Raw genomic sequence first — 1120412 nt, 5'->3', positions numbered from 1 at the left:
ACATTTTACAAATTTTTAGATCCTGTGCAAAATATTCTAAAATTTTGGTGAAGTTTTAAGATATTAGATGCTAGACAGAATGATTTCCCATCCCAAGAAAGGAGAATATCAGAGTATGTCATCTCTGATAAAGCACACAGAATAAAAAATTTTGTTGACCCAAAATCATAGATGGCCCTTATATGTCTCTGATTAAGCATGTCTTCTGCCCATCTTTTTTTATTATAGCTTTTTATTTATAAGTTATATGCATGGATAATTTTACAACATTGACAACTGCCAAATCTTTTGTTCCAATTTTTCCCTTCCTTCCCCCCATTCCCTCCCCCAGATGGTAGGTTGACCAATACATGTTAAATATGTTAAAGTTTAATTAAATACAATATAAGTATACATGTCCTAACAGTTATTTTTCCTGCCCATATCTGAATGGAAGAGACCCAAATAGTTTCCCCTCCATTTTGTTTTCTTCATTTAATAGAGACTGGTATTGAAAAATCATTTATCCTTATGAGGAGGAAATAATTAGACACAAATAATAGTTCAATCCTGCTTCTTAAGAATGTCTACCAGAATAAAAACACTATAAAAATCAAAGAGTAGAAACTTTTTATGAATACTTTTATTAATTATGGGGTTTAAGAAAGTTTATTTCTGAAGAATTTTGAAAGAGGATCCCCCCACTCATTTCCATATGGATTCAATTAAAAAAGCAACATTTGCTTTGGTGCTAGCTCCAACTCAAACAAAAAAAAAAAGGAAGAAAAAATAAGTAGTAGTTTGGGCAATCATCTACTGTGTTGAAAAGGGGGTTTTAAAATTCAATTCAGTTTACAGTTATTAATTTTAGGGCCTGAAAGCAATGGGAACAACCATAGCTAGTAGATGATCCCATATGTGAAGAACCATTATAGATGGAAGAGAGTTGGTTAGAAAGCTTTATCCTTCAGAACAGTTTTGCATACTTTCCTGGCAGAATTACAGAGTATTGGAGTGAGAAAGGACCTTAAAGAACATTTTGTCCATCCCCTTTCTTGCTTCATTTTGCAAATGAGGAAACGGAACCAAAAATTAAAAAAAAAAAAAAAAAAAAAAAAAAAAAAAAAAAAAAGAAGTGGCTTCTTCATGACCACACACCTTGGTGGCTGAGCTGGAAATCAAACCCAGGTCTTTTGACTGTAAATTGTGAGATGTGGTGATTGGGGTGGGAGGGATGGGGAGATGAAGGGGAGAAGCAGGGCTTTGCTATGATTAAAAATGGGTGCTTGGGGATTCCTGATCTGCTACTGAGTTTTCAGTTGTGTCATCAAGTCTGGATATGGGGTTAAACCCATCCTATAGTGAATGGTAAATAACATTGTCTGAATTCCCTTAGTGTATTCTCAATGGTGAAGAGAGCCTTAATTTTAAGCAATTCACTTAATTTCTCTAGAACTCAGTTGTGTAAAATAATAATAATAGTTGCACAGTGGATAGGGTGTTAGGCTGCAGTCAGGAAGACTCACTTTTCTGAGTTCGAATCTGGCCTCAGATGCTTACTAGCTGAATGATCCTAGGCAAGTCGCTTAAACCTGTTTGCCTTAGCTCCTCATCTATAAAATGAATTGCAGAAGGAAATGGAAAACCCATTCTAGTATCTTTGCCAAGAAAACCCCAAATGGAGACGTGAAGAGTCGTATGTGACCGAAACAACTGAATGACAACACAATAATGATAACTAGCATTTATTTAAGGCTTTAAGAGTTGCAAAGCATTTTATGGCATCTCAATTGTTTCTCAAAATAACCCTGGAAGTCAAATACTGTTATTATTTCCATTTTACAGATGAGGGAACTGAGGCAAAGTTTAGCCCAGGTCACTTCTGTCATCCACCAGATTTAAATGTATGTTCTTTTCATTTCTTCATTCAGACCCTTATTACTGCTTACCTCTATTATTGCAGCAGTCTCCAATGGAGGTCCCAGCCTCAATTCAATCCATTCTACACACTCCTGCCAAAGTAATTTTCCTTGAGCACAAATGTGACCATATGATTCTCTGGCTCTATCAAATACAACTTACTTTTTCTTGCATCTAGGATAATGCAAATGTCTCTGTTTAGTTTGTAAAGCCCTACACAATCTGATCTCAAATTAGTGTCTAGTCTCACCTATACCTCCTACCAAACTGACCCTCTTTCTTTGTATTAACCTCTTCTTTACACATTACAAGTGCCATCTTTATTGTGCCATTGAAGATCAGGGGCAACCAGGTAGCACAGTAGATAGAGAACTGAGCTTCAAATCAGACTTACCTTCCTGAATTCAAATCCAACCTGAGACACTTACTAACAGTGTGACCATGGACAAGTCATTTCACTCTGCCTCAGTTCCTCTTCTGTAAAATGCGCTGGAGAAGGAAATGGCAAACTAATGTAGTATCTTTGTCTAGAAAACCCTAGATTGGGTCATGAAAAGTTGGACATGACTGAAACAACTGTACAACAAGACCATAAGTTCAAATTTCTAGTTTTCTTCAAAGTTCAGCTCAAGTACTGCCTTCTATATGAAGTCCCCCTCCCCAGCTGGTAGTGTCTCCCCTGCAAAATAATAATAATAATAATATTAGCTATGTATTTATTTTATCTATATTTTGTATATGCATTCTTCCCTGATAGAATGTAAACTCCTTGAGGAAAGGGATTGATTCTTTTTCTGGAGCCCCAGTTCATAGAAAAGAGCATAGGAACTGACTGATTGACCATTTCCCACTAAGGTTTTAGTGATGTGAGTTGGTTTTTCCCTGAGTTACATTTGTTTTAAAATCAAACTGACTGAAAAGGAAGAGTGGCATCTTAGGCAGGTGACACCCAGGTCAGGAGATAGGAAAAAAAATAATTTAAAGGTGTAGGATCTAGGTTTAAAACAGCTCTGCTGCTCACTGCCTAGGTGACCTTGCTCAAGCTATTTAAGTGTTCGATGATACTTTAGTTTCCTCCTCTGTAAGAGAATAGGGTTAGATAAACAAATATTAATGCCCTTTCAGGTAAACAAAGTCAAGCTTGATAGAAATAGAACAGAAAATATCCAGATTGGAGGAGCTTCAAGATTAATGCTGTCCACATTTCTTCCCATTTGGGATATTCACATCTCCCAGGCCCTCCAAAGGGAACTTTATTCTGCATTAATTGAGGTTTGGTTATCTACTCCTACTTCTTAAACTGTGGCTTATCCCTATATAGGGTCTTGTAACTGAATGTGGGGTCTGTGAAATTTTGATTTATTATTAGTAAACATTTGATTTCCCTGAATTACATCTGTTTTAAAATCAAATTGACTGAAAAGGAAGAGTGGAATCTTAGGCAGGTGACACCTAGGAAGACAGTCTGTCTCTTCCTTCCTTTCCCTTTTGACCACTTGCAAGAAAGCTCCTTTGACTTTCAACTCAAAGTTATAGAGACCGAGAAAAGATAAGAAATCCCAAAACATTCCCTTCTCCTCCTCTTTCTTTCTATTCCTTAAAGGGCTAAACTTTGAAATTGCTAGTGACTTCTAAAGTTTCAGTCCTCAAGGCTGTCCCATGCCTATTGCCATGGATAAGCTGATGGGATCATTAAAATAGATTTAGGGTTGCAAAGATCTTTAGCAGTCAACTACTTCAGTCCCTTCATTGTACAAATGAAGAAAGTAAGGTCCAGGGAAGTTAAGCCATTTGTTCAAGATTATATAGGTAGTAAATTGCAGAATTGGGATTTGAACTTAGGTCCTCTGATTCCTAACAAGTTTTCTCAGCATTGACCAGTTCTCTCAAGCTTCCTTGAATATATATGGCTTAAGTAATTCATTCACTTCTAGCAAAGTTATCTTCCTTGCTGCAGATTTGCCATAAATTGTGCACACAAAGTGGCTCATAGAGCTGCTGGGTACATGTAGTAATATAAGCATTAGGGGACAGGAGGTCCTGTGGTATCCTGGATCTCCTGGGGGTCCTCATTCCCTGGGCTAAGCTGCAGGCCCAGCCCACTGTACAAACTTGCTTGAAGTGTGTCTTGCAGTTTCTTTGCCCGTTAGACCAAATCCCAGAAGTCAAAAATGTGTCAGTGCCATGTTCTACAGCAAGACTACGATTTATTACATTTCCTAATATTTTTAGAAAGACTCAATGGTGTTTAGTCTGACGGAGGTCTGGGCTTTCACAGTAGTGGTTGTGTCAGCAGCCCTGCCATAAACTCCCCAGCTCAGGTTGCAGGAGCTCAGTGGGAAGAATGTACAGTTGATTGAAAGGGTGCATTAAAACTCTGGTCTAGGGAAATTGGGTTTCATTATAGAATGTGAGCAGTGTTAATTTGGCCATTCAAAATGTTTATGTCTATGGAAAGAAAGCCTAGAAGTTCCACATGTGTTATGGGGCCAGGCTAAATTTAGAAAGGCCCTTACTGGAGCCTCTGGAACTTGAGGAATATTATTAGTGAGAGCCATAATAAGGGTGTAGCAAGAGAAATATAGGACAGTCTCAGCACTCATCTTGTACAGAGGCATCAAACAGCTCTCCCTTCCTGCCCCATTGCTACCTTCTGCTGGGGGTCAGAAACCGGATTAAAATGTAGTTAATAAAAAGGAGGCAGCTAAGTGGCTTAGTGGATAGAACCTGGACCTAGAGTCAAGAAAACCTGAGTTCATATATAGCCTTAGACATTTAGGAGCTGGGTGATCCTGGAACAAGTCATTTAATCTTTATTTGTCTTAATCCACTAGAGAAAGAAATGGAATCTTTATGTACAATTTAATGGCCCAGTTTTTATTTGAATTTGATGCCATTAATCTGGTCTAACCCTTATCACCTTCAAAAGAGGCAATGAAGACATCGGAAAGGAAGTTAAATGACTACTCTCATTCCTCTCATTTTCTGGATTTTACCCTCAGTCACTTTCCACCCTGAGGACACTTCCATTTTGAGGCTGTCTTTTTTGCAGGTGAGGGCAGGAGCTATGTGGAGGAGGAATGATCTTCCTTTTTGCTTTAGTAGAGGGAGAATATTGTTCTAGGGAAATTATTTGGTAAATTATTTCAGAGAATGAGAAAATAATTTTGAAAGCTGTGGACATACAGGAGATTCCTCAACATCCTCTGGTTTCCAACCTCACTAAAGATATCTAGGCTAGAATCTCTTATCTGGGGGGGAGGAAGGAAAAAGATAGAAATCAATATTCTCTGAAGCAGCAGCTCACAAAATCTTGGAAACCAGGGTTCCATTTTATTTATAGCCTAAAGCTTAACAGGATGTTAAATTTTCTTCTTTCCTTCCTTCCTTCTTTCCAACTTCCTTCCCTCTTCCTTCCTTCCTTCCTTCCTTCCTTCCTTCCTTCCTTCCTTCCTTCCTTCCTTCCTTCCTTCCTTCCTTCCTTCCTTCCTCCTTTCCTCCCTCATTCCCTCCCTCCCTTCCTTTCTTCTGTCACATTGACAATGGATCCCACCATAGGTACTTTTAATCTTCAAGAAGGAAAGAAAAAAGGAAACTAACATTTATTAACTAAATACTATAAGCACCAGACATGTACTAAATGCTGGTAAAATAAATTCAAGCAAAAAAAAAAAGACATTCTTTCCCCTTAAGGAATTTATAATCTAATGGGAGAAGATTACACAAAAGGGAGCTGAAAGGTGGATGGAAGAGCATGAAAAAATGGGAAATGATTTGATTTTGAAATTCTGAAAATCAGGGACAAGGCTGGGAATATAATGAAGGCAGACTAGTCTAGGCCTCTTCACAAAATGGAGGCTCCAGAGGGTAGATTGAAACAGTTGACCAGACCCCCGTAATAGTAGATAAGCCAAGATGAGGAAAACACCAAGTACTGAAGGAAGTTTCCCAATGAGACTGCAATAGAGGGCGGAGCCAAGATGGCAGAGAAGACACATGCGACTTTCTAAGCTCTTCTCTTACCCTCTTTATCAATATTATATTGAGCCTCAAAAATAGTCTTGACTGCTACAATTCGTAAAGATAAGAAGTAGAACAACTCACCGGCCGAAGAAAATCTGCAGTCTCGCCAAAAAAGGTTGGTTCCGGGGCCAGGGGGGAGATCGGCGCAGACGGGGAGAGAAATTAGGTTCCGAGGAGAGTCTCAAACCGAAAGTGAAAGCACAGATCTCAGCACAAGCATGCGGCCCCAACCCGCAGTACGGGCTTTTCCTTGGGACAGCTGTGATCCTGCACGGCAGGAGGGCGCAGCCTGGGTTAGCCTCCAATCTGCACAATGGGGGGCTCGGCTTGGGGCCATAGAGCTTTTCCAGGGCCGATTTGCATCAAGCAGAGACACTGGGGCAGAGTTTGGGGCAGTCTGTGGTCTGTGGTCAGCTGCTAATACTCACAGTCCCACAAGAGGCTCCGGCCTGGGGCAGTAACACTTTCACCCCTTAGTCTCTAGCCGAGGGCAATCGCTAACCCACACAGCCCAACTGGGCACTTAGATAGCTGGCCAGTGCTGAATCCCCTTCCTGTTGGGGGAAGGGAAAACTCTCACTCAGAGCACTCCCATACCTCGGAGCCGGAAATCGGTTTACATCTTTCCCTGCTCTGCAGAGGAAGCTGGTAACCCCCTTGCCTAGGAGACCTACCCTAAAGGCTTTAAAACATGAATAAAAAGATGAAAAGAACGATCGACAGCTTCTATGCAGAAAAAGAGCAGGTCAGCAAACCTGAAGAGACCTCAAACAGCAAAAATGCATCAGACTGTCCTCCTTTACATGATGCTCTCATAGAAGAGACCATTAAAAGTCTCAAAAGAGAGTTAGAAGATAAATGGGGAAAGGAAAGAGAAGCCTTACAAGAGAGCAACAACTTCCTGAAATACGAATTGGAAAAAGTAAAAAAATCTCAGGAAAGTAAGAATTGTGAATTGGAAAAAATAAAGAATTCACTAGAAAGTAGGATTTGTGAATTGGAAAAGACAAAGAACTCGCAAGAAAGTAGGATCCGTGAATTGGAAAAGACAAAGAACACGCAAGAAAGTAGGATCTGTGAATTGGAAAAAGAAAATAATTCACTAAAAAAAAAAATTAGTGAAATGGAAAAAAATTCCACAGACCAAAACAATACATTCAAAAACTCAATTGGACATATACAGAAAGAAGTAAAAAAAGCTAATGAAGAAAATAATTCTTTAAAAATTAGAACTGAACAAATAGAAACTAATGATTCATTGAGACAGCAAGAATCAGTCAAGCAAAAACAAAAAAATGACAAACTGGAAAAAACCATGAATTATCTACTTGCAAAAACGACAGACTTGGAAAATAGATCTAGGAGAGATAATCTGAGGATTATTGGACTTTCTGAAAACTATGATGAAAAAAAGAGCCTAGATACTATTTTACAAGAAATCATCAAAGAGAACTGCCCAGATGTAATAGAATCAGAAGGTAAAATAGGCATTGAAAGAATTCATCGAACACCTTCTGAAAGAAACCCTAAAATAAAAACCCCAAGGAATATTGTGGCAAAATTTCAGAACTATCAGATTAAGGAAAAAATTTTACAAGCAGCCAAAAAAAAACCATTTAAATACCGAGGTGCCACAATAAGGATCACCCAAGATCTGGCTGCCTCTACATTAAAGGAAAGAAGGGCCTGGAATATGATATTCCGAAAGGCACAAGAACTTGGGATGCAGCCAAGAATAAACTACCCAGCTAAGCTGAGCATTTTCTTCCAGGGAAGAAGATGGACATTTAATGAAACAAATGAATTCCATTTGTTTCTGAAGAAAAAACCAGAACTAAACAAAAAATTTGATCTCCAAGAATAGAACTCAAGAGATGCAGAAAAGGTAAAAATAACTCTTGAGAATTGTATTTCTGTTGTGGATATACAAAAAGAATACATGTATAATTTGATTGTACTGATATAACATAAAAAAGGGAAGTAGATATGGAAAAGGGATGATGGCAGAATAAGGTGGGAAGGAGGGATAAAAAGAGGGAAACCACATCCCACAAAGAGGCTAAGGAAACTTATCATATCTGAGGGAATTTAGAGAGGGGGAGGAACATTGTGTGAATCTTACTCTCATCAGAGTTGGCTCAAAGAAAAAATAATTGACATTTGTTTTAGAGAAAATTCTCTCTCGCCTCATTAAAAACGGGGGAGAGGAAAAGGGAAAAGAAAAAGAGTAATAAGGGAAGGAAGGGGGAAAGACTCAAAGGGGGGGAGGGAGGGATTATAAAGAGGATAAGTATCGTGATACAAGAGGGGTACATAAGTTTAAAAGGGGGAAAGAGGGTTGGGGGAGGCAAGAATAAGTAAAGCACAATCTGGGGTTATTAGGATGGCAGGAAATACAGATTTAGTAATTCTAACCGTAAATGTGAATGGGATGAACTCCCCCATAAAGAGGAGGCAGATAGCAGACTGGATCAAAAGTCAGAACCCTACAATATGTTGTTTACAAGAAACACATTTAAAGCAGGGAGATACATATAGAGTAAAGGTAAAAGGCTGGAGCAAAATCTATTATGCTTCAGGTGAAGTCAAAAAAGCAGGGGTAGCCATCCTTATCTCAGATCAAGCAAAAGTAAAAATTGATCTAATTAAAAGAGATAAGGAAGGAAACTACATCCTGCTAAAGGGTAGCATAAACAACGAAGCAATATCAATATTAAACATATATGCACCAAGTGGTATGGCACTCAACTTCCTAAAGGAGAAGTTAAGAGAGTTGCAAGAAGAAATAGACAACAAAACTGTAATAGTAGGAGATCTCAACCTTGCACTCTCAGAATTAGACAAATCAAACCACAAAACAAATAAGAAAGAAATTAAAGAAGTAAATAGAATATTAGAAAAATTAGGTATGTTGGATCTTTGGAGAAAATTGAATGGAGATAGAAGGGAATATACTTTCTTCTCAGCAGTTCATGGAACCTATTCAAAAATTGACCATATATTAGGACATAAAGACCTCAAAATTAAATGCAAGAAAGCAGAAATAGTAAATGCTTTCTTTTCAGATCATGATGCAATAAAAACTACATTCAACAAAAAGTTAGGGGGAAATAGACCAAAAAGTAATTGGAAACTAAACAATCTCATCTTAAAGAATGATTGGGTGAAGCAGCAAATTATAGATACAATTAATAATTTCACTCAAGATAATGACAATGATGAGACATCATACCAAAATTTGTGGGATGCAGCCAAAGCGGTAATAAGAGGGAATTTTATATCCTTAGAGGCTTACTTGAATAAAACAGAGAAAGAAAAGATTAATGAATTGGGCTTGCAACTAAAAAAACTAAAAAAAGACCAAATTAAAAACCCCCAATCAAATACTAAATTGGAAATTCTAAAATTAAAAGGAGAAATTAAAAATATTGAAAGTAAAAAAACTATTGAACTAATTAATAAAACTAAGAGTTGGTTCTATGAAAAAGCCAATAAAATAGATAAGCCTTTGGTAAATCTGATTAGAAAAAGGAGGGAGGAAAATGAAATTAGTAGTCTTAAAAATGAAAAGGGAGAACTTTCCACCAATGAAGAGGAAATTAGAGAAATAATAAGGAGTTATTTTGCTCAACTTTATGCCAATAAATTTGATAACCTAAGTGAAATGGATGACTACCTCCAAAAATATAGACTTCCCAGACTAACAGAGGAGGAAGTAAATTGCTTGAATAGTCCCATTTCAGAAAAAGAAATAGAACAGGCAATTAAACAACTCCCTAAGAAAAAATCCCCAGGACCAGATGGATTTACATGTGAATTTTACCAAACATTTAAAGAACAATTGGCCCCAATGCTATATAAATTATTTGATAAAATAGGGAATGAAGGAGTCCTACCAAATTCCTTCTATGACACAGACATGGTACTGATACCTAAACCAGGTAGGCTGAAAACAGAGAAAGAAAATTATAGACCAATCTCCCTAATGAATATTGATGCTAAAATCTTAAATAAGATATTAGCAAAAAGACTACAGAAAATCATCTCCAAGATAATACACTATGATCAAGTAGGATTTATACCAGGAATGCAGGGCTGGTTCAATATTAGGAAAACTATCAATATAATTGGCCATGTTAATAACCAAATTAACAAAAACCATATGATCATCTCAATAGATGCAGAAAAAGCATTTGATAAAATCCAACATCCATTCCTATTAAAAACACTTGAGAGTATAGGAATAAATGGACTTTTCCTTAAAATAATCAGCAGCATCTATTTAAAACCATCAGTAAGCATCATATGTAATGGAGACAAACTGCAACCATTCCCAATAAGATCTGGAGTGAAACAAGGTTGCCCACTATCACCGTTACTATTTAATATTGTATTAGAAACGCTAGCTATAGCAATAAGAGCTGAGAAAGAGATTAAAGGAATAAGAATAGGCAATGAGGAAGCCAAATTATCACTCTTTGCCGATGACATGATGGTATACTTAGAGAACCCCAGAGATTCTGCTAAAAAGTTATTAGAAATAATCCACAACTTTAGCAAAGTTGCTGGTTATAAAATAAACCCACATAAGTCATCAGCATTCTTATATATCACTAACAAAATCCAACAGTCAGAGTTACAAAGAGAAATTCCATTTAAAGTAACTACTGATAATATAAAATATTTAGGAATCTATCTGCCAAGGGAAAATCAGAAACTTTATGAGCAAAATTACAGACCACTTTTCACACAAATTAAGTCTGATCTAACCAATTGGAAAAATATTAAATGCTCTTGGATAGGGCGAGCAAATATAATAAAGATGACAATATTACCTAAACTAATCTATTTATTTAGCGCTATACCAATCAGACTCCCAAAAAACTATTTTAATGACCTAGAAAAAATAACAACAAAGTTCATATGGAAAAACAAAAGGTCAAGAATTTCAAGGGAATTAATGAAAAAAAAATCAAATGAAGGTGGCTTAGCTGTACCAGATCTAAAATTATATTATAGAGCAGCAGTTACCAAAACTATTTGGTATTGGCTAAGGAATAGATTAGTTGATCAGTGGAATAGATTAGGTTCAAGGGATAAAACAGTCAACAAATATAGCAACCTAGTCTTTGACAAACCCAAAGATCCCAGCTTTTGGGATAAGAACTTACTGTTTGATAAAAATTGCTGGGAAAATTGGAAACTAATATGGCAGAAACTAGGCATTGATCCATACTTAACGCCGTACACCAAGATAAGGTCAAAATGGGTTCATGACCTAGGCATAAAGAATGAAATTATTAATAAATTAGAGGAACATAGGATAGTTTACCTCTCAGACCTGTGGAAGGGGAAGGTCTTTATGACCAAAGCAGAACTAGAGATCATTACTGATCACAAAATAGAAAATTTCGATTATACCAAACTGAAAAGTTTTTGTACAAACAAAACTAATGCAGACAAGATTAGAAGGGAAGCAATAAACTGGGAAAATATTTTTACAGTCAAAGGTTCTGATAAAGGCCTCATTTCCAAAATATATAGAGAATTAACTCTAATTTATAAAAAATCAAGCCATTCTCCAATTGAAAAATGGTCAAAGGATATGAACAGACAATTCTCAGATGAAGAAATTGAAACTATTTCTAGTCATATGAAAAGATGCTCCAAGTCATTATTAATCAGAGAAATGCAAATTAAGACAACTCTAAGATACCACTACACACCTGTCAGATTGGCTAAGATGACAGGAAAAAATAATGATGATTGTTGGAGGGGATGCGGGAAAACTGGGACATTGATGCATTGTTGGTGGAGTTGTGAACGAATCCAACCATTTTGGAGAGTAGTTTGGAACTATGCTCAAAAAGTTATCAAACTGTGCATACCCTTTGATCCAGCAGTGTTACTACTGGGATTATATCCCAAAGAGATTATAAAGAAGGGAAAGGGACCTGTATGTGCACGAATGTTTGTGGCAGCCCTTTTTGTAGTGGCTAGAAACTGGAAACTGAATGGATGTCCATCAGTTGGAGAATGGCTGAATAAATTGTGGTATATGAATATTATGGAATATTACTGTTCTGTAAGAAATGACCAACAGGATGATTTCAGAAAGGCCTGGAGAGACTTACACGAACTGATGCTAAGTGAAATGAGCAGGACCAGGAGATCATTATATACTTCAACAACAATACTATATGATGACCAGTTCTGATGGACCAGGCCATCCTCAGCAACGAGATCAACCAAATCATTTCCAATGGAGCAGTAATGAACTGAACCAGCTATGCCCAGAAAAAGAACTCTGGGAGATGACTAAAAACCATTACATTGAATTCCCAATCCCTATATTTATGCACACCTGCATTTTTGATTTCCTTCACAAGCTAATTGTACAATATTTCAGAGTCTGATTCTTTTTGTACAGCAAAATAACGTTTTGGTCATGTATACTTATTGTGTATCTAATTTATATTTTAATATATTTAACATCTACTGATCATCCTGCCATCTAGGCGAGGGGGTGGGGGGGTAAGAGGTGAAAAATTGGAACAAGAGGTTTGGCAATTGTTAATGCTGTAAAGTTACCCATGCATATATCCTGTAAATAAAAGGCTATTAAATAAAAAAAAATAAAATAAAAAAAAAAGAGACAGCAATAGAGGCACATGATTTTTAAATCCCCAAAATCAGGAAGCAGCCTGAAAGGAGAATGAAGGAGAAACAATGCTACTGTGAGAAGTGTGTCTACTTAAACTGACAGGCTTGGCAGCTAGTGTGATTGTATCCATAATTCTCAGAGAGCAATTTGGATGGTTTATTGCTGATCCTCTGTGCTCTCTTTTTATGGCTATATTAATTTTTCTTAGTGTTATTCCACTGATTAAAGATGACTATCAAGTATGATTTCTAAGGCTTCTCCTTGAAGGATAAAAATTACTTCAGAAAAAATTCAGAAAATTGAAGGCTTAATATCACACAAAGACGCATTTGGGTTATCATTTTGCTAGTGTTGTGGCTAGGAAAATTCATAATCTGATAATAGCAACTGTTATGAAATCGAAAACTATATAATAGGTTATAAAGGATTTAAGATGTCATAGCGAATAGTCTGATAGTGGAAAAAGAAGCATACTGTCCAAATGTCTGTGTAAGGTACAGAATTCCATTATATTCTTGGCAGAATTGGATCTCAAAGTCAGCATCTTCTCATCCGCATCTCCCCCAAATCATTCCCTCTTTCTAGTTTCCCCTCCATCCTCCCAATCACTCAGGCTTACAGTCCTCCTCAACTCCTTTCAGGAGTGTCTGAGTAATGAGCCCATTTGGGAATTTCTTGGCAAAGGTACTGGAATGGTTTGACATTTCCTTCACCAATTCACTTTACAGATGAAAAAACAGAGGCAGAGTTAAAGTGACTTGCCCAGGATCACACAGCTAGTAAGTCTGAAGCCAGATTTGAATTTAGGAAGATGAGTCTACTTGATTCCAACATAAAATCCACTGGGCCAGTTTGAGCTGTCCATTAATCAGAAAAATAGACTCCAGCAATCTAAAGATACGACCTCAAAGTGTTTCTCCAGGATGGGCAAGTGGCTGAGGAGGAGATGATGTCCAGAAAATGAGGGAACAGGGAAGAGTTACTTAACTTCCTTTCTGATGTCATCATTTTCTTATCTGAAGACAATAGGGTTAGACTAGATCAATGGCATTAAATTCAAACAGAAACCGGGTCACTAAACTTTGCATAAAGAAAGATTCCTTCATCAGCATATTGACTTAAAAAAACATAAATTGGCATTTTCTGTGTTCTCTATTTTTATTTGTTTTGTTAATTTTTTTTGTTCAATCATATCTGATACAAGAGTCTAAACATGGATTTGAACTTATGAACTTGAATCTTTCTTATTCCAAGCTCAGAGATTTATCCACTGTGCCATCTAGTTGCCCCCACAATGCTATCTATTGCCACATCATTTCAATTTTACAATGTCTCTCTATTCACAAGGCCAGCAATCTAGTCAGGGTCTTCATAGTCCTTCACCTGGGCTACAGCAATGGCCTTCTAAATAGTCTCCTTTCTTCAAATTTCTCCCCATTCCAATCTATCTTCTATTCAATAGCCAAAACGATTTCCTTAAAACACACCTGCCCATTTTAGCCCACCACTCACAGCATCTCTTTATTACAATTCCAGAATCAGATATCAAGTCCCTTGTTTGACATTTAAAGTTCTTTATAACCTGACCCTTTCCCAACATCTGAGTTTTCTTATACTTTACTCTTCTCTATATATTTTGCTTTCTGTTTATATTGGCTAACTTGCTGTTTCTACCATTGGACAATCCATCCCTCATCTCGATGCTTTTGGATTGTCTGATTCTTCCTCCTTCCTTCCATCTTTTAGTTTCCCTGACATGCTAAAAATTTAGTTATAATCCCACCTTATGCATGAGACTCTTCCAACCCCATCTTTACCCATTTCTCTACATTGTAATTTTATTTATGTTATTTTTGTATTTTATGTATATTAAATATGCATATTATATGTATCTCTCCAATTTGAATGTAAATTCCTTGGGGGCAGGGACCAGTTTGTTCTTTCTTTGTATCCACAATGCTTAGCACAGTATCTTACACATAGTCATAATAAGTGTCTAATAAATATTTACCAACTAACAAAACAGTGAAATGAAATCCATGAAATGGCTCAAAGATGACATTAACATCATGTAACAAGAAATATGATTTGTTTGTTAGGAATCATGAAGAGTAAATCATTCACACTGAGGGGAAAATGCACACAAATATACAGAAACAAGCATCATATTTGATGGGTTTTTTTTTCTAAAGCTTAGTACGATTGGATCAAGATGTTTTCCTAAAGGAAATTTTGATTATATGTGTGGAAATCATGACAATGTGAATGACTATGCTCTGTGTTTATTAAAAAGGAATCTCATTATAGATGGAGCACAGCATAGCACAAATTCTTGAGGGGTTGTACAAATGTAATTTTTTCATGTTCAATTAAGTAAAACAGAAATGATGTATTACAATAAAAGACCATAATTATTTAACTGTGCATATTTTTCTATCATAGCATCCTTTTGTAAATCTGTGTTTACATATGTATTGCAAAGATTCAAATTCAAATTTGAATTTTGAATCAGATTTTTCTTTGCAAAGTAAAAAAGGAAGAGTTAAAATTACATGTCTGATTCTTCTGCATATAAAACTGGTTTCTAAATATACTTCAGCAATTGGAAGGTCAGAGGTTTAAAGAGGCCTTATAGGCCGTCTTGTCCAATTCCCTCATTTTACAAGGAAAAAAAAATCTGAATCCTTCAGTAGATCTTGGGACTTACTCAAGATCACACAAATAGTAAGTATCAGGAAGATCTGAATTGTTCTTTCCATGATACCAAGCTCTCTCCAGCCATCTGTCATTTGTGCCCAAAATTGCCTCATTCCTTTAGGCTTAATGTTTCCTCCATTCATTTCCTTCTGATACAAACTGGAAGTAATCTCAGCAGCCATTTAGTAATCCTCCTAATTAAAAAAAAATTTTAATAATTTTTCCAATTAATAAGCATTGGTTTTCATTTCCTACTACTCCCTCACTATTCACCAACAAGAAAAATAAAACCTTCATAGCAAATATGCATGATGAAGAGAAGCCAATTCCCACATTGGCCACATCCAGGATTGTATATCTCATTCTGCATTTTAAATCCCTCACTTTTCTGGTAGGAGGTAAATAACAGACTTTATTTTGAGATCTCTAGAAATATGATTTGTCATTGCCTGGATCAAAGTTCTAATGCCTCTCAGAGTTATTTTTATTTATAATGCTGTTGTAATTATATAAACTTATCTACTGGTTCTACTCATTTTCTTGTATTATTTCATAGACATCTTACAAGTTTCCTCTGAAATTGTCTGGTTCTCATTTCTAAGGCATAATAACATCTCACTATATTCCTTTACTATCATTTGTTTATTCATACTCCAATAGTATCCCTCAGATTCTTGTTTTTGTTTGTTTTTTGTTCCTGTGATAAGAACTGTTGTATATATTTTTATACATAGTCTGATTCTAGAACAAATATTCTTTTCACTGAACTGCCTTCATCCACATTCCACTTTGCTTTTTCAAGCACAAACAGTTCCCTCTGCTTTCAGATTATAGACTATTGCAGCTGGAAGGAAGATTAGAGATCACTGAATTTAAAAAGTCCATTTTACAGAAAAAGAAACTGAATGTCAAAGAGGTCCTTCTGAAGGCCATTCAGAAAGATAAGGTATTAGAATTCTATTCCTTATTCCTAGGCCAGATTTGTGTCATTCCACCTTGAGACTATCTTTTATCGTATCCCTTCTCCTACACCTTAACTACTCTCAGGTTTTTCTTTCTTCTTCCCAAGATAGATGCAGTTTGTTCTCCAGCACTGTAAGGATCCTTGTTTTTCACCAACTTTACACCAAATTACAGATGTCTCTGACTTTAGCTTCTCTTGGGTGTTCTTCTGGCTCTGAGAATCAAGGAATTATCTTGGGGCCTCTCTCAGTCTTGGAGCAAAGGAGAAGCAAGAATCTCTCTTCTGAGAAGCTGCAGGAAGAGAACGGAGGATGGAGAAATGAGTTTGGACCACACTTCTCTCCCCTTGTTTAGAGGGGGAAGCCCCTCCCAAGAATTGCAGAGACAGCAATCTGACCCTTTCTTTCCAACTCACAGTAAATGGAGTCTGCATTTATTCTGAAAAGAGTTCCCATCTTTGTGGCTGATGTTGCCATGGCCAATTGCAAACCCAAAGACTCAGATTCAGAAACTCCCTCCCAGAGTATTGTATTGTAATTGAAAGCAGAGCTGGGTTGCACAGCCCTTCCAAGGGTCTGATAGGGAAAATTGAGGGAAACTAGGACAGAGAGGGGAAAAAAGTGATCAGAGCCAGAATAGACAATGTTTTAGTACTTATAAAAAAAGAAAGGGGATGGAGGTTGCTACATGGATAATTTCTACTCAGCTTAATAAAATGGAAGGAAGGGCTCCAGTTCTGGATCCAAAGACACTGCACTCAGGGCAAGAAGGATTGGTTGAAAATGGTCTTCTGACTTGTGTTACCAATATTATCTGTTAGCATCCCCCCTTCCCTAGAATATTACAATGAATAGAACACAAGACTGAAACCTGAGTTCAAACAATCCCTCAGATACTTACTAGTGGTGTGACCCTAGGTAAGTCACTTAATCTCTCTCAGACTCAGTTTCTTTATCTGTAAAATGGGCATAATAATAATAATACCCACTTCATAATAGAACTCAAGTGAGATAACAAATAGGATGTTTCCAAATCTTAAAGCACTATATAAATACTAGCTACCATTATCATCATCATCATCATCATTATCATTATCTGTTAAATGGAGAAACCTGCCATTATATGCTACAAAGGCCTCTGGGAAAGATTTCTTAAGACATCATTATTGCCTGAGCTCTTACAAGGAAAGTCATCCATATACATTAAACATATTTTCAGCAAATGAGAAAATAAAGCTTATTTCTATGGGAATACTCAAAGGATCCAGTAGAGAATGCTTCCACAGATACAGGAGCAACTTGAATGTGACTTAGTATATAAGTTGTGGGGCAATGGTTAAGTGATAAATGTTAAACAATCAACTCTCTGGGAAAAAATGGGCACAGGACATACTTTTGAGTTTAAGCTGCATTATTAATATTTTCTCCATGACTTTAAGTCTAGACAATCCACAAAATAATATATCAAACCCTGGTTATTGTATTGACTAATTTCTAAGGTGCAAATGCTCACATTGAAAATTTAATAATCAGATCTCATGCGCTGATTAGAGATAACTCTAGCATACCCCTGGTCCCAAGGAACTTCCTGAGGTACCTAGAGATTAAGTGACTTTTAGCATTGGAAGGGGCATTAGAAGCCATCATAGATAATAAGATTGACACTCAGAGGGATGAAGTGACTTACCCAGAAACACTTGCAAGAACACGTCAGAAGGAGGTTTGGAACCCAGCACTTTCTGAGTCTGAGCCCAGCAATCTATCACACCATGGTAAACCACTGTGATTTACTTGCATGAGAACAATATTTCTGTCTAGCAAGAGGTCTCTGAATGGTGACACAGTGATGACTGACCTGTCCATCCTAATTTCTGCCTCCTACAGCCCACTAGACTCTTTTGCCTTAGGAAGTCTCATTTACTTAGTTTAAAAAAAAAAAACTAAACTAAACTAAAACCAATAGCAGCCTATGATTCAGACCATGAGGCAGAATTCCAGATGTCGGATCTGTGTTCCAAAGTGTTGATCACTGGTAAAACCAAACCTGGAATGTGTCCAAGGCTGAAAGATTTACTTCTCAGTTTTTGTTGGGAGGAAGAGTTGGATTTTTTCCAGGACTGAAAATGCATTATTTCAGTTCCTGGAAGAAACTACAGATCAGCTGCGGTTTGGGAGCTCACCTCAAAAGACTGAGACCTCTCCCTCTGAATAATAATTGGAATTGCCATAGGTCCTGGGTTTACAGCTGGCTTTACCTAAATTATTCCATTTGATCCTCACAACTGCTACAGGCATTATTATCTCCATTTTATAGATGAGAAAACTGAGCCCAAGAGAGGTTATATGATTTGGCTACATATTCTACTTACAATTAGCTAGTCTGTCTCTGAGGAAAGATTTATACCAAAGTCTTCTTGACCCTAAGTACCGCTCCCTCTTCATTATCCTATTACTCACACTATCCTCTGAAAAGGGATCTTGGATCCTCAGTGAGAAGGCATTGTCCCGCCCATTCATGTACTCATTGATTCATCCATCCCTCTGCCGGTCACTAAGGAAAGTCACAGAACCTTGCTTGGTTGTAGTGGTTTCTTGTCTAGGATTATCCAAAGGAGTTTTTTTACACTATAGGCAGCACAGTTTATAGAGTGCTGGTCCTGGAGTCAGGAAAACTCATCTTTCTAAGTTCAAACCTAGCCTTAGACACTTACAGACTGTGTGACCTGGGCAAGTCACTTAATTCTGTTTGTCTCAGTTTCCTCTTCTGTACAATGAGCTGGAGAAGGAAATGACAAATACTCCTGTATCTTAGCCAAGAGAACCCTAAAGGAGAGATCACAAAGAGTTGGACAAACTACAACAGTTAAACAACATCTGTTGTTAAATTCATGAACTCTACTTTGAACCTGGAGTCCAGCCTGTCACTGAATAAACAGTAGGTTGAGCCATAAGCCCCCTCAGGACTTAATTCTCTTTTCACTACCTTTAGGAACCTTTCCTCAGAACACAAATCCCCAAAGTCTCAGGTTTCTTATTGTTATTGTCTTCATTCTCAAAGAGGACCAATGACATCACTGTAGAATAAATTCATTAAAAGCAGGAACTATGGTTTATACTTCTAAGTGGGCTGGACTGGGCCAGGATCAGTATTTGAATGGTACTTCAGGCACACTCACTGTGTAATTTGAGTAAGACACTTAGAACATACTTTCCTCATATGTAAATGGGGATAATAATAACAGCACCTACCTCACTAGGACTGTTATGAGAATCAAATGAAATTACACTTGAAAATTTGATTTTTAAACCTTAAAGCAACATATAAATGCTAGCTATTATTATTGCTAATAGGGCTGGTTGTATTCCCCCAGCATGTAATACAGTGCCTAAGACAGAGGGAATGTTCCACGCACGCTTTTGCCTGATTATGGGGCTGTTTTCTTAAGGCCTTTAGCTAGGAGACCCAGGACTTCCTGGCAGGGAGCTCCATGCTGTGCAGAGGGATTTGTCCTAGTCCAGGAAGGTGGAGAACTCCAGCCACAATTTGAAGATCACATCCTGAAAGTGGTGCAGGAGAACCTCCAAGACAAATACTTCTTCCCTCTCTGCTTTCCCCACCTCTCTATTCCCACCCCTTCGAGCTGGTTTAATAGCATGAACAAACATTATTTCTGGCTTACTTAGCAGGTGCTGTGATGAATTGATTTTTTATAATGCTAGGCCCTTCAATCCCAGGTTTGATTCAGTTAGTATTAATTAAGCACCTACTATGTGACACAACACAATGTAACAGAGAGTCAATCTTATAGTCAAAATGATCATTAATAATAATAATAGCTAGCATTTATATACACACACACATTATATATATCTATATATCTATATATATCTATATATATCTTATATGTACCAGGGACTGTGCTTTATAAATATTATCTCTTTTGATCCTCAAGAAACCTTGCAAGGTGATGTTATTATCCCCATTTTACTGGGGTCTGGATTTGAACTCAGGTCTTCAGAAAGAACTGAGTTTATTTCCTAATTCTGACACATTTTGTCTCTGTGACTCCAAATGGGTCCTTTAACTTCTCAGTACACCAGGCAATTCTCTTTGCTCACTTTAAAGTACAAAAAAAGTTGTTGATCTGCCTGGGTAGTAGGAATTTCCTCACCAGAAATTCCCCACACCAATTAAATCACAAGTCTAGACAAAAAAACAACAACAAAAAAGCATAAGGGCGGTGTGCTAGGAGCTGGGAATGTTAGCTCCTATGCATCTAGGATCTCATTGAGATGAATATTCCTTCCAACAATACAATATACTATATTGCTTCTCAGGAAGTACCTATCCATCTTTTAAAGCTCTTAACTACCAAGCTATCTTTCCAGTCTTCTTGTGTATTACTCCTCTCCATGTCTTCCACAGTTCAACTATTTAGTCTTCTTGGGAGCTTTAGGTTCATAATACTTCATTTCTGATCTCTGATGAGAGGGAAGTGAGCTGGTACAGTGGATGGTGTGCTGAGCCTGGAATCAGGAAAACTCATTTTCCTGAATTCAAATCTGGCCTCAGATACTAGCTGTGTGATTCTGGTCAAGTCATTTATTTTCAGTTTTCCCATTTATATAGCAGAGCTAAAAATAGCACTTACCTCCCAGGATTGTCTTGAGGATAAAATGAGAATAATTGTAAAACATTTAGTACAGTGTCTGGCATATAATAAGCATCATGTAAATGTTGTTAATATTTTTGTGACCCCATTTGGGGTTTTCTAGAAAAGATATTAGAATGGTTACTATTTCTCCAGCTCATTTTTACAAATGAGAAAATTAGCTGATGCAATGGAGATGAGTCTTACTTCTGTGTTGACTAATAATGGAAACACTGGAGATACAAAGACAAAAATGGAAGATTCCCTGTTTTTAAGGAGCTGATCAGAGCTTATGGTGACTGGGGTCCCTGGGGTCTAATAGCTTCTTGAATGACTGGAGAATGGATAAAAGTGGAACTCTATAACTGATCATTAACCTTTCTCATTTTCTGTATTCTCTTTGAGGTGTCCTGGTTCTGACCCATAAGTAGGAGCTCAATTCTTAGAGGTGTCACTTGAGTTCATTTATAGTAATATCTGTTTAAGACCTTAAGATTTACAAGGTGTTTTCTGATAACAATGCTATAAGTTATACAAATATTTTAATGCCTATATAACATATTAGCCTGGTTCCACTTTCTCAGGGTCACTTACACTTAAACCTCCTAAGGTTCTCCAGTCATTTTAAAAGGTTGGGGACATTATTTTTTTCTCCTTCCATTTGTACTCTGAGCTTCACATACTCCATAAGAGTGATCATGGGTGAACATATCTCTTTGGGTGAACATATCTCTTTATCTAGTGCCTCATTTGATATTAATAACCAGAGAGTCATTGAACAAAGTTCAATGTGTTGATTGAGTGTATCATTCCCTAGAACACTGCATTAACTGAGATCATCATTAGTCAACAAAGTTCCATTATAATAATTACATGAAGAAGGAAAAAAAATGAATAATACTTCTTCTCCAGATTGTGTTATCTAGTTACATAGGCAGATGATAGAACTAAAATGTACATATTTATGCATATATATATTAAATATGCATGTATAAATATGTACTAAGTATTAATGTGTGTGCATGTTTGTGCATTTGTGTATCTTGGATAAATATTGTATATAGAAAACAAATTAGGCCCACAATTGAGGAGGAGGAGAAAGAGGTAAGGAGGAGGAGGAGGAGAAGAGGAAGAAAGAGGAGGAAGAGGAAGAGGAAAAGGAAACTGGGTTTGAGAAATTACATAATGGTTTTAATGATCCCAAGCTTTTTCCTGAAACAAAGACCCATATTTTTAACATCAGCATTTTATCATAGTCCCTGAAGAAATAAAGCTGGAGGTCATGCAAAGGACAATGGGAAGGTCCATGGTGGACAAGAGTAGCTAAATTTTCATGAGAAGTGATATAAAAGATATCATTGGAGATGGATATTACCTGAAAGGAGGTGGGCTGGTCCTGTGACAAAGATGAAGGCTAGCCAGTAGACAAGCCTATATGTTCCACTGATATTGATGCTACCTGAGGAGAGGTCGGAGAAAGCTCCTGCCATATTTTGTATACCCTTTTCTGGCTCTCTAATTCAACAAAGTATTTGTGATAAAGACGTGAGTCTTCCAAGTAGTTTGCCTTTGCTTAATCTGGAAACATATTCCATGATGGAAATAGTCCTTCTCTGGACCCCATTATACTTAAATAACTGAGTATACATATTTATGTTGACTTGATTTGGAAGATCTTATGAACTGTCACTATACAGATTGTAGATATTTTCATAGTGGTCTCTTTGTGAGCACTTTGAGACAAGATAACCAAGTATTTCAGGAGTGTTCAATGAAACCAATTTTGTCAAATCATTTGCCTCTTTCAGAAAAACCTCTTCCCTTTATCTCAAACTCCTTAAATCTTCTGGTTTCTCTTGGAATGAGAGTGTGAATATTGATATGGTTTCTATTCTCTAGTAGCAAATCAGATGACCATTGGTTATTGGACAACGATCTTACTTTTTGAGTTCCAACAGTTAAATTAATGTTTGTAGATGGCCTAAGAACTGTGTTTCTTAGCACACTTTAATCCTTTTTCAAGTACTCTGAATGTTATCATCACTGCAAAAGTACAAGGTTACTGTGAACCATTCTATATTGTTTCTGTTTCATGGGTTGCTATGGAGAAATAATTCATCATCCAGTAGACACCTTATTGGTGATAAATAAGTGGGTTCTTGAATAAATGGGCTCAGCTCATGACTAGGATTATATTTGGAATCTTTCTAGCAGAGTATGTGCTCTACTGGCATGGCCTTCAAAAATTCAGGTTTTCAAACAAAGGTTAAAACTCCATTTTTCATCTGCTCACTTGCCTGCTTTCAACTCCACAAAACAAGAAACCCCTTCCAGTATAACCTCATCACTTCAAAACTCATTAAATTCTGCTCAATGAAGTCTTGAGTGACTGTCTTCCTTAGCCTTCTCTCTCCTCTGATTAGAGAGCTGGAAAATGGATATTGAACTTCTCCCAATGCTTTCCTTTATAAAAGGCAGAACCTGGCTCTCAGGTTATTCTAATTTGCATGTGCTTCCTTGCTTAGATTAAACTTCAAGTAACAAAATGCCCCCTTGTTGTCTATCCCTACTGTCCCTCCCCACCACATATACCTTTTTCTGCTTCCTTTAGTATATTGTCTCCTCCTTTAGATTGGAAGCTCATTGAGGGGAAGGGACTTCTAAAAAAATTAATTGTATCTCCAGTGGTTTAGCTCAAAGTCTTTCATTTCATAGTTGTTTAATAAATGTTGATTGAATTGGGATTGAAATGTATTGATTATCTCCTACTACAATGAAGCATGAGGATAGGATTTCAAAAGACTATCTGGTCAATAATAGTCATATGTTATACAGTCAATAAAAATGGTTAACAATAGTCATACTTTACAAGAGTTAGTAAAATAATGGTTTCCATTTCTATTTTACATACATTTTCTCATTTGATCCTTGTAATAATACTATCTCTGAAAACTTAGAGTATGATTTTTGATATGATCATTTCACATATGAAAAAGTGAGACTGAAGATAAATGACTAGCTAGACTTTATTCAGGGCTTTTATGTTACACTAAATTGTTTCCTTAAGCAGATACTTCCAAACTCATCCAAGAAGCACATCCTTTTGGGTTTTGTTTCTTATTAATCAGTAGATGGTAAAAAGGGTGAGTTGACCTTAAAATAGAAGAAAAAACCAAAATGGATGAATGAGAAAGAATGCTGTCCCAATCCTCACAGGATTAGGAAATTTAGAGATAATTTAGTCCAGCTTCTTTATTTTACAAATCAGAAAATTGAGGTTCAAAGAGGTCCAAATTCAGTGTTCTTTCCACTATAAATTTCTGTCATTTCTGCAAATATTAAGTACTAATTAAGTATTAATTATGGATGACATAAAGATTAATGTGTCAAGGCTACAGAGCATGAGATAGAAGTGTTGGGTTATATCTATTGGACCTCACTCTTTTCATGTAAGTCTTGTTTTATTTTAAAGATAACTGCATCCTTCAAAAGACAAAAGAAGAAATGAGAGGAACAACTATTCTGGAGTTAATTCTAACCAATGAGGAGGAAATAAATGGTTGCTGAAATAGAAATGATGGGAACCTTGGGGAAAAAAGTGACAATTTTATCTTAAAATTAGTGACAGAGAAGGAGAAAGCCAGACATAATCTAACAGTAATGCTAGATTTTATACGAAGATTTCAAAAGGTTGAAAAAGTTTGTATGAAAGGCTAAAAATCCCATGGCCTGAGCAGCTGGGTGGGGCAGTGGATAGAACACCAGCCTTGGAGTCAGGAGAGGGGCTGAATTCAAATCCAGTCTCAGACATTTGATTCTTACTAGCTGTGGCAAATCACTTAACCCTGATTGCTTCACCCCCCAAAAAAATAATAATAATAAATCAAAATAAATTAAAATAAAAATCCCCTGGCCTAAAATTCTACCAAGTAAGTTAGCCCTAGAGGAATAGAAGGGCTTTAAAAAATTCTGGAACTACAATCAGAAAGAATTCCAATAAGGAAGAAAAAGGGAAGCTGGCTAAAGAGGAAACTACAATATCAACCAATTTGGAATTTTAAAAATCAGATTTAGGAGAAATAAAGAAGAATGAATGCAAAAGAATGGCAGTAATGTGAAAATAAAGGAAAGACAGCTAAAGATGAGGCAGGGAGTGAATGCTTAAGGACACCAACTACAAAAAACCAAAGACTTTTTTTTTAAAGGTGGGACAGAATCAAAGACTGTTAATTGGACTGTGTTTGGAGAAATATGGGATCCAAAAGGTTGCTGGTAATTGTGGTATTTTATTTTTTTTCTTGATCAGACTACATTTCAGGAGACCTGTGTTCAAGTCTTAGCTCTTTATTTATTAGCTTTATGACTTTAGGTAAGTTCTTTCATGGGTCATAGATTTAGAGTGTATGGGACATTTGAAGGTCTAGTCCCCTCATTTTACATATAAAAAATTAATGCTTAGAGAGGTTAATGATTTTCTCAAAGTCACATAATTAATAAATGTCAAAGTCTGGGCTTTTTGACCCACCTTCTCTGACTACACAGCCAATGCTCACTGACAAGGATTCAGCTATAGTCTTCATATTTTTGAAAAATATTGACAATTTGGAAAGCATTCAAAGGAGGAAAACCAAGATGGTAGCAGGTTTCAACATTATGCTATAAGAGGGTTAATTAAAGGACTACAGTATTTTAGCCTTAAGGATTTCAGGGGAAGCAAGAAGCCCATCTTCAAAGGTTTGTAGGGTTATAACATGTAAGAAGACTTACCTTTGTTCTGCTTGTCCCCAGAGAGTAAAGCTAGGAACAATGGGTGAAAGTAGTGCGGAAGCAGATTTAGGTTTGATTTAAGAAAAGAAAAATTCCTAATAATCACAGAAGCAATGAATGAGTTTCTTCTCATTAGAATTTTTGAACTGAAGGCGTGCTGAGGATTTGTGAAGGCTGTTATAGGAGAGCTGCTTGATTGAGTACAGGTTAGAAGAGGCGATTTCTGATATTTTTCCCAGCTGAGATTCTGGAATTGATTCTGTGTTTCAATCCTTGCTGAGGTAAATGAGTATCATGAATATTATGGGTGCTGGAGAAAAAAAGAACAGAATAAAATCTGCAGACAAATGCATGAATTATAATCATTCAGGGACTGTTTTCAACTTTACCATTCTTGATGTCTCCCATTTATTGTCAGCCATTTTCAATCATATCTGATTCTTTGTGACTCCATTTGGGGTTTTCTTGGCAGAGATACTGGAATGGCTTGCCATTTCCTTCTCTAGTTCATTTTACAAATGAGGAAACTGAGGCAAACAGGATTAAGTTACTTGCCCAAGGTCACAGAACTAGAAAGTGTCTGAGGCCTGATTTAAATTCAGGAAGATGTGTCTTCCTGGCTCGGGCCCTGTGCCTTATCTCCCTCTATATTCCAGACAATTTGAATTCTAGACTCATCTCAGATTAAACCCAGAGCTTTCCTGCTTCTGTATCTTTACTTACCCTCTTCTTTAAACCTCTTGATGGTGAGGTGGTGGATCACTTGCCCAATGTCATGAATGTAGTAAATGACATACTTAAGATTTTAATCCAGGTCAAAGGACTATAGGTCAGAGAATCATGGCTAGAAAGCTAAAATGGACCAGAATATCAAAGATCTATAGATGACTGGAAGGGGCCTCAGAGTGCATCTAATTCAAAATCTGCATTTCACAGTTGGAAATTTGAGAAAACTTGTCCAAAGTCACTCAGGGAATATGTATCTGAGGTGAGATTCGAATTCAGATCCTAAAGTCAGTGAGTGCCCTTTTCATTAATACTAATAGATGACATCTAATTTAACCCATTCACTGTTCAATGGTTTTGGAATGTGTTTTCCAAATATATACATTTATACATACACACACACACACACACACACACACACACATATATATACACATACATACACATATACATATACATATACTACAACTAGGTGATACAATTAATAGGGTACTGGATGTTGGGTCAGGAAGATCTCATTGCAAAGCCTTACTAGTTGTGTGATCCTGGGCAAACCTCTTTATCTCTGTGTGACTTAAGTTCCTATTCTTTAAAGTAGGGAATATCAACTAGGGCAGCTAGGTGGTAGTGTCTACAGCACTGGGCCTGGAGTCGGAAGACTCATTTTCCTGAATTCAAATCTGGCTTGGACACTCACTAGCATGTGATCCTGGGCAAGTCACTTGAATCTATTTGCCTCAGTTTCCTCATTTGTACAATGAGCTGGAGAAGAAAATGACAAGCCACTCTAGTATCTTTGTCAAGAAAACTCTAAATGAAGTCACAAAAAGTCGGACATAACTCAAAGTGAACAACAATAGCAATTACTTTTCATAGTTGTCTTGTCAAATGAGATAAGATAAAATGCTTTGAAAATCTTAAAGTGTTATATAAATATAGCTAATATTATTACATATATGCATATATTTTTATCCATAAAGCACTATAAAAATGTTATTATAATTATTCAGGTAATCTAGCACTACTTTAACCCAATGCCAATTTGTCCCAATAAGCCTAATTAACATAGTTATAAACATTGCCCAAACAGCTCTGACTTTGATGTGAGTTCCTTAAAAGAGAGCTTTTTGCTAGTTTTTCAATTAACATGGGCAAAGGAGCACTTTATGACCTTTCCCTCTGAGGGTCTAGGATATAAATTAATAGTGCTGATCTGGACATTGACTTCTGTCCATCAGGGAGGGCAGTAGATATATTTCCTGGGCTTGGCCCTTGACAGGGCATATCTACATACTGCACTGTGACAGGAGAACAATGGAACTAGGGATCTTCTGGAGGGGGTGAGATTGTCCCTTTCCAGCTGACTAAGTGCTAGAGTCCTGACTCAAAGCTAACCACCAAAAGGATTCAGCTCCTGTTCCTCTCTAGGAAGAGCTGAGCTTCTTGTGGTCTGTCTTAATACCGTAAGCAGGACTGAATTCCCAGATCAATGGTTTCACTCACCATAGTTTCTGTGGCAGACAGGATGTGATGTGTCCAAAGTGTGAGTCAGTAGTTGCTGATTATCTACATTAGTTGAAAGATATGAATGGATAACTCAACTTTGGCCTTTTCCACTGAATGAATATGACCTCCATGTAATACTCACAGGAATGATGATGCATTATACCATTAGCAAGGCTAGCAAAATGACCATCTTTTGTGGTTAAAACTAAGCTGTTTTTAAAGGAGGAAGATGGTAACAAAATCCCGAGTTCTATAAGGAAGGAGGAAAAAAGTCTTTAAACAAGATTGTTTTTAACAACTTTTCTGTATAATCTGGAGCAAATCTTTTCCTTTCTGGACCTCAGTTGGAAAAGAGAAAGTTGGAATAGATCTTAAGGTCCCAAAAGGTCAAAGTTCTATGATCCTATGATTTGCTTCTTTTCTTTGAGTTGGGGAACTTCCCAAGGACCCTGCCTCCTAGTCAGGTTAAACAATTTACAAAAGGTTTCCTTGTGAGCTTAACCAAAGGAGTGAAAGTAGTAAAACAGAGACAGAGTTTCTTTTTCTTAAGGGAAAAAAATCTGTTTATTTCAGTGGCTCTTCACTCTCATTTAGTATTTAGCACCCACTTGTTTCTCTCATGGTAGTGAGAAATCTCACCACTGAGAATTTCACAAGTTTTATTTTAGCAAAAGAGACTTATCACTTCCATCTTCCTCATTTCCTTCAATTGTCTTCCTTTCATATCTATTTTGTCTTCAAATAACCTTTCCCAGGCTACATTTACACAGAGTTGTTATATGGACCATTTTGGCTTCACTGAGCAATTCATTGTTTCTTATTAAATTCAATGGTTAGTGTGACTTTTACTCTCTGTCTCAGCCCCCTGAACTGTTGATCTTATTATTCACTGAATTCACTAACCTTTCTGCCTTTCTTTCTTTGGAATTTTCCCAAATGACTATATTTCTTTCTGGTTTCTTCCATGCTGTATGTATCTGAAAAAAATGTTCCCTGAATTATGCTTTCTCTTATGAAAAAAAGTCTTTTCTTTGCCTCATCTACTACCTGCTGTCTCTAATTATAGTCCCTAAACTTCCACCCTTATCCTCTCTTCACCTTCCACTCACTTCTCTACAATTTGAAATTTGATTTCTCAGATGATAATCATATCTAGAATGGTAGTGGGATGGGGGTGGGGTGGAGGGAAGGAAAAAAAGAAAAATAAAGAAATGTACATGATATGTTTATTATATATTTAAAAGGACTAGAAAGTAGTTCATAACACATTTGAAGTTTCCTTTTTGCAATCATCTTTTTATTACACTGTTATAAAAATTCTTGTTTTATTCCATAAATTAAAAAATAAAATCAAGGGAAAAAAAGAAATTTGATTTTTCTTTCTGCCATTGTACCCAAACTTCTCTCTCTAAATTTACAAATGATCTCTTAACTGCTCATTCCAAAGAGTTTATCTCGATCCTCAGTGGAATTCATATAGAAATAGTACAGAATATAGAATACAGAGGTAGTTTTTGATTATGAAGCTGGAAACCCTGTGGATACTCTTTCCCTTAGCTTCCTTGACCTTGCTTCTTTTCTTTTCCTATTTGTCCAGCTACTGCTTCTTCATTTCCTTTTCTGGATAGATCTGGAGCTGGAAGGGACTTCAGAAGAAATCTATTCCAACTCTTTCATTTTTCCAGATGAGGAAACTGAGTCTCAAGGTTACGAGGTTAATCTTTGGGAAGAGTAGCCACAGAATATATATACCTAGAGAGCTAGGTGGCAAAGTGAATTGAATATTGGCTCTGGAGTCAAGAAGATTTGAATTCAAATTCTCTTTTATTTTTTTTAAAAATGTAAAACTAATTAATGATTCTTTATATATTTGATAGGCTTCTCTTGTAAATTGACCTGGAATTAGTTTTTGTTGTTATTGTTTTAGAGTTTTTTTTGTTTTGTTTTTGATTTGGTTTTTTGCTTTGGAAACTCACTTATATCTTTTTCTGAGATTGGGATTTTTAAGTTCTTTATACCTTTTTTTTGTTAATCTGAGTATTTTATATCTTTGTAGATACTTATACCTTTCATTAGTTGTCAGCTTTTTCATCATGTAATTAGGCAAAATAGTTTCTAATAATTTCCTTTACTTCTTTATTTGTTGTGAATTCTACTTTCTTCTTTTTTATTTTAATAATTTGAGATTTACTCTTATTTTTTAGATTAAATTATCTAATGACATCTATTTTATTAGTTTAGAAAACCTCAGCTTTTTAAAATTTACCAGTTTTATAGGATTATTTTGCTGTCAGTTTTGTTTATTATTTCTTTGATTTTTAAAAATTTCTATGTAATGAGGGCCTAGCCAGTGGGAATATTATCCTCTCCATACGTGCAGTATGCTCTGCCTACTATTAGCCCACCCAAAGGAAGCTGGAGGGTCTGAAAAGACATTTAATTAAATTAATTATTTTAACATTTATTTATGTATAATAGAAGTTCTCTGCTCCTCAGTGTTGAATATTCATTCTATGAATGTCATCTCATCATATGAAAATTGTTGATAGACTGCTAAAACAGATGAGCATACCTTCCAAAGGTACAAACTAGTCAAAGTTAGTCTCTTTCCCTCTCACTTTTTTCCTGCCCTGCTGTGTTTGGGAAGCAGTGTGCTAGGAAATGTTTAACAGCCAGGACTAGGGTTGGATGGGGGGAGGGGTGATGGTGTACTAACAACACAGGTTTAAAGTTTCATCTGCATTATCATCATTTTCTCCATCATTTTCTTAAATCTAGACAATCACCAAAACAATATTGTTTATTTCTGAGGTGTAAATGTTTACACTAGAATTTTAATAATAGACTCGTTTAAGTTGGTTGGACTTCTCACTAATATACCCCTGGGTTTGGGGGAGAGAGATATATTTTAAACTTCTTAATAGGAAGAGGTTTCATTCTTACCCACCTCCCACCATATGAGACCAATATGGGACCTATAAAGATTGAGCTCTGTTCTTTGCTTCTATGTGTTTGTTCTTTCTTGCCTTGGGTGAAGGAGTATTAGAAATGGCTATTGCCTTGTGAAGTTTAAAAGATTTGCAAGCACCCGAAGTCTAGATTCCAGGCCAAGATTTGCTGGAAGCCATGTGATGATGTGCAAAATCTGTAATGATCTGACTGATCCAGCATAGATCAAAGGCAGCCTAGAGAGTTACTGCAGTTTATCTCTCTACCATACAGAATATGGATGTAAACTTCCAAAAAGGGGGCAAATATTAAGATAAAAGTGTTTGAATCTGAGCCTATTCTCCACAGAGATTAAAGTGCTATGGGGAGAATGTGCCCCTAAGTGGTGGAGATGCGGTAGAGACTCTCTTACTTCCGCTCTTGCCTATATTAAAAATAAGTATCCATTTGTTAAAAAATAAAATAAAATAAAATAAAACTAATCCATGTAATTAGTGAAGTGAAACTAGAGTGATAACTACTGGTGGCTAACATTGGGGAGAACACATAGAGAAAGATAACCTAGCCCCTTTGAAGTACCATGATATCTATTTTGTTTTTAGTTGGAATTTAAAAATTTGTTCCTTTCAAAAAAAATTGCATACCCAGTTCATTGTTCTATCCTTTCCTTTATTGAGGATATTCTTTAGAGATGTAAATTTCCCCTTCAAGGCTACTTTGTTTCTTTCATGAAATTATCTATTTTTTTGTGATTTGTTCTTTGAGCTACTATTTCTTCAAGTATTAAATAATTTGGTCAGCATTTAAGTTTGAACTATTTCTTCAAAGACCTTTTGATTTTTTTATAATTTAATTGCATAATGGTAAATAAAGAATGTATTTAATATTTCTGCTTTTTTCATGTTTTTATAAGGTTTTTAATGATTTAGCATCCAGCTTCTCAAATTGTGTTTTAAGATACAGGATGGAGTCTCATAATTGAATGTGTGATTTATTATAAGTAAATGTTTGACTTATATACCTATTTTATAAACTTATATACATAGGGTTGGGTGTAAATTTCTTGGGCAAAAAGGGGTTATAAGTGGAAAAAGTTTAAGAAGCCCTGCTTTAGCCCAGTGTCAATTTTTATAAAGGTTCCTTGTACATCTGAGAAAAGTTGCATACTATTTTCCTTTCCCATTCAATAATTGCCAGAGTGCTATCATATCAAATTTTCTAAAATTCTATTTAGGTCCTTAATTGTCTTTCTTGGTTATATTTTTGTCAGGATTATCCAGGCCTGAAAATATCTACTCTGAAATCCCTAACTATTTACAATGTGATTAGTGTAGATCAGTTCCCTAATTTAATTAGTTTTTTCCTTCAAGTATTTAGATGCTATGCTATTTATTGTATGTGTCAAATGTCAACATTATTTCATTATCTATAGTGCTTGTTAGCATAATGTAATTTCCTTGCTTATTTTTTACCTTGTCTGTTTTTATTGTTGATTGATTTGATATGATTATTTCTATCTATTTCTAGTTTAAACAATTTTACTTGAGGCATGATGAATTTTGCTTTCATCATTCACTTTAAGTCCCTGTGAATCTCTGTTTTTCTAATATTGTTGGATTCTGTTTTTTAGTCCATTCTGCTATCCTCCTTTCTTTTATGGCTGAATTTATCTTTATTTGTGATCATAACTGATAACTGTGTTTTTCCTCAAAAATATCCTGCTATGCTACTTCTGTTTTTTTGGTATAGTGTCCACTTGCATTATTAAGACATATTAAATTGAAATATCTGTGAAATCCTTTTTTTTTTTTACAGCCACAAAATTTAACTTATCATTAATAATGGGAATTACAATATCCATAAGAAAGGTCATTAGGAAACAGTACCAAGTTCTTCAACAAAGCAAAATGATCTGATTTACACAATACAGGTGGATAAATAATAACTACAATTGTTTCTCATGAAAAATAGCAACAGATACAATAAAACTTTACTACTTGTATGTGATTACTATGAATATCTTCACTTAATTTATTATCATAAAAATATCATGAAGAATTATTATATAACAAAACAAAGCTGAATGGAAAGAAAATATTGATGTCTTTCAATAGTATAGAGAAAATATGAGTTGTCATTGCTCAATGATCTCACTTAATCCACATCTTAAGCAAAAAGGAAAAGTTGATTTCAACTTCTTTCTTCAGTCTGAGGGATCTCAAATAACAGCCATTATGTAGTCTTCAGGCACCAATCCAATGGTTCCCTTCATTTCTCCTATTCACCAGCCAAATCTATTGTGGTCCTTGCTGAGAATGAAGATAACATCATCATGTTTCAATGACAACTCAGCAAGAACAGCCCCTGTGTAGTACTCCATAAAAATTAACATACTCAGTGCTTTTTTCTTCTGGAGTATCAGTAACATCTTGACTCATCCACCTTTGTTTTCCCAGCAGCACTGTCAGCTTCTTCTGGAAGTACTTCATACATTTTATCATTCATTAGTTTTCCATGTGGAAGTGGACTCTTGATTGCAGGAGACTGATCAACATCATGGTATACTTCTTCTATTTTGTCATCATCCTCAGAAATAACATCAGATTCTTATAAAAAGAATCTTGTAACAAAAATTTCAGCTAGTTTTTCCATTCCTCAGTGTCTAGGTGGGTGGCTGTTATAAATGGATAGATATATTTATCAAGAGCTGAGATTTCAAAATAGTAATCTCTCTTTACATCCTTCCTAAAGCTGTTATTCATTCTGCCATAGTATGCATCAATAGCAAATTCATCCTAATGTTATTTATCTTTGACACTTCCATGATAATAGAAAACTTGCTGAGAGCACTAGACTACTGCCATTCAAATCCCAGAAAATTGTAATATTCATTTTTCAAGGTAGCAGCCCTTTAAAACAAATGCAAGGTCCTGCACTGCAGCTGGATGAAACTAGTTTCCATCAGCAGATGCTTCAGCTACTTCATAGAATAGTCCCTTTCATAGCAATCTGGTGTTTGAGAGAGTGTATATTAAATCCCGAGGAGAAGGATCATCATATTCCTCCCATGTTTATGACCTTTTTTTTGAGTTCTGGAAAATAGACTTTGCATTTCTTATTTTCTTAATTAGGGATTGTCTCTTTTCCTTTCCTTTCTTGGACAGTTCCCCTTTTGGTGAAGTTACAAACAGTTGAAGCAAATCTGCACAGCTTTTCAGATTAGCTTTCAACTAAGTCGTGCTGCTGTGGTAGAACTGAAAAGACAGATCCTCCTGATTCCCGGCACTCTCTCCAACTGGCCACTAAACTGTACCTGTGCTTAACACTACTAATTTATATTTAAAGTGGTCTGATCACACTTTTCTACCTCTTCTCTTTTCCTAGTCCAGATCCCAATCATGAGTTCACACTTTATTTTTCTCCTTCTGGTCCTCCCTTTATGATCCATCATTTGCAAAATTTGCTTTTCTCCAACTTGCCCCTTACTCTTAAATCTTGCTCTCCTTGTTAGTGTTTGATTTCCTATCGAATTTAACATATATCCACACCAAACTATATGAGTGTACATGTTCAATTTTTCTTTGTCTAGTTCAGATGAAATTAAATTTATTAAGATGCCATCTCCATTCCTGTCCAAGTTTTTATACTCTTTTTCTAATACTTACCAATTATGAAAAAGTAAGTTCTTCCTTTTTTCTTTCAGTCTTTTCCCTTTGTCCCTCCTTTCTTTCCTCTCTTAAAACCAACAATAAGGAAGTAAGACATTCCCCAGGTTCTTTTTCTTTAATCAATTAATGATACTAGAAGCCAGAGAGATTTTAAGGAATATTGTCTGTTATTAGAAAGTATGCACTTCATCATTATTTTATATCTGCATCCCTGATGCAGTGCCTGGCATAATTTGATTGCTCATTTAACCTCATTACCACTGCTCAAATGCATTTCCCTTCATAGGTTTTTCTTATCTCCTATGATTTTACTCATTTCTGATCTGTTTTTTAATTAGAAATACTGCTGAGTCTCCTATTAAAGATCAATTTTTTAAAATCCTGTAGAACTACACTTAGTTTTTTCAGGATAAGTTATTCTTGGTTCATATTGTAACCCTTCATTTTGTGGCTCTTAAAATACAGTAGAGTATTCCAAGATTTTCTCTTCATTATGATAATTGGCATCATTTTCATGTTTCTAATTGTGCTTTCTTGGTACTAGAATTCTCCCCCCTCCTATTAATGAAATATTATTTTCTTTGACATCATAGTTTTGGATTTTAATTATGAAATTCCTTGTCATTTTCAAGTTGGATTCTTCCTACTATTATGTTGTTCCCTGATTTTAATAGATCTTAGTAGCTTTCTTTTATGATTTCTTGAAATACTATTTTCAAGTTTTTGTTTGGACATAGTTTTTAGGGAGTCTAATATTCTTAAATCCTCTCTCCTCAAAGTGTTTCCCAGGTCAGTTGTTTTTAATAATAAATATCTTAAATTTCTTTCCATTATTTTCATCTTTTGGCTTTGTTCTAATATTTCTTATTGCCTCATGGAGTTACTGACTTTTAATCTATTTTTTCCATTATTTGAATAAGTTTTCCATCTGTGTTTAATAAAGTATTTATTTTCCTTCCATCTTTTTACTCCTCCAGAGTACTTAATTCTATCCCAATTTAATTTTTTCCCATTTCTTGCTTCATTACTTCTAGCCATTTTTATAGACCTTGTGGCCAAACTGTTTTTTTTTTTTACCTTTATGGCTCAACTTCAATTTGTAGAGTCTCCCCTATTCATCATAGTTACCTCTTAAGCTTCCCTTACTTCATAATAGTTTTATTATATTTTATATTTTTCTTATGTTTGCTCATATCACTAACCTGTTTCTAGTTTGAGAATTGCTACTTATTCCCTTCTGCACTCTTAGATAGGATGATCAGATGTTGGTTGGTCTTGCTTCTTCTATAGTTCAGATTTTACTTCCTTTTCCATTCTAGCAGTGGCTAATATTAGGATGCACCTTCTTTTTTTATTAAAAAGATGTTTTTATTTTTGATTCCAAATTTCTCCCTTTCCTGCTCATTGAGAAGGCAAGAAATACTAACATACAATGGAAATCATGTAAAACATGCTTCCATGTTAACCATAGGGGAGAGAAGAGTGGGAAGCAAAACAAACAAACAAACAAAGGAAACAAAAACTTAATTCAATTTACACTCTGAATCTATCAGTTCTCTTTTTTTGGAGGTAGATAGCATTTTTCATCATAATTCTTTTGGAATTGTGGTGAATCATTGTATTAACTAGGATTACCAAGTATTTCACAGTTGATTGTTGTTACTGTGTACAAAGTTCTAGGATTCCCTTTTTAAAGACATACCTGGCTTTTGCCTCGTTCTTTAGGGGACTCAATTCAGGTTTTGGTTTCCATTTAGTTTCTATTTAGCAAGTTATTCTCTGGATACAGATAGCATCTTCCTTCATATGTCCTTTGTAGTTAATTTGGTAGTTTCGTTCTTGAAACAAAATTGCTATTACTGTATATAATGTTCTCCTGGTTCTGTTCATTTTGCTCTTCATTATTTTGTGGAAGTCTTTCTATGTTTTTCTAAGATCGAGGTCTTCATTTTTTTTCTTTGCTCAGATGCTTGCAAGATTTTTTGTGCAGTCCTGGGCAGAATAGAGGAGGTTGTAGATATTTCTCCCTGGCTTTCTGTGTCATTATTCTTACTGTCACATTCTTAGGACTTTGCTGGAATACTTGAGGGAAAACTAGATTCCTCTAGAACCTCTCATGTCATCATCTTAACCTGGTCTCCAAGGACTTTTTTCACCAGATCCTGCAGTTAATTCCATTCTACAAAAGACAACTCTTTGCCACTCAAACTTCCCCCCATTTCTCCCAGTCTGCCTAAAGGAGTCCACATCTGACGAGCTGTAAAAGTCTCTACTTAAAAGGCAAATCTAACCTTGAGTCTCAGGATGTCTAATTTTTGAAAGCCAGACATTTTTTGGATGTGATGACCTAAGAATTGGCAAAATTCTATGAAATTGGAGCTTCAAAATTGACCATAAACTAATAGTATGAGAAAGCATGATGACCAGCCACTTCTACGTATCCAAAATATGTTCCTTGTTTAAACTAAATACCACCCACTTAAAAACATTAATATTTCAGCTCATCTCAATGCCAAAAAGATAATTAAGCCAAAAAGGGCATTTTCTAGTTGTTGGATAATATCTCTTTCTTAAGCAAAATGATTACTGACTTTTCAGGAGGTATTGGAGGAAAAGGTACAAGGTTTTTACAAGGGTGTGTATGTGTATTAGGAGAAGGGAAAGGTGTCCATTTAGAGCCAAGGCAGGGTGGGGGGGACCAGTGCTCCCTGGCACTGTTCATTTACATTGATGCCAATTCCCCACTGCACTGGGGAACACACAAAAGGCAAACTCCCTTTTACAGCTGTACAAACTTCCCTGCAGATGTACAACTCACCCTTTGCTCCCTGAGGTAATTCCAGATCCATGTTTGATTTTCTGAACCTCCTTTAAGGATCAGAAAAAAAAAAAACTGCTCACTTTAGGGTTGTTCTTGTTCCTCTTCTAGACCAAAGTGGCTGAAGCAAAGAGTGAACTCAGGAGCTATGACTCTAAGCTACATACATGTCCTGTCATGCATTCTGGGATAGCTTGCTTAAGAGGAAATACCAGATCCTTTAAAAACAAACAGACAAATAAATAGATAATGAATGAATGAGTGAATAAATGAATTCATAAATGAATGAATGAAGAAACAGATGACTCCCTGGATAGTTTTCTCTGCAATAATGTGTCAATGGGTTTCTGTCCAGTCTTGAAAAGGAGATTTGCATTTAACTGTGATGAGGCAAATTCAAGACTTTCTCCCATCTTGATCCAAGAAAAATTATTGAGGGGTAGGGATAGGGGAGAGGTGGAGAACAAAAGAGCAGGTAGCTGTAAGGAAGAATTCCTGCAAATAAGATATTTGTGAAGCATTTAGTACAGTGCCTAAGACATAGTACGGGCTTGATAAATGCTTATTCTCATTACCCTTATTAATGATAAAGTTGTGCATCAGGCATTTTCCCACTGTTGTATTTAGTTTCCTTATAAAAGAGGGAGCAGTGAATAGAGAACCTGAATAGAGAGCTAGCTTTAGAGAGAAGAAAATCCCAGTTCAAATCCTTCCTGACATCCTGCCTGAATTGATGCTATCTATACCCATTGAACTTCATGATATATCCTATTGCTGAACCTTTCTGGGAGACTTAACACGCTGACCTGGAACCTCTACCCTGTAGCATGTGTTGTTCAGAGGGATGAGGTCTCAGTTACATAACTTATTCTATGTAAAGCCCTAGCCTTGCTTCATATGTATTAGACTGCAAGCTTCTGGAGGGCAGGAACTCTCTTTTACTTCATTTTGTATACTCAGTGTTAGCACAATGCATAGCACATAGTAGATGCTTGATAAATATCTATTGATTCCATCCCAGCCATTTTCTTATTACTTTCCAGACTACTCACCCTTGTCATTTGCTTTATCCTCAAAAATAAGTAGCCCCTATGTGTTACAGAGGGGATACCTTTATCCTATGGTAGAGGGAGTTTCATATGCCAGTGAAATCACAGGTCTGGGAAAAAATAATGTAATCCCCAAGATCTAACGTGTGCCACTTAGTAGGCATTTAATAAATACTTATTAATTGAGGGAGAAAAGGTGCCAATGGACAATCCTGGAGGGGAGGATTGATTGGGGGATGGTGGTTCTATACTTCAGGCAAGGTAAGATCCCTAAGGAAGAAGTATATTCTTTTAAAAAGGAAGTACATAGGAAGTACAGCACCCTGAAGCAAATTCCCATTCTCCCAGGATTAGCTGTAGCTTCCATGAAAGATAGTCACATAGTATTTACTTGGTTTGTTGCTCTGGAGAAAAGCTAAATAAACACAGCCATTAAAAATAGTTTTTATCCTATTACAGTGAGGCACAGTCCTGGCTTAAGGAAGCCTATATGACATCTCTGGGATCTTCACTTTTGGAAGCCCCCCTCTTCCACACTCTCACCACAAACCTGAAGAAGCTGTTTAGAAGTTAGCCATTCCCATGATATCAAACATGGCATTCACACCTTTCTCTTTTATAACTTCCTTCATCTCTAATTTGTTTTCCTACGTTTCTTGTTTCTTTTCCTGCTTCTCCTCTACTGCCACTGTCTATTCCCTATTGGCTGCCAAAACTAGGGAAATAAAGGGTGGGGAGGTGGAGGAGGATTGGAGTTGGGCAAGATGCCTTTGACCAGCATGCTTTCTGCCTTTCTTTGGATTCCAGTTCCTACTCATAAGCATTCTTTGCTCCATACAGTGCCCAACAGAAAGGGAGGAAATGGGGTACAAATTGAGGATCTTAAGAATAAAATATAGTTGACTCACATTGTTTATATTTTAAAAATTTTTCAATATATTGATCAGTTATGCTGATTTTATTCCTCTTAATGTATTATTTGTTTTAAGAAATTGCTTCAGAGAAAACTCTCTGAAAGGGCTTGGAAAGGATATTAGGGATAATTATGATAATGTAAAAAACAGAAGACATCAATAAAACTTATTTAATTTTTTTTAATGTAGCTGGTTCTAAATGAGGTAACAACATAACCCAATGATATGTGGTTAGTTATGTCAATTACTTTCCCTTTCTTACCTGGTTTATCCAATTTGTGCCTTCTGTATTCACTGACATTTTTACTTATCTGGCTCTGGCTCTGGCTCTGACCAACTTCTCAATTTCCTCAGTTTCCTTACCTGTAAAATAGAAATAACAACACCTTCCAGGGTTATGTAATGATCTAATGAGATAATAATTATAAAGCACTTAACTCAGTGCCTGCTCACACAACTACTGAGTAGCAAAGAAGCTAATAAATGGTCTGCTGTTGGGTCTCCCTGCCATATCTCTCCCCACCTCAGTCCATTCTCCACTCAGCCACCATAGTGATTATCTTAAAACTCCTGTCTATGTATTTTAATTTTAATTTTTAGTTGTTATCATTATTACTTTAAAGAACAACACTGAATCAGCAGACCTAGGGACTTAGTCAATAAACATTTATGTTTACTACTATGTGCCAAGTGTTGGAAATACAAAGAAAGGTAAAAGATAGCTCTTGTACCCATGCCCCAAAGAGCTCTAAAACTGTGTATACCCTTTGGCCCAGCAGATTCTCTACTGGATCTATATTCCAAAGAGATCACAAAAGAGGGAAAAGGACCCACATGTGAAAAAATGTTTGTAGCAGATCTTTTTGTGGTAGTAAAGAATTGGAAAATGAGTAAATGCCAATCAAATGGTAAATGACTGAATAAGTTATGGTACATGAAAGTAATGGAATATTATTGTCCTATAAGAAATCATAAACAAGCTAATTTCAGAAAAGTCTGGAAAGACTTATAGAAACTGAACTTGAGTGAAGTGAACAGAACCAGGAAAACATGGCACACAGCAACAACAAGATTGTGATAGATTTTGCTCTTCTCAACAATTCAGTGATCTAAGGCAATTCCAATAAACTCTGGATAGAAAATGCCATCCACATCTAGAGAGAGAATAATGGAGATTGCGTGCAGATTGAAGTATATTGTTTTCATCTTTTTTTTCTTCTCTCATTTTTTTTCTTTCTTGTGGTTTTTCCCTTTTGTTCTTATTTTTCTCTCCCAATATCATTCATATGGAAATATGTAAAAAATTAATGTACATACATAACCTTAAAATAATAATAATTAATAAATAAGCTCCTGCCCTCAAAAAGTTCACAAGGCAGAGACAATATGTACATATTAATACACAAAGAAGTTATATACAGAATAAATTGGGAATGATCCACAGAGGGAAGGCACAAAAAGGGGGGGGGGGGGGGAATCTTAGCTATCAAGTATATTTCATTTCTGCTAATAAGTCTAAAATCCTTATTTAAAATACATTTTCCCCTTTTGCCAGGCTCTTACAATTACAATAGAATGTATGGAATATCTTTTTTAATTTCAATTTTGAAATTATTTATTTGCCTCATTTTCCCTCAAATTCACTTTGGCAAAATTACAGAAAGCTAGCTTTAGGCTCTTTCAGTTGCTTCTAGCTCAGTTGGGTGGGAGAGGAAAGGGAACTGTTCAGAAGACAAGTGGGAATGAATAACATACATGCTTTCTCTCTTAGAAGCACAAGTTGTATGGTTATAGAAGAGCTAGACAAGGCTATCAAAGTGTTCTTGGAGAAGCACTGGAATCAACAGTTCTTGCTCACATTTTCTCTTTGTGTCATAGTTACTTGTTCAGTTGTTTTTTAGTTGTGTCCAACTCTTTGTGACCTCAGTTGGGATGTTCTTGACTTGGAGTGGTTGATTTTTACAGATGAGGGAATTGAGGCAAATAGGGATGAGTGATTTGCTCAGAGTCACTCAGCTAATGAATATCTGAAGCCAGATTTGAACTCAAGAAGATGAATCTTCCTGATTCCGGGTCAGACATTCTATCCACTGTATCATCTAGCTGCACCATAGATTCTCTAGGGGTAAGTTAAATTCTACTCAGTATGTTAACAATAGGCATTTATCATGCATCTATTTTATGTTGTGCACTGTGCTAAGTGCTAATGATGTTTAAATTAGATACTGCTCCTGACTTCATTGAGCCCACAGTCTGCTAGCTCACAATTATTGAAGGTATTCAAGGAGAGATTAAATGTGTTAAGGATGTCATAAAGGGATACAAGTATTAGATAAGGGATTAGATAGATGATCTAAATCTGAGCTTCTAAGATCCTATAATCACATTGTTTGAAGATACAAATAATATTACTGTGTTCAAAGGAATCTTAGAATTTATGTTTTGATACTTTAACCAATTCATGAGCTCAGCCACTTAGGAGAGTCTTTCCACTGGTGAAGCTCCCAAACTTTCTCAGCTTTTCATCCTGTGACATATACATAACCTTCTATAAATCCACCATAGAAGATCAACATGGTAGATGTCATCCTCCAGGTCTTTTGTGGATTGCACAAAAAGCTCTCTCTTTCTGAACCCTGATTTTCATTACATGACCTACATATCTTATTTTTCTATCATACAAATCATGTACACAGTATTTTATGCTATTTTTACCATATAAATAATTATTGGTAGATTAGTGTTATTCTGAGATCCATAGAGTTAGAGAAAACAGTGATTAATTTCACCTGCTCATATCCCCTACCATTTAGTAGTAAATGCTCTCTAAATTCATGATTTTGTGGTAGACCATTAACAACATCAAAGTGGAAAAGGCAGCCCAGGCACAACATTTGTAATCTAATGAGTTTTATTGAAAAATAATTTGATAAAAGTGATTAGAAAGAAGCAATAGGGAAACAGAATGCTGTAATCCTTCTGATCTCAGTCTCTAGCTATCTGGGGAACTGTCTATAGATTCAGATAAGTTCATAGGGTTAGCAAAACATTGGATGGTTTGTGGGTATGGCACCTTATTTCTCTCTTTTAATACAGCATCTCTGATTGTACCAGTGATATATTTTCAGTTTCTTAGTTCTCAATGATTCTAGGGCAATGATGAGACAAGGTAATGATTACTTATGTCCTCTGCTCCAAGATCTATACTCTAGGCGCAGTGGTTCTCAAACTTTTATTTTCAGTATCTTTACCCTATTAAAAATTACTGAGGATCTCTCCAAAGCATTTTTGTTTATCTGGATTATATTTATAGGCATTTACCATATTGGAAATAAAAACTATTTTTGAATTTGTAGACCCTCTAAAAGGATTTCAAAGATCCCCAGGATTCTCTAGACCATACTTTAAGAACTAGTGCTCTAGGGCCTTTAAATATTGTGCTTGATTGAAGGGGCAAAGAAGGAAGAAAGGAAAATGAGAAAGACTTGCATTCCTTTCCAAATTTATTGAGCCTATTTTCATGAATGACTGACTTGATGGATAAATAAATTAAAAAAAAAAAACACTTATTGAGCACTTACTATGTGCCAGATGCTATGTGAAGTGATAGAGATAAAAATCAAAGAATGAAACAGTCCTTGACCTCAAGGAGTTTACATTCTAATAAGGTGATGTGTGTGTGTGTGTGTGTGTGTGTGTGTGTGTGTGTGTGTGTGTATTTAAAGGAATATTAGCCAGGGAAGGGAGTTTTTGTTTGTGGTGGAGGATCCAGGAATGAGTAAAACCATAGCGCAGTTAACTGTCATATCCTTCCCAGAAGTAATGGTAGTATTGATTACTGTCCACAAAATAAGAAACGGAAAAGGGCATTTTGCCAAGATAGAGAGGACAGAAACATGACACACGCAGGGTGGATAGTTATGAATCTTCTAGATAAGTTTACACTTATTCACCAATAAGTCAGATTCTGTCCCAGTGGGAAAAAAAAGATATCCCAAAATATATAGAATAGATGATCTTGGTTATGGGCTGAGAAATTTTCTTTCAAGAGTTTTTCAAACCAATATAATCAATATTAGAAGGACAGCAGGGAAGGGGGAAATTTTTATAGCAAGTTTCTCTAATAAAAGTCTCATTTCTCAAATATATAGGGAATCAAGCCAAACTTATAAAAATAAGGCAATTGATAAATGGTCAAAGGATATGAGCTGTTTTCAAAAGACTCAAAGTTATTAATAGTCATATCATAGTCATATGAAAAAAATTCTAACACTAATAATCAGAGAAATAAAAATTAAAAAAAAAACTCTGGGGTTCTACCTTATACCCATCAGATTAGATAACATGACAGAAAAGAAATATGGAAAATGCTGGAAGGGATATAGAAAAATAGGGACACTAATGCACTGTTGATGGAACTATGACCTAATTCAACTATTCTGGAGAACAATTTGAAAATATGCTCAAAGGGCTGTAAAACTATGTACATCCTTTGTCCTAGCAATAATGCTATTAGATTTGTACCCCCAAAACCAAAAATTGGAAAAGGACCCACATATACAAAAATGCTTAGGGCAACTTTTAAAAATAATATTTCCTCTCAATTGCATGTAAAAAACATTTGGTATCATTTTAAAAAAGTTCTGAGCTTCAAAAAAGAGAGGGAGAAAGGGAAGAAGGAAGGGAGGGAGGGAGAAAGGAAGGGAGAAAATGAAAAATAATATGCTTTGGTTTGTATTCAGACCCATCAGTTCTTTCTCTGGAGATGATATCATTTTTGATCATGAGTATTTGGATCATTGAATTGCAGGGAATAATTAAGTCATTCACAGTTGTTCATCTTATAATATTGTTTCTACTATATACAATGTTCTCCTGGTTCTTCTCACTTCACTCTAAGTCAGTTCATGTAAGTCCAAATTTTTCCAAAATCAGGCTCTTCATCATTTCTTATAGTACAATAATATTCCATCATAATCATTTATACAACTTGTTCAGTCTTTTCCCAATTAATTTCCCCTTTCAGTTTCTAATTCTTTCTCACCTCACAAAGAACAGCTATTTTTTTCCTTTGATGCCTTTGGGGTAGAAATCTAATATCAATATTGCTGGATCAAAAGGTCTGAACAGTTTTATAGCCCTTTGAACATAATTCCAAATTGTTGTCCAGAAAGATTGATCAGTTTCACTGATCATTGTCCCTATTTTTCTACATCCTTTCCAGAATTTGTCATATTTCTGTTCTGGCATATTAGTTAATCTGATGGATATAAAGTGGAATTTCAGGGTTTTTTTAAATTTACATTTCTCTAATTATTAGTTTCATACAACTATTAATTACTTTGACTTCTCCAAACTACCTGTTCATACCCTTTGATTCCTCCAGTTTCTAATTCTTTTTCATTTCAAAAAGAACAATTATTTTTGTTGGCTACAAATCGGAAATTGAGGACACACCCAGCAATTGGGGAATGGCTGTACAAATTGTGGCATAGGATTGTGATAGAGTGCTATTGTGCTATAAGAAATGACAAGAGTTTTGGAAAAAAGCTTGGAAGACCTATATGAGCAGATGCAAAGTAAAGTGAGCAGAACCAAGAGAAGATGGTACACAGAATATGTGTGCTAGAATATAATTTTTAATATTCTACAAGTATATATATATATATATATATATATATATAATTTCAGGCATAAAAGAGTTAGCGCTATTAATCAATACAGTGATCTGACAGTTCCAAAGGGTCTATAATGAGAACAACCTTCAGAGAGAGATAACTGATGAACTCTGAATACAGATTGAAGCATATATTTTTTACTTCATTTTTCTTGCTTTTTTGTCAACATGGCTAATGTAGAAATATATTTTGTATGACTTCATATGTATAATGAATATCATATTTCTTGCTTTCTCAATAGGTTGAGGGAGAGATTAAGGGAGAGCAAGAATTTGAAACAGAAATAAAAATAAAAAAGAAAGTTTCCTAGAATTCAGGAGTTGACTTTACCACACAGAGAGTTGTAACTCATGTGAATTATGGATAAGGGCATCATGGTGTAGTGACTACAAGATTACCCAAACAAAAAACTAAAGACCATTACAATTTCTTTTGTAGAACTTCTTGTAAGCTATTTTGCAATCTTCTCCAGAAACCAAATTCTGGATGTCTAGAATTTCTGTCCCAGAGTCCTGCTGTCCTGATTGGTCATTACATCAGGCACTTACTACATCTACGCCTGGACTCCAATCATGCTTTACTTTACTCTCTGGACTTCACACCAGTCACCATGACATTACATACATAACTCTAGCCAAAGCTTCCCTCTTCTGGAATCATCATCACATTAGTTCTCAGTGCTCCTGGAAAGAGGATGCCAGTTTCTCTGTAACTTTTCAAACCTAAATATATTCCCCTGGCCACCATACTCTTATACATGTAATCCCTTTATTAGACTATAATCTCCTTGTTCTTATATTTATATCTACAATGCTTGCACAGTGCATGACACAGTAAATACTTCAGAAATAACCTTTTCATTTATTCATTAAATTTGTCCATGGCATGTTTAACTTAACTCTCCTAGCCATTCTCCAATTGAAAAATGGTCAAAGGATATGAACAGACAATTCTCAGATGAAGAAATTGAAACTATTTCTAGTCATATGAAAAGATGCTCCAAGTCATTATTAATCAGAGAAATGCAAATTAAGACAACTCTAAGATACCACTACACACCTGTCAGATTGGCTAAGATGACAGGAAAAAATAATGATGATTGTTGGAGGGGATGTGGGAAAACTGGGACATTGATTCATTGTTGGTGGAGTTGTGAACGAATCCAACCATTTTGGAGAGTAGTTTGGATCTATGCTCAAAAAGTTATCAAACTGTGCATACCCTTTGATCCAGCAGTGTTACTACTGGGATTATATCCCAAAGAGATTATAAAGAAGGGAAAGGGACCTGTATGTGCACGAATGTTTGTGGCAGCCCTTTTTGTAGTGGCTAGAAACTGGAAACTGAATGGATGTCCATCAGTTGGAGAATGGCTGAATAAATTGTGGTATATGAAAATTATGGAATATTACTGTTCTGTAAGAAATGACCAACAGGATGATTTCAGAAAGGCCTGGAGAGACTTACACGAACTGATGCTGAGTGAAATGAGCAGGACCAGGAGATCATTATATACTTCAACAACAATACTAGATGATGACCAGTTCTGATGGATCAGGCCATCCTCAGCAACGAGATCAACCAAATCATTTCTAATGGAGCAGTAATGAACTGAACTAGCTATACCCAGAAAAAGAACTCTGGGAGATGACTAAAAACCATTACATTGAATTCCCAATCCCTATATTTATGCACACCTGCATTTTTGATTTCCTTCACAAGCTAATTGTACAATAATTCAGAGTCTGATTCTTTTTGTACAGCAAAATAATGTTTTGGTCATGTATACTTATTGTGTATCTAAGTTATATTTTAATATATTTAACATCTACTGGTCATCCTGCCATTTAGGGGAGGGGGTGGGGGGGTAAGAGGTGAAAAATTGGAACAAGAGGTTTGGCAATTGTTAATGCTGTAAAGTTACCCATGTATAAATCCTGTAAATAAAAGGCTATTAAATAAAAAAAAAAAAAAAACTTAACTCTCCTGAATCTTTAACCTCCAAAATAAGTTATCTATAATTCTTAGATATAGTTAACAATCAATAGCTTTTCTTCTAGATTTAATACATTTTGGTATCTTGCATCTCTCAAGATGAATCAGCAGACAATGACAGAATAGCTGAAATTGGTCTTAGAGATGCTGGTACCTTGTTATAATTTTCTTAAAGCCACCATTCATCTTTTCTTTATCCTTTGAAATACCTATGCTTTTGAGATTGATATTCAGCACTAGTTATAGACTAAAGATATTAAAAATATGAGCTTCAATAGGAGAAAGCAATTTGAAGGTCTTTGAGAGCACTATACAATTTTCCAAATTCAATTTAATTTAATGAACATTTATTTTTATTAGTATTTTATTTTTCCAATGCATACAAAGATAATTTTTAATATTCACCTTTGTAAAACCTTGTGTTATAAATTTTTCTCCCTCTCCCATCCCAGACAGCAAGCAATCTGATACAGGTTAAACATATGCAATTCTTCTAAACACATTTCCATATTCATCATGCTGCACAAGAAAAATCAGATCAAATGGGGAAAAAAAAAACACAAGAAAGCAAAAAAACAACAACAAAAAAATCAAGCAAACAATGACAAAAAGGTGAAAATACTATGCTTTGATCCACCCTCAGTCTCCACTGTTCTCTGAAATCTTTTGCAATTATTACCTTGAATCAACTCATTGTTGAAAAGAGCCAGCTCCATCACAGTTGATCATCATATAATTTTGTTGTTGCTCTGTATAATGTTCTCTTTGTTCTCACTTTACTTAGCATCAGGTCATGTGAGTTTCTACAGGCTTTTCTTAAATCACTCTGCTAATCATTTCTTATAGAATAATAATATTCCATTACATTCATATACCATAACTTATTCAGTCATTCTACAACTGATGGGCATCCACTCACTTTCCAGTTCCTTGCCTTACAAAAAGGACTGTTACAAACATTTTTTGCACATGTGGGCCATCTTCCCTTTTTAATGATTTCTTTAGGATACAAGCCAAATAGAGACACTTCTGAATCAAAGGTTGTGTGCACAGTTTGGTAGCCCTTTGGAATGAACATTTATTAAGGATTTATTATCTACTTGCAAGCCACTGTACTAAGTGCTATATAGAGAGAGACATTTTTAAAGAGCGCTTGCTTTTAAGATAAATCTAGATGTAACATGTATAGGCATCAAAGTGCCTAGCATAGTTCCTGGAATATAATAAGTGCTTAATAAATGTTTATTGGATCATATATCTAGAACTGAAAATGACCTTAAAGGCCTTTAAGTCTCTCCTCTTTGCTTTATAGATAAGAAAAGATGTTGAGTGACTTGCTTAAAGTCATCTAGACCACAGGGCTTCTTATACTTTTTCCACTCATGACCCTATTTCATCCAAGAAATTTTTATGCAACTTCAGATATGCAGGTATACAAAATAGGTATATAAATCAAATATTTACTGATAATAAATCATAATCACTTGCAGTTATGAGACCCCATATGGGGTTGCAAACCACAGTTTTAAAAGTTGGTACCTAGGGAGTAAACCAGAGCGGGGATTTGATCCCACCCTCCCAATTCTAAATCTCCCTGTCTTTTCTCCTACAAGATAATATGAGAAGTAAAAAAACACTAACAACTGGAGGGATCAGACATTCAAGATGACATGAAAGAACATAGAAGAGCCCAGCTTTTCCACATAAGTTCTAAATACCAGCAAAGGTCTAAAAGAAAACTAGATCACATAATGACCAAGAAATCCACAGAGGAACAACAGTAAATTCCTCTATCCATCCCAATGTTGAACAAAAAGACATTCAGCCACTTAGGGCAATGGAAGATGATCCCTGACAAGGAAGGGGATGTGTTGTGTGTTTATGAATGTATATGTGTATATGTATGTGTATATATATATATATATATACACACATACATATATACAAAAACATACAGAGAGAGAGAGATAGAGACAGAGAAAGGGGGGGAGAGATGAAATTCAAACACTCGAATCAAAATAAACTTTAAAAGGATAAATGTGTTTGACCAGTTGGAAAGAGCTCAATGGGCAGCAGTTGGACCCTAGACTAAAGCTTCCTCTAGAATCATAATGTTTAAAAGCATTAATCTTAAGGGAGGAAAGACATTTACCTATTATAGAAACACAAAGGAATTATAGGACTTATAATTATACTACTTTTTTAACAGAAAAAAGGAAGATAAATATTTAAAGATTAATTAATTGCTCATGGCTGATTTGTGCTAATATGATAAAAATAACAATATTGCCTAAATTAATTTACCAAATAGGCACCTTAGCAATTAAAGTATCAAATGATTATTATATAGAACTGAATTAAATCATAATGAAATTCACCTAGAGAAACAAAAGATCAAGGGAAATTTAACAAAACATGGGGAGAGAGGGAGCTTAGCAGTATCAGATCTCAGTCTATCCTCCAAACAGTAATCAATCAAAATTAATTTGGAACTGACTAACAAAATAGAAAAATTGATCAATGGGACAAATCAGGCACACAAGAGCCAGAAAGAACTGAACAGTATAGTGTTTGATTGCTTAGTTGGTTACTGTCCTTTGTTCTCAAAGAAGACCAAAATAGCTTCAGTATCTTAGAGTCGAGTTATAGTGTGTCCAACTGTGACTATTCAGACCACTATAAGTTCAGAATACTCTATTCCAGGTTGAGCACAAATAGTCCATGTTGAACATTTGGGGTGTATTCTCTAAATCTGTGTGTCTCATGTTTCTTTTGAGTTTCTTTAATTCTGCTTTGTTCATAGAGCACAATACTCTTTCTGATGAGGGCAAACCATGCAGGGCAGTGCTATGCCAGTATTTCTCATATCATGCAATCAATTCTAAAGTTCTTCAGAGAGACCTTGAGAGTGTCCTTCTTTGTATTGCGTCTTCAGACCACCATGTGACTCTTGCCTTTTGTGAGTTTTCTGGAAAACAGTCCTACTAAGAATAAGAGCTTAACAAAAGTACTAGAAAATTAGAAAGCAGACTGAAGGAAATTAGGCTTAGAACAACATCTTACATCATATCATAATAAGGTCCAAATAGATGCAAGAACTAGATAGGAAAGGTCACACTATAAATAAATTAAAAGAGCAGCAAAAGAGATTTGTGCATAGTAGAGATTCAGTTTCACATACAATACATTTTCCATTCTTTGTATATCAAAATGTTGGAAATCTTATTTTAATGCTCCCTCCAATTTTTTGAAATTACCAATGTGTATTTTTTCAAAACTAAACTTGAAATAGCTATTGTTTAAACTCAACATCTTCACAGGATATTTAATGGATCAGTCAATTCACAAGTATTTATTGAATCCTTGTCTGCTCCTGGAAAGAATTCAGGCCATAATTCAACTTCTCTTACCAGCTTGGAATTCCTGGGATGGTTTAGATTTCACCAATAAAAAGGTTAATATTTTAACAGTATAACTGTCAGTTGTTATTGCTATCATTATTATAGTTTATCATTAAAACATTGTAGTGGCATGAATCTCAACACATTTATAACTTTATTTGAAAGAGACAAGAACATTTAATAGCACTGGGAAAGGACAAATTTCTATCACAATACATATTATTAAAAATGAATTTATGTATATATTTTAAAATATATAATAATTAAATATTTATAAATTGATATATTAAATTAAAATTTTGAATTTATTTATATTTTATATATATATTTTTTAAATGAATATCAGTGTGGTGTAGGGGATAGAGGTCTGTCTTGAAGACAAGAAAACCTGAGTTACAGTACCTGTCACATACTAGCTGTGTGACCAGGACCAAATTCTTCTAAACTCTCAATGACGAAAGATCCCCTAAGATTTTGTTACAGATGAATTTGTTCCCATGAATAAGGGGAAGAGGTTTCTACATAAAAAATTTCTTTTATTAATGAAATCATCAGTCTGAATTCCTCTTTCCTAAATTTTATAACAATGTAATTTCAACAGTTATCCTAACAAGTAGAATCTTCTAAAGAAGAAAAAACTAGATTATAAGTAGCATCTCTCTTAGGCCTCAAGATGTAACCTATGTGAATGGCAGAGATAGAGAGAGATGGGAAGGCTGGACAAAGCCATGTCTCTTGCTTCCCAATGGGGACCTGCTTTCTGGAATATCTCCAAACAAAAGAGAGAAAAGAGGTATTAATTCTTGATCAGATTATCAGGGTTAAAAGAAGATGACATCTGTTAATGTCAAGGATCTGGCAGACAAAGCTAGAGAAAACTTCTTTGAGCCTTTCCTCTATTCTACCTAATATTTCTAGTCTAGTCAGATTACATACACAGCACAAATTACTTCCCTTCCTGCTCTGTTCTCCAGAGCTTCAGTGGCTCTGTACCTTATCCCAAACCCCAGCCTTCTGGAGATAAAAAAAAAATCTACCTTCTGTATTTCAATTTCAACCTGATAATCATTTGTTCCAGCTAATGAGGAGGGGTACTGACCTTTTAAGGGACAAACTTTTCTAGTGGAGAAAGTTCTATTTTCTTTTCAACAGAAAATTATCTTCTCCTAGATTTACTGTTCGGTCAAGAGTTCCACATAGGTATAAAGTAATGAATGAGGAATCTATGGAGTCTTATGCTATTCAAGGCTTTTTACAGAACTACCAAGAATAGAAGTAAAGAAGATATATTAAATATAAAGAAATATAAGCGATAGCCCTAGCTTGAAGGAGGATTTACTTTAATCAAAGGAAAGTATTTGGATTCAGAGGGAAGAAAAAAGGGATTCTTCTTGTCTTTCCCAATATCTTCCCCTTTCAAGTTTTTGCCATATATTTAACATTTAAAAGTATAAATATCCCTTGGGATGTCTTCAAATGGATTCAACAGAGAAGCAGTGTTATGAATAGTTTCAAGATAGGAGCCTGTCTTATATACAGATTCCATCTCCTATTTAGGAGAAGTACAGACCACTAATTTTTAGGTAAAAATTTGCCTCTTTCATGATATTAATTTGGATAACCCAGAGATATGGAGTCATCCAGAGATTTTAATTTTGTTGCTAGGATATTTGTTTCTTAGGAAAAGAAGATTATGATCTTTTATAATTAAACTTACATAAGAAGAAATATGAAGGTTTATTTACATGCCAACTTCTTTTTTTTTTATAAATTACAAATGTGACCCTGATTTCCATACACTGCAAAAAAAAAAAAAAAAAAAAAAAAGAATCAGTTGTTTATTGCAGACATGGAAAGGGCAGGTCCCAAAAGAACTCTCTATTATTTTGTCTCCTAAATGTCTCTAAGCAACTGAATTAGGGTATGAAGATCCAGGACATGACCCACAATTGAAAAGGAACAGATGGGGACAATTCAAAAAAGTTTCAAGCTGATTGGGAAAGTATGGCATCATCCCTCAGATTCAGTAATGTTTAGCACTTGGATACTGAGGTCTACCCTGGGAAAGTCCTACTTCTTACTAGCTCTGTGAACTTTTGAGAAGTTGCTTCATCCATCAGGGCTTCAGTTTCCCCATGTATAAAATGAGGGGGTCAGGGTTACTTCCAGGGCTTCTTAAATTTTTTCCATTTGCAACCCATTTTTGCTCAAGAAATTTTTGTGACCCTGGGTATATAAAATAGTCTATAAACCAAATATTTACTGATAATAAATCATAATTACATATTCAGTTATGAGACCTCATGTGGGGTCACATATCACAAATTAAGAAACTGGGATCTACACAACCTCTTAAAGTCTCTTTCTTATTTTATCATTTTATGCTACTGTAAGAAGGTACCAAAAGAAGAAATCTGGGTGTGCATGTGTGTTGAGGAAGGATCTCAGAGTAAGCCTAATCAAAGATATTTTCATCATAGGCTAGAGCTATCTGCCTTTACTTCTTCCCAACAATCCCTCCTCTTCTGAATATCTGAACCCTTTGATTTTAGGTCCAAGTTGTGGTCTAATTTTCTTTCCTGTATCTTGTTATCTGCTACTTTTAGTACTTTATGTGCTTTATGATATTTTAGACTTCATATACATACTATATCTCTACAATATGTTATATAGTATATAGATACATATTATATAGTCTAATACTATGTGGTATACCATACTGTATATGTATTAGAGTGTATATACTATTTTATCTTCAGTTATGCTTAGTGGAAAAACAAAACAAAACAAAAGAAAGCTAGATCCATTGCTTGTGGAGGATAATGAAATGTTAACAGATGGTGGAGAGAGCCTAACCACATAGAACTATTTGTAATATTGTGCTTTCTCTTTTCTGGGGAAAATATATCTTTAATCTGGAAAGGATAGAAGAAAAATTACTAGAAAGAATGGAAGACTGAAACTGGAACATTTTCAATGAGTTTAAGTTTCCAGGCTCAGATGAATGATATTCCAAGGCACCAAAAGAATGAACTATAGTCATAGTTTTTGAGAGCGAAGGGATATCATATACAGATACTCAATCCATATTTAAATTGAATTGATATAGTTCATCTTATTTAAGCAAGGCATTTGACAAAGCTTCTACTGTAGATAGGATGAAGGTTGACATATGGTGACCAGATTCAATGGAACTTAGTTAACTGAATGATTACACCTCCCTAAATGTTGCTTAATTTAATGTCAACTTAAACAGAATGCTTTAGTGGCTTGGCATAGGAATCTATATTCCTCCCTGTTAGTCAGTCAACAAACATTTGTTAACAAACTATGTTCCAGAAATCATACTAAGTGCTGGGGATACAAAGAAAGAGAGAAAAAAGTCCCTATCCCAGGAATCTCACATTCTAATGGGAGAGACAACATATAAATAACAAGGATTGCTGTTCAATCATATCCGACTCTATGTGACCCCATGGCCATTTATTGTCCATGGAATTTTCTTGACAAAGATACTAGATTGTTTTGTCATTTCCTTCCCCAGTATATTCCCATTTTACAGATGAGGAACTGAGGCAAACAGGGTTAAGTGACTTGCCCAGTGTCACACAGCTAGTAAGTGTCTGAGTTCAAATTTAAACTTTGATCTTCTTGACTCCAGGTCTATCCACAGCACCATTTAGCTGTCCCCAAATAACAATGTACATAACATATATTTATAGAATATGTGGAAGGTACTCACAAAGTGGAAGGTGCTTATAATTGGGATGATTAGAAAAGCCAGCTTGCAGAGAGTGAGATTTGAGGTTAGTCCTGAAGGAAATCTGTACTTGACCCTAGAGGAAACAGTCACTGGAACTCATTGATGGGAGGCAGGGATAGCAGAAATACTTTAGAAAAATCACCTTGGTAGCTGAGGAGAAGATAGGAAGAAGCAGGGTGAAACTTGAGGCAGGGAGAACAGTTAGAAGGTAATGGAGCAGCCAGGTGGTTGATGGGTAGAGCACTGGTCCTACTGTCGGGAGTACATGAGTCAAAATCTGACTTCAGACTTACTATTTGCAGGATCCTGGGCCAGTCACTTAACCCCAGTTGCCTCCAAAAAAGGAAAGAAAAAAAGTAGTTCAGATAAAGGTGATGAAGAGGCTCAATGAGGGTGGTGACTATGGAATGGAGAGGAGATACACACATACACACAAGAGATGGTGTAAAGGTGGAAAAAACACAATTTAACAATGAATTGAATACATATGGAATAAGAGTGAGGAATCAAGTATAATATTTAGTTTCTCAGCCTGAGTCACTGGAGAATGTCTTTGACAGTAATGAGGAAGTTCAGAAGAGGGGAGAGTTTGGGTTGAAAGATGGGTTTTATTTGGGACATTTTCAGTTTGAGATGCCTTAGAGACATCCAGTTTGTGATTTCCATCAGGCACTTGGTGATGTGTGATTGTAGACCAGGAGAGAGATTGGGGCTGGCTATGGAGATCTGGGAGTTGTTTTTATAGACATGATAACTGAGCCTATGAAAGCTGATGAGATCATTAAGTGACCATTGCAATTGAAAAGAGAAGAGGGTTAATGGTAGAGCCTCGAGGAACATACTTATAACTACTATTTATGACATGGGTGAAGAACCAGCAAACACCCAGTTTTAGACCCAAGGGATCCCAGTAAGAGAAACCTAAGATTGCAGGCTCACATAACTGCTCACAGTTATCACTTGAACTCTGTAGTTATTTAAGAAATACCAACATGTTCTTCTGATATGTAAAAAGGTGTAATGATGGAAACTACCCACTCAGGTATTACTTACCTTGTTTCTTGTCCCGCATCCTCTACTAATTTTTTGTACTTACACACACAAACAGCATATACCCAGGCTGTTTCTCACACATTCAAAAGATGGCTGATTTTGTTGTCTTAAGGAATTCTCATTTCTCTCCAAACGTATTCTGGACTTTGTATATCTTAGTCCAGAAACCTCTTCATCCTGGAAGCTCACTGCTGCTCTGAAATCCTTTTTAAAAAAAAATTATTAAAACTTTTTATTTTCAAAATATATTCATAGATAAATTTCAACATTCACCCTTGCAAAATCTTGTGTTCCAAATTTTTTCCCTCCTTTTCCCCACCCCTCCTCTAAACGGCAAGCAATCCAATATATGTTAAATTTGCACAATTCTTCTATACATATTTCCACAATTATGTACACTCTGTACTTCACTCATTTAAAATGCCCTCTAACCTGTGGACATTGCTCTGATTGGATGGTTCCCCTAGAATCTCCATTTAAGGTGGTTAATTTTTCCCTTCTCCTTTTTTATATGCTAGCCCCACCTCCATCAGAATATAAGCTTCTTGAAGGCAGAGACTATCTTTTTCCTTGTGTTTATTGTATTTCTAGCATTTGTTTTTGTTGTTTAGTCATTTTTTCAGTTCTTTCCTGACTCTTAGGGAAACTCTTTTGGGGTTTTCCCAGCAAAGATACTGAAATGGTTAGTTAGACATTTCCTTCCTAGTATTTAGTGTACTTATTACATAAAATGCACTTAATAAATGCTTATTAACTGGACTTTAGGTGAGGGAAGAATTTCTATTGAGCTAAATACAACCTGTCATTGACTTGATAGATAAGTCCTAGTGAATCAGTCCCCTGAGGCATAAAAAGGTTAAGGGATCTAAGAGGCAGGATTTAGACTTGGGTTTTCCTAACCACAAACCCAGCATCCTTATTACTTTTACTACACATACTTTCTCTTTCTAAAGCTACGATAATAAGATATCTAGTATCCATAATAAGGAAGGGTTATGGTCCCACTGGGAATTGTATTGTAGGCAGTATCTTGACAAACTGGAGCAATTTAAAGGAAAATAAGCAAGATGATTATGCGTCTAGAAATCATGTTATATGAGGAAATTGAAGAAGTAGAAGTATTTAAATATAGAAATAAAATGTTATAAACATAAATATATTATATAGATGTTATATATAATGTTTATATTTCTAAACCATGTTATTAAATAATATTTAATATGCCATTAAACATGGCATATTTATTTATTATTTATCATAATAGATGTATAATAAATTTATTTATTGTGTTCATTATAAATTTATTTTATTATTTATTGTATTTATTTATTTAGATTTATTATAAATAAAAATATTGAATATAAATATAACAATAAAACTTTTTTTTACTATTGGATAAAAAATGATTTGTATATAATATAATCTTTGTCAAGAAAATTCCATGGACAATAAATGGCCATGGGGTCACATAGAGTCGGATATGATTGAACAGCAATCCTTGTTATTTATATGTTGTCTCTCCCATTAGAATGTGAAATTCCTGGGATAGGGACTTTTTTCTCTTTTTCTTTGTATCCCTAGCACTTAGTATGATTTCTGGAACATAGTTTGTTAACAAATGTTTGTTGACTGACTAACAGGGAGGAATATAGATTTCTATGCCAAGCCACTAAAGCATTCTGTTTAAGTTGACATTAAATTAAGCAACAATTAGGGAGAGGTAATCATTCAATTAACTAAGATTCCATTGAATCTGGCCACCATATGTCAACCTTCATCGTATCTACAGTAGAATATATATGTACAGTATATACAGTTGTATATAAAAAATGATTGTATATAAAAAATGATTTGTATGAAAAAGCCAATATATTAGATGATAGATTAAAAAATGTTTAAAGATCTTAATGGAATAGAATGATGGGCTATGGTAGTGTTCAAGTATCTGAAGAATTGAACTGTAGAAGAGAGAATGTAGAAAGCAAAATTTCATCTTAATATAAAGAATGGTTTGATATTCAGAGCAAAATGGAAGAGGATGGCTTATGGAGGTATAGGGAGTAGTGAACTATCTGTAACTAAAAGTGTAGAGCAGAAAATTAATGATCACATGTCAGGTATATTCTAAGAATTCCAGTTATAGGAAAAGTTTTGAAAAGATGACTACTAAGCTCTATACTAGGGGTATATCCAGTGCACATAGTGCAGTGGATAAAGTGTTGACTTAGGAGTCAGGAGAAAGCTCAAATATGTATTCAGACAGTTATTAGCTTTGTGACCCTGGCACATAATTTAACTATTTGCCTCAGTTTCCTTGTCTATAAAACAAGGAGGAAATGGCAAATCACTCCAGTATCTTTGCCAAGAAAACCCCAAATGGAGTCAGGAATAGTTGGGTACAACTGAACAACAACACAGCATAGCAAGCTCCTTACTGAGCTCCCTTCCAGCCCTATAAACATAATGGTTGACATGTATATAGTCCTTTGTGGTTCGCAGAGTGCTTCACACGTTTACTTTAGTTTTATTTTTAAGGCAACTCTGTGAGGCAGGTAACAGTATCGTTGCCATCCTTATTTTACAGACAGGTAAATGCAGGCTTTACCTATGTCAGATTTAAGAATTTGACCCAAAGTCTAATGAGCATCAATCCAATACCATTTCCATGACACCATAGCAGTCATAAAACCTACAGGTAAGTTCTGATGTAAACAGGAGTTTACATTTATGATTAAGTATCTACTTATTATAGGTTGTTAGGCACTGGAAATATAACCACAATCAGTCCTTTCCTTACAGAAGCATAAGAGTTTTTATGTTTATAAGTCTTAAAGACAAGGTGCCACAAATGATAATATGACAAAAAAAAAAAAAAAAGAGGAAAATGATGGATGTTGGAAGGGATATGGGAAACTAATGCATTGTTGGTGGAGTTGTGAATTGATCCAGCCATTCTGGAGAGAAATTTAGAACTATGATAAAAATGTATATACTCTTTGATCCAGCAACACCACTATTAGCTTCATATTTCAAAGACATTAAAAAGAGAGAGAAAAGGATCCATTTTCAGAAAAGCATTTATAGCAGCTCTTTTTGAGATTATTAAGAATTGGAAACTGAAGGAATGTCTATCAACTGGAAAGCAGCTAAACAAGCTGCAGTACATTTGTAATGGAATGTTATCATACTATAAGAAATGATAAGCAACATGATTTCAGAAGAAAGCTGCAAAGATGCACATGAACTGATTCATGGTGAAGTGAACCAAATCAGGGGAACATAGTACACAGTAACAGCAATATTGTTCAATGAAGAACTGTGAATGACAGTTCTCAACAATGCAAGATCCACATCAATCCCCCAAAATTGACAAAAGTAGAATATCCTCCTCTAGAGAAAGGACTTATATTGTTTGAATACAGACTAAAACATGACTTTTTCCCACTTTCTTTCTTTCGTTCTTTTTCTATTATTCAAATCTTCCTGTAAAAACTGACTAATATAGAAATGTTTGACATGATTGCATATGCATAACTTAAATTTGATTGCTTACTATCCAGGGTGGGGGAGGAGAAAGGATAAAATTTTAAAAAATCTTTCAATTTGATGATTAAGATGTTATTACTAACTTTGGTTTTGGGGTTTTTGAGGCAATTGGGGTTTAATGATTTGTGTAGCATCAGACAGCTAGTGTCTGAAGCTGGATTTGAATTCAGGTCCTCTTGACTCCAGGGTTGGTGTTGCATCCAATGGATCACCTAATTCTCCTAATTTTTCCTCTATTGGTAACATTGGAGATATACATTAAGAATAGAAATATAGAAATCTCTTCTATTAGAAGCTGAGAAAGCAAGTCTGAATGGTTCTTTTTATTATAAAATCTAATTTAGAAACTTTCTCCAGTGATTAAAAAATAAAACAAATAAAAAATCTTTTTATCTACTAAATCCATGCAAAGCCCTTAATTTTTTTTGCCCCATTCTCTCCATAAACTATTGAAATATCTAAATTAGGGATATTCACTGTAGAAATTGGAATGAGAGCCTTTGAGTTAGAGTACTTCCAGATGATTAGTTTCTCCTACCCATTTCAATTCCCTCTATTTGGCAGCAAATGCCTCTCTAAATGAGTGATTATGTGGTAACCCACTGTCTGCACCAGAATGGGGAAAGGAAATTCACATTTAAGACTTACGTGTTTAAAAGTATTTATAAAAGAATATCCTTTTCAGCTGGCCAAAGATAAAGGTGGGATGCTGCAGACCTCTAACTCAGTTTAGATTGGAGCAATGATGTAACAACTATTCAAATTGGGGTGATGTGTCAAGATAGTCTTCTAGGTTTGTACAGGAAAATCCCTATTTCTGACATTTATTAAAGATTTTCCCTCCTTTTTAGAGGTCCAGAATGATGATTGATTGGGACCAAGATGTTTTAAACTACTTCTCTTTCCAAACCAACATTTTGGAATCTTTGAACACAGTAATTAGTTGAGGGGAATGAGAGAATAAGAAAGGAATGTTTTCCAATTTACTTCAGTTTAGCTAACAAGAGGGTTGTAGAGAGTCTCATTTATGAATGTAGGTGCCAGTGGAACCATTCAGATCCAGGTAGATATAAATCCATGAAGTTTTAATTGGGAAAAGAGGGAGAAAATTTTGAGTTCATTTAAAGGTAAGCAAAAGGAAGCAAGAAACATTGCAGGATTCTAGATATTTTATATGGATATTGATCTTATCAGGGAGTTCTGCCTTTAAGTTGCCTTATTGGTGCTTGGAAAATGATCTTAAGTTATTTTCTCAAAGAGTATTGAAAGACATATGAAGATGTCTAGTTTCCTTTCTTAGATTCTACATATAAATGCTTATTTAGATTCTTTAGAGAAAGGAGAACAAGCTTCTAGTAAATCCTGATGGGAATTATGAATATATATATATATATAAAGGTGTGTGAATATTTCTCTCTGTGTGTATATAAATATGCATATATATTATAGAATAATATTCTATTGAATACAATGAACACAATTTATAGTCTTTAAAAAGGCAACCTACTAAACATAACATGCTGTTAGGCTGGTTGTGAAATGAATAATGATTTCTTGTTTTAACTGTTTCCCCACCAAGAAAAAAGAACACATTACAAAAACATTTTCATGTTGGTAGAAATTTCAATGACTGAGACCCGCTTTTGTTATACCAATAGCTTTAAAATTTCATGTTAAAAATATATTGTGACTCTATGATAAGGATGAGTAAAGATTAGTATCTCTGGTGAAAGCCAGTTAGCACCTAGCTATTTCTTGAGCACGCCACACTGTAGCACTTTGATAGAAGGAAGGAAGGAAGGAAGTATTAAGTATCTACTATCTTCTAAATATTTTGCTAATGCTTTACAAATATCCTATTTGAATCTCACAAAACCTCTGAGGGGTGAGTGCTATTATTATCCTCATTTTACAGTTGAGGAAAATGAAACAGAATTAAATCATTTGTTCAATTAGTAAATATTGTATCTGAGACCAAATTTTCATTGAGGCTTTCCTAACTCTAAGCCCAGGGATCTATCAACTGTGCCATCAGCTGCAGCCTAAGACCTATAGGCTCTAGGCTCTTTGAACTTTATTAACCTCAGGAATTGCCTTAAAAGATTTCTGGCTAAAAATGCCCCAACCAAAATTAGTTCTTGTTGTTCAGTCATTCAGTTGTAGCTGACTCTTCATGACTTCATGGATTATAATGCATTAATGTGTCCTCCACTATCTCCTGAAGTTTATCCATGCTCACAGAGTTAACTCTAAGATATCTCTAAGTATAACTTATATACAACACACCTGTCTAAGTTTCCACAAATATGGATAACAAAGCACTTAGCTTCCACATATTCATTCAAGCTAACAACTTGATACAGATTAAAGGAGACCCTTCATATTCATCCCTAGAAAATATGAAAAATCCAAAGAACTTGAAGGATTTCATAAACAAATATCTGCAGAAACATTGCAGGATTCTAGATATTTTATATGGATATTGATCTTATCAGGGAGTTCTGCCTTTTAAGTTGCCTTGTTGGTGCTTGGAAAATGATCTTAAGTTATTTTCTCAAAGAGTAGTGAAAGATATATGAAGATATCTAGTTTCCTTTCTAAGATTCTACATATAAATGCTCATTTAGCATTAGCATTAGTTTGATCTGCATTGTCGAACTAATTCACTCTAGGGAATACTAGGGAATGTGGAGGGGGAGCAACGAGAGTGGCAAGGTTCTAATACCTTGATTCTCCTATAACATGACTTTAATCCCCTATTGTTATTTCTCCCCAAACTAGATATTTTATATATGATTCTCTTCTCCTTCCAAAGGGCACCAAACTCAGGAAATTCTTCTTTGTTTAAAAGGCTAAAACTTGCAGTTACTTTCCAAACAACTTTCAATACCATAGAAAGCTTTTCTTTCTGGCTAGAAAACTATAATTCAAAATTGCAAAGCCTAGGAACAAGAACTCTAACCAAGAGGCAGAGGCAGAAGTTCATCAACAGTATCCATGATTTCTCCCTGCTTAAGCCACTTGAGCAAGTTTGTACACCTTGTATGGGATTCTTCCAGATAAGACTACCACTGCCCTGGCTATTGTCATCTCCTCATCTCAGGCCTCTGGTGTCTGATCTTTGCTCAGAAAGAAGAAAAGAAAGGCAAAACATTGGGTCCGTATTCAGCTGCCATATGCATCTGCTCCAAAACAATGATCAAAAAATAGCTTAGGTGGAGACTGGGAGGGAGCCACATGCAATAGATAAATAAGGAAACTTGAGTACCATTATCCTCCATCTTTTCTATGACTATTATATATCTGGAAGAAATTCAGAAAGGAAAAGGCAAAAAGAAGCTCAAGAGGGACTGAGCATATCTGTCAACTCACTTTTATAATCATCCCAAGAGTTTAAGATAACCTAATTTGTCTTTATAGCAGTCCCAACTATTGAGGCTTAATCAGGAATCCTCTTGTTTCCTCTTAATAAGCTGCCAGTGAGTATGGCCCTCCATCGGGGAGATGTATAAAGAACCTAAAGTTTGAAACAAAGACTCTCTTACCAATAAGCTTGATCGGGGAATTGCCTTGATCAATTTAAAATTGATTGAGGAACTGCCTTGATCAATTTCAAATTCAAATATTTTGCAAATAGTAACAATTATCTAAGTCACAAGTGGATGATCTTTTGCCCTGTGTTTTCTTAGAAAATCCAAAGGACAATGGCACTGTCTACAGAGTTAGTTTTTATTTGGAGGAGTTCTTCAGTCTTTTGATGGTGGTGGTGGTGGTGGGAGGATTGATGGCTCTCATGACAACAAAATAGCCTCTGCCTCACTTAAGCCTCTCTGCTTCCTGATTGATTAGGAAGGTATTGACAGTGACAGTGAGTCTCTATAGCTCCAAATTCAGATGGCTCTCCCATGCTTCTGGCTGACCTGCCTGATCTTCAGAAGTCTTGAGGACCAGGCAGTTAAAAAAAAAATAACTCAAGCTGTGGATAAAAGAATAGCATCCTTCAGTTTAGATCAAGGGCAGTGTCTAGGCAGGAAGTCCCAGAGGACTGAGAATCCACATCTTGATATGGAGAACAAGGACATCAATTATTCTCCACTCTGCCTCAGTATCTGTTAAATTCTGAAGAAATTAGGAGTAAATAGGAAGTTTTGCTGCCTATCATTTCTTAAAATTACGTTTTCTAGTACTGAATTTTTTTTACATTCTTATTGAAACCAGTGAAAGATAAAATTGGCACAGGAGTTGCCAGGAAGTCAGGAAGACTCATCTGGCCTCAGATACTAACTAGCTGTGTGGTCCTGGACAAGTCACTTTATCCCATTTCTTCATCTATAAAATGGCAAACTACTTCATTGTCTTTGCCAAGAAAACCCTAAAAGGGGTCATGAAGAGTTGAACATGATTAAATAACCAAACAATAACAGGAAGTTATGTAAATACAATTAATAATATTTAATATATTACTGTATAAACCCTTAGACACTATAGAAATATGAGTTGCTGTTAAACAGCATACAAAAGTCTGGGTAGCTGTGACATAAAACAAATTTGGTTAATAGTGAATTTTTTCAGATGCTGTCATATTTTTCTAGAGTTTTAAGTGGTTATTAGGTATGTGTAAAATCATTTCATCTAAATTTATTTTTTTCAATTCTGTATATGTCAAATGAAATATGATATAATGTGACTATATATAGTTCTGTGAAAGTATAAAAATGTATATATATATATATATATACATATAATATATGTGTATGTATTTTCCCCCCACAAGGCAAGAAAAAAAAAGCACTGTCAGACCATATATCCCAGCATTTGCTTCTAGAAATGCAGTCCGACTGCCTTTATCTCATCAGATGGGCTATCTAACTATTGCCTGCCTTTTCACAAAGAGTCCATTCTTATTGAGATATGCAAATACACTTTAAAAATTAATCATCTTGACAAATTCAATGCTCCATTCCTTATTTGTAAGAAACTGGCTCCAATCTCTCCTTTGAGCTCCAGTTCCAGAATTCCATTGTCCTACCAGATGTTTCCACCTGGATATCTATATAGTTCCTCATTGAATTTACCGTCTTCAAATCTAAACCCGCCTTCTTTGTGTGATTCCTTATTTTTGTTAATTTACACCTCATCTACTCAATTTTATTGTTATTGTTTAGTTGTTCAGTCATGTCCAACTTTTTATGGAACTTGTCTATGAGATTTTCTTGGCAAAGATACTGGAGTGGTTTTCTATTTCCTTCTCCAATATTTTCTCCCAATACAGAAGAGTATTGTATTTATTATACAATAAATAAATACAAGATTCAGGCAGAGAAGTCAGAGGGTAATCCCATAGGGTAAGGTAGTTGCAGAGTAGGGGGTGGGAGAGGGGAGAAGGACAGGAAAAAGGTATTGAGCTAAATAAGGGTTAAGTAACCTGCCCACAGTCACATTGCTAATAAGTATTTGAGTCTGAACTTCAACTCATATCTTCCTGACTCAAGATCCAGTGCCCATCGTACCGTCTAACTAACTCCATCTATTCAATTACCTACATCTCAACAACTTGGAATCATCTCCAAATTCACTGAATCCTTTACATGCTACTTCTACAATAATTCTTTATTTTACTGGAGCACACACTGGAGTTAGGGTCTGCAAACCTTAATTTAAATCTTGTTGCTACTATTTTTTACATGTGTGACTTTGAATAAATCACTTCACCTTTAATGGCTCAGTTTCCTAATCTGTAAAATGGGGGACTGGGATGAACTAGATGTTTTCTAAGACTCTTTCCTCTTCTGAATCTTAAGACCATAAATTAGATCTGACAAGGATCTGACTAGCAGTCAGGTCAAACCCTCCTCACACCCCAAACTCCCAACTTAAAAAAAAAATTTTTTAATTATAATTTTTTATTATAGATATGAAAATAAAGGAACAGAGTGATTGAGTGACTGGATCAGAATCAAACAGCTAGTAAATGTCTAATAGTTTTGAAGCCAGATTTTTCAGACTCTGTATCTAATAACCCATCCACTTTGCACCATGATACACAGATACTAGATATTCTGAATCCCCTCCTTAACATAGCAATCTCCCAGTTCAAGACTCTCTTGCCTCTCCCTGCTTTAGCATGTCACCTTTTAGAGAGCTACTATTTGGGGCTCAGTTTTGACATGTCCATCACAAAGCCTTCAATGGAACCCTTTTAGTCTAAAATAAAACACATGCTCGTTAGCCCAGCATTTGAAAGTCTACAAAATCTGGCTCCAATCTACTTACCCACACTTCCCATCCTTCCTCTTAATATAATCTATGTTTATTTGATAGTAAAAGAAAGGGAGGAAAGTGTGTTGCACCTCTGTGGTCTTTCAACTTCTTCTGACTCTCAATTTTCTTTCCTAATTATTGCTTTGGTGCCATTTTATGGTATTTATGCTTTTGTGAGTCTCTCTTCACTCTCCCCAGGCTTTCTGATGAGTGTTTATGAGGACCAATTCAAATGCTGGGTGGGAAAATCCATCAAGAGAGAAGTGCCTACTTAAATTCCCATTTAATGTGTTTTAAATCAAGCTTATCTCCCAGAAAATGGAACCTTCTCCCCTAAAAGAAAGAAAACATAAATGTCTGTCTATTGGAGAAAACTTCAAGTGTTTTAAAAGGTAGAGAACGCACTTCTGTGTAAATTTGCTGAAATTATTGTCATGTTTACATTATCTTCCAAAGCATTCTTAATTGTGTATATTCTAGCCTGTGTTTTTATAATCCAGTTATTAGAAAGTAAATTGTTTTATTTACTTATTTGCTAATTTGCAGGTTATTAAATCTTTGCTGACAGTGGCACTGGGCCAAAATGAGCCTAGAAAATGGATAATAACTTGTGTTTTTTGAGGAAATGTAAGTTTTAGGACTGCTTTTGGTTCTCAGAAGAACATTCAATTCAATCCTATTCAAACCAAGAAACATTTATTAAGCACTTATTATGTACCAAGCATTGTACTAAAGGCTGGAGATTCAAAGACCCAAAGCAGAACAGTCTGCCTTCAAGAAACTTACATTGTACTAATATATTCTTTAGATCCTTAGCCTCGGAGACCAGCTAAATAGAACTAGCACTGAGCAGAGGTGTAACTAGGAATTTTTGTATTTGGGGAAAGTATGCAAACCACACTGGCAGCAAGAGACACTAACTGCCTCAAGAGAGGAAGACAGAGCATCTGGGATACTGGTATTTGGGCACTTCTAGAGAAGCTGCTATAAATTGGAGAAGAGCCTGGAAGGATGGGAGAGGAGCTTGCTTCAGTGCACCAAATGCTGTCAGAGTCCTCTAAGTTTCTTTTTTTTTTTTTTTTTTTTTTTTTTTTTTTTTTTTTTTTTTATTTAATAGCCTTTAATTTACAGGATATATACATGGGTAACTTTACAGCATTAACAATTGCCAAACCTCTTGTTCCAATTTTTCACCTCTTACCACCCCCCACCCCCTCCCCTAAATGGCAGGATGACCAGTAGATGTTAAATATATTAAAATATAACTTAGATACACAATAAGTATACATGAGAGTCCTCTAAGTTTCATGCCATAGGGCAGGTTATGGTTCTAGAAGTGAGGGACCCAGAAAAGTTGTTTGTGAATTCTAGACAAAGTTTGAGATTAATTCTACCTTGCATTAAACAAAATTGTATTTGTTATGTATTATCAACAATCAGGATGATAATTAAAGTTTTCCCTGCTGCCTTGAATCTCACACTGAGCTTTAGAGATAACAGAAACTCCATAAATGTTTGTGACAAATGATGACATCCAAAACCAGGTGACCAATGGAACACAGAGGTGAGTGGCAGATGTCCAGCATCCAGCTGCCTTTCTCTCCATATCTTGCTAAGGACAAATTCCTAAGCAGGAATAGCTAGGACTGAATTTTCTGGGTTGATCTTCTATTTGGGAATGGGGGAAGAAGGTTTTTGTATGGAGAGAATTCCATACAAAGGATTGAATAAGGCATCCATAATTATGCAGAATTGTCTCTGTAGTTATTGTTGTTGTTGTCATTCCTTTATAACTCCATTTGGGGTTATCTTGGTAAAGATAACAGAATAATTTGCCATTTCCTACTCCAGTTCATTGTTCACATGAAGAACTGAGACAAACAGGATTAAATAATTTGTCCAGGATCATACAGCTATTTAGTATCTGAAGCTAGATTTGAACTCATAAGGATGAATCTTCCTGACTCCAAACCCAGTGCTTTATCCCCTGTACCAAATATCTATGATGTTTATTTTTACTTTTTTGGTTTAGATTTGCAAGTTTGATATTCCAGAGGCTATATATATACATATATATATATATATAATTTATTTTCAAGGGTTCTGATAAAGGCCTCATTTCTAAAATAGTTAGAGAATTGACTCAAATTTATATAAATAAAACATTCAGCAGGATAATTTCAGAGAGGCCTGAAGAGACTTACATGAACTGATACTAAGTGAAGTGAGCAGAATCAGATCATTTTACAATGGCAACAAGATTATATGATGATCTATTCTGATGGATGTGGCTCTTTTCAAAAATGAGATGATTCAGGCCAGTTCCAACTTTTTCGGTTTAGATTTGCAAGTTTAATATTCCAGAGGCTTTATATATATATATATATATATATATATATATATATATATATAATGTACCTTGCCCCTAGTTAAGTCCCTTAGATGAAGCTTACAGGCTCAATCTCCAGGTAATGTTATTAAAGAAATTAATATGGATATTTAGTTATCTTTTTGATAAATAAAAACAAGTACACCTCAATATTTAAAAGATCTGGGATTTCAATGATATGAGTATTCTCCCTGTAAATTCAGATTATAGCCCCTCTATAGATCTTTAAAAAGCTTTTGTGTTCAGAAAGATTCATTGTTTTTTAATTATCTTTTCAGCCTTCCTTTTGTAAGAGAAGTCCATTTCTGGTCCATATTGGAAGCTTTTTTAGTTTGGTAGGACTATGACATTGGTTCTGCTGATCACCAGGAGTCCTCAAGAATCTAGGTTCAGTTCCAAGTCATGATGAGGTATTTGAGAAGGACTTAAGTTACAGTTATCTATGATCCCTATGAAAATCTCCAATTATCATAGTTAAAGACATATATTTCCATTTAGGAAACTACATCCAGAGGCTCCTTTGTCTACTAATCTTCTACTTTTATCAATCTCTGGTTTACTTCCCAGATTGGAGTAGAACATTTCTGTTTCCGTAGAGTAAATCTAATTCCCTTGCAATCAAGACATCACTCTCAAGAAGGAAGGACAAGCAACAACAGATATCAATGAAGGACTTATCTTTCTATCTGACTCTTCTCCCTTGCCCCCTTGTCCTATCTTCTTTCATGTACTGTATGCCTGAGAAACTGAGCAAGATAGAGATTAGAGAGTATTTAATAATTTATTAAATGGAGAGATTTACTGGGACCAGATGGATCCATGGTTTGGTCCCAGGGCTGAATGAGACTATAGTCTCCAAGAATCCAGCAAATAATGTGAGTTCTCAATGATCTACATACACATGGCTCAGACTCAGGGGGTAGATTGAGGCAGGGGCAGAGTCTGGGTGCTGAGAGCGGGAATAAGACTCTGACAGGGTGGGGTGAGCCTCCAGAGAGGGGGATGACATAATAGAGGGAGGCACCCTGGAGATGGGGGGAAGCATCTTGATAAGACGGTATCTGACATTGCAATAGCTTGGGATGGGGAGAGGCATTCTGATATTCTAAAACATAAGATCTTTTATCCTTATCAAATATTCTGATAAAGAGGAAGGGGAGGTTTTGCGGGACTGAGAAGCAGGGAAACTGAGAAGCAGGGAGACTAGGTCAGGATAATTATGGAAACTGAGAACTGTGGCATAACAGTACAAGTAGTTTCTTCCTGTAAATAGGGATGCTCTCAAAAAGTGAATTCCTAGTGGGGGGTTTCACATCTAGTAGATGCTTAAAGTATTTTGATACCTATATTTTAAAAGAATTGCCTTCCTTGGCAATCCCTTAAATTTTATTTTATGCATTTAAGAATATTATTCTGAGACTTCCAAGGGTTTCACCAGCCTACCAAAGAGCTCCATCATAACATAAAGAAGGTTAAGAATTTCTGCCTTACCAATTCCAATAGACTTGTGATAAAGAGAATCATCTGCATCCAGAGAGAAGACTAGGGGGAGTGAATGAGCATCACAACATAGTATATTTGATTAGGTTTATATTCCCCTCAGTTCCCAGTGGTAATGAGGTTAGTGGCAATAAGAGAGTTGTTAAAATCCCCTCTGGTGGGCCTATGGGTTCAAAGTGAAAGAATTCACTTATCTCGAATTATTCATTGCAAAATGAAAGTTTCTTCTTGGACAGAAATCAGTTTGCTAAGAGACTGACTTCTATAGTGACAAAGCCCTGACAGAAAAGTAATAGTCTAGCAGAGGAGTCCTGGCAGAGAGAGAGATAACATTCCTAGCAGAGAAATCCCAACAGAGAGGTAAAGAGGGGTGTAGTCCTGTTGGGAAATGGAGTCTGGCACTGAGAAGAGAATGCCTTCTCAGGGGACAGAGTCTTAGCAGCTGAGCAAGCTGCTTTGGACAGTTTGCAAAGAGTGAGTTCAGAAACCGCCCTTGAAAAGGAGTCTTGAGGCTTCAGGACTCAGGTTCCAGGCTTGAATGCTTATCAGTATATAGCCCAGATCTCCTATTGGGATTAACAACACTTCAAAGGGGTGCTTCTAATTGAATCAAAGGCTCTGGCATCCCAGAAAGACAACTTATTTGAGGGGATATGTCTTCCCCAGGAGGGGCTGAGACTACAAAAGGTATCGCAGATCAAAAGGGAATACATTAATTTATACTTTAACATATTTAACATGTATTGGTCAATCTGACATTGAGGGGAGAGGATGGGGAGAAGGGGAAAAATTGGAACAAAAAGTTTGGCGATTGTTAATGCTGTGAAATTACCCATTCATATAACTTGTAAATAAAAAGCTATAATAAAAAAGGGGAAATACAGTTTCAGAGTGATAACCTTAAAGGGAACACAGTTTCAATAAAGGGAGCACAGTTTCAGTGTCATAATCTTGAAGGGAACACAGCTTCAGTAAAAGGAAGTTTCCCTCCCACTTCATATTCACCTTTGTTGTTGTTGTTGTTTACTTGCTTTTTTTCTCATTTCCCTGCCTTTTGATCTGATTTTTCTTGTGCAGCATGATAAATATGGAAATATATTTAGAAGAAATGCATATGTTTAACTTATATCAGATTACTTGCTCTCTAGGGGAGGGAAAAGGTGGAGAGGGAGAGAGAGAAAAAAAATTGTAACACATGATTTTGCAAGAGCAAATGTTGAAAATTATCTTTGCATGCAATTTGAAAAATAAAAAGCTATTACTATTTTAATAAATAACTTTTGCCTTAGAAAACCAGAAATTCTTTTAAGATAAAACAGCATAGTTTTGTTTGTACAAAAACTTTTCAGTTTGGTATAATCGAAATTTTCTATTTTGCGATCAGTAATGATCTCTAGTTCTGCTTTGGTCATAAAGACCTTCCCCTTCCACAGGTCTGAGAGGTAAACTATCCTGTGTTCCTCTAATTTATTAATAATTTCATTCTTTATGCCTAGGTCATGAACCTATTTTGCTCTTATCTTGATGTACGGCGTTAAGTATGGATCAATGCCTAGTTTCTGCCATATTAGTTTCCAATTTTCCCAGCAATTTTTATCAAACAGTAAGTTCTTATCCCAAAAGCTGGGATCTTTGGGTTTGTCAAAGACTAGGTTGCTATATTTGTTGACTGTTTTATCCCTTGAACCTAATCTATTCCACTGATCAACTAATCTATTCCTTAGCCAATACCAAATAGTTTTGGTAACTGCTGCTCTATAATACAAGATTAGAAGGGAAGCAATAAACTGGGAAAATATTTTTACAGTCAAAGGTTCTGATAAAGGCCTCATTTCCAAAATATATATAGAATTAACTCTAATTTATAAAAAATCAAGCCATTCTCCAATTGAAAAATGGTCAAAGGATATGAACAGACAATTCTCAGATGAAGAAATTGAAACTATTTGTAGTCATATGAAAAGATGCTCCATGTCATTATTAATCAGAGAAATGCAAATTAAGACAACTCTAAGATACCACTACACACCTGTCAGATTGGCTAAGATGACAGGAAAAAATAATGATGATTGTTGGAGGGGATGCGGGAAAACTGGGACATTGATGCATTGTTGGTGGAGTTGTGAACGAATCCAACCATTTTGGAGAGTAGTTTGGAACTATGCTCAAAAAGTTATCAAACTGTGCATACCCTTTGATCCAGCAGTGTTACTACTGGGATTATATCCCAAAGAGATTATAAAGAAGGGAAAGGGACCTGTATGTGCACGAATGTTTGTGGCAGCCCTTTTTGTAGTGGCTAAAAACTGGAAACTGAATGGATGTCCATCAGTTGGAGAATGGCTGAATAAATTGTGGTATAAGAATATTATGGAATATTACTGTTCTGTAAGAAATGACCAACAGGATAATTTCAGAAAGGCCTGGAGAGACTTACACGAACTGATGCTAAGTGAAATGAGCAGGACCAGGAGAGCATTATAGACTTCAACAACAATACTATATGATGACCAGTTCTGATGGACCAGGCCATCCTCAGCAACGAGATCAACCAAATCATTTCCAATGGAGCAGTAATGAACTGAACCAGCTATGCCCAGAAAAAGAACTCTGGGAGATGACTAAAAACCATTACATTGAATTCCCAATCCCTATATTTATGCACACCTGCATTTTTGATTTCCTTCACAAGCTAATTGTACAATAATTCAGAGTCTGATTCTTTTTGTACAGCAAAATAATGTTTTGGTCATGTATACTTATTGTGTATCTAATTTATATTTTAATATATTTAACATCTACTGATCATCCTGCCATCTAGGAGAGGGGGTGGGGGGGTAAGAGGTGAAAAATTGGAACAAGAGGTTTGGCAATTGTTAATGCTGTAAAGTGACCCATGCATATATCCTGTAAATAAAAGGCTATTAAATAAAAAAAAAAGATAAAACAGCATAATGGATAAGAGATTGGACTTGGAAACATAAAGAGTAGGTTCAAATCTTGCTTTAGATAGTTATTAGCTGTGTGATCCTAGAAAAGTTACTTAATCTCTCTCTGGCTCAGTTTCTTCATCTGGAAAATGGGGACATGGCTTTTAAAGTTCCTTCAAGCTCTAACCCCATGATCCTATAATTCTTTTGTTTTTCAATCTTCGTATCTCTTACACCTACACAGTGTTTTGCCCAAAATGGAGGCTTAACAAAAAATTGTATATTAGAAAATATTATTAATACCTTTTTGTTTTTATCAAACCTGTTTCCTAATATATCTTTCCAAAAAGAAATCACTTATGACAAGGGGAAAAAGGACTGGGAAGGGGAAAAAATGTTCAATAAACTAAGCAACACACTGAAACGTGATATCACACGAACTGTTACATTACTACAGTTTTCTATCTTGACAAAAAGAGGGATGGGGTGAGAAGTACCCTTCATATTAAAACTGTGGTACAATGGAGAGATCCAGACCTACAGAAAGACCTTAGCTCCCTTTGTAACACAGGATGAGTTATGTGAATTCCCAGGACTTCAGTACTTTTATTTGCAAAATAAAGATGTTGGACTAAGATTCCTTAGAGGTCCCTTCTAGAGGATATACAATCCTATGATTTCTTCTTTTGGATCAACCTTAGTCATAATTTCACAGCATTCACCTTTTTATGGATTTTTAAAAATATCATCTATATTTTCCTCTATATTCCTCTCTTTCTTCCCTTACAGAGAGTCATACCATATAACAAATAATTTAAATATAAGAAAAAAGATAAAATTCATCCAGACTAATCACATTAAGGAAGAAAAAAACTGACATTATGTGCAATGTCCCATCCCAAGAACTTTCTACTTTTACAAAGGGCAGTCAGGAGATGTCTTCTTATATGTATCCTTTGGAGCCAATCTACATCATAATAATTTAGCAACATTCAGTTTTGATTGTTTTGTAGTTATTTTTTCCATTTACATTGTGGTAATCATTGTATGGAGGCAGCTAGGTGACTCAGTGGTTAGGGAACTGAGCATAAGTTTAGGAAGACCTGAATTCAAATCCAGTCTCAGATAACTATTAGCTGTGAACCTGAACAAATCACTCTATTTGCCTCAATGCTATGGAGTAGGAAATGGCAAACCTCTGGTACTTTTGACAAAAGAATCCCATGGACAGTATTGGAGTGTTATTGTCCACAGGATCAAGGAGAGTTAGATATGACTGAACAGCCACAAAAATAATGTGTATATTGTTTTCTTTGCCCAGTTTACTTTACTTTGCATCAGTACATATGTCTTTCTATACATCTTTATATTCATTATATTCATTGTTTCCAACAGCACATTCATATGCCATTATATTCTTGTATTTGTAATTTGCTTAACCATTCCCCAATCAATGATTCTTTGCTACCACAAAAATGCTGCTATAAATAACTAATATAAAATAGACACATGTATAACATGTCTAATTGCTTACCATCTTGGGGGAGGGGAGGAGGAATAGAATTTGGAAATCAAAACTTTAAATAAAAATTTTTTTAAAGTTCCATTATAAATATTTTGGTGTTTATAAAGCCTTTTTAAAAACAACAGCCTTGGGGTATATGCCTAGAAGTAGCATCTCTGGATCAAAAGATATTATATTTTAGTCCCTTTGTTTACATGATTTCAAATTGCAGCATTTGGTTTTGATTATTTTGTTATTCATTTCCATTGTTGTAGTCATTGTGTATATTGTTTTCATGGTTCTATTTATTTCATTAGTAATAATAATAGCTAGGATCATTTGTAATGAGAAGTCTGGACTCCATGGTTTCTGAGGTCTCTTTACACTAACTCCATCTTCCTGTGGTTGAGGAGTGGGGATTAGATATTAGTCCTGTTTTCTTTATTTATAGAAGTAGAACCCCCTACTGTCCTGGCATAGTATCCTCTCTGGGCTCACTCTCCTAAGCAGAGGTATCCACTGGCATCTTTAAAAATCAGGACTTGATTTATTGTTTTGTTGCTTATCTAGACTTAAAAGTGCTCCTAATGCAGGTTAAATTTTAAAGTGTTTGTATGTATACATTTTTCCCTCCACAGAGAGGCTGGTTGTTAAACATTTATCAGCACACTCCTGTATTAATCTATAAATATTGCTTAAGCTCAGCCAGAGTGCAGAGAATGAGGTCATTATCCAGTTGAGGTCCTTTTGAATAGAAATTAATGATGATGATGGCAATGAGGTAAAAATGCCCCCTTCCACTTTAACCAGTAACAGAAAACTGTTAATATGATAACAGAAATTATTAATGCCAAATGTAATGTGGATTGCCACTCCCTTAAGTGATCCTTGGAATTTCAGTAATGTCATTATATTTCTGCACTTAAGATATTTAATATTGATTAGGTTGAGCTGAACCATACATAGCCCTCACCAAGGGATGTTGCCCTGTGGGGGAGCCCAACACAAGCTGGATCTCAGCTTCTAGTGTCCTTGCTCCCTTCCACTGGAATCCATGACATGAAGGGCAAAACAACCAGAATAAAGTGGCTTTCCTTGCCTGGATTGCCAGTACTATTGGGGCCTCATGAACAATACTTTTGAATAGAAATTAATGATGATGATAGCAATGAGGTAAAAATGCCCCCTTCCACGTTAACCAATGACAGAAAACTGTTAATATAATAACAGAAATTATTAATGCCAAATGTAATGTGGACTGCTACTCCCTTAAATGATCATACTGTTTTTTCATCTCCTAAAACTATAAAAACTTTCTCATGGGTTTCTTTGGTTGGGAAATCCACTAGATATTCCCTAGGGTGGCAGGTTTGCTACTCTGATATTTTAATTAAAGATGCTTTATTCCTTAGTTTGTGGCTTTGATTTATTTTGGACTTGACAAAAATGATTAAAAAAAAAAAAAAGGCAAGAGCTTCATTCCTACAGGCTGCCCTAGAAACCACCATCGGCTTCTGGAGTGCAGTGACAGCCAAGGGGCTTGGCTTTGAGTGTAGGGTTCCTTTGTCCCTTTCTCAAGTATGTCAGTGCTGCCCCAACAAAATACCATTCACCTACCTCCAGGTGATCACATCTGTCTGCTATTCCTGGGTCTGCCAGCTCGGAGCAGTTCTGTGCTCAGGAAATGCCTCAGTGCACTAATGTGTGGGTAGATAAGCAGGCCTCCTGCAGCCATGTTTTGACTCATGCTTTGTAAAGAACAATGGGCTCTTTCCCTTTCCCATCTAACTGTAGGATTTGTTTCACTGGAGTGCAGAGCAGACTATGTCTGCCTAGTTCTTAAAGCCCAAAATAGGAATGGAACCTGATGAGTAACAGAGATTTCTTTTAATATTTTGTGATTCTTTTTTCCTGTCAGTCTTTGAATGGGAGGGTGCTCATTAGGATTTAATGTTTTTAATAAGAATAAGTACAGACATTTCTTATAAAAGTGGTGATGTTTACAAGATATTTTGCATTGGTTGAGTCACTCAAGTCTCACAATAAACCTATAATGGATTTTTTTTCTTTACAGAGAAAAAACCTGTGGTTCAATAAGTTAGGTTATTTGTCCTAGGATCACACAACCAGTCATTGACTGACAAACGCAGGATTTGCACTCAGATTATCATGCTATTCCACCATGCTAGAAATTAACATACTTTCAATAGTGAAAAACAGGAACTGGATGCCATATTTATGCCAAGGAATGTGTTTCAATTTCTCTTTTTCGACTACATCATTTTTACTGTCATTTCCTTTGAAATGGAATCATCATCAACACAAAAGGATTTAACACTGACTACAGACTCACAAATGTGTCCTTCATAAAAATTTCCCTAATTGGCAAAGGATGAATTCTTGTGATGAATTTTTTGTGGTTTCCTCTCTGTCTAAACATGCAATTCCCATGACTCTCTCTCTAAACCAAACACTTGCTCCATAACTTAGGCCTTATGTTTATGGGAAGTAGAAAGGAAAATAACTGCTAAAGTTGAATCTAAGAGAATCTATGCCAAAATGCACTGGACAATAATAACTGCCATCCACAAATACATAGAGGCCAAAGATTTAAGGTACACGTTCCTTGTATCGGGGATGGATTGTGAGAACTTGAGACCTACAAAGGCTGAATGAATCTGATGACTTCCTTTAATTTACTCAGCCTTCCTGTAGCCTTTAGATGTGTGTGCCAGTATTCTTCAATGCCTATCTTTGTCCTCTTTAGTTTTACCTTAATAAATCTTCCCAATGATTAAAAACTTAGTTATTGAACTTAGTTGGCTTTATATACTTTTTTAGAGCTACTCTCCCAACCCCTTCTTACCTTGGAAGGAAAAGTTCCCCAAACTATCTCCTTTATAGTCTTAGAAGAAACCTAGAAAGGGTTAGAGGTAATTTTCCAAATCAATAAATAGCTCATAAGCTCCCACCAATTATATCTTTCTCCCATGATTATCAGGGAAGTCAGCTACTCAACCAGAAAATTAATTTTTCTTTTTTTAATTTCTTTTTTCTTTTTAATTTATGAAATAAAACAAACATTTCCATAACATAGTACAATAACAAGGATGATTATACATTAAATTGCAGATCTACTGTGCGTGACTCGCTAATCCTTTCAAATATATAACAAAATTATCATATACATTTCTTTTCTTTGTCCTTCCCCACTTCTTTGCCCAGATGATTACCATTAGACACAAATATAAATATATATTTGTAAAATTATTACATATATACTTCTATTAATCAGTTCATTCTCTGGATATAGGTAGCATCTTTCTTCATATGTCCTTTATAATTTGTTTGGATATTTATAATAGATAAAATAATGTATTTGTTCAAAGTCATTCTTAAAACTATATGGCTATTACTATATACAATGTTCTCTTGGTTCTATTCATTTTACTCTTCATTATTTTATGAAAGTCCATATTTTTCTAAAATCACTGAGCTCATCATTTCTTACAGAACAGTAATATTCTATCACAATCATATATCCTGATTTATTCATCCATTCCCCAAATTATCTTCTAAAACCAGTATTTACTAAGATAGTATATTATCAGTAATTTATATATAACATTCTCTTTCTCCAAAAGTTTGCAATACTCTCTCCCACAGATACATATTAAGTCTAAGGAAAATTGGGCCCAGAGAAATAATAATTGATGTATCATTTACTATGTGTCACACGGGGCTAAATGTTTTTTACAAATATTATGTCATTTGATCCTCACCACAATCCTGCAAAGTGCTGTTATTATCCTCATTAATACAGTTTTTTTTTAAGTTATGCAAACTGAGGCTAATTAAAATTGTGTTTCTAGGATCACACTCTATACTCCTGACACTAGACCAAGGGTACTATTCTACCAGCTATCTCAAGCATGGGAGCAGTTGTGGCAAAGCAGTAAATGATTTACTGTTCTTCGAAGTCCTTTTGCTGGCATTAAGATGATTTCCTTGGGAATGTAGGGTATAGCTTTTCTGCTAAACTCCTTAATTCTGCCAAAAACAAATAGCTAGTTGGTAAAGCTAATCTATATGGCACTCAATGCAATGTCATATGCAAATAAGTAGCTACTAAATACAGATTTCCTTGGGACCTCTCAAATATATGTAACTGCAGCACCTTTAGGTATAATTTAAATGAACTTGTCAATGCAGTTACTAAATTGGTTTCCAATATCCATATTTTTTAATAATAGCTTTTTATTTTAAAAATGTATGCAAAGATAGTTTTCCACATTTACCCTTGCAAAATCTTGTGTTCCATGTTTTTCTCCCTCCCTCTCTCTCCATCTCTTCCCTCCCCTAGACGGCAAACAATCCAATATAAGCTAAAACATGTGCACTTCTTCTAAACATACTTCCACATTTATCATGCTGCACAAGAAAAATAAGATCAAAAAGGGGAAAAAATGAGAGAAAAAACAAACAAGCAAACAACAATAAAAAAGGTGAAAATACAATATTGTGATTCACATTCAGTTCCCATACTCCTCTTCTCTGGATGCAAATGACTCTCTCCATCACAAGCCTATTAAATAAGTTAGTATATTTTTCCACAGTTAAGACCCATATTTTGCTTTTGAGGCACATGTTTACCTTTAATCATTTCCCAAGGAGGGAGAACAGGTGAAAAAGCCAGATTATAATGCTCAGATCCTCTCTCAAAGGGACAGTGAGGGTCTGACTTCTCCTTCTGGCTTTTCATTGGTTGACCAGCTCTCTTACTGCTGACCCTTCAGCCCATCCCTCACCCTGGACTTTTTCTACCCTTCCCCTTTTGCCTTTCAAAAAAAGCTTAAAAGTCCATTTTAACTCTTTCATCTGTTGCTTTATTCAACTTGTTTTCCTCTGAGAGTGCATGCCCCTACATATTTTACAAGGTCTGCATTTTTATGCGTCCAAGAATAAATACATTTTTGGCTAATGACTAAGGCATATTTTTAGCAGTTGTGTGTTGGAGTTCTGTATATTTGTCTTTTGAAGACCATGATTTAAAGCAGATGCAGCAGTCCAGCATTCTTCAATTTTTCACTAATTTCTGGACATATTTACTTGAATATCTCCTGCTTCTAAAAAGTTATTCACATTTTTATGAGAATAGAGCCAATGTTAAATCCTTTAATCCCAAAAAATTGATGATAAGAGAACTTGGAAGTTGTGAATAAGAGACTTTTATCCCAGGATTTTTATGAAGATAAAATTAGATAATATTTGTTATATGTTTTGCAGATCTTAAAGAATTTTACAAATGTTAGCTATTATTAATATTATTATTAGTTGGTATTCCAAATGGAGGAACATGCTCAGAGCTGTTTCAGAATTCAGGGAAGCCATTTAATTAGGATTTGGGTGTCAAGAAGAATGATTTCAGGTACAAGAGGTACATGTAGGGACCCAGAAAGGAAAGATCTAGATTCAAAGTAATCAGGAAATTGAGAATGTTCTGGTATAAAATGGGAAATAGAACTATAGAAATAGCTACAAAAGGTTGATCTAACTATATACCAATGCTAAAACTAAAATGAGTAATGTGAGACTCAATATAGCTTGCCTAATATTTATATGGATTTTACCCTAACAATCCCTTATACTATGGTTTTTAAAAAAAAAAAAAAAAATGCCAGTCTACAAACAGCAGATTGTGTTGTTTGTGCTGGATAGATTTAGGTAGAAGATGAGCTCCACAGGAATGTAGAGAGAAAGAAGGTTTTGATTCCCTCATGGTTACTATAAAGTTACCCAAACTTCTTTAAAACCTGGAGGGCCAGGTGTGCCCTCAATGGCCATACTTTTTATACTCATATTGACACAATGTTGCTCATATTGAGTAACAAGAGATGAAGGAAACTAAATAGCATAGTGAGTAGAAAGCTAGAACTGGAGTCAGGAAAAGTCATCTTCCTGAATTCAAATCCAACCTCAGATACTTACTGTGTGACCCTGAGTAAATCATTTAACCCTTGTCTGCCTCAGTTTCCTCATCTGTAAAATAAGCTGGAGAATGAAATGCCAAACCACTCCAGTATCTTTGCCAGGAAAACCCCAAATGGGATCATGAGGAGGTAGGCGCAGCTAAAAAAAAATGACTAAACAATAACAAGCAGGAAATACTATATTACTGAAAAACAGTTTCACATTCCTCACTACAATATGGTTCATTGAACAAGATTGCAGGATTTGGAATCAGAGGAACTCAGCTCAGACCCTAGTTCTGCCACTTACTACTTATATCACATGGAAAAGTTTCTCCAAAATCTTAAAGCCTCAGTTTCCTCATTTGTAAAACCAAAAGGATTGTACTAAAATGCTGCTAAAAAGCCTTTCCAGTCTCACTCTTTGATCCCAAGTTCTCCAATGTCCTTTAAATTAATTTTTTTTCCTTAAATTCTCAAATTAAATATTTCTGGGTAAATTCTACCAAAAGCAGTAAATTAGGTGTTTCCTCTAAGTAACAGAGCTTTCATCAGTATTATTGATAAAACATCTTGACATTGCCTGGAAGAGAGAAATTTGTTTTAAGATCTAGTGTCATTCATTAGCTGGTTAAAAGAATCTACAGTTCCACACTGAGCTCTTGCTTTGCAAAAGGTTCCTTTCTTATTAGGTGTGGTGATTAATAAAAATCCAACACAATGAGTATATCAAACATCATGGTCAGTGCTGGAGTTATAATAACAAAAATGAAAGTCTTAAATCATGAAGAACTTATATTTGCTTTTTGTTTGTTTTTATTTAATAATATTTTATTTATCCAAATACATGTAAAGATAATTTTCAACATTCATTTCTGTAAGATTTTGTGTTCCAAATTTTTTTCTCCTTCCGTCCCTCACCTGCCCCTTCCCCAAGACAGCAAGCAATCTGTTATAGGTTAAACATGTACAATCCTTCTAAAGATATTAGAGTAATTTATATTTAAAGAAAGAGAAGCAATAAATCAATAAATACAAAGTAAATACTAACATAGAAAAAGGAGGGAAGCAGGCATCTTATAATAGGGAGTATCTGAGTAAGTCTAGAAGGGAGGTAAGTGTTCTGAGAAGGGGAGATGAGTAGAAAGCATTTTAGGCATGGTGGAAAAGGGTGAGATAAATGAATTATGGTATATGGTGATCTCTGGACAAGCCATTTAACTTCTGTAGGAATAAGCTTCCTCATCTGCTACACGGAAGAGGATAGGATGGGTGAGATGGACTCTTTCCAATTCAATCTATGGTCCCTTTAATCTTATGATTAGCAAACAGACCAGTTCGACTGGAGAATACATGACATGAAGGGATATACTGGGAAATGTCTAGAATGGCTGGTTAGATTGTGATTGGGAAGGATGTAAAACACAGTGCCTGTTTTCAAGGAGCTATAATGAATATAATAATAATAATAACAATATAACAAATGAAAATAATATAATAAAAGTGAATATAAATGTATATATATTTGATGTAATATATTATAAATATAAAAAAATAACTAACAATACAGCTTTACAAACCTTAAAATGTCTTTGCTCCAGGGCTTAATCTCTTGATTAGTGAGTTCTTAGCTCAGATTCTCATTTCTTTTTTCCTTGGTTATTTTTTTTTTTGGTTGTTGCTTGTTTGTTTTTTTGTTTTAGAGTCAATTGGAATTAAGAAATTACAAAACTAGTAAATATCAGAGGTAAGATTTGAATTCAGGTCCTCATAATTCCAGAGTTGATGCTTTAATATATTGAGTGACCTGCCCCAGGGGAACCCCATTTCATGAGGGACCTCAGCCATATTCACTTCACTCCCAATTCAACTCATTCTCTGGATTGTTTGGTCCAGATCACCAATAGATTCCCCATGTCTGATCTCATGAATAGTATTTTTATTTTTTTTCTTAGTGACATCTTGGAAACAGTGTTTTAGAAAAATTAATTTGACTGTATATTGAAAAATAGATTTGATTTGGAATTAAGTATAATTTTGTTGGATTGATTGGTATTAGAATGCAGGATTTTTTAATCTAGAGTTCATAGACTTGGGTCTGAGGAAGGATTTCAGGGGTCTATGAATTTGGATGAGAAAAAAATCACATACCTTTTTTTCACTAACCTTTAAATAAATAAAATTTAGCATTCCTTCAGCTATTAATATAGGCCACATACTGAGACCTGGGAAAGTCCTTAATTTAAAAAGGCCAGGGTCTCCCACTACATCTGAGGACATCACCAATCTAGGATCTAAACTAGAATTAGGGATTATGGCAGTGAGGAAGGAACTGAACCAATAAATATTGGGAAGAATAAAGCAGTAAGACTTAGTCATTGACTAGAGGGAGAGAATGGAAGGAATCAAAGATAAAGCCTCAATTTCAAGCCTAGGTAAGAAGCAGGAGGATTTGCCATTGACAGAAACAGACAGGTCCAGGGAAGAAAATAGTTTAAGGGGCTAGATTGGGGATTGGCTAAACAAACTGTGATGTATGATTATGATGGAATAATACTGTGCTATAAGAAATGATAAGCAGGGTTTTTTCTCATTTTTTTTTCCTTCTTGATCTTATTTTTCTTGTGTAGCATGATAAATGTGGAAATATGTATAGAAGAATTGCACATGTTTAACATGTATTGGATTACTTGCTTTTTAGGGGAGGGGTTAGGGAGAAAACAAGGAGAAAAAAATTAGACACAAGGTTTTACAAGGGTGAATTAATAAATAATTAATATTTTAAAAAAGCAATGACAAGCAGGATGATTTCAGAAAGACTTTCATGAACTAATGCAAAATGAAATGAGCAGAACTAGGAGAACATTGTACACAGTAACAATATTGTATGATGAAGACTTGTGAATGACTTATTCTCAGCAATGCAATGATCCAAGACAATCCCAAAGGACAAATGACGAAACATACTATCTGCCTCCCTAAAAAGAACTGATACCATTTGAATACAGACTGGAGCATTCTATCTTTTTTCTTTCATTCCTTTTCTTTTTTTTGCATAATTTTACTTGTACAAAATAACTAATATGGAAATGTTTTACATAATGATGTGTGTATAACATATCCAATTTCTTATTGTCTCAGAGAGTGGGGAGGGAAAGGGAATAAGAAAGGGATAGAATTTGGAATTCAGAACTTTAAAAAAATCAGATGTTTAGAAAATGGTTTTAATGTAATTGGGGAAAAATAAAATATATTAAATTTTTAAAAAATTAAGGGATTAGAAGAGGGTGAGGTAGAGGAGGAGAATAGAATTAGAAGGTTTAGGAAGGGAGCAAGTAAGGAGGGATCAACGATTAGACTTGTGGATCATCTAAGAGGCAAAGCATCTCCAGGATGATGGAGGAATGTAGGTCTGTACCCGTGGTCTTTATAACAGCTGGATTTTGTAAACCCTTTCTGGTGGCAGAGGCATGCTTCATGTCTCCAGCAGAACTGCTGAGTCCTGCAGTTACCCAACTGGCTGACTGCACTTCTGTCAGTGAGTGGGAAGTTACAAAGCCATGGGAATATCAAAGGATCCCCTTTGACACACTCTAAAACAGAGCTATCTGTTCATTTTGCTGTTTGATTCCAGGGTGAAATGAAGGATTAAATCTTTTTTTTTTTTTTTGAGGGAAATTTATAAGTGACAGAAACATTAAATCACAGAAAATAAAGGCATTACTGATTGTGTAATTGTTCCTGGTTTGCTAGGTTTTAAAAAAAAATTCCACTTATTTCTAGTTTCTTCCATTGCTGATCTCTAACTGCTGATATTTAACTTTCCAGAATTATCCTGCGGGTAAAGACCAGCTGATCAGTCTCTCTAATTTAAAGACCAACACTATCCTCTTCACTAATAGGGCCATCACTGTGGTATAGTAGAAAAGACCCTTGATTCTGAATTCAAGTCCCACTTATGACATTTATTAACTATATGACTATATAGTTAATACATATTAAATTAAATTATTTATATTTTAATATGTCATATATTAATAAATTAAAGTTATATTAACTATATAAATATATATTTAATTTCCCTGAGCCCTCAGCTTCCTCATCAGTAAAGTGGCATGGGTTGAACTGATGGCCTCTAAAATCCCTCTCAGCTCCAGAACAATAATACCTTAATATCTGTCTAGAAGACTGCCCTAAGATACATTATCTTCCAATAGTTAACCAAGAGAGTGGTAGTTTGGGGCCACCTTCCTCAATAGAAGAAAAATAACAAAACTCCTATCAATATTTAGGCGGGAATTGAGGTCCAGAATTCTAGAAGCAAGAAGATCTCATAAAACTTCACTCTTTACCAGTGAATGAAATACTTCCATTCACTTGCTTGCCTCCTGTCTAGTGGTTCAAGGTTGTATGTTTTCAGGAATATCTCCTTCCTTGGAAGTCAAGGAAGGGCAGCTTTAAAGTACAGTGATCTGGACCTTGGAATATTGTATTGAAAAAATATGTGAGACTGAGGCAAACATAAAGATTTCTTAGCATCAAGTATTTGATATGGGGACAGCTAGCTGGTACAGTGTCAGGAAGTCAGGAGTCAGGAAGATCTGAGTTCGAAGCCGATTCAGACACTTATTAGTTTGTCACACTGGGCAAGTCATATAAGTCTGTTTGTCTCAGTTTCCTCATGTGTAAAATGAGCTGGAAAAAAGAAATAGAAACCACTCCAGTATCTTTGCCAAGAAAACCCCAAATGGAATCCTGGAGAGGGACACAACGGAAAAACAACTAAACCACAAAAGTATATGACATAATATATAGAATATTAGACCTTGATTTGAGAAGATAAGTTCAAATCCTGCCTTTGGCACTTACTAGCTCTGTGACCATGGACAAATTAAATTACTTAATCTTTCTCTAAGCCTCAGTTCCCTCATCTACAAAACAGAGATAATGATAGTACCAAATTCACAGAGCTGTTGTGAAGATCAAAAGAGAAAACATATAAAAGCACTTTGCAAACCTTAAATTGATATATAACTGCTAGTGATGATGATGATCATATAAATGAAGAAGATGATGATGATCCCAAGAAATTCTGAAATTGCCGTGCTGGTGCTTTAGTAGAGAGAGTTTCTGGATTCCTAGCTCTCCTCACAAATGAAATCACATCTCCAGGCTCCCCCATCAAAAAAATGGCTGCAGGAAGCAACTTGCCCATTTGGACACTTCATTCCTTTGAAGATCCCAGTGGCTGGCACATAGTAGGCACTTAAATGTTATTTGATTGCCGCATCTCTCCAGACCCAAGCAGTAATTTTTGGATCAGGCTACTTGTACTCCATAATCCTTCTGTCAGAGTTGAACATTATTTATCCAGAGTCCTAGGAAGGTGATACCAGATCACAGAAAAAGTGAAACAGATGAACTCTAACAACAGAACATGGAGCAGATACTCTTCCTCTTCTCTAGTGGTGCCATAGTGGAATTAGGGGAAATACATGAATAATCCCTTTCAAAGCCAAGTTGTTAACCTTTATAATCATAAGGGCCATGTGCATAGTTAGAGTTCCCACCAAAGCAATGAGTCTGTTTCTATTCAGCAGATAGGGATTTACTCTCTAATGAAGACAGAAGATTGCAGTTATTGGGCAAACCCAGTAGATATATAAGTAAGTTGTTTGGGGGTTTGGGGGAGGGTTGGTTAGTGATTATGGCACTCTATTTCCAGTCTCCCCAGAGCCCAAGCCTGGGCTCCAGTCACACCTTGAGGAGACTAGAGAATCAATTCCATCTCTAATTCACCCAGGGGATGGGGCTCTTTTTTTGTGTCATGTACCTTCTCAGATTAGGATTTTTAAATGTGTAAAATAAAATGCATAGGATTATAAAGGAAACTAGTTGTATTGAAGTACAGTTATAAAAATATTTTTTAAAAAAAGTTCCTGGACCTCAAATCAAGAATTACAAAACTGAGACTATATTTTAATCAATTAATTAATTCATTGATTGTGTGTCAAATGCCATGTTGAGTACTGGAGATACAAAGACAAAAGCAAAACAGCAGAGGGGCTGCAGTATATTGGACACAGAGCTAATCTTCAAGAAAGACTAGACTTAAGTCCTACCTTTGACATGTTATTTAACTTTTCAATACTCTAAGACTATAAGCTGCAGAGAAAGTCCAAAATGGTTTTGGTAACAAGGTTTCCTATATCAATGAAATCATAGGTTCAACAAAATAAATACATTTAAAAGATCCCTCTGAGAAATTACCAAAGAGTGGGAGAACAGAATAGAGAAGGTAGTCAAGATTCTCAAGTAATGAGCAATTCTTTAATTATAATGACAATAATACCTTGGACTTCCTGACTTGTCTATTTCTATCAAGATCATGGTGCTGAATCCAGAGAAAGAACTAGGAAGACTAAATGCAGATTGAAGCCTATTATTTTCAATGTTTTTTCTCACAGTTTTTTTCTTTTGTCTGATTTTTCTTTCACAGCATAACTAATATGGAAATATATTTAATATGATAGTACATGTATAGCCTATATCAGACTGCTTATTGTCTTGGGGTAGGGGTAGGAAAGGAAGGAAGGAAGAAAAATTTGGAACTCAAAATCATACAAAAATGAATAGTGAAAACTATTTTTATGTGTAATTGAAAAAATAAAATACTATCAAATAATTTTTTAAAAAGTCATGGTGTTACCAAGTGAGGTGACTGTGTGAAATATTGAGCAAGTTATAATTTAAAGAACATGTGGAGGAAAAAATATAACAAAAAAGGAAATTAAATCAAGAATCCTAAAATTATGGGTATAGAGTTGGAAGAGAGTTTAGATGTTGGCTAATCTTTTTATTTGAGTGAAGAAACAACACTAGAGAAGGAAATGGAGTGAGTTGAGGCAATTGTGCTTTCTCTTGAGTTGGGACATTAAGCAGTGTCAATGAACATTCTGCTGTGAATGAAAAAAGTTAATATAAAACAGGGTAACTCCAAACTCTTACCCTCTCACTAACTACTGAGAGATAATATATTTGTTGTTGGGAGAAGATAGTTGGCACCATAGTGAACAGAGTGCTGGGTCTGGATTTAGCCCTCTTCCTGAGTTCAAATTCAGCCTCAAATAGCAATGTGACCCTGAGCAAGTCACTTAATCCTGTTTGCCTCAGTTTCCCCATCTATAAAATGAGTTGGAGAAGGAAATGGCAAACCATTGCAGTATCTTTGCCAAGAAAATCCCAAAAGGAGTCACAAAGAGGGGAACATGACTTTTAGTCAACAGCAGGAAAAAAAAAAAGCAGGGATTCAAACTCAGGTTTTGTGACTCAAGATTGCCACTCTTCCCCCTGAATGGTTTTCTTTCCTTTCCTATCCTTTTGTCATCTAAAACAAGGCAGCAGCAGTAGACAATATCCCTGCTGGGTTCTTGCTCTCCTTTGTACTAGATCTTCCTCCACATTATTTCTATGACTTTTAGTAAATCTTCCCATAATCCAATATAATATGAAAGGAAATGGATTCTAAAATTTAATATGCATATGTACATAAAGAAATAAAAGAAAAAAGATTAATTTCAATAGAATAATATAGTTGTTTACCAAATATGCTTCCATGACATACTTTAATAACAGATTTCTGGGGATAATCTTAGCCCAGGTTAGAAGTCCCAACTTAAAGCAAAAGTTCTTTGTGATGATGTAAAATTTTGTTGCCAAACCCAAGTGGAAATGGAGTTGCTAATACCTGAGGGCTTCATCTTGATTTAGTTTTTAAAATGTAATCTATGACCACTACACACCTCTCAGATTGGCTAATATGGCAAGAAGAAATAAGGTCGAATGTTGGAAGGAATGTGGGAAAACTGGGACACTGATGTATTGTTGGTGGAGTTGTGAATGAATCCAGCCATTCTGGAGAGCAGTTTGCTCAAAAAGCTATCAAACTGTGCATACCCTTTGATCCAGCAGTGTTTCTACTGGGCTTATATCTCAAAGAGATCTTAAAGAAGGGAAAGGAACCTGTATATGCCAAAATGTTTGTGGCAGTCCTCTTTGTAGTGGCTAGAAACTGGAAATTGAAAGGATGCCCATCAATTGGAGAATGGCTGAATAAGTTGTAGTATATGAATATTATGGAATATTATTGTTCTGTAATAAATAACCAACAGGATGAATACAGAGAAGCTTGGAGAGACTTACATGAACTGGTGCTAAGTGAAATGAGCAGGATCAGGAGATCATTATACACTTCAACAACAATACTATATGATGATCAATTCTGATAGATGTGGCCATCTTAACAATGAGAAGATCCAAATCAGCTCCAAATGTTTGCTTGCATTTCTGTTTTTTTCCCTCAGGTTATTTTTACCTTCTTTACCTTTTTTGTAGCTCTTTCTAAATCCGATCTTTTCTGTGCAACAAGATAACTATATAAATATGTGTGTGTGTATATATATATGTATATATATATTGTATTTAACATATACTTTAACATATTTAACATGTATGGGACTACCTGCCATCTAGGGGAGGGGAGAGGGGGAAGGAAGGGAAAAGTTGGAACAGAAGTTTTTGCAAGGGTCAATGTTGAAGAATTACCCATGCATATGTTTTGTATATAAAAAGCCATAATAAAAAATAAAATTAAAAAAAATATCAACTCCCCCCAAAAATGTAATCTATGTTTTGTCACATTTTTATTTTTGTGTTAAATACTTCCCAATTGCATTTTAATATGGCCCTAGCTTCAGTAGGGAATGTTACAGGTCACTGTTCTCTTGTTTGACGCCTCTAATATTAAGTGTAAAATTCCCAGATATTACCTTCATCGACTAGTCATGGAAATAGCCTTCTCTTCTACTTGGCCTAATTGTTCCACCACTAGAGTGCTCCCTCTTTGTTCTATAGCAAAGGGAGAAAAAGGTCATTGTTAAAATGCCTAATATGTAACCTAGACAGAAAAGGGCAGTCAGGACTAAAGATTAGTCCTCCTATCATATACAAGGCTTAGCTTATCAGGCTAGCTAGTTGTAACCTGGAAATCGGAAAGCAGAATTCGAGGGTGATAGAAGAAATAGATAAAATAATATGAGGAAAAAGCATTTAGAAAAGTCTAACATAGAATGCTGTGTGGATAAAATGGTACTAAAAGAGCAATAGCATCAGGAGGGTTGAGTCCTGGGTTATGAATCTAATATGGACCTGAAGGATAAGGTACAAAGAAGATAGTTTTATTCTCCACGAAAAATAGGGGAAAAACTCTCAGAACAGAATTTACTTACTTTACACTTCCGTGATGGGTTTGCTAACAATCACTGAAACGTCATCAGGTCCAATAAATGTGAGATTTCCCTCCCCAAAGTATCCCTGTTCCCCTAAATTGCATTGATAAGTCATGCAATAAGTTGAGGCAATTATGTTTCCTCTTGACGCAGCCTCAATGAGTATTCTGCTGTGAATGAAGGCAAAAGAAGGAACACAATTCACATAGTACCATCTATAAAGCTTACACAACTTCCTAGGAAACATCCATGGGGCCTATTGTGGCCCTGTCCGGAGAATAGTTGATGACTCACTGAAAAAATGAAGTATCTATAAACAGGAAGTTGAGTGTGTGGCCAGACATTTACCATCTGATAACAATTGCTGAATGAGGTAAATAAATTTGAAGAAAAATTTCCATGACTGTAAACAGGACCTCTCTGGCCTGTAGAAAGACAATCCTATACTTGATTTTTTACTGAGGTTTTAAATAAAGGGATATATAATTTAGCCCATCCATGAATCAACAAGACAGAAAATACCAAGCACTTGTTGCTTAGAGTGATCTGTCTTTTCTTCCTCTTTCTACCCCAAAACTGTTAAAAAAAAAAAAAAAAAAGTTGATAAGCCTTCCAAACATAAAGCCTTCCCCACCACATACACACTTATGCTAACAAATGTGTATACATATATAACTCTAACCCTTTAACACCCACATATGTAAAATATACATATCCAAAAATTAAAATCCAATTTTTTTGGAGCTAAACTCACATAAGAAGTCTGAAATGAGTAAGTGTGCAGAGGTTTTAATTGGATTTATAGACTTAGGTCCTAGATAGAAAGACAGGAGAAGAATCTTAGGGAGCATTTAGGCTTAGACTGTGATCTGGAATTTGTTGAAGAGATAAGTTGGGAATGTGGTATAAGATGAAATTTTTTATCAGGGACTTTTGTTTGCGCTTGAGGTGACCAGGGACTACTTCAGTTAGAAACAGTCTAATCTAATGGATAAAAAGGAAAGAGACCAAATGAAGTAGAATTTATTTAATCCATCTTGTTTATAACTTCAGTTTGCCAGTTCTAAATGGGCCAGAACTGTGCTTGTAAAATGTGTGTGTGTGTGTGTGTGTGTGTGTGTGTGTGTGTGTGTATTTTATATTGTTCCTATTATTCTCTACTAGGAGCTCTGTGATTCAAATAAAAGTAAGATTTGCCCAGACCAAAGATTAAGGCTAGGAGCTCAGGCAGACATTTTGGGTTCACTGAAGGCCAGATGTCAGAGAATGTACACAAAAGCTAAGGAGTGATTATTTCAGGAATGAAATCACAAAAAAAGAGCCTAAAAACAAGAGATCATTCTCCAAAGGCTCAGACTATGTCCAAGATGCACGGTGATCATCCAAGCAGAGGTAGATCATTCGCTGGAGGAAGACATGGATGTCAATTATTGGCATATTGAAATCTGGTAATAGGTACTAAGAGCTTATTCGTGGAGAATTGGGTTTAAGGGGAGAAAATTCAGTCTCTAGGAGGAAACAAGGTCCTACTTAGGGACTTAGTCAGGAAAGAATAAATTTGAGCCCAGATACTAAGGAATCAGGCTATCAAGATCAGAATAGGATCAGAAAGACTGACCTAATACAGAACTGGTGAGCCACTGCCATAGGACTCCTTATACGGTTTCTTTGTAGAAGTAATATTGAATCCTAAATCCTGGACAGAAGTGAGTCTAATCTCTCTTTCCAGACTTGTTCTTGCATGCTGCCTTGTCACCTGGAAGAAATTTACTCCCTGAGGCTTGGTTTTTCTAATGGATGACTCCCTTCCCAGGACCACTATTTCAGGAAGAACATCAGCCATCCTTCAGTGAACTCTTGTTTCTCCTCACCTGTCCTCTGCTCCACTTGGATACCTTCTCTTTTTCCTCCTTGATTTCTAACTCATTTCCATGTGGTATCTTCACCTGTTCTTTAAGGTAGGATTCTCTTGTTTGCTAAATTTGTATCTCTCTAGCTTAGCACAGTACCAGTCATACAGCAAACACTTCAATGATCTTGCTAGTTAACTATCCATACACCCATCTATCCATCTATCTATCTATCTATCTATCCACCCATCTATCCATCTATCTATCTATCTATCCATCCTTCCTTCCATCAATCCTTCCATCTTTCTATCCATCCTTTCATCCATCCATCTATCCATCTATCCTTCCTTCCTTCTAAGCATCCTTCCATCCATCCATCCCTCTCTCTGTCTGTCTGTATTTCCTATCTATTTTATTTATCTAATCTATCTCTGCTTAAAGGTGGGAATCAAATAACCCTGGCTAGTGTATTTAGAATGAATATATGTATGTGCCCATTTAATACAATTCAACAAAACATCTATTGAGTACCTACTACAAAGCATGAGACACCTTCCTTTCTGGTTTATTTCATATTACTCTCCATACATTTTCTATTCCAGGAAAGCTGGTCTGTTTCCCTATTCCTAAGTTTCCTCATTCATAATGTCCCACCTCTTACCTCTATGATTTTACATTAGTGTTCTCTCAGATCTAGAATGCACTACCTTCTCACCTAGATTCCCAAAAATCTTTAGCATTCTTGAAAATGTATTTCAGGTGCCAATTCCTTCTCCCAACAGTTTTGAAGTCTTTCCCTATCTCTTCAGTCATTAATCTTTTTACCTTTTATTACTTTGTGTAATTTATATTTACTTCCCTATTTTCATCTTATATTCCCCTGCCCCAGTGAAAAGTAAGCATTTCAAGGACAGGACCCATTTTGTTTGCTTTTTCTCCATATCCTTAGTGCCTAGTATAGTGTCTTACACATAGTGGGTGCTTATTGAATTTGATTGAATATATATGTACATATGTATATATGTGTATATATGTGAAATCTGTGTACCTGTATATTCAGAATATGAAACCTGCAGTCTCTATACTCTAGCTATTACAGGCACATGTTGATTTCTGAGCCTGAGGGACTGTAATGGGGGAATAGGAAACAGCTGAAGTTCATGTTTCCTGAAGAGAAGAAAATAAGCTCCTTTGAGACCACTAGAAAGTATTATGAAATGAAGATTGTTGCAAGGAAAAAAAATCAGTAAATATGAAATGATTCCAGGCAGCATAGTCCAAAAAGAGTATCTTCCCATCTGTGAAAACAAGGAAAATAGAATTATGAATTCATTACACTTTCAAAGTTCACAGAAAAAAAAAGGCAAACATGTCATTATCACCTCCAATTTTTAGTGAAATGAAAAAACAAGTCTGACACATAAATCTCTTATTTCACTGGAGAAAACAACTCGGCATCCTTTCTTCCAGAGATCAATCCATCATTTTGATCCATAGCAAACACAGTAACTACTCAGGGTTGACACAAGCCTCAGATGCAAAACAGACCCTGTGATCAGTTGGCAGAGCAGAACATTCATGATTTGTCTCAATTTATCTCAATTGCTGAAGCAACCAGACTAGTGCAATCTCTTGAAAGCCCTGAGTTTAAGTTCTGACTTTGATATATATTATCTCACTTGACCCTTATAACAATTTTGGACAGTAGATGCTGTTATTATTCCCATCATACAGATAAAGAAACTGAGGCACAGAGGTTAAGTGATTTGCCCAGAAAACACAGTTAATATATGTTTAAGACAGGATTTGAATTTAGATCTTCCTGATTCTAAACCCAATTCTCTGCTTTGTGCCCCCTAGTTGTCAGAATCCCTGTAAAGAAGGCAAGGGAAATACTATTATCCCTATTTTCCTTAGATGAGTAATCTATGACTACAGAAGGTTAAATGACTTTCTCAGCATTACATTATTAGTAAGAGAAAGTGCTTTGTAACTATAAAGTGCCCAAGCCTGCTTGATAGTCACTTTGGGATCAAACAGTAAGTAATTTTGGAACTTTTGAACTCAAAGGAGAGGAAAGGGGCTGGATGAGATGCCTGCAGCAAGCCAATAGGAAAAGAGAAGTGTCATACCCATCACTGACCACTAAAGGAATGATGTTCTGGCACAGAATTTTGCTGATTCTCCAATTGTGCCAATCTCACCACTGTTGGGGAGTAGTGAATTTCTCTTCCCTTCCTTTCCATGATTCCTTGCTACTTAGTCAACTGGAATAAGATTTTCTGCTCTCTTTAAATCTTACTCATTTGTGTTTGTACTTTTATAATAGATTTTGTCTCTAGATGAAGACAAAGTAATTTTTATTGCATTCTGTTTGTATGTTTGCTCTAAAGGAAATGACTATTTATTGGGGAAGGTCAAAAGGAGAACCAAAATTGGTCTAATGGGTCTAAAAGATTCCAGTTTTATAGTCAATCCAAAGTAAACTCTTTCAGATTACATAAAGAGTGGTTTCATATGTAAAATATTTTATAAGCCTTAAGGCATTAGATAAGAGTCAGTTAGATGGGCCAGTAGATGTAGTACTGTATTTGGAATCTAGAAGATCAAATTTCAGATCTTCCCTCAGGAGGATATATATATATATATATATATATATATATATATATATATATACACATATATATATATATATATATATATATATGTATATATACCTGAATATACCTGAACAATTCACTTAATCTTTCAACCTCAGTTTCCTCATCAATAGAATGGGGATAATTTATTTTACAATGTTGTTTGGAGAATTAGGGCAGCTTGGTGGTGCAATGGATATTGTGCTGGACCTAGAGTCTGGAAGACTCCTCTTTCTGAAATCTGACCTCAAACACTTGCAAAGTATCTGGCCCTGGGCAAGTCACGTAACTATTTGCCTCAGTCTCCTCATCTGTCAAATGATTTGGAGAAAGAAATGTCAAACCACTCCAGTAATTCTACCAAGAGAATCCCAAATAGGGTCAAGAAGAGTTGTTTTTGTAGTTGTTTGTCCTTCATTCTTGAAGAGGACCCTAATATCAGGGAAGGGATGCTATGTCATGCAAGTGAATTGGATTTAAGTTAGGGAGAGCTCTGCAATGTCACCTGTCTCACTTTCCCCTCGGGAGCCATCTGGGTCCAGTGACAAGATATAGATTAGGAGGACCAGAGATGGCCCTGGAAGCAATGAGAAATTTTGACCTTTTTAAGCAAAGTTCTTCAACAGGTCTCAGTTTGACTGAGGCTGCACCCAATCAATGATTAAGGCTGGGTAGAAACTGAGGATTAAGTAATTGAGCAATATCTGTAAAGTACTTTGCAAATTTTGAAGCCCTATATAACTGCTAACTTAGCTAGGTCAACTGTTGATAATATTGTAAATAAAAATATCCCTAAGAGCTATCTTTTTCAGTCTGCATTTTATCCCAATCCCTTTCTCATCCCCATTTTCTCTGGCTAGTTTGACCAGGAATTCAATTTTCTACTCTGCAATGTATTGTTTGTTATTTTAGTCTGTAAATTCCTCCTTAGATCAGGAAAGATTGTGTTTTTCCCAAAGCAAACATACATGCAGGGAGGAAATAGGAGAAGGTATTTTGTAAGGGACTGTCTGTGTCAAGGATGATTTGTTAGACTATTTATAAGCTTTCAATGCCATTTCTTCCACCTCCCCCCCCCCTTGCCTGACACTCATGTTGGTGAACGAAAAATTGATATGTAAGGACCTTCATTACCAAATCTATCATTTGAATATGTATAGTTTGACACTGAGTTTTGTTTTGTCTTGAAACCAATGAAATCTCATTGATACAGTCAACTTGCTTTGAGGAAACTCCTTCCACCAATGTAGGCTGGCACTACATATTTGAATTATAGTCTTGGAGATACTAAAAAATTAAATGACTTTTCCAGAGCCACATAGCTGTTCTTGTTAAGTCTTTCAGTCATGTCTGACCCTTAGTGACTCCAGGTCCTTCTTCCTCCACTATCTCTCAAAGTCTGACTTATGTTCTTTGCTTCCACAAAACTTTCCATCTCATCCTCTACCATCCCCGTCTCCTTTTGCCTTCAATCTTTCCAACATGAGGGCCTCTTCCAGTGAGTCCAACTTCTCATTATGTGACCAAAGTATTTAAGCTTTAGCTTTAATATTTGATCTTCCAGAGAATAGCCTGAATTAATTTCTTTAAGTATTGATGAATTTGATCTCTTTGCTATCCAAGGGACTTTCAAAAGCCTTCACCAACATTGCAATTTTGAAGTGTTGATTCTGTAGTGCTCAGCTTTTGTTATAGCCCAACTTTCACAGCTGTACATTGTACTGGAAAACCAATAGTTTTGATTATAGACCTTTGTCAGCACACTTAAAACAAAAAGATATTTGTAGAATTAAAATAAGGGACTGAAGCAGAATCTATTATGTTTTAGCTGAAGTTAAAAAGTCAGGAGCAGTAATTATGACTTGAGACAAAGCAATAGCAAAAATAGACCTAATTAAAAGATATAAATGGGGAACTATATTTTGATTAAAGGCACCAGAAACAATGAATTAATATTAATATATGATATTAATAATATATTATATTAATATAGATAATGGCATAACATAATATATATATATAATACCATTATATATATCTAAATTCTGAAAAAAATGGTAAATGACTTACAGGGAGAAATCGACCATAAAATCATAAGACGGGGGATCTCAACTTATCCCATCTTAGACCTAGATAAATATAACCAAAAATAAATAAGAAAGAAATAAGAGACTTGAATAGAATTTTTTTAAAAATTAGATATTATAAATCTCTGGAGAATATGGGAATATTAAATGGTAATAGAAATAATCATATCTATTCTCAGATATATATGGCATCTTGACAGTTTTAACTACATATTAGGACATTAAAAACCTCACAAATGCAGAAAATCAGAAATGTTAAATTCACATTTTACTAATAATAATGAAATAAAAATTATATTCAATAAAAGGCTTTGAGGCCAAGAATAAAAATGATTTTGAAACTAAATAATTAAATCTTTATCCACAAATCACAGAAATAGTCAATCATTTGATTTTTTAAAAATTATATAAATGAGGCAATTTGTCAAAATAGTTGGGATGAAACCAAAGCAGTACTAATAAGCATAAAGGGTGATACTATAAGCAAATTAAAAGAGCAAGGAATCGTTTACCTATCAGATCTTTGGAGAAGGGAGGAATTTATGATCAAAGAACTAGAAAACATTATGAAATGTAAGATGGACAACTTTGGTTATATTAAATTAAAAGGGTTTTGCACAAACAAACCCAACACAAACAAGATTAAAAGGGAAGTACAAAGATGGGGAAAGATTTTTACAGCTAATATTTCTGATAAAGGCTGCATTTCTAAAATACTTAAATAATGGTGTCAAATTTATAAGAATACAAATCATTCCCCAATTGATAAAGGAAATGAACAGAGATTTTCAGATGAAGAAATTAAAGCCATCATAATCATATGAAAAAATACTCTAAATCACTATTGATTAAAGAATTAAAACAACTCTGAGGTACCACCTCACACCTTGGCAGATTGGCTAAGATGACAGGAAGACATAATAAATGTTGCAGGATATGTGTGAAATATGGGACACTAATGCATTTTTGGTGGAATTGTGAAATTATCCAACCATTCTGGAGAGCAATTTGGAACTTTATCCAAAGGGCTATAAAATTGTGCATACCCTTTGACCCTGTGCTCCTACTGAGTCTGTATCCCAAGGAAATCATAAAGGAGGGAAAAGGGCCCACATTGCAAAAATATTTGCAGTAGCTCTTTTTGTGGTGGCAAAGAAATGGAAACTGAGTGGATGCCCATCAGTTAGGGAATGGTTAAATAAGTTATGATATATACTTAAATATATTATGATATATATATAGTTATTGTTCTATTAAAAATGATGAAAAAATTGATTTTAGAAAGACCTGAAAAGATTTACATGAACTGATACTGAGTGAAACAAGCAGGACCAGGAATATATTATACACAATAACAGCAAGAATGTGCCTTGATCAACTAGGAAAGACTTGGTTCTTCTTAGTAGTTCAGTGATCCAAGGCAGTCCCAATAAACTTTGGATAAGAAACGCCATCTTCATCTAGAAAAAGAACTATGGAGACTGAACATAAATCAGCACATTCTATGTTCACTTTTTGTTTTTCTTCTGTTTTTTTCCTCTCATGATTTTCTCCTTTTGTTCTGATTTTTCTCTCCCAACATGATTCATAAAGAAATGTGTATTAAAAAATTAATGCTCATATATAACCAGAAAAAAACCCCAGTATGACTTAGTTTTGATCTGGACATATAAAGATGAATAATTACAATATGTGCTTTATTTCTGCTATTTATAGCCTTTGAGAGCTGCCTGTGGTGCTGAGGGGCTAAATGACTTGAGCCAATAGCAAGTATATGCCAGAGGTGAACCCACATTTTCCTGATTTTGAGCTCAAATCTTTATCCACTATGCAACATTCTACCTCTCATATAATAGTCATGCTTCTTAAACTGGTCCAGCTACCTAAACTGTGAGTCAAAACCCTATATGGGGTCTTGTAACTGAATGTGGGAGTCATGAAATTATGATATATTAACAGTCAATGTTTGTATACCTAAATACTCAGGATCATGTAAAAATTTCTCAGGGGAAAAAGGGGACTTGAGTAGAAAAAGTTTAAAGAGCTCTGATATATGGCACTATGTATATTGACATGAATATTCTCAGTTAAAAGTTACTTGAGTAACTGAAATTTATTCTCATTCAATGTAAAAACAATTTACTAACTTCCTACTGTATGACTATTATATACAAACTATTATGCTAAACATTGAAGAAGAAAAACAACAGGATTTAAACCTGGGTCTTAATTTCAAGGCCATTGGTCCTGGACATTAGTGGGAATCAGAGAATGGACATAGCATTTGAGTTGAGCTTTCAAAAAAAGGATATTTAAGTGTTACTTTTGAATTTTCTTGAAGGGCAATTCAAATGGCTTCTAAGTTACAGTGACTAGAATAATGAACTCAACATATTGTCTGGGTAGGGGTAGCTCTGTTTGTTCACTGGAAATTGGTCTTATTTTCAAGGTTTTGGTGCAGTTAGGTTGCACAGTAGAAAGAAGGCTGGGTCTGGAGTCAGGAACTTATTTTTCTGAGCTCAAATCTGACCTCAAATGCTCACTGCATGACCCTGGGAAAATCACTTAATCCTATTTGCCTCAATTTTCTCATCTGTAAAATGAACCAGAAAAGGAAATGGCAAACTACTCCAATGTCTCCACCAAGAAAACCCAAAATGGGGCCACAAAGAGTGTGACGTGACTGAAAATGACTGAACAACAACTTCCAAGATTTCTAGGAATATCTTGACTTCCCTTCAGCCCCAAAACCCTGGGAGAGAAAAAAACTAGAGAGAAAAGAGAAATGGGTTTGCATCCATCCAGGCTGGATTGGCTTCATAAGGTGAAAAAAGTTTAAATGGTCATAATATAAAAACAATAATGGTCAAATATAAATATATAAAAATATAAAAATTTCATTCTGCCTTCGTTTTACAAGGATATTTTCTTTATTTTTGTGTATACACACATGTACACAGTTAAGCTACACATGTGCATACATATCTAAACACATATGCACATATATACATGCATATTTATGCATATATATTCCTATCTCTCCCTATATATGTGTGTATTTATACAATATACATATACACATACACACACACACATATAGTTCTCTCTCTGGATGCATATGGCATTTTCCATCTCAATCCAGATCTATTTCTTTAAGCCATAGCTTGATACCTATCATTTTAATCCATGGTCTGTGCTCTTATAAATATGTGGAAAAAATCCATCTTCTTTTTAATATATATGTAGAGCAGGTTTTCCCAGGGGTTACTTTCTTGAGGAGTACAGAAGGTAACTGGAATTCTGCCAGGGAAACAGGAAGGGTCGTAAGCTCCACAGCATAGTTTTTTCTTACAAACATTTGATATTACACTAAGGTTGTATCAGGATCAAGCATACCTCAGTGAGACAAACTTTGAGATAGGAAAAAAAAAGTTTTTTCACTTCTTTAATCCTGCACAATGGGCTTCTGGAAACACGACTGAAAACCAAGCTCATCATCTCATCTAGTCAGAAAGCTTAGGACAAATAACTGTGTATTAATGGGTTTGGGGTCCCCTTAGCCCTTGAACCAGATTCTTCTCCTGAGTGTATTTTCCTAGAAATAATAGTAATAATGGAAACAACAATAAAACCGTTTACAATATATGTGCTGAACACTTTGATTCTCATTTGATTCTCACAACAATCTTGGGAGGTAGGTGCTACTATTATTCCTATTTTACAAATGAGAAAACTGAATAAAAAAGATTAAATGACTTACCCAGTATCACACAGCTAATAAAAGTCTTAAGGTTGGATTTGAACTCAGGTTTTCCTGACTTTAAGCCCAGAACTCTGTCATATGAAATGCATATGCTTAATTATGCCTCAGAACTTGTTCCTTGCACTCAGTTCTAAATACATGCTCCCACCCACAGAGATTTTTCTGCCGTGGTCATAGTCCTAAGAGCTGGGACAGTATTTGTTCAGTTTGGGTTGCAGCGACCTGCCACCATGCTCATCCTGTTGCTCCACGAATTCTCTATTTCAGTTTCTAGGAAGAAAGTCCCCAAGCCAGTTAATTGGGTTAGCTATTAACTAGCTTGTGATGTTTCAGAACTTCTCTCCAGAAGTGCCATTTTCTATGGTCACATAGCCAGGACCCTAATCTGGTCCTTCACCATTTCTCCCCTGGCTTAGTCTAGAACACTACCCCTCCATCTCCTACTCCACCGCTTTGCCCTGTATTTTGCCCATCAGCATTTTGGATCTCATATCTTGCTTTCTTTCTAGTATGATAATCCCTTGTCAATATCATTTGTTCTTCCTATCAATTGTCTAAGTTAGGTTAATGCATGAGAAAATAATTTCCCAAACTCACATAGAAAATCAGTAGCTAATCTTAGACCTAAAACCTGGAATTCTTGATTACCAGACCATTCTTCCATTGTACTTCATATTACCTCCCATTGATCTTCTCCTAAGGAGCCTTTGTGTTTTGTATGGGGAGTTCATCACATTGTAATAGAATGTAGATGTAAGATAATTCTCCTCTAAAGCCAGTTATATTACCAAAAAAATTCATATAAAGAATAAATAAAATGATGGATCATCCTGTAACAAAGAGCATTTGTCAGCTATGATCTTTATTTTTTTTAAAGGTATTCAAACTGGTACATCACATTAACCCCTATTCCATATTAACTCTCATCACTGTACTTAGTCGGACCAAGGAAACGATTTTTCAGTCAACAAAGGAAATAGAAATGAAAGCCAGGAGATCCATGTCTGTGGCACCTGGATTTTTATAGAACTCTCAGCTAAAACTCCTTATTTTCTATATTCAGCTCTTCATCAGAATTTGGCAGGAAATGAATTTCTAGGCAGTAAAGTAGTTGACAAGACAGATGGTGCACTTTCTATATAAATCTTCTCTTACAATTTTAGATGTGTGAGATCTGAATCTGTTTCTAGGTGGGTTTTTGGAAGTGTTAGGTCTGGAATCCCAATATGACAAAATCTCAGCGTGACTTCTGGGCCTGGAGAAGCAGGGAAGATGCCAAGTCTCACTTCTCTGTGGATAATGAGTATCTTCAGCCCTGACAGTAGGAGTAAAATGGAAAATGGGGGATCTGAGTTCTAATCTTGCTCTGCCTCTTCTGAACGTTGTGAGCTAAGTTAAATCAATATTTTTTCTTTAAAGTCTCAGTTTCCTCATCTCTGTAATGAATACAATCATCTCCCAAAATCCTTTCATGCTCTAATATTCTAAATTGTAAACATCAGCTCTCCCCAGTGTTTTCATAATTGTTTTAAATCAGAGGTTCTTCAGGAGATCATTATATATCTCAACAACGATACTGTATAGGATGTATTCTGATGGAAGTGGATTTCTTCGACAAAGAGAAAATCTAACTCAGTTTCAATTGATCAAGGATGGACAGAAGCAGCTACACCCAAAGAAAGAACACTGGGAATTGAATGTAAACTGCTTGCATTTTTGTTTTTCTTCCCGGGTGATTTATACCTTCTGAATCCAATTCTCCCTGTGCAACAAGAAAACTGTTCGGTTCTGCACACATATATTGTATCTAAGATATACTGTAACCTATTTAACATGTATAAAACTGCTCGCCATCTGGGGGAGGGGGTGGAGGGAGGGAGGGGAAAAATCGGAACAAAAGTGAGTGCAAGTAATAATGTTGTAAAAAATTACCCTGGCATGGGTTCTGTAAAAAAAAATCAGAGGTTCTTAACCTGGAGTCTATGAATTTTTAAAAAATATATATAATAATAGTGAGAAGCTGTCAGTGTTTGTAGTTTATTTACCAGTTGCCTTATATACCATTAAACCTTTTGTATATGTCATTCATTTATTAAGCACCTACTATGTGCCAGTCATTGTGCTAAGTATTGGAGATACCAAACAGCAACAAAAAAAAGTAAAACACAGTCCCTGCTCTCCAGGAATTTTCAGTCTAATAGGAGAGACAATATGCAAACAAGTATTTACAAACAAGTTTTCTGTATAATAAATTATAGATCAACAACAAAGGGATAACATTAGCATTAAGAGGGAGTAGTAAAGAAGCCAGAAGCGTGTCTCAGGAGTATGAGTGTTAGAATCAAGAATACCAAGTGGCAGAAAATAGAATCTACAAATATACTGTATGTACCTACCCTACATTAATACAGATTGCAACTTTTGCAAAAATTCTGTGCTGAATTTTCAGCACTAAAAGGATGAAAGGTTTCCTTTCAAAACTAAAGATTCCCTGAGACCATGGATCTAAAAAGGGATCTCTTATCCCATTAAAAAAAAAAGATAAACTTAGACCCACATAAATTAAGTGACTCACCCAACATAACATAATTGATAAGTACCCCGAAGGAGATTTGAACGCAGAGGTAATTTTCTTTCCACTAACCGCACTGCCTTTTATAGAATTTACCTGCCTAGACCCAGGAAAAAACTCTATCCACCAGGAAATCTGGAAATAAGATTCCCCCCTCCCAGATGTTGATGCTTTTATTCAAAACTGTACGTCTCATTCCTATTGTGAAACTAAATTCTAGACATAAAAGGACCGGGATAATTAAAGGTCACTGAATAAAGTAGAGGATTTCCCTTTCCCCTAGAATCTGATATGAAAGGAAGAAGGGCATAAAGGTGCCTTTTGGACTCCATTCTATAACTTAGCGTACTCTAGGTTTCATGGGGAATTCTGCCAAGTCACTATTGCCTGCCAAGGAACTAAAATCTGTGACTGGAAACTTCACCCATGGAAGGTCATTTCTGGTCTAAAAAGGCATTGGCACTGGCAGAAAGTAGGTCTTGGATGCCGTGTGCACTCATTTGAATTTTAATTCCCAGGGCTCTCCAACTAAGAACCAGTATCAAAACTCATTTCAAATAGAATGTTGTGAGAGAGCTGGGAAGAAACAACTTTGGGGACACAAAAGGTCACTTTGGCATAAGAAAAAATAGCATTTCATTTTCTCAGTCTTATTTCTCCATTTTACAGAAAAGGAAGCTAAGGCTGAATGATTTGCCTGAATGAAGCTGGATTTGAATCCAGCTCTGAAAACTCCAACTCCAGAGTTCTTTCTACTCTACAATATGGCATTCTGTTTTCAATCTATAGAGATGAACTTCATTCTAGAGCTTGGACCAACTCAAATTCAATGATCTTTTCAGAGTTCATATTTTAAATGACTAATAAATGAATAACAGGGTGTGTTATACAAACTAAAAAAGGCTAATAAAGCCCTTATTTCATCCATGTAAAGGGGAACAACAAAAGCAAAGCAGAAGAGAGCTGGGCAGGGTTGGGAAAAGCCAGCTCCCTATCCCACCCACCTCCCTTATCACAGCAAAACAAGTTCCTGGCAGCTGATGAAAAAAAAATCAGACGCTCTAGTTGATGTTTGAAGAGGGCTCTCATTGTCCCAAGAGTTCCAGAAAAGCTTTTTTTGAAATGAAATAAATCATTCTTTTTTTCCTTTTTTTTTTCTAATTGGTCTGTGGTTTTTAAATGATGCTGGTTTATGTGAACTCAAAGGTTGTAAGGTAGAAATAGAACTAAAAATTCTGGATAAAGGAGCCAACTCATTTATGTATTAAGCATTTTGTTTATTTTGCTTCTGTATTAGGTCTGGCTTGGCTAGCCATTCATTGTATGCTGCTTCCCCCTCTCCCCCAACTCGGTTTTTCTTTGAGCCAAAACGGGAAAGCAGAACCTTGGCAGGTGTCTGTCCACACATAAATGAGCCAGGTGACCCAATTGAAATAGAAGGCAAATGCCCTTAGTCAATGCCCAGAATCCAAGTTAGAATCATATTTTAAAATTAAAGATCCTGATTCTGTTTTGAAGCCATTTCAATCTCAAAGTACTTGATTTAAAATAATTGAGCAAGGGGAGGATTTAAAAATAATCATCACTCACAATGTTTGGGACATTTGGAAGGCAGACAGCTCTTGATATCATTTGTTTGTGCCATTTTCATTTAATATGCCAGCTCTAATCTAAAGACATCCCAAAAATTCAAATAAAAGGATTATGTATTTGGAGGGGATGACACTTGACAATAAATGGGAGCAGTCCTAGTCAGTTCATCATTGCTGTTCCTAATGTCTAGTCTCTGTCTTGAATGGAATTTTAGGATAAAGTGCTTGATTTAATTGGTTATAACCCTAAGGAACATAATTCTCTAAGGAAAGGCAAACAACTCATTGCCACCCAAGTAATTTCTGATATTCCTTTTGGTTCAAGGCACATTTAACACAATGTTAATTGTGAAAAAAATTTAAAACAACAATGTTAATTATGGGTTTTTTTTTTAACACTATGGCTCCCCAGGACTCTACAGAACATACCCTAGGAGAATGGAAGATAAAACAATTAGCAATAAGAATCTGTGATTCACGTGAATTGCTCTTCTTTCCCTCTATTTTAGAATAATCCATTGTCCATGAAGACTTCACAGTCAATAAGTATTTCATTAAGCTCTTACTCTGTGCTGACACAGTGCTAAGCAATAAGGATACAAAAGAAGGCAAAAGGAAACCTTCCCTTCAAGGATCTCATATTACAATGGAAAAGACAATATGAAAATGACAATATACAAATAAGATGATATACCCCAGGATAAATTGCAGGCATTCTCATAGGGAAAACACTGACATTAAGGAAGAAAAGCTTCTTGAAGAAGGTGGTATGTGAGATGGGTGAATCAGGAGGTATCAGTCCATATACAAAGATCACAAGGGGAGACCTTTTTGTGTTGGTATTAAGGCCTTATGGTAATTTAAGTCCTAAATGAAACTCAAGCCTGTCTCAATAAACAGAAAAATCAACAAGCATTTATCTTTTTTTTCCCAACATCAGTGGTCTTTTATTGTAATTGCTGATAAATCTTTTTTTTTATTTATTTAATAGCCTTTTATTTACAGGTTATATGCATGGGTAACTTTACAGCATTAGCAATTGCCAAACCTCTTGTTCCAATTTTTCACCTCTTACCCCCCACTCCCTCCCCCAGATGGCAGGATGACCAGTAGATGTTAAATATATTAAAATATAAATTAGATACACAATAAGTATACATGACCAAACCGTTATTTTGCTGTACAAATAGAATCAGACTCTGAAATATTGCACAATTAGCTTGTGAAGGAAATCAAAAATGCAGGTGGACAAAAATATAAGGATTGGGAATTCAATGTAATGGTTTTTAGTCATCTCCCAGAGTTCTTTCGCTGGGCGTAGCTGGTTCAGTTCATTACTGCTCCACTGGAAATGATAACAAACATTTATCATGCACTTACTATCAAACACTAGGCAATGGGACCATAAAATTATGAATTAATCCTTGACTTCACAAAACTCACATTCTATCAGAAAAAAAGGAAAGACACTTGTCTAATCTAGTTCTATTCTAATTATTCCCTGCTTACTGTGGTCAGAAGAGTCTCCCTCATAAGCTTCTATGGCCAGTGTAGAGGGTACAGAATAATGAGTCAGGATACATATGAGACTGGATAGCTCACCCTGGGAAATGTGGCATGTAGTAGCCTTTAAGAGAAAATAAAAGGATTCTGTATAGAGTTGGAGCTGTTTAGGGAAACTGCAAAAAAGATACATGTGGGAAGTTTGTTCAAAAGATAAAAGCTGGGAAGGAAGAAGTAGCTAAAATAGGCTGATGGCTGAATAGGCAAGAAATATTAGTCAGCAGGGAAAGAGATAATATAATGCCGAGAGAGAAAACAGGAAGGATAGTGTTAAAGAATAAATGTCACGAAAAAAAAGTACAAATTTCAGAAAGGAATAAGGTCATTCCAAAGGCAAGGTTAAGGGACAGAAGGGCAGATATGAAAATCGGTGGTGTCCTTGGCAGTTCTTGAAATCATTCCATACAGGTTGCCACCTGTTCTTGCTCAGCCCTGTCCTTTTGTCTGCAAAAGGTGTTGGTTCCCTGGAAGTTTATGCATATCCAGTTAAGATTTATTGGATCCTTTGTGAACAAGGGATGACCTTACTTGCCATTGAAAAAATAAGTTTGAAGTACAATAGAAGAGATGAAACATGCACACAAATAATCATAATCTATGTTTATACAGCATTTTAAGATTTACAAAATAGTTATTTCCTAACTAAACTTCAGAGGTATATTTTGTGAGATGCCAAAAATTTCATCACCCACCAGTCAACCCGCTATTTAAAAGCATCTCTGTAATTAGTAGTCTGGTCTTCAGAAAGCAACCACCACCAACAAAGACTTGGAAATTGAGGGGATACCCAACAATTGTAGAATGGACAAACATGTTATGGTATATGATTGTGATGGGACACTATTGTGCTGGAAGAAAGAACAAGCAGGATGGTTTCTGAAAAACCCAGGAAAACCTGTATAAACTAATACAAAATGAAAAGAACAGAACTAGGAAAATACCATGCATAGTAACAGCAATGTAAGAATGTTCGGTTGTAAAAAGACTTAACTAATCTGCTCAAGAAAATGATCCAAGACAATTCTGAAGGACTCGTGATGAAAAATATCATCCACCTCCAGAGGAAGAACTGATGAACTCTGAATGCAAATTGAAGTATTTTTTTAAACTTTCTTTATTTGGAGCGGGGGTGGGAGTGTTTTCTTTTGCAACATGGCTAATATAGAAATATGTTGTTGCTTGTTTTCTCAGGAAGTGGGAGAGAGACAGGAACAATCAGCTGCCAAATCTTTTTTATGCTATGTTTTCAATATCTCGGGCATCTGTCCTCTCCACTCCCTCAACCACCACCTAGTTCATCAGTCTCTTCCCCTCTTGACTAGACCCTACTTGGTCTCTAATCTCCCCTTACAGATCTACCCCTCCACAAAACTGCCAAAATTAATATTCCTAAGGCACTTGTCCATGACACTGACCGTGTCACTCAAGAACCTTCCATGGCTCATTCCCATACCAGTCACATAGTAAGTGTTTAATAAATGCTAGTTCATTAATTGATGAAAACTAAGTTACTCACAAGGGTCACAAGCTAGTAAATATAAGTTGAAACCTAAATTGGTTGACTTTAAGAGTAAAGTTATGCAAATAGGAAAGGAGGACTGGACTGGGCTGGGCTGGGCTAGGCTGGGCAAAATTCAGGTTGCTTAGAACTTAATTCAAAAGTGAACTCCATATCATGAAGTAAAGCTCATCAGAGCCAAATTGTGAATGGCCTCAAATGTCAAACTAACAAATTTTATCTAATTTAGTCCAGTGGTTTCCCCTTACCTTCATGATCAAATGCAAAATGTCCTGTTTGGCATTCAAAGCTCTTCTTCATAACCTAATACTGCTCTACATTTCTAGCCTTCCTTATTCTTCCACAATCCAGTGATCCTAGTCTCCTAGCTGTTCCACATCTCTCAGCTCCAGGAATATTCTCTGGCTGTCCCTCAGGTCTGAAAAGTTCTCCCTCCTTCAATCTGACCACTGACCTCCCTGGCTTCCTTTAAGTCTCAATTAAAACCTCACCTTCTATGGGAAGTACTTCCCAACTCATCTTAGTTCCTGTGCCTTTCCTCTTTTAATTATTTCCTCTTTCTCTTATAAATGTTCACTTTTTATATATTTGCATGTTGTCTCTCCCATTAGATTGTAAATTCCTTGAGGGCAGGGGACTGTCTTGTGTCTCTTTTTTGTATCCCCAGTGCTTAGCACAGTACCTGGAGGTACTTAATAAATATTAATTTATTGATTAATTGAAAGATTTTGTTAGAAAAACTACATTGGCAGACTTGTAAAATTTGAACTGGAGAGGGAAAAAGGAGTATCCAGCAAGACTGTTAACAGGCTATTGCAATAATCCAGGGGAAAAATAAGGAGAGTATGAATTGAGTTGACAGTAGTGATAGAGGGAAGGAGGAAATGAAAATTATGAAAATATTATGAAAATAGAAAAGACATTTAACAGTGAATTGACAGATGACTGTGGTAATCTACTGTTTGATAAACCCAAAGACTCCAGCTTCTAGAATAAGAATTTACTATCTGACAAAAATTTTAGGGAAAACTAGAAAAGATTATGGCAGAAACTAGACATAGGCCATACAGTCTTACAATGTATACCAAGATAAGGCCAAAATGGCATGATATAGACATAAAGGGTGATATTATAAGCAAATTAGAAACACAAGGGATAGTTTATCCTCCAGATTTTGGAGAATTGAGGAATTTATAACCAATAAGAAATAGAGAACATTATGAAATACAAAAATAAATACTTCTGATTTCATTACATTAAAAATTTTTTGCACAAATAAAATGAATGAAGACAAGATTAGAAGGGCAGCCAGTGTTTCTGATAAAGACCTCATTTTAAAAATATATAAAAAACTGAGTCAAATTTATAAGAACACAAGACACTTCTCAATTGATAGTCAAAGGATATGAACAGACAATTTTCAGATGGAGAAATTAAAGCCATCTATAATCATATAGAAAAAAATTATCTAAATCACTATTGATTAGAGAAATGCAAATTAAACCAATTCTGATTATCCAATTGGCTAAAAAACAGAAAAAGATAATAATACATACTGGAGAAGATAAGGGGAAACTGGGACACTAATGTTTGTTGATAGAGTTGTAAACTAATCCAACCATTCTGAAGAACAATTTGGAACTGTGCCCAAAGAACTAAAAACAGTATATACCATTTGATCCAACAATGTCACTACTGAGTCTATATCTCAGAGATTATAAAAGAGGGAAAATGACCCACATCTACAAAAAATGTTTGTAGCAACTCTTTTTGTGGTGGCAAGGAATTGGAAATTGAGTGGATGCCCATCAACTGGAAAATAGTTGAATAAGTTATGATATAGGAAAGTAATGGAATACTATTGTTCTATAAGAAATGATAAACAATCTGATTTCAGAAAAAGCCTAGAAAGACCTACTTGAATTGATGCTGAGTAAAGTGAGCAAATCCAGGAAAACATTATATACAGTAACACAAGACTGTATAATGATCAACTATGACAGACATATCTCTTCTTAGCAGCATAGTGATCCAAAACAATTCCAATAGACTTTGGATGGAAAATGCCATCCATATCCATATCCATATCCATATCCATATCCAGAGAAAGAATTGAGAGACTGAGTACAGATTAAAGCATAATATTTTCACCTTTTTTTGTTTTGTTTTGTTTTGTTTTCTTACTTGCAGTTTTTCCCTTTTGTTCTAATTTTCTTTCCCAACATGATTCATATGGAAAATGTTAAAAATGATTATACATATATAATCTACATCAGATTGTTTGCTGAGAAAGGGTGTAAGGAAGGGAAGGATAAACAAATTTAGAACTCAAAACCTTACCAAAATGAATGTTGAAAATCATCTTTACATGTAAAAAAATATATACTATTAAAATAAAATTTAAATAATAAAATAGATAAAATAAGTGAATCGACTCAAACCAAACCAAACAAAACAATGAAGTGATTGTAGAAAGTAAGAGAGGGGGAATAAAGTCAAGCATGATTCTAAAGTTGAAGTCTGGGTAACTCTAAAGATAGTGGTCCCGTTCACAGAATGGTGAAGTTAGGAAGAGAGACAGTTTTTGGAGGATAGGTGATGAGTTCAATTTGGGTCATAGTTTGAAGCGCTAAGATAGGTAGAGATGTCCTGTACAAAGGTGAAAACATGAGATTTTTTTTTTAAGGAAGAACCTTGGACTACTGCTTACAAAAAGAGATTGTGATCTGTTTGTTTTAAATCTTGGGTGCATGGAAGCAATTAAGAAAGTCTTGAGATTGCTGGACTTCTGTACATTATTTCGATTTTTCTTAAAATAATTCCAGTATATTTTTCACCCTTTGGAAGAAGATGAACAAAAATTGTTGCAATGAAAAGAACACCATTTTGGAAATCGGTAGAACTGGATTCTTAATTCCAGTTCTGCCATTATTTCTTCATGTGACCTTTGGGCACATTATCTCATCTTTCTGAGCCTCTGTAGGATGAAGAATTGAACTAGATAATTAAGATCTTAACGTTGCATATTTAGAGCTGAAAAGGCCCTCTGAGGCTCTTAAGTCCAATCCTTTCATTTTATAGATGAGGAAACTGAGGTCCACCAAATTTCTGCAAGTAGAAAGGGGATAACATTTAAAATTGAATCCTTTCACTCCAAATTTATTGTTCTATTCACATTATATCCTCTAATTGTATGAAAATCTCCAGGATGAGAGACAAAAGCTTTTATTATGAAAAGATACATAGCCTTCTTCTAGAGAATAAGGGTAGAGGGGCACAGGATCAGGGGAAGGGGAGGAAGGGTGGAGACTGTGTAGGCCAGGAGCTTTCCTATGATTGGGATTTCAGAGAGTGGTAAGACAATTATCCTCATGATCTCTTTGCCAGGAAACACAAAGCAGTACTTACACATTCAGCTCATTCCCCTGCACTGCCCTCCCCATGTTCAGGCCCTGCCTCCTGTGTGGTCAGCACACTGCCCACTTTGTGCTGACAGAGGTGGCAGAGGGTGGTCAGCACATTTATCACATTCCCCTGAGAGCTATGCACTTCTGAGTGGGCTGCCAATTACGTGGTCACTCCCTAGCAAGCAGAGGATTTGGTGTGAGGCTGAGGGAAAACTCCTACCTCCTGAGACTGTTTAGCCTCTCCTCCCCTCATGCTCATAAATGGAGTGAGCCAGGACATGGTTGGGGCTGAAATTTCTCCTTCTACATTGATTTTGTTATGTCTCCATAGTAGGAAACCAAAAAAAGCACATCAGCATCAGAAAGCAACAGGAAGCTGGCCATAGAGCCAGTACCTTGTGGAGTAATTTATTATATTCTAATAAATGTCCATGGAGACTTGTGTCTCCACACACAAGTCATTTGATGATAAATCAATGATGATAAAAATGGGGTGAACATGATAACTAGCATTTCTATAGTACTTTAAAATTGGCAAAGTGCTTTGTATACATTCTCTCATTTAATCCACTCAAAATCCTCAAGAAATAGGTACTAGGTACTAGTAGATCAAATGCCAGGCTTGGAGTCAGGAAAACTCTTCTTCCCCAGTTCAAATCTCACCTCAGACACTTAGTACCTGTGTTAACCCTGTGGATCTCAGTTTCCTCATATGTAAGATGAACTGGTGAAGGAAATGGCAATTCACTCCATAATCTTTGCCAGTGGACAGCAGTTATGTATAATGTACTCAATGAAACATTTGGAAAATACAAAAACCATTTATGACTTCACATTTTATTTGGTAGTCATTTTTCACAAAGTTTATTCCATTCCTCATTATATATATAGCAAGTACCTAATAACTATTTACTGAATGAATGAATGAATTCAGCAATGATACTAAAGCACTTAGGTTCCTTAAATAAGAGAAATAATCTAACTACCAATTGAGGACCTCAGGTTGGCTCAGCACAAGTATATGCTGCTGTCTATTGGATTGGTCCAATGGCCTGCTCCTATTTCAGACAGACATATAGTCTAACTTATCTAACTTGTGTGACCTTGGTAAGAAGTCGCTTCCCCAGAAGGGGCTCAGTTGCCTCACCTGTATCATGAGCACAGATGAGCACAGAATCAATTGCAAAGAAAATCTCTAAAGTCCAGGTCTGCAATTTTATGATTATTCAAGCAAAGAAAGGTACCTGAAATATTGCCTAAGAGGAGTCAATGGCTACCAACCTCAGAGCAGGATGGTACCTTGTGCCAATATTTCCTCCAAGAGGCTTCTGGGAGAAGCTTTGTGCCAACTATGAATGAAGCACTCAGGGTCTTCACCTTTCAGCAGAGTCTGAGCAAAAAAGGTCATTCAGAAAGCATAGGGAAGGCTTTGTTTGAGCATCTGAAACTGTTCATTTGCTTAGATTGCCTTGTACTTCCCATTGCCTTTGGCCCCAAGATCCTGGGAAAAGAAAAATCCTTGATTATGTAAAACCAAAAAGCTAGACCAATTTTTACAGTTCAAGAAATTGCCTCTTCATTGAAAGGAGAATGTTCTCAATTTGATTAAAGAAGACCCAGCTTCTTGATTGTTCAGCTAAACATGGGGATGATGGGGAAACATCCTATAAGCATAGATTCAAAGAGCTAAATTCTGAAATGGATTAAATATGAACAGATAGGAAATGGCTCTTGACAAAGTCCTATTCTGGTCCCTCATCATGACAAGAATGGGATCTTAACCTCTTGAAGGTTACTCAATGGAAAACAAATCACCACAAGTTCTTCCATGGAAAGTTTTTTTGAGTATTGTCCTGACAACAGCTTGCCTATTCTCCGAGGAACATTATACTTAACTTCAAAGGCTCACCAGAGTTAGTAGGACAGTTGGCTCAGGTATTATATGATTCCAAGTAAGTTATTAAAAAACAAACAAATAAAAACACCTCTCTGTGACTCGGTCTTCTCTTGTAAAATGGGGAAAACAACAGAAAAATATATAGGGATAGTATGAGAATCAAATAAAGTAATATTGGTAAAAAGTACTTATAACTTTGAAAATGCTATATTAATGTTAACTATTATCATTGGCAAGTGGCACAATAGATAGAATGCAGGGCCTGGAGGCTTGAAGATGAGTCTTTCTGAATTCAAATCTGACCTCAGATAATTACTAGCTGTGTGATCCTGGGCAATTTGCCTCAGTTTCCTCATCTGTTAAACGAGCTGGAGAAGGAAGTAGCAAACCACTCCAATGGCTTTGCCAAAAAATAAACAACCAACAATAACCCCCCCCCAAAAAAAACCCAAATGACTCACAAGGATTCATACGTAATTGAATAACAAAAACGAAAATTATCATTGATAGGTTGAAGAAGAATTCTTGAGCCCTAGGAACCCATAAAGTAAAGAAAAATGCAAAATGGTACTGCATGTCTTGTGTTTCCCATTCTACTTCTGTGGTACTGGGGACAAAGAATTTAAGCATTACATAGTTTTTAGACTATCTGTTATCAGTAATATAAATATAAGATGTTTGTCCAGTGACCAATGAATAGACTTACTATTGAGGGAAATGAATTGTGTTAGTATTGACATTTTTACTGGAAATGAAACAAAGAGACCAAACAAAGCTATAGTTAACTGGGAGGATGGTTCCTCTGAAAGATAATTAAAGAAAATAGCAGAGGTGTTTTTATTTCGTATCCAAAGATAACAAGATATTTGTTCATCCTATGTTGCAGCAATTACAGTAAGCATTTGGGGGGAGGAAGCAGCTACCATGAAAATACTTCGTTTTTGTACCAACAGATGTTGCAGAAGACGATGTAGAAAATGAATTTGAAAAATTTGATAGGACTCTCTAAATTTAAAACAACAGATATCCTGATTTTCACCTTCAATACAAAGGTGGAAATCTGTTGGAATGGTGAGAAATATGTTGAAAAATAATGGGTTAAGAGTGAGAAATAAGAAGCCAAAAACTTTTGGTACATAGATACATCATACTATATATCATAAATGGGGCAGCTAGATGGTTCAATGGATAGAACATTGAGTTTAATCCAGACTCAGACACTTACTAACTGCGTAACCCTAGGCAAGTCCCCTGTTTACTTGGAGAAAGAACCAGTAAACTACTCCAGTATCTTTGCCAAGAAAACTCCATGGACAGTATGGTCTATAGGGTCTCAAATAGTCATGCATGACTAAACAACTGAACAACAAATACATGGTGAATATTTTCTTCAAGAAAAAGAAACCAACAAAAATAGTATTGATTGTGTTTTAACAGAGAGGAACTTGTATTGTTCAGGCAGGGAGGTTGGTGCACAGAACTGTGCTAAGCACTGGAGCTACACATTAAGAAAAGACAGTCCCTATCCTAAAGGAGCTTACAATCTAATGGGTAAACACAACACACAAAAGGAAGCTAAAAAACAAATCATTTATCCTCTGTCTAAATTTTACTTTCCTCAATAAAGAGAATAATACATGGAAAGTCAGTCTCTATGGTTAGGAGGGAAATGTGAGTAAGTTTTAAAGTCCAATAATAACTTTGAATTATTATTATTATTAGGTGCTGGGGAAAATCCAAAGCTGATTCTGGACCCTCAGGCTTAGAGGAGATGATAAATATCACATAATTATGCAGCTATGAGGCAATACAAGAAAGACTAGTTTCAGGGACATAATAAATACAAGCCACAAGAACTCTAGGAATTCAATAGGGGAAGAGATCTTTATAGGCTGGACTGGCCAAGCTAGAAGCAGCTTCAGAGAAGATGGCATTTGAATAAGACTTTGCAGCCTGGCTAGTATTTTGACAGATAAAGATTTATGGGGCAAGTTATTACAGCATAGGGAGGAGATCTAACCTTATTTGTGTTCTGAACCCTTTCATCAATCTGGGGAAACTATGGACCTCTTCTCAGAATAACGTTTTTAAGTGCATAAAATAATATATACAGGATTGCAAAGGAAGCTGAAGGTTAATGAAAATGAAGAGGTAATTTTTCCTCCATCAAATTTATAGACTTTTGAAATGTATCTATATATCCTTGGGAGAAAAGAAAGTCTGTTAAAAAGTTAAGTCAACATGCAAATTAAGTTCCTATTATGTTTCAGGTTCTAGGAGAAAACAGAAGAACTGACATTAGTAAAAATACCAAAGGGGTTTTTTCCCCTTAATTGTTCATTATTTTATTATGGCTAATATGCAGTGCCATATGTAGGATAATGAAGAGAGAAAAGAGCTTTAATGCTGGGCAATCTACAAAAAGGAAAGTGTGAAACCAAGCAATATTAAAATTAATTTATTATCCTTTCCCTAAGTGCAGTTATGTTCTAGAAATCAGAAGTAGACAAGTTTAGTTTTAAGGGGTGGGTTTATAGAAAGGGAAATAAATTAAAAGTAGGTTGCAAGAGATTGGAAAGACTCAAAGTGAATCTGAAAAGTTAGGAAGTATCAATAAGGACTCAATGAAAGGTTTTTGAAGTGGATGGTGATCCTCACTGATCTGGGGTCAGACCTCTCTGGTCAGAAGGTTTTAGAAGCTTTCATTCTGTAATATATTTCCTATGCTTACAGTCAGGAAGTTCTTCTAACTTTTTCCTGTTGCAGTTTAAACCCATGGCCTCTGGTCTTTGGTTTAATGGAAATGGGGAACAGCTGCTGAGCAGCCCTAGTTTCCCAGGAACTCCTTTATCATGGTCTGAAAGGGCTTCATCTGGCTAAGAGCCTGGAGGAGCTCAGGAAATGGAAAAGGTCAGAGGTTAGTAATAGACCTTAGGGTTCCCCCCATGTGCCTCCTTCCCTACCAATGGTCCCCAAGTCAATGAGACTGTCTGGTTGGCATTTCATGTAGGGGATGTGCTCCTCAGAAATACTTCCTTAGGAATGGGCAGAATGCAAAGTAGACCAGGGCCCCTGGTGAAATAAAGGTTTTTTCTGACACAATAACTATTACAAACCACAATGGGGCCATTTCCCCCAAATACAACATTGGAAACAGAAATTAAGAAATAATGTCTCTTAAACTGTTTGAAATATAGAACAGTCTATTCCCAAAGGGGAGATTTAATTGAGAACTCTCATCCTTTGTGAAAAATGGCACAGATGTAAACCTAAGGTTAAATTCAGAGCCCCCAAACAAAATATAAGAAATGACTTCCTGATCTGTCCTTAGTTTCTAGGTCAGCTAGAACCGCAACAGAAAGGGCAGTTTCATTTGATGAAGAAGAGATTTCTTGGGCAGTATTTACCTATGTGTCTAGGATAAAAGGTATAAAATAGACCTTGACGATTTCCCCTAAAGGAACCAAGAGAAAGCTTGCTAAACTGACTCCATAGGGTAGTCTGGCTCTCTCCTTCTGACCAGTGCAAGCTAGTTTCAGGGACAGGAATGTGCTCTTTTGAGCCAAATCCTTTGGGAGGGGGAGGAGGAGAGTGCCTTCACACATGGACAAGAGCCAGCTTGAACATATGGGCTGCAAATTGACTGGTGAATTAAATCTCTAAAGCCATGGTATCAGATTCAAATGGAGAAAAAGGCTACTAATCTACATATGAGGATCCCTTCAGGCAGCATTTTTTACTTAGTATTCAAATGTAATGTTATTTATGTTTGTTTTTATTTTTATTATTCTGTTAAACATTTCTCAATTATGTTTTAAACTGGTATGGAAACTCTTGGTGCTAGCCACTTGCAGTCTCATGCCAGTATTTCTGACACTTTCCTAATCTGGAGGCTGCTACCCATCCCCAAAGCATATGATAGATGCAGAAAACCCCTAGGATGAACTAATTCCCAATACCTAGAGAGGAACAAGAAGTCCCATTCTCTATGTGCCACCTTTATACATTCAGTTTCTTCAATTTCTAAGGAGTGACATTCCCTACAATCTAATTCTTAGAACAAGCCTGCATCCTGTACAGATATAGAAACACTATAAACACTTGAAGACATGTCCTAAAGTCTTTTCTCTAAGCTAACCATCCCCAGTTTCTTCAGTTACTCCTCATATAGCTTAGGAAAACCCTCATCATTTTTTCAGTTATTTGTCAGCTGTGTCTGACCCTTAGTGACTCTATTTGAAATTTTCTTAGCAAAGATACTAAAGGAGAGGAGAGTGCTTTGCCATTTCCTTCTCCAGCTCATTTTACAGATGAGGAAACTGAGACTAATAGGGTTAAGTGAACTTGCCCAGTGGTAGATACCTATTTAGTGTCTAAGGCCGGCTTTGAATTCTGAAAAAAATGGATCTTCCCAATTCCAAGTCGAGCACTCTATCCATTGTGCAGTGACCAATGAATGGACTTACTTATTGAGGCTCCTGGTCTTCTTCAAAAAATGCTCTATTGATCAGTGTCCTTTATACCATGTGAATATTCCAAATTTGGTCTGACAAAGACCAAATTATATAAAAGTATTGCTATCCTGTTACTGGAAACTAAGATCTGCTTAATATAAATTAATTTAATGTGATTTCATATACCAAACATCTTTTTTATTCAGCAGTGTGTTATTTTTGAGGGAAAGGGGAAAAAAACAATGGACAGCATTTATATAATGCTTTAAGGTTATCAAAGCATTTTATCCATATTATTACATTTGGTCCTTACAGAGACATTTATCCCCAATTTAAATATAGGAAAATGGGCAGAGTGGGTTAAGAGATTTCTTTATAGACACACTAGTGTCTGGGATGGGGAATGTTTTTGGCTTAACTTCAATGAGATTTCAATTAGTAAAACTAGAGCCTATTTTCCTTGGAGATGTAACTCACTGTTGTGTTTTCACTTTTTGAACATAGGGCATTACTGAAAACTGGACAGTTCAGATTGCATTGTTATCTCTTATAGATTCTCCTTGTATAATTAGTATATGTTACTAATTATGTCTGAGGATTATTCTTTTCTATGAAATGACTTGCCTCTCCAAACTTTAGAAAAAGTTTTCACTTCTCACTGTTTCCCATCTGGAGAATAAATCCAAAAATTTAGCTTCCCTTCAAGGAAAACATGGAGAATGAGGACAATATGTAAGTGAGGTCTATATAAACCTTTTGGTTTGTTTTTTAAAATTTCAGTATCATATCAAGTCTTTATTATAGCAATTCTAGATGATCCTGAATCAGCAAAGGGAGTTTGAAGCTGGATAGTATCAGGAACCTAACCTTCCCAACAGGTTATTGTTTGTCCTTTGTTCTTGAAGAGGACCATAACATCAGGGAGATGATACCATGACATAAGTGAATTGGATTTACATGAGGGAGAAATGTGCAAGGTCACCAACCTCACTTTTCCCTCCAGAGCCATCTGGGCCCAGTGACAAGAGATAGAACAAAGATGACTGGAGATGGCCTTGTCTTAAGATAAATTGCAGGGATTTTATGGAAAACATCACCTCTTTGTAGCTAATGGATCAGATGCTTATCTTTGTCAAAGTTCTTAAAGTTGATTTTAGTGTTAGGATTTAATTTTGTTAAGCTCTAAAAATGAGTTTTCAAATTTGGAAAGCATAAATATGGATGGTCCTCAAGAGGAACACTACTGAAACCCTGAGTCTAATTAACTTAAGAAACATGGATGCCCTTTCTTTAAAGATCTCCCCGAATTTTAGGTTCATAGAATCTAATTTGGGAATCTGAGGGAAAGGGGAAAAATTATCAATGATATTTATATAATGCTTCAAGGTTATTAAAGGTTATCCATCTTCTTCCTAATGGATAAATCCTTTCTCCAGCAATACTGTGTACAAGTGGTCATCCAGCTTTTACTAAACCTTCCAGTGATGGGAAAATACACCATGATACCATATAGGATTATAGATTTAAAGTTAGAAGAAACTTTCTATGCCATTTATTCCAACCCACTAATTTAATTATTGAGGAAACGGAGATCTAGGAATAATTAGTGACTTGCCTCCAATCATTCAGTTATAAGTAGCAGAGCCAATACGTGAAACAGTTCCTGTGACTCCAAATCCAGTTCTTATTCACCATATTGCATGGTTTCCTTCCTCTCCCCACTCCACCTGTCCCATAATGAACTTTTTTGGGGAGGCAATTGGAGCTTAAGTGACTTGCCTAGGGTCACAAAGCTAGTAATTATCTCCTAGTAAGGTTCTCCTAATTCCAGAGGACCCCAGGCATTTTATTTTGCCACCTAGCTGCCTCACCAATGAACGTTTATTGATGGTCTTGATGAGACTTTTGGTGAAAAGTGATCTGTCTGCCTTTCCTAAGTATGAAAGAAAAATGTATCCTTTGATCAACTGTGGAAAAAATATTATCCACTTCCAAAGTGAGAGTGGATAATTCTGGATACAATTTGAAGCATGTATATGTTTGTGTTTATATATGTGTCTATACACATATATATTGATATATATTCTATTTTTCTTGTGTTTTTCATGTTTTCTTTTGCAATATGGTTAATAAGAAATATATTTTGCACAATTTCATGTGGATAATCAATATCATATTGCTTGCCTTCTCAAGGGGTAGGGAAAGGACAAGAGGGAGGGAGAGAAGTTGGAATTCAATTTTTTAAATGAATGTTGATTTTTACTAATTAAGAAATAATTAAGATAAATTAAAATATATTTTAAAAATTAAAAGAAAAAGAAAAGAAAAAATATATCTTTTCTCTTTGTTGGTCTATACAAGTCCCACCTTTTGCTTATGAGGCAGCTAGGTGGTACAGTGATGTAACAAACTAGTATTTAGGAAGTCACAAGTTTAAATACTTATTAATGATCCTGGGCAAATCATCTAACTATTGGCTGCTTCAGTTTCCTAAACTATAAAATGGGGAGGGTTATAGTACCTTTCTCACAGAGTTGTTCTGAGTATAAAATGAGATAAATTTGTAAAGTGCTTAATTCAATGCCTGGCATAAAGTAGGTGTTTATTGAATACTTATTTTCCTTCCCTCTTCCTCTAAAGAATTGGTACATATCGGGAAGTTAAAAACCCATTTGGAATTTCCCAGAGTATGAATTTTTTTCTCTGTCATTCACTCAGAAATGAAGAAAAAATAGGGGAAAGAGGGGCCATTTAGTTTTTATAGTTATCATTTTATTAAAACTTTTTTAGTTCTACCCCTCCCTCAAATGTTTTTTCATTTTGAGTTCCTGGGTTAAGATTCCCAGACATCTCATTTTGACTGGACTATCTCACACTTATTACCTCTCCTTAAGTAGCACAATTCATAACTTTGAGCACATGGTCAGTTGGGTCATTCCTTAAGAAAGCCTCTTGGAAATAACATTGCATGTTCTTGAAGAGAACCAAGACCTCAAGATGGTGTTGTCAGGACTTGCAGAGGAACTGGATTTAAGCAAGGGTGGTTTGTGCAAAGTTTTCAGCTTCATTCTTTTCTCTGGAGCTATCTCAGTCCAAGATCAAGATACAGATCTGAGTGACTGGAAATGGCCCCAACTAAGAAGAAACATGATACAAAAGAAAGAATGCTGCCTTAGGGTTGGAGGACCTCACCTCAAGTCCACTGCTCCTTAAAAGTCGTGTGATCTTTGAGAAGTCACTTCTCTGAGACTCTATTTCCTCATCTGTAAAATGAAGGGGTTGGATGATATGACCTCCAAGATCCTTTTCTTAACAACTCTAACTCTAACTAAAAGCAAGACAGAATTTATTTCATTATTTGCAAATGACTTTAGAGAGAAGCAGTCTTAGGTAAAATAGGACACTAGCCAAAAAGCCCAATCCTTTTGAGCCAAAATGTGACCATACTATTGGATCAGCCCTTGTCTCTCTCGGCAGGGTTCTGAAGGATGCTTCTAAATCCATGGGGGTGTCAAAACTGGACCAGTTAGTTGCAAACTCCAGCATGGACTCCACAACTAGACTTCCCTGGGAAAGGTCAATGGCTTCTCCCCTTACCGTATGGTCACTTTCTTTCACCAGGATGCTCTCAAAAAGGAAGAAGACAGGCCTAAGGAAGGGAGAGGTTCTAGTTACTAGTTCCTATTGAATGTACCCCCAATTCTGCCTGCCCAGCCAATGAAAGAGATTCTTCTTCACCAGGTAGGTAGAAGATAGGGGGACGATTATAAAAGTTCAAGAGACAAAGTTTCTGGGTAATTTAATCATTTTGTTAATAAAACCAACATGTTAGTAATAAAAGGCTAGTCTTTTGGCCATCTCTCTTAGACCAATGACCCTTCATGGCAGTGTGCTCACCATTTACATGCCCTTCAAAGAGCAGGTGTACCCAATGCATCAAATCAGCTTTGATTGGTTAGTACAATGATGGCAGGTAGGCCCTCTTGGGGTATTTGACTTGGATCACTCAAATTTTTATCAAAGAAATCAATTTTCTTGATAATAGGAAGAATTAGCATTTTCTAAGACTTGTCTGAGCAAACACAATGAGCAGAAATATACTGATTAGCTCAAACTTAGAATTTGTTTTACTGTATGATTAGATCTTGGACTAGGTAAATCTCTAAGAGAGATTTCCCACAAAGGTTGGTTTCTGGATGAGAAGGTAGAAAAGGGGGAAAACCCTGTTCCTAATGCAATATTTACTTATTAAATATAAGAGAGAATTATTCATTTCTCACAAAAAGAACTGGTTACATATGTCTATATATGCTCTAAAGGACCCACTTGGTTCAAATTCATAAGGCTTAGGTTTATTGAGTAGTTTCTTGTTACATAGGTATGAGAAACTACACACCAACCTACACTGAAGCTGAAGGAATTCAGTAGCATCCAAGAGCTGCCATGATATGATGGAATGAATGGTAGATTCATTGCCAAAAAATGTGTGCTCAATTCCCAAATCCAATTACTATATTACCAAAGCATTTATAATGGGAACAAAATTATGTATCTCTACAACACATAATAATAGTGTAAAGAGTTTGACATGATTGTTTCCCTTAGTTACTTCAAGAAGCAGCCCTGAATAATCTGAATTTCCCACTCAGTAGCCCTATGAGAATCATTAGGAACTAGGAGATGAAAAGGGAGAGATTGAAATGCTCATTCAAACTTCTAAATCAATGGGAGGCACTGATCTGAGCAAGAAGATAAATAGGAAACTATGACGTCACCTGGGCCAATTTAGAATTAAGGAGGGAAATCCACTTATAAAATGTGAGAGGAGGTTTTTTTTTTCTCTCCCTCTCCCTTTTATATCAGGCCAGAGACTATGGGAATAGAAGTTCCAAAGGGAAGGTTTCAGATAAGAGAGGCATCTGTTTATATTTGAATTGTGATACTGAATGACAAGAATTCTGAAAATTGAGAACTGATCCCCTGAAAATGAGACTAACCTCCACCTGATATGAACTAAGATAAAAAGGAGGAGGCATAAATATGTAAGTCCAGAATAGTGTCAAATTCACATAGAAATGAGGGCCACTAAACCATACAATACATAAGGATGTCTGTGGGCTGCATACTGACTTAGAAGACTACATTCTAGCATTATCTATATTTTATTGTATTTTTATTTATTTTAGTTAATATTTCCCAATTATATTATAATCTGTTTTGGGCTATGCTCGGGAATGTTATAGGCCGGTGGTCTAAAGCAAAGCTTATTAAACTGTGAATTTTAGGGGGTCCTTTATAGGGTTGCATACTTGAATATAGGGTTTATGAAATTTTGATTTATTATCAGTAAATGTTTGATTTGTATATGTATTTTACATATACCTAGGATCATATAAAAATCTGTCAGGCAAAAAATTTCTCAGGGGTCATGAGTGGGAAAAGTTTCAGAACCTTGAGTCCTGAAATTACTAAATTTTCTGGGTAAGAATGTAACAAAGAAGTGAAAAGACTTCCAAAATGGATGCAGACCATTCATGTTAGAAGGGAGCATCTAACATAAGGGTTATATATAAAATGGTTGTGTACTACAACTGCCTAATCTTATAGGTAAGGAAACTGAGGACCTGAGAAATTAAGTAGCTTGCCTACCACACAGGTTGTAAGTGACTGAACTAGTATTTGAAGCCACTTCTTAGTTGTGTGATCCTGGATAAGTCACTTAACCCTATTCCTCAAGTGTAAAATGAACTAGATATTGGATCACTTGCTATTTAGAGAAGGGAGTAGGGAGGATGAGGGGAAATTGGAAATTGGAACAAGAGCCATTGTTGAAAAATTATCTTTACATATGTTTTGAAACTAAAAAGCTCTAATAAATAAAATAAAATGAACTAGAGAAGGAAACAGCAAACCACTCTAATGTCTTTGTCAAGAAAATCCCAAATGGGGTCACAAAGAGTCAAGTTGGACTCAACTAAACAATTTCTAACTCCCATCTATTGCTCTTTCCACCATTCTAGTGAGGAAAGAACTCGGGGATCTATTTTCATGTGAGCCTACAACTGTCCTATCCAGGGCAAGAGCTTGACAAAAGGTACTTTAACTTTTTCCCAGGAGTTTGGAGCCCTTTTAGTGGGAAGTGGGGTCCACTGTTCTGACATCAGAGGCTATGACTGGAGGAAATGTCCAGGGAAACTTATAAATAGGGACAAGGGAGCTACATTTCTGGCCTAATAAGCCATTTTAGTGTTAGCTGTCCTCAAGGGAGACCACGGCTCGGCCAGGATCCTGGGATACTATCACTAAGGCACTCAGGATGTTCCAGGACATTTTTCCTCCAGGGAGAAGTCACTGAGATTGTCCACAAAGGAAAGGAGAGTCAACATCCCTGTGGTGAACATTACTTTGTCAGAGTTGGAGTTAATTGAATCAAAGAGACACCCCTCTCCATCTCCCTTCTCCTCCAACAGCAGTAGTGGCCAGTAGGTTGTTATTATATTATTGTAAGCCCATTTGAACCATTTCATCAGAATCAATATAAATGCAATTTTCTTGCACCATGTTCCTTTGTCCCTTTTGTAAATAAAGAGGTTTATTTTTGTAACATTCCCTGAAGCCAAGGACATCTATTTTTAAAAGTTAAAGAATGATAAAGAATGCACAGGATTGGGGGAGGGGAAAGGAGGGGCCTGAGAAAGCAGGGACTGGAGAAAGAGGAAGCTGTGACCCTCTTCTAGTGCCAGTAAATGACCAAGTTACCATAAGAAGTTTGCTGATCATTTCAGGGATGGGATGGAGAAAAAAAAAACCTTTAGGACCATTTATTATTCCTTTGGGGACAAAGAAGTCTCTCCCACAAATAGAAACCTCACACTTTAGTTTTTAAAAGCCTTTTATGACCTTGTTATATCCTACCTTTCCAGTTGCATCAAACATTACTTCTGAACTCTGGGATTTAGCTATTCTGTCCTTTTTTCTAGATCTATCTTTTATCTGGATCTATTTGGAGAGCAATTTCAGCCCAAATGATGTTAGACACCAAATATTGGGGTTCGATCATGTGAAGAATTCACAATGGCCATTCTCTTTACCAAAAAGTAGGTTTATTTAGGAGAACAAGTTACAGAAAAATTGAAAAGGTACCAGAAATGGTAAATATGAAACAGAATTGGGAGAGCATACAGTTAGCAAGGAAAGGGTTTTTTTTAAACAGTTAACAATAAAAAAGACAAGTTCCCTAGTAAAACTCACAAGTAACTAGGAGAAAGGGAATATTCCCTTTTGGGCTATGCTCAGGAATGTTATGGGCCAGTGGTCTAAAGCAAAGCTTATTAAACTATGAATTTTAGGGGGTCCTTGATAGGGTTGCTAATAAATATGGGGTTTATGAAATTCCTGCCTTAGGGTTGGAGGACCTCACCTCAAGTCCACTGCTCCTTAAAAGTCGTGTGATCTTCAAGAAGTCACTTCTCTGGGACTCTATTTCCTCATCTGTAAAATGAAGGGGTTGGATGATATGACCTCCAAGATCCTTTTCTTAACAACTCTAACTCTAACTAAAAGCAAGACAGAATTTATTTCATTATTTGCAAATGACTTTAGAGAGAAGCAGTCTTAGGTAAAATAGGACACTAGCCAAAAAGCCCAATCCTTTTGAGCCAAAATGTGACCGTACTATTGGATCAGCCCTTGTCTTTCTCGGCAGGGTTCTGAAGGATGCTTCTAAATCCATGGGGGTGTCAAAACTGGACCAGTTAGTTGCAAACTCCAGCATGGACTCCACAACTAGACTTCCCTGGGAAAGGTCAATGGTCATCCTCATATTCCCTGAGACAGGAGCATTCCCTTAACTGACAAAATAACTTCTAAAAGAGATTTAGCATCCTAAAAGAGTTAGCTGTAAGAAGGAGCAAGTGGAAGGCAGAGGGAGAGAAGAGACACTAAGGGACATGGGGGGAGTAAGGTAAAGACACTGAAAGGCAAGAGGCAGAGTGAAACGGACTGACCCAAAAGGGTTCAAGCCAAGATGGCATGATTCATGGACAGATTTACAGGGGAAAGAAATTTAACCTCAGGGATTTAACCTAACTCAAATTTCTGACTGAACATAACAAGATGGGACTGCCACCTCCACAGAGGGTAAGACTATAAAATTAAACTGATCCCTATCAGTACCCTTTCCTGCTTACTTCAGGGAGTAATTTTATCAAAATTACTCTCTGTTTACCTCGTTTCTCAGAAACTCATCATATCTACCCTGGAACATTCCTCCTCCCAACTCTGCACTTTTATATGGGCTATCCCCCCATACTTGAAATACTCTCCTCAATTCAATCTCATAGAATCCTTCTCTTCCTTCAAGATGTACTTCAAGTGCTACCTTCTACAACATATGGAATATTTCTTTATGCCCTTAACTATTTGCATTGCCCCCCTCCCAAACTATCTTATCTTTAATGCCTTTATTTGAATTTATTCTTTTTACATTTATTCTGTATGTCTTTGTTGTCTCTCCCTTAAAAGACAAGTCACTTGAAAGGGAAGACGATTTTTGTTTATCATATTTGTTCCTCAGAAGCCTAGCAAATTTGTTGTTGTTTTATCTTGTCCAACTCTTCATGACCCCATTTTGGGGTTTTCTTGGCAAAGAAACTGAAATGGTTTGCTATTTGTCTCTAGCTCATTTTACAGATGGGGAAACTGAGGCAAATAGTGTTGAGTGACTTACCCAAAATCACAGCTATCTGAGGTTGGATTTTACTTTTGTTTCACTATTGGACTTCAATGACTATAGAGGAGAGAGTAAGGCTGATGACTTTGTACAGTTCTGCCTCACTTAAATCCAATTCATGAGTAAGTTAAGACATCATCCTCATGACCTCATTGGTCTTCTCTGAAAACAAAGAATGAACAACTCAAAAAGATGAGTCTTCCAGTTGTATAAATATGTATGCCTATATTGGATTTACATATATTTTACCATGTTTAACATATATTGGATTATTTGCCATCTAGGAGAGGGAGTGGAGGGGGGGGACTGGAACACAAGGTTTTACAAGGGTCCAATGTGAAAAATTATCCTTGCATATGTTTTGAAAATAAAAGGCTTCAATTAAAAATATATATATGAGACTCCAGGTCAGGCATTCTACACACTGTACCACCTAAGCTGCCCCATTGGTAGATAGTAGAAATTTAACAAAAGTTGATTATTTTATTGATGGATACTATAAAGCATATAGACCCCAGTTTACAAAACTCTGTTTCAAAATTCCTAAATAAATAAGAGCTCAATCCCATAAACTCTGTATTTTGATGTGCCCAATTTTATGATCAAAGCAAAGTCAATCTTCCAAGACCCAAGTAAGTTAATTATCTTTATTGTAGAAAAGAGGAAACTAAGTTCACTTGATGATTTTACTTATCAAATAGTAACAACTTATGTGTTCTTGTTCTCCCCTCTATAGGCTGGGCATGAGTGGCAGGACCTGGGATGGTCCATAATATCCCTTTGCTTCCTTTTCTGGATGGACCACCCAAGGCCACAGTATTCCCACATCCCCAGGGAAGGTATGTGGCCTTTCCTCCCTCAGGCTATCCAGGAGGCTCGGGAAGGCTGCCTGAGGAAAAGGGAAGACACTTTTGCAAGAGAGCTGGAAGATAACCAGGGGCTTGTTTTCTTTCTTAATGGTTGATTTTTCCGGGGCCAAAATCAAAGGCAATGCAAGGTGAGAAGTTTTTCTCCCTCATGGTCAAGACTAGCACTAACAAGTATGGAACTGACTCAGGCTGACAATATTACCTTGGAGTATAGCTGTACCAGTATTTGCATCCTAGACAGAGTGAACAGCTCCATTCACCCAAAGGCCCAGATTCTATTTGGATTCTGAATCAGAATTTCAAGAATTTTCCTTTCAATGAGACTCTCCTCTAATGTCAAATAAAGCTCATAAAGCAATAAAGGATTTGGGTATTGTCAGATTTGCTGCTCCCCCTTTCTTTGACCAACAGTGTTGGAAAATAAACTGATTCCTATCACCCTAATCAAGGGATACAAATAGTCATAGATGGGGTTGGTAATTGGACTGGGTAAGGTGGGAAAGGGAGATTGGAGAAGGCAGAGGAAAAGTCCTGATTTGGGAAAGGGATGGAAGGAGAGGGAAGGGAGAAAAATAGTAAAGAGGGATTTTGTGTGTGTGTGTGTGTGTGTGTGTGTGTGTGTGTGTGTGTGCATCTTTCCCAAGACTGAAAGATTCCATAGAAACCCTTCTTACTTGACTGAGAAATCAGGGAGGGAAAGGGGCACAGTGACTCCCTTATGGGGAAGGAGTAGGGAAAGAAAGTCAGTCAAATAACATTCATTAAGCACTTGTTATATGCCAGGCACTATGCTAAGTCCTGGGGGTACAAAGAAAAAAAGACAGTTCCTACTCTCAAGGAGCTTACAATCTAATGGGAAAAACAACATGCAAATAAAAAAGTATATTTAAAAAAAGATATATACTAGGTATAATCAACAGAGGAAAGAAAGAAGACTCATCTTCTTTGAGCAGACTGGAAGACATAGGCCAAGAAAGGAATGAAGTAACTCTTCCAGAGGGAGTCCTCATATTCAGAACTGCAAATCTCTTTGGGTAATTGTATATATCTTTAGGGCTAATAGTTGTCCACTTTCAGATTTCTGTTTTGTTTTTCTCCTTTTAATAAAAGTTATCAGTAATGAATAAATAAACATTTCTAATGTTGCTAAATGTGTGTTTATGGATGGGGAGTTGCTCATGGCATTTTAGAGGGAAAAATGCATATATTTTCTCAGGTTTCTTAGCTATGGATTATGAGCCAAGAAACTAGAATGAATTCTCAATTCATTTCATTGGCCTTTGGGTTACCTAAAGCTTTTTTCTATTCTGAGATTGTAGTGTTTCTTATTTCACAGTAATATTTTTTACAGCTTTCTACTTCATGGCCATATACCTAGAGCATACTAATATTAAAAAGATCAACTTTTGCAGCAGTGAATAATACAGTAACAATTGTCTAGGAGACACCTAGAACACCTACAAAGGACACCTACGTAATGGTAATATTTTCTTACCTTAGGATTTATCTGAAGTCTCAGAACACCTAGATAAATGATCCTTTTTTTCTAAGTCACAGCATGTTTTGACAATATTTAAGTCTTAGACTTCATCTTTTTTTAAAAGAAATAATTTGAAATTTAAGGAAGTGCTATTTCAGAAATTAGGTGATGCATTGTAAGCACGAGGGTAGAAAGCTCATTCCAATTGATGTAAACACAGAAAGCCCAGACTTTTCCAATGATCCAATCAATTAAATGTGAAACACTAAAGGCAAACAGGTAGCTAGATGGCACAGTGGGTAAAGTGCTGGACCAGGAGTCAGAAACCCATCTTCCTGAATTCCACTCTGGCCTCAGATGCTTACCAGCAGCGTAAGCCTGGGCAAGTCACTTTAGCCTGTTTACCTCAGTTTCCTCATCTTTAAAATAAGCTGGAGAAGGAAATGGCAAATCAATCTCATACCTCTGCCAAGAAAGCCCCAAATGGGGTCACAAAGAATCAGACATGCCTGAACAACAAATTATAAGACACTCCTAGTAATGACATTCCCTCCACCACTGCTCAATAATGTAGTCTTAGAGAGCTCTCTAGGACCCTGAGGAGTTAGCTACACAACCATGAATCAGGGCAGTAATTAGATAGCACAGTGGATGGAGCACCTGCCCTGGGGTCAGGAGGACCTGAATTTAAGTTCATCCTCAGACACTTATTAGCTGTGTGACCTTGAACAAGTCAACCTCAATTCCCTAACAAACAACCATATGTATCAGAGATATAATTTGAGCCTGCGTCTTTTTAATTTGAGTCTGGTTTTCCTTTCTCCACACAGTGCTGCCTCTTAGAGAGAAAAATTAGAAAATATAATTAGATGATTTAGATATTTCTAAGTATGTGTGTATACATATGTATATACTTGTGCAGACACATACATATGCATACATACCCAAATACCCAAACTATATAAATGCATGCATATGTATATATATATATATATTTTCTTTCTATATGGTTCTCATTCCTTGCATACTTTTACTTTAAGAGACTCTCATTCATCCATCCATTCCATAAATATTTACTGAGTATCTGGTCTAGCTACTATGGGAAATAGAAAGATGAATAAAACCTTGTGAGGTTGATTAGTGAGAATCAGTTTTCTAGAATCTAATCCTTATGGGGGTAGCACAGAGTAATGGAAAGCATACTTGACCAAGACTCAGAATAGTGGTCTTCAGAGACCTAAATTCCTTGTTTATAAAATAGGGATAACAATGCTTATAATGTTTTCCTCTTATGAGTCTGCTGTAAACAATGCATTTTGTTATCCTTCAAGAACTATGTGCTATAAATGTAATTTTAATCTTTAGTAATAATCATTTTATGGGCTAAAAAATGTGGAATAAATGAATAAAATGGAGTTCCTGAGTCTTTGAAGGTAAAGACCAGGCTCTGAAGGTAAGAAGACCTACCAGGGAACTGCTCTCCACCATGAGGCCCCGTCTCAGAAGTTAGTCCACCATCTTCTCCCTTTAATGCTATCTTTCAGCTATAACATAAATAAAACCCTCGTGAGATTTATGGAAGAGAGAGAACACATTTTTCATGGGAGGGTGTTATACATATCTTCATATATATAGTTTTTCAAGTCTACTCAAAAATCTAAGGAAGTGATTATTAGGCCTCGACCCCAAAGAGATCAAAAGAAAAAAGGACCCAAATATACAAAAAATATTTTTAGCAGTTTTGGCATAATAGCAAAGAACTGGGAATTAAGGGAATGTCCATCACCTGTGGAATGAATAAACAAATTATGGTGTAAATATTTTGTGCTAAAAGGGATGGTTTCAGAGAAATATTGGAAGACTTGTCTGAACTGATGAAGTCTAAAATGAACAGAACCAGAACAACTTATACAATAATAACAACATTATAAAGACAGACAACTTTGAAAGAGCTAAGAATTCAGATTAGTGAAGAAACCAATCATAAATCCAGAATTCTAATAAGGAACCATTCTAGAGATATCTAGAGATAGGTAGGAGCCTATCTCTACCTATCTTCTGACAAAGAGGTAATGAATTGAGAATACAAAATAAAGCATATATTTTTGAGCATGGCCAATGTAGGATTCTGTTTTGCTTATGTGTATTGTGGGAATTATGGTTTTTTTTTCCTTTTCTTTTTCCACTTGGGGATTATGGGGGAAAGATGAAAGGGGAACAAAAGGAGAGAATATAAATACCTTTTAATTGAAAAAAAAAGTTTTAACTGAGAAGCATCATTTGAGTGAACTCACTTATTGCCTGCACATAAAATTCTAAAATGAATAAGCATTTTGTTTGTAAAATGAGGAATTTAGAATAAATATCTCTAAAAATCCCTTGCAGCTCTACAAATAGAACTCAAGATGGCAGGTTGACCAATACATGTTAAATATGTTAAAGTATAAGTTAAATACAATATATATATACATGTCCAAACAGTTATTTTGCTGTACAAAAAGAATCGGACTCCGAAATATTGCACAATTAGCCTGTGAAGGAAATCAAAAATGCAGGCGGACAAAAATAGAGGGATTGGGAATTCTATGTAGTGGTTCTTAGTCATCTCCCAGAGTTCTTTCCCTGGGTGTATGTAGCTGGTTCAGTTCATTACTGCTCTATTGGAACTGATTTGGTGCATCTCATTTCTGAAGATGGCCACGTCCATCAGAACTGATCTTCATATAGTATTGTTGTTGAAGTACATAATGATCTCCTGATCCGAAAATGTCATTTAATATGGAGATGGAGCACACCTCTCTTCTGTGATACTGGGACCAGCATGTCCTTCTCCTGGTGCCTACCTGTTATATGCATATTGGGAATGTTGCTATTTTTTAATTAATTTTTTAATAATAGCTTTTTATGTTCAAAATATTTTTAATAATAGCTTCAGTGATTTCTTAGGCCCCTTCAAATGTGACATTGTATGTGTCAAGATATTAAGAGACACTCTGTTTTCCAGAGCCAAGCCTCAGTAAGCAGACTATGCCCTGAGACTGGCATAACAACAATCCTTTGCACTCATCCTCTAGATGATCTCAGCCATAGTAAAATCCCAAAATTGGGATTTATGGTTTTCATATTAATCTTTATTTCCCAGGGGATCCTGACTGGAGAGTTGGAACTGTAGCCAATGTGTTGCAGCAGAAAGTGATCAATCACATCTCCTTTCTGGTTAACAATCCCTGGACTTGTAACTGCTAAGTGAATCAAATCACACATGTATAATCTACATCTGATTGCTTACCTTCTCAAGGAGGAGGGAGGAGAGGCAGAAGGAAGGGAAAGAATTTGAAACTCAAAACTTTAAATAAATCCTACTCTTTTTGTACAGCAAAATAACTGTATGGACATGTATAATATATTGTATTTAACTTATACTTGCTCCCTCTTTGACCAGTCCCCATTTTCAAAGCATGAATGGTTCTAAGTCAATTCCTTCTTTATACTACCTTTTTTCATTTAGATAGGGCTTCCATATTGATCTCCACTCAGAAAACAGAATTCTTTGAACTGACTGAGAAAAGACAATGGGGCAAAAAGGCAACTCCCCAAGGAGGAGTAAAAATTTCCATAGGCTAATTTTTAACAGAAATTCCATTCTGGGGAAGGTGCTAGACCTACAGCTAGGTGGTACATGGGATAGTTCAAATCTAGCTTTAGACACTTACTAGTTGTGTGACCCTGGGCAAGTCACTTAACCCTGTTTGCCTCAATTTCCTTGTCTGTAAATGAACTGAAGAAGGAAATGGCATACCACTCTAGTATCTCTGCCAAGAAAATCTCAAATGAATAGAGTCATACATGACTAAAAAAGTTAATGAACAACTTAGACTAGCCATCATTCTTTGTACTTGTCTACATTTTGTAACTTATGCCCACATCAGGGTAACTCCTTTCCCTGCCCCCTTCTCAATTTTCTATTCCTTTTTGTGTGATGTCTTCCCCCATTAAAATAGAATTGCTTTGAGAGCAGAAACTTTCTTTTTGCTTTTATTTATATCTCCAGTACTTAGCACAGCACTTGGTATATAGTATATAGAACTTAACAAATTCTTGTTGACTTATTATTTCTGAAATAAATTTTTCTTCCTCTGTTATCAAGTCTTCTTTTAGCACTGAAATCTGCTTAGTCATAGCTCAAGCATTACCTAGGATGAATGATCCAGATTTACATGACTTAATATTTCTGCACCATTGGGAAGCTTATAATATTATTAATAAATCAATACTCATTGAAATTTTTTGTCATGTGACTCAAAGACCCAGCTAGGAAAAAGCCTGGCACTCTGACCTCAGATCTAAATATTGTCCATTTTTTATTTCAGTATGAGACAAGCCATTCACTGGTTTTCTCTTTTATAGCTAATCCTCCCCTCCCTCTCCCAACCTCCAACTTGTGAATAAAGACATACACAATCAAAAGAAATTAGAATTTATCAGATTTTTATCTAGAATGAGCCAGTTTTAAATGACAAAATCAAGAATCATGAACAGACTTAACAAAGAAACCTTGTATTAAATCTATTTTCTTGGGCAAAGGAATGAGAGAGAGGAGTAGGGAGAGTCAGTTGGGTTGAGAATTTAAACCATATCACCAGCTTTCTCAATCTCTCAGAGAAAAACAGTTAAATTAACCTCAGGCAGTTCCATTGGCTGAGAAGACCATGTCATCTGACATGGTTGGTCTCTGAACTCTTGACCCATCTTCCATTCCCTCTTTGCCCTCTTTCTCAGTTCTGTTTGAACCCCCAGTTTCTTTTTCAACCCCCAGAGTTGCTAGATTAGGCTTCCCCTTCATGCTGCTGCAGTTTCCTTGACCCCAAACCCATAGTAACCTCAGCCTTTCTCAAAATGGGAAGAAAAAATGCTGGACTACACTTCCCACAGTCTCACTCAACTGGTCCCCAAAGACTTCCTCCTCCAAAATTGTGTTCCATATAATTCTGTATTTTGAAAAGAGGCAATATAGTTCTCTGCAATCTCTTGATGCAAATTATCTCCCTTGTATTCTTTGCACATTCTCAGGGGGGTCCTCCCTGCTTGCAAAAAAGGAACAAGGCAGTTTCCTTGTAATATCAGCCTCATTTCACAACGTAAGTCATTGGGGCAGTTTTACTAAGGGCAGCGTGCTCCTGAAACCATGAGCAAGCATTCCAGGGTAGTTCTTGAAAATCCTTTTCCCATCCATAACTGTTCAGTGCTCTTAAAGCTTTGCACAATAAACAGTGATAATACTGGAATTCCACTTGTTTATTAGACAAGTGATGAGAAGCTCTCTGGCTATTGCCCAGTTGGCAACTGCTGACAACCATTTCTCATACACCTAATTGGTGCTGTAGGAACAGGGCTAAATCTCTAAGACAGAGTAGGGCAACTAACTTATGACAAGTCCACCAATCTATATCATTTTTGTTTTCAATTTAAGAAGTACTTTAGAGATAACTGAGATTCTCCCAAGAAGTTGTCTGAGCTCTTTGTCCCACTTCTCCCTATGTGATCTGGCCCCTATCACGAATATTATGTAGCATCAGAGTTTCCATCCTTTTAAGAGCTCAGTTATTTCTGAGATCACATCTAAACAATGTGTCTGTTTTTTCTCATTCTGATCATTGCCTCCTGCCTCATTACCAGCTCAGCTGGCACCTGGAAAGACACTGATATAAAGCATTTACGATATTGAGAGGGGCTGACACCCATATTCCTGGCTTTGAGTAATCAGCATCACAAAGGAATCTTCTTGTATAATCTTGTGAAGTCAAAAACATTAATTAAGCACTTATACTGTATGAGACAGCTAGGTGGCACAATGGATAGAATGCCAGATCTAGAGTTAGGAAGACTCGATTTTGTCAGTTGAAATCTAACTTCAGATATTTATTACCTGTATGGTCCTAAGCAAATCACTTAATCCTGTTTGCCTCAGTTTCCTCAAGTGTAAAATGAGCTGGAAAAGGAAATGGTGAACCACTCAGATCTCTTTATCAAAAAAAAACAAAAAACAAAAAACAAAAAACAAGAAGAGTTGGATACTACTGAAAAGGCTGAACAATAACCAAAAAATGAACTATACTATGTGCTAAATACTAGGAATACAAAGAATGGCAAGAGACAGTACATGCCATTAAGGAACTCACAGTCTAATGGAGGATTCAAGAAACAAATAAATATGTACAAAAAAGTCATATATATGATAAATAAGAAATAATTAACAGTAGGAAGGCACTATCTGCTATCCAAAGCAATCCACATGATGTAATGGGAAAAAAAACCATAAGGGTCTTAACCTCTCAAGGACTCAGTTCCCTCTTCAGTAAAATGTAGTGATTATACCGAATAATTTCTAAGGTCATTGTGAAATCTACAATCAGATAAAATTGAATTACTGAGACTAAGGAGCCAAGCAACAAGATCCCAAACCAGGAATCGCTATGAAAGTCCATGTAAGGTACAATGTTGGTGGCAGCTTGACCATGTATTTGGTGGGCTCTCTCAGAAGAAACTTGAACTGTTATTAGAATGTTAATCCACATCCAAGTCACGTCTTGAAACCTACAGAAAAGCAGGCTGTCACTTAAACAGTGAAAGAGATGCTCCCTGACCCAGGTTCAAAATAGATATAGGTGGGAGTGAATATGGAATATTATTCCTAACTTAATACTGCAAGACTAAAAGAACTTTTTGATTGTCGCCCACATCCCTGCTTCTGGTACCTCCTCTCCTCAATCACATCCCTCTATATTTAGATTATTACGCAGGAAATCCAATTTGGAAACCACATGATTTATTAAACATAGCAAAACTGCAAAAGTAAGTGTTATTTATATTATGAAAATGTTTACATAATCACACATGTATAATCTACATCTGATTGCTTACCTTCTCAAGGAGGAGGGAGGAGAGATAGAAGGAAGGGAAAGAATTTGAAACTCAAAACTTTAAATAAGAATGTTTTAAAAAATTGTTTTCTAATCAAGCCATTCTCCAGCTGATATAGTTAAAAGATATGAACAGACAATTTTCAGATGAAGAGATTGAAACTATTTGTAGCCATGTGAAAAGTTGCTCCAAATCACTACTGATCAGAGAAATGCAAATTAAGACAACTCTTGAGATACCACTACACACCTGTCAGATTGGCTAAAATGACAGGAAACGATATTGACAAATGTTGGAGGGGATGTGGGAAAACTGGGACACAGATACATTGTTGGTGGAGTTGTGAACTGATCCAAACCATTCTAGAAAGTAATTTGGAACTATGCTCAAAAAAATTATCACACTGTGCACACCCCAGCAGTGTCATTACTGGGTCTGTATCCCAAAGAGATCTTAAAGGAGGGAAAGGGACCCGTATGTGCAAAAAAATGTTTGTGGCAGCCCTTTTTGTAGTGGCCATAAACTGGAAACTGAGTGGATGCTCATCAATTGGAGAATGGCTGAATAAATTGTGGTATATGGATGTTATGGAATATTATTGTTCTGTAAGAAACGACCAGCAGGATAATTCTCTAGTCCTAGAGTCCTAGAGAGACTTACATGAACTGATGCTGAATGAAACGAGCAGAACCAGGAGATCATTATACACAGCAACTCTGATGGAGGTGGCTCTCTTCAACAATGAGATGATTCAAATCATTTCCAATTGTTCAGTAATGAAGAGAGCCACCTACACTCAGAGAGAGGACTGTGAGAACTGAGTGTGGACCACAACATAGCATTTTCACTCTTTCTGTTGTTTGCTTGCATTTTTGTTTTCCTTCTCAGGTTTTTTTTTTCCCTTTCTAGATCTGATTTTTCTTGTGCAGCAAGATAACTATAAATATGTATACACATATTGGATTTAATATTTAACATATATGGGATTACGTGCCATCTAGGGGAGGCAGTAGGGGGAAGGAGGGGAAAATTTTGGAAGAGTCAATGTTGAAAAAATTACCCACGCATATGTTTTGTAAATAAAAAGCTATAATAATTTAAAAATCATTTTCTGTATTAGTAATTTTTCTCATGAAATGATCATTTCTACCATCTCCCAAAGCCTCCTTCCAGTTTTCCCTTTTAGGATGTTAAAGAGACAAATCTTACTTATCCCACCCCGCAAGGGTGATGGAAAGTTGATTCTGTAAGCCAGGAAGAAAGGAGAGGAGATGTGAAAGGAAGTAAAGAGTCTCACAGCCTACCAATCATAAAATTTCATGTCAGCTGCCTGTCAAGTTCTATACCAATTCTGTTCTCTGCCATACTGTTTGCAATTTTCCCCTCAGCTTCCTTGGTCGTTGATCAGAGTCACTACTAGATGCACTAGAGCATTTAAAGTGCCACAGGAACAATGGCCAATGTCCAGTGGGAGGAGGCCACATGGCTCTTGGCTTTTTCTCTTGTCTTTCCAAAAGGAATAGCTCATATGGAAAAAGAATTGAAATCTCAACAGAAAATGGGAGAAAGAAGAAAGTATCTAATCTGGTGCTCCCATTTACTACTATCATCATGATTCTATCCTTTCCCATGTCCTATGTGGTAGCGCTAAAATTCTGCCTCCTCTTCTCCATCCTCCATAAAACTTTCTTCAGAAAACATGTACTCCTCCAGTCCTGGGACTGGGGCAGCCACATGGCACAGTGATTAGACTGCTAGAACACACCTTCTTGAGTTCAAATCTATCTTTATACACTTACTAATTGTGTAATCCAGAGCAAATCACTTAACTGTATTTGCATCAGTTTCCTCATCTCTAAAATGAACTGAATAAGAAAACCGAACACCACTCCAGTATCTTTGTCAAGAAAATCCCAAAAGGGGTCACAAAGAGTCAGAAGTGATTCAAACAACAGCATAACAATAGCCAGTCCTGAGAAGTAGAAAAAAAATGGAGATAGTTGGAGAGCAGATTCCTGAAGACAAGGGAGTGACCCTCGATTTCTTTAATCATTGCAATTTTCTTCCAGGGTCAAGGAAAAAAAATACTTATAATTCAAATAGAAGAAAAGACCATGAAAAGGCCCTCAGTACAAATGTTTGTTTTTATGACTTTATCAGAAAAATCTTTAGCATTTAGTGAAGTTTCATTCTTAGAATTGTTAGGTAGTTTCCCTAATTCTCATAGAAACAAGATAAAACTGTTAGAGCTGAAAGCAGTGAAGAGACTATCTAGTCAAGAGGTTCTAATCTGGGGTTTGTGAATGGGTTATAGAAAGGTAAGTAGGTAGATAGGTAGGTAGGTAGATGGTAGATTGGTAGATAGATAGATAGATTTAAATTCACATACATTAATTAAATATACACATACATACATTTATACCAGGGATGGTGGGGAATGTCTTACCCACGGGCCTTATCATTTACTAAGTCAGTCACAGGTGATAATGAACTGAAAGTTAGGTACAACAACCCTTCACTGCTTGTGTTCTGGAAGATGATAATTTTGTATGACCTGAGAATGATGTAATAAATATCCAAATGGCCCCTGGCAGAAAAAAAGATTTCCCCATTCCTAATTTATACATTCTCTCTCTCTCTCTCTCTCTTTCTCTCTGTCTCTCTCTCTCTCTCTCTCTCTTTTCCTCTCTCTCTCTCTTTTCCTCTCTCTCTCTCTCTCTCTTTCTCTCTATCTCCCTTTTTCTTTCTCTCTCTTTTTCTCTTTTTCCCTCTTGCTCTCTCTCTCCCTTCCTCCTTCTACTTCTCTCTTCCCTCTCTCTTTCCCTCTCTCTCTCTCCCTCCCTCTCTTTTTCTCTCTCTTTTATACACACACATATACACATATATGTATATATCACAATGTTTCAATATAATTGTCTCTGTAGTTCTATTTTTTATTTTATCCATTTAAAAACATTATTCTGATGAATCTATAGCTTTTAACAAACTAATAAAAGGGTGTAGTTTACTGCCTTGATTTTTCAGACGTGAATTTTATAGCATTAGGACTAGAACGTTGGTGCCCTGATTTATCATAGTCTCTCTAGGGGTAGTTTTGCTATCTCAGCTCTCCAGGTGTATGGGCAATTATTTCTACCAGTAAGATCAATAGCTCAGCTCTCATCCTACTAGCTGTGCCTTCAACATTGTATTCCCTTCAAAATCAATGACAAAAAAAAAAATCCTTGTATGTACTAGGTTTTAATCCAAATTATTAAATAGATCTGTCATCTCATTAATTTAGGAATTCCCTGCAATCATGCAAATTGTGACTTATTCAAGCCCACTCATTCTGTGCAACTTATTCAAAGCCTTCTAGAAGTTTATCACAAGGGTTTCTCCCAATGTAATGGAAACCTTCCTCATCTTCTCCCAACATCACAAAAGAACCAGTTGAGCACTCTGTCCATCCATCTATCATATCTTGCCCTCACCATGTAATCAGCCATTCTTTTCTCTATTATGCAAGTCTTTGGTAATACTCTTTACCCAGGTTTTTTATTGAATTTCTTAATATTTTTACATATATGTGTGTGTATTGTATGTGTATATATGTGTGTGTGTATATATACACATACATATACATATATAAAAATGATCATGCAGTTTGTGTGTGTATATAGCTGCCTGAAATGAAACAAACAAGGGAATGGAATACATCCATCATATACATTCCTAGCCTACGATTCTCCCCATTCCTTGAGCCTCTGAGTGACAGACAGAATGGGAACTCACTAAGTCAGTACCTTTCATTCACAATTAGGAATATACAGACAGTTATTTAGAGCTTTTTCTAAATAGATCAGCATCTGTTTATATGATGAAGAAAGCTCAGTTGGTCTTCTTTGAAGATGTCAGGGGCTATGTAAACAGGATAGTGCAAGGAATGGTTTTGGTCCCAGGAGCCTAGTATTCCACTCCCTGACACCTTTCTCTCCTGCTTCAGATACTTTTTGAATTTCTGTCCTCTTAATGCCCAGAAAGTCTGAAGAGATCTCTCTGACTACCATATTGAAAATTCCTGGCTATCATATGCTGAGGCAAATGAAAAAAAAAAAAAAAAAAAGGATACAGGCTGCCACAAGCAGAGCACACCATCACAATCTTTGTCCACTTTCAGGTTCAATCCTTTTTAATATTTCCCTATTTAATATTTTCAGATTTCTCCAATACTCACAACACAAGGGCATTTTTTTGCCCACCACCACACATTGTCCCCATGTCTGAAAGAATGGAGCACACATAGATTGCACAGGTATGTGTATATGTACACATAACTGTGTGTATTCATATATATAACAGTTATTTCTGCCACATGCGCAGTTTTCTCATATGTAAAATGGGGCTAACAAAAGCACTTATCTCCTAGGGTTGTTATGAATATCATATGAGATGATAATTGTCAAGCACTTAGCATGTTTGACATATAATAAATGTTACATTATTGTTAGCTATTATTTATTATTGTTGTTCTTATTATTATATAACATGGTTTCAAGGCCATTCATCAAACCACAGGTTTTAAATGTCATTCTTAAACTGAGATCACAAACCTGAATCGAATACTCCAGATAAGATCTGGGAAGGGCAGAGCACCGGAGAACTACCATCTCAATATCCTTCGATGATAAGCCTTTTTTAATGCAGCATTAAATCTAGATAGGATTTATCTAGACTGACTTTATGCTGCTGACTTACATTGAATGGGTCACCCACTAAAATCCCCAGATCTTTTTCAAGACAACTGCTGTCTGGCCACTCCTCCCTTCTCTAGTTAATGTGGAGTTGATTATTTTTGTGTAAAAGACTTTATATTTACCCCTAGTGAGATAATCCTGACTCTGTCACCCAGCTTGCTAGCCATACCTCCTATATTTGTACCATCTGCAAATTTGAAGAGCATGACATCTGTTCCTTTATTCAAGTCATTGATAGAAATATAGAATAGTAAAGGACAAGTATAGATCCCTGGGGACTCCACTGGAGACATCTTACCATATTGACATTGAACCACTAATAGTAATTCTGAGTCCTGCCATCCAGTCAGGGCTGAATCCATCTGGTTATGCAATTATCTAATCCATACCTGCCAATCATCTTCACAAAAGTAGTATGAGCTATCTTACAAAAATTTTGCTGAAATCTTAATAGGTAATATTTATCGTATTTCTTTCATCAACCATTTTAGTAATTCTATCAAAAAAGGAAGTGAGACTAGCTCTTGATGAAACCATGCTGACTCTATAGTTACTGCTTTCCTTTTTATTTATTTGCTAACCATCTCTATAATAATCCATTCTAGAATTTTCCCAGTAATCAAGGATAGGGTCACTGGCCTGTAGTTTGCAGATTACATTTTTCCTTTTTTCCCTTTAAAAATAGAACATTTTCCTTTTTTTTCCATCTTTTGGTATTTTTTCTCCTACCATACCTCTTACCAGGATTGAGTGCATTAAGTGGATAGAGCACCAGCACTGCAGTTAGAAGGATCAGATTTTAAATAAGGCCTCAGACATTTCACACTTAGTAGCTATGTGACCTGACTTAGTTATTTTATCCCAATTGCCTTTTCCTTCCCTCCCCACATACACACAAACACAAACTCACACACACACACACACACACACACACACACACAGAGAGAGAGAGAGAGAGAGAGATACCTTAGTGCATTGCACATGGTGTGCTTGGAAGATTCAGAAAATCTGGGTTTTATTCTAAACTCTCCCACTTAGTGATTGTGACCTACCTAACCTTAGTCCTTAGCACTCTTCCACTGGTATCTTGAGCATTGAGATTTCATTCATGACTTTGAAAAGGAATAAAATATATAATGAGAAAAGGAGACATTGGTCCAGAAATAGTCAAGAGAACCTTTTAAATGAGAAATAGCAAGGGGATGGGGGTGAACAACATACAGTTTCCAAATTAAAATGCCATTCTCTTAACCCTCAACAATTCACAGCTTTGGCAAGAGAACCATAAGTCCTTCTGAGCCAGGACCTGACTTACCATATTAATGATAGTTTTCCAGTATATTGGGGAAAACTTCCTCTGCCAAGAGGAATAATATTAAGAATTCTTCAGCAGTGAAAAGAGTACTTTGGGACTTTTCAGAGAATGGGAAAAACAATCCAACAAGTAAGACTTGGACAGCAAAAATAGAAATCATTCCTCTTTGGGCTGGCCCTCCACCTCAAGGAAATGGACTAATGTAATTTTTTAAATTCTGCCTCTTATTTTACCATTTATTTCTTGAAAAAAAAAGTCTGAATATGTATTTAAGGAAAAAGAACATTCCAGTCTCATGTGTGACTTCTCTCTTTTCCTTTCCAATTACTTTATAGAATCATTGATTTAGAGTTGGAAAAAATCTTCAAGAGTATCAAGTCCGACCTTTTCATTTTAGTTTAGAAAACTGAGGCTGAGAGAGGTTAAATGACATGATCAGGGTCACACAGTTCATTGTTATCTAAGACAGGATTTGCACTCAGATCTTCCTAGCTCAAAGACTAAAATTATAACTATTGTGTCATCTAGCTGCCTTTCTTTGGTATGTTCAATTGACTCTACCCACTTCCTCCCCTCCATAATACTTCTCTATTATATGCATTTTGAGGTCAAGAAGTATGACAATACATAAAAGGGTAATAAACAGAATGAAACAGATGTCCTAGCATCTTATAATTTTTTATAAGTTTAAAAATATTTTTTATAAAGTTAAACCAACTTGAAATGTCTTCTATAGTTTTATCTGTCCATGAAACACTAAGGGGAAAATAAAACATTTTAATGTCAACTTGAAATGAACTAGAGCCTCATTTCTTAATCCAATACAACAAGCATTATTAAGTGAATATAATATTCAAGGTACAGTGTGAAACATTGGTGATACTCAGATTTTTTTGTTGTTGCTGAGTTGTTTCAGCCATGATCCCATTTGAATTTTCTTAGCAAAGATGCTGAAGTAGTTTACCACATACTTCTCGAGCTTAGCTTACAGATGAGGCAAACAGAGTTAAGAGACTTACCAAGGTCACACAGGTAGTAAGCATCTGAGGCTATATTTGAACTCAGGTCTTTCTGACTCCAGGTTCAGTGCTCTGTGTACTGTGGTGCGACCTAACTTCCCTTTATTAGAGAAATAAACCACAAACACAATTAATCAAATACCTAGTAATTTGAGGAAGGAAAAAATACTGTGAGAAGTAGCCCAGACTTAGTAAGTTGTGGAGTGAGCCATGATACCTTGAAAAAAGTGATGAATTCAAAGAGGCAGAAATGAGGAGGCAAAGCTATTGTTGAGGTCCACAAGGTTTCTGAATGAAGGAATTGAAGATAACAAACATAGCATCCTGTACTGGTCGGTAGTTATAGTAAAATCCATCAACATTCCACCCCATTCCCTACCCCATACATATTAGATAAAGCTGTATAATATAGGTAACTGGGTTCATATCCCTACCATATAAGCACAATGCTTGACACACAGTTTTTTGTTTTGTTTTGTTTTTTGTTTGTTTTTTGCTGAGGCAATTGCAGTTAAGTGACTTGCCCAAGGTCACACAGCTAGGAAGTGTTAAGTGTCTAAGGCCAGATTTGAACTTAGATCCTCTTGACTTCAGACCTGGTGCCCTACCCACTGCACCACCTAGCTGCCCCTAACACAGTTTTTAACAAATGCTTGTTTGTTCATTAATTTCTAGACCAGGTCACATCTAGACTGTCAGAATGGTACAGTGAATATCAGATTTCACTGTGTTTAATTGATTCCAAAAAACATTTTCTCAAAGAGGGTAAATAGAGTTTTAAAGGTTCTTTACCAATAAGGTGTTTTCAATGATGCATAAAACCATAGTCATATACAGAACCATAGAGTCAACCTAATTCAATGATCCTCTCATTGTTAAAATCCAAGAAGATATTAAAATGGGGAAATAAATGGTTATTGAGGATATTTACTAATAATAGAATATTTTCCACTAAGATAGAAGGATCCCTGATGAAATGTTTATTATTGATACCCAAAACACTATAAGATCTCTTTATTGAGAGACTCAGTTACTCAAAAGAAATTCACTTACAAATTGACACAGGGAAAGCGAAATAATTGTGGTGCACTATTGCATTGATTATAACTTATAGTTTGGTAAACGAAACCATCAAAACATAAATATCTTAGTACTGCCTTGCATCAGCACAGAAAAATGAGCAATAAGCTATATCTACAATTAAACAAGAGGAGAAAATCTGTTTAACTCATATTTGAGAAATTACAAAAAAATCTTCCATGAACCTAGTCAGCTACTTGACTCAAAAGTCAATTAAAAAACAATAATATTTGTTTAGCAATACCATATAGTTGCAAAACATGAGACACTAAGGTCTCTGATGAACCAAATTTGAAGGTGATACATTGGACAGTAAAGAAATAAATGGCTAATATAATTAGTATATAGGATATCTCAAATGACACATTGACTGCAAAAAGTAGAGTGAGAATTGTAAAACATGAACTGTTTTTAAGAAATGGTAGTTACATGGGAAAAATGAGGAAGAATATATACAACAAATATGAGTGCTATGCTTACACCGCCAAAATGATAAAGCTATAGCAGAAGGTTTCCAACATGTTAGATAGAACCTTCACATAAGATTTATGAAAAGACATCTACAAAAATTTCATAGATGAGAAAGTATGTCTGGGTCACGATATGAACATGAAGAGGATATATAGATACATAGTTTTATTGAGATAAATGAATTTCTGAAAAAAAAACAAGCTTTTATTAACTGATTTGTTCTTGAACATGAATTACATATTTTTAAAGACTTCAGATTTTCTTTGGATTTATGAGATTAACTGGTTAATTAATAAATGAATTTATTTCCATACAGGGACATATATATTAGTTTAGGTTATCTAACTAGGAATTTGAAAACACAGATTTGACCAAAAGTGTTTTTTTTTTATTGCTGGCTGGGTATAGCTGTGGATAAAACTCACAAAAGAGATAAAATATTCCTGAGATTTTAGGCTAGATGCACAAGAAAAACTGATCACTATCCTGTCCCATTCCCAGCTACAATTCAGCAGAGAACCAGCAGATGGAAACAGTTAATCAAGAGGCCAGGAAATGGAAACACAAAGGAGAAAAGAGTTCAGCAGATAATGCCAGCAGCTTTAGGATCTAGAAAAGGAAACAGCCCTAATGAAGATGTCAGCAGACTGACCGATAACAGCAACAGCTCTATCCAAAGAGTAACAAAGAAAAGCTTTGTAGAAAAAAAAAAGTGGGGGTTCCAAATGGGATAGAGCCCTAAGATAATGAGTTACCTTTGTTAAACACATATATGTTTCCTTGTTCACAGATGGTGTGGGAATATATGGAAGAATGTGTCCCTTTTTTTGTATGAAGGAATTTTCTTTGTTATTAATTTGCTATGTTGTATTTTAATTGAATGACTCACACTTTTAATTTATGTATCCTCTGATTTAGTGTGGTAAAAGAGAAACATCATTGTGGACTTGTAAATTTTTTTGAATAGTTTTGTAAGCAACCATACTCTTACCCAAGTATGCTTTGATTTTGGCATAGCCACTGTAGGGCTCATAATTGAGAACTATGTAATAATAGCTCAGTTTACATTGGATTTTAAGTTTATAAAGCACTTTTCTTACATCAGCTTTGTGAGATAATGTTCATCCATTCTACAGAAGAAGAGTCTAAGGATTCCTAGAAGTTAAATGACTAAGACATGGTCACACAGCCAATAAGTGTGAGAGCTGAGATTCAAACCCAGACCTTTAACCCTGATTAAATAATAGAAATGCCAAATTTCTTATGAACTCTTTTATAGTTCTCTTGGGAATGGAGTAAAAATTACCATTTCAAGATTTTCTAGTCCTTCCTTGCTTTAGGCCAGCAAACTTAAGCAGCACAGATCCCATTGGTATAATATTCTCCCTCTAAAACTAATCAGTTAAAGGGCTGACACACAATCCCAAAGCTAATTCCTTTGTTTCCTAAATTGGGCTTTTATGCAGGAAACCAAATTCTGGAACGAATTCATGCATATCCAAAGTATATTCAAATGATAGACTGGTTTGGAAGAATTTCTTGATAGTTTAAATCTTGGAAGGAGCCCCATCTGTTGTAGTTTACCTTCATTGAATCATACTAAGGAAGCCTGTACATAATAGATATTTGTATTCAGTTTGGGTAATTGTTAGAAGTATCAATTGATGACATTCTTGAAGAACTGAGATGGAAGCTATCCTAAGAATCAACATTGTAATTTTTATAGACATTTTTTTAAAAGATTATGATCAATCCGAAGTATAAAAGTATTGAAGTAGAAATCATATCCCTTAATGTCCTTCCAAACTATTTGTCTCAACTAAAGGCAGATAATAAAGGGGGAAAGCAAAATTTCAAAGAAAAAAATCAAACCCAATTGGCAGGACGCATTTCTCTATGAAATTATATATGAGCATGTTCCTAAGGCCAAAAAATGTGGAAATTATTTAAAAATGACTGACATTCTAAGTGGATGAAAACTGGAAAAGGCAGATTCTCTTCCTGTGTTCAATGAGCCCTATATTACCACCCTAAAATCCTCCTACTGCTGTATCACCTAAGGTCACATCACCAGTCTGAGTGCCATTGTGCTACATTATCTGAGCACCTGCTGCCAGCAAGACATTAGGTTTGGGTTTATAAAGCCATCTTACCCAATACAGAAATAGGAGGAGAAGGGGAAAAGAAATATGAGGGAGTAGATGATAAGAAGGAAGGCAGATTGGGGGGAAACAGTAGTCACAAACAAGATAAACTCTTGAGTTTGTTCATATGAGAGAAAGAATGAGAGAGAGAGAGAGAGAGAGAGAGAGAGAGAGAGAGAGAGAGAAAATGGAGTCAGATTTATAAAAATAAGAGTTATTCCCCAACTGATAAATGGTCAAAGGATATAAACAGGCAGTTTTCAGAAGAAATCGAAGGTATCAATAGTCATGTGAAAAAAATGCTCTAAGTCACTATTGCTTAGAAAAAAGATTAAAGCAACTCTAAGGAACTACTTTATATCATCAAAAATAATAAATTCTGAAGGGGAATATGGGAAAATTAGTACATTAATGAATTACTGGTGGAGTAATGAATTGGCCCAACCATTCTAGGACTGGAATTATGCCCAAAGGGCTATAAAACTGTGCATACCTTTTGATCCAGCAATATCACTACTAGGTCTTTACTCCTACAGAAATCAAAGACAAATGATAAGGACCTATTTATACAAAGAAATTTACCAGTTCTTTTTGTGGCAACAAAGAATTTGAATTTGAGGGGATATTCATCAATTGAAAAATGACTGAATGAGTTGTACATATAATTGTGATGAAATAATATTATTTTATAAGAAATTACAAGGGGAGCCAAGACAGTTGCTGATGATGGTGAAAAGCTGGAGCTTCTCATTGAAATGCCCATTTTTCCTGGGAATCCAATTGATTGACTTATTCAGCAGAAATGCCGTGCCCTATGAAGAACCTAAAAGCAGTTGACTCACCTATCTGTGCCAATCCAAAAGTAACAACCTGACACAGTGGCCAGCTTAGCAGCAACCAAGATTTATGACCATTCACCAGAGCAGTCAAGTGACCTGTTTGGCCCAGACCTAAAGCTAAGACCAAAACTCCTCTATTACAGATATTGTGCCCTGCAATTAACTTTGTGATGTTAATAATCCATAAAAGTCCAGAATTTCCAGAGTTGTTAGTTGTTTTGGCCATGTGCATTCCTTATACATGTACCTCATTCTACTTTGTGTTCACACTTCTTCTTGTGGATTCTCTGTGTATTTGTAGAAAAGTATGCTTCTGGTTTGGGAGAAAATGTTTATCAATCACTGTTGCTTTTTTGGCAATATAATTTATATGGAAATATGCTTTGCATTATTTTACATATATAATTGATGCATTGTTTACCTTCTTAGTGGGTAGGGTAGAATTAGAAGGGAGGTAGAACATCTAGAACTCAAAATTTAAAAAAGAAAAGAATGTTAAAATAAATAAATAAATACTGTAAGAAAAACAACTCAACTAATGTTTTTAAAAAAGACATTAGGGAAAACCTATATACCATGATGTGAACATTACATTCTGACTTTGAAAACTTTAGGACTTTAGACTTTGAAACATAGGAAATACAAATGTCAAGTCCACAACTGTCTAAATCACCTTTGAACTTACAAATCCTTTTGGAAATTGGAAGATTTTTGTCATGAAAGCTGGTAAACAGAGCAACAGTAAACAGTACAGCAGAAAATATTTACTTTGCCAATTTATTTTAGGAGAAGCTTACTAAGAGAAGGAATGGGTATTTTCCCATTTGCTAAATACAGTCTATCCTGGGAAATCAATTGCACATGGAAAGGCATTATTATTGTGTACTCTACAGGCCTTCCATTGCAAAAGTCAGAGTCATTTTCCATGACTTTACCATCAGCATTTCATGTGACTTTCTCCCCCCCTTCAGAATGCATGGATGATTCACAATCCTCCAATCTGAGTAATGGATTATAGATGACTTACTACACCTTCTTATGTTAGAAATATCCTCTGACTTTTTAATGTTTCTTTGTTGCTATTCTTTGCCCTTTAAGGTAAAAGCAGATCCTGCATTTCAATGGGAAATCTGAAAAAAGGCTCTTAGACTTTTACTAATAAGAAAGTCAAATCTAAATGAATAATTATAATAGGTAACTGAATATGAGAGTCTAATACTGGACAAACAAAACATTAATATCATTAGATTTAAATTGTGTCTTTAATGTACACTACTGAGGCAAGTTTATAACTTGAATTATGAAGTTTTGGGGGGGTTGTGTTTTATTTTTTGTTTTGTTTTTAGGTTAAGAACAAACTAGACCAAGAAGTTTAGTGTGACCTATTCTGTAAAGTCAGAGTAGTTTAACTATTATCTTTACTTTGTATTTTGTAAAGCTTTTAAGTTTATTTAGTTCCTGTTCCTTTTATATGATCTTAGGATGCAATTAATAAAGCATTCTTTAAAGTAAAAAATAATAAATTATGGGTCATAAAGGTCAACTAACATGATTTGTCAATTTTTTTCTTCAGCTAATTTTATAAATGATGAAACTGAGGCAAATAGAGTTAAGTGACTCACCTGGGGTCACAGAGTTTGTGTGGCCAGATTTGAATTCAGGAAAATGATTCCTCCTGACTCCAGACCCAAAACTTTATTTATGCATCGCTTATCTGCCCTTAATATATCTTTAACAGGATAGTTATCTGGTAAAGAAAAGTTTTATATGATTAAAAAGATTATTTATTTTGGATCTACGATCTTATCAGTATTGGGAATTTCTGTTGTAGACACTACTTTTACCGGTGTAGACCAGCAAATCATCTGTAGCTTGTTGTCTTGGAGAAGTGCTTGGGGACAAGAGAGTTAAAACACATGGTTCTATGGCTAGAATATGTCAGACATAGGGTTTGAACTCAGTTCTTTCTGAATTCAAGGCTATTTCCTATATCAAGTTGCCTAAGAAAAATCTTCAAAATTATAGGATCACAGATTTAGAGCAAGAGGGAACTTTGGAAACTATTGATTCCAACCCCTTCATTTTACAGAAAAGAAATCTGAGATACAAAGGTAAATGATTTGTCCAAGATCACACAGCTAGCTAATGAACATCTAAAGTTGGGTTTTGAACTCAGGCTTTCAATTCCTAATCCAGTATCACTCCAATCTGTAGCTCGGTTTGAGTCACATTTTCTGTAGGTTTACAATGCACCTTCCTCACAATATCCCTGAAGATACCATTATCTACATTTTACTTTTATGAGAATTTTTTTATTGCTTTTATTATTTGGAATTCAAAATCATTGTTCCTGCAAGTTTTGTTCAGCTAAAAATCTGTCTTAATATTAATCTCATCTGACCAAAACTTGTCTCATGAGATGCGAAATTTTACTTAGAACCACAAATATTCCTTAACTAGGAAGCCAGAGGAATCCAACTGTCCCTGACTTCTTGGCAACATGTTCTTCAATCACATCTACTTCAATCACTCTACTTGTGAATCCTCTAAATGTGATTTAATCTGTAACCTTACTTAGTTTACCCATAGTTTATTTGACAAGATTTATTCCCTTAGGGGATTATGAGATTATGACTGTTTAAATTTGTTCAAATTGTGTGACATTTAAAGAAATATGGGATTATGGATCTATATTCTCTTTATTTTTCATAGCCAAAGGAGAATGGATAAAATTGCAATATGTAAAAGAATTATTTCTCTGTCATTCTGATGCAATTTTACCTATAAGAAGCCTTCCCTAAATCCTCATGGTCATTCAAATTTTCTCTAAATTGTGACCTTTGCTTCAGCATAATAATAAAAGCTAGATTTTTTTAACCTCTATAATTTCTTTATTGTGGTAAACATATATTTGGCATCAGTTTCCTACTATGTGAACTCAGAGAGGAGATATAATCTTTCAACTATGCTATAGTCTCATCTCATAAGAAGAAATGTCATTTTGATTACTTTCATCTCCCTCAAAACACCAAGTTCAGCCTGGAGTACTCAAAATTGTCCTTAATGCCTTGGCAAATGAAAGAGGGAATTTTGGATAGAGAGCAAATGGATACTAAACAAATGAGAAGCTGTCTGCATAGAGATGTTATTGTTTTGTTAAGTCATTTTCAATCACATCCAACTCCTTTGTGACCTCATTTGAGGTTTTCTTGGTTGTCTGGCTCTTCACAACCTCATTTTAGGTTTTCTTGGCAGAAATGGTTTGCCATTTTCTTCTCCACTTCATTTTATAGATGAGAAAACTGAGGTAAATAGGCTAAATGACTTGCTCAGGGTCACCCAGCTAGTAAAGTGTCTAAGACTGGATTTGAATTCATGAAGATGAATCTTCCTGACCTCAAGGCCCAGCACTCTATCCACTGAGCCATCTAGGTAATATAAATAGATATTATGGAGCCTTGGTGGGATAGAATCCATGGCTGAAATATATCTACCCAAGGATTTACATAATTAAAAAGAAATCAATTCAATAAATGAGATGTTAGAGTAATACTATATATTAAGAAAATGTATTCATATGAGTAAATCCATGAACCTGAGAGAAGTAAGACAGAATATAATTGGATAAGGGCTAAAGAGACAAAGAAAACTGATATTACAGTAGGCATATAATACAGACCACCCAGCCAAAAGGAGGTAATCCATTCAGGAAACAGAACACAAAACTATCACAGAAGCATAATGTGGTTAATCTTGATTTCTAAAGAAGCAAATTCTGCTAAAAAACAAAACAAAACAAAAAAAAAAACAGTGGTGACCAACATTTCTTGATTTAATTTAATTTAATGATAACGATAATGATAATTTCGTTCTTCAAAACAGCAGAAAAAGTCATAACTAGAAACACTATGTTGTGGCTGATTCTGGTCAAGGAGAAGGGACTAGTTGCTGAGGTAGAAATGATGGAAAACCTACAGAGGAAGTAAGTAGGATATTGCCATCTTAGAAACTGAGTTAGATAAGAAAGATCAAGGAAGACAGAGTTTCATATACATCTCAAATCTTGAGAGGACAGATTTAATTGAGTTCAGAGAAAGGGGAGTTAGCACCCCTGGTCTAATAATTTATAAGGAAATAAGACAGGGAAGGATGGCATATTCAAGAACAAAATTCTGACACCACACATACAAATTATAAAGATAAGGGTAAAGGATGTTGTTGTTGTTGTTTATTGTTTGTCCTTCATTCTCAAAGATAACCAATGACATCAGGAGGAGGATGTCTTGATTCTCAATGTCTAATTCGTGAATTAGATTTAAATGAGGCAGAGCTTTGCAAAAGCATCGGCCTCCCTCTCTCCTCCAGTCCTCAAAGTCCAATGGGAAGACATAGGTCAGGATGATTGGCAATGGCCTCAGATACAGCAGGAGATCTGGGCTTAAAAATATACCTACCCAAGGGTATATACATCATTAAAAAGAAACTAATTCAGTAAAAGGGATGTTAGAGTAATAGTAAATTTTTTTTTGGCTTTTGTAATCCAAGGTCTATGCCAGGTCTTATTTTATCTGAGGCAACAGCTATTCAGTGATCTTCCCTAGCCTTTAAAGGGACAGGTGTGGATGCACAGGAAACTCACTGAGGAACTTGGATTTTAAAAGACATGTACAGAAGATGGAAGAAAGGAAGGGGGAAAAAATGACTGAAGATAAATCCAAGAGTGATGATGTCCTGTAAGAATAGTGGCGAGAGGGGCAGCTAGGTGGTGCAGTGAATAGAGCACCAACCCTGAATTCAGGAGGATCTGAGTTCAAATCAGACCTCAGAGACTTAACTTCCTAGCTGTGTGACCCTGGGCAAGTCACTTAACCCCAATTGCCTTGGGGGAAAGAAAATAGTGGCAAGGGCACTAATGCTCAGAATAAATATGGTGCTAAAGAACTCCCAATGGTCTTTTTAAGCTACTGGTGCTTCTTTTTAAGTTATATGAAGACAAAACAAAAAAATCTTGGTTTGAAGTATTGTTATGATAAAAAGCAGATGATGGATAAGAGGCAAAATTACCTAAATTTTGTTTTGTTTTCTACATCAAGGAAAACATCTTTCTACTTTTTCTTCTTATTGAGAGGGAAAGTTTGGCTCAATTAAAAGAAAAATTCTCTCAATCAATTTTCCCCAAGTGGAAAGGGCTATCTCAGGAGGCAGTAGATTTCTTGTCTTTTAAGGGGACTATAAGATAAATGGTGCCAAGGATGCTATAGATGGGATTCTCACTCTGACATGAGATAAATTCTGAAAGTCTTTAAACTTCTGAATTCTTTGATATCTATGTGTGCACATGTGTTTTTAGAAAATCTCTACAGGACTATAAATCTATAGCATTTATAGTCTACAAGACTATAAATCTAGACTATAAAACTATAGATTTAAAATAATAACCAGAGAGAAACCCAGATCTTTTTTGCAGCAGATATTCTTCGGGGGTCATGTTTGCAAGGGTGAGACTAGAATTATGACCAAAATTATTTATAATTCTTTTTTTTCATATTTGCTCAGTTAATTTGGTTGTTTAGATCAATCATGTTATGGATCAATTGTAAATTCTTTCTCAGAACTGAATTCTTTCTCAGAATGAAAAGCAAATTCTTTTATGCCAGAGGATGACTAGACTATGGCTACATAATAAAAAACATTTTCCATTCATGGTTCCAAAAAGTTCTCTTTACACAATTATTCAATTTAATCTTCACGACCATCCCTCTGAAGTAGTTAATGCAAAGATGTTATCCCTATTTGATAGTTCAGGAAATCAAGCCTCACATTACCCAAGGCCACCCAATGAGTAACTTAGGAACTGAGACATGAGTCTAAGCCTTTGGCCTAAACATCTTATGCTTTTTCACACTGATACAATGAGAACTAATGGTTTCAGAAGAAGTCAATAAATTTCTCCATCATTAATTAGGGTTTGGGGGATCACTATATGCAGTAAAAATATCATGTCTCTGAAATCAGAGGCTCTGAATTCAAATCCCACTTCTAAAGCTCACTCATTACCTGAGTGAATTTCAGCAAGTCACTTAAGTTTATTAGACTTCCATTTCTTTATCTAAGATGGCCTCTGAAGTCCTTGTTTGCTTCTAATAATAATATTTGACTTTCAGTCACCCAGGAACAGAACAAATGGAGATTTGTAGGATTTGTTTTGGGCAATTATTCTTGGCACAATGAAAGTTCTGATTTCTATTGAAATCAGGTTTTGTTCGCTCACCAAAAAAAAAAAAAAAAAAAAAAAGGATGAATAAAAGCTGGACCAATACAATACTAAATTGTAAATTTTCCTTCTTTTCTAATCTTCAACCTTGCCATGTTGGGCAAAACATTGTCTGCAGAGTTGAATCTGTGGCTCTTGTTTTGATCTACTATCAGCCAACCTCACAGCTCAGCAAAGATTCTGTTTGGGAATAATAATCAGTTGTCTATCTCAGGTCTCAGGATCATAGATTTAGACCTAAAAGGGAATTCTGGATGCTTCCAAAGCATTTAACAGATGATTGTTGTCGTTCCTGTTGTTCATCCTTCATTCTCAAAGAGGACCATGATATCAGGGAGGTGATTCCATGACTTGCAAGTGAATTGGATTTAAATGAGGGAGGACTGTGTAAGGTCACCAGCCTTACTCTCTCATCCAGAGTCCTCAGAGTCCAATGGGAAGACGTAGGTTAGCCCAACTGATAATGGCCCTACATGCAGTGGGACACCTTGAATTTTTAAGCTAAGTTCTTTCCTAGATCCCACTTTGTCTGAAAAAATACCTATTCAGTAATTAAAGGCAAAAGATAACTTAGTTTGCCTTCCTAAAAGAATCTTCCTGGGAGGGGAAAACCCTCAGAATCTCAGGTCGCTACAGTTATTTAGACTCATTCTGAGCTATCAGAACCTAACAGAGAATAGACGAAGTGATTTATCCAAACTCACACAAACAGTAAGAGAAAAAGTCAAGATTTGAATACAGAGTATCTGATCCTGAATCCAGTGCACTTTCCACTGTGTTATGGGGAGGAGAAGTACTTTATGTTTGGAACTGTGCTAACTACTGGAATTCCAAAATAAGAAAACCAATAATTAATGCAAATTTAAATAAAAGTCATGGGTATAAGCAAGAAGGTAGAAAACATGGTTCTTGACAGATGTGGAAATATGTTTTAAAGAATTGCACATATTTAACTTATATTCTATTACTTGCTGTCTAGGGGAGGCAAGAGGAGGGGAAGGGAAGAGAAAAATATGGAACACAAGGTTTTACAAGGGTAAATGCTGAAAACTATCTTTCCATGTATTTTGAAAAACGAAAAGTTATTATTTAAAAAAAAAGAAAAAGAAAACATGCTTCTGATATGTCCAGAACCCAAAGATATCTGCAATGTATCAGTATTGGTCAGAACACATGCCAGTCTGTTTAATAAATAGGACCAGGACCATTGATTTTGTTGGTATGAGGAACTTTATCAAGTCTTACATTGTGTCTCCAATTTTCAGTCCTAGGTAGTTGCCCGGTACTCTGAAAAGTTGAGTGACTTGCTCAGGATCATATAACCAATCCATGTCAGAGATAGGTCTTGAATCCAAGTTTTCTTACTTAGATGTCAGTTCCTATTTACTATACCACATTGCTTAGGATAGGACCTGGTTAAGCATTGGATAGGAAATTATTTAAATTATCAGGATCCCCATGACAAGACCACCTCTCTCTCTTTTTTAAATTCTTGAAACTTTTTATATTCTATTATATTATGTCAGATTCTTGAAACTTTTTATTTTCAAAACATATGCAAGGATAATTTTTCACCACTGACCCTAGCAAAACTTTGTGTTCCAATCCCCCCCTTCTCCCCATCCCCTCCCCAGATGGCAAGTAATCTAATATACATTAAACATGACAAAAATATTTGTATGTATAGGCATACATATTTATACAATTATCTTGCTCTACTTTTAGGAGGCACACTGTTTTCAAAAAATAAGGTTCATCAAGCAATCTTTGCCCTGAGCTTAGCAACAATCCTTTGTGCTCCCTCTCTGGATGATCTCAACTACAGCAAAATCTCAAAATTGTTTCACACTGGTACCAGGTGGTCTCTTGGCTCAGTTAAGAACCTGCAGGAATCATGTTCTAATCTTGAAGCTCTACTATGAATAACAATTTGTCTCATTGTTGCTACTATCTCAAATTGTCACAGTTACAAGTCACTGTGTAGCCACTGCTTTATGTATCAAGCCTGGGTCTCCTCTTAGAGGAGGCTACAGTAAATATGTCTAATTTCCCTCTCCCAGTGGAAGAAAGAAAACCTTTTTGCTTATAACCACTGTTAACTCTTTGGTTTTATTTTATTTTTAGAGTTAAGAGTTGTGATGATTTCTGTGAGTTCTTTGGGTATTTTGTTGTTGTTATTGTTTTAAAGTTAACAGTTGTTGGTGTTTAATCTCTGTGATTCTGGTCATTTATTTTCAGGATTTGACAAATGCATCAGCACACATTACACACACACACACACACACACACACACACACACACACTGCATCTCCCCCCTCACGCTAACCTACATTTAAGAAAGCTTAAAGGGAGACAGAAGCCAATAGTGATAAAGACAGCCTCTATGGAGTATAGAGTCCTCCATTTTTGACAGTGATTCCAAGGAGATCTGACTCTGCTGAGGAGTGAAAGGACTATTGAAGGAAGAAGCTCAGTGTGTGGGCTGGCACGCTTTCTCTGCATGTCTGTAGTGTGGGAGGAGCCTATGCAGCCACACACAGAATTTTATTCAATCCCTCTTGACCATTTCAAGAGTGGCCTTGGAAGATGACCGTCTCTGAATTTGAGGTAAAAGACTTGTTTGTCAATAACCTCATTTCATCATGAATATAGACAAAATAATAGAACTCTATCAGACTATGTAATTGATCCTACACGACCCAGGAGGCAGTTAGTATTAACCAAGGCATTTTTCTCTATTATCATATGATAAATTTCGATATTTGGGCCAAGAGAGAACACTTGCAGAGTAAAAAACAGATTATTCCAGTTCAAGATGGCAATCAATATATACATATGCATGTGTGTGTGTGTGTGTCTGAGAATTATGCTCAATGTATTTAAAGTAAAGTGCTATCAATTCCTACTTCATGCTTGGAGAGTATAATTATTAGCACAATTACCATTTATATGGTACTTATTATGTGCCAAGTTGGTGGCTCAATGGAAATTTCCTCAGGCCCGGAATCAGGAAATCTTATATCAAACACTTACTAAGTCACTTACTCAACTAGTTACTTAACCTTGCTTGTCTCAGTTTCCTCATCTATAAAATAAGCAAGAGAAAGAGATGGAAAACCATTCGGTCATCTTTGTCAAGAAACCCCAAGTGGGATCACAAAAAGTCAGACATGATTGAAGTGACCCAACAATAAAAGTATGCCAGGTGCTATGCTAAGCACTTTATAAATATTAGCTCATTTGATTTTCACAACCACTCTGTGAAGTAGCTATTATTACTAGCCCCATTTTACAATTCAGTAAACTGAGACAAAGATTAAATGTCTTGCCCAGGATAATAAATTATATCTATTTTCCCCCATTATCTCTGCTATAGGAGTATAATATTATGGGGTCCATAATGAAAACCACAAATCAGGTCACTTAAAAGGAAGGGTAGCCATTAACTTCCCTTTGTCAGCCTAGCTCTTTCCCATCAAATAGCCTGTTAGACACATAAAAGAGTGTGAATAGAGACAAGTGTATAAACCTAAATTCTACAGTTTAGAATATATAAAAAATTACATGAAGGAATGAGCCTTCTTTGTTAAAGACAGAGATGACATTGTACTACAAACCAAGAAAAGAATCCAAGGGAAATCCTTTCTCTGAAGCCTCTATCTATGAAGCTAAGCTGAAAATCAAGGATATATTTTTTAAAAGTTAGCCTTGGAAACATGCTTGAAGCTTCTCTCTCCATATGTGTCTCTCTTCCTAAAGCCTTGGTACCTATTCTGTAACTTACGCAAACATGCAGCATCACCTTATTATTCTCTCCACCAATCCAAAGCCATATCTCCTACACACCAGCAGCACTCAAAATATTCTGGGCTTGGTTGGATGCCCAGTTACAAATCTGAGCTACATTCAAGTTGCTGAGACTATTTCATCCAGGTTGTACAAACATATCAAATCAAGAACCAAAAAGCTTCTGTTCTGCTAAAATAGTGTGGGGGAAAGTCTCTCTCTATATATTACTTCTGGAATAGTCAACATGGACTACCATATCTAGCAAGCATTTATTTATATAGCACCTACTGTGTGTCTGCTACTATGCTAAATACATTACAAATATTATCTTATTTGCTTCTCCCAGCAATTCTGGAAAGTAGATACTATTATTTCCATATTACGGTTGAAAAAACAGAGGTAGAGGTTAAATGGCTTGCCCAGAGTCACAAAGCTAGCAAATGACTAAGGTTGGATTTGAAGGCAGATCTTTCTGATTCCAGATCCAGAATTCTAATCACTGTGTCACTGCAAGCTCAAATAGACATGATAGATTTGCCAGGCATATGTGAGCAGTCATCAAACTCATTTATAATGCTTTAGAAGAAGGATACAAGTCAGGCCATGTGCATTGCTAGAGTGCCTATAGTATGTGCTTAGTATGTAATTGGAACGTGTTCCCATGTATTGTACATGCTTTATATCTTACTATGTCAGATCACTTTCTCATTATTGTGCTTCTTTACTTTATATCCTAGTATTCAATGCTATTGCTGTATGTACACAAATTGTGCTTTTGCACATCCCCTTTATGTGTATGTGATGGTATATGCTATGTATTACATGAAACTTGTGATCTTGATCGAATACATGCTCTGGTCTCCTACATGCCATCAATTTGTGCTATGCATTAAGTTAGTTTTATGTATTACTGCTAGTTGCCTTACCTCTAATATGAATACCATGCTGTAGGGATCTAATATCCCTACAACTAGGTATATATGACTGCAGATGTCAAGATCTCCAGATCTCTTTCCCTTTTGCTATGAAGTCTGGACTTTGAGTTGTGCTTTGGTCTTTTTCATACCAAGCAAACCTAGACAGTTATGATCCATAAGTATCCTTCCTGTGTATGCCTGTCCTGCCACGTATCTAGTGAGAAGGATTTATCCTGGGCCCCAAATTGCCGCTTCCCCCAAATTCTCTCTTCACTTTAAAATTCAGTCTTCCTTTCCAAATTTCCTGCTACTTCTGCTTCTCCAGGTCTCCTCCCATACCTCCTTGGTTTTAATCTTTAAGTCCTGTGCCCTTTATTATCAGAACAGCCTTGGGCTGTATGTTCTATTTGCCATCCCAGGAAGGATTTCATAGGTTCTTATATTCTATAAGAAAATGCCCTCACAGCAAGTAGTCAGACAGCCCAGAGGCTGTTAATTAGTCATCAAGGTTGAGCATGACCTTCACCTAATAGTATTGGATAGAGGGGGGGAAAAAGCAACTTGAAAAACTCTTAAGACCTCAGACAGATGGCAATCAAACCTCAAAAGTGAATAAAATTACAAATAAAATATTTTGTGGTGGATTAGAAGATATTGCTTTCAGTTATTGCCTTTTGCTCAGTAGTTTCAAATGGAGTGAGGGCACATGCACTGGGAAAGTCAGGCAGGTGCAACTCCCTTCCAGTAATTTTCTCCTTGTCCCCCCATCTCCCTGCTTTTCAGTTCCACTAAGTTGCTAGGAGCTTTTCTTAGATCATCAGGGATTGTCCTTGGCAAAGTACTGTATGCAAACCTAGTCAAACCAAACTGCCTAGTAGTCCAAAACATCATTTGGTTACCGGATAGTGTCAGGATCATGACAGAGACAGTTCACAGACAGATTAGAAGACAAATTCAACCTTCCCCTCCTGAAGAGGAAGTCCTGTTTTACTGAGGTTCATTCACAGAATCAAACTCAAGACCTTGGCATGCAAAGGTTCTACAGGGTAATTCTGGCAAGATAGGAGTCCTGTGGACTGCTGCTTTCAGCCTTTTTTTTTTTTTTTTTTAATCCCTTACTGGAGCATGAATAAAAGCAAAGAATATTTTTCAATATAGCTTTGATTCTGGCCAAACTCCCACTTAGTTGGAAAGAACTGTACTTTTTATTATGCTTCCCTGGAGAAATAATAGCTGAAATCAGAGAGAAAACATGAGAAAGAGTCGGTTTTCTTTTTTATTACACAGGCTTAACTGGACTTGAAATACCAGCAGGTTTTCATTAGTATTAGCGGTAGTTGCTGTAGCAGGAATAATAATAATAATAATATCATAGACCACAAAATATTATATCTGGAAGGAGCCTTAGAGACCATAACAGCACCCCATAATTTTATAGATTTTTATTATTATCATCATCATCATTATTATTAAAATCCATTGCCTCATCATGGCATGAAAATGACCTTTGATTCTCCAAGGCTTTGCTAGTGGATTTCCAGTACTGGCAGCTATTAACAAGCTAGAAAGAACTTGGTGGAGACCCCATCATGGGCCAATCAGCCTTTTGTCTATTTCTCTGAGGACCAAGATAAAGTAATCTCTGACAGGCTTAGCACTAGAGAACTAGAGAACAAGGGATGATTCCTACAAATTCATTAAATCATCCAGTTAGTGGGGGCAGGTCCTAATCTGCATCAGTGGAGGAAGTACTTATAGCAATGAAATTTGTTGTTCAATTGCTGCAGTCTTGCAGTCTTCGTGATCTCATTTGGGGTTTTCTTGATAAAGATTCAGTAGTGGTTGGTCATTTCTTTCCCCAACTCACTTTATGGATAAGGAAATTGAGGAACAGGGTTAAGTGACTTGCGCAGTGTCATATAACTAGTAAATGTCTGAGACTCTGACTCTTGATGTTCTATCCACTGTAACACCTGAGTTGTCCCGTTAACAATGAAATAAAGATAATTCAAGTATCGATATATAAAAAATAATAGTGAATATTAAAAAGCCAAGTTTTTCTCCCTCCTGGAAAGGAAAAGGAAGAGCAAATTAGCATGAACAAGTATAGGCCTGAGGAGGACTCTTTCTGAACCTAGATGCATCTAGAATCAGGGAGGAGAGAGGCAGAAAGGAGATGTGGGTAGCAAGGGGATGGGGATGGGGGCAGGAAGAAGAAATAAAGCCCAGTCGGGAATCATTTATGAAAATACCCAACAAGTGTCAGAAATGAATGAAAAAGCATGTAAGTGCTTACTCTGCTACTCACACGGTGGTAAATTCTGGAGATGTAATTACCATTACATCTTGCCAGGTTTGAAACACATTGAAAAATCTTCAGAGTCCATTCCATCAGCAGCAAGTGACAAGTATTCTCTATTATAATAATTCAGACCCATTAACTTCTTGATAAATGTTCTTGTCTTTCAAATTCCATTAGAATGTAAGCTGCTCTGCTAACCAAGGCCAGGGCTACTATCGATCAATCAATCAATCAACAAACATTTATAAAGTATCTATTATGTGATAAGCACTATGCTAAGTGCTGGGGATACAAAAAGAGGAAAAATACAATCTTTGCTCTCAAGGAGCTTGCAGTGTAACAGGAGAGACAACATACAAACAAATATATACAAACCAGTCTATATATAGGATACATTTTAAAAATTATTAATAGAGGGAAGTTACTGAAATTAAGCAAGGTTAGGGAATACTTTTTGTGGAAGGTGGGATTTTACTTTTTATTACACTTCCCTAAAGAAATAATAGCTGAAATCAGAGAAGAGGTCAGTAGTTGGATTAGACACAGATCTTCTTAAACTTTTTCCACTGGTGAGTCCTTTTTTGCCCAAGAATTTTTTACATGATCCCAGTTATATAGGTATATAAAATAGTTATATAAATTTATTGATAATAAACCATAATTTCACAATTCCCACATTGAGTTATGCAGTCCTACATAGGGTCATGAACCACAATTTAAGAAGCCTTAGATTGGAGGAGGAAATGGGGACAGTCAGAAACAAAGATAGAATGTCTTTTAATATTTACTTTTGACTCCCCATCTTGCTAAGCACAGCGCAGAAGTATACTGCACTAAAAGCTATTTACTGTCCAAGCATTGTTGCCTATAAAGAACCATCAGATGAATCTTTTTCATTTACCAGTTTGATTAAAATGAACTGGTAAAGTTAAACACAATCATCTGAGTTTTAGTGAGTTAGTTACATTTTTTTCACTACAATATTTGTTTCAGCTCTCTTTGGCACTGCCTGCTAGATGACGCAGGGAATAGAACACCAGGCCTGAAGTTAGGAAGACCTGCATTAAAATCCAGCCTCTGTATGACTCTGGGCAAGGCACTTAAATCTGTTTATTCTGGTATCCCTCCAAGAAAACCCCAAAATGGGGACCCAAAGAGGGGGATAAACCTGAAAAGACTGAACATTCACAGACACTGCCTAACCATAAATCTGAATATATGTAATTAGATTTATCTCTAGGGGACCAAAAATACATCCTAAGAATTAAAGTCCAAGCTAGAAATCATCTTGATGACTCCATCAATATGGATTTGAGAAATGAGCTTCAAAGAGCTTATGGCATCTCCTCAAGGGCACAGAGAATTTTTACAACTAGGTCTAGAACCTAGGTTCTAAAGTAGCAGTGTGAGAGACAGCATGGCACGGTAATGGCACGAGCCTTGATCTGTAGCACAGCAAGAGCCATGTCAATTGGCAGGTGGGGATGGGGAGGAGCTGGGCAGCAGCAATTTTGTATTATCTGGTTTCTATTTCCTCCTTGACCAAATTTGAATTTGCAGACAAAAGTAATTTGCTTAAATGTTTTTCTATCTCTCTCTCCATCCTCTGAACTTTCTGCTATTAAAAGAGGAAGGGAGGTGGGGCAGGGTCAGTGCCTTTCCACTGGTCTGGCCTTCCCCACTGGGTGAGTGCCTGACCCTGGGCATGGGGCTGGGGCTGACGCAAGGAAGGGAAACGCCCATCTCTTCCAGGACAGCCAGCCCCACCCTGCCCAGCTAAGGCTCATTTCTTAGGAGGAAATGGATTGAAAAGGCAAGCATGACCTTACTTAATCTTACTTACTGGAGCCCTAACAAAAAGAGAACTTGAATGGCTGTGGTCTCATGCTTTTGAGTCAGGAGGCAGCTCATCTGAGAGTATTATAGTCGATTTCCAGACTTGATCAATGTGTAGGTTTGTTTTGCTGGACTGCTTATTTGTTAACAAGGGAAGAGAGTGAAATGCCAAAAAAAAAAAAAAAAAAAAAAAAAAGGGTAGGAAAAAAAGTGGAAAAGCATCTAAAAGGAACATTTGTGAATCAAATTTTAAAAATCAGAAAAAAGTTCAGTTAAGGGACAAAACCAATTGGGCAGTGATAGTGCTACCATATTAAGTTTCATATACTTAAAAAAAACCCCCAAAATATAAGTAATAGAAATCCATAGTTTTGTATGCAATTCCCGATCACTATTTTCTGTTCTTTCATTATGGAAATATTCACCTTTGTTGATATTTGTCAAGTTCAAAATCTCATTTGGCATACACATGTATGTATTTTCTCTTTGCATTATAACACAAAAGATATTTATGAAAAGTCATGCAAAACAAGACCAAGAAATATGGGAAATATGAGAATAAATTCATCCATCCATTTATTCAATGCTTATGAAAGTGCCTACATGCTGCAAGAATCTTTATCACTCATTTCACAAGGAAGTCAAACAACAGGGAGAAGTTGGGTAACCATCTCCTGCGTGACTAGTTCATGGCCCAGTATGAGGCCACAATGACATGTCCTTAAGAACCTGCTGAAAAGGTATATTTTCATATAGTTCCTGAACTTGAACCTGTTTCTGGAATGACTAAAAGTCTAAATTGTTTACCATATAATCAGAAATGCAATCTTGTCCCTTAGTGGTAGAATCTATGAGTAATCTAAATCTCCCCTTCTTTTCCCCATGGGGTAAAGTAGTTCAGTAGACAGAGTGTTGGACCTGAAACCAGGAAGACTCATCTTCCTGAGTGCAGATCAGATCTCAGACACTAAATATGTGACCTTGGGTAGGTCATTTAATCCTATTTATCTCAGTTTCTTCATCTGTAAAATGAGCTGGAAAAGGAAGTGGCAAACCATTCCAATATTTTTGCCAAGAAAACCCCAAATGGGATCACACAACTCAACCCCAATGCAAATTCCTTCCCTCCCCTTTAAAAAAAAGAAAATTCACTGTAGTTTGTGGACTTTTCACATCTCAAATAAGAACCACTTCTGAATATTTATATCCATATTGGCTAGGTCTCTTTAGGGTTAAAGGTCTCTGAATCACAGAAAAAAGAAATATAGCCCAATCACACACAGGAAATACATAAAAATCAAATGGAATCAGCTAAACTGGAAGAGACCATAAGCAGGGGTTCTCAAACTTTTCTTTTCAGTATCTTTATCCTATTAAAAATTATTGAGGATCTCTCCAAAGTGTTTTTGTTTATCTGGGTTATATTTATAGACATTTGTCATATTAGAAATAAAAACTATTCTTGAATTCGTAGACCCTCTAAAAGGGTTTCAGAGATCCCTAGGATTCTCTAGACCATACTTTGAGAACCACTGTGCATAGAGATTAGCTGGTCCATATATTTTATTTTATAGATGAAGAACCTATGTCCAGAGAGTCACATAGCTAGTTAGGTAGTGACAGAACTGACAGTCCAGGGACCTCTTCATGATGTCACTAATTGGAAATTATCAGTGGCCTTTAATCAGTCCTTCATGTCTATGAGCATCTTAAATATTTTCCTTCATTTCTTGTTTCTCACAAGGGACTTTCTTGCAAGATTAGGAACTGTGTTTATGAAATAAGCTTAAATAGTTGCAAAGTTGAAGGTCTATATGTTAGCTCCTTAAAAAAAAAAAGCATCATACCCTAGAGAAGAGAAGGCTAAAAGGCAGATTGAATGACAGTACTGAACTTTATAAAGGGATTTTTTTGGGGTTGGGGAAAAGCATCTATTTCCCTTTTCCCCTGAGAGTGAGAAAATTGACATAAACTAAAATAAGAATGTTAAATTGGATCTTATGAGAATGTTCTAGTGATAGGCCTGTGTAATTCTGAAGTACTTTCCCAAGGGAAGCTATGGAATTCCCTTTTCTGGAGATCTTCAAGAAAAAGCTAGCTATTTCTTTGGGAAATCAAACCACCAAAGAGTACCTTCTCTCTCTCTCCTGTGATGATATATGAACAGAGATTTCATTCTTTTTAAACTATACAACACCATGTCTTTTTCCTGTAATTCTGATATGACAAATTTCTCTATTTTCTTCCAAAAAGATTGCCTTTTTTCTTATCAGGAAGAAACAAAGAAAAATAAGGTTATCAATTATGATTCTTAACATAATTTAAAAAAAAGATCATTTGGGATTGTTGCTGGAGTTGTGAATTGATCCAGCCATTCTGGAGAGCAATTTGGAATTATGCTCAAAGGGCAATCACACAATGCATATCCTTTAACCCTACTAGAATCAAAATGAATAGGTCTATATTCCAAAAAGATCATAAAAAAGGAAAAAAGACTTACACGTGCAAAAATATTGATAGCAGTTATTTTTGTGGTGGTAAAATATTAGAAATTGAATGGATGCTCATCAATTGGGGAATGGATGAACCAAGCTGTGATGTATGAATGCAATGGAAAACTATTGTGCAAAAAGAAAAGATTAATAGGCAGATTTCAGAAAAACCTGGAAAAACTTGTATGAACTTATGAAAAGTGTAATGAACAAAACCTATTGTACATAGTATCAGCAACATTGTATAGTGATTAACTATAATATAAACTATAACTTTGTCAGCAATATAGACAAGTACAAAAAACTCACAAAAATGCTATCTATAAACAGAATAAAAACTGATAGACTCAGAAAGCAGATCAAAGCATATTTTTTCATTTTCTGTTTTCTCATTTTTTTCTTTTTGTTCTATTTTTTCTTTCACAACTGGGACTTATATGGAAATATATTTCATATGATAGCACATGTATAAACCATTTCAAATGCCAACCTTCTTTAGAAGAAGGAAGGAGAAGAAGGGAGGGACAAAATTCTGTAACTCAAAATCTTGTAAAAATGAATGCTAAAAATCTTCTTGACATATAACCAAAGAGAAAATAAAATCCTATTTTTAAAAAAGAGCATTTTGGGCAGAAGTACAATGCTCTCTCCATAAGGCACAGTGAAATTTGGTTTTACAAATGGATTTTTTTTAAAGGTATAATAACACCTGTTCAAAGAGGGAGTCTTACAGAACATTCCTCCGGCTCATCACACCATTCTCTATTCCTCCAGATCTTCATCAAAGTATATTCAGAAGTTGGTCATAGAGACAGTGGATCATAGACTTAGAGTTAGAAGTAACCAAGTATCCAATCTCTTCACTTTTGCCAATGAGGAAATAGGCCTAAAGAAGTAAAGAAACTAGTCTAACATCACACAGCTTAGTAAGCACAAAAGCTGGGCAGCTAGGTGGAACAGTGGATAAAGCACTGAATATGGAATCAGGAAGACCCGAGTTTTATTCTGTCTCAGGCACTAGCTAGCTGTGTGATCCTGGACAAGTCAGTTAACCCTGTTTGCTTCATCTGTCAAATGAGATGAAGAAAAAAATGGGAAACCATTTCAGTATCTTTGCCAAGAAAGTTCCAAACAGGGTCACTAAGAGTCATACATAACTGAAAAATGAACCATGGGACAACTTGTTCCAAACCAAGGGCATTATGTCTCTCTAAACCTCTAAACCAGAGCTTCTTAAACTTTTCCCACTTTTCGCCTGAGAAATTTTTACGTGACCATGGGTGTGTAAGTGTATAAAATAAATATACAAATCAAACATTTCCTGATAATAAATCATAACTTCACAACCTCTACATTCAGCTTCAAGACTTAAAATGGGGTTGTGACCCATAAGTTTAAGAAGCTGGGCTCTAAACCACATTGTCCAGGGAATAACTAGACAATGCCTTTGCTATAATTTAATCATAAGATCAAACAGCTGAAGCTGGAGGGAATCTCAGAAGTCATCTAGAATAACAACCTCATTTTACAGATGGGGAAACTGAGACAGGGAGATTTAAGTGACTTACCAAATGCCATACAGATGATAAATATAGCAGTAAGGAACAAAAGAAATTGTCCCACTTGGTGAGTTCTCTCCTTCCTCCCTCCCTAATCCTCATGATGAAATTATAGGTTGTTGGCCTTTGTCAGGAGATACTCCCCCCAACCATGGAACTAGTTACCCAGCATTTTGCTGAGAGGACAAACAAAACTCTGATTGGGTCCCAGGGACTGTATGGAAATTAATTAGTGATTTAGAGCCAAGAAGGGATAAAGTCTAGCCAAGAAACTCTCCCTTCTATGGGGAAATATGATTCCTCTCTGTCTCTGTCTCTCTGTGTCTCTATCTCTCTATGTCTCTGTCTCTATGTCTCTGTCTCCCTATGTCTCTATCTCTCTCTCTGTCTCTGTCTCTCTCTCTCCCTCCCTTCTTCTCTCCCTCCTTCTCTTCCTTTCTTTCTTCCCTGGCCCTCTTAGGATCACTCTTCCTTTACACAAGTTTTCTTTTTTTTTTTAATTTCTATCCAGGTTAGAACATTAGCATGGTATAGTGTAGGATTTCTTAAACTTTTTTCCACTAGCGATCCCTTTTCATCTGAGAACTTTTTATGTGACCCTGGGTATATAGGTATATAAAATAGGCAAACAAACCAAACATTTCTGATAATAAGTCATAATTTAGTGATTCCCACATTCAGTCACATGACCCCATATGGGGCCTCAACCCACAGTTTAAGAAGCTTTGATATAACAGGTAGTATACCAGAGTAAAAGCCAGTAATATTTGAGTTCAAACCCAAATTCTTGCTCCTTGTGTGACCCTTGACAAATAAGTTAAATTCTCTGAACCTTATTTTTCTTACCTCGAAAATGAGTATAATAATCACAGAGTAGTTGTCATATGAATTGTAGAAAATAGAGTCATGAAATCATTGAGCTTTGAAATTTTTTCTCAAAGAAAAGTAAAAATATTTTTTAAAAAACAAAAATATTGAAATGCTGTCCTTCTACATCTGATGCCTTACATCAAACCTACAATTTGCAGGATGTTTTAAGACCTCCAATTGAAGTTATGAGGAGAACTAATGATACACAGGTTCTAGCTTTTAACTGACCAGGCACAATTGGTACAAATACAACATTTGTCTGTTCAAGACTGAGGCAAAAAAAACATGTGGATTGGAATGAATTAAGTGAAAGGCAGTATGATGACACAAGTTATCCCAGGAAGACTTGGGATGATGCATTCAAGGTCCCTCTCTGTCCCCCTAGGCAAGTCATTTGACTCTCAATGTTCTGGCAGTCTATGAGAACATAGACCGCAGACACATATCTACTTCCCTTTCTAGATCATTTTCCTCAATGGAAACTCCCGACACCAATAAAATCACTATTCTAGTTTGTTTGTTTTTTAAGTGAATTAAACTCCTTCATTTGTATTGTTCCAGAAAAAAATAGCAATCTATTCTAAATGATCTCCATCACAAGCTGTTTTTGTTATTCTTCTTTGTCATTGTTGTTGTTCATCCTTCACTTATTAAGAGGATGATATCCTGGCATGAATATGATTAGATTTAGGTGAGGCAGTATTGTACAAAGTCATTAGCCTCGCTCTCTCCTCGAGCCATCCAAGTCCAGTGACAAGACAAAAGTCAAAACTACTAGGGATGGCTTGGTATGCAGTGGGTGATGTTGGCCTTTCTAAATTAAGACTGTTTCCCAAGTTCCAGTTTGTCTAACCCATTCAATGACTAAGGGTCATGTAAGAATTGAGACAATATACCATCTACAAATATCATTCCACAAGGAATGGACCCTCAATGTTTCCTGCCAGAACAGAGTAACAGTTGCTATTTACACTCATTGTAGACATCAAAATCTAAAGAATGAATCATAGAGGCTTGGGCTGGGCTATTATTGAATATCCAATCAATGTGTAGTGAGTAAAATATAAATCCTTTATGGGAGAAAATTATGGTGCAGTTTTGGAGTCAAGAAAAGGACCCATGTAGTTCTTATGTGATCTTGTGTAAGTCACTTAACTTTTCCTTATTTCGTCATCTGTTTAAAAGCAAGGGTTGTTGTAATTGATTTAGGATCAAAATTTGTGGTCTTTTTGTGGACTTTTTTTTGTAATTTGTGGCTATAATCATCATTAAACATTGACTAGGAATCACAAAGAATCTAAGAACTAAAGGTGATCCTAGAAATAAACCATCCAGGTCATCTCTCCTCATTTTACCTATGAGAAAATTGAAGCTGAGGTAGTTGACCTGTCCAAAGACAAATAGTGTGAATACATGAAATGGCCAAGACTGGAGACCAGATTTCTTGACTACTAGCCAAGTCCCTCTTTCCTAAGACTATATAAAGGAAACCACCTATAATAATAACTGACATTTATAGAGTTCTTTAGAGTTCACAAAGTACCTCATATTCCAAATATGGACTAACCTTGGGGACCAAGTAGCACCCCTAGTGCATCTATTAGAGAGACCTAAATCTTAACCTGAATGATTTATTTCAAAATCATTGACTTCTGTAAGCAAAACTATAGGCAAATGCTGGCTCTTGAGATCTGCATTCAAAAGCTATGCAACCTTCATTGTGCTCTTGGAATAAGCAGTTAGAAAAAAATATATATTACCCTTGCCAAATACTGAAAGAAATGGGTTCAAATAGCTGTTATTCAAAGGAATAATAATAACAAAACAACAATTACAACAGACACATTTTTATAGCACTTTTAGCCTTATAAAGAATTTTTCTTCTCAAGGTCACACAGTTTATAGGGATTTCCCAGGAAATCAAGGAAAGCCAAGATTTCAATCAATAAGTCAATCAAAAACCATTTGTTAAACATCTACTATGCACCAAGCACTGTGGGGAGAGGGGGGGAGATTAAATAGTCCTTGCATTCAGAGAGCTTATATCCTAGCAGAGAAAGGATAGACAATTTTTGAGGAAGCAGAAGGTTTAGTAGAAAGGTCAGGAAAAGTTTCATGTAGAAGGTCATGATTGAACTGAGTTTTGAAGAAAACAAGGGTATCAGAGAGCCAGAAGAAAGGAGGGAACGCATTCTAGGTTTGGGAGACAACCAGTATAGAAGTGCAGAGATGGAGATGGAATACCATCTTTGAGGAACATTAAAAGGCCTATTTAGGTGACTAGTTAAATGTAGAAAGGAGAATAATGTATACTAAAGAGTTTGGGACCGGATTTCAAAAGTCTTTAAACACCATAGAAGTTTATATTTAAGCCTGGAAACAATAGGAAACCACTGGAGTTTATTGAGTAAGGTAGTGACATGGTCGGACTTGAACTTTAGGGAAATCTTTCACTGCTGTGTGAGGATGGTTTGGAGAGAGGAGAGGCTTTCACAGCTGTGTGAAGGATGGATTGGAGAGAAGAGAGGCTTAAAGTAGAGAGATGAGAGAGGAAGCTGTTGGTGATATGGGGAAGAAATGATGAGGGCCTGAAACTGTGTGGTGGTTATATGAGTGAAGAGAGGAAGATACATGTGAGAGATGTGAAAATAGAAACAACAAAATATAGCAAATGATTGCATATGTGAGGTAAAGAAACATGAAAAGTTGAGGATGATATCAAGGATGTGGATGTGATTGATTAGAATGATGGTGTTGCCCTTACCAATAATAAGAAAGTTCAAAAGAATATTGGATTTGGTAGGAATGATAATAAATTCTGATTTGAATGTGTTGATTTTGAGACATCTCTAGAATGCCTATTTTGAATTGCCTGAATGAAATAAAGGGTGATTTAGGGGAGAAATGAGTTGAATATAGATCTAAGAATCATTTGTAAAGAAATGATACTTAACCCTGTAGAATCTGATGAAGTTACCAAATAAGAGTGTATATGGAGAGAAGAGTTTCAAAGGCAGAACCTTATACTTGCATTTATGGGATATGATAAAGACAATGAAATAGCAAAGGAGATTGAGAAGGAATGATTGCAGACAGGCAAGAAGAGAGCCAAGTATAATGAAAATCTAGAGAAGGGCTTGAGAAAATCCCAAGGGGTAGAGAGATTGGAGATTACAATGAGGACAGAGAATAGATTTAGGAATGGTAAGGCGTAAAAAGCTATGGAATGATTGGAAGTTATGATCAAATTAAAGAGTATCAGAATTTTTTTTAACCATACAAGTAGAACATTTGTGATTGATCAAGAGTGTGACTATCTCTGAAGTAAATTAGAGAAGTAAACCATAGGAATTAAAGAAACTGAGGTATGGGGTAGTGGAAGGAATAGACAGTGTAACTAAATGATCAATTGTGTGGTGGGGAATGGGGTGTAAGAAGACTATAAGGGTAGGGGTAGTTTAGAAAGGGCTTTAAATGCAGTGGAAGATAATGGATTAAAGATCAGACCTTTACTTGATCATAACAACCTATTATTCTATACTGACCTGGTCAGATCCCATTTGGAGTATTGTGCCCACTTCTGGAAATCTGTGTTAAAATTGTAGTTTGTTTTTTACTGCCATACCCCTTTGCCCCACCCCATTTTTAGTTATAATAAGTTTATAAGTAGCTAGTATAAGATACCAATAACAAAAAGACTGCAAAGGAGAACCTAAAAATCACTTACAGACTATTCCATATATCAAAGGAATACTGATTATTTACTAGATACATCCTGAGACTGTGTACTAAAATCAGAGGAAACCAATTAAACCTTATCATTAGGGCATTTTGGTTCTGCCTACCACTGTGTTCTGTAAATCTTAGATAAGCTCTAACATCCACAGTGATTCCAGTAGAATACCAAATATTACTAAATTTGAGATTCCATGAATATGCTAATGAACTAACCTCAAAGTGTGTGGTTAAGAATTAATCTATCTTCCACCAAAATCCCATGAAATGAGACCCCAAACTCCTTCTCCGTACTCTTTCATCTCCTAAGGAGCCAGAGGAGTTAACCAATTTGCCCATAATCACTCAGAAAAAAAGCTAGAATTTAACTAAAGTTCTTTTGACTCCAAATATAGCAATCTTTCTATAATATAAAGCTTCTTTGGAAAATCAGTTAGTAATATAAATCTATTGATCTGATGTTGGAATTAGTTCTCAAAGATTTTTTTGAAGATACACAGACATTGTTTACTATTGGATTAAAAAAAAACCCTCCCATTTTCAGTTTTGAGAATTAATACCATCATTCAAAGTCTTAAAAACAAATGTAAAAATTGTTTTACATGTAACTGGGAAAAAATAAAAATATTAAATATAAATGAATATAAGAATTCATATCATTGAGAACATACTGGCATCTAATAAAAGACAAAAACAGAGAGAAAGAAAGAAAATCTTACATAAAATGGAGATTTTTTTTCATCACAGTAACATTCAATTTATTATTAAAAGCATCATGTTTCTTTTTAAAGGTAAAATAAATTAAAATGAATTCCATAAGTCTAATATAAAACATATTTTATTAACAGGCCAGAAACCTGCTCAGCAGAAGGAATATTTCAAGAGAAAGGTAAAAAACTTAACTACTCCAAAGAAAATGAATGGTTGTTTGCCTCATATGGTCATAGTATATTGGAATATTTTTTTGAGGAAAACATAAATCTTTGCAGTCTGTGATATTTCTTAGTTTCAGTGAATTTTAATGTTGTGGTAGGTGCTTGAACATTTTGTTTCTTGTAGCCAAGCCAAGAAGAAAACCAAAATTAAGAATGGTTCAGAAAAGCTGTGATCTAGAGGTTTCCATGCTGATCTGTACAGTGTTTAGTCTGAAACAACCAATTATAGCTTCTGTTTTAAATTCCTTTGGAGATGGAGATGGTGACTTTTCTTGTGATATAGAGAGGTCCTCATTCCTGAAACTATTCAAGCAGGGATGATTAACGGTAAGGAATGTTCAGGAAGGATTCTTAGTAGGAGGTTAGACTACTTAGGCTTGAGAGTCTTTTAAGCATAAGTCATTTTGGTTCTTTTCAATGTATTTTGCAGAAACAACAGATGTATTTGTCTTTGACTAAAGAGAATATCACACATACAACTATTCTTTTTTCAAATCCAAACACCATATTTAATTGGTTCATGTTAAAATAATTTTTCTCTAAACAAAGTAAATGTCCTTCCATTTGGGCAGACACTTAAGTTTATTCTTGCTTTTCTCTACTTCCGAGAGCCTATATTCCTTTCAGTATTGAGTTCAAGATGTGGAGTTTTGCTTTTTAGTTTTAATATCCAGATACTGGACAAGATTTTTTTATTTAATTTTTACTTTTTTATTTATGGAATAAAAGAAATATTTCTATAATGTAGTATTTAAAAAAAGGATTGCACATGAAATTATAAATCTACTATGTATAACTTGCTATTCCTTTCAAATGTACAAAAAAATTATCATTAAAATTTTTTCTCCCCCCCCCACTCCAAGATAACTACCATTAGGCACGAGTAAGTATATACATATGTATAATTATTCTATACATACTTCTATTTGTCATTTCTTTCTCTGGATGCAGATGGTGCCTTTCTTCATATGTCCTTAAGAGATAATTTGGTTATTTGTAATAGTTGAAATGACTTACTCAAAAATCATTCTAAATATTGTTATTGTATATAGTGTTCTCTTGGTTCTGCTCATTTTGGTCTTCATTATTTCATGCAAGTCTTTCTATATTTTTCTATGATCACTGAACTTATCATGTCTGATAGAATAATAGTATTCCCTCACAATCATATACCACAACTTGTTCAGCCATTCTCCAAATGATGGGCATCCCGCCAATTTTCAGTTCTTTGCCACCATAAAGAGACTTTAGAACATAAAGTTTCTTTTCCTTTTTTCTTAATCATCCTTGGAAATACATCTAGTAGTGGTATGGTTGGGTTAAAGTGTATAGGCAGTTTAATAACTCTTTGGACATAACTCCAGATTGTCCTCCAAAATGATTGGATCAATTCACAATTCTAACAACAACAAATTAATGTCTTGGTTTTTTCATATCCCCTCCAACATTTGTTGATTTTCCATTCAGCCAATCTGATAGGTGTAAAATATGGTAAGGTTGTTTTAATTTAGATTTCTCTAATTGATAATGATTTAGAGCACTTTTCATATGACTATGAATTGTTTTTATTTCTTCATCAAAAAACTGTTCATATTCTTTGACTATCAATTGGAGAATGACTTGTATTCTTACAGATTTAACAAAGTTCTTTAAATATTGGAAATATGAGACATTTATCTGAGAAACTAGCTATAAAAATTTTCCCCAAATTTCTACTTTTCTTCTTATCTTAGTTAAATTTGTTTTATTTCTACAAAACCTTTTAAATTTAATGTAATCAAAATCATCCATTTTACACCTAAATTCCCTATCTCTTGTTTATTCATAAATTGTTCACCTACCTATATGTCTGATAAGTAATATGCTACATGTTTTAATTTTCTTGTAAAATCTCCCTTTATATCTAGGTCATGCATCCATTTTGACTTTATCTTGGTTAATAATGTAAAATATTTATCTGTGCCCAATTTTTTCCATACTGCTTTCTAATTTTCTCAACAATTTTTACCAAATGATGAATTCTTATCCCCAAATCTTAAGTCTTTACACTTACCAAACATCAAGAAGTCCCCTCATTCTGAGTTCAAATCTGGTTTCAGACATTTATTAGCCATGTGACCCTGGCCAAGTAATTTAACTCCCTTCACTTTAGTTACTCTTCTGTAAAATGAGCTGGAGAAGAAAATGGTTCACTACTCTAGTACCTTTTTCCAAGAAAACCTCAATTGACTTAAAAACATAACATACAACAATACACACAGTTCAATTGATTCATGACTTAACAACAAAAATCATTTCAAAACATACCAAAAGAAGAAAAAAAATTACATGAATCTATGAGACTCTTCAATGTTTCCAATGATCAAGTCACAGAATGCTAGGTATCTGTGACTTGATCATTGGAAACATTGAAGAGTCTCATAGATTCATTTCTTTATTATAGATTATATTCTTTATTATAAGTTATGGTATTCTTTGCCATGATAAATGAACTTTAATATAAAATTATTTTCTAGAGTTGCACATGTTTAATCTATATTGGATTACTTGCTGTCTATAGGAGGGGAAAGGTAGAGAGGGAAGAAGAAAAATTTGGAATACAAGGTTTTGCAAGGGTGTCTGTTGAATACTATCTTTGCATGTATTTGCATGTATTTGGGGAAAATGAAAAACGATTATTATTGAAAAAATGATTTTCTATAAAGGGTAAGACTTCAAGATATTCTTATGAATAATGTTAGGAAGTAATGACTACTTGTATATTCTAATGGATTTAGTATTCATTGGTATAGACATGATGTATATGTATCTTCTGGTTCATAAACCTCCATGGAAAATCTATCAAATGAATGGGAATCCCTGTCATTCACATGATATCTTGGTATATTCATCCACTTTCTCTTCTTCTTCCTATATGACTGACTCATTCCCTTCCTAGCTCTATGTTTCTCCTCAACAATATCTTTCCTTCATTCCCCACATAGAAGTCACTTTTATCCAATAGGCTACAGTCTACTTAGACATTTACCCATCTTCCCTATTTGGTTGATAATAACTTTTAATTCTTTCAAGAGTGTGATGCATAATGCCCCGTAGCATTGCCATAAGAATAAGTGAAAGATGGGCATAGCCATATGCTATCACCTAAAACAATTTCCTGAATGTTATCCAGGCTAATATTTTCCTCCTACTCGTGTCTGGAAATAATGGTATTTTAAAAATTAAACAATATTCTGATTTTCCCATGTAAGACACATAGTTGGTAAAAGAATTTGCCCTCAAGTTCTGTCAGGAGATGATTTCTAATTTAAATTTAAATTTATTTGCATTCTGATTTTAACAAATATTTTTAAAAGGGCATTTCCAGATATTTGACCAATTATCTTGCACAGTGGTTAGAGTTCTGGACCTAGAGTCAGGAAGACTCATTTTCTTGAGTTTAAATGCAACTTCAGACACCAGCTCTGTGACCCTGAGCAAGTCACTTAACATTGTTTGCCTTAATTCATCATCTATAAAATGAGCTGGAGAAGGAAATGATAAACCATTCTAATATATTTGCCAAAAAAACCTCAAATACAGTCACAAAGAGTCAGACACCAGTGAAATGACTGAAAAACAAAGAAATCAGAATTTCTCTCTGGTTTCTTTGACAACTTAATCCATTTTGTCTTTTTACCAACTATCTTTCCCTAAATTCATATACCAGCTGCATGAGAAGTTTCCAATATCTGGATTTTTTTTTTTGTCTGTTAAAAAGTCGCACCATTTAGTACTTGAAGTACCAGGAGTTTCCTGTCTGACTGGCTATTTTCTAGGAATCTGCATACTTGGTAATGAGTAGGTTTAGTTGGAAAATCAACTCTCACCCTGCTTCAAGGCTCTTTAGATGCTTAAAAAGGGAAATCTCAGCTATGGCTAGGGTTGAGGCTAGAGGCTATTTCAGGGGAGGATAAATTTTTAAAAATTGTGTTTGAAGATGAACCACTGACGTTTATAAAATAACTTTAAATTTGGTAAAGTGCTTTATACTCGTTTTTACATCTGAGCCTCACAACAACTCTGAGAAATAGGATTTGGGGGGATGGAAATATAAAGAGGGCACCCAGAACATTGGCATAGGGAACTCCCATATGAAGAAACTATATCTAACAAATAAGGTTACCTGCTTTGCAAATTTTAGTCTTGTAGAGTTACCTTCCCTCCTAGATCTTCCCACTTTACTCCTACTGAGTCTTAAAGGGCTAAATGTCTTTCCTAAAGGTGATGCAGCTGTCAAATGACTTGAGACAAAATTCAAATCCTGGACTCTTATGACTACAAGGACAGCCAAGGACAGCAGCCTCTGAGATCAGTGTTCTGGAATTCTGACACATCAAATGGAAATCATGGTAAATAAAGTCCTTCTGAAAACATGTAATCCTAATTTAAAATGAATGAATTTTTAGAAATATTAACATTCTTATAAAGAAATTGTTTAATATGTGGGCACCAGAGGAGGTTTTCCTTGTGCGAAAAATGGTAGTGTTTTCATTCTTTTTTGATTCTTGCCATTTCTTTTTGTAATCCTCAAGTTTTATACTGCCATAAATTCTAAGGTGGGGTTTTACAATAATATTAATTATAGACCACTTTTATATAGCACTTCAAAGTTTAAAAATCACTTTTTTCACTTTAGTTTTTTTTTCTTTTTATGTCCATTTTACAGCTGAGAAAACTGATGCTTGGGAGGTTTGGTAATTTGTCCACAGCCAAATTCACATTTGTGACCCTGAGCAAGTCACTTAACACTGTTTGCCTTAATTCATCGTCTATAAAATGAGCTGGAGAAGGAAATGGCAAACCATTCTAATATATTTGCCAAGAAAACCTCAAATACACTCACAAAGAGTCAGACACCAGTGAAATGACTGAAAAACACACATTCAAATACACATCTGACTGAAAATATCCTTTGGGCTGTTCTTGCCTTTCAATAAGAAGACCATCATTTAAAAGTGGACAGGACTCCATTTCTTGATACCCAATATAATAACTGTATATTCACTGTTCTTGGATTTCAGAACAATCAAATACTTTTCATATAACAAAGTTGATTATTCTGAGTTTCTTTTGTTGAAAAAAAATAATACTAATGCTTTTTATTCCTCTTCTTTGTTTTTTCCATGAAAAACAGAAAATACCAACACACAAGTTGTGTCATCCTTCTTATTCTCTCTGAATCTTTGATGCTGTCAAAATCTGTCAGTCAGTAAACACTGATTAAGTGCTTACTAAGTGCCAGGCATTGAGCTAAGCCCTGAGGATGCAGAAAAAGGCAAAGAGCTTGTATGGAGCTCACAATCTAATGAGGGAGACAATATGTAAATAATTATGTGCAAACAAGTTATATACAAGATAAATTGGAAACTATTAACATAAAGAAGGCATTAGAATTAAGGGGATCTGGAAAGACTTCTTGTAGAAGGTGGAATTTTAATTGGGACTCGGAGGAAGCCAAGAAGCAGCAACGATAAGGGAGAGACTTCCAGGCATGGAAAATAGCTGCAAAAAATAACTGCTTTGCCTGGATTTTCTCTCCTCCCTTTTGCTTCTGTGACCCTGCTCTTTTTTTGGTTTTCCCTCAACCTACTAAACTGTTCCTTCTTTCTCTGTTGGATCTGTCTAATCTCCCTGAGATGACATATTTGTAAAGTACTAGGCACAGTCAGTGCCTGACACACACTAAGCTTAATAAATGCTTGTTTCTTCTCTTTCATTAAAATGTATATATTCTGGGATCTCTTCTTTATACAAACTAAATTAGAGATCTTATTTATTCCCATGAAGTTCACTTATCATCTCTCAGCAGATTACTACCAAATCTATATCTCCATCCCTAATCTCCCTCCTGAAATTCTAATCTTGTATTACCAGCTAATTGTTGACTACCTCTATTTAAATTTCCAGTAAGCCTCTGAAACTCAATATGTACAAAATGGAACTTGTTATATTTTCCCAATTCTTTCCTTTATCTTTTATCAATGATAAAACCACCTATTTCTGTTGATGGAACTAATTAATCAACAAATAATTATTAAAGACTTACCTTGTCTCTATCTCTATTTCTCTGTCTCTATCTCTTGTCTCTCTCTCTCTCCTTCTCTGTCTCTTTCTATCTCCATCTCTCTCTGTCTCTGTCTCTTTTCCTCTTCTCTCTCTCTGTCTCTCTCTATGTATTTCTGTCTCTATCTCCCCCCTTTTCTCTGTCTCTACGTAGCTCTATTTTCTGTGTATCTCTGTCTCCCCCACCCTTTCATAGATGGCTCAGTGGATAGAGTGCTAGGCTTGGAGTCAGGAAGACTGAGTTCAAATCTAACTTCAGACACTCACTAGCTTATGATTCTGAAAACCTCAATCTCTATTTCCCAAGATCACCTCATACAGGTCATAAAGAGTCAAATGACTGCACAACAAATAATAGATAGATAGATAGATAGATAGACGTGTGTTTCATTATGAAGAAAACTATACTTAAACTCAGCTTTGAAGCAAACCAGCCTAAGAATTAGAGGTAAGAAGAGAGTACATTCTAATATGGAGGAACAGACAGAGCAAAGGCACAGAGATGGGAAATGGGTTGCAATGAATGAGGAATAGTAAAAAAAAAAGTCAATTTGACTGGACAGTAGTATGTGTGAAGGGGAATAATGTTTAATAAGTCTAGATTTTAAATGCCAAAAGGAACTTCATGTTTTCTCTTAGAAGTAATAGGGAGTTACTAGAATTTATTGAGTTGCAGGACACAGGGGTAGGTGGGAGAGAGTCAAACTTGTACATTTGAAAAATCGAAAAAATTTGATGGCTTTTAATATATAGATAAAGAAGAAACATAAGGTGAGGTAACCAACAAGAATGCAGTGGTCCAAGAGAGAGGTGCTAAGAGCTAAGTGATGGCTCTGTGGGTAAGGAAGAGGGAACAGATGCAAGAGAGATGGGTATGGAGGTAGAAAGTACAATACAGGTATCTAAGAACTGATTGCTTATGTGTAAACACATATATGTACTATGTAATATGGAGGAATTGAAGATGGACCATGGTTATGAATGCGGATGACTAGAAAGATGATGATGACCTCCAGAGAAATGGAGAAGCTTCGAAAAAAAATGGGTTAGGAGCATCCATTTTCATGAATTTAATTACAAGCTGACCTAAAATGAATGACAGAATCCATATCTAGAGTGACTTTGACAAATTGTAATCCTGGGCTCAAATCAACAAGATGTTAAAATTCTACACTCAAAGATTTAATCAGCTATCTGATAATTATTAAGCATTTACTATTCACCAAACATTCTGCTAAGCAGTAGAGTATACAACTAAAAAATCAGTAGCCCCTTTCTTTTAAGGCTACAAAAGACTTTTTTGGGTAGAAATCTGTATTTAAAAAGTCAGCAGTCTGGAATCAGAAATAATGAGTTCTCTGTCATTAGAAATATCAAGGAGAAACTAGTTGACTGCATATTAGGTATATATTAGAAGAGATTCTAATATTAAGTGGGAGATTGGATGAGATAATTTTAGATTTGGAACTGGAAGCATTCTTCTAACTCTAATTCCCAATGAAATGCTTTTGTTATAACTCCAATAATTAAAACTATTATTTCTATTAAACATTAACTTCAACAATCCCCTGAACCAAGAATATGAGGACAAGTAAAGAGAATAGAAAAGGAGAAAAGGAAATGAATTTTGAAATTAGCAATAAACAAGGAGAATGAAGTCCTTTAAAATTTAGTTGACATGACTTTTGCCTCCAGACAAACAATTTTAGGAGTCAGATTGTCGATGGTAGTTAAGAGCATTTTTCTAAAGGCTGTCAGCTTCTATTAATGGCCACACAGTGACATCATTGTGGTCTGGAGCCAACTTCCAAGCCTAGTTTGGATGTATTCCTGGCCGACTGCCTCAGAAAGGTGGTGAATGGTTAGCCAAAACATTTTCAAATACAGCATTGTCCTAGGTCTGTTGGGGGAGGGATGGCCCTCAGAACGTCAACATCTTCCTCGATGAGAAGTGAAGCTATCATAATCAGAGCTTTCTTCATATGTAGAATATCTGTAATATTTTGACTATTCAATGAAATTCAGTGAAAGGCAAATAACTGGGAAGGAGAGAACTCCATTTCAGCAAACATAAACCATCGCTGCACTTGCCTTGCAATGTCATTCATGAGGAAATCTCTGGCTCCTGGGCTTCTCAGCCACACCAGGTGGCTTGTCCCCTTTTGAAATTAATGCAAGAATGAAATTTGTCCTTTTGAAAGTTGAAAAGAAGTTCAGCAAATGCCTCAATTCATGATGCTGCCAAGTGGCCCCAGCCACATTTGCATAATTATTGCACATGTGCCTAACCTAACTACAGGTTAACTGAAAGGCACCTGCAGTGTGTGGTTGGAGATATGCAGGGAGAGGAGAGGAGAGGGCTGGAACAAAGAAGAGTTTGTGGTGGCAGACTCCTGGACTGTGTGCACAAAGATCTGGTTGGCATTTGGGCTCTGACACTTAGCATTGGGCAAGTCATTTAGCCTCTGAAATCTCTGGGACACTCATTCTCATCTTTATCCTTTCCATTTAATATTTTGCTCTCCTATTCCACAATCTCTCTTTCCACTTCTTGCTCACAGAACTATAATCAAATCATTGATACTGATTTACCCCATTAAAATATTAATTCCTCGAAGGAGGAACTTGTTGGCTTTTGCATTTGTAATCCTGGTCCTTCTGCATAGGGTCCCTTCATATACTATAATGCTAAAGAAATGCTTGTTCATTCAGTCAGTCATTCTGTGCCTCAGTTTCTTTATAATGTAAAGTGAGATTAGGAATACTTGGATTCTCCTTGCCTAGGTCACCCCTTAGTTTTTCACCTGTGAGCTTATCCCTTCTTTACTCCTATAGCAAATTGTCTCCACTTTTAGGCAGTTGATCAGTCATTTATTAAAGTTTTTGTACATGCCAGTTACCATAATAAGCATTGGGAATAAAAGAAAGGCAAAAATATGATTCCTCCCTGAAGAAGCTCACATTCTAGTGGGGAGATAATATGTAGTAAAAATTAATGTACAGCAAACAAAACTAATGCAGATAAAATTAGAAGGGAAACAATGAACTGGGAAAACATTTTTATATTCAAGGGTTCTGATAAATGCCTCATTTCTAAAATATATAGAGAATTGACCAAATGTATAAGAATTCAAGCCATTCTCCAATTGATAGTCAAAGGATATAAACAATTTTCAGATGAAGAAATTGAAACCATCTAGAGCCATATGAAAGAGTGTTCCAAATCATTATTGCTCAGAGAAATTAAAACAACTCTGAGATAACACTACACACCTGTCAGATTGGCTAAAATGATAGGAAAAGATAATGATGAATGTTGGAGGGAATGGGGGAAAACTGGGACATTGATGCATTGTTGGTGCAGTTGTGAATGAATCCAATCATTCTGGAGAGCAATCTGGAATTATTCCCCCAAAGTTATCAAACTGTGCATACCCTTTGATCCAGCAGTGCTACTACTGGGCTTACACCCCAAGGAGATACTAAAGAAGGGAAAAGGACCTGTATGTGCCAAAATGTCTGTGGCAGCCCTGTTTGTAGTGGCTAGAAACTGGAAAATGAATGGATGCCCATCAATTGGGGAATGGCTGGGTAAATTGTGGTATATGAATGTTATGGAACATTATTGTTCTGTAAGAAATGACCAACAGGATGAATACAGAGAGGCCTGGAGAAACTTACATGAACTGATGCTAAGTGAAATGAGCAGAACCAGGAGGTCATTATACACTTCAACAGCAATATTATACAATGATCAATTCTGATGAATGTGGCTCTTTTCAACAATGAGATGAATCAGTCTAATTCCAATGGTCTTGTGATCAAAGGAGTCATCCACACCCAAAGAGAGGACTATGAGAATTGAGTGTGGTTCACAACATAGCATTCTCAATCTTTTTGTTGCTATTCTCAGCAATATAATGAAACCATGCAATGAAACCATGATTACCTTGAAAAATTTATGATGAAAAATGTTATGTACAAATAAGATATATACAAGTAAATGAGATCTTATCTATTCTTTCTCTATTATCTTGTCTCTCCCTTTCTACTAGCTTTTTTTCCTGATTGTTACAAATATGCTCATGTTTCCCTCATCCTTAAAAAGCCCTTATTGAATCATACCATCCCCATAATCATCTCTTATATTCTTTTTCAATACTACATTTCTTGAGAAACCTATTGATACTCCGTGTCTCTATTTTCCCCTTTCTCTCTTCTAAACTCTCAGGATTTTGCTTTCAATTCTCATCATTTAATTGAAACTTCCCTCTCCAAACTGTTGACTCTAATAGCATTTGTCAGTATTCATCCTTCACCATTCTATAGCCTTTTAGATTGTTTATTACTTTTTCCTCTTAAATATTCTTAACCCTCTAGTTTTTTGTAACACTGTTCTCTCTTAGCTTTCCCTTTATCTAATCCACTTTTCAATCTCTTTTGATAGTTCTATTTCAATATCATGCTACAAAATTGTTCCCTAAGGCTCTGTCTTCATCTCTCTTCTCCTTTTGCTCTAAACTATACAGTTTTGGTGATGTCATTAACTCCCAAGGATTCATTCATCTTTTATCTCAACTTAGATGATTCTTAGGTCTATATATCCATACCTAGAATCTCTCCTGAGCTAAATCTACACATCACTACCTATTTGCCTTTTGGACATCTCAAAATGGATGTCCTGTAGGCATCTTAAATTCAATGGGAACAAACAGAGATCATCATCTTTTCCTCCCAATCTTCCTTGATTCCAAATTTCCCTACTCATTGTTGAAGGCAATACCATCATCCCAGTCACCCAGTCTTGAAACCTCAGTATCATTCTATATCCATTGCCAAATCTCCTTGTTTCTATCTTCATGACATCTCTCCTATTAGTCCTATTTTCTCCACTCATAGTCATTACCCTAATTCAGGCCTTCATTACCTCTTGCAAGGATTATTACAATAGTATTCTAATTAGTCTTTCTGTGTTAAATCCTTCTCCACTCCTACCCAACCTCCACTACTTTGCCAAGGCGATTTTTCTTAAGCATAGAACTATGTCATCCTCCTACTTAATGATTCCTCTTATGCCAAGATCAAACATAAGCTCCTTTATTGGCATTTTGTAAAGATCTTCATAATCTGTCTCCTTACTATCTTCCCAGTCACTTGCCATTCCTCAGACAGGATCCTTCACCTGGTATCTTTATGCCTTTGAATTCTAGGCTGTATTCCAGCACTGGAATGCTCTACCTTTTCATTTCTACCTTCCTTGGCTTCCTTCAAGACTCACTTACCACTTTCTGCAGGAGGCAGAAATATCCTGAGCTGTTTCTCCTCTGGTACTTCACCTACTCCTTGTATATATCCTGCATCTTCTCATCCACCCATCTTTCCAGAATAAGTTTTCATATGCTTGGGGTAGACAGCCCCTATGAAGGTGGCTGATGCAGATGCTGTGGAGTATTTAGAGCTGGGTTAGGTATGGAAGACGCCAAGGTCATCCACCACATCCTGGGTCATCACCAGTCATCCTGACAAGATTCCTCTAGAATTTGATGATTGGAAGACAGAATGAGGCTCACCACTCTGTGCAACTCTGCCTCACTTAAATCCAATTTACTTGCAAGTCAAGGTTCTAAAATGTCATTGGTCCTCTTCAAAAACAAAGGACAAACAACAAACAACTGCATGCATGTTGTTTCTTCTATCAGAATGTTTACTCCAGAATGAACAGAGGAAGGAAATGGCAAATCACTCCACTATCTTGGCCAAGAAAACCATTAGTGAAATTATGAAAAGTTGGATACAACTGGAAAATGACTGAACAACACCAACAACAAAAGTGAAGATTAGTTTGTGACCACCACCCCTCAGCTTCTTATAGATAAACCTGAGAAACCATCAGGAGAAAAATGTTCACATATGGAGTAGAGCAAGTACTGAACAGAAGGTCAAAGGACCCCATGCTAGACCCAATTCTGTTCTTAGCCTTCTGGCAAATCCTTACTTGATTTCTCTGGCCCTCAGTTTTTTTCACCTGTAAAATAAATCAGTAAAACAATATTTATTATTATGATAACCATCATGATTATTATTTTTGCATGCAAAGTTGAGCAGATGTATAATATGATATCTAAAAAATAAATTGCTTCTCACACCAGAGGACACGAAGAAGTGGAGGCCTTCCAATATCATATAGGCTCTAAGAACTGGTATTGAGCTCAGGTGACCTAGTCTAAATTCACCATTTTTTTTTTCAGATGAGGAAATGAGTTTCTCAAAAGTTTAAGTGACTTATCCACGATCACGTAGTAAGTGGCAAAGCTAAGATTCAAGTCCAGTACCCAAAAGTCCAAGATCAGGATTCCAAACTCAGCACTCTCTGATTCTTAAAATCACATGCAAACTTCAAATCTAGAGCTTTATCTACTGCATAGTACTTCTTCCTCCAGCCTTGGATCTGGAGCAAATGTGTAGGAGCCTCTGATTATTACAAAACTGGGAAATTACCTAGGGCTCCTGGTTCTCTTTTGAGATTACCCTTTTCAAACATTGACTCAGAGGTAGATGAATAATACTCAGTAGAGGGGAAATGGCCTTTCCAAACTCAAAAGACTGAGGTCCTCTTTAATGCTCCTTTACCTCAACCAGAAAAGAATACATTTAAGGTGTCTCTCCCCGATCCACGGTCTTATGGCCTTTAATTCACCTAGGCAAGAAAATGATCCTAGAATTGGCCAATTAGTGCCCTTCAAATCCACCCTATTTCGAGTTCAACAGTCAATCAACAGAGTAACTCTTCATAAAGTGGTCAGCAGACCAAAACCTATTACAGAATGTATGTGCCTGTTCCAAATAGGAGAGGAGCACCCTTCCGTTACATGTTACAATGCCTTTCCAGAAGTAGCCTTCTCAGCCTTTTCCATGTGAACTGGCAGCAGGCAGAAAACACTGCATGTGCTCTAGGGATAGGACTCCCATGAGTCAGAGTCTATTTTTGGTTTTCTGGTTCTGTTGAATTGTCTTGTTATCATTATGTATTCATCATTTCTTTATAGCACAATAACATTCCATTAAATTCATGGGCTACAATTTGTTTAGCCTCTTCCCATGATGGGTATCTGTCTTGTTTCCAAATCTTTGCTACTATAAAAGGTGCTGTTATAAATATTTTGGTACATACAATACCTTTCTTTTTATCTTTGATCTTTTTAGGGATATATGCAAATCTCTTAGTGAGAGGGAAAGGACATTTGAATCACTTTCTTAGCAAGATTCCAAATTGCTTTCCTCTACCAAAAGTGTGTTAATGAGCCTGTCTTTCCATAATTCCTCCAGCACTGCCCATTCCCATCTTTTGTTATCTTTATCATTTTCCTAGTTATGAGGTAACCTCATATGAGGTATGAAACAGAGTTGTTTCATATTTGTTTTATGTTGATTTGATTTATAGTTGATTTATATATCTATTGTCTTAGTGATTTGGAGCAATCTTTCCTAAATAGCCTATAATTTTCTTTTCAGAACTGTTATTGTTTATCTGTGGATTTGGGGCTTATATATTTGTATTATATAATTATATAAAGCTACTTTTTGGCTATCAAACCTTTATCAAAGATATCTGATGCAAAGATTATTTTTATTCCTGAACTACTTCCCTTCTTATTTTAGTTGCATTTATTTTGTTTCTGCAAAAGATTGCCAATTCCTTATTACTGAAATGATTTATTTTAATCTTAAAGGTTATCTGATCCAAATCTTTCACTTTACAGATGAGGAAGTGAAGCCCAAAGAGGTTAAGATACTTGTCAGAGACATAAAGACAGTAAGTAGCAGAGCCAGGATTCAATCTCAGGACCTGAGACTATGTTCAATTTTTCTGTTCTATACTACATCCCAAAGTTAGCATTGTGAAGGCCTTCTAATTTCTCTTCCTAAGGGGAGAGAAGTCCATTTCTTAAGTTCTAGCTAACCTGGGAGATCTGAGACAGTAGCACGGAGCTCTAGGAACCCCTCAGCACAAAACCACTGAGCTTAATAATTTGACTCTGGATATTAGAGATCCAAATAGCAATATGACTGGAGCATCCTCTGCTTGATGTAGTTCGTGTCAGAATTATTTTGTAGGCTTGTATTTTTTATACTTTTCCTTCAAAAGGGTGTGGAGACCTTTCTCTATCCCAGGTCCCTGAAGAACATAGCAGTTGGTCTAATTTCATAGGAGGTCTACTGAAAACAAGCTGTGGACTGGTCCTGGGTTATGATTTCTGTTAAGAGAAGGATAGTTCCGTTCTGATATCTAAGAGCCAAGTAACACATTCTGCATGAAGAAGATTGCAGTCCTTGTGTGGCAAAGACAAAAACCTAAATGCCAGACACATGAGCAGGGGCCAGCGTCAGGGAGCTGGCAAGACATCTGTATCTTGGAATGAACATGCTGATGGCAAACGACCAAGGGTTTTGGAAGAACTGACTGGTTTGGGCTGGGACTATAGGAAAAGCTCTTGGAGGAGAGGGATTTGGGGATAATTGTGCCATATCTCCAGCCTGAGATGCCCAGAGGATTGCAATATACCCTGGTGGGAGTGTTCAATGTGAATTAGGGTGAATGGAATAAGAAAACAGAATAATTAGATTTCTCTTTGTATTCTTCTTGTAGCAGATAGATGTCAGCATTAGTCAGAACTGAGGCTCAGTCCTACAGTCTATGAAGGGAAGCAGTAGTCTGGTCAATACCACATTCTGCCCATGCTTGTTTCACTTCCATAATGATATCCGTTAACAGGCTAATTTGGTTTCTTTTAAAAAGGAAGAAAATTGGCCCCGAAAGAGCAACCTAGCACAGAAACAACAAAAACCACGATTATTTAGATCATAATCATAGAGCTTTTAGAAGCCATTAATGCCCTTATTTTATAGATGGGGTGTTGTGTCCTGCTTTCTAGAGCTCCCAAGTTTGGGTGACAAAATGTACCATGCTTTCTAGAGCCCCCACACCAGAGTGATTAAAATATACCATCCTAGTAAAGAAGTGATGAGGTGGGACTCCTGAGGATGGTGGGAAAATGGAGTCCATTTATTTCAAGGACTTTCCCCTTTTTATACCCTCATACCCTTATGTAACAAAATACTGCACATGCACTAAGTACATACTGCGCACATGGAACCACATAAACAACTTGCTATTGTACATAGTTTGCCACCTGGTATCACTCTGCTTCAATCTCAACACAGGTTGTCACCACCCCCTGACTTCTCAGGAAGGCTGAGAGCCCTTAGGGGAGATGGGGAGCCAAACCAGACATTGTTAGCAGGTCCCCCCCTGGGTTGAAGGATCTTATACCTTACCCAGAGTTTCCCCACTGTCTGTGGCCCTCTACATCTTACCCTTTTAAGCAAGTAGTAACATAACAAACAATATGAATAAACAAAATACTATAAAAATTTCCACAAGTCCCAGAAGAAAGGTGTAAAAAATAACTATCAATTCACAATCACATACACTTCTTTCAGCAGCCAAGAGATAGTCCAAAACCAATCTATTGCCCATCATTTCATGTCTCAGGGAATCCAGTGATTCCTGCAGGTTTTGAAGTCCTGTATCAGTCTCCTTGAAAATAATTTTTGATGTTCATGAGTCAATTGCCATTTACAAAGGGTTAACTGCCAACCTCTTTCAGGGGTGGGCACAGTCATCAATAGAACCACCCAATGTTTCTTGGATCTTCTCCTTCGTTTCGAGGATCTTCTCTTTTTCCATCCCTCTTTGATAGCCAAGGTAGCCACAGCTCATTGGCACTCATCGGGTTCCTTCTTCATCTGTTGAGATACAAGTAAACCCTCTCCTCCAAGCAATTAACATGTCTGGTCCCTTCCATTCACTACTCTTCGGATCTTTCCATATCACCTGGCGATTAAATTGAAACTGTTCACACTGGACACTACCCTTCTGTTGGGTTATGAAATCTGTCTGCCGGAACCAGTGCATCTCTATCAAAAATCAAAAAAAAATTTTAATACATAAAGTTAAATTTAGAAGTTCTCTAGAGTTACCTATGGCTCCCCCTTTCTTTTATTTTTAAAGGAGTGTCTTAATGTCTTCAAATTTCCATCTCAAGGGGGTAGCACTAAGATCAGCTGCTATTGATCCTCCTATGCCAGACATATGGGTGTTTGCCATAATCTTTGTCCAATGACAGGATATTAGCTACACGTTCCCCAGTTTCCCACATCAGTGTATGGATAGACACTGTTTCGTAAGCATTCTCAAGAGGAGAAATGGTCAAGCCGACTATGTGGAGGCAAGGAGCTTACAGGCCAGACAGGGATAGGTTTCAGGTCTCCAGGGGATATTTCAGTAGTCCCAGTGGCATATAACTCTATATAATTGCAATCCCCTTCCCTCAGCGGCTTGCTTAAAGACTCTGGGTGCCATCATTGGCTGCCACAATATCCCAAGTGTTTTTTTGCCTGGGGCCCTGGAGCTGAGCCCTGCTTCTGGTTTCTGAGTCAATCTGCAATCTGATGCCCAGTGAAAACCTTTATTGCATTTTGGACATGGGGTTTGGGGTCTTCTCTCACCCTGTTCTTTCACTTTATCTTTTTGTCAACATTGAGTTTTCAGATGCCTTGCTTTACCACATTAAAAGTACTAATGAGTCTCTTTGGAAGTCCCTTCCTAAAAGGGACCCTGTTTTCCCATGTTCAGATCTTGAAAAGCCTGCAACATAACCTAGCTATAAAAGGCATTTGTGCCCACTGTGGCACAGTGTCTTATGATCTCCTCTAAAGGAGAATCCTTGTATAATTCTAGTCCTAGTATAATTCTTCTACAATACTCATTAGCATTTTCCTTAGCAAGCTGTCTTATCATAATTTCTGTAGCTGCATTTTCACTGATAGTTTGTATGACAGCTGTCTGCAGACATCCCACAAAATCAGCAAAGGGTTCATTGGGACCTTGCTCTATTTTCGTGAAGGCTTCCCCTCTATCTTGTCTTCCTAGGAGGGTGCCCCATGCTTTGATAGTAGCAGAAGCAATTTGCTCATACACTGCCAAAGGATAATTAATCTGTGTTAAAGTGTCTACATAAAGACCTAAACCTGTTAATTGATTACAGGTGACTGGTATATTAACTCCAGGTTGCCTATTGTCGGGATTGTATTCTACAGAATTCACTATACTCAGAAAGCCACAACAAGATTTTCCCAGCTTCTAAATATGTTCTTGCTATAAATTTCTAATCATTAGGGGTTAAAACTTCAAAAGCCAAATTCTCTAATAACATCTTAATATAAGACAATGTAGCCCAATAAAGAGTGCAAGCTTTTTTCAGATTTTTGATGATTTCCAGATTAAAAGGAGTATATCTTCTCCTGACTTGATCTGAAGAGTCAAACTCTTCAAACACAGGGGTATGCTTCTATTCTCAAATCAGATGTAACCTGTCCTTCCTCTTTAGCTGTAACTAATGCCTCTGGTAATGGTGACATAAGGGGTGGGCAAAACTGCTGCCTGGGCAGTGCTGATGGTGTCCCTACCCCTCCCATTCCTCCTCCTACTCTTGCCCACAAAGGCAGAATTGAGGGAGGGTCAAAGGATGGTAAATGCCCTAAGGGCGACTGCTGGGGTAAAAAGAAGTGAAACCCAGCTGTGAAGGTGAGAAGCACCATATTCTTTAAGCTTAGCAGCAGGGTATTTAACTTGGCCCAACTGCCCATGCCCTCCAGCTGTGTTGTCTGTACCATCCCCCCTCCTCTTTCTCCTCACACTTCCTTGTGTAGCCATTCACATTAAAATTTTTTCCTTGTTTTAAAACTTGTGGGATTCTTTAAAGCCAATTGTATATATTGTACATAAGGAATGCTTCCTCAGGAATTGAATCAGGACCATAGCTTCATAATGTTCAATTAGTTGCTCTCCCACTATTTTCCACATCACTGGCTCTCACTGGCTTTAACTTTTCTTCCTTAAAGAGCCAAGGAGATGTTGCACTCTAATATATTTAAGAGACCAGTGATCTGCCTCTGAGTTACCAACAAACCTTGCTTCTCTATTAGCCTACCTACACATGCTTCATATTTCCTTTGGGATGAGGGAGGCTCTTTTCTTAGTATTTGCCCCATTTCAACTGAAAAATGAAAGTGAGTAGACTAACCCATATCAATTCTTCCTGCTTGACGAATGTTTGTGGCAGCCCTTTTTGTAATGGCTAGAAACTGGAAACTGAATGGATGTCCATCAGTTGGAGAATGGCTGAATAAATTGTGGTATATGAAAATTATGGAATATTACTGTTCTGTAAGAAATGACCAACAGGATGATTTCAGAAAGGCCTGGAGAGACTTACACGAACTGCTGCTGAGTGAAATGAGCAGGACCAGGAGATCATTATATACTTCAACAACAATACTAGATGATGACCAGTTCTGATGGACCTGGCCATCCTCAGCAATGAGATCAACCAAATCATTTCCAATGGAGCAGTAATGAACTGAACCAGCTATGCCCAGAAAAACAACTCTGGGAGATGACTAAAAACCATTACATTAAATTCCCAATCCCTATATTTATGCACACATGCATTTTTGATTTCCTTCACAAGCTAATTGTACAATAATTTAGAGTCTGATTCTTTTTGTACAGCAAAATAATGTTTTGGTCATGTATACTTATTGTGTATCTAAGTTATATTTTAATATATTTAACATCTACTGGTCATCCTGCCATCTAGGGGAGGGGGTGGGGGGGGTAAGAGGTGAAAAATTGGAACAAGAGGTTTGGCAATTGTTAATGCTGTAAAGTTACCCATGTATATATCCTGTAAATAAAAGGCTATTAAATTAAAAAAAAATTCTTCCTGCTTGCCTATTTCTATACTTACCCTTCCAGGTCATGGGGACTTCTCCACTGAACTCTGCCAATCTCATCAGTCGAGCTGATTTGTATAGGACCTCACCTAGAGCCCCAAGGTGGGGCGCCAAATGTTGACTCCTGCTTTCTAGAGCCCCCAAATTGGGGTGACAACAGATACCATTTCTTTCTAGAGCCCCCATACCAGGGTGATTAAAATATACTGTCTTAGTGGAGAAGTGATGAGGTGAGACTCTTGAGGATGGTGGAAATATGGAGTCCATTTATTCTAAGGTCTTCCCCATTTATATTCCTTCATGCCCTTATGTAACCAAAATAGCACTGGGCATGCACCCAGTTTATACTGCGCATGTAGGACCACATGAACAATTTGCTATTGTATGTAGTTTGCCACCTGGTATCACTCTCCACCTGGTATCACTTTGCTTCAATCACAACACAGGTTGTCACCACCCCCTGATTTCTCAGGAAGGCTGAGAGCCCTTAGGGGAGGAACTAGACATTGTTAGCAAGTTCCCTCTCGGCTGAAGGGTCTTATACCTCACCCAGGGTTTCCCCATTGTCTGTAACTCTCTACAATGGGGAAACTGAGGCACAGAGTGGTTAAATGCAACTAGCATCTAAGCGAAGATTTTCATCTAGATCATTCTGATTCTGAATTTAGTGCCTTATCCACTTCCTGCATGAAGTTAGAAATAGAATATTTTTAGTCATTTAGGAAGGAGGGGTCCTGACCAGTGATTTCATTTATGTAGACTTTCTAGTCTGGAAATTTCCTTTACCAAAGCAGATCAGCAACTATCCTGAAATTTAAAGTGTTACTCAGTGCACTAAACATCTCTCAGACTACATTGGGGCTGAATTGTCCTAATTAGTGAGTGAGTGAATGGTCACTCACCTATCCCACTATATCTGATCAGTTCAGACCACTGGCACTATTTGTGTGATCCTGGACAGATCATTTTTTCTCTTCTGTGTCATGGGCAACTCCTAGGAATCAGTAGTGGAATCCACTTGGATGACAGGAATTTCCTAAGTTTAAACAATCACAATGCTTTAAAGTTTGCAAAACAGTTTCCTCATATCAGCCTCATGGAATAAGTAATATGACAGATGAGGAAACTGAGGTTCAGAGAGATGAATTGATTTGTTCATTACCCAGTTTGCAAGTGTCAGAGCAGGCTCCTGACTCCCAGGTTTTCCCCCATATCACACTGCCTCTCCATAAACTCTTTTGAAATGAGTAGTAAAATACTGGATAGCTTTGGAAAGATTTTTCTCCCCTATTTTCATCACCCTCAGATTTATAAAACCAGGAGAAGAAAAATCTTCTTGAAGGCTCAGCAGAGAAATTAATCTTTCCCTTCTTTCTGCTTTTGGCATTTTTCCCCCTCAAGTACCAAATCCAGTAAATGTTCTTTAAATGGAACGAAAAGCCCTCCTGAAGGCCAGAAAGCAGCTTCCCACCCAGTCAGCCAAACCACAAACATCCCCCAAAGTGATTTCATTTTCAATAACATAATGCACTAAAGAATTATCAAACAAAAGCATAAAAGGGGGAATAATTTATTTTTAATTACTTAAATGTCTGCCAAAAGATTTTGAATTTCAGAAAAGGGTGATGAGAAAGGTGGGAGTAGGGAGGAAGAAAGACAGATACAAAGACATACAAAGATACCCACGCATAGAAAGCTTTGGGGGGTGGAGGGGAGAAGAGGCGTGGATGAGAAGGGAGGAGGGAGGCAGACAGAGAGAGAGGAAGGGAAGGAGAAAAGAAAGGAATGCTAACTATATTTAATATTCTTAATTCTGACAAATTGAAATGTCTATCTTTAAATTTAAAAAAAAACCATTTTTATCACCTTTGTGAATCACAAGGTTACAGAAGAATCAAATTTTAGTATCTCTCCAACACCAAAACATTAGATTTGTTTTTATTCTACTAACTTTTTTTTTTGCTTGACCAAAAACACAAGCTCAAACACAAATACAGGAAAGAATTTCCACTGCAAGTTTTTTTGTTTTGGTTTGGTTTGATTTAATTTAATCATTTTTGGGGGGATGGGGAGGAATAGGGAATTATGTGATTTATCAAAATAAAGAATAAAGAAAAAACAAAATGTGCATTTCTAGATGCTTAAATTTGGATGAACAAACACATCCTCATGTATAGGAAGTACTTGAAGATATAAAAAACATTCTTTATGAGTGTTAACTGAGGTCGACTTCATCCCTGAAGACTTCCCTGGATTCCTGCTTATGAAGATGTTGGTGACTGGGCAGACTCAAGTAGCCAGGTTACAACCCTCCACCTGTATGCTTTTAAATTTAAAAAAAAAAAAAAATCCTAGTTCTAGTAGAGAATATTGGTAAAAAGGAGATTACTTAGCCCCCTTTAAACACAAATTTCAGAGGTTGTTGTCCATAAAATTTTGCTCTTTTAAAGGTAAATAGAGATCAAGGGGAAAAGTGTTGATGCTAGTGTCACAATATTTGGCTCTCTCTCGTTTCCTCTCTCATTTCTTATTTGTATAAACAGTCATAAGTGACTTAATTTTTCTAGAACTTCATTTCCTTCTCTTACAAATGAGAGATGACTAGATGGCTTCCCTTCTGAATATGTGGGTATATGTGTATGGATAGAGAGAAATAGAGACAAAGAGAGACTGATTGTTAGATAATAGGTTGGTAGGTAGCCAGATAAATTAATTGATACATAATAGATTGATAGATGATAGATAAGATTATTTATCAAGTACTTGCTATATTCCAGCATTGTAGATATAAATAATAGTTGAGGGATTGCAGTTTACTGGCATGGCCTTTTAGAATCCAAGATCATCTCTATACCACAGTGGGGTTTCACAAAAAGATGATAATGAAAGAAACAGTTTTTTACTTATATTTAAATACAGCCTTTAAATTTGATGTGTGGCCCAGAAGTACCAGACCTAAAATTCTATTGTAAAACAGCAGTCATCAAAACCATCTGGTACTGACTAAGAAATAGAGTGGTGGATCAATGGAATAGGTTAGGTACATAAAACACAATATCAATGACTATCCTAATCTACCCAAAAACTCCAGCTTGTGGAATAAGAAGAGTTCATTATCTGCCAAAAATTGCTGGGAAAATTGGAAAATAGTATGGTAGAAACTAGGCATTGACCATCATCTAATACCCAGGGGTCTTCAAATTATGGCCTGAGGGCCAGATGCAGCAGTTGAGGACATTTATCCCCCTCACCCAGGGCTATGAAGTTTTTTTATTTAAAGGCCCACAAAACAAAGTATTTGTTTTTACTATAGTCTGGCCCTCCAACAGTTTGAGGGACAGTGAACTGGCCCCCTCTTTAAAAAGTTTGAGGACCCCTGCCCTCTACCAAAATAAGGTCAAATTAGGTGATTTAGGTGTAAAGGGTGATAGTATAAGCAAGGAATCATTTATCTGTCAGATCTTTGGAGAAGAGAGGAATTTATAACCAAACAAGAAATAGAGAATCTTATAAAATACAAAATGGATAATTTTGGTTACATTAAATTAAAAAGGGTTGCACAAACAAAAGCAATGCAGTCAACATCAGAAAGAAAGTACTAAATTGGGAAACAATTTTTACGGCTAGTGTTTCTGATAAAAGTCTCATTTTTCAAATATATAGAGAATTGTGTCAAATTTATAATACAAGTCATTCCCCAACTAATAAATGGTCAAAGGATACAAATAGACAATTTTCAGATGAAGAAATTAAAGCCATCTATAGTCATGTAAAAATGCTCTAAATCATTATTAATTAAAGAAATGTGAATTAAAACAATTCTGAAGTACCACCCTATACCTATCAGATTGGTTAAGATGACAGGAAAAGATAATGATGAATGTTGAAGGGGATGTGTGAAAATTTGAGCACCAATATGTTATTAGTGAAGTTGTGAGCTGATCCAACTATTCTGGAGAGCAATTTGGAATTATACACAAACATATCCTTTGATCTATCAATGTCACTATTAGACCTGTGTCCCCAAAAGATCATAAAAGAGGGGAAAGAATCCACATCTTTATAGGTGCTCTTTTGGGGATGGCAAAGAACTGGAAAATGTCCATCAGTTAAGTAATGACTGAATAAATTATGGTATATGAAAGTAATGAAATATTATTGTTCTATAAGAAATGATGAACAGCTTGATTTTAGAAAAGTCTGGAAAGATTTACATCAATTGATGCTGAGTGAAGCAAGCAGAAGCAAGAACACATTGAACACAACAGCAAGATTATATGATGATCAACTATGATTGATTTGACTCTTCTCAGCAATTCAGTGATCCAAAGCAATTTCAATAAACTTTAGATGGAAAAAGTCATCCTCATTCAAAGAGAGAAATATAGAGACTGAATGAAGATCAAAGCATACTTGTTTTCACCTTTTTTCTTTTTTTTTTTTCTCCTGGTTCTTCCCTTTTCTTCTGATTTTTCTCTCCCAACATGACTCATATGGAAAAATGTAAAAAAATAAAAATAAAAATGAATGTATATGTATAACCTAAATTTTTTAAAATAAAATAAAATTTTTTTCAATTTAATTTGACATGTTTTCCCTTCTTTTTTGCTAGATAAGCTTCTAGACTCAACACCATCATAGAAAAATGAGAAAATTTTCAATGTCTTAATTTCAAGATGGCAATTGAAGAGTAACGTATTTTTTTCCTGGCAGTTCAGTGACCATAACCAAAAATCCTCTTAAAGAAAGGAAGTACAAAAACCACCACTGTATGCCCAGAAGTCACATTCTATAAGAAAGCCTCTTTAAAAGTCAGAAATATAACAAGTAATGGAATCTGCTCAAGGAAAAATCAATGAAAGGAATAGAGCAGACTTAGGTCTCTTTCCTATTTTAGTCCTCTGTGCCCAAACTCTGAAAAGAAAGTGAAGTGAAAGACTAAATTAAGAAACAGGAAGAATTTGTTTTTGGTGAATTCACTCTGCTACAGATGTCTTAAAGCTAAGATTTAAAAGCAGCAATATAAAATGACCTTATTTGACTGGATCAGAAAATGAGTAGTACAGTTACAACAATGTGGAATTGATATTTGCAAGAAGTCACAAAATAAGAATGGTTTGGCAAGTTTCCCCCTAAATATCCTTTTACTCTGAAAAAAAAAAGTCTTCCCACTCTCACCATTAGTCAATCACTCATATATTTATTAAGAACCTATTATGTGCCAGGCACAGTGCCAAGCTCTGGGGATACAAAAAGTGGCAAAAGAGTCCCTGCCCTCAAGGAGCTTACAATCCAAAGGTATTGCTTTTGTTCTCCAGGAGTATAAAATATCTTGTATATAGATAATTATCTACATGTTGTCTGTCTTTCCTGTTAGAATGTATATTCCTAGAAGGTAAATATTATTTTTTATTTCTTTGTATCCAGTTTAGCCAGTGCCTGCATATAGTAAATGCCCAATAAATGCTTTAAAAAAAATTAGTTGCTTGACAAATTCAGTGTTCTCAGCTTTCAAAGATGAGAGTGTCTGAGGAGAAATGTTGAGAAGACTGACCTTCTGGAGTTCCTCCTGTTAGAGGCGGCCAAGAGAAAGCTGATATCAAGAAAGGCTAATTTACATCAACTCCTTTTCTCCCACAAGGATCTGTGGCAAAATATGGAAGCCATCTCCTGTCTGCTACTCACTGCTTCAAAGTCATAGGGCTCTTTTCAGACCCAGATATTGCAGCAGTCTGTCCTTTGAGGTTTTCAGAGAAGCTTGCTTACTTTCCAACCACTCCACATCATCATTATAATAACGAATTCTTATATGTTATATTGATTATATGTATACAATCACATACATGGATTAGTAAAAAAAATTTAGACTGGAACAATTGCTAAGCAATACTTTACAAATGGGCAGAGCTAGGTGACAAAGTGAATAGAGTAGTAGGCCTAGAATCAGGTATTCTCATTTTTGTGAGTTCAAATCCTGCCTCAGTCACTAGTTGTGTGACTCTGAACAAGTCACTTCACCCTGTTTGCCTCAGTTTCTTTATCTGTAAAATTAGCCAAAGAAGGCAATGGCAAACCACTCCAGTATCTTTGTCAAGAAAGCCCCAAATGAGATCATGAAAAGTCTAACATGACTGAACAATAATACTTTACAAATAATAATTTTAACTATTTAACAAAAGCCTCTTTATAGTCTTCAGAAAATCAGGTATTTCCTCAAAGGCCTTGAAGTTTGAAGATCCTATATCTCCTCGTACAGAATGACCATGGCATTTAAACCCAGCCCAGTCTCCTTTAGGCCATACAAAGCTATACCTTCATCTATTTAGAACTAAGAAGGATCCAAGACAATCCCAATAGACTTTGGATAGAAATGTCGTCTGCAACCAGAAAAAGAACTATGGAGATTGAATGTAAATCAACACATGCTATGTTCACTTTTTTTCTCTTCTTCTTCTCTTTCCCATGGTTTTTCCCCTTTTTTCTTTCCCAGCATGATTCATAAAACAATGTATATTAAAAATTAAGGAATTAATTAATTTTAAAAGAAGAACTAGGAAGAAGATGGACATTCAAACTTCCCTGCACAGTTTATTATTGCCTAGACCTCTGCTGTGGAGAAGTTATTGTTGTTTGTCCTTTGTTCCTGAAGAAGACCATGCCATCAGGGAGATGATGCCATGGCATGCAAGTGAATTGGATTTAAGTGAGGGAGGGCCATGCAAGGTCACCTGCCTCACTTTCCCCTCCAGAGTCCTCCGAGTGTCCAGGTATAGATCAGGATGACTGGAGATGCAATAGGAGACCTTGGCCTTTTTAAGCTAAGATTTTTAACAGGTCTCAGCATAACTGAGGTTGCTTCTATTTAGTGATTAAGGCTAAATAGCAATTGAGACAAAAAAATCTCTTTCACCTAGTCCAAAAAAATATAAATAAATAAGTAAATCTGGGAGGGCAAAATCCTCAAGATTTATGGCCAAGGAAGAAATGATTTCTATTTACACTCAATCTGAGCCAATTGGGATCCAAAAAATAAGCAAATAGAAGTTGGCCTGGGACCAATCAAAGTCAATCAAAGAGAATCACAAGGGTTTTGATTTAAGGCTTGAGTCCTTAAGAAAGAAATCCAGTCAATAAAACTCAAGATATCTTGGGAGGGTTCAGAGGTAGTGATGGTGCTTTTGACCCTTCCCCATACACACACACACACCTCTCAGAAATGGCCCTTTACATTGACATAAACATTTGCCAACCAGATAGGCAATTGTTTAAAAGAGAAAGAAGGGCCTTGATCATTTGGAAAAATCAGCAACTCATTTGTGCAACACCATGACCAAAACATATCTAAGTTCTATGGGTATTATACTTAAATTAGGCAGGATATGCCCCTGTGAAAACTCCCTAAAGAGATGTCCTCAGCTTGGAAAAAGAAAGCAGAAATAGGATGCAATACAGCTTTACCCCCTGTCATGTGGTGGTTTGATCAGTGGGAATACGGCTATGTTTAGGAGTCCAGAATTACAGAATCTCAAGTTGGAAAGAACCTCGGTCTTCCCCATCTTCTCCAATCCATACCGGAAGAGAAGTCCCCTACACATCATCCTCACTAAGAAACTATCTTCTCTCCATCAGAAAACCTCCTCCAGGGACAAATAAATTACCATTTCCTGTGGCAGTCAATTTTTGGAGAATCCAAATTATGAAAAATTTTTGTTTTTCCTTCTTTAAGTTAATTCTGTTTCTTTATAACTTCTCCTGTATTGCTTCTGATTTTGCTCTCTGGGTTCAAACAGTCCAAAAAATTCTATTCTTGCACCTTGGCTATGGGTATTAAGAAGATAGAAGGTAGAAAAAAAACAAGGCAACCCTCCCCCCCCCCCAAAAAAAAGCCCCCGAGCTGCCCTCCCTCAAAGCAGGCTACAATAGCAGATGCAGCAAATATATCCTCCTCTTCACTGTTCATGCTCAGGCTCAAGGCTGGAACCCTTCCCAGCAGCTTCCAGACAGAAGCCTGGCAATGGGGGCTGGCAGCAGAACCCAATGGCCATCTCCCCCCAGTGTCCTACATGCAACTGGGGGGTGGGGATGAGGAGGGGGAGGACACACTGGGGATAAAAGAGGTCTGACTGAGTTAGGGGACTATGTGAATAGAAGCTCTATCTCAAGGCAGGAGAGCAAACAAGAGATGAGGTTCCCATCCCTCAGCTGTGCCAGGAGCTCAATGTGGTATCATGGCCAGTCCAGATTTCTTCTGCGGAAGTGACTTCTCTGTTAGATTTCTTTTGTTCACTGCAGGTTCAATCTTGGCATTTTTACCACAGAGATCCTTTGGCACTAGTCTACAGATTTGGTGAGGGGTAAAAATTATAATATGATTGCCCTGAAAGGAGAAAAGTCTACTGCGGGAGGGAAAAGTCTCTGAAGCTCAGAGAACCTGCTTAAACTGTGGATAATAGGACGATGAAAGGAGATTGTTCTAAGAGAAAAGGAAAAACTCAGGAACCAGAGTGAGCCTTCAGTCACTATCTTTGAAGAGGAAGCCTGCTGGCAGAAGGATAGATGGATGAGCCAACTCAGAACTTAGGTCCTTGACACCTCCCACCTTTGGACCTAAAATTAGGTGTTTTTATACCTCATAACTCAACCAATTTCCCATTTTAACAATAATTCATAGGATCACAGATCTCTGATCCTATTCAATAAAAAAGATCATCCCAGTGGTTCTATATTCCATCCAACACCATTGCTACTTGGGGGAATTCCAGGCTTTCTACAGCTTTTATATTGCTGCCTACCTTTATCCCTTAGTCTATCCTTTTTTCATTATTCAAAGGATTTGCTATGTATGAATATATTCAATTAGACTCTTGGCTCAGATCCCATTCACTGGAAAACCACCCTCTGCTGCATTTCAATAACATTTGCTCACACATAGCTATATGTCATATAGCAAATTAAAGTTTTATTTTTGGTCTGCATTATGATTTCATAGTTGTAGAGAGATCCTCGTGAAGAAACTCACTTTACCAATGTATATTGATAACTATTATACAATTTAAGTCTTAGAGAATTGCTTGGGGTTGATTGACTAATCTGAGAGATTAATTTATCTGGGGCAACACAGACAGTTTGAGTTAGATTTGGGACTTGAACCAAGGTTTTCCTGATGCTGCAGCTAGTTCCCTAACCACTACACATAATTATATTCAGGCCTTTAATCATTACCATAGGAAAAATAAAAGAATAAGGCTGACTGCATTAAACATTTAGCATTGGAGCACCCATGCTCTTTTCTTGGACCAAACCCTTTTTGGTTGATAGGCATATGGCATCACTTCCCTGATGTCATGGTTGTCTTCAAGAAAGAAATACAAACAACATTCAAAGAACCCAATTTAGGTGCTAATATTCAAATCCCCTAACCCTGCAGGCTTAGGAAGGGAAAAGGGGCCAGCCACTCATGGAGCCCCCATCTCAGTGTCTCTGCTCACACTTCTGATGAGTGGCTGACCTCTTCCCTTTCCTCAAATACTTGGATTGGAAGGTTGAATCTGGGCCTCTGTACTATCTTTTTTTCCTTTCTTTAAAATCCCCACACCTCATCCTACATCTCTTTCTTTTGGGGTATTTAGCTTACTTGTTCTCTGATATTTTCCAGTATTATCTTAGCAGAGTCAATTCAAGATTCATTCTTTAAGCTCATTTCTTCTTTTTCTCTTTCCACAGTGGGGCAGACTGGATAGAGGGTAACAGATATACCCCAAATTAAACACAGTTGAAATGAAACAATAAGGACTGCCTAAACTGAATTAATATAACTTTTTTTTCTTATAATAAAAAAATTAAGAACAGAATGATAAAAGCAGAGAGATTTTCCTTCAGTTTTCTCGCCATTAAATAAAGAACTGCTTTAATGTTTCAAAAAAAGTTAGCCTATTAGTTTTGGCTTAGGAAAAGGGTAGAGAAAGTTTCTGGACAGAGATGCTAAGATTAGATAAACATTGATTTATGATATCACCAAAAGATATTATTTTCCTTAGAGAGTAAATTCAAATGATCTGAGAGAAGTCCTAATGTTTTATTTTTAATTCTCTCATATTTCTAAAATTTATTTTTGCCTCTATAGGTAAGAGAATTTTCCATTGGACTCCATGTTGTATGAAGAAGCAGCTGCAGACCTGTGTGCTCATTCTGGGAGCCTGGAAGGAGAAAGCAATAATGCTCACCAGAGTATTTTCTATTTGAATCATGCTTCCAAGTCCAGATGTTGGCACATCATTATTTTTATATTATCGTTTGAATTTCATGAGTGGTTAGTCAGAGGTTAGAACTTTGCTCTTAGTGAGCCAATGGCATGGCCCCAGAGCATTTCAGTATTTCCACTGACCAACATGGCTGCCTGGTAAATTTGTGAAAACTAAAAACAATCTGAAGAAGAGATCAGATGTTACTAATACTATGGGTATGTTTGGGAGGTTGGCTATGTTCCATTTTTTCTTTTAAAAAAATCCCTCTCCTCATCCCATGTGACCCCAAGCAAAAAGTCTGGGAAGAAGTAACCTTGTAAATTTTCATCCTGTCTTTGATGATGGCTGTTTACCAGAAGGGCCTTCAGCAAGTAACAGTCATCCCAAATTTCATTCAGAATCATGTCTGTGCATATTAATTATTTGTCTTACACGCTCTTTCCCCTTTGACAGTTAAGTGGCACAATAGATAGAATGCTGGGTCTGTAGTCAGGTAGACTCTGTTCTGTAAGTTCAAATCCAGCCTCAGACTCTTATTAGTTGTGCAGCTGTGGGCAAGTCACTTAACCTTATTTGCCTCAGTTTCCTTGTCAGTAAAATGCATCAAAGAAGGGAAGAGCAAACCATTCCAGTATCTTTGCCAAGAAAACATCAAATAGGATAACAGAGTCAGACATGATGAAATGGCTAAACAACAACAAAAAATTGTTTCCCCTCACTTAAAAATGTAAGCTTCTTGCAAATAAGGACTCTTGTGTTTTAATTTTGGCATGAGCAGTGCTTGGTAGGGTAACATATAACAGGCACTTACTAAATGCTTTTTGATGGATTACAAAGAGGAAGTAGGTACTGAATGCATTTGAATGTAAGTTCTTTAAAGGGCAGGAATTGTCTTTTGCCTCCTTTTGAACCCCTAGTTCATACCTGGGACATACTAGGTGCTTGATAAATATTTATTGATTGACTAGATTCTCAGCAAAGGCAAGTTCAATTGATTTCCCAGTCTTCTTCATTTTTGTGTTGTCCTTAAGAACACTGAGGTTCTGGAAATGCCACAATGTCCTTAAGGACAACACAACAATAAATTGAGTTCTCTTCATGAGTGTGTCAAATTCCAACTGAGTTCATCAGGGAGAATAATCCAAAAAGAGTAAATTTATCATAGTGAACACAAGAACACACTCAGTCACTACCAGATAGCACAGTTAGCCAAGGAATCCTTATATTTTCATAACAGAGGGAACTTCCAGGTGAAGAAATTAGTTTTATCAACAAAATGGGTACTTTCTCTTCAACTTAACTAAATGATGGGAAGTTAAGGAGCACACTGTATGTATCAGAAGTGGCCCTGGAACCCAATTCTTACTGATTTTAAGGACAGTTTTCTATCATCCCCATGTTTTGGTGTATGTGTGTATGTATGTGTTATGCAGCTTCAAATATAATTATTATCTTACAAATATTTTAATTAAACTCAATAAAATTTAGTTAAGGGCCTACTTTTGTGCAGAGTACTTTTGTTCTGATCCAGTTGAGTGGCAACATGCATAGCAGAAGACTGGTGGGCTGAGAGTCAGGAAGCCCTGGGTTTAAACGACCCTGGACAAGCTTCATTCTATCTCCCTAAGTCTTAGTTTCCAAGTTGTAAAGTGAGGAGAATAATTCCCATTGAAGACATCCTCTGTAACTTTGGGATGATAATATCTCTAGTACCTGCCCTTTAGGGCTTAAGTGAAATAACACATGTCAAGCTCTTTGCAAACTTTAAAGGACCATACAGATGTGAGCTATGATTATTATGTTATCAAAAGTTTTCCTCCCTAACGTGTTCCATCAGTTACTCATAGGACCCCTTTTCCCACAATTGGCCTTACTTAGACTAGCTCATAGATACCATCTCCTGATGTCTTCCTCCTTTTTGCTGCCTTCTCCTGAGCCTGCTCAACCACCAGTTAATTACCCAAGACAGGCACTTCACACTATCTTTATCTCATGAGTGGTCACATTACAGATACTGGTTACAGACACGGTGCCTTATAAATCAAAGGTGGGTGGGTCGGAAGCCTAGACACATTCCTAGATTTCTCAACATCTGCAATTTGTCTTCGAGTAGCTGAGATAGTGTCTAATTACTCCTTAGTACATATATATGTCTGGTTACTAGTTTTCATAAGTGATTCCTGAAATGATAATAATAATAGCTAACATTTACATAGTGCTTACTATGTGTCAGGCACTGTGCTAAGCACTTTGCAAACATTATCTCATTTTGATACTCACAACAATGATGGGTTGCTCTTATTATTAAGTCATTTTAGTCATGTTCTACTCTTTGTGACCCTATTTGGGATTTTCTTTTTTTTTTTAATAACAGCTTTTTATTTTTCAAAATACATGGAAAGAGAGTTTTTAACATTCAACCTTGCAAAACCTTGTGTTTCATATTTTTCTTCTTCCCTCCCCCCTTCCCTATTCCCTAGATAGCAAACAATAAAATGTGCAATTCTTCTAAACATTTCCACTTTTATTATGCTACACAAGAAAAATCATATCAAAAAGGAAAAAAATAAGAGGAAAAAACAAGCAAGCAAACAACAACAATAACAAAAGGTAAAAATTCTATGTTGTGATCCACATTCTGTCCCCATAGTTCTCTCTGTGGATGTAGATGGTTTTCTCCATCAAAAGTTTACTGCAATTGGCCAGAATTACCTCACTGTTGAAAAGAACCAAGTCCATCACTATTGATTATCACATAATCTTGTTGTTGCCACATACAATGATCTCCTGGTTCTGCTCATTTTACTTAGCATCAGTTCGTGTAAGTCTCTCCAGGCCTCTCTGAAATCATCCTCCTGATCATTTCTTAGAGAACAACAATATTCCATAATATCCATATACCACAATTTATTCAGCCATTCTCCAACTGATGGGCATCCATTCACTTTCCAGTTTCTAGCCACCATAAAAAAGGGCAGCCACAAACATTTTTGCATGTGTGGGTTCCTTTACCTCCTTTATGATCTCTTTGGGATACAAGCCCAGTAGTAGCACTGCTGGGTCAAAGAGTATGCACAGTTTGATACCCTTTGGACATAGTTCCAAATTGCTCTCCAGGATGGCTGGATCATTTCACAACTCTACTAACAATGTATTATTGTTCTTTGGGTTTTTCTTGACAAAGCTACTGGAGTAATTTGCCATTTCCTTCTCCAGCTCATTTTATGGATAAGGAAATTGGGTTAAGGGATAGTCAGTAAGTGTCTGAGGTCAGATATCATTTAATGACCAATGGCACTAAACTATTCTAAGCTATCTAAGTGTGTGACTACCCTCACACTCCAAGAAGAGCTTCAGCAACTGCTCTGAGATCTCCACTCAATCCAGAAGTGGTGGAAAGGCACCTATAGTCCCCAATATGGGTCTGTAGTGATTTAAATTCAATCCTTGAATACCTACTCTGTGCAAAGCACTCACTGGGTCCTGATATCAGAAAAACATTTAGGACAAAATGTTTAGGTTAACTGAGATTTCTTAGCCCAATATCTTCTCTTCAAAGCCACAATAACCTCTCCCTAGCACTGTGAATAAGTAAACAAATGAGTGGGTATCTCAATCAGCAGTAAGGCCAAAATGGAGCTTGTCCACTCCTTGGCTAGGAAAAATAGGCAAGAGAGCCGAATGGTATAATCACATAAACCCCAAACATGAGAAATGGAAAGGTTTTGTTTTTATGGCTGGTTCTCTATTCAGAACATGAAGTCATGGTTTAAAATAATATTTGCCCTCTGTTCCACATAGAGAAAAATGTCTGAACTTTGAAAAACAAGGTAGAGACAGAAGGGCTGTGCCCCTGGAATGCTAAGAATGTATTTCCTGTATGAAGATAAATCAAGTAGGGTTTCTCCGGGCTTAGCACCCCAAATGATGGCAAATTAAGACTCAATACCCTTTCTGAAATAAAGCAAATGATGGCAAGAAGCATACTCTTGACATGGCATAGCCCATGAACATACAGTCTGCCTGGTCACTCCCTCCCCCCTATAATTTTCTAAATTACCCAAAGACAAACTTATAATAGCTCTTCCTTTAAAATTCATGTCCAGCAATCCCCAGGAGTATGGCAATGGGTATATGCTACATGCTGCTGGGGTGAAGACTTAGAGATGGGAGCTGTGAATTTGGGGGGAAAAAGTGGAAGGGAGGGAGAGAGGGGAGAAGGGAGAGGCTCATTTACATCATTCCAGCCCTAGGAAAGGATGGAAGATACAGAGCCATTTGGATTTAGCTATATAAGCAATGACTTCATCTGTCACACATATACACACCCTCTTTTTTGCTTAGAAAGCTAATCTTTTCATCTGAAAGGAATATGAATAGTTACTATAACTAGCTTATAATCTTTTGATGGAATATAATTTTGGAGCTATAAAATAGTTTGTGTTTTTTTGTTTTGTTTTGTTTTGTTTTTACAAAAAATATAGAATTTTAAGCACTTAAGCCAAGGAGTGGCTTTGTCTACACTGGGCTGGCCAAGAGATTTAGAAATCTACATATGATGAGATATAGTGGCAATGAATACAGTGCTGACAACCATTTCAACCCAGGAGTCAGACAAGGAGATGGAAACTGCCAGAAACAAAAGTGGAGTGAAACTTTTCTCTTACTGCAGTCAAGTCTCCACAAAATTTGGTTTTCCATTCTCTTATAGGTACTAAAGTACATTTTCCTTTGGCAGAGACAGATTTTTCCAATATAAAGGAAGGTAACCAGGCCTAAGAGGAATCTGAAGCTTAAGAACGACTAAAGAGACTTGAACTTCCATCAAATTTTGTTGCTCAGTTTGGAAATGCTCCCATCCGCTCTGTTCTGCATTCTGATTTCTCTCAAATGTTCTTGGTGGTGAAGATCTTGTTCCTTTCCTGAAGTTAATAGGAATTCCAGATACTGAAAGTATATGGAAAGGAATGGGGAAGTTCATGAGAACAAGAAGGCCCTTTCCTCCCGTTAATATATATTTCATTCAGTGAATTCATTATTCTGTTGAACTATGCTGGTGAAACTATATCTGGAGGACTGTGTTCAGGTCTTGGCACTGTATCCTGGGAAAAACAGTCATCCAAAGAGGATGACAAGATAAAAGTATTATTATTATTTTTTGATCTATGCTATATAACAATGAGTCAAAGGAAGTAGGGAGATTTAGTCTAGAGAAGAAAAGATTAGGTTGTAGAGTTTTTTGGGGAGGAGAAATCAGGATGGGAAATCTGATAGCTGTCTTCAAACACTTGGATGAATGAATGAGGATTATGTCAAATTTGAACTGTGAAGCCCCAGAAATTTGAATGTTGAAATGGCACTAAGAGATCCCCCATAAACTGACTCCTTTGGGGAGAAGAGGAATTCTAAGATGGAAAATTTGCCCATTATTTTCTCAAAGTGTTTTAAACAATTGCACTATCACTTCCTTAATATCTATAATGAAAAAGTCATTATAGATATTATCTCATTAAATGCTGAGACTGATCCCTATATTAAAAGACAATTTGGCTAATATTCTAAAATATTTAGGAAAATTCAAAAACATTTTCATTTCCTTATAGATGCCAATTAATTAGATGAATGTCTTATCTTATTTAAAAGAAGACATAATTAGTACTGGTCATGGAAGAATAAACAAGACCTTAACTCAATAATAAATTCTTACTAAATTTTTTGCTGAGGACATTATGTGTCATTAGATTTTTAGCCCTTGGATATATTTATTTATCTCTTTATACTTAAAATTATACTATTTATAATAATTACCATCTAGTGGGATATAAATGTGTGTTAAAAACATATACTTTTTTAGTCAATAGAAAGAAAAGTCAATAAATAGTTTGAAATGTTGAATTTAGAGCTAAATATAAACTAAAAAATTCTACTTTTTCTCCCGTTACATAAGAAATAAAACCAATGTTCCATGGATAAACAGGACCATTTTGTATCAACAGATTCTTTTTTGTTCTCCATGGTGGGCTGAAACTCCTCAGGGATTTCTTTTGTTAGAAGGTCTAGTCAGTCCCTGAATCAACCCATGCTGTGCTTACTATTCAGGTCAGATTATTACCAAGCAGTTGGAGTAGTCAAATTCCCACAGCCAGATTTTCTATAAAAATCCCAAGCAATTGATATGGAAGGAAGATACACAGTAAAAGTGAAGGTAAATAATTTAGCCTAGTAGCGTTTTGCATAAGTAAAATATACTGATATGTTTCCGATGTAAGGATTGGCCTAAGAGAATTTTTCTAGAGCAAAATGACCACAACCCACCTATGTATCAGCTTCTCAGGTGGAAAAGATAAGTGTTGCCTTTTGTTTAAGGCTAAGGGACCTGTCAGGAACTCTGGAGTCTAGCCCAAAGTCTTCTATGTTTTTGTGTTCCTACTCTAGCCTGGTGGGTAGAAATAATTGCTCAGCTGAAGTCCTGGAATTGGCAACCTGTGCCAATCCCTGGAGTATATCTGGCCTTAGAAGTTCACAAAGATTCAATTCTGTGGAATCTTGACTTCTCAAAAAGGGAAGCCACTCCAGGGGAATGGAAAGAGAAGTACCCTATGTACATATAAATTGAGTCTCGAACCAGCTGTTTATTCTTACAAAAAAAGCAATAAAAAACACAAGAGGATCACAGCATGCATAAATAAAATTATTTAATCAAGATTCAGTATCTTAATTTATTACTTACCACTATTTATTACTTACCACTGGAAATCTAATATACAGTCTAATAACATATATAGGACTTGTTAGGACATAAAGCTGTTTTTTGACATTTTTTGGGCAAGATTTCTAATTATGACAGATCTCAAAGACAATCTTGACCTTTCTGGTGCTTTTCTGATAATGACTTTTCCTCTGGAAGCAGCTTAGTTAAGCATTCTCTGCAGCAGAGTCCACCCCCAGCTGCTCTGGTTCAGAGAGAAGAAATCAGGTCCAAGTTTACCAGAACAGTGCAAAAGGAAGCAATTACAGAAGAGAGATAATGGCACCCAACTAACTGAGTCCACCCTCTAGTTATGGTCAGCATAGAGAAGGACTACCCTTCTCCACCCTTTGATGAAAGAATGTCTTGTCCCCTGTGGAACTGCATCCCAAAGCATGGCTAGCCTAAGCTTTCCTCATTATCACCACATTATCAACCAGCTCTGCTGATTCAGACACCAATGAGCAGATTCTCATGATGAGTTGTACCTGGATGAAAAGGGTCTTTCAGATGCTGCACATCATCCACCCGAAGAAATCAGAATGTGTCTTCTCATGTTGGGGAATAAGGGAGAGTGGAAGGACCCCATTATAGTACAAATTTACATCTTCTTATATCAGCTAGGTGGCTCAGTGGATAAAGTGCCAAGCCTGGGGATCAGGAAGATTTATCTTCTTGAGTTCAAATCTGGTCTCAGACATTTACTAGCTGGGCAAATCATTAACTTTATTTGCCTCAATTCCCTTATCTGTAAAATGAACTGGAAAAGGAAATGGCAAACCACTTTAGTATCTTAGCCAAAAAAACTCCAAGAGGGATCACAAAGATTCAGACAGGCCTGAAAAATGGCCAAACAATAAAAAACTGCCAAATGGGAATACACTTAATACATGAGCCTAAAGCAGGGCTCTAAGAATCTTTATCAGGCCCCAAATAGTCCTATTCAAATCCAAGTATTTATTAAGCACTTGCTAATTTCAAGGTACTGTTTTAGGTTATGGAGATGGAAAACCATAGCAAAAAAATGTTGCTGCCTTCAAGGAACTTTCCTTCAGAAGTGATTAGAAATTTCATTATGTCAGCCACAATCGACCCCAAAACTTCAGAACTTTTTCTGGGGAAAAAAAAAAAAAGGAATCTCCTCCTAATAGGGAGAATGTCCTTGAGAGCAAGAAGATTTTTGTTGTTGTTTTTAGTCCTTGTACCCACCCCAGGACGTAGCTCAAATGCTTGTTTTATTGAATTGAATCAAATGAATTTTTTCTACTTGTTAAACTAATCATAGGCTATTCAATGTGGACAAAACTAGACAACTATCTGGAATTTCTTAGATGTCTCATCCTTTACTTCAGTTGCATAAACTCAGATTTGGGCAGTGTTCCCTGAGAGATGGTGAGAAAGGAGCTGGAAAAGGTGAGAAGCTGGTTCCTAGAACAGCCAATTGCAAGTCAGGTAGAATTTTAGCTAGATGAATTTGGCTAGCTTTTTTGAACTTTTTCAAAGAATTGTTTAAGATCTTTCTAGGTCAATGGGGATCCCTATTTGAAAAGTCAATCTCCTATGATGATATGCTTCCCACTCCTCCTTCTTTCCTTGAAAACTAAAAAATTCATCTGTTCTTTGAGTTTAGGTGCTGATTCATAGGCCCAAAGTAAATTATTGAGTCCTAGCTTAAAGATGAATCCTGAGAAGCATATTGACCTACTGCAGTGAATAATTACTGTGGCACTCCTAAATAAATATACTAATCAAAATCCTGGTAGCTATTGTCTAGACTTCCACTTCACAATCCTTCCTTCTTTAATGAGTTTAATTCCTGGTTCATAATCTTTCTCTCTGCCTCAACTCCTGCCCTCATACTGGGGAACTTTAACATATATCTTGACTGTCCCTCAAACATCTTCACCATTCAGTTCTTCAAACTAATCACTTCCCATGAACTGCTCCTCCATCCCACTCGGATACACACAAAAATGGCCATACCCTTGATCCTTTCTTCATTCACAAATGCATCACCTCTATGTTCAAGAATTATGAGATCCCTTTATCCTACCACAATCTATTTGCTTTCCACCTCTCCCTCCGCCTTGCCTTATTGAACTTTATTCCATGTCCACACTAATTAATTTGCCAATTTTATTTTTGCCATATTTCTCAGATATGCCCCCTTTTCTCCCCTAATACTGCTGGCATAGGCCCCCATTATTTCAGACTTGGACTGCTGCATTAGCCTGCTGGCCAGTTGGTCAACTTCAAATCTGCCCCTACTCCAAACCATCCTCCATACACTCACTAAAGTAGTTTTCCTAAAGAAACAGGTCCACCTATATCTCACTGACCCACCTTGTTCAAAAAAAAACTCTAGTGGCTCCCTATTGCCTTCAAGAAACAGCTAGCCCCCTCCCACCTTTCCAGTCTTCTTATACCTGACTTTGTCACATTTTCTTCCGTTCAGTGACACTGGCCTCCTTGCTGTTCCCCAGACAAGATACTCCCTCCATCAGCTCTGGCTTCCTCATTTTTCCTTTTCCTTTAATGCCTTTTTACTTTTCCTGGCATTCCTTTTTTTCTGGCTGTTCCTCATACCTAGAATTCTCTTTCTTCATCTTCACATCCTGGCTTCCCTAGCTTTCTTCAAGTTCCAGGAACTTTTTTCTCTTTTTCTTTTACAGGAACTTTATCTTTTACAGGAAGCCTTTCCCATTCCCTATTGATTCTAGTACCTTTCTTCTTTTAATTATTTCCAATTTATCTAGTATGCAGCTTTATGTAGTTGTTTTCTTGTTTTCTCCCCCACTGAACTGTCAGCTCCTTGAGGGGAGAGACTGTATTTGCCTTTCCTTATGTCTCAATTTTTAGCATAATGGTTGGCATGCAGTAGGCATTTAATAAATGCTTCTTGATTTGATTAGGAACATTTTAAAAAGTAGCATTTGTACCATATTCACAGATGTCACTAAATGGTTTGTGATTCTTGACAGAGTTAAGTATTTTCTAAATTGCAAACACTGCCATTTGCCAGATGTTAAAAGTTTTGCTTCTCCAGTTCTTTAAGCTTACCATTTCAAATTAAAACCATATTTGTATTTCAGAATACCATCATTGAAAAGAACCTAAAAATCCATTTTATTAACCCAGAATTCCCTAAATAAGAATTCCCTACATGACACACTAGACAAGTGATTATCCAACTTTTGCTCTTGGATCTCCAGTGAGAGGGCATACACTATGTTCTTAGAGCAGCCCAGTCCACTTTGGGATAGATTAAATTGTGATACTTTTTCCTCCTAAATTTTCCTCTGAAACAACTATGTGGGCCTAATAATAATAATATTATTATTGTTTAGTAGTATCCAACTCTTCATGACCCCATTTGGGAGAGACTGGAGTGATTTGCCATTTCCTTTTCCAATTCATTTTACATATGAAGAAACTGAGGCAAATAAGATCAAGATTCTTGTCCAGGATCAACCCTCTAGCTAGTAAGGGTCTGAGACCAAATTTGAACTCAGGAAGATAAGTTTTCTTAATTCCAGCCCCATAGTTCAGTGCACTATAGAACTACCTAGCTATCCAATAATAATAATAATAGTTGTCATTTAAATAGCATTATGTGCCAGGCACTGTGCTAAATGCTTTACAGTTTTTATCTTGTTTTATCCTCACAACAGCCCTATGAGTTAGGGGCTATTATTATTCTCATTTTACAGATATGGAGACTGGGGCAAAGGGTAAGTGACTTGCTCAGACTTATCTAGCTAGTCATTTGACAGACCTTCAAACATTTAAAGCAAATCATTTCCCCACCCAAGTCCCCTCTTCTCCACACTAAACATTCCCAGTCCTTCAATTAATTCCCATCTGTCATGGACTCAAGTCCCTTTGCATTCTGGTTGCACTCCTCTGGATACTTCTAGCTTATGATTGTTCTTACTAAGCTGGGGGACCCAAAACTGACCACAGGACTCTCAATATAGTCTGCCTAACCAACACTGGAGAAGGATAACTCACTGGATAAGTACACAATAATTATTTATTAACATGTATGATTAATATATTAACTCAGACGCCATCCTAGCTTCATGATCTTCAGTCAGTTATGATTTCTAAGGCAGGGTTATATTTATTTAACTATTTAATACTATAGACATATATATATCTTTTTCAAAAATATTTTATTTTTGAACTCAACACTCATTTTTATAAGACTTAGTTTTCCAAACCTTTCTCCCTCAGGCTCCGTCTATTACTTTTCCCCTCTCCAAGATATCAAATACTCTGATATAGATTAAATATGTACAATCCTTTTAAACATATTTCCATATTTGTCATGCTGTGCAAGAAAAATTAGACCAAAAAGGGGAAAAAAACACAAGAAAGAAAAAATAAACAAACAAACAAACAAAAAAGATGAAAATTCTATGCTTCAATCCACATTTAGTCTCCATAATTCTCTCTCTGGATACAATTGGTATTTTCCATACTAAGTCTATTGGAATTGTCTTGAATCACTGCATAGTTAAGAAGAGCCAAATCCATCATAGTTTGTAGTGTTCTCTTCTCTAAAATATAATCTTTCTCTGGGAGCAAGCTTCTTGTGGGGCTTCTGGAGGCAGTTTTAGGTTCAGTTCAAATTAATAATCACCTCAAATGCAGCCAGCTGTTAAAATTTCAATCCTTTATTGCAGGGGTCCTCAAACTACGGCCCATGGGCCAGATGTGTTAGCTGAGGATGTTTATCCCCCTTCCCCAGGGCTATGAAGTTTCTTTATTTAAAGTCCCACAAAACAAAGTTTTTGTTTTTACTATAGTCTGGCCCTCCAGCAGTCTGAGGGACAGTGAACTGGCCCCCTATTTTAAAAGTTTGAGGACCCCTCCTTATTGTCTCCTTCAAAATAGCCTGGTTAGCTTTCCTAGAGGGCTATCTCTCTGCTTGGTTACGAGAGCTCTTGTTGCTAGTCCTTTGCCTCTTCCAGCTTCAGCCTCTCTTCTTTGGAATCTCCACTTCTGCCCAACTGCAGTCTCTTGGCTTCTCAATCTCCTCAACTAACTCCTGGCTGAGATTCCAAGAGCTTCTTATATATGATCTCTTAAAGGTGTGAACTCAAAGGTTGACTCCTCCTCCAAGAGAGTGAGATTGTGGGTTCCTGACTTGTGACTCTCCCAAATGAATCCTGATTTGTGAATCTCCAACACTAAAGTGTGAACTAATGTGTGAACTCTTAAAGGTCTGAAAGATGTGAATTCTGAACTAGAGAATTGCTAAGCATGATGCTAAAATTAGACAACTGACTTAACACTTTGTAAGAATCCTAACAATAGCTGATCATCACATAATTTTTTGTTGCTGTGTACAATGTTCTCTTGGTTCTGCTCATTTTACTTAGCATTGGTCTTTTCAGGCTTTTCTGAAATCAGTTTGCTCATCATTTCTTATAGAACAATAATTTTCCATTACATTCATATATTGTAACTTAATCACTCATTCCCCAACTGATGGGTATCCCCTCAATTTCCATTTCCTCACCACTTATGTATATGTTTATTAAATGCAAACATTCAAGGTTCCCCTTCTCCTTTCTGTTCCTCACCCTTCAAATTTCTCCATCTTTCCTTCACCTTTTCAGCCTTACAAGGTCATTTTCCTCCTGCACAGATTACCTACTCCAGCCAGTTTAACCTGATTTAGAAAGAATCGCTGAATTTCAGAAGAAACTGGAACAGAAATGGAATCCAAGTCCTCTGAAACACTTAGCAATGTTCACTTATCAAAGGCTATATGTTGACTTAACAAAGCTTTCATAGTCACTTTCTATCAAATGTCCTTAACCTCCTCCAGGGAGCTCTCCATGATTAATCCTACCTGATATGATAATCCTACCTCAGTTTGCATTGCCCACATTTTTATATGATGTTTTTATAAAGTATTCTTGGTGGTTTTACATATATCAGCTCCAAGAAATATAGGATCACAGATTCAAAGCAGGAAAAGGCTTAGAAGCTTGAGTTTTAGAAGGGAGGATGTGTATATTGACTGTTATATGACTAGCAAGATGTCTCAGGGCAAGTCATTTACCATCGGTTTGCTGGAGTCTCCTTATTTGTAAAATACGAAATTAAATGTCTTGCCCAGGATCCCACAGCTAATTAGTGCCTGAAACAGGATTTAAACCCTGGTCTTCCTGACTTTGAGTCCTGTGCTTTATCCCCTAAGGACAAAGATTGAATTTTCAATTACTTTTGCACCTTACTTCCTAGTAGTAAGCACCATTCTATGCACCCAAGAGATATTCAATATATGTTGTCAAATATCTCAAAGATGCTTCTTTTTTAGGAAAACAATAAAAATAACAAGTGATTTCTGTTATTTCCTGGTAAAACCAAAGAGGAGCCATTAACAACCTGTGAACTATAGATTTATTTACACTAAGTGTTTTCTGCTGCTGTGGCTTTATGAATTTTAAACAAAAGGCATGATTTAGACTAGAAATCTATCTTTTAAATGGCTCCATAACAAAATCTATAATGAATAGAGACCTTGTGGCTCTCAGAGCAGACAGATGACTCTAGTATTCTAAATCTTATTCCTACCCTAACACCAACTTGAAAGACCTTAGGCAAGTGACAGAATTTCTAGCTATACCTTATTTCTGCAACTGAAAATTAAGACAGACCAGATGGCTAACAGAAACAGGAAGTAGGGAAACATATAGTGACATGAATACATGAGCTCCTCCTGGCATGAATGATTCTTCTCTCTGTCTCCCTGTCTTTCTTCCCTTCTTCCCTCTCTCTCTCCCTCTCTTCTTTCTTCCATCTCTCTCTTTATTCCTCTCTGTCTCTCTGTCACTCTGTGTGTGTCTCTGTCTCTGTCTCTCTCTCTGTGTCCGTCTCTCTTTTTTTCTCTCTCTCCCTCTCTCCTTTCCTCCCTCTCTCCCCCTCTTTTCTTCTCTCCCTCTCAACTGATTCATTTACCCCAACATGCACTCATGTTGCCATGAGTTCCCAGAGGGGAATTGGTCGCAGAAGCCACATGGTTATAATTCTCAAGGACCTAGGGATAACCCTAATGTGCAAGAAATACATGTATGCACTTAGGTCAGTTGTTCCAGAGCTCTCATTGGTGTGCTTTTCATTTATATAAAAAAGTCACAATGACATATTTGACTCATACATGAAATGTTTAGTAATAAGAAAGCAAAAGTAAGAATCATCAAAAAGAAAAGAGAAGACAAAAGCATGAATACTCAAAACATGAAAGTATACTAATAAACTTAAGTTACAGTGTCTTTATCAACATACCTAGTGACTTTGGAGAAAGGACAAGGAGAATGGGCACCATTTACAGAAACTTGAGATACATATGTACACAAAGCCATGTACCTGGGACAACAGGCTATGATGTTCTTGATCTCTTTAGAGAATAACTTCTTGTTTATAATTATTTAATACTTTTCTTTTAAATTATTTTCAAATGTTTGTGGCAGCCCTTTTTGTAGTGGCTAGAAACTGGAAACTGAATGGATCCCCATCAGTTGGAGAATGGCTGAATAAATTGTGGTATATGAATATTATGGAATATTACTTTTCTGTAAGAAATGACCAACAGGATGATTTCAGAAAGGCCCGGAGAGACTTACACGAACTGATGCTGAGTGAAATGAGCAGGACCAGGAGATCATTATATACTTCAACAACAATACTATATGATGACCAGTTCTGATGGACCAGGCCATCCTCAGCAACGAAATCAACCAAATCATTTCCAATGGAGCAGTAAGGAACTGAACCAGCTATGCCCAGAGAAAGAACTCTGGGAGATGACTAAAAACCATTACATTAAATTCCCAATCCCTATATTTATGCCCACCTGTATTTTTGATTTCCTTCACAAGCTAATTGTACAATATTTCAGAGTCTGATTCTTTTTGTACAGCAAAATAACAGTTTGGTCATGTATACTTATTGTGTATCTAATTTATATTTTAATATATTTAACATCTACTGGTCATCCTGCCATCTGGGGGAGGGGGTGGGGGCAAGAGGTGAAAAATTGGAACAAGAGGTTTGGCAATTGTTAATGCTGTAAAGTTACCCATGGATATAACCTGTAAATAAAAGGATATTAAATTTAAAAAAAAATTACTTTCAAACAGGTCCTCTCAGTATATGTAACTGAAGAATTGTTTTCTCTCAAGTCTTTACAATTACCTCAAGCTATTTTCCTCTGTGCTGATTCTTTTTCTGTCCTGTTCAACAAATAAAATGTCAATATAAGAAAGATGTAATAGTGAATGAATGAAATAGCACTCCCTTTTCTTCATGATCTCTCTACTCTTCTGTTAGACACATCAGCTTCTCTGCTAACAATGATATAAGCTCATTTATCAAAACAGCAGCATTGCGTTCTTTTAATGACAAACCATTCCCTTAAGTTTAGAATCTATAGAACAACATAGGTCAGTCCTCTGGGATTTGAGGGGTTTCTCCTTCTCCAGTCACACAGCCAATGTTTTTTTCCTTTCTCAGGCTATGGATGATGCTAAGAGCAAAGACATGCCCAGTTGACTCTTAAAACCCTGGAAGACACTATTTTCTTCCAATCAGCTTCCAGCAGCAAAGTATGTCAGCAGGAGCAAAGCTCCAGCTCTTCAACTCAACAGGAAAAAATAGTGCAGGTTTTAAGTTGTTTTTTCAGTATTCAATTCAATTGTTCTTTTCTTCTTCTGCTTTATTCTCTCCTCCACTTATTCTGGCTTCTATGCTTCTTTCTTCTCTCTCAGCTTGCTACTACTCCATCTACTTCTATGTAATTTCCTGCTTCAGAGTAGTGTCTCCTGGCATGAAGTAGCTTCCCTCTATCTTATGATAAGAAACCCCAAATTCCTATTTTTTTCAGGTATGACAAAATTAGTTATTCCGCAAGAAGTCCCATGGTTCTCGATTCCCAGCAATACATTCAAAAATAGTCAAGTTCAAATTAACTGCCAAGAAATCATGTACTGAGGCCATATTTACAATCATTTAGTACTCTGCCTTTAAAATTCTTTCAGACAGGTTCTCTCAATATATATAACTGAGGAATTGTTTTCTCTCAAGTCCTTAGAATTGTCTCAAGCTGTTTTTTTTTCTGTGTTTCTTTTTTGCTGCCTTGTTCAACAAACAAAATGTCCATATTAAAAAAGATGTAGTAGTGAATGAATGAAATCGTATTCACTAAAAACCAGGCGCTTGTGTGTTAAGTTCTGGAGAAATAAATACAGGTATACAAAATAATTTTGTTAAGATATTTGGAGAAACCCTGTTTCCCACAGCTAAGGTACAACAAGCAGGTTATTGCCTGAAAGTGAAATAACAACAATCTTTTGCACTCTGGATGATCTCACCCTCTGGCAAAGTTTATTTCATTGAACAGCATCAGGTGTTAGCTGAAGAAATTCTTCTGTTTCCCAGAGATCTGAGAGCCAGAAACAAGTGATCTGACATATCTCTTGACATGCTCACAATTCCTGTTTAATCTAATTGCCAAATAAACAGAACCAGGTACTGCATTCCTGTTTCTGCCATGCTAACTCTGGTTCTGTACCCCACAAGGCTCAAGGACTCTTAAGACTTGGGACAATCAACCTGGAAACTTCCTACAAATCCTAGGAATAGATGCATTGTCCACACATAAGTAGTTTGGTGAGCCTGAGACCTGGCATGGTAAGGTAAACACTCATCAGACCACAGGATCATAGGCAGGAAGTAGAACTTGCAGGAGCTCTAGTCACAGCATGGAAATTTGGCTCAGAAATGGCCAGGCTACTGGAGTGGAAGAGAGAAGAGAGAATAAAAGTAATAAGCTTTTATTAAGCACCACTATGTGGTGGGTTGGAGAATGGGCAAGATAAGGTAAATGCTCAGCAAACAGAGGCCAAGATCATTGAGGAGGAACCCTTAGTTATAGAATAAGCTGATCTTGCTCAAAAAATATCTCATTACCAGAAATGTCCAGATTAGTCATTCACTTTGTTGGAATAAAGTACCATGGCAAAAAATATCAATGTTATTTGTGAAGATATCACAATTCTGGTTGAATATTCTGGGCATATTCCCTAGATGCCAAGCATTTCTTTCCAGATTCTAAGCTTATAATTCAGACAGCTGCCATTATCAGGGTACCATCGACCCAAATGGCTAGACTTCTTATACAAGTAGTGATCCTCCAGAGAAATTAACGTCTGATATATGGTTTTGTTAGAGAAATGTAACTCCTTATTTAAAATAATACTGTGACCTAAATCCATATAAATGAAAAGAGAGAAAAGAAGAGAACAGAAGAAAGGAAGGAAAATGGGATTAAAAAGAACTGAATTGTAGAAAAACTTTGGGAAAATCTGGAACTGGAACAAAGAATAAAAGCATGTTCTTTGTTTGTTGTTTTTATTATTTGTTTGGTTCTCTCTAATGGTTAGGGAAAAAAATTTATCCCTTGTTTTATAAGCCTATTTTGTTTTTATTGATGATTGTTTAATTTACAAAATGACAACATGAAGTTTTTAACTATTCCTAAAATAATCAAACTGATTAGTGGATCTAATCATTGTGGATATTTCCTCCAAATGTTCCATGCCAGTTGATCCTGGATGACTTATCTATGACTGCCTATAAATTCTCCATGGCAGCCACCTAATGGATACCAAATGTCCATCAGTTGCTCCTTACCTTTGTCATGTGATTAGCCATTTCTTTTACAACTATATATTTCTTTGATAATACCTTATATTAGGGTTATTTATAACTCTTCACTTGTAAAGAATACATAATTCCCCATAATACCTCAAAATTCCTGTTCATATTTACTATGCATTATAAAGGGCTGAAACTCTGAGTTGATGCACTGAGGTTGGACAACAGAGCACTTAAGTCTAATTACCGATTGGACAATACTCTATTAGCATATGCTTGGAAAATGGCCCTTCCCACTATTCTGTGCTCGTTCAATCTTTTGGTGTATACAGAGAATTGTGGGAAGGATGAGGGGGTGGAGTAAGACAAGCCAGTGTCACTTTGGCAGTAGATGAAGAGAAGGAATGTTGTGGAGATCCTACCATCCAATTCACTTCTACCCCTAAAGACCAAGAAAAAAGACCAAAGACTTTTGCTTATCCTGACTCTGCTGGTTCTAAGGCATCCAGGGTGTTAACTTGGTCTTCACAATGTACCTCTCCATCGACCTTTGAATGAAACTCATTTTTAATTCTTTCAAGTGTATTATGACTCACAACAATACTGCAACACTAATAGAATATTAATATTAAAAAGATGGATCTTTTGTTCTAGGAGAAATTAGTGGTTATTAAAAGATTTTTGCAGTTTCTCAAAGGCTCTAGCTCCCACTCCTACTCCTCTTTAATTTTGAGTCCATTTGTTGTAATCCACAAACAGAAGCATCTGGAGAACCTCATCATACATAAGAAATCTCTTTTCAACCTGGGCCAAATACTGGATCTCCATGAAACGGGTAAACACCTTTTGCATGTCTCCCTTCTGTATGCCTCAGCTAATACACATGATCAAAGGATTGTCAAACAAGGTTAGTTTTGTCACATATCTTTCAAGGAACCTTAAATAATTTTGATGTATGCAAGATAAAGACTTTGTTGAAAGATAGCCTTAGGCCAATGTTTTGCTCATCCAAATCAAACACTTTCTTTATAATCAACAAACAGCAAGCACAGCAAAAATCCCAGCTGCCTGTTTTCCTTTGGCTTTTAAAAAAATTCCTCCACTTTTATTTATTCATTCATCCAAGAAAACATATCTGGCATAGTCTATGTGATTGCCGACTCACAGTCAGGGCCATTTAACCCCAAAGCCCATCTAACTAGGACTGACAATCTAGGATCAGATAAAATCATATTTGTAAAGCACAGTGCCTGAAACAGAATACAATAAATGCGTGGGGCAGGCTAGGTGGTGCAGTGGAGTTGGTTCTAGACTCAGAAAGACCTGAGTTCAAATGTGGCCCCAAATATTTACTAATTGTGTGATCCTGAGCAAGTCACTTTATCTGGTTTGCCTTAATTTCCTCATCTGTAAAATGAGCTGGAGAAGCAAAAGGAAAACCACTTCAGTATTTTTGCTACAAGAACACAATTAAACAAAAAATAAATGCTTGTTTCCTTCTCCCTTTCAAACAATGATTTTATCCTTAAAAGAATTCTCATTCTTGTAGGAAATCCTCCCCTAACAATATTTCCCCTATACCTGGGTTCTAAAGGGAATTTTGCCCTTGTCTTCTTCAAAATTTTTTTTTGTTGAAATGACAAAGTATTTTTAAACTAGTCACAGAGCATTTAAGCCATTATTAGCCTTCTAGACCTCACTGTTAATTAATATGTCAGATTATCCAGAAAGGATGACAGTTAAATTTTGATGAGGAAGAGAAGAAAAATAAAGATACCAACTGTATTGTCAGATAACATCCTGAGGATGGCCTGGGAGAGGCATCTCAATGTATGATCTTAGTCTGAAGTATGAATTGGATGGTAGGATCTCCACGACCTTCCTTCTCTTCATCTACTGCCAAAGTGACTCTGGCTTGTCTTATTCCACCCACTAATCCTTTTCGTTGGGAAGCTAATTACTGGTGAGATGTGTCCTTGAAAAGTAGAAGGATGTATCCAAAAGGAAATGTGGGGAAACAAAATGGCTGACTAAATTCTAATAGACTTGTGATGGAGAGAGCCATCTGTATCCAGAAGGAGGACTGTGGATCACAACATAGTAAAAGGGAGCTGGAAAGGATGGGAGGGGAAAGTACTCTTAAAGGGCCAAGATGGCAAAGTCAGGAGAATAAAGAGTGGCTGGTCTGGGCCTTCCTCCAAATGGAAAGTCTGGGAAGAATTCACCAATGGGATGAAACAAAGGGACAAAGGATACAGTTGCTGAAGAATGCTGGTAAAATCTAGAGAATAAAATCTTGGAGATGTTTCTGAATTTATGAAACAAAATTGGGATTGAGGTAGGGAGAGAAATCTATGATATTAAAATATGCCCAAAACCTTAAGCATGGTTTGCATCTAAAATCTAGAATTCCTTTTGTTTCTCAGAACAAAACAAAACTTGGGAAATGAATAGCACTTTAAATTCCTCTTTTCCACCAAGATCATAATGCTAACATCCTTCCCATAATTATTTCCCAGTAACAGAATGCTCTGTTACTGACCAAAAAAAAAAAAGTTAATATATTAAAGGAAGCAGCACTCCTGTTTACTTTTACTATAGCTGACAAGGTGATAATTATCTATAATTATTAGGAACATAGAGTAAACCTTTGTTAAATATGTCACTCAGAGGCCTTGTTTACACATGGTGCTATTTCCTTCCCCACTGAGATGGCAACTTTCCCATTCTTTTCTTCCCATCCTCCCTACAGTCATGGGGCCCCCTTGGGTGGGGTTCAAGCTTGTGCTAATCAGTTGAAGGGGTAGATTTAGAAATCATTCAAAGAAAGCCTGAATTATAAATTCAGCCAAGAAAGTCAAACAACCAAAGGAATATCAAAGCCTTGGAAAGGTAAAAACTACTGTCAGAAAGCTGTCAGCTCCCACTTTTTAAAAGTCCATTAAATGCGGCTAAAAATCCAGTGGATGAGGAAAAACCTACAAATCACTGTTAGGGAATGAACACACTTAACTCTTGCTCCCTGGCTCACAAACAAGGAAAGTAAGTCCAAGTGAATCCAAGCATGAAGCAAGATAACTACAGGGTGTGTCATCCAGACCCACTGATTTTTTTTTTTTTAAATACACTGTCTTAATATACTGAATGCTAAGGACATTTGTTAAAAGAAGTAAATGTGCCAAAAGTACTATGTCTATGAGGAATTCTTAATTTGGGGTTCATGAATTTATTTTTAAAATATTTTGATAACTGAATTTCATTGGATTAATTTTTTTTAATCCTGTACATTTTATTTATACATTTATTTATGATTCTGAGGCGTTCATAGGCTGTGGAGTGGTCCATATCCCACAGAAAGATTAAGGATCTCTGGTTTAGCAACATGCATATGTATATGCACATGTATGTATACATACATGTGCACACATATGCTGGTGTGTGCATGTATATATGTGTAGACATGCATATATACAGATTTACACATAAATGTGTGTAATATTTATTTAGTATTTACTATGTACCATCCACTATGCTATATCTCATTTATTCCTTCCAATAATCCTGGGGAGTAGATGCTATTATTATCTTCATTTTACAAGTAAGGAAACTGAGGCAAACATGTATAAATATATGCTGTAGCATTTTCATATGTATGTTGATATGCATGCACATGTACATGTCTATCAGTCTAAGGAATAAACTCTTCAGAAAAAGCCGGATGGAATAGCAGGTAAAACTCAAGTGATAAAGTGATATGTACTTACTGAAAGTAAAAAGGCAAAGTATTTGAAAGAAAAGCACTCAAGATATGAACATTCATTAGGAAGCCAAGATCCTGCACAGTGATGATGTCAAATGGACTTGGGAGTAATAATGGTCAGCAAATTGCACATTTGCCTGCAATATGATACAGTAGCTTGACAGGAGTGGGAAGTATACAACAGGTTTATGTCTGGGATCATGAAACAGGGAGGAAGGTTACAAGTCCTCTCTCCAGGAGTCTGAGGAAGACCACCCTTGGAGAATTATATTCATTATGGGAAAGATTTTGATGGGCTGGAAGGATTTCAAAGAACAACAAGAATGATTAAAGACCTGTAGGAATGGATTGATTTAAAGGATGTCTATCTCAGCCAACCAGATATTTTCCTGGGAATAATTCAATGTACATGGCTGCTTTTCAATGAGTGATATAAAGGGGGTTAGATTTAAGGTGAAGGACCTGGATTTGAATGCTTGTTATGTCATGTACAATCTATCTGCCCTTGAGCAATTCTCCCTGTGCCTCACTTTTCTCACCTGTAAAAGAAGGAGGCTGGACTGAATGAATGCTAAAGTCCTTTTCTGTAGAATGAGAAGGGAGATAAAAAAAGGGGGAATCTTAACTTTGGTGGAATTAGATGAGACCACCCAACAAAAGTAAATGGATAAGCCATCACAAGTTGTTTGCTGAACAAACCTAATGTCTGTGAATGCCTGGGCCCAGCTGTGGGTCATTATCTGGGCTCATAGTCTATGTCCCTGCTGCTGGAAGGTGGGACCTGAGGCATAAGGGCAGGGCATAAATTAAGTCAAAGGATCAGACTTAGAACAGAAAAAGAACTGGAGCTCATCAGTCCAATCTCCTCATTTTGTGGAGAAGGATGAAAAAATGATAATCATAAGATTTAGACCTGAAGAAGCTGAATTAAAAACCATCTAATCTATTTTATGTTTAAGGACAACTATGTGGTGCAATGGATAGACCACCGGACCTAATGTTGGGAAGATCCATCTTTTTGAATTCAAATCTGATCTCAGACCCTTACTAGCTGTGTAACCCCTGGCAAGTCACTTAATTGCCTCAATTTCCTTCTTTGTAAAAGGAGCTGGAGAAGAAAATTGCAAACCATTATGATATTTTTGCCAAGAAAACCCCAAATAGGAACCCAAAAAATCAAATATGATTGAAAAAGATTCAACAATAATAAGCTATGCTACTCATTTCGCAAATGAAGAAACTGAGACCCAAGGACCTAGCTAGGATTTCAAAGGTGGTCCTTTTGACTTTTAATCCTACATTTTTACCAGTAGACCATAAATGTGTAAGGTTAGATGCCCATCCCATACAACCTCATAACTCTAAAGGGAAATAAGGACACAGATAACTGTAACCACATATAACTACACATAACTAAGATGTGATTTATTTTAAAGCATTACGATGATTGTTAAATTCAATACAACATCAAAAATGGATTTCAATAAGAAATGCCATGTTTGTATGTAACATGTTTTATTTGACATTCTAAATTAAGCCCAAATGTTATTTAGAAAAAAAATTCTGCAATGTTTACCACAATCACTATCTTATGAAATTAGCATAGCTAGTATAATTATAATAATCTAACTTGGTCTTCATAAAAAATTGAGAAAATAAACCTCACGTCCATCTTTTTGGAGGTGGGAACTTAGCACACACTGATTAGCTTGATGTGTTGGTTTATTTGGTGAATTGCTTTTTTTTTAATTAAAAAAATGGCTCATTGGGTAGAAGTGAGGACAGAAATATTCAGAAATAAAGGTGAAAACAAAAAGTACCAATAATAAGATTTTTTTAAAAAGAAAACTGTTACCATTGATTATCCTAGTCCCTAACTAAAGCATAGTCATATTAGCCTGATTTTTCTCTGTTTTCCCATAAAGTGACAAACTGGGAAGTGACACTGGGGTCTCTTTGTTCTCATGAAAGACTGATTCTTGCCTCTTTTCCCCTTTCAGCCTTCCCTCCTCATCCCTGCTATTTGAAACTGGAACCACAAGAGTTGAGCCAAATCACAGCTGAGAACTATCTCAGGAGGCTTCACTCCATTCACGGCACTGAAGTCCTCAGGTAGACCTAGTCTCCACAGCTCTGTGTATTAATCATTGTCTGAGTATAGGGCCCAGAGACCAGTAAAGTTTCTAGCCTTGCAAGTGCTGATTAGGGTATATGCAGAGCATTTCCTGAAATTGCGAAATTCATCTTTATAATACCACATGAACAACTTAGATCCTTAAAATGCTGTTTAAAGAACATTTGGGTAGGGGGGCAGGGAGAGGTGGGGTTGCTAAGTAGAGATGTTGAGGGCTACCCATCTGGTACCTATGACCATATACTTGGGCTGTTCCCTTAAATCCTGCTAGCCTCCCACACTAAATGAATCTCATTTGATTTCAGTCAAATAGCTCTTTGAAAGTTAAGAGTCTAGGCAGCCATTTGGAAACAAAGGTCAGGGGGAAATAATCTACTGATAAACTAACTCACTGCCAACTTCTAAAGACCATAGCCCCCAGCCCCTGACACTGGAAAACATACTCACCAGCTTCCCCTCTGATCCAACAGCTCAACATTCATTCTCCCCACACCAGGCCCCAGTGTTATATCTGTGAGAGAAAAAATTATTTCACTTTGTCTTTGAACCCTCACTTGGCTAGCACACAGTAGCTTAGTGTTCTCTATCTGGGTCCTTGACTATTTTGTTTTGTAATTTGATAATTGTATTTCAATATAATTGGTTTCCTTTGCAATTCCATTTCATTTTACTTATGTATTTAAAAACATGGTTTCCAGAAGGGGTCAATAGGCTTCAATAGACTGCGATAGGTATCCATGATACAAAAGAGTTTGAGAGTACTTGCAATAGGCATTTAATAAATGCTTGATTGATTCATTGGTTGGTAGGTAGTGTTAGTTCTTTTTTTATTATAGCTTTTTATTTACAAGATATATGCATGGGTAATTTTTCAGCACTGACAATTGCAAAACCTTTGTTCCAATTTTTCCACTCCTTCCCCCCACCCCTCCCCTAGATGGCAAGTTGACCAATACATGTTAAATATGTTAAAGTATATGTTAAATACAATATATATATATATATATATATATATATATCCATACAGTTATTTTGCTGTACGAAAAGAATTGGACTTTGAAATAGTGTACAATTAGCCTGTGAAAGAAATAAAAAATTCAGGTGGACAAAAATAGAGGGACTGGGAATTCTATGTAGTGGTTCATACTCATCTCCCAGAGTTCTTTCCCTGGGTGTAGCTGGTTCAATTCATTACTGCTCCATTGGAACTGATTTGGTTCATCTCATTGCTGAAGAGAGCCATATCCATCAGAATTGATCATCATATAGTATTGTTGTTGAAGTATATAATGATCTCCTGGTCCTGCTCATTTCACTTAGCATCAGTTCATGTAAGTCTCTCCAGGCCTTTCTGAAATCATCCTATTGGTCATTTCTTACAGAACAATAATATTCCATAATATTCATATACCACAATTTATTCAACCATTCTCCAATTGATGGGCATCCACTCAGTTTCCAGCCTCTGGCCAGGTAATGTTAGTTCTTCACAGTTACTCATTTAGTCTGAAACCTGCTTCTTTAGCATCTGCCCAGAAGGAGCTTCATTAGCATTAGCTATTCTCCTGATTATTTACGTGGGCACCTACAAAGTACCAAGCACAGTGTAAAGATAATCAACAGACTTGCATTGGTGGAGCTTCTAATCTGGCTAGAACCAAGGACCCCTACAGACATAACCATAATATAGACAAAATGTGAGAGGATAATAAGAAAACTATTTAAAATCAAAGGGTACTGAGACTGTCAGGAAGAACATCTTAGATGAGATAGTATTTGAACTGCCCTGCAAGGATGGATAGGAAGGGATTGGCCGAGGGAAAGGGGGGGGGGGGGGGAGGGGGGAATAGAAGGTTTTCTAAGTGAAAGAAATAGCATAAACTAAGGCATAGAGAGGTGACAGCACAGGTCATGTTCAGGGAACAGTGAGTGCCACAATTAGCTGAAGGATAAGGGGCTCTTTTTTCATACTACTCAACTTCATGCATTCTTTGTTCCCAGTCAAGGTGATCTTCTTCTATGTTGTCCAGCCTCTATGCATTGATCTAAACTGTGCCCCATATTTGAAGCCCTCTCTCTTTTTACCTCCACTTGTTAAATCCCTCTCTTCCTTCACTTCTCATTTCAAGTGTTTCCTCCATGAAATTTCCTTTGATTCCTCCAGCTAAAAATGTTATTTCCTTTCTTATTTTCCTAGAACATTTTTATATTTTACCTTTCATCATACTTATTTCTGAATGTGTCATGTCCCATTATTAGACTGTAAGTTATTTGAAGGCTGTAATTTCTCATTCTTCTTTCCTCTGCACACAGTAGGCATTTAATAAAAATTACTGAACTGAATCAAAATTGTAATGAAGAGGGGGAGCAATGAGAAATAAGTAAAAAAAGGTAAATTGAGTACTTAATGGAATTATGAATAGGTCAGACCATTCTGAAAATTAAAAGTTTGGAAATGTATTAGAGAAGTCCCTAAATTATTCCTAGCTCCCACTTCTAGGTAGATACTCCCCATCTTCATAGGGGGCATGTGACAGAAATTTGGGACTTGTGCTTTGATTTCTCCCTCTGAACTTAATGCCTTTATTCCAGATGAAGCCAGTTAAGGTAGAATTGGGTGATCTATCTTATATCATAAAATCAACAAGAATGTACAATGTTGATAAAAGAAAATAGCTTTAAGAAGTTGTGGTCAGGGTATAGACTTGAAATAAGGAAGACATCTTTAAATCCTAATACTTGGTACTTACTAGCTGTGTCATCCTGAGTAAATCAGTTTTACTCTAACTAGGATTTCTTATCTGAAAATAAAGGAGTTGCAAAGAGATCATAAAAAATGGAATAGATCCACATGTACAAAAATGTTTACAGTAGCTCTCTTTGTGATGGCAAAGAATTGGAAACTGAGGGTCCTCATCAATTGGAAAATAGCTGAAAAAACTGTGGAACATGAATGCATATACCACATGAATACTATTGTTCTATAAGAAATGATGAGCAGGTAGGTTCTAGAAAAACCTGAAAAGACTTACACGAACTGATGCTGAGTAAAAGTGAGCAGAACCAGGAGAACATTATACATAGTAAGAACAACATCATGCAGATGATCAATTTTGATAGACTTTGTTCTTCTCAGCAATACAGTGATCCAAGACAATTCCAATAAGACTGATGGAAAATGCCATCCACATCTAGAAAAAGGACTATGGAGACTGAATGCAAATTGAAACATACTATTTTCACTTTATTTTGTTGTTGTTTTCTTTCTCATGGTTTTTCCTTTTTGTTCTGATTCCTCTTTTACAACATGACTAATGTGGAAATATGTTTAATGTGATTATACATGTATTTTTTAAAAAGAGGGGTTAGATTGCATGATCTCTAGTTTCACAGTTCCAGCTGTAAATCTTATGACTAACACAGAACTATTCAGAATGGTCACCAAGATCCTTATTAATCACCTATTTACTTTCACCACCTGACTTCTGTCTCCTTTCCCCCAACTTTCCTCCAAAGGCTGCTTGTTGGTATATTTTCAAAGATCTCCTCACCAGATATTGTTTCCCGCCTCGTCTCCCTCCAAAGCTTACGGGTTGATATCTATTTACAGAATTCCACACCTAGATAGACCCTGTGGTTGCACCTCACATCTCTAGACCTTAAAAGGGCTGTGTCAGAGCTAAAGGGGAAAAGTCATCCCTGACTGTGGACACTGACTGCCAACCTACAACCAGCCAGTCTAGGGCTGCTTCTGCCCCTTCCTCAAGTTCTCTGAATTGTCCCTGTTAAAAAGTCCATGGTTTTGATTACCCATGCTCCAACAAATATGAAACAGTCCCAGATGTTTTCACTGGCACAGCGTTTGGGGGAAAACACAGCCTGCTCCACTGAATTCAGACTGGAGGCTTTATTCAGACAGCTTGGCCCCAGACTCAGCTCAGTTGCCACCCTGAAAATGGAGGCCTTTGAGTCTTTCCTTCCCTCCCCCATATTCCCTTTAAAGATTGGCATTAGACCTACTAGACACAGATATTTTCTGAAGGGGTTTCCCCAGCTCAGACTATACATGTATCTACAAATCACAGATACTCTCCGAGAGATTTCCCCAGCTCCCAGGTTCCCTAGGGTGTGCAAATGACCCTTTCCTAGTTGAGATGGCCTTCAAGGGCCCAGGAAAGCTAGCTAGGCAAATTCCAGGCCTGCAGGGTATAGTGCACCCATTTTGCAATGTCTCATGCCTTTTATTTTAAATCCTCAGAGAAGAGGTTCTTTGTCAGGAATGTGCAAATTTATGTAAATAACGACACACATCTATACAAGATGGTGTGCAAATGTGTGTCCCTAGGTTTGCTAGGAAAGCAAAAAATCTTCAGAAATCCAGAATAAGTAAGTGGCTGGGAAGGCCAGGGCAAGGCGGGTGAGATTAGAGTGGGGTGAGGAGAGGAGGTGTTCCAGCTGTCGCTTTATCAATTCTGAGGACCCAGAAACTCACTTAATCTCCCTACCCCAGACACCAGTCCTAGGAAAAACATTAAAATAATCCAAGAACTGTCAGATAAGCTATCTTGAGTCCTGAAATCATTTTTTAAAAGGGTGGCAACATTCGAAGGAAACAAGCATGTCAGTGATTAAACTCTGAAGCATTCTAGTGGGGTGAAGCAAGGACTAATGTCAGATCCTTAACACTGTTGTGTGAATTTAAGCATGTTACAGCCCATGTCTGGGCCTCCATCTTCTTGCCTGATAGAACTAGATTTAATTTCATTCAGTAAAGAATTCCTGAGTGCCTACTATATGCAGAGAATACTGTTCAGGAGACCCAAGATGTCCTCTAAGATCTTTTCCAGCTTGAATATTTTATGATAACTATCATTATGAAAGACCACTACAAAGCTAATTGTAGAGTGTGTTCTTTGTTTTTTCATTAATTCCCTTTATATTCTTGACCTTTTGTTCTTCCAGATGAATTTTTATATTATTTTTCATAGCTCTCTAATTTTTTGACAATTTGACTGGTATGTCACTGAACAGGTAGACCAATATAGGTAGAATTGTCATTTTTATTATATTAGCTCATCCTACCCATGAGCAATTGATATTTTTCCAGCTGTTTAGATCAGATTTTGTATGAGAAGTTTTTGTAATTGTGTTCATATAGTTAGTACCTAGGTTTGTCTTAGCAAGTAGACACCCAAATATTTTATTTGGTCTACAGTTATTTTAAATTGAATTTCTCTATCTCTTGCTGCTAGGCTTTGTTAGCAATATACAGAAATGCTGATGATTCATGTGGGTTTATTTTATTTGGGGCAATAAAAGCTGTTAATTGTTTCAAGAGGTTTTTGGATGGTTCTTTAGGATTTTCTAAATATGTCATCATATTGTTGACAAAGAGTAATAGCTTTATCTCCTCATTGCCTATTCTTATTCCTTTAATTTTTTTTCTTTTCTTATTGCTAAAACCAACATTTCTAAGACAATATTGAATAACAGTGGCGATAATGGGCATCCTTGTTTCATCTGTGATCTTATTGGGATGGTAGTGTTCTAACAAGGGGCACCTAGGCCAGCACAGTGGATAGGAAGACATCTTCCTGAGTTCAAATTTGACTTCAGATACTAATTATGTGAACCTGGGCAAGCCACTTAACCTTATTTGCTTCATTTTCCTTGTCTATAAAATGAACTGCAAGGAAATGTCAAACCACTTTATTATCTTTGCCAAGAGAACTCCAAATTGGGTCATGAAGACTCAGACAGGGCTGAAATGACTGAATAATAATAATGTACTAACACTGACATATAAAGAGAAAGGAATACTGTGCAAAACACTTGACAAGGTCTGCTAAGTCAATGATTTGGAAAGTCAGTGACTTTAATGTAAAGGTGAATACAACGGACGAGCTTTAAAACATGTTGGAAAATATTTAAAGGTTAAGAAATCAAAGATTTGTAGTCTATTCAGAAGTTCCATGCCTGTCTACTATGAATAATTTCCTCAAAGAGAGGGACATTTTAACAACAATTCAAAAAAAAAGGAAATTGCTATATTTAACAGACAAAGGAAGGCTTGGTGACATGAGTGTAATGTTAGAATTAGCTGTTTATAGGTACAGTGAGACGATGGACTAGATAGTGCAAAGGTTGAAAGCAAATTAGAAGAAAGGTTAATGATATAAATTCAATTCAAAAATATTAAAGATGTTGCCTATGTAAGTCATTGCATTAGTTCACATCAGTGATGGAAGGGTAATGGAATGGGGCATAAAAACAAAGTATATGCTTTGTACATGTATACACATACACATATATACATATACATACAGAGTAGTTAGTTTCAAGAGGGACAAAATGCTAATAACAAGAAGAATTGGGGAAGATCTCATATGGGAGGTTACACCTTAATTATGCTTTGAAGGAGAGGGCAACTGCCAGACCTGAAATCAGGAAGATTCATCTTCCTGAATTCAAATTTTGGCCTCAGACTCTTACTAGATTTTGTGATCTTGGACAAGACATTTAACCCTAATTACATCAGTTCTTTATCTACAGAATGAGCTGGAGAAGGAAATGGCAAACCACTCCAGTATCTTTGCCAGAAAACCCAAATGGGATCATGAAGAATTAGATGCACCTGAAAATGAGCAAACAACAACAATAAGGAAGATAAATATTCTATAAATTAATAACAAGAGGATGTAATTGAGGAATATCCATCTACCAGAGTCCTTGTCATATAGGTTGCACTACCATTTTCAAGCCCTTACCCCATAAAGATAAGTTGTGGGTTTTTTTTTTTTTCCTTAAAAGTCCTTGAAGTTGACTTTGAGACTAGATCAGCTCCCAGGAGAACTCAGGCTGTGAATATCAAAGTCATCTGAATAGAAAAGCCAAAACAGAGAAAGTCAGGGTCTCCTCCTGGAGATTTCAAACTAACAGATTAGCATCAGACTACAATTATCCCTTCCACAGTGCAGAGGTTAGCGATGTGGTGCCCCTGTGATCTGGAAAATCCCAGTAAAAATTTTTGGTCCTTCCTTCATACCAGAGAAGTCTGGATTATTGTGGTATCAGAAAATAAAATATGTTGATATTATACCACATACATATTCTATGCATTTCTGAGTTTCGAAACTTTTTCTGGCATTTACTCATCTTCATGTGTTATTTGCAGCTTCCACAAAATTGCCCCCAAATTCCTATTTAGTTTCTTACGCTGACTCCTTGACAAAGACAAGATAGCAAAAGGCAACATGGGTTTTCAAATTCATTTGCAAAATGTAATGGAGGAGGAAAGTAGAAGAATTGAGCAATTATCACCTTGACAAATAGCAAAAATCAATAGAGGGAAGAAGAACTTGTAGAAAGCTTGACATGAGGTAGTAAAACCATGAATATTTATAGAAGCATTTAAAAGAACAAAAGAAAAAAAATGACCAGAATTTGCAGTATTCTGTTCTCATTATCCATGATAGCAAAACCAACTCATTTTGATTTTAACCCCTCAGTGATATTTGAGAAAGTAGAAATGATGCCTTAAAAAGATGAAGTAGTGAATAACAGCTGCACCAGAACAAGTCAAAGCTGAAGAAATAAGTGACAAAGGCAACATGATTTGGAAAATATTGAAGGGTGAAGATCTCTCAAAGAGGGGAAACTATTGAATGATAAAAAAATTATTGATGCTATTATTACACCTACATATACATATGCATATATATAAAACATATTAAGAGGGTATCAGTGATCACCAATTACCTCATCTATGAAAAATATTTATGAAAATGAACCACACACACATAAATGATGAAAATAAAAGAAGACAACAAGAAGGCTTTTCAAATCATTTTCTACAGTAAACTACATTTTCACAGTCATACAGTTGATTAAAAGAGAATATGATATCTTGCTATTTTTTTGTTTGTTTCTTTTACTTTTCTTTTCTTTTTTTTTTTTTTTAAAGAATTTGATCTGAAGAACAAAACAGCCCTTAATGGCCCTCTCCAATAAATTGTCTTTCATACACATGCTTATATTATATTATATTATAGATATAGATATTACATAAATTATATAGATTATATTAGATTCCTTGAGAGTTACCACCATAAACATATTTTTTAATCTTCTAATTATAAAGATTATTAAAGGTATTTGCCTTTGCCACTGAGGATGACCTGTTCATAATCCAAATGGAAGAGAACGGGCCTCCAGGTTTTCTTGTCTGCAGACGATATTGCACCAATGGCATCAAGTTTCAGAATACTGAAACTCCATGAGATCTAAAACTTGCATGCCAACAATTCTGAGAGATTGGAGGTATCTTTTACACCCAAGGAAGGAACTGGGATCTGTCCCAATGAAATTAGCTATAAGATCCACATACTAAAAATGGATTAGATGAATATCTGTTGTCTTATCCATGACATGTAATAGTCGTCTGAAAAATCCACTGATTTAAGTCTTTGGTACATAAATCTTGGATAGAAATTGCTGATGTCTGATGTTGATGACAAGTTGCACCCAGAGTTGGACAAAGGAAGAGATCAGGCACAAGTGAATTTGGGAAATTACATAGCATGTCTAGTTTCTTGACACATGTCAAACCCTCCCCCATTTTTTTTTAAATCAGTGATACTATTTGGCTGAAATAATGGAATACCTCAATCTTTAAAGAATCAAAACTGTGGGTCAACTCAAGGGCAAAAGAATGACACATGTTGGAAAAGGGACATCAGTAGATTCCAACATTTTACTAACAATCACAAGAAGTAGCATAAAGTACATCATTAAGAAAAAATGTGTTCAGAAAAAGAGGAAGTGGGCTGGTTATGTAGTATGATGAGGCATAGCAATGGACAATATATTTTATACACTGGGCCTAGAGGAATAATTAAAAGACCCAGAGGAAGGACTACTTCCATCAATAATTCACAATAAAGCATTTAATAAGGACATGGCCAAGATTTACATAGAATGAGAAGACATTCTCTAGGTTGTAATGGAATAGTTTCCACATCAATGAGATCTAAATCCATCCAAATATTGAACTAATATTTCATTCTAGAAGCAGCACAGTACAATGAATAGAGAACTAGTGTCAGAGTGAGAAAGACTTGGTTCACTAGCCTCATTGACATTCTTCCCTTTGAGTAAATTACTTTATCTCTCTACTCCCAAGAAACTATCTAAGACTAAATGAAAAACAGAGGCTTATCTGGGTTGATTGAGAGTTTGCTTACCAGATCCCTACATCAGCAATATCACAGATGTAGACCCCCCCCCAGAGAACAAGGATTATACATATATACATACATGCACACACACATATATATTCTATGTTTCTAGTACCAAGATACTGTACATTGTAGGCATTTAATAAACTAATTTTAATTTAAACTTGAATAACTCCCATTCAATGTCAGCCTTCTCATAAATAGGGGAAGATGGTTGATGTGATTTAAGTTCTACTAAGAATTCTATTAGCGTGAGTTTAATTTAAATAGGAAGGCAATATGGTATATAGTCAAAGGACCTGGGTTCAAATTCTATCTTTGCCATTTCCTACTTGCTGAACCTCAAACAAGCTACTACGCTCAGTTTCCTCATCTATAAAATAGGAAGCTTGGATTAAATGATCTCTATGGCACATCTGAACTTCATTTTTTGAAGAGGACCATGACATCAGGAAGACAATGCCATGACAAACATGGGAATTGGATTTAAATGAGAGTGGGCTCATTTAACTTCTCTGAATCTCAGTTATCTGTCTAATCTCACAGGGTTGTTGTGAGCTTCAAATTAAATCATGTTTGCTAAGTGTTTTTCAAATTTTAAAGTATTATGTATAATCTATATCAGATTGCTTGCTGTCTTGGGGAGAGGGAGGGGAGGGAAGGAGGAAGAAAAATTTTGAACTCAAAATCTTACAAAAATGAATTTTGAAAACTATCTTTATATGTAATAGGAAAAAAATAAAATACTATTATTAAGTGAAAAAAAATCAAGAAACTGAGGAAAAAAACTTTCAAGTGTTATATCAATGTTACTTATAAAGAGTTAGTACATTAACACCCTAGTGTTAGTGTGGATAGTGATGGATTCATGAAGACCTGGGTTAAAATCTAGCCTCTTGCTTGCTGTGTGACCTTGGACAAGTTGTTTTATCTCTTTTCTCATCAGTTAAAGGAGTACTACCATTTGTAGATACTATCTCCACAGAGTTTTTGTTAGGCTCAGACAAAAAAAAAAAAAAAAGGATGGAAAATACTTTGCAAACTTTTATTGTTATCATTAATAGTAATCATTATCTGTAATCATCAGTAATGAGAATTATAATACTGACGTGCTTATACTACCAGATAAAATTGAAGACAGTTTTATAAATGGAAACACCATATTAAATGTGTGTGATAATTAACTATCAATGTGACCTGACATGAGACTTCACTCCAAAAAAAGCCACTGAATCTGTGATGCTTTTGCATCACTGAAAAATCAGACTGAAGTCTTAAGAGACTGAGAAACAAATTCAAATCTGTGATCCTCATGGTACAGATCTGTCCCAAGAGACAAAGGAGATGGCACAGGCTGGGGGGATTGTGTTAACTAAAAAAATTCAAAAAACCCAATTACTATTTATCTGCATTTCTCAGTTCATGAATGAAAATGGAACAAATCAGTAAAGGAAGGCACAGCTTCAGAGTACACCAAGATGCTGCTTCCTGGGATGTTTAAGGATCTACTCATTTTCCCTACCACAGGAACTGGACAGGAAACCACTCTGCTTAATTTTAAAGGGAGACCACTGTTGGCTTCTTCCGTGGTCTAATGTTTGACTCATGTGTATGGCAGGTTCAAAGGGCAGTGGCTTCCATCATTGATGAGGCTGAATCCTTATTGGAGTGTAACCTGATTTCTGCCACAAATTCAGAAGTTGGTGATTATGCCCAGTTTCCTGAATTGCAACAAAATCTCTTGAAACACAATGCACTGACTGACATGAGGATCTCTAGACCCACATAAGTACAGTAATAATTTAGAGTGGCTTGTAAATAATAATCATCCTAAAACATAAGCACTGAAAACAGAAAACTACTTCTAAACTCAATCTTTTAAATCCTTTATTAGTGGGCATCAGAAAGAAAGAGTAGAATTTCTGCCCCTCCAAAAATAAAAAGTCCAGCTCCTACATTTGAGATATTGCCACAAGACTGTTGGAATATATACATTAACTATGGACCAGGCCCTGGAAAAGCAGGGTGAGGGAGGACCTTAGGAGAGGTTGGGCAGAGCAGCTGAGATGATAAGGGGAACATTATGAGGGCAGCTGGCCCAGGGAACCAGTTTCTAATGGGAAGGATGCAACAGAAGGGGAAAAAGAAAGAAGACATTCTCTTTGTGAGAATACTTTGGACAGCTTGGGGCAGAATCAAGAGTTGGAGAAGCTCATTGTAAAGGGAGAGATTTTCAATCTAACAAACTTTTTGTTGTTCTGTCGTTTTCATGTGTATCTGACTCTTCATGATCTCATTTAGGATTTTCTTGGCAACAATACTGGATTGGTTTGTCATTTTCCTTTTTCAGGAAAATGAAGCAACCAGGTTTAAGGGACTTGTTCAGAGTCTTACACTCAGTGTCAGAGATCAAATCTGAATTCAGTTCTTTGGGACTCCAGGCTTACCCATCTGTCCACTGCAACATGTAGCTGCTCATTAATAAACATTTATTAAGTGCTTGTTGTGCTAAGGAGAGGGGAGGGCATAGATGAAAAAGATTCAGTCCCTGCCTTTGGGGAGTGTACAATCTGATAAAAAACAATTTTTGTCCTTTTTTTGTTTTGTTTTGTTTTTAAATTGAAGCTTTTTATTTTCAAAACATATGCAAGGATAATTTTTCACCACTGATCCTTGCAAAATCTTGTATTCCAATTTCCTCCCCTTCCTCCCACCCTCTCTCCTAGATGGCAAGTAATCCAATATATGTTAAACATGGCAAAAATATATGTAAATCCAATATAGGCATATGTATTTATATAATTACCTTACCACACAAGATATTCAGATAAAAAAGAAAGAAAAATTAGAATGAAAATAAAATTCAAGCAAACAACAACAAAAGAAGTGAAACTGCCATGTTGTGATCCACACTCAGTCCCTACAGTCCTCTCTCTGAGTGTAGATGCCTCTCCCCATCACAAGACCATTGGAACTGGCATCATCCATCACATTGTTGGGAAAGAGTCATGTTCATCAGAATTGATCATTGTATAATATTGATGTTGCTGTGTACAATGATCTTCTGGTTCTGCTCATTTCACTTTGTATCAGTTCATGTCAGTCTCTTCAGGACTCCCTAAAATCATCTTGCAGATCGTTTCTTATAGAACAATAATATTCCATAACATTCACATACCATAACTCATTCAGCCATTCTCCAACTGATGGGCATCCACTCAGTTTCCAGTTTTTTGCCACCACAAAAAGGGCTGCCACAAACATTTTTGCACATGTGGGTTCCTTTCCCTCCTTTAAGATCTTTTTGGGATATAAGCCCAGTAAAAATGCTGCTAGATCAAAGGGTATGCACAGTTTGATAACCTTTTGATCATAGTTCCAAACTGCTCTCCAGAATGGCTGGATCCATTCACAGTTCCACCAACAATGTATTAGTGTCCCAATATTCCCACATCCCCTGCAACATTCTTCATTATCTTTTTCTGTCATTTTAGCCAATCTGAGAGATGTGTTATGGTATCTCAGAATTGTCTTAATTTGCATTTCTCTGGTCAATAGTGATTTAGAATATCTTTTCATAAAGTTGTCTATCTATTGGAGAATGGCTTGAATTCTTATAAATTTGAGTCAATTCTCTATATATTTTAGAACCTTTCATTAGAACACTTAAATGTAAAAATATCTTCCCAATTTATTGCTTTCCTTTTAATCTTGTCTGCATTAGTTTTAAAATGGAAGGTTTTTAGCAAAAATCTTTCTTCACCCTTCTTTTCTCTCCCTCCTCCAATCCCCTCCAACTCCCTAATCAACACCAAAGCTTCACAAATGATGTCTTGATTTGCCCATGAATTGGATTTAAGTGAGGCAAAAAATGCACAAGTTCTGATTTCTACTTTCTCTTCCAGAGTCATCAAAGTCCAGTGACATCAAAGTCAGGAAGCCTAGGGATGTGTGACCAAGCTCTAAGCTCTTCATGATGACTGTTTCAGCTGCCTTCATGGCTATTGGAACAAATTGTCTTCATTGATCCATTCGCCATGAGGAAGTTTTCACATGCTCGGGGTAGATATTACCCAACTCATCTACTGATTCAAGACTTATAGGTTATCCTCAACTTGATTTAGTGCATTGGCAGAAATGGTTTTACAGGGTGCGGCTTCTGCAAATGTTACAACTCCTGGGAGCCACAAGTAAACCATAACAGATGTTAGAGGTCAAAAATTGAGGTATATGAGATTCAAGAAAAGCTTTCACTTTTAGTTACAGGAAGAGCGAGTAGGGAAGGCTTTATGAAAGAGTTGGAGAGTGAGCTGGGTCTAAATTCTTAATCTGAGGTCACAGACAGATTTCAAGGGATGCCATAAATTTGGATGGCAACAAAATCACATCTTTATTTTCACAAACCTCTCATTAAAATCGAGCATTTCTTTCAATTATCATAAAATATTATTCTGAAAAACAATCCACATACTTCACCAGATTGTAAAAGGGATCCATGATACATAAAAAAGAATAATACTTCTCTCTCACTCCAATCTGGGGCAGTTTGGTAGTGAAGTAGATAGAGGTGCTGGCCTGAAATCTGAAACATCTTCTTGAGTTCAAATCTGGCCTCAGACACTTACTAGTTATGTGACCCTAGGCATGTCATCTCACTCTATTTGCCTCAGTTTCCTCATCTGTAAAATAACCTGGAAAAAGGCAAACTACTCTTGAGGTTTCAGAAAACCTCAAATGATGTTATGAACAACAACCCTCCAGGCAAGGAAGAGAGGAAGAATTTTCACCATGACAGCAAAATTCAACAGCTTTTCAGAACTCCTTCCTTAATAGCAATAGGATAAAATATAAAGTTTACTTTCTCATTCAAAGCCTTCCACAATCTAGCTCCAACCTATCTTTCCCACTGTATTTCCTATTACTCTCCTTGCATTCAAAATGAATTACTAGATGCTCCTTGGCTTGCCCTGTTCTTTCCTCTGCCTCATTACATTTGTTGCCTTCATGCCAAGAACAGACTCAATCAATCAACAAATACTTATTTAGCCCCTACTATTTGCCAGGTGCTGGGCTTGGAGCTGGAGAAACAAAGAGAAAAAAGAGACACAGTGTCTGTTCTCAAGGAACTTGGACTTAATCAATCAACAAGCATTTAAGCACCTACTAAGTAAGACCTAAGCACTAGGCTGGGAGCTGAGGCCTCAAATAAAAAAAAAATGAAATCATCCTAACTTGTAAGGAATTTGTATGGGGATGTGGAGTAACTTAAATACATAAATATTTACAGAACAAATAAGGAGTGAAGAATTACAAAGGAATTTACAATCTCCTCACATATCTCTGCCTTTTTAAATTCTTCCTTTCTTCTTTGCCTGGATATTATTTTGGCAAGTGTGTAGCAAGTATGGTTTGGAATCCATTAAGATAGGAGGCAAAGAGCACAGAAAGCTGATACAATGTGCAATTGATAGGTGATTAGGGTCCAAATTACTAGTGAATATTTATGCAGTGAAAGTCTGGGATGGATGGGAAGAAAGACTAAAGAAGGAGAACCCTCAGGTGTGACATCTGATTATGTAAGTGAAAGGAGAGGGAGGGTTGAAGGAGGGGGAAGGAAGAACAAAGAGGACTCCAAGGTTTCAAGCCTCTGAAGTTTCAAATACAAATCCTCTACTGACTTTCACCAGGTTCCTAGGATGCGATGCTACTGCTTAAAATAAACATGAGTTGGACAACTCTGACTACCACTTTACAGTTGTTGGTGTTATTACTGCTTCCACATGGGTTTGTTTCTGCCCTTGAAGCTTTTTTTTTTCTTCCTTCTTTCCTTCCTTCTTTTTTCCTTCCATCCTTCCTTCCATCCATGCATCCTTTTCCTTTTTTTCTTTTCATCCTTTCTTCCTTTCTCTTCCTCTCTCATTTCTTTTTCTTCCTTCCTATTTCTTTCTTTCTCTTTTTCTTTCTTTCTTTCTTTATCTTCCTCCCTCCCTCCTTTCTTTCTTGTCTTCCTTCCTTTTTCCTTCCCTCCCTTTTTTCTTCTTTCTTTCTATTCCTCCCTCCTTTCTTTCTCTTTATCTTCCTTTTTTCTTTCTATTCCTTCTTCTCTCCCTCATTTATTTTTCTCTTCCTTACTTCCTTTTTTCCTTCCTTCCTTCCCTTCTCTTATGTTCTTGCCTCTTCTTCTTCTTCTTCTTCTTCTTCTTCTTTTTCTTCTTCTTCTTCTTCTTTCTCTTCTTCTTCTTCTTCTTTCTTCTTCTTCTTCCTTCTATAATTGAGTGCCATGGTGTGGCATTCTTGGGATGTAATTTTTTACCATGCAACTCAGTGCAACTGAGATGGAAAGAACCTGAAATCATCATTCTTTTAAAAGAAGAGTAAGGAGCCTCCCTATTACAGATGGAATGAAACTGAGGCAAGTCTGTTTCATCATTCATACAATCAGTTAGTTGACATTTATTGAATATCTCAGCATAAGCTGGATGCCATGGAAGATACATTGAATTATGACATTTTAACCATCCTCAAGGAGTTTATAATTTAATTAAAGATGAAAAGAGTCTAACAAACTTTATCATTTATTGAAAAATTTGTAAATAACACAAGATAGTATAAGTAAATGCTAAATTGTGTGATGGAGAGCAAGACCTACTGACTGGGCTCAGGAAGACTTAAGTTCAAATCCTTTCTCTGATACTAGCTGTGTTTGTCCTGGTCCAATCACTTAACCAATTTCCACCATTAGGACAAGTGACAAGGTAATTGGATTAAATGACAACTAAGTCCCTTCCAAATCTTTTCCTTCATCTTTGTCTTCATCTTTTTCTTTCTTGTCGATATTGTTGTTATTGTTTTTCTTTTCCTTTTCTTCCTCTTCCTTCTCTTTCTCCTTTTCTTCCTCCTTCTTTTCCTCTCTTGTAGTTTTTCCATTGTTCTGATTTTTCTTTCCCAACGTGATTTATAAAAAAATGTGTATTTAAAAAGTGAATGTATATGTATAACCAGAAAAATAAAACAATTAATAAAAAAATTTTTTTGCACATTAGTCATGTGGTGAAAGAACAATGATAAACAAAAAAAAAAACAACTTTTTTAAAAAGTGAAAATAGTATGCTTCCATCTGCATTCAGATACAGTTCTTTGGATATCTATAGGATTTTCTTTTGCGAGTCTTTTGGAATTGTCTTGGATCATTGTTTTGCAAAGAAGAGCTAAGTCTATCATAGTTGATCATCATACAATGTTGCTGTTATTATATACAATGTTCTGGTTCTGTTCACTTCACTCAACAGTTTGTGTGAATCTTTACAGATTTTTTGTGATATCTACCTACTCATCATCTCTTATAGAACAATATTCCTATACCACATCCATATACCACAATTTGTTCAGTCATTCTGCAATTGATGAGCATCTTCTCAATTTCCAATTCTTCATCATTATAAAAAGAATTGCTATAACTATTTTTGTACATGTTGGTTCTACCCTCCTTTTTATGATCTCTTTGGGCTACAGACCTAGTAGTGGTACTGCTAGATCAAAGGGAATGAACAGCTTTAAAACCTTTTGGGCATAGTTCCAAATTGTTCTCCTGAATGATTGCATCAGTTGACAACTCTACCAACAAAATTTTAAAACAAAATTTTCCCATAGCCCCTCTAAAATTCAATGTTTTCCTGTTCTGTCATTGTTGTTATTGTTCGTCCTTCATGATGACCATGACATCAGGGAAGTGATGCTATGACATACAAGTGAATCGGATTTAAGTGAGGAAGGGCTGTGCAAGAGGGAGCTGTCTGGGTCCAGTGACCAGATACAAATCAGGACAAGTGGAGATGGCCCTGGATGAAATGGGAGATTTTGACTTTTTTAAGCTAAGGTCTTCAACAGGTCTCAGTTTGAATGAGGCCACACCCATTCAGCGATTAAGGCTAGGTAGCCATTGAGGCAAAAAAAATTTCCTCTTTCACTAGTTTAAAAAAAAATCTAAATAAATGAATGAATGAATCTGGGAGGGGGAGATCCTCAGGGTTTCCAGTTAAAGCAGAAATGACTGCTGTTTACATTCGATCTGATCTGATAAGTATGAGGTGGTACTTCAGAGTTGGTTTACTTTGCATTTCTCCAATCAATAGTGATTTAGAGCTTTGTTCCATGAATACATATAGCTTTAATTCCTTCATCTGAAAGCTGCCCATTCATATCCTTTGACTATTAGTGGGGAATGACTTGTATTCTTATACATTTGATTCAGATATCGATATATTTGAGAAAAGAAACCTTTATCTGGCTGAAAAAAAAATTGTTTTCCAGATTTCTGCTTTCTTTCTAATCTTTGTTGTGTTGGTTTCAATGGACTTCTTGCTACTTTTCAATGGTAATGGCCTGGGACTGGCTTAGAAAAAAACAACCATGCACGTTGCTTTGAAGGGGGAAAAGGCTCTATTTGGACAATAGCCAGGCAGCAGATGCAGGAAATGATCAGCCAGCTGCCAACAAGACATGATAGACTTTGCTAGACTTGTCAGAAGAAAAAAAAAGTTCTTGATGGAACATTAAATGACAGCCCTTTGCATTGCGAGAGAAGAAAGCCTTGGGATGAACTGGGCAGTGGGAGAATTGAATCTTAGTCTGGATGGAATTGGTACAAATCAGGTCCCTGATTCACCCCAAGATGAACTTGGGTGTGATCTTTCCTTCAAACTTCATGTTTTTCTGGGATCTATTCCCTGAAACAACTGCATTCCCAGCTAATACTGTAACAGGAGATATTCTCTCCTCCTCCCCTTATTTCAATAGCCTACCAACTGACCTCTGCCTCAAGTGCTTTCCCCTTCCAAACTGTTCTACATAATTCTGTCAAGAGCAATCCCCTCAAAAGTTTCTTTTATCACATTTCTATGTTCTAAGACCTCAAGGACAGTCTGCCTCAGCCTCTTCAATATTATCTCCCAACTGTTCCCACAAACAAACCTTCCATTACCACCAAGCTGTCTTATGATCTGTTCCCTAAATATCCCACATTCATTGCCATCTCTTCAGTTTTGTTTACACTGGTATCTGGGATGCTTTCCCCTCACCTCTCTATTTGTCTACGTTCTGGTTTGTAGTGTTTTGTTTCCTTTGGAGCATGGTTTAGTGCAAAGAAAGGGGAACTTGAAACATCTAGTTTTGAATCCTGCCTTTGATTTATTAGTTCTAACCAAACTAGCTGGCCCAGTACATGGAACATTGAGTTCGAAATCAGGAAGACCTGAGTTCTGGAGTCAGGAGGACTTGAGTTCAAATCTAGTCTCAAATAGTTGCTAGTTGAATGACTCTGGACAAGTCACTTCACCCTGTTTGCCTCAATTTCCTCATCTGTAAAATGAGTTGGGAAAGAAAATGGCAAACCACTCTAGTGTCTCTGCCAAAAAAATCCCAAATGAAATCATGAAAAGTTGGACATAACTAAAATGATTCAATAATAACAAAAAACTCTAACCAAGCAAATTATCTAATCTCTGTGGACCCTAGCTTCCTCATTTGTAAAATGTCAGGATGGTTGTAAGAATCATGCTCCATAAAGTTGAGCTATCTTCTCCTTCCTCCTCCTCCTCATCATTCTCTCTAGGAAAGGCAGCATGGAATAGTAAATAAGCTGCTTAAATAAGTAAATAAGCTTAGTGATTCAGCTGCTGAGTCAGTAAGACTTGAATTCAAGTCCTAACCATGAAACATACTGATGCAGGAGAAATTATTTACAGCCTGAGGCAACTCTCCAAGGATATGTCTATAAGCAGTAGAAAAGTTCTGATTAAAGTCACTGAATAAGAGTCTCCTTATCAAGAATTCTACTACAAGGATGAAATGCACCAAAAAAAAAAGTTTTCTAAATCTTCCCAACCCATAATGATCTCTGAACTTCTAGAACACTATCTGTTCCACTAATGTGGAATTTACCTAGTAGAACTTTGCATTACTTTTTATCTTCGCATAGCATAGGGAAACATCATGGTACAATGGAATGGAGAGAGTGCTAGTCTTCAGGAGCAGAATGAAAATTCCATGTTTGCTACTTATTTCCTATATGACCTTGGACAAACTTTCTCCACTCTAGTCTCAGTTCCCTTTAATGCAAAATGAAGGAATAAGACTAAATAAATTTTAAGATCCTCGCTTCTAGAATACTATGATCCTAAGCAGGGTGGGAAAATGTTTAACAACTGCCTCTCTGAAATGTTTTTTTACATAAGACACACTTTCAAATTTCATGTGCATTTATCAACATTTTTGACATCAGTTCAAGTCTAGGAATCAACATCATAAATCATGCTCTAATTTGTAATGTGTGTCCATTTACAAGGTATAAATGCTCACATTGAAAATTTAACAATCAGTTTTTCTGAGGTGGTATGGGCTGGCTTCAGCATAGCCCTTGATTCTAATTATGGAAGAAAACAAAAAGTTCAGTTTTAGACATTAACTCTACAGGAACTGCTTCATAGTAGGTAACTGGGAAGGGTGGGTTGGAAGCCAAGTTAGGTAAGGTAGATGTTACCATTCTAGGAATCCTATGCTTATCTGTTTTGGGGTTGCTGGTAATTGTGAGGAAGGATGCATACCTTCTTCTCAATGATTTCTCCTTCATTAATGGAGAAGATGGAAATGGAAGCAAGTCCAGTGTTCTGGGGCAGTTGCAGGGGGGAGGGAGGGAGGGAGGGAGAAGATGATACTATTCCCAAGCTTCCTAGGATAAGGATCTTAGTCTGTCTCCATTTGTTGACTCCTAAGAGTCAAGAGACCTGAATCCAAGTCTTAGCTTAGCCCCTGGACAACTAACTGGCTAGGCTGCTTTGGGCAAGATATTGAAGCCTTCTGGATCTCAGTTTTATCATCTACAAAATGAATGAATTGGACTAGTTGATCTGTAAGGTCTCTTTCGCTTCTAACATCCTATCAGTCTATGAAAATATGTAGTAAGTTCTTTAAGGATAACAACTTATTTTATACTTCTCTGGTACACAAAGCACAGTGATTATATACAAGATATTATATATAAGTACTTGAATAAATGAATATTGATAAGTATTTATTAAGTGCTTGCTATTTACAAAGCACTGTGCTAAGCACTGAAAATGCAAACAAAAAAGTAAGATGGTTCCTGCTTTCAAGGAGCTCACATTCTGATGGGAGAGAAAATATATAGGGGAGATTTGAGTTCCAAGTCAGATGAAAGGTCCCGTGGTCCCTAGAATACACTAGCAACACAGATGATAATGCTTCATCATTAATGTCATTTCCACTGATAAAATCATATCACTTTCTGCAGTTTTTTGAAAGTGGTGAAAATTTCCCTTCTTTTCTAGGTTTTTAGGAGCTGTGGGTGTGGGAATAGTTGTCAGGCTACATCTTCTCAGTGGTTAGAGGTTCCTAGACTGAAAGCATTGCTATTCCCAAGGCTCTTGGATTCAAGATCCTGAGTGTCTTCATTGGGTTCTGAGGGGAAAGAGTGGTCAAAAAGACACTCCTTATTTCCTCTCTCTCTCTAGACCAGTGATTCTCAAAGTATGGTCTAGAGCAGGGGTCCTCAAACTTTTTAAATAGGGGGCCAGTTCACTGTTCCTCAGACTGTTGGAGGGCCGGACTATAGTAAAAACAAAAACTTTGTTTTGTGGGCCTTTAAATAAAGAAATTCATAGCCCTGGCTGAGAGGGATAAACATCCTCAGCTGCCGCATCTGGCCTGCGGGCTGTAGTTTGAGGACCCCTGGAGAATCCTGGGGATCTCTGAAACCCTTTTAGAGGGTCTACAAATTCAAAAAGAGTTTTTATTTCCAATATGGTAAATGTCTATAAATATAACCCAGATAAACAAAAATGCTTTGGAGAGATCCTCAATAATTTTTAATAGGATAAAGATATTGAAAACAAAAGTTTGAGAACCACTGCTCTAGATGCTTTGCAATTTCAGTTAAATTGTTTTATCTGCTGTGTAGGAGTCAGCTGGTGGGGATAGCTTACCTTTTTTCAGTAAGTCAGTCAATAAACATTTATTAAGTACTTATTATGGGTCAGGAATTTGCTAAACACTAGAGATACAGAGGCAAGTGATGATCCCTACCCTCAAAGAGCTTCCAATCTAATTGGGAAGACAACAAACAAATATACACAAAAAAGTTACATATGGGATAAAAAAAAAAAAAAAAACTAGAGGGAAAACACTAGAAATGAGAGATTGGGAAAGGCTTCCTGTAGAAGATAGTATTTTAGTCAGAACTTGAGAAAGCTAGAGAAGCTGCTAGGTGAAGATGAGGAAGAGAATTCCAGGCATGGGGGACAGTCAGAGAAAGTTGTTGGAGCAGATAGATGAAGTATCTTATTTTGAAAACAAAAAGAAGGCTGGTATCACTAACATTTGGGAGGGAGTAAGATGTTAAACTGGAAAGGTCACAGGGAGTAAGGTCATGAAAGACTTTGAATACCAGAAGAATATTTTGTATTTGATCCTGGAGGTGATAGGGAATCACTGGAATGTGTGTGTGTGTGTGTGTGTGTGTAAGAGAGACAGACAGACAGGCAGACAGGAGAGATAAGACAGAGAGAGAGAGATAAAAGAGAGAGAGATAAAAGAGAGAGAGATAAAAGAGAGAGAGAGATGAGAGAGAGAGAGAGAGAGAGAGAGAGAGAGAGAGAGAGAGAGAGAGAGAGAGAGAGAGAGAGAGAGATCTTTGCTTTAGGAAAATCATTTCAATGGCTGAATGATGAATTGGAGAGGAGATTTAAGGCAATCAGACCCAGTGCCAGGCTTTAGCAATAATCCAGCTGTGAAGTATGAGCACCTGTACCAGGATGGTAGCAATAGCAGAGCAGAGAAGGGGGAAGATTAGAGAAGTTTTTTAAAGATGAAACTGGCAGGTCTTGGTAAGAGATGGATATATGGGACTGAGCCATAGTGAGAAGTCAAGGATCCTGCCTAATATTTCTCTTGACAATTAGGTAGAAGTTTATAGGGTGGAAAGGTTTAGAAAAAAAGATGATGAGTTTAGTTTTGGACTCTGCAGGAGCTGATTCACAGATTGTAGTTGTGAGTTTGGGCTGGAAGTAGGAGGGATGAGAGAAGTTTTGCTGCTCCCAAAGCTACTATTGGTGACAATCAACACTCGCTGTAGGCAGTTGTGAGAAAATTAGATCCTTTCTCCATGATGATTTCTCCTTCACTGATACCTTCAAAGGCAAAGTTGAAAGAAAATCATCAGGTCTGAGGATTTGGGGGATGCTATTCCTAAGACTCTTCAGGTCAAAGGTCCTGGTTTATTGATTAGCTGATTGATCTTAGAGTTTCCCCCACAAAGAAAGATCAAAATTTTATAGGTCACAGTAAAAAAGAAATCCTCTTCTCCAGTGAAGATCACAAGATAGACATGAAGAAGTGATTTGTCCTTGATACTTAGCATACCATTTCCAAAAATAAAAGAAGCCATTTTACTCCTTGTGGTACTTGTGGGCCAATGTAGTTGCTTCCAAATAGTCTTTAACAGACACAAAAGAACTTCTCTGGCATCCTTCTGGATACATATTCCAATGTTCTTAGCCTCTGAGTAATACAAATGGTGGGGAGAAAATAATTTTGTAACTTAAATAGAGAAGATAGATTTTGGTTCAGACTACTTATAGTCTAGAGGCTAAAGGATTACAAAGTTATCCATCAAAACTGAAGAATAAATTTAATATTTAAAATGAATGGGAACAGTTCCACTTAATGGAAAGTAAATTCACCAACTATCTATTTGCATTAAAGATCCCCTGGACAAACCTCCCTATTGATCCAGCCATCTGCTTGTGCTCTATGATACCTAACATAAAATATGATTATAAATTCAGATCCCATGAGAAGAAATAGCCTTATACGAGACTAGCATGTACAAAGCTGTCCTTTAAATGTACTTTTATTGTATTAAATCTTTCTTATACTTTATATCAGAAAAATACCATCTTGGTCCTTTCACACAGAAAACCTCTCAAGGGAAACCTAATATGTCACCTGCAAATGGGACTCAACCCAGACTATTCAAACTCATCCAACACATTGACCAACAATGTTGAAAGCAATAAGTATTCCCTGACAAATTATTGGATGTCTCTGCAGAGTATAGAAAACGATACAGTTTACTCTTAGAGAATATAAATTTTACTTGGCATCTATTCAGAATTTACATCTTCTTTTAAGAGGAAAAATGTACATTTAGATAAAAGAAAGTTTATGTGTGTCATGGTGCATGAATGAAAACCAGGGACCAAACTCAATGCTAGTTTTTGGCTTTTCTCTACCTCTGTGGAACAGTTGTGTGACCTTTAGGTCAGTTAACGTACCCCTGGAGGACCCATTTTCTTAATATATAAAATGAAGATGGATCTTTAAGCAGCTCCAGTCTTCCATAATTCTATCTCAGGATAAGATCAAAATACTGAGATTCTGTTTCTCAATATGAGATTCTACCTTGGAAGACTTCCTTTGGGGTAGTGCTGCTTTGTTTAGTTGCCTGATGTTTTTCTCCCAATAGGAACATAGACCTAGAACTAAGACAACTCAGACATCATCCCATCCAATCCAACCCTTCCACTCTACAGATAAGAAAAAACTGAGACCCAAAGAAACTAAAATCACACAGATAGCATAAGCATCAGAGGCAGGAGTAGAATCCAGATTCCTCTAACATTGTCAGAGTCAATATTCAATGATATTTGGTAAGAAATTCAATGACAGGAGTTCTCTCACCATCTTATCTTAGGTTTCAATTACCTGTTAACAAGTTTCTTATTTTGTCCTTCCTAATATCAAGATTTTTCTTGTTGTTAGAGACAACTGAGTTGAGTAGTTCTATCTTCTCTCTGTAGTCTGTTACCATCAAGCATGCTGTTAGCCTTTCCTCCCAAATAATTAAAAATGCCCCCTTCCCCCCCCCCCCCTAGTCTTTAAAAATAAAAAAAAAAAAGAACTAAAAAAAAAAAAAAAACAACCCCCTAAATCCGCCCCCCCCCCCCCCCCCCCCCCCCCCCCCTTTGCACCTTTGAATCCTCCTAAGATATATTAGGGCTTTCTGACTATTTGTTTCTAAAGGACCAGGCCTTAAATCCAAACCAATCTGATTCTTATTGGCCTCCAATAAGTCCTAGGCCAAGTCCCATTTTGTCATTGTTTGGGTTCTGTTTGACTCAAATTGAATGTAAATAGAATCATTTCTGCTTTGGCAGGAAAATTTGAGGGTCTTCCCCCTCCCAGCTTCATTCATTCATTTATTTATTTAGATTTTTTTTGGACTAGGTGAAAGAAGAGATTCTTTGCCTCAATTGCAACCTAATCATAATCACTGAAGAGGTGTGACCTCAGTCACATAGTGACTGTTGAAGACTTTAGCTTAAAAAGACTAAGGTCTCCAATTTCATCTAGATCCATCTCCAGTCATTCTGATTCATATCCTGTCACTGGACGCAGATGATACTGGAGTGGAAAGTAAGGCAGGCAACCTTACCTAGCCCTCCCTCACTAAAATCGAATTTCTTTGCATGTCATGACATCCCCTCCCTGATGCCAAGGTCCTCTTCGAGAAGGAAGGACAAAGAACAAAGCAGGCAGAAATCTCAGCTTAGCTTCCAACTAGGATCATATAAAGGTAGAATGAAAATGATACCAGAAATAGATGAGGGAGAGCATCAGTGTTGCACATGGGAAGTCCATTATGTTATTCTTCCCAAGGATTGTTCCACATTGTTTTCTGGTCCTACATTCTTCTGATGACATCTTTTATACCACTGTTGTGCAATCCCTCATTTCTAATATGTTACAGTTTACTCATACCCAGCAGAAACATCTCTATTGCCTTTTCGGTGATTCTCAACCATTATCACTTTCATAACAGCAGTAACAACAACAAAATCTTCCCTTGACTAATTTGAAAAACACAAGAAAGACTGTAAGATAAAAATCAGGAGAGATTTCAGTATAAGTTCTAGAAAGATTTCTAGAAATGACATCACTTCTTTAAAATCCTTAAAATCCAAACTCTAATAACCCCCTTAAGTAATGTTTGAAAGAAGTTGCTATCAATGCTACAATTAAAGAAAAATACTATGGCTTCATTACTGTTTATTACCCACCAACACCGTACTAGACACTAAGGAAGAGGGGAAGAATGAACAAATGTATGATTTCCTTTTACCTGCATAGAACAAAGCTATCCCTCCATCCTGAATTAGCTTTCTTTTAAGTCTACTCCAGTGGATTTCCAGCCCCAGAAAAGGATTGTTAATTTTGATTGTTGTCTAATGCTATATCAATTACCAAATCCTCTAAGAAAAAGGATGCTTCAATTGTTAATGCTGTAAAGTTACCCATACATATAACCTGTAAATAAAAGGCTATTAAATTAAAAAAAAAAATTCAAGTCACAGAATTCTCTCATCCAAGAATATCTGCTAGTATAGCAATTCTCTAGGGAAATTTGAATCAAGAGTTTGTTACTTATTCTTTTGTTTTTGGGATAGATTTCCATGTTTAGAGTGTAAGCCTGGACTTCTCCAAACAATGGGAGAAAAGGTTGGGGGATGAGGACTTCTGCATTTAGAGTTTATTTAATTTTAGTTTTTGCAGTTTGTGCTTTGCATTTCTCTACTGACACTTGTCTTTTGGCTTTTGGGAGTTGTCCTTTCTTGCAAATTCATAATAAATCCTTTCTTTTTGCTTAAAAAAAAAAAAAAAAAAAAAAAAAAAGGATGTTTCAGCTACAGCCTTCTTACAGGTAAATTTGGGCCCTGTTGTGAAGAAGCCACATTATCAGGTTTCCTGTCACCTGGGTATGGGGAAGTACTTGTCAGGCTACAAATATGCATGTGGCTTCACTGGACAAGGAACCATACCCAAAGAGGAAGAGATGTAAGAGCTAGCAGCTACCTGCCAATCTACCTCTCCTAAAGACTAAGAAGCTTACTTTGCTAAAGCAAAGCAGAGAAGGAACCAAGCATCTGCAATTCATCTCTATTCTTCCCTTGTTATTTTTGTTCCCTGCTAAGTTCCTGACAATGAAGTATGGTGTTAAAATACCCCCTCTTCCTTTGCAGCCATAGGGCTATATTCATATTTTAAAACTAGTTCTGCCCACAACACAAACATTTAATTCTGGCAATTACAGAGCACACCTTGAAAGGCTGCACCTTGGAAATTCCAGGATCTGTTTTTTCTCCCCATAGCCTTTTGCTTCTCATTATATTACCTCATTTTCTACATATTTTTTTCCACTGAGAGAAAAAAAAAAAAAGTTTTAAAAAGTTTAAAGAGAAAACTTAAAAAGCTACTATAGGGCAGAGGAATATTAGGACTGGGGCTGCATTACAATCTTGGCTATAACTAGCAAGAACAAAGCCTCTCTTTGGGAAGGAGCTCTTCTTCAAGTCTCAAGTAATGTCCACTTCCTGGTAGACAAAAGGAAGAGCTCCAAATCTTGTCATATGCCCTGCCACTGAACCTTTCAGAGTTCAGGCATTGCTATCTGCCCTTTCACTATGTTCTTCAGATCTCTGGAACTTGCCCTTCACCCTTGTACACTAAGGAATATCAGGCCTTACCATCTGCTCTGCAGCTAAATCTTAGAAGTATACTGTAGTTTCCCTCTCTTAAAATGTGGGCTCCTTGAGAGCAGAGACCTGTTTGCTATTTGTATTTCCTATGCTAAGCACATAAAACCTATTAAACCGGCCCCCCCAAAAAACCCCAAAAACCCTATCATTATTTATCTTTAAAAGGGAAGATACATAGTTTTATTTCTTAAGAATCTCAATATGGTAGTCATGGAGAAGCTGGATTGAAATGAGGAAAGATGGTACAAAAAATCAAAGATGACACAAAAAATCAAATAAGCAAAAGCAATAATCCAGGAGGATATTTAGATGGCACAGTGAACAGCCTCTGGATCTGAAATTGGGAGAACTTGAATTTAAATCTGGCCTCAGATACTTATTAGCTTTGTGACCCTCGGCAAGTCCCATTTTGCCTCAGTTTCCTCATTAAAATGACTTGAAGAAGGAAATGGAAAACCACTCTAATATTTTTGCCAAGAAACCCCAAATGGGGTTATAAAAAGTAAGACATGACTGAAATGACCAATTAACAAGAAGAAGCAATAATCTAGGTTATAAGGACTTTATCTGACCATGTCCATATGATAGGAGACAAATGTGAGAGATATTGTAGAGGTAGAATTGATGGGACTTGGCCACTGATCAGAGAAAAAGGGTAAAGGAGAATGAATAGGCAAAAATGCTCCCCTCTATAGTAATAGGGAAGGTAAGAAGGATTAGTTTTTGGGGGGAAGAAGATAGTGAATTATTTTGAATATGGTCTGATTTGCCTATTTTGATATGCCTATGGAACTTCCAGGTAAAGATCTTAAAAATAGAAATAATAAAGTGATCTTGAAGCTCAGGAAACAGATGATGACTGGATATATAATTGGGAGTCATCTGCATTAAGATGATAATTGGCCCCATGATGGTTTCAATATGTAGAAAGGGAAAAGGATTCAGGACAGAGGAGGTATGGGATCTGGTTGCTGGTGAGATATAGCAAAGGAGACTGAAAAGGAATAGTCAGAGAATCAAATAGGTGATTACAGTCATGAAAATCCAGGGAAGAGTCTCTAAATCAATAAAGAGATCATCAGTGTCAAAAGCCCCAGGGCAGTGAAGAAAAATGAAGACTAAGAAATCATCGAATTTATAATTGGAAAAATGTCGTTAATCTTAGAGAAAGCAGTTTCAATTGAGTGATGAGTTCAGAAACCAGACTGCAAGGAGCTGAAAAGTGAGTGAAAGTGAGAAGGGAGGTCATTTTCATTTCCTGAGGATATCAGAGGAACCCTCAAACTGATTCCCTGGGTGACTAGCCCATTTTCTTTATACATTTCCCTTATGACATTTTTTATTCCTACTCTTTCTTGAATACTTCATTGGTTATATTTTGCAGTTTGCTCACAACTACCATAATATGCCTCTCTGTTGGTTACACTGTAATGTTAATTTGCCAGATTGAAGTCAATCAAATAGTTCCATCAACAAATATTTATTAAGTACTCACTATTTGTTGGATACTTTGCTAAGCACAAACATAGAGGTGATCTCTTCTGGAGGTGAGAGCATCCAGGGACTAATTACAAGATATCCAAAGGGTAGGAAGATACCAAACTGCAGACAAAATCTTGGGACTTTGTAAATAGCAAAGAAAGTGACAGAAAGCATCAACAAATTCCATTCTATGTGCCTGCTTTCCCATCTATATAATCTTTACAAGCCCCATCTTCACAGAGGGCATCCTCAGTGAGAGGAACAGAAGGGAACAGGAAGTCTTTCTCAAGCAATATGCTACATTGTACTGTCTCTATCTTAGCCATCTCACAACTGATCAAAAAATAAAGGTTAAGAGAATTCAAGCTCTCACTACACAAAGATACCTAATATTTGATTTCAGAAAATTTTACTCAAGTCAAATAAATTCAAAGATTTATTACTCATGAGATCATCACATGGGCTACTGGATAGCACAGAGGTCCAAAGAGTCAGAAAGGCATGTGTTCAAACACTTCTTTGCTTTCAACATTACCAGCTATGTAATCATCCTTGTTCAAATCATTTTCAGTTGTGCCTGATTCTCCATGATCCCATTTGGGGTTTTCTTGGCAAAGATACTAAAATTGTTTGCCCTTTTCTTCTCCAGCTCATTTTACAGATGAGGAAACTGAGGCAAACGGGGTGAAGTGACTTGACCAGAATCACACAGCTAGTGTCTGAGGTCAGATTTTAACATATGAAGATGAATCTTCCTGACTTCCAGCGTAGTACTCTATCCATTGCTTAGCTAACCATGTAGTGCTTTGCAATTTGTCAAATGCTTTTTCTCTCAATGACCCTGTGAGTTATATAGTGCAAGTAATGACATTCCAAATTCCAAAATGACATTCCAAGATGAAACTAATGTTCAGAAAGTGATTTGTCCAGTGTCATGTGACATAATAACCTATAGACCTAAGACTGAAACCTAGTGGACAGAAAATTGTGAATATGGACAAATTATTACACATAGTATTCACCACTGTTTTTGAAAAACATAAGCCCAGTGCTTAATGAATATCTGTTGAATACAATTGAATATACCTCTTGATAACCCCACAAAAGGGGTCAGTGAGAGGAGAGGGGCAGAATGACAACATGAATGCTGAGATCTGGAAATAAGAGGGTCATAGAATCAAAGAGAGTCTGTCATAAGGGAAAGACTGTGGAATATTTTGGGGGTTGGCAAGAAGTAGAGAAAGACAGAACAGATATTTTCAAGTATCTAAAAGGCCATTACATATTGAAATAGCATTAAACTTTATTCTCCTTGAGCCCAGTAGGCAGTTGCAGAGAGTCGAACTTAAAGCTGAGGTACTAACCAAACTTTACATCAGTTGGAGTTGTCCAAGTGGAACAGGCTATTTCTAGAAGTGATCAGTCCCATGATTGCTGAAGGGAAATCTATTGAACACTGATCACCTGTCAAGGATATAGTAGAGAGAAAAGGAGCCAAATTGGATCAGCTCAGTGGCTCCCTCTTAGTCTTAATATTTTATGACATTGATAGAAAGTAAGAGAAAGGGGGAGATATAATCTGCTTTAATTCATAGACAAGTCCTCTTAGAATCTGCCATTTTTTTGAATGTCACAAGCTATGAGAGTAGATAATTATCTTAGAGGGAAGAATATTCCTTCTTCTATAGCAATCTAGAGAATTTTGAGCTGAGGTAAATTCTTGACTGGAGATTAGAAGGAGGGCAAACCAGAAGAATGGTAATTCAACAGTTCAAGGCTTAATGTAAAAATTTGGGCACAAAATGAAGGAAGTAAAGACAGATGGTATCTGAAAAGCATAAAAAGTCCTTCTCACTCTAGGGGTTATGACTAATTCATCCCTATTTATAGGCTCACCCTTATACTTAATATAAAATAATTCCTAGTATAGGCAAAAAAAGTCTGAAAAGCCCTTCAGGAATTCTGAGGTTTGGCTTCTTTCATTTATTCAAGAAACATTTATTTAATAGACACCTACCAAAGGAAAAGCATTGTGCTAAGTGCTGAAATTTTTTTTTTTTTAACAGAATATGGGATCTGCTTTCAATGTATTTACAATCAAATGGTGAAAAGACAAGCAGACAAATTAATAAACTATGAAGACAAATACAAAACAGATGAAGCAATATGGGAAATTTGAGAAGTGAAAATTAGATTAGATGCAGATAAAGAGTTAGGAAAATTATTATAGAGCTTAAGGTGGTTTGTCCTTTGTTCTTGAAGAGGATCATGATATAAGATAGGTGATGCCATGACATACAGGTGATTACAGTATTACAGGAAAAACGTAGAGCCTGAAGTTGGGTGATGGTAGTGAATTGGGGGACAGAAATTAATGAATCAATTTACCGATTCTTTAGTTAAGTCTAAATTAGCTGCTTGGCAGGCAGTCTGATATAATACAAAGCTTCTTAAAATGTGTGTTGTAACCCCATATGATGTAGTATAACTGAATAGCAAGTCACAAATTATGATTTATCATCAGTAAATGTTTGATTTGTAAACCCAGTTTATATACCTATATCCTCAAATCATGTAAAAATTTATTGGGCAAAAAAGGGTAGTGAATGGAAAAAGTTTAAGAAGCTCTGATCTATTATACACTTCAACAACAATACTGTATGAGGATGTATTCTGATGGAAGTGGATATCTTTGACAAAGAGAAGATCTAATTCAGTTCCAATTGATCAATGATGGTCAGAATCAGCTACACCCAGAGAAGGAACACTGGGAAATGAATGTGGACTACCTACATTTTTGTTTTTCTTCTCAGGTTATTTTTACCTTCTGAATCCAAGTCTTCTTGTGCAACAAGAGAACTGTACAGTTCTGCACACATATATTGTATGCTAGGATATACTATAACATATTTAACATACATAAGACTGCCTGCCATCTGGGGGGGAGGGGTAGAGGGAGGGAAGGGAAAAGTCAGAACAGAAGTGAGTTCAAGGGATAATGCTGTAAAAATTACCCGTGCATATGTTCTATCAATAAAAGTTATAATTTTTAAAAAAGCTCTGATCTAGAAACATCCCCTTTATAGATAAAAAATTAAACGACTCACATTGATCCAATTTTAAAATTGATGCCAAAGTACTTTTTAGAATGGCAAAGCAATGGCAACAAAGTAGATGTTCATTAATTGGGTGGTATATTGAATAGATAATTGTACTGGAATATTGCAATATCCTAAGAGTTGAATATAAAGAATTTAGAAAAAACTAGAAAAACATATATGCACTGAAACAATAAACAAAACTAGCAACAACAACAAAAACCTAAACTGATAGACACAATAATCGAAATGTAATCAGAATATACAATAAAATCAATCTGACTGTCACATAATGAACAAGCTTAGCCTCCAAGAAGAGTTAAAATAATACTCTTTCATTCCTTAATTGCAGAGGCAGGGGAAAATTGTGTGGAATATTGCATATTCTGTCACACATAAATCAGTGTGTTGTTTGGTTTCACTGATTTGCCTCCATTCCCTCCCAATTTTGTGATTTTTATCAAAAGGGGTGGCTCCTGGGATAGAAAAGGGAGGAGAGGCATTTGTAAATAAATATAGCAAAACAATGAAAAGGAATCAATAAAATTAAAATATAAAAGATAAAATATCAAATTCTTTAGTTAGTTATCTAGTTGCCTTGAATCAGAACCTGTCAGTTGCATGTGTTTCCTGCTGATAAGGGGGTATTTGAAAAAAGAAAAACCTTTCAATCTCTATTTAGAAATTATGTAGTTATTCAAGAAATTAATATTTCATTCTTAGGGTCACAAATTCCAAGATTGTTAGTCTCACCCCACCAAATTGTTGAAGCAAACATCAAAGTTCAATATCTGATAATTAGCAAAGTTAGATAACAATACAGCTAATAAAATACTATCATTTGATTAATTCCTGGCATGATAATCCTATGTCATGTTTATTCTACATTTGATTCAAATGTGAAGGGGAAAAAAAATCTTTTCAACTAATTTTGGTTTATTTTTTAACAATGCGAAGAAAGTATGAAATCATCAAAGCAACTAAATATGGAAAATTAAAGAAACCAGACTAATAACATCCATTTCAAAGGGTCTAAAGACCTAAATAGTCCACACATTGGCAGTTTTGTCTCTGGCCTGCTATTCACCTATGTAACAATGAGTAGCTACATATTTCTTCCTTGCTCATCTCACTAAAGAGCTAAAGGCAGAGGATAATCCCTTATATAACATATCACCTCTTAAGGTCCAAAGCCCTTTAATTTATTCTTATTTAATCTCAACAACAGGTATTATTATTCTTATCTTGCCAATTAGGAAATAGATTCAGAGATTCCAAGTTACTTCCCATAGTTAAAGAATAGGATCAGAATTGAAATGAAAACTCATCTTTTGACTCCTAATCCAGGACTGTTTACATTATTTTGTCTGATTATGCATTATTGGTACTGCAGAGTTAACTCATTTGTGTGTATTGCTTTGTTAGTTCCCTCACGAGATTGTAAACCCAGTGTTAGCATAGTTCCTGGCACAGAATAAATGCTTACTAAATGCTTTCTAATTCATTAGTTCTTTGGGCTAAAGTTTTTCTAGATTTTCAGCAAATCTAGGGGTGGAGGGAGATAGAAATAAAATGAATAGGTTTTCAATAGTTTATAAACATTAAAGTCTTAGTCACCACTCAACGGAAGCACTAAATCCATCATGGTAGATAGAACAATCCTTCAAATTTGGGGGAAGAGAAGTATAAAAATATATTAACTTTAAAGTACTTGAAAAGTCTTAAGATTGTGGGTGGGAGTCACTTTTACTTGTATGTGGAAATAAAAATAAAGGAAGCTTAGGGAGGCATTTACAGATAAGAATACAAAAAATTAAGGTCAAGTAGGAAATGACTTCATGTATGAAATCAGAAAAAGTTCATGTCAGGGGAAATGAGGGAGGGCCAGTTGCTTTGGCCTTTAACTCACAGATTAGAGTGCAAACCCCTCTACATAAACATGTTCACAAAAAGTCTAATTCCATCATTCAATCAGGTAGCTCATCATGGGTTGCATTGTTCAGCCAGTAATGGCATTTAGATATTACTGTACTGTGTACAGCCATCAAAGGATTAACTCCATGAATCATTAAGACCTAGGAACCTTAGGTAGAACATAAAGATTTTTATCATAAAACACACTTGTATATTCATCTCTGTGCTTCAGCTCGCTCATCTCTGAAATGTGAGTTAGCCTAAATGAAATTAGGCTAACTAATTTAGTTATTCCCTTTCCAGCTATGTCAGCAAAACTGAGTTCAAGTCTTTGCTCCATCACTTAGGTGTGTGAATCACTTAACCACTCAGACTATTGCCTCATATGTGGGATGGAGATAATAATAGAGTTATACTGAGAACTGATGTTTATAAACCTTAAAGAGTTATATAAATATGAATTCTTATTTTTAAGAATTTTTTAAAATGGAAAGGTATAATACCATGCCAGAATACAGAGAACTGGAGAATCTATGGTATGCTAGAACTTAAAATGGTAGCTGGGAAGGCCATAGAAGTAGCCCAGAAAGGTTAGAGTTAAATATGTACTGATTTTCTCAATAAGGGGATATGCCATTGATGTACTAAGGCAGAAATTTACAAAGGAATTTAGCTGTTAGAGTTAAGAATTAGAAGAAAATTGTACCTTGTAAAGAGACATGGAATATGTTACGCTTGAAGTTTTTCTTGTCTTAAAAAAAAGGTGTTTTTAGGCAAACTTGGAAGAAAGTGAACTATTAGCAAAACATTAATTAATATAATAAATCAAGTTATTAAAAATTGACAAAATAATCATTTGGCATTTTGTAGTACTGGAAGTCACCTGGGTTTAAATCCAAGCCCTACCATTTAATTGCTAATGAACTTTGAAGAAAGCCACTTCAGACATTTGGCCTTTGATATCCTTATCTGGAAAACAAGAGAGCTGAGCTTGATGAGTTTTAAAAGATGCTTTCTATTTGCAACTGAGTTTCATCGACATAGCTGTAATACAAAGATCAAATGGGGAGTGGGGAAAAATATGGGACCAAATACATAAAAAGGACAGATTGTTGTATAAAATCAGAGGAAACTCTTATGTAGTAAGAGAAAGGCCATCAGAACTATAAATAGCAGTAAACCAAATGTTTGCTCATTAGGGTGTGGGAGCAATTTCAACAAAACGATATGCATTTTCCCAGTATTTGGAATCACCCACATACTTCCTACCACAGTAAGAACAGGAACGACTGCATAAAGTGAAAGACGGTGAAGTGAAAGGCCTTGCAAGTAAGAAAGAACTGAAGATCAATGAAAAAATTGCCTTTGGAGTTCTCTGTCTTCTCACTTTCTGAAAGTACTGTGACTAACAGGATTAGTATCCTAAGGTAGTAATGGAGCAATGGAAGCCAGAAGGGACAACAAGCTGCAATAGTCAAACGGCTAGCAAAGTATAATGCAAGTCCCAGGAGCTCTGCTGTATTCATAAAGCATTAATCGTAAAGAACTTCAGCCCCTGGACTCAAGGACACCAATGATGATATACAGCGTTTTGAGGTTTGCAAAGCACTTTACAAATATTATCTTATTTGATCTTCACAGCAACCCTGGAAGCCAGGTGCTTTTCTTCTCATTTTCTAGATGAGGAAACTGAGATTAAAACAGGTTAAGTGACTTGCCCAGTAAACTTCTATGGTCAGGTTCGAACTCCGTTTTTCTTGATTCCAAGTCTAGTATCGTTTACACTCTATCCATAAAATATAACTAGAAAATATAATATAATCAAGGGCCTTGGCATTCTACACACTATAAATATGCCAAAGTTCAGAGAAGGGGACAATCACTAAAAGAGTGGGACCTTTAGATTTTTCTTGCACATAACAAATATGGAGTAACGTTTAAAAGGATTGAACATATTTAACCAATAGCAGATTGCTTGCTATTCTGGGGAAAGGGGAGGGAAGGAGAAAATTTTGGAATACAAAGTCTTACAAAAATGAATGTTGAAAACTATCTTTACATGTATTTGGAGAAATAAAATATTATTAAGAAAAAAAAGAATGGGATCTGGGTTGGATTTTGAAGAAAAGAAGGAAATTTGAACTGATTGAATAGAATGTACTCTAGGAAAAGGCAGAAATGATTAAGGGAGTTTTAAGACAAAATACCATAATTAACACCTGGGATTAAGCAGTGTGTGCCACCTGTTAGTCTACTATTAGACATTCCAGAAGCATCTTGCACCAATGCTACTGAGGACTGGTATAAAATCAAAGAAGTGCCAACTGATTAGGTGATCAGAGTAATTCCCTCATTAGCATAGGATTCCTTTCATGTGCTTTGTTTTATACTCAGATATCAAGTAATATGCCATGGATCTATTTTGTCACTTAGGAGAGGAATGAAAACATAAGTAGTTTTCTGAATGTTTAACATACCTACAATTTTTTAATGATACAAGTACAAGGCAACATGTCTAGATGGTTTCCATCACTCATCTGCCTAAAAAGTCAAATTTTCAGTGCATTAATTTTAAAATGGAAAGTATTAAAAGCTTATTACTAAAAACATTAGCCACAGATTGCTTTCCAAAGGAACAAGTATTACTTCCCACAAAGATACTTATGGTACAGAAATAGTGCTAAATTTAGTCTGAGGAGCTGGATTCAAATTCTAGCTTTGAGGCTTACAGCCCATATGACTTTGGATGATAGGTCACTCTTTGGACCTATGCTTCCTAAATAACTCCTAAGATCACTTCCAGTCCTAGATGAATCATTTTAGAATTGTAATGATTCGACCCTCATTTTCTCTGTTGTCTCATATGTAATGAAGAAAACTCACATTTGTGACATTGTACTAAAAAGACAATTGACATTCTTGCTTGGCTTGGCAGGTAGTTCACCAATAAATGGGATATGTTTTGTATAATGTTATCTGCTGATATCAGAACTCAATTTATTTTGTAACATGCTGTTTGATCAGTTTTTACTCGTGTCCGACTCTCATGATACCTTTTGGGATTTTCTTGGCAAAGATAGTGGAATAGTTTGCCATTTCCTTCTCTAGTTCATTTTATAGATGAGGGAACTGAGACAAACGGGATTAAATGACTTGTGCAGGGTCACACAATTAGTGTCTGAAGCCAGATTTGCACTTATGAAGATGAATTTTTCCTGATTCCAAACCTAGTAGTCTCTCCATTCTTTATTCATTTTGCTAAGTGGCACAGTGACTTAGACTGACTCTTCAACCTTAAATGAATAATCTGTAAAATTAGAGGTTTGGATCTTTTAAGATCTTTTGAGGTTTCTTCCAGCATTGGTTAGCTCTATGAGCCTATGAACTGCATTAATTTACTGAAAACCTGAATCTTGCTAAATTAACTTGGTAAACAAAACCTACCATGTCGCTCTTAATTCTAGGGCTAAAGTTAAATCAACTTCTTTTCATTCCCCATAAGGTAAGTTAGTTGCTGCTAATAAAAGCAGAAATTAATTGGCCTTCCCAGGTCTAAAGCACCAGGCAGACATTGGTATGCCCAAAACAAAATTTTAGTGTTAAGACTTCTGCTTGACACACTGCTTTTAACTAAACAGAAAATCACCTCAGTGTGGCTGGCAAGCTTTGCAGGATAGCTGTAAACAGCTCTAAAACTTAGTGAGGGAAGTTTTATTCCACCTTCCAGTCTATTACCTTATATTGCATTTTTAAAATTTTGCTTTTATGAAATAAAATCAAGCATTTCTATAACACAGGATAATAAAAAAGATGATTTGCATATGAAACTGCAAATCTATTATGTATAACTTGCTATTCCTTTTAAGTATATAATAAAGTTATAATGGAAATTTTTTTTCTCTCTCCAAAAGATAGCTATTAGACACATATGTATATGTGTGTAAAATAATTTTATACATCCTTCCTCTTGTATTTCCACTGACTAGATCTGTCATAAACTGACAATACACAGTGTGCTTAGGTAACTTGCATAAGTAAATACATATTCAGCAGAAAATACAACAAAGGATCTTAGTTTCTAAGATAACAGATCTGAAATTGGAAGAGAACTTAGAGGTCTTCTTGTGTAATCTCATCTGACATGGAGGAAACTGAGGTCTATTGAGGGTAAGTGACTTGTTCAAGATCACATAGGTGTTAAATGGCAGAGGTAGGATTTCAACTCAAGATTCAGGGCTCTAAGTTCAGTGCTTTTTTCTCTGAATCATACAAGTAACACATTAGTTATAATAAATATTTAGTATTACATTCTAACAACAGCTATCCTACTTCATATATACAACATATAATATTACATTACTATATTATTATAATTATCAGTTATCATTGAGTTATTGGGATGAATAGGCTTCCATCTGCAGTTAGCATATAAATTACCCAGTACAGAAGATGTTTTGTTCTTTGTCTTAACATTTCCTTCTCTGGTGAGTCTTTCATACTTATTAATGAATACTTTCTTGATAAATGTTGAAAAAAAAAAGTAATATTCACTTTTGTTGAGAAATTTAACAAACCCTTCCCCTTCTTAAATGGGTAGTCATAGCTCTAGCTTACAACAAGAATTGACAGAAGAAAATACTGCTAGAAGATAAACAAAACAGTAAAGGACAACTTATAGGTAAGAATTACACTGAATTTAGCAAAGAGGAGCAAAGAATAAGACAAGAACAAATTCAGTTGAAAAATTCTTGAAAAATAGAGCAGAAATGGAAACAAAAATGATGGTAGCATTGAACAGACTGTAGTCAAGAAGGATGTAACAGAAATATTTAAAAATGAGTACATATCATTTTGGAACAAGTAGATCAGAGAATATTTGAACATCTAAAGTATTGTTTACAGTTATTATCAACAGTAGTTTTTAACTGTATGCATGTACTATATGTATGATTAGGGAGGTCCAAAGAAATTCCACCAACCATTTTATTCAAACTAAAAACTAACATAAAATGAGTTTATTAATAAATAATAGCTCACATTGATAATAGTGCTTTTTGAGTTTACAAAGCACTTTCCTCACAACAATCCTGTGAGGTAGGTCAGGACAATATTATTTTTCCATTTTAGAGATGAGGAAAATGAGGCTCAGAAGAATAAAAGACTTGACAAAGGTCATGCAGCTCTAAAGTCAGAGAGACAAGACTATTTTCCTGTTCTCCTGACCACAAGTCCACTGCTCTTTCCTTCTACTATATATCATGCTGCTCATCTTTGTAGATTCATCCTTCAAATAGGTTTTTTAGCTCTGCGTCCAAACAATCTCAACTAAAAAAAAAAAAAAAAAAAAAAAAGACCCAACAGATGTGACTACAAAGCAGTGAGATTGATTTTTGTGTGGTTGGGACATCAGTCTCATTACCTTGCTCTTAAGATACAGCTGTAGTTTTACTTTAAATAGAAAAATAGGTTTTCACAGTGGACTGCCTCACATATGTACTCTTTCTAGTCAATTCATCTCCTTATTTACCAATTCTAGAAATAAAGAAGACCAGATAATGTAATGAAGGGCATGAGAGTTTATTGGAGGGAATTGTACCATTCTGATTACGGTGACCAGCATACATGTCATGGCTTTTCTCTTAGGCATTACCATTCCAGTAATATTTGCATGCCGAAATGGTTTAATAGGCCCAAGATCGTTAGAGAAATGAAAATCTTCTCTTTTCAAATGGAAATGAAGAATAATAATTCTGGTCTTCTAATGCCACAATACTAAATAAGTTTAATTTCATATGAGCCACTGGTATAACATAATGTGCTTGTTAAAAAACAAAAGCTTTCTTGTAACAAGGCAGTGTGAACTTATACTTTCTTGTGTAGCTCAATGCACACTTCAGTTCAGGATCTACACATTCATGACCCTGGTACACCCTAGTTTTCAGGGTTTTTGTATTTAAATTAAGTCTACACTGGCCAAAACACAGTCATAAGATTCAGATAATGCTGCTGACCCACAAATTTTGTTTTCTAATTTTTTTTTTTTTATCCCAAGGCATCATCACAATAAGGAGGCAAATGTCATTTTCAAACCACTTGGAAAACACATTGAACATATATTGCTTATTTATCCAGTATAGAGCTAGACTTAAAAATAAATGTTGTAATTCCCAAGCTAAAATGAACTGGGAATTTATAAACTGAACTGTTTCAGTTCAACAATGTTATTTTACAATCAATAAGATCATATTACTTATTTGGAAAACAATGAATTTGGTTACAATTCCACGGTAAAACATAGCCATATATAATTTATAAGTCTGGCTCTAAGCAACCTATGGCATGAAATTCAAACCAAAGGTCAAAATAACTGATTATTTGATCTTAGAATTCAACCCACATAGTCTACTTTTCAGAGACTTCTTAATGAAATGATAAAATTTATTTCATAAAACAACCTCTATTTAGACTGCCAAGACTTTCTGATATTCCTTCTCACTCAATGAGCTAGAAAATCAAACTGGCTTTTCTTTCTTTCTTTTAACAAAATATTAGCAATACAGTACCAGAGGGTTTTTGATACCTTTGTTTGACTTCACAAAATAGCAGATACTTGATCTTTCACCAACATCGTATATTTGTAAACTTAATAAGAATCATGTCATTCCCACTCATCAACTGTATCACCATGAATGTTTTAGCACTTTTGCTTAAGCCAGACTCTTTTTTTTTTTTTTGTGCTTTTGAAAATCAAGCTGCTTTTAAATCTTTTTTGGTATTTAAAACTCATATAAATTTCCCTTGTAATAATAACAAAAGAAAAAAGTTAAAAGATTTAAAACAAAATTTTTTTGGGGGGTGGGGGGAGAAACACCTTATAATAATAGTGATTCTTTTACATGCAGTAGAAATAAATTTGTATCTCTTCCGTATCTGGAATAGTAGAAATCATGTCTGGTCCCTCCTAAATCAACCAAAGCTACTTTTTAAATTATTTAGTACAATACTTTATAGACATCCCTGAAAGTTTTTGATTGAGTAAGCCAGTGAATCACAGTGGAGTCTCGGGTCAATTATTTAACAGTGTAGCTCCATTTCAAAATCAGTGACTATCCAAACAATGAGAAAAATACTTTTTAAACTCAAAAAAGAAAAAAAAAAAAAAAAACCGAGTGGTCACCGAATCTATTTTTGTATCCCCTGAATTGAATTTTCTTCTTCACTCATAATTTTGAGTTATAATTTAGTGAAGAGGCTCATATGCTACCATGTCATGTACGAGACTGCAGTGGCACAATGTTCTTGCTTCCTGGTATACATAATAAATAGTCTTCACATCCAGAGACGAGCATTGGTTCCAGATCCTGTATTTTCAGACAGCATTTTCTCAGGAGATAATACTTGCTGTGCAAAATGATGACAGCTGATAACTTTTCCAGTCAATGAGATTATCAGTCTGTCATTTATATGCACTGACCCTTCATTCTTTCAATTTCAAAAAAATGTGGTTTACTAAAAAAAAAAAAAAAAAAAAAAAAAAAAAAGGGGGTGGTGGTGGAGAGAAGAAAAACCAAGAGTCTAAAGGCACAAAGTCGCATAGCTGCTCTAGGAGGAGTTTGTAAACAGAGAATTGGTTGAATTTAGATAATCCAAATCTACAAGAATAAAAAGGCATCCAAAGTAGGCTTTTAACTAGCCAGCTTCTTTGAGACCCTTAATGGGTTTTGAGGTCTACAAAGTATGCACTAAAATACCCATACTTCAAAAAGCAATAAGGCAAATAGTATAATCATTATTCCAAAAGTTACAATGGTAGTGTAGGCATACATAGTATAATTTAGCTACAATGTGTGGTACTGTTTCTATTACATAACCATATTAACTGTTTCTTTCCTACATAATTATATATTCAGCTGGGTTCCAGTTGAACACAAAACCATCCTTGTACCACCACTGACAGTTGGCAAAGAGTTCTTTGACAGCAGTTATTTTTACTCTGTTTAAATCACCCTCAAACTGAGGGAAGTTAGAATTCAAAGTTCAGATATTAAACACTATCATACTTGTGAAGAGCTTCTTCCAACTTTTGTGTCACTTTTTGGAAAAATATTATTTGCTGCTGTAAGAAATGCTGCATCTGTGATTTGAAGTCTCTCACTCGAATTTGATGGAAGTGGTGAATTTCAGCCAAAGTAGCAAAAGAAATTGTATTACAGCGATCTTGAATGCCATCTGCCTTTTGGACCTCCATTTTCCCTTCTTCTACATGCCGTTTACTCTCCTTTACTTTGGTAAGAGCTCCTGTCACAAAGAGAAAATTAATGTTAAAAGAAGGAAGAATTTTTATTAGTAACATCACCTCAATCTAATTATGCTATACTAATCATAATTAATTAGTATATTGTATTTTAGGTACTATTAATACATTCTTAAAATATTTTAAATTTCTTTAAAAACTTAATTGTTTGTCTATGTATGTATAAAAACCATCACTTTCTGGGATTTCACTTTAGGAGTCCACCACACTACAGGAGGCTGAATTTCTATATCAGTTTTTTTCCTCTGAAGTGTCTTACTAATGAAAGTGATTGTAAGTCACTAACAGAGAAAGAATGAAAAGTCACTTCTCAGGAAGCCCCACAGAATAATATCTTCAGAAGATTCTGACAATGCACATTCAGTATGATACGTGCAAATGAAATGTAGAGATCAGCTAGATAACCTAAGAAGGTTATGTATGAGGGAAGATGAATAAATAAAGCTATCTGGATAGGTAAGAAAATATGAGATCACTGAAGGTTTTCAAAGTCAGGCAGAATCTGGAATTTAATAAGCAACTTTATCATTATAAACAACAATAATGAAAAAATTCTGCTGTAAATTTATTGTATAAAAATGGATTAAGATACTTCTGTCAAAATATAAATAAGAACACTAACAATATTTGTCCCATCTCTTTCAATACATGAATTTGCCCAGCTGTCACTTTTTTAAAATATGATTTTATGATAATTAAAAGGTATGCTGAATTTGCATTACACCCCTTCAGAAGCCTCATCATATTTCTTTGTAGTCTTCATATTTATTACATCATAGTATTTCAAATACACACACAAATACATAAGTATACATATACATATAATATATGCATACATTCTTTAGGATAAGTTGCAAGAAGGAGCAGATATGAACTGGTATATAAAATTCTTCATCAGGAGCTCTCTAGATTGATGAAATCACAAGATCAGTTAAGAACAAAATTTTATACACACATATCATACATACATACACAAACACACACTACCTTCAGATCTCTGGTTTCATAAGTATATGAAATTACTAGTGTGTTTAAAATTTCTTCACTTCAAAGCACTGTTATAGAACTCCCTGTCTTAAGAGTTGCCTGGGGCCACACACTACATCACAGACAAGATCTTAAAATCAAATCTTCTCATGACAAAGATGGACTTCTATCTACTGTGCTACATTCTCTCCCAATGAATATTGTTTTATTAATATAATTATGTAGATTGCTGTGATTAGAAGTGAGGTTCTTGACCTCATAGTAGATAAATATGACAAAGAATAAAAAACTGTAATCCAAAATAATGATTTAGAGACAGAGAAGTTTTTGAGAGAACAAATCAGGGAAGTCTTCTGAAAAGAGATGGTAAATGGATAGACTAAGATTTTTAGCAGGTAAAGGGGAGTTAAAGAAAGGGAAAAAATATATTCAATTATTGTTCTGTAAGAAATGACCAACAGGATGATTTCAGAAAGGCCTGGAGAGACTTACACGAACTGATGCTGAGTGAAACGAGCAGGGCCAGGAGATCGTTATAGACTTCAACAACAATACTATATGATGACCAGTTCTGATAGACTTGGCCATCCTCAGCAATAAGATGAACCAAATTATTTCCAATGGAGCAATAATGAACTGAACCAACTAGCCTAGCGAAAGAACTCTGGGAGATGACTAAAAACCATTACATTGAATTCCCAATCCCTATATTTTTGCCTACCTACATTTTGGATTTTCTTCACAGGCTAATTGTACAATATTTCAGAGTCCAATTCTTTTTGTACAGCAAAAACGGTTTGGTCATGTATACTTATTGTGTATCTAATTTATATTTTAATATATTTAACATCTACTGGTCATCCTGCCATCTGGGGGAGGGGGTGGGGGAAGGAGGGGAAAAAGTGGAACAAGAGGTTTGGCAATTGTCAATGCTGTAAAGTTACCCATACATATAACCTGTAAATAAAAGATTATTAAATAAAAATAAATAAATAAATATATTCAATAATGTGGAGGTATGGAAGAATGAGGATATGCATGAAGAAAAATAGTAAATCCGGTAAGTTAAACTTTGAAAATGTGGATGACAGTAGCATGAAAATAGAAAAGCGAGCCAACAAAGATTAGAAAAGGCCCTGAATATCAAACTAAAGAGTCTGAACTTTATTTGGAAGGCAAGAGCAGCCACTAAAGAGTTAGGAGCACTGATAACTTTAGCAAAACTGTAGGATACAAAGTAAATCCACATAAATCATCAGAATTTTTATATATTACCAACAAACTCCAGCAGCAAGAAATACAAAGAGAAATTCCATTCAAAATAATTGTCAATAAATTTTTGAGAGTCTATCTGCCAAGGAAAGTCAGGAACTATATGAACACAAGTACAAAACACTTTCCATACAGATAGTCAGATCTAGTCAATTCGAAAAATATCAAGTGCTCATGGATAGGATGAGCAAATATAATAAAAATGACAATACTACCTAAATTAATCTACTTTAGTGTTATACTAATCAAACTCCCAAGAAATTATTTTGCAGATCTAGAAAAAATAATAACAGAGTTCATCTGGAAGAACAAAATGTTAAAAATTTCAAGGGAATTAATGGAAAAAAAAATGCCAATGAAGATGGTCTAGCTGTGCCAGACCTAAAACTTTATAAAGCAGTAGTCATCAAAACCATTTAGTACTGGCTAAGAAATAGAGTAGTTGATCAGTAGAATAAGTTAGGTTCACAGGACAAAACAGTCAATGACTATAGTAATTTAGTGTTTGGCAAACTCAAAGATCTCAACTTTTGGGATAAGAATCCACTATTTGACAAAAACTGCTAGGAAAAATGGAAACTACTATGGCAGAAACTAGGCCACTGACCCATACCTAACATCCTATACATAAGATGGCAATGAGTTCATGATTTAGACATAAAGATTGATATGATACACAAATTAGAAGAACATAGGATAGTCTACCTCTTAAGATTTATAGAGGAGGAAGGAATCTGTAACCAAAGAAGAACTGAAGCTCATTACTGAAGGCAAAATAGATGATTCTGATTATATTAAGTTAAAAAGTCCTTGTACAAACAAAACTAATACAGACAAGATTAAAAGAGAAGCAATAAATTTTTACAAGCAAAAGTTCTGATAAAAGGCCTCACTTCTAAAATATATAAAGAACTGACTCAAATTTATAAGAATTCATGCCATTCTCCAATTGATAAATGTTCAAAGGATATGAACAGACAATTTTCAAATGAAGAAATTGAAATCATTTCTGGTTATATCAAATAGTGCTCTAAATCACTATTGATCAGAGAAATGCAAATAAAGACAACTCTGAGGTACAACTATCTCTCGGATTGGCTAAAATGATAGGAAAAGATAATGACAAATGTTGGAGAGAAAACTGGGACACTGATACATTGCTGGTGGAATTGTGAATGAATCCAACCATTCTAGAGAGCAATTTGGAACTATGCTCAAAAAGTTATCAAACTGTGCACACCTTTTGATCCAGCAGTGTTTCTACTGAGCTTGTATCCCAAAGAGATCTTAAAGAAGGGAAAAAGACCCACATGTGCAAAAATGTTTGTGGCAGCCCTTTTTGTAGTGGCCAGAAACTGGAAACTGAGTGGATGCCCATCAATTGGAGAATGGCTGAATAAATTGTGGTATATGAATGTTATGGAATATTATTATTCTGGAAGAAACGATCAGCAGGATGATTTCAGAAAGATCTGGAGAGACCTATAGGAGCTGATGCAAAGTGAAATGAGCAGAACCAGGAGATCATTATACATGGCAACAAGGCTATATGATGATCAATTCTGACCGATGTGGTTCTTCTCAACAATGAGATGATTGAGGCCAGTTCCAATGGTCTTGTGATGAAGAGAACCATCTACACTCAGCAAGAGAACTCTGGGAACTGAGGGTGGACCACAACATAAGATTTTCACTCTTTCTATTGTTGTTTGCTTGCATTTTGTTTTCTTTCTCATTTTTTCCCCTTTTTGATCCAATTTTTCTTGTGCAGCAAGATAATTGTATAAATAGGTATACCTATATTGGATTTAACATACATTTCTACCATGTTTAACATATACTGGATTACTGGCCTTCTAGGGAAGGGATGGGGGAAGGGGAGAAGGAAGGGAAATTGGAACGCAAGGTTTTGCAAGGGTCAATATTGAAAAATTATCCTTGCATGTGTTTTGAAAATAAAAAGCTTCAACTTAAAAAAAAAAAAAAAAAAAAAAGAGCAGAGGAGTGATGTGACCAAGACCTGGCAATGGTGTGTGAAGGTGGTTCTGGACGATGATGGAGAATATGTAAGACCAGTTAGAACATTAAAGTGGTGGCAAATGGAGTAGAGAAGAAGGCTTGGATGTTAGGAATACTGTGGAGGTGGAATCTGTAGAACTTGGTGACTTGTTTAGATATAAGAGATAAATTGCAGTGGATAGCTGAGTGGCACAGTGGATAGAAGAGTCCAAAGGAGAACCAAATGTCAAAAGAGATAATAAATTTTGTTTCAGCTAAATTTGGGGCGACTATGGGAAACCTAAGTTGGCAAGGATGAGTTTAGGAAAGAATTTGATGCAAGGGCTAGATTTGGAATTCGTCTAAAGAAGGTAGCTTAAACCGCAGTGGCAAGTGAAATTACTAGGAAGAGTTCAGAGAAAATAAAATGAAGTTGAGACCACAACAGCAGGAATACAAATTTAAGAATTTGGGAAGAAGACCAGCAAAGAAGTCATAAAAAATAAAGAACAATCTCAAAAATCAAAGGAGAGAGTAAGCAGAAAAATAATGAGAAGAAGATGAGTTGCAGTGCTTCTGTCAAATGGACTCCATTCTCTTAGTGAAGTAGGTTAGAACAGCTGCTCTAAGACTGAGAATTGAGAGCTAGATTAGAGCTTAAAGGGAGGTTTGGATAAATGAAACCTTATAGTTTTCATGAACTGTTCTAATTCTTCTAAATAACTGACCACCTTCCCTAGATCACTATTTATTTCACATCCTAAAATCAAAGATGTCCCAAAAGTGCTGTACTGGGTCCTCTTCTCTCCAAAACCTCTCTTAATGATCTCACCAACAAACATGACTTCTATTCTCTTTTCTATGTAGATGACTCTAAGATCAGTATAGTTATCCCAAGTCCTCTTGAGCTCTAATCCCACATAACCAATTGCCCACCAGATATTTCAAACTGCATATGTCAGAGCTATCTCAAGCTCATTGTGTCCAAAACACAACTCATCTTTCCTGTAAAACTCAACCATCCTTCTAGACATCCAAATAGGCAATCCCCAAGATAGCTTTGACTCCTATTTTTCCTTTATCTCCATATCCAATCTTTTCAAATCTATAACACATCATGAATAAAGCACTGAATTTCAAGTCATGAATAACTTGGTTCAAACTCCATTTTAGACACCAACCTTCACTTTTATCTTCTTACATTTTCCTTCTGTTTGCCTTAGTTTTCTCAACTGCAAAATGGGGATTACGATAGCACCTCTCTTACAAGGTTTTTGTGAGGATGGATTGAAATTTGTAAAAGACTTTAGGGGTTTCTGTATGTAATAGGCAATAAATGCTTATTCCCTTCCCATTCCCGTCCCATCCCCTCCTCATGTGACTGTAAATCCAATATACTTCTTTTTGCCCCATCTCATCCAAAAACTGTGAGATATCTTGGGTGCTTTCCCCTGCATAAGTTAAGTACCAGCTGCTTTCAGAATAGAATGGCTGTTCTAATTCTTCTAGAAAGGTCCTTGCACATTTTAAGGTTGCTGCAACATTTCAGCATTCCATCTGTGATTGTAATCCTACCTGTAATGACAAGATAGAAATGACAGAATGACGGAGGTAGTGACAGCAGAAATGGTTTAAAAAAAAAAAAGAAGTGTGAATTAGAGTCATTGTTAAAGAAACATTAGGCTTAAATTTTAAAGTTGAAAGAAACCTTAAAGAGTTGGCCAGTTCAATACTCCATTTTAGAGATAATGAAACTGAGCCTCAAATGGGGTTAAATGACTTGTCCAAATAACAGCTAGTTAAAAGAAAATTCAAAACTATAACTCAGTTCTCATGACTCTTAAAGAGTCTAGTTCTCTTTCCAATTACATCATGCACAAAGAACATTGCTAGAATATTGGCCAACAGTAATATATCATACAAAATTGCTTCCTCAGTGTTGATACTTTCAAAAACTAAAAGAGATGATTTCACAATTTCTTTAACAGCAGATTTATTATCATGGCTATACTTGCATAGACTTTTGAGCTGCATTTTAAAATCCTATCTTGTTTACTTATTTAATAACTTAAGAATTTACATTTCCCATTCTAATGTTGAATTGAGTATACTAATTCACAATGGAAAAAAAAAATAAAAGTAAAATGAGAATGCAGAATGGGGAAATAAAACATGAACTAATAAGTAAGGGGAGAGTAAAATGAAAGGAAGCTAAAACTTTAGCCAAGAAGAATAAGAAGGTTATTTGGAAAATCTAGATCCTACCAACAATAACAAAAAAAACCAACAACATAGACCCATAAAAATCAATATAATAATTGAGAATAGCCCTCAAATGATCACTTAAATTATTCAGTTATCACTAAATAAAGAAAAAAAGACAACTTAAAATTTCAGTGGAATGTAGTATTTTCTCCTGAAACACTAATCTTTCTCTTAAGAGGAAAAAGAAGGGGAGGGACAGTGTCAATTAAAACACCCTCTTAGGTACAAAATAAATCACTGGGAGCTAAATTCCTCTTAGAATCTGAACTCAATAATGACTATTTTGGCCAGCGTAGCTCATATTTTAATATATTTTTTAAAAAACCCTTTGAAGCACTTGATACAATAAGGAGTATCTTGGGTATTTCACATTATATCTGGGGTTAATGATAATCAAGTCCAAAGGAGACAGCACTAACAATTGGTTTTAAGATTTAAGTTACAGTATCACAAACTCCTTTAGCAAAATAGGGAAACCTACAATCCATAACTTTTCTCAGAACAACACATCAAAAATATCTATGATTATAAAGAAAACAAATCATCAAAATGTTGTGTGTTGTGTTTTGTTTTGTTTTTTAAAGTTCACAGACCATGTCAAGAACCCTTCTTATATCTTACCACCATAGTAGGCAGCTGGATGGATTTTTTTTTTTAAATTCTTTGACCACAGAAAGAGAATAGAGACTGGACTAAAATTCTCCCCAACTTTTGTACAATTGTTCTATGAAAACTTTTACTGTATTCAATGAATGGCAAAAAAGATTATCTAGAATGCAAAAGAAGATTTAAGGACTAATTTCTTCCAGAAAGAGATTTGCTTGGCAGGTGCAACTAAATGTTGCTATTTTGAAAGTCTAACATTAATAAGACTAAGGGTAAATGATACATGTAATAAAATAAAAATTGAAAATACAGCCTACAATACTAGCATATTTTTTCAAGCTATTAAAGTTTATACTTCCAGATTTAAAAGATTAGAAATTAATATTTTTAATCCAGATAAATTAAAAATATTCTAAAAACAAGACAAAAGAGTCATGAACATTCACACCAGAATTAAGACTACTCAATTTCCTTTTTTTAAATCCTAGTTTATTTTTGTGAATGTGGGAGCAAATCAACAGGCATAATCAAATAGGTTCTCATCTAAGGACATAGCACCAGGTAGAGTACTGGTTGGAAAAGAGTGGATGCATAAAAAGGTAATTGTTAAGCATTTACCATGTGAGGGTATCTAGCTTATAGTGTTCGGATTCAGGGGGACCCCAAAATATTGGTTTTCTGGAATGGTGATACAGAGGTCCCAAAAGAATTTGGAGGTTTAGATAATCTCCAAGTCAAGAAGCAAATTTTCATTATAATTAAATCACTAATTAAAGCAGGATAAATTCCAAGACAAGAAAACAGCAGAGTATATAGGGAGTTCAGAACAAAGCATGGAACAGGGCAAATGACATCATGAGATGGGTTCACACCACTGGTGTGAAGTTTGGTAATGGAGGCTAGCAATTATCCCCTTTCTTAACATAAGAAGACAACAGTTCAGACTTCTGAATGACAAAGCAGATGTCCTTCTTGAAGGATAGCCTAGTAGAATAAAGATATTGGGCCCAACTCCCTTTCTTTCACACACATTCTCTAAGCTTGTGCCTTATTATTTCCAACAGCTACATGGTGACTATATCATTCCCAAGATCAGGTAGCCTGGGTTTTGTTTTTTTTTTTTTTTTTCAAATATTAGGGTTTTCTACTATTATTGGGGCTTCTAAATAGTAGGCTCTTAATTAATGCTAGATGGCTTCACTGAGTATCAAAAGTTCTGGAAAAGCCACATGGCAAAAGAAAAGGTACCCACAATGCCAAAAAACTAAGTTCCTGGAAAATGTCCAATTCCCAGGCCCAGCCTCAGAAAAGCAGAATGTAACCTCCCCAACATGCGGCATAATGGTAGAATTTCCTAAGCACCTCCTCTCTAGCAGACCCAAATTCAAGATTTCTGGAATAAGATTTTGTAGCTAGCTTTAGGAGTTGTCTCAAAATTAACTTCAATTAGAGACTTATTCTAATTTTTTTTTTTTTTTTTTTTAAAGATACTACTCCTCTTTCATGATATACACTCTGGATTCAGTAGAAAGTTGAATCCGAGGTTATTTCTACAATGATAAAGAAATGATAACTAATGTTGAGAATGATAAGTTTAAGCCATTACAGTATCCCGAGTCACAAAATGAAAAAATATTGTTGCTTGCACAACCTCTATTTCTTCTTTTCCTTTTCCCAGTCTCCCTGCCCTAGACACAGACATAGATATACACAAGTGCATGTACACACATGCACACACATTCAACCCCTTAGCTGCTGACACATTTTTGGCTTTCTACTAGAACTCAGAACATACTTTCCCTACAGAAATGCTGTTTAAAAAAAAAAAAGATAAAGTTGAAATATGTTTCAAGTATCCTTGATGGCCATTTAAGCTTTACATGGGATGACCTAAGAAACTAAATTCTAAACCACCAACTCAGAAATGTATTTTTAGAGTATGATCTATTTGTAAATTAGCGCCCACCTGCACGTCTTGACTTTTCAGATATGTCATAATAATGGCACCGATATATAGAATTTTCCAATATTGTTGGCATCTAAATAATGAACAGCTGGAGAAGAATAAATTATTAGTTCACCCTAAAAAAAAAATATGTTAAGTTGCAATTTCTAAGGTTTCTTTAAAAAAAAAATCGTTTGTATCTGTTTATAAAGAGCAGTAACACAGGGCATGGGCATAGCCAATTACAACACTGTTCTATAACATTACAACGTATTTCAAGAATTCTTTTCATTTTACTGAACTTTTCATAAAGCATGAAGTCTGGAAACACAGCTTAGAGAACAAAAGAACCCCACATTTTCATCACTGCCATCATCACAAAAATAATCCAAAGCTTTCAAAGGCTCTATTTGTTGCATGGTTTGTTAGAAAGAAATACTTCCTTCTTAATGTAATCAAACTTATTTATCTAAATATAAGAATAGGCAATATTGGTAATTAATAAATAGAAGCTTTTATAGCAAGATCAAGGTGAAAAAAGGTTGCTCACTGTCACCATAATTATATATCATATTAGAAAGATCAGTTATAACAATAAGAAAAATAAATTTATGGGAGCAAGCATAATCACAGAAAGCAAAACTGCGGTTATTAGTTTACTTAGAAAATCTAAGAGAATCAGTTAAAAAGAAAACTGAGATAATAATTTTGACAACAATATACTCCCCCCAAATCCAAAAGATCATGAGTATTTATGTATATTACTAACATAATCCAGAAAAAATGGGCAAAAAAAGAAATGCACTTTAAATTTGTAAAACTACATTTTATATATATATATATATATATATATATATATATATATATATATATATATAGGAGTTAATCTACAAAGAAACAAAAAAGCTTCTACAAATAAAACTAAAAAATAATTTTTATGGGAAAAAAAAGACACAACATGCCAAAATGGAGGGGTATTTGATGTTCACAGAAGTTATGTTGATATAATACAGATGAAACTACTTATTGAACAAATAATCTCTGGGCTTAATATAATGTTGATGTAAATACCAAGAGATAGAAATACTTTATGAAATTAGAAATTTTAATTTAATCAACTAACACTTGAATAGCTACTAAGTAGCAAACACTATGCTAAATTCCACTCCATTTCATCTCCAGGGATTTCCTCTTCCAATATCCACAAGTACTTTTCTTAAATGTTGATTGATCTCCCTACTACTGGCTGCTTCCCTACTGCCTAAAAACTGACCCATCTCTCCTCCATTCTCAAAACCCCTTCATTTTATCCTTTCATTTTCTTTTATTTGCTGGCTAAACTCCTTCTCAATGGTGCCTTCAATTCTCTCATTCTCTGAAGTCATCATTTTACAACTGCTTTCTTCAAAGCTAACGAATTTCTTAAATACTAAATCTTAAATACTAAATACTTAAATATTAAATACTAAATGTTCTTTTTTTCAGTCTGCATTCTTCTTGACTTCTCTAAAACCTATAACATTGTTATGTCACCTTCTTGATACTTTCTTCTCTTGAGATTTCTGAAACACTATTATTCAGGTATATATCTGATGGTTCCTTCTCAATCTCTTTTCCTGTATCTTCATCCATGTTGCATCTTTTTTTTTTTTTAAACCTTTTATTTACAAGATATATGCATGGGTAATTTTTCAGCATTGACAGTTGCAAAACTTTCTGTTCCAAATTTTCCCCTCCTTCCCTCCATCCCCTCCCCTAGATGGTAAATAGTCCAATACATGATATATAAGTTAAAATATATGTTAAAGCCAATATATGTATATATATTTATAATTATCTTGCTGCACTAGAAAAAATGGATCAAAAAGAGAAAAAAAGAAAACCTAAGAAAGAAAACAAAATGCAAGCAAACAAGAATGAGAATTCTATGTTGTGTTCCACATTCAGTTCCCACAGTCCTCTCTCTAGGTGTAGATGACTCTTTTCATCACTGCACAAGTGGAACTGATTTGAATCATCTCATTGAAGAGAGCTACATCTATCAGAATTAATAATTGTATGGTCTTGTTCTGTGTACAATAATCTCCTGGTTCTGCTCATTTCACTTAGCATCAGTTCAGACCTCTCTGAAATCCTCTTGATTGTTTCTTATAGAAGAATAATATTCTATAACATTCATATACCATAATTTATTAAGCCATTCACCAACTGATGGGAAACCATCCAATTTTCTTGCCACAACAAAGAGGGCTGCCACAACATTTTTGCATATGTGGATCCCTTCCCTCTTGAAGATCTCTTTGGGATACAAGCCCAATAGTAACACTGCTGGATCAAAGAGATGTACAGTTTGATAGCTCTTTGAGCATGGTTCCAAATTGCTCTCCAGAATGGTTGGATCCATTCACAGTTCCACCAACAATGTATCAGTGTCCCAGTTTTCCCACAACCCCTCCAGCATTCATCATTATCTTTTCCTATTATCTTAGCCAATCTAAGAGGTGTTTATCTCAGAGTTGTCTTTATTTGGATTTCTCTGATCAATAGTGATTTGGAGTCATTTCATATGACTAGAAATAGTTTCATTTTCTTCATCTGAAAATTGTCATATCCTTTGACCATATATCAATTAGAGAATGGCTTGATTTCTTATAAATTTGAGTTGATTATATATTTTAGAAATGAGGCCTTTATCAGAACGTCTGAATGCAAAAATGTTTTCCCAGTTTATTACTTCCTTTTTAATCTTGTTTGCATTAGTTTTGTTTGTACAAAAAATGTTTTAACTTGATATAATCAAAATTTCCTATTTTGTGATCATTATTGAATGATCTCTAGTTATTCTTTGATCACAAATTGCTTCCTCCTCCACAGATCTGAGAGATAAACTATCATTCTTTATGTCTAGATCATGAACCCATTTTGACCTTATCTTGGTATACAGTGTTAGGTGTAGGTCAATGCCTAGTTTCACATGTTGCATCTTCTCTAACTTCCAGACTTGCATCTACAATGCCTACTAGACACTGAATATCTCCCCTACAATTTCAACTCAACATGTCCAATCCCAAAACCAGTGTTCTCCTCCACCCCTTTCCAAACTTTCCTATGACAACCAACATTCTTTCAGTCCCCTAGGCTCCCCAAACTAAATGTCATTCTTGACTGCCCACTCTCTCACCTCTTATGATACAGTCTGTTTCCAAGGATGGTCGATTTTGCATTTTGCCTTTCTAGCATCTCTCATATACACCCTCTTACCTGCCACCACCCTGGTCTTCGCCGCTTCAGCTGAATTACTGCAATAGCTAGTGATGAATCTGCCTGTCACAAGTCTTTCCACTTCTAACCCAATCGCCAGTCAGCTGTCAAAGAGAGCTTCATATAAAATCCTCCATTTAGTGTTCAAAGCCCTTCATTACCCAACAGTCTTCTCTCCTCCCCTTTCTAGTCTTAAATCTTAACACTCCTCTCACTCCATCTACTTGGCAAACAAATGACATTGGTCTCTATCACCAGACTCCAGGAATTTTCACTGGTTGTCCCAAGTTTAAAATACTCTCTTTCCTTATTTCTGACTTCTAGATTCTTTTATTTGCAACTAAAAATTTACCTTCTATAAAAAATCTTTTTTCAATTCCCCTTATGTAAGTGTATTCCCTCTTTTGATTATTTTTAATTTATCCTGTATATTGCTTTTTTGTCTCTAGTTTGAACCTCTTCATGCTGTCTCCCTTACTTGACTAAGCTTCTTGAGACCAAGGAGTATATTTTGTCTCACTTTATATCTTCAAGGCTTAGCACAGTGCCTGGAACATAATAGGTACCTAATGTTTACTGACTTATAGCAGTAGAATTATTCACAAGAGAGCCTGAGTCAGCACAAAGAAGGTAAATTATATTTGCATACTCTGTTTATTAAGGCAGGGAAGTGTGTTTTGTTAACTCAAAAAATATGGTTAAATAAGAAATCTCATTCTCTCATGCCATTCAAGAAAAATTAGATATTATAGCTCTGAAACATAAAGTTCAATGATAATATCATTTATTAGTAAGTAGATCCGGACATATCTCAGTTCAAAAACATCCCTTCAAATATAACAATTACACCATTAAAAATGTGATCGAGCAAAATTATTTCTAAGACGTGTTGCTTATTTTCCAACACCACAGCCATTAAGGAGTTTTGTAATCCATAGGTACACCACAGACATATTTTGTTTCCACAAAAAAACAAAATTTAAATAATTATATATTAGAGATGAATAACTTAAATCAGTGTTTATATAAGCAATAGATGAAATCACTACAAAAAATCCACTTATTCTTTCCTCACAGAAAATAATTTTGTATTTCTAATTTAGACTTTAATGGCAAAGTTAATTTTTACTTTTCTTAAATTCAAATAATATTCTTCCTTAATTTCTGAATGTTGTCAGCAACACAAGTAGTTCCATGTTGAAAATTAATTGGCTGTTTCCTATTTCTAGAATTTTTCAGAAAATTGTATAAAATACAATGATGTATTAACTGTCATATGAACCACAGGTTTTTCTTAACTTTAAAATATATGAGAGAAAATTACTAATTTATACAAAACTGAATTTGGTTCTTTTCATGAATCTTCCTCATACAAATTATCTTTCCTTCCACTTAAAAATGGCAACCACTGTCCCAAGGGCAGAGAAGGCAGGACTAGAAGTGTCATAATAGTAGAAACAAATTAGGGAGGAAGGTGATAAGAGAGAAGAGAAGGCTAGTTTTTCCTCATTCCTTTATGCAATGAAATATTGAGATAAAATGCTAATTTGGTTTCCATAACTCATTTCTTCATCTTCTCATCACTTCTTTCCTCCCACACTCTTCCCTTCTATAGTATTCTACATACCATTTACTCATTTCTTCTTCCCACATGAATCCTGCCTTAACTTCTCTTCATCTGCTTCCCTACTAAACTAATTCTAAATCCTCATTGCCAACTTCCAGTCTTGCTCTGACCTCACTTTAATCTTTAAAGTAATACCATAAAGAACAGAATATGCTATTGTCCTTTGTCCTTGACTCCTTAGAACTACAAGCCCCTTGCCATTGTCAAATAGGTCAACACCAGAAATTGAAATGATTTTATCAATGTAAATGACATTAAAATAAGCATTATCATTTTCTTTGTCCTGCTAAAGATTATAGGCCCTTTCTATCTGACTTTCAGCAGAAACCTCGGATGTGTTATCTCCCCTCTTCCCCATAAGAATGAGGGTTCAAGGAGAGAAAGAATTGTTTCATTTTTCTATTTTCATCCTAACACCTATTAAGGTGTGTTGCAAATAATAAGAGCTCAATAAATGCCTTTTTGTTAATTCATATTGTCCATCGAAGTTGTGATGTCTAATTTCAACCTAGCCTTTGCTAAGTGCAGAAAAACTTATTCCAAGTTCTCAAAACTTTCTATTTTCCTTTTTTTTTTTTTTTTGGGGGGGGGGGAGGAGGAAGGGGGCAAGTAGTTCCATCTCCTACTGTAAAAGACAATAGAAGTCATCTACCCTTCATCTACTCCAGACCCCCAAAGCCTCAGTGTTATTACTCAACCTTTCCTTCTTCCACCCCCAACTCCTGTCTCTGGGGAAAATAACCTTAATTCTAAGTGCCCCAGAGCTTTCCACTTGGGTGTCATCTTCCAGGAACCTGATGCAGAAAATCATTTCCTCTCTTACTCTCATTTTTTTCAAACATTCCCAGTCCTCATTCTTACACCACAATCAAAACAGACAAACCCTCAAACTAATTCCACCTAGGGAAAACAAACAAACATGATCCTCCCCAAATCCTACCTTCCCCTGAAGCTATCTATTTATTGTCTTTCAGATCCCCTTCCTTTAGAGAAAGGGTGATAGGCAGAGTTCACTGCCAATCTCTATCTACTCACCACCATTCAAATCTCAGCTAATCTGGTTTCCAACTGAATAGAATGAGGTTACAATTGCTTAAATAACAAATCTGGCAAATAGCCTCTCCTAAACAGTCTGCGTTTTAGGCTGCTCTGCAGCTACTGAAACTGCTGACCACTAGCTACTCCTGGGTACTCATTTCTTTGAGTTCTATGACCATGCTGTCTTTTGGTTTTTCTCATAGCTGTCTGATCATTTTTTCCTTAGGTTCTTTTTACTATTTGCTGGATATTTCAAGCTAATATGCTACAGATACTTCCAAGTAAAAATACTCCCAGAGTTCATCAGCTGCCCCCCTCCACTTCCAAACTTCTCTGTAGTTCTTAGGGTACTACAATCCTTCCAAAAACCCAGGCTCATTTACCCAGAAGCCCCACTAGACTCTTCCCCCCCGGGACCAATCTTATCATTTGTACTTAGACATGAACCTCCTTTCATCTTCTCTCCACTCAAAGTCACCACCCTCTTTTTTCAGACCCTTGCTCTGTTACCTGACTATCCTTAAAACTCTCTCCCAAATAATTTACCTACTTTCTGCCTCTGTCTCTCTATGCTGAATTCATCCTGACAATAATTAATCTTTTTACATGATAGGCCTTTTCTCCTGATTAAAAAAAAAAAAAGAAAAGAAAGAAAAAGAAAAAGAAAAAAGAAAATTCTAGCAGCTAGCCATGCCTCTGGAATAAAATGTAAATCAACCTTATATTTAAAGACCTCCATTGTATGATTTCCATCCACCTGGCCTGGATTTCCCATTATTGAATTCTTATATTCCAGCGAAACTAGAGCAGTAGACATTTCTTGAATTTAATATTGGGCCAATCAGCAAACATTTATTAAGCACCTCCAATGTACAGGAACTAAAAGGGACCTTAGAAATCAAATCCAATTTTTTGGATTTTTTCCCCCATTTTACAAAGAAATTGAGGTACAAAAAGACTAAGACTTTTTGTAGCATCACACAAGGTTTCAAATTCAGGTAGTGCTGTCTTCATACAATGGAATATCCTTCACCTCAAGGAGTTTGCATGGGAAAATAGAGAGAGAGGAAAGCACAAAACAAGCCTGAATATTAAGGCAAATTCAAAATATATGCAAAGTAAATACAATACATATACAATATTCATACAAAGAAAATACAAGATAATTTCCAAGGCCAGTAAGAGATGGAGAAATTGGGAAAGGCACCATGTGGTAGCAGCACCTAAGTCAAACTTTGAAAGAAACAGGGGATTATAAAAGGTGGAGGGGAGAGGAAGGAAGGAATGCTAAGCATTAGGGACACACAAAAGATGAAACAGTTACTATGACTACTTTGCTGATCTAAAATCTTGGTTTCCTTAAAAGGTCAGTTCAAGTGTTGTCTCCACCTCTGCCTCTGCAGTATATCCACCATCCTTCCAGTCATTCAAGTTTGTAAGCTTAAAGTCACTCTGGAATATTCTGCTTCCTTCTGCCTCTGCCTCTCTATTCAACCAGGAGCCAGGTTTTATCAATTGAACCTCCACATTACTCACATTTATTCCCTTCTCTCCAGTCACAGATCACACACTACTTCAAATATTTATCACTTCTCTCAGGGACTAATGTCACCACCTCCCCATTGTTTTCCTTACCTCCATCCTCCCCTTCTCCAATTCATTCTCTTCTCAAATCTAAACTGTCTAGTGCTTTTATATATTCTATGCTCATTTGTTCTCTATGTGCTAAGTTCTTTGAACAGAGTAGGTGCTTTAAAAAATGTTTGCTGAACTTTATTTTTCTATCCCTCTACTCTCCCCATCCATCACTTTCTATCTTCCTCATTTTCTTTAGCCTAAATTTAAAAAAAAAAATGTTTAAAAAAAACTGCAGCAATTGCAATTTAGGAATCTCTTTTAAAATGACTACTCGGTGACTGTACATACATAATCTGTATCAAATTGCTTTCCTCAGGGAAAAGAGAGGGGAAAGAGCATTTGCAAGTTAAAAAAAATATTCAAAAGAAGGTTAAAATTAGTTTACATGTAAAAATGAAAAAATTGTTCTGCATTAAAAATATATATCCTTACTATATGTGCATACAACTACAATATTGCCTTTAAAAATTAAAAAGTCCTGAACAGCAGGATTTCTGTACTTACACGTATAAGTATATACAAAATAGAGAGAAGGGCTAGAAAAGATGGTCTAAGAACACTGGCTAGAATGTGTATGAGGAATCAGTGGAATAGTGAAATGATTTAGGAAGCTACATTTAGGATTCTTAAAGGAATCATATCACATTTCCCAGAAGGAAAGGTAAGTTGATTTGATTATCAATCCCTGAGAAAGAAGTGGAGAAGGGGTAAGAACAGGAAAGATACCAGCAAACTATCAGGATAGATATCCAGACTAAAGTCTAATATGTTGAAAGTCAATATTTCAAAGAATTTTATATGGAAAAAGCTGCACTTTTTTTTCATTTGAATCAACTTCTTATTGGATAAGGAAGACAAGTCATACAATACTAACTAACTCACTCAATCCAGTAACAGGGAACCTAATGAGGCAGCCTATTCCATTATTGGAAAGCGCTAATTTTTAGAATGTTCTCTCATGTATTGAAGGGAGAGAGAGGGATGAAAAAAGGCAACAAACTCAGACCTCCATTTTAGGAAAACCACTTTGACTATTCTAGGTGGAAAATGGTTTAGAGTGGGAAGCAACCTTAGGTAACTAGGTGTTCTAAATCACTACTGATCAGAGAAATGCAAATGAAGACAACCTTGAGATACCACTACAGCCTCTCAGATTGGCTAAGATGACAAGAAAAGATAATGAGGAATGTTGGAGGGGATGTGGGAAAACTGGGACACTGATACATTGTTGGTGGAATTGTGGACGGATCCAACCATTCTGGAGAGCAATTTGGAACTACGCTCAAAAAGTTATCAAACTGCATCTTCATTGACACAGGCAGTGTTTCTGCTGGTTTTATATCCCAAAGAAATCTTAAAGGAGGGAAAAGGACCCACATGTGGAAAAATGTTTGTGGCAGCCCTTTTTATAGTGGTAAGAAACTAGAAACTGAGGAGATGCTCATTAGTTGGAGAATGACTGAATAAATTAGGTATATGAAATAGAATAGTATTGTTTTGTAAGAAACGATCAACAGAATGATATTAGAGAGGCCTGGAGAGACTCACATGAACTGATGCTAAGTGAAGTGAGCAGAACCTGGAGATCATTATACAATGCAACAGCAAGATTATACGAAGATCAATTCTGATGGACATGACTCAACAATGAGATGATTGAGGCCAGTTCCAAAGATCTTATGATGAAGAGAGCCATCTATACCCAGAGGGAAGGCTATGGGAACTGGATGTGGCTCACAATATTGCATTTTCACCCTTTTTGTTGTTTGCTTGCATTTTGTTTTCTTTCTCATTTTTTTTTCCTTTTTGATCTAATCTTTCTTTTGCAGCAAGATAACTGTATAAATACGTATACATATATTGGTTTTTAACATATATTGGATTACCATCTAGGGGAGGAGGGGAAAATTTGGATTTGCAAGGATTAGTGTTGAAAAATTATCTATGCAAATGAATGCATGCCCATCAACTGGAGAATGGTTGGATAAATTGTGGTATATGAATGTTATGGAATATTATTGTTCTGTAAGAAATGACCAGCAGGATGGATACAGAGAGGCTTGAAGAGACTTACATGAACTGATGCTGAGTGAAATGAGCAGAACCAGGAGATCATTATATACTTCAACAACGATACTGTATAAGGATGTATTCTGACAGAAGTGGATTTCTTTGACAAAGAGAAGATCTACATCAGTTCCAATTGATTGATGATGAACAGAAGCAGCTACATCCTGAGAAGGAACACTGGGAAATGAGTGTAAATTGTTTGCATTTTTGTTTTTCTTCCCAGGTTATTTTTACCTTCTGAATCCAATTCTCCCTGTGTAACAAGAGAACTGTTAGGTTCTGCACACATATATTGTATCTAGGATATACTGTAACATATTTAACATCTAGGGGAGGGGGTAGAAGGAGGGAAGGGAAAAGTCGGAAGAGAATTGAGTTCAAGGGATAATGTTGTAAAAAATTACCCAGGCACATGTTCTGTCAATAAAAAGTTATAATAAAAAATTTTTTTAAAAAAATTATCCATGCATGTTTTTCGAAAATAAAAAGCTTTAATATATATTAACCTAGCAACCAACCCTTATCACCTCTAGCCTACTAACTAGCCTTAACTTAACTAGCTTACTCTGATTCCAGTAGGAATAAGTTAATTCCTCTGCTCAAAAAAGTTCAAAAGATTCTGGTGATTTAGAAAAGATCTAAGAAGATCATTGGGATCAAACCAGACTAATACTTATCTTCTCCCCTCTTTCAGGGTATGCACATAGGGTATATGTCACCCCATTTTTAATTCATCAATTCTATTCCTTCCTTTTTTCCTTTCTCCAAGGTTCAACTTATCTTACATAAAAGCCTTATCTGTTATCTATCAGAAGCAAATGTTTTCTTCCTCTCCAAATAAGTTCCTATCTTGTACTATATTTATCCTTGATAGTAGATTGTTAGTTCTCCTTGAGCTTAGGGACTAGGTTATTTTTCATCTATATATTCCCAGCATCTAGCCCTTAATAAATGATTAATAAATTTATTGAAGTGAATATCAAAATTTCCAGATTATAACCAAGTCCTGTTAAAAGAAATTATTTTTACTATCAAATAAGCAGACTATTCTTTCTCTTTCCAAAAATCAATTTTCACCATGTACTATATTTCCAAATTGAACAATATATTACTTTTCTCATAGTCTCATGACTATGAGAAAGCTAAATAACCATATACTCTCTCTTAACATGACTGTTTGAAGACAGACATACACATATATTCACTATTAAATATTCTTAAATTTTAGCAGTTTTGAAATAATTAAAACATTATTTTTGTTCAATATGAGTAGCAACATTTATATCTATAGATTGACATATCAAGGACTTAGGATTTCTATTACCTCCAATGACTAAAATTGAGATCTTTCTATATATCTTAAAGAAGTACCTCAGGCTAAGAGATATTTGAGTGACTTGCCTAAGGACCATACAAAGACAGTAAATTTTCAAATGGAGATTCAAGTCTAGGTTGTCCTGACTCAAAATTCAATTTCTTTGCTTTATATCCGAGGTATCAAATTTTCAGTCTCTCAGTTACAGGCTTCCTGAAAAACTCTCCGCAAGAACCAGATTAAAATGTATCTGAGAAATTTATTTTTTTTTAATAGCCTTTTATTTACAGGATATATACATGGGTAACTTTACAGCATTAACAATTGCCAAACCTCTTGTTCCAATTTTTCACCTCTTACCCCCCCCACCCCCTCCCCTAGATGGCAGGATGACCAGTAGATGTTAAATATATTAAAATATAAATTAGTGTATCTGAGAAATTTAACTAAAAAACCAAACAGCACAACATAGAGGATGCTAACTTATGGTTTTCTAAGTCAAGTACACAAGGAGAACAAACTTCCTCTAGATTTCTACTACAACACAACACGGAGACATGGAGGTCACTGAGCTCTTAAAGCCTACACCAGAAAAGCACAAGCTTGGCAGTTTCTATCAAGCTGGAAAGGCTTCAAGCACAGCCCTGGTGATGTATTATGTGTCCTTTGTCTAAGGACCAGCCTCAAGTTTAGAGACTTTTGGCCACAGGGTGATGAATTTTTCAACAACAGAAACATGTAATCTGCCTCAGGAGAGGAAATGACACACCAATGAATGACAAATCCTTGAAGTGCTGAAGTAAAATAATTATTTTCCTAAACAAGCAAACTTCTTGTCTGATTACCAGGTTGGCTGGTAAGGTGACAGCTAATCTCTGACTCTAAAAAATAATAAACTGCCTGGACAAGCCATCAATTAGTTGGTGAATTAACTATAAAAAAGTGTAACTATCATTCACCATGTCCTACACTCCAGTGTTTCATGTGGGCATCAACGCGACCTTAAATTTTCAAAGGCTCTGCTGATTAAGCATAAAATACTCAGGCCTGTTGTACCATGTGGAAAAGGTTTCAAAACACAGTCCTAGCAATAGACTAGATGTACTTACTGAGGAACAGCTCAGTTAAGAATGGACAGGCTCATCAGCAGTATGCTAGTCACTTGGTAATGAACTCTTTGGCCACAGTAACCCATGAAACAAAGAAAAAATACAAAATAGTCATCAAGCCTGTGAAGCCCCCTTCTGTTGCTGCAGTGATGACAGAAGAATCATGAAAATAGGAGTACAACACAGAAATCACAAAGATCATATAAAAATAAATTATAAATGCTTAAGGTTCTTGTAAATATCTGTTTACAATATAAATTACAAATAAATACAATATATGGCAGATAATAGCAGAAAATTATATGCAGGGAGAAGGGGGTATATAACACTTAGGTAGAATTCTACCCAGTAATAAGTTTCTCAATTAATTTGATAATAATGACACTAGCTAACATTTATAAAAAAAGCTTACTATGTGTCAGTCACTGTGTTAAGCACTTTAAATATATTTTCTCATTTGATCCTCATAACACTGGGAAGTAGTAAGTTCATTTTACAGACAAGGAAAGTGATGAAAACAGAGGGTCAGTGACTTGCCCAGGATCTTTCCCAGCTAATAGTGTCTTTGGCCCATTTCAAGTCAGGTCTTCCTGCTTCCCTCTGCCCACGGTGCTCCCAGGGACTGACCTTTGTCCAAAGAGATGATGCTCCCCTTTGGAGGAAACAAGGAAGCTCACCAGCTGGCTCACAAGTGCCTGACAGACTACACACTCAACAGTCTGTACTAGCCCTGGCTCTGCGTCAACCTTCAGAACTGCTTCTGGACCTTGCAATTGGTTTGGCAATGGAGTGGGGTCAGGTGCCCCCACCTCAGCAGCCACTCAGAGCAAAAGTGCCTGAAGAGCAACCCAAGGCCACTGTTCCCAAATCCCTATCTCCAGAGGGTACACACTGCGAGTACCTGCACTGATGTGACCTTGGAGAAGAAGGCTCTTGGGGACAGGACCAAATGCGATTATATTTGCAAAGCACCAGACACACAGTTCTTTTACATAGTGGGCAGAACATAAATGCGAGTTACCATTGTTGTTATGATGGAGCTGTCCAAAGGAGCACAGAGGCATGGGAATGAAGAGAGATTTGGAGAATGCTATTAAGAAATGGCAACTGAGTAAGCTATTAGTGGAGATAGAACTCAAATCAAGCTACACATAAAAGATGGTATAAAGTTGAGTTTGAGGACTAGCTATTAGTCAAATTTAAATGGTCTTTTGATTGAATGAAAAGAAATGATGAGAAAGACTAAACAGGTAGGTGGGTGCCAGACCATGAAGGACCTTAAATGGCAGAATAAGAAATTCTCTTTTAGAAATTGAGAGCAATTGAAAACTTTTGAGCAGAAATGACATAGTTCACTTACCAAAATTATCTTTAGCTTTTTTTTTTTTTTTTTTAAACATTATTCATCCCTTGGAAAGAGCCATCCATATACAGAGAGAGAACTATGGAGACTGAATGTGGATCAAAGCAAAGTATTTTCACCTTTTTGTTATTGTTTTGTTTGCTTAGATTTTTCTTTCTCCTGTTTTTTTTTTTTCTCCCTTTGATCTGATTTTTCTTGTGCAATATGATGAATATGGAAATATATTTAGAATAACTGTGCATTAAATGTTTAACCTATATTGGATTGCTTGCTATCTAGGGGAAGGGGGAGAGAGAGAAAAATTTGGGAGCACAATGCTTTGTAAAGGTAAATGTTGGAAATGATCTTTCCGCGTATTTGGAAAAAATAAAAAGCTATTATTTTAAAAATTATCTTCTAATCTAATATATAAAGCAGAATTTTAAAAATATAGCTGGATTTTATTTACCTTGAGAATCTTGGCAAAGTACTCAAAATCTCAGAGTTTGGATGTTAGCTTCACAGTCAAAGGACCAAGGTCTGAATCCAGGGTCTGTCGCTTACTATGCAAACTTAACAAGTTAGTTCATCTTTCTGAGCCTTAAGTTTTCTCATCTGTAAAATCTGAATCTTGGATTAGATGAATAAGATCATTTTCAAATCAAAATCCTATGGTTCTTCCTAGAATTTGGAAGTTAATTCAAACTATCTTCTAATTTATTTTTTCAGTTGTTTAGTTTTTACTGTTGCATTTGGCAATAAATAATATGATTGTCAAAAAACCAATGTCAAAAAACATTTTTGCATAAATGAATGATGAGTTAAGTTAATGTTGATTGCTGGTTGGTGCTGCTGCTTTAAAAAAAAAAAAAAGCAAATAAATTTAGAGATGGTTTCCCCTATCTTGAATAGCAAAATGATTAGAACTATTGAACTAGAAGAATAAGAGAAAAATAGAGGCAGCAGAACAGAATGGGATAGAGTGCTCACTGATAATATGGAATTAGAAAGCCCCGAGTCTGAACTCTGGAAGAGATCCTGGCATAGGAAGTCATAGGCAACTAGTGATCTAAAATTTCTTCATATAAAAATCACAAATTCTTTCAGTATTTATGAAATTAAGGAATAATCCCAAGAAAGCAGAGGGAAGCCAGAAAAAACAACCAAGGAAACACAGCACCAGAGAAGATGGTTATAGGACCAAAGTTACTGTGGTCTAGGAATATATACTCATTATGCATTCAGGCATCAAAAAGAAATCTTTATCTCTAATTAGAGACAGAACCTCTCCCTTTCAAAAAGTAAGACTTTACTTGATAAAAGTTATATTCCAATAAATAGAAAATAAACAAATACCAAAATACTCAAGGAGACCCATCCTAGAACTGACTGTATCTTGATCAGTGTCATTATAACTCTTGAATTATTTTTTAGCCTGTGCAACTGATATTAAGGATGTCACAAAAGTAGAAACAACAATTCTAAACTCAAACACCCCACCCCCCACCCAAGAAACTAGTTTATTCTAAGAGTTCTTTCAGTTGGTCAATATTTGTCAAAATTCTAACCTCAATAATATAAAATACCAAGCTGAATAAACTATTATCACAACTTTTGAATAATAAAACAAACTTCTAGGACAGCAGTAGCACATCATAAAAAGTCAAAGAATTTGAAAACTCACTTTTGGAGTGGATTAGAGATCACTAGAATAAAAAAAATTCTTCCCATATTGTATTGTAGTTTTCATTCTTAAGGCTTCTAGACCATTTTCTGCCTTTAGATGAGTATTTTAAAAGAGTCAACTTCAAAATCTTCATCATTTCCCAAAAACTGCCTATGGGAACATGACTCTGATTAGGTCAGACCCAAAAATGAAAAAGATTTAAATTTCAGACTTTAACTAAGGAAGCTCCTTTACTTAAGATTTAGATTTTGCTCTTCTATCCAAGTCTGGAATTTATCTAGCTCCATAAGTCTGGGAAGGTTCACAGCAAGCAAAGTGTAGCAGGTAGCTACACTTACTGGATCTGCTCAATGAATTTAAGACATGGTCTGAAACTAATTTCTGGCTCTATCCCAATCCTTTTTAGGCTTACAGGTCTCAGTGATAAATAAAGGAAACCAGACATTTTAATCATCTCCTCCTTCCTCATCTCCAATCACTCAGATGCCATCACATCTGTCACTTTTCTCTTTCTTCTCCCCAGTTACACATGATAAAGTAGCCTCATTACCAACCCTTCTATTTGTTCAAATGATATCATTCTAACACATCTCCTTCAACAGACTAACTCTTCTGTCACCCCAACTCTTTTACTTTTTTTTTCAATCTCTTCTTTTCTACTGGCTCATCTCTTACCTACCTACCTATATATTCATGTCCTCCTTTATTCTAAAAAACCTTCACTTAACCCCTCCCCCTCTTTGCAGCTAAACTCCCTGAAAAGGCCAACTACAATAGATGCCTCTACTTTCTCTCCTCTTAACATCCTTACAATTTGGTTTCTTCATTGCATCAGTTTCCCACTCCAAAGTCAGTAATGGTCTTACAGTTGCCAAAAATCGCTGAATGGCCTTTTCTCAATTCTCATTTTCTCCTCAACCTCTCATTGACACAGTTGATCACTCTTTCCTTGATACTTTCTTTTCTATAGGTTTTTAGGTTACCATTCTTTACTGATTTTCTTTCCATCTGTTTCCTTTGCTGGATATTCATCTAAATCATGACCTTAGGGTTTTGTTCTGGGTCCCCTTCTCTTGTCCCTCTCAATTACTTCAACTAGTGATCTCATTAGCTCCCATGATAGATCAATTTAATTAGCATCTTTATGTTGATGATTTTCAAATCTACTTTTCTTGCCCCAATCTCCTCTCATTTTGTATCTCTGACTACTTTTTAGACATCCCCAACTGGAGTCCACTGGGCATATTAAACTCAGCATTTCAAAAACACAATTCAGGATCTTTCCCCCTGCATTTCCCCCAGCCCCTACCTTTCATATTATTATAGTGGGCAGCACTATCCTCCCAGTCACTCAGGCTCAAAAGTCAGAAGTCATCCTGGATTCCTCACTCTCTCTCATTTCCCATATCCAAGCTGTTGCCAAGGCCTGCTGATTTCATCTTTGCAACATTTCTCAAATGCATCCCTTTTCTCTCTTCTGACACTATCACTAGTCTAGTGCAGGCTCTCATCACCTCATGCCTTGATTACTGCAATAGCCTGCTGATGCATCTGCCTGCCCCAAATTTCTACCCACTCCTATCCAACTCCCATTCAGCCACTAAAGTGATTTTCTTAAACACAGGTTGGATCATGTTATAACCCTACTCAATAAACTTCAGTGGCTCCCTATAACCTCCAAATACAAATACAAAATGTCTTTTTAGCATTAATAACCAAGTCCCATCCTCCATTTCCAATTTTTTTATACCTTACTTCCCAACACATAGTCTTTGATCTACTGACACTAGCCTTGTTGTTCCATCTCTCAGTTCTGGGCATTTTTTCTGGTTATTCCTCTGCCTGGAAAGATCTCCTCTGTTTTAACTGTTTTCCATGGCCTCCTTTAAATTCCAAGCAAAATCTATAGGAAGTCATCTGCAACCTCACTAAATTTCATTGCCTTCCTCAGTTAATTATGTTCTATTTATCCTGTACATAGCCTGCTTTGCACATATTTGTTTGCATTCTGTCTTCCATATTAGATTGTGAGCTCCTTGAGGGTAGGGACTGTCTTTTTGCCTCTTTTTGTATTCCCAAGGCTTAGCACAATTCCTGGAATACCATAAGCTTTTCAATTACAAGACTTTCAATTACATTTTCACCTTTGGAAGAAATAGGTGAGTATTATACAAACACCCCACACAACCTGCTAACATTTTAAATATGACCATTTCTAAGGTACTGGCCATGTTTAGTTGTAGGACTTCATAAGGAAGACTGGACCAGATCTAGCAGAGGCTGAAAAATTAGCTTAGAAAGAAATTGATCTCTCTATAATGTGTAGTAAAAGAAAAAAAAAGTTTCCTTACTCGTATACTAAGGAAGCCTGCATTCATGCAAAAAATATTAAGGACCCCTATGAAGACACCATGGAGAAAAAAATGAAGCAAGAAATACTGAGAAAAAGCAGTAAGCCTTGCTCTGAAGGAGATTACAATTTAATTCTGCTCATGGTCCAAACCTTGCTTCATATAACTTCACATTCTTTCCTGGAAAGATTGACATTTGCATTCAGTTTTTGAACATAATCTTGTTTTCTACAGCGATGTAGTACATATTCATAATTCCACAACATTATAAAAGTTAATCCCACTGTATTCCAGGCCATCTCCATCCATCCTGATCTATTTCTTGCCATAGGACCAGATGGACCTAGAGGAGAAAGTGAATTTGGTGATTTTGAAGAGCCTGCCTTACCTCACTTGCATGTCATGGTATCATCTCCCTGATGTCATGGTCCTCTTTTGAGAATGAAGGACAATATAAAAGCTAATTAACATAAGAGTGTAAAATATGCAATATCACTTTACAAAATATGCAATATCACTTTACAAAAGAAAAAACTATGAAGCACCAAGAACAAGTCGGTACTATAGGTAAGAGTCAGTTAACAATCTAATATTAAGGTACTAATAGTTTAAAAGAGATTCCCTGTTTATTCAAAGTGAATAAATAGTTAACAAGCATCTAGTAGGCATTTAGTATGGGCTAGGAATTTTGCTAAGTTCTGGGAATGCAAAGGAGGATTAAAAAAAAATAGTCTTTGATTGTAAGAAAGTCACATTTCAAGGGAAAGATATGTAAATAAATAGGTATATACAAGATATAAAGAAAAACTGAGTCCCACTATGATGTCCTAAAAACTAGGGCAAACTACTTTCCTCCTTCATTCTAATTCATTAACCTAGATAGGCTCACATGGGAAAGAAATATACTTGATTAAAAAAAAAAAAATTGAAATTCTGATCTGGCAGATGGTTTTCCATTTCTAATGCCAAAAATGAAAACTAAATCTATGCAACAACTTTAGTATATGTAAAATATGAAATTTGAATATACTGGATAGAACAGTATTTATTTGCATTTTTTTTATCCTCAATCTTTAATGCATCTATCACTAGCCATAAATTCTTAAGTGCTGGTTTATATTATCTAAATTCTGATGCTGGGGCCACTTTACAAAATTATCCATTTGATGAAGTGCCTCAAAAAGCCCTTTCAGGAAGATCTATGCCTATTTCATTTCCCCAATGTTTTATCTAAAGGCTAGGGAAAGTTATATAATCAGAAAACTATGTGGAGGGTTAAGTTAAGAAAAAAACAAATTTGCTGAAAAAGAATGTGAAAGCAGTGAAAAGCAGTCTTGGCCAAATCATTTTTTCTCTCTAAGCGTCAGTTTCCCAATATGTAAAATGCTGGAGTTGGATTAGATAATCTCTAAAGTTACTTTTTCTAGCAGTAGAGGAAGCTTCCTATCCTGATTTTTGGGATAAAGTCCAGGATCTAAAAGGCAGTAGTTTTCATAATTTTTTGGGTTATCAATTTCTTTGGAGAAGCCTACAAACCTTTTCTAAGAATAATGATTTTAAATTTGTAAAATAAAGTACATAGAATTATAAAAGAAATCAATTACATTGAAATAGTTTTTTAAAAATATTTTTTTAAGTTGAAAGACAGCAGGTTAAGAACTTCCCCAAGCCAAAGAAAACTCTAAAAGGAATCAACATCTCTGATAATCTAATTAGAGATAGGTAGCTAATTTTCCCCTCCCCCCTTATAAACCTTGAGAGGGTACAAAAATAATTATATTCCAATAGAGAATTTTAAACACAAAAGGATTATTTAAATTGCATCAAGTTTGTTTGGGGTTTTCTCAAAGCCAAAAGTTAAGGCCTTTGAAGTGATCTGACTTCTTTCAAAGGTCTCAAGACTAAAGTTCCATTCCAGGAATAACCTTTGAATCTGGGTGGGGGTGGGGGGAAATGGAACTTATTTTTACTATCAAAATTTTGAGTATTTCTGAAAAGTTTTATCCAAGTCTACGGAAAGCAGTCCATCAGAATTCCTGGAAAACAATGTTAATGGCCTAGTATTCCAAAAGCATAGCTTTAGGCAGCAAAGAAAATGAGACCCTTACAGAATTTTGGAACAATACTGTATCTTACTTGCTACAATTAGGAAAAATTAAAACTTGTTTCCTTGGCTTTTTTCTACATTCACCTCCAGTATCCCCTTCTGCAGAATGCTCATAGCCCTTTCCACCTTAGAACCTTCCTCTCTCACATTAATTTACATCTAATCTCTCTCTCTCATTTTTTTTTTTTGTACTAGTTATTTGCATGTTCTTCCTCTCCTCTCTCCTCCCTGCAGTTAAACAGTGAAATCCCTCTGAGAAAAGGATTGTCTTTTGCCTTTCTTTTAAGTCTCTAGTGCTTAGCACCCATCTGGCACACTGTAAAGCACTTCATAAATGTTCACTGACTGAGAGCTTGTGGAGATTTTATAATCACTGGCTATGCTTGACAACAATAATCAATACTTATCCCATAACAACCTTGTGACATAATGCATTTTTATCCTCCCCAAATGCAACTAAAGACATTGAGCTGCAAGAGTTTAAGAAGTTTGTTTCCCAACATGTGGCTTGCAAGTGTCTAGCCTGACCTTGAAACCACAGATTTTAAAGCCAACTCCAGGGTTCTTTCCATACCACCGTGCTATCTCTCATAAATATGCTGCTCCTAATAAAAATAATATTCCATATCTCCATATTGTGTGACAGTACTATTTTAAATATTAAATTTTTACAGCCTCACTTACTTGCTGTGTGACCATGGGCAAGTCACATATCTTTTTGTCTCAATTTCCTCAACTGTGAAAATGAGAATAACAACATCATGTACATCCCACTGATATTGTGAGGGTCTAATGAAATATTTGTAAATGCGCTTAGCATAGTGTCTAGCATATAGTAGGTACTTTATAAATTAACTATTAGCTAACTATTATCTGGACAATGATATGGAATACAGATGTCAGATACTCAGCCCTCCTCACTGGGCAAAACCAGATTAAAATGCGAGTGGGAAATGTTTAATAAAATAAACAAAAATACATTCAAGTGTGTCAATTTGTGATTTTTCTAATAAGTCAATACATGGCCTGCAGGGATCCACTTCCATTTGAGTTTGACACTACTAATGATGACATTATTATTTCAATTTCAATACTGTATTTGAGAATAAGTGTGGATAATTTACTTAAGTTCTAGCAATATACAAAAGCAGTTATAAATGAGAACCATAAAACAAAGAAAAACTTTGAGATATCCAGCCTCATCTATTTAAGAAATGAGGAAATCTGAAACTAATAAAGATGAAGTGACTTGCTGAGGACATCACTGGTGAGTCCAGTGCAGTGGAAAGGGTATTAGTAACCAGCAAAGCTGGTTACTAAAACCTAGTCCTCTCGACTCTTAATGTGCTGCTTTCTATTACATTAATACAAGACTATGTGGGCTTGGTCCTCTACCTTTTATTAATGACTTGGCTGTAGGCAGAAAGTTGGAAATAAGAGCAATATAATGGATAAGAAAATCAGGAACTAAAACGATCAACAGACTGAAACACAAAGTCTGAAACTAACAAGGCAATAATTTAAAGGACAAATGTGAAGTCCCAAATAAGTTTAAAAAAAGTAAAAACCCAAAAACAAACAAAAAATTTTTTTACATAAATACAGGATCAGAGTGAAAGGTTCAAAAGGAATTAATATAAAAAAGTTGTATGAGTTTTTGCTTAAAGTTCAATGAATACTAACTTGGAAAAAAAAAAAGCTGACACTAATGGAACTACATTAACAAGAAATGTAATGACCAGAGCAAGAGATAATCTTGTGTGTCTGTGTGTGTGTGTGTGTGTGTGTGTGTATGTATGTGTGTGTGTGCGCGCCTCTGAAGTCAAGGTTCCCCAGTCTTCAGATTAAATATTCAATTCCAATTTGGTTCCACTGATCAGGCCACATCTGAAGTACAGTTTTTAAGCCTAAATACCACATTTTAAAGATAGAAAACTAAAGTAAATCCAGAAGTTTTACAGAATCTGAAGACAATGTTACATGAATGGGAATGGTTAGCCTGGGAGAATAAATAACAAGACAGAGAGGGAATAGGATCTAAATAGGATTTAGATCTATGATCTAAAGCTGGAAGGGACCTTAGCTGACATCCATAATCATTAGGTAAGTTCAAGAGCCCTGAAACATCAATGCCCCACAAACAATTGGCTCTGCTCTACCATCCAATCATCATCCAGCAATTAATCCCTCTAAGGAAGAAGCCAGCCATCCTCACTACCGCCAATTCCAAGTGCTGACTAACTGTCAACACTGAGCAGGTAAATCTAAGATCCCAAGGAACTTGCCACTATTTAAGCATCCCACCTGTCCCCCTGCTTTCAAGTCTAACCTCTGACATCATTAAGGAAGCAAATCTCATAGAAGTGTGATCAGCACCTACCTCAGAAGGTATACCAACTAGCTCTCTGACTTTAATAGCCACAGCTTCAAAGACCCAGAAAAAAAAAAAGGTCTCAGTACCAAAAGTTCTTGGCATTGTCAACTGGCTCAACATAAGATTTTATTAATGAAAATGACACTAAAGGTGATGGATTACCATATGCTTTGCTACTGCATTCTAAGGACCACCAGGCTTTTCCATCTGACTTGCAGTTAAAAGTTCATGTAGTTTCCCCTTATAAGAGTGCTAGAGCTGCTTGAGAACACAAGCTGCCTTACTTTTTTTTTGTATCCCCAGTACTTAGAAAAGTGCTTTGTGCAGTGTAAACAACAAACACTTTTTCATTCACTCATCTACTTTAATCCCATAGGTGAAATAACAGTAGTAGGTCCAGAGAAATTAAGTGATTTGCCCAAGTTCTTAAAGGTATTGGCAGGGCCAATATCCAAACCTAATGCCTCTTCCACTGCACCATGCTGTCTTCAAACGATCACGGTTGTATCTGGTAGAAAAAACTTATTGTTATTATGGGGCCAAAAATTCAATTAGCTATCAAGTGGGCACCTTGTCATTGAAAGATATTCAATTTTTCTACAGCAAAATAACGTTTTGGTCAGGTATACTTATTGTGTATCTAATTTACATTTTAATATATTTAACATCTACTGGTCATCCTGCCATCTAGGGGAGGGGGTGGGGGGGGTAAGAGGTGAAAAATTGGAACAAGAGGTTTGGCAATTGTTAATGCTGTAAAGTTACCCATGTATATATCCTGTAAATAAAAGGCTATTAACTGATGATCCCATGAATCAAAAAAAAAAAAAAAAAAAAAAAAAGAAAGAAAGATATTCAAACAGAAGTTAGATCTGTCAGAAATGCAAAAAAATTCTGCTTTAGGTGGGGGACTGAACTTAAGGTTCTTTCTATGATATCAGTTTAGACTTCAATTGTACCTCATTTTCCTGAATACAATTTAATACAAATTTGTTTACTTAGATCATGAATTGTTAAAGTGAGGGATAGTCTTTTCCTTTCTTTTGTATCCTCAGTGCTCTGTACTTTGTCTGACACTAAGTAAATGCTTAGTAAATGTTTACTGATTGAATGTTATTGAGATAGCTGTAAAGTTCTGCAAGTATAAACTGATGATCCCATGATTCAAAATCAAATTTTACTCCTTAGTCTGATTTCAACCTATCTTTCTAGTCTTACTTCAATCTGCTCCCACCCAAAAGATTATTAGTTATTCTGCATCTTGTTCTGAATTCTACTTATTCCAATTATATTGCCCTTTATCTCCAAGATTAGATGTACTCCCTTTCTAAATCTTCTGGATAACCATCAAATGGAAATTAGACTGAACATGTTGTATTATGAGTGTGATGGAATACATCTGTGGTTTAGGAAAAGAGGGAGGTGAGTTCAAAAAATCCTGGGAAGACTTATATGAACTGATTCAAGTGAGCAGAACTAGGAGAACATTGTACATAGTCACAGCAAAACAGTAAGAAAAATCACTTGAATCATAGCTCTTTGCAGCAATACAATGATCAAGGACAATCCTGAATGACTTATGATAATTATCTACCTTCAGAAAATGAACTAATGGGAGTCTGGGTGCAGACTAAAGCAAATTTTTTTTTTCATTTTCTTTCTTTTTTTATTGCTTTCTCTTTTGCAACACAGTTAATATGGAAATATCTTGTGCTCAATTTTACATGTATGAGTGATATAACATTTTTCTCAAAGGGTATGGGAGGGGTACAAGGGAGAGAATTTGAAACTTAAAATTTTAAAGAAAATCTTAGAAATCACATGAAATTTAAAAAGAAAATAGAAATCTTCCTTCACTTCTTTATAAAAAAAAGTTTTTTTTTGCCATTGTTCAGGGGTTTTCTTGACAAAGGTATTGGTTCGTCAGTACCTTCTTTAACTCATTTTACAAATGAAACAGAATTAAGTCACCTGTCTGGGGTCATAGTGAATGAGGCAGGTTTGAATTCATGAAGATGAGTCTTCCTGATTCCAAGTACAGGACTCCTCTGGGCCACCTAGCTACTCCAAAACCTATGGTAAGTACCACTATCTCCTCCAGGAAATCCTCCCTCATCCCTCTTACTGAAAGTGATCAGTCTTCTCAGTTTTGTATATTTGGGGGTGAGGGTGGGATGGGGTGGAGGGATCCAACTTCCTGGTCTTTAACTTTCTCCTTAAACTACAAGCTTCTTGAGAGCAGGGGCTGTGTTATTTTCCCATCTTTGCACTTCCCAGTTCTTGGCACAGTAAGCAGATTTAGGACTAAAAAAGACCCTCCAATCAGTCCAATCCTCTCACTTTAGAGATGAGGATTGAGGTCCAGACATGTTAAGTGACCTGCCCAAAGCCACACAGGTAAGTAGTAGAGCTAGGTTTGAACCTAGATCCTCTCATTTCAAAAATACTCCACTATACTTCTTAATAAATGGTGAACCGAACCGAATTGTCACTTTTTGGACAAAAAGGCACTAAGTTACTTGTTCTGAAGCTACCAAAACTTTCTACTCAACAAAGCTCAGTTTGTTAAAGTTTCTGCAACTCTGAGTCAGGGACCCCAGAGATTACTCTACAGATGGAGCGATGAATGACTTGCCCCACCGTCAGAATGTCAGAGGTAGGATTTCTAACTCGGTTTTTTGGTTCCCAGTCCCGATGCCTCTGCATAACGGGCACTCGCCCTAAAGCACTGAGCAACTGGACAACGAAGGGAGCAAACTCTTCTGCCTCTGCTTCCTGACCTGCGAGAGATCCATTTTCAAGCAATTTCTCCAAAATCCCTAAAAAGCCTCAATCAGCAAGCACTCAGCCCGGAAAACACACACAGTTTGTGGCAAAAGAATAGTGCCCTACCTTTCTGAACGTGAATGATGTCTGGGAAGTTGGCCAGGTGTCCCTGATAGAGCGCTAGCAAATCCATCACCGGGTCCAGGTCCTGCCGGGGCTGCTCGGCAAAGAGCTCTCCGATGGCATCGTAGGCATCTCCGGTGAAGGCAATGGCCTGGTTCAGGCCCACGGAGAAGGCCTGTTGGTCCAGCTCAAAAGCTTGGCTAAGCCCTCGGAAGGACTGTCCCACCTTCTGATACTCCTTCTTGAAGCCGGTCACTTGCTTCCTCGCGAACTCATTGGCCGTATGGTTGAGCTGCAGGGCGCTGTCATCCATCTTCTTGGTGAAGCTCTTGAAGCCGTCGATTTTACTCTCCACTTCTTGCAGGTCCAAGGCCGCGGCCGAAGGGGTGCTCAGGGTCAAAAAGAAGTTGGCCCCCACCATCTCGTCCTTCTCGGCCTTCCTCTTGCCCTGCTTCCAGGCCTTCTCGTCGGTGCTGCTGCTGCAGGTGAGGAAGTGCTGGAAGACGTCGCACTGGGCCAGCACCGGGTGACTCGCCATGTGGTTCATCCACCAGATGAGCCCCTTCCTGCGCTTGGAGATGAAGTCCTCCTCGAAGCGCCCCGTGGCCTGCTTCTCGGGCAGGTGCGGCACCGAGATGACGGGGAACTTCTCGGCCAGGCGCGCGTAGAGCCAGTCGAAGTGCTTGTAGCGCCGGTGCACGGGCACCTGCGTGTGGGTGGGCACCAGCTTGTACGAGATGTAGCTCTTCATGCCCTTGAACTTGGTCTGCTTGGTGGGGTCGTCGATGGTGCACTGGAAGGGGTAGGGGTTCTCCTGCCACTCGGGCCCGTAGGGGCCCAGCACCACGCACAGCTTGTCGCCGTCCTTCACGAAGCCCGACGCCTCCCCCAGCACGAAGGCCTCGCCCCCCGACTTGACGAAGGTGGAGAAGCGGTTCAGGTTGCGGCTCACCGTGGCCGAGCTCTTGGCTCCCGACGCCGGGGGCGGGTGCTGGGGGTGCGCGTGGGCCGAGCCGCCCCGGGACCCCAGGGACAGGTCGGAGCGCGTGGACAGGCGGTAGCGCCCGGGGGCGCAGCCGCCGCCGCCGCCGCCGCCGCCCCCCGAGGAGGAGCCGTCGTAGTCCGGGTAGGAGCCGCTGCCCAGCGCCCCGGGCTCGTCGGCCACGGTGGAGCTGTCGTCCCACTCGTCGTCCCAGTCGTCGTCGCTGCCGTGGCTGGGCTGGTAGCCGCCGCCGTAGAGCGGCTGCGCCGGCGAGGGCTGCAGGGCCCCGCTGCCCGCGCCGTACGGGTAGCCCGCCGCGGCGGGGGGCGGCTGCTGCACCGGCTGGAAGTGGTCGGAGGGCAGCGGCTTGAAGGAGCTCGCCAGCGGCAGCCCCAGCGGCGCGGCCGAGGACGCGGCGGCGGCGGCGGCGGCGGCCGGGGGCAGCGGCTCGAAGCCGCCCGGCGGCACGTTGGCGTAGCGGGCCGCCGGGCCGTGGCTGTCGCCGCCGGGCGCGCTCAGGGGGTCCGGGGCGCGGATCACCTGCACGTAGGAGGCCGGGAAGAGACCGCGGTCGCCGCGGCTATTGACCCCCTCCAGCCAGCCCTCGATGTCCTGCTCGCTGCACAGGCTCAGCACCTCGTGCTCGCGCAGGGAGATCTCGCCCGGGTTCTCCGACCTGAAGTCGTACAGTGCCCGGGCGCGCAGCGCCATGGCCCCGGCGTCCTGGCCCGCCCGCACCGGGTCCTCGGCCGGTCCTCGGCTACTGCCGGCGCGGGAGAGGGGCTCCGCGCCGCCCGCCCCGTCCGGTCCCGGGCTCGGGTGCCCGCGCCCGCGCCCCTCCGGCTTCCCTCGCAGCGACCGCGGCGGCAGCCTCAGCAGCAGCAGCGCTCAGTGCCCGCTTCTCCGCCGCCGCCGCCGCCGCCGCCGCCGCGGGCTTTGGGGGCGGGGGCGCCTCAGCCTCCCACGTCCCCAGCTTTGCTAATCCACGGCCGAGAGCGGCGGGGCCAGGGGAGAGCAAGCGATCGCAGAGTCGCTCCTCCGCTGCCTGCGCTCGGCTCGCTCCAGAGGAGGTCGTCGCCGCCGCCGCCGCCGCCGCCGCGGCACAACGGTTCCCGGGCCGCCGCTGCCCCCTGCTGTTTGAGCCCTGCAGCGCGCCGCCGGGCCAGAGAAAGATCGTGCCCGGGTGGAAAGGAACTTTCTTATTGTTGCGCTTAACTCTCGGGTTAAAACGTGCTTTGGGAAACACCTTCCGTGTGAATTAAGACATAATTACATGCAAAAGGTGCTTTGTTTGTTTTTGTTTCTAACGAGGGATGCAAGCACCGAGCTCTCATTCCTAGTCACATTGAGTAACCGGTATTCTGGGAAAATTGCATGCATACATATACATATATAATTTCCACGTAATCTCTTACTAGAACATAGCAGCTTCTTCGATTATTTAAAAAACATTTTTCTTAGGTCCATAAGGGATCCGCAGATCACCAAAGGGGTCTATGCCACAAAATAGATTAAGAATCTTTGATCTAAAAAGAAAGGAGATCAGACAATGAACAAAGTAATGGGTTAGTGATAGTAAATTAATAGTTTCCATTTTTCTGATCCTTTGCAAAGTACTATATACATTTATATACATATTCATATATGTAAATTTATAGTTACTATGCACATATATATATAAAATGCACATATATACATATGTAAATATGAAATTATACTGCCTGTAATCTCATTTAAAGTAAAGTGGATCCTGCTGAATCCTTAAAATGAAGAACCACATGCAAAAGGTGCTTTGTTTGTTTTTGTTTCTAACGAGGGATGCAAGCACCGAGCTCTCATTCCTAGTCACATTGAGTAACCGGTATTCTGGGAAAATTGCATGCATACATATACATATATAATTTCCATGTAATCTCTTACTAGAACATAGCAGCTTCTTCGATTATTTAAAAAACATTTTTCTTAGGTCCATAAGGGATCCGCAGATCACCAAAGGGGTCTATGCCACAAAATAGATTAAGAATCTTTGATCTAAAAAGAAAGGAGATCAGACAATGAACAAAGTAATGGGTTAGTGATAGTAAATTAATAGTTTCCATTTTTCTGATCCTTTGCAAAGTACTATGTACATGTATATGCATATTCATATATGTAAATTTATAGTTACTACATATATACATATGTAAATATGAAATTATACTGCCTGTAATCTCATTTAAACTAAAGTGGATCCTGCTGAATCCTTAAAACGAAGAACCAGATGATTTCTAAGATACCTTTTGGTGCTAACGTTCTGCCACTCAGTGTTATCCTTTTCCCTCCGGGGGCCTGTTTTTTCTGAGGTCCCTTTCAGCTCTTGATCTATAGTCCTATGAATAATGATGGATGATTTCTGGTGCTAGCTGGTGCTGTCCAAATAGGTCAGCTTCCTTTCACAGCCTATTTACACACAACAATCTATTTCTTTGTGGCCCGAGTGAGCAAAGCTGGCCATTGACAATTATATAGCTCAGGGACTGGAAAGTCATGTCCGACAAAAGGAGTAAAAATATGGTATGGGTGGTACCTTTTAAGAATGTGCACACACTAGCTCAGCTCAACAGGCCTGCCATAGGTGTGGGCAGAGCCTAAAAGAGCCTTCCTTCCCCATGAATAGTAGGAGCCTGTATCACTGCCTCTTTCCCTTCATCTCCTATATGTCCACCTCTGCTTCGATTATACCTTCACTGAAAGCAGAAGGGTTGTGTCTAGCTAGGTTTTTTATTCTCCCCATCCCCCAAATGCCCAGTGCAGTATGTGTTAAGATAGAAGTGTGTTATTAGTATATGCTTTTAACTTCTGGTTCATCTTCAAACATTTCACCTGCTTTCTGGCCTCTCATCTTCCTCTAACTGGAACTGGACAGCTGCCACTGAATCTCAGGATCTGATGGGGAGCTTTCATCTTACCTGGTACAATGCTCCCAGTTCCAAATTATACTCGCTTATATGTGCTCTTTCCACATTCAAATGTAAGCTTTTTGAGAGCAGAGACTGTCTTACTTGTTTTGAGATAGATAGACTAATTTATATTTTAATATATTTAACATCTACTGGTCATCCTGCCATCTGGGGGAGGGGATGGGAGAAAGAGGGGAAAAATTGGAACAAGAGGTTTGGCAATTGTCAATGCTGTAAAGTTACCCATACATATAACCTGTAAATAAAAGGCTATTAAATAAAAATTTTAAAAAAGAGAGATAGATAAGTAGATAGAAGTATATATATGTGTGTGTGTGTGTGTGTGTGTGTGTGTATCTGCTCCAAAGGACATTAATGAAGGTGAAAAATTCTAGAGTGGAAAGAGAATTGAATTTCTAATCAGAAGACCTAGATTTACATTACAGCTCTACTACTTATTATCAATGAATCAAATCAGTAAGCATTTATTAAGTGTTTACTAGATAGCAGGTTGTTTTAAGTGTGGCACACATACATACATACATACATACACACTGAAAATAGTCCCTGCCTCGTGGAGTTTATATTATGAGAGATAGCATGTGCATAAATTGACGTATACACACATAAAGTAGATATAAGGAAACCTTAGAGAGGAAGGCACCAGCAGCTGGAGTGTCATCACACAGATCTCTTCTTGTCCTCTGGTCTATAAAATGTGAAGGTTGGAAAACAGGATTGTTAAAGGGTTTGTTTTTTTTTTTTTCCATTTCTAAATCCTAAACTTCTGCTAATTAATCATTCTGCTAATCATTGAATTCTAAAGTCAGTATTTTAAGTGGTCAACACTAGGGTCCAGGGCAAAATTTACCCAATCAGCTTTAATACATTTGCACACTTAATGAATCTAAACAATTCCTAGTGATCAGAGAAGTTAAACCAGAACAAATTCTTTTCCTTCTTTGAATTGAATTATTCAACTGGTGGATCAACAGGTGGAATGTTATAGGGTCAGGAAAAAGTAAATCTTAGACAAAGCAAGTCTGATCCTTCTTCCAAATGAAAGATAGGAATTGACTGAATCAATCATAAATCACCTGATATCCACAGTCACTCATTCTGGGCCCACCATCTCTATTTAATTGGTCAAGGGTATAAAAATAGGTTTGAAAAATCCATAATCAACCTTGAAAGAAGTGAGTCATTGAAAGAGATGAGATGATGCTACACAGGGGAAGGATTGAACCAGTGATCATCCAGCATTTGCTTAAAAGACCCCAGTGAAGGACTGCATTACCTCACAAGGCAGCTCATCCCATTTTTGAATAGTTATATTAGGCTTTCCTTCCATTTCTTTATAATATTTGTCTCTTTATAATGTCTACTCTATGCTCCCTGTTTTGCCTTCTGGATCTAAGTGGAAGCCAGATACTTTTCCCCTGTGAGAGCCCTTCAGTCATAGCTTTCACTTCCTAGCTTCTGCAGGATGTCTGTTTCTTTGATACTACTTTACCACTATCCCCACATTCCCCTTTTCTGCCATCAGCAATAACCTCAGGAGACCTTAAAGTATCCAGGACCAACCAGGCAACCAAGAAGGATAAGTAAAAAAGCTTTATTTCATCCGTAAGAGAAAGTAAATAGTTTTCGTGAAGATTATTTTCCATGAGACACTTTTTAAATTATTTCCCAATTTGGGATTGTGTCCAGAGTGATTGAGATGGCTGGAAGTCTGACTGCTAGATAAATAGGTTATTTCTTATAAATATAGTATTTCAAAAATTTGCAACAATAAAAACTTTTTATGTGATTATTACAAGAGCTAATAGATGATAATATTGATAATACTCTAGGAGCTTTATTGAAAATAGATCAACTTTGTTATCCAGAGTATTTTAGATTCATATTACACTGAAGTATGATTTGTTGTCTTGAGGTAAAAAAAATTCTCAATATTATTAATTTTTATTATTGCCTCCAAAGAAATATCTGTATACTCATAAAATTTGGGGATAGATTTTTCAGAATCCTCATGTACCTTTAGATAGGTGCTTCAGTGAATTTACTATTTCATTCCCTGTTTTAAGTTCTAATAAACATTTGTCCAATTGTTCAATAACTACTTCATTTTGAATCACAGCTTTTGCTGAATTTCTGTTATCTTTTTGCATCAGCCCAAATGAACCTGCCCATTTCCACAAAGTCTGATACTTCCACAAAAGCCCTGAGCAACCAAAAAGAATTATATATTATCCTGCTGTAAAATATTTGGGATAGAATTTGAACAGCGTGAATTTTTATTCTAACATGTTCTGCTTCGTTAAGCCTTCATAGGTTTTTCTTCCCTTATTTCTAAGTCCTTTTTACCACATAAAAATAGACCAACCTACATTGCTAATTTGTTACTTTAATTATGAGTTTAATTTTAGCAAATAACATCATTTTTCTTCTAGATGTATGAGATTTCAGTACTTCTTTAAAATCAATCAGTCAGCAAACATTTAGTAAAAGTTTACAATGTGCCAGGCACTGTGTTAAGCACTGAATGCAAAGAAAAGCAAAAAATATGGTCCTAGTCCTCAAAAAGCATTATTTCTTCAGATTGAAGCATACTATTTTCACTATTCTTTTCATGTTTTTCCTTTTGTTCTGTTTCATCTTTCACAACATGACTAATGTGAAAATGGAAAGAAGGAAGGAAGGAAGGAAGGAAGGAAGGAAGGAAGGAAGGAAAGGAGGGAGGAAAGGAGGGAGGAAGGAAAGGAAGGAAGGACATAATTGTGTTATGGCCAACTTTTCAGTAATGCATTTAATTTTTTAGGAAGAATCTTTCTTCTTACTGCTTTTAGCATTTTGAAGAGAATGTTCCACTGTCCTGTTAGTAGTTTAAAACATTTAAATTTTAATATTAGCTCTCCTAGTCACTTCTCTCAACCTGTAGTTATCAAAAAGTATGCCTCAAATTCTGACTTGAATTGTATGGGATTTCTACTCATAATCACAATAATGTGCGGGAATTCCTCAAGGTAAAAAATAATAAATTTGAAAAACACTTTTATATTCATTATATGCTTCTCCTTCCATCCTATGCTTAGAGATGGGAAGGTAAGGGAAGATGAAACCTGATCACAAGATAATTTGAGAATCAATGAATCTCTTGCTGGTTCTTATGATGCTCTGGACCATTTTTCTTCTGCTATCAAATATAAGGATTTAGGACACTGGCATGCCCTCATGATTTCTTATGGTTACAACCTCTACTGTTTTATGAGTTTCCTAGACAATGAACATAAACTGTGATATTTTTTAAAAATGAAGCCATTTTCCTCTTTCCACTGTTCTCTTGATCCTTGAAAGATAATCAATGAATAAATCAACAAGTATTTATTAAGCATCTAACATGTGCCAGTCACTGGGGATACAAAGTTTAACATTTTAACATTCACTCTACTCTCAAGGACACTTAACCTCAGTTTGCCTCACTTTCCTCAACTGCAAAATGGAGATAATATCAGCACCAATCTCAAAGAGTTATTAAGAGGATCAAATGAAATTATATTTGTAAAACAGGCCTGACCATGTCAATAAATCCAGAATGGTCAGGCCTGAACTTTAGGCAAATAGGAAAATCATGTTTTAGGAGTGATAATTTTTAGTTAACAGGACAGCTCCCCCAGGAGATAGCTACCCCAAGTCTAATCTACTCTGAGTATCTAAATCCGCTAAAAAACATAGCTCATAAGCATTCACTACTGTTTTGGGTTTTTTTAACCTTTAATATCAACCAGAAAACACAACTAGTTCAAACTAAAGACTGTTTCTGAAATAGAGTAATAAAAAACAAGCTATTCCCCCAAATGCCCATTGCGTCTGTGAGAAGAGTTGGATGTGTCTAAGGATAAACATGGAGAGACAGACGTGTCTGTAGCCAATAATGTAGAAAAAGCACGTGCATAGATGTGTGAAGGTAATGCATGAACACTGATAGATGCACATCCCTGCCTTGGGCTCGGAAACTTAGGAAGAGACCCAAGCTCCCAGAGCACATACAGTGAAGGGGCTCCTCCAGCTGATGTGATTCTCTGTTGGCTCAGTCTACGCTGGATGCTTCAGGATGTATCATGTCTGCCATTCACTGCTTTGCTCTCATCTCCCCCAGAAGCTATTCTGCTGGACTTGTTTTCTCCATTGGACTCTGCTCAAGCAGACAAAAGTCTTCACCAGATGTTCTGCTCTTGTCTGCACTTCCAGGTTCTGGCTCTGCTGAAATCCTTGGCTACATTTTCCTCAGGGGAGCATGGGTGTTGCCATGCTTTCCCTTCCTGCTACCCCCACCCCCAGTTCTTTTTTTTTTTTTTCTTTTTAAAGCAGAAACCTTGGCATAAGCATTTTTTTTTAAAGTCTCCACCCAAATTCTCTGGTCTTATTCCCCAAAAATCTTGGCTCCTAAAGCCTCTCCTCTTCCCAGCTCAAGATTTTTGGCTCCAGGTCCCAAGCTCTTTAGAACAAAAAGCAAGGTCCTCCTAGCTTGCTAATGTCCTGAGGACTGATTTTTCTTTTGGGCTCTTCTTTCTGGTTCAGAGGCTTTTTGGTTCACTCTCTCTGTCCTAGTCCTCCCCTGAGCTCATGATGTTCAATCCATATATCTCCCATGATTATGTGTCTAAAGGCTAAACAATAAACCAGATTATTTGCCTAATAATAACCAAACTCAAGGATTCAGAGTTACCTACTTTTCAAAATCTAGGTCTCTTCCATTCTCTTTTTGTGGATGAATAAGTAGGGAAAAAAGTCACAAGACACATTAAGTCTAGACGACAAGGCCTTTCTTTGTCTCTTCTACCAGCCTAACTTCATTCCTGGCTTTTTCATATTCAGATAAAGTCAGACGAAAGTTTCATCAGAGGGGCTTTGAAGCATACCCTTACAGGTAGTTATTTTGAGAAAAAGACAGAAAAAGAGAAACAGAGAAACAGAAAAAGAGAGACAGAGATAGAGACAGGGACAAAAACCAGACAGAAAGATACAGAGTCAGAGAGACAGAAATAGAGACAGACAAAAAGACAGACACACAGAGAGAAAGAAAAAGAAATTAGAAAGAGGAGAGAGGGAGGGAAGGGGAGAGAGAGAGAGGGAGAGGGACGGAAGGAGAGAAAAGGAGAAAGGAAGGGAGAGAAAAAGATGGAGGGAGGGAGGGAAAGATAAAGAAACAGGAACAAAGAAAGAGAAAGACAGCGAGTCAGAGAGAGATTTACTGTTATACTCTGAAAGATTAGGATACAAAAAAAAAAAATTTAAAGGAGAAGTTTATAAATGTGCAATGATTTTATGTTTCATTCATCCTAGATTCAATGACCCTATATGGACCCTGGAGACATCCCTTCTTCCTCCTCACTATACCCTCTGATATCACCAGAGACTTTTCCTTCTTCAATTTGTCAAGATGTGTCCCCTGCTGAATCTTCAAGCATCTGCCTCCCAAGGAGAGTCACTTCCTAACATGTAGACCTAGGAGTTAAAACAAACCAAAAACAAATCCAACCCTACAATAGAATATTTTCTCCCTACTCATTTGAGTAGTCATTATAGACTAAAAAAATATAAGTCACGGAATTAGGATGCATGAGTTCAAGTTGGCACATCTTACCTGTATAACCTTGGCAAATTATTTCAGTTTTCTGAATCTTAATTTCTATATTATTCCAAGCCAGAGAGACTTTTTCCCTCTCTTTTCTAGGGTACTCTGAGGGGTATGTGGGATATTTTACTTCTAATGCAATCAACCTGAGCTACCCAACATATGTGTCTTTCCTCACATTTTTCTACACTAGGGATTAGCCTTGCCCCCTAAACCACTTAATATCTACGAGCTTTTATAAAGAATATTTACTTTGAAAATATAACCTATAGATTAGTAGTTCTAGTGTTTAACAACTTTTTTCAAGACTGTCAGCTTTAGACACAAAGCCTTTATCTCTCTGTTTTTCTCTGTCTCTGTCTCTCACACAAAAATTGAAAATTTACTTTTGAAAGTATAGCAAGAACAAATGTACGAATTTGTCCCATGCCCCAGCATAGCATCTGGGCCATAAACTTCCCTATACCATCTTAGTCATTGGATTTTAACTCAATTCTTATGTTGCATTGGTCCCATCAGGTTAAAGTCTAGATATACTATAACTTCCAAAGTACCCCTCATTTCAGGTCCATTGGTCAGAGTCCAGTTCACTCCTGAAAGTTTCGATATTGCTCAAGGCATCAAAACTGGGTTGGCTGAAAAACTCAGCCTGGACTCTGACTCCCAGATTCCTGTGGTTTGCTTTCCTGACCTTTTGAGACTGGCAGAGTAAACGACTACACTCCCTTTGCCTACAAGAGAAAAGAACAAAATCAGAGACCAAGGGCCAAGGCCATTCTCAAGTCCAGATCCAAAGGCTCCACAGCCTTTCTCCTGACCACACTGTCTCCTCCCAGATGCCAGGCCACTACATCTGCCAAAAGTGAGACCTAAAAGAAGAACACTGAAGTCTTTGGAGTGCTTCCCTGATGAATCCAAAAGATGCTCACTATCATTTTGGAAGAGCAGCCAAGAACCAGTTATTGTATTCCATAAGCTTTCCAAGGCAATTGTCACCACTCTCTCTGAGGCAGATTTCCCAGCTTCAAATAGAAAGTTGCATCAGCTGTGCAAACTGATGGGGTCTGCATATCCGTTACATCTGTAAAATGGGGATCATAATTCTTGTACTACCGATTTTACAGCAGCAGCAGCAGCAGCATTTTCCAGCTTCAATATTGCAGCTATTTTCCAATTTCCCATGAATGGACAGTTATAATGAATCCCTTTTCTAAATTTGTTATATTGAATTTTCTTCTGTCAATCTTTGTTCTCATTTTCTTTAACTTTAAATATATAGTAGCTGGAGGAAATGTATATATGGTATTTGACTAGGCTTATATGCCTAGTTTTAGAGAAAGCTAGAAAGAAGGGAAGTCTGTCAACTTATCCTAGAAAACAAACAAAAATCCTATTGTCATTTATCTAACAATAGGGAGCCCTTTTTTGTTGTTACTTGGCCTAGAGGCGAAGTCAGACCCAGCCCAGTACCTGTTCTAATCAGCCATAAAACTTAGTACATATGTCTCTGGCAGTAGTGTGACCATATTATACAGAGCTGGTTCACAGTCATGCAGGGTTTTCAGTCTCCATTGCTTATCCCCTCGCCTATTTGTGTACAAAGCTACTCCTTTTGGAGATAGACTCTCTCTCTCTCTCTCTCTCTCTCTCTCTCTCTCTCTCTCTCTCTCTCTCTCCTCTATGTTCTGTGAGCAGCATTCCTTTCAAAACAAGCCCAAGAAGATGGAGGAGGTCCTGCTCAGCTCAGTGCAAGTTCAGCTACTATACCACTGTACAGCCTGTACCATAGATCTATTGTCTTAATTCTAGAGCAGAATTTCAAAAAAAAAATTTTTTGAGTGTTATAGACCTTCTTTGGATCTCTAATGGATCCCTTCTAAAATGTTTATTGCCAACTTCATAACAAAAGGAAATGTAGCTAGGTGGTACGGTAGATACAGCACCTGTCCAGGAGGACCTGAGTTAAAATTTGTTCCCAGATACTTACCAGTTGTACTACCTTAGGCAAGTCACTTAACCCTGATTGCTTCAAAAATTAGCAAATAAATAAATAAAGGAAGGAAGGAAATGCTAAATTTCATTTTGAAATGAGTGAAAAATCCAAATTCATAGACCACCTGAAATCTACCATCTTTAGGTTAAGAACTCCTGCTCTAAAAGAGATTATAAATTCCTAAAGATCAAAGCTTCTTAAATGGCTGGCCATGACCCCATATGGGATTACATAACTGAATGTGGATAATCACAAAAAATTTGGCAATAGTTAAAGATATCAAATATATAGCCAAGTTTTAATTCTTTATGTAAAAACAAGCACATCCATCTCATTAATATGCAACTTAGCTTTTATCTTTGATAAATGGTAAAATTATATATATTCCAAAGAATTGTTTTAAAATAATTTCTTTATGATTTATTATAAATTAATGTAAGATTTCTATTCTTTTTTTATGTACCTATATACCTGGGGTCACATAAAAATTTCTCTGGTAAAAAGGGGTCACAAATAGGAAAATTAAGAAATCCTGTTGTAGATCAGGGACTGTCTTTTAGTTTTCTTTGTATCTTCAGAGTTTATAAGGTACAATATCTGGCGCATTAGTATTCTTATTAAATGTTTATTGTCTCCCTGACTTTCTGCTTTAGAAAGATGTAAAACTGAATCAATCCTGTTCTTCTTCCAGTCAGAGATATCCTGGCACTATACAGCAGCAGTTTTTAAAGTATTTCTCTTTCCTCCAGGGATGCTTCAGAATTGCCACTTCTCAATGAATTCCAACCCATAGATTAGTAGTTCTGTGGCTTAACAGCTTTTATCAAGATTGCTAACTTTGGACATAAAGTAAAAAGTTAAACATGAAAAAAAAAAGCTAACAAACTTTTAAGGGACAAGGAACAAAGGTAAACTTCACTTCTTTACCTGACTTCCTGTCCCACACTGTCTATTCCAGCCTACGTGGCCTACTGTTCTCAGAGGGCAACTTTCTATCTCCAGCTTTCTTAGTTTTCCTAAACTCTCAGAATTCATTCCCCCTCACTTTTACCTCTGAAAATCAGGTCAGCAAATAGTATAAACTGAATTTTGTAAGAGGATACCACAATGTACAAAGTCAATCTAGCAAACACAAAAGTGTAGGTCAGACAGTTGAATTTTAACCAAATCAAGTCTGGGAGGGAATTACATTATTATTTCAAATAACTCCTAAAGTATTAAAAACAACAACAACAACAACAAAGGAACAGTGCATTTTAAAATGGGGCCTTTTTAAGCCTCAACTCCAAAGAATTGCTGGTGCTCTTTCCCTTCTCGTGTTATCTTCCTTTTGCTTATCTCTACAACCCATGTCCTAATTCAATAGAATGTAATCTCTCTGATTAAATGAATGGAAAAAAGTTATTAAGCATTTACTACACATCAGGAACTCTGTTACAATACAGGGATACAATAAAAAAGTGAGACACTCTTTTCCTTTGAGAAATTTATATTTTAGTTAGGGCAATGGTAGCCAGAGAAAGGAATTTGGGGATGGAGAGTCTAAGGGACAGAGATTTGATTCATAGACAATTGATTGATAAGCTCTTAAAAAAGCAACGATAGGACTGAATGGATTACTATACTTAGCCTGAAAAGGGGGGAGGGAAGCAAAGCAAAATGCATAGCAGGATGGTCTTAGTAGATGACTAGATAAGATGTGAACCATGATCTAACCTAGGGCTAGAAAATTAATAATAACAATAACAAAAACAGCAGCAATTATAATAAATAGCTAGCGTTTATATAATTATTTAAGATTTGCAAAATATTGTGCATATGTTTTCTCATTTGACCTTCAAAGTAATTCTGTGAAGTGGGTATTATTATTATTATCCCCATTTTACAGATGAGGAAATGGAATCTGAGACGGTTAAATAGACTGTTCAGGGTTACAGAGTGCCTAGGGCAGGATTCAAACTCAGGTCTTTCTTAGTCCAAGTCAATACTCTAATCCCTTTAATATGTAGGAGAGACAGACGGAGAAAGAGAGACAGAGACAGAGACAAAGATACTGAGAGACAAAGAAAGGACAGAGAAAGACACAAAGAGACACACACAGAGCTACACAGACAGAAAGAGAGAGACAGGCAGAGGCAGAAAGACAGAGACAAAGAGAGACACAGAGAGAGATAGACAGAGACAGAGAGGGACTAGGTGAATTTGGATTTACTAATCAAGAGATCACATCCTTCCTCCAATAGTCAGGGGTGATAGATGTAAACATCTATAGAAACCATTGACTTTAATACTCAATTGTTGGGAGAAATGAGTTAGCATGTTACTAAATGGTCCCCTTCCTCTGAGAGCGAGGGCATAAGGAGAGAGGTCTCGCCATCAGTAGTCTGAGGTGTCCCCTATCCTCTCACCTGCACTGGACAGTGTTTACTTCCCCTCCCAGATGAAGATTCCTTTTCTGAAGACTGCCTCAGAATAAAGTTTGTGGTGCTTATTGCAGATTTTAAAATTCCTGGTTAAGTTTCTGTTTAAGAGATGATTGTTGAATTAAAGTGAATAATGAAAATACACGAGATGAGCCAGGGAATTGAATAGTAAACCCAATATCATATAATTGGTCAACTTGCTGACCAGAAAGAAAGAATTGATGTCATTGGCCGAGAATATTCATACACAATGCCAAGTTACACAGCTTAAAAGATCATGACTTGTAAGATAATCAGACATTAACATACTCCACAAGGTTCCATGAGACCCAGACTTAATATTCTAAGCAGAATATCAAAAGGAAAAGAAGATAGGGGTTTCAAAAGTTTCTTTGGTAAAAAGGGTGTTTTTGGATTAGCTTTAAAGAAAATCCTGTGCTCTGTGTAAGCAGGAAAACAGTATTTTATCTTTATTCCTGTGTCTGTTTGTATTCTCACTTGTCAGCATTTAGCCTTACATGAAAACAGCTGCTCACACCAGACATTTGGAATACAGCCGTGTGGTTAGGACCTCTCAGGCTGCTTGCTGGAATAACCTGGAAGCACTAGACGCCAGGAAGATCAACATTAAAACTAATCTTTGAATTGTCCAGACTGTCTGAAGTTTTCAGAGATACCTAGGTCAGAATATAGCCATTTTCCAATGTTGGCTTTTGTATTAAGGACTTTTGCAATAGGATTAAGCTTAAGAACCTGCAGGATTTGACAAGATTTTCCAGGGTTTTCTCATTGGCTAAAGGTCTCTGGTGGTCCTTACTTAATAATAATCTGCAAGGTCAGTTGCAGAAATTGTAGATAAGAAGGGAAACACTGTACTACAGTGAAAGAGGTCTGGTTTTAGAACACAGAAGTTTATGTTCAAATCATATCTTGGTCATTTACGACCTGAGTGACCATAGGAAAACTAGGTGACTCTGTGGATCAGGCTTGACTTGTGTGGTCATCTTCCTTGTGTGATTTGATGGTTTAACTTTGGTTTAAGTTTTCTTGACTGCAAAAGGAGATCTGACTTGATGACATCAGAGGTCCCTTTCACTTTTAAAAATCAAGAGGAATATGAAAATAAAGTGCTGAATCAGTGAAAAGGAAAATGTGAATAGGTTTAGAATTTTGTACATATTGACTATATCAGTGAAGAAAAGGAAAAGAAACCAAAGTGAAGGACTTGGAAAGGAATATAGAACAAACATTTATTTGCTTGTTAATTATTTGTTCAGCTTAGAATAAATTTAGAGCTGGAAGTAATTCAAAAATACTGAGTCCAATCCCATCATTTTATAGCTGAGGAAAATGAGTCTGAGAGGCATTAAGTGATTTTTTTCTGAGGGTTACATAGTAAAATAACAAATGTGAGATTAGATAGAACCCAGTACTGACTTCCAAGGAATGCCTCACCAACTATACTACAGTGGCATATTTTACTTGTGTTTAGTTTATTTAGTGATTAGGGGTTGGTTTTTTTTTTCAGTTCCAAATTCTTTCTTTCCCTTCACCCTCCCCTGTCTACTGAGAAGGCAAGAAATTTGATACTCACTATATCTTCCATTCTATCTTCCATTATCTCTCAAAAATCTGTCCAAATTCATGTTCATTGTTTCCATATTATCTATCCATCTCATCTTCTGCCCATCTCTTTCCTTTTGCCTTCAATCTTTCCCACCATCAGTGTCTTTTCCAAAGAACTCTCTCTTCTCATTATGTAGCCAAAGTATTTAAATTTCAGATTCAATATTTGACCTTCCAATGAATAGTTTGAATTAATTTAAATATTGACTAAGTTTATCTCCTTGATATCCAAGACACACAAAAGTCTTTTTCCAGTACCACAATTTGGAAGGCACTAAACTTTTCTTATCGTCCAGTTTCTATGATCTATGGGACCTAGTTCCAAATTCTCTAGAGTGGTTGGACCAGTTCACAGATCCTCCAACAGTATATTAGTGTCCCTATTTTTCCATATTCCCTCCAGCATTTGTCATTTTCCTGTCCTGTCTTCTTAGGTAAATTATTTGTCTTTGTTGTTCTCTCTCTATCTTACCCTCAAGTCCATCTGTAAAACCAACCAAAATATCCTCTCTTGAATCTTTTCACTTTGTCTTGATTGTTTCCTCTTTTAGGTAGCAAGGGGCTTTAGGAGTCATATGGCCCAGCCTCTTACTTTATATGGAAGTCTCACTATAATATCTCTCATACATGTGGTCTTTTCCACCTTAAATAACCTTGTGTAGTGGAGGTGTGACTAAATTTCCCAATTAGATTGAGATTTTGAGAGGACATAATAATAATAACAAAAATAATAGCTAGCATTTACATACCTCTTTAAGATTTGCATTATTATTATTATCATCTCTCTTTTACAGAGAAGCAAACTGAGACTGACTGAAGTGAGTTACCCAGCTAATAAGCTGGCAATCTAGTATCAGGTAGTATCTGAAGTAGGCTTCAAATTCAGTCCTTCCTGACTCCAGGAAAATAGAGGACTCTCTCCACTAAGGCAGATAGAGGTCTCACAAGGCAATTCATAAAGTCTCCTTAGCTCAGAGTTTGACTTGATTGACCAACTTTTGATACAGTGGTGATATGGAAAACTCATCTTAAATCTTTAGTTTTTACAAGTGAAAAGAATGAAACTTTGCATGACAGGACATTATTAATATTAGATTTCTAATAGTCAGACAGAAATAAATGGGGGTTTGCATCTGGGACATTTTATCAATGCCCTGTTTCAATGTTAGGGTTTGAGGGACAGCTTCCTTTTCTTTTAAATATATTCAGCTTATTATGCCCAAAGGGCTATCAGACTGTGCATACCTTTGATCTCCACTGGGTCTTGTATCCCAAAGAGATCTTAAAGGAGGGAAAGGGACCCACATGTGCAAAAATGTTTGTGGCAGCCCTCTTTGTAGTGTCAAGAAACTGGAAACTGAATGGATGCTCATCAGTTAGAGAATGGCTGAATAAGTTATGGTATATATATGTATGTGTGTGTGTGTGTGTGTGTGTGTATGGGTGGGGTGGGTGTGTGTGTTATACATATATATATATATTTTTTTACATAGATGGATATAGATATATAATATGGAATATCATTGTTCTATAAGAAATGATTAGCGATGATTTCAGAGAGGTCTGGAGAGATATAAACTGATTGCTAAGTGAAGTGAGTAGAATCAGAAGATCATTGTACACAGCAATAGCAAGATTATTATGATGATCAATTCTGACAGACATGGATGGCTCTTTTCAACGATGAGATGATTCAGGATAGTTCCAATGGTCTTGTGATAGAGAGAGCATCTGCACCCAGACAGAGGACTGTAGGGACGTAGTGTGGATCACAACATAATTTTTTTTTCACCTTTTTTGTTGTAGTTTGCTTGCATTTTGTTTTCTTTCTCTTTTTTTTTCCTTTTTTGATTCAAATTTTCTTATGTACCATGATAATTGTAGAAATATGTATAGAAGAATTACACATATTTAACATATTGGGTTATTTGCCAACTAAGGGAGGGATTGGGGGGAATGGAAAGAAAAAAATTTGGAGCATGAGATTTTGCAAAAGTAAATGTTGAAAATTATCTATGCATATGTTTTGAAAATAAACAGATTTAATAAAAATAAATAAATATTCAGCTTTTAGACACATCATTGGATTAGACTAGTGTACTAAAACAAGGACCTTCTACAGAATTGTTAGAGGAGTGTTACTTATCTTGGTTCTTCAAAAAAAATTTTTTTTATTAATAGTAGTTTTTTAAATAAGTAATAGTATTATATTTATTTTATTTAAAACCAGAATAAAAAAGATAAATAGAAAAGAAATACAAAACAAAACAAAAGAGTACATTGTCATATTCCCAACAGAACAGAAAATTTTAATTCTATTCCACTCACATCCTCTACAAAGTCAGACACTTTGGCTTTGGCTTTCTCCACTTTCCTGAAACTCTGGTTCCCAGTGACCTTTTCTTTGTCAAATCTGTCTTTTCTAGTTTTCATTCTCCTTGACTTTTCTGAAGTGCTTTTTCACCTGTCTCTTTTTCTGGACACTCTCCCATTCCTTGGTTTCTGAGATACCACTTCCTTATTTTTCCTTCCTCAAAAATTACTCCATCTTGGACTCTTTTCTGGTTTTTTTTTTTTTTTTTCATCTTCCCAACCCTTTGGTTCAGCAGAACATATCCATTTTCTCTTCTTCCCCCCAATTCATATTAACCCTGACATCGTTTCCTGGAAGAATTGTCAACCTATTCACCTATGGCCCCACTCACTTCCCTGTTCATCATTACCCTATGTATGTTGCCTCTCCCAATTAGTTCATAAATTCCTTCGTTGTATGAATTATCTTTGCTTTGTATTTGTAGATGGGCACTGAACATGTTTGTGCTCATTAGCAAGTGCTCATTAAAGGCTTTTTATTCATCCATTATTCTTCTCTATTCCCACAGCTTCTACCCTAGTAGAGATACTCATTATCATCACCAACAACCTGAATTAAGGCCATTAAAAGTCCTTTGTAATCCGGGTACCTCCTACTTTTCCAGTCTTATTTATTATTATATACAGCCTATGGTCCAGCCAATTGGCCTTTTTACTCTTCCTCATTCATAAAATTCTATCTTTAGAGTCCATGTGTTTTCACAGGCTGTCCCCCATAACTGAAATACCTTCCTCCCTCACCTCTGCTTCTTAGAATCCCTAGTCTACTTTCCTTAAAGACTAAGATCAAATACACTTTCTAAATTAAACTTCCTGATTCTCCATTCATCACTTCCAGTGTCCACCTCCTTAATCAATATTGTATTGTTATTGTTCAGTAATGTCTGACTCTTCCTGAGATCATGGACCACAGCATGCCAGACCTTTCTGTCCTTCACTATCTCTCAAAATCTATCCAAGTTCATGTTCTTTATTTCCATGACACGATCTTATTCATCTTATCTTCTGCTGTCCCTTTCTCTTTTTGCCTTCAATTGTTCCCAACATCAGGATCTTTTCCAATATGTGGCCGAAGTATGTAAGCTTCAGCTTCAATATTTGACTGTTCAGGGAAAAGTGTGAATTAATTTCTTTAAGTATTGACTGTTTTGACCTCCATGCTCTCCAAGGGAATCTCAAAAGTCTTCTCTAGCACCACAATTTGAAAGTGTCAATTCTGAGGTCCATTCAGCTTTCCACATAGTCCAGTTCTGACAATCATACATTGCTACTGGAAAAACCATAGCTTTGACTACATGGACCTTTGTTGGCAAGGCAACTACTGCTTTTTGGTATATTTTCCATAGCTCTTCTTCCAAGGAGCAAATGTCTTTTAATCTCATGACTGCAGTCACCATTTTCTGTGATTTTTGCACTCAAGAAGATAAAACATGACACTTTTTCCATCTTTTCTCATTCTACTTACAACAAACTGATGGAACCCAGATCTTCTGTCCTAATCGGGTCATATTGAAGTTATATTTATTTTGTATACAGTGTACACAATATAGCTATAACTTCAATACAATACTTACATTTGTGAATGTTGCTTCTGTGACTAGATTATAAACTCCTCACTCCTGAGACAGTGATTTGTTTATCATTTTGTCAATTGTACCCCTCATGCCTGACACAGAGCAAACATCATTATTACCACTAACATTTATGTAGTGGCTACTGTGTGCCAGGCCCCATACCAAGTCTTTTATAATTATTATGTCATTTGCTCTTCACAACTCTGGGAGGTGGGGGATATTATTATCTAATTTTACTAATAAGAAAACTGAAGGAAACAGAGAGTAAGAGATCTGCTTAGGATCCCACAGCTAAAAAGTGTCTGAGGTTGGATTTTAACTCAGGTCTTCCTGATTCCAAGCCCAGTGCTCTAATCTTTCCAATCTATTCTTCAAATCATTGCCAGACTGAGCTTCCTTACACAATTCATTTCTCTTCTTTAAAGCTTTACTCAGGGCCTTTCCAAGTAGTTCTGTTGTGCCACAGTTTCCTTTTAATGTACTGACCTAGTTTCCCTAATTGTCCTAGTTCAGTTACTCTGCCTCAGGCTATGCTCATTCCCTCTTAATGTTTGATGGAGTAAAGGTCTTTATCCATTTTAGACATCATTAGAATATCAGGGGCCTCTCCAGTACCTCCCCTCCATTATGTCATCCTAGTTACCTGCCTCCATTATGTCACTGTTCTTGTTATCCTATAAAAGAATCTTGTATCTGACATTCCCTTGCTGGATTCTTGGAGATGATAGTCTCATTCAGCCCTGGGACCAAACCATGCATCCATTTAACCCCAGTAAATCTTTCCCTTTCAAATAAAATATTAAATTGTTCTCTAATCTCTAACTTGCCTGTTTCTCCGGCATTACAATTTAAGGAGGAAAGTCTAGAATTCTTTCCAAAATCTGGTATCACTTTACTCTTCTAAATTCATCTCATACTATTTTGCTGTCCTTTGGATACTCTGTTCTTCAGCAAAACTGGTTACTATATAGTGTTTATTATATGTATTCCATATTTTTCCACTGGGATATCTGATACCTGATGCTTTCTATACTTGGAACCCCCCTCCCCCCCAAATCATCTTTCTGCCTGTTAAATTCCTACTAATTCATAAAGTTCAAATCAAAAGCCATCTCCTTGAAGTCTTTCCTGATTTCCTAGACAGGAATGCCCTTTTGGCCTTCCTGCTCACCTAGTACTTTTTAAACAGATTTATCAGTGTTATTTTGCATTAGAATTATTTGTCTTTACCTCACATGGTGGGAGGTAGAGAAACTATATGACTATAAGCCATATAAAAGCAGAGACTCTAATCTCATCTAAACTTTGCATTTCCCCCATTGTCATCATAGTCCTATGGTAAACAGTAGATGTTTGAGAAAGATTTGTTTGTATTAAATCTGAGGTTAGAGGCTTTTTGCAATGCCTAAAGTGCTAGGCAATTTACAAGGAACAGTTAGAGGTAGCATCTATTTGGAGGTGGCTTTGTCAAGCTTCCCTAAAAATCATGATTTGTGTGTATCACTTTCAGACTACCGACAGCATTTATTTTATCTATTTTTAATTTTCTCAATAGTATTTTATTTCTCCAAATACATGTAAAAATTGTTTTCAACTTTAAATTTTGAAAGATTTTGTGTTCCAAGTTTTATCTCTCACTCTTTTATCTTCCCTCTCCCCAAAACAGCAAAAAACCTGATAAAAGGTTACATATCAACATGCATTTATTAAGTATTGATGATATCAGGCAAGAGTATGATGACTTTTATTTTTTTTTAATTGTTATTCAATGAGAGTTTATTGCCACCTTCAGGAACACCTCTTTTCCAAGGCATATAAGCCTTGAGCCTGACCCAAGGGGTCTTTGGCATTCAGGACTGTCATTGACCTGACTTTTTCTTTTTGGATTTTATTCCTGGCTATTCTCATGGTGATTACTCTGCTGAAAGGAAGACTGGTCCAAAGACCCCCAGAAAACCAACCAGAACACTACAAGGCACTGTGCTAAGCACTGAGGATGCAAATAGAAACATCTCCTATTTTCTTTTTTTTTTCTTTTTTTTTCTTTTATTATTATAGCTTTTTATTTACAAGATATATGCATGCGTAATTTTTCAGCATTGACAATTACAAAACCTTTTGTTCCAGTTTTCTCCTCCTTCCCCCCACCCTCTCCCCCAGATGGCAGGTTGGCCAATACATGTTAAATATGTTAAAGTATAAATTAAATACAATATATGTATACATGTCCATACAGTTGTTTTTCTGTACAAAAAGAATCAGACTTTGAAATAGTGTACAATTAGCCTATGAAGGAAATAAAAAATGGAGGTGGACAAAAATAGAGGGATTGGGAATTCTATGTAGTGGTTCATAGTCATCTCCCAGAGTTCTTTCGCTGGGTGTAGCTGGTTCTATTCATTATTAAACAAATAGAACTGATTTGATTCATCTCATTGTTGAAGAGGGCCAGGTCCATCAGAATTGATCATCATATAGTATTGTTGTTGAAGTGAAGTATACAATGATCTCCTGATTTTGCTCTCTTCACTCAGCATCAGTTCATGTAAGTCTCTCCAGGCCTTTCTGAAATCATCCTGCTGGTCATTTCTTACTGAACAATAATATTCTGTAACATTCATATACCACAATTTATTCAGCCATTATCCAATTGATGGGCATCCTCTCAGTTTCCAGTTTCTGGCCACTACAAAAAGGGCTGCCACAAACATTTTTGCACATATGGGTCCCTTTCCCTTCTTTAAGATTTCTTTGGGGTATAAGCCCAGTAGTAGCACTGCTGGGTCAAAGGATATGCACAGTTTGATAATTTTTTGAGCACAATTCCAAATCGCTCTCCAGAATGGCTGGATGTATTCACAGTTCCACCAACAATGTATATGATGACTTTTATAAGAGCCTCACCAGTGATTTGTCAGTTCACACTTCTCAGTAGAGGGGAAACTAGAATTCAGAGCTCTGCTTTTTTCATCTCTCTTTGGGCTCCCTTCATCATCTTTGAAAACAAAAAGAATATCAGATTGTATTATGTGCTCATTATCTCCCTCATTTGATTTTAAATTCCTTAAGGGCAAAGATTGGCTTTTGTTTCCATTTGCATCCTCAGTGCTTAGCACAGTGCCTTATAGTGTTCTGGTTGGTTTTCTGGGGGTCTTTGGACCAGCCTTTCTTTCAGCAGAGTAATCACCTCAAGAATAGCCAGAGATAAAATCTAAATTCTTTATTATCTCCTTCATAGTCTAGTTTCCTTGCATGGGGCTTGGGCTAGCTTTCTGAGGTCCTCCAGAATGTGTCTTGGTTTCTGTGGGGGAGGCAGGAGACCACCACAATGGTCTCTCTCTTGGAGTCTAGCTTGGAACTAGAGAACTATTAATCACCATGATAAACTAGATAACTATTGTCTTATCAATTCCACCGAGTTAACATCTTGTAAGAATCCTTGTTTCAAGTACAGAGTTCTGCCTATTACAGTGCCTGACATAGTAGGTGTTTAATAACTATTGATTGATTGATGATCATAGACACTTGTGATGTGCATATTTCTAACTATCTTACCTCTATCCATGTTATGATGAACTCTAAGGACCTACCATTCAATATTTTAAGAGTAATGTTATAGCAGAGTAAAATCCTGAAGATCATTCATAAAAAAATATTGTTTTTAAAAGTGTCTAGCACTCTTTTCAGAACTGGCAGAAGATGAAAAGAATTAGAAAAAAAAATTCTATGAGTTGCTTTTGAAAAATTTGAAATCCACAAGGATTCATCCAAGAGAAACCCTTTTTCTGAGCTATTATATTATCATGCATTTCAGAAAAAAGATGGAATAACTTCATCTGAATATGCGTGCAGAATAAAGGAAATCTAGTAATATACCCACTCTATCAATGGTGAGAGTGAAGAACAAGTATCCAACTCTACCTTGTGGAATGAATATAGAAACATGGGTTTGAAGTAATTCATGACAGACCTTATTGATGAGTACCATATGCAAAATTTAAAGGAATTTGAAGGGAAGATCCTTGCTTGGTTGCCAAGGAAGGGTTAAAACTTCCAGAGGATGAAGATAAGAAAAAAATGGAGGAGAATAAGGCAAAATTTGAGAACTTGTTCAAGTCAATGAAGAAAACTCTGTATAGAAAGGTAGAGAAAACAGATGATTTCCAATTAGCAGATGTCTTTGTCCTGTTTCATTGCTGGACAGCCAACAAGGAACACATCATGAAAACACAGGCAATGAGACAATAGTTCACAATTCATTTTATGATAACTAAGAAGCATCTGGAGATAAACCTAGATCATCTCATTTTTTTACTCTTCAGCAGAAAGCTTAGTCAAGTCTAACAAGGCTATGAAAAGTTTATTTATTTGTTTTAGACTCTCCTTTTAGTTTCTCCCTTGAAAACTCCTAGAATCAATCAAATTGAATTTACCATATGATTAAGCTATCAATGAGAAGAAGATGGCAGCATAAGGACCCAGTGCTGCTGTTCCTGATAACTTCGAAGGAGATAAAGATATGTTAGGTGATGCAGTGGATAGAGCTCTGGGTCCGGAGTCAGGAAGCAATGTGATCCTGGGCAAATTACTGTTTGCCTCAGTTTTTTTGTTTGTTTGTTTGTTTTTTTGGTTGTCAAATGAGTTGGTAAATGAAATGGGAAAAAATCCCAAATGGGATCATGAAGAGTTGGACATGACTGGAAAGTGACCGAACAACTTAATCAGACCCTGGTCTCTGTGTAGCCCTCCATGGTTTTCACAGCAGTAGTAGTGGCCCTGCCTGTCTGACAAACGTGTCTCTTTTCCCCCTTCTATCCCCCTTCCCTGACTGGGGAAGGGGAGGAGGGAATATTGTGTATTGTGAGCTGTTTATTTTATTCTGAAAAAAATATGCAGAATAAAGCTAATCCAATTTTTATACACATACAAACAAAAAACAAACAGCAAAAGTGGAAACAGGACATAGTGTTGAGATTTGAGAAACTTCAAGTGAGCCACCATAGTTGTATTATAGAAAGCATAGAGAAAAGTATGGTATAAGAAGGCTGGAAAGGTAGGAAGTTTAGGATTTTGCTCTTATAAAAAGGAGATTTTATAGTTCCTGGAAGCACTGAAAAGCTACTGGAACTCCTTGAGCAGGGATATGACATTGCCCTTTTTGATTAGCTTTAAAAGCTAATAAACATTTCAAAAGCACAATTAACCCAGTCGGTTGTGGTTTAATTCATTGACAATATACTGAGCACTTATTATATTTCAGTCTCTCTTATGAGAGATATGCAAAGATGAATAAGACAAAAATCTTGCCCTTGTGTAGTATAAGGAAGACAGATATAATATGGAAACCAAAATGAACTAATACAAGGCAGATCATGAAAATCTAATAAGTATAAAATGTGATGTTAGTTCAAAGAAAGAAAACATCATATAATGTAGGGAGATGATATATGGGAATGAAGAGGTAAGGCTCAGAAAAGCCTTCATAATGATGACATAATATTGGATCCTTTTTGAGGTAAGTGACTGAGGTCAGATTTGAACTCAGGTCCTCCTGATTTTAGGATTGATTTTTTCTCTTCTTTCTCACCTAGCAGCTTCCCCCTGAACTGGGTTTTAAAGGATAGATGGGACTTTAAAAAGCAGACTAATAAAAAAACTCACAAATGAATCAAAATTTCTTATGTTTACTTTCATAAACTTTGGTTTCAATTAATTTGTTGGGTTGCATTTAATAGTAGAGTCACAATGGATACCCATCAACTGGAGAATGGTTGGGTAAATTGTGGTATATGAATGTTATGGAATATTATTGTTCTGTAAACAATGACCAGCAGGATAAATACAGAAAGGCTTAGGGAGACTTACATTGAACTGATGCTAAGTGAAATGAGCAGAACCAGGAGATCATTATACACTTCAACAACGATACTGTATGAGGATGTATTCTGAAGGAAGTGGATATCTTCAACAAAGAGAAGATCTAACTCAGTTTCAATTGATCAATGATGAATAGAAGCAGCTACACCCAAAGAAAGAACACTGGGAAATGGGTGTAAACTGTTTGCATTTTTGTTTTTCTTCTCAGGTTATTTTTACCTCCTGAATCCAATTCTTTCTGTGCAACAAAGAATTTTATGGTTCTGCACACATATATTGTATTTAGGATATACTACAACATATTTAACATGTATAAGACTGCTTGCTATCTAGGGGAGAGGGTGGAGGGAAGGAGGGAAAAGTCAGAACAGAAGTGAGTGCAAAGGATAATGTTGTAAAAAATTACCCATGCATATGTACTGTCAATAAAAAGTTATAATTATTTAAAAAAGAAGAAGAAAAAGGTTGTTTACATTTAAAGCAAGGATTAACTTATTGCCTAGCATTAAAAAAGTATGGACTTGAGAAAAAAAAATAGTAGCATCATAAATCTATAGCTGGAAGGGACTCTGAAGATTATTTAATCCAATATCCTTATTTAACAGTTGAAAAAATTTATATTTAGGAGATTAAGTGATTTGTCATACAGAAAATAAACTTCAGATGAAAAATTTTAATACAAGTCCTTATAATTAGTAATTATGTAAAAGGAAGAATTTTTTTTATTATTATAGCTTTTTATTTACAAGTTATGCATGGGTAATTTTACAGCATTGACAACTGCCAAACTTTTTGTTAAAGGAAGAATTCTTTTAAAAAATATTTATTTTTAATACACATTGCTTTATGAATCATATTGGGAGAGAAAAATCAGAGCAAAAGGGAAAAACCATGGAAGAGGAAAAAACAAAACAGAAAAAAGAAGTAAACATAGCATGTGTTGATTTACATTCAATCTCCATAGTTCTTTTTCTGGATGCAGATGGCATTTTGTGTTCAAAGTCTATTGAGATTGCTTTGGATCACTAAACTACTGAGGACTAAGTCTTTGAAAGTTGTTCATCGCCTATTCTTGCTGTTATTGTGTGCAATGTATTCCTGTTCTGCTTGTTTCACTCGGCATCACTTCATATAAATCTTTCCAGGCCTTTCTCTTTTTATCTAGATAATTGTTTTTATTTCATTCAGAAAATTTATTTTTAATTAAAGTTTTTTATTTTCAAAACATATAGATAAATAGTTTTTAACATTCATTCACCCTTGCAAAATCTTGTATTCATTTTTTTCTCCTTCCCTTCCTCCCACTCCTCCCCTAGATGGCAAATAATCCAATATATGTTAAACATGTGCAATTCTTTATACATATTTTCACAATTGTCATACTGTACGAGAAAAATCATATCAAAAAGGAAAAAAATAAGAAAGAAAACAACAACAACAAAAAAAAGTGAAAATACAGCATAGTATTGTGTGATTCACATTCAGTTCCCACAGCCCTCTCTCTGGGTGCAGATGACTCTCTCCATCACAAAGTCATTGGAACTGGCCTGAACCACTTTGCAGTTGAAAAGAGCCATATCCATCTGAATTGATCATCTTATAACCTTTTTTTGCTGCTATGTTCAATGTTCTCCTGGTTCTACTCTATTTCACTTAGCATCAGTTCATGTAGGTCTCTCCAGGTCTCTCTCAAATCATTCTGTTGATCATTTCTTACAGAACAATAAAATATTCCATAGCATTCATTTACCATGACTTATTCAGCCATTCTCCAACTGATGGGCATCCACTGTTTCCCATTTCTAGGCACTACAAAAAGGGCTGCCACAAACATTTTTGCACATGTGGGTCTCTTTCCCTCCTTTAAGATTTCTTTGGGATATAATCCCAATAGAGACATGACTGGATCAAAGGGAATGCACAATTTGCTAGCCCTTTGGGCATAATTTCATATTGCTCTCCAGAATGGTTGGATCAGTTCACAACTCCACCAACAATGTATTAGTGTCCCAGTTTTCCTACATCCCCTCCAACATTCATCAATTTCTTTTCCTATCATCGTAGCCAATCTGAGAGGTGTGCAGGGGCACCTTATAATTGTCTTAATTTGCACTTCTCTGATCAATAGTATTTTAGAGCATTTTTTCATATGACTAGAAATGGTTTTAATTTTTTCCATCTGAAAATTGTCTGTTCATATCCTTTGACAATTTATCAATTGGAGAATGGTTTGTATTCTTTTACATTTGAGTCAATTCTTTATATATTTTAGAAATGAGGTCCAGGCCTTTCTAAAATCACCTTGTTCAACATTTTTTTATAGAACAATAATATTCTATTATCTTCATATACCACAGCCATTTCCCAATTGATGGGCATCTTCTCATTTTCCAATTCTTTACTACCAGAAAAAGAGGTGCTACAAACATTTTTGCACATATGGATACCTTTCCCTTCTTTATTATTTCCTTGGGATACAGACCCAGTAGTGGTACTGCTAGGTCAAAGGATAAACACAGTTTGATAGTCCTTTGAGTATAGTTCCAGATTGCTCTCCAAAATGGGTGAATCATTTCACAACTCCACCAACAATGCATCAGTATCCCGGTTTTCCCAAATGCCCTCCAACATTTATCATTATCTTTTCCTGTAATTTTAGCCAATCTGAGAAGTGTGAGATGGTAACTCAGAGTTGTTTTAATTTGCATTTTTCTAATCAATATGATTTAAAGCATTTTTATATGACTATAGATAGAGTTAATTTCTTCATCTGAAAATTATCTGTTCATATCCTTCAACCATTTATTAACTGGGGAATGACTTGTATTCTTATAAATTTGACAGTTTTTTATATATTTTAGAAATGAGATCTTTATCAGAAACACTGGCTATAAAGATTTTTTCCCAGTTTTGTACTTCCCTTTTAATCTTGTTTCTATTGGTTTTATTTGTGCAAAACCTTTTAAATTTAATTTAACATGTATTGGAATACCTGCCATCTAGGGGAGGGTGAAAGGGAAGGAAGGGAAAATTTGGAACAGAAGGTTTTGCAAGGGACAGTGTTGAAAAATTACCCATGCTTATGTTTTGTAAATAAAAAGCTATGATAACTGCTGTTTTATAATATACTTTTAGGTTTGGTACTGCTAAGCCACCATCCTTTGTAATTTTTTTTATTAGTTTCCTTAATATCTTGGCCTTTTATTCTTCAAGATGAATTTTGTTATTTTTTTTTCTAGTTCTATAAAATAAGTTTTTTGTAGTTTAATTGGTATGGCATAAACAAGTAGACCAATTTAGGCAGAATTGTAATTTTTATTATATTACCTCGGCCTAATCATAAACAATTGACTTTTTCCAGTTGTTTGGATTTGACTTTATTTGTGTGAGAAGTTTTTTGTAATTGTGTTCATATAGTTCTCGAGTTTGTCTTGGTAGATAGACCCACAAATATTTTATTTTGTTTATAACAATTTCAAATGGATTTTCTTTCTAACTCTTGCTGATGGGCTTTGTCAGTCATATATAAAAATGCTGATGATTTGTGTGGGTTTATTTTATATCCTACAACTTTGCCAAAGATGTGAATTGTTTCGAATAGGTTTTTGGGTGATTTTCTAGGATTCTCTAAGTATATCATCATATCATCTGCAAAGAGTGAAGTCTTATTTCCTCATTGCCTATTTTAATTCCTTTAATTTCTTTTTCTTTTCTTATTGCTAAAGCCAACGTTTCTAGTACAATGTTGAATAATAATAGTGATAATGAGCATCATTGTTTCACTCCTGATCTTTCTGGGAATGCATCCAGCTTCTTGCCATTACAAATAATGCTTGCTGTTGGTTTTAGATAGATATTTCTTATTATTTTAAAGAAAGCTCCAAAAGGGAGAATTCTTGATCTATGTGATATCTACATGTTTGGGGCATATGTACTTTAATTCCATACCTATATTGTAACTTTTGTTCTCAGACATGTATATAGAAAAACCTGAATTGCAGATTGTACACAGTTCAATCCTTCAGTCAGTTTCCTATTCCACTTAATTAAGGCATTTACCACTAGAGGTCGTGATATAGTTTTATAAATGCATATCCTCAGAAAAGTTTTTTTTTTTAATTCAGTCTTTTGATACAGAAATAGTTGAGAGATTTTAAGTAATATTATTACATTTTGTCAAGTTTGTTTCAGTATTCATCTGGTATAATAATAATTTTCAAATCAAACACAATTTTACTTTGTATAGAAATCATACATAGTATTCCATGATTCACAGATGTAGAGAATTTCCCAGAAAATTTTGAGACTACAAAAATGACTACCTGCATCATCAGACATTTTAGGAGCATGGAAAGTCCTAAACAATTTTCTCTCCTCTTCCTTTTTAATCCTATACATCTATATTTACTGTCCAAGAAACGTCAAGATGCACTAATTAATTCAATGGACTCCATTTCCAACTACATGTCAAAGTCTGGACAATGTACTTCTTTGTTGTTGTTATCGTTGAAGCCCATATAATTATTTGGCTAATTATTTATCTTAATATAAGTTGTATTTTAATCCCTATTGATAAACTTGTTTTCATTTGTAAACAGGAACATAAAAAAAGAATAAAGCAAATGAGAAGCATAGCAAAAAGATCACACGTGACTCTATATATTTCCACAAAATTTCAATTATTTACTGTTTATTAAACTCCAAATGAAAAGTGGCAATATTGGCTCTAATATTATAACAAACAAATCATTATAATTATTTCTATGAACCCTTTAACATTCACTTTTCAAGTGTTGAACATGGATTTATTGTTGTTGTTTATGATGTGGTCAATGTATATTTTGTGTTATTATTTTTTTCATTCTGCATTACTTAATATAGCTTCCAAATTTCTTTGAATTCTTTGTTTTCTATGGGGCAATGAAATAAATTACATTTTATATGCTATAATTTGGGGGGGGGGGCATTTCCTAATCACTGAACAGGTGGTTTTTTGGGGTTTTTTTTGTTTTTTTTTTGTCTTACAAATATTTTTGTACAAATCATCCTTTTTGCCCATTGCCAATAATTTTTCAGGGCATTAATACCTTTAGGTCAAAGGGTACATTTTTTTGTAATTCTCTCTATATTGTTTTCCAAAATCTTAGATCAATTCCTAATTCTATCACTAATTTATTATAACCATTGAGCTTTTGTTGTACTTTTTCCAGAATTGGATTTTATTATCTTTGCCAATGTGTTGGTTATGATTTAAAACGTCAGAGTTCCTTTAATTTATATTTGTATAATTTTTAGAATCTTTAACCACGTGGTTATCTGTTGAAGCACATTTTGAATAAACTGACTGGATCCCAAGTGAGAGTCAGTTTGAAAGCAATGACACAAAAAGGCTATATAGAACCATCTTTGAGTCAAGTATCCTCAATTCTGTTCTGTTATTTGATATAAAACATATTTTTTCCTGATTCATTCTGCTTATTTACATTAATCAATAAATAGAATCTGAAATATTTGGGACCAATTGGAATAGCCTTTAAGTTTTAATATTAATTATTATCTTGAGTAGAGCAATTATTCTGGACTTTAGTTTCCTAATTTATAAAATGGAAGGTAGGCATGAAGAGGTCAGATTTAATTTTTCTGTATATATTCTTGGGTTTCATCTTAGAAGTTTTAAATGTAAATTAGTCAATAAATATTTATTAAGCTCCTACTCTGTGCCAAGCATTATGCTAAGCCTTGGAGTGAAATATTAGAGCCAGAAGAAATTTTAGAGATTATTCAAATATTATCCTATGGAAATGATCACAAGACCAATAAGTGAAGTAAATCTTGGAGAGAAAGAGATCAGTATCACATGGAATAATCAAAGAAAAATGATTAAGAGAAAAGGGAACTGGGTTGTCCTGGGATGTTCTATGCTAGAAGATTAGTACTCTATACAGTCCTAAAAGAACCCTGATTAAGAAACTTTTTTGGTTCTCTACATGACAAAATAATTTTTCCTTTTAGTACAACAAAACTAATTTGAAAGAAAAGTATTAATGAAACATTTCAATGGTGAGGCAAATGAGAAGAATTCCTTACTTACCCATTTCCCAGTTCCAGTCCTGATCATGCCAGTTATTTATTGTGTAATTCTTAGGCAAGTCTCATAATCTTTTTAAAAATATATTTTATTTGTCTCATTATTTCTCAATTTCATGTAAGTTTTTTTTTAAACATTCAGTATTTTTTTTTTATTTTGGATTCCAGATTCTTTCTTTCCCTCTTGTTCCTTACTCACTGAGAAGGCAAGCAATATGATATTGATTATATGTGTGAAGTGACATAAAACAAATTTTCATATTAACCATATTGCAAAAGAAAACACATAAACCAAGAAAAAATTTAAAAAACATATCAGTCAGAGTTCATGAGTTCTTTTTCTGAAGGTGATAGTATTTTTCATCATGGGTCCTTTGGAATTGTCTTGTGTGATTGCCTTGATCAGAGCAACTAACTTTTTCCCAACTGATCATCCTTAGAGTATTGCTGTCATTGTGTACAGTCACAAAAATAAATAGAAAATAATTTCAGAGAAGGAAAGGCCCCTAGTTGGAAGTGCGGGAAGGACTCAATGACCAGGCTATAAAATGGGGGCATTTGGCCCCTTCTTGAAAGGAATTAAGGATCTTAAGAGGAGAAGATGTGGGGGCAATGGGTAAGAGTGGAGGGAGAGGGCAGATCTGGAGAGGAAGAAGCAAACTTCTAATGATACTGTATTCTGTGGAAGAACCCAATGATGTCAAAACATCAAGAGAATCTTTTCCATCAGGTAGAGAAGCTGCTAGCCTTAAACTGTGATGTGAGGGTGGGAGAGAAAGTTTAAAAAAAAAACAACAACATAGTATTGACTAAAAATACAATCAAATCTAGATTAAATAAACCAAAACATCCACCATGATAGATAAAGCTTTCTGTTCCAAATTTCAGCATGTCTAAATTGTTTGTGTTCTAGAGTTTGCTTTTTGGTTTGCCTATTTTTGATCATAAAACCTATAGATACAGATATTTGCCAGAATGTTCATTTTTCTCAAGATGCACTAAATAGTTCTCTCAAACTTAAATTCTATGATTATCTTGATTTTGTTTCAGTAATCTATTTGTGCTAAAAGCTAAATCTTTGTTATCTTCTCAAAAAAGTGTTAATCCAATTATCAGTGCATCTAGCCAAATGGCACCATTGGGTGACTTGGCAGTTGCCAGATGTCAGAATGAGAGATCTTAGGCTGAAGGCCTTTGTTAAGGATTTCAAGGCTTCAACATCATTGCATTAGGGGATCAAGCTAGAGGGGCATATCCCTGAGAGAGGGGTTATGTTTATCTGTAGGGTGTTCAGGTATTTGGAATAGGGTTTGTGGTGCAAGACAGTATGGCTTTGACAATCTCAGGAAAGGCCTGGTGTAAGAGGCAGCTAAGAATTCTGTAACTTGTTGCCACACACTGACTTTTGAGATGATAAGAAAAAAAGTTGTAAACTTTATATTTTAACATATTTAACATGTATTGGACTACCTGTCATCTAGGAGAGGGGGTAGAGGAAAAGAGGCGAAAATTTGGAATACAAGGTTTTGCAAGAGTCAGTGTTGAAAAATTACCCATCCATAGGTTTTGTAAATAAAAAGCTTTAATAAAAAAGAAAAAGTTGTAAACTAATGAGACATGCTACTTTAGTCAAGCTTTAGCTAATGCACATCAGTAAATATGTTGAATATTAAGGAACTGAAGCTCTCTATTGATTTTATAATCCAATCAATCTTTTTTGTTCAATCTAATTCAACAAACATTTATTCATCATCTACTATGTCCAAGAGTCTGCTAGGTATTAAATGTTATAAAAATAAAAATAAACTAGTTCCTTCCCTAATGAAGCTTACATTCTACTGGGGAAAGAAATTATATTATATTAATACAATAAATATTTAATGTTTATTATAATATTAATAATAAGTTATTAATATATAATAGTTATTATATAATTATAATATAAAATAATAATAATTAATTGATTATGATAATATTAATAAATATAATAAATAAATTATATTAATGGGGTGAATGGACTCCAGCAAAAAACCATGTCTTTGTTAGCTACCCAGTTGCTAAGCAGGCCCCACCAAGTTGATCCTACGGAGTTATCTTGTACAGACAGAATTGTCCTGTACTGACATCTATATTATCTTAAACAGTTTGGAGGTTAAATTGTAGACAACTTCCAAGGCTATCTTGTATAAACAGGATAGCCATGACTACCAGGTGATGTATTAATGTTCACAATTAGCATCATGAGGATACCTTGCTTTGCATCCTTTCCCATAAAAAGTTACACCTTTCCCCTTGTTAATTATTGCGAGTTCATTAGGAACCTTGTCTACCTTATGGCAGCAAAATAAAGCTTTTCTTCTTGACATGGAGATGTTTTGAGCTTGTGAATTCATTCTGGATACCTTGCCACTTTTGTGACTTGTTGGACTTCATCATTTTCATGTACACAAGTATGTATACATACATGTGCACACAAATTATATAGAAAGATATTTATATACAAAAATGTGTGTACATATATATACATACACATTTATTTCAATTTGAAGAATCAAAAAGTGACCATTACTTGAGATAGAGGGTTACGGGAGAAGCAGGAGGAAGACTAAGGAAAAGGCAGGAATTCTTTAAGGTAAAAACAGGGAAAGAATATATTCCAGATATGGAGGATTAACTATGCAAAGACATGGAGGCAAGAAATGAAATTATCCTCATATAGTGAGTAGTTGGCAGACTAGTTTAACTGGGATAAATAATATATGAAGGGGAATAATGTGAAATAAGACTAGAAAGAGGAGGACATTATTCATAGAGGGCTTCAAATGCCATGCCGAGATTTTGTATTTTATCCTAGAGACCCCAGAGAGCCAGTAAAGGTTTCTGGGATCTAAACATTAATGGGATCTGAAATGTGTTTGAGAAATATAAATTTGGCAGATTTGTGAGGGATGGATTGAAGAGGAAGGACTTAAAGAAGGGATAAGTAATTAGCAGATTATTGCAAAAGTGACAGGCCAGATGAAAAGAGATGAGGGCCTACATAGTCTCCTTGCATTTTGCTTATTTATATTGTACAAGGAAACATTAGAATTATTTCTAGTGAAATTAACATTTTAATACTGATTTTTATGTCAAATTAGAACAGAGAGAACAATACTGCATATGTATAGATCTCAGATTTCCTACTCCTAAAACAAAGCAAACCACTTCCTAACCTTCAAACTAAGAGCAAGATAGAGGAGTGGAGAGGAGTATTCATTATATTTTAATGAAAGCCATTTTCTATACAGATTTGAAGGACAAATCATCTCCATTCTGCAGGAATATTTGTTTCCTACTCAGCTTCCTAAGTTTACAAAATATAAAATCATTTGACCTAGAAAGACCCTAAACCTGCATAGATATAACTAACTATTCCTATTATCCCATGTTCTCTCTCAGGTCTTATTTCTACTGAATCAGGAACCAGGCCCCATTAAGTGATAAAAGTGGCTTGGCAAGAATAAGGTTTTGAATTGCTTCTTGCTCTGAGGAGCCTGGAGCAGCTGTTGTTCCCCAGTTAAGCCTGCTGTTAAGACACATTTTTTTAAATTTTTTTTCATTACAACTTCAGTCCAAGAATAAATCAGCTGGTTAATTTCATTAACTAAAAAGCCTCCAGCTCAGAAACAACAATTACCATGAATAACTTTTTAACATTTTGTCCTCTTTAAAAACAAAACCATCTTTCAGAGAGAAAACTTCTATTATATGCTCTAGAAAAGATTTTTTGGAGTGATAACATGTCAGATGATATGAGGATTTATTTTGTTAACTGGCTTTTACAAGACTTTAGGCCTTTCTGTCTCTGTCTTTATCTGTCTCTCTGTCCCTCTCTTTCTCTGTCTCTGTCTGTCTGTCTCTCTTTTTTTTCTCTCTCCTCTCTCTCTTTGTCTCTCTGACTATTTCTGTGTATCTATCTGTCTCTCGGTCTCTCTCTCCTATTGTTTCTTCCATTACAACGACAACTTTATTTGATAGAAACAGGAGCCCAAGAAATAGCAGGATCAGGAAAAGCCTCAGCTCTGGTTTTGATTAGCTCAGGACTAAAATGGATACCCTAACAAATGGTGGCAATTTCATTTCTAGTTCCTCTGCATCTTTGAAAACCAGGCTGCTTTTCTGATAATTTTCCACATATTGCTGAAGTCTTATTTGCAGAATTTTAAACATAACCTTGCTGGTAGGTGAAATGAGTGCAATTGTTTGGTAATTTGAACATTCCTTGGCATTATTCTTCTTTAGGACTGGAGCATAAACTGATTTTTCCCCAGTTCATTGGCCACTGTTGAGTTTTTCAAATTTGTTGGCATATGAAGTGTAGCACTTTGATAGCATCATCTTTTAGGATTTTAAATAGCTCAGCTGGAATTCTGTTGCTTTCACTAACCTTATTGTTAGCAATGGTTTCTAAGGTCACTTTGACTTCATTTCTAGGATGTCTGGATGATCAGTTACCACACACATCATAGTTATCAATGATATTAAGATTTTTCTTGTGTAGTTCTTTTATGTTTTCTCCTTAATTTCTTCTGCTTCTGTTAAGTCTCTATCATTTTTATCTTTTATTATGCCCATTTTCGCATTAAAAGTTCCCTTGATAACTCTAATTTTCTGGAAGAAATCTCTTTTCCATTTTATTCTTTTCTTCTATTTCATTGCATTGCTCATTTAAGAAAAACTTCTTATATCTCTCTTGCTATTCTCTGGAATTCTGCATTCAATTGGATTTATATTTTCCCTTTTCCTTTCCCTTTCCCTTTTCTTCTTTCCTCAGTTATTTATAAAGCCTCATCATACAGCTATTTTTCTTTTTTTGAACTTCTTTTTCTTTGAGATCTTTTGTATTGCGAACTCCTACACAATATTGTAAACTTCTGTCCACAGTTCTTCAAGCATTCTATCTACCAAATCGAATTCCTTAAATATATTCTTCACTTTTATTTCATATTCCTAAGGATGATATATGTAAATTTTTAAACATATATTATTTTCATTATGTGGCCTAAGTATTTAATCTTTCCATCTCCTGTTTGACCACATTAACTTACCTAAATCCATAGATCTTGCATTGCAGGTTCCTCTGCAGTGGTGATCTATACAGAATCAGACTTTAGTTTCATCATCAGATACTTCTGGGTTTGGCTTTAGCCTTTTGGTTTTGGCCCAGCCATTTCATTCCTTCCGGAACTACTTGGAGTTATCCTCCACTCTTCCCCAGTAAAGTATTGGATATCTTCTGATTTGAGTGTCTAACCTGCCATCTCTCTCTCTTTCTCTCTCTTTTTCTTTTTCTTTTGATAATAACTTTTTATTGACAGAACCCATTCCAGGATAATTTTTTACAACATTATCCCTTGCACTCACTTCTGTTCCGATTTTTCCCCTCTCTCCCTCCACCCCCTCCCCTAGATGGACTCTATATATGTTGAATATGTTGCAGTATATCCTAGATACAATATATGCGTGTAGAGCCAAATAGTTCTTTTGTTGCACAGGGAGAATTGGATTCAGAAGGTAAAAATAACCTTGGAAGAAAAACAAAAATGCAAACAGTTTACATTCATTTCCCAGTGTTCTTTCTTTGGGTGTAGCTGCTTCTGTCCATCATTGATCAATTGAAACTGAATTAGGTCTCTTTGTCAAAGAAATCCATTTCCATCAGAATACATCCTATGCAGTATTGTTATTGCTGTGTATAATGATCTCCTGGTTCTGCTCATTTCACTTAGCATCAGTTCATGTAAGTCTCTCCAAGCTTCTCTGTATTCATTCTGCTGGTCATTTCTTACAGAACAATAATATTCCACAATTTACCCAACCATTCTCCAATTGGAGGGCATCCATTCATTTTCCAGTTTTTAGCCACTACAAATAGAGCTGCCACAAACATTTTCCTGCCATTATCTCTTATCATTTTAGTATGTCTATGGGTTTTTTTTTGGCAAGGATACTTGCATAAAAAGTGTAATGTCAAAAGAAACTGAGCAAGACAGAGATTAGAGACCAATTCAATAATTTATTAAATGGAGAGAAATACTGGGACCAATGGATCCCAGGGTTAGACCAGAGTATCATCTCAAAGAGTCTAGCCCCGAGTATCCGGACAGTAAGCCTTTTATGGTATAACAAGAACATTGACATAATGCAGAGACCTAGGTGGGGATAGCCTCATAGATGGAGGTTACTGATATTCTAATGACATTAAGGAATGTCTATAACACCTTTATCTCGACCATTAAGCGGGGACCGTCATAACCTTAAGGCAGAATACGAAATAGAACAAATGGAGGAACTGGTCACCCAATTAAAAGTGACCTTTGACATTACAAAAGTTTCCTGGATTACTCCAATTTTCAAGAAGAGATCTCTTGTCTTTCCATCCTATTGTTTTCTTGTTTTTTTGGTTTTTTGGTTATTTTTTAGTTAGTTAGTTTTTTTGCATTGCTCATTTTAAAAAATCCTTCTTATCTCTCCTTGCTATTCTCTGGAATTTTGCATTCAATTGGGTACATATTTCTTTTTATCTTTCTCCTTTCACCCTTTGTCAGAACTCTTCACTATGACCTGTCTGTCTTCAGTAACACTGCAGAGGAGAACTAAAAGTTTCATTGAGGGGCTCAATCCCTTGATTGGGATTGGGGGCAATATGGGGGCAAGCCTTTATTTCAATTCAATAAACATATTCAGCACCTACTGGGTGCATTGTGCTAGAAAAGCAGTTCTCCTCAAGGAGTTTACAAGCTACAATCATCTAAAGATAATAAACATTAGGAAGCAACAAAGAGGGAAAGGGAGCATATGGAGATTTCAGGAATAGGGGCAAGTGGATTGTAGTTGTTCCTAGAAACCAAACAGAGCTGTTGATGGAAAATGAAATAATTGCCTGAAAAGTTCTGAACTCCCTACAAAGGAGGACTTCGGGTGAAGTTTATTGCTGTTTTTCAGCTCTCCAAACAATTAAATTCAAAAAACATTTATTTAGTATTTTATGTATTCCAGGCACTAAGCTAAATGCTAGGGGCACAAAAAAAGAAAAAGAAAGACAAGCCCATGCTCTCAAGTGCTTACAATCTAATGAGGAAAGATATATACAAAAGGAAACTGGAAGAGATGGGGAAGAATACTAAAGGATACCCAATGTCAAAGAGTCAAATCCAAGCAGAGCTGCAGACGGAGTTGGAAGTCCCATTTCTATCCTCTATGAAAACTTTGAGAGAAATCTAGGATTTCACTTTCCAAATTGAAGGGAGAAGAGGCTGAATCAGGTGAGAAGGTATTTGATGATCCAAGGCTTTGTAAGCAGCTTCCAAAGACTCTCTCAACTGTCTTGAGCAGACATTTGTTTCTGACATGTTCCTCTAAAGGAAATCTTTCTTCTGTGCTCCAACTGCTATCAGTTCTTCAGCTGGGAAAATCCACTTTTGTGTCTCCAGGCTTTAATATGTTCAAAAAGGGAACCTGAAAAGTAGAAGGCAGTTAGGAAATTGAAGTCCAATAACTCCCTCTTTAGCCATTTAAGAAAGCACATGAAAATTTGTCATGTACCTGGCAATCCAAGAGATATCATTAATTACCAAGAGAATAGATATCAACTTAATTACCATCAGTTTCTAATGGGAGAAAACAGCAAATGAAGACAGGTTTTCCTAACCCTCCCACCCTTCATTGAAAATGCATCTCCATTCTCTTTTGTAGACCTCCTTTCTAATATATCACCATTCCATTAGCAATAAATATTTTGAAGGAAGAATTTCTGGGAGGACTAAGGCAAGGTGTCTGAGATTGCTTTAAGAGAATCCTGTGAGAAAGATGCCAGAAGGATGAAGAGAAGAAGGACAAAGAGGAGAAATGGGAAGAGGAAGAAGAATGAGGAAGGGAAGAGGAGGAATAAGAGGAAAAAATGAGTTCAATAGGGGGGCATATAATACAACTTACTGGTCACATAAAGGGAGATCTAGGTGACCAGGTTTGTCCTCTTTTTTCATTCAGAGAGACTGATATTGGCCATTGTCAGGGTCAATACGGCTGCTATAGTGGTCCGGGATGATGATATGTTATGGGGCCGAACAGAACTACTTACAGCAAGACTATGCTCCAGATAGTCTCCCTATCTAGCTATTCAATCATGAAAGACACATTGTGTTAACTGCATCCCTTCTGGTGTTTAAGCAGGGAGGGGAGAAAGGCCTTTTCTTGCCTTTGAATCAGAAGTACCTAGCATTGACTATTGCATTGTTATTCAACTGTACTGACCAGTCCCTTCCTACTTCTCCTCCCCCCATGCTTTCCTTCTGTCCCTTCTAGCTGTTTTCTATTCCAATGACTAGATTAGGGGGAGAAAAAGTTATCTTGCTTACCTTTGTTTATATGTGTTATTATTTGAATAAAAGAAATTGGGGAGCAGAATTTGGTTTGGTTAATATGACAGACTCACCCAGCTCCTTCCAGTTTCAGAGGCAGACACTAGGCATGAAAGCAAATGAGGAATCATCTCTTTCCCAGGAAGTTACTGACCCAGAGCCCTTCTGGTATAATATCCATTAGTTTAACAAAGGTGAGAATAAGGGAAAGGATAGGAACCGACTGAAAATCATAGTCTTTCTATCTGGCCCCATAGTGAGTTATTTGAAAGGGGAAAGAGTAGTCTTTTGTAATACTTTAGCAATACACTCCTGGGTTCTTCACTTAGCATAAATTTTCCCTAGTTTATTGTTGCTCATTGTCAAAAGCCAAGGACTAAAGACAAAAGAGTCACAACATCTTCTAGTTCCTTCCATATCCTCCCAATTTATTGCTATGTGTGTTTAGTATATTGGAGCTCCAGATTTCACCCATCATTGGGGCTTCCTTTGTTATAACCTTATTATATGTGGAGTTACCCTACTCCGGAATCCCTAATACACATGGAACATACTCTGTATCACAAGTGTGGCAAATATCTTTGTTACACATGGGAAGCTGCCTCCCTAAACTTTCTCATATGCATTAAAAACAGACACATAGGTGACATATTTATATGCCATAGCAATTGGTAGCTCCTGTGATGAGATTGAGTTCTGCTGAATCTTTCAGTCAATCTTGGATTCCCAATCTATTATCAGGAAAGCACCACTGGATATGCTCTCATGCCTTCCAACAAAGTTTTCATCTCACTGATAGGAGAATTCATCAAATTGATCAGTAATTCCCTTGACCACCTTCTCCCATTACAGGCTAAAAGAAAATGACTCTCTACTTTAATCTGAAATATACCTTTGTCACCTAGGGCTTAAGTGATATAGAAAAGATTATTGTAGATAATAGTTTCAAATTCATTTAATTTTTTTTTTCAAATGAAGATCTTTCTTCCTCTCCTATCTACTTCCCTCCTCCACCGAGAGTGTGAGAAAAGAATACCTGGTGTTTTGTTTTTTTTTTAAACAAACAAACCAACAAAATTATATTAGTTAAGCCAAACAGTTTCTTGCAATGGCTATGTTTTAAAAAAAAAAATAACAAATTAGATCTCAATCTGTACTCTAAATTCATCACCTCTAGGTAGACATTGCATCTCCTCCTCAGTCAGCAGAAATTGTGTTTGGTTAGTGAGATGATCAAAGTTCTTTAAGTCTTTCAAAATTAACTTTTCAAAGCCATTTATAATTTAATAAATGAAGTTATAGTATCCCAAAAGTTGAAAGAATCAAGTCATTCTGATGCTGGGGAGTAAGTTCAGAAAGGAAGTCTACCTCCTATTTTCCAGACAAAGAAACCAAGAATAACATAACTATTTAGCAATTATTGTCAGATTAAAAGAACAAAGTAAGTTAGGGGTTATGTCATATTTGCCCCCCTCAAATTAAAAAAAGAAAAAAACAACAAAGAAGAATTAAAGCCATATTTAAATTTCAAAGGATTTGAACATTGTTTGGGGGAATCTAGAAGATAATATGACTTGGGCTTGGAAAAGAAAAATGATTAACCTTAGGGAGTTCCATCCTTTTGAAGAATAGAGCTTTTGATGGTAAGGTATTTGCCTGACAGCTGCTTCTTAGGCAAAGGAACATTAGTATGGTATTTTTGGATAAGTAGTGATTGAGGGGGGAGGGAGTGTATTATGAAGAGTTGGGAAGAGACAATGACTTTCCAGACTGGAATTCAGTCAGTGCTGAAGAGTCAATACTTGCCACAGACAAATTCTCAGTTCAAGTTAAGACATAGTTGGGGTCTAAAAGAGAAAGAGATAGGAGCAGCTAAATGGCTCAATGGATAGAGCACCAGTATTGTAACACTTTCTAGTTGCGTGACCCTAGGCAAGTCTTTTAATCCCAATTGTCTCATCAAAAACTAAATAAATAAATATTCAAATAAATGAATGAATAAATGAATAAAAGAGATAAAGAGAAACTAAAAAAATAGAAAATCTGGCTAAGGTTGTGTACTTAGTGGGGTGAATATTAGTTCACCTTTTGTCATTATATATTAAAAGAGAATCTCCTATTTTTAAAGGTGACTTGTACAAAAACAAAACTAACAACTTCGAAAATGCCTGGTAACCCAATTTAATAAGTGTGTGTGTGTGTGTGTGTGTGTGTGTGTGTGTATACACCTAGACCTCAATTATTGCTTCTAAGTTCAAATGGTATAAATTATTCAAGTAAAGTTTCATTAAGTAAAATTATTCAAGAAACATTTTAAAGGACATCACAAAATGATTCTCAATATTATGAAAATTTATTTCAAAAGCAAAATATTCTCTTCTTTGCCACCCTCACTCCCAGTCTTGGGGAATGCTTTAAATTACCCTCCTCTTAATTAATATTATCTTTTGCCTCTGAAATGAACATGTAGATTACAAAGTGCAATAGCAAGAAGCAAAATTCTTCATAGAAGTGTCTTTTTTTTTTTTTCCAAGTGGATTTGGTCCCAATATTTGCTCCAGAAAAATCTGGAGCAATTTCTGAAGAAGAGAAGCTTACCAGAATTCTAAAAGATGTTTGTAAAAAGCTATTTTGGTACGTTTAGTATGAGAGAAGCAGAAGATGAAGAAAAGGAAGGAGGGGGCAATTAATTTAATAGCAATAATACGTAACTATAAGTTTGGGACTCTTATTTTCTTTTTAAAGTGAAGCCTGAAAAAATTAATACAAAATTAATACAACCAAATCATTTTCCTTCTAATTTGATCAAGACTTTATTTCTCAATTATATGGGGAACTGAGTCAAATTTATAAAAATAAAAACTGTTCCCCAGTTGATAATTGATTGAAGGTGATTAATAGATTAATAGGCAGTTTTTGGATTAAAAAATCAAAGCTATCATTAATCACATTAAAAATGCCTTAAATCACTGCTGATTAGAGAAATGCACATTAAAACAACTCTGAGATTATCATCTTATAAGCATCAAATTATCTAACATGACAGAAAAAGAAAAAGACATGCTGAAGAGAATGTGGAAAAGACACTAATGCATTGTTGGTGAAGTTATGAACTAATGCAGCTATTCTGAAGAATAATTCAAAACTATGATCAAAGGACTCTAAAATCTCATATACCCTTTGACCCAACAATATCACTACTAGGTCTGTATTATCAAGAGATCAAAGAAAAAGGAAAAGAACCTATATGGACAAAAAACAAACAAACTAACACTTTGTGGTAGCAAAGAACTGGAAATCAAGAAGATACCCATCAACTGGGGAATGGCTTAACGAGTTGTGATATATGATTGTAATGGGTTACTATTGTCCTATAAGAAATAATAAGCAGAATGTTTTCAGAAAAACTTGGGAAGACATGTGAACTAATTCAGAGTTAAGTGAGCAGAACCAGGAAAACACTGTACACAGTAATAGCAGTTTTGTAAGGCTGATGTGAAAAACTTAACTACTCTGATCAAGACAATGATCCAAGACAATTCCAAAGGATCATGATGAAAAATACTATTCAACACCAGAGAAAGAATTAGTGAATTCTGACTGCAGATTGAAGCATACTTTTAATTTTTTTTTCTTTATTTTTCTTGGGGTCTTTTTTGTCTGTTTTTTTTTTTTTTTCAATTTAGCTAGTATGAAAATATGTCTTGAAAGATATATGTCCTAACTACCCATCACTGAACATCACAAACTCTTCAGCTTGGTAGGACCTTCCAAAGCTTGTGCTCTGAAGGTGGAATTATTCACATGCTATAATGAAGCATCAGAATAAGTGAAGGCAATTCTTAAAATCCAGCAGTCTACTCAGTTTTATAACTAATACAGAATACTGAGATTATGCTCCAGGATACTGAAATCTAAGTGGGCTATGTTTCTTGGTAGGTGCACTTGCTTCCGGGAGGATCACTGAACATTTTAGTCCTCCACCAGCTTGGGGCTACACTGTAGTATCACAATTCCTGGCTTCATCCCCAATGTCTTGTCACCATGACAGCCTTCCCCTGGGGCTGGTCTCCTCCCAATCTCCCTAGTGCAGACTAGACTTTAGGGGATGAGCTGTTCCTCCCCCCTCATTCTTCTCTCCCTCCCTCCCTTAACTGCATCTATAATTCTATTGTTCACTGTGTCACTACTACATACATTCCCCACCCTAACTGTATTTGGCTCACATTCAAGAATTTCTGATTGTGCCTCTGAGCATGGTCATGTTTTACTTTAAACTTTACAGATAAAGATCATCTTGGGCCATCAAAACAAAATATTCATTTCATCTTTTCAATACAAGGAATAGAAAATATTGGGGGGGGGGGACCAAGTCATTTTGTTATAAAGAAGGGACCCTTTAAAATATGTCTATTCAGGAACACAGAATGATGGGTTTTTTTGTGACCAAGCTCAAGTCACTTCACTAAGGACCATTTCTTGCTCCATACCCATATTTAGTTATTGAAATTTTACCATCATTACCTCCTTCACCAAGGTTTTTTAAAATAGTTTTTTATTCACAAAATATATGCATGGGTAATTTTTCAGCACTGACCCTTGCAAAAAATCCTGTTCCAACTTTTCCCCTCCTTCCCACTACTCCCTTCCCTAGATGGCCAGTAGTCCCATACATGTTAAATATGTTAAAGTATTTGTTAAATACAATATATGTTACATATTTATACAGTATACAGCAAGTTTTAAAATACTATAATACACAAATAATTTTTACTTTGCTTTCAAATTTCTCCAAACAGTATGTTCCATTAGCTTTAGGGCTATAAGGAACCTAAGAAATGATTTGGTCCAATCTCTTAATTTTGTAGATGAGAAAACTGAGGTCTACAGAGATAAATTATTTTGCCTAAACTTACACACATATTTGGTAGAAGAGTTAAAATTTGAATCCTGGACTTCATTCTCTAAAGTCAGTGATTGTGCCAGCACTGGGCATACTTACTAACAAAGATTTTGTGTAACCACTGGTGCTTTGAAAAAAGAGGGGAAATAATCTACTTTAAGGAGCAATAGTTATATAGACAACAACTCCCATAGCAGCCAGCAGATTTTATAGCCTGAATGTTTCATCTAATAGAATATGAGAGCAATCCTCTAAGGTAAGTACAGAGAAAATCAATGATATTCATTTTGGGACAGTTGATTCTAAAATCTTAGAACATAACCACACATCAAATATGAACCTTCACAGAACACAAAAATACACACCATCTCTACTACCTTAATCCTGGAAGAAATCTTTGTTTTGAATTAGAAGACTGTTTTTCATTCTATAATTTTTCTCTCCCGCTCCACCCCACCCCCCACCCCCATTCTTTATGTCCTTTCCTTGTGTGCTGGTAGTTGATCTCATTGAAAATTGATTAAATTTAATCACACAGTGCTCTGATAGCAAGAAATTCTCTTGACTCTTGACATTGGGCATTCCTCTTCTATTCATAGAACTGCTGTCATATTTATCTTAGGTACACAAGAAAGGAGGTAGCCAAGTCTCTTCCTACACCCCCACTTTCCCACTCCCCCATTCCCCAATTGTTTAGCCTTTACAATGCTATCTGTGGAATGCAATAGACCAGCTGTTGAAAGCAACTTTCACAAAGCAATAAACATATACCTTTACTAAAATTTTAACGCTGTTCTTTTGAACAAACCAACTGCTTAAGAGAGGGCAAGCTGTAATATGAGCACTGTCAGGCATGCTGGGTAAGCACAGGGGTATTTATGACTATGTGACAAGTTTTTTTCTTTCTTATTATTTTCTTTTAAGTTCTTTGCTATCAGAAATTTAAAGACATAAGCATTATATGGAAAAAAATGTATAAATATTTGCCGTTTTCTGGTTATTGTCAATTTTTCCAGGGCTTATACTTGTCCTTTCAACTAAAGTTATCAAAAAGATAGTTATACTTTTTTAAAAAATGTATTTTAAGATGTAAAATTATCATGAGATACATAGCAAATGTGTATTCTTATAAATCAACAAAGGCCACAGATCATGTTACAATCAGAGTTTTTAGCTGATATTTTGGTTTATTTACAACATATAGATCCAGAAGCATACCACAAATGTGCATTGTCTCTCTATTGCAGAAACAAAAAGGTTTATCTAGAGTCTAGTTATCTAGTTAGTTATCTAGAGTCATAGACTCTATGGAGTGAGAAGTGACATAGGGGTCCTGTAATCCAATCTCTTCATTTTGAAAGTGAGAAAATCGAGGTCCAGAGAGGTACAATTACTTTACTTGCCCCAAATCATAAGGTAAATAGGTGGCAAAATTGGGATTTGAATCCACATCTTTTGGTTCCAGGTACAATGCTCTTTCTATTATATTTATCCCACCTTACCAGACTCAATTCTGATAAAAATACATTGAAATGAAAAAAATCAGAGTTAAGAGAAGCACTACATTTTGCAAAAATGGCCCTTTTTCAAATAAAATTATCATATTAATTCCTTTCCTTAGTATAATCATTGTGGTTGGTTATTACCAAGTCAATCCTGCATGCCTTAGTCATGCAGTTAGCACACCTGTTTTGCATTACAACAGTATCAGAAATACTTATCTCAAATTGTCATAAGTTTTCAGCTGCATAAACTGCAAAGCTCTGCACTGTAGGCAAACGGCTAACCATTTTCCATTAAGAGAAAATGAATAATAAAACTCAACGTACCAAGAAATATATTCAAATTTTTTTTAATCTCCACTGTAAATGCAGCCAAGGGGGCCACATGCATGCAAGCTCTCATTACACAGAGCTGTCAGACCACATAAGGCACATACTATCTCATTAAAGCAACTGGCAGGAGTTCAGTTAACCCTTCCATGATCTTTCACTTCCACTACCAAAATGCCATCATGGCAAAAGAGCGCTGATAGGTCTTTGGTTTCAACACCATCTGGTAGCTTATATTGCCGGGTGAAGCTCCTTGAGACAAATCCATGCTCATCCATTCTGGGTCCGTGTTGAGCCTTGATCAGAAGCCAGCCTTCAAAAGTCTGGATGATGACATCTTCAGGGAGGAACTGCACCACATCCACCAAGACCTGAAAAAGAGGTTTGCTGTCCCCCCCTGGTTGCTTCTCAGCTTCTGGGGTGAGTAGCGGATTCTGGACTGACCTGGTCTTCCTCAGGTCCTCCGTGGCTGGGCCTGGCAGTGCATACAAACTGTGATCCAGTCTGCAGTCTTCAAGGCCCCGAGCTTCAAATTCCTCCTGGTAGCGTACTGGTGTTTCTATCGGGTGCCGTATGATGATTCTTTCCATGATGGAGCCAGAAAGAGCTCCCAACAGCTAGTCTCAGGGCAGGATCCTTGTTGCCTGCAGACTGGCTTTCCAGTTGAAGCTATTATTTTGTGTATAGCCCTAGCAGAACTTCACCACTCACTTCAGTCTGAATCACACAGCAAAACCTTCTTGTCTTTTCACAAACACTGACAATAAGCTGCTATTTATAGAGTTGTTTCAGAGTTGCCTTAGTAGACTCCCAGCATCTGCTACCACAGTAAAAATAACTGTAATCGTTACATGCTCAGTTATTTTTGGCAAAGTTTTCTCTTTATTATAAAGGAAAATCAGTTCCCCCCCAAACTGTGTTTGCATGTGGATGTGTATAAAAAGTCTTTAGCTAAAGAGACAAGAGGTATGTGGGTGTTCTGTAGTTGGGTACTGTCAATACTATGCTTTGGCTCACTATTCTTATAGAACTCTGTGTTGCTTGGGGCTATTTAGAAAAATTAAAAAGACATGATTTTCCTGAAAAACATACATCCCTTAAAAATAGTGTTGCACCTTATGAGTAAAGTTTATCCAAAAACCACAAATGCAAAGTTAAGGATGAAATAAATAGTAAATCAATCTAGAAACATTTATCAGCAACTGTACTTGATACCAATGATACAAAGACAAAAATGAAAAAAAATCCCTGCCTGCAAGGAATTTCCACTCTGGATTTGGAACCCTGGGTTTGAATCTCACCTCAGATAAAGCTTCTACTACCTCACTGGGTAACATGAAGGAGAGGAGGGGTAATAATACCTTCAGGACATACAGCTACATATATAGGATGTCCCAAAGGTCTTAGTGTAGTCTTAAGCTATTCTACCTTACTGCACTAAAACCTTTTGGGACACCTTGAATGCATACATATATACACGTTATATACCCATGCACTCATAACTTTATGTGTTTGTTCATATGGAAATAAGTTGCAGGAAAGTGTTTGTTCATATGGAAATAAGTTGCAGGAAAGTGCTTTGTAAACCTCATTCATACACACATGCTTGAATTGTACATTATCCTCATTCCTACCTCTTATAATTCTTTGTTATTGTTGCTGTTGAGTCATTCAGTCCTGTCCAACTCTTCATGAACCCATGGACCATACTTTTTCCTTGGCAAAGATACTGGAGTGATTTGCCATTTCCTTTTCCAATGGATTATCAAATGACTTGCTCAGGATCAAAAAGTTAATAAGAATCTGAGGCCAAATTTGAGGTCAGACTTTGCTTCCAGGCCTAGCACACTATCCACTGAGCTATCTAGCTGCCTTGGCTAAAAATACAGATTTTTCCTTGGCAAAGATACTGGAGTGATTTGCCATTTCCTTTTCCAATGGATTATCAAATGACTTGCTCAGGATCAAAAAGTTAATAAGGCCAAATTTGAGGTCAGACTTTGCTTCCAGGCCTAGCACACTATCCACTGAGCTATCTAGCTGCCTTGGCTAAAAATACAGTCTGTGATAAAATATAAATTGGAAATAAATGATGTAAGTAACTACTGGGAAATGATCAAAGACATCATGGCATCTGAGCATGTAATATGATTTTGGCATAATGAATAATGAATGTGAAGAAATCAAAGAAACATCAGGTAGATTGGATTGTAATGCCAGAGAAACTGAGCAAGACAGAGATTAGAGATCAATTCAATAGTTTATTAAATGGATATACTGGGACCAATGGATCCATGTTTGGACCCAGGGCTAGAGGAGACTATCATCTCAAAGAGATCATCTCAAAGTCTCTTCCAAACTTCAGTATCACAGAACAAGCTTTTTTATAGGATAACAAGAACAATGACATAATGGGGGGAAGTACCTGGGTGGGGATAACCTAATGGGGGGAGGCAGCTAGGATGACACAATGGAGGGAGGTTACTGATATTCTAATGACATCTAAAATGGATAACCCTGTCAAAGAAGGAATGATTATAACCTAAAGATATAAAATCTTTATCTCATCAACCATTTAAGAGGGAATGAATATAGCCTGGGGTTTTGAGGCAAAGCAACTGAGGTAGACCTTTATCTCATCAAACATTAAGAGGGAAAGGTTATAACCTGAGGCAGAATAAATAGGACAATGGGGAAACTAGATCAGGACATCTAAAGGGAATTGTGGCACAACAGTATGAAATGATAAAAGATGAAAAAAGCACAATTAAAAGAACAATATATACATCAATTATATGAGAACAACATTAAATAATAAACTAAAAACTGTTAAGTATGCTGATACTAATTAATTAGAATACACCTTTCCTTCACAAATTAAAAAAATATATAAGCTTTCAAGTTTTGTCAGTTATAATCACTATTTTCGTACTGTTTTAGTTAACTATTTTCTACAATTGAACTGTGAATTTGAGATGTGTATGATTTGTCTAAAAATTTATCAGTCAAAAATGCATCTTATATTGCAAATTAAATGAAATAGTAGTAAATAACTTGATTTTGATTATATAATAATGATTTTTGATTATCTACATAACTTGACAGCTCTACTATTTAAATCACATTATTTTCTTTCTTGAGAAGATTTCTAAGCTCTTGAAATCCATTTATGTCATTTTCTCTCTTCTTGGCTCATTATAGTAAAATTTGTCAAATCTAAGTCTTTGACTTTGATAAGCTTCTTATTGCTGACTTCCTGCTCATTAATAAAGACGTAAAATAAGTCTGGCCTGCTTCCATGGCATCATATTGAGTGTTGTTCCTTCTATATTCAATACTAGGTATTCAATATCAATCAATCAATAAGAATTTATTAAGCATTTACTCTGTGCCAGGTATTGTGCCTGGCTGAAGATCAAAGACAAAATGGAAACAGGCCCTCCTGTAATGCCAGAGAAACTAAGCAAGACAGAGATTAGAGAACAATTTAATAATTTATTAAATGGAGATATACTGAGACTAAATGGATCCATGGTTGGTCCCAGGCTGGACAAGACTATCATCTCAAAGAATCCAGCACTGAGTATTAGACAGCAAGATTTTTTATAGGATAACAAGAACAATGACATAATGGCAGAGGTACCTGGATGGGGGTAACCTAATGGGGGAAGGCATCTAGGATGACACAATGGAGGGAGGTACTGGAAAGGTTACTGATATTCTAATGATGTCTAAAATGTATAGACCTTTACCCTGTCAAACATTAAGAAGGAATAATCATAGTCTAAAGATATAACACCTTTATCTCATCAAACATTAAGAGGGAAAAGTTATAACCTCAGGCAGAGTAACTAAATAGGACAATTGGAGAAACTGGGTCAGGACATCAAAAGGAAAATGAGGCACAACATTCCTTTCAGGAGCTCATATTCCAATAGAGAAAATAACATGTATACACAAGATAGAGAGTAGATACAAGTATTACTTGAATGTCATAGCCCATTGGTATAAGACTTTCTCCTCAGTGGTGTAGATGCATGCATTGTGGATTCAGAATTACTTCAGGCTCTGTTGTCATTTTGGGAATTTCTAGCTTCTGGCTTTGAGAGAGATTTTAGATAAGGTCAGTCTCACTTCAGCTTGAGAAAGGAAAAGATTGGAACGACCTGAGAGGAATCCGCATTCTCTATAACATCTCTATCTCCAGAATGTTACACTTAGAGACTCTGAGGAACTACCCCTTTGCTGAGATCTAGGATTCTCCCTCTTTCTCTTAGTTGAGATGAATTATCTCACTCCCAAAGGGAGAGCTTTTGCTCTACATAATCTGATACATATTCTCCCATATTTACTTTCTCTGATTTTTGTTTTGCTATTGACTTAGATAAATAGGGCGTTTTTGCAACTTACAATGTGTGTTAATTGTAGAGCTGCTTTTTGGTGAAAGTGTTGAATATAAAGTTTGGGATCCTGCTCCCTTGAATTAATGAAATAACAACAGTGATCAGAAGCTAGATTGAACCTGAAAGTCATACCTCCTAGGCTAGTAATATTTAAGGGAGCAAATAGATATAATTCTAACCTGGTTTTCTCTCTCTCCTCTCTCCTATTTCTCTCTCTCTCTCTCTCTCTCTCTCTCTCTCTCTCTCTCTCTCTCTCTCACAAAGTAGTCAAATCTTTGACCCCAACTCCCTGTATCCTCTCCTAATGGAACAAAGTCTCCCTTGGAGATGGATGGAGCATAAAGAGACTAGAGATGGCTATTCTGCTTCTCTTTGAAGTATATAATGATATCCCCATACTACAGTTGGGGGAGAGGCCTCACTACACAAGCAAACAACAGCAGAAAAGGTGAAAACACTATGTTGTTATGATATCTTTATGTCTAAATCCTGTGTCTATTTTGAACTTATCTTGGCATACCATGTAAGATATTGGTCTATACCTAGTATCTATCTATACCTAGTATCTACCAAACTACTTTCCAGTTTTCCTAGCAGTTTTTGACAAATAGTAAGTTTTTGACCCACTAACTTGGATCTTGGGGATTTATCAAACACTAAATAACTGTGGTCAGTTATTTCTATATGTTATATACCTAAACTAATCCATTGATCAACAATTCTATTTATATCTATCTACCTAAACCAGTGAGTAACAATTGCAGTACTAGATTGTTTTGATGATTAATGTGTAATAATAATGTATGGTGTAACTAGAGGCTAGATTCCAGGATCAGGTTCCCTAAAGAATTAAAAATTGCTCCTTCTCAAAAGACTTCAGGGTTCATAAATATTCTTCATGGACTAGCTTCTCATCAAGTGTATACCTATTTGCCTCTGCCATATTTCTACCTCTGCCACATTAGGGAGGTTGGAGACAGATGGAAACTCTTTCTCTGTTCCCCCTCCCCAAGTATTTTCTAGAATGAAGATCTGTTGTATTACACTCAACTCTGGAAGTGTTACTGGCTCACTTTGATAAATCATACAGTACAATTCCCTTTCCTCTTTTAAGCTACCCCAGTAATTAATAACCAATCATAGGAGTGATCTCACTTCTTCCAAGAGTTGTGAAATGTTCCCTTCAAATAACTCCAGACAGAGGTCAATGATTTGCAATCTCCTCAATTTAATTAGAAAACTTTTCCAAATGATTGGGGATTTTTTCTTCCCGCTATGGATCCTCCTCAGAGTAGATAAAGATAACACAATAACAAATTTAAATGCTACTGAAGAAGAAGGTGCTAAATCTACTGGGATTTAAGATTAGTAGTTATCCAGAATAATGAACTCAGAAAAGCAATCAAACAAAGCCCCAGTATCCTGCCTAATGATTATATTCCCTAGCCTCTTGTTTTTCTCTTGTATATTCTGCTTTCTGAGAGCTCACGATGATGACAAAATTAATTTCTTTTGACTCACATGTTGATTTTTAAATTGTACTTCCAATACGAATCTAGGAAATATTACTAAGTATGCTCTAGTCTTGGGCAAGAAACTGAAAAATATAGAGGTAGAATGATATTTACATCACTGTTGTCCACCAAAGGTAAGGAACTCAGAAGAGAAAATCAGATTTAGGAAATGGATAATTGGCAATTTATAGCATTAAATATTTCCCAATTACATGTAAACAAATTTAACATTTTACAATACTTTGAGTTTTAAATTCTCCCTCCCACCCCTCTCCCTTTCTTGAGAAAATAAGTAATTTGAAATCAATTATACGTGTGAAGTCATACAAAACATATTTACATATTAGGCATGTTGCAAATGAAAACTCACAAATACTCACAAAACAAGAAAAATAAATTAAGCTTAAAAAGCATGCTTCTATCTGCCCTTAGAATTCATCAATTCTCTCTTTGGAGGGAGAAGAGCATTTTCAATCATGAGTACTTCTGAATTCTCTCAGATCATTGTCTTGATCAAAGCAGTTAAGTCTTTCACAATTGATCATCCTTACAATATTGTTATCATTGTGTACCATGTTCTCCTGGTTCTGTACTGAACCAATTTTCTGGAAAGACACTGCTCCTTGAATCCAAATCCATACATACCCATGCCACTGACCATAGCTAAGTATCTTGTGTATGTATATGAAGAGAGTAATATGTGTCAAACCAAAGACAAAGGAATAAAAACACATGGATGGAAGAAATATTCTATTGATTCTGACTTCTAGTGTGTCCTAAGAAAAATCTTTTGAGTCCTTCATTTATTTCCTCACTTTAAAATGGGGAATAAGTAAGGAAAAGGAATATTTATATGTTACATAAATATTTATAATTGTATTTAACATTTGTATGTTATATAAATATGTATATCATTTATTATAGTGGTTTTATTAAACAATATCTCTTAAACCAAGGACTTTCAGCCCCATTTTATTGCTGAGAAAAGAGGAAATTAGAGCTTAAGTGACTTGCCCAGAATCACATAACTGTAAATATCTGAAGTCAGATTTGAACTCATATCATTCTGATTCCAATCCCAAAGCTATATCCCAAGTTCTTTTCATTTTCTTTTGGCATAGAATTGTGATTTAATCTGTATAGGAAATGTAAGAAGCCACCAATGCTGATCAGAAATTCTTCAGCAGCTTCTAGTCTTTCTTAACTAGTTGCCTAGAATGTGAGGCAGAGTGTGTGGACCCTGGAAGAAAAGAGATAAGGGCAAGAGAGAGGGGACCCGCAAAATGGAGGCAAGTCAAATCATTCTGATCAAGCCTCATTTTAATGGGTGCAATAGTACAGTTATATATAGCAGTATAAAAGAAGGCAGGGTGGTTCAAACACAGTACAAGGTGGGGGTCCACGACAAAGGGTTGGTATCCCGCCCAAGGATGAACTGCTCAGATGTTTCTGGTGGCAGGAAGCTCTATGATGTGATTAGGGGATGCCTAGATATCTGCCTATTCAAAGTTAGGATGTGATTAGGAGATTCCTATTCAGGAAGTCTTTGGTATGATGCGATTAGGAGATTCAACCTATTCAAGGTTGGCCTTATGTAGCTGTAGATTAGTGCCGGCTCCCCACAGCAAAGGATCACACATAGCCAGTATATGTTCAGGGCAGGAGCTGAGGAGAATGTTACCCATCTATCCAGTATGCTAAGCCAAGCTGCTTCTTCCTCATTAAATGGGGAAGGTAAAACATGAAGGTCATGTGTGAAAATGCTTTGAGTCTTATAGAATGTTCCATTTTAGACTTTCACGCTTCCCTTTATCCTCCTCTTCTCTCTCAACAACCTCCCCGCCCCCCCAAAAAACAAACAAACAAACATCGAAAACACAAATCAACCCCCTGGTTTTGATCAAAGTGTAGCCCCTTTAGGTAAAAATCCTGTGAGGACACAACTGCCCTCTAGTGGACAAAGATGGGATCTTGCTAGATGGTCTCATTCTGTGATGTTTTTGTTTTTTTAAGTAGCCCTTTTTAATTTTTCTTTATTTTGCCTGTTGGCGAAGATCACGTCTAGCTCACATCTTGGTATTTTAGCATCATTTTTGTTTTGTATAGGAAATGGACTTGGTTCTAGTGCCTTCCTTCATTTGATAATTTTCTTATTTTGCATTATCTTGTCCTTGTATAGTTTGGGGGTTTGGGGTTTTTTTTTTTTTTTTTTTTGCATGTTGTTTCCCCCATTATACTGTGTGGTTCAGAAATGGTGAGGGATCATCATTTAATAAAAAAAGCTGGAGAGATCTCAAGAAGCAAAGCAAAGTTTATTATACATTCTCAAGAGAAGGGCATCCCACCTATCGAGCAGACAATAGAAGGGAGGAAGCCCCCTTCAGGGGCAGGGTCAACACTTTTAATCCCTAATGCAAATATGCCCTCTCACCACTGACCCTCGTCCTTATTGGCTGAGGATCTTACATTCTAAATTCGGGAACTACCCAAGGAATTGAACTTGACCAATAAGTACATAGTTGCCCATATTTGACTGAAACAGGGAGACGCTGATGTCATGGGAGGATAGCAGGAAGGGGACTTAAGTATGCCCTTGACTCAATGCTTAAAGTCCTTCAGGCCTACTCAAACTCTGAAATAGATGAAGCCTTACTTGATTTTCACAACTGTCTTGAAAGATCTTATCTCATCTCGTTCAGAAGGAACAAAGGAGAAAAAAGGAAGAAAAGAAAAAAGGAAAGAAAAGAAAGTGAAAAAAGAAAGCTAGAAACAAAGAAGACAAGAAAGATGGAAGAAACAAAAGAAAGAAGGAAGGAAGAAGAAAGAGAAAGGAAAGAAAGAAAGAACATGTAGCATTAACCACATTTTCTTAAACATTAATTAAAGGCTGAGCAAATAGTGAAGTTATGGTTATACAGTAACATCCCATAATTGAAGGCAGATAAGTTTAGACCAAGCAGTTCTTGGGAAGGAATGTGTCACTGAAGGATTTGTCTTAATCAGCTACAATCAAAATGTCTTTTTTCCATTATTGTGTTTTGAAGTCCTTTGGTGAAATTAGCATTTGCTTTCCTTCCTCTAATTTCTTATCCAAAATGTGGCTGGGGGTGGGAGGGGGGAGGGCAGGGATGAGGAAGGAGGGGGAGGGAAAGTATGAGGGAAGGAGAGGGTAGGATAGAGGGAGGGGAAGAGAAGAGGTTGGTACCAAATCAACAAAAAGTAGCCTTTTTTTTTTTTTTAATTTAACTGAGTCCCATTTTCCTCAACTGTAACATCAAGTGGTTGGATTGGATGATTTCTGAAGACTTTATCAGCAATATGAGCTCTTGACTATTACCATTCTACCCACCCAACACCAATACTGGTCCTTGGGGGTTGTATATATTTTATTCCTTAGCATGGCATTTTAACAGAGTATAGTCAGATAAGGAAATGAGGTGCTGAGAAGGTGAATTTCTAAGCCTTCCTGGGTGCACTGAAGCAAGAGTCCTGAGACTTGGAGCAGTGGAGATAAACTAATCCCCTTAGAATGGATTAGCTGATAAGATTTAAGACATAAACCCACCAAGAGCTATTTGCATTTTGATAGATTGTCCTAGAAGACAGAAAACTTGAAACTTTAAGGAATGAATCTTCAGAAGAGGAAATTTCAAGTCCTGCTTCTGTGTGGGAGGGGTGAGTTGGGAGAAGGGGATGTAGAAGAGGGGGGAGGACTTTCTAGGGCACCTAGACTCAAACCTGATTATAGAACCAGTCATGGCAGGAAATGTAAGAAAATGCTGTCCCTTCAATATTTATCTCCAGAATGAATGAATCCCATAAGATCAAGCTAAAATCTGGAAAATAAAAACACATACTTTTCCTGAGCTACACATAATGTATATATTATATGTATATATACATATGTGTGGGAATACACACACATACAAGCTACACAAGTGAATTTTATATTTTTGAAACAGATTTGACAATTTCATTGGCATAATTAACACTAGGGAGGAAACTTCCTCTACTTGATACTTTTTGTATCTTGTTTTTGCCTTCAAATTATTTTATGGTTCAGGGATCACTGTTCAAACTTGGAAGACTATCCTGTCTTCCTACCAAAGAGTACTTTTAAAAAGCATTGCACATTTACTCTATCCATTTATGTTCATTTGTTTGTTTGTTTGCCTATTTGTATATTTATTTATTTTTGAGACCAGATGTCTGTATCTCACAGAAACTAGCTGATCAGTCCAGAAACTTGCCCTACTATTTCCAAACTGGACTGTTTGCCTATCATTAAGCAGTTTGATAGTCTACTTCTTTTGGGATTTCACCATACTATTGCCAGGCTTAGTATGGATCCCCAATTGGATTTTAGTCCTACTTCAATTCTCCCGTAGCAGAGATTACAGGCATGCATATGCCATTGAACTCCAGGAATACTAAAGAAGATTCCTGTTTCCCCATTAAGACTTTCTAGACCCATTCTATTTAACTGTAGTCACTTCAGCTTTTAAAACTACATTCTCAGTTTGTGTATGGGTCTCTATGGCTGCTTTGCTTTTCCTGGCTTCTAATAGATTACAGACTCTCTGATGGACTTAACCAGAGCCTTGGGTTTCTTTGTGAAGTCTCCTTATAGTATCTACTTACAGTATCTACTCGTATAGTGCTATGGCTGTTTGGTTCACAAGCCTATCACTGTGCACTATTGCCCAGGATTAAAAAGATGAGTACTTTAAGCCCAGGTCCTCAACTCCTGATTTCACATAATGGCCTTGGTTAAATCCATGATTTGATGGTTTCTTCTTCTATAAATGAAAACAAATATGGATCTAGGGACCATATTATTTTTAGTAATATTTTATTTTTTTCCACAATTACATGCTAAAACACACACACACACACACACACACACACACACACATATATATATATATATATATATATATATATATATATATATTTAAAAGTTTTGAGTTCCAAATTCCATCCTTCCCTTCCTGAGACAGCAAGCAATCCAAGATAGGTTATACATATGCAATCATGTAGAACATTTTCATATTAGTTATTTTATTTAAGAAGATTCAAAGAGAGAAAGTGAGAAAAAGAGAGGAACTGGAGAGAGACAAGAACATAAGACAGTAAAGACCAATAAAGCAAAGAAGAGATAGAAATGATTACAAGTAAGAAAATAGGGAGGATGCTTGGAAGAAATAAGTTTGGCATGAATATAGGTACAAGTAATGAAATAGAAAGAAGGAAGGCAAAGAAGGGAGGAAGGAGGTGGGAAGAGGAGAAAAAATGGAAAAAGGGAGGAAGTGAAGGGAGGTAAAATAGTTTATTATCTAAATGTCAGACAATATCATTCATTTTCTAGAAGAAGAAAAAATTTACATCAATGGAATTATTTTTAAACCTCAAATCCAAATTGACAATCTTTTAAAAGCTCTTTTCCCCCTGAATTTTGTCACTGAAATCAAATTAATTCCATGTGGTTTTGTCTCAATGTAGTCACCAAGAGAAGAGAGGAGAGGGAAACAAGGAAAGGCTCAAACAAACAGAGCAGCATCTGTGACTTTAGAGAGTTGCCTGATCCGTTTGATTATTGGCCTAGGGCATAGAGCCAGTCTCTATCCAAGGTGGGATTTGAACTTTTCTCTGTACCTTTCAGTTCTGCCTATTCCTCCAGCCCACTTTAGTCCAGCCTCAAAGGTTCTCTAGCTTCCTTTAAGGTTCATCTCAAATCCCACCTTCTACCATAAGTCTTTCCTAGTCCCAACAGCTATCACAGCTCCTTCCCCTCTACAATTTTCTTACACTATTTATATCTCATATGTATATAGTCATTTACCTATTGTCTTGCCCAACAGAATACCAACTCTGGAGGTATGGAATCCTTTCATCTCCCAGATCTTAGCACAGTGCCTGGCACAACAAGCAACAAATGCTTGTTGACTGATAGAATCCAGATTCTCCAAGCTCCAAGGCTAGTCTTTGAACTACTATGTATGACATGGTGCCTTTGTGTGTGTGTGTGTGTGTGTGTGTGTGTGTGTGTGAACTGCTGCAGGGATCCAGAATAATCCTGGTGTTTTCTTAGCTCATGATTCTCCATCTCTACGATGTCTTATCTTTTGAGATTTATATTTTACTGTAAAGCTAACTTCTTGGGATTCACTCTTGTCAAAAGATTGGCATTTCTAGGACATCTATAGGTCATGGAAACAAGGGAGCCTAATATTTGAAATCAGGACTACCCTGAAAAATTAGGGGACTTTTAAAAATATTGGACATACTAGGGGAGGGGAATGAAGGATAGGGAGGGAGAAAAATTTGGAACACAAGATTTTCCAAGAATGAATGTTAAAACTATGCATGAAAATAAAATTGAAGATAAAATTGAAAATAAAAGTTATTAAAATATAGGACATAAAATGAGTAATGGAAAATAACTTGTGTTTGACAGCAGTTATATGTAAGAGGAAAAACATTCTAAGACTGAATATTCTGAGAATTTGGGGAAGGTGGGATGGAACACTAGACAAGTGATTTTTATTATTATTATTATTATGGATCTTTAACCTCCAAAATCCCAACCATCTTCTATCTTCCCCACTTTCATGTAATTCTTGGGATGTCTCATCTGAGCTGTCTCATGTTCTTCTTGGCTCCTCAGAATGGTGGCTATGCTTTCAGGAGAACAACTTATTCACAAAGAATTTCCTGTGCAAAAATTTGCTTTCTTTGGGCAGCAGGCAGGTGGAGCTGCTCCTTTCTTTTCCTTTCTAAAGCTCTTCTTTGACCCCAGTATGAGGACACTCTCATGGGCCAAGGCAACAAAAGGTGCTCAGGACAGCAAGTATGGGTAAGCCAACTTGACAGTGTATGTGGGCATTCTGCTCTGGCAACATTCTCTCCCTCCATTGTTCTCAGCCTGAAAGGCTCCTGTGAAAATGTCCTCACCATCACTTTCTAGAAGAGATTGAATGAGGACAAGGGTCAAAGTGGCATGGCTATTGAGAAAAGATTTCAACAAAAGCAATCAAATAATCAAAAAAAAGTATCTTTCTTCTTCTATGTTACAAAATAGTTTCCTGAAGATTGCACCATCATGCATGAGAAGAAAGTACCTAAAGACTAGCATCATAATATCAACTTCTATTACCTTCAACTAATTCCCCCTAATATACAGCACATTTTAAATGACTTTTTTTTTTTAAAGGAAAAAGTGCTTTTAGTGGTATTTTTTTTTTAACATATTGGTTTGCTTCTTTGCCTATAATGGACAAATAACACAGATAAAAAGCCCATTAAAAAGGGAATATGGGCTCTTACACAATTTTCAAGGCATCAAATAACAATATTTTGGTGCCTTGCAAATTGTGTAAGAGCCCAATAACAATATTGGTTCTGTCCCCTAGGAGATTCCCTCTGCACCTTCTGGAATGGAATCATTCTCACGGATATCTTTCTGGCTTATAGTTCTAATTCTCAGCTGATTAGTCTTGTTGGTGTGATGTGAAAAGGTGGGAATGTGAGATACAAGAGGAGGCTTTAAGAAGACAGAGTTCTCTTGTTATTTCTGAGATCCCTACCATGCCCTAATTTCTGAAAGGATTATATGAACTGGAGCCAGGGAAACTCCACATATTTTCAATAGAAAATAAGTGATGATGTTCTTCATTTCTAGAACATAGTCCCTGAAATTCGCAATTTAAAATTCAAATTTGTAACAAAATGTTGCTTGAAGAAATTGGGAAGTCAGGATGAAGCAATAAACAAAATTCTTGTGACTACCTATAAAGAGCTTGATGTTTCCAGAGGTTTATTCTGTTACCCTCCTCCTTCAACCCAACCTTGTTATAGTTTCCTGACTTCTTTATTCTATCCCAGAAAGGATAACAGCTTCCTAATCCCAAATACCAAGCCAACCTCCCTTAGATTATCTCTGACTCCTAGCTCAAAATTTTCTGGAACTTCTTATTCTCAGCTCTTCCACATCTAGCAAGTGAATTCTTTGTTTATTTAATTTTTTTTTAAGAAAAATTCTTCTTTAGGAGGACAAAAATAAACTGCCTCCCAAAATATTTCTTACACACAAAAAGGATATATCATCTGTTAATTCATGTTCATCTTATCCAATACCGAGTTCATAAGCATTTATTAAACACTATATGCTAGATACTGTTTCAATCAAAGGATACAAAAGATAAAAATGAAACTCTTCCTGCCCTCAGGGAGCTTACATTTTAGTAAGGACAAGGGAACAACAAAGTAAGTAAGTATATATAAGTAAATACAAATTTACAATTTAACTAAATATACATAAAATAAAAACAAAATGAGCTAATTGGAAGATGAAAGGAGAGAAGGGAACCAAGAAGGTAGAAAATGGTCAGAAATAAGGTCAGCCTGAGCTATACTTTAAAAGTAATTTTGGATTATAAGAAGTAGAGGTAACAAAGAATTGCATTTCAGTTATGGAGGACAACTAAATGCAAAGGAATGGAGATAAAAGAATAGAGTTTCTCATGTGAAAAATAGCAAGAAAGTTAACTTTATCATATCAAAGAGTTCATGAAGGGGACTAATGTCAAATAAGTCTAGAAAGGAAGGTTGGTGTTTTAGAGGCCAAATAGAATTTTATTCTAAAAGTGATAGGAAGCCACTGAAATTTATCTAGCAGAAGAGTGACATGATTGGACCTGAATATCATTTTGGCAGCTGTGGGCAGCATGTATTGGTGAGAAGAGAGACTTACGGTAGGGAGACTGAGTGAGAGGTTATTGCAATGGATGAGAATAAAAGACTTTTCCAACTAATTAATGGCAGAGTTGGAACTGGATGTTCCAGTCTTGTGTCTTTTGCACTACCTCATCTTGTTGCTCTGCTCACTGGAAATTTTCAGCCTCCCTTAACTTCAAAATATTTAAAATTTGGGATTTTAAAAATTCTTCATTGGATTTAGGAATTTACTTGGTCATCTACTTGTGAGTTTCCCCAAGGGATAGAATGCTCTGCTGACACATTCAAACACTAAAACAGTTGTGGATCCTGACTCTAGTCCCTGTTTCTGCTCCAACTTCTTTATAACCTCCACCCTCTATACTCTTACCAACAGCTTTATTTTCTTTGGTGGAGAATCCATGTAGGTAGGGGATGCCTAAAACTCCAAAGAGTCTAATTCTGTTGATCTGACCATGCCCACCAAGCATCTAGTCTTTTCCAGTTTCTTCCCAGTCTTGTGACAAATTCTTGAATGATGTTACATCTCAGTCTTGCAAAATCCTTTTATCTTCTAGAATTTCCCTTCCTCATAAGCCCATCCCAAAGTTAAAGTGTAACTCCCTTGTTTTACCTTGATCCATATCACAACAAAGGGAAAAAAAAATTAATTCTGGAATCTTCTTGTCCCTCCTTCTACCAAAAGAAAGAAAATAAAAGTGTCTTTTCTGAGCAACTTTCAGCTCCACAGGACTCCTACATAATAGGGCCATGCTCAGGGGGCAAGGTGATATAACAAGAAGTATAATGGATTGGAAGTCAGGAAATCCAAGTCCTAGTCTCAGTTCTTTAGCTAACTCTGTGGCCTTAGTCAAGTAACAATTTCTATAAGTTGCTATTTCCTCTGTAATAAAATAAGTTATATCAATCATATGAATACCAAGTTGGCAAAATGAATAGAGTAGCAGACGTGAAGTCAGGAAGAAGTGGGGTCAAATTTCACCCCAGAACCTTACTATGTAGGTGATGCTGGTTGAGACTTTTAGCTTCTCTGAAATTGAGTTGCCTCATCTGTAAAACAAGGATACTGATCCTGCTGACCTTTAAGGTCCTCTCTGGTTCCAACATTGAGAGGAGACAGCCCATTCAGAATCTGAACAGAAAAGGAAAGAGAAGTCATGGAAAATTTCCCTATAAATTTTCTAAGTGATATAATACAGTGTCTGAGATAATGCTCTTAGATTTATGGAAGAAAGAAGATTTCCTGCCAATGATGCTAGGAAAAGGAAAATGAAATTAAAAAAACAACAAAGGGATAAAATTGTGCCCATAGCAATTAAAGATATTCAATACAAAATTGGTTCTTCCATTCTTGATAACATAGAAAATATATTTCTATCTTTTGTCTCTTCAATTAAAAAAAATTAAACAAGCATACTTTTATGGGTGATCTTTTCTTGGGTCTTTTAACATTTTTTGTGAATCTTAGTGCAGCATTTTAGATGTCTATTGATCCTAGTTTTCATGGAATAACTAGTGAACCAGTCATATTTCCCAACAGTGTCCTTTCTCTGTTACTTTTTAAATTAAATTAAAATAAAATTGGGGGGTTACATTTTAAGTTCTGAATTGTCTCCTTCCCTCCCTACTTACTCCATAGTAGAGAAGACCACTATTTGACACATTTATAAATATAAATAAAAATCATAACATGCATACTTTTAGTTAACAGCTCTTGCTCTGGAAGTGGGTAGTATTTTTCTTCATATGTCCTTTATAATTAGAGTATTTACAATACTCAGAATAATTTGGTTGTTCACAATTATTTTTGAACAATATCACTGTTACTATATACAACATTCTCTTGGTTCTACTCACTTTACTCTTCATTATTTTATATAAGTCTTTTCATGTTTTTCTAAAATAAACCTGCTCATCATTTCTTACAGTCAGTAATATTCCATCACAATCATACACTGGACCCAGCTGTGCTGCTGAGACAGTACCCTGGGTGAAAAGGAACCAGCAGATGGTGAGTGCAGAAGCAGCAGGACAGAAACACTGCTGACTGTGGGCACTTGCAGGAGGGTGGAACTCTTGATTTGGGGTTCCTAGTCAGGATGGTAAACTGAAGGGAAGCTTAAGGGAAGCTTAATTACCCCATAATTAGAGGTGCTTACACTAATACCTCTTATTTTTAAAAAAGTGAACCAGCAAAAAAGAAAGAATCCCATCATTGAAAGATATTATGGGAACAGAGAAGACCAGGATTCATCTTCAGAGGAGGACCCTGAAGTAAAAAAAAAAAGTTTCTATCTTAAAGAGTAACATAAACTGACTCACTGCCCAGAGTGAATTTATAGAAGAGCTCAAAAAAGAATTCAAAAGTCAAATGAGAGATATTAAGGAAAAACTAAAGAAAAAAATTAAAACCATCCAAGAAAAAAAGCTTATGAAAAAAAAAGTTAACCAAGTAGCAAAAAGGGTTCAGAGTCTCAAAGGTGAAAATAATGCTTTAAAAATTAGAATTGGGCAAAGGGAAGCCAGTGAAGCTATGAAGAACAAGAAATAACAAAATAGATTATAAAGAATGAGAAACAGAACAGAATGTGAAACATCTTATAAGAGTCTGGAGAACTGATTATGAAGAGAAAATATAAAATAATTGGATTGCCAAAAAGTTCTGACTAAAAAGAGAACCTTGACACAATAATGCAAGAAATAATCTAAAAATATTGTCCTAGAGTGATAAAACATGAGGGGAATGTAGAAATAGAAAAAATCCACCAATCACCACCTCAAAGAGATGCTATGTGGAAACACACAGCAATATTATTGCTAAATTTTGAAACCCCCAAATCAAAGAGGAAATTTTGCAAGAAACAAGGAAAAAACAATTCAAATATGTTGGAGCTACAATTAGGATTATACAAGATTTATCAGCAGCCACAATAAAAGACTGTAGGTCCTAGAATCATATCTTCTGACAATCAAAAGAAGTAAGCCTGCAACCAAAAATATCATATCCAGAAAAATTATGTATAATACTGAATGAGAAAAAAATGGACATTCAACAGACTTGCAGATTTTCAGGACTTTTGGTCAACCAAACCAAAACTTAACAGAAAATTTAACATATAAAAGCCAATATGAAAGATCAATTTTAAGAAAGTTAAAATGGACAAACTGTTTAAATATGGACAAATTATTTATGTTTTTAATATGTGATATATATTAAAAACATAAATAATTTAGAATGCAAATGTAAAATAAATAAGGCCATGAGACATACACACATACATGTATGTGTGTAAGATTCACATCAATAATAGGATAGCTCAAAAGAAAGATTGGTAGCATTAAGGTAAAAATAGCAGTCATGTTATATAGATGAGATAGAGGAAGAAGAGACCCAGAGGCATTAGAGAGGGGAGGAGGTCTCATAAGTCTGAAAACCTACTCACATTGGGAATCCGTTCAATAGGTAACAATGATAAAGCACTTTCCAAAATCTATAAAGAAATAAGTGGGGAAGGATGGGCAGGTGAGAAAGCAAAAGATAAAGGAAGAAAACAAGGCAGGGATCTTTGGGTGGGGGAAGGTTTTAATACCAAAACAAGTTATGGAGCAGAATTTATCTATTTATTTATTTTGCTGAGGCAATTGGGGTTAAGTGACTTGCCCAGGGTCACACAGCCAAGAAGAGTTAAGTATCTGAATCCAGATTTAAACTCAGGTCCTCCTGACTTCAGGGCTGGTACTCTATCCACTGTACCAACTAACTGCCCTTCTGGAGCATAATTTAATTAAAGAGATAGCTAGGATAAGAAAGATGTGTGTGTGTGTGTGTGTATCTATCTACATATGTATACATAAATATATCTTTGCTTAAATGTAGCTTACTTGGGAGTGGGGATGGAATAAAAGAATACTTTAATAAAGTATTTTATACTTTAAAAAATAGAATACTTTAATAAAATATTTAATAAAGAATAAAAGAATACTTTAGTAAATTAGGTGAACAGCAAAGAATGAAAGAACAATTTACAAAGAAGAAAAAATGATCATTTATGAATATAATTTTTTTTTCTATTAGTTATACATGCTTTCTTGATCTGATAATTTGTTTTTATATATTTTGAATCCTCCCTGGTGTCTGCTGGGCACATGACAATGTTCTCTTTTGTTTTGCTTTTTTTTGTTTTGTTTTGTATTTCTTTTCTTTTTTCTTTTTTTCTTTACTGCTATTTTCCCCCCTGAGACAATTGGGGTTAAGGGACTTGCCCAGGATCACACAGCTGGAAAATGTTAAGTGTCTCAGGCCAAATTTGAACTCGGGTCCTCCTGGCTTCAGGGCTGGTGCTCTATACTCTGTTTTTAAAATTAAAAAAAAAGGCCGGAGGTGGGGGGGGGGGGGGGGGGGGAAGACTGCCTTTTCATATCTTTCAATCATTTATCAATTGAAGAATGGCTTATATGCTTATAAATTTGATGAAGTTATCTATATGTATTTCAGATGCAAGATGTTTATCTGAGAAAAATGTCTATAACCCCCTCCCCCCCACCCAATTGCCTGCTTTCGTTCTAATCTTGGCTAGATTGGTTTTAATTGCACAAAAGACTTTTTGCCTTCCCTTGTTCCTTGCTCCATTGGAAATATGTTGCAATATAAAGAAAAATTACCCCAAAAATACAGTTTTAACAAAGTAGAATGGACTTATTTAAGAAACAATGATTTCCACCAAGGGCAGAGGTCCTTTCTTGTTTATGTTGTACAGGAGATTGCTATTCAATTATGGGTTAAATTAGATAAATTTGGAGGTCCTTACAAATTCCTAAAATTGTGATTTCATGAAATTATGTACTTAAAATAGTCATAAAAACTGCAAAAAGAGCTATATGGACATACATTATTATAAATAAAAGTTATCAAGACAAAATCAAATTATTTATTTTGTTTTAATAAATTATAAAAGTAGATCTTCTATGGGCACATCCAAGTCTACTTTCCTTTGTTATGATTTGCTATAACCAAATCCTCATTACACAAACTGGCTAGTCAACCCTATAGAGCTCAGTATTCTCTGTTCTGGGTAATGTTGTTCTCCAGAAGATAGACATGAAATCTTTCACCAGACAGGTATTTAATAACCTTTCCATATGAACAATTATTGTCCTGCTTAAGCTTATGCTTTGTTGACATAGTTTTTGACAACTCAGGATTACCTCTGTACCACAATGAGGAAATTAGGAGGCCTAGGCCTTGAATAGGAAAACCCTGAATTTAAATTCAGTCTTAAAACATTTGCTAGCTATGTAATATTGGGCAAATCATTGAGCCTTTGTCTGCTTCATTTTCCTCAACTATAAAATGAGGGTGACAATAGCAAATACTCTCTACCTTGCAGAGTTGTTGTGAAGATCAAATGAGTTAATATTTAGAACAGCATCTGGCACTTAGTACTTAATAAATGCTTCCTTCCTTTTTTTTTTTCCCTGAGGCAATTGAGGTTAAGTGACTTGCCCACCCACTATTGCTAAATTAGGAAATATTAAGTGTCTGAGGTCATATTTAAACTTAGGTCCTCCTGACTTCAGGAGGCTAGAACTTTATCCACTGCACCATCTAGCTGCCCCTCTTTATTCCTTTTTTCTGTCCTTCATTATTTCCTTCCTTCCTCCCTCTCTTCCTCTCTGCTTCTCTCTTTCCCTTCCTTCCTTCCTTCCTTAGCTGAAGAGTTGTCCAAGATAAATGAGTCCAATATGGTGAGGTTGTGGAAGCAGGGGACCACCAGGCTGCCTAAGGAGGGGGTAAATCAACCTAGATCAAACTTGGAAATAGAGCAAGTCAAAGCTTCCAGGCTAGGTCAGGCTTATGAGTGATCACTGCATTTCCATCGTGAGCAACATAGGGAGATCTAGTCTCAAAAACAATTCCTTTTTTTAAAAAATGTGCATCTTTTTCTACTTCTATTTAATGATTTGTTCCGGAATTTTCTCAAGAATCAAAGTCAAGCTCACTGGCTTGTAGTTTGTAGTAGAAAGCTCACTGCTTTCTTTCATTTTTTGAAATTCAGGATATTTGTCTTTCTCTACTTAATTAGCCAGCACTTGCTCAGTTCCAGTTTTGTACTAGGCATTGTAAGAATGACTAAACAAGTTGTAGCATATTATTTAAATGAAGGAAATAACTTTTATGAATTACTTGGAGGAATTCAAAAATCGGAAAATGTGTATGTACTGATATAGATAGAAGAAAGCACAACCAAGAAAACAGAATATACATTGACTCAAATAATGGAAATAAAATGATTAAAAGTTTGAAGTCATATTAATTGCAATGACTAATCTTGGTTCCAGAAAACTGGTGAGGAATGTATTTTCTTGCTCTTGGTAGAGAGCTTAGCCTACAGGTACTGTTGATTAAATTATCAAGACTATTTGTTTTGGCTAACTTCTCTGTTAGAAAGGAGGGTTTCTTTCTGATGGAAGAGGCAGAAACTATTGGATGTGACCTTGGCTTAAAATTTTTTTAAATGTCAGTGATTTTTTTTTTTCTTTTCAGAAACATATGTAGTGAGTTCAGAAAATTGGTCTGAAACATGCATACATTGTTTGAGTATTCCTTTCAAGCTTCATACCTATGTAGTGTTCTACACTACATAACTAGAACTAGAACTAGAACTAGAACTAGAACTAGAACTTTCTTTTTTTTTTTATATTTATTTATTTTTTTTTATTTAATAGCCTTTTATTTACATGATATATACATGGGTAATTTTACAGCATTAACAATTGCCAAACCTCTTGTTCCAATTTTTCACCTCTTACCCCCCCCACCCCCTTCCCTAGATGGCAGGATGACCAGTAGATGTTAAATATATTAAAATATAAATTAGATACACAATAAGTATACCCGACCAAAACGTTATTTTGCTGTAGAAAAAGAATCAGACTCTGAAATATTGTACAATTAGCTTGTGAAGGAAATCAAGAATGCAGGTGTGCATAAATATAGGGATCGGGAATTCAATGTAATGGTTTTAGTCATCTCCCAGAGTTCTTTTTCTGGGCATAGCTAGTTCAGTTCATTACTGCTCCATTAGAAATGATTTGGTTGATCTGTTGCTTGAGGATGGCCTGATCCATCAGAACTGGTCATCATATAGTATTGTTGTTGAAGTATATAATGATCTCCTGGTCCTGCTCATTTCACTCAGTATCAGTTCATGTAAGTCTCTCCAGGCCTTTCTGAAATTATCCTGTTGGTCATTTCTTACAGAACAGTAATATTCCATAATTTTCATATACCACAATTTATTCAACCATTCTCCAACTGATGGACATCCATTCAGTTTCCAGTTTTTAGCCACTACAAAAAGGGCTGCCACAAACATTCGTGCACATACAGGTCCCTTTCCCTTCTTTATAATCTCTTTGGGATATAATCCCAGTAGTAACACTGTTGGATCAAAGGGTATGCACAGTTTGATAACTTTTTGAGCATAGTTCCAAACTACTCTCCAAAATGGTTGGATTTGTTCACAACTCCACCAACAGTGCATCAATGTCCCAGTGTTCCCGCATCCCCTCCAACAATCATCATTATTTTTTCCTGTCATCTTAGCCAATCTGACAGGTGTGTAGTGGTATCTTAGAGTTGTCTTAATTTGCATTTCTCTGATTAATAATGACTTGGAGCATCTTTTTCATATGACTAGAAATAGTTTCAATTTCTTCATCTGGAATTGTCTGTTCATATCCTTTGACCATTTTTCAATTGGAGAATGGCTTGATTTTTTATAAATTAGAGTTAATTCTCTCTATATTTTGGAAATGAGGCCTTTATCAGAACCTTTGACTGTAAAAATGTTTTCCCAGTTTATTGCTTCCCTTCTAATCTTGTCTGCATTATTTTTGTTTGTACAAAAACTTTTCAGTTTGGTATAATCGAAATTTTCTATTTTGTGATCAGTAATGATCTCTAGTTCTGCTTTGGTCATAAAGACCTTCCCCTTCCACAGGTCTGAGAGGTAAACTATCCTATGTTCCTCTAATTTATTAATAATTTCATTCTTTATGCCTAGGTCATGAACCCATTTTGACCTTATCTTGGTATATGGCGTTAAGTATGGATCAATGCCTGAACTAGAACTTTCAAATGCACATCTGTGAAGCCATCACTAAAGTCATCAAAGACTAATGTGCAACTTTTCCAGACTTCCTGGTAGCTCTCATGTTTTGGGGATGGCCCAAGAATCCTGAACAAAAGCATCTTTGAGAAACTTAACTGTATGACCACAAGCTGTAGTCAGAGAACAAAATGAGTGCCTCTATCTAAGAACATCCAAAAAGAATCTTATCATATTCAACTGCAAGTTGAATGAGCCAGAAATGTACCAGTGATAGTTTGGGTACTGTGTTCTTTTTCCTCTTTAAGTGATCTTTCCCACGTCTAACCTCATTCTAGCCACTTCTGTAATTTGTCAAGGTCATTTCATATTATTCAAGTAATTGGAGAAATCCTTTTTTTTTCAGGCCAAGCTGGTAAGATCTGCTAATTGGATGACCAGCATACAAGTGAGAGAAGGAGCACATTGTTCCACTGACATGTCAGTGAATGGCTTTGTCCCAAGGGCATCGAAGGGGAGTTCTGACTATTTGCAGCTCCCCAGGAGACTGATGCATTGGATTCATTCTGCTCTTGCTCAGGACAGTCAGAATAATCCTGGGAGTTTTTGCCATTCCTGACAGCATTGTGTTTTGTCACATTGATTGACCAGATTTGTCACTGGGAAACCAGCTCCAGAATGAAAGTAAAAAGATAATCTAATTTATTTTCTCATTCACCAGGGAAAAGTCTGGCCATGAGAGGGGAAAGAAAGGAAGAGGAACTTATTTGTGGATCCTCCCCTTTACCCAGAAAGGCGCTCAAAAAAAGAGGAGACCAGGTGCGGAATAAAGCCTGGATATTACTAGTTGTGACCTTGGCCAGTCATTGAATATCTCTAATCAGTAAAAATGGAGATAATGATACTTATTCTACCTACTTCATAGGGTTTTTATAAGTACCCAAGGAGATAATGATAAAAGGAGATAAAAGGTAGTGCTTTGTAAATATGAATGTACCCTGTCAATGTCAGATATGGTTATTGTTATCCAGTGTAGCAAACTGACTTCCTATGATTAACAGAATTAAAGCCTCAGACACCAGCACTTGCAATTGAAGAAAATTGAATTGGCTCCCATTCTAACCTCAATACCCTACATTATGTTTCCAGTGGAAGTCAGACTGAAAAAGTTGAAAGGAAAGAAGTCTGGTACTCTATATTCTCAACATGAGAGAAATAATCAAAACAGAATCACGGTAGAGTGGATGAAACATTGACCTTGGGGTCAAGAAGACCTAATTTCAAGTCCCACTCCCCTACTTTGAGCACATAACCTCTCAGTGCCTCAACTTGCCAATTTGCATTAGTAAGAGAAGTTCCTTGTTGGGAACCCTTTATGCAGATGAAATTATAGGTCCAAAAACAGACATAAATGTATTATATTACACATATGCACACACATGCATGTATGCATACATATTATATGTGTGTACAAATGGGTGTATATGTTTTGGGGCAAAAATTATTTTTTCACAATTTTTAGCCTGATCATGGAATTCTTTTTTTTTTTTTTTTTTAAATAATAGCTTTTTATTTTTAAAAATATACTCAAAGATAGTTTTTAACATTCACCCTTGCAAAACCTTGTGTTCCAAATTTTTCTTCCTCTCTCCCCTCTCTCCTAGAGAGCAAGTAATCCAATATAAGTTAAACATGTGCAATTCTTCTAAACATATTTCCACATTTATCATACTGCACAAGAAAAATCAAATGATCATGTAATTCTTAAATGAAGGATTCCTGATATAGGGACTATCTGTGGATGGCACAGAAAAAAATGAAGAGGAAAATTTAATTTTTAACCTTCATCAGTAATAAGGATGTCTCTATTAATAATCATCTCAGTGTTACATACTTTAAAGAAGGGATTCCTATAGTGAGTAAGAGATTGACCTCTACAATAATTTCCCAGCATATAGTTTTCTAATTCTAACAAAGTCATATATATGCTTCCAAAATGATTTTCTGCCACAGGGTTGGAATAGCTATTGTTTTAGGGAGAGATGTTATCATAAATTTGTTCTACAATCAATTTTAAAGAACTCTAATGGCAGCAACAGGTTTTTCTTGGGGACTTGATGATTATTTTACTTTAAACTATTTGGACATTGAGAATGAAGGTCAGAATGTAAGCTTCTTGAAGGCAGGGACTGTTTTGTTTTAGAATTTGTATTCTCAGCACCTAGCAGAATAGGTGCATTAAGACATGTAATAAATGCTTGTTGGATTAACATAACAAGTAACATTTACATATAAATGACTTTACCTATTTGATCTCATTTAATTCTCGAAATATTTGTATGAGTTGTGTTATTTTTATTTTCATTGAGAGATATGGAAAATAAGGTTCATAGAGTTTATTGACTTTTCTATGGTCATAGCTAGTAAATGGAACTCAAACTCAGGTCTTCCTGTTTCCAAGTCCAGTACTCATCTAGTATATGTCATGTTGTTTCAACAAACATGTACTGGCTCAACCTACATATATCTTAATAAGATTTAAACACAACCACCACCATGGAAGATCATGGAGAAGAAACTAGGTCAGACAATTTGGTTAATCCTAAATATATAATATATTTATTTTAAACTAAAGTCTAAAATGTAGTTCTGAAATTACTTATTTTCATAGGAGTTTTACTCTACTTTCATGAGTGTGTATAAAAATTCTTCCCTCTTTGAACCAATTGCAGTAAGAGTGAAGTTCAAGTATTGCCTACTACCAACACCCATTTTCCCCTCCACTAGGAACTTCTTCCTTGCCTCTTTTATGTGAGAAAAATTTCCCAGTTCTACCTTTTTGTTCTCCCTTTTCCCAGTGTGTCTCTTTTTCCTCATCCCTTCATTTTTCCTTTTCCTTTTTATTTGAGAAAAATCCCCACATAATCACTCATACTCATATCCTCTGTCTAGGTAGATTTCTTCTAATTGTCGTAATAATGATAAAATTCTTAGGAATTACATGTTTCATCTTCCTTTAAAGGAATTAAAAAGTTTAACTTTATTGGATTCCTTAGGATTACTCTTCTTTACTTTGGAATTGCAACCCAGAATTGCTTATCAGTAATAGAGCCAGCAAATAGCGCTGATCCTGTACTCAGTGCCCAATCTTTTTTTCTGAGCAATTGTCTGACCCTCTGAGCGACTCTAGGTGGAGAGCTCCCAAGCCTACTGCTGCCACTGTTGCAACTATTTCCAAGACCTGCCACAGGTGTTGCCATGGTCTTGTGCTCTGGGCCTACCTTCGTGTCACAGATCAAAAACAGACAATCTCCTTAATAGGAATCATGTCTCAGTCTGATTTAAAGTATCACTCTAAAATTTGTTTTGAGACATTATTTTAAAGTTGTTTGGAGGAGAATGTGGGAAAACTTCAGGTGCGTGTACTCTTCCATCTTGACTTTGCATCCTTGAGAGGTCAAATGGTCAAGACCATTTTTTAAAACACCACTATATACTCCTTGTGATATAATATGGCTATGAGTCATGTAACATTCTGATCCATAATAATAAAAATTAGAAGTGACTCAAAGGACAATGAAAATATGTATAGCAGTTCTAATTAGGTGGCAGTGTATTTCCAATGATAACTTGCTTTTGAGAAGTGACAGAAGAGATACAATGAAGAATAGAAATGAAAATGAGCTGCTCACACAACAACAATGAGGATAATGAGATGGACAAGTCGAGAGCTAAATTCATATGTATGAAATATAAGAAGAAAACTTCTAATATATGGAAAGGCATGAACAAGAATCACCTGGGATGAGAGCACATGGAGATAACATACCCATGGTGGGCATACCTGCATTAATGATAATCTGTTAAAATATCTCCTTAAGTACAAAAGCTGAAAAGAGACAAAAGAGAGTCTTTCATAAGTGAAAAAAAAATCTTAGAGATCTCCTTCCTTAACTTCTTTATATCTTGGGAAACTAAAGCCCAGAAAAGCTAATTTACTAACCCACAGTGTCATCAATTATAGTTTCCAGAATTAGGATTGTAAATCTAGATTCTCTTACATCCATTTCAGGGTTCTTTTCACTACCCCAAGGTTTGGCCAGAAAAGCATAAGATTGGTATGCAATATTTGTTATTACTCGGTAAGTTAAGGACAAGACTATTTATGGCAAAATGGTATCAATAGAGAAGGAATGATTTGATTTATTGTGTGTATTTCCAACACTGTGTATTTAGCATATAGTAGGTACTTAACAAATGCCTATTGACCGATTTGTTTTTTTTCCTTCACCTTAGATTATACCTAGGTAATTTAGGAACAAGAATCTCTAGTTTATGAGACAGTGGACAATCACTTGAGTTAACTATTGAGATTTTTGTTATTCTGTGTGGAAAAAACCTCAAGCCAGAATCTTCTGTGTGTGTGTGTGTGTGTGTGTGTGTGTGTGTCTGTCTGTCTCTCTCTCTCCCTCTCTTTCTATACTTCTCTGTCTCTTTCTTTCCCCTCTTTTCCCTTTCTCTTTTTCCGTGTGTATCTTTCTCTGTGTCTCTCTGTCTCTGTAGGTGTGTGTCTCTCAAACCAAAGGAACTTTTATTGAATGATAAGCCCTTTCCACTGTTTCAATTTGATTGACTGATGAAAAATTTGTTCTTCAAATATAGCATGGATCCCAAATACAACTTGAAAGACATTACTTTTACATATTTAAACATATATGCAAATGTTATAGAGAAAATTTATGAATCAGATTTTTTCTTTCTTCATAGAAAAAGAACAACTTTATAGAAAATTATGCTATGGTCTCTTTGTCTGAATTAACCATGTCTGTGACTGGAATCAAGGCTATTTAAAAATCAAAGGGCTAACTTAGTGCCAACTCAGCCCAAATAAAGAACTGATACATAAGAAGAAGTGAACTTCTGAAGAGCCAGCAAGGATTCCTCATCTATATCAACAAGTTAGAAACTACAAAAATGTGATACAGAGAAGAAAGACCATTGAACAATTGGGACTAAGTAATGTCTGAGGCTCTTCTCATGGAGGGTGAAACAGGGCATTCTTAGAGGGAAGCACTTTTTTTGGAAGGAAGAAAACAAGTATTTATTAAGTACCTTCTATGTGCTAGGTATTGTTTTAAGCACTTTACAAATATTATTTTGTAACCATTACATTGAATTCCCAATCCCTATATTTATGCACACCTACATTTTTTATTTCCTTCACAAGCTAATTGTACAATATTTCAGAGTCTGATTCTTTTTGTACAGCAAAATAACGTTTTGGTCATGTATACTTATTGTGTATCTAATTTATATTTTAATATATTTAACATCTACTGGTCATCCTGCCATCAAGGGGAGGGGGTGGGGGGGTAAGAGGTGAAAAATTGGAACAAGAGGTTTGGCAATTGTTAATGCTGTAAAGTTACCCATGCATATATCCTGTAAATAAAAGTCTATTAAATAAAAAAAAAAACAAATATTATTTTGTTTGATTATTACAACAACCCTGGGAGATAGGTGCTATTAATAATTCCAACTTATAGTTGAAAAAACTGAGTTTGTTTAAAATAATATTTGTTATTCCCCAATTACATTACATGTAAAGATAATTTTTAACATCCTTAAAACAAAATTTTTGAGTTCCAAATTTTCTCTCTCCCTTCTCTCTGTAAGAAATTTGACATGGGTTATACATATTCAGTCATGTAAAACATATTACCATATTAGTCATGCTGTGAAAGAAGACACAGATGCAAAGGGGAAAATAGGAAAAATTGCAGAAAGTGAAAAATAGTGTTTCAATTTACATTCAGATTCCATCGGTTGTTTCTTTGGAGGTAAATAATATTTTCATCATGAGTCCTCTGGAATTGTCTTGGATCGTTGTATTGTAGAAAATAGCTAAGTCATTCACAGTTGATTACTGAAGTGTATTGATGTTACTGTGTACTATCAGGAAAATCAGTACAAAACAGGTACTTTTTTCTGAGGCAGAATTTGAATGCAGACTTTCCTGATTCCAAACATAGCTGTTTATCAACTGTGCATGTGTTTGGCTCCCTCTATGGTGAAGTGGGTTTAATAGGTACTATGAAGAACTAAGGCTATACATTACTGCTTAGAGAAAGAAGCAACTAGTGGTATCAGGTATTCTGAGGAAGCCATGTGTTGACCTGACATGAACTGTCAACTCCCATTTTAGGACACATATCCATAACATGATGGAAGATCTCTTGAGACTTGTCAGAAATGATGATGTTGGTCAAATGTTTGTGATCTGCTTAGGAACAAATAATGCCACCAACAGAATTCCAGAAAGCATTGCTAGGATTGATGACATTCTGGGCAAGCAACTGAATATCTTAGGGAGCACAGACGGCATTTTTCTCACTGCTGTTAATTGAAAATGGAAAAAAAAAGTAAATTTAGGAAATGAATGACTTGTTAAGAAAATAGTCTTTGAGAATAAGATTTAAATTAATCAATTAATTTAATTAATTTAACAATGGACTCAATTTTTGTTTTTGTTGTTTATTTGTTTCTTAAATGATTTTTCCAGGGTCACACAGTTAATGTTTTTCTTTTTTCTTAATTAGTTTTTTTTTTAATTTAAAATTTAAATACAAAATAAGGAAAAATATCGCCATCTGCACAGAACATAAGAGATCTGCAGCTCATCATTTCTTATACTACTACAATATTCCAACCTTATATTGTCTAGTTAAATTAGCTAAAACAATATTGATTAATATGATTGACATATAATGTAGTTTTTCTTCTTTAATTAAATTTATTTTAGCTTTAATTTTGTCTGAGATCATGATTACTACCCCTGCTTTCTTTACATAATAAATTTTACTCCTGATCTTTATTTTATGTTTATGTGTTTCTATGATTTTTTTATAACATTTCCTGAAAGTAGCATATTATTGAGTTCAAGGTTTTATTTTACTATCTTTTTCCATTTTATGGATGAATTCATCCAATTCATAGTCTAAGCTATAATTACTTGTTAATTTTCCTCCTTCCTATTTTGTTCACTATCCTTACCCTATTGCTATTCCTCCTAACTTCTCCACTTTATTTCCACCCATTAACTTGCCCTTCTACTATTTAACCAACCTCCCTTCTAAAAACCTTTCCCTTATCTTCTTCCCCATTCCTTTGCCTTCTTACATCTATCTGAATTTGGAAGACTTATACCCTTCCAAATATATATGTTGTTCCCTCTTAAACCGATTTCCCAATCATCCATACACCTTCTTTACCCCTTCCATCCTATTCTCCCATCTTATTTCTTTATCAATTATGAAGACTTTAATTCCCTTCTAAATGTATATGTTGTTCTCTTTTTAAGCCAAATCTGAGATGAGTAGAGTTCCCTCTAAAAACTTTCCTTTATCCCTCCTTATCCTCTATTTCTTTCTGAAATTAGAAGACTTTCATAGTCTTCTAGATATATATATTTTTTACCTTATTGTTCCCATTCCCAATGAGAGTAGGATTCCAGAACTACCAGCCCTCTTCCCCTATCTTATTCTTCTGTATCATTTCTTCCTCTTGTACCTTTCTTATAGGAGATATTTTTTTTCCCTTTTTCTACACAGTTTTGATTTTTAGAATGACATCCTATTCAAATCTAATTTTTCTTTCAAACTACCCAATTACTAATGACAATCTTAGGCATATGGTTTACATTTCCATATATGGAAAGTAAACAATTTGTCCTTATTGACTCTTTGATGTTAACCTTATATTTCTCTTGGATCTTGGAAGTCAATTTTTAAAATTAAGTTCAGGTATTTTTGCAAAAAAATCCTAAAAATCTGGCAATTCATTGAATATCATTTTTTTTCATTCAGGACTATGTTTAACTTTGTTGAGTATAATATATTCAGTCACGACCCCAGTTCTTTTGCTCTTTGATTAATAGTGTTCTAAGATCTGTGGTCTTTTAATGTAGCTGCTAGGTTTTGTGTAATTCCAGTTGTGGCTTTGCCATATTTGAAGTGCCTTTTTCTTTTTGCTCAAAATATTTTCCCCTTGACCTAGGGGTTTTGAAATTTGGCCATGATATTCCCATAGGTTTTTCTCTTAGAATGTCTTCCAGATGACTCATTGGGAGATTTTTTTTTTCTACTTGTGCTATTTCCTCTTGTTCTAACACTTCAGGACAATTTTCTTTAATTATTTCTTTTGTTATTGCATCAAGATTTTTTTAGATAGTCCTGTTATTTCTTATGTTCCCTCTCTTTGATCTGTTCTCCAGATTAGTCTTATTTCTTATGAGAGATATCATTCTTTTCTACTTTTTCATTGTTTATGTTTTGTTTTATTACTTCTTGGTCACATAACTTTACTGGCTTCCCATTGCCCAGTTCTAATTTTCAAGGAGTCATTTTATTCTTTAAAAATTTGGAGCTCCTTTTTTTAGTTGGTTGACTTTTTTATTCTTGTTTTCTTGCATTATTCTTATTTTTTTTTAGTTTTTCCTCATTCTCTCTTATTTGATTTTCAAAGTCTTTTTAAAGTTTTTCTATGAATTGTTTTTGGACAGGTGAGCATTTGATGTTATTCTTTGGGATAGGAGAGGCTTGTTTTACTTCAGTAAACTCCTCTGAAAATGAACCCCAGTCTTCTCTATTTCCATAGTAATGGTCTATGGTTGGGTTTTTTCTCCTTTGTTCATTTTTTTTCTTTTTTTGCTGAAGCAACTAGAATTAAGTGACTTGCCCAGGGTCACAAGCTAGTAAGTATTAGGTGTCTGAAGTCAGATTTGAATTCAGGTCCTCCTGACTTCAGAGCTGATGCTTTATCCACTGTGCCATCTAGTTGCCCCTCTATTCAATTAAAAAAAAATTATAGCAGCTTATTATTGTAATCACTTTTAGTTCTTGTGTAGGGAGTGGTATTTCTGGTCTCAGGTCCTTCTAGTGTTAATTTTTTAGCTTTCTCCTGGGTCCAACTTCTGCATTTCTTTCCTCCCCTAAGCTATAGCTCAGCCCTCTAGCACACTATGGTGGAAATGCTCTTGCTCTCTGAGAACCCTCTAGTAGCCATAACCTTTGGTTTCCCCTTTGGTTGGACTTGTGCTGGTTCCTTCACATCTTGATAGCACAGTTAGACCCAGTTCCTTTGTCAGCAGAGGTTTACTCTCTTCCTCATTCACATATCTGACTCCCTACATGGTTGGGGTGGCAAAAATTCCAGTGGCTGAGGCTGATACTATCTCCAAACTTGGTTGGCTTGACAAGTTTTAGTGAAGCTAGCCTGAAGGTGTTTGCATTTCATTCAGAACCAACCTGAGTCTTGAAATCTTTCTTTAGATCTTCTCTGATTGATCCAGGCTGACCACGATTCTGCTCCAACTCTTCTTTATTTTTGCTGATCTACCTTGTCCTTGAGGCATTGTTTTATCTTATTTGTGGGAGAAATCTGGAGAGCTTGGAATTTTCTGACCAACTCTGCCATCTTTTAAGAATCTTCTCTGGCTCTTGTTGAGGATTATTATATACCTAAAAAGGGTTGTTAAAATATATTTTAGTGGAATCCAGTAGATTTTATCAAGAGGACTTCATATTGAAAATGGAACAGGGAAGGATGGGAAAACTGCTTATATACATTTACCAATTCAGAGAGTAAGTAAAATTCAAGAATTCAGTAAAGAGGACAATAAATACCCAAGAGAAAAATTCCAAGAAGAAAGGAGTAAAATTTGTGAGTCCAAACATCTAAACAGAAATGTACAACATGCTAGTTTATGTGACCCTAATCAAGTGGATTAGTCCAGGAATGGACAAACAAAAAGAAAATATCCAACATAATGAGTTATTACATGTATTTAACATCTACTGGTCATCCTGCCATCTAGGGGAGGGGTGGGGGGGTAAGAGGTGAAAAATTGGAACAAGAGGTTTGGCAATTGTTAATGCTGTAAAGTTACCCATGCATATATCCTGTAAATAAAAGGCTATTAAATTAAAAAAAAAATGAGTTATTACAGTGGCAGAAAAACTCAAGACACAGATCCAAAAGAAAATTACACTAGAGAATTTCCTAAATTATAAAGAAAACATGTAAATTGTATTGGTAGGTGGAGTTTTTTTCATATGATCTTATCTATGATCAGTAAAATCAGAGATCTAGTCTTTATTCTTTTTCAACAGCATATTTGTTTTTTTTAAATTTTCAATAGTATTTTATTTTTTCAATTACATGTAAAGATAATTTTTAATATTCATTTTTTAAAATTATAAGTTTCCACTTTTTTCTCCCTCCTTCCTTTCCTTCCCCTCTTCACAAGACAGAAAACAAATTGATATAGGTTATACATGTATAATCATTTTAAACATGTTAGTCATGATGTAAAAGAAAACACAACAAAAGGGATAACCAATAGAAAAAAAAAAGTGAAAATAGCATGGGCATCCTCTCAATTTCTAATTCCTTTCTACTACACAAAAAAATGTTGCTACAAATATTTTTTAATATGTGGGTCCTTTCCCCTCTTTTATGTTTTTTTGGGACAGACTTAGTAATGGTACTGTTGACTCAGAGGGTAAGCTGAGTTTTACAGTCTTTTGGGAATAGTTCCAAATTGCTCTCCAGAATGGTTAGATCAGTTCACAACACCACTAACAATCCATTGGTGTCCCAGTTTTCCCACATCCCCTCCAACATTTATTATTATCTTTCCTGTCATCTTGGCCAGTCTGACAGGTGTGAGGTGTCCAGTCTCTATGTCTATACATGATAAACAAAGTGAATTAGAAATTCATAAGCAAAGAGACAAATTGTGAGATACGACTCATTAGTCTATGGTAATGGAGGAATGTACCTCTCCAAAAGGAACAAGACAATGACATACTATGAAGATACTCTACGTAAGCTGACATATCTCTTTAAAAAACAAACAAACAGTATTTTATTCTTTTCCCCTTTCATGTTAAGACAATTTTTTTTTGCATTCATAGTTATAAGATTTTCAGTTCCAAATTATCTCTCTCCCTCTCCTCTTCCTACAACAATAATAAACAATTTGATATACGTTATACATATGCTATCATGTAAAATACATTTCCATGTTAGTCACAGTTGTGAAAGAAGAAGCAGATCAAAAGGAAAAAAAAAAACAGGAAAAAGAATAAAGTAAATGAAATAGATATGCTTTGATTTGCATTCAGAATCCATCAGTTTTTTAGCTACATACGGACAATGTTGTCCTTCATGAGTCTTTTGTACTTGTGTTGGATCATTGTGTTGCTGAAAAGAGCTGAGTCATTGGTCATCACACAGTGTTGTTAATACTGTGTTTATTTTCCTTATTTTGATCATTTTACTTTGCATCAGTTTGTTCAAGTCTTAACAGGTATTTTTGAAATCTTCTTTTTCGTTATATTTTATTTCACAATAGTATTCCATTATATTCATATATCATAGCTTGTTCAGCCATTCCTCAGTTGATAAAAATTCCCTCAATTTCCAATATTTTGCCACCACAAAAAGGGATTTTATAAATATTTTTGCCCAAGTAGGTTCTTTTCCCTTTTTTATGTTCTCTTTGGAATACAGACCTAGTACTGGTATTGCTAGATCAAGGATATGCACAATTTGATTGCCCTTTGGGCAATCTCCAACATTTAGCATTTTCCTTTTTTGGTCCTATTAGCTAATCTGATAGGCATGAGATGGTATCTCACAGTTGTTTTGACCTTAGAGAGCAGAGTTAAGAGAAATGAGTATAAGTTATACTCAGCAACGAGATCAACCAAATCATTTCCAATGGAGCAGTAATGAACTGAACCAGCTATGCCCAGAGAAAGAACTCTGGGAGATGACTAAAAACCATTACATTGAATTCCCAATCCCTATATTTATGCCCACCTGCATTTTTGATTTCCTTCACAAGCTAATTGTACAATATTTTAGAGTCTGATTCTTTTTGTACAGCAAAATAACATTTTGGTCATGTATACTTATTGTGTATCTAATTTATATTTTAATGTACTTAACATCTACTGGTCATCCTGCCATCTGGGGGAGGGGGTGGGGGGTAAGAGGTGAAAAATTGGAACAAGAGGTTTAGCAATTGTTAATGCTGTAAAGTTACCCATGAATATATCCTGTAAATAAAAGGCTATTAAAAAAAAAAAAAAAGAGAAATGAGTATAAATTATAAAGCAGATTTTGACTCAAAGTAAGGAAAAATTTTTAACAATTGTTCCTTTGGGATACAGTAAATTCCTCATTCTTAGAGGTCTTCAAGTAGAGGCTGGACAAACCACTTGGGATGATGTAGAAAAACATATTGGAATAGATAAAGGTTGAACTAGGAGTTTCTTGGGGCCCTTTCATTTTACTTAGGAGAAAATAAATAAATAAATAAGCATGCACATAACATATTATGTGCTTATATTATATAATATATTATTATACATTACAAGCAATATGCATATAATATATCAAAAGATACGTAATACATACAATGTAGTAAAAATGAAATTGGTAGAAGGCAGAATAATAGAAATATTTCCATTATCCTCAAAAATAGCTCTTTTAAGCAATTTGTCAGAGAATTTCCCTCTTAAATTTAACTAACAATTAATTCTAGGGACTCAAGCTATTATTACTAATAGTATTTTTTTCTTTCATTACTATGGCAATCTTGCTTCCAACATACTACTATTTTCTTTAAATGCAATCAAGAATTATTTCCTTCTCACTATTTCTTTCTTGACTCCTGCTTTTCCACAAGAAAACAAACAAAAAGTCTGCTACTTCTATATACAAATTAAGCAGATAAAAGAAGGGTGTAAGCAGAATAATCTGACCACTTTCCACATTGCAGGATCATAAATAAAGTCCTCAAAAGTGAATAAAAGAATATGATCTTAGAACAGATTTTATTCCAGCCCTTTGGGAATGAGTGCATTTCTTTGTAAAATTACTTTTAACCTGCACAGGGCGAGGATTAAAATTATTCCATCTCTATATTGACTCAAAACAAGGAAAAATTTCTAACATTTAAAGAAATTGAGACAGAGCTCTGGACTAATAGCACTTTATTAAGGATCCATGGTCCCCTCTGATGTAGGGGACCTCAGATCTTCCTCACGATCTGAGATGCCCCCTCCTTCCAGGGCTCTATTTTTATAAGGCTAGATGTCCAGTCATTCTGGAGAAGCTCTACCAAATACAGAATAATTCCATTGATTGATATGTGATGCATAAGCTAAAATAAGTAAAATGACATGTCAACAGGCTCACAAGTTGGGTGAAGCAAGACATAATGCCACATAAGATGGATAGGCTTATCCATCACACAGTCAGTGACCTAAGTCGTGGTAAGATGGTCACCTGCTCCTATTGGACAAGGGATTGGTTTGGAGGTTCAAATCATTTGGGGGGGGGGGAGGAGTTTGCAGGTAGTTGTGATCTCTACCGCTGGTTTGGTCACTATCACACACACACACACACACACACACACACACACACACCATCCCTACTCTACATTATTCCATGCACTATGAACTTATAAGTGTTGAAAGTCACAAATTGATTAACAAATCAAAACTATCCTCTAGGAAAAGTATATTTGCAATATATAAATGTAATGGTAGTGGATTACTCAGTCCAATTTCAAAACAGAGTGTATTATATTGGAAGTCATAGCATAAATGAACATTAGCTTTCTCAACTCAAGTGGGCATAATTTGGTTTGTATATTTTTCAGGAAGCACTTTGTGGGGTGTTAAAATATGATGATATATTCTTCTCTTTTGCAAGTAAATTGTCACATGTATATGACTGATTTTTTAAAAATTGATTTTATGTTATTCTGATTGGTTTTCTATTGATTTTATCACATCCTGGTTAAGATTTATTTTTTAAAAATGCATTGTTGACAGATTCTCCAGGTCTCTCTCTGTGAATGATTTATTGGGCTATGGCTTAGTTCATCACTGAATATAAATGAGAGGGAAAGAAATACTTTCTACATAATACCACCCAATCTGATGCTCCCTAAAAGTGTGTATGAGGTCAGTGAAGAAGGGGAAATGAAGAAAGTGAAAGAGAGTCTGAAGGGGATGAAAATAGTCAGGAAATTTTTAGATTAGTTGGCAGAAATGGAATGAGGAAAGATGAGCTTTGACAGGAAGTCTCCTGTCTCTTTTCTGCCAGGTTTTAAGGTGAAGGATGATTTTTAAAATTGCATTTTACTTTGAACAAAGAAATAATTGGACATAAAACGTTCCAACAATACAATAATAACCATCCTAAAGATATACTGATACAAGCACAGCAGGGTGAAGAGAATCTCACTTCACTATTAATTCACTATTCCTGTGGGCATTTTGGCATGGATCCACAAATGAGGAGGGTGGGGGAAATCTCAGATGATTGAAAAGGAGATTTTAGTGGGCCAAATGCCCTGCATTTCCTTTTATCTATTTCTTGTAAATCATACAAATGCTATATTTTGTCCTGAAACTGCTTTTGTATATTTTTCCAGAGTTGTAACTATTCGCCCTGAATTATTTAAGTCTTTGGTCTGTCAGGTAATCTGCTATCTCTTCAAGTGTTGGAAATGGGTGGTATGATTAAAAGTCTTGAGGCTCAGTAGCTTTTCAGCCAGCCCTTAATGACATTACCTTTGAATCTGAATTTACATGGTAAATATAGCATAATAGAGCCAGATGTCCCTTTGCTTCAAATTACACTGTGCCAGACTTTACTCAGAACAATTTGGTTACAAAGACACAAATCTTGGCTTTATTATTAAATTTATCAAGACATTAACTGGAAATTAGAGTCAAAGATCATTATTCTTCTGAGCTGGACTATTGAGGGATTTGGTCCAAAAGCATTTTTTTCATGTCGATTAGCCTGTCAGAATTTTTTTTCAGTAATTTACAATGAATAGATTGTAGATTGATATTTCCTATCAATATACCATTTGTCAGAATCCTGGGATGTAGTTGGCTCATTAATTTCTCCTCTGCATGTTGCTTAGAAAAAAAAAAAAAAACATGGGGGAAAGGTGAAATAATATCAATTTAATGCAAATTTATCTGTCTTCAGTACTTAAATGATGCAAAAGCAGGCTTGTCTCTTAAAATTTCACCTTTCATCTAAATTGATCTTTCACCAAAGTGGATATTTAGGAGATTTTCTGGGATATGTAAATTGTCCTTTTACATCATACAAATTCTAGTTCTTGAATTTTTTTCATTGTTGTTGTTGTTATTATTATTATTATTATTGTGAGGCAGTTTGGGTTAAGTGACTTGCTCAGGGTCACACAGCCAGGATGTGTCAAGTGTCTGAAACCCGATTTAAACTCAGATCCTCCTGATTCTATTCACTGTGTCACCTCGCTGCTCCTCTTGTATTGTTTTTTGACTGAGTCATAGTATTCCAATGATAGTTTCAACAGTCTCCACAGAAATGAAGTTGAAGCTCACTAAAGAATCATGGAGAAACACACAATACATATGATTAGAATATATTATAAACAAAAAAATCTCAAAGGAGTAGAAAATGTCATTAACAAAATATGCTTTGGAAAAAGAAGATGGTTAGATCAGATAGCAATTATGAAGAATAACGCAATGCACAAATATATGCTTGATGCATGGGTATCTGTGATAAAAGAAGGGAGGATTTATAGGAAGACATATCACACAGGATAGCAGGCATGTATCCACAGAATAAGAGACTTAGAGATGGAAGGAGCCTGAGCAGTCACTAGATGAGCCCTTTACAGCAGCCAGTTTGCCAATTCTTATTAATTTTATCATTTTGTGCGTCTGTTTTGCAACTTTTTTTTTTGCCCAAGTTAAGTGACTTGCCCAAGGTCACACAATTACATGTCTGAGACTAGATTTGAACTCTGGTCCTCCTGAGTTCAGGGCTGATGCTCTATCCACTGTGCCACCCAGCTGCCCCCAATTTTTTAAAACTTAAATAAAAAATGAGAAAAAAAAATTATCATGTACACAGTAGACCTTAAGAGAGGATTAAATATAAAACAATAAATTTTCATGTGAAGAAAACCTATATAATTAACGCTATATATTGTTTTCAAAGCTGTTCAACTTTTCTTCTTTGTTAGTTTTCTCTTGTTCTCAGCTGTGCAGTTTTTACTTTATTAGTTTTCCTTTCCTCCCCCACTTTCCTCAAGGCTACAATTAAGCATGGATATATATATATGGATATACACATAGATATCCATAAACACACATATATGTAAGAAAGTATTGTGTTTATTTCTTCCTATAATCTGTTTCTCAGAGAGTAGATAGTATTTTCCCGCATCTTTCTATACTTTTTAAAATTGCAATATTTCAACCCAATCACATTCTATCTGAGAAATTGTCAATGAAAGTTTTCCCCAATTTTCTACTTTCCTTCTATCCTTAGCTACATGTTTTAGTTATACAAGAATATTTTAGTCTAAAATAACCAAAATTATCCTTTTTATACTTCAACAATGCTGTCACTGATAATATAGTTTAAAGTCAGACACTGCTGAATCTACTTCCTTTACATCTTTTTTTCCCTTGGTTTCTTTGAAGTTCCTGACCTTTTATTTTTCCAAATGAACTTTTTTTTCCCCTAAATTGGTAAAATAATTTTTTAGTAATTGAATTGGGATGACACTGAATATATAGGTTAAGTAAAACTGTCATTTTAAAAGCTAAATTAGCTTTATCTACCCATGAAAAATAAATATTACTTCAATTACTTAGATCTGAGTTTATTTGTATAAAAAGTGCTTTATGTTTATATTCATATAGTTTGTGTGTCTATTTTGGCAGGTTTATGGTAAAATATTTTATATTCTCTAGGGATTCTATGTTGATAATATAATGAGCCTTCATCCTTTCTCTTCACTTAATACTCTCCAGGTACCACTTACATTTCAAGGCCCCATCACCTTTCATTTTTTACAATCCTACTTCAAGCTAATTTCCTATCCTTATTGAGGATACCTCTCCTTCACCTACTTATTCTACAATCTAGTCAAACTGCCCAAGATACAGTTTAATCTCCCATGTAGAAGCCTGGGCACTCCCCTTTCCTCCCTCCATTTCACAGAATCCCTCGCTTCCTTTATAATAACTCACATATTACCTCCTACAATAGGAAACTTATCCTGATGCCTCCTTACTAGTGCTTTCTTACCAGGGATGAATTTTATCTTTAAATTTCTTACGTATATATTGGCTCACAGTTCTCTCTCCAATAGAAATTTAGTATTTTCCTAATTCTGTCTTTACAATATATCCAATGCCTGTTCTTTTCAAACTTTTTTTCACTCCCACCCCTCATTTCTATTATTATTTTGGTTCAGGCAACTGGGATTAAGTGACTTGCCCAGGGTCACACAGAGAGGAAGTATTAAGGGTCTTAAGCCAGATTTGAACTCAGGTTCTCCTGACTTCAGGGTTGGTGCTCTATCCACTGTGCTTTCTAGCTGCTCCCAATTATTCTTCAGGACCAAAACTATGCACAGGACTACAGAGCAAAATCAAGATTCCTTTGCTTATTTTTTTTATATACTTATGTACTGATAATCAATTCTGATGCACATGACTCTTTCCAACAATGAGATGACTGAAGTCAGTTCCAATGATCTTGTGATAAGAGAACGATCTACACCCAGAGAGAGGACTGCAGGAACTGATGTGGATCACGACATAGCATTCTCATTCTTTTTTATTATTGTTTGCTTACATTTTGCTTTCTCATTTTTTTTCCCTTTTTGATCTGACTTTTCTTGTGCAGCAAGATTATTGTATAAATATGTATACATATATTGGATTTAACATATATTTAACATGTATTGGATTACTTGCCATCTAGGGAAGGAGGTGAGGGGGAAGGAGGGGAAAAGTTGGAACACAAGGTTTTGTAAGGATCAATGTTGAAAAATTATTCATGCATATGTTTTGAAAATAAAAAACTGATTAAAAAAAAGAATATACTTATGTATTGCAGTCATAGGGAGTTTGTTTTCTTTCTTTTATCTTCTTGATCCAGGAGGTCTTTTGGATATTTATCAATTGCATATTTTTTTATTATAATAACTTTTTATTGACAGAACCCATGCCAGGATAATTTTTTTTAACAACATTATTCCTTGCACTCACTTCTGTTTTGATTTTTCTCCTCTCTCCCTCCACCTCCTCCCTTAGATGGCAAGCAGTCCTATATATGTTGAATATGTCACAGTATATCCTAGATACAATATATGTGTGCAGAACCAAACAGTTTTCTTGTTGCACAGGGAGAATCTACCTTCTGTGCAACAATTCTCCCTGTACAACAATTGCATATTTTTTCAGATACAGATGATATTAGAAGTCTGGCTATTTAGGATGAATAATGTTCTATATGGTCTGAGTAGGAAAATGTGATTTTAGAATTTCTACCCCTTTACCTCCATGGGAGAATGAAGATAAGGAGAATAATATGCTTTGAGAGCTAATATATTTTTGGTACCATTAATCAATCAACCATGAAATATTTATTAAGGATCTTGTCTTTTGTTCTCAAAGAGAAACAAAAATGATATCACTATGTAGAGTTAAATTACAGTGTGTCCAACTGTGACTGATCAGACCAATATGAACTTGGAATGTTCTACCACAGGTCAGTCACAAATGATCCATGTGAACATTTGGGGTATATTCTCTAAAACTGTACAATTCACATTTCTTTTTAGTTATTTCAATTCTGCTTCACTCATAGAGCACAGCACCTTCTCTGATAAGAGCACACCATATTGGGCGATCCTTTGCCAGTGTCTCCAAAATTATTGAGAAAGACCTTGAGAGTGTCCTTGTATTTCTTTTTCTGATTACCATGGGCACTTCCTTGTGTAAGTTCTCTTTAAAATAGACTTTTAGGCAAATGTATATTTGGCATTTGAACAATGTGACCACTCTATTAGAGTTGCATTTGCTGTAGCAGAGTTTGAATGGTTTCATTTGAGAAAGGACCTCAATGTCTGGTACCTTATCCTGCTTAGTGATCATCATCCCTTTCTGAAGTCCCAGTGACTCTCAGGTAGATGACTATTTTCCAGGTGAAGGAACAGCCTTTTTAGGAGGACTCTGGCAAGAATCTTGCCAACGACTAAGAGGGAGACCCTCTTGTGATTGTCACAGGACAACCTGTTTCCTTTACCTCTATAAAGATGGACAATGGAAGTATCCTTGAACTCCTGGGAGATAAACTCCTCTTGCCATAAGATCCAGAAAATTCCAGTCAGCTTTTATATAAGCAATGGATCCCCCAACCTTAAAATTCCAGCTGGAATAAAATCAGCACCAGGTGCTTTGCCATAGGAGAGGAGTCTAATGGCATTCAAAATCTCTTCTTCAGTTAGAAATTTGTGTAGGGAGGCATTGACTGAGGTAAACAGTCATAGGCTTCAGCAGTGATTGATGACAGTCTGTTGAGAACACTGTGAAAGTGTTCAGCCCCGCTCTCCAGGATCATGTCCTTATCACTAATCAATATGACTCCATCTGCACTGAGTGGCTGAGAACTACCATATGTCTGGCCCATAAATATCCTTCAGGGCATCATCACTGTCCTAGGTTCTGGAGAGACAAAAACAAAGAAACATTTTCTACCATCAAAGAGCTTATATAGAATGTAGATAAATGAAATTCATGATTATTCAAAATGGTAATTTTAGAGGCTTTGTCTGTGAGATTTTCCCAAATTTTAAACCATGGTACAAAGGGACAGATTGAAATAATCTCATTTTCCTTCCATTGGCCGCTTTCCAGTTCTAATAAAATGTGAAATTGTCCTCAAATAGGGAGGATAAGAGGAGTAGTCCAAATGGTCTAGAAACCAAACAATTAACATCTGAAAAATTCCAAAGTTGACCATTACTGTGGGTAAGGCTATTGCACATTGAGATTGTTTGGTTTGGATGTTTTTTTTTCCCCTTTTACACAGATTTTGTGGCACCGGGGTTGGGGATCTAGAGGCACATTGATTTGAAGTTAATAGAATGCAAGCTCCTTAAAGGCAGGCATTGTTTTATTTCTGTCTGTATCCCCAGAGCCTATTACAGTGTCTAACATATTGTAGGTGTTTAATAAATACTTATTGAATGAAGGAAGTTTGAAACTGGTATTTATCAATAACTATGTTACCTATATCATGGGGTTGTAGGCAATATAAGATGCTGGAAATAAAATACTTTGCATACCTTAAAGTATTATATAAATGTCAATTATTAATATTATTTTTAGTATTCTTGAAAAGGAATATAGTTATGATATATAGGCTTAAATATGGTTTAATCTATTCTAATTAGCCAATCCCAACACCACAACAGGACAAGGATTCCAATGAATGAAAAAGACTTCAGAAGATCTCCTTGGCTAAAATTCAGAAACTGGCCTTGAATGGGAGTCAGAAAGAGTAGTGTCTTAGTGCTGTGCCATGGAGAAATGATAATGCTGATTCACACAGTATATTTTTTAGGGCATATTCTTTGACTCCATGACCTCTTTCTCCCTTTCTCTCTCCCCCACTTTATTAACATCTGGCACTAGCTTTGTCTATCTGAATGAGCAGCACAGTCTTGGGCTATGGGCATGTGTTCCTACAGTAGGACTGGTTGTCTTGTCTTTGTCCTAGGAAGGATGTGTTCATCTACAGGGCTGCACATAATTACCACTGGGGCCCAGTTCAGAAACCTCATAATTCTCAAGCAAGATTCAGGGATAAAGGATTGATTAGGAAAGATTAAGAGCTAGATACAGCAGTCTCCAATCCTTGATCATTAGACATTAACTAATTAGTGTGATTTCCTTTTGTGAAGTAATATACAGTCATTGGGAGGAAAATCCTGTCTCCTTGACAGGAGAAAAGTGCCATCTCCTAATGAATGCCTGCTCTGTGGTATTCCTATATTACCAGGATAATACCTTTTGCTGTAAGATTTCTAATGACTATGATTTTTTTTTTTTTTGCTACAGTAGATGTTTTATTATATTCATTCTTAAAATAATTAAGAATAGAATTTCTATTCAATCCCTCCCCATATTTCTCTACTTTTTGTCTGCATTCTGATAAAATTATTTACATTACAATGTACAAATCCTTCTCTATTTGAAATAAACATTATCCTTTGAAAATGGGGTAAAGCCATAATATGACAGCTTTCCTAAAGGAAAATTTGAAAGAAGATATGAATTTAAATGAACACATTCATCTATTGGTTCATCTATTCACAGATGACTTGAAGGTATCTTCCTGAAATGGAGAAGGAAAATAATTCAAAATACTATAACTAGAAAATACACAAAACCTTAGATTATAAATCATCAGAATAACTCACAAATGCCTTCAAATTAAACTTTATTTCTATTTTTTGGGGTCTATTTCCTTTAATTTTTCCCATTCATTCTGTTTTCTTGGTAGAAATCAATACTTTGGTCATAGCATATGAATGTCTAGTAAATATAATAAAGAAAGGAAATAAATATTAAATCCAACTATGTGTCAGATACTATGCTAAGAGCTTTCCAAATATCTCATTTGATCCTCACAACAACTCTGGGGTAAGGTCCTATATATTAAATATTAAACAAGATGTGCTAACAGTAATTTAATTTTCTGATGTTTTTCCATTATGAATATGATGCCCCAAAGATGAAAAAATATTGAAGTTTAAAATTAAACATGAGTTTAGTGTAATTTATTTAATGACTTGGTTCCATTTAAACGAGGTAGTATAGAGCTGGAATTATAATCAGGAAGACCTGAATTCAAACCCTGTTTCAATCAGCAATCCTTAACTTTTCTCAATTTTAGAAAAAAAGACAATAATAATAGCCCTTTTTGCTCAGGATTATTGTGATAATCGAGTACTCTAAGGTGCTTTGTAGACCTGACTGCTATGTTAATACTGTTATTAATTCAGTAACCATTTATTAATTGCTTAAATGTGTGCAAGTCATTCTGCTAAGTACCAAAGATACAAAAACTAAAATACAGAACAATCTCTACCCTCAAAGAGCTTACATTCTGACCTTCAATGTTAAAGTCCAAATATTTTAAATGAAAATAACCAGTCAGCAAGAAAAAGGCTTTTGTTGCCACTAGAGGTCACTAAAACCAGATCCTAGAGCAAATGTATGACAATATCTTTCCCTAAAATAATTTTCATTCCAGTCTTCTAACAGGGAATCATTTTTAAGCCACACTTAAATATGTCATTATTACAATCAAGATTTTATAAAGTATAAAGGTCAACTTCCTACCCAAAGCAAGAATCCTTTCTCTAACATGACTGACATTGAGGACACCAATTTGAGTCATCCCTTTCTCTGAATATAGGGTAAATATTCTCTTCTCTCTCTTTATATGCTACCCATAATTGTCTTCTATGTCAAGAAATCTTAATGTAATAGTTCCATGATCAGGCTAAAAATTGTCAAAAATATTTTTTGCACAAAGCTGGACTTTTTTTCCTCCCCAGATCTGTGTTCTCTGGTCATAGAGAGTTCACAATGAGAAATTTCCTCAGCTGATTCAAGCTGGCACCTTTTAAAGGAATTTACAATCTCAGATTATTAGGACACTGAGACATTAACTGACTTAATCTGGATAATAAAGACAGCATGTGCCCAGAGAAGAACTTAAATCCAAGGCTTTCTGGTTCTAAAGCTAGCTCTCTATCTACCCCATACTGTACTAGAACAATGTACTTGCTAACAGCAATAGCAATAAGAGAAAAGAATATATTTTTAAAATCTTCCCTGGATTATTCTAACACTTTTAACTACCATTTTACTCCATTCTTTTCTTTCTCCACTACCATCCTTATTTACATCAGTAAAAAACTATTTTCCCAATCCCATAATATCAATAAAATTTTTTTACCTTTTTTTTTTTTTTCAATTAACAAAGTGTCTCAAGAGCTCTAGGATCTCTTAGGATCTTTATTTTCATTGAAGATGATTAGTCAATCAGGAAAATTGTATCATCTTTACCTCATGCTAGATATTGAGCATACAAAAAAAGGAAAAACAAAACAAAACATGGATGAGATGAAAACAATTATGTATATACAAGATATATAAAAATAAATATAATAAAATAGTCTCACAGTCAATAGCTATGGGCATTGGTGGACATGAATGCTCAGCCTTGCTAGGTGGGACAGAGTTGTTGAGAGTGGGAGAGAGCTTTAGTTTCTTTAGTCAGTCGAGTTTTCTTCAGACTTATTCAAGTTTTGAGTTGCTTTGGATGCTTTTGGTTTACAGCTTCAAGAAGGAAGATAGAAATGGTTAACTCCATTTCAGTTTACTGAAAAAAGACTCTGGGAAGATATGAGGAGAGCAGCAGTCTCTTTCATGTGCCTATCTCCAGTTGGTTACATTGGATACTTGAATTTCTCCTTGGATGAGATTTGGAACTTTCTCTTTCTTGGTTGAACTGAGTTACTTCCCTCCTTTACTCTGTACTGTCTGTTATATATCCTCTTATTCTGATTTCTCTTTTAATACTGATTTGGATAAATGTACTTTCTTGCCTATATGATATGTGTATTCATTTTTGAACTGGCATTTGATGGGAAGGAAATCAAGTCTTAGATGTAAAGCCTGGGGTCCTCCTTTAACCAAAAATGACACAGAAAGTAATCAGAAGTTAGAATGAAACTGATCATATCCTCTGTATTAACAATATTTAAGGGAGCTGAGAAATAGGATTCTAATTCAATATTTCCTCTCTGAGGAAAGCAGAGGGATCTCTGGATCCAACCTCTCGATACCTTTCCTGGAAGAAATTAAAGTCTTACTACAAGAAGAATGGGGGTAGAAGAGGCTAGAGATATCTATTCTGCCTCCCTTTAAACCACACAGTGAAAGCCCTGTGCTATATTTAGGGGACAGGCCTTGCCACAATGGGAACTCTGTCTCTCTGCCTCTACTTTTGCCTGTACCTTTGTCTCTGTCTGTCTCTCTGTCTCTGTCTCTCTGTCTCTCTCTGTCTCTGTGTGTGTGTTTCTTTCTCTGTGTGTATCTCTCTGTCTCTGTCTGTCTGTCTGTGTGTCTCTCTCTCTCTCTGTCTCTTTCTTTCTTTGTCTGTGGGGGGGAAGGGAGGGTGAATGGGAGATAATTTTAGAGATAAGTATCCTTGACCATTGGACTTGACAAAGCAGGCAACAACCTCTCACCCTGAGGATCTCTGAAAACAAAGTCAGCTGAGAATAACGCAGGAATTTCCTGTCTGGAAGGAAGGGCTCACTGACAAGCAGGATAAGGAGAGAAGAGAATGAGGTAGCTTGCATGCCAAAATTTGCAGAATAAATATGACCAGGGGTCCTTGCTTGGGGGGAAAGGGCAAGGTCTAAACATGAATTGACTAATTTCAGCAAATTGTATTTTCTGGAGTCAAGGTAAGAAATATTGAGTCTATCTTCAATGTAAGGTCATCCTCCAAGAAGGAAGTTATAAAAAATGGCTTCCTGCTGAGTAAGCCTCAATACTATTCCCTTTAAAAGGCAAGAAAAAAATCATAAGGAGCAGATTCCTCTAGGGATGTAGTAGCCATGGTGAAAACTAAGGTTATGTCTGGAATTCTGTGATTTGGGAAACACTACCAGAGCTTCAAATGGCACATTGGCTGTGGTAGGTTCCAGAAGCAAGAATCAATCAATCAATAAGCATGTATAAAGAGTTGACTCTATACTAGGCACTGTGCTAAACACCAATAATAGCAAATGGAACAATTCTCATTCATAGGAATTTATATTCTAATGAAAGGGATAAGTACTTATTACATGAGAATATACAGAATTATGAAAACATATACAAAGTGTATTAAGTAGTTAAATAGAAGGTAGTTTGGGAGAAACAGCAGTAGCAGTTGGATGGATCAAGTTGGAGTTGATAACTCCAGCAATTCTAGACTTTTAGCTCAGAGATACCAAAGAGGACTTGGAATGTCAGCAGAAAAGGTCTGTGGAACTAGGGTGGGAGCATAATCCCAGTGCAAGGATAGAGGAAAAATTAGGAAAAAAATTGAGAGTGGTACAAAAGGAAATGCAAAAAGCTAATGAGGAGAAGAATGCCTTAAAAAGAAAAATTGGCCAATTGGAAAAAGAGTTTCAAAAGCTCACTGAGGAAAATAATTCCTTAAAAAATAAAATTGAGCAAATGGAAGTTAATGATTTTATGAGAAATCAAGATACAATAAAGCTGAATCAAAAAAAATTTAAGAAATGGAAAAAATGTGAAATATCTCATTGGAAAAACAACTGACCTGGAAAATATATCCAGGAGAGATAATTTTAAAATTACTGATCTACCTGAAAGTCATGATCAAAAAAAAAAAAAGACACTGGACATCATCTTTCAAGAAATTATCAAAGAAAACTGTCCTGATATTCTAAAACCAGAGGATAAAATAGAATTGAAAAAATTCATGCTTCACCTCCTGGAAGAGATCCCAAAATGAAAATTCCAGGAATATTATAGCTGAATTCTATTACTCCCAGGTCAAGGAGAAAATATTGGAAGCATACAGAAAGAAGCAATTCAAATATGATGGAGCCACAGTCAGAATTACACAAGATTTAGCAACTTCTACATTAAAGAAACAGAGTTTGGAATTTGATATTCCAGAGTGCAATGGAGCTAAGATTACAAGCAAGAATCACCTACCCAGCAAAGCTGAGCATAATCCTTCAGAGGAAAAGGTAGCCATTCAGTGAAACAGAGAATTTTCAAACATTTGTTGTTATGGGCCAAAACTCTGAACTTGAAACAAAGATTCTTACAAGGTACTAAGTGGAATTGATGAGATAATGGTTATCTAATTTAGCATGGTGCTTAATAGTTCTCTAAGTTCAGTATGATTGTTTTAATCTTACAACAAATAATGGTTTCCTAGTGATATAATGATTGGTTTAAACTCAGTATAGAGCAAATAAGCTAGGAGCCTCAGCCAGGTTCATTGAGAGGCAGAGAAGACAAAGGACTGGGAGTGGGAGCTCAAGCTCTCAGAACCAAGGAGAGAGATTCATTCAATCTTTGGTGAGGCTCCTGGTGGCAGACTTTCCTCCAGCATTTCTCCACTGAGACCAAGGCTGATCTGAAAGGCTCTCCAGAAAGCTGCCCAACCCCAGGAAGGAGAAAATAAAGGATTTGGACTTTAATACCTGGCTGCTCTTGTGGTGATTACTGAACTGAAAGGAAGGCTGCCCCCAAGACCCCCAAGAAAACCGAACCAGAGAACATTACCATTTGTGATGAAAAGGCCACAGCTGATTGGAAAATCTGATTTTCAAATATAGAACTCTGGAGAAGCATAAGAAGGTAAACTGGAAAGTAATATCATAAGGAATTTAGTAAGATTTATCTGTTTATATCCCTACATGGAGGATGATATTTCTAACTCATTAGAACTTTCTCTGTATTATTGTAGTTAGAAGGAGTATATGTAGTTAGAGGGCACAGATGTGGGTTGAATGTAAAAAGATAATATACATATATATATTTAAATGATGAAATTAAATGGTGAGAGAGGAATGTCCTGGGAGAAAGGAAAAGGGAGAAGTGGAATGATACAAATTTTCTGCCATAAAAAAGAAGCAAGAAAAAGAGAAGAGGAAGAAAAGGAGAGGGTGAGAAAGTAAATCTTACTCCCAACAGAATTAGCTCAAAGAGGAAATAACATACAGACTCAATAAGGGTATAGAAATCTATCTTACCCTGCAGGAAAAGAGGGGAATAGAATATGGGAAGGGAGGGGGAAGTCATAAAAGAGAGGGAATATTTGGGGAGGGAGTGATCAGTACTAATACACTTTTGAAGAGGGACAGGGGGAAAGGAGAGAATAAATGAGGGAAAATACAGTTAGCAAGAGTAATTGTAAAAAAATATTTTGAAGCAAGTTTCTCTGATAAGGCTTCATTTCTCAAACAGAGAGGGGACAAAGTCAAATTTATTAAAAAAAAAAAAAAAAGAGCCATGCTCCAATTGATAAATGATCAAAAGATATGATCTGTGCCCCAAAGGCTATAAATTTATGCATATCCCTTGACCTAACAACACCATTATTTGGCATAAATACCAAAAGAGATACCAAAAGAAAAGAAAAGAACCTATATGTACAAAAAAATGTTCACAGCAGCTCTCTTCTCAGAGGAAAAAAATTGGAAATTGAAGGGATGCCTATTAATTGAGGAATGACTCAATAAACTGTGGTTTGTGTTTATGATGGAATATTATTATTCTAAGGGAAATGATGAGTAGGATGCTCTTGGGAAGAAAAAAAACCCTGGAAAGTCTTCCATCAACTCAAGCAAAGTGAAAGGTACTATATACAAAGTAATAGCAATATTTCAGGATGACTAGTTGTAAATGATTTTGTAATTCTCAGTAGTACAATTATCCATGCCCATTCTGAAGGATTTACGATGAAAAATCCTATTTATACCTAAAAAGTGATTGTATTTGAACACAGACTGAAGAAGCATTCTCTCTTTCTCTCTCTCTTTTTCAAACTAAATTTTTCTTGGGATTTTTATTTTCATTAGAGTAGGATATCTATTTTTTTTTTCACAACTTGACTTTTATGGAAATATTTTGCATAACTTCACAAATGGTTTCTTAATTGTGAGTGAGGATAAGGGAGAGGGTATAGAACTCAAAAAAATTAGAAACAATTGTAAAAAATGTTTTTGTTTTGAATTTAGTGGGAAATTTTAAAAATAAATAAACATGCATTTCAATAAGATAATATTAAAAAAGATGATTGCACATGAAACTGCAAATCTATTATGTACAATTTGCCATTCTCTTAAATATACTACAAAGTTATTAAGTAAATTTCTTTTTTCCATTTTTTCTTAATCCCTCCACCCTAGAGATGGCCACCATTAGACATACATAGCTAATATAAATATATATATATATATATATATGTAAAATTATTCTTCACATACTTCTATTTATCTGTTCTTTTTTTGGGTGCAGATAGTGTCTCTCTTTATAAGTCCTTTATAATTAAGTTTGACATTTATAATAGTCAAAATGATTTATTTGTTTAATCATTCTTAAAACAATACTATTGTTACTGCAAATAATATTTTTTGGTTCTGCTCATTTTGATCATTATTTCATGCAAGTCTTTCCATACATTTCTAAGACCATTGAGCTTATCATTTCTTACAGCACAATAGTATTCCATCACAATAACATACCACAACTTGGTTAGCTATTCCCCAATTGATAAGCATCCTCTCAATTTCCAGTTCTCCAGCACCACAAAGAGAGCTGCTAAAAACAATGTGGAAGATAGAGGTTCTTTTTATTTTTCCCTAATAATCTTTGAAATATTCCTAGTAGTGCTATTGCTGAATCAAAGGCTATGGACAGTTTAATAACTCTTTAGCATAATTCCAGACTGCTCTCCAAAATGGTTGAATCACTTTATAATTCCACCAACAATGAATTAGTACCCTATTTTTATTTATTTAGCATTTATAGCTATTTATTTAACATTTATAAGAAGACTGCTATAAATAGTTTTGCACATGTAGTTCCTTTTCCTTTTTTAATAATCTCTTTGGGATATACTCCAAGTAATGGTTTTGCTGGGTATGCATAGTTTAGTTGCTCTTTGCTAGTGTCCTAATTTTTCCATAACATCTCTAACATTTAATACTTTCCTTTTTTGTCACAGTGGCCAATGTGATAGGTATAAGGTGATAGCTCAGAGTTGTTTTAATTTGCATTTTTCTCATCAAAAATGATTTAGAGCATTTTTTTCATATATGTATAGATAGCTTTGATTTCTTCATCTGAAAACTGCCTGTTATTACCCTTTGACCGTTTGTCAATTTAGGTAATGGATTATATTCTTATAAATTTGATTCAGTTTTCTATATATTTATGAAATGAGATCTTTATCAGAGACTCTTACTGTAAAGACTATTTTCCAGATTTTTTTTCTTTCTAATCTTGGTTGCATTAGTTGTTCTGTTTGTACAAAAGCTTTTGAATTTAATATAATCAAAATGATCTATTTTGCCTTTTGTAATACTCTCTCTCTCTTGTTTGCCATGAATTTTTTCTTTCCGCATATATTTGACAAATAGACTATACCTTGACCTAATTTCCTTATGGTGTCAGCTTTTATGTCTAAATCATCAACTCATTTTGACCTTATATGGGTATGTAGTATGAGATTTTTTTAATAAAGCTTCTTGGTTTGTTCTGGCAGTAATATTCCCAGATAATTTATACTCTCTAGAGTTATTTTAGATGTATCTTATTTAAAAGTATTTCTTACTATCTCTTCTTGCAGGGTTTTATTTATTACATATAAGAATGCTGATGATTTATGTGGATTTACTTTATTTCCTGCTTCTTTGCTAAAATTGTTGATTGTTTCAACTAACTTGAACTAACTTGAGTCATCTAGAAGAAAGAGATTCTCTCAGATGAAGGTAAGAAGGGAGTGCATTTTAGGCTTAGGGAGATATCAATGCAAAGGCAAAGATGCTGAATACAGGAACTGAGAAAATCATTTTGGTTGAATCAAAGTATTCAATGAGATGTAGTAATTGTAATGCTGGAGAAACTGAGCAAGACAGAGATTAGAGAACAATTTAATAGTTTATTAAATGGAGAGATTTCCTGGGACCAAATGATCCATTTTTGGTCCCAGGGCTGAACAAGACTATCATCTCAAAGAATCCAGCACTGAATGTCAGACAGCAAGACTCTTTTATAGGATAACAAGAACAATGACATAATGGGGGGGAGGTACCTGGATGGGGATAACCTAATGGGGGGAGGCACCTAGGATGACATAATGGAGGGAGGTACTGGAGAGGTTATTGATATTCTAATGATATCTAAAATGAATAGATCTTTATCCTGTCAAACATTAAGAAGGAATGATTATAGTCTAAAGATATAAAACCTTTATCCTATCAAGCATTAAGAGGGAAAGGTTATAACCTGAGGCAGAGTAACTAAATAGGACAATTAGGGAAACTGGGTCAGGACATTAAAAGAGAACTGTGGCACAACAAATGGGCAGGGGTAAGGTGTGTAAGGCTGAGATCAAATCTAGGCTGTAAAAGGCAAAAAAAAAGTTTTTTTTTTTCCCTATAAGCTACATAGTACTCATAGAAAGCCATTGAAATGGATTGAGTAAGGGTCACATTTGCGCTTAAGGAAAATTGCTAGCAGTATTGCATAAAATAGATTAGCTTGAGGCTGTTAGTTGGGGTAGTTTCTTCCAGGAAATGAATTCTTCTAAAGTTTCAGAACTTATTTATCAATCATCTCCAACTCTGTGACCTTATTTAAGGTTCTCTGGGCAAAGATATTGGAATGGTTTACTATTTCTTTCTTCAGCTCATTTTACAGATAAGGAAACTTGTGTCAAATAAAGCTAGTGACTTGCCCAAGGTCACAGGTCACATAGCTAATGTCTGAGGTGAAGACTCACCTTTTGTTGTACCACAGTTCCCTTTTGATGTCCTGACCCAGTTTTCCCATTGTCCTATTTAGTTACTCTGTCTCAGGTTATAACCTTTCCCTCTTAATATTTGATGAGATAAAGGTCTACCTCAGTTACTCTGCCCCAAAACCCTGGGCTATAATCATTCCCTCTTAAACGGTTGATGAGATAAAGGTTTTATATGTTTAGGTTATAGTCATTCCTTCTTAATGTTTGACAGGATAAAGGTTTATCCATTTTAGACAGTAACCTCTCCAGTACCTCCCTCCATTGTGTCATCCTAGGTACCTCCCCCCATTATGTCATTGTTCTTGTTATCCTATAAAAAATCTTGCTCTCTGATACTTAGGGCCAGATTCTTTAAGATGATACTCTCATCCAGACCTGGGACCAAGATCCATTTGGTCCCAATATTTCTCTCCATTTAATAAACTATTAAATTGGTCTCTAATCTCTGTCTTGCTCAGTTTCTCCAGCATTACACTTTCTGAGTTAAAATCCAACTTTGTCAAGTCCTGGAGGATTTTTATAATTACAGTCATTGAACCAGTTGCCTATGTAGCTTGATTATGATTGCACCATTAACAGATTATGAGAATATCACAATATCATGCCATCCCTGCACACCACACATACATACTGAAGGAGATTCTCAAGCCCTATTTAACTATAATTAGGTAAATTTCACGAAATTGTTTACCCGGCCATCCCTATTCTCCAGTTATCAGAAATTCAACACTTTTATTTGAAAATGGTGTAAATGACTCTCCTTCACGAACTCTCAGAAGCTGAATGTTCTTATGTTTCACAATTGCTTGTGAGGCAGTATGTCACAATGGAAGGGGCTCTAGATTCTTAAATCCTTTTTTTGCTCTTTACTGTCTATATGACCTTGGGCAATTCACCCAACTTCTATTGGGGGCTTTATCTATAAAACAAAAGGGTGGAAGTATTAGTCTTAAAATTTCCTTCTGACTGGAATTTTATGATCTTATGTTATCAGCTTCCGTTAATTTTGAATGGGTGTGGAGAATGCATGTTTTGATCCTACACCAAAGCAGACTTGAGGAAGAATTATTCAAAGATGTGCTGATGAATGTTTCACAACCAGCTTGGGGGGGGAGGGGAAGATACCCATGATGAATGTTTAAGTTTAATCTATGTCATTAGCATTTTCTCTGTCACTTAAGTTTAGGTAACCAACAAAATAACAAATCAAACCCTTATTTGTTTATCAATTCTTTCTTTTAAATTTTTAAAATTTATTATTTATTTTTAACATTTTTTTAAAATTTTGAGTTTCTAATTCTTTCCTTCACTTTTACTTCTTCCCCCATCCATTGAAAAAGCAAGCAATATGATATCAGTATATCCTTGTATCATATGTAATTATACACGTGAAATCATGTAAAATATTTCCATATAAGCCTTATCAACAAAAAATAAGAAAAATAAAGGGAGAAAATCATACTTCAGTTTGCTTTCAGAGTTCATCAGTTTTCTCTCTGGGGGTAGATAACATTTTTTTTTCCATTATGAACTCTTTGGATTGTCTTGGATCATTGTATTGATCAGAGCAATTAGTGTTTGCCAAATTTTAAAATGTAAATGTTGATACCAAAAATTTAACAATAGGCTTTCCAGAACCAATATAAACTAGATTCAGTACTTCCCCTGTGAATAATCTCTTGAGAATCAGGGCTAGGGAGAAATGGAAGATAAAACTTTAGGCCCAGACTGTGAGTTATTAAGTTTATGGTTATACTCTTTGTGTTAGTTAATGTATCTGCAACCTTGAAGCATTGGATTAGTGAACTTTTGGCAGATCTTCTTGACTAATGTTGATTCCTCCCTCTGAAACCCCCAACAATTGCTAGTACTTTCTCTCTTTACATGCCATGTATTTTATTATCTTATATTGATTTTGTATTTATATGACACATATTTAGTCTGTACATTCTTACTTACATACATGTTATCCTTCCTGATATGGTATTGTAATGCCAAAGTTCCCTTTTAATGCGGTGACCAATTCCTCCAATTGTCCTATTTCGTAATTCTGCCTTAAGTTATGAACGTCCCCTCTTAATGGTTGAGATAAAGGTTTTATAGACATTCCTTAATGTCATTAGAATATCAGTAACCTCCTTCTATTAGGTTATCCCCACCTACGTCCCTCCATTATGTGATTGTTCTTGTTATTCCATAAAAGGCTTGCTGCCCCAATACTCGGGGCTAGACTCTTTGAGATGATAGTCTCCTCCATCCCTGGGATCAACATGGATGCATTGGTCCCAGTATTTCTCTCCATGTAATAAATTATTGAATTGGTCTCTAATCTCTGTCTTGCTCAGTTTCTTCGGCATTACAGTATATAATCTCTTTGAAAACAGGAACTACATTTTTTTTTCCTTTGAATTCCAATGCCTAACACACAGTAAATGTTCAAAAATGTTTACATATCAATTAATAAAAACTTGTCAAACTAAACTGAATCTTCATAATAAATAGCTGCATATTGTCATTGATTTGACCTTGGCCTTTTAAAGCCAAAAATCTTTAATAGGTTTCAATTTGACTAAAGTCATCCATTCAGTGATTAAAGCTAGACAGTTAAATTTCACCTACGTGCTAAGGAGTTCATTACTCTCCCAAGGGAGCAGAAGTTTCTTTTCCTCTTTGTGGGTGGGTTTGTCTTAGCAACTTTTAGTCAATTTATTTTTCTTTTTTAGAAAATTTTTATTGATGCATTTTGTTTTTACATTACACACATAGTACATAGACCTTTCAAAGTTATTCTTTTTTTTATAGTTTGGTTATTATTGGTTCTGTTCATTTCATTCCCTATCAGTTCTAAAAGTCTCCAAAATTATTCATTTTTACAATGTTAACGTTATAGTATGAATTATTCTTTGTTTCTGATTTTTTCACTCTGCATCAATTCATGTAAATCTATGTCTCATTAATTCAGGTTCCTGTACCAGTCACAGCTCTAAGCTGATTAAGTGGCCTGGCCTTTCCTTGGATGGAGCACACTTCAGAGTAAATCACTAGTCACAGGTACCTTGATATCCTGTTAAGAAGCATTACTGACCCTCCCCTGTCCTCTGGACCCTTCCTGAATTACTGGGTAAATGATTTCAGTCAGGACTGTCACACGATTCTGTCCTTTGTGAATTTAGACTAGCCTACCTGGCAAAAACATGAGAAACAAAGGTTTTCTGTTGTTTAGGAGTGGAAAGTAAAGTCAGGAAAATAGGGGAGGGATGGGACTAGGAAGTCTTTAAGAAGGCATACAAAAATATTCAGATTTCCTACAGAGTTAAAGGGGAATAGCCATTCTAAGGTCACTCTAAAAATGACACATAAATCCACGTCAGTTTTTGGCCTCTCTCTCCAAAATCAACACTCATATCTGAGATGTACTACTATAAAAATCCAGACCAAGCTTGGAGAGACTTACATGAATTGATGCTGAATGAAATGAGCAGAACCAGGAGATCATTGTACATAGCAACAACAAGATTATGTGACGATCAATTCTGATGGACGTGGCCCTTTTCAACAGTGAAATGATCCAGATCAGTTCCAATTGTTAAGTGATGAAGAGAACCATCTACACTTAGAATGAGGACTATGGGAACTGAGTATGAATCACAACAACGTTTTTGGTCTTTTTGTTGTTTTTTGCTTGCATTTTATTTTCTTTCTCATTTTTTCCCTGTTTTATTTGATTTTTCTTGTGCAGCAAGATAATTGCATAAATATGTATGCATATATTGGATTTAACATATATTTCTAGCATGGTTAACATATATTGGATTATTTGCTATCTCGAGGAGAGGGTGGGGAAGGGGGGCAAATTGTAACACAAGATTTTGCAAGAGTTTATGTTGAAAAATTATCCATGTATATGTTTTGAAAATAAAAGCTTTAACAAAAAACTAAAATAGCATGACAATTTCTAAAAAATAAAAATAAAAGTATTTTTGCTAATTATATTTTAATACAATTGTTTTCCTTTGTTATTCTATGCATTTTATTTTTTGAAGGAAGAAAGAAGGGAAAAATTTATACAATGATTATTATATATTTAAAAGGAAGAGCAATGTTTACATAATAGATTTGCAGTTTCATGTGCAATTATCTTTTTTATCATACTATGCTATGAAAATACTTGTTTTACTCCATAAATTAAAAATAAAATAAATAAATGAGCAAAAACCATTATTATTAGAAGGATCTGTTTTTTGTTGTTGTTGTTGTTTGTCCTCTGTTCTTGAAGAAGACTATGACATCAGGAAGGTGAAGCCATGACATGCAAGTGAATTAGATTTAAGTGAGGGAGGGCTGTGCAAAATCACCTGCTTCACTTTCCCCTCCGGGGACATCTGGGTTCAGTGACCAGATACAGATCAGGATGAGTGGAGGCAGCCCTGGATACAGTAGGCCTTGGCCTTTTAAAGCTAAAAATCTTTAATACGTTTCAGTTTGACTGAAGCCACACCCATTCGGTGATTAAAGCTTGGTAGCTAAATTTCACCTAATTGCTAAGTAGTTCATTGCTCTCTCAAGATATCTTGGGGTTTATTGACTAGATTTCTTTCTAAGGACCAGGTCTCAAACCAAAACTATTTTGATTCTCACTTATTAACCACCTACTGGTCTCTGATCAAGTCCCATTTGGTCATTATTTGGTTCCTGATTGACTCAGATTGAATGTAAACAACAATCATTTCTGCTATGGCCAGAAACCCTGTGGTTCTCCTCTCCCAGATTTATTTATTTAGATTTATTTTAACTAGATGAAAGAGGAGATTCTTTGCTTTAATCTAGCCTTAATTCTTTCTGTTTTATTAAAGTTTTTTATTTTCAAAACATGTATGGATAATTTTTCACCATTAACTCTTGCAAAATCTTGTTAAAATTTCCCCCCCCCCCTTTGCTCCCACCCCCTCCCCTAAATGGCAAGCAATCCAATATATGTTATTGGTACCAATATTTACCAACATATAGTAAAATATGTGTTAAATTCAATATATGCACACATATTTATACAATTATCTTTCTGCACAAGAAAAATCAAATCAAAAAGGAAAAAAAAATAATGAAAATAAAGTGCAAGCAAACAACAAGAAGAGTGAAAATGCTATGTTGTGGTCCACACTAAGTTCCCATGGTTCTCTCTCTGGGTGTAGATGACTCTCTTCATCACTGAACAAGTGGAACTGATCTGAATCAACTCATTGTTGAAGAGAGCCAAGTCCATCAGAATTGATCATCGTATAATCTTTTTGTTGCCGTGTACAATGTTCATTTTACTTAGCATCAGTTCATGTAATTCTCTCCAAGCCTCTCTGTATTCACCCTGCTGGTCATTTCTTACAGAATAATAATATTCCATAGCATTCATATACCATAATTTATTCAGCCATTCTCTAATTGATGGGCATCCACTCAGTTTCCAGTTTCTGGCCACTACAAAAAGGGCTGCCCCAAACATTTTGGCACATGTGGGTTCCTTTCCCTCCTTTAAGATTTCTTTAGGATATAAGCTTAATTCTTAATAAGCTTAATTAAGCCTTAATTCTAATTAATTCTAGCCTTAATCAATGAATGGTGAAGCCTCAGTCAAACTGAGACCTTTGAAGATTTCAGCTTAAAAATGCCAAAGTCTCCCATGGCATCCAGGACCATCTTTGGTCATCCTGATCTATCCCTGGCCACTGGACCCAGATGGCTCTGGATGTGACCTTGCCCAGCCCTCCCTCACTTAAATCTAATTCACTTGCATGCCATGGCTTCACTTCCCCATGTCATGGCCCTCTTCAAGAAGGAAGGATACCCAATAACAATAAACCTTTGTCTTAAAGCTTCACTTTGTTTTTACTCTCACCTCCCACAAGACTTAGATATTTTTTTTTTACTTTGTTAACTGATACCCCTTTATTGATTTCTTCCTTCTATCTTTGACATCTCTGTGAATTTGGACACATTGTATAACCTCTCTGGCCCTTCGTTTCCCTAAGGTGAAAGAGTTGGACTAGATAGCCTCTAAAATCCTCACTGACTCTTTAAATCCCATGGTCCTAAGAGCTCTTGCCCATACAATGCTTACTATACATGCCTCTCAGCCTTGCTTCAGGACCACAGACACCCACAACACAGACCCTGATCCTACTGAGTAACCTGATATCTAGTGACAAGGGATTAGGGTGAGACCAGAGGTACTGGAGCAAAAGGGGAAACTCTACAGGCATTTTGAGTGAAGAAATGACAGAATGTGGTGACAGATTGGACATAAAAGAGTAGGAGAAATCAAAAAATAGCTTGAAGTTATTCTGGTTACAGAATAGTGTTGACAGAAATATGAGAGCAAAGACATGGAACTGGTTTGAAGAACAAGGAAACCAGTCAAGAATACTTTTGACAAGAGGATTTGTATCTAGGGACAGTGGTAATAGTCTGATATTCATTCTTTTAATCATCCTATAGACACAGACTCACTACACTTGTTTTTGTTTGAGAGAGTTCAAAATACTCTGGATGAATTTGAAGCTTGAATTAGGCTGGAACCTCTCAGGGGAATGGCTCAGACCACTTTCAGTCCCACAGCCCAAGCAGACATTCATTGCCTCTCTTCATAAGTAACTGTTGCCTCAGGGACAAACTGTCCAAATCACCCAGACACTGCCGCTTCTCCAGAACACTGACAGAGAACAAACCTTATTATAATCCAGCACTTTACTGAGCTCCTCAGGTATCAATATCATTTTCAGTGGCTGGATATTTACTCCACAATTAGATTGAGCACCCCATGGGAACACTCAGAAATGCACACATATGGGCTTTAATCTTTTTCTTGTCTTTAGCTATTAGCTTCACAAATCTTTATGAGATAATTTTTGAAGCTTTGTTCTTCTCCCGGAGTTTTAGTGATCTCCCAGGTTATGGAAACAACAACATCTATCTCTTTTACTCCTATCCTCTCTTTTTACCTTTTTGTTGTTTATTTGTTTTTCTAGGAGAAATAATGGATTTTTAGAAACTGAAATGCATGTCTTCTTGGCTCTGGGTTTCTTGTTGTTGTTGATGATTAATACTACTACTGGGCCAGCCTGTCATTTGTTCCATTTTCATTTCATTTTAGATGAATGATTCTGTCTCTGCCTGCCTCCTCTAGTGTCATACTGTCACTGCCTGTTAGTGCTGTTAACTTGGTTTTCCATGTTCTCTGACAGGAAGGTGAATTGATTGATTAAGCTAACCTGTCAGCCTTTGCAGCTGCCCAAGGCTTTTTCTGGAAGCATATCACATATGTCTCAGCATATGCTCCTTAATTCATCTCACCAGGCTTTAAGGGTGGTAGAATAGGGAAGAAGTCAAGGTGAGCCTTAGAATTTCAAAAAATCAAGTCTTATACAGAGGCGGTTTGCAAAGGTGATGGTTTATGGAAATATATTATTGTTTGGTCATGTCTGACTCTTTTAAATCCCATTTGAGGTTTTTGGAGAGCGGAAAAGATACTGAAATGGTTTGCTATTTTCTTCTCCAGCTCAATTTATAGATATAGAAACTAAGGTAAACAGGGTTTGACAGGTGATAGTTATTCGGAAATATATTTTGTATTTATTTGACTTTTTAAATTCCATTTGAGAAGTATTTGTAAAATAGATAATTAAAGGATTATACTATGAACTTTCCAAAGTCTAATTATATAGATATGAAATCTATTAAAAGTATAGTTATTAGTGTCTATTGTAAATTTTATTTATTTATTTCTCTCAATTCATGGTTAGAACCCAGCATTACCAATATAACAAAAAGGTTATACATAAATTGTAAGTTTATATATACACAATTTGATATATGTCTTATAATATTTAATTAATTATTCTAAATCTTTATTTATCGTTCTTCTCTCCACTGATCTTAGACTAGCTACCATTACATAATAGTCTTTATATCAAATATTTGTTGTTTATATACTAGTCACTATATACTATGTCATTATATAATCTATTCTATAAACAATATTATGTTATTCAGATTGGCTTTGTCTCTGGATCCTCGATAATCTTCATACTTCTTATAGTTCATCTTTGATGTTATAATAGTCAGCTACTTGGGACTTAAAATCATCATCCTTAACATGATTGATATGCAATAAATAGATCAGGCAACTTACATCAGGGACAAATACTTAACTATATACTTCAGATGCTGATGGAAATATAGGTGAGGACATTATACTTACGTTTAGCGATCCTTTGTCGATACATAAAAATAGATCATGCCAAAAAGCTCATGGATCTAGAACCTACTGTATTTTATAAATATTTAGAGAATTGGGAGTAAATATCTGTATCTTGATGTTTGAGCCTATCCTGTCCTTACTCCATACTGTTATGTCATGCCAAAGGCCTTCATGATCCTAGAACATTTGTTTATAAATATAATTGAAAATAGTATTGATCTTACCTTCCTCCTTGACAGAAACTATGAACTTAGCTATACAGGATTACCTAAGATAGATAAGTCATAGCAGAGAGTTCTGACAAAAGGTGACCCTTTGGAGAAGGAAATGGCAAACCATACAAGTATCTTTGCCAAGAAAACCCCAAGAACGGTATTAAAATGATAAAAGAGATGACACCGGAAGATGAGCCCCTCAGATCTGAAGATACCCAGCACACACCACTGGGAAAGAGCAAAGAACAATTGCAAGTAGCTCTAGTACTAATGAATGACTGGGCCAAAACCAAGAGGAGGTTCAGGTGCAGATGTGTCTGGTGACAAAAGGAAAGTCTGATGCTGTAAAGATAAATATTGAACAGAAACCTAAAATGTAAAATCTATGAACCAAACTAGATGTGATCAAATAGGAAATGAAAAAATTAAACAACAGTATCTTGAGTGTTGATGAATTTAAATAGATAAGAATGGGTTAATTTAATCCAGATGATTACTACATATATTACTGAGGGCAAGAATGCCTTAAAAGAAATGAAGAAGCCCATATAATCCAAAAAAGGTGAGAAAAGCAATCCTGGGATATAATCTCAAAAATGACAGAAAATTTGTTCACATTCAAGGCAAACTATTCAACATCACAATAATATAAGGCTCTGCTCCAACCACTAATATCAAAGGCGACAAAGTTTATTAGTTCTATGAAGACCTACGACATCTAGAAATCACACACCACCCCTCCAAAAAAATGTCACATTCATCATAGGGGATTGGAATGCTAAAATAGGAAATCAAATGATAATTGCAATTACAGTCAAATTTAACCTTAGAGTCCAAAAGGAAGCAGGCAGAGATTAATCGTTTTGTCAACATTATACCCTGGTCATAACAAACACTGTTTTCCAACAACCCTAAAGGCAACTATCTACACACAGATATCACCAGTTGGTCAATATAGAAATCAGAATGATTATATACTTTGCAGCCAAAGGTGGGAAAGTTCTACACAATCTGTTAAAATAAATCATGGAGCTGGACTGTAGATCAGATCATGAATTTCTTATTGAAAAATTCAAGCTTATAATGAAGAAAGTAGGAAAACTGTCAGACCACATAGGTATAACCAAAATAACATTCTTTAGGAATATGAAGTGGAGGTAGATTTAAAAGACTAGATCTAGTAAATAGAGTGCCTGGATAACTACGGACAGACATTTACAATATTGTATAGGAAGCAGAAACAATAATAACATTCCAAAGAAAAAGAATAGCAAGAAAGTAAAATTACTGTCTGATGAGTCCTTACAAATGGCTAAGAAAAGAAGAAAAGGGAGAGGGAAAAGAAAAAGGGAAATATATATCTTAGTGAATGCAGAATTTTAGAGAATAGTAAGGAGAGCTAGGAAGCTTTTCTTAAATAAGCAACGCAAAGAAATAAAAGAAAACACTAGAATGGGAAACACATGAGATCTCTTCAAGAAAATTAGAAATATTAAGAGAACATTTCATGTAAAAATGAGCATGATAAAAGACAAAAATGTAGGGACTTAATAGAAATAGGAGAGATTAAGAAGAAGAGCCAAAGATACATAGAAGGACTACATAAGAAAGATCTTAGCATTATTGATCAACACGAAGGTGTTGCTATTGATCTAGAGCCAGACGTCCTAGAGAATAAAGTCAATTGGGCTTTAGGAAACATTGATAACAATAAGCCTAGTTAAGGTGACAGAATTCCAGTTGAGCTATTTAAAGTCCTAAAAGATTTTCAAAGTATTACAATCGATATGTCAGCAAATTTGGAAAACTCAACAGTGGTCACTGAATTGGAAAAAATCAGTTTATGTCCCTAAAAAAAGGCAATGTCAAAGAATGTTCAAATTATCAAACTATTGCACTCATTTCACAGACCAGCAAGGTTATGATTAAGATTCTGTAAGCTGGGCTTTATTAGCAATATGTGAACTGAGAATTATCAGAAGAGCAAACTGGTTTTTGAAAAGTCAGAAGAACTAGAGTCCAAATCACCAACATTTGCTGGATTTCAGAAAAAAACAAGGGAGTTTCAGAAAAACATCTACTTCCATTTCACTGACTACATTAAAGCCTTCGACAGTGTAGGTCACAACAAAATGAGGCAATTCCTCAAAGAAATGGGAGTATCTGATTATGTTACTTGTCTCCTGGGTGACCTGTATTCAGACATGGAAAGACTGATTGGCTTAAGACTGGAAAAGGAGTATGACAGGGCTATATATTTCACTTTGTTTATTTAACCTATATGTGAAATACATTATGCAAAGTGTCATATTGGACAAATCAAAAGCTGGAATTAAGATTGTCAGGAGAAATATAAACAATCTCAGATATGCAGACAACATCACTTTTATGGAAGAAAGTGAAGAACTAAGAAGCCTCTTGACTGGAGTGAAAAAAGGAAAATGTCAAGGCTGGCCTGAAACTTAACATCAAAAAAAACACTAAGATCATGGCAACTGGTCTCATCACTTCCTGGCAAATAAAGGAAGAAGAAATGAAAGCAATATTCTTGGACTCAAAGACAGTAACTGCAGCTATGAAGTTAAAAGATCCTTGCTCCTTGGGAGAAAAACAAATCTGGACAGCATACTAAAAGGCAGAAATATCACCTTGCCAACAAAGATTTATATAATCAAAGCCATGGTTTTTCTAGTAGCAATGTATGGATTATAAGGAAAGCTGAGTGCTGCATAATTGATGCTTCCAAATTATGGTTCTAGAGAAGCTTTTTGAGAGTCCCTTAGGTAGCAGAGAGGCCAAATCAGTTAATATTTGAAGAGATTAATTCAAACTATTCATTGGAAGATCATATACTGAAATGGAAGCTAAATATTTTAAACTCCATCACGCCACAATTATATTTTTCACTTTTCTGCCTCTAGGCTTTTGTTCATATCAGTAAGGTATGGAATGACCTCTACTGAACCTTCATATCTTGCTGATGAAATCCAAGCTAATCAAGACTCAGCTGAAATACTCCCTCCTCCAAGAACCCTTTCCATGATCCCATCCAGTCAGAAGCAGTTTCTTTCTTCTCCAAATTCTTGTTCACTTATGTTCTATTTTACATTTTCACTACAAATTCCTGGAAGATGAGGATTATATTTTATTTGTCTTTGTATCTCCCTCAGCTCTGTGCATAGTTGGCACTTAGTGGTTTGGAAATTGTTCTTTTGCAGATCTAGACTTCTGACAGTATTGGTGTAAAAAGTCTTCTGTGAAAAAACAAAAACAAAAATCTTTACCTTTCCAATTGGGCAACTAGACAGTCAGCTTACAGTCAGAGATATTTCTGGTGTATTAAGGGGATGACTTGTTCAGGGCCACAGAAACATTACTTGTCATAGGTGGGATTCATTCAAGGTCAACTTTCTATCTCCTATTCCATACAAACTATGTAACACTTTGGAAATATTTGTTAAATTACTTAAATATTGTCAAACCATCCTTATATCATTTGAGTTTACATAATTTATCCTCTACTAATGTTGTCCTCTGATGCTTAAAAAAGATGACCTTGGATTATTGAATGACAGACCAACTGAATATCAAATCCAACTGGAAAAGTCTCTAGACAAGGTTAGATGGTGGATGGACTGGGAAGATTAGCCTTGTTAAGATCAGAAAGGCACATCCTCAAATTGATAGTAAGGGGATAACTTTTTAGGTTCTGGTAGCTCTTTCAAAAACCTTTTATTAGTCATAGAAGGGTTGTTTTCTGCCCTAAGGGAGGCAGTATCCACGTTGATAAAATTATATCATTCTAGTGTTGAAATGTAAGCGAAATTGTAGCTGGTCTTTCTTTAGATACTTGGTTCTGAATCTCACCCGGTATCAGAATTGTAGCGTATTCAGAAGATTGCAACGATAATTAAGAATTGGTGGTAAATGGAACATAATGTAATATCAAAAACATGATAACGTTACAATATAACATCACAACACAATATTATAATATATAATGTAATATAATATAATAACCAAAGATTACACTGACAGAGGTAATGGCAAGACAAAAATTTGAATCCAGTTCTAACTTTAAATCCCAGACTTTCCCCACTATAATATATTGATACCTCCTGTACCTTATCCTAGGTTCCATCTTTTAAAATTAGAGAAACCCCCAGTCCAAATCCAATGAGTTTATCATTTAGTTTATCATTGGGAGAAATAGAAAAAAATCCAGCTGGAAAACTGGTCTTAGAAAGATGAGGTCTGTTTTAGAACTTCTGAGTTTGAGGCAATGTCAAGATGCTGAGTGTTCATGTACAATAAGCAAGTGACAGTGCTTGACTGGAGTTCAAAAGAGCAGTAGTCAGAGATGAATTGAAAGTCATCCAAGTAAAAATTATATTTTAAGGCATAAGAATAGCAATTTTCTAAAGGGGAAAATAGAGAATGAGAAAAGCAGAGGACAGAGCTCAAATTTAGAGAAATAGTAAAGGAACTAGAGACATTGAATCAGACAGGAAAGGCATTGGTAGTGATACAGCCAGTGGCAAAGGAAAACCAGAAGCACATAGTGTCCCAAAAGTAAGATGGAAAAAAAGTTTCAAGAAGGCTGGGGCAATTATGGGTCAGATTTGTAGAAAGGACAAAGAGGATGGGAACTAAGGAAATGTTGGCACATTGGCCATTTTTTTCTACTCTACCCAGGTTTTCTCAGTTTCCCTGAAGCATTCCTGTCTTTTTTTTCATATAATCCAGTTTATTTGTTTTTTTTATATGTTTTTTTTATAGTCACAATCTAATGAAGCAGTTAACCAACAATGGATATGCAACAACATTGTTGTTTGCTGTTTGTCCTTCTTTCTTAAAGAGGACCATGATATCAGGGACATGATGCCATGACATGCAAGTGAATTGGATTTAAGTGTAGGAAGGATGTGCAAGATCATCGACGTCACTTTCTCCTCCAGAGTAATCTGGGTCCAGTTACCAGATATAAATTAGGATGACTGGAGATGACCTTCTACAATAACAACTTAGCAGGAAGATGGGAGCAAGGATTATGTGAAGCAGTGATTTGTTCTTCCAAATATTTATGGCACTTCACTATGGCAGAAACAATTGGTGGAGTCCAATTGGAAATATTTAATATGCTTATTAGCAGCATAATCATGGGCAAAATCTGAGCCTCAGTTTCTTCATCTATAAAATGGAAACAGTAGTATTTGGTGGGGCAACTAGGTGGTACAGTGGATATGATGTAATATGATTTTGTGGTCCCCTGATTTTAGGAGGGGCTTCTGTTCTAACAATAAATTAGTAATCCTAATATCTATAATATTTTGAGATTTAACAAAACTCCCTATAAGAACTAGTTCTGTTTGTCTGCTGAATTCTTTCAGAATTCAGTCTGCTTATAAAAGCCTTACAATTACAATAAACTTTACTCCTTGGTTATGGAGATGGGTTCAAGCCTGAAAATTCTTTTGAGACACCTCATGACACTGGTCTATGACCCAAAACTTTTGGGGTCCCCTTCCCAACCTCAACAGATAGAATGCTGGGCCTGAAATCAGGAATATTCGAGTTTAAATTCAGCCTCAGATACTTGCTAGATATGTGACCTTGGGCAAGTCACTTAATCTTGTGCCTCAGTTTCCTCATCTATGAGCTAGAGATAGAAATGACAAACCATTCCCAATATCTTTGCCAAGAAAAACCCAAGGGGGGTCACAAAGAGTCAGATATGACAATTGAACAATGACATTGTAAGGTAGTTCTAAGGGAGTTTTGTTCAGTCTCAAAATGTTATAGAAATACAACTGGTTTTCTTAGAGAAAAAAAGATAAGTTTGCCTAATCAAGATTGTTTTGTTTCTCCTGAAATCTTCCTGTTCATTTAATTTCTAAAAAGGAATTTAACAGAATCATTGACTTTCAGAATGGAACAAGACTCTGGAGATCCTTTGGTCCAATGTGTACTTAAACATGAATTCCCTTCTACAAGCTAACAAATTTTCTAGTTCTTGCTTGAAGATTTTGACATCTAATTGTTCATTTTGCTTATGGACAGCTCTAGTTGCTAGGAATTTTTATCTTACATCAAATCTAAATCTCCTCTGTGATAATAAAGAGAACAGAGAGTAAGCATAGAAAAGAATGGGGAGAATCTAAACTTACCAAGATTATTTCATAGCCTTTTTTCATTTAATTTATTTATTTCACAGTTCTCTGTCTTTCTGAATTATATGACCTCTTTATGTAGAATTCAGGTTTCATTGTGCTAGAGAAGAAAGCCCTAAGTATATCATTGTTTTGAATTAATTATGTTACTCCCCCATCCTTAGCATAGCTAATTTATTTGGCCATAGATTGGTTTCCTCCATATTCTAAAATGATCATTGCTATTCATATGTTTGGCTATTGGTCTCCATATGGAGATCAATTGACTATAATTGTCCAGACTAGTTTATTTGCAATTCATCTCTCCTGCCTCCTTCCTTTTGCATAAGCTATATCCCCAGTCCCACCTCTATCCCTGAAATATACTCCTTCCTTAATCCTTCTGTCTAGATTCTTAGCATCGTTCAAAGTTCTACTGAAGTACTACCTCCTAAGGAGCCTTCCCTAATTCCTCCTCATTTATTAAAAACATTCTCTCCTTCATGAAATTCTTTCTTATTTAACTTTCCTTTTCACGTATTGTACATCCTCAGTAGACTTCAAACACTTTGAGGGTAGGGAAAGTTTTTCTTTAAAAAGATTTTTTGGTTACCAATAGGCTTAGCACAGAGTTTATTTGAATAAACTTGTTGCTTTAAAGAATCAAGGACTGTCATAAATGGTGAACATGTTATGCAGCCCATAAAGAGCTCCACCTCTGCAAAAATACTACATGCCTTTGATTAAGAGAAAAAGTCTGTTTTTTGACTGAGAGTAAGGAGGTTAACCATCACTAGCTAACATTCCAGATTATAGAACTTGGGTCCCAGATGTTTTGACTCCTGAGCACCACTGATAAATGTTCCTCTCCCACTCCATTTATTAATTGTTGGGGGAGGCAATAGCTCAGGACCAATATTCATCATTTCCCCAAGAATATGTTCTCTTCTCTGGCTCCTGGTAACATATCCAAAACTCTTAACCATGTGTCCTTATAGTTTAAATATTGACCTAAGATTCTGTGGTCATCTTTAAGATGACTGGCCTGAATACATAAGCCCTGCAGTATGGAGAATCCATAACAGAGATCTAGGAGTTGGGATCTCAGCTTTCCTACCAAATAACAAAAAGGGAATCAGGATCAGAAAGTGGAAAGAGCATTGAATTTGGAACCAAAGGACCTGGGTTCAAATCCCAGCTTTACCCTATGATGTTGGATGAGTCGTGTGACCTCTTTAGGACTCGTTTCCTTATCTGTAAAATGATAATATTGGACTAAATAGCTTCTGAGAGTCATATCAGCTCTAAATCTATATATCCTATAGTCCTATAAACACATCTCTTCAGGGTTGGTTCCCTTAAGAGCAGAAGAAAAATATGGCCTATCTTTTATAATGACAAATCCAGAAACTATTGGACAGAATATTGGGTCCTTGGTATGGTTTCCGGTCACCCAGGACAGCCAGTTCTATGTTCTCTGACATAAATGCTTGGTTGGAATCTCAGAAAATATGATACAATCCCAACACATTTGTGAAGTTTCCTGCTTAAAGCCAGCTGTCTGAGGAACTGAGACAACTGTTCTCAGATTGCATTCGGCTTTGCTTTTTGATCAGTTTATAGAATCAGAAGCTATTAGAGAACCACCTGCTAGTGGCTGCTGGGTATTATGGGACCCACCTGCTAGTGGCTGCTGGGGATCTAATTCTGACCAGCAGAACAGATCCCTTCATGTAAGAGGATGATAACAATATAAGGAGACTGAGAGGCAATTGCATTCTCTGACTTCCCTCCTCTTCCCTCTTGCCTCCAATTTATTTCATTCCCTATTCCCAAGCAACATCTGCGTCAGTAAAGGCTGATTTACAATTCCTTCAAGTATGTTATGATTCACAGCTGGGGGGGCTTTCAGAGAACTGACCAGCCCCTTAATGGTGCATCCCCTTTAGTCCTTTATGTGGGCTTTCTGGATTTTACACTTAGGCATGGTCCTTAACAAGAAGCCCAGAATCCCAGAGTTGGAAAGGATCTCAGAGGTCATCTAGTCCAATCCTTGCCTAAAGCCCCATGACATCCCCAAAGCATGATCATCCAATGAATTCAAGAGATAGGGAACCAACTACCTCTTCCAGGCATCCCAAATATTTGATAATAGCTATTATGTGCTCCATAAGTTATACCTCCCCAGACCATTCAACAGATCATCATATAGCATGATCTTCACCACTTTTCACCCTATTTACTCCCATCTTATCAATGGGCACTTAGCTGGTGCAGTAGATTGAGCACTGGACTAGGAATCAGGAAGACATCTTCCAGACACTAGCTGTGTGAATCTGAGCAAGTGATTTTAATGCTCTTTGACTCAGTTCATCATTTGTAAAATGATCTGGGGAAAAAACTGGCAAACCACTTCAGTATATCTACTAAAAAAAGTCCAAGTGAGGTCATGAAGAATCAGACACAACTGAAAATAACTGAACAACAGCAACAACATCTTATTTACATCTATCAAAACCATGGTTACCAGGTTGGAGCACGACAAAACAGATAAGGTCAGAGTTGTGAAATACAAAAAAATTATCACCTCCTTTATTCTCAATACAGCTTTTCTTAATGTAAATAGTTCTTTCACTGGCCATGTCATACTGCTGAATTCAGTTGAACTTGCAATCTACTTTAAACCTCCACATCTTTTCCCCCTTTTGCCTTTTTTATCTTTATGTAAGGCTTGGTAAGCAAGAATCAGTACTGTACTGATAATTATTCAATAACTAGCTCTCTGGGGGAAGTATAGGATGACATACATAAATTTTTTTAAAAATTCCTTTTGAACTTAAATACAAAAAGACCTCCCAATAAATTGTGGTATATGAATGTTATGGAATATTATTGTTCTATAAGAAATGACCAGCGGGATGAATACAGAGAGACTTGCAAAGACTTACATGAACTGATGCTAAGTGAAATGAGCAGAACCAGGAGATCACTATACACTTCAACAACAATACTGTATGAGGATGTATTCTGATGGAAGTGGATATCTTCGACAAAGAGAAGATCTAATTCAGTTCCAATTGATCAATGCTGGACAGAATCAGCTACACCCAGAGAAGGAACACTGGGAAATGAGTGTGAACTGTTTGCATTTTTGTTTTTCTTCTCAGGTTATTTGTACCTTCTGAATCCAATTTTTCTTGTGCAACAAGAGAACTGTTAGGTTCTGCACACATATATTGTATCTAGGATATACTATAATATATTTAACATAAATAAGATTGCTTGCCATTTAGGGGAGGGGGTGGAGGGAGGGAAGGGAAAAATCGGAACAGAAGTGAGTGCAAGGGATAATGCTGTAAAAAATTACCCATGCATATGTCAATAAAAAGTTATTAAAAAAAAGACCCCTCCCCGCCAAAAAGAGGAACTTTTCCATGCACATAACACAACATAGAGAATTGAATATGAACCATGAATTCCATTTCAGACTGTTCACTTTTTTCCCTGAAAAATTTTATAAGTACTACACATTGTGTTTTCTTCTAAGTTTTCTTTTGTATTCTACCATTCACTTTTTTTTCTCCCTTTCCACCTCATCCCAGAGAAGGCTAAATTAAACACAGATACACATGTATGTGTGTGTACATATGTGTGTGTGTATATATATATATATATATATATATATATATATATATATATAAAGTTTGTGGTTGTGTGTATATATATAAATATATATAGGGGTATATGTATGTATACATACATACATACACATTCTATATATACCACATATACCACACTATACATATTTTTATTTGTAAGTATTTTCTCTGGAAGTAGATAGTATGAGATCATGATTGATACCCCTGGGTTTTTTATATCCTCTGAAACATAATAAATTTTACTCCAATCTTTTATTTTAACTCTGTGTGTATCTCTCATTTTCAAATGTGTTTCTTATAAATAACAAATTGTTGGATTCTGATTATTTTAATCCATTCAGCTGTCAGTTTCTGTTTTATGAGTGAGATTATCACATTCACATTCACAATTATAATTACTAGTTATATATTTCTCTCCACCCTATTTCCCTCACTATCCTTTTCACCCTCTTTTTTTTTTTTTTAAATCCCATCCTTCCTTAAACATCTATTTCTTTATAACTACTGCCTCCCTAATGTGTACTCTCTTATTCCCTCCCCTTGCTCTACTATTCCTTAAGCTACCCACCACTCTAAGAATTCCTCCCTCATCCTTTCCCCCCATTCTCTTCTTGTTCTATACACCCTACTAAAAAATCTTTCTTTATTCTATTCCCTCTGTGCTCCTATTTTTAAAATAAATTTAGAAGGCTTTTATACCTATCTACAAGATTGTTCCCTCTTTAACCCATAATATTCCAGCACTACAAGCCCTCTACCCCTCTGAGCTTCCACTCGTCTTCCACTCATGCTTTATTTGTCTAATCATTTAATTTAATCTCTCCCTACCCAGTTTTATTTTATTTTTTAAATTTCAAAATTACTTTTTTATGATTTAATAGTATTTTATTTTTCCAAATACATGCAAAGATAGTTTTCAACATTCACTTTTGCAAAACCTTGTTCCAAATTTTTCTCCTTTTCCTCCCCCTCCTCTCTCCCAAAATAAGAAGCAATCAAATTTAAGTTAAATAGGTGCAGTTATTCTAAATGTAATTCCATATTCATCATGCTGCTCACAAAAATAATCAGATCAAAAGGGGAAAAATGAGAAAGGAAAAAAAATCAATCAACAATTACAACAAAAAAGGTGAAAATACTGTGCTTTGCTTTACATTCAGTCTTCATAATTATAGATACATACATTTCTATGTACAACTAGTAGTGGTGAAGTGGTACCTCAGAGTTGTCTTAATTTGCATTTCTCTAATCAATATTGATTTAAATTCATTTTTTCATATGACTAGAAATAGCTTTAATTTCTTCATCTGAAAACTGTCTGTTCATATCCCTTAAGTATCACCAACTTTATTTTTTTTTAAGAATGATCCCATCATTCTCAACTTAAGCCCAAATCTTTTATCAATGATCTTTCAAACTATCCAAGTAATGACAAAGACCTTAAGAGAACAGATAACATTTTCCCATATAAAAAGTAAACAGTTTGATCAGTTGAGTCCTTTATAATTCCTCTTCAGTAGCTACAATAGGCTTTTCTTGATCTTATTTGTCAAAATTTTCATTGAGTTATGGTCCTTTTTTTACAAATACCTAAAAATCCTTCAATTCATTAAATGTCCGGGTTTGATTTTTTGTTTTTTTTCATTCAGGATTATACTTAGCTTTTTTTTTTGTTTGTTTTTTTCATTCGGGATTATACTTAGCTTTGCTGGGTAAGTTATTCTTGGCTGCAAGCCCAGCTCATTTGCTCTATAAAATATATTGTTACAAGCCCTATAGTCTTTTAAAGTAGAAGCTGCTAGATCTTATAGTATTCTGACTGTAGTTCCATAGTATTTAGGTTTTTTTTTCTTGCTGCTTATCGTATTTTCTCCTTAACATGGAAGCTTCAAAATTTGGCTATAATATTCTTGTAAGTTTTCATCTTGTTATCTCTTCCAAGTGCTTATCAATGGATTTTTTTCTATTTCAATTTAACTTTCTTATTCTAGTACTTCTGGGCAATTTTCCTTAATATTTTCTTGTAATATCATATCTAGACTCCTTTTTTAAAAATTATAACTTTCAGGTAATTCAACAATTCACATTGTCTTTATCAATTCCACTGACTTAGCACTTTGTAAGAATCCTTGTTTCAAGTTCAGAGTTCTGGCCCATAACATCTCTTACTTTCTTTTGTTTTAGAACATAGGTGGTCATACCCTTCCTGACTTCTAAGGGAGGTAAAAACCCCAAAAAGGAGGTGATCATGCCTTCCCTGACTCCTCAGAAAAGGGGTGAAAACACCAAAAAAGGAGGTGATCACACCCTCCCTGACATCTCAGGAAGGGAGATGAAAGCCAAAGGAAAATAGGGAATCAAACCAGATTAGCAGGTTTCTGAAGGGTCTCACTTGAAACAGGTATACATAAATCCATCAACATGGGAGTTATTACATAAGCACATAGCAATATAACACAGGCTAGTAGTGATGGAACAAATAACGACTCAACATGAGAAATTATATGTATCCATAAGCCCTAGAAATAGTTCAAAACCAATCTATTGTCCATTACTTTCATGTGTCAGAAAATCCAAGTATTCCTGTAAGTTTTGAAGTCCTGCAACAGTCTTATCAACAATTTTTCATCTTTGGGAATCCAATGATTCTTGCTGGTTTTGAAATTCTGCAACAGTCTTATCAACACTTTTTCATCTCAGGGAATTCTGTGGGTTTTGAAGTTCTCTAACTTATTATCTTATTATCAGCCATCCTCTTTCAGTGTCAGATATTTCTTAGGTCTTCTCCTTTGTTTCAAGCTTTTTTTTCTTTTTCTATCTCTCTTTAAGTTCTTGTTGGCACCCATCTGATTCCTTCTCCATCTCTAGAGATACAAGCAAATTCTTTCTCCCAAGCAGTTAACCTATCTAGTTCCTTCCATTCACCACTTTATGGATTTCTCCACATCACCTGGCAATTACAATGGAGCTGCTCACACTGGACATTGCCATTTTGTCAGATTAAAAAGTCTGTATTCTCCCCAATTGTAATCTCTTTCTCTCATCTGATTGCTTCTCTGCTGATTGATCATGTCAGAGTCCTGAATTTCTAAAGACTTTCTGGGAGTAAACTCGGCTGCCAACATGCCCCACCTGTTTTTTGTTTGACGTCTTAGAGCTGAGTCCCGCCTCTTCCTTCCCTGGGTCAATCTACATTCTGAAGCCCAGTGGAAGCCCTTGCTGCATTTTAGACACAGGGTTTGGGTTTTATTCTCTCACCCTGTCCTCTCACTCTGTCTCTATACCAACATTGAGCTTTCAGATGTCCTATTTTACCACAATGAAAGCACTGATGAGTCTCTCTGGGAATCCCTTGCTAAGAGGGACCCCATCTTCCCATATTCTGCATCATAGCCTGGGTATAAAACACATTTGTGCCCACTGAGGCACAGCATTTTATGATCTCCTCTAAAGGAGCATCCTTGTATAGTCCAAGAATAATTCTTCTACAAACCTCATTAGCATTTTCTGTAGCAAGTTGTTTGATCATTATTCCTGTAGCTGCATTTTCTCTAATCGTTCATATGACAGCTGTTTGCAGATGTCCCACAAAATAAGCAAAAGGTTCATTTGGACCTTGCTCTATTTTTGTGAAGGCTTCCCCTTTATCTTGCTTTTCCAGGAGGCTGCCCCATGCTTTTATAGAAGCAGCAGCAATTTGTCCATATGCTATCAAAGAATAATTAATCTGTATTGAAGTGTCTGCATACTGACCTTTACCTGCTAATTGATCAAAGGTGATTTGTATATTAACTCCAGTTTGCCTATTTCATTGGGCTTGTATCCTACATAGTTCACTATATTCCAAAAGCCACAACAAGTTTTGTCTAAGTTCTAAGCATGTCCTTGTTATAGATTTCCAATCACTAGGGATTAAGATTTCATGAGCCAAATAATACCATCTTAACATAAGATGATGTAGGCCCATAAAGAGTACAACCCTTTTTCAAATCCTTAATTATTTCCAGATCAAAAGGAGTATATCTTCTCCTTTCTTGACCTGAAGAGTCAAACTCTTTAAATAACAGGATAAAAACAGGATTGTTTTTAAATCAGATACATCCTGTCTTTCTTTTTTAGCTTTAATTAGTGCCTTTTGTAATCGTGTCATAGTCTGCTTCATAGATAGTGCTGATTATGTCACTGCCCCTCCCCCTCCTCCTTCTCCCTCCACCCATGAAGAGTTAATTGAGGGGGGGTAGGTCAGGGGTTGGGGAATGGACTAATGGCTCCTGCTGTGAAGCACCACACTCCTTAATTTCATCAGCTTTGTACTTAACTCCTTTCTTGTCTAATTCTTCATGCTTTTCACCTAGTTTGTCATTATCCTCCCCTTCTTGCACTTTCTTCTTTTTCCTTTCAACAAAACAATAAATTAAACTCAGATCTGGGCATCAAACAATTGATTTAGGCGGTATTTTGAGCTGGCTCCAGCACACCTCCTAATAGCCTATACCCTTCCAGCCAATAATAGACAGTACTCCCTTATTTAATTTCAGAACTTCTCCATTCATTGATATCTAATACATCTTAGAGGGCCTCTCCCATTTCCAGACAAATAGATAATGAGAAGCTGCAAAGAGTTCATGTTTCAGTCTGGAATATAGTGCTTCTAAGCTCCTGGATTAAGAGGCTGACTAGGAAACAAGGCTGTTTTACTGGTTCTATCTCAGGTAGAGGTTTAGGCATGTCAATAAGATTTTAATTGGCTTCAGATGAGCTGGGTCTATCAGAGCTAATTAATTTACATTTCCTGAGGATCAAGAGGTAAGCCAAAAGGCTGAAACAAACTGGTAAAACTTCCATTTTCCTCTGATCTGAGTTCTGAGGAATCCCATGCTAGTCCAGAATGAATCATCAAGGACTGATTCTAGAGAAAAAGGGAACTTGGTTGCCATGGTACTCTATATGAATGCTGTGAGTAAGATGAGTTCACTGGTATCCATGACTATTCTAGAGCCATGGAAGGCCTTCTTGAATTAGAGGTCACTTTACAATTCCTTATTCAAATACCCCAGTAAGTGGGGTTAAAGTAGTAACTTATTTGTGATGTCCTGGTTACCAGCCCTAACCACTGGGACTTTGGAACTTTCTCAAACTTCATTCAAGAATAGACAATGAAAACTTTTTCAAGGTAGGACTGCTCTGTTTTTGCACTTGTATACCTATAAAAATGCCTGGCACATAATACAAAATTTTTTAAAAATTTGCTTAATTGTATCAACCAGACATATATAGGCTGAATCAGCTTATACATGTGGAACTAGAAATAAAAAATATTGATTAAAGCTGTCATTTCCAAAATTGAAGGACTGGGGACATCAGAGGCCATTGAGAAATCATAGCATGTTTTCCCTCATCTGTATAACGAGGGAGTTGGAGCTGATCAATTCTAATGTTCCTTCCAGATCTAATCCTGTGACCTTGTGATCATTTAATTCTACACACCTCCACTCACCTTTTCTATGGCTATGAAAATTAAAAGATTGGTCTTGTGTAATTCTGCCATTCAAAGGATGTTGCAATATTGTATGTTCTCTGGTTTTGTCAACATCACTGTTAGTGATTCCCCTGAGATGTGGTTTGAGGCCACCTTAAAAGAAGATCCTGGCCTTCTCCCTTCCCACATCCCATCTACCTCCAGATGTCATAAATGTTTGTTCTTCATGGTCAACCTTCTGCTCTGGCTAAGGTACATTATGCCATTCAACATATCTGGATCCCAGGGATACAGATCCTAGTTGACAATCTTTCCTTTCAAAGTCCAAGGTTCAGATCACCAAGGTACAGATCTGAACTGTATATAAGATAACTTCCCATATAAGAATTCCAGTTCTTTTTGTGAAGATGGAATATTTCCTCAGTCAAGCATATTGTAGTTTACATGCTACTAAGGTCCAGAATCTTTTGTTCTTAATCTCCAGTCTCCAGTTTCTTAGATCAGCTTTGTTCCATTTTTGTTAGCCCAAATTTGACTTCTAAGAGGGCTTAGTTTACATTTGAAAATGAGAAAAAGGGGGAAATGGCCATTTTCAATATACTAACATTGGTCTGTCTAATGTCCCATGTGTTTCAGGGACATTAACATTAAGTCATATTCTACTTTGAAAATATTTACAAATTTATTCAGTTTATCACCTATATCTCAACAAATTTGGTCAGGCTACTCCATCACAATTTACATAACTACCTAAAAGTTATTTCTTCAAGCCTACAATGTACAGTTTCTAATGTACACTAGAATATATTCTAAGTAGCTCTCAAAAAGATGAACACCATTCTATCTGGATTGTACAAAACATATATGGTCCATGAATTTCCACCCTACATTCCCAGACATTTCCATATTGGTAAACAAAATAAGATTTGGGATCAGCTTGTTGACATTACCCATGTGATAATGAGTTGTTCTTGTTCTTGTTCTTACTCAAAGAATAATGCTTTCTTCCAAACTAATAATGTAGTATTCACATAAAGGGAAAGCTAAAGGGGACCAATTTCTGATCGTTTTCTTGAAGTGTACTCATTCCAGATTTGTATTCTTAAGGACAGAGTCTCTTGGTTGCTAACAGAAGAAAAACAAGATTTTAAATTTTCAAAAGAGAGTAAAGAACTCAAGATGAGTCTCTCGTTAGAATTATTTTTCCAAAATAGAATTTTTAAAAATCTAATACTATAAGTCAAAATGACTGGCCAAATTGATTAATATATAAGAGAATGTGAAATGTAATTGCTTTAAATAAAGTTTATTTGGTAAGATAGAAAATTTACTTTCCAGGAAAAAAGAATTTTAAATGATATGATTGGGAATGTGTATATTTCCTTTTGAAATCAATGATCTTTGCAAGTCGCCACCATCACCATTCCCTAGCATGTGAAAAATGGATTTGTGTCAAAACTCACTTTTAAAATAAAATTTGGGGGAAGGGCAAAAAGCACTGGTTATAGAAGCAAAGGCCCTGAGTTCAAATACTACTGCTGTCATTTATTACAAGTGTGCCTGTTTCCTCATCTGAAAAATGAAAAGGTTGGTCTAGATGAGCTCTGAAATCTCTTCTTCCTCTAAATCTATAATAAATTTCTTTTAATTGCCCATTCTTAAATATATTATTTATTTATTTTTAACATTCTTTTTTTTTTCTTGAGTTCCAAATTCTCTTCCTCCTCTAGCCTCTCCCCTGCTCACTGAGAAGGCAAGCAATATGATGCCAATATAATCAATTTCTTAAATCATTTTCTTTTAAACCAAGGATATTTCTAGGGAATTATTTAAAAGCTTTAGATGAGCATATTGACAAATACTAAATCTCTCTAAGAAACAAAGGGAATTTAGGACCAAATTCTTTCATAGATTTAGCCTCCAGAGGAGCTATGAAAGAACAGCTACTATTCTTTCCTACTCTTTCCAAAAAAATTAAATTAAAAGGAGTTGAGTGAGAAGTAGCTGTCTAATAATGATTTGGGCTAGCTCCAGGAATTTTTGTCATTCCTAAAATTAAAAAGGACCAATTTAATTTTCATGAAGGGTATCAAAAGGCATTGTTTGGAAATTAAAACCAAATACTCACTTGGCAAGAAAGAGAGACCATGATCCTGAAAGTGGTTTTCCTAAGGTCGGGTTGATCCATTGCTTTAAAGATGTATCCACATCTACTACTTCCCCAAATGCTTGAACATTGTGTAATTACATTGTTCAAGCTTGATCACAAAAGGATCAGAAAATATATTTATTTGTAAATTATTTGTAAAGGAGGAGACCACAACGATGAAGCTTTAGTCTTCTGTCTGTCAAACTGTCAGATTCAATTGATGTATTAGTCAGTGTTCTGCTGGATGGCTTTTTCTGCCCCCTCTCTATTTTTTATTTTTTTTTGTTATGTGGGATGCCTCTCTGGGTAAAGCAATAAAGAGGAATATATCTGGAAATTCAAACAAAAATTTTTTTTATTATGGCTTTTTATTGACCAAACATATGCATGGGTAATTTTTCAACATTGACCTTTGCAAAAACTTCTGTTCCAACTTTTTCCCTCCTTCCCTTCACCCCCTCCCCTAGATGGCAGGTAGTCCCATATATGTTAAACATGTTGAAATATATGTTAAATACAATATATGTGTACATATTTATACAGTTGTCTTGCTACACAAGAAAAATCGGATTTAAAAAGAAGGTAAAAATAACCTGGGAAGAAAAACAAAAATGCAAGCAAACAATAACAGAAAGAGTTAAAATGCTATGTTGTGGTCCACACTCATTTCCCATAGTTCTTTCACTAGGTGTAGTTGGTTCTGTTCATTATTGATCAATTGGAACTGATTTGGATCCTCTCATTGTTGAAGATATCCACTTCCATCAGAATAGATCCTCATACAGTATTGTTGTTGAAGTATATAATGAGCTCCTGGTTCTGCTCATTTTACTCAGCATCAGTTCATGTAAGTCTCGCCAAGCCTCTCCTCTCTGTATTCATCCTGCTGGTCATTTCTTACAGAACAATAATATTCCATAACATTCATATGCCACAATTTATTCAGCCATTCTCCAACTGATGGGCATCCATTCAATTTCCAGTTTCTAGCCACTACAAACAGAGCTGCCACAAACATTTTGGCACATGTGGGTCCCTTTCCCTCCTTTAAGATCTCTTCGGGATATAAGCCCAGTAGTAACACTGCTGGGTCAAAGGGTATGCACAGTTAAACAAAATTTTTAAGAAAGAATACACACATTGTTGACTTCTTTTAAAAAAAATAATTAAACCTAAGAGAAAACCTACTATGTTGAATTTAGAGAAAAGGAATATAAGCAATGGGTGAAGAAAGGAGAATAGATCCTCTTTTAAAATCTAAAACTAGAAACCAGTAGTGGCCCTGAATGAAAAATTTATGCTAATTTCAAAGGACAGACTTTACTATGCAAAATGTTTTAGTCTTTACTACTATGTACTTCTTGAATAAGGAAACCAAAGCCCTGGAATGATACTCAAGTAAGATTAAGGCCCTTCCTTGGTATCCACTGTGGTCTGGTTTGGATTCTTAAAAATAAATAACCTTGGTTGATGGTCTCTTCAAGGAAGTGTTAACTGGCTGTGATGAGACTCTGGAATGCTTAACATGAGAAAACTTCAACTTCCAGTGGCAACTAATGCGATAGAGCTATCACTTTCTAATGTTTAGCTCTAACTCCAGAAAAAATAACCTTCTCCTAGACCCAGAAGAGGAGTTCCTTTTTGTTCAGCTTCAGTAGTCTTGACCTTCTGGTTTTTGAAGGCTTTAACTGTGTTAGAAGCTGCCAATGGAAACAATAGGTAAGAACCTCAGTGACATAGAAAAAGAAGACAAATCACAAAAGGACTTATAGGTTCAGATCTGCTCTAAACTAGCCTGCCTTCTCAGTATCCACAAACAGTTAATAAGCTCAATAGGACTTAGGTCCCCTGAAATGAAAGATTCAATAGTATTTTCTTAAGCCTTGCCCAGATACTAGGCCAGTATCTATCATAGATTAAGGCTGAACATGTTCCATAACATTGCTGGAAGCTTTATCAATTTTGGAAAAAAAGGGAAGTTCTGAAATGGATACATTTCTGTACTAGTAGGGACCAAAAGTATTCAATGATAAGCCAAGGATGGTAATGAGAATACATTAGTAGAACTGAATAGGCAAGAAGGCAAGAAATCAATGAGCATTTATTAGGTTCCTCCTATGTACCAGGAATTATGTTGAGTACTTTACAAATACTATTTTACTGGATCCTTACAATAAGTATTATAGGTACTATAATTATCTTAATTTAAAGCTCAGAAAATTTTGGCAAACAATAATTAAAGGTCTTTCTCAGTTGGATTTGAACTCAGCCCTAATATACTATCAATTACTTATCTATCTCTAGGAAAAGATGGAAAATGGTACCTGAAGCAGAAGTAGAGTCAAAAAACAGGAACAAAGTCCTAAATGGCTATGCCATTTTGTATCCAAAATCAAGATAAGTGATAGGGTCTTTAGTTTAGCAGATAGAACTCTCACTTTGCTGTGCTCATTAAGTCTATAATCTCCAGTGTGCTTTTATACTAAAACCAGATGAGAATGGGATGCAGAACAAGTGATACTGGATTCAGAATCATAAGACCTGATTTCAAATCCTGACCCTGATATTTACTATCTATGTGATCTTAGACAAATCAACTAACCTCTCTGGATCTCAGTAGTGATTCTAAGTCCCTTCCAGTTTTAGAACAGTAACCTGTAAATAGCCAGCCCACCTATGACCATGGATTTAGAGTCAGGAGAGACTTTTGGTGACAGTTAAGGTGGATCTCTTACTTTATAGTTGAGAAAACTGAGGCCAGAAGATTAAGTAACCTGTTAAGTAACCACATAGTTAATGAGAGACAATCAATCAACAACAATCAAGATTTGAATACAGGTCCCCTAATATGAAATCCATTTTTCACACTTTTGAGCAGAGGGCTGTAAAATGGGCATAATAATCCCCATAACACCTGCTTCACCAGATTGTTGTAGAACTCAATGAGGATCAGGTAAGCAAAGTATCTCATAGATCTCAAAGTTGTAAAAGTGGTAGCTATGGTAGGCAGGCTTTGCACAGGCTCTAGAACTGGAAGGGCCCTCAGAGGTACTCTGGAGATCCAGAAGGTTAACTGATTTGGAGAAGGTGCAGACATACTGAAAAATAATGAAAGCTTTTGTAAAAAATATATTCATACAAATTTTACTTCCCGTCTAAAACCTTTCCCAACCAGGCCAAGTCAAATTCAGCAGCTCATAGAAAGATAAAGCCTACCTCAGGTCAGGATAACTTCCCTGTCAACCATCTCACCAAGAGATGAGGGAAAACCTTACACTTTTCACTCTCAATAGGAGCAGTTTGGTGCTCATAATTACTTGTTCCTGAGACCTCCCTAGGGATATTTATGAACCTGCCTCTTGAATTGCTTGGTGAAGTCACCCCATGAAAGTTTACAGACATGTGGCCAAATCTGGTTCTGGTATGCCATCATTGTAAGAAATAAGTGCTCATAAGCAACCTGCCTCATCCTGATTTTCTGCAGAAATTGCCAACTGAGGGGATATAACCAGAAGCAAAAAATTCTTCCAGTGGTAGGGTGGAGTAATCCAACCAACCAGGTTTGTCTAAAATAATGTTCTGGAATTGCAAGCTGCCTTTGTGAAAAGCATATTTAATTTCTACTTAATTTTGCAAAGTATTAGACTGAAGGTACCATATAACTGTTGACTCTGCCACATTCCACTTTAAATGCATTTATTTTCTTGTTTTTGGTGAAAGGAATTTATCACCACCTGTTAACAACAGTTTGATTTATATAGCTCATTAAGGTTTACAAAATGCTTTCCTCCCAACAAACTTGCAATTTGGAGGTGTAAGTGGTATCATCCCAATTTTATAAGAAAACCAAAATTCATAAAGGTTGCAAGTAATGTGTTCTGTAAGAAATGACCAACAGGATGATTTCAGAAAGGCCTGGAGAGACTTACACGAACTGATGCTAAGTGAAATGAGCAGGACCAGGAGATCATTATATACTTCAACAACAATACTAGATGATGACTAGTCCTGATGGATCAGGCCATCCTCAGCAACAAGATCAACCAAATCATTTCTAATGGAGCAGTAATGAACTGAACTAACTATACCCAGAAAAAGAACTCTGGGAGATGACTAAAAACCATTACATTGAATTCCCAGTCCCTATATTTATGCACACCTGCATCTTTGATTTCCTTCACAAGCTAATTGTACAATAATTCAGAGTCTGATTCTTTTTGTACAGCAAAATAATGTTTTGGTCATGTATACTTATTATGTATCTAAGTTATATTTTAATATATTTAACATCTACTGGTCATCCTGCCATTTAGGGGAGGGGGTGGGGGGGGTAAGAGGTGAAAAATTGGAACAAGAGGTTTGGCAATTGTTAATGCTGTAAAGTTACCCATGTATATATCCTGTAAATTAAAGGCTAATTAAAAAAAAAAAAAAAAAAAAAAAAAAAGGTTGCAAGTAATGAGGCACAACCAAGATTCCAGTAAAGTGGTTTTCCAATTTCCTCCTCCAGTTGATTAAGACAAACAGAAGTTAAATGATTTGCCCAAGAACACACAGCTAGTGATGTCTGAGGCCGGATTTGAACTTGGGTCCTCTCCTTACTCCAGGGTCAGAACACTATCCATTGAACCATCTAGCTACTGTTCTTGGTACAGAGTGGAGATTTAATCATTGTTTTTTACTGATGAACTAATATGGACAATAATAATATAGACTAAGCTTAAAAGTGTGTCATGGATATATGTTTCTTTTGGAAAGCTGATTGTTAAACATTTACCAACATATATTAAGTTGGTACTTAATTCCTTATTGAATGAAGACATAGATGTAAATAATTCAATAAAATAGTAATCACTCCCACAGAAAAGAGTTGTCCCTCTTTTGATATGTAGACAAACTTTCATAGAGGATAATGAAATCAACACAAAACATTGTAGGCCCAAAAGCAGCCATCAATTAAGAAAGCGTTAAAGCTCAAACTTATCAATACTTAATTCCATATTTAATCAAAATCCCTTATTTTATATTGGACATTCTATTCTTATTTAGAAGATATAATGCTAATATGAGTAACCTGAATATATTCTCCTTGAAAGCATATATCGACCGGAAAATTTTAATCAAACAAATAATATAACTATAATTTAGTACCTTATTATATATTTTGTTAACCCAAAATTGCATATAAAGGAAAGATTAAAAGAATAAAAAGGACTAACAAATCGAACCGCCTGTTTACAAAAACATCACCTCTAGCCCACCAGTATAGAGGCATTGCCTGCCAGTGAGTTATGACTTTAAGACATTCCACCGTGCAAAGTAGCATAATACTTGTCTCTTAATAGACTATATAATACCACAGTTCAACTTCTCTTACTCCTAATCATAAATTGACCTTCCTTAGAAGATATTCTAAGACGAGACCCTGTGGAGTTAAGTCGTATACTCAACAAATACTAATATTCAACCTATTGGAATAATTAATAATCTCTAGTTATAGTCTTTGTTAGGGACCTCGGCATAAAAGAAAGATAAGAATAAAACCAAGATTAACAAATCTAAGTGTATATTACAAATATTAATTTTTGATCAAGGAACAAGTTACCCCAGGGATAACAGCGCAATCCTATTTGAGAGCCCATATTAAAACAGGGTTTACCCTAATGTTGGATCAGGACATCCAAGGTGAAAACGCTATTAAAGGTTCGTTTGTTCACGATTAAAGTCCCTCGTGATCAGTTCAGACGGAGAAATCCAGGTCGTTCTATTATAAATTCATTTCTTTCCAGCACGAAAGGACAAGAGAAATAGGCCAAATCCATAATAACCTAGAATTAATATATGAATTTATCTAAATATACTAAATCAACCCCAGATAACCCCAAGAACGGAAAACATTTAAGATGGCAGAGCTGGTAATTGCTAAAAGTTTAAGCCTATCCCAGAGGTTCAAACCCTCTTCTTAATAGAATGTTTACAATCAACTTCTACTTTATATTATCCCAATTCTTCTAGCAGTCGCTTCCTTACACTTATTGAGAAAAGTACTAGGTTATATAAATTCGAAAAAGGCCAACATTGTTTGGGACCTTATGGCCTCTTTTTCAACCATTCGCAGATGCAGTAAAACTATTTACTAAAGAACCACTCCACCCACTAACCTCATCTACCTAATATTTATTATCCCCCATCCTAGCCCTCTCCATCGCTTAACAATCTGAACTCCATTACCCATACCTAACACCTTAGACCTAAATCTGGACTTATTTCATCCTCTCTATCAGGCCTATCAGTCTATTCTATCCTATGGTCAGGATGAGCTTCAACTCAAAGTATGCCTTAATTGGAGCATTCAGCAGTAGCAAGACTATCTGTATGAAGTCTCCTGGCTATTATTCTCCTATCTATTATATTAATCATGGATCCTTCACATTAAAAACAATATCAGTCACCCAAGAAAACTTTGACTTATCATTACAACATGACCTCTAGCTATATATGATATATCTCTACACTAGCAGAAACAAATCGAGCACCATTTGATTTAACTGAAGGAGAGTCCAACTAGTATCTGGTTTTAATGTAGAATATACCGGCCCTTATATTCTTTCTAACAGAATATGCAAATATTATTCCATAAACACAATTACAACTATTCTATTTCTAGGACCATCCTCATACCTAATTTATCTCACCTAAAACAATATCATTCATAAAAACACTCCTTCTCACCATAGCTTTTTTATGAGTCAGCATCATACCCTCGATTCGCTATGATCAACTAATACATCTACTATGAAAAATTTCCTACCAATAACTTTAGCTATATGCCATGATTTATCTTCACACCTATTGCCTCTATCCATTCCCTACAAATATGAAATATGTCTGACAAAAGAATTATCTTGATAGGATAAATAATAGAGGTGCAGCCCTCATTTCTAGGACAATAGGACTTGAACCTATACCAAAGAACTCAAAACCTTTGTGCCCCATTACACCACATCCTAGTAAGGTCAGCTAATAGTTTATGGCCCATATCCCAAAATGTTGGTTCACACCTTCCCATACTAATGTCCCCCTATGTAATTACTATTTTAACACTAAGTCTTTTATCGGAACCTGCCTAACTATTTTCAAAGCGAGCACTGATTCACGCCTGAATAGGATTAGAAATCAACACATTAGCTTATTATTCCAAAATAACAACCCCAAAATCACGAGCCACTGAAGCTGCCACAAAATATTCCTCACACAATCACTGCCTCTATAGTAATAATATTTTGCCATTATTTACAACATGATCAACAAATCAATGAACCTTAATACAACTTTCGATAATTGAGCCATCTAATAACCTTAGCTCTGGCTATCAAATTAGGTCTTGCCCCCTTCCACTTCTGAGTGCCAGAAGTAACACAAGGAATTCCACTACTAACAGGAATAATTCTTTTAACATGGCAAAAACTTGCTCCCACTGCTATTCTCTTCCAAATCGCCCCTCACCTAAACATAAAAATCCTAATTATACTAGCAATCCTATCTACCTTAGTGGGAGGTTGAGGAGGCCTTAACCAAACCCACCTACGAAAGATTCTAGCTTACTCCTCCATTGCCCCTAACAATTTGCCCCTAACAGCTAAATAGTGTTAAGTGATTGAAGTAAAATTTGAATTCTGGTTCTTCAAGAGAGCTGCTGCTCTATCCACTGCACCACCTAGCTGTTTCCCCCCCACACACACACCCCAAGGTAGTTTTCAATATCATTTTTGTAAGACTTTGTGTTCCCAAAATTTTTCCCTCTTGCCCTTTTCTCCCTCCTCCCAAGACAGTAAGCAGTCTGATATAGGTTAAACATGCAATCCTTTAAAACATATTTCCATATTTTTCATATTGTACCAAAACAATCAGACCAAAAGGGGAAAAACCATGAGAAAGAAAAAGCAAACAAACAAAAAAACCAAAAAAAGGTAAAAATACTATGCTTCGATCCACATTCAGTCTCCATAGTTCTCTCACTGGATACAAATGGCATTTACTATAAGGGAAATGCATCTTGCATGTGACATATCCTGAGACAACTCTTTTGACTCACACATACCTTGTATAGTCAGAAGTCAAGCTTTCAAAGGAGGTCAGCCTTGTTTTCTCTTTCCTGGGCCATAAACCTCATCCAAGGAAATGTTCTAGTTTAAGATAGAAAAGAATCTCTTCTTCTTTGAATTTAGTGGACAAGACAGAGTGGGAGAAGAAACAAGATGAAGTAGATTTTCTGTTCTGTTCAAATATAATAATTCTGTTCTATTAAAATAACTAACATTTACACTCTTTTTCCTGTTTACAGCCTCTTCAGAATATATCAACTATTTATGGCAAAAGGCTAATAGAATATGACCATAAGATTTATGATAGTCCTGCCTCACAACACAAATTTCCTACTTCATCTTTATAACTATCAATATCTCTATTATTAGTGAGTTATTTGCTTATTAAAGACTGAACAACAAAAATTTCAATTAATTTGAAATTTGGGGGTATTAATTTCTAGACTAGAAGATATTGTTCCTGGCTTTGCACAAATAAACATGTATATACCCTTAAGTATCATAGCTTTTAGAAGAAGCTGCATAAAAAAAATTAGCCACCGCAAATTTTTATTTTAGTTTTATCTACAAGGTTTAAGAACAATGGTAGTCAACATCTAGATTAGAAAGGTCCAGAACCAATATTAGGGGTAATAGGCAGTTACTTACAGAATATAACAAGGTAGACTTTTAAAATATTACATTATAAATGTATTTTTTAGTGCCAGAATATTACATTTTCTGTGGCACAGATATATTTATTTTGTGTTAATCAAATACACATATGTGCTATGAAGGCTCCAAGACCACTATGGACAGGCAAATATGAAAGGCATAAGGGAAGGTGTCATTTTTAAATCTTGCCTAGGGAGAACTAATGTTTCCTTAATGTATTTTTAATGACCCCAATATCCTCTCTGAAACTAAAACCATATTTAATACCAATATTCTTCTGGTGATGGTGTATGTCTACAAATCATAGACTATCACAATCTCAGGAGAATCAAAATGGCAGCTCTCTCAAAGGGCACTAGTGAGATGTATAGTGAATATAAAAAGGTTCCCACAATGAATTACCCACAATGAATTGTTACCAAGAAATTGTGTAAAAGATAACAAATATATGCAAAAGAAGGTTGGTCAATCATGTTGTGAGAACCAAAACTAGGAGATGGGAAGACTCTGCCCTGCTTCCCAACTCTTTAGCCCCATTTCATTGGTACCATTGTTAGAATCAGAGACCTAAAAATAAGCTCTAAGGTACATTTCTTGTGGGGTATTAGAGGAAAAGAGTCTATAGAATAGCTTGAGATCTTCTCCAGTAGAAGGGATACCCATATGGATCTATTGAAATATAAGCCAAAGCTGTTGGCATCCAGAGAGAGAACTATGGAGACTGGCTATGGACCAAAGTATAGTATTTTCACTTTTTCTTTGTTTCTCATGTTTATTTTCCCCCTTAGGTCTGATTTTTCTTATATAACATGACATATATGGAAATATAGTTAAAAGAATTACACATATTGAAAAGGTACTCTAAATCACTGTTAATCAGAGAAATTCAAATTAAGACAACTCTGAGATAACACTACATACCTCTCAGATTGGTTAAGATGACAGGAAAAGATAATGACAAATTTTGGAGGGGATGCGGGAAAATTGGGACACTGATGCATTGTTGGTGGAATATAAACTGATCCAACCCTTCTGGAGAGCAATTTGTAACTATGCTCAAAGAGTTATCAAACTGTGCATACCCTCTGATCCAGCAGTGTTCCTATTGGGCTTATATCCCAGAGAGATCTTAAAGGAGGGAAAGGGACCTGTATGTGCAAAAATGTTTGTGGCAGCCCTTTTTTGTAGTGGCCAGAAACTGAAATTGAGTGGATGCCCATCAATTGAAGAATAACTGAGTAAGTTATGGTATATGAATGCTATGGAATATTATTGATCCATAAGAAATGATCAATAGGATGATTTCAGAGAGGCCTGGAGAGACTTACATGAACTGATGCTGAATGAAATGAGGAGAACCAGAAGATCATTATACACGGCAACAAGAAGACTACAAGATGATCAATTCTGATGGAGGTGGCTCTTTTCAATAAATTGATTCAGGCCAATTCCAATGGTTTTGTGATGAAGACAGCCATCTATACCCAGAGAGAGGACTGTGGGAAATGAGTGGGCATCACAACATAACATTCTCACTCTTTTTGTTATTGTTTGCTTGTGTTTTGTTTTCTTTCTCATTTTTCCTCTTTTGATATGATTTTTCTTATGCAGCATAATAATTATGGAACTATGGAAACATATATTGGATTACTTGTTTATGGGAGGGGGTAAGGGAAGGAACGGAAAAATTTGGAACACAAAGTGTTGCAATGGTGATTGTTGAAAATTATCTATGCATATGCTTTGAAAATAAAAAAAAAACTTTTTTAAAAACAAAGAAAAAAAGAATTCCACATATTTAACCTAAACAAAAGAAAGAAAGAAAGAAATATAAGCCAAGGAGGTACTAAGCAATTGATCTATTTTGATTTTAAGAGGCTGATAGAGGCAACTAAATGGTGAAGTGGATAGGGCACCAGCCCTGAAGTCAGCAAGACCTGAATTCAAATTATGCTTTAGATACTTATACTTCCTATATGTGTGACCCTGGGAAAGTCACTTTACTCCAATTGCCTCAGGGGGGAAAAAAGAGTCTAATTTCTATATTAAAATGTAGAGATGAGACTATTGACTCCCAGTTTACCTAAGCCTCTTCCTTTAGGGATAAACCTCATAGCCACCATCTTTTTTTTCTCCAGCCTTGACCTTGTCTGTCAAGGACTTCATCTCCTTCTTTGATTGAAGGAGAATTAAAAAAAAAAAAAAAAAAAAAAAAAAAGGAAGCAAGAAATCTAAACCTAGGTGGTTACTCAGTTGGACCCTCGGGGCAGAGCCAGTTTCAGCATCAGCAGCCACCCTCAAAGCCAGTTAGTTACCTAATATTCCCCCAATGGCTGGGGCCCAAATGGAATCAGAGACGCAAGGCATCTTGGTTCAAGGTGGGGGGGTGGGGAGGGCAGAGATCAGCAGATATTAGCATTAATTAGAGCTTAGTATACAGTCTCTTCTTTCTTCAGGCTATATTCCCTCATACTTAACCTGTACAAATCACAGCGTGTTACCACATCTCCCTCATAAATATAAACAAGAAATACAATCTGTCCTAATGTTCCTAGCTTCTTAGCCTAGTCGAACCAAATGATTTTCTCACCCCAGACAGAAGCATCTGTACTTATTTAATAGCTGCAGTATGGTATTCATAAGATTCTTTTTCGCCCACTCAATTCCCGACGGTCAGTCTAGGGCATCAGTGTGCCCAGCTTATCTTGGTAGCTTGTGAGCTGCCTCATTTAAAGAACTATTTAAATGAAAAATACAGTATGTCGTTTTAAAAAATGATTTATTTTAGGAGTATTTTGTATGTATATTTGTCTCCAAGGTCTTTCTGGCTTTCTAGTATTTCAGAGACCATCTTGTTATTTCAGGGAAATATGGGCATCGATCTCTCTCCCCATACAATGTCCTCAAGTACAGATGCTGCTGTACTTGATCTGACACTGAAATATAAAAGGGACTGAGTCTCTTCCACATTGGCTCAGACCGCCTGCCCAGAAGCTATAAATCTGCCACTGTGGGAAACGGTTGCCTTAGCAACAGCCCAAGTTTTCTGCCTGGGTCTGAAGTGCATGGGATCTTATTGTTTGGGAAACTTGACTAAAAATACCCAATTTAGCCAGGGCATAAGCATGCCAGGGATGGCACCCTTGGAGCTTAGTTTCCTTTTGTGAATATTTGGAGATGGGCTCCTACTGGGGACATTGCTCTTCTTTGTAACAAGATATTTATGCAAACACTTCCCACTGATCTCAGTATCAAATGGCACTAACCATAGCTAGAACTTAAATTGGATAAGATATTTTGGCATCTGTCAATTTTTGCTTTTTAATTCAGAGTTTCTTAGGGTTCATGAATAGATGAATAAATGGATGGATGGATGGGTGGGTGGATAGATGAATGGAGGGAGGGATAGAAAGATAATTACATTTTCAACTTCCTTAGTTTTCTTTATGATCCAATGTATTTTATTTTACACATTTAGATACTTTGTTCTGAGAAGGGGGTCTGTTGGTCTGTCAAAGGAGTCCATGTTAAAAAAAAATAGGTTAAAACCCCCTATTTTAAAAGAAATACCATTTTTTGTCAACATCGGGAAAGAATTAAGTAATGTTCTCTCTGAAGTCACATTGCTATCTATCCCTCTTCTTAATTTTAATTTAAAAAATTTAATTGCCCCCCCCCCAAAAAAAAATGATGGGGTGGAGTGGGGTAATGTAAACATAGTCATTGTCAACATCCAAAAACTTCTTAAATAAAGAACTTGGAAGCTTCTCTAAAAGTAGACCTGCCCTTAAATATTTAGGAAGCTTACCAATCCTGAATTAGAGCACATTACTCTCTGCTCTCTGTCCCCTCTAATTGATGCTTCAGCTTGAGCTCTTGGAATTGTAGTTTACTTTAAAATCCTTTCTCCAAACTTCCCCAATCAGACCAGCACTTCTTTCCAAAGCCCAAATTTCCGGGTCTGTTCCAGTAATGAGGATATGAATAACATCTAATCTTTTCTATAAGCTATGAAGAGCTAAACACCCTTCAATCAACATCTTCCTGCTTTAATTTTAGAAGGAAGTTGAATGAAGCAACTCTACTCCTGTTTCAATTTTCTTCTTATGAGTCAGATTTGCCTGGGGGTGGTCGACCACACAAGCACTGGGGCACCCCTTTTCAGGAGATGATTTGTAGACAAAGCACACACACAAGTCAGATGCAAAGTTATGCCAACATTCCCCATTCTTACCTCCGTGGCAGAATTAGTCATGTAGTCATAGAATATCAGAGTTGTAAGGACTTTGAGAGGTTTGACCCTTTCAGTTTTACAAATAAGGAAAAAATTAAATGTTAGATTTCAAAGAATAAAAGTCACACAGTTCCAACGTCACACAGTTGTGGCATTAAACTTCAGTCTTCATTAAACTTCATTTCTCTGTGTCTATTATTCTGCTAGTTTACCACACTGTTATCAGATCATCTTCCCTGTTCTAATGGTCCTTAACATTTAGCCCATGATTTTTTTTGGAGGGAGGAAGAGGGGGAAAGGTGGTGGTGGTGAAACAATCAGGGCTAAGTGACTTACTCAGAGTCATGCAGTAAATATCAAGTGTCTGAGGCTGAATTTGAATTCAGGCCCTCCTAACTCCAGAGTAAATGCTCTATCTACTGCATTATCTAGCTGCTATGAATTGGCAGTCCATGAATTTTAAAATAATATTTTGATAATATCATTTCAATATAAATATTTTCCTTTGTAGTCTTTTATATTTTATTTTATGTTTTAAAAAAATCTTATTTTGAGAGTAAGGTTTAGCCATTTCATTGGGGTTCATAACACAAAGAGTGGTTTAGAATCCTTGGCCTAATGTTTTTTCTTTCTGTCTGCAATTGTTCTAGAGCTTTTTATGTCCTCTAGCTTTCTTTCTTCTCTCACAGAACATAACATACTTCCTGATAAAAAATCACCATAGCCTGGAAAAATTTACATGAACTGATGCTGAGTGAAACAAGCAGAACTAACAATAGATTGTACAGCAAGATTGTGGGATGCTCAACTATGAAAGAATCAGTCTTCTCAGTAGTTCAGTAATCCAAAACAATCCCAATAAACATTGGATAGAAAATGCTATCTGCATCCAGAGAGAGAACTATGGAGACTTAATGTAAATCAACACATGCTATGTTCACTTTTTTTCTTTTTCTTTCCTCTTAAGGTTTCTTTTGTTCTGATTTTTTCTCTCCCAACATAATCCATAAAGAAATGTGTGTTTAAAACAATTAATGTGCATGTTTAATCAGAAAAAATAAAAATAATAAAATTATCAACTTAGTTCACAGCAGCATTGATTTTTAATAGAAGATAGCTACTACAGGTTCAGATAATAGCAGAGATGGTAAGATACTAAATCAGTAAGACACTTCTGTTCCACCCATTGTCAAGGATGTTGAAGAATAATACTTCTTGAGGATTATTCTAATGGTTAATCTCTTTAGACATTTTAATTTTCCAAGTTGGCTAAGAATAGAGACTCTTGAGAGAATCAATATGAATGTGGTGTTTTATTTTTTCCTTAAATTGGTCTCTCACTATTGTTTCAGGCTCTCAAAGGTTCTTAACGTTTGTTTTTTTTCCATCACTGACCCCTTTGACAGTTTGGGAATCTTATGGATCCTTTCTCAAAATGGTTGTCTACATATACTTAACATGCATGGGACTACCTGCCATCTAGGGGAGGGGTGGAGGGAAGGAGGGGAAAAGTTGGAACAGAAGTTTTTACAAGAGTCAATGTTGAAAAATTACTCATGAATATACAAAACATATAAAAAGCTATAATAAAAAATGGTTGTCTATATTCACAACAGAAAGAAATTAGTTAGAGATTTTCTCTAACTTTCAGTTAGAGATTTCAGTTAGAGATTAGTGTATATAAAGATGCATCTTCTGCCCCATACACATATATACTTCACCCTAAACAATTATAAAGAGCCTTGAAATCTATTTGCAGATTTCGAGGGTAAGAATTCCTGAAATAAACAACAGAAAATCAATGAGGGAAGTTGTCTCTCAGCAAGTTTTATGACTCACCTCAGATCTAAATGGGCAGTGTGATGTTATCATATGTCCTTTGTGACATTCTTGAGTCAGCTCTCCTCCAGTTACATCCCTTTACACCTTAGATTCTCAGCAGTGAAGATAACTCAGCAGGGCCATGGTGCCTGTAAGATGGTTTTCATAGGGTCATAGATTTAAACCTGCAAGGGACTTATAAATCCAACTCATTTTCCTGGTTAAGAAACTGAAATAGAAAGTTAAGTGACTAGCCCAAAGTCATATAGGTGGCAAGGGACTGGACTAGACTGATTCCTAATCCACTATTCTTTCCATTAGACTGACACCTGTTATGGTCTAAAGAGGAGGTTATATAGATTTGATTACTTGCTGTCTGAGGAAAGGATATGGGGGAAGGAGAAAAAAAATTTGGAACACAAAGTTTTGCATGAGTGAATATTGAAAACTGTGCATGCATTTTGAAAATAAAAAGCTAAAAAAAAAGGAAGTAGTTATTGCACATCAATGGGAACAGTGTAGAGCAGTGGGATAAAAATAAATAAAAACAGGGCTCTGATCATAAAAGAGGGGAAAGGACCCACATGTACAAAAATGTAGCAGTTCTTTTTGTAGTGGCAAGGAGCTAGAAATTGGGTGACTATCCATCAGTTGGGCAATAGCTGAATAAGTTGTGGCATATGAATGTAATGGAATATTGTTGTTGTATAAGAAATGATGAGCAGTTTGATTTCAGAAAAGCTTGGAAAGACTTGCATGGACTGACATAAGTGAAATAAATAGAACCAAGAGAACATTGTACACAACAAGATTATGTGATGATCAATTGTTATGAACTTGGCTTTTTTCACCAGTGAGGTGATTCACAGGAAATTCCAATAGACTTGTGATGTAAAATGCCATCTACATCCAGAGAGAGAACTATGAAGACTGAATACATATCAAAGCATAGTATTTTCATCTTTTGTTGTTGTTTATTTGCTTGGATTTTTCCCTTTCTCGTGTTTTTTACCCTTTTGTTCTTATTTTTTTTTTTTTTTGTTGTTCAGCATGATGAACATGGAAATATATTTAGAAGAATTGCATGCATTTAATCCATATCAGAATGTTTGTTGTATTGGGGAGAGCAGAGAGGGGAAAAGAGGGAGAAAAATTTGGAACACAAGGTGTTGCAAAGGTGAATGTTGAAAACATCTTTGTGTGTATTTGGAAAAATAAAATACCATTAAAAAAAGAAATAGAACTCTGTAGGCCACATTTTCGCTTTAGAAAATCACAAATTAACAATATCTATGTCATATTGTATTTTTTATTTATTTTGTTAACATTTCCCAATTATATTTTTATCTAGTTTGGTCTGTACTTAAGAGTTTTGCCACTGCTTATAGCCAAGTTTGACCCGGTTGGTATAAAGGTTTCCAAAATGTTTTCCTTGCATCTGTGAAGTCAGAATTATAGGAATTATTATCCCCATTTCACAGATGAAGTAATGTGGCACAGTAAGCTTTGTGTTTGGTTAGCATTTCCCCTATTTTTTGCAACTTTTGAAGTACAGTCAAACCTCTCACTAATCCAGACTAGCTCTTGAAGTTCACAAAGAAACATCCAGCTACAGGACATTTTCATCCCAGCATCATTCCACTAACCTAGAGTTCCATTACCCCATTACTATTTCTAAGTGTGAAACCACAAAGTACAAATCAGCAAGATGAACGAGCTGCCCCGTTTGAACCTACAAAATGTTGACTGATTGCTAACAGTGCTGAATGAGCAGCACAATTCTGGCAAGAAGGCATCCAACTAATTGGGAAGAAATAAAACAGACTTCCTCAATTAGTAGACAAAGCAAAAACTATATGGGAAAATTCTTGAGGATGGATTAGATGAGACAAAAAAAGAAAAAGAATTACAATGAGAGGAAGGAAAACAGAAGAGAAAAGAGAAACATAAAACAATAGTTTTCCTTTTCTTTTCTGTTATATATAATCACAGGAATAGAATTAGAGAAATGTGTAATTGAAAGGGGAATCAATTATTCTAATCCAACTGACACCTAGAGAGGAACACAAAATCCTCACACAAGTCACCACCTATCCTTCTCTTGAAAATCTACAGGGATGGGCCACGACCTTTCGGAGAAGTTCATTCCACTTTGGGATAGTTCCAATTATTAGGAAATTTTTCCTTATCTCATGCCAAAATGTACCTTTCCACACCTTCCACCCGCTGCTTCTAGCTCTGCCCTATAGGGTCAAGGAGGGCACACCTAATCACTCTTCTCCATGGCAGTCTTTGTTCCAGGACCAGGGTTGAATTAGACACTGAGTGAAGAAAGGGAATGAGAGAAGCCCTCAGGGAAAGGGGCATTAACTCTGACCAAAAATTCTTAACTTTTTTTGTTTTATGGATCTCTTTGGTAATATGGTGAAGTCTACAAACCCTTTCTTAAAAGAACATTTTCAAATTCATAAAATGCATAGGCTTACAAAGAAAAACCAGTTACAATGAGTTTTTTTTTTAAAATTTAATTTCATAGAACCCAGCTTACATAGGGAAAAGGGAAAAAACATTTACCATAGTATTTACAAATGTTCTAACCCCTGTATTGTTGCAAATATTATTTCATTTGATCTTCATAACAACTTGTGGAAGTAAGTGCTATTTTTAATCCCTATTTTACAGTTTAGGAACCTGAGGCAAGCATAAATTAAGTGACTAATCCAGGGTGTATGAGGTTGAATTTACTCAGGTCTTCCTTATTCTAAAGTTTACCAACTGCCTCAGTGAACACTGCCTTAATGGAAGTATGCCTCAAAAGCTTTTTTTCTTTACAAAATTTTACCCTTTGGTAGAGGATATGTAGACATGTCTTAATCTTAATCGTTCCTTTACTAAGAGTTTAAGGCTTGTTTAAAGATGAAAAATAGAGGCAGCTAGTAGCCCAAAGGATAGAACACTGACTCTGGAGTCAGGAACACCTAAATTCAAATCCAGACTCAAACACTTCTAGTTGTGTGACCCTGGGCAAGCTTCTTAACCCCAATTATCTCAGGAAAAAAAGGGGGAAAAACTATAGTCACTGCAATATACTCAAAGCTGAGATTTAGATTTAAAATATATCAGAATTATATCACTTACTATTTGATGGTAAGAGAGCATTCACCAACCAAGTATTAAAACATCTAATATTAAATATATTGTTTCCATCATTAGTTATATGATCCTAGTATGTGACTTGGACCAATCTAAAAGCATTACAATGGAATGTTTCAGACTGAGTGAGACTAATTGCCAATAGTTTGAAGAACTTTTCAGAAAAGGGAGGATTATAGAGCAGAGACACTTATTTTACACTTCTCGTTTATTTGTCTAGGCCTAGTCCTATTTGCCTAGGATTCTAGGTCTGGTTCAGATTAGGATTCTTGAAGGGAATTAGAGGGCCAAAGTAGGAGCAAAATGTGTTAATATAGAAAGGCAGATTTGGAATCGATTTAAGGAAAATCTCTCTTTTATAAAAATAAGAGCTATTTCAAAGTGAAATATTAAGTTGTAGTTTTTTTCCTAGATGAAGATCTTTAAGAAGAAACTAAATGACTATTTGGTTGTTACACTGTAGAAAGGATTTGTGGTCAGAGAGAAGTGGTATTAATTTTTGGATTCTTTTATATCTAAGTCATATATCTATTTGGAATTTATCTTAGTGTGTGTTGTAAGAGATGAATCTAAACCTAACCTGCCAAACTACTTGCCAGTTTTCCAAGCAGTTTTGTCAAATACTATAATAGGCTATTTACTCTAGTAATTGGTGGTCTTTGGGGTCATGCTTACAATAAAATACTTGAGAGTCTACCTGACAATACACACAAGAACTGATTGAGTATAACTACAAAATATTCTTCAGAGATAGAAGCAGATATTAGAGAAATATTAATAATTTGTGGTAGGCTGAAGCAACACAATATGATAGTTATCTTAATTATTTGGATCCTTTGTTTTATATACCTAATCTGCCACACAGCTCTAGCTAGCTAGCTAGCTATCTACACATACACATATATACATGTATAACCAGTACCAAATCATTTTTGATGATTACTGTTTTGTAACATAGTTTGACACCTATTAAAACTAGGTCCCTGGGAGGATTCTGGAAAGATGGCAGAGTAGGTTGGTAAATTTTGAGCTCTTCAAAATTTCCCCACAAATAGAACAAATTTGCGCCTCTAGGCAAACATAGATTGGTGAAAAAATCAAAAAGACTTGGGGCAGAACAGGGGTTCTCCAGGTATAACTCGAGAAAATCTGAAAAAAAACCTGGGGCCAGGATTAACTCTTGGGAAGTACAAACACCTCCTGGCCACCACCGCAGAGTGGAGAGACTAGGGGCTAGCTGGATGTGGCTGGAGCCTCTGCAGGAACCACAGAAAATTTCACCTCCTAGACAGTGTGTGGTGTTGGGGTCTGAGTCTGGGAAACCTGACTGAACCTCAGCTGGTTAGGCACACCAGGTCTGGCTGTACTGCAGAGTTAAGGCTCTGAGCAAGAAGGAATCAGCACACTCGTGAGTGCAGAGGCAGTGGATCAGGGAAAGTGCTGGCGACGGGCACTTGCAGGATGGTGGAATTCTGAGTTTAGGGTTCTTGGTCAGAGGAGAGAGCTGAAGTAAAGCCTGCCCATCCCAGGATTAGAGGTACTTATACTAATAACTCTCATTAAAAAAAAAAAAATGAAGCAGCAAAGAAGAAAGAACTCCACCATAGAAGCTTTCTGTAGGAACAGGGAAGACTGGGATTCAACTTAAGAGGATACTGAAGTAAAAAAAAGCTTCCACCCCAAAGAGTAGTAATGACTTCCTGCCCAAAGAGAATTTATAGAATTCAAAAAAGAATTTAAAAATCAAATGAGATACACTGAGGAAAAACTAACTAACTAAATAAAAACCAAGAAAAACAAGAAAATTATATATATATATATATATATATATATATATATAAACAACTAAAAGCTAGAAAAAGGAGTCTCAAAGATGAAAATAATTTTTGAAAACTGGAATTGGGTAAGGGGAAGGTAGTGAAACTACGAGAGACTAAGAAATAATAAAATAGACTCTAAAGAATTAAAAAATAGAATAGAATGGGAAGAAAAATGACATTAAGAAGAAAAGACATAAATATAATTGGACTGCCTGAAAGTTATGACCAAAAAAAAAAAAATCCTTGACATAACAATACAAGAAATAATCCAAGAAAATTGTCCTGGAGAGGGATAAAATATAGGGGAAAGTAAAAATAAAAAAAAACCACCAATCACCACCTCAATGAGATCCTCTTTGGAAAACACATAGGAATATTATTGGCAAATTTTGAAATCCCAGGTGAAAGAGAAAGTTTGGCAAGAAACAAGAAAAAAACTTCAAATATGCTGTAGCTACAATTAGAATTATACAAGACTTATTAGCAGCCACAATAAAAGACCACAGGTCCTGAAATCATATCTACCGACAATCAAAAGAGTTAGGCCTGCAGTTAAAAATATCATATCCAGCAAAATTATCTATAATATTGAATGAGAAAAAAAAGAACATTTAATGAACTTGCAGATTTTCAGGACTGTCAATCAAACTCAAACCTAATAGAAAATTTAATATGTAAGAGCCAAAATCAAAGATCAATTTCAAGGAACTCAACACTGGACAAATAGTTTATGGTTTTTCTTTTACACGGGAAATGTATACCATATGTTTAAGATTGACATACAGTAGCTCAAAAGAAAGATTGGGAAAGAGTTAGGGTAAAAATAATAATTATGTTATATAAATGAGGTTCAGAGGAAGAATAGACATAGAGGCATTAGAGGAGGAAGAGGCTTTGTAGTTCTGATAACTTACTCACATCAGGAATGGGTTAAATAGGCAACAATACAAATATACCATGAAAGGTATAGTACCCTCCAAAATCTATAAAGAAATAAGGGAGGAGGGATAGGAGGGCTGGCAAGCAAAGGATGAGGGAAGACAAGGGAGGGATCCATAGGTGGGGAGGGAGGCTAAGTGATAATTAAGAAGCAGAATTAAAATAAAGAGCCAACAAGGATAGGGAAGGTATGTATGGGGGAGAGAGTGTATGTGTGCAAAGGATGAGGGAAGACAAGGGAGGGATCCATAGGTGGGGAGGGAGGCTAAGTGATAATTATATATCTACATATGTATATCTAAATATATACTTTCTTAACTATAGCCTGCTTAGAGGTAGAGGGATAAAAAGGAGAAAAAAAAAGAATAAAGTGGGAAAAGGTATGCAACAGAGAATAAAAGAACAATTTACAAGGAAGTAAAAAAAAAATGGACACTCATGAAAATAATTTCATGCACTAATATAGATATACTTTCTTGAACTGGTAATTTGTTGTTATATATTTTGAATCCTTTCTGATGTTTTGCTGGGCACAAGACAATGTTCAAGAGAACATTGTTTTGTTTTATATTCCTTTTCTATTTTTCTTTTTTCTTCTGTTTTTTAAATAAAATAAATTAAAAAAATAAAAGATGAAATCAATAATAAATTAAACAATGTTAAATAATAATAACAACAATAAAGATAATGATAACCAAAAATAACCTGGGTCCTTTCTCCTCATTTTTTTCATCATTTCCCTTTAGACGCTTGATCTTTTGTTCTTCCAGATGAATTTTATTTTTGATTTTTTCAGCTCCATAAAGTAATTTTTTGGTGATTTGATTGGTATAACACCAAAGAAGTAAAGTAATTATTTTTCTCTATATTTATAATATTTATTATTTATTATAACATATTATAGGTACATACCATAATTTGCTTTCAATTTAATTCTTTTATGTTCAGGATTTCCATTTTAGTGTTTAATTGGGATTTTTCAAAATGTTGGTTTTCTATAGTTTTAGTTACATACATAATGATTATTTCTTTCTCTTTTGTAAATGAATATGCTTATAGTTAATCTATTTTCTCCCAAAGGATGCTTTGACTAGAGCCCACAAATTTTTAAAAACTTATGCTTTATTTTTTAACATTCTTTTCTTCTAAATTTTCTCTCCCTCTCTCCCACTCCTCCCCCATCCACTGAGAAGACAATCTATCAATGTAATCACAATCACATGTGAAATCACACAAAATATTTCTATATTAGTCAAATTTTTAAAAAGTGAAAAAATAAATCAAGAAAATTATATTTCAATTTTCATTCAAGGTTCATCAGTTCCCTCTCTGGTAATAGGATAGCATTTTTTTTTCATCATGAATCAAGACAATTTGAAATTGTCTTGGGTCATTATATTGATCAAAATAACCAAATCTTTCACAATTGATCATCATTTCAGCATTGTTTTTATTGTGTACAATGATCTTAGTCTTTCTCAATTCATTTTGTATCAGTTCATATAGATATTGCCATATTTTTTCCTGAAACCACACACTTTATCGTTTTTTATAGCACAATAGTACTCCATTACAATCACATGCCATAATTTATTTGGACATTCCCCAATTGATGAGCATCTTTCCAATTTCCATTTTTTTGCCACCCCAAAAAGAGCTGCCATAAATATTTTTGTACATATAAGTCTTTTTCCTTTGATATCTTTATGATACAAATTTGGTAGTGGTTTGTTGGGTCAAAAAATATATACAGTTTTATAGCTCTTTGAGTATATTTCCAAATTGTTCTAAGAATGGTTGGATCAGTTTACAATTCTACCAAGAATTTATTAGTGTATCTATTTTCCCCTCATTCCCTATAGCATTATTTCTGATAGATATGAAATGGCACCTCAGTGTTGTCTAATTTGCCTTTCTCTAATCAATAGTGGTTTAGAGCATTTTTCAAATGACTATAGATATTTTTGATTTCTTCTTTAGAAAACTGCCTGTTCATATCCTCTGATGACTTATCAACTGTAGAGAACACAAATTTTGATATACTGGTTCTCAATGTGATTTCTATTGATGAAATTGTTTCTATTATTATTAGTTCTTTGACCCCTAAATTCCATAGGATTGTTATTTTTTCCTATTTATTTTTCATCATGAGTCAGCAAAGGATATATTCAATATTTTCTTTTCTGTATTTGTTTTTATCCTTTAATAATATCCTTTGTTTTAATCCTTTAATCCTTTAATGCTCAGTTTTTCTAAAGGTGTCATGCTATGTAGAAGTGAAATTTATGTATACTCTACTATTCCCATTCAGTAATTTTCAGTGAGTTAGCATATATAACTTTTCTAAAATTCTATTCAGCCTCTTTATCTCTTTTTTGGGAGTAAGGGGAGAGAGTTGTCTAAGTCTAAATGGTATATATTGAGACATCCAACTATTATAAGTTTGCTTTCTATTCATATAACTTGCTTATCTTTTCCTTCAAATATTTAAATGCTATGTAATTTGGTATATATATTTTACATAGTGATATTCATCTCTGTGGCAGATTTTAGCATAATAAAATTTCCCTGTTTTTCTCTTTAAATAAAATCTATTCTTGCTATTATTTTGTCTGAGATCATGCTTTCTATTCTTGCTTTTATTTTGAGTTGAGAAGAAGCAGACTAAATTTTGCTCAAACTCTTTGTTTTAATTCCTTGTAAAATCTTATTTTTTCAAGTGCGTTCTTATAAATATGTTAGATTTCATTTCAATTCATTCAGCTATTCTTTTCTACTTTATGGATGAGTTCATCCCATTCACATTCATAGTTATGATCTATAATTATGTGTTTCCTTCTATCTTATTCTTGTCTAATTTTTCTTCTCTTCCCTGACATTCCACCTCCATTCCTGCTTTAAAAAGAAGAGTGGGGCAGCTAGATGGTATAGTGAATAGAATATTGGCCCTGGATTCAGGAGAACATGAGTTCAAATGCAGACTCAGACACATTAGCCATGTGACCCTGGACAAGTCACTTAATCCTAATTGCCTCACAAAAAATAATAAAAAATTTAAAAAGAGGGTAGGGAGAAAGGTGTATGCTTAGTGCCAGTGCCATTTTTGATGTAATATGCTTCTAATTAGCTTTCCCTCTTCTTTCCTACTCACCTAGACCTCAATCAAATTTCTTCACCTGTTCTTTTCTTTTAAAACCTTTCTTCATTACCCTCCAAGGTTTGAATTTATTTTACTTATTATTAGTCCCCTCTAAATCTATCCTCTCTGCTATTCCTTTTTCTTCTCTCTTCCTATTCCTTCCTGTTTCTGTGTTGAGTTGAATGTATTTCTAGACAAAATTTGGCTACACTGTACCATCCTTACTCTGATTTAGATTATAATGAGAGTCAAATGATTCCCCACTCCTTTCAATGTTTCTTCTTTGTTTGTATAATCTATTTGTATACCTTGATTAAATGAAATAGAATGTCCTTTCATCCTTCTTTCTTTCTTTCTTTCATAGTGAAAATTCTTTTCTCTCTCTCTTTTCTTTATTCTCTTAAAATCATCAAAATATAAGAAAAGCTATATTTTAGCACTCTCAGGCCCTCTGTTTAATTTATCATTTGTGTTTGTATTTCATAATTTCTATGCACTCTGATCTTTTTATCTGAAATTCTTGGAAGTTTCCCACTTTATTAAAGGTCCACTTTCCCCCCCCACCTGTAGGATTGTGTTCAATTTTGCTGAGTAACTTATTCTTGGTTATAAGCCAATAATATCTTTTGGAATATAATTTTCTAAGCTCTCTATTCCTTCCTAGTTGTAGCTGCTAAATCTTGTGTGATCCTAACTATAGTTGCATAATACTTGAACTCTAAGGTCTTGGTTTTTGGCTATGATATTCTGAGAGTTTTCATTTTGGAGTTTCAGGATATATTCTACCAATTAAAAAAAAAAAAACTCCCAGGAAAACAGAATTTGTGAATTAGAAAAAGAAAATAACTCCTTAAAAAATTTTTATGAAATGGAAAAAAATACCATAGAACAAAACAACTCATTTAAAAACTCAACTGGACAAATACAAAAAGAAGTTTAAAAAAAGTAAATGAAGAAAATAATTCATTAAAAATCAAAACTGAACAAATGGAAATGATCAAGAATCAGTCAAGCAAAACCAAAAAAATGGAAAAAATGTTAAATACCTACTTGGGAAAACAAGACATGGAAAATAAATTGAGGAGAGATAATCTAAGAATTATTGAACTCCCTGAAAATCATGATGAAAAAAAGAGCCTAGACACTATTTTTCAGGAAATTATCAAAGAAAACTGCCCAGATGTGGTAGAATCAGAAGGTAAAATAGCCATTGAAATAATTCATTGAACACCTCCTGAAAGAGACCCCACAATTAAAACTCCAAGGAATTATGGCTAAATTTCAGAATTATTGGACCAAGGAAAAAATATTACAAGCAGCTAGGGAAAAAAAATTCAAATACCCAGAAGACACAATAAGGATCACTCAGGATCTAGCTGCTTCCATGTTAAAGGACTGAAGGGCCTAGAATCTTTTATTCTGAAAAGCAAAGGAACTTGGAATACAGCCAAGAATAAACTACCCAGTTAAACTGAGCATTTTCTTCCAAGGAAGAAGATGGACCTTCAATGAAACAGATGAATTCCATTTACTTCTGATGAAAAAAAAAAAAACAGAGCCAAACAAAAAATTTGACCACCTAAATATAGGACTCAAGAGAAGAATGAAAAGTTAAAAAGAACTCTTGAGAACTGTATTTCTGTTATGGGAATATATAGAAAGTGCATGTATAATTTGATTTTACTGTTATAATATATATATTAAAAAAAAGGAACTAGAGGTGGAAAGGAAATTGTACCAGAAAAAGGGAAAAGTGGAGGTAAAAAGAGAGAAATTACATCTCACAAAGAGGCAAAGGAAACCTATTGTATCTGAGGGAAAGAAGGGAGGGAGATGAATATTGTGTGAATCTTACTCTCATCAGATTTTTCAAAGAGAAAATATTAAACATATTTGGTTTACAGAGGAACTTCTCTCACCTCATTGGAAAGTGGGAGGGGAAAATCAAAAAGGGAAGGACGAGGCTAAATAGAAGAGAATACAGAAATAGTAGTGGAAAGATATAAGAAAGGGGGAGGAACTCTAAGGAGAAGGGATTCCCAAGAGGGAGGACTGCTTGAGGCAAGTGGTGCCCCTAAATTAAATAATCAAAATTATAAGTTGACCCAAAGGGCAATGAAGAAAACATGATGTTGATAAGCAGTCTATTGCATATTATAATAATTTGACCAAAAAGTATATATAAAAAAGACATCATTAAGAATACATGTGACTGGAAAAGGAAGTTAGCTAGTAATGTAATATAAGAGAAAGATTTAACAGAGCAGGTCCCTGTTAGGTAGGTCCCTTATGAACAAGTTTTGGAAAGATGGGGCAAAAATCAGAAAACCTGGTTAGGGGTGTGGCAATGATGCTCAAATAAGATAAAAGATATAAAATATTATGATCCTTAAAATACTATTTAAATACTAGTTATTAATATTACTTTTAATCAACCTACAATTACCAAGCCTCCAATGTGGTGATGAATTCATTTGGTGAACATTCTACTAAATTCCTGTTGAGTTAAATGTTTATAAAGCAATGCAGATGCATGCAGACCTGTGCTGGTAAATATTTAACAAATGACCAAAAAAAAAAAAATAAAATATACTGTACAGACACTTCTAAGCTTAACATTATTAACACTTTCTTAAGCCTAGACAATCAAGAAAAAAAATCAAACTCTGATTTGTAGCTTCCAGTTTCTGAGGTGTAATTGCTCACGCTGAACTCATTTTAAGCAGGGTTTTCGCCAGAGATAGCTGCCTCCAGCACATTCCTCATCTGGATACATTATACTCTGTTCTAGGGGGAGACACACCCTTCCCATCCACCTAGTGGGATGAATAATTTAAGTATTCAGTCTATATCTCCTCTTTTAGCTCTGGGGGCTACAATGTTATATTTATTATCTAGTGCAGTTGAAAACAAAGGAGCTTCTCAAAGACTTTATTTATTGGTATTTCCATCTGCAACTCATTTCCCACACTAAGGTCTTGCTTTCCCCCTCTTCGAGGCATTTTTATGTTAGGTGGGTACACAATGACCAAAAAAAGATTTTAAGATTCATTTCAGACAATAAAGGTTGATATTTTGGAATCAAGATTCCCTTGCTTGAGACTTTTGAATGTCACACTTTATGGGGAGTTGTTGTTATTCACTTATTTTTCAATAGTGTCCAACTCTTCATGATTCCATTTGGGATTTTCTTGGCAAAGATAGTGGAGTAGTTTATTATTTCCTTCTCTAGCTCATTTTACAGATGAGGAAACTAAGGCAAACAGGGAAAAGTGACTTGCCCAGGATCACATAGCTAATGTCTGAGGTCAGATTTGGATTCAGGAAGGTGAGTTCTTTTGACTCCAGATCCAGTATTCTATCTATTATGCCACTTAGCTGCCCTGATATCACATTGTAAAAGTGTCCATCTCCTCTGTCTATAGTTAAAGCCAGGTTTTGCTCAGGAAATATTCAGTTTCAAAGACTGCCAGGTTGCCCTGGCTAGATCTGCCAAATAGGGCTATGAGGTTAGAATTGCACCCTATATAATGTCTGCAATTGAAGTCTTCTTCAATGCTTCATCCTGGTGTGAAAGCCTGTCTGGGTTCTTGAAGTTCATGCCAACTGGACACAAGCTCTGGCAGGTCCTCCGTAGCTAGAGAAATTTCAGTCCAAGCTTGGCAATTATTTATCTGTCTCGTGTTTGAAGACCAGCCCGTGCTTTACTAGCTTATATCTATCATTTGAGAATTTCAGGGAAGATCTCTTATTAAAATACCACCAAGGAATGAGCTTTTGTTTTTATTGTTATAATTTTTTGCCATAACAATTTATGAAAACCATTGGATAGGCATAAAGTTTTTCTGCCAGTGTGGGCACTGATCCTTGAAGCACTGAATTATGTGCCTCCTTAAATGTGCTGGAATGAAGGTGGGTGACATTCTTCTCTCCCTTCACTCTGTTACTTCTCCTGGTTTCGGTGGCGCCCACATTCTTTGATGCAGGGAAGCAGAAGTTAAGTTCTATCTTAGAGTACAGGTTTCCCTTCTTACCATAGTAAAAAAAAAAAGAGTAACATTCTTCTCTACAGGCTTCTACACAAAGAGCCCTTTCTAATATCTTTTTAAATAGGAAGAGACTAAAAGGAAATGCTTCTAGTATATTTCCAAGAGGATAAACAAGGTTGCATAGTCTACATTTATAGTTATAAAAGTATAATTCATTACTTGTTTTGTTTTGGTTCTTTTGTAAAACCTCTCAGAGGAGAATGGATTTCTTTAATCAGCTTCCTGGGTTTCTCAAAGTCATTTAGGTAACCCTTAGAAAAATGATTGTGACACAGGATCAAAAATTGTTGTTTAGTTGTTTCAATCATATTCAACTCTTTATGATCCCATTTGGGGTTTTCTTGGCAAAGATGTTGGAGTAGTTTGTATTTCCTTCTCCATGAAATTTTGTCATTTTACAGGTGAAGAAACTGAGGCAAACATGGATAAATGACTTGCCCAAGTTCTCACAGCTTATAATGTTTGAGGTCAGATTTGAAGTCAAGAAGAGACTTCTGGACTTCAGGATGGGAACTCTATCCATGGTACCACCTAGCTGCTCAATCCAGATTCAAGACTTGCTTCTGATTGTATATGACTCTGGAGAAAGTCCTTTCTTTCTTCCTCCTGAAAGAGATCCCACAATTAAAACTCTTCCCCAGGAAATTTTCCAAGACAGTAAATGCCAGAGGTGGTACTAATCTACATTCATATAGCATGTTTTGCAAAGATACTGAAATCATAGGTCTCAGTCAAAAAGAAAAAAAAAAGATTCTATTTAAAACATTTCCCTAACTTACCTTCTCCCTAGTAATTGGGAAAAAGAGCTTAGATATAAAGATATAAGGGCCCTCAGAGATCTTCAGTTTACATAGGAGGAAAATGAGTCTTAGGAAGTCTTACAATCCTAAAGATCACTTGGGTAGGTAGAATGAGAGATGAGCTTTGATTCAGAATCAAGATCTCCAGAGCTAGGAGTCTCCCAACAAGGCAAGGAGCCTCTACCAAAAAAGTCTGGCCTTTGATTGGCGACATCTTGGAAGTCTGGCACATTGACTAATACCTTCAGGCCTTCTAATATTTCCCTAACATTTAAATATTGGCATTATCTTTACTATCCATGTAGTCTGTCTGTGTGACCCAGACTATGGGAGTGACTTTCCTTCTCAGGAGCCTTACTTATGAAATGAGGATACTTTGGCTCACAATAGATACCTTACAGGTATATGTGAGGTATTGTTGAGGAAAGTATTATAAAACTGTGAGCTATTGTTAGTGATGCCTTTCCATGGCTGACCACAGCTAGTGTTTCCTACTGTAACATATATTACCTGTCTAATAGAATAGATCCAGATGGATATAAATATTCAGTTTTTTCACAGATGACTATTTCTTAGAAAAATACAATGAAAGAGATTTGTGCAAGAGAAACAGAATATTATAAATTTCCTTTAATCCTGTTCTGATTTATTTTAGACTCTGGGTTTGCCTAATAGCCTGAAAAAAACTGTCATCAAATTGATTCTTGCTGTGAATGCCTTTGAAAAGTGACAATTTAAGATCTTTGAAAAATAGGTACTGATCCTAAATATAGTTATTACCTCTTGTCTGTGTTTTTACAATAATATGGCCTTCTAACTAGTCTCCCTGACTTTGATACCTCTCTCTCTGCCTCTCGGTCTCTGTTTCTGTGATGTCCTGAATGGTGTTCTGGACAGAGAGAAACTAAAGAATTGATCCCTAAGACAAGTAGGGATTAGCTATATGGTCCCACTTTCTGTGGAGGTTATCCAGTCTGAAATTCAAGTTATGTCAACCCCCTGAGGCCTCTATAGAGGTCTCAAGCCATCTCACCTTGCCATACCCTGTCAGAAAGCCCAGTCATGTCCCCGAGGTTAAACTTCCCCTATAAAATCTACTTATGGACTATCCCATGGTTGCTACCCTCCTTCGGGTCAGCCTACTATGGCACTCTGTCTCTTGGTGTTTTTCTCCTTAACCCCATCTCCCCTAATTAACCCCTTGTGATATCTCCCCTAATTCTACTCCATTCCTCAACCCCACTTCTCCTTAAGCTAACTAAATTTTTTAAGGTGCTAGTTCCTTTCAGGAATTAGCTTGCCAGCTAAGGGCATACCCCAATTTCATGGGGTGGACCCTTTCTACTAGGTAATTGTAAATTCCACTGAGGAATTTGTCTTTCATATGCAATCCCAACTCTGTTTCATATTTACCATTCATGGTGTCTGTTGTATTTCTTCATTTTGTCTGTAACCTATCCCCTAAATAAATCTATCTTTTGCCAAAGAGAATGGCCATTGTGAATTTTTCACGAGACCAAATCCCAATTTTTGATGTACCAATATCTGGAGTCTACATCATCCACATCATGTTGGTCCTCAAACCACAACATCTATCTGTTTCCTTCCCTCTCTCTCTGTGTCTCTTTCTCATCTGCTTAAACTCTTTGAGTCTCAGTTTCTTCAGCTGTTGATTTGTATCACTTACCTTTTAGATGTATAGTAAAAAAAAATCACTTTAAAAACTGTAAAATTATATATTTATATAGACAAAAGGAGTTAGGAAATTCTTTTGCTAAGAGTCTATCCTTCTTGATTCTTAGTTAACAACCATATTTGGAGGCAGATTCACTCACTGGGTATGCAATCAAGAAGATATGAATTCAAATTCAGTCTCAGACATTTAGTACTTTGTAACTCTGGGCAAGTCACCTAACCTCTATTCGTCTCCGTTTCCTCAACGGTAAAATAAGGATAATAATAGCACCTATTTCCCAGAGTTATTTTAAGGATTAAATGAAATATTTGTAAAACACTTAACACAGTACTTGGATACAATAGACCCAATAAAAAATGCTTATTCCCATTCCTTTCCCCTCACTGGGAACCAATAAGAAACATTCTCTGTGCTCTTTCAGCAAGACCCTAAGGTAATTGTCATCCTCCATGGAAGATATCCTTCAGACAAGATCCAAGTACTGTAATGTTTTTCAAGTTTATTGGGATACTCACCAAACTACCCAATGGTTCATCATTTACTTTTATAATACTTCCTACTTATATAGTGTGTTATCATTGCATACTATTTCCAGCATAATCTTTCTAAGTCATTAATGCAATATAAAGAATGTTGTATCTGAAGCCAAGGGATCTGAGCTCAAAACTCTACTGTGTCCTTTAATTGTGGGATCTCAGATAAGTCAGGTAGCAAGTCTGGACCTCACTTTTCACAGAAGACAACTTACTCCCTTTGAGATAGCTTGGACTGAAATTTATCCATACAGGAGAGAGCCATCTGCATCCAGAAAAAGGATTGTGAGGACTAAATATGGATCACAACATAGTATTTTCTCCCTTTTTGTTGTTTGCTTGCTTTTTCTTTCTTATTTTTTTCCTTTTTGATCTGATTTTTCTTGTACAGCATGATAATTCTGGAAATATGTATAGAAGAATTGTACTTGTTTAATATATATTGGATTACTTGTTGCCTAGGGGAAGAGATGGAGTAAGGGAGGGAGAAAAATTTGTTACACAAGGTTTTGCAAGGATGAATGTTGAAAACTATCTTTGTATGTATTTTGAAAATACAAAGCTATTAGTTTTTTTAAATTAAAGCTTTTTCTTTTCTTTTTTTTGAAAGATAAAAACTTTATTCAACAATCAAGATCTCCTTCACATTCATCAACTCTTACTAACAAGATTTCTTAATATTCCTGCCAAATTCTACATAACTCAAGTAACAATCATAGTTAGGCACAAAGGTTTCAAATTTCATTTAATGTCAATTTTTATAAAACTGAGTTTACTGCTATAAGCAGTTATTATAACTAAAAGATTTGTGTAATAGTTTTCACCTACTAATTAGTACTTACTTAAATAAAAGATTAGAAACATTTTTGGTTTTAATATAAATTTTCATCTGAGAATAAATAGCCAGGCACTGTACATGCTTAAGAAAGATCACTGAAAAGTTCATTGGCACAATTATTGTAAAAATAAGGAGGTTTATCAGAATGTTAATATGGGATTTTATATTATTATACATTTCTTTGGTACAGTATATGTACTGTAGTTGAAATTACATCAATTTTCATTAGCAGAAACTAAGTAAGCTTTGTTTCACCAACTTTAATTGCCAGGATTTAAAATTTCAGGAATTGTTCATTTTGTGTATAATATGATAAGGTAACCATAATCATTATAACAGACCAGTGACAACCAATGCAGATTTTCACTAGAAAATGATATAAAAATAAGCTTAAAGATTTTTCTATTTTTATAAATCAGTATTAGTAGTACCTAATATTAAAACTTGTAATTTTTTTTAAACTAAAAGAGATGAACTGTATTGGTAAAAGGAGACAATTGTAGAAAATTAGTTAAATCCAATATTTAAATTTATTAAGTCTATTGCTATCTTAACAATGAAGCAGTTTCAAAAAAGGGGAGAAAACAGCTTGAAAGAAATGGGGAAAAAAAAATAAAAAAAAATAAAAATAAAAAAAAAACAAAAAAAAAACAAAAAAAAAAAAAAAGAAAGAAATGGGAAGAAAATCTATAGCACTTTAAGGGACTAAGAACTGATTTTCAACAATAAGCTATTACAAATGTTTATATAACAAAAAGGTTTCAATATAAAGTAAAAGTAACCCTTATTTTTATATCCAACAAAAGCTTTTTATTTTCAAAACATATGCATGGATAATTCTTCAACATTGGCCCTTGCAAAATCTTGTATACATATTTACACAATTATCTTGCTGTACAAGAAAAATCAGATCAAAAAAGTAAAAAAAAAAAAATGAGAAAGAAAATGAAATGCAAGCAAACAACAACAAAGTGAAAATGTTCTGTTGTGCTCCACACTCAGTTCCCATAGTCCTCTTTTTGAGTGTAGATGGCTCTCTTCCTCACAAGATCATTGGAACTGGCCTTAATCACCTCATTGTTGAGAAGAGCCACATCCATCAGAATTGATGATCATATAATCTCATTATTGCCCTGTACAATGACCTGCTGATTCTGCTCATTTCACTCAGTATTAATTCATATAAGTCTCTCGAGGCCTCTCTGAAATTATCTTGCTGATCAGTTTTTTACAGAACAATAATATTCCATAACATTCATACACTATAACTAATTCAGCCATTCTCCAACCAATGGGCATCCACTCAATTTCCAGTTTCTTGCCACTACAAAAAGGGCCACCACAAACATTTTTGCACATGTGGGTCCCTTTCCCTTTTTTACAATTTCTTTGGGATATAGGCCCAGTAGAAACATTGCTGGATCAAAGGGTATGCACATTTTGATAGCCCTTTGGGCATAGTTCCAAATTAAAGCTATTCTTTAAAAAAAAAAAGAAAGAAATTTATTCATACATAAAGCCTAACTATGGCCTTGTAGCATTAGCTTTTATCCACTTTTCCTAGTTTCTACTTCCTGGAGTCAAGCAGAATAAGTATAAATTTTTCTTTTGCATGACATATCATTAATATTGCTTTTTTGGATCCAGTTCTTATATCCAATGTTACTTATCTTTCAGTTTGGTGTCATGTCCAAATGTGATAGACAAATGGAATACAGAATCTTTTTTGTGTGTGTAATAAAAAATGTTAAGCAGTACAAAGGCAAGAACAGATTTTTGAGGCATTCCACTCGCGGCTTCCTTAAACACTTAAGCAGAATCACTACTGACTATTTGACAATGATCATTCCACCAGATCTGAATCTGTATAATTGTACTATTGTTTAAAATTCAACTCTCTCTCTTATCTACCAGGAAATTATAAAAAGACATTTCCAAATGCTTTCTTAAAATCTATGCCCTAATACTTACAGCCTGCTTTTGACCTGCCAACCTAGTGACCTTTTCAAATAGTGTAAATGAGGTTGGTCTGGCATGACCTCTTCTGGATAAAGCCATGCTGAATCTCTGATCATTGGTTCTTGTTCTAAATGCAAATTAACCATCCCTTTAATATGAAGCTCTAGAATAATAGAAGCTCAAAGGCCTATTTTTTTTAGAGTTCTCCCTCCTTTTTTTTTTTTTTTTTTTTTAAGTCAGGATATGGATCTTTTTTCTATTCCTAAAGCACCTCTTTCATTCTTAATAATTTTCCAAACATCTTTAACAGAGACTAAACATTCAGAATGTAATTAGTTTGGACTTAGGTCATTGAAGGTACTAATTAAACTATCACTATCTCCCTACTTACTTTGATTCAAAATCCATATTAGTTAATTTTTGTTCGTCTTTCCTGATACAAAGATCCTTCTCCATGGCTGAGAAAATCAAAGTCAAGTAAGAGTTAAGTAGTTCATATCACTTTTCCCTTATCACATATCATCATCCCAAAACTCTGAGCAGCAATAATATCTTGATTTGATCTTCATAGTTTGCTCAAAATAACTTTTTAAAAAGCCCTTTAATTTAATTAAACTGTATCCTTTTAGAACTTTGGTTCTCATGCCTAAATAAACTGTGGTAATGGAATATTATTGGTCTATAAAAAATGATGAACAAGCTGATTTTAGAAAGTTCTGGGAAGATTTACCTGAACTTCAAGAGGGAAGATAGAGGAAATCAATCCCACTGCAGGTTGCTGAAAATAATAATAACAACTCTCAGAATAAATGAGAGAAGCTGGAAGTCCCCTTCTCATTTTGCTATACCATAGACATCAGGGAATTTTCCAGTGTGTAAGACCCAAGTCTATCTTTGTTGGTTGAACTTGTTATCTCCCTCCCAAAGGGAGAGCTCCTTCACTCTTCTTTGTTTGGTTAACTTTCTCCTATGTATATCTTCTGTGATTTCTATTTTGTTACCAATTTGTATAAATGGGTTTTCTTTGCTATTTGCTATGTGTGTTCCTTGTGAAACTAATATTAGATAAAGAGGTCAAGCGCTTTGGATTCCCTTTCTCCTCTACGATGACAGTAGTAGTTGGATTGTTAGACAGTCAGAAGTTAGATTGAACCTAGTTATATCCCCTAGACCAGAATATTTAAGTGTGCAGATAAATAAAATCCTAGCCCAGAATCTTCTTTCTCTGAAAAGAGTAGATTGACCTCCAATCCCAATTTACTGCTTTCCCTCTTGGCAGGAATTAAAATCTTCCTTAAAGGAAGAAAAGGTTGCAAATGTATATACTGCCTCCCTTTCAGCCAAATAATAGCCTTTGACACAGTTAGGCCTCCCTATATGCAGCTATCTACAATTATCTGTTCTATCTTATGTTGTTACTGCATGCTTTTAAAAATATATAATTGGTTAATGAGTTTCTGATGCATCAGTTTACTTAGACAACCCCACTTTGTCCTCATCAGAATTATTTCTCTTTGAGTCTTCAGAGACATGTTTTAGGGTGATGTCTTTTAGGATTTAATTCATGGTATCCTACCCATCCTTTGTCCGAATCCTAATTTCTAAAAAACCCATCGAAAATGTATGTCAGGTTATGTTCCACTTTTCCTTTCTATCACAAATTGTAAAATGAAATGGTCATTTATCCTTAAGTTTTCTCCTATCATTTCTATTTCAGTAATCAGTTCTTCTTTGTACATGAGAAATAAGGTTTAAGTCGAATTCCTTGATAGTTCTACTTTTTGAAGGATGAAATTTTCATTAAAGGAAGCAAAAAAAAAATCATTTTCTCTATTTTGGGCAATTTTTTTTAAAAAAGCTCTAGAAAAAAATCTGGATAACTGGAGTCCCTCATTATTACTATTTTATACCTTTGTGTCAAATTTATGGTCTACCTTCTGAACTCCTCTGATATATTTTTTCTGTTAAGTTGTCCATAGTATACTTTAAGATAATAACAATATTTCTTTTTCTTGATGCAGTGGTTTTAATCTAACTGCTCTCTAGCATCCCTCTTCTCTTTAGTTTGTTTTTCCTCACTTGAGAATGTCTTTTTTTTTTTTTTAATAGATACTACTCAATCCCTACTTTCAGGCATTCCAAGAGCCATATTCTAACTTTTGTGCCAGCTCACAACATTGTGGAATGCTTAGTAGGTTAAATTTGTCTTATTGTACTAGTATCTTTATCTCTTTTTTTTTTTTAAATCACTTCTGCGTGTTTGTGCATCTATGTACTGAATCAGTCAGTCAACATGCATTTATTAAGTACTTACCATGTGCCAGTCATTGTGCTAAGCATCAGGGATATAAACACAAGCAAAAACAGAGTTCCTGTTTTCAAGGAAATCATGAAGTAATAGGGCAAGCAACCAACTATTTAAATATAAGATACAGTATAAATGAGAGGTAACTTCAAAGGGAAGGCACTGGAAGTAAGAGAGAACAGAAAAGGTCTCTTGTAGAAGATAAGATATGAGCTGAGACTGAAGAAGGCCAAAAAGTAGAAGTAAAGAGGGAGAATATTCAAAGCATGGAGGACAACCAATGAAAAGGCAAGGGATTGGAAGAGTGATGTCTTGTTCAACAAACTTCAGTGAGGCCATTGTAACTAAATTATAGAGTACATGGAGAGAAGAAAAGTGTAATGAGACTGGAAAGCTGGGAAAGAGCCACTTATGAAGGTCTTTAAACCAACTGAAGACTTTATATTTGATCCTGGAAGTATTAGGGAGCAATTAGAATTTATTATGGGATGGGGATGTGTGGAGTGGCAGAAAAAGGGTTGGGTTGAGGAATGACATATTCAGACCTGTGCTTTTGGAAGCTGGGTTTTGCAGGTGAGTGGAGGATGGATTGAAGGAAGGAATGACTAGAAACAGGAAGACCAGTTAGAGCTCAACATTTGCATTCAACAAAAACTGAACTCACTATCTTTCCCCAAAAACCCTTTCCCCGACGCTTTCCTATTTCTTCAGTGGTAGCACTCATCCTTCTGGGCTCTGCATTCACAACCTTGTCATTAACCTGAACTCCTCACTCACCCTCACAGCTGCCAAATCTTGCTGTTTCTGCCTTCACAATATCTCTCAGATGTGAAGCATTCTCTCCATTCACACAGCCTACCACCTTAGTTTGGGCTCTCATCATCTCTCCCTTAAGTCTCTCTTCACTCTGGTCCATCTTTTATGTTGCTGCCAAAGGAATTTTCTTTAAGAGAAGTATGTGATTTAGCTGCTCAATTAATTCCCGTGGCTTCCTATTGCCTCTAGGATAAAACAAACTCCTCTTTTAAATTTCTACACAACCTATCTTTCCAGTCTCATTGGACATTTCCCTCTTTGCGTATTCTATGTTATAATTAACCTTTCTTCTTTCTTCACACACATCAAGTCTTTCCCATTCCCTCCAAACTGCTAGTACCTCCCAAAACTGCTTTGTGCATATTTACATTTACTTATTTTAGAATTACACTGTACATATTTATTTACATACCTATCTTTACCATTAGACACTAAGTTTCTTGCAAGTAGGGATTGTTTCCTTCTTTATACTTGTATCCTCTTAGTACAATGTCTGGAATGCAGTAGGCTCTTATTAAATAGCTGGGTTTTTAAAAAAAAAATTGATTAAAATATAAAGCTAATTTTTTTGTTTTATTTCATTTTTCTGAAGATTTTCTTACTTTTGTTTCCTATGAATAATTATTTCTATAACCATCGTTCTTATATGATAGTTAACTTCTCTGCTGTATAGCTTGGTATACATAGAAAAGCAGTTGTAGACAAAAAGAAAGGATGAGATTAGTGTGCCAATCAGAGTATGCTCTGATATGAGAATAATCATAATGATGACAAATATATGTTAATATTATATGTCATAAATATGTGAAATATATTTATAAATATTAAAAATATAAATAAAAATCATAGAAAAGGTCCTTTCCCTGAGGACAAGTCATGTTGTGAAGGTAGATACCAATCTGTAGCTAAGACAGGGTTTTGCTCAAGAATCTTATTCAGTTTTCAGACTATCTTCTTGTCCCTGGACAGATCCACAAAACAAGGTCATGTGACTAGGACTGTTCCCTATAAAAAGCTTCTGCTAAAGTCTTCTTCCAATACTTCATCTTATTGAGAAGATCAGCCTGCATTCTTTCCAAAGGGAAGAGAAAGAGCCAATGGAATGCTTATCCCAGAGGGCAAACATGGCTGACATTTTATATGTACCAATTTAAGCAGTTTTCTCCCTTTTCTTCCTTCTTTCTCAGCTTATTGACCTTTTCATCAGATATGCAGAAAGCTTAATGAATACATTTTTTTAAAAAATGAAACATTAAATGAACTTCTTCACTAGCTAAGAACCCATATATGGAATTATGGGTTCAGAAATCCATATCCTAATCTTAGATATTACCTTTTTAATCAGCCATTCACTTCCAAAATTTTCCTCATTTCTGACAAGTCTTTTTCTTTTATTGGTAGTGTTAACCAAAAGTCATGATGCCATTGTCAAGATATTGGTAGTAACTTGATTTACAAGAGAAAGGCACATGCATATGGAACCACACACTACAAAAAAATTCCCTTAGATATTTATGGGGTACTAACAAAAAAGGGAGATCTCACGAGAGTAATGGAAGGCAATCCCCTCCCTAGTAATAATAAAAACACTGCTTGTTCCACCACTGTCTTTACTTTCTTGCCTAGGATTTCATATTCTATAGCAATGCTTCAGTGCCCACCAGTCTACTTCCAATGTCCTTTGCCAATTCTCTCTCATACTCCTCCTCTTTGTACATTCTATGCAAAGTGGACTTTTCTCCATTTACAATCATGTAACATGTTTCTATGGGCTTTTTTCTGGAAGCCCATAGCATGGGACTTTCTTCTAATTGGTAAAAATCAATGCCTCATCACTATGTGAGAGGTGGAATATGATGAGGATGGGAGAGAGGAGAGGTTCTTTCTCAAGATCTTTGTTGTTTTGTTTTGTTTTGTAGCACTTTGGGCACTTCTAATTTCCATTTTAAAGAAAGAAGATAGAAGATTATCACTGTACTTCAGATTACTAAAGGAAAGGACTCTGGGAAGAAGCTGGCATGAGAGGAACAGACAGTCTCCGTAATATCCCTATTTCTAGTTTACAATCCTGGAGACTTTGGGAATTTCCCCTTAAGTAAGATCTAGGATACTTTCTTTTGGTTGAGCTGAGTTACTTTTCTCCCAGTGAGAAGTCCTTTATTCTCTATAGTCTAACCTATGTTCTCCTGCATATATCTTTTTTGATTTCTGTTTTACTACAAACTTAGAAATGGGTTTCTTCTCTACCTGCTATGTGCATTCATTGTGGAACTGGTATTTGGTGGAAAATAGCATCAAGTCTTGGATATAAAGCTTGGAGTCCTGCTGCCCTAATTAATGAGGCAGTCAAATCTAAGAGAGTAGATAGATTGAATTCTTACTTGGTACCTCTTCTCTCTGAGGAGGACAAATGTGAAAACTTCTGGCCCCAATTTCCTATTTTCCATTTTCCCTCCTGGAAGAAATTTAAATAACCCTTGGAAAAGTGTTTGGGGAAAAGAGGCTAAAGATGTCTATTCTGTTTGTGGCAGCCCTTTTTGTAGTGGCTAGAAACTGGAAACTGAGTGGATGTCCATCAGTTGGAGAATGGCTGAATAAATTGTGGTATATGAATATTATGGAATATTACTGTTCTGTAAGAAATGACCAACAGGATGATTTCAGAAAGGCCTGGAGAGACTTACACGAATTGATGCTGAGTGAAATGAGTAGGACCAGGAGATCATTATATACTTCAACAACAATACTATATGATGACCAGTTCTGATGGACCTGGCCATCCTCAGCAATGAGATCAACCAAATCATTTCCAATGGAGCAGTAATGAACTGAACCAGCTATACCCAGAGAAAGAACTCTGGGAGATGACTAAAAACCATTACATCGAATTCCCAATCTCTATATTTATGCCCACCTGCATTTTTGATTTCCTTCACAAGCTAATTGTACAATATTTCAGAGTCTGATTCTTTTTATACAGCAAAATAATGTTTTGGTCATGTATACTTATTGTGTATCTAATTTATATTTTAATATATTTAACATCTACTGGTCATCCTGCCATCTAGGGGAGGGGGTGGGGGGTAAGAGGTGAAAAATTGGAACAAGAGGTTTGGCAATTGTTAACGCTGTAAAATTACCCATGCATATAACCTGTAAATAAAAGGCTATTAAATAATAATAAAAAAAAAGATGTCTATTCTGCTTCCCTTGAGCCACACATGATACTCCCATTCTGTACATGGAGGACAACTTTCACTACCTTTATTTTTGTGCCTTTACTCATGTTATTTCCTTCCCATTCCTTTTATCCATTTCTGCTATTAATGTTCTCCCTATCCTTCAAGGTTCAACTCAAATGCCACCAAACTTCTCCTGATTTCTCACAAAAAAAAAAAAATCTTTTCCCTCAAATTTTTTAGAATTCTCTTTTACTTTCATATATTTTTATATGTATCTATTCTGTTTAAATTTATATCATCATTATTTACATATCTGTCTATAAATTGAAGGCTTATTTAGAGGAACTTGACTTTTTAAAAAATTCTTTTGTGTGGGTTTTTTTAATCTGGGGTCTACAAAATGGATTTTAAAATATTTTAGTATCTTTTAATGTGATTGTTCTTTGCAACTCTACATGCTTATTTTAGGCATTTAAACACATTATTGCCTTTGCTAGACTTCCAAAAGAGTCTATAGCACTAATAAGGTTAAGAAGCCCTGCTCTAGAGTTAGTTTAACTTTTTAAATAACTTGAATAAATAAAAATTGAATTGAATAGCTTTTAGAGAAGCTATTTCATTGTCCATAGAATAAGTAAAGATATCTGTGTCCTCTTTCCTCCACTCTTCCCTCTTTTCCAACACATACTATTCTTTGGATAGTGAGCTCCATACCAAATCATTTCTGTATATCTCTTGGAGTAATAAAAAATAAATGAATAAAATAATTAATTAATAATAAAATAATAAATAAATATAATTCATCTATATGTCATATTTTACCATTTGCCTCACATCTTCATAGCACATATATTTTTAGAGTGGCTTCATTTGTTGATATTTTGTTTCATTTGAGCTTTAGAACACTTTTATGGAGTAGAAAGGACAGGTATTGTTTTCATTTTACAGATCAGAAGCTGAGGTATTGAGAAGTAAAATTATTTGTCCAAAGCCAGAACAAAGCAGAATGATATAGTAGAAAGAATACTATCCAGCGTTTCAAAAGATCTAAGTTCTATGTCATTGGCCTGCTACTACATATCTCTGCTATACTGGACAAGTCACAATCATTCTGAACCACAGCTTCCTTATATTTAAAATGGAAATAATGCATTGAAGGGTTGTGGGGCACAAATATTATGAAATATTACTGTATTGTAAGAAATGACAAATATGAGAAATTCAGAGAAGCAGGGGAAGACTCTGGAATTGACATTTAATGAATTAAGTAGAACAGAGGAAAAAATATTCTCAATTACTACTACAATGAAAACAGAAAGATCAATAAAATGTAACTGAACACCATTTAATTATATTGACCAAGCTTGACCAAAGAGAAGAAATGAGAAAATGCGTAGCTCTTCCTTCATTGTAATGCCAGTGTGGATTGTTGCTTTAGCTGTCAGACACAATGGTTCAGTTGTTTGCTTTTTCATAACTATTTATTGTTTTGTATCTTATATTAAAAGAGCAGACTTCCTGGGGAAAAGATTAAGTTGAGGCATGTTAAAAAAAATGAATGTGATATAAAAATAAAATGCATCAATAAACATTTTAATAAACAAAATAAAATAAAAAAGTCAAAACTAAATATTTTGTTAAACTCCCTACAAGTTCTAACAATGTATAAGCCTATGGCCATGTTTCCTTTTGTTCTAAATGGTGGTAGGCCTATTTTCTAACTAAAGCATAAAATGGTTGGAGAAGAGGAATGAAGAGGGGAAGTAAGAATATTGTATTGGAATTTGTAGAACAGACAGGTTGAATGGAACAGGCCTATTGACAATAAAAACAAACGAATGAATAAATAAACAAATAGATTTTCACTTGTGTTCTATTGATAATATTTCTTCCTTTAAATAAACATTATATTCTATCCCTGAGATTGTCCTCTATGCTACTTCTAAGTCCTTCTATACCCAAGCTTGACAATTAAAAAGCCAATCCATCCATTCTTAGGCAGATTATCAGTTTTTCATTTCAAGATAAATTCTCCTGTAACTCTCTAGCTGACTGTTTCTATTTCAGAGATCATACTAAAACCCCTCATTATTTCCCAGATACATTATTGTAATGCTTAGCTGGCTAGAATCCCAGCTTGGCTGCCGGGTTGTTCATTCTAATTCTGCAGTCAAGTTTCTCACTCACTCACATGGATAGTTCCCAATATGTTGCTCACCTGGAAGCATTTAAATATACTCCGTTACTAAAGAAGAGCATTGGGAGGTTGTCAAATACTGAATATTACAAAAGTATGGCAGTTAGCACTAAAGCGTCTTTCTCTTACAGAGAACAAATGCAACCTCCCAGCTTTTTAGGACATCTGTGATTTTTGCCATTATATATATGGAAATTTAACATTTTCAATTACAACAGTATTCCTGAACTAAAAAGGGTCGATTCTGCATATTCAGAATTCCACTGAGGACATTCACCTTAATATTCAGAATCAGTAGTGAGGGGCTAGAGTCTCCATTTCTGCCAAGTCTTTATAGAGGATTTTCATTTCCAACCTTCATTACTTGACCTGTTCTATTCATGCTGATTGTGCTTTTCCATTGGGAGATATTGTCAGGAAGAATTCCACTGAACCCCTTAGGACTGATTTATGTCTGTCCTTAAAGTCAAGAGAAAAAATAAATATTTATGCTGTAATAGGATTCCCCTCATTCTTCAAGAATGAATAACAGAAAATATGACCTGTTCCTACTCCACAAACTTAGGTAAAACTCAGTTTGCAATCACAGAAGTATAAATAGGTATTAGAAAAGATAAATATTTCTGAGCACTGGGGAATCTAACAGGCCAGTGATACACACACACACACACACACACACACACACTAACTTCAAGTCTTTGTAAAAAGAATAGGAATCCATAACATATACAACAAAATTCATAAGCTGACATTACTCTTATCACAATGAGTTTGTTTTACCACAGGATATATTTAAAGGAATTGGAAAATTTTCTTTTTCAGAGAGAGAACTTTAATGAAAAATCTCCTTATATTCCCAGGTTTCAGCAAATGTCTCTCTACAAGATTCCCATCAGTGCTTTTCAGTTATCTTTAGAGAAATTTTCAGTCTAAAATGCTTTGAGCTATTCTAAGGAATGTGGTCAAAGAACCACAAAACTTTGGTCCCTAGGCTATGTTTGGCAAGAGTACATGTGAAAGAATTCTTAAGGACTACACAATTTTAAAATTGCAGATGTAAGTCCAGATGAAAATTAGAATAACCAAAGAGGTTTGACAATTGAATTTCAGAAGAGAAATTGAGAGGTGGATAGCAAAGGCAAAGAGGTCAAAATGCCTACATTTAGTTACCTCAATAATAAATTATAGCTGACATTTATACAATGCTTACTATGTGCCAAGCACTGTGCTAAGTGCTTCTTAATTGTTATTTCTTTTGATCCTCACAATAACTTTGGGAGATAGGTGCTGTTATTATCCCCATTTTACAGTTGAGGAAACCAAAAAAACAAGGATTGAGTAACATAGCTATTGTCTGATGCCCAGTTAGAATTCAGATAGTCCTGCCCTCAGGTCCAGCACTCTATGCCTTGTACCACCTAGCTGCCTATGTCAGAAAGACAAGTTCAAATCTAGCCTCAGACACTTATCCTAGGTAAGTAACTTAACCTCTGTTTTTTTTTTTTTTTTTTTTTTTTTTTCCCAGTCCACCAGAGAAGGATATGGCAAATCCCTCCAGTAAATTTGCCAAGAAAATGCCATGGACTATATGGTCTGAGACTGGATTTGAACTCAGGTCCTGAGTTCAGGGCTGTTACTCTATCCACTGTACCATCTAGCTGCCCCTCTCAAGCCCATTCTTAGAGAGATCAGGCCGTATTTCCTATTCTTGGCTCATGTCTTGACTGGACTCCTAGAAATTTTCCCATAGTCCAGAAGTTTATTCCTCCACATACATGGCCATTAGCTCGTAACATATCTTATGACAAAACAAAGAACAAAGCTGTCATTAAGTGTGTTCATGGCCTTTTCATTACCCCTTAATTCTGCTGAGCCAGTTTCCAGATTCTTAAACATGCTATAGGTGCAATGAACAGGCTAACATTTACCCAGGGCTTTTTTTCAGGGTTTTTTTTTTGTTTGTTTGTTTGTTTTTTGTTTTGCTTTGTTTTTTACATCAAGCTATCTGGCACTACAAAGCAACTACAAATGGCTACAATAGGTCCTATAATACTAGCCCTTCCTTTAATAAACTAGAAGGCAAACATTAAAGCCTGGGGGTTAGGAAGGAGGACAGAAAAAACCTTGAAGCATCTACAATTCTGATTCATGTATATTCGTGTATTTTTCAAAGAAGGTATTCCTGACAGGACAGAAGTGGCCAAAGCTTATGAATATGTGGGTCCTGAAGAGAAAATGCTAAGGTCATCATAATTGCTAAGCAGCAGTAACAAAGCCTCTGACTCTTCTCTGAACATTGATGCACAGAAGCATGTTACACATTGAACTGGAATTGGGTCAGCTGTGTGAGGCGTTCTAAGAATGTATTAGTCAAGTTGATTTAAGTTGTAAAGAGAGCCTGAAGACTGAGATGAATAAATTCAAGAAACAAGCTTTTCCTCAAGTATTTTGTGAAAGGATTTGCTTTCACAAATACTGAGTGGCACACATCTCTGCCAACAACAAACATTCTCCTTAAGAAAAAAGGGGTTGTGGCCCCTCTGTAGCTAGTAACTCTGTGGGGGCTGCCTCAAAGATGTGTGTGTGTGTGTGTGTGTGTGTGTTTTCAAAGCTGTCTGCTTGTCTGAACCTGACTTATTGTCAGTCTTTCTTTAAAAGTCCAGTTTTGAGTATAATTTTAACTATATGATAACTCAAACTCTGGACTAAACATAATTATATTTTTAACCATTGTTACCAGGAGTAGCTTTGGTTGGACAAGGACAAGGTTGTAACATTTGGCTTGCCTCTCTCTCTCCCTAAAGCCCAGGATATTCATTTTACTAGAATCTGATAATATAGCATTTCCCTCCTCCTTCCCCATACACACACATGCACACATCAATACTGGCACTATAACCCAAGAGAATTTTATTAGTAATAATACCTACCATTTTAAGGTTTGCTAAGCATTTTATAAATATTTGGTGGGAAGTAGATACTATTATTATTTCTATTTGTAAATGAAGAAACTGAAGTAAATAACTTTGAGGCAGATAGGTGCTGCAGTGGATAGAGCACTGGGTCTGAAATCTGGAAGACCTAAATTCAAATCCTGCCTCAGGGCGGGACTTATTTAGTGTGTGATAATGAGCAAATCAATTAACCTTTGTCTTAATTCACTGGAAAAGGAAATAAGAAACCACTCCAGTATCTTTGCCAAGAAAACCCCAAGTATAGTCACAGAGTTTAGTCAGAACTGAACAAATGACTTGTCCAGGGTCATATAGTCATTAAGCATCTGACAAATATGAACGTTCTGACTGCTGGCCAAATGTTCTATCCACAGCACCACCTAGCTAGCTGTCTCTGATAATGAGGCTCATAAAAAAAAATAATAATAACAATGACAGAAGTGTGAAAGGGAAAAAACACTGAATTCAGAGTCAAAAGACCTGTGTTTTCTAGTAATTAGTTGAATAATTGGGCAACTCACTGAACCCCTTTTATGTGCCAAAGTGAATACAGTTTAGGTCTGATTATGTCCCTCCCTTACTCAGTAAACACCTCTAGGTCAGAGGTTCATAACCTGGGGTCTAAAAACTTGTTTTGAAAAATACATTTTGATAAATAATTCAATTTAATTGGTTTCCTCTATAATTCTATGTATTTAAAAACATTATTCTGAAAAGGGGTCCATAAGCTTCATCAGATCCCCAAAGGGATCCATTACACAAAAAAGATGAAGAACTATTCCTCTAGCTTAAAATATAAACTTCTCTGTTTGGCTTCTTAAACTCTTTGTAACTTGGCCACACCCTGCTTTTCCAGTCTAATTACATATCACTCTCATTTACACTCACTGGCCTTCTTGCTTTTCATTATATTATATAAGACACTCCATGATTGCACTGACAACTTCATACCTATAACATACTCTCAATTCATCTCTATCTTTCATAACCCCTATTCAAGACTCAGTTCAAGTGCTACATTCTAACCCCAGTCTTTCCTGATTCTCCCAGTTGCTAGTGCTATCTCCCCCATTATATTTACTTTCTATACATTTTGCAAATACCTACCTACATATAATTTTTGTCATTGTTGTTCAGTTGTGTCCTACTGTTCATGACCCTATTTGGGGTTTTCATGTCAAAGATACTGGAGTGCTTTGCCATTTACTTCTCCAGCTCATTTTACAGATAAGGAAACTGAGGCAAACAATGATTTTTTTTTTTTTTTTTGCTCAAGGTCACACAGCTATCTGTGGATTTGAGGCTGGATTTGAATTTAGAAGATGAGTCTTCCTGACTCCAGGTAGCATTCTAGCTGCTGAATCATCTAGCTGATACAATGTTACAAGAACCTAATTTATTTCTTTGAAAGCATTTCCTAATGTCAGTCCTAGTCCACCAAGAAAAGCTTTGTCCCGGAAGAGGGCCTTATGCTTTACTCATAATCATGAATCCACATATTATTTTACTGAATCTACTGTGCTGTCTGCAGGACCTGGGTTGATGCCATAATCTAAGGGAAACTACTGTTTGCTCTCTCTTTAACTGCCAAGAACTCTCATGCCTATTAATTTAGTGAAATGACCAGGACAAAGGACTCTCAAATCTTGGCAGTTATGTCTGTTTCCTCGCATCAGTTGCTCATTTTTTCTATTCCTTTTTTAAGTCTAAATGGTAAACAAAAAATAATAACAATAAATCAAAATTTGCCAATTTTGGAGGTGTAAAAGGTAACACTGAAAATTCAATAATTGGTTCTCTCAAACTGTCGTGGCCAGAAATTCATCCTAGTAACTGCAATTAAGCATGACTTACATGAATTATGAGTTTTATTGGGATGTATATTGATGTAGCACTCCTTGGGAAAAAGGAGTGGTCCTAAGCTCAAAGCCATTGGGGGAAAAAGAATCCTGACAGAAGGGGATTGTCACTTTAGTAAATCCACAGAGTTCTGATATGTCAGCCAATCAGAAGGATTTTCCCCACTCAGCTGCTACATAGGGATATCTCCATTTAAAGGTGAATATCTAAAAAAGGACAAAATCACTTTTCTTTTTTTCATGACTTATTTTGCTCATTATCTACTTGTAGGGCAGTATAATATAAAAGATAAAGAAATGATCTCAGAGTCAAAAAGACATAGATTCTAGTTCCCTCTTCTGACACATACTATTTGTGTGATCTTAAGCAAACCACTTTTGTTTGAGAGTTCAAACCATATATCTGATACAAGAAGGTATCACCTGCATTGCTAGAAGGAGTTTCCTTATCAAGATGTTCTCTCCACCAATGAAGTTGGGAAAGAATAATAAAGATAGGAAATTTATTTTAGAGCCTCAATTCTGGTTATAATTCATACTGTATCTTTGAGTAAATGATTTCATTTTTCTGAGTCTATTTCTTCTTCTTCAAAAAGAAGAGGGTCAGACTCAATGGCTTTGAAATCCTTTCTACTTCTAAACAATATGAGTCTGATCACATGTTACTTCCAGTACTACTGCTGTAATTTTATCTTCTAGTCTCCCATTCATCTACTACCCTCCAGTCCATTCTTTGTGCTACTGCTTGAATTGTCTTCTGAGGCATCTGATCACATAATCCTTTAATAAAAATTATTTAGTGAGTAGCTGTTGCCTAATGAATAAGATATAAACTCCTAGTCCTCTCATTTAGGACTCTTCACAAGTTAGCTATAGATTACTTTTCCAACCCCTTCTTTTATTCTTTATTATAGATTATTCAATTTCTATTTTTATTGTATCTTTTCTTATCTCTGTGCCTTTTCCCAAGATATTGTCTATGCCTAGAACATACTCCCTCTATATCTCTACTAGGGAAATTCTCTTTCTTCAAGTCCTATTTCATGTATTAATTACCTCCTTCTTGAAGCCTTCCTTGATAAGTTCTCCTGGCTACATATATTCTCAGGCATAAATAAAAGAACCTGAATAGTAGCACTCACTCCTCTATTGACTTGCACTTACTGGCCACTTCATGCCCTTTCAATATTGGGAGAAAGCAAGGTACCATCTCAGCACATTGGGAAACCCCTCCATGATACCTTTTGGGAAAATATGGACTAGAGTAGCCCAGGATGGGTATGCATCCCTCTTTCTATTTTGGAGGGAATTTCTCAGTTGATACAATCACACAGGTCTTTTTGAGTAGTTGAGTTGAAGACTTAGGTTTTTCAATGGTTTGAATGACATTTTGGTTCTAATTTGGATTTTCTGTCTTAACTTTTATATCATTGCACTGATTGCTCATAATGCAGGCTTCCTCAGTAGTTGTGCAAAGTTTTCAGCTCTCTCTCTATCCTGACAGGTGAAGATTCTTGATTTTGGGTTCAGTCTCATACTTTGACTTGCTTGTTTTTAAGGTTTGTAATGCGACCAAGTGTCCTCAGTGATACCACAGAATAATCCATCATCTTTTTAAATGTTTTAATTATCATGCTTTGAAATGACATGGTCATACATAGACCAATACTCCTGAATGATTGTTTTGAACAAGACTTTGGGAATAGTCGGTAGTGACTCCACAGCTGGCCTTAAGAAATGTATGCAAATTAAAAACATCAGAGGTCCAAATGCTGACTCCTGTTGTACTCTTTTTAGTATCTCCCTAAGCTATTCTTTTTTTTTTTTTTTTAATTTAATAGACTTTTATTTACAGGATATATGCATGGGTAACTTTACAGCATTCACAATTGCCAAACCTCTTGTTCCAATTTTTCACCTCTTACCCCCCCACCCCCTCCCCTACATGGCAGGATGACCAGTAGATGTTAAATATATATTAGATACACAATAAGTATACATGACCAAAACGTTATTTTGCTGTACAAAAAGAATCAGACTCTGAAATATTGTACAATTAGCTTGTGAAGGAAATCAAAAATGCAGGTGTGCATAAATATAGGGATTGGGAATTCAATGTAATGGTTTTTAGTCATCTCCCAGAGTTCTTTTTCTGGGCATAGCTGGTTCAGTTCATTACTGCTCCATTAGAAATGATTTGGTTGATCTCGTTGCTGAGGATGGCCTGGTCCATCAGAACTGGTCATCATATAGTATTGTTGTTGAAGTATATAATGATCTCCTTGTCCTGCTCATTTCACTCAGCATTAGTTCGTGTAAGTCTCTCCAGGCCTTTCTGAAATTATCTTGTTGGTCATTTCTTACAGAACAGTAATATTCCATAATATTCATATACCACAATTTATTCAGCCATTCTCCAACTGATGGACATCCATTCAGTTTCCAGTTTTTAGCTACTACAAACAAAGTATTTTCTATTTTTAATCAGTGTTTTTTCCATGACTTTGTCCTAATGTTTCACCATAAAACATTTAGCAAAAAAATTACTACTGGGTTTCAAAATATAATCAGTTAATCCTTAAATATAATCTTAATTTTCAATCTTTGACATGCACTTGTGAAGAAAACTCCAAATGAATTTATGAAGAGCTGAACTTAAATGAAAAAAAAAAAAAAAAGACTGAACAATAAGGTTCAAGAGGTCCATATTTAAGGCCAGAGGTTCTAAGAAGTAAAATTATCTAGAGGAGGAGAAATGGTTCTTAAGAATGAGATTCTATGAAAACTAAGTGGATGCCCATCAGTTGGGGAATGGCTAAATAATTTATAAGTTATGGTGTATAAATGTAATGGCATATTATTGTCCTAGAAGAAATGAACAGTAGGCTGATTTCAGAAAGGCCTGACCTGATGCAAAGTGGAGTAGAACCAAGAGAACAGTGTACATAGCAACAACAAGATAATGTGATGATTAACTATGATGGACATGGCTTTTTTCAATAATGAGGTGATTCAGGGTAATTCCAATAGACTTGTGATGGAGAGAACTATCTGCATCTAGAGAGAGACTCTGCCAATTTTAGTAACTTTTCCTCTATAGATTATTAAATACAAAAGTATATATCCAAAATACTAATTGTGTGTCCAGAACTAAAAAAAAAATACTTCCTTCTAACTGGTTCCAGAATTATCCTCCCTATCCTTTGTTATTTAATAAAATCCCAGATCAGTATTCATGGTTCATGTGGACATATTTCAGGCCCCAAGATATTCCATGACCAAATTAATTTAAGAATCAAAGATATTAATATAGACTCACAGGGAACTGTTTGATGAGCTCTACTTCAAAAACAACATGTACAAAATATGGGCCCTGTTAAGAAGGAAGAAAACAAAAACAATAGGTTTGAAAAAAATGGTGGCAAGAAGACTAAAGCTAAGAATGAAATAAAGTTTATGGAAAATGCCAAATTAAACAAAAAGAAACTTTTAAAGCTATATTTAGGGCAAGAAAAACAAAGAAGCATTAATCTACTACTTGGAATGAATGGATAAAAGAGAAAATTATTAAGTTGCCTTTATTCATTATTTTTTGTCAAAGGAGAAAATTGGGAAGGTTGAACAAAAAGGGTTATTAGAAAATGAGAACAAGAGATAGATAAGAAAAAAAAGAAGAGACCATCTATGGACTAAATGAATTTGAACTTCCTGCCCTGAATAAATAGTCTTTCATGATACTAAAGAACTCACAAATGTGATGATCAAACTTCTCTCAGAGATCTATGAGGAATCATCAGGGAAAGAAAGTTATAGAAAACTAGAATTGGGAAAATGACATTATAATTCTCAAGAATTTAGATTTTACAAACTGCTAGTCAGTGAGTTAGACATTGATATCAGACAAAATTCCAAAATTGATTATTAACTATCAATTAGTATTTTAAAAAGAGTAGCAATAATCATTAGAAACTAATGTAGTGATGGACCTGGCCATCCTCAGCAATGAGATCAACCAAATCATTTCCAATGGAGCAGTAATGAACTGAACCAGCTACGCCCAGAGAAAGAACTCTGGGAGATGACTAAAAACCATTACATTGAATTCCCAATCCCTATATTTATGCCCACCTGCATTTTTGATTTCCTTCACAAGCTAATTGTACAATATTTCAGAGTCTGATTCTTTTTGTACAGCAAAATAACGTTTTGGTCATGTATACTTATTGTGTATCTAATTTATATTTTAATATATTTAACATCTACTGGTCATCCTGCCATCTAGGGGAGGGGGTGGGGGGGTAAGAGGTGAAAAATTGGAACAAGAGGTTTGGCAATTGTTAATGCTGTAAAGTTACCCATGCATATAACCTGTAAATAAAAGGCTATTAAATAAAAAAAAAAAAGAAAAAGAAACTAATGTAGGCTCACTAACACTAATGGTCAGGACTATGTTATAGATCATATGATTGTATTTATGGAAAGTTTCTGACAAATTCTTTATAATTTCCTTACAGAAAAATTGGAAAAAGGTGAATTAGAGGATCATGCAGAAGGGTGGATTCATAACTGGGAAGACAGAACCATAACTCCCCATGCTGTTGAATAAGGCTTTGACGTTAGCCTATAGGACAGTTTTTAGTGGTTATATTGAGGGGTTCTTGCCTTGATTCTTTGCTGGTCAATATCCTTATTAATTTTATCTTCAACTAGGGAATATAGTGACATCTGCCTGCAATCCTTCCTACCAAAAAGGTTGTGGCATAAACTCTGGAGTTCTTTGCTACAGTACATTAAGTTAATCTGATATCTGAAGTAAGCCCAGTACCAAATATGATGAGCTCCTGGGAGATATAAATGAGGCCTCGGTCCACCAGGTTGCCTAAGGAAGAGCAAAGTAATACATAATAGAAACAAAAGTAAGAATTTCAGGGACAATCAGTAGTGGAATGGACTGGTAAAGTGTGGAGAAGAGATTTGAGAGTATCTCATACTGAAGGTCATGGAGGGAACTAGAGATGGTATGTGAATTTAGAGACAGAATAGAGTAAACTAGTTGGGATTTTAATAAATGTCTTTAATTATTTGAAAGGTTACTGTATGGAAAGGAGATTGGTCTGTGTGGCTCCAGAAAGAAGAATAAGGTACAGATGGTGGAATTTATTTAGAGGTAGATTTCTACTCAATATATATATATATGTGGGAAGACTTTCCAACAATTAAGGTTGTTGAAAAAGTGAAAAGGGGTGTCATGTGAAGGAAGTGAATTCCACCTAACCAAAAATTTTTGAGCAAAAACTTATATTACCATTTGTTGTTGTTCTTGAATCATCATCACTGAAAATATGCTGCAGCCTACTTATGACTAGCATAGATCTTCCCTTTGCCCTTGAGGTTACTATAATTTTAATGCCTTTGAGATTGTGACATAGATTCAGATAGTATTTTGAGGTTCATAAAGTACTTTCCCTATATTATGTCCTTTGAGATAATATCTGTTTGCTGACATTGGAAACGTGCCTAGCAAGCATACCATTAAAACAAAGAGAAATGACTAGGCTCCTATCTTTTTCTTCTTTTCTATTTAATTAGAAATTATTCTGTGATTTCTTATACTAATTTAGAATCCACTCTTTCTAGATTATTTTTCTTGGCATGGGGGAAAATCTTGTTGAATGACATTTTTCCTCCATCTACCTTCACAAGTTTTCCTGTTAATATGAATGAAATATGAAAATTCCATTGGTTCTGGTTTCACTCCTAGTGCAGCAAAAGCAACTGAGAAAAAGAGGGCTCACATTTGACACAGGACAGAGAAGTAGAGTTAGGTAAGGTCTTTGACAAATGAATGGGAGACAAAAATTCAGTCCAGAGGAAGGAAAGTTCCATTGATTAATGTGCTCCTCCTCATGTCTGGTTTATATCTGTTCTCTATCATGCCTCCTTTGCAAGAAGAAAGTTCGGAAATGATAAGCCAGTATAATAGTTTCTCTACTGACAGTTACATTAAAGTAATAAGGTTTTGCAGGGTTACTTTATAATCTATGCTCTGTCTCAATCTCCTTCTATATGTGGGGAGGACATGGAACACAGCAGGATGTGTGTATGGGGGAAATTTGTCTCTGAGGATTCTTCTACCTACCAAAATATCAAAGGAGCTTCCCATGTTGGGCACAGGCTGGTGAGAATTTTATGAATGATTATTTATGTGTGAATTTGGATAGAAATAAGAATTTAATCATTGAAATACATGGAATATTAGTTTATGATATTTATATCTAAGAGAATAGATGAGAGGCCGATGAGGAAAGGATAGAATCTGAACTAGAAGGAACCTTAAAAGGTATATTTATTCACAGCCTTCTTTACAGAAACAGACATAAGCAAATTAAAGGACTTGATCATGCTTTCTGAAAGTTAAGTTGAGCCACCTTTTGTCTAACTCTTCCCTAGCTCTTGGTCATTGAATGGGCATGGCCTCAAACAAATTAAAACCAGGAAAAGAACTTGATTTAGAAAGGCCAAGGTCACCTGCTGCATCCTGGTCCAATGCCAGTGGTTTAGTCTTTTGTCTTATTACTGGATTTTGATGACTCTGGAGGAAAGAATGGGTCAAATGCCTTTGTGTAACTCTGCCTCACTTGTATTCAATTCATGCATAACAACAATGACTTGGTCATGATCATATAATCAATTGCAGAGTTGGATTCTGACTTCCAGATCAGAACTCTTTCTTTTAAGTAATTTTTCTAAACTTCCTCAAGTCTTCCACTGTCCCTATTTTGAATGTCTCTCAGCTAAGAATCTTGCATCATTTATAGAGGAAGTTAAAACCATTCATGCCTTCCTCTTTTCTCTTTCCCGTCATCTCAAAACTCTTTGACATTATTTCCCTTTCTCTTCTTTTTGCCCTAGTTTCTGATAAAACAGTGGTCCCTTTCCTTGCCAAGACAAATCCTTTCTACATGTGCACTTATTCCATATCTTCCATCTTATTCAGTATGTTGTAACATCAATTATCTCTGTGTTCCTTGCTCTCTCTCCACTCTCTGATATTTAACATCTCCTGTCAGTCATCAAAATTGATTCTCTTCCCCATTCCTTTAAAAATAAACAAACAAGCAAACAACAAGAGCAAAACATTCACTAGACTCTGCTGTCCCCTAAATTTATTGTACTATAGAGCTCACTTCTCCTTTTCAGCAAAGGGCTGAGGAAAAAAAAAAAGCTATCTGCACTTGATGCTTCCTCTTTCTCTCATTCTTCAATCCTCTGCATTCTATTTCCAACCTGATGTCCCTCAACTGAAACTGCTTTCTCCAAAGTTACCAATAAACTCTTAATTGTCAAACCTAAGTCTTTTTCAGTCCTCATTCTTTTCAATCTACCCATTGCCTTTGATACTGTTGGTCACGTTTTTTTCCCGAACATTCCCTTTTCTCTTGGCTTTCATGATCCCTATTCTTTCCAATTCCTTCTCAGATGCCTTTAATGTTTCCTTAGAGAAGGCCAATGTGTATTAAGGACATGTATTATATGGGTTGTTTCCCATCTTGTAGCACAGGAGATTTTTATGTGCCTTGAAGGGAGCTTTTCTCTCATCCCTCCCCCCTTTCTCCAAGGAAGACTTTAATTCTTGTTAGGAAGGTAAATAAGAGCTTGGGACCAAGACTACTCTACTTTCTTCAGGGAAAATTTGTAACTGGACTAAAATTATTTGTATCTGCTCCCCTAAATATCATGTTTTAAGAATTGTAACTTTCAGTTTCAAACTAACTAACCCTAATCTAACCCTAACACCATGCTTTCTTTATATCCAAGACTTCACACCAAATACCAATTCCACAATGAGTAGTGAATAGCAAACAAATCCATATATCCAAATTATAAGAAAACATAAGTCATAGAAAGTATACCTAAGAGTAAAGTATTTATAGAGTAAAGGAGCTCTCCCATCAAGAGTGAGGTAATTTGGCTCAACCAAGACAGAGAAGTCCTAGATTAAATCAAAAGGGAAGTTCCCTGAAGTCTCAAGTATACTAATCTGGGTATAGGGATTTGATAGACTGCTAGCTTCTTTTATGTCTTCCTAGAATCTAAACTAAAATAATCTCCAAAAGAATTGAAAAGACAGCTCTCTATCTTGACCAACTCCACTCTGCCCATCAGGAAGAACAAAGCTGAATATTTATCTCTATACTTTTGTTGTAATCTGGATACCTAGTAAGATCTTGGACACAAAATAGATACTTAAGAAGTGCTTGTTAACTGATGATTTAACACCACAATGACTCTGCTAAATAGTTTCTGAATTTAGGAGGGCCATAGGCTCATATAATTTTAAGTGCTTAATGAATACTAATAAATAATAATTACGTAATGCTAACTCAGCATGGTAGTTAAGATACAAGGGACAAAGTCCATACTAAAATGAGAATGGACACTCCCTGTTACATGTAGGAGCAAAAATAAATAAATAAATAAATTGTTAGAAATCAGTGGTGTCAATTCAAATAGAAAAAGAAAAGATTGCCACAGGCCCACATAATGATTTAGAAAACCACAAATTAGTATTAACTGTGTTCTATTGTGTTCCTAATTACATTTTAATCTGGTTAGGACACTACTGAAGAAGGATTGTATTGTAAATCACCAGACTTAAACCACAGTAAGTCTAGGACAGAGGTTCTCAGATTTTCTATATTTATATCCCCCTCCAAATACTCTTCTGGCTCTTCTCTCATGACCTATGTATTAGTCTTCCACAAAAACAGCTACTGAAGTGCCACTTTCTTGCAACGGCTTTGGGAACCTAAGACTTCTTAAAAATCACAGTTTCAGAAATCATGACAGACAATCATTTCAAAGTTGAATATTCCAGCTGGATTTTGTAAAACAAATTATATCATCTCCAAAGCTGGATCATTTTTCTTCCTCTTTGTTATTTATAGCTTTAATTGTCTCTTTTCATTGTTAGAGATAGCATTCCTATAACTATGTCAAATCGTAGAGGGGAGAGAGACCACAGTTATTTTACTCTAGGATTTATTGGACAAACTTTCTGTGATTCACCATTGCAGATAATACTGGCGCTTAGTTTTAAATATATGTTTTTTGTATTAAAGAAGGACTTTTCCATTCTTAGGCTTTAGAAGATTTCAAACATAAATGAGTATTGTATTTTATCAAAGGCTTTTTCTGTCTGTTGACTTATAATCACGTATACTTGACTAATTATTTTTAATACTAAATCTTCCTCAAATTCCTGGCTTAAATCCAATTTGGTCATATTCAATAATCTTTTGAAGATATTATTATAGGGTTTTTAAAAATTAAAATCTTATTTAACATTTTGCATCAATATTCACCAATGAGAATGAATTAATATCCTCTTTCTCTTTGTCCCTCCTTGATGTGGGTATCAGAACTCTTTCACTGTTGTTTAGTTATATCTGACTCTTTGTGACACCATATGGGATTTTCTTGACAAAGATGCTGGAGCAGTTTGCTATTTCCTTTGCAATCTCATTTTACAGATGCCTAAAGCAGACAGGCTTAAGTGACTTGCCTATGATAATATAGCTAGTAAGTGTCTGAAGCTAGATTTGAATTCAAGTCTTCCTGACTCCAGATTCAATCTTTATTCACTGTACCCATCTAGGTGTCCATCAGAACGCAATTTTTCTTATAAAAATAATTTACTAGAATACATTCTTTTTCAATTATTGAGAACAGATTTTAAAGTGTTACTAATTTTACTTTTAAATATAATTTACTTAAAAATCTGTCTAATGTGGCTCTTTTCAACAGCAAGATAATTCAGGCCAGTTTCAATGGTCTTGTGATGAAGAGAGCCATCTTCACTTAGAAAGAGGACTGTGGAGACTGAATATAAATCACAGCATAGTACTTTCACTTTTTTGTTGTTGTTTGCTTGCATTTTGTTTTCTTTCTCATTCTTTTCCTTTTTGATCTGGTTTTTCTTGTGCAAAATGATGATTGTGGAAATATGTATAGAAGAATGGCACATGTTTAACACATTCGATTACTTGCCATCTAGGGGAGATAGTAGGGGGAAAGGAGGAAGAAAAAATTTGGAACACAAGGTTTTACAAGGGTGAATATTGAAAGCTATCTATGTATATGTTTTGAAAATAAAAAGCTTTAATTAAAAAAAAGAAAAGGATCTGAAACTTGCTTGTGGAAATGAGCAATGGTAGAATTGCAGCTTGAGAGTAATTGTGAAGTACTGCAGTTTTATGCTTTCTAGCTATTTCTCATGGAAGAAACCATGCATAAGCAAACTTGAAATTTGTGTTATACTAAAAAATTGTTCAGTAAAATGTCAGTCACATTGTAACAAATTCACATTTCTAAAATAAGCATTATAAAAGAACTGACTGTATATAGTTTGTGTAGTAGTTTCTTAGAATTTTAAAAAAAATTTCCTCTGTTGTGAGTTCAACTTATTCATTTTTAAATTTTGGTAATTTGCTCATTTTTATGAGAGGACTTAAGTTAACTAATTTTTATTAATCTTTTATTTTTTATTTTTATTAGTCTTTTAAAAACAGCTTTTATTTTTGTTTACCTTTTTGTATTATTTTAATTTCAATTTTATCCTATTTTTCTCTGATTTTTAAGACTTTTTTATATTTTGTATTTGCAACTTACTGGTTTTTGGTTTTTAAAAATTGTATCCTCATTTGATCGATTTTCTGTGTTTGTCTCTCTCTCCCTTCTCTTCCCCTCACTACTACAACAAATGTTTTCAGAGCATTTCCTCTAACCAAAGTCTTCTGTAGATTAAATTAGAAGATAACAAATATAGAAAATATAACAGATTTACTGGTCTTTCTATTAACTACTTTCATTATCAATGGCAATGGAATGATAGCATCTGTGTTCTACCACTTCTGAATTCCCTATGCCATATGAAAATGTCATTTACACTTAAAATGAATAAATTAAGAAGAATAACTGGGCCCAACCAAACAGATGCAAAAGAAAAAAGATATTGGAGGTATGAAAAATTTAAGGGTACTTGATTTTCCAAATACAGGAAGTTCCAAAAGAATGGAAAATATCAAGGATCACATTATTACCAAAATGAAGTTTACCAAGAACTCCTAAGTAACCATTAATCTATGAACCTACTTCTTTATCCTTATAAAATCTTTATAAGAAGTCTCTTTGCATGAACTGAGAATATCCTTGATGAAAATTTGAGAAAGTGATGGCAGACTTTTAATTCAATTCAATCTGTTCTCCTTGATGGTTTTTCTATAACAGACAACTCACACAATTGAATGAAAGGTGCAAAGATAGAAGACTGACAATTTTACAGAATCCTATGTATATTAAGATCATATATGATTACATGACAATTGGAATCAAAAATCACATTTTCATTGGGAATGGTTTCAGTTTATCACCATTACATATGATGCTTACTGATGGTTTTAAATAGATGCTACTGACTATTTTAGGGAAAAGTCCATTTATTCCTATACTCTCTAGGGTTTTTAATAGTAATGGGTGTTGGATTTTATCAAATGTTTTTTTCTGCATCTATTGAGATGATCATATGGTTTTTGTTAATTTGGTTATTGATATAGTCAATTATGCTAATAGTTTTCCTAATATTGAACCAGGCCTGCATTGTGGTATAAATCCTACTTGGTCATGGAGATGATTTTCTGTAATCTTTTTGCTAATATTTTATTTAAGATTTTTGCATCAATGTTCATTAGGGAGATTGGTCTATAATTTTCTTTCTCTGTTTTTGTCCTACCTGGTTTAGGTATCAGTACCATGTCTGTGTCATAAAAGGAATTTGGTAGGACTCTTTCATTCCCTACAAAAATCACATTTTCAAACAATCCTGTGCATATCATTCTAGATATGGAGAAATATATGTATCATAAAGGAATAATTCTCATATACAAAGACCAAAGAAAATAATTCTCATATACAAGTTGAAGTTCTGCAAATGCTCCTTTTTGAGAATGTCATTGTATTTATTACACAAAACTCCTGCATTACAGGGCCTCCTTAATGAGATGCACAGTCATTCAAGAACTGGGTACAGCAATCCACACAGAAAAAAACAAAGTGAAAGAAGGCTGAATATTGCCCAGATTATGATATGTGGATGGATATATAACTCATTGAATTAAGTAATCTACTAATAGATACCAAATGTATATTTATATGAACAATGAGCTGGATGCACAATTGAGTAAGAGAGAATATCAGCTTGAATTCAGGAAACTGACAGCACTTTTAATAATCTCATGTTTCATCATGAAATAACATAATCTTAGAAAAGTAAAAATTCTGACCAACCCTGCACTTCCTTCATTTGCTTCTCAGAGGACAAACTCTATGCTACAACTTCTCTTGTTATACACAATTCTTCCAGAAGTTGTCAATTCCTTACATGTTGACATATAGGGTCACATTAAGTACCAATAATTAAATTAATAAGGGCAAATGATCAAAGAGCATGGGTAATCCTTAGCACCTGTTGCCTTCTCTAGCCTCATCTCCATGGAAAAGGAAAGTAGGTACATTCAATAGAGGACTGATTTGTCCATTTTGTGGGTTACTGAAGACAAGCAGAATTTTTCACCCTGTGGATAACCTTACAGGATGAACTGTTTCATTTTTATAAAGTTTGGTTTTAGGACACTGGACTCATCCTAAGTTTACTCTGGAATTTGGTAGAAACTATCACAACTTATCCCTTCCATTGCCTTTGATTGATTATTTTTTTTTTTTGGTTAGATTTATCTAAATCTGAGAGAGGCAAATTGAGGATGCCTATTATAGTTTTATGATAATATTTTCCATTATAGAAGTTTATATTCATCTGTTTCTCCATATAATACATTTAACTTTTTCTTTAAGTATTTATATATTCTGCTTTTTGATGGATATGTTTACTATTGATATTGAATTCATTATCTATAATACTTTTCAGTAAAATGTAGGTTTATTTTTTTAAAAATCTTAGATAATTTTTGTTATTGCTTTTTTCAAGTTCATTATTGCTACTGTTTTTTCTTTTTCTTTTAACTTTGCCTAAAATATAATAGATTTTGTTCTAGTTCTTTATTTTAACTTTCTGCTTTTAAAATCATCAAAGATCTCTGGTCTTATTAGATTCTTTCCTTCCTATATAACCCTAGTGATGAGAGAGTTCTGAGGAGACACATGTATCATTTCTCCATATTAGAATATAAAGTTTGATCTTGTTTAGTCCTTCATGATTGCTTACTCATGGTTGCCCTTTTATGTTTCTCTGGACTCCTGTATTTGTATTTCAAAGATTCAACTCAGCTTTGATCTTTTTATTAGGAATGCTGTAAAGTCTTATCAATTATAATCAATTATAATTTCCTCTGTTGTGAGTTCAACTTATTCATTTTTAAATTTTGGTAATTTGCTCATATTTTATGAGAGGACTTAAGTTAGCTAATTTTTATTAGTCTTTTATTTTTATTAGTCTTTTAAAAACAGCTTTTATTTTTGCTTACCTTTCTGTATTATTTTAATTTCAATTTTATCCTATTTTTCTCTGATTTTCAAGACTTTGAAATCACCCACCCTTGTGGGGTGATACTCAGTTTTGCTGGGTAGATTATTCTTGGTTAAAAGTCTATATATTTTGTCTTCTGGAATATCATATTCCAGCTCTACCCTTCTTTATAGTGATGGTTGCTAAATTTAGTTTTCTAGATTCTGATCATGGCTTTTTAGAACTTCAATTCTTTTTTTTTTTTTTTTTTTTTTTTTTTTTTTTTTTTTTTGTGGCAAGGCAATCAGGATTAAGTGACTTTCCCAGGGTCATACAATGAGTTTGTGTTAAGTGTCTGAGGTTGGATTTGAACACAGATTCTGGTGCTCTATCCACTGTGCCATCTAGCTGTTCCAGTTTGATTTCTTTTTTTATGGTTGTTTATAGTATTTATATAATAGTACTTACTTAACAGAGCCCTAATTTGAAGAGTTGTTATGAAGATCAAATGAAATAATATCTATAAAGCACTTAGCACAGTACTTGGTAGATGTTTTTGATTTTCATAGTATTAAGATTAGATTTTTTTCCTCCAGTTCTACTAGTCATAAAATGTTTTGATTTATACAAAATAAGGAAGTGGAATAATCCATAGATAATCTCTAAAGTGATTTAGGGTTCTAAACTATGGTTTTCTTTAAGAGTTTATACATGAGATTTTGTATTGTGCAAGAATTTTAAGCAAAATAGACCTGACTGCAGAATGTAATATATTAGTGGAGGGTCTAACAAACAAATATAGAAGTTTTGCAATATTTTTTAAGTTCTAAAAAAAGAAAAAGACACTGCTAAGTCTTGTAATTTAGAAGAAGGAAATGTTTTTTGCCATAGCTTGTAACATGTCAAGATGGTTAAATTTACAGAAAACAATATAAAATGAATAAATATCACTTCTTGAAATTTTTTAGAGAAAGGAATAAAGGGAAGAGAAAAATTATTTTTAAAAAATAGTTGAATGCCAAAGCCTGTATAACACTTCCTGAAATTATTTCTTTAGAAAGTAACTTAAGTCTGTTTATAGATGAACAAATCTGTTTTTGTAATTGGCAATCCAGACAAAGTTGCTTTTTTTGGTGATGTAGCAGATGTTTCCAATAAATCCCATTCAAAAAGGATAATAATGTTCATTGTGTTTGACAAATACAAAATTAAGCAAGTTAAATCTGTCCAAAAGTAAAGTGCCTACTCAGGCAATCCATCGTATGACTGAAAGTATCAACTGGCAAAATTCTTCCTCTACCTGAAAACAGTACTACTTAGATAAGATTCCTAACAGAATAAAAAAGCCATGTGTTTATGATCTTCTTGTATCCAATATATTCCTTTTTAAATTCATTTTCTAAACTGCTGCTTTCAAGTCAAGATCACTTAATCAATAAACATTAAGTGCTTACTATATGCTAGACATTTTGCTAAATGCTGAAAGTCTCAACTAAAATTCCTCCTTCTAAAAGAAACCTTTTCTAATACCCCCAAATCCTAATGCCTTCCTTCTAAGTTGATTATTTCCAACTTATCCTGTGTATATAATTTGATTGTATATAGCTCTTTACATCATGTTTACTTCATTACACTGAATTCTTTGAGGGAAGGGACTGTTTTTCACCTTCCTTTGTATTCTCAATATTTAGGCTTAGTGCCTACTGTGTAGTAGGTGTTTAATAAATATTTATTGACTAACTGCCCCAAATCCCTTTTGTACCTCTATGATCATATTACTTTTCTACTTAAAAATTTTCACTTTGATTCACCAGTCTTCTGTTAGATGCTTATTATGTGTAAGGCATCATTCTAAGCACTTGTAATAATACAAAGACAAAAAATGAGATACTTTATAACATTATCCTCCCTCATTACAACAATTTTTTATTAATATATCAGTACATAGACCAAAGGCAAATACATACATACATATATAGGACAGAGACAATCCTTGTCCTTACATTGCAATGGGAGAGACAAATATATTTAATAGATGCATACAATATATACAGAATGAAGTTTGAACTTTCCACCCTGATTTTCCACCCACTCCTCCTGAATCCAACCTACTATTCAACATTTTATTCCTCTTCTCCCCTTTCTGCATCCTATTTTCAAATCAAATTGGGCGCATCTTTGTCATCTCATCTTTTTTCAATACTTATTGTATTGAATAGTTTAGAATAAACTCTTCTACCCACTTCATCTGAGGTATTTTACTTTTTTTTTTTTTTTTTAATAGCCTTTTATTTACAGGTTATATGTATGGGTAACTTTACAGCATTGACAATTGCCAAACCTCTTGTTCCAATTTTTCCCCTCCTTCCCCCACTGCCTCCCCCAGATGACAGGATGACCAGTAGATGTTAAATATATTAAAATATAAATTAGATACACAATAAGTATACATGACCAAATCTTTTTTTTTTTTTTTTTTTTTTTTTTTTTTTTTTTGCTGTACAATAAGAATCGGACTCTGAAATATTGTATAATTAGCCTGTGAAGGAAATCAAAAATGCAGGTGGGCAAAAATATAGGGATTGGGAATTCGATGTAATGGTTCTTAGTCATTTCCCAGAGTTCTTTCACTGGGCGTAGCTGGTTCAGTTCATTACTGCTCCATTGGAACTGATTTGGTTCATCTCATTGCTGAGGATGGCCAGGTCCATCAGAATTGGTCATCATATAGTATTGTTGTTGAAATATATAATGATTTCCTGGTCCTGCTCGTTTCACTCAGCATCAGTTCGTGTAAGTCTCTCCAGGCCTTTCTGAAATCATCCTGTTGGTCATTTCTTACCAAACAATAATATTCCATAATATTCATATACCACAATTTATTCAGCCATTCTCCAATTGATGGGCATCCACTCAGTTTCCAGTTTCTGGCCACTACAAAAAAAGGGCTGCCACAAACAATCTTGTACATACAGATCCCTTTCCCTTCTTTATGATCTCTTTGGGATATAAGCCCAGTAGTAACACTGCTGGATTAAAGGGTATGCACAGTGTGATAATTTTTTGAGCATAGTTCCAAATTGTTCTCCAGAATGGTTGGATGTATTCACAATTCCACCAACAATGTATTAGTGTCCCTGTTTTCCCATATCCCCACCAACATTCCGCATTATCTATTTCACTTTTTTTTAAAGCCCAACTTAAATGGTAGCTCCTATGTGAAGTCTTTCCCCTTCTCATTTTCCCTCCAAGTGAAAAATATTCTCTCTTCAAATTTCTCACAGCACTTTGCCTGTTTGATTTTTGCCCCAGTAAGTTTTACCTTATATTATTCTTACTTGTGTGCAAATAATTTATATGCCCCTTGTTAAGATAGTAAGTTTCTTGAGGTCCCAGACTTACATGAAGTTTGCAATTCTGTCATTCTGAACCTTCATGATTGAAAGTGTATGAGTCCAGTTGGAGTTTCTTGGAACTTAAGAGTAAACTAATAGGAGTACTTCAAAGACTCAAACCCAGGTCAAGTTGTAGAACTCAGACCATAAGTGTGGTGACTAATTTTTATCCTGAATCAGACTACTTTGGGAGTACTGTAAGCTTGCCAGGTCTCTAATCTGGGTTGTCACTGAGATCTTGGAATAATAATACTAAATGACTCAATGCTCTAAGAAAACAGAAGGACGTTAAGGTACAAAAGCTCAGTCCAGATGTTCTCCCAAAAGTGTACACATCCTGGGACTAACATTAAGTCTAAAGTCATTCTAGAAGAATGAGCAAACAAAGAAAGAATCCCACCTAAACGAGCTATTATGGTCAGGATACTTGAGACAAAATCCCAGAAGAGAATAACAATAAAAAAAACCTACAAGCAAAGTCTCAAATTTTTGAGTTCAAGTCCAAGAGATGATGCAAGAGTTGTTTGTTTGTTTGTTTTTTAAGAGTTTGAAGATGATTTAAAAACTAAATGAGAAGAAAAACTAGGAAAAGAAATGAAACCTAGGGAAAATAAGCAATTAAAAAAAAATTCTTTACAAAAGGTATATTTTGCTGACATGGTAGCACACACTTATAATCCCTTCTATATAGGAGGCTGACACTGATGAATTACTTGCATTTAGAAATCCTGAGCTATTATGGATCGAGTGTCTACACTTAGTGCAACACTTGCCTAAGACTAAGTTGGGGATCGGGTGGGGGCAATTGCTGGGGAGAAGAGCTCCACACATAAGCTGTGTGACTCCAGGCAAAGTCATTTAACCTCTTCCAGTCTCAGTTTTCTCATCTGTAAAATGAGAGGAAAATGGATTCATTGACCACCCAGATCTTTCAAATCTGAATTTCTATTATCCAATTTAATGTTTATCCATTGCTCTGCGATTTTAAATGATTAATTTCACTTCATTAATAGCAAAAAGAGATTTATTAGCTGATCCATTTGATTGTGAAAAGAAAAAGAGAAAGTAAACCAAGGAAGGAGAGACACCTAGATCAAAAGATTCACCAGTTCCTTCATCTAACAGTAGCTATTTAAGATAATCTTTCCACATTTCTGTTCACTTTCACTCTATTGTTTTCTTTCCCACAAGAACAATTCACTTTGTTTCTATACAATTAACCTTTTTAAAGCTATATCTTAAAGTAATCTCTACTTAGGACATTGTCTCTGTGACTGCTTTACTTAAAACTCCTGGTGCCCTAATTTAATAATATAATTTAAAACTTTAAATTACAATGAATGTGAGACACTGAATTGGTAGAGGAAATATCCTCACCTAGAGATACTAATGAAATCACAGATCTAGTCCCTATCCTTGTCCCTTGAAGATATTTATTTTAGTTTTTTTCATTTTTTGTTCATTTAATTCAATCCTTGAGACATTAAAATGTTTTGATTTTACTGCTTTGGATTTGGATACTAATTTGCTAGTAGAGATAATTGTGTCCTTTGTTGGCTGGAATGATTTGAGGTCAAAATAAATGCTTAATTTGCTGAGTAATAATCTGTTTTTCTCTCTCTAAACTGTGAATTTGATTTAAAAGATTCTCAAGTTTTCTGGCTTTTCAAAAAGCCATGTGCATTATAAAAAGCTGAAGAAAATGGCCATCTGTTTTACTGCAGTGTCCCTAAAACACCTCTCACTCCACAAATGAAAGAGAAAAGAGGCTTATTTTTTTTTCTTTTTTATGAAATCATTTATTCTTCATGTATGTGGAAAATAGGTACCTTTAAATCTGAAAATAATGATTATTACTATTTACATAGTATTTCACAATTTTAAAACTGGAATTCATTCCACTCTCACATAAATTCCATGGAGTAAGTAATGCAAAGATTATCCTTTCCATTTTATTGGTAACAAAAGCACACTCAAGGGGAAAATAATTAGTCCAAGGTTTACCCAGTAATAGAGTTAGAAACCTATAGCTCTAATTGCCCTTACCATTTTTAGCTATACTCTTCGGAATCTAAGAAAAGTGATCCTTTAGTGAACCTCAGATTTCATTGATGAAAATATCTTCCCCCTGAATATATAGGCAATACAAGTTTGAAGCAACTTCGAGGCAGACTACTATCTATTTTTGTCATCATATTATCTAGATTATGGTACCAGTTCTAATTTAATAAATTCTAGCTCATTCTTCATATTTATTTTGTTGTTATTCAGAAATTTCATCATGTCTAAGTCTTCATGACCCGTTTTGGGGATTTGAATTCTGCAAGCTGAGTTTTCCACTTTAGACTCCACATTCTATGAAGGACTTGGACAAATTGTCTTCTGAAGTTCCTTATGTCCTATATCTTTCATGTGCTACCCACTTTAAAATAATTCAAAAGATATGCACAGGGAAGCTAGGCGGCACAATGGATAGAGCACCAGCCCTATCAGCACAGTCAGGAGGATCTGAGTTCAAATTTGATCTCAGACACCTTAACATTTCCTAGCCATGTGACCCTGGGCAAGTCACTTAATTGCAATTGCCTCAGCAAAAAATAAATAAATGAATAAATAATTTATATATATATATGCATCTGAAATAAAAGTGTTATAGGGATAAAAAGCAATATAAACATAAAATTCTGAAAAAATAGATATGCAAGAAGTGCAACTGTAAATATTTTTTATTTTCTTCCCATCTACCAGATAGAAGCTGAAATGGAGCTAAGCCTGGAGGAGTCCTCTGTTATTTAGAAAGGCTATCTCAGTGATTCTCTGAAAATTCTATTGAGACAAAAGGATGGGCAATTAACTCTAGGGACATCACCTTAGACTCCCGAAAGGAAATTGGGAAGACAAAGGAAGGAAGAAAGAGCAAAATCCATTTTTCCTATTGTAAATAGGTGGCTAAATTGGATCATAAAAATGTTTCTTTCTTCTCCAGTTTGAAGGTCACCAAAAAATGTACTCCTGTCAAAAAAAAAATACCTCATCTCTCACCTCAAATCTCTTTCCTAAAACTGATAAGACAGATTTCTTTTTCTGTAGTTTTTTTTTTTTTTTTTCTTTCTTTCTGGAATGATATATCATATTCTAAAAAAGTACTCTGGTACAAAGATGTCAAACTCACAGGCCACTTTAGTTTTTTTTTTTTACCAGATTCAAAATGTAATTAAATGTTTAATAAAATAAATAAAAATATAATACAACACAGATAATGTTAATTTGTGGTTTTCTAAGTCTCTAAGATCCATTTTTATTTGAGTTTGACATTATTGCCTGGATACATCAGTGAAAGATAAAAGAGGGTGACAAATATGTAGTAAAATGATTACCAGATACTAACTCTACTTTCTCAGACTAAATATAATAATAATAACAACAATAATATTTTGCTATCTCCAATTAACTTACAATTAAGATTTTTTTTCCCTTCACCTAAGGTACAAGATCTTATGCATTTAAATCAACAAGTAAATTTTGGACAATGGCATTTCCCAGTCACTAATAAGTCACCTTTTGAAAAGTCTAGGTACCTAGAATTTAGGACAGTGGACTTTCTCATGATTTAAATCTGGCCTAAAGTCTTTGCTTCTTGTTCATCCCAGGGTTAATCACTTATCCTCTTTTCCTCATATGAAAAAAAAAAAGTTAGACATTTCTACTTAATTAACTTTTAATGTCCATTCCAATTCTAAATCCATGTTGCTACGTTCTATGTTCTAGGGTTTAGCCTCGTTGGATTTATTTGTTATTCCCTGAATAATATATCAATTTTCAGCTAGCCTTCCTGATCTTACTCATCCTAGGCTTTCATAATAATAATTAGCAATAATAGGTAACATTTACATAGGTAACATGCATTTTAAGATTTGCAAAATACTTTTCAAATATAATCTCATTTGATCCTCACAACAACCTTTGAGGGAGGTGTTTCTATTAATCCCCATTTCATAGAAGATAAAATGGGGACAATTCAAATCTATCCTCAGACACTACAAGCTGTGAGACCTTGGGCAAGTAATTTAACTCCTCTCTAAATTTCCTCATTTGTAATAAAGAGATAATAATAGCACCTCTCTCCCAGGATTGTTATAAGAATCAAATGAGGTAATAATTGTAAAGCACTTACCATAGTATCAGACATATATATAATAAGTGGTATGCAAATATTAACTATAAACCATGATTAGTATTTAGGAACTTTGCTAGGATCAGACAATTAGTAAGTATCTGATGTAGAATTCAAATTCAGTTCTTGATTTTAAGTCTAGTGCTGTGTCCATTAGGTCACCTAGCTGCCTTCTCTGTTTCATCATAGAAACAGTTTTTTTTCCAACCCCCTTTATCTGTGAACATGCTACAATAAGATATTCAACGTTTACTGAAATTATCAAAGGTTTTATTTTATGACATTAATTTACCAGTACCTGTTGAAGTACAATTTGCATGGCCAGAATTGACCAATACAATCTTCAATATGATTGATGTTAAAGAGAAGGGGTTGATTGTGCTTAGAAAGCTTTTAGAAGTTATTTTTTCACAGCTTTATGATTTATTGATTTCCTTACTCTCCTCTTACTCTCCCTCCCCCATTTAACAACAAATATTTATTTAGGGCTTACTATTTGAATAGCTTTTTATTTACAAGATATATGCATGGGTAATTTTATAGCATTGACAATTGCCAAAACTTTTGTTCCAATTTTTCCCCTTCTTCCCCCCACCCCTTCCCCTAGATAGCAAGATGACCAATACATGTTAAATATGTTAAAGTATAAATTAAATACAAAATAAGTATACATGTCCAAACCATTATTTTGCTGTACAAAAAGAATCGGACTCTGAAATAATGTACAATTTAGCTTGGCAAGGAAATCAAAAAATGCAGGTAGACAAAAATATAGGGATTGGGAATTCTATGTAATGGTTCATACTCATCTCCCAGAGTTCTTTCACTGGGTGTAGCTGGTTCAGTTCATTACTGCTCCATTGGAACTGATTTGGTTCATCTCATTGCTGAGGATGGCCAGGTCCATCAGAATTGATCATCATATAGTATTGTTGTTGAAATATATAATGATCTCCTGGTCCTGCTCATTTCACTCAGCATCAGTTCATGTAAGTCTCTCCAGGCTTTTCTGAAATCATCCTGTTGATCATTTCTTACCAAACACTAATATTCCATAATATTCATATACCACAATTTATTCAGCCATTCTCCAATTGATGGACATCTACTCAGTTTCCAGTTTCTGGCTACTACAAAGAAGGCTGCCACAAACATACTTGCACATACAGGTCCCTTTCCCTTCTTTAAGATCTCTTTGGGATATAAGCCCAGTAGTAGCACTGCTGGATCAAAGGGTATGCACAGTTTGATAACTTTTTGAGCATAGCTCCAAATTGCTCTCCAGAATGGTTGGATGTATTCACAATTCCACCAACAATGTATTAGTGTCCCTGTTTCCCATATCCCCTCCAACATTCTGCATTATCTTCCCCTGTCATTCTAGCCAGAAATTTTCATTTCTCTGATCAATAATGACTTGGAGCATCTTTTCATATGGCTAGAAATAGTTTCAATTTCTTCGTCTGAGAATTGTCTCTTCATATCCTTTGACATTTATCAATTGGAGAATGGCTTGATTTCTTATAGAGTCAATTCTCTATATTTTGGAAATGAGTTCTTTATCAGAACTTTTGACTGTAAAAATGTTTTACCAGTTTATTGCTTCCCTTCTAATCTTGTCTGCATTAATTTTGTTTGTACAAAAACTTTTCAATTTGATATAATCAAAATTTTCTATTTTATGATCAGTAATGATCTCTAGTTCTTCTTTGGTCATAAATTCTTTCCTCTTCCACAGGTCTGAGAGGTAAACTATCCTGTGTTCCTCTAATTTATTTATAATCTCATTCTTTATGCCTAGGTCATGAACCCATTTTGACCTTATCTTGGTGTACAGTGTTAAGTGTGGGTCAATGCCTAGTTTCTGCCATATTAGTTTCCAATTTTCCCAGCAATTTTTGTCAAACAGTGAGTTCTTATCCCAAAAGCTGGGGTCTTTGGGTTTATCAAACACTAAAGTATTAAAGTTATTGACTGTTTTGCCCTTTGAACCTAACCTGTTTCACTGATCAACTAATCTATTTCTTAGCCAATACCAAATGGTTTTGGTAACTGCTGCTTTATAATATAATTTTAGATCTGGTACAGCTAGGCCACCTTCATTTGAGTTTTCTTTTTTTCCATTAATTCTTAGGGCTTACTATTTGCAAGATTAAAAACATCATGACATTGGATAGAGAGCTGAGCTGGGAACCAAGAAGATCTGGATTCTAGTCTTGCATGGTCCAGGGATTCCCAGACATGCCATTTAGATTTTCAGAGTGGTCCAGGAAACTTCCTACAAGGGTAAGTAGCAGAGAATGTGCTGGCCTTTTTTGGTAAAGAGTTTTCTCATTTAAAAGATTCCTATAAATGAAACCACAGGTTTAGTTCCTCTCCCTTTCTGCCACAAATTATACTAATTTTTTGCTAGGGAACAAAAGAAGGAGCAAAATTTCATTCTACTAGGAAGATATGCACAGTATGCAAACACAACACACACACACACACATCCAAAGTAATTTTTAGAGGGCAGATTGCCAAAATCAAGAGAATCAAGATATATACATGGAGTAGCATCAGGGCTGAAGCATAGGAATTCAAAGAAGCAAATGAATACATGGTGCATTCTAGGCATGAGGTACACAGCCAAAGTAAAAGTGTTTCTGGTGAGAAAAGAAAATCATGACTGAATAGGAAAAAAAAAATCTATTAAGTGCTTACTAGAACACAGTCAGTGCTGAGCATCAGCGATATAATTACAAAAAGCAAGAGGATCCCTGCACTTAAGGAGCTTCTTGTATATTAATGGGGAAAGATAAGATATAGGGGAGTAGTTGCCCCAGAGGCTGTTCAAATCTCTCAGATACTATTTTAGTGACCCTGGGTAAATCACTTAATCCTGTTTGCTTCAGTTTCTAGGTCCTAGAGTTTAGATAGTAGGTTATCTATAAAATGAACTGCAGAAGGAAATGGCAAGCCATTTCAATATCTTTGCCAAGAAAACCTCAAACGAGGTCACAAAAAATTGGATCCAATTGAAATAGCCCAACAAGTGGCCTAAAGAAGAATATTGGGGACTGGGAAATTACTAGAATGGGATTAGTGGGCTTTTTGGTCACCTGACTGAGTCTTTATTTCTAGCAAGATTTGTGTTCATTTGATTATAGTTTCTAGAGGAAGGATTGTCAGTAACTATTACTAAATGGCTATAGTACATATGGCTCTGCTAAATATCCAGAAGGCACAGCCTTAGAAATGGGGAGCAAGTTCTGGGTCAGAGGCAGAGGATAGAACGAAGCAACCCGGTAAAAAGATGGCTGCATAAGGCAAACAGCAAACATGATGATTACTTTAGTGGAGAAATGTGAACTAAATAAGTCTGGCTCTTTTGTAAAGAACTTTAAATAGCAAACTGAAGAGTTTGTATTTTATCCTAGAAGGATTAGGGAACACAGAAGCTTCTTGAGCAGAGGAGTGACATGGTCAGATGGGTACTTTAGGAAGATTATTTTGGCAGCTGTGTGGGTAAAGACTTGAGACATACATCGTCTTTTGTGGTTTGCAAAGTGATTTAGTTACAAAGACTCTAGCTAGCTTCATTTTAGCCTTCCCTTCTAACAATGCCTAGTCTCACTTTGAAATTCTAAAGGCACTTATTAGAAAAAATAAAACAACATGGCTCATTTGAGCCCATTGGCTCATAAAATATTTTACATTTTGTTTGTTATTTGATCCCAGACAGGGGCTTCCTCTGTTCTCTTCATTAAGAGCCACTCACATAAAACAATCCAGGTCCTGCATATGAAATACACACATGGCGTTCAGGTGTTCAACAATTTCAGTTAAACCTATGTTTAATAACAATAATAAAAAACTCTAAACGTCTGCCCATAATACATGTGGAACATAAGTAGACCACTGATCATCAACACACTAGTAACATTGTCTTTTTCAAGCGATATACACTTGAAATGTATTTTGTGTTTCCTTAGAGAACTTTAAAATCCTTTCAAAGGGCAAAGTATCCAAGCAAGGTAAGTAGTCATAATAATTCTGCCCTGGCAAGTCAATTAATTATTTATTTCCCAGCTTCCTCATCTGTAATGTAAGGATAATAGCAATAAACTACAACCTGGATTGTAGTGAAGACTGTAAAGGAGTTTGCAAACCTTACAGAACTATATAAAAGCTAGCTAAACGCTGGCTGTGGATGTCATTTGATGAGAACACCAACAATCTAACTCAGGATTCGGAAGATTGGGTTTGAATAGGAATCCAATCAAATAAAATCCCACCTCCCTCATAAGAAGCATTAATTCTTTTGTTCCAATCCTTAATTCCATTGCCTTTCCCCAGCGAATTATCTATTTTACATATAGGTACATATATGCATATACATGTATATGTAAATACATATTTACATACATATAGGTTTACCTCAGTTTGCAACCGGCAAATGTCTCTCTCCCCATTAGCTTTTGAGTGCAGAGCGTCTTCTGGCTCCTTTTGGCTCCCCATCCCTCACCACAGCGGAGGGCATGTAGGAGACACGGATTGATTTCTCTCTTTTAATTATTTCCTTTTTATCCTGTATGTAGCTTGCTTTGCATAAATTTGCATGTTGTGTTCGCTATCAGATTGTAAGCTCTTTCGGCTTAATACTGATCAATTGCTTGCCCTTTTACCCGAAAAAGCATGCAAATTATATAGACTGTAAGCGTCTTGAAGACAGGGGCTCTCTTCTGTCTCTCTGAAGCTTCTAGTAGGTACCAATAAATGTTTTAATGAATTGATTTTTATTAAACTTAGAACCAGTCAGGTTCAGTCAACTAACTACTCTGGAAGGCGTTTTCTTTAATGAGAACGTCGGGACCCCCCCGCCCCCCGGCGGCCCGCCCACTCTTGGGCCTTTCCCTGCTCTCCCAACCCCCCCAGCCTCCAATCACGGTTCCTCCGAGGTGCTGTCTCGGGCCCTTCTCCCGCGCTTCTCCGCTTTCACGCCGGGCGGCCGCGCCTTTTATGGAAAGCCGCAGCCAATGAGCGCCCTTCTTTCCTTATGGTCGGCGGAGGGACCAATCATGGCGCGGCTGGTGTAATCTTCGTCCGCTCGGCTCTCCTCGGCTCTTTTCGCTGTTGCTGCCTTCCCGGGGGCGGTCGCTTCGCTGCCAGAGACGCTTTCTTTTTTTTCCGGGTTCGGAGCCGTTCCGGATGCTTTAGGTTGCCGGATGTCTGATCTTCGGATAACTGAGGCGTTACTGTACATGGATTATCTGGTAAGGTCCGCGGCGTCCGTGCTGGAAGAGCGGCGGGGTCCCCTCGCCTCCCCACCCCACGCCTCGCCTCCGCCTCTCGTGTCCCTCCCCTCTTTTGGGGCGGGCGGGGAGCGGAGGGGAACTGCCTCCCTTCTCGTCCTCTCTCACTCCCTCTTTCCCCGCTGTTCCCTTCCTTCTGCCCCCCTCCCCCCGCCGCCCCGTGCCTGGTTCTGGACTCGGAGCTGCTGGGCTGCCCCGCTTTGGGGGCGGGGACGGGGTGGGGGGGATGAAGCAGCAGGGGGAGGGGGTGGGGGAACTGACAGGTAAAGGTGCAGTCCCGGGGCGGGCAGATTTACAGCCCCGGTTAAAGATCGCTGTGCCCCGGGGGGCTGGAGAGAGGGTGGGCAGCGGCCGCAGGAGAAGGGGGACCCTCCCTTGTCCCCCCCAGCCCTTCTGCCGTGCAGCCCCGGCAGGGAGTTTGTAGGTGCCTCTGCCACTCCCGGGTCGCTCCGGGCTCGCCTTCTTTAAGCAGGCTGCAAAAAACTATTAAAGACCCATAACCCGAATGGGTTCACCGAAGTGCACGGGCAGCCTCGGTCATTTGGTTGCTATTAGACCTCTAAAGCTATGACCCCGGGTCGCTGTTGGTCTTTTAAAAAAGCACACGAACATAAAGCACGCTCCAGTGAGCTCCGTTGTAACCTTGGGCACTGGGCAGGTCTTGCACCGGGGGCTGGGTCTTCTTGCTTGCCGGGGTGGGGGGGACGTATCTGTCTGTCTGAGGAAGGCTGCTGGGCATGTTGGGGCAGGGGGGGGAGTGTTAGGCCAAGGGGAGTAGTAGGAAAAAGTTTAGGTCCAGAAAGGGATGGGCAGCTATGTGGGGAGGGGGTGTGAGGGGCGACGAGTGGGGGGTGGAAAAAGGGGCAGTCGGAGAAATAACGCCTTTGGTGTCCCCCGTCCCCCCTTTCCCTTAAACGCAATTATGTTGTTTCATTATTCAAGCAACAAGTATTGCTCCCAAACTCGTTTTCCTCAACGCTTTATAGTACAAGGAAATTCTGTTTCAATGTATTGCTAAAAGCTAAATAATTGAATGAAATTTACTGGCCCCCAGAATCATTACAGCGACCCCGGGTTGGATCAGCTGGTGAAAATAGTGACCCAGAAATCATCTGGTTGCATGTTTGTAGCTCCATTAGGCTTTAGGCTGCAGGATTGGCCAGGCAGAATTTTGACCGTGCCTTCTAGGAATTGTCAGGTTGTTTTGAAACGTATGGGCCACATGTAATTTTGAAGATTAGAAGTTTTGAAGAACAAGTTTAAATGATAACCGAACAGTTGCTTAAGAGTTGAATGTTTAAATTTTTATTTAACAATTGCTTGATATTTCAAAGTTAGCTGTGCAGTTGTGATTACCCGAGTTCATTTGGGGGTTATGTCACTTCCTAAGTTCTGGGGGCCTACAGAATGTTTTTAGTTTATATATAATCTTGTATTTTGAACACTGGATGGGAGTCAAGACATCTCAGTTCAAATCTTGATTTTGCCATTCACTTATTAAATAGTTCTTGGGTTTTTTTTGAAAAATAGGGTACTATCCTTTTACTCAAAGGAAGATATGATTACTTAGTTTTCATGAATGTCATTTGAATGCAAAATGACTGTTTTTGTTGGGCAGCCGTCTTGATTATTTTTTGAAGACATCTTCGAATTTAAATGGTTATTTTTCCTCACAAAGTACTCTTGATTTTTATTTGGAATCTGTCCAAATAAAAGCCAAAGATTGTAGCTTGAAATCAGCTTATAGAGAAGTATGGTGATAAACTAAAGGTTTGTTGATAGTGCCTGAAAAACTTTAAAAAGGAAAAAAGTCTCTAATTATGTGACAAGTGAGGCAGTGTTTATGTCCCAGGTATGATTTTTTTTTAGTTATGTGCACATTTAATGTTTGAATCATTAATGTTATTTTGCATGGTGCCAAAATAATCCTTAGGCTTTGTTTTTAAATATTAAATTTGTTGGCATGAAACTGGTTAATTAAATGGATTCATGCAGACAAAGACAAAGGTGGAAATCACTTTTCTTTTTTGGGGGGGCAGTTGGGGTTAAGTGACTTGTTCAGGATTATACAGATAGGAAGCATTTGAACTCTAGGGCTGATGTTTTATGCACTGTATGACCCAGTTGTCTTGGAAGTTATTTTCTTATAAAGATAGTGATTTCATAAGAGCAGGTTCATTTGCTTGATTAGTTTACTCTATCTTGTCTTGTCAGGGTTGATAAATAAGGAATAAATCTTTTATTCCATCAACAATTTGGTCATTAAAAATCAAATGCATTTTCTATTTGCTTATCTTTGATTATCATTTAAAAAAATTCAAGGTATCGGAGAGGTATCATGGCATGGTGAATAGAGACAACCTTAAAGCCTGGCTTCATGTTCTGTCTCAGACACATAGGCTATATGGTTCCGGGCAAGTAATTTAAAACTTCTCAGGACTCTAGTCAAGTAAGATTGTACCTTGAGGAGAAAGTGTCTGCCTTCATAAGTTGAGAGGCATGGAGGAGGGTTTCTTATGCCAGTGAAATCACAGGTACTACATCCCTATGCCTCTTCTAAGAAGTCTAAGCCGATGTACCAAGCAAGATTGAGAAAACATTCTTAGAAATATCATATATAATAAAGGATATGTGCTAAGCCCTGAGAATATCAAAAAGGGACAAAAAGGAAAGAAAAGAATAAGAAAAAAATCACCACCAACAAAAAACCAAATCTCTGCCCTCAACGAGATCACAGTCTAATGAGGAAGAAAACATGTAATCAAGTGGGTACAAACAAACTGTATATAGGATGAATTAGAGATAATAAAAGAAGAAACATAATCAGTGTTTGTGGCAGAAAGGTTTCTTGTAAAAGGAGAGATTTTAACTAGAATTTGTAGAAAACTAGAACTAACCACCTATTGAGTAAAATTTCATGGTCCTGTCTCCTAAAGGTTAAATAAAAAAGTTTTAGATTTAATCATCACTTTTATGCTATCCTTGAAAGAATTCCTACTAGTGTCTTATAGTGTGTTCTTTCTATCAAAACACATGTGTTTTGCCTCACTCTGTTCTGATGGAATGATAGATTACATAGATTGTTACTTCTTCAGCAGCTTCCTTTGCTTCTCTTCCCTCAGTCAATTAACTTGTTTAATCATATCCTGTGTGGATTAATACAAATTTTTTTTTTGACTGTCACAGAGTATTTATTTCTAAAATAAATCACTTCTCTTGAGTTTCTACACTTACATTTCAGCTAAAAATGCAAAAGTTTTTTTTTGAAGTTGTAAAGTGTTTCAAATGTATAGATTTTGTTGGGATCCCCAACAAATTGCACCTGCCCTTTGCAGGATTACTGTCTACTAATACAAAATTGAAAAGATATGTGAGTGCTTACTGCTGTTTTCTTGTTGGTTTTTAATAGATGTTTTATTTATTTGTTGCTGGGGTCTGGTAGAGGAAGCTCTGCCTATTATTTCTCATTCTTTAGGTGGGATATTATCATCTTGCCCTGTATATGATTGAAGAATGAGGAAAAATGGAGAAATATGAAACTATGGAGTTGCACTTCATAATGGAAATGAGGAATTAAAAATAGTTTTGGAAGCTAGTAGGAGTTTGCTATTTCTTTCATAGTTATAAGAAAATAAATGTAAGTCAGGTTGAAAAGAACAGTGATAGTATTGTAAAATTCATAAGCTTAAGATATTTTTTTCCCATTTCAATAAGTGAGCTTTTATAGAGCAACAAGTATATGCTCCAATGTCAGTTAATAAACCTAAACTAGTTACAAAATATTAAATGTGTGACTTGAAGAGACTGGTATTTTCTGTTACTGACACCATTTGAAACTAAAGCTTAGATAATAAATAACCTGATAAAATCTGTTTAGTTTAGGTGTTTTGTTTTAGGGAATGCAGAATGTATCCTTTTCTCTTAATGCCAAGATCATCAAGATAGGACTTTTTTTTTTTTTTTTTTTTAGCTTGTCTGGCAACTTAAAAAGAAAAAAAAAAATCGCATCCCTCTCTTGGGCTTTCAACCCGGAAATCTTTTATTTTAATTTTTACATAGGTGATTTCTTCCTCTGTTTCCTTTCCTTCTCTCCTAATCAGGAGCTTCTGAGAAATTTGGTTCTTTTGAATCCATATAGAATCAATGAACTGCAATAATGATTTTCCATTTATTCCCCACCAGTTAAAGTGTTGGTACAAGTCTGTGATTTCATCTCTAAGAAACTCCCAGCAACAAAATTTCCTCCAACAATATAGATTCACAGTTCTGTCATTTTTTGTTTTAGGTAATTTTTTAAACACTGAGAAGTGGTTACATGATTAGCCAGAGTTGCACAGACAAGCCAGGTTGAATCTGGAGGGATTTAAAACCTGGTTGTCCTGACTGTGATACAGGCCTTCTTTTATTCAGTGTACTGCTGCTTTTAAATGACTTGCTTATATTTATCTAAATGGGAAAGTTGGGATCTTTGATCTTCCTTTTCCAATACTTCCCTTTATTTTTATGTGCCCTTTCCATTCTTTCTCTTGCCCTTCACAAGGAAAAATTTGTTCTTAAATTATTGCTACTAATTTCTGGACAGACAGAGGAGAGATTCTCTAAAGTTTGGTTGTGATACTTATCCTCTTCCTCTTAGAAAAGTACTTCTCAGGGTTGGGTCTGTGCCACATGTCAATTGAATACATGTTTTAGGTTAACTCATTACAGAAACACTTGGAAGGTGTGGGTTCTCCCATCATTGTAGAAAGGAATGGATCTTATTTCTGCAAGATTTTTCTGTGAATAACTTCTTTATATAATATATAATATAGCAGTCAGTACATCAAAAAGAATTTCTCACAGAGAAGGCAAGCAAATGAATAAGACTGCATTCTAATAATTTTATTACTTCATTCAATAACTATTTATTGTCTGGTAACTGTGCATAGTATTGGAACAGGTACTGTGGGAACATTTTTATATTTTTATATACTTATTTAGGATGTTGTCCATTTTATTCATTTATGTAGGTTTTGCCATTTGTCTGATTTTTGTATTCATTGAAATATAAACATATTAATGTTTGGAGAGAAATGATAAGCATGACCTAATGTTTATTCTTTCTGCCTATTTTGTTCATTTGACTGGAGCATTCTGTTGATGAGGCAAAGGAAATGAATGAATAGATATAATCCCCTAATTTGAAATAGTTCCAGTTACTACACCTCCCCCATCCTGGAAACTCATCCTGTGGAAATCAGGTGAGAGAGGAGGTGAATTCAATTTAGCAAACACACATTGTTGAAATGCCTTGTGTTTACCAGGATACCTACTATACACGCTGGGATAAAATGAGAAAAAAGTCACTTTTGGTGGGGGGGGGGGGGGGGGGGGGGGGGAGAGCATTCTATGTGTGTTCTCTGAGCATGATGAGAGGCAGAAGAAGATAAGAGTTAAGGACAAGTGCCTACAAAGTGCTCTGAGAAATGTGAGGAAGGACTGATAAGTTTTAGGCTGAGGGCCTCAGCTTAAGCCTGAGCACCTCCCAGAGGAAGGTGGTGATAATGGTGTCTTGAAGGAAGAGAAGTATTTTCCAGAGAAGAAGAGATGAATGGGAGAGCAGATGCAGATATAAGAGAAAAGTGGACCAGATAGGCAAACAACTCATTGTCTGTCCAGTTTTACTGGAATAAAACCTACATAAGGGAGAACATGAGAGTGGAGTAAAGCTAGGCCATTAGGAGCCGGATTGTGCAAGATCTTGAATGTCAGGCTAAGGAATTTGTATTTTATCCAGTAAGCTGTTTTGTTTGTTTGTTTTTGAGCATGAGAATGATGTAGACAAACCTGAGTATTGGGAAGATTGCTTTAGCTTCAGTGTCAAGGATGAAGTGAAGAGAAGAAAGGCTAGAAGCAGGAAGATCATAGGAAGCATTTATTAAGCACCAACTATATGTCTGGCATTGTATTAAGGGCTAGAGATGCAAAGAAAGGCAAAAAAAAAAAAAAAAAAAAAGTTCCTGTCCTTGAGGAGCTCATGATCTAATGAAGAACTCAATGTGTAGTGATACGATTCAGTTAAAATAAAAATGATAAATTAGGATGTTGACAAGATGAGAGCTTGGGGGGCTATGAATATTATGGAATTCATATAAGTCACAGGACTTTGTCCCTCAGTGTGTGTGTGTGTGTGATCTGAGGGTTTGGTAAAATGTTTGTTCAAGTCAACTGAAGTAAGGATGTTGGGAGAAAGGATTAGTTTAAATAGAATGAGCAATTCACGTTTGGATATGTTGAATTTGAGGTATAAGTGGTATATTTAGGTAGAGACATCCCTTAGAAAGTTAAGTAACTGGAATAAAGAGAATGAGGGCTTTGAGGAAAAAAATAAACTAGTGAAAGAAAAAGGGAAGAAGTGAGAATCAAGATAGAGCTAGTTATCAGTTTCAGATGTAGTAGATAGCTCAGATATTAAACCAGTGGATTTGGCTGATAGGAAGTCATGTGACCTTGGAGAAAGTACTTTCAGCAGTGTGCTGGGATTGTAAGAGTTTGGAGAAAATAATTAGGCCTTGATGGCTCATTTCTCATTTGATTGAGGTGGTACAATGAATGAGAGAGCAGGACTTTGGGTTAGGAAGAACTGAGTTCAAAATTCTATCTCAGACTCTTATTTGCTCTTATTTATTCTGGAAAAGTAAATTACTCTTTCTCTGTCTCAGTTGTCTACTTTGTAGAATGGGGATAATAAGGGTTTTAAGGGTCAAATGGAATAAGAAAGTAAAGCCTTAAAGAACTGTATAAATGTTAGTTATTGTTATTAAATATTGACTATGCTATTTCCGAAATGAAAGAGAAGGGAGATAAGGGCCTGACAAAGATAAGAAACCAGTAAGTTTTCTTTTTCTTTTTTTTTTTGCTGAGGCAATTGGGGTTGTGACTTGCCTAGGGTCATACAGCTAGAAGTGTTAAGTGTCTGAGACCATATATGAACTCAGGTCCTCCTGACTTCAGGTCTGGTGCTCTATCCATTATATAACCTAGCTGCTTTATCTTATATTCTTTGTGAACTCACTATCCCATTTTGCACACTGGTTCTTCAAAATTTTTCATCCCTTCTCCAACCTCTCATTGAACCTCTTCCCACTCTCTCAGCTGAGATCTTTGTCTCATATTTTGCAGAAAAAAATCAAGGCCATGCACCCTTTACTCCCTCTTCTCCCTTCTTCCTTATCTCCTGTAACTTGGATGTCTTCTAATGTTATTTTGTTTTTCACCCCTATCCCACATGATGAAATAACCAGTAACATTTCTTTAAGGGAGAACTGAACTTGTTTGGATGCAAGGCTGAAAGAACCATTGGGGGAGAGAATGAGCATGAAATGGGATGAATGGATGGAGAAAATCAATGAAGACAAATCCTGAATGGAATAGAATTGGGATATATGACGGGGATGTTAATCTTGAGAAGAACCATTGCCTTCTTATTTGAGAACAGAAGAAAGGAAAAAATTGATGAAGTTATGGAGAGGTTTTCAGATTTGGAAGTGGGGAGAGGAAACTCATCTTGTATAATCTCTTATTTAAGGGAAAAAAGATGATGCCCTCTACCAAAAGAGAAGTAATTGGGCTGGAGTAGTGTTAGGCATTTGACAAAAATCTTTGGAGTAGCTACTATGGGACATGAGTATAGGATAAGTAAGAGGATTATTTTATAATAGGTAAGTGTGAATTTGTTGAATGTCATCAGAATGGTGTTCTGAAGATTGGCCCCCTAAGAAGAAGACTATAGTAGGCACATGGTTTAAGGTTATCCAAGGTTGAGAATATAACAGTAACATGGTAAGGTCAGGGGACTAAGGGACTGTGAGTGAAAGAGTTGCATTACTACTATAAGAAGCCTGAGGGAAAGAAGATGATAGAGTGATAGAATGATGAGTGAGGAGGGGAAAGGGGGACTACAACCAGAAGTTTTTTTTTTTTTTTTTTTGGCTTTACAAAAGTCAACTTTTATTATTGTAAATGTTGTTATATTCTTTTCTTAGCTATAGATTTTATTTTATTTTTTAATGTTATTCAATGGTACTAAAGAGTGTCTGTTGACCAAAGTGATTATTTGGTAATCTTATAAAAATGATAAAATTAATATTTAATCAAAGGAAGTCAACACCCTCTATCTCTTTTTTTTCTTTAAAAATTTTAATAGCTTTTTTTTTACAAGTTATGTGCATGATCACATTGTGCACAATTGCCAAAACTTTTGTTCCAATTTTTCCCCTCCTTCCTCCCCCCCTTTCCCCTAGATGGCAGGATGACCAGTTGATGTTAAATATGTTAAAGTATAAATTAAATACAAAATAAGTATACATGTCCAAACGGTTATTTTGCTGTACAAAAAGAATCAGACTCTGAAATAGTGTACAATTAGCCTGAAGGAAATCAAAAATGCAGGCAGGCAAAAATAGAGGGATTGGGAATTCAATGTAATGGTTCTTAGTCATCTCCCACAGTTATTTCGCTGGGTGTAGCTGGTTCAGTTCATTACTGCTGCATTGGAACTGATTTGGTTCATCTCATTCATGAAGATGGCCAGGTCTATCAGAATTGATCATCATATAGTATTGTTGTTGAAATATATAATGATCCTCTGGTCCTGCTGATTTCACTCAGCATCAGTTCATGTAAGTCTCTCCAGGCCTTTCTGAAATCATCCTGTTGGTCATTTCTTACCAAACAATAATATTTCATAATATTCATATACCACAATTTACTCAACCATTCTCCAATTGATGGGCATCCATTCATTTTCCAGCTTCTAGACACTCCAAAGAGGGTTGCCACAAACGTTCTTGCACATACAGATCCCTTTCCCTTCTTTAAGATCTGTTTGGGATATAAGCCCAGTAGAAACACTGTTGGATCAAAGAGTATGCACAGTTTGATAACTTTTTGAGCATAGTTCCAAATTATTCTCCAGAATGGTTGGATGTATTCACAATTCCACCAACAACGTATCAGTGTCCCTGTTTTCCCACATCCCCTCCAACATTCCGCATTATCTTTCCCTGTCATTCTAGCCAGTCTGACAGGTGTGTAATGGTATCTCAGAGTACAACCAGAAGTTTTGATAAGCTGAAGGAACAAGTTCAGGAAAAATAAGCTAGGGGAGATGAAAGTATAGAAGATTATATTTACAGATAGAAAGTTCGAAGAATCTTTGAGGTAAAGCACTTAGAAGTGATGCTGAAGTCTAAAATTCAGTGCAAATTTGTCATTACTATCACAAAAACAATTGAATCATGTCCTAATGGAAATGATAACGTGTTCTGGGAACTGATTTGTCTAAATTTTAAAGGATGTCATAATCCTAATTTGGGTAAGATGCCTAGAATGTGATAGCATGATGGATGTGGGATCTCTTTCTGGTTATTTTCCTCCATTGATATAAATTGCAATCTTTCCATGCTTTTTTATCCTATAAGATTCTTGTCCATTTTCCCCCATAGCACTTCCATCCAAAGTGCTGGTAATCTTCTTCTAGATCTTTTGTCACATTTCCTTGGTGACAGTGGTAGGCTGTCATCCATCATTCTTTTTTTTTTTTTCCAAAACATTTACAAGGATAATTTTTCAGCAATGACTCTTGCAAAACCTTTTATTTTTCCCTCCTTTCACTCCCTCCTCTAGGTGGCAAGTAATCCAATTTATGTTAAACATGGTAAAATGTATGTAAATCCAATATAGGCATATATATTTATACAATTATCTTGGTGCACAAGAAAAATCAGATCAAAAAGGGAAAAAAATGAGAAAGAAAATAAAATTAATGCAAACAACAACAACAAAAAAATGAAAATGCTATGTTTTTTATCTACACTCAGTTCCCATAGTCCTCTCTCTGGGTATAGATGGCTCTTATCATCACAAGATCATTGGAACTGGCCTGAATCATCTGAAGACCCACGTTCTTCAGAATTGATCATAGTATAATCTTGCTATTGCTGTGTACAATGATCTTCTGGTTCTGCTCATTTCATTTAGTATCAATTCATATAAATCTCTCAGGCCTGTTGATCGTTTCTTATAGAATAATAATATTCCTTAACATTCATATATACCATAACTTATCCAGCCATTCTCCAACTTGGCAGCCACTGCAGTTTCCAGTTACTAGCCGCTACAAAAAGGGCTGCCACAAACATTTTTGCACATGTGGATCCCTTTCCCTCCTTTAAGATTTCTTTGGGATACAAGCCCAGTAGAAACACTGCTGGTTCAAAGGGTATGTGCAGTTTGATAACCCTTTGAGGATAGTTCCAAATTGCTCTCCAGAATGGTTGGAGTCATTCACAATTCCATCAACAATGTATTAGTGTCCCAGTTTTCCCCACATCCTCTCAATAATCATCATTATCTTTTCCTGTCATCTTAACTAATCTGAGAGGTATGTAGTGGTACCTCAGTTGTCTTAATTTGCATTTCTAAGATCAATAGTAATTTATTTAGAGCATTTTTCATATGACTAGAAATGGTTTCAGTTTCTTCATCTGAAAATTGTTCATCTCCTTTGACCATTTATTATTTGGAGAATGGCTTGAATTCTTATAAATTTGAGACAGTTTTCTATATATTTTAGAAATGAGGCCTTTATCAGAATCCTTCAATGTAAAAAAATGTTTTCCCAATTTATTGCTTCCCTTCTAATCTTGTCTGTATTAGTTTTGCTTTTAAAAACCTTTTTAACTTAATATAATCAAAATTATCTATTTGGTATTCAATTATGAACTCTAGTTCTTCTTTGGTGACAAATTCCTTCTCCATAGATCTGAGAGGTAAACTATCTTATGTTCTTCTAATTTGCTTATAATATCACGGACCCATTTTGACCTTATCTTGATATAGGGTGTTATATGTGGGTCATTGCCAATTTCTGCCAAGCTAGTTTCCAATTTTCCCAGCAGTTTTTGTCTTATCTCCAAAGCTGGGGTCTTTGGGTTTCTCAAACACTAGTTTATTATAGTCATTGACTATTTTGTCCTGTTATCCTAAACTATTCCACTGATGGACTACTCTGTTTCTTAGCCACTAACAAACAGTTTTGATGATTGGTGCTTTATAATATAGTTTTAGGTCTTTCTCAGCTAGGCCATCTTTATTTGCATTTTTTTTTCATTAATTCCCTTGAAATTCTTCACCTTTTGTTCTTCCAGATGAACTTTTTTTTTCTATTATTTTTCAAGATCTGTAAAATAATTTCTTGGGAGTTTTATTGGTATGGCACTAGATAGGGAGATTAATTTAGGTAGTATTGTCATTTTTGTTGTATTTGCTCGGCCTACCCATGAGCACTTGATATTTTTCAAGTTGCTTAGATCTGACCTTTATTTTTGTGGAAAGAGTTTTGTAGTTGTGTTCATATAGTTTCTGACTTTGCCTTGGTAGATAAGACTCCCATCCATCATTCTTAATATCTTTTTTTTACTCCTAATGATATCCCCTATATCATTTCTTATGGCTACATCATCATTGGAAATGTATTGTAGCCTGCTTGCACTTACCATGTGTCTCTCCTTTGCTTGCTGCATCTACTGTAAACCATGAAACAAAGTTAGATGCTGTATCAGTCAGCAAGCCTTGATTGGGCCCTGGCTCTGTGCTAGTGACTGTGGTAGGGATACAAAGACACAAATTAAAGAGTATTTGCCTTCAGGAATTTGTTTTATCTGGGGAAACATGTTACACATATTAGTAAACATAAGTTAGATATAAAATATAACTTTGGAGGAGGATACTAGCACCTGAGAGGGGCTGTCAGGTCATTCCCTGGCCTCGTTCAGAAAGTACAATTGCTCTGAACTTTGAAGGGAGCTAGGGATTCTGGCTTACAGATGGAAAATGGAGGTGGGAGGAGGGAGGAAGAGGAGGTGCATTCTAGGCACCTGGACTAGTCTGTGCAGATAACAGTTAAAAAGATACAAGAATGAATGCTTCCTATATAGACCAGCTTATTTGGACCATGGAGTGCATAAAAGTAAATAATGTGTAGTAAGCCAGGAAATAGAAGTTAGAGCCAGATTGTGAAGGTTTTTGTATTTTTGAGCTGAGAAGTAACACTTTTCAAACTGTACGCTAGAAATACCATTTTTGCAACTGTGTTGAGGATAGTTTGGAGAGTGGAGACAAATCTGACTAAAATTTCAGACAGAGGTGATAGGGCCCCAGAGGATATGGCAGTGTGAGTGGAGAGAAGGAATAAATGGAAGAAATGTGATTGCGGTTGAATGGACAGATCTTAGCAATCAGATATGAAGTATGGCTCAAAAGTAATTAAACTAATTTTCAAGTATGGAATCAGTTTTACTACTTTAGGGTCATGTTTTGGTTGACTCTAAACATTTTTTTTTTGGAGTAGGTGGTATCATTTATCAACAGTCTGCTCAATGTCACTGTGATAATACAGTTACTTTTTACTTAATTAAAAAAATATCAAGTAAAGAAAAGAATTTCAAATATCTAATAGTAAAGGAATTTTTAAAAATTTAGAAAATCAGGCAGAAGCATTGACACAGAAAATTTTTGTGTTATCTGCCTGGCTGCATAATTCCTGAATTACATGTTGTAAGTCACTGTGCATGTTTTCCACTGCTCCTATGTCTATATTTCCATCTTTGACTCTTTCCCTCATCCTCACTTCCCATATTCACTCAGGTGCCAAGTCATAAATAAGTGAAAAACACTTATTAAATGCTTGTTTTCGACCAAGCACAGTCCTAAGTGACAAGTATAAAAATACAGAAAGAATACAATTCTCTGCCCTAAAGGAGCTTAAATCTAATTTGAAAGAAAATATATATAGGGGAGTGGTGGTTAGGATAGTGATAGTCTGGGATATTATATTTAGACTGCTGCCATTACCAGTTTGGTCTCTTGGATCATCTTTGCCTAAACCATTGTAATAATGATCTCTATTTTCCTATTTGGTTCATGATTCATTCAAGTAACAAGATAATCTCCTAATGTCAGAAATCTTCAGTGCCTTCCTATTAATAATAGGATAAAATACCAATTTCTTAACTTTTATGGCCTTGCAAAATCCAATGCCAGCCTATCCATCTTGTTAGACTTTTTTTCTTTTTCTTCCTTTTATGCATTTTGCTGTTTTCGCCAAACTAAGTTACCTGCTTTCCCCTAATCTTGTTTAGCTCTGCCGCTTTGCTGTTTTTTCTAGACATATGCTTGTAATGCACACCTCACGCATTTCATCTATTCATGGTATTGTACAGTCTTGGAATCTGTTGAAAATATTTTCTTTTGAGGTCAAGCTCAGGTGTTCTGTCTTCCACAGCTCTTTACTTGATCTCTGAAGCTGAAAACAATCTCTTTCTTTATAGTTTATTGTTTAGATCTATGCTTTCAAATCAATTCAACAAACATTTATTCAGCCTTTAATGTGTGCTGAGCCTATGCTAGGCCTTAGGGACACAAATGAAACAATTTTTGTTTTGAAACATATGGATTGGGGGTGAGAAGTGGGGATTGGGTAAGCCTTAGAGTGTATATGTGTATACTCACCTGTGTGTATTTCATATTTATATGTAAATACAAAGTGATTTGTGGAAAGGGAAAGATTGACAACTGGTGGGATCTGGGAAGGTGTCGACAAAGAAGATGAATCTTGAAGAAAAATAAACATTTTAAGAGACAGAAATGAGGAAGTGGATGCTTTGGATTGGAGAGGGTTAGTAGAAGTCATGCAAATATATGGAAGAAGGAGATGGCCTATGGAGGTTGGGAGATTTTAGACCAGTTTGTTTGTTTGGCTATTGCAAAAATAATGGTGGACCTGGCTTCATTTAAACTAAGTTAAGGAGTTTGTATTTTTTCCTAGAAAAGACAGAAACCACTGAAGATTTTTGAGGTGAATAAGTGATATGGTCAGAATTTAGGAAGATTATTTTGGCATCTGTATGGAGGCTGGAGTCTATAAGAAAGAGACTAGGAGTATAGAAATTAATTAATTGGAATTAGGAGGTTGTTAAAATAGACCAAGTGAGAAGGTAGGGTTCTGTACTAGTTTTGTGGATGTAGGAATGGAGACAGGACCACAGATGCAGAAGTGACTGTGGAACTAGAATTAACAATCATTAATTTTTTAAGTACCTGCTAATGTGCCAGGCACTGTGCTAAGCTGTGAAATTACCCAAAAAAAAAAAAAAAAAAAAAAAAAGAGGGTAATGAACAGTCTCTGCCCTCAAAAAGCTTATAATCTAATGAAGGGACCACATTCAAACAAATGTAAGCAAAACTAATTCTATGCAGAATGAGTAGAAAATAATTAACAGAGGGAATTGAGAGGTTGGGGAACCTTCCTGTAGAAAGAGGGATTTTAATTGGGACATAAAGGAAGCCAGGGAGGGCAGTGTCACTAGAATCAGGTGAGAAAACTGGAAAGGTAGGCAAAGGCATAAAGAGCTTTGAATGCCAACAAAGTATTTGTATTTGATCTTGGAAGTGATAGGAAGTCTTTGGAGTTTGAGTAGAGGGATGATATGATCAGACCTGTGCTAAGAAAATCATTTTAGTGGCTGAATGGAGGTTGGATTATAGCCAGAAGAGATTTGAGGGCCTGTGATGTCAGGATCCCAGGAGGAAAAGGGGCATATTCAAGAGAGTTCACAAATCTGACCAGATTTGGCGATTACATTTACATTGTGTCATCCTTATTTTTCTGGTTTCTCACCTATTAGATCTTAAGTCAGCCCCTGAAAACTTGCATAAACAGCTTGAAACGTGGATTAAGTGGTTTCTTAGATTTGTATCTGTAGTGTTAAACACATCATTTCTTATTAAATATTTGTTGAATTGGATTAATGTGTATATGAGCAGAGCAGTCTGAACATATTTAAAATATAGTTCTGAAACTTTTGGGAAACACTAGCTGTTGATCATTTGCGAAGCCCTAGAGACAGGGATTCCACATGTCACTGGAATTCCACAGAATTGTACTGTCTCAGGCAGCTTTCAGTCACCACTACCAATGCCCCTACTGTTACAATAAAGGTGAAATATTATCTCGAAAGGCAATTTTTGTTATCTATAAGGTAAGGTATACCATTTATTGATACTGTAACGTAGATTAGTTTGTTATATTTAATCCTTGTTGCTTTGGGTAGGTTACTTCATACATAGGTAAAGTTTAATCTGGGTATTGGGGAAATGTTGGGGGGGAAACGGGGATATTAGAGCCTGGGGAAAATGTTATGGTTCATTCAGTATTACCTAGACCTCTTTTCTTTTTTTTTTTTTTTTTGGGATGATTAACTATAACAGACTTGGTTCTTTTTTTTTTTTTTTTTTTTAAATTTTTTTTATTTAATAGCCTTTTATTTACAGGATATATACATAGGTAACTTTACAGCATTAACAATTGCCAAACCTCTTGTTCCAATTTTTCACCTTTTACCCCCCCACCCCCTCCCCTAAATGTCAGGATGACCAGTAGATGTTAAAATATGTTAAAATATAACTTAGATACACAATAAGTATACATGACCAAAACATTATTTTGCTGTACAAAAAGAATCAGACTCTGAATTATTGTACAATTAGCTTGTGAAGGAAATCAAAAATGCAGGTGTGCATAACTATAGGGATTGGGAATTCAATGTAATGGTTTTTAGTCATCTCCCAGAGTTCTTTTTCTGGGTATAGCTAGTTCAGTTCATTACTGCTCCATTAGAAATGATTTGGTTGATCTCGTTGCTGAGGATGGCCTGATCCATCAGAACTGGCTAGACCTCTTTTCTTACCACCAGGGAAAAATATTAAAAACAAACAAACAAACCAACCCAGAGTAGATCCATGAAATTAGGCTGGAGCTAGATTGTGGAGGGCATCACATGTCAGGATGAGGATTTGAGTTTTATTCTGGAGGCAGTTGTTAGCATCTACAGATTTTTGAGCAGGGGAATGACATTATCTGCTCTATGTTTTAGGAAGGTAATTTTGGAGGTAGATGGACTGGGAGAAAAGAAAGAGTAGAAATAGCGACCAATTTGGAGACTCTTAAAATAATTGAAGATAAAACAGAGGAGACAGAAGCAAAAAAAAAGCAACAGATGTTGAGAAGGTAGAAGTGATAAGACTTGGCATGTGACTGAATCACTGGGAGATGTGTGAGAGAAGGTGAAGAAGTGAGGATTATTACCTTGCCTGTGATTTTTGTTTCAACCCTATTTGACTCTTTGTGACCCCATTTGGGGTTTTCTTGGCAAAGATATTGGAGTGTTTTTGCCATTTTTTTTTTCCTCTAGCTTATTTTATAGATGAGGAAACTGAGGCAAAGTGTAATCAATCTATTTATTCCTTATAGAATGGTACTGCTAGCCTTGGAGTTGGGAGAAACAGATTCAAATTCAACTTAATGATCCATCTGTTATTGTGTCTGGATAGAATTAAGTTTTGATACTTTATCCTATATAATAGGGATAACAATACCTAGAGTTCTATTTTGCTGGATTACTTTGAGATTCATATGAAATAAAGGAGCCTTAAAGTGAATTATCTGTTGTTTGTCATTGTCATCAACATTAAGATTGTCCTCTAAAGGTAACAATCAGAGTGGACATTCACATTGTACCTTAAAGTTGGTGAAACATTTTCTGAAGACCAGCAGCATGGATAGGTGGTGATTTATATTGTTAAGAGGGAATGCCCACATTAATGTGTGCATGGATACTCTGAGGTTTTGGAATACTGAAAAAATATTAATGATCTGACTAGCCCAAGTTCTTTTCCAAATGTTTATCTCTTGAATGACATCTTGAATGTTCAGGTTACTTGAGTCCAATTCAACAAGCATTTATGAGCACCTGCTATATGCTGGCCATTCTATGAGGTGCTGAGGTATAGAAATAGAAGAGAAAATGGTTTCTGCTCTCATGGAGTTTATATTCCACTGGGGGAAGCAACACATTCACAGATACAGGAATGAGATTTTGAACAAAATAAATGTGAAGTCAATTTTTATTTTATGATGGAGGGATGCTCACTAGGAGAATGAACAAAAGCTTCAAGGAGGTGACACTTTAAGGAGGTGACATTGAACTGAGTCCAAAGTTAACTGAGGGAAGGAAGGGATAACTTTTCAAAGACAAGGAAGTGGGAGATGTTATCTATAGTCAATAGGCCAGTTTGGCTAGTATAGGATGCTTGATGGAGAGTAATATGAAATATCCTGATGGCTGTTATGCCGGCCATATGTCTTTCCATTATATTTTAAGTGATCCATAACTTTGATCACAGCTATGTAGCTTCAGAATATTACTGGATGAATATTTGCATTGTAAAGATAAAGATTTGTTTCAGGGAGCAACTTGGGAGTTTTTACAGTTTTTCCAACTGTATTTCACTTAAGTCTCTTCCAATTCTAGGTCTGGCTCATTGTTCCCTTAGCATTGTTTGCTCAAGATTTGGTACTAATAAAATGGCTCAGTAGACCATTCATCCAGCTAGGTATTGGTAGGACATTTTTTAATCCATTTGTTTTTTCTTGCATCGGTTGTAGTATTCAGCAACTTCTATCACATTTAGAGGCTTGTTATAGGTAGTACAAAATCATCTGTAAACCAGAGTACCTGGAGGACTTTACAGGATCTTTCTCCACTTAAATAAAAAATTCTTAAGCACAAGTACATATATCTGCAGCATATCCATGTTTAAGTAACTTTTTCAATATAGCAAATAGGTAGTTTTGTGGAAAGTCATTTCACTTCTCTGGACCCCAGTTTCCACATTTGTAAAATGAGAATGAGTAGATGATAACTAATTTTAAAATTCTATAATTTTTGTACCTTGCAACTATGCCCTTTGCATTCTTTCTCTCTTCGTTTCTTAACCATTTATTTTTCTTTCTAGCTCAGGAATCTGAGTGAAAAGATGAAAATGGTCAGAGCAAAGGGAAGTAGAGAATGAGTTGAATAGGGAAGAAAGCATAGGAGATAAAGAAGGAGAAACAGGTATATAAGGGTTACTGAATTGCAATTGGTGCTATATAGTATTTCTCTAGCAAATTAAGGTGATGAAAATAAGACCATTTGAGAAACTCTTCCTCCTTCTGTCCTCCATTTTCTCTTGCCTTAAAAAAAAAATAGTAATTATTTCTATTAAAAGCTGTCCTTGGGAGGGTACCAAGGACAGCTTATAGCCATTATATATAACTTTGGCTCTGCTCATTGTGTACATTCACACCTTCTTTTCACTTCATTTCTACTTTCTATTAGAGTATTCAAGACCTCTAATCATAAAAATTACTTCATTTTCTTTGCCTTCATCTAGGAACCACAGTCAACCCTTCCCAGATAGTTGAAAATCATTCCCATTTAAAAGACCTCCTTGAGAATTAGATTCCACAGGCTTTTTTATGCCTTTCTAGAGTATAATAAATAATCAGATTATTATTATTATTATTTTTTTTGCCTAAATGATTTTGACCCTTATCAGCCAAATCCCTTGTTCTGTATTTTGGCCTTTTAGTTTCCTCCATACTTAGAAAGACACAGCATAATTGGCTGCTGTTCTCTTTTGAATCTTTGCCAACAGCATTAAATTGTTCCTCAGCTCTCTTTTCTCTAGGCTGTATTCTCCTACTTCCTTTAATTTTTCCTTTCCTTACCCTTTAATCAACCCCGTGGCTCAGAACTGAACTCTGCATAGCTTTTCCATAGCATTGAAAACTTTGATGTGGTATATTTGGCTATTTCTAGGCAAGGAAAACTTCATTCTGAAGAAAAGGACTATGTTGGGTAACTTCACCTTGGTTGAAATGAGTAAATTGTAATTCAGAGGTGTTTATTCTGATATCAAAAGAAAGGTGCAAGATAAGTGCTGTGGTGAGATCATTAGACTTGGGCGTTAGTAGACTTAGGTTTGTCTGGGTCATAAAAGCTAGGTTATGTTGTTATTGCTGTTTTTTAATTTTAATTACATTAAAAAATAAACATTCATCTTCTCTCCCCCTTTCCATATTGGAAAAAATAAGGAAAATAAAGCCCTTGTAAGAAAAATGCATAGTGAAGCAAAACATAATTGTTCAAAAACATGTGTCTCATTCTGCATATTTAATTTATTATCTTTTTTGTATAAAAATTGTATAGTTTTCTTCATCCTTGGACCTCTGGACATTTTGTTGATCAAAATTCTTAAGTATTCTAAAATTGTTCATTTTTCATAATGTTGTTATGATATAAATTGGCTTGCTCACTTTACTCTGAATCATTTTATACAAATCTTTCTTAGTTTCTTTGTAACTGATTTTTCATAATTTCTTACAGCACAATAACATTGTGTTATATTCATATGCCATAATTTGTTCAGCATGCTACAATTGATGGATATAAATTTGGTCTCTAGTTCTTTACTACTAGAAAAAAAAAAGCTACTATGAGCTACAACACATGTTTGTTTCTGAGAATGTGTGTATATATAATGTGTGTATATGTGTATATATATATATGTATATATAATATATAATTATATATAATAAGGAAATGGCAAACCGCTTAAGGATCTTTTTCAAGAAAACCACAGATGGGGTCATGAAGAGTCAGACACTACTGAAAACTATTGAACAACAACAAATCATTAGTAATATGGAGCATTTTTTTTCCCACGTGGCTATAGTTTAAATCTTTTTCTTTGACAATTGACTGCTCATTTCATTTCACCAAGGAAGACTTGAAAACTGAAAATCTAAGGATTTCCATGTCTGTAAAATCAGGAAGTTGAATATATCATTTGTAAGCTTCTTTCTAACTTTTAACAGGCTCTGTTTGTCTTTTATAGGGGATTCTGATATGCTGACCACAAGTATTTGCAAAGCTTTTGCTTTTTCTAGGAAGAAAGTGTTATTTTAGAAAGGTTATAAAACATTCTATAAATAGGTAGAAAGCGACTCACAGTTTAAGGTCATAGATCATTCATTCATTCATTCATTCAGTTGTAGCAGTGGGCCATTTTTCAAGAGTATTTTCAGTAAGATAAAATATTTCTTCTTTGGGGTTAGTTACAGGCAAACTTGTAAAAGTATGTCACATTTGAAGATGGTGGCAGGGAAGAGAGCTTCTGTGGGCAGAAAGGCAAATTCTCCAGAGTCCTTACATAGCTTTCTCTGTGTGACTTCCATTAAGGAGAAACCTGGCTCCCAAGGGAGAATTTTGGTCATGACTTCTTAATGAGAGGTTGGTTATGATGGTTATACAAAGAACATTGGACTTAAAATCTGGAGACCTGGTTTTTGGATCCTGGCTCTGCCTTTGGACAAATCATTTAATCCCTTGGGGGGTGTTTTCCTTATCTGAAAAATGGTGATAGTTATACTTGTACTCCTTACAGGAATACCTTTGTTTTATGTACATTATTTGATTTTATCCTCAGAACTACCCTTTGAGATCTTTTAGATGCCATCCTTCTTTCCATTTTTTAAATGATGAAGCTATGAGACTGAATGACTGCAGAGTAATTTCCCCATTACAGAGGAGGAAAATAAATCAGTGATCAAATAACTTATGGTTCGAAAATCATAGATTTAAAATGAGCTGGAAAGGACTTAAGAGCCACTGAGTCCAACTCTTTCATTTTACTAATGTGAAAACTGAAAGAGGTTAAGTGCTTCCCTGGGGTATTACCCATTACATAAGTTGCAGGCAGGAATCAAGTCCAGATTTCTATTTTACCATACCTACCTAACCCCTTCCTTTGTGTCACTTGCAAAGCCCTCCTGGATTCTTGGGAGAGATGAGAGCTGGGGTGGAGGGAAGCCTTACCTTGATGCTTACAGCTCCAGTAGGCAAATTGTGGATCTTTTTGTGGTATTTTGGTACTTTAGTTTTTTGGGGGAGTGATCCTTGAGACTGGGAGCTCCTGAAAGTTCAGTCCTGGGGTATCTTCCCAGACATCTGTAGTACTGATGGATGCATTTCTATGCTGCAGTTATGGGATGATCTCAAGTTGATGAAGGTAATGGAATAAAAGGCAGGAGACTGAAGTGGAAATATTATTTCAGTGACCTGAGCAAGATTAGAAGTGAAATAATAGTATTCTTTTTTTGGCTGAGGCAGTTGGGGTTAAGTGACTTGCCCAGGGTCATGGCCAGTAAGTGTGAAGTGTTAATTAAGTGTCTGAGACAAGATTTGAACTCAGATCCTCCTGACTTCATAGCTAGTGTTCTATCCACTACACCAACTAGCTGCCCCAGTAGTATTGTTCTTTAAGTGTAGAGAACTATACTTTGTGCTGAAGAACTTTCTTTTCTCTGTGCTTCTAATCTACTAGATGCTTTCACATTTTGCATGTTTACTCAGAGAAGCACATACATTAAAACATGATAGCTGGAAGGAACTTTCTGGAAACTATTTAGTTTAACTATTTATTTTAGAAATAGGAAAACTCAGGCCCAAGGAGGAGAGATGAATTGCCAAATGACACCTAGTAAGTTAATGGCAAACATGCTGTTTTTGTAATCTGTATATTGGGTGTTGGGGGGAGATGGACTGGCTAATGACAGCCCAGTTGTTAGAGTGTGGGCTATATGATCTGCCTGATATCAATTCACCTGGAGGTTTGGTGATCTTGCTTCTGGAAATTCATGATGGAGGGGTCCTTCCTGCTTTGCCTCAGAGCACATGCAGATATTCTTTGAGTGGCTGCATGGTCACTAACTGCTGAGATGCTGCCATGAACTCTAGTTACTGAATTTCTTGTGATTCTTTTCAGTCTTCATTATTTACAAGGACATGACATGCTCTATTCTTTCTCTGATTCACCTAAGAGTAAAGAGAGAATAAACTTATCAGAATGAAAAAGAAAGGGTGGGACAATACGTTGGGCATATGGAGTAGGAACCTTGGGCAGCTCTTCCACCACTGGCTTAGTAGCCACTTAACAAGTTTTTCATCATCCTGTTGTAAGGAAGCAGGAAGCAATCATGTGATTCCCTGAGCATTTAGTGAAATTGGAGGAGACAAGCTCCTTCTATTGTGTATCTCAGGAATACATGAGACCTGTACTCTGGAGGAGAGAATGGGGCTGATGACTCTGCATTACCCTGCCTCATTTAGATCCAGTTTGCTTGCATGTCAAGACATCATCCTCCTGATGTTGTTGTCCTCTTGGAGAACGAAGGATGAACCAACAACATCCTCAGGAAGCAGACTCCTTGGGCCTTTTCTTGGTTGATGCCATGCATGTAAGGTCTGGGCTTCAATGGGAACTTCTCCTTTGACACTTTTCATGTTCCTTCCATCTTTTGGATAGTTGGATATATGGGCTAGACCTGCTTGTCAGGTAGTGTCTATTTTGACCTTTAGACATTTTTACTTTTATCAGATTAAAGTACTCTATCATCTTAGAATTGTAAACATGTAGGAAAAAACTGTTAGTGGATTGATTACCAGAGGAATTGTCTCCCTATTTTTCTAAGACCTTTTTTAGGACTTATGAGTGACTGAAATTTAGGTCAAGAGACATTTTTCAGCTATTTAGATTTTTGTATCTCTTTGAATTATGTCCATTTCTTATGATTTTTACAGTGAGGTTTTATTCTGTAGTAGAGATTCTAATGTTAATTTATTTGTATATAGTTTCAAAGGATTTTTTAAAGTAATTTTTTTGTTTCCATGTCAGCAATAATCACATTCACATTTTTATACTATTCCCACTGAATAATTTTTAAGAGCCTTATGACTCTTCATTTTAACAAGCATACCATTTTTATACAAGAAATTGTGTCAGGCTACAGCACTAAGAAACCCAAACCCAACAGGTCATCCCCTCAAAAGCTTATGTTCTACTTGAGAGATAAAGGGTGTTCTGAAAATATTAATACAGTTTTAAGTTTTCATAGCTTAAAATTGCACTAAGACTTTTGCAACATCCTGTATCTTTTCAGAAAGCGGGGGAAAGAAAAAGAGATAGAAAGAAAGGAGAGTACACACTATTACATATGCTTTATAATGTATATTTTTACTTGTGTCTCTAGATTTCCTTACCCAACTCCACGATAGGCAGACTGTAGTCTTAACTGTGTTTTATATCTAAGTAAACATTTGTTGAATAAATCACCTTTATAATGATTTTTGATTTGATATTGCCAAAGTCAAACCAACATGTCTTTCTTTGTGTGCTGATATTGTTCTCACATAGGCATCGGCATTGCTGGTGGGGGGTGGGGCACTCTGAGGGGAGACAGCAGTCCCCTTAGCCAATACCGTTTCTGGAGACCCCATAATTATCTGGGGTATTGCCACTGGTGATGTTCAACATCAGAATTGGATTTAAATTTATCAGGACAAATGAGATAAAGAAGAGGCAGTAATAACATCTTTTTTCCACAGCACCCTAAGGACCATGGAGTATTTCTATCAGACTTTCATATAAGTGTTGTCTCCCTCCAAAAAATGAGCTCCTGAAGAGTGAGACTATTTGATGTTTCTATTGGTATTTCTAGCACTTAGCATGATTCTTAGCACATAGAAACTGCTTGATAAATGCTTCATTCATTCATTAATTCATTCATCCCTTAGTAGATCTGGCCCTAGTGGTAGCAATTAAACTAATTCTGCCCACACATAGCAGTGTAATTCAACTAGGTGATGTATGGGCCTAGAATTAGGAAGATCTAAGTTCAAATGTGCCTGACACCAACATCAGTGTTACCCTGGATATGTCACTTAAATCCCTTCTATAAAGTAAGGATAATAGTTGCAACTCCTCCCAAGATTATTGTGAGGATCAAATGAAATAATTGTAAAAGACTTAGCACAGTACCTGGCACATAACAAACATTAAATGTTTGCTATTATTGTTGTTATTGTTATTATGAATGATATATATGAATATTGTTATTTTAAATATAGAGGAAGTTGAAGCACAGGACAATAAAGTGATCTGCTCAAGATCACAAAACCTCAGGCAGCCAGGGACACAGGATAGAATGTTGGACCTGGAACACCTGAGTTCAAATTTTTTCTCGCTTTGTAACTAGGACAAGTCACTTAACCTCTCTAAGTCATAGTTTCCTCATCTGTAAAATAGGAAAAATAACAGCATTTATCCTCACAGTGCTCTTAAACCTAATGAAGCCCCACTCTCTTGGTAACACATCATGACTACCACATTCTTTGAGCATCTAACCCACAAAACATTTTTATTAGTTCATGTCTGTCACCCTCAGAACTGATTTGCAAAAGTGCAAAGCATCTACTATTCTATGGGTCCTGGGAAAATAAGAGGTTTAGATAAAACACAAATTTTGCTTTCAAGAAACATGCAGTATGGTGGAGTGAGAGGACTTTAATGCAGAAAACTGTGATATAGATTATAAGATTATTGCTTTCTCTAGCCACAAAACAAAGGATGTGGTTACAGGGGTGAGTGGTAGGTGATTACCAATGGTGATGGGGAGGGGAAGAGATCATAGAAACTTTCCAAAGGAGATGACATCTGAATCAGGTTTAAAAAATGGCTTGGAGTTCATTAGACATAAATAGAGAAGAAAACATTTCAGGCATAGGGGACAGCTGCCTTTGGTGGCAGAATAGACATAATATGATCAAGTACTAGTATCTCTTGTTGTGAATACCTCCTATACACACACTAATTCAAACTTAAACCATTAGTAGGAAATTAATTCATTGAACTTAATATGAAACCAGAAATTTTAGAATTTTCTAGGTGAAAGTTCATCATCTAATAGAAGGCAGCCTCTACTGGCAAAGTTTGTTACTGAAACTCAGCTCTATTAGTCACTGATCTTGGTTTTTTTTTTTTTTAAATTTAATAGCCTTTTATTTACAGGTAATATGCATGGGTAACTTTACAGCATTAACAATTGCCAAACCTCTTGTTCCAATTTTTCACCTCTTACCTCCCACCCCTCCCCCAGATGGCAGGATGACCTAGATGTTAAATATATTAAAATATAAATTAGATACACAATAAGTATACATGACCAAAACGTTATTTTGCTGTACAAAAAGAATCAGAGTCTGAAATATTGTACAATTAGCTTGTGAAGGAAATCAAAAATGCAGGTGGGCATAAATATAGGGATTGGGAATTCAATGTAATGGTTTTTAGTCATCTCCCAGAGTTCTTTCTCTGGGCGTAGCTGGTTCAGTTCATTACTGCTCCATTGGAACTGATTTGGTTGATCTCATTGCTGAGGATGGCCTGGTCCATCAGAACTGGTCATCATAAAGTATTGTTGTTGAAGTATATAATGATCTCCTGGTCCTGCTCATTTCACTCAGCATCAGTTCATGTAAGTCTCTCCAGGCCTTTCTGAAATCCTCCTGCTAGTCAATTCTTAGAACAATAATATTCCATAATATTCATATACCACAATTTATTCAGCCATTCTCCAACTGATGGGCATCCACTCAGTTTCCAGTTTCTAGCCACTACAAAAAGGGCTGCCACAAACATTCAGTCACTGATCTTGTTAAACTATATTAATAATCAACCAAGAGGCCGAGCACTTGGTAGAAAGAAGAGACTCTCCAGTTGGAGAAGCTTCAAGTATGGAGTCAGGTGAAATATAGAACAATTTCTATAAGCTAACAGGGCAGATGGCTGGATAATGGAAACACAAAAGCAGAATGACCTACTAGTAAGGGATCATAACTAGTTGGGTGTATTATAATACCCATCCTGCTCCAAGACTGATTATTATCTTAAGACTGATGTCATTAAAAAAATTTTTTTTTTGCTAGGGAATTTTTTCCATATATAGTTTTTTTCTTAGGAATCAAAGTAACAGTTAATTTTGCATTGTTGGGTCATGCCTATTTTTGGTAAAATGGGAAAGAGAACAAGAGAGCCTGGAAATCTAGGTGGTGTTGTCCTGAATTTACCACTAGCTGACCCTACCTTGGCAAGTCATTCAACTTCTCAGTGACTCATTTTCATCATATATAAAATGAGGGGATTAAATTGAACCCCAAAGGAAGTTTTCAGTTTTGAGATTGCATTTTCTTGAGACCTATGTAGGCTGTTTGTTTTTAAAAAGAATGAAAATCCTTCTCATCATTATTCACCTGAGAACATTTCAAGTTGCACCAAGGAATTGAGTTGCCAATTAATTAATGTTTTAACCAGAGTTAAGCTTTGAAAATGGCTAGTTATGATTTAAAACTTAATTTTATATGTAAATCATTTATCAAAAATTTTAAGGATTTTTTTTTTTTATTATAAATAGTCTTCATGTGTCATGCATGTTAAGTACTTGCAGATTGATCTGCAAACTGCTTTATCATTCAACTCTCCTTTTTGGACCTCCAAAGCCTCATGCCATTAACTCTGAGAAAGCATCTCAATGGTTATATTCCCCTGAATGCCTAGCAACTTATAATCACCTTTCTATACAGGAAGGAAATTAACTGAGCGTCAGACTTTTCTTGAAGACTTTATAGATGGTCAACATTCCAAGTTTCTCAGTAAAAAGAGGCAACTCCAGCACTCCCCATAGTCCATCCTACTTACTTATCTAATGTAGTCATCTCAAACTCAACTAGACATAACATATTATTTATGTTTTATTGTATTTTTATTTACTTTGTTAAGTCTTTCCCCATTACATTTTTACCTTGTTGGGCAGCACTTTATAGAACCTGTTGCAATGAGTTTGACTCCTTTGTTTTAATGAATTTATTTAAAACAAGAGATAACCATATCTGATTATATTATGACTGTTCTGGAGGAGGCAGTTGTTAACAGCAAAAACAAATGAAAAACTTCCTTTAGCCAAATTGGATGGGAAAGGTCATTAAACTAACAGAGAAGTGAATTTTGATTCCTTTTTTTTTTTTTTTTTTTTTTTGTATTTGTTGCTAAGTCCTACTACCTGAGGAACAATTAAAATAAATTAAGCTCTCATTATTCTATAAAAATTAGAACCTAGGTGCAATACAGAGAGATAGTGGGAAAAGAAGTAAACAAACATGAATCCTGGGTACCAGTGTTGAATATGATTGCTGCTAAGAATTGAAGTCATGATAGTAATTGTAAATATATCTTGAGGTGTATGTGAGCATGCACATTCACTTGTTTGAGAAGCAAGTGGGAGAAAAGCAGATCTTAAAGCCCAAATGACTTCTGTATGATTTGCTTGGCCATTTGATAAAAATTTGCTCTCTCTGTCATCCTGCCACATTTTTAGAGGTGTCCACATTAGAAGTGCACTCTTATCATTGGATGCTACTAATATTCTTATTACCGATAAGATTTTCTCCCAGCACAGTCCCACTCACTGTCCCAGCCAGGTCTGAGTTCTTCTTCTTGGGGCCTTCTCTTTTCCACTACCATTCTGCCCAAATCCATTTTCCTTTCTTATCTCTTGTATGAACTTGGTAACTAGCACTGAGGCTTATCCAATGTATGCCTTGAACCTGGGGTGACTTTGAGGGGTATGTGTGTACCTGCACATGTGGGCTACTTAGATTTGAAAACTTAAGGGAAACTGATGTCATCAGTATGGAGATTCTCTCTTTGTGATTATTTCGGTCCCCAAATATGGCATTATGGTGGATTCTGGTTTCTTCTCTCTCATTTGTGGAGTGCTTAAAGAGTTTTCGTAGAACTTTGAGAAGGCATCTTATAGTTTCTCTAAGGCTGGATTCCTTCTAGAGTTGGCAATTTATGTACAAACATCAATATTATTTGATCTGGGGATGTTGCTGGGACAATGATGGGAAGATGGAGAGGGAGAAATACATTGTACTTTTAGAAGCTTACAAGATTCTTCTGCCAAAGTGAGATTGGTATACAGAGACCTGGGCAAGATCAAAATCAAGACTTCCTCTTTTTCTACTTTTCACCCCATCTTGTGGTTCCTTTTTAGGGCCTATACTGGAAAGTCATACTTGCTCCAAGTTCTATAAAAATTATAATGTTAAATTTTAGTCCAAGAACTATTTTTAGATTTATAGACTGCCCTGGTAATATTCTATAGCAGCTGGAACATGCTTCCATTGCCTGTTTCAAAAATATTTGATATTACTGATAGAATTTGAGTAGGAACCCTGTATTCACAGTGAAAAGCACATTGAACTAGGAATTTAGAGATCCTGTTTTGCCAACAAGTAGTTGTCAAGTCGTGATGTCTATTTGAGCCTCAGTTTCTTCTTTGGAAAATGAGGAGATTGGCCATAATGATCGTTCTAAAATGAAATCTTTCTAGCTCTAAGAGTATTTTTTTGTTTTTACTGTGACTCTTAAAAGAAAGGCTTACGTATCAGTTAAAAATCTTAGGTTTTTTTTTAATGATTGAAATTTTAGTGATTTTTGGACCCCAGTGAATTTATTTTTTAGTGGCTACTAAGCTTGATTTTCGGACTGCTTTGTCAGAATCGATTGTAAAGTTATCTGGATAGACCTTTAAAATAGCTCTAATGGGCTTTTTTTTTTTTTGCTTAGCTGCAGTTTGGAGATTTGCAGGGAATAGAACAAATCTCAGCAATATCATACAGTGTGATGAAGCAGCAGAAACCTTTTATCTGAAGAGTTGACTCTTCTTTCTCTGATTCTTGAAATACTTTGTTTTGCTTTCTTCTCTCTCAACCTTTTGGATACATTGCAGAATTACTGGGTTGAAATGATTACAATTTTTGTCTTCAGCTGTGTTTTAAGTTGCATCTTTGTCTGATTTATTGAGCTTAAAGACCATGACCTAATTCACAGTGACTCATATCTTTATCAGATAGTCATTAAGCAATTCCAACACAATTTTGGGGTAATTTTTGCCTAATAGAAGGATTCACTTTAATTAGTAGAGGAGTTTGCTTTGGCCCTGTGCTGGAATTATATTACATGTTGGCTCTCTTTACCTCACTAGTGTTGCAATTGAGTTATTCTGAAGATACTGTTTGTACTTTTGAGAGCTCCTTTGTTTTTTTAGCATGTGACTGACTAGATCATCCACCAAAATCTGGCATTGGGGTGTCTAGGTGACCTTGAAGGCAGTGCTAGTGAAGTATGAGACCTCCTGCTGAGGCAAGATAGATTGGAGAGGCATTGTGAAAAGATGTCAGTATTTAAGCTTGGCCCTTAGGTGCTCACTGACTTGAGCAAGTTTCTCTGGACGTCAGCTTTGCATTTGGAACTGGTCCACGGACCTAGTTTTTCTGCCTGGAGTTTTTTCACTTTGCACTCATTACTAAATATGTATCTTTTTGATCTGTTTGCACCCTTGGAACCTCAATTCAGAGATTTGCTTTATCTAAACCTACTATTGTTTCTTTTGCTGCTGCCACCATCTCCATGGGCCCTTTCCCCTATAGCTACTGTTCTTCCTGTCTCTCCTTATTCCCCTCCACAATACTTGTTTTCTAAATATATTTATAAAGGAAAAGAAATGACATAAATTCAGAAATGATCAATATGGTAAAGGAGATCAATCCTCTCCTAAACTAAGTATCCCTAATCTTCCTAAATTATACTATACTTAAAATTCAATAGTCTGGTCATCCTCTTCCTCTTTGACAGATATATAGTGCTATGCTTTCCTTCCACTCATGGTTTTAGTCAAGGTTTTACTCAAGTTGAATTTGTAATTGACTTACTTGGACTGTCTGAATTAAGCTTATCAGAGTCCATACATTCTTCCCAATTCTGGTTATAAAAGGAAAAAAGACAAACATGATGTAGGAAGAGGGCTGATTTTGAGGCGAGATTCAAAACCTAGTTCTGGTATTAGCAACCTTTAGCAAATAACTTAAATTCTATAGGCCAAAGTTCCTTATCTCCAAAAATGAGAAGTTGAATTAGATGACTTCTAAAATCTATTATCCTTTAAAGTGAGTTAAAATAATCTTCAATATCTCACAATCAGAATGCAACTTGACATAGTTCTCCCCCAAGTTCACAAAGGTTTTTTTTTTTTTTTTTCTGTTACCAATGTCAACAGTTGAGTAACCACCAAATGAAGAATTTTTTAAAACAGTTGTTGAAATATTTCATAAAGACGAGCTGTTAATGAGTTGAAGTATCAGTATTGATTTGGTATCATTGTTGCCATCATTTGTTCTTTTCTGAATCTTTTTTGAATAAAACAATTTTATGAAAATCCTGTTTTTTTCTATGTAGTGTCTCCCCAAAGTCTCTTTAATGCTATTAAAACTTAAAAATACATTAAGGTTTTTGTATTATTTATGAGCTCAGTTTTTCCCAATCTCTAAAAATGTTGGATTAAGTAATCCTTAAAGTCATTTCTGGCTGTAAATCATGTGTTTCTATATGTGGCATTGAACCATCACTCTAATTTTGCTCCTTCTATCTGGACGACTTCCTTTTTTGTTTTGTGGCCTGAGGTCTTTCTCTACTGCAGTCTATGTGATTTTCTAAAGTACAGGTCTGACTACATCACACTCCTATTTTAAGTAAGCTTCATTAGCTCCCTGTAACATTTTGAATTAAATAAAAACTCGTCTGTTGGACCTTTACAGCCTATCCTCAGTCTATCTTTCTAAACTATTATATATTACTCCTCTTCATGCAGACTAAGGTCTGTCAAACTACCATAATTAATGTTTCTCAGGTTGCTGCACTGGTTGGAATCCTCCATGTCTGGAATGGAATGTAGTTATTCTTCAGAGACTTCTTTATTTCTTCAGAAACTAGTTTGGATATCTCTTCTATACAATTGAAGCCTACGTTGATTTTTCCCACCTACAAATGTGCTTTACTTCCTTTATTAGGTTGAACCTGTTGTCTGTCTGTTTTTGAATATATCTGCATGGGTACATCTTGTTTCCTTTAGGTAGATGATAAATTTCCTCAAAGGCAAAGGTTGTTAGTATTGGTGGTAGTCTTTGCAGTCCTAGAACTGAGCACTTTAATTCTTCTTGATTAATGTAGAAAAATGATTCCTGATGATATTTTTAACTATATGTTACATTATTTGCTAAGCTTAGGCTTACTGTGCTCTTTTCCTTGTCATACTAGCTTTTAAAAGGTGGTTTTAAAAGGTATAACTGCATAAAATAATTTAGATTGTGTCACATGTTTTTTGTTTGCTCGCTTATTTCTTGGCAATTGTGTGTATCTCATGGCTGCTATTGATGTAATTTCTTTTGTTGATTATATTAGTTGTGAAACATTTTCTATTTTTGCTAATTTTTCTATTTTCTATTTTTTATATTAAAGGGCATAAAAAGAAATGGCTTTTTTGTGTATCTAGAATTAAATATTTCTTTATTTATCATCGTACTGAGAAGTCTTTGCCTTTACTGGCCATTTTTTTTAATAATAGCCTTTTATTTTTCAAAATACATGCCAAGGTAGTTTTCAACATTCACTCTTGCAAAACCTTGTGTTCCAAATTTTTCTCCCTCCCTTTCCACCTTCCTCCTTGGACAGCAAGTAATCCAATGTAACTTAAACATGACATTAATTTTCATAGAAGATAGTTGCATACAAATAGATTTACCAATAGTTTCTCTTTAAGGAGGAAAATATATCCAGTTCTTGACTTTGAAGTTGGTTTTTTTTTTGTTGTTCTTTTAAAATCAATTTTAAGTGTTTTCTACATGTTTTCATTCTTCATCCAAAGATATTTTTAAAAATTAGAAATCATACATATGTGTCCTTTTAATGAAAGAGTGTAGGCAGAGATCTTAAGACAGGGTGAATCCATGCCTAATTTGGTACTGTCAAGCTTCTGAAGCAATTTTGTTTCATTTCCCAAAATGCAGGGGTTTTTTTCCCTATTAAAAGTTAATATTTATGCATTCCATTATTACCATTTAATATCAGATTACTTTAATCCAGATGCCCGAGTGACAATAATAGTAGGTGATATAAAAATTGATATCCCCCCCCTCCCTCCAATAACTCAGAATTAGCTAGGGTAATAACTCATGAAAGGATTTGTCTGTATTGGCACATTTATTTGTTTGAAAAATGTAGCAACATAACCAAAGGAAGTAAGAGTTGGCTTAAGTATTCCAAAATAATTTAGGCAGACAACTCTGTGACAGAACACCTTCTGAATCATGAAGCATTGTGCCTATCCCAGAAAAGTAGCTTAAGTCCTACTTTTAGGACTTTTTTGGTGGATTTAAAATTAAGACATCACAAAAACATCAGCTATATGTTACTATTTATATATGAATTTTGATAGGGAATAATTTTTTTATAGGTACTACAATAAAAGTGTTCTTTACTATTCAGCATACAAGTGGTAGACAGAATTGGATATACTGATTCCTAGAAAATACAAAATAACAAGTATATTTTCTAGAAAAAGAATAGTAGTAATCTTACTGTGCCTCTTATTAGATCACATAGTTTTGTTTAGTTGTGGACACTGAATTTTAAAACTACCAAGGTCAAGCTGTTCTGTATTTATAGGAGGGCAATAATGATGGTGAAGGGTCAAGAAATAGTCTCTTAAGATGTATTTAAAAGAATTGGAGATGTTTAGCCTTCAAAAGAGATGGCATATAGGAGGAACATGATGCCCTTTTCACAATTGATGGCCCTTCAAATATTTGAAGAGGTATTAGGCTCATTCGGGATTGTTCAACATGTCAAAACTAGGGCTAAATAAGATTTTCTGGGAGGCAGATTTTAATGTAGCGCTTTCCCAAGATGTATTGTGTACTGCTTTTTTGTAAAGTAGTGAGGATCTTGTTATTGTAATTGTTCATGTAGAGACTGGATGACCCTTGTCATTTCTCTTATAGAGCAGAGATCTTCTGACTGGAGTAAGATTCTGAGATTCTTAAGCTCTCATTCAAGCTGAGCTCCTGACAGTTTAAGGGTTTTGAAAATCAGTTTTATACATATCTTTTTATTTCTCTTAGATTCTTCAATTTTTAATTAGTATTTTATTTTTAAAGATATATGTAAAGATAGTTTTCAACATTCATTTTTGTAAAACTTTGTGTTCCAAAATTTTTTACCTAACTCCCTTATCTCCCCCTTCACAAGACAGCAAGCAGTCTGTTAAGTGAAAAATAAGGTTAAGTATTCTTTTAAACATTTCCATATTTTTCATGTTGTGCAAGAAAAATCAGAACAAAAGAGAAAAATCACAAGGAAGAAGAAAAAACAAGCAAACAATAAAAACAAAAAAAGTGAAAATACTATATCATGATCCACATTCCGTCCCTACAAGGGGACTGTAAAGTCTTAAATTATTAAAAAAAAAAAAAAAAACTGACTTGAAAAGTGTCAGTTAATAGTCATATGGATGGAGACTTTGTTTCAGACTGATTTAAATTTAAATTTGTTTTGTTTTCATCTCTCTTGGGCCTAAGTGCCATATTTAAAAGTAGAAATTTTGTTGGCTTATATGTTCCTGAAGACAGTCTTGGTGATCTTTGCTATTATAGCTGTTTTTACCACTGTGCTTGAAAATGGTAAACAGGTAAGTTGTAGATAATGCTTTTTGTAGCAGGCCTCCCATTTTAAGAACTTAAACTCTTAAATGCTGGAAGTGAGTACTAAAATATCAACCTTAAAATTAAATTATTGACTCTTGATGGCCCCATTCTTGCACAGGGCCATGGATCTAGTCTGTAAAGACATATAGTAGCATATCAACAGAATGAACCCTATGGTGAATCACTCCATTCATAGACTTAATAGGCCTCAAGATCATTTTAACAAATGGGGAAATAGGACCAGAAAATTTGGGACTTGCCCAAGGTCCAGAGAATTTGGGACTTGCCCAGACCCTTTCAGCTATTTTGCTTTTCCTTACCATTAATTTGTTCATTTAATTAAAAGATTATGCAGTTATTGTTCTTAGGCATGAATCTACTTCCTGGTAGTGTTAGTCAATCTTGCATGATAGTCTCCCCCTCCCCTTATTTATTTCTTCTTACTAACTTTGAGCTTAAAATTCTTTTTCTTTTCCTCCTACATCCATTGAGAAAGTAAGCAATGTGATATCAATTATACATTTGAAATCATGTAAAACATACTTTTATATCAACTATATTGCAAAAACCAAAAAGAGCAAAAGAAATAAAGTGAAAAAATTAGGTTCTTATATTATGCTTCAATTTGCTCTCAGTGTTCATCATACTCTCTTAGAAGGTGGATATCATTTTTCATCACGGTTTTCTTAGTTGCAAGTTAACTCTTTAAGGCTACTGTCACAATATTTGTTAGGTTAAAGGATAGGGGTGTGTGTGTGTGTGTGTATGTACACAATACACATTTATATGTGTATACATATGTATGGTTGTAATTTCATTTGCACTATTATTTATTGTCTTATGTATGCTGTAGTAGTGCATAGTACAAGAGAGCAGAACCCGGGGGTATTCTGTTACCCACTAATTTTTTTCTTTCCTTCATTCCTTTGACTTTGCAGGAGACTGTTATACAGGGTATTATAAAATTTTACTTACAGGAGAATCAATTTTTCATTAACTGTATATGAAGTTATTGAGATAACAGTGTACCCTTTTTCTGGAGTAAAGGATTTCAGAAATTATAAGCTTGACATCTGGAAACACTTTAATTTTCCATCAATGTACAGAGAATGAATTTGGGAATGGATTTTATGCTATTCTTTTGCTCCTTAAAAAACTAAGAAAAGCATAATCCATTTGTATCTCATTAGTGAGAAGGTAAATGCTATTCAACCATAGTTGGTTGGGTACACTTTTCTTAGAAGCTACTTCCTATTAGAAGTTTTGCAAATTAACTCAGGCCACCAGGGCAAACAAAACTGTTACAGAGGACATTGATTCACTAATTTAATAGCTAGGTTTGTCAACATAATCTTACTGATCATTTGAGTCTCATTTGGAGATTCTAAATGTATTTTAAAAGTACACATGATTCGCAAATAATGGAAAAAGAAAATGATGACATTTTGGGAAATAAATTACAGAATTATAATTTCCTGGGTTTTAACCTTTTGATAGATGAGACTCAGAAAAGGAGTGCTGATATAAGTGTGTACAAAGGAGGTGGCATTGGGAGTTGAAGGAGCCATAATGCTCTAAGGAATTCTAAACTTCCTAAATAATACCTGTGGCTTATTAGCAGTAGTTGAGACAAGAGGGTTTAGGTATCTGTTAAAAAGTGTTATGTTTCCATTGATGTGGAGGAAACTGGCCTTTTGTTTAAGTTATTTCTCAGCTACTAGGTGGTACCATAGTGTACAGAGCCTGGATCTTGAGTGCAGAAGACCTGAATTCAAGTTTGGCTTCAGATACTTATTAGCTGTGTAACTTTGAGAAAATCAGTAAACCTGTTTACCTCCATTTCCTCATATATAAAATGGGAATAATATTAGCAGCTATCTCCCAGAGTTGTTTTGAATATGAAATCAACTAATTATTTGTAACTCTAAGTCTAATGCCTGCTACACAGAGGCACGATATAATTTGTTCTTGTTATTTTGATGGAAACCTCTCCTCCCACAACCCTCTATTCTTGTTTTCAGGATTTGCTACAGAAATTTATGAAAGTAGCCTGAGCAGCACCTAGAAGGAACTAGTAGAAATTTAAGTTGCTTGAACAAAAGCTTGCTGCAGCTGCTAGTGGGAAACAGCTGCAATCTGTGTGTCCCAGCTTTGGAGTTCTCTGTGTCTGGTGCCTCTAAGGATATAAAATGTTCAGAGGTTCTGAATCTGGCATTGTGTTGTTCCAGGGCAGCGTACTATGGCATCTGCTATCTAAAGTGAAGCTACTGTTATAATGTTTCTTGATCAATGGACTCTTGGTGTTCTTTACAAAAAAATATGTATTTTCTTGATATCTTTTGTTTTTACTTTGTCTTAATTTCCTTGCATTTTTATTCTCTATGCCCCATGCATAATGTTCTGTATTACAATAAAAACTCAAAAAGAGGGTAGTTAGGGAGGCCAAACTAACATTATGTCAGATAGTGTGGGCAGTTTTTCACATACACCTTCCAGTCCTTCGAAGAAGGGGTACTCTGGTGCAGTTTAATTCTTTTCCAAGGCCAAGCTTGGTCACTTTTGTTGTTATTATTTTAATTTATTTTGTTGTAGTCTTTGTGTATATTATCTGCTTATGTCATTCTGCATCATTTGGCTTAGTGGAGAGCTCACTGGCTCTGGCGTCAGGAGTCCTTGAGTTCAAATGTAGCCTCACACACTTAACGTTTCCTAGCTGTGTGATCCTGGGCAAGTCAATTAACCCCATTTTCTTCAGCAGAAAAGGAAGGAAGAAAAAGAGAAAGAAAAAAAGGGGAATTAAAAGAAACTATCCATTTTTCTATGAATTCTTATTATTTGTCATTTCTGATGGCACACAGTGTTAAATTCTGTTACATTCATGTAACTCCCTAGTTGTTGGGCATCTACTTTGTTTCCAGTTCTTTGCCTGCACAAAAAGTGTTGGTTAGCATTGTTCTTGAGGAGTCATTCAACAAACATTTCAATAACCACTATATTTCATATATTGCATAGGTACTGTCCTTAAGGAGTTTACATTCTATCAAGGGAGATGCGTTTGATAAGTATGTTCAAGATAATTCATAGGGAGTCACTAGTGACTGGGAAGATTAAGGTTTCATGTTAGAACTTGTTGGAAGAAAATAAGAGATTTAAACAGGTGGAAGTGAAGAAAGTATACATTCCATTAAAGAATGGAGAATTATAATTTTAAGCTTTTCCCTTTTTGAAAGAGAAGAAGGCTGGCTGATTTTATTGTGCAAGGTGCATAATTTTACAGAATCATTTATATTTATGTATAGCTCTGAATCCTGTTATCTTGAGAAAAATGAAAGGAATTATCAGCTTGCAAAAAGAGGCTCAGCTGTCAGAAATTTCCATGTTGTTTGTCCTTTCTTCTTGAAGACAACCAATGGCATCATGAGGGTGACATCTTCACTTGTGAGGGGATTGAATTGAAGTGAGGCAGAAAGGTACAAGGTCATCAGCTTCACTCCGAGTAGGTAGGGAGTATGGTATAATAGAAAGAACCCTAGGATTAGGACTTGGGATTTGAGTTATTTGTAGTTCATGTGAACATGGTTAAATTACTCAACCTTTCTGAAGCTCAGTTGTTTCACCTCTAAAATGGACTACATTTCTGTGCCTAGTACTCTGGCATTGAATGATTTATTTAGATAGGAGAGACTAAGCACCTATTATGTACTAGGTACTATGCTAAGCATGTAATTATTATCATTTTGTTAACTTAAAAACCGATCTAAAACATAAAATTAGATAATATATCCTACACATTTAGGACTTATGAAATCATCATAATAATATTGGTATATTGGGTTAGCTTCTTTTTGGTGCAGTTTCTCAAAGCATATTACCTTTGATGCTTCTTATTCATAATGCTTTTTTAATTGCTTACTTTTTTTCTTTTATTAAGATGTTCTTTGCACAATCTCCCCACCATCTCTTTATTTAAAAAAACCCACAACCAATAACAACTGTAAAAAGCAAACAAAAAAACCCAACCAAAACCAAAAATAAAAGTCTTTATATGTTCATAGTCCAGCAAAACCGTTTACTAGATTTACCATGTTTAAGTTCCTGGTAGAAGGTGAGTGGTAGGTTTCATCTTTATTCATTTGAACTTATAGTTTATCATTGCTTTGATCACAATAAAGTTTTTCAATATTGTTTTTCTCTATAATTATTGTATAGATTATTCTGTTTCTATTCACTTTACTCTGCTTCATTTCATAAAGGTCTTTCCAGTTTTCTCTGAAATTGTTCACTTCATAATTTCTTAGGATAAAATATGTGGTGCAATAATGTTGTTCCCTTACCCTGTATGTAACAAAATGTTTGTGGCAGCTCTGTTTGTAGTGGCTAGAAACTGGAAAATGAATGGATGCCTATCAATTGGAGAACGGTTGGGTAAATTGTGGTATATGAATGTTATGGAATATTATTGTTCTGTAAGAAATGATCAGCAGGATGAATACAGAGAGGCCTGGAGAGACTTAAATGAACTGATGCTGAGTGAAATGAGCAGAATCAGATCATTATATACTTCAACAACGATACCGTATGAGGATGTATTCTGATCGGATTTCTTCAACAAAGAGAAGATCTAACTAAGTTTCAATTGATCAATGACGGACAGAAGCAGCTACACCCAAAGAAAGAACACTGGGAAATGAATGTAAACTGTTGGCATTTTTGTTTTTCTTCCCAGGTTATTTTTACCTTCTGAATCCAATTCTTCCTGTGCAACAAGAGAACTGTTTGGTTCTGTACACATACATTGTATTTAGGATATACTGTGACATATTTAACATGTATAGGACTGCTTGCCATCTAGGGGAGGAGGTGGAGGAAGGGAGGGGAAAAGTCGAAACAAAAGTGAGTGCAAGGGATAATGTTGTAAAAAATTATCCAGGCATGGGTTCTGTCAATAAAAAGTTATAATTATTTTTTAAAAAATGTTCCCTTACATTCATCAAACACACTTTTTATTCATTATTTAACAGGAGAATTTCCTTAAATTTCCAATGTTTGATTACTACAAAAAGAGCTGTTAAAAATATTTTTGTACGTATAGTTCCTTTTCCTCTTTGATTTCTTTTGGTTTATAGATTTAATAAGTGGTACAGTTGACTGAAAGTATTCACAGTTTTATAACTTTAGGGTAGAGTTCCAAATTGCTTTCCAAAATGCCTAACAATTCCCTGAAATTGAGGTGTCAAATATGGGGCCCACAGTACTCCTTTGTGTAGTCTGAATCATATTAAAACAAGCATTTTAGTATTCAAAAAATATTTGATATAAACATTTGGCATTAAAATATTTAACAAAATAAAAAGATAATTCAATATAATATCAATGTGCAATTTTCTAGGTCTGTATGAGGCCGACAGGGATCCTGATGTATGGTTTTAGTAGTCCCCAGTTCTATTTGAATTAGATACCACTTTATAAAGGTACAAACCCTTTGACATTTGTAATTTTCTTCTTTTGTTATCTTTGCCATTCTGATGGGTGTGAGGTAGAATCTGTAGAATTCTTGGACATGTCAATTTGTGCTCACAATTTAGTCATCTGAAAACTCGCTCCAGCTCTGCAGATAGTATCAAAAAATCTTTTGACTCAAAAGTCTTATGCTCTTCTTCTTACCAGTATTATGGCAGAGATGAATTTTAAGAGGTCAATAACAATACTATATAGAAAGAATACTTTGTGAATGGAATCATGATTCCAATTATGATTTGGTGAATAAAGTAATGAAATCAGACTCTAAGACTAGATGTTTGGCCTTGGAAAAAGTAATGAATCTTTTAAACTTATCATTTTTTTTATCTGTAAAAAGTTGGATTTGATTTATAAAATCATTTCTTCAAAATGTATATTTCTACAATATTATAACATGAGCTTTGTAAATTTATAAATTATTTTAATTTACATTTTCTGTTTTAAGTTATAGAAAGGAATTCCTACTTCATACTTAAAAAACAAATTTGTGTATTCTAGTATTTTTTTTACATAATAAAAGGCTTAGAATTTAGCATGTTTTCCCATTCCTGCATGCATGGTATCCTCTATTCAACTTTAGTAGATAGATTACTGGTAGGAGCCTGTTATACCATTTCATAGATATAGTAAGACTGAAATCCCTTTTAAGGGAGAACCTTGTATAGTTGTTCTTTATGATAAATTAGAATACCATAGGTTAGAAACCTATTTCCAGATGATTGTTTATATGAATAGCAGGTGTGCAGTACCCCATTCAGAATGAATTCTTATTGACTTCAAAGAAAATAAAGACATTTATCAAATGAATGAAATATTTTTTTTATCTTGCTGCATATGTGTATGTCTATATATATATATATATATATATATATATATATTTCTATTGTAGATAAATTATTTTCATTCCCTTGATATCACCATTGAGTTAAAGTTTTGTTTATAAATCAGTTTTCATATAATTGATAAAGTCTCAAAGGCAATTGGAAGGGACGAGACTAAAAGCCAGTTGGAAGAACCAACTGGTCTTGAGAAGGAGGGAAAATATTTGCTTCCTAGGCAGAGTAAAGAATCAGAGAAATTTAGAGGTAGGGAATATGGATACTGAGAAAGCTTTGAAAGATGATTCCTATCTCAATAAAATAGGAGGTAGTGGATAGAGGCTTGAGAAAAGTGGGAAAAAATTAAACAGCTACTCTGTGGAAGTCAGCAAAGAATTGGTAAAAGTCCAGTTGAAGTTTGTTAGTATGGACGGGTAGTTAGAAACAGTTTTGGTGACTTCTTCCCTTCCTCCTCCTCCTCCCCCCGCCCCCACCAGATGGGCATTCTGAGAGCCAGAGCAGGGCAGTAAAGGCAGAAGAGTCAAGAGATTCTAAAGTAATAGTGAAAGCACTTTGAAAATTCAATATTCTTGGCTGGGTATTGAAGTTGTTGAAGCCAGGAGGGAGAATCCTGAGAAAGAAAGGGATCAGAATAAAGGTGAAGAGCAGCTTCAGTAATAGGAGTGAAAGAGTGAGAGAAGTAGAGAGAACTGAAGAGTTTAAGGAGGAGCATTTTAGGTTAATGATGATGCCACATCTATGGGTGGCTGGGAGGTATAGTGGAGGTTAAAATCATGGAATGGAAGTGGTCATGGAAGTATGAACCCTAGTGTTCACAGAAGGAACATTAATATAGATGTTGAAGCAATAGATGAGAATATAGCAAGAAAGATAAGAATACAGCAAGAAAGGAGGTGAATGGGAAAATTTTGAGCCAGATGCCCAAGTCATTCAGAAAATTTGGGTTGTGATATAGAGGTCATTTAATTTAATTGATGATAATAATATCAAGAATGAGGATTGAATGGGATAGGAAGATAATCCAGACATAGTTTTAATAGGCTATTAATAGGTGTACCTGGAGAGTTTGTTGAGTTTTGGCAGAAGAACATGATCTGGAAATGACAAGAAAGAAGGATAAAACAATTGATGCCTTCTTGCTTTGTTAGTCAAGGGAGTGAAAGAAGGCGAGCCTTCAAGAGAATAGTGACATCAAGGGCAAAATAAGGCTTCATCAGGTTATAGAATTTAGAGTTAAGAGGTGAGGAAATGGAATGTTTTTGACTTAGAAGATGTGCAAAAAGAAGAAGCTGATGCTTTGTTAAAATTTCTTAACAGATATGAAAGAAATATAGGAGACATATTTCAGGACGTTAGATAAAGTATGCATTAGAGGATGAATTGAGTAACTTACCTTAATGTGGTAAATTGGGATAATAGGAGTATAATAAGATATTAAATGCTGTCAATTAAAATGATTACAAGTGAACAAATACACATGAAATATGTATTTGATAATCCTGGAGTGTGGTGGCAAGCATGACAGGGCAGAGATTGGGTTAAAGTTTGGGGAGAGGATTTGTCCTGTTTTTGTGAAGGAGAGGGATGCAAAAAGATAGAATCTTTGGAGAAACCTGGAGATTTTGGAAAAAATTTAAGTTGTATTCTGGCATTTTCTGAAGATGAGGGTTGAGGAGGGGGAAACTTAATGCTCTTTTAACTCTTCCCTACCCATCACATCATCTTGAAAAACAGCTAATTTGTCTTCTGCTGAGGAAAACTTAGTTTGATTTCAAGATGCTACTCCTCCAATTTCTTCTCACTTGACATACTGATGATTGAAATTTCATTTAACTATATATGAAGACTTTTATTCCCCCCAAAAAGAATAAAGATTAAATACAAGTGTAGGTTTAGTTTTAGCTAAAGTCGACAGCAAACAAACGACACTACAGGATTTACTATTTTGTTAATAGAAAGGTAAAGAACAGAATTAGGAAACATTGTTTGAAGCCTGAAGGTGTCACAGGAAGTGAAGATTAGATAATTTGATGAAAAACTTGTTCATATATGATATATAATCATAGAAAAGGGAGATTTGTATTTACATATTGAATATACATATGTTTATGTATACAAACATACATGCATAAGCTTTGTTTTTGTTCAATCATTCAGTCATGTCTGACTTCAAGACCCCATAGACATGCTTCTATTCTCTACTATCTATAGAAGTCTGTCTAAGTGCATAGTTGTTTTTTCCATTATGTTTTTTATCCAGCTAATCTTTTGCCATCCCCCCCCTTTTTTTTGCCTTAAGTCTTTTCCCATATCAGGGTCTTTTCCAATGAGTCTTATCTTCTCATTATGTAGCCAAAGTAAGCTTCAGCTTTGGTATGTGACTTTACAGTGAGTACTAACTGATTTGATCTTCTTGCTGTTCAAGAGACTCTCAAAAGTCTTGTAGTGTCTCAGTGTTGATTCTGAAACTCAGCTTTCTTTATTGTCCAACTTTCACAGTCATATATTGCTATTTGAAAAACCATAGCTTTGATTATATGGATCTTCGTCAACAAGATGACATTTTTGCTTTTTGCTATGTTGTGTAGATTTGCTAAAGCTTTCTTTCCAAAGGAAAAGCATCTTTTAATTTTATGGCTTCAGTTGCCCTCTACAGTCACCTTTGAGTCCAAGAATCTAAAATCTGACACTACTTCCATTTTCTTTTCTTTCTATTTTCCAGAAAGTGATGGAACCAGTTGCCATAATTTTTTTTTTAAATATTAAGCTTCAAGTCAACTTTTACACTCTTCTTTTTCACCCTCAAAAGACTTCTTAATTCTTCCCTTTCTTCCTTCCATCAGAATATTATTGTTGACCTTAATTCCAACTTTTGATTTGTCCATCCTACCATTTTGCATGATGTTCTCTGCATGTAAGTTAAATAAAGTGATAATACATAGTCTTGTATTCCTTTTCAAGTCCTAAACCAATCAGTTGATCCATATTTGATTCTAACTATTGCTTCTTGGCCCCTCACGAGACAAGTAAGATGATTTTTCCATTTTGTACTTGAAGGCCAAACTTTCCTGTTAATCCAATAATCTTTTGATTTCCTGCTTTAGCATTCCAATCTCCTATGAAGAATGTGACATTTTTTGGAAGGGAAGAGGTCTGTTATTTCTAGGTTTTCATAGAACCTGATCAACTTAAGTCTCTTTGTTATCAGTGGTTGGAGCAGAGGTTTATGTTACAATGGTTTGCTGTCACTTTTGAGATTATACCATACTCTGCTTTTTTCACCCTATTATTAACTGAGGGCTTCTTTTATTCTAAGGGATTCTTGCCCACGGTGATATATATATAGTGATCACCGGAATTAAATTCACTCATTCCCATCCATTTAAATTCACTGACACCGAAGATGTGGTTGTTTAATCTTTCCATCTCCTGTTTGATCACATCTAAGCTGCCTTGATTCATAGATCTTACATTCTGGGTTTTTATGCAATATTGATCTTTACAGAATCAGACTTTCTTTTTGCCACCAGACACATCAGCAATTGAGCCTCCACATCTGCTTCATTAGTCCTGGAGGTGCTTGTAGTTATTCTCTGCTCTTCTCCAGTGGTGTATTGAACACCTTTCCATCTGAGCGGCTCATCTACTAACATCATCTCTTTTTATCATTTTAGTACTGTCCATGGTGGTTTTTGTTTTTTTTTTTGGGGGGGGGGGCAGAGATATTGATATGGTTTGCCATTTCCTTCTCCAGTGGATTTCTTAGTCAGAATTCTTTATATGGCTAATCTCATAATTACATTGAGTCCAACTGCCATGACAAGGATACATAAGCTTAACAGGTACCAAATTGGGAAAAAACAAAACAAAATACTTTTTTCCCCTTGAGCTTTAGAGCAAGAGTGTGAGATTTTATGTGTAAAAGAAACTACCACATGATAAGCTAGAATGCACAAAAGTTAAAACTCTTCAAGTGGTGGGGCAGAAAAATTAAAGTAAATCAGTGTATTTTAAAGAAAAATATATGTTTGTATTATATTGTAAGTCATATACACTTACATATGTATGTATATACATGTATCTATATCTACATATTGAAACATTAGTTACATGTGTTTGTATTATTTTTATCACCTACTGAATACTATACATCTGATTTGTTTTTTAAAGGGAAAATTTTCCCTAATTCATCTTTTGTACTGCTTTCATCTTTTTTGTTATTTAAAAAAAAGTTTTTATACAACTCTCTTGTTGAAGTAGAAGGTCATTGTTGAAAGTGTTGTTCCTGTGGTTGTGAATTCAAACTCAGAAAACCTCTTAATTGCATGATCTTGGGCAAAGCAAAGCAAAGAAATTAACTTTGTTAATTGTTTTTGCCTTTGTAAGATGGGGATAGTAGTATTTCTACAACCTACCATAGAAGATTATCCTAAGGAAAATGTTTTGCATCCTTTAACCACTGTATAAATGCAAAACCTTTATACCGTAATTTCATTGGTGAAAGTCTTGCCCAGGTTTATATATAGCTAGAATGTATCAGAGTAGTACTTGAATCCAGGACTTTTATTCTGAAGTGAGCCATCCAATCAACATAGTTCTCTGTTGGTTTTATTGTTAATAATAATCAGCTATGATGATAAATATATTTTAAGAAAAATTAAGTTTACTTTTGGATAGATAGCTACCTGGAACCTTTGTACTGTACCTCCCCCAAATGATTATGTATATGATAAATATGTTTTTCAATAATTATTTTGAGTTTAATGCATGAGCTTTCAGTATTCTTTATACAGTTTTGTAAAATTGACTCATTAGTAAATGTTATATGTTTTAAAAATAAACATTTGGAATGATGATGGAAGTAAGGCAAAAAGCAAATTCTGTTTTTAGAGAGACTTAATTTTGTCAGTTTTGCTTTGGATACAGAATGTTTCCATCATCCTTTGATTTTCATGCCTTTTCCTATTTACGAAGTTAAAAAATATTTGATGAGCTGCAAAAAAGATGCACTTTAAATATTAACTTAAAAAAAACCCCAACTTTTATAATGTTTTCCGCAAAGGCAAAAATAAGCTTTTTAGTTTAAGTAAGTTGTTAAATAATTCACTGTTAATGTTTGCAGTGACATCTAGAACAAGACTAGCTGTAATACAGATAGCACTACAATCAGTTTATTTCAAGGCTGTCTTAGTAACTCAAATGTGATCGCAATATGTTTTCTTCATTCTGTCATATTCAAAGAGGAAAGAGAATCCCAGCAATCAGGTAGCTGATAAGGACATAGATCTTTCCCCCAATCCTGTACCTATTACTTTCAATGTCCCTTTGCTATGGGGTAAACAAAAAAAATTTTTTTTAGTTAGCTTTGTGGGGAAATGGGATGGTTCCATCTCTCAGATCTCCAACTAGACTGGCTTTGTTTGAAAGGGGATGAAACCTTCTTCTGAGGGATTTCTCTCTTTTATTCTCTCCTGTGTTGCCTTATTCACACTTTGCTTTCTCTTAGATTTTCAAAAAACATTTAAAAAACCTGAAAAATTCTAAATTTTATATTTTTACAGTTTTTTTAAATTAAAATTTAATATATTAGTTCCATCGCTGTCCTACTTTCCTATGTCCTCTTCTGAATTTCTCTGTATTTTCTGTGTTTTTTAATGGATTTTTAAAAAAAATCTTCCTCCACCTATAGGGGGAAAAAGTCATCCCTTGTAGCAAGCAAGCCTAATCAAGCAAAAGAAATTCATGCATTGGTTATGTCTGAAAATGTATATTTTACTCTGCATATCTTGTCCATCCTCCTCTGCCATGAGTGGGGAAAAGGATGATTTATTATCCGACTTTGTAATCCTCAGTGGTCTTTGCATTGATCATAGTTCTGAAGTCTTTCACAGTTGGTTTTCTTTATAATGTTGTAATCATTGTAAATACCCCTCCTGGTTCTATTGAACTTCAGTTTGCATCGGCTCACATAAATTCTCCCAGGTTTCTCTGAATTTAATTCCTTTTATCATTTTTTACAAAACATTGGAACTTTTTATTATGCATACAACATATTTTTTAGCCATTTCCCAATTGATAGGCAAAAAATTGATAGGCAAAAAAAAAATTGTTGCAGGATTTTTATATTTTTCTTTCTACTTTCTTCCCCATAGTAGTTATACAAGGGAAGAGAATGAATTGACAATTTTCTCTTTTGTGTATTGTGAGGATGAAGGATTGCAAAGAGAGGGTTATATTTGAAACTGTATGTTGTTTCTCTTGGCAAAGAAATGTTTTTATCACTTCTGGTTGACTAAGATTTGATACGTTTTTGGATTAAGTTGTTACAGACTTTTTGCTAATAATACTTGTTTTCAACTTTGTTGTTTCTGAAGGTTTTTCTTTTTCTTTTTTTGCTTTCATGCTTACCTTCAAACTTCCCTAGAGAAAACAGCTGTAAACTGTAAGTAAATCAAACCAATTCAAATGCAGTGTATTCTACACCACCCTCTCCTCCTTCCCATTCCCCACCCTGATACAAATTTTTTTTAGCCAGGAGAGCAATTTAGATCAGTAACTAGTTTTTGCTAAATCCTTCCTCCTCTTCTCTCTCTCCCCCACCCCCCACCCCAGTCTTTGAGGAGGAATAGATCTTAGCTAAGGCTAGGCTAATAGAAGACAGCTATTTGGAAGAAGCATCTTGACTTCTTTTTCTGGAAGAAGCATCTTGACTTCTTCTTTTTCACATTTACTGGTCATAGATCACACATTTTCCATATGTGCAGATTAGGCCAAGATAGCCATGCCTTATACTTACCAAGAAAGGAAAGGCCCTTAACAAAGTAATAAAAATAATTTGTTGATCATCTTAGTACTTTGTATTATGCAGAGTGATGCATGGGGTGGAATTAGAAATAAGACAAATACATGGAAACAGGTCAGATGCTCAGAGTAATAAACTGCTAGTTTCTCTTTAAATACAATTAATTATGTCTTTCTTAAATGCGAGAATCACAATGCCATTTTTCTCAGTTACTTATTGGGTAGAAAAATCTTTTGGCATTGATCATTGAGTCCAATGCAGGAAATATATTTATAGGAAAGTTAACTTAGCACATGGGCCCTGAGGGAAAATGAGTGTGATCAGAAGAAAAAAATAGTGATGATAATGAACTTATATAACAATTAGAGTATTTTCAAGAAATTAAAGCAATTGTGTTATAAAGAGTAACTATTTTGATAGTCCCCAAATTTTGATGTTTTCCATTTTTGGAGCCAGGAGGGGAAGGAAGTAGGAAACAAGATTTTTAATGAAGATTATCTTTTCTTTTTTTTCCCCTGACCCCTATTTAAAGAGGGCAGCTCCTTTAGCAGGCGGTACTATAAGCCTGAATGTTCCCTAATTATATTGTGCCACAGCCCTTTTTCTTATGATACAGAGGATATATATGAATTTCTAAAATACAGATATCTTACAATCAAGTATTGATTTGACCTTCTTGTCTTAAAATATTAGTTGTTTTGTTCATTTTAATTAAGAAAAGTCAGTTATGCTAAAGAAAATTCATTAATAATGTTGCAAAAATGGAAGTTTTTATAAAAAATAAATATTTACCTTAGTTAAATTGTTAAATAAAAACAAAAAATGGTTGGAAAATTTTGGCAACCTCAAGTTTTGGCTTAAATTATTTAGATCAACAAATATCTTCTACTCCAGTTTTCATTGAATTTTCATGTGTATGTGTGGAGGGGAGGCAATATATATATATATTTAATGTCTACCCCATTCCTTTTTCACTATTCTCACAGTATTGTCACTGACATTGTTTTGAAGGATAAGATCTGATTCTGTTGAATAGTCCTTTGATCTAATTGCTTGTGCTACAAAAAGGAAACCTTTGAAAGATTTTCATCTTTTGGTGGGAAATCCCAGGTGGGATTCCGTGTTATTGCTATACTTGGCACAGTAGATAATACCATAATTGATCCACCTTGTGCTTCTTGGGATTATGGCATTAAAATTCTATTATAGAAGCATTTAGTTGATAGTATGATGAAATAATTACTGATATACTAGTAGGTAATAATTTCATGTGGACATTTTGTGTCAAAGAAGATAGCAAGCAGCATAGTGATTTTTATGAAAAATGATGTACTCACTCAACAGTACCTGACATGTAGTAAGTGCTTGTTGATATGAAAATGGGAGTAAGCTCAGCTATATTATCAAAACTATCTCTTCTGTCCCTAGCTACTTGCTTCGGTTTTCTTTAGTTGCCAGAGAATAATGGTAATTGGCCTTTTCAAGAGGTTTACCCTACATATACAAAGTTTTTATATCTTAAAAATTTTTTTATTAGTAAAAGTATAATAATGCACTTAAAGGCCTATATTGTAAAATATATTTATGAAATAGTTCTTCAATTCTGTTGTAGAAAAGGCTTAAATGTTTAGACTAAATCCTGCAAAAAAGTACCCAGAGTGTTGTCTATGTTTTATTTTCTTCCTAAATTGGAGCTGTTACAGTAACATTCTGGGAAAATTATATTTAAAGTAATTCATTATCAAAAGATAATTAGCCTTGTAAAACGACTTTTGAAAATGATTCTCCAATTGGTATCATACATTGTTCCCTGAATTTTAGTATTTTCTGAGACGAGACAAGAAGCCAAAAGATATCTGTATCTATAATTGATAATTTGTTCATCTGTAATCACTTGATAGAGCTCTTATTTCTAGCATTGCAGTTTCTCCAAAGTGGGAGGTGAGGGGAAGGGGAAGGGGAAAAAGTAAATTCCATAATATGTACACTTACTGGCAATCTCATTCTTATTTTAATCTTTTAGAGAATGTCTGAGTGTATCCAGATCTCATTTGCGGTTTGTAGAATTGGCATTTACACGGTAAGCAATGTATGTTTTTGCTGTACCAAATGTCATACCAAATAGGTGAATAAGTTGTTTTGGTTGCTTATTTAGGGGAGGAGTTAAAGGACCTTGACCTTTTGACTCACTACTTTCCACTAATATCCATGCTGTGGTTCAGGCATGCAAAGTTGTAAACTAATTTTCCTTTTCTTTTTCTTATACCTTCTTTCCTTTTGAAAGGCCTGAGAAAGAGGTGCATGAGAATGTGCCATAGCAGGTAAGAGGCCTGTGGATTTTTGAAGATCCTAATTGTCTTTAAGACACTTATGATAGAATCTTGTGTTGTTCAACTATACTACTCAGAAGAGTATGTGTTCCTGAAAATCTTTTGAAAAGTGTAGTGCCAGAGTTCTCCATAATGTTAAAAGGATACAATCTTTCATGCCCAATTTGAATCTGGAGAATTGGGGGAGAGGCGAGGATTTTTTTTCCTTCCTTTTTCCTTTCTGTAAGGAAAATAACTTGTGTTATTTGGGCTAGATGTTATTATTTTGAGAACCCAGAACCCAGAGTGACTAAATATTTAATGACAGTAGTGAATATATTATTAGAAGTTTAAAATTTTAGAGTCAGAGATATGAAAGTGTTTTCATAAACACTAAGGCCTCAAAACAAAAGGCATCTATGATATTTGTTCCCAGCTTGATAAATGGGTGACCTGGAGAACTGTATTGTTAGTTTTATAAGATTAGAGGGTGGGTCTATACAATAAAATAGTTACAAGCAGAAATCTATTACTAAGTGGCCTGTTGTATTTAGGGGGGGAAACCTCCTTTAAAGGAAAAAATATCCTACTGAATGGGCAGGACCTACCAAAAAAAAGTAAATGTCCATATAATTGACCATAATTGAAAGTTAAAAATTCTATAGAGAGAAACAAAAAGAGGTAGAAAAGACCACTGACCAATAGATTGTGGTAGAATCTAATATATTTGACTATTCCCTTTCCTCCACAACAATTCAAGATAGCTTAGTCAACTTTCATTTCTATAACATTAATAGTACATCAAATAGCACTTATTAAATAGTTAAAAAAAACAGTTTGAAAGTTTTGATTCTTTCCTCTTATTTTATATAAATTGAATGGTATACATATTGGGCAGATTGTCACAGGCAACTATGTTGCCATGGAGAAATAAGTGGGATAATATATGAATGCTTACTGGCATGGTAGTCATATAAAAATGGCAAAAATTTAATGAAAATCAAAGTATATACAGTGCATTCTTATCCTATCTCCTTTTTAAGGTTATATAGAAAATTAACAAAATAAGCCAGTACTTCTCCTGCAAGTAATGTAATCTGCTTTTCCTAGAACTTCAGTTAAGTAAGAATGGGAGGGTAATTCCCAGTTTTCAGACAGAGAGTTTAAGATAGAGATAATATAACTGATTAATATTTAGTCAATGATATAAATTAAAGTAGAACCCAATAGACCTAGTCTCCCACCTGTGTGGGAAAAGGTGAAGAACTTACAGCACATATTGATCAGAGACTGTTAACTAAAGTAGATCAAGCCTATAGGCTTCAGTTTCAGCTTCTCCAGAGTCATGTGATTTTAAATAAGGCCTGGACTACATTTCATTGTCCAGTGTGGCTGAAGAAACTGCTTATCACTTTGTCTACTACATTCCACTGACCAACCAGGGGAACTGGCCTTACATGACCAATCACAACATATAGAGGGCGGGATTTTGGAAGTTCTTTGTCTGAAATGTATAAAAGCTGTAAGCATTTTCAAGGCTCTGTCCCATCTTGCTGTGAAATTTGGCTCTCAGACCAGGATGGGGTACGCTTCTCGAGATTCTAATAAATAATTCTGCTTTCTATGAGTGATCTCAGTAGTAGTCAAATTGGGTAGATATTTTTGTCCCAAACACACCAAAGCTTAGAATTTAAATGGAAGTATATTTAAGAAAAAAAAAAAAAATCCATACACAGACTTTGGAGCTGAGCATCTGTTTTGAGAAGATAACTTTCTTTTATATTATTTAAAAATAATCTTTCAATTGCAGGGAATGTTACACAGGAGATAATGCATATTCTCTAGAACCTAGTGTCTTGATGTAAGTACAAAGAAGTAATTTATTTTTTAAAAACAAAATTGGTTTTGTTAAGTGGGCCCACACTATTTTTGGTATTAAAAAAAAAACCTCAATGGTTGCCAGTAAGGAGAGAGAAGGGGAAGTAGGTTAGTGCAGAAATTGTCATTACAATTGTGGTTGGATGTGGTACTGGACATGAACCTAGGCTGGTTTTTTATTTTTTTTATTTTTTTTTATTTTTTATTCTTTTCTATTTTTCTTATTACCCTTTTCTTTATTTAGGCTGCTTTTTTGTAACCTTAAAATTAACATTCTGGAATCAGGGTTTGACTAACCACAGGGCAAAGAGGGACATTCCTGAAGGCCATTTGTATAGGAAAATGGCTTGTCTTATCTCTGTATAAACAGCAAACATTTTGATGAGAACAGGTTTTAAATATTCCTCAAGGAATCTTCCAGGAACCTCTGTCACTGAGGACAGTTGGCTTTTTTGCCAAAATAAGAAGTGTCTTGGAATTATTTTTTACTGAAGATATTGATAATGACTCTTGTCTTCTTTTGCTCTTGTTTGAAATAATGAAAACAGGTAAAAGAAGTGGTCAGTGTATTTTGTTCTTCTGGCAATCCGCCTATGACAGTATGCTTTGGAAGCCTAGGTATATTGATAAGGAAGGAAGAAATGGACCTTTAGTTTCAGTTCTTGGAGCTAACACTCAACCAGCATATGACTGAGACATATACCAAGTAGCACTAGCTGTCTTTTGGTCATTAAGGCTACATTTAAAGGAGCTTAAAATTGTCTCAATATTATGAGAATAATGTAAAATAATATGAGATATTAAGTCTTGAAAGAGGCATGTCATCCATAGAACTCAGGGTTTGTAGTTAAGAGACCTGAGTTTAGTCAAGAGACTTCATTCACTTAGGGTCCTGAAGTGAAAATGACCTCCAAAGTCATCTAGTGCTCCCTCTCATTTTGTAAATAGAAAAATTGAAGCTCAGAGAAATAAACTAATTTGTCCCAAGTGTTAGAAATAATTTCAAAGGGTCCTCTGCCTTAGCTTCTGGTGGTGGTTGAACTGGGTGACTAGACAACTCTGATAGCCCCAGTTTCTTCATTTTGTAAAATGGTAATAATAATAGCGATGATGCTTTTTCCCACAGGATAACTGAAAGTTGTTATACAAACTTTAATGCTGCAGATAAATATGAGATAATTATTATTTTGCCACCACCAGACTTTTTAAATTTTTTTTAATATCAGATGAGATTTCATTGGTATAGGAAACTTCTCCTTTCCTATGCTAGCCTAATCAGAGAAAAGCAAATTAAGACATTATCTTCCTTCAGAAGATCAATATTGTAAATGAGGTATCATGTGCCACATTAAAATAAAGAGCAGTGATAGTTTTCTGCCTAGTTGCTATGTAGTTTCCAGTTTTGTTTATGCCACCATTCTCAAAATTCACCTTAGTGATAGTTTTATCATGCACTTCTTAGCCATGTTGTTTACCATCCAAAGGCAAGACTTCTGTTTATAACTATTCTGCTATTATTAATACTTTTTACCTTTCAGCTCACAGGTGTGTTGGATTAAACAGGTGTTAAGATTGAACTTGAAACCTTAGCTGTCTTTTTTATATTTTGTTATATTTAATATAACACAATTGAATTAGGTATGAGATAATCGAAAATTAGCATCAAGATATCAGGGAGAAAATGAAGAGTTTATGTCTGGCTGATGTTGAATCAGGAATCATCTAACTTTATGAAGAAAGGCATAGTTTAAATCTTTATGGCACCAAGTTATCCGTCAGGCAAACTGGGACATCTGAACATTGGCTTAGTACCTACTGCTTGTGATTATAGGTCCAAGAATGATGGCAGTATGCATGCATTGTGGGAAAGACTTCATTGAACCAGAATTTGGGAGATACTGATCATCTAGTCCATCCCCCTCCCTGGAGGGGAATATGAGCAATCACTTTTTATCAGTAATGTGATTTTGGAAAATGGGCTGCTGCAGTAGTAAGCCAAGTAGGAAGTCGAACTACCCACAAGCAAGATAGTTAAAAGAATGGAAGGACAAATTAAACTGAATTTCAGGGAACCCAGCAGATTTTTGTTGATTTTGGGGGAATAGAAAGAATAAGTGATGTACAGGCCAAGATGTACAGAGATGGTGGGGAGTAAAATTGGCTTACAGATGGGAGCAGAGCTTTTGTAACTGGCAACAATCACTAGATAAACAATAGACCAAGTCTGCGTATGGTTTTAAAAACATATGTGACAATGAATAGTTAGTCGTTTATCAGACCAGCTTCTTGGATAATTCAGGCAGAAAGGAGCAAGGATGGGGCTAGAATTATATTTAATATGCATAAATATATTTCTGCATAATCTTCATAATGGGAGATGCAGTGTAGAAGAGTGGACAGAGAGCTGACTTTGGAACCAGGGAAACCTTGTTTGAAGTCTTGAGTCTGACACACACTGACCTCTGACACATTCTGGCTGTATGACTCTAGGAAAGTAATTTAACCCCCAAAATTTTCTAAGGCTATCTGTTCCAGGACAATTGTCATTCTGGTTTGATAGAAGAAATTTACTTGCTGACAGTTCCTCATGTCAGTGAAATCTCAAGTCCAATTTTAAAAGTTCAACAATAACAACAAAAATCCTTAACAAAAAAGCCTCTCAACACACCATCAAACAACCCCAAAACCTATCCATTTAAACTTGGAATGCAGAAAATTAGAGTGTATAAATGTGAAGATGCTATTCATAACACATATAAGGGAGCTTAATATATTAAGATAATTTTGGAAGCTCTTAGAAGGACCTTAGCCACCATCTAGCAGTGGATCATTTATATCTTAGGAAGGCAATTTGGGATGGTACATAGAGAACAGGTCCTGAAGTCAGAAAGACCTCAATTTGAATCCTTAAGACACTTAAATGTGTGATCCTGGGCAAATCACATTAACCTTTATGAACCTCAGTTTGCAAAATGGAAATAATCATAACAACTTATCTCATTGGGTTGTTGAGAGAATCACATGAGATAATATATATAAACTGCTTTGCAAATTTTAAGATGCTATGTATTTGCTAGCTCTTACTAACAGAAAAAAGTAATATGTTTAAAGCTTAAATGATCCAGTTTAGAACAACAAGAGTTTAGAGGTCTGGGACCTCTTCATAAAATCTGAAGTGTAGTTGCTATAAAAAAATAAAGTTAGATTGAAGGAACTATGAGGAACTTCTGTAACACCTTTTGAAACTGAAACTTGAACAGTGGCAAGATAAAATCTGTTTTGGGGAATAGTATCTTTTGGGGAAGATAGTATCTTTTTCTCTTAACTTCAAGATAATAAAGATATGACATAGATGGCAACTTAAAGAAAATCTTTGCTTTCCAGTGCTGGGCCATTCACAAGGAAACCTTGAAGCCCCACTACTCCATCTTTTTTCCTTATTTGGCTCAGGGCCAGTTTTCAATGATGGTAAGTAGAGGTCATGGTCACATCCTGTCCTCTATAGATAAAATGTTCTTCGCTGTCTTTTTCCTTCTATAGAAGCAATTTTTGGCGCATTTTTTTGTTTTTTGTTTTTTTCCTGAGTTAATTTGACCAATATCTAGAGATATGCTAGAGCCAGTTCAGATTCATTGTTAAATTTTTCATTGGAATATTTATATTTGGGAAATAACTGAATATTACAAATCAGTATTTGATTAGTTTTGTTTGTTGGATTATATATATTTAAGAAAGTGCTGGATAAAATATTAATATACTCACACTTCTTTCTTATACTTCTTCCTTTCCTATCCCTCTTCCCTCTCCTTTCTTCCCCACCAAAAAAAAAAAAAAAAAAAAAGCTGGCTAACCCTCACCAATATCCTTTACAAGATGATCTCAGAAAAACTTTTGAATAGGGTAGATTAGTAGTACCTACTAAAATAATACTGTAAGAAGAAAATGTCTTTCTACTCTCATAAGTTTTATAGAAGAAAGATCACTGGACCAGAAATCAAGAGGTCTTTGTATTTAATCTCAGCAAAATTCTATTCAGCAACTGGAATTTTCCATCTAGAAATATATATTTTTATGGGTTTCACATGAATCCAACTTTTTAGGAAATCTTTAATTTTCTCAGTACCATTAATACTTTTTGTAGTTGAAGAAATCCTATGAAAATGAAAGTTATAACATAGAAGACTGTTCAGAATATAATTTTTCTTTAGCTTTGGCTGTTTAATTTACTTCCTTTACTAACTTCAGCAGACTACTGGTTTCTGTTTTAAAACACTTTTGATGGACACTAGTCATGGCTTTGATTTGGGTCAGTACTTCATTTATATAGACAAAACTTTAAAAAAATAGTGAATTTGTACTGGACTTTTGTGTATCAAGGATAATAGATATACAGTTATTTTAGGAAAAAGTAGAATATACTGGGTAGAATTTAGGGATTGAATATAGTTATTAATGCCTGGGGGTAATTGGTGTAAGAAAGTTAGAATTAGAAAAGAACCCCTCCCCCCAAAAAAAAAAAATCAGTTAAAGTAAACCTAGGAAATGAATAGCTTGTATATGAGGATGACTGACGAGTTTAGGGTTCTTTTATCCCCACTTGTACCTGTTGTTACTTTTTTTGTTTTTGTATCTTTAAGTAAATTTGTGTTGAACCTACTTAAGAGTGTACAGTGTGTTGAGGAAAGACTAGCAGCTCTCATGTGACAGCTTGCCAACTGTTTTCAGAGCTGTCCATCTACCCTTGGTATCCTCCTTTACCCAACTACATATAAGGCAGTATGTGTAGCAGCCACACCTTGGTAAACTGTCCTGATAGGTGGAATAAATCAAGTCCAGGGTAACTGATTGTTACCTGGGGGGTGTCTGCCCCAAGGACTTGGAGACATTTTCCAGCAGAGTGGGCAGATGAGAACAGATCGTTCTGAATGCTACAAAAGTGATTGAAGCAGACTTTGTGTAGCACTTGAAGCTAGAGTTTGGTCAGATCTGGGAGATGTGAGGGTCATCCTGCATCCTGGGTTATTGCCAATCGTCTTAATTGGACTTTGGTTGGACTTTAGACTTTGATGACTTGAGAAGAGAGAGGGAGGCTGAAGACTTTGTGCTGCCTCACTTAAATCCGCTTCAGGGGCAAATCAAGGCATCACCCATGATGTCATTGGTCCTCTTTGAAAATGAACTACTTCAGGCAGTGATTTTTTTGATGGTAACAATTTGAGACATTTCTGACCGCACCAAAAAGCCTTAAAAACATTCAAATAGCATATTAGTTTAAGGTCACTTTAACCTATTTTTAAAGGATAGCTGTCTATACCTTGGGGATCTTTAATCTGATAAAATAAAGGCTGAGTAGTGCTATAATTTACAAGTTGGGATGTAATGACCCCTGACAATATTTAAATACTAGTAATGCTAGGAAGTAGATAATTTCAGGAAAAATAAGTTGAAGTGTGCCTTTTTCAGTGGCTAATACTCTTAAGTTCTATAAACTAAAAATATAAACAGCGTTCAAAGATAAACAAGGATTCAGATCCATGACAGGGAAGAGGGAACTCTTGGAAATATACTTTCCTATCAGAAAATGACAGTAGTTGACAGAAATAACACAACATTTCTTTCTTTTTATTTACAAAACATGCATGGGTAATTTTTCAACATTGACTCTTACAAAACTTTCTGTTCGAAATTTTTCCCTCAACCTCTCCCCTAGATGGCAGGTAGTTTAATACATGTTAAATATGTTAAAATACATGTTAAATCTAATATATGTATACATATTTATAGTTATCTTGCTGCAGAAGGAAAATTGGATCAAGAAGGAAAAAACCCAAGAAAGAAAACAAAATGCAAGCAAACTTCAACAGAAAGAGTGAGAATGCTAGGTTGTGGTCCACATTCAGTTCCCATAGTCGTCTCTCTGGGTGTATATGGCTCTCTTTGTCACTGAATAATTGGAACTGGTTTGAATCATCTCAGTGTTGAAAAGAGCCATGTCCATCAGAATTGATCATCCTATAATCTTGTTGTTGCCACATATAATAATCTCCTGGTTCTGCTCGTTTCACTTAGCATCAGTTCATGTAAGTCTCTCCAGATCTCTCTGAAATTATCCTGCTGATCATTTCGTACAGAACAATAATATTCTATAACATTCATGTGTTATTTATTCAGCCATTCTCCACTTGATGGGCATCCATTCAGTTTCCAATTTCTAGCCACTACAAAAAGGACACATGTAACACCACATTTCTTTTGTTGTTATGGGTGATTTTGTAATATGGATGAAAGTATGCTCTTTGTGAATTCTTTTTTGTTTTTTTTTGTTTTTCCATTTAAAATAATCAGGGTTAGTTTAGTTGCTCCTAAACCAGACAGATGGCACTTTCCTGCCTTAAGCTGTCCAAATTTGTTTCTTACTTTGAAGACAGGTTATAGTTATTTAGCATTTCATTCAAAATATAACCTTGTGAACACATAGGCACTGTTTGCCTGCACACAGGTCAGTTATTTCTATTTTTCATCTTATTTGTATTTCTTTCTTTTCACCATCAACAATGTAACTCTTTCATGAAGTTGTGTTTTTAATCCCTTTTTAGTTCCTTCTCATATGTTGTTCTAAATGGATTAATTTCTAGTCTTCTGACTCCTGACTTCTGTTTATCTTTTCAATAGAATATTGAGATTTCTTCATAGGAATGCTGTGTTTTTTTCATAATCATAACTAAGTTAAATAAGCTGAAAATGCTGCAGTTCCAAGATATTTCTCTCTATCCATAAGCATTTGTTAAGTACTTTTCCTGTGCCAGGCATTGAGCTAAGGAATAGGGAAGAATTGGAAGGAAGCTTCTATTTTACAGAAAAGTTGCTGAAGCTCATCACATTGGAGTTTAAGCTGAGGTCCTTTTACTTTCTACTGTATCTCTCACTGTCTTTATCCCTTTTCCTCTGTTTCTGTCTTTCTCTTGCTTCTCCCTGCCTTCCTCACAAATATCTTCCTCATGATTTTGTCAGGAGAAATTATTTAAATTTGGCCACATATAGATATCTTATTTCAGCTCATAAATTAATTACATTTTATGTTTCATGAAAACCCTAAACAATCCCAAACATAAGTATTTCTGAACATAATGAGACCACCCACACATATTTCTATTTTTAATCTTTGTGAATGTTTAAATTTTTAGTTCCTTTCTTCCAACTAGTTATAATGCCATTTATAAGTGGGTTATTTATTGCCACACCATGGGGAGATGGAACTTTGTTGAAATGAGTGGCCTATCTAAAAGTTGAGGTTAGTATGTAATGATATTTTATATTGTGAGGAAAAGGGTATTCTTTGTATCCATTTAATCCTGTGGAAGTGATGTACTTCTGAAAAAGTTGTCCATTTGATTCAACAAATAATTTAAAAAACATTTATTAAGTAAGCCAATGTGATACGCTATATACTGGAGATGCAGAGATATGTGATCCAGATACTGTTAATGAGCTTATATCTCATGGGGGAAAGGGATGGAGATATAAGTGCACAGATAACTGATATGAAAGCAAATTAGGATCAATGAAAAAGATCTATCTCCCAAGATAGAGATGGCTATGAAGGCAGGCAAGATCATTTTCCCTTGGGGGGGGAGGGAGGAGGCGAAGTTTAGGAAAGGCTTTATAGGAAGTTGTGGCCGTTGAGTTAGGCTTTGGAAGAGGGGAGGGAGGGATGTGTTTCAACAGGGGAAGAGTGTGAGAGGGAAGGACTGCATGAGAAATGGTGAGGACAGAGCCATGGAGTCCAGAGAAGGCCGGCAAGTCCAATTTAGCTGGAAGACAGGCTATGTGTAGCCAAGAAGGCTAATAAACACATAGTGCTTAGAGATTTCAGTAATGCTTTACATGCATTATGTAGTTTTCTTAATAAAAACCCATATAAAAGGTGCTATCAACAAAAATATTTATCAACAACAAATTATAAAGTTGGAAAAGTTAGGTGGCTTTTGGGGAGAAAAATAAGGAACTTGGCTTTTAAAATTCTGAGTTAATTAAATTCTATTGAGTTAATTAAAATTCTATTTTAAAATTCTGAAATGTTGGCTGGGCATGAGAAAAGGGATTGGTGTTTTGGAGAATTCTGTATATCAGAACTAGTCTTTTTATATTAACATTGCCTTTGTGAGCTCATTCTATTGTTATAACAGTTTATGAGAATGAGTCTTAAATCTGTATCTTTTACTTGACTTTTTTATTTACTATCATAAAATTTCAGAGCAAAGAGGGACCTTAGAGATCTTCTAGTTTGTATTTCAAGCCCATGTTTCCAATTGTCTGTGGGATATTGACCCTTCTGTCTTGTCATTAATTCAAACACAAGCCAAAACTGAACAAATTATTTTCCCTACCCCTTCCCAAACTGACTCTTTTTCAGTTCCTATTTCTTTCAGAAGCACTACCATCCTCCTAGTTTCCTATGCTGCAAACAGTGATGTAATATAATCATTTTTTAACAAAGAGAATGAAACATATTTAATGATGATATGCAACCATATGGAGTTTTGGCTAATTTCAATCCTAATTACAAACATAGGATTATTGATTTGGAATTCCTCATTTTATTTTGTTAACATTTTTATGATATTTATTTTTTATTCTGATTCTAAATAACTCCAAAAAGCATTTCTATATTCACAGCTGAACATAAAAGGATTTGTGTGTGTATACATGCACACATATGTGCACACACATATATATGAAATTGCACACATTATTTTCAAAGCTGACCTACTCCCTCTGTGCTTTCTTCAGTTCTCTTTGGTGCTTTATAAAAATATTTATTGGATTGGGGAACAGAGATATCTTTTGCTAACCATCCTCTCCTCCAACTCTCTTCTCCCCAGTCAAAACTGAAAGAAAGAAGAAAAAATATCCTTTGTAACAAATAAGCATAGAAAAGCAAAAAGAGTGACTACATTCAAAAGTACATCTCTCAGTGTACTTTGAATCCATTATATCTGGATCCTCTGAGACAAAGTTGGTCATATTCATTGATCACAGTCCTTAAAAGTTTTCCAAGTTATTGTTCTTTACAATGTAGTTGTCCTCATGTAAAAATTGTTCTCTTGGTTCTTTCTCCTTCATTCTACATCCGTTCATATTTTCTAGGATTCTCTGAAATTATCTTATCATTGCTTCAAATACCTATAGGAATAAACTTATAAGAATAAACTATAGTTTATTCAGAATTCCACAGTTACCTGAGAGGTAATTGAAGACACCTTCTTTGTTTCTAGTTATTTACTTTTTTTTTTTTTGAATCCTTTTTAAAATCCTCTGTTCAGGATCAAGAAGTTTATTGTGCCTGTATTTATTCCATGAAAGGCATTATCTTTCTTAAACGGCCTTCCTCCCCCCCTTCACTTATTTCCCTGTTGAATTTGATGTATTTCTTCAATAAACCATTTCTGTGTTTGTTTAGCTTTTTATAAGCCTGAAAGTACTATGTAACTGCTAGCTATTTTTTTTTTTAAATTACTTTTACAGAAGGTTTTTTCCTCATTTCTGTTTCTCATTTAAGAAAGCTAACTTTGGCTCCCATGCCTTTGCTATTGTCCTGCCCTTCCGGCATTAACTGGGTTCATATTACTGCCACTGTCACCTATATCGCTGTGATTTCCTTCCACATGGAAACATTGAATTAAATAATGAACTCATCTACAACTTTCTGTGGGTTTTATAGTCTCTAAACATTCTTTATCCCAGCAAGCCTTCTTATCAGTTTTAATCACATGCTTATTTATTCTGAGCTTTGGGCAAAAACCATGTAGGAAAACTTTTTTTTTCATATTGCCTTGTTTTATGGAAACATTTTAACTCTTATGTTACAAACAGTATTAGAAGGAGAACTGGAACATATGAGTGCGTCATTCATTTTTGGTTTTTTTATTTGAGGCTGGCTAAACACAAAGTAATTAGGATTGGGATATGTTGAAATTCATGATGGTGTAAGTTTTGTTATCTTTAAAAATTCACCTTGAACCCTTATTCTTTGATAAAAAACAACAACAAAATCTCACTGGTCACTTTTAATTTGAGACAATCAGTGCCTTGCCAAGAAGGGATTTTCCCAGAATCACACAGTCTTGTCTCCAGCAACTGAAAGTCTGAGGTCACCTCAACCAGGTGGGAAACCAGAGCTAGCCCATCAGTTAACTCCTCCTCCTCCTCAGACCAGGAGGAATTAGTGCCTCTCCTAATCTGCCCCTCTAGGAAAACCAGGCACCCTTCTTTCAGTTTACAACTATATCACTCTGCATGTGTCTTTAGCCATTTTCAGAAAAGGAGCTTCTTTAGAGTTAAGTTCTCTCAGTTTTTTGTATGTATCCCCAAGATTTATCACAGAGTTTGCATAAGGTTTGTAAGAGTTGCAAAGTACTTTACAGACTTCTTATTTTATCCCCACAACAATCTTGGGAGGTATGTGTACTATTTTTATCATGTGAAGAAATTGAGGCAGATGGTGAGATAAGTGACTTGCTGAGGTCACTTGCTTGGCCTGGTAAGTTTCTGAGACCAGATTTTGATTTCAGAGCTTCCTGACTCCAAGTCCAATATGCTGGCCACTGTGCCTCACACTGTCTATGTATATAAGGAAACAGGTGCAAAGAATCATTGGAACAAAATTCCCAAGGTAGGGGTACCTCAATTCCCTCCTGATTTTAAGTTGAGGAATAGTTTCTTTTATAAAAGATCTAGGGAAAGTTTTTAAAACTGGATTATTATCTCAATTTTAAATAACCATATCATTGTTCTAATAAATGCTAAAGTAAATCATCATGATACTCTGACCTCTTTTGTATTGCCTATCAGTCTAATGATGCAGGTGTTTATGTCTACCTTTTATTCTCTGTCAGATTGTAAACTCTTAGATGCACAAAGATTTTTATCTTTTGTATATTCTTTGTTGTTGTTCAACCATTTTTTAGTCTTGTCCAATTCTTTGTGAGTCCACTTGGGGGTTTTCTTGGCAAAGATCCTGGAGTAACTTGCCATTTCTTTCTCCAACTTATTTTATAGATTTTATATTTTATATTTATAACTTATAAATATAATATAAATTTATAGATTTTATATTTTATGTAGGGAACTGAGGCAAACAGGGTCAAGTGACATGCCCAGGGTCTCATAGCTAAGAATTGTCTGAAGCCAGATTTGAACTCAGGAAGATGAGCCTTCTTGACTCCAGATCCAGCACTCCATGTGTACTTTCTAAGTGCCTTGTATCTGTTAGCCTCTAGCATATCTCATACCTAAATAAATAGGCACATAAATATTTGTTGAGTTGAATCAAATATGACAGTATGACAAAGTAATATATATGTAGTTCTAATCTTTTTAGAAAGACAGGACTGATGTAATTGTATTAACTGTTTTCATACCATCCATTACTGAATCTTGGGCAAAAAAAAATTCATGTTAATCTTTTTTATCTCTAAAATGGGAATAATGTTGGAAATATAACTTAACATAAACTTCACCTATTTGATTCCTTTTTTATCATTCCATGACCGCTTTATGAAGGCATAGGTTCTGGTCCAAGTTTTGTTAGTAATTAACTCTGTGACCTTGGGCAAATCTGTAAATTCTGTAAGCCTTAGTTTCTTTATGTATAAAATTAGTGATCACCCCATTACTCAAAAGCTCTGATTCTGAAATGAGGAAGTTCATATAAAAAGGAAAAAGCAATTTCAAATACATACACACACATACACGCACACACACGCACCTGCGCCTTAGCTTTAGTGTTAACTATTCTCCTGTAGTTTGCTGAAGTATGCTTTTTAATCTTCTCTTTGTTTACAATAACAACTGATAATCATATTGATGATCTAGAATGATCAAAAACAGGTAATGTATTGATATATTTTATATCCTTTTAAGAAATTCTCTGTTGCTTTTTCTTAATGCTGTAGTCACTTTTATTTTAAAGCTTTTTATTTTCATAATACATGCATAATTTTCAGCATTCATCCTTGCAAAATCTTATGTCACAAATTTTTTTCTCCCTCCCTTCCTCCTCCTAACTCCCTTAGAAATCAAGTAATCCATTATATGTTAAACATGGGCAATTCTCTCTATATATATTTCCACAATTATCATGCTGCACAAGAAAAATCAGATCCAAAAGGAAAAAAAATTGAAAGAAAATAAAAAGCAAGCAAACAACAACAACAACAAAATGAAAATAGTATGTTGTGATCCACACTCAGTCCCCACAGCCCTCTCTCTGGGAGCAGATGGCTTTCTTCATCACAAAATCATTGGAGTTGGCCTGAATCAACCTGTTGTTGAAAAGAGCCACATGCATCAGAATTGATCATTGTATAATCTTTTTGTTGCTGCTTACAATGTTCTCTTGGTTCTACTCACTTCACTTAGTATTAGTTCATGTAAGTCTCTCTAGGCCTCTCTGAAATCATGCTGCTGGTCGATTCTTATAGAACAATAATGTCCCACAACATTCATATGCTATAACTTCTACAGCCATTCTTCAACTGATGGGCATCCACTCAGTTTCCAGTTAACTTGCCACTATGGAGGGGGCGGAGCCAAGATGGCGGAGAAGGCACGCTCTACTTTCTAAGCTCTTACCCTCTCTATCAATATTATATCAGCCTCAAAAATAGTCTTGACTGCTACAATTCGTAAAGATAAGAAGTAGAACAACTCACCAGCCGAAAAAAATCTGCAGTCTCGCCAAAAAAAGGTTGGTTCCGGGGCCAGGGGGGAGATCGGCGCAGACGGGGAGAGAAATTAGGTTCCGAGGAGAGTCTCAAACCGAAAGTGAAAGCACAGATCTCAGCACAAGCATGCGGCCCCAACCCGCAGTACGGGCTTTTCCTTGGGGCAGTTGTGATCCTGCACAGCAGGAGGACGCAGCCCGGGTTTGCCTCCAATCTTCGCAGTGGGGAGTTCGGCTTGGGGCCATAGAGCTTTTCCAGGGCCGATTTGCATCAGGCGACACTTTCACCCCTTTGTCTCTAGCTGAGGGCAATCGCTAACCCACTCAGCCCAACTGGGCACTTAGATAGCTGGCCAGTGCTGAATCCCCTTCCTGTTGGGGGAAGGGAAGACTCTCACTCAGAGCACTCCCATACCTCGGAGCCGGAAATCGGTTTACATCTCTCCCTGCTCTGCAGAGGAAGCTGGTAACCCCCTTGCCTAGGAGACCTACCCTAAAGGCTTTAAAACATGAATAAAAAGATGAAAAGAATGATCGACAGCTTCTATGCAGAAAAAGAGCAGGTCAGCAAACCTGAAGAGACCTCAAACTTGCCACTATGAAAAGGACTGCCACAAAGACAGGTGGGTCCTTTTGCCTTTTTAATGATCTCTTTGGGATACAGACACAGCAGAGACACTGCTGGATCAAAGAGTATGCACATTTTGATAGCCCTTTGGGCATAGTTCTGGATTGCTCTTCAGAATGGTTGTATCAGTTCACAACTCCACCAACATTGCATTAGTGGGTAAAACCCAGTTTTACCACATCCCCTCCAACATTCATTATTACATTTTCCTGACACCTTAGCCAATCTGAGAGGTGTGTAGCATAGTCTTTTCTAATAATTATCCCTTGTATAAAAGTTTGCCTTGTGAAAAACAGTATCAAGTTGTTGTTTGTACATCATTCTTGAAGAGGAGCATTGATATCAGGAAAATTGCAATTCACTTGTAAGTGAATTGGATTTGTGAGTTAGAGTTGTACAAAATCATTACCCTTATTCTTTCTTTCATTGGAATCTAATGTCAAGATATTGTTCAGAATGATTCATGACACCAAATGCAGTGGAGACCTTAACCTTTTAAAGTTAAGGTCTTTCCCAAATCTTAATTTGAATAAGATGAATGAAGGCCATTCAGCATTAAAGGCTGGGTGAGAATTGAAGCAAAAGATGGCCTAGTTTACTATCATTCTGGGAGGGGAAGACTCTCAGAGTTAGGATGGGATCAAAGACTTAAGTATTGGGATTCTTCTTAGGGAAACTTCATTATAAGAGCTGGGAGTAAAGAAGAGACTGTTGAAGGAAGTTTTCAAATATACCAAAGGGTCAAAGAAGAAATGTGGGTGTTCTTTTTCCAAAACACAGCCAGCTGATAAAAGTTCAGATCTTTTATTGTGTCCTTCAATATAGCCCAGTTAGCTCAGGCCTATCTCTCTGCTTGGTTCCAAGACCTCTTGCAGCTTTGTCCTTGGCTTCTGCCTCTGCTTTCTTCAGCCTCCAACCAGCACCAAGTTGGAAGATGCAATGAATCTCTCCTGACTCGAAGATAGGGCTTGTGGGCTTCCTCCCAGAGTGCTCCTCTTCGACCCAGTCAATGTTCCCAAGTAACTCTCCCGAGTGGCTCACTGGAGCTGTATTTATGCTACTTCTCGGAGAGTGGGATTGTGGGATATCTCCCAGCATGCTCTCTGAAATCTCCCAAACGTGAACTCCAATTGAGTACTTAAATATTTCTTGCTTCTATGAGCTCTCTAAAGGTGTGAATACAAGCATCATTTCTTTGTAAAGATTCCAGCAAGGAAACTCATTGAGAGTAGTTTGATTAAAGTATGAGGTGAAGTCCTCAATTGAGAATATGGGAGACAGGTAGGAAGGAATTGGAAGTTTGAGAAGACAAAGTCCAGAATAAGTTGTGAAGAGTTGGATAAAGAATTAAGTAGTCACTAGATTTTTTTTTTTTTTTTTTTTTTTTGCTACAGTGAGCGTCCAGTAAATGTTAGATAGTAAAAGTTTGTAGTTTGCCCTGACCAGTTATATGACTTCCTCCCTTTCTGTTTAGTAGCATGTAAAACTTGGAGTTTGGGCAAGGCATGAGAAGTGCAGAATGAGAGGATTTGAACCTAGAAAACTGAGGTGAAATTGAATTGGTTAAATTGAATTTAGTTGAAATTGGGAAGAAAGGAAAGTGAAGTTATAGCCTGAAAAAGTACTTCAGTATGCATGTTCTGGAAGTCATGTTGAGGATTGAGGGCAAGGGATGAGGAGATTTAAAATGATAAATTATGATTAGATAAAAGTTGACAAGTTTTTGAACTGGAAATGGAAGACTTGTAGATCCTTACCTATAAGTTCAAAAGTGTGTCCAAGCATGTGTGTGAATGAGGTATAGTAGAGCTTTAGTAGATCATGGGAACTGAGGAAATAGAATTGGAAAATCAGGTTTTTTGAGAAAGCATATTATGTTAGAAAGTCATTTGTTAAACCCCTGGAGAAAAGAGAAAGAATAACCTGGAGGTATAACTTGCATAACCTGATCTGTACTAAATGTTGATTCTAAATTGTGTTAGATTGTGTGTGTCAAAGGACAGCAGTTGCTAAGACATAGGCTGCTGAAGGATGATTACTAAGGGAGAGTCTGAAAGTAATACTGGGGAGCAAAGAGTATTCACTTTCCAGTACTAGGTGATAAAAAGGTTATGGGAGAAGGATGTTAAACTTGGAATGAAAATTCTAAAAGCTGTAATGGAAGAGGTGAGCACCACTAGAGTGGGATATGACAAGAGGGGTAAGATTCAGGAGGATGGAGATAAGAGAATTGGAGGGGGGTGACTTATTAGCAGTCTATGATGAAGTATAACCTGGATTTGGAGAGTCACAGCTTCTAGAAGTTTGCTAAACATTGGGAAGGAGCAAGAGATGGGATGGGAGCAGTTCTGCTGAAGATCTTTTGTTTCAAAATCTAGTCCTTTTTTCATTGCATTGTGTACAATGGGGTACCTTGTCCTTAAGAGTTGTTGTTCATGTTTCACTTTCCATGTCCCCAATTTGAAGTTTTCTTGGCAAAGATATTGGAGTAGTTTGCCATTTCTTTCCAGATAATTTTACAGATGAGGAAACTGAGGCAAATACGGTTAAGTGATTTCTATAGAGTCACATACCTAGAAGGGGTCATAAACCAAATTTGAACTCAGCTTTACCTGACTCCTGGATCGACACTCTATCCAGCTGTCTTTTAGAACCATCTGGCTAAAATCAGTTTCCTTCCTTCCTTCCTTCCTTCCTTCCTTCCTTCCTTCCTTCCTTCCTTCCTTCCTTCCTTCCTTCCTTCCTTCCTTCCTTCCTTCCTTCCTTCCCTCCCTCCTTCCTTCCTTTCCTCTCTCCTTCCTTCCTTCCTTCCTTCCTTCCTTCCTTCCTTCCTTCCTTCCTTCTTCCTTCCCCTTCTTCCTTCCCCCCTTCCTCCCTCCCTCCCTCCCTCTTTCTCTCTTTTTCTCTTCCTCTCTTCCTCCCTATCAATTCTTAATTTTAGTACCTATTTAAAAGTTATTCACCAGACAAAACTGAGCCAGAACTGAGCCAAAAGGAATGGAGAATTCTCTCATACCTGCATGTCTTTTCTGGTTATGAACAAATTTCTTCTCTGAGTGGTAGTTTTATCTGCTTCTTAAATAGTGTATCAACACAGAAGAGATCTAATAGACTACTGAAAATTTAGGAAATCTTCAAAGGATGATCCTAACCATTGAATGTAGTAATTTCTACTGTGGAACTCTGCTTGAATTAAAAAAAAAAAAAAAAACAAAAAAAAAAAAAACTGATCTCTCTCTTAACCTGTAGTTACTTTAAGTATATCCTTAACTGTAGCTTGTAAGCTTTAACAATTCTAATTTTCTCTTGTGGTTTGGAAAATAACCTTCTTGGTTTTGAATTTTATGTGTTTATATTTTGATTTGGAAGTAGTTTATTTTTGCGGTTTTCTCCTCCTCCCCCATGGAGAAGAGGAATGCTGCTGATTGAGAGTGTTTAGTATATATGCCCTGAGAAACCTGTTGTACTAGCCTGTGATCCATTCTGTTAGACTGACTAATCTAAGAATATAGCATAAAGTTTATGTTTGAGATTAAGCTTGTGGTTAGTCTGGATAGGAAAGGATTCATTTGATTTAATTTAAAAAAATAATAACAAATGCATTTCTAGTTTTTTCCTGTGAAAATGTGCATAATTGAGGTTAAATTTTAGCTTTGCATTATTACTTTGATCACTGAATAGTGATAAATATTTGCTTCATGAATTTGAGGGCCATAACCTTAGGAAGTAAGATTTACTAACCTAAAAACCTTAACTGTCCAAGCATGTTCCAGTAGCTTTCTCTTGAGAAGGCACTACTTTTTTTTTTTTTTTAATAGCTTTTTATTTACAAAACATATGCATGGGTAATTTTTTCAACATTGACCCTTGCAAAACCTTCTGTTCCAAAATTTCCCCTCCTTTCCCCAACCCCTTCCCTAGATGGCAGGTAGTCCAATACATGTTAAATATGTTAAAATATATATTAAATCCAATATATGTGTACATATTTATACAGTTATGTTGCTGTACAAGAAAGATCCGATCTAGAAAGAAAAAAAAAAAACCTGAGAAGGAAAACAAAAATGCAAGTAAACAATAACAGAAAGAGTGAAAATGCTATGTTGTGGTCCACACTCAGTTCCCGCAGTCCTCTCTCTGGGTATAGATGACTCTCTTCATTACTGAAAATTGGATCTGATTTGAATCATCTCATTGTTGAAGAGAGCCACATCCATCAGAGTTGATCATCGTAAAGTCTTGCTGTTGCCGTGTACAATGATCCCTGGTTCTACTCATTTCATCCAGCATCAGTCCATGTAAGCCTCTCCAGGACTCTCTGAAATCATCCTGCTGGTTGTTTCTTACAGAACAATAATATTCCGTAACATTCATATAACACAATTTATTCAGCCATTCTCCAATTGATGGGCATCCATTCAGTTTCCAGTTTCTAGCCACCACAAACATTTTTGCACATGTGGATCGCTTTCCCTCCTTTAAGATCTCTTTGGGATATAAGCCTAGTAATAACACAGCTGGGTCAAAGAGTATGCACACTTTGATAACTTTTTGAGCATAGTTCCAAGCTGCTCTCCAGATTGGGGGTGGAACTGTGAATGGATCCAACCAATGTATCGGTGTCCCAGTTTTCCCATATCCCTTCCAACATTCATCATTATCTTAGCCGATCTGAGAGATGTGTGGAAGGCACTACTTTTTGAATAATATTTTACTCTTGAAATCTGTCCTACATTTAAAAAATTATTATTTCTATTTCCCTCCCTCCCTACTTCCTTCTTTCCTTCCTTCCTCCCTCCCTCCTTCCTTCCTTCCTTCCTTCCTCCCTCCCTCCCTCCCTCCCTTCTTCCTTCCTTCCTTCCTTCCTTCCTTCCTTTCTTCCTCCCTCCCTCCCTCCCTTCCTCCCTCCCTCCTTCCTTCTTTCCTTCCTTCCTCCCTCCCTTTCTCCTTCTTTCCTTCCTTCCTCCCTCCCTTTCTCCTTCCTTCCTCCCTCCCTTTCTCCTTCCTTCCTCCCTCCCTTTCTCCTTCCTCCCTCCCTCCCTTCTTCCTTCCTTCCTTCCTTCCTCCCTTCCTCCCTCCCTCCCTTCCTCCCTCCCTCCTTCCTTCTTTCCTTCCTTCCTCCCTCCCTTCTTTCCTTCCTTCCTCCCTCCCTTTCTCCTTCCTTCCTCCCTCCCTTTCTCCTTCCTTCCTCCCTCCCTTTCTTCTTCCTCCTTCCCTTTCTTCTTCCTCCTTCCCTTTCTTCTTCCTCCCTTTCTCCTTCCTTCCTTCCTTCCTCCCTCCCTCCCTCCCTCCTTTCCTCCTTCCCTTGCCTTTTTTTTTTTTTTCCGTTACAAGATTTGTTCTCTACCTTGCCCTCTGAATTCAAAGGGAGAGGGACTCCTTAAAAATAGCTTCAATCAGTGCTTCATATCTATGGTGGTTTTCAGAAGGGATTCATTTGGAAACTTGACTTTTATTATCTGCTAGAGTAATTAATCTGTAAAATTCCATGGAAAGTCTAGGGAGTATTGATGAATGTCATGTATTTTCCAATAAAAAATATTTCCTCCTTATCAAGACAAAATAATCCCACTTTGCTGCCCTTTTGTAACAGAAAGAGTTTGAAGAAATAAACTGTTTAGATGTAATAATATAATGTGACATCTGTGCTATAAGGAGAAAAATGTCAGTGTACTACTTTCTTTGAAGTGATATGGAAAAACTTTTATCATTTACTTTTCAGGTTATTAGCAAATGTATTGACCATGCTAGCACCCTGGATACCTCAGAATCAGCCAGAGTCAGGATAAGCAAAAGTCCTCAGTCTTTATTCTTGGTCTTATATGCAGGATTGAACAGGATGGAAGCAGAATCTCTGTGACTACCTTCTCCCTCTTCTACCGCCCAAGTGTGACTCTGGCTCGTCTTACTCCACCCCCTAGTCCCTCCTACAGTCCTCTGTATACACCAATCATTGAGCCAGTACAGATAGTGCAAAGGACCATTTTCCAAGCATATGCCCATAAAGTATCGTCCAGTCAGAAGTTAAGCTCAAGTGCTCGGTAGTCCCCACTTCAGTGCATCGACTCAATAGTTTCAGCCCTGTACAAGCAAACTTTTAAAATTAGGTCATTTAAAGCTTTTTATTATCTGATGTTTATTTGGTTTTACTGGGGCTAACCATTCTCTGAGAATCGGTCTGATCCACTGAAGCCTTGATTTGATGTCATATTCATGGAGAAAAAAAATCAGCTAATATATTACTTGAAAGTTTGCATTTTATTATAGACCTGAACTATATATTGGCTACCACTTCTATAAATATATAAATTCTATAAATCTTTAAATCTGATTTTATAAAGTTCCCCCCACCAATTCAAACCAGCAACTCAGCTGTAACATGAACTTCTTGGAATTGTCTTAAGTCCTAAGATATTTGAATGTTTTTGCTGTCATGTACCTCCTGTGTCAGAAGTGGCACTTGATCTTTTGGAACCAGATCTAAGCCAGATCTTTTCCATTTCGAGGCCAGTCTTTTATCTAGAACTTGAGATGCCTTTCATTTGTTAAATAAGATTTAATTTCATATAGGAATTAGTTTAAAACATGCACACCTATGTAGTTAGACTGCTAAGCTTATTTCTGGAGCTTCTAGAAATAAAGAAAATCTGTTTATGTTTGAAACCATAATTCATTCTTTGTTCTATGACGGACACAGACAAACACACACACATGTACACACACATATGAACTAAATATTAATAGAGGCAATGTGGCATAAAGGGCTGTCCTTGAAATCATGACCAAGTTTCAAGTCCTTTCTGAGGTTATTCTAGCTGTGTGATCCATGGCAAGTCAGTTAACCCATCAGTGTCCACAGGTAAATCTCTAAAACTTTAAATTCCATATTATTGTTCTGTAAGAAATGACCATCAGGATGATTTCAGAAAGGCCTAGAGAGACTTACATGAACTGATGCTGAGTGAAATGAACAGGACCAGGAGATCATTGTATATGGCAATAACAATACTATATGATGATCAATTCTGATGGACCTGGCCATCTCTAGCAATGAGATGAACCAGATCAGTTCCAATGGAGCAGCAATGAATTGAACCAGCTACACCCAGTGAACTGGGAGGTGACTATGAACCACTACATAGAATTCCCAATCCCAAATACACGGAGCATGTATCTACAGCCTCTATTCATATGAAATCATTTTTAAAATGTTCACAATAAGCTATGAATCAAATCCATTGCTCTTTTCTCAATGTTTACTTTTTTGCACCTGATTAACTAGGCAACCATTTCAAATCATTCATTGCTCCTTTTATATCTCTTCAGCTGATTCCATATTCCATCTCCTAATTTTAGACAACCCATAAGATTCTGTTCTGTAAAACCTCTCCTCTTTTTTTTTTTTTTTCCTCCCACCCTTCCTGGGGGAGAGTATTATCTCATGTAAATAATTCCTAAATGTGTACATATGTATGCTTACCCTTGATATATATACACAGTGTCCTAAAGCCATTGTATATCTCTAGGTTTGACCTTTAATTCTGCTTTTTTTTTTTTTTCCTAATTGCTTATAGGGCAAAATTCCCATTTAATTAAAAGTCAGAATATCCAAAATTAAGCTCATCTCTTGCACTGTGCTAAATTGACTTTTCATTCCAACTCTTCTTTATTCCTTTAAGTTGCCCTTCCAAGAAAGAAATTTAGACATATTTATTAAAATGACATTCTTGCCATTTTTCTTCATTTTTTGGCCAAAACGTCTTAGATTTTCCCCTTTTATTCCAGTTCTGCTGCCTCTACCCTACTCTAATACACATTTTAGTAAATCTCAAAATTAATTTAATTAAATTATATTTATTAATATTATCAATTTTAAACTTTTAATTTTTTTTCCTCTTGTAATCCTTTATTACTACAAGTTAGGTGTCCTTTCATATTGTTTCTTTGTTTCTTTTTAATTCCCCCATAGTATCTAGTATGGTGCTGGAAAATATGAAGACTCAGTAATAAATGTTTGTTGATCGACTCCAACATCCATATATACTCACTGATTAATATAAAGTTTATTGATGGGACTAAGAGGTATTAACAGAGGAGCTCTTTTATTGATATGTTTTATGGGAGACTACAAGTTAAAATTTCTATTTAATGGGTAATCAGGGAATGATTTTAAAGGCACTGTGATGTCTGCATTTCCCCATATGGGAAGAGCATAACTATTGGGCTGGGCCTTATGGAAAATTTGAATGAGATGACTTCTGCAGCATTGCAGTTATTAATCCTGAACCCATGGGCAAGCAGGGTCACCTAGAACAGCACTGAGTAGTAAGCATATGAGAGTATGCAGGGTCCAAAGAACTCCCAGATAGCTACAGACTTTTTGGCAGTACTTTATTGGTAAACACTAGCAGGTGGGTAATGCTGTGCCACCCCTTGCCAAAGCTCTAGACCTAGAAATCAAGCTCTGTGTGTGGCCAGACTGAAACTAAAACAAGAAACTCAAGGTGATATAGCTATAAGTTTGAATTTAGGAATCACGAATTACTTTTCTTAAAGCATCGGTCTTTTATCTTTTTATTCCATTGTATTCATGTATATGTTTTTCTGGCTGATGCTGAAATTTTTTTTTTTTTATTAGATTACATATTAAATCTCCTCTTCTAATAGCTGAAGTATTTTTGTAGTTTTTACATACATATAATAAATTTTTATAAGTTAAAAAAAATGGAGAATGATTCTGTGAATAGAAATAAATGACATTTGTTGGATTGACAATGGGCACCAGAGTATTGAGAGAGTTTTAGTAAATCAAATTGTGTATGGACTAGGTATTTGACTTTTAGGAATAAAAAATAAAGAGGAAGCAAATTTAGGGGATGCTGTGAATGTTCCTTAAATTATTTTTTGTCGTGGAACAGTATGCCTTTTCCTTGAAGAATACTCGATGCTTTTTATTGTTAATGGATTTAATCCAAGATGTAGTAGTTAAAATTATTTTTAGGTATTATACCCATTTTTGAATGTTTTAACCTTTAAAATGGAAGTTTTAAATTAGATATTATTTAGTTAATATAATAGATTCCCTGGACAATTTCCTTAAAATCTTTGATGAAAAGATAACTTTTTAAAATGTTTAATGTCCTTCATATTCGCATCATCTTCTTTTCCAAATATAACATTCTATTTCCCTGTCTTAGAAAGCCATTTCTTCTAATAAATAATTTAAAAAGTAAGGAACAGAGCTAAGTACCACATTACCTGAACTTTACAGTTTATGCAGTGTTGGAATATTTCATATCCTTTGTTGCTATTCTCCCATGAAGGGAGAGAGAACCATTTTTGCCATCTCTTCTTGGGGCCAAGCTTGGCCATTATGATGATACAAAGTTCAGTTTCATTTTTTTGGTCATCGATTGAGCCCTGATTTTAGAGTCAGAGGATTTGAGTATAAATGCTATACTTCTCATTCTTACCATTCTTACCATGACATTGGGTAAGTCATTTCACCACTTGGGTCTTCCTAACCTATCAAATGAGGAGCTTGGACTGGATGAAAGGCAGAGGCAAGTTCTTGCCAGATGTCCATTTCCAGAGGGTTGCCAGACCTGTCCTCTTTTCAACTTTTGCCACATTGCATTCCCTTTGTGCCCGAGACTTTCCACCCCACCCTTTTTCAGCTTCCTTTCTTTTGTTGTCTTCCAATATTATTGTAAACTACTTGAGGGAGGAGCTGTCTTTTTTGTATTTGTGTCCTTGGCACTTAATAAAAATGCATTAAAATATAATGATTTACATTGTAGTAATGATTGTGTATATTTATATATATCTGTTTACATTACTTTGTATTAGTTTATATATATATATATATAATTTGTCTAGTCTTCATAATTAGCCATTTTTTCACTTGTTGATTATCTACTTTATCTCCAATTCTACGTCACTACAAAAAAGTGATTCTCTAAATATTTTGGTGTTTATGGAACCTTCCTTTGTGTCTTTGAAAGAGACTTTTATTATACTTTAATCATTACTGTTAGGAATGGAAGCTTATGTCATGAGCCTCTAATGTTCCTCAGGTGGTTGAGAGCAGTATATTTGTATCTCATGTTCTTTCTGGCTCTATCTTGCACATGCAGAAAGAAATTTGGTTCTTCCACAACTGCTTTTTCTTTACTTATTTAATGTGTAGTGAGATTGCTCCAGGGAAAGAAAATATGACTCAGTGAAGTTTTTAGTGGTTAAATGTGCTTTTAAGAAGTTAATGAAATTAGTGCAAGATAGGCATTTAATAGATTTGTGTGTGTGTGTGTGTGTGTGTGTGTGTGGGTGGTGGTGGTGGTAGGGAATAGCTAGATTTGTGTGTTGTTGCTGTAAAACATTCTTAGTGAGTAAACGGATTTTAGTATTGCAGGTCTGTGCAGTTGCATAATTGACACACCTAGGGTCACAAACCTGAGGGTTTCCATTACATTGAATTCCCAATCCCTATATTTATGCCCACCTGCATTTTTGATTTCCTTCACAAGCTAATTGTACAATATATCAAAGTCTGATTCTTTTTGTACAGCAAAATAACGTTTTGGTCATGTATACTTATTGTGTATCTAATTTATATTTTAATTTATTTAACATCTACTAGTCATCCTGCCATCTAGGGGAAGGGGTGGGGCGGGGGGTAAGAGGTGAAAAATTGGAACAAGAGGTTTGGCAATTGTTAATGCTGTAAAGTTACCCATGCATATAACCTGTAAAAAAAAGGCTATTAAAAAAAAAAAAAAACTGAGGGTTTCAATTCTAGGTGCCCCCCAGATAAGCTATAGTTAGGAAAAAATATATTTATGTATACATGTGAAGACTGAGTTAGCACCCTGGATACCTTAGAATCAGCCGGAGTCAGGATAAGCAAAAAGTCCATTCGTCTTTATTCTTGGTCTTTAGGGGTAGAAGTGAATTGGATAGATGCAGGATCTCCACGACCTCCCTTCTCCTAGTCTACCACCAAAATGAGTCTGGCTTGTCTTATTCCACCGTCTAATCCCTCCTACAGTTCTCTGTATACACCAGTAAGATCAAGCCAGCACAGAATAGTAGGAAAGGCCATTTTCCAACCATATGCTAATAGAGTATTGTCCAATAAGTAATTAGCCTTAAGTGCTTGGCTTTCCAAGTGCATCTGCTCAGTTTCAGCCCATTACATCTCCTGCTTTCTTTTGTTTTAGAACACAGGTGGTCACCCCATCCCTATTTCTCAGGGAGATGAACTCCTCCCCCCCCCCCCCCCACACACACACACACACCCCTCAGGAAGGGAGGTGAAAGCACTAAAAAGGAGATGATCACGCCCTCCCTGACTTCTCAGGAAGGGAGATGAAAAGCACCAAAGGGAAGTGGAAGAGTCAAGTCAGATATTGCTAGTGGGTTTCTGGGCTGAAGGATCTTACTAGAGAGACAGGTATACACAAACCCATCAGCATGGGAGGTATTACACAAGCACATAGCAATGACGTACAGGCTATTAGTGGTAACTCTCCCCACAGCCAGTGCAGGCTCAGTGTGGTGTAACAAGCATGAATTGTACATGCAAGTAGTGATATAACAAACAATATGAATCAACATGGTGTTGTAAAAGATTTCCAGAAGTCCTAGAAGGAGGGTATGTAAATAACAATCTCACACATACGCTTCCTTCAGCAACTAAGAGATAGTCGAAAAGCAATCTATTGTCCATTACTTAATATGACAGGAAATCCAATGATCCCCACAAGTTTAGAAGTCCTGCAACAGTCTTTTTTATGTGTCAGGGAATCCAATGATTCTTGTAGATTTTGAAGTCCTGCAACAGTCTTATCATTTCTCAGAGAATCCAATGATTCCTGAGGGTTTTCAAGTCCTACAACAATCTTATGTCTCAGAGAATCCATTGATTCCTGAGGGTTTTCTCAAGTCCAACAATTTTTGATGCCCATGAGTCAAATGCCATAACTGCCAGGCTCTTTCAGTGATGGGCACAGTCAGTGATGGAAGCACCCGATGTTTCTTGGGTCTTCTCCTTTGTTTCAAGGGTCTGCTCCGTCTCTCTCTGATGGACATTATGGCTCATTGGCATCCATCTGATTCCTTCTCCACCTTTAGAGATACAAGCAAACCCTCTCCCCCAAGCAGTTAGTCTTATCTGGTCCCTTCCATTCATTACTTTCTGGGTCTCTCCATATCACCTGGAGATTATCTAAATAGAGTGATGCTGCTCACACTGGACACTGCCCTTCCAGGTTTTATAACCTGTCTGCTGAAACCAGTACATCTTTGTCAAAAATCAAGAAGTTAATAGTATAAAGGGTTAGATTTAGAAGTTCTCTAGGGTTACCTGTGGCTCCCCCTTTCTTTTGTTTTTGGAGGAGTGTCTTAATATCCTCTCTACTATTACATAATAGTAATAGCAATAGTAGAGAGGTTTCTCCTCTCTACTATTGCCTGTCTTTGAGGATTAAAGGGTATGCCAGTGGTGTGTAAAATCTTCTACTGTGCACAAAAGTGTGCAAAATGTTTAGAAGTATATGCAGGTCCATTATCTGTTTTTATTGCTTGTGGCACACCCATGATTGCAAATGCTTGTAATAAGGATATTCAGTGACCACTCAGGCTGTTTCTTTTGCTGCTGGTATTACAAAAGTGAATCCTGAAAAGGTGTCTACCCAACATGGATAAAAGACAGACAACCAAAAGATTTATAATGGGTCACATCCATTTGCCAAATTTCATTGGGTCTCAAACCATGAGGGTTCTTCCCTGGAGGCAGTATAGGATCGTGGAAAAGAAGGCAAGCTGTACAGGGTTTTACTATGCTCCTAGCTTCCTCTCTTGTAATTCCAAATTTGTAAATGTAAAGCTTGAGCAGCCTGATGATATTTAAAATGAGATTCTTGGGCTTCTTGAAAGAAAGGAGTGTTGGCCAACATAGTTAGGAGGCTATGTGCCTTTGAATTACCATCAAAAATAGTGGAAGTCCACTATGAGAATGGATATGCAAGATATAAATCTCACCTGAATGCTTTCTCACTTGCTCTTAAAGTTCCTTAAAGAGCTGATATATATTAGAGGCTACAAATTTTATTTGGGCTGTGGCAAATCTTTGTACCACACCTACTGAATAGGCTGAATTAGATATTATATTTATGTCTCCTGGATAATAAGTAAGAGCTAGAATGATTGCATACAATTCATCCTGCTGAGTGGACTGAAAAGGAGTTCTGACTACTCTCTTTATAGTTAAGTCACGAGAGTATACAGTGCAAATATTATGTTTGGATGCATCTGTAAAGATAGTTGGTTCCTTAATAGGAACTTTAGAAACCTTTTCCTCAAGAATCCATCACCAATTATGTAATAGTCTGGTTATTTTTAATGGAGACCCGTGTGTAAAATTTGGAGTCATGGCTAATAAAATTTGCCACTCTGGGATGGTTTCACAGCACACATTAATTTGTGTGTTAGTATAAAAGGTGTATATCTTGTCAGGTCTTATTCCAGATAATTTTGTACTGCTTGCTTAATGGCCTTTAATAAAATTCTAGCCACAAGCACTAGGTAAGGAGTAAGGCTTTGTTCTGGTTGTTCTGGGAGGTTCACCCATTCTATCGCACTGTCTCCTTGATGGACTGCTGTGGTTGCCTCTTTTGTAGCAAAAATTGATATTTCCAAAGGTTTTTGAGTGACTCTTTTAACCACATTGGATAAAGTCAGTTCAACTACTCTCAAAGCCTCTTGAGCTTCTTTTGTAACCTGGCTTGGTGAGTTTAAAGCAGTGTCTCACCTTAAAATAGCATATAATGACCCCTGTTCTGTCCCAAGTTTTCTTAACTTTTCATAGTCTGTTTGCCCTGAGGCACAAATTTGTTCTGTTTGTGGGAGGAAAATATGGAGAACTTGAAATTTACCAACCTATTTCACTTCAGAATTCTCATCCATTTTTTTTTTCTAAAATGGTATTCTTTAGGTATTTTATTTCCTTTTCTGTTAATCTGGGCAATTTATATTTTTGTGAAATTTATTTCACTTAGATTGTCAGATTTATTGGCATATAATTGGGCAAAACAGCTCTTAATCTTTTCTTCATTGGTGGTAAATTAACTTTTTTTTTAGTTTTTGATACCAGCAATTTGATTTTTTAAAAAATTAAATTAACAAATAATTTTCTTATTTCCCTCCCCTTTTGCTTCTCTATAAAGTAAGATAGATATCTATACCCAACTGAGTGTGTAAGATATTCCCTCTTTGAGCCCCAAATATGACAAAAGCCAGGGCCACTTCTTCTTCCCTACTCATCTTTTGTACCACTGTAAAATTTTTTTTTACACATGTTTATGTAATATAATTACTCTCTTTTGTCTTTCCCTTCTCCCAGAGCAGTCATGTTTTTTACTTCTAAAATTTTTTTATGTCATTTCATCAAAACTCATACTCTTTGTCTATGTATATTCTTTTAACTGCTGTGATAGATTCTTCCCTTGTATAGGTGTAAACAGTTTAACCTTATTGAATAACTTGGTTTTTTCTTCTTCTTTCCTGTTTTTTTTGTGCTTCTCTTGAGTCTTGTTTTTGAAATCTGATTTTCGGTTCAACTCTAGTCTTTTTATTAAGAACGTTTGAATGTCCCTTATTTTGTTGAGTATTCATCTCCCCTCCTGAAATATGCTCAGTTTTGTTTGGTAATTAATTCTTGGTTGTAATTCAAACTTCTTTGCTTTCTAGAATATCATATTCCAAGTCCTTCTGTCCTATTATGATTTTCGAATATTTGAATTGTTTCTTTCTGGCCATTTGCAGTATTTTCTCCTTGAGTTCTAGAATTTGCCTATAATATTCCTGGGATTTTTTGGTTGTGGGATCTGTTTCAGGAGGTTTTGGTAGATTCTTTCAATTACTATTATACCCTGCCTTTTTATATTCTCAAACCATTTTGCCTCTAGAAGTTGCTTAAGCATCATTAAGCACTGAGATGATTTGTGCTGTGGTGGAACATCAGCATCTTTGAAAGAAACAAGTAAAGGTCCTAGAAAATGAAATATGACTAGATCCCAATTAGTAAGAATAAAGAATTCCCTGAGTTATTGGAATTTATAGTGGTTATTTCCATCAGGCTGGAACCAGTGACCACATATTTTAATTATAGTTTTGCATAGTGAGAATTTGAGTATAGGCAACCTCTTCAGGGAATTCATTATTTTTACTAATTGAGACCTAGATATATAGTTATGTGAAGTGTTGAACAAGTAGGTCTAGGTGACATTTGAATAAGCTGATCCTATTATAGTTAAGAAAATTTTTTTTGGAACTCTAAAGTGTATGAAGATCCCCTGCAGAGCTCACAGTGTTCAACACCATATAAAGATCATTAATAACTTTTGAGAGAGCTTGAAGGAGGAGGTTGGAAGCCAGAGCATAGAGAGTTTAAAAAGAGAGTAAGCTTTTTCATCGAATTTAGCTACTAAAGATAGAAGAAACATGGAATAACAGTTATTGGTAATGGGAGCAGCCAGGTGTCATAATGAGTAGAGCACTAGCTGTAGAGTCAGGAGGGCCTTTTATTCAAATTTGATCTTAAGACCCTTAATAGCAGTATGACTCTAGTCAGGTCATTTCATCCTGATTGCCTCCAAGAAAAGAAATAATTAGGGGGGTAGATAGACCAAATGAAGGTTTTCTGAGGGTAGGCGTGCTGTGGTCATGTGTGTAGGCAGTAGGGAATCATCCAATACATGGGAGAGAGATTGAAGATAAATGATAATGTGGGGATGATGGAGTAGGCCATCTGCTTGCTGAGATGCTGTGAAAAGGGGTCACTTGTGTATAAGGAGGGATTGACCTTGGTAAGAATTTATCTGAGTGAGATAAGGAGGGTATAAGAGGGAACTTTTGTTGAAGGATGAGTAGACTACACTTTAAGATGGAGATAATAGTTTCTGTAGTATCTATTCACAGGGTTGTTGTGAAATCAAGTGAAATAAAGTATGTAATGAGCTTTCCAAACATTTAAGTACCATATTTAATGTCAGTTTATGTTTATCACTTGCAATCACTTGGAAATTATAACTGTTATTTTCTCTACTTCGGTTAAATATTTACACTAATTTATGATTCTAATGATTGTTGAAAAAATTATAGCCAAGTTCTAAAAAATTAGATAAGGAGTATTAATCTTAAATTCACACCATATTTTGCCTTTGTTTTAAAATAAGTTTTTTCTTCCTTCCCTCTTCCTTTTTAACACCCCTCCACCCCTCTTTGTGTTCAGAAGTTTAAAAATGGGGTGCAACAAAGGAAATGGAAAAGTGCCTATTTTGTTGTTTTGTTTTGTAGTTGTTGAGCTTAGCAGACTATGTGATCTTTGGGTGTGAATTACAGGATGTTGGTTCTGGCCTCCTCCCTACCAGCAGACCCCAGAACAAGGATATTCTATTAAGCCTCAGCCAGAGGAGACTGCAAAACATGGGATTGAGCTTTTTCAGGTTGCTAAACAGGATGCAGATATAAATAACCTTTTAGTTTTAGATTTGTTGAAGCTGCTTCCTCATTCACATTTTATAATGTAAAGGAGATTATTATTTTAAAAAATTATTAATTGGTTCCCTGAACATATTTAATAGAAAATAATGCCTTAATAAGGTACTTTTCTTTTAACACCTGTAACAGAATCCAATTGTATAAAATAAGACTCAGATGAATTTGTTTAATCTGGTTACAATTCATGGCTGTTAATGGTTTCTGTGTAGCACCTATAAACTTAGTCCTAAAGTGTTTTCTGCTAAGTAGTCTACTGGTTTAATCCTTTTTTCTCCTATGAAGGAATAACTAGACTCTTGATTATAATAAATTCATTATTCTAATGGAAAATGGCACTCTGGAAATAATTGTGATAGCAATAGTAATATCTAAGATATAGCTCTTCAAGGTTTACAGGGTGTTCTGCATGTGTAGCTAATTTGAGCCTTGGGACAACCCTGTGAATAGTTGCTAGTATTATCCTCATTTTAACACATGAAGATTTCTGAGATTCACAGAGGTTCACATGGCTAGTAACTGAATCAGGATTTAAACTCGCCTTTATGATTTCAAGTCTTTTATTGTACTTACTACCCTGTTCAGTTGCTTCAAATCCTGTGGTCCTATACTGGTTAATTATGAAATTTAAGATTTTGGTGCTAGGTCCACTTTATTTATTTATTTATTTTATTGTTGTTTAAATGCTTCTAGAAACAGGACTACTTTTAAAAAAAAAAAAAAAGAAAGAAAAAGAACAGAGTGTAACATTTTCCCCTGTGTATACCTAAGTGGTTTATAATTTCTTTTAGAGCTATTGTCAGTTTCAAGTTACCCTCAGAGGAGTTTTAATCCAGTATTTTTTTTTTTTTTTTCTCATCATAAGCAAGTTAAGTATCTTCTGCATCATCAACAATTTTTTAAAAATTAGCTACCTACAATGTTGTGCTAACTTTAATTACTTTCCAAAGATAGAGATAGTGTTCTGAAAATCGACATCTCATGGTCTTATATGTGAAAAAAAATCATTACATAGTGCTGTACTGATTTAAAAAGAGAGCATTTAGTTCCAGCTGTAGACACTTAAGAAAACAAAGTTAAAGGTGATTTAGTTCCTCAGACACAGAGCTAGCACAGGATCTGTGCTTCTTAACTTCCAAGCCTGGACTGTTTCCTCTCATTCTTGGGACTTCGGTGATCGAAGGTAGACAGCAAGGAGAATTTGTTTTTTTTTTTTTTTAAAGTATTAACATTTCCCTGTTTTGGCAGTTTTTTCTTCTTTTGGAAAATGGGGATGATGGTGGTTGCCAAGTTGGGGCTTCTCATTCTTTCCATACTTCACTGTTTAGCTTTTAGAGTACCATCAGAAAGTGTAGAAAGCTGAAACTATTGAGTTGATGCACTGAGGTCAGGACTGCTGAGCACTTGAGGCTAACTACTGATTGGACAATACTCTATGGGCATATGCTTGGAAAATGGTTCTTCCCACAATCCTGTGCTGGCTTAATGATTGGTGTATACAGAGGATTGTAGGAGGGACTAGGGGGTGGACTAAGATGAGCCAGGGCCACTCTTTTGCGGTAGACGAAGGAGAAGGCTGTCGCTGAGATTCTTCTTCCATCCTGTTCTATCCTGTGTCTAAAGGCCAAGAATAAAGACTAAGGACTTTAGCTTCTCCTGACTCTGGCCGATTTTGGGGTGTCCTGGGTGTTAGCATGGTCGTCACAAGAAAGACCAGTTTTCCTTCTGTGGCCCTGAGCATTGATCTTTTTCCTATGGATTGATGATGTTTCATATTCTATACTGTTTTTATTGTTGTTAGACATGGGCATAAGAGATGACGTATAAATTAGAAACTTTTGACTTTTTTTGGATAACATTAAATTTCTGATTTTAGATTATAAACTGAGAAGCAGAGAGGGCTTCTTATCATAAAGATAACTTTGAGGTAAATATTTTGTACAAGACTTTCTTTCCATCTTTCTACCCAACACCTGTGTGTAGAGCTTCCATGTCTTACTAACTTGAGTATGACTTTATTGGATGAAGTATAATCTTGTTAAACTTTTAGAATGCCAGAAGTCTTCCTATATTCTTTTTTGGGAACTTGATATAATGTGCTGCACATTACAAAGATGTATGACAGTGATTATGTAAAAATTTATTTGGTGGAAGGTTAAGTTTTCTGATATATCCATTAAGTTTTCTGATATTCCATAATGAAGAATTCAGGGAACCTTAAATTCTAATTCAAAATGCTATAAGAATTTACTAAAAGCTTACCATGGAAGAGAACTTTGTGTTCGTGAAGAGATGAAGTTAAAATTAGATTGCTGTACTCAGACCTTAGAAGTAAGATCATAGTTTTAGAGTGGGAAAGGACTTACTGGGTTGCCAGTTTAGCCCTTTTATTTTGTTTTTAAAAATTTGATTGTTCTTCATTGGACAAAAATCCATTGTCTAACCCTTTCAGTTAACAAAAATTTCTCTTCCTTCACTTCCCCTCCTCTGCCTCTGATGAAAAAGAAAAAAAAAAAAAAAGCATTGAAATAAATATGCATGTTCAAATGAAGCACATTCCTACCATGGACATTTTCCAAAAAGTATGTCATGGTTTGTACCTCTTATCAGGAGCTGTCAACCCTCACTTTCTAGATGAGGAAAGTGAGCCTAAGTATAAATAAATATGTATTGTTACATATATGCTTAACTTAAGTGTCTTATTATGTGTATTGTGTGTAAGTGTATGTATCTTATCTGTAAGCAAGAATAGGGCAAATGGGTTGTTGTCCTCTTGTACTGCTGTCTGGGATGAGGGTTGGCTTCCTTCCCGTACTTTTCAGATGTATGAGCAACAGTACTTCAAGTTAGTACTTCCAGACTCTCAAGACAATGGCACTACTCCATTTTTCTCTTGAAGATCTACAGTAAAGGGGAACCAACCAGCTCCTGGAGCAGCCTTTTTTTTTTGGTGGGGGGGGGAGAAACTCTAATACCCATGTCTCCTGCTTTTGCCCTATGAAGATAAGCTGTACAAGTCCATGTTACATGTAGATTCAAATAGTTGAATACAACCTTTATATCACAGAATCACAATGTCAGAATTGGAAGGGTTGAGAAACTAGTTATCCTGCTGTTAAAAACACTGATCTCCCTAATCTTTCCAGTCATATGGTGCGAGCTTTATATTTAGGACCATATAATATTGACAGTAGCAACAATTCATATTTATATAATATTTCACTTGGCATATTTGTATTTCAAACAGCCCTAAAGTGTAGATAGTCCAGATGAAGGAAGGGGAAAACTGTATGATATTTTCTTTTTCTTTTTCCCCAGGTAAAAGGTGGTAGTGGCAAGTCGTTTTTTTTTTTTTTTTTTTTTCACCGAGCCACATTCTGATATTATTATTACAATGCTTTATTCCTATATAGGACTTCACATTTTTCCAAAGGTTTTCATATGCACATTTATTTGAACCTTACGACAATCTTATAAGGTATACGGGGAAGGTATTATTGTTTTTACTTTAAAAAATTGAAATTGAATCTTGAAGAGTTTGTGATTGATTTGATCATATAGATGAACATCAGAATTATGAGATTTTCTAGTTCTGTGAACATCTTTCTTCATCATAAACATGAAATTTTATCATAAAGGAGGGTCAGTCACTTTGCTTTTATTATGCTATTTCAGAAAATTAGCGTTCTTAAGGAATAGAAGGAAGCCATGTTGAAATGTGTGTCACTGCAAAAATATCCTCCAACTTGGTTATTCTCAGGGGGGAAAGTTGTCAATATTTTAAGAGAGGTAACATAGTAAAATCTGATTCCAAGATTGCATTCACTGAAATAGAAATGTTCAAAGTCATGAAATCTTAAGTGTAGTTTTGAATATTACTCTGTATGTAATTTAAAATCTGACAATGACAGTTTTAAATTAAAATAGTATTTTTGAGATTTAAAGAAATACCACAAATGCAAATTGTTTAAAGATGTATTTGAAATTTTAATGTTCTAGTTTGATCACATTTATAACAAATGGAGTTAGATAATATATAGCCTAATTATAGGGATCTTAAGGAAATCAGATTATTGCAGTTTCAATAAGAATAGCAAATAAAATCATATGCCCTACTGTTTGATGTAAAATATTGGTAATTACAAAAAATCTAAAATAAATGTATCAATAACTATGAAAAGAATGTTGAATTGGTGTTATGAGAGACCTGAGTTTGAATTGCTCATTTGACAACTAACTGTGTGACCATAGGCTTAACTTGTCTGACAAATACTTCCCTATATCTAAAATGAGAATCACAACAGTTTTCATAACTATTTCATAGGCTTATTGTGAGGATCAAGTGAAATAAAGCATGTAAAATGCTTTTAAAAAACTTAAATTACTATACAAATGTCAGCTTATTCTTATTGGGGAAATTATTCCTTAGAAATCTTTATAAGACAGTTATACAAATAGCAGGCATCTCAGATGATTGAAATAGGTGATTATCATGCATCAGAAAATTCCAAAGAAACAGTAGTTGTAATCATGATTTCAGATAAGACAATAATAAAAATTGTTGCTTAAAGGTGTTACAGACAACATCATTGTTAGATGTACTTCTACGAAAAGGAAAAGCAAGCTGCATTTAAAAAAAAAAAAAAACCTTGAAAAATAAAATAAAATAAAAAAACAAACAAACCCTAGAAACATTTTTATATAAACACAGTAATCACAGAACACTTTAGTACTTCTCTATCCCAATTGATAAACACAATTGAAAGATAAGAAGGAAAATGTATATAGGTCAATAGATTTTTGGAAAAGTGGTTTGAAGGTGGTATGGAGTGTTAACATTAAAAAATTTGTTCTCAGGGATAATGAAGATATCTTAGAAAAAAATCATCATATCAGAAGGCATAAAAATGTGAAAAGGCATAAACTGAAACTTTTAAAACCACATTTTAAAAAATAGGTAATCAATAAAGTAAATATGAACTAAATGTAACAGATATAAATGACATCCTGAGTATTAACTGGATCAAAAGACAAATCATAGGAACAATAAATCATTGTGTTTAACACAATGATGATTCTTCAGGTCAAAATTTCACTTTCTGAAAATATATTGACAAAGTATAAAAAGAAAAGATTGATGAACAGAGCCCACACTTTTAAAAATTCATGGAATAACCACCAAATCAATACCCCCCAAACAAATTTTGAAGTCTTGTAAACTAGGGAACTTAATGAAAGTCTTATGACTTTATAATTAGTAAAGACTATTTAAATAACAAACAAAACATTTTTTTAAAAGGACTAACAAAAAGAATAAATCACTGCATTGAGTTTAAAGAAAAAGTCAAAGAGAAAATCAAATTACCAAAATAAAATAAAAAAGTGAAGTGCAATGAATGGAAAATGGATACTTTTCAGAAACTGAATAACTATAAAAAAAAAAATCTAACTAAAAGAGAACTGGAGAATTTAAACACTCCAATCTCAGAAAAATTAATTAAAACAAATTAAATAAAAAAGGGTAAAATGTCTGATCTTGGTAGATTTACAAGTGAATAAAGAATATTTTACTTATGATACAAAAATTATCCTCAAAAATGGAGAAAAGTCTACCAATAACTCTTTATGAGACTACATAGTCTTGAAGTTGGGAGAGATAAAGCTGAGAAATAGAATTATAGATTAATAAATATTGATGAAAATGCTTTAACATGTAATCTTAGAAGAGATTAAACATTTTTTTTTTAAATAAAGCTTTTTATTTTTAAAACATATGCATGGATAATTTGACAAGATTTTCTCCTCCTTTCCCCCATCCCCTCCCTTAGATGGCAAGCAATTCAATATATCTTAAACATGTTAAAATATATGTTAAAATCCAATATGTATAAACATATTTATACAATTCTCTTGTTGCAAAAGAGAAATCAGATCAAAAAAAGAAAGTAAATGAGTAAGAAAACAAAATGCAAGCAAATACCAACAAGAGTGAGAATGTTATGTGTGATCCACATTCAGTTCCCACAGACCTCTCTCTGGGTATAGATGGCTTTCTTCATCACAAGATCTTTGGAACTGGCATCAATCATTTCATTGTTGGAAAGAGTCACGTTCATCAGAATTGATCAGTGTATAATCTTACTGTTGCCACGTACAATGATCTCCTGGTTCTGCTCATTTCAGTTTGCGGCAGTTTATGTATGTCTCTCCAGGCCTTTCTGAAATCATCCTGCAGGTTGTTTCTTACAGAAAATAACATTCCATAACATTCATATATCATAACTTATTCAGCTACTCTCCAATTGACGGACATCCACTCAGTTTCCAGTTTTTTGCCACTACAAAGAAGGCTGCCGCAAACGTTTTTGCACATGGGGGTCCCTTTACCTCCTTTAAGATCTCTTTGGGATATAGGCCCAATAGGAAGACTGCTGTGTCAAAGCGTATGCAGCATTTGGTAGCTTTTTGTATATAGTTCTAAATTGCTCTCCAGAATGGCTAGATCCATTCACAACTACATCAACAATATATTAGTATAGCATTTTTCCCACATTCCTTCCAACATTTGTCATTGGAGATTAGAACTCTTATCTCTCTTTCTCCATTCCTGTTTTTCTGCTTTCCTCCTTTTTTCCATCCCCCAGTGAAATTATTTATTATAACAGTTTGAATTCTTACCAATGATGAAAGAAATTAAAAAAAAAAAAAAAAAAAAGGAGTAATCCTCTGGCCAAAAATCTGTCTTTCCTATATTCTGTTCTGGGGAGGTCCTGGATGTTTAACCCATTCTCTAATGCTATTAAAAATATAATTATTTACCCAGCTAGTAGTTAATTTCTTACATCTTAATTTCTTTCTTTAAAAAATAGGCAATAATGAAATTGTCACCTATGTCTTTACATCCTTTTATTTCCTAGTCAGGATTAGAAATAAAATGTTGCCTTTAAAATTTTTAACATAGTCATTTTAGAATGACTTTCCCCAACTCTTTCCTTTGTACCTTTCCTTGTAAAGAAGAAGAGAAAGAAATCATTTATTAAATATCTATTTCTTTGTGCGCTAGGTAGCAAAAAATATTTATTAAAGAGACCACATTTGATAGTATATACAATTTTTTGTTTAGTAGACAACATGCAATAATGTACTTTGTTTTTTTCATTTGTTCAGAATTTTAAATCCTGTTAGTGATCCTTTCATTTACCTTATTGTAGTAAATGTGTTTATCACTTCCTTGTTTATTTCTTTGTTACCTAACAATGGTTTAGATTGGTTTGTATTAGACTTCTGTCAATTTCTTTGATGGCCTTGGTATTTTGCCAGTGGTGGGATTGAAGGGTCTAAGATATAGGTTCATCATTTTTCTTACATAATTTTAAGTTCCAGAACTGATTTGACTACTTTCCCATTCTGCCAATAATGTATTTATTTTGTCTTCTTATAACCCTCCCAAAATTGAGTAGTCTACATTTTTTGTTATATTTACTAATTTGCATGGTGTGAGGTGAAGTCTGAATGTTGTAATTTGCATTTCTTTTTAGATTTCTAGCATGTTTTCAAATGGTCATTTATCATCTGAGCTATTTTTTTGAAAACCGCTTATCTTTCTTGAATACTTATTTGTTGGGAGAATGTCTTCTAGTGTTATATAAATTTCCTATATATTTTGGTTATCAGACTCTGGTTGGAATCATTTGGTATAAATATTGTTCTTAATTTCACTTCTAGTTCTGGTTTTTTTTTTATATTATTAATGCAAAAGTCTCTTAATTTCATGTAGTTGAAATTGTCTATTATGATCTCCTCTGTCTCCTATTTTCAAGTGACTCTAGATTCCTTTTGGCAGTGTGGATCACCAGCACTGGATGATTATCATCAAGTTTGACAGGTCACAAAAGGCTCACTCCTCATCTCAAATGCACAATCCAGGAAGACAGCCCATCTACAGACTGTTCATATTGGGTCAAAAGTATGGCCACTTCCATATCTCTCAATAGAAATTCTCTTAGCACCATTACTTATCTCTGCTTCCTAGTGCTTCTAACAGATGCTTGTCACTTTTTGTGACATCTATTATTATTATGTATTATATCTCAAAAGTCCTTCCCTTATTTTTTTTTTTTTTCCTTTTCTGTTCATATTATTCTCTCTTCCAACCGTGTTGACCCTCATATTCTAGTCTTGTATTTATTTGTTTCCGTATAATGTTTTTGCTTTTGTTTTCTTTCTAGGCCCCCCCCCCCCCCCCCCCCCCCCCCCCCCCCCCCCCCTTAGGGAATGTTATCTGCCTTGTTAAGTTATAGTAAGCATTTTATCATCTTATCTTCTTTTCTGATGGAGAAAAACATTTTTCATTTAGTGTAGACATACTTTTGGGTAGGAATACAGACATGGTGTTGTGTTGGCAACTTATTTAACAGCCTCTCAAGCTGTCTAAATCTAAGTATTGAGTTGTTATTTGTAGTCTTAAATCTAAAGCTAAAAATTCTTCATACTTATTTATATAAACTTTTAGAACTTAGGACTTTGTTAATTTAGTATTTTCAGTGGTTATTGAATGCAAATTTTGAAAATTGTGGGAAAAAAAGATTTGCTAAGCAATTGAATAGTCTAAAAATTATAGTTTGGGAATAGAAGTGGAAATTTTAATCTGTGTATGGTAGCAAACTATTTTCAAGCAGTTCAGAAATAGCCATTTTAATTCATTTTATCTGCCTGTTAATATATTTGTTTTTACTAAAGCAAGTAACTTAGCTATTTGCTAAAAATTTGTTAGCCCATTTCTAGTTACTGTTTGTATGTAATAAAACTATATTTATTTTCAAATATTCTGTATATATATATATTTTTTTTTTTGCCCATTTAATTATTCCAACTCATTGGAAGTAGTGAGATTTAAGTCTCCCTTGAATCCGAACATCTAATTCTCAGATTAAAATCTGGTCATAAAATAAATCTTCCATTTCCTATTTATGTTTGAAACATTTTGGGCTTTAATTAATTGTTCCACTAAAGTTAATAAGTGAGGATGCTATTTATAGTGAGTGTGAATTCATAATTTTAGCTTTTAACTTAACTATTTGGATACTTAATGAAAATAATTTTGCATTCAATTCAGCTATTCAGATTCAGCTATTACTACTTTGATTGGCAGATTTAACTGGTGCATCTACCAGAATACTACTTCTAGCCACATAGTACTCTCAGAATTTGCTCATACCTTTCTCAGAAGAAGAGAGGCTGGAGATTATGAAGAAGATGGGGAGCTGTGGGAAAATGGTATTATTTCTATCTTGCATTTTAAAATGAATTCCAGTACTCTAAATTATACATAAATATATGTACCCATCTCCCCAAATTAAAAACTGTTCTGTGATCAAAATGTATTAGGCCATGCTTTGGCAAGTATCTTCTTGATTCAATTTATATGCATACTAATTGGAACTTAATGCTGATTAGGATAAAAAAATAGTAACATGTTTTGATTTTTAAATGGACAGTAAAAATACAATTTTAGTTACTACCCTTGTGTTTTTAGTCTGCTCTGTGGAATCAAGACAACACAGATGTGAAAATGTTGATAGGAAAAATAAATGGGAGGGAACAGAGACATTGTGCACTTAGGCCTTACAGAGTGCCCTTTCATTTAAAATTGCTCTTCAATCATATGTGGGCAACTTAGTTATTCCAATAGATATAAAATCCTATTGCACTGTATTTATAATGGGAAGTCATGGCATTACCATGAATTTTTCAGCTATTTCTCATTTTGACCTTTATTGTGTTTGAATTTGTGACCTCTATACTGGTTTTAAAAAATTAATGTTAGGGTGTCAACAGAAAAGAAATTCCTTCCTATGCTACTAGGGAGTGGTACAAAATACATTTATGTGGCTCCATAACTATTTTTCCTTTTGAACTTCCATATAGATGAACAAAGAAGCTGAGATCATGAAAGAGATAGGTTGGTATTTTACTGCTGGTTTCTAATGTCATTGAAACGAAAAGCTTTGCTCAACTCTGTTCACTGCTCTCATTTCTTTTTCTTCCTCTGTTTTGTAAAGCCATTATCTCTTTGAGGTAAAGAGTCTGTGAAATTTGATATTTCAATAGCAACTTTCAATCAGATTAGGCTCATTTTCTAGTATGGATTGCAAATGGAAAATCTTTTTGTAGAATAGTCTAAGGCAGGATAGACAAGGAGAGTAATAAAAATAATCATATCATTTGATTCAAGGTATTAGGAATATGTCCTAAACATTTTCATAAGAGGAAAAAAAAAAGAAAAGACCTTCAAGTATATTTGTAGGCAAATATAATAGCAAAGAAATAGAAACAACTTGGGTTTCTAATGGGAGAATAGTTGAAATCAGCTATATCATCTATATATATATATATAGTGGGATGCTGACATGCATGTAATTTAGATATGATAAATATAAATTTTAAAGGACTTATGAAGTAATGTAAACTCTTGAGACTTGAAGAAATATATATATATATGTGTATATATATATACACACACATATGTGTGTGTGTCTGTGTGTGTGTGTTAATTTCCTCTATAGTAAAGAAAAACTATTTATACAAATATGCAGAGGAATAGACAAGAGGGAATAGCCAGAGACAGAAAAGGGGTGAACAAAACTCTTGTAGATATTTGGTATTTGGAATCCATTTAAAATATAAATATCTATTTTGTTAAGTACACTGTTTTCTTTGGGGCATGAGAAGGTTGAAAAGTGAGGTGGAAAACTGTGTAGAGTTCAGTGAAGAACTTCTGTCAAAACCTCTCAGCATCATCTACGCTATTAACAATCTTAGAGTTGCCCAAGGACTTTGAGAAGTTAACTGACTTCCTCTCAATTGAAGGTACAATTTATACTCTTTACTCTTCTCTTGCCTCTTCTTTCTCCTTTTCTCATTTTCCTCTCCTTCCCTTTGCTTTTTAAAAAAATAAATAAATTACTTGTTTGACTTTTGATGGATTCTATCCTGGCTAGCTGTCTATCTAGACCATTACACTCATTAATTATTTAGGTTAGAGAATATAAGTAGATAAGCTTCATAGGACCAAGCTAACTCTGTGCCAATGTTTAACACAATGTCTGGCACACATAATAGTTTCTATTGACTGATTATTGACTGATAATATATAGTAGAAGAGAGAATTTTAAAAAAGAAATCATTGAAAGTCTCAGATTTTAGGATTTAAAGAAATCCTAAAGAAGTTTACTAGACCAACCTTTATTTTATAGATCAGAAGGTTGAGGCCCAGAAGAGTTACCTACTCTGTATAAGTAGTGATAGAACCAGTACTCTGTGTACACTGCCACAATTTTTTCTGTGTAGTAGGATTCAGTGAAGATAGAGAGGAAGGTATGGGTGCTTGAGAGATTTGAGAATAGTCTTCATAGGACCTTACAACTAATTCAATGTGGAATGTGAGAGGAAAAAAAAATAAATTTGGAAGTATACAATAGGTGCTGTGTTTTTTTTTTTTTTTTAATTGAAATTGATCTTGGCCTGAAATGGGTACATTGAGTCAGAATAATATTGAGATTTGATTCAAGGAAGAAATTTGGAAGACCTCCAGTGAAGTAGAATAGGGAAAAATATCTAAGATATATTATAAAACTACATTGGGGGGGGGGGGGAACTCGCTGCTTTTAAAAGAACAAAATGATGGAATCCAAGATATACCTGAAAATGATTTAGTGCTGAAAGAAACCCTACTCATCATCTGGTTTAAGTTCATCTTTTATAGAAGAAGATAAGAGACCTAGAATTTTTGTGACTATCTGGAAAGCAGTTGGAATTACTCAAAATAAAATGACTATTATGTCCATGCCTTTTGAGTTAGAGACCCCAGTGCTAGACAAGTCAGTGATAACAAAAAAGTCCCCATACACACATTTTTTGCAATTGGAAAAAACTAGAAACAAAGTAGATAGTCAAAGATTGGGGAATGGATAAATGAATTGTATTATGTACATATGATAGGATATCACTATATTGTAAGAAATAGTGGATATGATATATACAGAACATCATGGAAAAGTTCCAAGGGAGAACAATATATTCAACTACAAAAATGTAAGAATAATAGCAACAAAAGAATAGAAAACTGGACACTGAGAAATTATAATGAGCAAAGAAATCTGAGAAGGCATTTCCCTCCATTTTTTGCCAAGTTATAAACACTTAATATAACATCAGACTTTTTTTGAGGTGCCTGTAAGTTTTATGTAGCTACAATTTGTCCTTTTGTTGTTGTTTAAGGCTCAGCATTTTGTTGTAGGAAGAGTGTATTGGAAATAGAACAGATGGTAATTTTTTTTTTTTTTTTTAAGAAACTTGAACAAGGTAGTAGCATTGATTTCTCCATTATGGGAGAAGGATGATAATAAATGACAAATCTGGCTTGTTTTTTCTGTCAGAGAAAATGATATTCAAATTGGAATGGATGGACTAAAGTGGAAAAGATGGACATTTGGGAGTCAGTTTGGTAGAATAGAAAGAATTAGAAAAGGCCCTTAATGATTTAGAATCTTGGTTCAATCTTGGTTCTGATAGTTGTTGCCTATATAACTTTGGGCCACTCACCAAACTCTGAATTTCTTTGGTCTAAGTCTTCTTGAAAATGAGAGTGCAGTACTTGACTTTTAGGTATAGACTTACAACTCTATGAACTAAAACAGTTATTAAAAAGGGAAATAAATGAAAAGATAAGGAAACAACTATTAGTAATTCTAGATCATCTCACTTGGGAGAATTACACCAAAGACTGCTGAAAAATTGGCAGATGTCCTTGTTTAACCATTATTGGTGATCTTAGCGTTATTGTGAAGATTATCTTATTTGGTCCCAAGGACCAAAGAGTTAGGATTATTTGATAGTAATTAAAGGGAGTAAAATTTTATGTCAGCATAAGGAAATAGTTCCAAACAGATAGGAAAAATAAAAGATCTTTAATTTTATTAAATCAAGTAATGATTTTATTAAAATGGGTGTTCCCTCCAGTGACAAGTACCATCATTCAAGCCTAAGAAAATAATTTGGTGAATGATGTTTATGATTGCTAATGTTCAAGTTAATAATAATAAGAATCTTTTCTGAGTTGAGCTATTTTAGGCAAATTATCAGGGGGAAAAAGATACTTCTGGACTTTTCTTCAAGAATATGAGCTCTTTATACTCAATTGGTTTCGACTTCACAGCATTATGTCTCCCTTAGGATGAGTGCATCATTTAAAATTTCAACTTCATGGAGGTAGATCTAGCTTTGACAATCAACACTTTTTCAATATTTTCAGTTATTTCTCCTTTCTGAGGGTGGAGCAATGTTGTAGTTCAATCATTTCAGTTTTAAACTCTTTATGACCCTGTTTGGGATTTTCTTGACAAACATACTAGAGTGATCTATCGTTTCCTTTTCCAACTCATTTTAAAGATGATGAAACAGAGGTAAATAGGGTTTAGTGATTTGCCCAGATACATGCCATTAAATGTCTGAGATTTGAACTTGGGAAAATGAATCTTCTTTACTTCAGATTAGGCACTTTAATCTACCACTAGGTGTTCATTTGTTATCATCTTCATTATATTTGTTAGAATAACAAATATTCCCATGCCCCTGGTAGTCACTAGGCTTTGTTGATCTCAACTTGGAAAACTCTGCCATAGAATTTGTAGTAGTCTGAGAATTTAGCCATTTTACCAGTTTATAATATGATTTGGATTAGGAGACATATTGATATAAAACAATTTTCTAGCTTTTTGGGAAATATTACTGTTTTTTAATTTTGTAGTAATGTCCCCACATCATCATTTAGTTCCAGCTTTTCCAGTCTTCTCCTTTCTTCCAGTCCATCCCGTGGATGAGAGATCTTCCATTTAGGGCCCCATCATAACAACTCAAGTGACATATTTATAGCACAACACTATAGTACTTTGTATCGATTGTCTCCCATGTCTTCAATGCTCTTCCTCCTCACCTCTGTCTCTGACATCCTGGCTTCTTTTAAGACTTGGATATCATGAATTTCCACTGGTCTTGTAGTCACTTGAGTATTTTTCTCCAAGATTACCTTCCTTCTGCTGTAAATGTATCTTGTGTGCAATCATTTATTTATATAGGCAAGTTAGATGGCACAGTGGATAGAATCAGAAAACTCCTCTTCCTGAGTTCAGATCTAGTCTGAATACTAATATTCATACTAAATATGTGACTTTGGGCAAGTCCTTAACTGTTTGCCTCAGTTTCCTTATGTAAAATTGAGTTGGAGAAGGAAATAGCCAGCCATTCTAGTATCTTTGCCAAGAAAACCCAAATTGGGTCCCAAAGAGTTGGACACAACTGAAAAGAATTGAACAATATATTATTTATATATTGTCTTCCCTTTTAGTATGTAAGTTCTTTGTAGGCAGGGACTGTTGTTTTTGTTTTTGTTCCTAGCAATTAGCCCTAGCACTGTAATAGTGTACATATAAATCACTTAATAAATGATCATGTATTGGTTTAAAAATTGTATTAATAGAAGAAAAACATTGAAATCTATATTTTCACTTAAGTATCAGAACTCTTCTTAAAATCTGTGATCTTTCCATATATACATATTTGAGGACTAATAAAGACTTTATTTTTATCCAGTAATGATGATAGTATAGTTTAGCTTATTGATTTTATCTATATTAAACTGCTTGTTGTATATATTAAGTATATCATAACAGTTGTTCAAAGCTTAGCACAGTGAATGGCACTTCTCAGGCAGTAAGCAAATGTTTACCGAATTGAATTATGTTAATAGTTTCAGCAGCCCTGTAAATCAGATGTCTTTCCATACATTTTGAACCCTGACTTTGGGAGCTTTGGTAAAAAAATCATCAAGTTAGCTTCTCTGGAATTCATTTGGCATGATTATTGTCAACTAATAATTCTAATTTGCTAAATCTCAAAAAGGGAAAGTTTTGATGCTACATTATGTATTTTCTCATTTTGACTCATATTCTCTGCTTTATTGTCCTGTTTCCCTTGGAAGAAACAGGTCCTTACAACAAAAGTTGTAGATGTACTTTAAATGACTTTTAGGGCACTATCAGAGAATTCCATTCTTTGATTGGGAAACTACAGAGGACTCAAGCAAAAGCATTTTGAAAATCACAGTTAATGATAAATGAAAGCAGTGGTTTTTAAATAGATAAGAATTTAAGCTTAAAGAATTTTGATTCATTTCTCTCCCTCAAGGAACAGAAACACTTTTAAAGGTGGGCATTGCAACATCACCATGCTCTGTAAGTTTGTAAAATGTAAAAAAAAAAGTTACAATTGTATATTTTTATGATGAGAACAGTATTTAAGCATATGATAGCACAGTGTGTATTTGTAATAAGTTGATCTAATTTTTGAAAAAAGTTTTTTCAATCTAATCCAAACTGTCTAAGGTAGTTGAACTTTGAATTAGTAATATCAAGCTAGAATCACAAGGCACATGATTTTACATTGGTTACAACTTTTTTCCATAAAATAAATTTGGAGAATTGCGCTACTTAGTGGCTATAGTTAGGTATTGCCACTTACTTTTTAGAGCATTTCAAACTCAATAATTCTAGACAGGAAAATAGGGACATTCATTTAGTTAATAATCCATTGGAAAAATGTTACATTCTATGGGCTATGCTAATGAATGTTTATGTGTAAATTAAAAAGCAACAAATCTTGCTTTGACTAGTACTGTGATTGTATTTTATGCTATTTTAATGGGTTAATAGATTGGGACTATAAATGGAAATTCTACTTTATAAATTTGCAAATGAAAAAGTTGTTACAGTAAGTTTAAATGACTTTTGTTTAAAAAGATTTCATTAATATTTTAAAAAATCTGTTATTTCCTAATGATTTCTTCTCCTCATATACTACCTAACATTGTAACTAATAAATATGGTTAAGCAAAACAAAGACATTTGTCCATGCCTGAAAATGTATGTGTCATTTTGTACTTGTGTTCTAGCGCTTAAATCTTGAGAAATGGAAACCGTGGTTCAGTTCAAAGCCCCATGTGGTCTTCACTGGTCACTTCATTAATTAGTGTTCTAAGATATTTCAGTGTTGTTTTTCTTTTTATTGTTGTGATCATCATTTAAATTGTTCTGTGTTTTTCACATCTTAACAGTTCATGTAAGTATTCAAGCATATCTTGGAATTCCTCATATTAATCAATTCTTAATAGTGTAATACTATTATATTACATATGCAACAAAAAACAACAATATGTATACATTACAGTTTGTTAGCAATTTCCTAATCAATAGGTACCCAATTTTTTATTTCTATCATTGCTGCTATAAACTTTTTTGGTATAGATAGGACCTGTATATACACCATAGTTTGTTAGCAGTTTCCCAAACAATAGGTACTCTTTTTTGTTGTTGTTGTTGTTTTGTTTCATTTCTGCTATAAACTTTTTGTATAGATCAGACCATTTTTTTAAATGAGGTCATTGGGTAAATTTCTAGCAATGGTATTGTTATCATTAGATAAAAGAATACGTAGAATATAACCAAATCAACTCACCAAGCATAATAATAACTTGTTTTTTAAAAGCAGTATAACTTTGCTACAAAGTATTTTATTATGGGAATTACAGTATTCATTTCTTTTTTCTGGGCTAATTTCTAAGAGTCTGCTAATTTAAACACCTTTTCAGTAAGTATAAAATACTTTGAAACTGGGGAAAGTCATGAATTTAGAAAATGCCCTAGCATTTAAAAAGTAATTACTTTGCCAGTAGTGTATGATTATTTTAAAAAAACTATATACACACACACAATATGCAATAAATATTTAAGAATAAATAGACTTCCTCCTAAAGGTGGCATCATATAATGATTTTGCTATTTTAGCCTGTAAACAATCATTAAGAGAGATACTAAGTAAGAGCATACTTAAAATAGTAGAAAAAAAGTTGAAAATAGTATCACATATTTGCCAAAATGTTTCCACTATTAACAATCAGAAGTTTTCAATAAAGACATAAAAAGAATCTATAGAAGCATTTTATTTGCTTCCTTATCTGCTCATCATATCCATGATTTTAAGCACAAGACCAAATTTTCTAATTATTCATTTACTTAATTCATTTGCCCAATAGCTATTGAATCTCTTAAATAACTTTTTAGTATTTTTTTCACAATTTAAAAATACTGCCAATATTTTGTTATGGAAATACATGTGGTGAATATTTCCTGTATTTTATTTGCTTTTTAAATATTTGTGGGTCCATCACTTCAGCGCCCACAGCAGCTTCTGGGCTCCTCCAAATCAATTGATTAACCTTCTGGAACTCACCTGCCTCAGATGTTCTCTTGGGTATTAGACTATTTTAGTGGTTTAGTGAAGGGAGGTTGGATTTGATATCTGAAAATGAAAGAATGATAGTTATCTGGATTTTGATATGTCAAATTTAACATCTTGCTCTGTTTTTTTTTTGCTGTTATATTTTGCAAAATATTGATTTTCAGAAGGTTAAACTATTTGCAAATTTCTTTCATAAATGTCAACCAGACTTTACTTTTGAGTGACTATCTATATATTAAAGGGAATATATTCTTCCCAAACATCTGACTGGTCCTGTTCCATCAAAGGAAACCAAAAGGTTCAAAATGGGTACCATTAGCAATGTCATGCTAAGGTAATTAGATGGGGTTTAAAAAAAATTCTAATTGTTTTTATTGCAGTGCTTATTTGTCAGAATGAAAACTGAAACCAAGTATACAAAACCATCAATTTTAATTGTGTATTGAAAGTTGTAAGAGTTTGATGGGACTATTTTTACAAAGCCTATTAACTTTCTGCTGCTGCACTGATTATAATTATGATGCTCTTGAAAATCTTACATAGAACTGTATATAATTTGAACTCCTTTTTAAAAGAAGTTTTCTTGTGGGATGAGATTGCGTAGAATGTAGAGATATCTACTGTTTAATAGCTAAAGGACATAGAAAACCTGTTCTCAGAAAGAGTTAACATCAAATAAGAGGTAAGAATAATTAAATCTTTGGATGAACTTTAAGTCTATGTAAAGAAGTTAGATCCTCTAGTCTTTAAAAAAGACTGAATACTATACTGAAAAAATTTTGAGTCTTTGCCTTTTTTTTTTTTTTTTTTTTTTGGCAAGGCAACTGAGGTTGAATGACTTGGCCAGGATCACATAGCTAGAAAATGTTAAGTGTTTGAGGTTGGATTTGAACTCAGGTCCTTCTGACTCTACCACTAGTGCTCTATCCATTGCGCCATCTAGCTGCCCCCAATTTCAAGTCTTTAGATAAAAATATAATTGTATTGATGGATAAAGCTTCTCATTCTCTAATAAAGGCAACTGAACTTCTAGCTTATGTAGTATGGATTTATTTCGTTTCCATTTAAAAATGGCACCTTTTTTGGAATCTAGATAAATAGTTCCCACAAAAGATTTTCCTTGTACTAACTTTATAGTCTTATGAAAACACTGCTGGAGGATTTCCTTCTCTGTTTCCATGATGCCAGTTCTATGAAAACCCAGGGCTGCTGCAGCTTCCTTTGCCCAGAACCCTTTTTCTACAGTTGGTACTGATGTCTGGTTCAATCTCCAGGTCTTTCATCTGGGGGTTATTGAAATCACCTCAATGGCCTACCACTTCTGGGCCCACCTTTCTGGGCTTCTCCAAATCAACTGATTCTTACCTGTGTCAGATGCTCCTGAATATTAGATATTTCCCTAGTTTAGTGAAGGGCGGTTCCTTTTAGGTGGTATCTGAAAATCAATGATTTTGGAGGGTGGAGGAAGACATAGCAGCCTGTTTGATTAGAATATAAGCTTCTTTAGGGGAGATTCCTTTTCCCCTATATTATCCAAGCACTCATATACAGTGAGGCCCTTAATATTGAATTGATTCAAGATGCATTGAATTAAATTATTTTATATGACACAAGATGGGAATTATTGGAAGGATGAAGGCTCAAGTCCTTAAAGTATTGAAGTTATTAATTTGAAGAAATGGATAATGACTATTCAGTGCTAAATTTAAGTTATTTTGAATAGCCAGCTTTAGAAGGCAAAAATATAAACCATAATTCATATCTGGACATTTTCTAAGGCTGCCTAGATATAGTTTCACTTAAAGTCTTTTGTAGTGTGTGATGCAAAATATAACAACAGTTTGGACATATTTTTACAAGATTTTAAACTAAAATGATTTTCTGTAATACAGCAAATTCATTTTGCATTTTATTAACTTATTAGTCCACCAGAGGGTGCATTCTACTCATCTGTAATGTGAAGACATTAGTTATATACTATTTGCAATTTGGTCTGTTTGAGAAGTTTCATAGAGCAGAACTCCTCTTATAATCTTAAAAATCTTAAAAATTATTGAAGACCTCTCAAAGAGCTTTTGTTTATGTGAATTATATCTTTTGATATACTTTCATACATATATTTAGATAGATGTATTATAAATTAAAATATATTATTATGAAAATTGTTTTGACATCCCAGATCCCTCAGGGATGCTTAGACCATTTTGTGAGAACTAGAATTCACCTGAGAAATTCTTTCACTCATAGTTAGTATTTGATTATCTTTGATAGATTATTGTGTTCCAACTTGCCTTATTTGAAAAAAATCTTGCTCTTACCTTCTTAGTTGGTGATACATGATTATTTTTTCCTTTGCTTAAGTAATTTAAATATAATTAGCACTTCGGTTTACCTTTCAGTTGTACTGTATTGATGGCAATTTTTTTTTCTTCCTTTCTTAGCAAAAGCCTTAATTACCTCAGATCCCAGAGCTGGTAGGAGCCAGATTGCTTTATAAACTTAGAAAGAAGCAACTTACAGACATTTTAGTTTAGGGTGGCTGTACCACATCTCCCTAAGAGGTAATGTTCATTTGGGAAGCATGGAAGAATAGAGTAATAGACAAGATGAGGGAGTGTTTGAGCTCCCTTGAATTAGGTCTCCTGAGTGTATGACTTCATTATTTTGAAGTATTCTGAATTGCCAGAACATGAGTCACATTTGAACATATATGTATGTGCATATATGTAGCTAAAAATCACAAATCATTTTCTTAAAATTTTTCCAATTTACTTCCCCTACCCCTCTATTTGAGTGGATAATCTAGAATTGACCATTCAAAACATGAATTCATGTTTTTTTTTTCAAAATGACATCATCATATGATTTCTTTAGGTTGAAAAAAATCTGTATGAATTGTTCTTTTTGTTTCAATGAGATTTTTAAAAACTATGTCTGACATAGTTACATAAAATTCATGAACCATTTTAAAGAATTTTAATGAAAAATCTTATTTTAGTATGCTGATTGTTCTTTAAAAACACTGATGAAAGCAAGTGATACACTAAAAATAAATTTTATACTTACGTAGTGCAGTTTTTAAAAAAATAATAATTATCAAATAAGTAGTGAAACTCAATACTTGTTTATTGATCTGTAGCTCTCCCTTCTTTTTTAAACTAGGGGAACATCCTAATGGCAGGGTCTCTCTCTCTCTTTTTTCTTTTGGCCTTTCTTGGTGCCCTGAATACAAAATAGTTCCTTTTAGGTGCTTCATAAATCCCTGTTGACCCGACTCTTTGAAGGCAAACACTTTCTTAGCTAAATTTTATGTCTCTGCACACAGATGCTTAAAAAATGTGATGTTGTGGAATGTTAATTAATGATCAATACAGTAGTAGTTTATGCAGCTTGAGATATGAGGTTTTACTTTCCCATCAGATGTATTGATAACAGGCGCTAGAAGAAAAAACAAAGGCAACCAACGTTGTTGACTGCAGAAGTTTAGTAAACTAAGGAAAGGCTTTTATCTTATCTCTTTCCTTGGTCCAATATATGAAACCTTAGCTCCCTGAAGACAAACTTATTGCAGGTCTTCAGTACCCTGGTGTGAAGAAATCAGTCTTGCAATACTTTAGAAATCTAAAGCATTTATAGCATTCCATGGGAAAATAACCAGAACACAATCATTCTGAGAAACGTACAGTGTTATTTGTATTGTGATTAGAGTTAGAGGGAAGGGAATAAGTATCTGTGTAGAACCTAACATGTACCAGCCTCTGTGCTTAGCACTTTACAAACATTATTTAATCCTCACAATCCTCCTGTGAGTTAGGTGTAATTATATTCATTTTACAGTTGAGGAAACTAAGGCAAACAGATTATATGACTTACCCAGAGTCACATAGCTAGTTAATGATTTAAGTTCAAATTTGAACTTGTGTTCCTGGCAAGTCCATAGCTCTGTCCACTGTACTCCCTATCTACTCTTTTGGGAATACAGAAGTGTAAGGTATGGCTCTTTTAAAGTTCTAAAAGGAGCTTTTAAAAACTGAGGATTTTGCCATCTGGGGGAAGGGGTGCGGGGAAAGGAGGGGAAAAATTAGAACAAAATGTTTTGCAATTGTCAATGCTGAAAAATTGCCCATGCATATATCTTGTAAATAAAAAGCTATTAAAAATAAAAAAAGAAACTGAGGGTTTAGAGATGGAAGGAACCTTGGAAATCATCTGGTATTCCCTTCATTTCACAGATGAGAAAACTGGCTTAGACTGACTAAATGACTTTCTGTCCAATGCCACAGAGCTAGTAAGTGGCAGAGCTTAGATCTCTGCTCCCTTATCATGCTTTGAGTCTAGTTTAGAAGAGGTGTGTTGGAATCTTTACAAACTGTTAAGCCATTAGAGTTGATAGAGACAATAATTATGTAATTTAACATGGTTTAATATGACTGATTTGATCTTAGAAGGAACTGTTTTGGGCCTGAACTTTTTTTTTTTTTTTTTTTAATTTTTTTTATTTAATAGCCTTTTATTTACAGGATATATACATAGGTAACTTTACAGCATTAACAATTGCCAAACCTCTTGTTCCAATGGGCCTGAACTTGAAACAAGGTACTAGGTACAACTGATAGAAATGATGCTTGTGTTCACATCTTTAGAGAGCTCATAGAAGCAAGTACTCATTGGAGTTCACATGTTTGGGAGATTTCAGGGTTTAGAAAGATATATCGGAATTCACACCTCCTTTGAAGTTCTTAGGGCCAGAGAGCATGCTGGGAGATATTTCACAATCCCACTCTCGGAGAAGTAGCATAGATACAGCTCCAGTGAGCCACTCGAGAGAGTTATTTTAGGAACATTGACTGGGGTCAGAGAGGAGCACTCTGTGAGGAAGAGCCCACAAGCCCTATCTTTGAGGCAAGAGAGATTCATTGTATCTTCAACCTTGGTGCTGGCTGGAGTCCGAGGACACAAACCTATGGATTTGGAGACATTTGGGCGGAGCTCTTAGAACCAAGTGGAGAGAGAGGCCTGAGCTAACCAGGCTATATTGAAGGACACAATAAAAGATCTGAACTTTTATCTCCTGGCTGCGATTTTGGAGTAATTATTGATTGTAACTGAAACTAAGGCTGCCTCCAGAAAACCTCTCTCCCAGAGAGAAATCTTATATTTTAAAGAAGAAAAAACACCAACAGAGGTGTACATACACAGTATGTTATTTTATGCTGGTACCTTTTAAGTAACAGCATAAAATAGTTTAATTGATTGGTTTGACTTAGTGGCAGATAAAATAAATGCTACATGGAATCTTTGAGACTGGTTTAGTCTGAAAGTGGGCTTTTTGGAGGAGTTACTTTTTGTTTTATTTTGTTTGAAGATGGGACTTGACCTGGATTTTGAAGGCTGACAAAGCTTCTGATAGACTGTGGTGAGGTTGTAGAGAGGGTACTGGCATGTGCCATGCCCTGAGTATAGAAGCAAGCCTGCACAAAATGTGTTCAGCTAACTGTTATGAGGACAATGAGACAAAATAGAAATTCTTTTGGAATGTAGTAGGAGAATAAGGTTGGAAAGATGATGATGTGGACAATAAGACAAAATAGAAATTCTTTTGGAGTGTAGGAGAATAAGGTTGGAAAGAGATGGAATCTTAGAAATATAGGGGATCTCATAGGTCATCTAATCTTACTTTTTACTCCATATAGATTCTAAACAGGTGACAGCCTCTGTTTGAATAATTCTATTTATGGAGCCCAGAAAGCCCTTAGAAAACTTTAATTTTGAGAAAATGTGGCTGTATACATCAAGCTGAAATATACCTCCCAATAACGTCATGTTTGACCTGATTCTGCCCTTTGGAACCATGTAAAATATATTATTTTGGACTTCTAGGTGCAGTCCTTAACCTTATGAAAGGAAGATTGGCCAGCTTGGGGCAAGTCTTGAGTACCAGACCAGGGAGTATAGACTTTTTCCACATGGATTTTAACATGAGCTCTTCAAGGTTTTTAAACAGGGAGAGTGAGACGCATGATCAAAGGAGTGTTCCTAGAAAATGAATCTTGTGGAGGAATACCAGATGATTGGTGGAGGTGAAAGAATATGCAGGAAAATGATTGCAATACTCTAGGTGTTTAATATTTCATTAAATATCAGAATGTCTAGTGATGCCTACCACTGCATCAGTAGAGGAATTATTATTATTATAATGTATTAATATATTAGCAATATATTAAAATATTATTAAACAGGACAGAATAAACAAATTATTTGGCTTATTGTATTTCCCTACCCCTCTATTTGAGTGGATAATCTAGAATTGACCATTCAAAACATGAATTCATGTTTTTTTTTTCAAAATGACATCATCATATGATTTCTTTAGGTTGAAAATATAGGGCACCCCCAGCCTTCCAAGGAATACACATAAAACTGAGAGGGAAATAGGAACTTTGGAACAGTTGAGCTGTGAGAAACTTCTTGGAACTTTATTTTCTCCAATGGTGTTCTACATTGGGAGCCTCACAAAAGACAGGCCAGTTTGATAGTTGTGTATTAGTGTGGTCCTTGTAGGAAGCTCCTGTCCCCCCAAAACAAACAAAACTTGTCTCTGATGTATAGCTTCATCTGTGTTTCTGAGTTTGGATGATTGAGTGTCTGAAATAGGCCAATCAGAAATAGGAGCTATTTTTGTGTGAGAGATAATAGGTTTAGTTTTTTAGATAGATTGAGCTGGAGGTGATGGTGGCTCAAGGCCAATCTTCTCCATTTCATATTTCTCCTATTGCTGAACCTTTTGAACATTCCTTGTAATTTTATGAAAGGTTTAAAACTGTATACAACTTGACTAAAAAATGACCTGTGCAGGAGCCTGGGTCAGGAAAAGTATAGAATATGGTTGCTGAGATAGGATTAGGCAGAGAAATGAAAGTAAACTAGGAATTTAGGATGAAAATCAGAGCAAGTATATGAACTAACATGTAGTAGGGAAAAGAAGTCGAAGATGTACTTAAAAAAAAAAAATCCAGTATATTCTATTTAGCTATAGCTGGGACGTCATTGAAGTAATCATTCAAGGAAAGCATGACATTTATTTAATTGAACTTGTCCAAGTCTTGGCCAATACTCAGCTGGTTTTTAAGAATTTACACTGATTTTTAGCCACTAAAGAATAGTATAGTTTGTTTGGAATAAATCAAAAACACTTCTCCAGATCCCTTGATAATTGGGGATGTTAAAGTGACACAGCTGGTACCTATTATAACCAGGGATTATTTTTGAGGGAAGTTCATAATTATTGTAAGTCTAGGCCGAAGGTGTGTATTGCTCTGGTGTTATTCATGTAGAAAAGGACTTTCAAGAACAACTGGGGATAGGAACCATTTGTGACTTTTACTAACCAAGCAGGCAAGACTGATCCTTGCATTCCAAATGAGTTTAATGAACGGCAGATGCACCCCTGAATTACAGGAGAGAACAAGCTACCCACAAATACTTTGGAATTCTTTTCCCAGCAACAAACATAACCTTGGGCAAGATATTTTTAGGGTTTGCATGTTTGGTGTTTTAAAGTTATACTGTGACTTTCCTGTTTCTAAATCAAATGGTTCATCAAAGGAGTTTTTGCAATAAGGAAAACAGACCTCTTGACCGAAGAGTTCTTAGAATACTTAAAGTGGGGATGATGTCTGATCAAGTTTTTTCCTTGGTTTCAGAAATTTATTAAAAAGAATGTTTTTCATAACAGAAGATTGCTTGACTTGCAGTCAAGAAGACCTGATTTGGAATTCTTTGTCTAGCACTTAATTACTGTATTATCACTAGCAAATCAGTTTGCCCTCTATGAGCCTCAATTTACTCATATGTAAAATGGAGATAATTATACCTATAGCAGCTGTCTTAGGAAAGAGAACATGGAAAAGTAGGTAGTAAACTTGGTCTGCTCATAGAGACCTGGTGGGGTCAAATATTGCCTCAAGATACCTCAGATACTTATGATGCTAAGTAAAACATTTAAGTAGAAATATGCATTGGTAGAGAAAGTTTTTTTAACTACAGTTCCTTGATTATTAAATCACAGGCTTATGAAAAAAAAATCCCTGAATATTCCAAACTTAGTTCATAAAATTCTTGTGAAAGTGTAGGATAGGGCAGAGATGGGAATTGGATCTGTGATTTCATAGACAAAGGGGAGTCCTGGACAAGGAAATTTCTTCTACCAATGCAGGATCAAATGATATAATAGATATGTGTGTATATACTATTCACATTTCATTTTATAATTTTTGTAACAGGTTGTTCTTTAAATTATTGTGGTAATGGGATGTAGACAAAAATGAAGACATTTCTGGATGTACATTATAAATGACAGGGTTTGGAATTGTCAAATATCTGTAAGTACTTAGTAGTAAAATCTACTCTGCTATAAACTTAAAGAAGCAATATTTTAGAAAAAATTTGGTGATTTTTATAGGATGCAATTATATAAATATGTGAAGGAGCTTAATTTTATTGTATGTGAACCCCAGAGGAAAACTCCAGCTGAAAAGAATATATATTAAAAACAAAACAAAATGAAATATATAGACCGGTAGCCTTTGTAGAATTGTCCTATCTATGACTATATATATTTTTTCAGCTGGTTAAATTTTGTGGAGATTTTATGGATTAAAATTCTCCATTCTTTTAAATCAACTTCAAGCTTTTGCCAAGATTTTTGAATGAGCATTCCTTAGCCATCTTGACTTTTGCCCTCCCTTAGGTTTCATTATTTTGGAGCATTCTTTTGGGTATCACTAGATAACAGACAATAGACTTATTAGGAAAATTAATAACTACAGGAGGAATTGGAGTAGATCATTTCTAAGATTCATTCTAACTCTCTTAGATTGTTGAACAGTTTAATGAGCTAGTTCAGCTAAAACAAGCTAGGAATGCTTGACAAATGTCTGGGAAAAGTATATTCTTTTTATTTCGAAAGTTTTATTTGAAGAAGAGAATTTAAATTAATCATTTTCCTCAGTTCATGTATTACAAAATCTGTGAAGAAATACTCCTCCAGGTCAGGATATACAAATGACACAGGTTTTCTAGCTATTTTGGAGGGTAAACAAATGGGCCTAGAGAAACATCAGGATGTTAGCAAATAGTGAGGCCAGCTGTGACATCCAAGCATTGGCGCAAACAAAGGAGTTCGTTTGGGAGGAGGAAAAATTATTTTTTATTTTCTGTAAACTTCAGCTGGAAGGAACAAAAGAATTCTGAACCTATGTTTGATGGAATAACCACATTCTCTAGAGACAAACTGTTTCATGCAAAGCCACAAATCTGTACGCACTGTCTTTCCACTCTTCATTGAAAATAGAATTTGCCTTCCAAGATGCTGTACTCTGGTCTGGCCTGCGACTCTGAACTTCTGCCCTCTGTTTAATACATAACACTCTCTGATAGAAGTCAGTTCATTAAACATTTATTATTAGGGACTGAGGATATAGAAATGAAGATGGAATAGTCTTTGCCTTTAAGGAAATTGGAAATTGATTGAGGGAAGGAGAGAGCAGACATGATTATTGTATTTACACAAATAAGCATGATACTAGTTAGAGTCAATTAAGGGGAAAGCAAAGACCTGTACTAAGCATTGTAGGAAGCATTGAGGAAGAAGAGAGTTGGAATCAAGGAAAGCTTTGCGAATGGAGACCATGCTGGAATGGAACCTCGAAGGCAGAGGAGAAAGCAGCAGAGTGGTAGAGTGAAGAGGATGTGGTCCAGGCATAGGGAATGGATAATGTGTATATATAATAGTGAAAGAATTGATTGAGGGAACATATAGTAATCCAGTTTGGGCAGAAACAGGAACAGGTTGAAACAAATGTGGAAAGGAACAATGACTCTATGTTGTAGAGCTAAGGCTAAGGAGTTTGTGGTTTATCCTTTGGGTGATAGCCTCCACATTATAGCCAGAAAATGATAAATTTTTCAAACCTGACATAATTCTAATGATTCATATGAAGACATTTTGACACTATAAGAAAGTATATAGAAAGAGTAATGAAAAAGAGTATGAAATCTGGAGTTAGAAAATGAAAAGTTAGAGGGATCAGGTGATATTTTCTTTAGTGCTGTCCATTGGAGGCAAGGGCTTCTAAAGAGAGGAATATTTGAGAAGTAAACAGCTGGTGAAGAGGACTATGTTTTTTGACACATGCGATTATTCTCCATTAGATTGTAAACTTCTTGAGGACAGGGATTGTCCTTTGCCTCTTTTTGTATCTCTAGGCCTTAGTACCATGGCTGAGTACTTAAGAAAGGTATTTTTTGAAAATGACATTTGAGTTTTGGAGCTATTGATTGTATTCTGTAAATGAAAAGTTTGTGACACTAGATTAAATATTAACATTTATTTATGTAGCACTTAAAGGTCTACCAGATGCTTTAATATATTCTCATTTGATCGTCAGAACAAGGGCATGTAAAAATCATTCATGAATTTTGATGATTCATGATACATGAAAGAATTCCTGAATTCTTTCAAAATAAACAAAGTAGTATTAAACTCAAAATGAAAGTGGAGGGTAGGGGGAACATACAGAAATGCATATGTATATGAGTTAGCTGATACATCTTAGTCAACCTTTATTGTTAAAGAAGAGGAATGATAGAGAAACTAATCAACAGAAGATAAAATTCCAGAATGGCTATTAATCTACTTAGTCCCATAGCCTACCTTGTTATAGACTTATGCCCAAACAATGGGTAACAAAGGAAATGAGGCAGAGATTGTAATGCAAATAAACAATTGTGACCAAATCATTGCCCCTGGAGGAGACTTATGACTAGAAAATAACATTGGGAGGGTAAACTTTTTTCAAAAGAAAATGAAGATATATTGGAAAGGGAGAAGGTAGTGGAATAATATATAAGAAGATATGCTCCTGCAGGAATCAAAGTACAAAACATTTGGATGGAGATTTATACACAGGATTAGCAGTGATAGTGTCATCAGAATATATTGCTGACCACTTTGGAGGAAATAGATAATAACCCTGATAGAGAAGCATGATGAAGTCATGATGAGATACTTCAGTTAAAAGGACAAGCTGTTAGAGCAGTCGCTGGTATTTATTAAAGATAGAAAGGCTAATAATTTCTTTGCTTGTTTTAACAAGGATTTCATCTTTTAAAAGATTAGAACTAATATTTTGGACCCAAAACTGAATAGCTAGGAGAAGCAGGTTGCTGAAGTAGAAAAGATGTGAATTTTGGGGTGTTAGGAGGTAGAAGTGACTATTGAGGTTGGGAAGGGGACCCCAAAAGTTTGGGGTCATAGACCAATGTTGTCAGGTATCTCAAAAGAATTTGCAGGCTTGAACCCATTTCTTAGTCAAGGGGCAGAGTTTTATTGTAATTCTAACACCATTACAAGTGGGCTTCCAAAAGAAATTAGCAGTGTTAAGAAAGAGGAGATGCCTTTATCCAGCTTTCTATTATTGACATGCTAATTCTATGGCCCAGAGATAGTAAAGGAGTGGTCTCCAGAATTTGGTTCTCACTGACCAGATTATCAGTCAGTAATGAATTGAAGAGTGGTCTATTCAGAATCAGACCGGTTGTTGTTCTTAGGTTGGGAGTGTGGGAAGTCCAGAAGATTTAGGATTACTGATTTGTTGTTAAAACAGAAGCCTCCCATAAAATGAAGGGACCACAAAATCATTGTTGTCTCCCGTAGAAGCTATATTACATCATGACCATTTTTTGTTAGAATTTGTGATGGAAAAAGATAAAAAACCTTCCTACTAGGAAAAAAAACAGTAAACCCAAAAGGAAAGCTCTTAAAAATGAAACTATGATAAAAGAAAAAAGATTTAGGTAGTAGGGAGGGAAGGATGTCTAAAGAAGCTAATGTAGATATACAGGCAATTAATCAAGATTTATTTATTTATTTTTAACATACAGAAGATCTAAAGGAAAAGGCAGGAAATAGAAGATTAATGCAGAGAAGCATAACACTAACTTTAAGAGTAATGTAGAAAGCAATGAAGTTCAAAATGAATGATGACAAAAACTTTTCTATTAGATGTATTGGAGAAAAGCAGAGGTTCAGTGAAGGGCTAGGATCACTTCTTGGAATAGATAGAAGGTTGATAAATGGATGCAAAAGAAAGAGAAGAACTCTAAAACTCTGCTTCTGTTTTCTCTGAGAGCCATCTTTGAACTGGAAATGACAGAATGAGTAAGGGAATTAGAATTAAAGGAAAATAATAAGAGGACTTTGATACTATTAATGAATTTAGTTGCAGGCTAAATGAACTACATTCTTTGGTATTTGGAATGGGTGATTGTTAAGTCATTTTGTTATTGATCTGGGAAAGATTGTGGCACAGAGGAAAGATAACATTTACCTTATCAGGATAGCCATGGTTTTGATTCATCAAAAAGAATGGTAAGAGAGTAGTCTTCATCAACTATCATGAAAGAAACTGACACCGATTTCTGGCCAAAACAAATGCTAGAATTTTAGTGAACATCTTAGAAAAGCAATTGGTGATGAGTCATTCAATGCAATGCAACACAATTTAATTCAACATTCATTGAGTCTATTATGTTCAAGCCTGTATTTCTCAGATTAATCTAATTTCTTATTTCTGATAGTGTTACTAGACCGGTATATCAGAGGATGTTATAAGTATAGTTTCCTTAATTTTCAGAAAAAGAATTTGACATTTCTCTTTATCCTTATAAACAAGATAGAAAAACGTAGGCCAGAAGATAATAGAATTAAGTAGATTTAGAAGTGATTGAATTTCTATAATGTGTTTTTAAAGAGAGTAGTTATGAAGTGGAAGGTGGGGAAGGGTCTGTTATAGACCTATCTGGGGATTTATGACTTTATGTCTTTTTTTAAACAATGACTTGATTAAAGGCATAAATGGCTTGTTTGTCACATTTACAGATGATTCAAAAGAATAGGTAACATGATAGATAAGTGTTTCAGATCCTGATAGATCAGAATGCTGAGCCAATAGATTAAGATGAAATTTAATAGAGTTAAATGTAGTTTGATACATGGGTGAAATGAAATCAACTACATATACAAGATGAAGGAAGTATGAATAGTTAACACTATTCTGAATGTTATAATATCCAAAAAAAGCTTATGTATTCCTTGGGAAGAAAAGTTTTTCTACTACAAGGGAAAGGATAATCTTGCTATATTCTCTTCTGGTAAGACCTTATCAAGAGTATTATATTCAGTTTCTGGCACCACATTTTAGGAAACTGGAAAGTGTCCAGGAGTGCCCAGGAATGACAGTACCCAGAGATCATTCCACATTAAGGTCATTTGAGGGAATTTGGGGTACTTAGCCTGAAGTTTTGAAGTTTTAGTCTGGTTATGGTAATTATCTTTAAGTATTTGATAGGTTGTCTTTTGGGAAAAGGATTAGATTTGTTCTGCTTTTCCCCAGAAGGCAGAGGTTAGTGATTGTGTAGCCATTGCTGAGAGGCCTACTTTAGTTGAATATGAGGAAAAACAATTTGTTGTTTCAGTCATATCCAACTCTTGATGACTCTGAGGTTTTCTTGGCTAAGATACTGGAGTGGTTCTTTCCTTCTATTGCTGTCTTCAGCTCACTTTACAGATAAACTGAGGCAAACAGTGTTAAATGGTCAGCATAGCATGGTCAGCATAGCATGATCAGATTCGAACTCAGAAAGATAGCATCACCTAGCCGCCTTTTCATACTAATTGGATGTCTTCAAAAAGGAAACAAGAAGACTATTCTGAGAAGCTGCATTAGAGATCTTCAGGTAGAGGCTGAATGGATGACCACTTGTCTTGTACTGTATAAAAAGAGATTTTTTAATTTATTATTTTATTATTTAAGGATTCAACTGTTTGGCCTCCAGGTACCTTTTCGACTTGGAGGATGTTTGTTTGTTTTGTTTTTTACTCAAGTCCCATTGACTGACCTATTGTTTTCTTCTGGACTTCTTCTAGCTTAACAAAATTTATCCCATTGTTACTACCCATTTATTTCTCTCTTCAGTGAGTATAGGTGATTAGAATGTGATAGTTGTGATTGTGAATGTCCTAGAGATTAAGTAGAAGAAAGGAGTTCTTGGAGAAAGGAGAGATATAAAGACTCAGAAAGAGATCAGAATATTATATATATATGAAACAAAGTATAACTTAAAAAGATGTCAGTAGTCAAGTTTTTTGTTGTTGCTTGTAAGAGACAGAAAAAGTACCTGTATTGAGGTGGGGATTGAAGATCAAGAAGAGAAAAAGAATGTTTGACAGAGCAAACTTTCAGGAGGTGTCAGGGGATGAGTTCAGGCACACAAACCTGAGCTACTGGTGGGCTTCCTCATTTTCTAAGATTTTGATATGTTATTAGTCAAGTAGCAGACATTATCTCCTTTTGAGAGAAAGGAGGTTGAATTAGGAAGTCAGAAACAGAATATTATAAAAGACATGATAGAGATTTAGATGAGTGAAATAGTTGCTTGGAAGTTATGAATGTTAGATAGAGGGGATGTAATGGAAACAACACAGTTTCATGACTTCTGACATTATTATATAGCTTGAGATAGCCGAGATAAAATAGGAAAGTAGAAGGGGGATAATCCAATATGGAAAAGGTAAGCAATTCTAGAGGACTTCAAAAATTCTTGGTAAAATGTACTCATTGGGTCAACTATAGGAAATAAGGAAAGACAGAGTGACCAGAAGATATGATGAGGCTGAAGGGAGAGGCCTAAAAAGATTTAGGAAATAAGTTAAATGGAAAGACAAGAGCTCATTATCAGAAGGGAAGTTTAAGAATTCACGATATCAGAAGTATACTATGTTAGGAAGATGATTTAAGGTGTAATAGGTAGCCAAGATGGAAGTCTTTATGAAAATTAAGTAGTATGATGAACTGAGAAGAGAGGAATATGCTAGCTATGAGACATGGTTGGTGAAGTGATGTGTCCAGCAAACAGAAACACAGTAGTGATGCTTCTGGTAATAGGAGGGTTGAGTAGATCTGGCAGCAATCTCACTAGGTAAAATTAGTTAGTTAAAGCTTTGATAGTGTACTTTTGGCTAAGGGAAAGCATATCAAAAGATAAAAGAACTGAAGACTGAGTTTTGGGTAACATGATTAGGAGGTTGGAGTATGAGATGAGTGAAAGATTAAGAAAAGCTGTCGCATAGAAGAGCAGCAGGGACAAGTGTGTCAGAAATTGATGGTATCTGATGCTGTTAGAAGGTCAAGGAAGATGAAAAGACATTTGAACTTTGACAAGAAAGAGGTCATTAATGACCTTAGGATGGGTCATTTCTGTGAAATGACATGGAAGCATGTCAGATCTTATGGGTTTGAGATTTAAGCACATATAAAGAAATGAAGTGATTAATTTAAATCACTCATTTTATAAAAGAGCCCAGGTTCCAAAGAATCCAAAAAGATTATGAAGGAAATAAGATAACAATTATGACTGTTGTATACACACACACACACACACACACACACATATATATATATATTCAGATATTGAAACTCATATATACTCACAAAATGCCTTCTGTTATCAACTAAAGTCCTTATGCCTTGCATTCTTTTTTTTTGAGCAACTTCCTCTGCATTGTCCCATTAGCATCCCAAATTCATTTTGACCAAAATAGAAGTAATTTTCTTTGCTCCCTAGATTCACCCTTTCTCCACACTTACTCTTCTCTGTTTAGGGCATTGGCAGCCTTACAGTTATCTAGATTTGCAACTTCAGAATCATCCTAGAATTTTGCTTCTCCTACATGTCACATAGCCAATCCAGTTTTCAAGTCCACCTCTATAGCATCTCTAGTATCTCTTCCCTTCTCTACACTCAGAAAAATAATACTTGTGTTAGGTCCTCAGGAAATTGAAATTGGACAATTATATTAAACTCCTACTTGGTTTTATTTCTGGTTTATCCTCCTCTTCCAAATCATCTTTTACATAACTGTAAATAATAATCTTCCCCAAACATAGTTTTGACCATGTTAACCCATTGTTTAAGCACCTCAGCACTTCCTTATTATCTCAAAGATCAAATAAATACAAATTCTTTTTTCACATTGAAAGCCCTCCACATTTTGACTCTAACCTGTTTTTCCAGGCTTATTTTATATTGTCATCATATACTCTACATATTACTCAAACTGGATTTTTTACTGTTTCTAGAATTTAACTTTTTCTGCCTTGTAGTATGATTATTACTCTTCTTATTCTTCCCCCTCCTCCTCCTTCTCCACCACTACTACCACCAACCACTACCAAAATGTATTCACTCCTAATCTCACTTTACTTTCCCTCAGAGCTTGGCTTAATTGACACTGAGTATAGAATCTTGGTTATTAGAGCATTTTCTCTTCTCAAATAATCTCATTTGAATTTATCAGTTTTCCTGTTGTGTCTTTGAATAGAGAGGGATTTCCTTGAGATCAGATACTGTTTGAGATTTTGGTCTTTGTATCCCTAGCACCTAGCATAGTACCTTGTATGGTTGTTTTTTTAATTGGACATGTGATATCATTGATTTAAGAAAGTTTTGGTGAGGAAACTCCCTCTGCCAACAAGAATCAGCATCTGTTGTTTTTAGAAAACTGCCTGAAGCCAATTCCAGTAGATTTGTGATGGAGAGCCATCTGCATCAGAGAGGACTGTTGGGACTGAATGTAGATCACAACATAGTTTTTTCACCTTTTTTGTTGTTGGTTTGCTTTTTATTTTTTCTCATTTTTTCCCTTTTTGATCTGATTTTTCTTGTGCAGCATGATAAATGTGTAAATATGGAAGAATTACACGTTTAACATATATTGAATTGTTTGCTGTCTAAGGGGAAGGTTGAAGGAGAAGGGAGGGAGAAAAATTTGGAACATAAGATTTTGCGAGCATGAATGTTGAAAACTATCTTTGTATATCTGTTAAATAAAAACTACAAAGAATAAAAATTGAGGAAATTACAATAACAACATTAATAAAATCATATTTGATAAGTTTAAATAAATAAACAAACAAAGCTTTAAAAAAAAAAAGAAAAAAGAAAGAAATTTGCCTGAAGTTTTGAGAGGTTAAGGGATGAGCTCAGGATCCCACAAGTTCATATGTTTCTAAAGCAAGAGTTAAACCCAGGTTTTCCAGAGGCTCTTCCTGAGGTACCTGGAGGTAGGGGGGTACACTGGAGAGTGAGGTTCGGAAGACTTAAACTTCAAATCCATCTTGAGATACTTCCTAACTATGTGACAGTGGGCAAAGTCACTTAATCACAGCCTGTCTTAGTTTTCTTATCTGCAAAATGGGAATAATAAAAGCATTTCTATTCTAGAATTGTTTTGACGATCAAATAAGTTAATATTTATTAAGTTGTTTTGCAAACCTTAAGGTGCTTCATGTAAAATCTATATCAAATTATTTGCCATCTCAATGAAGGCAAAGGATGGGAGGGAGAGGATTTGGAAGTCAAAATTTTTTTTAATGACCAGCAGGATGAATACAGAGAGGCTTGGAGAGACTTACATGAACTGATGCTGAGTGAAATGAACAGAACCAGGAGATCATTATATACTTCAACAATGATACTGTATGAAGATGTATTCTGATGGAAGTGGATTTCTTTGACAAAGAGACCTAATTCAGTTTCAGTTGATCAATGATGGACAGAAGCAGCTACACCCAAAGAAAGAACACTGGGAAATGAATGTAAACTGTTTGCATTTTTGTTTTTCTTCCCGGGTTATTTTTACCTTCTAAATCCAATTCTACCTGTGCAACAAGAAAACTGTTTGGTTCTTCACACATATATTGTATCTAGGATATAGTGCGGCATATTCAACATGTATAGGACTGCTTGCCATCTAGGGGAGGGGGTGGAGGGAGAGAGGGGAAAAATCGGAACAGAAGTGAGTGCAAGGGATAATCTTGTAAAAAATTATCCTGCCATAGGTTCTGTCAATAAAAAGTTATTATAATAAAAAAATAAAAAATAAAAAAATTTTAAATGAATATTAAAAATTGTTTTTATATGTAATTGAGGGGAAAAATAAAATATTAAATTTTATTATGATTATTTCTTACTCTGAGAGTGTCTGTCTCTCTAGCCTTATGTCATGATGCTTCTTATAAGTGCTCAGTAAATCTTGTAAAATTGAATTCTGTAAAGTCATTGTCTTTTGATGATCCCAGTCCTCAGCAAATCTATTATATTATCTTTGTGACATTGGGCTTAGACTTTCTAACCTATTTTCCATATATGAAATGAAGAAGTTGTACTAAACTCCTTTATTTGGCTCCCTTGTTGCTTTAAATGTGTGTTATATGATATTTTCCAGGGTTAAGGAGTACCTTGCAAGTTTTTCTGTGGGATTCTTCCCCTTCTTCAGTATCCTCCTTCCACCTTTTTAAAATAAGGAATTGTAGGTGTTAGCAAATGGAAGTAGAACATTTTTGTCTGAGATGAAATTTCATTTTTTTAACCCTTTCCTTAGATTCCATATCTGTTCTACAGCTTTGTATATCTATGTTTCTATAGACTTACATAGATATATCTTTATCTTTCATATCCATATCTTTTGTTTCTTGTATATAGTTGACTCACTCAGTAGCTCATATTATATACTAGTTTTAGAATTTCCTAAACTTTAAATCTGAGATTTGTAATAGAAATATTATTCTCTTCCCCCCCCCCCCCCCCATTTCACAAATGAACAAACTTTCTTACAGTTATAGTGACTTACCTAGCAAATAAGTAATTAAGCTAGTGAGTATCAATGTCAGGACTTGAACCCACACTTTATGATGCCAGGTTCTTGGAGGGAGGAGATAGGGTACACTCAGGAAAGGTGAGGAAAAGTAAGGGTAAAGAAATGTGGTTTCTGCTCTAGGCAGGTCTGTCTTTGTTTTGTGTAATCTGAGCTCTTTGTTCTTCACTTTTTTCTCCTCTATATTTCTTGCCATCACTCCTTTCTTCTTGCCGTTCAGCCTTCCTATTAAAGACCAGGTCCAAATTCAGATTTAACTTCATAATCAAGGACTTTATTTGGATAGCAAGTAGCACTCAACATTCATTTTATCAACAAATGTGATTAACTCAGTGATACCTCGAATAAGGTGAAATATGACAGCTGTTTAAAATATATAATCATGTATTAGGGAGAGAAGAAGCTTCTGAATCTGGAACTTCTGGGTTCAAGTCCTTCCTTCTGACACAGACTGACTCTTTGTCTTTGTCATTGTAACCTCTCAGAGGCCCTATAAATAATTAAGTTACAGATGACTTGATCTATGCTGCTGTGTGGACAGATTTCTTAATGGAAATCATCAGGAAAGATTTCAAATGAAATCTCAAATTGAGAAAATCTCAAATTCAAATGAATTTTCAACAAAGTTGTCATTAGTGGGCAACAAGAACTTCTGCACCTTGTATAGGTCACTTCATAGTTTCATATCTATTTAAGTGTTATTGTGTTTGTTTGAGTTAAAGCTTATGACCATAAGCTCTTGAGTAACATTTCTGTGAAACTGTAACATAATAATGATGACTACTAATTGACATTTAGGTCTGGGAAAGAACTTTAATTATTACCTATTTTGATCTTCACAATAAACTTGTGAGTTCAATATTTTTTTTTTTTTGTTGTTGTTGTTGCTTAATCTCCTTTTTTTTTTTTTAAACAGGTAAGGAAACTGAAACTTAGGATAAGTGACTTGTTTAATCATCTCTTTCCTGGTCTTTTGCAATACCCCAACAATTTGGTCATCCTGCCATAATTCTCTCCCACATCAATACTTTCTTGACACAGCTGCCAAAATGATTTTTCTTAGTTCGTGATTGACCGTGCCTCTTCCTTTCTCAATAAATTTTAGTGTCTCCCTGTTACCTTCAAGATCAAACATAAATGATCCTAAATTGGACAATTAAATCATTTCAGTCATGTTTGATTTTTCATGACTCCATTTGGGGTTTTCTTGGCAAAGAATTGGAGTGGTTTACCATTTCCCCCTCCAGCTCATTTTACAGATAGGGAAACTGAGGCAAATGGGGCTAAGTGACTTGCTCAGGGTCACACAGCCAGTAGGTGACTGAAGCCAGGTCTAAACTCATGAAGATGAGTCTTTCTGATTCCAGAGGGGCACTAACCACTTTGCTTCCTAGATGCCCTAGGTGGTATTTACAGTTTCACCACAGCATCTTCCCGACTTTATAGGGCCTTAGGAGACACGACCCCCCTCCACTTGTTCTGTGCTTCAGATAAATCAACCTCCTCGTTGTTTTCATATTTAAGACCATCTCCAGGTTCGAAATCTTTGTACCAATAGGTCCAGCCACTTGGAATTCACTCTTTCCCCAGGAGGAGGAGGAGCCCTGATTCTTTCAAGATTCATTTTCAAAACTGTCTTCAGCATGAGGGCTTTCTTGGTCACTTAGTAAACTTTTATTAAACTCCTATAATATTTCAGGCATTGTGTTGACTCTGAGGATATAAGTACAAAGGGGAAAATGAGAGAGAGAAAGAGAAAGAGAAAGAGAAAGAGATCCCCTGCCTGGAAGAAACTTACAGTAATTACAATAGCTGCTAATGTCTTCCCTTCAAGGTTAACTTGTATCTGTTTTGGATGTGCCCACATATATTCAGATTGTTACATGCCCTCCCTTCCTCACCTTAGAATTAAAGCTTCTTGAGAGCAAGGACTGTTTTACTCTTGTATTTTTAGAGCCTGACACGTGGTAGACAATGTTGGTTGTTTGATTGGAATGGAATCTCGGATGGCTCAGTTGTTTATGAAAATATAAAAACTGTAGGGATTAAAGAATTAATTCATTGGTAAGTTATCCTTGTTGTATTTGCCTTCTTTCCAGTCAGTCTGGCTCATTTTAACTTTCCCATTCTCTCATATTTAAGATTTGTTTCTTAATTTATTTTGTTTATGCCTGTTTGGCTCAGAGAAGTATCCCCCAAGTCCCTTAAACGCTTTCCTTTGTTTTCTATTGTTCAATATTGTTCCAGGTTTCTTAACTAACCCTTTTTTTGGTGACAAAAAAAAAAAAATCTGAAAATTGTTTTTCGGCTCTTTCGTGGCTTTAAAAAACCCTATATAAGAATGCTAGAGATTTTATAATTATTTTCTGTTAATATTCTTTTAATCTTTATAATTCTTGTTCCTGTTTTTGTTTTTAAGAAAATCTTATTTATGTGACATATAATGGGTAAAAAGAGTGGGGAATCGTTGAGAGACTTTTTCTGAATTTGAATCTTCCTTTTCCTTATCATAGCATCCTAGTGTCAAAAGAAATCATCTGGTCTAACTCTCATTTTACAGAAGAGGAAGCTAGGGTGTATGCATATACTGGACATTTCAATGGGTTCTCACTTGTGAGATTACCTAAAAAAAAAAAAATAACTGAAATCCCCAGAAATCTCTCAAATGAGAGGAGACAAAGAATGTTCTCTTGCCTGGGCTTGGATTGAATCTTTGTGTTTCATTTAAAATGACAAATCATCATACTTTTCAAGTATGTTGCATCAAGGTAAATTTCCCTTCTTTTCTGGGCTTGGACACAGTTTGCCTGGATCACTTCCCAGGAAAGCCCATGTGTACAACCCCCATTAAAACAAAGTCATCATAAAATAATTTCATTTTCATGACTTTATTCTCATGACCTAAACATAATGTATCACAACTGTTGAGATACACATTCTAATTCTTAAAATTACAAAACAGGGAAAATTAAGTGAAGACTGAATTTACCTTTCTAAACTTTAATGCAGATCACAGAGAAAATATACAATTTTTTTTCCTTTTGTATGTCGAAGTAATTTAGAGAAAGATATTAGACTTTTATGGGGTGAATGTCAGATATTTTGATGATTTGTACTGCCCCCAAGCCCTGGCCTAGATTCAAAATTAAGAATGAAAATTTACTTGGCCTCTGGCTGTTAATCTTGAGACATAGCAATCTTAAGACTGGGACTTGCATCAGTATATTTTTAGGGAACATACTTAATAGACTATCAAGGCAAGAGGTGTTTTAGTCATGTGTGCTATCTACTATCATTGGTCCCCAAAACAGATGAGAGTAATAAATGTTTTATGTTATGCATTCAAATGTCCTCCTGTCTGTTTATTGTAACTTCTAGCTTTTTTAGGGAAACAGGGAGTGACCCATTACTGACCAGCTCCAGGATCTATATAGCTTTGGCTTTATCTGGAAAAATGTGGTGATGCTCTGTGTTAGTGATAAAATTCAAAAGGCATCTTAGGGTAACCTAGTGTTGATATCAGGAAAATTCAGAGTAATGCAAAAAGCTCAATGGCAGTTATGTTTAAAAGATCAAAATAAGGACAAGAGCCAATATTAGTTGGATAATAGACTGATTTTAGGAAGCTAAGGAGCTCCTTTAAGAAGCCCTTTACATTTTGTTAACCAGTGGAGTTGTCCTCAGCCAAAATAGGGAGAGGATTAGCAAAAGGAAATTGAATGCATGGCTATTTTAAACTTTTATAGTAAATTATTTTCTTGCGAACCACAAATTACTACATATGGTAACAGATAACTTGGTTTTATTGCCATATAATCTGTGAGACATAAATAACTATGTACTATAATTACATGGCAGTTACTACATAATTGAAGTAGTTACATGGTTATTTGTTCCCTATAAAATAAGGTGATACTTTTTTTTTGTTTTTATAACACATCACATACTTTTATATTTTTAAAGGAAGTAAATAATTTTTAATTATTCTGTAATACTCATTCAAGAAAGGTGGTTGCCTTCCTGAAGGATACCCAGTCCTATTTTGTGGAATCTGTATCAAATCTGAATGAACTGAATTCTTCTGCTCCTTATTCTGCCATGGACCTTTATGGCTTGAAAGAAGCAGCCAAAATTTACTGAATTTTGTCTTCTCATTCCTCAGTCACAAGTGATTTTTGGAACTTCTTGTCATATCTACTTGTTATTTGCTATATACCTTCTCTTCAAGGAACTGCAAGCAGAACTGGGATGATGGTGGTTAAGAGTTTAAAATTTCTAAAAATAAGGTATCTCATATAAAATGTCCCCAGATAACCCTTCCCCATGTCCTGCAAGGATGCATCTTATTCCTTCTGTAGATAGCTACCAAAGAGAGGCAGGATTTGAGACTTAAGATTCCATGCATTTTAAGCCTTTTTTCCCCCCTTCTGATCCTCTATACATAGCTGCTTTGCAAAACAATTTTGTGCAAGCAGACATGACTTAACTCTCTTCCCTATGTAGAGGACTATTCAACTTTACTTTTATGTGTTCTGAATGCTGCCTCATCTTAGACTGTGACAGCAATAAAGTATGCATGGCCAACCTTATTTTAATAGTGCATGAGAGCTGCTTTTAATTAATAAGTGGATCTCTTGATGTCTGGGGTTTTCAGTTTATTTTGTGGTTCTTTAGAGTTCTGCAATTATGTAGTCTAAATGGGCTATCCTGGGGGAGACTAAATCCCTTTAAAAATCTGTCATTTGCATGTTTTGTTTCTGTAATCTGTGGGTTTAGGCTACTTTCTTTTAAAACACCTCTTGTAGCAATTTATCCTGAAGAATAACAGAAGTTTGTAGTATTTAATTTCATATTTCTTAATTTAAAGGGAAGCTGAACCTACATATAGGTTGATAGAATTCTAGTCATCATATTCATTTGCTTTGTTCTACCATTTTGGATGCTTTTATACATCTCTTCTCAACATTTTCCTTAAGTGACCACTTCTTTAAAATGCATTCACACAAACAACCAAACAACCAGATGAATTCCTTTAAGCATATATGCATATTGGGCATCTCACTAAATGTCCCAAATGGTTCTTATGGGCTCTTCCCACATAGCATTGCCTTTCCATTCTTGTCTGAAGTACATGAATTTTGAGTTAGTTCAATCAAATCCAGGTTTTCTCTGTCAAGCACATTTCCCCCCACCTCCTCCCCACCAACTTCCTGAGGACTTTTGCGTTTTAATAGGAGTCCAGATCGTGACTTGGACACTGGGTGATCCAAAGTGATCCCTAAATGGCAATACAAAATGATTGACACACACATATTCATATGCCTATTATATCTGATGATAATTTATATAAAAGATTTTTTTTTTATTTCATCCTGTTTAAAGAATATTGGATAGCTGAAGAGAACTTCCAACTATTAATTTCTGTAAGAGCTTGAAAAAAGCAGATAAAAAGGCCCCTTTCCCATCCGTCTATTAATTGCTGGGAATTTCCACTTGCAGATCATTATTTAAATTTTAAAAAATTCCAAACCAAAACATTTTTCTCTTTGATTATAGGAGGGAGTTAAGAAATTATCACTTTATATTAAAAAGTAAAAATTTTGATTGAAAGGGATTAGGCATGCTTTTTCTATATTTATCTTTTGCAGAAATATCTATCAAAATATATATCTTAAGGATTTAACGGATAACTCAAGATATTTTAGGCTTAGCCAATTTGAGTTCTGCTCTTTAAAAAACTAATAGACTGACAAAGAGTTGTCAGTAGATGGCAGTCCTGTTCCATTACAGTATCGCAGCCACCATTAGTTTTAAATGCAGAGTAACATTCCACCCCATGACTGTCTGTCTGCTTTAGAAAATGCTTGATTAGCCAGATTCAACCATGTTTGGGTGCTTCTCCCCCACCCCCAACATGCAGCAGAATTAAAGCTTTTCTCTAATAGAAGCCCACTGTTAATAGGCAACAGGAATTAAGCCGTTAAGGAAGTACAAATGCAATGCCTGCTCCATTAGTTATATTTTATTCTAATGCAATATGTTGATTGAAATCCTCCTGGTAAATAATAAATGGATTTTTTTTTAACTCTTTCTATAGAAACCATCAGTGGAGCTGCATGAAATGTTTAGTTCCTGATTATCATTCCTCATTCTTTACTTCAATATTTCCTTTCCTTGGTGCTCTGCAGTATTGGTATCTATTGTAACATCTGGTCATTATGATGGCTCAGGAGTCTTTGAAGCATCCTCTGAGAGTTGAGTGTATGTTTGTTTGCACGTACATTTCTTTGTGTAAGTCTTGCAAAAATTATGTCCAACTTTGCAAAAGTGTCTTAGGTACTTTATCCCAAAGTTTAATCTCAAGTCTCACCAGTCCTCCATAGTTTTGACCTGTTTGAAAGTACTAGTAATAAAATTAGCTTTACTTAAGGGAGATGCCTTCTTCCATAAGCCTTTTCCATGTCCCTTAGGAAACCTGTAGTACAAGAAAGAAGACTTCAAGTTTGTTTTGTTTTAGTACATTGTCTTGTGCAAAATGTTACTCTTGGATTTTTAGAACAATAGAGTTTCTTAATCATGTTATCATCTGTCTTGCAACGGTTCTTAAAAGATCATTTGTCTTATTAATTTATATAAAGATGTATATATGTGCTTATTTTATATTTGTATATTTGTGTATAATATGTATGTGACCTCATTTAGGATGAAGTATAAAAATTAGCATGTCATAAAATTTTTTTTTTACGTTTAGTTGCTACAGAAAGCCTATTATATTTATGAAATATTGGAGAGAAACTGTCATGCAGACTTGGATTATTAAGGACATTATATCTATTAATATAGAAAATTGAATAAACCTCACTTTTCTCTTCCTTTTTTTTTTCTTTCTAAAACAAGAGTTCAACTGAAAATACACTTAGCCTGATTTCTTTTTTTAATAGCAAAAAAAGCATTTGCAAACAGGAATTTAGTTGATGGTAGCTCCTTCACTTCAGAAAGTCCTTCAAAGCTTTAGTAAGCATTTGTAGAAATGGCAAATCATTATAAAAGTTTTGTTTAAGTTGTCAGTTTTTTTTTTTTTTTTTGAGGCCATTTGGGTAAACCAGCAATCTTAGCCAGATTTATAAACTTGAAATTTTTTATTTAGGATATAAAATGCAATAGCTAAATTTTGTCATGATTTGTTTCTTAAAAATATCTAGATTGGGCTTTGCTCTTCCTTTTTTCTTGCTGTGATACACTTTCTCATCTACAATTTAATTTAGCAGTCGATGATTTGGATATTTCATAGTAAAACAATAGTTTGTAAATCTTGGATTCTGCATCATAAACTCTACTGCTGGAAACTTGCGGGCAGTTTGTGCTGGAGCAGATGAAAAACTGAGATGCCCTTTACTGTCCCAGACAAAAGCCAGCAAACAAAGACTAGTGAATAAGAAGAAACAACTAATTCATAGGAAAATTTTAGTCATCTATATGAATGGATCCGTTTATATACGGCATGAGTCTGTGCAAAAACACAAACAAATAAGGAAAGCAAAGTGAAATAAAGTACAGAATGTATATTTAAACAATCTGTGTAGTCTCACTTTAATTATTAATAAGACCTTCCTATTTCTTGGGGAAGTTTGCATCCTCTAGTACCTAGCATTATACTAAGCTAATTAGACTTTGTACTTAAACTTTTACTTCTGAATATTATTTTGCATATTGCTAAGGAAAAAGTTTTATAAATAGTATTTTAATTTTTCTTGAAAATTTATTGGCAAGGTGAATTTAAGAGGATTCAGCAATCTATGATGTGTTAAATATTTTTTGGGAAAGCAAAAATTTTTACATTAGATTTGACAAAGAAATATCTTAAATGGTGTTTCCTAGTAATAAGAATTAGGCTATAGCATTAAGATGGAAAAACTGGTTTTGTTTCAAATTTATGTGCAGCCAGACTTACTCTTAAGTTGGTAATGTTTTGAGTTCAATAGGAAGCCTTCCTTTGATGCTTTGATTTAACACCACAGTGCAGTTTAATGAAAGTTTTTAATATTGTGTGCAATATTAAAATTTCTATTAGCTCTGACCTATATAATAAAATATAAGATTTACACCTTGGATCTCTTCTTCTGTGTCTGGGGACTATTTTTCCCTTGTCTGAAACAGGTAATTACAAAGGTCCTCAGATCAATTTTTGTAAAGGGGCACCCTGATGGGTGCCATGACTGAAGTGTGACATGAGCCTTTTCCAATACAATGGGTGGCCTAACATTCCTCTGGAAGGCCAAGCTCATTAAATATTCTGTTCCTTCCCCCCCTCCTGTCTCCCCCTCTTCATGCACTTAGCTTGAGTCGGGCTAAGTCTGGGGTTTCTTCACTGAAGACTTAGGAAAATTGCTTAGAGTTCTCAGATTGAATTTTTTATGTGTATGACTTCATGATGGCATTAGCATGTGCTTTGATCCATGTGTGAATGGCGCTGGGTCGGCTCTTACTGCCATATCCAGATGGTGTTACAGGGAACAAACAGTTGTGTTTTAGGATTTCTCAATAGACTGTCTAGACTGGCCTTGCAGCAGACAGATACAGCCACCCATCAAATTAGCGTTTGTCAGATTTATGGTAATGGTTCACCAAAGCCTTCCTGTCATTGACATGAAGATTTACGCCTCTAAAGTTATTTTCTCTTCCACAAAATATAGCTTGTGATTTCTGAAGGCTTTTTTTTTTTTAACTTAAAAAAAAAAAGTCTGCTTAATGAGAACTGTTTCTCAATGAAAAGAAAAAAAAAAAAAGGAAATTAAACAGTAGCTTAATTTTTCAGAGCTATATTGATTAGAGAGTTGCTTTCTCTGCTCCACCCCACACCAGCCCTCCCTGCCAGTGATAAGAAGGATGTTCTGTTCAGGTTGCTGTCTCCCATTTGCCCTTTTAGGAAAGAAAAACATGTATGTGGAAGACTTTGGCCACTTTCATGTTGTTACACTGGAGTAATGTGAGCTGCTGCTTCAACGCAGTGGGAATAACCTTTTGACAGGCAGTATGTCCATTCTCAGTGGAAATGTTTTTCCAAGTCTGGCCAGAGCTCCTTTGATCATCTCTCCCTCAAATTTGGGGGTCGTAGCTACTATGCTATGTAGGAGCCGCCACTGGTTACTGATCAGAAAGGGAGAAACATGAAGGTTAAAAAAAATACATACACATATATATTTATACACACACATACAGATATAGACAGCATTTTGGGGTTTCTTTTAGTCTGTAATAGTATAAAGCTAAAAGTAGGGGAATACCCATGTGGCGGGTGGGATACTTCATATTTCACTTGATGTGCATCCTCTTGAATGAATGGATCAAGAGGTGCATTAAATATTTTCTCCTACAGCAATTTTCAGTAGTGAGAGTAGATCATATCCTGGACATGCTGAGGCCTATTTTTGAAATGTTCTTTCCTATTGTTAGTTTGTATAATTGACAAATGATGAAGAGGCAAGGGGTGTGATTAAAACATTCAGACTTCCATAGCAGACAGTATATTGGAAAACAGGCTTTGCAGAGGTGAAAAGCTAGAGTTTTTCAAAGGAAACTCTTTCATCTTTCCGGGATCCTGGTATTTGGGGGAAAACCCTGCTAACTCCTTGTATGCCAAGACTGAGATCTTGTGCTTCCTATAGAACAAGGCAGAATGCTCACTGAAATCTTAACTTTCATGGTGCCTCTTATCTATTTTAATGCCAGAAGCAAAATGAGATGGCAGTTGAATAAAGCATACTGTTTAGTCTATATTTAATGGATAGAGGGCTTTTTTGGAAATCTGCAATGGATCCTGCATCCTTGAATGTTTTGGGGGAGTTTTCTTACAGAAAATTTTTGATGGGTTGCTAATTTTGTTACTTGGTTAATGCTTTTGTGGATATATATGCTTGTGTGTTTTCTCAAATTTGTTTATCATTAATTTGCTAAAGGAAAACATTAAAATGATGCTTTTAAATAAAGTGGGAAATCAATACATTTCCTCTCTGCTTATGAATTATTGATTTTGAACACAAAATTTTAATGTCTGGAATTGAATTAAATGTCCTGGGTTTAAAGAAGTCTCTTATTTTGTCTCCCTCATTAAGGGCTAGAGTTTTCAATTAGCATGTAATTTTACTTTTCTATAAATTCTGATCAACTTAAAGTATTTGATAATGTATATGATTTTCCTGAAAAAAATTGAAAAAAATATTTTTATTAAACACTTTTCCTCTTAGTAATAGATTTCTTGATGATTCTTTATAGATATAATTTGTTGTGATGTATTTCATTGCCTCTTTAAATTAGTGTACATATTAATATTACAAATAAAAAGTTGAACTTAGATACTCGATTTTACAAATTAATTTATTTGGAGGTTTTAGGGAAGAAAGAGTAAGCAGCCTATGTGGTTACATTGATATTTTAATTTTCATATAAAGAATATTTTTTTTTTTTTAGGATAGTAAGATATATAGTGATTTAAAATCTTTTAGTCCTTATAAATTTCTCTTAGAAATTGAGAGGGTTGAACGAAATGACTGTTTTTTAGCAATGAATGTGAAAAATTAATTTAAAAATTATTTCCCCCTTAAATTTAAAGCCCAGTGTTTCTAGAAGTGTGTGTGTGTGTGTGTGTGTGTGTGTGTGTGTGTGTGTGTGGACCCTCTTAGTTTTAGAGAGAATTTGACTGTAAGTTTGATGCTTAATTAATTTATCTGATTGGAAAAGGATTTTTTCAGGACCACATTGGTTTTTGCCAATGATTACTTAGCTCCTTATTAGCATAAGAACAGCAGCAAAAATAACTTATTTATAATGTGCATTAAAGTTTACCCTTCTTTTTTAATTCTTTTTTAAAATTCGTGTTTAATATTTCTTGGTGCATATTGTTATAAGTTTTATAAACCACATTTAATATGGGAATACAAACTAGATTTTTTTTGGGTAGCTATATTTGTAACTTTCCATTGCTGTCATATCGCCTACCAGATCCATCTTCTGTTGCCCAGAGTATTTTTAAATTTGTTGTTAAGGGTGCCTTATTCAAAGATATGTGTTTAGGAGGGGAAAGACAAGAAGTTGAAGTTACTTCTTCTCTGTACTGTCAATTAACAAGCATTTTATTTAATATTATATGTCAGGTAATATGCTAAGTAATGGATATACAAAGGTTTAAAAAAAAACATTCCTGTCCTCAAGGAGCTTATGTATTAATAAGGGAGATTACATACAGAAACAGCAATATGCACAGAAGAGATTTATATTGTGTAAGTGGAAAGTAAGCAGATAAATTGGTGACATAATGGCTAGAGCACAGGATCTGGGGTGGAGACCACTTAATATCAAAGCTAGCCTCAGATACTTACTAGCTATGTGACCCAGCCCTTACAGTTTCTTTAACTGTAAACTGAGGATAATAATAAAACCTACCTTGCAGGATTGCTATGAAGATAAAGTGAGATAATATTTAAAGAGCTTTATAAACCTTACTATGGTATATAAATGTGAACCATTATCATCTTATCATAGGAAGAGCAGTAGCAGCAGAAGAGGCTTGAGGGTGGACAAGAAAAGGACTTCTTCCAAAGACAATATTTGAGCTGTCTCTTGAAGGGTAGCTAGGGAAACTGAAAGGCAGAGTCAGGGAGCAGAGCATTCCAGGCAAGAGAGACAGACAGTACAAAGACATAGAGATGGGAAATGGGGGCCTTGTCTGAGGATCTGCAAATAGGCCATTGTAATTGGATCAGAGAGTCTGTGGAGAGTAGTAGGGTGACGGACTATGAACATTGGAAGAGACTAGGTTTAGAAAAGTTTTAAATAGCAAACAGAGGAGTTGATATTTGATCCTGAGAGTAACAGGGAACTGAATGGTCAGATTTATACTTAAAAAAAATTAGTTTTGGCTCTTAAGTGGACAGTTTCATTCCTTATTTCTGTAGGTCTTTTTGAACTTTGTTCATTTTCAAAGTAAAAAAAGTTAAAAAGAAAGTTTTATCCTCTTCTTTTTGAATTTAACTAATAAAACTTGTGTTAATTGTCTTGTGTTAAACATAATTCTTCAGGGAAGGGAAAATAGTGTCTTAAATTGGAAAGAAGCGTAAAGGAAGGGAAAGGGAATAAGGATTTATATAAAATTTACTATGTGCAAAACTCTGTACTACATGCTTTACAAATATTATCTCATTTAATTCTCATAATGACTCTTCAGAATAGGTGCTGTTATTGTTCCCATTTTACAGTTGAGGAAACAGATTACAGTGACTTGGCCAGTGTAAGTAAGTATTGAAAATGTAATTGAACTCAGATTTTCCTTACTTCAGATCCACTACGCTATTCTACACAGCTGCCTCTCAATACAGGGTTTGGAATTAAAAGATCCAGGTTATAATAACTACCATATTACTTAATACCATTTTACCTCAGACAAGTTATTTGTTGAAAATAATTTTTACTTGTATCTTTTTTTTTTCATGTTACCATGTTTCCTACTGTATTCCCCCTTTCTCTCTTAGAAAATCATATCTTATACTAAAAAAATTTTTTTGAAGAGAAAGAAAATCAAGTAAAGTCCAGTAAAACTAATCAGCATATCAAAAAAGGTATATTGCTGTAGGTAGTATTCCATACCAGTTATCCTATGCCTCTACCAAAAAATAGTGGGGGATTTCTAGTCATTTTAGCATTGCATCATTCAGTTTCAATTGTTTTGTTATTGTTCTTTCCATTTATATTGTGGTTTCCATCATGTATATTGCTTTCCAATTCCTACTTAATTTATTTTGCTTTAGTTCATTTAAGTTTTTCATGCTTTTTTGTAGTCATCTTTACTGATTTCTTATGTCAGTTTCTAACAGTATGCAATCACATTCATGTTCCACAATTTGTTTAACCATTTGCCAATCAATCACCACCTACTTTGTTTTCAATTCTTTCTACAACATTCTCCCAGATGCTGTTAAAATATTTTGGTTTTTATGTGCATTTTTGTTGTTGATATTGAATCTTTGGAATATACCTAGCAGTGCAATCTTTGTCATGTTTAATAATTTCTCTACATATATATGTTATAAATTTTTTCCCCCATAATAGCTAGACTAATTTACCAGTCCAGGAAAAAATGCCTTTGGATTTTTCTTCTCAACATTTATCCTCTTTGCTACTTGGCTAGGTATGAGGTAAAACCTCAGGATTGTTTTGAGTTTGATTTTTCATATGATTCGTGATTTGCAACATTCTTCCATTGGTTATTAATAGTTTTAAGTTCTTTTCAACTCTTTGTTCCTATCACTTGACCATTCCTCTATTGAAAAAGTTTAGTCTTAGATATTTCTGTTAATTGTCTATGTCCTGAATATCAAATCCTTATCAGAAATATTTGCTATAAATTTTTTTCCTGTTTGACAGTTTTTCTTCTTATGCTAATTTTATTTGTTTTATTCATGTGAATCTTTTCAATGTCATGATTTTGTGATTGCTGCATTATAATATAGTTTGAAATCTGAAAGTACTATACACCTTTCAGTCCTACCTTTACCTCCATTATTTTTCTTGATATTTGAGGTAATCATGAGATTTAGATGTTTGTATTTTGAATATGAATAATTAACTTGTATTGCTGATACTGAACAACACTTGCATCATTGACATAAGTCCAGCTTGGTCAAAATGAATTACTTTTTGAATAATTTGCTGTCATATTTTTTTTCCTGGACCTTATTTAAAATTGTTGAACTAATAATCATTAATAAAATGAAATTAATAATGAAATAAAGAAATGATTCTCTTTCTTTGCTCTGTTCTTCCATACTACTGATATTGGAACTGAGATGAGTGTTCCAAAAGACTTGGTGTAGTTTAAAAATGCACTAAGACTCTTGAGACACTCTGTATATATTTGTCTCATAAAAGCAATTTGGAATAGAATTTTTTCAATTTTCAAGAATAATTTATGCAACATAGGAAATAGTTCTTTAAAAGTTTGATAAAATTCACTTATAAACTCAGGAACTATGATATTGGGTTTCTTTTGTTTGTTTTTTTGGAGAGTAGGGTAGATGAGATTTACTACTGAGATTACTGAGATTTACTGAGATTAAATTATTTTACAGAGTATTACTCAATACTGAGTAATTTTACTGAGATTAAATTATTGAAGTTTTTTATTTGAGGTTCTGGAATTTGGTATTTTATATTTTTAAAAATAATATGCTTTTTCTTTATTCAGCTATGTTCTGATAATTCTTTTTAATTCTGGTTTTGTAATTTTCCATTATGTGTTTTTTGTTGATTTCATTTATTCTCTTTTAAATCAAATTGGGTAAAGATTCATTGAAGAATTAGCTTTTAGTTTTATTTGTCACTTCTATAGTCTTTTTTGATTTCAATTTTATCCTCTAATTTTCAATATTTTGTTCTTCCTGCTTATCTTGAATTTATTGGCTCCTTTATTGGATTTCTCATACTAATAAGAACTTTATAGTTTCTCTAGAGATTTAAATTTCCCTCTATTTTAGCTCCACCCCATAGTTTTTTATATATTGTCTGCACATAATTATTTTTCTAAGATCTATTCTTTACCCCAGTCATTATTAAGTTCGCTTTGATTTTTTTAGTTTTTTAATTTTATGTTCTCTGAATTGATTACTCTTTTATGGTATTATGTCCTGTAAAGGATGTGTTTAGCATTCCTTCCCTTTTTAAATATTCATTTATAATTTCTTTTTTTCCTTAATTCATGGTATAATACAATTTTTTCCAATTTTCCAAGAAATGTGTATATTCTTTAGTAGTTTTATTCTTTTACCTATAAATGCTGTAACAATATTCAATTCCATATTTTCCCTTTTATTATCTTTGTTTAGGTTTGTCCAACTTTGAGAAAGGAACATTAAGGTCTTCTTTAATCGAATTACCATCTGTATTCATAATTCAGTTAATTTTTCCTTATTAATCTAGTTGAATTGGCATTTGGAGCACAGTTTTAATACTGATGTTGACTTGTCTCTTTTCTAAATAATGTAACTTATTTATATTATGAACTCATATTTTTGTTTTATCTGATACCATAATCACAACTTCTAGTTTATGGAGTCACTTAATACAAAACAAATTTTGTCCTAGCTTTTTATTTTTAATCTTTGTATGCCTTTGCTTTTTAGATGTGTTTATTGTGAAAGAAAGAGATTGTAGGGTTTTGTTTTCTTATTCAATCGGTCATTCTTATTATTAGATTATTTAATGTATTTCAAACAATATGTCTGAGAAGACATCTTCAAGCCAACATATCCAGTATTGAACTCATTATTTATCCCCTAAAATCCTTTTTTCTAAACTTGCTTTGTTGTAGGTGCCACCAGTTTTCCAGCTTCCCAAGTTTATAACCACAGCATTATCAAGGACTCCTCATTCTTTCACCTCACATATCTGATCAGTTGCCACATCTTGAAGTTTTCTAATTTCACAACTGTTTTTGCACCTGACTTTTCTCCATTCATATATGTAAAATGCCAAAATATTGCATAAGCCTTCTGGTTGGTGTCCATTCCTCAGATCCCTCCTAGCTCCAGTCCAGTTGAATGCTGTTGCCAGTATAATTTTACAGAAGGGAGATCTGATTATTTACTTCTTCTGTTCAGCCAATTCTGGGGGCCTCCTCTAGTGTTTAAAATAAAATATATGCTGCTTTGTTTAGCTTTTAAAACCCTTCATAACCTGGCCTCAGTCTCTCTTTGTAGCCTCATTTCCTATACTTCCCCTTCCATATACTATGGTTCAACCACTTGGCTTTTTCTCTCTTATATGCCTTGTCTTTTTTAGGATCCACTGTACTGGGTATCCCATATGACTTTAAAACCTTTCCCCCTTACCTTTGCTTGAATCCTCCTTTTGCATAAAGATAAAGCTTAGGCACCAATTTTTGCATAAAGTCTTAGAAGATCCTTGTTATATGGCTAGTGTTCTCCCCCCCCAACTACTTTTTATTTATTAACTTTATATTTATGTAGTATACATTTTTATTTGTACTTATCTTGACCATTAGAATATAAACTCCTTGCAATTAGAAATTGCTTCATTTTTTTAAACATCTTGCATATTTCCTGTCACATAAGTAATAATTATCATATTACTTTTACTTCATTAATATTATTAGTTGATTGATCAAAGTTATGAAAGTTAATTTTATGTAATCCTACCTTTTTGTTTCTTGTCTTTTTTAAATGACAAAATCTTTTTAAAAAATTTACTTCTTTTAAGATCATATTTTATCCTTATTACTTGTTTTGCCTAAATTCGATGCAGTCCTTTTTCCACAGAGTGTCTTCCTCCCCACATTGCTTTGCTACTCCTTTTGCTGCCATTCTGTTGTTTGAAGTTTATTCAATTTGTTGATGTTTCTTTCTTTTTAAATTTTAAATCTTATCATTCTTTTCTCTCTTATTTCACCCTTTTCAATTTAAATAATTAGTTCAGAATTCTTTCTCTTCTCTGAATTATTTTGTCAGCTTTTTTCTTTTCTGTGTTCTTTTCAAAGGATTTTCCTCTTTTCTAGTTCTTTGCTACCACAAAAAGTTATGCTGTAAAAGATTTTGATGTATTTGAGTACTTAAAAAATTATCAGTGACCTCCTTTGGTCATATGCCTAGTATTAGAACTTCTGGTCAAAAGTCATAATCATTTTAATCTATTTTCAGAATTCCAAATTGTTTTCCAAATGATTTTGTATTTATTGACAACTTTACTTAAACACTGTGAGTCTGTTTATTATGGACCATCTCTGACCATACTCTCATAATTCTTTAGGGTTTCTTTCATTCTTTCTTTTCTTTTTTTTTGGGGGGGTTAGCTATTGATTCAGTATCTTTTATCTAGTCAGATATATTTAGAGAATTTTAAAATTTTTTCATGTGACATGTGTACTTGCATTATGATGTGTGATATGTACTTTTGGACTTCATTTTTGTCATCTTTGCTAATTTGCTAGTTGTAAGGTGAAAACTTAAAGTGATTCCAATTTGTAGTTCTTTTATTATTTGTGATTGGCAGCATTATTTCATATGGTTCTTTGTGTTGGTTTGTTCTTAACTTTGGAACATTTGTCTATTGGAAAATGACTACATATATCTCCCTCCTTAAAAAACTTTTACTTGATCAACTAAATATACATTTAATGCCCCCACTTCCTTTCCTCCTCACATTTACTTCTTAAGATTCTGAATTGTGGTGTCTAACCTCACCATTCAAGTGAAACTGCTCTCTCCATAATTATCAGTGATCTCTCACTTGCTTAATCTGATGGCCCTTTCCCAATTTCAGTCTTCTTGATCTCTCTGCAACTTTTGTCTCCTTAATATTTAACCTTTTCTGTGGATTTTCTTGATGCTGTTCTTTCCTGGTTTTCCACATATTTATCTGATCTCTCCTCAGTTGTCTTTGTTAGTTATTCATCTGGGTTATGCTTCTAATTTTGGTTATTTGCCAGGTTTTTGTCCTGAGTCTCTTCTCCTTTTACACTATTTTACTGGTGATTTCCTATGGATTTAGTTATTATTCCCATGCAAATGATTTTCAGGTTTATTATTTGTCATATTGTTGGGTTTCTTGAATTGGAGGTCCCATAGACATTTTAAACTCAATATCTAAAACCGACTCATTATCTTGCTCCAAGTCCTCCCCTATTCCTTACTTTATTGTTACTATCAAGAGTACCACCAGTCTCACAGTCATCCAAGCTCAAAACCTAGGTGTCATCCTTTATTTATCATTCTCTCTCTTTCCCTTTTCTGCAATCTGTCGTGTCTTGTTGATTCTATCCTTAAAACATCTCTCCTGGACCTGTCACTTGCTTCTAAACTATGTCCCTCCTGCTGTCTCATCCAGGAATTTCTCTCACAAGGAACATCTAGTCACTTCACAGTTTTGCCAGCCTGAATTATCTCTCTACAAGTCCCTTGGTGAGTTCCTTCTAGAGCCCCCATTTTGTGAAATGATCCAAACTGTTCCCAACAACTTCCTCTTGACTCCATTCCTGACTTCCAGAATTTCAAACTTTTGTCCTGACAGGTAAATTCATCCCCCTTCATCTTCTTTTTGTATATTGTCTTTCTCCATTAGAGAGACTTTTGCTATATTTATATCTCCATTGCTTAGCACAGTGCCAGACACATCGAAAGTACTTCATAAATGCTTGTTTAGTTCTTTCATAAATGTTTATTTAGCTCTTTCATATATGCCCCCTTCTTTTCTTTGATACTACCACAGTCTTAGTGCAGGTCTTTATCACCTCAGATCTGGACTACTGCAGTCACTTTTTCCTTCCTTTATATCTCACCCTATACTTTATTCTATTCTCTATTCAGCTGCCAAAGTGATCTTTTTTAGAGCACAGGTCTGACCATAACTGTGTCACTCTTTCTCCTAAATGTCAGTGGCTTCCTGTAGGATCAAATATAAAATCCTTTGTTTGATTTTTAATCCCTTTATAACCTACCCTCTTCCTACCTTTCCTTTCTTACACTTTAACCCCTGCCCCTCCAATTTAGTGATTTTGATACCTTGCAAATCTTCAAACACTCTATCTCTTGATTCCAGACATTTTCATGGACTGTCACATATGCCTGGAATGCTTTCACTCCTCATCTCCACTTCCTGGCTTCCTTCAAATATCAGATAAAATTGCAGCAGCTGGGAGAAGCCTTTCCATCACTGTGGATTTGGGCAAATTAATTTATTTCTTCTCTTAATTTGTTCATATGTAAAATTAGTGGAATGGAATCAATCTTTTAGGTTTTCTTTCAGCTTTAAAATACTTTGATTCAGAAAAACTCTGCAGACTATATTACTTTTTATTCTACTTAATTTATTGGAGAATTTTAAGTAGGCCTTCTTTTTTGGGAACACAGGGTTATCTCCTCACCTAGGCTTAGGAGCCTGAATAATACACAAAATGAATAACTGATATATGGGTCATCTTGAATTGATTGTTCTGCTATAAAATGTCATCTATGTTTCCCCAAAACCCTGTGTTATGTAAAATTGAACAATTAAAAAAATCATAGAATTTATGGGGAAAATGGGATGAAGAACACAATACTTAAAATTTAACCAGTGACATTAAGAAAAAAAGGTAGGAGCCTAATAAAAATGGCAGCAAAGTTTTATACATGTTTAATGGTTAAGAATTACATAAATGCTACAATAAATAGTGACTTCTTTCACGGACTCGGACTACTATTCCACCTGTCCTGATGACTGAGCAAGCTAGTCAAGACATCACAAGTAGTTATGGTGAAAGGGGGTGGAGTGAAGGATGATCAGTCTGGCCCTTCTCTGCTCACAGCCATCACTGTATCAGAAGAGAGACAATACAGATAGCACTTTACTTTGACAGTGATGTGAAATTTGCTCCTGGAAATGAGTGTTGAAAAGATACAGCTTTTGAATTACTGTGAAATGGCATAGTTTTCTGAGTTCTTATGCTATTTCTTAGGTGGATACAAGGAACTTTGTGATTCCAATGAAACATTTTTGATGCTTTGAATTATTTTGTTTAGCAACTTGCTACTGATTTTTAAAAGTGAATTTTTTTTCTTACTTTTTTGTGGGGAAATTTTATGGAGTCCCTTTTTTTTCTTTTTGCAAGGCCTGTGGGGTTAAGTGACTTGCCCAGGGGCACATAGCTAGGAAGTGTTAAGTGTCTGAGACTGGATTTGAACTCAGATCCTCCTGACTCTAGGTTAATGCTCTATCCACTGCATCATCTAGCCACCCCCAGGGAGTCCCTCTTTTACGTCACTGACATAGAAAGGAAATTTGGGGAACATTTAGGTAGTGATTATTTGAGAAATTTAATACAATGATCAGCACTTAGTAAATGCTTTATAAATGCTTTTTTCCTTCACTCAAACATGGGTGAGTGAGAAGTTGGCTGAGGACACATATAATGAGGAAAAAATGAGGGAGTGATAGGCTTTTATGGAGGATCTATCATTGAGGAGAAAGCAGCATATGGTAGACTAGAAGACTCTTTGGCTAGAGTCAGAGGTCGAGTGTTGGAATCCCAGCTCAGTCACTGTTGCCTGTGTGATTGAATTAATCAAGGAGTTTTCCAGGGCTTACTTTGCTTTGTACAAAGAAAGTAAATTAGATGACTTTTAAGTACTCTTCAGGTTCCAGATATATAATCCTGTCACAGAAAGTCCTTAACAGTATAGTGTTCAAACCATAGATTAAGGTCAGACTGTAGAAGAAAATGAGTGTTTACTTGGGTAAAACTGTATGACAAGGGGCAAAAATAGATCTGATATTCATCTTTGTATACTTGTTAGCACCAGCATCTGAAGGAATGGCTAGGAACTAGGAGCTATATGTGGTGTAGTGCAATGGACTATACTTGATTTAGAATCAGAGCACCTGGATTTGAAACTTGGTCGTTTTTTTTAATTGGCATGAAAAAATCATGATCCTGAGTAGAGATTTGGGGTTAAGACAGGTTACCATTTTTGGAAATTCTTTTTACCTCCCTGGGCTTCAGATCCTTATTTGTAAAATGATGGGGGATGGACTAGCTAAGCTCTGAGATTCTTTCTAGCTTTAAATCTATGATCCTGCGATCTGAGGGAGTTTATGGCAGTATTGTCAGAGAGAGGCATAGCAGCAGAGGAATTACTGTGTGGTCTGGTGTGCATTAGACTTTTATTTGAGGTTATCTGTGGTAAAGGAAGATCATGGAAAAAGAAATGCAATTAAAAAAACCCAAGAATCTTTAAGTTTTTGTGGATGCTCTATTATTCTTCTCCCTTCCCCCACCTCTCCTCTTTGGTCCAGACATGTATATTGTTATGGGCAATTCCCAATGTTCAAACTCCTTCTACCAATGCATATGTGAATCTGCTGAACAACTTGTAATCTTAGAACTTCATGAGGGCCACAGATTGATTTAGAAAACCACATATTCAAATAATGTGTTTTATTATATTTTTGTTTATTTGGTTAAATATTTCCCAATTACATTTTAATCTGATTCTGTCCATACTATTAAAGTATTATGGATGGGACCTGCAGAGTGTTTTGACATTTTGCTTAGCACCTTCCCATTTCTCTCAGCTTCCCCTTTGATTGGAAGGCTGGAGATTGGAATGTTTACTTCAAAGATTTTCCTTAAAGAGGGCAGAAATTGAATTTTCAGTTACTCAACTTTTCATTGGTACTCTTTTTGGTTTCACCTTCCTGGAGCTGAGAACCCCCTGATGTCATCCACTTGTTCCTTCCCTCTTTCTCGAACCCTTTGCAGCTTCTTTTTGTGTAGTGTCTTTTTTCTTTTCCTTTTTTTTTTTTTTTTTTTTTTTTTTTTTTTTAAAGACTGTAAGCTCCTTGTGGGTAGGAACCAGCTTTCCTTTTCTTATTTGTATTCCTATTACTTAGCACAGTTCCTGGCACATAGTAGATACTTAATAAGTGTTTGTAAGATTGGAGTCCTGAGCAGTTAAATGACTTGTGCCGTGTCATATACTGCCTATTTCTAGACAGTCCTTAAACTCACATCTGTCTGACTAATTCTGGGCTCTCTCTTTACTATGTTATACTCCTTCATGTTGTCTTTACTAAGAAAAATACACTTTTTCAAAGTTGCTCTTAAATAAAGGAAAATTTTTTGGTATTATATAATGTGAAATAAAGACTTACAAAACAAAGCCTTAAACACAGCAGTTCTGATCAGCTCTCTTGTCATACAAAGATGATCCTTCACCCCACTTCTGATATGTGACCCAAGGTGGTTATATAATTTGACTTAAATTTATCAAGCATTTCATCAAGTGACAATTTGTCTTATTGCTAAGTAATTTCTGAGAGAATTTTCATTGAACCTTACATAATTTTGAGCACCTTAAGTTGATCTATTGTTGTTTATAGATTTGTCTTTATAATGCAAGTCTTGGCATAGTTGGTCCTTCTATAGAATTTTAAAATCTTGGCTGCCTTTGAAAGTGGAAGAAACAAATTTGGCTGTAGTGTTCCTGGTGAGGGCATGTCATTTTGATATGCCATTATGTTATGTATTATTTTCTAACCCTTTTAAAATATCTGAATGTTTTAAATAAATGAATCAGCTGCTTTTGTTTGGGCTTGCTTTAAAAAAGTTTGAGTACTATTTGAATCTTGTTGGTACAAAACATCCAGACCTTTTTTGTATACTGTATGAGACAGATTGCTTGTAAGAAATTCAGGCAGGTAAAGGGATTAGTTTTAATTATGCACAGAGCTGGTGTGATCATGATGTGGGGGTAACCCCTCCCCCCAGATGCTTCCCAGTGTCACAGTGCCTTGAGACATGTACCTGAAAGACGTGTTAAAAGACTAGTAGTTCTCTCCTTAGTAATAGTGAGAGGTTTCTCACTACCTGAAAAAAATAGACACATGTGTACAAGTTCATATGCAAGCTTTCTACAGTGAACCTCCTGATTATTGCTTTTCTTTCTCTCTCTGTCTTGCAATTTCAATTCTTGATTCTTCTATCAGCAAATTTCCAGAGTGGGCCACACACACACAACACACACAACACACACAACACACACACACACACACACACACACACACACTCACACATACTCTCTTAAAGAGGGATTAGGAAAGATTCATTATGTACTTTAATTAAAATACCTACTAATGTTCATTGTAAAATTTTAGAATGGTCTGCCTTAGTAAAGTTTTTGTTTTTGTTTTGCACCCTGAGGCCAAAATGAGGAGTGGGGAAGAAAGGGAGAAAAGAAAACATTTGAATCCTGTTCACTATTTGATAAAGGTAGTGTGTATAGTAGGGGGCAGTTAAGTGTAGAAGTAGATACAGTGCTCAGTCCGGAATCATGGGTTCAAATCAGGTCTCAGACACTTACTAGCTGTGTGACACTGGACAAGTCATTTAACCCTATTTACTTCAGTTTCTTCATCTGTAAAGTTAGCTGGAGAAGGAAATGGCAAACCATTTCTCCCAAGAAAACCCAAACTGAGGTTGTGAAGGGCCTGACATATTGAAATGCATCAACAATAAAAACAACTGCAGGAATAGGGTGGAGGAGTGGAGGAGAATATGTTAGAATATTCAACAATGATTCAAATGTCTGTTTTTCCTGTAGTCTCTTCTAGCCTTTTCCTAGTCATAGGAACTTGAGAAATTCCTTATCAATAGAAGTTTGCTTTATCAGCAAAATGACACAATAGGCAAGAAGCTATTGTGAAGAAAATCTTTTATTAACTGTAAATGTATATGTAGTGGTCTTATTTATCAGTTCTGTGTTTCCTTGGAATGATAGATACAAAGAAATGGAGTAGATAGATATAGTAAGCATCTTTTCATTTTTTTTTCCTTAGGTAATTGAAATATGCATATTAAATGTTTACTATGTTTTTTCTTTTTGAAAGCTATATGTTCTAAGTGATTGTTATTTTACCTGATTGAGGGTACAAGTCTAGGATTAATACTTTCTCATCTTTCCTCCTATTTAACTTAAAACTCACAAAATTTTCTCCCAAAAATTTCCAGGTAAGAAAAGCCTCAGATTTCAAAATGATTGTTAATTACCCCAAAGACAAATGGAATAGCAAAGAACAAATACATATGTTTTAAAGAAATAGCTGTCCTGTTAAAACTCAGCCTCTCTCCATGGCAAATAGGTTTGAGACATTTTATCATCTGAAGGTTGGACTATATTATCCCACCTGTTTTGCAGATTCTTTGATGATTTCTTAGCTCATTGACTTAGTTATTTTGTTCAATGGCCCAGAAGGCTTTGCCTAAAAATAATGTAACCTTTTATTGTTATTTGAAGATGTTCAATTTATATTTTGCCACTAACACTTCAGTCTAATGTGTTTAAGTTAAAGACACACATGCGCGCGCGCGCACACACACACACACACATACACACATACAAATAACACTACTAATATTAAAGGAAGTGAAAATCTTAAAAGTTGTCAAGAGCTGAAATGAAACACATCTGTTTCCCACGAATATTATCCTACCACCTGGAACAATCTGTTTTCACTGCATGTGTATAAATACATATTCAATATTCTCCTCGAATTTAAGCATTCCTTATTCTTGTGAATGGAAATAGAGTAGAACTAAAATCTTCTTAAAAATTCTTATTATTTTTATAGTTTATTTTTTAAAATTTAATTGAATTTTTTATACTATTTTACATTTCCAAATACATTTGTAGATAGTTTTCAACATTCATTTCTGTAAAACTTTGTGTTCCAAATTTTTCTCCCTGCCTCTTACCTCTTCCCTTTCCAAGACAGCAAAAAATCTCATATAGCTTAAATATGTGCGATTCTTTTAAATGTATTTCCACATTTGTCATGTTGTGCAAGAAAAATCAGATTAAAAGGGAAAAAACCACAAGAAAGGAAAAACAAGTAAACTACAATAGCAAAAATGTGAAATTGCTTCGATCCATATTCAGTCTCCATAGTTCATTCTCTAGATGCAGATGGCATTTTCTATCCCAAGTGTATTGAAATTGCCTTGAATCACTGCTTTGTTAAAAAGAGCCAAGTCCATCACAGTTGATTGTCATATAATCTTGTTATTGCTGTGTACCATTCCTCCAATAAGGAATATTTGAGTAATGACATATAAATTGATTTAAATGTATTAATTGAGTACTTACTCTGTGCAAAATGCTGCTAAGCACTGGTGGTATATAGACCAAAAAATATGTCATGGTGTCAGCCCTCAAGTAGTTTAAACTTTTTTGGAAAGGGGTTATGAGATAGATGGGCAATAATAGAATATGTCAAAACAGAGAAAGAAATCTAAAGTGATTTGAAATTGCAGAGTCCATTAACAATTGGAAAATGAGGGAAATTGTCACATGGAAGGTAGGTAGCTGCAAAGATCAGTTTTAATGAAATTTAGGATTCTCAAGAGGAAGTGAGAAGGGGATGCATTTAGCTTATGTGACAGTTTGTGAAGAGGCATGAGGCCGAGCATGATAATATTTTCCTGAGCCCCTACTTACCAAGGAAGCAGAGGTTGACACATTTTGTGAACTCTTGACCAATTGGGTAGCCATACTATCTTCTGATGAACTTTTGGAAACATAGAAACACCAGGTTTCCTCAGGAGAAATGAACTGCTTCAAGTTAGAAAACAGAGCAAATCAAAGCTTCCATGCTAGTCAGATTGGAATAGGGACTTTGAAGAGTTCCTGCTCTTCCATCATGGTTGAGGTAGGAAGGCCTAGTCTCAAAAAAACCCAAAAAACTATCAGCAAATTAGATCTTAAATTCATGAAATAATAATTAGGCTAGTTTGGTTGGAACATAGATTGTATTAAGAATAAGAAACGTGAAATAGGTCTGGAGAAGTAGTCTGGAGCCAGATTGTTGAAGGCTTTGACTTTTTTATTTTTATTTCATTTTAGAGGCAATAGCAAACCACTGAAGGTTCTTGAAGGAGAGAGAAACAAGATCAAATATATTCTTTTGAAAGATTATTTATAAGACGCGTAGTACAGTAGGTAGCGCATTGTATTGAGAATTAGGAAGAATTGAGTTCAAATGCCCTCCTCAGGCACTTTATTGTGTAACTCTGGGTAACCCATTTATCTTATGTTTCCCCTCAGTTTTTTCAGATGCAAAATGGAGATAGTAATAGTACCTACTCCTCAGGATTGATGTGAGGATAAAATAAAGTACTTTAGAAACTTTAAAATATAACAAATTATTGTTAAATTATTACTTTTATTATTGTTAATACTCTGGTAGATGTGTGGAAAATGATTTGGAAAGAGGAGAAACTAGAATCATAGAGACCATTTTAAAGCTATTGCAGTCGTCTAGGCAAGAGGGATTGAGGATCTTAAATAGGGTCATGACCTCCTTTTTAATAGGGAAAAGTTAAAATATGTGAGAAATCTTTAGAAAGAAGATCAGCAGGAATTAAAAAATGATTAGAAGAAATTGGTGATAAAGGAGAATAAAATCAAGATGACCGAGCTTCTGAAAATCTGGGGATTAGAATTATGGTGGCTATTTTCAGTTGAAATAGGGAAATTTGAGGAAGGGTAGATAGAGGTGAGCAGCTAGGTGGTACAGTGTATAAAGTGCCAGGCACTTGAAGTCAGGACAACTTGACGTTAAATCTGGCCTCAGACTCTCACTGGCTATTTGATCTTGGGAAAGTCACTTGACCCTGTTTACTTTAGACTCCCCATTTGTAAAATAAGCTGCAGAGGGAAATGACAAACTACTCCAGTATCTTTACCAAGAAAAGCCCAAATGGGGTCATGAAGGAGCCAGATGCAACTGAAAAATTACTCAAGAATAAGATATAGGGGATAAAAATAATATGTTGTTTTATGGTCATGTTGAGTTTGGCATGCTTTGGTACGCCCAGTTGAAGAGACTCAATAGAAAGTTTATAATGTGGAACTGACTGGATTTCAGGAGCTGTGGAACTAGATTTGTCCCAGAATGTAGTAAGCAACCTCTTGGAGGACAAGGACTATCACATTTATCTATTTGTATCATCAGCAAATAGCATAGGCACTTTCAGTAAGTGCTCAGTTATTGATTGTGTTGATTTGAGTCATTTGAATAAAGACAGTTGAACTCTTGGGAACTGATAATATCAAGAAAAGAGACCTTGAAAGTTTAGAGAGAGAAGAAAGACTAAAGAAAGAACAGTGAGAGGAAATCTAAGATTTGGAGATGAAGAAACAATGATGTCATGCAGCAAAAGAACTTGAAAGAAATAGATTGCTTGGATAAAAAAATAGGAGGGAATATTGTTCTGAAAATTCAGGAGGCTTATGTAGTCTGCAATGAATAGTGCTGTAGAGAGGGCAAAGAGAATGAGAACTGAACAATTCAGTAGTTGAGCAACTTCATCCAGCCTTGGTGGTTGGCTATAATCTCACCTCCCAGGAAGCTCAGGGAGACCTGAGCCACAGTGAAATATGCTGAATTCATGGCTGCCTTAAGTTCAGCATTAGGATGGGTTAAGCTCCTATCAAACATAGAGGAGAGCAGAGTTCTTTTGTCAGTGGAATTGGGCTGTGAATAATCCCCATACTTTCAGCATGGGTGAGATAGATCTTGGAGAGGAGGGAATGTATAATTGGGAAAAGTAGGAGAGAGGAGAACATGGAAAAGAGATTTTATTATTGGAGAGAGTACTTTACAGTTTCTGTTCAGTTTTGTTTAGTTGGAGACATACCTAAAATCTTTATAATACATAGAAAGGACATCCTGATAAGTCTTACTATTCAGTTTTAAAATGGCTTATTAAAGGCAATGGAAAGATTATATTATTAATATCAAATTTAAGAATTTGTTAAAACAAACTGCAAACAGTGACAGTTTTCCTTATCGTAAAATAAGGGGTTAAGAACTAGATGAATTTTTGAGTTCTAAATTTTTGTCATTTATTATGTTTAATAATATCATTAGAGGATATGAAAGAACAAAAAAATGAATCTTCTGAGTCAATGATGTTGGCAAACTCAACTTTACAGATTTAGTAGTCACTGAAAGTAATTATGCAATAAATGTTGACACTTGTCTTATATCCATGTTTTGTCTTCCTATTTTTATTGGATTGACTTTGTCAGGAATTATGTTTGGGTAAATTTTACTTCATATTTTTATATATTTTACACAACTGCTGTCTTGGTAGAGGACTTTAGTTTCTCTTTATGGGGATATCACAGAACCTGAATTGGAAGAGTCTTTTGATACCATATGATCCAACATGTACATGGGCAAGAATATTTTCTCCAGTATCTCTGATAAATATCATTAGACTTTTGTTTGAAGACGTCTTGTTATAACTGTTATGAGCCCAAGACATTAAATAATAGCAATGGCCTCTTGATGCTCAGAAGGACTGTCAGTTGTGAAGAAAACAAAAGGGGAAATTATAACTCTTTGTCATAGCCAATGGTCCTCCCAGACTTAATTGGCCAAGGGGACTAAGGCTCAAGCAGTGGGGTTTTCCCTGGTGGTTTCAGGCATTCTTTTCATCAAGGACATCAAAAGAGGTTTGTTCACTTGGAGCCTGGGACTCTTCAGAACTGGTATATATCTCAGTGTCAGGAGACACCTCATTCTATCCTTCTCACCACATATGTTTTTGAGTGGAGATGAGGGAAGTCAAATCTACTCAACTAAATGCTGTGTCCTTGTTGAGTATTCTCTTCCTAAGTTTGGGCTAACTAAACTTCCTTTTGTTAAATGTTGAAAACCTCTCAGATTCTCATTCCATTCCAATATTGAATTGGAATAATATCCAATTGCCTGGTCATTCCTGTCCTATGATACTGAAGATAGCATAATGCGAAGGGAGAGAAATTTCTTTCTCTTCTCTTCCCCTCCCTCTCAGTTCCAAATATATTTTGAAGAATCCCTGACATACTCAACAAATAAGGGGAAAAAAAATTTTTTTTGGTTGTTGCTTTTTGTCTTTTAACACACGCAACTTAGACTCTAGCATATTCATATTGTTTGGAAGTAAGAATAACTTGTAGATATGTATATCTGTATGCATGTATACATGTAGACATATATAATTATATATGCATGCATGTATTTAGTGCATATAATAATGCAAATAGTAATGTATTATTGTAATCTAGGTCAGCAGTCTCTTTTTTTTGAACAAACATATTAAAATATGCATATATTTACTTATTTATAAATTTCATGGCTATTAAGTTTAAAATTATGTCATGTTTTCTCCCCATCTCTACCCTCAAAGTTGGTTTAAATATTAAAATTTACCTGGTCATATAGATGTACTACTTTTTCACATTTTGATATTTGTATAAAAATGGGAAATAAAAGAAATGTGGTAAAAATGAAACTATTTGTTCCTAAAGTGAATAGAGAGTTGATTGGATTTGAGTAAGAGAGTGATGTGGTCACAGTTGCACTCTTCAGCTTTTAGTTTTATGGAAAGGAGTAAGAATTGAACCACAAGGAAGACTGATTAGAATGCTCTTGTAGTATTCCTGATTAGAAGTGATGAAGTTGGTGGCTGCCATGGACAAGAGACGGGAGAGATGTGAGCAATATCTTAGAGGCAGAAACAACAAAATCTGGCATCTGTTCGAGTATGTGAGTGAGGGAGTTAGGTATCTAGCATGACAGAGGTTGTGAACCTAGGTGAATGAAAGAATAGTAATGCCTTTTGCCAATCATAGGAAGTTTGGAAGAGGGTTATTTATTTGGGGAGAAAGAATGAATCTGCCATTAAGATCACAACAGATCTGTGCCTGTTTATTCTATACAAGTCAATGTTTCCCCACCCAGAATGAAAAGGTGGAAGTAGGACTCCACTTAACTGCTCTGATGGGCTAATTCCACTTTTATTCGAATGCTTGCTGTAGCCATGCAGTGATGTTGGGGCACAGAAAATGCCTTTGGGATTAGGAAAGTGCTAATGATACTTGTTCACTTGCTACTTTGGGGACCTTCTTAGTGGGTGCGTTATAACTGCCTTGAGCTGTTAATGTCTAATTCAGAAATGGGGAAGTTGAAAGCTTCCGCAGCAGAGGGATGGAGCTGAAGAAGAGACTTATATTGCAGGATAAGAATATATGTTGTTGGGTCACAGGTAAGTCCCTGTAATTGGCTGTTAGGTTTAACATGGGATTCAGTCTACCTTTCCAGCTTTTCATTGTCAGGTTATAGTTCTTTACAGGGGTCATGACCTCTATTTGGGAAGGTAAGGAATCTCAAGCATGCCTCAGCCTTACTGTAAAGTAACTACCTTGGAACTTCGCATGGATAGTCTAAAGAGGTCTTTTCATGGACATTGTACAACAAAAATGTTTGGAGAAAAAAGAATAGGTTATAACAATTCACATTTATTTAGCACTTCATTTTATACAGATCTTTCTTCACTATAATCCAAAGATATAGAGCTCTGAATAAGGAAGGACTAGATAAATAAACTTATATAATCAATCTACCTCATATGGGAAAATATCAAGTTTTGATGCTTCTGGTGTTTCAAAAGATATCAGAATTTAAAAATACAAATCTAAATGGAATAAAGTATGTAGCCCTTCTGGGTGTTCTCTCTCCCTTAATACGCTCCCACCGCAACTTACCTTTTTTTCCCCATTTTAAAACTTTTTAACTAGATGAGATTTAAAAGATTTTTTTTACTTTAGGTGACTAGAATATATCCAGCTGAAAACCATCAACCATTTAGACTACATGCTTCATTTGAATTGTGTTTCTGGATATGAATCAAGTATGAAAACTGTGAGTTTCATAACTTTCTCTTGGTTTCATAAATATTCTAGGGCCGCTAGCACTTCTCTTGATCTTCCCTCATCATCAAACTATATCTTCCCTTATTCCCCCGAAAAAACTTTATAGAGCTTAAGTTTTCATTATTAGGTTCTGTTAATCTTATAATTGTGAGGAACCAAGATTAAGTGCTTCTATCCTCATAACTTTTTTCCCCCCATATCTCATATCCTTCTAATTTACTCTTTCTCTAAACATAAAGGATTTCAGAAATGCTGTTGATAAAATGGGAAATCTGTATCATCTCTCATTTATTTTGTCTCTTTGAAAAATTATAAGATTTTCTCACTTGAACTATGGTTTCTAGACTATTGAGAATAGCTAAAAATATTGAGACTGTAATGGGAGGAAATAATAGTGAGTTGTATCCCATTCTTTAGTATCTCTTTTCACAATTAATTCCCTGGAAGGAATGATTTTTCAAATACCAAGATGGAGAAATAGTAGCATTCCTTTTTTAGTTCTCAGATCATGTTTGGAAAAACCTACTATCCAGGTGTCTGTATTTATTTCTGATTAATTCTGATAACTTCTTCCCAATTTATCTCTTTTATTTTTGTTTAATGCAACCTAGTGTTTCATTATATTCATGTAAATTTCATGCTTCTTGAGTAGGCCCCTAGGATGAACTTTTTGGGGAAGATATTGACAACAACCAAACAGAATGGGCAGAGATGAATGGGGTGGTGATCTTTATCATACTGAGTATTGAGTTGGCTTTATAACCAATAGAGCCATAATTATTGTAGTGGAAGTGTAGAAAATCAGTAATTAAATTATTGATAAAAACTGTAATGTTTTAAACTCTGTCTCCTCTTATTGTAAGATTTGTATATGTGGATAATTACTACCCTCCCCACCACTTTTTTCTTCTTATTGTAGTTTGCTATGGGTTCTGGAGAAGTGACTATATTTGTGGGCTTGAGTTCCTTATTTAACTAGGAATGCTTGTTTCTAATTTTGTATTTAAATTAATTATGGGAGCCTACTTTAGCATTTTCTAATAAATAACAGAAAATCCAGTATCTTAAAAATGGCTGTTATAATAAGGTATAATATATTTGTTATTTTCTTCCTTTCCTTCAATTTTGTACTGTATGTGTTAAGATTGAGATAGCACTTCTTTTAAATGGAAAAAGGGAAGGCATAGTATAATTTATTATTCTTTTTAAGTTCCTTTTTCTGCCTTATAGTTGGGATTTAATTTTTAACAATTAATCATGCAGTTCTAAAGTAGAAAATCAGTATATCTGAAAGATTAAATAGGAAAATATAATCCTTTTAAAATGATTTAAAATATGGAACATATGCCATGAAAACTTTAGCATCTTTTCTTTAATGGAAGAGAAAAAACAAAAGCACTTAGAAATCTTCCTTTCCTTTCCTTTCAAAAAAAAAAACAAAAGCAAATATAATGTAAAGAGCAATAGATTTGACTTGGGAAGACAGTTTCCTATCCTAGCTTTGTGGCTTATTGTTTATATATAACCTGTGACTTAACCTTTTTGGGCCTCAGTCTCCTCATTTGTAAAAAAGAGAGATTGGACTTGATGACATCTAAACTCCCAGTTAGAAATATGGGAAAATACCATAATTCTAAATATTTCCCTATTGTAATATGATGCTAAATTTGGTATAGCATCAAACTAATACTGACCTGTTTCTATAGGAAATAACCCTGAAAATGCTCATGCTTGATTCTGTGCTTTAGGTCAAAGATTCATGGTTTCATTCACTGACTAGAAGAAATTTAACAGCAACTAAAAAAGAAATGGTATTTTATCAACTGAAGATAAATTGTTAGAATGACATCACAGGAAAATATTATAATGACTTAAGAATATAGGTTTTATTCTAAATGGAATACTCTCACAATGCAAGCTATGGGAATAAAATAATTTTTAAATGATGACAAAATATCTTATGTCTTTTTGAACTTTAGTGTGGAAGGAATCTTTTGTAGATCTTGACCTCATCAAATATGGGGCATCAGCCTTCATAGTAAGTAGATTTTAGGTATTTGAAATACTAATTACAAATACTGATGAACTCCTGGATGTGGAGCAGGTCAGTTACTATTCTTCCCTTTGAAATGGCAAGTTACTCCAGTATGTTTGTTAAGAAAGTCCCAAAATGGCATCATGCAGTCAGACATGACTGAAAAACAACACAGTAAATTTCATTATATTCATGCAGTACTATTTATTGAGCAGTTTCTTAGTTGATAAGAATGTATTTGTTATCAATCATTGTTGCCATCAAAAATTGATATTATAAATATTTTGGTGTCTATGGAGACTTTTATTTATTTTTAGTGGGCAGTTAGTTGGTGTAGTCAATAAAATGTAATAAATGTGCATTCAGAAAGGTCTGAGCATAACACTTATTAATTGTGTAGTTTTGGGCAAGTTATCTAAACCTTGCTATGCCTCAGTTTCCTCATATATAAAATTATGGTAATTAAATATTACTCTGTCTCACATGTTTGATGAGATGAAATGAGATTTTGTGAATCCTGTATCCAATTATGCTGTTAAGTCAGTCATGAACATATATATGTATTTATTTGTTGCTTCACTTTCCCCCACATTTCCAGTGTGGGATTGTGTGTGTGTGTGTGTGTGTGTGTAAATTGTATGGTTTTGGTTTTGATGTCATTTATACTGTTATAGTTAAAGTTTTACTCTTAAGTACAAAAGTACTGAAAGTAGAGTGATTTTCAATAATGAAATGACTAATCACTAACTTTTTGCAGACTTATTCTGAGTCTCTATGGTCAGAGAAGCATATGTTATTGATTTAGTATTTTAAAAATAAATTAAACAAATTGTTATACATGATCAACCTAATTTTTTTCTTTCAAAGGTACTAAATATACAACAGATACAAATATGTATAACCGAAGATACAGTTTCGAAACTTTTCAATTTTTTTTTTTTTTTTTTTGCCGTGTTTTTGTAAGGCTGAGAAATTGATTGCTAAGTAAGAACATATCTCATTTGAATCAGTTAATCAAAGATGTAACCCACGCCTGGACATCTATATTCATTGAAGGCATTTAAACCAGGTAGAAGGGGAAATTTGTTTGGATTGATTCAGGAGTTTGGTCAAGTATGGACATAAAGTTAAAGGAGATTTGCCCTTTTATATATTTAGAATATCACATAATTCACTTTTAATTTTTTTAGTGTGTGCTAATTTAAAGTTTAGAACTCATTTTATTGATAAGTATTTTACTTGATATTGAGGTAATTGTTGAAGTACAGGTTTAAGCATTTCAGACAGTCAGGTAGATGAACATACATACTCATAAGTAGTCTCTTGCTTATTTATTTGTCTTCTTTCAATGTTCTTTACCATCTGTCAGAATGAGATATAATTTCAAGAAAAATCATTAATGAGATCATTTGAATTTGTGAGTGAAAAAGGGAAAAATAATGAAACAACTCAGAAGTCTCAGAGACTTCCATATTAATATTGTTTTCTCAGTATATTTGTTTTTAGTTTTGTTTTTCTCCTCATTTCTCTGGTTTATATACTTATATTCAGGAAATCTGGAAAAATAGGCATTCCCATCTCCCATCTGGAGATCCTTAACCCATTTACATGATGTGCACAATATTACAGAAGATTTCTTTTTTAAGATAAATGAAACCTGATACTTCTGAATGAAGTCTCTTTTCCCCAATAGAACTTAGGCTTCTTTAGGGCATTGATTGTTTCATTCATTTTTCTTACTACTAGTAGTGTCTAGCATTGTATCTTGCATGCAGAGAGTATTTAATAAATGCATATTGAATTCCCTGAAGTAGAATTTGTCCCAGATATATATATATATATATATAAATCTCCAGAGGCACTTAGAGCATAGGAAGTGAGAGCTCCTCTACTCTTTTGTTGTAATGTCAGCACTGGGTTTGGGTGGTCTAAGTTACTTTCAGCTCTTAGCCTCCTGCATACTATATGGCGTGTGCAAAATGATATTCATAAGTCATCCAAGGCCTTATCAATCTTGGTCTAAAGTGAAAGTTCTCTATTTGCAGTTCTCTGTTTCTACCAGTAGGTGTCTCTGGCTGTTTTCTCAATCTGTTGGAGTTTCTTTTGCAGTTCCCTTTTGCTCCCACCAGGGGGACTTTAGGTGTTAGTCTTTAGACCTCTCTTTTGTTCAGAGAATGCAAACAAATTCACCTGAATACTTGAGAAAATAAATCATTAACTGGCTGCTTTGTGTAGGCTTCTCTATGTAGGGAATATAAGTTGCCCGACCATTTTTATCTGGCTGGAGATGAGTGCTAAGTTCTAAGGGCCTAGGCTATCTCATTTTGTGCTAGCTAGTATAACTGGACCTAGGACTTCTTATATAAACAATTTCTTTTCTGTATGATTTCTGGCCATCTCTGGCCACGTGGCCCTTTGCCCCACTGCAGGATTTTCTGTTCTTTCTTAACATCAGAACTTAATCTCTGTCTTTCTTGTCTCCTTCCCATAACCTTAAATTGAAGGTTCAGATATAGTGTTGACAAATCCAACCAAGGGGCAAAAGCGCAATCAAGAGAATGATTCCTTGACCAATTCAGGAGCTGAGTGGGGTCCCTTCTGACACATCCAAAATTACTTGAACTATCTACTATTAGCTATTAATCCACATGCATGACTGATTTAAAAGAAAGGACACAGTCTCTCATACATGCTCAGATTCTGCTGTTCAAAGTAGTCCAGAAAGTAACTTTAAAATGTTTCAATTTCTCCAATTACTAGATTTTTGAAGTATCTTTTCAAACTTAATTGGGTTGTTGCATTATCTTGCTGTGCCCCCTCTACTTTTTTTTTCATAACCAATAATCGACCCTGCAGTCTGTCTGATATTTGCATTGATGGATGAAACAGTACAAAATTGAGTGGACTCTATAACTTTTCACTACTAAACCATAATAAATACTTGCTTTTGTCAGCAATGAAAGCAAAATAATTTGAGGACTTACAGGGATTAGATTGAGAATAGAGGATGCTTTTTTTTTTTAAAGCCCTTGAATATTACAGATAATTTATATCCAAGGAAAGATTATTTAAATCTTAACATTAAGCAGATGTATTTAAAAGTTACTTCAAATAATGTTCATGAAGAATTGCAGTATATGTTATAATGTAGAATAGCAGCTATGGCTTGTGACCTCTCCATTTGATAGAGTTGAGGAAAATTAAAGGGTCCATAGGTAGTTATATATTTTCAACATTATTACCGGAAGTTCTAACAAAGTACCCTTGGTCTCAATTGAGGGCAGTATTTTATATGCTTTACTCAATTAATTCATGGAAAATAGAAGCAAAAACACAAAAAAGCCCAACATTTATGGAACATGTGAGATGCTAATGGCTTCCCCAAAGAGTCATTAGCCATCTCCCAAATTATTTTTGAGGATTTTTTTTTTAATAAGGAAAATACCTTACTTTATTGAAAAGGGGAACCTATGGAATGACTCAACCCATATCGAGCTATCTTTGTGGAGTTTAAGGACATTTTTTTTTTTTTGGAGGGATATCCAGATTTTTGTACCAAAAAATGTGGTATAAGATTTTCTTTTTTTTCAAAAACAAAGGAAGAAAGGAAATTAACATTTCAAGATGAACTTTCTATACCAGGAAGAGAATCTTTATTTCTGTCTTCTCTTTCCTCAAAGGTATCATCAGATGCCAGGACTTTTCACTTGGTTCCTTTCCTGGAGAATCCTAGCTGCTGTTGTAATTTGCCCCAAAGAATCCATAGACTGAGTTAAGCACTCTGCTTATATACAGATCATTAAGGAATCATTGATAAGGGGATGTCGAGGGTGTTTGAGGAGTTCTCTCCTCCTCTTTTCTGTTTAAAAAGATAAGCCTATAAAATTGCTTGGTGAAAATTTGGTCCAGAATAACAACATGTATTTTTCTTTTTAAAGTTTTAAAAATAAGTTCAATAGAAAAAAGATCATGGTCCATATTTTTATTTCTAGCTTAGTTTGTTACTTAGTTACTTAGTTTCTTACAAAATAGTAGTAGAAAATACCGAGTCTGAAAAGGATTTAGTTTAATCTTTCATTTGTGGTATGTGTATGTGGGGGGTATGTATGTTTCTTTGGACATGGTAGCATTTATGAAATTTAAGGCCCTGTGGAATAATGCCTAGTATGATTATAATAGAAAACACTCATTTTGTACTGTCTCTGCCTGGGGAGTATACTTTTAATACTCCTGGTTTTTATTTATTCCCTTGATAGACCCTAAGATTTTGGGAATGAACAAAATAAGAAATGGGCCATTCTATTGTTCTTATATGGAATTTTGGGTTGATAAACATAATTGTATTGAATGAGACCCACTCAAACCTAATAATCTTAAGCCTAACCCAATTTGGTTTTTTCATTAAGGGAATGTATAAGAGTCTAATAATGCTTTGGTTCAGGGATGACTAATGTATAGATTGAGAGCCACGTGGGTCCCGAGTTTGGTTCAGTACCGCTTCCTCAATTGAAAGTTTCACATGTATGACCCTCTGCAAAGCAGTGAGGCCACAGTGTATGGCAGCTAAGCATGAAATCCCCTGCTTCTGTTTGTTTCTTTTGTTGCCACGAGTTAATAGGGACAGAGACAGAAGACGGCCCCAGAACAAAGCAGAAATAATGGAGTATTTCACCCCAAAAAGGAATGTGGGTTGAAAAATACAATGGGCAAGGCACAGAAAGACTCTGTGGCCTGAGGCAATGCAAAGCATTGGCCAGAGAACAGCATACTAACTTTATAGAACCCTTGTGGTCCAGAGTCTCAGTTTGAGATCTCTGCATAACCCACATGGCAAAAAAGGTTTCCATGTATTCTGTAGACACAAGTTATTGTTTTCTCTCACTAGGGTTTTAAAGGAGTTAGATTTTTTAAACTTAAAAAGTAGACTGATTTGAGGAAAAGCTTATTATAAGACATTGAGTATCATAGATGCTCTTTTAAGTAGTTCATTTCATTATTCTATTTCTTATTTCTGTTACTTTAGGTCCTGTTTGAAATTTGTATCTTTTGTAAATATTGTGTAGATGCATTTAGATGGGTACTGACTGGTGAATTGAATGCATTTTTAAAAAGTAAACAGATCTGACAAAGAATAACATTATAAGTGAATTATTATTTTAAACCTTGAGCCTTAGGCAGGGATAGAACATTTCTTTGATGAACAGTTAATGGTCCAAACAGCTGTGATTTCTTCAATTTCCCTACCTGTGACCATTCTGCTTCATAAAACTTCTTAATAACCTCACCTGAGATGCCATCTTAAAATATTTTTACTGACACAAATGTCTGCTATTTTCATAAGCAATGATCACATGCTATAATGTGTATCTGTTATATCAAAAAATCATCACTGTTTATATTTTGACAAATGCAAGTCTGCTTTGAGATAGAAATTATTTTAATTTTATTGTGAATCAGGCATCATTTCACCATTTTTGCATTTTGTTCAATTAAGAAAATTAATTTAAAAAGTCTCAATTTTTACAGATGGACCAAAACAAGTCAAGATTATACCCACAATTACTAACTTGATAGCCCATTGAATTTAACTCTTACATTGTACTTGACCTTTCTTTCCTAAAAGTTTGGGAGGAAAGTAGGATGAGTACTGGAATAAGGAATTCTTGGAAAGGATAGAATCTTAAAAAGACTGTGTGAGTGGGGCTGGATTGTTTGGAAACAGAAGCAATTTCTTAATTATTCACTTAGAGGATATAATGTTTGGGTGTAGCTGCTTCCCCAGTTCTTCTCTCCCTCTCCTCTTGCTTTTTATTCCCTTTTTTCCTAAACCAAGTGATAGTCAAGAATTCACTTTTTTTTTAATGGTTTCAAGTGGGGCAGGTTCTGTAGAAGCTTCTGCCTATTGGTAGTGAGAGAAGAGAGTAGGATTGCTCACATATATGGCTAACCCTAATGACAAAAATCATTATTATTCATTTGTCCCTGAAAGACTATATCTTGGTAATTACTAGATGTCTTATTATTACTATTATACCACTACATTTAACAAATATTGTACAATAAGCATTCCTCTGGGGAGGAAGATAGTAAATAAAATGATAAAATTTACATTTAACAGTGGCTAAATTACAGAGTAGATAATTTAAGTTATATTGAAGTTACATGATTAAATTGTAGTCCTTTAACCATCAAAATTGACCTATTTAATATATTAATTATTTGAGTATAATGGAAGGCTTTCTTTAAATAATTTTTTCAGATGTGTTTTGATTATCAAGATATATCTATTTACCCTCTTACACACATCTGAGAACATAAGGAAAACAGTACTCATTATAAACATGTATAGCCATTTAAGAGAATTTCTATATTGGTCATGTTAAAAGTTTTTTTCTTTTGTCTCACATATTCTAAATCCTTCAACTTTCTATCAGGAAATGGCTAGCATATTTCATCCTCCATTCCCTGGTACCCTTGTTGGTCATTATGCTGATAAGAATTCAGCATAAAAATATTCCATTATATTAATGAATTATAACTTTTCCATTCATTCCCCAATTTATGAGCATTCCTTCAAATTCCCATCCTTTACTACCTCAAAAAGAATTATAAATATTTTTGTACATCCTTGGAGTGTTAAAATTAATTTAATTTAATAATTTAATGAACATTAATTTAAGATTAATCTTCCCCCTCCCCCCCAGTCTACTCTCCTAATTTCCCTCTCCCTACTCCCTTTTCCTTCCCATTTTTTTATTGACTAAAATGTATTTCTGTACCCAACTGTGTGTGTATTTCTTCCTTCTTTTGACCAGTTTATATAAGGCTGAGACTTAAATAAGTTAGCCACTCTTCCCTCCTTATTCCCTTCTACTTGTTTGAATAGGTGTCTACTAGAACATTGATTATATAATTTTCCCTAACTTTTACTTCTCCAAGATTTATTTCCCTATCTTTCCATTCTTTTCTTAAGATTAACAGATTAAGAGAGCTATTCCTAAATCTTTTCTAATTAGATTCTTTACATGAACCCTGTTGAGGATAGGATTCATAAGTTTTGCACAATCATCTCCCCATATTTTAATGGAATCAGTTTATCCCTGTTTAAACCTTTTATCATTGTTCATTCATATTTATCATTTTTATGTTTTTCTTTACTCCTCTATATTTAAGAGTTTTTATGCAGCTCTTCTCTTTTTATCAGAAATGTTTGCAAATCCTCTGTTTTAAGACCTGTTTTCCTCTTCTAGCATTGTAAGCAATTTTGCTGGATATGATATTCTTGCCTATAACCCCATGTAATTTGTTTTCTGGAATACCATTCCAAGTTCTCCTTTCCTTATAAATGGTAACTACTAAATAATAAGTCATCCTTAACTTTTGCTCCTTGGTTCTTGATTTCATTCATTTCTGCTACTTGCAGTATTATTTTTTATTTTTTTCTTTGTCTTGGCTGGAAGGTTTTATTTTGAAGTTTCTTTCAGAAAGTGAATAGTGAATTCCTTCTATTCCAACTTTTCTTTGGTTCTAAGAGATTGGGTTTCCTTTTAAGACCTCTTGAAATATGATGTCTAGGCTCTCTCTCTTTTTCCTTAAGTTATGGAATTCAGATAGTCCAGGGATTCTTAAATTTTTTTCCCTCAATCTGTTTTCCAGGACACTTTTTTTCCCCACTATAAGATGCCCTATACTTTCTTTTTCACCCTTCCACTGTTTGATTTTAATATTTCTTGTTTCTTCATGTAGTCCACATTTATTTGGTCCATTTTATTTTTCCAGTAGTTTGTTACTTACGCAGTTTTGTTTTTTGTTTTTTTTTGCCTTGGAGCCTTGCTGTTGATTTCCTTTCCAGTTTTTTCTTTTGTAACTCTCATTTTTAAACCCATTTTTTTCCATTCAAGAATTTTGGATTTAGTTATAAATTTTCAAAAAATCTTTTTAAAACTCTTGCTTCATCTTCTCTCCATTGAATTTGTGTCCAAGCTGTGTTAAGGTATTGCTTGTAGATGTTTTGGAGCCATTCTCTTCTGCATTTATATTTTGAGATTATTGTGATCATATTATCTCATAATGATGGAGTTCCTTTTTTATTTTCCCATTCTTCCAGCCTATTTCAACAGTCCTTGAGAAATGTTTAGACTAATCCTCTTGCTGCTTTCTAGGGGGTATTGAGTATTGTGTTGTGTGAGTATCTCAGAAACAAACTAGGGACTTGAAAGCTTTCAGTGATCTTTAAAATATTCTTATCCAAAGCAAAGTCTGATTATCCATGACTTCCCTCTCTCTCTTCATTCTCTTCATCTTCCTCCTCCCCACTTCCAGCCCCCCTGCAAATTCCTGACTTGAGTTTGGGTCTGTGCAGTAGTAGTAATGTCAGCCTTTATCAGCCAACTGGAAAACTTTTTTGGTTCAGTCTGGCAGAATTGTAGACTCCCCTTTGGTCAGAGATTCCTTCCTTGGTTATTTTCCTGTAGGAAAAATATTTCCTAGAATTTGGAAATGATGTCCTATTGTATGCCGGAGTCTGAGCCACATGCTGCTGCTGCAGCTGCTGCTGCTACTACTACTGTTTTGAACTTCCTCCTTTCTTGGTTTACTGTCTAGGACCTTTCTTATTGGTTAGCTCCACACCATTTTCACTCTACTCCACTCCCCTTCTGTCTTTATTCTTTTGTTCCCTCCACTTTCCTTCTCACTTTATCCTAAATATGAGCTATAATCCTGTGCAGATTCCTTTCTTTCTCTGCCATGAATCTGTGACCCAGGACCGGGGAGTGGGTTACAAAGCTGCCAGTTGGCACCTTTTCCATTAGGGTGAATCATGGAGATTCAGACATAACTTAAATGACTAAAAAACAGCAAAAGGTGGCACAATCATTAGAATGCCAGACTTGAAGTCAAGAAAACTCCTGTTTGTGAGTTAAAAAAAATCTCTCCGCAGATACTCAGTAGATGTATGTATGATCCTGAGTAAGTCATTTAACCCTATAAATTGACCCTAATGTCTGAATTTGTAAAATGAGCTGGAGAAAGAAATGGCAAACCACTCCAGTATCTTTGCCAAGAAAATGCCAAATGGGGTTTATGAAGAGTTGAAGATGACTGAAATGACTCAACAACAACAAATTATTAGAACAATAATACTCTAAAAGTTAATTCTTGGCATTGAGAACACATTTGCTGCTTTGCAGCTGATACTTATTCTCCATCTTCCACATAATAGCCCCTTAGAAACTTGAATAAAACTTACCACATCTCTAATGAGTCTTCTCAAAATTAAGCATCCCTTTTCCTCTTAAATGCCCTTCATTTGCCAGGGTCTCAAGGCCCTACAGCATCTCAGGTGCTGTCCTCTGGCTCCTTGGCTCATTTCTTTCTAAACTTTGGTTTACTCTTCTACAAATAGTTAGATCAAGCTCATCAGTGATCTCTTAATTATCAAATCATATGGTCTTTAACAAATCCTTCTTTTTCTTGAACTCATTAGCATTCCAAATTATTGAACATCTTTTCTTTGATACTTTTTCTTCTGGTTCTCCTATAAGTGTAATTATTGTTTTTAAAAATACAAGTTAAATGGAGAGGTAATCAATCACATAAAATTTAATTTCTGTAAACTCCTATTAGGACAAGAACTTTGCTAGGCAGAAGTAATGGACAGTTTCCCTGACAAATAGATTATACTTAAAGCATGAAGACAAAGTAATCCTTAGAGACCAAGTAGAGAAATAGGAATCCTTTAAGGAAAACTTCTTGAAGTTCAGAATTGGACAAATTGGGTCTAATATTCTACAATATGTTAGGAAGAAGATTGGGCAAAACTTTGTGTATGTTGCCTGAAGTAAATGCTTTAAGTAATAGCTTATACTAAATTTATTGAACAGAGAGGGCAAGGAAACAAAGTGTAAATTAGGGGAATCCAGGGATATCACTTATTTGAAGTTTCAAAAATGTCAACAAGATTATGTAAATAAGGTTTTAAAAAAGAAAGGAAATCTATATTATCTATAACCTGATATTACCACATTTAAACATGGGGTTTATGAGAAAGTCAGAAAACATTGACCTTTCCTTGTATATAGTTTCATGCTATATCTTTAGCTGTAATTCTCTGTGTAATTTTGAGGCCCAGTATTCAGGGAAGACATGTTAGAACTGACAGTGTCTTAAGAAGAAAAACAATCGAAGGGAATAGCTGTATAAGGACTTCTGAAAATTGGACTCTTGAGACAGGATCAAAGTCTAATCCTAGCTAGAAGGACACAGACTTCCACAAGGCCGGAACTAGGGGCCCTTAGAGTGGGTGAACAAACTCTGGATGAAAATAACATGCTGGGGGCCTGGATTCCATTTCTTGTGGCAGCTGTGTAATAAAGAGAGATTTCCTGGGTTCAAACCCTGCACTCCTGGAACCAGATGAACCTAAGAAGGTGTGGAGAAAGCTTCCATTAGTCTTTTCCTTGTCGTTCTATGAAAAATTTATAGATCTTGTAAGTCTGTTCTAACCAATTAGAGATTGGATTTATTCTGTGGTGTGAGTTAAGTAACAACAGACTTCTTACATGCTTCTCCTCCTGGGGGTTCTGGATGCTAACAGAAGCTTGAGGTAGCTTCCCCCCCTCCTTCTTTGACCATTGACTCTCATGAGTCATTCAGGGGCTTAACAACCCTCTCATTATTTCAACCTTGTTAAGTTGCAGAAAGCTAAGGGTGGTGAGAAAAGCAACTTAGTTGTATCACCAAAGCTGGCAGTAGTACTGAGGAAAGCAGAGGGCTCAGAGGAATAAGAGTAGAGGGCATGAACCCTGAACATAAAAAGGGGCCCTCAAAGCTCCATTCACAATCTGTGGAGTAGTGACTCTTATTATCTGAAATTCTCCACCCTGCCAGCTGCTACATTGAAAATTGACCTTAAAGGAAAAACTGCTAACTTATCATTCATTCCATAACTGGGGCAAAGATGGCAAATAGGCTTGTAGTGAATTGTCCTTGGAAGTGGGCTTGAGGAAAGCAGTGCAAGTATTCCCTTGTTCTGTTTAGCTTCTCTGGGTTAAAATCAGGGGTAAGTCTCAATCTTATCCTCTTAAGCAGTTGCTAGGTTTTAATTTAACTCTGATCAGTAGTATCAAATTACATTTGATGTGCTCTTCACAATTTACAAAAGCATTTCCACATTCATTTTCTTGTTTTATTCTCAAGATCAGAGCTCGGCTTGGTGCCTGACACACAATAGGCATTTATTAAATGCTTATTAATTTTTAGTTCAAATTGTATTGTCTCTTCAGAGGAGGAAACTGAATCTAAGGTGTATGAAGTGTCTTGTTCACATCACGTAACTAATTTAAGTGGAGCTGATTTTTGAATTAAGAGCTTTCTGAATTTGTGGTCAAGATTCTTTAACACTACTCATTGTCTATTACTGTCTGTTACTGTGTTGATTCAAAACTTTTTCATGAAATATTATGTAAGGTTATGCTATCCTAATAAGTAGGAGGTCAAGAGAAGGGGTGAAAAAAGACTATGAGCAAGGTGCTGAAGTATTTGAGAAAGGAAATAGAGAAGAGAGAGACAAAGAAGGGAGACAGACAGATATTTACATAGTTTAGTGGAATGAGTACTGGATCTGGATTCCAGAAGACCTGCTTTCAAATTCAGTTACAGACACTTATTAGCTGTGTGACTTTAATCTCTTTTTCTTTAATCTCTGTTTCAGTTTTCTCATTTGTCAAAAGATGATTACCTACTTATTATAGTGAGCATCATTTGAGAGAATATTTGTAAAACTTAAAGCTCTTTATAAATGCTAGCTAGCAATTAGCTGGAGGCCAGTTACATTGACAAGAATCTGAAGGAAGTAATGATGAAATGTCCCTCAAAGGAGAGTGAGCTTCTAGGATAATGGCAATAGAATGATAGTCAAGAAAGGTCAAGGGGAGGAAGAGGCAGGATAAATCTTCATTTTGTTCCAGCTGTGATATGAGAATAGGAATAACTCATATTGAATGAAACATCAATTCTTTAGCATCTTTTATAATCTGGGTCCACCCAACTTTCTCTATATAATTTTATATTCCCCTGTGGCAAACTCTTAACAAAGCATCTAGTTGTCCTCCAATAGTCCATTTCCCTGTTCTAGGTATTTCCAAAAGTTGCCTCTTCCTCCTATCTCTGGAATGCACTCCTTTTTTTTCCAAAACCATTTTTATCATTGTGTAGTAATGCTTTGTATGTAGTTGGTATGGGATTATAGAATCATAAATCTAGAGATGGAAGGGACTTCAGAATCTAATCTAACCATTTTTAAGTTACAGTTAAGGAAACTAAATATCAGGATTATTAAGTAATTTGGCTTCTACTGCTGCTGTTACTGTTGATATTGCCACTATTGCTACTGTGACTCTACTGTTACTACTATTACTGCTCTTGTTGTTACTGATGATATTATTACTGTTACTGCTATTGCTATTGCTGTTGCTACAACTGTTACTGTTGTTGAGACTAGTATTGCTGCTATTTTTATTGTTGCTGCTATTACTATTATTGTTGCCAGTACTACTACTACTATTACTGTTGTCAGTACTATTACTGCTGCTACTACTACTACTATTACTACTGTTGCTGCTATTGTTACTGTTATTGTTGTTGCTGCTATTGCTGCTGGTAATATTTCTATTGTTACTATTGCTATCTCTGTTGTTAATACAGTAACATAGATAGTAGAGTCAGAGGCAGAATTTGAATGAAGTTTCTTTTTACTATGTAACCCAGAATTTTTTTTATTACACTGTGCTGCCTCCACTTAATACTTTTGTTGAATTAAATTGAAATAAGGAAACTTTAAAGCCTGGGACAGGCCTCTTTTAAAATGTTTTCTCTGATTGTGCTTATATTTTATGAAATATATTTTATTTATATCATTACTAAGGAGCAAAAAATAAAAACTCACCAGCCAGCAAAAACTAAAACCAAATCCCTTGAGTGTGAAGTAGATTCCTAAATATGCTTTTATTATGAACAACAATTCAGGTATTTCACTTCCTGTATAACTGGATAGATTTGCCTGTCTTCTTTAAAATTATAAATCCTTTTAAGTTATAGCATGAGATCTGATCTTGACCGTTGTTTTGTGAATATATATTCTAGGAATACTTACTGATAGATATATTTATTTAGAGGTATTTTTATTTCAAAGTGCTGATAGCCTAAGATTGATTAGGAGATAAAAGTTTGAGACATTCCTTCTTTGTGGATTCATGTGTATTCTGAAAAAAAAAATGCAAATTTTAATTAGGCAAAATCAATGTGGACTTTTGCAGTTAAAATTTTGTGATATTAAATTGAATGTGATATTTTCCTTTAAGAAAATAATTTCAAAGTCTTTTGCCCAGAAGCGGCATTATTTTTCATGTTTGTAAAAAATGTAAAAGTGAAGGGTCTTTAGGTAATGGTTAAAAAAATCATGGCAAGTATCAAAGTTCAACTAAAACTTCCCATTTGAGTTATATTAATTTGTGCCATTAGACAAATAAAGAAAAATGAAATTCTATGTATTTTTGTGCCTTTCGATTATTGAATAATCATGCCAATAGTTAGCCCCATCAAAATGTACTAGTCACTCAACAAGCATGTAGTTACTGTTTAGTATTTAATATCTACCAGGATAGTATTTACTATCCTGTCCTAAGTGCTGGGGATATAAAAAAGGGCAAAAAACATGGTCTTGCCTTCAGGGAGTTCTCAGATTTTTATAGAATATGACATGCAAACAACTTTTTTTTTTTAAACTTACACCCCCAAATCAAGCAGTTGTTGTTCAGGTGTTTCAATTTTCTGAATCTCCATGACTCCATCTGGGGTTTTCTTGGCAAAGATGCTGTAATAGTTTGCCATTTCTTTCTCTAGCTCATTTTACAGATGAGGAACTGAAGCAAACCAGGTTAAGTAGACTTGCCCAGAATCACACAGTTAGTGTCTAAGACTGGATTTGAACTGAAGATGAAACTTCCTGATTCTGAGCTCAGTGCTCTATCTACTGCACTATTTAGCTGTCCTGAAACAGGCAAAAAAGGAGGGGGCTAACTTTTATAGTTCCATACTGGGTAACCCATATGAGTGAATATTGCTTTGGCCCTTACATGGTCCTCTAATTGGAAGGCTAATTCGTACCAAAGAATCTGTTCCAGTTGAAGTTATTTTCATACTCATGGATATAATGATACAATCCAGCTGATCTTAGGACTCTCCTAATTTCTCTGAAAAAGGTCTAGGGTGTTTTATTTGGCCCAGCATGGAACTTTTGGAGATATACTCAAATTAAGTGATACATTCTTGTATAGCCACTTAGTTCTCTGGTTGTTCTATGGCTTGGAATTAATTTGGGACTGATTTACTCTTCCTTGGTTTTGTCTCTGTGTAAACTGTCTTGACCCGATTGGATGTGAATTTTTGTGATCTTTGAGAAAGCAGAAACAGTGTCATTTTCAGTGTGGATTCATGTTTAGCAAAAAGGAAATAGTGTCAGATGACATATGTCATCTGTATGATATGTTAGTGTCCAGCTCTTCATTATCCCATTTGAGATTTTCCTGGCTGTGATACTGAAATGGCTTTCCATATCCTTCTTTATAGTAGGTGAGGAAACTGAGGCAAACAGGGTTAAGCAACTTTTCCAGGATTACTCACTTAGTAAGGGTCTAAGGCCAGATTTGAACTCAGGTCTTCCTGAATCTAGGCACAGTGAGAGCACGTGCCACTCAGCCTCTGTGACTTAAAACAGATTCTATAAAATTGGCTTATTCAGTGACATAGAATAGAAGAGATATACTCAGTTATGTAGAATGCCGTATTATTTTATTGCTATAGACTTTGAAAGACATGTCTTTTTTCTCTCTTCTCAGTGTTTTAGAGCACTTTGCTGCAAGGGACCCCCTCCTCCACGACCAGAGTATGATTTAGTCTGCATAGGCCTCTCGGGTGCTGGAAAAACCAGTATGTTGTCGAAGCTATGTGGTGAGAGCCCGGAGAATGTCGTGTCTACAACAGGTAGAGTTCTACAGTCACACTGCTTTTTCTTTTGTTTTCTCCCTAGATTACTTATATGCTTTATATGGTCTTCATTTATATTATTAAATCAATGTATTCAACAGAGTTAAATTTCTACATTCAGTTTTATTTGGCCTAATGATTGTATAGCTACTTTGACAAAATCAAATTTAGAAAAAGTGAAGTTTTATAATAGTCCTGAAACTATTAGTTAACCATACGTCTTTAGTTAAATGAGTTTATATTCAAATCTAATGAGCATCATTAGGCAGCTAGGTGGCAATATGGATAGAGCACAAGGTCTACGATTCATCTTCTTAAATTCAAATTTGCCTCAGACATTTCCTAGTTGTGTGACTCTAGGTAAGTCACTTAATCTACTTTACCCTTAGTTTGTTCCTCTGTCAAATAAGCTGGAGAAGAAAATGGCAAACCTCTCCAGTATCTTGGCCAAGAAAATCCCAAATAGAGTTATGGAGACTCAGGCATGACTGAACAACAAATAAGAATTATTGTCTCATGAAATTGATTGTCCCAATCAAACTTATTTAACATTTGAGATCATACAGTGTAGACTTGGCAATGCCATTGATACATTCTGGAAGATTAAGACAAAATGGGAAAAGACCTAGCAAATGTTTTTTCTTCTTCTTTCTATTCCTCAGAAAATGTTTAGATCTTAGCAGAGGTACTGTAAGCTTAGATCTAAGCCAACATGGGCAACATACCCCATACATACTCTCTAGTTGTTTGTGGTGACTGGAGAGACTGCAGCACAAAAAAAGAGCAAGGAAGACAGGGAAGAAGAGCCTTGAGTCCTTTGAGTACTAGCTGTACCATTTATTTGAGCTATAAAGTAACTCTGAACCTTCCTGAGCCATTTTTCTGTCTTTAAAAGAGAGAATATTTCACAAATTCCTTTTCTTTCCTTAAGACGTCAAATGTGCTACCACATCTCTTTGTTTCAAAAAAAGATTTGACTTCTTATTTTACAGAGAAGATAATAGACATCAGCTCAGTTCCTAATTTTTGGTCCTTTCCATCTCAAAAATCTCTTTACATTTACATTTTTATGCTTCCCCTCCTATGAGCCACTCTTAGAGGATGAGCTAAAAGTATCTCCTGGCCTAACCTAAGCATTTCACTTTCACTTCTTATCTCATTCCCTCCTTTCTCTTTTGGGAAATTGTCTCAATGGCCAGTCTCTCTCTTTTATTAGCTTTTTTCCTCTGTTGTTTTCAAAAGTGTCTAGTTTTTGTTTTTGTTTTATTTTGTACAAAGAGAGTAAGTATGTCTCTGTGGCCTTGCTCTTACTCCTTTTTCCTTGTCTTGTTCGTGGGCATATTATTAAGGGTAAGCCAAGAAAAAAGATAAGAACAGGACTCTGGCTCTCTTTATCTGTCTCTTTTTCCTTGTCTTTCTTCTCATTCCTTTTGCTCTCTCCTTCTCTATTTCTTCCTTATCTTTCTCCCTTCTCCTCCCTTCCCTCCTTCTTTCCTTTTCTCTCCCTTTCACTCCCTCCCCCTCAATTAATATTTGGCTGTTTTTCCTGGCCCTTTATTACATATATATTTATTAAAGCTTTTTATTTAAAAAGCATATGCATGGGTAATTTTTCCAACGTTGACCCTTGCATAACCTTTTGTTGAAAATTTTCCCCTTCTTGCCCTCACTCTCTCCCCATCTGTCAGGTAGTCCAATACATCTTAAATATGTGTAAATACATGTTAGATCCAATATGTGTATATATTTATACACTTATCTTGTTGTGCAAGAAAAATCAGATCAAGAAGGAAGAGAAAGAAAGACTGAGGAAAAAACCCCCCAACAAAATGCAAGCAAATAATAACAGAGCTATGTTGTGTTCCACACTCTGTTCCCATGGTTCTCTCTCTAGGTATAGGTGGTTCTCTTCATCACTACACAAGTGGAATTGGTTTAAATCATTGCAATATTACATATAATTTTTATTGCATCATGATACATTTACTATTTCTGCCTTTCTGCATTTGATTTTTGAGGCTTTTATACCCTAATACACAGTTACTTTTTGTGTAGGTTCCATGTGCCATCAAGAAGAAAATATATTCCTTTCTGTCTCCATTCAATTTTCTCCAAAGGTTTATCATACTTAACTTTTCTAAAATTATATTTACCTCCTTAGTCTCTTAATTATTTTGTGATTTGATATATCTTGTCCTGGTAAAACAGAGTTGAGATCCCCCATTAGTATAGTTTTGCTTTCTAATTTTTCTTGCAGCTCTCTTAACTTGTCCTCTAGGAATATGGATACTATATCACTTGGTGCATATGTGTTTTGTATTGATATTATTTCATTATTTAATGTACCTTTTATCAAGATGTAGTTTCCTTCCTTATTTCTTTTAATTAGATCTGTTCTTGCTTTTGCTTGATCTGAGATCAGAATCACTATCTCTCTTTTTTTTTTTTTTAACTTCAGCTGAAGCATAATAGATTCTGCTCCAGCCTTTTACCTTTATGCTGCAGCCATCATTCTGCTTTAAATGTGTTTCTTGTAAACAACATATGATAGGATTCTGACTTTTAATCCAATCTGCTATCTGCTTCTATTTTATGGGAATATTCATCCCATTCACATTCACAGTTAAAATTGGTAAATCTCTATTTCCTACCATCTTACTTTCTTCAAGTTATACTTTTCTCTTTCCTTTCTCCCTTTCTTCCTCCCTAGTGTTTTGCTTCTGACCACTGCCTCCCTCAAATAGTCCTCTCCTTTTACAACCTTTTACAACTTTCTTATCTTCTGTTCTCCTTTTTATTAGCCTTCTCCTTTCCTTTCCCCATTGCTCTCCTATTTCCCTATTGGGTGAGACAAGTTTCTCTATGAAGCTAAATGTTTCTGATAAATGTTTCTTTTTGAGCCAAATCTGATGAGAGTAAGGTTCACACAATTTTCTTCCTTCTCCCTTTTTTCCCTCACTTGTAATAGGCCTTTTTTGCCTCTTCATGAGATGCAATTTACTGTCATTTTACCTCCGCTTCCCTCTTCTTCTGATACAATCCCTTTTCCACCTCTAGTTTCTTTTTTATATCATCACAATAAAGTCAAATTATACCTAGGCCCTCTAATATAAGCCTAACAGAGATAGAGTTCTCAAGAGTTAACATATCATCTTGGCATATTGGGATGTGCACTTTTTAACTTTTAAAAGAAAATTTTTTTTTCCTTTCCTTTCCTTTTTACTTTTTTGTGCTTTTCTTGGGTTCTATATTTGAGGATCAAATTTTCTGTAAATGAATTTCGCCTATTTTTTTGAATGTCCATCTTTTCCCCCAAAAGATAATGCTTAGTTTTGCTGGAGAGTTGGTAGATTCTTGGTTACAATCCAAGGTCTTCTGCACTTCAGAGTATCATATTCCAGACCCTTTGATACACATGGAAGCTGCTAGGTCCTGGATAATCCAGATTGTGGCTTCTTTGATATTTGAATTGTTTCTTTCTAACTACTTGCAATATTTTCTCTGTGATCAGATAATTCTGAAATTTAGCTATAATATTCCTTAGAGCTTTCATTTTGGGATCTCTTTAAGGAGGTAATACGTGAATTTTTTCAATGGCTATTTTACCCTCAGGTTCTAGGACATCAGGACACTTTTCCTTGATGATTTCCTGAAAGATATTATCTAAGTTTTTTTTTTTTTTTTCATCATGGTTTTCAAGTAGTCCAATAATTCTTAGGTTGTCTCTCATGGATCTATTTTCCAGGTCAGTTGTTTTTTCAACAAGGTTGTTTACATTTTTTTCTATTTTAAAATTTTTTTGGTTTTGTTTGACTGACTGTTGATGTCTCATTGACTCATTTACTTCAATTTGTTCAATTCTAATTTAGTTAATTATTTCCTTCAGTTAGTTTTTTAAATCTCTTTTTGCATTTGGCCAATTAAACTTTTATTTATTTTTTTGTTATTTTTTAAGATTGTCTCTTAATTTTTTTATTGTAGTAAGTTTATTTTTAATACACATTGCTTTATTAATCATGTTGGGAGAGATAGATCAGAGCAAAAGGGAAAAATCATGAGAGAAATAAAAAGACAGAAAAAAGAAGTAAACATAGCATGTGTTGATTTATATTCAGTCTCCTTGGTTCTAAATTTCTGGATGCAGATAGCATTTTCTGACTAAAGTCTATTGGGATTGCTTGGATCACTGAGCTACTGAGAAGCACCTTTCATACTTGATCATCAGACATTCTTGCTGTTATTGTGTACAATGTATTCCTGGTTCAGCTTGTTTCACTCAGCATCAGTTCATGTAAATCTTTCCAGGCCTTTCTATAATCAGCTCATTCATCATTTTTAAAAGAACAATAATATTCCATTACTTTCATGTACCACAACTTGTTCAGCCATTCCCCAATTGATGGGCATGCACTCTTTTTCCAGTTTTTTGCTACCACAAAAAGAGCTGCTATAAACCAATTGAACTTTTTAAATGAATTGTTTTGTTCATTGGATTTTTTTTTTTTTTTGTTTCACAAATGCTGTTTTTCAAGGTGTTGGTTTCTTTTTCCATTTGGTCAGATCTATTTTGTAGGGAGTTATATGCTTTTTCCATTTTGCTAAATATATTTTTTAAGGGGTATTCTTCAGATAATTTCTGTTTCCTTTACCAAACTCTCCTGCAAAGTTCTCATTTCATTTCTCCATTTTTCTTCCAAATCTCTTTTAAGATCCTTTTAAAATTCATGTATATATTTGTGTATTAGGCTACCATTATTGCCCACATCACCCTTTGTCTTTTATTTTGGAAAAAGAAGGAACTGGTTAGGATAAAAATGAAATCTAATCTTATGAAAATAAAGTTATACAGAAGTGCATGGTAGGCTCTACTAAGGTAGAGCATGTCTTCAATGATGATGCGTTTAAGATGTGTAAAAGAAATTTATATATAATTTGATAGAGGTAGGTTGGTCATGAGGTATAAATAAGAGTTTCTCAATTGGTAGTGTACAAATTTTCAATGGATTTTTTTTAAAAAGGCAAGCAATTTAGCATGTGAAGTTAATGCAATATACATTTACATGTAAGTTTTGCTTGTGAAAGAAACCCCCCCCCCAAAAAAAAAAAATCCAAGAAAAAAAAAATCTTCATTTTGAATTCAAACTTCACCACTTCTTCTCTAGAGGTGGACAATACCTTTCATCTTAAGTCCTTCACAGTTATCTTGGATCATTGTATTGATGAGAATAGCTAAATTGTTTACAATAGTTCATCATTCATTGCTGCTACTATGTACAGTAGTAGTTCTTCTGGCATGGCTCATTTCATTTGGCATCAGTTCATGTAAATCTTTCCATGTTTTCCTGAGAACATCCTGTCCATCACTTCTTTAATACAGTAGTATTCCATCACAATCATATTTAATAATTTGTTCAGCCATTCTCCAATTGATAGACATCCCCTTTGCCACCATTAAAAGAGCTGCTATAAATATTTTTACACATAGAGCTCCTTTTCCTTCAAATTGTAAAAGATATCTAATGTTAGAGGTCTTAACATTTTTTGTGTCATGAACCCTCTGGCAATCTGGCAAAGCCTATAGGTCCCTTTTTAGAATCATTTTTATATTTGTAAAATCAAATATACATGATAACAAAGAAATTCCATTATATGAAATAGTTATCAAAATTTGGGGGCTGGGGGAAGGCAAAAACCAATTGATGGATTCTTGCTTAAATACCTTTGACATAAAGAACAGGCTTTTAGCCTATTAGGTAAATACTTTGTGGCATATCAGTGGAAGAACATGGACTGGGATCTCAGAGAAGAAGGAAGTGAGAAATGGATTGCCATCTGTACTAACAGAGGGAATATCTATGTGGATGACATTATGGATCTTTGGTTGTATTGAAACTAACATTGCTGTTAGCAGTAAAAACCTTAAAAGGACTCTCAAGATATGAGAGTAACTATGAGATTATTATGGGAAATTCTTTATTGCATTGAGGATTAATGAGAAACTATAGTCAAAAGAAACAGGTTTGGAAATGAATATAGGGGTCAGCCAATTTCTAGAGCTCCAAGAGGAAACTAAAGGGAGTAATAGGGAGTTTACATTTATGGAGGTGTGTGATCAGTATTTAGTTTTTTTGTTTTGTTTGGTGAGGCAATTGGAGTTAAGTGACTTGTCTAGGGTCATTTGGCTAGTGTCTGAAGCCAAATTTGAACCCAGGTCTTCCTGGCTTTGGGGCCATGCTCTATCCACTGTGCCATCTAACTGCTCCTGTGGTTAGTATTCACATGGTAGAAGACTGTAGTTCCTTCACATAATGAATGGGAGTTTATTTTCTCAACAAATTCCTTTTGGTACCTCCAGCAATCTGCGTAGATGTTAATGATGTCCAATAGGACCAGCAATACTTCTTGTGTAAAAATTTACTTTTCCAGGTTTTATGGGGGGAGGGGGAACTTGATAAAATGAGATTTTAGAATTATTGAATTTCATTTGTTTTTTATTTGCATTTAGATTTTCCTTTAATTTTGGCTATGATTAGGGTCTAACATTTAAGAATTATGTTGTGGAAGAGCTTTAAAAATAGATTTAAAGATTTGAGTGGTGATCTTGAAGAGGTAGTTTCTTAATAAGAAAACATCCCAAGAAAGGACTGCCCACTGTATCCTTGAAAAGCAAGAGCATTTGCCTCTTTTGAAGGAGAAGGGATTGAGGACTGGATTCTTAATGTAAGCTATTTTTCACATTTGACAGAATTTTTAAAAGTTACTTAAGTTGTCAAAACTCAAAGGCTGAGAAATTCTCCAGAGGGCCAAACCTGGGTTTAGAAGAGGAGAAATTGGATAAAAGAGCTTCCTACCTTTCTGTGTTGGTATGAAAACTAGAATGAAGTGTGTACGTCAGTAGATTCCTTGGGCCATATTCTGTCCAGGAATTTGTTGATAAGAAGGGTTGTTAAGTTATACATTATACAAATTTAAGGGCTTTTATCAGAGAAAAAACCTAAAGGCTTAGAATAATATATTGACACAAGGAAAACAGACAGAGAGAAATTAGGAATTTGTTGTTGAAACATAGAGGTTGATGATACATACATACTCTCTAAAGTAATAGGTTACTGTACTTATATAACTACACAATGTTATTTGAGTAAAAGAAACTTGATAATAGTAACTTAAGATATTATAAAAGACCATGATAATTTGAAAAAGACATTTACATAACTTTGGCATTAGTTGGGAATGTGTTAAGTCAACAAACAGTACTGTTAGTGAGAGAAATTTTGATATCTGCTGTAGGATTGTGTTCTCTAAATGTTAAAATATTAAATCTTGTTTTATGATGTCGAAATCATGTTTACAAGATTCTTAGCAGAATACAGTCCAAGCACCACAAAGTTGCCATAGCCCTAGTATGCCCTTATTTTTGGTCAAGTTCTCCAGATTCTGTGGAATGTCTTTGCCTCGAATAGCTCTGTAGAACAATTTAGAATTTCAAAACCTTGTCATGTGTACATACACACGTGCACTCTCACTCAAATTTTGTGGTTTGTATTTGCAAGTCCAAGCAAAATACTTGCCTATTCCACACGATGAATAAAAATAGACAGGCTAAATTGGGAAAGTATCATTTCATTGCAATTCTAGGAATGTTCCCATTGTATAAAAAAATTTAAAAAAATCTAGGTCCCAAATGTATATTTGGGGCTTGAAGAGAGAAAGGGAATATGTGCAGTAAAATTGATTTCAGGTTTGAAAAATGAAGACTCTTAGACTTAAAGTTATATAGACTTAAATATACATAAAACATTTCCTATCAAAGTTATCAATTTTTATGTTGCAATAAAATTTGCATGTTTAACTTTTTTTTTTTTATGAGATTTGAAGCTTTTCTAAATAATTTAGGTTGGATGAGCCAGGAAAAAAAATGACTGGATGGTTTAGACATCACAATCAAATTGCTACATATGAGGGCCAGAAGGAGCTTGTTATATTTTAATTCACCTCTCAAGAAGCAGAAACAAACTGCTGCTTTATCTTAATTTTTCCTGCTGTGGTTAGAGGCATCACTGTTTAGGAACATCAATGACCAAACATCCATAGACCTATTTATCTATCTCTATAATGTCTTTATGAGAATAATTCACATACATATCAAAAGTGCATCCTTGCTGAAGATTTAGGAAAAGACATACAAAATTTTACAGATGATATTTTAAAGCAGACCATAGCTTTTTAATTATGTGATTGATTGAAAGGAACAGAAAAGATAAAATTCCTCTAGACTTATTGTTTACTTACTATAAAAAACATTTTATTCAATTAATATTAGATTTAGTAGAACAAAATCCTGCCTTATAGTTTCTCTTCTAGTATATATTCCATGTATATGTCAAAATCATATAAGATACCTTAAATCCCTTAAGAGAAATAACAGAAATAACCTTTTTGAAGATCCTTTGATAATAAATATCAATTTATATATGAAACAGAGAAACATATTTGCCAATATATTAGATGGTGTTCATCACAGTATTTAGATGGGAAAGGACTTCATATTCCTCTACGATATTCTGCTGATTGCCTCAAGTTCCACAAGATTCTAAAGCCTATTTTGTAAAGTATTTAATCACTCAAAGTAAAATTCAAAGTCACTCTTCATTCAAGAAAAATAATGCATGAAAGCATTTGTTAAATATTTGGATAGACCTAGGGTATGTCTTGGTAAACATTATGGAAAAAAAAATTGGACAATTAAGAATTTAATGATATGATAGGGGCCGGGTGGTCTCTGGAAATGTTAATAATGCTATTAAAATGATCTGTTAACTACTCGGCACCAAAAAAGGCTGTCTTTTAAATATCTGTATTCCAGACATAGCATTATAGAACACCTCTATTTCTGAAGAATTTAAGTTTTGGATTACTTAAAAGAATAGAGAGGTATATGTGGAAGTCAAAGAAGCCATTGCATATTAGTAACTAAATATTGTATAGGATAAACAATTTAAAAGATATCCTCAAAGAGATATATAATTGGAAAAACAGATGGGACAGTCATATTATGAGGCCAATAGATTACTGAGGGATAGCCTGTATGTACCATTGGTATTCATGCAATGTCAAGAAATCTCTGCATGGTGAGCTACTTATGAAAGAATTGTGGAGGAACATGGAAAAGAGTCCTATGTGGTGAATGTGCATGGATGATTTGCATTCTTTTCAATCACAAGGTATAATTGTAATAATGAAGTCACAGATTCATCTAAGTCAGAGCTGAAATCCCATAGTTTAGGAATCTTTTCAGTTAACTTATCATTTTTTACTGAAAAAACAAAACAAAAAAACTGAAACAGAGAAACAGAATGGCTTTTCCAAAGTGTCATTGTTAGGTAATGTTAGAGGCAAGGTGATGGTACTTTACTACTACTCCTTATGCTATAATGATCATGATGGCTGCTTACCATGGTTGCCATTGTCATCATCTCTTCCCCCCTCAACCCCCCACTACTACTCAGTAATACTATCTATTACTTTTGCTGCTGCTGATATTATAAGTAGCATACATCACTATCACTACTCCTCCTTTTCCTCATTATTACTACTATTGTTACTCCTACCATCACTACTAGTATTTCCTCTACCACCACCACTACTATTATTATTACTTTTACTCCTCCTTAGTACCACAGCTACTATTGCTGCTGGTATTACCAACATCATTACCACCATCACTATTATGGCTTCTATTCTTACTCCTTCTCCACCTCCTCACTAAAATTACCACTATTACTACTACTATTACTACTCTAGGATTACTACCACCATCACCACCACTGCTACTCCTCTTCCTTTTCACTAATACTACCATTATTCCTATTCCTACTCCCACTGCTGCTACTAGTATTACCAACATTGCTACTAGCACCATCTCTCCTCCTCCTCACTACTACTACTACTACTACTACCATTCTACTACTACTGCTACCACTGATACTACTACTACTGCTACTATTACTACTATTGATGATACTACTACTACGGTTTACTGCTGATACTACTACTGCTACTGCTGCTGCTATATGCTACTACTATTATTACTTCTGATACTGCTACTACTGCTACTACCACTACTGCTACTACTACTTTTGATACTACTACTACTGCTGCTGCTACCACTGATACTACCACTACTATTGCTACTGCTACTACCACTGATACTACTACTACTACTACTGCTGCTGCTGCTATTACTACTACTGTTATTACTGCTGATACTGCTACTACTGGTACTACCACTGCTACTACTACTATTGCTGATACTACTACTATTGCTACTACTACTACTGATACTGCTACTATTACTACTACTACTACCACTGATACTACTACTACTACTGCTGCTACTACTACTACTACCGCTGATACTACTATTACTACTGCTACTACTACTATTATTATTATTATTACTGCTTGTACTCCTACTACTGTTATTACTACTGCTGCTGCTGCTGCTACTACTACTATTGATACTATTACTATTGTTACTACTATTGCTACTACCACTATTACTGCTACTACTATTATTACTACTTATTACTACTACTACCACTGCTACTTCTACTATTACTACTATTATTACTACTTATTACTACTACTACTGCTACTTCTACTATTATCACTAGTTATTACGACTCCTACTACTACTACTATTAGTAGTAGTACTATTATTATTATCACTTATTACTACTACTACTGCTACTACTACTTCTATTACTACTACCACTATTATTGCTATTGCTGCTACTATTATTGTTACTACTTACTACTACTACTGCTACTGCTACCACTACTACTTCTGCTACTATTACTATTCCTACTACTGCTATTACTACTTATTAATACTACTATTACTCTATTACTACACTGTTACTACTAGTACTGCTACCACTACTTCTATTACTACTCCTACTCCTACTATTACTACCACTACTATTATTATTACTACTTATTACTACTGCTAGTATTACTACACTGTTACTACTACTACTGCTACCACTACTTTTATTACTAGTCCTACTATTGCTACTACTTACTATTACTACCAGTACTTTTATTATTACTACTACTACTACTGCTACCATTATCACTACTACTTGCTAGTATTACCAACATCCCTAGCACTCATACCACTGCAACTATAGCTTCTTCTGCCACCACCACCATCACTATATCTTACTGTTACTACCACTACTAGTGTTACTGGTAGCATTACATCACCACTACCACCATCACTACTATTGCTTCTACTTACTAGTATTACCAACATTACCACCACTACCACCACCACCACCACCAGTACTACTGCTTCTACCCCACTAATACTACCCCTATTACTACTGTTACTGCTAATATTACTTGTTATTTCCATCACTACTATTGCTTTTCATACTACTACCATCACCATCACCACCACTTTTATCACTGCTATAACTATGTATACTATCACTAAGAGTATTTTGTTGCTGTTCAGTTGTTCATTCATGTCCTTAGGATTTGCCATTTCCGGTGTATTTTGACTTCATAGATAAGAGACTGTGGCAAATAAGAGTAAGTACAGTAAGTCACACAACTAGTAAGTGTCTGAGGCTAGGTCTTCCTGACCTCAGGGTCAGCATTCTATCCACTGTAACATCTAACTGCTCCATGTACTCTGATTACTACTAATATCAATGTCAGTGTTAGCATCACCACTGCTATACTACTACTTTCTTCTTCTCCTCTTCATTCTCCTGCTCCTACTAATACTACTATTATCACTACTTCTGTCCTGTTCAGAACTAAATACACTGTCCATATCATTGGGGGCAGGGAGCAATGACAAAGTTAGGCAAGTGTCACTTTGGGTGATGTGCAATGGGTACTCTGTGTATCCTACAACCAGTACAATTACTATGAAGGTCTGGCAGGAACTGTAAAATGTTGAGAAATTGGGTTTCCGGCAATACCACCAGTGGAATTAGCTTCTGCAGCCATTATGATGAACTACTTTTGTGAATCTTTTTTTTTTTTTTTTTTTCTGAGACAATTGGGGTTAAATGACTTGCCCAGGGTCACACAGCTAGGAAAAGTTAAGGGTCTAAGGTCGGATTTGAACTCAGGTCCTCTTGACTTCAGGGCTGGTACTGTATTCTCTGTAACACCCAGCTGCCCCTACTTTTTTGTGAATCTTAAGGAATTAGTATGATGGCATAGATATACAGACTGACCTTGAAGACTTCCATAATAGCAAATCAAGTCTATGATCTGCAACTAGAGGAAGACAAGATACATTATAAATGAGGAATAAATACTTGATCCTATCTGCTAGAATTGTTTTAGTATGCAGAGAACTGATCACCAAAGCAGGCAAGTCCATGAAATAGACTCAAGGTGTGAATATTTCGATATTATACACAAATATCTGAGTATGCACTTTATCATAACAAAATTGGAAACATCTTATCTGAAACAGGGTTTCATATTGCTTTTTTGGGTCAATATTACCTTCCATTTCAAGTCACACTTATCTGCAGGAAAGTTTATTTTTATAATTATTACATTAGATATAACTATACCTAAGCCTAGATTTTGAAATCTAGATGTAATGAGAGATGTAATTAAGTGGCTGCTAAAACTTGAAGAGGGAAAAGTTAAAGAAAGTCATTGGAAATTGCTATTCATTGCAAACTCCATATAGTTTTCTTGAAAATTAAATACTTTTCAAAAATAGCAGTGATGACTCAGATGGCATTAAAAGGGAGGCAGGCACACCTATTGGGATTCTGAAAACCCCTTTTTGAATTTTTATCACATGAATGCAGCTAGCAGAACAAATATCCCCAAACAATAATTCTAAAAAGTTAATATATTCTGTAATCAATTTGAGTGACATATTCTCATATGGTATTTGACAATATAAAAACATTTTGTGTGTTAATCAAAACAATATATGTGGCAATAATAGCTATAGGTGGAAATGTAAAGTTATCAATGAATAACCTCTAATTATAAGCTTACCACCAGAAGTGTTTTGCAGAAGTGACTTGAGAAATCTAGTAAAGATCTATAGAAAGGCCTTATAAGATTATAGCAATATCTAGTTAGACATTGGAGACTTGAATAGCTAGTAAGACAACATAAGTACTTCAGTGGAACCAGGAAGATAAGCCCTCCCACATGCATTTTAGAAAAGAAAAGAAAACAAAATTAAAAATGTAGTCATATCAGATTGAATCAAGAATGATGTATTGAGGCAGCTAAGTGGCGCAGTGGATAGAGCACCAGTCCTGAAGTCAGAGGACCTGAGATCAAATCTAGTCTCAGACACTTAACACTTCCTAGCTGTGTGACCCTAGGCAAGTCACTTAACCCCAATTGCCTCATCAAAAAACCAAAAAAACAAGAAAAGAAAAGAAAAATGAAATCATGTATCAATTATATCATATTGAGTAGTGATCAAAAAATCCATTGAAAAACTGTAATAAGTGACCTTATCAACTTCAGAACTGCATAAAAATGTTAGAAGCTCATGAAGAATAACAAAATGGGCTAGTATCAAATTCAACACCAGCACAGACAAACAAGTCTTCCAGAGCAACCAATGGCTTGTGAGAGACATGTATAACCAGTCCTGAGGCAGCAAGACAGTAGGGTTTTGATGAAATGAATGGGAACCAAAGGATGGATCCTGGAAGAAACCAGGAAAAGCAGCTTGTATGGGCAAAGACAGTGCTCAGACCAAGACATCATAGGACTCCCAAGTTTTTTATCACTTTGTTCTGAGATGCTTAAAAGAGGCCCTGAATCTCAAAGTTCTAGGGGGCACCTAGTTTTAGGAACAGGAATCAACTAAGCAACTTTTTTCCCCCCTTCTTTTGTTTCCAAATAGTATGATGCCTGACCTATAATGGGCACTTTATAAATGCTAGTTGAATAATCCATTTTACTTCTGTGTTGAATTGACTCTTTCACAAAGCCCCAGTTTCTAGTAAGACTGGAAAGAAAAAAAATTAAATGAGATGCCCTTAATTCAACTTTGAAGGTAAGAGTAATGCCATAAGAAGTATAAAGTGTGAAATGAAAAAAAATCTTTACCAAAAGAACTATGACCAACCAGAAGAAATGAAGTAAGAGTTGAAACAAACTGATTAGAAAAGCAGGTCAAGAACAGATGCTTTAAGAATCACTATCTAAATTAATTTGCTTATCTAGTGATTTGTCAGTCAAAATACCAAAGAATTACTATATAAAACTAGAAAAAAAGTTCAGCCACAGAGGACCAAAAGATGTTAAGAAACTCAAGGAAATGATGAAAAAAATAGGAAGGAAGAAATCCTAGTATGGAAAAGATCAAACTATGATTCCAAGTGATTTAGTTTATGATTTAATGATTATTAAAATATCTTGGTATTTATTAAAGAGAGGTTGTGTTCAGTGGAACAAGTTAGATACATAGCATACCAAAGCAAATGAATGTAATAGACTATTGTTTGACAAATTCAAAAACCTTATGTATGGGGGAAAGGATTCGGTATTTGTAATGTTCAGGCTAGCTTTCTGAGGGACCTCGGGATCAGCTTTAGTCTTTAGCGGAGGAGTGCAGGAGGCAGGAGAGCCACCAAGAAGCTGGTCAAAGATAGACTCTCTCATTTCCAGTTCTTCTCAGCCCTTAAAAACACTATTTAATTGCATCATTATAAATACTGAACTAGAGATATCACCATGCTAAGGACTAAGTATATATATACTAGAAAACCATCATCTCATCAATTCCACTAAGTTAACACCTTGTTTCAAGTATACTTGTTTGAAGTATACTCCTCCAGAGTTCAGGCCCTCTACACGTATTCAACCAGAATTGCTAGGAAAATTGAACAGCATTTTGGTAGAAATTGAGTTTGAACCAATATCTTATAATATATATATATACACCAAGATAAATCCCAAAAGGATATGTGAAATATATATGAGGTCATAGCATAAATTAGAGGAAAAAAGGAAAAAAAATTACCTTTGGAGTCTGTGAATGATGAACAAAAAATAAAGAGCATTTTAGAATTTAAAATGATAAATTTTAATAAGATTAAAAGGGTTTTGCACAACCATTCATTCATTGCATATAGCTAAAATTAGTATGGAAACCATTTACTGGGAGGGGAAATTTAGCCATAAGTTTCTCTGATAAAAGTTTCATTCCTAAGAGTTACATGAAACTTCTTCAGATTTATAAGAATAGAAGTCATTCATTTGGTTGATTAGTGGTCAAAAGATATGAGATAATTCTCATGGAAAGAAATCCTGTTATCAATAACCATAAAAATGTTTCAAATACATAATAAGTGATTCACATTAAAACAGCTTGGGGAATCTACCTTATGGCTATCAAATTGTCAACATTGACATAAAAAGAAAATAACAGGTTGAAGAGACTGAGGGAAAATGGCACATTGAACTATTGATGCAACTATGAATAGGCTTAGTCACTGTGGAAAGCATTAAGAACTAAGCCCTCCAAATAATTGATTTTTGATTCTCTGATACTACTTGATATATCCTATAGAGATTAAAGAAAAATAAAAACATTCTATATGTAGAAAAAATAGAAATTCTTTTTCTAGTGGCCAGGAATTGGAACTAAAGGGACACACATCAGTAATGGAATGGCTGAATAAATTATGATATATGAATATAGTGGCATATCATTGTTCTGTAAGGAATAAAGAGATTATGGTTTTAGAATATTTGTATAAACTGACAGAGTAAAGTAAACAGAAACATGAAAGTAAATGACATTGTAAAAATGGACAATTTTGAAAGATTTTAAAAATATGATCAGTATGGTGATATAATCAATTACTATGATTATAAAAAAGCCAGTAATAAGCAGTGATATGCTGTTCATCTTTTAAAAAAGGAGTTGATGGATTAAGTATGCAAAATGATACATTTTGGGTCATTGAAACATGTTTGCTTGATTACACGTTTGCTAGAAATATCCTTTTGTTTTGTTTTGTTTTGTTTTGTTGTTGTTGTTTTCTCTTAGATCAAGTTGGGGGAGATGGGAGGGAAAATGTCTGACAATATGGAAAAAATTAGACTACCTTAAAAAAAAAAAACTTGGCTTCTATAATTTTTAAAAATCATAAATGAAAACTGCCCAGATCTAGTAGAAACACAGGATAAAGTGAAAATAGAAAAATCAATGAAACCTGAATGTAACTGCAAGAGGAAAAATCCCAGGAATAAAATCTTAATGTGTAGACAAAATCCAAAGCTTCAATTAAAAAAAAAAAAAAAAAAAGCATTGTTAAGTATCCAGAAAAAAATACTTCATGTATTCAGGAACAAAGTCAAGATCACACAAAAACTTGTAGAGTTACTATTAAAAACCCAAACTTTACAAATTACTTGGAATGCAGGATTTGAAAATAGAAAATATATGGACTTATTGGCTTCTAACCAATAATTAAATTTAACCCACAAGGCTGTATATAATCCTAAATGGGGAAAAACCAAACAACTGAACATTTAATGGGATAGAGGACTTTGAAACATGTCTAATATAAAGACCAAAGTTGAGTAGGAACTTTGAAATGCAAACATAAGAGTGCAGAGAAGCCTAGAGAGGTAAAGTCTTTTGAGCAGTTGGGAGGAGCTGAATGTTGCTATAATGCTAACATCCTAACTGGAAGAAAAGGGGGAAAAAAAGTCTCTTTAGAATGTTCATTTCTTAAAAGAATATTGAGAGAGTTAAATAAAAAAGACCAGAAGTCTGGTAATGGCTTGTTAAAAATTCTGAGTATTTTAATAGAAGAAAGAGAAAAGAGAATAAAAGGAATACATTAGTATAGAAGAAAGAAGGAAGATGATTGAACTTGCTACCTTACATAATTGGGATATTTGAGAAGAACAATATTCATACACAGTGGAAGATTTGGAGACATCACATTAAATTCAGTCTAATTTGAACTGATAAAGGATTGTTAAATACAAGTTTATATACTTAAGCATACACACACATATAATCATTTTGGTATTGAAATATATGTAATTCAAAAGAGAAATAAATGGCAAAGGGAGAGATGGTGGTAAAAGAGTATTTACTATTAGTGAAGATTGGTTTTAATCCAAAATTCCTGAACTTGAAAGAGGTGAGGAGATTAAAAGGAAAAAAAAAAAGATATAGAGAGAAAGAGAACCGGAATCTATAGAGGGTACCTAAGTATTGAGAGTTGCAGAACAAATTTTAGTGAAAGTAAAAAGGAGTATTATTGTGCCATAAGAAATGATCGAGGATTCTGAAAAAATGAAACTATTACCAAGTGAGGTGAGCAGAACAATTTACTCAGTGACAGTATTGTAAAGGGGGGGGAAAAAAAACCTGTGAAAACTTAAGAACTTTGATTAAAAAGCAAAGACTAACCAGACAATCTATGATATAAGTATGTAAGCCAGTTTCTGACAGTGAGGCAGGCAGTGGTCTCAAATTGCAGAGCCTATGTATTTTTCAGAAATGGTCACAATATGTATTTGTTTTTCTTAATTATACTTAATAATACTTTCCCCTTTTTATTTTTGGGGAGAGGTTATCAATAGTGATATCTTCAACATACATGCCTTTGAAATTGTTTTTAAATGCAAAGAAGAGAACAAAAGGAAATTGAAAAAGAAGCACAGGTAAGCAGCATAGTTTTGAAAGTGATGTATTGAACATACATACACATGTGTATATATGCATATATTTATATTTACATATACATGTACATATGTACACACACATTTTAAAGTATGGTTTATGAAATGGAAACTCACAGATGGATATGCAATCTTTTTGTGTTGTGTGCTATATTTGGAAATGTTCCCCTTTTTTGATAGAGTATTTAAGATCAGAATGAAAAAAAAAAAAAAAGCCTTGAATGCTATTTACCCAGTCAAAGGTAGTGGAGGGAAAAAAAAGAGGCAGGAATCTAGAAAATAGATACATATTCCAAATACTAGATTATTTTCATAAACAATTAAAGACAAAGAACAAAGTAAATTCAACTTCAGTTAAATACTTTGTAATCTTGAAAAATAAAGCAAAATCATGAAGATAGTGGAAAAATTTTGATTACCTACATGATTACAAGAAATCTCAATACAATGAAAACATAAGAAAGATTAAACAAACATTTTGCATATTTTTATAATTATGAATTATAGAATGATTATGTCAAAGTTTGAAAGTATCTGGACTAGATAAAAGCCATAACTACTGTCTCAAATGCTTCACAATAAAGTATAAATAATTAGCAAGGCCCACTATCTGAAAATCCCAAGCCTACCTTTCTCAAATGTTATCATGTATCTATAGTAAAAGATGGGTATTGTATCCAAATATAGATGAAAATATAGACTTGTACAAGTTACCCATGGTTTGAATTAAGTTAAAAAAAAAATAAACCTCAACAACCTCAAAATCCTTTAAAACATACAGTACCCAAAATATCTTCCACATCCCATGAATGGAAATAACAGTACATTATTAATTTGGTAATTATTGAAGAAGCTGCTTCAGATCACCATTGTATTTTTATTACTTTATCATTACAAAACCTTTGACTCAGTCCTGTACTTATGGCTTATTCATCTAGTGAAAGTAAAATAGATCCAAATATAATGAAAATTCTAGAGTAGTTGATGTTTACATGAAAAATAATTTTCTATTTAAACAGGCCAACTGATCTTCACACAATAATGTAAAGATTAATTCATATAAAAATGACATTTTTCATAGATTATTTAAGTCCATTTTGGTTCCACCTAACATTAAATATATTAATATCTCTTCTAAGTAGATGTAAACCTGGCTTCCAGATCAATGAGAGAATAAAACCAAAATATTGTGGTATTTATAGATTGCAACAAACTATATGGCTTCACTGAAAGACATCTTAAATAGTTCCCTAATCTCATGTTATCTTTGTATAATTACATCAGAATGTAATTTTGGAATCAATAATTATAAATCATGAATGTATGGAAAGAAAAACAGAAACTCAAATCTCACTATTTGAGAACATAGTGAATCATTAAAGTGGTAAATATTTCAAGAAGACTGTAGTTGAATACCTTAAAAGACTAATTGATAGTCTGAAATCAAAGCTAAATGTGTAGTCCACAATTAAATCAGTTGACAATTATACAGTATATATCACTGTTCAGCTTTAGAATTGTAAAGTCAACTATAACAAATTTGAAAAGTTTCTTTAAAAAACTCGTACAAACACTATTTCAAAGTCTGATTCTTTTTGTACAGTAAAATAACTATATGGACACATATACATATATTGTATTTAACGTATACTTTAACATATTTAACATGTATTGGTCAACCTGACATCTGGGGGACGGGGTGGGGAGAAGGAGGGGAAAAATTGGAACAAAAGGTTTTGCAGTTGTGAATGCAGAAAAATTATCCATGCATATATCTTGTAAATAAAAAGCTATTTAAAAAAAAAAAAAAAAACTTTATACAAAATTAAGGAACCACATGGCCTGCCCATCTAAGGCAACTATAGAAGATTAACTCTTCTCATCAAAAAGGAAGGAGAGAATTGGTGGATATTAATAGAACATATGACATAGTGGTGAAAAACACACTGAAATGTTGTGGGTATAAGCAAATATTACTACACTAAAAAATAATAAAGTTGCTATCAGTGGAAGTGCAAGTGGAACCTAGAAAATAGGCACAAGATCGATCCAAGAATGGATTCAAAGGGTCATATATATGAAAAACATCCACATGAATTGTAACAAGTTGTTGATCAAATGACTCAGTCTTGAATTGAAGTCCATTTAAAACATAAAAGAATGATAGGGTATTGATTTTTCTCAGGACAGTTTCTATCTGAACTTGATTGAATATAAAATGAAAAAGAATAAGAACAGTAATATGAATGATAATTATAAAACAAACATCCATACTAGTACTTTCAGTTACAAAGAGAGGTATTTCATACATCTCTATACAACAGGCTATAGAATGTTAAGTATACTGGAATAACATGGCAACTTAGACTCAGACCATGTGTATCTAAATTCCATTGAAAAACAAAAACAACTTTTTCTCTCTCTCTCTTTTAATTTCTCCCGTGTTTTTTTTTCCTTGTGCTCAGAATTTTTTCTTCCAACATGATTTATGCAATGTGTATTAAAAATAAACTTACTACAATCAAAAAAGAAAAACATAAGAACAGAAAGATACATAACAATGTGATTTATGTGTTACAAAGCACTCAAGGGATCCTCATAACAGCTCTGTGCAATAGGTAATGCAGTATTCTCATTTTTCAGATAAGGGGAAATGAGGCTCAGAAAGTTTAAGTGACTTGCCTATGATCACCCAGAAAGTGTCAGAGATAGGATTTGAAACCAGGTTTGACAGCAACAATAACAGCAAAACAAATAAGCATGAAGTAAGTCATGCTTTTTATGGCCTATTTTGTCTTTCTTATTTTGTGAAGACTGAGTTAGCACCCTGGATACCTTAGAATCAGCTGGGATCAGGATAAGCAAAAGTCCTTGGTCTTTATTTTTGGTCTTTAGGGGTAGAAGTGAATTAGATGGACGCAAGATCTCCATGACCTCCTTCTTCCTTATCCACCACCAAAAAGTGACTCTGGCTTGTCTTACTCCACTCCCTAATCCTTCCCACAATTCTCTGTATACATTAAAAGATTGAACCAGCACAGAATAGTGGGAAGGGCCATTTTTCAAGCATATGCTAATAGAGTATTGTCCAGTTGGTAATTAGCCTTAAGTGCGCGGTTGTCCAAACTCAGTGTATCAATTCAGAGTTTCAGCACTTTACATCTCCTGCTTTCTTTTGTTTTAGAACACAGGTGGTCACGCTATCCCTGACTGCTCAGGGAGGTAAGAACCCCAAAAAGGAGGTGATCATGCCCTCCCTGACTTGTCAGGAAAGGAGATGAAAACGCCAAAAAGGAGATGATCATGCCTCTCCCTGCCTCCTTCCTTCCCCCGCACCCCCCGCACCCCACTCGACTTCTCAGGAAGGGAGTTTCGGGAGAGCACTAAGCACAAAGAAGGAGATGATCTGAGACATCTCAGGAAGGGAGATGAAAAGCACCAAAGGGAAGCAGGGATTGCTAGCGGGTTTCTGGGCTGAAGGGTCTTATTAGAAACAGGTATGCACAAATCCATCAGCATGGGAGATATTACACAAGCACACAGCAATAATGCACAGACTATTAGTGGTGTCTCTCCCCACAGCCAGTGCAGGCTCGATGTGGTGTAACAAACATGAATTGTACATGTAAGTAGTGGTATAACAAACAATATAAATCAACATGGTGTTGTAAAAGATTTCCAGAGGTCCTAGAAGTAGGGTCTGTAAACAACAGTCACACATACACCTTCTTCAGCAGCCAAGAGATAGATTCAAAACCAATCTATTGTCCTTTGCTTTATGTGTCAGGAAATCCAATGATCCCCACAAGTTTTTGAAGTCCTGCAACAGTCTTTTTATGTGTTAGGGAATCCAATGATTCCTGTAGATTTTGAAGTCCTTCAACAGTCTTATCATTTCTCAGAGAATCCAATGATTCCTGAGGGTTTTCAAGTCCTACAACAGTCTTATCATTTCTCAGAGAATCCAATGATTCCTGAGGGTTTTCAAGTCCAACAATTATTGATGTACATGAATCAAATGCCATAATTGCCATGCTCTTTCAGTGGTGGGCACAGTCAGCGATGGAAGCACCCGATGTTTCTTGGATCTTCTTCGTTTCAAGGGTCTGCTCCGTCTCTCTCTGATGGACAATATGGCTCGGTGGCACCCATCTGATTCCTTCTCCATCTGTAGAGATACAAGCAAACCCTCTCCCCCAAGCAGTTAGTCTATCTGGTTCCTTCCATTCATCACTTTCTGGGTCTCTTCACATCACCTGGAGATTATCTAAATAGAGTGATGCTGCTTGCACTGGACACTGCCCTTCCAGGTTTTATAACCTGTCTGCCAGAGCCAGTACATCTTTGTCAAAAATCAAGAAGTTAATAGTAGAAAGAGCTAGATTTAGAAGTTCTCTAGGGTTACCTGTGGCTCCCCCTTTCTTTTGTTTTTGGAGGAGCATCTTAATGTCTCTGTTTCTCCTGTCTACTATTGCCTGTCCTTGAGGATTAAAAGGCATGCCAGTGGTGTGTAAAATCTTATACTGTGCACAAAAGTGTGCAAAATGTTTAGAAGTATATTATCTGTTTTTATTGCTTGTGGCACATCCATAATTGCAAATGCTTGTATAAGGAATTCAGTGACCATTCGGGTTGTCTCTTTTGCTGCCTGTATTGCAAAAGTGAATCCTGAAAAGGTGTCTACCACAACATGGATAAAAGACAGACAACCAAAAGATTTATAATGGGTCACATCCATTTGCCAAATTTCACTGTGTCTCAAGCCACGAGGGTTCTTCCCTGGAGGGAGTGTAAGAGCTTGGAAAGGAAGGCAAGCTGTACAGGCTTTTACTATGCTCTTAGCTTCCTCTCTTAGTGTTCCAAATTGTAAGCATAAAGCTTGAGCAGCCTGATGATATTTAAAATAAGATTCTTGGACTTCTTGAAATAAAGGAGTATTGGCCAGCATTGTTAGAAGGCTATCTGTCTTTGAATTGCCATCAAAAATAGGACCTGGAAGTCTACTATGAGAGTGGACATGTAAGATATAAATCTTACCTGCATGCTTTCTCACTTTCTCTTGAAGTTCCTTAAAGAGCTGATATATATTAGAGGCAACAAATTTTATTTGGGTTGTGGCAATTCTTCGTACCATACCTACTGAATAGGCCAAATCAGATATTATATTTATATCTCCTGGATTAAGAAGTAAGAGCTAACATGATTGCATACAACTCATTTTACTGAGTGGACTGAAAAGAAGTCTGACTACTCTATAGTTAAGTCATGAGAGTATACAACACAAATGTTATATTTGGATGCATCTGTAAAGATGGTCCTTTAAGGGAAACCTTAGAATCCTTTTCCTCAAGAATCCATTGCCAATTATGTAATAGTCTGGTTTTCTTTAATGGAGACCCATGTGTAAAATTTGGAGCCATGGCTAATAAAATTTGCCACTCTGGGATGGTTTCAAACATATATTAATTTGTGCATTAGTATAAAAAGTGTATCTCTTGTCAGGTCTTATCCTAGATAATTGTACTGCTCGCTTAATGGCCTTTAATAAAATTCTAGCCACAAGCACTGGGTAAGGAGTAAGGCTTTGTTCTGGTTGTTCTGGGAGGTTCACCCACTCTATCGCACTGTCTCCTTGATGAAGGACTGCTGTGGGTGCCTCTTGTGTAGCAAAAACTGATATTTCCAAGGGTTTTTGAGTGACTCTTTCAACCACATTGGATAAAGCTAGTTCTACTTCTCTCAAAGCTTCTTGAGCTTCTTTTGTAAGTTGGCGTGGTGAGTTTAAAGCACTGTCTCCCCTTAAAATGTCATATAATGATTGCAATTGATAGGTAGTCAAGCCTAACACGGGATACATCCATTGGATATCTCCTATCAATTTCTGAAAGTCATTTAAGGTGTTGAGCTTCTCTGTTCTTAAGGAAAGTTTTTGTACTCTAAGCACCTTAGGGTATACTTCATATCCTAAATATTGAAAAGGAGTGTGCCTTAGAATTTTTTCTGGAGCTATGTGCAATTTGTACTTCCTTAGTGTTTCTGTGGTTTTTTGTAGACATGCTTCTAACATTTGTTCCTCAGGTGCACACCCCAAGATATCATCCATATAATGTTATAACATAACTTTTGGATATGCTTTTCTTAATGGAATAAGAGCAGCAGCAATATACATTTGACACATAGTAGGGCTGTTTTTCATTCCCTGTGGCAAAACTGTCCATTCATATTTTTTATAAGGTCAGCTAAGTTAACACTGGGCACTGAAAAGGCAAATCTTTTCATATCCTCCTTATCCAGAGGGATAGAATAGAAACAAGCCTTAATGTCTGTAACCCAAAGAGGCCATTCTCTAGGCAATTGAGTAGGGGATGGAAGTCCAGGCTGAAGAGTTCCCATAGTTTCCATCTGTTCATTTACTTTTCTTAAATCAGTCAACATCCTCCATTTTCCAGATTTCTTTCTTACAACAAATACTAGGGAATTCCAAGGACTTAGGGAAGGTTGTAAGTGTCCTTGGTCAAGTTGCTCCTGTGCTATATCTAATAAGGCCTGAATTTTATTGCTACCTAAGGGCACTGTTCTATCCATACTGGTGTATCAGTTTTCCATTGGATAGGAACAGGTGAAAGTGTTGGTAGGTCTTCAACAGCAACCCTGCCTAAAAAAACCGAAGTACTCATTTTTAACCCTAATTGTTGTAAAACGTCTCTTCCCCACAGATTGATGGGGAGTTTTTCAACTATAAAAGGAGTAAAAACCCCTGTTTTGCCTTCAAAAGTCCATCTCATAGGGGTAGCACTAACTTCAGCTGCTATTGATCCTCCTATGCTAGACATGTAGGTGTCTGCCTGAATCTCTGGCCAGTGACTGGGCCAGTTGGCACCTCTAATGACTATACGATTTGCACCTGTGCCTACCAGGCCTTCCAGTGGTAGGCCATTTATATAGATCGTGAGCATAGGTCTGTCAGCTGTTACAGCTTCTGTCCAGTATATTCCAGGATTTTGTTGCTTGGAGTCAGAATCTGGGCGACTATCACCAGATTGCTTATTAGGAGTCTGTATCAATAAACCTGATGCTACTATTTCTCCTGGTTGATAAGTCACACATTGTCTACTTGTGTTAGTGACTGGGATATATGTACACATTCCCCAGTTTCCCACATTGTTGTATGGATGGACACTGTTTTGTAAGTGCTCTCAGGAGGTGAAATGGTCAAGACTACTGTGTCTGGAGGCAAGGGAGCTAAAGGCTGGAAAGGATTAGATTTCACCTCTTTGGGGGGTATCTCAGTAGTCCTAGCTGCATATAACTCTATTCTCCCCAATTGTAATCCCTTTCTCCCATCAGATTGCTTCCTGGCTGATTGATCATGTCTGGGTACTGAACTTTTAGGCACTTTCTGGGCATAACATTGGCTGCCATCATGCCCCAAGTATTTTTTGCCTTGGCCTCTGGGGCTGGGTCCCTCATCCCGTTTCCCTGAAGCAGTCTACATTCTGATGCCCAATGGAAGCCTCTGTTGCATTTTGGACATGGGGTATTGAGTCTTGCTCTCCCACTCTCTTTTCTCTGTCTCTCTGCCAACATTGAGCTTTCAGATGCCCTACTTTACCACATTGAAAGCATTGACAAGTCTTTCTGGAATTCCCTTGCCAAAAGGGACCCTATCTTCCCCTGTTCAGATATTGGGAAGTCTGCATCATAGCTTGGCTATAAAAGGTATTTGTGCTCACTGAGGCACAGCATCTTATGATCTCCTCTATAGGAGCATCATTGCGTAGTCCTAGTATAATTCTTCTACAAACCTCATTAGTATTTTCCTTAGCAAGTTGCCTTATCATAATGTCTGTTACTGTATTTTCACCATTAGTTCGTTGACAGCTGTCTGCAAACGTCCCAGAAAATCGGCAAAGGGTTCATTTGGCCCTTATATAATTTTTGTGAAGGCTTCACCCTTGTCGTTTTTACTGGGGAGAAAAGCCCATGCTTTGATAGCAGCAGCAGCAATTTGCTCATATGCTGCTATGGGGTAATTAATCTGTACTGAAATGTCTACATAAGAACCTACACTTGTTAATTGGTCATAGGTGATTGGAGTATGAACTCCACTTTGACTGTTTGGTTGGGTTTCTATCCTACAGAGCTCACTATATTCAGAAAGCCACAACAAGTTTTGTCCAGGTTCTAAGAATGTCCTTGCTATAGATTTCCAGTCCCTAGGGGTTAAGACTTCATAAGTCAAATTCTGTAATACCATCTTAACATAAGTTGATGTAGCCTCATAAAAACTGCAAGTCTTTTTCAGGTCTTTGAGGATTTCTATATCAAAAGGAGTATATCTTTTACTTTCTTGACCTGAAGAGTTAAACTGTTGAATCACAGGATACATTCCTTTTTTCAAATCGGCTAAATCCTGCCTTTCTTATGTTCGTTTAAGTACTGTCTTTTGCAATTTAGTCATAGGAGGGGATGATTGCTGGGGGGTGGGCGGGAGGAGAGGAGGGGAGGAACTGGTGGTGTCACCGCCCCTCCCACTACTCCTCCTCCCTCCATCCTGAAAGGTGAAGTTGATGGGGGCGTGTCAAGAACCAGTTCAGATTTAAGTGGGGTTGAAGCTGCCTTCTGAGAGGGAGAATCACCAGCCTTTCACCACTTGTCCTTCAACTTCACTTAACTCCTCATGCCCTCTGGTGATATTGCCATTAATCTGTTCTTTGTCTTCCTCTTTTTCCTCACACTTCCTCATCTAGCTGTTCTTAAAACTTTTCTTTTTTGTAGAACTTGCAGGATTCCTTAAGGCCAATTGTATTGTGTTGTATATATAAAATGTTTCCTTGGAAATTGAATCAGGACCTTTATCATTGTAGTATTCACGTAATTGATCTCCTACTAGTTTACAATTATCTGTTCCTACATCTTCTTCCTTTAAGAACAAAGGGAACATGCATTCTAATGTACCCAAATGTCTAGTGATCTGCACCCAAGTTACAATTAAGCCTTGTCCCTTGATCAACTTAAGTATGCTTTCTATAATGCCCCCTCAGGATGAGGGTGGGGTGGGGCTGAAGATAGGGGAGAATCTTTTCCTAATATCTGCCCCATTTCAGCTAGAAAAGGTTACTAGTTTAGCCTTTAACAAAGTAAGTTCCCTGTTTGTCTATTAAAATACTCGCCCTATTTCCTGGTCACTGGGGATTTCTTCAGTGAAATTAGATTCCTTGGTCCACACGTTGGGTACCAAATGTGAAAACCGAGTTAGCACCCTGGATACCTTAGACTCAGCTGTAGTCAGGGTAAACAAAAGTCCTTGGTCTTTATTCTTGGTCTTTAGGGGTAAAAGTGAACAGGATGGAGGCAGGATCTCCACAACCTTCCTTCTCTTGTCTCCCACCCATAAGTGACTCTGGTTTGTCTTACTCCACCCTCTAATCCTTCCCACAGTTCTCTGCATACACCAAAAGATTGAACCAGTACAGAATAGTGGGAAAGGGCCATTTTCTAAGCATATGCTAATAGAGTATTATCCAATCAGTAATTAGCTTTAAGTGCATGGTTGTCCAAACTCAGTGCATCAACTCAGCGTTTCAGCCCTTTACATTGTCTGACTTTCTAAATATCTGTTAAATAGGGAAAACATAAGTTGTTCCAGGAGAACTTTTTTACTGGTCAAAGTCTATTTATGCTTTAATATATATATATGCTTAAACTAATATAAACAAATATATAATATATATTTGGAGAATACGTCTTCCAAGGTTTCTTCTTTCCTGCAAGGAAAACAGAAGCTATAAGGGCTCTTTGATGTAGCAACTTGAGGTATTACAAAAATTGTAACTATATAATTTTTACTGAGGCTGCTAGGTAACTCAGTGGATAGAATGTTGGACTTGGAATTTGGAAGATTCCAATTCAAATTCTACCACAGGCTCTTTTTAGTTGTGTGACTGGGTAAATCACACAATCTTGCTCAGCTTCTTTTTCCTTATCTCCAAAATGGTCAAAATAATTATCTTTATTCCATAGAATTATTGCCAAGATCAAGTGAGATAACATATAAAATATTTTGCCAGTCTTAAAGCATTATTAATTAATTGGTTCCCAATTTAGTATTCTTTGAAATATTCAATCTCATTCTTTTATCTTCAAATCTTTCTCTCCCACCATCCCTACCTGAATATCATATTGCCTTCTAAACAGCAGGAAGCTTTATACCCTTTACAATGTCAACAGGGAGATCACATTCTCATATGCCAGCATAGTCTGCTGGATTTTGCTTTTTGTATTTATGGTTGTATGAAATTAACTTGTAAATATGTTCTTTCAGAAGATAACTGAACTGATATTTCTCTTTTCCTTGGATTAGAATAGAGGATAGAGGAAGGCCTAGGCAAATAGTCTCATTGTATACAGCAATTTGTACCTTTACCAGGTAGAATCATTTGATGGTTTTTCTGAGTCTTTTGAAGTTTTCCTAGTCAACCTATTGGCACTCAGGCACATATGAAAGGCAGAAATGGCTATAAAAGGAAGAGTTGGCTTTGACTACTATATTCTTTTTTCTATTTCTTTTTTTTTCTTTTTGTATCAGTGGAGTGAATAGGAAACAGGAAAGCATGCCATGCTTGTGTCTGCCAGCAGAAAGGCAGAGACTGGTATTCCACTAATTATCCAATATACACCTGATCCTTTGATGCTTTGTCTTTTGTTTCTTTGATGGATCTGTTATTTCATCTACTTCCTCCATATGAAGGAATACTCCCTCCATAAATATAGATTAGAACCCCTCTTTGCCTTCTCATCTTTATCCATGTTTTCCTATGAATACTCTATAGAGAATCCATCCAATTATCCAAATTTTGTTGGGTCAGTTCCCAGAGTTGGAGAGGTGCTCAGTCTTTCTTGCCCATTCCTCAAAATTTAGCCTTAATGCTCTTTAACTAAATAGTTGTGTGTATTTGAATGTGAAAGCAAAACTCACTGTACAACTAATTTTCAAGTGAGTTCTATTGTAGAGATGAGTTGCTGTAGAGATGAATTGTAGCCAACCAGATCTTCACTAGGTATCAATATAAGGACTGAGAAGTACTCCTCACGTGAAGAAGGTATCATTTTTTGTTGTTGTTCTATCTCCCCTGTATTAATGTGAGTACCCATTTCTTTGTGAGTATCATAGACAGCATCTTTGGCAGCAATATGATTTGAAGTAGGATTTATTTCTGCTTATGTTGGTCCCCAGTTCTTGGAAAGAGGTGGGCATGGAAAGGGATGTACAATCTTTTGCAGAAATTTTGTAAAGGAAGAAAAAATACCTGATGTATTTTTAACAGGCCAGTTTTTGAGACTATAAGCAAAGATTCTCTAAAGATAACAGTTATCTCTTACAAATAAAAAAAAAATTACAGCAAACAAGACTTCATACAGAAATTTCTTCTGCTTGGGTTAAAGCTTGTCCAAAATGTCATTTTGAACTTGTAGTTTCCGTGTGCAAGAAGCAATAATAGTAATGAGTATCAGCAAAAGTAATAACTTTGCCTTGATCCTGTATTTCACTCTCTTGTATTTATTTTGTATTCCATCTACATATTAGTTCCTCTAATAAAATGCTATTCCTCTAGAGTAAGGACAGAAAATACAAATTCTTGGTATTTCTAATACCTAGAACAGGACCTAGCATAGAGCAGGTACTCTAAAAACAATAATAATAGTACTAGTATTTATACAGTGCTTTAAAGTTTGTAAAGTTCTTTACCAGTATCTCATTTGGTTCTCACATCAATTCTGGGAGATAAGTATTATTATTTTCCCTATTTTATAAATGAAGATGTTGAATCAAACAGAAAGTAAGTGTCTTGCCCAAGATCACACAGTTAGTGAATGTCTGAGTCAGATTTTGTGTCAGGTCTTTCTAACTTCAGGTTCAGCACTCAATCCACTCTATCCCCTATCTCTTTACTATTCAGATCATTTTTGTAAAGGCTTATAGATTCATGATTATCTGTTTGATGAACTGGATCCATGAAAATACAACATTTAATAAAATAATCTTAAAAGGGGAAAAACTGTTTCAGAGAAACAGTCTGAAAAATGAGTGATCTGTTCCTGACTTGGTAGACATATGGTCACAGCAATCTAGGACAATGGCCGTTGAGCTGAGCTGGATATGAATGCTAAGAGAGATGCAAAAGCAGGAGGCTTGGGGAGAGTGCAAATGATTGCTTAGCTAGGGGTACTCTGCTGCATGTCATAGACTTGGTAATATATGACTATATTGTCCTTTTTTTTTTTTTCTATAGAGAGTGATTAAGCTAATTTCTTTTCCATTGCTTTTCCATTTTATTTCATTAAGGAAATAGACTCATGATAAAGTGGAAAGAATGTTGGACTTAAAATTAAGAAAAAACTGGGCTTGAATCCCACCTCTGTACTTTACGAACTCTGAGATCAAAGGAAAGTCATGTAACCTCTCTGAGCCTTGATGTCCCCATTTGTGAAGTAGGGGTGATAATAATTATTACCTACTTCACACAGATGTGGTAGGAATTAAATAAGAGAATATGTAAAGCACTTTGCAAACATTAAAGTACTCTAAATAATTAGATGTTATGAGGATTGTGTATATATTTAGAGGCCACTGTCTGATCTTTGAAAGATTGTGAAGATTGGGAAATGTTAGTTTTTAAAAAAAGAAGAGTTTGTAAATTTTACACTTAAGTTTACTTGTATTTCTGGAAGAATTCTTGAATGTATTAATAAAGAAATGATTAATGAATATCTGTAAAAGGAGACAATAATCAAAAGAGCTATCAGCTAACATTCCTAGGAATAGGTGATGTCAGTCTAACTTTATTTCCTTTTTGGATAAGATTAATGGGGTTATAATAGGTTAAGTAAATGTTGTTGATCTATGGTTATTTAGATTTTACTGGAGCATTTGACAATGTTTTTTTTTTACTGTTGTTGTGGACCAGACAGAGAGATGTTGAATAGACATCTAACAATAGTTAGATGGCTTGAACCAAAGAATAATCATTAAATGTTCAAAGACACTTTGTAGGAGGGTCTCTGGTACGAATGCTTTAGGGATCTATTTTCAGTTAACTCTGACCTTTAACATTTTTTCAGTGCCTTATGTAAGGAATAGGTGGTATATTATTAAATTTGTAGATGACCCAAAATTTGGAATGATAGCTAATGCTAAGAAGTAATGTGCCCTAGTGGCTATGGATTTGGAATCAGAAAGACCAGATTTAATAGGGCTTGCATACTATTTTTGACATTTGTTGGAGAATCATGGGCAAATCATTTAACGTTTCTGGATCTGTTTTTGTATCCAAAAAATGGACATCATAATATCTACATCTATATCATAATATCTATAATACCTTATGACAAGGCTGTTGAGAGATATTAAATAATATCTATATAGCACTTTGCAGATTTTAAAGTGCTACATAAAGGTCAATTATTGTTATTGTTGTGAATATAATGTTAAGTATTTTTGTCACTTAGACAATAGAATCAATAGAACATTGAATTTGGAATTTGCATTTTTTCAAGCTACTTAGTAGTTGCTGACCTTGGTCAAATTAATTAGCCACTCCCAGCCTTTCCTTCCTCAGTTGTAAAAAAGTCAATAGCCTTTTCTCATTTTAGTATTGTGAGGAATGTGTGAAATCATATATGTAAAGTGCTGTGTAAACTTTATAGTAATTATATTATCAGTAATGATGGTGATGTTGATAATGATGATAATGCTAAATGACAGGATCTAAGAAGTCTTAACAGTAGAGCATAATGGGCTAAATTAAATAAGTTGAAATTTAATAGAGGTTCTCTCCTTCCCCCATGTAATGTCTTATGTTTGTATTTTTTTAAAAAAGCATTCATTTAAGAACAGGATGTCTGGTTGTCTTGGTTCAGATCTTTAATCCCATCTATTTTTGGAAGGTTTCTTGAAATTGTATCATCTGACTTACAGTGGTCTAAACTGATTAAGTGTCCAAAATAAGTGTGGCATTAATATGTTGATCCTCCAGGGGAGGCAGGCATTACTTTGCCCATGGATGGATTAAAACTTCCATGACAGTGAGTAGTGTGATTGATGCTATTCTACCCGAAATATTAGTGGCAAAAAAAGAGGTTTTATTGGCACTGAGAGGTCAGTTTTGCTAGGAAAACTGGCTTCCGAGTGGCAAAGTCCTGTTAGAGAAATGGAGGCTGGCACTGAGAAGAGAATATCTTCACAATGGGCAGGAGTCCTGGCAGCTATGCCAAGGAACAAAGCAAACTACTTAGGAATGCTGCAAAAATATGAAATTTAAAATTGCTTTTATAGCCATCTGAGGCTCAGGTTTCAAGCCAATGTTCCCCTATAGCCCTAGATACTTTTCAATATCAGGTCCAGATCTCCAATTGAATGAAAATTACTTTGAAGGCTTTTCCCCAGAATTTGAATGAGGATATGGCTATTCAAAAGATCAGTTGGGAAGAGGGGGAATTTGCCTTAGAAAAACCCAAACTTCTCCTAGACTTCTAGAGACTGGGAGGCTGGAATCTCCTTTCTTTTACAGATCAAAAGGGGACACAATTAGTGATAATTAGTGATAATTTTACAGATTAAAGAGGACAGTTTCACCCACCTACCCCCATGATGCTGCTCATGAATAACTCCTGCATTTCAAACCTCAGCAAGATAGGGAAATCCAGTCTTCAAAAAATGAAACAAAATATAATAGAAAACCAACTACAAGATGGGAGAAGCAAGGTTAAAATAACTTTGTTTAAAAAAAGATCTGGGTGTTGTACATTGAAAGCTCATTATGATGCTAGTATATGATATGGCAGCCAATGAATCTAATTCCACCTTAGACTTCCTTGATAAGCCTCATATCTGGTGCTATAAAGGTAATAGTGCTACTTTCTATTGTGTTAGTCAGAAAACATCTGGAGTATTGTATAGGTTCTGGCAACAACATTTTAGGGAGGACATTGACAAACTAGGGAGTGTTCAAAGGAGGGCAGCCAGACTAGAAGAGATCATTTCCTATAAAGATCAGTTAAAGGAATTGAGAACAGAACTAGAAATGAAGACTTTGGACATAGTTGATTGAGTAAATGAATGAGTGGACAAGTATTTATCCTGCACCAAATTTGTGTCAAGCATTGTGCTAGTTTCTGAGGATGCATATACAAATGAGATTTTTTTGCCTTTAATTCTAATAGGATAAAGCAACCTAAAAAGAGAGAAGGGAATTTACATTTGGTTAGTTACAAGGCTTGTGAATGGAGCCTTTGGAAAATAGATTGCCTCAGGCTTTTCCAAAGCCATGGTATTAGCATTACTTATTCTGAAACTACTAGAGGTAGAAATTGTGGGTGGGTAAGGATAGGATTTGACAAGGATGGTCAAAAGGCAGATAATTATATTATATTTGGGTTTACCCAGCATGGGCCTTTTGCATAATTGCTGACTTTGATGTTAAGTATGGACTTTAACCAGCCAGTTGTAATGGGTTAGATGAATTTTTGCTTACCTAGCTATCTGTCCAGAGCAGCCCCAGGGTAGAGGTCTCAGTGAATTGCTCCAGGATGGTGGGGCAGGGATATGCTTCACAATCAGCTAGAAATTGCATTAAATGGAGGCAGTGGCAACATTCTTGTGTTGTGTAGACCCTAGTGGTCTTGGGTCTGGCTGGATGTAATTTGAAACATAGTCTGTAGCTGGCTAGATAGAGTGGATTTGGTGAGTAATCTTTCAAATATTTTGGGGAGTGGAGAGGAAAGCGTATTGGATCTGCAGTTGGAAGATTTCAGTTCAAATCCTAGTTCATTAACTGTCTGAGCTTCATATTCATCTGCAATGATGGGGTTGATTAGATGGTTTTAAAGTCTCTTTAAGCTCTGTGAGCCTTTTTTAGAGGGCTGTAACATGGAAGAGGGATTATATTTGTTCTGCTTGGCCTTAGAGGGCAGAACTATGGGCAGTGTGTTGAAATTTCAAAGAGACTTGAATTTGGACTTTATGTAAGGAAAAATTCCTTCCAATAAGAACTATCTTGATATGGAATTAGCTGCCCTAGGAATGAATACTTTCACCCTTTTCCCTGGAGATCTTCTAGCAAAGGCTGAATTACTATGTGTTGGGTGTTGTAGAAGGAATTCTCACTCAAATTATTGAGTGTTCTCATTGATCTCTGGAATTTCATCTAACTCTGAGATTTTGTATATTGTTCTTGGAATCAATGAAATTAATTGAAGGGGAAAGGACACTTAAAGAACTTCACCATCCTTAGAGTCTCCTTTTATTTGATTTTCACATGTCATCTTCCATGAAACTCCCATGTTCATTTGGGAAGGAAGCTTCTTTCTTCCCCCCTTCTCTCCTTCCTCCCCTTGTTCCCTCCTTTCCTCCTTCCTTCTTTCCTTCCTTTTCCTCTCTTCCTCCCTCCCTCCTTCATTTTTTCTTACCTCCTTTCTTCCCTCCATCTAACACCCTGGTGTGGTAAGTAGGTAGATTTAGGCTTTGGTATTTCCTCCAGGCTAATTTCCATGCCAGCAAAAATACTGGCACTTGCCAGTAAGATTGCCAAAAGATTGGCACTTGCTTTCCATGACTTCCCTTACCCCTGGAGATGCTCGCCAGTGTATGCTCTAGCACATTAGCCATATCGTCATTTCTTATTTCTATTTATTTTTCTCTCTCAAACTTCTGTCATTATTCCTATCATTAGCCATATGAGTTGGCTCCAATTTCAACTTTCAGAATAGATAATAATAGTATATACTTCAGAGATTATTAGCAAAGTTACCTTACCTATAGTTTCATACCCTAAACACAAGTGATTTGTCATTTTCAACTTATATATTATTTCTACTGATACTCGAAAAAAGGAAAGTTTTTTATGAGTCATTATTTTTCTTTCAACAATTATTTTAGGTTCCTCTTTCCATGTGCCAGAGCATAAAAGAAGTAGAGGAAACAGTTGCTTTTGTTGAGATGTTAAAATTTAGTTAAGTTTGCAAAACAAACATAATTAGAGAAAAACTATCAATCATCAAATAAATGTAAGATATGGTATGAAACTATGTAGATTCGCCCTGAGAAGAAGCAGACTAAAAAGTGCATCCACTGATAGCAAATCTCAAGTACTTAAATACTCAAACAAAAGAACATTCAATTGTTTTTTATGGGAGTATAATATCCTTAATTAATGTATGGCCTTGCTATTGTATCAAATGCTTTTCCATCTTCCCCCAGCCACCAGACTCTTCCCTTCTAGATTACTTTCAGTTTATACCTAATAACTATGAGAAAACTATGAGAAAAAAAAAAGCAATATTATATATATATTAGCATAGAGCTAGTATATATTTAAATAACAATTGGACAAATCATAAGTCTTTTGAAAAACTATGTCATATTTTTGCTACAATAAGCATTTATGTTTGAAAAATGAACAAGTTGAAGTTTTAGGTAATTTTTTGTGATGTGAATTTTTTTTTATGAAAATATTTATTTCTTGTGAGTATATAAGAAGTGTATTTTAGGTCATCTTTCTTCATTAAAGAATCTAATAGAATGTATATTATGAATGAAATTATGATTACATATATTTTTTCATTTTAGGTTTTAGCATAAAAGCAGTTCCATTCCAGAACGCCATCTTGAATGTAAAAGAACTTGGAGGTAAAACCCTTTAAAATTATTTATATGTCTTATTAGAAATTTTATTCTGATTTTATCTGTGGGAATTTATTATATAGTATTAGAATGAGAATAACTTGCCATTTCAGCACTTTGACTTTCTACTTGAAAATATATTTCTTAGTGTTTGCTTTATTAATGTTCTGAAACTTGTTTAAAAAAACTGCTAAATATTATGACTAATGTTTAGGTCTTTGCAAGGCAAACTAATTGTATAATAAATATAGCTTTTATTAGATTAAAAGTTCTTGGATGACATTTATTCTAATCACTACCATCATTGCTAACATTTCTGTAGTCATTTTAAATTTTGCTACTAAATGACTAAGACTGGATTTGAACTTAGATCTTCCCGATTCCAGCTGCAATGCTCTATCAACTACACCACCAAGCCATCTATAATTATAAATAATTATACATTATAATTATAAACCATAAATTATGATTTATAAAATTATAAATATAAATAAAAAATAAATCATATAAATCTATAATTATAAATAAATTATAAAATTATAAATGGTAGATAAGTACATTTGTAGGCTATACAAAAACCCATTTATTACTCTATTCTCCTAATTTCTCTGTTTTAGAACTTTTAAAAAGCTTTTATATACAAACCATTACCTTACCTAAGATAAGTAACCTTGTAAAGCAATATTTTAAATCAGTTCAGTAAATCTTAATTTTCATATAGCAAAGAAAATGAAACATTCTTGAGTTGTCCTATAGGGTATCTTATTTTAATGGTATTCATAAAGTCCTTTCTGGTTTCAAATAGGAAATTTGTTTCCATATTGATGGAAAATTTCAAGTAACTAACTTTACTGGATATGTATTTTTGAATAATTGTCTTCTTAGCATCAATCTAGTACTTCTGCTAGGTTCTTCATTTTCTATGAGGTTCAGTAGTTTTAAAATGTAATTCTTGGTGGGCCTGATTAGTTTATATTTATCTTTCTTCATTCTGAGTTCATGAGTAATTTCTGCTTTTTTTTTTTTTTTATTACTGTAGCAGTTTTTAAAATAAACTACAAATGTAAAGTCTATTTTCCCTTCTTTTTAGATAAAGTTTTTTTCAAAATTTCAACTGTCTTATACTACTTTACTACTTAATGTTCCATCAGGTTATTAGAAATGATGGTGACATTATTGAAATACTTTTGGTATATATATGTTCTGTCTAGAACATGTTTCTGACACAACTCTTTATTTCCAATATCTACAAAAATCCATCTAAGTGAAATACAAGTTTGGACTATTTGTTGAGATTTCATAGTATTTAATGGTAATGCTTTTTGGGGTTGGCTTTTGCTCTGTTTAGGAAGATCTTGGTTCCTACAACTTTCATTCATTTGTCTCATTTCACCACTTGTGACTTGTGAATTTGTCTCATTTCTCCATCTGTTGACACCTATCTGGCACTACGTCTATTATCGTGTGTCAAGGAATTTCTTTTCCTTCAGTTTTCCCTGTAAGATTTCTTTCTATGAAGTTTTTCTCACAGAACCCTATAGATAGCCAATGAGAAAAACAACCAGTGGACTAGTTTTTCTTCCCTCTGGTTACATTTCCCCCTCATATCTATTTTCATTTTTGCCTTTATTTGTGTCATAGTTGTCTAGATGCTACGTAGGTCCATTGGACAGAAGATTGTTGAATTCTTTTGTCTTGAACTAACTACTACTGAGAATATTTCTAGTACTTCATACATGTGAATAATAAATGTTTCTGTCTCTTTCCATCTTATCACCTCTCCATCTGTTTTCAGGTTTCACCTGAAAAAACCCTCCTTTCTCACACTTACCTTTTAATTGCTTTCTTCCTCTTTTTGACATTAACATTTTAACTATATTATAGAGGCAAGTAAAGCAATTGGCATACAGCTGAGTTGAAAGGAATGGCACACACTATGGCATTGTTCTGGTGCTGAACAGTTAGCATTCACAGATATGAGACTATTACTTCTTATTTATTTCAGTTCCTAAATAGATTTCCTTTTGCTGGCTTGGAAACATGTTTGTAATCATGAATTAAGATATGAATGGTTCAATTAGAGAGGTGATAATTTTGTTTCATAATTTATAACCTGACATGAATACAGACATTACATGTTTCTTCCTCTTTAACTTGAAATTAGAATTGGTGGTTTTATTAGGTGCCCATTTTTCATTCTTTACTATTCTATTATGATACGTCAGAGTTCTTTTTCCTTAATTTATTCTGTGGAAGTGTTGTCTGGGCATTTAACATTGGGGGAGTCAATGGGCGTAGTGGAAAGAGAGGGAGAAACAGAAACAGAGACAGAGACAGAGACAGAAAAAAGTTTTTGTCTTTAAAGCTTCCCTGTCTTTGGCTACCACCTATCAGTCAGAAAGAAAAGGCTTCATTAAGATTTTTTTGTTTACTCTTTATTTTATGTTCTTTTTAAAAGATGAAAATCTTTCCTTTTGTTGTTAAGTGGAAAAAAAGCAAGTCATGTCCATTTGCCCTTAACATATGAAAGATAGCCTTGCACTAGTGATTGAATTATTTTTGAGGATTGTCAGCTAAGCCATTTTTAAAGGTTCCTTCTTTCAGCAGCCAAACTGTTATATGAAACAGATGTTGACTGTGTACTGTTTCTTTGTTTGGCTCAAGGAATATGCCTTCTTGTAGTGAAAGGTGGTGCTTGTTTGTACCATGCTAGTTACCTCCTGGTGCTGTTAATCTGTCCAGGTTGTTTGCATTTTTTAATTTCTCCAAAAATTATTCAGGGTGGATCTTTGCAAGCATATCCAGGGCAGTGCTTTCTACTCTAGGGTTTATTAGTTCAGCTGTCTTATGTACCTTAGTCCTTTAGTGTTTCATATTAAAAGCCTAACTCCTGTGTTCTAACCCCCTCCTTTGGATAGGATATAGTAACAATACATTTTCTCATCTACTATAGTCAGTCTGGTAAGACATATGCACAGAGTTTCCAGAGGGGGAAAATCTTAGTACAGATCTGTCTAACCATTGTAGTAGCTTTGATTTGACTAGCATATTTCTGTAAGATGAAGCACTTGCTCAAGGTGAGGACAATTAAAAGTAATATGAATCTGTAAATCTTTGAAGTGTTTTCTATAAAAACCATAGAGACAGATAGAATTAGGGGAGTGTTGTGGTCAGATTGCTTTATCAGACAGATATAGCTTAGGATATTTCTTCAAACAAAAAAGGGAATCAATTTACCCATATAGAATCTGCATTAAGGTTTTCCCAGATGTCTGGACAACAGTGGTATATCAGGCAGGAAACCATGCATTTAGCAAGGGAATGTTGACTTGGAGAAGTGTACAAAGTAAGCACAGGATACAAAAACTTTATCCCCCAAATACTTTGTAACCATGCTGTAAACTGCATTATCACTCAGTTACATACCAGTGTATACTGTGTGCATTCCTTGCATTGCCACAGTGGAACTAGAGGGTTGTTCCATGAGCAAAGATTTGAATTGAGGCATTTTGCCACTTTGTGGTCTCTGGAATTTTTGTTGTTCTTCATTTCTCTTCTAAAAATGATGAATTTAATAACTAACCCCCATTCAATTCTAAAGGGGATGAGGCTGAAAAGAAAATATGTAAAACTTCTCTAGAGATATTTTAAAATTAGATGTGGCTCCAAAGAACCATATAACATAACCGAAACTACTTGTTATAACCTTGTTTCCTTATCTAGAATGAGAACCATGTCATCTTGGAAAGGGGACAACCAGTTAATTCCTGGCTCTCTGAGCTGTGTACTTTTCTCTTCAGACCAGGTCTATACTAGGGGAAATGATATTGGGATTCATCCAAGTCACTTGGACATTAGTTAAAAGGCTCCAACTATCTGAATTGGTTGAACATGATCCCAGGGTGGTGTTATTCAAGCATTTTTTACACTTGCTAAGGGAAAACACAGCCAACCTCACAACTGAGCCAAATAAATGAATACAGAGGCCCAGAAGTAAGTTACTGACTAATATAGTCCTGACCTTAATTTTTGTTTTCTCTTGGATAAATACCCTAGAGCTTTTCAACTCTGTCTTCTTTAAAATATTTCAGATTATGGTACAGGTTTTATTGGACCAAATCCTTGAAGAATGATGTCTCCATATATAGTATTAGTAGAAGAAACACTATGGCATAGCAGATAGAAAACTGACTTTGGATTCAGGAGGATGTGCTTCATTCAAGTTCTCACTCTCATATATTCTGGCTTTGTGACCTGGAACAAGCACTTAAACTCTGTAACCCAGGCAATTCTCTAAAATTACAAATTAATTACAAAAGTAGGTGCCAATTTGCATAAGTGGAGACCATTTCCTCACTGAGAGTTCCCTCCATTAGTGAAATTACTGATCTCTGCTGTGGAGGCAGTGAAATGGTACAATCAAAAGAGTACTAGGCCAAGAATTAGGAGCCTCAGGTACTGACTCTCTGGGCAGATCACTCAACCATTATCTCAGTTGCCTCAACTTAAAATGGGAGTAATGATATTACCTATCTCTCAAAGATTGTTGCAAAGATTAAATGAGATCTTTGTAAAGTGCTTAAGCAAAGTGTCTGGCATGTAGCAGGCTTGTTTCCTTCCTCGCTGCTGGCCATTTCCATCTCTCTGCCTATGTCTGTCTTTGTCTTCACACATATAAATGTGTATATGTGTGTCATATATATACATGTATATTTATATTAAAGTATATAAATATATACCTATACATATACACACATACATACACACAGACACATTCTTACATATGCGTACACATACATAAATAGATACCATTTCTCTTACCTAAGTGATTGTAATCATTACTTCATGGATTTAAAAAAGGGTTAATAATGCAGGTACTTCATAATTCTAATAATTCCCTTTCAAAGGGCTACTCATTTAATTTTATATGACTGTTAGCTTACTGACTCCTAGAAAGGAAGAACAGATTTTTTAGCATTAGGATGAAATTTTTTTAGGACATGAAAATTTGAGATCATGGTAAGACATTCATTCAGTGCTTGAAATTTTGCCCAGAGAGTAGAAAATATGGTGCCAGAGGGCAAGGCGAGGCTGGGAATGTTGACTTGAAAGTCATCTATACACATGTTTAATCTGTATTGAATTATTTCCTGTCTAGGGGGAGAAATAGGTGAGAAGGGAAGAGAGAAAATTATGGAACTCAAGGTTTTGCAAGGGTAAAGTTTGAAAACTATCTTTGCATGTATTTTGAAAAATAAAAAGCTGTTATTTTTTTTAAAAAGTCATCTGCATAAAATTGATGATTGAAGTCATAAGAGAGAATGAAATAACCAATGTAAAGAGTTGAGATTTTTGAAAAGTAGGCCAAAGATGAAGCCTCCTGGGATGCCCATCCTCAGTGGTCATATACATTTGAGAAACTTATCAATAATAAGAGAGTTATTAAGAAAAATTACTTCTCTTTCAAAGAATCTTGTATTTGCCTTTTAATTATTTCATTGACGATAAAGATATAGTCTGTTTTAGATTGCCATTTGCAAAAAACCTCCCCACTTACTTCTTAGACCTTCACCAAAGAAGCCTCTTTATATTTATATAGATTGTTCTCATAAATAATTTGTACAGGCAGAGAGCAAGTATTTGATTTAGTCGTTTTTGATATTTTCCTGATCTCTATCCCCTTCCCTTTTTTTTTTTTTTTTTTTTGAGAGGGTACTAAAGCCCATGATTTCATCCAAGCATTTGATATTCTTCCTTTTTTCAGATAGCTTGAAATTTGGTTTCTTAGTGCCATTAATATTATATTCTTTCCCCTTTATGTGGCTAGTCTAGTTCACTTCTTTTTTCCATCTTAGATTTCTTTGTCTACTTGGTAACATAGTATATGAGATAATGTGAAGCTAGAATTCCAGCACTGTACCTTCTTTATTATTGATGAAAAGAATTATTGAAATTTTTATTGATTTTTTTTCTTTCTATTTTCCCCTAATTTATTTTAGATCTATTCTTACCAAGATTTTTGAAAATTTGTTTGCCTTTCACTATTTATTCTTGTTTTATGAGTTAGTATGATTTCTAATCTTTTTTCATTCTTCTGTAAATTTAATAAATTGATATCTAAGCTAGTGTATTTTTTTCATTACCTAGTCTAATTCCTTAAATTTCTTTTTCTTCTCTTATTGCTATAATTAATATTTCTAGTATAATATTGCATAATAGTGGTGATAATGGCCAACTTTGTTTCACCCCCTATTTATTTCACCCTTTATTCCCATCTTATTGGGAATATTTATGAAGCTGTTGTTCTTATTACCACTCTAGGGTCTACTTTCTTTGTTCAAAAGCCCTTGTGACTCCATCTCAGCTACCTTCTGCCCTACCTGTGTAATACTCATCATCTATCTTTACAAGACTACCTGCTCCAAATTGGCAGGACCTTCTGCTCATCACTAGACCCTTCTAATAACAGTTGCCTCAGCCTGTATCTCTACCTTTTTTCTGCTTCCACATTGCTTTGTTTCCCTATTTACTTGTTTAGATCTTCTCCTTAATCATCCAGCCTGATCAGCCATCTTAATTTCAATAGTTTCTTCCCATAATTCCTGGTACCAGTAATGTCTTCACTCCTTGAAGGAGATCATTGTATAAATCAGTGTATTTCCATGCATTATAATTTTTTAAATAATATTCGATGAATGAGTAAATAATATTACATCAGCTAAAGGAAAGAGTGATTATTTTCTCTTCAGATGTATCATTTGTTTTTTAAAATCTACTATGGAAATTTTTAGAAATTCACTTGAACTTTTAAATGTAGACCTTGCTTGTCTGCTTAAAGTGATTAAATTTTTAATGATCCTACAATGTATAAAGTGAGATACATTTATAAGCGTTAGAAGGCTTCTACACAGAGAGGTTTATAATAAGGTTAAAATATACATACTCGGTGATTTTAATTTTATTTTCTTAGCTTGATCTCTCGTGACTCTTGTTCCTTTATAAACTAAGTGATAATTAGACTATTATAACATTTTTTGTTTGTGCGATCTTTTTTTTTTTTTTTTTTTTTTTTTTAACCTTCAGATTATTTTAAAGGAAAAATTAGGTTGGAACCTTAGCTCAGGAAATCTGTTTTTCAGCTTATACATTCTATGTATTTTTATTAAACTTCAACCCTCTTTTCATCTATCTATGTCCTTTGTCAAGCCTACTTCCCATACAGTTCTGCCATTTTTAAGATTTGAAATTTTTATCTCTCTTTAATGTGTTCCAGTCTATTTTACTAGCTTCCAGAAAATCCTAAAAAAATTCATCTATGGTAATTTCATGGCCTTTTATCTATAATTATCTAAGTATACCTTAATTAGCCACATTCTCATGGGCTAACCTTGCTGCCTTCACAGGAAAATCCCCTTGGGAAAGATTTGGACTCTTTTTGTTTGGTAGTTATCAGGATGAAAGGTCTCATATTCACCTTTGCTTGTTATATCTTGAGATAAGAGACCCTGAGGGAAGAAGAAAAGAAACTAGCATAATTGGGTATGTGAGTGAGAATAACTTGAAGGTAAGAAGATGGAAATTTGTAGAGCTAGAGTGTATCTCTTTGCTTCCATCCCACCTGACCTAGAGTTAGATTGGAATTACAGCCTTTTCTGCCTTTGCCCCATGCACACTTTATTGGAGATAAAGTATTATCTGCTTGTTGAAAGTTTTGTTGCTTAATTTTAATATTTGTAAAATATTTGCCTCCTCATTTTTTCATTTTGACTGTTATGTGTGATAGGTTGGATAGTGCTGGTCTCCATTTCTAAAGAGAGTATAGGGGCCAGAAAACAAATAATTTGACAGCAGGTCAGTAGCCATATAATCTGAATCTTTTCAAGTTAAGAATTGATAGTTTTTTTAAGGCATTGTTAATTGCTTTTGTTTCCTTTGGGAACCTTAGGTCTAAATTCTTTCCCTTCTTGGATTGGCCCATATACTTGGTGTATAATGGAAGGACTCTCAGAGGAAAGATATAGAGTATTTGGTTCTATCCTTATAATATATCTTGGAAAATTTTATCTATGGTAAGTCACTAGCAGAAAAACAACAAAGAAAATTACAGGACAGCCATATTAAATGTCTGAGTCACATGGTAGCCATGTCAAAGCCATTTTGGGGGGACCACAAAATGCTTAACATGACTGAAATATTACTTTGCTAGATTCTGGCATGATTCTTGTTTTTAATGTGCAATAAATACCATTTCATAAATGCTGTAGCTGTTGACCTAGAAGAGCCTGAAAAGAAAGTTATCTGCTGCAACTCTAAATCAAATGATTTTTTTTAAAGGGGAGAAGAGTAGAGAGCATTTTAATATTTGTAGCTGGAAAAGATGTATTTGGAACTGTGCAACTGGCAGTCAGTAATGTAACAACTAAACAGAAGGGATAATTCTTGGGCCAGTGTTGGACATGAACTGAGCTAAATGTAACCCAGGCAATTTCTGCTGTCTGGTTTCCCAGTAAAATCAGAGGGGAAAACCCTGGCAGTACTATGGATTTGTACACTGGGATAGATATCAATAGCAAAACTTTCAGCCCTGTGATTACTAAAAGAAATAATTTGTATGATATATTCTGTGTTTTAGAATATACTATAGGTAGTAGCTTAGCATTTATTCTAATGTATAGGAATATCATCTTGTAAACTTAAGCTTTTTCAGATGTCTTTATTATGTAATTTTGTCTTCCAATTCTCCCTTATATATATGTTTGTTTTTGAACAACCTGTTAAAAAGATCAATTTCTATTTGTCCTTACAACATGATGCTATTTTATGTTTTTAATTTGAATGTGATTTATTGAAACTGGAAGTATATGATTACTTGAATAAACTCTATGTATTGCTTATCTGGAGAAAAAGTAATTTTATATTTTCTTTTTTTTTTTTTTTAATAATTATAACTTTTTATTGACAGAGCCTATGCCTGGGTAATTTGTTAGAACATTATCCCTTGCACTCACTTCTGTTCCGACTTTTCCCCTCCCTCCCTCCACCTCCTCCCCTCCCTGAGATGACAAGCAGTCCTATACATGTTAAATATGTCACAGTATATCCTAGATACAATATATGTAATACATTTTATATTTAGTGAAGAAATAATGTAGTTTGTCTTTACTAGGAGCAAACAATTTTAATTCATCCTTCAAAATTGTTGTCTTTTGGCTTAATTTTAAATATAGAGCTTCTGATATCACATACGTGTGTGCGCGTGTGTGTGTCTGCTTATTAAGATTACTAGCAATTTGCAACCTTTAAAAATATACATTAAATTTAGTAGTATTTCTAACATTGCCTTCCGTACTGTGATCTCTTCTGAACTTTCCTGTTTACATGTATGTATATGTGTATATATAGTATGTATAATCAACATATTTTCCTCTTTTTTTGGTCATCATTATCATTAACCTCTTTCTTTCCAATGTGTGTTTCTCCCTCTTCATATCCCCCGCCAAATACTTCCTTTGTCACAAACAAATATAGTCAATCAAATGTGGAAATTCTGTACTTTTAATCTATTGCCTCTGAACTAAAGAGTTGAAAGCATGATTTATCTTTTTTCTGAATTCTTCATTGGTCATTTAATTTATCATCATTTTTATGTATTTCACAGTTGTTTTCTTTTATTGTGTTGTAGTTATATAAATGATTTTTCTGGTATTGCTTACTTCACTCAGAATCCATTCTGTTAAGTAATTCAAGTTTTCTCTGAATTTGCCTCCTTAGGCATTTCTTATAGTGCAGTAATATTCCATTACATCCATAATCTAGTCATTCCCTCAATTAATACCCATTTTGTTTTCGGTTTTCTGCTATCTCAAAAAGTATGGCTATAAATTTTTTATATAGTTTCTTTACTTCTTTGATTTTTTAGAATATATGCCTAGGAGTAATATTGCTGCATCAAAAGACATTTATAATTTAGTTACCTTGGGGGACAAAACCAAACTGACTTCCTGAATATTTGGATTAGTTCTTGGTTCTACCTGCATCAGTATGCCTTTCTTTTTATAGTTCAAATAATTGTCATTTTCTTTCTTTGTTGTCTTAACCAGTCTGATAGGTTTGAAGTAGGATCTCAGAGTGTTCAATTTATCTTGAAATTAGTGGTTTGGAGCATTTAAAAAAAATTAGTAATAACTTGTCTTCTTTTGAGAACCATCTGTTCATATGCTATTCCACTTATCTTTTGGGGAATGACTCTGGACCATGTACTTTCTTCCTTTTTTTAATCTTTTAAACATTTTTTCATTAAAGCTTTTTTATTTTTCAAAACTTGTGCATGGATAATTCTTCAACATTAATCCTTGCAAAACCTGGTGTTCCAATTTTTCTTCCCCTTACCCCACTCTCTTCCCTAGATGGCAAGTAGTCCAAAATATATTAAACATGTACCATGTATCTTTGAAACAATTCCACCTTTATCTTGGATATCAGACCTTTATCAGGATAATTTTCCGAACAGATTTTTTTTTTTTCTGTTAAGGGTTTTCTTCTAAATGCATTAATTTGATTTATGCAAAAACATTTTGATTCTATGTAACCAAAATTACCTATTTTATCTCCTATAATTCTCTTTGTCCTTTGTTTTGCTAAGAACATTTCTGTTTTCCATAACTGTATAAATATCTCCTTCCTTGGCCTTCTAATTTGTTTCTAATATAATCTTTTATATGTAGGGCATGTATCCATTTTAGGTCATTATATGTAATGTGATATCTTGGCCTAAACATAACTTCTACCAGACATTTTTCTGATTTTCCTAACAATTTTTGTTCAGTAATTCTTCTCTTAGCAGTTGAAACCCTTGGGTTTACCAAATATTGTGTTACTAGGTTTAATTACCTCTGAATGTTGTGTATGTAATGAATTCTATTAAATTTTTTTCCCCAATTTTCCACCCAGATCAGATAGTCATGAATGTAATTGCTTTATAGTATAGTTTGAGATTTGGTAATAGAAGTGCTCTTCAGTCCTATTTTTATCCATTGTTGTCCCTGAGTATCTTGATTTCTTGTTTCTCCAGATAGATTTTGTCATTTTTTTTTTTCAGTTCTATAAAGTAACCTTTTGATAGTTTGATTGGCATGATATTTGTTCAGTAAATTAACTTAGGTTTTATTATCATATTATTATATTGCTATGGCCCAATAAACAGGAACTCTCTAATGATGTAAATCTCCCTTTATTCTGGGACTTTTATACTTTTATTCATATCATTCCTATTCATATCTTGATGATTGGAATTACAAATATTTTGTAAGTATTTGTAGTTATTTTTAAGGGAATTTTTTCCCTTTATGATATACTTTCTTGGCATAATGTATAATTGGTATAATTGGATGGTATAATTGGATAAAATGTGTACTTGGAAAAAATCCTACTTATTATAGTTGAATCTCTAAGGTATTAGAAGTAAAATGTCATCTTCAAAAATTTAATTTCATTTTTGGGTATGCTTATTCTTTCAGTTTATTATTTTTTTTATTACTATAGTTGGTATTCCTGGAACTAATCAAATCATAATAGTGAGAATTTGTGTCTTTACTTTGCTCCTGACTTTACTGGAAAAAACCCAGAATTTTTTTTTCAATAAATATAAAGCTATCTCTTAGATTTAGCTATTTTGTTTACTATGCTAAGGAAAGATCTATTTATTCATATTTAAATTAAAAACAAAGTGATATATATCTAAATTCTTTATTCATCTATTAATACTATTATGGAAGATTTATTTTTGCTATTAATGTGATATGTTTATAGTTTTAATATTGAGGGAACCTTATAATAATGATATAAATTCAGTATAGTAAAAGTATATCATTTAAAAAAAAATATTGCTATATTCCAATACTCTTTGCGAATTACATTTTACTCAGCTCTCTGGAAGATCTCGGGAACAGCCTGAGTGTTTGGTCTTAGTGAAGGAGTGAAGAAGACAGGAAACCCCCAAGGATGATCAAAGATGGAGTCCCTATTTCGAGTCCTCTCAGCCCTTAAATACATTAATATGATTACACACTAAGTGTGTGCCAACTAGAGAACCATTACATCACCACAGCACACTGAGAAAATACTAACTATAAGCACCCTGCAATTGATATATAAATGTTTCTCTTTACTGTAAGTATCTCTTGCTTCAAGTAGAACACAGGTGGTCATGCCCTCTTGACTTCTCAGGAAGGGTGAGAGCTCTTAGGGCAGATGGGGAGCCAAATCAGACATTGTCAGCAGATTCTCACTAGACTGAAGGATCATAATTATACCTTACCCAGAGTTCCCCCAATTTCTGCAGCCCTCTACATCTCCCTCTTTCTTTTGTTTTAGTTAAAACAGGTATGCATAAATCTATCAACATGGTAGGTATTACTCAAGCACTTAATAATGTAACAAACAATATGAATCAACATAGTATTATAAAAGAGTTCCATGAGTCCTAAAAGTAGGGTATATAAATAACAAGCACACATAGACCTCCTTCAACAGCCAAGAGGTAGTCCAAAACCAATCTATTGTCACTTCAGGGAATCCAATGATCCAGGTTTTGCACTCCTGCAGTAGCCTTATCATGTTTCAGAGAATCCAATAATTCCTGCAGGTTTTGAAGTCCAAATGGTCTCATCAAAAATGTTTGATGTTCATGAGTCAATTGCAATACACATTGGGTAAACAATCATGCTCTTTCATGGCACTTGTAGTCAGAGATGTAAAGCCAGAGATGTAGTCAGAGATGGTAGTCAAGAACTACCATCCTAGGTCTTCTCCTTCATTTTGAAGGTCTTCTCTTTTTCTGTCTTTCTCTAATGGACAATGAGAATATGGCTTGTAGGCACCCATCTGATTTCTTCTCCATCTGTAGAGATAAAAGCAAACCCTCTCCCCCAAGCAATTAACCTGTCAGGTCCCTTCCATTCACCACTTTCTGAATCTCTCCACATCACCACAGCAATTATCTAAAGATAGTGGAGCTGCTTGCATGGGACACTGCCCTTCTGGTGGGTTATAAAACCTGTCTGCCGGAGCCAGTGCATTTTTATCAAAAATCAAGAAGTTAATTATAAGTAAATTTAGAAGTTCTCTAGCGTTGCTTGTGGCTTCCCCTTTCTTTTGTTTTTGGAGGAGCGTCTTGATGTCTCTGTTTCTCCTCTCTACTATTGCCTGTCCTTAAATATTAAAAGGTATGCCAGTGGTGTGTAAAATCTGATACTGTGCACAAAAGTGTGCAAAATGTTTAGAAGTCTGTGCAGGTCCATTATCTGTTTTTATTGTTTGTGGTACACCCATAATTGCAAAAGCTTGTATAAGGAATTCAGTAACCACTCAGGCTGTCTCTGCTACTGGTATTGCAAAAGTAAATCCTGAAAAGGTGTCTACTACAACATAGATAAAAGATGATCAAAAGCTTTATAATTAGTCACATCCATTTGCCAAATTTCACTGGATCTCAAACCACGATGGTTCTTCCCTGGAGGGAATGTAGGAGCATGGAAAGAAAGGCAAGCTGTATAGGCTTCCTCTTTTGTTATCTCAAATTGCAAACATAAAGCTTGAGCAGCCTGATGATATTTAGAATGAGATTCTTGAGCTGCCTGAAATAAAAGAGTATTGGGTAACATGGTTAGAGGACTAGTTGTCTTTGAATTTCCATAAAAAATAGGACCTGGAAGTCTACAATGAGAGTGGACATGAAAGATATCTTACCTGAATGCTTTCTCAGTTGTTCTTGAAGTTCCTTAAAGAGCTGATATATATTGGAAGCTACAAATTTTATTTGGGCTGTGGCAATTCTTTGTATCACACCTACTTAATAGGCTGAATAAGATATTACATTTATATCTCCTGGATAAGAGATATAAATATAAATATAATATATGATTTGGCCTTCCTGGATAAGAAATAAGAGCTAGCATGATTGCATACAATTCATTCTACTGAGTGGACTGAAAAGGAATTCTGACTACTCTCTTTATAGTTAAGTCTTAAGAGTATAGAGCACAAATATTATATTTTGATGCATCTGTAAAGATTGTTGGTCCTTTAAGAGGAACTTTAGAAACCTTTTCTTCAAGAATCCATTGCCAATTATGTAATAGTCTGGTTATCTTTAATGGAGACCCTTGTGTAGAATTTGGAGCCATGGCCAATAAAATTTGCCACTCTGGGGTGGTTTCACAGCATACATTAATTTGGGCATTGGTATAAAAGGTGTATCTCTTATCAGGTCTTATAGCAGATAATTGTACTACTTGCTTAATAGCCTTTAATAAAATTCTAGCCACAAGCACTGGGTAAGGAGTAAGACTTTGTTCTGGTTGCTCTGGAGGGTCACCCACTCTATCACACTGTCTCCTTAATGAAGGACTGCTATGGGTGCATCTTTTGTAGCAAAAACTGATATTTCCTTTTTCTTTTTTTCAAATAATTGTAACTTTTTATTGACATAACCCATGCTAGGGTAAAAACTGATATTTCTAAGGATTTCTGAGTGACTCTCTCAACCACATTGGATAAAGCCAATTCAATTTCTCTCAAAGCTTCATTTAGCTTCTTTTGTAAACTGGCATGGTGAGTCTAAAGCATTGTCTCCCCTTAAAATGTCATATAATGGTTTTAATTGATAGGTAGTTAAGCTTAATACTGGATGCATCCATTGGATATCTCCTATCAATTTCTGAAAGTCTTTTAAGGTGTTCAACTTCTCTGTTCTTAAAGGAAGTTTTTGTACTGTAAGCACCTTAGGCTATACTTCATATCCTAAATACTGAAAAAGGAGCATGCCTTAGAATTTTTTTCTGGGGCTATATGCAATTGGTAGTTAATGTTTCTATGGTCTTTTGTAGACATGCTTCTAACATTTGCTCCTCAGGTGCACACCCCAATATATCATCCATATAATGTTATAACATAACTTTTGGATATGCTTTTCTTACAGGAGTAAGAACAGCAACCACATGCATTTGGCACATAGTAGGGCTATTTTTCATTCCCTGTGGCAAAACTATTCATTCAAATATTTTATAAGGCTCAGCTAAATTAATGCTGGGCGCTGAAAAGGCAAATCTTTTCATATACTACTTGTCCAGAGGGATAGAATAGAAACAAGCCTTAATGTCTGTAACCCAAAGAGGCCATCCTCTAGGCAATTGAGTAGGAGATGAAAGTCCAGGCTGAACAGTTCTCATAGTTTCCATCTGTTCATTTACTTTTCTTAAATCAGTCAACATCCTCCATTTTCCAGGTTTCTTTCTTACAACAAATACAGGGGAATTCCAAGGACTTAGAGAAGCTTGTAAGTGTCCTTGGTCAAGTTGATCTTGGACTATATCTAATAAGGCCTGAATTTTATTGCTACCTAAGGGCCACTGTTCTATCCACATTGGTGTATCAATTTTCCATTGAATGAGAACAGGTGAGAGTTTTGGCAAGCCTTCAACAGCAGCCCTGCCAAAAAAGCCAGAGTACTCTTTTGTAATCCTGTTGTAAGATGTCTCTTCCCCACAGATTGATGGGGATTTTTCCAACTACAAAAGGAATAAAAGCTGTAACAGCTGCAGTCCAGAATATTCCTGGATTCTGTTGTTGGGAGTCAAAATCTGATAAATATCACTAAATTGCCTATCAGGAATGTGTATCAGTAAACTTGATGCTACTGCTTCTCCTAGGTGATAATCCCACATTTCCTATCTGTATTAGTGACTGGAATATTAGCTACACATTCCCTAGTTTCCCAAATCAGTGTATGCATGGACACTGTTTTGCAAGCACTCTCAAGAGGTGAAATGGTCAAACCTACTGTGCCTTCGAGGCAAGGCATCTATAGGCTGGACAGGGACAGATTTCACCTCTCCAGGGGATATCTCAGTAGTCTCAGTGGCATACAGCTCTATTCTCTCTAGTTGCAATCCCCTTCCCCCATCAGGCTTCTGGGAAAAGGTTTATCCCAGGTTAGAAGGCTACAGGTGATGAGAGGGGTCTAAAGCAGAACTGGAGAATATTTCAGGATTGCTAGCCTGGGTGTGTCTTTTCTCATAAAGGAGGTTCCAGGAGGAATTTGCCATTGGGAAAAGACAGTTATGGAAATTGAGGAATGTTCTTTGATGTATAGAGTGTTAGAAACAAAGTTGGAAGAGGATTGCATAATGTAGAAATGAAAATGAATAGGACTACTGGGGAAATGACAAGCTAAAAAGAGAATAGAATGGGAAAGCAGAAAAAAGGTCTAACCCAAAGGCTCATTATGTTCTACATAAGATTCAGTACAATATAGATCCTGTTAAGCTTGAAAGGCTTTAAGTTTGTGTTCAATTATGAATTATATATCTGTTGCTTGAGAATTAACCTTGCTGAATTTATAGCTTCACCAAAGTAGATACTGGATGATGAATTATTTAGGTATTGACACTCTGTAGACAGAGGGATTGCATTGTGGACAAGTGGAGAAAATCCCCATGTTGATGAAATTTCAGATTTTTAGGTATTGAATTATATCTAAGTCAGCATGAAAAAATCATTGATGGTCTTTCGGCAGCTGCCAAAAGAAATGATGAAGGTAGAAAATATTGAGAATTGAATGAAGGTGGTGACTGTGAATAGAAAGACACAGCAGACATGAGAGTTATTGTGAAGGTAAACTTGTTCTGGCTTGGCAATTATTTGGATTTCAGAAGTGAAGAAGAGGGAAATCAAATTTGACTCTAAGGTTTGAATGTTGGTGAATAGGTACATGGTGATATTCTCAGTGTAACTTTTGAATTTTGGAGGAAGGGAAGGTTTAGGGGAAAAGATGGACCCATTTTCAAATAATGAGTTTCAGAAGCCTTCGTGATATCTAGTTCCAAATATCTAGCAGGCATTTACTGATGTGAGTCTGGAATACAGTTGAGAAATTCATATTGGATTCATAGGTTTAGGAGTTCTCTGTTTAGAGATGAAAGTCGAACTTATCAGATAAACAAGAAAGATAGTGTAGACGGAAAAAAAATGGAGTCAGAACGGGATCTTAGGGAAAAACTCATGCTTGTAGGCAAGAGATGTATGATGCTTCAGAAATTGATAAAGAGCTGTCAGAGAAGAAATAATCATACAACCTAAAAAAAAGTCCAGAAGTGGGTGATAATAAATAGTATGAAAATTATTAGAAACATTGAGTGTAATGAGAACTCAGAAGGTCATGTCATCAGATTTAGCTGTGAAGAAATTGAAAGAAAACTTTAGTAAGAGTTGGGCTGTAGTAATATAAATTACAAAAATGTTCAGAAGTAAGCAGTGAGGACATAAATATGCTATAGTTTGTTCTTTCTAGAAGGTTTTGGTAAAAGTGAAGAAAGTTGAGGATTTTTTGGTTCTTCATTTTCATTTCTTTCTTTTCTGAGGAAAAAATTTCAATATATTTTATTTTTTCAAATATATGTAGAGGTAATTTTCAACATTTTTATAAGATTTTCTATTCCAAATTTTTCTATGTCCTTACCCCTCCCTTTCCCAAGACAGCAAGCAATCTGATATAGGTTAAACATTTACAATCCTTTTAAATACATTTCTGTATTTGTCACGCTGGGCAAAAAAGTCAGAACAAAAGGGAAAAAAACACAAGAAAGAAAAAGCAAACAAATTTAAAAAATCAAAATACTATGCTTCAATCCCCATTCAGTTTCCATAGTTCTCTCTCTTGATTTAGATGTAATTTTCCATCCCAAGCATATTGGAATTGTAATGAATCACTGCATTTCTGAGAAGAGCCAAGTCCATCATAGTTGATCATCACATTATCTTGTTACTGTGTACAATGTTCTCTTGATTCTGCTCATTTCATTTAGCATCAGTTCATGTAAGTGAAAAAGAAGAAGGTTAAAGGATAATAATGGAATGGAATATTAAAATCAAGTGAACAGGTTTTTAGTGGTGTTTTTCTTGTTATTTGTTTTGTTGTTTAGGATGAGTTAAACCTCAACATATTTTTGACAGTGAGGAAAGAACTAATAGAGGCTGAAGATGAGAGAGATTGATTGGAGTATACTCCTAGATTCGGTGGGAGGGAACAGCAGGTCACAGACATCAAAATTGGAATTTAATTTCTGGATTCCTTGATAGCAAATTCATTCTATCTACTGAAGATCATAACCTAAATGAGCTTTAGTTCCTGTTTCTTTTTGAGATCTTGTAATCTCTGTAATATCCAGAATCACTGCAAAATTAACATGATATAATAAAAATATGCCAGCATTTTTAATAAAATGCTGTAATGAACTTAAAAAGTTATCTTTTCATATTATGTCTTTCTTGGTTCATTATTAATTTCTTAATTCATAGTTTTATTTCACTGTTAGGAACTGATTTTGGTAGCCTTTGGAAACTCTTGACTTGATTTAACAAGACAATTTGTTTATTCTCTTTTTTCTCCTTAGATATGAATTGAACTTTTATTTCACCTGGAAGGTTATTTCTCAGCTGCTTTGTTAATTGGTCTACAATTGCCAGTAACATTTCTTTAAGGGATAGAGAGTCATCAGTACTGTCACATGTTCAAAGAAAAATAATCTTTTTTGTCTTTGATTTGATGTTCCCTTTAAAAATCACCAAGTCAGTCTTTTTCTCATGCTTCAAAGACTGTAATGGAACCAGTTGGATAGAACTAATGCAGAACTGACTAACTTTATAAAAGCAGTTGTCCTGTCATAACTGTGTTTGTTAGAATCCTTTACAGCAAGAGAAAATGACCTCCCAGTATTATTGATTCAAGAAATACGGCTTATTAACACCTTATCACTGTAAGAAAGCTCACATCCTTGGCCAAAATGGTCTTTATCCCAACTGACTGAACAGACTTCACATTGGAGTACCCCCTACTTCACTGGAAATAGCCCCCATTTGTTGCAGTATTCATAGTAGTGGTCAGCACCATGGCTAGGGACAGCAACTTATGCAGTTACTGCTAACCTTGTAGGAAAGCAAGGGAATTCCTGAAACTAGGCTGTAACTGTTCTGCTGTTATGGCAGTATTAGGTGACTTTGGCTAGAAATTTAAGGAAGAAGAAAAGCATTTACAAGATCCGGCATATTTTGGTCTTGCTGGTCAAACTTGATACCTTCAGATTTTATTTACACTGGCTGAATCTAATGCTTATAGCCTATTTGACCTAGAGAGAGTGTGTAGTTCAAACCTATTCTGCTTGGGAAAATTCTATTCTATTATCTGTGCCTCTAGAAGAGATCTATCCCAGAGATGGGTTGGTCTTGATAACTCTCTTGCTATGCTAACTGGCAAGGAGGTGTCTGACTTTTTTGTTTGTTTGTTTGTTTTAACCGTACCCTTTATAGATTTAGTTATCTTCCCTTGTGAAGAGACTTTTTCTTGAGACAGATTTCAAAAATGATGGCTGCTAATTCTTGAGTTGATAAAAGGACTTCTGTGTACTCAGGTGTTTTAAAGGTTGGATTAAGACATTTTTGCTGGATTAGTGATTGTCAAAGAAGCTGGTCCTTCCAAGGGAGGTCTCAATGGGAGGTACAGTAGTCACAAGTAAAAGCCTAAAGAGTAGTCTTTGAAGATCCAGTTCAGTTCCAATTGATCAATGATGGACAGAATCAGCTACACCAGGGAAGGAACACTGGGAAATGAGTATGGACTATTTGCATTTTTGTTTTTCTTCCCAGGTTATTTTTACCTTCTGAATCCAATTTTTCTTGTGCAACAAGAGAACTGTATGGATCCACACACATATATTGTATCTAAGATATACTTTAACATGTTTAACATGTATAAGACTGCCTGCCATGTAGGGGAGGAGGTGGAGGGAGGGAAGGGAAAAGTTGGAACAGAAGTGAGTGCAAGAGACAATGTTGTACCAAAAATTACCCATGCATATGTTCTGTCAATAAAAAGCTATGATAATAAAAAAAAAAAACAGTAGTCTTTGATTCTGTGATATTTGCTATCAATGACTTAGATTAAGGAATGGATTGCATATTTATCAAATTAGCAGATGGCACAAAAGTAGGAAAGATATAATAAATTGGATGAAAAAGTCAAATATATATTGACAGTATTGAACAATGGAACAAATCTAATAAGATTTCATTCAACAGAATACAATCTACCCTTGGTTTAAAAGAATCAGCTTAAAAATGTGGAAGCAGGATGTGTTGCTAAATAGTTTTTCACAGGGTGAGCAGGGTATAAATTTAAGCTCCCTATGAATCAGTAGTGCAACATAGGAATTACAAACACTAGAGAACTTTTAAGTTGTATGTATTTCTAGTCTACAGTATTTGTAAAACTCATACTGTATTCCATGTTTTTTAGACAGAGTATTGTGTTTATTTTGGATAGCACTTATAAAGGAAGTACATTGACAAATTGGAAAACATCCACATTAAAGTGATCAGGGTGGTAAAAACTATGCTACAGGATAATAAAAGGATCTGGGGATATTTAATTTGGTGAAGAGAAGATGGTAGGAAGTAGGGTTTAATAGATGTTTTAGGTATATGAATGACTGTCAGAGACATGTGATTCAACTCGTTTGTCCTTCCTTAAGAGTGGGGAAAATTATAGTCCATAGATTGTCTTAGTATAAGGGGTAACCCCCCCAGAAATCTAACACTTAAAGCAGTCCAAAATAGGAATGGATTGGTGTGTTAGTGGGTGCCTCTTCATTGCGAAATTTCAAGGGTTGACTATCAATTACTAGAGATAATATAGATGCGGTTTTTGTTTGGATATGTCTTGTACTAGCTGGCTTCTGAAGTCCCTTGTAACACAGAAGTTCTGGAAAGCCATATATAAGGGAATTCTTAGCACTCCATTAAAACCTGACTCCTTACCAATTACTCTAGGTCAGAGTTCTCATTTAATTTAGCCATAAAACATTTTGGGGCTTAAACTATGTTGAGGGATATCCCAATAGTAATGGTCTGGGGGGGGAGGAGGAGGGCGGGGTTTGCTGGCAGTACAGAATGTCTTAGATGAAAAGAGTTGGAGTAAAAATGTGACAAAAATGGAAAGGGTGAAGGGTACAACATGATGGAAGATGGTAATAAGTGTGTGCAAAGCACAGGGAAGAGTGTGAGAGGGATTTTGGGTAGGTATTAAAAACACAGTGTATTGGGGTATGATATGAAGCGATTTTGTAGCTTGTGTGTATGAGGCATAGAGTATGAGTGAGAGTTACACAGTAGAGGTGTGTACATGTGTCAAATAAAAGGAGCAGGGATGGGATCCTCTGTATATGTGTATGAGCAAGTATAATAGGCAGTAGAATGTGTTTTATGGCTTCTTGGTATGCAGAATGAAAAAATATGCTTAGGGATTTTTTTGAGGAATGGAAACACAGTATTGAAGAAGAAATATGGTTGTTTTGAAGAAAGATGTTATGTTATATGAGTGGGAGGAGCCTGATTATTCTTGGAAGGCAAAGAGGGAAGAAAGGGGAATAAACATTTATTAAATACTGTGTCACAAAGGGTGGAGTGTCAGATCTGGAGTCAGGAAAACTTCTCTTTCTGAGTTCAAATTTAGCCACTTACTAGCTACGTAACCCTGGGTAAGTGACTTAATGAGTTTACCTCATCTATAAAATGAGATAAAGAAGGAAATGGCAATCTGCTCCAGTATCTTTGCCAAGAAAACTCCAAATGGGGTCACAGTTGAATGTTACTGGAAAAAAAAAATGAACAAAAACAACTATGTGCCACTGTGCAAAGAGTTTTACAAATATTATCTCATTTTATTCTCACAAAAATCCTCTGAGGTAGGTGGTAGTGGTATCCCAGTTTAGGAAACAAAGATTGACATGCCCAGGGTCACACAATGAGTAAATGTATAAAGCTGGATTTGAATTCAAGGCTTTCCTTGCTCTACTATTGCTACTCTACTTTCTACTATTGCTCTACCTACTATCTCACTTTGATACCCATGCCAATGTCAGTGTAATGAATTAAAAGAGGAGTGGCTGGTTTCTCACTGTCACAAAAGAAAATAGAAAACAATGTCTTTTCTTAGTTAAAGAAATTACATGGAATAGCCTGTTACTGAGCTGATAACTTCCATTTTGCAGTATTTTCTCCCAGATTCCATTCTGATAACTCACTTTAGAACTCTACTGCAATCTCCTTTTTCAACTTTCAGTCTTCTTTTAGTATTTAGTGTGTCTGTGAACTTTTGCCATGACCTAGTATGGCCTCTGTTTGATCATGTTGTGGATAATACTTTGTTCTCCCAAGAGAAAACAGGCCATATTTTTCTCTCCCCTACTTCTACCCCAGCAATTTAACAATGTCCTGACCCAAACGTTAGCTCAAAATCATTAGCTCAAAATATGACAGAACCATATTGTTTTTGTTGCCTGTAAGCACTCATGCTTATGAAATCAAAGGTGTTCAAGTGCTGTAGAAGCAAGGGTTGGACCAGAATCACAAGAACTGGCTGTGCTTCCAAGACATTTTGTAGCTTTGTAGGAAATGAGAAGGGAATGGAGTAAGTTGTCCTACTAGGAAGCACAGAGAGACTCCTAATTTATTTCATCAAGCAACTAATGAATCTTTTGATGTTTCTGGCTTATGATATTTTCCATGAGAACTAGTTTACCTTTGTATTTTTCTTTCTCTCTTTCTCTTCTTGTTAGGGATGAGGGGAAGGAAAAGATAGATGGCAGATAGTGCCATTTCTGTTTCTGAAATAATCTCCTAGTGTATAATGTGGAATATATTCAGGAACTCAAATTGATCTTTATATTCTTCTTTGATCTGAAATTTCCAACCATTAGATTTGCTAATTCTGGCAAGAGCTGAAGTCTGAGCTAGAACATAGAATTTCCTTCTGAACCCTTAGTCATGATGTGAGGCTGAATATCCCTGACCTGCTCAGTTTTTTTGTTTTTTAACAAAAGTTGGCCATACCTTTTCTTGATAAGTTAGCTGTGATACTCACTCATGTTCACCTTAAATCCTACTTTAGTCATGTCAGAAACTGAGGAGGCTCCTGCCTGCCTATTTGGAATTTGGTATTCAATTGAAGAAAGTTTGTATAATTTAAGGGTACCGTATCTGACCCACTTGTATTACCTAGAGCAAGCAAATAGTTCATGATAAATGTCAGAATTACCATTGAGCAATTTTGGCAATAAGGGCAAGTAGCCATAAGTAACCTCAATTCATTTGTAATCAGGGAAAGGGATGAGAGTGTCTTTAGACTTTAGAATATTATTATGTTGAGGTTGGGGAGGATGCCATTTAGATAAAAGCAGTAAGATTCAGTTGCTGTGCTGATAGGCTGGAAAAAGAATAGGTGAAAAAGAGAAATCAGGTAGCTTCCTATTTTAATTATTCTTGCTGAAGTTTTTGTACTGCTAAAGAAGTGCAAGTGCTATCAAAATATTAAATGTGATTGTTTTTAACATCACCTAATCTGCAAAAGATATTTTCAAAATTTTCACATCTTCCCATTGTGGTAGACTAAAGAATAAAACTATAATTCCCCATCCTAGTTGTGGCTATGGAATAGATCATTATGATAACACTCAACTAATTTCCAATGAGGGAAGGATTTTGATAGCCTGCCTCATGGCCCTTTTATTCTTGATCCTCTAATTAGAACTTTCAGAACAGTTCAGTATTGACCCCATTATCTGGGAGATCAAGTCTGTATGGGGAGACATTGTTAATTTTTCAGTCTAATTCTCCCTTCCCCCTGCCTTCCCCAACTAATGCTTTACCATTGATATCCTTGTCCTGGAGGAAATGCAGCGCATCCAAAGTAGGATAACAAGGCAGAAGTCTCAGTGTTAGTAGATTAAAGGTACTGGTTGTAGGAAAAAAGGCAAGAATCCACTTACTAGAACTGGGACATAAAGCTTAAGTGGAATCAATTACTGAATTTACTCATTTTATGAGCCTTTATAAATTCCCCTCCAAGGGGTTGGATTAGTCCCAGAGCTTGGAATAATACAAAATTTTCATTTGGGAATTGTGGCCCCAGCTGTAGAGATTTGGGGAAGGAAGCCAAGAGATGAAGAGATGAATTATTACAGTGAGTCTTCTTCTGGATCTATTTTCCTGCTTTTTTTTTTTTTCTGAGAATTTCTGGGCATTTCTTACACTTTTTCTATTGTTTCTATATTATGCCCATTAACCTCAAAAAGTATCTAGTTGGCTTTACAATGTTATTTGGTCATTTTTACCCATCCTACCCCATTTAAACTTGAATTCAAAGTTCTTTTATTCAGATTAATGTTATTTTCTGCCATTTTTAAAAAACAGTTTTTGTGATCTGCATTTCCGTTCTTGTTAAGAACTCAACATTTATATCCTAGCTGAGGTCTAGCAATTGAATTCTGATACTTAGTATCTTTGTCATAACCTGTTAGTCATTTATCTTTTTTCTTCCAGTGCTCCTACTTTTCAAAGGAAGAAAACATGGTTTCTGAAATGTTTTATAACTTAAATTCTCTGATCACCTATCACCAAGTACTTCAGTTTTCTTTCAGTTTTAGGAGTTTAAAATCACTAGAAAGACATTTCTGGATTCTACAAACAATAGCATTTTGATTTATTTTGTTTAACTTATCTGCCAGCTTCTAATTTCGTTAATATTTATGTCAGTGATTTACTTTTGAGCTGTCTTAGTTAGCTTTATTAAAGTTTCCTAATATTATAACACTGTGGAATAGTCAAAAGCATAATGAATTGATAGTCAGAAGAGATGAAGAAATAATATAGCATCTACCACAAATTGATTATATAATCTTGAAAAATTCACTTCATTCCTCTTCTCCCTAATATCCTCACTTTGAAAATGTATGGATTAAAGTAGTTTGCTCCTGCTACTTCCAGCTCTAACATTATATTAATTAGTATAAAATATCAGCAATTTCTAAGACATAATTCTTGTGAATCCCATGTATGTAGAAAATTTTTACAAGTAAATTTGGCATTTTGGAAGGTTGCTTTAACTACTTCAAGTTACTAATTTAATCTTCTGAAGGAATAATTCATTTAAGAGCTCCTACAAGAGCTATCACACATTACAAGCATGTCCAAATGAATTTCACGGGATTGTTATTTTTTTTTTTTGATTGAAGTAATAAAAGCTGAGAAACACCCATGGTATCAGAATTGAATTGTTTTGCCTCCACTTTAGTATCTTTCACTAAAGAGGGCAGATAATGATTAGGTCCAACCACACCTCATTATTTGTTGGATTTTATGAACAATTGCTCAGTAGTCTAAACTTGTGAAAAAGCATGTAAAAGTGAAATTTCACCAGTTGAACAAGTTCACACTGGCACAGAAATAGTCATTAACTTTTTCATTCCAAAAAAATTATTATTGGACAGACACAGAGATTTTGTCTGGTCAGCTCTGCTGAGTTTGTTATTCACACTATGTGATAAATGCGGTCTACTTTTCGAAAGTAAAGTATATTCTTTAAAAAAAAATACACAATCACCAACACTTGAGGTATTTGGGAGGATGGTGTGTTTGTAATTAGTGCATTTGTAAAACCCCACTAATTTTTGATGAAAATATTTCAGAAATAAAAAGGGGATTGGAAGGTGTGAATAAACATTTACACAGTGCCTATTTATGTGCTAGGAACTGTGCTAATTGCTATTATCCTTTCAGCAATGTAATATGAATGCTTTGATTATCTCCATTTTATGGTTGAAGAAACTGAGGCAAACAGGGTTAAGTGACTTGCAGGATCACTTAGCTAGTAGATATCTGAATCCAGATTTGAATTTAGGAATTTCTAATTCTAAGCCTTGCCTTTACTACTAATGTACCACTTAGTTTTCTGACTTATTTCTCTCTATTCTTCCCCTTAGCCTCTCCCATTTTTAAACAGGGTATTATATGTGTTACTTAAACTTGTTCTTGATCCAAGGTTATCATTCCAACATCACATTTCCTATGTGCTATAAGATAAGTGATGTTTGCATGGCATCTTTGGAGTATGGCATATATACTCCAGAAGCTTCCAGAGCCTGCTCTGATTACTCAGTTTAGTTCCTTTCTATGTCTTTTTTGGGTCTCCTACTTTGCTTTGTATTTTCAGATCCTTGCATAACTCATAGTAGATACTTGATAAATGACTAATAATATTAATAATAATAATAACTAACATTTATATAAAGGGCAGCTATATGGCTCAATGTATAAGCACAGGCTTGAAGTCAGGAAGATTCATCTTACTGAGTTGAAATCCATCCTCAGACATTAACTAGCTGTGTTATCCTGGGCATGACACTTAATCCTGTTTTCCTCAATTCCCTCATCCTTCAAGTGAGCTGAAGAAAGAAATAACAAACCACTGGAGTTTCTTTGCCAAGAAAACTCCAAATAGGGTCATCAAGAATCAGACACACAACAGCATTTATATAGCACTTACTATGTGCCAGTGATGAAATTGGGCACCAAATAATGAGGTAGACACCAAATGGTGAGTTTGGGGTAGCAATTCCTAGCTCAAAATACAGAGCTAAAGGCACAATGGATTTCTCTTTGCCAAAAGATATCTTTATTTATGAGACTAGTTCATGGATAAATAAATAGTTAAAATAAATAGCAGGAGTAGTAAATATAAAATAGATTTTGGGGGATATATACTTAGCAAGGAAAGGGATTTTTAACAATTAACAAGGGAAAAGACAAGTTCCCTAGTGGAATTTACAATTAATCAGAAGAAAGGGAACTCATGAGGTAGTAGTATGCCATTGACTGGCAGGCTAAATCCACAGAGGAGTTTAGCACCCTAAAAGAGTTAACAAGGACAAAGACTCCATGAGGCATGGGGGAGGGGTGAAAATAAAGAAACATGAGGCAGAATGTTATGGAGAGCTAACCCAAAAGGGATTTAGCAGAGATGGCTAGGCAGGGACATATTTATAGGAGAAATGTTTTTATTTTTATTATATCTTTTTATTTACAAAACATATGCATGGGTAATGTTTTCAACATTGACCCTTGCAAAACCTTCTGTTCCAAAATTTCCCCTCCTTCCTTCCCACCCCCCAGATGGCAGGTAGTCCAATACATGTTAAATGTGTGAAATTATGGGGGAAATTTAACCTTAGGTTTTTGACATCATAACTTGGCTTTCTGATTGGATACAATAAGGTGGGGTTTCCAAAGACCTCCACTGGGGTGGGACTGGAAGGCTGAGCTGATCCCCAGCAGGGCCCTTCCTTGCTTGCTTCAGGGAGTATTATAATCTTATCCATGCTCCATTTAGGTTTTCCCTGCTACTCTACCTGGCTACCCATCACTTCATCCCCAGGCTTTGTGTTTAAAGCTTTACAATTATTTAATCATTTAATTAGTCAGATCTGGGAGACAGGTGCTAATATTTAACCTGAGTTTTATTAAAAAAAAAAAACTGAGTTATTATTTAAACTGAGTTAAACAGTTAAATGTCTTAATTAAGTTTTGATGTCTAAATATCTGAGTGAGCCTGGATTTGACTTAGGTCTTCCTGATTCCAGGCCCAGGGCTCTATCCACTGTGCCACTTTCACACCATTGTATTTCCTGATGAATAGGATTAGAGGAATGGAAGGGTGTGGATCCACTTATTGGCTCATTATAAGATGAAATCCAATTTCTTTTATTAGCATTAAAAAAAAAAAGCCCTTTCCCAGGTTTGGAAGCCTTCATTTCCAAACCTGTTAAACATTTCCTCTCATTCAGCATAAAATATAGACAAATCAGCCTTTTTACTGTTCCATAAATAACATATAACTTCTCTGCTTTTGTGCTTTTCCTCAGGCTGTCCTGTATGCTTGGAATGTACTCCTTATTTCAAAACTCACCTTGTGTCAACTCTTAAGATCTTTTCTGAGTTTTTCCACTTGTCTCCTAGCAGGCAGTGTCTCCACCTCCCCTTAATGTGTATCATTTGTACTTATTTACCTGTGATGTAAGTGCCTGAGTTTTGAAGGGGGAGTTCTTTAAATTATACCACCAGTTCAAAGTACTGTGTGGGTTCCATCTCCTAAAACTCTTAGTTCATGATTCACCAATGATGTAATTGATATTCTTTAATAGTCCCCCAGAGGACAGGATTAGTTCAAAGTAAAAGCATTTAATGAAATGGAATAATGAGAAAAATTGCAACAAAGCATACCTCCTATGAACATAGGGTGCACTCTGTCAGAAATGTACAAACATTATAGAGAAGAGTAAAAATCATCAGAATACATGCCTAGACCCACCTATGAGGAACACGTAAATATGGGGTGGTATCTCATGTCTTGGGTACTGTAAGCTGCTGCCTTCTAGTGGTGTCATGGTGTACCTTCTTGATCCTAAACTTGTAGTCTTTGTTAGATGAAACTGTTTCCCACGTCCTAGTAGTTGTTACTTTCTGCTTAGCTGAAAAGTCTCATGCTCTTTTGGCTTAAAGGCTATATTTTTTATTTTTCCTAGCTATTTTTAGAAAAGACCAAAAATCCTTTCATTGGCACCAGGAGAAAAGCCTTTCTTCTCTTGATCCTTCTTCAACTTGATTATTTAGACTTTTCATTTTCTTAGTAAGAAATTTTCAGTCCTAGATTCCAGGTTCTTTAAAACAAAGATCAGGGAAGTCTCACTTAGCATTTAGACTTATCTGTATTCCTTTTTCTAGTAAAGGCCTTGATCCCTTGGAAGAAGGGGAGTAAGTAATGGAATGAGCCAAGGAGGAAAGAAAAAAGAAGGAAAATATCCCATGGAAGAAAGGGAATAAGTAATGGAAAGAGCAGAGGAAAGAAAAAAGAAGGAAAATATCAAAAAAGTGTGTTATTATGTGCTTTACAAATATTATCTTATTTCCTCACAGCAACCCCATGGATAAGTGCTATCATTATCCCCATTTACAACTGAGGAAATTGGGGCAGATAGAGTTTAAGCTCCTTGTCCAGGCCACATAGTCAGTACCTGAGGATGCATTTGAAGTCATATTTTCTTAATATCTAGGCCCAACTCATTGCACTCCCTAGATGTTTGGTCATTTATTCTATAGATTCACAACTAGTACATTAGTCAATCAGTAAATATTTATTAAGCCCTTATTGGGTGCCAAGAACTGTTCTAAGAGCTAATGATATCAAAAGAGTCAAGTCCTACTCTCAAGTTGTTCATAATCTAACAGAGAAAATCAAATACACACACACACACACACACATACACACACACACACACACACACACACACACAAATAAACTACATACAGAATAAATTGGAAATAGAGGGAAGTTACTAAAATGAAAAGGTTGAGAAAGGATTCTGTAAAGAGATTTTAGTTGGGACTTAAAGGAAGCCGGGAAACCAAAAGGTGAAGATGAGGAGGGGAAAAAAAATTGTTCAGAGTCAAGAGATGAAGAATCTTTTTTTGTGGAACAGCAAGGAAAACACTGCCATTGGATCAGAGTGTATGTAACAAGAAGAAAAGCCAAAGAATACAGGAAAGATGGGTGTGGGGTAGGTTATATAGGATTTTGAGAGTGAAATACAGAAATTTATATTTAATCCTGAAGGTGAGAGAGCCACTGGAATTTATTGAGTAGGAGAGTAACATGGTCAGACTTGTTTTTGAGAAAAATCACTTATAACTTAATGGAGGTTGGACTGGAATGGGTAGACACTTTTAGTAGAGACTATTGTAGTAGTCCAAGAATGAGATGATATGGGTGTGCATCGTGGTGGTGATAGAATCAGTGGAGACAAATTAGGAAGACACAATTGGCAGATCTTGGCAATAGAATGGATATGAGGTATGAGAGATAGAAATCCAGATGATTCCTATGTTGGGAGCCTGAGGGTCTAGGAAGATGGTAGTGTCCTCTGCAGTAATAGGAGGAAGAGTTTAGGGTAAGATAATGAATTCTATTTGGGATGTATTGAGTATGATTACTGGACATAAGCTTGAGATATCTAAAAGGCAATTGCATAATTGGAAGTTAGCAGAGAGTTTGGACAGAATAGGTAGATTTGAAAGTCATCATTATAAAGATGGTAACTAAAGCCCTGGGAGCTGATGATGTCATCAAATGAATTAGTATATAGGTAGAAGAAGAGAGAATTCAGGACATCTAAGGGATGCTTATAGTGTTACATTAAAATATAATCTCCTGGAGACTTGAGATGATTTAATTATTATTATTATTATTATTATTAATGTTTCTGGCATATTGTTTTTGTTGTTTAGTTGCTTCAGTCATGTCCCATTCTTTGTGACCTTATTTGGCGTTTTCTTGGCAAAGGTAGTGAAGTGGTTTGCCATTTTCTTTGTCCTGGCACATAATAAACACTTAATAAACAATTATTGTTTGACTGAAAAGACAGGGATTTCACCCTAGTGTACTTCCAAATTTTCATGTTTCATGGATATAAAGGAGATAATGGTTATTTGTATAACTAAAAAGAAGTTCTGTGGGTCTGATGTTTTCTACTTTTTCAAATGCTAAGTCTCTCCTGTTTCTCACTGGAGAAAATGTTACCTGAGCATGAGGCCTAAGATCTGCTCAGTCTGATTTGCTCACTCATCAATTTTACAGAGTCAAGAATTCTTTGAGATATATAACCTACTCCTCTGCTTTTTACATGGAGACCCCAATTTAGTCCCTCTGCTCTCCAGAAAAATGTTTTCACTTATTTCTTCCTTTACTTCCAAAGTAATTTAATAATCTTAATCCATTAACATTGGATAATTAATAAATAATAATAATAATAAACTTAATCCATTAACATTGGATAATTAAAAAAAAATAAAGGAAAAAAATCATGGATTAAGAAAACATTCAAAGGAAAAGTTGTGTTCTCTTTGTGTTTCTTCCTTTGTTTCCAAAGTAACTTAATGGAACAATCCATAAGGAATACATTCCTTATTGACTATATGACTCAGGTCTCTTACCTGGTAGTTCATACTTAGCGCATGTTTACTATTCTCATTCTAAAGCAGTTTAATGTACCAAATAGAAAGAAAACTTGCTATTTGGTAGAGACTTTCTCCAATGTGAAATTTCTAAAGAGAAAAATTTAACCAGAAAATGAAGATAAATTTTCAGTAAACAGAATTAAAGAAATGCCAATTTAGAAATTAATTTGGCTGCTAAACATGTTGAGGAAATTAATACAGAACTCTAAAGCTGTTCATAATTTATAGAAATTTAAAAATGCTATCCCATATCAAATATTATCCATGGATGCAGCAAATCCATGGGTAATGAGCAAATGATTTAGGAAACAACACAATTTTTAAAAATGAAATAGATAATATGCATGACCAAATTAAAGAGTTGGTAGACCAAAGCAAGAAGCACAACATTAATTTACTTGAGATTCTCCCCCCCAAAAAAAATTAATAAAGAATAAAATCTAGATATGATGTTTGAAAACTTTAGAAAAAAATTTTTACATTGGCTTAGAACAGATGGAAAAGGTACACACAACACGAACTATTAGAAACCTTGGCTCAGAAGGACTAAGATATGCAATTGGAAAATTATAATATAGACAAGCATAGAAATGCTTAAATGAACTGATTCAGAGTGTGCAGTAGGCAGAGTAAAAAACAAAAAAACAAAAAAACCAACATACATAAGGGTGACAACCACCAGCACCAAACAATAAAAAATTACTGTCTCAAAACTGCAAAGAACAACCATGGTTCCAAAAAAGAGATGTGAGAAGTCCCCTCTCCCACTTCTATTTGTCAAAAATAAAAATAGATGGATTGGTCTTAAAAAGCAGAAAGAATATATTTTCATCTGGAACTGAAGTGAAAATTAGGAATAATAGAGATTTTGTGATACAGAGTAAGATAAATGAGGGAGCTCTCTGTAAGTATGCTTAGTCATCTCTAGATTATTAGTTGAGATCTGCTGAGAGAGGGTGAGAGAAGGGAAATAAAGAAGTTTTAGAGCAACAACTACTATGTAGAGTGGAATTGAGAGTCTGGGAAGAAAAGAAAATTCCCTTGATGCTGTTAGCTAGTTGAGGCCAGTTATCAGCATAAATGTTATAGTGCTTAATTTATTCATAAACTTATTTTTATTCTTGTTTATCCCACATTCATTCATCTGTTATACAAAAATAGTATGAGAGATTTTATCAACTGCATCTAGGTACACAATATTTATAGCATCCCTCTTATTTACTAGTTCAGTAACTTTGTAAAAGAAAATATACTTAGTCTAGCATGACCTATTCTTGATGAAGTCATGATTATTCTTTGAGAACACAACTTTTCCTTTGAATGTTTTCTTAACCCATGATTTTTTTTTCTTTATGGTTTTTTTTTTTTTTTAATTATACATTGTATAATTTTGTTGGGAATTTAAGTCTCAAGCCAGCTGACTCCATTCTTTCCTCTATCTTTCTCTCTTTTTTTAATTAAGAAAAAAAAATCAGAATAGCTGTTACTTCATTATAAATGTTTTTCCAGAGGTTAATCAGTATTTTTTAGTATTTTTAAGTGTAGATCAAGTGAATCTGAAGATATGAACTTCATTCGTGTCAGCTGTATGCTTTTTTTTTTTTTAAACTATCTCTTTACTTACTTTGAGTATCACCTCTCTTGAACCCTTTTAGATTTTTCTTGGTTGAGAAGACAGGAAGCAAAGCAGAATAAGATCCTTTTCCTTAGACATCCTTGTTATCTTTTAACACCTTCTGAGGTCAGCACCCAGGAGGCTAATTTTATACTGTGGTGTCACACCAATGAATTGATCTTCATTTAGGCACCATATCTTCCCTAGTCTATATGTGTATTTAAAAATGAATTTGTTAATGAGTTCCCTCTACATCCACATCATTTTTTTATGGGCACATAATTGGACTAGGACCATACATATTTCTAAGGTTTGGGAAACACAGTAAACACATAGATGCATATGTTTATGTGCCCTGGAAAACTCCCTTATCCTAGTCTTGGAGATCAAGATGAAAACTCTGGGCTGATTACATTTTTTATTTAATCTACACCAAGCCAGCATATAAAGAAAACATTATTCATGGGGGGAAATTGCAAGGCTATTTTATAAATTGCTCAGGTGTTCTAGAATATTAGAAGTATAATAAATATTTAGAAACAAATATAAGTGGAAAGGAGTGGCACTTTGCAAATGTGGTTGCAGTCAATATTTTTTAAGCCCAACAGAATTTTTCTCTGTCTTTATGGATAAGTGTTTTTATCAATTCACATTAAGACCAAACTTCTGAAGAAACAGAATGGTAGATATAACAGTTTGAGTCCTTTTTTTTTTTTCTTACTAATTTTCATAATTTATGAGATTAGAAAAGAATTTATAAGAGATTATTTAATCTAACATCCTGATTTTACAGTATCTTTTCTGGTCCACCATTCTGACTTGCAATTTGAGTTACCAGCTGGTATTTTATTTTTCATTCTAAAGTATCCTGTGGGTTTGTTCTCCTAAAAATATAATTCACAGAGTGACATAAATGAGCTCAACTTCAATAGTTAGCCAGTTGATAAAGTTTATTCAAAATGGCGTAGTAAGAATAATAGCAACAAAATGTCATCCTACACCTGTTAATCTGAATGAATCTGTGGGAGAAGGAGGCAGAACTTTGATTATGCTAATTTGTTAAGAACATGTTGAGAACATATGTAGCCAAAATAATTCATGCTTCTGGTGCATTACAGCCTAGATATCCTCATGACATTTTACTTACTAGAATGTCTCTGTTAGGAGTCTAAAACTATTGAAATATAGTATGGTTGATTCCATTAGTAGGCATTTGTTTATTCCTCTCCATCCTAGAAATTAAACAACAAAAAAGAAAATCCACTAACTAATAATTTTCTCATTGACCACCATACTGAAAAACTGTACTTTTCATTCTTCACTTTGAATCTATGACCTTTTCTTCTAGACGTAGTTAGCATGTTTCAACTTTGGTTCTAAAGAATCATGATTTGTTATTTTATAGATTGGAATTCTAAAGCTTTTCAAAGTAGTTGTATTTTATAAAGTTCTTTTTATTTTATAAATTATTCTTCTACTTTTCGTTCACTTTGCTCTGTATCAGTTCATAAAGTTCTTCTCAGGTTTTCTCTGAAACTGTTCATGTCTCATCTAGATTATTGAAAGGGCTTGCTGATTTAAGACTTTTTATCTCCAGTTAAGTCTACTCTCCACATTGCTTCCAAATTGATTTTTCTTGAATGTAGATTTAACAATTTCATTTCCCTTGAAATACTGGCTGAGTTTAAGACAATTGAACTAATAAGTCTAGTTAATGTTTGAATGCTACCCCATTATCTCAGGATATTTATCCATCTGATAAAGAAATCTGAGTCTTAAATAAAATGATAAGTATTGTTTAGTAAAACCTAAGCTAAATTCTTACCACCATTTCTTTTCCCTACTCAATAAACTTGATGGTTCCCTATTGCCTCTAGGAATTATCTAAAACATTTATCTGTTTATTGTCTAAAGCCCTTTATAACCTTGTTCCCCTTTTTCTGTTTTGTTCTTTCTCCTACATTCTGTCATTTGGCCTCTGTTCCTCATATAAGACATTCTGTATATTCTCTCTATGTCTGGAATGGCCTCCCACCGTGCCTCCATTTTATATAGAGTGAAGTGCATCCTTCTAGATGCAGTTGAAGCACTATATTCCTGGTCTTTTCTGATCACACTATTAACTGCAAGTGTCCTCCTTCTCTTTGTACTTAATTTGTAGTTTTTTCTCTTTAAATGTATTCTGTATACACACACACACACACACACACACATTCTTGTTATCTAATGTGTTGGGATGTAAGTTGCTAGTAAATATGAATTGTTTCTTTCATTGTATTTATATTTCCTCTGTCTAGCGTAGTGCTTGGCATATAGAAGCTCTTTAATAAATATGTGTTGGTTGATAGATTATAAAATGTCTCAGTCTGGTTACCATATTTTCTGGGGGGGGAAAAATCTAAGTATTTTGCATAGATATAGAAGCTATTTTGGAAGAAAAGATTCTAGGAATTTGTATGCCTAACAAGCATTGGAAATATGGAAGTTGTAGACACCTTCAAGTTTGGATCTAATACTGCAGTGGTATCCAAATATTTTTTATTATACATCCTTATCAGTAAAAATGTTTGACCATAAAGTCCAATATATATATATGTGTGTGTGTGTATAAATTATGTAATCACTATTGTATTATGTACTTAATAAAACACAAAAATTTTAAGGATGATAAAGACGAAAAACAATATTTAAAATTTATTTTATTTCTGAATTTTCCCTGTATCCTTTCCTCCCATCTATGTAATGAATACTTTCATCTAAACCAAAAGATAATGAAGGCGGAAATGATTCAACCTAAATAACAAATCAAAAATTTCTGAAAATATATAAAATATTTCAAATCCATGAATCTCCCACCTCTGCAAAGGAGTGGGAGAGGGGACTTCTCACATCTCTTTTTTGGAACCATGGTTGTTCTTTGCAGTTTTGAGACAGTAATTTTTTATTGTTTGGTGGTGGTGGTTGTCACCTTTATGTATGTTGGTTTTTTTGTTTTTTTGTTTTTTACTCTGCCTACTGCACACTCTGAATCAGTTCATTTAAGCATTTCTATGCTTGTCTATATTATAATTTTTTTTCATTTCTTGCAATGCAAGAATATTCCATTACATTCATATATCACATTTTTTCCCCAGACATTTCCCATTTGATGGATGTATACCTAATTTGATGGGGTCAGTACTGCTATAAATATTTTGACATATCTGGGGACTTTTTTTTTTTTTTAAATCAGTAAACTCTTTGGGGTATATGCTTACTAGTAGGATCTCTGGGGCAAAGGGTACTGACATTTGCAGAATTCCAAATCACATTCTAAAATATTTATACTAATCTGTACATTTAACAATAATAACACTAGAGTGCCTGTCTTCTTACAATTGCTTCAACATTGAATATTACTATATTTTATCATTTTTGTCATTTTGTTGTTTGCCAGGTAAAACAGTGGAAATATCTTCATATACATATTCATAGCTTCTCATTATTGCTATTTCCACTTGATTTATCAGTCTAGTACTTATATTTCAAAAGTTTGAAGCCCTATTATGTCATCTATACAAGTATTCCCTATATCAAATAAAATCCCCACCTCTCTATGATTTAGCAGTTGTTTTAAGTTACTGTGGCACCAAAACTCATCATCATGTGGTTAACTTGATGAACTTTTTTGAGTTTAGACAGGTTGGTCCAGTACCAAATATGCCATCCATCATATGGTCCATCCTTGTAACCTCTTCAGCTTAAAATAGAACATGCCAGGACTTATGCTCCACTGTTACAGCTTTAGAGAATACAGGATCACCTTCATATTATAATGAATTACAGAAGTATGGATTTAATTTTTGACAATCTTTTTTTAAAAAAGTTTTGTGATTTAGTTGTTATTATTGTTGGATATATTGCTTTTATTTGAATTTATGGAGGGATGATGATTGATTCTATTCTTAGAATGAATCCGTCCCTTCTCCATATATCTGTGTAAATATAAGCACTTGTGCAGAGGTTCTTAGACTGCTTAAGACTTCCCTTCTCCTCCTCTGTCTTCTTTTATTTATTTATTTTATTTAATAGCCTTTTATTTACAGGTTATATGCATGGGTAACTTTACAGCATTAACAATTGCCAAACCTCTTGTTCCAATTTTTCACCTCTTACCCCCCCACCCCCTCCCCTAGATGGCCTCCTCTGTCTTCTTTTTGGGTTCTCAAGCAAAACAAAAAACATATCAGTCTTGATGTGACTTAGTTTAGGGGATATAGTGCTAGACATTAGATTGAGGAAGCCCTGAGTACCTGTTCTTTTTCAGACATAATAGTGATCTGGGGCAAGTTTCTTAACCTATTTCAGTCTCGTTATAGGGATTAGATGAGATGGTACAGGTAAACAAACTGCTTTGTATACCTTAAATGGTAGCTGCTATAATAATAATAATAATAACTATTATTTCCAAGATGTAAGGAAATTTGATTGGACTAATATAACTTCCATTTTAATAACAGATTCTGACTGACAGTGATTGCCCCTTTCCTTTCTAAATGCTCATAAGGTGTTCTGTTATTGTGTTCCAGAATATGGCTAGGAATAAAAGTCAAATTCCTCAGTCTATAGTTTGAAGAATCCATCTTTTACCTCCCTTTAGAAAACCAGGACATATTCCTATTTCCTGTTCTTTATCTTCATGGTTTTTCTGAAATCATGAATAACTCCAGTTATCCAGGCCAGTTCTGTAATAATTTGGGGAATAGTTAATTTGGGTCTCCTGATTTGCACTTGTTTTAGCAGCTAGGTGCCCCCTTATTATCTTAACTCCCTCTTTCTACAAAAAGCCCATAAGGAAAATAGGAATTAAATGATTCTGCTTTCTCTTTGTCATCCTAAACCTCTCTCACTCTAAACAGAAATCTTATCCCTTCTTGGATCTTCCTCTTGACTACAATATAGTTAATAAAGCAATTTTTCTTGTCCTTAGTATTCACTGCTCTCTTTATCCCTAATCCTCTAGCATTCCTGACATTTTTATAGATCTATGTTATCTTTTGGTATTAATCTGCATTTTGTTGTCCTTTCTTCTATTTTTATGTCCCATTTCATTAAGTTTCTTTATACATTATAGCTAATAAATCTTCCAGATCTCATCAGGGTTTGTTGTTGTTTAGTTTTTAGTCATGTCTGACTCTTCTTGACCCCATTTGGGATTTCCCTGGTAATATCTGAAACTGGATTTGAACTCAAGAAGATTAGTCTAGCTGTCCCCATCAGGGTTACTGTCTACCTTATTTAGGTTCTTGTAAGCTTCATTCTTAGATTATTGCAGTCTCCTTGTTGCCTCCAGTATTTTTTCTCTACTATGCTAGTAAAAACATGTAGGTTTAATCTTTACAGCCCTATCCCAGTCTGGCTTTCCAGATTTAACCTTCATATGCTTCCTTCCCTGTATAAATGTTCTATTCTAGCCAAACTAGTTTACTCTTGCTTTTCTTGCCTTCCAGTAAAAACATATATGAAGTTCTCCACCCTCCTCTTATTCCCATATACATATCTAAATCCTACTCAGCTTTCAAGACCCAACCCTGAACCCACACATTCCTTGAAACCTCCCCTGATTTCCCCAGGCGGGATTTCTCTTTTAGCTCTTGTGACACATGATGACACATTTTTTTTGTACCACGAATATTTTATCTAACTGTGTTTTGCTGTATCTTTTAGTCATTTTTCGTATATATCCTCTTCCTTCCTAAATCATATTCTTGTGGAAGACAGGGGTCATTTTACACTTCTTGTTATCTCTGTATTGAACCTATGTGTCATTTGGGTATAACACTGGCCATCAATTTGTACTGAGTATAAAGTAATAAAATTACTTTGTTGTTAACACTGAAGAATTTGGGGCAGGTGAGCTGTGGGGCCAGCACGATAGGTCACAACCACAACCAGTAGAGGAGAATTAGATTGTAGAGACTATACCTTTTTTTTTTTTTTAACTGTGTATGTCTAAAGTCAACAAAAACAAGCTAACTGGTATTTTCTGCTCACTCATAATATTAATTATAGAAATTGTTTTGTGGAAAGAAGGTGAAAAAGACTATTCACCATGGAATAGCTCAATTACTAGGTTTTGATGTTAATGAATAACTTTCTTGTGTGCCTGTGTCAGAGATTGTAGGACCTTTGCATACAGAATTCTACTATGTGTGATAAGTATGTATGTGCATGCACATGCTTCAAGCTTCAAGATTTGAGAGCACTTGACAACTTAGTCAAGAGAGGAAGACAAATTCTGGTTCTTGCCTCAGAATGCTGCAGGCTGGGTAAGTATGAATAGGGTTGGACCTCAGGATCAGGCTATCCTGAAAAAGTAGGAAATGTCCCAGCTGGAAAGGGTTAGCTGTCATACAATGATTGGCCACTAGGAGAGAGGTCATTTATGTGATTCCTTTTAGATGTGTCTCAGTGCAAACTGATGGTCAATTATTTATTGAAAAAATATTTACCAGGCTTTGACGGTGCATAATCAGATATTTCACCCTATGAGGAGGCATTAAGCAGAAATACAGAAGATGTGGGATGATATTATCTAGCAGCATGTGTCATTCAGAAAAATAACAATTGACCCTTATGAAGTCAAGGAGGGAAATGTTATTCTCAGTGCAAAGAGATTTTATTTGTAAATCCTTATTTTAAGTAATAATTGTGTTTTCATATTGTTTGGTCCCTTTCCTCCAGTTACATCATACTCTGTATGTATAGTATTTTTTTTTTTATCATATCTTCATATGATAATATTTGTTGCCTAATTGAGCTTTCAGAATGCTATTTTGTATTTTTTCCAAAAAAATGCTATTTTTTGTGTTACTTATCTGTTAACGTACATGGCTTGCCAGTAGCTTATACACCAAGTCTTTTGTATGGTTCTCAAGATTTTGTTTTAATCAGGAGAAATCATTTCCAATGGTTTCACATAGTTTCTACTGTACTTTTCTCACCATTCTCCACATTTGAAAAATTTTTTATTTAGGAATAAATTGTTAGTAAACATTATAATATGCAAAAAATAAAAAAAGAGTACCTACTTTCTGTTTTTTAAAAAAATCTATTAAAAAAAAACAAAAAACAACAAGAGCAAAAAAAAGAATCTATTGTACTTAATTGGGTAGTATCAGTATTGTCCTGTTTATGTTCCTTTTTGAAGTTCTTTTTGTTTTCTCTTGCCTATTTACATTTGTTGGCTGTTTCTTATGTTGTTTCCCACAATAAGGGTGCCTTCCCTTCTTCACTTATCTAACTTTTAGTCACGTGTCAGCACCTTTGGACATATTTTTAAAAAAACACCATTTGGACATTTTTTTAAAAAAACACATTTTATTAAAAATGTGTTCATTCGGTTTAGCATATATTAAGTCCCTCTTTGTGTGAGGTCCTCTAGTAGCTATATTGTAATTTGTTCCTATATTTTGGAAGTGTTCTTTAAGCCATCTTATTCCCCATTATGAAATTACATTGGCACTCAGTAACTGGAAAGCCCACATGGGCATGCTTTTTCCAGTGAACTCATCATTGGTATCCTAATGTTTTCTCCTTTCAAAAAGCCAAACAAAGCAAACACCTGGTTCCCTTCAGAGAACTTAGTTTATAGGTCTTCATTAAAAATTTAATTCATGTTGACTCAATAAAATCAAATATGTTGTACGTTTTAATAGGTGGGAGGAGGGAGTAATCCTTTGAAGATCATTTTATTTTATAATTTCTTTTGTCTTAAGCAGAAATATCATGTTCATATACATCCATCTAGTCTCCTCCATAGAACCTCTTGCTTAAATTTTGTAAAAGTTGATAGATTCACGTCTTTTTCTAAATGGAGAAAACAGTCAAAGCATTATGCAAAGTTAGAGAGTGATGAGTTCTTTCAGGTGGGATATACAAAGGATTTTAAGTTTATTCTTTCTTACTTCTCCATAATAACCTCTTCATAGACCAGGCACTTTCTACAGGAGCATAGGTTTCATAATATCCCCTTCTTTAACAGCTGAACCTGAACAATTTTGGTTACAGAGATGAGAATTCAGTAATTAGGATGTTTTTACTTTTAGACTACTTATTGAGAATATGCTGTTTTTGTTATTTCTTTTGAAATTGCTTTTTTGGTGTAGAGTTTCGCCTTAAAGGTACTTGCTGTCTATGCTGAGAAAAAATAGTGTCATTTCCTTTTTTATGGAACACCATGCCACATACTATTAAGATAGAATGGAAAACTATACACAGTCATTGGCTTTTTAATATAAAAATACTTTAAAAGCACCTACTATGTGTAGACATTATGTCAGGTGCTATATTTAAGACTAAAATTTGATATCACCTTCACCATGAAACCTTACCTGACCTCTCTGTTAAAATGTTGTCACCTTTCAAACTTTGCTCAAGCTTGTTTTTCCTTCTTTTATTGTGACAATTATCTAATTCTAACTTGTATCAAAGTTATTTTTGCTCTTGTACTTTCCCTAAGAAGTTTGTAGACATTGTGGACAGAGTTAATGTTTTAATTCTACATAACTTACCACAGTGCTTTGAACTTAATAAACATTATAATTGTGCTAAATGGAATTGTTGAGCTATATGACAAGGTTCCTGACTTCATGAATTTTACAGTCAGGTTGACATTCTAAAATGAAAAAGAAACAACTATTAATACTATTTCTTCTCCTCCTCTTTTTCTTCCTCCTCCTTCATGGCTTTTTTTGTTATTGTTTCTGAACTATTTCTGACTGAAACTATTTTGAAAAAAAGCTAAATTGGGAGATCTTCTAAAGTTTAGAATTTTTTGATGAAAGTCAAACATCTAAGAGTAGTTCCTGGATCTTGGAAGTATGAATGCCAAATATAGAAGAAATCTATTTTAAATTTGTATTATATACATATATGTACATATATGTGTATGTATCATACATATGCAATTAGAGAATCTTAGAAGTCTGATATTTTTTTCCAATTCATTAACAAAATAACCAAAAATATTGTCATTTTGGTTTATAGAGTATTAAACCTGAAGTCAGGGAGATCTGAGTTCATATCTGTCATACTAGCTATGTGACCTTAGATGAATCTTAACTAGTAATTATTATATATAATATATTTATATATTCAATTATATATAGAATTAAATATCATATATAATAAAATAATACATAATTAATCTTAATTTCTGTTTGCCTCAATTTCCTTAGCTGTAAAATGGGTTTCATTAACAATACCTACCTCCCAGGGTTTTGGTGTAAAGTGCTTAGTGCAATTTCCTGGCCACATAAATACTGCTGCTACTATTGTTCCTCGTGCTGCTGCTGATTATCATCACTTCATGGAGTAAAAGAAAATCAGAACTGGAGTTCTTTTTACATTAATTTTAATCACAAAAAGCTTTCTGAAATGGGAGCAATTTCATTATCTTAACTCTGAAGCCTGACTTTTTTTATGCCCAATCCCACTTTCATTTCATCAAAATCATTCTGACTCATCTTAAGGCTTCCAAAGTTGTGTTCCATTAATGGAGGTGAAGAAACCAAGAAAATTTATTGTTATTTGGAAATCCTTTTGTTGGGGATGTTTTCATTGTACACAAGAGTCAACTATCTGGGTTATTATATCTCTTTCATTCTCACAAGTTTCATATCTTCCATCTTTCTATCTGCCTTAGGGATAAACTCTCTTTCTTTGGCCTTCGCTACTCTCTAGGTAATGTCATTTATTTCTGTGTCAGACATATCATGTTGAAGTCTATAACTTCCAGGAATAAAATCAGGTTTGGGATGATTTTGTACTACAATCAGTGTTTTGCAATTAGTTGTCAAGGTTAACATACACATGAAGTTTTTAGATCAAGAGAGTTCTTTGAGGATTGGAGGTATAACAGAAGCAATATATGTATTTTCATCAAGAAGAATGACTTTAAAAGGAATAGTTTCCAAAATTCATCAAAGAAATAATTTTAATTTGATAATGTGCAACATAATCAGTAAACTTATTCAATTTTAAATAACTTTCACTCCATATAAATTGCTCTTCAATTACCAAGTCAAGATAAAGCTTTAAAATTTCTTTAGAAATATTTTTAAAGATGAAATAATTCACTCTCATTTCTTTTTCACAATATTTTCCAGTGTTCTTTTTTAAAGGACATACACACACACAGGGGAGATCTATTTATTTGTTTGTGATTTATGGTTTGAATAATCCATAAAATTCCACTTTTCGTCTCCTAGATTTATCATACTTGCTAATTTGTAGTGTATCCATGGATTTTTAGGTTATGAAATGAAATCATTAGCCTTCTGAAGGTTAGCAAAACTGATCCGCTCCTTTGCCAGAAATATAGCTGATGGGGGGGATGATTCAATTGGTTATAATGTACTTTTTCATGATGTTTAACTCATGCTGTGGTATGACTCATGTTTTTTTTATTGAGAGTTCTGACATAGGAAGAAGAATTCTTCATTTATCTAAAAAGTCCTTCTGCTGTTACCTTATTATTATTATTATTTTTGCCGAGGCAATTGGAGGTTAAATGACTTGCCCAGTCACACATCTAGGAAGTAATTAAGTGTCTGAAGCCAGATTTGAACTCAGGTCCTCCTGATGTCAGGGTTGATACTCTATCCATTAGGCCATCTAGCTGCTCTTACTTTATTAATTTTGACAAAGAAAATATTGTATAATTTACCTTAACTTTTCTTTTCCCTTTGGATCTTCATTTTTGAGACCTTTTTCTCTGATTACTCCACCTATACTGAATCTGATGATTGTCATTCCTGTCATAGCAAATATTTTAGCACTTTATTGTTAAAAGTTAATTTTTTTTAGTTAGTAATTATTATTGTTTAATTCTGAGTCATGTAATATTGTATTGGTTGTTTTTATAAAAAAAATTCTATTTTGTTTTGAAAGGAGCTGATAACATTAGGAAATACTGGAGTCGCTACTACCAAGGATCTCAAGGGGTAATATTTGTATTAGACAGTGCTGCTTCGGAAGAGGAACTAGAAACCTCTAGAAAAGAACTACATTCAGCTCTTCAGCACCCACAGTTATGTACTTTGCCATTTTTAATATTGGCCAATCATCAAGACAAGCCAGCTGCTCGATCAGTACAAGAGGTATGTCTTTTTTACCATGGCAGTACTGGGTATACTCGTTTTCTTTATGTTTGCCTCACCAAATTGAAATATTGGAATATTTGCTTAACAAATTAAAAGATGTATATGCTTTCATATATATATATTAAATGATATTTATATCTTTAATCTTGTTAGCAAAAACCTAGAATGATCTGATATGTCTTTATTCCCTCTGATTTTACAAACATCTGTTTCAATAAGGAAAGAATTATCTAGCTGCTTAGTGAAGCCAAAAACAGTGTCAGGGTGAACTTTTTGTTTTTCTCTTTGAAGTTATATTTACCTATTCATCTAAAAGTATTGTTTTTATATCCAAGTTTTTATGTTACATGCTTATAACTGTTTAAGTTATACATGAAACCTATCACTATACTGCAGAGCTTCTTTCCTTTCTAGGCTAAAATATGATATTTTTTTTTCTTGGCTTCTGTATCAACCAGTGAATCTTGAAGTGGTCTATTTTCTTCCTCATTTTGTTTTTTCTTTAGATTAATATAGTCATACTATATAATTAAGGCCAAGTATTGGTAGACTATGACATACTGTTTCATGCAATATATTTTTGATTTGCGATTTGAAATAAAGTGACATTAGCAGTGGTAAGTGATGAGATCTTAGTAACTGGGTGCAATTGACAAAGAGGGACTGGAGCATTGATGGAATTGTTCCCTGTGGCAAGTGGACAAAGAACTCTGATAGAAATGAGTTTAGCCTTGTGGCACTCTATGCAGGTCATCCAGTCAGAGATCCAAGTTATATCACACCCCTGAGGTCTATCCCCCGTGCAGGTCGTGGTCAGTCTCCCCTTGCTTTGTTCCACTAGAAATCTGAGTTATGTCCTCGATGTTAAATTTCCCCTGTAAATTTGTCCATGGCTCATGCCAGCTTTGTTCAGTCCCTCTTGGAATTGCCTCATGATGTCTCTTCCTTCACTCTTCACCCATGGCAGGTTGTGTGTCTCCTCTCAAACCCTTCCCTTATATTGTCTTTTTCCTTCTTATCACTAACTCTTTTAGGGTGCTGCAAGGTAAGAGCATCTTCCAACCTTATGGGGTGCTTCTTTCTCCTGGCATTAGGAACTTGCAGTTATTATTATAATAAACTCTTTCCTTGCTATGTACTCTCCCAACTCTTTCATATTTACCATTTTTGGTGTCTGCAACTTCTTTTAGTAAGCTACTTTTTGTCAAAGAGAATGGCAGTTGTGAAGTCTTTACATTAATGAACTCCAATGTGTAGTGTTCTCCTAAATCATATCATTTAATGCTGACTACATCAGTAAAGAGCTAATGAAATCAGAACTTTTATTGTATTTTGTTGTGTTCCTCCTATTAATTTTTAGGATACTTTTTTTTTTTTATTGTGAAAATTATTTCTCAAGTAATTTTGAAAGAAAATAACAAGAATGATACTGTAGGTTATAATCTGAAAATGGAGCAAAAAGTCAAAAACATTTTTAATTTTTTAACATTTTTAAGTTTTAATTCAGTCAGTTCTATATTATAGTGTGTTTGGTGACTATTGGGCATAGACTTACATATCTGCAAAACAGGAATTATATTATTTTCATGCTGTCAATTATGATTGATTTGGATAATATACTTTGAAATTGTGAAGTGCTATTAAGGTAATACCATATTTATAATGTCTTAATTTTAAAAGATTATTAATGAATGCATATATGGAAAAGTTCTGTGTGCTAAGTATGCTTGAATAATATATTACCTCATCAGGTATAAAGTTAATTTTTAATATATTGTCTTAATTTACAAATATGAAAAGCTCTTCATAATTATGTGTTCATAATATTATACAAAGAAGTGAAATTTTGGAATCATCTGAATTTTAATTCCTGATGTGATTGTAATCCTTCTTTGGGGCCTTAGCCGATTCATTAACTTCTTAGCATTTTTTTTTTTTTTTTTTTTTTTTTGCATGTAGAAAGGAGATGGTTAGTAATTTGGGATAACTGTGTTGTTCAGTTTGTTACGGGCTAATAATATTCAGTTGTAATATAAATTTCAGTTAGTTAAAAAATGTATTTATTTTGGTTTTCATTTTGGTGATAGTATGCTTAAAAATTATTTTCTTAGAACTGTTCCCTTAGGACTTGTCTGTAACTAATAAATAAGGGAAATGTTGTTGTTAAATGTTATGCATTTTTAAAGGAAAATGGCCATTTAGAAATTGTGAGACTTTTGTAGTTGAAAAAAAAATTTTGATTTTTTCATAATTATACATTTTTCTTAATAAGTGAGATAAATGTGATATTTAAATCCCATAGAAAACTCCCCCTCAAGACTAATTTTCAGAAGTAAAATCAATAAAATTGGAATTGGAAAAAGGAAACTTTAAACAAATAAATTAATTATATGCCATATATATATATATATATATATATATATATATATATATATATATATATATATATATATCTAGGTCAGTTCTCATTCTTCTCATTGTTTAAATATTTTTAGTGTTCTTTGTAGAATGATGATGATGGTAAATTTCTTATTAAAATATATAGAAACCTGCTCTGAAAATCGTCCATGTGTCTCATACATAGAAAAATTATCTAGGTATAATTTTTTTCTTCCTTTCATTTGTATTAGTTATTGAAGAAGGGACCCCAAAACTCAAAAACTCCTTGAAGGAGAAAATCTTCAACTCTGCCTCAGTGAGACCTCACCCCAGGGAAACAAGACAAACTGTTTCATTCTGTTATCTAGGTGGGGTTGATTCAGTTCTGAGCAAAAGAATTCCAGTCCTATTGAATTAAAGAAACTCATTGAATTCTATTCAAATTCCAACTCAAGCTGAAACCCAGCTTGTAGATGAGCCAACTTGGGACTCTACCCATTCGCCCCCTTCAGTTTGTAGCCAAAGCTCTTATTATAAAAGAGCCAATCTAAAATCCTTTCTTTGCAGAGGTTCTAAACATGCCATGCTATGCCATACCATGCCAAGGAGGCCTCTGCCCATTGGATAATATTCTTTTCCAGTGTTATCCTCTTTACCCTCACCTATTTCCCTAAAGAGACTTTATGCCTCTCTATCAGGGTTTCTAACCTTACTTCCCAGTCCCTATAATAAGCCTTTTTTTTTTTTATCAATCTAGATTTTGGGGTTTGTAAATTCCTTTACAGAGAATCCCTGTGCCGCCAGAAGGGGGGTTCCCCAAAACTCCTTACCCTTATGCTGAATCCTGAGGGGGTACAGGGAAGGCAAACCTCTTCATTTGGTTCCCTGAACCCCAAATCTGCCACTAGATCTTATCATTTAACTCCCTGACCACCAGAAACCCTAATCTCATTTTGGTTCCCTAAATGTAGACCTTATCATTTGGTTCCCTATAAAACCTAAACCTCATCATATTTTTGGTTCCCATAGTGGGAGACCCCAAAACTAGACTTCACCTCATCATTATGGCATCTTAGCTCAATTTTTGTCTGTGCATAATTTGCTAATTAGTATCAAAATCTCACATTTGTCTAAAATGAAGTATTTGTTTTGACTTAGTTAATTTGTTTAAACTTATATATTATATGAATATTTGATTTGAAGCATTTCATTATTGGGATATATGTAAATTTTATAATTTCTCTCTCTACCTTTGGGGAAGTACCATAAAGTTTTTCTACTTTTCATTATGTTTGACAGAGAAACTGTACCCACAATATACATGTATGTCTCTGCAGGCTATGTTATTACTTTATTAGTAAAATTCATGTAGGAATATATCTTTAAAATTAAATCAGATCTTCACTTCCAGAACAATAGTGAAGGAATGTCTTTCAAATATTTTTGTGAGGACTATTTCCAAAGTCTTTATTTATTATTTAGCAGTGACTTTAATTTAGAACTGAAATGTTACTTCATTACATTTAATAAACAATTAATGTTTGTATCTCAAAATTTAAATATATTAGAATATGCACCTGTTAAATGTGTGGTATTTTGAAATTTCAATCTTTGCAAAATATCTTACTGGGAATTGTGGGCAAATGCTATTGTAGGTGTGTTCTGAGTTTTGTTCTTTCAGAACAATGGAAAAATACCTTCAGTTTACATAAGAATTAAGAACAATTGTTTGATGCAGTTAAGGAGACAATGAGTCATAAAGACTTATTGGTTCTTTCTGATTAAATTGTTACATTCTGTGCTTACTGCATAATGCAGCATTGCACAATTACTTATACTGTCTTTGGAGTAGAAGGGTATACACCCCTTTAAAGAATTTATTGGCATTATTTAATGAGGATATCACTGATTTCAAGAATACAGTGAAATCTGAGGGAAGAAATTGAATTATTATGGAGGTATTCCCTGAGTTCAAAGAGAATGAAAACTTCCAGGACTGTATTACTTTTAATGCTCTGAGTGCTCCTGTGTAGAAATGTTTGTGTGGAACACTAAAAAAGGACAATAGTTTAAATTACTATATAATCCAAAGTCAGAAGGCAACATGCCCAATTATTTTGTTGCCATTACCAAGTACAAGTGCAATCTTGTAGAAGACATATTTTCCCTTTATGTAATACCTAGAAGACCAACTTTTAACCTTATCAGATTAAAAAATAGGCATTTTATATTTTTTATATATATATTTATTTTTTAAACTTATGTTGTACACACCGTTGTTATAATGCACAGTGGGGATCTACATTTTAAATAAATTATCATACTATGCTTGTTTGCTTTTTAATAGCAAAACCCTAAGAAGAACACCCTTTATTAAACCGTCTAAAGGCCAAACACTCTCCACAACAGATGTTTGTTGCATTCACTTTGGGGAGGTGTAATTGCCACAGTTTTCCAAAATTTACTTTTATCAGACTTTTTTTTTTTCATTTTATATTACTTAACATTGAAATCTTTGCCTTCTTCTAATGTGCTATCTTGACTCATTAAGAAAAATAAGCAATGGAATTGGAAAAACTTGGTAATGAGAAATTGTCACTGTACCTTGATGGGTTGTTTATTTTTATTGAATTGTAATTGTATCTAATTTTTTTTTTTTTTTTACAACTCCCATAGGAATGCATACTTCAGTTCTGATGTTATTTAAGAGATGAGGGGGAATTTTATGAAAAGTTGATATAGAGGCCAATAAATGCAACCACAGTTCTCCTACTGAATGTGGCTATTTCATCCCCTATTTTAAAAAATCTGAAATTTTAAATTGTATTATATTTATTTAAAAAAATGGAAATGACTATTCTCATATTTTCAGCTATTTTATTTGCATTAATATTTGCTTCTCCCAAACTCAGATGTTTAACCTTTTCAGTACTGATGCATCAAATTACTGAATTATTTGCATATAGACAATTTTTGTTATTCCTAACATTAGCATAAAGTTATAAAGCCTTGATATTTAAGGCATAATGGATGAATGGTTATATTGGTTATCTAGTTCATTAGTTGTAGGTTAGAAAATTCAGTCACTAAATTAAGATATCCTCTTAAAACTAGAATTTAACTTGTGACCATGCCATTCCTCAATTTTCATTCAATTAACAATTGAGTTTTAATTCTGTGTGTTATGACAAGGAAATTTACTTATTTGTGAAGCTAATACTAGATGATAAATTTGAATAGAAATTGTATACAAATGTGAGAATTTTACATGTTTACAAAAACATAAACCTTGCCAATTTTTAAAATCTGGGACTTAATTTTAGATTTTTTTAAACAGATAGAACCTTATATTCATTATATCCTGAGTAGCTTGCCTAGTTCTCACATTTTTATAATCGTAAAATTGCCTTTGGGAGGAGTACTAACATTCTTTTCAAGGATATTTACCCATTACTCTTAATGTATACACATTAGTCTTTCTAGCTTATTATCATTCCCTTTTTTAAATGTCAGAGACAGTGTTCTGATTTTGAGATATTAGACCATGGTATTTATATCCCTGAATAATAAAGGATTCATATATTTAGACTTTTAGAAAGTATTTTTACAGCATAATTGTTGTGATATCTATATAAACAATGAAATGCAAATCCCCCCCCCCACAGTATTACATGATAAATCTCTAATAGCGAATACAAAGTTATATTTATTCTTTTCATTCTTCTCATTCATTAAAACTATATGCTGTTAGAGGAAAGGAAGAATACACTTTCTTGTAACTTCATATCTTGTAAAATTAGCTGTAACACTCTATTGTGAATCTCCTGCATCTTCCAAGTATCTTGAACTGCAACTTGGCTGCTTTCTAGAATGCTGATTTGATTTCAGAGAAAGTCATATACATATCTATTGTGTGATCAGTTTGAAAATTGCCTTATGGGATATGGACTTATTTTTAAATGATATAGGAGTGATGTATGTACTATTTTTAGGACATTCAATACAGATGTGTATTGTACATTCACAATTCAATATTGGAGAACAACATCCTCATCTGTTTCATCTACAAAATTTATCTGTGATATACTGAAGCATGATGGCACCTTTGAAAAGAAGCTATATTAAGAAGTCTTTGACTAGGTTGATGCCAAATTTTGTTTACTGACATAATTTAACAACTTTTAGATCAGAGTAGTTAACCAAAGTAATATCACCTGACTCTTTTCCCTTTCTGTAACCTCTCTTGAAAAACTTCATCTTTTCACCTGGTTTCAATTATCCTAAGCCTGCCTCTTAACTCTGGCCTCTCCATTTTTCTGTACTTCTTGCCTTCTCTACATACAATGCGTATATAATACATGTAACACCAATGCCTAGAACCTTTCAGTATTTGATCAACAAATCGAAAATCTACCACATGCACAGGACCTATGTTAGATACTCTTTGGGAATAAGGCTAAGTGGTGGCTTTTGTTCTCAATAGGCTATTTGGAAAAATAATAATATACCTCTTTATGATTTTAGGATCTAAAATTAGAATGAATGTTGGTGATCATCCTGTTCAATCTCTTCAATTTAAATATGGGGAAATTATACCACTGAGAAAATAACAGATTTGCCTAGGATCATACAACTCATAACCTCTAAGATTTAAGGATAGGTCCTCTGTGTTCAAGCTTGTGTGCTTTATTGACCTTATTGAAATCACTTATAGTGCTGTAATCTTGAGCCTCCCTTTAAGATTTCCCCTCAATATCAATAATAACTACTGCCAGTTAATATCTCCTGAGTTTTATCAATAACAGCGATTTTTACCTGATTATCAATTTAACTAGTTGATAACTTCCTTAATTTTGATAACCAGCTAACATTAATTGCTCAAGATAAAACATGGAGAAATATTTATGGAAAAGATATAGTAAGAACCAAAAAAAACAAAACTCCTTTCCTCTTTCACTTTGCCTTTCATCCTTTCTACCACCTTGATCTCTAGTGGGGGTGAGGTGAAGGTCAGATATGCCAGAAGTGATGAACAAATTGCTGCCATATTTATCAGACAAAGTGTCTTAGTTGCTAGTCTGGGTTAAAGAGATCATTCTTCAGGGCTATATAAGCTAGGACTGCTGACATGTTCTACTGACTCTTTTAATCTTTTGAAGCAGTAGACCTAGTGTTAGACCTGGAAGCCAGAAAGACTTAATACTCAAATCCTGCCTCCCTTACTTACTGAACTTGAACATCAGCAGCCTCAGTTTCCTTCTCTTTAAAATGAGGTTAATAATAGCACCCATCCCACAAGGTTATTGTAAGGATCAAATGAGATAATGCACATAAAATGTTTCATGAACCTTAGAGTACTATATACTTACTAATTATTAGTAACAACAGAGGCAGAGTCCACATAGGCACCATATTTTCTAGCCCAAGTGGTACCTGCAGGGTCAGGATCCAAAATCTCTCCTGAACCAGATAGTACTTCTTGTTTCATTTGCCCCCAGGGGAGATACAGATAGAGTTGGTCCATAAGTATGTTTTGTATATACATTCATTTCAGAATCCAAAGCCAATTAAAATTAAGCTTTTATTTATCCTGTAGTAGGCAGGTAAGAAATCATCAGTATACCAGTGCATGCTATAAATTATGGTGAAGACTTCTCTGCATTTTAGGTCATTATCAATTTCCAGCAGCAAGTTCCCTAAGCAACCTTGTTGGCTGACTCCAGTCAGGGTCTCCTGCACGTTTTCAGGGAGGTTAGGCCCTCATTTCCCAGTCTCTTCTCTTTGTTCAGTTTTATTTACATCATCCATTAAGTCTTCCTATTTGTTCTCTTATGTGTACAATGATGATCCAATGAGTTAGTTGCTTTAAAGTACTTTGCAAACTATAAAGTGCCAGCTATGAGATTCTTTGTCATTGTCTTCCTCTTCCTCTCAATATCCATCATTAGGTGAGTACTTTTGCTCTCTATGAATGATATAAACACAAAAGGTAAGTGGTTTCTGCTCTTACAACTAGTGAAGGAAGCAATATTTATATATTTAGGTACATGCAAAACACCAGCCAACAAAAGGTCATCTTGGAATGGCATATCTCTAGCAGCTTGTCAGTCATGAAAGGCCTCCCTTAGAGCTGATTCTTGAGCTGATTTTGAGAAAAGATAATTGTCTTGTGAAAATATGTTTGTGATGTAGATTTGCAAGTCGTCTTCATATGAGTAATTGAAGTTATGGATGCTAATGAGGCTACTAAATATGAGAGTTTTAAGACAAAAGAAAAAAGGGTACATACAGGCCAGAGTTTTGTTGATATTGATTCAGGAGGGAAAAAAGTGAGTGTTCAGAAATGGACAAACTGTTTGGTGTTTGTCCTTTATTTTCAAAGAGGACCAATGACATCACAGGTAATGTTTTGATTGGCCTATAAATTGGACAGTTTTCTGTAAGTATCGATTGATTTGACTCCTCGGTTCAGTCAACTTGAGGAAGCCTCCTTCCTGTTGCCTCTAAGGAAAAATGCAAACTATTCTACTGAGCTTTTAAATAAATTCATAACCTGGTTACAAGCTAAGTTTTTATCTTCTTTAGATGTTACTCTTCTTCCTGTACTTGATTCAGCAAAACTGCCTTCCTTCTGTTTTGTACATCATAAACCTTTATACTATCTCTTATGCCTAGAAGAAGTTCCTTCTTTGTTCAGTCCTATCTTACTCTTCATAACCCTCTTTGGGCTTTTCTTGGCAAAGGTACTGGAGTAGTTTGCCATTTCTTTCTCCAACTCATTTTTACAGATGAGGAAAGTGAGGCAAAAAGATTTAAGGGATTTGCTCAGGGTCACAGAGCTACTAAGTACCTGAGGCTGTATTTGAACTCATGAAGATGAGTCTTCCTAACTTCTCTCTACCCATTTCTTCCTTACCTCTACTGTACAGAATCCTTTTCTTCCCTTCAGATAGAGCATAAACAATACTCCTATAGGTCTTCCCAACATTGGTGTCTTCTCTCCTGAGCTACCTTGTATTATTTATATTTATTCATCTTTTTTTGTGATGTGATATATATGTATGTGCACATGCATATATGTATACATATATGGAAATGTGGATTGGGAGTTACATGTACATCCTTCCAACTGTCTATCTGCTTGCCTATATACATTTCTTATCTACTCATTAGAATATCAGATCTTTTAGAGTAAGGATTATTTTATTCTTTGTTCTTGAATCCCTAGAACCTGGCACATAGTTAAGTGTTTAATAAATATTTGTTGAATATTATTAATATTAATTATAATATTTATTATTATTTAGCAATAATCATAAATTGGATCTACTGATCTCAGAAGTTCCTTCTAGCTCTAAAATTCTACTATTTTTTACTTCTTTCTCAGGTACTAACCACCAAAAACTGGTGGATACAGCTTTGAGTATGTATATGCACACACTGACACCTCTCTCTCTCTCTCTCTCTCTCTCTCTCTCTCTCTCTATATATATATATATATATATATATATATGTATGTATGTATGTATATGTATTTATATATATATATATATATATATGTATATGTATATATATCCATCCATTCTCTATTTTGTGAATATTTATGTATTTTCTTGGGCCAGCTAGGTAGCATAGTAGAAATAGTGTTTTCCTTATTTCCTCATCTGTCAAATGAGTTAGAGAACAAAATGGCAAACCACTTCATTATCTTGTTGAGAAACCCCAAATGTTCTTAAAGGTTCCAGACTGTACTGAATTATACCAATAAAGTATTTTGCTTGTATTTGTCCTAATCTCTTTTAGATTATAATCTCTGTATTGAAACAATACTGGCTATTGTTCCTTTTTTGCCTCTCTTTGTTCTTTATGGTCTGTAAGTGTTGATTAATAAACACATTTTCTTTTGGCTGCTTACTTAGATTTGATCTAATTTGGGGATATTCTGTACTGGTGTTTTAGAAGTTTTCTTTCCATCTTTCAAAAATGTTTGGTAGAAAATAGAACACTAGTACAATAAACTCAAATTTAATTCAAGTGATCATTTTTCAATTTAGGGGAAAAGTGTTTAAAGTAATGTTTTCTATGTGGGCTTAAATTTTAGAAAGAATTAGAAAGTTTTAAAATTTGATTTTATGTCGATATCTAGTTTTCTTTAATAATAGCAATTAAAGATAAGAGTCCATAATCATTTTGTGTTATTCAAGTCTTTATTTTTCATATTTTCACATTTTTTTGGCTAATTTAAATTTTTTTTTTTTAACATTTTAGGAATTAAGTGAATTAGAAGTCACTTTTTCAACTTTATATTTGGTTAAAAATTTAGTTATGTGAATAGCAGTTATTCCAAAGATACAATGATTTTGAAGTCAGAATGTATAATGTGCTATTTCATTAGTTGTTAGATTCTCCCCTTCCCTTTTTTTCCTGGCAAAAGAAAACTGAGACAGTCAGAACACATTCCATAGCTTACAAAGTTAATAAAACATTTGTCCAGTTAAATTAATTTGAAAATAGGCACATAGTTAACGTTGGTAAGGTACTTTGAAGATAAAAAGCACAATAAGTGTTGGTTATTATAATTATGATAATTATTATCATTATTATTATTACATAGTGTCTGCTTGAAAATATCCTTGGTTACTCTGGGATGGTTGAGACTAATGAGAGAGGTTAATCTGCTGGAGTTTATCCAGAACTAAGGGTCTGAGACACAGTGGGCTCAAGTTTTCATCAAGGGGAATCTGTTGTGTTGTGTGCTTTTATTTTTTCTTTAAAGCTGTGAAAAGTGAACTTCTTAATGAACTTTTAACTGAAGTATCAGGATTCTTTTTTAATCTCTCATACACTTTACTTTGTTTGACAGGTTTACTAAAAATGAATTGGATACAAATAGAAACTTCCACAATTTAAAAGATTTAAACAACCTAGAATTTCTAAATCTTTTTCAACCTATTTAGGGAAATGTAAAATACTAATTAAAATTGAAGACAACAATTCAAATGGCAAAAAATTTACAAAACTGGTTACCATAATTGATTCTATGAATTATCCAGGAAATAAGAGATCTGAAATTAAGTTAAATAATATTTTAAATGGGGGAGGGGGATGCTTTGGGATTAAACAGGTGTGTTTTTTTTTTTTAAAGAACAAAATGTTTTATAGATATTGTAAATATTGTTACCCCAAGCCAGAGAGAGAAAGAAAATGTTCAAGCTGTACTTGAACTAGTAAGAGTGGGGCTCCCGAGTCTCTTCCCACTTGGTAATCATTGAGAGACATCAGTGACAGGTCTGAAGAAGACATTCCCCAATATTATTGCAGACAAAATAATGAAGCATCTCCTGGGAATGAAAAGAGAAAAGGTGCCTGGAGCCAATGAATTACAATTGACAACCTAAAGGCAGTTGAAGAACCAATTGCTCCAGTGATTGCAAAGCTATTCATAATGTGCAGCAGACAGAGAGAAGCAGGAAAAACAATGCCTCAGTTCCACTATAATGCTTCATGAGAATAGAAAGAGAGAGCACCCTAAGAGCTGCTGACCCTGAGACCAATTTCCAGGCAGCTGCACAAACTATATCCTGTAATTAAAGGTTCTGACCAGTAATCACAGCAATGCCAGACTACTACAAGTCCAGCTAACTAGCTTGTTTTACAATTAGGGAAACATCCTTAAAGTTAAAAAAAAAAAAAAAAAAATCATTAAAAAGGTATTTTGACTGACTTTGGAGAGGAAAACTTGCTAGATAATGCAAAAGTTGAAATCTTAATAATTTTGCCTTTTAAAAGAATATTTTAAAGAAAGACTACTGCTTTTGTCTTTGAATGGAAGAAGCCTGATAATCGGGAACAAACCTTTTCTGCTTGTTTTTTTCCTTCTAGTTTTTACCCACTAAATTTTTTTTTATATGATGGTGCTGAAAGAATGTCTTTGAAGGATCTCTTGTATGTAATTGTTGCTTTTAGCTATATGTTGCAAACCCTCCATGCCATAGTTGAAATTTTAGCTGATCTTGGGTCATTTTAATCCTACAGATTCATCACCTGGTGACCCCCTCCAGATTTAAGTTTGGTAGGTCCTCAAATAACAGACACATTGGGCCTTTGGTTATAGATAGTGTACCTTGGTTAGTTGGCATATCCCTTGAATAGCCTTCTTGAATGTAGCCTCATGCTTAGGCTACAATTAGGCACAGGAAAAATATTTTATTGCAAAGACTGTTATAGATTTCTCCTTAAGTATTTCCCAACATTCTAGCATTCATGTCTTTCTAATATACTGACAACAGGTCTCTGTACTTACAGCATCTGAACTCATTATTAGTGTGATACTGTTCTAGTCTATCATCATCTAGCCTTTTAAAAAAAATCTTGTGATACTTATGCATAAATAAATAACTTTTATATGGCTGTTCTATTGTTTAGTTATTTGTAGTTGGAGTTTTCTTGGCAAAGATACTGGAGTGATTTGCCATTTCCTTGTACAGCTCATTTACAGATGAGGAAACTGAGGCAAACAGGATTAAGGGATTTACTTAGCAAGAAAGTGACTGGGGCCAGATTTGAATTCAGGAAAATGAGTATTCCTGACTTCAGGCCCCATACTATCAGCTGTTCTATCTACTGGCCCTGTATATGGATATAAGTAGCTAGTATAGAAATATCATGGTCAGTGCCATATATATATATATATATATATATATATATATATATATATATGTAAGTATGTAATACTATGAGTGAATGTTTGTTACTGGATGAATCTGGTAGTTCAGTTGTTAAGTTGTTAATGTGGTAGATTCTTGTATATCTCATCCATGATAAGAATTAGAGACTAATATATACTATATTAATATATACTTTAGTTGTTGGGGAGTCATCCTGACTCAGGAAGATATGAAATTTAGGTCTAACCTCTTAATTTGTATTACCTGTATGAACTAAGCTCAGTAATCTTTAGAGGGTGAGAGTTGTGGACTTGCTCTAAGGGACCTTGATAAACAGAGGGGAAGAAGATGGGTTCTTCATTTTCTTTGAGGTAGTCAGTCTGGGTCTTATTTGCAGAATGATCATATCTAGCTTTATTACCCAATACTTCCATACTTAGCCCTATCCTTGTGATGGTATCTATTCTTTTCACTTCAGAGCCTAGTGTTCACCTCTTGGAGTGATTATAAGCTAACCACTACTGGGACCCCTCAGCAGTTGTACATGTATCATCCACTTCATCCCTTAGTATTTCCATTCACCTAAAAACAAGACAAGCTTGTAGGTATGGAAGGCAAGACTCTGCACCTGTAAGGCTTTGACCATTGAGGGAAATCATCAGCTTCCTTCTTTTAACTGTGGATGAGACAAAACCCCATATCACCACTAAGTAATGGGCACACATTAAGAATGAGACCTCAAATTATTTTCTTTTTATAAATAGCTTCTTGGCCACTGTCCAGTATAGTTCACTTAAAATCTTAGTGAATCCAGAACACTGTCCTAAGAGATAAATCAGTAGCTGTTCTGCATTGACCAGGAGTTCTCTCACTAGAGAACCACTGAGATCATAGGTCTGCCATCCCTTCTTTCTACGCCTTGTCCCCAAATAAAATACAAAAACAATCCTTTTTATGATGATTGCTTGACTAGTTGTCTCTACAGGAAAAATATTTAGTCAACAAGTAAGATGACCTATTTTCTAAATTTATTTTTAGAACATTTGATATTTCTTGATTTAGAAGCCTTTGATACATCATCTTTTTGTAGAATTGGCAATAGTGAGTCATTTGTAGAAATAGAGATCTTAGGACATGCTCTTCTCTCCATAGTTCCTCAAAACCCATTTTGCAACTGTGGAAGTCATATGGTTTAAAAATTTAAAAAAAAGAAGAGTTTAAGATGCTTTTCATGATATTTCAGATTTAGAATCCAACATCTGTTAAGTGCCTAAATTCAGAGCGGGTAAGTACCAAAGATTGACTAGATCTAATATTTTTGTACCACCCCTGACTCATTCTTACTTTTTGTGAGGCAATTGGGGTTAGGTGAATTGCCCCAGATTACAGAGCTAGTGTTAAATATTTGAGGTAGGATTTGAATTTAGATCTTCCTGACTCAAAGCCAGTGCTCTACACTGTGCCATGTAGCTGCTCCTGACTCATTAAGTTGTTTTAAAGTTAGTACTGTTTGGAGGTAAAATTATTTAATGTTGTGACTAGAACAAAAGAAAAATGAATTCTAATTTTATTTCATTTGAATTCACACCATTTAAGGCTTAGATTATGTTTGTAATTACTTTTTAATCTGATTTCTGGTCTAGAACACTGAAAGGTCAAGTGACTTATGTAGAGTCACACAGTTTATGTCAGAGCTGACCATGAGAACCCCAGGTCTGATCTTCATCTATTATACTAAGTTACTTCTCTACAGTTAACAATCTAGTTGTCATTTGTATATTTAAAAGAATGATTATTTTAAAGTATAACATTAAATTCTGTATTTCCAAAAAAAAGTATGAAAGCTCAAAAAAGGTCCATATTCTATGTTAATAACTAGATTGCTCTTTGAATTTGACTCAGTGTTAGGAAAAGGTAATATAACTTTAATGGTTTACATGTTTAATGGTAAACATAACTACATGGATTAAATAAAATTGAAATTTTGTAAAATACAAGTATGCAAATGGCAAAATACATGAGGTAGTAGTTTTCCTATGAAAATATTCAAGGTATAAATTATCATATTAACTTGATTTTAAAATCTTTTTGTTCTGTCTCCCTTCCTTTTCTTTTTCCATTTCCCTTTTTCTCTCTATTTTTTCTTTCTCTCTCACTTTGCCTCTTATTAATGGCCACCTTATTAGCCACAACCATTTAACTCTGTGACCCTGGGCAAGTCATGTAACCCTATTTATTTGCCTCAGTTCTTTATCTGTGGAATAAACTGGAGGAAAAAAAATGGCAAACTACTTCAGTCTCTTGGACAAGAAAATCCCAAACAGGGTCATGAAAAATTAGACACGACTGATAAATGACAAACAAAATACTGTACTAATTATTGGTAATGTTTTGCCAACCTCATGTTTATTTTGTATCTGTAAGAAAATAAATCAGTTTCTAAAAGTAAGAAAATTACAGAAAAAATATTTTTTTCAAACTAAACCCTCAGAGAACAGTATTATAGTACACAGGGAATCAAGTGTTTTGATTAATGAACTTTTTTTTTTTTTTAAGATTTAGCCAGAAAACTATTTTTGTCAGGTTGTGTTAATTTTTTTCTAAAATATCTTCATATAATCATATATATATATATATATATATATATATATATATATATATATATATATATACAAGATTTCTTGCCTTAGGAAATACAGCATACCATATCCATTTTTTTCTTTATATGACCCTTCAGTTTCTTGCATACTCATTTAGAATATTCTATACCCATTAATTATATAAAGGAAAGGACATATCCTACACGTTGAACCTATTAAAAATAACTATGTAATTTAAATATTCTTCTTAAATTTTGTCTCCACTTAATACATAGCAAAGAGAAAAAATTATGATTAATTGAATTTTTAAAATTAGGTTCCATTCAATTAAGACTAAATATTTGATGGCATGTAAATCTAAACTCTTTGAAAATGACTATAGATACTCTTTATGACCTGAAATCTATTAATAACTGACTTTTTAGTATAAAGTAACAAAATCAAGAGCTGATTGTCGTCATTGAGACCATCTACTGCAGAACTCTTTTCGGTTTTCAAATGAAAAACAAACAAGCATACAAACAAAACTCAAGCTCAGAAAGGTTAAGGTTCGTTATCCAAGGAGCAAAGAGCAAAACTAGGATTTCAGTTGGATCTGCTCAATCCAGATCTGATATCTATTCCATTATTAAATATTTGTTAAGTGATATAATAGCATTGTACTAGCAGTATCAGTATAAAAAACAAGCAAACAAACAAAAAAACTCAATCCCTGGCTGCACAAAGTTTACATTGCATCGAATGTAAATGTATAATCCCTATACATGGAATTGTGGAAATAGGGCTGTCCTTGGAATGGGATGGACCAGAGTTCAAGTTCTGCTTACAACCTGGACTGATTTTTTATTATTAGCCAGGTAATTTAATATGTAGGTTTCCATATCTGTAAAATTAATATAAGAATACTGTATATATCTTACAAGGTTGAGAAGATCAAATAAAGTAAAATATGTGCATGGGGTCAGCTATCAGCTATTATAAGATAACCTGAGAGAAACATTAAAGAATTCAAATGATAAAAAGTTTTTATCATGATAAAAAGGCTTGATAGACAAGCCTTTAAAGAATATAAGGTTCTTGATATGTCCAAGTACAGATTAGGAAGAAATTCATTCCAGGCTGGAAGGAAATTTGTGAAGATGCAGAGAAATGGAAACAAACTTTGGAATCCAGAAAACAACTTAATTAGATTTGCTGTTCTGGTTGAGTAGGTTAAATAGACAAGATTAACTGAAAAGAGGTGATGTGAGATAAGGTTGGGAAAGCTGTATGAAAAGATCATTGCTTTTTAAAGGAAGATTATTTTTAGAGCTTTGTAGAGAAGGAAGGAATTGGAAGCAGAGTGACCTAATAGAAAAGAATAATCCATGGGAGAAGTGATTAGCACTGGGATTAAAGCAGTGGTTATATGAATGAAGGGAAGGAGGGTAATTTAAGAAATGTGGATGTATAATTAATCAGTTGATTGAATGTGGGGAGTGTTGAGATAAAGGAAAGAGCAAAAATTGACACCAGATTTATGAACCTACATGATTGAGCACATGATGCTATTTTAAATAGAAATAAGAAAAAAATAAGAAATAAGAAATAAAAAAATTAAGTGAGAATTTGTAAGTGAGGAAGATGAATTCTTTGGGGGACATGTTGAATTTTAGTTAAAGAAAGTTTTAGGAAATCAAAATGTGTATTGTACTTGTCTAAGTATCAATCCCTAACTCAAAGCATTACCCTGTCTCTTTTAACAAAGTTTCACTTTGTTGAACAGTGTCAGAGATGTGTCATTTACTCATGATTTTGTAAAAAGTATCAGGAAAATTTGTACCATGTTTTTAAGATTTTCATGGAGTCTTAGAACTTTGCTCTCAGATGCACTTTTGTCATTGATGCACAGTTTATTTGTTGAATTACAATTTGCTTTTTTTTAAAAAAAATAGTAACTTTTTACTTTTCAAAATGCAGACAAAGATAGGTTTCTAGTTTATCCTTGCAAAACCTTGTTTTCCACATTTTTCTCCCTCCCTGGATATCTCTTCATGTCCTAGACAGCAAATAATCCAATATAAGTTAAACATGAAATTCTTCTAAACATATTTTGACATTGAAGAAAGAAAAAAATAAAACAAGCAAGCAAACAATAACAAAAAAGGTGAAAATAACTGTTGTGATCCACATTCAGTCCCCATAGTTCTCAATGTTTTCTTATTTTACTCATTTCACTTAGCATCAGTTCATGTAAGTCTCTTCAGGCCTCTCTGGAATCATCCTGCTGATCGTTTCTTACAGAACAGTAATATTCCATAACATTCATATACCATAATTTATTCAGACTTTCTTCAATTGATGGGCATTCGCTCAGTTTCCAGTTTCTTGCCACTACAAAGAGACCTGCCACAAACATTTTTGCAGATGTGGGTCCCTTTTCCTTCTTTATGATCTCTTTAGGACACATGCCTAATAGAAACACTACTGGGTCAAAGGTATGCACAGTTTGACAGTCCTTTGGGCACAGTTCCAAATTCCTCTCCCTAATGGTTGGAGTAGCCCACAACTCTACCAAGGTATATAATTTCATTTTAAAAGGAGACTGGAAATTAAAAACACAGGAAGCCTCTGAAAAAAATTTTTCCCTTGCCAGCTTTCCTCATTGCCTGAAATTCCCACTAAGAGGCTCTATTGAAGTCTTTTACTGAAAATGTGATAAAATAATATAATAATGGCAATTTGTATCATTATTAGCCTTGCATAGTGTATCTTAGTCTCTCTAAGTCTTAGTGTGCCAATAGTATCCTGAGCACACAAATAAAGGAACATTATAATTGGGGGTGTGGGGAAAAATCTGAATGTGAAACACTGGGCAAATGTTGACAGAATATTTTAGTGGCGTACAATATGTACTAGGGGAAATGAAGGCTGGCAGTGACCCGAAGCCATAATGAAAGGGGTTCTGAAAATAAACTGCCTACTTCAGGAAGCTAACCTTCTATATTTTAATTTGTAAAACAAATAATTGATAAATAAGTAAACTCTGCATGATTGGCAGTATTATACCTTAGAGCAAGTCCTCTGGCATATAGATTTGGTGTTGAATAACATTCTCTTAAATGATTGTGGGTTGTACTCTAGAGTATCATAAAGTAAAGTAATTAATGTAAAGCTAAAGTAATTATCATGAGGAAATTTTTCTAGTAATTAACTCTTTTAAAGGAGTTATCACTAAAATATGATTGTTCTAAACTATATAGTTTGAAATAGATAACAGATGAGTCCCATGAAGATTCTTTTGAAATAATGCAAGAAAAATTGCTTTATTCATTATCCTTAATAATTGTATATTCATATTCATTGAAACAAAGAGAAATACTCATTTAGAGTGGGGAGACTTGCTGTATATTAAATCGACAAATATAGAGAGCAAGTAAAGGATCTATTGTAGCAAAAGACACAATTATTAACAACAGTCTCAAAGTCTTAAATTTGAAATAAATTGAAACTAGTTGTATAGTTTTCAACATACATCTTTTAAAATATAAGTAGAATCTAACTTACAGATACTTGATTGGAGTAAATTCACATATAAATATGAGTGCTCCCAAAGCTATGGAGGCTCCACAGAAGCTCCAGGACCTACTGATGCATATGGAAGTCTCAAACTTTTATAATTTTATCCCTGGTTTACAGATCATGGTCCCTCTATGCATTCCCTTATCCCTTTGGTGTTTATTCCTCTCTTATTGGGAAGACCACAGGGAGCTTGGAAACCCAATAATACTTTCAAAAATCAGAATCTGACTAAACTTCCTGAGATATAAATGTCATTTGGTGGGGACTGTCCCCCAAAATCTTAAAGCTCCTAGAGTTGTCATCATAGATATCCTGAATCTTCACATTGGAGAGTAGCTATTGAGTACATCCTCTCTTGGCTGAATAAAACTCACCAAATCTCTAGTGCTTTGTCTATTTGTTTGGGTAAGAAAAACTCCTTTAATAGACTTGGGGACTGTGGCCTTGGTGGTCACAGATTTCAAGAAGAGGGATTCTTGATAGATGTTTAGATTTGAGATGAGGTGGAAATGGAAGTACATTCTTCCAACTGTAATAGAAACTACCATAATAGTTTTAGTGACTGCTACATGAAAACTTGAGGGTATTAATTGAGCTGGTTTTTTTGTTTATTTGTTTGTTTTGTTTTGTTATTATTCTTTGTTTTGTTTTGTTTTTTTGGTTGGGAGGACAAAGACAAAGGAGAAAAAATAAATAGGGCACCCAAGTGAGTTAATATTCAAAAAGAGGAACAGGTACTTCTCTTTTTGTTATATTTAATCATAAGCAAATTTGTAGCTGACAAAAAAAATACTCCTCTTTATCTTCTTTTTTTCTAAAAGTTAAGGAAAATCCCATTAAATTATTTATTTTCATTTGGGCAAACTGGACCATCCTTGATATTCTAGGTGGTTATGACTTATTTCCCCCACATTATCTTCTACACATTTTCACAATAGTTAGGTTTAAAAGTTTTCTTTAGCTATTAATTGAACCATTTTATTTATTTTGCTATTTTATAATTGGTCTTTCCAATTCAAAATGAAAGAATGAGGGGATGAATTGAAAAAGGGCCACCATCATTACCTGCTGCCTTCACTGCTCTTACAGATTCTGAGAATTTCTTTAATGTGTCACTAAAATAGATTCTTATGACATGATTGACAGGCTTACTATTTTCTTTCTCTGAAGGCCCAGTCAGCCATTGGAATTATCTCAGAGTATTCTGTGTAATCATAATACTTATTTTTCAATTTAAATAAAATCTCCTTGAGAATGAAAGGTAGATTGCTTTGTATTATTGTTGTGTTCCTTTTTGAATGTTTCTAGAGACATGTAAGAATCTTCTTTAAGATTACATTTCCAATGGTATATTTTCTTCATGTGAGTTTTAAGGATTAGTTGCAATCTACTATTTAATACCCCCAAACATCTGATGCTTAATTTAAAAAAAAAAAAAAAAAAAAAAAAAAAAAACTAGACTAGTGCATTAGTTGAGGAAAGATGCATAGCACCTTTGTATTCCATATAATAAATCAGAAGTCTGTATCTGTGTGTGTGTGTTTTTTTTTAACAAAAAACGAGTGTGTGATTTTTTTTTTTCTCCTCTGCTATTCTCAGTTTCTTTTGATCATTGATCTGGGTGACCCCACGCTCAGGGTTTTTTTTTCTTCATTTGACATGGACAGAGTTTTGAAGTATAGCTCTCCTTTGGGAACCCTGGGTAGTTCCACTTGACTAACCTGTGATCTAATGAGCAGTAATGCAGGGTTACAGTGACCATTTTGTTTGCTTTGAGGGAGGATGGCTAGACAGAGAGTGGGAGAGAGGCTGTGTCTGTGGAGAAAAAGAGATGCAGGGTGATCGAACAGTGTGAAAAAGACTTGTTAGCCCACATTAGTTTGCCTGATTTACTTCACAACAGGTCAGGAAAGGCCAACAGCAGGGCTGTCATTAAATTGCAAAGTTGAAGATCCCAGTATTTGAAAGCTTTCAGGTCCCTGAAAGCTATTAATTCAAAAGTTGGGTGTAATTCATGTTTGAATTACTGCATATGCAGTAAAACCTGACTTTTAGCTCGTCTTTAAGATGAATATGAAATAAGTATATAATCCTAGATAAGGAGGAAAAAAAGTCCTTCAACTTTGAGACATATTTTCATGGTTGAGTGTTTTACAATGAGCTTTGGTGTGAAAGAGAGGCCAAACACTAACAAGGTCGTGGCACATCCTTTTATACACTGTGTGTGCCCCTTAATGATGTGCCCGTGCTTCTCATTTTGAAATGCATTAAATGTATGGATTTGTCGATTCATATTATGTATAACAATATGCATCTCTTAAGGCTGCTGTGAGTAAAGCAGGCATAGATTGGTGAGTTTGGGGGTTTTGTTGTTGTTGTTTGTTTTTTCAGTGTTATACTCCTTGTGGATTTCTACTGGTCAAGAAACTAATTCATACATATACTCAAGAATAGTATTGGTTTCTCTTTAAATTTTACCCTGTTTTTTATATTTTAGCTTTTTCTTTTTTCTGCTTACCATTATAAAGTGTGAAAGGTTGCTCACCCTTGATTTTTCTTTTTTACACAAGAGATGATACCTAAGAGTCTCTATTTGTTGCTTAATTTAGGTCTCACATACAAGCGGTCCTCTTCATATTTTCCCATGATGGGAAAATTGCATTTCTTAATTTTAAAAATGTTGGTGTTCATAATACTACACGTACTTGACCATCATTTCTATAAGACTGATGCGGGAAAGATTCCAATCTTTGATTCTCAACCCCTTCCCCCCCCCCCCCCAGTTAATGCAAATTACCTTTTGACTCACAAATCCTGGTCCCTTTGAATTCCAATAGAAGATCTGGACCTGTCCCAGCCCCACCCAGATCTGAGCCAACTTTGGGGCTACACCCAAAAGCCCCTTGAGCTAAGTCTCCAACTTAAAAGGGCCACGCTGGGAACCCCTCTTTGCAGAGATTCTAAACATGGTAGCCATGTGAGGACCCGCTGTCCGCTGGACCCTCTGTCCAATGCCCTCCTTATCTCTACCTTCACCTATCTCCTACTTCTAAACTCAATAATAAACCTCTTTTATCAATCTAGCTCTCCGGGCCAATAAATGCTTTTATTGGGAATTTGCACAGCTACTAGACCTCATTTACCGCCTTATCCTTGCACTGAATCTAAGGGGGTTATAGGGGAGCTCTGTTTGACTTCCTGTACCCCATATCTGCCACTAGACCTTAACTAAACCCTAATTTCATTTAGATACCCCAAATCTAGACCTCATCATTTGGTCTATACCTCAACAAGACTAAATATCAAAAGTCACCTTTCATTGAAATTAAGGAAGATTATGGCTTTTCACTCCCTTTTTTTCAAAAGTCATAAAACATCTTCAAAATCTGCAATAACATCAGTAATCTCAGTATTAAGAGGAAATGGGAATCACTTGATTGCCAATAATAATTAGTTTTGGGCTACTATTCACACACAACAGCCATTGAACATAGATCTACATGAGATAAGACACTCCCACATTGTATAATTTTCATAGTGAGGACCCTGGATATTGGGCATGTTTGCTGTAATCAGAATGACCTTTTCCCGTTTAAGTCAGGTGATGGAAACATTTTAAGGATAGTACAAACTCTTCTCTATATATTGTGTTTAAGCCCAAATCTAGGACTTAATAAAATGGTTAATATAAGCAATAAAAACCCATTATGTATTGGTATTGTTGTATTTGTAAATAAGACTAGCTTTTGGAAAATTTGGTCCTTAGCCATCTTCTGAGAATTTAGGCCATTCAAAGAAATAAACTTATTTTAAAAAACACTGATCACTTTCATTTGGGTTCCAAAATAATCAAATTACTTATGAAATACCTTAATAAACTGATTTCCAACAGTGGAATTAATGTAATATTTATTTCAGAACTTAAAATACTTTTATTTATATGATTTTTAAGTCGTAGTAACTGATTTTGTCATAGACCATAAATGAAGCAGCTCACCTTTTTCTTTGCCTCAGATAGATTGCATGTGCAGATTTTGCAGATGGATGCAGTTGGGACTCATTTACAAGTGTGCTTGGTGTATTGATAGAACCAAACTGAGTATATTTATTTTTTGTTATGTTTAAATATTTGGGAAACATATGTAGTTGAGGTTTGAGTTTATTCACCATATAAATTGATCAGGTCAACCTTAAGCAATACAAAATAGGTCTTAGTGATTACTAAAATAATTTTTGGTGATATCCTTGTTATTTATTACTGAAATTTTCCCAATCTTATCACCTCTACCAGCTCTCATTCTCCTTATCCAGTCTTGAAATGAACTGTAACTTTTGTGAATACAGACCCCCCTTTGCTCTTGGGATAAGCATGCAGCCAACCTTTAAGAAAAAGAGTTTACTGAATAGTTTCCTCAGCTCCTCCACTTACTCCTTTGAACTTCCTCCCTCCCCTCCCCCTACCTGCCTGACTATGACCACTACCACCCAGGTAGCAGGCAAAGGAAAAGAGGGATGAGGAGTGAAGAGTGGAACCAGGAAGCTGAGTAGCTTCCCTGTGTTCCTAAGACCCTTTCCCCCCTGCTCAGAGAGATGATGATGGCTCACTGAAGGGTTGAAGAGGTTAGAAAAATTTTTTTGGCACTCTAGGATAAAAAGGTTGCTGACCTCTGATTTTAAGTCATTAACTACAGAGCAGCAGCACTGTTGCCTTAAGTAGGAACTCTCTAGTTGCCTTAGAGTTTCTGCTTCAGAGACAGTTATAACTATTCATGCTGAAGGTGACTAATGACCTGCCAAGTTGATAGTTTTAGAAAATGATTTTAAGAGTGTGACTTCGTTTTCTTAGTGAATAAAATGACTGAAAGATTCTGAGATTCCAAAGCTTTTCCTAAGTATTAATAAGGGAGAATTATTAATCCTTGGGAAATGCTTTGGGATCTCAATAGTAATAATCTTTGACAGTTTGTTAAACAGCCTAAAAAGTATACTTTGGTCAAAGTCACCAGGGAGGAAAATGTTAAATGCCCTGATATATTCCTTGTTTTGCTTAATAAGTTTTATATTGAATTGAATTTGGAAATTAAACAGGCCTTTATTAAGTTATTAGGATTCAGGTTCTCTTCTAGCTTCTGGGGATAAAAAGACCAAAAGAAGTAAAACTTTACTTTAAAGGAATTTCCGTATAAATTTTACTTAGGTGAAACTAGAGGTAAACACAACATAATTTTGGGATTTGGGTGAAGTGCTAACTGTTTGAATCAGGAAATGCCTTGCGTAGGAGTGGTACTTGAATTAAATTTAATTGCCATTTGTATTCAGGTTCATGAAGTACATATACCAGTTAATTAAATGTTTATGCTAAATTAAATTTTAATTAAGAATTTCTATATTTTCTCTAAGGAGCAAAATCATTAGTATTGTTAGATTCAAAATTGATCTGGGAATTACTGGGAATTTTGGGGGTGATAGAACAGTTTTGTTTTTTCTCTGCTTCAAGAAATTTCAAGAAAAGGTAGAATCTTACGATAAACTGGGGAAATATGGCAATTTGCTACGAGATCTAAATCAAAAGCACCTAAGGCCATTTGTGGTAAAAGTCAGAAATTTGGTGAATCTCAAAATTAACTAGTGTGACATTTATGAAGGCAGGTGGTAAATGTCAAAAATATATCTCCTCGCCTTATGTGGCAGACATTCACTGAATATCCAGAACAGCGAAGTCTCTTGGGTAATCATTTGAAATGTCTTTCATCTGTTTCACTAATTGTTTCATAGACTGAAACCTGGATATAACTCTTTAGTTGAGACCAAGTTTTTAAAAAAAAGCTTTGCTTGTTGTTGGTGGGATGGAATTCATATCTCAAAGCTGTATTTATAGCAGACTTAACATCTGAAAAGAATATATTCCTAATGTCTCACAAATAAGGGAATCCTTTTGATATTGTACTGTTAATAGAAAGGGAGGAGGAGAAGGGTAGTGGATCAATGCCTGAATCTTTTCTTTTTGTCTCTTTCCTAATATAAGTGGGACTAGTGTGAAAGCTTAATAGAAATAGGAATGACTGGACTGAACAATTCACCAGGAAAGGGAAGACTAGACTAGATTTGCAGTCTCAGGAATCCTGATATGATGATAGATTTTTTAAAATTTCCTTGCATATATTTGATTCTCAAATACAGTATTTATTCAGTATTTAAGTTATTGAATGAATGATTTGACAAGATCCCAGATGCAATTATAGTGTAAGCAGACTTTGACCTCATTTGTCTGACATTCACAATTGTCTTTCTAAACAAACTCTCTTCTATTCCCTCCCCACTATGTAACCATTACTTTTATGCTATCCTCTCTGACTATCCACATTTTTCTATAATAACCAACTATTGACTTGGATTCAAAAATTACCTTCCTGCATGCAGTTCTAATCATTGTGGGCCCCCCTCAAAAAAAAAAAAAAAAGCATACCTCATTTTACTATATTTCATTTTGTTGAGCTTCACAAATAATGCATTTTTAAAAATAGAACATGGAAGGTTTTGGTCAACCTGTGAAAAACAAGTCCATTGGTGCTATTTTTTTCTGATAGCAAGTATCTATACTATATCTCCATGACAAATTTTATTGATCCTTGCAGTATTTCAGACTTTTTCAATGGTATTATATCTGTTATGGTGATCTGTGAATCAGTGATCTTATATATTACTAATATAATTGTTTTGGGGTACCATCAACCATGCCATGAATTCAAAAGATAAATGTCATAGTATTCTCACTGCTCTACTGACTGGTTGTTCCTGGTCTCTCCCTCTCCCTAGGCTTCCTTATTCCCTGAGAGACAATAATATTGAAATTAGGCCAATTCAGAACTCTGCTATGGCCTCTTAAGTGTTCAAGTGAAAGGAAGAGTAAGTTGGCAAATTTCATTGTTGTCTTATTTTAAGAAATTGCCAAACCTACCCCAAACTTCAGCACCCTAATCAGCCAGCACACCCCGACATAGTTAAGAAGACTCTTCACCAGCAAAAAGATGATGACTTTCTTAAAGCCCAGATGATGATTAGCATTTTTTGGCCAAAAAAAAATTTTTTTTAAATGAAGTTTATATATATTGGGTTTTTTTTAGATATAATTATTACTGTTGCACACTTAATAGACTACAGTATAGTATAAATATAACTTTTATATGCACTGGGAAACCAAAAAAATTTGCATGATTTTACTTTATTGTGATATTTGCTTTATTTCCATGTTCTGGAACCAAATAGGCTATATTTTCTACTTATGTATAATTGTTATACATTGAAATGGAAATAATAATGATTAATAATAATAGATAACATTAAGATTTTCAAACACCTTACATAGTTTAGCTCTGGATCCTCATAGTAACTCTGTGAGATGAGAGTTATCATTCCCCTTTTTTTTTAATTGAAGCTGAGTCTGAGTATAAGTGATTTGTCCAGCATCCTTGAATCTAGTAAGTATCTTAATGGAAACTTGGATGTTCTGATTCTGAATTCAGGGATCTAACAACTATTCCTTTGGATAAAATAGACACAAAGCTATGAACAATGGTTAATTTAAAGTTCTTTTACATTTTAAAGTAGAAGCCTTTAAAGTCTGAAAAATATTTAATTGCTATTACGTTTTAAAAATATTTCCTTTAATTTGTTAAGTATTTCCAAATTACATGAAAAATATTTTTAAGCATTCATTTTTAAAATTTTGAGTTTCAAATTCTCTTCCTCATGCTCACTTGTCCCCCACATCTTGGGAAGGGAAGCAATGTGATATCCATTATACATGTGGCAGCCAGGTGGTTCAGTGGTTATCATCTTCCTAAGTTTAAATCTGAACTCAGTTAGCTATGTGATCCTGGCCAAGTCATTTAACCCTGTTTGCCTTATTTTCCTTATCTATAAAAAGAGTTGTTGAAAGAAATGACAAACTAGTGCCATATTCTTTACCAAGAAGATCCCAAATGAGGTCATAAAGAGTTGGACATGAATGAAACAACTGAGCAGCAACATATAAAGTCATACAAAACATATTTCCAAAGTATCCATGTTGCAGAATGAAAAAAAAAAATGGTGTCAAGGAGGAGGAGGGGAATAGAATTTTTAACCTAGTATTTTTATGTTCCTTTTCTGGGTTGACTCCATTGCCAGTTTTTCCCAAAGACCTGGGTAAAAATAATCACAGCTTGGGAAGAGAATACAGAACATATTTCCAATTTCTAAACTTCTAGAAACCTTCATTGAAATGAACCCCAGAGGCCATTTCTTGTGACCCATATCTGTACAAGAATCACCTCTGCAATATATCCATTGAATGCCCCATTTCTACTAGATGGTCTTCAACAAGATTTCTAGGAAGAAGGGAGGTTAAGAAATTGGGTCTCAGCAGCTGGGAAGCATCTTTTATTGGTCACCAGAAAAGTAGGAATCACCACATTTGACAAATTGTAGACAGTTCACTTGTTGGAACAACAGTCTACAAGGTAACAGGCCTCTCTCTTGTTGACCACCAGTACTTGTCTCTTATTCTGTTCCTTATGGGATAATCTCTTTCCTCAGTACACCACATCATTACTCCTCAGGGAGAAGATTTTTAGAAAGGCTTTCCTTTCTTCTTATTTCTTAGAAGGAAGTCTCAAATTCTGCCTTAGAATCTTAGATTGAGAATTGTAAGTCACCTTCAGTACCATCAAAGCCTTATTTTAAAATGAGGAAATGAAGGACAGAGAGTGTTGATTCACTTATCTAGGTCAATTATCTAGTAAAACAGTATTTAAACTCAGATTTCCTTACTAATAAAAATAGTGCAGGGCTCCAAACATTAAGTCACTTAGCCACGTCCAAAGAAGCACGGAAGTCAGACCTATGATTTCATAGATGAGAAGAGCTCTAGCTAAGGGACTACTTATATCAGTATACATCAACCAACACCTTCTTCATCTTCTTTGTAGCCCCAGAGTGTTGTCTACAGAATTGAAAGGCTCTATGATGTGGCCCAGGGTCATATAGCCAGCACATATGAAAGATGGAATTTAACCCAAGTCTACCTGTGTCTCTTTCTCTCTGTCTCTTTATCTTTCTGCTTTTCTCTCTTCTTTCTGTCTCTGTCTCTCTCTGCCTCTCTTTCTTCCTATCTGTCTCTCTGTCTCTATCTCTATTTCTGTCTCTCTTTTAGTTTCCCAACAGCCAAAATTATGACTTGCCCAGTATGTCTGAGGCTGTATTTGAATTCAAGTCTTCCTGACTTCACGTTTCATGCTTTATCCTCTAAGGCACCTTGGTGTACCATTTTTGTGATCTTTCAAAAATCCCTGACAGTGATTCAGTTATGGGATATAGTGGATGAATCTAGTGAATTGAACTTAATGACAGCTAAAATCTACTTGTGCAAAATAAGTCTGTAAATTCTAGACTCATGACTTTGACAACACCCTTCTTATTCTCTCCATACTTATTTCAGATTGAAACTCTCTTTAAGTCAATTTTTTGGTCTCACTTTTCCATTTCAAACCTCAAATTGAACAGTGTTTGGCTTTCTCACTGTCATCCACTATTGTTTCATTCACTCTAAACAACAGCTCCAGTCTCTTCTTTGAGTCCCCTTCTCATCCTCATAAACACTCCTTTTGTTGTTTCCTGCTCTCATTTAATTTCTACCTCAATTTATTCAAAGATTTTGTAGCCCTAAAATTATTTCACAGGACTATTACATATTTTTGTGTTTATCCACTATTACTCTTCTTGCTTTGGACTTTTGTACATGTCTTTTAGAAATTTTAATTGATCAGTGAGTTTCTTGTAAATCCACATATCTTTTCAGGCAACTTTGCTGAGTCATCTCTTTATGGTTTGAGTAGTTCATTTTTAGAGCTTTCTATTGCTCCAGTGCTGACTTAACTCCTGTAGAATTGTAGTCTACAGAAAACTTACTTATCCTTTCTATGAAGCTTTTGAAATCTTTTCTTTTCCATATCTAGGGGGCATGTCAGATAAGGCTCAGCTTTTCTCTTCTTGTCTGTCACAAATTCACCTATCATTCCTACTTTCAGTGATCAGTTTTTTTCATGCTTTTGGTGAATCAAGTCCAGCATAGAACTTCTCATTGGATATTTCACCTATTAAATAAAATTAGCTTTCAAACAATTCATAAAATTTTATGCTAACCTTATTTTGGCAAAAAAGAAAAATCCAGCAGATTTTTAGATATTTGAAACTTCTTTTACTACTATAACATACTTTTTCATGCCAGATTTGTGATTTATTTATCCAACTCCTCAGTTTTTCCCCTTTATTTCCAGTAGCTTCTTATGTGCCACAGAACAATTATTATTTACTCTGTATCCACTGCTACTGAACTCCATTCAGATATGCTTTTTCATTTGCTTCTCCCATCTGGTTTTGGGATTCCTTTGTATCAGAAGATCTTCTTAGGATGAGTATTCTTTCTTAGGATATATTTTTCTATTCTTTTTCTCTCATCATCACCTTTTTATGAAACTGTTCATTATGAGTAATTGCCCTAATCTGTCATGGGAGCTGATTTATTAAGTCTTACTGATATCAATGATGTCTTTTCCACCTTATATCGGATGTTTCGTTCATCTTGCTGTTATCCATATTTTATGTATTTTTATGTAGACATTATAATCCATAGGTTATATTGTTGATTCCTTTCTTGGATAATATCTTTGTATATATCTGAATATCTTTGCTATTATTCATTTTTCTCTGTTATTATTACTTTATGTTATTTCCATTTTTGCTTGTTATACATAAGCATTTTCTCCTTCCTGACTTTTATAGTTTATATGCTTTTTCATTTAGATTTACAAGCCTCAAGACCAGTCATTCTTACCCTTTCTTGTATCATGCCCTCTGTTGTCAGTCTAGTGATGTGTATGGACCTTTTCTTAGAATAATATTTTTAAATAATGGAAGGAAATGCTATATTTCCATTTTTAAACTAATAAAAAGAGAGATATAATTTCCCCCCTTATTTAATTAAGCACATAGATACCCTGAAATCTAACCATATATATGCTTTGTGGGCCCTCAATCTCCAATTTGAAAAGCTTTTCTCCAGGCCAGTAGAGTTTTCTCATGTTAGATGTATTTCATCCTTAGATATGTGCTTATCATTCCTAAATTTTAAGCCAGTGTGCAGACATATCCAGATCCTTTTCTCAGACACTATCTTCCTAACCAGTTATTCATTTCCTAAATTTTACTTTCTTTGCTATAATTTTGCTTTTTACTTGGAACTGTGATAAAATATTACCTCTGCCCAGTTAATTTTAAATTTTCTTTTGAGATTTAGCAATATTTTGCTAAAAGAAATAAATTCTAAATTTAAATGAGAATTTCATATTTTTTGATCATTCACTACCTTCCTTTTCATTTATACATACATGTTATATATGATTATAACCATAAATGAGATTTCAGAGAACAAGCAAGGAAACAAGAAGCCTAGCAATCAGTTTCTTTTTGTATTTGGGAATCAAATTCAGCCTAGCAATTCTTCTCATTGATTATTTCACCTGTTTAAAGATTAAGTTGTTCCTAAGTCTTATCCCTTCAAAGCTCAGGAAGTTCCCAAAAGTTAGAAGATGTTTTATCTCTTTTTGATTATATATACTACACAAAGGCTTGATGCCTTCTTTCAAAAGAAATTGCTATAAGCACTATATCTTTAATAAGTTAAATGATATTGTCTTATTCATGTCTGCCTTTTTGTGACACAATGGTCCATAATGTCTCCAAGTTTAGGGCTTTTTTTTTTTGTAAGTTTGGTTTTTAATTTCTTTTACATTAACTTAAGGCAAACAGATTAAAAGATTTTCTCAGGATCATGCAGCTAGTAAGTGTCTGAGGCTATATTTGAACTCAAATTTTCCTGACTCCTTATCTACTGCACCTTATCTACTCGGCCACCTAGTTTCCATAGATGACATATGTGTGTATTATATACTAGAAATCTTTCTTAAGAAGTAAGTAAACAGAAAATGGTAATGGAATATATGCCCTTTCTCTCACATTTACAGATGTCCATAGAGGAGGACCTATGATGAGCTTAGGCTTTGAGAATCCTCAGAAAGGTACTTAGAGTTCAGTGCCTGTATAGAGCCCTCAGAAGTCCACTTCACAAATGCAAACAATTGACAAAAACAAGAGTTTTAAAAAGTAGATGCCTCACATGCTAAAGAAAGTTTCAAAGTACATTTTCAGAAAAGTCTTAAACGCAGGTAGCATCAATGAAACAAGGACATATAAACTCTCTACGTGAAAACCTGGAAGAGAGAAATGTATCTTTTCCTCCACAATTCCTGGTGTGTTTATTTCAAATAATAACCTCACTTTAGAGTTGTACCTCACATAAAAAATAATAATCATGTATAAACATGTGTAGTCTCCCCTCATCTCCCCATGGCTCAAAAACTAGTTCAGCAGACTATCCATTAGCCACATGTTACTAGCCTGGGGGAGAGAGAAGGTATGCACAGAAATATGTCTGACTTGGGATGTCTCGCTTCCAGGAACAGTTGCCAGGTGCTGGCATGCCCAGAGAGCCAGAACTTGGCCCACTTGGTTGTTCGGGTCCAGCCAGCCCTTGTGGCACACCCCTGGCAGACAACTGTTCTAGGTGTGGTCTGGTTTCTTTCACCAATGATTGGTATTGGCAAGCACTGATAGTGGGAGCCCAATGCATTTTTTGTTTCTGTTTCTTAGTCTCTACATCTCAGGTTCTACTCAGCCGCTGAGTTATAGAAATGAATCCCAGCCATGTGCCAAAATGTGTGTGCTCTTGTTCCCAGTGGCATGAGTCCAACTGTCAGTGACAGGTGGACACAGCACCTTGGGGACATATTTTGCTTCATGTACCAGATGGAGTTGAACCGATCCAGGAAAAGGTAGACAACTGGGTTGCTGGAACCAGATGCTCTGAAGCCAGCCATTGAGTTCTCCTTCCCTCCCTTTCCCACTTTCCTCCACTGCTCATAGAGATAGACAGACACTGGTAATGCTTTTGGATAGATCCACAGTGGGCATTTCTATTCCAAACTGTTGACTTGAGGAAACTTTTTTCATTGCTTAGGTAATTAGGTCTGAATGACATAGACAGGCATAAGATGTGAGCAGTGTCCTTATCAAACATGGGTCATTAAAACATAGGTCATTTATGCTAATATTTGCCAAAGGAGCTTGTTGGCTAGTAGTGGTTGTGTTGATATTTTAATTGATTTTCATTCTTTCATTGCATAGTTTGGAGTTAAATTTAATAATATTATATACATAAGAAGTACCTTTCAGATTTTAAATACATAAAAGACACAAGTGGAAAATCTATTTTTCAAAAGTCATTTCCTCTCTAGTCTAATATATATCCTTGTGTTTATTACAAATAATGCCAAAAACAAAAATGTGGAATAATCTATTTTCCAATCTACTACTTAAAATTTCTTAGAGAAAATCTAATTCAGTCAACCCTGCCCCCCCCCTTTTTTTTTTAAATGAATGAATACCAATGTTTTCTGTTATTTTTAAAAAAGATACAAAGATACATGTTTTGTATCTTAACATATCTTCAGAATTGTGAAATTTTGGTAGTGATTTTTTGTTTGTTTTGTTTTGTTTTTTTGAGAGTGGATGGTGGAAAGTGTCCAAACTCTTTAATGTTTAGAAGGCTCTTTTGTTGTTATCATATTTGTTCTTTTATTAGCAGAAAAGAAATGCATAAACCTGTAATTTTTTTTTTATCATTCTTAAAGAGGGGCATTATGATAGATAATTCACTTGAATTTACTATAAACTCTTTGTTGGTTGAAACCATTTATAAGCTTTTTAGTCCCATATGTTTGGGACTTTTAAATAATAATGATAGTGTTTGTTTTTGTTATTACTATACATTTCTATAATGTTCAACAGTTTTTATAAAATGTTTTCCTCACAACAATTCTATATAATTATGTAAATATTTTAATGTTCTTTTTATAAGTGATGACATTTGGGCCTAGAAATGAAAAGTAACTTACCTCAGTTCACATAGCTAGTATCAGACCTAGGACTAGACCCTAAATCTTTTCCTTAGCACACACTTGGAATTTCTAAATGAGTTCTAGCAATGTATCCAGTTATGCTAATTGCTGCTGAGTAAAATTTTACTCTCCACTTGTTTTGTATATTTCCCAAGTTCTTACTCTAAACTTTAGGTTTTCCATATTTTGATAATGCTTTTTCTTTTTTGACCATAAAAATTCCTTTCTGATAATATCTCCAGCTTTCTATGTATAGATTGTATGTAATATAACGTATAGATAATCAGTTTATTTTATCCAATGGAAAGATTTTCTTATACATGATTACAGTGCCATTTTAGAATTAAAATAAACACCAAATATTACATCAAAACTCTGATGCCAATGGGATGTCTACTTTATGCACTTCATATGTCTTTCAAAATGCCAAAGTATATTATAATACCACAGCAAATTGTAAATATAGATTTTTTTTAATCTATTAATTACCATAATGTCCTTCAATTTAATTTGATGTGAATCAAATATATATTGAAGTTGGGGAAGGTGAGTTGCAATGAGAATAACAAAATGAGATCTCTCCTCAAAGTACTTATTCTTAGGGTTCTAGTAATATCATATCATGACTTCATAAGTATACAAAGAGAATAATACATGAAATGCTAAAGGTCTTGATTAATGTTCACATTAGTGTTGTGGACAATAAATGGTATGAGTTCAGAGGTAGGGAAAGAGAGATCATTGTGGCTGAAATAGGCTGAGAAGGATTTATGGGAGAGATGGGACTGGGGATGGGACTGGAGCTGCACCCTAAAGTGAAGCTTTGTTTGATTTAATGGGGTACTGAATAACAAACTTTGCCCCATTGAACTGACCACAAACATTTCTCTTGGTTATTCTAGACCTCAGATGGAAATTCCAGGCAGAAAGGTTGGGAGACATGTAGCAGAAATGCATTTGGTTGACAAAATTTATTGTCACTAAGATAGCTAGAAACCATCTTTAATCTGAAACTGCCCACAGCTACCAGCAATGCTATCCAATATTATTTCATTGTTACATAATACATGAATACTTACATGGACTCAGTTACCTCAGTGCCCTCCTCTTTAATGAGTGGTCTGTCTTTTCTCAAATCCTACCATAGTACTGCTTACTATTGAAAAACCTTTGGGATAAATAACCTTTGTAATTGAGTGACATGGGTTGTCTATCAGCAAAATTATCTATTAGTAGATTTCTGCATTTAACAGCTTCTATAACTACTATTAATAACTTATTCAACTTTTTTGTGGTTTTTTCTCCTTACCACTCCCTTCCCTTTCTTTCTTTAGGTCCAAATCCATGACAGTGAACATCAATGAGATGTCTAGAATCTCTTTATTGTACCAAAATGCCATTGTATTGGCTATTGTTCAGAATAAATGGACCCCTGGTCAGAGTTGGAAATCTTCTTGTTATTACTGGGATTTCCATTACAATGGTTAGTTAACAAGCATTTATTGAACACTTACTGGGTGAAGCTCTGTTCTTAATGCTGGGAGAGATGCATAAGAAAATGCAAAACAATAGTGAAAAGAGATAATGGACAAGCTATCAAAGAAGCTAATAAAATCACACTATATGATGAATCCCTACTTAGGCTGTATTTGGAAGTTATCATTAGGTCTCAAGAAATGTGACATATAACTCCTAGCAAGATCCATAATAATGTATGTGATGCATATTTATTGTTTAGATGAACATTTTTGGCTAAATGTCCATTCTCCAGGTATGCTCATATACCTATGTCTCCTGTTAATATTCCCAACTTTATGTTTCTTACTTAAATATCATTGAATTTACATCTTTACTAAGATTTTTTTTAAATGCTATCTTTCTCACATGCCTTTATCTTCCTTGTAAAGTCTTTTGAGACATAACTCCAATTTCATCTCTTTGTGAGGCCCATTCTACCTTATAATACCCTTTTGAAACATGATTTTTCCTTTCTCCAGAAATTTTATAGTACTTTGTATCTCCCTTATGTGTGCTAACTGAGTATTATGATTACATGCCAACAGTTGTTTTCTTTTCTTAAATTGTAAGACTCTTAAAGACGGCAAAAATCTCATTCTAGCAGAACTTTGTTCATAGTATGCTCTTAAGATATGTCTGTTTCATTGAACCAATGCCTCTATAGAGCTCAATTTCTATTTGCAAAATGCTGAATTTGGTTGACCAGTAAAGTCAGTCCAGGAAAAAAAAACTATAGGCTTATCTTAGTACTTACAGGTTGTCCTTCTTTGAATTGTATATTATATGTGGTAATCAGGACTGATTAAGAAAATATCCAGCTCATTGTTTTCTTTAGGATAGGATCATAGGATTGTAGGATTTAAAGGTGGAAGAGAGTCTATCTAGTCCCATTTCCTCAGTTTATTGAGAGCCAAAGAGATTAAGTGATTTGTTCACAATTAGATTAAGTGAATCTTCTCACAGCAGGTCCAGAATTCCAATGCATAACCTTTTAACTACAAATCTTCTGCCCCACACAAAAAAGTTTTCTATTTTCTTTAAAGTTTAACAAACTTTATTTTTTATACCTTTATTAATTTGGTTAAATTTGGCTGATTACGAAACAGGCTGAGAAAATTTTTATGATTCCAGGCATGTAATGGAAGCAGAATCTTATTTATGTACCAAGTAGAATTTTTTTATAGTCCCAGTGATATTTTAAAAACATGGATGTACTATATTTTGACATATTTAACATATATTGGACTACCTGCCATCTAGGGGAGGAAGTGGGGGGAAGAAGGGGAAAATTTGGAACAGAAGATTTTGCAAGGGTCAGTGTTGGGGGAAAAAAAACATGCATATTTTTGTAAATAAAAATCTATAATAAAATAAAATTTAAAAATATGAAATTAAAAAAATAAAATATGGAATACAAATATCCAACATTAAAAAATTCGGTCTTGTGGATATGTTGGTCATTTAGACAGCCAAGAATTTTACTGGCTGGGTCACATACACTTAATGACTCTTTCTCCATGCATCAAACAAAATCAATCATTTTGCTGCCAAATTAATTGTGCATAATCTTCCAATCATCCTGACTCCCAGTAAAGCTTTCCTTTCAACATATAGTCTTTCAATACTGTGTTTTTGATCACATCAAGCCCTACCTGTTGACACCAGTTTTGTTTTTTTTCCCCCCTTTTCTGCTTAGGTCTATTACCTTTCTTGCTGATCTGCTTGTCTTCTGGAAAGAACCATTATTTTGAGCAGAGTTTTTGTCATCTTAATGCAACTTTAAATAACTTATCCAATGCATCACACTTCTGTGGATAGCTCATTAGTAAAGAGACATGTAAAATTTGTGAATAAGATGATATTTGGAATTGTAAAAGCATATAATTTAATCTTTGGATATAGATTTGATAGTAGTGATTTTTTCTTTTTAAATTTCCCCAAAAAATTCTATTGGGGAGAAGCATACAAGTAATGAATGCTGATGGAGTACATTCAAATATAAGTCACAGCAGAGAAGAGTGTTCTGACAAATGCAGTTGTGGCTTAACACCTCTGCCTTTCCAACACCACTGGCGAATCCACAGGCACTACTTTCCAAAAACTCTCATTCAGAATCTCACAGAGCATACCTTAGTTTCACTTATTGCTTGCTGCTTGCTACAAGGAGCTCTGATACACCAAATAAGGGATTCAGAAACTGTCTACTGTGTGTAAAGACCTACTATCTTACTGTGTGTGTGTGTGTGTGTGTGTGTGTGTAAGGAGCAGGCGGAAAGCATCCATGAGAAAAGGTATACCCATCATTGGAGAAGGCTATCAGAGACTTAATATATTCTGGAGACAACCAAGTTTCCATGAATTAAGGAAAATAGAGTTTTAAAAGTTCAGATTTAAGATGTAGAATAGATTCTTAGTGATATAGCAAGCATGCCAGTAAGAACCATGGTCCTGTAGTAGATGAATGCTCTGGTCCTGGAGGTGAGGAACTTAGTGTCTGGGGCTGTGATTCCAGAGGTGAAAAGAGTACCTGGTGTCTGAAGGACAAAGATCTTAGAAGTGAAAGCTGAGATACGTTCAGTGTAGTGGAATGCTTTAGCTTTGGGAATAGAGTTTTTCCAACCATATAGACTTTGCCCTGTTCTCAACATGATAAAAATAGAATCTATTTGTAGCTGTAGAGGTGACGCAGTGAGTTAAGACATAAGAGGAGGAGAAGGCTATGAATGACTGCTTAGGTTTGAAGAAGACATGGTTGCCAGTTCCACTGATGATGGCTGACTTGTGCTGAACTGTTGCTTTTATTTTCAGACTTTTATCTTAATGGTTTTTTGTCAAGATCTCTGTCTACCAAAATAAAACCCTTTATTTCCCTTACCATACTTTTCTCAGCCACAGTGTCCTGAGATATTTTGCTATCCCAGGGTCACATAACTATCAAGTATCCAAGGCAGAATTCAAACATCTCTCCTTCTGGTTCATGGTCTCTAAAATACCTCTTTCCTACATACACAAGAACCCTCAAAGAAATTATTAAAATTCCCATACATGAGATGTATATATAAGCATTTGGAATCCTCTGGCATTTGATGTCATAATTTCTTACTATTTAAGTGGCACTTCTGCCTAAACAAAAAACTGTCTACCCATAGTGGGGAAAAATACACTAATCTCTTGGGATAAGTCCTAATGGAGATAACTGAGGCGTGAAGAAACTGTGATGTACTGTCTGTGACATTTTACCATCCAGATCTTTCTGAGGACGATCCTTTTTATCATTCTTTCCATGGGAGTTTCATGTGAGTCATGTAAACCATTTCTTCAAGTGTTATAAATTTCACATCCTTTTAATATCATCTCCCCATTATCCTTCTCCTTTTTTACATTTCCCATGAAAAGGTAACTTTTCTCCTTGCCAAGGACTTTTAATCTCATTTACTTTTTGTCTTCTTTAGCAGATAAGTCCTTTCATTTTTCCCCTTCAGCCCATATACATTTCATTATTTAGGTCTGTCCTTAGCACTATAAAGATTTATTTGTAATCGTATTCATACGGTTCTTGTGTGTGTGTGTCTTGATAGGTAGACTTACAAGTATTTTATACATTCTATAGTTATTTTAAGGTAAATTTCTCTACTGTATTTTGAAGGTAATTTTTATTTGAAGGTAAATTTATTTATAGGGTTAGGGTTCATCTGAAAAACGCCTAATAATACTGCTTTTTCCTTATCAGTGATTTTTTATGAATTTCATTTTTTGGTTTTAATAATAAATCTAGCATCTAAATAAAACAATAGTGCTGATAGTGAGCTATCTTGCATTACCGCTATTCTTATTGTAAAAGCCTCTATTGTCTTCATTACATATGATTCTGCCTCTTGACTTTAGAAATATATTACTTATCATTTAAAGAAAGTGGCCATTTATTCCTATGTTTTCTATTAAAAAATAAAATGTTAAATGTAAGATGTTATTTGCAGTATATATGCAGATTTTACTGCATTTTTGGAGATAAAATATGAATTATTTTTGTTCTTGTTATTATTATAGTCTATTTTGTTGATAATAGAAAACCAATCATCTATTCCTGATACGAATCTAACTTGGCTACAATATTCAATTTTTGGGATATGTAACTATAGTCCTTTTGTTTATATTAAAATTTTATGCATAGTATTAAGAATATTGTTCTATATTCTATTTTGATTGACTGCTAATCTCAACTTTTTATATCCTATTCATTTTGGCTAGTGCTTACTTTCATAACTGTATTAATACATTCAATTTTTGGAGTTTTTGCTTTTAACTAAAAATTTAAATTATGTTGTAGAAAAGCAGAACATTCACAAACCAAATAATAATCTCTAATTAAAGCAGCACCCACACCCAAGAAATAATACATTATACCAGTTTTTGTGTCAGTCCTGGAATAGTGCTCATAAGTCTCATAAATCAATTTTTGAGTCAACTTTTCTTATAGATTGCAGTGTAGTATAGAAGTCCATCACCTTACACTAATATAATTTGCCTGCAGAGAATTTTTCCTTTTTATTTTCCCCATCAGATTTATCCCCCACCCTTTTGATGTCCAATACCAAATTCATGTAACAATTACCGTTTATTAATCTTAAATCATTTCTCCTTGTTTCTTCTTGATCTCAGTTAAGAATCCATAAAGTTCTATTCTGGATGAGGATAGCAATCATCACGTTAACAAATCTCTTAAACAGTGAGCTTGATGAAATTCAAATCAAATAAACTTGTTTAAGCTACTGCCAAAAAAAAATGCAAGAATTAGATTTGCTTATTAATAAGTTTTATATTATATATAAAGGTCTTTTTTCAGTTCAAGATACCTATGAACTCACTGGAGCACATGGGTAGGATAAAGATATGTGCATTCATTAAGATAATAGAATTTTAGAATTGGAAAAGTTCTTGAAAAAGCAATCCCATGATATTCTTATTACTCGGTTGTATTCTCCATAAATGCTAAGGAGTTCTAATTCCTTTGATTTCTGAGAAGTCATTGCATCCCTTCCTTCTCCCAATTTCTTGTGTAAACAATTTTCTTTCATACTCTTCCAAAATGTCTCTTATTACTTCTGTCTTCTAGTCAAAATTTACAAAAGGACATAAATAAATATGAAATTCTAAGACACTCAGGACTTTTTCATTATGCTTTGTGATTTCCATATACAATATCTTTGAAATTCTGGCATAGTAAATTATTCAGCCATTCTATATTTAATTGCAGCATTTAAAAAAAATTCAATTCATATTTATATGAGATTGAAATAGCAGCTTTTCAACAAGTTGCTTAAAACAAAAAAAATTCATACTGCAAAGGAAAATGAAATCAGGTACATAAGGAAATGAAGGAAAAGGAGATTATGAAATGAAATGGGAAAAAAAAAATCCAAATTCCTAACAGCTTATAAAACAATTGTCAGAGCAGTTAGGATCCTGATGATAAAGACAACATAGCTAACATCTAGAATTTTCTGTCAAGGTGGCAGATAGGAATTGTTACAAGGAAAATACTATGCACCTAGTAGTCTCTCTAATTTTTTTTTAATCTGATTTCAATTGTTATCTTTCATTTTTTACATTGCTTTCCTTTCCAAAAATATTCTTCCCTTTTTCCCTAGCTAAAAAGGCATTCCTTATGGCAAAGATTTAATATCTATATCTCTGTTTCTGTATATCTATCTTTCTGTGTTTCTTGTTTCTCTCTCTCTCTCTCCCCCTCTCTCTCTCTCTCTCTCTCTCTCTCACATACACACACACACTCTTCAGAAAAATCCAACAGACATATCTGTTATGTTAGAGTGTGTTTATAGTAGTCCAAATTCATAATCTTTCACCTCTTCAAAAAGGACAGGGATCCAGAAAACTATTTAAAAGATAGCCCTAAAAGGTGTTGTCCAAAAGTTGGAGAATACTGTCTGTCTTGGGAGTGGGGATCAAGAAAAATAACATTTAGCCTTTGGTGAATTATTTGAAAAGCATTATACAGAAATGACATTGACACATCAGATGGACAACATGGAGGGATAAAACCATTGATGCAAGACTGCATTTGGGTTACAGAGAGACAAGGTTAAATAATGAGTTTAAGAGAGTTGGAAGGTAGAAGAATGAATTTGATAAGAAAGGAAGGAAAATTCTTTGTTTTGGGTGCTGTGTAGCAGGTTTGAGATTTTTCCTATAGAAGGTAGAATAAGACCTTCCTTCTGAGCAGAAAATCCCCTCTGGTGAACCAAGGAATGATGATAAAAATCTGTAAGTATCAGCAAATTAAAAAAAAAAAAAAATCCTATTCTGTGATAGAAAGGAGAAAGAAGTTATGGTGGTTAAAAAAAGAGCAGAAAAGCTGTCTGTCATATCCTCCACAGTGTGGAGGTATGTAATCAGAACTGTTATCAGAAAGAACTGTTTACATGTTTTTGTTGCAACATTGCTCCAAAGTTGAATCACCCTAAATAACCAACATTAAGATAATGTTAAATAAACAGTTCTTTTTATTATGGGATACGTAAGTGCCACCAAAATGAATCAGTATGAGGAATAGAGAGATTTTATGAAGTGTTACTTTAAAAAAGAAAGAGCAAATCCAAGAAGAATGGAGAGCATATTAGTTCTAATCATTAGAAAAAAAAGCAAAGCCAATGAGTGAATAAAGAATCCTGTTGGGTATAACTTAATGTGGTACCCTTGTGCATTGAAATAAATTAATTTAAATGTAAATTGTTATGAAAAAGTTTAGTTTATTTTGATATTTAGTACTATCTTTGACCTTTTGTCTGGAATTCTCTAGAGCAGATTCTTCTAGTAAGGATTGGGTTAGGTGCTGTCTGGCTTGTTACTCAACTCTGATAATTACGTTATTTTGTGACTCCAGGCAGTTATAAGCTGTTAGTATTCTTGAGCTAGAAACTGTGTTGCTTATCTGTCCAAGTGATAGATCCACCCTTCTGAACTATATAGCATTTTGTTAGAGGATCAACTTTTTGTACTGATGAACTGTCATTCTTCTTAGAGGACTTCAGGATTGTAGGAGACTACCATCAGTGGAATTCCTTGAGCAATGCCAGGATATGAATATTTTAAACCAGTTTTTGTTAAACTGGTTAATCAGTTTAGCCTACCTGGTTGACTAGATACTGTAGGTGAGTCTTCCTATTGAGGAGAGTCTAGGAAACTTCCTAATGTGAATTTTTCTTAATCTTCCATTATTCCCATTTCTTTTTCCCTGAAAAGCAAGCCAAAGTGAATTTCAAGGATGGGCTCAGATTTTCTAATGAAATAGGGAAAGGAAAAGGAGGAAAAGGAAAAGGAAAGAAGCATTTATATAGCTCGTAACATGTGCCACACATTGAGCTAAGCAATTTTTGCTATTATTATCTCATTTGATCCCTGTAACAAGGCTTTAAGGTAGGTGCTATTATTTATCTACATTTTTACAAGTAAGGAAATGAGGGAGATAGCAATTATGTAATTTCCCCAAGATCACACATCTAGTTAAGTATCTGAAGTAGAATTTTGTACTCAGGCTTTCCTATTCCATGGTCTGTTCACCACATGACCAAAGAGATATGTGTATATGTCTAAGTTTTTATGTATTTATGTGTAGATCTCAATATTGATTGTTTGGGATGCCCCAATTATAAAGTTAGACACAAAAATGACATCTTCATGGATTAAGTATTAAGATGGCCTATAGTTACATCTTTTAAAATACCATGACATAAAACTCATTTTGCCTTCTAAAATTCTCACCTCTGTGATTAGTGTATAATGTTTATTGGACTCCAACAGCATATTAGTGGTTGTGTAGACACTTAAGATTTCTGTATTATGATCTAGCTTGAGAGAAGACAAGACAGCAGTATCATTTCTGATCTTCAGAAATGAATTCAACTTTATTAAAAGTTCAGAATTGTTCTCTATTTTCTATGAATTATACATTTTATGGTTATATATTATATTAAATAAATATATTTATTGAAATATTAGGAAATTAACTTATACATTCTCCAACATTAACACATTAGCCACGAGGTATTCTTAGCATAGGTGCTTTAAATATGTTTTTTCTAAAATAATCATCTTGAAAGGACTTCTTATTTTTTAGTAGCCAAAAAAATTAAAGTTTTGAAACTCACATTATACTCTGAGTAAATATTGGTATGAATAAAATCTGATTCTACTCTCCTCTGCCAGAGACTTTTTCTGTATCCTTTTCTGGCTGGTGGTGGTTGTCTCCATATGTTTGCAAAATTCAGACCATTTGGGCTTTGTCCCCCAGACTTGTCACATGTCCTGGTCCTCTTCCAGAAGGAAAGGCAAATGATACCAACAAGAAGTCCAGCTTCCTTTGGTGACCACTACTCAATCGCAGCTATAAAAGATGAGACAGAAAGAGTGTGATGAGCCACATTACTATTTGTGAAGATGACCCTCTGAAGCTGAGTGAAAGACAGGTGACGCTTTCTCAGGAAGTCTATGGGACTAGACCTAGATTACATGATCGTTATCCCTATTCCCAGAGGTCTGCAGAGCAGAAAGATGGGTCACATTATCTGTGGGCCTAGAGATCTCTAAAGGCCAAGATCCAAGTCTCTGACAGGAAGTGATGTGACCCACAGGAAGCAGACAGTATTGGTGACCATTGGTCAAGGATGGTTACTTCCTTTCTGTCTGTCCATTGAAAAAGTTTTTTTTTTTTTTTTTGGTTGTTAATTAAGCTCTGACAAGTTTCCCACTTGTCAGGTAGCCTAGCACATGTTGGAATCTGGGATGTTTCCCAGGGGTGCTTGGGCCTCTCCCTGAAGGGATTAAATAAATGCTTTCTCTTTGTACCTGATGATGTCTTTGATTAGTTAATTTGGGGAAGAGGTCTAGCACCCTTCCCCCACAAAGCAACACAAAGGTTGCTCTTCTTTATGCTACTCATTCTTCCCCCACCCCTTTGGGATTGTTTGTTTAGGTGAAATCAGGGAATTTTTATTTGAACTTCTGAAACACTTCCTAAGTAAATCACAAGAAGTGGGGAGGGATGGGTTTTCCCTCTAGCAGCAATAAAGTTCTAGGTTAGAGTATAGTACCTGTCATTGAAGCCCCAAGCTTTCAAGAAAGTTCTGTAGTGCTTTGAACTGGAAAACACCATAGTCTTAGAAGAATCACCTTCGTCCCACAATTTGTAGTAACATACTGATAGGAGGAAAATATTGATGTTAGCAAAATGAATTTTCTTGAGAAAGACTTGTGTTGTTCTAGGGCTACATGTCATCAGCACAATGTCCAGTGTAAACAACAGCATCTGGACAACTTCACCATCTCTAGATAATCCTTCTATTTGGATGTTCTCCATGATACTGGAAACAATTTGTTAACGGTTTGTCTTTCTATTTTATGATTTGCTTAATATTAACCTTCAAAGGATCACTGAATCAATGTACAGCTGGTAGCTTCTATCAAATATTTCTCTATGATTTTAGTACATGCTATGTAGGGGATACCTTATTTGGAGGAGAGCCCTCTGACTGCATTTGGTTCCACTGGATCAGATACTTATTTTGTAAGCATGATGTTCCTCTTAAATACTGATTCCCATTCCACCATAAGATTCATTTTCTTTTCTTTCCCCAAAACTCTGCCACAGTGAGAGAGAGACACACAGAATGAAAAATAGAGACAGAAACAGAGAAACAAGGACAGAGAGCAAGAGAGAAACAGAGAGACTGAGACAGAGAAGAAAAGAAAAATAGAAAGGGTATGCAAAGGAATAAGAGCTCTTTAGTGTTTTTTCTTCTGTTTCTTGTGCTACCAAGATGACTTGCCTTCTGATAATGAATCTCTCCAGAAGTAGCAGGAGTTGTCCTCGGGCAACAGAGTCTCTGGGCCTATACTATAAACCTTTCCAATTTCTTTGAAACTACCAACAATTGCTTTTAATGAGCACAGCCTTCAAGAGGACACATCCAGAGATACCTGTGAACAGGATTTATATGAAGACCTCTTTACCATCTACATTAATCTTTGAGATTCTCATCCCAAATTAGTAACTATAATGATAATTGTTAGTATTTATGTAATTTATTTACATTTATCTAATACAAATATAAAACTCATATAATAAATACATACTACAATATACTTAAATACTCTAAATTTATTTTTTTTTTTTCTGGGGCAGTTAAAATTAAGTGATTCACTCAGGGGTCACATAGCTAAAGATTGTTAAGTGTCTGAGGCTGTAAAGTAAAGTAAAAGTAAAGTCTGAGGCTGTAAAGTAAAAATACTTTAAATTTAAATACATATATACATAAATGTGAAAGCACCCTGGGAGATTAATGCTTTTATTATTCTCTCTCTCTCTTTTTTTTTTTTTTGGTGGGGGGGCGGCAATTGGGATTAAATGACCTTCCTACCGGGGTCACATAGTTAGGAAATGTTAAGTGTCTGAGGCTGGATCTTGAACTCAGGTTCTCATGACTTCAAGGCCAGTGTTCTATCCACTGAGCCATCTAGGTCTTTCCCTCTTTCTCTCCCTCTGTCCACATAAAGTATCATATCTGTACCTACAAATTCTCTTAAAAGCATTTTTTTTTTCTCTTTCAAGATATCTTGGGGCTACTGGCTAGATTTCTTTCTTGAGGACCAGGTCTTAAATCAAAACTAATCTGATTGCCATTGGCCACCAGTAGGTCCTAGACCAAAATATTTGGTCATCATTTGGGTACTGAGTATTGTTGAAGATCTTAGCTTAAAAAGACTAAAGTTTCCCATTCATCCAAGGCCATCTCCAGTCATCCTGATCTCTATCTGGCTACAGGACCCACATGACTCTGGAGGGGAAATATGAAGCAGATGACCTTGGACAGCCCTCCCTCCCTCATTTAAATCCAATTTAGTTGTGTATCATAGCATAGTATCACCTCTTTGAAGTTATCGTCCTTTTCAAGAGTGAAGGACAAACAACAACCTATATTACAGACAGAGAAATTGGAACAGATAATAATAATAATAAAATAATAATGATAACTGGTAATAGCTAACATTTATATAATACTTATTCGGTGCCATACACTGTGCTAAATGCTTTACAGTTATTATCTCATTTGATCCTCACAACAACCCTGGGAAGTAGGGAAGTATCCCCATTTTACAGACAAAGAAACTAGGGCAAACAGAAGTTAATTGACTTTGCAAGGGTGATGTAGCTAGATTTAAACTCTTTTGATTGTAGGCCTGAAGTTCTATCTATTCTGCTACCTTACTGCCTAAGTAGCTAGATAGCTAGAAAAACTAAACAGAGGCTAAGTGCTTTTTCTAGATACAGATAATAAATATATGAGGTTGGATCTGAACTCAGGTCTTCCTTACTCAGTTCTGTTTCACTTTGGTTTGTTATGCCATGTATTTATCATAGTGTCTGACATATAGTAAGGGGCTTATTTAATTGCTTGTTGATTGGTTGTCATAATAATTCCCTTCCTCTTTTAATATGTTCTAAGTAACAGACAAATCCCTCTGTAATATATCTTTTCAATTGATTGAACTCCATGGAAATAGTCAAATTCATGGTTTTTTGTGGGTGTTCTTAATATTTATTTAAATGTAAATTTTGAAAGGGTGCTGGATTCTCAAATCCAGTTTTGTTTTTAAACTTTCTGAGGATTTAAATTTTCATTTGGCAATCCACCTGCAGTTTTTTTTACTGTAAAAAAATTAGAAAAGGATTTAACCAAAATACTCTTTATAACAATCCTTTTTGCTGTCTAAAATTCTGTTTACGGAGATATATATGTTTTTTGTTATATCCTGTTACTTACAGGGTGCTAATTGCCCCAGAATGGCTCTCTCTCTCTTTTTTTTTTTTTTATTAAAGCTTTTTATTTACAAAACATATGCATGGGTAATTTTTCAACATTGACCCTTGGAAAACTTTATCTCCTTCCCCTCACCCTCTTCCCTAAATGGCAGGTAGTCCAATACATGTTAAATATGTTAAAATATATGTTGAATCCAATATATGTATACATATTTATACAGTTATCATGCTGCACAAGAAAAATCAGATCTAGAAAGAAAAAAACCTGAGAAGGAAAAACAAAATGCAAGCAGACATCAACAGAAAGTGTGAAAATGCTATGTTGTGGTCTATACTTAGTTCCCACAGGCCTTTCTCTGGGTATATAATGGCTTTCTTCATCATTGAACAATTGGAACTGGTTTGAATCATCTCATTGTTGAAGACAATTATGTCCATCAGAATTGATCATTGCATAGTCTTGTTGTTGCCATATACAATGATCTCCTAGTTCTGCCTATTTCACTTAGGATCAGTTCATCTAAGTCTGTCCAGGCCTCTCTGAAATCATCCTGTTGGTCTTTTCTTCCAGAACAATAATATTCCATAACATTCATATACCACAACTTACTTAGCCATTCTCCAGCTGATGGGCATCCAGTGATGCCATTCCCGTTTCTAGCCACTACAAAGAGGGCTGCCACAAACATTTTTGCACATGTGGGTCCCTTTCCTTCCTTCAAGATCTCTTTGGGATATAATCCTAGTAGAAACACTGCTGGGTCAAAGGATATGCACAATTTCATAATTATTTGAGTATAGTTCCAAATTGTTCTCCAGAATGACTGGATCCGTTCCCAGTTCCACCAACAATATCAATTGTCCCATCTTTCCCACATCCTCTCCAGCATTTGTCATTATCTTTTCCTGTCATCTTAGCCAATCTGACAGGTGTGTAGTGGTATCTCAGAGTTGTCTTAATTTGCATTTCTCTGATCAATAGTGATTTGGATTACCTTTTCATATGAGTAGAAATAGTTTCAATTTCATTATCTGAAAATTGTCTGTTCATATCCTTTGACCATTTATCAATTGGAGAATGGCCTTTTACTTTTTGAGACTTATGATTTGATTTTTCTCTTTCCTTTTTCTAATCAAATTAATTAAATGTTTGTCTATTTTATTAATTTTTTCATAAAACCTACTTTTAGTTTTATTTATTAATTCAACAGATTTTTTACTTACAATTTTATTAATCTCTCCTTTTATTTTTAGAATTTCAAATTTGGTATTTTGATTGGGGGTTTTAAATTTGTTCTTTTTTTAGCTTTTTTAGTTACAAGCCCAATTGATTGATTTTCTCATTCTCTATGCAAGTAAGCACCTAGAGATATAAAATTCTCCCTTCTTAGCATTTTGGCTACATCCCACAAATTTTAGTATGTTGTCTTATTATTGTAATTCTCTTAGATGAAATTATTAATTGCATGTATGATTTGCTGTTTCACCCCTTCATTCTTTAGGACGAGCTTTTTTAGTTTCCAATTACTTTTTGGTCTATTTCCTCTTAGCCTTATATTGTATGTGATTTTTATTGTATCGTGATCTGAAAAAAACGTCTTTACTATTTCTGCCTCAGAAAGGCATTTTATGAGGGAAAATAAATGTAGATGGCAAATCAAGGTAACTAAATAAATATACAAGACTTGTAATGTTGCAGAGAATAACAGTAAGTACATTCATACAGTGTAAGAGTTACCCTAACACAAGGCTAATTCCCTAGCCTCTCTTTGATTTCTAATGGAGTACCAAAGCTAATAAATAAATGCCAAAGTTATGATTTCCTTATTATTTTTCTAGGCAGTTTTATCATAGTGCATAAACTGTTGGACTTGGAATCAGAAAGACATACATTTAAATCCTTCCTTTGATTTGGTACTTAGATATTGTATGATTGTGAAGAAGTCACTTAACTTCTGTACTTGGAATTATCTGCTATATCATAGATGACTTTTACTTTGGTGACATCTTTTTCAAACTTGTGTTCCGTGTTTAGTCTATTGTAGTCCTTTGCACATGCTAAGACTGTAGATATAAGTTCATTTTACTTCAATAATTTTCTAACAGACATAATTGGAGACATTCTGAGTTGAGAATGATTGTGTAGACAAAACTTTGAAGCGCATGAACAAAAAATCTAGAAGAATATAAATAGAGATATATAGATAAAAAGTTGACCATTGTCATTGTGGCTTTTAAATTTTTCCCTGTGCCATTTTTCTTAAGTTGTCTATTTTTTCGAAAGTTGATTGTTGAATCTATAAATAAAGTATTTGTTAATACTATGAAAGTTAGCATTTGGGTGTTGAGTGAGTTGAATATGGTAAGATTTTGCATTAGCACTTATTTGGGAGTCCATAGTATTTTATAATGTTTGCATGTGGTAGGATTTCTTTTTAGTACTCATGTAAGATTCTATTTCTTTTCACTCTTTATTCTGTGGTTATTGGGTGGGGTGGTTTTGATACTGTTTAACAATGGATCTTTTGAGTAATGAACTTCAACGCATTATTATACAGTGAAATCATAGTGAAGTGATGATGACAAAAAATCAACTTATTTTCTGCTAGTAATGTTAATGAAACGATATGTTAATGACATTGATCCATTTTGGATTCCCTAGTATCTAACTTTACTTGGATTATTTTCCATATTCTTAATGATTGAATTTTTTTTTTTTAAACCAGAGACTTTGTTGCAAAGTGAAAACTTTAAATGTTGTACTGTGCTTTTTTTTTTTATCAGTGAATTCATAACTTGATTATCTTAGTGTTAAATATGAGAAATGAGTTTTTTTAATTATGCAAAATATTACCAAATTCTTTTAAATTAAGTATATAGTTACTATCTTCCTTTCTAGATGACATAATTTAGCTACTTTGGGTCTCAGTTTCCTCCTCTGTAAATAGGAAAGTAAGTAGGTCTTAATGATCTTTTTAAGATCTTGTTTTAGACGTGGAATTCTCGAGCCTTTTTTTGTGTCCTGTAGCCCTTTTGGTAGTCTGGCAAAGTCTATGAATCCCTTCCCAGTTAAGTACAAAATATTATAGAGGAAGCCCATTACAGTGAAATATAGACATCAAAATATTAAAATAAAAACCCACACTTTCACACCCCAGATTGGATCCCTTTTGTTCAACTGTGATTCCCTCTCAGTAGGCATCCTCCTATAGAAGTTAGACAGCCATTGACGCTTATATTGTAAGAGGAATCCTTATTCAGGATTCCTTGGAATACTGGAATAGTTGCCTTTTGGGCCCACCCATCTTCAGAGTTTTATGATTAATACTACTTTTATTACCTTCTACAAACATGGTACTGATTAGTAACCTACCCAGATGAAGAATCCAGGTTGGGAATTGGACATTAGGGGTGAAGGGTTAGTGGTGAGATATATATTACATAGAACTCAAGCAATAGTAGTACTGAATTTCTTTTCCCATTTGTGACCTTGTGGATGCTGATGACAAAACAGCAAATTCAAGGAGAGATTTTAGGTCTGTGCCAAATTGCTCCAAGAAAACCCAGCAACACTGTTGTCAAAGGCAGTGAAAATAAAGTACTTGCTTTCTTTTTTTTTTTATAAGTAATTTTAACAGAGTATTCAAGAAAAGGGACAAAGCACATGGAAATCAAAAGGATCATATGGTGGCTTCATTTAAATTCTGGTAAAGTTATTGTTCCAAGACAGTAATTAGTTTAGGAATTACTGAAATTGACATTATAATCAAATTAACATAATTTAAAAAGAAAATCAGTCATAATGATTTATGAATTACGTCGTTCAGAGGGGGAGGAGTTTTCTGGACTCCCCAAATGCTTTAAGGCATTTAGTCACTAATGCATTGTAAAATGGTTTTTGGAATATGTACAAAATTGGAGTTTATAATACTAGAACCCCTATGCTGGTAAAGTCCTTTATATTCAGATCATTACCAACTGGCTAGGCCCTTGACCTGTCTGAAGTAAAAGATTCTGTGTCATATTGTACTACTGGAAAACTATTGTAAAACATTCAGAATTTTCATGAGGGGGTATGTGTCCCTTTTTAGTGTCCCCCATCAGTATTCCACTCTGCAAACCTGGGACTTCATTAATCCATGTTAATTAAGGAGCAAGTACCCCACAAGAACATTTAGTACAAGACTATGACCTGTTCCTTAGAATAATGAGCATCAGTTTCTCATAACATCTGACCTAGAACATTTCAATAAATTCATTTGGATTTTTATAATAGTTCGTGCCCTGTTCCCTGGTGGTGAGTTGTTTTTTGGTTACCTATTTATTTACATAGCAGTTACAATACAGCCTCTTAAGTTCACTTTTTTGGGGGTTATTGCAACCATTTGTCATTAACTTTTTAATGTGACGGACCTCCAAAGAATGTGGTGGACAATCTAATGGGACACGTTTATACTTGATTCTGGCAAGAAATTTTATGAATTGCTTCTAATCAACTATATGTACCATGCTATTTTCACACTCTTTCCACATGTTCGTTCTTCCAAAAGACAAGCTGCTGTTCTGGGGAGCACCAGACATGACCTTACTTAAATCCAAGTTTGGGAAAATAAGATCTCAGAAATTTCACTTACTCCTGTTTTTTTTCCAATCTCAAATGAGATAGAATGAGTTGAGGAACTCATAAAAATGAATGACAACGAATGATCGGGATTATCTTAAAATGGAGCAAACCAATGTTTTTTTCTTCTCTCCATTTTAAAAGTAATTAAACATTGCTGTTTCCTCTAGAAAGTTCACTGTGTAGTAAAGATAGGATTACTAAACAAAATATATTCATCGTGTTTATGCATCACTTGTTTTAACTATGCATTGTTCTACCATCCATATCAGTAATTTCCCTGTTAAAGTATTTAATTAACAGTCTCATGGGATTTATATGAGCATGAACAAATGGACTAAAACATTGTATTTCAAAGTTTGCTGACAATAGGATTAACTCTTAGATTGAAAAAGCTTCTTTTAGCAGACTGGGCTTCTTCAAAGATTCAGCCAGTGATTATTACTGAAAGAAATTGATGGACATTTGCATCAGTTTTTGTATTGTAACTGAAGTTAGCAATACATCTGAGCAAAGGAGACTGAAGACATAGAAAGCAAAGTATACATAGCAGGATTTCAGAAAGTTAGAGGGAAACATATTAGTAAAATAGCTTCCCCCCTTCCCTCAATTTTTAGAAGATCTTTAATGGAGGCTTACATTTATAGTACATTGCATGTGTATGTGTCTGTCATGAAAATCTTATTAATTTTCTTCCCCTTGACAGCCACAGTATGTTGTTTTCACATTTCTCAGAGACGTTACTTCTCCATTAGAAAGGGAAAACAGTATGTTTTACTCAAATTGGCCCGACTCAGCTTGTTTTCTCATTTTTTTTCTTAGTATTAGTCTTACATTTTTCCATTTCCCATTTTTTAATTTTCTAGTTATTCAGAATGCCATTCTGTTTATTTCCTTACGGCCACAATTTTTCTATTTCTCATTTCTTCCTTCCTTTCCAGAATTTGGTCATTAATTTCTTTATCTTAAAATGGTACTTTTCTATGAAACCTTTATAAATCATTGATTGAGTATGTGTATGTATTGACGTATATGTATATCTTATATAAGTAAATGTAGAAGTTGCATGTAAATAAGTATATGTAGCTTTTCTTAAGATAATTTTACATAATATTTATGTAAATATTTATATAAAATAGATTCTCCATTTCTTGTCTTTTTTTTTTTCTAGAAGTTCTGTTGTTAGGAGAACATCAAGGAATATAATTTCAAAGCTCCAAATTTTCAACAACTTATTTCTAAATACAGATTTACAGTAATGTAGCTGAGATTCTTGGCTCTGTTAATATTTGTGGTAAATTTAAGAACTGGGGGTATAAACATTTGTTGTTTGGATTGCCTTCATGTGAAAAGTGATACAGAAGAACTGTAATGAATTGTAAAAGATAAATATTTTTCTGTATTGTGCTCATTTAAATGGTCCAAAGTGTTCTTATTGCTTCTTGTACCTCAGAATGATATTTTAGTGTTTATTTTTAAATTTTTTTCAAAAAGGTTAATCTTCTTCATCTTTCTGCAGATGTTTGAAAAAAAATAATTGGTTATTAAAACAGATGAAATCCTTAAAGTTTGGGGAATTTCTAAAACTTTAAATGAGCTAAAGATAAACATCTTGACTAATTTTGGGATTTTTTGCTTTGATTCTATTGGAATGAAATGTGCACTTCAACCTATTTACATTTTTCAAAAACAGAAATATCAAAAGTAAAAAATTTAATTCTTTTAAATGATCAGAAATTTCCTGTTCATAAGAGTTCTATATCAAATAGATTTATTTGTAAATAAAATATTTAATATTTTAAATTGTTAACTCATTGGAAGTACTAGAGGTCTTATGTTTTTGGTATTTGTCAGATTTATGCAGAAATTCCAATTTATGTTCTTTGCTATTATTAAGTGTTCATGATTCTTTTGTTTTTAATGTTTGTTTTTTATTTATGCACTGACTAATAATATACACAAACATACACATATGGAAGTGTGTTACATGTTGTCCAAAAACATTTACAATATCCAAAACAACATAGATCTAGAGATTGCTTGCAGAAGGTAAAACTTTAGCTGAGATTAGAGGGAAGACAAGAAGTGGCACTGAGGAGAAAAGAAAATTCCATTGGAAATCAATAGTTCATGAGCCTTTAAAGGCAAGTAATAATAGTTTGGAATGTCTTTGAAGATGAAGCTTTCACCTGTAATATGAATACTTTCTCATTTGTTTAGACTTTTATCACTTACTAAATAAGTGATCTTGTACAAATCACATAACCACTGTATCTTGAATTCTACATCTATAAGATTGAGAAAAGGAGTATCTGACAAATAGATTTTTTCATAAGGATTAAATGAGATAATTTATGTGAAAGTGATTTGAAAAGAATAAACAGCTGTAAATATAAGATGTCCTCCATAATTGTAGGTAGTGATTCTATATATCTTGGATCTAGGCAGTTTTTGCATCATCTCTTTAGTAATTGAATGTCAACCTACATAAGCCTTAGCATTGGTTATTAGGAGTATAGAAATGATAATATCAATTTCAGAACTTCTCTGTAGACCCAGAAGGGTCTGACCAACTCAAAGAGTATGGTTTTCCCGTGGTTTTATTAAGTAAAAATAATTAAGTGGTGACAAGAAAATATGGCAGCAGTCAAATGAAAGAAAGTATTCTGGTTATGTAGTGAGACTAGGGAATAAACTAAATAGTCCACATCCTCCAATCACTTGATCATGAACATTGAATGATTTAGACAAAAGTTAATTGGGGAAATTTCCAATAGAAGTTGTGGAAGGACATAAATAAAAGTCATTTAGGATGGTTGAAACTATTAAAAATGTTACCTGTATTGATGAGTGATCATGTATATTGAAGTAATAGTAACTAATTTGCTTTGAACAAGATGATAATTGAGACTCATATAGTTGCTTACAGAATCTGACAATCAGAAGTGACCTTGGAGTTGGTCATCTGTGTAGATTTATCCTTTAATGTCAACTAGGCTTAATAATAGTAGCTTTAGGCCTAAACCAGCCACACCTGGCATTCTTACATATCTGCACACACGCCTTCTTTAAAGCAATACTATTCCTATGCTCTGGCTCCATTATTCATAGCCTCAATGATGAACAAGATATCCGTAAAATAGGAGGACTACTCATACTCCTTCCAATCACATCCTCCGCAATTATACTAGGCAGTCTAGCCCTCATAGGAACCCCATTTTTAGCGGGATTCTACTCAAAAGATGCAATCATTGAAGCCATAAATACATCACATGTAAATACCTGAGCCCTATGCATAACACTCATTGCTACTATACTTACAGCTTTTTATAGTATACGAGTTATTCACTTTGCTTTACTAAATGAACCATGATTCCTACCCCTCTCTCCAATAACCGAAAATAACCCAAATATAACTAACCCTATTATACGACTAGCTCTAGGTAGTATCTTCACAGGCTTCTTCCTCACAACAAGAATCCCTCCTACTACAATAATTCCTATAACAATACCAGCCCTATTAAAAATTTCAGCCTTAATAGTAACTGTCTCAGGCATCCTAATTTCAATTGAACTAAATATATTAACCAACAAAATACCAATCATACCTCTAATCCACACACATAATTTCTCAAATATACTAGGTTACTTCACACACATTTTCCATAGACTAAACCCCCTAGCAAGTCTATTAATAGGTCAACACATCGCTACCATACTAATTGATCTAGGATGATATGAAAAAACTGGACTAAAAGGCCAAGCTAACTTACACAGTTCCATATCTCCCGCTTTTACTTCAACTCAAAAAGGACTTATCAAATATTACTTCCTTTCCTTCATAATCTCTATAACACTAATTCTTCTAATCCTATAACTAAAAACCACGAATAACTTCCAAAACTACTAAAATAGTAATAAATAAAATTCAACCCAACAACACCATAGCCCAGCCCCCGCAACCGTATAACAAAGACACCCCATTCCAATCCTGACCTACACAATAACTACCTCACGAATCAAACAATTTGACAGCCGTAACCACCTCTACCTCCCCTGACACTATAAATTAAATCATTTCTATCAATAAACTGAGCAACAATGTACTAAAAGCCACCATATTACCTACTCAACTTTCAGGGTACTCTTCAGTAGCCATAGCAGCAGTATAACCAAACACTACCAACAATCCTCCTAAATAAATCAAAAAGACAATCAACCCCAAAAACGTACTATTCAAACTAACAACAATAGCACAGCCCAAGCCCCCACTAACCACAAGACTCAAACCCCCATATACAGGTGCCCCCACTAACCACAAGACTCAAACCCCCATATACAGGTGAAGGTTTAGAAGCAAATGCCACAAACCCAAAAATTAATATCAAGGACAACACAAAAATAAGCATCATTTCCATATTAGTTTTAGTATGGACTTAAACCATAACCTATGACCTGAAAAACCATTGTTGTAATTCAACTACAAAAACTAATGATCAATATGCGAAAGACACACCCCCTTTTAAAAATTATTAACCACTCTTTTATTGACCTACCCGCTCCATCTAATATCTCTGCCTGATGGAACTTTGGATCCCTATTAGGAGTATGCCTAATTATTCAAATCCTCACAGGCCTATTTTTAGCAATACACTATACCTCATACACACTTACCGCTTTCTCCTCCGTAGCCCACATTTGCCGCGATGTCAACCACGGCTAGTTACTTCGTAACCTACACGCTAATGGGGCTTCTATATTCTTTATAAGCCTATTTTTACATGTAGGTTGAGGAATCTACTACGGATCTTACCTCTATAAAGAAACATGAAACATCGGTGTGATTCTTCTACTTACCATGATAGCAACAGCATTTGTCGGATATGTTCTTCCTTGAGGCCAAATATCATTCTGAGGTGCTACCGTAATTACCAACCTATTATCCGCTATCCCCTACATTGGCACCACTTTAGCAGAATGAATCTGAGGGCCTAAAATACCCAACAATTAGTTATCCAGCATTTGCTTGTAGACTTCTAGTGAGAAGGAACCAACTACTTCCTACAGTTGTCCATCAGATAACTCTAATTGCCAATTAATTAATCTCTAACATCTAACCTAAATTGATTTCTTTCTTATTTCTATTCAGTTATTTCTATTTCTGCTCTCTGAAATAAAGGAGAACAAGTATAATTCTTCTTTCATATAACAGACCTTTATTAAAAAACAGCTTTTCATGTCTTCCTTGAGTTTTTTGTTTTATAGATTAAATATCTCCATTTCCTTCAGATGACCCTTATATAGAATGAACTTTATCTTCTTATTTTCCTTTTCTTGGTTGCTCTCACACTTATCACTGGAAGAACCTAAAATGAGGTGACCTGAACTAAATGTTATACTCTAAAAATTATCTGATCATATCAGAATAAAGCATGGTTTTAATCTCCCTGATTTTGGATACTTTTCCTCTCTTAAATTAGCTTTTCATTGCATTAGCTATCTGACCTTTTATATCACACTGTATGAAGTATTAAGTTCAGTTCTGGGTACCACAGAGTAGTTTGTTGGTTGGCTTCTGTCCTCTTTCTTGAAGAGGTTCAAAATGACATGTGTATAATGTATACAGTGTGTCTAACTGTGGCAGATCAGATCAGTGTGAGCATGGAATGGTCTCCCACAGGTGAAGCACAAATAGTCCACATGTGTATGGAGTGGCAACAACTAAATTTGTGCATCTTACATTTCTTTTGATCTACTACATTCTGTTTTGCTCATAGAGCACATTGCCTTCTTTTATGCAGGCGTGCCATTTTGAGTGGTCCTTTGCCAGTGTCTCATGTCACACAATCGATTCCAAAGTTCTTCAGAGAGACTTGAAGAGTGTCCTTGTATTGCTTATTCTGCCTCCTTGTCAGTGCTTACCTTGTGTGTGTCCTCTGTAAAATCAGTCTTCTAGACAAATAAAAGTTTGGTATTCAAATAATGTGGCCGACTGGTCAGAATTGTGCTTATATAATAGAGTTTGAGTGGTTGTCAGTTTAATTCAAGAAAGGACCTCAGTGTCTGGTACTATATCTTATCAGAAGATCGTCAGAATCTTTCTAAGACAATTCAAGTGGAAGTAACTAGTATGATGCTGATATACTAATCAAATTTCACAGGCATGTCACAGTAAGATTAGCACAACACCTCTGCAGTCCTTCAATTTGGTAATCAGTCTATACCTGTTCTCTCCCACATTTTCTTTCCTTTGGAGTCTCTCAAACACTGAGCTAACTCTGGCAGTTCATGCATCAACTTTATAATTTAAATATATATGCTTGAAAACATACTGCCAAGCTAAGTGAGCTTATCCACAGAATTCAATATTTCTCCATTTGTTGTAACTAATGTTTTCATGTTTGGATGGTGTGGTGCTGGCTGATGAAGAATTTGTGATTTCTTGGTGTTGTTGGGTCAAAATTAGCACAAGTAGGAGAGAATTCTCCTTACTTTGTTGCATCTCAACCTGAGAGGTTCCATTGACTACACAGTTCTCTGTAAATAAAAACTCTCACATCAACTTTCCACTTTTCAAGTTAAATAATTTGCCATCATTACAGTAACTAACCTTGATGCTATTTTTGTCTTCATGAAAGGCATCTGAAAATATTATCAAAAACATCATGCTAAAAAAGCATGAGAGCAAACAAACATAGTGCCCTGCGTCACTCCATTGGTGACTGATAAAGCACAAGAACATTGTCCCTTTTCAGAATCAGGACAAGCAAGCCATGATGAAACTGAAGTGCAATTCTAATAAATTTTTCCGAGTGGCCAGATTTTTCCATAATTTTCCACTAGCCCTCATGACTAACAGTATCAAAGGTTTTGACATAAACCTCTGTTCTGCTACTGGCATTTTTTCCTGGAGTTATCATATCAACCATTCTCCTCCTCTTTCTAAAACTGCATTGATTCTTAGGGAAATGACCATCTTCCAGGTAAAGGATCATCCTATTAAGGAGGACTTTGGCAAGAAAGACTTTGAAAATCTAAAGAGTGGGCAGTGGATGGCAACCAGAATGATAAAGAGCTTTGCATCTATGAAATTTGAAATCAATTAAAGAAATTGGGCATATTTAGTCTGGAGAAGAGCTGGGGAGGATGTGATAGCTTTGTTCAAATATTTAAGTGGCTCCTATGTGGAAGATGGATTGGATATGTCTATTTGGCCCCAGAGGGTAGAAGTTGCAAGGTGACTGATTGAGATTTGATATCTGAGAAATTTTCATTTGTTAATAGAAGTGTCTGCTTCAAGAGGCAGTCAGTTCCTCCTCCTTGGAGGTCCTGTAGCACAGAGTGGATAACCACTCATTGAATATGTTGTAGTGGGGATTTGTTTTGTATATGGGTTGGATTAGATGGCCTTTGAGGTCCCTTCTAACTCAAGTGATGTGATTGATTGTTCTTATCCATTAAGCTTTATGGAAGCAGATACAAGGGAAAAGTTGATATGTTTGGATTTTATAAGCATCTTTTCTTATTGTATTTCTCCTCGTTACTTTTTTCTATCATTGTTACTATTCATTTATCTGTTAAATGCCTTTTTTGGTCCATGACATTGTTTTGACAATGTAAAATATACCGACTAGATTGAACTCTTTCTGAATTTGGGAAATTTATCATTTAGATGCTATCATTTGGCAAAATAGTTAAATTGATAAGCAAAGCAAAAAAATTGAAGCAAAAGGGTATCAGTAAGTATAAATAAATAATCACTAAGTAAACAATGAATATTTTCAGCGTAAGCTTTTAATAATGTCATCATAACAAACAGAACTATCCTGTAAATGCTATAATGTTTAAATGAAGACCATTAATCCTCTATGTTGTCTTATCTTCTTATTTTCGCTCAAAATATTTGAAAACAAATACATGAAATGGATACAGTGGGGCACAGCTGGCACTTTTAAATCCAGCTAATGAATTGTTATTCTTCATTCCCACCTTGGTGAGAGTGAAATGTACCCTCCTCTTTCCCCTCCCCCTCCTACGCACCACTCCTAATACCAAAAACTTCTGGATATTGTTAGTATGAACTGCATTTGGCTCTTCTAGGTTTTCTTTTAAGCAAAGAGACAAGATCTTGGAAAACTTTCCCTATATGTTTAAATAATTTTAGTAATAATAAGCACAGTTTAAAAGAAAAAGTTGATTTGTTATTACCATTGTAATAAAGGTAATTTTTCTTTATTTAATATATTTTATAAAAACTTTAACCAGTGTGGTTTTATTAGAATAATTTAGCATTTACTGACTCTTGTGTTTGTATTTTTATGTGAACTCTTTTTTTGAAGGGATAGTATCAACAATTTTAAAATACTTCTATGTTAAACTAGGTTTTTAAGGCACCATACTAATATATATATTTTATTATATATATAATAACACACATATATAAAGTTTTTTCAATTTTGAGCACTATTGTATATATGGTGAGAAATTTAAAATCATCCCTATTTATACAGCCTTTGGCAGTTTGAGCAATGTGTTTTGTCACCTGTTTGCTGTCTTATGAAGATCTGGAAAGTTTATGAAGAAATAGAAAATATGACTTTGAGCTCTTGACATTTTAAAATAAATGTACATATTGTTAGTGACAGATTGCTAAACTTGGCTTTAGACACTTAGCTGTGGTTCTTGCCAAAAGTAATCCAGATGTGCATAATTTATCCGGCTGCCATATGTGCACTGACATGTCTTTCTATAATCAACTGTCTGTTCAGTATTGTTACAGTTAAATGTTCTTTTTTATCAACAATCTTTTGAAATAACACTGACTTGATAAATTATCTAAAATAGTAAAAACATTCTGTTAAAATTCTCATTTTTTAAGTTTTTATTAAAGCTAAATAACTAGAATATTTTTCTAGAAAAAAGCATTGGCAATCCAATTTTCGTGGATATTATATGTGTGTATACACATATAAGTTTGCATATATACATACATATACATATGTGTTTATATTGTACATATGTATTTTTTTTTCTAGTATAGAAACTAAAAGCTCAAAAGTTTACATAATTTCATTCTGATGAGTTTCCTAGAAGCTGATTTAGAATAAAGGAATATATAAATAAACAAATACTTTTTGGGGAAAAAAGTAGTATAGTTTTCTAACCAGGTCATTTAGTTTGGAAATGAAGTGGGAAAAGGAAATTTTGATACAGAATAAATAAACATATGGAAATGAGGCATTCCTTTTCTATCACCTACTCCACCCCTTTTGTGCTAGATAAGAGCCATTTTTCTGAACATGCGTAAAGCTTGTTTGGTACTGGCCGAATTGCCTGGTCAAGAAAAGCATTTTATCCAGTGAAGTCTATAAGACAAATGTAAACAATAGGAAAAAGTCATTTATTGCTACTGCTTGATGTTTGAAGGGTTTGAAGAAATTCAGATATCTTAACTTTGGTATCTCTAATTCTGTATTATTCCTTGCAATATCCTTGCTTTGAGGGAGGTAGGGTGGTCCTTTGCAACAACAACATTGCTTTTTGTATGCAGTGTCACCAAACTACCATCCTGTCTAGACCAGGGATGCTTATCAACCATGTGTGTCATCATTTGTGTTTGTCCACAGCTGCAATTAAGGTTTTCACACTGTCCCCATCTGTGAAGGCTGGCTGTGCAGTGACCTTGGTCAGTCTAAAATCTGTTCAACCAAGCCCATATGTGGGGAGAAACCAGGAAGACAGATGGCAGGACTGATGATGGGGAACTTTTTTGTTATCTATTGTTACTCATGAAATACAAACATTTTTCTTTAGTAGCGTGATTCCAAAGAAATGCCCTATTGTAATACATTAAAATAAAGGAGGTTCTCAATGCCACAAAATTTTAAGTATCTTTTATAGAAATATATTTTGAGCTAGCTATATATTTTCTTTATGCTAACTACTAATCCTTGAATTTGATGATCTGATCTGGATTCACTGACTTAGTGCCACAGTATATGATGGACTTTGTTGCCAAAAATCCCTGGTGCACTATAGAAATTGTAGGGACTGCCTCTTTGCTCAGAGTCTCTGGGCTGAACTATATGACTCCTTTGCTTCCTTTGAGTTTTACCTTTTGCCCTTAGTATGTGTGTGGCTGGGAGGTGGAATGTTTAGTTTTTTTTTTTTTCCCCCCAAATTTGGGATGTCTGAGTCTTCTCTATGTACCTGGTTATTTCTGACTCTATCAACCACCTACTTTTTTGTACAATTGAGATGTTTCATTGATCATTTATTATACACTTTTTTATTTTTTGGCATTCTCCTCATATGCATGTAGAATTTTTCATTCTAGTTTGTGCCTTGACATCAATGATTAATAAGAATTAATACTAATTCTAATAGTCTTTTTAAAAGTGCATTTCCAAGACTGTAATGGTGAACTGGGGTGGATAATAGAAATTAGATTATTTTTGAAAAAAATGAGAGACCTTCAAAAATGGCATTTTTATCAGAAAGTCAGTAAAAATTATTTTAATGAGAAGAAAAGAATGAAAGGTCCAAAAACACCAATTTGTCTATGCTGGCAATTCACTGATACTCATATTTTATAAAGAAATAGATAATATTAGAAGTAAAAAATAATGCAAAAAAATGGCAATAAGCTCTGAGAATACTATTAAGAAGTTTGTTAAAACTCAATATGAGCAGAAGCTTATGGTTAGCATTGAAGACAACAAAAGGAAAATAATTAAAATTTTTAAAACTTATTTTTAGCTACTTTAGTTATCAAATGAGAGTTTTGTGTTTTTTTGTTTTTTTTAAAACTTAGAAACAGGCTTGGGGCAAATAAGCAGAATTACTCAGCTCCTATCATTCTTCTTTCATGTGTTTTCTTAGCCAGTGTGAATGTTCTTCAGACTGGAGGGATTAGAACCAAAGAGTTTCCAGAGAGATGTAATGCAAAAATAAAAGAGTAATTAGCAAGTGAGCTTCAAGTTGCTATTAGTGAGTTTAACTCACCTGGGCCTGTTTCTCAGAGTATTAAAAGTTATTGAGGACATAATAATTGAACTGTTGCTAATAACATTTGAGACATACGGCAAATAGTATTTGAGCAAGAAGCTCTTCTGAAAAGAACCCAGGGACATTAATATACTTAATGATTTGGAGCAGGCAAACTTTGTTTTGATTTTAAAAAGAGAGAGAAAAAAAGTGAGGGCTAAGTTGATTATAGTTTAGTTAACTTGGAAATTCTGAATAAAATTCCGGAATGAATTACTCAGGTCTATTTTTTGAGTAATTAGAGTAGAAAAATTAGATTACTAGAAACCTATTTATTACCAAGTGTTTTTTTTTTATTAAAAAAAATCATTCTTCTCTAGTATTTATAATCAATAAATCATATTTAATCTCATTTCTTTTTGGGTTTTTTGGTATTAGTAGATGAAGGGTTGTATAAAATATCTTAGATTTATTAAAGTATATTGGCCAAGAGGAATGTTTTCTTTTTTATTTATTTATTTAATAGCCTTTTATTTACAGGTTATATGCATGGGTAACTTTACATTAACAATTGTCAAACCTCTTGTTCCAATTTTTCACCTCTTACCCCCCACCCTCTCCCCCAGATGTCAGGATGACCAGTAGATGTTAAATATATTAAAATATAAATTAGATACACAATAGGTATACATGACCAAACCGTTATTTTGCTGTACAAAAAGAATCAGACTCTGAAATATTGTACAATTAGCTTGTGAAGGAAATCAAAAATGCAGGTGGGCATAAATATAGGAATTGGGAGTTCAATGTAATGGTTTTTAGTCATCACCCAGAGTTCTTTCTCTGGGCGTAGCTGCTTCAGTTTATTGCTGCTCCATTGGAAATGATTTGGTTGATCTCCTTGCTGAGGATGGCCAGGTCCATCAGAACTGGTCATCATATAATATTGTTGTTGAAGTATATAATGATCTCCTGGTCCTGCTCATTTCACTCAGCATCAGTTCGTGTAAGTCTCTCCAGGCCTTTCTGAAATCATCCTGTTGGTCATTTCTTACAGAACAATAATATTCCATAACATTCATATACCACAATTTATTCAGCCATTCTCCAACTGATGGGCATCCATTCAGTTTCCAGTTTCTAGCCACTACAAAGAGGGCTGCCACAAACATTCGTGCACATACAGGTCCCTTTCCCTTCTTTATGATCTCTTTGGGATATAAGCCCAGTAGTAACACTGCTGGATCAAAGGGTATGCACAGTTTGATAACTTTTTGAGCATAGTTCCAAACTACTCTCCAGAATGGTTGGATTCGTTCACAACTCCACCAGCAATGCATCAATGTCCCAGTTTTCCCGCATCCCCTCCAACAATCATCATTATTTTTTCCTGTCATCTTAGCCAATCTGACAGGTGTGTAATGGTATCTTGTCTTAATTTGCATTTCTCTGATTAGTAATGACTTGGAGCATCTTTTCATATGACTAGAAATAGTTTCAATTTCTTCATCTGAGAATTGTCTGTTCATATCCTTTGACCATTTTTCAATTGGAGAATGGCTTGGTTTCTTATAAATTAGAGTTAATTCCAAGAGGGATGTTTTCAACATAGAATAGCATGTGGTTTTTTTTTTCCCCAGCAAAATATTTCATGATCTTATAGTATGAATGAATCAGTCAGTAGACTGATTGATAGTATAGCTAGTTGAATTAAAAACTGGTTGATCAGTTACACTCAAAGATTTGATTATTAATTCAGTGTCAACTTTTTCCTGTTTTCCTGATTATTTTATGAATAATTTAGATGTTTCCATCCCAAATTTATGTTTATATGCCTATATTGGTTTGAATATATGGGCAGCGGGGGTTGCACTGTAGTTAAGATTACTGGGTCTCTAGAGAGGAGAATTCATCTTTTTGAATTCAAACTTGGCCTCACACAATTATTAGCAATGTGACACTGGGTGAGTCACTTAACTCTGCCTGCCTCAGTTCTTCATCTATAAAAAGATCTGGAGAAGAAAATGACCCACCACTTGATCATACTTTAAATGGGTCAGGAAGAGCTAGACACAACTGAAAAGTGACTGAACATCCCCAAAATGGATTTGAAAACTATCTATAGAAGGAGTGCCATCAATGACATAAATCTTGGAGGGAGAGATAAGACATTATTTGATAAAATTGGATCTACAACATCCTAATAAGTTGGTTTAATAATGACCCAAAGAGGGATAACTGTGAAGATCCATGCAGGTCATTATTGACAAAATGCTATAGCTATATACTCACTACATGTTTTTTCATTGCCCTTTTGTTCATCTGTAATTGTGTTTTTTCTGATATCATGTTCCTTGACTTGGAGCTATAAATACATCACTAAGAGAATATTGGTGATAAAAAGATACTTTGTGTATGTTTGGCTATAAGTAACTTGGAATTATTGAAAATACTATGTAATTTTCTTTATGGAATTTCATCTCATCTTCTCTTTAGTTCTGAAACCAGTTCTTGTTGTTCTTTTCTAACATATATTGACTGATGTGCAATCTAATAGGTTCCCTTGCCCAATTGCCTATGTAATGGTTACTTTTGAAAGAAGATAAAATTTGGAAGTATGTCTAAAATTGACCAAAATATGCATAGAAAATCTGTGTGCTAGAAGCAGTAAGGGATTGATGCACCTATATGACGATTATATTGGGCTGGTTATATCATACCCAAAACATTGAAAGATCTTTTTGATGACAACCATAGTAACTCGGAAGAGATCAGATTAGGTATCCACATAGGAATTCACTTCAACTAATAGTCACTACTTACCAAGTTCAAAGCACTATCCTAGACACGAAAATCAGTATGAAAAATATGTTTACATAAATTGTGTTATGTCCCTCTTAGGTAATTGAATATTGCTTTCCCTTTGGACTTGGGAAATTATTACTCTTTGATTTAGTTATGATATTATTTAGTCTTTAGACTTATATGACTACTCTTACTAACTAGATGACATGCTCTAGGGATCATCTGTAATTGTAATTTTTATGATATGATATTCCATTACTTATAGCTATATATAATATATATATATATATGTGTGTGTATATATAATACATATATAACATCCTATATTTATAACACATATATAATTCCATTTAAGAGAATATAATTATTATAAAGATAATTTTTATCATCTGTTATCTGTTATTCTTTTGGCTCTTCAGCTAGAAAATGGTCTTCTGAAACAAGTTTTCAAATATAGCATTGTGATATTTTTATATCAAAATGAGGAAGGATTAACTCTTTCCCAGTGATCCTTTTATTCTTGAAGGCTTTCCCAAGATATAAATGGTTCTATGGCTTTTTCCCTCTTTTTTTTTCCCTGGGGAAAGGCCTAAATAAAATTCTCCTGGAGGTTTTATTTTGTAGTTGCTTTTGAATAACTTGCTCTAGTAGTACCCAATACTCCCAAGAAATAGAAGAGTTAAATTAAAATGTGAAAAGATCTGACTATAAAAATTTACTATTATAAGTAAGTATAATAAGTATTAATTGAAATAAGATTAAGTAATTTAAAATGCTATATGATATAGTGGATAAAGTATCAGGCCTGGAGACAGAAAGACTTATTTTCATGTATTCAAATTTGGTTTCAGGCACTTACTAAATTTATGTGAATCTGGTCAAGTCACTTAGTCTTGTTTGCCTCAGTTTCCTCATCTGTCAAATAAACTGGAAAAGGGAATGACAAACCACTCCAGTCTTTGCCAAGAAACCCCCAAATGGGGTCAGAAAGAGTTGAACATAAATGAAAGGATTGAACAAATTTAAACTTGAGTAATCAGTTTTAAAAGTCTAAAGCTATTCCTTAAACAGTTATGAGTTATCAGAAACAACTTATACTTCTGAAGCTTTCAACCAAAACTTGTTTTTACCAGTTGGTTATTATATACACATACGTGTGTGTGTGTGTTTGAATATGGATGTGACATCCAGACAGCCTCTAATAAGGAATGGAGAACTGGCCTCAGAATGGAAAAACAAAAACAAAAACAAACAAAAAAACCTAGTTTGAAGTCTTTGATTTGCTGACTATAGGTTACTAGATGAGTCCTTTACCTTCTCTGTGCCCCAAGCAAATTTATAAGTTATGCAGCAGGGTCTGTCTGTGAGATAGTTTCCTCCTTGGGTGATCTTCATGCCAATGAAATCATAGGCTTGATTTTAAAATATATATATATGACCTTAAATTTTTTAGACTATAATCTACTAACTAAAGTTGGCTAGACTATATGATATTCAGAAGGTGAGGGACTTCTATAGAGTAAAAGCATGAAGATGCATTGCCTCTCATGAAGGTTTTAAAGCAGGAGAACTCCATAGGAAATATGATTTGATTACCTTAATCTTGAGATGGCTTACACAGTGATTTCATTTTTAAATTGAAATGTTTTTAAACCCTATAAATAGAGACTCTGTTCTTGCCCTCAAGGAAGTAGTACTGATAAACAAGTAAGGGCATATATGTGAGATGATTTGCATTTGGGGCTTGTGAAAATGTGTCTGACTCTTTTATTTATAGTCACATCTTTTATCTAGCAAAATATTGTAACCTTAGAGGTACCATTCTAGAATAAAGTACTTAGTCTTCTTATTGAATTGTAAAATCTACTTTTGTGTTCTCTTTCTTTTCCTTTCTGTCTGTCCATACTATTACTATTTTCCCCATCACTGCACTTAGTGATCAATTCTCTAGTACTCAGTTTTGTCCAAAATTCAGTTTTTCTTTGAAAATTCATGTTCCTTATTAAAGCTGATTGAAATAAAAGGAAAAAGAAACCAGTGAAGAGGGAATAAATAATACAAAAGAATAGAAAACCAGTTCCAGCTACTCCTTTAATAATGGGCACTTAGACTTTTCCCACAAAGTATGCTGCTCAGAATACCTGACATTTATTGAACCTTACTGTTTTTGATATTCTCGAGGTATATTTCTAGATATGGTCGCATTGGGTGAAAGGGTATAGATAACTTAGTCTTGGGAAGTGTTTTTTTTTTTTTTTTTTCTGTTGCATAATTCCAAATTGAACTCTTGATCTTTTAAAATTGTTGCATTAAAAATTTGGAAAGTAGCATATAGTAACTAATCGAATTAAAGTTTCTACCACAAAACGTATCAGCCTGTACATATAAATGAAAAGGATTTTTCAAAAGTGTAGTTACAATTGAGTGTATAAGGATATGTCAAAAATTAGAAGGAAATTTTAAGAATATATAGAATTTAAACAGGAGTGGGGGAGAAGGAGGGAGTCTTATTCTGTGCTTTCTTTAAATGTTATAGATTTTTGACAATAAATGGCAAATAAATTTCTCATGAGAGAAAGGAATAGGTGTTATAGATTCTACATCTTTGACTTTAATGTATGTTATTAATGCTTAAAAAGACTAGACAAAAGAGTAGGGGAGTTCTTTCCAAGCAAAAATCCTGATGAGATGATCAGTATTATTATCTATAGATGATAAGACATTATATGTTTCATGTGTAAATTTTCTGACTACATAAGGTCAAACCATTTGTTTATTTGAAGGGAAAAATATAATAGTAATTAATTCAGCAAACCCTGTACTGTTAGCTTCTGAAGATAATAGACAAAAATAAAGCAGTACTTGCCCTCAAGATACTTACATTTTACTAGGGTGAAACAGATGTCAGATAAGTATGTCATATATGTAATAATACATTACATATAAGTATATAAGTAATATATAAGTATTCATAGGTAATCATAAAATAAATTTAAATTAATTTCAGGGATGACTAAAGAGCACAAATAACTAGGGGATCAGGAAGAAGCTGATTGCTTTGAAGGTTAAACAAGCAAGATGCTGACTTTGTGATCATATGATATATTTTGCAATAAGACATTTAAAAAAGATTGAAACCTTCTATAATTTGAAAATACCATCTAACATCTTAATTGATTTCCTTAAAAAGTGATAACCAGGGGACAGCTAGGTGGCACAGTGGATAGAGCACCTGAAGTCAGGAGTATGTAAGTTAAATTTGTTCCCAGACACTTAACACTTCCTATCTGTGTGACTTTGAGCAAGTCACTTAATCCCAATTGCCTCGGTAATAGATAGATAGATAAATGAAAATGATGACCAGGCTGCTTTTTTTTATTGCACACTCTTTTGTTGTAGGTGATTGAATTGAAAAAGACATGAATAGTTTGTAGATGCTTTTCCATTCATACTTATTGGCAAAGTTAATATATGTATTTTTATGGTAACTTTAAGCAGATAATATATTGGTTTAAGAAGTTTATTTCATTAAATAATTTTTAATAGAATTTATACCATATGCTGGTTTTTATTCTACTCCTTTTCATGACAAAGATTATAAGCTAATGTAGGTAACAAAGAATGTTTCATAAGCAATATTTTCCCTTCCCTACTCTCCTTTCCACTACACGATGTAAATAACAGTGCAGTTAAGTTGTCAGTTTCTGTAATAATATAATCCATAAAATCTTCCTTGTTCAGAAGAGTAAGGAAAATATTATGACGTTTGACAAAATGAAATCCCTCAGTTAAAGGGGACTCACTTAAAGTGCATCAGACACTTAATTCACAGTTACTTATTGGGGGCCGCCCCAGTTAGGATTTTACTCTAACTCATTGAAAGTATTTAAATGGGCTTTCAAAATAAAAGCATGTTTTGTGCCAATCTAGGAATTTGGGAATGGAAGTGATTATTATATTAATATTCTCTCTGCTCCTTCCCCAGATCCATCCCAAAAGATAAAATGCAATGGAATTTGTATACTCGGGTGGTGTTTATGATGTATTGTTCATTGTTCTTAGGAATTTCATTTCATTTAAAAGAAATAATCTGCAAAAGAATTTTGTTATATTCTTCACCTATTTCCCAAGCCCTGGCAGAAATGTATTAAAAAAAAAAAAAAAAGAAAGAAAAAGAAAAACAACTTATACTGGTACTGAAGTATTAGCTATACTCATTGTTTTTTAACCCTTGATTATATTTTACAAATAAGATACTATTAGGAGTTTAATAATAGAGAAATACAATATGCCATTCACTTTGGATTGAAAGATCTGGAGTTTATGGAAAAGGAATCATCTTTTTCTTCCTATGTTTTGTTTAATTTTATAGGAATAGATTGAGTTTTTGGTTGTTATTTTTTACTATTATAAGTGTCATGTACTGTATAAAAACAAAACAAAACATTAGATGAATATGTGAACACAAGTGACCTTTATGACCAAGAATGTAGTTGTATTTGTGGATATGGTCACTTCTGAAATATTAAAGCCAAACTTCCCCAAATCAGTTTATTGCCTTAATAGGATTAAAAATTTGAGAATATTTATCTGAAATTCTAAAATTTTACTTAAATTTTAATTTCCTCCACTGTAATTATTCTGACTTTTATAGTCACTTTCCCCCTTTGCTTTATTACTACAAATTCTCATTTTGGTCTTCATGAGCTAATTTCTTTCCCACATGAAATCCCTTTGTATTCAGTAATGTTGAGATCTCAGACTCCAGTGGGATGGCTTTAACACATACTTAGTTTCTTTTAGTAGGCTTATTCCAAGAAAACTTTCAGCACCCTCTCACTCAAGAGAATGTCTCCTTTGGATCTTTTTGCTGTGGGCGTGGTCTGTGAACCATTTTTATTTTGGTATTCCATTGATTTACTTTCAGTCATCCAACATGTTGTCCATTTTGTATGGAATAGGAGAACTTTGCTTGGGAAAATGTTTTGGGCTTGGATATTTCATCTGACCTACGTATTTGTAGGAAGAAATTGATGCTTTGAAGAAAATTTCAGAGGCATGTGTTTATGATTTCTTACATGGGGAAGGATAAAAAAGGAAATCTTTGGTAAAAATACAAAAAGCCCATTGGCTTTTGGTCAAATGCTACTTTGTACAATAAGTGTTAAGGTGGTCATAGGGTAAAATTTGTACCCACAACAACAGTATTGGAAAGAAAATTTTTAATTTTAAAAATAGACTTGTTAACATCATAGCCACTTCTAATGGCTGTTGAAATTAATAAAGCTTCAAACACTTCCCAGCTTTTTAATTTAAAAGTGCAAGACATGAAAGTGGTAATTTGTATTAGTCCATTACCTAGAATTAAATGGGGAAGAAATAAGAAGTTGTGAACAATCCCTTATTGAGAGGAAAAAAGTATTATATAAGTCAATTCATCTGAGTAATTTTGTAGTTTCCTTTAATATTCATATTTATGATTATCTATAGAGGAGTTAAAATAATGTAGCCATATTAAATTTAGACTTTTTTAGCTCTGCTTATTTTTGGTGTTAGGAAGATATGCCTCATCTTAATGCCTCCATTTATCTTTTTAAATCAAAAAATGTTTCTTAAGATCATAAATTCTTAGAACTCATAGCTGAAGCAGCAAGGGAGTACAGTAGATATAGTCAGGAATACCTAAGTTCAAATTTCACCTCAGATACTGACCCGGGGCATCTGTTTGCTTCAGTTTTCTTGACTATATAGTGGCCATAGCCATTTTGTAGGTGGGAAGCACCCACCTTCCAGAATTGTTATAATGATCAAATGAGAAGATATTTGGGAAGATTCTTAGCACAGTTCCTGGCATGTAGTGGGAGCTTAGTATGAGCTTTTTTTTTTTTTCTATCATCTTTCATGAGCTGAGACTTTAAAACCTAACCTCATGTGGCACCCATGACTAGATATGTAAGCACATTGCTTAAGTTCATGTTCTTCGACTTTAATCTTCACATTTTTAAACATAGGCTGACAGGTAGCATTGTGTAGGAAGGGAGGGAAAATACACAGAACTTCATGATCCATGCCTTTAACAAATACTTGCAGTTCATGAATCAAAATAATTATATTATAAAGTATAACATAAGTACATGAAATACAAAATGCTGTGTAAAGTCAGGAAAGAAAAATTCATTGTCAACCATTGACAGTGGGTGGCACTGGGGGTCAGTGTCTGAGATAAGAGATGATTTCATTGAGCAGTAGGTATTTCCTTGGTTGTTGAAGGACAGGAATTATTTCAATAGATGGAAAAAGAAGGTGTAGCCATTCCATGTCTAAGAAATAATTTCAGCAAAGCCATTAAGACAGAAAAAATGAAACCTGTACAGATGCTCTGAGAAGTCCTGTTCAACTGCAATGCAGAATTTATAAAGGATACTGAGATAAGATACAAAAGATAGGATTTATATATATCACGCACATACATAGGCATATGGTATCCTCTAAGACACCTTCCAATGCTGAAATTCTATGATATTCACATAATTTAGAAGGCTGGGTGGACTTATTTTAAATATAATGGATACATAATGTGAAGCATATGTTGTATGTGTCACAGAATCCTACTATAAGAAGGTATCTTAGCCATCTCACTCAACCATGTTTGAATATCCCCTCTATAATATTTAAAACAAATGCATCTAGCCTTCATTTTGGGATTTCTAATGGAATACCCTCAAAAGCAACACTGGAATTATCTGGTTCTAATATTATAGAAATTATTATAAGTTGTAAGAAAATAAGCCTGTTTGTGCAAAAACTTGAACATTAAAGGAAAAATTTTTTGAAATTAAAGGAAAAATGTTTTGGTTCTTTTTTCAAAATTAGTATTTACCTAATGATACTGTATGACTGCAAATCAAATACCAAAAGGCTATGTGATACATAGTGGCCCTGTAGTCAAAGAACAGAAATTTCATATTTCTCCTGTGATACTTATGTGACCATGGAGAAATCCCATTACTTTCCTGCACCCTAGTTTTGTCATATGTAAAATGAGGGCACTGGAATAATAGATGGTCAGTATTCAGGGTTTTCCCTGTCTCCCCCAAAAGCCAATAAGCTATCTTCAAATCTCGATTGGTTTAGGGAGCAAAGGCTCCAGCCATATCACAATTGATTCAGTTTCTTTGTGGTGTCCAACCATATTAATGTTGGCTTCTTGGTCACCTTAAGACCCAAAAAAGGCCACCCACATAAAGTCATGGTCTTTCAGACTTGTGTCTGAATAAAGGTGAGAAGACAACTGTATTTGCTAAACTAAGTATTGCTGTATTCTTAATGAATATCCTTTCTGTCCTGTACCTAAGGAAACCTCTTTTTTGGTTCACCATAAGCATCTTATTTCGTCTTAATGAGGTCTGTCCACAGCCTCCATGCTTCTCATTTTAGCTTTAAAACTATGATTCTATGTCAGCACAACCAGTATTACAGGTCCTCCAGAAGGGAGGAAAATGATGCTTGGTGAATATAGGTAAGCTGAAGCATATTTTCATAGTATGTGCATAAGAAAAGTGCAAGAGAAAAGTGTGACCAGAAAATAATACTGACTGGTCTCATAACAACAGTAAAGAATGACAGATATAAACAGAGGGATACACTGGTATTCATGGGAAAAAATAAGAAGAAGGCCCTTCCCTCATCTGGTTGGTTTTATTTTCACCCTTTTTACTGCAAGGGAGGCTTCAGTGTGTGGGTAAGAATGGGTTAAGTATATATTAAGAAATTATTCCATGTTATTGTAAAAGAAATGATGAGCAGGCTGATTTCAGAAAAACCTGGCAAAACTTACATAACCTGATATCGGGTGAAGTGAGCAGAACCAAGAGAACATTGTACAGCAAAAAAGTCATGTGTTGATCAACTGTGATAGTCTTGGCGCTTTTCAGTAATGAGGTGGTTCAAGGCAATTCCAATAAACTTGTGATGGAAAGTGCCATATACATTCAGAGAAAATATGAAAACTGAATGTGCATCAAAGCATAGCATTTTCACCTTTGTAGTTGTTTATTTTTCTTTTCTTGTGTTTTTTTCCCTTCTCTCTGTTTTTCCCTTCTTCCCTCCCTCCTTCCCTTCCTTTCTCTGTCTCTCTGTCCTTCCCTCTCTCCATACTTTCTTCCTTCTCCTTCTCTCTGTCTCTCTCTGTCTTTTTTCTGCCTCTTTCTCTGTCTCTCTGTTTTTCTTTGTCTCTATCTCTCTTGCTCAGCATGTTGAATATGGAAATATGTTTAGAAGAATTGCACATATTTAACATATCAGATTGCTTGCTGTTTGGGGGATGGGGAGAGAGAAAAATCTGGAAAACAGGGTTTTGTGAAGATGAATTTTGAATATTATCTTTTCATCTATTTGGAAAAAGAAAATATTAAAAAAAGAAACTATTCCAAATTTTAAAAATCTTTGGGGAACTTATGAGAAGGATGAATGAGTTATAATTTATACTAGTGGAGAAAGTACCTGCATTAGTAAGAACTTAGATCTATTTCTATTAAGTTTAATTTCTTACCACTTGTGATTTTATAAATCTCTGATTTTAGTCAGATCAATCAGTAAGCATGTATAGACTCATACTGAGGATGCATAGGCAAAAATGCAACAGTGCCTACCCTTAAGGAGTTTAAATTCAAGTAAAGGTGACAATATTGAGTTATGTAAAACATGCTGAAGGAATATACATTAATATGGGAGATGGATCATACAAATCTTGGTATTAGGGCTGGACTTTTAAGGAAATAAGAAATGCTAAGAGATGATATGAGGATATAGAGTTTATGCTAGGTATAGTGGACAGCCTGTACAAAGACTCATAGACTGAAGATGGAATTTCATGTTTTGAGGAACAGCAAAAAATTTACTTTGAGGCCTGCCAGGACTTACATGAATTGATGTTAAGTTAAGTGAGTAGAACTAGGAGAACAATTTACATAGTAACAACAAGATTAAGTGATAATCAACTCAGATGAACTTGGCTCTTTTCAACAGTGAGATGATTCAGGGTAGTTCCAATAGGATTGCCTTTCTGTATTCATTGAAGTCCTATTCATGAAGTCTTTTCTGTATTCATCCTGCTGGTCGTTTCTTACAGGACAGTAATATTCCATAACATTCATATACTACAATTTACTCAACCATTCTCCAATTGATGGGCATCCATTCATTTTCCAGCTTCTAGCCACTACAAACAGGGCTGCCACAAACATTCATGCACATACAGGTCCCTTTCCCATCTTTAGTATCTCCTTGGGGTATAAGCCCAGTAGAGACACTGCTGGATCAAAGGGTATGCACAGTTTGCTAACTTTTGGGGCATAATTCCAGATTACTCTCCAGAATGGTTAGATTCGTTCACAACTCCACCAACAAAGCATCAGTGTTCCAGTTTTCCCACATCCCCTCCAACATTCATCATTATTTTTTCCTGTCATCTTAGCCAATCTGACAGGTGTGTAGTGGTATCTCAGAGTTGTCTTAATTTGCATTTCTCTGATCAGTAGTGATTTGGAACACTCTTTTATATGAGTGGTAATAGTTTCAATTTCATCATCTGAAAATTGTCTGTTCATATCCTTTGACCATTTATGAATTGGAGAATGCCAATTGGATCCAGGAAATGGATTTCTTATAAATTAGAGTCAATTCTCTATATATTTTGGAAATGAGGCCTTTATCAGAACCTTTGACTGTAAAAAATGTTTTCCCAGTTTATTGTTTCCCTTCTAATCTTGCCTGCATTAGTTTTGTTTGTACAAAAACTTTTCAATTTGATATAATTAAAATTTTCTATTTTGTGGTCAATAGTGATCTCTCATTCTTCTTTGGTCATAAATTCCTTCATCTTCCACAGGTCTGAGAGGTAAACTATCCTATGCTCTTCCAGTTTGTTCAGCATGATAATTGTGTAAATATATATAGAAGAATTGTACATGTTTAACATATATTGGATTACTTGCTGTCCATGGATGGAGGTGGGGGTTAAGGGAGGGAGAAAAAATTTGTAAATCAAGGTTTTTCCAGGATGAATGTTGAAAACTATCTTTACATATATTTTGAAATTAAAAAGCTATTAAAAATAAATAAAAGCTATTTTTAAAAAAAAGTTTATTTTGATTCTACCATGGTATAAACATGTAATAAACCCAGAAAGGTATATACACGTAAAGTTGCTAAGGATTTTAAATGCCTAACAGGGGCTTGTATTTTATCCTAAAAGTTTTAGGGATCCACCGCAGTTTGAGCTGAGAAATGACATGATCAGACTGAAGAAAGAATGAAGAAGGCATTTATTTAGCACTTACTGTGTACCAGGTACTCTGCTATGTACGGGGGTATAAATGTCTATAAGCAAGATGTAATTTCTCCCCTAAATGAACTTATATTTTCATAGCGAAGGACAACATTAACAGCAAAGCAGGAGTTGGAAAGTCAGGAGAAAGAGGAGAGAGAATATAGAGCACATGTGAAATGGCTTTGTTTGGAGATGCCTGCGACCCGGAGTATTGGGCCTAGGAAGTTCATATGATAAAAGATAGCTGACTAGTCAGAGCGAGGGGCCCAGGTAAGCCATCAAAGAGGTGACCAGATTACAGGCAACATGGCTTGGTTGTCCTGGTGTTACCAGGACACTGGGTGTTACCAGGTACTGGGTAAGATAAGGTGATAGTTTACTAGAACTCAGTTTCCCAGGAATCCAAAGTTCCAGTGGGAAGGGAGTAACTTGTAGTCAGGGTCACCTTTTAATTAATAGGTAATTAAACCCATGGAAGCTGATAAGGAGGTCACCAGTGGAGATAATGTATATAGAAGAACAGAGAGCCCAGCACCAGGCCTTCTCAAATTTCTTTCTGAACTCCCTATCACAAGCTAATCTCCAAATTCTTATTCCCAGGGTCCATTTGAGTTCCTAACTCTTTGTGTTTGGCCTTTAATCTCTGTGAAATATCCCAGTCTCTTAAATATCAGCTATGATCTTTGCTAGTGCCCAGATAACTCCCCTGACAAAGCCCTGTCATAAAAGTATGATTATAGAATTGGAAAGTTTTCCTTAGAGATCTTCCTGAGGACTTTTTTTTTTTGGGGGGGGGAGGGTAGGCAATGGAGTTTGTCTTAGAGGAAGAAAAGTATTACGGTTTGTTTACCATGTAAGTCTTCTTTTGGAAAACTATGTTGGCTCATGGTTATCAATCTTTTCAAAAACTGGAAGCATAAAATATCATTCTCTTCATGAAACAGTAAATATTTCTTCAAAATCTGTTTAGAACAGAACATTTAAATTACTTCTAATGCCCGCTTGTATTCTATATAATGTATAAACAAGTGCTTTATAAATTTTATTAATACAAATTAATAGATATAAATCAGACTTACATGGATCACATTACTTACAGATTTAGGAAAATCATGAAATGACATAACATTTCTTCATCATATTTAATGGATTATTATTTGAAAATTCAAGTATACTTTAAAGGCAAAAGCCATAATTTGCTGATTCCCCAACACTCAATGAAATGAATTATAAAAAAATCTAATGATTTTCCTAAGAACTGCAGTATTCTATTTCATAGCAATATTGTATACACAAGACTACATCATCTACACATCAATTTCTTTACCCTTTTTCTGGATTTGTGATCTTTTCAGATTCTACACACATGTTTAATGCAAGAAACTGGAGAATGAATGGGGAGGGAGGCTGAGGGGTGCATACTCTAAAGATAATTAGCTTAATAAAACACCTCATGTTTTACCACACTAAAAATATACTTATGGCTTAGTTATAGATTATGATCAATTATCAAGGAAACTTTGGAATAATACTTTTTATATTGTGTCCAAAATAGCAGTAAAAGAGCTCATTATACCACTTTCTGGCCATCTCCAAACAAGTACCTTGAATGTGCTCACCCCTTACTTCCCCTAACTTTCCCCCTTAGTCCTCAATATGAATCATCTTTCCCTATTAGAAATAACTGTTTGAGGTCAAATCAGAGAACAATTTGGTGTGGTAGACCCTTAAGTGCTGCTTTCTGCTTTCAAGGAGCTGATAAGGTAATAAAGGGAGCATCATTAACTATATAATATGGTAACTGCAAACATGCATGGAAGTGGAAGAGTGGATGGATTGCATGTTAGTTGGACTTTACTAAGGAAATTTACTTGAGGAGGGCCTGGAAGTCTGAAACTAGAGCTGTGATTTAAGGGAGTAAAGTGTGGGGGTAGGATGGAGATGATTAATTTCTAGTCATTTGGAACAACCTAAAACTTAAAAATTAGAAGTAAGAGATTGAGGATAATTTGTGGAGACTCATGGGAGATGGTATCTTATTGTGCATTGAGCATACGAACCAGAGCCAAGATATTTGGATTTAAACTCCTAATTGCTGCTCTTTACTTAACCAAGTGCCCTTAGGTAAATCATTTAAATCCTCTGGGCCTCATTTTTGTTGTTGTTGTTGTTTGTTTGTTTGTTTGTTTGTTTTAATGTAAAATAGAGGAATAATACAATATTTATACCACAGGATTGCTATGATAAAAATACCATTGACATGTCAGTTATTTTAAAAAATAAATTAGGAATGGTGGGTGCAGAATGTAAAGTAATGACAAATTGATAAAATTCCATTCCATAGTCTTTAGTGTTCATGTTATTTATAAATATTATCAACAAAAATTGTAATATAATTTATAGGCCATTCCATACATTAAAAATAATGAAAAATAACTCTTTTTTTTAGAGGAAGATTAAAATGTCACCAGCTGCTCTTTCAATAATAGCAAGAAAATTGTACAAATTAAGTGGCTTATAAAAATATATTGATAAATGGGGCAGCTAGGTGGCACAGTGGAGAGAGCATCAGCCCTGGTCACTTAACCCCAAGTGCCTCAGAAAAAAAAAAAAAAAAGATAATAATTTTTAAAAAAAATTGATAAACTAAAATTCCTTTCAAAAATTGGTTTTGAGTTAGCATATGCTAGTTCATCACCTCTGATTAAATTGCTACCTAAAGGTTTTTATTTCTGAAGAAAAGCAAGGCTAATGATCTTTAAAGACTTATGAAAATATAGTTTTTTTTTTAAAGACTATATTCCATCAAAATTTTATAATATCTGAGAATGATTCGCATTCATAAAGTACCTTTATTTGAAAAGATTTGACATTATTTTGAAAATATATATTAATGGTACTTGTTTCCATTTTGGCTCTATTACACCTTTCTGTCTTACTATAAATCACATTGCTCTAAAGTTAATTTCCCTTCATTGATGAATTCCAGCCTTTGTTTTATGAAGCTATAAATTTCTTTCTAATTATAATTTTTCTTTCTGCTGTATTAATTATTCATTGCTAACCATCTAGAGGGTGAGGTCTAGAAGTATCATATGTACCCTTTATTTAAAATATTAAAACTTGAACTGGAGTTGATTGAATATTTTTGCTTTGAAGAAAATATGAGTTAGAGAGCACCAGTTTCTGGGGTATTTCGGATAGATGTAAAAATTTTGACCATTAATGAAGTTTGAAAAGTGTCCCTAGAGGTTATTTTCTTATCTCCCTCTGACCCCAAAGTTTTAGCAAATGATATGGTGTTAAACATTTTTATCTAATAAAGTTCAAAGGTAATATTCTGTCTACATTGTTTGATTTGTTTGGCTGCAAAAGGAACTACACTATTTCATCTCTAATTGTAAACGAAACAGTGCAAATAGATTAATCCTTGTTTGGATTTATAAGTAAGAATTAAGTTGCTCCCAATGTAATGTAGCACCAGATAGAAGTAAACAGGCTATGATTTCAGTGCTAGACACTGCCTTAAGGCAGAAGAAATTACACTGTCATGCAGAGGATATGTAGCTGCTGCTATTTTTGTGTTTGAGTTCTTTGTTGTCACATAGTTGAAGTCAATCCAGATGAGGAAAAAGTGTTAACCAACAAAAGGAGAAAATTACCTGCACATGGCCAGGGGGTTGTGGGGAGGAGAAAGGATAGCATAATGCTGTCTGAATATATGCAGGTCTGTTTTGGTAAGCACTTTCTTCTTGTTCTGATTGGAAATAAGTTGTTCATAAGAACAAAATGCCACCTAAACCTGAAATTAAAGTTTTATCCAAGGCTTTTGCTGCTGTGCTGGAATCTGGACAAAGGAAAAGTATAAACAAATGCATACATACATACACATGTGTGTATCTCTGAGTGTGTAATTGCTTTGTTGAATAAATCAACTGGGTACCATAAATCAACTGGGTACTAATGGAGAGGAAATTAAAGGAGATATAGGAAATATATAGGGAAAAATATAGAGGAAAATGAAGTTGCTTTTTTTTATAGAGGATTTTACTTAAGTTATGCTTAAGAAACATAACTCTAATCATAAGTCACTGATTTTTATGTAAGATTTTAAGGTTTGTAAGTCCTGTGCATATTTAAAGTCTTGCCTCTCTAAAGCCAGGTAAATTTAGAATGAAGACACTAATATTTTAGTGACTGAAATATCTATGGTAATTTAAGATTAAACATTAGAATCCAAATTTGTTGGAAATGAGTATATTAATTTTAAAAACATGTCAAATATGCCACAATTGAGTTATTTTTCTTTTCAGAAATTCTTAAAATTAAAATAATTAGGAAACCCAGCAGTTATATAAGAAAAATATTAAATATATAATAGATGTCCCTACTAAAATGTTTTCACAAGCATTTAATGAAAATGAATCATAGATTTATTGATTAGAAGAATAACTATGGTACATGAATACCATGGAATATTTTTCTGGTGTAAGAATTAATGACTATGGTAAGTAGGGGAAAAAAATGCATATGAACTGTCGAAAAGTGAAAAAAGCAGAACCATAAAAAGAATATACACAATGACTTAAATTATATAATAACACTAAATAATTGAAACTGAATTCTTTGAAATTATAATGAACAAGTTTGGGCTCAACAAAGAGCCATGATTGAGAAGACAATATCTCCCCTGTTTTTGCAGAAATGGGGCTAGATAGGTGTGAAATGCTTCATATAATATTATATATTTTTAAAAAGATATTGGTTAGTTTGACTAAGGTGGATTTTTCTCCTCTTTTAAATTCTTTGTTATGAAGGATGGCTCCCTGAGGAATAAAGATAAAGTCATATACTGAGAAATCTGGGGGATATAAAAGAAAAATCTGTATAAAAACTTAAAATCTGTCTTCAAAAAAAAAAGAAAAGAAATCTTGAGAGCAAAAGGATAAGGTTGAATTAACTGTTTTTAGTTGCTTTAAAAAGAAACCTAAAGCTCAACTATACATGATGGATTATTATAGGGTAAAGACCATTTTGAATATGTAATCCATACTATCTCTCACATTCAACTTTTGCATCTTAGATATTTTGGTTTCCTCTACTGTGTTTAGATTCTAAACCATCTTCTATCTGACCATTAGATTACTAATCTTAAAACATTATTTTGATCATGACATACCCCCTGCTAAAGAACACTAACTCCATTGTCTAAGAATGAAGTCAAAATTCCTTTTGGTGGCATATAAGGATCTTCCAATAGGTGACCAATTTCCATTTCTAAATTTCCCTGATTCATCTACTCTACAAACTATTATGGGTAAATTGTCTTATTTACTACCTTCTGAATGTGGTTTATATTTTTTTCTTTCTGGTTTTGCTCCCACTGTACCCTTATCTGAAATGCTCTGCCTCCTCCCAATTCATCCAGATTCTATGACTCTCCAAGAAAAAGCTGAAATCCCATCTCCCTCCTTGAATTCTTTTTCTGACTCTCACCTCTTGAAGTAATACTTGGTTTGCTCTGAATACCTATAAAACTCCTGTTGGTTTGGGAACTGGTTGTACACTATTTTGTGATAACCCTGTTGTTATCTTGAACTTTTTTTTGTTTATTGTTTAGTTATGTTTGATTCTTTATGATCTTTTCTATTTTTCACTATCTCCTGTAGTCTAAGCTCATGTTCATTGCTTCCCGTGATACTATCAATCCCTTTAGTATTCTACTGTCCTTTTCTCCTTTTTGCCTTCAATATTTTCCCATGTCAGGCTCTTTTCCAATGAGTATTGTCTTCTCATTTTGTGGCCGAAATATTTAAGCTTCAACTTCAGTATTTGACCCTTCAATGGATAGCCTGAATTAATTTATTTAAATATTGGCCAATTAGGGGCTAGTTAGATGGTGCAGTGGATAGTCTGAGCCCTGAAGTCAGGAGGACCCGAGTTCAAATATGAGCTCATACTCTTAATACTTCCTAGCTGTGTGACCCTGGGCAAGTCATGTAACCCCACTGGCCTCAGCAAAGCAACAACAACAAATATTGGCCAATTTGATATTCTCTCTCTCCTATGAACCCTTAAAAGTCTTCTCCATCACTATTATGAGCCAGAACTTGAAACAAGGTGATAACTCAAGGGAGATGTTAGAATCCTAGTGTTAACTCAATGGAATTGATACAATGCTTATTGGTTCACACATTAGAGCAAATCCTTACAAGGTGTTAAGTCACTAGTATTGATAGAAACAATGCTTAAGTTAACACCTTTGAGAGTTCACACATTAGCTCATACATTAGTTCACACATTTGGGAGATTTCAGGGTTCAGTATGAGATATCCAAATTCATACCTCCCATGATCCCACTCTCAGAGGAGGAGTCAAATCTTTGAGTTTACACCTCTAAAAGAGCATAAAAAGAGCTTCAGTTAGTCAGTTCAGAAGATTGCCAAGAGTCGGAGTTGAGATAGAGCTAGAAGCTGGCAGAGGCAAAAGACTAGCAACAAGAGCTCGGAACCAAGAGACAATAAAAGACTGTACTTAAATCCCTGGCTGCGATTGAGGTGATTATTACTTTGATCGGAAACTAAGGCTGCCTCCAGAAAACCTCCCCAAGAAACCTGCTCCCAGAGAACCATTATATTCTAGAAAAAGAAGAGATCACCACACAATTAAAGCTCAGCTTTCCTTAATGTCCAACTCTCACAGACATACATTGCTACTGGAAAAATCTTAGCTCTGATTATTTGGACCTCTGTTGGCAAAGCCATATCTCTTCTTGAGCATTCTCACAATGACTCAACTGTCAGAAGAGCCATTTATCCAAACATATGCTAATAGAGTCATTGTCTCATATGGAATAGGTAATTAGCCTTAAGTGCTCAGTTGTCTGATTCAAGTACAGCTTTTCAGAGTTCCAGCCCTCTACAGTCTGAGATCAGATTTGAACTCAGGTCCTTCTGACTTCAGGGTTGGTGCTCTATCCACTGTGGCATCTAGCTGCCCCTGATCTTAGTTTCTTTTAATGTTAAGTTTCAAGCCAGCTTTTATTCTCTTCTCTTTTTCTATCATCAAGTGGCTTCTTCTTCATTTTCTGCTATCTGAGGGGTATTGTTTGCATAATTTGAGATTGTTAATCTCTCTCCTCGCAACCTTAACTCCATCTTTTGATTCATCCCATTTGGTATTTCACATGTTATGCTCTGTGTACAGGTTTTCTAGTCTTAAATCAGTAAGTTGTCGCATATTCAGTTCTAATTGTTGCTTCTTGACCCATATACAGGTTCTTCAGGAGACAAGTAAGGTGATCTAGTACTCCCATCATTTTGAGACTTCCCATAATTTGTTGTGATCCACACAGTCATAATTGTGGATCTGATTTAGTATAATCAGTGAAGTATATCTCGATGTTTTTACTAAAATTTTCTTTCTTTCTCAGTAATCCAGCGACCGTTGTCAATTTGGTTTCTAGTTCTTCTACCTCTTTGAATTTCATCCTAAACTTCTGGTATTTCTTAATTCACATATTATATTGTTGAAACCTGGCTTGTAGAATCTTAAGCATAACTTTGCTGATATGTGAAACAAGGCAATTGGTCAGTAATTTGAACATTCTTTGCCATTGCCCTTCTGAAAGATAAGGATATTAACTGATCTTTGTCAATCTATTGTTGACTTCCACTGTTGAATTTTCCAAATTTGCCAGGAAATTGAATGTAGCACTTTAACAGCATCATCTTTTAGGATTTTAAATAGTTCAGTGGAGTTTTGCCACCTCCATAACCTTATTGTTAACAATGTTTCCTAAGGCCCATTTGACATTCTTAAGGATGTCTGGCTCTAGATCAGTGATCATACTTATAGTTATTGATAATGTTAAGATCTTTCTTGTATGGTTCCTTTGTGTAATCTTGCCACCCTTTTCTTAATTTCTTCTATTTCTGTTAAATTCCTACTATTTTTTGTCTTTTAAAATGCCTATTTTTCATGAAACGTTCCCTTGATGAACCCAGTTTCTGAAGAGAGCTCTTGTCTTCCCCATTTTATTATTTCTTCAATTTCTTTGAATTGGTTATTTAAGAAAACTTTAAAATTGTTCTCCAGTATTCTGCATTCAATTGGGTATATGCTACCATTTTTCCTTTACTTTTCAGTTTCCCTTTTTCTTATGCTATTTGTAAAGCCTTAACAGATAGCCATTTTGCTTTCTTAGTTTTCTTTTTCTTTGGGATGCTTTTTGTTGCTGCCACGTAGTATAATATTGTAAACCTCTATACATAGCCCTTCATAGCATAGTTCATACTTTCATTGAGCTACGGGAGCCCTTCTGTCACAGCAAGGCAGTAATCCAAGAGAAACTGTCAAAATTTTATTCAAACATTAAATCATTATTTGATTTTTCTCGCTTATGTTACAAATTTCTAACTTAATTGAAATCTCATTGAACTGAAGATATTCCTATAGGCTTTGTGTCATCTACAGTAATGAATCAAATACATTACCTTGTGCATAGAATGTAATTGATTAGCATTTTAAGATAAAACTGCAAAACAGACCTAGAAAGTGGTTGCCCTATTTGTTCTTTTATAACAACTTTAAAAAAACTCAATGCTAATTGTCAGATCTTTCATTGTGAGAAAGTGACTCCAGTCCATTGTTTCACACATTTAATAAGAGGAAGACATGCAAATGATCCTGACAGCTTTTTCATACATAATTATGCACACCCACAATTTAAAAATATATATATATATATATTTTGCTTCTATGAATTTAAAAATCAATTAACCAAACTTTCTATATTATCCTCCCTCAAATGCTCCTTTTTAGGAGACTGTATTTTAATCTCAGATAATTGCTCAAAATAAGTTTTTTTGTCTTTATGATAAAAACAGTTTACCATTCTCAAAAGCATTTTGATGTTTATCACTTCGAATTGTCTGCATTTAATTAAATAGGTATGTGGTTATTGTCAACAAATATAATTTATGTGTATGATATTTGAACTAGATAAATACAACAAGAGATGAAAACTATAGAGAGAATATCCTATTTTAAAGATGCTTTCAATCTGTCTTTACAATTGGTTTAATTTACTTACTCAACAGATTCATATAATAAGTGGCTTTATGTTATGAACAGGGCCTAGATCTGTGATTTCATTAATAGTGGAAACTCTTTGAAGAAAAAACTCCATCTATCAATGCAGATCTTTACTTTCTTTGTACTTGGAGTCTTAGAGAATTGCTTAGAAAACTGAAAAGTTAAGTGACTTTTTAGAAACATAGGTTATCTAGATAGTCAGTCATCTAGTTGGTCATCAATTCAGGTCTTTTGTCTTTATGGCCAGTTTTTATCTCCTATAACATAAATATAGTAAAACTACTTTTAAATGCTTCTATTTGGCACAGTCCTACTACGTTTTCTTGTATTATACCCTTATCACTCTTTTTATATTTTATGAGAGCTTTGTTTTAGGCAGCTTGATTTGACTTGTAGCATATCCAAATCTTAAGAATAGAAATTAAGATTATAATAGGGTTCCACTATAATTTTTCTGAGTTTTTTTAAGTTAAATTACACAGATTTAGTCAGCATTTGAAAATGGGATTGTGGAAACCTTGGCCAGGGAAAAATTAAAAGAACCTCAAAAGGCCATATTGAACAGTATAAACAGCTTTAACAACATTAACTGAGCTCTTAGCATAGTGCCTGGCTTATACCAAGTACTTATTAAATATTAGTTGACAAAGATGCTGTTTAAAATACATTTTCCAATTAAAAAAAAATAGAAATTTGGTATTGTCAGATATTTTGTGAAATCTTGTCAATTCAAAAAGTTTTCCTTGAAACCTGATTATTAAAGTGGACTACTAGAACATAAATCTTTGTTATAGTATTTTAATGTAGCAAATTTTTAATGTTTTCATCGGTATAAGAATGGTATTTCCATCATGATGTATACAATTATTAGAGTTATTGTTTCCCTTATAATTTCAATCATATTTGTGACACAACTTTATCAATGATTGTATACAAATTATTTGAATAAAATAAATTGAAACTATAAACTGGATCTATTTTTCATGTAATGAGTCTGGTCTGAGTCTAGGAAGAATGAGGAAACCTGGACTGGTTAGTAATGCCAGGCCCAGCTGTGCTGCAGAAATATGGCCCTGAGTTGAGGAGCCAGCATACCAGTGAATGCAGAAGCAGTGGGGCAGAGGATGCTGGCTGCTGACTGTGGACCTTTGCTGGAGTGGGGAGCTCTTGGTTTATTCAGAGGGGAGAGCTGAAGTGAAGCTAAAGGTACAATTGCCACTTTCCATGCTGGGATTAGCATGCTTACACTAATTATTCTCATTTAAAAAAAAAAAAAAAAAAAGGAAGAAAGAAAGAAAAAGAAAACAGCTATCTGGGGAAACAAGAAAGAACCTAATCAAATGAAACTTATTATGGGAATAGTAAAAACCAGGGTTCATCTTCAGAGGAAGACGCTGAAATAAAAAACGCGTCTTCTAACTTTTAATAACATTAAATGGCTCCCTATCCAGAAAGAATTTATAGAAGAATTCAAAAAAATAATTTAAAAATCAAATGAGAGACATTAAGGAAAAGCTTTTAAAGAAAAAATTAAAAAAAAATTAAAAACCATCCAAGAAAAACAAGAAAATTATGAAAAAAAATGTTAATCTATTATGCCGAGTCTTAAAGACAAAAATGACTCTTTGAAAATTAGAACTGGGCCAATTAAGGTATGAGACTAAGAAATAACAAAACAGAATATAAAGAATGAAAAAAAAAAGAACAATGTGAAACATAAGAAAAACAACAATTTTGGATCAAGAGGAGAAAATATAAGAATAATTGAACTGTCTGAAAGCTGTGACCAAAAAAAAAGAACCTTTATGCAAAAAATAATCTAAGAAATTGTCTTGGAGTGATAGAAAGTAGAAATAAAAAAAAAAAAAGTACACAATTATCACCTCAGAGAGATCCTTTGTAGAAACTACATAGGGATATTATTGCCAAATTTTGAAACCCCATATGAAAGAGTAAATCTTGCAAGAAACAATAAAAATCAATTCAGATACAGTGGAACTCTTAATTAGGATTGTACAGTAGCAGCTGCAATAAAAAGATCTCAGAGGTCCCACTGACAACAAAAAAAATTAGACCTGCGGCCAAAAATATCACATTCATTAAAATTATCTATTATATTGAATGGGGGGAAAAATAGATAGTCAACAGACTTGCAAGTTTTTGGAACTTTCAACCAAACCTGAACTCAATAGAAAAGTTAATATATAAGAGCCAATATCAAACATCAATTTTTAGGAACTTAATGGACAAATTGTTATGATTTTTACATGGAAATTTATATCATGTGTTTAATAATGACATCAATAATTGGGTAGCTCAAAAGAAAGATTGGGGCAGAATTAAGGTAAAAATAGTAATTATGTTATACAAATGAAATACAGAGAAAGAATAGCCACAGAAGCATTAGAGGGGGAAGGAAGGCTGGTGGTTCTGAAAACTTTTATCAGGAATGGGTTACATATATCCATACTGTAAAGGGTATAGTATCATCCAAAATCTATAAAGTAATAAGTAAAGAGGGGTAGATGGAGAAGGAAGAAAAGGGTGAGGGAACAAGACAAGGGAGGGATTCATGGATGAGGGGAGGTTAAGTAATAGCAAGACAAGTTAAGGAGTAGAATTAAAGCAAAGAGTTACAGGGCTAGGAAAGCTATGTGTGTGTGTATCTGTGTGTGTATATGTATATGTATACATAAATATATCCTTACTGAACTATAGCTTCTTTTGGCTTCCTTTGGCTTATTTATTACCTTGAAACTTTCATTTACCAAAATGGTGATGGTTGTTTTTCCTGATCAAAGAGGACCGAAATGACATCACGATGTCAAGGTAAAGATACAGCATGTCTGACTTTGACTGATCAGACGAACATGTAGTTGTAAGATTCTGCCACAAATTGGGTACAGATACCTCTTATGAACCTTTGGAATGGAGAGGTTTCTAAACTGATACATCTTACATTTTCTTTGAGCTACTGACTTGAAACTTTCATGGAATGATACTTCTTTAGCAGACTTCTAAGGAAGACTATCCAAAGAATAACTCCTTGAGTTCTTCACACCATTTTTGGTTTGACTGAACTGGTTATCTTGCTATTGTTCACATGAAAGAATTTTTTTTTTCTCCTTTTCACACCCTTCTATGGACTTTCCCCCATGCTAGGAAAATGTTCTTCCTTTTCAAATATTAAGCTTCCTTTATTAAGTAATTTCAACTAAAACCTCTTCTTGAAGACTTTTCAACTACTAGTGTTTATAACATTGAGGGGGAGAGAAATGTGATAATTAATGAATGAGATAGAAATATAATAGTAAATGCTTTTATTTTTTCAGTTTGTGGTAGACCAGAGAATCTTGGAAGATAATAGAAAAAAATCAGTGAAAAGGAGAGAGGGGGAAAAAAGTAAATGAGAGAATATTATAGAATAAGAATGTGAAAGAAAGGTTCTAGAATCAAACATAAGAAGATAGATTAGACTTAGAATGAATGAATTTTAAAAGCATTTATTAAGCACTTACTGTGTGCCAAGTACTGGGGGGAAATATATATATATATAATTTATTAAAATGCCTATTATGTGTGTTATATACTTTCTAATTATCTCATTTGGCCCTCCCAAACATCCTGAAGATAGATACTATTATTACCCTTGATTTACACTTGAGGAAATCTAGGCTGCCAGAGGCTAAATGACTTGCTCAAGGTCATACAGTTAGTATCTAAGGTCAGATCTGAATACTTGGCTTCCTGACTCCAAACCCAACTCTCAATCCATGGTGTCAGTAACTTCCTCGATATTAAGACTACACCTTTTAAAGAGCTCATTCTGTAGTTGGGGGAGACAAAAAAGAAAAAAAAACATATGTATACATAATTTATATTTATATTACATGTAATATATTAATATTATATTATTACACATAATCTCATATACTTATATATTTAATGTATGTATTATATACATATACACACATATATTATATACATACACATGCACACACACATATATATGCCTCTGTTTCTTCATTTCCCATAGTTATTGTGAGTATTATATGAAATTTTTGTGAGATTTTGTAAACGTTAACTCACTGGTATTGATTTACCAATATACCCTTTTTTAGTCAACAAGGATTGATAGTTGATAAATGCTGCAACTATAAATTGCAGTAGCGGAGAGAATGCTTTAATTGATGGAATCCCAGAGTTTTATTTGAGTATTTAATGGTATTTTTTCTAGAAATTTATCATAATGATGTTTAAGGAATTCTGACCCATAAAAAATAGGTTAAAATAGTATACATCATGTTCTATTCTTAAGTAGGGAATTAAGCAAGAATTTATGGAAAATATACAATCTTATCTTGCAAATGGGGACATAATTAATGTACCTTTGAAGTGGAAATATAAAGATTACTTATTCAAAATGCGTCTGTTTTTGCAGTACAAAGACATTTAAGGTGTTTGAAATACCATCACTAGTAGATTACAGAGCCCATAAAAATTGTTCAAAAATGGCATTCCAGCCTCATCCTAGTATAAGGAAAAGAAATGATTTTCAAACTATTCAAAACTGTGGAAAATTTTGAAAATCCCTTCCAACTTTGTCTAACACTGGCATATCTAATTTAAGTTCCTTGGCTATCCAAGGATATTAAAAAAGTATTATAGGTCTCCCTCTCCAGCTTTATAATATTTTTGAGATACCCTAAATAATTTCCCTCAAAAATATAGCAAGAAAAATGCAATTCTTGTTATTATACAATTTGGATTAATATCCCAGTATCATCTCTTTCATGGAACATAGGTTCAAAATCATTGATGCCAGTGGAAAAAAAGAATGAATTGAAATAGTGTTTTAAGTTATAATTTTGGCTCAATCACCAGTCATAGAAACATAGAATCTTTAAAACTGGCAGCAAACAAGGTCTTCTTATTCCAAATTCCCTCCTAGTACAGGAATCTCTTCTACAGATTGATGTCCAATTGACTATCCATTTCACTTGAATATTGCAGGTGCTACTTGTCCACATCCTGTTTCATTAGCAGCTCTAATTCTTAGAAAGAATTTTCTTATAGTGAACAGGAGTCTACTTCCCAGTATCATTTACCCATTAGTTGAGATTCTGCCCTCTAAAAGTAAATTCAAGAAGTCCTTTCTCTCTCTCTCTCTCTCTCTCTCTCTCTCTCTCTCTCTCTCCTTTCTTTTCAACTATTTAAAACTTTCTTTTTCTTTCCTTCCCTATTTTTCTCTCTCCTTCTCTCCCTAAATCCATCTTATTTTTTTTTCCTGGGCATAATCTTCACTTTGTACAGCCATTCCTTCCTCCCCCCCCCCCCCCCAAGGCCTTTTACCATCTTAAAAACTGTTCCCTGCAATTTGCTATATTTATAAATGTACTTCTTGAAATGGGGTATTTAGAATTATACACAGTATAAAAGTGTTATATTACTAGTGCATAGTACAGTGATGCTACTTCCTTTGCCCTAGTGACCATATACTTCTGCCTGGCTTGTAAGTCCTTAAATAAATGTTTGTTATCTGATTGACTAACACTATGGGAGATTACCTTTTTTTTTCCCCAACCAACTATGCTGTTTTTGAGTCATTGAATGAGCTGTCCATGAAAAATAGGTTAACAAACTTTTTTTTAAATAATTATTTCCTGAGCATTCTGCAATCCTTGCTACTTCTGTTTTAACAATAAAATATTTAGCCTAACTAATCTATAAATAGCTCATAAATTTGTTGCCAGGCCCTGCCCTGCTTGATGGTGAGAGTGAAGATACTTTTCTTGAGCAGTTGGGTTAATTGGTTTCCGTATCATTGTCTTGTATATTTCTCATTTTTTCCTTTGGCTCTGAAATCATTAAGGCATATTTTACTCCAACAGAATATTTTCTTGGCTTACTTCAGCAAAAGAGTGACCAAGTCTGCTCTGCACTAGCTGGCAGTGGTATTGCAGTCATGGGAATAAAATGAGATCCTAAGGAGACTCTGGCCTTAACATGAGGAGTTACAAAGTAAAAACAAACAGATCCCTGCTGTTGTTAGTCCTTCTAAATGTGGGGAGCTGAGGAGCACTTGATGAGCATATTCCAACACTGTTTGTAAAAATTGTAGAATAATTCCCTGATACGTTATGGACAGTATAATTTTTCTGAATAACAATGGCAGCCAAAAACTCTTCAAAGATGCTTCCTCTACATTAACAAATCAGCTCAAGCAATTATTAAACAGTAATTATAACAATGTAGCCATGTTAAACATGGCTATGAACTATTTGTGGCTCCTGAATTTAAAACACACACACACACACACACACACACACACACACACACACACACCACAAAACTTTTTAGATGCAGTTACAAGCCTAGCTATTATCTGTGTCTTATTGAATTACTGTTTTTCATGTCTTACTCATAGTTCGTGAGAACAATGAGCATAGAATCCAAGCTTTTAACTGCAATTATTTCTGCATAAAGCTGAAAAGAAATATGATTCTCTGACAAAAAAAAATAGTGAACACTGTCTGAAAATTATGGCTTCTTTTGGAGATGCTCTTGTGGCTCATATGTTGATATACTTTTTTAATTCCTCATCTCACTGGAACTTAGGTACCTAATTAGGTACCTAATAATTCATCTCTTAGAATAAGAACTTTTTTTTTTTCCCTTAAGAGGACAAAGTGTATTAATGATATGTCCTTGGCCACTTTTATATGATTCATCTCTCTGTAACCCCATTAACCAGGAAGAATGTAACATTGGTGTCAGATAAGTCTAAATAAGATTTTAATGCACAGCAAAATTTATAGATAGGGAATATCAATAATCCAAGTTAGAATTTTGTCAAAACTGCTCTATGAATCTCATGGAAGTAAATACACAGAAACATAGAACTGATGAACAAAATGAACAGAACTATAATCTTAAACATTCTAGGTCCCAGTTTTACCTTAGCATAAATGGGTTTTAACATTAGGACTGTGCTCTAATAGTTTGTTATTATAATCTCTTGTCTATTATACAGTGGCTACCCCTGTTGCAAAGTAACATGTTAGATGGCAAACATGAATTGTATCTTCATATTTAATTCTTATCATATGCTTCAGATGTTAGGGCAGATGTCTGCTGAATTTCATTTTATTTTTCAAAAATCATTCAGATCTCCTGAAATACCTAGTTGTTTTTTTTTTTTTTTATCGTAATACAGAATATTCCATAGGGTCCTCTAGTCCTGACCACCAGAATTTGAAAGAACATAAAAAAGTCAATATCAAAAAAAGTCAAAATAAAACCTTACCAGATGACATACAAACATACTTGTATTACTAAATATCATTAGTGTCCCATAGAAACATGGAGTTATGTTTATCTGAACACATCACAGTAGGTGAGATCACTGAGAACAGTAATTTTCATGGCAACAGAAATAAAGGAAACAGAGTTTAGACAGAGGTTGATATGACATTTTTTACTACACAGAAATCTTAAGGTAAATTTTTATCTCGAGAATATTATTATGAAAGAGTTTTATCCAAAGCAATATTATATTGCGTTCACCTGAATAAGGATTTAGCCATAGTTTTCCCTGTCATTTTCCAGAAGTTCTTCATTGATTCCTCTAAAGATATCTGATAAGCAGGAATCCTTCAACAATCTGAAAGGAATTGCCAATAGGTCTTGAAGCTTTGCTTTTGAAGCTTGGCTCTTCAAGAAAATTGCCATCATCACCCTCCTACTTCCTCCTTATCCTCAGTATTTGCCAGGATTCTTCATAGGGGAAAGGAATAAAACTTGCAAAACTATCCTGAATTTCACTGTAATTATCACCCATACTAGCATCTTCCTTAATTCCTGGCACATAATAGCTGCTTAATAAAGCTGATTCTTGATTGATTACCACAGGCCCTTCCTGACCACCCCACCCCACCCCTCCCCACCCCATCCCATCCCATGCCATCCCATCTCATGCCATCCCATCCCATGCCATCCCATCCCATCCCATCCCATCCTATCCCATCCCATTCCATTGCATCCCATCCCATCCACCCACCTATTCTTCCTAGAAAGAAGCTTCAGAAACTTTCATAGTGACTTGTGAATATAGGAAAGTAGAGTTAATGTTTTGGAGGTGAGACTACTTGACAAGTGAAATTTAGTGAGGCAGGAATGGGGGGGAGGGTGTGTGTGTTAATAAATTAATTATGAGAGTGATTCCAGGAGTTACAAACTAACACTGGTTCCTTTATTTAGAGCCATCCCTTGGTTGCCTAAACAGTCCTTTTCTATAAGACTGGAACTGGTCTCTTCTTTCATTGAAGCTCCTAGTTGGTAATATTTTGTGATAGTTGTGACTTCTTGGCAACATTTGTTTAATGATACACAACCAAGTAGGGTGAATTGTCAAGCTACTCTTTTGATTACTCCCCAAATAAAAGCATGAAGCATTCATGAAGCTACATGAAGCATCTCATGTTACAGTTTACAAGCAAGTACTAAAAATGTTCTTTACATTTATTACCTAGAATGTATTTTCTGTATTTTTCCTTGATCACAGAAATGAGCTTTGTCAAGGATAAAAGTACTATACATGAAAATTAGAATAGATTCTTTGGTGTTTGATTCTTTTCCATATCTGGAAAGTTTCTGTCAGGAGTTTTACAGATTTTTTTTTTTTAAACAGTTTATCATTAAGTTCATATAAACTAAGTTCATGGTAGGTCCAAAACATTTGAACACACAGCTCTTCCATTTTAATACATTGTACCAGGCCCATTCAGGGACATTTGTGGAAATAAATTTTCAAATGAACTTATGTGTATATTTGACCAGACTGCTTAAATGCCATCAGGATCAGTTCTGCATAACTAGTTATGCCAAGATGGTGTCGTGTTTGAATTATGCCGTTATTGCAGCTTTTAGTATTTGAATAAACTATAGTTTTCCAGATAGCCTTAAGCAAAGCACCCACAAGCAGATTCTCTCTCTAGACAGAAGTTTAGAGATACCATTATATACTAAAGGTTTAACAAAAAACAGTATCTTTGCATATAGCACTCCCTTGTCAAAACATCCAGATATACTGCAACCAGATATCTTAATTTCTGTAAAAATTTACTTGGGTCTAAACTGATTTGTTTTCTACTAGTATAAAAATTAAAACATACTTTTGATTGCTAAATAAGAAGATATATATTATTTTCACACTCTGTCTAGGACATGGAAGAATCCCAGAATTAAAATGGATAATTTGGATCCTTGTTTAAAAATCTAAACTTTTGAGGAGCGCCAGTCAAGTAGGGGGATGTTTTGTTGGAAAGTAAACAGGAATGCTTATTAAAAGGACTTTTTTAATGATTATTAAGGCATCCCAAGAATTAGTTGCTAATATTATGTTTTCAACTTGGTTAAAATCTGAGGTTGATGTAAGTATAAGTGTTGAGTATACATCAGCGACATATTTTTAAGTAACTAAAAAAAAAAAAAGCATCCAGTGATTATGAACGTTTCCATGTATTGAAATCCCAGAGACATCTGAAATGTATTTTATTTCCATTTTCCAGATAAAATTGTTCTACTTGATCCATCTAACTCTAATTAGGGTGGAGTCATTGGCAAACTTGCAGACTATTTCTGGCTGTTGCTTTGGGAGTTGAGTGGTCAGTTTTTTAGTGTCCAGAAACAGAACAACCTATTTAATTTGTGTGAGTAAAAATGAGATTTTCCTTTATACTACTAAACCAGTAAATGAATATTTAGCAAATGCTTCTTCTTTTAACTTTAGACTTCCTCTGGGGAACAGTGTGTAAACTTTTTCTCTAATTCAGGAGAAACTTATAAATTATAATATTTTCTAATTTCTATTGGAAGAAATGTGATAATTTGATACAAATTACCCATGACAATAAAAGGATGATGGAAATTACTACTCTAGTTGAAAATTATTTTAAAATAATCTTTAATTTAATTTCTTTTAGTAGTATATTTGTTACTTAAAGATTTTTGAATTTATTAAATTATTATTTGGGAAGGAAATTTCAAACAAGAGTAAGAAATTTTCAAAGATATATTCTTTCTTTTTTTTAATGCCTAGTAATGATCTAATTTTATTTAAGATGCAAAGATTATTGGCTAACCTGGAAAGAGACTGATTTCTGATCTACACAAACCCATCTAAATTGTTCCATAATGAATACATGTTCATAAAAAGTACAGTACTAATTTTTAAACGATTTAAGTGTAGATAATATAATTAATTAATAAAATATACTTGTAGGTCTGTGCTTTTTAAGAACTTTCAAATAAAGAAAAAAATTACTTAGTTATAAGTTTCACTTATACAATTCATAAAATGTATGAAGCCATATGTGGAATTTGTATATAATGCTTTACAGTTTGAGATGGATCTATTTTCAGACTTGCTGTATCAGTTTATATTAGGGAATATATAAATGCATATACATATACATATATGTATATATTATGAAATCTTTATAAATCTGAGCTAAGAATAGCCCTCTTTTATTTTTTTTAATATCAATTAGATTTTAGTTTATAGTACTACAGTTCTAACTTTTGGCATATTTATATATTTTCAAGTCCCTAACTAAACTCTGTTTTGAAATCAAATTGTAAATGATAGAATGATAGTTAACCACTGAATTAATTTAGTCGTTGATCCTAATTAATTATTTAGGGGAAATTTAATTATACTTTTATATTAATTTTTTGAAAATAGTGATCATGGGCTTTTCTTTTTCTTTCTTTCTTTCTTTCTTTCTTTTCTTTCTTTTCTTTCTTTTCTTTCTTTCTTTTCTTTCCTTCTTTTCTTTCTTTCTTTTCTTTCTTTCTTTCTTTTTTTTATTCTTGTTAGTTTGACCAGGATGGTAATTTTTCTTTTGAAAGGAGCTTTAAGGACAGAACTTCCTCTACAAATACAAATAAGCACTTGTTCTTCTCATTGTCTTAGAATATTCTAAAGGACTGAAAGTTTAAAAATAAAGTACCTCTGTTATTCAGTCTATATGTGGCAGATGCCCTTCTCAGGCCTTGGATTTCATAGTGGCCAAACACTTTCTCTTCCACTGTCTTTTCTTGTGAGTGTCATTTAAATTAATTTTGAAATAATTACTTAAAGTAGCAATTAATCTAAAAAATAAAACTCATTCTTACTTGTCTGTTTAATATTAATGCCACATTGACTGGAAATTCTTTATCTCATTTAACTTAGCCTCCAACTAACCCATCTGACTGAAATAGGAAAGAAAGTATTTTATTTTTCATCACTGTTCTATCAATTAATGTGACATGGGAATTTAAACTGAAATTAGTACCCAAAAATCCATCGAGTAAAATTATTTTGAGGCCCTATATTATTCAGTGCCACAAAAGGAACTTTTGAAGCATAAATGAAGTTCATGAAGCATAAATGTTATTATTTTTTTAACATTTTTTAGTTTTTAGTTTTCCTCCTTCTCTCTCCCTCCTTTCCTCCCTTTCTTTTTTCTTTTTCCTTCATACTTGTTCATTCATTTAACATTTTTAGAAAGTTGAATTCCACATTTTCTTCCATCCAGATTCTTTCCCACACATTGAAAAGGCAAGCAATATGCTATCAATTATATGAGTGAGAATCATGCAAAACTTATTTCCATATTAGTTATGTTGCTTTCTCCCCCCTTTCCCCCCCACCCCCACCCCGGCAAGAAAAATAAAGAAATCGAAAAAAATTTACACTTTAATAACCATTCAGAGATCAGTTCTCTTTCTGGTGGGTAGAATTTTTCATTATGAGTCCTTTAAAATTATCTTAGATCATTGTATTGATCAGAGTAGCTAAGTCTTTCATAATTGATCATCACACAATGTTGATGTTATTATATACAATGTTCTGGTTCTGCTCTCTTCACTTTGCCTCAGTTCATAAGTCTTTCAAGGTTTTTCTGAAAGTATTCTGCTCAACATTTCTTACAGCAGAACTTTTAATTCTTTTTGTACTCATGACCCTGTCTCAAATCAAAACCGAGGTGTTTCCGGCAGCTTTCATGCATGCGCATTAAGTGCAAAGTGTACAAGTTGTGTGTTTAGGACCAAGACTGCAGAGAAGTCATACTAAACAACTTGGGCAAGCACTGCCAGAAACACTTTGGATTTATTATGTGTTTGATTTTAATTTAATTTTTGGTCCTTGCTTTCAGAAACTTTTCATTGTTGTCAGAATTTTTATAATCCCCACATTCAGTCACAGAACCCCATATGGGATGGGGATGCACAGTCTTATAGTATGTCTTATAGTATAATAATATTCCTTTTCAATCATGCATTTCAGTTCACTCAGCTATTCTCCAATTGGTGGATATCTCACCATTTCCAATTATTTATTACAATAAAATGAGCTGCTACAAATATTTTTGTATATATAAGTCCTTTTCCCTTTTCTTTGATCTCTTTGGGCTATAGACCTAGCAGTGATGTTGCTGGATCAGAGGGTATGTGCAGTTTTAGAGCTTTTGGGGCATAATTCCAAATTGTGGAGTAAATGATTTCTAACAGCTATAAACTTATGGATCCTATTGAATATAGTGCGTAGCATTGTAAATTTGTTAACTGAAATGTGCAACTTTAATCAACTTAAATGTATACAGTTAACTTTCTGATTTCCTGAGTATTCAGACTCATCTTGAAGAACAAACATTTAGGGATAACTACACAGGCCTAGTGGATTAAATCAAGCAAAATTCTAATGGATTCTAATGGAATGTAATAAATCTTCTGTAATTATGGACAATAATTCTAAATCAAGTTTGAATGTTTGCTGAACCAAAATGAAAGGAATCACAATTTTTAGTTTACTTCTAGTTTGTTTTTTTGTAAATAGGTTTTTAATGATGTCTTATGTTTTTATATTTCCTACATTTTTTTCCTCCTTCCATATCCATCCTTCAATTTTTTTTTTTTTAAGAGAGGGAAGAAAAATTCAGCAAAACCAAACAGTGCAGTATACTGTGTTTTACCCTTGAAGACCCAAAACTCTACAAAGAAACTTGAGGAGATGTTTTCTCATATCTTTACTTGGGGTGAAGCTTTTTCTTTATAATTAAACAGTTGTTTTGTAGTGTTTCATTTTGTATAATTTATATTGTTGTAGTCCTTGTATATCTTGTTTTCTTGTCTCTGATTCTAGTTTTGTTTTGATTTCTTCCCTCTATTTCTAATCTCTGTATTAATTATAAATTATAAGACACTATTATTCCATCACATTCTTGTACCATAAAACCAATCAATGGGCATTTACTTTATAATTTTTTGTCAGCATTAAAAATGCACTCTGAATATTTTAGTGAACAAAGGACTTCTCTTTTCCATTGGTCTCTCCCTCATTCCCTTCCTCTCTACTTTCCTTTCGGTCTCCCTTCTTTCCCTCTTTTCCCAGATTAGTAATCTTCTTGGGATATATTAGATACATAATTTGGAACTAAAGGATATAAATAGTTTAATCATTTTTCTTACATAATACAATTTTCATAATGATTTCAATTCAACAGTATATTTATTAACTGTGTCAGTCTTCTCACAATTCCCCAAATATTGACTATAGCCATATTTTTTAGGTATTCCAATTTGTGGGTATGAGGTGAAGCCTCAGTATTATTTAGATTTTTCATATCCCTTACTATTAATGATCTGGAGCATTCTTTCATGTAATTTTTCATCATTGTTGTTCTTCTTTTGAGAACAGTTTTTTGTATCATTAACCATTCTTCTTTTGGGCAATGGAATTTTTGTTTGTTATTTATAAATCTTGTATACCAGACTCTACTAGTAGATAAATTTGTTACAAATATTTTTTTTTCCTCAGTCAACTATTTGTCACCTCACCCTAACTAAATGTTTTGGTTTGTGCAAAAGTATTTCAATTCCATGTTATCAAAATGATCTGTTTCATCTTTTATCATTATTAAACTTTTATCATTTAAAAATTCATTTCCTACTCATAGTTGTATAGATTATATAATGTTTTTTGTTTTGTTTAGATTAATTTATCTTTAATATTAACATATTTCCATTTTGAATTGTATGTGGAATAAGATATAAAGTGTTGGTCTAAGCCTTATTTGTGCCAGATTGCCTTCTAATTTTCCAAGCAGTTTTTCATAAATGAGAGTTCTTTCCTAAGTAATTTTTTGTGTTATTTGATTTTTCAACACTTGATTTTTGAACTAAATAGCTTCTGATTTCCTTGTCTAATCTCTCTTTTGTAATTTTTTTTAACTAATATCAGACTGTTTTGATAATTGCTCCTTTTTTGAAATCTATCCCTCATTCATTTTTGACATCTTAGATGTTTTTTTTTTTTCCAAATAGATTTTGTCATTGTTTTATCAAATTCTAGGAACTATTTCATTTATAATTTAGTTAGTATAGCACAAAATGTTCAAATTAACTTTGGTATTATTGTTTATTTTTAATATTTTGCCATAGCCCAGCTATTAGCACTAAATATCTGTACTGTGATTTAATTTTTTTTTTCTTTAGGGAAAATTTTATAATCTGATCTATAAAGCATCAATTATTTTTTGGTATCTTAACTCTGAAATATATATAGTATTTATTTTAAAATAGCACTTCCCTTTTTATTATTACCCACTAGATTTTCTTATAATTATGTTGAAATGCTATTGACTTGTGTAGGATTTTGACACCTGAAACTTTACTTTACCTCCACTATCGCAATTAGTTCCTTTACTAACTTCCCAGGATTTTCTAAGGAAACTTATCATTCTGCCAGCTAAGATAGTTTTGTTTCCTCTTTGACTTAATGCAAATTTATGCATTTAATTTATTTTTCATGTCCCATTATTATTGTTAGCATTTCTAGAACTATACTTGATCTTAGCTTCTAATGGTTATTTCAAAATTTTTTGTCCTTTCTTATTGTTTGCATTTTAGATTTTAAATCTGATAATAGCAGGGAAAGGACACATATTTGCTTTACATGTATATTTATTGGGGAAGATCTAGTTTATCTCCATTGCCCAAGATGTTAGCTTTTTAGATATATTATTGTTTGCCAAAAGAAAAAATCCTTCTATGCCTAGACATTTTAGTAGGTGTTTTTTCTTTATCAATCAGTGGTGTACTTTGTCAGAGATGTTTTCTGAAACAATCATGTGGTTTTGGATGTTTTTGTTTTTGATAGAATTATTTATGATTATCTTCCTATTGTTGAACCATAATTGTTTTTTTGTCAAAATTTTATTTAAATTATAAATTCATGTTTATTAATTAAATTGGTTTATAATGTTCCTTCTTTGCTTTATCTTTTTTTGGTTTAGGTCTCAGAACTATATTTGTCTTTTTTGGTTGCTTGCTTTCTTCTAAGATTTAACAATAATTTTTGTAGTATAGGTTTTAAAATTCTTTAAAAATTTGAGAGAATTTTCCTGTACATGCATCAGCATCAGAGAACCCTTTCTTCCTTTTTGGTTTTTCTTTTACAGTTACTCCCAGTTACTTTTCTTATTATTTAAGATTTTTACTTTGTTTTTGTTTCCTTTGAGTATTTTATTTTTCAGAAGGTAATCATCTGGTTTCTCTTCCCCCTTCCCCCCCCCCCCCAATTTTTATTTTTTAATAATTAACTGCTCAAATTAGATTCAGAAAAATCCTTTATTTCTTCAGATTTTGATCATCATCTTGTTCATTAGATCTTTTATTGATTTAATTTTTAATCTACTTGGCTTAAAGGTTTATATATTTTATTGATATTTTCAAAAAAACAGATTTTAGTTTTGTTCCTTATATCTATACTCTTTCTTTCTTTCTAGTTTATTTCTCTAATTTTTAAAATTTCTTCTTTTGTGGTTATTTGGTTTTGTTTATTTCTTGGCTTTCTATTTCTTGAAAATACACATGCAGTTTATGAACTCTTCTTGCATACACACACACACACACACACACACACACACATATATAAAATTTAAGGATAACTCTTTCATCTGAGGTTTCATTTTGTTCCACTTTTGAACCTTTGATATATTGTCTCTTTATCAATGTCTTCCATAAAATGATCATTGAGATGATTTGTTCATTGACCTTTTTGTTATTTAGAATTGCCTTCTTTTAGGTCTGTTTCTTTTCTGCGTGCTACCAAATTATTTGTGTGATGCAGTTTTGTAAAGAATGCATTTAGAGTTTACATATTTTTGTATATTTGTAGTTTCTCTGTGCCCTTTTGTGTAAAGGTGTCATATGGTGGTAAGAAATATCTATATTCTTTATTGGTCTTATTGAGAAGAAGCAATGCATCTTTTAGCTCTAAATTCTCAAGTCATTTGTTTAACTCTATATATTTACTCATCTCAAGTTTATTTTTGTCTGACTTTGAAAAAGGAACATTAAAATCTCCTAGTATTGTGTTAACAATTTGTCTTTATACTAATCATTTTTTTACTTTATAAATTTAAATTCTATAGCAATTAAGAGCATATGTTTAATGTTGATACTGATTTTTTGTCCTATTTCTGTTTTGCAACTTCCTCATTTATCTCTGTTTATTTTGTGAATTTTAAATTTTGCTTTGATAAAACAGTTTTTTTACTTCCATTTTTTAAAATTTACCTAATATAAATTCTGTTCTTTTTTTTTTTTTTTTTAATTTTTTAAATGTCTTTTCTTTGCTGTTGACTCTATCTGGGACCTTGCCCTTACCTTTTCTATGTATGTATCGCCTGGAGGAGCATTGATTTCCCTTTTGAGATTAGATATTGTCCACAAAGATATAAATCGTTGTTAAAAGTTGTCTCTCTATACACTAATGCTCCACAGATTTGACCCACTTTAAGATTCTCTAATTTGTTTACCATTTTATACATATACCTCTATGCCATTGGCAGTGCCCTACCTGGCACTACGTTCCCACATCGATTTGAGACCTCCTTTTATTCTCCTTGTCACCTCTCCAATTCTCTTCCAGCCCCTGTTCTTGCTGAGAGACTATAGTAATAATCTTCCCTTTGTTATTCATTCTCATACTTGGATATAAAATATTACTCATTTATCCTTATCTTCTTTTTATCTAGATTCCTATTCTGCAACTTTGTTCCACAAAATAAAAATTAAAAAGTGACCCAATTTGTGCTGAATAATTTTTGGAGTTTCAGGTCTATTTTTCTATTACTATTTTTTTTTTATTTAAATTTTACTTTCAACTTTATCTGTTTGTGCTCTTTAAAACAATCTCCTGGTTATTTCTTTGTCACTGATCTTTGAAATAGTTTCTAGAAATTTATTTAATTACTTATTCTTTCATATTTCTATTCATTTACCTTTCTCGTGTTTCACGTTTTGGGGATGTTTACAAAACCCATATTTTGTTCACATATATTTTTTGTTACAGGAATGCTTCAAATATCACTTTCATTTTTTTTTTTTAATTGAAAGGCCTCTTTTCATTGTTTATCAGGCTCAGGTTTGGATACTGAGCTTCTTTTCTTTATAGTTTATTACTTCATTTCCAGTTTGTGGTGGGTGCTAAACAATCTTATGATATTTAAACTTCATTTTATTTATTTTTGAAAGTCTTTCTCTTAATCAGTTGCTGAATACTTTGCCTATGAAATTATTAAATTTAATCACCACGTATCTTAGCATTTCAACAGTATATCTTCCTTACTTCCATCCTCATCCCCCAGTCAATATGAGGATTTTTTCTACTAGTGTATTTTGTTTTTAGTTTGTTTTTTTCCAAAGGGGGAAGTGCAAAAAGAAGTTAGTTTCTTTTGTATACACAAATTCTAGACAGTTTTCTTGTATGATCAGGCTTTCCATTTTATCTTGTTTTGGAAGAACTCTGATTTTTAAGTTTTCTCTGTGTTTCTTGTCAAAACCCATGACTCTTTTGTTTCACTTGTGATACAGGGGTTTGGCCTATTCCCAGACCACCTAAAGTGAAGACACTTGTGGGAAAGTTCAGGCACCTGCTTTTTTAGAAACCACAGACCTGTTGCATGCATGAACATTGTGCATGCTCCTACCACATTGCTGAGCAGATCCTTTTTACATAAGCTGCTGTGGTTTTGAATCCACTTGAATGAAGAATAGTCTTCCTTTTTTTTCTAATAACATCCAAGGATGAAGGACTTATTCATTCAGCAGAGGCACAACATGAACAAAGTGCAGTAAAAGGGTAGGACCAAGGGCACTCTTTTACTCTTCTCTTAGACCCTATTGGCCTAAGAAAAGGGCTTGGACTTTTGGTTTTATATTACTAGTTTGTCATTTTCACTTTTTAGGGGCAAGGAGAGGAGTCCTGAACCTGGGAATTTGGGACATGGGGAAATAAAAGTTCAAAAGTCTAGATTAAATGTTTGTGTATATATTTACTATAATTATAAATCTGTTATAGATTACTACCAGGTAGTACTATCTAACCAATTAATACTATCTTATAGTACTAATAGCTATATAATTATAGTATATATACAAATAGTGTATACACATATGTGGGCATATTCATACATATATGTGTACACACATGAATGAAAATCTTATTCCAGAATATAATGGGTACTTGATATATGGAGCATAAAACATCACAATAAAATTAATAATATTAATCTTATCTTAACGAAGAAATCTTTTTGATAGTTTATGTAAGTCATACTGAATCAGTTGTTCATAATTAGACAGTTGATTAAAGCCTCAAATCCACAGTAAATTAGAAGCCTTAAAATGAATTAAGACAGTGAAAAATTGCAATAGATTCAATCTGACCTATTTTTTGTTGTTGTAAAAAAAAAAGTGAAAAAAGAGATTATATTAGCCTTATCATTTCCTGTAAAAGTCTAATATTAATTAAACAGTCACCACAAGAATGCCAATAGGCTTAGCCTATCTATACTGAGTATCCCACCCAATCAATGAGAGGTGACAACCAAGTACAATACCAATTTTATTATGTAGACTTTATAAAATGTTACAGAAGAGGACGCCAGAAAATAAATAGCGATATTGCCATCTACAATACTAAAAAGCCAATGTGGAAGCAGTCACTTCTATAAATGTCCTTAGGCTGAGAAAGCTTATTTGTGTCTCACCTCAACAATTTGCAAATACTTTTAGTCTAGATATATTTGCATAGTCTAGATAGATTTGGAAATACTTTAGTCTATATATCTGCTTACTAAGTGCTTTGTTATTAAAAAGAAAAATTCTTTGCATCACCCAAAATATTTTTAATAAATGCTTTTAAATTTCATTTTTTATTAACTCCTTACCTCCTTTTTTCCATCAATTTCAAATTAGCAACCAGACTACTCCAGTTTTATGCTTGCCAACTAATTTTAGGTTTAATATATGGAAAGTAAAGTAGTCATTACAACTGCTCTTTTGCATAGTACCTTTAATTATACCACCAAAAAACCCCAATAAAATAAACCCTTGCTTTTTCCATCCCGTCCCTAGATGTGACCTTTGTTCTTTTTTATCCAGCCCCTCTATATGGAACATTTTCCTTTTCTTGTAATTCTGGTCCTCTCTCCTCTCTCCCTACAAAAGTCCATAGCTCACAGCCACAAGAAGGTAATGGAAAGAATGCTTGATTTGGAATCAAAGCCCCTGTATTTATAACCTATATATTATAATCTAGCTTTCTTATTATTCATTTATTCTTAGTCAAGTCACTTATGCCTCCATTTTCTCATCTGTAAAAGAATGAGGTAGGATTATATAATTTGAATTTTAAGTGTATGATTCTAACATTTCTTTAATAGATGATTCCAGGCACTCACTTTTATCTTTTTAGAATCTATATATATATGTTGCTATATACTAAGTTTATACATTTTATCTTCCTCTAAGAGAGAGAATATTAGAGTGTTTTGGGACAAGTGATCGAAATGCTTAAATGCCAGGGTGAAAATATAGCCCTTCAACAAGTACTAAAACATGATTGTTAGAGTTGACAGGTGAATTCAACTATTGTATTATTTTAAAATTTTTATTTAGCAGTAATTTTTCTGCTATGTAATAAATAGTGACTTAAGACTTTTGTCAGCGTTCATAGTAGACCTATCTAAACATAATTAATCCATCTTTGTCTAATGTCATATTCTGCAGTTGAGTTCAGTGTACTGCTTATAGAGCCTCGGGGACTGCACCTGAATTTCATTAAGGAAGTTTAAGTAATATACAGAGGAATCCTACTATTCACAATTGCCTTAGACTGGTTAAGACAAGATGAATATAACTTCAAAAAAAAAATCTTTATAACCACAGTTTTATTGCTTTTTTGTTTTGTTTTTTAGTGAGTTAGATGTTTGATCATATTGACTATCAATATACTTTCTGTAAATACTGAATGATGGTATGTTTCTTTTTCCAATCTTGCCTATTCGTAGGTTAGTATGATAAAACATAAACAATTCTAGCACATAAAATTTTTTTTTTATTTAATAGCCTTTTATTTACAGGATATATACATGGGTAACTTTACAGCATTAACAATTGCCAAACCTCTTGTTCCAATTTTTCACCTCTTACCCCCCCCACCCCCTCCCCTAGATGGCAGGATGACCAGTAGATGTTAAATATATTAAAATATAACTTAGATACACAATAAGTATACATGACCAAAACGTTATTTTGCTGTACAAAAAGAATCAGACTCTGAAATATTGTACAATTAGCTTGTGAAGGAAATCAAAAATGCAGGTGTGCATAAATATAGGGATTGGGAATTCAATGTAATGGTTTTTAGGCATCTCCCAGAGTTCTTTTTCTGGGCATAGCTAGTTCAGTTCATTACTGCTCCATTGGAAATGATTTGGTTGATCTCGTTGCTGAGGATGGCCTGGTCCATCAGAACTGGTCATCATATAGTATGCACATAAAATTTTTTAGTCTGATTTGAAAGAAGGAACAAAAGCTCTTTGGTCATAAGCTTATCTCATGCAGGTAAGGAAACATTCTGAAATTTACCACAATTTTTACTGCTACCAGAATTATAATTTTTGTTTTGTTTGCTTTAACATATAAAAGTATAGTTTGTATACTTTGATTGGATAAGCCTGTTCGTGCTGAATGTATTTCCAAAATGTGTAAGCTTCCTATGATTTTCATTTATATTGATGACTTAGAAGTAACTGGAACTTTTTTTTTTACTTGCTTAATAATAGCATTCATTCCTTATATCATCTGTCTTTTGAATCCTCACTGACTTATTCTTTAGGACATCTTTATTTTGAATGCTTTCTCATAATGGGCTTGGCAGATCTTAAAGATGGTAAAATAGGTAGCTTTTATGGTACTGTCAGACCTCTACTGGCCCTTTTCCTAATCTCTCCTGTTCCCCTAGAAAAAATATGGAACATTGAGACTTTGGGCACATCTCATTGCTCTTCTATTTCTGTTGAGATTACTAACTTCCTTTTATTGATTGAGGTTCATGACTTCAGCAGAGTCCTCTCTACCTCATTCTCCCTCCCTCATCATATTCAAAGAAAGAGTTGATAAATCTTGTCATTTACACTTTCAAAACAGCCTTCCCATAAGAAGCCTTTTCCTTACAATGATGTTCACTATCGTAGTTCATCTCTTCTCCACTGTTGCTTAGAGATTACCTGCTAATACATTCTCCATCCAGTTGTCCATTGATTTTCCTTAAATACATGTCTGACTATATCACTTTCCTACTGAATGGATTCCAATAACTACCTATTTCTTTTAGCATGAAATATAAATTTCTGTTTGATTTTATAGCCATTAACAATCTGACAACATCTTGCCTTTCCAGTGTGGTTATTCCTCTTCCTACACTTGGTGTTGCCATCAAAGCAGATGTCTTTTTGGCCTTCATATACAATTCTCTATCTTCCATTTCTGTGTTTGTTTTTTTTTTTTTTTTTGTTACAGTGAATTATCATTATGCTTGTAATGCCCTTACATCTCACCTTCACTTTTATACATCCCTTGTTTTCTTTATAATTCAGACCAAATACCATTTTTCACCTGAAGGAGTTCCACATTGTCACTGATCTCCACCGTTAGCATTCTCTCCTCTAGAATTACCTTACATTTTGGGAAAGGGGGAAGATAAATAAGAGATATATATTTTATATTAGAAGCAGCACTGGCATAGGCTAGAAAGTTACCCTATCAGGTAAGACCTGTGTTCAAGTCCTATCTCTGATACATACCAGAAAATCGTTTAACATCTTCTAGGCAACTCACTAAAATGATTAGGCACAAAGATCTTATCCTGCAGTAGTAGAGAGAATTTGTGTATTTGACCTTTTTTGAATGCAGTCCCTTCCAGATTTAGTCTCTATCCTTATATTTTTCATAAATTATATCTCCCCCATGAGCCATGGTTATTTAATTTTATCTTTATATAACTAGTGCCTAGGACAGTGCCTGGCACATATTTGATGGTTAATAAATGCTTATGGATTGCTTGATTGCAATAGTTTGATTTTAAATGGCAGCATAAAAGTCATAAACAAAGTAAAATATCTACACAATTGGTATTATATTTTTTTCTAGTGTTTCTTGGACATGATACTGGATTTATGCCCATGGAGCATAAATCTAAAATCTCCGCAGTTCCTCTTTAAAGGATGAAATTTAAGCATACTTTTAACCAGTGGATTTTGGTATTCATATTTGCAAAGTGATGATTATCATAAGCCTCTAAAAGGTATCATTAGAACAGATAATCTTTAAAAAAATAATAGCTTTTTACTTTTCAAAATACATGTAAAGATTGTTTTCAACATTCAACCTTGCAAAATCCTGTATTCCAAAATTTTTTTCACCCCTTCCCTAGACAGCAAGTAATCCAATATAGGTTAAACATGTATAATTCTTATTAATATATTTCTACATTTATCATGCTGCAAAAGAAAAACCAGATCAAAAGGGGAAAAATGAGTAAGAAAAAACAATCCAGCAAACAATAACAACAATAACAATCCTTTTTCTGGATGCATATGGCTCTTTCCTTCACAAGGCTATTGGAATTGCCTTGAATCATCTCATTATAGAATATATATTCTTAACCTTGCATTAGGAATTTTCTCACCTGATGAATTAGATTCTAAAATCAATTGCTCTGTGGAGGTATTAGAGTAGTTTCTGTTACAAAGAAACAAAAAAGTTATATTCCAGTAATTTAAACTTTGTGTTTGGGTGGATGGGCTGGGGTGGATATCTGTTCAGATGCTCCTATACCATTCACATCAAAATGATAAAATAATTTTAAGCAATTTTTTTTTTGGTATTGTGTATCTCTCTAAGAGATTTATGACATTTTGCATGTACATTCCTGTAGTTATATGTATATGTAAAAATGTGTTCAGAACACCTTGGAAATTCCCTTCAAGCTCAACACTTGCTTTGCATTTTATTTGCAAGACTCCAATTAATGATATGAATTTCTCTTATCACTTCCTGTCAAAATACCTTTTTCCACAAGCCATAATATTAAACTTGCAGTTATTAATATGATGAATGTTAGGTTACAGGTAATTATTTCAATGAAATGTTTTTTGCTTCTTTTCACAAGGTCAAAATACTATAGATGTTCAAAGCTTCCCATCACATATTACCACTTCCATTACTTCCTAAAAAGACAATTGCTTCATCTAAAGGATCTTTCCATTTGTGGAACTAGAAATAATGCATCCTTTGTTTATTATAACAAAGCATCCTTGTAATTATTTTACATTTGAATATTGACTTTAAGTTCAGCAGTAGTTTTTTTGGCATCTATATATAATAGACTGAAAAAGTATATGACATTTTTTCTTTTTTGTGTCCTTTCTCATATACTTCAAAATATTTAGAAAAAGTTGATATTTTGAAATTCTCATATTAGACCATTACAAATACATAATTTCTCCATTGTCAGAAAACAGGAAAGACATAATGAATGTAAATTGAAATTTTTTCAATGTGCTACCTATTTATTAAGTCTTTGGGATACCATTTTAAATAGTTTATAGATAATAATTTACCCATGATATAATAAATTACTGTTTACACCACACACAAATAACAAATTTTCAAGGAATTAAAATTCAAGAAAATCACAAAACAATTATGATCATAACTTTATTCTTCTTTAATGATTCCAGATATTTTCACCTGTGTTATTATTTTGAAAATAAACTATCATTGTACTGTCCTTTAGCATTGTGATTCTAAGAGATTAGGATGAAGCTATATTGTCCCTATTGTATACAAAGAAGTTGATGTTTTTAAAAAAAAAATCCCAGATCTTATTTGACATTTATCTTTTCTTCATTTACATAGAATTCTATAATTGAGAATGAAACATATGTGAATTTGCTTAATAAATGAGAATTTATAAGGGAAATTGCATAATTAGAATGTAATATAAACATGAAGGTTTCATGCTGGTTTTCATATTTATTGTTATTTGTTTTCCACATGTTTACTATAATAAGTTTGGCATTTTGGTATTAATTTATAGTAGGTTATTATATAGTTAATTCTGAGATTTCCTTTGCTACTTTTATATATCCTTGACTACATCTCTTTCAGAACTGCAGATCAGTATATATTTAGTTTTCGTCAGACTAGTTTTAACACACAATCTTAAATTTTTGGCTGGTGTAGCAGGTATTATTTGAGAACTGCTAATTTGCTTTTTAAACGTGAGAATAGAATAATTATGAAGTGCTCTGCAGATGAAAAGGATAATGCTTTTCTAGGTATTTTGTGGAAAAGTAAGAGTAAAATCATAAATGAGTTTTTATGGAAATAAGCAACACTCTAGATTCTTATTACTTAAGTTTATTGCTAATAGGCCTAGAAACACTGCTTTTTCCAGATCTTGATGGAAATGTTTGTGTTTGTAGAAGACACTGTGAAGATATTCAGTTGAATGTCAAAATCTAATGTTCACATAACTGTTCTAGATTTAGAAAAGATATTATTATCTTTCTAGCCCAAGATCTGAATTTGAAATCTGAATATATGTAAACAAAAGAAATATTCAGAGACTTAGATCATTGTTTATATGGCTTTAAGGTAGCACAATATTGTATAGCATCCTACTTGTTAAAAGCATTTTTCAAAAAATACCTTTTAAATAATTCTAGAAACAGATATATAAACACAATTCTCTTTGAATTCACCAAATTTGGCCTTTTAATGGTTATCAAGACTTTCTAACCATTCACAAGATAAAACTTTCCAGAGTTATATATATGTCATAGCTTCTTAAGAATATGCATACCAAAGGGATTATCCAAGCAAGACCAGCTTATAAGTAAACTTTATTCGCTTTAATCAAAATCTAGTTTTCTTACCTTTAAAAAGTTAGGGCAGGTATATGTGGATATGTCATAAATAAAATCACATCCAAGCACCTTAATTGTCAGATGATTATCAGGTTGTATAACTTCTGAATTGGAAGCTGGACCATGGCTTGTAAATTAAAATGTTTATACTGGGAGGCTATCTTTATTAAATGTTTCCTTTCTTATTATTCAAACATTACAAAGTTTAGAAAAATACTTAAAAAAATTTGTTTGATGTAAACATCTGTGATCATAATGCCAGTTGTTTGCAATGAGTAAAAGTCTCAAAGAACAAAGAAGCCAGAAGAGCCAAAATAGTCACGAAACTGATCCCTTTCCTCAACTAGTTTAGTCTGCCTACATTATCTGGAAGTCGGCAATTCATAGACAAAACAACACTGCAAACTGTAATATTTTAAAACCACTTTGGCTTTTTCATTTCCCCCCCCCTCTTTCTTCTTAAGAAAAGAAGACCTTTGCGTACCATGTTTGTTACTTCACTTGGAGAACATAGGGCTAGACTTTACGGTTTGTTTAGCTGTGAAGGGATGACAGACTAGGGGGATGGTGAGGGGAGCTTAGTTTTGGAATGTAAATACATGTAGAGCTCGTCTCCTTTGGTTTAGCATCTCTTTAAACTAAGACAAAAAAAAATCAGTGAATGAATGAATAGCAGCATGGTGAAATACCTAAATGTTTGAGTTAAAATTTTTGGATGTTTGAAATCCTATTTGGATCCTTTTCCCAGATCGCAGTGCATTCATATGCACTCAGCAGGAAACTTCATGGAGATGCACATTTGGGCAGAAGGTCTTTGACGGTGCCTTTTTCTAAACTTGTGCCTTTTCTTCTTTTGAAGAAAGTAATGGCTTAAGTCTGACTGAAGAACAATCTTTTTTGTATGTTCCCTATAAGAATTTACTTATGGTTCACAGATTTTTACCCACCATCTATGTCTGCAATCCTTTCGATTTAAAATAGCATATATCCTACTGCAGACTACAGGAAACGCCAAATTAAAGACTTAATGACATACTGCTGAAAAAAGACAAAAGGTGACAAATTATAAAACAGTCAGCTACACTTCTAAAGTGTAACTGGGGTGGGAGGGGGCACATTGGAGCATTTGAGCAGCTGAAGAAAGAAGAAAGCATTTCATTACCCATAAAGGCAGGTAAATTAATAGGAAAATTAGATTTGAATCTAGAAATTGGAATCAAAACAATGTGTCTCTTTCAGTTCAGCTGAGTAGGTGACCAATTTAATTTCTATTTGGGCTAATTGGCACTTCTAAATTTTGTTAGTTATAGAAACATTTGCATTTTTCTTTGTTTTAAATTTCAGTGAAAAATCTAATTTTTTTTTTACCCTATTCACTTCATATGACTGACTTTTCTTCTTAATTTCCCTTACTCATACTCAGACCCATTCCACTTTTCCTGATTTGTAAAGGAGTAGGGATGTCCTTTGTTCTGTTGCTTAAGTTCTGAGGAAGGGAGCAAGAACAAGAGACTCTGTGGGGTTAATGGAAGGGTTAGAGAACAGATGGAATGAGAAGGAAAAAGCCTCCTCCCCTCCTTTAAAAAAATAGTTTCAAAGGCCCCTGGTTATTGCTTGTGGCCCATTTTCTAGCCCTTCTTTGGAGACTTCCTTTTACAAAGATAGTAACTTCCCTTAAAATCTGACTGAACATGTTCCTCCTGGGTGATAAGGTGGAAATGAAGACCCATGATGGAAGCACAAGTAAAGTATAGCTGGTAATTAGGTGATAATGGAATGGAATATACTTCTTGACTGCCCCAGATAGCAGTGAGTTGTTCTTTGAGCCTTGAAGTGTGATAGTTGTATATAATCACAATTTTTCAAGAAGAGAACCTAGTTAAATAAAACTATTAAATTTATATAAATGAAATAAAACAACCTTGAGCTCGATTTCATTTGAGTTCATTTGAAGTTACTAAAAACACCATTCAGACACAAAAAAAGCATTATGGAAAAACGTTTCCAGCAATAAGCTTTCCTTTGTATATATGAATAGAATCCTAAAATCAAATTTATTTATGAAAATTCTATAATTCATTATCATTGTTGTTGTTGTTGTTGTTTCATGCCAGAGGCCAAGTTGTATTATAATACATATGAGACAAGTAAGATATTACCTAGTGAAATTTGACCAAAACCATTAAGTGAAGATAGGCGATTTAACATGATTCAAGTACTCTCATCATTTGTTGCTACAGTTTCCCACTCTAATTTTTATTTGGCTTATGGTTAGGTTTTTGGTTGGCTTTTTAAACTATGTCATCATGTTCTTTATTTGGGTAAAATTATTTTTTAAAAATATCAAGATTAAAGAAAAGCTTTCTAAAGGAGTATATTTTGAGAAGAGACTTGAAGCTTCTTGACTTGGCAAATAAATTAGGTAGAATGTTCACATGTTGAATACAGATTGAAGGTGTTTACAAAACAGATAGCAAGTGAGCAATGGGAAAATGAGATCAGTAATAGAATGAGTCCTGCCTTATGTTGAAGTGATATTTTGAGTCCCAGGAAGAAATACTGAGTGAACATGTTTCAAGAAAGGATTCCCAGGAGTGCTCCATGCTGGCACACTAGGAGAATGCTGTAGATAGAGTATATCTGGATTTCATCAAAGCATCAGCAACTGTTTTCATTATATCCCCGTGGACAAGATGAATAAATGTGGGCTGAATAATAGTAATATATTCCTAGCTGCTTGAAACACCATATCTAAAGAGGGTTGATTGAAGGATCAATATCAGTCTGCAAAATATCTAGAGAATTTTAGAGTACTTTCTTGTCATATTCAACATTTAAAAAAAAAATTAGTGGTTTTCATAGAAGTAAAGAAAACATGCCTAACAAATCTATGGATGACATAAATCAGCTAGTAACCAATATGAGACATTAATGTGCCTTGCTTTCTCCTCACCGACTTTTGTACATCTACAAATCAAATACCCCATCCTTGCCCTCAACTTCATCCCTCGGGAATGGACTTCTTCCAAATTTCTTCCTGTTAAAATTTTTCTTTTCCTTCAAGATTTAGTTTAGATGACAAATCTTCCATGTTGCCTGCCCTAATCATTTTTTCCCCCACCTTGAATTGATTCCTCCCTAACCTTTCATCTTTCTCTTTATCGTTATATAATATATTCCAAATTTTATTGTAGTTTATCACATGTCCTATTCCATGATTATTATGATTATGATTATAAGCTCCTTAAGAATATAAACAGTCTTCAATCTCTGTATTCCCCACTATCCATGGCAGACTTCTTGAATATTCATTAAAGGGAATTTGAATCAAGAGAACTGGGCACACAGTAAACAAAACCAAAAGCAAGTATTGCATTTAGATAAATCCAATTAAACTAATGTAAGAATGAGGAAGACTTACTCTAGCAGAAATTTGTATGGATGTTAGTTTTCTAGAAATTACATATAGGCCAACAATGTAATATAACTACCAAAAATACTAATATCATATTATGGTGCATTAAAAGAAACGAACCAGTGATAGTTCCACTGACCTTTGCACATCTTAGACTACATTTATAATGTTCTATTCCAGGTATCATACTTGATGTATACTGACAAACTGAAGTGCATCCAGGATGGTAAAAGATCTTAAAAACATGTTATATGAAAAAGTAGAAAAAATTTAAGGAACAAATAATGACTTTATTCAAATATTTTTAAATATTATGTAAAAGGTTTAGATTATTCCTTGATAGTTCCAGGTGACATGCCAGGGTGAAATTACAAAGGATCAAATTATGACTCAATGTAAGGAAGACCTTTTTGGTGACTGATAAGATAAGAGTCTAGAAATTGAAAGAGTTGTCTTCTGAGCATATTTCAATGAAAATGAAGATGTAAGATAACTGGAAATGAAATTTACTCTTAAAAGCATGTCACTAAAAGTATTTGGCCTGAGATGATTACTGTATGGGGAGAATGTTTGGACTAGATTACCTTTAAAGATTCTTTCACCTCCTAAAAGTTCCTAAGTTACCCCGAGTCTGTGATGGTTATTAACTTATAGGTCAAGTTATGTTCCCTGAAATATAACCAAACATAGCAAAGGTAATAAAATATAGAGATCTAATGAACTGATATTATGTCTTTCAACTAATAATTTAAGGTACCAGTTAATTATTTTTAGGAATTATTTGAGGGGTTCAATATCAGATATGCCTCTTAATTATTCTTAATGCACAGGAAAGAACAAACAAGAAAATGTACTAATGTAAAAACAGGAGAGATTTGATGATTTAAGGAATTTCTAATCATTGAAGTCATAAACTATTGTGATGGGATACTGAAGGAAATTAGGGAATTTTTCTGCCCTTGAAAATTTAAGTAATGGAGTAGAAAATATATTTTAGGTAGCTTAGAAACTTTTCTACTTGAAGACTAAAAATGCTATACCATTTCTCATTATTTTTCAATACTGTGATTGAACTTTAAGCATTATAAATATACTGTGATTGTAATGTGAGGTAGTATAAACACATGCAAACAATTTTTATTTGTTCTGTTTAAATTTATCTTAAAGTGAGTAGCAATGTGTTATATAGAGCTATTCAGAAATATGTCTTTTACCTACAAAATGTGATTTCTATACTCACTATAATAAAAAAATGCTTAAAGTAATTTACTAGTAGTATCTTATTGATCTTCACAAGACATGTATTCATGTGAAAGTCAGTTTGTAAATTTTATTGTTTGCATTTTAAAAATATATACAGAAAATATTTCTTTGTCACAAATTTTTCTTAGGTCAACTGTTGAATTGGAGCTAAGAATGGAACTCATGAAATTTTTGACTTGCCATCAGCTTCACCTGTCACTAAATTATTTTCTTTTTTATTATAAATAATGATAATTTGCTCTCTAACTAGAGTTATTGATTTTAAAAATAATTTTTAATGTATTTGTAATCCTAAGTTCAAGCCTGGAGCATTTGCATAAAACTTTCCTCTTTGGTGGAAAAGTATTGACCTAGCAATGCATAAATCTATGAGAGATGGAATTGGCACAAGAGCTTGGGACATGAGAGCCAGACTTCTTGCTTTCTGATTTGAGAGAGGACACACTGAATCATAGTCCCCTCTTCTCAACCATTCCCCTTGTGTATAAATACAAGGGAGAAAGAGAACAAACTTTAGAAGGTAAGTTAGAAGAGCCAGTGCCTTAATTTGTCTATAATTCCCAGCTTGCTGCAAGCCATAGAAACTTCAGTGGATTTTCCCTCAGGTGAGATGTGTGTCTTTCAGTTGAACTGAAATATCTTATTCCAAATAAGAGAGAGTATTCATTCTTTGCATTGTTTGATATATTCTAATCTATATAATTTGTATGATTTCTATTTTTAACCTGATAGTCACTATTTATGATGGTCTTTTACATATCTATCATTTGATAAGAGGGGATCAAGTTTTCTTTTAGGTACCCATCAAGGAATACTGACTAAGAAAGCAGCTTGGACCTAAGAAAGAAATCATATGTGTAGTATTTAGAGGAAGAATATAGTTGTGCATCCTCTCTAGGACAGTAGAGTAACCAGCCTTATAGTGCTTTATCTTGTTCTCAAAGTACACCTTTCAGAAAGATCCCCACTAGCCTCGTTTGGATAAACTAATGTAGAAATGCATATAACTCACATGGACAGTACTCCTATCCTATTTCTTAACTGTTACTGAGAGATAGCATGATTGCATAGGGTTATAGATGTAGACTTTGAAAGAGACTTAGAAAAAATCTAGTCCATCTCCCACTTTTAACAAAGGAAGCAACTGAGGTCAAAATTGAAATGAGAAAGCAGATATCTGCCAGAGGTCACAAATAAGTAGTAAGTGGGTGGTATATTCAGGATTCAAACAAATTCTCAGGCCTAAAATCCAATAATGGGGATCAAATATAATAATGAGCAAGATAATTGTCAGTATCACAGTCTTTTTCATATTCCTAAGGGTGGCAAGTATTTGCCTATAAAAGTGAATTTGATATCTAGAAAGAGCCAGATATTACTCAGACTTGGTGAGTAAAATGGGTGACTGAACTACTTAATATATGATTTGTGTGTGTCCAGAATTAATAAGCTACTAATGTTGGTTTTGACCTGATCCCCGTTATCTGCTTCTTAAATAACTCTAGAATAGGAGCTCAAAAATATTTCAGATGATGGTCACATCATTGGAATATGTGGATCTTTGCTCAAGATTATTGCTTTGAGTGGCAGTAATATATGTAGAATTAAAGGGTACCTCCTTGTTTAATAATCACAACTTATACATTCAACAGTTTTGAAGCTAACTAAATACCAGGGCAGCCAGGTCTTGCAGTGGATAGAACAATAATAGGTCTGGAGTCAGGAAGACTAATTATTCTTGAGTTCAAATCTGGCCTCAGACATTTCCTAGCTGTATGACCCTGACCAAGTCCCTTAACTCTATTTGCTTCAGTTCCTTATCTGTAAAGTGAGAAGGAAAAGGAAATGGCAAACAACTCCAATATCTTTACCAAGAAAACACCAAATGGGGTCATGAAGTGTCAGACACAACTGAAAAACAACTCAACAAGACACATAAAATATTCAGATAGGATATTATTATTTATAGCTTGATTATTGGCTTGTGAACTACTCAGTTCTCTTCTTGACATGCATCGCAATCATTTCTACACCCCAAAAGTCACCTATGTAATTTTTTTAACTTTTAAAAAATTTTTTTTATCATCTTCTTTTTATTGATGTCCTTTAGGAAGTAAATAAGAAATCCAAAGACTTTTCTAAGAAGTCTTAAAAAACAAAACAACTAAAATTAAAACATAAGATTTTTCTTCTCTTTTTTTCCTCCCTCCATATCCATCCTTCATTTTTTTTTTTTTAAAGTAAAAAGAGGGAAGAAAAATTCAGCAAAACCAAACAGTGCAGTATATATACTATGTTTTACCCTGGAAGATCCAAAACTACAAAGAAACTTGGAGATATTTTCTCAAATCTTTACTTGGGGCCAAGTTTTTTCTTTATAATTAAACAGTTGTTTTGTGGTGGTTCATCCTATGTAATTTATATTGTTGTAGTCCTTGTATATGTTGTTTTCCTGTCTCTGGTTCTAGTTTTGTTTTGATTTTTTTTCCTCCTACATATGATTGTTTAAAGTGATGTGAGGGATCCTCCATAGTCTTATTTCCTTCCATTACTACAAATCATTGAGAATTGACTCTTTTACCAATTTAGGTTGTTATTAATCTCCCATATTTAGGAGCCATTTTTATCAAATTAGTCTTAATACTAAAGTCACCAGATCTTGACATTAAACTAGTGCTAATGCCTGCCACATTCTATTCAGCTCAATTCTTTAATGACCACTAATCTGAAAGTATTAAATGACTGAATACTTTGTAAAAATAGGATGTAGCCATGTATTCCTAAGTGGGATATCTAGTAATATGAACTGTTTACTCTTATCTGATTTAACCATAAATACAAAAATAAAATACTAATCTATACTCTATAGTTTTTTTTGTTTTTTTTTTTTAAAGAATGAATGGTTGTCATCAGTAAGCATCATATGTAATGGGGATAAATTGGAACCATTCCCAATAAGATCAGGAGTGAAACAAGGTTGCCCTTTATCACCATTACATTGTATTAGAAATGCTAGCTTTGGCAATAAGAGCTGAGAAAGAAATTAAAGGAATTAGAATAGGTAATGAGGAAATCAAATTATCACTCTTTGCTGATGATATGATGGTATACTTAGAGAACCCCAGAGATTCTACTAAAAAGCTATTAGAAATAATCCACACCTTTAATAAAGTTACAGGATGCAAAATAAACCCACCTAAGTCATCAGCATTCTTATATATCATTAACAAAATCCAACAATTAGAGTTACAAAGAGAAATTCCATTTAAAGTAACTACTGATAATATAAAATGTTTAGGAATCTATATGCCAAGGGAAAATCAGAAACTATATGAGCAAAACTACAAAACTCTTTCCACACAAATAAAGTCAAATCTAACCAACTGGAAAAATATTAAATGCTCTTGGATTGGGCAAGCAAATATAATAAAGATGACAATACTACCTAAACTAATCTATTTATTTAGCGCTATACCAATCAGACTCCCAAAAAAACTATTTTAATGACCTAGAAAAAATAACAATAAAGTTCATATGGAAAAACAAAAGGTTGAGGATTTCAAATGAATTAATGAAAAAAGAAATCAAATGAAGGTGGCCTAGCTGTACAAGATCTAAAATTATATTTTAAAGCAGCGGTTACCAAAACCATTTGATATTGGCTAATAAATAGACTAGTTTGATCAGTGAAATAGGTTAGGTTCAAAGGACAAAACAGCCAATTAAAAAAAAAGAATGAATGGTTGTTTATGACTAACAATTTAATAAATATTAGGGAAGAGTTTTTTAAATTAAATATTATAAAACTGCATTTATATTAAAATTTTAGTTCATTTGCAAATATTTTATTAGATAGGTACAAGAAAACAAAATCAAAATTTTTCATTTGTCAGATATCAATTTATGGTTGGGATTTTGAGTTGTTTTATAGTGTGTGGGGGGAAACTATTTCATGGGTTTCTATGCTTATAATCTATTGCCTTTAGAGAAAGCTCTTTGAGTCCTCTTATAAAATAGTTGAAACTGACTCCTTGACCATGTGATGAAACAATATGTTGCCACTGGGAATGTAAGGAAAGTTCAGAGATAATGAAATATTACCTTTCAACCACAAAAAGGCCAGTTCACAGTCTCTATGAAGACTTCATAGCACATTTCAGCTGCTGTGAAAGAGCACTTATTTAGCTGACCTGAGATTAGGGAGAGCCATCATCTTTATGATTTATATGTCCCAAGTTCTGAATTTTACATTTTTGTTTATATTACTGCCTCAAATTCTGGCTCACGTGTTAGACCAATCAGATTTATTACCCCATTTTCATAACACATTGTTTTAAATATTAGTTGTAGTGTTCCGTCATTGTGAAAGAAACTTTCCTTCATCTATCCTCCAAATGAACACAGTACTCAGAAGGCAATATGATGATATACAGTGAAACTGAGAATCTGGCTGTTAATTAAAAACTTACATTTGTATGGTGATTTACAATCAACAACATTTCATTTCATTAACATAAACTTTAAAAGTTCTAACCTTAGAGAGATAAGAATAAGATTTTAGCAAAGGATTCTGGATACAACTTTTAAAAGTTTATAAAGAATGTGAAAAACAAAGATGAAGCATAGGGACTGGTAAAAGGGTTCACTGTTTCTCTTGTTCACGGGACAAAATATCAGTCATAATATACCCCTGTGATTTGTAGCATCTGGTAGAAATGTTGCAGTAGCGAGAGAGGGACTATCATTGGATTTGGAGAAAAAAATGAGTAAACAAAACATCATGAAAAGAAAGCTTTAGTTAGATAGCAGAGGCCCCTTTTCTCCCCAAACAAGCTCAAAGTTTGTGTGATGCCAAAATGAGAGGTCAAAAGTCTGAGGGAGCTGTTATTATGATGGGTGGTTTGTTTTCTGTTTTTTAAATTTTGGATTATGTAGCAAAGTCCTATGGACAGAGGACTGTGAGCCATAGATGCTGTTTTAAGACTTAGTCAATCTTAGCAATTTAGTAGCGACTATTATCCATGAATTTTTAAAACAATGCACTGCATGCATAAAGTTTCTTAACCTTCTGATATTTTATGGAAGACTCCTTTTCTCTTGAATTCCTGTTTTAAGGGTGGTACTTTTCTCTCCTTGCTCTCATGTGAAATGTTTTAAAATTTTGTACATGGGCCCAGAGATCTTTTGGCATCAGAACAAATTTCTCAGTGTTTGGGGGGAAAAAAACTGTTTCTGAGTTAGAAATTTTAGTTAGCTCCTCTGAAACAATGTATAAGTTACATCAATTGCAGGAAAGTCAAATACAATTGCTTTTAGAGAAAGTAAGAATAAAACATCAGCTAATCTCTACACATTTCTATGATTCAGGAATATACCAAGTCTTATACAGGGGATAGTCTTGCTCCTCTAGAGGGTGATAATTATTCCCAGTATGATAGCTTTCTCAATTGCAAAAGCCACAGCAAGGTCAAAACCACCATTCTTAGTGATATTCTTTTGCTTTATAAACAAGATAATAGAATCTTACTCTTTTATGAAGTACCTTCCCAATTTTGATCTCAAAGCATTCCACCTCTCAAAAAGCCACTATATTCACAATGCAGTCCTTAATGAATATAATGAAATAAAATCTTATTTCTGTTCTTCCTAAAGAATAGATACATATGTCAGGACAGAAAGCAAGAATAAAATAAGTATTTTAGAAAGTGCTGCTCTTTTATTAAACATGGAAGAAAAATATAATTTATGTGACAAAATATAAAGTGTGTGACAAAAAATAGAGACTTTAAAGTTTGTCTTACCTACATTTTTCAAAAGCCATTCTGAGAATAGGAAGATTATTAGTTGGCGTTAAGAGAAAATTACTGAAAGACTATTTAAACCTACTAATACAGAATATTTCCTTTCCAGGCTACTGAAAAAAAAAAAAAAAAAAAAAAAGGTCAGTGGTATTCTAAAGCTATTGCTTACCAATTTTGTGAACTGGGAGAGGATTTGGAGTTGTCTAAAGATTAAACAGAAATATGCTAAAGCTAGTATTTTTAAAAAGGAAGCCAGAGTCCTGGAAGCAGTTTTACAGACTTGTGAACTTAATTTGTGTAGCTAAAGGAATCATCTTATAGCAAAGTGATATGATTGGTATCAAGAAGCTCTCAATTTGAATCTTGCTTCAGACACTTAACTATCTCTTGTGATCTCAGACAAATCAATTAACCTTTCAGCCTCAAATTTCCTCATCTCTAAAATAGAGATAATAGTACTTTATTTTACTGGATTCAAATGAAAGGATCAAGTGAGACTGTGCATGTAAAGTGCTTTTCAAACCTTAAAGTGATATGTTTAAAATGAGTTATTATTAGTATTAATAATAAACTAATCAGAAAACATCCAAAATAGAGTTCTAACATCATAGGGTTCCTCCTTTAAAAATTTTAAAATATATTCCGATTACATTTAAAATGTTTTAAAAATTCATTTAAAAAATGAGTTCCAAATTCTTTCCTTCCCTCCCTTCTTTTCCCTGCTTTCTAAGAAGGCATATGATATCAATTATACATATGATGTCTTGTAAAACTCCATCTTAGCCATGTTGCAAAAGAAAACATATACAAAATAAAGAAAATTTTCTTCAATAAATGAGTTCATCAGTTCTCCCTCTAGGGTGGATTGCATTTTTTCTTCATAGGGTCTTTCAATTCTTGGATCATTGTATTGATCACAGTAGCTAAATCTTTCACAGTTGATCTCCTTACAATATTGCTGTTATAATGTGCAATATTTTCCTGGTTTTCTAACTTCACTTTGCATCAGTACATATAAGTCTTCTCAGGTTTTCCTGAAACTATCATATTTGTCATTTCTCATAGCACAATAGTATTCCTTCACAACCATACATTACAATTTGTTTAATCTTTCCCCAATAGATAAGCATTTCCTCAACTTCCAATTTTTAGCCACTATAAAGAGAATAAGCTACATGATTGTATAAAGGATGAAATGAAAAGAAAGCAAGATAACATAAAATTTATTTTGATTTTATCAAGACTTTTGATTTTTGTCTTGCACAAAATCTTCATCATTAAATTTTAAAAATACATTGTAGAATAGTCAGCTATCATACTGGACACCTACCTGTTTCAAGATTAATAATCAGTGGCTTGGAATGTCATTTGGATCCTGAGCCTAGGAGTGACAAATCTTTTGATCCTTGACCAGTATTAAGACTAGGATACATATTCATTGACATTATAGATGAGTAAAATTATCATGCTTAGTCAAGACCCAAAAATGAGTAGAAATAAAAGCTTTGAAACTGTTTCAGAGGGTCTACAAATTCAAAATTATTTTTTATTTCTAATATAGTAAATAGCTATAAATATAACCCATGTGAACAAAAACTCCTTGAACAGATCCTCAATAGTTTTTTTTAACAACATGAAGATACTGAGAACAAAGGTTTGAGAACCACTGCTTTACAGTGTCACGTGAACTGAAACAAGGCATATCTATATCTATGCAGCCTGTTTTGCGGTCTAGATTGTTAGCAGCCTTTCAGAAAAGGTTCCAAGAATTTCCATCTCTGCTTTCTGTCATGCAGGATAGAGGAAGATGTGTCTTCTGATGTGTCTTTGTTGACTTTTGACTGCTTTGGTCATGGAGGTCATTTATCAAGAATGAAATGTGAATTGTGAAAGTAATAGGCAAGATAGAGTGATAGGCCTCTGCCAAAAGGCTATCTTTGGCATATATATACCACTGATTGGCCCCTTGAAAGTAATGTCAACAAGAATGATTTGATGACTTTTCAGAGTGGCTCTCATATTCTCTGAAAAGTGAATTAATTATAGAGGAGATGATAATTCTTAGAATGTCATTATGTTACAAAAGCTTTTATATTACATAATCAAACTATGTAATATATATGCTGCATATAATATTTTATATATATTATCATATCCACATTATTATTATTATATGAATATCATCATCATGACCTTCCCAGATTAGTTCATGTCTGATTTCAGAGATTGATAATCATTCATTGTTATTTTTCAGATGTCCAGAAGGTGAAAAACAACATACAACTGTAGTTAAATATTTGGAGGGAGAAATAGAAAGCAACATAAACTATGGATCTTTCCTCTCATGGATCTTAAATTCTAATTGCAGAAACAGCACACCCTCTTTGTCTTTCTTTTAAGAAACACATCTTCCAAAAACTTGCACGGGAAATTGTGACAACAGTATTGAAGTTCTGAAAGCATGTAGAGAACATTCATTCTGCTTGAGTTTCCTAAGGAAAACATTAATGGAAATAAGTTTTAAGCAGGGCTTCAAAAAATGAGATAAATATCAAATGCCAGAGGAAGGACAGCTGTGAGTTGTAGGCTAATGCAGAGTTTGGAATAAAAATTCCAAAACTCATGTTACAACATCTTTCTATTAAGAACCAAATGTAACTAGAACCCAGAACTGAAATTACATTACAGTTGTATGTCACAAGCACACTTTGAAGCAGCAGCAGTAAGGAGGATAAGAGTACGGACTGTGGAGTCAGGGAACCTGGGAGCAGATTGGTTATCTACTGCTTATTGCTACCTATTAACTAACAGTACGACCTTCAACAAATCATTTACCTCTCTCTCGGCTTCCTTCTTTGTAAAATGAATAGGTTGCACTAAGTGAACTCCAGATTCCTCCTAGTACTAAAACTAATGATTTTTTTCTTCTTGAAAAGCAGACTGAGACCACTCCTCCCTGTGCTCTGTGTCACGATGACTTTTATTTTGATTTTTTTAGTAGCCCTCTTATGCAGTGCTGATGTTGTGTACGTGTGGCAATTTCAGGATATTTTATGGTATGTAGCTTCCCATCCTGTTGAGTGTGGGCTGCTACCTCATTTTACATCTGCTGATGTTCCCAATTGGCCTTAATAGGGGTGAATTACAGTAATCCACTCCAGATGTCTCCAAAACATGGAGTTAAGGATTTCCTATCCAAATAAAAGCAAAGTAGGATTCAATATGTGAACTAAAATGGAAGTAGCTCCCCTATCTAAATGTGTGTTGGGGATTCCCTAAAAATCTAGTTGTTTTATATTTATAAACTAGTTTTGTTACTCACGGTTTCCACCCCATTCAGAGTTTCCTTCCATTTTAAGAACAGATGCTCCTTTTGCCTATTGCAGCAGAAAACAGGGCTAAGAAATGTGCTTACTCTTGAAGGTAGGTGACCAGATTTTTGTTGACCCCTGTGATATGCTGTTTATGGTTAGTTTTGGTGTTATTCTTTTGCCGTTGAGTCAGGAAGTTTCTGTCTGTCAGTTGTATTCAGAGTCATCCGGTCATAAAGTTGGTATTGTTGCTGACTTGTTTTAACGTCACACACCCTCTTCAGTTTTGGATACAGAAAACTCCCATAAAAGATGCTTCTAACATTCTAAAGTTTAGCTCTTAGCCAAAGTTAGCATCAATGACTCTGGTATGAAAACTATACTATAGCTGTGACTGGCATCTTGAGGGTTTTAATATGGAGTGAATGCATTGCAGGTGAATTCTTTAGCAGCTTAAAGATTTTCCAAAACTTTGGTATTGTGCGTTTTATTTGAAGAAAGATGCTTCACTTTAATGTGAATTTTAGCTTTTCTCATATGATATGTGGTCTGTACAAGGCTAATTTTTCATGTGTACTTTTCTTTTGCTAGTTACTTTGATAAACCAAAAGTGAAAGAAATTTCTGACTTGGAAATACAGTACCTTGCTTTGAAGTGTTACCAAATGAAAATTCAGGAGGTCCTTGGAGTATTGTTGCTGTTGTTAAAATTGTCAGTCCCTCTCTCTGTCTTTTTTAGGCATAGAGTTCCTACTTATATGTGTGGTTCTTGCAAAGATTGGATAGGGATTGTTTCTTTTATAATTCTGTGTCTCTCTTCATGTCTTTGTGTTTCTCTCTCTCTCTCTCTCCTCTCTGTGTGTGTGTATGTATGTATGTATGTGTATATATAAATATTTTTCCTCTGCTCACAATAACTTAGTAACAGTTGCCAAAACATATTTTTATCTACCTTTTTTCATGTCAACAGTTCCTCATAGTTATAACTTTTACAAAAAACTGCTAAATGAACTGTAGTCCATATTACTCATTAAACCTTTCTCTGCAAGTTATAAGACTATAGTTAAACTGTGGATAACGACTTTGCCTGCTACCAAAATCTACAGGTACAAAGTCAGGATGTGATGAAATCTACAGAACTACCCAGAGGTAGTTTGAGGTTAAAGTCTTCTAAAAATCATATCGCGTCTGGTATATCATTAGTATTCAGAGCCTCCTTAAGTAGCTGTTATTTATTCTTAGAATGACAGTCAATAAAATACATATTTTCCATTGAGTTCAGTGGTAGTTGTTAAGGAACACTAGCTTTGGATTCAATTCATATCCTGATGCCATTAACTGGATCAATTTGTAGAAGCCCCTTAGCCTCTCTGAGCTGCTTTCTTCTTCTATAAAACAGATGTACTTGTTTCATCAAAAGGATTTTGTTACCTTAAAATACTATATAAAAGCAGGGTTGGTTTTTTTTGTTTTGTTTTGTTTTGTTTTGTTTTGTTTTTGGGTCTCTTAAAATTCTTGTATGTGATTTAACCAAGCCCAGTTTTGTGTAGTTATTGTCCTTGTTTGTATGGGGGAAGGGGAAGGCTTTTCTAGATATGTGAGAATTACTCATGGGAGTTTTGATAACGTTTGTAGTAGAATGGGTAAGTTGGAGACATTAAGAACTATTTGTAGTAAGTACAATTTTAGATATTCAAAAATATACATTTTAAGGCAACAAGAAAAAACCCATAATGTATAACTTGTAAATTTTGTTGAAGAAATTCGCAAATAAATGCATCTGTTAGCCATCAGTGTCTTGACTTAATAGGCAAGTTTAAAATTACTGATTACATTGATGTGCTTCTGATTTCTTTTTGCAAAACAGATGAATAGGTTTTATTCCAAAACTTGTTCCAAATCCTATTTTTTGGCAGTATTTTAAGTTTAGTCACTGTGTGAATAAAGTATGCTTCCCAGGTCTCAATTGCACTGCCTAAAATATCTCAACACTGTGTACATTTGGTCCCTTCTTAGGTTATTACAACTAATGTTAAGCATCAACAGCTTCTTCTCTTAAACAAACTAATCAAAAAAACTCTAACTGAACTAGTTATTCCCCAAATAACCTCAACCAAGACCCAACTCCTATTATCGATTCTCTATTGCATCTAGCATCGCTTTCTCCTTCTTCCCACCATTCTATCATAAACAAGACATCCACTTCTGTTTATATTACAAATGACTTTTTTTATCTTTTGATTGGACATCCATTTTAGTGGAAATTTTCTTATTGTAGATATGAATGCAGAGTCCCTCATCTCTTTTGCTAATTAAATACTATTTCTTAGTCTTTTTTCAGTCCAAATTAATTCTACAAACCTTTATTAAATAACTATTACATGCAATGTGCTATTATTAAGTGCTAGGGGAGAAATAATATTTTGATAAGACACAATTTCTACCAGTAAGAAGCTTAAAATATGGTAGTTCGTATATGCATATGTAAGTAACTAATGTTTTATGATAAATACATTGAAAAGGCTCAGAGTGTTTGCAGGGTTTATAGGACAAATGTCATTACTGACCAGGCATGAAGGAGAAAGTAGAATTTATACTGAAGAGTAAGTAAGATTTAAGAGAGCATCTGCCTAGAAAACATTCAGACACAGAGAATAGCATACTTAATTGACTAGGGAGAATTATTTTGATTTTTGTCAAAACAGTACTTAATATATAGACAGAATTATTAGACTTAGAACATACCTGACTTTTCAGCAAGACATTTGACATAGATTCTAACATTTGTCTTCTGGACATTGTGGTGGTATGTGGGCTAGTTCTCCCAACCAAAAACAGTGGTCTGGACACAGACTTCCAGACATCCTATGCCTGGTCTTGAAGAATGATCCATTTGGTTTTGACTTTATCCCTAGAGTATTGCTGCTTGATTGGCAGTTGAGAGATGCAGGCTTCACCTTAACCTTCTATAGTTCATTGGCACCCAGTTCCTTCCTTATTCCCTCCAACTCCTAATCCAAAACATCAGAATTTAGCACAGGAATGTCGATACCTATTCCCTAGCCATATGTGTAACACTCCCTTTTTCTTTTTTACTTCTTTCTCTGTAAATAATAAATTTGATCATTCCCACAGTAACAGGAGTAACAGTTTATTGTCTTGTGGCTCCACTCATAAAATAAAGCCCCCGTTGTTGTGGTCTTCCTGATATGTTTTATTCTCCAATATACTATGAACTCCTTGAGGATAGGGGCTATCTTAATTCTTTATTTGTATCTCCATCAACTTGCATAAGAGTAGGTCTTTAACATAAGAGAGTCAACAGTGAACCATTACTATCAGAAAATGAGAGGGAAGAGTCCCACTATCAAGTTAGGTCACAACTAAAGTTCTGTTTTCAGGAGTATTTATCATAATGACAAAGGCATTTCTGACATGGTATATGAATATTGGGGATGTTTAATATGGAGAAGATTTAGAGTGAGAAATGATAGTTGTCTCCAAATAGAATCTAGAGTGACAATGAGCTTGGTGGTTATGGAAAGGGAGGGGAGAGCTATAGTTTCTGAATCTTCTCTCTCTGTAGGACCATCTTTTAATTGATCTATTACATAAAAGAAATATCAGACTGAGATTAGTAAAAAAAAGGATGATTTAAAGGCAGGAAAGACAAGTTAGATGGATAATGAAAATAATCTAGGTAGTTGGTAATGAGGCCCATGGTCATTATAGAAATAGAGAGTGGGGATGAATGTACATAAAATTAAAATCAATAGGAATTGACTAGTTAAGTATGAGCAGTGTAAGAGAGAGAAGAATCCAGGATAACAAGAGACCAAGACAATTCCAGTGAATATGGTAAACTAGATAAGTGAGTAGAGGGGCTATTTATAGAAATAGTAAAATAAAAAAAAATTGGGGACACACTCTATCCCCTCTCCTGAAGCACTGAAATGGTGAACCAAGAATTGTGTGCAATCCTAATCACTGTTTTCCACTTAACAGACAATTTATCATAACATAACTCTAGCCAAACAACAACACAGTTTTCTATATCCTTAAGTTTTAAGTTTTGATTAAGTTAAATGTTATGAACTTTAATCATGGGGTATAAATCATGTGCTTTTTAAGTGACTTTTAATGAGCTTTAAATGGGCCAGTCTGATGATCTAACAGTAGTACAAGGTGTAGCAATGCTAGGAATCTGAGTGTGAAATTTGAACTCAGTAATTTGCTCCTGAGCTGTCAGTGACTGGTGGGTCCACTCATTCCCTCTGAGAGAAAAATGCTCTAGGATGTTCTCTTTGAGAACCATTTGTTAAATCTAATTATGGATTACTTGGAGTAAAATCGAACATGGGATAAGGTGAAGGATCCTTTAAGAAGTAATCTAGCACTCATTCATTTTTTTTTAATTATAGCTTTTTATTTACAAGTTATATGCATGGGTAATTTTACACCATTGACAATTGTCAAATCTTTTGTTCCAATTTTTCCCCACCTTCCCCCCCATCTCCTCCCCCTGATGGCAGGTTGACCAATATATGTTGAATATGTTAAAGTATAAATTAAATACAATATAAGTATACATATCCTAACAGTTATTTTGCTGTACAAAAAGAATAGGACTTTGAAATAGCCTGTGAAGGAAATCAAAAATGCAGGCAGACAAAAATAGAGGGATTGGGAATTCTATGTAGTGTTCATAGTCATCTCCCAGAGTTCTTTCCCTGGGTGTAGCTGGTTCAATTCATTACTGCTCTATTGGAACTGATTTGGTTCATCTCATTGTTGAAGATGGCCACGTCCATCAGAATTGATTATCATATAGTATTGTTTTTGAAGTGTATAATGATCTTCTGGTCCTGCTCATTTCACTTAGCATCAGTTCATGTAAGTCCCTCCAGGTCTCTCTAAAATCATTCTGCTGGTCATTCTTACCAAACAATAATATTCCATAATATTCATATACCACAATTTATTCAGCCATTCTCCAATTGATGGGCATCCACTCAGTTTCCAGTTTCTGGCCACTACAAAGAGACCTGGCACAAACATTCGTGCACATACAGGTCCCTTTCCCTTCTTTAAGATTTCTTTGGGATATAAGCCCAGTAGAAACACTGCTGGATCAAAGGGTATACACAGTTTGATAACTTTTTGAGCATAGTTCCAAATTGCTCTCCAGAATTGCTGGATGTATTCACAATTCCACCAACAATGTATCAGTGTCCCTGTTTTCCATATCCCCTCCAACATTCTGCATTATCTTTCCCTGTCATTCTAGCCAATCTGACAGGTGTGTAATGGTATCTTAATTTGCATTAAGTTGTCTTAATTTGCATTTCTCTGATTAATAATAATTTGTAGCATCTTTTCATATGGCTAGAAATAGTTTTAATTTCTTTGTCTGAGAATTGTCTGTTCATATCTTTTGACCATTTATCAATTGGAGAATAGCTTGATTTCTTATAAATTAGAGTCAGTTCTCTATATTATAATTTTGGAAATGAGGTCTTTATCAGAACCTTTGACTATAAAAATGTTTTCCCATTTTATTGCTTCCTTTCTAATTTTGTCTGTACACAAACTTTTCAATTTGATATAATCAAAATTTTTTATTTTGTGATCAATAATGATCTCTAGTTCTTCTTTGGTCATAAATTCCTTCCTCTTTCACAGGTCTAAGAGGTAAACCATCCTATACTCTTCCAATTTATTTACAATCTCATTCTTTATGCCTAGGTCATAAACCCATTTTGACCTTATCTTGGTGTACGGTGTTAAGTGTGGGTCAATGCCTAGTTTCTGCCATACTAATTTCCAATTCTCCCCGCAATTTTTGTCAAATAGTGAGTTCTTATCCCAAAAACTGGGGTCTTTGGGTTTATCAAGCACTAGATTATTAAAGTTATTGGCTGTTTTGTCCTTTGAACCTAACCTATTCCACTGATCAACTAGTCTATTTCTTAGCCAATACCAAATGGTTTTGGTAACTGCTGCTTTATAATATAATTTTAGATCTTGTACAGCTAGGCCACCTTCATTTGATTTTTTTTTTTTCATTAATTCCCTTGAAATTCTTGACCTTTTGTTTTTCCATATGAACTTTGTTGTTATTTTTTCTAAGTCATTAAAATAGTTTTTTGGGAGTCTGATTGGTATAGTGCTAAATAATAGATTAGTTTAGGTAGTATTGTCATCTTTATTATATTTGCTTGCCCTATCCAAGAGCATTTAACATTTTTCCAGTTGGTTAGATAAGACTTAATTTGTGTGGAAAGTGTTTTGTAGTTTTGCTCATAAAGTTTCTGATTTCCCTTGGCAATTAGATTCCTAAATATTTTATATTATCAGTAGTTACTTTAAATGGAATTTCTCCTTGTAACTCTGTTGGATTTTGTTAGTGATATATAAGAATGCTGATGACTTATGTGGGTTTATTTTGTATCCTGCAACTTTCCTAAAGGTGTGGATTATTTCTAATAACTTTTTAGTAGAATCTCTGGGGTTCTCTAAGTATACCATCATATCATCAACAAAGAGTGATAATTTTCCTCATTTCCTACTGTAATTCCTTTAATCTCTTTCTCAACTTTTATTGCCAAAGCTACCATTTCTAATACAATATTGAATAGTAATGTTGCTAGTGGGCAACCTTGTTTCACTCCTGATCTTATTGGGAATGGTTGCAGTTTGTCCCCATTACATATGATGCTTACTGATGGTTTTATATAGATGCTATTGATTATTTTAAGGAAAAGTCCATCTATTTCTATACTCTCAAGTGTTTTTAATAGGAATGGATGTTGGATTTTATCAGATGCTTTTTCTGCATCTATTGGCACTCATTCATTTTTTAATATTTTCTTTTTAACATAAAATCTCCTAAAAAGAAATGGAAAATAAATAGCCAAAAATAATTTCATTATTTTTATGTCCACTAAAAAAGTCTAGTGAATTATATAGTAGTTTTGTCTTAGTATAGCATGTAGTAATGTTACTTTCCATTGAAAAGATGTAATTGATGATTTCAAATCAAGGTGAACTAGATATATGTCTTTGGGTATATCACTTAAACTTTCATTGCCTCTATTTCCTCATCTGTAAAATCTACTTAATAATGCACTAGTTTCTCACATAGTGTTCAGGAAAGTGTACATACTGTATAATTATGAGCTATTTTTATATGTCAATCTATGAATAATTATTAAGTAATTCAAATACAAATAGATCCCTGCCCTGGGCAGCATGTTGACCTAGAAAACCACAAATTAACTATGTTAAGAGTTATACATTTATTTTGTTAAACAGTTACCAATTACATTTTAATCTGTTGTGCTTTTCTGAGAGTTGTACCTTCTTCATACAGCTTTGACATGTCTGAAATAACTGATCAGTGCATCTGCATGTATACAGTTTAGGGTTGGGGAATAGAACACAATCCAAATTAAATATAACTGAGTATTGAGGTGCATCTTTCATTTTGTTGGGGAAGTCTTGAAAGAAAAGAGGGATAAAAAGTTATTTTTTAAATTATTAATAGGAGATACATGGTTTGAATGGAAGGAAGAAGTTCCATAAATAAAGAAATTTACTAGCAGTTGTAATGATTTTAGATGCTTACACACATGGTTTTATAATGTAGTTGAGATAGGTAGTTTAACTGATAAAAGTTTATTGGTTCCACTCCAGTTGTGAGTTCTATCTTCTGAGTTCTTTCTAACAGTAGTAATGGTGGTTAGATGTTGTGAGGGGAAAAAAAAAAAAAAAAAAAAAAAAGAGTAGACCAAAGAGGGAGACTTGGAAATAATTTTATTTTCAATTAAGCTATTTTATGGAAAAAAGGAAATTTGCCTTTTTCTGATGAGTAGTCTTAACAGGTAAGGATAGATATAGGGAAAATTAAGGAAAATTGTGATAGAGCAAAGAAATTTTTTCTTCCCTTAGGTTGGTTGTACTTTGAAGTTATCTATATATAGATGTAAGATGTATCATCTTTTCCAAATATATATGACCAAATGGTTGCATTAAATAATTTCTGTAACCTTAAAATATGCCCTCTTGTATTCAGTATCATAAATAAGTAATAGTGTGTATAAATAGAGGTTAAAAAGAAAGGAATAAGTATGATAGGGGCAAGAAAAAGAGATAAGAAATCAAAAGATAAAAAGAGAAGTTTCACCACTGAGACCAGCCAGACTCACTATAAATTTGGTTTTTGTGTTAGTTAAATTCAATGAAAGTTTGCCTGATTTTGTGGATTTTAGATTCTTGCTCTCTTAGGAAAAGATAATGTTTTAATAGCTTGAGAGGGATAAGGAGAAAGGATTGTCCTAGTTTGCAAACAATAAAGGCAGGCCTATTCATAAACTTCTCAAATACAGTTTTAATGCTAAAAGTTACTTTATTTAATGGATTAAGGAACTAAGGCTCAATGAATTGGCCAGGTAACATAGCTAGTTAGTGACAAAGCCAAACCTAGAGCTGACATTTCTTTCGATTGTATCTCATGCTAGGGCCCAAAAATGCAATTGACTTCAATTTTAAAGGGAGCCCTAGGGTACCATAAGTTCTAAAATCCAAAGATATTTTAAAATTCAACCAGTCCAACCTTCATGTTTTATGCATAGGAAAACTGAGGTGTGCAGTTAGAGAACTTGCCTAATTAGGGCAGCTAGGGGATGCAGTGAATAGAGTACTGAACTTGGAAGCAGGAAGACTCCTCTTCATCAATTCAAAACCTACTTCAGATATTTACTAGCTGTATAACTCTTGAGTATGTCACTAACACTGCTTGCTTGTTTCTTCATCTTTAAAATGAAATAAAAAAGAAAATGGTAAACCACTCCAGTAACTTTGCCATGAAAATCCCAGATGGGGTCATGGAGAGTTGGATATAACTGAAACAACTGAACCATAAGGAGACTTAGCTAATAGTGTCACACAGACAGTGACTAGTAAAGTCTGTATTTGAGCCCATGTTCTGACTTCCAGGAAATTAGAAATAGCACGGTAAAGTGGGATGAGTACTAAATCTGAATTTTAATTTTTTTCCCATTTTATCAGGCAGCTAAATATAATGATAAAGTGGATATTAACAGGCATATTAGTTTCTCGCTCCTTCTCTTTCTAACTATATAATGAGAAAAAAATCTCATCTGCCTAGGTTTTAGGGTTTTTAATAAAATAAGAGTTAGATTAGATAAGCTGTAAAGGTCTTTCTATTTCTAATGTTAAATGTTATATATATATAGATGTACATATATGCATATATCTGTATGTATATGTATACAAATGTATTTCTGTTGTGGTGGTCTTAGTTTGACAGAAGACAGGGTAATTAGCATAGTTGGATTTTATGATTTCCAGGGATCCTTATATTCTACTTGTGTATTTTTCTGCATTTTCTGCTGCACCAAAATGTTAACTCCTTGAAAACCATAGAAAAATACAGGTTTTTCAAACTAGAGGCACAGAATGAGAATTTATGAGATGGTGAAATATAGGCTTTATTCACAAAGGCAACAGTGAAATATTTTCACAATTTTTACATTTTTAATAACATTACTAAAGTGGTATTGTAGGAAAACTAAAGATAGAGCCTGAATTTAGAAGCTTGGGTTAGAGTTTAAGGTAAAAATGGAGATGGGCCATTGGAAATGGAAACTAAATAATACATTTGTGTAACAAGGAGGTGAACATTTGCAGTTTTAGTGCTCATAGTATTATCTTTCTGCTTTTCTGAGCCTTTGAGAGGAATTTGCAAGGCCCTATGCTAGTCACTGGAGGTGGATACTGGATAAAGAGGCAGAGGAGTAAGGGGATTTTTTTTCATTCTTAAACACTAAGCAGGAGGTGCTGACTGTGTGGGCAACACAGCCTCCATCTCACCCTGAGGCAGGAAAAAAAAAAAATTAACCCAAATTTCTTAAATCAGTTAAGAATGGGGGCCAAAGAAATTAGGTTAAAAAGTATTGTGGGACAGTCTTCAGGAGGTTGTACTAGTTAAATAGTACTTTGGGGATGGCCCACAAAAGATCTAGAGATGTTTTAAATAGTTCAGAAGCACATTATCCCAGACTTTTTTTTTTTTTTTTTTTTTTTTTTTTTTTTAATAGGAGCTATATAACACTCCTTGAGAAAAAGTAAATTGCTGCCCTTGGCAGCAACATTGGCTGATAGCATCATTAAGTGCTATAAGAGAGAAATCATCAAATTCATTCCCACCATTTTACAGATAAGGAAATTGAGATCCAGACTTCACATTAGAAATAGAAAGTGACAGAGCTGAAGGGGTAGAGTAGGGACACACTCTAAACCTAGCTTAGGAGTGCCTGGGAAGCTGGGAGAATATGAAGTAGCAGTAACAGCGGGGAGAGAGAACAATTCTTGGGCCATTCCAAGGTCCTAGATCAGAAGTTTGTGGATCAAGCTGGGAGATTCAGAAGTGGGATTCAGTGAGACACAGACAGGTTATGTGGAGGAGCACTTGTCTTGAGAATGACTTAGAATGTGCAGATCAATGGCAATGGGAGTGAGGAATGTGTTCTAAATGACAGTAGGGCTTTCTAAAAAAGAGGGACCTCACCAGAAAGGAAAGTGTTCATGTCTATGGCTTTGAGGATTCATTATTTTTGCTATGTATAATAAATTTGTTTTCATTCCGTGATTTTTTTCTTTTAGCTTACTGATTGCAAGGGAAGCATGGACATCTAGATCAGGAAAAAAAAATTGAATCAGTTATACATGTTCCGAAGAAAACTCTGGATTTTAAGGGAAGGAACTAGAAAATATTACTTATTAAGCAGTTCCCAGTGGAGTGAAATGAGGCTGTGTGCTTGCTTCTGTGCTTTTTAACACGATGTTTTCAGCTATGTTCTTAAACATCTTCATTTAGGATGAACACGGCATCAAGGCCAGCTACACTGATGGTACATTCTTCAACTTTAAAAGATTAGAAGTAGAAAACTAAGATGGAGGGAATGTTGGTACATAATTTTTTATTTGTAGATGATTGTGCACCAAGTCTCTGATGCTGAGATGCAGCAAAGTACGGATCGATTCTCTGTTGCTTGTGCTAATTTTGGCTTAACAATACCAAGAAAATACAGGTGCTGCATCAGCCAGCATTACACCAATGGTATGGGGAACCATTGGTTACAGCAAATGGAAAAGTAAGTTCACTTAACATAGAGAGCTAGCTCAGCGTTTGGGAGGCTCTGAAACAAAGCATGGGAGAGAAGAGATTTTGGACTTGACTACCATACTAAAGGGCCACACAGCCATTTTGCTTATTTCATTGTTGTTTGCCTACGAAACCTGGATAGTATATCAGTGCCATTCCAGGAAACTGGATTGCTTCCATTTGAATTGTCTTAGAAAAATTTTGACAATCACCTGGCAGGAGAAGACATCAGACATTGAGGTCCTTTCTCTTAACTCAACTGCCAACTATTCAGATTCTGCTACAGAGAGTATAGCTCCATTGGGCTGTCCATGTTGTTTGAATGCCATATATATGCTTACCAAAAAGACTATTTTATGGAGAATTCACACAAGGCAAATGCTCACAAGGTGGTGAGAAAAAAGTGATGTAAGGACACTCTCGAGGTCTCTTTTAAAAGAACTTTGAAATTATATGATGTGGAAGACATTGGCACAGGACTAGTATGGCTTGCCCTGAGCAGAGAAGGTGCTTGTTCCATCAGCAAAGCAAAATTGAAGTAACTTGGAAGAACTGCTAGATTCATAAATTTAAAAAATCCATTCAAAATGTTTTATATGGACTATTTGTGCCTAGTTTATGGTAAAGCATTCTGAGCTTGCATTAATCTGATCATTCACAGATGGACACATAACTTGACTCTAATATAGTGACGTTATTTTGGTCATCTTCAAGAACCAAGCAATTATTCTTCTACTACTTACTGAGTATACAAAGGTGAAATACAATACACCCTCAATCTACCCTCTCAGAACTTAAGGGGATCAAGTTTTGAAGAAGGTAAGATATTACACAAATAACTATTATCTATCATAAATTATGACATGAATAAAACTAGGTTGTCACAAGAAGCGTGATGATGTAAATAAAAGTTCTTGCCTCAAAGACAGAAAAGCCTGTGTTGAAATCCCAAGCCTGGGATCCCAAATTCGCGCTGGCCATGTGATCTTGGGCAGGTCTCAGTGTTCAGTTGACTTTTAAAAAGACAAGTTGTAAACCAATTGTTTATCTAAAGTAGTAGGAGGAGCTTCTTCTTGGCTGTTTCCTGCACCAATGAAATCACAGATCTGGACTGAGAAAATTTTCAAGTGAGATAGCCAGATGTAGTCCTGTGGAAAAGTCATAGAAGGAATTGGGAATGATGAGGCATGGGCTTATGGAAGAAATGGTCCCTGCAAGAGTCATTGAAGAAAGGAAAAGATCTCAACAATGGAACATGGAGAAGGAATGTCTTCTACATTTGAAAAACAGAAACCAAAGCAAAACAAAACATGGAATATTAGACTGAGATATTAATTATTTTTTCAACAGATTAAAAAAAAAACCATATTTTTTTAAATACCACTGCAATTCCCTATCCAATTTTCTGACTTCAGGACTCTTTTTTTTTTTTTTTTTTTTCTTCTTTAAGTGTATCAGGTAAAATTTTTTTCCAACCTTGCCTACATTCTTCTGTGTCTGGGCTCTGTCTGATCTACTGAGCACTTGAATGTAGGTTCTTCATATCTTAGCTATTTGTCAATTTTGGACAGTTCTACCAAAACACTTGTCTCTGGTACTTGGTGGGTGTGAATATTTCAAAACACATGTAGTGAGGCATACAGTATTTAAAATAAATATTTATTTGAGTGTTTTCTACTTGGTTAAGGAGAAAAATAATTTCTTAAGATTTTTTTTTAATTATACATGTGTTCTTCAGTAATAGATATTTGTAATTTGAACTAAATTCACTAATACAATTATATGCATAAATGTCCAAAATCTGTGTGCTCATATTGTAAGCATCACTTATCATTCATTATGAAAATGTTCTAGTATTTTCATTTAGGTAGATCCAATATTGTCCTTATCTTGAGAACAACTGTTAAAAATTAAATTAAAAAAATTAACAGACAGTATATTCTACATTTAAATTTGACTTGAATTTTGAAAATGAGTTGTCACTGTTGGTGGTCTCAACAAAGCCAGAACAGACATGAGGGGAGAGGGAGATGAGATGAGGGAGTAGTTTCATTTTCCTCATGTTAAATGTACATTATCAAAGTTCAAGTTTAAAATGCTTCTAAGATAATTGGAGCCTTAGGAGGTACTTTGCTGGGAAGCTAATTTGGCTTGTGATCCCTGGAGAGGATAATTTTTGTTAAAAAACAAAAAAAGTAAAATGTGTTGTTTTCTCATGTAATTATGTAACTGACATCTTTATATAATAATACATTTGGGTGGTCTGTCCCTGAAACACTTGGTTTGTTAGGAAACATTACAGTTTCCACAAGTAATCACTTACTCCTAAATATTATGAAAGAATTTGGTATTGTTACATTGCATCATTGCATTAGTCAGAAGCCTAACTTTCTAAATGAATTTGGTAATGAAAAAGGCTTCTAGTGTCACCCCCTCCCCACCATTCATTAAGTGAACTAAAATGTGCATGCTATAGCATACTAATCAACAGGAGGTCCATTTTGTTGAAGGAAATTGTAGGGATACCTAAAATAGTCCTTTAAGTTCAAGGTTGCCTTGGTAGAGATATATTGAAATTTAAATGACTGTGCTTACATTATGGTGATCCCTTATGTCCTTCTAGTTCATCCTCAATCAGCATATTATTGTTGCCCCCACCAGATAATATCGAAACCTAGTCACCGTCTTGTTTCAGTGAACCACAAAAATGTTGAAACTGGGCACATTGCCACTAGAAATGTGTTGTTTTTAACCCATGTCGGTAACATGCTACTACTGTGTCTTGTTGATTAAAAGAATTCCCCCCCCCTCCCCCCCCAATCACAATTGAATGACATTTTCCATGTAACTTCATGCTGTCTGGAGTTATTTGCCTCACTGATACTAAGGAAATTTACTCATTGCTAATCCTGAATTTAACCAGATCCTAACTTGAACTAATTATAATGGATGACTTTTTCACCTGAGGGTAATTAGAGGTTTTTTGTTTGTTTGTTTGTTTGTGAATACCCAGAATTATGAAGGATGTGCTTGGGAAGACATGGAGAAGAGTTATTAAAGCTGAAAAATGAAATATAGGGGATAGACAATTAAAACAACAAGGAAGATGATAGCAGAAGAAAATGTACATGCCAAAGAGGTCATAGTTCAGTGATTCTTAAAACCAGACTGAGAAAACAAACTTTTAAAACATCCAGTTGAGGAATCGTTAATGGGAAGAGGAAGTTAATTAAGAAATGATTGACACAGATGAAAGATTCTTCCGTCATTGAGTTCACTGCTCCTCCAACCTGTGGATTTTGGACCCCAGGGAGTATTTCAAGGGATCCATGTCTAGTTGTATTTTTTTCAATATATAAATATCAATATTATATTTACTACAATTAAGGATTCCTGAACTTTTTCAATATTAAAAAAAAAAGTGGTCAGAATTAAACATTTTAAAATTACTAATCCATAAAATTTAAATGGGAAGATATATCTGAGGGATCTCTGGTATTTGAGGATAGCAACAGGCTTTAATAGAAAAAAAGTAAGAATAGAATTTAATAAATAAATGGAAATGTAGAGGCATTATGTTGGTACAGTTTCATGATGCAATGTATAGAATGCTAGGCTTGAAGTCAGGAAGACGACTCCTCCTGAATTCAAATCTGGCCTCAAACACTTAAGTGACTGTTGGCATGTTTTTAACCCTGTTTGCTTCAGATTCTTTAAAATGAACTAAAGAAGAAAATGGCAAACTATCTCAGTATCTTTGCCAAGGAAACCCCAAATGGATTCACAAAAAGTCAGAAATGACTGAAAAATGACTCAACAACCATAAGAAAGGTTGTTGTGTAAAAGAATTAGAATACAGGTTTGGTTTTGGAAGAAATGGGAGGATTTCAATGTGTCTTAGAATCATGCTTTTGTTTTCTGGAGAAGACAGTGTTATTAGCAGTCAAAACAATGTATTGATCTATGGTTTCCCTAATTGAACCAATGTATAACATGTATTCTAAAACCTTATTCTTTTTTGCTTATATATCAGTATTTCTTACAAATTTACTCCTTTTGATCTTATTCTATACCATGATATTGTTTATTTGTTTGTTTTTAAAATTTTATTAAAGCTTTGTATTTACAAAACATATGCATGGATAATTTTTCAACATTGACCTTTGCAAAACCTTCTGTTACAAATTTTCCCCTCCTTCCCCCCATCCACTCCCCTAGATGTCAGGTAGTCCAATACATGTTAAAATATGTAAAAATATGTTAAATCCAATATATGTATACATAGTTATACAGTTATCTTGCTGCACAAGAAAAAGCTGATCAAGAAGAAAAAGAGAAAGAAAACAAAATGCAAGCAAACAACAGAGTGAAAATGCTATATTGTGGTCTACCCTCAGTTCCCATGGTCCTCTCTGGGTGTAGATGACTCTTTTGATCACAAGACCATTGGATCTGGTCTGAATCATCTCATTGTTGAAGAGAGCCACATCCATCATTGTATAGTCTTCTTGTTGCCATTATATCATGATATTGTAAGTATATGATGGAAGATCATGGCAGAATTTGATGGCTTGAAGTTCATCAATAACCAGTTTCATGACAGGATATTTTCCTGGGTTCTAGAAAATGAGTGATTTCTCTGGGACATTTTGCCCGTCACCACTAGAGTGAAGCAGGATTGTGTGCTTACTCCCATGCTCCCATGATATTTTCAACAGTATTGTTGGATTCCTTCAACAAGGACAAAAATATCAAGATCTGCTACAGCACTGATGTTTATTTGCTTTGGAAAAGCTATAAGCCAAAACTAAAGTGGAGGGAGAATTGGCATTTTTATTCACAGATCATTGCACACTTAATACAGCTCCTAGACTGAGATTCAACAGAATATGAATTTAATTCTCTGCTGCTTGTGCTAATTTAGACTAGACAACACCAAGAAAAAAAAAAGGTTTTCCACTAAAACGATACATGGAGAAATCATGAATACTGCAGATAAGTTCCCTTCCTTTGGCAGTATACTTTCCAAGGACATACACTTGGATGATAAATGTGATGCAGGCATTGCCAGGGCTAGCTTAATATTTGAGAAACTCCAGAGGAAAATGTGGGAGAAACGCCCAATGCCTGCTTATCAAATTGATAGCCTGACCTTGTCCTACATCTCTGAAACCCAGACAGTATACCAGCCCCATGGCAGTAAATAATCACTTCCATTGAATTAAGGAAGATTCTGAAGATCACCTGGTTGCATAAGACACTGGACCCTGAAGTCCTTAAGATGAAATGCCAGACATTCAAAGTGTGCTGCAGAGAGCACTGTTCTGATGGGCAGGCCATGTTTTTTTGCCTGTGAAACATTTGCCTAAAACGTTGTTTTACAGAGCCCTCACACAAGGCACATGTTCACAGAGGTCAGAACCAGTAATACATTCTCAAGATATCTCTGAAGAACTTTTAATATGAATTGTGAGACATTTAAGACAGGGACTTGCATTGCCCAACATGGCACGACTTCATCAAAGAAGGCTCTGTGCTCACAAGAAACAGAGAACATTTGGAATGGAAAAGTCTTTAATTTTGTTTATCAGTGCCTTTTATGCCTTACCTATGTTCAAAACTTCTGGGCTCATATTGATCTGATCAGCCACAGTGGGACAAAATGAACCTTGACAACATGGCATCATTTTGATCCTCTTTGAGCACAAAGGATAGTTTCAAATATCAAACTATATAACAAAACACTAAACATTTGTGAAGATTGTTGCCTTTCATCTTGTGATTCAAGTTAAATTGCTCTCCAAGTCAGTTAGCAAGCATTTATTAAATACTTGATGTGTGCTTATGCTAGGTAAAAGATATAATGTTTAGATGAAATGAAACTCTTGCCCTTAAGGTGATTACAGACGATTAGAAGGCTAAGATAGCAGCATTGAGAGCCGTAATGGACTTATGGTTGCGACCTGTCAGCTTGTTTCCATGAATGGTAAGTGTACCCAAGTCTTAAACACAAGTTCTCCTACTAAGAGTTTGAGTTAGAACTACTTATCCAAGTGGATCAAGGAAAGTTTTTTTTGGAGAAGGTTACATTTGACATGTTTTTGTCTTTTTTTACTATTATATACCCAAAACAAATGTTAGGTTATATTTCTGTTTTACTTTTGTAGATATTTTAGACAGCATGACTGGCCCTTTAAATTCCTATTTTTTAGTTTAGTAATCTATAAAGCCAGAACCTCGACCTTTCCACCACTACTTTATACACACTAGTAGCAGTTGACAACAAATATAAAAGATAGCTTTCTATCTGTATAGCCAAATTTTGCTTATTTGATATGTTGTAGGGAAACTTTCTAAGAGGCAACTAAGGGCTTGGTGGATAGAGCTCAGGACCCAGAACTAGGAAGATCTGACATCAAATCCAGACTTAGACACTTACTAGTTGTATGATCCTGAGCTACTCATATTATTCTGTTTGCCTCAGTTTACTCATGTGTAAAATGAGCTGTATAAAAAAGTGGCATACCACTCTATTATCTCTTGTCAAGAAAAATCCAGATAAGATAGTGAAGAGTTGAATCCAGTTAAAAGAACTGAACAGAAATAACAAATGGGAAAGTTGTCATTTATCCTAAACAAATAAGTCAATAAGTCATCCAGCAAGCATTTATTAGAAGCCCAGTGTATGCTAGACATTGTCCATTATACTTTTTTGTCCCTTTGCAGTTTTTGTTAATGAATAGTTCATTTTCTTATAAGAGCAAGTATGATTTCTAATTTATTACAAAGATAATGAACCTTCCCTTCCCCCCCCCCCCCCCCCCCCCCCCCCCCCAACCTTCCATGAGAGCTTCTACAACTGCCTTTTAGCATGTCTAGCTATTTGGAAAGGTTTTCATTAACTTCAGATTCCAATAGAAAATGCTCAAATATTTGAATTTCCTCCAAATTGCAGGTAGAGATATGTGAATGTGTAAATCTTAGATGTTAGCTAGATTTGTACATGAAGAAATTTATGTAAATGATTTAACGTTTATATCGTAAACTTTTTTTTTTTTTTTTTTTTTTTGGTAACAGTATACTGCATTTATTTCCTTCTTTTTTGCTTCCCATCTCCGAAGTGGATGATGTATTTCATCAGGTACTATCTTCAATGCTTTGACTTTCTACTGTCATAGATTTCATCCACTCATATGGCTTCAGTTATCACCTCTATACTAATGACTCACAAATTGACATCTTTAGTTCTGATCACTAGACTGTGCTCCAGTCTCTTATTTCCAACCACTTATAAGATGTCTTCACTTAGAACTCTTGTCATCACCTTCAAATTCAGTATATACAAAACTGAACTCATTATCTGAGTCACCCCACTCCCTTACCCGAACAAGTTCCTCTTTTCAGCTTCCCCATTGGCATAATCATCTTTTCAGTCTCCTAGGATTGAAACCTTGGAGTACTTCTTTCAGCAACTTCAGATTCAACATTCACTGAATTATGCTATGTTCAAGTAGCTATATATGGTACTAAAGATCCTAAAATGAACCCCTCTTTCCCCCCCAAAAATAGCTCTTTCCCTTTTGTTCTACTTTGGAATATATGATACATCTGCAGGTTTAAATGTGATTAGCAAGAGAGCAGCCCATACAGGATTCTCTGAATATTTGTAAGCAAGATCCATTTAGTTGGAGGAGTGGAGGATCTTATCATCAGGAAAGATTTCATAAAGATAGCATATGAACTTTAAGAAATGCTCCTTGAGTTGAACTGAATTTCAAAGATCTCAGGAAAGAAATATATCGAAGGCACTGAGTACCTTCTGCCTGAGTATACAGAGATTGAAAATGGAAGGGACATGATTGGGGAAAAACTTGTGTTTCATTTTGCTTGGATTGTGTGAAAAGTGTTTGAAAGGAAGTAGCATGAAATAAGGAAGAAAGTTTAATTCATACTTTAGTCTGTGGAAGGCATCAAATGCCATGCAAAGGAATTGTTTGGGTTCTTGGAAACATTGACTGCAAAAAATTTTTTGAAGAGAAGAATTAGAGGGTCATTATCTTAGCATTGGGAAGAGATTTTGGCAGCATTCTGCAGATCTTGGATCCATTGGAAAGGGAATTGACTGGAGGCCAGAAGACCAGTTAAAAAGTTATTATGGTTCCATTGAAAGGTGATGGCAGTCAGAGTAGAGAAGAAAGATTACCAGGTAGATACCAGCTTCAAGGAAGTAGAATCGATAGTACTTGATAGGTGGTTGCCATAGGTTCTTGTTCATAGAGTTTCCTTATGTCTGTCACCTCTCCTCTCCAACCATATAAATTCGTTTTTCTTCAAAGCTCAACTTAAGCCCCACTTCTGTAAGAGAATTTTCTATTTCCCTTTCAACTTCTATAATATTTGTTACTTAAGTTACTACTTAATTATGTAGTCCTTTATTGTTTTGTAATCATTTCTTAACTCCCAATGTAAGAAAAAATTGCTTCATTAAGAGGACTACTATGTAGGAGGCTCTGTTATTTACTTCTCTTATATTTCTCTACAATGCCAATACAATATTGAGCAGATATTTTGTACAATTGCTCATGATTTTCCTTCTGATTGGAATATAACGTCTCCCTTCCCATTTTTGCCATTTGAATTGTATTTATTTTTTAGCTCAAATTTTCCCAACTCAAATTCTAATTATTATGAAGCCTTCTCCATCACTGTATCTGAATACTTGGATTTTCATAACGTTTTGTTCATACCAGCCATAGCATTTACACTCTAATTTTATTATTTACATTTCTTATTTTTTCTACTAGATTATAAATTCAGTAGTGGTAGTCATTATGTCTTATTCATCGCTATAAATAACCATTTTAGCTTCAAATAGAATGAATGCGTTGTACATTCATTTCTTCAACAGATACATATGTAGAATTACTGGGGAAGATAAAAAGTTTACTTGAGACTGAAATTCTTAGAGCATTTTAGAGAGATGAGACATAAACACAGATAGATATGATGGGAAATTTTACATAATTGCATTATCGAATTACACAATTAAGTGTCACATGAAGGAATAAGAAAGGTTTTTACTGACAGGGAAGATTTATCAAGAAGGTAGTGTTTGAACATAATAGGTAAATTTGTTAGAAATTTCTTGAATTAATAATTGATAATTTTGGATATTTCTATTAATGTGTATTTAAAAAACTGACCAAATAAAGAGTATATTCCTTGCATCTAATAATAGCAGAAAGTATCTGTTTTAAGGTAATGTGATTCCCAGAAGAGTCAGTAATGGCAATTAATGGCTTGAGTTTATTTTCTTCTCTCTTTACTCTTGTATTTATGGAAAGTACTAATGAGAAATGAAGTGGCAAAATATTATTAAAATAGAAACAGATAAATCAGTAATTTGTCCCTTAACACTTAAGGTTCTTTTTTTTTTCTGTTCTGTTTAACATTTTCTTTCTACAGTATCTTTTTATGGGAAAAATTAGCCTTAAAATATTGAAAATTAAAATTTATTAGCCATCTTAAGCATCTGAAAACAAAAGGAGCATAAACAACAATTCAGGGAAATGATTTTATGTGTGTATAATTTGGAATTGGACAAAGGGATGTAGCATTCTAATTTCACATTCCATATTCTGGTAGTTTTTTAAATGAAGGCATCAAGCATTGGCTAGCTTGATGAGAATGTCTTGTTTTCTTTTCTTTTTTATTTATTTATTTTATTTATTATTATAACTTTTTATTAACAGAACCCATGCCTGGGTGATTTTTTTTTTTACAACATTACCCCTTGCATTCACTTCTGTTCCGACTTTTCCCCTCCCTTCCTCAACCCCGTCCCCCAAATGGCAAGCAGTCCCATACATTTTAAATATGTCACAGTATATCTCAGATACAACATATGTGTGCAGAACCGAACAGTTCTCTTGTTGCAAAGGAAGAATTGAATTCAGAAGGTAAAAATAACCTGGGAAGAAAAACAAAAATGCAAACAGTTTACCCTTATTTCCCAGTGTTCCTTCTCTGGGTGTAGCTGCTTCTGTCCATCATTGATCAATTGGAATTGAGCTAACTCCAATCTTCTCTTTGTCAAAGAAATCCACTTCCATCAGAATATATCCTCATACAGTATCATTGTTGAAGTGTATAATGATCTCTTGGTTCTGCTTATTTCACTTAGCATCAGTTCATGTAAGTCTCTCCAAGCCTCTCTGTATTCATCCTGCTGATCATTTCTTACAGAGCAATAATATTCTATAACATTCATATATCACAATTTACCCATCCATTCTCCAATGATGGGCAAAAACTCATTTTCCAGTTTCTAGCCAGTACAAACAGGGTTGTCACAAATATTTTGGCACATACAGGTCCCTTTCCCTTCTTTAGTATCTCTCTGGGATATAAGCCCAGTAGTAACACTGCTGGATCAAAGGGTATGCACAGTTTGATAATTTTTTGAGCATAGTTCCAAATCGCTCTCCAGAATGGCTGGATGTATTCACAGTTCCACCAACAATGTATCAGTATCCCTGTTTTCCCACATCCCCTCCAACATTGTCCATTATCTTTCCCTGTTATTCTAGCCAGTCTGACAGGTGTGTAGTGGTATCTCAGAGTTGTCTTAATTTGCATTTCTCTGATTAATAATGACTTGGAGCATATTTTCATATGGCTAGAAATAGTTTCAATTTCTTCGTTTGAGAATTATCTGTTCATATCCTTTGACCATTTATCAATTGGAGAATAGCTTGATGAGAATATCTTATTTTCTTAGTTCTAATCATAAAGAGATCCAAAAACTTGTCTGTCATACTGAGAGTCACTCACAGGGCACATTGGAAAATTCCTACTCATCCTTACCAGAGTTCCATAAAAGAAACTGAAAATTAGGATTATATAGGAGATGTTGGTTTATACCAGGACTAGAAAGAAAGAAACAAGGAAGGACTTGATATTCTCAGAGCATCAGGGAAAGAGGTATGGAAAGTTTTAACTTCATAGAGTAGTGGGAATACCTTTAGTAATATAAGGGGCTATTTATTTATAGATATAGATGTAGATATTTGAATATATAGAAATTTTAGTCCTTATTCAACCCAGTGTGCCATATGAGTATACTTTGGCAAAACATGATGTGATGTAGTGTGTGTGTGTGTATGTGTGTGTGTGTGTGTGTGTGTGATCTATAGTAAAGTGATCATAAAACTACAATTTCTTTTGGCTACACTGAAGAGAAAATTCAAAAAGAAAGAAATTAATTCAAAAAATGGAAGGGGAAGTGGCCAAATAAAAAAATTACAGATATCCTATGATACTCTGATAAAGATTTTACATAAAATTTATTTCATTTTCAAAAGAGCAAAGCAGTCATCATAAAAAGTATCAAAGTGTGTTGCTTTCAAATAGGTAGTGAAAAAGGAATTAGAATATATTGGTGAACTTGGCATCCCATTATCCCACTCCTGAAGCTCCAATGAATTCGTGTGCATGGATTTCTTCAAACGCAGTGTTTCCAAAATATACAGGTATGTGGTAAATGAGGGAAGAGCATCACACAACATCCGTGACAAGTTAGACCACCCTGAGAGAGTGTGTGTCCACTTATGGGCAACTTCATCCCAGATGTGGAACAGTTGGAAAGAGTTCTGAGGAAAGCAATAAGAAAAGAATTAGAATAGCAAACCAGAAAGTTCATTAGAGACAATTGTGTTTGAAAGGTGAATGTATGAAGGCAATGATCACTGGCTTTTTCTCTTTTTTCTAGCAAGGGCCAGAGAGTAGAAGAGTTTTAAGAGGGTTTAGTATAGTTTGATTTCCTCCCTTTTGAACTAGAAAAACTGTCATTTTCCAATGTGTGCTATAAGCCTGAGTGAAGAAAAATAGGTGATAATGCTGAAAATGAGATGATAGAGGCCATGTGATATGAAATGGGGCAGAGTTAGGACAAAAAATATGTAAATAAAACCCTAAGGAAAATTGCTTGAGTGTGGGCTCTACAAATTATAGAGCAAACTGCAGGGGAAGTGTTGGAAGCTCCATCCTTTGAGGCAAATAAAAGTAGGCTGAACTAGTACTAGAAATTTTATTGTTGGAATAATCCTTCACTTGGCAGGGCCCTGAGTGAGATTACCTAATGGGTCTCTTCCGTTTATTTTCTATGATTCATCCACCCTAGCCTGGGGCAATACACAGTTGAGTCATTGCTGAATGCAGATATCTCATTAAAAATGAAATTAAATGCCATTAAAAATGAAATGCTACTTACTTCAGATGAAAAGAAATTAGGCTTTGCACTTCCAGTTGTAGAGCTTTGAAATAAAACACAAATCGTAGAAACAAAATTGAGTAATTCTAAAGAGAGAGCAGTGAAAATTATAAGAGGCAGGGAGATGCAGGGTATGATTTCTCTAGCAATATGTTGTTTTGTTTTTTAAGAAAAGGGTCCCCCAAAATAAAATATTTTGAATTATCTGAAAAATTGTGACTTGTGGATTTTTCCTTCATGTGCTGTTGAGACTGGAGTCCCTAAAGTGAAATTTTCAGATTTAAAAAAAAAAAAAATCCATGACACAAATTTGGATCTTGATCTTGACACTGAGTTCTCTCTATTCCCATAAGATATGAATGAATTGAGTTCATTAATCATTTTTTAAAGTGATCCTCATACCCATTTTTTGTACTACATTATAAGTTTCTTTGTATGTTCCTGGAGTAAGGTGAAAATATAAAACGTTTACAGGGAATGTCTCCTAATAATTTTACAAATTAATTTCCAGGAGCAATAAATACTCTATTACTAAGAATATATTCATACTTTGTGGCATTCTTAAAAATGATTGCAAAACTGTGCTAATGGTTGATACTTCATAGTTTACAAATACTTCATAGTATTTGATTACCTCATAGTAATTTGATACTTTATAATTTACAAAGAAAAATTATGAAATAGGGTGTTTTATGCCTGGAAAGTCTAATTAGAAATCCTAAATTCTTAGTAACACTTCCCAAATACACACATGCACGCACACAATCAGCCTCATTACCTTTCCTCTTAAATAGTATTTGTCCTATATGTATAAACATTTCCTTCTGGACTTATTGTCCAGGGTACCACAATTCTAATAGTCACCCAGATTCACAATCTTGGTGTCATTCTTTCTCAGCTTATCTCTGTTATTCATACTATAGACCTGATTGTCAGATCTTATCATCTTCGCAACTTTTTTTTTTTTTGCATATATCCCCTTCTCTATATTCATATAGTTTAGGGTTTTAAGATGTCTTTCCTGAACTAATATTATAGCCTTCTAATTAGTCTCCAAGTAACCTTACTTTCCCCACTATCCTCTAAATAGCTACCAAAATTATTTTCTTAAAGTGACCATCGCCTCTTTCCATTAAATAAACTCCAATGGCTCCCTTTTATTAGCTATTAGTTCCTCATAAGCTGACCGTCTCTGACCATTCTACTCTTCTCTGCCATTCTCTTATCATTTGGCCACATTGGTCCACTTGCTGTCCCTTGCTCATGATATTTCTCTTCACAGCCTTTCTTTGCATGACTGCCTGACTTGCAGACTCTTCTCATCCCTTTTTAGAATCCCTGGATTCCTTTCAGGCTCCTTCCTTTCCTCGTAACCTCAGCTCCTAGAGCCTTCCCCTTTAAGGTTGCCTTCACACTCACATTCTCTCTCTATCCCTTCCTTCCTCCCTTTTTCTCTCCCTCTCTTCCTCCCCCTCTTTCTCTGTCCCCTTCCCTCTTCCTTGGTGTCTGTCTTTCTGTCTAAGTGTCTGTCTCTGTCTCTCTGTCCCCCACCCTCTTCCTCGGTGTCTATCTCTGAGTCTGTCTGTCTGTCTTTCTGTCTGTCTCTCTGTGACTCTGTGTGTTTGTGTGTGTGTGTGTCTCCTTCTCTTTCTCTCTCTCTCTGCATGTATCTTTATTTACATGTTTCTCTCTCCCATTAGAATGTAATCTCCTTGAGGAAAGGGAGTCTTTTTAACTTTATATCACCTGTCCTAAGGTTCTTGGCACATTTTTAAAATTCAGTTTTTAGTCATGTCCAACTCTTGGTGACACGTTATACGGTTTTCTTGGCAAAGATATTGGAATGATTTGCCATTTCATTCTCCAGTTAATTAGGGCAAAGAGGGGTTAAATGACTTGCCCAGAGACAATAACAGCAGGTTATTGTATGAGGCTGGATCTGCAGAAAGGGTTTACTGAATCCAGACCCCTTGCTCTATCCACTCAGCTGTCCTCTGCAGGTCAATACTCTAGCCACCCAACAGCCTCTGAGGCAAACAGTTGCTTTCCCTAGGTCACATAGCTAGTAAGTGAGGATTTTAACTCAAGACTTCCTCTCTTTAAACCCAGAATTCTTTCTACTGAGACTGTCACTGCCTAACCCATAGTAAATACTTAATTTAGGTTTGTTTAATTGTTCAACTAATTTCCTGATCACATGAGACAGTTCTGAATAAATGTACAGTCAGCTTGTAAAGACTTTAACCATTGTCAGTTATCCTATATGGTATATGTAAATATTTTCGGATGGGCCTTCATGTAGCTGTGCCTGAATAAGATTCATGCTTCCCACTTAGCATTTATTTGCAAAGTGACTAGAAATTTTAGGGATCTTTCATAGTAAGGCAATAATTGAGAATGATCACTATCCTATGTACATTTCCACCCAAAATCCTCATATTATATTTTGTTTTGTAAGGTATTTAATTAGAATACATAGCAGTGTTTGAGATCTGTCTCAATTCTTTACCAGGAAATGAGCTTCACAATGAAAGCAGAAATCATTTCTTTAGCTACACATACCAATTCCTAGAAATCTACACAGTGTTCTGCTTAAGTAGAGTATAGGTACAATAAATATTAGTTGAATTTAAATATGCATCAAATCTTCCCTTGTCTTTCATTCCCTTTGTGCAGTTAGTTGCCAGATCCTTCTGATTTTATTCTTGGAAATATCCCTCATACTTATCTCTTTCTTTTCCTTCCCACTGGCACCTACCCGAGTCCACACCCTCATTCCTTCCTACCTGGTTTCAGTGGTATTGCCAATTTAATTTTTTTGAAACATGGTTCTTCATCATCTCATTCTACTCTAACTCGACAAAATTCTAATAGCTTTTTTCTGCCTACAAGGAAAAAAATTATTTATATATATATATTTACTGAAACTTGGTCCAGCCAGATCAGTGTCTTTACTGATCCATTCAAATTCATTTTTTATTAGAAGTTTTTATTTAAACTATTTTGTTTTTTGCTTTCCCTTCTCCCAACCAGATCATTTTCTGAGATCAAGACCTATATAGATCTATTCTGACTTTTTCCACAAAGGTTTCTCTTAACCATTTCAGTCCATGTTTAGCTCTTTTTAATCTGACCTCATCACATTTTAGTGTATCAGACACTTTGGCACTTAATCACAGTGATAATGGTCATGTTGTGATCACCCCTTTCTTGTTCTGCATTCTTCAATTTACATTGGGTCATTTACAGACCATCCATTTAAATTCAGAATTTGGAACACTTTTTTTAGATGTGCATTATGATGAAATTGCAAACCTAGATTTCAAATGTATGCTGATTTCATCAAAAATTATACCATCTATAGTGGTGCATATGATTCAGTAGTGTAAAATAAATAGCTTTGTTAATTTGCACAATGAACCATGCTTCTAAAAATAAATATGACCTGTTTTTCCTTTTTAAATACTAACAAATAAACATGATTTGGCTTTTTAATTCCCCAAACTTTTGAGACAATCTTTAATTTTTCATCATGAAATCACATTTTTATCACATGGAATATTAAGTGTACCTTTGAAAAGTCCATTTGTCCAAGTCTAGCCATGCTTACAGCCCATACGTTTTAATGGTTGAGTTTTAATCAGGTGAGATCCCAAGCAATTGAATTATATTTAATTCAGTCTGTTAGATAAATTCCTTAGCCTTTCATGGCATTTAAAATGTGACAGGGTCATGTTGCCACATTCCATCTCCATTTGAAAATTTCTGTGATTCCAGAATAATTCTGTTTCTCAGTATAGCAATATATTTATCTCATGCTTTTGCACATTTACTTGAAGTCATATCCATTATTAAAAACCACAGAATAAAAAAAAACTAAACCCAGCTACAAAGGATAATGAAATGTATATGTGGTAACCTAATTTAATTTCATCTGGTCAAGGTCAGATGTTCCAAGTCGGCTTGAAGAATGGAAGCACACCTGCATGAGCGTTGCTTTCACAAAATGAAATCACATCAAAATTATTGTTTGTCCCAAGGTATTCTTATACTTCTGTTATCTCTTCCTAGAATTCAATAACTTGCTGAGAGCCATATTTTATCCATAATTCTAAAAGACCTTCAATAAGCAATAATTATTTACTGTGACAATATATTTTTAAACCATATCTCTGCCCTGAGTTTTAGGAAAACTGAACATTATACCTATCTAGGTCTTAGCAATATGTATTCTGCACACAGAGTTTAATATTATTGAATTAAATAAATGTGTGATAGGAAAAAAAAAAGCCCATGGTGCTTTACTTGTTAACCCTTAAAAGCTACACTGAAGAAATCAATAGAACTGGAGGACTTATTTTGTAAAGGTTTCAGGTATAATTTTTACTACCTGTTATACCATATTTATAGATCAAATTTTCCCTATTTTTTTTTCAAGTATATTCTCCCTGAAATGGAAGACTAATAAGAAATTATGAATATTTAGGTACTGGTCCAATATTTCCCTTAGGAACCTTTTAAAAAGTCTTTTAAAATTGTATCTTCAATAATAATTTCATCCAGAGTTTTACATCAATCAGTGACAAGAACTCAGCATAACTCTCTTCGTTCAGTAATACATTTCTAAATAGGGTGAGATAGCACTCTTTATGAAGCATTAGAATGAAATCTGTGAAATGAGGAGGAAAATAGGTTAATGGCATCAGTGATAATGTCTTTTAATTTTAGAACCATTCTTCTGTTTCTTCCATTTGGGCAGTCTTCAGTGACACCTCTCTCCTTTCAAATGATATGATATGCATGGCTATCTTTACTAGTACTGGCCATACTCTCTGACTCATTGACAGTGATGATGGAATAAAAAATCGATTTGGTTCTCATTGGCACATCCAGACTGTTTTTCTATTGCTTGTCACTCAGCAACTTCAAGTCTAAGTTTCACACTATCCAAATTTATCACTCACTCTAGATTCTAATAGGAACTACTCACCAATGCAGGACATTTCCTCTCTTTTTTAAGTGAATTCTTTTCTTCCCTCACAGTCTACCTCTTTACTCCAATTCCTGCCCTGATACTAGGAAACTCCAAAATAGACATTATTTGAGAAACTGGGAAATTAAGGCATTTGAGCAATCTACTAAGTTTCTATGACCTATTTATGTACTTTACCTCAGCAACACAGAGATAGTGATACCCTTCACTTGACTGTCACTTAAAAGTATTCTACTTCTAAGTTCAAGAACTCAATGATTCCATTATCTGCTCATAATATTTTATTGTTCTTTCTTTCACTATTCCTTACTCTTCCTATCTTTTTTTTTTTTCTTTATGATGGATGATTTCTCCATCCCCCATCATCCCTTTTTTGGCTATGCTCTCATCATTTCCTATTCTTGACCCCACACCCCACATAGATCAATTCATCACTACACTGTTCTCTCCTCTCTAATCCGATTCTCTCTCATTCCTTGCCAGATTTTCTTCATAACAAGTTCTTTTTTCTCCTCTCATCTTGGTTGACATAACTCTGATATTAACCCCCATTGTTTCATCCTTTACTCTGGTCTCTTATAAAGAGATGGTCCTTCTTGTCAAAGCCAACTCTTATACGTTTACCACAGATCTTATTCCCTTCTATTTTCTCTATCAGATTGTCCTCACTCTTATGCACTCTGTGTGTCTCTCTCCATCTCTGGCTATTTCTCTCAACTTTAATCTTTCCTGATCTATTTATTCTTTCTTGCTATGTTTATTTCCCTCATCCTCAAAAAAATTATCAGTTGATCATATTACATATTAGTATCATTGATTTTATTTCTCTTTCTTTTCTTAGCTACATTTCCAAGTGAACCATACTCAATGCCTTAACCTCCTCTCTGCTCACTCTCTTTTAAATCCCCAATTATAAACTCAAGCTTCTGATTTCATAGTTCATTTTAAATTGTTCTCCCCAAAGTTACTAGTGATTTTTAAATTGTTCTAATCTAGTCGTCTCTTTTCAGTTCTCATCCTTCTTGATCACTATCCAGCATTTGGCATTGACTACTTTTTTTTCTCCTGATTACTCTCTCCTTTCTGAGTTCATGTAACCATGCTCTTTCTTGGTTCTTCTCTCCATTGGCTTATTGTTCCTTCTCAATCTCCTTTGATGAATCTTCATTCCATGCATACTAATTCTAGATATGCTATATGTCATTCTCTTTTTTTATATTCTCTCATTTGATGATCTCATACACTTCCATCTTTATCTATGTCTAGTTTTGTCTCTGAAGCTCTGAAGCTTCCTCTGAAGAATAAATAGATCAGGAAAGATTAAAGGTAAGAGAAATAGCCATAGATGGAGAGAGACACACAGAGTGCATAAGAGTGAGGACAATCTGATAGAGAAAATAGAATAGAAAAAATCTGATAGAGAAAAACAGAGAAAATCTGTGGTAAATGTATAAGAATTGGCTTTGACAAGAAGGACCATCTCTATTCCCACATCCCAAAAATGCCTTATTAGAAATTTGAAACTGGATACCACATAGCCATTTCAAAGTGTACATATCCAAATCAGAACTTAATCTCATTCCCTTAAATCCATCCCTTATCTTGACTTAACTGTTACTGTCCAAGCCATCATAATCTTCCCATTCAGCCAAGGTCATAGCCTGGTTGTTATCCTTATCTCTTCACTCTCTTTTATATCCTATATCTAATCACTTGCTAGATCATAGCTCCACATTATTTCTCATATATGTCCCTTTCTCTCCACTGACATAGCCAGTCTTCCATTTCAGATCTTTATCACCTCTTCCGTGGACTCTTACAAATAGCTTCCTAATTGGTCTGTGTCATATCTGTCTAATCTTTAATCCATTCTCTATGTAGCCACAGTTATATTTCTATTTTATAAATTTTATTTTATTCTAAGTGTAAGAAAAAAGCAAGCATTTTCATAAAATAGTAAAATAGAAAAAATTATTATACATGAAACTGCAAATCTAACTTGTCTGTGCCATTAAAGTGTTTTCTCATATTTCATTTGCATCACGTCTTTAACGTAGTGCTTTGCATATAGTAAATTCATAGAAATGTTTGTTAATTGATTACTTTATTTTTTTCTTTGTATCCCTAGGAGCTGAAGCAACAGGTATTTAATAAATGCATATTGATTGATTGACTATTGACTTGGATTTTCTTTCCTTCCAACTTTTGGGATTTTAGCACTTTTGACTTGGAGACCATAGGAATAGAAAATGCTTCATCCTTTGTGATTGGTTGGAATTTCCTCCTTGTATTGTTGAAGGTATATTGAAGAATCATCATTTGCCATTGTAGCCCAAGGTAGACAGAGAAGGGAGTGGAGAAAGGAGATGAAAGTCATTTAGTGACTTATCCATGCCTTTGGAGAATTATTAATTATATCCTATCTAGAGGACTTCTGCTAGAGCAGAGATAATTAGCAACACAATGTCTGACAAGTAGTAGGTTTATTGACATACATAACTTAGAAGTAGTGGGAATAAGGATATTTCAGTGATCCATGATTTCTGTGGTATATATACTCCCTCCACTGTTACAAGTTCATTCCCTCTTCTTTTTTAGTAGACAGTCTCAGTGAGTTGCTATGGCAAACAAACAAACAAAATCCCATCATCACCCAGTGCCCAACTTTCTGGTGATGAGTCTTTAACTTACTAAGCTGATCCTCAGACAGCTTAGCTGTAGCAGACACAGGCGCTGCTCCTAGCTGGGCCCACACTCGAAGCCTTTCCAGCTTGGCTGGGAGTGGGGTGGGTAACCTGCCAGGGCTTGCTCTCTTCTGTCAGAGGCTTCATGCTTATTGCATACTATAATAACACATGATTTCCTTTGATTTTTAAAAATCATAATGTAAGTTTAGAGGAAGAAATAATAGGAGAGGAAACATGCCAATGATATAGCAAATATGGTCATTGATGTTTTACAAATGTTTATGAATTATAACCCATTGAAAATCATTGATGTTTAAGGTTTTAGATTTGGGGAAATCACACACTATTTTGTAGAACCATAGATATAGATTTCCAGCGTGACTGGAATGGGCAGGTACCAAAGTAGATCCTTTCTTATTGTCAGAGCCTTTAATTAAGAAAAAAGGATCCAAAATCTGCATTAAAATGATTGAATTTATTCTCTTCTCATGTGACTGGACATGTTCCAAGAACTCTTGATAGGATCTTAAAGAAAACCCCTTATCCTTTTGTGTTCCTTTTTTGGAAGAATACCAAGAGCATTCACAGTTACCCGGTTAGGAACCATGTAGATAATTGATAATATTGGAAAGTTTTTCAGGCCCAGAGGATCAGCTACTTTGGCTTGCAGTCAAAAAACTCTCTTGCTTCATAAAGACTCTTTTCTTGAGATTAAATTTATATCTTATAGAATCTTAAAATGTGTGCATTCATTCAACAAATATTTTTTAATATCTGCTGTAAGTATGGCATTATCCTGGGCAATAGAAGATGAGCAAAACATTCCTCAGAGAGTTTACATCATAGGACAGAACTGGGAAAGACCATAAAGGTCACACAGTTCAGACTTCCTCCCTCCCCATGAGATAATAACACCTTCTACTGTATCTTTAACATTCTTTCTCCACTTAAATGTTTCTATTGATGAGTGTCTGGTAAGAAGATTTTGTACATTAGTGGTTCCAGGAGGAATAGTAAAGAAGAGATGAATGAAAGAAATATTGTAGAAGTAGAATCAACCAAACTATTAAATTTAAGTGTTTAAAGAGGAAAACTAAGAAGAATGAGGGTTAAGGCCAAAGTTTTGAATGTAGGAATGTGGGTGAACGTTAGTGCCTTGTAGAAATAATTAAGTTTGAAAGTAAAGCAGGTTTAAGAAAAAGATAGTTAAACATGGATTTGGACATGTTGAACTTGAGGTTACTTTGTGACATTTGAATGAAGGTCATTTATAGAAAGTTAGAAACACTTTTTCAAAGCCTAAAAAGTAAGGTCAGTATTAAAAGTCATCTGCATAGTAGTAGTATATGAAATCATGAAAATAAATAAATAAAGGAATGCAAAGGGAAGTGCAAGGCAGTCAGCCTTTTGGGAAAAAGTCACTTGAAACAATTGGTGAATAGATGAAGTTATCTAAAGGCATGTCCTGAAATATGTATATTATATGTTTTGGAATCTGCATATTAAAAGGAGCAGAGTTTATAGTTGTGTGAATAAATGAATTGATATTTTAACAATACCAAACAAATTTTAAACATTTTTGGCTTGAGTAGTACATTTCATCAATATCCTATTAATTCCACAGAAAATAATATTGCTCTCTTAGACCTACGGGGCACTTTCTGGTGATTACTTTTTTAATTAAACCCAATAGAAATTGGCCAAGAATTGTCACTATTACATTATTAGATTTTAGTCATTCATGCAGTCAATATGAATGTCACAGATTACTATAGCAAATGGACTGAATCTCTAGTGGTGGAAACATTTGCTTTGTGACATGTGATTTCCTAGTTTTCACATTATTCTTGAAAGAATCACAGCATCCCATGTCTTTGGTAGCTCACGTGAGTATATTTGTCTTAAAATTCCATTTTACATTATAGCATTGGTCCTAGTAATAATTATAGATGCTCAATCATATAACATTTAATGTTGACCAAATATCTCCTTTGAAAGGTACATTTTTTCCTTCCATATCACAGGAATTAGGAACATCATGTCCCCCAATCTGAAAAATTCATGTAAAAATTTTGGCCCTCCCTTTGAACCAGAGAGATCTGATTTTTTAATGGGGTGTTTATAGTACCTTATTATAAATTTGGATTGATTATGCATTTCTGAGTTTCTAAACTTTCTGTTGTCTGCTAGCCTTCATGTGTTGTCTGCGTGTTCCATAAAACTACCCAAAATTCCCATTTAATTTCTTATGCTGACCTGTGATATATTGAAACTGTGATGTGTAAGGGATAACTGTAGATAATTATTGCAAGTATTAATCCCCTTTTAAATTTGGAGGAAAGATGAAGGTACCAGAAGTACTTAAGAACGTGCAGCCAAATAATAGCAAATCTTAAATTCAAACCTTCTTCCCCAAGTCCTATGTTTATCAGAGTAAGGCCAAATCAGTGTCTTTGGCAAGGCACAGATCCATTTGTGACCACTTGGAGCATCTGAGTTCCCACAATACTAGCATTCTTTCCCATATCAACACTGATTCTCATGTTAGAATATGCGAATAACAAAACAATGTATTATAACCCTAGCTTCTCTAATTCCTACAACAGGGACTACAGCTTTCCACTCAGATAGAAGATTCACTAGGCAGGTTATAAAGGAAATCTTCATACTGATAGATGGGTTGCTCCAAATTCACTTCATACCTGAAATGGTAGTGGGAGTGACATAGTAGAAGAGTAGAAGAGACAGCTTAAAGAGATAATTGTTAATGAGTTGGCTAACTCCAGACATCTGATTCTTGAATGCTGAAATGAGCAATAGATACTGGGTACAATAGAGGAGTTAGCCCTCCCCAATAGGTATGACCTCTCAGTATCCTATTTGCCATTTCATTTTGTTACATAGTTACACTGCCAGATAGTCTCTGTTGAGCCAGGGACACTGGCCAAACAGCTGTCCTGATGTTACTAAACCTATCAACAGCCTTCAACTGAATGGATCATCATGTACTGCAAACCCACCTGCAAGCATTGTGGTTGGAGAGGATGGTGATCTCTTATTTGGCTTAGTGCCTTCTCCATTTTGAAGAGTTTGGAGAATTTATATGGGCACTCTATTTTTTTTTTTTTTTTTCTTCTTCAGAGGGCCATTTGCATTTTGCAGTCCCATGGGTCTGGATTCTCTCACCCCTTCTGTTCAGTTTCATTAGGCAAAATTCACTAATTCATTGCTAGTCTGTATCTTGTGTTCACATTTAATACCAACCACAATAAATATTTATGATAGGAACAAATTTTGGGAAGGAAGGGATAACTCAGTTCAATTCAGCACCCATTTATTAAGCATCAACTGTGTGCAAGCATTATGCTCAGTGTTGAAAATAGAAAAACTAAACAATAAATTCTTAAGATATTTAGGGCATACTGAATGTAAATAGAAATAAATATGGTATAATTTGAGGCAGAAGAAAATGTCATTAACTAAAGGGAAATCATAGGACCATAGATCTTGAGCTGGAAAGAAACATTAAGACATCTAGGTCACCTCCTTTATTTTTCAGATCAGGAAACTGAGACCCAGAAGATTAAATTATTTGCCAAACATAATATAGATACTTTAGTAGGGAGATTTAAACTCAAGTTGTCTGGGCCATGCTGGATCAGCAGGTAATCCTTGCATTGAGATTGAAGCAAAGAAGGTACAATCTGTGTGAAGATAAGAGAGGCTGTTTTGAGTGATTGGTGGAACCCTTGAAAAAAGTGGAATATAGGTTGGAGTCAGAATGCAGAGAGTTTCAAATGTTAAAGTTAAGAATTTGTACTTTGCCTCACAGGCATGGGGAAGCTTATGAAGCTTGCTCTGTATCACACTGATTGGTTATTTGCTTTTCTGTCCCACATGTAATGTAGTACCTAAATAACTCAATATCTAACTCTATTAGCCTGAGATTTTTAGGAATATTACTTTGTCATATATTGGAGAACTATTATAGAGAGGAGATCCCGGAAGCAATAAAACCATTGAGGAGGCTACTGTGGTAATCCTTGAAGGAAGTGATAAAAGGAAGACATTGGAGGAAGGCAACTACATGGATAGATAGGTGGTATAGTGTTCACAAACAACAGTGCATTATCTTACTAAAATAATACACATACAGCTGAGTTAATATTTGTAAAAAGCTTAGAAACGTTTTGGGACATAGTCCAATCATTTTCACTCATGTCCAATTCTTCTTGACCCCATTTGGGGTTTTCTTGGCAGATTTATTAGAGAAGTTTGCCCTTTTCTTCTCTAGATCATTTTACTGTTGAGGATTAATAAGGCTGGCAGGTTTAAATGACTTGTCTAGGGTTGCATAGCTAGTTAAGTGCCTGAGACTGGATTTGAACTCAGGAAAATGAGTCTTTCTGACTCTGGGCTTGTGTTCTGTCCATTGTACCATCTAACTGCTCTCATATAATAGGCACTATAGAAATGCTTATTTCCTTTCCCCATAACAAAATCCTTGTATTTATCTTGGAGAGCTTGCTTAGTATCTGGAGGAATCCTATAGAGAATTACATATAAGTTCTGTCTTCTACATTTCATATTTTATGAATTCAATTTAACACACTTTTATAAATGTTTAATAAAACAAAGCACTGCCATGCAAAGTTAGTGCTGTACTGACACCAAAGTCAGGAGACTGTTGAATTCTGCTACTGCTTGTATGATCTTAGACAAATCGTTTAACTTGCCTGAACCTATTTCCTTATTTGTAAAAAGATTGTCCAAAAGTCTCTTAAGTCCAGCTCTATGATCCTGTTATTCTGTGAAATATGTTATTTAAAATTTAACTACAATGTGACAGCTACCAAACCAGATACTAACTATTCATGGCTGAATAAAGAATAAAGAGTATTCCCAGGTCATTTTTTTTTTTTATTCTTGCTTCTTATTTCTGTTTTCCTCTATAAAAAATAAATGAAAAGTAAAAGACAAGAAAAAGGGAAGCCCAAAGAAAAGAGTTGTTCTCTAAGTAAAGAATAGTCTATTCTTCTTTGAAATAAGAGATAAAAAATATATTTTAGTTGTGATTGAGTTGTAATTGAGTAGACGTTGTCTCTTTTGTCTTGTGTGGTCTCTATGGCAACTAGGATCACCTAATGTCTTTACCTAGTCCAGTATGTGCAGCGGGGTTGACCTTAATACCTCAGTCACAACATGTTTCCCTCTCATCTCTGATATAAATAACTGAATTATCTTCTTATTTCTTCTAGTCCCTTGTAGTCTAATGCTGATTTCCGCAATCTGATACTGATTTTCACAGTAATCAAATGCAGAAGAGTGAGTAGGAAATGTATTTTAATAAAAATGCTATAACATTTATTGCAGATTTAACTGTTTATGTTGTTCTGTAAATGTTTATGTTAAGCTCCTAACTGTTTCTTTCAATTGAAATGTTCCTCAAGGTTGTAACATTTTTTGAAAATGAAGTTCACCTATAACGATAGTTTAAAGACTTGAGCAACAAAAATTCTGCAATATAAAACTGACTAAATTATTATTCAAAAATAGCCCTTTAACTTTTATAATCTTTGTGTCCAAGTCCATTTACTTCTCAATATCACTTCTTCCTACCCCAGTGGAAATGATGACAGATCAATTGGAATATTTTGTATTTGATTATGATCAGGTCAAAATACTAGCTTCAGTTTTGCTTCTTTTCTGGTTCAGAAACTATTACAAATGAGCAATCTATTGCTAGTACATACTAGAATTCATACCTTTATAGAACTTGCTACATCATGGCACCCTTTTTCCACAGCCTTCAAGAATCAAGAGTTATTTCTGTATGACAATTAAACACTGGATTAGGATTTGAATTTAGAATTATTTAGCACAAATATTAGAAGATTATAAATTGTGAAATATGCTTGTTGAAAATAAATTGAGTTGAAAAAGTTCATTGTTAGAGCTAGCCTAGTATAATTAATGAAAAGAATATAAACTAAAAGTCAATTGAAATGGGTTATAGTTGCATTTTTGTCACTAAATTTATGACCTTGAGCAAGTCAATTCACTACACCATTCACCCTTTAAAATATGGAACCTTTAATTAACATGACCACAGGGGTCCAAATGTGGTCTGGGAAGCTAAGGAAGGTTGAATTGTTATTGCCTTCTTTGTACAAAGATTTTTTTTTTTTTTTAATGCAACCTCATTTCATTAGCTGAAATATTCACATCACAATGTAAAATCAAATAAAATCTGTGATTTTATTTGAATTTCTCTCTGGTCATATATTCTCTTTTCTTTACATGTATAGTTGAATCAAATGCACAGCTTTCTGATTTTGTTCAGATTAATTTAATGGTTAAAATAAATACAATTTTTAAAAAATTTCTATTTATTTTAAAATCCATTTTAAAAGAAGCAGCTTGATATGCTTTCAGTTCTTGACTCTGCTCATATTACATATTAATATTATATAATATATTAGCTATCTCTCAACTTCATATCATCCACAGATTTGGTAAGTATATTGAACAGGACAGGACCAAGGACAGAACCCTATAACATATCAAGAACCATTCCCTTCAGTTTAATATTGATTCATCAATAACACTCATTGTATATAGTTATTTATTCATGTACTATTAAGTGTTAGAAGTGGATTGGTTCTAAAAATTATTCTTTCAACCACTCCATTTTTCCAATGACAAAACTGAGATTCAGCAATATCAAATGACTTGTCTAGAGTCACAAAATAGCAAGTAGAAGATTGAAATATAAATCCATTAAACCATACCACTCCTCTATTGATCCACCTAACTGGTTACCATTTTCCATTTTGTCTATAATATTAAATGCCTTGCTGAAATTTCTTTGAAATATTTTCTTTATGGCAGTTTTGTCATCTTCTAGACTAAGAGCTCTATTAGGTTACTCTCCCAATTAGCTTCTTCTGGTGTGATCTGTTCTTAGTTCCTCATGAGCATTGTTTTCTTTCAAAAATATTCACTAGTAATCTGATAATTAAGGCTGACATTTCTTTCCAGATAATATATTTTGTACACACAAATATATATAAATATACAAATTTATATTAACTACTTAGCTTTTAATTTTATATCATGACAATGTTTGACTTATTACTCAGAAGTATGTGTCTTGGATTGAAACTTTATCATCTTAATGAAAAGTAAAATAATAGTTTATTCAAATAGTCCTTTCTATATTTTTAAAAATCTAAACTGCTATATCAAGAAATAAATAGGTAATTTCACCATATAAACAAAACAATTAAATTACAAACATTTATTTATTTGATTCTCAACTTGATAAACTTAAAATGAAAAATTTTACATACTAAAATTTATGAATAAAAATGGGAAATTTATGCAGTTCAGATTGAGTAAAAGTACATATAATGTACTTTTGTAGAGAGTAAAAATAACACATTCAGAAGATGAACATTTCATAAGAACCCTATTACTATGAGTTTTGTAATCTTTTTAAAGAATAGCTTGTTTCTTAGTTCAGTAGCTTTGGAATTATCAGAATATTGCATTTGCTACTAAAATTTGGGCATGGTTTCAGCTCAAACTTTGATTGCTAGCCATATCCCTTAAAACCCTGCTTATTTTCCATTTTAGATGAATAATTCCCTAATGGAATATTTTCTGGAGGAGTAGAAGTGTTTACTGTTTAACTTTAGAATTGCATTGGTCTTTTTTCAAAGTATCCAATTAGCTTGTGGTATTGGGGAAAATTTTTGTTTCAACAATATTTTTATCTTGATTTAGCAGATTCTGAAATCGTTTTATAAAAAAATTGTCATTTGCCCACAACATAAAAAATTAACTAAAAATAACTATTATATATACAGTATCATTTTATTTTAATCCCTGAAACAACCTGTAGTCAAACTGTTTTTCCCATTTGATTAATCTTAGTTATTAACTTCCTGCTAAAATTTCCTAAAGCAGGTGAATATTCTGTTCATGTATTTATTTTCTGGACCATTTGTTCTGTTCAACTGTGCTTACCAGTGACCATCATTCAGATATCACTGTCATTTTCATCATCAGCAAATAATATTTATTTACTGCCCACATGCTCTTTCTACAGCCGTTTTCCCAAGTAACAGAGTCCCCAAAATTAGCTGAATATGGCAAAATAAAACACACTAGTATTTGCACAATTCTGCATTAGATATATTTGAATAACTACAAATAAGGCATTTAAAAGAAAAATAGGTCATAGAAACCATCATCAAAGAAACCAATCACAGTAGGGAAAAACATGTAAGTATCTCTTCTCATTTCCTCTCCTCTGTATTAGACCTCAGTAAGTGTTCTTACTTGAGCATGTTACTTACTGTTCCTATTCCATACCATGCTATAAAAACCTGATTTTCAGTTATATGTAATTAGTTTATAGAGCAAATCCTTTGATCCACAATAAAACCAAATCTGTATTAATATTTGTGTTGGCCCTGATAATCAGAAGAAATATAATAATTTATATAAACTTGACAATTTTCAAAGTGTTTTTAGACACTGTATTTTTGGAACCTCAAAGCAAGCCTATAACAATAATATTTATATTTTTAATAACAACAGCAACTAATATTTACGTAGTGCTTACTACATGCCAGGAACTGTGCTGAACATTTTACAATTATTATCTCATTTTATCCTCTTGACAATCTAGGAGATAGGTCCTAATGTGACCCTCTTTTTAATGGATGAAGAAATGGGCACTTGGATTAAATGACTTGCCTTCCATCACAGAACTAGTTAGCTCCTGAGGCAGGATTTGAGCTTTGTTTTTCCTAACACTGTGCCCTGAGCTCTATCCATTAGGCCCCCTACTAGCCTAAGAGGAGAACATGTCTTACAAACATGCCTTTGCCTACAAATAGATAAAGCAGATTAGCCCCATTTTGAAGATGAAAAAAATTATGGGTCAGAAAGGTCTAGTGTCTTATTCATAGTTATACATAGCTAATACATGACAGTACCAGAATTAAAATCTTCTAATGCTTTCTTTACTCTTTTGATCACACTCCTCTGATCAAATAATTTAGAAAGCTATCACATTACAGAAGTACTATTTCTTTGATATTATTAAAATCACTATGATCAAATTAATGCCAAGGGCATCAGGAAGTATAGAAAAAACCAATATAAAGGGCAGCACTAAGTTGATAGGTAATTCTTAACCTTTATGAAAAAAAAAATGGCTTAATAGATGACTTGTCTAATAGATGATTATTGTCATCTAAACAGTAAATTAAAAAAAAAACAACAACAACAATTTAATAGAGTGCCCATGCAAGAGTTATTTTGGAAACAAAAATTGCATTACATCAGCAAGAATTCAATTACTGAGTCTTCCATGTCTGGCCCCTCTGCATCCCACACTAGCTGTAGATTTGCCAAAAAAGGCATAAGGAAATTTGGTACTGTATTCATTAGAAATAGCGTGTAAGTGTACTGAATATTGAATTTAACATATTATCCAACTTAAGTAACAGATCTATTTTTAACACTCCATATTGTGTATGTGTGTGTATGAATGTGTTTCAAGAAATATTTGCATGTACTTGAATCATAGAATTATAAGAAATAAGTTCCGGGGGATTAGATGCTAAATGTTATTAGTATGGAGAGATCATTCATAATTTCTAAATATTTTTGTAGTTCTTTAGCTTCTTTTATTGTCTAATTGGAAAACTGGTAAAATACTATCATTTTCCAGATAAAGTTCTTGGCAATTACTCCTCAAGCCCCATAGGACAGTCCACAGCTCCATGAAAACATGAGTCAAATACATTACAAATTTCCCAAGGAGAATCAACATATTTTCCAGCTGTTTGGATACTCTGTCTAAAATCTGACCAAAGCTCTCATCTCTTAGTATTGTTCTGGACTTTTATATTTTGACTTTGATTTGTCCAATGTTTTAATTTCTATTCTGAGCCAATAGTTGGAGTCTTCACTTTTCTTCTTGAGGCTTTTAACTCTTATCACATATGAAAAAAATCCATTAACTAAAAAATAATATTTCTTTAGGTATTTTTTTTGCCAGCTCCAAAATCCTGCTCAATATTATCAAGCTTTTTTCCTCCCCAGATAGTTCAATTCTATAAATAATAGAAAAAGTGTCTCCCAAATATAACATCAAAAAGCCTTAAACTTGTTTTGATTGATTAGTTTCAAGTTTTCTGTTTTAAATGTCACTTGGCGCAAGCCAAAATGCTTTAATTTATTCAGAAGGAATGCATTTGTGATCATTCCAATTAATCCCTTGTCTGTTTTGTCTGGCATGTGCATGAACCTAGTTATCATAACTTTAAAGTTTGGCAAATTGAATAGTAAACTGCCCAAGGTGGTATGGAAAACTTTCAGGGCCCAATTAACAAAAGTCAACTTGTCCTCTGGCCTATCTACACAAAATCATCTGCTGCTCCAAGTTGTTTAACTGTTAATAACTTGCAATGACTATTTCAGGGCATGAAGGTGAGGCACAGCAACTGTGTCAATAAGAATCAATTCCAGGAGTGGAGACTTAAACATAAGGGAACATACATGCTTCTTCCTGCCTTCATCCTCACTTTTTTTTCCTTTTCTTTGTTTCAAGAGGAAAAACCAAAATAGAAACAATCCATAGTTATCCCAAATCTTTGATAAAATTTGAGTTGAGTCATTTTATCCTGAAATGTTTTCCAGGGTAAGTTGTTGTACATATTCTAGAGATGTTTTCTTCATCTATCTAAATGATGTTAGGTGACTAGAACAATATACTTTTACCTCAGCAAAAAAAAAAAAAAAAAAAAAAAAAAAATGCTTCTGCAAAGAAGGAAGAATTTAGATCAATTGGATTTTTTTCTTTAATAAAGCCATGGTTTCTATTTCCTTGTCATTCTCTGTCTGCCTTTGTTTCTTTCATCCTCAGCTCTCTTTCCTTTATCACGAGATGGAAATTTCCCCAGGTGCCATGACTGCCAAGCTTACCAATATTTTTTTTTTCTTTAGGTTGTTAACATTCCATACCTACAATATGGAACTGAATATGATATATTGGAAATGTGCATTTTGTCTCTTCATCACCTTCTGAAGAAGGAAAAATGCCTGTAGACTTCAAAATATGTACACTGTCATAATTTAATTTTGAGAAATCATACATAATTTTCATTTAGATTTACTCACTTTTAACAAATAGGAAGATTACCATAATTTATAACATTTTTAAAAACTTAAACCTATTTGGAAATGGAAAACATCTTAAAATAGGTATTATTCTTTTCCATAAAGTACTTCAATTATTTCAAAAATTAACTTAGCTAAAATGCTGACAGGAAAAAAAATCTCATACTTATTTTTATTTGGAATATTTTAGTCTTTTGAGGGAAATTTAATAGGTCAATAAATTCAGAATACTATGTTATTTAAACTCATCTCTACCATATTTCTAACTTCCCAGAAGACCGGTACTCTATTTCAAATTACATAATAAGTAAAGAGAGCAACATGGGAAACTGGGTTTCAAGTCAAGAGGATATGGATTCAAATCCTGCTTTGGTCACTTTTGTGACTTTGGGCAAGGAGGACATAACTTCTTAGGTCATAGGTCCACTTAGGTCCACTAATTCCCTTCCACCTCTAAATCTTAAAACCTTTAATATTATTGGCAATACCTTTTATTAAATATAAGCTGGAAATTCCTGTAGTGAAAGAGGTTAAGATAATTAGAAATAGCAGTGAACCTGCTCTTCCTTTCTTAATGATTCTATTTTATTTACCAAAATATACACTTAAATTAATTAATGTTACTCATTGTAAAATCAGCATTTTGTTCCTGGCAATGTGTACTGAAATTATTGTCACATGTTTTTAATTTTCGAAAATCTATCTTTCTAAGATAGACATGGAAAGAAAAAGTAACTGCTCAGAACACCACATTAACAGGAAAGTAGTTGAAGTTCTGCCATGAATAGTTATAAAAAAAAATGTATGATACTATTTGGCCTCATCTTACTAGCTGGGGAATTCAAATTGTTGAATACCTAATAGTGCTTTTCTAAGTATTTTAGTTTTTAAAAAAATATGCTGTGGTAGACAAAGCATGCCTGTTATGTAAACATACAGTTACTAAAGATACTGAAACACTACTAAGTATTTAAATAGATATAAAATGTACTCAGTTAACAATGAAAAATGACTGAAGTGTTTTTTTTTTAAATGCTGTAAATCAAAAATATAACGGAGAGCTTTGTGAGATGAGTAGTATCTCACATTTAATGAAATCTCATCACAAAAACTAGTATTTTGTTGACTTTGTTATGCCTAAAGCTCCCTGGGAGTTCCTGATTTGAGCATGCAAAGTTCTGCATTTATACTTTTATAATATCTTCAATTTCTAATCCCAGGTAGATAGTTTTATTTACCCAAATTATGTTTTTCAAAATTAAAGCACACTATCTAAAAGGAAAAAAAAAATATTCTTATCCCTGGATATTTACAAATGTTGAGAAAAATTCAGTTAAACATTTGCTAATTTAGTCCTACATTTTGTCAGTACTTAAGCAAAATAGGGTTCAAATGAACATTGTAAGGTCCTGCATCAGGCACTGTAGGCAATGCAAAAAAATTATTAAGACACAGATCAAGGCTTGAAAGGCAGTGTGGATAGCTCTCATTTTATACTTGCATAGTGCCTTACTTTGCATTAGCGTCTAGAGAATAACCCAATATTCCCACTCTAGGTCCAGTTGTCTTTTCACTATGACATAACTGCCATTAGGCATCTTTGTCTCTAAAAATTACATTCAGAAATGCTAAAGCTTATGTTGAAATTTTTTGTATTCTGCCCATTTTCATGAATTTCAAAAAGATTTCACCTCCAATTCTCAGCTATTTGAAAATAATAGACAAAAATAAAAGGGAAAAAAATTTACATGATAACTTTATTATCTATTTTAAAAGAATAGCAAGTTTTACTTAATAGATTTGTAGTTTTATTGCAATCATTGTTGGGTTTTTAAAAATTTTACATTATTGAAATGTTTGTTTTAATCCATAAATTAGAAATAAAATTTAAAAGTTATAGCCTCATTATGTGTCTGCCCATGGTAAGACAAGAACTCGTGGGTGGAAGAATTGACAGTCCTATTATTTGTTTTTCTAGCCAGATCCTATCTATAGTATTGTGTTCAGTTCTGGGAGGCACATTTTAAGAAGTACCTGTGCAAGCTGGAGCACATCTGAATGAGGGCAACCAGAATGGTGGGAAGGCTAGAAACAATGTCATTTGTTTAAGTTAGAAAGAAAAGACTTTAGCTCCGATGTCTCTTAAATCTTGAGACATTGGAGCTATCTTCATGTGTTTGAAGGGTTGTCGTGTAGAAAAGGGATTAAGTTTGAATACAGACTGAAGCATACTATTTTTCACTTTCTTTTTCTTTTTCTTTTTTTCCTGTTGTCTTGTACAAAATGACTAATATGGAAATGTTTTACATAATTGCACATGTATAACCTATATGTGACTGGTTACTATCTCAGGAAGGGGGAAAGGGAGGTAAGGAGGGATGGATAGAATTGGGAACTAAAAACTTTAAGTAAATTTTTTTTTTTAATTGAAGGAATAAAGGGGGGGATTAAGCTTGCCGTGCTTATAGGTCTTGTAGGGCAGAGATATTTGTATCAACGGATTTCAGTTTGATGAAAAAACTTCTTGGAAATTAAAGCTATCTAAAAGCTAACTTGGGCTTTAGTAAGTACCCTTCTCTGGACTATCTTCAAGCTGAGGGAGATGCAGCAGAGAGAATTTTTGTCCAGATATAGATGAGACTAGATGGCCTCTGAAGTTCTTGTACCAGAGAGATCATATGATTCTGTGAATATAAGGAGGCACATTTTATAGACCCTCCAGAAATTAATATTGAAAGAGTACTTTGAGTCCCTCTTAGCCTTCCCACATGACAGTCCTTTCTTCAGAAATCAACAATTGAAAATCTTGTTTTAGAATTCAAGCCATTGGGTTACATGTTGTTTTATTGTATTTCAAAGAAAACTGTTAATTCTTAGTGGTTTCAACCTTATTACAGACTTAATCTACAATGTAGTCTTATTTCTAAAAGTATAAATTCAATTGCTTATCTGATCCTTTCATTAGTTGATTAGTTGATCATCAGGATCAAAACAATTATATTGACACTGACCAACAAAAGTGCTATCCAGTGCAGCAAGAGTTCTTTCCCTCTAATAACTCAGTTGCTATGCTTAAGTCTTCCTCTTTGTCTTTCTAGTAATCCTATATGTGCATTTAAAAACTCCTGTTTCTCAATACTTTCAAATATATATATATATTCAGCCCAATTTATCTCTTTACAAAGATAATTCCAAATGTGTGTTATTTAGTAGATACTTAGTGAATTAGTGAATTTTTGTGGTTTTTAATTAAATATACAGAGAGGAAACAGGGTTTTCTTGTATGACTTTTAACCCACTCATGGGATGTGGATCATGAGATGTTATGGGTTAAAAGTAAAACCCATCAAAAAAATAGTAGAACATACTTTCCTATTGTTTCACCCCACATTAAGGCAATTTCAGTAGGTAGATAATATCTTGATTTGTCATAACCATTTAGTATCCTGATAACTTTGATTTTCAAGTATTCATTGACAGTGTTTCTATTATAGAAAAGCTTCCCTCTCCCCCATATTTCTTTATGTCGCTTCTAGCTTTTGTTTCATATTAGTGTTTTGTCTTTGAAAGTTTTAGCATTCCAAAATGATTATAGCAAAGAATTTTGAATTGATCTAGGGTTGGAATGTGGGTCACATATAAAAATGTTTTTCATTGTTGATTTTACATAAGAAGGTAAATCTTCTAGGTCATCTAGCTTAACTATATAACCTGTTTACTATTATCATTAGAAAGTTAACAACTGAACAGTTGGTTTGCTTTCACTAATCATTGTTGAACAGATGATTTGAAGTGAATATTATGTTTCTTTTGGAGCTTAAAAAGTTCCCGTTTCAGCCCAGTTGTTTAAAAGCATTTTAATAGTTCAATTCAATATGCATTTATGGACTTCTTATATAAAAGATACCATATTTGATACTCAGGACAAAAAGAAAGAACAAAACAAATCTTTGACCTCCAGGGGCTTTCATTCTGTTACTGTTATAAATGCTAATATATTGTTGTTGCATTTTCACTATGGAATATCATGTGAATTATCATGGGCACATGTAAAGTTCTGTGGGACAAAATGGATTTTATATTTATATATATTTACATATATGTAATATGTAAAATATATATATATATATATAATATTTAACAACTGTTTAAAAGTTAGAAAAGATAGAATATTTTTGGATTTGATATCATGATGTAATTCATTACATATAGCCTTAATGAAGGAATTCAGATAAAGTTGAAAAAGTATTGACCTTGGGAATTAAGAGAGTGAGTCCAGTCCAGGCTGTGGCATTTACTAGTAATGTGATCCCAATTTAGTCACTTACATGCTAGTCTTCAGTGTGTTCATCTAGAAAATATAGCTAGGAATTTTTGCATTATATAACTCAGAGTTCTTTTGAAGGATACAAATCTTGTATAAATGTAAAAATGTATAAACAATCACCTACAATTTATCTATTATTGCCAGAGTTTTTCACTTTAATACTTTAGGTAAGATAATTAATTTCATTAGATCAGTGACCATAGATCTGAAGCTGGGAAGGACTTTAGAAGTCATCTAGAAAGTCTGACATTCTGATTTTATAGCTGAAGAAATCTGAGATCCTGAAAGGCTTGCCAAAAGTCATACAGATAATGTGACACAGATTGAACCTAGATCATTCAAATTCATCACTTTTTCTATTCTGCCTCCCTGACTTGAGGCAGTAGAAAGTCATGTATTGAACACAACATTTTATATACACCAAGTCTTTGTTAATGTAACCAATTAAGTTAAAGAATTTAGAATCATCTTAAGAATTTAGTTTCCTCATCTGTAAAATGAGCTGGAGAAAGAAATGACAAACCATTCTAATATCTTTACCAAGAAAACTCCAAATGGGGTCACAAATAAATATGATTAAAATGAGTTTGCTATATAATTCATAAAAATAAGCATTTTCAGTATAGAAATGAAGGGATAAAATTCAGAAGTGACTTTTATGAACTGACCCTATTATCTTTTTTTTTTTTTTTTTTTTTTTTTTTAAGCCTTTCTGGAGAGTACTTTTAAATTTCTGTATTTTGGGATCATAGGATCATAGAGATAGAGTTGGAAGGGACCTTAGAGGCTAGCTAGTTCCCCTCACTTTACAGATGAAGAAACTGAGGCCCCAAAAGAATGAATTACTCTCCCAATGTCTTAAAAGTAAACTGAATCTGATCAGGATTTGAACCCATTTGCTCTGACCTAAATTTTTTTTGCTCCTTTAACTATACCTTCCCTCATTCCTTCATAAATGCTTTGTGAATTTTTAAACAGTTGTTTTGATATATATATTTCCAACAACTATACACTCACTTTTCTGTATATAGCATTTTGAAACCTTTCAACACTGTCCTTTGAAATGGGTAAGAAAATAAAATCAGGTGAAATATTAGTAAGTATAAAAGCTGTCTGCCAAGTTATTAATCAAATATTTGATTCTCCTTGTATTAAGGAAACAATTTCAAGAACTACTGATAATAAGAAATCAGTGGTCCCTGTATTGCAGGTCCTTTTAATATGAACTTCAATTCAGGTAATAAGGACATTACCAAGGCATTTCTCAGCTGTTCCTGAGGTAACCCAAACCCCTTGCTCATTTGTCCTTTATCCTTTAGTTGTATTGTTCAGATCCTAAATACTTGGTCTCAAAAATGACTCCCAAAAATCTTTGGGTTAAAATGCAATTTGAGGGTCGCTATCCAGTACAGGAGGAAAAGCACAAAGTATTCATTGAACCATCATGTGGATTTGTTTTCTGTATATTAAAGGAATAAATGCTATGGTCTTCAAGGATCTTTGGATACTTTTTTTGTTGTTGTTATGGTTGCTTTTAAAAGTTATGAAGCTATCAAAGAGAACTGGACCTAATCATCATATGGTGTAATGAAGCCTGATTTGGGGACAATAAGAATTGGGGGAGGAGGTTGGTAGGGAGTGATCAAAAGCTTATTCAGCAGCCAAATATTAATGCTGCAAAAGAAAACACATTTAATTACCTATACTATGCAGTGATCATTATTACTTAAGGTAACTTATTGAAACTGGCAGGATATAGTTAGTGGTATATCCTGTGATTTTACTTAAACCACAAATGCTTCTTCTGGTATCTCAGAGTCATCTTGATGTGATAACTGGTAGATAAATAAGTAACAAGATTTTTCTGGAGTTGAGGAGAAAACCTCATGAATTTGATAATTTTCCAATCATCTACAAATTTATAACTATTTCTTCATGATGAAATATCAACATTTATGCCATAAGTGTCCCTCAGGATTTTCTTCTGGGCCCTCTTCCCTCCTCCCATTATAATACTTCGCTTGGTGATCTCATCAGCTCTCATGGATTTAATTACAGTTTCTCTCTGCTGATGATTCTCAAATCTACCTATCCTGCCCCAATTCTCTGCTGATCTCCAATCTCACATCTCCAGCTGCTTTTCAGACATCTCAAAGTGGATGTCCAGTAGACATCTTAAACTCAATATGTCCAAAACGGAAATCATTATCTTTCCCCCTACATTCTTCCCCTTCTCCTTCATTCCCTGTTATTGTAAAGGTCAACAACAGCATTTTCCCCACTCCCTCAGGCTCACAACCTAAGAGTCATCCTGGACTCCTTGACATCTCTACCCTACCATTTCCAAACTGTTGCTAAAGCCTATTGATTTCTCCTTTTCAATATCTCTCCTATATATTCCTTTCTTCTGACACTATTACTACCTTAGCCTGGTCCCTAATCACCTCACACCTAGATTATAGCAGTAATGTGCTGGTAGGAATTTCTGACTTCATTCTCTCTCCACTTTATTCCATCCTCCATTTTGCTGCTAACATGAATTTCCTAATTTTCTGGTCTAATGATGTCACCCCTCTTCCCTTTCCTGTGCTCAATAAACTCTAGTAGTTTCTTATTTCCTCCAAAAGCAAACACAAAACACTCTGGCATCCAAAGCCCCTCATTACCTCACCTCCCAACTTTCCTAGGTTTCTCGCATCTTCCTATCTAGCAAGTACAGTGACATTATCCTCCTAAGTGATCCATCGACAAGATATTCCATCTCTTGGTTCCAGAATGTTCTCTCTGGCTATCCCCCATGCCTGGAAGTATTTTCCCTCCTCCCTCTGACTGTTGGTCTCCCTGGCTTCGGAAATCTCAACTTCTATAGGAAGCCTTCTCTAATCCCTCTTAATTCCAGTGCTTTCCATCTTTTAATTATTTCCTATTTGTCTCATACATAGCTTGCTTTGTATATATTTCTTTGCATGTAAGCTCTTTGAGGTCAGGAACTGTCTTTTGCTTCTTTTTGTATCTTCAGCCCATAGTGCCTGGGACACATAAACACTTAATGAACATTTATTGATTGATGGGTTGAGAGGGAAAACAAATAGGAATGCTTCATCTTAGTCTAGATTTTATTACATATGTAGTGAACCCATAGTATATATTATTGAAATTAATGACCAGGACAAAACATCTTTATTAATAATAAGGACATTAGAAATGAGTTTTTAATTGTGGCCTATGATTTATCAGGCATTTAGAGTGTATTTTATATGTCAATACCACAGGTATAAATAAATATCTGTGTAAAGATATTTTAATCCACAGCAGTTTTTACAAATTCCTCATGCCTTTGAAAATTTCATTCTTTGTCTAACAACAAGATTCTTATATAATCACTTTATAAAGAAAAGATTTTCTTATTTTCTACTGAAAAAACAGGTTTGAAGATTATTTCCCCATCACTTCCCAAACTTAGTACACACTGGACTCTTTTTCCACAAACATTATTTCTGTTTTTATTGTAAAACCGCAATGCAGTTTTTCATTTGATTATTTTGTCATCTAATTCCTAATAATAAAAGATGCCAAAAGCTATTAGAAAAATTGCTTGCCAGAAAATATATTTTTATTCTTTTTTGATTTATCTCGGTATTTAAATGGTTTTTAAAATATCAATAAATGATGTGGAAAAAGCGTGTAGGCATTCCCCCATGAATATTAAAAAAAAAAAAAAGAAAGAAAGAAAATCGAAAGTATTTATTCCTAATTTAAAATGAAAGAAGTGAATTTGATAGCTATACATTTGCTATATTCATTGTCAGAAGGCAAGCTGCTTAACAATACAACATGTGGTATAAGCTAAAGGTGTGCATTTAAATTGACTTGACTAGACAGAAGAGATCAATCCCTCAGGGATACTTCTATTTCAATACTTGGATAAATGTGATTTCATCTGTGTAGATGTATTCCCTCCACTAATGTGAAATGCTGTACATAGGGGTTTTTGTGTTTTTGTTTTTGTTTTTTTCCTGGCTTTCCCATAAATCCTCCACAGAGGTTCTACCCACTGGAAGATTCCCTCTGGTAGTTTTAAAAATTACCAAGCTTATCAGAGACTTTTTTTAAAAAATTGAAATAGAGAATTGTATTTATATGCAGAAACTTTGATTCTTATGCATAGAGACTGTGACGTCCAAATCTTCATCCATCAAGCGCAATAACCATTTTGTTGTACACATGAAACAAAAAGAGGAAAAAATGAAGCCAAGATAATGAACTTTTCTCAGTCATAATTCAAAATTCTGTGGAATCACTTTCAGGATCTCCCCACACAGCAGTCCCCAACATAATGGGGTCACATAAGCAGACCCAGATCCATACAGTACACAGATGAATTCCAGACTTATGATATGAAAAGAAACTCTAATTAAATTAAAATTAAATAATTAAATACTAAAATAAGTATTTGTTTTTATATGCACCTTCTATGCTACAATAAAATAAGACAGTCTTTTGTAATGCTGGGGAATACAAAATAATCTAGGTGAGAGGTGATAAAGGCTTGAAGGAGGGTAGTGACTATGTGAGTGGAGAAGAGATATATAAGAAAGATATTGGTAAGGTAGGAATGGCAAGATCTGGCAATAGATTGGATGTATGGTGTGAGGGAGAGTGAGTAGTCAAGAATATTATACCAAAGTTGTAAACTTGGGTGACTGTAAAAATGATGGAGCTCTTGTTGATGATTAAAAAAAAAGTTCAAAAGAGGAGAAGTTTCTGGAGAAAAGATGATAAATTTTATTTTAGATGTGTTGAGTTTTAAATGTGTATGGGTCATCTATTTTCAGATATTCAAAAGGTGTTTAGTTACATGGAATTTGAGCTCATGTAAGAAAAAAAAGCTGCTAGATCTAGGAATGATAGTTCCAGAGATGATCATTGAATTCATGAGAGCTGATGAATTTGATAAGAGAAAGCATAGAGCAGGACTTCTTATTCTGAGATCAATCATTGCTATAGGTGTTTATGGATAAATTTCGATATTTGTACTTGAATGGTGGAAAAAAAATTGATCTTTATTTTTGTTGACCTTAGGCTTCCTTTGTAATTCCATACATTTTAACAGGAAAAATATATACATAAGCATGTATATAATAAAGAAGAATGTCTTAGGATGAAAATAATTGTGAAAAACAGCTCTAACTTTAAATCTTTGAGAAATTGTTCTGAATAGAATACCAATAATTTTATTATAAAATATCAATGACCTCCTTTCAGATAGTTCCTAAAGTAATATTTTTATTTCTTTTCCAAATGAAAAAAAATCCAAATCATTGACTCTTAATTACTCCTACTTAAAATATGTATTCTTTAAAAGAAAGATTACTTCCATAGAGCACATATCAATATTTATTCATTACTTACATTAAAATGGCTGTGATTTCTTATAATAGCCAAAGGAGCACAATTTTAAAAAAAATTTAGTAATCAAAGAATTCTTTTCCTATCTCAGAGGCCTAGGGGGAATGATAAATTTCATTTTTGTGTATGTTGAATTTTAACATGTCTACTGGACATCCAGTTTTGGATGTTTGGAAGGCATTTGGAGAAGATAGATGGAGATGATAGATGATAGACTCAGTAGAGAGGCAAGGACTGGATACATTTGAGAATCATTGGTCTAAAGATTTTAATTAATTTGTGAGTACCAACCTCTTCACGCCAATGAAATAGAATAAAAGAAGAAGAGAAGAGAGGCCCAGGACAATTCGGTGATCCTGGGTGATCTGGAGGAAGATCCAGTGATGGAGACTGATGAGTAGTCAATGAGGTAGGAGTAGAAGTAGGAGAGATTGGTAAAAATTTAGGGAGTGCAGAGAGATCACCTCTTTTAAATTCACAGCTGCTCTCCTGAAGCTTATCTTTTTAAATAGAGGCTTCACTGCTTTATCCTTCCTTGCATACTTCCAGGTAGCACCTGATGTCTGCAGCTGATTCAACCATTCCAGCTGAGCTCAAGATCTATGCTTGTTATCTTGTCTAATGAGATTGGTCAACAAGAATTCACCAAGCTAAATAAAAGATGCTAACATCGATAATGCTACTTAGTCTCTTGGTTGTTGATCCAGTGATTTCTTCTTTTTGTATCTTTCATGTAGATGTTTTTCAGCATTATATAGGCTTGCTCTCATTTGGGAAAAGGTAACTCTTATTGAAATGTAGCATCAAACTTGGGGGAAAAAAGCTGAATTAACCAGGATTTTGATTTTAAAATGTCAAGACACTGTCAGAGCATTTCCTTCACTTTTGACTATTTTTCGTAATAGTGAAACACTTGCACATTAATATCTTGATGTAGAAATAATAAACCAGTATTCTAGATGATAACTCTTAGGGCTATGCATCAAAAACACTGTGGTATTGGAATATAGTACTTTGATTAAAGCTATATTCCAAAGATTCAAGTGAGAAAAAAATATATAAACATAGATAACCTTTATAGTATTTAACATTTAGCCTTCTATTTCTATTCCTTTTGTGATAATTTTTTTTTTTTAAGATTTAATCTCACCTACCTTTGGTTGAGTGGTTTGTTGTGACCAAAGAATGTACATTAATTTCCTGCAATTTCTCTACAAAATTAAGTTAAAACTTCTAGTCCTATTGTAATTTCCTCATGGCCCTTATTTGGTTATATTCTGGATCATTCCTTATAGAGTACATTTACATAGTACGTCTTTCAAATGATATCCCATATGCAGGCTTGAGTTTATTAAACCTAAAGTATACCTCTTTTTGCTTTTTGATTTACCTTCAGTTTTTGGAGTCTTTGGTGATATGTGATTCATAGCTACAATGCAATCACCAAAAGAATATTGGTTTCAAAAAGTTGGACCTTGGTTTCTTTTATTTTTTATCCTTGCTTTTTTTTTTACATTAAAACTTTTTATTTACAAAATATAGGCATGGGTAATTAACCCTTGCAAAACCTTCTGTTCCAAATTTTTCCCTCCTTCCCCCACCCCTTCCCCTAGATGGCAGGTAGTACAATACATGTTAAATATGTTAAAATATATATTAAATCCAACATATGTATACATATTTATACAGTTATATTGCTGCACAGAGAAAATCGGATTTAGAAAGAAAAAATCTGAGAAGGAAAACAAAAATGCAAGCAAATATCAATAGAAAGTGTGAAAATGCTATGTTGTGGTCCACATTCACTTCCTATAGTCCTCTCCCTGGGTGTAGATGGCTCTCTTCATCACTGAACAATTGGAACTGGTTTGAATCATCTCATTGTTGAAGAGAGCCATGTCCATCAGAATGATCATCATATAGTATTGTTGCTGCCGTGTACAATGATCTCTTGGTTCTGCTCATTTCACTTAGCCTCTATTCATGTAAGTCTCTCCAAGCTTCTTTGAAATCATCCTGCTGGTCATATCTTACAGAATAATAATATTCCATAACATTCATATACCACAATTTATTCAGCCATTTTCCTATTGATGGATATCCATTTAATTTCCAGTTTCTAGCCACTACAAAAAGGGATGCCATTTTTGCACATGTGTGGACCTTGGTTTCATGGAAAATTTTAAGTTCAATAGAAGTGTTCCATTTTTTCAAAGACAATCTTGATTTCTCTTTTTCTCCTGTTAAGTTCTGGGCTTAGTTTTTTTGTGCAGCTCACTGTCAAAGATACATGTGCTCATAGGTGGGTATTATAAGTGCGGTTTTATATCTTTTCTGTCCTTTTTCAATTATTTCAAGAATCAATCCTTAGTGCTTGCACAATTGTGCCACCAACTCATGCGTCAAAAAGGCATGTTTCCTGTTTATGTTGTGTTACTCATTTCATGTCAATACTTTTTAGTATTATTTTTTCTTCCTTCATAAAACACATCAGGGATTGCAATGATATGAGTCCAAATGTGGTAATATTTCTATCACTGGTACGGAAAATAGTCTATTTTATAAATTTTCACAGTTTTTTTCCCCTCCAATTTTTATCTATTATTCCTCAGGTTTTCATGCTTATTTATATATGTTCTCAGGATGATCTGACTTAAGTAAATATCTTGCCAACCTAGTTAGAAATTTGTTTGTTCTTTCACTGCTTCTGAATGTTCCATGAGACACACTTCTTATATAATCTTTGCCATCTTTATTCCTAAGAATTTTATGAATGTGTTTATATTGTAAACCATTTTTTACCTTGGCTGCTCTATGTCTCTCCTTGGCAAAGAGATTAAATATTTGCTGGATGACATAGGTTTGTGGCCCCTTTGGCTTCCTTTTTGTGGTGATTGCTTTATATATGTTAAATTTTCCTATCATTTTCAGAATTATTATTGTCTGTGCTTAAAACATGGAAAAGGTAAGCATTTTTTGAAATTAAGTTTTGACTAGATGGCAATGTTAAAAATCAGTTATATTCAAAGAAAAAGGCCAGCTAGGAAATAAGTTTTAAGAAATGTCTCTTTATTATCAAACTGTGCATATCCTTTGATCCAGCAGTGTTACTACTGGGCTTATATCCCAAAGAGATTTTAAAGAAGGGAAAGGGATCTTTATGTGCAAGAATGTTTGTGGCAGCTCTCTTTGTAGTGGCCAGAAACTGGAAACTGAGTGGATACCCATCAATTGGAGAATGGCTGAATAAATTGTGGTATATGATATTATGGAATATTATTGTTCGGTAAGAAATAACCAGCAGGATGATTTCAGAAAGGCCTGGAGAAACTTGCACGAACTGATGCTGAGTGAAATGAGCAGGACCAGGAGATCATTATATACTTCAACAATAATACTCTGTGATGATCAATTCTGATGGACGTGGCCCTCTTCATCAATGAGATGAACCAAATCAGCTCCAATAGAACAGTAATGAATTGAACCAGCTACATTCAGGGAAAGAACTCTGGGAGATGACTATGAACCATTACATAGAATTCCCAATCCCTCTATTTTTGTCTGCCGGCATTTTTGATTTCCTTCACAGGCTAGTTCTACACTATTTCAAAGTCCGATTCTTTTTGTACAGCAAAATAACGGTTTGGACATGTATACTTATATTGTATTTAATTTATACTTTAACATATTTAACATGTATTGGTCAACCAGCCATCTGGGGGAAGGAGTGGGGGGAAGGAGGGGAAAAATTGGAACAAAAGGTTTGACAATTGTCAATGCTGTAATGTAAAATTACCCATACATATAACTTGTAAATAAAAAGGTATAATAAAAGAAAAATTAAAAAAAGAAATGTCTCTTTACCATGGCTTGAAGAGGAGTTGACTTTAGAGTTAAGAAGGATCAAAATCAATAGTACCTTAGAGGAAAGACTAAAAATAAAAAGATATTGTGTGTAACTGAAGCAACTCTAATCAAGTCCACTAAGTTATTTATTTATGTAATGATTTTAACACATATGGGTTGCTTAACTCAACAAGACCTCAAACCTCTAGTGACTAAAGCAGATGAGTCTGCTATTTTATGAATGGATTTTCCTTATTGATGTTCTCCACACAAATAACACAGTTCTAGATGGAAAATTATATATAGCTTTATATGGGTATACACATCTCTGTGTGTGTGTACATATATATAGATATAGATATATAGATATTTGTAGACATACATACTTACATAGTACACAAATACATGCACATATACTTGCATACACACACATATATACACACACACACACAATCTATAGTTCTACTTAGTAACAGTATCAAGTTTTCTGGTTACAACAGTTTTGGGGCTCTTTTGGTACCCTTGTTCTACTTGTTGATTTACAATAGTAAAATTTTCTTAGAAAATGAATCAAATCCCTCATTTTCTTTCTAAAATGAGAGAGATTGAATAATATTTTAGTTACTGATTATATTAAAAATCTTTTTGTACTCTCTAAAACATTAATACTTCTAAGGATTTTTTTTTAGTAAAAGCAATAAATTGAGTATGTGCCATTATTATTTTTTTTTAAATCTTGGCTTAATACTTTTGATACATTAATTTTAATGTTTGGTTCTAAGTTCAGTCCATCCTATTCTTGAGGTTCATGGTTGTTTTAGGAGAGGGAGACACTTCACACAGATTCATAGATTCAAATGGAAGAAGTACATTTCTGGTTGTGCTTATTAAATCATGAGGCTCCTTTTTCAGTCTTACAACAATCATGCAAAGATTTTTCTTGAAATTCATTTAGTAAATTTATAATTTATTGGATAACAGCAAAATCTTCTAATCTGAGCACAAGATAAATATATTTTTACATTTTTTAAAAAATGAGTTTTAAAACCCACCAAAAGCCTTCATTTGGAAGGTTTTTTAATAGGTTAGAAAATTCTGTTCCTAAGTTTTTGATGTCTGAAGATTCAAGAATACTTAATTTTTTTTTTTAACAATATAGGAAGGAATGTAATCAATGATATTAAGTGCTGAAGATAGGTCAAAAGTATGAAGATGGAAAAAAGACCATCACAGTTGACAATTAAGAGATAATTGGTAACTTTGAAGCTAGCAATTTCCATTCAGTATGGAAAGAATAATAATGAGGACTTCAGAATCTGGGAGATTGGAAAAATGATAGTACTCTTCAGGTAAATAATTAATTCATAAGAGGGATATAGATTTCTTTTTTGTGTATGTATGTGTGTATCTTTTTTTTTTTTTTTTTAAATTTAATAGCCTTTTATTTACAGGTTATATGCATGGGTAACTTTACAGCTTTAACAATTGCCAAACCTCTTGTTCCAATTTTTCACCTCTTACCCCCCACCCCCTCCCCTAGATGGCAGGATGACCAGTAGATGTTAAATATATTAAAATATAAATTAGATACACAATAAGTATACATGACCAAACCGTTATTTTGCTGTATAAAAAGAATCAGACTCTGAAATATTGTACAATTAGCTTGTGAAGGAAATCAAAAATGCAGGTGGGCATAAATATAGGGATTGGGAATTCAATGTAATGGCTTTTAGTCATCTCCCAGAGTTCTTTCTCTGGGCGTAGCTGGTTCAGTTCATTACTGCTCCATTGGAAATGATTTGGTTGATCTCGTTGCTGAGGATGGCCAGGTCCATCAGAACTGGTCATCATATAGTATTGTTGTTGAAGTATATAATGATCTCCTGGTCCTGCTCATTTCACTCAGCATCAGTTCATGTAAGTGTCTCCAGGCCTTTCTGAAATCATCCTGTTGGTCATTTCTTACAGAACAGTAATATTCCATAATATTCATATACCACAATTTATTCAGCCATTCTCCAACTGATGGACATCCATTCAGTTTCCAGTTTCTAGCCACTACAAAAAGAGCTGCCACAAACATTCGTGTACATACAGGTCCCTTTCCCTTCTTTATAATCTCTTTGGGATATAAGCCCAGTAGTAACACTGCTGGATCAAAGGGTATGCACAGTTTGATAACTTTTTGAGCATAATTCCAAACTACTCTCCAAAATGGTTGGATTCGTTCACAGCTCCACCAACAATGTATCAGTATCCCAGTTTTCCCACATCCTCTCCAACAATCATCATTATTTTTTCCTGTCATCTTAGCCAATCTGACAGGTGTGTAGTGGTATCTTAGAGTTGTCTTAATTTGCATTTCTCTGATTAATAATGACTTGGAGCATCTTTTCATATGGCTAGAAATAGTTTCAATTTCTTCATCTGAGAATTGTCTGTTCATATCCTTTGACCATTTTTCAATTGGAGAATGGCTTGATTTTTTATAAATTAGAGTTAATTCTCTATATATTTTGGAAATGAGGCCTTTATCAGAACCTTTGACTGTAAAAATATTTTCCCAATTTATTGCTTCCCTTCTAATCTTGTCTGCATTAGTTTTGTTTGTACAAAAACTTTTCAGTTTGGTATAATCGAAATTTTCTATTTTGTGATCAGTAATGATCTCTAGTTTTGCTCTGGTCATAAAGTCCTTCCCCTTCCACAGGTCTGAGAGGGAAACTATCCTGTGTTCCTCTAATTTATTAATAATTTCATTCTTTATGCCTAGGTCATGAACCCATTTTGACCTTATCTTGGTGTACGGTGTTAAGTGTGGATCAATGCCTAGTTTCTGCCATATTAGTTTCCAATTTTCCCAGCAATTTTTATCAAACAGTAAGTTCTTAGAGGGATATAGATTTCAAAGTAAATATATATAATGAGATCAACAGTGAAGATAGCAATCTAACTGTACATTGTACTACTCAGTCTTTAACACCCCCCCCCAAAAAAAAAAAGAAAAAGTTTAACTTATATAATTACATAGTTGTTGGAAACTTTGTCTAGAGTTATGTTGTCAATAATTGTTAGATCCCAGATTTGAATCAGCAAATCATTTAATTGCATCTGAGTGGAATTGCTTTGGTTACATATGATGTGAGATTCTGCCCACTCAGAAGGTATACCAGACTATTCTGCAGGACATGGGAGATAAGAATTTTGTCCAGGAAGCTTCTTTAAGTGCCTGGGCCAGAGGTTTGGTTATTACCCTCCTGAAGGGACTAACCTATAATATGCCTGGGAAGTAAAGATGGAAGTGAAGGAATTAATGCAATGGGTGAAGGAAGTGGTATTGTTTATGTTAGAGACAAAACATGATATACCATTGGAGTCACATGGGCACATACCTTGATGAATGCTCTTCTAGATCAAATCAAGATCAAAACACTCCAGGTTCTTATTATAAATTGTGTCATAAAAGATTGGAGAAATCCAGGTACTCTGTTGAATTTATTTTGGTTATGAATAGAGAACAGGATAATATAGAGTTTGCCAGACTCGTTTGATAATTCACCAAGAGAGTATATTTCCATGGAAGTATCCTACCATTCTTGACTGAAAGATAAGGGGGAAGAGAGACAGACAGATAGACAGAGACAGAAACTCATTTACCTTTCTCAGCCTTCTGCTCTTTTTCCTATCTTCGTTCCCATCCCCACACAAGTTTCTCCTTTTACCTAGGACATTTCACCTTGTTTTCCACTTCTAAAATTTCGTTATTTGTCTTATTGATGACATCAATATAGTTAATTGAAATGTTTACATCCTCTTAAGGTTTCTAAGTCATTATTTATATGTGTTTATCATGTTTGTCTGTACAGTTGTTATTTCTCTCATTTATGTGTGTCATGTTTCTTTATTTTTTCCATTTTGGAAGTTAAATTTTGGTTGTTGTTTTTTTTTTTTTTTTCAATTTACAACAATCATTACATAGTCGAGCAAAACAAATTCTTGCATTGATCATATAAAAATAAATGTCTTATTCTGTACTAGAAGTCAGTCAATTCTCTATCAGGTGCTAGATAGCATGTTCCTCTGGAACTATGATTGGTCATTGTATTGAATAGAGTTCTTTGACCTTCAAAGTTGTTTGTTTTTATCATATTGTTATTATAGGAATTGCTTTCCTGGTTATATTCTCTTTACTCATGATTATTTTATAATAATCTTCCCAAGTTTTATGAAAGCTATCTTTTTTAGACTTTCTTATGGTACAATCCTATTCCATCATACTGTATTTCATAATTTGTTCAACAATTCTCCAATTGATGAGCACATCTCCTTGATTTCTATTTCTTTGTTACTACTAAAAAAAAAAGAAAGAAAGAAAGAAAGAAAGAAACCCTACCAGCCCAGTCATATTACTGGGTCAATTTAGTCCCTTTTTAATCAGAGTTACAAATTGTTTTCTAGATTGGTTTCCACCATTCATCATTAGTGTTCCTGTCCTCCCACAGCTTCTCTAATATAGGTCTTCATTTTTTTGGTCAATTTTACCAATCTATAAAGTACAAATTTTTCAAATTTGTATTTCTCTAATTGTTTGGGATTTGAATATTTCTTATATGTCTCCTAATAGTTCATATTTCTTCTCTAGAAAAGTTCTTGTCCATCTGCCTTAATTGTCAACTGAGAAATCCCATTAATCCTATTTGTAGTTAACTGGATGCATATCTGTGTAATTCTTGTCATTCAGGAACATTGTCTCTTTTACAGATAAAAATAGTGAAAGGTATGTTTCCTGCAAAAGGAAGTGAGATATCTCAGTAGATGAAGGACTGGATGTGGAATTGGGAAGACCCTAATTCAAATCCAGGATCAGGCACTTATAACTATGTAACCTTGGCTAAGTCATTTAAACTGTGTTTGCCTTAATTTGCTAGAGAATGAAATGGCAAATCCCTCCAGGTACTCTTTGCCAAAATATCTTTTGCCAAGAAAAACAATGTATTGTTTGGTCCATCATGTGGTCATGAAGTATCAGAAACACTGAAGAATAACAATCTTTGCCAGAAAATGGGTCATTTCCAGAGAAGAACAAAATATAAGGTCAAGGGGAGAGAAGAGAAAGGAGACAAAATCAGGACAGAAAAACCAGAAGAATAACTATTGTACATAGTACACACATTCTGGATAGTTTTTCCATTTTTTTTTTCAGTTTGATATTTTGGCCTATTCTTTTTCATCAATGAAGTTTTATGACAATCTTCTTGTTGCTATTTGTATAAACCGACTTTTTATATGTGTTAACTTCATTTTTATAGTTTCTGGATAGATTATTGAATCCATTGGAAGTAGATTTCTTTTAATTAATCTTAGAGGAAAAAAGATTTTGTTCATGAAGAAGAGAACTTAAGACCAGCAACTACAGGTTGTTGTTCTTGTTGTTTTTAAGTATTCTACCACACAGTGACATACTTTAATCTACACATAGAGGCACACATACACACCCCTATCTCTGTCTCAGATGTGGGGATTAGCTTATTATGTCCTTTCTGTTCCTCATCCAATATAGCAAGTCTTTCATGTATTTCTCCATGTCTCAGACATTTTTGAAAGAATTGTGGGTATGTTTGTTGATTTTATTGATAAATCTGACTATGAAATAATAACATGTAATGTTTATACGATCTTATATTTTATAATTTTGTAAGAAAAGCAATACCAAATTAAAGGAGATAGGCATAATATGAGGAAGAAAAGGAATGACTAATGCCTTTGGTTGAAAAAGATAAACAGCATTGTGAAATATCAGCTATTAGCATTTTGTAAGGTAGAATTTTTTTTTTTGAAGCTACTGAGGGCACATTATTATAAAAATAAGTAATAAAAATATTCATCTTACAGACAGTTCAAAGAAGATCCATTAACTAAACTTGGTAATTAATTGGTAGATTTTAATGAGCAATAGAATAATAAACATTTTTCTTGTGAGAGCCTGACCCAGTACAATTTTTGTTGAAACAGTTTGCTTTTACAGAACAATAAAACTACAAAGAAATTATGAGAATTAAGTCATCTGCATGATGTGATTTCTAAACTATTTGCAGTTAAATGTATAGTCACATTATTAGAAGTTCAAAAGAACTAATAGCACACTGGAAAAACCTACCTCTCCCCCCCCTTTTCAACTTAATATTCTCAGTGACTTGGGGTTTTAACATGTTTGTATGCTTTCTTTTTATTCATTATCTTTAATTTCAAGGAGTAACCGAGAACAAACTCCACATAGTTGTTTACATTTTAAACATGTTTCAGTAGTAATATAATCACAGAAATCATGTTTTAAAGTAAAATTATGGTAGCTTCAAGTACTGTAAGAGATTCTTTAGTCATATATAAGTAATTGAACAGCCAAAACATGTTTTTTTTTTTCTCTATCAAATGTTGAGACTTTCCCTTCAACTCTTCATGATCTTTCCCAATATTTGAACTTATTAAATTGCCAAAAGATGGACGGAAACGATTGTGGGTTTTATTTATTTTTAAATTTTAAATGTGAATACTCTGCATTCCTGTGGGAAATTATCAAGTGGTGCTCCAGACATGGTAGTTCAACAGGCATTTTTAAAAAGTGGTTAAGATTTTCATTCATGCCAAGTTCCATTTCTGTGTATATAAAGTTAATAAATTTTTTCCTTTGATTGTTGATTTTTTTTTTCCTGAAAGAACATTAGATGATTTCTAAACTGCTAAGCTTTCTCCATTGTTTGCTAGATACTGAATTTCAATCTTTGTACACAATTTCAATTTATGTATAGAAAACGATTATAAAGAAAGTTGGTAACAAAACCTCTGTTTTCTATTTTTGGAAACCTGTAGAACTTCTCTTTTTAGTCCATAAAGCCATATTGTCTCTCTACTTGGTGCTATCCAACTATTTTTAATATAATAGATTCCAACTTTAAAATAAACAAGTCGCCCAAGAATATCCTCATGAAAAACCATTAATCACAATATAAATTGTATGCATTTTCAATAATTAAGCAAAAATAGCAATTAGCTTGTAATTACAATATTCAATTTAATAAAAAAAAAAATTTATACACCTACTATGTGCCAGGCACTGTGCTAAGCACAAAAGATATAAAAAGAGACAGAAGATAGCCCCTGCCCTCAAGGCACTTACAGTCAAAAGGGGGAGACAATGCAGTGAATATAAAGAAAACAAGGTAAAAACAGGATAAATAGGAAATAATGAACATAGGGAAAGCAGTGGGATTCAGTGGGATTGGGCAAAGGTTCTGATAGAAGATGGAATGTTAGTTGGGACCTCATTTCTAAAATGGAGGAAACTGAGACAAGACAGGTGAAATAACTTATTCAGAGTTATACAGCTATTAAGTGTCTGTGACTAAATTTGATAACATGAGTGAAATGTTCTACTTCCCAAGCAGGAGAGGCAATATAGTCAGTTTTTAAGCCAAAAATGGCTTCAAGAATTCATGTGATTTTTATTAATAATCTGATTTTTTTACTTTCAAGTTACCAACTGCACATATTTACAATTAAATCTAATTGAAAAAAAAAATCATTGTAACACTCACAGTTCCAAGTTTGAAGGGTTTCTTGGCATAATCAACCACCTGTCTAGAGACATTGATTCTGCTGATCCCATCATTAATTTCAGCCTCTAGATTAAACATCAACTCCCTTTGCTATGCTCCCTTACTTTGAGACCCTTGAGTATCTCAAACAGCACAAAAAGCAGACATTGCTGATTGATTAATTCAACGTGGTGTATCCTTGATCTCTAATATCATTCACCAGCCTTAAAGGACAGTCTTGATATTTTCCAATAGCAATGACTAAATTCCCAGCAACTTCTCCTTTGGTTTTCAGAGTGAAGCTAAGTTAAAGGAATTTACAGTAGTATAGTGTACAGTTCAACACCTTCACACTGCCATCTGATATAGTAGAAGGTAAGATTTAGATTTAAACAAGTTTTCATTTTAAGAATTTTCTTTTCTGTCCAATATATAAATAGGTAGGCAGGTGATGCAATGAATAGAATTCTGAGGCTACAGTCAGAAAACCCAAGTTCAGATTTGGCCTCAAATTCATATAATCCTGGATAAGCCACTTAACCCTGTTTGCCTCTGTTTCTTGATCCATAAAATGATCTGAAGGATATGGCAAAGCACTTCAGTATCTTTGCCAAGAAAAGCCCAAATGAGATCATTAGGAGTCAAACATAACTGAAATGACTGAACAACAAGAAAATTTCATGTTATAAAAAAATGAATATTGTCTGAAATTAATTTTTATTGATATGTTAGCACAAAAGATCACAATATTCTAGGGAATTACTAACGAGAAAAAATGCTTTGTATGTTACCAGTTATATTTTGTATATTGCATTTTATAGGTCATTTTGTGGTTGCTGTGTAAGGAAAAGTGCATATTCTCAGAATTAGTATTTTTTTTAATATTATATCCAGAAAAGTGTTTTCCGTGATCTCTAGCAAAATAATACAGTTTATGGTGGTTGTAGAAAACTAATCCCATATTTACCATAGAGTCATTGTATCAGTATTTGCATTTTGTTTACTTTCATACATTTTTCTAGGTACATTACTCCTATGAATTGCACTTTTTATATGAACACCTATAGGTTATACATAATTTGCTCAATATTTCTAAAAATGGAAGAACAATCAAATTTATTTTAAAGGATGTTTATGAGGACTGACTTTCTTTCACCATAATGATTATGTTTGGTGGTCTTCTTAGACCTAATCCAATTAAATTAAGTTTGAAATACCTCAACTTCAAGGGTGGTGGATTATAAAGACTTATACTCAAATTATCATTAAGGTGTGAGCCCCAAAGGAAGCCATGGAATGTTTGCCAGCCTGTTTATTTGTTTGTTCTTAGAGAAACTGACTTAGTGGAAATCTATAATACCCTAAAGAATTTTAGTGTAATATTATAATCCTGGGAAGTCTGCAGTGGAAAAATTGGAAAGACTGACATAAGATTCTTCTTGAAATGCATCCTGATTAAGTGTAAACACAGAAAGGGTAACTGAGGCTAGTGTGGTTAGACAGGGATGTAAACAGAGGCAAAAACACTAAAGGAAGCAGGTTTTTCAACATGTATAAACAATCTGGCAAAAGGGAAGTGTGGAAGATCTGAAACCAAAGGTTTATATGGAAAACAATGAAAAGATATGAAGCATGAAATAGCAGAGACTATTTCATAATCCTATAAAAGTGTCATAATTCTCAGTGAAAAGAAGTTACAAGAAAACACCACCTAACAGAGATGCAGCTCTAGAAATCTCTTAGTCAATAATTCCTTAAGGTGTCAGAGGGATTGGGAATTGGTCAGAACTTAGCTATTTTTCTCACCTGATGGAATGGGGAAAAAATGAGCATGTTATTGTGTACTCTGGGCCAGGTATTATGATAATCCTTTTGGTTTTATTTTGTTGTAAAAATATTACCTCATTTGATCCTTACAACTAATCTGCAAAGTAGGTATTGTAATTATCCCAATCTTACTGTTAAGGAAACTGAGACAAACAGGGTTAAGTGACTTACCCAGGGTTGCATAGCTAGTGTGTATCTGAGGCTGGATTTGTGTTTTTCCTGACTGTAGGCCTGGGCCTCTATCCAATGCACCACTAGCTTCTCCACTATATTTTACATTAAAAAGAAAATAAACTAGTTTTAGTAAAATTGAGACATGCATTACATAGTGTTTTAATGAAAGCACAAATAAGAAAGAATACATGAAAAAAATTATTCTAATACTATATGCTGTGTTACTGAAACAAAGCTCAGATAAGCAGAAAAACATTTTAGATTTTATACCTTAATTTTGCTTCTGATGTTGAATTAATACATAGCACCATTTCTACCTTTATTAAAATTAATGATTACGAATACCAGTCTGGCCTTGATGTAAGAAATATTGGAAATTGTTTAGTGTGAGAAGATCGATGGTAACATTACTGTTAAATGATTTGTGTAGTGGTTGGGTTGGGATATCCCAAAAACTATGTTCCAATGCTTTTCCCTTCCATTCCAATTTCCACCACTGATTGCATATACTTGATCACATTATCTCAATTATTCTGAAGTAACTGGCAATCTTTTCACATTGTTAGTTGAGTTATTAACTTAATTAGTTATTGTTGTTTTTCTTTCTTATTTTTCACTTATTTTAGATATTGAAGCTTCTTCTATAGTAAGACTTGTGTTTAAAATCCAGAGGAGTCTTTTTTTTTTTTTAATTGCCACTTGAGGAAGTTTTCTGTGCTATATTCCACAATAACCATTTATCTCATGGACAGTTAATTTGTCATTTAAGATGTCTGTGGTTAGGAATAAGAAGGTCGATTTTGTAACTGTTTATTGTGCCAAGGGTGAAAACCATCATCATTGATCCTCCAAGGAACTCCAAGGAGTTATCCAACTCTTGGCAGGATTCAGTTCTAGTGGGTGTTGTTGGGTTTTTTGGGGGTTTTGGGTGCTTTTAAATTTCATTTTTGGTTCCATCAGGTCTGTGTGGCGTTGGGGGAATTTGTACCCAAAGAGTATTTTGCGTTTTTTCTGTTGATTTTTTTTTTTCCCCCTAAAGTGTGTTTTTTGCATTCCTCTGTTATGCTTGCCTGTCTAAGAGATACACTTTCTTTCCTTATTTGGTATGATTTTTAATTAGAATTTTGTGATTAGTTTGTTTTTGGTTTTAGAAAATTGTAATCAAGAAGAAATAGTGCTGTGGAAAGAGTCATAGCCTCTTTCCCTTCTTCTCAAAGATGGTGTGACTCAATATAATATATTTCATTTCTCTGGGCCATTCTTTAGAGAGGAATCTGTCAAATTACAATTCTGAAAATTTGTGATTCTAACAAAACTGAGGTAGCTAGGTAGTATAATGTATAGAGCACTAGGTCTGGAGTCAGGAGGATCTGAGTTAAAATCTGCCCTCAGATATTTACTAGCTGTGTGATCCTGGGCAAGTCACTTAACCACAATTGCCTCCAAAAAAAACAAAGAAAGATCCCTAAACCCCAAGAAACTTATCTACCTTCAGTTCCAAACATTGAGGCTTTCAATATATCAGCTGGTTAAATATCCTTATCAGTAAGAGAGTAAAAAGAATGCAAAATATATAAATGCAGATGCACCTACGTACTATAATAATCATATGTATTTTAAAGCTCAGTTTCCTTTTCTGTTCTTGAAGAACATGGTTTCCAGAATATGGAACTGGTATTGTGTGTGTGGTTTTTTTATGTGAAGAAATACTGTTTCCTTTGTCTTGTAATATTAAAAAAAAAAAAAAAAAAAAAAAAAAGCTCAATCCTGTCATATTTGACCCTTTATGACCCCATTTGGAACTTTTTTTGGAATGGTTTGCCATTTCTTCCCAATGAAGAACTGAAGCAAACAAGATTGAATAATTTGTCACATAGCTATTGAGTGTCTGGGTCTGGATTTGAATTTAGGTCTTCCTGACTCTCTATCTACTGTGTCATCTTTCTTTTCAGAAGCTAATTCTTTCTTACAATTTTTTTTTTTTTTTTGGGTCTGAGAAATTCCTGATGAATTTTTGGAACTGACTGGAGTTTCTTTGATACATTGAATGTGGCTATCAAGATAAAAATCGGGTGTAAACTTTCCTACTATATCTCTTTCCCCACTCTTCTTCTCTTCTCCCCTCCCATTCCTACATCCTGGAAAATTCAATCATCTTTCAAAGGATTTAAATCCTTGAGATAATTGGACTCTTCACTGCAAATGTAACTCAAGTATACTACTGAACTAAAACAAAGTTAAAAGTAAGGTGTGGTTGAATTAAATTTAAAAAGAATTGGTTTGTTTTTACACTGTATAATCTTCTAGTAGCTGAATAGGATTTTGCTGATGACTTCTCTTTGGCAATAAATTAAAATTAAATCAACAAGTTGTTACTACTTATATCCTTTATAAGCAGGTATCTGGGTAACAAGCAGACATTGCTCCTGGGTGAGAGTGGGAGTAAGAAATAGTTTTTCTAATAAAAGGAAAAGAAATCCAAGAAAGACTTTATAGGAATAATCTGTGTCTACTAAGAAAATTAAAAATTCGATGTACTGTACTTTATTAAGTTTTGAAAGAGTTAAAATAGATCAAATGATGAGTGGTATGAGTTGTGATTCTGTTGTAAGTTCTTCTTTTCATCCCTTGTCATCTTCCAGTCCCATGTCTTCATTAAGGTCTCTCAAAAATGCCATATGTGGGAAAAAGCTAGTGATTCACCCATGTGAGAAACTCTTTTCTGCATAATTAGGTTTATTTTTTTAATCTGATCATAGGAGTCATTGTCCTAGTGTGTTTTTGCTCTGTGATGTTACCAGTTTGAATATTGAATTTGAGGCAGTAAACCTTCCTAAAGAAAGATGTACACTGTGCTTTATGCATCGTTATTGAAGGAATTTTGCTTTGAAGCACAGAGCGAACACTTAATTTTTATTTGCTATTATAAAAGAGACTCTTTGAGCTGACAAATATGAAAATATGACTGTGATTTGGGAAGGAGTCCAGAAATTTTAGAGAGAATGATGCTTTTATCTTTTGAAAGTCTTTTGACTACTGCATTATTCTATTAATAGATGGAGAACGGGTAATGTCATCCTTTGTGGCCTTCTTCTGTAGGAGCTGGTGCACAAACTATAGGAAAAGATGATTTGTGTGTGGGAGAGTTTAACATATATCTGTCTATTAAATCTCATGTCTTTGAGAAGCCATTAGGTTATTTTCTTGAGATGCATACTGCAGGCTTCCATTCTTTGAAAATGTATATGCTGTGTCTTACTTGAAAATACAATTAAAATAATAATTTAAGTGTATATGTATTTGCATATTTGGTTTTTCATGAAAGGGAAATGAGTGATCCTTTAATATAGTGGAAACTAATCTAATATCAAGGAATCCTACATAAGTATTTATAGAAGCTGCTGGTGTGCACATAACTAAACGAGATAGGCATGGAAACCTAAGATGCACTGCCAAAAAATCTTTAATTCATTAATGAAAATGGTTTTAACAGTTTGCATTTTGAGCCCTAAGTGACAAAGCTCAATAACTTCCTTCTTAGTCAGTGAGAATTTGCAGGTTGAAGGTAATATTTTACTCAATGACATATACTTAAGAAACAAAGATCCTACAGATTGAGCATTCACACATTATTGCATGTGTCATACTAACAAAGAAAACAACTGCAGTTATTATAAAATTTGCCATATCCACCAATAATGATCTTATTGGAAGGAAGAAAAAGCTACATGAGGATTGCAAAGGTACTCCCAAACCCTGATGCTATCTGTGCTCCATTAACAGTGTATTCCTGCTGTCAGTGGAAGTAAACTTAATATGTAGAATATTACATGCTGAAATGTACACATGGGGATTGGGGGGTGAGGTAGAGTGTAAGGAGAAGCAATTTACCTTGATAAATGGAAAGTTTTCCTCCTTTGGGGGGGAGGGAGGCATTAGCTTTCAGAGAATATTCAAAACACATATTCTCCATCTCCACCTCTGTTGGTATCAGACTTTCATTAGCTTCATCTCATAACCCATAATTCTTATTACTTATGTCCTTGTTCAGTTGCCATAATTTGGGGAAAGCATCTTGAAATAATTCAAGCAAATCTGACGTAGGGAATTGTTTTCAGAAGAAACTGTGGGTTTTCTGTTGAGAAGAAATATCGGAGTAATCCCAATGGGAAGATGTTTTGATTATTTAAATTTTCATTTGTACAAATTACAGCACCTACTCTCTGCTGACTTAGTTGAGTTAGTCCATAATACTCCTGTAATATAACCTTGTTTTGTGTTCAGCATAGCCCATTTATAGTTTGAAAATGATGGAGTGGGAGTTGGCAGTAAAAGGAATAGAAAGAGAACCAGAGGATAAAAGAATGTTTTATTAGATGTGACAAAGGAAGAGTGGATAAATCTTTGGGTCAGGAATCAGAAAGACTTGAATTCAAATTTAGCCTCAGACATTTACTGGCCATCATTTACCCATTGTCTGCATTAATTTGCTCATTTGTAAAATGAGAAAATAATAAGGGTAAATAATAGCATCCAGTTCTCTACAAGATAATATTTTTTTTAGACTGATAAAAGGAAGTTTATTATTGGCATTGGGAAGTCAGCCTGTGCTATGCCTGAATAGAAAGACTGAATTCTTTAGTAGCAAGGTCCTGACAGAGAAGTAAAGTTCCTAGTAGAGAGATCCCAATAGAGAGGTATAAAGTCTTAGATGAGAGTTAAGATAGGGTAATGCTGAAAGAGAATATCATTTCAGAGGGCAGAGGTTGCTGCTGTGCCAAGAAGAGAGAGAGTTTCCTTGGCATGGCATATTAGGTCCTCTGCCTACAAGATAATATTTGTGAAGTGTTTTACAAGCCTCAAAGCATTATATTAGGCTAGCTATTGTTATTAGACCAAGTGTCTCTAGTCTTTTTTGGGGGGGGAAGGGGGGGAGAAGGGGAGGGGAAGGAGCAAAGTAATCAGGGTTAAATGACTTGCATACATCATACAACTAGTAATTGTCAAGTGTCCCAGGCTAAAATTGAATTCAAATCCTTCTGATTACAGGGTTAGTACGCTATCTACTGTGCCACCTAGCTGCTCCTATAGTCTTACATTTTAGAATTACTTGAGTTAAGACAGAGGTTTAGAATGTCATGTCCATCATTCTTTTGAAAATTTCATGGTATTCATTTGATGCTCAGTGACATTCAGAACTTTTACTCATCTTACATGGATTTAAATTATTTTGTTTTTCAAAATGAAATTATTATCAACCAGGCATATATCCAACATTCCCTACTAACTATAGAATAACCTGTATGTCACTTCACATTGTTTCTAAATTATATATCTCATACTTCTAGTCAATGCGTAGTTCTCCCCAGAAATGTAAAGTCTGAGCACAATCTCATTGGCATAAATTTGTATCTTAACCTAGCTAATGATTTACTTATGAACTTTTCTTTCTTCATTACTTGTTTGCCATTTAGGATGTCTGTGGTTGAGAATAGTAGGTCCATTTTGTAACTAGTGTCTGTGCCAGAGGTGAAAGCCATTGGCAAAACTCCTTCAAGGATAGAGAGCACTTTGGCAGGGTGAAAAGCTAGTGGATGTTTTTTTAAATTTTGTTAAGTTTATGTTCCCTGGAGAGGATTTGTACCCAAAGCATTTTAATTTTGGTTTTCAACCCTTTCCTTTTCCTCTATCCTCAAAGTGTACATATGTTTTCTGCATTCCTGAGTCTCAGTTCTCTATTTTGAAGGGGAAGTTTCCATCTTTATATGGTTTAAACGTGTTTGGACAAGCTCTTGCTTGTGATTTTTTTTTTTCTAGTGTGTAATAATTTGTGGGCACTGTGGCTAACCTTTCCTAACTCACTAAAGAAAGTATAAATATCAATTCAAGTACCCCGAATTTGATATTGAGGAAAGTGTGACTGGCTCTTATAATTTTGTTAAGTAAGTACATCAAACAAGAACATAAATAAATATTGTAATGCCACTTATGAAGTTCACTGGGAATCCAGAGGATGGTGTAAACTACAGAAATAAAATAACTATAACTATCTCCTCTCCTATTCTCTTTTGAGTTTTCAACATGTTCTATACTGAGAAAATGATTTCCAAAGATCCTTACTGACTCTAAATCTATGCTTGTGTGATCTACATATTTTAAAGGAAAACAGTAACCAGTTTAATTTAAAAAAAAAACAAAACATTTATTCAATACTTATTGTATGCACGTCAATGTGCTAAGCTCTAAATTTATAAAGAAAAACCTAAAACTAAACAGACTCTTCCCTCAAAAAGCTTACATTCCAGTAGAGAGAAGGGTAATTCAATATGTGTATACTTCTGTGTCTGCACATGCATGTGTGTCTCACTGCAGTTTTAAGGTATCAAACCTTGGTCAAAAAGCTTGAAGACTTTTTTTTTTAAGTGTATGCCAAGAAGCAACCCCTCAGTCCTTAATTCCAACACTATTAATGTCTTTTAGATGCTTTGATCATAACCTTAAGAGGATACCAAAAGGTCTTATCTCTAGGATGGGGTAACTTTCTTCACCCTGAGACATCTTAAGCTAAATTGCTCCCATAACCACCAAAGCATCCTACTACCCTTCCTGTACTCCTCTTATCCCTCTAGGTGCTTGGGAGTTTTTGAGGTTTGAATCATGATATTTAACTAAGAAATGCTAGTTTTGATTAATGACCTTATCTCTTTAATTGTAGATTTCTTATAATTATGCTATTAAAGTTTAAAATTGGGACACTGTAGAATATAATTTAAAGTAAAGAAACTATTAACAACTGGGGAAGAATCAGGGAATATTTGCTAGAGTAGAGAACCAAGCCTTAAGGAAAGACATAGATGATTAGAAGCTGAGATTGGAAGTATATTCCAGGAATGCAAAATGTACTAGAATGTTTCTCAAAGCAAGGAGTAGAGTAATCTATAATCTAAAGGTCTGTGGATGTGAGGGTCCGGATCTAGAAGTTTCAGATGGAGTATCTATGAATAGGATCAACTAATTAAGAAGTAGTCCAATTTGTCTAGAATGAATAGAAGGCATGAGTGGGAGTTGTATGAAGGCTAGAAAGGCCATTAGTTCCTTAGTTTATCAATGAATTTAAGTGCCAGGCTAAAGAGCATACATTTTCTCCTAGAAGTAATTGGGAACCAAATTAAGGTTTTTAACCAGGAAAGTTACATACCTATTCCTGTGTTTTACAAAGATAATTTTGGTAGCCGGGTACAGAGAATCACTTGAAGAGGAAAGAAAAATGAGAAGTTTTAGAGTAGTTCTAGTAAGAGGTGCTAAAGCCTGAAATATTTGGCAATACTATGGTCAAGAGCTAAATATCATCAGAAGAAAAGTATTACTTGCAATTACTTTTTGATGACAAAAGTTAGCTTAAGATTTTTAAATCCTTTTTATCAGTCCCTAAAAGCAGTACAGGCCCATTTTCATCTTTTTCCTGTTCAGTTCTGGTACTCTTTGTCTGAGCTATGTCTTTTTGGCCAGTATCTTCAGAAAATCAATGATGTAGCTATTAATTTATTCCATCCACCTACCTAAGCCTAAGGAGATTCTAAAGAATAAATTATGCAAACAAAATTTAGTTCCATGGTTTTGATTGGATTTTATTCATAAGGAAATCACTTGAAAATTGAGCCTTTAGAAATATTTTTAGAACTATATAATTAGTGTGGTAGTGGAAGCTTTAGGAAAAAAAAAAGCAGCTAATTTCTTCCTTTGGTTGCTTTGTTTATAGGAATGTTCCCATGATCAGCAAGCAAATTTAGTTGACCTATGAAAATATTCCCTTTGGAATGTTGAGCAACCTAGAATATACTGTTTGCAGACTTAAGACCTTTGAAGTATCTTTAAGATGAACATTTCTTGCATTTTGATGGTATATTAAGTTTTTTGAAAGATATACATTCAAAATTGTGGTATATGAATATTATGGAATATTACTGTTCTGTAAGAAATGACCAACAGGATGATTTCAGAAAGGCCTGGAGAGACTTACATGAACTGATGCTGAGTGAAATGAGCAGGACCAGGAGATCATTATATACTTCAACAACAATACTATATGATGACCAGTTCTGATGACCAGTTCTGATGGACCTGGCCACCCTCAGCAACGAGATCAACCAAATCATTTCTAATGGAGCAGTAATGAACTGAACTAGCTATGCCCAGAAAAAGAACTCTGGGAGATGACTAAAAACCATTACATTGAATTCCCAATCCCTATATTTATGCACACCTGCATTTTTGATTTCCTTCACAAGCTAATTGTGCAATATTTCAGAGTCCGATTCTTTTTGTACAGCAAAATAACGTTTTGGTCATGTATACTTATTGTGTATCTAATTTATATTTTAATATATTTAACATCTACTGGTCATCCTGCCATCTAGGGGAGGAGGTGGGGGGGTAAGAGGTGAAAAATTGGAACAAGAGGTTTGGCAATTGTTAATGCTGTAAAGTTACCCATGTATATATCCTGTAAATAAAAGGCTATTTAAAAAAAATATATATATACATTCACATGATTTAAACTCCTTTGATTTGGAAAAATGCTTGAAAGGAATGACTGCCTAAGTAATGACAATTTCTGTCTACCTTAAATATTGTTCTGACTTTGAGTCTCCTTGTGATACATAGCTTATTAGTGACTCCTAGGCATTGTAGCTTTGAACAAATAAGTTCAGAGTTTCTGGCTTCAGGGTGCATCTGTTTGACGAGAAAGATTCATTACTACCCAAAGTATTAGCTACAGGGCTTTTGCTTTGGTTGGAAGTCAAGATATTATTCAAATCATTACTTAAAAGAAAAAAGGAAAATATAATCATCCCCATCTTCCTTTGTTACAGACATAGAATGTGCTTTGGTGTGGTGAAAGGCAACTCTTATGTGTATGTATGATTAAAAATAAATGGAATTAAGTTGAGCAACATTGGATTTATCCAACTTCCTTTATTCTGGATTTCCCCTGTGTTTATTTTCATTGGGTTTTGGTTAGAAACCAACCTATGAAATATTTTGAATCCTCATAAGAGTTTAACAGGAAAAGAGCCAATAGGAAAAGAAGCAGTTCAGCCCAAGACCATGGCAGTGATGAAGAAAGAGAGAGCACTTCAGATCTTTGTAGCAAGAGGTTTCCCAGCCTTTCTTGCTTTAGAGGCTAATCTCTTCTAAGCCTCTATAGCTGTATCAGTTGCATCACTACACATTCTCCACAATTTAGCTATAATCTTAAAGATTTAATTTCATCTAAGTAACAGGTCAAAATATCCACTAGCCAGTAATGGTCTGTCAACCATCATTTTTGAACAACTCACCTTGAAGAAATGAACTATCCAATTCCAATACAAAGATGTTTTCCTAATTTGTTTATAGGGATATTTATATGTATGTCAATTTCTGCACATATCCACATACATACATATATATATGTATATATACATACATAAATATATAAAATTAAAAATTCTTTGAGATTAAGTCTTGTATTAGTTTCTTCATATTTGTATCTTCAACATCTTCCACAGTGTCTTGTATATAATAGGTGTTTAATAAAATTATAGGGTTTAAAACCATAAATGAGTTTATCCAGCCCTTCCATTTTAGAGACAAGGAAACGGATGCAGAAAAGTAGTGATATGACTGAGGTCATTCAGAGAGTGAATTTAAATTTCATTTCAGTTTTCCTTACTTCAATTTGGGTATTTTTCTACTATACCACACCATTGCAATATTACACTTACCCTAATGAACAGAGAAGTTATTTTTGTTAATGCTTCTTTAGATCTTAGTTTACATTTGCCTTAAAAGTATACAAAACACTTTTACAAAGATTGTCTCATTTGATCCTAATGACAGCCCTGTGAAGTCAGTGCTATTATTATTTTCTCTGCAGTCCAAGAAAGAGATGTATATTGTCCAGGAACATACAGCTAAGTAAATATCTGAGGTGACATTTAAACCCAAGTTTTTGTCCTTTTGACTTCTGTAGTCTATTATTTTTTCAGACGTGCTGTCTCTCTTACGTACAAAAGTAAATTATTTTTTTTAAAAAACCCACCCTGGAGCTATCAACATAGAAGCTTTATCTTCCTTGACATATCAAGGTCACCATGCCTTACAGTCTTGATAGTACTTCTTCATTCAGTCATAAGACCAAAGTGCTAGTCAAGTGGTAAACAAGCCATTTGTAGAAGAAAAAAACAAAAAGCAAAACATACTCACCCACTGAATTGAGTTCCCAGAATGCCTTTTTACAGGTAGATTATACAGTTGGGCTATCTGGCTAAATGTTTCTGGAACTGAATTTTTAAATGTTTAAATTTCTAAAGTTAAGGATTAAAATTCCTCAGACTGGAAGGATTATATTTATCATATGTCAACAAAGAATACTTTTCTAAGTCAAACATTTGTCAAAACTGACATAATCAATTGATTTAGATGTTCCTAATTCCTCCTTGCTATTTGGTGTTCGATCAGATAGCTTGACTTTCCCCTCCCCTTACATGTCTCTCATTTTCTTGCTTTTTCAATGTATTCCATTTATTTTAATTTTTTGAAACAAAACTTGAGAAGGGTTCTTGATAACAAAAAAAAAAAAAAAAAAAAAAATCTGGCCAAAGTGGTTTTTCTTAATTGCAGGCCTTACCACATCACTTTCACCTCACAATCAGTAGACTCCAATAGTTCCCTATTGTCTCTAATGTTAGTCATAGCACTTTTAACTTTTGAAGGCTTTTACAAACTGGTTCCAACTTACCATCACATACTCATTACCTATTACTCCTTTCTAGAATCCAAAAAAACCTCTTCCTCTGCTGTTATTCAGATATTACATTTCAACTTCAGTTACTAACCTTTTCCATTTGTGTGTCTCTCAAGCTTAGAATGCTCTCCATCCTCACTTTTGCCTCATAGAATTCCTACCTTCAAGAATCATCTCCAAGAACAACCTCTGTGGAAAGCCAATCCTGATCCTTCTCTCTCCCTCACTACCCATTACTCCCAATTCTTAAACCACCTTGTATTTATTTTGTTTTCCCTCTACATACGCTAATATACAGACATCTTGTTTCACCTGATAGAAAGTGGTACTCCTTAAGAGTTGAGAGCATTTAATTTTTTCCTTTGCATTCTCAATAACTAGCATAGTGCCTGGTACATTATAGATGTTTAACAGATGTATTTTGATGAACTGAAACACATATTCTATTGGAAATTAAACCAAAGATTTAAAAAAGGTAATTCAGAAAAACACCAGAGATGATTATGTATTGAAACAATTTGTGTTCTTTCTCCTTCTTTGGACAAACCCTTATATTATCCAAAATAGCAATTCAGCCAAATTCAGTACTCAAGAGTATTGAAGATCTTTTGCCAACATTTAAAGGGCCACTTAATTCCCTCATCAGCATCCCTTCTCTCACCTTATCATATATTGCCCTTTTTGCAAGGAGGTAATGTTGTGCTTTTATACTAATTTTGTCTCTAAGCACAAGGTTCCCAAAAGCAAAGAGGTTTTTGGGGTTTTTTTCCTCCTCCCCAGAAAAAAAACACAAGATTCATCAAGACCTGTTGTGTAGAACACAACAAGCCTCAAGGCAATTACCTCATATAATGAGCTATTTGGTCACACTGTCAGTCAGCCATGTTCTTTTTTTTTTTTTTTTTTTTTTTTTAATATGTCTGTCTAAATACATAGATCCCTAAATCTGCTTCTCTACTTCCAAATTCTCACCCTCTGTTTAATCTTTAATCTCCTGACTTTCAGTGAATATACTGATTTAAGCTCAACATAGCCAAGACTGAGCTCCTCAGATTTCCTGCTAAGTCCTTTCCTTCCTTTGTCACTGTTGACAACTTCATTATCTCTGTGTCTCTCAAGTATGCAATCTTGGCATTATCTATGACTCCTCCCTATCTCTCTCAACTTCATCTCCATTGCTTTGCCAAATAATATATATTTTTTAAACTTGGTAAGATTTCAACAGTATCCCCTCCCTTTCTCTTCCCTTAACTAAAAACACTTTTCCATGGGTTGATACTTATTCATTCTCTTTGCTCATTTTTTTTTATTGTCACATTTGTCTCATTTCCTCATATCTTTTCAAGAATTCTTTCTTGCCACCCTCTCTTTAGTCCATTCCTTAAAATAAAATGAACTGAATTAGAGCAGAAGAGAAAAGAAATGTGAAGGGTTTGGCTATGCCTTGTGAAGGATCAATAAAAGATGTTACATATTCCCTAATAGAAGTGAAACATTTTTCTGAGGAATCAAGGTTTTTGACATGAGAAACAATTTGTTGCCCATGATATTATATTATTCATTAATTAGATGAAATCAAATGTAAGGTAAGAGATAGTTGGATACTTCAGTGGATAGAGCACAGGCTCTGAGTCAGAAAGACCTGAGATGAAATCTGATCTCAGATACTTAGTTTTGTGACCCTGAGCAAGTCATTTAAACTGCTTCAGTTTCCTAATCTGTAAAATGGGAATAGTAATTGTATCTATTACCTAGAGTTGTTATGAGGATTAAATGAAATAATAATTGTAAAAATATTTAACATAGTGCCTAGCACATGATAAGCATGCTGTCAATTATGATTATTATTAAGACTAATATATGATATTTCTAGTCATATGAAAAAATGCTCTAAATCACTATTGATTAGAGAAATGCAAATTAAGATAACTCTGAGGTACCAATACACACTTCTCATATTGACTAAGATGACAGGAAAAGATAATGATGAATATTGGAGGGGATGTGGGAAAACTGGGACACTGATACATTGTTGGTGGAGTTGTGAACTGATCAATCATTCTGGAAAACAATATGGAACTATGCCCAAAGGGCTATCAAACTGTGCATATTCTTTGATCTAGCAGTATCTCTGCTGATCCTGTATCTCAAAGAGATCATAAAAAGGAAAAAGGAGCCACATGTGCAAAAAGTTTGTAGCAGCCCCTTTTGTAGTGGCGAGAAACTAGAAACTGAGTGGATGCCCATCAGCTGAAGAATACCTGAATAAGTTATGGTATATGAATATTATGAAATATTATTCTATAAGAAATGATCAATAGCATGATTCTTGAGCAGTGAAAATATATAATGGAAGTAATAATCTTACAAAGCTTATTCTGGAAGTTTCCATGCTAGATAGATGGGAGTAGAATTTTTTTTCCTGTTTCTATATCTCCATTCTTTTCTGTGCACTTTTTGGGGGAACTATTACTATAATTCTCCAGAATGACAATTTGGCTTTTCTTAAATCCTCTTAAACTCCATCTCTTACTTCTTCTGCCTTCTTTCCTTTTTTTTTTTTTTTTTTGTTTGGTTTTTTTTAAAATTTTTTTTTATTATTATTTTTTTTTGTTTTTTTTTAATTTTTTTTATTTTTTTTTTCTTCTTCTTTCCTTTTTTTACCCTGAATCTCCCAAACTTGAAATTGGTTAAGGGTTGTATAAGAATTCAAGTTGGGTAACAATGTTTCAGAGAAAATTTGAAGTAACTCTCCCCCAACACAAGCAAAAGGATCAGGTAGGAGAATGCAGATTGAACACTTATGGGTGGTGATGAAGGTATGACCATTCCTGTGTGGGACTGAAGTAGAGTGGAAAAATTAGTCATGGTATCTTAAAAGATTGAGGACCTTCCCATTCATATGTTTGAGCATGCATTTACATGTAACATTAAAGTCCCTTAGGGCAGGAATTGGGAGAAAGAAAAAAGAGGGAGCCAGGCATTAATTAAATTCATTGATTAAAAGAGAAAAAAGTTAGGTGCAGTGGTAGAGTAGATTAGATAGATAATGATCACAGTGATCTGGTTTAAGTGAAAAATTTTAATAAACTTTGAGAGATTGTTGATGATGCACTCCCCAAAGGAAAGAACTGTCTTCACTTTTTATACTTATGTCTCTAGTGCCTAGTACTGTATCTGGCACCTAGAAAGCCCCCAATAAATGTTTGTTGAGTGATTATAGATAACAGGATGAGAATACAGATCTTCAACTAGAAAGAGAAGTTTTTCCTCTTTCATCCTGATCACGAAAGCCAATTTCTAAGCTAATACCTATATTTTAAATGTTAAAACTGTTCCTTTTTAAAAGGTTTTTGATGAATATTTTATATGGAGTAGACCCTTCTCCCCCCCAAAAAAATAGAACAAATAAGAGATCATTGAAATTGCTGAAGTTATTGAAAATGACAACATGGAAAGAACTAACTGTTGCTCATTAACCAGATTACAGGGATATTATTCTAGAACAAAGACATAGCTAATTTCTCATAGTGTTTGTGATAGATCTCTGTGGCCCAAATGAAGGATTGAAGTCTTGACTAACTAAAGGAAAAGGGTTTTACCCAGATTACTAAAGCAGATGACTACTTCACCTTCTTTTCAGTAATTACCTTCTTTACTCCCTCTTCCAGTTCCATGTTTATTCCCCAGCACTGTTTTGCCAGACATATGTTCCAATTGTCTACATACTTCTCTGACAATGTTCTTGTGTTGTATCTTGTGAGAGCAATGATTGTAACATTTTATCCTATCACCTTTCAGCTCTTCTTTGATGGAACTAATATATGAAATGAATTTTAAACTGTTTAAATTATCTAATTGTATTTATATCTTGTGGGTATTCATTCTGTTATCATGCATTTAATCTTGACCAAAACTATGAATACTAGTTAATCTCCAGCTTTCAAATGAGTTTCAAAATGTATCCATTGTGATTATTTGAAGCACTTTCCCCTTAGAAATTCATTGAAATGGCAGCGACTTATTTAACCAAAGTAACTAAAATATGGTATATTGGAAATTTAAGAAACAGTTATAACTCAGATTTCCTTGATTGACACTTTTAAGGTTTATAAAATACTTTTTATAAAATTCCTATTAGGTACATGGTGCTAAAAATGTAATGTTTTCATGTTCATTTTAATGATGAGAACACAGAAGCTTAGAGACAGAAGGGGAAGTATCCAGGGTCAAACAGTATTTTAGAAAGGGCATTTAGATTCAAATTTCCTGATTCCAAGATTAATGCTCTAATTACTGCACCATTCAGCCTGAAAGGTGACCAAGGTAATCTATTAAAAAGGTATTTTTCCCCTTCAAAATATATCATTATAATACTAATAAATTAATTAGAACAGAACATAAAAATTTAGTTAAAGCAGATTTAAAGGAGGTTATAGGTATAATTTTATAGTGATTAAGAGAAAAGTTGATCACTTCTTTAATCTTTAGGGGTTGGTGACATTTATGACAAAGTTCACTTCAAGATATATAGCTTTTCCTTTTATCATGGTATGGATGTGTCTCTAAGAGAATTGACCAAGCCAGCATGATGTATTGAAAAGGGCATTTATTGCTTCAGGAGTCAAAGAACCTGGATTCAAATTCTGCTTCTTATTCTTATTACTTGTGTCCCTTTGAATAATATGAGGAGTAAAATAATAACAATTTTGAAGGAGAGGGAGATAATTAAGCTTAAGTTGTCTAGGAAGATTTTATGGAAGTTAAAAAGAGAATGTGGATTAAAGAGAATAGGTGTCTATATGTAAGAGATTAGCTAAATTGAAATATGAGGTAAGATGTGAATGGCAAAAGGAAAGGGGGTTCTGGAACTCCATGCATATATTCTCTTTTAAGGAGTAAGACAAAAAAAGGTAAGTAGCACCTGAAATGTTGGGTTATGGCTTCTGGTTCAGGACACTAGATGGTGCCAATGGCCCAGGACAGCTTCGTTGCAGTCTGCCCCTCTGATCTGTTACTTCTCAAGGTGCTCTATTAACTATTAGAAACTGACAATCAGACAGAGACAGATATTTTTATTATTTCTTTTCTCGAAAGTCATAAGCTAATGACATGAAAATTTTTGCTTTCTCAATGAAAATTTTCATTCACAATTTTCTAAATTAGGAGATCTTTACACAAGAAAACATTTATGTAGTTTTTAAAAAAAGAAAACAACTTTAACTTTGGAAAATTAGCCAAGTAAAAATAATAACCTTTTTTTCCCCTCATGATAAATACTGTTCTTTGAATATTATTATATTTGCAAGGTGAAAAATATCTTTCTCCTGTACAGGTGACTTGTCAACATAGATAAAGTATACCAGATTTGGAATCAGAAAGATTTAATTTAAACCCAGTCTCAGATCCTTTGTGATCCTAAGCAAATCATTTAACATCTCAATTTCTGTTTAAAAAAAAAAAAAGTAGGGAGTAGTTATGATGATTTTTAAGATCACTTTCAGTGCCAAATCTGTGATTCTATGATTAAGTATGTGGCATTCCAAATCATTTGTTTCTTAGAAAATCAAGATTGCCTTTCACAGTTGTATAGAAAAGTAATTCATATATAGCACTCTAAATGAGCAGTTTATTTCTTGGCTCAGTTGGCTCAATTTGGGCCAAATAGCCCAGAAAAACTAATTTGATTTTTACAATCAGCTGCATAATCTTTTTCTGGCTTAATAAAACACTTCTACTTCAAGAATTAGAAATGAGGGTTAGAATGGAAGTGTGATCTTGAGTTTTAGTCTAGCTGTTTTCAAGACAAGCCCAGGAAATAGTTAAATCAATATGTCCTTGGGCTACCCTCTTTATACTACTTTGTCCTCAAAAGGTATGAACTTTACAAATGAGAAAGGAAAGCACTTTTGAGAAATAAACTTCAGAATATAGTTTCAAAATTGAATGAAGTTGTGCTTTTACAGTTGTGCAGTTACCTCCATCTATAAGATCTTACTAGAATGTGTACTGTTTTTTAATCTTGTGGTTCTTGGGTCACAGCTGGCAATTCTTTGGAATCCTGTGTGCTTGACTAGATTGTTCCTCTGATTCAGTCGGTCACTGGGCCAGTGTGTCCTTGAAACCCTTGAAGCTTAATAGAATCTGCCAGCATTTTTGTGTTCAAAGTTCCTTAGTGCATTAATAACCCCATTCATTTCAATGTAGGTGGTAAGTCATGGAGAGGTATGATCTCTGAAGAGCCCAAATCAAAGGTGACCCAAAGAGCAAAATAGATCCATGCTAGGCAGAAGCAGCATGGTCCAGCAATGACAGACTTCATGATACAAAGCATGAAAAACAAGAAGGGCATTCATAACCAATGAATCAACAAACATTTATGAAGAATCCATTCTGCATCAAACATAATGCTAGGGATTTTGGTAACGAAGATAAAGATGAAAGTTTTCCAGCAGAAAGCTTAATACATATTAAAGGAAACAGAGGAAGGCCAGTGTCTATCTATTGTGGACAAGAACCAGAATTGTCCCAAAGAGGAAAGAATCTTATGGGAGAAAATTTACAATTGCTACTACTGGTAAAGAGCACTCCTCAGAGAAGAGATTGATCCAAATGTTCAACTAATAAACAAGATAATTAACATGTTTTCAGACTCTATAAGTATTCTTCTGGCATTAAATTTGACCAGTCATCAAGACATTTCTTCTTTCATATCCTACATAGAAGTTTACAATATTCTTACATATTAATCATAAGGCATTAGTTGCCTTTTGACTTTGAATTCGATAAGGAAAGTGATTGTATCTCATCTCAACTTTTTGCCTTCCCCCAGAACCTGGCTAGAACACCACAGGTGCTTAATAAATGCCTGTTAAAAGTGATTAATCAAAACATCAAAGTGCCTTCATGCTCATTTCATGTCACTTCTCTTCCTGGGCTTTGGTATGTGTTCTGCCTGCCCTAGTTTTCCATAAATGCCACTCATTTAATCAACATTGTTTTGTTTATTGAATGTCTAGTGGGTCCTAAATGCCTATTAAAAAAAAAAAGAAGACTGAATGTTCTTAAGGGATTGGAGAGATTCTAGATCCTTTTTCTTTCACAATTCTGGTTTAAACCCTAAATGGCTCAATCTCATCTTCTGAGTTTTCCTTTAAACTGAATTTTAAAAATAGCTACTTATCCCCCGTCAGATTAGTGTTCACAAGACCAATGTGGGTGGTACTTCTATTCCTTACAGTGGACACCTCCTTGGAGAGTGACCCCATTGTTTTATGGTCAGTTGCTATTTTCTTTGGGTTAAATACAGATATCTCTAGATCTCTAAGAGCAAACACGGCAAAACTCTGGCTTTACTTTTATTGTTATTTTTATCATCCCTATTGTTGTCTTTGTGAACCACATCTATGCACAATGTTTATAAGATATAACCTCTTCAGTAGAATCTTACACTATTTAGACCATAAACTTAAGGAAGGAGAGAAAGGAGAATAAGTTGAAATGAAGTTGCAAAAAAAAAAAAAAAAAAAAGTAGCAGGAAACCTGAATCATTAGTCATTTTTAGTAATAGCTATATGTAAAATTGATATGATCTGTCAGCAAACTCAATGGCATTGTTCTTTGCCATTTGTATAAAAATAACAATAGCTAATAATTTAGATAGCACCTATTATGTACCAGGCACCATTCTAATGTACACTTTCCAAATATTATCTCATTTGATCCTTACAACAAACCTAGATAATAGATTCTATTATTCTGTTATTATCATCCCCCTTTTACAGTTGAAGAAGCTGAGGCAAATAGAGATTAAGAACTTTACACAAGACCATACAGCTAATAAATGCCTGAGGATAGATATGAACTAAGATCTTTTTGATTACATACCCAACACCCTATCCTCTTTCTAGCCACCTTCCTAAGCCACGTAGCAACATGAACAGGCTTATTGATGGGGCAATAAATACAATTCACTGTACAAGTATATCCTACTTTCTATGTCACAAAAGCTCTGTGTACATTCATTTATTCTATGTACTGCTTGTTAGTCAAAGGAATACCATTATATCTTTTGGGAAATTATTCCCTAATACATAATAGTTTTATGTGCATAAATATATACATACTTCAGTTGAGATCTTCCCATAATAGTTTTGCTTAGAGTGAATTAATCTGGAATGCCCTGTAGTTCTAGAGCATATGTAGATTCTGTGATATATTGTCCTGAATTGGAACACTCTATTCTTAGAATTCATTGATATGTACTTTTCCTGTAGTGAAATGGATTTCAAGCCCACCCATGCCCCACTTATGCTTATGAGTCATGATTCCACTCATCTTGGGAATTTTCCTTGTGTTCTTTTGCTATTTAGTGGTGGCAAATAGAACATATGAACTGTACAGTGCTTTTCTTTAGATCTCATTTATGAATAGCTTTCTTTGGTCCTTTATTGCTCTTATGATATCATTTATATCAAATGTTTTTGTTTGATTCCTTATTTTTAATGTGCTACTGTAATCTGCTCATGTCTTCCATGCATCCTATCCTATCTTTTCGGTGCTCTTCAACTTAACTTCTGGGATTAATCCTACTACTCATAGCCATCTATCATCGTTGAAAGACATTGCTATTAAAAGATGACCCTTGTTTCATTGAAACATTTATTAATTGAAAAATATTTAGAAATATGTGTAGTTTATTTGTACCTTCTAATACCATTTGATAAAATTCTCTTGGGTTTTTTATTATTATCCTAGTTGCTGAAGACAGCAACATCCCTGTATGTTGATGGTAACTATCTTCTTTTTATATCTTTCTTTTCTATTTTTCTTAACTTCTAACCTCATGAATTTTTTTTGAAACAACTATTAGCCTCTTTCCTCTAGTCATAAAAAGAAAGTGATAAACTTGTTTATACTACTCTGCTTCCAAAAGAGTACATATCTCTTGGCAGGAATGAAGTTATTTTTAAAGAGTGTAGATAGTTTTACATTTATTTGTTTGGGTTCTGCTAGGAATACCTAAGATTCTACACACCATTTCATATTATATTCAGTTATTTCCCTAATTCCTTGTGTGTCAAGGAAATCAGATAATTCTAGCTTATTATCCAAATAAAAAGTATTTCTTCAAGCTGTGGTTGTTTACTACTCAATATATTAGATAATACCCTTTGGCATGTGCTCCTTGATCTTGAAATTTTGTACTATAGGAGTTTTTTGTTTTTTTGTTTTTTAATAGAAAAGTGTAGTATGGTTCCTGTTGTCATGGAACTAGAGAATGATTAACAAAAGCTTTGATTAGGATTTATTTAAGGTAATATCAGGTATCACAGTCTAGCTGCTCAGGGACTACACACAGAGCTGTCATTAGTGAGGAGTAAATAGCTCAGATATTCCTGTTCATATAAGAGGAAAAAGAAAAAAAAATCAACATGCAAGCCTAAAAAATGCAAAGTCAGTCATTTACCTTGTCTTAACTGTTAAGGTTTCTATGGTAGTTGAACGTAGGGTTTGTTTGTTTTCAATGTAACATACTTTAGCAGAAACCAATAGCTCCTTTCTGCAGCATGAAAACATAACCTATTTTCCCCTTCCTGAAATGTCCTTCACTTAACTCTATCATCCCTTCAAGTTGTTATCCAATAACTCTCCTCTCTTTGACACCTATTCTCCTAGAAAAAGTCTTCTATGCAAATTTCTGTCAAGGTGGCTACCCTAACAATTGGCAGATTCCCCAGATCCCACACCCTAGCAAAACCCTAAATTCAAAGCAGATCAAATAATGATCAACAAATCTGATGAGAAACTGTGTGTAGATTCCTCCCAAATAAGAATTACATGATTACATGATCCAGAAGGAAAAATTGATTTTCCATGTAGACCATATGAATACATTTTTTAAAAATGAAATAAAACTTGAGGAAATTGGCAGGAGAGTAACTTGGAAGGGATAGTGAAACCTTAGCCATGAAATGAATTCCCTAAAAACTGTAATAGAAGGAATAGAAATCAATGACTCCATGAAAAGGCAAAAAAAAACAAATCAAATCAAAGATTGTAAAGATAGAATAAAATAAGAAAAATATATGTGATATAAAAAAGCTGACATGGAAAATTAGTCAAGGGAGGATAGTTTTAAAATTATTGGACTCTTTGAGAAACATGATTGAAAACAAAAAAATAAAACATAGAAACTATTTTTCAAAAATAGTAAATGAATAATTCCCAGAGCTGTTAGAATCAGAAGGCAGATAGAAAGAAAATACTAGTCATTTCTAAAAGGAACCCCCAAAAGAAAAAGTTCAGTAGTATAATTCATAGTCTCTCTCCTCCTCTCTCCCTCATTCTTTCTCTCCCTTTATCTCTCTTTTTTTATCTCCTATATTTTTCTGAACTTCTCTCTGTCTCTCTACATATGTATATGTGTGTGTAAACATCAAGTGTGTGTGTGTATGACATCCAGGGAAAAAAGCAGTAAAGTGCTTTAAAGACCAAGACATTGTAGATTTTACTCTTTATGAAAGGAAATATTGGAATATAATATTGCAAAAACCAATAAGTAGGATTACAACCAGGAATAATTTACCTGATAAAACCGAGTTCACAGGGAAAGATACTGAATTATTAAGAATATCTGATTAGGAACCTTGAAATATTAACAAGATCCCAGAGAGATCTATAAAGGTAAATGTAATTGAGTCATTAGAAATTAGATGATAATATAGTGCTAACATTCTAATAGAAGAGGAAAAAAATGTATCTTCAGAACTTTGTTTTCAAAGAATATTGAAAAAAGAATCTCTCTCTAATACAAACCCTTCAGAATAGAAGAGTTTCAGGTTTTGAATAGGTTCTATAGTAAAGGTAAAAGGAATATAGAAAGAAGTAAGGTAGAAAAGTTGGTACCTTATATTTCTTGAATTTGGAGTGCATTTTTAAAAGTGTACAAATGTGGAAGAATTCTAATCTGAACTCTCTCATATGAAGTAAACAAAGGATGCTTGAATACACATAAATAGTTTAGAATAGAAATGCATCACACTCAATATGGAAATAATCTGAAATGGGAAAGGGGTATTAAGAGGGAGGATAATACTGGATAGGAAATAGTTACAAGCCAAATAAAGTTTTCCATTCCCAAAGGGAAAATCAAAAAAGTAAAGGGAAAAACTAGAATCTCGCAGGATGCCTTGCTTTAGTTTGCCTCTTAAACAGTTAATGAATTATTGAACATTATAGTATGAATGTAAAGATATATTATTTTGCCTTAAGAATAATTTAAAAGCATTTTGGAAGATAGAATGAATTGATGAATTATGAAGTAAGCAGAACAGAAAAAAGAGTTAATAAAAGATCATCAGTATTGTAAAGAGAAACAATTTTGAAAAACTTAAGAACTCTGATTTAAAAATTAACAATTGTGTATCCAGCCAATCCAAGAGGAAGTATATTACCCATTTCTTGACTTAGAGGTAATGCACACAAGTAAAGAACACATTTGTGCTTGTAGCCACTCTGTAGCATGCTTTTTTTACTTTACTTGCTTTGTTATAAACAAATTGCCTCCATTTCTTTCCTTCTCATTAATTTTTCAGCCCCTTACATTCAGACTTTCAACCACATCATTCAACTGAAAAATGCTCTTTTCAAGGTAATTAAAGTGAATATTTTCAATCCAATCTCTTTTTTTTCCTCAGAATTTTCCCTTCTTGACTTGTCTAATAGCATTTGGCACCATTAGTCTTCCTGTCTTTCTGAAAACTTTGTCTCTTCTGGATGTTTCTCCCTTATCATCCCCCATCAATATAAGTACTAAGGAAAATACTGGATTACCATCCGTATCCCTGTAAGACTTTCCTAAAACTATACCCTTGGAACCATCTTCTTTTTTTTTCCATTCTATACTGTTTTCTAATTATATTATCAGCTTCAAGGATTCAGCTGTCATCTTGATGTAGAAAATTCTTAAATGTATATCCAAGTCCAAAGTTTCTCTTGAGCTTTATTCCTACATTACCAAAATGTTTATTGGACAGTTTAGTTATGTCCCAAAAGGTATCTCAAGCTCAACATGTCTAGGAAAGAACTCATCATCTTTCTCTCAATCTTTCCAATCCTCCTAGCTTCTCTAATTATGATGAATATATCACTATATTTCTCATCAATCATTTTCACAACCTCAGAGTCATCCTTGACTTATTTCTCCCATTATCTTGCACATCCAGTTAGTTGTCTTGTTTTGTTGATTTTACCTCCACAATATCTCTTACGTTTGTCCAGTATTTTATACATACGTGGCCATCACATTAATTTAGGACTTCGTTACCTGTCTTTTAGACTACTATAGTAGGTTCCTGTCTGATCTCTGAGCCCCAACGTTCTCCTTTTCCCAAACAAATCTCTACAGAACTTCCTGATTTGTATTCCTAAAACACAGGTCTGATCATGTCACTTCTTTATTAAAAAATGTTCACTGAATCCTGTTGCCTCCAGAATCAAATACACCTCCTCTATTTGTATTTAAAGTTTGTCAAGTCTAATTCCAGTCTGTTTCCTAGACTTATTCATGTGCCTTCTTAGACTTATTTTACATTATTCCCCTTCATGGTCTCTGTAATCTAGTCAAATTGACTTGCAATATATTTTCACACTCAGAAATCTTGCTTACTTTAGATTTTTGCTCAAGAGTAGCTTCCTATATGAGGCCTTTACTTATTCTTGAGTTATTACTCTTCCTGCAAATTATCTTGTGTTTACTTTGCATAACCCTCCACTCATATGTATATCTTATGACACATACATATATATGTATGTTTATATGCACACATTTGTATATATGGCTATAGATGTAGAAGTAGATAGATTACATATTTAAGTTATGTGTATATATTCTCTTTCCCCAAAATGTGCTTGAAAATAAATGCTTATACGCCCAGAGAAAGAACTCTGGGAGATGACTAAAAACCATTACATTGAATTCCCAATCCCTATATTTATGCCCACCTGCATTTTTCACAAGCTAATTGTACAATATTTCAGAGTCTGATTCTTTTTATACAGCAAAATAACCTTTTGGTCATGTATACTTATTGTGTATCTAATTTATATTTTAATGTATTTAATATCTACTGGTCATCCTGCCATCTAGGGGAGGGGGTGGGGGGTAAGAGGTGAAAAATTGGAACAAGAGGTTTGGCAATTGTTAACGCTGTAAAGTTACCCATGCATATAACCTGTAAATAAAAGGCTATTAAATAAAAAAAATAAAAATAAAAGACAAAAAAAAAAAAAGAAAATAAATGCTTAGGGAATGAATGGAAAAACTACTAAAGTTTTTTAAATGTATTTGAGTGATTAGAAATTAGATGATAATATAGTGCTAACATTCTAATAGATTCTAATAGAATGTAAATACATTCAAACAAAATAATATTTTCTAATTACACAACAATTCTATTTAAAACAGTAAATTTCTTCCTTTACCCTTCAGTCTCTAGAATCCATATAGTTGGTTGGTGTACCAAATAGTTCCAAGGCCCATACTGTTTTGAGAAAGGGCCCACAAGCTTCACCAGACTGCCAAAGGGGTCCATGACATAAAAAGGTTAAGAACCCTTGTTCTAATATAATCCCTAAATTTTACAAGTGAAAAAACTGGAGCCCAGTGTGGGGAGGTGATTTACTTAAGATAGTATCATAAGTAGTCACACAAAATAGTAAGTATGATAAGGAAGGCTTTCAGAAGCTTCTGTCACATTAGAAAGACTTAATTCAATTCAGTAAATATTCATTAAGCATTGTTTACATGTTCACTATGCTAGGTGTGAGGAATTCAGTGATGAAAAATGATACACTCCCAAATCCTCAAGGAATATATGCATACATGTGTGTATATGTCTGTGTATGTGATGTTATGAGCAAAGGGATGGTCACATGTCGTGTTCTAGGCTTTCTTCTGACGTGTAGGCTTTTTAACCACTTTCTAATAGCTGTATCAGTGTCTATAGTTCTCATGAAGTTAATCTCTCCCATTACTAGCACACTGGCTTACAAACCCCAAACCATAGATGATTTTATTTATGAGTAAATGGAAATAGAGAAGACTTCCAATAAAATTGCACTATCTGCTAGTGAGAATTCTCTATTGACCCCTACCCCAGCCACTTGTACTTTTGAATGATTACAATCCTGAGTAAGAATCAGTCAAAAAGGCCAGCATTTTGAATTTCATACTAGAGCTCTCTTTTGACCTTTCTGCTGTCCAATAATACTTATTTTCTTTAGCTCTTTTTTACCACTTGCTTTCTGCAGGCATCGATGCTTATAGTTCCCCATTGTAGTGTCCATTGTAGTCCACTCTTCTTTCTGAAGCCCTCATCTACTTCCAGGAAGTAGTTACTTCATCCCTCCCTTCACTCACTCCCTCTGTTCTCCACAGTTCTTCCACTTGGTGATCATTGACTAAATTGGAAGACAGTTTTCTAACCACTGTGCTTTATGGGTGTGTTTAGCTTAAAATGCTGCCATCATAATTCAGCCTGCTCTTCTGAAGTAAGCCTGTTTTAGGCTGGTCCTGTGGTTCAAGTTCAGGATTGGAATGGTCATCCCTTTTATAATACCTAATATTCAAATAAAAAAGTTTAATGTTCATCCCTTTTATACCACCTAATATTTAAATAAAAAAGTTTAATGCTCATCCCTTTTATACCACCTAATATTTAAATAAAAAAGTTTAATTACCAATCTATTTGGCAAGGACATATCTCTGATTAATCTAGATACAGCTTTCCTGATTCCACATCTACTGTGCTGGTGCATTAAGCCAGCAGAGTGTTTCAAGCCACAAATTCCACACTTACTAGGCTTTTATGTTTGGATGATTAAGAAATTAATGCAACAGTTAAAGCTTTAGCCTTGCTTCTAGGGCTGATTTATCTTTGAGGATGGCTTATTTAGGATAGTTGTGGTTCCTACTACATCTTCCTTTTGCACATTCTCCTATAGCCTTATTGGTCCTTGTGAAAAAGCTGGAAAAATACTCATCTTATGTTTCACAAGTAAAGCTCTATCCCCACCTCTTTCAGATTTGTGGGGACTCATTATCATTTGCTCTTTCTTTCTACCAGCAGTCTTCCTTTTATGGCAGTATTGTGTGGGATGGGTGCTAGACCCCCTTACCCAAAGTAATCAGAGACATCTTCAGGTACAAAAAGAAAGCATTTATTTAGTCCCTGCAGGGAGAGGCCCAGACACACACCTGGGAGATATCTTAGCTCCCAAGCACAGCTTGACTTGGCAAGCTGGAAATAGTAAAGCTATTACATTAAATAGCAAAGACTCAAGTTTTTTCATTGGATGGACTAAAAAGGAAGTATCCATTATTGACCATTGGTTACCAATGTTGTCTGTTTCCTGTGGGGCAAATTACTTCCTATAGCTTAGATGTAGATTTTGACCTTTCTTGCCCTAAAGACCTCTAGGCTTTGTGATCATGTGACTTCCTGTAACCTGGACCCAAGGCCCGACCTTCTGGCCCTGAAGACCTCTGGGAATAGGAATCACTTGACCATCTATCTCATAGACTTTTTGAGAAAACTTCACCTGGTCTCATTCATTATTACTGAGTCTCAGAACTGGAGTATTATTCTTTTTTCCCAGGTTATCATTCCCACACTCCTTCCATCTCCAGTCTCCTTGTAGCTGACTTGATATTTATTGAGTCATTTTCAACTGTATGTAATTCTTTATGATACCACTTGGGGTCTTCGTGGCAAAATTACTGGAATAATTTGCCATTTTCATTTATAACTAATTTTACAGATGAGGAACAAATACAAACAGGTTTAAATGATTTTTCCAGGGTCACACACCTAGTTAGTATCTCAGGTCAGATTTGAATTCAAGTCCTCTTCAGTCCAGAGGCAGTGTCCAATCCACTATACCACCATATTTTAAATCACTTTTTTTTTAATTGATCTTCTATTGTTAATAGCATTCTATTTTCCTCTAATTGTCAAGATAATTTTTAGCATTCATTTTTCCAAGATTTTGAGTTCCAAATTTTCTTCCCTTCCTCATTCCCTTCCTCTCTTCTAGAAACAATAGGCAATTTGATATTAGTTATACATGTGCTGACATAGTCACAGTTGTGAAAAGAAACAAATCAGAGGAAAAAAAAAACATGAAAAAGAGTAAAGCAAGTAAAAAAAAAATCTGTGTTTCAATATCCAGAGTTCATCAGTTCTTTATCTAGATGTGGATAGAATTTCCCTTCATGAATTCTCTTTGTACTTTTCTTAGACCATTGGTATTGCTAAATATAACTGAGTCATTCATTGTGGATCATCACGCAGTATTGCTGATATTGTGTACAAGATTTTCCTGGTTCTGTTCATTTCACTTTGCATCAGTTCATACAACTTTTTCGATGTTTTTTCTGAAATCTATCTGTTCATTATTTATTGTTGCACCATTGAATTCTATTACATTCATATACCACAACTTGTTCTACCATACCCCAATTGTTGGCATCCTCTCAATTTACAATATTTTGCCCAAAAAAGTATTTTTGCATACAATATTTTCTATCCCCCTTTTTTTATGATCTCTTTGGTATACAGACCTAATAGTAGTATTGCTGGATCAAAAAAATGCACAGTTTAGTTGCCCTTTGGTCTTAGTTCCAAATTGCTCTTCAGAACAATTGGATTTCTTCATTACTTCACCAGCAGTGCATTCAAGTTCCTATTTTCCCACATTCTCTCCAATATTTATAATTTTCTTTTTTGTCATATTGGCTGACCTGATAGGGTGGTCTTCAGAGTGGTCTTAATTTGTATTTCTCTGATCAAAAGGGATTTAAAGCACTTTTTTCATATACCTATAGATACCTATAGTTATAGATGATTTTTTCCTCTGAAAACTGCCTGTCATATCTTTTAACCAATTATCGATTGGGAAATGTATGGGCTTGAATTCTTATAAATTTGATTTAGTTATATATTTGAGAAATGAGGATTTTGGTTTTTGCTCCAATCTACTTTCCACCTGGTATCCAATAGTCTGCTGAAATTATAGGCTTGGAAGTTACAAAAGATGTTAGAACTTGAGACTAAGGAGACAGTAGAGAAGAGTGACCAAAAACAAACTTTTAGGGGACATCCAGAGTCAGGTGATTACAAAAGGAAAAGGAGCTAGCTAGTTAGACCTGAGAAGTATTGAAGGAATTAGAAACAAAAATTAGTTGTATGAAAAAGCCAAGGGAATATTAAAGGTGGGAGAATAGTCAATAGTACCAAGTGCTGTAGAAAGGTTTAAAAGGACAAGAAATGACTGTATCATTGGATTTGGCAATGGGGTTGAGAGATTGCTTCCTTTGTAAATCACTTAATCCTGTTTGCCTAAGTTTCTTTATTTGTAGAATGACTTGGAGAAGAAAAAGATAAACCACTTAAGTATCTTTGCCAAAAAACCTTTTGCAAATGAGGTCATGAAGAGTTGCAAATGACTGAATCACAACCAATAAGTGATTGGATGATAGAGACAACAAATATAGAGTTTTTTTTTTTTTTTTGAAAGTTTGTCAGTATATGGAAAAGAAAGAGAAGATATCGTAGGGTTAAGGGAAGGATATTGAGTATGTAGAGGTCTGAGCATGTCTTTCTGTAAATAAGAGCCAATAGAGAGATTGAAGATAGGAAATAAAGATGATGCAATGGTTTTTCCATCAATTCTCATCATTTGGAAGTGGGAAATTTGTTTTTCTTTGTCCCAAAAGCAGAAGTAAATGAAATAAATGGAATTTTCAAAAGTAGCAAATTAAAGACCAATATCAGGAAAAGTTGCCTGCAACTAAAATTATCCAAAAATAAAATAGATTGTCCCAATGATTATTTAAATATAAAAATATGTCCTATGCCTTTGTAAGATAGATTTGTTCACCTGGTTGTCTAAAGGTTGTAGGCATGATTTATGACGGGCATTTCCAGAATTTGGCCCAATGTCAACTACAATTTCTACCCTGAAAGTAATTAAAGAGCCATAGCTAGGCATTTATTCCTTCCCTCACCAATCCCAAGAGGCATCTCAGGCTAGAATTTTATTTATATGCTCTCCACAAATATCACCAGTTTAAGAATCTGAATTAGAAAGAAAACCGCTTCCATAGTTTTTTTTGAAAGGGAAAGGGAAAGCTTAGCTTAAGCTTGCTAGCTTAGCTCCTTTTCATCAAATTCTAGTTATACCAAAGATCATGATAAATCATCAATAGCAAGTAAACTTCTGTGTCCCAGTGAACAGAAAGAGAGTATACAAATTGAAAAATATCAGAAAATTCATAGGCGTGAATGAGCTCTTTAGATGGGAGCTCAAACTCAGCTAAAACTGGGGGTGGGGGGGGTAGGTGCAGAACTTTCATCCAGAGAAAGTCCATTCTTATTCTCTAGAATTTTAAGTTAGTTCAAAAACCTGAGGATGTTAACTTCCCATGTATGTCACCTTTTTCTAAGTCTTTTGCTTTTATTTTCCTGGAGTATCATTGGTTCACCTGTCAGAGAGTAAGTCAGCCCCTTATAGCAGATATACACCATAGTGCTCAGCCATCTCTCCAGCAATCAGGATTCATGTCTCTCTTCACATTTGCAGCCCCATGCAAAAGTCTTGATTAGAAGCCTGGTTACATAAAGAGCGAAGGGTTCTTAGAGATTATCTAGTCTAACTTCCTCATTTTACATATGAAGAACTAAGGATCACAGAGAAGTGTTATCCTTATCTGGAGGTTTTTGAAAGAAACTGGATGACCATTTGTTGATGGTATTATTAAGATAATTCATCTTCAGGTATGTGTTAGACTAGATCAATTCTGAGATACTTTCCAACTAAGCTACTATTTGATTGAGATATGATATGATATATGAAGTCAAAGAATTTGGGAGAAAATAGGATCAAGGATATACAGTATAGCTTAGTTTTGCCAAAGGAGGTCCCCTGAGCTTAAAAGGGAGGAGGACAGGAGATAAGTGAATATAAAAAAGGTGTTTTGTAAGGAGAAGAAAGACATCAAATTTAGATTGGAAAGCAATTTAGTTAGGTGACTGACTATTGGCCGAGAAGTTAAGAGAGAGAATTGGGATCTTGAAGATTTCATACTTTTCTATTACCAAGAAGGTTTGAAGAATATGTTAGGAAGTCATTAAGAGATTATTGGTTGATAGTAATTGTTATTCTGAATTTTGAAAGAAATATTAATTAATTTTTAATGACAATATGATTTTCTAGAGATTGTCTTCCTTATAAAGGGGCTCTAGTTGAAAAGTTGATCTGAATTTTTTAGTTGTTTAAAGATCTAGGCTTTTGGCTTTCTTTATTTGGGTAATTCACAGACATTGTTGGCTCCCAGCAAACTTTGATAATGAATATGGACATCTATCATTTTGTATTTCCATCATGATGAAAGAAGCTCTTTTTCCATTGTAATCTCTGCTGTGTTCCTATGTAAGCTTGAGCTGAAAAGGCAATTTTCTGTTGAATCAACCTATGTTCAAATTTCTGAAAAAAAAAAGAATAAAATGATGATTCAGTCTTTTGGTATGTTCTACTAATCTTCATATCTGAAGTGACATCAGAGACACACTTAATGAATTGCAGCTCTCAAAAAAGTTGCTACATTTGGACCTTAAAGGCTTTTCTCTTGAAAGTCCAGATATCCACTTTCCCTTATCTGCTTACTTTCAGAGACCATCTAGAGAACAAATGGCTGGTAGTTTTCCAAAGGAACAGATTTTCCTATCTGATGCTTTTGTTCCAGAAAAGAAAAGAAAATGAAAAACAAAACAAAACAAAACAAAACTGTAGTCTTATCCTGGGATACTGAATCTAAAGCAAACTGAAGCTTTGTTGATTTCTTTTGTTATGGGCTCCTTCATATAAATATGAATAGAGTGATTACTGAATAACCAAAGTTTTGGTAGAGGTAAGCCATCTCTTTGATCTGCAGAGAAAAAAGAAATGACCAAAACCCATTCTGACTTGAAGAGAGTTCTAAAAGATACTACGTCTGCACTTAATTTGCAGGATGTAAAGCTTAGTATTTCTCATTTCTATGTTTAGAAGCATTTGGGAAGTTATGTTGAACATTTATCTTGTTTCTTCTCTGATTTTTAAATGAAGTTCCATGTAAACTTTTGTTGTCTGCATATAGGTTTAGCATCAGTTTGATATCCATTAATATAAGATACTTAGACTATAAAATATATGATCATTTCTCTTATGGGTGGAAATTTTCTAAAAAGAAAATATTTTTGTGTGCAGAAAAAAGTATTATCTGATTTCTTATCTTCTTTATATATGTTACAATTTAAACTCTTCATTTGAACCTCTTCTAAGTCATTCATGATTAACTTTCCTATTTAAAGCATAAAAATAATTATAATATTAGATAAATATCACATGTATCATGAATAAATTGCCACATTCCCATGTTAAAGTTAGAGATAATTAAAAGCTTGTTTAATATCACACAACAAATTAGCATGTACTTAGGAAAAAAAGAGCGGGCCTTTTTTACTGTAAATTTGAAATGCAATTAAAAACAAAAAATGAGATCTTATAGTATCATGTTTGGAGGATATTTCTTGTTTTAACATTTCTAAAAATATCCTTCCCTCTGTTACATCTTTTCTCCAAAAAGTATTCAAAGAGCTTAGAATAGGGGAAAGATCTAGTAAGTCACCTTAAGTAGTATTTTCATCTTACAAATGAGACCTTTACGGGTTATTATTTTCATGGAGTTCAGCTCTTGAAAACACAATTACTTAGATCAAACCTTATCATAGTCGGATACAACTATGCATTTTGAGACCACTACTTTAAAATTCATAAAGCTTAATAAAAAACAATCTCTGTGGCTCCAATGATGAATCTGTACTGTTGGGTCATAAAAACTAATGCTGTTTCCCAAAATATACCTTAGTCTCAAAACATAACTAATTATATTAATACATAATTTAATATTACAATTTTTCAATATATTGGCATACATGTTATATACTACATATCTATATTTTCTCATAATATTGTGCCACAGTTCCCTTTTATTGTCCTAACTCAATTTCCCTAAATTGTCCCATCTTGGTTGCCCTGAATTGTTCTGCTCAGTCCTGTGCAATCCCACACCTCCCTCCTAATCATCATGATCCAGACAAGAAGAAAGACCTTTTATCTTAGACATCATTACCCCAGCCCTTTCCTACTTATCAGAATGTCTGGTGCCTCCCCCTCAGTTCTCTGACTCCGCCCCTGCCTCGGTCTACTTATGTAGCTGAGCCATATGTGTATATATATTTCTTGGGAAGCATGCATTTGGGCTGGATGCTTTGGACTTCAGCCCTGGGGCAACATGCCCCCAGCACAATTTCTCCTTTTCAAATAAATTATTAAAAACTCGCTAATCTCTATCTTGCCTCAGTTTCTCTGGCATTATAATAACTTCCAAATATAAATGTTCTATTCATGTTAATAAAAGAATATTAGCATGACTAAATAGAACACAGGAAATACAAAAATTCTTAGTTTTGTTGAAATTCTCTATAAAAACCTTCACATGAGCTGCTATCAGATAACAAAATGAACTTGATTTCTTTTTTTTTTTTTTTCTTGCCCTAACTTATCTCTGGAGATACACTAAATTCTCCAGAAAACAACTAAAAGGACCAGGACTATCTTCTTTGTCATTCTTTCTATTTGTACAACTGGGTCTTGACACACAAGTATTTAATTGTTAAATGACTAATAGATGGATGAATACTAGATACTTATATCGTTCAATAAGTGATCCCTCCTCAGTCTAAAATTGTTCTTTATAAATTTAAATGGTATCTTGTATTAATATATCACTCCTTGTCATATGTTTCATTATAACTCTAATTGTTAATTGTCTTTTTAGTGTATTTTTTTAATCTCTCCAACTAAATTATAAGCTTCTTTAGGGTAAAGAACTATTTTGTACTACTTTGTATTTCCCCATAATGCCTCTTAAATGCTACACATTTAATAGAATCTCAGTCATTAAAAAGCATTACTATGGAAACCTCCAATTTTTTTTTTAAATGAGGAACTACTCTGTTCTCTTTCTAAAATCTGAGCTCTACAAGAAAGGGAAAAGTGATGTTCATGAATGTGTCAGGGACTTAATCTGCTTTCCATCACAGATGATAGAAAAGGCATTTAGTAAAAGGATCCATGGGTTGGAAAATCAGAAGGATCTGAATTTAAATCTCAGCTCTTCTACAGGACTACCTATATAAATCTCTTAATCCTTCTGGGTCTGATTTTCCAAATACACATTCAGATACATATGTATGCACATATACATGTGTGTGCATATATCTATGTATATATAATTCCAAACCATCCCATGTATAAATATGGGAGGGAAGGAGTTTGGGTTAAATTTAGAAGAATTATCAAGGGAATCCCTGATTAATTTCATGAATTCCCCATAGAACATAAGCATGAAGAGCTATCTATTCCCTGGAAAATATGCACGTCTCACTGGCACCTTATTGAATTTGTTTCCAGGCCTTGACCTACCATCAAGGTGGTTTGGCTGGAACTCTGGAGGTTAGTCTCTAGGCACAGAAACTTTCCTTCTCAGTAATCGGTAAAAGCAAACTGATAGACCAGAGTCCTTGCTCTTTTGGACTTGTTTGTTTGGTTTTGGGATGGGTTTTGTTGTTGTTGTTGTTGTTGTTGTTTTTTACCTTTTCCTGTTAAGGACACATATCACCAAATAGCAAAGTAGACATAACTTTAACAGTGAGACTTATCACAAAGTCTCCTCCCCAACTCCAAGCCCCCTCCTCCCCCCCCCTCCAAGAACTAAAAATGGTTGCTTTAGTGTAGATACAGTTGGGACTTATATGTACTTTAAGGTGACTTGAGAGTATGGGTCCTGAAAATGGGGGCCCTGAGATGACAATATACAGGGCACGGATTTTCTGAAATTACATGGCAGAGGTTGTTATGTGTGTGCCCATTTGATCCTCAAAAACAGTATATGGACAGTGTTTGTATCTTGTAAACTCTTGTTTGGAGAAGGAAATTTTAATCCCTTAAATAGTGTGGTGTTAGAATCTATTCTAATTAGTGAAGGAAAATTTTGTAGGCAGGACCCATTTGGGAAATTGTCTTGTTGGTAACCTCAAGTTCAGAATTTCTCAAGTTCCAGAATTCAAGGATTACAAAAGGGAAAAAGGGGGAATTTTCTGACAATCATACTCATTAGGATGACAAAAGAAAAATGATCCCTCACATAGATCCTGAGAAGCATCCTGCTTACAGAGCAGAGTCTGTGAGGTACTTGGATGGTCTAAGTCAGATAGGAAGAGTATTGTTTATTCATCAGTCTCCGTGTATTTTCCCTCTGGGAGTAATTCAAACCCAGGATGAACAATACAATTCTGAACAAAATTGTATAGAACCCTGTGTGGGAGGGCTAGTAATCTACCAGAATGTCAGAAGGTTGCCCTGATGACAGCCCCAATTGACTTCCCATCTAAGGGTAGCTAATGATTGATATGTTAGCTTTTTAATGTTTCTCCATCTCTTTATGGGTTCTTGAGTTCTTTGTATATTATCCACCTTTTTTGTGAATTGAAATACAGACTTTCCAACTTATGTACATTGCCACCTAAACAGACTGTTATACAGGACCTGGTACCCTGGCACCCATATTTGGGTAAACTAATCATGATCTAGATATTAGCTATATTTAGTGACTTACTGTAACAAAAACAAGTAGGTATAGTGATCCAGAGAGAGAGAAAAAATGATCTATTGAGCTCAGACCCAGGTATTACTAGATGATTTCTAAGGTCCTTTCAAATCTGGAATCATATGATCCATTGAGAATATGACTAGTAGTTGCTACCATATCTTTCTTGAGATACTAATCTACTGTGATTGGATTATAGGAGCACATACCTGGAAGTGTTACATGATGAAGTTAAAAAGTATATTTGGGCAAAATTGATGAATATGGATGTTGACTCATATGTGGTCAGTTTTTTGTTTTTTGTTTTGTTTTGTTTTTGTTTTTTGCAAGTTCTATATTACTATGTGAGTTGTTTATTTGTTCGGTGATGATTTTGTTTTTTTAGATTATATAGAAAATAATGAGAAAATATGAAATGCATCCTAGGCAATAAGTGGATTTTTTTTTACATTAGAACATTTACATAAGCTTCTTATAATCTATGTGGTATATTTCTGAAGAATTCTGGGAAGGTGCTCTGCCCAACAGTTGGAGTGATTCAGATGAAATTCTGCAGTTAAAAGAGTATTAGAAGTGGATATTTAGACCTAGATTCAAATTTTCATCCTTCTGCTTACAAGTGAAACTGTGAATATCACTTCACATTTCTAGACCTCAACTTCTTCATTTCTAAAATAAATAAATTGGGTAAAAGAGTCTCAGAGATCTTTTTCAGCCCTGAATCTTTATTCCTATGCAAAATGTTTCTTTTTATCTAAAGGAAGAAAAGTTCTAAGACTTACACTTATAGGGTTAGCTAGGTGGTGTAATGGATAGAGCATCAGCCCTGAAGTCAGGAGGACCCGAGTTCAAATGTGACCTCAGGCGCTTAACACTTCCTAGCTGTGTGACCCTGGGAAAGTCAGTTAATTAACCCCATTTGCCTCAGCCAAAAAAAAAAAGACAACGCTTATAAATGCTGAGAACTGGAATAGATGAAAGGAGCATGGGTAAAATACTATTACAAAAAATAGCAAAACAATACAATTCCCTATATAAAGAAATGTCTAAAACTTGTCCAATAACCTATGCTTCAAACAAGATTTAAATACACATACAATAATTTAGTCTCTTAGAATTGATTACAATATATTTAGTCTAAAGTAAAAATATCTTTTGTAGAAAACTCATTATTTTTTTAAAATCATCTTTATTGATATTTTTGTTTTATATCTCCTTAATTTCTGAATGTGTCCTTCCCCTCTCCTACCAGTGTTTTGTCCTTTGTAGTAATTAACAAAAAAAAAAAAAAAAAAAGGGAATGGAGGAGCAGTTCATCACAGCCAGCCACTTTATCAACTGTATATAATATTCTAGACATAATCCATCACCTCCACAAAATTGTATTTTGTCAAATCTTGCCCAAAGATAATGCTCTCATTATAAATATACATCATTCAGTTTGGTGTTTTTTTATTTTTTAAATTATGTTTGCATTGTTGTTACTTTGCATATTAATTTCCTGGTTCTGTTTCATTCTGATTTAGTTCATATAAGTCTCCCTTGCTTCTCTAAATTCTTCATGTTTATGTTTTTTACAAGATAACACTGTTATTATTTCTATGTAACATAGTCATTTTTAGCTGTTCCACTATTGATGAACATTTACTTCATTCTTTGCTGACACAAAAAGTACTAATTTATGGAAATATTTAAATTAACCTTCTTAGCATATTTCCAAATTGCTTTCTAATATTGGTTGACCAATTCACAACTCCACCACTAGTATATAGTATGCCTGAATTTCCATAGCTGTTGCAGTAATGACTATTTCTATCTTTTGTTATCTTTGTTGGTTTTCTAGGTATGAATTGAAACCTCAAAGTTGTTATGATTTGCATTTCTCTTAAAAGTGTGTAGAATGTGAAAATATTTTGCATGACTGCACATGTATAACATATCAAATGGCTTGTCTTCTCAATGACGGGGAAGAAGGAAAGAGAATTTGGAACTCAAAATTTAAAAATATATATCTATACACACACACAATATTAAAGATGTTTAAAATATTATTGGGGAAAATAAAATATTAAATCATGACTTAAAAAATGTTTCAGAGTAAACTTTCATGAAATTCCCATCTTGAAAACTTTGTTCATATCCTTTGAGTGCTTACACATTGGAAATAGCTTATAGTTTTATATGTGTTGATTCCCTATATATCTTGAACATTAGACCTTTATAAGAGATATTTAATACTAAGATTTTTTTCCTATTTGATTTCATTCCCTTCTTAGCCTAGTTGCATTGATTTTGTTCATAGAAATGCATTTCAGTTTTGGGTAACTAAAACCATATATATGCTTTTGTGACAGTTTCTATTTCTTGCTTGGTTAAGAATATTCTTAATAGCTCTAGTTATGAAAGGTACCTGATCAGGAACTTTACTAAAATTTTAATGGTGTGATCTTATATTGTGGTAGGTACCTTTATGAGCTTATTGAGGTCTTTAGTGATACTATTGATTAAAGTAATGCATACTTTAAGGGAATGGAAAGGAATTAATTAAAATTAAATTTGAGAACCTCAAAGCTGTAAAATAATCCATAATCCCCATCTTAGCAAACCAAAGGAATTCTTACCTACATATACTAGAGTAAATAGATGTTATCTCAAGAATATTATTTTATGCTGTCTCATACATCTTTCATAATGATGTGTATATTTACCCAAAGCTTTAATGTGGTATAGTAGTTCCAGCGTGGATGTCACTAGATTCAATAGTCACTGGTCAAATGGAGGAAATTTTACCCAATTATTAATTGATTTTATTTCTTTAAAACACACACACACACACACACACACCTTTTTCCATTCCCTGGGGTAATGAAAAACTAGAGATCCCACCTGCAATCTAAGCTCTTCCTTTCCTGAGCACGACTGAACTTGACTCTGTATATGATATGTAGATATTTTTCATATGATGTCAGCTTTCTTCTGATGTCAGTTTTCTTCTGTAGAATACAAGTTTAGATGTGCTCATTAACCCTGAGACTGGCACCAGTATCGGAGTATTTGATCTGAGTGCATCCCACGCATCCTCAAGATTAGATGGGAGAATATCACTGGTAGAATTTCTTTCAAGCCAGGAAACAATCTTAATTACCAAGTTACCATTTTCTTGTCCTACAGAGGAGTTCTACAATGAAGATGCCCAAAATTTATTGGCCATAACTGTGGGTGTAAGTACAATTGTGTAGGCACAATGATCTTTCACTGACAATGAATGTGAAACAAAAACAGTGGTTGTAATAAAATAGAAAAGTCAGGAATGCTTAATTATTTGGAGATATTTAAATAATATTTGGAGAGGATCTTATTTTGAAGAACTTAAAAACTTAAGCATACTAGATGAAGGAATGAGCTACTTCCTAACTCCAAGTTAATTATTTGGCAGAGAACAAAAATATATTACCTTTTTAATGCTATCAAAGAACTACTCTTATCACCCTTTCCTCTCATCTCTTCTGGAGTAGAGTAGAAAGGGACCTGGTTCTAAAGTCAAAAGACCTGAGCTTGAATTTTGCCACAAACTAGTTTAGTGACTTTGATCAAGTCATCTCTCTCTGGGCCCAAGGTTCACTCTATACAATTAGAGTGTTGGTCTATATGGCCTGTTTATAATTATTCTTGGTAAGTAGTAGGTGCTATATAGATGTTAGCATTTGGAAGAAATAAAAACATTGTGGATTTAGGTTACAGTAACTATCATCTCTATTATTCAGTTTGTTCCAGGAGTATCTTGAAGATGCTTTCAGTGAGTCTGCATATAATAACTTTACATCCCCCTACTTTTCCAATCCCATAATATTGGTTAATACCTTCCTTAAAATATTACCACACATTTATATACAAGTATATGTATAGTTTACTTATAGTTATATGTATATTTATATTTATTTTGTTTACTTAAATTTATCATGTTTATATTTGTATATCATATCTATATCTCTGTGTGTATAAAATATGTATATGTGTGTGTATACACACACACACACACACACACATAATGTTTTATGTGGTGTCTCTCCTACTAGATTGTGAGCTTTCCTTTTTTTTTTTTTTTCCCCCTACTCCCAGCACTTTAACACAGTGCCTGGAGCTTAGTAAGTGCTTAATAAATGCTTATTGATGACTATTCGTACAGGTGTTATGGTCTACTAACAGAATATAAACTCCTTAAAGGAAGGAGAGAAGAAAATAAACATTTATTAAGCATTTATTATGTGCTAGGCAATATCTCTTGATCCTTACAACAACTCTGTGAGGTATGGGCTATTATTGTCCCAGTTTTACAGTTGAGGAAACTGAGGCAAATTTGAAGTGATTTTCCCAGGATCACAAAGCTAGGATAGGAAATGTCTTTGGGTTTGAAGTTAGGTCCTGCTGGGCCGAGTAACTGCCTATAAAGGGCAATTTTGTATTGTCTCAGTATATAGCATAATTGTTGTTGCTTGTTGATTTTACTTATTCCGTTACAAAAAAATAGTCATTTTAGATCATATATAGGCCACTAAATATAAAAGCCTTTTAATCAGGTAGCAGCTTGTCTCAGTATGACCATTTCTATATTGAATTCCATCAAAAAAAAAAAAAGCTACAAAGAAGGCTCTGAGAAGTAATTGACTTGTCAGTTATCACACAGCTAGTAAGTGATGGAGGCAGGTTTTGAACCCAGACTTTCAAAATGTTTTTCCATTATGCCCTAGAAGTTCTTACATAAGCAGATAATAAAGTGCTTTGTAAAACTGTAAAACACCAAATTAATATTATTTATTATTTCTTCCTCAGCCCTTTTATCACCTCCTGACCCCACTGTTGGAAACTGCCTAGGGAGTTGCAATTCCAGACAATTACCACATTTCAGCAGTTTAGCTTTTGGCCCATACCTCAGAACTGAAGTATCATTAAAAAGAATTAAATGGTAAATAATAACATTTCCATTTTACAGGTGGCAGGATGAATTTAACCAAGAAGAGGGCAAGAGAGCCAGGGGAGAGGGAAAGTTTCTAGCTAAATCAGTAATTTCCCAGCAAAGTAAAAATGAGGTTTCCTAATAGGACTTGGTACTTTTTGCTATGTTGTACTTCAAAGGATTTAGTGATTCTTATCTATCCCTAGAAATTTGAACAAATTCTGTAGAAGCATAGGCTTTATCCTTTCCAGTTGGTTAATCCTCTATCTGTCAATCATTCATGTAAGAGCTGAATAGACTATAAATTCACATTTCTGGAGCCACATGGCCAAAATAGCACTTTATATTCAGTGTGAAATTCTTAAAAATGAAACCCAGCTGGCAGGCTGGAAGGGCACTCTGTGTGTGTGTGTGTGTGTGTGTGTGTGTGTGTGTGTGTGTAGGGGCTGTCAGGATGTGGATAAGTGGTGTGTGATATCTCCAAGAGCTTTTCACATGTTGTGTCTATTCAGTAATTTTTCAGCATTTACTACCAGTACAAGTGAGTTTTCAAAAACTTAATCCTAAATCAGCTGTGTCATTTATAACAGTTCATTAAAAAAAAAAAATCAAGATAGAGATTACTTTGGGAGACTTGGAAAAATCTATCTGCCCAGAATAAAGGAATAAACTATCCAGATGGAATTGGGGAAGTAACAGTGGGAATTTCAATTCTTTTAGGCCATTGGAGTATCTTTTAATTAATCCCTCCACACACTTAATGCATTGAGCACTAACTTGAAAAAGTGAATTCTCCTCCCCAAAGAGAACAGTTCAGTTCCAGAACCCAGCCCTAACGATTTGCTCATCTTCATAATACTCGACATGGCTTTCTTCTCTGGGCCTTATAGGTAGTAAGTTTCCTCATCTTTTTATTGGCTAATTAAAGATCATCCTCATATCAGAAGTGGCTAAGCAAAGCCACCAGTGAGAGTCTTTAAGTCCCTGGTTCTAAGCTTTGTAACTTTTCCATACTAAGCAATAGGAGTTCGCACAAGTCAGGTTGCAATACCAATGCCAGAATACTGTACCAGGCCATCTTGTGTTGAAGGTTGAAAAGAATACTGGATTAGGAGTCAAAACACTTGAGTTTGCATCTGAGTCTCTGGGGTGATCACCTAGCTTTTCAGTTTCTTCATCTGTAAAATAGGAATAATAACATGAGCACTATCTACCTTGTAGAATATCTGTGAGGATAATGGGTAGTGCCATAGACATAAATATCTAATATGTATGTATGCATATATGTCAGGTGTTACTACTGGAATATTTCTGTACGTGTGATTTCATAGATGTACTTTAGATTCAGTGGCCAAAAAGCATCTTAATTTACCAGTTGTATGTTTTATGAATGAGTGTTGCATTTAATTTCCTAACAAGAGTGCAGGTTATTCTTACTCAATTGTCTGATCAGAAGCATCCAAGAGATAGGACTTTATTTGTAAGAACCACATTTTTTCTAGAATGGTATAGGTTAAAACTTATCATAAGTGAGCTTTAAAATACTTACCCTCTCCTAAGACATTCTGAAATCCTAATAGCAAGCATGATTTTTCTTTGGATTGCTATTTCAGTACAATAATATGATTTACAGATCAGTTGGAGAAATTGAAACTATCCTTACACAATTGTACACAAATATCATGTATGTATATCACCTATTGATATTATATAACATACATGCAAATAGAATCAAGTCTTTGTAAACATAAAATGAAACATTGATTTAATTACCATGGGAAAGTAAATCCCAATATGAGAATTTACTTTATACAGCAGATTATAAACTGCTCTGATTTAATCTATTAAGTTGCAAAAATTTTCTTAAAGCACATAAAGGTTAAATGACTTGGCTGGGATCAGAAAGTTTACTGTTAAGTATCAAACCTGACTTGAGCTCAATCCTGAAGCATCAACCCTGAACCCAGGTTTTCCTGATTCCAGACTAGTGCTATCCACTCTACCATGATGCCTCAGTTAAGATATATTATTTCTCATTTTTATTGACATTTGTTTTCATTTTAGGAGGAAAAATATGAATTGCATTGTTATTTTCTTGGAGTCAGCCAAACTAATTCTCTCCCTCCAATATTATAAGAGCATTCACTTTTATAGAGGGAAAACAGGGAAGAAAGGGAGAGTGTTTCAAGGTCATAGTAATTTAGTGGCAAAGGAAAAAACAGGTTTCCTTCATCAAGCAATAAATTTACTTTGTATCCAAAGCAATGTAACTGATGTGTAGCCCCTGAACTGGCAATTTGGAATTCTCATTTTCTTTTATGGGTAGATTGCATTATGATTCAGTTCTTATCCTTTTTTGGTTTTTCCCCTCCAGGTAAGTGGGAATGGATGCCATCTTCAATGTACTTTATAAAGGCTTTTTGAGGAAAATGATTTTTTTCAATGTTTTGGCACCTTTGAATTAAATATATTATAATCAGAAGCCTAACTCGATGGGGCAGGGGAGAGAGGGGGTGGGGTGGGGGGGAGGGAATCAAGGATCTGTCCTAGCCTCCAGCATCCTGGAGAAAGATGGTAGTGTGGTAAATTTTCTTCCCTGTGGTAGTGTGTGAAATTTTCACACCTCACATCTTTCACTGGAGGATTTCTATAGGGACTGGGGAAAAAAGATCTAGCACCAAGAAAGGATCAAAAGATAGAATCACATGCCAGCCAAGGATGGGAAAAGAAGGGAAAGATGATGTCACCTTTCTCAGAGTAACTATAGCAGGAATCTGACACATACTTACCTCCCCTCCCCACCCCCACCCCCACCCCCCAAAAAAATGTAGACATGAGTTTTTTTTTTTTTTCTTTTTGCTATTGTCAAATCACCACAGATTGTTCTCTGTCCCTGTTTCCATCCACTCTTACCTCCCAAAACAACTGTTTTTGTCCAAGGTGAAAAAAAATGCCCAATATGTCTTTGGTAATTAATTTGGTAATTAAACCAGGTACTCCTGGTGTGTGTGTGTGTGTGTGTGTGTGTGTGTGTGTGTGTGTGTGTGAGAGAGAGAGAGAGAGAGAGAGAGAGAGAGATACAGAGACAGAGAAGGAAGGAGGGGGAGAGATAGAGAGATCTGAAATATTCTTTAAAGAAAATGAATGTTTCTATAGGAATTTTTAGTGGCTCTAAATTCTTAATGATATCCTATCTTAATAATAATTTTGGTTTAGGCATTGGCTGATTATTCTATTCCTTGAACTAGCCTTTCAAGTGACAATATACATGGTGTCCCAAAAGTGTTAGTGCAGTTTATAGCTTTAATATCTTAAAATTTAAGCTTTTCCATCACTTAATAATTTTTAGGCTTCTTAAAATTTAACCTTCAGTGGCTTAAAACTGCGCTAAGATTTTTGAGATATCAAGTCTACACTTCAGCATGAAGTCTTTAGACTATAATTTCTGAGGACTGCTTATAACATAGCTTTCTTTTTCCCAAGACAGTTTCTAAGCTTGTATTTTTTAGTTGTCACATTTGGCTAGGGTTAGATATACTTTGCCGTCATATCCTGAGGTTCAGTGGGCTGAAACTTTATCTGTGTGTTCTTTCTCCCTATTAGGATGTGAATTTCTTGAAAGTAGAAACTGTCTTTCCTTTTTGTGTTTAGTTAAGCACTTAGTACTGTGCAAAGAATTTTTTATTTCTTTGATTCATATTCATGAGTTATATTTTGATTTTATTAACATCTTATTTTTTCATTTAATATGATTTTGATTGATTAAAATAGCATAGTATTGTGGAAATTGAACTTGGAGTCATGAAGACCTACCTGGGTTCATTCTAGCTTCTAGCACTTGCTAGAAGCCAAGGAAAATATCATTTAATATCTTTAAGCCTCAGTTCCTTCATCTGTAAAATGGGGGAAGTTACCTGTATCACAGATTTGTTGTGACAATAGAACGAAAAAAGTATGTGAAACATTTGGAAATCTTAAATTGGCCTATAAATATCCTAGTCATTATACCTTGTTGGAATTTTTTGAGTTTGGGGTGTTTGTTGTTGTTGTTGAGCCATTTTTCAGTGGTGTTGAACTCTTCATGACCCTATTTGGGATTTTCTTGCCAAATATACTGGAATGGTTTTGCCATTTCCTTCGCCAGCTTATTTTACACATGAAGAAACTAAAGCAAACAGTGTTATGGGACTTGCCCAGGGTCACACAAACTAGTAAACATCTGAGGCCAGATTTGAACTCAGGGAGATGAATCTTAATGATTTCAGGCTTGGCATTCTACTACCATACCACCTAGCTGCTCCATTCTTCTTATTGGCAGGTATTAATAATAGTTCCTCATATTTTAGTGCTATAATGTTGAAACTTTAGATAAGTAATCCTCAAAGTTTGCTTTCCTCTTCATGGAGGAAAAAAACAAATAAGATTTAATCTCAACTCAACTTTTAACTTTGCTGAGACTATTTTTTCTTTGTTAGTTTCCAGATCATTAGCTCTAGGTAAAGAAAGAACCATTGAATGTGATGGTATGATGTCTTTATGCATCTGCCTACTCATTGAAGGGACACCAAGTGTACCACTGGGTTTAGTAAGAACATGTAGAATTTTCCCAGACAAGGTTTTTTTTTTGTTGTTTTTTTGTTTTTTTTAAGCATATTCTCTTGGTTGTTCTAATCAAAAAGCAGTTGCCTCTGTGCATTTAGGGTAGATTGTCAAACCGTATTCAGTAGTTTTAAAGAGAATTAAAAGTGTGATTAAAAGTGTGAATTTCAGATAGGAAAAAAAAATCCAATCACCTAAAATATAAAGTCATTATCACTCAAAGTCAGGTTATTATTATTACTATTAGCACATGCTTTCAGTAGAACAAGAAGTCAAGATAGGGGAATGTTATTTTGATCCCTATCTTAAATGTGAAAGATGTTATCTCATTCTTACTTTTGGGGCATGCTGAAGCTGCACAGGCAAGGGGTAACGTAAATGCAAAATGCTTTCTACCATACAGTACCACTGGGGAGAATGCAGAGGAATTGCCCAGTTTTATAAAACCATTTCAGTAATTGCCGGCAGATGCAGTTATGGATAGTTGATGAGTTTCTCATTCTAATAACCCCTGACCTCATAAAATATAGAACTCGGATATGAAACCTAGATTTTATAATGCCAGACTTTTTACCCCCATTTTCAGCATGTGCAGTTGACTTACATCAAGGTTTTTTTTTGTTTTGTTTTGTTTTGTTTTGTTTTTTTTAATGCTTTAAAAGAATCAATTTCATGGTGAATGCATTTAGTTAAGCAAGCCATTTAAACAACATCTTACTCGTGTGTAGCAGACCATTTTACAAGTATCTGATAGTTTTACAAGCCTCTGTTTCAGACAAGCTAATTGGTTGTCTCTGATATGTGAATTTGAGCCTTTCACTCATTAACTTCCATCAATGTCCAGCACATGCTTTAACTAGTCTCTTAACTAGTGGATAGGGATTTTTATATAGTCATATTGTAATCCTTTTTGTCAGGAAGAAGTTTTCCAGGACAGACTATTAAAGTATTACAATATTTACTCCTTGGAGATAAGTTTAGTGGTTATATAATATTCTCTTAGACAGGAAAGATATTGAATTAGACTGCTAAAGAACTGTAATACAGAATCATATTTCTCTTTTGATATTGCTTGGTATCAAAACAAATATTTTCCAAATGAGTGGAGAGAATACAAAATAAACATGTTCACAGAAGCAAATAGAGGGATGTTGTTTATAAGTGTGAATGTGCCCATAAAATATATATTCTGAATCTTGTTGGGAACAATCTGATATTTACTCTTTCATACAAAGACAAATACAGTTATATAGTTTTTATTATTGTTATCGTTGTTATGGAGATTTTGCACATAAGTACTTTTATTCTTCTGAAATAAGAATTGAATGTTTTGTTTAAATGCTTGGATTAAAGGAGCAACATAAAATATAAATATGCTTTGGGTGTTGATTTCTAAAGAGACTCTTTTTTTCCATGTTTTTAGTCTTGGCTGGATCATCATCCCACTTCCTCCCCCACCTCGGAAATGTGGGTATACCTAAGGCTCCATCTTGGGTGATCTTTTCCTTTCTCTCTACATATTCCCTCTTGTGATTTCATTAGCTCATAAAGATTCAGTTATTACCTCCACGCAAGTAATTCCCAAGTCTATATATCCAGCCCAAGTCTCTCTTTTGAGCTCTAGTACCACATTTCCAACTCCCCTATGGTCATGTTCAACAGGATGTACCATGGACATTTTGAATACAACATATCCAAAAACAAACCTCATTATTTTTACTCCCAAACCCACTCTTCTTCTTTACTTCTGTTTCATTTTTTTAATTAAAGCTTTCTATTTTCAAAACATATGCATTTTTCAACATTGACCCTTGAAAAACTTTGTGTTCCAATTTTTCCTCTTCTTCCTCCTATCCCATTCCCTAGATGACATCGTTTCCCTATTTGTGTCACTATCCTTCTAGTCACCCAGGTTCATAACTTCAGTATACTTCAGTCTCTCACATCCCATCATTTCCAATTAGTTGCCAAGACTTACTGATTTTTCCTTCCACAAAATTTCTTGCATGTGACCCTGCCCCTGTCTTTCTACACAGCCACCATTGGGGATTGACCCCTGTGCCTAGAGTATTGCAGTAGCCCTATAGATAATCTCCCTGCCTTTAGTCTCATTGCATTCCATTCCAATTTTCACCAACCTGCCAAATTTGACAATCAGAAAGCACAGGTCTAACCATGTCCCTTTCCTGCTCCGGGGGCTCCCTGGTACATCTAGAAGAACGAATAGACTTTTGATATTGAAAGCCCTCAACCCTTCAATCTCCCTTTTCCAGACATAGTACACATTACTTTTCTTCCCACATTCCAGTCAAACTGGCCTACTTGTTCTAGTGATGGTCTACCTCCTTTCTGAATAACTCTGTATCTCTTGCCTGGCTCCAGAGTCAGGGCAGATTGTCCTTTTGCTTCCTCTTCTCCATGGCTTCTCTGCACTCCCTGCTTCCCTCCCTGGGATGCCTCTGTGCCACCTACTGCATGAGGACTTTGGCAATTCTTACAGGGCCAGCATGCTTCTTTCTCTCTGAAATGATCTAGAACTTACAGCACATCTATTTTACATTTATTTATATATATACTTTGTTTCCTCCAAAAGAATATAAGATCTTAAGGAAAAGGATGATCCTCTTTTTTGCCTTTGTGTTTCTAGCTCATTGCTTGACAATCAATGATGCTTCATAAATGCTTGCTGGAGGTATGGCATAGAGGTATGGCAGGCAGCTTTCCAGAGTACAAAATGTCAGACCTGAATATAAGAAAACTCCTCTTCCTGAGTGCAAATCTGACCTTAAACTTGCCCACAGTCACACACACAGTAAGTGTCTGCCTTAGTTTACTCATCTATAAAACTAGCTGGAGAAAGAAATGATGTATTACTCCAGTATCTTTGCCAACAGAACCCCAAAAGGGTTACAAAGAGTGAAAGATGAAAATTACTGAAAAAAAAGAGACAGACACCAGCACATCAATAAATAGGTAATTTTGAATGTCTACAATATTTAAGCAGTTACTGAAGTCTCACCTTCTCCATGAAGTCTTCCTCAACTAATTAGAGAGAGATGGTGACTTCTTTCTAGCATTCTGATTCCATAACTCTTTCTTCATTCACCTTTTTCTATATAGAATACAAATATGTTATATGCTATATAATTTACATTTTTTTCCAGTATTGATTCAGTCCATGTTAGTAAACATCTTTGCCCTCACTACTACCAAGGTAACACGAAAGGGAGGAAGATGTTAATTAAAAAAAAAAAAAGCCCAGAAACAAAAACAGTTCTTGATTTGATCATTCAGTTGTAGAGATAAGACAAGCTCATAATAAATCATGAGAAAGCAATTAAGCCCCACACTTATGTGGTGTTGTGGAAAGAGCATTGGATTTGTTGTCAGGGGACCAGTGTCCCAACTCTGCCACTAACCAAATCATGGGACTGTGGATAAAATCTTGGGGAATATCTAGCACAAGTCCCCTCATTTTTACTTGTAGAGAAAATTGAGACCCCGAGATAAAGTGACTTAGCAATTTTTACTTAAGTGGGTTAAGCAAAGTAATTCTAGCATTGTCTATATAACCTTGAATAAAATACTTTACATCTCTGAACTCACTTTCCTCATTTTTTGGATGAGGGGTTGGACTAGATGATTTCATAGTTTTAGAGAATTTGAGAACTGGAAGAGACCTTAGAGACCCTCTAAGCTATACATTTAAAAAGAAGACTAAAATGTTAAACTGCCCATGCCTTTTGACCTAGAGATGTTATACCTGGGTGTAAACTCTCAAAAAAATTAAAAACATATCTCATAAAAAATAAATCATTCTTTTTAGCACTTTTTGTAGTGGCAAAAACAAACAAAAATGCTGGAAACAAAGGCTATGCCTATTGTTTTGGGGAATGGCCAAATAAATTTTGGTACATGAATGTAACTGAATAGAGGTAGGGGCATAGAACCAAAATTACAGAGTAGAGCAAGTACTCAGCCAAATTCTCACAACATTCTCCTTCAGATAACTTAAAAATAATCATCAAATTTAATTCTAGAGTGTCAAAATCAACAAAAGGTCAGAGTGATAGAGTCTCCCAGCCCAAGACAACATAGGAAGTCAGAAAGAGCAATGTATGACACAGAAAAGGAGGCTGGCCTGGAGCCCACAGGGATAAAACAGCAGTAATGGGATTAGGTTGTAGTGATAGAAGAAATACTAGCTTTGGGAACTCTCAGGCCAGAGATAGTAACTACTCAGAAAAAAATGATAATGAACCTCTATGCTAATATTGAATGCAGAACCAGATGCTGTTTGGCAGTCCTATTGCTGAAATCCACTTCTGGGTCATAGTTCATGTGCAGAGAAAAGTACTTTCCATCCAGAACAAGTAGGAGCCCCAAAGAGCAACCATTTAATAACCGTTGTCTATACCTACTTCTGAGTCATAGTTCAAGAATGGACAGTAACCCTGAGAGACAGTAACACTTCAGAAAGAACCCTGAGGAGCAGTATTGATCACACTCCCAAGGAGTAAGGGACTCTTCATGGATAAGAACCAGAGTGAAGACCAAGAGAGCTTCCCAGGTCCTGTCGTCTTGGAAGCAACAAAACCTTCCAAATTACCAGAACTTGCTCTGAAAACAAGAGTGTGGAAAAAATCTGATGCTGGAGACAGTGCTCCTTTAAACCCCATGCTGGGAACAGAACCGATATTAATATGAAGTTCCAAGTCAAGAAATAAGAGTGGAAAAAATCAAAGAACAACAGCAACAACAATAAAAACATGACCATAAAAAGCTACTTTGTGGACAGGAAAAATCAAGACACAGATTTAGGAGACAAGGGAGTTAAAAGAGCTACAAGCAAACTCTCTGGGGGAGAAGGGGAGAAAACTGGCTTGGACAATTATTCTCAAAAACAGATAAGAATAAGAATCAAGATCAGAAGAAAAATTAGATAAAGAATGAAAGCAAAGGAAGAAAATTACGAAAAGACAATAGCTTGGTAAAAGAGGCACAATAATAAGAGGCTATAATAGATACAGAGAAGCATGGGAAGTCACATGAACTCATGCAGAATGAAGTTACTTAAATCAAGGAAATAATATACTTAATGATTATAACAATGTAAATAGAAAGAATAAGAAAATGAGATTGAGTGCTACATTTTGACTAAGTCTGGCTGTACAGAAAACCAATATACTTCCCTCATTTCTTTTAAGAAATGGAAGACTAGATTCTTGTATGTACTATCGGATTCAATTGATTAGCCTCTTTTACTGAATTGCCTTTTTCTTGTTTATACACTATGTTGCAAGAAGTAACTCAATTAGGAGTGAAGGATATACTCAAAATCGAAGGTGATACAGAAACAAAAGATATCAGAAGATTTGAGAAAAAACTTAAATAGCTCATCTAATAACTCTTATTTTTACAAATTAGGAAGTTGAAGACAGATACTGCAGTTAAGTATAGTTATTGACAGAATCAGGACTGAAACCTAGGCCTATTATCTCCTAATTTTAAGTTCTTTCTACTGAGGGTATCCTAACTAAAAAGCACCACACATGACCTAAGTGATGTGCTTGGGTGTTTAGTGCTTTTAGGAAATGGGTGATGTCCTTAGAAGAAGTCTAAGAATGGTTTGAGATAAGTGAAATTGCCAAAAGATGTGCCTTGATAGAAAAGTATTACTTTATTCTCTTGAAAAACAAACTGTTCAAGATTACATGGTGATAAATTTGATGGACATGGCTCTTTTCAACAGTGAGGTGGTTTCAGGCCAATTCCAATGGACTTGTGATAGAGAGAGTCATCTGCACCCAGAAACAGAACTGTGGGGATTGAGCTACAGATCACAACATAACATTTTCAATTTTTGTTGTTGTTTACTTGTGTTCCAACAATTTTGGAACACAAGGTTTTGCAGAGGTGAATGTTGAAAATTATCTATGTGTATGTTTTGTTTTGTTTTTGTATTTTGTTTTTTTGCTGAGGCATTTGGGGTTAAGTGACTTGAAGTGTTACATATCTGAGGTCAGATTTGAATTCAGATTCTCCTGACTTCAGGGCTGGTGTTATATCTACTGCACCACCTAGCTTTGAAAATAAAAAGCTTACTAGTGGACTTATACCCCAAGGAGATACTAAAGAAGGGAAAGGGACCTGTATGTGCCAAAATGTTTATGGCAGCCCTGTTTGTAGTGGCTAGAACCTGGAAAATGAATGGATGCCCATCAATTGGAGAATGGTTGGGTAAATTGTGGTATATGAATGTCATGGAATATTATTGTTCTGTAAGAAATGACCAGCAGGATGAATACAGAGAGGCTTGGAGACATTTACATGAACTGATGCTGAGTGAAATGAGCAGAACCAGGAGATCATTATATACTTCAACAACAATACTGTAAGAAGATGTATTCTGATGGAAGTGGATTTCTTTGACAAAGAGACCTAATTCAGTTTCAATTGATCAATGATGGACAGAAGCAGCTACACCCAAAGAAAGAACACTGGGAAATGAATGTAAACTGTTTGCATTTTTGTTTTTCTTCCCAGGTTATTTTTTAACCTTCTGAATCCAGTTCTTCCTGTGCAACAAGAGAACTGTTTAGTTCTGTACACATACATTGTATCTAGGATATACTGCGACATATTCAACATATATAGGACTGCTTGCCATCTAGGGGAGGGGGTGGAGGGTGGGAGGGAAAAATCGGAACAGAAGTGAGTGCAAGGGATAATGTTGTAAAAAATTATCTTGGCATGGGTTCTGAAGTTATTATAATAAAAAAAATAAATTTAATTTTAAAAAAAGGAATAAAATACTTTGGAAAAAGAAAAATAAAGTAAAAAGCTTTATGGGGCAGCTGGGTGGTGCAGTGAATAGAATACCAGCCCTGAAGTTAGGAGGACCAGAGTTCAAATCCGACCTTCAGACACTTTATACTTCCTCGCTGTGTGACCTTGGGCAAGTCACTTAACCCCAATTGCCTCAGCAAAAATAAATAAATGAATAAATAAAAATTAAATAATAAAAATTTTTTTTAATAAAATAAAAAGCTTTAATAAAAAAAATTTTTTTTTAAAGAAATACAAGCTGTATAAATGATAGTAAGGGCCAGTCATAGCCCATCAAATGTTCAGGTCACAAAGGAAGTGATAAACTCATTGCCTTCCACCAATATTGTATTTCTTAAGTGTGTTAAAATCAAGATAGCTACAGTTTAATTTCATTTTTATAATATTTCTTTCACTTTTTGAAAGAGCAGAAGTTTTCCCCATTAGCTTTAGTATTCTGAGCTAATGAGGATTGATAGTTTTGTTTTTGTTTTTGCTTCTTCAAGAAAATCCTAAACAGCCTTTACAAATCTTCACTGATGCCCACATTTGTTCTGTTGAATTTTTTAGTGTTGACTGCTGCATTTCTTTGTATCCCCAGGGTTTAGCACAGTGCCTGGCACATAGTAAATGCTTAAAAAATGCTTGTTGACTCTCTGTCTTAAGTTTGTCAGCTTGTCAGAGGATCTTTAGCCTAGATCCTGATCTGAATAAAACTGAGGTAAAGGTGTTAGAATAATTTAGATGGATAGAAGTTTATGTAAACTCTGCCATCTCAGTTAGCAAAGGAAGCATAATAAAGTATAATCTCTTTCTAGAAATTTTAGCTTCTAGGAGCTCTTGAAACTTTCAAAAATCAGGAAAAAAGACCAACAGTGGTCCCTAATTGTTCTGAAGGCTCTTACAGGGTTTTTTCCTTTAATTTCTTTTACAACTTGTATCTTAGATTACCTAACTATAGACTACATATTCAAATTTGACCTTTTTGAAAAAAAATGTTACTGGTAATTATAATCAGCAATTCCCAAACATCTATAAAGTAATATTACAAGACTAAATAACATAAAATGGTAATTAAACAATCCTTATTGCTGCTCAGTAAAATACAAACCATCCTACATTTATAGCCTATTCAAGAGTATGACAAAGTTTATTTGGAATTAAAATGTATTTTCCGTGAATGAAGTATGTTCTTCATCTAACATCATTGCTTAGTTTTAGTTTCATTATTTGTTTTTATATTTTATGACATATTTAGTACCTTTCTAAGGATTTCAAAATTCTACAGTCCATACAAGGAGAAGGAGAACAGCTGTTGCCTCTCTCTCTATCCTAACCTTTCTTTGAACAAGCTGCCAAGAATGTACTCTGAGGAATCTTAATGATGCTGGGGTACTTTATCTCCTTTCTGAAGGCCCAGTCTTGGAGTCCCAATGTGGGCAAAGTTCTTGCTTACTTTGGTGAAGATTACCAAGGCAGGATTCCCAGTGATCTTATAAATAAGACAACAAAGCTTTAAAGGTTATATCCCATATCTACACTCACACTGCCAAAAAACAAAACAAAAAAAAAATACAAAATTGTATTTTGTGTCCCCATTTCTGTACATTCCCATGTGTAAGTAGAGAGTATCTTCGGCCTTGCATAAAATCTTAGGAAGTGCCGTACCATGTGTGAAAGTTCTTTCTGGGTTAACAGGAATAGGAAGGAACTCACAAAATCACAGCCTTGGACATTCTTCACTCTATTCATTCTCACTTAACATCTACTTAATTGGAACCAAGGAATAAATTTCTCATCCTCTTTGGCTTTATTTCAATCATCTTTCTTGTAATTAAACAATGACTACAGTTTTATAAGGGAGCTCACTACCAAGATAAACTAAATCTGAATGAGGACTGTTTGTCTGGTATTTGGAAAAATAAAAACTTTGCAATTGAGAGGATTTTAAAATACAGTAGAATTCTACCCTCCTTCCAGTAGATTGTAAGCTCTTTGAAGGTAGGAACTGTTGAATTTCGCTCTTTGTATATCACTGGTTCCCAAAATGGCACCTTACACTTAACAAGGTGATTTACAAGGGGAAAATGAATAAACTTGAATAGAATCAACATCATGCATGTTCACTTTTTTCTCATTTTAGACTCCATGTTCTTTTCTTTCATTGGTACCTATAGCCTATAATATCTTTTGACTTCTTTTGAGTTTCTTTCTTTAACTTATCTAACTCCATTACCAATTTTTTTTTTAAATTTCCTCTCTTGCCAGTCTTATCCATTATCTTCAGCATTAAGTCCTTTTGTATTTTTCAGAATCCCTTCTCACTTTTCTGCCCAGATTATAGTCTAAAATTAAATCACTTTTTCTGCAGGTGAAGAGAAACTCTCAAAGATTCCTTTGTTTCTGAAAGGTTTTCTTTTCCCCAATTCCCTTTATCCTATTTGAATTGTTCTTTCTTGTGACTTATTTAAATTCCAAATAGCCCTCTTTTTAAAAATTGACTGCTTTTCTTCATGTCAAACACATCATATATGGGGTACAAGAAATCAGTTTCAAAAGAAATTAGTGGGTGAAATAGGCAGTTCAAAATCATGTCAGAACCCCCAAATCTAAGAATGTTAAAGAGTCTAAAAGATTATCTAATTCAGAGCTTTTTAAACTTTTTCCATTTGCAATCTCTCTTTTTCCAAGAAATTTTTATGTGACCACAGGTATATAGATATGTGAGTAAAGTATACAAATCAATCATTTGCTAATAATCATAATTTTTATTCCCCATATTCAGTTATGAGACTGCATATGAGATCATGAATCACAGTTTAAGAAAATGGAATATAATTCAACCCTTCATTTCACAGAAGAGGAACTGAGACCTATCCAGTACAGAAAAGTAACTTATCAAAAATTCAGCCAAGTTAATGAAAATTTTGGCTTAAGGACTGCTGAGACTTGGGCATACTACCTTGAAGGCCACAAATATTTTAAACTGATATTTCAAATTTCTAAGGGACCACAGATGAGAATTCAGAATTTCTATTGACTGATTGTGCTAAAGAGAAATGGATAAGGTTGGAAATTTCCAGGATTGAATTATTCCCATTTATCCATATGCCCTGCTTTTATTCTTCTTTTTTTTAACTTGCTGGTTCATCCATCCTCTTAACATCATTTCCCTGGATCAGTTACATCAATTTTTGATCTGCCCCCTTCCAACCATGATTAGATTTCAGATAAGAAATAGAATATCTTCCTTTCTACAAAATGCAATCATTTAAATTAGTTAGGAAATTCGGGTCTCATTACTTAAGAATTACATTCAACTACAAACCATTCTCCAATTGATAGTCAAAGGATATGAATTTTCAGAAGATGAAATCTCTCTGCAGACACATGAAAAAGTGCTCCTAATCACTTTTGATTAGAGAAATCAAAACTAAAACAATTCTGAGATACTACCTTATACCTACCAGAGTGACTACTATGACAAAAAAGAAAAATTATAAATTTGGGGAAGTATGTGGGAAAATTACGACACTATTGCACTGTTGGTGGGTTGTAAACTGATCCAGTCATTCTGTAGAGCAATTTGGAACAATGCCTTAAAAGGCAACTAAGTTGTGCATCCTCTTTGACCCAGCAATAACACTACTCGGTTGGTATCCCAAAGGGATTTAAAAGAGAGAGAGAGAGATGTGAGGGACAAACTTACATGTACAAAAATATTTATAGCAGCCCTTTTTGTGATGGCAAAATATTAGAAATTTAAGGAGATAACCATCAATTGAGGAGTGCTTGAACAAGCTGTGATATATGAATGTAATAGAATATTATTGTACAACAAGAAATGAAGAACAGGCAGATTTCAGAAAAACCTAGAAAAACTGGTATGAACAGAGGCAAAGTAAAATAAGCAGAACCAAAAAAAAATTGTACACAATATCAGCAACATCGTGTAATGATCGACTGTGAATGAATTACTTAGCTCTTCTCAGCAAAACAATGTCCAAGATAATACAGAGGACTCAAGAAGAAAAATGCTATCTACATGCAGATAAAGAACTGATGAACTTTGTATGCAGACCGAAGCATTTTTTTTCCTTTACTTTATTCTTTTTCATGGTTTCTCTTTTTTATCTGTTTCTTCTTTCACAACTGTGACTAATATGGAAATGTGTTTTATATGACAGTACATGTGTAACCTACATCAAATTGCCTATTGTTTTGGAAGAGGGAAAGGAAGGAAGGGGAAAAAATTGAGAACTCAAAATCTTATGAAAATGAGTCATTAAAATTGTACTGATATATAATTGTGAGAATACTATTTTTTAAAAGATAATTCTATTTATCACCACTTTCATTCTAAATTTTTCTTGTTAATCAATGATAAGATTTAGTATACTAAGACTATCTTGCTTTATTGTGTCAAAATACAATGATTTTGTGATTCTTCCCCACCTATTTCAATAATTCCCCTATGGCATATCCCCCAAATCACTGAAGATCTTCCTCATTCTTTTTTGTTATAATCTTAAGTACTAGTATCACAGAGGTTATCCCTATTTTTTCCTTTCCAGTCGTAATGATCTCTTTTCTTAATTTTTTTTCAACTTATCTTTGAGTTAGAAGCAACTGGTAGTGAAGTGGATAAAGCACTGGTCCTGGAGTCAAGACCTAACCTCAAAATGCAGCTTCAGAAACTTAGTAACTCTGTGATAAATTTTACCTGCTGTAAAATGGGAACAGTAATAGCATTGCCTATCAGAGTGGTTGAGAAAATCAAATGAAATAATATTAGTAAAGTGCTTAATACAGGACCTGATAGTTTATAGGCACTGTATAAATGCTTGTTCGCTTTCCCCTTACACTGTGAATCAATGAATGTCTAAAAATTGTTACCTCTAGATTCTGGAAACTGGTACATATTTTGTCAAGTCCATCTTCTCTTCAACATCAAATATCATATCTTCCACTGAAATCGAATTCTGATTTTGCAATTTTACCATAACCAAGGAAAATACATCACTTTAAAATACATCATTAAAAAAAAATGACCCTGAAAAATCTGTATTGTTTCATATTTGTCTTTTTTCCCATTTCATTTCATTTAGAATGATCTGCCTTAGCTAATTGTTGGTCTAATAAAGCTAGTTTATTTCCCTTATATCTCCTTTTTCACTCTTCCATGAGGTTATTTTACTCATAGATTTCCATTTCCTCCTCTCTAATGTTGTGCCAGTGATGTTGTACTAAAAATTAGTGTTTATCATCTGGGCAAGGAGATTTATTTTTTCACTGGGGCAATTTCTGGATTCTTACTGTCTCCTTGTGATTACCATCATACATTACTTAAATTTCTCTAAGACATGAAAGTCAATGAGTGTCTTTACTTTTGTCCATTTCTAATTTTTTGGAGATAATTGCTTCTTTAAACAGGTTGAACTAGAAATTTTACAATTGAATGCATTGTCTTTTTACCTTTGCACATTGATCTATCTGACTTACACTGACAACTGAGTCTGAAATAACTGCTATCTATATCATGTACAGTTATTTCTTGTATAAGATGTAATTAATTTCCTTTTTTAAAAAATTCTGCTCAACACTTGCCACATTTAGCACCTTCTCTGACTCTTCTTGAAGAAAATATTTCGATTTCCATAATTGATATGCATACAAATATATGTAGAATTGATCACAATAAATTTATGTGAATTGGAAATCTGAAATAGACAATGAAGTCCATTTCATTTGTTTGTAAGTTCCTTGTAACTATGTGAGTTATTATAGTTGAGAAAAGACTTTTAATTATTTATTTTCTCAAGGAAGTATTATAAAAAAAAACCCTACTAAGTGACTACTTTGTTTGGTTATGTAATGTATCACAGTTATACAGCTGCCACAAATGTAAGCTTCAATGAGATGGTGTCAACTGGTGCCTTTTGCATTAGGACCTTACAGTAAGGGCAATATTTAAATAACAGAATATATTCAAGCAAATTATCTTATACTTTAGTGTTATTGAAGAGAGTCATCATGGCATAACAAAAACATTTGATAGGTTGCTTATGAATGCTGTGTTTTTCCATATTTGGGTTAGAGACAAAACTGCTTCCTAACAAATACCCACTCTGTGGGTATCCCCCAAATAGCCATAGCCACAGGTATGCCAGACAGCTGTACTCTGATGTAATTCCCATAAGTGCTGTCTCCAGAAGCTCTTGTGCAATGATCATTGTCTTCTTGTTTCAGCATATTTCAGCAGTTTGGCTGGGACACTTCAAGCATCTAATAAAGAATCCAGAAGAAAAAGTCCTGTCAAATTAAATTCATTTTCCCAAAGCATTTTGCTCAGTGAGTGTGTGTGTGTGTGTGTGTGTGTGTGTAGTCAGCATTTTCAGAAACACAAAACCTAGGGTTATGAAAAGCTCTGTGACAAACATATGCGCCTGCAATATCTGATATTGCTGTTGTGCCAAGACTAGTTTTGAAATTGGTATCATTCATGTGGGTGTCTTAAGTACTCAGCCAGTAAATAGCTGTTGTCTGCCAGTAGGGGGTGTGTGCTAGACATTCACTTGGGTTAGAGGTCTAAAAATCTCAAGTTACTTGGCCCTCTTTGCCAGCTGCACACCAGTAGCCTTCTTTATCAGATGGCCATACTAAATTTTGTTTTGGGCAGAGTTTTTTGTGCTGCTCTCGCTCTCTGCTTTTATATATAATGTCATGTGGTTACCACCGCCCTAAGCTTCTGCAACACTGCATATGTACGCACGTGTATTCTAGTGAATTTTCAAAGCTTAAATATTTACAATAGGAGTCATTGACTGACATTGATTTTTAGCTTGTTTTAAGTTTTTCAGTTTGTTGTTCATTATCAGTTTATATGTAGCCATTATCTAGAGTCAGGCAGCCAAATAGATACTCAATGTGGCTGGAATTGGCTGTAAAAGAATGCTAATATTTAATCAAAGTATTTATAGGAAGTTGTTCCAGGGGATGTTATTAATATGACAGGGATCTTTTAAAGTATCAGACTTATTTTTCATCTCATGCATTAATAGTATGTAAAACACTGGCCTACATGTCAGTGATTAGTAAATTTGTCAAAAGTAAAAACTTTTCCAAGCTGTACAGTTGCGTATGTGTACTATGTCTATTGACGTGAGTTCTGGTTAATCAAACATTACATTGCACCATAAGTACAAGTTTCAGCCATTTTGGGTCCAACTGATGCAATCTCTCCATCCTCACTTTTTTTTTTTTTTTTTTAGTAACAGATCCTGTGAGGCTTTGGAAAAAAATAACACTAATGAATTGAAACTTCAATCCTATTTAGAGCTATTGACTGCTGTGTCTTATACAACAAATTTATGCTTGATTCCCCCAATCTGTCCTCCAAATCTGTCCTGTTCTGTAAATCCTTTTCTGTCTTTCTGCTGTTTACCAGTTTCATCAGATCAATAAATAATGAACTTCTTCTATGGATAGGAATGTTGGTAGAATTGGAAACAGTTCAGTTTTACTGCCCCCTTAAAAATAAATTATACATGATTCCTTAAAAAGAGGGTGAAAACAGTGTTTGTTTTGGGGTTTGAACATTCATAGAAATATGAACCATATTATCTTTGGGGACTAAAGATGTGGTTATTTAACAATGTGTACATGTGATATTTAGCAATGTAAGGATTGGCACGTAATAAGAGAAAGCATTAAATCTAGAAAGCTTTCCATTAGTAGCTATGTGATCAGGGACCAAGTCATTTAACTTCTTCACACCTCAGTTTCCTTATCAGTGAAATGGGAAATGGAGATAATGAGTGGTTGTATTTACTGCATGGGATTCTTGGAAAGATCTAATGAGAAAATTATTACATATGTTAAATGTCAATTTGTCACTTTTGTTGCTCTTGATTCATCAACCCTGGCTGTCATTGCATTCTGATCTCAGAATGAAACTGCATTTTTAATGGTTTTTGAATTAAATTTTCTTTTTTTTTTTTATTGTGAACTTAGTCAACACTAAATACATTGGAACCTTTAGCACTATATAAAATCAAAAATGGCACGTAGTCTAATTGTTAAATGGTTCACCCTGAAACCTTGGTAAAACTTTCTTTATATAACATTTTGATGGTTTTCAGATCATATGTGTATAAAAAAGAAGATAAAACAAGAGGGGCTTTATTTAAAAAACAAAGAAACACTTAAATATACACAGAAAAATTTTACATGAAATTGACCTCATAGATATATAGTTCCTTTTTAAAAGACATATCTCAGGGGCAGCTAGGTGGCTCAGTGGATAAAACATCAGTCCTGAAGTCTGGAGGACCTGAGTTCAAATCTGACCTCAGACACTTACCACTTCCTAGCTGTGTGACCCTGGGCAAGTCACTTAACCCCAATTGCCTCAGCAACAAACAAAAGATATATCTCAATATGCATATGTAAAAATGTGTGTGTGTGAATTTAACAAGATAGTAATAGAATTGTTGTGTATTGCCTTGTATACTTTTTTTTGTTTTCTACAGTACAGTTTTTAAAAATAGTTTTACCGATTCCCTCTTTTGCATATCTATTATTACTCATCAACATGTTCTCTTTTATGTTTATAGTTTCTCAAAGTTTTAATTTAGTTGATAGTTACTATCATTATATTCTTTGACAGGAGAAATATTGATCCTAATTGTACTTATTTATGAGTATAAAAAACATTTCTTATAAACATCCATAACTAAAGAAGTATATCCTGGCTTAGTTCATAGAGTAAGATATCATAGGGATTGATATCAAGGAGACTTTTGTTCAAATTGTGCCACAGAAACTACCTATTTGACTCTAGACTAATCATTGAATCATTATATACCTCAAACAATTCTACATTTTACCTACTAAGTCATAGCCTAATTATAAACTGTACCAATGAAAAACATTTCAACTAGTGAATTCCTATTATATTGAAATCAAAAATCCTTTGCCTATCTATCTGTATTACAATTTAGACAAAAAATGTGCAAATCAAGTCATCTTTCAAACAATCTATTTTCAGTATGTCAGTGTTAAGAGAAGTATGTGTAATTATAGTGATTAATGTAGATTGGTACCACATTTTTAAATAGCATGAAATAGTGGCCATTTTCTGGAATCAGATTCATCAAGGTAAAACCCTGGAAATTTTCCATGGCACACATTTTTTTAATGGATTTTGTTGACCGAGAATGTCTTTGAATATTGTTTATGCTGACTGGTAACGTGTTTATCTGTCATTATGTAAAACCTTGCTCATGTTATAAATATACCACATAAACATGACAGAGTACGTATATGAGAATAGAAAATATATAGAGAATGTACATGAAGAAATTTAACCAAAAAAAAGGTTTTTCAAACATTGATTTTCACCTTGCCCTAAGAAAAAATAACCAATAATTTTGTAAATCAAAAGATTAGCCATTACCTAGTACCAGGTTTATAATACTCAATTTTACCAAGATCCTATTAAATCAGTATCTTCTTCATCAGTAAGAGCCTAACTTGTGATGGAATTTTGTTAAACACATTTCAGGAGTAGTGGTATGCAAGTCTTTAGTGATTAAAAGGTGGCAAATGCCTGACCCCATTTGCCAGTTGTGAATTCAATCCTCTATACCCCTTTTTTCCCATAGGCAACAAAAACACCAGACTTTTTAGAGAGTGATTTCTTTTTGCTAATATTGGTTAAGATTATCCACTTATAAGAGATGCTTTTTGTTAAATGTTAATTTGTCTTTTGAGTCATAGAGGGGAAAAGAGGGGGGGGGGAACATTTTATTTGTTTTTCTGACATAATTTACATATAAACTAATTGATTGTTGAATAACTTACTCACAACTGTCCAGTGTCACAAAGTACCTAGTCACCAGTGCCCCCAGGCTCCAGAGTGCAATATTCTCAAGCTGTTTGATTCCTTTGAATTGATTTTGAGTTTCTGCCATCTTTAGTATATTTAGCTCTGTGCTTTCAGTGCTTGCAATTCCTTCTCAGTTTCGATAGGACCTCCCATGCTGAGAAGTGGATGGGCATTATTAGTGACTTGCAAGCAGCTTGATTACTCACTCCCTAAAGAAAAGATGTTCAACTCACAACATAGAACCTATATTATAAGAACAGCTATTAATTGGCCTCTTAGGATGGCCTGGCTACCCCTACCCTACTCCTTTTCCAAATGATTGTTATGGGAAAGAGTGGATTTTTTTTTATCAATAAAGTGTTTACCTTTTTTTTTTCCATAGATCAAAAAATATTTTGAACTTGAACCACTTGCACGAGGAAAACGCTGGATTCTGCAACCCTGTTCACTAGATGACATGAATGCAATAAAAGACAGCTTCACTCAACTGATACATTTGTTAGAAGAAAAGAACCCTGAACCTGTAAGAATGTGAAAGCTAGAGAAGAAAACTAATTCTTGGAAGGTCCTTGAACCTAGCCTGTTTGTTTCTTGTTTTAATTTTATTTTGGTATCAAAACTATTAACCGCTTTAAAATCCATTTTTTTCCCCTGCAAGTATTCCAGATTCTGTTTCATCTCTCTATTCAAATAAATATTCTGTAAGTCAGGTAAATTATCATTGATATTAAAGTCCAAGTACACACTACTGAGAGAGAATTTATTCTCTATTTACCACTAATTATTCTGTTCATTGCATGTAGCTTCCTTCTATTGTTAGGAGAACCTCCATGATCTGCCCTGTGCTGAAATGGATGGGAGTTGAGTTCATTTAGTGTCAGATATTTTGTGAAGGATGCAAAACTACTCACAGTACCTTGACTTATTTTCCAAAGGGGATCTATAAAATATGTTATGTAATATGTACACCATAGAATTTTTATGGACCTTCAGATACTCAGAAGAGATTTAATTTTAGATGCTGCCCTCGTGGACTATTTGACTACCTAGAATGGTCACCAACAGTTCCAGTAAATCATCCTTATAAGAAGGAATGCTCTATTGATGCAGGATTGGCTTTGAAGTGTCACTTAATGACAACACAAGTGATTTTGGGGTTGATTACAACTCGAGTCTCATTCTCCACTCACTTTAAAGGCATAGACCATTAATTTTGTGTTTGAATGGGGATATCCAAGCACAAATTCCTATCAAGATGTACAGGTATATTAAGAATGATCTAGACTTGATAGAAAAGAGAATGAGAATCTTCATAAAATCAAGCTGCAACAAAATTATCAGTAAGTTGTTTTATTGTTTATAGTTTCTTTTAAGAAATCTTTAGAAGATTGATAGAAATGAAGGAAATAAGTTTTTTTTTTTTTTAAATAAAACAAAATTATGGAAATGATTAAGAACAGCCAAATGAAACATATGTAAAATTGACAGTGGTTGTCGTGTTAGTGGCAAAGATTTCAAATAAGGGATCATTTGTATCATTCATTCATAAAGTGCTAATGTATTTTAGTGGTCTGCTAGTGCCTCTCCACATTAGATGAGGGTCTATCAGTGTTTCTATTATAAACCTCTATTTTCAGAGGTTGACAACTTGGCCTCAACAATTTGCTCTGGGCTAAATGTTAATGCATTTGTTCTTGGCTCAGCTTCAATTTTTGAACTAATTAAAAATTAATCCATTTAATTGAACTTCTAGAATTGAAATGGAATGAAATGTATTGGTTTTCTGGGGTTTGATCCCCTTTTGTCCTCCTGAAACTGAAAACAGATTTCTGGATGGAGGGCTTTTAAAAATTAAATTTTCTAGGCCTTTGGTCCATAATATGGATTAGGGCCTTTGGGTCCTTATAAATTTTTTTTTTTAAGTGGATGAACTGTAGAAACCCTTATAATACACCTGAGCAGTAAAAACATGTTCTTACTTTTTGTGCAGCATAGACTATCCCCACACACTGCATTGTAGGACAGGTTGACATAATGCCTCATCACTGCTCCAGAGGACAAACAAACATCAGACCCTTCATGTTATTTGAATGTAGTTTTTGTGGTTTACTAGCATAGGTGGGTTTTAATGAAATCATCACCTTTTAAATGTTTGAAAACTTCAACTTTTTTTATGATGGATCAAAAAGCTCTGTAGCAAATGAAACCCAATTTTTTGTCCAAGGTGTTCTTGAATATTTTTAATACTGTGTAATATTTGAGCAGCACATACTTTCTATTCTGATGACCAGGATCTCAAGTTCCTGTTTCATCTTGTCCTGTTGTGGTTCACTGTCTTAGAGTAATAAATCTGACCATTAGGGATTGTTTTCCCTGCAAGTTCATTAAATGTAGAATATTGTCTTTTTAAGATACTGTGGTTTAATGCTCTGAAACCATCTGTTAAATGACTTCCCGTTGTCTGTGGGGGTATGTCTGTCTGTGTGTGTGTATGTGTGTGTGTAAAAGTGGGAGAGAGAGAGAGAGAGAGAGAGAGAGAGAGAGAGAGAGAGAGAGAGAGAAGGAGACAGAGAAGGAGGGGGAGGGAGGGAGAGAGTGTTCATTTGTGCGCCAGTGTTGGGCTTCCTCTCAGACCTACGACTGTCTGCAGTGTCTCAGCCGTCAGAATGAAAACATTATCAATCAGTACCCAACAACAGCTGTTTTTGACAAGTTTCTGTCTGACGCCTAATGCTTTACAACTGTCAATAAGGCTCCTTCTTTGTCTAGCAGTTCGGAGCTTGCTGTCTCACTGCTTCCGCGCTGCATCCTGTCCCTGTAACTCTAGAATTTGCCATATTTTAGAAATCCACATGGGAGAGAGGGAGAGACAGAGAGAGACAGAGACAGACAGACAGACAGAGATTCTTATTTGCTGTGTAATGTGCCACAGGTGTCTTGGTTTGCATATTCAAGTACTATATAGGAAAAAAAAGTCTGTGATGTATTACTTCATTTAGTTTTCATTGTATTTATGGAGTTAACAATTTTTGTACCTTATGAGCTAAAGCAGTTGCCTTTTTGTAATGGCAATTAATTTATATTACAAGAGTTTGTATCTACTGTAGTTTATGGTCTTGATTGCTAGTTAACTGTCATGTTATCCTGTCTTTATACTAAAAATACAAGCATCTATACTTAGAAGTTGACCAATTCTTGTGGACAACTGCCAGGCGGGGGAAACTTGTATTGTCAATGATTTATACGTGATTTCCACTATCTTCAAATGAAAATAAACGCTGAGTAGAATTGATGTCCTTAGCCTGCCTCCTTTCAGTTTCAGCTTTTGGAAGCCCTGGTTTTCCATTTTCGTTTGTGTTGGTTATTGATACAAGGTTCTCCAAAATCAGTTCTGCTGTTCTTGGGTCAAAGAACCCTTTGAAGTGATTAACTTAAAAGCCAAAACAAGTGCCTTTTCACTTAATTTGTCTTTGGCAGTAGTTTGCTTTCATTCATTTCCTTCAAAATGAGTGAACAAAGTTCAATTTAAGAATGCTAATGGAAAGTGGCATGCTTCAATCAAAACAGTGTTTTATTATATTTCCTATAAAAACATGTTTCTAGGAATACCTCAGTTTGGTGGAAGGAACTACTTCCACCAATGTAAATATACTTCTGAAATAAGTAAATATTTTTAAAGCTATTTTGGGGGATTCCCACATGTGCACTGGTTCTTAAAGAGTGAGAGTACTTTCCAAAAAAAAAGTAAGAAAAAAAAAATCTAATGCAACAGTAAAACATTCCAACCTTCAGGCTGTTTGGACTCCAGTGAAATCCTATCCTATCACTTCCTTTTATCTATAGGGAGCATTCACAATGCTTCCCAATGAAGCAATAGGCTTTCTGAGATCCATCCCTTGGACAGTGTAACCTACATTCCTAGTTTGGTTTCCAAGGTAGGTAATTACCATTTATCAACTTCATCAGGGATCTTAGACATAACCAAGCAAGTGGGAACAGAATTGTAGAATTTTCAAGTAAATGGGGTTTTCTCTAGGTTCAGACTCCATATTCAGACTTGAATGGAAATCTAATAATCGTGCCTGGTTTCATGCTCTCTCTAACTGTAGAGAGCGGTTTCATTAACCTCTTGACCCAATGATACAAACAGAAATGAGAAGGTGTGGGGGTGAGAGATGGGAGTTACCCAAGGGGATCCCTCATTTTGAGTGGGTTTGGAGGGGAGGGACCATCTCTATGCAAAGACATTCTAGGGGGCATTTAGATTCCCCAACCTCTTCCATCCCCACCCCCGTAGCCACCTCCAAGCTTGGACCTAGGAGGTCTGAAGTTCATGCTGTGAAATGCATTACCACTTCATGTTGGGAATTCCTAGCACCAAAGGGTTCACAACTTTTGGCCACCATCAAGTCAGCATGTTAAATGATTTGCATCTTAGGGTTAAGTGTTTAAAACTCTGATGCATAAAGTATCCTATAAGTATACCCTGATCTTCTTCCTACCCTACTTATTTATGAATGGAAGAATGATCTCCCTTCCCCCTTCTCTGTCCCTTTGAATTAACACCTTAAATTTAAAAAAATGTTTTTTTTTTCCACCTACTGTCTTATTAGATATAGAAAATTTGACTCTCCTTGCTGGGAAACAGTCTGTTTGGTTCATTCTCCTCTCCTTGATGTGCCTTTCTATAAAATCAGCACAAAGTGTTTGAAAGTCATGGACAATCTCTTCAACATGTAGTTTGTTCAACTGTGCAATTTCTTTACTAAATGCTATGTGATAAAAAATTCTTTTTTCAAAATGAAATTCAACTCAATTCTCATGTGATAGGGTTGACCATTTAAAACATGGACCCATTTAAATACATTTCATTCAATGGATTTTGGTTTAGGCAGGGCACCCTATAGTGTCCTGCACTGGATATGCCTTCTTCTCCTATTCCTCATCCTTGTATTAGGACTTTAGTGGACCACTCTCTATGAATAGTTATTATACTTATGCCATTTACATGACCCTTCTTACTTTTCAAAATACCTTCACATAAACATTCTATTTGAGCTCTTCAACATTCCTGTGAGAGTAATAGGACAAGTATAATTCTCCTGTATTTTACAAAAGGTGAAATCGGACATAGATTGTTTAAAATCAACCTGGCAGCCCACTACTAACAAATCATCCTGCTATTGCCAGATATTTCCATATTAGTGACTCCTTGAGATAGCAGGATGTTCAAAATGATTGGGTCCCTTTTAAAAATGAAAAAAAAAAAAAAACGATTCTACATAACTTATTAATGAAAATATTTCTTCTAGATCTCAGGGGTAGGAAAACACAAGCTTTTCCAAAGGGCTTTCCCCCCATCAATTTTTAAAGCTTTTCCTTTCCCTCTATTACCCACCAATTGACACTCTAATCATTCCCTTTTCATCTGATGTTCTCTCTAATCTGGCCCACTCTTGAAGCTTCATTTAGCTGTGTCAGCGTTATTCATTTAAACAGCTTCACCCTGATGAAGGAAGTAAAAGATACTCTTCCCAAGAAGGAAATGCTGACTCCAGCACAATGAAACTGAATCGGCTGAAAGCAGTATTCCAGTTAGTTTAGGGTCCTCCACTCCATTGTTCCTTGTGAAAATTGTCTGTCCCAGATACATCCATGAAATATGGAAAAATCAATCCACCGGGAAGATTATTTATATCATAGGCAAAACCCAATAAGACCTACAAAATTCAAATGTGAACCTGCCAGACAATTCCCTGAGAGGAGGAAGTTGAATCCTGCACTCACAAAAGCAGACCTGGGACTCTAGCGACATTGAATCATGGATTAAAAACTGGAAGGGGTCTTGGAGATTTCTACACCTACCACTTTATTTTACTGATGAAGAATTTGTGGCTGAGAAGTTAAGTGCCTTCCTCAAGATCACACAGCTGATATATTAGTGGCAGAGCCAGGATCAATAAGCATCAGACCAAATGTCCAAAGCCTATAAATTGGTTGCTTTCCAAGTAGCTGAATGACTAAACCTAAAACTGAATGTTTGCAATATCTGAATAAACTTCCCAGACAAACTGCTCAATGGGGTAGTTTATTATTTAAATATATGAACAGAGAAAGGACAATGGCCTCTCAAGGGTCCTTGATGCCATGATCATTGGCTAAGACATTCGGGTGAGGAGAATGTATTCTGGGTAGTTTGCATGTGATGTCATCTGGGAAAACTCTTCAAGGGCACAGTAAGGCGCAATTGAGTCTGATGTAATAATAGGAAGTCATCTGAGTCAAGGCTCGATTTAGAACAGAAATGTTTAACTGAAAAACCATCCACAGGACTATAGGCTTCCATTTCCCACAATCCACTTCAATTAATAACCCGATTCAAATAATAATAAAATTCAGTTATGAAGTTCCTACTATGTACCAGGCACAGGACATCCATGTGGTACAGAGGAAAACACACTGGTCAGAATTCAGATCTTGCCTGAAAGACTGACTACTTGAGTGAGGTTCTTGGACATAACATCTTACCTCAAAGAGCCTTAGTATTCCTCATCTATCAAATGAAATAGTAGGTAGGGCTAGATGGCCTATGAGCTCCAGATCTGTTACCTACTCTTCTAACCGTGGGGGATAAAGAGAGAATCATCATAGATTTATACAACCTTAAAGGTAACAACACATACTACAGATAAGGAAATAAAAATGAACTCAGAATAGTTTGGGGGATTCAGATAGATCTGGTGCAGAGCATCAATAATTGGGAGAATCAAGAAAAATTCCTTCTAAGAAGCTAGCTCTAATTAGGTTTATCTTTGGATTTCCTCCATTTTGTAGGCAGTTTTGTGGTATGAAATATCTACATTGGTCACTTATAGATGTCCCTTAACAAGGATACTCAATAAAAAATCTTTGTGATCTTTATGAGACCCAAGTTACAGCATTTGCCTGTAGATCTCCCATTACATTGGAAGTGTGTAGCCCTCAGTCTTTAACATTATTATCCTGTAAATTTTTTTTTGTTGTTGAACCTCTTTTTAATTGAATAGTTTGTCTTATATGACCATAGGCTTCTCCTCCCCTGAATTCCTCTCCCGACACCTCAGTGGCTTAGAGGGGACCCTGGCTTTTCAGGACACACCAGGAGAACACTATCTCTGACAGGTCCTGAGTGAAGACTGTAGACCTGGTGATGGACAGCACATCTGTGTCTGGGGAGCCACCAGCCTAATGGTGAGAGAGACTTAATGCCGGGAGGGCGGCCGCCAGCAATTTGAATTTGTTTGGCCATAGCAACTCTTGACCTGTGTCAGATGTGGGACTCCCCAGCTTGGTGAAGCCCTAGCTCTTGTAAAGCATAAACCTATTTTGAAGGCTAACATCTTCATAAGCTGTATATCAGTTCATTAGTTTGAGACCACATTTTTAAATCTTGAAGTTATTTTGTATTTTTTTGGTCCCAATTTATTTGCAGCAGCCTCCTATTCCCCAGTTTAGAGCCATCCTTCAACCTTATATTATTTTGTATTTCTTCTTGGTCCTAACTTATTTCTCTAATTTAGAATTATTTTAAAACTATATTCACAAGCCATTTAACTTCATTAAAACAAAAAAAAATTAGCAAACTCAAAAAGGAATTTAATGAGTCTCTACAACTTTAGGACCCCAATTTTGACTTTTTTTTTTTTTTTTTTACTAAGACAGCTTGGTAAAATTAGGCCCCTTTTATTCTGCTATCTTAACTGTTACAACTGGGAACAGAACACAGAGTATTTAGAAGTGGAAAACCAAACTCCACTAATCACCTCCTGTTCCTTTCATCTTCTTTGCATTTGAAGAGGCTTAGTCTCATCCTTCTGTTTGTTGGTCCGACAAACAACCAACATGTGAAATGTTTCATCAGGGGCCTCCAAAGCAGAGGCCTCATTCACCCTCAGTCATGGCTTCATCCTCTCAAATAATGCTGAGCAAAAGGCTAGTAGCATTCATATGTACAGACATGGGGAGCAATCTCCAAACTGAATGGACTCCTGGATTTCTTCAATAATCAGCCAATAGCAGAGTCAGCACTTTGTCAGTGTTTCAGAAAGTTACTTTTTCATTCATCCAAGGACACACACAAATTATTGCTTAAGGTTTTTTGTTTTTGTTTTTTTAATGAGAACTGGGAATCTGGAAATCTTCCTACCACTACTACTTTAAAAAAAAAGATAGGCTATCCTAAATTGTAGGATTGGTAAAAACTGAAGGGTTTGGCAAGAATTGACCCAGATTTGATCTTGTAATTAAGGATTTCTCCAAAATCTGTGACTCCACTAATCTCATTGTATACGGTTGCTACTGTCTACTGATCCCTGGCCCAGTGGGATAGTTGATCCTCCCTTTATTCAGAAGTATGTATAATTCTTTAAGAAGGATCATGACCTTAAATTGAGCACTCTTTGTTTCTATTCTCATTAATTACAGTTTATGTTAACTTCTCAATTGTAACAAGAGATCACATTGTCACCCAAAAATGCCTAAAAAGTTTTGAGGGTTTGAATTTATTTTAAATTAGGGTAGTGGGATATCTTGCTCGTTGATAATAAATATAAATTATATATATATATATATATTTCTGTGTCTCTGATATTATGTCAATCATGAATGGTAAAGATGCCGAACCAGTTCTCAGAAAAAAGCTCTTTTCACTAAGATATTTTTAAAAGCAATTTTCTCCGACCCCCTACTAATAGTGACTGGTAGTGGATAGCAATATTCCCCCTGGAGAATTGGCGGCAGCTTACAATATCCAAATGGTAGGCTGATCTAGACCTCGTGACACATCATAACAGTTTTTCCAGCAAGGTCACTCCCTTGGGCTTTATTTCATGCTTTTGCGGGAAATCTTTCTAGATTAAGTGTTTCAAGCTTCACACTATTATACCCATTTTTCATCCTTCCATTCCACAAATAGTTGAAAATTGACTCTCCAGCTCCTGGTAGTTTTTTCATTCACTGGTAATTAGAGTTGCAGATTAATTAATTTATTAATTTGTAGATTAATATTTTCTAACCATTCAATATCACAAACTTCTGAAGAGAAGAGACTACATCTTTTTTCTTCAGCACTGAAATAGAAAACAAAAGACCTGGGTTGGAATCTCATCTCACTGTTTTTCCATCTGTATGATTTTAGGAAGAGTTAGTTCATTTACTTGGCCCTACATTTCTCACCTATAAAATGAGAAGGCCCTTGTAGCTCCCCATCCTGGGTTCTTTTGGCCGTTAATGGTACAAATTTCTCCACAAGTTGGACTCTTTGTAAATACGATTGACTGATTCAATTTCCTTTTGGAGACCACTTTAACAAATTTGCAACAATTAAATGGATTGTTTCATTTTCACAAGTCATGTCATTTTAATAAAGGATTAAGTTCCAAGATTCTTCTGTTGGGATAATTGTCTCACCATATTGAAGGGTGTTCATTAAGCACCTGCTCACCAGTGGCATTTCTGCTAGATCAAAAGCAAAACTGGTCCCAGTTTCCTAAGACAATGGAAAATCATTATTTTTTAATTGACTGTGACCTTTATCTACTAAATCTAAGCAATATACTTCATAAAACTATCATTTAAGTGGTCTTAAAGGTAAGCATCATTATGTCTGTTGTTTTCATCTTTCCTCCACCTTGAATACTAGGATTTGGCCTCACATTAAATGCCCCCAAAATACAGTGTATGTATATGTGTGGGGGGAGGGGCTCTGCTAATTCTTGGGATATGTGAACAAATTAGGGCCTGGAGTACAACAAAGGTAGAGGAATACTAAAGAAACATCCCCTGTGGGAGGTACATAAGAATGAAATAAAATGAAAGATTTTTTAAAAGTAATTTTGAGAGAGGTAAAAACTCTGAACAACTCAATAACCAGCTATTCAATTTGTGCTACCTATCCTCTATAGGTATTGGATTCAAGATGCAGAATGAGATATGTATTTGGACACATAAAAATTGGGAATGTGTTTTTATTGACTATGCATATTTATTACAAAGATTGGTTTTTCCTTTAAGTTGGGGTAGAGTGGGATAGAGAGAAAAAAATTCTTATTAATTGAAAAATGAAAAAGAAATTTAAGGGAGAAACACATAGGAAGCACCCAATGTGCTTCACCCAAAAATATCTAAGAAATTCTTTACAAAGCCTTTGAAGAAGAAAACTAAACATATTATTTGAAGTTGGTGGGAAAATAATTTCTCTCTTAATTCAATAAATATTTGAGATTTTCTTATGTTCAAGATTCTCTGTGAGACCCTGGTGATGATATAAAGTTGTTAAAAAAAAAACATAGCTCCTGCTGTTAAGAAATTACATGAATGTAGCAGCAATAAAATGCATACAAATGAATGATATGGAATATTAATATTCTGTAAGAAATGACCAGCAGGATGATTTCAGAAAGGCCTGAAAAGACTTACATGAACTGGTGCTGAGTGAAATGAGCAGGGCCAGGAGACCATTATACACTGCAACAACAATACTATATGATGATCAATTCTGATGGATGTAGCCCTCTTCAACAATGAGATGAAATAAATCAGCTCCAATAGAGCAGTAATGAACTGAACCAGCTACACCCAGGGAAAGAACTCAGGAAAATGAGTATGAAACATTACATAGAATTCCCAATCCCTCTATTTTTGTCTGCCTGCATTTTTGATTTACTTCACAGATTAATTGTACACTATTTCAAAGTCCAATTCTTCTTGTGCAGCAAAATAACTATGGCCATGTATACATATATTGTATTTAACATATACTTTAACATGTATTGGTCAACCTGCCATCTGGGGGAGGGGCTGGAAGAAGGAGGAGAAAAATTGGAACAAAAGGTTTGGCAATTGTCAATGCTGAAAAATTACCCATCTTGTAAATAAAAAGCAATAATAAAAAAAGAAAAAGAAAATGCATACAAGATCTTAGTCATACAGAGCAGTAAATACTGACTCATCTTGAGCAGTAGAGACTCAGGAGGTTTCTAAATATACATAATATCACAAAATGTAAAAAGCTCCAATGATAGAATCTCAACACCTGGGTTAGAATTCCTAATCAACTACTTACTATGTGACTAATCATGTCCTGACTTTGGGCCTCAGTTTCCCCATGTGAAAAATATGGAGCCTTGATGATCACCCAGGTCTCATTCACCTCTGAATTTCACAATCCTGGGAGAAATATATATATGTTTCTAAATGGACTAAAAAAGGAAGACATTTGAGCTCAGATTTGATGAAGTAGGATTTGTATTGGTGACGATGAGAGGAAAGAGGCCATTCCAGAAAGAAGGAACAGTTATAAACAGTATTTGATATAATTGTGAACCAGCATATAAAGCATATGTTGGAGCGCAGGGTTCATGTTTGGGAATAGTGGGAGATAAAGCCCAACAGGTAGGTTTGGGGATCTAATCTGGAAGGCCTTGAATGCCAACCTAAGGGATTTTAATTTTATTCGGCTTTTAATGGGGAGTGCCTGAAATTTTTGAGCAGGGAAATACAATCATAGCATTAATTTGAGCATGTTGGGGGTGAGAGCATGTATAGAAGTACATTCAATCATGTAATCATTCAAGAATGACTACAATTGATAAATGGTCAAAGGATATGAACAGACAATTTTCAGATGAAATTGAAATCATTTCTAGTCATATGAAAAGGTGTTCTACATTACTATTTATTAAAGAAATGCAAATTAAGACAATTCTGAGATACAACTACACATTTCTCAGATTGGCTAAGATGACATGGAAAGATAATGAGAAATGTTGGAGGAGACATGGGAAAATTGGGACCCTAATACATTGTTGGTGGAGTTGTGCACTGATCCAACCATTTTGGAATGCAATATGGAATTAAGCCCAAAGGACACTCAAACTGTGCATACCCTTTGATCCAGCAGTGTTTCTACTGGGCTTATATCCCAAAGAGATCATAAAGAAGGGAAAGGGATCCACATGTGCAAAAATGAATGAGGTCAGGAATGGAAGGGAATTGGTGAATGCAGGCACAACATATGAAAATTAAGAGAGACAAATGTTCAAGCAACTATGTAAAGAAAAACTTTGAGGACTTAAGAAATTAGAGCAATGTCGTTACCAGTTATGCTTTTACAAAAGAGATGAAGTATCCCCTTCTGCTTTTTGGGGGAGAAGTGGTGGGCAATGGTGTGGAATGGAGCCTACCATTGTCAGAACTGACTGATGTTTGAATTTGCTTTGGTTTACTGTATTTGTTTGCTACAAAGGATGTGGAGGAGTCATTTATTAGAAAATGACAGTGATAAAAATGGAGAAAGAAGAGTCATTATGAAAGCATTAAAAAAAAAAACAAAACATAAGACTGGTCAAAAGGAACTGTGATAATATTATCATAGCCAGAATTGGAAGTCTGAGACAATTCAATTCAGTTCTTCAAGAATTTATTAAATGTCCATTATTTGTAACGTACCGAAGATGAAGGTAAAAAAAGAGAACCTATTCTCAAAGTTTCTAACCTAACAGAGACACCATGATGCACACACAAATCTCAGCAGGGCAGCTAGGTGATGCAGTGATACAGTCTATAGTCAAGAAGGCCTAAGTTCAGTCCTCAGTCACTCATTAGCATGAACCTGGGCAAGTCACTTCACCCCATTTGCCTCAGGTCCATTCTCTATAAAATGAGCTAGAAAAGAAACGGCAAGCCTTTCCAATATCTCCACCAAGAAAACCCCAAATAGGGGCCACGGAGAATCAGATATGATTGAAAACAAGTGAACAAGAACAAGAATAACAAAAAGACATAGGATTAAATGCTACATGAGCAATACAAATTCCAGGCTACATTCTTATTTGAACAGGACCAACAAACATTTAAGTATAATATACATTTATATTATATAATATTTATTAATAAAATGTATCATATGTGAAGCTCTAAGCTAAACTCAGAGCATAGCTGGAGTGTCTCTACTGTAGTGACTGGCCAAATTTCTATAATGCCAAATCATTAAGCAAAGTTTCCACCAGCCACAGACTGTGGATCCCTCCCTACCCCCAGAGCAATTTCCAAAGAGCAAGCTTCTCTATTATAACTGTCCCAATGACCTTGGAGGGACAAGGTGAAATGATCTCATAAATTTTTAAGACACTCTAAGATTATTTAACTCTATCAGGTTATGAGGAAGAGCCTACATCTTTTATCTCTGAGAAGCAGAACAGCTAGACAGCACAGTGAATAGAGTACCAGGTCTGGAGTTAGGAAGTTATTAGTTCAAATCCAGCCTCAGACACTAGCTGTGTGACCCTAAGCAAGTCACTTAATAGATTCTGCCTCAGTTTCCTTATTTGTACAAAATGAGGATTAATAACAGCACCTACTTCCCAGGACTGTAAGGATTAAATGAGAATAATTGTAAAGGATTCAGTTCAGTGCCTGGTACATGTGATTGGTGTGAAAAGGAAACAGAGAAAGACATTTATCCTTTCAAGATAATTAAAACATTAAAAGTATAATGGCTTTTGTTCATGTATATAGAAGCAGCAGTACTGACTTCAAGGAAGGCTTCCTGGGTCTTGTTCATTCTCTTGATACGACTTTGTGACCAAAAGCACATAGCTCCATAGCTGTCTTGGGGGAAGGCAATATATGGTCACCCAATAGTACAAAGTCAGTGGGTCCATAGGTGCAATGAACAAATGACTGACTCTGGCCTAATTATGATCTAATTGCATATCATAATCCTTTTTTTTTTTAAAGAAAAAACATAAAACGTTTTAGGAATAGAATGGTATGCATGATAATGAAGTTGGTTATTGTGTGTGTGTGGTCGAGACCTGAAAATTTATCACTCACTAGTGAAATGGGGCAGGTAGGTGCTATAAAGGATGGAGGGCATCTAGGACCCAATTAGTGTGAATAAAGACTTTACCCCCACCATGAGGTTGTATTATTTGAATTCACGCTGCATTTTTCTAATGGGTTGGGACCAAAGACCATATTTGCATAATTATAACTTGGAATAGTGTGAAGTTGTATACATGCACTGAAGGTGCTGTGTTCAAAGAAGCTAATAAGAAATATTACTTTGGCAGGAATCTGTTAAATTAATTCCACAACAAACATTAAATAGCTACTGTCTCCATGTGAGGTGCTATTGAAGCAGCACAATAAACTGACAAGAGTATTTATTGCCTCTGAAATCAGAGAATCTGAGTTCAAATCTTGCCTTTGATGCTTCCTACCTGTTGGAATCTTTACAAAGTGTTAAAGTTGGAATCTTTACAAACTGTTAAGTCATTAGAGTTGATAGAGACAATAATTATCTAATTTAGCATGGTTCAGTATGATTGATTTGATAATTATTGTCTCTATCAACTCTAATGACTTAACAGTTTGTAAAGATTCCAACACCTACCTGTATGATTTTAGGCATATTGTTTAATTTCCTATGACTTCGGTTTTCTCATCTGTGAAATGAGTATTTAGATGAGATGATCCCTCAGGTACCTTCAATGAAAAATGTCAGAGTTTGGGCTCCTGAAGCTTTATAGGCAGGTACAACACCTGCACCAACAAGTATTTCAAAGTAGGATGTGAAATGGCAAAGGAAAGCCCCAAAGTGTCCTCCAAGAAATTGAAGAGAAATGACTGAGGAGAGGATTGAGGGATAAGGAGGTAGAGAAAGGAAGTGGAGAGAAAATTATCTGTGAAATAAGACCTGGGAATCTGGATTCAAGTGTTGCCACCAGGAGAAAGTCAATCTCTTGGTGCTCTAGGCAACTATTTAAGATTATAACTTGAAGACAAGGAGCCAACTTGCATTGGTGGAGGGAGTTTCCTCTCCTGGGAGTTCCCTGTATCACTATAGTTCTTGTCCCCTGTCCCTAAGGAGGCAGAAGTTGGAAGGAAAAAGGTTACTGGTGGGTGGAGGGGGAGAAAGCAACTTGTAAACCTATTCACTAGGAAAGAAATGTGTCTTAACCAAATGTTGCTGATTCACAACCAAAAAACAATGTGTCTGGACTAACACCTGTTGACTTGCCAATGTGCATTTAACACAACCAAAGGGCCCAGCTGGCCCAAATGTCAATGCAAAGCAAAGGTAGGGTGCTCAGAATTTTGGAAATGTTGAATTTCAAATGAATATTCAGGCCCCTGCTCCCAGCAATTAGCACCACCAATAGGAGAAGTGTCCCCTTTTTGCCATTAATAGGTTTGCCTGTGACCTCTGAACTACAGTAATACTGTAAGGGGCTGGAAAACTAATCAGAGACATTGGAGGTATTAGAACTGTTTATTTCACATTCCTATGTATTTGCTGCCCAATTAACATGATTTACAGCTGAAAAAATAATGTTCTCAGTCAGAGATAAATGGACTACTTGAATTCTGAAGCAAAGGGGAGAGGACTAATAATGTTTATGAAAGTTATCACAAACAAATAGCCATCCAAAGAGAACATGAAGAGAGAATCTATTTCTCAGAATCCTTCCCATTCTGCTTTCACCATCCAAAGTCATCCTTGGGCCAGACAGTGTGGTGTAATGCCGGACAGGGCAGGGAGTCAGTAAGAAAATTGTGTCCTGGCTGGCCCTGAGCTAGACCTGATAAAAGTGTGACCTTCCCTTCCCCCCCCCCAAGGTCTCCAAGGGAAATAGAGTAGTTGAGCTTATTGTTGGCAGGGACCCCTCTTGCTGAAAACAGGCTTTTTTGGTGATCCCAGGAATCATGTGCAGTCCAGGCTAACAGATTGTAAAACAGTGTTCCTTCTGCTTCTAATACTGATTTAACCTCAAAGGAACTTTTGTTCAATATTTAAACCAAAAGGCATGTGAGATTTCACTAGGCTGATGTACTACTCTCCATTCAGTCATTTGAGAAATTCTATTGAGCTCTCTATGAGATGGCAGACTCCAATCACCACCAGGTTCCATGGAGATCTGGCTTGATGCTAATGCACTAGAGACTTTTTTTTGCTTGCTCGATATTGAATGGAAAGGCTTTCTGACTCAAGTGCTTACAGATAATGTGATAATTGGGGATCGGAGATTTTCATTGAGCCAATGGTATGAGGTCCAGTGACTGTATGGTCTTATTGGTGAGAAGATGAAAATTTGGGTCTGCTTTAGTACTATCACCAATTCACCATTTTGGGCAAGTAGACCTTGGGTAAGTATCCCACTTTCAGAGGGGAATTGCTCTATCATTCATTAATTTATTCATTAATAAATACCTTATTTAAAATATTTTTAATTTTCAAAAGATATGCATGAATATTATACGATGATCAATTCTGATGGACGTGACTTTTTCCAATAATAAGATGATTGAGGCCAGTTCCAGTGATCTTGTGAAGAAGCCAGCCATCTACACTCAGAGAGAGGTTTGTGAGAACTGAGGGCGGATCACAACATAACATTCTCACTTGTTTTGTTGTTGTTCGCTTGAATTGTGTTTTCTTAACTCATTTTCTTTCCTTTGTGATCTGATTTTTCTTGTGCAGCAAGAGAATCATATAAATATGTTTACATATATTGGATTTAACATATATTTTAACATGCATAACATATTTTGAATTACCATCTAGGGGAGGGGGTGGGAGGAAGGAGGGGAAAATCTGAAACACAAGGCTATGCAAGGGTCAATTTTGAAAAAAATATCCATGCATATGTTTTGAAAATAAAAAGCTTTAATTAAAAAAAAGATAGGCATGCATAATTTTTCAACATTAACCCTTGCAAAACCTTGTGTTCCAATTTTCTCCCCTTATCCCACTCCCTCCCTTAGATAGTAATCCAATATATGTTAAAAATGCTAAAAAATATATGTTAAATCCAATATATGCATACATATTTATGTACTTATCTTCCTGCCCAAGAAAAATTAAATCAAAAAGGGAAAAAAATGAGAAAATAAAATGCAAGCAAACAACAACAAAAAGTGAAAATGCAATGTTGTGATCCACACTCAGTTCCCACAGTCCTCTTTCTGGGAGTAAATGGCTCTTTTCATCACAAGATCATTGGAACTGGTCTGAATCATCCCATTGTTGAAAAGAGTCATATCTAATGTACTTATATCTTAACATTTATTAAAAGTTCTGCTGCATATATTTGGAAATATAATAAGAAAGTGATTAAAATTAAAAGAGAGATCTCATTGCTTATTCTCCAGGAGGTTACCCTTTGTCAGGGGTTCAGTCTTAAAAGTAGTTTTCAGGTATCATCTTTCTGAAACTGATAACTTGTTCATTAAAATCTGACAACCATAGAGGCAGCAGAGCATAGAGAAATGAGCACTGGATTGGGCATGAGTTCCAACTCTGTTGCTAATGATGGGTGTGACCTTGAGCAAGGAATCCATGTCCCATAGTTGGACCTGTTTCCTCTTCTGTAACAATGAATAAATCAGATGATATGGTCCCCAAAATCCTGGATCTAACATTCTATAACTTGATCCCTGAGGTTTTTTCTCACATCCATAACCCTGCAGTCAATATTTGAGCTTCCTTGAAAACTTTTACCCAAGTGAGCTCCTTTCAGGGAAGCTCAAAAATTGACTGCAAGGTTATGGATGACATCAGGCCCATGAAAACGGGGAAACTAAATTTTTCATTGGATTGGCCAGTACAACAAATTGTAAAGTTTAGCATTTCATATCCCAAATGCTCTTTTTTCATTTTTACCGAATTATTTGGAGAGAAATGATGGTAGGTAGCTATAGAAGCTTTTTGAATGGCAGATAGAGAAAAGTGGGGTCAGGGAAAAGGAAGGACTTGACCAAATCCACAACTGGTGGAGATCTTGGAGTTCTCAGGTATATATGCCTATATATAAGAATATATATGTATATATTTATTTGCCTAGGATGAAGACTAAGGAATTGCTAATGCGGCCATTAGGAGTGCTAGCTCTGGCATTTTAAACACTGTAACCCCCATTCTGTTCCCCCAAAGTCTCAATCATCTTGCATTCATTAGAAGGACCACAAACTTTGACCTTCTCAGAGAAGAAGACTTTACCTAACCTCACAAACATATCTCAATGTGGATGGAGGTAAGAACCATATCTAGGAGTCTTTAGGTTAAGTGAGAATATTACTCTTTGCCAGCGAACATTTGAAAGAGAAAGAATAACTCCAGAAGAATGACCTCCCTATATCATCAGGCTCTTTGATTCAAGTTAATAAAAGGTAAAAAGGCAAAAATCAGCAGCATTTATAAAGCATCTATTTTGTGGAAAGCAGTGGAGTTTTGGAGATAAGATATGGGATTTGGTTCCTGTTCTCATGGATCTTATTCTCCAGGAAGACAAAATACCATCACAATATAAAGCATAATGACCTAAATGTACTGGAGAGGAACAAAACAAAAGGTCTGAGGGGTGACCTTTCCTATAAGGGCCATTACTGAGGAAGTCAAAAGTCAACATGTAAGATATCATTTGGATACCTTGATGGAGACAGACCCCAGACTTGTAAATAGCAGTGTCCCACCAGACCTGCTTCCCCCTCAGTCCTTACAATTATCAAACTATCATTGAGGGAGCAAATCATTGCGGAGACAAGGGCCATCTTCACCATCACCTACAACTGCTGCCCAAATGCTGTCAGCAGGAGTGGGGACACTGGAACTCTGGGAGAGACAGGATCTCCCATCCCACTGGGTCTGCTTCCATCCCAGCCATCATTGGAGGAAGCAGTGCCCATGGAGAAGGGCTGGTACAGATTGAGAGTTAGAGATATAACCCAGCACTCTATCCACTGTGCCACCTAGCTGCCCCACTTTGCACACAGTAAATGCTTGATAAATGTTAATATTCATTCATTCCACTAGGGTATAGGAAAGGCTTCTTGAAAGCCTTACATGACACTTAACTTTAGCAATAATAGAATTATAGCTGAAAAAAGCCTTAGAGTGCAAGGATACATGGAAATTCAACAAAAGAGGAAAGGTATTCCAGGTAAAGAGAAAAATATACATAAAGGTGTGGATAGTGCATAAGTTTGGGAAGATGTGGCATTTGATAGGGAATGTTAATGACAAAGAGTTATCCATTGACTGGACAAATGAAAGGAGGGAGTAATATGAGATCAGGCTGCCCAGGACTGTTCTGGATAGTATAAGGGATACAAGAAAAACCAAACCCAAACAAAAAAGCCCCTGACCTTGAAGAACTTAGAACCCTAATGATAACTTAGGGACATTAACCAATCAACTTGCATTCAAGCGCCTACCACACATATGTGTAGTTACAAAGACCAAAGGGTCCTTTCCCTCAAGGATTTTATATTCTATTAGGATAGACAACAGGGAAGAGCTAATAAACAAGCATGCAGTGTCTATTATGTGTCGGGTGCTGAGATAAGAATTGTTTACAAATATTACTTCACTGACTTCTCACAAAAACCCTGCAAGGTAGGTGCCGTTATTAGCTCCATTTTGTAGTTGAAAAAACTGAAGCAGAGAGATATTAGGATCACTCAGGATCACACAACTAGGAAGTGTCTGGGGTCAAATCTGAACGCAGGCCTTCTTAACTTTAGGTCCATTGCTCTATCCACTGAGCCACCTGCTGCTTGTAGATACAAGGTGATCGGGGAAGGAGATGGAGAACTGGAAATTGGAGGTATGTTAGAACAGGTCTTGAAGTCGTGAAGGAAGATGGAATTCAGGAAAGAGCACATTCCAGGCAGGGGACAAGGGACAAAGTGACAGAAATGGGAAATGGAGTTCTGTGTATGAGGAAGAGTAAATGCTCCTGATTGTGTCCAAAGGACATTGAAACATATTCTCTCTCTCTCTCTCTTTCTCTCTCTCTCTCTCTCTCTCTCTCTCTCTCTCTCTCTCTCTCTCTCTCTCTCTTTCTCTCTCTCTCTCTCTCTCTCTCTCTCTCTCTGTCTCTCTGTCTCTCTGTTTTTGTGTGTGTGTGTTGTGTGTGTGTGCGTGTTTCTTTCTCTCTAACTTTATTTTTCTTGAGAGTTTTTTAGGGGGAAGTCTATATTTTCTTTCACAACATGACTTATGGAAATGTTTTACATAATGTCACATATGCTTTCTTAATGGAGATTGGGGGTAGGGATAAGAAAGAGAATCTGAAACTCAAAGTTTAAAAAAAAAAAACAAACGTTAAAAATTGTTTTAAATATAACTGGGAAAAATTAAAATGTTTATAAAAAATTTTTTTATAAGAACAGTAAATGGACTAGAGTTTGGGTCCAGTCCATAAAGGGCTTTAAATAAGAGGTTTTTATCTTTTCTTCTAGAAGTAATAGGGAATAATTCAGGTTTATTTGAAGAGGTCAGATCAATGCTGTAAGAAAATCAACATACCAGCCCTGAACAGAGAACTCTACCCAACAATATATAATTAAGTGACTGAGGTAGAAATGATCTTTTGTTCCCTGAATTTCTCATCTTTCTTTAGATGCCCAATGTCATCTTCCAATTTGAATCATGCTTATTTGAGGATAAGTCTCATTCCTCTGCTAGACTGCAAGCACCCTGAAGCCAGGAAGCTTTTGCTATAATGGGAAGGATCTTAAATTAATGACAAATCTAAAAGAAAAGAAGGTCCTAGTATCTGGCGAGCAACATGTAAGGTCAATCATAGCAGGATCCCTACATTTGGGGCAACAAGTAAATGCCCTGTGTGAGGGATATGGTGATGGTTGCAGTAGGCACTCCTGGGACCCTCTTTCAAACAGTGGCTAGACTACATCTGGGACATTTCCTTTGGCCTCTAACCCTTCTTATGTTCCCCTTAACCCTTCTGGACATGTCACACCTTCCTATTGAAAGAATTGCCTTTCTTGACAGCAATCCATACAAAGTATGACTTTAATTGGCAGCCAGACCAGCAACACTAAGCCCAGAGTCTCCAACTTTAAAATAACTTGTAGAGTGTTTTTATTTGATGCAGATAGATGGAAGAAAAATGTGGTAACCTGTTGTCAATAAGTTGTGCAGAAAACATTTCTCAATCCGTGTAAACCCAGAAACTCACTTAACTTTTCCAGATGTGTCCTTCTCCCAGAAGGCTGACCAGGCCTGTGGGGCCAGTGACATTACAGATGGATGGGTTAGTACAACTGTAGGGAGATGAATATTGGTACCTTTGAAGTGATGAGGTGCCTGTTCTCATCTACTAGCCAGAAGGAAAAGCTATTTTCTTCAGGCCAGTTGGCACCTCTATTTCCACCTCAATGAGACCATATAATTAGCATTCAGCCCTAGCATGGCAAGTGGGAACTAGTTCTGAGTACCCACTAAGTGTCTGAGACACTCATTCTACCACAGAGCATGTAGGAGGCAGCGTCCATGCAACCACCTAGCCAATGATTCCCAACCTATAGAATGCCACAAATTTTTACCAGTCAGTAATTTTTTTTTGCTACCAAAGTCCTTCCTTTTTATAGTTTTCTTAAGCTTAAAAAGGGAATTTTCTTTCATGTCTCCCGGGTCTCTCTCTTCCCCCTTCTAGGGGAAGACTAGGAGAAGACTAGAAAGTCCTTATCTCTTGAGGGTGAAATGTAATCTATGGAAGAAAATTTAACTATTTGCCCTATTGGAAGTTCAATTTGGGTCTGGAAACACTGTTTGAAGCAAACAAAATACCCAAGGGAGTCATCAGTTGTCCCCAGAGAAGATAATCAGCTATTAAAGAACAATATTCAAATTCTCCTCTTTTCATGTATTCATTTAAAGAATATTAGGGAATTTTCAGGATCTATGATTCCCTGCCCCTAAAGACAATAATAAAAATAACTTAAGATTTTCAAAGCACTTTGTCTATGTTATTTCATTTGATTCCTAATAATCCTATGAATAGATGCCATTATTATATCCTGTTTTGCAGATAAAGACATTAAGACTGAGAAAGGTTGTTGTACTGTTAGTCACACAGCTAGCAGGTGTCCAAGAAGGATTTGAAATCAAACTTTCCTGACGCTACACCCGCCTTTCTCGCTGTGCTATGCTATCTCTCCAAAATGTTTCATCTTCTCCTATACTAGATGGGGTGTCTCTGAAGCAAAATAGTTTATATCTGGCAGAAACTAAAGGAATGAATAACTAGAGACAAAGAAGAAGTACATTAGAAAAGAACAATTCTCCGTGGAATTAGTTAACCTGATTCCTTGGTGGCACATCTTCCTGACACAGTTTATATCACAGGAATCAATACTGCCTGGGGAGGTTGAGGCTGGCATATCACTGGAGCTCAGAAGTTCTGAGTTTCACTGGACTGTGCTGATTGGGTAGCTGTACTAAGCATGGCATCAGTGTAGTGAGCTCCTAATACTGGTGCTTCCCAATTAAGAAGAGATTCCTCTTCCTGAATTCAAATCCCAGCCTTAAGACATTTCCTAGCTATGTTACCCTGAACGGGTATTTGCCTTAATTTCCTCATCTGTAAAATTAGCTAGAGAAGGAATGATACACTCCATTATCTTTACCTGAAAACCCCAGATACAACACCACTTTGTGATGATCAACTCTGATAGAATTAGCTCTTCTTATCAATATTGTGATCCAAGACAATTCCAATAGACTTATGATGGAAAATAACATCCATACCCAGAAAAAGAGCCATGAAGGTTGAATGAAGATTTTCACTTTTTTTTGTTTTTTTTCTTTCTTAAAGTTTTTTGTTAAGATTTTTCTTTCACTACATGACTAATATACCATCCCTAAACTGCAATATTATCTTTTCTCTCATTGCCTTACTCTGTTCTAATGGGGTTGTATAAAACCCTTCTAGTCATCTCTACCATGGGTACATTCCTGATGATCAATAAGTTGGAAGGATTGCTTTATTTGCTCAGATGCCTGAATCTCTAGGCTGAGTACTATTGATAAGCAGCTGCTTGTTGGCTCTTAATCTTTATCATTAAATATCTGAATTTATTCCAGATGGTTTCAGAATAATATTGCAATTTTGGGGGGTTATCGTGACAAAAGTGGTCCACTTAAACCTGGAATTTTTTAGGAATAACTTGAAGATGTATCTTGGGAAGAGCAGTAGGTTAGGGTAATACACACTTGAAACCAATATGAAAATGTTAGTCTTTATCACTTAGTCCCTTTGTCACTGGGACCTTGATTCTTCTTCCAAAGGCACTTTTTGCACACATGTATACACACACACACACACACACACACACATACACACACACACACACACACACACACTTTGTTGTTTAGTCTTTTTTCATTTGTGTCTGACTCCTTATGACCCCATTTGGGGTTTTTTCATCCCCCACTTCATAGTATTTTTTCCCCCAATTACATGTGGAGATACTTTTTCCTAATTACATGAAATGATAGTTTTCAACATTTATTTTTTTAAGATTTTGATTTCCAAATCTTTCTCCCTCCCTTTCTTTTCTCTTCCTCCCCAATACAGTAAGTAATCTAATATAGGTTATACATGTGCAATCATTTAAAACTTATTTCCATATTAGTCATGTAGTGAAAGAAAAATCATAACAAAAGAAAAAAAACTATGAGAAAGAAAAAAATTTAATAATCCTCTCACTGCTGTCTACTTTGAGTCTCTCCTTTCCCCAATTCATTCTACATGTCACTTTGATATTAACTTTCCAAAAGAACTATTTCATCATGTAACTTCCATGATCAAAAGCTTGCATTATTTTTTTCTCAATCTATCCTATTTTACCTTTCCTATCTGGGTTCCACTGTTCTCGTGTACTCCAGCCAAACTCATCAAATACTCACTTATCCTTTGCCACCCCAAATCTCCATGTGTACATCCTTCTTGAATTCTCACCTTTGTCTTTTTGTTCACATTGCCCAGAAGACTTTTCCTGTGTCTCCTGCCCATCTAAAATCTGCCCATCCTTCAAGAACCAGCTTAAAGCCCAAAACCTTAAAGCCTCCATACAACCTTATCAGACTGCCTAAGCCTAAAGTGATTTCATTGCTGTGAACTCCTAAAATGTTAATCTGCTTATTAGATACTGTTTTGTATTCAAATTATCATTGATTTTGAGCTAGAAAGATCATAGGCTCATAGATACAGGGCTAAGAAGAATTTCAGAGGCTATCTAGTTCAATATTCTCTTTTTCCAGATAAGAAAACTGAGATGGGAAGGGGGGTTAAGTAAATTGCTTTCAAGGTTCAGAAGTAGTAAAGCTACAGAGATATGGGTTCAAAGTCAGTATTCTCTTCACTACACCACAGTACTTTCTTACCATCTAGTCCAAATGAGTCCTTTTTGTAGATGGGCAAATTGGGATTTGGAGAGATTAAAAAGTTTGCTCTAGGCCACATAGGTAGTGAAGAACAAAGACAAATGATGAATGAACCCAGGCCCTCCTTCTCCAAAGTCCAGTGTTTTTTACTGGACCACCCTGTCTTTTTTAGTTATCTTTTTAATGATGAGGCTATATATTCTTTTTCTTATTTTAGCAATTTATTTTCTTATATTAAATCCAATATATGCATATATATTTATATGACTCTCTTGAGGCACAAGAAAAATCAAATCAAACCGGAAAAAAAATGAGAAAGAAAACAAAATCAAGCAAACAGTAACAGAGAGAGTGAGAATGTTATGTTGTGGTCCATACTCTGTTTCCATGGTTCTCTCTCTGGGTGTGGATGGCTCTTTATCAGAAGAGCTTTGGAACTGGCCTGAATCAACTCATTGTTGGGGGAAAGAGTCACGTCCATCAGAATTGATTATTATAAAATTTTGTTGTCATGTACAATGATCTCCTGGTTCTGCTCATTTCACTTAAGGCTATATATTCTCAATGAATCTGGGTCTTGGGGCCAGTGGACCATGTCTTAGTCATAATCATTGCCCCTGCAGGACACCATTGGCATTGAATAAAATTCTGTTAATTGATTTGTATTGCTTAATAGACATCCATCCATTGAGCTTTCTACTCATCCCAATATCCAATTCTAGGATGAGTCTATGTTTCATAGAATTGGACTATTGTCTTAAGGAAAGGGTAGCAAAAAATTATTATTCTCTTTAAGAAAAAGGTAATAGGTGAAAGAATTTATACAGGACTGGACTTGGAATCAGGAAGACAATAACTTGGTATTTTGATGCATTTTGAGATTTCATCTGAAAAATGTTACATTAAGGCAACATAAATGCTAACAGGCCTCAAACCATTGCATCTCAGAGTCCCAAGACTAAGGTTGTTTTCTAGTTTGGCAAGTGAACTGAGCTATATATAGCATATATATATATATGCACTTGTGTTGAATTGACACAGTAAAGTTTGAATTAACGTCATCCCAGCAGCAATCTGGGAAGTCTGACTGCCCAAGCCTATGGAGGCGCCATAGAGATCCCATGTTTAATTATCATCATTATTGCTCACTATTCTAATTCTCAATTAAACCTGCTACCAGAATGTATGTACATGTTGTCAGTCATCGAGGGCTTCATTGATTGGCATGTGTCATCATTCCAAGTCATCATAATTGCTGCTGTGGCTGCTGCCTAATTCCACTGGCCCAGATTTCCGTTAGTGATTCATTCTTTTCATATTCTTATGGCATGCAATGATTAGACCAAGGCTCTCCTCTGAGGAAATGTCAGGATCTTGTGAATTTTATGGCTCCTTTCCTATCCAAGAAAACTTTACTGGCCATGCCTCAAACACAGGACATAATGGTTTAAAATTAGGTTAAGGAGAAAATAATTGATTCCTCCTCAACCATGGCAGCAGAAGGCCTCTTTGGATATTTCTTGAAATTTAAATTGCCATTCTCAGTGGGTGGGTGGTCTGATATTCTAGTGATTCAAGTAGAAGGCTGCTGGTATAATCAGTAGTCTGGATGATCTTTACAAACTATAAGAAGTATTGGAACTAAACTCAATGGTAATAAATGCATAGGGATGGAAGGACTGAGCTTGAATTCAGCCAACAGACTAAATAAATAGACTGAATATATAAATGAATAGATGAAAGAATAAATAAATGTGTGTATATATGTATACACACATCACACATATATGTATATGTATACACACACACATACACACACATATAATTAATTTACCTGTAAATGGACTGCTTTCTGTTCAATAGAATGTAAACTCCTTGAGGGTAAGGAACTTTTGCTTTGATTTTTGTTTTTGTGACCCCCCCTTGCCTAGCCAATGTGTAGGCCATGATATTCAAAGATAAATGCTGATTCAATGTAATTGAATTAAGTTGCCTTCACAAACCTTAAAGCAGTGGTTCTCAAACTTTTGTTTTCTGTATTTTTATCCTATTAAAAATTATTGAGGAGCTCTCCAAAGCGTTTTTGTTTATCTGGATTATATTTATAGACATTTACCATATTGGAAATAAAAACTATTTTTGAATTTGTAGACCCTCTAAAAGGGTTTCAGAGATCCCCTGGATTCTCTAGACCATACTTGGAGAATCACTGCCTTAAGGCATTTTCATGTTTTCAGGTGTTTAATTGTTCTTCACACAGTGGCCCCGGGGAATTAGGACAGTAGTAATTTTTTCTCACAAACAATCAAAGGATGGCTTTAATACTTTGGTTTCTTTGTTCTTCTGTGTCTGTGCTTCCCCTTGGTTAAGATTTTTAATTGGTAAATTTTTAGAAGCCAGAGACCATGACTTATTTTAGTTCATTTTCTCACAGAGCCTTTAAATGTTGATTGTGTAATAGAGATGATTCCCAAACTGTCTAACCCAAGGTTCCAGTCCTTGATTGAATGACATGAAACCCAATCCTGAGGATACTTCCTCCTACTCCCCTCTCCCACCTCCCCCTGGCCACTTGTTCAGAGCCATGACGTTTGTCTTTGCCTTTGTTTATACTGGAGAAAAATTATGATTATTATTATTATTATTAAATGATTATTGTTATTCCTGAAGAATATCTGCTATCTGGACCTTTATTATTTCTCTAACACCATTCCTATCTAAGCTTTCACTGCCTTGGGACATCTCAATGGATGAATGATATTGGATGTGCTCATGAATGAAGACGGCAGTGGGAGAAGGTTCTGCTAGAAACCAAGATGAACATTGATGTGTCTAGCCAATGGATTATTATGATTCATTCAACTATTGATGCTGGTGGAAGGAAGAGATGTTTTCTTGAATGACATATACCAATTTCTATAATACTGGCAAAGACAAGTTCCATGTACTTACAATTCCTTTTGTGACCCTGTGGCACTTTCAGCATCTCCATCGGGAGACTCCTAGGTATATGTAACATGTCTTTCTAGCAAAGAGAACAGGACATTTAATAAGAACACATAAGTACTTGGAATGTCAAGCTTTCTTAATAAATTCGAGATCATTTCAAACATGCGAATCTATAAAAAGTGATTCCTATAAATTGACACTATAGGGAATACTGCACATATGTTTCTTTCCACTTCTGTTGTCTCACCTCCTTATAGTTTGCAGGTTCCTTCTACTATATAGAAGGAGATTTCTTCTTGCATATGTACCTGAAATATTCCCCTACCTCTAAACAAGAAGAACTTGACTGCATGCCAGTTACATATGATTCACCCTCTTTTCCAGATTAACTTCTACCTAATCCTTCAATTGCATCAATTATTTTTTATACAATTTGCCTAATGTTTCCTTATTACTTTGACCCAGTTTTCCACACAATGCACAAGTTCTTTTAAATTAAAATTTAAACTTTGGATTCAAGAAACTCTTTAGTAATGATGATAATAGCCCATATTTGTAAAATGCTTTGAGATTCTCAAAATGCTTTACATTTATTGTCATTTGATATTCACAGCAACGCTGTGAGATGAGCCTGTGATAGAGATGATGAGGGCAGTCAGCTGACATAGTGGACAGAATGCTAGACCTGGAGTCAGGGAGACTCAGATTCCTGAATTCAAATCGGACTTCCTAGGTGTGTGACCCTGGGCAAGTTGTTAAATCCTGTTTGCCTCCCTTTTCTCATCTATAAAAAGAACTGGAGAAGGAAATGGCAAACCTTTCTAATATTTTTGTCAAGAAAACCCCAAATGAAGTCATGAAGAATTGGACATGACTGAACAACAACAATATAGATAATGGACCTGAAATTCAGAGAGAGATTAAGTGATTTTCTCAAAGTCACCCACCTAGCAAGTCATCTGAGGCAGAATTTGAATCCATTTCTTCTTGACTCCAAGTCAAGCAATCCTCAAAGCTATACCACATCTGAAACTTATGTTCACACAATAAATCAACAGACAAATGGGAGCTCCAAACTATTACTGCCCCAACTACTGATGTTGCTGGTGAGGGTGACTGAATTCTTTCTTCTGTTTCTGCAAAGCCTGGCCTTCTCCCCAAGTTTCATAACTAACAACAATGGATGAGTTGGGTTTTGATTTCTCTCTTTAATTGTTTTAAAACATGCATAGTTTGTTTAGGAACAATGTAGGACTGAGACCAATGCAGACCACAAGGAAGGGGTACTGGGTCTGGTTGCAATTTAGAAATGAGCCTAATTAATTTAACTCCTTGCTACTGAGTTATATAGAATGCCTAGGAATCTGAGCTATATCTCCACATAGCCAGTGAGAAAAATAGGATTCAAAAACTCACGAACAGGTTGGGGTTTGGAGAAATTAGTTCCTAATGATTCCATGTGTAAGTTCTGCCCTTCTTGCATACAGAGCAGGCCTCTACTAAGGCCTTTGGAGATTCTCAGAGCTCAAATTGATTTAATTTAAAACAAATGGGTCCATGTGATTATCTCAACCACAAGTACGTAACACAATGTGTAATATATTTAAAATGCAAGAGGAAATTTAGTAATGGAATTTCAAAACTCTTTAAAAGAAAGGAGGTTGGGGCTGGGGGCAGGGTGAAGGGAAGAAGGAGATTGGTGACGCCAACTTGATTATTTTCAAATACCACAGCTGGACTTAGTGTTGTACAATAGGAGGAGTTTACACTTAGTTGTAAAAGGCATGAACAGAACTCTAAGGGCCAGGAGGCCCAGACCGAGAGATGACCAGATCTCTAAAAAAAGGGAAGGCAGCAAGCACTTTATTCGGTTCAGCAAGTAAAGACCACATTTATTCAGCCTAATGTACTTACTTCTTTTCCTTTGGGAAAATTTTCCCATTATTTGCCTCATAAATTGAGGAAATATCCAGATGGAGCAGTAATCTCTACAAGGTAGCTTTTATTCCCTTTTCTTTCTTTTGTTACACAGCCCTCTTTTACTTAAGCTGGTTTACATCCCTTGTTGCTGAAGGACTTGATCTGGTATTAACCAGAACCCATTTCAATAAACACCTTTTCCAGAAAAACCTTACAAAAATCATGTCACAAGTAAAGCATCAAAATTTCTGTTAAAGGCCCATTTAGTTCAAACAATTCATAGTATAAGATGTCTCAGGGCAACAAAAAAAAATAATGGAAATAAAGTATGATGACAATATTTTTCCTATATAGGGGTTAATATAAACAATGAGATGTTTTTAGCAAGTACACCAGACAGAATTTCTACAAATAAAGGCTGCATCCCCATCAAAGATATCAACTCAGGAGATTGCACACGTATTCCAACATGGGTGATTCTGTTCACAGAAATTTTGGAATCCTATTCAGATTCACTTTATAAGTCGCACAAGAAAACCAGCTTCAATTGTTTATACTATTTACCCAACTTGATAAACAGCTTTATTCACTAGATGCAACACCTCCTACTAGCTGAATGTTTAGAAGAGATACTAATGAAGGCTCATACTATTAGGAGAGAAGACCCAAACAACTTTATTCTCTAGATGCACCATGAACTACATGAACTAGGGGGCTCATGAACTAGAGTATTAGGAGAGAAGATGCTGGAAATAGTAGTAACCCTATAGGGACCTAACCCTTGATGTTGGGTATGTATTGGGAGAACAGTCCAGATAAGTTACTTTGTTCCAGCTGAAAAAAAAAACAAACACTTTCTAATTCTGTTCAAAAAACAACGGACCAACCATGATCACTGTCCATTAAGAGTTAGAACTCCTCCACAAGTTCTAACTCCTCATACATGTAATTCAAATTAAGAAATAATTTTTAAGCACCTACTGTATGCAGAGCCCCCAGAAAAAAAGAAAGAAACACAGTTTAAATATAGTTCTCTATCTTAAGGTAGCTTACCTGAAGATGTTATAAGGGAGTAAGACTGAGAAAACTGTTATGTATACCATTATCTGAAGCTTTGCTTCATCATTTTGATGCAATCCAGTATTTGGCACACAGTAAGAAGATTCATTGATTCGTTCATTTGTTTGTTCATTTCCTTTTGGGGCTGGAAAGAAACTAAATGTATACCATACATTTAGCAAGTAACAAAATAAAGTTCTATGTGATGTCATAGGCTTGTAGATTTAGGGATGAAAGGAATCTTAGAGAGCACTTAGACCATCCCCCTCTTTTACAGATGAGAAAAGTAAGTCTTGGAGGAAAGAAGTAAGTCGCTTGAAGACACACAGACTGTAGAAAGTAGAACTGGAATTTGAGCACAGGGCCTTTGATTTTAAATTCAGCACTCCACAAGGACCAAAAAAAAAAAAAAAAAAAAAAGATGATTTTTGACAAGAGAAAACCAGAGTAGGCTTTGTGAAGGCAGTGGTGCTTGGATTGAGCTTTAAAAGATGAGCAAACTAAGTGCTACAGGACCTGAGTTCAAAAATGACCTGAGACACTACTTAGCTGTGTGATCCTGGACAAGTCATTTAACCTCAGTGTCCTCCTGTTTCTTCATGGAGAATGGAGAATGACTTAGAGAAGGAAATGGAAAACCACTCCAGTATCTTTGCCAAGAAAACCCAAATAGGGTCATGGTAAGTCAGACATGACTGAACAGCAACAAAGAGACTTCAATACATTAAAAGAGAGACGAGAGGTCATTTTGTGCATATGGAAGCATGAGGCAAGGTAGGGATTCCTACTCTTTTTAGGAGGGAAGGGCTAATATTCGTTCCTCTAACACTCTGAAATCACTAAAAGTTGGGAGATAGAGAAGAAGCTGAGAATGGAGGCTATCAACAATTCTGGGAAGAGGGTCTCAGCCCAGGATATGCTCCCCTTCCTTCTGAGAAACCTGAACAAACATGATCAGAAAAAGCATGCTGAGATCTCATGCAATGTTTTAATTTTGTGGAGCAGGAGCGAAGGAATGATAGAAAATGAAGTTAATTCCAAACCCTAAGTCTGGGAGGTCAGTTTCTAAAACAGAGCCCAAAATGCCCTTTTTTTCCATCTTGCAGTATTCTTCCATGTGACCTCAGATGTATACATGTCCCTTCCCTCCAGGTCTTATTCTGAATCTTCCATAATAAGATCTGTGAATTGGACTATCTGATTGCTAATCATTTGTCCATTGGCAAACTTCAGGATATAAAAGAAAATTCCTTATTGTTTAGTAGAATATTCATATTAATAAGAACTGCTCAGTAAAAGGGAAGATTGGGTTTCTCTGTTGAAAATGAGCATGGGAAGAAACAGGTGTTTGCACAGCATCAAGTTGTGATGTAGCCATGTTGTCATGTTGTCTCAGCTGGTTGCAATCCCCTATTAAAGAGGCCAGAATCTGAGGTTCTAAGACTTTTAGAGGCCTATGAATGGCCAGATGGAAGCCCTAAACATGACTGGTCATCTCAGAAATTCAGGTCATCAACAGCTGAGGCTATTAGAAGACAGGTCATGGATGAATCAGTGTGAACTTATCTTCACAGGAAGAAAAACAATATCCCTTTACACTAGGAATGGATGTGAGGGTGATCTGGCTGCAATATCACTTCTTGATTGTCAGGTTTTATTCTGCTGATTTGACTGGTTACATGAGTTTAAGGCAAGCTCCAAGGTTTGGAGTCAAGAACATCAGATCCAAACCTGTTTCAGCATTCACTGCTTATTCATTCTTGGAAAAGTCATTTAACTTTTCCAGGCCTCAATTTCCCCATCTGTAAAATGTGGAAGAAATCACTGGTAATTTCTGGGCTCCCTTCCAGTTCAAACTCTATGGTCCTATGATTCCATGATCAAGGAGCACATTTACTTTAAAAATTGTATCTCATAAGCCTCTACCCCATATATTAACTTTTTCTGGTCATTTAGTTCAAAGAAAGGGCACTTGATGAAAGACTATAATAAGAAAGCAACACTAGTACATTTCCTCCATAAATCTAGGACATATTTTCCCGCAATTACAGACATACAATCAGGAGAAGAGTGAAGACATCCAGGAAACATGTATTGAGAATGTATGTCAGGAACACACATGGAGAAATATGCATGAGGAACATGTGGTTAAGGCATATGTTGGGGGGGGCACACATGAACACTCCCATGGAATATCACACTTCTTTGTATGGAACAGACCGTTCATACCTTGGGCAGGGTTCTATTTCCTGATTTCTCCCCGGCTTCTGCCTCAGTCCCTGCATCATCAGGCAATATGATGAACAGATTTGGGCTTGTAGGTGGGGCAAGGGGAGGGTTGCCTGATGCACATGACCTTAGTTTTGGAGGTTTATCACCATCAGCCCATAATGTGCTAAATCTCCCTCAAAGCCGATAGGATTTGCACGTCATCTCTTCATGGGGTTCAAAAGCAGGGGCAAGCACCCAGCAGTCCCCAGATAGTTGTTTCAAGAATCTTTTATCTTTAGAGTGTTGGATTTGCAAATTCTGCAGAGGAATGGAAGCTCACCTCATTATAGCTTCCTCATTGTTCTGCTAAACTTTAAAAAAATTTTTTTTATATAAAGATTTTTATTTTCAAAACACAGGCATAGATAATTTACAACATTCTCTCTTGCAAAACCTTGTGTTCCAAATTTTTTTTCTCCCTCTCTTTCCTCCATCCCCACCCCTAGAAGTCAAGTAATCCAATATATGTTAAACATGTACAATTCTTCTATATTCCATAATTATCATGCTGCACAAGAAAAATCAGATAAAAAATGGGGAAGAAAACCAAATGCAAGCAAACAAAAACAACAAAAATGAAAATACTAGGTTGTGATCCACCCTCACTTCCCACAGTGCTCTCTCTGGGTGCAGATGGCTCTCTCCATCACAAAGCCATTGGAACTAACCTGAATCACCTCATTGTTGAAAAGAGCCATGTCCATCAGAACTGATCATTATATAATCTTGCTGTTGCCACGTACAATGATCTCCTGGTCCTGCTCATTTCACTCAGTATCAGTTCATGTAAGTCTCCCCAGACCTTTCTGAAATCATCCTGTTAATTGTTTCTTATAGAACAATAATATTCCATAACATTCATACTTATTCAGCCATTCCCCAACTGGTGAGCATCCACTCAGTCTTCAGTTCCTTGCCACTATGAAAAGGAATGCCACAAACATTTTTTCTGCTAAACTCTTAATCATGGTCATGTGGAAAATCTAAGGAACGACTATCCCAATGCTGCTTGGCTTCATCATTTTGATGCAATCCAGTATTTGGCACACAGTAAGAAGATTCATTGATTCGTTCATTTGTTTGTTCATTTCCTTTTGGGGCAGGAAAGACAATTTGGGACATACTCAAGGATATTCTGGAACCAGCTCCATGTTTGAGAGAACTGTTTAAGTTTTCATTGTGAGTGTTTACACCTTGGAAATTGACAAAGACTTGATTTGTTGCTCTTTTGATTGTCTAGAATTAAGAAAGTGATGGAAAAATGCAAATTAAACTTTTAAAAGCCCAGTGTTTACAGTGTGTAGCATTTACCTGACTAAAATGGACATATCTGACTAAGTAGTCATGGCTTAGCCTAAAGATCTCAATGATCCTCTTGGGACAGCCTTTGGGAGGCCAGAAGAATGCTGTTCTATGTCAAATTGCCTCAGAATTATCACTGCTATAGACACCTCCTCTGTCCACAGCATGTCTTTGCATCTGTCCGTTCTCACCGCTCCTCCACTCAGACGGATACCACTCTCAATCAGGCTCTCAGCCCCTCTCAACTGGGCTATGATAAGAGCTACCACTTGGTCTCCTCCTCTCAAGTCTCCTTTCCAATCCAACCTCTCCCAAACTGCCAAATCAATGTTCCAAAGCTCAGGTTTGAGCAGATCATCCCTCTGCTCAATAAGCATCTTTGACTTTGTATGACCACTAGAATAAAATGTGTGCCATGGAAAGCTCTAGGCATGTTTCCAAATGATTTTTCCTGTCTGATTTCATATAACTTTGCCTTGTGAGCTCTACTGAATTGGGATCACTTTCCATTCCCTTCAGCCCCCCCCCATTCTATCTCTTGCCTCTGTGCTTTTTTGGTGAGCTCTCTCTCTCTCTCTCTCTCTCTCTCTCTCTCTCTCTCTCTCTTTCTCTCTCTCTCTCTCTCTCTCTCTCTCTCTCTCTCTCTCTCTCTCTCTCTGTCTCTCTTTGTCTCTCTCTCTGTCTCTCTTTCTCTGTCTCTCTCTGTCTCTCTTTGTCTCTCTGTCTCTGTCTGTCTCTCTTTCTCTCTCTTTCCCTCTCCCCCCCTCTGTTTCTGTCTCTGTCTCTTTGTCTCTCTGTCTCTGTCTCTCTCTGTCTCTCTATCTCTGTCTCTCTGTCTTTCCCTCTCCCCCCTCTCTCTGTCTCTGTTTCTGTCTCTCTCTCACACACACACATACACACACACATACACTCCTACATGAGACCATTCCCATTTCTCCCAGTTAGCACTTCTCTCTCCCTCTGTCCCCCAAATTACTTTATATTTATCAGGTTACTTCCCATGGAGCACCCATATGCAGACATTTACTTCCAGAAATGGTGAATAGATATTATTCCAGAATCATCAATTTGATGACATATTTTTATTCTGCCTTGGAGATTTGTGGGAGAGATGAAGTAGAAGAACATTTTCATTTTAAAATGCTATGTGGGAAGAAGTGAGGCAGGTAGGGTTGAGTAGTATGCCCCAATTCCTAAATGCCTGCATCCCTACTCCTTTTCCTCTGGGATGCTGGTGGGCTACTATTGTAGGATGATTAGAATTGGAATTTATGGGATACTAGTTACTATTCCTGCTCCGTTTCTCGCTTGATTAAGTGAAGAAGGGACAGAAGTCTAACTCTCAGCTGCTAGACAAAAGTAAGTAAGCTTCATTTATATTGTTAAAATTATTTATTCTCCAATTGTTATCTCTTGAAATTGTGATTATTTTAATCCTCTGGTAGTCACCTACACCCTCTTTGCATAAGAGGTTTGGAAAGGGTTCTTTCATACCTTTATGAAAAGGCAGTACTTTTTAAAATTAAAGCTTTTTATTTTCAAAATATATACATGGATAATTTTCAACATCCTTACAAGATCTTGCGTTCTCAATTTTTTCCTTTGCCTCCCCCCACTCCCTCCCCTAGACAGCAAGTAATCCAAAATATGTTAAATATGTACAATTCTTCTGTACACATTTCCACAAATATACTGCACAAGAAAAAAGGGGGAAAAAAGAGAAAAAAAAAAAACTAAATGCAAACAAACAACAACAACAACAAAATGAAAATACTATGTTGTGATCTACCCTCAGTTCCCACAGTCCTCTCTCTGGGTACAGATGGCTCTCTTTATCTCAAGTCCATTGGAACTGACCTGAATTATCCCACTGTTGAAGAGAGCCTCAACCATCAGAACTAATTATTGTATAATCTCGTTGTTGCCATGTATCGCCTGATCATTAGTTCATCAACATCAATTCATGTAAGTCTCTCTAAGCCTCTCTGAAATCATCCCATACAGCAATACTTCTTAACTTAAGGTTTATGAATTTGGTTTTTAAATATACACACATACATATACATATATGTGTGTGTATTTGTACATGCACAGATATAAGCTTTATTATAATTGACTTGTAATCCTGTAGATTTTATTTTGTACATAATTTAAATTTAAAAATTAATTCAAATAAAAAATAAATTTTAAAATATTATTCAGTAAAAGACGCCCTAGGCTTAGCTAGATTACCAAGGTAGTCTATGACACAAAACCACAAAGAATCCCTGATTTAAAGATAAGAGATGCTATTCTTGTTTCAATACATTCTGAATTAAGGCTAAGAGAAGTAAGAATAGGAAATGGATACTAATCTTATTCAGATTCTCCATAAACCAGAAAGGTGTGCTATAATCATACCTCTTGTCAAACATATTTCCTCTCAATAAAGTACTTTAGTATAGAGCATAATCTACATATGCTAAACTTAATACAGAGAAGTCCTTAGAGCAAGGTCAAGATTAATCTCATGAGTGAATTCTGAGCCAGGCTTCCCTTGAGCAGCCTGAAGTCCAGAGACATGGGGAGTGCAGGACTGTATTACCTGCGGCAACTTCCTCATCTCTTATGATTGTCACTACACAGAGGGCTGCCCCTTCTTCCCCTCCTCCACTATGAGGATTCCATGGGGACTTTTATTACTTAACGGTTTTGCATTTTCTTACCTGCAGAACATGTGGTACATGGAAACTCCTTCAGGGAGAAAATGTTTTTATTTTTACCTTGGAATTCCAAACTCCTAGACCAGTGCCCCATAACATGGTAGGTATTATTGGATTGAATGGAATTGAAAATGATCTTGGCAGATGGAGCATGTAGGGCTATAGCCCGGAGGAAAATGGCACCTCTTTGAGCATAGAACATAGGTCTACAGACCAGAGTGGCAAACAATTCCAGCTGTTCTGCTTTCAGACAGAGAATGGTTTTGCTTCCTGAACAATGTGGAGGAAAAAAATAAAAATAAAAATACTACTGGTCCTGTCTCAGAGCTCTGAACCACACCCAGACACAGGGATCTAGATACTGATCAGTAGTAGCCTTATTTTTGACTGATATGGACTACCATACACACATCTATCTAAATTACATATGTCTGTGTATGCAGATAACATATGGATATGTACACACACACTTTGGAAGGCTTTTGCATTGGCCTAATGCCTTCTCTGCTTGGGGTTTGTTCAAACAAAACCTCAGTGTGACCCAAGCAATAAACAGCAGTAAAAATGAGGCATTAGATTTTTATTCAAACATCTTTCATTGTAAGTATGTCAGATTAAAGGAAAGAGAGCAATTCTACAAACCACAACATCTCCAAGTCATGCTCAGGCCTCCTGAGAGGGTTCCCGGTTCCAAACATTCGCCTTCTTGGGCATCCCAGGGGAGGAAGGGAGCTGAAAGATGAAGGGTGAGGGGGGGAAGCTGCTCTCAACTTGCTGGGGAGTTTTGCCCTCAGTCCCACAGGGCCCAGAAGACTCTCTCTGTGGTTTCAGAGGGCTTGACCTTTGATTGCTTGGCCCTCCAGAGAGAGCAGAAACCCTTTGGTGGTCATACACTTTCACATCCGTCTTGGAAGCTCCAGCCTATCCCAGCTTTTGGAAATTCCTAGAAGTGTAAGGAGAAAAATCAGCTCAGAGATGTTGGCAGGGTTCAGTGTGTTACTAAAAATGGGCCTTGTTGAATGGAGACTTCAGGATTTTTAAGTAAGGGCGAAAGGTGATTTTTTCTACAGAAGTCAGGGCTTCTTTTCCAGAGATGCAAACAGGATCTCTGCAGGAAAGCTTAAAAAAAAAGGCAGAAGTGGTTCCCTACACATCCATACTCCCCGCTGCTTATTTTAGCCAAGGAGGGAGGTCAGTTTTGAGAAAAGAATTGGGGAAAATTGTTCAAAGTTTGGGAATGAAACTCTGACAAAGATGTTTCCTCCAATTCCCTTAACCTACCTGTATTGGGGCCCAGAATTCCCAGGCCCCATAGAGCTTCACCTTTACCTTAGAGCATTTAGCCTCTACAAAATATGGCCTTGGGCTCCTGAAGCTGTCTGCTCCCTAAATTCTGGAAGAACTGGAGGGAAGAGGTACAGGAGACTTGTTCGCGCACCCATTATGCTGACTCTAAAACCCAGCTGAAATGAGCCTGGATGGGTATGTAAAAACTCAGGTCTGACTGAAGGAGAAGAGAAGAGGAGTGAGGGATGAACAGGGGAGAAGAGAGGGAGAGGTTTCTTAGTGACAAGCTGCCTTATTCATAGCTGTTCCTCCAGCAGCCAAAACTGCACTTCCTGGTACCTCTCTTGGGGTTGCATAGGAGGAGCCCTGGATGGTCTGATCCATATTTTCCCAGAACAGGGATCCTCCCAGGCCTGTTTGCTTCCCAGTGACTTCAGGAGGATGGGGCGCCTTCTGGGGGCTGCTTCTCAAAAGAGAAACTGCCCCAGATTCAGCCCCCTTTGCCTTAAGACCAAGAGGTCTTATCTTTTTTGAGTGGGATCATGTGTCCCTTGTGCGGTCTGATGAAGCTTATGGATGGACCCCTTCTCAAAATTGTATTTTTAAATGCATAAAATAAAATCTATAGGATGACAAAGAAAACCATTATACAGGAAAGTAGCTATTAAAATGTATTAAAACCAATAATAACAAAAACAAGGTTATGAATCCTGTGTTCATAATTCCTGGCTTTCTGCTTCCATTTTCCCTACCTCTGTCCTCCACCATTGTCCTTCTTATATCTCTATCTTCCAGATAATATACCCACTCAGAGCCTAGCTCCCCACTCACAGACACCATCATATGCTTTAATTCACAACTCACTCTTCTCCCTCTTTTCTCCTCTTCTACTTCTCCCGCCCCCCCCCCCCTTTTTTTCCTTACTCCTCATTTCCTCTGTCCTGTTTTCTAAAACATCCCTCATCCTAGGTCTTGGAGGAGGAATTTTTAGGTTCTTGTTTGGTGGCAGGATCTGCTCTGTCCTTTCAATATTAGCCACAGCCATGTAGATCATGTCCAGCTGTTCTGTTTCTTCTTGCCTCACTTCATAGACAAAGGTAAACTTGGATTAGGCTCATAAATTCATAAACCAAGAGGGATCTTAGAGGTCATCCAGTCCAACCACTTCATTCTACAAAGAAGGAAACTGAAGCTTAAGTAGATAAAGGGATTAGCCCAAAGTCATACAAGTAGCAAGTGGGATAAAAAGCTGGAATTTTTATTCCAAACCCTGAGAATTCCAAGTTCAGGTTACACAGCTTTGTCAATTTCATCCTTCATATCTCCCTAATAATCCCAACTTCTTTCGGATGGAGAGGACTACAATTATGATTTTAATGGTATAGGGAATTATCAATGAAGGAACTCTCCCTACCAATATAGGTCAACACCTGCTCTTCAGTTCAGAGAATCAGGGGTAGTAAACTGAGTCGCTACAAAGTAATTTTTTTTATTTTATTTTTTATTATAGCTTTTTATATACAAAACATATACATGGGTAATTTTTCAACATTGACCCTTGAAAAACCTTCTGTTCCAACTTTTCTGCTCCTTCCCTCCACCCCTCCCCTAGATGGCAGGTAGTCTCATACATGTTAAATATGTTAAAGTATATGTTAAATACAATATATGTGTACATATTTATACAGTTATCTTGTTGCACAAGAAAGATCAGATTTAGAAAGAAGGTAAAAATAACCTGGGGGGAAAAAAAACCCAAAAACGCAAGCAAACAGTAACAGAAAGAGTGGAAATGTTATGTTGTAGTTCATACTCATTTCCCAGTGTTCTTTCTCTGGTGTTACAAAGTAATTTGTCCAGGATTCCTTAGCCACAACTGCCAGTGGTTTGTAAACCCAGGTTTTCTCTTTGTTTATGATTTGTTACCACTCCCTTCTCCTACAAACTAGAAAACATTAAACTCATTGAAAGGAATAACTCATTAGAATTAGAAATTTTAGAGATCAAAGGGATCAAGCATCATCTAACCCAGTTCCTGGATTTTTGAATGGGAAAACTGAAGTGATTAGTCCAAAGTTAATGTAGGCAGAATACTCAGTCACCACACTTAAATTCAAAGTTCCTGAAACTTTGGCAAGCAAGAGTGGCAAAAGATGAACTATGATTAGGTCTACTTGGTTCATTTGCTCTTTTAACATAAGAAAACCAAGGAGTGCCTCTTGAGGATCTTTGAGCCACTCCTAGGGATGATGGACAATTGAGAACTGAGAAAATGCGTCCTTGGACAAGGCCTCATGTGGCCTTAATGTTACCAATGAGTAGACTTGAGTTTCTGGCAAATTATGACTGGTCTCAAGAATAGTCATGTGAAGGTCACATAATGTTGTAGGAAGGAAACAGGATTCAAAATTAGAAGATTTAGTTTGCTCTGTTGCTCTCCAGGCATGTGATGTTGGGAAAATCAATCCACCTCCATGGCTCCAGCTTCCTCTAGTTTCCTGGATGAGATGATTTCTGAGAATCATAGACCTCAGAGAATCTAGAGCAAAAAGGGAAATGTTCAACCCATTTATTTTACAGATGTCCTCAGAAAGATTAAGTGACTTGTCTTGTGATCACAGTTAGCTTGGGACAAAGTGAGCCCAAGTATTTTCACTTTGGTGAAGTGGATGAGCACTGGGACTAGAGTTAGGAAGAGTCTTCCCAAGTTCAAATCCAACTTCATACTCTTACTAGCTATGTGACCCTGGGCAAGTCACAAAAGTGCCTCAGTTCCTCATTTGAAAAATGAGCTGGAGAAGGAAATGACAAACCACTGCAGTATCTCTGCCAAGAAAATCCCAAAAGGAGTCATAGAGAGTCAGACATGGCTGAACAATAACAACAATTTTCACTTTATTTTTTCTAATTTGAATCTTTATTAAAAGAAAATATTTATTATATTAATTGTATAATTTTATGGATATGGCTTTCAGTGTTTTGCATAATGAATCACCTGGATAACATTTTGAAGTTATTGAGGAAACATACAAGTGGCACTAATAATGTCTGTTGAATGAAGAATATCCTGAATTAAGAAGTTATATAAACTATTTCTCCTCTGAAAAATTAGAGTTTTTGTTATTAAAAAAATTAGCACGTGGAGCTTTACCCAAATCATTTCACAATCATTTTTGGCTATCAGATATGTCATTGCTTTTAAATGTTATTTTGAAAAGCAGAGGTTATATACATGCATATATGTGTGTGTTCAGGCTCTACAGAATAGCTAATCTGCAACTTTCATTTCAGATCTAGTGTTCAGTTTTTTCTCTCTCACTGTGCCACACAGTCTCCTATCTAGCTCTAACATCATGTAACCCTTCTCATCTAATTTTTTTGGGGGTGGGGGTGAGGATGAGGAGGGTAACAGAAGCTACAAACTTGACTCATGCAGTCTGAGAGAAAAATAGCTAGAATTTACAGGATGCTTTGAGATTTGCAAAAGACTTTACAAATCTAATCTAATTTGATCTTCACAACAACCCAGTGAGATGGATGCTATTATTATCCCTATTTTATAGATGAAGAAACTGAGGGAGAGAGCAGTCACCTGACTCTTATAAAATCACACATCTAATAAGTATCTGAGGTAAGAGTTGTAATCAGACCTTCCTGACTCCAAGTCCAGCTCTGTCCATTCAGTCGCCCAACTGCCTCAAAAGATTACAAAAAAGAGCATTTCACTTCTCCTTCTTTTATCTTCCTCTTCAACTCAGGTACCCCTTGTTGCATATTGAGAAGTAAAAGCTTATATTGGATCCACCCTTGTCTTTTCTCCTCACCTACTCCATTGAGATCCAATTTGTTATGAGTAAAAAATCTTCTATATGAAAAGAAAGTAAAAGTTAACATCACTGGAGTTAGCTGTTGAAAAAACCTTAAGATTTGATCACTCCATTTGATGTTCATCTCTAACATCTGTCTTTACTAAAGGCAAAGCTAGTCATGCATAGGTGGAACACAAGAAAATAGTTATAATTCATATTTGCATAATGCTTTAAAGTTTACATGTTACTTTTCTCAAAACTAACTTGTAAAGTAGTAATACAAAAAGTATTATCCCATTATACAGATGAACTGGCTCAGAGATAATGAAACAGTTGTTCCTGGTACCATAGCTACTAAATCACAGTCATTCTTCTAGAGCTTGAAGAGACCTTAAAGATCAACTAGTCCAATCCTTTCCTTTTATATTTGAGCAACCTGAGAATCAGAGAGTAAATAATTTTCCCAGGGTCATACACTTAACAAGAGCCATATACAGTATTTGAACCTATGCCTCTTCATCTCAAGTTGTGTTATTTCTACTCTTTTATCCTTCAAGGTCTCCAGCTTTAAAGTATTTTTTTTACCTGCCTCCCTCCAGTCTGCCTTAGTGCTTAGATTAGTCATTAGCAATTCATTATTTGGGTTAAACTTTACCACTATACCAGGGATTTTTACATTTTTTTCTTGGTATCATGGATCTTTTTGGCAGCCTGGTAAAGCCTATGAACTTCTTTTCAAAAAATGTTAAAAAAAGTTTTATTGATGTGTTATTTTATTTTAACATTATTTACAGATTACCCCTATTCCATGAAAGCTCTCTTGTAACAAAGTAAAACAATTAGGCAAAACTAACACAGTGATCTCATCTGAAAGTACATATAACATTCCATGTTGTGACACCCCCTCTCTATTTTTATTAACAAAAATATATTTCTCTTTTAAATAGATATGCATTATCAAGCAAAATAAATTCCCTCAATGACTGCATTATATATTCTGCACTGTGCATATGTAGGTATTTATGCGTATATAAACATATATATACTTACACATAAGTATGTATGTATGTATTTCTCATTCTGTCCCTTAAATCCATTACCTCTTTGTCATGAATAGCATATACCAGGGGTCCTCAAACTTTTTAAATAGGGGGCCAGTTCACTGTCCCTCAGACTGTTAGAGGGCCAGGCTATAGTAAAAACAAAAACTTTGTTTAAATAAAGAAACTTCATAGCCCTGGGTGAGAGGGATAAAGTTCTCAGCTGCTGCATCTGGCCCGTGGGTCGTAGTTTGAGGACCCTGGCCATATACCATCATTAATTCTTTGAAATAATGATCATTGTACTTATGTTACAACTTTTAAAATTGATGTTTTTACAGTGTTGTCATTGTACAAATTGTTCTCCTGGTTCTGCTCATTTCATTCTCCATTAGTTTCACTGTTCATTTAGTTGAAAATCATTCATTTTTATGTTAGAGTAGAAATTGTTTTGTTTGCTTTCTTCACTCAGCATCAGTTCATGTCTTTCCTTCTTTCTCTGAAACATATATTTCCTCATTTCTCACAGCACAACAGTACTCCCATCACATATACCATTACTTATTCAGTCATTACTCAATTGATAATTTTTTTTCAGAATAAATTTTAAATGTAAAAATGAAAACACATAGAATTACAAAGGAAACCAATTATCTTGAAATATAATTGCCAAAATAGTAAAAAAAGGGGGGGAAAAGTTCATGAAGTACAGGTTAAGAACCCTTCTCTGTAAAATCCTCTTTTAAAATGCAAGAGCAATAGTGATACTGAGTTTCTGCGACCTAATTGGCAACTAATTTATCTGATTGTTGCCTGGAACAAGAAGAAAAGGGCAACACTAAGATATTTGGAGCTGAGGGAGGGAGGATACTGAAAGGTGAGCATAGAATGGAGAGAGAGAGACAGACAGACAGACAGACAGACAGACATGGGGGGGGGAAGGGAGAAAAGGCACCAACAAATTGCCTACTTCACAGTTTTATTTGGGCCCAGCTCTATTCATGGGACTAATTAATCGAATATGCTTCCAATAAAATTCATGAACCCTTGCATTTCAGCACCAGTACAATATAGGGAAAGTCACAAAGTGAGCAAGTTAGCCAAATTGTCTTGACATCCACATTTAACATGTCAGTACCATAGTATGAAATATTATATGGGAAAGAGGTGCCTGAGATGTTTATCTGTTTGTCTCTTGTCCTAATTAAGTCCATGTGGCTCCAAAGTGACTTCAGATTGTGGAGTCTATGTTTTGATTTCAGGTTGTACCTTCCCCTCACCCTAGGCTTCAGTTTGAAAGCAAAGAGTTGGTTTTTGAGATAAAGAGTGGGGAAGAAATTGTTTGTTAATCAATGGTTGAAACAAACGTAGGAACTCTTAAGTCACTGAGACACTATTTCCCAAACTGCTTCTCTTTCCACTCTAAGAGAGAGCTTTTTAGACTTTTATGCTCTACTACTGAACAGAGGGACAGGAAGATGGAAAATTGCACACTAGTCCAAATTTGAGGGGAGTGAGAAAGGGAGAGAAGGGGATAAAGGGAGAGATACACACACACACACACACACACACACACACATACACACAAAGAGAGAGAGACAGAGAGACAGAGAGACACAGAGAGAGACAGAGACAGAGAGAGACAGAAAGAGACAGAGACAAAAACAGACAGAGAGGTAGGGAAGGAGGGAGAAACAGAGACAGACAGACAAACAGATGGACTGAGACAGGGAAGGAAAGAGAGACAAAGAGACAGAAAGGAGAGAGAGAGACAAAGAGACAGAGAGGGAAAGAGGGAAAGAGAGACAGAGACAGAGTTCTTGAAAGCAACTGAAAGTAAGCCATGTAATTTTGTATATCCTGCAGATAATACTGGCTCAGATGCTTGGGATCCTGAAGGCAACCAGGTGGGATCCGTGGGATACCTGGGAGATGGGTGCTAATTTACTGCTCTCTCATGCACAGCAGATGTGATGTTGATATACTTGTAAACCAGGGAATGGCCCTGTGTGGTTCCTGGCTTAGGGGCCAAATGTTATTCATAGCAAATCATCTTAGATTTCCACACTGATAGCAACAGCAGTGTTGTTATTTTCTTCATGCATGGAAAATTCCAGCTTTCTTCAGTGTTGCTAATTAACCAATTGGTATTTTCATTTTCATTTTCAATCAGCTGCCAAAGCTAGTTGTTTCTACCTCTATGATATCTCTCTTATTCATGCCCTTCTCCCTACTCATAAAAAAAGCCCTTATCATTGCTCTGAGATATTGTTACGTAGTCTCTCAATAGCTCTCCCTGCCTCAGGTCTTTTTCCCCTCTACAATCTCTGGCTCATCACAGGTGACAAGGTGATTTTCCAAAAATCCAAGTCAGACTACATCACTATCCTGCTCAAGAAGTTCCAATGTCTCCCTCTGAAATAAAAACTACTTTGTTTAGGATTTCTAGATCTTCCCAATCTTTCTTCTTTGGGGGATTATTGTCCATTATTCTTGTTCATGGCAGTCTATATTCTAGTCGAATGGGCTATCTGTTTCCTGTAGAAGATGTTCATCTCCTGCTCTCTTGCTTTTGCAAATTGTCATATCCTTCTTACTGTCCTTCCTCATTTCATCTCTTGGAAAACTTTCTAAAAACTGTTTCCTGCAAGAAACCTTCCTTGCCCCTTCCACCTTAGAGCTTCAACCATATTATTTTGTACTTCATATATCTTTTGTATTTCCTCATCATCCCCACCCCCTGCCAAGTATGGTAGCTCCTTGATGTCAGGGACAATTTTTGCTTTTGGTTCCCTAGCATCTTGCACGGTGTTTGGCACATAGAAAAAAAAAAATAGGTGGAGATTAGAATATGATTTGCTTTAAATTCCAAATTGAGGAGTTTGGTATCAAAAAACCCAACCAAGCTTCTTGGGGTTCTTTGAACCAAGTGAACAAGTGAATGACCGACTGAATGAGTGAATTTGGAGCAGTTTTTGTAGGCAGTACAACTTTAGGTTCCTCCAGACTTTAATGGGAGCCAGGGCTGTCCTTGAGTATTGCCAATGACTTTCAATGTCCTTCTTAAAACATCTTTTCATCTGTTCTCCTCAAAGGAGTTGATGGAAATCATGTCGAATGAAGCCACTAGCAGAAGATACCCTGAGGGAGAGAGAGAGACTAAGTTTTAGACAGCCATCTGAGAGGTGGATTTCCCTTTGCCTACAAGTTCTTAAGAGAAGATTGATTTTTCCTGTCTGCAGTGAGGTTGGAAAAGAGTGGCCTGTACTGTGTATGAGAGACAGGGGAAAAGTCTCAAGGGAGAGCTGGGTTAGCAAGCCCATTCTCAATAGCCTCTCCTGTCCTCCGCCACTTTCTCAAGTCCCAGTCCCGGTTCACAGCTTCCCCATCCAAACTAAATCAGCCAACTGATTAAATGAAGCATATTGTAAATCTCCCTGAGAAGCCTCTCTGCTGAAGGACACATATCAGGGCATAAAGTATCTAAATCTACACAGCTTTGCCAAGAGATGTTTTTTTGCCACAGCTTTTAAACATATGACGCAAGTTTTTGTGCTGTGAAAAGTCCCCATTTAAAATTAAAGTATTTTTGTTCTGAGGGATAAAAGGAAAGAAAACAAACACATAACCCATAACACACAGAGCCTGTTTACAGCATGTCAAAGGATGAGGTATGTTTTACTATCTTGACTATATCACTGACTGCACTTTTAACTGAATAAATTAGCTGAAAGAGACCTCTAGGACTACTTGAAAATAAAAACAAAAATCCCTTCTGTAATTAATTATATAGAAGAGAGATCAAGCCTTTATTTTTTTCTAATATGGCTGTGCCTGGTGATGTCAATCCTGATTTTCCATTGTGATTTATAAAAATGAATATTTGCTAAATATGCATTCTAATCGTTGTTGGGAGGGCCTACCTAGGAGATCATACGAATGCACTTATAATTCATATAATTGTGTGTGTGTATAAATATATATATATTTGCTAATTTTTGAAAGAGGACATCTAGTATAAAAGAACCTAAAGGAGAGATAAGAAGGAAAGAGAGAAAGAATGAGAGAGTGGCTGAAAGAGAGCTTAACTCTAATTATATCATGGGTGCCTATGAGACATTCCCAGCCTAGATGAGTAAATCGGAAAATAAAAAACAATCAGAAGCAATTAGCTCTTTCTTGGCCTGATGTCAGCACTGCCTGAGTCCCATCATTTTCCCCATCTCCCAGCTCCTTAGGCATCCCTCCTTCTGTCAGCCCTCCCACTTCACTCAGAGCATCAATTTCCAGGCAGTCAAGCAGAGAGGGACTCTCTTTAAGTATTTATTTCTCTGGAATTAGCACAGTGGTCTTTTTTAGTGGCTTCTTGAAAATCTGTCTCTTCTGATCATCATTTATGTTTTCTTTTTTCCCCCCTCTCTTTCTTTTTGGTTAAACCATTTTACTGGAAGAAATACTTGGCAGTGAGTTTTTCTTCTTCCAGTTATGGCAACTTTGGGTCAGCTGGGGCCCACACATAGTGTCCGGGGCTCAGGATAAACAAGTGAGTGAGTGAGTGTGAGAAGACTATTCCCCTTTAAAAAAAAAAAAGTCTTGCATTGTGTAAATGGAAACCAGCAGACTTCTCCCCCAGTCCATTGCAGCTGGTGAAATTTGCAGCAGGATGAATCTATGTGACTTCTCTTGCCTACTTGATAGGGGGATGTAGGGGTGTCCCAATTCTGCTGCTGCTGCTGCTTGCCGAAACAGCAGGACCATAGTTAGAGCAGCTGTCTAGGATGCAGAACACTCAGATTTCAGGCCCAGGTTTGCTGTGATCTGGGATAAGTCATTCAGTTCTCTGATGCTGGAATGTAGTAAAAATGCCTTTTTTTCATAGGACTATCATGAATCAGGATGACTAGTGCTGGGGAGTAGATGGAGAGGATTGGGAGCTCATTCAGGAAAGGACTCAAGGAACAGAAAAATGTGTCTGATGTGGTCTGGGAACTGAATTCCAGCATAGAAAAGGAAGGAAAGAAGGGAGGAAGAAAAGAAGGAAGGAAGGAAGGAAGGAAGGAAGGAAGGAAGGAAGGAAGGAAGGAAGGAAGGAAGGAGGGAAGGAGGGAGGGAGGGAGGGAAGGAGGGAGGGAGAGGGAGAAAAAGAAAGAGAGGGAAAAGAAAGAAAGAAAGAAAAAGAAAGTAAGAAAGATGGAAGGAAGGAAGAGCAGAAGAAAGACTTGTAGTGAATAGATAATAGAGCTTGGAGCAAGGAGGATTGGGGTTTTAGTCCTACCTTTGAGACTGAATGGGTATGTGACTCTGGAACAGTCATTTTATCTCTCTGTGACCAAGGAGCTCTCTAAAGCTCTATAACAAACCAGTTGTTGCTCCCCAGTATCTAGCTCCTCACATAGTTACCACCTTAAAGTAGACTCTCATTCCTCCTTTTCCAGAAAACTACAGGGCCTCTCCTTGGTTTCCCTGCCTTAAGGCACTCCTTATTCCAATCCATTTTCCTCACAGCTGCTAAAATGATTTTCCTGCAGCACAGATGCAACCATGCTATTCTCCTGCTCAACAAGCTGTAATGTTTCTTTATTATTTTTAGGATAAGATCTCTACTCCTTTATTTGGCTTTTTGAGCCCTTCCAGTTTAACTCCAACTTATCTTTCCAGATGTGTTAGAAATGATTCCCCTTTTCATGTTTTAATGATCAGCTAAACTGGCTTTTCTCTTGGTGCCTCCTGTACAACACTCTCCTTCCCATTTCTATGACTTTGCCCTAGCAATGGTCCATATCCAGAATTCAGTTCTTCATTTCTGTTTCACAGAGTTCTTCACTTCCTTCAAGATGCAGCCCAAAGCCCACATGAAGGCTTTGCTGAGCTCTGCTGCTAGTGCCATCTCTTTATTATTTCCTTGATTGCCTTATTTTCTATCTATTCTATATATGCATATGTATTTACATGTTTGTCTTCCACAGTAAGGGGAAATTAAGTGGCTGGACCTGAAGTCAGAAAGATTTAGATTCCCAAGTTCAAATCTGGCCTCAGACACTTACTAGCTGTGTGACCCTGGACAGATCACTCAATTGTGTTTGTCTGTTTCCTCATCAAATGATGGAGGAAATGGCAAACTAATATTTTTGCCAAGAAAATTCCAAAAAGGGTCATGAAGAGTTGTTTCCAACTGAAAAATGACTAAACAAATTCCCACAATAAAATGTAAACTCCATAAGTTGAGACTGCTTCATTTTTCACATGAAATACCTGTAATAAGTGCTGGTTGGCCAATTAATTACTTTGCACTAAAAAAGGGAATTTCCTTACTTGGGGGATCCCTATACATATGAATAATAAATTTCAGATTCCTTCTTACCCCAACCTCTGAAAAAATGTTTAAAGTAGAAAGACTTAATTCTATTTTCTTTATCCATGAAGACAAATTTTGGAATCTTTCTTTAAATGATTCATCTTTTTAGCTCTACCCTTCAGGGCATATAGAACACTGATCCTGAAGTCAAGAAGAACCAAATTTGGGGCAGCTAGATGGTATAGTGAGCAGAGCACCAGCTCTGAAGTCAAGAGGACTCCAGTTTGAATACAGTCTTAGATATTTAACATTTGCTAGCTGTGTGACCTTGAATAAGTCATTTAACCCCAATTGGAAGAAGAAGAAGAACTAGAAGAAGAAAAAGAAGAAGAAGGTTCAAATCTAATCCCAGAAATTTACTAGCTGTATGATCCTGGATAAATCATTTAAATTCTTTTATCTCAGTTTTCTCAACTGTAAAATGGGATTATGAAGGATTAGGCAAAATATTATTTGTTAAAAAAAAAAATAGAACAAAGGGTGTGGCACATAGTAGGTGCTATATAACAGTTTTTTCCCTTCACAAAAGGGATAGTAATCCCTCTGTTGTAACTCATACTAGAGATTCATCCTATCTCCCACATTTCCCAAATTGTCTATTCTTTTCAAAACTTTACTGGTATAGCCAATATAAAATATACAACAAGGTTAAGCAGTCTCAATTTTTTCCCCCATATGTAATTGGGTACTGACTAATGGGCCTATTATGTTGGGTTAATGAAATCCTCTTGTGAATTTTGGGGCATGTATTGACATTCTTTCACTGATTTAAGTACACTAACAACATGGTGAAGAAGAACTTTTATAAAGCCAGAACTGAGGAGACTTCAAAAGGCAGTACTGAGAATACATGCTAGTAAAAGAAAATTCAGAACAATGGAAAGGAGACAGTGTATAAGCAGTCAGAATTGGGTGCCATTACCTGCCACAGGAACCATTTTGTCTTCCATCCTGATTTGGCTCAAAGGATGGTACAAGAGATTGAAACTTCTTTTTGAATAAGAAAAGAAACTGTAACATGAGATCACAACTGCTCAAAAATCAATTCTCAATTTCTATGAGGTCAATTTTTCTATAAATGTCATGGGTGTAATTTCAAGCATTTTTTCTGAATGTATTGCTATCTAAATCCAAGGGTGTCTGGTTGCTTGAGAGGGATTAGATATGATTGACAGAGCATAGACTAGATTAGAGATTAGAGTCTTATTTTGCTATTTGACATCCATAACAATTACCAGGTATTTCTGGAGAGAAAGATGGATGTAATTGGTGCCATTGCTAACTTGTGAACTGGACCAACAGGCACAACAAAATTGCTGCTGAATACAGAGAAGAATTAGCTGTGTAAAGGCCAGTTTCATCAAGGATGGTACTTGAAAGGGACCCCTAATATGAGAGTTGAAAAGAAGCATATAAATCTGGATTGCAACTCTTGGAAGATTGGTGGACTTTTTAGAATGTGGCAAAATTGTTTAAGAATAACTACTTATTTGCTCTTAATAAGGTAGGCAGAATGTTTGTTAAGGACTTTAAATTTCAATTTAGGAAGATTATTGGCAAATGTGGGGTGTAATACAAAAGAAGTGTTATATCTTGCTGAAGAATAAGAGTTCTCATCAACCTCAGTGTGTTAGAACTGGGTATAGATTACATTTTGTTCAAATTGTGGAAAAAAGAAAAGAAACTCACTCGATAGAACAGGTCATGAGTAAAAAAGAAAATGACAGTGTTTTTGTACAAATCAAAAGAAGATGTGATGAACTTACTAGATAAATGAAGAGAGAAATGTGGCCTGTGAGGAATCTCTGTGTTTAATAAATTAGCCAGGATGAGACTGGATTCTAAAGGAATTCAAATATGGAAAAGTTTCCACTTCTACTGAGTGCTTCTGATGTATCTGGAAGGCTAGACGTAAAATTTGTCATCAGTTCTGACTACTCTAACTTTGCAAGATACACATCCACCAACTTGGTTGAACTGCCCAAAGAACCCACAGCACAGTATTTACTTTCTTTAAACTGAGTAATATATAGCAAATTAGTGATCTTAGTTCTGGGTTTCAGGAGGCTAACCAAGCAATCCATCCCATATTGTTTTAGCTGATCAAAGACAAAGGTTCAGGTTGTTTCAAAGATAGAGGAAACATGAAAGATCATCAAGCATGGCAGACATTCTGTGGGCAAAAGGAGACAAGAGTTCATTCTGATCTTTTAAAGAAAGATTTGTGAGCCAAAACTAACCCTGTTGTCTGTTGTTCTCAAAATTACACGAATGGGAGTTTTAGAAGGAATTTTGTGTCTGTTTGTATACTGACCAGTTTTAGGACTGGTAATACGAGCTTACCACAATGATTACTCTAGTACTCAATAATATGGAAACAATGTCCCATATAAACACAATGACTTGAATTAATAGGTACATCCATATCTTGTCACTGCAGCTTTACTCGTGTTTGGTTATCCAATACCAATGGGATAGGCTCAATAAGACTTTAGAAGTATATGGAAATATCTTAATTCTTTATTATTTCTGTTTTTATTGTGTATAATCAGTCAGAAGAATTATTTAAGGCACATAGGAGATGCAGAAATGACAATAATTACATGTATTTTTTTCACTGAGTTCCTATACTTTCCTAAAACTTTTTGTTTGTTTATTTGTTTGAAATATAGAATAGGAAGGCAATGTCTGACCTTTTTCCAGTAAAGGCTTTGGAAGTTAAGGTGAAAGGGAGTCAGATTGTGGAGAATCTTAAACACCATATGTTAAGGGTAAAGAGGAGCCATTGAGTTTCTGAGAAGGAAAAGAACATAACCAGATCTATGTGTTAAGGAATATTATTTTGACAGCTGTGTGGAAAATAGATTGAAGAAGACAAAGACTGGAAGCTGGGAGAACAAATAAGAAGTTATTACAATAGCCAGCCAGAGGTAATGAAGACGCAAAACTAGGGTGGTGATTACCTAAATGGAGAGAGAGGAATTGATGTGGGAAATACTGTTTGCCAAATACCAGATGGAGTTGAATTGGGGGCATCTTTTCGGTCAAAGGGGATTCCTGCTTTGGATGTGTATTTCTTTAACAAGTATGAAATTCTTTTTGGTTGGAAGATTAAATAGGAGCAATGTTGCATAGTGGGTACAAAGCTCACAGGCCAGAAAGATCTGGATTCAAGTCTTTGTAGTGTGACCCTGGGCTACATCTGAAACCCCTCAATGTTTTAAGCCAGTAATGTTAAATTCACATAGACATGGGGGGATACTACATAGTTCATAAGAATTCCTTTAGGTTGCATATTAATTTAGAAAATAATACCATAACATTATCTGTGTTTTAAATACATCTTTATTTTGTCAAATATTTCCTACTTATATTTTAATCTAGTTCAGACTGTACTTGGGAGTATTACTTGCCAGAATGCTACTGGGGTACCATTTTGGTGCCTCTGCTCTAAGCGGCTAAGATTACAAATTGCAGAGAAGATGCCAACTTGCATTAGTAGAGGAAGCACCTTTTGTCAATGAAATCTAGTCTCTATGCACTTTCTTTTTATATATATATAGCTTTTTATTGACAGAGACCATGCCTGGGTAATTTTTTTTACAACATTATCCCTTGCACTTACTTCTGTTCCAACTTTTCCCCTCCCTCCCTTCACCTTATTAGGATGCTTATTATTATTGCTTATTAGGAAGCAATTATTATTGCTTTTATTTCAACTTCTTTGATTATGAATTTACCTTTTTCATTTCAGATACTGGTAATTTGATTCTTTTAAAAAATCAAATGAACTAATGATCTATCTATTTTATTATGTTAAAAAAAAACAGGCTCCTAGATTTATTTATTATTTTAATCTAGTTCAAAAGTTGGTGTAAGCACCAAACAAATAGGCCCATCATCTTTGGACTAACTTACAAGGGTACTTAAGTTTCTAAAGATCCAGAAAGTTGTATTCCTTCCTAAGTTGAAGCTATTAAGTGAGCAGAGCAGGACAATGGCGTGTTTCTACTAACGTGTAAGTTTTAAAAAATCTCTCTAGAGAAAAGATATGGAGAGGGGGAGAGGGGGAGAGAAAAAGACAGAAACAGGCAGAGAGAGAGACAGAGAGAGAGAGAGAGAGAGAGAGAGAGAGACAGAGAGAGAGAGAGAGAGAGAGACAGAGACAGAGACAGACAGAGACAGAGACAGAGAGAGAGAGAGATAAAGGTAATACACAGAGACACAAGGACAGATAAAGCCAGAAAGAAAAAATTACAGAGACAAAGAGAGAGAGCTGGAGAGAAAAACAAAGAGACAAAGAGAGAAACACAAATGGAGAAATGGAGATAGAAACAGGGAAGGACAGAGAAGAGAGATAATAAAAGCAGTAACAGCAGCAGCAACAATCGTAGGATGCTTTTCATGAGACTTATTCAAAGAGGATAGATATTTTTTTCTCCAGGTTCATTGTTTAGTCTGTTAAGAGAATCCATCAGGGAGTAAATTGAATTATGGCTACTCTGAGAAACTGCTGGAAAAGTGGTAAACCTCTTCCATGCTTATTTTCTCCCTTCTGTTTTATTGCAGCATGGTTCGTTACTATATATTTCTTTGTTAATTTAAATTTTGCATGTGGATTTTTAACAAAGTTTTAATAGATAAATATAAGATATTTTAAATTATATTGTGAGCTTTTATCATAGAAAATGATAAAGAGTGTGTAAGGAGTCCCGTGGATAACTGATTAGACTATATTCACCTGGATGAATGAGTTATCACCCTCCTGACATGGCAATCAGCAGGTCTTCAAGAATTTTATGAATTGTATGTACAATGTGTATTTTTAAGATTTTTAGTTTTGACCAGCAGAATGATTTCAGAGAGGGCTGGAGAGACTTACAAGTACTGATGCTAAGTGAAATGAGTAGAACCAGGAGAACATTGTACACAGCAATAGCAAGATTATATGATGATCTATCTATACACTTCAACAACAATACTATATGAGGATCAACTCTGATGGAAGTGGCTATCTTTGGCAATGAGAGGATCCAATTCAGATCCAATTGATCAGTGAACAGAACCAGCTACACCCAGCAAAAGAACACTGGGAAATGAGTGTGGATTCCTTGCATTTTTGTTTTTCTTTCCAGGTTATTTTTAGCTTTCTAAATCTGATTTTTCTTGTGCAACAAGAGAACTGTATAAATATGTACACATATATTGTATGTAAGATATACTTTAACATGTTTAACATGTATGAGACTGCCTGCCATCTAAGGGAGGGGATGGAGGGAAGGAAGGGAAAAGTTGAAGCAGAAGTGATTGCAAGGGTTAGTGTTGAAAAATGACCCATGCATATGTTCAGTCAATAAAAAGCTATAATTAATAAAAAAGACTATATGATGATCAATTTCTGACAGATGTGGCCCTTTTCAACAGCAAGGTAATTCTGGCCAGTTCCTATGGACTTGTGATGAAGAGAGCCATCTGCACCCAGAGAGAGGATTGTGGGAACTGAGTGTGGATCACAACATAGTATTTTCACACTTTTTGTTGTTGTTTGCTTGCATTTTATTTTCTTTCTCATTTTTTCCCTTTTTGGTCTGATTTTCTTGTGCACAATGATAATTGTGGAAATATGTATAGAAGAATTGCACATGTTTACATATTGGATTACTACTATCTAGGGGAAGGAGTGGAGGGAAGGGAAAGAAAAAGAAATTTGGAAATTTGCAAGGTTTTGCAAAAGTGAATGTTGAAAATTACCTAGGCATATGTTTGGAAAATAAAAAGCTTTAATCAAAAAAAAAAGATTTTTAGATTTGCGAAAAATGAAGCCATATGATACTAGAACATTTTGCCCTAAACAAAACTTTTCTGAGCTAATTTCATTTTTTTCAAGCACTTAGGGAACCTGTGGCTGAGAGATGAGAGATGATGGGGAAAATGAACCTTAAGAGAAATCACAATCTGAGCTAGCCTTAGTGAGTGGAGACAGACAAGTCAATTTTGCTTACTTCCTCCCAAAAGAGGAAAGTAAAAAGTACTCCTTATCCAATATGCCGCCCTTGTGATCTCTAGACATCACAGTAATGGGAAATTCCAATTTCTCTAATTCCTTTCAGTCACTGAGACTGAAGAGGAGAAATTCTGGAAGTATCTTTCTCTGACATGCTTTTTCCTTCTAATAGAAAGAAGTGAGATTCCCCAAAAGGGGCCTGAGCACTGAGAGATGAGGAAGTCTTCTGGACATGGTGTTAGGTGACTAAAGTATCCTTTCACAGACTGAAAGGCAACCTCTTGGGACCATCTGGCTGAACCTTGCACCTTAATGAAAACCAAGAACAAACTTTCAGAATGCCTTTATAATAAGGTAAGTAAATTAAGAGACACAGATGATTCTCAAGTACTCTGGAGCTGTTTTTAGATACTTGTTTCCTTGTAGAAAATACTTAGTAGCGTCTGGTCTGCCTGCATGGAGAGGTAACCATCTCTTCAAATGAGAACTGCAAGTAGTTGCCAGTGGTCACCAGTGTCTTGGTAGGGTGCTATATACTTCCCCACTGAAACAACCACCATACTTTACCTCTGGCCAACCCACATAGTCTTCCAGGGCACATTGTGTAAGTAGAAGCTCTGAAGGATAAGCCATCCCTTCTTAACACAATGTACTCAAAGTGGGATTGTTGTCTGAGTCACCCACCATCTCCCTAATGCATGTGCAGGTAGGGTTGGTTATAGCTCCATCTCAGGCTAAAGATATCCATAAAAGTTGAGTTGCATTAGGTTGGGATCCCTGCCTTTGCTACCTGCCTCATTCTTGTGATGGGTCTTAATCTAAGAAGTCACATTTCCTGAGAGTACATCAGCCTCTTACTTCAATTTCACTTAATTGGAGAATAGTATCTCTCATAGAAAAAGGTAGAGTCTAGAATAGAGAGAAAGAGCAGAGAAAGGGGAAAAAGCTAGAAAGGGATAGTAATGGAAGTTGTACCACGTGAGGGGAATCTTTGGAAATTAAATTAGGTAGGATAAATTGGGAGGGAAAAGAGAAGGCATAGTAAATAGAGAAGAGGGTGATTGTAAGTGAGCAGTAGAGTACAGAGATGACATAAAACAAGACTGATCTTTGAGGGTGGGAGGAGTTCTTGAAGTTGAGACAGGGATGGGACATACAGATGGGTCAAAGATGAGTGAAAGAAGTTTGAAAGGAACTAGAATGGGAAGAGAAAGCAAAGGTTGAAGGGAGATTAAAAAAAAAAAAAACTCCACAAAGATAGATTTCACCAACCCCAATGATGGTTCCTCTGAAAACAGAACAAGAGTATTGATCCAAGTTAGGGGATATATAAAAGGATGTCTTCATAGTGTGACAATATTTGACTCAAAAGTCAGAGTTCATTTTTGAAGGACTGCTAATCTGGATAGATACAGTATCCTTAGTATCTCAATAGAAGAAAGAAAGACAAAATTCTTCTTGTCCCAATATTGCCTTTCAAGATAGAGATAGGAACATGACCTGTGATTTCATTGGAAGAGGGAAGTTCCAGGAGAGAAAGCTCCTGCCAATTCAATGCAGCATCATATTTACACTTTACAGTCTGATAGAATTGCATAGGACATTGAGAGTTAGTTTGACTTGCCCAGAGTCACTCAACCAATGTGTCAGAAGTGGGACATGAACCCAAGTCATCTAGGCTTTGAAGATAACATTCTTATTAGTAATGTGCAGGTAAATGTTTAATAATTAATTCTCTGGTTTTAAGTTTAATTTGTATTATTAATATTTTCTCCAGTGTATAAAAGATGAACATTTATACTTTACAAATTGACTAATGCTACAAATCAAGGTTTGATTTATTGTTTTGTTAATTGTCTAGACATAAAAACGATGGTGAATTGTTTAATAATACAGAATAAATTATCACTCTTTGCAGATGATATGATGGCATACTTAGAGAATCCTAGAAAAGCAATTAAAAAACTGCTAGAAACAATTAACAACTTTAGCAAAGTTGCAGGATACAAAATAAATCCACATCAATCATCAGCAATTCTATATATTACCAACAAAGTCCAGCAGTAAAAGATAGAGAAATTCCATTTAAAATAACTGTGTATAATATAAAATATTTGGGAGTCTACCTACTAAGATAAAATCAGGAACTAGAGGAATGCAATTATAAAACACTTTCTACACAAATAAAATAAGATTTAAACAACTGGAAGAATATCAAGTGATCATGGGTAAGCTGAGCTAATATAATAAAAAATGACAATTCTACCTAAATTAATTTATTCATATTATTATTCAGTTTCATAACAACCTACCTCCCAAGAAATTATTTTACAGATCTAGAAAAAACAAAAACAAAGCTCATCTGGAAGAAGAAAAGGTTAAGAATTTCAAGGTAATTAATAAAACAAAATGCAAATTTTGGTCTAGCTGCACCAGACCTAAAATTATATTATAAAGCAGTGTTCATCAAAACCATTTGGTATTGGCTAAGAAATAAGAATAGTTGATCAGTTGAATAGGTTAGGTTCACAAGATACAATAGTCAATGACTATAGTAATCTAGTGTTTGATAAACACAAGAACCCCAGCTTCTGGGATAAGAAGTCACTATTTGACAAAAATTGCTGGGGAAAATGGAAAATAGTATGGCAGAAACTAGGCATTGACCAACCCCTAAACCTTATAGCAAGATAAAGTAGAAATGGGCTCATGATTTAAATATAAAGTGTGGTGCTATAAACAATCAGAAGAATGAAACATAATCTACCTCTCAGATCTATGGAAAAGGAATGAATTTATGGCCAATGAAGAACCAGAGTACATTATGAAATGCAAATAGATAATTTTGATTACATGAAGTTAAAAAGTTTTTGTTTTTTTTTTAACAAACAAAACCAATGCAAATAAGATTAGAAGGGAAGCAGAAAACTGGAAAACAATTTTTACATCGAAGAGTTCAGATAAAGGCTTCATTTCTAAAATATATTGAGAATTGACTTAAATTTATAAGAATTCAAGCCATTCTCCAATTGATAAATGGTCAAAGGATATGAACAGACAATTTTCAGATGAAGAAATTGAAGCCATTTCTAGTCATATGAAAAAATACTCTTAGTCACTATTGATCAGAGAAATGAACATTAAGACAAATCTGAGATATCACTACACACCTCTCAGATTGACTAAGATGACAGAAAAAAATAATGATGAATGCTGGGAAAACTGGGACACTAATACATTGTTAATGGAGTTATGAACTAATCTAACCATTCTGTAGAGCAATGTGGAACTATGTCCAAAGGGCTATCAAACTGTACATACCATTTGATCCAGCAGAGTCTATATTGGGTCTGTATTCCAAAGAGACCATAAAAAGGGAAAAGGACCCATATGTGCAAAAAAATGTTTGTAGCAACCTTTTTGTAGTGGCAAGGACATGGAAAGTAAGTGGATACCCATCAGTTGGAGAATGGCTGAACAAATTATGGTATATGATATTATTGTATGGTATGTGATATTATTGTTCTATAAGAAACGATCAGGAGGATGATTTCAGAAAGGCCTGGAGAGACTTATATGAACTGATGTTGAGTGAAGTAAGTAGGACCAAGAGAAAATTGTACATGGCAACAACAAAATTATATGATGATCAGTTCTGATGGACATGGCTCTTTTCAACAATGAGGTGATTCAGGCTAATTCCAATAGACTTATGGAGAAAGCCATCTGTCTCCAGAAAAAGGCCTCAAGGATTGAATGTGAATCACAATATAGTATTTTCACCTTTCTATTGTTGTTTGCTTGCTTTTTGATTTCTTTCTCATTTTCTTTCCTTTTTGATCTGATTTTGTGTGTATGTGTGTGTGAGCAGCATGATAAATGTGAAAATATGTATAGAAGAATTGCATATGTTTAACACATATTGGATTACTTGCTGTCTAGGGGAGAGGGTGGGGGAAAGGGAGGGACAAAAATATGGAACATAAAGTTTTTCATGGGTGAATGTTGAAAACTATGCATACATTTTGAAAATAAAAAACTAAAAAAAAAATCACTTCATTGTAATAAGAAAAAAAAAAAATAGATTCTGAGTGAAAGATTTTCCTAAGCCAAATTTCATTATACAAACTTTGTGATATCCAATAATGCAGATTAAATTTAATTTACTGTTTGTTTGTTTGTTTGTTTTTTTAATGTGAAAGAGTTTGTTGTTAAACATTTGTCAGAAGCCCTCTGACTCTCTTCTTTCAGGCAAGAAAAAAGTCACAAAACAGTGGCAGAGTGGGAACAAAAATCCAGGCCTCACAGTGTCAATAAGAATGAGTTTGATCAAGAATTTCTACTGGTTAAAAAAAATAATGGAAAAAACCCCAGGAAGTGAAATTCCTTTCAGTGACTGCAGCTGATGAAAGAGGAGGCTACTTGAGAGGGGAAGGGGAAGGTGTCAACCAAGAGTTCTCTGGAAATGTCATGAAGAGGCTTAGAGTCAACATATAGACTTCTGAGGTGTTTTTAAGCCCTGTGGGATCTGCTGGAGCACCAGCCTAAGCCCCCTAAGTGGACATTTCCATCAACACCAGGCTTGTTTAGGGAGTCTGGGCCACTGTGACAAGGATGGCACTAGGAGCTTGTCTTTCCGACTGAAGTCAAAACATTTGCCTGGAAGCCTCATAAATAGGCTTAGACAAGAGGGAGGGAGAAATAAATGCAGGCAAGATGGGGGTGGTGGAGAGAAAGCCAGGGTCAAAGGAGAGAGTCAGAGAAATCAGTCTGAGTAATAGTGGGTAAAGAGAGGCTGAACAGACATGTAGGAAAGAGGGATGCTTAGTGGGGATTGTCCAGGTTCAGTAGGACAATCAAGATTCCCTCCCAGGTTTTTGTCTCCTTGTTTTTCCACATTTAAAGGAATTTTAATATTGGATCTCAGTGCACTCTTGTATATTTTAGAAATGTAGTAAAGTCAGGAGTAAGCAGTTAAATTTCTCAAATTCATGTATACATCCATCTATCCATCCATTCATTCTCCATACAAGCATTAAGAATCTATTAAAATTTCAAGCACTGAGCATATAAAGTTCCTACCTTGAAGGATCTTACATTCTCAGTGAGTACAAATATCACCACTACACATAAATAAATGAAATAAATAAACAGATAAGTAAATAAACAGATAAATAAATAATTAAATGCAATAAACAAGCAAACAGATAAATAGATGCAATAAATAAGTAAATAAATAAATAAGCAGGAAAATAAATAAATAAATAAATGCTGCAGTCACTTGTCATGCTTTTAGAATTTAGGATCCAGTGCATGGTTCCAGGACCAGGAAAAATGGGGATGAGTTAAGATATTTTCTGTTTTCTCCTCTGTTATTATTGGGAATTTTATCCCAAAGACACAGACTGTTGGAATATAATTATGAACATTTCCCAGGGTGGAGGGTTAAGAGAAACATTATGCTTCTCTCCCCCCCCCCCCAAGATATTTCTATCAGAATCTGTGATCTCATTGCACTGTTCTAATTAAGACCCATGACTTCACCCCAACTGAAAAAGCAATTGAGCTTGTTGGTCAAATTAAAAAAAAAAAAAAAAAAAAAACAATAGACTATCCAGAAAGAGCCCCTCTAACATTTAGTTCCTGTAATGGAAGCATTATTCACTTCATCTTTTTATCAAATAGAAAAATGAAGGATGTGGGTGAGTAGGTGGGGAGAAGAGGGTTAGGATTGACTACAAACCTCAGTCCATTTCTATTGTTTACATTGTAAGAGGTAAATCTGTCTGAACAATGCAGTTAATTCTCCCAGCAGGAGTAAAATATCTGGATCCTTATGGACAGCAGTAAATTACTTAAATAATTCACTCACTGGAGATAAATAATAGATGGGTTTATTTTTCCTGGAATTCACATCATTTCTCCCTTTGGTTCTAAAGACATTTCATCTGATTTCCCCCCCAAAGACAACTTTTAATCATGGCCACACTAATTCCTCAGTGTTTGATGAATACAGAGCATTTACAATGCTGAGAGAAGCCACTAACCAGGGTTTGTGGTAATAATGCTTATTCTCTGGACTTATGCTCATTTGTTTGTTTGTTTTTACTGTAATTTGAGGCATAAAAATCACAGAATCTCAGAGCTGGAAGGGGACCTTCCAAGCCTATCTAGTTCAATCTATTTCTGAACAAAAAAATTATCTCTATGACTTACCCATTTATTGATAATATTAATAATCATTAAAATAAATTACAACTCAGTTAAAAAGTATTATTTCTCTCCCCCCTCCAATTCATAGGATTTTATTTTTTCCAGTTACATGTATAGATAATTTTGAACATTTACAAAGATTTTGATTTCTTTTTTTTCTCTGTTCAAAAGTATTATTATTACAGCATTATATGGTGTTTTAAAGTTTACATAATAATTTACAAATATTATCTCATTTTATCTATTAAAAACCTGGGAGATAAGTTTTCCTAAATAATTAGAATTAGAATCTAATTCCTAAATAAAGGAACACAGGACTTACCATCTAGCCTAAATCCAGGAGATCTGGCCCCTTCCAACACTGCTTCTGATCATCTTATATAAATCATAAATCCCATCCATCCCCTTTCCCTTTCAGCCTCTTTTACTTTTGTTTTTTAGTATTTTTTCCAATTACATTTAAAGAAAGTTTTCATTATTGATATTTGAAAGATTTTTGTTTCCAAATTTTTTTCTCCCTCCCTCCTTTATTCCCTCCTTCCCCAAGAGAGCAAGCAATCTGATATAGGCTATACATATATAATTATTTTAAATATATTTCGATTACTTATGTCATGAAAGAAACATTAGAACAAAAGGGAAAAACCAGAAGAAAGAAAAAACAAAATCAAGAAAAAAGTGAAAATAGTATGCTTCCATCTACATTCAGTCTCCATAGTTCTTTCTCTGGATATGGATGGCATTTTCTATCCCAAGTCTATTGGAATTGTCATGAATCACTGAATTGCTGAGAAGAGTTAAATCTATCATAGTTGATCATGATATAATCTTACTGTTACTGTGTACACCATTTTCCTGTCCCTGTTTCCTTCACTCAGCATCAGTTGGCATAAGTCTTTCCAGGCTTTTCTGAAATCATCCAGCCTCCTTTATGTCCTCTTTAACCAAACAAAATTGGTCTTGCTGCAGCTCACAAATGGTATTTCAATCTTCTTCCCTCCTCATCTCTGCTTACATATCATTCTTTAAAGTTCAGCTAAAATTCTGACATGAAAAAACCTTTCCTGATTTTTCCCAACCTGGTAGTACTTCCCCTTTATTTCTATTATTATTTTGTATTTATTTTGTTATGTACTTATTTAAATGAATGGGAAAAAAAACAAGGATTTACTATGTACTATGTACTCTACTGAATACTGAGGAGATAGAAAGCAAGAGACTATTTGCCCTCAAGAAATTTATATTCTAATAGAAGAAAACATTACATACAGAAGAATGGTTCCAGGGAGAGGTATGATGATTGGAGTTATAGGGAAATTGATTGCCATGACCTTTTTAGGAATGGTAATATTGTTCCTAGTGAAAGAGATAGAAAGGATAGGATAGGAAGTGGAGAGATGGTTAGAATGAAGCTGGTGAGTCAGAAACATTTTCCAGAGTGGAAGCTAGAGGAGCAGGTTGGAGATGGAGTATAAAATGATTGTTTTTGCTTTGCTTCCCTTGACAGAATATATGTTCCTTAAATTCAGGAATTTCCAGCTCCTAGTCTGTTGCCTAGCATATCCTTAATCAATGTTTGAGGTTAGCTAAGAGGTACAGTGGTCTAAAGTTGGGAAGACTCATTTTTCTGAGTTAAAAATCTACTCTCAGGCAATTCCTAGCTGTGTGACTCTGGGTAAGTCACTTGATCTTGTTTGCCTCAGTTTCCTCATCTATAAAATGAGGTAGTAAAGGAAATGAAAAACTACTCCAGTATCTTTGCCAAAAAAACTTCAAATGGGATCACACAAGATTGGACATGACTGAATCAACTGAACAAAAACAATAAATAAATGTCTATAAAAATATTGTTTTCCAGTAATATCTTCAACTTCCATTGTTTCCATCTTTTACCTTCAGTGCCAATATGAAGAGGTAAGATATGTCAGAGTTGTTTTAATTTACATTTCTTAGAGCATTTTTCATGTAATTTTGATAGTTCTCATTTTTTAAAATAATTTATTCATATCACTTATCTCCTGGGAAATATATTTATGGCATTTATATGTAAAGATTGAAAGTCAAACTTTTTCAGAGCTGCTCAGTATAATTTTTTTTTTTGATACCTTCTTTTCTCATTATAACAACATTGATTTTGTTTTGCAGGGGCTCTTTAATTTTATAACACTAAAATTGCCTATTTTTCTTTTGTAAATTTCTCTATTCCTTATTTGGTTATGAATTTTTCACCAAATTATAATTATGAAAGGTATGCCTTCCATTTTCCTCTTTTTAAAAAAATGTGGCCATTTGTATGTAGATCACATATCCATTTATAATTTACTGGTATAATGTAAAAATATTGGTCTGAACACTAATCTCCTTTCAAGTTATTTAAGCATGCTTTTTCTATTTTGTCCTTCCCCTAGTAGTTTATTCTTGGGTTTGCTCAGCACTTGACCACTGTGTTTATTTACTTCAAGACCTTACTTATTTAGAGTGTTCCACTGATCTACTTTTCTATTTTTCTCAAAGAAAAAGCAAACAGTTTAGATGATTATTGTTTCTTGGTGTAATTTGAAATTGGGCAATGCTGAGCCCTCTTCAGTCATATTACCTTCTTCATTATTCCACTAGAATTCTTAATATTTTATTTTTCCAAGTCAATTTTGTTATTACTTTGTCAACTCCTATAAATCAACCCCTCGGTAACCTTATTATGTAGTAGAAATTCTGTAGACTAATTTAGGTAATATTACTTTAATTATATTGAATTAGTACAGCCATTATTATTTGTCTTCATTTTTGAAAGGCATGTTCTGATAGTATTTATATGTCTTTTGTATTTCTTGGTAGTTCCACTCCCACATGTTTTGTGTATTTTGTAGCTATTTTTATGATAATTGCTTCTTATTTTTCCAAATATATACAAAGATAATTTTCAACATTCACCTTTGCAAAATCTTATATTCCTTAATTATATTCCTTCATTAAGTAAAAAACCTTATGGTCTATATGCAGGGATATTTTTAGCTCCTTTTTGTCAGTGCTCATTCCTTTAACCTCTTTTTCTTGTTCTAATGCTATAAATAGCATTTCAAACATGATATCCATTAAAGGTGGAGATAATAAGCATACATGCTTTACCCTTGATCTTATTGCAAAAAATTCCATTGCTTCTCCACTAAAATAATTCTAGTTCTCAGTTTTAAAGTAATACTTTTGGTCATATTAAAGGGCCCTTCCATGTATTTTCTTGTATTTTATTTAGGGTTTTCTTGATTTGTTATTTGCTGTCATTAATATTGTCATTTGAATTTTGTTATTTAAGTGATTATGCTAATTGTTCCCTTGTTTTTCTGGAAAAAATTCAATTTGATCATTTAAAAATATACTTTGTTCTAGTTTCTTTACTAAAATATTTGTATCAATATTCATTAATGATATTTTTGATAAAGGTACCCTGTAATTCTCAGAAATACATACATTCTTTAGTATTCCCTTTCAGAAATCACCAGAGGTCGTTCAGATTTATTTTCTTCAATAATCCACAGAATTTTATTTTATTTTTCCTTTTAAAAGATTTATGTTCAGTTAATCCAGCTTTAAGGAACATTAAAATTTCCTATGATTATTGTTACTATTTCTATTTTTATAATTCAGTGCATTTTTAAAAATAACTTGTATGAGGTGCTATTTAGTATAAATATATTGTAAAATTACATTATTTAACTTGATGCCTTTAAACATTTCATCTTCTCATTAATTTCTTTTGACATTAAAAGTATTTGTTGTTGCTTCATTGGAATGATGACTGTACTTCCTGCTTTCTTGGAATCTCCTGAAGTATAATAAATTTTGATCCAGCCCATTTTCTTCACTCCATATATGTCTCTATGCTTTTAATGTGTTTCTGTTATTCAGGAAAATTTGGATTTTACTTTTGTATCTAATCTGACATTCACTTTCATTTTATTGGGAAAAGGACTTCGATCTATTTACATTTAAGCTATAATTGTTGTTTATATTTTATTATCTTGAATTCTGTCAAGTGTTTTTTCTCCTCTCTTTTAAATCAGCACCTAATCCCTGCAGGCTTTTTTGGCTTTCATTTATCTGATTTCATTCTCTTCCCACAGATTTTCCTCCACTCCCTCCTATTACCTTGCCCCCACCCAAATTCCTTGATTTTGTTGGTGGTTTTTTTTCTCATTTTTTTCAGTTCTGTCTGACTCTTTGTGACCCCATTTCTTGGCAGATACTGGAATGGTTCACCATTTCCTTCTTCAGCCCATTTCATAGAAGAGCAAACAGGGTTAATTGACTTGTCCTGGATCATACAGTTAATAAATGTCTGAGGTCAAAATAGAACTTGGGTCTTCCTGACTCCAGTCCTGGTGCTTCTAGCCATCATAACCACAAAAAGACCCAGATCTTCTACTGCATCCAGGGTCATTTCCAATTGTTCTGATCTGTATCTTGTCACCGGACTCAAATGGCTTTGGAGGAAAGATTGAAGCTGATGGTACAGCCTTCCCACACTTAAATAAAATTCACTTCATGTTATGGTATCACTTCCTTATATTATAGTCTTTTTTGAGAATGGAAAAGAAATAACAATGGCAACCACCTCATTGCCCCTCCTTAATTTTATGTGTAGTATTATTTTCTAGATCTCTTTTTCAATCTTCTCAATTCCACTCCAGATAAGAGTGTAGTGTAGAATTCTTCCTGTCATCTATTGATTATCATCTTATTTCTTTTCTTGAATTATAAGCTTTTCTAAGAAATTTGAATTTGATCTATCTCCTTTACTAATTTCTTCTTCTGGATACTTAGAACTTAATATCCTACTAATAAGTTTTGTAGTTAGAAGTTCTTTCTTTATTCCCTCTATGATCATTCCATTAACATTAATTAAGTGCCTCATATGGGCCAGGCACTGTGCAAAAGCTGGAGATACGTTAAAAAAAAAGGTTAAAAAAAAATCCCAAATCTTTTCCCGCCCTTAATAAACTTACACTCTAATAGAGGAGACAATATACAAATATCTTCATATAGGGATGAATTCCTGGAAGTACAAAAGCCTCCTTTGTCTAGCTCAAGTATTAATTTGATTATATATCTATTTCTTGCTCCCTTTGTCTTTTTTTTTTTAATGATTTTTTCCCCCACGTAGTCTCATTTCCAGAAATATTAATTCATTAGAGAGGTAGTGTCAGAACAAGCTCTGCATTCAAAGTCAAAGAGCTTCATCCAATTGTAACTTACTTATCACATGTCCCTCCTGTGCCAGTACCTTCTCTCTCTGATGTTATTTCTTCCCTCTGTTTACCTCCTATAATGGATATTCCTTAATGATCCAAACATCCCCTCCCATGGTAGTACTGAGATGTACAAACCCTCTCCAGAAAAGGTTTCATGAAGAGCCAGCTTTCTTTAATAATATTTATTTTGAGGCTCAAATATACACATATACTTTTCCCTTCTCTTTCCTCTCCAGCAACAAACATAAACACAAAACACCTTTCCAAGAGGGGAAAAAAAAATGTCTTCAGAAGATTTTTCTTCCCTTCATGAGCAAGCCCTGACTCCTACTTTTCACCGAGTTTTACTCCAGTTCCAACTCTGTCTACTGTCTTAAATCCCTTCTGTACATACAGGATGAGAGACAGATAATGACTTTTTTTTCTTGAATTCAGAAAAAAGCAAGTATGCATTTTCAGATCTATCTGTCCCCTCTCTCTACTCTTTGCCCAAAAGGCTGAATTTTCCTACCCTTCAGAAAATATTAACTAACTAATAAGGAAATGTGGGTTTAGTCATGGAAATATTAATTAAACTTTCCTCTTTCCCTTCTTTCCTTATGCTGATTCTTTTGATACCTCCTCTTACATATGTGTCCACAGATACTTTTTGGTGTCTCAGGGCCACAAAAGAACGTGAAAAATTTTTTCAGCATTGTGTGAAACTAGAATTATGATAGTATTAATTAAATTGCTTAATTATTCCTTGCTAACTGTTCCTGTTACTTTATACACTTTCTTTTTGTTCCAAAGTTTCCATGTCAAATGCTCAGCTTACCTCTGGTTTCTTTTGAAGCAGTGTCTTAATTTCCTTTCCTATAATGAAAAGTCATCATTTTTATTGTTGATTAAATATAACTTAATGGGGATATGTTATTTTAGGGAACAAAGTAATCACTTTTGCTTTTCAGATTGTTGTTACTGGACTTTTCTTGGAAAAGATGTTGGAGTGGTTTGTCATTTCTTTCTTTGGGTAATTTTACAGAGGAACAACTGAGGTAAATAGGAAGATGAAGTCACATATGTGCCCAAAGTCACATATCTCTTAAGTGTCTGAGATCAGATTTGAATCCATGAAAATGAGTCTTCTTGATTCCAAGTCAAGTGTTTTATCCATTGTGCCACTTAGCTACCCTAAGCTTTTCTGATTATTATATTCTGATGTCTTTACTTGAGTCTTCTTAAATGAAAGATAGTATTGAGAATGATTTTCCTCGATATATGAAATACTTTTTCCTGATTGTTTAAAATGTTTATTTAGTTTTGAAGTTCTAAAGTTTAGTCAGGAGAGTGGGTTTTTTTGTTTTTGTTTTTGTTTTGTTTTTGGTGAGTTTGGTGAGTTTTTGGTGAGTTTTTGGCGAGTTTTTGGTGAACTTCAGATTTCTCTTTGTTCATGTCCTATAGCTTCTTTCAAATTGTACTTAGGCCTCTGTTTCCAATATTTATGGCAATTTTTTGATGCGGTTTCCTGAGTTGATAGTCAAACTTTTTAATTCATCAATTTTCCAGGGAAAAAATTATAATACTTAGATTATCTCTTCACAAAACATCTTTAAGCTTAGTTTTCTTAGAGTGTAGTCATCTACTAGTTTCTTCTAAATCTTCCCCCCAAAATCTAGTTTTTAAGAGGAATTTTTTTCTAGCATTCGCTCAGAATGAATTGTCTTTCTCTCTTCCTCTCTCCTTCTCCCTCCCTTCTCCTTTTTATTTCTTTAGCAGCTTCAGTTTCCACTGATATTTTTTAAACATATCATTACTCTTTAGAACCATTCTGATGTTCTTGAATTTTTTTCTATTATCTTTTCTTAGGATCTTAGAGAATTTATTTAATACTTTTTTTTCATTGAGGATTTAAGACTCTTCTGATTTGTCTGTGTTGTCTTGACCATAATAAGGTCTTGCTTATTCCATTTTGACTTCTTGTTTTTATTCATTTACACATTTCCTGTCACTTTGAAAAAATAGTGAGTTGAACAAAGCCTGTCATTGAGCTACGCTGATGGACATCTTTGCTTTCTCATCTTTTAGTTATTAATTCCTCCCTTCTCCCCACACCCCCAACTTTTTTGCATACTTTTCTATTTACAGATGCTAAAGGGGAAATTCACCTTAATATCCAACCTTTATTCAATCTTCTTTCTGAGAAGCCCTTCACTTCTGTTCTAGATACCTGTGCTAGGCCCCTCTATATTACCTTGGGACCTCAGTGGATTCATGAACCTCCCTCTAGAAGGTGAGAAATTCAGTAGATCTCTTCTGAAGGGATACTTTTAAAGGCAATGATAAGAGATCATTTAGAGCTCAGGACATAAGTCTGATATAGTGAGAGAGAATGAGTTGCACTGGGTATGGCCAGGAGAAATGAATTAATACTATGGCTTTCTGTTACTTTTCTCATAGGAATCACTTCATAAGAAATAATTTTCTATTATTATTTTTATATGGTATATATATATATATATATATATATTTCTTTTTTGAGGCTTTAAGAGGGGGAATCTAGAGTAATACCATAGCTCTTGCTTGTATATATTGCTTAGAAGTTTCATACACTGACTTTGAAATTCTTTTGAAACCATAATTTATTACTTTTTCTATTGTTTTCTACAAGTTCAACTAATGCCATACCTCTCCCCATCTCCAGACCCCGTCTCTGCCTAGGGCTACTTTCCTACTTCATTCTATCACATCTGTCAAGCTTAACTTGATGACTCCTTCAGACCATTCCCTATTCCTGAAGCTTCTGTGTCACTATCCCCCCACAATACTTCTTGTCATGTCTTATTAGTAGCAAGATGAAGTTTAGTAATTATTTTAAAGAGAAACCTTTATCAACTCTACAAGCCAGGACATTTATACAATTACTTCAGTTTCAATATCTTAACTACCAGCTCAAATCCCAGAGATAGTTGCCAAAAAAAAAAAAAAAAAAAAAGTCTATCCCACACGGAGAAACTATTCTTGTTATTCTGTGAACTAATGGAATAACCTAGAAAAGAGTTTGTATTAAGAAAGGCAACCATGTAGTTAGGATCATAGCATACAAAGTGTGTCTAAAATTACCAGACTCTTTTCTTCCTGTTTAAAAAAAAATTACATGACACTGTCTCTCTGTCTATCTGCCTCTGTGTGTGTGTCTGTCTCTGTCTCTTTCTCTCTGTCTCTCTCTCTCTGTCTCTCTCTCTGTCTCTCTCTCTCTCTCTCTGTCTGTCTCTGTCTCTTTCTCTTTCTCTCTCTGTTTCTGTCCTCTCTCTTTCTCTCTCCCTCTCTCTCTTTGTCTTTCTCTCTCTCTCCTCTCTCTATCTCTCTCTGTCTCTCTCTCTCTTTCTCTGTCTCTCTCTTTCTCTCTCTCTCTCTCTTTCTCTGTCTCTCTCTTTCTCTCTCTCTCTCTTTCTCTGTCTCTCTCTTTCTCTCTCTCTCTTTCTCTTTCTCTCCTCTCTCTCTCTCTTTCTCTCGATCTTTCTGCCTCTCTCTTTCTCTCTCTTTATCTTTTTCTCTCTCCTCTCTCTCTCTCTCCAGGATATTTTCAGTCGCTTTTGTCCCTGAGGTAGAAATAAAATAAACCATCCCCAAATGAGTGTCCCTGTCATTATCTATCAGAGCATGACAGGGTTAGTTGGATAAAAATGAAGAGTCCTGCACTAGCACCTTTGGGGGAGAAGAGAGAAGCTTCCTTCATTCAAATCCCATTCCTCCTTCTATTTTCTCTCACAATAAAACTATCTTCCTTATTTTCACTGACTTGGCCAGTGATTGAAAATCTGGAAGGAAAAGTGCATTTCAATGTCCATCATGTGGTAACAACTTCTCTCTTAGGTGAAATTGATGATTACCAATGTGAAGTGATTTGAGGGATCAGAGAAAGTACTTGGTCATTCACAGTGAATAATTCATTGTTTTGTATTTGTTTCCTTGAAGATTACTCTTAAATCATAAATATTTCTGGGAGAGAAAATGTGTTTCATGATTTGTTGAATATGCTTTCTTTTGACCAGAAGAACCCAGGGTAATGGGAATGTCAATGATTGTACTCTCTTTGCTGTAAAACCAGCCTTTTCCTCTTGTCCCTCACACAAACCATCAACTTTGCCCCCCCTAGTTATCTCCTGCTCAGTGGTGGGCTTTGGGTAGTGGTAATTATGCAAATTTATCTTAAGCCCTCATTCCAGTGAATACTTTAAATTCTGAGATCATGCAGGAAAAATAAAACAGCAAAGTGTCTAATTAAGATAGATTAGCAAGATAACTGGCACAAGAAAATTTAAAAAACAAACAAACAAAAACCCAGATTCATTCTCTATAGCCTACTTGAAACAAAGGATAAAAATCTCCCAGGATATTCATTTTCAAGTGAAGAGATATTTTCCTGTTTGGCATTAGGGGAAGGAGGAATGGATGGGACAGGGATGTCAGTTCTTCCTTATCCTTTTACAGCTTGGTTTTAGTAACCTGAATGGAGATCTTATCCAGGTATAGTAATTTACCTTTCTGGCTTTAGAATGACCAGGATTCTTCCAAGATTTAAGAGTTTGGTGACACAGTTATTGACTTGTCCATATGGTCTTCATTTTTTTGTGTTCTAGTCAACTAACCCCTGGCTTTTCTTGCACACTAATGAGCCATCTTTCCTAAGAGGAAATCATCATTGTCTCTGAGCTATCTCCATTTATTTTTGATTACTAGCAAGCAGACTCATGGAATGGTTGCACCTCAAATTTAGTATTAGGAGTCACTCTGAACATTTTTTTTCATGTAAGCTTTCCTTTCCAAAATTTTTACATCTTTCCATAATAAAATATCCCACTGCCCAGGTATAAATCTCATGGGATTTCAGTCCTAATGCTCTCCCTCCCCCCAAAAAGTTGTCCTTTTGCCTCCATCATTTTTTCAATGTTCACTGAATTTTGGGTTCAAAAATCTGAGTTTGAATTCTGACTCTGCTAGTTACTATATGTATGCTTATGACCAATTCACTTGTCCTCTATGGGGCTCTGTTTCCTCGGCTGTAAAATGAAGGGGAAGGTCTAAATAATTATTAGTCACAACTATAAGGCACATGTAGAGCTTCACATATCATTCCTAGATCTTCATCTGTCAGCATAGACACAAGATGAATGTTTATGGTACTTCTATAATGACTTACTATCAGTTCTACAGACTTGGTACCCTAAAATATCCTAGTATAAGGTCTAAATCTGGGCCATTTAAGGTCAAAGCTTTCTTTATCATTTTTTTCTTTTTTTGATCTGATTTTTCTTGTGCAGCATGATATTTGTGGAAATATGTATAGAGGAATTGCATGTTTAACGTATTTTGGATCATATGGTGATTGGGGGAGGGGTGGGGAGAAGGGAGGAAAAAACTTAGAACACAGGGTTTTGTAGGAGTAAATGTTGAAAATTATCCAAGTATATATTTTGAAAATAAAAAGCTATAATTAAAAAAAGAGAGGGAAGTATTTTGTTTCCTGATAAATTAGGCCTTTGCATGTCTAGTGAAGTGGTACATCATCAGTATGATGCTGTCTATATTCTTCTAGCCTCTTCCATAAATAAGAAAATCCTTGAGAGAAGGAATTCTTTATTCTTTCCTTCCTTCCTCCTCCTTCCTCCCTCCTCCTCTCCTCTTCTCTCCTCTTCTTTCTCCTTCTCTCCTCTCCTCTCCTCTCTCCTCCTCTCCTCTCCTCTCCTCTCTTCTTTTCCTCCCTTTCTTCCCTCCTTCCCTCCCTCCCTTCCTTCTTCCTTTTCTTCCTTCCTTTCCTTCTTTCCTTTCTTTTCTCTTTTTATCCCCAGTGACTAGAACAATACATAGCATATGGTAGTCCCTTGTTAAATACTCATAATTATTATATACCAGCTCCAAAAGCTTATTGGTACTTAGACTTTATATACAGCAATTGAATTGGTTTTCTCTGAGCACATACAACATAGGTTTTACCTATTCATCCATTAATCTTTTGGACCAATAGAATCTATGTTGCACCAACTCCAGAATTCTCTTTTGACACAGATACCTAATATCTTCACATAGCACTTTCATTCCCTTGGGCCAATTGGTCTTGGATGCACTAATTATTTTCTTATGCTTTTCATTGGCATTTAGGGTGCAATGTAACTTTCCATTTCATTGTTCTAAATGCTGTCATTCAACAATAGGGAACTAGGGAAATAAGCTTCAATGCTAGAAGTTTTTTTCTTTTTTATTCCTTCTTTAAAAAAAAAAAATGTGTTATTGATTCCTTTTGCTTTTAAATTACTTGCATTTCCAGTGATAGACCTCTCCTCACCCTATCCTCACCAAATCAATCGTTTTTAAAAAAGAAATTAAAGAAGAAAAAAATTTATTAAGAAAAAGAATCATCCTATTTAAAAATTCTCACATATACAGTGTTCTATACTCCATACTCCTGAGGCCCTGACTACTGAAAAAAAAGGTTAAAAAATGCCTTCTCATATCTCTTTGTTGGGTTCAAGATTGGTCATTTAAATTCCATTGCTATTTACTTGTGTTTGTGACTTGAATACAAAGCTGGGTTTATAAATGTTTAGCAACAGGTTCTCTCTCTCTCTTTTTTAAATTATACATAATATTTTTTTAGTTTAATCAATTTTTGTTAGTCTAGAAATCAATAGAACAATGAAGTAAGCCATGATCTATAGCATTGTGAATTTATGAGGTATAAATACACTGAAAATTTAGCATTTTCCTCATGAGACAGTTCAAACTGATTCCAGAACATTCTTGCCTGTACAAACTACTTGTAGACAAGAATAGCTTTTCCCATATCAATCATCCAAGGAAAATGAGGACACAATTGAGCCAATGCTATTTATTCCTACCAACAGCACACTCTCATGGGAGAAATGTCCTAAACTCTCAGCCCCTCAGTGCGAGCAGCTTAGTTCCTTGAAAACGACTTTCACCCTTCCAGTGAAGATTAGCAAAGGTTCTAGTGCAGATGCAGATCTACATCCATATTGATTCTTCCCTGATCAGCTCTACAGACTGAAAATAAGTATCCATTTCTGCTTTTTGTAAAGGTGTCAAGCAATATTGAAAAATAAGTTATAAGATCATACATTTAGGAATATAAAGAGTCTCAGAAATCAATGAGTCTATAACCTCTCATCTTAGAGACGAGTAAACCAATGCACAAAGATTCAGTAATTTGTCCAAAATAACAGATAATAAGTGTCAGAATTGAGATTCACCTCTCTCCCTCCAATGTGTTTTGGTCAAGATATAATAAAATTTTCAAGTTAAATTACATATTTTTCAATGGACAAAAATTTACCCTCTCCTTTTCCCATTTTGTCCCCAAAATGAAAAAAAAGATAAAACCCTTATATAAGTAGAGTCAATTAAAAAGCAAATTCTAGCATTGACCATTAAAATAAAAAAAAAAAATTATCAATCTGCACCATAAGGCCATCACTTCTGCAGGAGGTGAATAGTATGTTTTGTCATGAGTTCTCTGGAATCAAGATTGGTCATTGTGTTAATTAGTATCCTTAAGTATTTCAAAATTATCTTTTCACTATTACTATCTCCATAATTTCTCACAGCAAAATTGTATTCTATCACATTCCTCCTATACCATAATTACTCAAATGTTTTCACAAACTGTTCCTCAATTGATGAGTATCTTTTCATTTTTCCAGTTCTTTGCCACCAACGTATCCTTTTTTAAAATTAGTTTAAACTTGAATACAAAATAAGAAAAGAAAAAATTCAGGATTATACTTAACTTTTCTGGGTAAGTTAACCTTAGTTGTAACCCTAGCTCATTTGCTATATGAAATTTAGTATTACAAGACCTATGGTCCTTCAGTGTAACAGCTACCAGGTCTTGTGTAATTCTTATTGTAGCTCCATGATATTTAAATTGTTTTCTTTTTCAATATTTTCTCCTTAACTTGAGAGCTTCGAAACTTGGCTATGATATTCCTATGAGTTTTCTTCCTTTCAGGTAGTGATTAGTAGATTTTTTTCCCTATTTTTTTGCTTTTCCTTGTTTTTCTAGGTCTTCAAGGTAATTTTCCTTGATAATTTCTTATAATGTTGTATCAAGATATCTTTTTTAAAATTATAATTTTTGGCAGTCTGATTATTTTTATATTTATTTCTCTTCAATTTGTTTTCCAGATCTCTTGGTTTTCTGATGTTTCATATTTTTCTATTTTTTTCTTTTTTTGATATTGTTTTGTATTTCTTTGTGTCTTAAAATGTCATTGGCTTCCCCTTATCCAATTTTAGTTTTCTTTTTAAATTTTTTTTCCAATTCTAGTTTTCAAGGAATTATTTTCTTAAATTTTTGGTTCTCTATTTCAAGTTGTTTAACTTTTCATAATTTTCTTGATTTCCTTGGATTGCTTTTTTTTTTTTCCTCTAAATCTCTCTTATTTGATTTTTAAAGTCCTTTTAAAGTTCTTCTAAGACATTTTTTTTTTTTTTTGTGAGTTGGGGATCATTTGACTTTTCTCATTGAAAAAGAAGTTCCTTTTAGAGCTCCATTATCTTCCCCTGAATATGAGTCCTAATCTTCTATATCCCCATATTAGCTATCTATAATTGGATTCTTTTTCCTTTGCTTGCTCATTTTTATTTTTATTTTTGTTTTATCTTATTTTTAGTAGTTATTGGTATGCTCAAGTTCTAGTCTCCAATAATGGGGAATTATTCTTTAAAGTTCAGGTACTTCTTACTGTTATTTTCTGTGGTCTCAATCAGAGCTTAATTTTGGATTCTTCATTCCATTCCTAAATCATGGCTGGAGCCCCTGGTGAGCAAATGATTTTACTCCTTATTGTCTTCCCAGTGGCTGCCTCTCTTCTCTGGAACTGAAACCAGGGATTCTGCTTACCTGCAAGTGCCCACATCCAGTAGGGTCCCCACTCCTTTGTTATTCCACTCACCAGGTGAGTCCCTCACAGGAACAGCTCAGCCTAGGATAAGTTTGGTCAGCACAGCTGTGTTTGACATCCCTTGACAGTGGAAAGTCCTTCAATCCTCTTCCACTCAGCCGGAAGCCCATAATGTCTATGAGATGAAAGTTTCCAAAACTGAGGCTGTCCCCCCACCCCAGCTGTCCCCAGGGCTTGCTACTTATTTCAAAGAGTTAGCCTGGAGTTGTTTGCATTTCACTCAGGCTGAACTTTCACCCCTGGAGGTTAGATCTTTCCCAGAGTTTTCCCAAGTTGTTTTAGAACAATTGCTTTACCTTGCCTTTTGTTTATTTCCACCACTCTACATTCCCTCTGAAGGAGTGTGCTGTCTTTCTATGGAGGAAATTTGGAGAGCCAAAAGCTCTTTGACCTACTCCATCATCTTTTCAGAATCTTTTCCCAAGGTATACTTCTTAGGAATACAATTCAATGATCACCAAAGTCTTAATCATATCAAATTTTAAATTGTTGTTTACCTTTGTGTTAGATTTGTTTAATATTGAAAGAGGCATGTTGAAGTCCCCATTGTTGTGTTGCCATCAAAAACTTCTAATTAAGATAGGTTTTCTTTTGAATACCTAGATGCTATATCACTTTAAATAATATGTATAATATTTCACAATTTATGGTACTTTTAGGAATGGTTTGCTTTCCCCATTTGTCTCTCTTTAAAGCTTTATTTTTTTTTTTTTTTACTATTGTTTTGTTTAAAATTGCAACTCACTCCTGCTTTTTTGGATTTAGCTAAAGCACATTAAATTTAGGTTTAATCCCTCACTTTAATTTTTTTATTATTTTGAGTTTTTTTATGCCTTATAGAGAGGACATTGGTATTTTTTTATATTCCAATCTATTAAGTCACATTCCTCTTTTTTTTTTCCCTGAGGCAATTGGGTTAAGTGACTTACTCAGGGTCATATAGCCAGGAAGTATTAAGTGTCTAAGGCCAGATTTGAACTCAGGTCCTCCTGACTTCAGGGTTACAGTGCACCAATTAGCTGCCCCCTATACATTCCTCCTTTTATGAGATGAATTAATTTCATTCAAATTGACAGCTACAGTTGTTGATTATTTTTCCCTTTTGATCAGATCCTGTTATATTATTTCTTATTCTTCTTTTAAGAGAAAAAGACAAAAATTTATAAGTTATCTAGAGTTAATATTACCCAACACAATCCATTAAGAATCTCCATGCTTGAAATTTTATACCTCTAGATGTTTACCTGTATAAAATAGAGAAAGAGAAGATCAATGGATTGGGCTTGCAACTAAAAAAGCTAGAAAAAGAACAAATTAAAAACCCTCAATCAAATACCAAACTTGAAGTTTTAAAAATAAAAGGAGAGATCAATAAAATTGAAAGTAAAAAAACTATTGAATTAATAAATAAAACTAAGAGTTGGTTTTATGAAAAAAAAACCCAACAAAATAAATAAACCTTTAGTTAATTTGATTAGAAAAAGAAAACAGAAAAATCACATTGTTAGCCTCAAAAATGAAAAGGGAGAACTATCCATCAATGAAGAGGAAATTAGAGCAATTATTAGGAGTTACTTTATCCAACTTTATCCCAATAAATTTGACAACCTAAGTGAAATGGAGGAATACCTACAAAATTATAGATTGCTCAGAGTAATAGAAGAGGAAATAAATTACTTAAATAATCCCATTTTAGAAAAAAATAGAACAAACTATTAATCAACTCTCTAAGAAAAAATCCCCAGGACCAGATGGATTTGCATGTAAATTCTACCAAATATTTAAAGAACAATTAACTCCAATACTATATAAACTATTTGAAAAAATAAGGAATGAAGGACTCCTACCAAATTACTTTTCTGACACAGACATGGTACTGATACCTAAACCAGGTAGAACAAAAGCAGAGAAAGAAAACTATAGACCAATCTCCATAATCAATATCAATGCAAAAATCTTCAATAAAATATTAGCAAAGAGATTACAGAAAAGCATCCCCAGGATAATACACCATGACCAAGTAGGATTTCTACCAGGAATACAGGGCTAGTTCAATATTAGGAAAACTATTAGCATGATTGACTATATCAATAACCAAATTAACAAAAACCATATGATTATCTCAATAGATGCAGAAAAAGCATTTTTTAAAATCCAACACCCATTCTTATTAAAAAAAAAACAACAACACTAGAGAATATAGGAATAAATGGACTTTTCCTTAAAATAGTCAGTAGCATCTTTTTAAAACCATCGGCAACCATCATATGCAATAGGGATAAACTGGAACCATTCCCAATAAGATCAGGGGTGAAACAAGGTCACCCACTATCAACATTATTATTCAATATTGTATTAGAAATGCTAGCTTTGACAATAAGAGAAGAAAAAGAGATTAAAGTAGATAATTAGAGTAGGTAATGAAGAAACCAAATTATCACTCTTCTTTGGAGATGATTTGATGGTATACTTAAGAGAACCCTAGAAAATCAGCTAAAAAACCACTAGAAGCAATTCACAACTTTGCTAAAATCGCAGGATACAAAATTAATCCATACAAATTATCAGCATTCTTATACATCACTAACAAAATCCAACAGCAAGAGATACAAAGAGAAACTCCATTTAAAATAACTGTCAATAGTATGAAATATTTGGGAATCTATCTGCCAAGGAAAAGTCAGGAACTATATAAGCAAAACTACAAAACACTTTCCACACAAACAAAGTCAGATCTAAGCAAATAGAAAAATATCAAGTGCTCTTGGATAGGTTGAGCGAATATAATAATAATGATGACAATACTCCCTAAACTAACCTATTTATTTAGTGCTATACCAATCAAACTCCCAAGAAACTATTTTACTGATCTAGAAAAAATTACAACAAAATTCATCTGGAAGAACAAAAGATCACGAATTTCAAGGGAATTAATGAAGAGAAAAGCAAATGAAGGTGGCCTAGCTTTATTAGATCTAAAACTATATTATAAAGCAGTGGTCATCAAAACCATTTGGTACTGGCTAAGAAATATTGTAGTTGATCAGTGGAATAGGTTAGGTTCACAGAACAAAATAGTCAATGACTATAACAATCTAGTATTCGACAAACCCAAAGACCCTGGCTTTTGGGATAAGAATTCACTATTTGACAAAAACTGATGGGAAAATTGAAAACTAGTATGGCAGAAACTAGGCATAGACCCACACCTAATACCATATATTAAGATCAAGTTGAAATGGTTCATTATTTAGACATAAAAAATGATATTATAAACAAATTAGAAGAATATAGGATGGTTTACCTCTCAGATTTGTGGAGGAGGAAGGAATTTGTGACCAAAGAAGAATTAGAGATCATTATTGATCACAAAATAGATAATTTTGATTATATTAAGTTAAAAAGGTTTTGCACAAACAAAACTAATACAGACAAGATTAGAAGGGAAGCAATAAACTGGGAAAACATTTTTGCGTTCAAAGGTCTGATAAAGGTTTCATTTCTAAAATATAGAGAGAATTGACTCAAATTTATAATAGTACAAACCATACTCCAATTGATAAATGGTCAAAAGATATGAACAGACGATTTTCAGATGAAGAAATTGAAACTATTTGTAGTCACTTGAAAAAGTGCCCCAAATCATTATTGATCAGAGAAATGCAAATTAAGACAACTTTGAGATACCATAACACACCTGTCAGATTCACTAAGATGACAGGAAACAATGATGTTGGAGGGGATGAGGGAAAACTGGGATACTGATACATTGTTGGTGGAACTATGAAAGGATCCAACCATTCTAGAGAGCAGTTTGGAACTATGCTCAAAAAGTTATCAAACTTTGCATACCGTTTGATCCAGCAGTGTTCCTACTGGGATTATATCCCAAAGAGATCTTAAAGGAGGGAAAGGGACCCACATATGCAAATAATGTTTGTAGCAGCCCTTTTTGTAGTGGCAAGAAACTAGAAACTGAGGGAATACCCATCAATTGGAGAACGGCTGAATAAGTTATAGTATATGAATGTTATGGAATATTATTGTTCTGTAAGAAATGATCAGGAGAATGATTTTAGAGAGGTCTGGAGAGACTTACATGAACTGATGTTAAGTGAAATGAGCAGAACCAGGAGATCACTATACATGGCAACAACAAGACTATACGATGATCAATTCTGGTAGATGTGGCTCTCTTCAACATTGAGATGGTTCAAATTGGTTCTACTTGTAGTGACGAAGAGAGTCATCTACACCCAGAGAGAGGACTGTGGGAATAGAGAGGGGACCCCAACATAGCATTCTCATTCTCTCTGTTGTTATTTGCTTGCATTTTTGTTTTCTTTCTCAGGTTATTTTTACCTTTTTTCTAGATCCATTTTCCTTATGCAGCAAGATAACTGCATAAATATGGATACATATATTGGATTTAACATGTATTTTAACATATTTAATGTGTATTGGATTACCTGCCAGCTAGAGGAGGGGGAGGGGAAATTTTGGCACAAAAGGTTTTGTAAGGGTCAATGTTGGAAAAATTACCCATGCATATGTTTTGTAAATAAAAATCTTTAATAAAAAAAATACAGTTATTACTAAAAAAAAAAAAAAAAATCTCCACCCTTTATTATCTTATCTAAGGCTAAATTCAAACCACAGTCTTGTCTCTTCCTCCATCTGAAATTTCAAAATCATTCCTTGGTAGTTATATTTTTTTGGATTGTATCATTTTTGGTGATACACCATTTTCCATTGCTTCCTAAGCAAATAATATGATGTTTTCTTTTCTTTTTTGCTGATTCACAGTTACACATTATTCTGATTGCAGTTTCTCACTATATGTCTCTTTCTAGTTACTTGCAGTATTCTCTCTCTGATTTGAGGGCTGATAGGGCTAATAGCCTTCTTTGTTTGTTACCACAGCTACAATGATCCTGAAGGTTCTTAACCTAAGGTAATTATCAGACCACCGGATTTACCACCAGATAGCACTGAGCTGAGAATAGAGCAAAGAGCTATCTGAATAATTTGTTTTTTTTTTTTTCTTCTATGGAAAATTATGGAAATTTTCTTCCTACTTCCTTACTTTTTGTTTTTATTGTTTTTATTACTTTGTTGTACTTATTGCTGTTTCAGGGTGGTGAGGGGGAGTTGGAAGCCTTCTGTTCTTCTTTTTAAAAACCAATTAATTTACTTACCTTGTGTTTGTTATTTCCTACCTACACAACTGCCAGTTCAATATAAGTTCCTAGAGGTCAGGACTGTTTTATTTCTGTCTCTAGAATACAGCATTGCATTCCTGCACACACACACACACACACACACATATACTATGTGCTCAATAAATTCTCATTTAATTGAATTGAACCCTAATAGTCTAATCAAGGTATATAACTATTCATGGCTTAATCCATCATCACAAATGTACTATCAATAGGCCAAAAGAAGCTGAACAAGATGACATCATCAGTGACAGAACAAAGGCCTAACCCAAGTTAACCTTGTTAAAAATGGTTTAACTTTGAAAAAGGGTTGACCTTGTCAAGACAATTGTCAGGATGTTAACGTATTAGCTTCCTGATTGCTGCCTGTAATGTTCTTGCAGTAATTTGAACAGGCTGGTGCTATCTTAATTAATGCTGAAAATTCAGAGATATTTGCTATATCTAGACATTCAAGGTTTATACCTTCTTGAAGATACCCACAACTTCTCTAGAGAATCTTAACTTATTATTATATCACCCCAAAGTGGGTATTTTCCTCACTTAGTTTTCAACAAAATTAGGGACTACATTAATCATACAGGCAAGTGCCCTTCACATAATAGGGAGAATATAATTACACAGCACAGTATCCAACATTTTCAGTCCTCACTATTGCACATCCATGGCCAGGTGGAAAGGACTTAGAAAAGGCTGTGGTAGAAGAGTGGGTCCTTCCTAACTGATTATTTCATTTTTTGATCATTAGCTTATGGTACACTAGTGCTGAACTCTCCTCTTGGATGCGCCCAGCACACATTCTCATCTTAAGGACATTCTTACAAAAACACAGTGTTGGCTGCCTTGATACATCTAGTCCTAAGCTTCTCTGCCCTTCTGAGAGAAGTAAATCTTCCTGCCGCTCCATCTTATAGCAGGTGTGGTCTGACCTTCCATGATCTTTTTATTTAGATGGCTAGAAAGGGATTTTGTTTAGTTTGATTATTTTCTTAACTTTCCAGAGGCAGAGTGCATAAGAGATTGACTGAACTTAGAATTGTGAAGACCTGAGTTCAAGTCCTGGCTCAAACATTCTCTATGTGATCCTTAGTTAATCTCCAGTTTCTGTTGTTCTCTGTTTCTTTATGTGTAAAATGAAAGAATGGTAGCTGGACTTTTGGGTCCTTTCCAGCTATAAATCTATGGCCATTAATTCCAAGTAACCAAGATACTGTCATTGGCAAGAGTACACACACACACACACACACACACACACACACACACACACCAGTCACTAACTGTATCAATACTATTTTATTCTATGCCAGTCTCCTGAGTATTTGGGTTAGTCGAGTATGGTTCATGTTATGCAAAAGTCTGGTTTTTTGGATTACTGCTCTGAACCTGACATAAAGTGAGAATCTTTTTCTCTTGTGTGTATATTAAGGGATTTCATTGAGTTGTCATGCACTCTCTAGGCTCTACCAAATTGCCCACCATTTGCAAAAGTTGGAGTAATATGTCACTAAAGTCATGTGAGAAAGTAGGTCCTCTGAACCTAGGCATAGGTCCCCCATTTCTGCACAATAGTCCCCTTCCTCATTCCTGCATTTCGGCATGTCTTAGCTAGGACTTTAAGAGTCCATCTGCTTATGAGCAGGATTTCTTTCAGTGAACCAAAACAAAGTAGCTTTCCTCATAGAGTCCTTTATATCTATACTTCTTGGTGGAATGTTTACTCCCCAAGACTTCTCCAATCAATGTCAATACTGGAGCATTGGCTACTGAGGGGGATATAAAAGCAGCTTCCTGGGTTTCTCATTGTCTTCTCTATCATGTTCTTACATGGTCATTCAAGACTTTTTAGGATGTTGTTAAATTCAAGCTCTTTATCAGTAATGGAAGGGTTTGGTAATTAAAGTATTCCCCCCTCACTACTTTCTTGAAGAAACTGAGGGTACTCCCTGCAATTTTCAGCATTTTACACTGGACTAAGGTTGCTTTCATCTTTCTTCCTGTGTGATTTGTCCCTGACTTCCTCATAGATATATATTATTCTTTAGTCTGCCCCTCCACAATCTTGTGAATCATATTATCCATGTGGTTTTCTCAATAAAGATACAAGAATAGTTTGCCATTTCCTTCTCCAGTTCATTTTATAGGTGAGGAAACTGAGGCGAATAGTGTTAAGTGCTTGCTCAGATTACACAGCTGGTAAGTGTCCGAGGCCACATTTGAATGCAGAACTTTTTGGCTCCAGGACCATTGCTCTATCCACTTTGACACAGGTGCCTTCAAGGAAAACCAATTGCCCAATAAAGTCTAGATCAGGGACAAAAGTTCTTCAGAGATATGAACACAAATAATTTAAGCAAAGTTTTTTCAGCTACTAATATGGACAATTTATATCTTACAAAATCAATGTAGCCAACTAATGCAGCCTCTCTAACATTAACAATTTAAGGGATTAGCTTTTGCCAAGGCACAATTAGTACAGGCATTCATATCTTGACCTGAAACTTCATAAGCATACAAGGATAATTCACAAATAGTCTTTAAAATTTTGGACAAACTCTCATATGTTACTCAGGTACCACCTCTATTCTGGTAGTCTCAGATCCCTTGTGTTCAGTGAGCTGCTGTGGTTATCCCAATTACACCTATTTACATACTTTCTCTACAAACCCCATATAGCAGATATAAGTCAAATAGCAACAGCTTTAATTAAAATAAATTTGCAAAATAATTCAAACAGGAAAATAAACAGTCAACAGAATCATTGCCTAGAAAACTTATGCAAGAGTGAGAAAAATGATCAAATTTGTAGGTGACACAAAGGTGGGGAAGGGAACAAGCATTTATTAAGAAGCACCTACTATGTGCCAGGCATTGTGCTACTTGCTTTACAAACATCTCATTTTAGAATAATAGCCAACATCCTAGATGCTTAAACTGGTCATAACTTTGGGCCAAATGTAATAAGATAAAATTTAGTAGAAATAAATGTGAAGTCTTATACCTGGTTTCTAAAAAATCAATTTCACAAATACAAAAATGAAAAAGGAAGAACTAGATAGCAATTCATCTAAAAAAACCACACCATAAATAACTTGGGGTTTTTATTCATTTATAAGCTTAATATTAGTAAATGCTTGTGCTGTAATAATAATAATGACTATCATTTACATAGAAGTTTAAGGTTTGCAAACTACATGCTTCCTTTCATTTTATCCTTACAACAACTTTACCTGTAAGAATTACTGTTTTTATCTTCCTTTTATGAATAAAGAAATGGAGGCTGAGAGAGATTCATATGTCTCCTATGTCTACAGGGACATAGCTAGTGTCTGAGGTCAGATTTGAATTCATGACTTCCTGTCTAGAATTCCAACATTCTCTCTATTATGTACCTAGGTACCTCTGAAAGCAGGCAAGAAGGCCGATTCTATTTCAAGCTGCATTAAGAAAATTAATTGAATAAATTGAATTAATATTCAAGATTAGGTAGCTAATTGACTCTATATGTTATTGTAGTTCACTTGTTTTTCACTCATGACAATTTTTTGTGACTCCATTTGGGTTTTCCTTTCAAATATAATGGAGTGATTAGTCATTTCCTTCTCTAGCTCATTTTACAGATGGAGAAATTGAGGAAGAAACAGGTTTAAATGACTAACCCATGGTCACACACAAAAGTGTCACATTTGAATTCAGGAAGAAGAGTCTTTCTGATTCCACTCTAATACTCTATCTCCTATGCCATGTAGCTGCCCCTTTGTAGAGTACTTTTTTTAAGATGGGTATTGAACAGTTGAATATTAAGGGAGGTCAGTCAGGGTGGTGAAGAGAGATGACTTCATGTCATTGCATGATTGGATTAAGAAACTGGGGATCTTTAGTCTACTTTTGGGTGGTAGGAAAATTCTCACAAGTGTCTTCAAGTGGTTGGGGGACTGTCATATGAAAGAAGTGTTAGAGTTGTTAACAGGGCAGAACTAGCAACAATAAAATATGTGGATGTTGCAAAAATCAAATGCTAACTTGGGGTAAGGAAAACCCCCCATCATGTTGATAATGATGATAATGATGATTGTGAAGACAGCGTATTTTAAAATCAGCCAGAGTCAGGAATTCAGGTTAGGGGAAAATTGTCAGTCTTTATTCTCAGTGAAGAAAGATCGGAAGCGGAAGGGAATCGGTGATAGCAATGTGTGCAGCTGAGTCAAGAAGCTAGCTAGACCAGAAGCCACACGACTAGCAGCTGGGAGTATGGAACCCAGGCTCAATCTCTCCCAGCTTCTCTTCCTGTCTCTCTCTCTCCACCCATCAAAATTGTTATTTCCTATACAACACATCAGGACTTGCACAGAGAGTGGGCGGGGACCATTCTTTACCCAATCATGTATATTAATAGAGTATAGTCCAATTACTATTTAGCCTCACGTACTTGGGACCTCAGTGCATCAACTCAAACTTCAGCCCATTACAGATGATGATGATGATAACCCTCCTAATTTCCCCTCATTGGAATGGGCTGCTTCTTGGTTTACCCTTAGGAGCAAAACATAAATTTAAAGCTTGAAAGGACCTTATTGACCATCAGTTCCTACACCATCATTTCACAGATAAGGAAACTGAGGTATTGATAAGCTAAGTAACTTATTTAGGACCACGTGACTAAAAAGTATCTAAGGATCTAATTCTTCTGCAAATTATGCAATTTGATCTTTCAAGCAAAGGCTAGTTGATATTTGTCTGGCATATTGTAGAGGGTATTTTTGTTCATTTTTAAGTTAAACTAGATGAGATTCTAAGTTACTTTTTTCTCTTGGGTAGGGATGGACAGAGCATGAAAGGGGGAGTCAATCACTTCCCACCTCTTCTCAGTTTGTTGTTGGTAGCCAGCATTGAGATTGGATGCTTTTCAGGTGTGGTCATTTATTTTACTGGAACCAAGGTCTTCAGAATTCTGCCAGGACTCAGCAGGAGACAAGGAATTTGCAAAAGATTGAATACAGAAAGACTGGGTGAACAAAGGGATTTTTTTTCCATTTCACTCTAGTGGGAATCACTGCCTGAACTCAGCCAACAGAACTCTCAACCCCTGCTCAGACAGGTAGTGACCGAAGCTTGAACCCTACCAGCAGAATCCTCTTATCTGTAATAGCTGGCTGGAGACTTACATGATTCTCAACATTGCATAGCTAAGGGGGAAAAAATCCTTCCTGAATTGGTTAATTGAAACAACCATCCATATTGAGCCAGTGATGCTGGAAGATTCAGCTATAGGAAGAGCATCTTTTACTGGAGTTACATGATTCTCAACATTGAATGTCTAAGGGTAAAAAGAAAAAACAAACAACTTCCTGAATTGGTTAGTTGTAACAGCCAATCAGATTAAGCCAGTGATGCTGGAAGATTCAGTTATAGGAAGAGGATCTTTTACTGGTAAAATGATGAAATGCTAAAAACATAAGCTTGCTTCTTATCAAAAGTTCTTTTTTGTGTCACAATAGGGTTGTCCCTTTTGGGGTGTTCCCATCATTTGAACCCAGGCCCTTTGTATGTTACAGTTTTCTGGGCTTAACAATGTGATTTCTGACTCACTTCTCTTTCTTTTTGATGGAATTAGAGACCAGTTCAAAGGATATGAACAACAATTTTCAGATGAAGAAATTGAAACTATTTCTAGTCATATGAAAATATGCTCCAAATCATTACTAATCAGAGAAATGCAAATTAAGACAACTCTGAGATACCACTACACACCTGTCAGATTGGCTAGAATGACAGGGAAAGATAATGTGGAATGTTGGAAGGGATGTGGGAAAACTGGGACACTGATACATTGTTGGTGGAATTGTGAACATAGCCAGCCATTCTGGAGAGCAATTTGTAACTATGCTTGTATTTTTGTTTTTCTTCCTGGGTTATTTTTACCTTCTGAATCTAATTCTTCCTGTGCAACAAGAGAACTGTCCGGTTCTGCACACATATATTGTATCTAGGATACATTGTGACATATTTAACTTGTATAGGACTGCTTGCCATCTGGAGGAGGGGGTGAAAGGAGGGAGGGGAAAAGTCGGAACAGAAGTGAGTGCAAGGGATAATGTAAAAAAAAATTACCCTGGCGTGGGTTCTGTCAATAAAAAGTTATAATAAAAAAAGAAAAAAAAATGGAATTAGAGACCAGTTGTGTTCTTTCTTCTTACTTTGCTAAGTAAATTATCTGATTTATTTTGAGAGTTGGAAAAGGCCTTTAAGGCCATTTAGTTCAATTGGCTCATTTTATATATAACTCATATAAACTCTGGGTGTCTTTATCCTGACTTCCCCCCAGAGCACTAGCTAACTCCAAATCCTTTCAGGGTTACATCCTCAGTGTCTCTCTATTCACTTGAGCCCCCAATCAAATGCATTCTAGCATGATAGTTCCCAATGATGGGTAACAACTTAGCACCAATTAGCTTTTATAATGGGATTTTTGCTCCACTCAGGGACCTGAAGTAAGTAGGTTCCAGCTTAAAAGTTTGCTGCAAAGCCTTCATCTCAAGTTCATCCCCAAATACAGCAATTACTAGATCGGTTGTTTAATTGCTTCAAGTAATGATGCTTTTAATGTCGTAGATCCCCTCCCTGAGCATGGTTGCCAGCAAATTCTACCATGGTCTCCCATCAATGGACTTCTGCTTCTCAACCTTTCAAAGTCTTTTTGTGTGTGTGTGTGTGTGTGTGTGTGTGTGTGTGTGTGTGTTAATTATTATTTTTTTTATTTAATAGCCCTTTATTTACAGGATATATACATGGGTAACTTTACAGCATTAACAATTGCCAAACCTCTTGTTCCAATTTTTCACCTCTTACCCCCCCCCCACCCCCTCCCCTAGATGGCAGGATGACCAATAGATGTTAAATATATTAAAATATAAATTAGATACACAATAAGTATACCTGGTCTTATTCTAGACATAGGTTTGCTCCCTAGAGTCTCACCACCTTCCCTAACCAAAGACCTACAACAACTCATTCTCCTTATTAGAAAATAGGGAGGGAAGAGGAAGAAATCAAAATGTTGAAACCCTTTGCATGCCCCTATTACAGTTGACAACATTACCATCCTTCTCATCTCTCAGGTTCACAATTTGGTTGTCATCCTTAAATCCTCACTTTTACATTTTGCCTCCTTTCCCATATAATCCATATAATGCCAATTTTACCTTCATAGTCACTCTCACATATGCTCCTTACTGTCACCATCCTGGTGGAGTACCTCCTCTTGTCTGTATTATTTCTGGTAGGTCTTCCTGCCCCAAGTCCCTCCCTACACATCCCCTACTCACCTGCCAAAGTGATCTTTTCAAATCACAGATCTAGTCTTATTGCTCTGCTCCCACCTCTATCTTGTTCAATCAATTCCAATGGCTCCCTATCGTCTCCAGAATCAAAACAAAATTTTGTTTTGTATCAAAACTTTTTATAACCTCCTCCCCTACCTTTCAAGACTTCTTATATCTCATATCCCTTTGCCTTATTCCATGATCCACTGACATTGTTCCTTGAACAAGACACTCCATCTTTTAACTCTGGACATTTTTGCTGGCTGTCCCCAATATAGAGGAGACTATAATCTTCTCATCTCTGCCTCTTGGCTTCCCAGACTTCTTCAAGTTTCAGCTAAAATTCCAGTTCCCAATGTTTATTGAATGGCTGACACACTTAGTTACTTTCCCAAAATCACATAAGTGGCAAGCATTAGAAATGGGATTTGAACTGAAGTCATCTGAATCCAGAGCTAACTAATTTTTCCACTGTACTAGGTCATCTCTATTTCTCAGTTTTTTCTGTTTTTAATAGCTAACAAGTGGGCTTCTCAGGTAACTGCTCTCCAATCCTACATAGGGAAGGTGAATAATTTTCCTCACTATGGGCTCTTCTTTCAAACTTTAAAAATCTCCATTTGTGAATATTTCTTGACTATGTGCAATTCTCATGGTATTTCCTTTTCCTTTTAATTTTATTCTGAACTTAAGAAATAAAACAAACATTTCTATATCACAGTAGAATAGAAAAAGATGATTATATATATAAACTGTAAATCTATTATGTACAACTTGCTGTTCCTTTTAAATGCATAGTAAAATTATCACATAACCTTATTTTTTTTCCTTTTTACTTCCCTCCTTTCTCCTTACCCTAGAGTTGGCTTCTATTAGGAACAAATATGAATGGATATTTCCATATATGTTTCTATTTATCAGTTCTTTCACTGAATACATATATCACCTTCCTTAATGGGTCCTTTGTAGTGTAATTCAGTCCTTTCAATTATTCCAATTATTTCAGCTATATGGGCAATGAGGTGAGGCAGGAATCAGCCATTATGGGCAGTTATCAAAATACACAATATTGTTACACTCACTATTATGAGAGAGAGAGAGAGAGAGAGAGAGAGAGAGACAGACAGACAGACAGACAGACAGACAGACATTGTTTCAGACCAAACTTTGATGTAAGTGCTAGTCAGCCAAGCTTGGAGCCAATTCTCTTAGAAGGAAAATTCCCAGTATGATTTCTGACCAAGTACTTAGATTTCTCCCACGATTCCTCAAATACACATAGACAAGTAAAAGATAACTAAGAAAATCTTGTCACTTCCCTCAAAGAATACACAAGTATTGTGCACAACTCTTCCCATGTGCATGTTACCCAAAGTAGGAAAGCTCAACTCAAGCAAAAGGTAGGAAGGGGAATGGATTCTGGAGCCACCAGTGTCATAGGAGATGCACTGATTTTTTTTTAGCCCATCTCACTATATCACATATTCAGTGTACCTTAAAGATATTAGGAGATCAATTACATTTTCAGAAACAATATGATCAGTATTGACTAATCACCATTGATGCTGAACTTCTGCCTGAGGCTTTTAAGATGTGTGTGTAGTTGTCACTTGGAGGAATAATTTACTGTCACCTGCCCCCAAGCACCCCTCAGTCTAGATTCCCTGATACTGACAAAGATGGATTTACCATTGATTAGGAGGCAAGTCCAACATTAGTTCAACATGTTCTGTTTATTGATTTTGTTAGTTATCAAGGGTCCTAGCTGAAGAAGGACTGGTTATGCTGATGGTGGAGATGAGGGGACAATAAAATCTTCCCCATATACCAATCTGCCTAAGGACATTCACATGTGCTAGGGACTGTTTTTCCTCTCTGTAAGGAAGGGAGTATGGCAGCTGGATGGCTCAGGTTAGTGCTGGGCTGGAGATAGGAAGACTCCTCTTCCTGAATTCAAAACTGATCTTGGACACTTAACTATGTGAATCTGAAAAGCCACTTAATCCTTTTTGCTTCAATTCCTCATCTGTTAAACAAGCTGGAAAAAGAAATGGCAGACCATTTTAGAATCTTTGCCAAGAAAACCCCAAATGGAGTATACAGCTGAAAAATGACCAAACATCATCATCACCTACTCACTTTCCAAGCCCATGTTGAAGGAAATACTAATGGCTGAGATTGTCTATCCCATGAATACTTGGCCTGGCCATCACCACTGTCAGACCAGATGCCAACTGGCAGAGGGACCCAAGCAAGCTCAGATAATATGGGCTCTTGCCTCCTGATTAATAAAATCTCAAGCCCATAGTTTTACCCAAAAGTGCCAAGAAAGCCAAACATAAATCAAGAAAGAAAACTTTAGCAATCTTAATAAGTGAATCAATGTCAAACACTTAATAATTTATACACATGCCTGGTTTTGACCCCTGGGTCTGTGGGTGCCAGGTAGAATGAGTTACCCAAACAAGAAAATGTAGTCAGAGATTGGGAGATAGAAAGAATCATCTAGGGTTCATTTTTTTTAATTGACAACTTAAGATCACATTTGTGAAGCACTTAGTACTGTGTCTGGCACATAATAGGCATTTAACAAATACTTATTCCCTTTTCTTCCCATTTCCTTATCCAATGAGAAACCTTATTCTGAGAATGAACCCCTAAATCTCACCAAACTGTTAAAGGAATCCATAAAACAAAAAACTTGAAAATCCTCAATCTAATCTAATCCTTTTTTACAGATAAGGAAGCTGAAATCTGGTGTGGGGAAGTAATTTGCCCAAAGTCACATAGAGGTAGTAAAGGAGAGAGCCTAGGCAAACCCAAACCCTGTGAATCTTCATTCCATTTATCTCCACTGTATCTCAAAGCCTTTCTAATGAATTTATTTCATGTCTCTGAGCTCTAGCACTGATGGCTTGGAGAAAGACTGTGCAAGATGTCTTTGAAGAATAATGACCAATACATGTCTGCTTAAATATGTTCCTGGAACATGTGCCATACACAGCAAATGGTCATTTCTTTGTTGAACTCAACTATTAGTACCCAAATGACATTTTGGCATTTTCAAACCCGGTTCACTCTTGGCTCTTTGTCTGTCCCTGGCCTCGACCTGTTTATGCCAGCATTCCAACTATCTTTGGAGTTTCTCAACTTCAGCTTCAACAGATCTTTTGCCTTGATGTACTTCTCTCTAATTATTCTGGTGCTGATGAATGTCTACTGCTTTCTGACCTTTGTTTCATCTCTGCTGCAGAGCCAATAATCTATAAATTAAATGGTCTCCAAATGGGGCCAAGAGAATCCTGGATCCAATAGCATTGTCCACAAGCTTTTGAATTACTAATGCTTCCATCAAATAGCCCCTTATTCGACTTGAATTAAGTTAACAAACATGTTAAATGTGTATATTGATATGTGCAGCAACAGTGGTAGTAGAGCAAGTCTTGAAGGAAGGGAAACTAGGTTCTAGTTTTACCTCTGACACATACTAGCTGTGTGATCATGGGCAACTCATCCTTTCAGGCCCTGGGCAACTCTCTTAAGACCATAAATTACAGATGAATTGCTAACCTGTGTTTATGGAGAAAGATTTTTGACCAGGAATTCCCTATACTGAAGAAATCAAAGGTCTGAAACAAACTAAAACAAAAATTTTAGGGAACTGTGTTAGGTAGCAGGGTTTTAATAATGATAGTTAACCTTAAGGTTTGCATAGTATGTTACATAAATCATTTGATTAAAATACAAGCTCTTTACAAATAGAAATTGTTTCAGTAATTCCTATGTCTGGTCCAAATAGTATTTGGACCAATAACCAATAACTGAGTAGTTATTATCCTCCTGTTACAGATGAAGAAACTGAGTCAAATAGAGGTTAAGGAACATAAGCAAATAGAGCTGCATATCTACTAAGTATCTGAGTTAGGATTTAAAGTCAAGTCTTCTGATTTTAAGTCTAGTACTCTATCCACTGAGCCACCTAGTTACCTTTACCAATGCAATGGAATAGTATGGAAACAAATTAAAAGACAAGAGATATATGTTGTCTATAAGGAAAATATATTAATGTGATGAAATCCATGAACTAGAAGAAAGCTTATACAGGGTGTCCCAAAAAGACTTAGTGGACCACATTCTATTGAAAAACTTTTGTCTGAGGATGAGTAGGAGGAGGAACACACAATATCATGATGAATGACTTACGAGGTAAATAGAGCAATTTGATGGTGAGTTATAGGAGTAGATCATAGATATGGCAAGGAGGATTTAACAGATGATGGGGAACTTCAACTATCTAGAAATCTGCTAAAGCTCTTTTTCTATTAAAAATAAGACAAGCAATTTTGATGTGACTTTAATGGCATCTGAATTCATCAAAAGGGAGCAAGAGGGAGCAACAAGTATTCAAGTTTTTCTTCTCCCCCATAAAGAAGAACTGATAGTGGAGAGATGGAATGAGGTAGTGGAAAAAACAATCTGGAGTGAGAGGAATTACAGATTTTGTGAGTTGGAAAGGACTTCAGAAATCATCTAGTTCAATCCACACTTCAACAATAATTCACTCCTCAACATACCTGATAAATCATTATCTAGCTTTGGCTTAAAGCCTTCCAGGCAGGAGGAACCTAACACCTCCAGAGGCAGCCCTTCCCAGTATTCAATAGTTCTAGTTGTTAAGAAGCTTTTTCATGCATCACTCCTAATTTTTTTCTCTTTACAACTTCCACCCATTGCCCCTATTTCTTCCCTTTAGGACCAAACAAAATTTGATGGTCCTGCAAATGCTTAGAGATGTTCTCTTCCCCCTCCCATATCAAATCTTCTCTTTTTCAACTAAATATCCTTATTCATTCCAATTAACTCAATTTAATTAAATTAAAAACTATACTAAGAACTGAATAGTAGCTAGAGGATCAGTCTTGAAATTAAAAAGAGTAAGGTGCAAGTCCTGATTCTGAGTAGTGTAATGCTATAACTGAATGGCCATGGGCACACACAATAATCTTTTAGCATCCAGGATATTTCTTAAGTTTCTAAATTTCAGATGAGTTTCTTTTTTTTTTATTGTAGCTTTTTAATATACAAAAACATATGCATGGGTAGTTTTTCAACACTGACCCCTGCAAAAACTGTTTCAACTTTTCCCCTCCTTTCCTCCACCCCCTTCCCTAGATGGCAGGTAGTCCCATACATGTTAAATATGTTAATGTATATGTTAAATACAATATATGTATACATATTTATACAATTATCTTGTTGCACAAGAAAGATCGGATTTAGAAAGAAGGTAAAAATAACCTGAGAAGAAAAAAACAAAAATGCAAGCAAACAATAACAGAAAGAAATAACAGAAAAATAAAGAAACATACTCATTTCCCAGTGTTCTTTCTCTGGGTGTAGCAGGTTCTGTTCATTATAGAACAATTGGAACTGATTTGGATCTTCTCATTGTTGAAGAGAGCCACGTCCATCAGAATTGATCCTCATATAGTATCGTTGTTGAAGTATATAATGATCTCCTGGTTCTGCTCATTTCACTTAACATAAGTTCACGTATGTCTCTCCAAACCTCTGTGTGTTCATCCTACTGGTCATTTCTTACAGAACAATAATATTCCATAACATTCATATACCACAATTTATTCAGCCATTCTCCGATTGAGGGGCATCCACTCAGTTTCCAGTTTCTGGCCACTACAAACAGGGCTGTCACAAACATTTTTGTACATACAGGTTCCTTTCCCTTCTTTAATATCTCTTTGGGATATAAGCCCAGTAGTAACATTCAGATGAGTTTCTAATCAATATTAGTGGAAAGAGTTTCAACACCAAAGTTTACCACCCTGATGAAATCACAGGTTGATTCCAAAAAAACAAACAGAACAAAAGTACAAAGCCCTCTACTAGACTCTAATAGGTGTAGGGTGTGTTCAAAGAAGACAAATACCTCTGATGTGAATTTTGCTGAGCCCTTTTCAGAATTGCTGTCCACCTTTAATGTCTACCTGATTCCTACAACTCTCACCTATGGCTTCAAGAACCCATAGCATGCACAGTAGCCACACCATGGTAAACTGTTTCAGCAGACAAGCTAACCCAGATTGAGGGTAACTGAAGTATCTTAAATCCTTCAGTTATTTGATGCTGAGCGAAATGAGCAGAACCAGGAAATCATTATATACCTCAACAACGATACTGTATGAGGATGTATTCTGAAGGAAGTGGATTTCTTCAACAAAGACAAGATCTAACTTAGCTTCAATTGATCAAGGATGGACCAGAAGCAGCTACAATCTAAAGAAGAACACTAGGAAATGGAAGATGAAACTACTTGCATTTGTTCTTCTTCAGGTTATTTATACCTTCTAAATCAATTCTCCCTGAGCAACAAGAAAACTGTTAGTTCTGAACACATATATGGTATCAAGATCTACTGTAATCTATTTAACATGTATAGGACTGCTTGCCATCTTGGGAGAAGGGTGGAGGAGGAGGAAAATCGGAACAGAAGTGAGTGCAAGGGATAATGTTGTAAAAAATTACCCTGGCATGGGTTCTGTCAATAAAAAGTTATTTAATAAAAAAATCCTTCAGTTATTTAGGGGGGTGTCTCCCTCTAGCATGTAAAGATTTCCTCTGGCAGAATGGGTGGATAAGAAAAATTTGATGCAGTGGCCATGAAGATGGCTAAAGTGCCTCTCCCCCTCAGAATACTTAGAGCTTAGTTATACATCAAAAACACCAATTTCACCCATTGTATCCCAAGCCATTACTAATCATCTTGACTTTGTCTTGCCATTGGACTCTGCTGATTCTGGAAGACAGAGTGAGACTGGTGACTTCATACAGCTCTGTCTCACTTAAATCCAATTTATGCACAAATCGAAAATATCACTCATACCATTTGTAGTAATGTCATTTTAGTTTTCTTTGAGAATGAAGGACAAGAACTAAACAACTTCCTCTAATGCTCTCAATATTCTCATCATCCTCTTCAGGGAATATCACAGCTTGTCTATGTCCTTTGTAAAATATGATGACCAGAACCAACTTCAGGCAAAGAATAGTGGAGCTATCACTACCCTCATTCTGGACAAAATGCTTTCTTAAATGCAGACAAGTCAGAGTTAAGCATTTTTGCTTATCACGTTACACTGTTGGCTTATACTGAACCTGCATCCATCAAGAGCTAAAGAGGTTATTTCAAATGCATTGCTGGCTAGTCATCCTCCCCAGTCCAATATTTATGAAGTTGACTTTTGGAATCTAAAAATTGAACTTTACATTTGTCCCTATCAAATTTTATCTTATGAAATTTATGTAACATGTCAAAACCTTTTTGGATCCTGCAGCTGTCATCCATTGTGTTAACTACTCCTTCAAGCTTTGTGTCATAAAAGATCTGAGGAACACTCTATTGTTTTATGTAAATCACTGTTAAAATGTTGGAAAAGCATAGGACCAAGGATAGCTCCCTAAAATGCTAACTCATCCACTCTTACTTTGGGTCCCATATTCTTCAAACCATTCTAAATATATCTAGTCATACTGTCATCTAGCCCCCATCTCTTCATCTTGCCCATATGGATATCATGAGACTTTGTCAAATATTTTGTTGAAATCTTAATGCAATGTAATCTTAGAAGACCCAAATAGCTGGATTGAATCAGTCAATCAAAAGCATAAACAGTTAGCTACTATTATATTATTATATCAATTCGAGAAAAATAAAGTGCTTTAAACATTGGATAAAGAGAAATGAACATCTCCCTCTCCTGCCCTCACCAGGAAATATCTTGTAATTAATTGAAAAGATCAGACCCATCTCTGGGGCTATGTATAAAGCCACAAGTTAGTTTGGAATCACAAAATCAGGACAGTCTAATGATAGGGAAGTTTCAGCCAGCCTGCCTGCAAATGGGATGTGGAAAGAAAGTAATCTAAGTTCCACAGCACTTACAAGGGATCATAAGACACACCTCTTCTTCTCCTTCCCCTCCTCCCCAAGAGAGAAGTACCAGCCATGAACACTATAAAGACTCTAACTGTTGGAATTCAGCAGAGAGCTACACCTAAGATGAGCCTCTCCAAAGTGTGAAAGTACCTCTAATAACCAGGAGCAGTGAGATACACATGTATACTTGCTACATGTGTACCTTACCATTTTACCACATTTATCACATTTTACCACAGATTTGATTCCATTATCCACAGCTACCTTATGTGTTCAAGGAGAAAGCATGCCCTTGGTTTGGAGAGAATGTTTGTATCAACTGCTCTTCCTATACCTGATTAGTAAATTCCCTTTATTAAAAAACTAATGAAATTCAACTGGTTGATTGATAATGGGAAGCATACCAGTGAGGCTCTCCAGAACTACAGTGTTAGAAGTCACAACCCCTCAGGGTTACCACTAGAAACCTAAAGGTAAAATAGTCAGTTACTCTCTGGAGATCTCCAACAGTTAGTGCAAGTCTAAGTTGAAAGAATAGTCCAAAGGAGATGCTACATGAAAAAAAAAGAAAAAAGCTATTTTGATATTCCTTTTTATTTTTGAAACTATCCTGGCTTTTACTAATTGGTTCTTGCCTTTCTAAATGCTTGCAAATAATCCTTTTAATAATGTATTCTGCAATTTTGTCAGTAAAGAAGACAATTAGTCTATGATTTGTAGATTATAAACTCTTCCCTGCTTTGAAAATTTGCCCTTTCGACATTCCTGTGTCACTTTTTCCATTCTCCATTCCATCCAATGACCATTCAAACATCACTGATCATTATTGCTCAGTAATCACTTCTGCCATTTCTTCAGTAATTTGAACAAATCTGGAAGATTGAATTCATTAAAGACTGTCAAGCTGGAGATGGGCCTGACTCAGGCAAATATGTGGTTAGTTCAGGCTTAATGTTGGAATGAAATGAAGTACCCATTCAACATCATTCCCCAATTAGCAAAAGATTTCTTTAGCTATACCAGAGAAAAGATATGGAAAATGGAAACATCTAGCTTGGGTAGATGAAGTTCTCCTCATCTTCATGCTTAAATATTTCTCATCAATAGGATAATCTATGGTGATTTGGGAAGTGTTAGGATAGCTTGCAAGTCTGAAGGACTCAGATTTCATGTGAGTAAACCTTTTTATGTCCTGAGATGACCAGGAAGATATGCTAATATGACTAGAGACTACCAAGAAGCCACAAAATGGGAGGTATAGTTTTAGCCTTAACCCAGGGACAAATTTTTTATTTCCTTTTAGGGAAAAACTAGCCTAACCTAAGTGGTGCAGGGAGAGAACTCTAACACAATGCCTTGTAAATATTTGTTTGCATATTGTTTCAATTGTAAGTTCCTTGAGGATGAGGGCTGTCTTTTGCTTCTCTTTGTATCTGTAGTGATATAATGAGAGTTTTGATTTTTGGAACCCTGATTGTAAATTTGATACTTCTGAATTTGACTATATGGCTTTTGAGTCTTTCCAAGTCTAAGATTTGGATTCTAGGGGGGAAGCCATGCCTTGGAAAACATTTTCACATTACTGAAAATATTTCTTCCTCTAATCTGTATGTGGTTAGAAATTGTTTAACATGAATTATCTTATTTGATCCTCATAACATATCCCTTTGAGATAGATAGGTAAAGAACTTTTATCCTCATTTTACAAATAAAGAAATTGAAGCTCATATAAATCAAGTGAATTATCCAAGGATAAGTAGCTAGTTAAGTGACAGAATCAGGTTTTCAGTTCCATATCTTTTTTGACTCCAAGATTTGGTCCATTATATCATGTTGCCTCAGAAACAAGATGCTTCAGGTTACAAGCCCTTAATTGGTCAGGGTACCATTATCCTGATGGTGATGCTTAATGATATGAGTAATAATGTTTGTTTTCTGACTCACAAGCTACAGAGCTGAACCCTGGTTCCATGGGGAACTTTTATTGTGTAATTTGTGAATGAAATTAACCCAGTACAAATCCTTAAACATGGACGGGAAAGCAAGTCCCCAGGGGAGACAAGGACTAACTCAGGAAGGCACTTTGGCGCCTTTGCTGTCTTCTGTACTTTAAATTCTGTTGCTGGAAAATAGAGACCCACAAATTAGTTCCAACCTTCAGAAAAAAAAAAAATGGTCCAAACAATAGGCATGTCTATGACTTACACACAAACTCCCTGCAGGGTATGATGCAGTTTCCCACAGTTTCTCCAGGGTCGCTTACACTTCTGAGTTTGCCTTTGGAGGTCATTTTTAACCTCATGCAAGTCCATTGCTGGTTCCTTTCCATCATCAGCTCTCTGCAACTGAAATAGTGCTTAATGAAAACTGTATTTATGTCCTTATGCTTATACACAATAAAACATTTCATAAACAAAATTACTCATGGTATATTATTTCATTCACATTTAACATAATTATTGCCTCTCTTCAGATTCTGAGGAGCCATCAAATCCAGGAGGGAAAAAAAAAATGTCATTTTTATAAAATACATAAACAATTGATGATGCCATAATTTCATAAGCTCAAGAATCTGGCTTGCTACCAATGAGTTCTACCATTCATATGAACATAAAGAACAGAGGTAATTGAACTCATGATAGTTTTGGTGTTAGAAGAGTTGGGTTCAAATGTTAGTTCTTTTTTTCACTATGTGATCATGCACAAATCCCCTCAGCTCTATGGATCTCTTGGCTCCCTAGTGATGGAGAGGCAATGAGGTTTAGTGGAAAGAATACTTGATTTACAGAACCTTTGGGTTTAATATCTGGCTGTCCGATTGACTATAAGAGTGGATAATTTACTTTGTTAAGCCTTTCCTCTTCTGTAAAAGAAAAGACCCTTGCAACTCTAAAATCCTATGTGGTTTTATAATTATTAGCAACAATTTATCAGACCAGCGAATGTTATCATCAGCTTTCTGAAAGGCAAAAAGTACACTAGATTCCACTTTTTAAAATCTCTTTATTATCCCCAGAAGTTACTCATTCCAGGAAAACAGATCTAGTAGAGTTATGTGTCCCCTGCCCCAGTATCTTTATTTTTATTATCTTATTATTTTTAATAATAACTTTTTGTTTTCAAAATACATGCTAAGATAGTTTTCAGTATTCACCCTTGCAAAACCTTGTGTTCCAAATTTTTCTCCCTCCCTCCCTCTCCATCTCACCCCTCCCCTAGACAGCAAGTAATCCAATATATGTTAAACACGTGCAATTCTTCCATGCATATTCCCACAATTTTCATGCTGCACAAGAAAAATCAGATCAAAAAGGGGAAAAATGAGAAAGAAAACAAAAAGCAAGCAGACACAATAAAAAAGTGGAAAAATTATGTTGTAATCCACATTCAGTCCCCATAGTTCTCTCTTTGGATGCAGATGGATCTCTCCATCACAAGGCTATTAGAATTGGCTTGAATCACCTCATTGTTGAAAAGAACCAAGTCCATCAGAATTAATTGTCATATAGTCTTGTTGTTTTCTTGTATGATCTCCTGGTTCTGCTCATTTCCTTTAGCATCAGTTCATGTAAGTCTCTCCAGACCTCTCTAAAATCATCCCGCTGATCATTCCTTATAGAACAATAATATTCCATAACCTTCATATAACTTATTCAGCCATTCTCCAACTGATGGCCAGCCACTCAGTTTCCAGTTCCTTGCCACTCCCAGTACCTTTCTTTAAGACACAGGTACCACTTCTACTTTGAAGCAAGTCCCACTCCTTCCCTTTCCCTCTTTGTTAGCTCTCTCATTTCTAATGACCTTATATTTACTTTTCGAAGTATGTGCTATTTTTTTTTCTGGTAAAGTGCAAATTCGAGGTCTGGGACTTATTTGACTTTGGTTTTTGTGGTTTTTTTTTTTGGTCTTAGTTTTTATTCTTTGTCTAAGCACTCAGTCCCTTGATACTTTGCTGGTAGTGTTTCTTGAATTAAAGTTAGCTAACGTTCCTGTACCTGAGATTCCTTTCTATAAAATGAAGAGGTTGTATTAGATAGACTCTGGGGTCCCTCCCATCTCTAGAACTATTGTGATCCTTTGATATGTCTCTCTCTCTGTGTATGTATACATGTGTGGGTTTTCATCTATATATCCCTCTCTCTCCCTCTTTGTATGTCTATATACAAATACATATGTGTATACACAAAAATATATATTCAGACAGAAAGGGAGAGCCTCTCTCTATATATACACATACAAAATGCATATATGATATATATGCATATATATGTATACAGAGAGAGACAGACACATGGTGTGAGAGAAGCTTTAAATGAGCTTCTTTTAAATGGATAGCCCTCTGCATGTATACATATACACTGAGACACACACGTACCACACAGACCCGCTCCATATGTCCACATGCAGAAGGCTTTCATGTTGTACACAGAGCTACATTGTACAATAGGACAAAATGCCACGTTCCCCAACAGTTGTGTCGGGGAATTCTGAAACCAAATCATTTTTGAAATGTGTTGGCGCTCAGCTGTTTGAAAGAGCCTTGTGGGGAATCCTTTTGTAATGAGATTAGTCACTTCATTCTCTGTTTTGTAAGCTTGGACTTTCATATCTGGCTTATCCTGAATCAGAAGGCTGAGATGTAGGCAAGTTTCTGAAGTTTGGCAAAAGCTGGTACTTACCACCTTTGTTCCACTTTTATTTCCAAGCTGGTCTCTCCTGCCCTTGGTCACTTCATGCTGTTCCATGGCTATCCTGGACCCCTCAGTCAGAAGGTTTCTCACTCCTCCAGGGCCATCTCTAGTTCCTTGTCACTGGACCCAGATGGCTCCAGAGGAGAAAGTGAGGTTTTCCCTCACTCAAATCAAATTAACCTGCAAGTCAAGACATCACCTTCCTCTTTGAGAACAAAGGACAAATAATAATCTGACAGGGCCCAAGACAAGGCTAATGACTTCTCCTTCTACATCAAAACTTGCTTTATATTCCTTTTGAAGCCTTATTCCTTGCGTTCTAAGATTATAAACAGGAAGTTAATCTGATGATCTAATCTTCAATAAGAGGATGGTGGTGTTCTTTCTAGAGGTATTTACATGTTAAAGGGGGATCTTTGGAGACTCAGGCTTAAAGCACAAAGGAATGGATTTCCAAAGGAAATTCCGGCTCTCCAGTCAGCCATCTAGTGAGTTGTTTCAGTTGTTTCAGAGCCTAAGCTTCCTTAGGGACATTTAAATCATGCCTCGTAGGTGGCTATCTAAGGGAGAAAGGCAAGATTTATTTATAACCTGGATTTCCAGTAATGACTGGGGATTTTGCATGCTGCTGAGCTTATGGAAAGAGAAATGACCTCTAGACTAGCAAAGAGAGTACTGAGTATGTGTGATACTGACTACCTGCTTACGGAAAAGACTTAGTTAGGCTAAGTCAACAAGCATTACTGAGCACCCACGATGTGCTAAACACTGTGTTAAACATTGAGGATACAAAAAATACCCCCTGCCAAAAGAAGCAACTCCAAACACTAGTCCCTGCTCTCACAGAGCTCACAGTGTAAGGGGGAAGACAACATACAAATAAGTATATACGAGATGTGTGTGTGTGTGTGTGTGTGTGTGTAGAGAGAGAGACAGAGAGAGAGAGAGAGAGAGAGAGAGAGAGAGAGAGAGAGAGAGAGAGAGAGAGAGAGAGAGGAAAATTGCAGGTAATTGCAGAAGAAAAGTACTAACAATAAGATTGAGAAAGGTGGAAAAGGCTTGACTTTATATGGGATATGAAGGAAGTCAGGAGATGGAAATGAGAGAGACAACTCCAGATATGGGGGATAGCCAGTGAAAGTGCCCAGTCAGAAGATGGACCGTCTTGTGTGAAGAACAGCAACAGTTGGTGTCTCTCAGGCATTCAAGCTGGGAGTCACCCTCAATTCATTAAACTTCAACCCTTCCTCCTCATATATACAATCTCTTGCAAAGACTTGTCAATGTGCCATTTGCAATATCTTTTAAATAGACCCCTTTTCTCCTCTGACACTATCACCACTTTGACACTTAATGCCTCATCTTTTCAATAGCTGTTCTGTTGCCATAGCCTGCTGGTAAGTCCATTTGCCTCAAGTCTCTTCCACAATAATGTATCTTCCATTTAGCCACAAAAGTGTTTTTCCTAAAAAATGGGTCCAATCATATCAGACTATGTAGAGAGAATAAGATAGAAGGAGACTGGAAAAGAAGGGAATAGACTAGGTTGTGAAGAGCCCTGAACATTAAACAGAAGATCTTATATTCAATGCTGAGACAAAAGGGAGCCACTTTAGTTTATTGAAATAGGAAAGATAACTTGACAGATCTGTGCTTTTACAAAGATTAATTTGAAAGCTGAGTAGCAAATTGATTAGAATGGGGGAAGTATTTATGCCATAAAGACCAACAAGAAAGTTACTGTGATTCTCTAGACATGAGGGGATGAGAGCCTAGACCAGGGTGGTAGCAGTATCAGAAGGTAAAACAGGGCATTATACAAGAACCAGTAGGATCTGGCAACAAATTTGTATGATGGACAACAGTGAAGAATTAAAGATGATACCAGGTTCTGAGCAAGGATAATTGGGAGGACAGTGGTACTCTTGACAGTAATGGGTAATGTTAGGAAGTAACAATTTTAATTTTGGACATTTTCAATTTCCTTTACTAGATCTCACTCAGATCCTGTCCTTTAACTCTTTTTTCGTTTGTTTATTCATTTTTTTTGCTAAGGCAATTGGGGTTAAGTGACTTTCCCAGGGTCATGCAGCTAGGAAATGTTAAGTATCTGAAACCAGGTTTGAACTCAGGTCCTCCTGACTTCAGGGCTGGTGCTCTATCCACTACACCACCTAGCTGCCCCTGTTCTTTAACTCTTAGTGTCCCATAGGATTTGGTCCTGGACCCTTTTTTCTTCTCCCTCTATGCTACTTCACTTAGTGATCTCATCAGCTTTCAGGGATTTAATTACTACCTTTATGCAAAATATTCTGCCCTAATCTCTCTGCTGACCTCTTATCTTGTGTCTCCAATTGCCTTTTTGGACATCTTGAATTGGATGTCCAATAGATATCTTAAACCTAGCATATCCTAGACTTAATTCTTTATCTTTCCCCCTAAGATTTTCCCCAATTTCTCTATTTATATAGGGGGCAACACCATCCTCCTAGTCCCTCAGGCATTCAAGCTGAGAGTCATTCCCAACTCCTCACTAACTTTGCCCCTTCCCTCCTCTCCCTCTCCCCCGCCTATATCGAGTCTCTTGCAAAGACCTGTCAATTTGCCATTTGCAATATGTTTTAAATAGACTCCTTTTTCTCTTCTGACACTGCCACCACTTTGATACTTGGTGCTTCATCATCTCAATAGTTGGACTGTTGCGATACTGTTCTGGTGGATCATCTCCCTGTCTCAAGTCTCTTTTACTTTAATCCATCCTCCATTTAGCCATAAATGGAGTGTTTTTCCTAAAGAATGGGTGCAATCATGTCAATCTTTTTCCATCCCCACTCAAACGCCAATGGCTTCTTTTAACTTCCATGATTAAATATAAAAATACTCTGTTTGACATTCCTTTATAACCTACCTCTCCCCATCCTTCTAATCTTCTTATATATTACTCCCTGTCACATGACACCTGGTCTCCTTGATGTTCCATGTACATGAGAATCTACCTCAGCTCTGGGCATTTTCTCTGGATGTCCCTTATGCCCAACATGCTTTCCTTGATCATCACTACCTTCTGACTTCCCTAGATTTCTTTAAGTCTCAGTTAAAATCCCATATTTTACAGGAACCCTCTACCAATCTCTCTTAATTCTTGTGCCATCCCTCTCTTGATTATTTCCTGTTAATCCTGTATGTGATTTGTACATATTTGTTTGTCTGTGGTCTTTTCCATTAGACTGTGAACTCCTTGCAAGTAGGGATTGTCTTTTACCTTTTTTATATTCACAGTGCTTAGCAAAGTTCTTGGCACAAAATATTCATTGATTGTTTGATAGGATATTCAAGAGTGAGGAATTAATAACAATTTTAGTTTTGGATGTTTTGAGTTTAAAATATTTCTAGGATATCTAGATTGAGATGTCTAATTAGCAATTGGAGATGTGAGGCTAGAAGTTAGGAGAAAGATTAGGCTAGATAAGTATATCTGAAAATCACTGACATTGTCAACACTTCTTTTTTATTTTTATTTTTTTTCATTGTCAAGACTTCTTGAGAGAGATCTGTGCGAGTCTAGAAAATGTTTTGAAGAGACAAGAGCATAGAGCATATTTCAAGGAGGAGAAAGAGAGTCTGGAAGTCACAAACAGGTAAAAGAATTTGACTGCTCAACTTTTCCCTGATTTACAGCTTGACTCACTAGAGATTGCAAAATTAACCTCCTTGGGTGAAATTGGATCTTGGTTTAAGCTGAGAGATTCCTTTTCCCTTCCAGATTAAAAACTTAATTGCTCTTGTATATTCTGATCAACATAGCTTCTCTGACTTTTATTTACATTTCGCTTGGATATAAGGTTTTATGCACCACTCATTATTCATGATATTCTTCTGTGTCACCAGAGTTTAGTGCGAAGGAGGTAAGTCAGAGAGTCAAGTTAACTTACTTGCCCTCTTAAGAGTAACAAGGGAAGCAGTTTTTCTTTTGAATTTCAAAAATTCCTAATCTTTGACCAAACAATATTGGAAGGGGGGGATAGATATTAATACTTCTCTTGATGATAATTGAAGAAGGAACAAATCCTAAGTTTCTCTTGCTTCTCTCAAGGAAGAAATCATGCTATTTCCTGGGGAGAGACAAGGTATTTCTATTCATACAACCTACCCACAAGTCACATCTTACACTGAGATAACCCATGAGGAAAAGTTTATTTCATGTAGACCTACATATCTGACACATTTGTACAAGTTTTAATTTTTCAGAAAAAGGCATGGATCTTTAGAAAAACAAATTGAACAAGTCATCAGTGAATTCCGTAAAAAATCCCCAAGACCAGAGGAATTCACAAATGAATTCTACCAGACATTTAAAGAACAATTGATCCCAATGCTATGTAAATTATTTGAGGAAATAGGCAAAGAAGGAATACTATTAAATTCCTTTTACAGCACAAATATGATGCTGATACCCTTAACCCAGGATTAGACCAATTTCCCTAATGAATATTGATACAAAAAATTTTAAATAAAATACCAGAAAAATATAGCAATATATCAAAGGAATCATACACTATGATAAGGTGAAATTTATGGCAGTAATTTATCAGGGCTAATTTGCTATTAGGAAAATTATTAACATAATTTTCTACATCAATAAAAAAAATCAACAGACATTACATGATTATCTCAGAAGATGCTGAAAAAAAGTCATTGACAAAATGCAATACTCATTCATTTTAAAAACACCAGACAGCATAGGAATAAATGGAGCATTCCATAAAATGATAAGTAATATCAACAAACATCATATGTAATGAGAATAAGCTCAAAGTCTTCCCAATAAAATCAGGAGTGAAACAGAGATGCCCATTATCACCATTATTATTCAACAGAATACTAGAAATGCTAGTAAGTAGTATGAGAAGAAAAAGAAATGGAAGGAATTAGAACAAAGAATAAAGAAACAAAGCTAATACTCTTTGTAGATGAATAGGATTATATAACTGGAAAATTCTAGAGAATCAACAAAAAAACTAGTTGAAATAATTAATAACCTGTGGGAAGTTACAGGATATAAAATGAACTCACATAAATCATCAGCATATTACCAATATAGTCTAGCAGTAAGAAATAGAAAAAGAAATTCCATTTAAAATAGTTGCAGATAATATAAAATATTTGGGAATCTACCTGATAAGACAAATCCAGGTGTTACATGAATTCAATTACAAAACATTTTTCACACAAATAAAGTCAGATCTAAACAACTGGAAAAATATTTTTTGCTGATGGATAAGCTGAGCCAATATAATAAAAATAACAATTCTATCTAAATTAATCTACTTATTTAATGCTATACGAAAGTACCAAACATTATTTTATAGAACTAGAAAAAATAATAACAAAATTTATATAGAAGAATAAAAAACCAATTATATCAAGAGGATTAATGAACAGAAAATATATAGCTACAGCCTAGCTATACCAGATTTTAAACTGTATTATAAAGTGGTAGTGATCAAAACTATTTGGTACCGGCTAAGAAATAGAGTAGTAAATCAATGGAATAGATTAAGTAAATAATATATTATAGTAAATGGCCATAGTAATTTAGTGCTTGATATAAACCCAAATATCCAAGTTTTGGGGACAGAAACTCATTATTTGACAAAAGACGCTGGGAAAATAGTATGTCAGAAACTGGGTAAAGACCAACATCTCACACTACATACCAAGATAGAGTCAAAATAAGTACATGATTTAAACATAAAGAGTGATATCATAAGCAAATTAGGAGAGCATGGAATAATTTACCTGGCATATCTATGTGTAAGGAAAGAATTTAGGACCAAACAAGATATATAGAATATTACAAAATGCAATTCTTTTCTTCTTTTCTTTTTCTTTCCTCCCTCCCCCTTCCTTCCTCCCTCTTTCTCTCTTTAAGTTTTCACCCACAATATTACTAATATTGAAATGTTTACATGATTATACATGTATTATCTATATGAGGTTGCTTATCCTCTCAGGGAGGGATTAGGCAAAGAACGTGAGAGACAGAATTTGGGACTTAAAACTCAAAAAAGATTAAATTGTTTTTAAATGTAATTGGGGAAAAATTTTTTTAATGTTATTTTTTTTCTTTTTAAAGGCATGTATCTGTCTTCAGGTCCAACTGTGGGTATGTTCTTATGTCATTTTTCTAACCTATAAAAATAGCAGCAGAATATGGCAGGAAGAGCACCTGATCCAAGTTTAAATCTTTGCTCTGCTTCTTGCCACCTTCATAAACATGGACAAGTTATTTAAACTCTGTGTTGGTCCCAGAGTCAAAAGATCTTTTAATTCTGATATCCTTTTAGTAACTGTAGCTTTGAAAAAATCGATTAACAATTTGAAGCCCCAGTTTCCTCCTCTGTTGGGTGACCCTGGGCATGTTACTTAACCTATTAGGGTTCTCTCAGGGGAACTCTCTAAGATGTTGAGAACAACTCTAAGTTTCAGAAAAAGTGCTGACCTATATCAACACAGTTCCCTCATCTGGGTTATCACTATCCCTTCCTCATCTGTAAAATGATGAGGTGAGTTCTAAGGTTCCATTCAGCTCAAAGTCCTCTGGTGCTATTCAATCACATATGTAGATTTAATAATATAATCTTTTATGAGCAGGACTCCATGAGATTCTTATCTAGCTAATCAATACAATGTGATAATGACCCTGAATTGCCCAAACAACACATCAAGAAAGCACATTCTCTGATATGTTCTACCAAGATGCAGAAGTCTCAGAAATAACCTCAAGATGAACAATCTGAACCAACCTAGAAGTTGATTGGTTACATGGCAATTAATATTTTTCAGCTCTTAGAGATGATGTAAGTCATAGAAAGTTGCAGTCTACATTTTTTATTATAGCTTTTTATTTACAAAACATATGCATGGGTAATTTTTCAGCATTGACCCTTACAAAACCTTCTGTTCCAACTTTTCCCCTCCTTTCATCCACCTCCTCTCCTAGATGGTATGTAGTCGAATACATGTTAAATATGTTGAAGTATATGTTAAATCAATATACATATTTATACAGTTATCTTGCTGCACAAGAAAAAAAATGGATAGAAAGAAGGTGAAAATAACCTGAGAAGGAAAACAAAAATGCAAGCACACAGTAATAGAAAGAGTGGAGATACTATGTTGTGGTCCACACTCATTTCCCATATTTCTCTCTCTGGGTGTAGATGGCTCTTTTCATTACTGCTCTATTGGAACTGATTTGGTTCATCTCATTGTTGAAGAGGGCCACGTCCATCAGAATTGATCATCATATAGTGTTGTTGTTGAAATGTATAATGATCTCCTGGTTCTGCTCATTTCAATCAGCATCAGTTCATGTAAGTCTTTCCAACTCTGTATTTCTCCTGCTGGTCATTTCTTACAGAACAATAATATTCCATAACATTCATATACCACCATTTATTCAGCCATTCTCCAATTGATGGGCATCCACTCAGTTTCCAGTTTCTGGCCACTACAGACAGGGCTGCCACAAACATTCTTGCACATACAGGTCCCTTTCCCTTCTTTAAGATGTCTTTGGGGGATAAGCCCAGTAGTAACACTGCTGGATCAAAGGGTATGCACAGTTTGATAACTTTTTGGGCATAATTCCAGATTGCTCTCCAAAATGGTTGGATTCGTTCACAACACCAACAAAGCATTAGTGTCCCAGTTTTTCCACATCCCCTACAACATTTGTCATGATCTTTTCCTGTCATTTTAACTAATCTGAGAAGTGGGCAGTCTATGTTTTTTAGAGGGAATAACCACATAGAAAAAATCAGGGATCCTTGAAGTGTTGGTATGCTTTGAGCTTGCAGAGATCTTTATATCTATTATCTCATTCAGTCTTCACTAACAACACTGTGAGGTAGGGTAGGGTGAACGTTATCATTTCCATTTTAAAGGTGAGGAAACTGAGACTTAAAAGAATTAACTTAGTTGAAGCTAACAACAGAGGAAACTGGCAAGGTTAAGATTTAAACTCATTTTCTGGCTCCTCTTACAATATTCTTTTCACATTGTCTCTGGAATTCTGAGGTAGCGCTTGAACCATTTTCAGCCCACTGGGTGGATTGAGAAGGGAAGAAAAAGGAAGGGTCAGAGAGTTAAAATGAAGACTCTATGTCTGCCAATAACCAGATCTCTATAAAGGAACCTATGGTTTTTCCGTTGTCATTTACTTAGAGATTTCAATGCCTTGTAGTCAATCCTTCAGTCGGCAAACACATTCTTTATGCTTTGCTACTGTACATGGAATGACAAATGTAGAGCTGGAGAGACATTTCTAGTCCAATCCCTGCGTTTCATTATGAAGAAATTTTAGATCACAGGAGTAGTAAGTAGAAAAGCAGGATTTAAACCCAAATTCCAGCTTCTGATAGAGAACTCTGCTTCTTACCACTAGAACTTGCTGTTGCCTCTGTCCCCTGGCAGCCACAATACCAGGATTTGCAGTTGTTTGATGTGCGGAATTTTGGAGTGAGGATTTATGTCTTTTAAAAATAGAATAGCCAGTGTTTATGTAGTACTTTAAAGTTTGCAAAATGCTTTATCTCATTTTATCCTCACAGTAACCCTGGGAGATAAATGCTATTGTTATCATCCCAGTTTTACAGTTAAGAAAACTGAGACATTCAGAGATCAAGTCACTTGCCCAGGATTACATATCAGTAAATATCTAAGTGGAATTTGAACTCAGATCTTCCACACTCCAGCTCCAACATTCTAGCCACTATATCACCTAGCTGCCTTCCCTATCCCCCAAATCCTACATTTTACCCCCTGGGAAAAGGGATGGTTGCATTTCAGAAATATGAGTGAAACAGGTCTAATTCACTTCTAAAACAGACGTTTTGTGGAAAAATTACTCTTGCCTATTTCGGTCTTGATCTGATGTGTGACCCTGCATCAGTCTTGACATTCTTTGGCCCATCTGATTTCTGCTTGGCTCATATCTATGAGGCAAATTTGTATAATAGGGTTTATAAGATAATCCGGAATGATTCTATACTTGTAAGGCTAGTTATGAAATGGCTCCAACTTATGCTCTCTGTTAGAAAGCTTCAGTCTGTAAGAGTGGAGATTGAGTTCTAAAGTTCCTCTCTCCTGCATGACTTTCATTGTATCCTCATGCTGCAAAGAGACACCATAAAACTACCTAAGAACTTAAGAAGGTCAAAATGAGAGATAATATTAAGCATGGCAAATGTAATCTTTAACATAATAAACTGAAGAAAAAATATAGAGATGTAAGACTGGGTCAAGGTAGGTAGAGCCCATCTGTTTTCAGATGGCTGGTTTTTTTCTGTGCTCTTCCTACTGATAAAAACAAAGCTACGTATAACTCCCAATTTGTCCCTTTATAGAGAAGTGATCATTTCTAGTCATAAAGAAGGATGTCCTGCCTTTCTTTATTTTGCAGACACTGGCTGCTGCCATGGGACTACCTCATTCTGTCTCTCATTCTCTTCAGGAGTCCCCAAACTCCTGCTCCATACTGGAAAGAATTCCATATTCCAGGGGGACTTTGTGGCCAGTCCATCCCTTGCCTAAAATTTAAACACATTAAGTTCATGTTTATCACTCAGGTCTTCCTAACTCCAAGTCTAGTTTTCTACCCATTGTGCTTCCTAGCTGCCTCCTCTCATGTTTCATTTGGAAAAACTCAGATGTGGCAGGTACCCAAAGCATCAGGCCATGGCTGATTCTATCCCTCCCCCAAACCCCTTTTAGTACTTCCTGGCTTGGGGAGGGAGAGAAGTCTCCTGCCCGTTCATCCTGCTACTCCTCCAGAAGGCTGGAGGCCTTTGACCAGAAACAAAGACAGCCTGAATGAGAGCTTCCAATTTCTGATAATAGATTCCAAGGAGGAATGTGCTCTTTCCCTCCCCTGCCCGTCCTAGACTGTATCAGCCTTAACTCAGAAGATGATAATATGTTTATAACTAGTTGTTCTACAGTGCTTTTAGGTTTGCAAGGCGCTTTATATTTCAATTTGGTCCTTGCCACAATCCAGGGAAATATCATCACTTCTATTTTCTAGATGAGGAAGCTGAGTCATACAACCAGAATCTGAGGCAAGATTCATAGTCGTGTTTCCTGACTTTAAAGGCAGTATTCAGTCCCCTGTGCCATTACTGCCTATGATGTGCTTGGGATGGACAGCATGGGCTGATGCAGATGGAGCATTTCCCTCTGCCTTTTAAAAGAACAGGGGAGTACAGTGTGACCAGTGGAATTGCCCTGATCATCCTGACAATTTGCTCTCCTTCAGGGGAAGGGAGCCCCTCAAGAACTTTCTAGGCTCACCTTAAGCAGAAATTACCAACCAGAAGGGAAAAACTGGTTATTATTACATTTCGAATAAGGGGTGGTGTTCATGGAAACCAGCCATGGAAAGCTGGGACATAGTCCTGGGGCATGCATCCAGTTTATATCTTCCATCTTCTCCAAGAGTTAATTTGGTTTATGATCCTATGGTTAGTTTTGTGTATATTGTGTAAGAATGTTCTCCTTGAAAGGCACCCCATCACCTGAGCCAAAAACACATTTAAGGAGTGCTGCTCTGCTAAGATCAGTGTGCACTAGGACAATTACCAAAGATATTCCCAAATATCTGAAAAGAGAGGAAAATTTCATTTATCTTAGGTATCAAACTAAGGATGAGGAATTTATTGTTTGTTTGGGTTTTTTGGAGGAAGAGAATGGGGGCTTCTCTGGGACATGTACCGCTTCCTCTTATGGCCACAGCTTAGCCTAGAGAGCCAGTGTGGTTCAGTAAATAGAAAACTTGATTTTTGAGTCAGAGACCAAAGGTTCAAGTCCAATCTCTGACACTTATTGCCTTTGTGGACTTGGGAACATCATTTATACTAGCTGAGTCTCAGTTTCCTTATCTATAAATGAAGAGAATCAGATTAAATGCACTTCTAAGGAGACCACCAGCTCTAAATCCATGGTCCATGTGAGCTTAATGAATTTAAAGAAATTAAATGGGTTAGAGCCAGTGAGGGTGGGTGTCTGAAGGAAGCCCTTGGAGTCATCTCCTGAAATCATTTTCAGGAGGGAGCAATTGTCTGGGGCTCAGGGTATATAAGGTGTGTCAGACAGGCCGTTCCCCTACCAGACCAGACCAGACACATAGCTCTTTCACCCAGCAACCACAACACATTCCTCGCTTTTAAATGTAAGATCCCAGCACTTTGGAGCCTCCTCTGCAAACCCTGTCGCCTTATTTATTCATTCTCCTTTGATGCTCCCTAACCTGAATGACTAGTTATACATTCCCTTTCTCCAAACAGGGTCAGACACTCACAGAGATACAAAACAACAGAGAGCCTATTTCTTTGGGGCCTGGAATGTGTCTGGAGATGTCCTCTCCTTTTCCATGCTTCCCTTTCTCTGTTGGCTAAGCACATGTGGATTTGCGCCTGTGGCTTTTGATGATTTCCCATTAGCTGCATAGAATGTCTAGCAGAACTGACCATAGAAAAGACTGAGAAGCTGGGAGGGGCCCCATAGTTTCTATCCAGAGATCAAGGACCCTGGGCTGGGAAGGTGGTGAACAAGCCTCGGGGAGAGAAGAACCTGGCAACAGAGGAGTGACCCTATTAGCAGGCAGCGTTGCCACTCTGGAGACATGAGGAGCATCAAACGTGGGATGGTTACATTTGATGGGGCCACTAATTATTTTGTAGTCAGAAAGGGCTCTGTAAGGGGCATAGAGGAACAATTCAATGCAATTTCCTTTTATCTGCCTTTCTAATTGATGTCTATACAGAGCAAGTGGGGCTCCCCAAACACGTCCGTCTGTTTCAGATACACAAGATTAAGTAGCGAGTGACATTCAAGACCAATCAGCCCACCCAGGAGGACTGAAACCGGCGGAAAGGCTGTCAGATTCTGCCTTTTCTCCATGAATCTTGAAGCTTTTCAATCCTGCCAGGTCGAATCTCCATCAAACAAGCTGAGAAGAGTGTCCAGTGACTTTCTGCTTCCCCCGCAGTCCCCCTCCTCCACCACCTTCTACTCAGCAATCCTGAGCCCAGTAACCCCTTCACTGCTGGGTTTCAGCTGTCTGTGGTCCATAGGGCATCTCAGAAGCAGCTATTTGCCTGCCTCATCTCCTTCCAAACTAGTCTATGGTGAGACTCATTCCCTGAGCCAGGACCATTGCCTGGGTGTTGGGCTTCAGAAATGAAAAACTATGACAAAATAATGAATAGTGAATCAGTGTGAGAGTGTTTAGAGTTCTGACTTTAGAGCCAAAGAGATACAGGTTTAAGTCTCATCTCTGACACAAACTGGCTCTGTGATCCTGAGCAGGTCACAAAATCCTTCCAGTGTGGCAATTCTCTAACACTCTAAATGACAGAACAGTTAGAGTTTTTTTGAATTTTTTTTGAATTCCCTGTAACAATGCAATCACAGGTTTAATCCAAATAAAATCACAGTGAACTGTCATATAAATCAATCCCTAAGTATTTATTAATCATTTGTTATGTGCCAAGCACCATACCTGAGTCAAGTTTTGAGACTACAAAGAAAAAAAAAACATTCTTCCTGCCCTCAAAGAGATGATGTTTTATTGAGGGGGATATGTAGATATTTTGAAGAATTTTAAAATTCTTTAAAGAATGCAAAGAATCTTACACATATGACTTTATTTGATCCTCAGAATTATCCTGTGAGGCTAAGTACTCCAAATACTATGGCCATTATTATCCTCACATTACAGATGAGGAAACTGAGTTTCAGAAAGCTTAAATGACTTTCCCATGCTAGCATAATTTGGAATTTGAAGCTAGGTTTCAAACTTAGGTTTTTGTTTCTCTAAATACAGTTTTCCTTAGATTCCTACTTATTTTATCTTTTTTTTTAGATTGATTTTATTCTTATAGGGAATTACAAATTAGGAATTTCCTTCTCCAGGGCAGATCTCTGTAACTTACAGTGTCAGAGACTGGCCTGGAGGTATTCAGGGGTTAAAGGAATTGGTCTAGCATGTATCAAAGACAGGACCAGGGACCCAAATCTTCCCAATTCCAAGAGGGAATCTCTCTCTCCTTTGTTATGCTACCATCTTGTTTAAAGCTAATGACAATCCTATTATGTGAGGAAATAGAAAAAAGCCTTGTAAAATGAATCAGATGACCAGGTTTTGAGTGCCAAGTCTACCATTGAGTGATCTGTTTGACATTAGGCAATTAACTTCACTCATCTTACTGGACTGGAAAGAGGCCCTGGGGTGTAGTAGAGAGAACATTAGATTTGTAGGCCCCCAGACAAGTGAGATCACTAGGCCTGCCCTCTTCCCCATCATAGTGGACAGTCCCATCAATCAGCAGGCATTTATTAAGCCCCTACTATGTGATGACACTGGAGAAGGAAATGGCAAACCACTTCAACATGGGGTCATAAAGAATTAAAACTGAAGGACTAAAGAATAGCAGCAATGAACTGAAGGACTAAACAATATCAGCAATGTGGTGACCAGCTACTACTGTGGGATTTCAAATACAAAAAGCAAAACAGAGGTTACATTCTGATGGGAGGTGTGTAAGAATATGTCTAGGTACATATACATTTATACACAGATATATATTATATATACATGTTTATATATAAATATGCAAATATAAATAGATATATGTAAAATATGTACATTTATATTATATGTGTATATAAATACCCTATATATAATCAATAAATTCAATTCAATAAACATTAAGTATCTACTTAAGATACTGTGCTAATGGGAATACAAAGAGACAAAAAACAATCTTTGTTCATATATATGTATATGTTTAGATGTACACATATATGCATATATATCCATGTATATAGATACACATAGATATAGCTACAGATAGGCAAGTTGGGAACTTCCTGAGGAGTGGCCAGAGAGGGATACTTTGATCCAGAAAGGTACCAAGATGGGACTAGAGCTTTATCTAGGAATAACGGTTTTCTCAATCATCTGTAAAATAACGACCTCAGATGACCTTGGCTTGTTCATCCATAAAGTGGAAGTATAGGATTAGATGATTTCTAAGATTCTTTTCAGTTCTAAAATTTTCAATTAAATTCTGTAACTCCCCTCCTTTTGCAAATGAGGAAACAGAGACCCAAAGAGATAAAGTAACATGCTCAAAGATACCTACCTAGCAAAGTGGCAGAGCCCCAGACCCTTTAATGCAAGCCCTATATTCTTCTCTTGGTCTGTCTGTAGGGGAGACTTCAAGGGAAGAAAACAAGCAACGTCTAAAGGGTTGAAAGCAGTAGTGAGTAGGGCTGAAAAATCCTTAGCTCTCAGATCCATTCAGATTGCTTCTCTGCCAGGGAGCCCTCTCTGATCCCCCTCACTGTTCAAACTCTCTCCTTTTCTCTCACACTTACATGGTTGTGCTTCTCTGTGTGCTTGCTGTATCCCTGGGGTAGAATGTAAGCTACCTGGGCACAGGGACTTTGTTTTGTATTTGTATTTCCAATATTTGACACAAGGCTGATGTAAGTTGGTGTGTTTTTGGAACTTGCCCCTAAAAATGCAACATTTTTCCAAGGTAGGTTTGGAATACTGCTTAGGACAGCAGTAAGAATTAGCTGACATGCTGGTTAGTTTTGCTGATAATGCCTTTCCCCCCGTCCCCCATATCTCATTAGTTCTTTATTCCAAGGGATAGATGGGGAGGGGCCATAGAACCATAGTTCTAGAGCTGGCAGGAATCTCTAAGACTATCTAGTTTAACAGATAAAGTAACAGAAGCTCTGAGAAGAGATCAGTAGGTTTGAACTCTAGTCACCTGACTCCAAAGCCAGTATTCTTTGTATTAAACCAGTCATGCAGGTTATAATTAGGAATTGGAGTGACATAGGAATAGAAGGTATTGATCATAATAAATCCTTTTTTGCTTTCAGAAAAAAGGAATAGAAAGTATTGATTTGAATATTTTTGGATTGGTTTGAATCAAATTTCACCTTGGGTAAGCTAAGCAACTCGAGGCAGGAAGTAAGTGTTATTTATCTTTTGCCATCATAGTGAATTGTAAACGGTAGAACTTTAGAAAGGACTTTGAAAAGGATCTTGCTCTATCCCAGTCCCCTCTGGAGACTGAAATGAAGACTCAGGCTGGAATGCAGGGGTCAGTACCACAGAGAACTGAGTCTGGTGGGCAAAGCAGAACCATGGACAAAAGCAGACACAGAAGTCGCTTGCCAGGGTGCCTGCTCGGCGCACTTTGTCTTGGGATCCCTGTGAAAAGCAGGACACAAAGTCTGGACATGGACAGAGGCCTGAACAGGCCCCTGACTAAGAGGAGGCCGAGAAACTCTGCTCTGTCTTTGAAGCTGGAGCTCAAAGGGACACTTGGTTGGTTAGTGGTGGAGGGGGTGGGGTGGGCAGGAGGAGCTGGTCTTTTTTCTGAAATCCCTGCCCCCCCCAAACTCCTTTTTATTTTCCCCTGAGAACCTTTTGTGTGGTATTTATCTCTCTGTCAGTCTATGTCTATCCCCAACAATAGGTGTCTGAGAAAGTCTTGGGCTCAAGCCCTTCTGCTGGGGCTGATTTATGCCAGCAGGTACTGACTGATGCTGTTTAAAAAAAAATAGAACTAGGAAAAAAAATCTGCCCTCCACTAAAATCTTTTACAGCTCATATAGTTCACACACAAACACACACACACACACACACACACACACACACACAGCCCTTGTCACCTAAACTAGAATCACAATTTAAAACAAAACCAAAAGCATGTATGATTTTTTAAATGGGGTCTCCTATTCCTGCTAGTAGGTGGATGTCTCCCACAGCTCCTAGTCTACTCCCACTATCTTCCCCAGATGGCTCCTGGCAGCCAGGGTCCAACTTTTTTGTCCTCCCCCCCCCCCTCCCCCCCCCCCCCCCCATATCATAAAATACATCTTTGGGGAATTTGAGCTTAAGCATCTTTCATTACAGCCAATTCCTGAGTCTCTTTGCAGTAACAGTCCTCTTCGATGCTCAAGTCATACCAGATAACAAATCTGAATTATGAAATTATTGAAGAGAGTTGAGTGTTTAATTAGGTTCAGTTGTTAGTGTGATTTTGTTTAATGGCATAAATATTATATCCAATATATCCTTCCTCCATCCAATCCCCCAACTGGAAAAAAAAACACATTCTAAAAAAATTATTAAAACAAACAAACAAACAACCACATTCTAAAAAGGAAAGCAGTTGTGCCAGAGGCTAGGGTGGGTATTATGAAGGACTGACAAATTTGGGACATTCCCTTTATCTAGGAAGGTTGGCACCTTCTTTGGAAATTTTAATCTTAGTTTTCTAGAGCATTGTTATGTTATTGTTCAGTCATTCAGTCATGTCTAGCTCTTTGTGACTCTTTAGAATCCATGGAGTTTTCTTGGTAAAAACGTTAGAATGGTTTGCCATTTCCTTCTCCAGTGGCTCCCCCATTTTACAGACAAGGAAATTGAGGGAAACAGGATTAAATGACTTGTCTAGAGTCACACAACTAGTAAGTGTTTGAGGCCAGATTTGAACTCAGATCTCTGAGGCCTGTTGCTCTATTCACTGCACCACCCAGAAGCACTGATAGCGTGAGTTATTTGTGTTTCAGAGGCAGGATTCAGATTTTCTAGGCTCCAAAGCAGCTCTCTATTACACTGCAGCTACTTCTCTGTTTTCATGGAATTATAGACTTTGGGGCAGGAAAGAACCTGAACAGTTATCTAGGCTAACCCCCTTATTTCACAGATGAGAAACCAGGGAGGTTAAATGATTTGTGTGATTTCAAAAACAAGTGATAAAACTGGAATTTGAGCCCTGGACCTCTAACTACAAGGCAGCCAGGTTACACACTGGAGAGAGCACTGGGTGTGTAGTCAGCAAGACCCATCTTCCTGAGTTCACTTCTGGCCTCAGACATTTACTAGCTACATGACCCTGGACAAGTCACTTACTCCTATTTTCCTCAGTTTCCTCATCTGAAAAATGAGCCAGAGAGGGAAATGGCAAACCATGCCAGTGTGTTTGCCAAGAAAACCCCAGATGGGGTCAGACACAACTGAAAAATGACAGAAGAGTACCACCTTTTAAAACTAAGGTCTTTCCCAGGTCTTAGTTTGAAGCAATAACCATTCAGTGATTAAAGGCTAGGAAACTGTTGAGGCAAAAGATAGCCTAGTTTGAATTTACAAAAGAATCAGTCTGGATGGGGTCTCATGTAGTTTTTATTCATGATTACCTGAACAAAAGATAGCAAGGGGGGAAGAGGCTGTAAGGAGACCCTTACATGATGTCCATGATATCCTCAAAGGCATCTCTTATAGCACAGAAAAGTGGAAAGTGCCTTGACAAAGGAGGCAGAAGACTTGACTTCATTGCTGATTCTTATTTTCTTACTCACTTAACTTCCATGAGCTCTTTGTAAAAAATTAAAGAGATTGGATGAAATGGCAATCAGATGTTCTTTCCACTATGATATCATAGTTTCCATTATCAAGGCTGAGACAGGGTCACAGTTGGTAAAGATTGTAACATCTCCAGTGGATTCCTCTTCCTTCTACAAGTTACCTCAAGGATGAACACATCGGACGTACCCTATAATTACTAGTTAAATTAATTGAATGAAAAAGTCAGAAATGCCGAACACAATTACTAAATGTGAGGTGACCTTTGGAATAGCCTCCAATGTAGCTGGGAACTCTTCAAAATCTTGTCACTTCCGTACCACTTTTCACTCTTTCAGAAATTCAGGAGTCTGTCACCTCTGGTTTGAAAGGAAGGAAGATCATTCCTTAGCTACTCATCAGATTGCTATAGGAACCATGGTTTCACCTCTGAAAGGATGAAAGAACTGAGATGGATTTCCCAGCAGGAGTTCAGGCCTCCTACCCTAGGTCACCACATGGGCACTTTACACTTATAGTTCTCCCCAGAAAAGACATAAAATCTCCTGACTTGGGGCCTTCTTCCATTTTTTGGTGCTTTGTTTTTGATGCTGAAGGCTTAGAAGACTCTTAGAATTATGAAACAGCTTTGACACTTTTGTAATGTTGGTATCCCAGGCAAGGTTAGGCTTTCAAGGAATGGTCAGAGAGATGCAGGGAGGTGAGTAAACCAAAAGAACTGAATTTAGCATTGGACAAGGACCTTCTAATGAAGTCTGCCTGAGAGAAGGAACCATTTTCAAGTCAAACCGTCCTGTCAGGGAGGCCACTTAGAAGGGATGACTTTTCAATGGTTCTGACACCTTGGTTTTGTATATGGCGGAGGTGGACTACTCACTGATTCACCAATGGCAGAATTCTGACCCTTGTCAGTGCTAGAAGAATAATGGATGCCATTAGAAGAAGCCATAAGGCCTTCTGCTCAAGAGCAACAGGCCAATGAACCTCAGCACCCCAGTGACCACATGGGCACAAAGCCTTTAAGATCATAGCTACGACTTTTAAAGAATTTCCAAATAAATATATGAGGCATAACCATAGTATAAGCACCATATTATTATTCATAATGATGATATGATAATGAGGTCGATAGTAATAGCTTGCCTTTTTTTTTTAGTGCTTTACAGCTGTTAAAGGTGGGCAAGAGAGGGAGGTGGGTAGAGTGCCAATCCTGGAATCAGAAAGACTTGGGTACAAGGCTTCTTCTGACACATACTGGCTTTGTGAACCTAGGAGAGAGTCAGTGAATTTCTCATTGTCCTCAGGAAACTTTCTAAGATCATAAATTACAGGTGAGATGTGATTGGATAAAGGACTTATTAAAAATTTACTATGTGCCAGGAACTGTACTAAACTGGAAATGCTAATCAGTCATTTTTAATCATTTCAATCTGTGATCCTATTTGGGGTTTTCTTGGCAGAGATACTAGAGTGTTTTGCCATTTCTTTCTCCAGGTCATTTTATAAGTGGGTAAACTGAAACAAATAGGGGTAAGTGACTTGGCCAGAATCACACAGTAATTGTTTGAGGTCAGATCTGAATTCAGATGAGTCTGTTTGACTCTAGGGCTGACACTCTTATCAATTGTGCTACTTAGTAGCCCAAAATGGGAATACAAATTCGGGGGGGAAACTTATAATTTACTATGGGAAGTCAACATTTAAAAGAATGCTGGAAAGTATTGAGGGTGGTGCAGAAAAAGAATATAATTAAATGAGTCGATTATCTGCATCATTGTGGGGAGTTTTCACACTGGAATATGAATTATATTGCATGTCTTCACTCCCTCCTTCTGAAGGTTTATAAAGCGTTTAATATATGTGCTGTTCCTATATCCAATATTCATAAAAATGTTTTTGGGGGGGGGTGTATGCTGTTAGGGTGTACTTTATTTTCATGCTCTTCACTTTTAGGTGAATTCAGATTTCCAGTAAGTATTTTTCTCTCCTAATATGAACTCTGAGCAATGTATTTGGAAACAAACCAGCATCACATGTTTAGAATTCTTTTTTTAAAATTTTTGGTCTTGAGGCACTTAGGCTTCTCAAGTCTATCCCTCTCTTCTTTCCTTCTTTCCTGCTTCCCTTTTCTTCCCTCTTAGAAACTACCTTTGATGAAGAGATCTATCCCAGTCCTGCCTAGGACATCCTGTCCTCTCTAGCTCCTTGACAGTGTGGGGATCCAGGTAGGGGACTTTAGTTCTCATCCTCTGGGATTGCTTCTTTTCTGGAGCTGAGGCAGCCAAACCTTGGATTTGGCTTATATTTCACCATGGCGACTGAGGGGCTGGGATCTCTCCCAGTACTTGGAGCTGAGCTTTCTCCCAGCACTGTACAAACTCTCCAAGGTGCACTTTGCACCATCTTACATGCAGCACTTAGTAAATGGACTGGAAAACATTCTAGTGAAAGACACTGACAAGCCACTAGCCCTAATGAATTGAAACATTCTGTCAGCATTCAACAAATGGTGATCAAAGCAGCTTTCCTGTGTCAGGGACTGTGCTAGTTGCTAGATCACACGGTGAAATAGACCATCATCCTTTGCCTTTAAAGAATCCATAAGCTAGAAAGACACACAGACATAAATAATGGTAATTCAAGTTAGAATATGAATGAGTGCAAAGGAGAAAGGGGTTGGAGTGATGGGAATCACTGGCAGGATTGCTTAACATTGGAGAATCCGGGAGAGCTGTGGATGCAGGGAGAGCTGAATGTGGAATAAAGAAACAAAGTTTCAACAGGTGTACAGATAAACAGACAGAATCCTAATATTGGCTCCACTGTGATGGTATTCCCACCTGTCCTTGTCAAGACCTTCAAATCCAAAAGCAAGATGCAAAATACGAGAGGAAAATCTCTCTTCACCTGGGTGTGCAGGAGAGGCTGAGCAAACGATGGAAGGACAGAGAGCAAGACCGCGGCTACCCTGGGTACAAAAGGCAGGCCTTTGGCTGCCCGTGCAGGCACTATTTGTGGAGGCTGACCTCTTCTGCCCTCCGCCTCAGACAGGCTGTCTGGCCCCGGCTTTTCTTTGAGAAATGCCGTCCCAGGGGGCCAGGCTGCTCGCAGCGGCTGCGGCTGCTTCCTTGCTCCGACTCCCAGTGTGGGGCTGCATCTCATGGCATCTTTGTCCCATTTCTCTTGACCACCCTGCCTTCGGCCGTCCCACTTCACCAGCAGCTGCTCGGTACCCTGCTGTCACTCTCTCTCTGGATGCAGCCGGGCCAGCAAAGGCTGTCTCTTTGCAGCGAGTGCCCATCAAGGCTGGTAGACTGGCTGCCTTCCAGAGCCCGGATAGAGGGATGCAGGGAAGCTTGGTAAAGAAATGTTGGCAGAAGAGTGGTAACAAGACAAAGCCCATAGCTATTGTTATCCAGTGAGGGGAGATGAAGGTGCCATCTCCCTCACTTCAGCAGAGCTTTTTTACTTTGTGGACCATGCCTTTTTAAGGGTTGTAGAAGCAGATCATTGCTCTGACTGTTGATTGTTTGAGGGACACATTGATCCTTTAAGAAGTTAGTTTTCTGCAGTCTGAGGAAGTTTTTGTTTTTCTCATTTCTTGGTAATTTCTTCTATACATATTTGGCTTCCCCTCATTTGGGGCACTTCCTTGATATTTCAAAATAAGAAACTGAAAAAGAAAGGAGTAACAGGGATGCTGTGATTTCATTGCTCATAGGGAACTCCCAGGTGAGGAAATTTCCTCTACCAATCCAGGGCAACACCTTCTTTGTAATTTTGTGGTTTTAGAGAGTTGTCTAGAACAGAACTTCTTAAAGTTTTTCCATTCTTGATCCCTTTTTACTCAAAAAATTTTTGTACAACCCTGAGTATGTAGGTATGTTTAATAGCTATACAAATCAAGCATTTACTGATAATAAATTATAAAGAAATTTATTTTAAAGCAATTCTTTGGCATATGATAAAAAATAAATTTGCATGCTAATGAGATGGATATGCTTGTTTATTTTTACATAAAGAATTAAATCTTGGTGGAATATATGATACTTTTTACTGTTGCCAAATTTTTCACCTCCCCCACACTCAGTTATGTGACCCCATCAGAGGGTTGCAGCCCACAGTTTAAGAAGCTTTGGAATAGAGCACTAAAAGTTTAGGTGAATCATCTGGGGTCATTAATCTGTAAATCAGAAGCAGGACATCATTAACTCCATTTTACAGATAAGGAAATTGAGTCAGATGGAAGTTAAGTGTCTTGTACATGGTCATGCATTTGGTATCAGAGGAAGAATCTAAAGTCAGATTTTCCAGACTCCAAACATAGCAATCTAGCTACAATGCCATGCTGCCTCATCTAAGCACAATTTGAAACTTTCTCATCCTTTCCTATAAACTCTCACATTTTAAATAACCAAAACAATTTGCTGTTTGTCTATAGGAGCTGAACAAAGTTCACAATAGTTAATAATAAATCCATTATCATGTGTGTATGTGTGTGTTTATTGTCATACAGACAGTAAGTTTTTCTAGTTCAGAGGTCAATTCTCTAGCTATATCTCACATTTGCATAGCACTTGTAAACTTGCAAAGTGACTTCCATATGTAATCTTTTTTTGATATTCAAGTTGATGCTAAGAAGTAGATGGTGTTTTTATTTTCCTTCTCAGGTTATTTTTGCATTCTTTCTAAATCCGATTTTTCCTGTGCAGCAAGATAACTCTATAAATATATATACATATATTGTATTTAAAATATACTTTAACATATTTAACATGTATTGGACTACCTGCCATCTAGAGGAGGAGGTGGGGGGAAGGAGGAAAAAAGTTGGAACAGAAGTTTTCTCAAGGGTCAATGATGAAAAATTACCCATGCATATGTTCTGTAAATAAAAAGCGATAATAAAAAGAAAAAAAGAAAAAGAAAATGCTCTAGAGTGTTTAAGATGACAAAAAAAGAATATAATTTCTATTTTTATAGTGGAAGAAATTGATCAGAGTTAAAATGACTTATTTACAGTCACACAGCTAGCAAGAAGTGACGTAGGATCCAAATCCCTGTTTTCCTCTATCTGCTTTGCCCCAGAGGAAGTCAACTAAATCAGAGCTAGATGCAGAGTGTTAGTCTTAAACTCCAGGAATGTGGAAAGGGAAGAGAGTGAGCCCTTAATCATTCCTGGGCAGTCTTAAAGAACTTGGAGCAACAAAATCTCCATGTAAAAAAAATGAACTTTTTTTTTGGATTTTGGAGGGTAGATTAGAAGGAATGTCACCATCTCCATGATGGAGAACCATGTGCTGGCCCGTTCCAATAGCAACAATCTGTTCTCTGACCACAAGGAAATGGAAAATTAAAGTTCTGCCAATAGTTCTGGGGCTATGGGCAAATCGAAAAGAGTACATGACAGTAGTGTTTTCTTGGCAGAACTGGTGGGGGCTGGGAGTGGAAGATGGGGTTAAGAGATGGAGCCAGAGTGACTTCTAATTAAGTCTTCAACACCAAGACTCACCCCACATTCACACTTCCTCCAACATGGTGAATGAATCCAATTCAAATCCCCACAGTGCCAGGCTCCATTCACTGGAGCTCAGAGTTAGCTCTGCCAGCTCTGCATTGCCCAGTCTCAAGCTTCCTAGGGATATTTCTGCCCATAGGTGGCAGGTCCAAGCCATTTCTCTTTTTTCTATTTATAGACTCAAATAATGTCAGACGAAGCCATTGTGTCCATCTTCTTCAGTGAATAAATGAGGTGATAGAGTAATTAAGTGACTTGTCCAAAGTCACACAGAAAATTAGTGGCCAATTTCTTGACTTTCATGCCAAAGTCCTTCCTGCAATATTCCCTCAAAAAGGAGAGAATCTGTTTAATTATCATTGGGCTGCCTCTCTCCTACAACCAAACAACAAATTTCTCTATTTATTTAAAAATGTGAGGGTCTATAGGAAAAGCTGATAATTTCAAATTGTGCCCAGATAGGGCAACATGGCATTACAGCTAAACTTCTATACTTGGAGCCTGGAAGATCTGGCTTCAGATTCTTCCTCTGACACCAAAGGTGTGATCATGTACAAGACACTTAACTTCCATCTGACTCAGTTTTCTCATTTGTAAAATGGGGCTACTAAGACAGAATCTACTGGATAAGATTGTTATGAGACCTGAAGGATAGAATCTATGTGAAGTCATTTGCCAATTTTAAAACCCTACATAAACATCAGGGGATGAACAAGAAAGGCCTGAGACCAGTATGAGTGATGGGGAAAGTTATTTAGGGAAAGTTACATGAGATCATCTGAAGATTCCCAGAGCCTTAGATTTAGGATTGCTTCTAAGGCACAGTGGAGAGGTTGGTGACTTTAGGGAGAAGGCAGGCAGAAGAGGAAGCCTCTTCAACTTCTTTTTCACAGGAGGTATAGAAAGCGCTTGTAAAATATATAGAAATAGAGAATTTTCCTGCCTCAGACACTTAATACTTCCTAGCTGTGTGATCCTAGGCAAGTCACTTAATCTCAACTGCTTTAGCAAAAAAAGAAAGAAAGAAATAGAAAAAGAAAAGAAAAGAAAAAATAGAGAATTTGCTGCCAAAACAAGAATTTAGTGAGTGACTGCTTGATTTAGATTTTTTTTTCTAGGAAAAACCCAAGGCCAGATGGTTACAGTCTCTATGATACTTCCCAGATTATCTCCAAATCCCAGAGTGAGAGGTGTCCTGGAGCTGTCTCCCTTTCTTCAAAATACGTATGACTCCTTTTCTGGAGCATTCCTTTGCCCTCATCCCTTTTTAGTTGGTGTCAGACTGTTTTTGGACCATCATCATCCCAAAGCCCCATTCTCACACAAAGCCCTTAGAGTTAGGGCCTGTACCATTTCCCTCCTTTGCTCCCCCTTTCCGTTGTCTAGTATGATACCTTGCACAGAGCAGGTGCAAAACAAATGTTCCTTGAATGGACCAAGGCCTTGGTTGTAAGGAACACCTTTGATGGATCCATTGGCTCATTCTTTGACATGGATCACTTACTCAGGATGGGTGTTCCTTAAGGCTACAAAGCATGGAGCTGCCAAGAGTGCCCAGAATCATTGGGTCATCAGATAATTTGATCCCTTGATGCTTGTGTGTGGGCTGAGAATCTTGCTCTAATATGATACTGCTCTAAGGGACGCACCAACTCTCAGGCAAGTCCTGTAGCTCCAAGAGATGCTCGTCTGAATAGTGAGTCCTAAGATTGCCTGAAGGGATTCTGACCCAGTGAGGGATGAAAGTTGGAATAAGGTATCAGTGGTCTCCTGAATCTAGCTTCATTTCAGAAATAACCCACCTAGGCACCAGTGGATAGGGCCAATCATCTTGGAGTCTGGGACATGGGCCAGGGCTGGGACGGGCATTCATCCCTATTAGCATGGTGACTCTAATGGGTGTTCAAGAAGATGCCAAATGGCCTAGTGTTTTTGGCTGTGGCAAGCAGTGCAGGGAAGTGCAGCAGGAAGGGTATGGCATCCACAGGATGGCTATTTGCCATGGCATCACTGCTGTAATTGGAATAGAGCCCAGTCCCTTGTAAGTGCTTAACAAATGCTTGCTGATTGATTGATTGCTACAGTCTACATCTACGCCTATGCTATTAGTTTAAAAATAAATTGTTATTGATATGTTTTTGCTTGGCTAAATTTCTCCCAGTTTCCCTTCCTTTTCATTGTTATGGTCATTGTCTATATTGTTTTTCTGGCTCTGCTTTCCATGCTTCTTGGTATTCCTCATATTGACCATTTTATTCCATTACATTCATGTACCACAATATGTTTAGTCATTGCACAATTGATGGTCACAGATTTTGTTCCCAATTCTTTGCTACCACAAAAAGTGTTGCTATTAATATTTTGGTTGTATATAGGGACCTTCTTCTTTTCAGTGATATCCTTGGGATATGTGCTTAGTAGTGGAATCTCTAGATGAAAGGATATGGATATTTTAGTTAATTTGCATAATTCCAAACTGTTTTCTAAACCAGTTGTAGTGACTCACAGATTCACCAACAATGCACTGGTGTGCCTCCAACATTAATTAATCTTTTTTTTTTTTTTTTTGCCATATTTGACAACTTGATGGCTGTGAGGTGAAGCTTCAGGATTGTTTGGATGTGCATTTCTTTTATTATTGGTGATTTGAAGCATTCTTTTATATAGTTATTGATAGTTGAAGGGAAAAGAAAATGAGTTTTGTTTTTTCACATGTTGAACTTGAAATACCTAAGGAAAATCTGCTTTGAGGTATCTAAAATGCAGTTGGTAATACAAGACTAGCCCTTGAGAGAGGCATTTATATTTTTTAATTTTTGTGTTTCATCCAGAATTATTGTTTCATTAATATAGGGGACTCTTCGGTGAGGAAAATCCTGCCAATAGAGGTTAGCACCTATTCTGCAGTCTACAGTCAGAGAGAGCTATTTGGGAGTACTGACAAGTAAAGAGACTTAACTATAGTCATACAGACAATATTTGTTAGAAATTTTGCTGGGATTCCGAGAGGTTAAGGGATTTGTCTAGGGTCATAACTTCATAAATGTTTGTCAGATTGGATTGAAATGTCTGATAAGTCCTCCTTATATAAGTCCTTCTTTCTCTTCCCTTTCTTTCCTTGACTCCCTCCCCAAATACACACCAGGCAGAAAAAAGTGTGGGCAGGCTAGCTGCCTGGGCTGTTTCTTGCCAACTCCTACATGAGACTGATGTGGGAGTAAAGCAGGCAAGAGAAAGTGCCCAGAAGGCTCTACTGGCATTTAGTTCTGGGGACTGACCATACAACTTTTCATAAAAGCATCTTTCTCCAATAATAAAAATCTCCCTTCTCAACTTAGAGATACTGTTTGGTTGGGAAAGAGAGCTCCTTTGCATAATTCCACAGTTGTAGACAAAGGTCTGCTAGGTTCTTGTGTTCCAAAATGTCACACAAAGTACTTAAAAAGGCCCTTCCCAATAGGTCAACCTCCTCAGTGCTTCCAGAGCCTTCAGTGAAAGGGTCACGATGAGGAAGTAAGTAGAAGCTATTGTTTTTACAGATGATATCGTCATCTGGGAATATAGGAGCTCATAAAGACTCACCCACTGGGCTTCCAGGCTTCTTTCTAGCCATGTGTTTCTCCCCTGGTGAATGGTCGAGTCCAAATACATGGAATTGTTTTGAGATTCCCATGCGAATAAAAGTCTTGTGTAACAGAGAAAGAGAACCCTTTCTTCTCCACTGAAGCTCTCCAGGAATATGAGTTGGACTCTTCATTTCAAATTGCTAAATAAATATATGCCAGCTAGCTCTTTTTCTTTTTTCTTTCTTTCTTTCTTTTTTTTGGTTTCTTTTCCTTCCCTTCCCCATTCTTCATTCAAATTAAACACACTGGAGTTCCTCAATTGACCCTTCAGCTTCCATGCCCCCAGAAAATGTTGATGACTATTTAATTTCAGCTGTTTAATTTCTTCCTCCCCCATTTTTAAACGTTTTTATTTAAAATTTTGAGTTCCAAATTCTATCCTTCCCTTTTTCTCTCTCCTCCCCCTCTCAGATAGAGCAAACATTAGATATAGGTTATAGATTTGCAATTATGCAAAATGTTTCCATATTAATCATTTTGTATAAGAAGACTCAAAAAATTTAATCTTATTCAGTCAATATCAGTTCCTTCTCTGAAGGTAAATAGTGTGCGTCATCATTACTTCTTTGGAATGGTCTTAGATCATTGTATTGCTGAGAAAAAAACATTATTGCTATTATTATGTATATGTTCTCCTGGTTCTATTCACTTCACTATGCAACAGTTGATGTAAGTCACTCCAGGTTTTTCTGAACTTTTCTTGATTGTCATTTCTTATAGCACAATGATATTCCATCACAATTATATACCACAGCTTGTTTAGCCATTCACCATACTTTTCATTTTCAATTCTTAGCCACCACAAAAAGACCTGTCATAAATATTTTTGTGCAAATAGGTCCTTTTCTCTCTTTTTGGATTTCTTTGGGATATAGACCTACCAGTGGTATTGCTGGATCCAAGAGTATTACATAATTTTATAGGCCTTTGGACAGAGTTCCAAATTATTTCCAGAATGATTGGGACTAGTTCACAGCTATACCAGTAGTTCATTAATGTCCTAATTTTCTCACATCCCCTCCAATATCCAATATTTTCCTTTTTTTTGGTCATACTGTGATAGGTGTGAGGTGGTACCTTTGAGTTATTTTAACTTACGCTTCTCTGATCAGTAGTGATTTAGAGCATTTTTTTTTATATGACCATGGCTAGCTTTGATTTCTTTGTCTGAAAACTGCCTATTCTTAACCTTTGACAATTTGTCACTTAAGGAGTATTTTTATAAATTTGACTCAGTTGTCTATATATTTGAGAAATGATACTTTTATCAGAGATACTTTCACAAATCCCCTTTCAATTTTCTTCTTTCCTTATAATTTTGATTGTGTTGATTTTGTTTGTGTAAAAACTGTTTGATTTATGTATCAAAATTATCTATTTTACATATTATAATGCTATGTCTTCTTGGTCCTAAATTCTTTCCTTATTCATAAGTCTGACAGGTAAACTATTACATGATTTCTTAATATGCTTATGGTATCATCCTTTATGTATAAATCATGTACCCATTTTGGCCTTCTCTTGGTATATAGTGTGAAGTGCTGGTCTATACCTAATTTATGCCATACTGCTTTCTAGTTTTCCCAGCAGTTTTTGTCAAATAATGACAAATAATGATCCCAAACTTGGGTCTTTGGATTTATTATATACTTGATTACTATAGTCATTTACTATAATGTAATTTGTATCTATCCTATTCCACTGATCCACCAATCTATTTCTTAACCAGTAACAGACTGTTTTGATAATTACCACTTTATAATACAGTTTGACATATAATATAGCTAGACTATTTCACATTTAAAAAAAAATATTTCCTTGATATGTTTGGCTTTTTTGTTTTACCACATGTTAAATCTACATGTTATTATTTTTTCTAGCTCTATGAAATAGTTTTTGATAGTTTGATTGGTATGGCACTAAACAAATGAATTTCAATAGGATTGTCATTTTTTATTATACTGACTTTGCCTACCCATGAACAATTAATGTTTTTTCCATTGTTTACATATGATTTTATTTGTGTGAAAGGCATTTTATAGTTTGTTCATATAATTTCTTGGTTTGTCTTGGCAGGTGCCCTACCTAGTATTTTATATTGTCTACAGTTATTTTAAATGGAATTTCTCTTTCTGTCTCTTGCTACTGGACTTTGTTGGTAATACATAGAAATGATTTATGTGGGTTTATTTTGTATCTTGCAATTTTGCTAAAGTTGATACTAATTTCAAGGAGTTTTTAGTTGATTCTCCAGGATTTCCTAAGTGTAGCATCATATTATCTGGCAAAGAGTAATAGTTTTGTTTCCTCATTACCTATTCTAATTCCTTTAATTTTTTTCCTCATTGTTATATCTGCTGTTTAATTTCACCTGGAATTCTGCTTGACTTCTGATGCTTCGGTGAGCACTTGTTTGAGTTGTTCAGAAGTCAGGTGACAAAAAATGATTTTCTGAGTCTGGCATATTGGAACTGATGGCCCTCAAAA

General features: G+C 35.1%; 3 protein-coding genes, 1 long non-coding RNA gene and 1 pseudogene across 5 annotated transcripts; 1 reads left to right on the top strand and 4 right to left on the bottom strand.

Annotated features, from left to right (window-relative positions):
- Positions 1 to 31360: 31360 nt before the first annotated feature.
- Positions 31361 to 39595, bottom strand: LOC116419059 (annotated as a pseudogene).
- A 183580-nt stretch (positions 39596 to 223175) lies between these two features.
- On the bottom strand, positions 223176 to 300224 carry SNX18 (sorting nexin 18). 2 transcript variants are annotated; one of them, XM_031965008.1, is made up of 2 exons: positions 298285 to 300224; positions 223176 to 223258 (listed from the first exon to the last, which is right to left on the bottom strand). In XM_031965008.1, the coding sequence occupies exons 1-2, from the start codon at positions 299972 to 299974 to the stop codon at positions 223191 to 223193; spliced, it is 1758 nt and encodes a 585-aa protein (XP_031820868.1). In that variant the 5' UTR covers positions 299975 to 300224; the 3' UTR covers positions 223176 to 223190. The 2 variants fall into 2 exon arrangements, with proteins under 2 accessions (XP_031820868.1, XP_031820863.1); XM_031965003.1 differs by lacking the exon at positions 223176 to 223258 and adding an exon at positions 261648 to 264384 and having other exon boundaries at positions 298285 to 300223.
- A 43691-nt stretch (positions 300225 to 343915) lies between these two features.
- Positions 343916 to 345691, bottom strand: HSPB3 (heat shock protein family B (small) member 3). The gene has a single exon (XM_031964993.1). The coding sequence runs from the start codon at positions 345518 to 345520 to the stop codon at positions 345065 to 345067; it is 456 nt and encodes a 151-aa protein (XP_031820853.1). The 5' UTR covers positions 345521 to 345691; the 3' UTR covers positions 343916 to 345064.
- A 151649-nt stretch (positions 345692 to 497340) lies between these two features.
- On the top strand, positions 497341 to 994077 carry ARL15 (ADP ribosylation factor like GTPase 15). The gene is given in 8 exon segments (XM_023495746.2): positions 497341 to 497523; positions 546166 to 546222; positions 644560 to 644624; positions 644626 to 644653; positions 661597 to 661741; positions 697098 to 697157; positions 740653 to 740861; positions 991168 to 994077. Coding segments are annotated over 8 exon segments (765 nt in total). The 5' UTR covers positions 497341 to 497475; the 3' UTR covers positions 991321 to 994077.
- Positions 886963 to 948915, bottom strand: LOC116423208. The gene is made up of 4 exons (XR_004233712.1): positions 948869 to 948915; positions 901342 to 901405; positions 887897 to 887939; positions 886963 to 887276 (listed from the first exon to the last, which is right to left on the bottom strand). It is a non-coding gene; the product is annotated as an uncharacterized LOC116423208 (long non-coding RNA).
- Positions 994078 to 1120412: the final 126335 nt, after the last annotated feature.

Source organism: Sarcophilus harrisii, chromosome 1, assembly GCF_902635505.1.
Source record: "Sarcophilus harrisii chromosome 1, mSarHar1.11, whole genome shotgun sequence".
Taxonomy (NCBI): Eukaryota; Metazoa; Chordata; class Mammalia; order Dasyuromorphia; family Dasyuridae; genus Sarcophilus; species Sarcophilus harrisii.
This window is presented reverse-complemented; position numbering and strand designations above follow the sequence as displayed.

Coding starts and splice junctions, on each gene's coding strand:
- SNX18 (XM_031965003.1), bottom strand. CDS start 299,974: ATGGCGCTGCGCGCCCGGGCACTGTACGACTTCAGGTCGGAGAACCCG. Junction 264,385..298,284: donor CATCATTCACGTTCAGAAAG/GTAGGGCACTAT, acceptor TCTTTGTGACAG/GAGCTCTTACCAAAGTAAAG.
- HSPB3 (XM_031964993.1), bottom strand. CDS start 345,520: ATGGAAAGAATCATCATACGGCACCCGATAGAAACACCAGTACGCTAC.